Raw genomic sequence first — 1,153,433 nt, 5'->3', positions numbered from 1 at the left:
TTTTGTTGCAGTGTGTTTATGTATTTTTAGATGGATTGAGAAGTCCCCTGACCCTTAATATCATATCACATAAGGGTATTTGCAAATCACATTAAATGCCCGTGTTTGAACTGATTATAGCCCAAAAATGAAGATTTATATTAGTGAATGTGACTCAAGAAATTTTTCTTAATGTATATTCTTGTGCCCTAGTAGGAATACATTCATGTAAGAACAGGGCCATAATTCAACAGACTACATTAGGCTAGCCAGTCCAAGGCCTAACTCCTGAAGCATAGTTGGATCACCTAAAGGCAGCAGCGGGCTCAGGGGATAGAGGTTGAAGCCTGGATGAGAGAGAGGAGATGTTGGACTTTCAGGGACATCAACAACAGCTGCAGGACACTGACCCCTGAATAAGCTCCTTGGATGACCAGAGGCTGTTTGTTTTCTCTTTCTTGTTACATATCTTCTACCATGTATGTATGTGTGTGTATGTATGTATGCATGTATGTGTGTGTGTATTATCTATCTATCATCTATCTATCTATCTATCTATCTATCTATCTATCTATCATCTCTCTATAGTCTGTCTATCTATTCTCTCCCTCCTCTCTATGTCATCTCTTCTGAGTTGATAATTTAAAAGTTGATGTAAAAGTTTAGCCTTGTCGTCTCCTTTCCACCTGCCTAACTCTCCATTTCCTCCATGATGATCACCCCTCTTAGTCTCCACCATGCTGCTGGAAATTTCTTGATGTAAGCAAATGGAAGAGCAGCTGGTCCCAAGAGCCTGGATAGTTCTAGGACTCACTACGGACCCAAAAGCCATGTTCAATACCTTTTATGAAATAATATAACCTATATGTATTCTCCCACATGCTCCAAAGATATTCTGGATCATGTATACATGAAACATTCTGTTGTCCTTCCAGATTATTTGGGGGATAACTGTAAGAAAAGTCTTCATATACACAGTATAAGCATAATTTTTTTCAAATATTTTGTTCTTTGGCTGACTGAATTCATCACTAGGGAGGATCACTCCATATCTTTTTTTTTTTCTCTTGGGCACAAGTTTCCTATGTTTTTAACATTGAATCTTTAGGGATTTCACATGATGCATCCCAATTATATTCACCTCCTAGTCCCCAAATATTTCCCCCTCATCCCTGTTGCATCCTCCCCCTAAACAAAACAAAACAAAGAAAGTAAGCATGCAAGCAAAGAAAAAAAAAAAAGAAAGAAAAAGAAAGAAACCACCAATAAACCAAAATAACAAAAACCACACCCAAAACAGAAAAATACTTTTAACCCCACTATTTTACATAAAATTTAGGATTCTTTGTGCCTAGTTTTCAACTAGGCAAGATATTTGGGGGTCATCTCATGAAATCAGGGAGATGTTAACAAAATTCTTTGCTACATCACATTTGAGCCTATGTGTGGCATTCTTAGTGAGTTTCCTACTCATGTATGTACACTTTGCCACTTGCCTTTTGCCATTTTGAACAGCAGAGTAGGTCATGTGAGTGGGAGTTGATCTTTAGGGTAATGTCTCTAGCAGGAGTCGTCAGATTGGAAAGTCTGTGTGTAATTTGAATAGTTTTGACTTTTCCTTTGTAGGGTTGTGCCCACTCCCATCAGGAAAACATTAGGATTCATGCCCTGTGTGCTTGTGAGTGTGTGTATTAGGGATGAGAGGAGGGAAGGGAAAACAGAGAGAGTTTAAATTTCTTTCTAAGTTGTGATAAGGCTTAAGAAAGAGGGATAGAGGATCGGAGTCTAGGAAGGCTCTTCTGGATTTCTGAACATGAATGAGAAGCACCAGATAATGATGGTAATACAATAGCTAATAGTTACATAGTCCACACTGTGTGCTGGGAGTGAATGACTTTATTCTTTTGACAGTTATGCAATTAGATATGATTCATCTTCATTAGACTTTCTTCATATTTGTGAAAGCAAATATTGAATATTTGCTATGTGCCAGACACTACACAAGGTGTTGATTGATGCAAGTTTTGCTGACAGAAATCCTGCCAAATGTCACCAGAATAGGACATTTTGAAGCAATCTCTTATACCAACCAAGCTTCTGCAGGAAGCACGGATAGATTTAGCTGTGGTTTTGTTTCAGGTGTGTATAATGCTCCCCTGGAGAACGCCTGCCTTGGCAGCTGCAGGGCCAAGTGAGCACTGACTCACCTGGCGGATGCCGCAGCAGAAGTAAACACAAGAGCTCATTGCATGTTGATGATGCCTGTGCTTCCTGACTCTTTTTTATAATAATTATATCAGTTTGGAGAGCGGCAAGGGGGGAACTTGATTAATTGTGGTGTGTGTGTGTGTATGTTGTAATACTGAGCTAAGTAATAAATCTAACTTAACTACATATCAGACTCAATCAATAGCTGGTAGCTATACTTAGGACATACAATGTAGTACTACAGAGGGATATTGAGAAAGACCTTCCCAAACATGAAGGCATGTAATGAAAAGTATCTCCTAGGCCTTCTGCTAAATATACCAGTACTGAGAAGAAAACAAAATCAGAGGCTAAAACTATTTAACTCCTTAACTCCGAGTGCTAGTTTCTCCTATTTCTCTCTTTCTTCTGCCCTAGGCTATTTTCCAGTTTATCTCCAAACCCACTCATCCTCACTACTGTCACTGACTTCTAGAGATTGTCTCTTTACCTCAGATGGCCTTCTCTCTGTGTCCCTAATTGTGCTGCTGGAACATAATAACTCTTGATTTATGTGCTCAATTATCCTGGCATCCCATACCAAGCCGTGTACCAGCTTCCATTTGAGCTGTTACTCACAGACCCATTCATGTGTTGTGAAATATTAGTTGAAGATATGTTACATTTGCTTATGCTGTGGGATAACCCTTCTGTACCTGTGAATGTATGTTGCTCTCATTGATTGATATAGAAGCTGCTTTGGCCTATAGAAAGGCAGAATATAGCTAAGCAGGAAAGCCAAACTGAACACATGGAAAAAGAAGCATGGAGCTTGTAGAGACAGGAGCCAGCCGCTCCTGAAGCTCAAGAATGCCGGAGAACAGGTAAAGCCATGGCTACGTGGCAATACATTTTAGATTAATAGAAATGGATTAGTTTAAATGTAAGAGCTAGTTAGTAATAAGCCCGAATTATAGCACTCTGTAATTAATATTAAGCTTCTGCGTGATTATTTAGACGTGGCTGTGGTACCAGGCAGGACAGAGAAACTTTTGTTTACATGTCTGTGCTGTGCAACATTTGTTTAATGATACAAAGATGTGTTATATTCTTTAATGTTGCATTTGTTTAACTCTGTGAAGCTGTGTTACTTTGCCTGTCTAAAGCAACTGATTGGTCTAATAAAGAGCTGAATGGCCAATAGCTAGGCAGGAAAAAAAGATAGGCAGGGCTGTTAGGCAGAGAGAATAAAAATAGGAAGAGAAATCTGGGAAGACAGATCAAGGAATAAGAAAAGGAGGAGAGGAGGACACAAGGGGCCAACCACCCAGCGATAAAGCCAGCCATGGAGTAACAGGTAAAAGAAAGGCATATACAGTAGAAAAAGATAAAGGCTCAGGGGCAAAAGGTAGATGGGATAATTTGAGAAAAGCTGGCTAGAAACAAGCCAAACTAAGCCTGGGTTTTCATAAGTAAGAATAAATCTCTGTGTGATTTATTTGGGTGCTGGGTGGCAGCCCCCCCCAAAGAGCCAAAGAACAAGTAATGTGTATGTGTGTGTGTGTGTGTGTGTGTGTGTGTGTATGCATGTATGTATTTATAAAAAGCAACAGGGATGAGTTAGTAACTGATATGCTTGAAGGGTATGGTTGGGTCCTGAGGGCTCCGATCTAATGAATGAATTAATTCCTTCATGGATTCATACTATGCCATCATTATTGGGTACATTAATTATTTATATCATCACTGTGGAAAAAGTACTTGACAAAACCAACTCAAGGAAGGAGAGGTCTATTTTGGCTCAGGGTTTGGGGGAACAGTCCTTCATGTCAGGAAAGACCTGGTGGCAGGAGTGTGAGGCGACTGATCACATGGCATCCACAGTCAGGAAGCAGAGGGATGCTCCTGTGTGCTCAGCTGCCTTCCTCATTGTCTCTCAGTCCAGGCACGCCCTACATAGAAAGGGCGTTTCCCCACATCTATGAATGAGGCCAAGGTAATTCCTGGCAGGCATGTCCATCAGCCCTCAGGTGCTTCCAGATTCTGCAGAGTTGATAATCAACACCACCCATTACAGACTGGTTCACGCCTTCAGCCACTTGTCTGTTCCAGATCCCAGTCACATTACACAGTGCCACTCTCTCATGACACTTGGAAGGAAACTTGTCTACCATGTCAGTGATGAAGTCTGGCAATGGCTCCACAGCTTGATTTTCTTCCAAAGTTACTATGGTTCTTTTTTTTTTAATATTGAAGTTTTTTAAGACAGTGTCTAATTACATACCCCTGGCTGGCCTTGGGCTGCTATGTAGCCCAAGCTAGCGTGGAATTCGTGAACTCTCCTTTTCACCTCTGTATCCACAGTGCTGGGATTATAGGCATGTGCCTCTGCACTGTCCTTCCAGTGCTATCTTGGTGACAGTTCAGGCATAGTAGTTCAAGTCAGAAACCTGTGAGTCACTTGTAAGACATCACATTCCTCCATATCGATTCCACTGCCCAAACCTCCTGACCTTTACTCCTAAGTGTCTCCAAGGTGCTCCCCCCCCCTTAAACCTGTGTCTCTGTGCTTTCCTTCTTAGTGAATGCTGCCACTCTTGAATTGCTAACTTGTCCCCCACCTGGCCTCAGCTTCCAATTCGCCTTCCTTCCTGTATTCCCGTGGAGTCTGGAGTGCTCTTGTCAAGGGCTTGTCTCATTGTAACATACCACTCACTCAGGAATGCTTTCTCTGTACTTATTATCACTTGTCATGGTGACAATTTTGCATTTTTCTGTAGACATTGAGTTCTTAGGTGCGGTGACATATCTGTGTTTGCTCTTTTTTTTTTTAACATCTCTCAGTTCTGTAGCATGTAGAGAGAATTTAGCAAATATTTTTTACAAGAGTTATCACAGAGTTTTGCACATTGGTACCAAACAATCCTGAGCATATTCATTTATTAAATGTTGTGTCAATTGACATTCGGCCTCAGGTAGGGAGTGATAATCAGTTGCTAGTCATATAAAAGCACCAAAGGAAGGCTGTGAACTTTTATTTTTCATGGATGACAATTTTAACCACAAGTGACAGGAGCTAAATTTGTAGAATTTTTTTTTTTTTTAAAACGAATGGGAGAGTTTATGAAGACCACTGATGGTGTCACCACCATGAACTTGACTCTACAGTTTGCTCTGCTGTAATATCTGCAGTAGTGCTTAGGCTTGCTGGTCCTGGCAGTGCAGTGGGATAAAGCTGCAAAGGAGCCTGGGAAAGCAAACTCTCCAAACAGAGCAAGCAGAAATAAAAACAAACAAACAAACAAAATGCCAGGCAGCCCCCAACATGACCAATGCCCTCTACAAACAGACATTCAAGAAGCTGTATTTGTTCCTTGCTCATTCTTGCTCAGTCAGGAAGTCTAGTCATGTGACTCAAAGGCTCCACCCCCCTCAGTTCTCTAACCGATTTCCCTGACTTCATGGCTGATTGTTATACTTCATCATCAGGTACTTTAGCAATCTAGAAAATCAATGGAATGTCATCTACCAAATGCTGAGAATCAGCAGCCGTAAATAGCAATGTGTTTCAAAGTCCTTAGATAAAAGGCAGCCCCCAAATTCACTGCATCGTTATTTAAAATGGATGGTTTCTAATGAAAACGCTAAGTTCAAAGGGTTTGATGGCTTCTCGGGATGCAAAATGGGCACTGCCTAGAAGATGAGCTTAATGAAACCATCGAGAAGATGCTCGCCCCACTCCTCTGTGGGAATTAGAAGGCAGAAATATGCAGGCACTGCAATGGGGGTGATCAGTCATGACGTGTGAGCTTATTATATTGGCTGCTGTTCACAGTTGGAACTTTCCGAAGCTAATCACAGCCCGTTTGTGGAGTTCATTGGGTTGGACTGTTTAATCCATCCTCACCCTAGGTTGGGACTCAGAGACACAGAAGAGGAGGCCCCCAGCGGTACCACTTTACCCCTGGATTATTCAGGTGAGAGAATCAAGTGAAAACCTCACACATCCCTTCTCTGAGTTGTGCGTTCTGCCGGTTTTTCCCAGCAAGGAGAGTATTCCCAAAGGTTCCGAATTATTTCCCTGTATATCTTTCTTTTCTTTTCTAGCATTTTTGTTTTGTTTTTACAATGCAGTGGCTTGGCATTCTTCTCCCATTCTGCCAGTCTGTTATTTGTCACTGACTCTCTTGCAGAGGTCTAATTTCAGCCCGTCTTGGAGCTCCCATCCTTCCAGCACTGCTCTGCAACCCAGAACTACCTTGTGGATCTCGGCCTTCTCCACACCACTCTTTTCTCAATTCCATAGCTATCTATCAAGACTTGGGACTCCTGTATCCTTAAGTGGACACCCAAGGGTTATCAAAATATGGCCACCATGCAGCTACGTATGTTTCTCTCCTCTTTCTGGCCATTGTTCCCTCTTTTCTCCTTTCTCTTTATCAACTGGACCGATGCTCTCTGTTCTGCTGGTGAGAACCCACAGTTCTGCAAGCAAAGTATTCTACATAGGCCTCTCCTGAGATAATTCACACGGACTCCAATGGGTTCTCTGTGTCTGCTAGTAAATGGGCACGTCGAGGGACAAAGCCTCAGGAGGAACATCGTGCTGTACAGCGGCTGAGAAGCAGGTAGCATAGAAACAATTTAGAAAGTTTCTACTAACCCCAGGGTACACAAGCTTGTTTTGTGGCAAGCTTATTTGGAGGGGGAAGAAGGTACTAGAAGTTCATGTTTTGAAGGAGTCACTAGATCACTAGATGCAAGAGCTTAAAAAGGATTTTTTCCCCCTCAATCTGGCTTCTGATCAGCCAGTGATTGACTATGACAGGAGAGAGGGAGGGGGGAGGAAGAGAGAGAGATAGAAAGAGAGACATAAAAGCCTCCTCAGACAGTAGAAAAATTACAGTGAGGTGGGCATAGATTGGGAGTGCGTTGGAGGGAGACTGAGTATTTATTAAAATATCTTTTGTCAGCCAGATTTATTTTTGTCCTCCTTCATAAGATGTGGTAGTTTTGCATCAGCGCATCTAAATGAAATAATTTGCTAAAGGTCACATGCAATTCCCTCCAGCCAGTTTTCATTTACCTTCTAATTAATAACTAAACGTTCATACATACATTAGTCCAAGGCTCATGCATAAAATCATAACTAACATTTATTGAACACCTATTATGTTCCAGGCCTTTTGCATACATTAGCTCAAATCCTTACACCCCTGGAAGGCAGGAATGCCCCTTTAATGAAGTAAGGAAACGATGCCCAGATAGACTCTGTAATTTACCCTTGGACATGCAAATCACCGACTCAAGCCAAATGCTCCAAACTCTCAAGCCTTGCTGTAAGGCAGCTACTTCCTACAAGGTTTTGATGCCTGGTGCCATCTGCCACTATGCTGAGGGAGGAAGTGAGAGTCAGTGTGGACCTTAGGTCTCTGACTTTGCTAGTCAAACATGTCCCGACAGGGGGACAGCTAGCCACCCAAAGCTTGTCCTCCTGGATTGTGATGATGTGCATGTCTGGGGTGTGGGAGGATGGAAGGCTGTCAGAGGCAGGTTTCCTCTTAACTCTGTTGTTTTCTCCCATGGCTTCCTCATTGTTGTGAACTGCAGAACACGTGTACTGTTCTGCAGATTTGGACATGCCTTACTTGGCAAGGTGGTGAGTGGGGCAAAACAAAGATCAGTAGCCACGTGATGGCTTCTGGGTTCAGGTATTAGCACACGGGCTTCAAGTTTGTTGACAGGCATTATTTCTAGACAGATGCAGGAAGGGATGTTAAATATGTTTCTGAGGTCAGGTGTGGTGCCACTCAGCTGTAAACCCTAACACTAGGAAGCTGGAGGCAGGAAGATTAGGAGTTCAAGGTTACCCTATCTAGATAGGGCATTGGAGGCTAGCCTGGGCTTAGTAAAACCCACAGTGCTGGGGTTCCAGATGTCCTCCATGATGCCTGACTTTTCCCCTAGGTTCTGAGTTCTTCATGCTTGGAAATCAAAAAAACATTTACCTAGTAAGCCATTTCTGTAGCCCCTCTCTTGCTTCTTTGAGACAGAGTCTCACATATTTTAGGCTAGCCTTGAAGCCCTAGTCAAGGCTGACCTTCCTGATGGGATTCTGAGAATGATTGAGCCATAATGTTCTTAATATGTTAAGCTTGAATTTCAAGATTCCATTGTTTTTATTTTTTTCTTTCTTTCTGGTGAGTAGTACTCCATTGTGTATATGTACCACATTTTATTTTTAATCCATTCTTCATTTGAGAGGCATCTAGGTTGCTTCCAGGTTCTGGCTATTACAAATAATGCTGCTCTGAACATAGTTGAACAGATGTCCTTGTTGTATGAAAGTGCATCCTTTGGGTATATGCCTGAGTGGCATTGCTGGGTCTCTTCCCCTATGATGAGATTGATGACTACCTTAAATGACATCCTAAAGCCTAGTAGCTGATGCAAGCAGAAGCAGACAGCCACAGCTAAGCACTGAGCCGAACTCTTGGCACCCAGTTGTAGAGAGGGAGGAGTGATGAGTAAAGGGGTCGAGACTTTGCTGGAGAAACACAGAAACAACTGACCTGACCAAGTGAGAGGACATGGACCCCAGTCATAAAACTGGGGAACCAGCATTGGACCCAACCAAGCCCTCTGAATGTGGGTGTCAGTTAGGAGACCTGGGACTTCTGACAGTGGAACTAGTATTTATCCCTAGTGCACAAAGGGATTTTGGAAGCCCATTCCTCATGGATGGTTACTCTCTCAGACTAGACACACAGGGGTGGGCCTAGGTCCTCCTTCAAATAATATGACAGTCTTTGATGAACCCCCATGGGAGGCCTCACCCTCCCTGGGGAGTGGATGGAGGGTGAAATGGGGGAGTCACTGGGGGGGTATGGGAGGATGAGAGGGAGAGGGACCTGAGATTGATATGTAAAATAAGTTTGTTTATAAATTAAAAAAAAATTAAAGGACCATTGTTGAGATTTCAAAAACAGGAATGCAAGCAATAAAAAACCCACATACATTTTTTTTTATTTCATTGTGTGTATGTGGGGGGCAGTCCATGGGTGCATGTGTGTCTATAATGTGTGGATGCTACGGATCTGAATTTTGCAAAACTTCACTGACTGAACTACTCCCAGACCCTAAATCTAACTCTTAAAATAGTGAACACGTGATAGAAAGTGATGTTCAACTTATAGCAACATCCCACAAAAAAAATGGTACAAAAATCCACATTCATGATAAGCACCATTGCACCCACCCTTAGTACCTGTGTCCGTTTGACGGTAACTCACACTTTTCCTTTGAGTGAGCACTGCGGATTCCTAATTCCTGTGAAGAGTTGGAAATCTGGGTCTCCTGGAGTTGCTGCACAAGCTGCTGGCAGCCTTTGTTCCCCTGGAGCTTTTACTGGAAACCTTTGATGCTCTCATTCCTCATGATGGCTCATCACCCCATCAGCTCACCTCTTCCCACAGAAGCGCAGCTTTACCAGTTTCCTAAAGGCCCTGGACTGCTTACTTTCTCCCTAGGCTCCATCGTTCTGAAAGCGAGAGTGAGGGGACTCTCATGTCACTTTACATACGTTTTCATCTAAGAAGAAGAATTAAAAAAAAAAAAAAAACTTTTAGCAACCAAGCCATGCCTTCTTATCTATATATCTTCTCCGGATGTGGCAGAAGAAAAATTTTTTGGATGGTTTAATTATTCTCGAATTAAATTAGCAACTGCACCAATCCCAACTTCTTTTGTTTCTTGCCACACTACTTTGGTTATTGGATCAGTTGAACTTCTTTCCTTTCTCTTAATATTTTAATTTGAACAAGCCCAATAAGCTTGCTCGATAAGGCGCTGTGCTGTGGTCAGGTGACATCATACCAACACAGTTAGTTAGCACAGCAAGGGAGGTGCGTTAAGCTGATCTGCATTTGAGTTATTTTGCTTACACGTCCCAAGTAAAATGTTCATTTTATTTTTACTTTAGGTGTACAGTTGGCTTGTTTGTGTGCATTCATGTTGCACCATATTCATGCCTGGTGCCATCAGAGGCCCGAGGGAGGCCTGGAACTGGAGTTACAGGCAGTCATGTAGGCATTGGGAACCAGGGTCTTCTGCAAGAGCAGCAAGTGTACTTAACCTCTGAGTCATGTCCTCACCCTCTAATGTCCTGATTTTTCAGGAGGAAATTTGATATTAGTTTGGTTTCATCTCCATCTCCTGCCTATTGAGAATAGAATTTCTAGCAATTATCACAATGTGCCATTAGGATAAAAGTCATTTGAATATCTTATTGGCAGGCTAGATCAAGGACTTGAATTATCATGATGAGATATTATTTGTATAGCATGGTCATTAAGGAGTAGATTTTGTATCAACTGACTGATGATTCATTCATTTGTCATCTCGACAAACATTTATTAAAGATCCATTTTGTGTCTTGTAGTGTTTCAGGTTCTGAGACAGAAAGAAATACAGTATGTGAAATGGACTTTTCCAATTAGTAAAGGATAAGTGTAAGACAATGTAGATGGCAATGATGTTTGTTCAGTTCTCTTATGTGGATACTGTTCCTGGTATTCAGGGCAGCTCAGGAGGGGGGTTTCTCAAGGGACTATTGAGATTTGGTTCCACATTCATTATTTACCTATGGCCAATTTGAACCCATCATTTTCTTAGTCAAGCAATATTAATATATGCAGCTGAACTTAGTCTTCTGTGATTTGTGTATATGTGTATGTATGCTCACATTTGTAGGTTCACATACATGTTTTGTGTGCATTCATATGGAGGACTGAGGTTTAAACTGGGTGTCTTCATTCTCCATCTTATATGTTGAGGCAATGGTTAGTTTTTTATGTTTTGTTGACAATCTGGAATCATCTGGGAAGTGGTGATGTCAAGCCAGAAAACATCCCTACTAGACTGGCCTTTAGGCAAGCCTGTGAGGCAGTTTTTGTTCAAGATTAATGTAGGAGGGCCTTGACCACTATGAGTAGTGCCACCCATGGGCCAGTAGTATTGAACTGTATAAGAAAACAGGGCTAAGCAAGCCATGGAGAACAAGCCAGCAAGTGTCATCCCTCCTGCTTTGGTCTCCCATGATGACAGACTATACAACCTGTGAGCAAATAAACCCCTTCTCTCCACACTGCTTCTTCTGGTCATGGTGGGTTTTATTTTTCAGCAATACTAACCCTTAGTAAAACAGAGGTGAGTACCAGGATCATGGAGTATTGCTGTGACACATCTGATCATGTTGTTTGCGAGAGGATATGTTCCCCTGATGATGGACTTGGGAACGTAGGGCTAGAAAAGCAAGAGCGCTCAGGGATTAGTAACTGTTGTGGGAGCTTGGAAGGTAGGAATGTTAAGTGCAATGGAGACATCAGAAGCCTAGCTTGTCGCATTGTAGAAGAAAGTAGACTCTACAGTGACCATTGGTATGATAATTTAAATAACAATAGATCATTCCTGGTCAGCTGGAGCTGAAGAAACAGTGATGAATAACAGGAGGCCAGCACTACTGAAGTGAACCCTTTACTTTACAGGGACAATTGATGCTGGCTAATTATGCCTGAGAAATTAGCTGTGACTAAGAAGCGACCAGCGTCATTGAGGTGAAATCTTCAGGGAAGAGTTTCCTCAGGGTCAGTACACAGAAGCCGTGTGTCCAGAGGGTACCAAGGCTGCATGTCATACTGGCCACTGAACTTGGTACTATGTAAGAGTCTCCCATACAGTCCTGATCAGAGGGTATGAAGAGGGCATGGAGAGCAGCTGAAGCTTGGCACCGTGAGAGGACAAGAGAGGCTACTGATGAAGGTGCTACCTCAGATGCAGTGGAAACCTGAGAAACTTGACACCATACTCAGGGTTGACGTCCCTGAGGAGAAACCAGGAAGCCATTGGTCAAGGTGCAGCCTGTGCAAATCCCAGCATTTTGGAGATGTCAGCACCAGGAGATAATCACCAAAGGACAGTGGCAGGTGTGGTATGGTGCTGGCCTGAGCCTAGATGAGCGGTTGTGTGCTCCAAATGACAGAGCTGGAGAAATGGAGCTACCTGAGCTCCTTGGAGCCCAGAAAATCATGAGTTCCAGAGATTGGACACTGAGTTGTTTACACTGTTAGAGCCGAGTTTTACTTTTTAAAATTGTGACTGTGTCTTAGTTTTTCCCTCTTGGAGTGAGGAGATATGCAACTTATGTTGGATTTTACAGGAGCCCACAGTTAAGAGACTTTAGATCTTTAGAGACTTTGGGATTTTAGAAAGACTGGACTTTTAGAGAGACTTCTTCTTTTTCTTCTTCTCCTTCTCCTCCTCCTCCTTCTCCTTCTCCTTCTTCTTCTTTTTGAGACAGGGTCATTCTACATATGATGTATACCAGGCTGGCCTTGAACTCACAGAGACCCTCCTGCCGCTGCTTCCCAAGTGCTGGGACTGAAGATGTGGGCTGCCATGAATGGATGAGATTTTTGTTGTTTTAAAGAGAACTTTGAAAGACTGTGGGGCTTTTAGATTTACATTATGTTTTATAATGCAATACAAACATGAGATCTTCAGGCTTGATCAGAAAGAAAAGCTAATGCTTAGGGAATCAATTGTGCTGGTTAGTTTTTTTTTATCGACTTGATGTAATATGAAGTCATCTGGGAAGAGGGAATGTCAAGTGAGAAAATGTCACCATAAGGCTGGTCAGTAGATAAAAGTATGTGAGGGGTTTTCTTGATTGATGGTTGATGTGGAAGGGCACAGACCACTGTGGGTGGTACCACCACTGGGCAGGTAGTACTGGGTTGTGTAAGAAAGCAAGCTGAGCAGGCCATGGAGAGCCAGCCAGCAGTGTTCCTTCAGGGTCTCTGTTTCAATGGACTTGTAAGTCAGACAAACGCTTTCCTTCCCAAGATGCTTTGGTTATGATGTTTTGTCACAGCAATAGAAAAGCAAACTAACATAGGAAGGCTCTTTCTCTGGACTCAGAGCTCACATTTTCAGATAGTCTGGTTAGACAGTTTGTTTGGGGATTCCCTGTTTCAGCTTTTCCACTTACTGGAATTAAGGAGACCATCATATGTACCTGGCTTTTTACATGATTTTTGTGGATTTGAACTCTGCTGCTTATCGACAGCAAACACTTTACTCACTGAACCATCTCCCCAGAGCATGAATTTTTTATTTACATTATTTATTTTTGTTTTTGTTTTTCAAGACAGGTTTTCTGTGTATCCCTGGCTGTCCTGGAACTTGCTCTGTAGCCCAGGCTGGCCTGTAGCTCTGCCTCCTGAGTTCTAGGATTAAAGGCATGTGCCAGCACTCCTGAATTATTTCTTAATTAAAAATAGTGGAGCTGGAGAGATGGCTCAGCCATTAAAGGCTAGGCTCACAACCAAAAACATAAAAATAGTGTATGGATGTTTTGCCTCTCTGTATGTCTATGCATGGTGTGCATGCCTGGTGCCCCCAGAGGCCAGTGGCAGGCATTGACTCCCACAGAACTAGAGTTACAGATGCTTTTGAGCTGCCAGATGGCTGGGAATTGAACTCTAGTCCTCTGGAAGAGCAACAAGTGCTTCTAACCACACAGCAATCTCTCCAGGCCCTGTGTTGCTTCTTTGCTTTCTGTACTCTTGGATGTAAGTTCCCCACATACTCCTTAACTGGCTCAACCTCTTATGTGGGAAAGAGAGATAGATATTTTTGAGAGCCGTGAATTGCTATACTTTTAGAAATATTGTCAAGGAAAAGAGGATTTGGGACTACACAGAGTGTCCGTGGGGTCCTCAGACAATGGTGAGCGCAGCATTCACTGGACTTGGTAGCACAAAAGAATTCATGGCTCTATCTAATCAAACGAAAATAGCCCTCACTTCCAAATCAGCCCTATTGTGTTTTAGAAGGCAGAAGGTTCTGAGCAGTGGAGTAGCTGAGAAGACATTGCATAGCTTGATGGTACACTGATTATCTGCATTAAAATAAGGGCTTTGTGGTTAACTGTTTAGGGTGTGAGCTTGGCACTAGATGTCTGTTTCCCTCTGCCTTTGTCTCCTGCTCACTGGGTAAAGTCCAGCAAGATTCTCTTCCCCTTTGCACTTGTTTCCTTGTCTGGGGAAAATGGGAGGGTCTGTGTGGTGGGTTGAATGACATGTCTTGGGTATTTGAATACTTGATGTCCCAGTTGGCGTCTGTTTGCAATGGATTAGGACATGTGGCCTTGTTGGAGAAGGTGTGACATGGCGGCACGGCAGGGGGTGGGGTGACCTTTTGGTATCAGAAGCCTCCCCATCCCCTGTGTGCTCTCTCTGCTTCCTGTTTGAGAATCCTGATGCAAGCTCTTAGCTGCTCCGGCATCATACCTGCCTGCTGCCATACTTCTTGCTATCACGATGATGGATGATGATGGACTCCTATCCCTCTGGAACTGAAGCCCCAGATAAACCCTTTCTTCTCTTTGTCCTTGGTCATGGTGTTTTATCCCAGGAGTAGAAAAGTAACTAACAAGCCAGCCTTTCTGGCAGCTGTGAGGATTAAATAGATAATTCATTTAGCACATTGTGGGTATTTAGCACGAATTCTATGCCGAATGCTTGCTGTGTTTTGGGACCATGACCTGTCCTATTCCTCTTTTCTGGATTGCATGGGGCTGGAAATGCAGGGGCATATGTTGATAGTGTAAACTACTTGCTGCATCTTATTGTTTCTGATACACCCATTCATCTCCTGCATTTGGTGAGATTTGAAGTTAGCACTCACAAGTGCCAGTCCATGGTCCCAAGCCTAGCAACCTTTATAGCGTGAGGCAAATTTCACAGGCAATAGTAACTAGAGGGAGAGGTAACACTTTGAATTCCTTGTGGCTTCCCAGAAATCCACATCATTGGCAACTGAGTGGTTCCATGTGAGAGGGCAATTCTTGCTTTGTACTATCCAATGACTATTCACAGATAAATATGACTCTGAGTTCACATAGTTTTTAGGGTCTAAGTTGGGTTTTCTATGGAACCCTGGCAGCATTTTCTTATTTAGTTTTTTGTTTTTTTGAATATTTAATTCATTTACATGGTGTAAATGTTAAAAAAAAAAAAGCAAATAGATGTTTAGTGGAAATGTCCCCCCTTTTTGTTGTTGTAGTCTAAAACCTCATTGGTAAATCTTATTTATTATTTACATAATGCTTCAGGTTTGCAGTAATGAAAGCCAGGAGGCATGGTTTTGTGGGAGCTTGGAAAGTATTGTTTGGTTAATATTGTTCCTTGAAAGTCTCCCTTTTCCTTTCTAAGATAGAATCTGGCTATATAGCCCAGGCTGGCCAGGAACTGTGTTCTTCCTGTCACAGCTTCGTTAGTGCTGGGATTACAGGCATGGGCCATCACATCTGACTATTAAATTTATGAATAATTTTGAACATCACAATTTCATTTTGCCTTGGACCATGCAACTATATGGCCTATTCTTCCCTTGTCTTTTTTGCTTAAGCATGGACCTCAAGGATTCTTTTTATGTTTACATGAAGAGGACTTTCTCCTAATTTTTACTGCTACCCAGTTGTCTGTCCTTTCCTAGTTAGGTTGGGAATTCATTAGAGATTACTATGCCAACTTTCCAGGCCTTTGGTGCTTCCAAACTTGTGAGAGAGAAAATAAGAGAAAAGTCCTGGGAATCTTCTCTCTGGCTGAATGCCTTGAGACACCCTCAAATGCCATCCTGTCCCTTTACCAACTAACTGGCCACAACCCTACGGGCCATGTCCCTTTCTCTGTTGTTCTGCACTGTGGCACCTCTGTCCCTGTTTCTGTGATGCTGGCACTGCGATGCTGGCATGATGTCATCAGTCACAGCATTCACTCTGTCTGCTCCAGTCTGGGGGACAATGATTGGGGCTGCATGATACAATGGCCCCTAGAGACACATTTTGAAGACTCCTCTTCCATTCCCTACTCATTCTTACAAATCATCATTTCTGGATGGATCTGTGGTCGTGGCTGAACAATCTGCTGCTTTTGAGAAGATAGTGGAGGCCTCCCTCCTAAGGAATTTGTGGACTGCTGGACAGCACCAGGGTAGCCTTCTGAAACCCGAACCCCACTGTGAAGCAGTCAGCTGCTTTGGCTCTATTACAGACTCTGGTCCCCAAAGTCCCTCTTGATGACATTGGTGGTTCACTCACTGAGGAGTTCTCTTGTTTATTGGAGCTTAGCTGCACCATGGTGTTCTGGGCAACATTCCTTTGGGAAGGTAGAATAGATAGTCCACATGTGATCTGGCTGTTCCCCTTCTTTGTTGTGGCTTGGATTTGAGTGCCTATATGTAGAATCTGTGCAGTGGTAAGAGCAAGGCAGTGAATTTTAGGCAGCTGGGGCATGCCTCGTTACCAGTCCTGGCCAATCAACAGTTGAACCAGGCACCCATGCCATTTGTGCAGCATCCACCCCCCCACACACACATACACACACACACTCATTCTGAACACATACTCACACAACTCTCTCTCACACACACACATACTCACACACACTCAAACAACTCATACAACTCACACACACACACTCTTACTCTCACACACACTCACATTCACATACACACACAACTCACACTCTCTCTCACACACACTCTCACACACACACTCTCACATACACACTCTTACTCTCACACACACTCACACAACACTCACTCTCACACACATAGTCACACACTCACACACACTCACTCACACAACACTCACTCTCACAACTCTCTCACACACACACATACTCACACACACTCAAACAACTCATACAACACACACACACACTCTCACACACACACTTACACAGACACATTCACACAACTCACACATACACACTCATGAATACTCATGAATAGCAGAGTGAACGAAGAGAAGGATCAACAGCCCTGTTATGTTAGCACCTCTGTTCTTTCGCAGGCAAGAGAAACCACAAACCACTTAATGGCTTACGTTTCCTTGATTCAATCAAGCCATGCCCTCGGCACCTGAAAGGAAGATTAACTAGATGCTAAAAATGTACTTCTCAAGTCCAATTCTATTGCCAGGGAGAGCTTCCAGGTACCCCGAGAAAACACTAGGGGGAAAACAGGCTACAATTCCAATTAAGCACCATATTGAGTACTTTGGTCTCAGTATACTCTGTTTGTTTATTTTCTAAGACTATTTGATAAGAGAAGTGCTAGGGTGGCAAAAAATTAATTAAAGGTAGAAAGAATGATCTTAGGAGAGAAAAGGAGGGGAAAGCTAAGAATCCATGGATGCCTTCGCCCCACACCTGTCAGCAATTAATTAATCACTAATTCTTTCATTATTTTCAACTTAAGAATCTCTGTACTCTGGACAAGGGGGGAAAAACCCACACTAGGCTTTTTTTTTTTTTTTTAAAGTTGTCTATCTAGAACATTCTGAAAAACAATCTCTAAAATGGGTTTGGCCTGTGCTAACCTACTTGGAGTATGGCTGAGCATTACTGGGGGTCTTGTGGGTGTGGGGATCGGAGAAACCACCCCTCATGAGAAGGTAAAGCACTTTCCTTCACCACGCGCTCTGCATGGTTCAGGCCAGAGCACAGCCAGAGCATCCCAGGTATCTAAATGGAGCAGGTGGGAGCAGGGAGGGAAGAAAGCTGTCTCCACAGCCATCCTGGGCTGCTGGCCTCTCTATCTACCATTTGCCTATCTGCTATCTACCTATCTATCTACCTACCTATCATCTATCTATCCATCATCATCTATATATCTTTCAATGCAATAAACAATGCATTATATGGCCTTTACCACATTTTAAAATTTATTATAACTATTATATACACACATACACACGTACACACACACATATATGGTGTGCGAGTATGTGTGTGTGTGCATGCACATGTGTGTCTTATATACCATTGTGTATTTGTAGAAGTCAGAGGACAACTTTCATGGTTTCCAGAGATCAAACTCAGGTGCCCACGCTTGCACAGCAAACACTTTTAGGTAATTAGTTCAAGAATGGATGGACAAAGTTCTAACAGTCTGCCCCCACCCCAGAGTGGAGACCAAGCACTTTGGCTGTCTATACAGTGACACACTCCTGTTTCACTCTTACCTGCTTGCCCTTCTGCAAGTGAGCAGCTGAGCATCTTAACCAAAGTGATGTATGGCTGTGTTGTGTTGGGCATGGCCTGACACTGATGGAGTGTCCCTTATCTCCTGCCCATGTCCTCCCTGATGACAGCCACCCTCTTAAGTATCAATGGAGCATCAGCTTTCTGTTGTAGGTGGGGCTGGTGTGTGTGTGTGGGGGGGCAGTTGTCATGAATGCATACTGTTATTTTCATCTGAGCTCCCACCTGCCTTTGCATGGCTTGACTGGACTTTCAAAACACAGAGCAGACAGAAGGTGTCCCTAGAAGGTTCAGACTTTGCCCCCAAGCATGCCTTCCCCTGCCAGAGAGAGTCTGTGTGCTTTGGATGATTTTGGGGAATACGGTTCCTAAAAGGCAGCACAGGGTATAAGTGCTTGCACCAGCTGCTCAGCCTCCCAATCCCTGTCAGGAATTGATGAGTATGGTGACAGCCTAGCCTGTCGGTCCTCTCCCTCGAGCCCTGTCCTGTCCCTGTAAACATCATGGTGTAGCCACAGAGAAGTCCATGGAGAAGACTAGTGAAGGACACAGCCCTGGGAAGAGACATAAACACAGCAATGGGGGGGGGGGCTGAAGTACTTCCTAAATGCATCTTGGGGGGACCCAGGAGAACGCAAGAGAGCTTCGTCTGAGTCTGGGTTTTGAATTGGCCCCAGATGCAGTGACATTTTCCATTTTGGCTGCTTTTAAAAAGGGAGAGAGGAGAAAATGTAGACTGTGACATTAAAGATGGACAGGGCTCAGACAAATTGAACGGCTTTGAAGGCTTCCCCAGTGCTGAGCCGGCAGAGGGCAGGTCTCCACGGTGTGCTTCTGGGAGATGTAGGGCTCTCTTCCCAAGCCTGGTGAAAGTCGAGTAACGAAATGGCAGCTTTCAGGCCGGCCGCTACCAAGGTCGTTTAATATTTAACATTGCTCTGGCTGGTGAGTGTGCCCGGCTTGGCTCATCTACGTTTGGTTGACATTTGGAGCAGCAGTTCTTGGAGGTGAAAGACTGGACCCCAGGCAAGGCCAACTCCTGGGCTTTTGGGTCTTCTAGGGAAGGCACAGGCAAGAAACTATGCCCTATTTAAGACACCATGTGCCCTGGGCCGAACTGTGTACCCTGCTTTAGAGCAGGTTTCTCCAGTTGGCTTCACTGGGTGTGAAAGGCAGCCTGAAGGGGTAGAAAGATGATTTAGGAAGAACTACTGCCCCTTTCATTTCTCAAGGACCTCTTGGCTAACCTATCTTATTCACTACTGTACAGGGTGAAGAGTGGAGAAGAGAAACTCTCTTAAAGTAAGACTAAACTTGCACATGTGGTTTCCAGAGGCAAGGTTGTGAAACCCCTTCATCCTTCCAGCGACCTCCACAATGAAGACTCTCCCCATTGTCTCTGAACTTGGCCAAGAGCAGAACCAAGTTTAGTGTGTCTTCCTCATCTTTGACATTCCCCACCCCTCAGCTCAATTTCCACCAAGTGCCTGCTGGGATCTACATCCATGTAGGGAAAAAGCAACCCCCCCCCATGTACCCACAAGATTGATACCCTGTTGTCCAGACCCATCAGCAGGGAGGTCTGTGCACCCCGGATGGGAAAACAGTTTAAAAAACAGTCACTCTGTGCCTGAAGCTATGCATGAGTGGCTGCCTTTAGTAGGCATAGCTGGTGCCGGTCAGCATTCCAATCCCACGTAGTTATATGTTAGATGGACTTCAATTGGTGTTGTCTACCAATGACCCCCTTTTGATTAGTGTAGCTGAGTTGACTTCTCTTGCTCAGATCCCCACAAAGCAACAGAAATTGAAACAGCGCAGTGGCAAGCAGCAGCCGTGGGGTCTGCATTGGGGAGGGCACTTCGGGGACCTTCCATCTTGTTAATGTAACACTTCCTTAGATGATGGGAGCCTAGAGCTCCCACGCAATGAATTTCTCCTCTGGTAATCATTCACCAGTGTGCATTATGACCTGTGTACATTTTTGCTGTGCTATACATTTCCAGACTTCCATAGTGACTTGTCAGCACCTAGGAAAAATGAAATGGACATGACCCATCTCTTTGAGACATGCCCTCCCAGCTGCCTTTCGTCTTGGTTGAGGGAAAGAGTAGGACCGCCTGGTATGGCAACAGGGACTGTGCTGCGACCCCAACCCATCTCCCAGGCAGATTAGCATGGGCTTGCCAAGCCTGTAGCATTCTTGCTATGTTGAACCCCAGTGTTGGGTCCAAATGGCTCCACAGTGGTCTTTGCCTTCTGCACCTGTTGTTTCCTGTAGCACAGTGAGCTACGCAAGCAGCTTCTTTCTTCTTGAAGGCATGGGTGCAAATGGGGGTACCATTAGACATCTGGACACCCCATGGTTTCCTGCCGACTCTGGGGTGATGGCAGGGCACAAGGCTATGGTCTGAGTCATGTGTGTGAATGTCACCATCTGCAACTGTAATTGCAATCACGTGGTCAATTGTAAGAAGGGTTTATAACCAGCTTTTATTGCATTTGTGGATCATGATGGGGAAACAACAGATGGGAAAACAACCAAGATTCCCAATCTCTACCTCTTCACTGAGGGAGTGAGCAGGCTGAGGGAGCTGCTGGGTGGCCTCTCTGTGGTTGTCTATAATTAGGGCAATCGCTACCTCCCCCCCACCCATTTTCTGCTCTGGTTTTATGCACTCATTCTAATCAGACCACAAATACTATTTTGTTTGTTTGTTTGAATATTATGGCTCTTGAATTCTAGAGAAATCCTCGGTAGAATGGAAATTCCTCAACCAATATTACCAGATAAAATGTAGAATATCCAGTTAAATATGAATTTCCCATAAACAATGGATAAGAATAATTGAAATATCTCTAAGTGTTACATTTTGGGGGGGGATAAGATGCTTAGAAAAAAGATATCATGATGGGCTGGCCTGACAGCTCTTGGAGTAAAAGTGCTTGCTGTGGAAGCCTGACCACCTGAGTGTTATCTCTGGAACCCATGCAAGTAGTCCTCTAAATTCCAACCTGCATTGTGCCACACAGGCATGGCTGTATGCATGCCCACCCCCAAACATATGCAATGTGCTCTGTGCACACACAATAATAATAATAGTAAGATTTAAATGTGATAAAGTTATTTTTACACTGTTTCGATCATTTTGAAATATACAGATCAATTGTACTAAGTACCCACACAGTGTTGCACAGCCACTACCCATTTCCAGAACTTTCTCATGACGAACTTTATACCTTTAACAGTAACTGCCAATTCCTTCTTGCCTCTGGAGCTCTCTAACCTACTTTCTGTCTGTATGAATTTGTCTTGACTACATACTTTACATAAGTGGACTCAATCTGTCCTATTGAGTCTGGCTTATTTTAGTACAATGTTTTCAAAATCCATTCATGTAGTATGTGTCAGAACGTCATTCTTTGAAAGCTGAATAATATTCCATTGTATATAATAGACATCTTTGCTCATTCTTTGATCTGGTTATGGTCATTTGTATGTTTCCTCCCTTTGGCCATAGAGAATGATGCTGCTTTGAACACAGCGGCCAAGGAATCTGCTTGAGTCTGGACTTGCAATTATTATTATTTTGCGAATCAATTATTTTGGGTATATAGACCCAGCAGCAGAGCTGTTGAATTGTATGATGACTCTGTTTACCACCGTGAGGAACTGATCTATTGTTTTCCATAGTGGCTGCATGGGCCATTTAAAACTACTAATTAAAATATAATCACACCATTAAGCCCCTCCCCCATTTCCTTCCTTCTTAACCCTCCCAAATCCCCTCCTCAAAGTCCCTCCCATGTTCCTGGTCTCCTCTTCTTTAACCATTGTTGATATTAATAAGTTTAAGTGAATAAATACAAACACAACCCTCTGAGTCTGTTTGGTGCTGTCTGCCTGCATATGCTTCTGGGGGTGACCTTGGTATTGAATAACCAACCAGGGTGCTTATCCCAGGAACATTGATTCTCCCAGCAGCTGTTAATTCCTTGTAGTTCTTCATCTAGGGTGGGGTCCTATAGGCTTTACCCTTCCTATTTTGGGATGTTAATGAATGCTGGGTTTGTTCAGGTCTAGTTTAGGCAGACATGTTGTTGAGATTCCATGGGGGTAGCTGCCCTGTCATGGCTAGAAAGGAAATCTCAAGCAGACTTTCTGGCCCTCTGGCTCCTGTGTCATTCCATTATCTCTTCCTTGGTCTTCCCCGAGCCTTAGGTGTAGGCAGTGTGCTGTAGATGTGTCGTGTGGGATTGGGCACCCCACAGTCAGTTCTCGGTATTTTGACTAGTTGTGGTTGGCTGTAATTGTTTCCCTCTGCTTTGCAAAGAAGTTTGTCTGATGAGGGGTGCGGTCTACATTCATCTACGTGTGGCAACTAGGTCCCTAGTAGGAAGCAAGTCTGGGCCATGGGACAGTCTTATTGGTTAGCTCTGGCAATATTTCGACTGTTTCAACAGGATTTTAATTTGGATATTTTATTTTACCTAACATACCATAGTTAAATAGAAGCCAATAGTGCCCAGATCCTTGTTGGAACTTGTGGACATGTTTCTCTGCTCAGACTCTCAGAGGTTATAGACAGTGTCTGTGAAGCATTATCCTCACTGTTCGTATACCACAGACTCCATACACTCCTGGATGCAGAGATCAAAATCCCAGCCCGAGTCGTGGCTTCCCAAGGTCACAGAATTAGAGGCAGAATTAAAATTTGAACCCTGGTCTCTCAAGATCCAAGAACAGTGTTTTCCCTTCCTTCCTTCCTTCCTTCCTTCCTTCCTTCCTTCCTTCCTTCCTTCCTTTCTTTCGTTCTTTCTTTCTTTCTTCACCCCCTCAGCAAGTTCAAGGAAAGTGGGGGACTGGGAACTTCAAAACCTTTTGGGTGTTCTTTGAACTCCCACGGATCTTAAATATAGTTGGCTCCAAAGAGAAACAGGAATTCGCAGGGAGTGGTGAGTTGAGGAGGGCAGGGAGAGGGGAAGGGGAAGAGACAAGGCGAGCCCAGGTGGTCAAGCTGAACTGCCTGGGTAGTGACGCTGACACTGGGCCAGGCCACCTGCACATCTACCTAGTCAGCAAGACAGAGTGTGCTGGGAGAGGCTGTGTTTTGGTTCAAGGCAGATGCAGTCAAGGTCTTCTTTATGAGATTTATTTGTGGAGCTTTGCTCCAAACTGTTGCACCCTGGCTCTGCAGACAGCTGTGTGAGGCTGGGGGTGGGGGAGTGCTATGGAGTCTCATTGACAGAACCACATTTTTAGGCAGGTGAGGCTGAGCCTGGGGGGTGAAAGTGGGTCCATGGTCCATGCCTGCTGGTTCAGTGAGGAGATTGGTGAAGGATGCTCAAGGTATCACTGCCCAGATTCTCACATTTCCAATCCTGACCCCAGGACTTTTCTTCTCTAGTGACTAGGCCTTTCTGCAGAGTCCTGAGTGCCTCTGTGTGTGTGTGTGTGTGTGTGTGTGTGTGTGTGTGTGTGTGTGTGGTGTGCATGGGATCAGACAGGGCCCAAGTCTGAGCTTGTGTACTCTGGTTCTGCCCTGTGGGTTCTTTGTTGAAAAGCTGAATGTAATGCCCCAGGGCACTAGAAGAAGGGAAGAGAATGGCTCTCCTCACATTTCTTTAGCAAAAGAAGCCTTTGTTTGTTTGTTTGTTTGTTTGTTTGTACAGCCCTTGAAAACTTGTGGGGGCAGGAAGAGTGCTCCTCCATTTACACATACACACTCAGGCACACACATGATCTCCAGGTTTGTTCCTGGCAGGGAAGGGAGAGGAAGCAGGCGTCATTCTCTGCATAAACTGTACAAACAACTTGGATCATGGCTTCCCCTGAGGTTTCTTGCTGGGGTCTCCAGGGAGGGCTTGGAAGGAATATCCAGGAATTCTTCCAGGAGCCTTCTCTCATAGTCACAGAGAGAGCCTGGGAATAAGGGAGGACTAGACTAGTGCATGGGTGTGATCCATGAAGGATGCTCAGGATGAGCAGTGGGAATTCAGAGCCACGCTCTGCCTTTGCCTCCACTCTTAGACCAATTAGCTGCTGATAAGAATGGGCACTGAAGTCTCTGTGAGGCCCTTGGGAGGAGCAGGGGAGCTCAGAGGATCCACAAGGACCCACACCAAGTAACAGGTCCTGTTCTGTTGTCTGTTCCTAACCCAACCTCACTTGCTATCTCCTGAGAGACTTTTTTTTTTTTTTAAGGAATTCTGATTAGCTGGGCCAGGAGTTATAGCCTGAAGCCCGTGAGAATGGGAATAGAGTCAGGTGGCTGCTGTTTCTAGGTCCCCTCCCACACCCCATCCCCACCATCAATGTGGTAGGGAAGACACAGCCTCAGCCTCCAGATGGGTTCTGTTCCCTGAAGCATAGGCCTATTCCAACTGCATTTCACTGGCCTGCCTCCTCTGAGGATCTCATAAACATTTCCAGAAGGATACAGATAAAAATAATAATAATAAAAAGTTCTTATGTAAACACTAGATGGCTAGCAACCAGGAGATGTTATTGGTTTATTAAGATTTTAAAAATACCCAAAGCTCAATGAAAGGAAGGAAGAGATAGCTTCCATTTCACTCTCTGTTCCTGTTGCAGGGGTCAGTAACCCAACAGAAACCCATGTCTCAGGAGACTTGTGAAGCCCATGAAGATCGCAGAAGGGGCCAGGAGCGAAGTTGCAGATTTGAAAGTGGTGACCTTCAGAGGCCTGGAAGGAGTGCGTGCGAGGGTGGCTGCTCCTTCTTTTTGAAAACGGAGGGAAGTCACAGATAAGAGCCAGCCTGGCCGGGCCTTCTCATCCTGACCTTCAGGCACCGGTGTGGGTGTGATCTTCATGATCTTCGCCCTCTGAGATCACACTCTTAATGACTGCTTTGTGTCCTGGGAAGGCACTGACCTCCTTCTCTCAGGATCTCCAAAGCTTTCTTTGGGGCATTTTCCTTGGCTCCTCCCTCCTCCCTTCAGGAGCTAGAGTAAACAGCATTATCTTGGAGGCTCTTCCTTGATGACTTATTTAGAGACAGTAAGCCTGATGATTCCTGTTAGAGGCACCTGCTAATTGCCATCTCTGCATTTCCAGTAACCAGCCCTGATTCCCTGCGCTTGGCTATTTGTTTTTTGTTCTCCTGCTGGAATGTAAAAAGTCAGGAAGTGCTCAAAAAACATTTCTCAAATAAAAATGATCAAGTCAAATTTCCTTTGTGGGGTGTGTGAGAATAAAGCCCTAGGACGAGGCCAATTCAGCTCTGGTTTGTAGCTTCCCCAGGATGGGGACCATCTTAAAGTTCTACCTGGCTTTCTGTGGTGAGTCATCCCCAGTGGGAAGTTAGCATTACTTACTACCTTGGAGTGCATCTGGCTTCCTTTTCCCTTTATTGTTCAAAGTCTGGTTTGTTTTGAATCCAATAACCAAAGAGAAGAGAGTCTCAAATCCATTTGTAAGGCTAGGTGTGATAGTGTCTGTGATAATCAAAGAAATGTAACATCTGCTTTGCAGAAAAGTAGACACAGAGGTACAGACAATGCCGTTGACTGGATATCCCTTAGTGCAATGGCAGGAGTAGGTCTACCATCCTGATGTGGACCATGCTAACCCTGAGGTAAAGCCTGATTACTGGTCACATGATATCTTCTTTCCTTTGCTGCAGACTATGGCTTCCCACAAGGAATATCCCTGTAGGCCATTTGAACCAGGTGGCTGCTCTCTAAAAGGGGTAGGCTGCAGGGGATAGAAGCCTAGGGGCCAGATCAAGGCAGGGACAACCTGGCACTGTCCAGAAAGACATTTAAAGATGGCAACTACTGAATATCTGGGGAACGACAACTAATCAATAACCATAGTTGTTATGTAACTAGTTCTGGCAACAAGTCACTTTTGTGTGATTCTGTATAAATGTCCTTGGGATGAAGAGTATGTGCTCTTGCACACAATGAATAAGGTATATCGTCACATTTGCCCTTGGGTCTGAGCTTCGTCTGTAATTTCCCACCCTTCACAACCCTCCATCTCTGGACTCAGGATATTCATTTCTCTTTGGTATGGACTTTTTGTTTTTTTTCTTTTGGTGCTATGTATTGGTACTTTATTCCCTTTTTGGCCAAGTCATATTCCATTGTATGAATGTTTAACATAATTTTTATTGATATTTTGGGGGAAATTTCACATAACACCCTCTAATCCTGCTCATTTCTCAGTCCCTCCATACCTGCCCCTACCCTTGTAGCATCCTCCCAAAAGAAAATTTAAAAAGTATTACTTAAAAACAAAACAAAACAAAAACTACTTTGTTTCTCCATCTTTTCCACCTTCCCATATCCTCTTTATTTATCTCAGTGACACTGGGATCTATGGACCCCTTTTGTCTAACCTGCTTCACTTGCCAATGTTAATTGTAATGAGTTGTTGGTCTGGTTCAAGGCCTCTGGCTTCTAACACACTATCAACACTGGACCCTCACCAAATCTTTTCACAGATATTCTGCTGTCGTAGGGTTTCTATTGCTGTGAAGAGACACCACGAGCATGAAGGAAAACATTTAATTGGTGTGGCTTACAGCTCAGAGGTTCAGTCCATTATCATCATGATGAGGAGCTTGTAGGTATGCAAGCAGACATGGTGCTAGCTACATCTTGGTCAGAAGGCAGCAGGAAGTAGACTGAGAGTCACATTGAGGGAAGCTTGAGCAAAAGACACCTCAAAGCCAGCTCTCATAGTGACTCACCTCATTCAACATGACCACACCTATTTCAACAAGGCCATACCTCCTAATGCTGCCATTCCCTTTGGAGGCCATTTTCTTTCAAACTACCTTGCCTGCCATTGTTCTCAATCATGGAGATCCTATGACTATGGTTCCATAGGACCATGAATTCTTCATGAATTCTGGTAGGTTGTGGATGGTTGTAGATGCTGGGTTGGATCAACTCAAAGCCCTGAATGTGGGTCTGAGTGGTAGCTGATTTGGCCAGTCTGGGCCACTAGGGCTGCCCCCTTCAGGTAAGGGTCAGGGCTAGCCCTTCTATACCCATGTCTCTCCCATACTTGTGGGAAGGGGTGGGGCCAGCTCTCTTGTGTGTGAGGCCAGCTCTCCCATGAGGGATAGGTCCAGTCCTTCTGCTGCAGCATCTAGCAAGGGGCAGGGTCAGCTCTCCCAGGGCCAACATAGGGTGGTTCTAGCTCAGCATGGCCCTTGGATTTCAACACACATGGTTCCTATGGTCCATGTAGTATCTTGGGCCACAGAGATCAACACAGGCCCTCAACTACAGCAGGGCCATGGGCTCATATTGGCAACACCATGGCCTGGTAGCAGTGCAGGTCACACAGATCAGTATGGCTCCAGAAGCAGCATGACCCTAGGCAATAACATGGACTCAAGTGAGTGTCCAGACCCCAGGTATCTGCATGGCCCTTGGTGGTAACAGAAGCCATAGACATCAAATCAGAACCTGGCTGCTTAGGGCCATGGACACAGACATGTCCCTTGGCAGCAACCTGGGCCCAGACAGCACCATGGCTCCAGATGGTGGCACAGGCCACTCAGATCAGCTTGGTCCCAGAGACAGCATGGCTCTTGGACACCAACATGGACTCAGGTGGGTGTCCAGGACCTGGGCATCCACTTGGTCTTCAGTGGTAGCACAGGTTACTCAGATATCAACATGGCCTCAAGTGGTGGAGCAATGGACATCAACCCAGACTCCTGCTGGAGTGGCTTTCAGTAGTAGACGCTCTGAAAATGAGCCGAACAAGGACCACACCGCTAGGTGTGGATAGAGATGGGAACACAAGGCCTAAACCCTACACAGAGAACAACAGACAACCAAGGAATGTTAATAGCAGAAGAAAAAAGTCTGGTTATCCAGTCCCAGATAGTTAGCCCTGAAAGCATGCATTCAGGTTGCAGTACATAGACAGAATCAACTGTATTTAGGGATATATATGTGTATACATATGGACACATGCATATAACAACAATTAATGACAAAAGAGACCATAAATTTGAAAGAGAGCGTAGAGGGGTGAGGAAATGATGTAACTATAATCTCAAAAATAAAAGAAATATTTGAAAAAAAAAAACAAATAAAAACACAACCCATAGACTGGAAGAAAACATCTGGAAATCACATACTGACTTAGGGATTAATACCCACACTATAGCCCAGTGGCTCTTAAAACAAAAGAACAACAGGACTCCTTGGTGGATTTTTTGAAACAGAGTACCCCTGGGCCCTGTCCCCAAGTTCTGGATTCAGTAGATCTGGGATGGAACCCAAAATATGCATCTCCAGCAAGCTCCCAACTGATGACAATGCTGTTGGCCAGGGTCCATGCCTGCAGAGCTTCCCAGGCCTTGAAGCATCAGAGAGGTTGAGAATCGAGAGTGGGAGAAGACAGGAAACAGCAAGGGATCTGAAGTAGCAGAGCCAATGGAGGAGGGATAATAGTAGGAGGGGCCACAGCTTCTGAGGTCTGTCAGGTAAGATCTACCAGTAGGTAGGTATTCTGTCTGGCCAGATGGGCCGTGGTTGACTTCAAGATATTTTCATTTTATAAAATGGCAACAAGTTGTATAAGCTACTAACTCCGATGCTGAGTAATTTTGTACCAAGAGAATGGCAAACCACCTCAGTTTATCCAGAATGAATGGTATTTGTATTCTCTCCAGATTCGTACATTGAAAGTCTAACTTTCTCTGAGATGGGATTAGGAGGCCATGGAGTCTTTGGGTAGTAATTAGGTTTAGATCAGATTGCAAGGATAAGGTCAATACTCTCACAAGAAGGGGCAGTCAAAGAAAGGCGAGACAGCACACAGAGGGAAAGAAGCTATCTACAAACTAGCAAACTACCAAATGTGCTGGTTTTTTGACATTGGATTTCAAAGATTCCAGAATGAAGAGCATTAAATGGTTAGGTCACCTGAACTATGGCATTCTGCTGTAGCAGTCCAAGATGAGTGACATGCAGTGTTTTCCAGGACATTAAACTTTGAGTGGTAAAATCCAGAAAAGTCTCTAGTACATGGAACAATCTGGTTACCCAAATCCCACCCTCTTTGTCTTCAACAAAGACAATGTAGGAAAAATAGTTCTGGCATAATGTTTATTTAAATAGTAATCTTAAAAAGGCTTTATACAAATCATATAAACACAGTTTGACATTGTTTATTTTTTACATTGAAGAATCACAGTAAAAGCTCTCGAGTTCCCGTGATCTGGCTCAGCCAGCGAATGGTCAACTACCTTTAACAGAACACCCTGGGAAAGCTGAACTTCCCCCCTGTTTTCTTGTCATTCATGCTTATTCCTTGGACCCTCATCCCTGTGAACTCCCCATCCCCACCAAAGAGAGAAAGCAACCCTGTGGCCCTGTGAACCGCCTAGTCCGGGAGAGCGTGGAGGTAATGTGTCATTCAGTACAAGGCAAAGAAGGAGATCAATACTGTGAGTTAGGTTTCCCAAAGGGAACAATTCAAGGAGATGGGCCAGCTAGCCTATCTTCAGATAAAGATAACCAATGCACCAAGGTGAACCCTGGCCAAGTTAGGATCAAACCCAGCCGTCTTTCTTTACATCTTACAACAGACCAGCCTCCAGCCTTGGTGAGGTATCTACTTGTAGCCCTGGGGACCCTGTTTTTGTTTAGCCCCCAGGGTGCACTCAGAGCCTCTAATCAGCTAAAGTAAAATGGATGCAGGACTTGTAGAGGGATGCAGGTTGAGATGCACATGACTTAGAACTGCAGGTTTTAGACAGGGCTAGTCTTTGGGGAATTATAGTAAAATGGTCCATTGGGCATGAGAGGGCCAGGATCCCCAGAGTGGGTCTTTGAACGTCTCTCCTCCACAGAAGCTCTCAGCGGGCTGAATCCTAGCTGCATGGGAGGGTAAAGAGGAGAATGAGCTAATAATACAGACTTTTTTTTTTCTACTGCATGCCCAGCTCGGAGGGTGCCTAACACTAAACCCCTGGGGCTTAACAGCTTAACTTTTCACCTCTACCACTGTGCTAACGAGTGCCAAGATCAGCAGTAGCACTCGGGCTCTAGGTCAAAGTCACAACACCACTGAGTTCCACATGACCACTCACATACACAGTAGATACAGAGAACCCAAAAGCGCGCACAGACACATGCATGTGAATAAGTAGCCGTCGGTGGGACTGTCCCCTCTCTGCAAACAAAACACTGTGACATTACCATCTCAACTAGCATTTTCATAAGGTAACAATTAAAGGACCCAGCCAGTCCTGTTCACCCTATCCCTTTTGCCTGGGAACAAGACAAACGAAACCGTGGGTGACCACAGCAGCAAAAAATGGTGAGACACTTTACCACTTATATGCAACAGTCTGCACATACAGGTGGGGCTTGCAATGTATTTCTAGGGCACAGACAATCTTTAGGCATTAATACAAAGTCAAGATTTGGATCTTGAAGAGGACAATCTTATTCTTCATACAGTTTCATTCTGTTCCTGTCCTTTTTCCGGAGTCATCTAGGGCTCTGGTTTCCCCCAGGTGGCAGGACTCATTCCACTGTGGGTCAGTGGTGGGTGGGGGAGCTGGGAACGGAGTCACCGGGGTAAGAGAAGGAGAAATACCTTAACTTGTGAGACAGTTGTGATTCTTACCCAGAGGGAAAATACATTTTTATTCACTTTGTTTTCAAGGCACTTAATAAAAAACACATAAACTGCTCTGTGTGTGTGTGTGTGTGTGTGTGTGTGTGCGTGCGCGTGTGTGCGTGTGTGTGTGTGTGCATGTCTGTGTACATGGCACGTATGTGTGTGAACAAGAACTGAGGTCTTCCTGAGGTTGAAGCAGTGTGATAAATTACTTCATCCACACTACTTGCAGACTTGTGCGTAGAAGGTAACTCATGCATGGCCTCCTACTCTCATCCTTGCAGGGATGGAGCCTCCCTACGAGAAATCAATGTTACCAACAAATTCAACACAATGTTACCAACAAATTCAACAAAATGTTTCTGCCCCCCTGTTGCTCAGTCTTCCCAGAACAGGCTGGGTTTCTATTTCCCCTTAGTTCTTTTTTCCATCCAGTGGCCAGGAGGAAACACACCAACAACCTTACTTTCCACCCTACTCTGAGAACAGAGAATAAATCTCTCACTTTCTTTCACTGTGTGTGTGTGTGTGTGCGTGCGCGCGCAAGTGAGTGTGCTGGGTGCATATGTGAATATATGTATATGCTGTAGAAGAACAAATAGGCTGAAAAAGAAAAGGCAAAGCCACCAGCAGAGGTCCCACAAAGTGACACCCCACAGCCACAAATTCTGGGTCTAGATTAAGGAATGGCCCCCAGTCATCAAAGCATTTTAAGGCTTGTCTGTGTCTAACCATAGAAGTGTGTCTATAGATTCTGGAGTATGAAGTTTCTGTTCTGGTTTATTTTAAATTGTATATAAGAAAGAATTGTTCAAGCTGACCCTAAAATGGCAATCTTCCCCTGGATTAAAAAAAGTTAAAGGCAATAACATCCTACTTCAATATGCTAGGACTGAAAAACAGCAGCTCCTAGGGTTGTCTGGCAGAATCTGAGCACACCCCAGCACGTCTCACGACCATCCGGGGGGAAGCTAAGCTGGGTGGCTTTTGTTTCTGAAGTTTCATTTCTCAAGATGGAAGGGCTGGAAAGACCCTTAGCTTTTCAAGTGTTGGTTAGAAAGAGGAAGGGAATCACAATCCCCTCTCCACTTCCCCACTGGATAAACCACTTTCTTCTGCCTCTTTGAGTTGCTCACAGACCAAAAAAGATAAGACATAACACAATCATAATCATAACGAACCCACAAACGAAATAGAACTGTGACTCCAAAGAGATGCGCTCCTGTCTGTCCCGGCAGAGAACACTGCCTGGTTCCTGCAGTCACTTGGCCACCACAGTCCTTGGTGGGCAATAATCCCCCTCATGGATGCATCTCACTTTCTCCCTAGACTGGCCTGTCTGTCCTGTCCATACCTTCAGTATTCTGGATCGGTTTGATTGAGATTATGGCATTCAGTTTCCAAAGGGGGGAAAAATGTAATCTTCACTAGCCCCTCTCATTGGAACGAAACGTCAGAAGTGATTCAGGTGCAATCTGTCATGCCTCCGAGCAGCACTTCTGGTGGTTCATCTTGACCTTGTGCTTGAGGCCGTCATAGAGCTCGAAGTTGTAGTTCTCCAGGGTGGTGCAGCTGCGTGAACTGAGGCCGGAGTAGGAGCAGGTGCAGTAGAGGAGCAGCCCAGCGCAGGTGGCCCCCAGCAGGACGCCCAGCGAGCTCATGGCAATGATGGTGATGAGGATAGGATCCAGTGTGTACAGCCAGCTCTTTTCTTTGCCAGATGAGGGGCCACCAGCCCCTGAGGTAGGGGAAGAGGAGTTGCTCCAATCTCCCTCATACTCATCTACGGCACAAAATATACAAGATTATAAGGCACGGAGACATAATCGAGGCTCCCCAGCCCAAGCCACTTTGGGGCATAGCAGTGAGTAGCAGGCACTTGGGAATCTTGCTATATCCTAGTTGTACTATTTGAGGCCTGTGACCTAATCTCTTCCCTGACTCCATTGTTCCATCTGTAAAGTGGAAACAGTAATGAGAAGATCTTCTAGGTTGTTAGCAGGACTAAGGGGACCAATATTGTCAAGTGCTTTATAGCCTGGAACACAGTACACACAACCCCCTACTGTCTGGCTGTCTATGTCTGTCTGTCTGTCTGTCTATCTATCTATCTATCTATCTATCTATCTATCAATCATCTGTCTATGATATCATTTTACTTATTTATAAATGGTATCTCAGGCTGGCCTTGAACTTGCCACTACTTCATGAGTGATGGTATTACAGGCATACACCACCATACCCAGTTTTATATGGAGTGAGGGATCAAACTCAGGGCTACACACATGCTAGGAAAGCACTTTGTCAACTGAACTACAGCCCCAGCCCTAAGTATTTGATCTTTAAGGGCTGGTGATACAGTTAGTGAAAGAACACTTGCCTAAAATACATGAGGTCCTAAATTCAATCCTGAGTACAACAGAATAAATAAATATAGATAGATTAAATAACTAATGTTAAAGTAAGCCAACTTCCATCCTATAGTTCAGCTTTTGCTGTTGCTGGGCAAACCTAGGGCCACATATACACTAAGCAGGTGTAACCAACACTCTGCTGTGTCTCCAACACTCATGTTTGGCAGACCCTTCAGGGAATTGTGCATTTCACAGGATGGCTGTGTGTCACGGGCATGTTTCTTTGTGGCTTCTCATCCCTCACTTCCAATTGCCTCAAGTTAAATCATTTTCATGTCATGAGTTTCTCCACTTAGCATTCCTGGCCATATAAGTAGCAGACTTCCTTTCCAGCCCTCAGCCCTCCCTTGACATGAGTACTTGATTGGTACAGGTTAAACTGGCCTCCACTGTTCATGTTTAAGTTCAAACCCTTAGTGCATTATTAGAACTTGATCTTACTGGGAGTCAAGGCCTTTGCTGAGGCAACAAGAAGAGGCCATTAGGATTGGCTCTAACCCAATCTGACTGGTACTTTATGGAAAGAGACTGTAGACACAAGCAAATACAGAAATGGCCATGCACAAGCCAGGGAGAGACAAAGAGAGGGATAAGGGGAAGGAGGGAGGGAGTGGATGAGGGAGGATGGAAAGAGGGAAGGAAGGAGGGAGGGAGAGAGGTAAGGAGAGAGAGAACCTCATAGCTTTCAGAAGGAACTGGCCTTTTCCATACTTTCACCTAGGATAAGCCTCCAAAGTGGTAAGAAAATAAGTTTCTGTGCATGAAGCAACCTCCATAGAAACACCCAGCTGTAACCTTGCCATCACCTCAGAAAAAGGACATCCTTATGTGTCTAGAGTAGGAGTGATGCATGGCTTCATGCAGGGCCCATCCTCTCATGGTCCCCTAAGAAGTCCAAAAGGAAAGGAGAGAGATACTACATCCTTGTTAGTAGGTGCTGCAACTGAGGTTGAGAGGTCCTGGTGAGCAGGTAACTCACCCCAGATCGTCAGCAGTCAGTTAAAGGACCAGGAGTCAGCTTCTGCCCCCACTTTCTCTTACTTTGCACTTTAGGACTTCTGCTTGATCTACTGCAGGCTCCCATGTAGGACAGTTGTGTGCTTTTTGCCCATAAAAGGAGAGTTGGAGTGGTTTTTGCAGCCAGCTGACAAGGTACTGTTTGGGTTTGTCACTCTAGTTTCTATAACTACGCTTGAAGTTTCTGCTTAAGGTCAGGTGAAAAGCAAATGCTCTTAAAACTGTTCTTCTAACTGTCCACTCTTGGCCTGGAGTTGTTCTGTGGGTGGGATTTTGCTGTGGGGGCTCGCAGAGATCAGGCCTGACTCTCACAAAAGCCCAGGAGACCTTCACTACTGAGTTGAAGGTTGAAATTACACCTATGCACTTGCTTTCCCTTCCCCAGGACTCTTGAATTAGCCTTTAGAAGTATGTGCATTTTAAATGCAAAGACAGAGCTTGGAATAAATGTGAAAAAATGGGGTGGACATTGCTCGCCAAACCCTTAAATCTTCAACAAGCAAGATCTGGCATCATGGCTGGGGTAACAAAGTTTCCCTGTAAGTGGTGGAATGAACAGCCCATGCTAGCTTGAGACTTCAGGGTCAAATAATTCACTCACGTCTTTCTGTGGAGGAGATCATAGGGGTCAATCAATGACAGCAGAAAGGATGAGGGTCAGGCAGTGACAGCAGAGGGGGCTCACTTTACACCTCTAAAGAGTTTATCCAGATTTGATGTCCATTGATAGAGAAAGTTGCCTGAAATGGGGGCCTGTTTCAGATTAGGCCCAGGGAATCCTATAAACTTTCTAAACCTGGAGATTTGACCTTGAGAAAGTACTTAATGGTTTCTTTGTTTTTCTCTGGGTTCTTTTCACTTATATTTCTGACTGATAGTTCTAAACTCTGGACTTCCAATAGCCAGAACATTATTTTTTTGTTGACATTTTTATAACCAAAGTTGAGTTTCATGATTATCTGTTAAATCATGATAATACCCACCATCAATTTCATCTTCATAGCCCTCTCCCCCATGGATTTCTGGGATGTCCACTATTAAAATAATAAAAAAAAGGAAAACAAATACACCAAATTATCAGAAGTTCTGTCAATACTACTAAAAGCCAAAGAGTCAACCATCTTTGAGTCTGACTTCCCATTGTGGTGGGCTTCTAAAGAATCACACACTTTTAGATCATTTAGCATGCATGTGGCTAGATTATTTCTCCTGCAAAGGGGCTCTCTTCCAACAATGACCATAAAAGCAAACTAAGAAAGGTCACATCTTCAGTAATAAGTAACCTCTGTCCCTGTGTTTTCATGACTGTCATTTGTTACCAGTTGAGGTTTGGGTTCCAGTAAGGCCTCTTGGCTCCTATGTGCATCCTCAGCTACCATTACAATGACACATACTTAATGTAGCAAACTAAATCTCCCTATATACATGAATCTAAGTTGACATGAAGTACTAGAGTCATGCTCCTCTGGATTTCAATAAACACATGGCAACTGAGGAAAGTCATGTTTCATCATCAGATACCTTAATAAAAGAATTGGAAAGAATGTCTTAATGTTTTCCCCCTTTCACCTGTCTGTGATCCTATTTTTTGCCTTACCCAGCTCAGGCTCTGTGTGTGTGTGTGTCTGTATGTGTGCATGTTTGTGTGTGTGTGTGTGTGTGTGTGTGTGTGTGTGTTTCTTCGACACAGTTTAGAACAGATCAAACATAGGCACCCAATCTGACTAGTTCAGGCTTGGATAGATCTAAGTTAATTTACTCTGAAATTTTCCAGTATTATCAATGCTGATCTTTTCCTTTTATATGATAATTTGAGGGCTGGAAAATATGGGTGTTTTATGCACAATACTGTTCAACTTACAGAAATCAGAACCCATGAAAATTACCTGTCTAAAATGTTAAAACATTTAAAAAGAGATTCAAATATGTGATAGTAAGCAGGCTCTTCTCACCTCTGCCCATGTCTCAAGCTAATTAGGACACTCAAACCTCAAACAGCTGAAGTAACAAGGAGAAGAACGAACTTTACACTAAACAAAATGTCTTGCTCATCAGCATTGTATATCAGGGACCATCACCTTGACCATGAACTGAACTGAGGATGGATCCATCACTGTCATCCTTGAAAATCTACTCATTTTCAATCATATTTAAGTCTTCTTCATTCCTGGCCAGAGTGCTAAGCATGTTCACATCCCCACAGCCTCTAAAAAGGACACACAGAGCACTCTGCCAAGATCCACTCGAAAGGACCACTGCCATGTGGCAGTAGTCCTCCAAAAACCCAGCCCACTCCTGGCATGCTTTTACCAAAGCAACTGGCACCTGCAGGCCATGCCAGATTTCCTACCTCGATGCCCATCTCCTGCATTATTCTCCAGGCCCTTACAAAGCAGGCTGTTTCTTTGGAATGAAGACGTGAACATGATTCAACAAGATTCAACAAGAGGCCAGGTGGTGACTGTCACAGGGATCACACCGAGCTTATGAAAGTCAACCCAGACATTTTTTAAAATAGGAATTTTTAAATAGGAATACACACACACACACACACACACACACACACACACACACACACACACACGGAAAAAGCTCACATTTCTGACAATTAATCATTTTGATGGGATGCTCATATATCTTAGCATCTTCATGGTTAGAGGATATAGAATACTATATATATATATATATATATATATATATATATATGTGTGTGTGTGTGTGTGTGTGTGTGTGTGTGTGTATGTAAGTTAGACTAGGGCAAGAGCCATGCAGCTCTTAATAGTGACTTCTGCTTCAAATCCTGTACCTATGTTAAGTGTCTGGTCTTTGTCAAAGATAAGAAAATTTCTCAGAAGCTAGAGTGTCACCTTGCTCCATCTCACACCCCAGAGAAGAAGACCAAGGTCACCCCTGATCACAAACTAGAGAGGGGTGAATGTGGTGTTGATCTAGAAGGGAAAAGGGGTAAATGGATGGCAGTGACTGTGGGGACATTTTATCCTAGGCCTGTTGTCTCTAGAGGCAGAGGATTGGATAAGATGGCTTCCTAAAAACTGGCCCATTTCTAAGTTTCAATGAAATGGATGGCTCAGCCCTAGCTGAGCTTCCCCACCTGGAGAATCAAAGGCCACTTAAGGTAAGGAACACTTGAGTAGCTCCAGTCTGCTCTTGGAATAATCACCCATCCCAGGAATCTGGATGAGTGGGAAGGGGTCAAGAAAAGGATAAGTTAATCAACAACAGCACATCTGTTCGCCAAGCCTTAAAGAGAGGATAGCACTCTGGGGGAAACCCAAATAAAAGGAACATTTGTACAAAAAGCAATTTACTTTGATAGCAATTTCACTAGTCCCTTTGCTCATGTTCTTGATATCTGTATTTGATTAAGAGGGTTTTTTTTTTTTTGTTTCATTTTGTTTTGTGTTTTGTTTCTCTCTCTCTTTTTTCCTCTCAGAAGCATCTTTGCTCTTCACTGGTCCTTTCCTATTTTGGTTGAGCCCACGAGGCAAACCTAGGGATGCTTGTTTGTTTGTTTGTTTGTTTTTAGGATGCAGGCAGGAAGAAGGTGGTTGATACAGGAGGGTTCTGGAATTCTGGAAAAGACAAGAGAGGAGGGGCAGTTGCTCATACAAAGTTCAGAAGGGGGTGTCCTGGCTCCCACATGAGGCAGGAAGAAAGATGAGTTGGAGCTTCAGGCAGGGAGTGAGGTAGCAGCTGTGTAGGAGGGAGAAATTGTCAGCCTGAGGATGCTGTGCCAGCTGGGAACCAAGGCCAGGTTGGAGATGACAAACGTTCAGAATCTAATCGCAATGGGGGCAAAACTTGAAGAGGTGTGTTGATGAGTGTGGGCTAGGCTGGGGGGAATGACTGCATCACACCTTACATCAGTATAAGTCAGGAAGAGACCTCAGCACTCACAGAACTTCCATGCCCAGCCTTCATGCTCCCACGACCCTGGTCTCTTCTTGGTCCCTGTGTGGATTCAGTCTAAGGCCAGTCTGACTACAAAGCCTGAGCGCTAACTCTCAAGACCTAATGCATTGGCTCCTCTGCCTGCTTGGCTACTCAAACTGCACCAGACTGATGCGGCCTGCTGAGACATGTTTCTTTGGATAGGCAGGACCTGCACTGACACCACATCTCCACTACTCTTTCTTGGTGTGTGTGTGTGTGTGTGTGTGTGTACATGGAGGCAAGAAAAAAAAAAAAAACCTCAACTATCATTCCTCAGATGCTACTTATTATTTTGGGATTTTTGTTTGTTTTTTGAGACAGGTGGTTGGCCTAGAACTTGCCAATTCAGCAAGCCTGGCTGGCCAGTGAACCCCGGAGATCTGCTCCTGCTGGGATTCTAAGCCTGTATATCAATCACACTTAGCATTTTTGCATGGGGTCTGCACTTGAACTCACTTTTGATGCCAACTGAGCCATTATTCCAGCCTCTCTACCATGTTCCTCAGAAACCAAGCATATGCCTTAGCCAGGGTCCCAGGAGGTGGGATGTGCATCCTCTAGCCACTTGGCCAGATCACTTTGCTGGTAACTTCTAAGGACTTCTTATTTGTAATCTGAAGTTTGGAGTTTCAAATGATAGGCATCACCCAGAAGGCGGAGGTTGAATTACAATGTGCTTCAACGCAGTCTCGATTAACCAATTAACCAACCATCGCTTACAAGGAGGGCTTGCTTGCTGTCCAGAGAGCGCAGCAGAATTTGGGTAATAAAGAAGTATGGATTTAGGTTTGTGTCATTAAGACTCTTCATTGTGGCTGGGAAACAAAGACTCTCAGACCCAGAAAAGCACAGGGGAAAAATAAGGCATTTATAAAGGACTACAGAGCTCTGGAGTTCAGGGAAGGAGTTAGACAAATGAAGCTGGGGGACTTCAGCACCCAGGCTACTGCGAGGTGGGCTTGGGGATAGTCTATGGCTTATCTGTTTGACTCTCAGGATTGGCATCTGAGTCTTCTCACCCACACAGTTGTCTCTTGGGGTTTTGGCTTGTATCCCCCCCCCCCCCCCGTGACTCACAAATCCCCCACCTTGAACTTATCCACCAATGAGGCAGCCCTGCCTGCTGTCTGGCTCCTGAAGACCAGTGTCGTAAGAGCATGAGACAAGTTCAAATGACTGAAAAGTGTTAGATATAGCTTGAGCAACCAAGCCAGCAGAGTTGTCACTGTTTCAAAATGAAAACAAGCCAACTAACCAAACTCTGGCCACTTTCGTGGTGAGATGAGAGTCACTTGTTCCCACGAGTATCCCTTTCTTCTTGCAGGCTCAAGAGATAATAGGTATAAGAGGAAGTGTCTCAAATTTTTTGCGTATCTTTTGTTACATTGGGTTTTTAGAATGAGAGACCCAGTAGCTAGTTAGTAAAACCTCCCTGGACTGCTCCAGGAACTCCCTCACCCTAGAAGAGTCCAGTATGGCGGTGTCCTGGTCAACAGACTATGTCACTATAGTACAAATGGTGAGTACCACTCCCACTCATAACAGGCCTCCTTTAATGAAAAGTGTTTCTCCCCTAAGGAGGCCTGGAATAGTGCCTGGTACTGTCGGACCACACATGCTAGCCAGGGGAAACACACTCCTTGGCATTCCAACCCGCAGCTGGGAAACCCCCAACCTTGATTTAGCTCTCCAGGAAGAATTCTTGCTTTTGCTTCCTTCCCATCCCCAGCCCTTCCCCCCTCCATTGTGACTCTTTGGGGTTATCACTGCTTCCCTCATTAGTCTGCCTTTCTGTAGTTTTTATCAGGAGATTCTTCACCCTCACCACTTGTCATGCTGTGGTCTACTGTGAGTGCACCGGCCCTGACAGTGTTCCCTGCACTTTCTGCACCACAAAAGGAACTTCACAAGATTACCAGGGGAATGGGCAGTCTGCTTCAAACCACTGGCTGCTTTTAGATAAATAATTTAGGACAGTCCCTCCATGCATCACTTGCATGAGGTCATTTCAGAACATGGATGCACATTGATTTTCTTCGACGAGGCCCTTCCGTGACAACTCGGAGCAGGGGCATGAGAGACCAGGCTTGCCACCCAGAGCATGGGACGAAGACCCTCAGACGCTTGGCATAGCATTGCTCTGTACCTGAACAGAGGCAGCCTGGGGCATAGAGGAGCATTGGCCCAGGAACAGACATCTATTTCTCAGTTTGGTCCTAGATGTCAGAAACCCTGTCTTTCTTGACTTCTCTGAGTCTACTCTGTGCTCCCCTGCTGTGGAATGCCATCATTAGCATCAAGTTTTCCTTAAAAGTGTATTTATTTATTTTGCTTTAATGTGTGTTTGTGGGAGTGTACATGTCACATGTGTGTGAGTGCCCATGGAAGCCAGAAGAGGGTGTTGGATATTCTGTAGCTAGAATTACAGGTGGTTGCAAGCTGGTCATCTACAAGAATACTACACACTCCTAACAGCTGAGCTATCTCTCCAGACCTCATCATCTGCTTTTCTGATGAGAGTTGACATACACAAGGAGACTTCTAAATACAAGAGCCTGCCATCCCATAATACTCACTGATCACCCCTTACCCTAACTTGGTCCTCTCTGAAGTAATTAAGAAGAATGTGAAAAGCATGGAGCATCGGAAGTGGAAAAGTTCCACTTTTCAACACTTGCTTCTTTGACTTAGGAACTAGTGCTCTTAATTGTAGACTCCAGAGGTGATAAAAATGGCTACCGTGTAGCTCTCATCTCAAGTCTTAACTGGAGCTGGGCTAATAACATCTTATAGATGCCTACTGAAACCACTAAAATTCAACTACCTTTGAAAGACTTCAAGAGCCTCTTCCAGAGAACCTCTGAACAATTTCATTTCTGCAGGTACCAAATGTCATCCCTTCTCTTGTAGAGATGAAGTGGGCAGAGGAAGGTAGGAGAATGCAGGAAGCCACTGAAGAAATCAGCTTGAGACAGAAGGCAAGCTAAAGATTTTCAACACCTTGTTTGCAGCCTGAGACTTATTTGGGATACGATCTTGGCTGCTTAAAGCCATTATTTGATTTTATTCCAAGTTCCCGAAGCCCCAGAGCCAGCTAAACCAATGGGTCACTCAGGTGGAAGTTGCCTTCAGAAATATCTCTCAGTCATTCTGTTTTATTTTTACCCTCGTACTGGGAAACACAACATTGAGATCTCAATAAACCAGGAATAATGGAGGGCTAAGGAGATCTTTCTTGGCACTTCAAAATGTTTAATTTGGTTTAGCATTTAGTATTGGCTGAAGATTCTCCCTCCCCACCACACTTAATTTCCCTAATTCAGTTTGTTCATCCCTAGTTGCAGTGAGGGGCTAGAAGTTCAGATGTTGATATTGTCTTTGCCAAATGGGCTTTAGAAAGTCGGGCTACTTGAGAGCTGTGGATCTATTGCTAGACTTGGCCTGAGTTTAGAAGCACCCGAGAAGATCAGTTAGCATGGATTTCTGTCTTTCAGAATACAGCCAAATGTATGGAGGGTCATGGAAAAAACAATTTTTTGGAATGTTTCCATGTGGTTTCCATTAGGTAAAGACAAAGGGGGTTGGTATGAAATTACCGGGAAGAGTCTGATCTTGCATACAGTCATTATTTTCTATTATTTTTAGTTAAAAAAGGAAAAACCATAAAAGGATTTGGAAATATTAACTGCAAACAAGAAGGCTGTGAAATGACCTAGTAATACATTCAAGCATGGAGGCAGATGAGCAGCTGGGGCCAGGAAGTCTCCACTGAGCCTCAACAATTGCATGAAAAAAAAATGCAGCCAGGGAAATGCTTAACTATATAATATAGACAGACTTACAGGACAGGAGAGAAAATTCTACAATATATATATATATATTCTAGAATATATATATATATATATATATATCAAATTAAGTCTGAAAAACCAGATAAGTCTCCACCCCCCAAAGTAGGTGTGTCAACAAGCAATTGTCTCTCTGTATTTTTTTGTTGGTTAGTTTTTACTAAGGAATGATGGCTGGGAAGACACAGAGAATCTCAGGGGGAAAGTACTGTACCTCTCTCCCCACATTCCTAGAGATGTAAAGGAAAAGAATTCTTCTAAATTTATATGCCAGAGATTTTTCTTTTCCTAGTGGGACTTTTGACATTTCTTATGTCCCAAAGTCCCAGTAATCAAGCAGTGCTATGTCAGTCAGCTTGTCATCACAGGGACCAAATGCCCGAGTGGAACAAAGAAAGGGGGATGTGTGTTTGCTTTGCCTTATGGTTCCAGGGGTCTTAGTCAACAGTCACTTGGTCCCATTACTGTGGGCTCTGAAGGAGGCAGAACATTGCAAGAAAAGAGAAGCAGAGTAAAGCTGTTCACCTCATGGTAGCTATTGGGAAGCAGAGAGAGAGAGAGAGAGAGAGAGAGAGAGAGAGAGAGAGAGAGAGAGAGAGAGAGAAAGCATAAAAGGAGAAGGTATACCCTTTAGAGGCACACCCCCAGTGATCCACTTTCTCCAACCATATACTACACTCTTCTAGCCTGTTCTGTATTTACATAACAATGTCTTAACCTATTGATAAAGTCAGTAGCCTCATGATACAGTCATCTCTCTACCAGTTCTGGATTAAGACTTCAACACATGAGCCTTTGGGGACATTTTATTACCCAGACCCTAAAACTAAACATACAAGAACCATTACTCAGAAAGCAGGTTTGATACAACCTTGGTCAAGAGGGAAGATGAAGCTGAAGAATCAAAACTAATATCAACTTCTACTGTGAAAGTGGGCATTTTCTAGAGGGGTAACAAACTCCATCACTCTGTTCCCATGGATGTTGCCAAGAAAACTCACTATACTTCTGAGTTGGGCTCTGCTTATAAATTCTGATAAGAATGACTTACTAATAACATAATTTTACAGAGGCCAAAAGTATACCATTCTTGATCCATTCACATGATAAATTTCTCCAGCTTCTTGTTGGTGGTTGAGGACTATAATCCCAACAGAAAGATTCTGTTAGATTTATATTTGTCTTCTCACAAGAACTTTATTTTTGGAGGAAATATCAATTAAGCACTTGAGTGAAGTACTCTAAACCTATGATTTTTTTTCTGAGAGAAGGTGTTGGAAGAAGGGATGGTAGAGAAAATGTAAAGACACCAGAAAAGAAACAGGACCACTAAGACAAAGGAAGGGTGGGGTCTAAGATGAACTTTACCTAGAACAAAGGTAAGGGTGAAGATCTGGTCCTTTTTGGGGAGATAGATGGGCACAGTGGCCCTATCTGGAATTTCTGGCCCTGGAAATGATGATGGGCTCAATGCTTCCCATGAACATTATTGGTTGGGTCACACTTTTGGTCTACAGTTGGCTTGGGCTAAGGTGCCCTCTCAGAGCCGTTTGAACATACCCATGTTAGCTTTGGTCTAGGTCTCAATTACTATCTTCTTGTTCTCAATTCCATATGTTGAGATATTCCTGAAAAGCAAGTGAGAGGTACACAATAGCCTCTCCAAATCAATCTGTCACTCCTAGTAGCCTTTGATAGTATAAGGAAATATGAAAGACTAAAAGGTCCTTAGTGCTAAAATGTGTTTGAATAACTAGCAGACCCTCAGCAAGTAGGATTTTGGTCAAGGACACATCCAGCTTAAAGTGCTTTGAACAGTACTGTTATTATTGGAGCCGGTAGCCCTCTAGTAATTGGCAGAGACATATTCAGATGGGAGTGTTTGTTTTGGGTAGTGATAAGTATTAAAAGGGATCAAGTGTGTATGTACCACTTGCACAGAGAAGATTCTGTGTGCAGGGCTTGGCATCTGGAACCTACCAGGTCTCATACTCGGCCTTCTTTATTTCCTGCATTATGTGCTCAGGTTGAACATCCAAAAGGAAGGGACCCTAGATCTTTGGTAGATAAGAAAATCCCACAAGGCATATACATGGCCCTAGACACTTTGCCCTATGCTCAGAGCTAATGTGATAATACTATGACTTTCTTGTCTCATGTACAATGGAACTTAAGGCGGTGCTCTTGTTAGAAATAATGTTTTGGACTCAGGTCACTTGGCTTCTCCTCTTCCTGTTATTCCTTGCTTGAGCTTTGTGGGATTAATAGATTTGCCTACATTTTGAGACAACCCACAGGAGAATAGCCCTGCTGTCAAAGTCTTTCCTTTATTGCCAAACCCTGAGCCTCCTTGGAAGAGAGATAAGTACCTCCTCTCAGCCCACAAGCTCTGTTTCTCACAGGGCATCCTCCTCCCTTGGGGGGACTCTAGGATTTGAGACTTCCTCTTGGCATGTAGGTCTACCTGAAGTTGCTGAAATCATTTGGTCTGCAGTACAATGCTGTGCAATGACCTTAAAGGGTATTTTTACATGAATGTTTTAGTAGAAAACATAAATAAGTAACAACAAGACACAGCACAGTTGTTCTTTGCAGAAACTAAGCAACACTCATTAATCATGGACAACAGGACTCTCTGCTGAACCCAGGGACAGAATCAACCTGGATCACAACTGCCACTTTCAGATAGGACTATATTCTCCCGAACCTGGTAGTTAAAAAACATTCTAAAGTTCTAGAGAAGTACTCTCTGAGTTTCAAATTTCCTAAAACTGACCAAAGTCTTCTGTAGCAAGGACTGTGCCTATTTTAGAAATAGTAGAGAGATTAGGTGTTTTGTGCAAATATGGAAGGGGATCTATATCCATGGTGTCCACTAGTTTCTGCAACTCTCCCACATGAAAACAGATTCCTTCATAGATAAACCTTTGGTATTTATTTGCAATGTTCAATAAAATGCAAATAGGAAAAGAGGCAAACATCAACAATGTTCATTGTAGTATCGATTATAACAGTAACAAAACAACAAAAGAAAACTACATGCAATTTAAACAACCACAAATGGGGAGGGGTGATTAGTAAACTATGGCATACCAACACAATATGCCTGAAATGGGCCGGGGGTGGTGGTGGTGGTGGTGGTGGTAATAAACCCAACCACACATACTGATGGATCTTCAAGATGTCCCATGAAAAGAAGCAGGTTGTCCAAGGAAGAGAAGAAGTGCTATGATAGTATGGTGTAAAACAAAATGAACTTCATCTAAACCAAACTACATAATTTGACATGAACTTGCATGCTCATAAAGGTATAAAGAGATGATTTCAAATCATACTTGTGGTCACTTCTAGGGAGGAGACTGGGGTTGGTTAGCAATAAAGTGAATTAATGCTTTTCCTGTATTATTGTATATTGTGAAAACTAGCCATACATAATCATGAACAGAGAGAAAAGAGAGAGAGAGAGGAAGGGACACACACACACACACACACACACACACACACACACACACACGGGGAGAGAGAGGAGAGAGAGGAAAAGAGAGAGAGATAGAGAAGAGCCTGAAGTTACCATCTGAAAAGCTCCTTCAGCATCCTTGTTCAGTGTTAATAACCACCCTGATTCAGAGATGCCCTTCTGTATATATGTTTCTCTTATTGGTTGATGAATAAAACACTGATTGACCAATAGCCAGGCAGGAAGTATAGGTGGAGCTAGGGATGAGGAGAACTCTGGGGAGAGGAGGCAGAGAGAGGTGACCAGAGAGGTGCCATGTAGTTGCTGAAGGACTAACATGGGAATTTCAGGCAAGCCACAGCCTCGTGACAGTAAATAGTTTAATAGAAATGGGTTAATATTTAAGAGAGAGCTAGCCAGTAAGAAGCATAAGCCATTGGCCAAAGAGTTACTAAATAAGACTCTGTGTGTTTATTTGGGGCTGAAAGGTGATGGGTCTAGGCACAACAGAAACTTCAACTACACCACCCTAGTAGTGTGGTTCCAAGAGAAGGTGTTTTCCCACCCAACACCCAGCCCTCCCTCCATACCTTCTGTGCCTGGCCCTTCTGAAGGCACAGAAGGACTCATTTCTCACTCCAGTGCCCATGGCAGTTTACATTAGATCATTATTAACTATTTATAATTATGTCTTGTGGCTCTGTAAGGTCCTGTCAGGCAATCCCAAGAGCATTGACATTACCCAGAAGAGAGATCTTTATGGGTCTTCTGTTCATAGGATTTGGGGCAGGAATGGCTTCTGCTCCTAAATTTGTCATCCCCTGACATCTTACTGTTACTAGGGTTCTGCTCTGTGGAGAGTTCCTAAACCCTGTATCATTCCAGTTAATATTGTAGCCATATATAATGGCTCCCAGGGGTCAGTGCAAACATACCCCAGTTGTGACTATGATCCATTGACTCATAAGGGAGTAGATTTCTTGTTGTCCTCAGCACAAACATCCGTGCACCTGACCGAGGTGAGGCTTAGTCAAATCACCTACTACTTCTAGTTCTAACTTCTTTGAATAGGACAACCTCCCTGCTCTGATTCTCTGATAATCAGCGGGTCTTCCCCTCTCCCCTCCCTTTTCTCTGGCTGGATTTGTGTTTTCTTTGGGCCATCACTGAAGTGGATGAAAGACAAATTACAGCTGCGAGAGGCTCAGAGCTCTGCACAGCTAAAGAGAGAAACAACAACAGCAACAAAAACAAGCCCACACCTATGGGTCTGCGGTTTGCCTCAGACGTGCGGCCACAGTGCAGACAAATCAAAACTTCAAAATGAACCTCTTTTCATCACAGATTACAAAAGGCCACAATGTTTGTGCAGAACAACCACAAAGTCAGCGAAGAGCAGTGGGGAAAACCAACTCAGTGCCACACTGGCTTGGCTGGGCTTTGGTGGTGTGGGCTAGGAGGGCAGTGTTGAAGCAAGAATACACATGTAAGTTGTAGTGAAGGCCCAGGTACGAGCAAACACAGGGTACACTGGGCTTTGACATCTGCAGCCTATGTTCACAGAAACATAGTTTCTGTTACAGTTATACTTGGGAGAAGTCTGGAATACAGGCAAGAATGTTTACTGCTGGAAGTACCATGAACAACATATAAAATTGACTCCTGATGGCTGCTATCCTCTCAGGGAGAAAGAGTGTCCCCAAAATAAGTCTTGGCCCCAGAGTCAAGGTGGACTACTTCCCAAAAGTGGCTCCAAAACTGTTAGCTATGCCAACAAAGCATAAGCTCTGACTAATTCAATTCAGCCTGGCATGTGTGGTCCTAGGTCATCTCAGACAAATGCAGACCAGGTCTGGGTCTTTGCTCGAAATAAACATGTTGAGATGCTTCCTTTTTGCCTTTGTTAACAGGAACGAACAGTTTTAGGGCAGCCAAATATTACTTAGACAAAATGGGTAATTGTGCTTGGCATAGGAAAAACAGGCTGTGCTCTAATCGTGGACATCAACTCTACACTCCTGCAGAGGACAGATAATGACATCTACCCCAAGCCATCTGTACTAACAGCTCTCTGTGAGATCTTAAAAGCCAGGTTCCCCTTTGCAATGTTAGGACAGGCTTTAGGTCTGAGAAGGGCTGAATCCTGGGTCTAGGTTTCTAAAGGACCCTAGGGAAATTCAGGGCCCTGGCAGGTGTCTCTGTAAGACCATCTAGGACAATCATTCAGCCTCTTAGAAAGGACTCTGCACTGACTGACTACAGGCAGAGGCAATGTAGATCCTCTTGTGACCAATTCTTGCCACCTGTTGAGAGACTCAAAGCCATTAGGGAGTTACCTCGACTATGTATTTTTCCCTCTGAAGTCACCTTTGGGTTCAGATATCTACCACAACTACATTACTAACTATTCACTGAGGTAGATCAAACCAAACCAAACCAGACCAGACCTGACCAGACCATACCATACCAAACCAAGTCGTGCCATGCTGTGCCATGCCAGGCCAGATCAGACCAGACCAGACCAGATCAAACCAAACCAAACCAAACAGAACAACAACAACAACAACACAAAAACCTTGTGGACCCCAATATCAGTCTCTAGGGTTATTTATTTTTCATGCCACAGATCAGACTCTCAATTGAATCTACTTCAGTTCAAAACTTTTGCAGAATGTCCCTTTTATAAATGTCTGCTCTGACAGCTTTAGGTTCACAGCATCCATCCCAGAATCTTCATTATCTGCCCAAAAATGAAATTCCAACCATCTCTGAGCCCTGAAATGCTGGAAGTTCCCATTCCCTTTGTTCCAGGGAAATCATTCATTGGAGATCAGTGCCCCCTAGGAAGTGATAATTTGGTAGGTGTGGGGCAAGAGGACATGCTGTGTCTTTGTGGAGCTGGGGATAGTGTGCAACAGAGCTGCACCCACTCCCCCTGGGGCAGTTTGGAAGGAGATTCCAGTCTCCATGGATTTGCCATCAAGAGAAATTTTGTGGAATCACACTGAGCAATTTAGTACTTAGCGACTTTCACAAAATCCCACACCAATCATAAAAGTTGGCTCAGCTGCACAAATTGGATAAAACTCCTAACAAGCAGCAATGAAAATAAAAGGGAAGGAGCGCTGGCATTCAGCTTGAAGGACAGGACATCCCTCCCTCCCACACAAATGCCCCATAGTCCAGAAGATGATGTGTAAACTTTGGAGATATCCGTTTGTGTGTGTGTGTGTTTCTTTTTTCTTTTTCTTTTTTTCAAAGCTTACACTTCAACTTTGTTCTCACAGGCAAAGGGCAGGCAGAAAAAAAAAAAAAAAACCCAGATGTTTGTATAAAAATATCATCATTTTATTACATTCCACACAATACATTTTCAAATAGCTTTCAACATCCACAAGTTATTTTGACACACAGGCAACTGAGCAATGCAAGGGGTGTCACAGTTATAGGGAGAGGGGATAAGAATAGGAAGTAAAAATCTTTAGGTTTTCTTGTTTTGTTGTTCTTTGGTAATTTTTGAACTTTTAGGTATTTGCTTGCCTGCTAGCTTTTATTTTAAAGATGGGGTCTTTTAAAAGATGGGATATCAACCTCAAAAAATATGACTGGATCACCTATTCTGGTTTTAATCAAAAAGAGCGGGACAAGGGGAAGGATGAGTTTATTTTCTTCATCCTGTTTTGTCAATGGCAATGCTACATTTGTTTTGTTTTTCTTTTACTGCTTTTGCCAGCAATGGATGATGTCAGCTGCTAGCATAGTCTCCAGGAAGGGTTCTTGTGAGCCCTCTAGTAAGGCAAATGCTTTCCAGCCCCAGCTGGCCCTGCACCTCATACATGCACTCGTTCACATTTTAACAGTTGGTATCACCGCTTTGTCTGTTGGGAAGCAGCACTACACTCTAGCATGCGTGTATTCATGTGTCCAGTCCAGTTTCCTAGAAGAGAGTAACGCTTGCCTCCCCAACCGGATACAGAATTTTGCTTTTTAAAGCAACAAGGCATGGCATTTTACACATGAGCTGCACTTTTAGAAAATACTATGAAAGATGCTGAAATGTGGGAGTAGGAGAGAGGGCAAGCGAGAGCCAGAGAATGAGGGGAAAGAGAGAGAGGAAGAGAGAGAACACTTAAGCATGAATCACAGCTGAAGGGCATCATGGGATTCACCATCTTGTCATCTGTGACATATACATGAAGGTGATCCTGGCTGCATAGGGCATTGGATGAGCACAGAGCAAGGTCATAAAATGCCTGCCATCTTGCTTTTGATACACCTGATGGATTTTCTAGCTGCAGTTTTCCTATGCCTCCACAGGGCACCTGTAGGGATGTCAATCATTTGCAAGGAATGCCTGGCCCTAAGTGTTCAGCTGGAGGTGAACATTGCTGATAAAAAGCCCTTGGTGGCTGGCATGCCTCTCTCAGCACCCAGGGTTACTGTCCACCTCCTGCTCATGCTTCCTTCTCCATCTTCAGTTGAGGTAGGACAGCTCAAAGTAGACACACTCTAGCCTTTCATCTTTTCTTTTCTTGGCAGGGCTGCTGTAGTTTTGAAAGAGAGTAAGAGTTGGAGACCATGTCCTTTCAGGAGGATGAAAGGAACCAGATGCAAAAGCTGAGAGTGGAATCTATCTGGCTACTCTGAAAGAATACTGAGCAGCTCTCTCCCAAGCATTTGCTTTTTATTTTTAAAGAATCATTAGTATTTTGATCTTAGAAGGTGTCTGGGGGTGTATCTGACCAGTAAACTGTCTTGAGGGAATAGTACACTTCCCAAGAGGCTTTCTAGGTAGAAAACAGAAAACAAATGCCTCCAAGACTGAGCCCTAGCATACTGGAAATCTTCAAATACGTACTTTCTTGCAATGAAATTGATTTTGTGACTTAATCCATACTCTGCACAGCATTATTGGGCAACTGCTCACTGACATCCCTCCCTGTGTGTTGTTTGAGGAGGAAGAGTGGGCAGCCGTGGGTGTGCCTTTATCATGGCACCTTCTCTTTGCCTACGCTGTGGCATCTGCAGACGTTAGGTCAGCCCATCAGGCTCGATGCCACACTTTCAGGGACAGCACAAGGTACATTTCAACAAATGATTCCTTTCTGGTTTCTCACGCTATTTGAACAAGTCAGCCTTATACTCCAGTAGCTATAGATTCAGGCACACATTGACACCATGAAAAGAAAGCAAACAAACCCCTCTCCCTCATATTTTACAAATGCTATCGCAAAGACCAAAAGAATACCAAAGAATACCTTTTTCCTCAGCCCCATCCCATGTTAGGCTCAATGCAATGATGCCCTGGGTGTGGGGACTTTGCAAAAACAACATTTGAGTCCTTCCATCTCTTCTCTTCTATCTCCCACCTCCTGGTCTCCATTTAAGGATTACTGAGCTGGCATCATCCCAGGTGTGTTAGTCTTTATGACTTACTCCATGATTGGACCATCAGAGCTAAACATTCATTATGAACATTTTTCGTCTTTTTTTTTTTTTTTTTTCCTTTTTCTTTTGTAAGGCAACATGAGACACATTTGCTTCAGGGCTTGAAGTAAGGATGGCTCCATGAACCCAATGGCTGTTATCTTGTGACTTCAAAGACACCGGGAGACATAACAAAAGGGGCTATGTCTGAGTGCACTGGAGCAACCATCCTCTTGGGTCAGATGGGTTGGGGATGGGGATAAGGATGGGTGCAGCCACATTGTATCCCATGCGGCCTCTATTTTTCTAGGTACCTGGAGATGACAATGACAGCCAACAGAAACCCAGCCAGAAAGAGCTAGATAAGGCAACAAAAAAGCTTCAGTTTCTTCTCCAAGTAAACAAAATGTGTACAGTATATTATTTTCTTGTAAAATGTACCCCAGGAGAAGTAACGCAAGAGTGAAGAGCCCCTCTCTACACACACCCACACACTCCCCCCCTCCACAGTGAGTCAGTCTCTCCCTCACAACCCACCACACACACACACACACACACACACACACACACACACACACACACACACCTCTTCACATGGGAGTGTACTGTGTACATACATACAGAACCAGGCTCCCTTCAAGACACCTGGCAGCCTGCCCAGGAGAGGAGGGATGGGATAAGGCAAGGAGGGGAGAAAACAAGAGGGCCTGTCTCTGGAACAAAACCGACTGAGCCTTGGGTTGTGAAGTGCTTAGGGACAGATCTCTTCTGGGAATCCAGATGCAGCATTAGAGATGGGTTTTGTTGGTTTAGAATCATGAAAAAAGAAAGAAAGAAAGGATGGAAGGAAGAAAAAAGAGAGAGAAAGGAAGAAAGGGAACAAAAGAAAGAAGGTTAAAAGGAAAACTAATGAGAAGGAAAACAAATACCAAAGCAAAGAGAAACAGCAACCAAGGACCACAGAGAATGGTTGGGCCGGATAAGAGTGCTCAGGGTTGGGGACCCCAGGGAGAGCTGTATGAGGGTTCACGCAGAGACTAGGCGAGGAGAAAAAAAGTGCAAAATCGAGGCAACGTGTTTGCAGTCTCTCTTGTTTGTTTGGGCGCTGTTCCTGCTTCGGCCCTCAGCAGTGCGAGCCCCGCTCTTGTTCTAGCTTAATGGTTAGGGTGGGCTCCACCGCCAGAGGGGCCCCGTTGGTGTAGTGGGAGGTTTTGTAGGTGATGGAGTGATCGGTCTTCTTGGCCGCATAGCGGAACCGGTGGTAGTGGAGCACCAAGGCCAGCACGACGGAGACCAGCACCAGCACTGCGCCCCCGGCCGCCATAACGTAATACCAGTAGGCTGGAATGGGCTGCACGGGCACCGTGTCCACTGTGGGCTCGGTCCCTGGCGGGAGGGTGCCCCCTGGGGGAAAGACACAGAGAGTGTTGCTAGGCTGAGAGCATGCGGACTCATAAAAAAAAAAAAAATCAATTAAAAAAAAAAAAAAAGAAATAACGAAAAAAGAAAAGAAAGAAAGAGAGAAACACACATGCTTTGGGAAATAAAGCAGGGGACCAGGGACTCAGGTGGGACTCGGCCTTCGTATATACCAAGCAGTCTTACCATGGGTCCCTTTATACATCAGGCACTTTGACCCATTCTACAGATGAGGAAACAGACTTAGAGATAGATGGTCAATCAACAGTGGCCATTCACCTGGCAGTAAATAAGCTTCAAGCAAGACTGCTAACCTACAAAGCTTTCTTTGCTATTTAACCAGAATTTCTTTACCATATGTAAAAGCATTATAATTCTCTCTCTCTCTCTCTCTCTCTCTCTCTCTGACGTGCATGCATGTGCACACACACACACACACACACACACACACACACACACAGAATACAATGCTGCAATGGCTGCTGGCATTCAGGTAGGTGAATTCTCCAAGTGGGTGGAAGTGCCATATTTGGTGTGGCTGGCCAGAATTCTCAAACAATGTATTAATTAGGCTGGCTAGACTTGAAGGTAAATTCCATTTCGGTTTGCCAAGGCTTCTGTGCCCACTGAAATCGGCTTGGTCTTGTCTAAACAGGTCAATTACTACCGGCAAGCAATGACTCACCCATCTTCATTTCTTTTTTTTAATTGGATGGAGGATTTTAAAAGCAGATTGGATGGGGAGATGTAAGGAAAAAAATATGAGCACAAAGCAATAAAGAAACGTGAGAGCGAGGGACACTAAGTGAGGGAGAGCAAAGGGAAGAGGCTTGTTCATAACCACAGAAAAGAGAGCAGAGAGGAGAAGCTGGGGGTGGGGAGATTTAGAAGGCATCTGAGTTTACTGGCCAGCCTCTGGTTGCCATGGAGACACTGTAGTAGAGTTAAGCTTAGGGTAACTCAGGGGAAAGACTGGCCTGACTCCCACTCCATGCAAAAACAGTGCTACAACTTGATTCTCCCAAAGATTTACATCAGATGAGAATCTGGCCCAGAAAGGGACTAAGGCGCTTTCGAGCTTGCCAAAGGCAGACATGATCTTTACTTCTGAAAAATGATGTATGCTTAACCTATGAGAAATGCTTCCCAAGCTGCTTGTACCACGTGCTGGTGGCCAAAAAGATGCTTCCTGAACTCACAGGGTGTGTGGGGGAGGGAGGTGCTGCCTGTCTATCCACTGCTTCTATTCTGTGGGTGCACCTCTGCAAACCACTCGGGGTCCGCCCTGGCTGCCTTTCTTGTCTTCCCCATGAAACTTACAGATCCTCAAGTAGAAGAAGCCCAGCTCAGTCTTCACCAAAGAGTACCAGCAGAGAAGGTGCCCTATAATGCCTTATGAAGAAATGGCAGAACCACACCCCAGTTCTCGGCGTTCTCCAGCCCCCTCCTACCATTTGGGGAGTAGCAGAGAGGTGGTCAGACTTTCTCACAGCTCCTCAGAAGTGAGAGAAAAAAAACTAGGGGATTTTTTTTTGAAAACCTAATGAAGCCTGTCCGTCTTGCTAGCTCTGAGTCACTGCTTCCTTCAGTTTGGGGGGTCCCCCTTTCATTAAAGTGAAGTTTCAGTGGTACCATGTAGGCCATCAGAAGTCCCATGGTGTTAGAAGGTCTTTAACAAAGACCAGCTCCTTAGCTTACAGCTCCATAGCCACATCTATGCCCATTATCCCAGGACCCATAAAGGCTGTTTCCTCTCTCACATAACTACATACTCTATTCCCTAAACTAGGCTCATCTTCTTTTGTTTGTTTGTTATCCTGAGATTTTCACTTTGTAGCAGATGCTTATCTGTAAATTCACCATGTATCCCAGGCTGGATTCAAACGACTCCCCCCCACCTTAGCAAGTGGTGGGAGTACAGGTGTGAGCCACCACACCAGCTATGATTAACATCTTCATTAATATGGCTTAAGAAAAAAAAATTGTTGTCCCCCCCCAAATTGAGAATTTTGCTTGCATGTATATCTATAAAGGTGTCAGAACCCCTGGAATTGGAGTCACAGACAGTTATGAGCAGCCACGTGGGTGCTAGGACTTGAACCCAGGTTCTCTGGGAGAACAGCCAGGGCTCTTAACCACTGAGCCATCTCACCAGCCCCTGTAGAAGCCATGATAAAAAGAATGCAAACTGCTGAAAATGGTTCCTTCAAGTGGTCAGCCTGCAAGTCACAATCAGCTGGTGATGTCAATTCATGGTTCAAGTCACCCAGAGCCTGTGGTGCTGCTTGGCAACCAGGATTTTCATATGTGCTCCCAAAGATGCTGGGAAATGACTAAGTGTACAGGTGGGCCCAGAGTTCGTCAGAGCTGTCTTCACGCTCCACTTGGGAGTTCCCTGACTGTGCCTCAGATTCTGTTTGCTGCCATCCTCTAATGAGGGGCTGCAGCTCACCCATCAGAGAAAAGGCAGGTGGCAAATTCAGCGGCTGAGCCTTTGCTGAAGGGCCTGACCACAAAGACAGAAGCACAGAGCACAGCTGCTCTTGTTTCCTCTATCACCTTCTGGCCTCACTGCTCAAGAGCTGGGACTGGGAGGGAGGGAGCCTTAATGTTGCCTTGAAAGTGTTTCTGATGATAGGAAAAACTTGGGGCACAGTGGGAAGATCTTCCTTTGGCCTTAACGGGGGGGGGGGGGGAGTAGATTAGTATTCTGAATCAGATGTGTGAGCCATTATCTGAGAGCTATCCTTTGTAAGACAGACTCCACTGTATATTATACAGCCACCTCCCCTCACCCCTTGCAAACCCTCATTGCCTGAAATGTAGAACACGTGATGCTTTGAGTGACAAGTCATTTGGGGACATTATCTTGACCTCTTAAACATTTTCCTTGGAAAAATGAGAAAACATGTTATATAAATTTATGCTCTTAATGTTGAAGGAGTCAGGAAAGATAAGATACGACTAAACAACATCTTCCTTAGGCCCCACCAAACAATTTTGAGCTAGCTTGTAGGAACTAGAAGTTTCTCAGGCATTCTCTAGCTAGAGACTTGATTCCAAAGGGCAGTGGACTGTGCTGGTTTGGAATCTGACTCTGTCACAGCCTTGAAGGGTTATGTGCTCATTAGGCTGTGGTTTACAAGTTACAGAAAAGGAAGGTAATAAATCAACCACATTAAATCTGTACTCAGAATGTCTTCTTAGCAAAGCAGAAACCCAATAAGTACCAGATGGATGGACGGGTGAGTGGATAGATGGATGGATGGAGAGATGGATAGACAGACAGACAATAGCTAGAGTGGTAGAGGAATGCACTTGGACCCATGTTTGGACTCCCTGGGAAATGCTGATTTCCCACTGCTCTCAGAAGGTACAAGAAACAATTCCCTCTATGGGAAGGGAGAAAAAGGATGGCTGGGAATGTGAGCAGCTGGATATCAGCCTTAGCCACTCCCCCTTTTCCTATGTGGTGACTGGGCTATTGCTACACCAAACGGAGTCCTGGGCTAGCTACATCAACCTGGGAGCAAAAATTATCAACCTCGCCCAGAGCTGGCCACGTCTGTCTGTCCCAACATCCCCTTTGACTATTCTTTTACCACTCAGTCACATATCTCTTTTTTTTCCTTTTTAATTGGAAAAAAATGTTTTTAATTCCTCAACCATTTTTTTATTAATTTCAACTCCCAGTTCTCCCCCAAAGTTTTCTCATTGTTCATGATAATGAGAAACAGATACTTAGTCAATAACTCCAAGTGCATTTGCAAGGTTGAGCAGGCTCCCATCTGCAAAAGTTCTGAACTCTCTGGAGAAGAAAAATGTGGATGCAAAGAATTTGGATTTCGAGAGACAAATTCTGTAAAGTCACATATGGGAAAACTGAAAAGAAAGTACCTGATAGGTAGTGAGCTTTCCATTCCTGTTTATAGTGTTACGGATTTAAAGAATAACTAGGAAATGTGGCTGTAAGAACAGTGATAAATAGCAGACTTTTCAGTGTGTCAGCCTTTGGTACACGGGCTACACATGAACAGGGTTTATTTTCCATGAGTCTTAAATGGGGGGGGGGACCTAAAGAGGGTGAGTGAGTAGTTGGAAGACAAAGGAAGAGGGTAAAGTGACACATAGGGAAACCCAAGGGATGGCTAGAGCTCTGAAGAATTGCTTACTGCTGCTCAGTGATTGAGTCAGACCTGAAATCAGGTATACGGAACCCTCAGCTAACTGCACTAACTGCAGCCCATTGCCCATTTTTATAAATAAAGTTTTATTTGAATACTGCCATCTTCATTTTTCTTTTCTTTTTTTCTTTCTTTTTTTTTTTTTTTTTTTTTTTTTTTTTTTTTACATATTTCTTGTGTTGCCTCTGTGCTTCAGTGGTGGGGCAGAGTGCTTGCCAGAAAGGCTGTATGTCCCTCAAAGTCTGGAATATTTATTATCTGGTCTTTCAGAGCACAGTTTTGCAGGTTTTGCTCTAAGCAAGTAAGGCAGGAACAGGAAGCAGCCCTCTCTCCCTTTCTGCCTCCTGCTCAGTCTGAACCTGTCAGAGAATTGGCATGACACAGTCTCACCATGAAAAAAAGCAAACATGCTTCACAGCCACATTCATGAAATGCCACTAGGACCTGAAATGTTCCAAAAGGCACCAAGGGTGGGTCTCTCTGCTCCTAAAAGCTGTCTTATGCTGCTGGCATGGGGCCCTTTCTGTGCCAGCTGAGAATGAACGAAGCTGAAGGGACAGTTCAGGTGGATAGATCGTTTCATCTGTGAGATTAAGCAAACAAAAGGAAGATAGTGGAAGGATGTGGCCAGGCCTCCTATGCTGTTTAAAGGGATGCTGAAACTGGAGAACAGCTCTTTCCACTTGTTGGACGAGCAAGTACATAGAGGCAGACTCATTAGTGATAGGGCAGAAACCTGGGGGAGTTCCCTTTCCCGTGTCTATCTAAAACGCCTCTAAATCCAGCCCCTTATCTGGCTGAAGCAGACACGTCTCATCTTCTGGAACTTTTAAAACTACCTTTTAAAACTAAGGCCTGCCACCTGCACTGTTGGAGAGAGGTGTTGGGGAGAAACATTTTCTCCTGCCCCTTCACAAACTGTCTGGGCAGCTGCCTTAGATGTAGTTGTGTGTGTGGGGGGGGAGGGAAGGTGTCTAGCTTCTGTCACAAGAGAGGCTGGGAATACAAGCAAACTTCACACACAATGCCTCGGCGTCCTGTGGGCAGAGATGGCAGTTGAGCATCACATGCTTGATTCACACATCTCTCTCCATCCTCTCTGCTCTGCAACACCTAGCCTCGACTTGGCAGTGGGAGATGTGGGTGGGCCAATGGGGGAAGATTCTCTCACCACAGCTGCCTATTTGGAGTCCTGGCAGGGTTCAGTGTACTTCTCTGAGGATGATGTGCAAGAACTCGATTTAACCCTCTCTGCTTCTACAGGAGCGCTCCAAGGGGACAACACTATAGACTAAAAAGAATCCAATGAGAAAGGCTTTCTGATGGGGCAATCTAGTCACGTGCTCAGGGATGGGGCAATCCAGTCACGTGCCTACAGATGGGGTGTTGTACTGGCAAGCAAAGTTTCTCAGTGGGAGGCAGGTTATGAGAGTGAGGGTGGGGATGGAAAGAGAGATGTGGCTATAAAATGGCAGAGTGGCCTGTAGGGCTCAAATAATTGACTCCAAACCTGAGGCATGGAGTCGGGTGCCAGCTACCTCAGGCTTCACCCTGTGTGGCTCTCCTTTGAAATGATTTCCAGCAATACCCTTTAGTCCTCATTTTTTTTTAACTGTTTATATCCAGATGGAAATAGTGGGAGACAGCAGGAAGTCAAAAGATGGAGTATGGCACCCTTAGGAATAGTTGGAGCTACATTCACAACCATCAGACTACCAGGACAGACATCCACTCCTTTTAGGGCCCATTCAGGGTACCATACCCCAAGACCACTTCACCGAGTGACCCTGCCTGGATCTCCCTGATCTCTAGCCAGATGCAGCCTGCTCCTGTTGCATTTTGAAACACACAGCCTCCTACAGGAGCAGCAATAACTCTTATCTCTGCCACAAGCTGCTCAAAATATCCAGCTAGTCAGCAGCCACAGGACTCTGGTTGTGAGCATACTATATTTTTTACTGGCTCCTTTCTTCTTTTTTCTCTTATTGGGGGAAAAAAGCATCAAGTTTTAGGAAACAACCCATTACCTTAATTATACCACTTTTCAGTGTCTTTTTCCCACTTCCCTTTATACACAGCTTTTCATTTGTTAAAGCTCAAACCTCAAGAGCAAAGATACATGACGACACCATGTTTATAGCCACTGCTTACGAAAGCAAGCCGGCACGCCCATGTGACATTGTCTAAAATATGACTCATATTAACGACAAAATGATCTTTTTAAGAATGGCATGACAACACAGTGTTTCCACTCTCTCTGCTCCCGCTTTCTCTATACAGTTCCTCCGCCACACTAACTCACATCCAGGTACATGATCCTCGTGCACCGAGCGAAGCAGAAAGCACAATGCAATTAGAATAAGAAGGCAGAGGTGCATGGCAAGAAACCAGTTAAAGCTGAAAATGAAAGACCCTTCGCACTAAGAAAGATCAAGCACCACCATCAACACAGGTCCAAAGGCCACTTTTATTGCATTTCCCTAAAGATCCACCAAGAACACACTGATCTCCCCCTAATGAGCAGGACTCTGGCTGCATGGTTAGTTTATCAAGGAAAAGAAAAGCAGCCTAATTCTAAAGGCTCAGAAATGATGCAAATGGCAGCTGGAAGCGGTGTTCCCACATCAGCTCTGAGGACCTTGCTTGCTCAAATCTGATTTCATTCTGTTTCTCTGTTTTGAGTAAAAGTGATTTTACGTCTAGAGCAAGCAGCCCCCACTGTCCTGCCCAGGAAAAGACCAGAAGGCATGTCTCCCATATGGAGGGACATTTGTTTGAGTAAAGATAGATGCATGAGAGAAGGTCCTAATGCCTGGTCCCAGGTACACCTGGCTAGCAACCAGGAGCACATAGAACATGTCAATGTGTTTGATACTTCCGAGTCCTATTCTGTTCTTGACCCTATGTTCTTAAGCCAAGTCTCTGCTCCCTAAGACTTGGTGGCCCCTTTGCCATCTTCAGCATCCATGAATCAATGCTTGCAAAGCCCCAAAGTATCCTGAACCTACCGGGAATTCTTACCTTCAAGCCACTGGGCCCCATGTTTATTTAGCCTAAGTGCCGATTTGCCACTCAAATGAGACTTTATTTATATATCTTTTTACAGGAGAACAGGCCTAGGGTGTGCATGCAGCCTTGTGCTGTGCATGACTTCAAGGAAAGCATGTGTGCTTGGTTTGTTTATTCTCTGCAGAAGTGGAACCCTCAGCCACCGTACTTGTCAGTCATAACCAGACATGGTACGTGCACAGCTTTTAGAGCAATTCCTGGCCAGTCTTGAAGGGTCCTTTCTGGGGGCTTTGAGACTTAACAAACCCACAGAATTATGGGCAGGCTTCTTTTCCTTGGCAGAAGCATTGCCCTGCGTCCTGAAGGTTAGGACCCAACTGCAACTGGAGCTACTCAGTTTGACCCTCAGCTTCCCTTTCCGTGCTTTGCATTTGCAGACACAGCCGCAGGGAGCAGCAAGATGTGTACATGGAGAGCCAATGCTTCCAAATATGGTGGGGACATGGGAGCGAGGATAAGAAAGGAAACATATACTGGCCCTCTATTCCACCACTTCCCCCTCGTTGATTGTCTTAGAGCTAGGGATGACTGGCAAATTAGGCAAGATGACTTGGATTCCGGGAGTCTGTCTAGGTGTCAAGCCAAGAATCCATCTCTTCCTAGTGAGGAGATGGACAGATTAATGAGAGCGAGGATAACAAGTGGAGATGTGGGGTATAAGGCGGTGAAGCTTGTCTCTAAAATGCTGTCACCTAGAAGGGTAAGCCTAGCCAGCACAAACAGGGCATGACAGCACTCACATGGCTGGCATCAAATAGGCCCCAGAGACTCAGCATCAGGTGAGGCTCTGTGAACATGCTGCAGTCGGCCAGCTGCAGGGGAGCACTTAGCCCTTACAGCAGCCACTGAGTGTTCAGTATTAGCAACCTGAGTGGAGACTTTGGTGGTAGCATCAGCATCCAGACTGAGTGTGGAGGGCGAGTGTAAACCTGCTGCACTTGCAAAGCACAAACAGAACCTTTGCTCCAGGTGGGCGGCCCTCTCTTTCCTTGGATGAGGCAAACATCCCAATTTCCCTCTGCTTTGCTCATCTCTCCATTTGCTTTCTTAGGAAAAAATGCCTCTTTCTGCTCCCAGACTTGCAGTTCAAGTGCTGTGACTCTGGACAGGGATTGTCCTCTCTTGTTTCCTTTACCAGCTTCTGAATTCAGCACCTTTACCATCACAGCCCTCATGTTTTCTCAACACCCTTCCTAGAATGCCTGCTACTGCACCTCACTGAGGGTTAACTGACACCACAGCTTTGGTTCCCTCAGCTGGAAAAACACCACCTTCGGCCTAAAACAAAGCATTGCCACTTTGTTTCAGTTCTAATTTACTGCGGGTACTTTTTCCCCCCTCAAGGAGTGTATGTGTGTGTGTGTGTGTGTGTGTGTATGTGTGTGAGTGTGTGTGTGTGTTTGAGTGTGTGTGTGTGTGTGGTGCTGAGCTTCCCACTGCGGGTACTTCCCCCCCCAAGGAGAGTGTGTGTGTGTGTGTGTGTGTGTGTGAGTGTGTGTGTGAGTGTGTGTGTGTGTGAGTGTGTGTGTGTGTGTGTGGTGCTGAGCTTCCCACTGCGGGTACTTCCCCCCCTCAAGGAGAGAGAGAGTGTGTGTGTGTGTGTGTGTGTGTGTGTGAGTGTGTGTGTGAGTGTGTGTGTGTGTGAGTGTGTGTGTGTGTGTGTGGTGCTGAGCTTCCCACTGCGGGTACTTCCCCCCCTCAAGGAGAGAGAGTGTGTGTGTGTGTGTGTGTGTGTGTGTGTGTGTGTGTGTGTGTGGTGGTGCTGAGCTTCCCACAGCCTCTCCTTTCTCACCACTTCTGCATTTTCAACCTCATTGCTCCCAGTTGGACAATGCAAGGCTCAAAGGTTTATCTGTAACCTATTTGTCTCTATTATAGGTTTCTAAACTTTAATTAAATGAGAGACATTGAGGATCTCAATCCCCAGTATCTATGGGTGTCGCTGGCGCCATCTAGTGGTGAGAAAGTGGAGCAGCCTTTTTTCTCCTGTAAGTTTTGTCAAACAACTGGGGGTTGCTCCCCTCACCAAATTCACATCACATGGAAAGAGAAAAAGCCATGCAAAACAAACATCTTTTTTTACCTTTAAAATCCTCACCTGCAAACGCTGAGATGGGTTCTGAAAGAAAAAAAAAACTTTGAGTTAGATAAAGGGAAGATGTAATTGAATGACCATAACAAAGATGGCTTCTTTTGGGGTTGGGTCACTTGGTAATAGGCTACAGAAAGTGGCAGGCTTCTTGCATGTTTTCTAGACTGTGTCTAACATACCATCATTATTGGGCAAGGGTGACTAGAGAGGATTCTCAAGTTGCTTCGGATCAAAAAAGCCCTTCATAGAGTAACGGGTCCCCAAGGCGTTGTAATCAGTCGCTTACCACTGATTACTTTCTCAGACCTGGGATTACTTTTAGATGCCCAAGCTCTGGGAGTTGCCTGGGGGACCACGGCAGTCCCGGTTGCTTCTGACATCATTATGCACAGACACCCACGACCCAAGAAAAGCACTTGGTAACTTATTGCAGCAAGTCTACTGCTTGGGATCAAGTCTTTTCCTTCTCGGGATCCCTTTTCTGTTTGGGGAAATGTCCATGGATCTGATGGGAGGTGGTCAGGGTCCCCTTAGGGACATCCCAGTTGCAGAATGAAGCCTGGAGCAAAGCTAAGCACATTTCAGGAGGCCTGGCTCTTAGCACTTCTGACCAGAAAGGTAGGTAAGGGTGTCCTTCTTAAGCTGGCCCTTTGCTATGCCACACTTAATCCTACAACTCCATAATTTTCCCTGCAGTTCGTTCATGTGAAAGCATGGCGTGGGTAATTGTGTTATCATTCTTATATAGCATGTATACCATTTTTGCCCACCACTGCAGGCTTCCATTAAACCCATCAAACCTCTCCAGCATGTAATTCTGACTGGCAGGCACTCCTGTCCTCTACCATTTTCCTTGCTAAAAACTGAAGTCTGATGATGAGTTCTTGGCAACACAACTTTTTATATACTTAATGCACATCTATTTATGATCGGGAGATGGATATAAACGTTCACCTCATCTCACACCCTTCCCACCCTTAGCCCAATACACAACTATGCCCAACTCCTGCATAGACTGCCATGTCCCTACCTACTGGGGAAATTGTGTTTGAAGACAGCAGTTGCTTCCGATTGTATATCCCACTCCATAGCATCCTATTTGAAATAGCCACGAAGAGAGAGGTAGTCACATACCCATGCAGTTCTCCAATGGGACATCAGTGCTTATCCGGATGTCATCAATGGCAATCTCTCCCGATCGTCCTTTCCCTATCACTCCCTCAAACACGATCTAGAGCCAGAAGGAAAAGAGCCATGGTTAGTGTAAAGACTCCCAATTTCTGTTAACAGCCGGCTGGGTGTGTGTGTGTGTGTGTGTGTGTGTGTGTGTGTGTGTGTGTGTGTGTGCGCGCGCGCGCGCTATTGCACCTGGCACACATCTGTGGACCACATGGCTACATCTCTTGAGATCTTAATTTCAGAAGAGTTGGTTCAAATCAATTGCATATTTGAGAGGATAAGAAAATATAGCAAGTTGATGGATATTGTTGTCCAGTAACCAAAAAAATACACTGATTAAAAGGACCACAATTGGAGCACACTTCCAGGGGGAGGGATGTTGAAATTTCCCTAGCTATTTCTGAGGTCCCTTTCTCATAAATTCTTCAAATGGTCAACCCAGGCTATTTGAAAACCCAGAGACCATGAGCAGGTGAGGGTAATGAGGGAAATCTGGCACTTTGATTTCGATTGCTTTCTAAGTGACCTCTCCTTGCACACTGACTTAGAGACCCCTTAAGACAACAGCAGGGAAAGTTTCCTCTTCTAGTGACAGTTTACTGAGCTTCTACTATGTGTTAGGCACACGGGTGAGATAATAACAAAATCTAGGAAGACGAGAGCTCTGCCCGGAGAAGCCCACCTCGCTGAGGGTGAGACAAAAATTCCAACAGGCTTCTCCTAATGCCTGCACTAAGGTTAGCAAGTGGGGAGCCAGATTGGAGAGCGAGCGAGGGTCTTAGTATGCCTTACAACCTCAAGAGTGCAGGCTTCCGCCTGTACACAGAAGCCCCTCAGCTCTGTGGTCTTTAATCATTTCTCATTCTCGCCCTCCCCAGGTTCCTTCTGCAAACGAGCACATGTCCTCTGGCAAGCTGAAGGAGCAGTTGGCTGCCTTACCAGCCATCTGTTGCTGCTCTTCATCTGAGGAGGAGCAGGTTAATGCTTTGGCTGGTTCTCAGCTACCTCGTCCAGCGTGTCTACTCATACCCTAGATGTGGCTACAGATGCGTGTGTCCATCTGTGCCTCAGTCTCTTGCTCCATGGGCAAGAGACAATAGAAAGCAATTCCTGGAGGGGGGGGAGGAAGGGAGGGTGGGAGGGAGGGAGAGAGAGAGAGAGAGAGAGAGAGAGAGAGAGAGAGAGAGAGAGAGAGGCCACTTGTTTGGGCCAGAGTTTAATGTCTGGCCATCTATGCCTCATCTTGGCTTTCTGTTCTCTGGAGCAGGTCTGGGAGGGCATGGCCCCAGCCTCCTCCATTCTGAGGGCTCCAGTGACTTGGGTGTAGAGGGGTTGTTTGTGTTTATTTCCCTGGCTTGTGTGTCCCTTTGTCAGTCTACCTGATAGCAATCTAAAATAAAATGGAGAGGAGAAACAATTGTTGGAGAAGATTTCAGCAATATAAAAGGCAATAGAAGGAACAAAGAACCAAGTCTGGGTGTAGAGATAGGCACATTCTGAATAACAAATAAGAGTGTCATTTAGTTGCCATAGCAACATAAGAAACACAATGAAAACAGTGGAGCTTAACCACGTCCCTTAATGATGAATGGGCAAGGCTCTTTGAAATATTGAAACAGGGATCAAAATGACTCTCCTGCATCTTGCGACCCTTTCCTTCCCCGACTCACCTGATACTCCATGTCATAGCTGGGCAGGATAATGCGTCCATGCTTCCACTCACTGCCCTGGTCCTCACGGATGACCCAGAGGAGTTTGCTTTCCTGGCTGGCTTCCCGAACCACCTGCAGTGCCACCCCATGGCCACCCGTAGCTTGGTACTGGAACTCCATGCACACAGGGCTTCGAGGAAGGTGCACGGGTGGGCTGATGAGCCGCCCATACTGGCCCTCTCGCCGGCCATCACTCTGTAGTCTCAAGAAGTTCTTGTCATCTGGGGGAGAAATATCCAAACAGGGGTGGTGAATGCTTGGGAAACATACCACTCGTAACTGTGGCCCCCTCCAACAGGAGGTGGGACTAGAGTAGGGGTGTTTTCAGTGCTTTGAAACACATCGGGTCTTGTTACGTAGGTCAGGCTGGCCTTGAACTTACAGCCTTCCTGCTTCTGCCTTCTGAGTGCTCACACAGGTGTGTGCCACCATGTGGGGCCTGCTGTGCTCTATTCTAAGGCTTCTCCAGAGTCTTGGTTCAAATGCTGCATCCTCTTGAAGCTCTCTCTTCAATCTTCAAATCACATGGGTCCTTCTTCCAGTCCCCTGGGTCACCTGTGCCACGGCTCTTTCAGATGCGGCCCCTGCCATGGTCAACCTGAAATCTTGACTGTGTACAGGTTTGTCTCTTCTCCCTGGATTCTAAGAGGCCTGACCCATATCTTATTCATCTCTGGTTTACCCAAAGGGCCAGTGCTGTCTAATGAACTGAATTACAAGGGAACAGTTTATAGGGGTGAGGTGGCTGCCAGATTAGAGGGTGACTCTGGCCAGGTGGCTTATGCTTCGAGTCTTTGTTGTCTGGCTGGGCACTGTCCAAATGGAGGACATTAAAAACCTTCTGTCTCTGCCAGGGCTGCTAGATGATGCCTGGGCCTCAGGAACTGTCACTCATGTCAACTTTAAGCAGATCAGGGGTGGGAGTAGTCAGACATCCCATTTTCTTCCTGGACTTGACCCTTCTCAAGCAGCCATTCACATACAGCTCCAGTGGTCTAAACGGTATGGCCATTATCATTAACAAAGGCTGTGTGTTTAGCTGAGAATATACATGTCCTGGGAAATTAAGGATTCACTGTCCAAATGCTTCAAGAATGGCCTTTTTGGCAGATTGGTTTTAAATCCATCCAGTACTTTTGCAGAAGGCTGAGCTGTTTGTGCAGTTGGCAGCCCCTATGCCTCACAGACACAGGTACAGAGATGGGCACCCACAACCTGTGTGCAGAGAGCAAATGCAGAGGAGAAATGGGAGGTCTCGAACTCTGCTTTGGGCCCTGGGACACAGGTCATGGTCTGCTAAACTCCTCTGCAAGCAGAACAGTAATGAGTTTTTACTATGTATCCAGCTTGGATTATGAGCAGGCCCCACACTTCCAGTTCTTGTTAATATGATGCCGAGTTAGCCTGAGACAAGAACACAGGGCTCTTTCAGTCAGTAGGGATGGCGAACACCTTGGGTTTGTTGGGGGAAAGACAGGCTCTCATTCCAGATGGCTGGGTGAGTACCCTCTCGGGGATGGAGATCTCTGACTTGCTGCTGTTACAACTGTTGGCATCCTCTTGCTAGGAGAGCCCTAAGCCTATGGCAGACTTGCCAGCAGCAGGCCTATTCAAGGCACAGATAAGGCAGCTGCCTCCAGAGCACATTTTAATGATGGGGTCTTCTGAGGAAGGGATGCTGATACTATCGCCAGACTCTCAGTGATCTCTAACCCTATTTCCCCATCAGATCTTTCTGCTACCACTATTAATGATAATAATTACAGCTCAAAATTGCACAACGCTTTACAGGTTACAAAGCACACTGGTATGTATTATTACATCTCATCTTTGCTATATGCTTGCAAGCAAGACTTCCTAATTTTACTTTGTACACAATGGAGAAACCCAGAAAGGTTGAAGCAACTTGTCCAAGCAGGAAATGATGGTTCAGAAGTAGGCCCCGGACTTGACTGAGGGATCCCCCATTTTTTTTGCAGTAAAGTCTTTATTTAGGCTGCCTGCAGGGTCTTACCCCAAATCCTTGCAGTCAGTCTCTGTTTGAGGCAAAGCAGCTTTCCCTTGGGCCTGCACCTCCCTCCTGGTCCCTTCCTCTTCTCCACATAGCCTGGCTCTTCTAAACATTCTGGCACATGTTAATATTCACCCCCACTTTCTTAACAACTCTAGTCTTTGTTAACTATATCACCGATCTTACTGACCTTTAAAAGGCGCTGATGCTATTTTCCATGATAACTACCCTCTCCCTATGTGGCATTCTTAGTTGGGTCATATGTGTCTTTTTTTTAACATCTAAGAGTTTTTAAAGGTATTTTTTATTTATTTAATGTGTGTGTGTGTGTGTGTGTGCGCGCGCGCGTGCATGCTCATATGCGTGTATGTGATTGTGCATATGAGCATGCCACAGTGCACACATGTGGGTCAGAGGAGTATTTGCAGGAGTTGGTTCTTTCTTTCTACCGTGTGGGTTCCAGAGACTGAACTCCAGCCGTCAGGTTTGGTGGCAGACACCTTTACCTGCCCAGCCATCTTAAGCTCTCCCATTTTTGATTGTATTTGCACATGTAAGGGTTAATCTGGCATGTTTCTCCTTCCCTTAGTCCATGTATTCAGGGAAACTTGCTTTCATGAATGAATAAATGAATGAATGACAAACATACCGAGGGAAAAAAAAAAGAATGCTATGTAATGAGGACTGGGAGAATCTGCTAGCCTCTGCCAAGCCTTCAGATCCATGTAACCTCTTTGCCATCGCCTGTTTCCCTGAGCCAGCAGCCCCCTTTCAGGGGTGAGGCAACCTAACACCAGGGTAACCTGTGGAGGCTCCAGGTAGATTAGCATGTCAGTGAGGGTTCCCCGATCTTCTGTGCACTCATAATGTCCAAGCCCTTACTCTCTCCTCCCATCTATAAAGGAAAACACATTCAAGAGACTTCTTATTCAGCCTTCTCCTTTCACAGCTTCACAAATAAGACCCACTTGCTGCCTGAGAATTGCTTGGCGGAAATTCTGTCACTTGTGTGAATTTGCATTCTTAAGCGCAGGAATCGGAGCAGAATTGTTACAACTGGGAAAGCCAAATGTGTGTGTGTGGGGGGGTGTGAAATGGTGGGCTGCAAGGATTTTATCCTGGTCTATCTTATCTACCCACCCTGTCATTAGAACTCAACAGGGCCAAAGGTTTCCCAGTCAGCTGGCCCAAAGCCCCCAGAGCCGCCTCCTTTCTCCTTTCTTCTCCCCCCCCCCCCCGCCGCTCTCACAGTAGGCTGATAATCACTATGCATGATTTACAGGACCACGGCAAGAACCGAGTTAATGCTAGTGGCGTGCTAAGCACGAGCAGCTGAGGGCTCATAATTCAGCGCTGACATCTGAGCTAATCCACGAGTTTGCAGAGTCTCCAGACAAGCAGGCCTCTGGATTTCACTCAGTTAAATCATTTGTGCCCCACTTGTCTGTTAAGTGCTATGAGCTCCAGGGAAGAAAGATGATATGTAAATTTAAAGAATTAGCAGGCGACATCAGTCAGAGGGACACTGAGCTGCAAAACATCCCTGCCTGTCAAGGAGAGAGGCCTGATTAGAACCAGGGACACCACAAAGGAACTCAGACCAGGAAAAGCTCAAGGAATGGGAGGGAGAAAAAAAGCAGAAGATGGGGATGATCGAATTGAACAGTTACTGTATGGCACGGAGCCCACCTCTACCTTTAGAGTTTTGTCCATCCCCGTGCAACCGGTAAAGTCAGTATCCCGCTCCATCCTCCTCCCTCCCCCCCATGCCCTGCTCAGGTCCTGCTAAGTAGCTCCAGCTGGTCCTGAATTCCTATCTTCCTGCCTACTCCTCTCAAGTCCTGGGATTAGAATCATGCCCCACTCCAAATCAAGCTTATTTTCTCTGTGTTTAGAAAGGAAACAGGCTCAGAGATGTGACGTCATGTTTCCAGGAACATTGCTACCGAGTGGTGAAAGCAGGGTCTGAACCCAGATGGGAATGAGTCAACTTGCTGGCTCTTTGTCACCTGGGGTAGAATCCTGGCCAGAGGCTCAAAACCTTTAAAAGCCTCGGTCTTTCTGTCTGTACAATGGATATATTAGTGGTGGGGTTACCACACAGGGTTGTAAGACCAGACCCTGTAAAGCACTTTGCATGGTAACAGGACTACAGCAAGAGTTCCAGGCGAGCTACTGACGCCATTCCACCCACTGTCTCCCAGAGGCCAAAGACCACGATTAACCTAGGGGAAGCCAGTGCAATATTCGAAAGAAAGTATGGTTTAACTGGAGAAGGATATTGACAATCTTTGAAATACGATGATTTCCAAGATCTGTCTCAATTCCAGGAACCAGCCAACTCCATCACATACCACTCACTACAGGTCTTCTGTTACCATCCACAGAAGATGAAATAAAATGTGATACTGTCTTGGATCTTGAGTGGGACCCCATGTGACTACTAGCATGGGCCAGAAGAAGTATGCAGAAACATCTTGACACCACACCATCCATCCTTCCTTTTAGAAAGGTCCTCCACAGGCCACACTGGCAATATGCTCTCCAGGCCACAACCTCAACTGTCAGGAACATTTCAAATTTAGTTTTACACTTCCTGCTGTCCTGTAGACCCATTTCCTCCATCCATCCCTGATGGAATGCAGCCAGTTTCTATTCTCTGACTTAGCAACATATTTACTCAGAAGGATATTAAGAACCCCAGGGGCTAGGAAGATGACTAAGTAAATAAGGCTTTTGCCTCACAAGCTTGATGATCCAAGTACAGGTCCCAAGAACTGAGGTAAAATCACAACTCAGTAAACCTACCTGTAATGTATTCCTACATGGAGATGACAAGAAATAGAGGAGAAACAATAGAAACTTCTGTGCTAGCCTGAGGTACAGTAGTGAATGAACTCACACTGTCTCAAATAAGATGCAAGGCAAGGACTGACATCAGAGGTTGTGCACTGTGGTATACAGACACACAAATACTCAGGGTGTGGGGAGAGAGAAGAAGAGAGGTAGGGAAGGAGAGAGAAAGAGAGAGAGAGAGAGAGAGAGAGAGAGAGAGAGAGAATGGATTAAGACCTTTAGTCTCTTATAAGTCCTCACATTCATACAAGATATTGAGGTTGAATGCATTCTCAAAGTGAAGATGGCTATGAAATATTTTACCTACTACTACTGCTAGATGCTAAGAGAGTTTACAGTGGCTGACGTTACCTGATGGAAAGAAGAGCCGGCATGGCATGTGGACAGCATTGCTTTATGAGTTTCCTTGGTCTTTAGGGAGAAACCCTTTGGATTGTCAAGAATTTGCCCTAATCTGACAAGTGGCCAGCTAAAACCCAGCCCTGCCTGCTGGAAGTTGTCTTCTCATTCTGTGTCTGATGGCTAGGATACTGGCAATGGACAGCGTCCAACAAAAAGACAATGGAAAGGAAATACACTCATTTGCCAAAAGAGAATGAAGGAATAATGTCCCCAAGATGCAATCCCGTCTGCCTGGACGTGACATATTTGGGAGACATTTTGCTGCATCCTTGAGTCAAAACGTCTGTCGTTGCCAATGATACAGAGCAAACAACCACATGGGAATGAACAACACAAGTTCCAAAGGGCAGAGAGGAAGTGCGGAGGTCAGGGCCATTCAGGCGTTTCACCTGATGCTGTCTCCAGAAGGGTCTCTTGATATTTCACCTGGCGATTTATGGTCCCATCTGGCTTCAGCTGCTTAAGTGTCCTATGGACATGTGACTGAGGTTGGCCCAACTGCAATGAATTCAATTGTGTCTACTCCCCTTTAACCAACCCTAAAATAAATCACCAGCTTGATCCTCCTGGCTATTGCAAAGCCAAGCATGCCATCTGTCCCTCACACACATCTCCTGGCTAGCATCTTGCCCTCCTACTAGAACAACCATCTGAAAGAATATTTAGCGAAGGAGGAGATAAAGCCTCTTAGTATAGGTCATACTTAAAACATGAGTCAGCTCCTCAGCTGGCCTCCCAAGGTCAGCCTATCTCTGCTAAGGTTCTCAAATTAACAACCGGTTAAGGGAAACATTGACTTTGGATAAACTCAGCAGGATGTTTTCGAGGTTTATGACAGGACATTCCGAGGGCATTTGAGTTTTCAGCCTGGCCAGTCCTTGCAGGCAGCTACCTGGAGATGTTTTCTGGATGTGTCAGCTTCACATAAAGTTCTGCCGTCTAGATAGTGAGTTCTGTTCTCATTCTGGCCCTTAGTTATCAACTCCGTCCCTCGTGAGTTTCAGAAAAAAGGGGGACACCAGCTTCTCTCTCTCTCTTGTGTCATCTTTTCCACAAAGTGAGGGATGTTTTCCTCCCATGTTACAAGAGGCCTCTGTTCTTTACTGTCCTGGTTGAAGTTATCCCTTGACTACTGCTTGTTTTTCAGCTCAGCTCTCCCTGTCCTTTAATAATCTATCATGGTCCAAAGCCCCAGTTTTCTGTCCTTACATTTGCAAGGGCGATGCCCCAGCCAAACCAGCAGCAACCCCCTCTGAAGGGGGTTCAATAGGGAGGCAATGGTTCTCAACTTGTGAGTCCCAACCCCTTTGGGAAGATCCTTTCATAGGGGTAACAAATCAGATATTTACACTACGACTCATAACAATAGCAAAATTACAGTTATGAAGTAGCAATGACAATAGTTTATGGGGGAGGTCTCACAACACAAGGAACTGTGCTAAAGGGCCGCAGTATTAGGAAGGCTGAGAACCACTGAATTCACTCAAGTGTCTGGATTGCAGGCTGCTCTTTGGAGCTCGGAGAGAGATTTTTAGATTCAGAGTCATGGCTAGCTTACTGTCAAAAATCAAGCCCAATGTTAGCTACTCCATCAATTATTTCCTTTGATTTCTCTATAAACCCGGACCGGCCATACTCTGGCACAGTTCCCTTCATCTTCTCCCTTGCACACAAGGTGTATCAGGGCTCTGCTCATTCTGCTGGGTTCACCAGCAACCAGTTCTGCATCAAAACAACCCCAGTGAGAAGTTAACAGGGTCTACTACTCACATTTGAAGGGGCAGCCACCATGTGGAAAACCTGAATGCTTAGATTCATGGCCTATTCCCACTTGAGTTTTTCTTTGAACCCCTGGGAAAAGGCACTATTGTCTCAATCCCTTCTATAAGCTGGGCAAAGCTCCCTTCACAATGGTGTCCTAGTCCAAGTAGGCTTTGCCTGTTTTCTTTAGACGCTTTCATGGCTCTTAGTCACTGAAGTAAACTAGCATACTCCACAAGGTCAATCAATGTTTCAATATTCCAGAATGAAGAGTATATATTTCGGATCACATTTGAATTACCATCAGGAGGCTGTCTGAGCAGGATCCTGTTAATCTCTAGTCTTATCTCCTCCTCTTCCACTCAGCTCCTCCTCCCCACAGTGGTGCTAGGGATTGAACACAGACACTCCCAGAAGCAAGGGAAAGCACTCTGTCACTAAGCTACAACTTCAGCTGTCCCTTTTCCTTTCGAGGCAGGTCTTGTTAAGCCCAGGCAGACCTTAAACTTTCAGTCCTCACCCCAGTCTCTCAAGTAGCTGAGGTTCCCTGCCAACACCACCAGACTCAGGTCTTACCTCATGCTTGACAACAACTATCAATAGGATTGGAATTAATATTTACCTAGGATACTATTTCTGTGTGGCCTCTGAATAATCCTTAATGTATGTCCCTCGGTTATTTTCCCATGGTTGCTGAGGGAGACAGGGTGGCATATATAGGAAAATCAAAATAGCAGCCACCGTACAACACTTCCAGAACAGGCTTAGGCAGATCCATATCCCTAGCTTTTTGCTTCTTGGTGTTCACTAAACCAAGTTATGGCAATGTCATTAAGGATTGGGAGCATGTTCTCCTGCTAGCATCCAAAGGCGCTATAGCGGTATTATCTAATACAGTTCTGTGATGTTGGGATGTTCTATGTATGGACAGTGTGGCCCCTGCCCCCATGAGATAGGACCATTGTTGCAGCAGAACCCAAGAATCAGATGACATTTTAGCTCATTAAAATTACGATAGAAATAGCTAAAGAGTTGGGGGCTCCTTAGCCAACACTGGAGAGCTGGGTACCAGACCCACCACTCCATCGTCTCAAGGAGTGCTTGTGTCCTTCCTTATAGACCCAACTCTCATCACTCTCAGAATTCTCTTCATGATCAAAGCGGCAGAGCATGTCTGTAGAAAAACATGCCTGTTCTACTGACAGCACACTTAGTCACTGTAGCTTCAGAGGGAAGGCAGAGTGTAGTGTCAGAGAGGGTAGACCGGCTCCTCTGCTACCACCAGGGTCACTGAGTTTGGAACATAGCAGCTCTCCCTCAAGCTGGGGGCGGGGGAGGGCTGGGGGGTTGCTGGTATGAACACACTCTAGGCAGCTCAGCCACAAGAGCTAAAAAAAGAAATTCTGAGTGACTTGAAAGACAATGTTGAAAAACAAAAACAGTGGAATAAAACCAGTGGGTGTCTTGTCAGCCTAGAGCAACCATTACCAACTAACCAGAGGAACAGAACAATTGGCCGACTTAAAAACGAGCAGAAAAAGGAAGAGAGAGCATGAGAAAACAACTCAATCAGAAAATATCTAAGCAATGTAAGTAGTTTCCATGGACACTTGTGATCAACTCATCCATGCTACGTTTCACCATGGCCATCTCACCCACCCCCTTTTCCCTTCATCCTCAGCGTTCAACTTAGATGCCTCCTTTCCAAAACGACTTCTGTTTACATACGTACAAAGAGGACAAAGCATGTTACACGATTCCAGAGAACAATGGGTCTGGTCTCTTGGTGGAATCGCAAAGTAGGATGACACAGTGGCTTTCAGGTTTGGGGCCAGGCGCCAGCCATTCTGCACCCATTAGCATTGTCCCCACCCTGAGCCCAGCACAGCTGTTTCCTTTCTCCCAACAGCTTCCCTCAGGGTCCCCCCCCCCCCCTTTTTTTTAAGAACAAGAAGGGACCACCCCAAACAGAAAGGGTGTCTATCTTCTGCTTACAGTGTGATTTGGAGTTTTGTAAGCAGGACAGTGGGAAATGGAGGAGATTTTTTTTCAATCATCAGAGAACAAATTTGTGACTTTGTTTCCTAAACTTTGGTGATTCCCGTGGAGAAGGAGAATAATCATTTTCCTTCTCAACACTGGACCCAGCAGTTCCTCATGGCCCTAATTTTCTTTCTGCCCCCCCCCATCTATTCAGCCAAAGGTTTGGATTATGCCCACTTCCTTAGCTTGCTCCGAAAAGCCCTGCCACCCTGCCCCAAACTGCAGAGTGTAATGAATCAGCTGAAATGAAGACCAAGGCTACACTTTCCAACCACTAGCAAGGGTCAAGGGACCAGGTGTTCAGGTGAGTGTGGGGTCTGAACAAAGTGGGTAGAGGGAGGGGCAGGACAACAGGCTATGGCAGAGGGGAGGTGACATGCTCTACCAGAACTGCTACTTGCTCACTGGTGGCCTTGTAGCCCAGGTAGGGCTAGCCTCAGACACCCCCAGAGGAAACCTTTTTAGAGGCATAGCAGGGGGAGGCCCCAGGATTAGAAAGCACTGAAAGTTGGCCCTGGATAAGAAATGATAAAATGTGAGCCGGGCATTGGTGGTTCACGCCTTTCATAACAGCATTGGGAGGTAGAGACATTCGGATCTCTGTGAGTTTGAGGCCAACCTGGTCAGGGCAGGCTCCAAAGATACACAGAAAAACCCTGTCTCAAAAAAAAGAAAAAAAAGAAAGAAAGAAAGAAATGATAAATCCTCCCCGCCCCCACAGAGAATCCATGTACACAACCCTTTATCCAAAGTGACTCAGCCAAGCTGCACCAGAGATCCCCCCAATCCCTACCTCTCATTCAGACAATATATAAACACATACACACATGTGCCCCTGTTCACCTTTCTTACATTCAGATAAAGGTGGGGGCTGGGAAAAAAAAAACACCAATTAATTGGACCCAGTCTCAAAGGAGAGGAAATGAAATGAAAAATCCAGGCTGGGTTATAAAAATAAGTATTTTTTTCCCAACATGCAGGAGGCTCATTATATTAATTAAACATTATTGCAGAGAGTGAGAGGGGGAGGGGGATTAGAGCTGGGACTGGGGTAAGTGCTCTCTCCAGTGCCCAAGGCTGTGGTGATCCTCAGATACAAATCTCTCTGAGCCAGCACTCAAAGGCTGAAGAGATAAACACTTGAAATATGAAAATGTTTTTCTTCCAAGCAGACACTGTGACCCTCTGGGAAAGCAAGTGTGGGTTATGGCAGGAGACTGGCCCCAAGTGTTCTTCTAGAGCCTTCCTCCCTCCTTGAACTCCTGGGGACAGGAGGCACCATGGGCGCTTGGGGCGTGGGCAGCTCTGAAGAAACCAGTAAGAGGGGGACCCCTCCCCTGTTCATTTCTAGCCTTTTCCCAGTGCACTCCATCAACATTTAGCCTGCTAAATTTCCAGAATTAACCCCTTTTCTCCCAAAGGCTTATGGGCATTTGAGGTCCAGGCAGGAGGTGTATGAAAACAGAAAGCTAATCAGAGTGTTTTGGAGTGTTCACTGGCTTGTGAATGCCACTTGTTAAATTTTCTAGACCTTTACAAGCCAATTAAATATAATCATTATTAAAAATTAAATTACATAAAACTATGTTAAATTATACTAAAAAGGAAAATAATAAATCCCCAACTCAACATTTCCTAACTATTTCAGTATATTCTGCTCCGGAGGTGATTTGCTTCTTATATCTGTACAGCGGAAATACACTCCCTGAGCACCCTACTGCACGTCTAGCTACCCCTCCTACATCTGTGGCTCACTGAACTGTGGGGAGAGTATTTTTACCATTGAATGTGACACACCTTATCAAGCAAGTTTGGGATCCCTGAAATATGCCTTCTTGTTAAGACATTTCCAGAAGACAACTGTTAAAGCATGTGACAGTAAAACCAGCAGATAGCTTTTGTTTCCTCCTTGTTTACAGGGGCTAGAAGCAGTGTCTAGCTACAGTGCCAGGATGAGCTTCTGAGATTTGTCTTTTGGGGGGTCAAAAGATGGCAAGACTCCTTCACAGGCCAAGTGCCTGGCTCTTGGTTGCGACACACCCATGGGCATCACGACCATATTGACATGCCCTGTGTATGGCAGCATTTCAGTCCTGAAGTGGTGGGTGATCCTAGACCTATGAGTCAGAATCCAGGGCAGAGGTTACCCAATGAGCAACTTTAGGAATGATACCTTGTTGTTGACAAGAGGCTATGCAACAATAGTAGCCAGTGCTGACTGGGCAAACAAGAGGTCACTAGTGGACTCCTACCACCTCCTAAGGACCTCCCAATGGCTTCTTTCTCTCATTATCCTGGTTTCTCTTTCTCCCTAGCAACTTGAAGCCCGGCTGACATCCTGACTAGACTAGGAACCACCAACCAATGTGTGCGCGTGCACGCGGATGTCTGTGGCAGATTGTGGGAAAGAGCAGAAAATTGCTCTGTGGTGGGACGCTATAACGCTGGCAAGGGTGTCTGGGCAAAAACTGTGCAGGCTGGGCTTCCATCTTCCTTAGGATGTCTCAACTGCCTTACCTGGAAATGTTCCGTCATTGGGGCTGACACTGCTGATCCAGGTGCTTCTGAGCCATTTGGCATGGTCATACAACCAACCACAGGGCTCTTCAGGGAAATCAAAGTTGCAGTTGAATCCCGAAGGGAGTTGCAAATCTTTGTCTAAAAGGAGAAGAAAAGTAAGCAAAAGGCCAGCAGACGAGGCAGGCCCAGAGTACAGCCACAGCGGTGCTGCTTCAATGGCTGGCAAATGCCTGAGAACAATGCAGAGAGAGAAGAGGTTCCCTTTGCTCATTTCTTTCACTCATCGTGGCCATGGCTGACTTTCAGGTCAGGCTTTGGTCTCATCTTTCCCAGGCATGAAAGCCAAGTCTGCCAGTGGGCCCCATCGTAAGCAATTATAAATGAGGCCACCAAATGGCTTCAGGCTCTAATCAGCCTCCTCTGTCTACCTCGGAGAGCAGACAAATGTGAAAATTGCTGCTCCCTAAAAAGCCAGAGGAGGATGTCTCCCCAGCGCCTCTGTGGATTGCTGGTTCCCTAAGAGGACAATCTCAACTCCTGCCAGCCTGGCTCTCAAAAGTGACTGGCGGCCTATTAGCAGCCAGAGAGACCTGAATGCCAGGGAACTTCTGGCTGAGGCGAAGAAAGCGACCTCAGGAACAAGGCTGGCTTGTTTGCCATCCCTTGCCTCTTTGAGTCACAGCCCTTCTTTCAGAGGGCTGGTACCGTTTGGCATCGTCAGGTGGGCACCTGACATGTTAAGAGTGAAAATGAGGGTGTGTGGGGGTCACCCTTGAAGCTGCCCAACTCATCGGTGAGTATGATGGGAAGTTCTTTTATCGGTTGGGCCTGGTCATCCCAGTTACTCTGTGGTACATTGTGCAGTGCTCCTGAGGGTTGGGATCCCAGGGGAGGTGAAGCACACATTCTTTGCAAATCTCTGGGCAAAAATGACTGTGTAATGGCACATCCTGCCTACTTTAGAGATTTACCTAGCTGAGCTCAAAGGCGGAACCAAGGGGGTTTTCTCTGGGGTTCCACCCAGATCTAAAAACCCAGTGTGAGTTAATGCTAACCCTGGGATTCAGTGGGGAGGCCACGAAAGAGAAGGTGGGGACACAGACCTGGACACTTGCCAGAGACAGAGGGAAAGGGTTGGCAACGCTAGTAGTCCAGGGGAAGTGGGGTCTTTGGCCTTCTCACTTCCCTTCCCAAGTTCCCAGAGAATAATTTCCGTGGGGAAGGTTCAGAATGCTGGTCAAGATGTCTAAAGGCAACAGCAGCTGGGTAGACCCAAATTGCCCACCATGGGGTGGAGGACACTTGGCTTTGGAGGCAAGGGCTGCTGCTGATCTCAGCAGCAGGACACAGATTGCCAACAGACCCTACTGTGTCCCCCCCTTCCCAAGGGGGAGCACTTAATGTTTGCCCACCCTTAGCCAAAGTCAGCTGGAGTGGAAAGGAAACACATGGAACCCATCACAGAAACATCAACCTGTGGCTTGGGAAAGTCAGGCTTTAGCCCTCACCATCTCCTTCTCTCCACAATTTCTGCACATGTCTATTTTTCCATTCAAAAATACAGGGTAATTCAATATACCATAATTCCTCTGTAATGTTTATACACATACTATATCTCAGGAACCAAATTCCACAGAAAGATCTTTTACTAAAAAGGAGGGAGGGACCATCAAAGGAACCTCAAATCAAACAAACCACTGTAAACAGTAAAATTATATTAAAAATAAACTTCTGAAATTTTGCAGCAGAACCCTTAAATTTTCCTTTGGATTGCCATTTAGCTGGGCTCCCCATTTCTGTGCCTCCTGACACACTAACTCTGTGAATCGAACACCATGCATTAACTCCCTGTGTGTTTCCTTTTCTCCTCTCTGTCTCAGAGACGTCTTAGAAGATTCTCCACGTCTCATTACAAAACTAAAAACAAGCTCATTAAAATGTCAAGATTTTGTATTCAACTAACCCTGACCAGCAGTGTCCCCTACCCACACAATGTACCAAAGCACACTCCCTAAAACATATGCATTTCATTTTCATTTTTCAGTCCCACAATTTCAGCATTAAGTTTTGGCTTTCATCCCATTCTTCTTAATGGCTAATTTTTGGAGCATTCACATAACCCGGGCAGTTTCCCATACTGCCCTCTGGCTGTGAGCAGGTTCCATGGTTTCAGCTGCTGGCTACATCTTTCCTCATTTTGTTTAATAAACATCTAATAATGGTCAGTCATTTACTGTAAATTGGGCTTGTCAAACTTAAAAGTCCAACCCAGAGCTCCAGGTGTTGTAGAAGTTGTGGCTTATTAGGAATGTCCTAGTATAATGACCTGGAAAGTAGCATTAAAAATAGGAATTGCTTTTGGGATCTTCCAATTACTGACTTTATCTAACTTGGATATGCTTTGAAGACAAAATGAATGGAATAAAGATTTCCCATGTGAAGAGATGATCGAAACAAAACAAAACAAAACAAAAAACAAAAACCCTAGGATCCCTTGGGTTTTTGAAGGACTGGCTGAGGATCCCTCACATCCTGCCTTCGCCCCTGACCTGTGTGACCAGACACACAGAAAATGGGACAGGCAGTCTGGTAGAATCGTCACAGCTACATTTTCAGAAATCAAGGTTATTGTAAGACACAAGGAAGTGTATTGGTCCTGGTTTTACTTGGCTATCACAAACTATGGCCCTCCCCCTAAAAAAGACAGTAGGTATTCATATGGCTTTGCCACAGAGACACTTCCTAACAGAAAAAGCTATTGCTGCTGTTAATTATTGGGCTGGGGATGGTTTTCCTTTAACTAAATCAAGGCAGTGAGAACTCAGTGGGTTTGTATCTTCGGGGCTATACCAGTTGTTACAATATCTGAGTGTTTCCAGTAGCCATTGCCTTAGGCCTCTGAGTATTTGTGCCTGCCTGAACTCTTCTGTAAATTCATGTGGACCTCTAACCCAAGGTATTTCAAGTTCTTGCCGGGTGCATACTCATGCCACCCCAGATGAAATATGGTGACGTCCCAATCCTTACCATCCTCAAAGCTGCAGTTTTCCCCACACTCCGTGGCATCCTCATCCATGGGATATGGGGTGGTGGTCTCTTCACTCTTTATGGTGGGTCCCAGTGTCTCTACTGTGGGCTTGGAGTCTAAGTGAAGGTGAAGAGAGAAAAGAAACACTAGCAGGTTGCACTGTCACCCAGCCAAAAACTAAGAATCTTCCTTCTAGGTGTGAGCTTGTGAGGAGGAAGGGGAAGATGCACAGATGTGTGCACAACCTGAATTCACCCTTGTGAGCTGTGGGCGGAGTCAGGAGGGTCACCTCAGTTGAATAATAACAATCTAGAACTCTGGAAGAAGCTACAAAAGACATGGGCACAAACCCATGCTCCTGACCCCACACTGGAGGCTCTAAGGGCAGCACAAATGTGACAGCCGGGGGGGTGGGGGGATGGATGATGCTAACCCCAAAGTGGAGCTGAACCACATTTGGCTTTTCTGTTAAGAGGATAGTGTTTCAGGACACACAATCAAGATGCATGCTGCCCACCAAAATCGATTAACAATCTCCGAGCTTATTGAAACATGTTTCTGTCCCATGGGAAACCGGCCCCAGCGCTCTGTCCCAGCTTCACGGCTGCTGGGGGCCTCCCTGCTTAGCCCTGCTTTCTCAAAAACAAAACAAAACAAAACAAAAAAACCCACAGCACTTTCACTATGCTAGACAGGATTTACTTGGAATCAAAACTAACTCTATAAAACAATCTGGCCCATGGGGGTCACCTACAACAAAATAATCAGAAGCACTTGTCACCAAAGTTGTAAGTGAAACAGCAGCTTAGGGAGCCTGAATCCAGACTCTGTGTTGGTGTTCAGTGGATGTGGACAGGTGAGGATATGGATTTAAAGTGACCCAGGCTAGGTGAAGTAGTATGGGCTGCACCTTCTGGTCAAGGTATGGCAAATTAAAACATGCACTGGGTACAGTTCCCATTCTGCAGGGACACTGACTGGGCTGGCAAGAGTCAGACATGGTGGAGAGAGTAACAGCAGGCCCCATGACTTGATTCAAAAGACAGAGCCAGAGAAGAGATAACCTACTCTGGCCAGCTCTTCCAAAACCTCCCCCTGCCCCCGGCCAGAGAAGCCTCCCCCCGCCTCCCCCCCCCTTAGTAAACTCTCCAGGCACACAAACATTGGCAACTTACAAGAAACGGTATACTAAGGAGCATGCAGTAACCCTGATTAGGTCAAATGGCGCTGTAGGCAGCCGGTTTTCACCTGGGCCAGGTAGGTGATTCACACATCCTTTCATTCACTTGTGTATTTGCTCATTCAGTCACTCACTCACCAACTATTTGGGGAATGAATGAGGTTGTGAGTCAGGCCCTGGGTGGGGTGGGAAGAGTTCTGGAAACCTGTGTGCTGTGGAGTGGTGGGTGTGTCCTAGAGCTGCCCTCCCAGACATCCTGAAGAAGTGAGGGAGGGTATTCTTTCCTGTGTCTGCACACACTCCTTTGCACTATAGCCCGTGGTTAGGTGCCTTTGTGGGCACCCTTCAGGAGATTATTTAATAAAGCCAGGGGCTGAGGGAATGGGTAAATATGCTGAAAAGACTTCACGGTCCACTTCCCACCTTTCTGCTATTAAATGCTACGCACATAACCTTTTGTGTTTCCCACCACCGCATCTGCCTTTTGTTCAAAGCACATAGCACATAACCTCAAAGTGTCCTAATTTGTGAGTTCAAATTTGTCACCGTGTCATCGAGTCTCAGACTCAATTGTAAAGCAAACTGTGGGCGGCAAGGCAAGGCGCAATCATTTGAAACCCAAATACACTGGCTAACAGGTGAAACAGGCCTGTCAAATTATTTAGCCCAACTGGTTCAGTCTAGCCGGTCAGTTTTTCTGTTTTCCTTTTGGGGAAAGAAAAAAAGAACAGGAGAGAGAGAGACAGAGAGAGAGAGAGAGAGAGAGAGAGAGAGAGAGAGAGAGAGAGAGAGAGAGAGAGAGGAAGGAAGGAGGAAGGAAGGAAGGAAGGAAGGAAGGAAAAATGGAACCAAGGGCAAGTTGTAGGTAGAGATGGAAATTTTAAAAACAAGAAGAAAACACACTAAGAACTATTTCTGGAAGTTTTAGATGAAAGCGGTCAGCTGGTGGGAGGAGATACAATGACACACAGGGGCAATGAGGGGCCGGTGAGGCGACAAGAGGCAGGGTGTGTGAGTGAAAGGGAGGAAACGGGAGACTGCCTCTGTGCCTACTGTTTGTACTGGGCGCGCTGAGGTGACTGCCCACCAAACAGCAGCGTTCCTCCAAAATTAAAACCAGATGTCAGAGACTTCAAAGACATGGAGCTGGGCAGAGGCTAACACGCCTCAACTCTGATCTTCCAAGAGCAGGGCTGGGCTTTGAAATGGGAAACCTGTTGCTGTCCGGGGCAATCCGGGGCAGGTTGGGGCTAGAGCGACAATGAGAGGAAGAGGGCATCAGCAAATGTCCAGCTGGCCATAAAGCAAGGCCAGTCGGGACGAGGCATGGCACAGAAGGAAAGGGGGTCAGAAGGAAGTGTGACTTGGTCCCCAAGCTAGCTCGGGACTCAGTTTCCCAGTCTGTGAAAGGACAGTAGGCTTAGCTCTGTGAAGCACACTCATCAGTAGGTCATGGAATTGAATGGGTTATAACAGTTTTTTTAGAAGTCTGAGCTGTAATCTTTCTGGGCGTGTTTGACTAGTAAAGTTGAGCACTGCTTGGGGAATCTCCTGCTTCTGTTACATTTGTCTGGAATCAGCTTGCCCATAATGGGCAGCAATCTATGTACTCTCCGACATTACTCCATTGCCATCCTCACAACAGCTTCAGGGCTCTGAGACAGACTGATACCACCCCCACTTTCCAGGTAAAAGGTGAATTCATTTGCCCTAGGTTCTGAAATTAGTGACAGCCAGGGAAGGACTTGAATTTAGCAATCTGGGGAATCCAAGAACTTCCCACATACGCACATGTATGTGCTTGCTTGTCAATGAAAGTGGCTGCAATGGAGATTCAGTTTAACTTGAGGTGCATGGTCAAACCTGTTTCAAAATCACTAGCCTGGAAGTTTCTGGATCCTCTATAGCTCTAACCCTGGAGTCTAAGGTGGGTAGATGAAACTGGTTTGTATGTGAGGTGGGTTTTTAGTACCAGTGAGACAACAGATGACAGTGATTCTGGCTTTGGGGGACTTGGTCTTACCCCTACATGTGTGTGTGCGTGTGTGTGTGTGTGTGTGCATTCCATGAGACCGTCTTCACCTCCAAGCCTATCAGTGAACCTAGGCCTTGTCCCTGGCCTGCACATCTCTGCACAGGACTCCTCGTGCACTTGCAACCCTCACACAGGCAACACTTTTCTCCCTGGGAGCCAAAAGCACTTCCCTGACATGCCCTTATTAATCCTTCATGCCCTGCTATTGCCAGAGCCAGTGACAGGTACAGCAGACAGGAAAATGGGGATACCTGGGGCCCTGGTGGGGAGGGGCAGGAGAGCTATGCGTGCTGGTGGTTCCTGCTGGCACTGGGTGGGGCCGTGAGCTCCAGGTGGCTCCCCAAAAGCTCGTTTTGGCAGGCTGTGCCAGCTCTGTGGAAGCAGCAGGGCCGGTGGCCAGAGGCCAGGTAGGGCCTGACTCAGAAAGGTAGGGTCTTCTGTCCCTACCGGCAAGGGGGAGAGTGAACTCTGGGGCTTCACCCTCACGGGGAGGATTCATGGCGCCAATTCCCCCAGGCCTGTGCCATCTGGGAGGGCAGAACCAGGACCATCCTGGGAAGATGCACCCCTGCACCAGTGTCCCTCTTGAGCAAATAAATGCCTTTTACAGATGTAGCTTTGAAAGGAAAACGGTGTCTCTGGGCCTCTGACATCTGGAGGCCAGATTCAGACATAAACCGATTACTTTATTATCATGAGAGGGTTTTTCTTTCCTAAATCAACAGCCACAGCCCCCTGGCCTGAAGAGCTGGGGTCTAATTGAATTTGGGTGGGTGGTTATGACATGTTTTTCATGCTGAAGAACTGAAGTGATCCTTGACAAAAGACAAAATGCTTCCCTTGAGAGATTTCTCCGAGTTCAGAGGTGGTCCAAGAAGACAACAGGGGCCAGGCAGCTGGTATGAAGTGATGTCTAGCTTCCTGAAGGCTGACTGCCCCCTGTATCCTCCCAGGATGCCAAGACACAAGACCAAGTGAGCAAGACATGGAGAGGAAATCCCCCTTACCTGTCCAGTCACAGCCCAGGACTTCCAGCCTCATCCCAATGCCTGCTGGTGACCATCTCTCTGGATACACCCGCACATACTGCGCTGGAACTGGATCAAACCTTCGGATGTCTGGGGTGTCATAGTGCATGTTCCCTTCAAACAGCTGTAGGGAGACAGGCTGTTCAGGCCTCCTGTGGGACTCCTCCCCACTCATCTCTCCCCCCGACCACTCACAACCAAGAAGTCAGCTTTGAGGTTGATTCATGGGGCATTACCACCCAGGTGACTTCATTTCAAACCAAGGTCTGTGTTCATTTGGAGAGTCCAAGAGGGACCTTGAGATATGGAAACTGAGAGCATTAGAGTGGCCATTGTCAGGGGAGGACTAAACTCCAAATGTGATTTAAGCTGACCTTGGCCAGGTAAAACTAAAGGCAGGTCTGGCTGTGTCTACCAGTCCAGGTTCCTTGCCTTATTTTACAAGAAGTGTTTTCTTTTTCTAATGCTTGGATGCTTGTATGTGTAAGAGATGGGGACGAAGCTCAGCTGGTGGCATGAGTGCCTACACGAATGAAGTCTTACATGCTATTTAATCCCCAGAAACACCGGGACAAAAGGATCCCAATGGTCAACAGTTCCCAGCTTAAGGACAGCCTGAAAGAAAAACAGCCACTCCCTCTCTAGGGCAATCAATCACACTACTCTCTTGGTTACAAACTGATGGCCTGAGATTATCTTCTAGACCTTGCTTTATCAGAAGTACTTCTAACAAAAGAAAACTCTCCTAGGTCGCCAATGCATAAACATGCTGGCAGAAACTGAAGCCATGTGGGAACTCCTCCCAGAACCACCTGAGAGTCCTTCACGAAGGGAGAGGACAGGTGTTGAGGTGGCTATGTCCAGGAATGCCAGGGGTCAGCCATCTGCAGCTATTCAGGATACATGGTCTTAAACATAAGGGTACCACCCGAGTTAGGGCATGCTTGGAAACTGGCCCAGCTCGTGTCTTTTTCTAAGAGCTATGATTAGCTGTCCCCAGGGAACTTGTAGTCCAGTTTCTGCTCTATTCATCGAAGGTTCTGGTTTCCAAACCCTGAGTCTTTCCAAGTCCCTAAGATGGTGAACTGGACGTTCACATCCATACTGGGAAGCCTCCAGCTTAGCCCCCGCCTGTGCATTCAGAAAGTAAGCCTCGCTTGTCACAGGGAGGACTCTTTCCCTTGTTAAAGACCCTGTACTTCTCCACACTAGGGATAACTCAGAAATGAGGACCAGAGAGCCTGGCCCAGGAGGAGATAAATCTGAAGAGGGAAGAGGCATGAAGTCCTCTTCCCTCTGGGGCTCCTTGCATGCTAGGGTGAAGGCCAGCCAGCCTTTCCTTCTCTTGTGGTGGGGGGATGGGCTACACTGGCCTGTTACTTCTGGCCAAACATCATTCTCTTTCTTCCTTTGAAACTCAGTGTGAGAGACACAAAAGATCTGAGCAATCAAGACTAAAAAAATATGAAGGAGCGTAACGTTCAGAAAAACAGTTATTTTTGGAAGCAACCCCCAGTTTCTATAGTTCGGCCTCCAACAACCACATCCCCCTGGGATGTCTGGCCCATTTCAAGGAAACTTTATCCAGAAGAGGCTGAGAAGGGTACTAAATTTCATAAATGGGACGTGTTGAGCACTGGTTAGGTATCTGGATTTTGAAATCCGACTTTCTGGCTTCAGGTACTGGTGAACAGTGTGACCATGGATATAACATAAGCCTCAGGTCTGTCATCTCTAAAATGTGAGTGGCCAAACAAGAGAATATTTGTAGAAAGATTATGGGGATTAAGAAGGAGTCCCAACATAAGTACCAGGCCAGGCACAACACAGTCCTTGGTTGATAATCGTTTTATTGGGCCGATGGGGTTTGATGATGACTGCTAGATGGGAAACCAGCACCCCAGCTCCATGCACCCCACTTAACCTCCCTTTAGAATGACCTCAGAGTTGTCCGAGAATGGCCTACCTTTGGCTGCTGAGTCCTGGGGTCCTGGATGTATTCCCAGTCCTTGCCATTTAAGCTATAGGAGACTTTGAACTTGCGTACAAATGCCCTGGCTTCCATAGCAGAGATGCTGTCTCCTCCACGGGCTCCCTGGATGATGACACCTTTTACTGTCTTGGGTGTCCCCAAGTCCACCTGAAGCCACTCTTCACCTGGCTGGGCTTGAGGGTTCCGGGGAAACCAGCCGGAACGGCTGCTAACCAGCCGGGCAGTGCTGGGGCTCCAGAGGTACTCTCGGGTAGAGGAAGCAGAGATCTGGGTATCGGCGATGAGGCCGGAAAGCATCCCCAGCATGTTGGAGCAGGGTGCATCTAGGAGAGACAAGGAAAATACTGGAAGTCACAGCTGAGGCGCACTCATTAAGCAACTATCAGATCTTCAGGTCACATGTTTATTTGTTTTATCTTGCATTCCGAGGCTGTGCAGCATCGTGGTTCAGAGCCTGAACTTAGACCCAGAATTCCTGGCTTTTTGTTCAATCTGCTTGCTTACTTGGCTAGATGACTGTGGTCAAGTGATTTAATGGCTCCATGCATCATGTTCCTCAAGTCTAAATGGGCTCTCTCAGCAGTGCCCCCCTCTTGAGGGCCGTGGTGAAGACTCTGTTCGTTACCTCAGAGCAGGCCTTAGAATAGAGCCTGGTGTACCTAAGTGCTCAGCGGCTGTTAGCCATTTGCATTTATGGCTCTGACCAGGGCTTCTGAGAGTGTGTGTCCATACATCTATCCACGACACAAATCCCCACTGACCCTCAAGGACAGCGAGTGTGGTGGAGCATAGGCCAGCATTGAATTCTTTCCTGAAAGGTCATTTTACCTACTTCCTGGGCTCAGTACCAAGTCATCCACATGTGTGACTGGAGCAGAACTCTTTACTGTCATGGGTTCTTCCCATGCACCCCTGCCACCACCTGACATGTTCTCCCCCCACCCCCATTCACTACAGACTGATGTCTGCTCACCTTGGAGTGTAAAGATCACAGGCAGCTCTGGCCAAATGTTCTTTCCATAGTAATTAGGTGCCCTCAGTCACTGCTCCCAGCACCTGTCTTCCTCCACATGTATGTTAGCTTGTAATTATGCATGCTTGCTTTTGGCTGCTATTTTTCCTATCCACTAGCTTGAAAGTTCCGTGACACCCAAGACCTCATCCTGTTCACCTCTCCATGTCAAGTCTCAGTGTGGGGTCTTCTTCATGGAGTGAATAAGGGAGCAGGGAATGAATGGATCACACGTACTAAGTAAATCCTTGCCCATTACCCTCTGCTAGCCTAGCCAGCAGCACAGAAGAGGCAGGAGACAGTCCTTTTGGGATGAACTGTCCCCACAAGGTGAAATCCAGGTCTGAAGGTGACAAGGGATTTGTACAGAGGAACAACAGGTGTAGGTCCTGACTCTGTTGCCTCAGGGATGGATGGTGGTCCTGGTTAAGCTGAAGCCTTTCTGAGTCTAATTTCTTCATCAGTGTCATCTTAGATGTTATGAAGAACCGGCAGCACAATGTACAGGAGAGAGCCATGAGAGATGTAGAGAAGGTTCAGACACAGGGAACTTGAACTGGAAACAATAAACACAAGCCATGGTGCACTCCTGGACAGAGATGGAATGAGGAGAAGTAGGCAGGTAGGTGGATGGACAATGAAGACCCTTCCAGGCCAAAGAAGCAACTTGCCTTTCTAGGTGGAGCCCAAAGAGTGGAAATGATTGACCTGTGCACATTCACTACTGCTAGACCAACCACCATTGTGCCATCACTACACCATAGTACCAGCCTACTGAAGGCTCCGACTCCCATGCTGGTGATCTCCAATGTACAGCCCTCAGTTGTAGACCATTCAAGCACCATTTTTCCTTCTGATACTGTCCTCAGATACTGCACTCGGCTCGCTTACTGAAATGCCAACAAACCAGCAGTGATTACTTTTGAGTATGTTTTTGTACCTTTCTTCAGCAGATAATGTCTGGTTGGTTTGCCCTCTGACCTCAGTAACCCATCCTCTAGGAAGTCTTCCTTGACCAGCCAGGTTATGTCAAGTCTCTGTAGAACACTTAAGAGGACCACAAGGCCCTGTTCCCAGATATTCTTAATAGCTTTTTGAATTTACATTTATTTATCATTTTGCTTGTTATTAGTTATATATCCAACTTGTCAAGGAGTCCACACAGGACTAGGTCTGCCAAGCTCCCAGTATGTCTATAGTGCCACGCCTAGATCTTGGTCTCCACATGAGACAGGAGAGAACACCATTTGGGATCCAAGTTACCTAAGTTCAAACCGTGATACCATCACTTACTGGGAATTTAGTTCCTTAACTCTTGATTTCCTATTGTGTAAAGTGAGAAAAATGACAAGACCTATGCCACCAAATTATAGTAAGAATAATAAAATATAACATACTTATGGTGGGACTAGACTCTGGTATCAAATTATCATTCAGTACATTTTAACTAGTAGACGTAGCATTAGGAAAACATATTGGATGAATGGATGGATGAATAAATGAATGAAAAGGTTAAGTCTGGTAGGAGTTGAGCCTTTGAGCCATTCCTTTTGGGAAGGTCACATGGTACAATGCTATTAATTCAGAAAGAGGGGAAAAGCCTAGAATGTAATTGCCTCTCCTGCCTCATTAGAACCGCACCCCCAGCTTACCTGTGACTCGACAGCCGAAGAGTTCCAGTCGAAGGGCAATGCCCAAGTGCCATGTCTGGGGGCGGATCCTGATGAACCTTGTCAGCAGTGGCATGTGGAGCTTATTTAAAACCACCTCAGTTGCGTCGTTGTTAGCTTGAAATACCTGCAATAGAAGGTTCAAAGCCGTGTCACCGAAATCCCGGTTTATGAGTCCAACACTTGAGCAGTCATTGAGAGGCATAGGAAAGTGCCACCAGCCTACAAATCATCAGTGGCTTTGTCGTGTTGGGCTTTCTAGAGTAGCCGTGGAAAAAGTTCACTTCTCATTCTGCTCTAACTTGAAAACAAAAAGCAAACTTTGCAAAAAGTTTTGGAAGGAAGGAATATTTTGCTTTTGGGCTGAGAGCAAACAGGAAAGAGCTTTCAAAAGGAAAACACTTCAGAAGCTAAGAAAGAGAAAAAAGCACATTCATTGTAACAGAGGTAGACATGTCAACTGTCACGGCCAGCGGACCTCACACACTGGCTTGAACTTGACACTCCCTTTTCCTCACGTAGTGGGCACACAGGGCGACTTATAGGGCATTTTCTAATTGCATAGCACTCCACTGTTGTTTTTGTTAGTTCCTTAGACACTTCCCCATTCTGAGTGAGGGAGCGGGTGAGCGGTGCTGTCTACCCAGTACCTCCTGTCAGTCAACACTTTGCTTGGTTCTCTCTGCTCTTTTCTGTAGACAGCCTCTTAAGAGTCGTGTTCCAGCTTCCTCTTAGTGTAGCCCCCAGTCTGTAATGAAATCCATCCCTGTCCCCAGCTGACCGGGGCCGCTCTTATGGGAGGAAAGGCTTTTTGGAGTAGTTTCTGACCTAACATGGTAGGCACAAGCCCCGGATTACCAGATGGCCCAAATCAATAACGGCCATATGGACCTCATGTATTTGTATGTTCTCCATTAAAAATAAGTAACTAGAGCGAGAATATGTGAGTTCCCCTTTGTTTCCTGGGATAAGGGTGGATGGAAGAAACAAGCAGCCAACTGTCATTTCTAATTCATGCCTACCATACATGTAACAATCACAGGACCTTGTAGATCTACTCATAGCCAGTCTTCCTGGACCAGCATCCTCTCCTGCACAGGAGAAGTATACTCTACATTTCTTAACCCTCAGTACCTGCCAGGTGTGTAGGTCACAGGCAGGTAGGGGACAAGAGAGATGAAAAACTAGTACATTTGAACACCTATGTAGCCAGACACTGTCAACACAATGACTGAAGACCACACTCACAACCCCTCCTTTACTGATGGGGAAACTGAGGCTCACACATCCCCGTGTGGTTCCATGACATTCAAGTCTGATGTTTGCTTTGTGGACTCTTATCTTTTTGGATAAATTTACAGCATTCTAGCTGGCAGCTAGATGTCCTATCATGGGCTAAATAGAAGTCACAGACGAGTGATGTGATCCCACAGGGAGTTTCCAATGCCACTATAGCATGGTTTGGGAAACAGTGGAGTATCACACAAGCTTACAGGCAGTCAACAATGCAGTCTTTTCTTCTCCATAAACTGTGAGCTCTGCCATTTGGCAACCGCAAACCCTCCATATTTTCCAGTCACTAAGGCCAAAAGATAGAGGCAGTTAAGACCACCCCACAGATTATAGGAGTAAAGGGTAAGAGACTTCACACCTTCTGCAACCAAATGAAGTGGGGGAGTAGCTTGTTCTACACAGGGGGAAAGAAAAAGAAACAGGATGTCATCAGTCCGCTGAGCTTGAACCACAGGGTGGAACCCACTCTGAGAGAATCCTACTCAGCCATCCTACTTTCCTCTCTACTCCCTGGGTAGCTCCTCCAGGCAGGACCCTAATGCAATTGGTGTCCCCCTCTGCTGCTTTGCAACACAAGGAACACAGAAGAAAGGACACGCCTCTTGCCCAGGCTTGGCCCTGCTGCTTCCTGAACAGTGATTGCAGACAGGGAGTAAGAAGGACCATGTTAGCAAAGGGACAGGAAGGACCTGGAGGGAGATGTGCCGGTGGCAGCACCTGGCAGAAGGCCTGTGAGGAGAGCCACCCGACCCCTTGATGTTCTAGTCTTTGAGAGAATGGGGTCCGGGAAGGAGTTCGCCTCGCCACTCTTATCTCTTGCTTGCTTGGTGCTGACAATGTCTCCACAGCACTGAGCAAAGGGCTGGAGGAACTGAATCCAAGTTAAAGAGATGAGTCAGCCCTCTAGAGTTCAGCACGCAGCCGAGGATTTTGTTTTGTTTTGGCAAGGCAGCAGCAAATGACACACTTTGCTGATTTCAGATGGGTGCTGTGAGCGAGCAGTGGGGGCCACCTCTGGCTGTTCCCCGTGGATGGTGATGGTGACTGTGTGTGGCCTCCATCAGGAGACACTAAGCAGTCCCTAATTGGAGGTGGCTTCAGTTGGCACATAAATTCATAATTGGAGAGCTGGGAGGATCTGAACTCGAACACAGCCTCTAATACACAGCACATACACCATGCTGGTATCGTTTAGAAACACAGCATGCTTTATGTGTTTGTAATATCCAATTTTATCTTAACTGACCCCCTTCATTTCTCAGCCTTGGCAGATAGTCCCAGGAAACCTTTTCTTTCCTCCTCCTCCCTCTCTTTCTTCTGGTACAGACGGGGTCTTACTTTGTAGCCCAAGTTGGCCTGGAACTCATGATGTAGTTTAGTCTGGCTTTGATTGAGATCCTCTTGCCTTAGCTTCATTAGTGCTGGGATCACAGGCACATACCACTATGCAGGACTCTATCCTTCCTTCTTAAGGAAATGGTGCAGAGCTGCAGGGTCCTTGGGAGTGGGCAGTATAGAGATAAATGTGTTGTATGTCGACACTGGGGTGCACACATACAGATACACCAGCCAGACAGAGGTTGTCCTGTGACCATGAGCTTTGGGTGAAGCCCTCATGCTTTGCCTCAGTCAGGATGGGAGACAAGCACATGATTGATCTGTGTGTGGAATTCTATTCGGCTGTTCAGTTTTACTCATTCTCCAGTCTCTGGAAACAAACAATGTCTCTTTCGAACTTGGATTCAAATTATTCCTCACATTTCCAAGATTAGGTCCTCACAGTTTTCTTTCTGGCCTTTGACCGTGTACCTCCATCCAGACTCTCTGCAGAAGAAACATCATCTTTCTAGAAATTTCTACACACTTCTCATCCTGAGTGCAGCAGAGAGAACAAAACAAACCCTACCACTTAATCAGCCTGGAGCCAGGTTCTGCTGCTAATTAGATCAAGAGGTGGGTAAATACCCCTGTCTCCCTCCGGGCCACACTGTCCTTCACTGTAAGAGAGGGTCCTGCTAGGCCCTCTTTGTCCAGTGGACTCTAGACCTTTCTCCACCAGAGTCTTCATGAACTCCTCTAAGAACATCCACTTTGTAAAAGGGCACTTGAATGACCCCGTTGTTCCTTATATTCTAAGTGCTTTTGTGGGCAATTGCTGTGGCTATTTAATTCACTTCAAACAGTGCCCAGAACACATGTGAGTGCTCCATTCACAAGCAGGATATACCTTGTTGATGTGTTGGTTCAATAACAGTTCAAATTATTAATAACCAAGAGTAATGAATAACAACGCCTTGGTCTTTATGGACTGTCTTTTGTCCAAAGATATCAAAGTGCAATTTATGAAAATCCATTTTTAATGAAATATTAAGCAGTTTCTATTCCTCCTGACCCAATGGATTTACAAGGTCTCTATTTTTCTCCCTGCATCTCCCATCTCCCCTATTTATAGCCAGTAAATGCTATCATATATTATACATCTTTATGACTTTCTCAATGCTTCTGTGGTTTTAGAATCACCTGTCATTCGTTTTCTGATCAAATTCCCTGAGATGGATTCTTGGCTTCCAGTCTAGGCATCACAAGACAGTATGCCTGGGAAATGATGCCAGGAAATTGGTTTTATTCCCTATTCTCTGCCGATTCACTAAATCACAATAGGCAGATCAATAAACCTTAGATACTTTAATTTCTCCTTTAGGAAGATAAAGTTATTGTAAACTTGCAGGTAGACACTAGAACCTACTACCCCTTGTGACCCACTCTGGGTCTGCACAAGATCTAGGCCAAATGTTGGAGAGGGAGCTAGTCACAAGTCATAACTGGGCCTTTGGACAATTGGGAGAGTTCAAGTTTGGAAGGGCCATTCGCTCCTAGTTCCTGCCTGTGGCTAAAAACTGACGAAACAAAGCTTGGCAGTGAGGTGTTTGAAATGGTGGGGAAAATAAATAGATTGCTCATATGTCTTCTACCCAGACAGAAACATACCAAGATGATAGAATTTTAACAACTGCTTAAAAAGCTAGATGTTGAAGAGGATATGCATTTCATTCTTTTTAAGAGAAAAATACTAATGTAGCTGTTTTACTACCCAAAGGAAGATCAGGAGTATGTTCAAGTTGACCCTAGCTTTCTGGGGGTCATTGATTAAATATGTGCATGTGTATTGCTTTTTAAGAAGCTATGATGAACCAAGAGCTTTATTTGAATGCATCTGTGTGAACCAAGTTCAAAAACCAATTCGGGGGACAATGTGGCTTAGTAATCCATTTGGTGCCTCACTGAATTCTGAACATAATCCAACATTTTCTGATTGATTCTCGAGGCCTTTGCTTTATTTTCAGTAGGACAGAATCTGAAACCCAGCAGCATAGAATGGATTTCTGGTTTGTGCCTCTGGGGGGAGGGGGAAGTACCTGCCAAGCGAATCAGCTACTATCCAACAACTCAGTTTAGTTGTCATCTAACACCCCCAGGGGAAAAAATCAGTCTGCACAGGTTCACCAGGCCCATGACCCCCAGGCTGGGGTTTTATGGACTATATAATATAAAGAAGATGAAAAAGAAAATCACTTCTTACATATAAAAGAAAATGCATCCATCTAGCAAGGCAAGATCACTGATGATATTTTAAGCTCCTCCTTTCCCTGTTTCTTGCCCTTTCTTAGTCTTGGTCACCTTGCCTTTGTTGGCCTTCCTCATGTATTTTTTAAAGTACAGATAGGAGCTTTGGCCATGCTGAAAATGGTACACACATCCACGCCCCCAAAGGGGAGATGTGCTGCCTATTCTAAGATCCTATCTTCTGCACTTCTCATGGATGCTGCGGCATCCACATGCCTGGAATGATGAAGATGCCATGGGTCATTGTGCCTGATTCAAGGACCAAGGAGGAGATTATGGAAAAGTTGTTGTACTCCTGAGAAAGAGACACTTTCCAGGCCTAGTAGCTTGTGTGAGCTTCCTAAACAAGGAAGGCCCTTCGGTGGGCAAGCTGCTCTTCACATGAGTGTGGGGCCCATTGTGAGAAGATAGTCAGTATTCTACTAGATTCTTTTCTACATACAGCTTGACCTACTGTTCACTTCCATGTGGCTGTAAACATCTGAACTCTCTCATCCCCAGGGGCCACAAAGAAAGTGGAAACATGTTTCAGAGATGATTCTACGTTAGACTTTGAGGTTGAATTTATGCAGAGGACTTCTTTTTCAAAAATTATTTCTCCCCATTAATAAATGTTTTGTTGCATCCAAGCTCTTCTTTTCAATGTGTTTGGTGCAGCTATATGAGGAGAGCAGAGCAGGGCAGAAAAGAGAGGGGGTGGAGAGACTGGGAAGCCACAGGCACTTCAGGAAATGCAGCAACTTATCCTGATATGGGGCCAAGCACCTTCCTCTGTCTCACATTTACTCCTAAGCCACCTGTCTCATCTGCACATAAAAATAAATGGTTAATCAATGAATGGCATCCCGTTTAATTAATTTGCGGTACCAAACAGGCAAGGTGGAGGGAGGGACCGTGGCCCTGGGGGAAATGGTGGTAGGGCAATGGGCTTTGTTGTTTCCTATCCTGTTTTTAAATTAGAGTCTTGACATGTCTCTCTCTTAAAACTCCTCCTTAAAAGACCATAACAAAAGTTTTAAAGCAAGCTGCCTTCGTTCTAGCGAATGTGGGAACTTAGCCAGATGCAGTCAAAAGGGATGTGTGTGTGTGTGTAGACATTGTTTATCATCTATCTATCTATCTATCTATCTATCTATCTATCTATCTATCTATCTACCCACCCACCTATCATCTATTCCATCTAAGGGAGGGTTGGCGAGGGTCGGGTGGGGGAGGGTAAAGAAGCCCTTTAATAACCAAATGCTCATTTGTGACTGTGATGACCTCTGCTCTCCTCCTCCCCTACTGTAAGGCTGTTTTTGTCATCAGGCTGCTTCTTTCTGGGGGTGAGTGGAGGTGGGTGGGTTGCGCACATCCCCATCTGTGTGTGCCTGGTGGGGCCTCTACAGTTAATGCAGGATTATGTTACTCCACGGAGACACTGAGCCCTGGAACACAGCCTACTAACAGGATTAGGGTTTCAGGATTTGAGACAGGAAAGCATCAGGGAAGAGAGGACAGGACAGAAAAGGAGAGGAGAAGACTTGGGGACCCAAGAGGAACAGGCTGGAAAAGAATCATACACTATTAATAAAGATGCAGGAGGGACGAAGGCAGATGCTTTATCAGGGGTGGGGGTTGAGGGCCCTCAACATCTGACAGTCTCTGTGGACTTTCTTTTTGTAAAGGCAGTTCCCTTAGTGGGTAGAAGAAAGCCACAAAAAACCCCAAGGACTGAACTCAACCCACATGCCTCTTCCAGGACCAGTTTCTACAACCACAGAGCAAGGAACAGAGAGCAAAGAATCCACCAGATGAAGCCTTCCCCTTTGTGCTTATCTAGGTTCACTGGAAATGGCCAAAGACAGTGAGTCCCAAATTCCAGCCTCACCAATGCTGCTCATCTGCCCTTCTTCTCCAGAATCTCTGTACCTAGTCTTGACCTAGGAGCACAAGGAATCCAGCATCAAGGTTGGCAGCGCCAGGGAGGCTGGCTTCAGCTCTAAGATAGTTCAGCACCCAGGGGATCCGGATGAAGTTGGCTAACAGCATCCTGGCAGAGGATGGTTCAAGCGCATATATAATGAAATTTTCCCTAGAGCTTCCTAAGTAGAGAGGCTAAAGGTCTGAGCTCATGCCACGACAAATGGATAAGGGACAAACTGAATTACCCAGCACACTGCACTCCTCTCAGTCATAATGGAGCGGGAAGCAAACTGGGGGACTTGAACTTGGAAAGGGCACCTGCCCTCTTCAGAGCACACATAGCCATGTTTTGATCATAGAATCATAACCACAGCTTCTGGAGGCTGAGGTTTGAGTCACTTCCTCATCTTCATGCAACAACAACAAAATGACAAACTACATAAGGAATAAGGACAAGTATTCATGAAGAGGTTTTAAAAATAAATCTTCAAAATTCTCAATTGGAGGAATAATTGCATCCCCAACAAAGAGCGAAGCTTGGAGGGGACATTTATCTGAGACAGCTCGAGTGCATGGCCTGGATAACTTCTCTCAGTCCTTTCTGGGTCTGTGTTTTAAAAGAGGCAGATCCTATGCCATGGGAGCCTGTTAACTTTTTAAACTGACACCTTGCTTCTCTGCTCAAGGAGAGCTCTGTGTTCCGACCCATTGATTGCATCCACTGGGCACCTTCCCTCTGCAGATGGCCAGGTTCCCCACTAGCAGCAGCCACAGTGCCAGTGTCACTGGACTGGGGTGGCGGGAGACACCAAGACAGAGCTGGGACGGGAATACCGGAGGTGGCACAGTCCAATGTCTCAGGGGATCAACAGCAGATGCCCCATGCTTCCAAAGCATTGCCAGCCAGAGCCCTGGGGTGTGGCCTTCTAACACTCTCTTTCCTTCCAAGTCTCTGACTTACAAAATGATTTGTTTTAATTAAGAAAACAAATGCAGGACAGAGGAGTTTAGAAGCAGGGGCACTTGTTTTGAAGGGAAGCGGCCAAACCAAATAAACAGCAACTTCTTTCAACTCCATCTCCAGGATCCTGTGATGGAGCTCAAACTCCCCACACAATGCTTAGCCTCCAATCCTGAACTTCACTGACCACTTTTAGACTTTGTTACTAAAAGGGACTCCAGGCTGTGCACACATCTTGGGCTCCCAACTGCCAGGAAGCCAGTTTCCCCATGGATGGAAGGCAAAGAACAAGACCTCGGACAGACTGTGAGAGCATCTGCTTTGGTGCTAAAATCTGGTGACCAGGATTGCCTTTCCTGGGGACTCCAAGATCCTCCTGTCCCTGGCAAGTTGCTTAGACTCTGAGAGCTACAAGTCCACCTGTGAAGCATCATGAAGCTCTGAAACTACTAAGTCAGTGCCTGAGGGCTTGTGGGACCTCTTGGCATTTGTCCTTTCATTAATGTGAGCTCAGCGTATCTGTGCCACTTATTACTAGGTAATTCTGCAAAGCCATGGGCCCAAGGCTTATTCTACCTTATCCTTTCTATCCTCAACCTGACCATCAGGGTTTAGAACATCTTTTTTTGTGTTGCTCCCCCCGCCAAATAGAAAAGAACTGCCTAGCAACACCATACATAAGGGGAGGATAACCAAACTATACCAATAAGAGAGCTGCTAACACTGGCAAAATAAAGGGAAACTAAAGGTAGTAATGGTTTTTGTCCCACTGCCCCAGACCAGTCATGGCTCCATTCCTCAGGCATAGACAGTTGCTTTAATGCAGATTGATGGCTTCAGAATCTCAGGGAAGGGAAAGACTGTGACCAATGGCTAGTGCCTTTGAGCTGTCCCCATTGTTCTCCATGCACCTTTCTTGGTGTGCTTGTGCATAATTGCACCTGTAATTATACACACTTGCACATGCACACATGAAATTTCTTACCACTGTATTGACAGAACTATGCCTGCATCTGAGATGCTACTCCCACAGCTGGGAAAAACCAAAGGCAGTAGTTTCTGCTGTGGTTTCTGAAGGGACGAATGTGAAGTAATTTGTATAATCCGAGGGAGCACATGGGTTGGTTATGGGCTGTAACGGGTGGAGGAGCTCTCTGCTTTGTGGTTGCACCATAAATATGTATAAGGAGGGCCTGCCTATATGAGAATCATGGGTTCCATATTGATGGCATGTGGAACCGGGTGACGACTGGGGGATGTGTTGTGCATGTGGTCTGCGGAAGCCGGCTGCATTTTGCTCGGAAAACACTCATGAACCACCAGCAACATGGATCAGGCTTTTCACGGGGAACCTCATGAATACCTGTTGAACATAAAGAGACTATGAAGGAGCTGCTCCCTGACTAGGGAGGAGGGAAGGGAGTTCTTTAGCCCTCTTCACCTCTTGGCAGGAAGAAGAAAGTCACTTGCAGGCTTAGACCTTGCCTTGCCCAGCCAGGGTGAAAACCACAGTGACATAGCACAGCCATCCCCTTTCCCCCCACCTTGAGTGCTCATTAATCTTGTTTTTCTCTGCTTTCTTCAATTCCCCGGTCTTTGATATGCTGCATTGGTGTTGACAGTGGTCAGGGAATTGAAACTGAGTTTCCAAATTTGTGCCGGCAAGTGTCACAACACCCTCTCTACTTCCTAAGCACCGGGAAGGAAGGTGTTTTCCAGCTCTTTCTCTGCACTCTTGAGGCCAGCGCAGGCCAGCGCACTGCAGCGTCCTCTCTGTTCTGCTTTTTCCCCGAGTCCTGCTGTCTGGATTTCACTTTCAAGCCCACCACAGAACACCAGAGAGCTTGGCACAGTGCCCAGCATCCAGAAACCACAAAGAGAAACTGGGCGGTAGTACCAGCACGCATGAGCTCCTCCCCACAGCCTCACTGCTCTCAAGTCCCCTCCCTCCTCCTGCCTCCCTGTCATGGCATCAAATCAAACTGCGGCAGACTTGACAAATCTATTTGGCATGGCTCACTCAACTAGCTCAACCCCAACAGTCCAGGGAACTGCACATTAAACACAGCTATCTGGGAGACCTGTTAACGAAGAGGCTGCAGAGAGCATCCTTGCCCAGGGGGGAGAAGGAGGGGAAGGACTCTTGGCCTCTGACCACATGCACAATGGGGTAAGGGAACTGAGGACTGAGGCAAAGCCTAATTGGAAGGAAGGCTTTCCATTTTCCTTCCTCATTTTAAGTACCAGGAGAATGTATTTCTAATGGAAAAATTTCCCCTGTTCCATCTCCTTTTATGTGGGCAAAACTGATCCTCTAACGCAAAACCAAAAACAAGACCCTCAAGTTAGCCACTGGGGAGAGACCTTGCCAAAGGTGGGAAGACGATGCAGAAGACAGTGAGAATGTATTCAATCTGGGAACATTGGAAAGGATGGGTCTGAAGAACTAGAAAGCTCAATTCAGGCTCAGGAATATCTTGCCTGCAAAATTGAATAGCCGGGATAAAACCAGGAGGATGGCGTCCTATCAAAATGTGCAGTGCTAAGGTATTTCCAAAAGCAGATTTCCTACAAATGGTGTTTTAAATAGCATTCCAGTCCATCTGTGTGCTTTTAAAATCAGCTTATGCTACAGCATCCCTCTGGCCAGCACTGCTTAGTCATTGAACCTGGACAAGGGGACCTTCAGGGAGCCTCGTGCCTTCCCAGGAACCACTCCTATCTGGCTGCTGGCCCTCACCTGCTAGCTGAGTTCCCAGGTTTTAGCACTTTCTTATTGAAGATGTGGGTGGAGAGAGAAAATCTGCAGAAAAGGAATGGGGTGAGATGAGGACTCGCCTCTGGGAGTTCCTCTGGCCTCCAGTGCTGGTTCAGTCTCCATTCTGACTCTTTCGGGACTCTCCAAGCTACAGCAACGGGAGAGCAGACCTAGCTCACAGGTAAAGGTGAAGGTATCTTTCCAGTGCTAAATATTTCACTTTGTGTACTGGTCACATGAAGCAATGTGTGTTCGTAAGAGAGATAGCTGGTAATATCTAGGAACCATACTTTCATATGAATGTTGCCATGTTACTATGGCAATTTTTGATTTAAAAAAAAAAAAACCCAACAAAAACTACTTGTTTAAAAACTCACATTGCCTATGTGAGATATCCAACATCATAGGGCAGAATTTTCTGGGTCCAAGGGTCCCAGTGGTACATGTAAATTAGAGAGCACGATGCCTTGGGAAAGCGACAGGAACCAAAGAGATGATATCCCTTTGGGAATGCTCTTTGGTCACAGATGCCTTATCTTGATAATATCTATCTTTGCACACTAAAACCTGGTGGGGCTGTAGCGAAGGAGGAGACACAGACCTATGTTTCATCGCTCTTGATTCCCTTCCATGGGAGGGTCGGCACCCTCTTGGAGTCCCCAGTACGTCTCCCTCACCAGCCTAATCTGAGAGTCAACCAGTCTGTAGGGATCAGCTTGAGCTTGCTCCCATTAAAAAGGCTCCTGTTCCCAATCAGGTAAAAACAGGGCATTTCCGCTGAGCCCTCCATATGCCAAATGTAGCTCATGGGCAGCTGCAGAAACAGAACGCCACGTGTTTTAGGAGTGCCGAGTGCCAGACACTCATCCCTGTGTTCAACAAAAGCCTCATATCAGCCACATGGACCACATGCCTGGGAGCTACAGACACTGAAGGCACAGGTGGAAGGGTTCAGTGCTTCCCCACTAATGGTGATCGTCAGTTCAGATCCTAACCCCGGTAGACAAATGGGATTTCTTCTCATTATTTATGGTCCTGATTCTTCTCGGGGACGTTATGACTCCTTCTTAGGGTTTTGTGTCCTTTCATTCCCTGACCTCAGTAGCTCCTGAACTGCCGTTTCATGCAGGTTTGTGATTGTTATCCCAGCATGCGAAAGAGACTCAGGCCATAAATGCTCACCGAGTCCTGTGTGGTGTGGGAAGGCATGAATCGGGGAGGCATTTTCTCTTTCATTTGCAGTTAGATAACATGTTATCTAACTATAAGCTCCTCTGCGGTGCAAAATGCAATAGCAGCCAGACTGTTGGAGAAATGGCATTTTCCAATCACTTTAACATAAAAAGGGAAAATTTCAGGCCAGTGTATCCTTTGTCTCTATCAGTTCCTTCAGTCTCACTAAGCAACGACTCTTTCTCATCTTGGGGGTCATCCAGAAGCACATCAAAGGCCCACTCTTGGGGCAGCCGACCTACCTTGTGGTTTTTGCCGTGCCGGTAGACCATCCAATCCTCGCCATTCGTGCTGACCTCCAGCTTGTACGATTTGACGTAGTAGCCTCTCTGGGTCTCCCTGGAAATGGCTCCCTGTGTTGCAATGGCTGTGAGCACGGTTAGGAAGCGCAGGTCCACCTGGGAAGAGCAGTCAGAAAGTAAGGGATCACTACCCCCAACATCTGGCTTTCCCTGCAAAGGACACAGTTGTCATTCTAAGTTCATGCACCCTGTCTGTGCTTGTGACCATTGTATGTACTTCCACTGGACAACTATACTCAACTGACTTCTTACCAGGATAGACGTTTTCCCTTGAAAAAATGGAACTTGATTATTTTAGATTTTTTCCCCTTCCACTTGCAAATCCGAATGGATAATACTCAGTTTCTTCTAGCTATTGAATACTTAGACTTATGACACCTTCATTGACCTACAGTTGGCTTCAGACAGTGAATGGCAAAAATCTACTCCACTCCAATGCTATCCACTTTAATTCTCTAGAATGACAATCCATGGCTGTCTTCTCTCCCTTTATTCCCACACTCCATTGTATCTATAATCACTCAGGTCACCAAGGGGTCAAAGGGCATGCAGAGTCTGCCCAAGTAATTAGGCTTATACACCAAGTCCTGACCTTTCACCCTATGAGGAAGATGGCCAACACTGCGGTACCTCCCCTCTGACAATGCCAAAACCATTTGGAAATTACTGGATGTTGCTCCTTTGCTGGCTATGGTCTTTCTTAATAGCAGTCTCTGTGTGTGTTAGTGTTTGTGAGCTGATGAAAGTCAGTTTAGTAAGCATTTATTGGCTACTCAGTGTGTGCATGGCATCATGAAACATTCAAGAGAAATGCATAGCAACTTCTATGTACACAAGAAAAAGTAGATAGCCATACTGAAAAAATAGACTATTAAGGGGTGAAATCAGTATAGTGTGTACAATGTAACAACAAAGAACTTTCTAGAAGCTTTGCTGGATGAAAGGATTTTTTGAGAGGCAAAAAGGAGAGACAGTGACAAATGGCCAGAGAGTTGTGTTGTTAGAGCTTCAGTGGCTCCCTGGAGTTTCTAAGTGGCCTCTCTCTCTTCCCTGCTGTCTTCACTGCAGTATCTGTCTCAGAGCAGAGGTCACTGTGTCGCATCAGAGCTGGGACAGGCTTGTCAATGGGTCACAAGGCTGTCTCTGTGTGTCATAAACACAGACCTTGCTCTGGTATAGAACTGGCAGTTTGTTCTCCCCCTGTTTACTTCTTCCCAGGGGATCAGACCCGTGTTCAGTGCAGGAAGATTACTCAACATGAGCTGCAAGACTTGCTCAGGAAGACAGCAAACAATAGTCTGAAAAGACGCTGCCGAGCATCTGGGGAACGAGTTTTCGTTCCCCATAGTGACATTTTCCCATGTGTTCTCTGATAGCTATGTGTAAAACCTTCCTGGCAGGCTCCCTCCAGATAGCAAAGATCAGAAGAAGTTGCCATATTCAGCTAGCGCTCAACAAACCTGCCTTCAGGAAAATGCTCTCCCCCATCTCTGATGCCTCCCTGTGCCAAGAATGAGGAAGATCTGGAACTATTTATAGAACATTCCTTTGATAGTGATAGGGCAAACAGTATCGTGGCCAAACTGTCCTCATGCCCACTAATCCGCATAAGGGCAGGGGCAAGGGCAAGGGGTCCTCTTACTCATCAATTTATTCCAGCACACAGCGCAATGCTTGGCATAGCACAGGACCTTTATGGATAGATGTATGAATCGATGGATGGATGCAGTTCTCATGCATTCTGTGTTTATTTTTTAGTAGTGCCTTTTGAGTCTCACTGAGGGGCCACGCCACTGACTCATCAACATACACATCACATTTTCTCTCCCCCCCATCACACACACACACACACACACACACACACACACACACACACACACCAGTATATGAGTAAGCACCTGGAGATATTCTTTGTTGGAATCCAAGTTGGGTGTCCAACCATTGTCATCACCATGGAGCCGGCTCTGTTGCGGAGTCCATCTCCCATCAGAGAAGGTGGATGAGGCACTGATCTGTTCATTAGCAATCCGGCCGGACTCCATTCCCAGAGGGATGTTGCACTGGAAGTCTGGGGAGCATAGATTGGACAAAGGCAAAGTTAGCATCTTAACCTCAAACTGCTGGGGCCCCCCAGACACTGTCTCCTTCTAGGGACAAGTCCTCACAGGCATTCCCTCATCCTGAATCTAATTATACGCTCACATTTGAAAAACAACTATACTAAGTCACATAGCTAACAACCCCTCTGGGTCTTCAAGGAACTAAATTGGACCTAAAAGAAGTTAGGCGATAGATAAATAAGAATCATCATATAAATTAAAAATACCATCTCAAACACAAGTGCTGCGGGCTATGGATGCTCTCAGGTGCCAGATGTACTAGCCATGTGATACAGGTGAACATGACAATTTGGGTGGGCTCAGACATCGTGGGAAGCCTGCACACACCCAGGAGGCACTTTTGCATGTCTCTCTCTTTCACCCCAGTCTTTCCTTATTTCTGGCAGAGAAGACAGACACTACAAAGTATAAACACCCATCTTTAGGAAACTGTTCTGTGAGCGCACACACACCATTGTGTTCCTCTACAGCACCTGTCTGGGCTAACACATCTAAGAGTCTGATTCTGGTCTTATGCCATCAGCAAAGTTGCTGTCCTTCACCTGGATGCTATGGCCACTGGTCAGTGCTTGCGCAGGTGTGTGTTAGGTAAAAGCAGGCCACTTTTCTGAGGCATCAGTTCTATTCTTCAGCTTTGTAACTGCACTGGCCATTTGCTGAACCAGCTACAGCTTGCTACATTGTGTCTCATGCAGTTTCCTGGAACTGTGATGTAAAAGAAAGAACAGAACAGAGCAGAACCTTCATTTCTCTGCAGGCCAGGCTGCTGCATCTGTAGTTACATAGGTGGGAAGCTGTCCATAACAGTGACAGAGTTCCTCAGCCCTAATCATCTCAGATGATCCAGGAGATCATTTGGTTCTCTAAGCAGCCATGACAGTACATCTGAAGCCCGGGGCTGAGGGCAGATGGTTTGAGAATGGACCTTAGGATGGGAGACCACTGGCTTGGGTGGCAGGTTTCACAATAGCTGGGCCCATGGCAGCACTTTGCAATGCTATTAGCACTCAGTAGATGTGCCTCAAATCTGTATTTCTTGCACGTGTTAAGTGGAAATCCAAGGGATTGCATTGTCTAGCCAAGGAAACTCTACTGGGAGCCTTACAGCTTTAATGTCAAAATGCTTATGGCTGTTTTGCCACAGTGGCTTTTAAGGTCTTCAGATAAAGGAACTGATGCAGGTCTGAAAAGGGTTAGACTCCACATGCATCATCCTAACAACCCCTTCCATCCACTGATGAGAGGATGGAGGCTTGAGATGGTCCACAGCTTTTTCTGGGAACAATACATCCTTGTGTATTTATTTGCTTGTATTCTTTTATAAGGAAATTAGTCCCCCAGATGGACACTGTCCTTTTCTTGCTCATCTTTGCGAGGAAAGGAAGGCAAGGCTCTCTTTCTCTGAACTCAGATGCCACCATGAAATCTGCAGCAGTCCTGTATGCTGTTTTTGCAGAGGTCAGCCCTTCACCTGTACCCACTCATGTCCTTAATGAGAAGATAGGACAAGGATTCCCAAATGGCCAACTTACTCTCAGGTGGCTCTTGGTGGACCAAGTTGTAACGTGCAGAGAAACCATCCTTGGCCACTGCCATGTCCGTGTGAAAGGTCAGGGAGAGGATCCCCGTGGATGAGCGGAGTTTGGAGGGTGTTTTGGTCCCACAGTACTTGCCAATCAGAGGGCCAACTAGATACAGGAGACAAAGAGTGGTCAGAGGAAGTGGAAATCCAAAACTGGTTTTCAATACTTTCTCCTTTCCCACCGTCGTGAATCTCACTGCCGATACACTGACATAAAAACCGAAGGCATGCTTCGAGAATGTCTGATACATTCCCTGAACATTAAAAAGTGCTCTCCCTGGGCTGGCTACGTTCTGTTCTCCCATCCTTGAGAGATGGGCGGGAAGGTATCATTACAGTTCCTGCTCTAGAGAGGAAGAAATTGAGTTTCAGAAGGTCACGTGACATTTCCCAGTTCACATTGCTAGGAAAAGCAGAGCTGGGACCCAAACCCTACTTACCTGCCTACATCTCATGTTTTTCCCAAGATGAAATTGCTCCTACATAGCTACCAAGTATCCTTTATATTAGGAAACACTCAGAACAACCACAAAGATGAAGAATTTGTTTCCTCTCCAATATCGATTACACCAAAGATCTGTGTGGTCTTCACCCAATCTATACAGGCTCCTCTTGGCTGTGAATGATGTTTTTCAACATCCATGACTATATTAATAGTAATGAAATAATGGTACTCATGGTAACAGTGATGATAGATCATTTCAAAGCCACAATACTGAGAGGTTCAATAACTTGCCAGGGTTGTAGAGTAGAGATTGAAGTCTAGTCAGTTTGGCTTTAAGTCCTCTATGTGGTCACAGCATTAAACTATTGATTCACTTGGTATGGAAAGGAACATCACCTGGAGTTTGCCATCTCTGACAGTTAATCTCAATTGAACTTGATAAAATCTGGAATCACCTTAGAGACACCCCCTAGGAATATCTGTGGGGGACTCCCCTGGTTAGGGTATTGAAGTGGGAAGATCTGTCCACTTTGAGTGCTACCATTCCCTGGGCTAGAACTTTATAAAGAGGAGAAAGTGAGCTGAGCAGAAGCATTCACTCACCATGTGGAATGCCATCCCAGATGTCCAGCCAGTCATATTTGCAGTCTCCTTCCCCCACTTGCAGAGGGTCATGCTCCAGGTCAAAGGTCAGGAACTGCAGGATGATCTCCATCCTGGGTTTGGCCAGGATGGTGAAGGTGCAGTCCAGATTGTGTGGATACTTCTCTGGAAACCCGGGAGATTCAATGGTGCCATTGGGACTTGTGAAATTCTTGGAACAATCTTCAGAGCCTGGGTACCAGAGGCGGGTGGGAGGGGAGGGAGAGAGACGTGGCGGCGTCAGAGAGCAGCTTTTCTCTTCTGCTGCCTCTTCTGCCTCTGGGTTATTTAAATGTTTGGGTCCATATCCCCCTACTCACAAGGTTTTTGTTTTTGCTCAAGTGGTCCTTGGAACAACACACGGTTCCTATCTATGTTTCAAGCCCTCAAGCCAGCCTCCCTTTTGGACAGAAACTAGCGAGGTGAAGCTGACTATTGCCTTGTATATCAGAATAAGACTAGCAATTGAGAGATTGGAGAGTAAGAAGTAGAGAGAAGAGAGACAGAGAGGGGAAAAGAGAGTGAAAGAGGAGAGTGAGAGAGAGACAGAGAGAGAGAAAGAGAGAGAGAGAATCTTGAAAGAAGAACAGTCTTCTTTCTCAATTACTCAGCTGCTCACTCCAGAAATGTAAGTTATTTCAATCCTTAAGGAAGGCTTGCTGGTTGCCAGCAGGGAAAACAATGTTTTCCCTTATTTATTGCTGACCTCAACACTAGCCTCTATTGTACCCTAGCCAGCTAAGTGCCCCTTCTCCCTGCGAGATCCAAGGTGCCTCAGGGGAGGGGCAAAGGGGAGCCCAAGCCTCATTCATGTCCTGACTGTATTAAAACGGGCTGCTCTGTAGTGGTGGGACAATTAACAATCGAGGTTTTTAGCGGGTGGATCACAGTGGGGCGTTGGGGATGTTAAAGGCCGCTTGGGCGGTGAGTTTGGAAAAATGCAGCAGTGTATTGACATTTGGAAGGCTTCTGGTGCCTTTGTGGTGGGGATGGTCTGGCGTTTCTCTTCTAAGCTCTTGGGTTAGCTTTCTGGGGATGCTTCCTATTGGAATGTGACACATATTCACAGCCTGCTGTAAGAGCACTAAGAGGGTTACAGCCCCCACATCTCCTGATGCCTCTAGGTGGTATCCTGTTAGAAGAGCCCTGGTACCTTAAGCCACAACTATTCCTCCAGGCAGAGCCAGGAAAGGAGCCTGGAAGCATAGAGACCTGGCATGTACAAAGAGAGCAAGAATGGATACAAGTTAAAGACAGGGGTTTAAATGCGGGTAATTACAATAGATTTCACTCACTGCATTTGGATTTTAAAATAAGGAAATAAAGCAGGATTTATGAAGGGGAAAATAGACACTCTAAACATGAAGCAAAAAAACAACAACACACAAATACTCAATAAACCAGGTGTTTACTGGCAGGAAGTATCCTCTGGGGAGCACACTGAAATATAACTATGGGATGTCAATATGCCAGTCTTAGCCTGCAGCAGCGTCTTTATCTGCCGCTCTGGTAGCAGGGCCCTCTGCAAGTCTCTTTATTGATAGTGACTTTCTGGAAAGCTGCAAATGTCTGACTTGGGAAAGGTACCATGCAAATAAGTATGTGTGTATTTGGGTTAGGCTTGCAGCTTTCTGTAGCTCAAGGCAGCAAAGGAAATTCTCAGAATCTCCACCTATCCATCAGGTACCTTCTCTCTGCTTGTAGCACTGTGCCTTGGAGGTGGATTGTGAGTAGAATGAGGACCAGGAGCTAGAGCAAACCTTCCTGGCTTATTCGGAGCTCTGGGTGCCACATCCCTGAGGCTTTGCACTTTGTTCACCGCTACAGCAGGGAAGGGTCAGTGTAGCCAGTGGGCAACAGGGTTGGATGGGATGAGCTGGGTTGGCCTCCCCTCTTCTCAGTTTTGTTTACCATCAGGCCTCCAACTCCTGAGGGCTTCCTCAGTGGCCTGGGGTGATGCAATTTGGGAAAGGCAGGCCAGCTGGCTGGTCTTCAGGGGGCCAAGAAGAATTTTGAAAAGGTTAGAGTTTAAGGATGCTAAGCAGGCTTCTTCATGGGGCACTTTGGGAGACTCACACAGTGCTGGATGGAAATTAACTCTCTATTCACAAGAGACTTGAGAGTTAGCAGAGGCCTCTTGAGAGTCCCTTCCTGGAGTTGACTCTTTTGTCACTCCTTTAGAAGGGACTCTGCACCACCCCAGGAGTGGGGAATTTATGGTAGGATCTTTGATCCTTCTCATTCATGGGGGACAAGTTTTTCAACAATGGATTTTTAGAGCCCAATATGGGCCCTAGAAAATGTGAGATTCGAAACTTTTCAGTTTCAGGGTCCCCAAGTCTTGCATGTAACTGGAAGGAAATTTTCAGCTTTAAGTCCTTAAAGCCAAACAAACAACCAAAAAGAACAGTGCATTATCTGACAAATGGTTAGAAATGGATACATTCTCTGGCTTATTTTGAAGGAGGTGAGAAAACACTATTTTGTCTTTTGCAAGCCGCAGAAAAATCAGGCATCTATTAAACTTATATATTTGTCTCTAGTACTACCATGATCAAAGCAGCAAAATGGCGAGGGAATAAAGGAACCCTGAAAATAGACACAAAATTTGAGTCTTCCAGAAATCTGACTAATCTGCAAAACTTTTCTGCATCATGTTAAAAGGATAAAACAAAACTTAAATACCCAGCTGAAAAATATTCATGGCGATTCAATGATGAGATTACTCATACAACCTGTAGGTTTGGGAGTGTGGTGGCTCATACCTGCCATCCAAGCACTGTAGTTCCAGGATTGAGGCAGGAGGACTACCATGAGTTTCAGGCAAGCCTGAGCTACAAACTGAATTCTAGGACAGCTTGGGCTACAGAGTGAGACTCTCTTGTGAAACACAAAACTGAAGTTGGGGGGTTGGACTGTAGTGAATGAGTTCATCCCAAAGGACTTTGGCGTGCAGGATGCCCACCCCAGGTCTCTGCTCAGACTTGGGCATGCAGTAAGCTAACTCCACATCTCTACTGTCTACAGTGCAAGTTGAAGAGGAACCTAGACATACAAAGATGCAAAAATACAATGGTCTTATCTGAAGTCAAGCTTGACTTGACCAGAGGTAGGGAATTCAGGCCTTTATGTTAGGGGCTTGAGGTAGCAAGCATTGCAGGTTTCTTCTACCTGTGAACGAGCTCTCCAGTTTTACTATCAGAAATCTCACCGAGTAATGGACATAGGAGAGGAATTTGGATCATGAATTTCTGATGAAAGAACATCAGAAAACAACAACAACAACAAACATTTCCTACTGATTCTGCTTCCCATGCCCCCTTTCAAGTTCTTTAAAAAATTTTCTTTCCCTATTCTGCTCTGGATTTGGTGACTTTGGGTTGTTTAGGTTTGTGGCTTTTTTCTGGCTTACTCCTTTCCAGGTGAGACAATCTGGCAATACAAACAGAATTTTATCTTTCATGTATGGCAGCCATGATCTTCTCCTCTGGCCATATGCTCTGCTTGTCCCAGCTTTGTGGGTGTATGTGTCTCAGCATAACTCTGTGGCAGAGCCTGGAGAAAGCCAAGCTTCCAGAACCTTCTGTATGGCTGTCTGCATTTCTGTGTTTGAGTTTCCCTCTCTTTCCTTTTATGAATCTGACTGGCAAACATAGCTATGTCTGTTTGGATTTCTTCAGCATGTCTACCCATTTATTACATGTTCTGTGGATGATATAAGATGTGTATTTTCTCCCAGGACTACAACTGTGGAAATAGGGACATAAGACAAGATAACCTACCTTCCTAAACTTCTCACTTTTGACTTTTGCACCCTTGTGCATCCCAGGTTTTATATTTATAGGACTGACTTCCATACTGACAGCTACTCTTCCTGATGGGCCTGATGGGCCTGAGGAGGCTTCTGGGCTCTCTCTTCTTTTGCACACTCCCAGCCATGTGGTTTTTGGCAAGGCTGTCACTCACTACAACATCTCTTCCAATGCTGATGTCAGGCCTTAAAGAGGCCTATCCCATGGCTCCAGGCTCAAGCTACCTACCTTTCTTACCTGGCACTATTGTTTAAGGCTCTTCACAGACTCCCTGCCTTATTTAAAATTCTCCTTCTGTATGTCATCAGAACAGTAGGCTAAACTGTGGTACCCTTATTGCTTTATCTTTTAATGCTTCCCTTTCAAGTTTTTGTGATGGATGGAGTGAGTATTCCCTGTTTATGTGGCTCTCTGGAGAGTGTGGCATCATGTGTGGGGGAAACTCTGAGATAGAGGCCATGACACCAGAGATAAGCTAAGGGCCTTGTTCACTCTTGCTCTGACCTCCCTTGGTCAGCTCCCTGGAAGGTCTTCCATGAGCTGACTTCCTTCTGAGGTTGAGGCAGTAGAGCTGAGTGATGGGTTTGGCACTAGGGGATGCTTTCTGCTAGGTTACAGAGTTCCTCTACTGCATTTCCAGAATAGTAACAAGTGACCTGTGCCTTCCCATGACATGTACTCATAGTATAATTTTCCTTCTAATGTCACCAATAATACCTAGGGTATCTGTGTGATGAGGTTTTGTCTACCTGCCTTTCCTTCAAGCCAAGGACGAGAAACCCTGCCTTCTTCCTTCTTCCTCTAGCACTCAGTAGAGAATGCTCATTGGAGCTGGGGCATTGGTCTGCATCTTGAACTGCGAATCAAGGGGCTGTGCATCTAGCTATGCAGGTGCTCACATCAGCCCCCATCCCAGGACACACACTTCCGTTCCTGAGACCTTATTGTGGCCAGAACCATGGACATTCATGGCAGATGATCCATCATAAGCCATAGCTTACGGTCCCCACTCAGGCACAACACAGTTCTGCTAACCATGCCCCTTCATTTGATTTGACCTTCGAAAGCAGGTAAGATCAACAAATATTTAGACAGAATGGATATAAAAAGTGCTTTCAACAGTCACCACTTCCTTCCAAGAACTGTTTAATGAAAAAAAGAAAAAAAAAATACATATGAATAGTTCCCCTTGCACTGAACTTAATAGACGCCAGGCTTGGGTTTCTCAATGACAGGGTGACAACTTCACCTGGAGTCAGACGCCATGTAGGTGTTATACAACCTGGACTCCTAAAGGAAGAAAACACTCAAAGTGGGGGCAGAGCTTCTGCGGTAAGGAGTGGGTGAGAATGGAGGGCATTCCTTCCTCAGCCATAGAGGGAGCTGACAGGAGACGGGAGGACATGCCACTGCGAGAGGGGACAGGTGGACCTAACTTGCACTTCAGATGAGAACTGTCCTCCTGAGCCTCAGAAGTTAGCCTAGTCCATAAAGGCCTAATGAGATGTACGGGGTCCAGCAGCCAATCAAAGAAGTGCCGCGGTGCCTGCCCGGTTTCCACAATCTTCCCTTAGCTTTTCAGACCATCTGATTCCCTGGCATATGGGCAACAGGAGTTCAGTGTATAGTGGTGGTAAAATGGATGGCTAGGAGTCATAATTTAATTTAAGAGCTATGACTGACCCCAGTCTGGGGGTCGTGGTGAGCTCTTTAGAAATCCTAAACAATGAAAAGATTATGTCCTCCAGCCCCATGTAATTCCAAATAAAGACAACATTAAACCATGAAGAAGGTGGAATAAAGTTCAACCAAGTTCAACCATGGAGAACCGCTTGATTTTTAAAAACACAAAAATCCAATTCTTTCAAGAGATGTTCTTGTATTTATCCCTCTCCCCTCCACCTCCACCCCCCGCCCCTGCCCCATGCTGGTGCCTCATCTCTCCCCTCAAGTCCGAAGTCACCTGACCTGCCTTTTCATATGGAGGCATTACCAGGTTCGCCTTAGTCATCCCTTCATCTGCCACCAAAGTCAGGCCAGATGACTGAAGCTCTTACCGCTGATGCTGTCCACAGACGGGGCTTCCCCACTGGGCTCCACCTCCCCTGTGATGCCCATCTCTGGCCTCTACTCCAGACCCCACTAACCTGTTTTGAAGATCTCGTAGCGTAGGGAGAAACCTGCCCCCTGCCGGGCATAGTCTGATGTGAACTTGATGTATAACATGGAACCAGAGGAGATGATGGTGGGTGGAGCGATGTTCCCACAGTGTTTGCCCAGGAGGTCAGCTGACTCACTGTCCCCATCCCGAATCTCAATGAAGTCATACCTAGGTGGGGACAGCAGAAAGGACACAGATGAAAAAAAGACCATTCTGAAGATCTGGGAAGGACCATTATCCTCTCCCCATTCTCTTATAGACAGACATTCAGGTGTTGTGGAGTGATCAACAAAGGGCCCTGTGCTTGCTTTGGTGCATAGGCAAACACACACAGGAAGTTGCTTTGTTCGAGCTACAGTGAATGAGTGCATGGGTGGGAGGCCTTATCTCTTGTTCACATGAGAGCAATTGCATCATTCCATCAGGATCTCAAAGCAAGCATTGTGTTTTTCCTTGGGTGGCAGTAGCATATACTTTAATTTTCCATTTTGACCTCCCTAATCGTTGTCTCTCCTTAACTCTGCCACTGCAGAGTGTATCTTCAAAGGTAACGGAAGGAGAAAAATTGCTGCTCCAGTGGGCTGACAAGAAGATGGGTTGAAAAATGACATGTCAGGGACTGGCACCCTGGGGAGGCTTCAAGGTGTTTGTTCTCCCGTCCCTTAACCCCGTTTTAGTTTCCTCCTGGGCCATCCCCTCTTGTTCTTAATTGGCAGTGTCCCCATCTGCAGGCCACCTCCTTCCCTGAGATACACCTACAAAGTTCCCTTCAGCACTGTCTAGTCAACACGTTTTCAAAAGGGACCGTTGTTAAATCAGATAAGGCAATAAAAACTTCCCTCAAAGCCTGGTGACTCCCTGGGGAATGTGTCTGTGTACCCAAAAATTGGAGTCCTCTCTGAGGCCTGGCTGGCTGGCCTCACCCAAGCTGTGGCCTGTGCTCCTTTCAGATTGAGTCAGATGGGCCTGGCTTGGGGCATTGATGTCTCACAGTCTTCCTTGGAAAAGTTCATAGACCGAGACACACAAAAAGTCCTCTCTTGTCTTGACAGGCACATTTTCCAGCTGGGGTGTATGCCTAACAATGATCCCCGTGCTTCTGCACTCCTTCTGTTCCCAGTTACCACTAAAATCATACAGCTGCAGTGGGAAACTTCTTCCCCAACAGTGTTCCTCAAAACCACCCCCCTCCCCTCTCCATCTATTTATTTTGCATCAACCTGTAAAAACAACACATAAGACACTTCTTCCTTCTGGGTAAGGAAGGGGGTTGACAAGGTAGCCCTCCCTGGGATATGGCCTCCAGCTCTTGTCACACAGGTCTGTGGGAGCTGGCTGCCTGCACAAGTGGTTAGAGTAAATTAAAGAGGCCCGAGGCTTGCTTCAGCCTCCGGGAGCCATATTTCAGACTGCTCAGCCATTTCTGAATGAATAGGCTTGTAAAGGAAAAATAAGGAGCGTGTTACCGGGAACAGTTCATCCCAAGGCCCTGGAGGGATGGCGTCCTGCATCCAGGAGAATGGCTGGGGCTGGATCCCTTCAGAGAGGTGGAAGTGGTAAAATAGAGGCTTCCACCAGATCTCTGCTGAGATAGCCAGATTTCAAAGGCTCCAGGGTGGGGTGGGGTAGAGGATCAGCTTGAATCTGGGATTTTTCAGTGTGCAAGATGGTACTGACTTTGAGAGTAAGCTTCCTCAATTCCAAAACAAAAGGGAACAGACACTTGTTTTTTCTTAGGGGAAAGTCCCCGCCCCTTCTGGAAAATCCCTCCTTGCTGTTCACTGTGAATTAAGCACTGCCTAGCTGACTAGTCAGCTGAGCAATGTTGCACCCAGTAGTGTGCACACAAGTCAAGCAGCCCCTACTCATCATGAATTCTCTCCCTGGGTGCATGATCCCAGACCTGGGCACAGACAGCTGGTTAGATTCCACTTCTTAGCTGGAGGCCAAAATTACAGTTGTTTAATAAGCCAACAATTTGTAAAATAAGGCCATATCCACCAGGAACTTCTTTTTCAAATCAAAAGAACTGAGAAAATTAAACTTTGAATCTTTCCGAGGAACTAGGGCTGAGGAGGTGCTTCGAGGGAAAGTGCTTGCTAGACAATAAGGACCGGGCTAGGAGTCTCCTAAAACAGGCGAGTCTGGATACAAAGGAGTCCACCCCTCTCCTGAAATCCCATTGCTCCTATTGTGAGTCGGAGATAGGGGATGAAAGCTTGCAGGTTAGCTAGATCCTGTCTCAAACAAGGGGGAAAAGGCAAGGACTGACCCCTAAGTTATCCTCTGACTTCACACTGCAGTTATGGGTACTGGCACACACACACACACACACACACACACACCACACACACACACCACACACACCACACACACATACCCACCCACCCCTGTGAGCATACACGTGCGAGTGTGCGCACGTACACACACACACACTAGACAAATACTTTTAAAGTGAAGGCTATGACAGTAAAAGAGAGGTATTAGGAACCCTCTCCTTCAGTTGTGAGCTTTGTAGGACTCAACCTAATTTGCATAAAGGGTTACTGCAATGTTATGCTTAAGAAAGCTAACTGATTTGTCAAGTTCTCACACCCATTTCAGAGGCAAAAAAGGCTGAGGCTTGCACATAGATGATGCTTGTCTGAAGAGGAAGAGGCCTTGAGGATAGTGGTATAGTGAATGCAGATATGTAAATTGCTTCAAGCATTTGGAAGGTACTTTTTGGCAAAATTCAATGGAAGTTACTATGCACATAGCCTTTAAACCAGAATCCTTAGGACTTTTTTTTTTTTTTTTTTTTCCGCCAAGCAAACAATCAGAGGGTGGTGTATGGATGTCTATGCATCATCGTTGTGAATATTTTTTAAAAAGCATATGAAAAGTGAGGAGATTCTCCCTTTATAAATAGCATCATGTTGAAAAATCCAACTAGAGAGGGAGAGTAAATCAATTCTAGTATATTTATAAAATGAAATATTCAGTTGCTACAGAAAACAGTGTGGCAGGTCTGGGTGGGGTTTTTTTTTTTTTTTTTTTTTTTGGCTTTATAGAAAAAAGCACATGATATGCTATTAGTGCAAAAAGAACAGATTTTTAAAGTCAGTGTTAAAATGTGCACATTATCTCCTAGCGTAAGCATTCAGACAACATTTGAAAAACTAGATCTAAAACACTAGCAGAGATACACCATCAATAGGGTTACATAGTCATTGTTTCCTTCTGTGGTCTGAATTATTACAAGTTAGCATTTCTCTAATAAGACTCAAAAAATAAAGCTGCATTCCTTAAGTTTTCAATGTGGGGATGCTGAGAAAAACAAGCCCATATGAGTTAGCAGGGATGGACATAGTGGATCATGCCAAAAATCCCAGCACTTGGGGGCTGAAACAGGAGGGTCAGAGTTCAAGGCCAATGTAGGCTACATAATAGTCTGTCTCAAAAACCCACACAAGCAGAAAAACGAAATTAGCAGATGCAGGTGTGGATTCTTTTCCAGTATCACTTTATTACCTATCTCACAGAATAAAGGCCACGGGAGATCCTGCAGGTCAAAACAAAACAAAACAAAACCCACAACAGTGTTTCAGATATCATACACGATAAATAATATTTAAAAATATAGTAAACTCTGTTGGTGATTTTTCTACAAAGGACAGAGAAGCCTTGCCACCCTACTGGCTAGTCCCCAGAAGTGGGCGGGTTTTGTCAGCTTGCCTAATCACCCTCGGAGTCTTTTAGAGGATTGACATAACAGCCAGGAGGCAGAGCTACCAACAAATGCCACTGCTCAGAGCTTACCTCAACTGAATCAGTGACTGGACCGCCCCCAGGACAGTTTTTGTAACATGGCCATGTTTAGTTTACCTATACACACACACACACACACACACACACACACACACACACACACACACACACACCGTGAAGGCCATACAATCTGAACAAAGGTTCCTCTAAGCCAGTGAGTAACAAATTTTCTCTCCCTGTGCTTGTTAGTTAAGGAGACCCCACTCCCATGAATCTCTTTGTGAAGCAAATACCTAGCCCTTCCTTAAACTTCTTAGAAAAACTGAATTTTTCTATCAAGTATGTATGAGGAAGACAGGATCAAGAGTTCCAAGTTAGTAGGCAAGTTCCTTCTCCCTCCAGGGTCCTGATTACACCCTGTGGACGAGTCCCACTTAACCATGTGGCCTTCTGGCTGGGCTTTTGTTATAAAGGGCACACTCCAAGTGACACGCTGACTTCATACAGAATGTCTCATTTACCTCCCTGTGACAGACTCATTTGGGGAAATTTTTTATTATTAGGGATTTGCTGCAGCTGGAGTAAATCTCCTTAGAAATTTCAATGTTGTCAGGTTCATTTTGAAGGGCTCCAAGGAGGTTCAGGAAGTTTGTGGCTTTGGACTAAATAGAGGCTTTTCGTGCAGCCTTGGATCTCCAGTGTTTGTTTGATCAAGGAATCTGGGGTACAGACTTGAGCTTCACCCCAAGGACAGTGAAACGGAATAACTTGAAAGCTGCCCTCTCACCCAGCCTATTACTGTCTCCCAGAAGCCAACACGACGCAGCTAACAGACATATTAACTACAGTGTTTGCATTTCATTATTCATAATCTCACTCAAATGAAAAAATTCCTTTCGAAGCTTTAACACTACTTCTTATTATTTTGGTTATTTATTTTCCCCCTGAGCCAAAGTATCTCTCTCTCTCTCTCTCTCTCTCTCTCTCTCTCTCTCTCTCTCTCGGTCCCTGAGTACTACTTTTACTGTTATGTGCAACTCCTGACATGGGCAGGGTTTGTCTAGAGATTGCTTCCTCCACTTTCTCTTTCAGTTTCAAAGTCTCCGTTGCTTCTCCCCAAATCTACATCGGGTGTGTGTGTGTGTGTGACAATCTAGACAGTGGAATTAATTTTCTGAGTCCAGGGAAGGAGGGAGGGAAAGGGAGGGAGGGAGGGAGAGAGAGAGAGAGAGAGAGAGAGAGCGCAGCAGTTTCAGCTCTCCCTCCATTACTTGGCAACCCTGGCATCTATCTCTTGCTCTTCGCTCTTCCAGTATGTCACCCGGTCTAGGCTGTGCTAGGCTGTGCGCTGAAGATTCCCCTGGCTAAGGCCCTTGTTCAGAGAAGTTTAAGGTAGGTCCTATAAGGATGCCATACCCAACCTCGGGATTTGGATACTTGCACCCTGGACTCTTCAGCAGGTGGCCACTGCCTCCCTTCATGCTGCTTGCCTCACAGATATTTATGACACGGACAGAGAGCGTCCCCTACCCCTGGGACCTTGCCCCTTTTCTTTCTTGTGTCTGTGGCCAGGTCCCACCTGTCAGGCCTGCCCTGCCCGTCTCTTTCAGGTGGCATACCCTCCCTTTGCTTCTGCCCTCACGGAAAGGTTTAGCCTGTGTGCTTGTCTATTTGTCTGGCTTTGTCTCTTGCACTAGGGAGGAAGCAGGGTGAGGCTGGAGCTCGCTCCGAGGTATCTTTGGGTCCGTGGCACAAACAGGGAACCCTGTGTGTTGAGGGAATAAATGAAGAAGGGATTTGCGGTTGGTGCTGCCTGTTCGAATGATGCTGTCTACAGGCACGATGGGTCGGTCCCTGGTGCATCTCCTGCCTCTGCGCCCCAGCACATCCACTGAGCTATTCTGGTTGTATGTGAAAACCTAAATGTTGCTTTGTGACACAAAGACACGAAATCTAACATTTTGTGCAGAAGAAACATCTCAAATCGTGCTGACAGCATTTTCACTATTAGCGGCAAACAAATCAACTATAATTAAAATGCTGTCAAAGTGATTGGAGATTTTTCTCACACTTTCAAAGTTCCATATTTCATGAGTAGATTATCCAGGCCAGAGAATTTACCACCTCCCGGAGTGCCTTTCTTCCAGGAAGCTCAAAGACAGCTACAAACACTGTCTTATTAATCCTTACATTAAAACCTGCAGGGAAAATGGGAGGAAATGCCATCACAGCCGCTTGCAGCTCCTAAAACTCCCAACAAAAAAGCTGCCTGAGACACATGGAGGCTGCAGGGTGGGTCTGAACAATGGCGAGTTTTCTGGCCAACCCAGGCCCAGAGCCAGGCCACCTGCTTCTTGGGTCCAGCCTTTACAGAGAAATTGCCTTGATGTCAGATTAGCTCTTTTTAAAGAAGTGCATTTCATTTCTTTGAATTCCTACCTTCCATTGTTGCCACTCATTTAATACACAAATCAATGGAAAATGACCATATTTTATTGAGTAATTACTACAGAGCCAGACCCACCAGTTTAGATATTATTTCATTTAATTCTAGCTTAATACAGACTGGGCGGTCATGGTTATCACTTATCCGCAGAAACACAAAATAGGCATTCAGGCTGCGGGTGGTGGTGCACACCTTCTTAGGAGGCAGAGGCAGGTGGATCTCCATGAGTTTGAGGCCAGCCTGGTCTACATTGTGAGTTCCAAGACAGCCAGGGCTGTTACACAGAGAAACCCTGTCTTGAAAAACAAAAACAAAAACCCAAAAAATGGAAACTCAGTTTGACAGCCCAAGGTCAGAGGTGAGATTTGAACCCTTGCCACATAGACTTCATTGTCAAGGCATACCAGATTATCACAGCACAAATGCATGATAGGGCCGGATAGGAAGAAGTTTCTACAGAATGGCCAGAAGTAGGAAGCAACTTCACAGAACCTTGTTCTTTTTACTTAGTCATCCTGATTAAACAAAGCCAGCGGGACATGCCAAGATTAATTGACAGGTCACCAGTGGGACAGAGAGCAGATTTGAAATGCATAGCTTCAAGATTTGTGCTGTGGAAATGCAGCTCCTAAGTGTTCAGTTGGGATAACATTAATTTCTGTAAGTGTAGTATTTTTATAAGCGTGTGTACACGCGAATGGGAACATATGGCCCATCGAGTGAGAAAATAGGATCCAGTGTATTTATATAAGAGTTTCAAGTATCATCCACATATTCTAAAGCCCACAGATTTTCAATATGGTCCATGCAGGAACTTCAATGGGCTGGGGAGCCCCCGTAATCATACACTGAAGTTTTGTGTCTTCCCATGCAGGCATATTTTTCTAGGAAAGGGATCTGTGACAAGACCAACCTGAAATTTCTATTATACAGACCCATGTCCAACAGGGTGTGATGCATTCTTGGAAGAAAGCATAATACGTGGGCTTTGTGGACACAGCCAGTTAGTTCATGTCATTAGCTACTAGTGAAACGGAAGATAAGGCTTCTACCCTCTCCCAGTCTCCATTGTTCATCTTCAAAATGGAAATAATAACAGCTCCACCTCTGGGAAGGGACTGGGAAAGTACACTCAGGTTCAGCAAAGAGCCAAATGCCTGTGAGACAGGTTGTTTTAATTACAGCCACCATATGAACAAGACATGGTGATAAGTTCGGGAGAGAGATGAGTTGCATACATGTACATACATACACACACACACACACACACACACACACACACACACACACACACACTCATACACACATTCTCTGTCTCTGGAGACAGAGAAGATGCCATGAACAATCATAGCTACAGCACAACTACAGTCTCCATGCCTTGAGGTTGGATTTCCACAAATCTGCCTCTTGCACAAATCCATGTACTTGAGTTTTGGAGATCTATTTTAGTTTTGAGGCTCTGAGCCTAAGTTCTGGGTCAAGGCTGCCAGGGATGGGCTCAAAGCACTTATCTCCCATTTGCTGGGTTTTTTGTTTTTAAACAGGATCCCATGTAGCTCAGGTTGAATGCTCTATGTAACTGAGAATAGCCTTGAACTCCTGAACTTCTGATCTGCTCTCTTCTATCTCTTAAGTGCATACTAGGGGTGTGTACCACCATGTCCAGTTTACGGAATACTGGGAATTGAACCCAGGGATTTGTTTATTCTGGGCAAACATTCTATATCTCAATCAGGAAATTTCTTTTCTGTCTGTCTGTCTGCCTGCCTGCCTGCCTGTCTTTAAATGGTGCTCGGTTGAACCCAGGGCCTGTATGCTGGGAAAGCACACTACCACTGATTCACACCTCCATTCTCTTTTGCTGTGTCTTGAACGGTGGAGCGCTCACCCTCTCATCAGCCCATTGAGCTGAGGCACACACCTAGCTCAGTACGCCAGCTGACAGTCAGTCCTCGCTGAGTAGATGTCACCACTGCTATTATTTGTCATTATTATACATGCACCTCTGAAACTTCACCAGTTCCAAGTCTAGAATTATTTGTGTGTTTGCACTGGGGTCCAGTGCCTTTTCCACAGCAGCTGTTTGCAGTTGCGTTTTCTTCCTTCATCTCTTCAAACCACAAATCTCTGATGTTTGCAGTTTTTCATTTGTAGTCCCCTCCCAGCCAGGGTCACCACACTCCTTAGAAGGGAGGAAATCTGACCACCCAGCAAAGGAAGTATGCACAGAGAATAACCCAAAACAAACTGGAGGAATTATTCTAAAAAACCTTGAAGGCAAGAAAGTGGAAACTGCAAATACCATCTATTTATAATTGCTGCTTGTTTTTCCGCAGAAGCCCTGGGATGATGTAGAGGCCGCAGGATCTCATTGTTCCTCAGGTTGCAGGCTGCCAAAAACACTCTCAACGTGAGGAAGCAGGCTGCTCCAGACACAGTGTCTGATAAGTCTTGCTGTGGATAAGTTTCAGAACATGGAGCACGTACAACAAAGCCTCCAAGACTTCTGCCCTGACCCTGTAGGTGCACACTGCTTCCCCGACTGCCCTGGCTTCCCAGCAAGGTGCATTCCTGAGGCCACATAGCCACTGATCTACTGGACTTCTGCACCAAGCGAGCACTCAGGAGGCTGCTTGGATGGAGCATATTTACTTATATAAGGGATGATTTTTAGGCAGCTGGTGAAGTTGAAGTATTGGGGCCGCCTCTTTTCTGGCTATTGTCAGAGCTTCCTTCGATCTGTTCTGTGACTATAGAATCCCCATCCTTTGGTGTCAACTTCAAGAGTCCCTTGCTAGCATTTTGTAATGACGCCAGAGTACTGAGAAGGCAAGACAAACCCACCCATGGCTTACATCCACTTGTTTTCCCTCAGAAGCGGCGGCAGCAGCAACTCATGCTCTGATACTGAAAGTGGTACCTGATGCAGCCAAGCCTTGCTGATTGGTCTCATGCTAGTCCGCTCTATCATGTTACCCTGCCTTGGTTTGCCTCACCTCATAAATGGGCACAGGGCTCATATCTCTTTACCTCTTGGGACTGACGAGAGGCATAAGGCAACTGGTAGTCATTGAGGGCAAATCAAAGCACGTCATCCTGGGGCCCTGGTGTGCTGGCACCAACCCGGCACTTGGCTGAGAGAAGGCCTCCCTGTGGGTAAGGAGCTCACTAACTCTTCTCCCAGTGGAGCCAATTGTAAGAGAGAAATTGTACCCTCCCATCTATCCGAAAAACGGAAGCCTGCTGGGTACTAGTGCACCAGACACCAGGGAACCAATCCCTGTGTCAAAGTTCATTTGCGTTTTCCAGGGATAGGTTCCCTGTCATCTCCTTAGGAAGACATAACACTTGTCTGAAAAATGTGCTATGAAGAATTCCAGGGCAGGGCCAGTTTGGGAGCAGGTGGCAGGTGTGACAGGCCAATTTTGTATCCTGTTCTCTTGGAGCTTCAGGTTACAGAGCTCAGAGCTTCCCCTGGCTCTAGGGGTAAAGTTGTCACTACTGTGCGGAAAGCACCGGGGTGTGGAAATGACAGTCACACACTAAATGTCCAAGCAGGAAGGGGCTGTTGTCATGCCAGGGTGGAGATTCTGAATGTAGCCCTTGGTGGCCAGTCATCTGGAACTGCTTCCTCCCCTCAAAGTGCCACTTGGACGCTGTGCCCTGATGTGTGTCCTACAGCACAGTGAGCAAAAGTCAGTCTGGGTCAGGAATGCGTGTCATGGCTCTGGCCTTGTTGCACGGCAGAAGCGTTCCTCTGGGTTAAAATCCAGGGTTTGCCGGGCATGGGAATAGCACTCAGGGACATGCGGTGCTGTTAGATAGTCTCCCTGGATCACAAAGACATGTCTAGAAAGTACACACACTACACACTTCTACAAGAGAAGCAGGTTGCAGGAAGTCTCCAAGCTAGGTGGAAACAGTATGGGTGGGATCTAAAGGACTTTTATTTATCCTGAAGACATAAGCAGGCTGTTTGTCTTGTGTATCGATCTGCTGGCTGGCTGATCACCATATTGCAGTGACCACTAGGAACCCCAGAGCATGGGGAAGACATTAGTGCGAGGGATGGATGGTAAGAGCCACGTGTGGGTAAGAGGCCTGCTGAGAGGATGCTATAGTGGAAAACCCTAGAAGAGAAGTCCTTTCCCCAGTGTTTAATCCAGCTGCCGGCTCTGAGGTTGGGTAGAGTCTTGTATCTGGCAGGACCTCAGTTTCCTGAGAAGATGCCTCAAATAACAATAATAACAATAATAACAATAATGATACTTTCTCACCCTCCTACAGTTCTCAGAGGATGACACACAGATAAATCACTTTGAACTTTCAGATGAAAGGTGCTCCATAAACCAGAGGGCTCATCAACTATAATTGTTACAGTAATTATTTTAATGATGATAATGGGAGAATTGGGGGTGGGGCACGAAGGAACCCTCCCGCCTTGAGACAAAGAAAAACCCTCCCATTCAAACCTGCGCCATGCTGCTTTTCTCTCCTATGCTGTCGTCATCCCTGTCCAACGGCCGGTTCCTGGGCTGAGACATTATTTACTGCTTTCTTTCCCAATAAAACAATTATTTGTTCCCCGGTTCTCCGTCTCACTCATTCTCCACTCTGTCTGGCTTGGCCCTGACAGCTCAGCCATGAACTGTTTACATGTCTTGCTCACCCGCCCAGAATCTGGTTCAGCTCCATTGACACTAAAGGCAGAAGCATTCTCTGTGTGTGAGGAATCAATTACTTCCGCCGACACTCCATTACTGGCCTTCACATCTTTGGATTCCAGATGGAGAGAAAAGATGGTAGTGTTGGTGGTGGTGGTGGGACCCAAAGAAGTGGTGAGTGTGTGTGCGTGCGTGTGTGTGTGCGTGTGTGTGGTGTATGGTGTGTATATGCGTGTGTGGTGTGTATGGTGTATGTGTGGTATGTATATGTATGTGTGGTTGGGCATGGTGTGTATATGTGTGGTGTGTGTAGGGTGTGTGTGTGGTGTGGGTACAATGAGTATTTGTGTGGAGTGTATATATGGTATGTGTATGTGTGTGGGGTATATATGTGTGTATGTGTGGTATGTATGTGTGATTGGGCATGGTGTGTGTGTGTGTAATGTGTGTGCCTGTATGGGGTGTATGTATGGTGCGTGTGTGTGTTTGTGTGTGTGTGTGTGTGTGTATATAAGTATGGTATGTTTATGTATGTGTGTGGTACATATGTGTATATGTGTGGTATGTATGTGGTGTAGGTATAGTGTGTGCATGTGGAGTACATATGGTGTGTGTGTGTGGTGTGTGGTGCGTGTATGTGTGTGTGTGTCCCGAGGAGTAGGAGGCTGATAGAGACTGTTAACTGAATCAGGCCTCCACATTGTCCTTTAAGACCTAAAAATACTTATTTTTCCATGTGGTCAAACCTACGTCTGGAGCTGAAAAATTCATACAACTGCCAAACTGCTTCACTACAAAACCATGGCGAGAAGGGCACGAGGAAATCATGTGTTTTTTCTTTTATCATGGGGTCCTCTGGAACCTAAGCCAAACCTGGGTCTATTTCTTTCTCCTTTTTTTTTTTTTTTTTTTTTTTTTTTTGGTTTCTTAAATTTTAATTTTGACCCAGCTAACTTTCGTTTCATGGATTTTCCTTCTAGGAAACAATTTTTGATTATGTAAATTGAATGCAGCCATCTATCCTGCAATCAGCTGGGATGGGTTATGAGCCAAAAGGTCTCATAATGAAGGGCGATTATGAAGCTTTTCTTTTCTCTCTAAAAGACAAGACAAGGACTGTGAGTGTGTGATGATTTATCTAGGCAGGAATAGAAAAATGGAATTAAGTTATCTCCTGAGTGTCTCCCATCAAGGTGTAGATTCCTCACCTCTAAAACAAATAAAAACCTTTTTTTTTTTTTTTTTCCCTGCCAGACTCACGACCACAGGAAAACACAAACCCCTCTGTAGAGAAGTCTGGTGTCTTGACTTGTTGTCTCCCTTCCCTGTTCTATCCCCTCTACACCTTTATCCGTCTCCTTGTCCCTCAGAATTTCTCAAGACAGCCTGCCAGTGTAATTAGATGGGAGAATTACATGGAGTTACATGGAGCGAGGTGCAGGCCCTCTGGGAGCTCCAGGTTTGAAGAAGGTGCCAGGATTGAGAGGCAGAGCAAGGGGGATCGTGTATGATAAAATCTCAAGTGATTTTCTCAATCAGAAGATAAAATGCATTGTTAAGAAAGGCAGCCACAGTGAAGCTTGCTTGCATGGGGAGAGTTGCGATTGCAACATCGAATATTTAAAAACAAACAGCCAAAAATAACTGTTGTCCCAACTGCTCTTTAACCTTGGTAAGAGGAGAACAATCTGTAGGCTGTTTTTTCCCACTTCTTGGGGGAGCTGAAGTTGCCGGGCAGAGGGAGTCCTTGGTCAAGGTTGTGGAGGATGGATGGGTCAGCTGGTAGCTGGGCTCTGGCTAACGGGGCTGGCCCCATTATTGCACCACATTCCCAGAGGTGGGTCTGTTTCTGTCATTAGGAGGGTTGTTGCAATATAGAAAAATACTAATGCTCATTGGGTCCTAGGAGAATGGGAATATTTCTGTGGTGGGCAGGCAGTAAATCTGTCACAATGTCATGAGTAATCAACCCAAGAGTCCCTCCTGTGCCAGCACATGGCATCCTCTTGCACCACAGAGACTGGCTCTGTTTTGACCTCCAGTTGGGTAATTTGGTTTCTCACCCAAAGAAAAGAAATTCAGAGTCTGTGTAGGAGTAAGTTGATGAGGACTTAATCCGGCTTGTTACCTGGACTTTCCCAGAGCAAACTGTGCTCTTGGGTGTTACACTAAGGACATCTGGACACAGGGAATGGAGTCCGGACAGACACTACAATAGTGGGGAGGCCGGAGGCTGAAGAGGTCCCATAATCTCAGCCTTTCCTGCTTCCTGCCCTGGGTCCCTCTCCTAAGGAGGTGGTGGAAGTCGCCTGGCCAGGAAATAGAGTTAAGTAACATCATCAGGCATCTTTTTCCAGGAAAAGGGTTTACATCAACAAGTCACGAGGGCAACCTTCTTTTGCCCCTACCTTTCCAGCGCTCACAGGGGAGGAAATGGAGGTCAGCCATGCTTATGACTGTGCTTCCCAGAGCTCCCAACAGCCCCCTCTTCCCGCTGTTCCATGTGTTACTCTCAGTCTGGGTCATTAGCTGTGCACACCCTCCTTTGCCTGGCTGACTGCTCTAGCTAGGGTCAGTATAAAAAACCCCTTTTCCAGGGAGCATCCCTGGGTCTTCCAGCCTGGGCTGGATGGACTGGATACTGTGAACTCTTACACCGGGCTTCTATCACGTTGCAGTCATTAACACAGAGTGTGAGAGCAGGGGAAGCAGACAGCGTAAGAATAAAGAATACAGACTGAAAAGTAGGGCCCCTCCTGGCCCCTTGAGAGGACATTTGCTTGAGCCCATGAGACCATGTTTCTTTATCTGCAAGCCTAAGGAGGGCTAGCCACTCCATATGCCCCCTTCCTGTCACTACTGATGGAGACAGAGACTGTAAGTGACAATTCACTGCCAGGCTCAGAAGTGCTGTGCCAGCTGGGACAGTTTGACCTCCTACTCTGGAACCCCAAGGTCCACCGGGTCAAAGGGCATGGTAACCAACTTCTATATTTCCAAAACTGGCTTTCAAACTTGGCACTAAGTAGGGACTTGGTAAGCACTTCTTGGGCACAGGGTGAATGGCCCATGGCCATCTTGTTGGTGACAGACCTGAGTTAGAATAGTTAGTGACATCTTTAGCCCAGGTGTTTATCAACTTCTTGTCACTACTTTGCAATCTCTGATGGAAGAATGGGTAAAACAGACCTGCCTGCCCTCCAACACAGTTCGTATCACACTTACCTATGCCCTGGCACAACCAATGGCAAAACATCAATAGAATGAGCTTAGGCACACACCCACTCAGGTCCCTTCAGGGCTAGGTGCTGCAGTTCAGAGATGGAGTATACAGTCTACATGGGAATAGACAATGGAATCAAGATGGCTTGGAGCAGGGACCATTAAAAGGCAAGTTGATAGAGCAAGGGGCCTAGGGGAAGCCTGGGCAGGGAAGGAGGGACAGTGTGTGCTATGGGAGCTCGGGAGTCCTCATACAGATGGGAGGCTATGTTCTGTTGCTGGCAATGTTAGATGCTTGCTGGGCACAGGGAAACACTAATTGTTCAGCGGGGAGGGACTAGATTATTGAGGTCTGGTTTCTTTCCTCTGTTTAGCATCATTGTCAATTTATCAACCCAGGAATCTGCTACTTGTTTTAAAATATAGTCACCTCCTGTGAGAGGAACAGAGAGATCTGAGACATCTTCTAAGACTTAGAGGGCCCCTGTGCAGTTAAGTAAACACACGAGTATCTTGTTTAGCTAGGACATTTGGCTAGAGGACAAATAATCATATCCATAGTGTAGCAGACTGAGAAGAGCAGGAGAAACCAGAGTCTAGACCAGTGCTGAGAACTACTGGTGCTGTGTTGTACTCACTCAGGGCAGGGCTCAGTCTTTACGCAGCCCTTACTCTGCTGTGACTTTGGTTGAATGAAGCAATTAAGAAATGTTGGCCTTGAATTTGCCCTGGCTTAGGGTTGAAATTTTGAACCCCAGGACCTAATCTTTAGCATAGACAGCAAAGCTTTCCTACAGCAAAATTGATACATATAAATACATAAATAAATAAAAACAAGTCAGAAAAGGGAGGCTGCAGGAGGGAAGGCTCTTTATAACAAGAATGTACAGCAAGAATACCAGGAGAAGGGGCTGGAGAGATGGGTCAGTGTTAAGAACACTGGCTGCTCTCCCAGAGGTCCTGAGTTCAGTTCCCAGCAACCACATGGTGGCTCACAACCATCTACAGTGGTATCTGATGCCCTCTCTGGCAGGTATATATGCAGAATATTCATAAATAAAATATAAATGAATAAAATACATTAAAAAATGCTAGGAGCAAAGAGTCTCAAGTTTGCCATGGCACAGTGCAAAGGCATTAACATGTTTGCTAACTTACTGTGGGGACATAACAAAGTCACAACAAAGTAGTTGTTATCATGGTTTTCAGAAAGGGGTAAACTGATGACTTAAAGTTTAAAAACTCAATAAAGGCTCAAATGTGGGCTGAGGAGGTGGCTCCCTGGTTAAGGGTGAAGAGTACATGAGCTCGGTTCACAGCACCGACACGAGGCAGCTCATAACAGGATCTTGAGCCCTCTCCTGACCTCTTCTGATACTGCACTCAAGTGTGCACATCCTTAAATGTAAGTCAGATCCAAAGAGGATGTTACTTGGCCTCCATTGCTCACAAAGAAATGAAGTTTAGAATTAACATCCTGAATCATAAAGAATTAAAAAAAATTACTCTCCTTAACTGTTGGTATGGTTTAAGGAAACTGTGTGGCATGTGATTTAAAATGTTCTGGGACTTTTCACTAAGGAACTCCACCCAGAAAAACACCATTCTGCAGTGGTACACAAATTTTCCACATGAATGAGGTCGCCAGTTTGTTCAGAATCTATGGAGACTTACGTGTGAGGTTGTTGGCCTAAGAAATGTACTTTCATAGCTTCCTAGTGGCTTTCAAACTTCCTAAAAATATTTTCAAGATACCTATTTGGTAAACACTTGTTCTTTCAAGGAACTAGTTCTTGATTTTAGTTACCTCTGGTTGGGTCTCTGCAATGGTGTGTGTGTGTGTGTGTGTGTGTGTGTGTGTGTGTGTGTGAGTGTGTGTGTGTGTGTGTGTGTGAGAGAGAGAGAGAGAGAGAGAGAGAGAGAGAGAGGCAAGACTGATGTATAAAGTATATAGGATGGCATGTTGGTAAGTGTTTTAAAAAATACATACGGTTCAAACTTTAGAGATGGAAAAACACTCAGCCTTGTGTGTGTGTTTCTAAAACCATAACATTGAACCCTCTGGCTGATGACTCAAGCAAATGGCCTCTCTGTCTGCCGAGGCAGCAGCCTTCTGGTATCTTCTCCAGGCGCTCATGGTGGGGGTGAGGTGGAGTGTGGGGAGGGGTGGGGGTTGAATTGAACTCTCTCTGTTCGCCCAGGCAGCCCCAAGTCCTGTCTTTCTGTCCCTTGACCCAGGCAGCTGGCAATGCCTTTGCTTTTGCCTGTAGCTGCTACTCTGTCCCCTGGATGGCATGCTGGTGCTTAGGGCTTGGCTCCCTGTGGATAGCCTGAGGGAGGAGGCAGGCAAAGCTAACAGAGAGGGTGGCTTTGGGTTGCACTGGTACAGAACGGCTGACTCTGACGCTGGAGAGTGAAATTTTCCGAGCAGACAGCAGGCTTTAGTGGAACAAAATGAATGGGCGGCGGTGAGGAAAAGGTCTGTCTGGGGTTTGCTCAGTGACAGCCTCAACCTTTGGGGTAGAGATTTCAAGGCAAAGGTTTAGGTGCCACAGAGCCGAGTAATCCTTCCTGTCAGGGCCCTGGTCTTAGGCCATAGGGCAATTTTTGTAGTTAATTCGATGTACAGAAAGCAGAAGAGAAAACGTGGGCAGGCATGGAGGCTGCCTTTGCTCTTCATTTCCCCTTTCTGGTAAGAGCTGTTGCCCACACAAAGGGCAGCTGAGGCAGATTTCTTTTGGGAGAGGTATCCACCATATGAGTTTTGAGGTAGACAACGGAACATGTCCCCAAGATGCAGAGTAAGAGGAGGCTGATTTCCTTAGACAGCAAATGCTCTACAAACCCGGGAACACTTTGGAGGGGTCAACAATGCAGTGTGGAAGAGAAAGACTTGTAAAGAGTGTGAGAACAAGACAAAACTTCCAGGATATGGGGCTGAGGAGATGGCTCAGCAGTTAAGAGCACTAGTTGCTCTTCCAGAGGACCTGGGTTCAATTCTTAGCATTCACATGGCACCTCACAACTGTCTGAACCTCCAGTTGCAGGGGATATGACACCCTCACCCTCACATAGGCATATGTGCAGGCAAGACACTAAAGCCCATAAAATAAACTTAAATAAATTATTAAAAAAGACAAACAAACACTTCCAGGATTTAATGAGAGGAAGTGTTCCTTTCCCAGTGGTAAATGGGGAGAGGCATATTCTGTATGCAAATGGCCATGAAGAAGAGGAGGCCGAGGACCAGATACAGCCTTCTACACATAAAAATTAACGAAAGAGACAGAGAATGGAGAGCGGGGGAGTAGAGGTGGGGTGAGTGAGGACCGAGAGCAAGGCTAAGTGGATGAAGCTTAACCCCGGAGGAGCCTTGCGGACAATTTGGCACTGGGGGAAACAGATTCCAGAAAGATTTGTCTCTGACCTCTTTGACCTTTTAGGTTGTAGCCAGCAGCATGGATGAGGAGTGTAGAGGAAAACAGGAAGCTGCTTAGGAAAGCGGAGAAGCTGGGAGATAGCCTGTAATGTGCCTATTTCCTCTCTTCAGACTCCTGCAAGGGTGAGGTTGGTATCCCTTCTGCTGACAGAGGCTCCACACCAGGTTCTCCCCACCCTGGGGGGTGGGTCCTGGGGTGGGTGTGTGCTTCCTTAGCCTTTTAGTCTTCCCAATATATTTGGAGCTTTGCTCGTGGCCATCTGGGTCCAGCCTTCTAAAAAGCTGGGCCCTTTTCCTCTGTCATCGTGAATATCCATAAAATGGCCTCTTAGCAATTTCCCAGAGAGGTTTTGCTGGTATCAGCAGAACCGAATTTGGCCCTCCATCCACAGAGGCGCTTAGTCAAATTTCTCTGTACATTCTCAAGCACCCTGTACATTATGGTCCAGTTGACGCCAACCTTCTGCAGCCTAGCCAAAAGCTCCCAGACCCAAAATACCTTTTACAGAAACTGTTCTAAACCTTAGTTCTTTGTACAGTTCCTTGCTGGGGAAGTGGAAGCCTGGGGATGCTGAGTCAATGTATCCAGTAAGTCTGTGTAACACAGACAAAGGGGAACTGATTCGCTATGTCATCCAGGCAAGACTGACTCTGAAATTAGGAACCTCATCCTGTGAGTCTTGGTCACATGTGACTCCATCCGGGACACTCTCTGGTTTTCAACATGAACTACCTCCTGTTAGAAGGAAACCATTCTGTAGGTGCAAAGTGGTCCTGAGAGGGTAATAATGACAGCAGTTCACCAGGCCTCAGAGTTCAGTGCTAGTTACAGACAGGCCTTGTTTCCTTCTGAGGAAGTGCTGGCCTGGACCAAAGTCTGTTCTGCAATGGAGGAGCGTCGCACACTCTCTTAAACCTGTCCCACAAGCTGTCCCCTTAGTAAGTATTCAGGACTCACAATTCCTTGGCCACAGTAACACTTAGAATCTTGTTCATCTTGTCAACACTCAACACTTTCCATAGCTTATGGTACAAAGGTCAAAACTGTCACCAGAGCATTCTTTTCTGCACTGAACACTTTCACTTTCGAGTCACGAGGACAGGCTCAGGGCAGAACCTTAACCCCTGCTCAGTCACCTCTGTTCTCCACACTTCTACCCTGCCTGCTTCCCCACTTGAGCACAGCATCTCGGAAGCAGCTGTCTAGCCGTCCACATTCCCAAGGTCGATGAACTGATGTCTTGGGGTTAGATCAGCTGAGCTGCCTTGAGTGACCGACTTAACATCTCTGTGCTTTAGTGCTCTCAGTTAAAACAGAGGTCATAATGGCACTATCTTCCCAGGGCCATCATGGCTTAATTATCTGTAGAACAATCAGGGCCTGTGTTTGTAGAACAAATCCATACCTGCACTTTTGATAGTAATCTGGGCCGCACAGACGTCAAGAATCAACCGGAGTCTCAAACCTGCCTTCGCCAAGTCAGTATTTCTTACTCTTTTTAAGCAATGAGCAGCCCCTTTATAAAGCAACAAGCCAGCCCCCAATGAGGGATATATTTGAGGATCCAGCTACTATTTTATTTGGGAAGCTGGCAGGGCTCCCCAATAAGGCAGCAGTTGAAACGCAGAGCTCTCCAAGGGAAGGTAAATCATAGAGCTGGTAAGTGGGGTTTTGTAGGCCATTTCCCACCCCCATGGAAACTCTTCCACTGCCAGCTTCTGCACCTCATTCCAGAAAGTTCTTTACAATACCATGGAATCAACTCCACCCTACCTCTCCTAAAAGTTATCGCTATCTTTGTGCATCCCTCTGTGGTTGGGACCCACTGTTGTCCCTCATGGACAAAAAGGACAAAATATAATGGCGGCAGCCAGATATACATGTCCCCAGTCAGCAGGGTTGTGCTTACTTGCAGTCATGCTTCTCGATTTCAAAGTGAGGGTTGAAGTTGAGGACAATCTTCTGGTTGGGTTCGGGGGCGTAGACAACCCACTCACAGTTCTGGTGAGAGGGATAGTCCTGGGGGTAACCTGGGGAGGTGATGTAGCCAGCATCCTTGGAATTCAGCCGACCTCCGCATGGTGGCTCTGGAAGAGAGAGCAATACCACAAAAGAACTTGAGATATACTCCAGCAGCCTCCCTTGGCCTCTCCTCCCTCCTGGTGGCTGGCCGTGACTATTTTACGGACCTTTTATGGCAGTCAGTCCAGGGGACTAACATATTTATTCATTCAATGGAAGAGATTATTTCAACTCTTTGCTCCTCATAGCCGAACCCGATCACAGCCCCGCCCCCTCCCCATAATCCAGAGAAATGGTCATAAATATTCCAATTACAAGGCTGGAGATTATAAAAACAAGAGTGTACTCTTAAGAAGCCTCCCTGCCTTTTCCTGTCTCCCTTTTTTGGCCATCTTCCTCTTCCTTCAAGCCTCCCATCTCTATCTTTGTCTCATAAATCCTTCATCTTACTTGGTGTCTCTAGCTCAGCACAGTCAGCTTAGCAGCCAGGCTCCAGGAGCTGACAATCGTGGTTTTGTGGTACCAACCCACAAGCAAGCCTGGCAACAATTACAAGAGGTGCGAGGAGGCACTTTTAGTTTTGGGCCAAAACAGGCCCTAGAGGGTAATTTCAGCTTATTTTTAAAGAAACCCCCCAAAACACTGAATTCCACACACACCACAGATTTGATTTATTATTTCATTATACACCATGTGGAAGAATCTGTATCAGAGAATCTGCTGGCTCCATCTCCACATTTCCACAAAGGTGCCTTGTGTTTGGTGGACCAGGCACCTTAGCTTTCTCTGAGCTTTCTGCCCACAGTCCCTCTGGCTCCATTGTGGCCACCAGAGTGTGCTGGTGCTTCTGGAAAGGCCCAGGCAGAAAAAGAGCTGGTGCCCCTCTCCTAGGGTGCCTGGCTGGAGGTAAACAGCCTCAGTGGGCCAGGAGGGAAGGGACAACCTTCAAAGGCAGAAAAGGTGGGTGATGACATTTGAAGATTCTCATCTATCCAGGAGGGAACTTCTGCAGCCCCTAGCAGGGGTTCCAGGGAAATAGTGGGGTTTGCTAAATACCACAGTTAGAGCGGAGGGGCACGAGAGACGGAAATATTCTGAAGCCTCTTGGAGCCCTTCATGAGTGTTGTGTGTCTCAGAGCATCAATCACGATTTAATACCGCCATCTGCATGGACCAGCATGGGCCCGTGAATTATGTATTACAGCTCAGCAGACACCCTCCAGGACAGGGGTCTTTCTCCTGTGTTCCCTCAAAGAGGGAATGGGTCATGCATTTTTAACTCTACAGGTGCACTTTAGCATCCCCTGTGTCTGTTGGCATTACTGTCTTCCAGCCCTCTGCTGCAGACTGCCAGCCTGACAGCCTTTAAAGGCATAAATGATAGGCACGCTGCACAATGGTAGTGGGACACAAATCCACACTAGTAGCCTTTTTGGCATCTAGCTTCCAAGGGCTCAAACTGTGCCGGGTTGAACTGCCCAGAATCTAATGGATTCAGGTCCATTTCCTACTGGGTGGAAAACAAAAGTGAGCCGTTTCCTCAGGCAAACAGCTACAGCATCATCCTCTACCTAATGACCCTGTATCCTCCCCAGGCCTGGAGGACAATGGGGTCTATCCTTCCCCTGCCTCTCAGTCCATGCCTGCAGGCTTTGCAGGCGCCCCAAAGCACTCCCCCCAACATGGGGTACCAGTATCTTCCAGCTGGTCATATGGTGCCCATCAGTCTTGGCTTCCACGGGTGAAAGGGGCTGGTAGAAGCCCTCTGAAGAGGCAGACATGAGGTACTTAGAGCCTGTGCTTAAATCACTGGCTCTTTTGCCAAAGGAGCAGAGGAAAGAATGTTCTACTGGGCCAGACCCTGCCAGCTATTTTTGCAGAAAACTGCCTGGCCTTACCCCCAAACCATGCTTTGTGCCTCGGAACTCATGGAGCAAGCTGAGCAGAGTTCCTGTTTTGTAACCTTATGATTTCCCCATCTGCAAGCCCCCCACCCCTGCTTCTCTCAATTACTCTTGGATGAAGACTTTCCCCTCTCAACTCCCTGAACCCCAGGCTGGAGCTTTCAGCAATTAGACCATGCACATGGATGAGCAATGGAGTCAGGAGCAAAACTGCCTCCCAGAAATGTTTTGTTTCTTATTTGCCCTCGGTGTAATTACTGCCCCACAAAAGAAATCTTGTTTAACTCTACCATACTCTGTAGCCAATAGTCTGCACTCCTGCTGTTGAAATGTATTAACCTAAAGGAAAAAAGGAAAACCCTACTGCTTTCCTCTGACTCCCCCTCCATCATTTCTTTATCAGAAGAAAATCAAGACACTTTGAAATATCTGTGGACTTGTTAACATCTGCCTCAGCTGTGTGTTGTTAACCTTTTCAATACCCATACATTTCTAGATGAGCATTCTTGCTTAGACTGCACTCACACTCAGAAACACACGCATACACACACACACACACACACACACACACACACACACACACATAGATACTGAGCTCACATCAATTACATATACACATCAGTAATTCACACTTCAGTCCTGTACACACGTTTAAACCCCCTCATAAAATATTACGCATCATTTGCACAGACATATATCCACAAAGATAAATACTAGAATTTCCGTCTCTATTTTTCTTGGAGAGAACAGAATTCTTGAAAGATAGCAGTAAAAACTGTAAAGAAAACGCATTAAACCCTTCTATATCTCTTCTTGATAACCGATCTTTTCATTTCTAGATGGGGAGGGGGGTTGCATGTCTTAAGTACAAGCTTACCCCAATAAGAATTAGCTAGGATTTCTTGTGAAAAGCTAGATCATCCATTACTTTGTAGGCCTTTATTGTGCTCCCAAAGAACACCATAATGCTTTCTGTCTTGTTTCAGAGGCATCAAACCAAGTAGGGAGAGAGTTGAACTCAAGGGCAAACCCCTTAAGGCCAATCTCACACACAGAGGAACTGGTTCTCACTGAAGCTGGGGCCACTGAGCCTGTCTGGTGAGTTGACAAGAGATTTCACTTTGCAACTATTTTGTGCACACCTCTCACCTGGAGCAAATTTATTTCCCAGAGAGAAGGAGCAAGATCCATCTGGGAGGGAAGCCTGAGGGGTGAGCTGTGCAGGTCAGGGGTCAGTGGGTGAGAGGGCCTGAAATGCCTCTTCATGTAACTTGTTAGGGAAGAGAGAGCTAACTCTTACAGTTGCAGAGTTTAGATTTTTCCCTCATAGTGAATCCTTAAGTGCTTTTATTTGAAAAGTAATATGTCAAATATATTGCTTTTTTTCTTAATTTCTACGTTCCTGCTCATATCACCTAGCCATCTGATTCTGCCCATGGGTTTCCTGCCACCACCCCCTCCCCCACCACTGAAGATTAAAGAATTTCCTACCCCTTTACTTAGGCACTCCTAGAGAGTCTGAATTAAGACAGAACTCTTACAAATCTAGTCTGCCATCTAGGAAATTAATTAAGTTGGAGCTTTTCTTCTCCTCCTCCTCCTTCTTTTCCCTTTTTTTTTTTTTTTTTAAGGAAAATGGCTCAGAGCAGACTGTGGTCAAGATTTTACTTTTTTTTCCTTTCTTTCTTTCTTTCTTTTTTTTTTTTTTTAAAGATTTATTTATTTTGTATGTGTTACATGCACAAGAGCTTTGCCTATATGTATGTATGTGTACCACATATATGCCTGGGGTCCTTGAACTGGGGTCCTTGAAGGCCAGAAGAGGTCCCTGGATCCCCTGGAACTCTCCTGGAGCTACAGATGGTTGTGAGTGACCATGTAGGTGCTAGGAACTGGACCTGAGTCTTCTCTGTAAGAACACCAAGTCCTCTTAACTGGCCACCCCTCCACCCCCTGTGGTAATGGCTTTGAAATAATCAGAATTCTGATGGTTTGCTTTAACAGCCAGAATCCTGTGACCACATGTGAAGACCAACTAGACCCCTAGGTTAGTCAAAAGAAAGAAAGAAAGCATGAGCAGCGACACTTGGAAGTTGTCTGACTTTGGGAGTAGTGAGGTAACTTGTGTGTGTCTGTGTGTGTGTGTGTGTGTGTGTGTGTGTGTGTGTGTGTGTGTAGCATGAAGGGTAGACATTGGCAAAAAAGAGGGGACAAGCTAATCTCTTACTTGAATGGCTCACCTTCATATATTTAATTCAGTGTGTGGACTCTATTAGGTGTGACGTTGTCATGGCTTTTAAGACTACTCTTTCTCCTTGGATGAAAACTCTACCCAAAGTACAATGGAGGTAAAAAGAGAAACTCCTTGGATACTCCAAGAAAAGGCACTAGAAAACTAAGAAAGTCCCTTTGGCTTCTAGGCTCAACCCTCATTTCCAATGGGATTCTCTGGGACCTCCTGGATCCATTTGAAACCCATGAACTTGGATCTCTGTGACTTTAACATGCATGGAGACAATAGGGCATAGTAGAGACATCTTTTCTCATGTGGGTAACCTCCACTTCTCTGTGGTGTTCCCTTCTGTGGTATCAGTTATCTGTGGTCAAAGACATTGCTATACCTTGATGATCCTCCTTTTGACACACAGTTAGGAGGTCAATAGAAGCCTAACACTGTTAAGTCATTCTAAGTTATTCATTACATGATAGCACATAGTATCACCAATAAAAGAATATGTCCACTACAGACAGATGATGATAGATAGATGATAAGTAGATAGGTGATAGATAGGCTACATCCATATAACTTTTATTGTGGTATGCTATTGTAATTATTATATTTTATTATTATCTGTTGCTAATCTTTTAGTGTGCTTCATTTATAAATTAAACTTTGTCATAGGTACATACACATAGAAAAAAGTCTAGTCTGTTGACTTGGACACTATCGATAGTTTCAGGCATCTGCTGTGAGTGCAGAACTATTCCTTACAGGCCTGAAGGGGCTATTGTATGTCTGACTGTCACTGTATACTGTATCACTTCCCTTGGAAACTTTTTTACAACTTCTTTACTCACAACATAACCCCTTCCTGCCCATAATCCAACATTACTTCCATCTAATTATTGGTAGTAAGGCAAGGAAGATGCTCTTCTTCCCCTACTTAAAAACAGGAGGTTGCTACCTTCTCATATCACTTGTTTCTGAACAGTTAACTGGAATAACACTGGGTGGGGATAAAGAGCCTCATAATCAAATCTAGTCTCACCAATGGCAAGCTGTATGGCCTTGGGTAACTCAGACCACCATGCTGACCTTTCTCCCCTCTCCTCTCAAAGGCTATATCCAGTTCTAAAGTTGAAAGCTCATACCACGAGGTGGGGGAAGTTCCTATAACCTGTATCGAGACCTCAAATTCAAAGGAGTGTCTTCCTTCCGAGACAGTAAGGCAAGTGTTCAAGGTGTTACCCTTTGCTTCATTTACTCAGTAAGGCTGAAACCAAAGGCTAGGATTTCCACTTGAGCATGCCCATCTTGCATCATGGAGAGTTTGAATGTCTCTCTTAATCATGTTAGCTGCATCGATGTGAGCTTCTAAACAGGCTCTGCGGCCGCTTGTTTATAAGTACTATGGATACACAGCTCCTTGTGTGAGCGTGTCAGCAACAGGGTTACATGAACAGAAAAGACAAAGGCAACAGCATCAAATCCTTCACCCAGACCATCTATGTCGTTTGTTTGGGTTTTAGCCAAATTTTGCTCACCAACCCACTCAGGGTACTGCTTCAAAGGGTTATTTCTTCGAGATGAGGTTAGGTTTTGTTTTATTCAAAGTGACTTCAGCCTGCCACAAGACAGTCTCATAAAATCCATATCTTGGCGTTAGCTGGGAAGAAATGAGCCAATCCATCAGCCCAGGAATGTGACCATTTGACCACTTCCTCAGGCAACTAGGAGGGGTGCAATCCACTCAATTTATGGGGCTGGGTGGCAGTGAGCAGCGCACTCCTGGAGGTGTGGCAAATGAGAATCACCGGGAGCTTTTGCGGTGATAAAGTTCAAAATCTGAATAAAAGAACCATCCGGGATGGGAGGGGAGACAGAGAGCCAGAAGCAGGACAGGAAGTCAGCACATGTGCAAGGAAGGCAGGAAGAAATGAAGCAAACCCCCCTTTTCCACATCCCAACTTGCCCAGAACACAACTGGGAGATGGGGCTGAAGTAGGGCCTTTGGAATGCCTTTTCCCCTTCAATCTGGATGCTAAGAATGGCCTGTCACTTAGTTGGAAAAATGTATGTTTGACATGATTACCTCCCCTGACCTCGAATCATGCCACCTGTGGTAACCTTGTTATTTGTCATCTTATATCATAAACAAATGCAATTCCAATAGGGCAGCCAGTATAATAGCATTAGTTTGTATTTATGTCCGCTCTTTTCCGGGCCTCATTGCAAATGCAGTTTTGATGCCATTGACGAGAGATCTGGGATTACAAATCCTGACCATTTTAACAGACATTTGGGAAAGGAAACAGAAAAAGAACAATTTTAAGGTCCCTCCAAAAACCAAAGGGAGGGGGAGCTAGTTAAAAAATATATGTATTTTCAGTTATTTTGATGAACTAAAGTTTAGGATGAAATGCCAATTGCTCCCCCTTGGTTAGCATATGAAACTTGAACCCCCCTGGCCTTGCAAATTGGACCTTGCCTTAAACCCAAGCCACTATTTCTAACTTTATTGGCAATTATTTCTAACCATGTATTCTAAAGTACAGCTTCCCTAAACAAAGCCAGTCCAGTGAGTATGTCTCTGCCCTTACTTCCCCTTTCCCCTAAAAATTTTCTTTGCTGAAAATCTTGCCTGTATAGAACCCTTCTTTACCTTCACACCAGGAGTGCCAGGGACTACCCCTCCCTTCTCACTACCCCAAAAGCCCAAGCCTGGAGCATCTTCTTAGGAACATAAGAGTTCAGATGACCTTATCCACTCTGTGGCAACACTAGCCACCTGAGGACAAGGACCTTTCCCCATCTATCCTTGGCAAGCCCTATGCAATAAAATCCAGAGTCTTTCCCAACAGTCAGATCCAATGAGATTTCATCAATTAAGGCAAAACTAGAATAATACTACCTTATCACAATAGAGTATCACTAGATAGCAAAAATTCATCTTGCCACAAATGATAAAACATTAGCCATTACCCTTCCTTTTCTATCCTCAACTATTATTAAATACAGATTTTAAAATGGCAAATTGACCATCTTGGATAATAACATTCAGGCATAGATCACAGTGGTCTTAATGTGAACTAGACCTCCAAGGACACCTTAACCTTAGGTAACGATGAAGTTCAGTAGATATATACACATGTTATATCTAACTAGTAGCAAACGTAATGTCCCCCCCCCCAAGCTTTTTGTTGATTGTTTATTGTTTGTTGTTCCTTCTCACTGGAAAAGGTAACTTCTAAATACTTGTGTATCAGTAGCGCCAGCAAGACACAAAGCTACAACAACCGTCATCAGCAAGCCACTGCAGGCAGTGGGTTTTCTCTTACGTGACTTCAGCTGGCCTCTCTCCACTAAATCTGCTCTGTGCCTTTATCTCTGGCTCCTACTATGCCTTCAGGGTACATCTGCTTTATTTTTCTCCCATTTATTCTCACAGTTATTATTATCATTTGGTCCAGTAATTTGCAATTCCCTTTATCTTCTTCAAGGACTGACTCTCTCCAGAACCTAAATGCTAGTTATCAGAACATCTTTGGGGGCTGGGAGTAGGGTACCAGACACTCACACACACACACACACACACACACACACTCTCTCTCTCTCTCTCTCTCTCTCTCTCTCTCTCTCTCTCTCTCTCTGGTGGCCAGGAGCCCTGTATACTGCAAGCTACTGAGAAGAGCTTTCCTTTTTCCCTGCCCACCCCCTCTTTTTTTCTGGATTAGATCATGCCTCTTTTATGAAGACCCAGAGGGAAATGGGATTATTAAGAAGGATCTTGCTGGGTAAAAGCTATTTTGTCTTTCTGTCAACTTTTTTTGAGTTCAGTTGCTGAGGAGACTTAAACACAGCATTCCCTGCCTAGCACACTTTCAGTCAGGAAGGATGGAAGGGAGTGGGAGTGGAGGACAGCAAGGACATGGAAAATAGAATAAGGAAGAAAAGGAATGCAAAGGGGAGACAGCCCTTCACTGAGATGAGATCCAGCGGGGGCGACTGGCCTATGAAGAACTTTGTGAAGGAGATAAGCTGGCGCTTGTGAGGGAGCAGCTGAGAATGAATAAATCTCATAAAAACAAAACAAACTTCCCACAGTTGGTGGAGAGTGCTTTGTGTGAGCATGAGACTAACTTCATTATAGCCATCTCCAAGGCTGAATGACATCAGAATAGGCTCATCAATTCTATGTGACGTCATGCGGCACAGCCATCCTAGGTGGATACTGCTATCAAACACACCCTTTACCGATAAGGAAACGGAGGCACAAAGTGATTAAGTGTTCTGGTGGCACAGAGTACTTGGGATAGAGGGCTGGCAACTGGCCAAGTTGGATTATAAACCTGGACAGACCTGGCTCCCAATTACTGAGAAGCGAAGCAAGCAATCCAACCCCAGCGCTCTCAAACTCCTCAAATTCGGGCGACACTTATTGGTGGTACTTAGGGAAAGATAAATATTTTGCCCCATTCAATACCCCTTTTCTCTGCCCATGCCAGTAACTGGCCAGTGTGAACAATGAGGGATGTGTTCAAGGCTGGGTGTGAGCAGGCTGGAAACACTTAACACCTTCTCCATTGCCTGCATGCACACAGTCCTGACTCCCTGTTATGCCAGAGCTCTTTCCTGTATTCAGGAAGCCCTGGGTGGGGTGTGTGGGGGACGGTGGTAGGATGCTCAGGTCTTCACAACATCACAGATTTTTTTTTTTGTCAACACCCATTCCTACCCCTTTCTTCTGCAGCCTGAGCGTCTCTGTCCCAACTGCCATGCTGTTATTGTTCTACTGGAGAGAGGCAGCATTTTCAGAAATGGGGGATTTATTTTTATAGCACAGCTGGTCTGCCAAAGGTCACATAATTTGGCAACATTCCCAGTGGTTAAAAATTAATTTCTCCTTATTAATACAACCAAGGTCCCATAGGATAGGGGCTCCGTCTTATCTAAACTTGACAGCTTCCTAAACCTTTAGAAGCTTTCTCCTGGGCCAGCAACGGGACAAGGCCAGTGTGTCCTGGAATCCAACCCCACTAAACCTTGCTCAGGAATGAAACCATCAAATGATGGGCTCTTCTCTACAAGTCAGAGAGTCTTGAGAAATTTGTAGGAACACATAGTTGGAGGGGGCAGGGGAGAAGGGGATAGGACACACATAACTTCTGTAGTGTCCTCCAGAAATGGGTTAATCATCTTCTTCAAAAGCTAGCAGTAAGTAAAGCCCTTCCTGGAAGGGACAGGACAATGGCTAACTCCTGGGGCTCAAAAACCACATCTGCCACTCAAGGTGGGTGCTTCATTTGGTAAGAGATGGCCAGATGATAAAATACCTCAAATATGTTCATGCCACTATGAACTCCTGCTCTGGGGTCACTTTGTAGGTCTCTTTCATTTAAGGAATTTCAAATGTGTTATGCTTGTCAAAAGACAAAATGACAGTAAAGTTGGTTCTGGGTAAATTGGCTTTTCTATTTGATTCACAATCTGGCAACTTGTCATTTTATAGAAGGAACAAGCCTCCCATCAGCTAAGGTGTGTGTGTGTGTGTGTGTGTGTGTGTGTGTTTGTGGTGTGTTTTTCAGAAAGAGGGCTAGGGAGACAAGGACTGGCCAGGTCCAAGTTACTTTCCTTGCCTGGTTAGGACAAAGGAGACTTCAAATCTAACTGATCCAGGTAACACAGTCTCCTTCTCATTGGTTGGGTGGCTCTGCAGGTTTGTTTTTACTTTTAAATTGGCCCAGTTCAGGTGTCAGTTGTATAACATGGCCAAGACTTAGCACAAGGGACTCCCATTGGATTTGGCTTCATCTGCTGGCTGGGGAAGGGGCTGATCAGAGAGAATGCTCCATCCATTTTACTTCACAGGCTTCATGCTTTCTATAAAGGAAAGATCTCACCTTCATACCTTTCCAAACTGGATCTTTGGGAAACATGTTCTGAAAATGGCCAGGGAGCCTGGCTCTTGAATTTTGTCAACTCACAAACATCCCCCCCCCCACTTGCTCAGTTCACTTTTTAAATTGCTTTAATGAAGAGTTGAATGAGATGAAAAACACCTGGGACCTCAGCTTCTTTCCCCCACTGCCCCCCCTCCCCAATAACTGTTGCTTGCATTTATGCCTCATTGCATAGGAACTGTTTACACTTTTCACTTTTCCTACACCTAGAAGGTAGAACCTGATGAATGCCGCCTACTATCCATCGAACAGCAGGGGGCTGGAGCCATTTGGTAGACAGCAGGGGTCCTGTCGGGAGAGCCCAGCCTCCAGTCCCTGTGGCTTTCCAATCTCACACTTTGCCAGTTGAGTGCTCTGAGGGCTCCTTGGGATGACATAAAACCCCACTCTGGAGGGCACTCGTTATTCTACCTGGTGCATCCCGGACAAGTAAGGGCCTGCCTCAAAGCCCTGTGGTGCGCTCTCCTCTGTTTTATACTGTGTACTCAGTTGGCAAATGGTTACAGGCTCACTACGTCCAGGGCTTGCTTCTGGGGAAAAGGTGACTGGGCACGTATTTAATGAGGGCAGGAGACCAGTCCCCAGAGCTCTCACTAGGAATCCAGGAGTTTACTGTTTTACTTGTAAATGATTATACCCATCCATGGTCATGGAACATTTGGGGGGAGACAGTCTAAAACACTAATCATACCCCCATAATCAAGCACTTGGACTGTCACTGCTTTTCTTAGTGGATTTGTTTGAACTCGGACCTGTCTCCTACAGCCAATTTACACTTCTTATCTGATCATCCAGCTCATACTGAAGGTTGAATTGACCGAGTCAGCCTGTGTCCATGGCAATGGTGTTAAAGGCCACCACAGATCAAAGCTCGTCGGGAATAAGAAGAAAGGGGAAGATGGTTATGGGGTCTGGCTTCTTTTGCCGCCAAGTCATAGGTCTCGTGGGGCCGAGGGAGGGGAGTGTAGACATTAAGCCTGGGAGTAGCCACCTTCTGAAGGACCCATGGCAGGGACTAAGCTATTTCTTGGGCAGAATGCAAGCCCCAGAGGATCCATTCTAGCACAGCAGTTTCATGGCCCTGCGCTGCTTGGGAATGGCTAGCGCCAGGGGGCTCTCCTCTCTGTCAGAAACTGAAAAGATGGGAGGCAGAGGGAGCGAGCCAAGCAGGGAGTCCAAGCCAATAAACCCGAGCGTCCACTCCCTTCCCTTCCAAAGAAATTCAACCGGAGCCGCAGAAGCTGCCGCAAGGGTGGGAGGTTCGGTTAAGTGATCTGGAAAGCTGATTCCAGTGCTTCCAACCCCTGGAGATCCCCAGAGTGTCGCCCAATCCGTTCCACGGCCCCTCACACACGCAACGCCCACATTAGGACAGTCAGTCGACTTGTGCCCTCCACCCCGATGCTGCCCAGGGGCTGATGGGACACACTAGGGCCGCTGCCAGCGCGAAGCGAATGGTGGGGGCTTAGCCGTTTAATCACAGCACGCCTCGCCTCCATTAATTTATGTTGATATTAAAAAGATCAATCAGGGAAACTAAAGCATCGGTCGTGGACACCATATACATATACATAATACATTCATACATATGGACACGGGCAGCCAGAAAAGTGGTGGTGGTGGGGGAGTGTGTGTGCGCAATCAGCCAGTAGGCAACTGCAGTGGCTGCTCTGCAAGACAACCGCAGCCACGACCTAACTTTCTGGCTTTGGGCAGCACCAGGGAAATGCGGCAGGCTTCTATCCGGAGGTGTTCTCAGTCTGGGGGGAGGAGGAGACCGGCCTGTAGGAGTCCTAGGAGTCCTAGGCGGCTAATTTAGCAGTGGCTGTAGCCTTGGTTCTGCTTTTGCTGGAAATATTTTTGCCTAATAGAATGTTTATGGATTGTTGAGCTCTGTTTCTGCTGCGTAGCCCAAACAAATCGATGCGGCGGTAGGGACGGCTCTGGGGGTTGGGGGTAGGGGTTGGGGGTGGGTGGGAGCGCTGGGGGGCGCCCACGTCTCGGCCACGTGGACGCCCAAGCCGCGTGCTCTTCACCTGTTCTTGCGCTCAGGCGGGATCTAGCCGCACTGTGCTCCCGCAGGCTGAACAAGTTGCGCGCATTCCTGCGGCTTAGGCTGCCTGGATGCTTCCCGCCTCTCTCCTCCCTTGGTACTGCAATCCCACCCTGGCTTCCTGCCGCCGGGCCTGGCTAGAGCCGGGATCTTTCGGCCTCAGGCCCCCAGCCTCTACCAGCCAGTTCTCCAGGGGCTGCGGCGAGCTTGCACTGCCTAGTGCAGCGTGGGGGGCAGGAGGGGGCGCTCCGAGCCGGCCCAGCCCAGCTGCCCAGAGTTCGGCAACCCCGGGCGGGAGGCTGTGCGCCTGGGAGCCGGATGCACGGAGCCCACATTGCCTTCCAGCTGCCAGGGACCGCCCCGGTATTTGCTCAGTTGCCCCCACTTGTGCCCGCCGCCTTCTTTCCTGGCTTCCTTCTCGGAATAGGTGCCCGCTGCAGCCGTAGTGCCGGGGCCAACCCATCTCCTGGCGGGCGCACATAGGGTGAGTCAGAGGTCTAGTTTGGCCTCGCCCTTAGCCACCCGGGCTAGGTCTCCGGGTACCAATCAGTTGCTCGACTGAAACCATGATCGGCTATGGATCGCCTTTTCGGGGTACCGGATAATATCTACTCTGGGCGGGTCCCGGGCGGGTCCCACCCCGGGTCTGAGGCTGCGAACCGGCTCTTAGTGGAGCAGACCAGCTTCGCACTCCGCGCTTTAGAGGTTCTCTGGAAGTGACGCAGCGAGACCAGGGACTGGGATGGGAGGGGGCTCTGCAGAGAGTGCGGGAGGCAGGTGGCAGAGTAGGAGTGGGTCCGAGCGGGTGTCGTACACACACGTACACATGCTCCACGCAGCTCAGGGCCAGATGTGCGAACATCTGGGATAGATGGTCTCCGAGTCTTCACAATCCCTTCCACATCACAGGGAGCCTGAAGTTGTATGTGTGATGTGTGTGCCAGTGTGCGCGCACTCGCACACCCGGAGTCCGTTCTTGAATACATAATATACCGTGGGCATTCTCAAGGAGCGCGCCTGTGTGTGCGCGCATATATATATATATATATATATATATATATATATATATATATATATATATATCCACACATACGCATACTTTGCGCAGCATTCAGGTCCGTTGGAGGTAATTTAATTTAAATTCAAGCTGGGAATTCAGAATTAAGTCAAGACTGAATGCGAGGCCCAGAAAATTTCCCCAGAACCAACCTGCACCCATCCCTTGGCTCATGCTTGCAGCTGCCTGTAGGATCAATTACCGCAGAGAAGGAGCAGCAAAGGCTTGAACTTGAGTCTCAAAGGCAACCCCCCCAAAAAAACCCCAAAAGATAGCAAATAAATAAGTAAGTAAATAAATAAATAAATAAAACCGGTATATCTCCCACAGAGTGGCTGTAGGTGTGTGTTTGGGAAGGGACAAGAAGCTTGGCGGGCACTAGGCTTTCTCCTCAGGACTAGCTAAGCATGGTGCAGCAGGGATGCCAGGGTGGCCAGAGTGAGTCCCGCCACTGCGGCTGGTTGTCACCTCCCAAGCGCCTCCAGGTAAAAGCATTTCTCCGAGTTTTTGTCTTTACCTTTCCTCCTTCCTCCCCTCACCATTTCCTTGGTAGATGGAATCCCATCCACAATCACCTGTAGCAGCAACTGCTAAGAGTTTTGTCAGGCACCAGACACTGTCTTAGAGCACCCCAGGAGCAATCCTGGACAGGAAGAACCGTTTTCTCCGGGACCAGCGACCTTTTTTCAGGGAGGCATCCCTAGCCGCACTCCACAACAGCGGGCCCTGGACTATCCTAGGCCCCTCTGTACTTATCTCTGCAGCCTGTGTCCACACACCCTTTTTGGCAGTGCTTGAGAACAAATTCCACTCAAAAAGTTTCTAACCACTTCACAAGACCGAGAGACCTTCGAGGGGCATGCAGTTTCTTTTTATCTTTCGGGAATTTTTTTTTTTTTTAAGAACATGGTTTGTTTTCCCAGAAAACACATGGATTAAGGAGTGCGTGGGGACCACCAACTGCCCACAGGAAAGCCCCATCCCAGTCACAAGCTAACTTGCTCCCCTAGCTTTAGCCATCGGATTCTGAGATGTGCCCACCCATTCTGCAAACAATCCACACATCTGAAAACCAAAGCTAGACTCCTTCTTTTCTCCCCAAGCCCTTCAGCTAACATTGCTCAATGTAGCTACGTGGAGGGAATGCAAGTGATTTATATTTCACTGGCTAGGTTGAAGAAACTCAAGGGAGATGCGTTCTGCTTCAAGACAGGGGAAAAAAAAATCCCCAAAACTGTAATGCAAAGGCTTTGTAGTATTTTTAAACCTTTGATTCAGTCCATATGTGACATCTGAACACCGCCAAATTCTGTTACAACACACACACACACACACACACACACACACACACACACACACACACACACACACTCCTAGCTAGAGAGAAAAGTTGGGTTTAGCATTGGCGCCCTGTGGTGTAAGAGGGTCTACTGAGCTCTCTCTCCCTTTAAATTATTGAGTATTGAGGGAGCCTCCTCCTCCTGAGCGGTTTTGCGTGTCCCCCCTGCATTAGCAGTCTCCTTTAAAGGGGGAAACCATGTAAAAATAATAGAAAAACTTTGAGGGGCTTACCTGGTTGGCTTCTCACTTTGTGTCCTGAAAAGTACAGAGCTAAGAAAACCCAGGTAAGAGGGAACATATCCATTTTTGAAAGACAGGCTTTCTCCAGGGCTAGGTTTGTGGAATCTCGTATAATTATGTCTTTGTGTTTCTCCTCTCTCTAATTTTCTTCCTTGTAGTTGTCTTCTGCAAAGGTCTCTAATGATCAGCGTTTCCCTCCTGGGTCCCGGTGGCCCGTCTGTCTTCACCTTTAATTCTTGCTGGAATCCCCACCTCACTAGGAGATAGCTCCTGACCAAGAGGGAGCAAGCTGGGGAAAGCGGGGACCGGTTTCTTCTTCAAACCCAAACGCGTGTATGTTCTCCAGTTCCTCAAAGTGTCATTTCCTTTATCCTACAACATCACGAGGGTTTCCCGAAAGCCAAGCGTAAAATAATAGTAATATTAATAAAAATGAAAGCCAAGACTTGCCCTGGGCATTACACGGCCCCTAGGCAGCTGTGTGATCTCAGAGGCGTAAACTGACACAGGTTCCCCCGGCACCCGGGACACACACGCGAGCAGGGACACCGACCGCTGGACAGGCGGAGTAGGAAGCAGTCAGCCTCCCGGCTCTTGTCCTCGCTGCCGGGTTCCCTTAGCGGGAGCCTCCCCCAGCAGCTAGACCCGCTTGGCCAGTCTCTGGAGGGGAGTGCGAGGCAGGAAGCGGCGGCGGCCGGTGCTGCTGGTGCTGCTGCGGGTGCGGCGGTGGCTGGGATCGCCCGCGAGTGTGCGAGCGGCTCTCCGAGTTCGCTGGCGCCCGCCCTCACCTCCACCTCGCCCAGCGGCCGGCCGAGTGTCTGCGCTTCTGAGGATGTTCCGGGGGCGGGCTGCGGGCTGATGCCTCGCTCGCCTCCTCTGCCTCCCCTCCGGCTCCCCCCTCGCCTTTTCAGGCCGAGCAGCATGTGGATGTCAGAGCCGCGGCAGAGCGATCCGATTACGCGCCGGCTCAGGGCCCGCCCCTTCTGTGTTCCTGATTAAAGAGGCAGCGGCGGAGGCGCGCGGCGCAGAGCCCAGGGCCGCGGCACCCAGCTCGGGCGGGGCGGTGGTGGCTCACAACCCCGCCGCCGCGCGATCAAAGTTAAGGTGCCCCGCACCCCGCCGCCCCCCTCCCAGCCCACACCTTCCTCCCGCCCGGCGCACCTGGGTGCGGAGCTGCGGGTGTGTCACAGCCCGAGGAAGGAGCACCCTCCCTTCAGTGCGCGCTGCCCCTGCCCGGAGGGAAACTCCGCGGAGCCCGGGGGGAAATGCTTGTTCCCTCTAAATTCCGAGACTGATGCCACACACGCAGAATCCAACACAATGCCACCTGCAATGGCGTTGCAGGAGGAGTTTGGGTGGTGGACTGTGTTTGGGGTAGGGAGCTCAACCATGTGTTCCCAGAGGCAGCAGTGCGTGGAGGCGACACTTAACGCCAGCCCTAGCTGAAGCAAACCCCCAATACTCCTTGTGTTTACTGCTCAGATCCTTTGTTGTGTCCCAACCGGACTCCTCTGCTATCTGGGTAAGGATTTGTTACCCCTGCACCCTTAACTGTCAGTTATCTTAAGACGAGGAACAATTTTATTCAGTAAAGAATTTCTCCAGGCAATAAAATCGTTTCCCCGGCCACCCAACACACCTTCAAGCTTCTGCATATAGTACAGGTACATGAAGGCCTCTTGAAATGCTACTGTAACTACTGCTCCTGTTTCCCCAAGGAAATGTGGCCACAGTGTTGACAGAAAGAAAATAGCACTATGTTAACTATTTTTAAGTGGAGGCATGAAAACTGTCTAAAGGCGCTTATACACTAACAGTTGGGGAAGCACTTGCATCTTTGTTTCTGAGTGTGGCTTCCTGATCCCCAACTGTTATGTTCACCAGGTATCATTACTTTACCATGATAAAGATTCAATAGAACAGGCCTGGCTAACGTTGCAATCCCTTGCCTAGTAGCCTGCAGATTTAGAGATAAAAAGTTTGGGTGAGAAGGAACAGGCACATCTGACTATGCCAATTCCTCCTTGGTGTGGACTTGAGGATTCTTCTGGGTGGTTTCTTTCCTTATCAGGACTTGCCATTAGCTTTGATTATCACATTCAGTGTTTGAAAAATCTGTAACTCTCACTTAACTGTTATTTACATGGAGATAAACCCAAACAAAATTGAATCAGAAGTGATTTGCAACTAGTTGAATGATGCCATAGAGGGATTTTACAGTGGAAGTCCACAGGCTGAGTGTCACATGGTTAGTCTTAGATGCCAGACTGCAAAGGGTAGGTGTCAGAGGCCTCTTGAGTTCTGCCAGAGAGCAACACACACACACACACACACACACACACACACACACACACACACACACACCAAAAACACGAGGGGGCTACTTTTGATTCCCTTTATTTTCCCTTTCCCTTCCCTGTTTGCTTTTTCTAGGTTCAGGAGAAAATCCATCTCACTAAAAGCTCCAGGTTTACATGTTCCTGGTTTAAAGTCCAATTGTAAAGAACAACTCCCAGTCCCAAATGTTTGATGAAGGAAGGGGGAAGCCTGGATTTTGGACCTCAAGCACAGATCCCAGTTTGTGTTGCTGCCAAAATACTAATCTAAGGACAAATAAAGCTATCTGCACTCACCCGGCCTGCAAGAAAAGAGTCACTTACTGTCACCACCCCCACCACCCCTCTGCTCTCCAGGCATTCCAAACCATTCCAGCTCTGACTAGACCTCAGGCAGCTGTTTCTGAGAACACTACTTATAGATAGGGTGTAGGTAAGGGGCCAGGACAAGGCTGGAGAAAGAACGTGCATTAGGAACCCATGAGGATGACAGCCCTGAACTGCTGGCTTTGGGGCCTCAGCCTTGAGGACCCCCCATCTGGCTATTTCCAGGCTTCTCCACGCTTCTAGAAGGTAGAAGTCAGAGTTAAGTTTCAGGGCCCTGTTCCCAGCATTATGGATTTTCATTTATTTCAGGTGTGTCCTAAAGGGGGCGCTAACTTGCTTCCTGGGAGCCTCCGTGCCACTGTTTGTAAGACATCATTGCAGTCCCCTGGAGTGAAGCCTTCATTTTCTGCAGCCTGCCTGGGGGAGGAAGGGCGGTGTTGGTTCCTAGCCCTGGGGACTCCAAGTGGTCAGGTCTTTTCCAATCCTCTAGGGGGCAGCACTCAATAAATAATGCCCATGCCACCAAAGGTCCCTACATGTGGTGAGTTTCTGCCTTCTCAAAGGGCTTCAACAGGGCAGGGAAAATTCAGAATCAGACTATTCTCCAGCCCACTCTGAATATCTCATTGGCCTCTGGAAGGAAGGCCCAGGACTTCCAAGGATTCCAAAGCAGAACTCAAAGTCCTATGTGTGCCACATGGAAAAGGTCTTTAGAGGAAGTTTCCAGGTTTTGGCTGGCTTAGATGTGTCTACATCATTGTTATCTAGAGTGGAATAGGAGGGGTCTGCTACCATGGGTTTGATTTTAAGTAGACCATAAGGTGGTTGAAGAATCAGGTTCCACACTTCTATGCGTGGGTCCATATCCCTGATTCTTGCTTATTAAAAGGCCTGGATGGTTTTGTGCACAGATTCTCTGAACTGGCCCAAAAGAGCTAATAGTGAAACTGGGATTCCTGACAGCATCTCTGCTCTGCTGGGATGTTCATATCATTTTCCTTAATGGTAGAATAACAGTGTATAATCATAGCCTACATTCCTTTGATGGAGGGGGGTGGGTTGGGGGAACATAAAGACATTCTTGATGATGCTAAAAGAAAGCTGTCCTTAGCCATTCCCTGTGGAAAATTAGGATATTCCCAGATACACAGTCCCAAACTTGAGGGGCATTAGAATCACAGAAGATAGGTGTTAAAAATCCTGGTCCCTGGGCACCAGCCTCCTATAGCTGGGATTCTCTAGGTCTGGAATGATTTCTGGGCATCTCTCTCTCTCTCTCTCTCTCTCTCTCTCTCTCTCTCTCTCTCTCTCTCTCTATCTATATATTCCCCCCCCACACATTTTAGGTAGTTTTGTTGCAAAGACCCATAGGCCAATTGAACAATAATTATGATGTATGACATTTACAAAACAGCCTTCAATGTATCTTCTTTGAAGGATATTTGGTGAACTATTCCCTTCACACTTCTTCTTTGAGAACTTTTTGGATGGGGTCTGATGTTTCAGATTTCTGGAGAGCCCACCAAAAACATATTCACTAAAGTGCCAGAATGGCAGGGGTCTTGGCTTTACCTTGTAACTTTGAGAAGCAGTGGGCCTAGACTGCTTGGAAACCACCTAAAAGTTGACCTGGGGGTAGTGGGGAGGTTGCAGCAACAAGTTTAAAGGACCAGTTAGTGGGGTTTGTGGAGATGGATTTAGTCTCTGCCTCACACAACCATTAGTTACTGCTGGCACCTTCTTCAGGGACGGTTTTCGGTTTGTGTTCATCAAATTGTGTTAACTGTTCAGAGATGCGTGACTATGCAGGGGGCATGGAAACCAGGCAGGCATGGGGGTTCTGCCTCCTGGGAACACAGACTTTAAAGGCTCCAGAAGTTTCATGCTTCCACAATAGACAGCACCTGTCACATGGTGTTCCCTTATCGGAGCCCTCACATCGACAAGCTCTCACCCTGAAAGGGAGAGATAGGAGGCATAATTGCATCTTAATCTGTAATTTACTGCTCTGTCCCAGTTAATGTTTAGCTGCAGCTGTCTCAGAAGCAAACCTTTGGTTAAAATGTAATAGATGCTCATTTTGTATTCTCTCTCTTGTTTGACACTGAAGTCCAGATTCTGATCAATAGAAGTCACCCCCGCCCTCCACACACTCAGCACACTTTCTTTGAAAACAATTATTTGTTTTTCTTAACAGACTTGAGCACCACCAACTCATTTTTTTTTTGATATTGCATTTCGTGGGTTCCCAGAATCCTTGCAGATTTTCATGAAATATTGAAATCTTCTCCATTCCAATTTTTTTTTTGTGTGTGTGTGTGTCTTGGGTCATCCTCAGTCATAGACCTAGAGCTAAGGAAAGAACCTTGTAAATAAAAACAAGAACAAGAAGGTAACAACAAAATGCAAACTGTATACAAACATGCATTCGCAGAGGATGCTCATGAAGCCTGTCTGCTTCCTTGTCTCTCCTTGGCTTCCTTAAGAGGAAGGGTTCCCTCTGCTCTGATAATTTATATACACTTGGAGCTTTGGAATATCAAAAAGACCCAGCCCACCAACCCCATCCTTTAAAGGAGCATTTTTCAAAGCAACTACCCACCATGATGGAGAACCTGTGCTTTTCATTCGGTGTGGTGTTGTGTAATGGTTCCCTCTGAGGTCGAAACATCGTGGAAGGAAAGTTCTTCAGACGGGAAGGGAAATAACTCAAAGTAGCTTCAGGAAGCCCCTGGAACTGACCAGATTCACTAGGCTCTTCCCTGCCAGAGCAAACAAAAGACCTAAGAGAGTCATCCTAAGACAGTAGGAAGCTAAGTGTCAAAATGACTGAGATCTGACCATGCTCCTGGAAGAGGTTTACACCAGAGTCACTTGGAGGGGATGCTCTCCAACCTGCCCAGCCTCCTGCAGCCAGCTCCAGGTTCCCAGCTTCTCCAGCTGTCACCCATGCTGGAGTGGCTTTGGTGATGCAGCCACCTTTGGGTCATTTCTGTCCTTGGAAGTGACCCCTCACCTGTACTCCCGTAAGTAAACACAACAAAACTCATTCACCAGATTGGACTTAGGTGCTATCGTTATTTTGTGTCTATATCTGTTGTGGGGTCCCTGTCTGGGGAGTAGACCTGTGTGTTGCCTCTCCCCAGGAAAAGTTTTGGCACACATCCCAGGAAAAGTTTTTTTTTTTTTGCATACACCATTCGGCTTTTCCGTATATGAATTGTGGCTGGTACGACCAAGGGACTGAAATCTACTAATCTACATTTGAGTTAGTTGTGTTTACCACCTACCATGTTGGACTGAGCAACCTTTGATCAGGAGCTGGACATTTGCCATGGAAACCCAGCAAATTCCACATCCTTATATCTCCCAGGCTCCCATACTTGTTCACCAATGGGGAATCTTAGCATCTGTGGAAGCTCTGGCTGCCAAGGCAAGGTTTGAAAATGCAGGGAAGGGTCTGTTTGACCAGAGAAAGGCACAGCTTGTATTGTCTAATAACTTGTGCCCTTGCTCAGCTTTCTCAAATGAGTTTTCCAGAATATTCATGGGAAATCAGGGTTATCTTAGTGCTCTGTGACTTGCTGACCAGAGCTCCAGACCACAAAGACCTGGCAGGAAGCAGGTAAGGCAGCGGAATGCTGGTATCTGAGAAGATCTAGGACTTGGAGGTCTTTGTGAAGTCTGTTCATCATCCGCTGAATGGGGGATTGGTTGAAATGACTTTTACCTAGCTTGGGATTTGGTCCACAGCTCTTCCCTAATCTTAGTATCACCATTCTATAGGCTGAAATTAATATTTATGCCTAATACAATAATGTATGAACTGGGGGTGGTTATTCCTCAAGCATTACAAAGTTAAATGTACTTGCAATTTCACAGTGTGTATGCAATTGGAGATATTAGGGTTTCAATCTCAAATATATATAATATAGATAGCTATAGATATATTCAGGAATCTTGTTTAGAGCTTAGAGTTCTCATTCTCTTATTAGATTCACAGGCTAATTTTCTCTGGGAGTTTGACTTCTGAATCCCTGAGAGCACTTTGCTATTCTTTCATTGTTGTGCAAGCACACCCTATCACCCCCCTCCCCCAACCCTCAGAACTGTAAGTGAGTTTTCTGTTGTTGTTTGGTATTGCTGTTTTCAAATTTGTAACCTGTGACTTCTGGTGCCTTAATTAGGCATCTACATGTCAGGTGGCTGTTACATTATGGAGGCAAAGGCTGCTAATTTGAGCATGAAAGTCATGATGGAAAGGCAGGAGACAGGGAGTTGACCTTTTGCTATTGAGGGTACTCCTGGGTGGGTTAATTCACACCCACCATAGTCATTAGTTCTCACTCTCCTCCTTCATATTTACTCCTACACAGTTTACTGAACTGCCAATCAACCCTTGTATCAGATGAGCGCACTGACAGGGAGGGGCCTTGGAACAGACTGGCTTTCTACAGGAATCAGGAAAGCAAATACAGAGGCGACCTTTTTTTCAGTTATCTATCCTATTCTGTGATTCTATTTTGCTTCTATATTTGCAAAAGAGAATACATCTGAGATATAGATTTTTAAATAAATTCAATTAGCACGAAAAAATAATTAATGAAACCCCCCTCCCCCGCATCGCATCTTTTGTCCATTGCTGTAAGGTACTGGGAGGCGAAGGCATTTGTTGATGTTTCTCCAGCTTTCCCTTCCAGCTCTCTCTGCTGTTCTTTCCTCCTGCAGCACACAGCAGTAATGGGCTTGAAAGCCATTAGGGGGCAGCTGTGACCAGAAAAGGAACCCTCAAGGAAAAGGGAAGCACTAAAATCTTAGGGTGCAAAGGAAATGAAATGCTAAGGACACCAATCAGCCAGAGAGGAAAGGGAAAAAGGAGAAAATTAATGGGAACATTACAAAATCAAAGGAAACGGGAGGTGAGGTAAGAGTATTGAAAAGCTAAAGGAAGTATGCTCATGTGCATGTGAGTGTGTGTGAATATGATGTGTGTGCGGTATGTGTATGATGTGTGTGTTGTGTGTGTAGTGTGGTGTGTTGTGTGTATGATGTATGTGAAGTGTACATGATGCGCGTGTGTGTTGTGTGTCTGTTGTGTGTATGATGTATATGGTGTGTGTGGTGTGTGTGGTGTGTGTTTGGTGTGTGCATGATGTGTGTGTGTGTTGTGTGTGGTGTGTACATGATGCGGGTGTGGTGTGTGTGTGGTGTGTGTATGATGTGTGTGTGTTGTGTGTATGATGTATGTGGTGTGGTATGTGTGTGGTGTGTGCATGATGTGTGTCTGTGAGTTGTGTGTCTGTGTGTGTTGTGTGTTGTGTGTGTATAGTGGTGTGTGTCTGTGTGTTTTTTGTGTGTAGTGGTGTGTGTCTGTGTGTTTTTTGTGTGTAGTGGTGTGTGTCTGTGTGTTGTTAAAAGAAAATCTGTACAACCTGAACCAGTTCACTGTTGGTAGAAAGCAGGAGTTCATCTTTTTCTGGACCAGAAGGCATTTGCTAAGACCTTACATTCTTAGAACTTGTTCTGAGCATCTTCTGTCCAATTTGGGTTTGTGGTGTGGAGGAGGTCGGGTGGGAAGGAGCACCACCCCTCCCTTACTTCTCTAGAATGCTTTCAGGGCTCAGCAAGGCAGTGGAATTAGCTTCAATATAAAGGTGTAATTCTATTTCTCAGTGCAGCAGAGCTCAGACACTAGGAATGGTTTCTTTGAAGCCGACGCCATAATCAAAGTGCTTTCAGGTGCACTTCGGGCAAACCTCCCTGGCCTCCCCAGGTTAACTTCATTAACGCTCCTAGCCAGTGCTTTAATGTTCAATGTTCAGCCCCCACCCCCTAACCCTACCCCACCCCACCCCCACCTCCTGGGTACATTAAACAGAAACAAACCCTCATGGGAGTTATGTTCCCTGATGTTTTGCATTGTGAATGGAATGCAGGGGCAACATTTATGCTGGGGTGATATTAAATGGAGACTTGCTTCTAGAGCCCAATAAATTCCACCACTTTAGTTAATGTTTTTGTGTCTTTTAAAACAAATGTCCTCTCCCTGACTTTAAAAGACACAGAACTCTAGGAAACTCTTGTCTAGAGTACCCAGATAAAACCTACAGTGCTTGGGCTGCCTCTGCCTATGACTTGACTTGATACACGTGATTCAGAAAGGACACGGCTCCCAAGCACTGCCTAGTATTCCACCCAAGACCACTCTTCAAAGCCAGAGAGGACGTCCCCTCTCGCATCAAAGTCTTAGTTCTCAATCACCTCCACATGGTTGGACTCCATCTTTTTATTGAAGGCTCAGTATGGCCAGGGGACACCTTACATGTGCTCTAGTTAGAGACAAAAACCCCAGGGTACCTAAGGATCCCCTAAACCTCATGTCAGATGGGTTGGGGCATTCTCAAGTGAGCACTGCAGTCCTGGTGTTAGAGGAACTTGCCAGTGAGCTTTTGGGAACTGGTCATTTTACAGAATTCTGCACTTCCCCTGGAACTTGGAATGAGAAATTCTCTCCAACTTTTTTGTAGTTCCTTCCCCACCCCACCCCCCTTTTCTGTGTCTCATACATTCTCAAGAGTTTAACTTTTAAGAAATTTTCTAATTCATATTTGACCAAAAAAAAAAAAAAAAAAAAACCCTGTGGACATGGTCCCTGCTTAATTACAAGTTGACTTGATTTTGCATCTCTCTGCTAGGCTCTGGCAAGGATACCCGTTGCAAACAGGGAACCTATTTGATCTCCCATTTCATTTCATCATAATTTAGAAGAAGTAAGTGCAATTTTGTCTTTTCAGCACAACTGGAAGTACATGTTCCTTTGGCTGCAGCTGATGGAGCATCTTGGCAGAACTAATGTGGCTTCAGCCACTTGGAGCCCCAGCCCCCAGAAAATACGGCAAGTGACATTTAGGGGAAAGGAACATTCTAGAGTGCCCCAGCCTAGTCACATTATGTTTAGGCTAACATTATGAGAAAATATATCCTGGGGGCACGAAGAGCCAAAACACCTAGTGTCTGCTTCTGGCTTTGTGGCAACTTGTGTTAAACCCCTTTTTAGAATTCTGTCTCCTCATTCTAAAAGGCATGTCCTCACTCTTTGGCAATGGGTCCCTCATACTCCTTAACTGACTCTACACTCTACACCCTGGAAGCAGGGTCCAGTTTTCTCATTAAAAACATACATTTATTGAGCATGTACTATATGCCAAACTCTGCAGGGGTAGAGAAACATCTGGGAGTTGCTTAGAGAAGATATTGTCGGAGACATTATTTCCTAGCAGAGGGACAGATAAGAATCAAGTCAGAGAGCTGGATTAGTCCAGTTGCAGATAGTGAGTTCTAAGAAGAAAACAACACAAGAGATTGTGCCAGAGGCTGGCAAACCAGCAGGCAGGAAACCTGGTTTTGTCTTTCTACTCAGCAAGGCTGCAAAACAAGCAAGGAACCTCTATCTTTACGATAAGGATTTCTGAGGTAATCCTGTTGTCAAGGTTTAAACTGAGAGCCATCAATAGATTAAAGTCAGTTTAGAGGAACATAATCAACACTTCAAAAACACAATTGACCAGGAGAAGGGTACTGACTTGTGAGCTCATTTCCACATATACACATATGTAGAAACTCATATGTATATTTCATATACATATAAACACATGAGGTCACATATAAGATGTGACCCCTCTCATGGGTTATCATGGTTTAAAGGCCTTTGTGATATTAAGGTTTTTTTTTCTGATTTTATTAATTTTTTATGGCAAGAGTCAAATACAATGTCATCATTTTTTCATTTTACTATCATTAAATAAATAGTATTGCCCACCAGAGAACCCAACTATTGAACTCAGTTTCAGGCACCATGACTGACACTTGATAAATGTTTTTAAAATTAATAGGAATTAGATTTACATACTACACCTTATCATAAATCTGGCAGCCTAATGTGAATCACTAAAAAACTTGTGAGTTAACATAACAAAGTAATTTATTATATTTTTTCCCCAAATGCCAGCCATATGAAACAAAATTACAGTGGCCTACCATCTCATGACACTAGAAACTATCTTTTCTTGGAATTTTCAGACACTATATTAATATTAGAAGTGGGGGGGGCTTAAAATGTTCTTTCTCCAAATAGATCAAACAGCCATAGCCCAATAAATCCTTTAACTATTTCAAGAAAGAAAAGAATTAGTAGGGTATTTTTTTCTACTTCTTGTCCTTGGGGACCCAAGTAATTTTGCCTTCTGGAAAATTCTTCTGACCTCATGAGCTATCATTTCTTAAGCCATCTTTCTGTACTCTCCCCCGCCCACATTACCCCACCCCTCCCCTGTTACGACTCCTTCATCTCAGAATCATCTTTCTAAATTTTACATTTGATTAGAAATAGACCCAGGCCTTCCATCTCTCCTTTTGGGGACCCTTGTTGACTCCACTGGGAAGGGAGAACTGGACCATGTAGATCCCATTGAGGAACCAATGATACATCATCCTCAAGAAAGGCAAAAGGCAATGGACCCCGCTGAGAGCCCAACGAACATTTCTGTGAGTTAATTTTCAAGTCCATTTCCTTAATTGCCTGAAAAATCCATGGCCAGGCAAATTGTCTGAGAGTTAGGATTGCTGCACCCAACCTTCTAATAACCATGCCTTTCCCAAAGAAGGGCAGACACATCCATGCCATAAGAAGACATCAGCCAGCCAGCTTCCTAGTTGCAGGACAACTTCTCACCTAATACATGCTGAGGTCCTGTTTCCATTACAGGCCACCTTGATTCTGGAATAAATTTACTCATACTCAAGATTTAATATAGGATATCTCATTCATGTAAATCAAAGTATGCTTGAATTGGAAGCCTATAATTTTTAAAGTGAATATGGCATCTAGAGTTGATCCACCCTCTAAGTTTAGATTGACATGAAATTAACTAAAGTATATTTTTTTCAGAATTGGTTCTACTGTTTAGATCAAACTACGCAAAGCTGTTGAATTGTTCTATGGCAGTATTTATATTGCTATTGTTACTGTTTATTTCTGTTAACAAGGCAAATTTGGTCAGGTCAGGGAAACTCAATTCAATTTTTTAAACACATTACCCACAGTAAGGCATGTGAAATGAAAACTTGTCCCATGCCCTTCTCTAAGTCATTCCAGCTTTTGGAGATTTTTTTCCATTAAAAATCTTTCATAGAGTCACTTTAACAGAGACAGTCTGGTGAAGTTTGCTGAAACCTGTTTGCAGTGAGGCTGGGGTTAGCTAAAGTTGACTGTCCTCACTCACTCTGAGCATATCACTCAACCAATTCTGAACAATGACAGGCTTCAGGCAAGTGGATGGGAAGCTGTATTCGGGTTTCTCTGCAACGGCATGACTGTGGGTGTTAGAGTAAAATGTAAAAGTCTTAGGGTGTCCTTAAAAGGCAGTGGTGGTGGGTTTGTTTAAAGGCATGTACAGTCAGTGGAATGAGTGTCAAGTCTGGAATCCTAACTGAATGCTTCAGCCAAGACCCTTTACATTTCGCTAATTGCAAAATAAACAGATTCCCCCCTGCTCTGGAGTGGCTTAGACAACCCTTCTGTCCACAGGTACAGGGATGTCAGTTTATTTATCACACGATGAGTTGTTGGTTGAGCAGGAAATTCAACTCTAAACTTCTGACACTCAGTTCTGTACTCTTACTACAGGGCAATATTCAGACCCCACCTCTGGCTCTCCCCACATTTTTCTGCATGTCTATTTATGCACACACCTATAAAGGAACGTGGTAATAGATTTGAGAAGAAATCTTGTAACATAACCACAAATTAGCATCAGCTGACCAAATTGGGATCTGTGGCCAGAATGTTGAATTTACAAAGAAAGAAAGACAGCAAAAGTTATCAGCACCATAATACACGTATGTTACCTGACAATAAGCCCTCACATGTTCCTAAGGTGCAGTTTGGGTCACAAACAAAATATTGATAAGCACAAAAAAATATCTCTAGACACACCAGGGAGCAAGTGTCAGATAGCCCAGATATGATATGTGAATCAGCAAGGTTAGCCTCCTGAGTGGTAGCATGTCTATTGGAAGATCTCATCCAAAATCAAGTAGATAGGATGTACTTGGTCATGGAGAGAACCACTGAATGTTATCTCTACTAGTTTCTATAGGAGCTATGTTCAATAAATTCACAATAGTGGGGGAAAGTTGCCATTGTTTATCATCTATCCCTCAAAATTAGAATGTCTCAGGTATTTTCTTAAGGGTTACTATTTCTTCAACTTTGTAAGTTTTTATTTTATTTTATTTCATGTGCTTAGCTATAAAGGGGCTTGGCACTCAGAAATATTATTCATTCACCAGCAACCTCTTATACTTTAGATTTGAAATGGCTTACAAAAGATCACATGTTAAAGGCTTGGAGACAAACCTGCTATTGGAAGGTGGTGGAACCTTTAGCAGGTGGGATCTACAGGAATTGAACTGAATCATCAGGGAAGTGCCTGTGGCTGTTTCTCTTATTTCTCTGGTTTCTTGAATATTCCCTCTGCCATTTGTTCTTACCATGAGAGTTACTATCTCCACAGGTCCAAAGTGATGAGGCCAAGCAATTATGAACTAAATCTTGGGAAACTGAACCCTAAAAAAATCTTCTCTTCTGGGTGGACTTGCTTAAGTATTTTGTCACAGCCATGGAAAGGCAAGAGGCATACTTTGCTTAACTTTCTGGGTTTCTGTTTCTTTAGCTATAAAATGGGGGGCCTGGCATGTGTTGGTCTTCCTGGATGACTGATATTTTCACTCCATAGTTCTCTAGATGTTATCCATAGTTCTCCAAAAAGCCTGAGCTTCTTGGACATCTCTATCAATAGGCTTACTTCAGAGCATGTCCTTTCATCATTTGAACTGGTTGGCTTTGTCAATCTTTTGGAAGAAAGAGACTGGCAATTTGTAGGTTAGCATCTTTTATCCCAAAGATGCAGGATTAGGTCCCAGGACAGGCATACAAGCATCATAAGAGACAAAAGTTCACAACTTTTTTTTTTTTGGTGGAAACTAGGACAAGTGCGTATCTTATCTTAAGTAGGTTCTTAAGCTGGGCCAATGGCAACATTCCTCATTGCTGGCATACCCTGTGAGTCATGTGGTCTAGGGGCTTCTAAGGTATGGTGGTTTGAGAGGAGTCCAGACTAGAGGAAGGCAGTTAGCGTGTACAGGAGCAAGTCCTGGAACACGTAAGTTTTCATTGTGGATGACCTATGGGTGTCAATGCATGACAACAACTCCAGGCTCCTCCTATGAAATACATGGCATCAGGAGACTTAGGGTTGTGGGTGCACAGTGATCTGAAATAACAAGCCAATGCTAAGGAAGAGTTCAATACTCTTCGTCTACCTAAGAAATTTTATCTGAACCAGGCTTCTCCTGGAAGAAGGATGGTCCCAAGAATTATACAGAAGTAGTTGTACTTTAAGAATTGAAGGAAAAATGTGGAGGAGAAATAGGGGAGGTGGGCTGAGTCAGTCAGCTCAGTGGATGTGAATGGTACATAAGTGGTCAAGCAGGGAAACTAACTCTCTTACCCATTGAGGTCAAAGCAAAGACAAATACAACACAAACACACACACGCACACGCACACACGCACGCACAGTGACAGTCAGAGGGAAAGAGACAGTGTGTGTGTATGTTGACTGAGAGAAAGAAAGCAAAAATAAAGTGCTCCCTGAAGTCCAGACCATTCTTTCTCCCCCCCCCCTTTCACAGAGAGGACTTGGGGCTCACCCAGCAGAGGACACAGAGGCTGGTATCACTTCTTCCTTTGAGCATAAGAGGAAGCCTTTGGAGGGAAGGTAGGTAACACACATAGGAAAACCTGGCAATGAAGGTTCGGGTGCTGGGTAATGCAGGGATGGGGAGGTAGAGGGTGAATGGTATGGCATGAAGGAGAAGGAATTAAGCCAATGTCCCAACAATCTAGGCATAGAACCACAATAGCTTATTTATACTTGACATAAACAAATTAGGTCCCCAGTAAGAGCCTTTCCAAAGCTACAAAGTCACCAAGGGAGCTGGGCTGTATTACTGTTGTATGTGTCCCACCTGTCCTTTGCTGGGCACATGTCCTTCTTCAAGGAGTAGTATTAATGTCTATACCTTTGACGTCAGATGTGGCCATATGAGAGGCTAGTAGGATGTGAGTAGAAGCAGCATATGCCAACTGTCAGTACATACGTGGAGGGCCATCATGGAGACTGGTTATTGCTCTGTGCTGTCTCCACAAGTAGGCACATGCCAGGGCACATGCCAGGCTGACCAACTGCTGGGCAGCAGGGCCTGACTGCAGGTGAGCCAAACTGCTGCAGACTTTGAGTCAAACATCTCTGTGACAAGAGCCTCTGAGATGTAGGAGAGATTCAGGAGTCAGCCATCTTGAGCTGGCAAATGCTCCAGTTTTGCTTTATATGTGGCTTGTGATGAAGGGACATTTGCCATTTGCCACACGTCTGAAGGAGACCAGGAGCAGGAAGTGCTCTTGACCTCACATCCGTGGTGTGTAGGAAGAGATCAGAGGTCTCTGGCTTAGACTGTCAGCTAAACTGAGCTGCTAGCCATGTGTCTTGGATCACATTTCCCTCCTTGTCAAAGGACGATGATAGTCAACACTTAGGGACCCCAGAGAAGGCCATCTATGGCGTCATTCATTTAAAAAGCAGAAATAAGTAGGGATAGATGACAAAGAGGAAGTTGGAGGATAGGGGGATTCTGTGGACAGGGTCCAGAAAATTCCACTGATTCAGAGAGTAAGTGAGCAGTTTTCATCTGATGATGGGGAAGTGGTACAAAGTTGGGGTTCAGAGAGCAAACTCCTGCTGGTGCCTCCTATAGGGACAAGATGAAGGAAGCTGGAAATGCCTCAAGTCTCAGGTAAATTTGTCTTTTGTAGTTATCAGTGGGGAATGACCCAGGTAATGGGGGAGATTCTTCTTGGAGACTTGAACTTCTGCCTACTGGAAAACTCAATGATTTTGTTTTCAGTGAGGACATCTCATGGGCCAGTTCATGAAGAAAGCTCTATGCAGCCGCTCAGAGACTTATTTCAGAGCCTATGTAGAAACAGCTATGTCCAGGAATGGGGATGGTAGGGGCTGAACTGGGTGGGCGATAGGTTAGATAACCTCTCGGACTCTTCTAACAAAAATCAATTGATATTTAATGTTAGGGCTCATGATATTAAAATGTCAAAAATGACTTGATTAGGGCAAGTAAATAGACTGGGGCCTGAAATACAAGGAAAAGTGAAACAAGTAGAATTAAGCCCCAAACACAAATGTCCCATTTTTGCATGCAAGCCACATTGCATTCTCACAGAAATGAAGTGGGTACAAAGCAGTGAGTGAGTGAGATGCCATGCTTGAGCCTAAAGCTCAACTGATATGGTGAGCAATAGCAAGCTTTGTGAGTTGCAAGAACACAGGAATGGGACTTTCAATGATGAGGAAATCCTACAACAGATGAGGGGGAAGATGGAAGGTGCTGATGGTCCATGACTACCATGAGTTCCTGAGACGATCTGAGATACAGATCCCAACTGGCTCCAATGAATTCCAAGGAGAGTGCGCCAATGCGATAGCTTTTTCTTAATTTCCTTTCATCCTAGATGATCATTTTTTTCTTCATCTCCCGTGAGGATTCTTTTCCCTAGTGTGACAAATTTTCCAATTTTGTAATGGAAGCCAAGAGAAAATGGAATTCTCTTTTATAGAAATCCATTTTGTAGCCAACTTTCTTGAGATGCATCTCAAGAAAGTGATTTCTTTCCTCAGGGTAGATGCTGCAATGGAGGTGTTTAGAGCCTGCTAAGTGGATTGCTGACAATTTGCTCTTTCAGCTTGTGGAGCTTAGCAGCAAGGCCTTGGGGGGAAATGGGGTGAGGGTTCCTCTTCAGGCCTTTCTCAAGCTGTGCTGAGCTCTGTTATTAGAGCAGCGATTTTGCTGGAATAGGTATGGTGTAGGGGTTGGGATAGGTCTGGCCACCTCAGGGCATCAATGTCAATTATCCTTCACATCTTCCTCCCCACATGCCTGGGAATTTGGCTCACCAGGCAATTAGATGGAAGACAAGCCATCAGACAAGAGTGGCGTCACAGCATGGCTCTGTCCCAGTCCTGAAAGGCCACTGAGGATTTGTAGGAACATGGTAGGTCCTGTTCCATAATAGGACTAGAACTCATGTCTGGCTGGCTGCTTGCCCTGGCTTACATTCTAATGGTTCCTCTTTGGGGCACATTTATGATTATGTAATGGCAAAACAAAGGCGCTTGTTAGTAAATGAAATCAGTTTTATACTATGTGGGTGACTTGCAGGCAGTGTGTACCGCCAGGCATTGACACATTCCAATGTGGGAAATGTACTTGAAGCGCAACAACGGGCTCTTCTCCATCTGTTCATGTTCCCCATTTGACTCATCTCTGCTCTGTAAATAGTCTCAGACTTGTTAGCAAGCTGAACAAATTTCAAAGCTCTATGAATAAAGTGCATGTAGGTCAGAAGGTACCTTGAGGGAGACCCCCAAGGACACATGAACTTGCTTTACCAGGAGAAACCTTTCATCCATTTGACACTCACATCGAGCTATGTTTCTCATGTTTGCAAAGGCAATGTGAGCAAAGATTAAGCGAAGGCTGGTGGGGTAGGTGACTGGGTGAAAAAGAAAAGTGTGCACCCCAAAATATAGACTGAAAATCAACCATGGGGGCATGGTAAAGAAAAGCAAATGTTCACAAAATAGCAAGCCAGGAGAAATTATTGGCAAAATGCACACACACACACACACACACACACACGAAAGGAAGGGAGAGAGAGACAGAGAGAGAGAGAGAGAGAGAGGAAGGGAGAGAGAGAGAGAGAGAGAGAGAGAAGAGCACTGTGATTCTACATGGCAGCTTCATGAGCAGTGAATGAATCTGAGGACTTCCATTAGGTGTCTCCGGATGCCTTGCCATTGTGGTCATACAAAATGATTGTCTTACATGAGCATGCCATTTGCTGCCCAACACCATAGGGCAGCCATTTAGTGTGTAGAAACTATGTCTGAATTTCCCAGGCCAAAGACTAAAGAAGAAATATGAAGTGTACCTGGTTGCATATCTGTTCAACTACATTCATAGCAGCATTATTTGTAATAGCCAGAACTAGAAGCAACCTAAATGCCCCTCAAATGAAGAATGGATGGAGAAAATGTGGTACATTTTCACAATGGAGTACTACTCAGTGGAAAAAACAATGGAATCTTGAAATTCACAGGCAAATTGATAGAACTAGAAGAAACCAGCCTGAATGATGTAACCCAGTCACAAAAAAAACCAAACATGGTATATACTCACTCATATTTAGACATAGAGTAAAAGATTACCAGCCTACAATTCACACTGCCAGAAAAGCTAGGAAACAAGAATTGCTGATTGATTCTGTCTACACTCACAGCTGAAAGTGTACTGAAGGCTGGATGTCATTCATAGTAACACCAGCTTACATCAATTAAGAATTTGCTACAATCCAGGCACTGTTCCAATCCTCTACTAGAGCAAGTCTATTCAATTTTCAAAATAATGATGTTGGGGTTTTAATTTTGTTCTTTATAGATAAGAACACATAGAGCTATTACTTAGCCCAAAGTCATACAGTTTGCCAGTACTAAAACCCAAGCCATTGGGTATAGACAGGAAGCTGATAGCCGTGTACTCTAGTATATAGATATCTCAATCCAGTTAATAAAAATTATGTATGTACATAATACATACATACATATATACATACATAGAGATAGACAGAGACAGAGAAAAGAGAAACTAATTCTTTTGTGGCTTAGCTTTCCCTTAAATAAATATAGTGAGTAATATGTCACAACCAATGACAATTTAACAAATGCATAAGTCCCATAATGGATCGGTGTTATTATTGAATACAAGATGTCCCTAAGGCTTATCTGTAGAAGGCTTCATCTTTAGCTGGTGGTGACACTGATATGTGATTGGGTTGCAGGAGTGTTGACATTATTGGTAAGTTAATCCATATGTAAGTCCTTGGCTAAATAGGGGCTTAGGAGGTAGAGCCGGTTAAGAAAGTGAGTCACTGAGGCTCTGGTTCATCTCTATCTGCTTTCTGGCTCCCAGATGGTGAGCAGCTTTTCTCCTCCATGCCCTTCTGCCATAATGTCTTTGTTTTGTCACATGCCTAAAAGCACTCACAGTTGCCAGCCAACAATGTGTTGACACACCTGAAACTGTGGTTCCCCCTCCCCCACAAGGAAAACCCTTCCTCCAGAAAGTCATCTTTCTCAGGTGTTTTTACCATAGCAACAAACTGACACAACCAAGTAGGGAACCAAGTATTCGGGATTTCTGACCTTGTATTTAAAGAGTTTCCCTTCTGATGATGGGACAGCACTGAATCCTATTCAGAATCCTGATGCAAGAGGTAGACCAATAGGGGGGGGGGGTCAATAGACTTCTGATGGGGTAGGAGCAGAAGAAGGAAAGACCCAAATGAATGTACTCATATCAGGAGAAGAGTTAGTAGTTACAGTAGGGATTAAGTATAAAAAGCAGGCTGGGAGAATATATCTCAGGTTGTTTTGTTTTGTTTACTGTTGGTTTTGTCTCTGACAGGGTCTCGCTGTGAAACCTTGTTTGGACTGGAACATGCTATGTAGATCAGACTACCCTTGAACTCACAAAGATCTGCCTGCCTCTACCTCTTTAGTGGGATTAAAGGCATTTACCATCATACCCTGCTAATAAAACCCCAGCATGTGAGGAGGTCTACTATATTATAGCCTTTGAAAAACAGGGGGATTTCAAATCACTTTTTCTTTCTGCTTCATAGGAACTGTGAAACCATTCAGAAAAGTTGCTTCTTCCAGAGGTTGAGGTTCTGTGGCTCACTTTCTCCCAAAAGCAAACTGGTAAGGTAAGTCTTATCTGTTGTTCACTGATTTGTGACAGTATTAGTTGAGCCTTTCCCTATTGGGAGGAGTAGATATTCAACTGAAATCACCTTTAAGTAGAGGGGAATTCATTGATTCATATAATCAGAGGACTGACCTGGAGTTACAGCACAACTTAATCCAGGAACAAAAATAATGTCAAAGCATTGAGCCAGTGTCCCACAGCACGTATGCATTCTAAATGACTGTCTCCTGCTTTGGCTTGTCTTTGCTTGGTGGCATTATGTGTGTAGTTTTTTTTCTTTTAACTTTTTCTACTCTTTGCTCTTGGGGGGGAGACGCTCACCACCCAGCTCCCAAATAATCACACATGGAGACTTATTCTTACTTATGAAAGCCTGACCTTAGCTTGGCTTATTTCTAGCCAGATTTTCTTCCTTCCTTCCTTCCTTCCTTCCTTCCTTCCTTCCTTCCTTCCTTCCTTCCTTCCTACTTTCCTCCCTCCCTCGCTTCCCCCTCTTTCTTTCTTTTCTTTCTTTCTTTCTTTCTTTCTTTCTCTTTCTTTTCTTTTCTTCCTTTTTTCTTTCTTTTCTTTTTTTTTGTGATAGGGTTTCTTTGTGTAGCTTTGGAACTCACTCTGTAGACCAGGCTGGTCTCAAACTCACAGAGATCACCTGTCTCTGCCTCCCAAGTGCTGGGATTAAAGGTGTGCTCCACCACCATCTGGCTAGCCAGCTTTTCTTAACTTAAATTATCCCATCTACCTTTTGTCTCTGGACTTCTATCTTTTTATATACCTTTACTTCTTGCTCCATGGCTTCCTGTGTACCTGGCTTCTAGAGTCCTCCTCTCATTCTCCTTTCCCTCCATGATCTTTTCTTCCCAGATTTCTCCTCCTATTTATTCTCTCTGCATGCCAGTACCTCCTGCCTAGCTATTGGCCATTCAGCTCTTTATTATAACAATCAGGTGTTTTAGGCAGGCAAAGTAACACAGCTTCACAGAGTTAAGCAAAATGCATCATAAAAGAATGCAATACATCTTTGCATAATTAAACAAATATTCCACAGCATAAATGAATGTAACACATCTTAAAATAATATTCCACAATAGCATTCTCACGCAGGTTTTGTTCAAGCAACAAACCACTCACTCTCCCAGCTTAGCAATATCTTGGAAATTGGACTTCTTTCTACTCACATATGTATGGTTTTCATGCCTTACAAAGTGCTCCCACATAGAAACCGTTGCATTCCATCTACACAGCAGCATGGAAAGTACACAGGGCTGCTGCTATTATCCTCATTTTCTAGGTGGGGAAATGGGACCTGAAGGACACTAGTGATTTCTCCAGGTAACATGAGTGGGAAACAGTCAACTCCACTGGAAACCTGGCCTTCCAGCTCCAAGATCTGCACTAGAGGAAGGTGGAGGAGCCTCAGGGAGTCTAGGACATGATTCTGCTATCATGCAGTGACTTTGCCACTAAGGTAGGAGTAGAGTTGGAAATCATGATTTTCCTCCCAAGTTTTCATAACTAGATTGTCAGCTTCCCAAGGAGATTCCTGTCCAGCAATGATGCCAAAAGGTTCTGTTTCCAAATGCATTTGGTAAAGACCATGCAGTGAATTTGTCTCCAGCAAATAATGCACCCTGGAATGCTATGTATGCACACTTGATTTCCAGGCTCCTTTTAAAGGAGCCTATACAAGGGATTTGTGTTTATGAATTGCTGCACTTGCCTTAAAAGGAGATTTACTATACATACTTGAGTTGCTCACAGGTGAGGCAGACATGCTGGTCCCAGATTGCAAATACATATCCAAATGTTCCTTCTGTTCATAAGGCCATTAACAATGTTGGTAAAGGTAAGTTAACTCCTCTTGAGGGGTGTGTCTAGTGAGGGAAGGATGAAATGTATGCCTGGAGTTTCAGATAGACGCTAAAGAGTGGGATTAGAAGGTGTTGCTCATACAGTATAACTGGTTACAGCTACTAATTGAGCTCTCCTCCGACAAGCACCTTACTGCTGTACAGGGGAGGGAGAAAAATAAAACAAGGAGCCCAGGCAATTAAAGATTAAACAAAAAGGAACAAGTCCTTTTGGCCACAGGTCTCAGCCTATAATGCTTGCCTTGCATTGTTGGTGAGCGTGCATTAGGAGGCACTTAGGGACAGGCTAATGGAGCCTCATTCCCTCCTGGTGAGTGACTTGAACATGAGATTCTGTGACTCATGCAGATGCTGCCTGTGTTAGTGAGGGCAGAATGATGCTTAGCTCTCTCACAGGGGCGTAGCGAGGCTTAATTAATTGTTGGGGAGGCACTTTGAGATTCTGGGATGAAAGGCACTATATAATGATAATAATTTGCATCGACAAGGTACATTTCTTCAGTGGAATTCCAGGCACTTTACAAACATTAATTAATCCTCATAACACTCTGGCAAGGCAGGTAAGTTTTCCCAGGATACACTAAACAAATCCACCATATTACGAATGGGAAGGCTGCTACTGCGATGAACTAACTTTAATATTTATTCTTGGTGGGAACTTTCCAGAAAGGTTGGTGTGAATCCTGCCTTCCATCAGCCCAAACGATCTGCCATTCGCGTTTGATTATCCACAAATATCATATTCTGCCAGAGCACTAATCATTTTGCTTGGGGGACACGTGTCCTGAGCAGAGCTAGTCATAAGCAGCTGTCATTCCAATGGATATTAATGCCTATTGTCTCCCATTCTGGAACTCTGCGCCTCCTCTATGCAAAGAGAATGGTGCAGAGGGAGTGGGGGGGAAAGCAGGCGACATCTGTTTCAAAGACAGTCTGCAGCCATACTGGAGAGAATGCACCTGGCTTCCACTTTCAAACCCATGTAACCAGTGGCTTCCTGGCCTCTCTTTGTCACCAGCAGATTTCATATTCTATATTCTGTTTTTTCATTTCCATACAGCACTGGGGAAACAGAATTGGGGATGGGTAAGGAAGGAGTCTGAGTTGCATACAAAGAGACAACCGGTGTTTCCAGCATGGAGGGTCTGTTATAAATCAGCAATGCAGAAGCATCTTAAGCGTTGTCAGGACCCAAACAGCTCCCCTAAACACGGGCCATTCCACATCTGAAATAAACTGAATGGGGAAAAATGATCCTCTAGCTAGACAGATGACTTCAACATGCTGAGCAGTTGCCTTGTCTGTCTTGAATGGTGCTCTGACGATACCTCTGTCCCCATATCCTGGCTTTAATTCTGTACACACTCATTCACGGCAGCTTTTCCAGATTGAAAAGGAAGAAAGAAACTTGCTTGCTGTCACTCCCCACAGGCGCCCGTGCTCCAAGACAGCTGTCTTTTGGCCAGCCTCCTGGGCTGCAAGAGTGTGGCGCCAATGAATCAATGTGTCATCCACGGGGTGGGGTGGGGGGGTGGGGGGTGGAAAGCAAGTTCCCTGACAGGGATGGGAGTGTTCTCTCTCACGGCTGCCTGTGATCAAAAGGAAGGCTGGCAGCCTCTTGACCTTGCATTTGATTATGACTGAAGGCATTGGCTTATGCCAGTCTGGTATGTTCTGAGCGAGTTTCTCTGCCTGGCTAGCCTCAGTTTCTTCTGTACAACGAGAAGATGGCAGCACATTGTTTCCTCTCCGTTAGCTCTACTTTGCAATTAGAGGCTGATTTGACACAAATTTCCCAACTTTTCCCCCCCTTTTTTTTTGCCAAACCCTCAACCAGCAGGCCTTGAAAGCAATATACGTATGCATAAACAGTGGTTGCGTCTACTCTTGAGATGGATGAAGCACCCGAGAAGGTCACATTTCCTCATTTGTTTCTCTCTAGATGCTCTACAAGTATTTTTACCTTCTCTGTGTGCTGGAAAATGCTGTTCTACTGACTGGTCACCAGATGAGTAAATGGGGGCAAGAAACACTACTCATTACCGTGTAGCCCATGAGCCCGAATCCGAAGACTGATCTCTTTATCACTGTACCCAGAGGTAAGGCTGTTGCCCACTCATGTGAGTGGAGGGGCTGTTTTTTCAACATCCATATTAGGTTGGAGAGATAGCTCAACAGTTAGGAGCCTTGGCTAATCTTCCTTGGGACCTGGGTCCATTTCCAGCAATAACATGGCAGCTTACAACTGTCTGTAACTTCAGTCCCACAGGGTCTGATGCCCTCTTCTGGTTTCTGTGGGCACCGGGCCCATGTGTGATGCACAGGCATGCATGAGAGAAAACACCCATAAGCATAAAATAAAAAAATAGAGGTGAAAATGAAAATACTCATATGTCCAACACTAGCTCTTGATCTCCTAAAGGGAGGTGGATCTGGCCACTGATATTTCTTCAGGCTCCCCTAGTAACTTCAGTGTGCACCTGCACCGGGTAACGAAGAGGAGGAGTGGGGGCTGCTACCACAATGCTGTTCTCATCCAGGAAGTCATTGCCAAGCCCTGTAATCACATGGTGGCTTCTCTCAGCAAAGACAAGAAGGGAAATGTGGGCAAGACAGACTCAGGCATGCTTGGCATAGATCTGTCCATTGTCACTTCAAGGTCCCCTCCAACAGGACCTTGAAAACTTACAACCCTCCTGAAACACCAGATTAGTATCTCCATTTTAGAGTTTAAATACATAACTTGCCTATGTGGTGAAAAAAAAAATGGGCATATGTTCCACAACTAATAATAAGTAGAAGAGTTTATGCTTGAGTTGGGTCATTGGACTGCCATATCAATTCCCATGCATCCGAAACTCAGCATGATAGACTGCAAAGAGAATGCACCTCAGTTAGCATTTGCTAGAGAAAGGACACCGTGTAGGCAAAGGTGTCCATCACATGGCCTTGCTCAATATGTGAGGTGGGGTGGGGCAGCAGCAGGAGAGGGAAAAGCAACAGCCATATGATGGCTTGGCTCTTAGGAAGTTAGTTGAGAAGAGCTACACCATTTTGTTTAAGTTCACCTGGTTTCCCCAAGCAGAAACTGTAACAGCAGAAACAAAACAAAACAAAACAAAACCCAATAAAACAAATGAATGAACAAAACCCAGGGATAACAAATAAGAGTTTGTCTTCAGCTCTTTGGTTGGTCCATGAAACAGATGATCATTACTCCTCATGACTGCTCACCTTTAGGTTGCGGGGACCTAATAATGTTGCAAATAATGGTTCCAAATGGATCAGAAATCTATTGCTCAAAAAATACAGCCAGTTTTCAACCATTCAGTGGACAGTTCACACATCTATTTGCGTGGAAAATATTCTGGCGTCAGAAGTGGGATATAGGCTTCACCAAGCTGGTGTCACGTTGCTCCCCCTCCCCACTGGCCCAGCTAGTCTGAGAGAGAGCTGGGGTCCTGGGCCCCCAGACCTAGCCCCCACAGGTCATGTCTGCATCTGTCCCCATGCCCCAATGGGAGTGGTCAGTGCAACAGGTGTGGGCAGGATGGATATCTCACTACACACATCCATGTTTGAAGTGTCACACTGCTTTTCCTTTGTGTTTGGTCTAGGTGGGCTAAGGACATGCTTTTGTCCAGGGAGTCCACCCATTCTCTCATTTAAGAAGATGAGAAGATGTCAGCAGTGGTGGCTCATGCCTTTAATCCCAGAACTTGGGAGACAGAGGCAGGGCTGATTTACAGAGTGAGTTCTAGGACAGGCTCCAGAGCCTCACAGAGAAATACTGTCTTGAAAAACAAACAAACAAACAAACAAAAAAAAACAAACAAAAAAGAAAATGAGAAGGTAATGAAAGGCAGTAGAAACCTTGGCTTATATTTAGTGTGTAGTTCCGATGGGACTTAAGGACCATACTATAGATGTTTTTAAATCTATAAACTGAAAATTCATCTCTATTTCCATTTACAGAACAGACGGACTAAAACAAACAAGCAAAACAACAACAACAACAACAACAACAACAACAAAAAATAAAACCAAAAACCAAAAGAAAAAAAACAAAACAAAATAAAAAACAAAAAACAAAACAAAACCAGGTGGCTTTAACATAACCTTTGTGCCAGGTCCAAAAGAAACTCAGGGAAATGGCTAGTTGTCTAACGATGGTGACTATTACCATACCAAAGTGATGCTGTCCTTTGTGCTCATTCAGGACCAGTGGTTTCTCTCAGCTCTTCCCACCCCACCTCTACACTAAGTTTCTCCAGTTCATGAGCTTCCCTCTCCCAGCTTCTCATTCCTATATAACGGGGACATTTTGGCCATATGCTCTTAGTTAGTTCTGTTGGTCCACACGCAGTCTCCTTTGCTCCCTCATCTCTTCTTCCTCTCTCACCCTCAACCCATTCAAGGCCTGGTTCAGCCTACTGGGCATGCTCAGTGTACGACTTTCTCTACCTGCTCTGGCTTCTTCCAGATGCCTCCTGCTGTACTCACTCTCATATCTTCAATAAAAATCTACCCCTCAACTACACCATGGAGCGGTCATGTCCTCATTTCATTCACTTTGTCAGTAGTAGGAGGATATGTCACTTTGGCAGCTGGTTTGTGGGAGAGACCCACCTTAGGTATGTATACAGGATTCTCATCAGGAGGGGCATGAAGATGGAAAACTCCAGGAGCTGGGCCAAGGACTTACTTCTGGCTCTCAAGGCCCACAGAAAGCTCAAGACAGCAGCATTGTTCAAAGGGGACCCCCCACAGAGTGGGAGGGTGTGTCAGAGCTGTTGGGGAGCTCTCCTTCCAAGGGTATGATTCTCTAGCAGAAGCCAGAGTGGAAGGATCCAAAAAGGGAAGGCTCACAGCAGACTTGAGTGTTACTATGAGCAGATGACAACTCCACAGGCAGGAGCAGAAGCTTAGCTACCCCAGTGATGGTGGGCCTGCACTTTCTTTCTGCCCCCACTGGGGAGAGACCTGCCACATACTGGAAATCAAACCCGGCCCTAGCACTTTGAAGTCTCTTTCCTTCTGAGGTTTTGGCGGTGGGAATAGCAGTGGATGAAAGGCCCTTTTAGAAGGGCTGTGAAGAGCTAGTTCCAGCTCAAGAGGGGCTTGGGGGCAGGGCGGAGAACAGAGCAGGCCTTTGGACAACTCTGCCCCCAGCACTAGCCCTGGAAACAATCAGAGAGGGGAGGGGAGTGAAGGGGAAGGAAGGAAGGATGAGGATGTCCTCCCAGACTGGTGACTCAGCTTCTCAGTTGCTCTGCCCTAAAGTAAGAATGCTAGGGACAATAGAGAGGGCGAGCTTAGGGAAGCAGGCCGATTCTGGCAAGCAATGAAAAACCTTTATCTCCATGTATGTATGAATAAAAGCCTGTGATTCTGTTTGGGTCTGTGAAACTGTCTCTCAGATCCACTGGGCTTTAAGGGCCTCGAAGACCCTGCATCCTGTCCCTAGCCCTCTTGGACTCCTTATTGTTGAGGGACCTCCTCCTTTTCTTCTGCCCTTTACTGAAGGAGCAAAGGTCTGGTTGCTGGAGTGTACACTGTCTTTGAGATACGTTCTTTCTTAGACCTTTCAGATCTTGGTTACTAGACAACAGGCACAGTTGGTGGCCCTTGGGTGAGGTCTGTGTGTTTGACAGTGGAATTCTATTTCATTAGTTGTTAGTTAAAATGCTGGAGACGGAACAGAAGGCTTTGTACCAGCTAGGTGAGTGCCCTGCTAGTAAGCAGAATCTCCAGCCCCATGTCAGTGTTTATTAATAACAGTCAGACCTCACATTTCAAAAAGAATCGTAATTCAGAAGCTTGGCTGGTACCCAGACCTGCAATTGTATAACAACTAGCATAAGTTGAGTTTGGGCTGTAGCTTGGAATATTCAGATAGGGCAGGGGCATTTTTGCAGCCCAAGTGCAAACTCTGTTGGTGTATCCTCCATCATTTCTTAGACCCTATATCTGTTCACTGCTAATTTTGACATGCTAACACCCTTGTGTCCAAGGGTCGTCGTAGTGTGTTACCCCAGGTAAGGCTACACAGGGAGTGAGATGCCTCATCTCTTCCCTTTCGTGTGAAGAAAGCCTCATGAAACCCTCTCAGCCTCGCTTCCCTTGACCTCATGGATTGGGAAGCAGCATCAGAGATGCTCAGCGTAGCCCTTTAATCTTCAGTCTTGCCTGTATCTAGGAGTATTTGTATCTCCTCAGCTCCAGTGCAGATGTAAGGACTCCCTCTGTGTGGCACCATACTCAGGCTGTCCATTTTTGTGGTGTTAGTTAGTTTTGTTTTGTTTTTTAATCACTGTGACAAAGCTTATTTTGCCTTATGGGTTTCAGAGGATTCAATCCATGGTCATATGGCTCTGTTGCTATTGGCCTGTGATAACACAGAACATTATGGTAGAAAAGTGTGGTAGAACAAGGCTATTTATCAGAGGAGATCAGGAAGCAGGAAGAGAAAGCATTAGGAAAGGAAGATATGCTCTTCAAAGACATATCCCCAGTGCTCCTAACAACCTACTTCCTCCATCCAGACCCTACTTCCTGATGGCCCACTCAGCTATAAAATCATGAATAGATTTAAACTTGAGATTATAATTAGATCATTCACCCATTCCCTTTCCTACTTCCAAACCCTCCCTATGAATCTCCTTCCTCTCTTTCAAATCCATGATGTCTTTTTCAGTTATTACATACATACAGACTATATATACATATAGAATACATACATACATATATATGTATGTATATATATGTAAATACAACCTACTCAGCTGCATAATAGATTAATCTGTTGATGGAAACATAATGGATGTTAACATATTCATGTTCAGTCACCTCTTAATAGCACTGTGGACCAAGATTTAACAAATGAGTTTGGGGGGCCTTTTTATAACCAAACTCTAACACTACTCATGCTTCATTAAGGGGTGGAGCAAGCTGAATGGGCTATAATGTCAAAGCCCTGTTCTCCAATTGGACTTATCAGGCATCCATCAGGAGCCCTACTATTTTGTGAAGAAAAGACAACTGATGTGTTTCAGAGGTGGAGTTTCTGGTCTGGATAACTTGTACAAATAGATGTTCTAGGCCTGAGAACAGTCAGCTCTTTACTTCTGAGTGCTACCTAACTTTGAGTACTACCCAACTCCCCAGTGTGCTCATGGCCACAGCTTTCACCATCTAAATTTCATTAGTCAATACCTTTGTCCTGAATGATGGAGGGCTTCGCTTCTTCTCCTTCTCCTCCTCCTTCCTTTTTTTTTTTTGAGACAGGGCTTCTCTGTATAACAGTCCTAGCTGTCCTGGAACTCACTTTTGTAGATCAGGTTGGCCTTGAACTCACAGAGATCTGCCTGCCTCTGTCTCTCAAATGCTGAAATTAAAGTTGTGCATCACTACCACCCAGTTTCGATGGAGGCCTTCTTCCTGGCATAAAATGATGTCTTCCTAGGTAAAGAGACTACAAGAGGCAGCTCTCTTGTCCTTTCTTATGTCCTATGTATTTATAACTTTCATCTACATGGTGGTATTCACTGCTTAAACAGTTCCCAGGTACTATCCATGGATCTGGAGTCCCCTGAGAAGGCTGATATCTGTGCCCAGGATCCCAGACCTTGGTGTCCTTCGTCTTCATCCTGTGAGGCTCACCACAGAGATTTGATTGTGAGTCTTGTGCAGAAGCAACAGAAAGCTTTCTACTTTCCACCCTACATGATGGTTTATCACCAGAAAGTCACTTAAAGCCACTTTGTTCTTACAGACCATTGCTCTCCACAGGCTTCCATACTGCTGACTGAGAGATGGATGCCTTCTAGCACTAACATTTGGCTCTCTTCCTACCTCAGAGTGCTCTTCTTGTCCCATCTCAGGCTCCTTCGATCAAAATGTGTTACCAATCCCTTTCGTGCAAGCTGGCCCCTCATGGCCAGCCTCACGGTCATGTCCAGAGAAATAGGATGCTAAGAGCCAACATTTACTAACCCCTATTCTCTACTGAATAGCTTCATCTGAATGAAGCCAGAGGATTCTCACAAGGATTCTGTAATATAGGGGTTGTTGTCTTGGTTGACAGTTCATAACCAGGGAATGGCCTCTATAGCTTCAGAGGCAGACACAGAGCTGCCTGAAGATACTGGTATTCTGGGCCCTCTTCACCCCATTTAGACTGATATGGAGTGAGGGTAAGGGAAGAGGGGAGAAAAATACAAGGAACTTGAAAAGGACAGAAAAACAAAAGAAAGGTAAATGTATGTAGGTGCCCACAAACTCATATGTTGAAGTCCTACCTGCTAGTGTTTCAATATTGTGATTGTTCAGAGACAGGACTTTCTAGAAATCAAGGGAAAATGGGATTAGATGAACATACTGGAATCCAGTATAACTGCTGTCCTAATGAGTAAGATTCAGGACAAACAGAGCACAGATTAAAGAATGGCAATGTGACAGCTGTATGAAGGTAGCCTTCTCAAGCTGAGGAGAGTCCTCAGGAGAAAATCTGACCAAAAATCTTGACCTTGGACGTCTAACCCTCAGAATTGTGATAACACAAGTCTGATGTTCAAACTATTTCATATGGCACTACATGGTATACTCTGAGTAGACTAACCCAAGCTCTCAGCACCCAATATTTATGTGTGAATTCTCTTAGTTATAAGCACTAGAATCCAGCCTTCTCATATTGTAAAGAAACAAACTAGCTTGGGGCTCAGAGAGGTGAAGAAACACTTGCTTAGGATGGAAGTAAGTGTGTCTTGAGGGGAGGAAGGAAGGCAAACACAAAGAATTTCCAGAATTGAGATGGCTCAGACTGATGTTTTGCTTTATAGACAGAAAACTACAATTTAGAGGAACAAAATAATCTGCCAAATAGTTAAAATGTGTAGCTATCAGAGTCTAAGAAAAGAAACTGGAAAAATGTCAGTTTATGAGGACTTGGCAAACATTCCCTTTGTGTTCTCAACTAAAAAACTTTACTTTCCACCAAATAAAGACAACCTATTAAATGGGGTCCACGCTGCTATTGGGTAATGGCGAAAAGACAAGGTTTCCTTATTGATCCCTTTGAGTGTCATTCGAAATAAAGACTTTTTTTTTTCTGTGTAGGATCTACTAGAACTTGTGCTAACTGCACTCACATTTCATTAATTAGAAGGGGCTCTGATTGTTCATCTCAACCAGGCTCAAAAGCACCCTCAGGGGGATCATGTCTCAGGAGAGGTTCATTAGTCCCTAGCCATTGTATGAGGAAAGGTATGTAGGATGCTGGGCTGGTGTGAGATCCATCTGTGCTTCAGCTTCAGGGCAGATCAATGAGCAAAAGCACTAACATTGCTAACGTTAGGCACATGTTTAAACATGAATCACTGTGGTAGCCTGAGGTTAAAGTGAACACCTTTCACGTTTTCTAATAGGAAATCGAGCCAGCCCGCATGTACCGACATCCACAGACTCAGCGATAGCTGGGTGGTTTCCATGTGGTCAGAAGCATTAGTTAGGGTCTTGTCCATATCTATTAGGAGGGAGGAAGCCCATTTAGCAAATTAAAATTGTTTTTATTCCCCTGGCTAATTGTTTTCTAATTGTTTAAGTAAAAGGTTTTAGTTTTGATTAGAGGCTTTTAGTAAATGAAATCTGTTCACATTTTACAAGTCAAATATTTAGATCATAGAGAGGCAGTCATGGTGAGTGAGGCTGGCTGGGGGAAGGTTTTTGAAATATAAGTGTTGATGCTGAATAGGCTTTCAAGGTGATCTGGTTCAGTGCTTTTCCTTTATACCGAAGACATGGAGACCCGGGGAGCTCACACAACCTGAGAGAGGGGGGAAGCCAGGCTAGAGCAGCAAGGTTTGACATCCCAGGCTAACCAGACATCTGTCCCAGGCATACCTATGGTCAACACAGAAGCCTTTAATTACACATTAGCCTCTAAAACAGCCTATGCACAGGTTAAATGGGGCATGAAGGAACATTAATTAATGTGTGTACAACTAAACATAAGTTGTGTGTTTTATATCTTTGTGTAAAGTTGTCAGCCCTTAAAAATCTAACTGAGCAGTCGATACATGGACATCTGGTACACTGCTAAGCTGTGTGGCCTGTAGGTACATATGTGAGTGTGCACGTATGCCTTAAAAGAAAATCAATGTATTCCACTCTGTGTTTTAAAACAAATAGAGGAAAAATGTATAAATGTTGGTGTGTGTTCCTTAGAACTTCAAACAATTCACTGGAGTGGTGAAAGGCTTTACAAGAGAGAACAATCTCATGGTCAAATAAAGTTGGAAAAGAACAGGTTAGACAGGGATCCTTCCCTCCTTCCCTCCCTCCCTTACTTCCTCCTTTCCTCCCTCCTTCCCTCCCTTTATGACATCAGAAACTTGTGACCCACCAGGTTTGGAAATGGGAAAAAATAGAACAACAGTAAGTCTGTCCTCCTGGATATGTATTTTTAATTATGGAAATTTTGTGTGCTAGAGAAATGGAAATTTCCCAACTATGATAGACCAGTAGTCAATCTATTTTCAATAGCAATTTGACATTATTTTTTTAAATTGAAGTGAGTCATAGTTGTAGGTGATGCCATAGGTCCCATTCCATGGGTGCTATGATCTAGCAAGCTTGTCCAAGTGAGTATAGCTTGTAAGCCGACCCCCAGGCTTGAAATCAGATATAGTAGCTGTGCTCCCAGGCTCTGCTCTCACCCCTGGTCCTAGACTGCCTCCTGTGGCAGCAGTCTGTGCTTTCTGTTTAACAAGAGGTGACGGGGAACACAGAGGAGGCACAGCCAGCTTGTATGAGTGGGGGCAAGGTTTTGAAGAGACAGGGCATTATGATAAGCATGGTGACTAATAAGTGCTTGTGTCTGGGGAGGGAGAGAGAGACTGGTGACCAGAAAGTAGCAATGGAATTGAGTCCAGTGCAGGAGAGGCCTTGGTTTCCAGGCGAGATTCTGGACTTGACAGCCTGGACTCTTGGGACAGCCTGGACTCTCGGGCCCATGCAGGAAGTATCTGACTTTCTCAGACCCAGTGTCTCCTTAGTCTTCTCTCTCCTCTCCCCTGTTTTAAATTGATTTATTTTTGAGATGTGATACTTAAAAATATATTTGTTTTTGTTACAGTGGGCATGAGGAGTTCAGAGGACAACTTGTGGGTCCTGGGACTCAAACTCAGGTTATCAAGCTTGTTGGCAGGCTCTGTTATCCTGGAGTCATCTCTCTGGCCCTTTGAAATGGTGTCTTGTATAGCCAAGGGTGACCTTGATCTCCATCTCCCAGGGGCTGCAGTAGAGGTGTGCGTCAGGACCAGTGGCTATGTGGTGAAAGGAACTGAAGCCCGGGCTTTGGATATTCTAGGCAAATTATCAATGGAACTGTACTCCCAACCCCGCCTTTATTTGTGTTTACTAACACCTTAAACTATAGTTCTAATACCATCCTCCATTGCCAGATTATATTAAATCCAGAGGGCCAGTCACCTTCCATCCCAGCCCACCAGGTGTGAGTGAGGACTATGGTGGACCAGCTCCAGGCCCACAGGGAAGCCTACCCTAAATGTCTCAAATTCTCTGTCTCAAGGATGGGTCTGCGAGAGGCCTGGGGTAGAAGCAGACATTCTCCCTTCTTGCACATTGGCATTTATTATTAACATCCTTGTAGGAATAAACTTCCTGCCCTGAAATATAGAATGACTGAGACTGTCACAGCACCTTGGATTTATGGCCCTGTACAGCATGCAGACATAATTTCTACTTGGCTGCCGTGTTGACAAGACTCAGTAAGGCATTAGACAAGTAAGCCTGTATTACTCATCTAAAATATGGGATGTCCCTAGACACTCAGGCCCTCTGTGAAGATACCTGAGTAGCGTTGGCCTCTCCTGGGGGCAGGGCAGTGTTTGGACTCTGATTTTCATTTGGCTGTCAGAAGGGAGACATGAAAAACTGACCACAGTCAGTGACTCAGCTTTTAGATGGGAACCCCTGTCCTTTTGTACAGTTTCCATCAGTTAACCTCCATCTTGTTCTCTTTCTTTCCCTCTGGGGAAAAGGGAAGGAGGGGGTGGGAAGAAGGGAAGGAATTCTCTTTCAGGCATTTGACCACTACAGTTCAGGTCTGTAAATGAAGGTTAGCTGGAGAGAGTCTGAGTTAGCACAACAAACGCCCACTTGAGCTACTCATGAATTCTCCATTCTCTGCATGGGCCAGTGTCCCCAGCTTCCCTTGAAGTAACTTACCCAAAGATCAAATCCTTTAGCTATTTGGTCTCCTCCCATTTGACTCGGCCCCACTGTCACCCACTGGCATTTGAAATGTGTCTATTTGAAAAGGAAAGGAGGAAAGGGCACAAAGAGGAGGGGAAAATAAGCCGGAGATGTTACATCCTGCTGGGCAAGAGGAAGGAGTATCTGGCCCTGCAGAGAACAGAGGGTGTGGTGCTCTGGCTTATGCATTCTTCCTTTTCGTCTTGGCCTTTTCCTGTGTTTCTGCCCTCATGCAGCCACATTTGCCAGTGTGACGACAAGAATGACTTAAGTTGTCTGAGTTTATGCAGGATGCTGGAGGGAGGGGCCTGGGAAATGAATGGACCGAGTCCACCCTCTCCTCAGCCACAGGGCAATGCTTTGATGGGTGTCCCCAGGCTCTGGTTCTGGCTAGCTGGGTGAGGGAAGCCACTGGAGGAAGTTGCTGGCCGAGACAGGCAACAGACGCATCCACAAGGGAAGGATGGCCTTGACCTGGCCTGCAGACCTCAGACAGGGTGGGGGTGGGAGGCTATCTATGGCTTGCCCTGTGGTCAGGGAGTGTGGGAGGTGTAGGGGTGAGCCTCTTCCCAGGGTTTTCTGGGAAAGGCCTCTCTGGGGATTTTGTAACCCCACATTGCTGGGCTGTACATCTTCGTCAGCACCAAATACAGGTCTGGGGTGTGTACCATGAGTCTCCATTGCCAACCACCCCAGGTGCTGTGGGTGCTGTGGTCTGAGACCACATTTTGGACAGAAACACTTGTCTCAAAACGTGAGATGCAGGGGCACCAGGCCTCGGCAGTGAGGACAAATTCAGTTCTGTGGTGTTAAAATAGAAAAAGGAAATAATCGGTTTGTTTTTTGAGGGAGAAGAAATGTGGTTTTCTTTTCTTGATTTTACATCTAACCTTAACTTAATTTTAAATGGCACATAGGAAACATAATATTTGTGATGCTAATAGGCAGTATATGAAGTACTGATATACTCCATGTATTTATTATATGTTTAAATCAGTGTTTCCTCAATATCCTCAAATATTTATTGACAGTAAGACCATTAAAACCATTTCCTCTAACTTTTTGAACTATGTGGTGCATTGTAATTTGTCCTAACCCTGCTTTACAAGTAAACAGACGCCACCAATCTTGCTTCTACCTAACTGAGTTAATTCATTCGCCCTCTTTGTGTCTGATCCCTACCCGCCCTAGCTTCTGGTGACCGCCATTCTGCTTTATTACAGTCACTCATGGTCAACACATTGGGCATTTTGCAACCATACAGATTTCTTGTTGGCAAGGCCTGACACTCCTCAAATGGCTCCTCAGAGCATGGTCCCTGGATTGGTTATGGAAGAGTCACTTTGGGAGTGTGTTAGGGCAGTCTGAGGCTTTACACTGAGGAGGATGAGAGTGGTCCACTTGTGTCCTATCCTGGATGACCTTTCTTTAAGTTACCCTTATCACCATCTTAGTTCCTGTGGTCCCTGATAGCAGGGGTGGAGGCATGGAGGGTGAGCACTTCATAGGCTTTCCCAGGGTCATTAGATCTCCGGTCTCAATGTTCTTTCTTGAGTCTCACCAGAGCAGTAAGCACTACCAGGAAATACTTTTTCCACACACACATGTGCGCGCACACACACATGCATGCATGCACGTGCACAGGTGAATGCGTGTCCACAAAGCACGTACTTCAGTAGAGAAACTGAGAGCAAGAAGAAGACAAGCCAGAGTAAAAAGTCACTCAGTAAGTTCAATACAAATGCTCCTGTGGGTCTAGGAATGAAAGTGAAACATAAAGGGAATTGTATGTTAACCCTTTGGAAGTCTACGGTGCATTGAGGAACTCTTCAATGTGAATTTTAATGACATGCTCATATATGTTTCTCTTAAAAATCTACAGTTCATGAGTATTTCCCTTTTTGCTTCAAGTAAGGTGTAAGCACCTTCCCTTCAATCCTGATTTGCACAAATCAGGTGAAAAGCAGGTGTGAGTGTTTTGGAAAGCATGTTCCCAGAACTGTTGCTTACGTGGTGGCTTGCTGAGCCATATGGGAACAACTCAGCCTTCCTCTACCTTTTGTTTCTTTACATCTAGTGAGACCACTAATGCCTGTTATAAATCTCTTGGAGAGGTCTTTCCAGGGTTATATTAGAATAAAATTGTAAATTTCTTTGGATTAATAGTAGAATGATTTTTTAAAAAATCCAAGATTCCACTAACATATTCTCTGTACTTACCACAGAATTCCAAGCTAGTGGATCAGGATTATTTTATAAAATCAGTCACTTTAAAGGTGAAGATAGAATGTCTTTCTGAACATTTGGAGCTAAACCTCTTGTCATTTCTCTTAGATCCTACACTGGCATGACACTGGCTACAAAAAGGGCAGCAGACAGGGGTGACCAGTAACAGTCATATAATTCCCTTGTATACTCACTTGTGCAGTTTCTGTCACACAGAATGGGTAAAGCTAGGCCCAAGCAGAGAAAAAAATAAGCATGCACATATAGACAGATGAACAACAAGCATCTGCATTTAGGCAGAGGAACAGACAGGTGATAAAGATACTAGATATAGACTGCTATGTACTACATTATAGCTATATTAGGCAAATAGGCAAGAAAAATTAAGGGCAAGCTAGAAGCCCTCAGATACAGGCTTGAATTCCCCCAACCCCCAGGTAAGCTTCAGCTTGCTTTTAGCACCCCCTGCTTGATCAACTCAGATCCAGTAGGGCAAACTGTAAATTCAAGCCAGTGATTAGGACCTCAGTTACATTTGCCACTGCCTTTTCACAGTGGCACTTAAGTTAGTGTTCAAGTGAATAAAGACTGTAACCCAGGTAAGTTGACATATCAAAATGCCATCATGGTCCACTCCTTGCCAATTTAGTACCCATTCAAATCTCTTTAAAACATACTTGGTCTCCAAATAAGGGCAGTGACTAAGGTATATTTCTACCTAACAGAACATAGCTGTCCAGAATCAATGAGAAAAATTATGAATTTCCTCCTATTTACCATAACATTTTAATATTCTACCATCTTTTCTCTTCCTCTTATTTGTTTACTTTTATTTTCCTCAAATTTTGACCTATGACCATCCTAAGATTTTTCTTGATTTATTTCCACTATTTGTTCATTTGCAATTCTTGTATTAGTAGTTACTTTTCTTATGGTGGTGATATGTATCTCCCAGAAGCAAGTTAGGAAAGATTTCCTTTAGCCTGCACTTTCGGAACCACAGTCTGTCACGGTGGAGAAGTCTGTCACGTGTGGTAGAGGCTTGTTCACATTGTGACTATAGACTAGGAAGTAGAAAAGGCAGGCCTGAACCAAAGTGGCTGTGACCTTCTGTGGCCCGACTCTTTCTGTTGTCAGCTAGGCTCTGAATCTGGAAGGTTCTACAGCGTGCCCAAACCGCACTACCACCTGGGAAACAGGTGTTGAAGCACGATCCTGTGGGAGATATTTAGACACGAGCCATAGCAACTTCCCCGTGTCTGAAGCATTTCTTAACCTCAGGGATATTTACTTAGGGATGGGGTGTGTATAAATTACCAGGCACAGTAATAACACAGTTTATATAGAATTCAAGTACTCTTAATATCCATATGACCTCGGTGTTGTTGGTGCCACTCGGTATAGCAGGAAACCAGGTCTTAACAGTGGATAATTTCCCAGGACCACATGGCTTCTACCTGGCAAAGCATGGCTTTGCCTTTGGTCTTTATTTCAAATACAGTGATTATAGTCACACTAAGACATTTTGAAGGTTCCTGCTAGTTTTTCTTTTTTCTTTTTCTTTTTTTCCCCCAAGAGTGATATCTGACTTACTTGTATAGGATCACTTATTGTCAGTACAGATTCCTGGGCCCAACTCCAGCCTTAGTGACTCTAAATAGAGACAGGCCCAGGAATTATTATTTAAAAAATAGAGATTTATTTATTATTATTTCACGTGAAGGAGCATTTTACCTGGATGTATGTGTGCTATGTGTGTGTCCGGTGCTTGTGGAGGCCGGTGCAAGGTGTCATGGGCTGCCACGAGAGTGCTGGAACCAGAACCTGGATCCTGTCCAAGAGTAGTAGGGACTTTTAACAGCCGAACTGTCTCTCCAGTCCAAGAACCAGAATTTTAGTTCATTTCTTAGGTGACCTTTATAGCTGGAGTGAATCGCGAAAGAAGGCATTTTGAAAGATGGACTGTCTTGCTGGGTTTCAGTTATTCATGTTGCTAGAAGCAATATTGAATGCTAAAAAAAAATATCAGTTTCTAGGTAGGCTAGGGCCAAAAAGCAGCGAGGCACTTGGAGACATATGTATGTTGTATAGAAAAGTTTATTTTTCCCACAGGAGAAATTTCCCATTTTCTCTAGACCCTGAAGGGACGGGTTCTTGCCAGTGCCAGGCATGGAATGCTTGAAGGATCCATCGTGTTGCATATGCCATTATCTAGTTGTAGCCATGAAATGTTGTTAGTGCTGTCCCCAGAACGACAGATAGTTCAGAGTACAATGCAAGCTTTGGTATCCAATCTATACACCAGAGATTTTCAAGACCTTTGGTTATCTTGGTTTTGTTTGTAAAGGCAAGGTCAGGGAAGAATGACTGCCAGAGGGATTCTAAAAGGCAGATGACTGGGAAGGGAAGGGAAGGGAAGGGAAGGGAAGAGAAGGGAAGAGAAGGGAAAGGAAGGGAAGGGAAGGGAAGGGAGGGGAGGGGAGGGTGCCTAGCTCGTTCCCCAGCCAGCTCCATCATTATTCCAAAGTGATCTCTAATCAAAACCTAGCATATGGTTTTTATTAATTTGGGGCAATTCCCCTGCAATCTAATGTAATAAAAAGAATATCATAAAAGATTGATATCATAAAAGGTTGTAGCATCCCCTTGTCAAGCTACCAAACATGGAGTGTAAAATCTAAGGTAATGAAATAAGTTGAGTTGCTTCTCTAGTGTTTATTTTTATTATTTTTAATGCTGCAAGTTCTGAGAGGGTGAGAGCCAGAGCTGGCTTATGAACATATTTTAAATCAATTTTACTTTCAGTGTGAAACTAATATTAAGGATCCGAATTTCTCTACTGCCTTGGCAGGCAGGGGGCAAAGCATTATCTTTAAACAGGGGTCACTCATAGCCAACTTCCTGTTTCTCAGTACAGAAAAACCCCACGCTCATGAATTTGTCATTGTTCTTGTCAGTCTGTTTATATATTATCCAGGCAGGGCCTTGATGTATATCCAGACTGGCCTCAGATTCCTAATCCTCCTGTCTCAGTTTCTGATTGCTTAGATTACAGGTATGTATGATCATACCTGGTTATGCTTTGGTCAACTCATGTCCTTTCTAGGGTAGTATTTGTTGTTTATGTTGTTTTCTCTTGAGCTAAATCTCAGGAGCAGGGAGCCAGGACACCCTCCTATGAATGCCCCACCAAGCAACATTGGCTTTTTCCTCAGGGAGCTGCTTCTCTCTGTCTTTCTGAACTCCTGATGCACAGCTTAGAAAGAATGATGGTTGGTAGTACAGGAAGAGACCACATGCTACCTCTGGGAGCTGCTAGGCTGGTGGGAGGCCCAGGAGGGAACAGGGAGAGAGGGAGGGGGAAGAAGGAGGGGAGGGGGAGAGGTTGGAGACTTGCTGGGTCTTCTGTTAGGTTTACTCATATGGACAGCTTTTAAACATCTTTTAAAAGCCAGCATATAGAGACACAGATTCCAATATAACAGTTTCAAACTTACACATGTTGTTATACTTGGTTCTTATTGATCCTTCTCCCATGTGTTCTCCCTCCCTTCCCCAAATAGTAACTGAATTACCACCCCCCCCCCTTCCTGGGGATTGAACCCTGGGTCTCAAGACCATGCTAAGCTAGTCCTTAAAAAGACATCATTCATCTTCTTAAACATCCCCTTAGGCAGGAATTAACACCCTGGCATAAATGAGGACACTGTGTCTCAAAAGGTTCAATAATTCATTCAGCTCACAGAGCAGGTGGTAGTGGAGGGTTCCACCCCACCTTCCCTCCTCTGGTGCATGCTGCGGCTGGGTTTTCCTCTTGGCACTGTTGGGAAGGAGTCTTTCTGTTCCATTCTTTTGCTCCCAGCCTTTGTTGCAGCTGCGTTTCACGAACAGAGGAGGACTCTAACCTGAGTTTGGATTCCCAACACCTACATAAGAAGCCAGATGGATATGGAGGAGCACACTTGTAATCTCAGCACTGGGGAGGGAGGGGCTGGAGGATTCCAGGCGCTTGGCTAATGAGTGAGTCTTCCTTGGTTGGGGAGTTCCAGGCCAGTGAGAGATCCTGTCTCAAAGCAGGTAAATGCCATTCCTGAAGACAACACTCAGTGTTGTTTTCTGGCCTCCATGTATGCACGTGCACACACACACACACACACACACACACACACACACACACACACACCACACCACACACACACACACACACACACACACACACACACACACCCCACATACCAAGCCCTCTGTCCCATCATTCTTAGTTTCCAACCTTGATGCTGAGGACAGAGAAATTTTTTCGTAACCTTAGAAACATGTTTGTAAAAGCTGAGAACCATCTTGAGGTTAGTTCCTGGAATGCCCAGACAGGGTGATAGGTGGTGCATGAAAGAGTGTTTATACTGGAAGGACATTCCTAAGATTAAACAGCAAGGGAACTGTTTAGAAAGAAACAGACACCAGAGATAGAGTTTGGCAGATGCGAGGTGTCTCGGTAAAGGGGCTAACTGCAGAGGAGAGTGCCATCAATTGCAATAGAGGTTTCCTTTTCGTCTAATGAATTTTAATGGCTGCTTTTGCCATTACCTCCAGGAATGTATAAGAAACAGACAAACCTGCCTGGGAACTTCCTTGGTAGGCACAGAAGCAAAGTCCCTGGTATTATCTCAGCTCCATTTCTAAAAGGCATTCTTTTCCTCACAAGACATTTGAATACAGCACCAGAAATACTCATTCCCCTTGCTTGTAATCACTGTGACCTGAATGCAAATTCTCTTTGAGGGGTCTCATTGGTTTTGCATATCTTATTTTGTTATTCAAATGATGAAGCAGATTTTGCATGAAGTCACACCTTTTTAGAGGTAGATTTGTTCTGGAAAATTGGTGCAACATCTCCATTTCTCGAATCTTTCCATAACTGGTTTCTTGTCAGCAGATGTAGCTGTGTTTGACAAACCAGCTCTGTAATCTCTATCCGGCAGGTCATAGTGTCCATAGCTTTCCAAATCTTTAATTAGGAGGACACACTCTCCCTAAGGAGCATGTTAATGATGGACAGGCATTTCTCTTGAGATCTGGAATATTTCTGTTATCCAATTTTGATTCAAAATACAGCAGACCCTTGTCACCTCAAAGTCAACTTTGTCCTCGATTTAACCTTCAGACTGAAACCTGACTGGCTTGCTAAGAAGGGTATGTGCATTGGCCTTGAGAGAGACAGCAACTGGGACACACAAGGTCCACAGTGACCCCAGCTTCCTCACTGAGAGGCTGAGTGGGAGAGAGAATCACATGGAGCTTTCTTTTTCTTCTCTTTTTAAATGGAGTTTCTGACATTAGACGGTGGCATTTTGCACTCATTATCAAATACCAACATCGCTGGGCTGCAAGTCCGGTGCTTTCAGAGAGGCCACTGTGAACACCTGCACAGACATTTGCCCGGTTTAACCCCGGCCTTCCCAGCTCCAGCAAACGTTCCCATTTGCTTTGCATCCCTGCTACCTAGCAGTGCTGTCACAACTGGGCTGAATTGGCTGGCTGGCAATGTCCAGGGAGTCCCCTGTCTTCTTCTCTCCAATGCAGCAGGTCCTGCTTCTAACCTGACCGCATGTGTGGTTCCTCTGGGGCGAGGTGAATGGGATGTGAGGAGAGCCTGGACTTGGCTTTAAGACAAGATGGGTCACAGCATGGTACCCAAAATCGTCATCACTCTATGCTAAGCTATGGTCTTAGTGTCATGTTTTTCTGTTGTATCATATAACATATCACCACAAACTTAAAGGCTTAAATAATGGAAATACCACATCACAGTTTTGTAGATTAGAAGTCGCGTGTGGCTCTGTGGAGGTCCAGGCAGAGCTTGCCCTTTTCCTTGGGCTGTAGCAGAGAGTTAGTTCCTTCTCTTAGTTGGGTGTTAGCAGAATTCAGCTCCAGGCAGCCAAGGCTCTGCACACTCTATTTTCTTGCTGACTGCCTGCTCCCCAGGCCTTCCTGGCCCTACACTCAGCCTCGTAACTATAGTTCAGAACCAGTGGCAGAATATTACAAGTTCCTTTGCTGCCACTTCGCTGAGTGCCTGCCATTGACTCTACCTCATTGGAGTGGCCCGGGAAGTGTGTATGTGTGTGTGTGTGTGTTCCTGGCTTTCAGGACCCCTGTGATTGGAATGGGCTCACACAGCTAATCCAAACTCAATTCTCTATCTTTGGGTCAATAAACTTAACTATAGCTACAGGGTCTCCTTTGCCAGATAACAGTGACATTCCCAGGTTCCCAGGATGTGCGTATCTTCGGGATGACAGTATTCTTTCTGCCGGTCACATTATTCATTTAATTGATCTGCTTCTTGAAATGGTTAAACATTAAACCCAGGTATTCAAGGAGATCCATTGTAGTTCAGATGTTTTTAAATGATGGTTGTTGTTTTTCTCACTCTGTATTAGCTGGTCAACTCCTCTTGATGACCCAATATGTCAGTCAAGAATGAAATCAACTGCAAATCCTGGGACCAACCAAACAAAAATGAGCTATCCAACATTTAAATGGTGTCACCAGGACCCCAGGTTTCTTTTTCTAGTGCAGTGGTATGAAAATAATTTTATGGTCAGGGGTCATTACCACATGAGAAACTTTATTAAAGGGTCACAGCATTAGGAAGGTTGAGAAACACTACTCTAGCGGCTAATGGCGTGGACCCTGAAAGCATGGTTCATCTTAGTTTCATTATTTGGATTGGCAGGCACGAATGAGTATAATACTGCCTTTAGCCAATATAGTTAATACATTTCCTGTGCTCATAACTGTACCTGTTGCATGTCACATGTTTAATTTTGACTACTTAATTTTTATGTATGTATGTATGTACATGTGTGCGTGTGCAAGTGTGTGGGTAGGTGTGTATATACATGTATAGATTAGTTCTTGGAGAGCAGAGGTGGACAATGAGTCTTTCTCTGTCACTATTCCTGCCCTTCCTTCCATGTCCTGGGATCGAGGCTGCATGCCGCCACGTGTGCTCTTTTGTGTAGGTGTTGGGGATCAGAACTCAGGCCTTCATGCTTGGTATCCAGCTCTTTACTCATGGAGCCATTGTTTTTCCAGCCCCAATACTGGCTATTTTAATTGTTATTTTACTTCATCATATATAGTGTGCTGGGTTTGGCCTTGCATCTTTGTTATCTATGCATACAAGGTGGTTGCAGTACTTCTAGCTATCCTATGGAGACTGTAGGTGGAAAAGAATGCAGACATGAAGAAACAGGAAGTAGGTGTGCTACCTGCATCAGAAAATCAAACAGTTCCCAGAAACCCTCAGTCACTTCTAGTTGTTTCATGTTTTTTAGAAGGGAGAGCAAATGTTTTGTTTCTACACGAGGAAGGTTTTGGGAGAGAGGCACACATTGTGCCCATTCTCTCCGCTCCCCCCAAAAGAACTATGATTTCTGTAAAGGAGAAGAAACAAACACCCCCATCTCTGACTTAAGAACACACCACTTGGCTTTGTAACTAGAAGTTCATCCTGTAAGAGTCTTTGCTGCACCCTAGGCAAAGGCTTTGGCTGAGGGGCTGATGCAAGGTACATACAATGGGGCGATTCTCTGTATATTATCTACTGTATTGGTTTATTCTGTTTTGTCCCAAAGGTGATTTTTGGTGTCCTAACTGCTGGCATTTGTAAATGTAACCTCATTTAGAAGCAAGGTCTTTGCCAATATAATCCAGTCAAAATGAAGTTATATTGCGTTTGGGGTGATTTCAAATCTAAAGCCTATTTTGGGGAAGGAGTTGAAACAACATCTCTGATAGCCTAAGCTAGGTTTGATCTCACGATGTAGCAAAATTGATCTTGAACTCCTGATCCCCTTGCTTCTTCCTCTCCATGTCCCTGCTTATAGGTGTGCTAAGCCTAGAAGCTTTGTAAAAAGAGGGATTTTTGGACACCGTGACAGATTGCCACTTGATGGTAGAGGTACGGATTGGAATAGAGTGTTTTGAAACCAAGAAATGTCAAGGGACATCAAATGTAGGAGAGATACATGGAGTAGATCCCCAAAAAGGGGCTCAAGGGGGAATTTTAACTATTGGCACCCAACTTCCATCTAGCATCTGCGACCGTGGGCCAGTACATTGTTTAGTTTTAGCCTACCTAGAATTTGGCATTTTGTTATGGCAACCCTTGATGATTGTGATGTCAATTAGCTGAGTGACTTTTAGCAAATCATATCTTTGGGGGGGTCTTACTTTTTAAAATTCTGAATTTCAATTCATATGGATCACAAGGACCTTTTTATGGGGTATTTTTTGATGAAAAAGAAATGGAATATAGAATGACACAAGTCAGTACTATTTTATGAACCTTATTTTTAATGCATAAATGTACATATGTAATAGGTTGAGATGTAACTTGTATGTCTTAGTCTGGGCCATGATCAAAATCTGCTTGAAAGACACTAGAAAGGATGAACTTTGAAGCCTGTTCTGATGCTAATGCAATTCTCAGGCTTTGGGAAAGGACCACTGGGAAGGATCACATTTGCTGTCCTTCCTCTTTGCCTATCTTCTGGTTTATCTCTGATGCTTCCAGGACAGCTAGCAGTCACCTGCTGCTGGGGAGCCAGGGCCAAGAACCCATGGGCAGGTGGAAGCTGGAGCAAGTAAGATCTTGCAAAGCAAACTTCTTAGAATCTCACTGTACCCAACTGAGGACATTCTGACCCTGTTTCACACACTGGTCCACCCCCACCTTAGCTGTATGTGGAATTCTAGCATTCAGTCATGCAACACACATCTTTCGAAAGTGACTCTATCTGCTAGAAGTCCCAGAGACTCCCAGATACCTTCTTCTGGTTCAGCATGTATTCCTAAACTCTGAAACCACACAGAAATTATTACTGTGCCAGCTTGTATGGACATTCACTTAATTTTTATCTATGTATTTTATTTTTAATGAAAATTCACCGCAGCAATGGGGGGAAAAGCAAGATCATTTTGTTCAAAGGAGATGATAATACAACTCACAGAGAAAGCAAAGCTGAGGCAGGGAAACACAGGGAGTAGTAGCAACCTGGGATGCTGATTGGACTGGCTTGGACCACAAACATCTGCACTAGGTTACCTAGGACCATCACTTGTAGGCACTGTGTGCACCTCCTCCCGGCCTCTCCTGACAATATACCTGTCAACCCCAGCTTCCCCATGTGCATCAGGGTGCATGAACATTCCTTTCCCTTGACAAACTATCAAAACCTCCCTTTCCTAGACAGCTTTCATTCAGACACATTCCCAGTTAGAACTGGGTAGGAGACCAAGGACTCTGGTCTCCGCTGAACTGGTTTGGGGATCTACACAATGGGATCATCTGTAGCTCCCAGTGAGCTTGTAGAGAGAACCTCTTAGTTACCATCTTATGCCTATTATGCATACTTAAGCGATAGGGATGGACACATATTGATGGGCAGGGAGCAAAGGCTTAGTTCAAGGCTGTGAACAACAACAAAGGACCACTGTACTGTGTGTGCCCTGTGGCAGCCAAACTCCTTCTCTTGAACTCCATCAAAGGAAACCCCCAAAATAACCAGGGCCCATGAGTACCTTAACTCATGTGGTCCACTGTCCTCTTAACAGCACACTTTCCTGATGTGTCTGTTGCTTTTCTCTCTCTTTGCTTTTGAATCAAATTTCCTTTCTACTTTGAAATCTCTGCAAGCCTTTACTTCAATTCCTTGAAGAGGTCAAGAAATAGTAGACAGAGGCCAAGACCACCTGTAGCCAAGTGACGTAAAGACACCGTCTGCACAGGTTAAAGGCCTGTTCACTAATGGAGACAACGAAATGAGCCAGCTGCATGGGGATGGCTGTTGAAGACATCGTAACGCCTGATTGAGTCCTAGTTGGTGGAAGAGCCAGATTATTTGGGATGACCAGTGTTTATTATGCTGATGTAGGCAGAACATCGAAAGGAAATAGTGTTCTCCTGGTAAATGCATGCTATCTGCACTTTCAATCAGATTCTTTGTGAAAACCAACACGGATGGTAAGTAACATGGAGTCCTCCTGGCTGCAGTGCTAAATGCTTCCTTTGGTCCTCACTAGACAGACCCTCAAGGTCACCATGGTTGCCAGCGTCCTATAGTTAGGTAGGAGGTAGCTGAGGCTGGCAGATGGTCAGTCACTGGCGGGGTCATCCAGCTTTTCCGTGCCAGAGTCCCTTGCAAACCCATTCAGCAGAGTGCCCAGTTGGCTCTCACTTAATTGCAATGGGGGAGAGAGGAGGCTGTCTCTGCTAGGTATTCCAGCTCTATTTTGGCTCAAGCTGGCTATGATTATCTGCCCTGCCTCAAGGAGTTCCTTGAAGTGACAAAGAGGAGGGGAAATTGGGGAAGCACTTGGTGAAAGCTAGGGACACTGAGCCTGGCTGTCATCTATAGTGAATACTGTCCCCTCTCAGCCTCCCCTGCACAGCTCAGGCTGTGTGTTGTGGGAAGATGTTACGTAACAGCACCAGTGAAGTTCCTATACTCATAGCATGGCTTGCACACTTGATGCCCTCAAATGATTGTTCACCGACGGACATGTAAATGCCCTTTGATCTAACGGTGCCCTTTATTGGGGGCGGGAGGTCCTCCATCCTTTCACTTGGTTTTTCAAAACACAGCTCAGAGAGCAAGTGCCTTTGAAAGCAGGTCCCAAAGCCGGTGTCTGCCTCTTTCTAAGGCTTCCCCTTTAAAGCCTGAATGGGCAACAGAAAAAAAGAAATCTACCATGAAGAGGTATAGCTTCAGGCCAAACACTGCCATACTGAGAAGGTCAGGATGGGGTCAGAAAACGGATATTGAAAGGCCACTTGTGGAGAAGGCTGGGTCTGTGCTTAGTCATATAGGGACCCCTCTCCCACCCTGCCCCCAGCTCACACCTGGAAGGTCAAGGAAGGCAAGACTGTGGGCAGGCCCAAAGCAAAGTCGCTATGTTTGCAATCACCCAGAGTGCTGCTTATCAAAGGGACTGACTGAGGAGTGGTGGAACTCTTGGGAGCCTGGAAGCTGGGGAGGCTTAATGCTGACTAAAAGCTGCTTTAATAAAGCAGAGGGCTGGGTTTGAGCAGCACTTTCCATAAATCAAAGGGCGACGCCACAGCTCTCACTGAAGATCAGCAAGGCTTCCCTTTGTGGCTGGGACAGCCCTTAAATCTAATCCACAACTCTTTGAGCAAAAATACCACCATGATTGCAGGGACAGAGGTGGCTGCCTGCTGGAAAATATCCCAGGGAGTGCACATTTCCCAGGTGATAAGGATGCTGAATGGGTCTGAGCCGGGAAGCCTTGGAAAACAATTAGCTGTGGAAGCTGATAACCTGTTGAAATTATGGCCCTGCACTTTATGGCTCTTAATAAATTCTCTGGCAGCCTCTTCCCAGCACAGGGCCCTTGTCTGCTTATACCTTTAATCGCCGGAGGGATTAAGTCATCAAAGTTTCATCTACCTGTCTGACTTCAATCAGAATTGCAACTTACTTGCCTGAATCCCGTTCAAAACTGCTGTCTATATAGATCACAATTTAGTATATAGGGGACTAATATAAGGCTGACTGTTCCTGAGACTGAAATGTCAAAATCTGCATTTACAGGTTTGGAATTACCTTTAACATTGCACACACTTTAAATGGTAATCATCGTGGACCATGTGAATAATTAAAAGAGAGGACGATAGAATTTGCCTTTAATCCCCACTGTCCTTCCATCACTTCAGAGAGAATGGGGGGGGGGTAGGTCATAGCTGGTTTTGAAGCCATGTGACCCTGAACTAGCATGCCTCGTTCATTGACTCCTACATCCTCAGTTTTCTCGGGAGTAGAGAGGGGTTGTGTCCACCTAAATGGACATGGAAACTAGTGTCAGTTTTGTGCATCAAATGAGCTGGCTTCCCTGTCTTTCTAGGACAAAGTGACTTTAGAGTTTTTCCAGGTCTATGTGCATGGTGCTTTTACAAGGCCATTATTATTTAAGCATCCATTTGTGGGAGGGATTCTTTCAAGAAACTCAGTAGCTTGTTTTTGTTGGATCCGAAATCCTAACGGCTAGTTGTCTTCATTTATGGCTGATTTATAAATCGTAAATCTGATGATCCAATGGGTAAGTTAGGAGAAAAAAAAAAAAAAAAACCCAAAAACCAAAAACCAAAAAACCATGTAGGCTGGTCTCTGGCTCTAATTCAGTACTGAAAGCTCCTGGCTACTACCAACAACCTATAAGCCTCCTCTTGCCTCCCACTCACATCTGTTTGGGAGCTTCCTGGCTTCACCTAGACCCTTCCATTCTGCTCTTTAACTGGAAAGACAATGTCTCTCTTTGTCGGCCCTGTTTCTATTCTTCTTTAAGGTGATGTCAGATGCTGTATCTTCATAGGAACTCCCTGCCTCTGTGGCCAAAGTTGGTATTCTCTCACAGACCTGGGCAATGGGACTTCCTCAAATACACTTCACATCCAGCCTTGTCTCAGCTCTTTATGGGCGTGGAGCTCTCCTCTCAGAGCCTGTAGGTTTGAACTCAAGGCTGTCTGTGGTGGGATCTCTTGGTCTACCATTGTCATTTTATTGTTGTATTCTTATTAAATTGAGTAGGCGGGAGAGCTCAGACATGAAACAAGGGTTGGGAGGGTTCAGTTAAAGGTAAATTGTCGCACATTCATGATTATTCAGTGAACTTGAGTATATGGGCTGTGTAGGGAGGATTGCTTTGCAATAGCCAAAGGGTCAAGCTCAAAGGGTAATACTTAAAGTGGTGTGCTGTTGAGCCTCCATGTCAGCTTGACTGGGTTTGGAATAATTTAGAACACACCTCTAGGTATGCCTAGAGAGGTTTACCAGAGGAGGGAAGATCTACTCTGAACATATGGAGAGCATCATCCCGTGGTCCAGAATAAAATGGAAAAAGCAGGAAGACAGCCAGGGACCAGCATTCATTTCTCTCTGGTTATCTGTCCTATGCCCAGCACCTCCTATGCCATGATGGTCTATATCCCTTTAAAGAGTGAGAGAAAAAAAAAAAAAAAAAACCTCACAAGAGACACACCATCAAAATGACCAATGCAAAATCCTTTGTTCTGTAAGTTGCTTTTGTCACAGCAGCAAGAGTTACTAACACAACTGTCTTTGAGGTGGCAACAGCAGAGGAATTTTCAACCATTACCAGTGACCTCTGAGAGTCCAATGACGGGGAAGCACACATGGGGAGCACAGTTGTCCCATGTCACAGAGGATCTTTTAATAAAAGTTAGTAGAGTGCCCAGTGCCACACATACGGCAAAGGAGAGAGCCTAGCATAGTGTCTACACATAGGAAGCTGTCACAAAGAGACGGGATAAAGTGGATTTAGCTTTTCCATCTACCTTCAGTTCCAGGTTAAGAGAAATTGACATCTTGTTGCCTCAGCTTCCTCCTATATAAAATAAGTAAGAACCCAATATACTTTGACTACATGAGAAGTCAAAATTACTATGATCATGAAATATTCAGCACGAGATATAAACAATAATTAGTCAGGACAAGCATGGTCACTAAAAGAGAATTTCAATTGCTAAGACACAAAATAATCTATGGTTTCTTTGGACACGTCAAAACAGCTTTCATTAAGTCTTTATTTTAGTACCATTGTATGCAGGACTCGGCTTCTTTGTGGAAAGTCAGAGTTGTTCCAACTCACCATCCATGGCTGTTGAAAGGAACAAGTAATGCGAGTGGTTGCAAAGCGCTTCCTGAAATCCAGGAATTATACAATAATAACAGTAATCATGTGTGACTAAAAGTATTTCCATCTTAGTCGGTTGTAAGTAATACACTTTCTCTTTACCTAAGTCTCTTTTTACCCTCTAAATAATGCATCACCCCTTGCATTTACAATCTCCTGGCCTGCTTTTTCATGTTTTAAATTAGGCTCCAGCATGCCCACCTGAGCTAACACCCTTCACTTCAAGAGTACTGCCAGGCGAACTTTAACAACAGGACTTGGAGATTTATGGTCTGAGCTTGAAGGAGGAATGTCTGCATCCCAACAATTCAGGGAAAGAGCCCTCACACCTCATTTCTTCATTCAAATTGATTCAACAAATATCTCTAGAACATAAAGCCAGAGCCAGGCAATGTGTTACAAATACGGTATACCTTAGATGGCCACACAGACTTGGAAACTAATCACTGTAATACCAGTCATAAAAGTTTTATTGAGGATCTGCAGAAGGTATCTCAGTAACATACAGTGTGGAATTACCAACTGTGCTGGGAGGAGGGGAATGGACTATGTCTTGGTCTGTTCAATGGCAGATAACTGAGTTCCTTGTACCTATGTGTATCACTTTCAGGAGTAAGTTTACAATAATAGATCTAGCTCCCTGTGGGGGCAGCTACTCTTGGGATGATCAGAAAGCTAGGACTCCAGTGTGCAGGAATGAATCAATCACATTCCCTCAGGTAGGATCCATGCTATCCCAATGAATACCCACCACACATTCTTGGTTCCCCATGCAACTGGGGTCTGTGTGCTCCTGCAGCAAAGCCTGATGGCTCTGTGACCATATTTGAAACGGAAGCATGTCTAACCCTCACATCTCTCCTTCAGCTGTGTGGTCTACCTTGTCAAAGTTGGGCCCCATGTAGTGAAGAAATACAATCTTCAAATCTTCAAACATCAGGTCTTCTAGCTTGTAGGAATCTCTGATTTCGAAGCTGAGATGTAGGTCAGGAAGCCATTTTATCACCTCAAGGCTTTTAGGGAAAGAGCTGCCTGGTCTGGGACTTCAGGGCCTAGGAAGGGTCCATTATAGGGCATTTTAGCAGAGACAGCTATGTTTGTATTGCTACGGCCTTGGCACAGTGTGTTCAGACTAAATGTAAGACATTGAAATAATAGTAGGGAAATGAGGAAAGGTAAGAGACAGACAGGAAAGATGGGGCTGCTTTTAAAAGGCTCAGGACTTACAACTTAAGCTTGCGAGTGGTAGAGAAACCCAGAGAGGTTTTAGGATGTATGTTTGTATGTGCACATACCTGTGTATATGGTCAGGACAGAGATTAGTATTTTTGGTGATAATTTTTTTTTTAAATAATGTATGTTTGTCTTGTGTGTGTGTGTATGTGTGTGTGTGTGTGCATGTGTGTATGCCTGTGTGTATGTGTGTGCATGTGCGTGTGTGTCTGTGTGTGTGTGTGTGGGGGGGTATGCATGCATGCTCATGTACATGCCACACTACATTTGTGGAAGTCCAATGGCAACATGAGGAGTCAGTTTTCTTTTTCCAAGGATTCCAGGGATTGAACTCGGGTCATGAGGCTTGCTGGGAAAGTGCTTTTATGTGCTGATTCATCTTGTCTGCAGTCTCTTGATGGTTATTACCACGGTGTACTGATAAATTCTTGATACCTATTCTCCAGGATAGAAGGCACTCAAGTGTGCTACTTACATCCATTCTCTGTGGCATAAATGCTTCTAATTTAGTCCATCTCAAGCTGCCAACATGCCATCACTCAGAGTGCTATTGGGATGAGATGCACACAACTGGCTTTTCTGTGACACATGGAGAAGTTCATTCCACAATAAATGCCAGAGAGATAAATATTTTGCCCAAGGTTATGCAGTGAATTAGTGGCTAACACCTAATCAATGTTTTAAATCCATGTCTACCAATTTTCAATATTTTTTCTTAAAGACCTTGCTGGCTCTAGCTGGGTGGTCTCGCCAGTTTTTGGTTTCAGAAAAAAAAAAAAATACCCCTGCCAAAAACAGAGATAGAGGTGGGTGACATCGCATGCAAGAATTCTAGACCACTACAGAAATGAGTGGACATGGAGGTATTCTGGGAAGATGTATTAACAAAGGCAGGTTGCAGGCCTTAGAGAACAGAGGGGAGCTGAAGAGAGTAAGTGTGGAGCTAAGTGTGATGCTGTAGATGACTGGGGAGAGGCTGAGGAGAGACAGTGACTAGGTCAAGCCTAGCTATGCCACAGCACCAGGAAGTGCAGGCATGTTTGAGGACTGATGGACAATGTCTACAGAGTATATACAGTGCATGGGAGTGGGTGGAGGGCATCTTCCAGATTCCTGCCTTGTAACTGGATATGAGAGTATCATTGTCCACATGCAGAATTGTGAGACCAGGTATTTTGGGAGAAAGCTTGCACACACTGAGTTTAAAGGGCTTGTGGGGACATTACTATCTGGATGTCCAGAAAAAGAAAGTAGGGATGTTCAGATAAGATATGAATTAAAGCAGTCAGCTTGGATAGAGCTGGGAGATTAATGAAACCTTGCCTGAAATTGCCCAAGTAGATGAACTTGCTAGAAAAAAATGGAAAGGGCTGGAAATAAGTGAGGGCCCTTGAGACAGACAGTGATATTGTTAAAGATGACCTTCCATAGATGGGGTGACAGTGATTCTAGAATGAAAGAGGCAATCATTGCTGAGTGATGTTGTGGCTGCCATGATGGGAGGCTTTGATCTCCCTCCATAAAAGAACTACTTTCTCAGCTGCTGTGAGGACCATCCAAAACTGGTCCCAGCCGCTAGGACTCTGGGAGTGCCTCAGCCTAAGAAAACTGCCTGACCATTGTTTTTTTTCTCTTCCTAGGGTAGCAATGTGGCATAAAGGCCCACTCTCTCATACTCACTTGAGAAGTTCTTTGGGTCCAGTGTCCTCCAGAGTTTCCTGTGGACTTGGTGGGTGTTAGTAGTGAGTAGCTCAGCTTCTCTCTGTCCAATCATGTCTGCATGCACCAGTTGCCCCTTTGCCCTGCTACTGTTCTTGGGTGTTGCAATGGAGCTACTCAACTATTAGATCAGTGGTTTTCAACATGGAGATCTCAACGTCTTTGGTAAACCTCCAAAAATATTGACGGAGAGATTCGTAACTGTAGCAAAATTACAGTTATGAGAGAGCGATAGAAACAACATCATAGTCAGGGTCACCACAACATGAGGGACTGTATTAAAGAGTCACACCATTAGGAAGGTTGAGAACCACTGTGTAAGAGTGTTCAGAGTGAGCAGGCAAAGGTCTACCTAGTCATTCATCAGATTCCCCAAACAAATCAAGACACTGATGCCTCATTGATTGAATAAAGCTTTATTTTAATGAAAATAAAACATGAAAAATTTATGTACTCATATACAATAACATCCAAACTGTCTTCAGTGATATAAATGGGATCATATTAAAAAAAATTTTTGTATAGAATTCACTCTCCATCCCCATATGCCAAAATATGATTTCACATAATTTATCTTTAGAATGTATGAACAGACGACTTGGTAATCATAAAAGAACAGGAAAGACCAGAGAAAGTGAGGGTATAAACAACAGGTTTTGTTTTATGTTCCAGTAGTAAATAGCATTCACTGCAGATGGAACAGAACACTTTCTGAAGATCAAGAGATGGGCTCAAATCTTTGGGAATGGTTCACTTACCACTCTGAGCTTAGTAGCCAAACCTGACTTTAGAAGCCAGACTGTGGGTGATTGCATGCCAATTTAAGGAGAGGAGGGATGAAGAGTTTCACTTAGAAGCCACGGTTCCAATGTGAGAGTCCTGGCTTAGCGTTAGATCTCTAACTTTTTTGTCTTCCCTTTTAGCAGAAAGGTGACTCTGTAAGGGTGTCTTATGGAGAATTCCTTTTCCCATCTTCCTGTAGCCTCATTTCTACACAAAGTTAAAAACACTATTTTGAAATTTTTTGAATGGAACTCTGTCCTCCCTAATTGACTGAAACACGGACTTTCTTTCTGTCCACATGGACCAGGGAGTGATGAGATGTCTACCCAATTTAACACCAATTGGAACACTGCTCACAATGGATCTCAGAGTTTAATGCTGATGGGAACTTTACAGAGCCACATTCTTTATCAACCACATTTCCATTCCTTCCACAGGCCTGAAATTTAGTAACACTGTACAAACACTAAGCAGCAAGCAAACAAAGCCAAATGCTGTTGATTTTCAGTGAGGGGGAAAGTAATTACTCTTTATAGTATTGGTCCCTCTGTGGACTAGGGAACAGAGGAACCACCTTTCTGATCCTGAAGTTGCAGGAAGATCCTTCACAAGGTAGATTTAGCTAAAAAAATTTAAGGCAGTGGATCTTGTTTTAATTTTATTCTGTCAGCACCAGAAATAAGGCTCCAATAAAGCCTCCAAGGCTTTGTTTCTCTGTGATGCTATTGAATACATCAGACTTTTGCTTCATGAGGTCCTGTGGGTTCAACACAGATGTTCTGAAAAGTCTCAAAATAATGAGTTTTAGAATAATTTTTTTCTAAGCTTTGTTTGCTATGGAATCATGATTTAAGAAAATGTTATTTTGTTTGTTCACTGATTCAATTCTGGAAGGAAACAGTATTAAGCCAAGAAGGATGGTGCCTCAGCCCATGGGCGTGATGGACCAATGAGCTGTGTTCCTCTCTCTTGTGGAAGACTGAATTCTCTAGGGACTAAAGATTTTCAGTGGTCTGTTCTCTCTTATCTTTTTAGTCATAGAAGAAATGAAGGAAAGAGGAAAGGTGAAGCTAGATGGCCAAGTAGCAGGTTTATAGGTCTTGATAAACCTTTCTCTCTGTTCCCAGCTACAGAAAGATACCTGAGTGAGTTTTCTCAAGGTTGCAAATATCCCGGTAGCTATTTCCTTCTGGGTACCTGTTGGTCGTAGCCTGGACTTGCAGACAGCCCCTTGTTCTCCTAGCACTCTGGAAAACGGTCCTGGAACTGCGGAGAGGAGACAGTCGGAGGGATAGCACTCAAGCACTTATAAACCTCACTGCCCAAGCTGTTCTTAACTGTTGCTTGGCTTGATGCAGCCTCTGTCACAAATACAATGTTAGTGTTTTTTTAGGGCAGGGTCAAATGCAGCGACTGCTATACTTTTAAGCAAGAAAAGAAAGCTGTTATCATCTCCTTTTTGTTCTCTTTAATAATACCAATGAGCCTCCAAGTGTCTCTCAGGATTAGCAATTATTGGATGGACTGTGTGTACAACACAAAGCCAAGGTCTGAAACAGATTTTCTGAAGCCTGCACATAAAGGCTGTGTGTCAGCAGTCATCCTCGTGCCATTTTTCTTCAGCATGCCATTGTCACCTATCCATGGCCCACCTGTAAGTGGTCCGGCCTTCCTGCAAGGGGAAACTTCTGCCTTGGGTAGAATCGGTGCTTTACAGAAATTTGAAGAGTAATGTTTAAAAACAAAAAACAACCTACCCCCACCAAAACCCCACAGGGTTGTTATATAGTCCAGGCTGGTTTTAAACTCAGCCAGCAGTTCAGATTAGCATCCAGCTTGCAGTCTGCCGGCCTTGACTTCTTGACTGCTGGGTTTCTTGGCATTGGTACCATGCCTGACTTAAGAGTTGATCTAATGCTTCCAAAGTTGCATTTCCTTCATTGTATCATTTTCTTTCAGGGTTCCTTGGCTCAGATGAAAGGTCCTGTTCAGCATGGTGGCCAGGGACACTACAGCATAGCCACAGTGTCTTGTTGGGCAGAGCCTGAGGTCCTGCACCCCACTGGACAAATTGCATATGATGTGGAAAGGTGCTGGCTGAAGAGAGATGGCAGAGGACAAAAAGCAATGTGACAGTCAATTTTTTAGAGGGCCACAGCAATTGTGGTTTAGATAATGATCTCTCTTGACGTTGAGCAAATGACACTATTTACGTCTAAAACCAGCGGTTGCATCATTCTTGCATCTAATGCATCTTGCATAACAAATTAAAACAAAAACAAAACAACCCCCCCCCCCCAAAACAGAAGAACAAGAAATCGGGCCAGATGGCTGCTACTCTATGTATTTTAGAATAGTACAATTCAGTAAATTCTGTCGGTCAGTGATAGTCTACTCTCAGCCAAAACATGTCTATAGTGAACTAAAGACCTTTTGGGGATGGGGGTGAAGAGGGAATGTGAGTGGCTTAAAGTTCTCAGCAGTCACTGAGAAATTCACAGTGCAGGTCTAGCCATGTCTGCCATGTCTCAGTCTTTTAGGTGTGTTCCCATTTGGATCAGCTTGGACACTTGGGATGCTGTCATGTAGAAAAGCTCAAAGGAAGCAAGAGCGGCTTTCCAGCTTCGCAAGCCGGAATACTTTTTTCTTTGTCTTTTAAATCAGGTGGAGACCTCAGCTTTGCCCTGACATTTGTTAATGAGATATAGCAGATGCAGACTGATTTAATCTTAATTTCTTCTCCCTTTACTTCCTCTGATTCCTTCCTCATCAGACTTCCAGAAGGCAATTTCTCTTCTCTTCTCCATACTGGTAATCACACCCACCCACCACACACACACACACACACACACACACACACACACACACACACACACACACACCACATACACACACACACACATATATACACACACATACATACCATATACACACATACACACACAATACACCCCTCCCCCCACACACTTTCAACTACTTCTTGCTGGTGACCAGTTTCCTCACTGACCCAGGGGCAGATGGGTACTGTTTGGCACTGAGTCTGGCACTGACATCCTAGGATGTTGCTTTCTGTGTGGCCTGACCAGCAGGCTCTCTTTCCTTTACCCAACCTACTCATACATATACTTTACTCCTTGAGTGGAAATCTAAAAGTAGAGGTCTCAGTTAAACTAATTACAGGCATTTGGGGAGGACTCTCTGAAATGAGCCATCTCCAAGCAAGCATGCCAGGGCCTGGGGGAGGGAAAAGCAAGGACCATGGGACAGCTCTCCCCCTGCTCACTGGTTCTGGCTGGAATGAGTTCCTTCTGGAAGCCCTGACAGCTCTGCACCCCCCTGCCCCAGGACACTAATACTGGCCTTTCTATCAAAAGCTAGGGAATGTGAAAGTTGTGTACCAAAAAAAAAAAAAAAAAAAAAAAAAAAAAAAAATAGTACCAGGAACCCAAGGTAAGCTATAAATAAGGAAACACAGCCTTCCTTCAGGTCAAACATCTCAGAGGTCAACGGTCATGATTATTGTTATTTGGTTTTCAGTGAAGATACCGTGCTAATGAGGATGCCCATAATTGGAACATCTCTACTCTGCTACTGTGTAGGCATCACAGCTCCAAAGGTAGGGCTGAGAGTAAGTCTCTGAGTGTGTGATTAGGGCTGGTCAAGACAGCTACCTCTGCTATGTGCAGTGACGGGTGGGGGTTGTGATCAGCTGGTTTTCTAGCCTGCGTTTACTATAGTCATCTTCATCGATTCTTAATCAATTACCACTCTCCTCCAACCAACCAATTCTTCAAGCCTTTCAAGTATCAGGAAGTACGTGTTTATGACCCCACCCCCTTCTTCCTTTTGAATCCACATCTCCAAACCCCTGCCTCCCTCCACCTTTTCCTCTTCTGATCAGCATGGGACACCTTAACTTGAAGAAGGTCTTAGGGACTAGCAAGGGCAAAGGTGGTGGTGGGTGTCTTCTTTGCTTGGCAGATCTCTGTGATATTCAGCTATACGGCTGCAGTCATGGGGTTCTTCTGCCTGGGGTCCTGGTTACGATAGGGGTGCTGGTCAGGGCTGCCCCCTCGGGGACCTGCTCTGCCCATCTCCTGATAGACTGGACCTCTCTGGTGCTGAGGTGGGGAAGGTGGAACATCCTGTCTGAAGGGTCCTTTGTGCTGATGGGCTGGTGGGCGTGGGTAGTACTGTGGATATCGGAGGTCTGCCACCCTCAGATCTGGGGGGTGGGCATAGCTCCCTCTTGGGGGATGTACAGGATAAGGCCCTGGGTAGAATGGAAGCTCTCTTTCTTTGTAGCGCCCTCGGGGCACTGCTGTCAGGTAGTCCACAGGATCTGCTGAGCCTCCCCTAGGAACAAAAGCAGAGAGATGTGTCAGGAGCTGTGGAGCTGCTCTCGCATGAAGACTGTATGCTTCCGTGTTGGCTGCATTTGGCTGTGACCACACCCTAGGCCTGGGCAAGCGTCTATGAGCAGATGAGCAGATGAGATATGTACCCTTAAACACCAGGAGAGGGAATCTTCTCCTTCCCCCCTCCCCCATCTTAGACTTCAAGGTGAAAACCAGGGAAGGCAGAGCAACAAGAATACAAGAACTCAGGCCCTTGACACCACAGGCTATTAGGCCACCTAGGACAGCTTACACTCACATTGGTACATGAGAAGAGACACATGCCTGCATTGCTTATGTCCCCTTTGTATTCACTTTTATTACTAGTTTCCTCTACAAAGTGAAGGTTGGCTCTGTTAAGCCTGTGACTGTTAGAGCCCAAGTCTGTATGAGATATGGTAGAACTAATACTCTGGGTCAGAGTCCTCACAAACTGTACTCATTTCCCTCCTAGATGGCAGAGGTGCTCATTGAATGGGCTGTGTGTGGCCTTGGCTAAGTCTGGGTGGCTGCCGTCACACCCCTTTATGGATGAATTAGTGTGCCTCCCCTCTACTGTTCCCCAAAGAACTCTCAACTCGGGGCTGGGAAATTACCCACCTGGAACTGTGATAAAAGTAATTAGGTCTACCACAAAGTCAGTAGCAAAAACCAAGTTGCCCTGTATAATGGGCAGCATACAGAAGGGTCCAGGACAAGAACATACACTAATGGGAAACAAACCTGTCTGGAACTTTCTAGTGAAGACAAACATCATCTAATCTCACCATAACAATACATCTCTAGACTATGTGCAGATGATGGCATCTTGGCTAGTCTGGGGTGAGACACATGACTTCTGTTTACAGCCCTCAAAATTCCAATCAACCTCTGTGCACATATCCTCCAGTACCATTCACCACACCACCGATTCTCCAATCTTTATTCTTCTGCTCACAAGATTTTTTTTTTAAAAGGAGAAACACCAACAATAATGATGACAGAAAAGTTTGCCAGTGTCAGAGAACAGACTGCTTGGACACTGGAAAGAAATGACAGGGTCACAAGAATACTGTAGCTGTGGCTAATCAGGCGCTGTCAATGGGGGTCAAAATCACCCTGTAATCTGTGGTGTTGTATGTTAAAACAGCCCTGTTCCCCAAATCAGTGATGATTTGACAAGCTCCGAACTCAGGGAAAGCTGCCTATGAATGTAACTCTAAGGATGAATGATCTAGTCTTCCATCTACATTTATCTGTGTGGGTGTGTGTGTCCTAATTTTGCTATGTATAATAATGAATGATAGATCCACGAATTTGGTGGTAATTTCATTAGTGAGAATTTTCAGATAAAAAATTAAGTTGTTTGCGTATGAGTTATTTATAGCATCAGCTGTTATTACTCAGTTCAGGCCTCTTTGCTCTATGCTAAATTGCCCATGACAAATAGAGCAGGCCAATCATCTGTCACTATGACCCTACAAAATAAAGGACCCAGTCTCCACCATCCCTTTCCTTGACAATTTCACTTTTTATGTAGAAAATTTCCAGCACTCATTGCATCTTTTATTGGTTAAAAAATAAAAAAAAAAGAAAAGAAAAATTAAAGTCCTCTTCTTTCAACCACCGTGCTCATTTCTGTTTCCTTTGGCTCAAGCTAGAGATTGCAGAAACACTTTAAAAAAAATCCTTAACCTGTGTTTTCTTTCAAAAGCTACCCGAGGTATTTCTCTGCATGGAGTGGAACATGTGGTTTCTCTGCACTCATTTTAAGTCCTTAGGATAAATCACTGACATTTGCAACACACAAACATGATCTGCCTAAAATGAACACGCAACCAACACTCCCTCTGGACTCTCTTAGCGGGAATGTTTCCTGTTTAAAATGGAAAGAGAGGAGGGAGAAATTCCAGGCCTTTTTTTTGGGGGGGGGAGGGAGGTCCTGGTCTCTCTCTAAAGATCTCTCTCTTTTAAAACAGAACATTATAAAAGACAGAATGCCTTGGGGTGTGTTTTTTTCTTCTTTTTTTTAAGTTGTGGAGAGACAATCCAGAGCAAGTGGTGATGGGATAGAAGCCACCCTGAGCGACCCGAAACCCTGAGTAACTCCACAGTGTGCATGTGGGGCCAGAAAGGAGACTATCTCCTCTCTCACACCTCACCCTGTAACTATCCAGCACTCACTTCGAGGAGGAGGGAGGGTTCCAAGGGCAGAGAGGGCGACCCCAAGATAGCAGCACAGTCCCAGAGGGTTTCTCTGTAGGAGGATTATATGTTGGGGAGTTTGCTTACATGTGGCAGGCACCAAGTCAAATGCTGCTTTTTGTCAAGCAGAGGTAGCATGGCAAGCATCTTTTTCTGTAGAACTCATCATAACAGTTATTGTTTGTAATTTTTCAGGGAGAAGAAAAAACAATGAGTTGCTCTGAAAAAACATGGTCAAAAGTTCAAAGACCACTGGGAGCACTTTCCTCTCAGGCTGCTGTTTATGACCCGGCCCCCACTCCCAGCCTATCATTTTTTTTCTACATATTTTCACTAGAACAATTTCTAAACTATTGGGAGTATTATCACATGTGCATGCTCATAGAAACATTTAAAAGAACCATTTCTGGGGACTGCGGAGATGGCTCAGAGGTTAAGGGTGCTCTTGCAGAGGGTCATAGTTCTATTCCCAGAACCCATGGGATGGCTCACATCCTCTTGTAACTCTAGCTCCATGGATCACGTACACACATATATACTCATATACAGGCGCACACACACACACACACACACACACACACACACACACACACACAGAGAGAGAGAGAGAGAGAGAGGGAGGGAGGGAGGGAGAGAGAGAGGCACACACAGGCACAGTAGCAATTTCTAAGTAGAAAAAACCCGATTTTTAAGTAGAAAAAAAGAAAGCCCCTATATAAGTTACCCCCTACCCCAGCACACAGACAAGATGTAGGATAGAAGCCACTTAGGTGATGGGGAGGAAGTTCACTTTGTCTCACAGTTTCAAGAGGAACAGTCATCCCAATGGAGAAGGCAGGCAGAGCAGACACATGAACTGGAGGATGTGGCTAAACTCTTCACATGCGTGTGGGAATCAAAAGTGGACATCACCCACAAGGCTCACTCCAGGGTAACTCATTTCCTTTATACAGGTCACATAGACCAAAGATTCCACAACTTCCCCAGATAGTACCATCAGCTGGACACCAAATATTCTAACCCAACGATCCCATGAGGGGAACACTCTTTTAAGCTTCTGTTTTCCCAGAATGAGTAGGCTCATTTCCAGAAGCTGGAAGATTTAGGTTTTGCTTGGAAATTCATAGGGATAGTTTCAGGTATGTTCCAAATCACACTGATACATGCAACTATGAAAATGATGAATGTTAGCTCTTCTGCAGAAACATAATGAAGTCATAGGTTCAAACCATAAAACTACCTGTTTAGCCACAGAATTGAACAAGGGAGAAAGAAAGAGCTGAGATATTGTTCTCTTAATCTTTTCTTTTATAGTGTCTATGATTGTGTGAGATTTGAGTGTTGATGAGGAGAGCAGAAATTCAGTCTGTCCTGGAGAAGGCTTCCTGAGGGACTGCCTTGAGCCAATCCTGAGAAGTCCAGGCCAGCTTCCTCAGGAGACTTTGATCAAAACAAGGGCCTAAACTGCAAGTATGTCAGAGCCTCAGAACTCTGAATTCTTCATGTGACCCAAGAGTCTTACTTGTATGTATTATTAACTTCTTTAAAATAATGAGGAATCTCCCCCAATTTAAAAATCTTACACAGAAGCCATATTTACTGTAGGAAAGAGAACCATGACTGTATTTGTTTTTCTTGTAAATTTGAGTGAACTTCTTTGAAAATTCCCTCCAAATTTCTGGTTTTATTTTTCTGATTTGGCTCATTTCTGGAACACAGAGACTTATGCTTTGCTTGGAAACTCACAGGGATGGCTTCAGACATGTTTTAAATCACACAGATGCATGCAGCAGTGCAAGAAATGAATGTTAATCGTTTTTCCCCAATATGACAAAGCTACAGGTTATTTACATGCAAAGTAACAAGTAGATTGCATCCTTTCTGAGAGGACTTTGTGACATCTTACTGTATCACTAGTTTATAGTTCATGAAAGAGATCTGGAAATGAGAGCTTATGATAGCCAGCTAATCCCTGTGTACCAAGCATCATCATATACAGAAGGATGGGAGATATGCTTCTGTTTGGTTAAACAATTATGCTTAGAAAGGGGGTGATGCTATAGGAAGGACAGATCCCTATAATGCTTTCTTTTTACAAGAAGTAGGTTGCTGTTCTCAGTGGAGAAGATAAAATACAAGGGCAAGTGTCCAGTCTCCTATCTTTGTGTCATCCTTACAGAGAAAAACCCCATCCTCAGTGCTCCCTCCATGTGGAGTGAAAATTTGAAAGAAAATGGTCCCCAAAGGGAGTAGCACTATTAGGAGGTGTGGCCTTGATGGAGGAAGTGTGTCACTGTGGAGGCAGGCCTTGAGGACTCAAATATGCTCAAATCATGTCCAGTGATATAGTCTACTTCCTGCTGCCTGCAAGATGTAGGAATCTAAGCTACTTCTCCAGCACCATTTCTGCCACCATGATAATGCACTGAACCTTGGAACTGTAAGCCACACAATTAAATGTTTTACTTTATAAGAGTTGCTCTGGTCATGGTGTTTCTTCACAGCAATAAAAACCCTAACTAAGACATTCCAGTTAGTCATTCTCGCTGCATTTGTCTTTCACTTGGCCTTGTGGTATTTATCCAGTGGATGTCTAGGAAGCTGGCACTGACTCTTATGCCTCCAGCAATCTCCCTTGGATCTCAACACAGGGCTTTGTGTCTCATAGGTACTCTATAAATGTATGTGCATTTTTTTTGAGGGAAGATGCAGAAATGTACACAGTAAGCAGAGAGTGTTAGATTTGTTTAGATGAGCATTAGGGACTGGAGGAGAGCAGAGTAATAAGAGGGAAGAACAGATTCACCTGGAGCTAGAGGTTGTTGTTGATGGTGTAAGAGTGATTTCTATGTTTTCCAGAGGTAAAAGGTGGGGTGGTGGTGGTAAGGAAAGGATTGGATCCAACATAGAAAGACTGTAAATTTTATTAGAGTTTTCCAGGCACAACAGGGAGGATGTACATATGAAGTCACAGTAACTGTAACAACACATATAAGACCTTGACAAGCTGCAGGCAATCAGGACTCTAGCACAGAGGAGTCCTTACCACTAGAAGAGAAGCTATTAGCATTTTGTAGCTTTTGGGTGAGGGAGAGTCAGTTTTCTTTAATAATGGGACCCTTAGTTGGTCAGCCATATGCCAGGGCAGGACCCATTTCCATGGGCAGCTGGGGCAACAAAAACTGGACTCAGTGGGAAAAGGAAAAAAAAAAAAAAAAAAAAGAGAGAGAAGAAGAAGAAAGTTCAAAATTGGGTGGGAGGATACCCAATGTGGAGAGGACAGTTAGTGGGAGGAGTTGATGGGGTGAATATGTCCAAAATAGATTATATGAAATCCATAGAGAATTAATTAAAATACTGTTTTAAACAAACTGATTGGTCTTTATTATTGTTTTAAATGACTGGGTTTAATAGGTATAGGTTATGTGCATTTACTCAAGAACCAATTAAGGAATGTTTCCACAACAGTCTGGCAAGGAACTTGTCTTTATTACTGTCACAAACACAGTAATGTAGGAACATCTTGATTCATGTTCAGGACAAGGCTCCATCGAAACAGGGGATTGGAGGGAGACTCGAGCTCACCTGCAATCAGCAGGTTCCAAGGTTGGTTAATGATCACAAACCAGAGGTGGAGGTGATGTCCAGTGCCCCTCAGTCCCACCACTAACCCACTTTTCTCCACAAAAACACACATGATGGATGACTTTCATATAAACCCCACATGCCCAAGAGAGACAGAGAGCAGGATTAGGCAAACCTGTCTACCACCTGCTGGAACTCAATGCCCTGTCCTCCTTGTGAGTCGAGAACAGAGGAGTTGGGAGAGCAGGACCTGCTCTGCTGAGGGGAAGATGGGAAATATTTGTAACCTTCAGTTCTTCTAATGGCACCCAGCAGCCTTGCTGACCACGATGCCCACGTTGAATCTGGGATTGAGGACCATGTCTGTATCTTCTCTAATGAGCTCCTTGTAGGACAAAGATAGCTCACTGAAGCTGAATAGCCATGGGTAGGGGTGAGGTTGGAGGGGAGCAACCAAGAGACAAACCAGTGTGAAGACTGTTTTGAGAAGAGATGAGTTCAAAGGTAAAGAAATAAGGTTTGCAGTACAAAGTGGGAAACCACAAGCAATTTATAAGCAAGCACAGTGTCCACCTTAGACATAGGCATTGGAGTTCGTTTTTCTTTTTCAGTTTTGGACAAGCTTCCAAAGGGCAAATTGTTGTCCCTTTTAATTTCTATAAGATATTGTGCGTGTTAGTAGCTTAAACAAAAGACAATTAAAAGTAAAAACAAAAACACAACAAAACAAACAAAAAGACAAATAAAACAACCAAAGCAAAACCAGAACCCTCTCTCCTTTATTGTGGTGGTTCTCTACCTGTGGGTCACCACCCTTTGGCAAACTTCTATGTCCAAAATTATTTACAACATTAGCAAAATTACAGTTATGAAGTAGCAGCAGAAATAATTGTGTGATTGGGGGTTACCACAGCACGAGGAACTGTATTAAAGGGATGCAGTGTTAGGAAGGTTGAGAATCACTGCTTTATGGGTTCTTCCTCTCTTCCTTTTCTCCCTGTCTCCCTGCCTCCCTCCCTCCCTCCCTTCCTTTCTTCCTTTAGTTTTTGGTAATAATTGATTGTAACCAAATTTGGGGCTAGAATTGAATCAAGCCATAGGGTGCAAGCCTCCTGGTGCTGTGTGACAAATGCTTGTCCTTGTTGACAAGATGTGAACAACGGATGAAGCTATGCTCTTTCTCGAATGTGCCACACGGAGTGGTCCCCTGCCCCAGTATTTGTAAAGTATTGCAAAGCTTAAAAAAAAAAAAAAAAAAAAAAAAAAAAAAAGAAGGCAGTGCAAACTAATATGCTCTTAAGCTGCCCATGTTATGTGGACAGAGACGCTTTTAGTCTGTGTTTGGAATTCCTTCAGGGTCAGGTTTCCAGTTACCAAGCCTTCATCCGTGGCCCAGGCACGAATGCGGTTGGCCTGGATTAGCAGGGCCCTCTGCAAAGTATATTACATAGCTTTGATTTCAGCAGATTTCACAGAGCCATAAAATATAATGACCATTTGATGACCTATGATACAGAAATGATTGTGGAAAAAAATTCCCACTTTCATCACTCACATTTCCCATTGCATTATGAAGAGGGGCCCTTGCTATTCTCTGTAGAAAGCTGGAAAGAGAAGTGAGTGTCAGCACAGATGCTTTTGGCCCCCTTTTAACGCCGAGGGAATGTTTCCAGAGACAATGAAAGAGAACTAGCTGGCAGTGACTGAGTGCTCAGAAGACCAGCAGCACTTTGATCAGCCCCGTTTGATTTCTCCATTGGTGCATTTCATCAGCCACCACAAATAGAATTCATTTACGAACAAATGACATGTGCAGGGAGTTCCAGCTTCTACATCAGTCTGGCAGACAGATACGGAAAATGGCCCTGAAGTGTACGTCATCCTGTCAGATGGCGGGGAGGCTTCCCTAAGGGTGGGCCCGCTTAAACAACCTCTTTTATGAGGGGGTGAGAGTTTTCTAAAGTATCTTGTCAAGGACATTTAGAAAGGACAAGTGTGAGGACATAGGCAGAGAAGGAAACACTTGGCAGAAATCAAGAGCTGTTCTGAATGGCTGCAAATGCAGTCATGGGATCCATGTCAGAGACACATGAGTAGATAATTACCTGTAGTCTCTCGAGCCAGAGAGGGGGTTGATGTAAAGAGAATGGTGACCAAAGGAAGGAATCATAACTTGACCAACCGGGTCAAGTCGGTCACCTTGCTGTTTTTCTATTGTATCAGGGGTTCTGGAATCTCAGGATATAAACATGGAAGGTTCCATTTGCTTGCCATGCAGGAGAGTAAGGTTCCATCCCAAGGGCAGACTTATAGGGCTGACAGGGTGGGGCCTGTAAGGGCCTGAATCCTAAAAGCTGCTTCTCATGCCCCTTAGGAGAGGAACTCTACAACTCCTGCCCAAGGTTACTTCCTGTAGACAGGATATCCTGAGGTAAAACTAAAACACAGATTCACAAAAGCTGCCTTTCCCTGCTGTATGTTAGACTATATATACATTTACATGAATGTAATGATATAGTTCTTAGAGAAGATATTCACATTTACCTTTCATCCCTTCTGAATTAATATAAATTAAATGAGTCATGTTTCCTTTCTCCTCCTCCCATCAATGTCCACACTTGAGGATTTTGATGTAAATCACCTATCACCTATAATCATTTCAATCCCTTCTCACCCTGGATGAGGAGTACAGTGAAAGTCTCAAAGCTTCCCAGCATCGTCGTGTGTGTGTGTGTGTGTGTGTGTGTGTGTGTGTGTGTGTGTGTGGTGTGAAGCTTCCACTTCACAGTTTTATTGGGACACAGAAAGATTCTGGCACTGAAAGTGTCTCACTCTGAAATCCAGAAGCAGAAATGTTAAGTGCTGGGCCCAGCGCCATTGTGTTTCATGGGCTCTGTAACCAGCCTCAGAAGGTGGTTTAGAATTGCAAAGACTCAGAGCCAGCTGAGTAGAATAGTTCCTTTGCAAGTGCCTAAGGCAAACCAAACCCCATCCTAAGCATTTTTTCCAACTTAACCTCCTTATTCCTCATAATAGTGTGACCGGGTAGACACCATTATTATCTATGGCTCGAGACCAGGAAAGGCAGAACAAAGATGTTAAGTGACTTGATTGAAAGCCCACAGGCAGTGGGGGCTGTGCAAAGATCCAGGGTCCACCCAGGCAGGCAGACCCAGGCGCCTTTTGCTGGACTTCCAATCCTGCTCTCACTTGCTTCATGCCAACCTATGATGTCCTGGTGCTGGATAAAAAAAAATTTTATACTTAGGAATACATTTTAGAAATGAATCTAATGGGTGAAAAAAAAAAAGGCAAAAGTGAGTTTTTCAGTAAGTGTTTTGGCATTGGGAAACTCAAAGCTAGACATTCTGGAGGTGCTGGTAGGATGCCAAAGAAACACCCAAAATTCCAAGTTGGAAGTCTCACTCTGAGCTGCCAGCAGGGCAGGAAGGTAGAATTTCCTGGTCAGTTTGAGGAAAGCCAATAGAGATATTTGTACAGTTCTGTCTGCAAGGCCCCATGTTCAAGGTCCAATATATGGAATATTGGTGTCAATACCCAGGGGTGTATTTACTCAACAAATACATTTCTCCCCAAATCATGTAGACATGATCGGACCTGGGAAATAGCATTTCTTCCAATGGCCCTGAGCGTACTGATGCAGCGTAGATAGGGCAATGAAGGTCCCCCACTGTGGCTGTGAGGTTTATAAGACACACAGCCACCTGCAATGGCCTTTCTGGGGAATGATACAACCTAGTGGACCATGAGAAACCCAGACTCCTCTCTCACTCCCACTCCAGCCCAGCTGTCCTGTTTGAGCCCATGTCCTCATATCTGTGACTATCTGTGCTTGCTGCTGGGATATTGTTCTAGCTCAAACCTCCTTTCAGCTGGGCCATTACAACAGCACTAGTAAATTTGGACTGACAGACAAGCAGAACAACTTGTCATCTGTCTCAGAAAGTGCAGTTCAACAGCCCGGCATTGTAAAACATGTTCATACCCCTCTGAAGGGTAGTTGTCACCAGCCTGAGCATTTCTGAGCACACTGAACTCTGAAGTGAGAACATGGTATGACTTCTAGGGTAGGTAGATGACTTTGACCTTTGGGGGGACTGCCTGAATATTTATAGTGCTTGGATGTGATGGTCTCAGCCTTGAAGTCTTGTCAATTTTCCTTTGGGCTTTAATGTGTAAAATGCCTGAGCCCCTCCTCCTACTTTTACATCTAGTAATATTAATTAGGCTAAATAAGGCTTATAGACTATTTTGCAAACTTCTAGGCTCACCTTCTGTTCTAATCAACCATCATGCTGGTAGTTTAATGGGAACAAGGTAGTTACAGACAGGTGGATCAGGGACCCATGGGAAGTGGGAGCAAGGATTTGCTATTAATAGCTCTTAGTACCATCTCCATCTTTTCTTTGCAGGCTTCTCCAGAAAGCTGCTTCCAGTATCCTTCTCTCAATAGTAGCCTGGGCTTCTTGGTGCCATCCTCAAGTATAAGGACATGGCTTTTGGGGCAGCATTGTCTGGACTTAAGAGTGCCACCTGGGTGAAATTTGTGTTGTGAAACTTATTCTTCCACAAACATGGCTAGGTGAAATTTCAGGATTGTTAATTGAACGGTTGCCCTGATGCCCACCCCCTGGTTTCCACTAGGTGATGTAAGTGGAAGTATGTTAGCCTGTCTGTGCTAATTTTGATGTAGATCCTCAGTGTCTCATGATGTTTTTCACCATGACACAGAGGGCAATTCTCAGCCTTCATTTCCTGTCTATACTAAGCAGGTTCTGAGGTACCTGGCTGGGTTCTGTATGTGTACCTGTGGTGGACTTATTGGTCTCACTCAGTTCCCTAGTCTAGAATCCATCTCATTATTTAGTGTAGTGCTTTGGAAAAGGACATGTTGGGGATGATGAAAATTTTTAATAATTAATCAAGGTGATTAAGGGATTCATAGGTACTGGTGACTTGTGTTGGGCTTCCCCCTCCTGATGAGGTCTCTACATCCTCTGTTTGATCTTTGCATGGTTAGTACTAGTGGCCATTAGTGTCATTACTGACCTTTCACTTTCTGTTCATCTTTTATTAAAATGAGATTCACTGTTTCCATGTCTCCTTCTGTTGTAGTATTGCCCATCAGCCTAGCTTCTTTGGGTCCTGTCATTGCTTTGGTGCTGGAACAAAGGAGCAGCTAGCTGTAGAAGGAGATTTTCTTCATCTATCCTAGTCCCACTGGACCCATTTTCTCTCCACTCACCAGGTCCTGCAGCTGCTTAACGAAATATCAGTTACAGTTGTTTAGGCAATGGCGTAGGTTTCTAACTGGCCAGCTCGCTCTTAATTATTAGCCCAGTTCTATTAATATGTATATCTCCATGTAGCCTTGGCTTACCAGTGATGCCCAGACCTGTTGACTCCCCAGCTGCTACATCGAGTGTGTCCTTTCTCTTCCTTCTCCCTGCTTCGGAATTCCTACCTAGCTAAATTCTGCCTGTTCATTGGCCAAAACAACTTTATTCATCAACCAGTAAGAGAAACATATATTTACAGCATACAGAAGGACATCCCCATCAGCTAACATATCAAGGCCTATAATCACCCAACTGATGGATGGACTATGAAACCACCCTTTACATATCATTATTTCCCTCTCCTCAGCTTCCTCCTCCTGTTGCCCTCCTTGCCCATTCCCAATGTTCTTGTACAGTCACTTAGTGTCCCAAGACTTCCACACCCCTCCTCCAGTCCCTACACAGCAAAACGGATGTGTAGGTCCAGAGCCACTGGTGAGCACATTTCACAGAGACAGTTAGACAAGCTTTTGTTGTGAAGGGGTCCCTTCAGATGTTATTCCACCATACATTTGTTCCCTAATGCCCCTGGTTTATTGATTTATTCCTCAAACAATTCAAAGAATACTGAAAACTCACTCTGTCTCGCTTTGAATGCTGCTTTGTTCTTGGCCATGTTTGGTGAGGGTGTGTGTACCAGAATGAGGTGATTTCCCCTCTTTTCATACTACATGCATTCTGTCTGTGCAGTGACAACCTCAATCCTTAAAATCAGTCATGAAACCATGGCTTTCATAATTTAAATAAAAGCTTATCACAGGAAAGCAAATATTTATAAGTGTGAGTTACCTAATTTAAAGAAATTAATTAAAAGTAAATGCTGAAGTAATTTAAAACTAAAGAGTCATTACCAAATAAAAAGTTATTTCCCCTGTACCCATACCAGCTCATTTGGGGGGGGTGGGTAAGAGAGAGAATGCTCCCCCTTCTTCAAGCTTCCAAACCCACTGACCTAGGAGGGAACTGGGTCTCTTTGATCTGAGGTGTGGGTGGGTGCTCTCAGCCTGTCTGAGGGACTTCAGTGTATGCCCATCCATGCATGGCAGGGTTCTGGGAGCAGGAGAGGCAGAAGTGGCAGGTAATGTGTACAGCAATGGTTCTCAACCTTGGGGAGGGGTTCATGACCCCTTTGGGGGCTGAAGGGCCCTTTCACAAGGGTTGCCTAAGACCATCAGAAAACACAGATAGATTACATTATGATTTGTAACAGCAACAAAAGTAATTTTATGGTTGGGGTCCCCACAACAGGAAGAACTGGATTACTATGTCTTGGCCTTAGGAAGTTGAGAAGTACTAGTGTAGAGTATGATCCAGACGACTTGGTGGTTTTGAGCCTCTGTGTCCTATGTGTAGAGTGGGAAATCTTGGGAATTTCTTCCTTCCCTGTCCTTTCCTACAGCGATGGGATCTGATGCAGAGCAAGCTAAGTGAAAGAGTGCTTTTACCCAGGGGCTCAGTCCTGAACACATTTGAATCCACAGTCTATTTTATTTTGAAGTAAAATTGTATTTATGACTTAGAGTCTTTGGTTATGGACCAAAGACTTAGGATAAAGTACAAACATATCTCAGCCTTCTAGCCAAGTGGCACAGAACCTCTGTGTCTTCCACACACTGTGTAGACAAGCCAGGATCATAGGCCTCGAAACCTGTAGGTCTGTTTTATGTCAACATGTACATGTACACTGCATACGAAGCTATGTAGTGCTTGAACTTTTCTTTTTCAAGCTGGCTCCTAATATTTGAAATTCAAGTGATTTCACATAAGAATTAAGGTCTTTCATGTAAAAAAAATCAGATTTTCTACATTTCTTGAATTTCAAGATTTGCCACAATCAGCTGGATTGCTCTCTCCTCTCCAGGAAGGGCCTTTGTCTTTTTCAGACTGTTTTTCTTGCTTTTCACAGGATTTCCCACAAGCCTCTAGTGCACCTTTAAGTGCAGGGTCTTTGCTTTGTGTGTTGAAATCTCACTCTCTGTATTCCCACACCATCAAATCCAGTTTACACCTTCTACTTGAAGGCATATGCTACCCAGGCTTTCTCACTTAAAGAGTGAGGCGTCTGGGAGCTCCATTGCAATTTTCACTCTACCCAGTCCACGTTAACTCACTGGAAATATGTTTCTCGTCCAGTCTTTAGGTAGTGATTCCAAAGAGTGGTTCATATTTGGGGAGTTTCAGACAAGACATTTTATTTTCTCAGGCAGTATCTTCAGCTCTACAAAGTGGAGGCCATAGAACAGGCCGCCTCGGTTGAGTTGAAGGAGGGTTACCAACTCACGACCCCCACAGGAACCACACAGGAGCTACATCACCTCAGCTCATGTTGCTGCCTTTCAGCCTGACCCTTGCAGACTCAACCCTGACTGGACTCCTTTACTTCTCTGTGCCTTGATCTCACCATCTGTAATGTAATACTCGTTTTCCTTCTCAGGAGAACAAATGGAATGATATAGACAAAAGCATATTGGAGGAAAGTTGGGATAAAATGAACCCGAGATCTTATATCACTCTTGTGTGCTAATTTTGAAGGGAAGCCTGCCTTGCCTAATGGAGGAGTAGGTCAGAATTTGCCATCCCCACTGAGAGGCCTCATGCCGTTCATCTCCATGGACAACAGGCAAATACTTTAGATTTTTTTATCTTCACTCTCAGCAGGGTGAGACCTCTGCTGAAGGGCAAAGGTGCCCCACTTTTGAGATGGTGGGCTCTAATTTAACTCCTCATTCCATGATTTTATGAGGAATGTATGTGGGTAACTGTTAGCAGGTGGTTAAGCAATTTGATGGGGTGTGAAGTAGGCCTTTAATTGTTTTATTTACAACATACAGTTCACTAGCATCTCATTGGGGAATATCTACTTAGTTGATTAAAATAAGACTAGTTTAGTGAAGCACAACTTGTTAAAACCAGAAGCTAAAATATAGCCACTCAAATTTTAGCAGCCTTAAAGCCATTTGTTAATTCATTTAATTGAGGCAAAAAAAAAAAAAAAAAAAAAAAAAAAACAAAACTAAAAAAAAAAAAAAAAAAAAAAAAAAACCCAAAACATTTAGAAAATAATAGGGAAAGTCAAATTGGGGTGAAAATAACTAAATTTAAATCTATTACTTTGGTGTGCTTCAGGGTTCCCTTTCATTTTCAGGGAAAGGTGGTTAGAATTGTCAAATGTCCTTAACAACATTCCCCTTATCTCTTCTCTGTGGTTCTAAATCTGAATTGATGAATCTCCTACTGTTATCCTTCTCTGGAAGGCCATTGTACTGTTTGGATGGTGAAATGATGAACCAATTTCCAAATATCATCAATCAGCTAAGAAAAGGAAAGAGCCCCAAGATCCATCACAAAGGATTGAATTGCCCACTTGGAATGAAGTGAGATGAAGGGCAAAATGACACAGAAGTTTGAAGCTGAATGTTAGAGGAAACCTGGTATCTTAGGGGTTCTATTGCTGTGAAGAGATGCCATGACCATGGCAACTCTCCTAGGGAAAACATTTAATTATAGTGGCTGGATTACAGTTTCAGAGGTTCAGTCCATTATCATCATGGTGGGACATGGTGGTGTGTAGCAGATATAGTGCTGGAGAAGGAGCCGAGAGCCCTATATCTTGCAGGCAACAAGAAGTAATCTGTCTCACTGGGTTTGGCTTGAGCATAGATGAAAGTCCACCTTAAAGCCTGCTTTCACAGTGACACTCTTCCTCCAACAAGGCCACACCTACTCTATCAAGGTCAAACCTTCTAATAGACTAATTTGGAATTAGTCTATCTCATGATCCAGTAATTCCACTCTTAGGCATGTACCCAAAAGATGCACATTCATACAACAAACAGCATTATTTGTAATAGCCAGAACCAGGAAGCAACCTAGATGCCCCCCAACTGAAGAATGGATGGAGAAAATGTGGTACATTCACACAATGGAATACTACTCAGCAGAAAAACATAATGGAATCCTGAAATCCGCAGGGAAATAGATGGAACCAGAAGAAACCATCTTGAGTGAGGTAACCCAGCCACAAAAAGACGGTATGTACTCACTCATATATGGATTTTACATATAGAAAAAATGACTACCAGCCTACAATTTGCACCGCCAGAAAAGCTAGGAAACAAGGAGGACCGAAAGAGAGACATACATGGTCCCCCGGAAAAGGGGAAAGGGACAGATCTCTGGAGCAAATTGGGAGCATAGAGGGAGGGGTGATGGAGTTAGGAGAAAGAGAAGGGGAGAAAAGGAGGGGAGAGGTACACATGAGGGAAAGGAAGATGAGACAGGGAAAGAATAGAGGAGAATAAGAAAAGAGATACCATAATAGGGGAAGCCATTATTGATTTAAGGAGAAATCTGGCACTAGGGAAATGCCCAGAGATTTACAAGGATGAACCCAACTAGCAATCTAAGCAATAGTGGAGAGGCTACCTTTAATGCCCTTCCACGATAATGAGATTGATGACTACCTTATATGCCATTCTAGAGCCTTCATCTAGTAAGCGATGGAAGCAGAAACAGATATCCACAGCTAAACACTAGCCGAACTCCTGGAATCCAGTTACAGAGAGGGAGGAGTGACAAGCAAAGGGGTCAAGACCAGGCTGGAGAAATCCACAGAATCAGATGACCTGAACAAGGGGGAGCTCATGAACCCCAGTCTGATAGCTGGGATACCAGCATAGGACTCACCCATACCCCCTGGATGTGGGTGTTAGTTAGGCGGACTGGGAAGTCTATGGGGCCTCTAGTAATGGATCAGTATTTATTCCTAGTATATGAATGGACTTTGGGAGCCCATCTCACATAGAGGGATACTTTCTCAGCCTAGACACATGGGGGAGGGCCTAGGCCCTGCTCCAAATGATATAACAGACTTTGAAGACTCCCCATAGAAGGCCTCACCCTCCCTTGGGAGCAGAAATGGGATGGGCTGAGGTTTGGTGGGGGGTGATAGGCGAGTATGGGAGGGCGAGGGACCTGGGATTGACATGTAAAACAAACCTGTTTCAAATTTAAATACAATAAATAAATAAATAAATAAATAAATAAATAAATAAGAAATGTAAAATAGAGCTAAAATTCTGTTAAAGTCATAAAAAAACAACAACATCAAAAAATCCTTCTAATAGTGCCACTCCCTTTGGGGACCATTTTCTTTCAAGCCACATGGTAGACACTGGGCTTCCTACAAAGGTGTTGGGCAAAAAGAAAAAGGGAACTTTGGGGATGTAATCAAAAGGTAATACTGGGGAGTAAGGTCAAAGGCCAAGTGAAGTGTCCTCAGTTTTGTCAAACTGAATGTCATTCGATCATTTTCTCCCCAATCGGGTGCCCTTCCTGTGAGTTCAGCCCTGTAGTAGCTGGAAGTTAAGTCATGTTTAGTTTAAAGCTCTTTATCATTATGTAGACTCTATGCAGTTCAAGTAAAGTTCTGCCTCTATGGGATGACTAGTCATATTTATATGTTTCCTCGTGTGACATCAGCAATCTGAGAGGTTCATGATGCAAGGGCCTCTACTGAGTTTCTATAACCCACTCAAAGCTGGCACAAGACACTCGGCATAGTATGTAGTAATGGATATCATCTGGATAGTTCTCTTGTGCAAGGAGTTTCTCTTTTCTTTGAATTGACAGCTCATTGAGTTTCAGGCATGGACCTTTTCCTTCCCAGCCAGCATCCTGTGTGCTGTCTAGTGCTAATGCTCCCATGTCAGGGAGTCTTAGCCTAGCCTGGGTTACACAGTCAGACTCTGCCTGAAAAAGCAAGAGACTGAGATAAAATAAAAAGAGAACTTAACAATAGTGGAGTATGGATTAGTGTGTACAGTTCACTGGATTGTTAGGAGATAAAATTAGAGAAATACAGAATAGTACAGTGTAGCCAACCATGCCCTATCCAATTAAAAATACCCCTCCTCTTTCTGAGATCCCATCCTATCCATCAACATTATCTAAGCCATAGGTCCTATTCCTAGGTCTTAAGTCCACAGCAAGGTGGCCTGATTTACAGCTGGGTGTTGAGAGGGCCACAGAAAACTGCTCTTTCCCATAAAGAACCCTTCAGAAGACACTGCTCTCTGCCAGTTGAGTCGTTAGATTTTTGTCCAAACTGCATAGATTTTATTTTTTCTCAGGATCCAATTCACCAGACTTTAAAAAATCTGGTCCCCAGGTGTCTTCCCTGATCTCATGCTTCTGCGTTTCCATCCCAGGCTAGCACATCTTGAGTGGAGCTGAGCAGCCCTGTCTGCCAACACAGACCCTGTTCTGATATTGAAAGATGAAATAATGAATTAGGAGCAAATGCTTTGTGTTTCCACATAGTGAACCTCTGACTTTGGGTGAGTGACTTAATCCTCACCGCATAGCTCAGTTTCTTCATTTATAGACTCGGGTTAGTGAGGCTGTCTGCTTCCACGGAGCCGTCAACAGGGCTAGATGAGAATTGTTTAAAGCACTTAGCACAGTGGCTGGGCATGGTAAGTAATCAATAAGGTTATGTCATTTTGATTATCATTCTCTGCACTCTAACTTTTTATTTACTTATTTGTTATTCCATAACTTCTTACGTGCTTTTCCCAGTCTTACAAATATTTTCGTATGTTCTGAAGTCTGTTTCATCTTTAAGAAATCTGTTTCCTCCAGATGGAAACGAGGCAAGTTATCACCACTTTCCCAAAATTTATGGACTATGTTCATTTAAGAAATGTATACAAAATACACTACAGCGTATACTCTAAACATTTGCTCTTTTCTCCCCTGCTTACATTGTGTATGTTAAATTGCTTCTTATAGCTGGGTCCTCATTGATATCACTGCTTACAGAACTGCTGATGGACTTGAGTTTGCAATTGTTCAGAGTCATGGAGAAAAGACAAGACCCATTGCATAGCTCTGCAGTGAGTTATGTGCTCATGCATCTAAACACAAAGGAAGCTGGCCAGCAGCCAGTGGACCAGCAAGCCTGGTCTAGGCAGGAACATACCATCCCCTGACTCCCTTGTCTTCTCTTTCATGTGGGATTATCTGGATGGATGAGACAGTGAGGAAGCAATGTGGGTCAGAAGACAATGAGACCTGGAAATAGAGAATGGTTTGGTCTGCTGGTCTGACAGGATTCAGGTAGACCAGCATCCATCTTACTTTCTGTAAGTAAGATGGGACAAAGTTTTAAGTGAGCAGCAGCAGTCCCTGAGGCTCTCCATCTTGCTGTTGCCTTTCCTTTTGCTTTGAGATCAAAGTTGGGATGGTGGAAAGTTGGTTGCTTTTTGCCTGTCTCCTATCTGCCCTACATAATCCTGGTGGTAGCACCCAGTTCTCCTGAGAATTAGTTCATGCCTCCCTTCAGTTCATGTGGTTCAGAGTCACCCATCTTCCACTCCAGAGGTGGCTTGTGACTCACACCTAGTCAGTTAGAATGTTCCATTCCCTTGAGCACAGTGGTTGTTTGTGGTTAAGGACATACCCCAATAAAAAACAAGCCAAAGAAGAGGCCCCCAACCAGGGACTGCTGGGTGGAGTGAAGTGGGAGAATCCATCTACTGTGAAATGGCTAGGAAGGAAAGAGATGCTCTGGCTGCTGTGAGAGTCCCTGCTGACACCAGGGTAGAAGAGCTGCTTTTGGACACAAGCTAACACAAAAAGAGTCAGAGCATGAGGTGAAGAAACCAAACACCGATGATGGCCTTCTCAGGGTTCTTTGGACACTGTGAAGATAATCAGTCCCAGGGCTTATTTAAAAGCTGTATTTGCTAGTCAATTTCCTTTTCTGTATTAGGGGTATAAAAATATCCACGTAATACAGGCAGAGAGCAATGATGCCTTCTAACTGTTTGTATGTAGAGAAGAGCACTGACTGTTAGGTATACAAGGACTGTAGAATGGTCTACTTGGAGCAGATGGTCATTCACTGCGGAAACCACATCGGGAGAACAATAGCTCTGTTGTGGCCCATATTGTCTCAGCTTCCAACATCCCCAGGGTAGAGACAGGTTAGGGGGTGAAGGCATGGGGAAAGGGGGGGGGAAGCAAAAGGCCCAGAATAATCCTTTTTGTTGTGATAAAATTGTCTTGGGTGGGTAATGAGGCCTGATATTTAGGAGTGGCTGTGCTTGGGCACATTTCCCTGGGCACAGTCAGGAGTCTGTGACTAACATTCAGAACACAAGCAATTGTGGTGGTCTGTCTCTAAGAAAGTGAATGCTCCCAGACACTAGTTCTCCAGAGGGTCTGTAGTTGACAACAAAGGGAGTTTGCATGTACTTCGCAATGAGGTGTATAACTGCAACCTATATGGGCAATTCCTGCCTGCTCACACCAGCAGAATAAACACAAAGGAAGTTAGCAGAATGGCCTCCTCCTTATACCCATCTCTTGAGTCACAGAACCACGAAGACTTAATCAGTTCCTCATCTCCGGCAGCCTCTCTGTTTACATTCACCATTTGAGATGGGTTTGGATCTGGAGTTGCTGTGGGAACAGAGGTCTGGGGAGCCTGACTGGTGTGAGATTGTAATCTCATCTTTCGGCATGCTGATTTTATAAAAAGAGTAATAAGGCGCGTGATGTTTATTTGAATGGCAAACAGACTGTTCCATTGCCTAAGAACATGGAAACTTGTTTCTAAGGAGCAGCACAAAGCAGCCAACTTTCTTGAGCTCTTTGCTGTACGGTCTTGAAAGAGGGTAAAGCCAGGGCTGCCTGGGGGTCTCGGAGAGTGGGAGTTTTCCCTGGAGCAAGTTGAGGCTATCACTCTGGGTGATTTCCCCAAGGGTTTGAGCACAACTGTGACATGGTTTGGCAAGTACACCCCTGGAAAATATGGACCTCTTTTATATTGGATTTATAGTAAATATACAAGTAGTTCTTACAGATGGTGGGTGTATGCATATTAAACATTTAGTTCTGAGATTTTCTATGTGTGCACATCTGAATATCCAGAATCAAGGTCAAGGCTGAATATCAATTCCACTTTGCTCCTTGGTCTTTTTGTTTTGCCAACTCTTAAAACTGGCATTTCCCAACTCTACAGAAAACATATTAAAATATTATTATTTGTCTGGAAAGATTCCAGTAACTCACGTTAGATAAAAATTGCTGAATGTAGTTTTACAATTCCAGGTCTGGATGAAGAACAAAAATGAGAAATTTGAGCTTTGAAAGGAATTTTTTGGGGTATATACAAACTATTGAAACTTGGACATGTCATTTCATCTCAGTCACAATTATTTTATTGCTTTTTGCTGCTTTTTTTTTAAACGACAAAAATACAAAGTCCCCCAAAGAATTTGCTCTCAGTGAAAGAATTTTCATGGCTTAACAAAACAGTCCACAATATGTACAGGAACAGAATGTCCACTTAACACAGCGGGACATTGAGAACTGTCCTTTCTGATACTTTCCCAGTAAAAACTCTGGAACAGTCTCTATCATTTGCATACTCCGTCTTGTGTTTAAGCCTACTTTTCTTAAGATTTAGTTGGATATACACTATGTACTAACTGTTATGGCATGTTGGGGACACAGTGGAGACAAGGCAAAGTCCTGCTTTCAAGGCCTGGGCACCTTTGCTTTATCGATCACAAACTCGCTTTAATCTCATTCCACTTATTTAGTAGCAGTTGCCCTCTCTGAAGAGTATAGCTATAAGTGGGAAACTGGGAGAAGAGGACCAGAAAAAAGGAGACAAAAATATCTGACTATTTTCCATTTCATGAATAGTAACAATTCCATCCATTTTCCCGCCATTTGTCAAGGGTGATGTTCACAGTGAAGGTGACATTAAAAATACAAATTAGTGAAAAGGAAACACCAACCCAAACAGACAGAAAAATGAACAAAACAGAGATTAGCCCAGCATCTGAGCCTGTCTCCCTCAGCCTTTTTTACAATGGAGGAAGGAAAAGGGTACAGGCAGAAAGTAGAGCCAAAGTCAACACAATGAACTGCCACAAATGCCACTAATGCATTTTGTGCACATCATGAATTTGCAGAAGAGCGTAAAGTTTCTGAAGGCCATGGAATTACCATGCAGAACACTGGCACAGGTGTTGGCCAAATACAGATGCAGGTAAAATGACAGTCTACTGTAGGTACAAGGTATCCTAGCATGCATTGTGGTCAGTAGGAGTTAGGAGAATAGGCTTTCTGCATCCTTCCCATTAAAGTAGCATTTCTTTTTCTTTTCTTTTCTTTTCCTTTCTTTTTTTTTCATGAAAACATGAAGAAGTAAAACCAAGTCTCCACCACAAACATAATTGTGGCTTATTAAAAAATGAAAAAAATCCAGAAGAGTTGGACTATGTATTTATTTTGAACAATATTCTCTGTGATTTTCCAATACACAGTAGCTCATTCCAAGAGCATGCTGGGTCTTTGAGCCCTAGATCTGTGTTAGATTAGAGACTAGATTCCACAGGCACCTGACAGTCCTGGGGGCTCTCTAATGAACTGTGTTGTCAATGTGGCTCCCAAGATACACTAGTGTGAGGATTCCTCTTGAGACCCAAGGACAGAAGTAAATGTCTTGGCAAAGAAGCTCTTTGGGTTGGCTTCTTGGAAGAGACTCAAGGAATTTGAGAGATGAAGGGCTCAGCTAGGTAACTGCCGCATGCACTTGGTATCAAAGTTTACAACTTGTTAAAAACATTTTAAGTAATAAGAAAGTACAGGTTCACTTGACCCAGACTGAAAAGTTGCAACTGTCTGTGTATAATAGAAAAACCATCACCCATGATAGTCTCTTCCAGAGCCTAATTGCTCTACTAAATAGGCATTGAATTCTAGGCAACATGTCAAGCAGGAGAAAACTTGGAATTTATAAAATCGTGAAATCTAAATCATTTTTATATTTCTGCCAAACCCCTAAATAAATTACATATATTTCATGTATATTTCAAGGCAATGCACAAAAATAGGTTAATAATAGGAAACAGAACATTTTCCATTGCCCTTTAAAATAAGGAAGGGAAGAAGACAGAATATCTGAGATGGAGAAAATTCTCCAGTAATCTCTCAACAGAACCCTCTGTGGATATTAGGTGACAAAAGGGAAAATCATAATAGAATAATAGCCTTTCACATAAAAGAATTATGGTAAGTTGACATTAGATTGAGCTGCAGGCCAGTCAAAATGAAAGCAGTTCTGAGCTGAGCCTGTCATGGAGTCTCTACAGAAGGACAATCAATATGTGTTTTCAGACTGCTTTCCTTATATGCAGCCTGCAGTAACCTGAACTGAAAATTGGCTTTCTATGGAGATTTATTACAATAGCATTGCCATTCAAGAATAGGCAGCTATCATCATAAATAAAGAACAGACATAAAAGGATGTGAAATTCCAAGAAGGAGGGTTTGTCAAGGTGGGTAAATCATGTGCTTACTTATATTGCAAATAAATACACACTACCAACAGTAATCACTCATTAGGAAAAAACAAAACAAAACATTTTTTTCCATCCTAGAAAAACTAAGCCAAGCTGCCATGGTTTGAGTTTCCCAACATGGTCTAAGAAAGTTATAACCTTTCTGCAGCTCAAGAAAAAAAAATGCCCCGACTAGTGATTACAGCACATGGCGTCAGCTCTGAGAAACAAAAATTTTCATGCTCACCAAACCTGATATGATCCTAGAGTTGGTCCTTCAGATCAATGGTGTAGGTTGGTAAAGCTACTATAGTCTGGTTTCAAGACATCCCTGCCATAATTAGGAGTGGGGAGAGTTGCTGAAGCCCCCACTCAATGCACTTGGCCTAAAGTCAAGGAGGCAGGGCCCAAGTGTTTGCCCACATTTCCTCTAGACACTGGGATCTGTGTAAGTGGATGTGTTTCCATGTCCAGCCATGTTGTTTCAGCTGTAGGCAGAGCCTAGGCTATCAATTACTCCTCACTAGGGGATGCTGACCTCCACTTCCCTCTCCCCCTTCCCTCAATGCTCCACATTTAAATCCTTGCCCATGATTCTTCCTGAGGCTACCACTCTGGCCTTCTCATCCCCACTAAATGATTCATTAAGCTGGATTAACCCTTTAAAATCTGCCATTTACCCAAGGGTCCCTGGGGATTCTTATACATACTCCAAATTTCATCGTTTTTTAGTCATTATAAACAGCCAGGCACAGCAGGGTGGGCTCCATTCATTTCTAAAGCTACTCAGGGTAGGTTTTGTGTGCCACAATTTACTTAAAAGCCCAAGAAAGCTTTCACTTTGTGAGGTGGGGCATAGACATACATTTCATCTCCTAGCCTCTATATCGCAAATACATCTTCTGTCACAAACACCTATGTGGGCCTCTCTCAAAACAGGCTGAGCCTAAAAGGAAGATTCTTATCAAGACTGTGGACATACCCTTGACCTATGACCTATGTCATGCCTCTGTAGACTTACCCCTGACCTATTTCATGCCTCTGTAGACTTACCCCTGACCTATTTCATGCTTCTGATACTCTGAGTTTAGTTGTTGCAACTTTCTGTCTATAATCATCTGTGTGCACAATGGGTGTTGCCTGCCAAATGGCCATTTGTGGGCACAATTAGACACCTGCGCTGTCAAACAAGTTGCAAATGCCTAATTGTGTCTGCATGTAGCCACTTGTGGTTGCAATTATCAGAAATCCAGGTGTGCCCAGTATTATGTACAATTTAAGGGAGGAAAAGTATCTTTCCGAAAAGATGGTTTGGGCTGCACACACCCCTTTCAGTCTTTTAGCTGGTGCCTCATCAGAAGCCACCAGTAGTAGTAGTAAGGGCATCTGGAGCCTTTCTGCCAAGCAGTGCTGTGCAAGAGAAAGCAAGGCAAACCAGACACAGACAACCTGGATGTTTCTATGGTCACATTCAAAAGATGAACAAACCAGATGAAGCTAATTGAAACATCCTTTACTTAACTCAATCTATCCAAAATGTTAGCACATTAACCTGCAGTCAGTATAATTTATAGTTTTCTTGGTATCGGGTCTTAGAGCATGGCATTATGTATACTTCAAGAATGTTACAGTTTGGACTAGTCACAGTACCCACTTCCTAGCTACATGTGGCTATGGCTGCCATGTTGGATGGTGATGGTCTGTGAAGAATTATTTTAGTAGGTAACTGACTACTTGGATTTTATTGTTATTTTGTTTGTGATTGTGTATGTATGGTGTTTGAATATATATGAATGTTTGAATGTATATATGTTTGCACACATATATACCTATGTGTGGGGTCCTGAAGATGATGTCTACTTACCCTGATTGCTTTCTATTGTATTTATTGAGGCAAGGTTTCTTGCTGAACCTGGAACATACCAATTCTGGCCAGCCTTGAAAAATCCCTACTTTTTCCCTCCCAGATGCTGACTGCTCTGGAATAATCTTTTTGTACACAGTTAAGATTTGTCACTGTGGTTGGTTTAATAAAAAGCTGAACAGGCAGAAGCTAGGTAGGATTTTCAGGGCAGAGAGAACACTTGGAAGAAGGGCAGTCTCGGGAGTCAGAAGGAGATGCTATGAGATGCAGAGTGAACAGGATGGGAAGTACGTAGATGAGGTAAAGGAGCCTGGGGCAGCATATAGATGAATAGAAATGGGCTAACGTAAGTTATAAGAGCTAGCTAAAAATAAGCCTCATCTATCAGCTGAGCATTTAGAATTAATAAGAAGCCTCCGTGTGGTTATTTGGGAGTGCCTGGAGGAAATGAAAAGTCTGCCTACAGCTGGCATTGCAGGGGGGCTGCCACACCCGCCTGGCTTTAGTAGGTTCTGGGTTTTCCAACTCTGGCCCTGAACTCTGTGCTTTACATACTTAGCCATATCCTTAACCCAGACACTTAGATTTTTAACTGTCAAACACCCTGTTGAATATTAAAAACAGGATTTAAAGACTGAGTAAGAAAATGTCTTCAGTGCTTTAGGTTGTCAGATGACATGCTTAGTTTGGGTTTCGAGGAGCATGCCAGAGCAGAGTTTGCTATGTAGGCAGCATCAGGAGAGGGCCAATGCCAGTAGAAAGAGAGGCAGAAGGGCAGGTGTCAGCCAGGACAGGCCTGTCCCTTGCTCTCTGTCCTGTGCTCATTCCAATTCATCCTAATGAGCACAGCTCTAGATAATTTGGTTGCATTTGGTTTTATTGACTTAAACATTTTCTAAGAAACCCTAGAGGTCATCTTTCTTCAGCCATAAAATGAAGAAATGATAGAGACATGTCTAATGGGTTGAAGTTGAATTAGATAAGTTAGCATATGCAATGCCCAGAACAAGGCTTTGCATGTAACAAGCAGTCAGTGGACATGGACTGTTACTCTTATCTGTCTTCATGGTGTCTGTTCTCAAGCCCTTCGGGAAATCCCCTGCTTTCCCTCCCTCTCTGTGGCCCCACACCCCTGAGGAGGGAGGTGGCTGTCCTCTCTGCTTATAGTTGGTTCCCAGTAGCAGTGCCTCTAATTCCTAGTGACCCTTACTGTCGGTGAGACTATTCTAAAACATGTAAGGAAAAGGCACTAATCCAGGCTAGTCTCCCGAATTATTAAAGCAAAAGGAAATCCCAAAGGGACCAAAGTCATCAAGAGGGACAGAGGCCAGATGCTTCACTGCAAACCCCAAACACAGCTTCCAGCCACTTCCTCATCTTTTTGATTGAACCTGCTTTATCTCAAGCATAATTATTAAAATAGATGAAGCATAATTACTTATTCAATTATATATTTTTTCTGCTTTAATTACCAGCATTGTAATGGCATTCTTAAAAGTAGTGCTTCCTTTTTCTGTTTCCTTTCATTACTTTCATTTCTTATCACTCTCTGGTGTGTCAAGGCAAGGGGGTAGGAATTATCCTAAGCTGGTTCATTTGTAGAGAATGCTCACCCTGGGGCAGGTGGGTCAGCCAGTGTCTCAAGGCAATGCTGCTAAGAAACTTTACCTGGATGGTATGTCAGTGATGTAATGGGCTAGGCTGGGCACTGCTCATTATTCATTTATATGAGAGGGTATTGCGGTAAATAAGGATCAGGATAAACAAATAGGCCGAATAGATGTTTATTCAGGGAGAAATAACTTACAACCTAGACAGATGAACACCAGGAAATTCAACCCGATCCTCTCCTGTCCAAGTCACGCCATAAAGAGAGAGCGCCTTCCTGGCCCCCTCCGACCTCCTTCCTCAGGTCACCTCCGCCCATCGCTCCACCCCCCCAATGGGCGTGGTCAGTGCTACAGAAGGACTACCTCACTACAATTCCCCTTTTAGTCTAAAGAAAAGATTTAGGCTTAATACAAAACTATATACAAAACAGTGCATAACAAGTGTGCTCTAAGAAAAGGAAAATCGAGAACAAAATGACCTACATATCTAGTCCTAGGGTGAGGGCATAATGGAGTTTACAATAGAGTTGTCCTAAGCTGGAAAACGTAAGTCTAGTACCTAATATATCTAACTAGGAAGAGAGAATAATAGTTGTGATAGTTTAATCTTCAACCTCATCAAGACCTGAGAAGGAAATTAACAATACTAGAGTAGACAGGAAATGCGAATGGACAACTTCCAAAAGGTGCAGCAAGGACAGAAACAGCAAGCCACCTGAACAAGAGGGGACTTCACATTCCTGGCACTTGACATCCACATGGGCTGAGTATGTATGAGACTAAGGATTGAGTACATGGGGATGAACTTGGGCTGGTTAACCTGAGCTACACCTAGGCTATGTGGTCCAGCTCTAACTCCAGTCCACAAAGGAAATGAAAACTTCAAGTATTAAAATGGGTGTGTGGGGGGGCAATGTCTTCTTCTGTTTTCTTCATTCTAAGAATGTTATAGCATCTTTTTTCTTTTTTCTTTCTTCTTCTTTCCTTCCTTGTTCTCTCTCCCCCATTCTCTCTCTCTCTCTCTCTCTCTCTGTCTCTGTGTGTGTGTGTGTGAGAGAGAGATAGAGAGAGAGAGAGAGAGAGAGAGAGAGAGAGAGAGAGAGAGAGAGAGAGAGAGAAAGACTGTGTGATGTATGTGGCTACCTGTGGAAGCCAGAAGAGGGTGTTGGATCACCTGCAACTGGAGTTACAGACAGTTGTGTTCTGCCTTATTTGGGTACTGAAAACCAAGCCTGGGTCCTTGGGAGAAGCAGCAAGTGCTGTCAAGCCCAAGGCATCTTTAAATGAAAGGGTTAATTAATGTTCCACTCTATCCCAACACTGGAAGTATGAGCATTTTCTCAATTAAGCTATGTATTCTCACAAGTATCCAGGTATTATACACTCAAATTGCAGTTGAAACTTTGTTGCAAGTCACTTTCACAATGAAACAGAGCAGAATTAAACTTGTCATGATAATTGTATGGAAGGCTATTATAATTATTGTTTCATCAAAGGGAGTACTTTTTCCCAATGTATTTTAGTGTCTTATGCCTTCCTATGATTTCATAAATGAGAAATGAGAAAACTGTCAGGGAGTAGCTGAAATAGTGAAGGTTTTAAATCTCCTTTATGTGTCTGATGTGGGAGATCTTATCTCCTAACAGAGATTCCTTTGTGTGTTTTGTAAATGCACATGGACTGTGTGTACATGCATGTGTGTGGGTACTTGCCTATGCATGCACAGAGGCTGCAGGAAGGCATCAGGCTCTTCTCGCTGATTCTCAGCCTTGTTCCTTTGAGGGAGGGTCTCTGGCTGAACCCAGAGCTTACATATTTTGATGAGAGTGGCAGCCAGCAAGCCCGAGTGATACTCCTGTGTCCACCTCTCTCTCCTGTGGTTACAGGTTCAGGCAGGATCACACCTCGGTGTGCTCTCCACTCAAATACTCAATGCTTGTGCATCACACTTGGGTGTGCTCTACACTTGAATCTTCATGCTTGTGTCGCAGCCCTCCTAACCACTGACTCATCTCTCCAGCTCTCACTTGTGTCTTAATGCTGATTATATATATATATATATATATATATATATATGTATGTATGTATGTATATTTCTTTTAAAACTGCTTGTTAGATAGAGTGGGATTTGTTGTATTTATTTCTTGAATTTTTTGTGTGACTGAAAATAAAGACATTAGCAAAGCCTTGGGTGACAAATTTGAGAGAAGTCACTGGTGCATGTCCTCAACTTGCCCTTTGGTCATGGACCCTTGGTCTGAGCCATGAAGCCATGTCAGCATGTCCTCTTGTTACAGTGTCACAACACACATGCCATTCCCATTATTATGGATGCCAAAGAAGAGACAAGAGAAACCTGTTTTATTACAGTCATGAATGATCGCATGAGATGGGACCTCCTGCGGCACTTGGCTAAATGGGTGATTCAGATATGCTCTACCTCATACTTGAATAAAGATCTAAATTTATTATGTTTAATGCTAAGTATAAATCACCAAACCTGAATGTGTTATAAAAATGAGCAAAATGCTGCTTAACTGACATTATTAAAGCATCTTAAGTGTGGGGCCATTTCTAATTGGTAGAAGTTCACAGACGAGCACTTCTTGCAACTACTCATTTTAAAGAAATATTTCTTCCGGTAAGAGGGCCCTTATTTCAATATGAGATATAATCCAGGGATGAATTTTCTTTATGATAGCACCATTTTTAAATTCAAAGAGGAATCTCATCGCAGTCTATGCTTTAAGCCTTATTTCTCACTGACTTTGATACAAAATCAAGTTTAAAAGTAATTAAGAATAAAATGACAAACAGTCCAAGTTAGCACGCTTGGAATGAAACTGCCATGTGTGGTAATAAATGTCAAGAGCCAATCGGCTGCTATTAGTCTGAAAAAAATTAAAAGAATAGCGCAGAAAATTATGTGTGCTGTTTTTATCATCTTGATTAAAGAAGAGAAACATGGGTAATTTAAAATTAATCTGTGAAAGAATATGCTGTCACTTCAATTAGAAGAAAGAGGATCATTGTTCTGCTGTCCCACCTCAGCAAAGACACCACCACAAACCAGGGAATTCTGACCTCCAAAATGGGACAAGTGCAATAAACCAATTTTCAGCACAAAATGTGATTTGCAAAATTGGTTTGAAGTAGTGCTGGCTGGGTACCACCTCTGCCGGGGACGGAAATTAAAACTGTCATCCATTCAGACAAAACCCCAGTCACTTGGCGGCCTCTGGTGCATTCTGGATCATAACCACAGCCGCTTTCCTTTCCTATGGGCATAAAGCCACCCATGTAGGGACTATATCCCCAAAGCTTGTTTATTTGCAATCTCAAAACAATAGTGCAAAGGCACCTCTGGGTCACAGAGAGCTCATCTCCCAATATGAGGATAAGCAAGGCCAGGAAAGCTACCTAGGATATAGTGGTTTTCTTCTCCCCTTATGTGCCAGTCCAGACTTTTCTATTAATCCTTTAACTTGGATATGCATCCCATCCACACTTATTTCCATTCCCAAAATGTAGTTTACAACTAATTCACATTTCTTATTTTCTAGTTTGAAAAGAGAACTCAGGGTCTATAAGGGGGGGGGATCAGAATTCTAGTAAGAAGCCTCAAACACCTACTTTATATGGGAACATTTACAGCAACACATCACTGATTTATTTAATTATTTATTGTACTTAGACTCTAAAAGTTTTAAATGTCACTATGGCATAATCACATTTTAAAAACAAACACAAAACTATTTAGCTAGGAAGTAGAGAGTAGACACCAAATACATTATCTTTACCCTTTCAAATCTTATACTTTTTAATGGTTGAGAGGAGTTTAAAATGCAAGGAAAAAAGGAGAAAAGAAAGGTAATTTAACAGTACATGTCAATGCAGGAATCCACGCTAGGACTACACAGTTTTTGATGGTATACATGTTAAACTATACACTTATTTTTTCCATACGCTTATTATATTTATCAGTAAAATATGGATATACCATAGTCACCTTGTAAATTTGGAGCCCATTCTGATACCATTATGCAAATATTAGGTTTTATGATTCAACTTTTATCATCTCTTCTTATGATTTGCGTTTACATTGGTTGTTCTAACTTATGAGGACATAGATACTTTGTTTATATTTAACAGACTTCCACTAAGTACTGTGGTAATAATTTAACTATTGCTTTCTGTACATGTGGCAGAAAGATTGTAAGGCGTATAGATGTGCTTTCCTAAACTTCTTTTTTAATGTTCATTTTTATTTATAATTGTTTATACACATTAATTGTACAAATGGATGTATTTCATATCTTTATATGCCTACATATCATGTTTTGATTCTTCTTCTTTTTAAATTCTTTCTTCCTACTTCCTTTTGTTTCCCTTCATCTTTCCTAAGAGTTCCAAGTCCTGTTTCTGTTATCAGGTAAAAAAAAATTTTTTTTCTTTTTGTATGAGAAAAAGCATGTACTTCTGGTCTTTCTCTGTCTGGCTTATTTCACTTAACATGTTATCTTCCAGTTCCATGCATTTTCCTGAAAATGACAACATGTTATTCTCTTTATGGATAAATGATGCTTGGTTGTGGGGAGTGGAGGAAGTTCTGTGTGGATGCGTGTTGTTTACATTGGTATGGCCACGCCAAGGACTCAATGCTTCACCCTGTGAGAGTGGCAAAGCCTTCCCTGAGTAAGGTTCAGAGAGATGGAAAGGACTTCCTCAGGTACAAGTGTAAATGTGGACAGTATGTGCAGAAAATGTCCACCGCAGCCTTCTATCCTGATGCTTGTGATCCAAAGACTTCTTCCTTATAGAGTCTGCTCTTACTGACGTTAGCTAAAGTTGCCTTCTTGATTCGGCCATATAACATAAACATGGTGTTCTCGTTCAGCTGTGTCCAATAATCTTGCCGCACTGTTCAACTGTATACAATAAACACGGTGTGGTTTCTACATTCAGGATCCCAGACCAACTGATACCAGCTTTTCTGTAGCCAGATCCAGATGCCTGTCTATTCTTCATTCCCTTGACATTTAAGTCAGTCCCTGGAGCTCTGCAAGGCACGAAGCACAAAGCTTCATAAATGTCACAAGTACATAAACAAGGATAGGTTGGCTGTCTTGTTTTTTTTTTTTTTAATGCTATACTTATATAATTGATAAGAGGCACACACCCCTTGCTTCAAATGACTTAAAAGTATTTAAACTCTAGATGTTACATTCTGATTCGGAATTTATGTACATCCACATGACATTCAGAAGTTTACCTGATCTAACGGCATTGAGAATGTCTGTCAAGCAAGGTAAAGAGAAGAAATAGACTGTGGGCGAAATGTCACCAGTTGCTTTCAGACCCTGCTGCTGTGGACTTCCCTAATCAAGCTGGGCTATCTATACCCTTAACTATGAGCCCTTTCTCCCTTAAGTTGTTTTTTCTTAGAGCATTTTATCACAGAAAGAGAGAAGTAGCTAAAGATATCCAAACCTCAGGCTGTTCCTTCGTGAAACTCGATAAACAGATAAAAAGTTTATATACAGAGGTAAGATGCTTAGAATAATAGCCATCAAAATATTGAAAAAGAACTAACATGGAGGATTGACACTAATTTTCAAATTTTAGGATAAAGTTAAAGTAATCAAGACAGTATAACACTGGCAAAAGAACAGATAAACAGGTCAGTGGAATGGGATGGAAAAAAAATAACCTCAGAAATTGAATGACAGAAACAATTGGCCTTTGTCATGGAACCAGACGAATACAATGGAGCAAGGGCCACCTTTAAGCATATATGCAGTAACAATGGGACACCTAATACAGAAAGATAAGCATAAACCCAGACCTTACACTTCTCACAAAAATTAGCTCAAAATGGATCAATGGCATAAAAACAAAATGAAAAGCTATAAGCCTCCTAGAAGATAAAACAGAAGAAAACATAGATTATCTTAGACAAGGTGCTGACTTTTTCAATACACCAAAGACATAATGCAGGAAAGAAAAAGTTGATAAGATGGACTTCATTTAAAAGATACAACAAAAAACTTCTGCTCTATGAAAGTCACTGTCAAGAAAATGAAAGGAGGAGCTGCATGCCAAGGGAAAATATTTTCAAAAGACACATCTGATATCCAAATGTACAAGGAGTTCCCAAAACACAAAAAGAAACAATTTTAAAAATGGACTCAAACGTTAACAGACACAAATAAAAGAAGATAAACAGATAGCAAACAAGTGAAAGTATACTCAATTGACAACAGTAGAAACCATCGTACACCCACAAGAATGGCCAAATCCATAACCCTGACAACACCAGACAACAGGCAGGATGCAGGACAATAGAATTCTCCACATTGCTGGTAGGAATGTAGAAATGTTCAGCTCCTTTGGAAGTTGGAATGGTGGTCTCTTACAAAGCTAAGCTTGTTCCCACCATCCTACAAGCCTGTCGGCAGGATTTTAAAACTAAGGCTCTCACACACTGTGCACATATAGGGCTACAGAAGCTTTATTCCTAACTGTCCAAATTTAGAAGCAGCTAAAACCAAGATGCTCTTCAGTAGGTGAATGGTTATACAGAGTGGTGTGGCCACACAACAGAATGCTAGTCAACCTTGGCTGATTAAACAATGCAGGAGACTTCAATGCATATTGCTACATGAATTGTCACCCTGACAAGGCTCTATATTAGGAGTTCTCAGCCTATGGGTCATGACCCTTGGGGGGTCAAATGACTCTTTTACAGCAGTTGCCTAAGATCAACGGTAAACACAGATATTTACATTACAATCCATAAGTAGCAAATTAGAGTTATGAAGTAGCAACAAAAATAATTTTATGATTAGGGGGTCACCACAACAGGAATAACTGTATTAACAGGTCAGAGCATCAGGAAGATTGAGAACCGCTCTATATTATAAAAGTCCAACCATAGAACATTCAGAGTTTCACCTATGAAGACAGTGGAAAGATCACTAGGCATCAGAGATGGGGGTGTGTGTGAGCAAATAGAGCACAAGTTTAGGATCATGCAGCTACTCTGTATGATATCACAGTGGTAGATGGGTGTCATTACACCTTTGTCAAAATCTGTAGAATGCATAATACTAGAAGAGAACCTTAACATGAAGTAGGGGCTGTGGCTGATCAGCCGATATACCACTATCCATTATAATGGCCAAACTACTCTACTGGGGGGTGTTGACAATGGCGGGGTGGTAAGCACACATGGGAGTAGGGGATTTACAAGGATTCTTTGCAGCTTTCATTTATTTTTGTTGTGCAGTTCCTAAATCTCTTCAAAATAGAATTTAGGGAAAAATGTATCATGGGGCTCTGCTATAGGCAGAAAAATGTCTAAAAAGTAGGTGGTGACTTTCTCCCTTCTTCCACTAATAGTGTTTGTGAACTGGGTCATGACAAAGGACATGATGACCCTGTCTTTGCAGGATTCACGGTTCTATTTTTAATCCCGTAAATGCCACCTTCAGCAAGGGATCCCTTATAAACTATTCAGTGGTTTTTGTTCTCTTCTCGCTCCTGTAGGTCTTTTTGCCTCCCTGGTTTGAGTCCTTATTGACACAGAAAACATGATATTATCATAGACATTCAAGCATAAGAAATATCTTTCTTAAACTCTTTACCTGTAATTAGGGAGCTGCATCTAAGTCCATGAATCTTTATTGATTCTGATATATGCCAGAAGGTGGATATACTTTAAACTCATAACAACTGTGGATATTGGTACTGGGTGCACAGAAGTTGGGTGTCCCTAACAGTCAGCTATGGAATAAGAAGGCTCTCATTAGGCCTGAGTATATATGCTGACCTGTTGGCAGTGGACAAATCCTGGGAGCCAAGAAGTATGGTATCCAGTCATGTACTCCCTGGTGAGTTTACCAGGCCCTGATGGTTAGTTCTAAACTCAGGATCATAGAGCCAGCCCTGATTAAATTCTATGGGACACTTAAGAAAACTCAAACTAGTACTAGGGACAAGATATTTATAAGAAGCAGAATGTGTGGAGGGTCTAGAGAGAAATGAGAAGTTGGGGAAGAGGGACTAAAACACATGTGTATGTATGCAATTGTAAAAGAACAGTTTACTACTTACAAAAAGGTACAGTGCAACCGAGAAAGACACCCAAGGTCTATTTTTGGCTATTCCACAAGCATTTGTACCTCAAAAAAGGGGAAGGTGGGATTGCTTATCACCAGAAATACACAGCGGTCTCTTTGGGAATCCCTGACACAGCTAGCCCTGTTTTGGGGTGATATTATAGGAGCAAGAGTACATTACAATCTGTGCTGGTAGCCTATCCACTCATCTAGGATGGGCTTGTGAACAACATGGCTGCCCACAGTTCTCCCTGGAAGCCTTTTTCTGGAACTGCCATGCAAGTGGCACTGGGATGACTGGATGACTTGCAAAAACCCTTGAGGGACAGGTTTAGTCCTGCTGTCTGTCTTTGCTAAATTCTCTTTAGGCAATGCGCGGACTCTCCACCCTTTTAATTTTAGGCTTTTCAAATTCCTAAAGCATGAGGTTCTCACCACGAAGCTGCCACACGGGTTATTGGTTTAGGCAACTTTGATGTTGATTTTCTTTCAAAGAAAAAGCAACTTTTGCTGCATATAGCATATAACACTGTACAGTGGTTTCTGAAATTCAAATGTTTTGTCTTTAAGGACATTTTTTGCTATGCTGTGGTGAGGTTGTCAACACTTCTTAATGTATAAGAATTTCCCCCTTTCTCTCCAATATATAATTTCTTCCACATTTTCAGAGAGATCATCTAAGCCAATTTGTTGGCACATTTCACCTCATACCAAAGAGAGAAGCCATGGTATAGATTTTAAGTGCTGACAGGGGAGAGTTGTTAATTTGTCTAGTCTGCAACCTGTGAAAATTTCTACTTCTCACAAAGAGCATACATTGCCCGACAGTCAGATCTGTGGTTTATTAACTATTGATATTCTCAGGAAAATGTGTTTTTTTCCTAGAGATTATCATTTCTATGTATTACTTTGCCATGCCTTTCATGGTCTTAATGGTGAACTATGAGAGAGCCTCATTTAGAGACATCAGTGTTGTTGAAATCCCTTCCTTCAAGCAGATAGCAAAACAAAACAAAATAACAACAAAACCGAACAAAGCACAAAACACTATTTCAGAGATTCAGGAATCATACCATATTATGAATCTCAGATTCTTTTTAATGTGTCCCTTGGGAGTCTTAATAGATGATTTACAGGGATCCTGTCTTGTTCTCTGTGTGCCATCTCAACATGCTCCTGGGACCCAGAACTGTCTCAATGCTGTTTTCACCAAGAAACAGATGCCTCCATCGATCCTATTGCCCAAGCCCTGGAGTCCGGAGTTAAACCTCGGCCATCTTTCTTCTCTTCTTGAGCATCTCTAGTTAGCCGTCCTTTCTTCCTTCTCTGTGATTACTCACTTAGCTTATAGTCATTTGGCATTTCCCTAGGAATTATACCAACACCTTCACATGGCCTTTCTCCATTTCATTCTTGCCCCTCCAGTTGGTGATTCTCTATGAAATTATCAAGGAACTTTTTTTACAATGCAAATAGTCAAGCCATTGGGTCCTTTTGGGTTGAGATTCCTTAGCTCATTGTACAAGGTGTGCCTTCTCCATCTTAAATACCATTTTAGCATGCATTTTACTTGATTGCAACCACCCATGTATTTGTCTCTCCTTCCGCACTATATGACATGGCTTAGCTCAGAGTTTACTGAATGAAGGCTCAACTTTGCCCTCATAGTCCCATCCAACACAGGAACAATAGATGGAATAACACTCAACTCAGCTTTTCCCATTCCTCGTGTGCACCTGAGTCATCCAGTCAACACTAGCTATGGGTATAGCTTTGCCATCCTAATTTATCTTGTTTTCACCCTTTCTTTGCTTAACTGCAGTCAGGTTCCCTATAGTGTTCCTGCTATGCATAAAGTGCCCTAAATTGAACTCTAATCTTCTTAAAGAGTTAATGTGCCTCCTGAAATGCTTAATTTACTACCAGAGAGTGACTTAGGCACTGGGGAAGAATCTGGCTCATTATTTAATAGCCAATAAGGCCAGCTGTTTCATTTCAAGAAATTAATGGTCTTTAAAACCTTTCCATATTGTACCAACTGCTCTTCTCAATGGAGAGCCAAGTGACTTTTATTAGTAAGGTTGATAAAACCCAAAGGCTGTTATTCCTGCCCCAGCCTTCTTCATAATACCAGGAGAACCTTCCGGCACATCTGGCTATTTGTGCTTTACTCTAGCTGTTGATTCTTTGGGATATTTTCTTTGGTTGTTCTCTTAGAGACTACCCAAGGTGGCCCAACAGCTACACCCCAGGACCTGCTGGCCTGCTGGACCTGCTGCTGCTGGCTTGACTCTTGTCTTCTCAAGTAAGAATGCACTGTGTGGCATGGCTTAGCATTAAGTTTAATTTGCCTGAGACAGTGAGCAGTTTGTTCAGTTCAGGTTCATCCATTTCCATTTCATCTTTACATGAAAAAAAAGTTTTTTTTTTTTTAATTTGAAGATGTTTTGTGTAATCCCTTTCCCTTATTAACATTTCACTTCTAGGTAAAAAAGTTGTTTAAAAGGCTAAAGTAGGCCTCAAATCCATATTATGAACAAAGATAGAGCAGAGCAGCCCTTCAGTTTTTAGCCATTGATTAATCTTTTTTTTTTGAGGGTACTTGGCTTTTAAGAAAGAATAGAATACATTTGCACTCCACCAGCAGCCAAAGTCTTGGATCTTTTCAGTATAAAATATTGCCAGTGACACATACGCAACCACACACAATGCAGGTATAGATATAAATATATTTTAATATCCTACACATGTTAAATGGGTTCTTTATCTAACTTATTTATGGCCGGGTAGCTAAGGTTTAATATTAAATTTTACTTTCTTTGGTTCTCCCATGGCTTTGTGCTGCTATAATTTACAGTGGGATCCACATAGTACTTTTTGTTCCCATGGAGTTTGCTGCCTGCTCATTCTTATGAATGCTTCCTTTCCTGTCTGCTTCCCAGGGATGGTATTATGATGTCATTCTTCTGGGAAGCTAGCACGTGTGAATCCTGGTGTGTATGTTGTATGTATGTGCACATGGATAAGCAGGTGGGCTTGCTGGTCATTGTGTGTATGTGTGTGTAGAGGCAATAGGTTGACTTTGGGTGTCTTCTCCTACTGCTTTACAATTAGTTTTTGAACCAGAGTCCTTGCAGAACTCAGAGCTTACCATTTTGGCTAGACTGGCTGACCAGTGAGTCCCTGGGATATACTGGTGTTTGTGTCCCCAAGGATGAGGTTGCGGAACTATACCACAACATACCTGGCTTTTATATGTGTGCAAGGGATCCAAAGTCACTTTCTTACATTTGCACAGCATACATCTTACCTCTGAGCCATCTCTAGCTTTGTGAATCATTCTTTAGGTAGCACTGATTCCTGTACAAATCTGAGTTTCCCGCTTAAGCAGGTTCTACATTGTTCCCAGGTGTTTCTGTGGGAGGACACGAGGGCACATGGACAATTGTTTGATGTCATTCAGCATGCTGGGAAGTCTTCACTGTTTTTAAAAAAACAAGTTAAGACTGTGTTCAGAATAGAAGTACATGAATACACTGCTTTGTGGGGCTAAGAGGAGGGCCATAATTAGGTTATTTGCTGAAATGATTAGTTTTTTGATACTAAAGATACTCTCCAACCCAATAAGTTACTGTTTGAATATTTTTGTTTTCATAAGTTTTTAGAATCTGAATAGCTTTTGAAGTCACTATCATTCTGTTGTAAATGGGTATTTGTCACATTGGAATCATAAATTTGAAAATGAAAAAAAAAACGACCCTTTTAAGGAGGGCTTTACAGTAAATTCTCTAAATATTCAGCTTGTTGGGTCACAGAACTCACTTGCTTGCCATTCCTACTAGGAATGTGTGCAAAATATTACTCACAAAACATTTGGCATGCAATCTCAGAAAGTCTGGTGATCCTCTGCAACTAATCAATGGACAATGTGGACCCACGCAGGCCCCAGATGAAGAACCTCTCCGAGTTTTGGAATCCTTTGGGTTTAGCCAAATTAACACCTGCACTTGCAAGACAAGGCTTCCAACAGCTTCCTTCCTTTTCCTAGAGTTAAAGAGTCTCGTGTGCATTGCACTGGTAAATTCTCCTGTGCTTTTTGAACTCACCGAGCAGCTGGCTCTGGAAGTGAACCTTGTCCTTACCACTTTGGAACCATGCATGTTTGTCAAGAGCCTGCTAAGACTGTGTCTGGGAATGAGTTCGTGCTGCAACTATGTGACAGGGAGGCAAGAGAAGAGTAAAACAGCCCAAGAGTAAAGACAGTGCCCTTGAGACCAGCTAGGAGGTGAGGTGTTCCCAACCAAGGTTACTATTGCTTATCCCCTGATATGAAATGCCTGTGGTGGGAAAGAGAAGCCAGAAATAGAGACACTGGAAGAAAGTTCATTCTGGAACTCAAGTGAGTGCCTTAACTTCCCCAGCCGATATCCAATATGATGTTTTACTATCTCTCTCTTCCTCCCCACTCCCTCTTTTGCATTTATTTACTTTTTACTTTGGCTAGGTATATATTTAATAAATTCTCTCACTCAAAACCATAAGTATGGCTACCACAGATCATTCTCCTGACCCAGCAGAACAGACAACATTTTCCAGTGATAGAAGTGCCGTGTCTAAGGAGCACATTGCAAGTTACTATGAACTAGAGCAGAGCACCACAGGCATGTGTCTTCCAAAAACACAGAGCTTGTCTATCACTTCACAAAGTCTGATTGCCCATGATGCCAAGGGTCAGAGCCACTGGGACAGGATCAAGGGGAAGGGTTTCCTTAAGAAAGAAATTGCATCTTGGGGGAAAAAAAAGAATATCCAATTATACTATGAGTAAAGAAATTACAAATTAAAACAGTTTGTGCTCATAATTGCTACACAGCAGCACTATGCTTGGCCTGATGTAAAAGATGACCTGGTGGAGGTATAAAATCAGCAGAACCCGTTTCAAGGTCAACCTAACAAGTGACTTAAAAATATTCACATTCTTTGGCCTGTCAATTACACACTAGGACTTTATCTTGTAGCCTGCTTGACTTCTGACATGGATTTCTGTCCTAGAGTGAGAGCAAACATCTTAATTGAACTGGGTGTGTCTGACTTCTGGCCTTCATGGATATAACATGGACAGTCTAGAGGAACAACTATTGCTGAATCGAGAATGTAGAATATGTACCCAGGCCATAAGATGAAAATTTTGTATTTGGTCGTGTGTGTGTGTGTGTGTGTGTGTGTGTGTGTGTGTGTGTGTGTGTGAGTGTGTGAATGTGGTGGCCAGAAGACAACTTTAGTATTGTTCCTCAGGAGCTATCTACCTTGCTTTTTGAGAAAAGGTGTCTTTGGCATCTGGATATTGGGTAGGCTGACTGGCCAGCAAGCCCCATGGATCTTCCTGCCCTTGCCTTCCTTTGCAGATGCAATGCAAAATCTGGCTTTTAATGTGGGTTTTGCAGATAGAACTCAGGTCTTGTGTTATGTGCTTGTGTGCATTTATAGCCACCCACCCAGCCCACTTTCTGCCATTAACTGTAGCAAAGATTTCAAGTGAAATCTTCCCGAAAGTATGGCATTTATAACCACAATGCTAAGTATAGTTGCCATAGAGACTTAAGCTGCCATCCTTAATTGATGGGTGTGCAGCTCCCTTTTGGTGATGGCCAGGGCATTCACTCAACAGAAAATGAACTTGCTAAAGACCTTGCACCCTTCTGATAAATTGTTTATTTGAAAGAAACAAAGAAAACTCAGCAATGTTTCCATCCAGAACTGCCCCCCCCCACTCTGTTGAAATTGGTGTTCAGTGTGTCCCACATAGGACACCACCAATCCATGGAGACCTCGGAAAGAATCTGAAGGAATTAGAACAGTCTGCAGCTATGGTATAACTATGTATTTTCCTTCATGGGAGGCCATCACTGCTGACTCAGGGACCTAAGGCTCCCTCACTGTAGCAGCAGGGCTGTGCCCCTCCCTCGTCCCAGCACTTAGGTCTACAGATACCATTCCAAGCATGGGGTACAGCAGGCAGGCCAAGTGATGGGGAGTTGGCACCTCTTGAGAATTCCTTTGGCAATGACTAATGGAACTTGACAGATAAACTCTCAACAATACTGCTTCCCAGGTGAGGCTGCTATGCTATCCCAGAAGACCCTAAAAAAGTGACAACCACACCTTAAGGGCAGTCTCCCCTTTCTTTCCTCACTGGGCCGAATGCTTCCTGCGTTCGCTTGACAAAGATCACACTTTGATCTCTATATCTGAGTGTACTTTTGGATGGAAACCCAGATAACCACATCAGAATGGGAATGTTTTAACTTCTGAACGGGCTCTGGTTGAGAACTTCTACTCATTGTTACTGTTACAGGAGTACAAGGATCTCTGCGCCCTTTATTCAAACCCACCATTTACATTTCGCCTCACTTTATCATGCATTCTTTCTCTGTGATTTTTTTTTTTAATGAATTAACAAATAAAGCCTGCCTGAAAATCAGAGTGCAAAGCCACCCATACTAGTTAACCATAGAGGCCAGGCAGTGGTGGTGCACACACTTAATCCCACCACTCTGGAGATGGATGGATCTCTGTTAGTTCAAGACCATCCTGGGCTGCACAAAATTGACCCAGTCTAAAAGAAAAACAGAGCTCATACAAAGGAGATCTCAGCACTTGGGATCCCATGCCTTTAATCCCAGCACTAGAAAGGAGTATTGGGTGGGAGGAGACAGGAGCTGGGTGAGTCTGAGGTTTGGTGGAGACAGATCTGTGGATCACCCCTTTGGTCTGCGCATTGGAGGTGAGAACTCTCTAGTGGCTGCTTGCCTTGCTTCTCTGATTTTCAGCTTTAACCCCAATATCTGTCTCTGGGTTTTTATTATTCATGCTACAATTCTATTCCATTCTTCCCCATCCTCCTCCTTCTTCTCCCCCTATACTTGGTGCTGCATATGCATTTAGTCTATAGATGTCCCGCTATTTCCTGAACCACTTAGGAGTGAATTGTGCCTCTTCATGCACGCACCACACTTCGGCACATTGTTCTTTAGGAAAGGACCTTCAGTTCTATAAACACAGTGCAGAGCGCCAAATCACTGCCACTCTTCCTTCTTCATCTCATGATTAGGCCATGTGGGGTCAGAGCCATGCTTAGTCATGGAATGCCAGATGACATTAAGTCCTCAATTCTTTCTACTTGAGAAAAATATTATTTCCAGAATGGAATTACAGAGACAGTGATATATAAGCCTTTCTGTCCACACAACCAGTGACGGCATGTCATAGCCACGGGCTGGTGCCCAGGCCTCGGGGACCCACAGGCATCTCCCCGCCTCTTTTTCTGCATTCTGAGTATGAAACTCTGCACTTCATCATCTCATCCTTCCCTGGTGTGCCCTGGGGGCTTTATTCAGTTTTCATAAATAGACTTTGTGTAGCATCCTTGCGCAGCCATTGCACTTCCTAGCCGTGGGAAGCCCTGTCTCCACACAGGAAGGGATGAAAGACCCCTCAAACCTACCAACCCCCACACAGGATCTGCCCATAGCCTTAGTCTTCCTCAGTATTATTCCTCTCCAGGGGTGGTACTACCTTCCAGCAGTTTTGTGTAGATTTATTTTTGACACCTGGATACACTTATTCCAGCACACTCACATGTAATCCATCATCGTGCACTGTCAGGGTCCCTCCCCGCCCTGCATTTCTCCTGTCAGCATCACCACCCTTGTGTGTACCACCGGCATCTCTCCTCTAAACCGCTATAAATCCCGTCCAACTGCCCTGCATCACCCCAGCTTGCTCTAAAGTGTTCTTGCCCTGAAGCTAGACAAAATTGCAAAGCAACGTCTGACTCCATCCTCCCATTACTTACAACTCAGCCAAGGCTTCTAATTATTCTTCGAGTAAATATAAATAGCACCCACTTGCCCACACAAAATCTGACTTCTGCCCCCCTGCTCAGTTCTCACTGTCTCTGTTCCAGCCACACAGCCTTCTTTCAATCTCTGCTTGTCAAGCCTTCTCCTACCACAAGGCCACATTGTCATGGCCTGCCACATTCTAGTTTTTCTCCTTAGCCTTATTCAGAACATGACACATGTCTAATTCCCTCCCTTGAATTGGTGAAATTCACATTATATTTTTAAAATAATACACGTGTCCTTTTTTTGGTGATAGGCAGTGTGGCAATTTTCTGTTTATTTGTTATTGATTAGTCACTTGCTTCTCCATTAATACTATAGGAGAACATAAATACTATAGGAGAGGAACCCTGCTCTTCTGTGCTCATTGCTGGCCTCTTAGGGCTTACAGTGCATATTAAACTTAGGGAACAGTCAGAGACAACTGTTGAATGAAGGAATAAGCAGAGGTCAACACCTTTCCTAGCTCATCTATTTAGGCTCATAAAACTTCACAGATAGCCCCAATAACTTACTGTTTATCATAATCATCATATCATTATTATTCTAATTAGATGAAAGGAGAGATCACAAGGATGGAGGAATGCAAGCTGTTGATAAAGGGCTGACAAAAATGACTTGTCTGTCACCGGCCCACAGCAGGCAGTGATCACAGTGTCTTGGCCCCAGTACAGGCAGCACATCCAGAAGTTACTCATATAACATGTTGGCTACAAGAGCTGTCTTATATATGGATTTTGATGTTAGAAGAACCGTAAAGGGTTGTCCCACAGTCCAGATCATTTAACATAAGTCATCAAAGATATCAACATACCAATGGAAATGTCTGAGAAGCTTGATACAAACTCCATTCTGGATTTACATGAAAGCTTCCAGGAAAATAACGCCACTAAAGCAAATGCCTTCTCAAAATAGCTCAACATGCTTATTTTCCATCTTAAACTCCTGCTAGAACGATTACAGTTCCTTCTAGTTTCTTGTAAAAGCCAGGCTGTCAGACGCTATCATTTCTGGATGTGGGTCTGCATTTGCTTCCTCTACAAGTAGGCAATTAGCAGGCAGAAACCTTATCTGAGCAGTCACCACCCTGTCTACTTCCAAGCATCAGCTAATGATGCCTCAGAGTACCCTGTTGGTGGAGCATGGCCAATGAGAATTGCCAGGCTCCCACCTACTTAACATGTCATTCCACGTTCAACCACAAGGGTCAGTTGTACTAATTGTGGCACAGGACAATGCTCTGTTGGGACAAGCCCCAGCCACTTCTGTCTAGGCTTAATTGAAGACTTGGAATATAAGCCAGGACACATTCTGGAAGCTGCTCTTTTTGCACCAACCCCTTTCCCATTTGTACTACAAATGTTTGCCTTTGCTGGAAATCATGGAGTTGGACCAAGGTGTTCCCAGCATAATGACTGAGGTCGTGGGGCCTGTGCCACATGAGAACAAGGGCACAGATGGGCTCATGTGGCACTGCCATGGCAATCCACTGCCAATCCCTCTTCCCAGTATTTGAAGTAGCAGAGTCAGATGAAGCAAATCTCCCACCGTGATCTGGTACTTGCATCTCAGCCTTGTCCTCTCAAGGATCTGCCAGAACCATACCCTAAAAGGATTAAGAATTCTCTCTTGGCTACAAGAGTTGCTGAAGTAGAACCAACGTGTTTCACACACTTCTAACCACTTTGCATAACATGGGTGCAGTCTTTAAAAAAAGTACACTGCTACAAAGATAATTCAACAGGAAGAGGTGGATGTTTAACCATGTATGCCAAGGGGGCTCCATGGTTCATAGGGTCTGCTTGTAGTAATCTTGAATACCTACCAGGGACCTGTTTCCTGTTAATGTCCAAGTTATTTATTGTGCTTGTTTAGGACAGGGTCAGTAACAGGAGGGCTGCCTCATTGTGGATGGTTACAGAATGCATCTCTCCAAACTGTTTTCAATAAGGCTGGAACAAGACACCTTGTCATAGTGTAGAGAGCAGAGATCTCAGAGGTAGAAAGGAGTAGACTGACAACAAGGCCCACGGTCTTGACCATATTACTTTGCATCCCAAAGTGTCTTTTTTATCCATCTAAACATCAGGGTATTACAAGAAATGGTTGAAGCAACATGTTTAAAGTAACCTCCTTCCCACAGCATTTACTTAGAACATAGTAAATAGTCATCAAATATTGGCTCCTTCCCTCACTGTTCCATCACAAGTCCCAATGTAAAAGACCATTGCAAAATGAAATCTGGGCTCTGGGAACCGTGTCCTGGCACATGGGCACAGAGCACTTACATTCTGTATAGCCAGAGCCATCCACTTCCCAGTATCTACTCCCATTAAGAACAGTTATGGTTAACAAGGAAAAGATGGTTAAGTTGGTTTTGGGTGGGGAAAGCTTACCATAATGATATAAGAATAAAATTTATGTCATCCAGGGTCTAAAAATCCTTTTTTCCCCTCATAAATTCTCTACTGTTTATCTTATATTTTGTTAGTTTTTCATAGCCTGCAGGTTTTAGCATTTTCCCATTTTCTTTGTAAAGATGGTAAAATGAATGTGGATGCATTTGGTGCAGGGGGCTGTGCTGTGGATTCAGCTCATTGTTTCAAGGGTGCTCGGCAGGTAATCTATCACTTAGCTACACCCCAACTCATGGATGCAATTTTTATTTTAAATTTTTTATTCATCTTATATACCAACCACAGTTCCCCCCTCTTCCCACTCCTCCCCACCTCTTCCCCACTTCTAGTCACTCCTCAGATAGAGTAAGGCCTCACACAGGGAGTCAGCCAGGCCTGGCATATCAAGTTGAGACAGAATCAAGTCCCTCTCCCCTGCATGAAGGCTGAGCAAGGTATCCCACCATATAGGGAATGGGCACCAAAAAGCCAGTTCAGACACCAGGGATAAATCTTGGTCATGGATACATTTTTTAAAATGACCTAAGATATCTTCCAATCTATATACAAGCTATATGCAAGAAAAAAGAAGGCATCATGTTCTAACCAATTGAGATTTGAGTTGGTGGAATAAGAAAAAGAAGTGAAAAAGGCATAAGTGGCCAAGTTTGGATTCTGGTCCTTCCTTTTTCAGTTTGAAGACTTTGTAATTGTTAGCTAAAAGAGCATCATAATGACTAATACCCAGCTAGCTGGGGACGATAGAAGACCATGCATGTGGAAATACTCAGCATTTCACAATCCTGCCCCCACCCCACCTTCTTTTTAAATACCACTGACTAACTCAAGAATAAACATCTCTAAAATAATTGCAAGTGAATATGTGTACATAAAGAGGAAAAATATACCTAGTGGTTTTTCTGTTAACGATTCCTATAGAATAATATAACACATATTCACACATTTGGTTAGGTAGAAATGTTTTATTCAGGATGCTTACATGTTGTAGTCATGTGTCATCTGAAATAGTCAAAGGGCACAGATAGCAAACATAGTTGCATCAGATACAAGGATGAATTAATAACCCGCACGCAGTAAGTTAACATACGGATGCTTGTATAAAGCAAGTCCAGGGACTTGAGCCAAGGGATTGTAGCAAACAGCTGGTGGTATATAAGAACCAGTGAGGAGGTGGGTGAAGAATAAGAACACACACATTGTGCAGAATAGTGCAGTACTGTTAAGGAAACCACCACTATAATTCCAGGGCAGTGAGTTTCTGGAGGCAGATGGTGGGATGGTAATAAAATAGGAAAACATCAAGAATTACCAAGGATTATGAGAAATGAGAGAGCAACAGTCTAAATTAAGCAGATGCCTATACACAAAACAACCTTCTTTACTTTTGGCTGGAGAAGTGGGAAGTAAATGCTAGCACTCCTTTAAATATATGCAAGAGGGAAAACATGGAAGCCAGCTTACCCAGCTTAGCTTAGCATATTTCAAGTCCAAGGTAATGCCAGATTTGGCACTCTTGAAATTGCAGGCACATACTCTTCTCCTAAAAAGAGTACTTAGCCAACAAATATGCAACAGTATGTAGAATTTGATATGGAAAATGAGACAAAAAGTTAAAAAAATTATAGAATTTAATATATGGCCCATCAAGATTCAGTTAAAATTACTTTGGGGACATCAGTACTGTAATGGGTCTTAACATGTTTTAAATCACAAATATTCCAACTAAACTCATAATGGAGGCCTTCGACTGAATAATTAATATCAAATACTCTAACTGGCATCAAGGATATATTGCCTATGAGGAAATGATGAAAAGTTTGATTAAAATGGACTTTTATCTGAGGAACTAAGTGACATAAAAATGATACGGCGGTAGCATTAACCCTTGATCTCAGCTGTTTGGCATCTTAAAGCGACATTCCATGCTAGGGCTTTTTGCATTTTCAGGAAGTTTGAGTTGACATTGGGCACATAGTCATCTCACAAAGAATTAAATTGCTGCTAATTCATCATTTTTGTCCTCAGCATTAAAACTGAGGAAGTGTCAGAGGTCATTCAAACAGGCAGTTCACTCCACTAGGGAGGGAAACCAAAGACCAGATTTTCAAAACAGTGAACTTGAGAAAGATGAGAGAGAGAGCAGGCTTGGGGGGTGTAGGAGGGTGTCATTGAGGGTGGATGTAGGAGGGTGTACCGGGGGGGAGTGTAGGAGGGTGTCACAGAAGGGCATATAGGAGGGTGTCACTGAGGGTATATGTAGGTGGGTGTCACTGGGGGGTGTTAGGAGGGTGTACAAGTTTTTGTAGTGTTTTAACAAACAGTGGCATTAGTCACAGCTCAGCAGGTCTCTGGTGGTAAGGAAGGCCCTTCGGATAAAGTTGCCCCATGAGAAAGGAGTCAAGAGAAGGGCCATGATTTGCAGTGTCCGTTTAAGGCTCTTAGGGAAGTAGTATTTTAGCTGAATGGGCCTCAGAATCTGGTAGAACATCCCATCTACTGTTGTGATTCCTAGGAGCAGTCCATATCTGCACATATAACATGTTATTTGACAAGCTGGAGTATGGTAGAATAGTTAGTTATGCAGCTTGGAGACCCAGATAACACCCAATATACACCCAATATACACCCAATATACACCCAATGCTCTGATTGCTCATGTTTCATTGAATTATTGAGCTAAACTATCTCCAGCTAAAGACCCTTAATGTAGCATTGATGAGTATACCCGTAGAACCCCAATGTCACCACCATCTATATAGCAAGTACTATAGATAATGCCAGGTTGGCAAAGATAAGTCAATTGCAGTGAGGAGAGAGGAAGCCAACTGGAGAAGACAGAGAAATCTGTAAAGGAGATATTTCCAGTGTGGAAAGAAATGGTGGGGAGAGTCCTAGGGGCTGCATAGATAAAATGTTGCTGGGAATGATAGAATACAGTGAACAAAAGGCTTCACAGCTAGCCATGACCTTGGGGTTGGAGTGTTTCTGGGGATAGACAAAGGCAAGCACAGTCCAGAAAGCTGAAATCAACTAAATGAATGGACTGGAGTATGACAGTACAATATGCTCCTATGGAGGGTTCTTCTGATTGGAGTATAATAATACCCAATTTGAAAACATTGGAACATACTTAGAAGCAAATTTATTTTGGGGTTCCAGGATGAAAGCATAAGCTGCTTCCTTATTCTAAAGTTGCCCATTGGATCCCAAATCTGCTCTACTATGTTCCTCATCACACAGCCCAGCTGAAAGCTGTGTGAGATGTTCAGAGATGCATCTTTTTCCCAAATAATGTATGATGTAAGGGGCTAATATAGCATCAGGACTAGAAGTCACTGGTCCTGGGAAAAGGTTTTTTCTTTCTTTCTTTTTCTCTATACACTATTCTGCAGAAAGGTTTCATATAATCTTTTTCCTTTTGGGAAGATATTATTCTTAATCTTGAAGAACCAAAGTACCAATTTGCAGACATTGCTATTTCAAGTCTCAGGAGTGTTCTAACAAAACAGGATTCTCTTTTTGGTAGGCAAAGTATATTGCTTAATGTTCATCTAGCAATTACACATTAAACTGTTCATATTTCAAATGAAGGACCCACGGGAAGGAGGAAGGAATTGATTTTATGACAGCAGTACAGATATGGTTGAAAGGCATTACTTAACCTGGATATTAGTAATGTTCTGTGTCATATACAAAGATGAATAAGACACAGTCCCTGTCCTCAAAGGCACTTACAGTTTAGTGAGGAAGAGAAACGGATGATAAAATAATGTAAGGGAGTGTCACAGCCAGGAAAATGGAGCCACAGTGGTTAACTCTGCAGACTGGAAGACACATACATAGCATGGGTTCGAGTCCCAGCTCAGTTACTACCTTGTTGAACTTGGGCAATTTACTTTCTTTAACCCAGAGCCCTTACCCATGAATAGCAGGGCTGCTATTGAGTCAAAGGGGTATTGTGAGGATTAAGTCAGTCAATACATGCAAAGTGCTTAGAAAGGTACCTAACACATAGCAAATGCTATGAAGGGTTAACTGGTTAGAAGTCTGCACTTGTATCGATCCCAGGGAAAAGAGACATTCTCATGGAGAAATCTTTACTATATTGGAAAACAGTCTTAAGACAGACTGTTGAGAAAGCTCTGGAGAATTTCTCTCCCCCAAATTACTTGAATGAAAACAAATGTATGCTCATCTCTTTATCCATGTATTAAGAGCCCGCTGTATGTGTGGTCCTGTCTAGTGACAGGTCTAAATAATAGTGAGTAGAAGCCAAAGTTTCTCACTTCTAGGAAATGTAGTTTAAAGAGAGTAGAACACAGCAGTGAAGATTATGTAACTCAGAGTGCTTAGAGTGGTACTGAAGAGGACCAAAACAAATGTTACGAAAGATAAAGTGGGGGAGAGAGACAGAGAGACAGACAGATAGATGATAGAGAGATAGATGATAGAAAGATAGACAGACAGACATATAGATGGATAGACACACACAGAGGAGGACTTATATTTGGCATAGGTACTCCCTGAGCTGGAAAGATGGATGTGTGAAACAGAGAGCTGTGATTGGGATCTCAGCAAGAGAGAGGTATGGAGGTTCGCCATTCCACTGGATCCTTCATTACAATGGTTAGAACTGACTCCTTCAAGACATAGGAGCTAATTTACCCAAAGGAAACAGCTGGAAGAGGATCAGGTGGAAGTACCAGGGCATAGTCAGAAGCCTATGGTGAGAGGCTGCAGTGTCCTGCATGAATAGAGCCAACATTATAGGCCACGTTTCTCTAGTTTAGGTGGACACTGTGTGAGGCAGGACCAAAGGTAGAGGGCAAAAGACTAGTTTGTAGAGATAGTGCCATCTTCCCTAGCTAAATGCCCTAGAATAGCATGTTTGTCACCCTTGTCCTGAGCCAACAGTGCACAGATCTAGGTAACATGTTTGGGGATCCTCCCAGGAGAGAAAGGGGTGCTGCTTTCACACCGTCTGCCCCAGCAGCTAGAGTAGCATGTTTAGCCTTCTATCCTGGGTATTATCCTAGGCCTATCCTTATGTCTTGATGGACAGAGGCCCTGTCTTCTTGCTTAGACCCAAGTCAACACTGTGGATCTGCTATATGGATCCCCTCGCTATAGGAACCACTGTCTCCTAGATTGCCTGTTAGCATAGCTCGCCACTCAATCCATACTAATTGGCTGAAATATCTTGCTCTCCATTGCCAGGACACCTGGGATTTCCCCAGGGTCAGCCAGTGCTTTCTGCATTGGGACTCTCAGCATATCTCCAGGCCAGTGTTAACCTTGCATTTTCCACAGGGTGGAAGGGACATCCAGCAAGCTGTGCAGGAGAGCCTTTGCATTTACAGTCATAAGCAAAGGGAAGAAAGCCAGAAAGGAGTTCTGCTTAAAGAGATGAAGCCCAGAGAAAGAAAGGCAGTATTCTCAGGTCCCAGAGACACCAGTGAGAATGGGCTTGCTTCATTACAGAAAGGAAAATCTCATCCCCGGGGATCAAATAAAAATGAGCTAAAAAAAAAAAAATCCCTTAAATATTCCCTGATTGCATTTCTGTCATGCATTTGATCCTTATGCTGCCACCGGTAGATGGAGACCCTGATGTCACCCCCAATTTGCAATTGAGGAAGCAGAGCCTGGAGCAGTTGGATCACCGGCCAAGGCCACACAGGTGGTAAGTGACTAAGCTGGGGTTACACACATGGCCTGGCTCCAAACTTAGACAGACCCTCCTAGGTTCCTTTGGGAAGTGTGTATTGGAGAAGACAGCAGGCTGTGCTGCAGGGATCAGATGGGGAGAGCTAATGTCAGATGCCTTGGGGTCATAACGGAAAGGAAGTGAGGTCACCTCTGGAGACTTTGCTTGGGAATGTTTAGTCATCTTCTTGGTAGAAGTGTGTCTGAACATCCACTGTGGGAGAGTCCAGGGAGTTGATCACATGATTAAAAGGAATGCTGGCCAGAAGCAGGGGCCCAGCTGGTGCTGCCTAATGTGAATTTTGGAATGGAACTGATAAAGGGGGTTTTATTGAGTTTCTCCAGCCACCTTCCATGCACAGGGGACTACAGACGAAATGCAGTGTGTCTTGCTGTCTTGTTCATTCCTTAGGACCTCACACTTTATCTCAAACCTGGAAGAGCAACATCATGTGTTGATGCACTGAGCCATCTGTAGAGAACAGGATAATGGGATCCCAGGGGGCCAGGATTGGGTCAGGTAAATGATGGAGGCTCGAGAGAGATGGGTGAACAGAGAGCCCACAGCTGAAGGGCCTGTGAGAAGAGAATGAGCCTGGGAGAATTGGAAGGGGCTGGGAGGCTGGAGTAGAAAAAAAACCCTTAGTGAAAATGTGTACTTCGGTGTTCACTCGTTAGAACAGCCCAGAAAACAGCCACTCACTTGCAGTGAGTAGGTAATAATTTGTGTCAGGCAAGACAAAGGGGATGCTGATATCATTGTTTACTACCAAAGAAAGTTGGGCACTGCATAGGCTGGTAAGACAGGCCCCAGTCAAGGCCTGGGGTTTGCTAATGAGGTTGTATTACAAGCAGACCCGGCTTTCTAGAAACAGCAGCCGCAGGAGGAAAGAAATAAAGTCATTTTCCTTTGGAGGCAGAAGATTTAACATTGCTTAACAATAACACTTAACATTGCTTAGCCCTTAGCCTCAGGCAAGCTCCTAACTACCCAGTATGAGGTATTATCTTTGCCTGCCTTAGCCAGGGTTCTGCTTTATTTTTGTGTGGTGTCATTAACTTGACAGCCACCTGCTTGGGCTTGCTTTAAAGATGATTGAGTTCCCCAAAAGTGTAGGAATGAGCCCCTAGCTGAGGATGCATTTTCTATCCATGCTTCCAAATTTGACTTTACCTTTAAAACTCCTTGGACATCCCAATGAACAGCCCAGGATCCAAGTAAGCTAGTGGCTGACTAAATCCTCTGTAAGGATGACCAGTGATTTTCTATACACAGACCCAGTCTGATTTCTGATTAATAAATTGATTCCATAAAAGTTTAAACTCTCCTGCCTTTGTGATAAAGAAGGACCTGCTGTCTAAAGAGCTGTTGGTCCCTCACCCCTGGAGGGAGAGAACAGGGGACAGGGGAATCCCCCCCCTCCCCAGGTAGGGATGGAGAAAACCAGGTCATACATAGGCTCTCAGCAGGACTGCACACCTCAGAGGCCAGCAGGGCAGGTGTCCCTTACCTCTGCTTCTCACTGGGCAAACGTGTGCCCCAGGGATGCTGCACTCAGCCTGAGAGGGAGCTGTGTGTCTTTCCTTTGGATCCCTAGTTGGAAATTTGGGTTTGTACCCCTGACTAAAATCCTGGTGTGCAGGTACTCTCACACTTCTGTCCGCGCTCCATCACGCCTACTTCTGTTTGCGAGGCAGCCATAAAGGTCTGCGTGCACGTGCAGCTAATCAGGCCTACCATTGTGTGTGGGAAGGGACTTGGTGCCAGGCAGCATAATTGTCAGTCTAAGTTGCCTCCGTTTCAGCCACACTGATGTCTCAGAGCTGGCAGGGTTTTGCCAATTCATACGTTGTGTTGATAGCTCCTGCGCCACAAACAGCATCCACACACTGTCTTTGTCACGGAACTCCTTCAGCAGTGTTTATTCCTAAACAGACTTGTTTGGAGTCAGCCATGATTGGGCATTTCTGGGCTAATTAGGGAAAATAAACACGAGTTTGGAAACCCAGAGGCCTTTGTCTTAATAGTTACTACTCTGCACATTTCATCATTATTAGAAAAGGCCTCCTGCTCGTACCTACTACCAAAGAGAATCTCAAGGACAGTCTTCTGGGACCATATCTACTGCCTATACCCTTGGGGCCCTCTCTATACTGTAGGTGACCACTAGAACATGGGAATTGATAAATGAATGAGATTTCTAGAACTTTAAATGTTATTTCTCTGTTTTTGATTTATACAAAAAAAAAAAAAAAAAAAAAAAAAAAAGCAGTTTCTAAACTCAGGATGCAAGCTGGCCAGGAAGACATTAAAATGATTTTTCCCCCTCTCTGCACTTCCCCTAAGCATTTACTCCTTTCTTTGCCTTAACCACAATTTCCATAGACTTTACCAGTGAAAGCCGGAAACCTTATATTTCAAGTGAATTTTGGAAATGACTCCATTTTTTTCAAAATGAAAACAAAATGCTAAGCTAGGGAAAAAATAGGGCAGGAAACTAATCATAGATGAAGGGGGAAAGAGAAAAGCAAACCTTACATGATATCACATAAAGGAAACAGGGTGATATATAAAATACAGCTGCATCAAAGCTTTCAAAGCCTGTACTTCCAGTATCCAACCAGGGACAATGATAAAAACTGGCACCCTGGAAAATATAAGGCTTTATTGTTTCTGAAAATCAACATATTTTTCATGTGTATATGTGGTGCATGTGTGTGTGTGGTGCAAGTGTATGCGTGTGGGTGGTGCATGTACATATGTGTGTGGGTACACTTATATGGGTGCGTGCACATCTGTCTGTTTATGTACGTGTAGAACGTACAGGGAAGCCGGAAGCTGACATCAGGAGTCTTCCTTCCTTGAAGTCCATCTTCCTCTCTAAGGCAAGGTATCTCAGTGGGGTATCTCAGTGGAACCCATAGCTTGCAGTTGTAGCTGGTCTAGCTAGCCAGCTCACCCCTGGGATCCTCTGCCTTAGGAGTTCAGGAATGTCAGATGGCACACTACACCCACCTGACATTTACTTGGGTGTGGGGAGATCTGAACTCTGGTTCTCGTGCTTGATGCTTGCTTGTGTGGCAAGCACTTTAAAGGATGAGCCATCTGTCCAGCCCTAACACACTTTTTGTAAGAGCAGATGGTCACCTAGGCTGTGGTTGATATCAAATTCAGGATATTATTTTTGTCGCTTCACCCACAGAAGTGGGGCCCACATGTCACTCAACAGCAACCGCATCTCCACAGCTCCGCAGCTCTGGTGACAATGAAGCTGTGCCTGCCCTTTCTAAGGTGACACTCAGTTACTCCAGGCTGCTGGCTGGCATTCCCCTTTCTGTGTTCCCTTCTGAACTCACTAATTCTCACACTCTCAACTTATCGGACTCCCATGCAAGGTGGCTGTGAGTCATCTTGGAAAGGTCTCCTCTTTGTTGCACACTCCTGATTGTAGACTAGCAAGACTGGACTCTACACCTCTCAGATAACAGCCACAAACTTTGTGAACTGTATCTTATTTTCAGGGGTGTCTCATTACAGCATGTGGGGATCAAGTTAGGTCAGCTTGGCCAAGCGAACTTTTCCCATGAAGTCCTTTCTATTCTCTGACTTGTCTGGGCCTTTTAGCAATATTTGCTCACTGCCTCAAGGACAGAGTCAGATTCTAAAAACGCCTTCCAGGCTCATGTTTCTCTCCCTCTTTTTAACATGCACCTGAAGCTCCAAGGTTAAGGCCAGCCTGCCCTTTCTCTCAGGGAACTTCTAGGACACAGGATTCACCATTTTATTGTCTCTAAGCTTGGTGCAGGATGTTCAATACCATTTTTATAGCAATGGCTTAGGATTTCCATTCAGTATCCAATATTCGTGCTGACATGTTCAATTGCAGTGATATACTATTTTCTTCCCTTAAAGAATAACCCTCAAGTGTTTCAATTATTAGCACAGTTGTGAAGATGGCAGCAGGGCCCCAGCAGAAGGCAGTAAGGCAAAACTCTAACATATTCCCCATCTCAAAGCCAAATTTCTAGCTCACACAGATATCTCTAACAGTTTCATTTGTGGGTGAGCTGGGGATAGGTGACCCCTCTGTACCCTACCTGGGTAAGGATGCGTACTGCCGCTCCATCCCTTCAAAGCGGAGGTTGTGTGTGCTTCCATCTGGACCCTTTCCAGACACCTGTGGAGAGAAAAGTAATTAGAGTTGAAGGTCCATTATACACCCCAGTTACTGACAATGCATCTCAAAATTATAATCAGTGCACAAATGCTGCAGCCGCCTGCCAAAAATTCAACCTGGGGAAAGCGAGCAAGCACTCAGCATCCTACAGGCACCAATGATCAAGCTGCAGACATTGTGCTTGACAACAGTCACTTCTTTCAAAAAGGGTCACTGTCAAGTCAACTCCTTCCAATTTCCATTGCCAGGGATGTTCTATCGGGCAGTTTCTCTTCTTTGCCAGATCGACATTACTTTTTAGGACAGATTTAGAATTACAGAGGAACTGAGCCAATGGTATAGTGAGTTCCCAGATACCCTGTGTCTAGGTTGCTCTTATTTTAGGAAGGTACATTTCTTACGATTAATGAACCGATATTGGTTTATGACTGTTAACTACAATTCACACCTTATTCATATTTTTATGTAATGTACTTTCTGTCCCCAGGATCATACCTCAGGTGCTATATTACATTTAATCACTGTATTGCCAGAGGCTCTCTCCTCTTAGCACTGTTTAAACTTTTTCTTTAAAAAAAAAAATACATTTTCCCTGTGTACATGTGTTCCTGTGTGTCTGTATATGCCCTGCTGCACGTATAAAGGTCAGGGGATGTTTTGCAGGAGTCCATTTTCTTCCTTTGCCCCTGGCTTCTGGGGATTGGACTCCAGTTAATAAGGCTTGGTGGCAAGAGCCTTTTCTCACATGCCATCTTGATGCCCCCTTAGCTGTGACTTTTAAAAGGAACCCGAAACCATTTCCTTCTTTGCAGGAGTCTTAGTTTCCTGTGCATCTCTGTCATCCATTTTGGGCAGGGTGTGTGTCTACATGCATGTGCTACTGGTGGGGTATGATGGGGAGGGATGCCTCAGAGCATGTATACACAGGCAGGCAGAATAAACTACTTCTGATATCCAGTCATTGCACAAAGCCTTCTAGCACCTGTCCCGAGAAACTTTATTTCAGCAACACATGGAATAGGAGTATCGAGGTTATTTTTCTCTAAGATGCTCACATGCACACTCATAAAACCCCATTTTCCTCCAGCTGCCTTTGTGTCCCCCATAACACGACCCCTTCCCACCTCCATTATTTCTCTCTCCTCTTCTTTTTCTTTTTTTCTTTCCCTTCCCTCCTCCCTGCTTTGGTTTTTGGAGACAGGGTTTCTCCCTGGCTGCTCTGGAATTGCTCTGCAGACCAGGCTGGCCTCAAACTCAGAGATTGGCCTACCCCTGCCTCCTGAGTGCTGGGGTTAAAGGAGTGTGCCACCACAGCCCCACTTCCTCTGTCTTAAAATAACCCACCGAAGAGCTGAGAGTAAGCGACGACTGAGCTTTCAGAGCAGGAACAAGCATGGGGACAGATAGGATACATGTGTGTAAGCAGCAAAGAAAAAGAAGTAAAAGGTAGGGTTATGATCCCTAGTTGTTCTGGTCTGTGGGTTTTTGTTCTACTCTTTGAGATGGGGGTCTCACTATGTAGCTCAGACTGTCTTTGAACTCATGGACCTCATGAGTGCTTGGATTATAGGTCTACACTACCACACCTAGAACTGGTTTATTTAGTTTTTAGGTTTTCTTAGGAAGAATTCATGTTAAACTAGTGTGGAAAGATATTAATGATGGATGTTGGGAAAACACCATACTTATGAACACTAGACTTTCATGGCTTGAGCATAGCTCAAGACTTTCACAAATCACCCTTTACTTGTAGCCTTAAAGCTGCAATTTAATGCTTCTAACATAGTCATCTAGAGTAGGGCTGGCCTCATGAGGGGACTCAGGGTGCCTGTTGCTGTTCTGGGGAGATATCTCACAAGCATTCTAGCCTCAAGGAGATGTAGCACATCCCCTCTCCTCAAGGAACTTTCTGCGTTATTGGGAAAACAAGCATTCGGAATGTAGGGAAAATGTATGATAGAGTACCATTCAGGATGCTACCATTTGTAGCACAGATGGAGACTGAAGGTATTAAGAAAAGCCTCATGAAAGAGGCAGGCCTTGGGCCCGATTTCAAAAGACAGGCAAGATGTCTGCACATCAAAGATTATTCAGTTCCTCACCTATTGGGTAGTATCTCTTTGTGTGCCTCTCTACGACAGTGCCGCACTGCACACTGCGCAAGGCAGACACGCAGTTAGCAATCACTCAGGCCCCCTCCATCCTAATACACATGAGGTAGTGTATTCCAAGTGATGAAGAAATGCAGCCCTTGCTCTTGAGGAGGCAGACCTGCAAACAATTATGTCTGGATGACATCATGCTAGAATGGAAGTGTGGGGAAGGAGGCAGCACCTGGGAGAGTTGAAGACAGCTTCAGATGAGTGTTGATGCTTCCGCTTCAATTGAATATGAATGAGGAGTTTTTCTGGGGAAGAAGAATGAAGGAGCAATAGGAAACATCCTAAATAGAATAGGCATGCAGCAGCACCAGTACCGTATTTTAGGGCTGGCAAGATTTGGGTCATTCAGAACCAGAACGTTAAAAGTAAAAGTGTGCTTTTTTACTCCAACAGAACTAGGTCTGCCACCAGAGCTGTTAGTGCTGTACTGCAGTGGTTTGTATAGTACCTCTGTTTGACACCCTGCCCCACACCCTTTGGATCTTCAGAGATTCCCCTGCCTCTGCCTTGTCTGTGGGGTTGGTGTGTGCCATACTTGGCTTCTTACATGGGTTCTGGAGTTAATTTGGACTCTCTTACTTTGGACTTTGCTTTGGACTCAGTAAGTTCTTCGCTTACTGAGTCATATCCCTGTTTCCTGCAATGCTGTGTATGTGTGTGGTGTCTGCACATGCATATGCATGTGGGTGAAAATATATATACAGGTGCATGTGCATATGCATGTGGGTATACATATGTGTACAGGTGCATGTGTATAAACATGTGAGTGCACATGTGTATACATGGATGTGCATATGCATGTGGGTACACATGTGTGTATATGGATGTGCATATATGCATGTGGGTGCACATGTATGTACATACATGTGCAGATATGTGCATGTTGAACACAGAGGTTGATAGTGGGTGTGTTCCTTGACTGCTTTCCACCTTATAATTGGCAGCGGTCTCTGGCCTGAACATAGAGTGAACCCATGCAGTTAGTCCAGCTAGGCAGCTTCTTTGGGGACCCCTGTGAGTGCCTACAGAGTGCTGAGCTTAGATGTGGGCTGCTCTCCCTGCCTGACATGTTCCTAGGTGCTGAGGGTCCAAACTCTAGTCCACCCATGTGTGCAGCAATCATCCATGGAGCCATCTTCCCAGCTCCTCCCCCCCTGAAATGCTTTTAATAGACTCTTTATAGAACAAATTTAGGGTTATATCAAGTTGGTTAGAAGATTTCCCTACACCCCTGTCCATACATATGATTAACTTGTCACATTATAGACATCCCTAATCACAGTGGTATGACCATAGTTTTTGTTAGGGTTCTCTGTTGTACATTGCATGGGTTTGGATAATCACATGACATGTATTTGCTATCATAGTCACACAGAATAGTTCCAGTGCTCTCAAATCCTCTGTGCTCTGCCTGTTTATCTATCTTTCCTGACAACAAGTATATGATGTCATATGTCATTGGGAATATGCAAACTGAAATCATATGTCATTGGTAATATGCAAATTTTTGCCTTCATGGTTTTAACTTCTAGAGTGTCATAAAGTTGGAATCATACATAATGTAGCCTTTTAAGATTGGCTTATTTTCCTTGGTAATCTGCATTTAATTTTTTTCTAGTCTTTCCCCCACCCTGCCCCCTTATTTTTGTTGCAGCTTGATAGCTCATTTTGTTTTAGCACTGAATAATCTCCCTCTTTCTGGGTGTAGTACTGTTTATTCCTTCATCTTTGGGAAGGCTCCTTGGTTACTTCCAAGTTTCGCCAATTATGAACAAAGCTGCTGTAAACATTTGTGTGTGGGTTTTTGTATGGACATAAGTTTCAACACCTTTTGGTAAACACCGAGGAGGGCAATTGCCGGGCCATGTGGTTAAGATTATGTTTAGTTTTTTCAAGAAAATGCCAAACTGTCTTCTAATATGACTGCACCATCATGTGCTCCGTTCAGCTCTCAGAACTAGAGCTCCTACTGTCTACTTTTACAGTAGTGTTTGGTGCTGTGTGTTCCGGGCTTTGGCCATTCTAACAGGTAAGTGGTGGTATGTCATTTTAATTTTCCTATTCCCAATGACTTATGATTTTATATACTTGTTCGCCACCTGTGTGTCTTTGGTGAGGTGTCTGTTAACATCTTTGGGCCGTTTTAAATTGTTCACTCTGTATTGCTGAGTTTGAGCAATTATCTTGCAGATCTTGCACAGCAGTCATTTATCAGATGTGTCTCTGGCAAGCATCCTCCACTGTCAGTGGCTTGTCTTTCCAAGGCCTCAGCAGTGTCTTTCCCAGATCAGAAGTGTTTAATTTTAACAGAGTCCAGCTTACTGATTGTATCCTTCACTGGGTTGTGCTTCTGGTGTTATTTCTAAAACATCACCAACATGGCCATTGAGATAGTCTCCCATGGTCTCTCCAGAGAACGCTATAGTTCCTATGATTCCTTATGTTATAGTAGGGAGGTTCCTGGTGGCCCTATGAAACAGAGATGATAGGGTCTAAACTAGGGGATTTTCCAAAGGACTAAGCAAATGACATAATGAGGTGAAGAAGGAGGTGGATAGATAGCACTGACTGTACATTAAAGGGAAGGATCTTCTGTCTGGAATAATGCTCAAGTCTAGCTTTAGCAACATGACAGTGTAAGGTGTACAGTTTTTCCTCCCGCTGCCTGGTCTTGTCCTGCCGATGCGCCAGCCCCAAATAATACACAGAGACTCTGTATTTGATACAATGCTGTTGGCCCGGCTAGCTCTGCCTTAATTATTAACCCATTTCTGCTGATCTCTGTATTTCTCTTACCGGGGAGCCGGCCGGCATACTGCTTTCTTCAGACTCTCCATCTTGGCTCTCCTTACTCTTCCTCTTTCCTCCTTGTCTCCTAGTCCCTCCTATCTTCCTTTCCTATTGGCCAACAGTGCTTTATTCATTAACCAGTATGAGAAACATATACAGAATGACATCTCCCATCATGACAGTTTGGTAACTTTTGTCCAATATGATAAAAGAGCAACAGAGTTAAGATTTGGGAAGTAGGGAACATTTAGGCATACTGATAACATTTGAAACATTTGAGGAAAAGGCATAATAGACAGTTGCAACTTAGAAGAGCTGTCTGGACAACAGATGTAGAAATGAGAAGTATATAGTACCTCAGGTTTGAAGTCTTAGGAAAGAATGTCTATGTCACAGGAACAGAGAAGATAGGATGTACAATGACAAAAAGCAAAGACTGTCAATAATATTCATGGAAACATTCATTAGAAGGCAGGCAAATGTAGCTGAACCAGAAGGAATCTAAAAGGTAATTGTTCCAGAAGGGAATCAGTAGAGAGTGATGTCATAGAAGCCAAGAGATAAAGGGGTAGGGAGACAATGCATTTGGCAAAATACTTACATTGTAACTATGGGAATGGAAAACACACATGGATAGCCCAGCAAGCAGTGCATGGCTGTAACCCTGGCAAAAGGGAAATAGAGGAGGATTTCCAGGTCTTGCTGGACAGTCAGTCTAGTCCATTACTGAGCACCAGGTTTAGTGAGAGACTCTGCCTTAAAAACTTGATTGCTGCTCTACACTTGCAAACACATAGACACCTGTATGTATATGCACACACATGCACCCATACCAATATCCACACAGCAATCAAGAGATAAGAAGTCTATGAAGAAGGAAAAAGTCAGTGGTGTCAAGAGTAGTCAGGAAACATTCTGGAGGCAGTCAGAAGGATTGCTCTAAATTTGAGGCTAGCCTAGAATATACAGTGAGTTTCATATTAGCTTGTGCTACAGTTAGAGACTTTGTCTCAAAACAAATCAAACTCAAAAATAACCCCCAAACACCAATATTGTTAGTAGCTTCAGTGAGATAGAGAATGGGATATAAATGGTCTGTCTGGTAGTGTGTTTTAATCAATCCTCCCCTCTTACAAAGTACCACCCTTAACTTAGAGCCCAGAAAGATAAAAAAGCCAAAAATAACACACACACACACACACACACACACACACACACACACACACACACACACACACACACTTTCTTAGAATTTCCTTGCAGCCAGGGATTTAATTTAGGGCATAACATCTGAAGAACGCAATAAAAACAGTGGCGACACCTCACTGTTTATTCTGGCAAGAATGCCTTAAGGTATACTTGATTTTCCTTGGGCACTTTTAGCAGACATACTATAGTTAGTTTCTGGACAGGCTGTACTTTTCAATAGCTGACTTCAGAGTTGGAAAAAATAGAGGTGGACCTGGCAGTAGCAGCTTCCTAACCATGGTGGTTCCAGACACAGGTGACTCTCTGGGACATAAAGCTTCTTATGGAAGCAGCTTTCTCTGGGTGCGCTGCACTGACCTGTGGCTTATTAAGTCACCCCTGGAAGTGCACATAGAGACTTGTTCTCTAACGTTTCTTATGGTACTTATAATCCTGTTACTATAATGCAAAATTTATTCCTGCTTAACTAGAGTGGACGTTGCTCTTGCATATAGACAGTGACCAGTTAGAAGGACTAAGAAATATATGTTAGCATTGGCAATGGGATGGTGACGGGCTTTATTGACAGTGCTGACTGGATTTATAGGAAACAGAATCCAGACTCTGTTGACAATTCCTACAGTTTCCCAATAAACCACGAACTTCTGCTTGTGCTGTCTTAGTCTGTCATCCCCATGAAATAGGATTAATACTTTCAAGTACAAAAACATTTGTCACCATTTCCCAAGTAGAGTAACACCCTGAATACTGAGAAAAGTCTGCTGTAAAAAGTAGTTGGTTAATGGAAGTTATGGGGATAAATTTGTATTTAATTATTTAAAAAAATAGATTTAACTTTTTTCTCCCTAATTTATTATTACAGAAAAATCACCATAGGATGGCCTCTGTTGGCATTTCTAAATATATACATAAACTTAATGCTATGAAGAATGTTTTCCTGACTTTATTCTTGGCCTTTTACTGTGCTTTGAATATATCTCATAAATGTGAATTTTAATGGCTATATAATATTGCATTGCATAGATAAATCATAATTTGTCTAATCTCCTGTAATTTGATCAGTTTTTAATATCATGATTAGAAGCGGTAGTGACATAGATTAGTGTGCTGGGCACAAGTATTCTTGGAAATAGCTCTAAGTGGAGGGCAGGAAAAGATACAGAGGGGAGTGCCAAAGAGACGCCAGGTTTAAGACATTCTTAAGTCCTCAGGAAGTGAGGCCACTTGAGGAAAGAGTGAGGGGACAGAAAACAGGCACAGGCATTTATAAACTCATTTCTCAGTTTGCTCTTTGCTTAAAAAGACTCAGAAATATTCCTGCTTGAAGAACTCCTTATAAGGAAATTTCCCTCATTGCACACACAGAAAGAAGGTCAGTGGCTTTGATCCAATTAATTTTTAAGCACTCTATCTTACTTGAGATCATGCAGTTTTTTAAAATATGTATAATGACCTAAATATAAACCTGATTAAAAAAAAAAAAACAAGCTTGATTTAAGCCATAACAGAAGCAGCCTTTCACACAACAGTGTGATGTTAGAGCTCATGCCTGGATGAGGGAAAATTTATCTTTCTTTGACTGATCCAGCCCAGGAAGTGAAACTTCTGATAGCTTACTCAAAACATGGAGAAAACAGCTCTGGGTGCACTGGCAGGTGGTAGCCTTCTCTAGCAGGATTAGGAGAGCCCAGGACAAGCCTATGACAGGGCTTGAGAGGAAGACTGAGTCGAGAGGCTTTTAGCACACTGGAGTTCCCCCAGCTTCATGCACTCAGTGTCTGCTGCTGGCTGGAGCATTAAGAGCCTTGTTTAAAAAAGCTATTAGTCTCTCCTCGGCAAAAGCGAGGCACTTGCTTACATTCTGGGTCCCTTTAGTTCATATGTATTTCTGGCGCAGCATTGCTAGAATCAGCAATTTCATAAAGCAATATCCTAAAGAGGCCATTGGATCTCCCCATTTGCAGATTAGTGTTAGAGAGGAAATAGAATGCCCTCGTGAACATTTTCTTAAGTAATTTATTAAAAACAAAGGAATAAACCACACAGGATTTTCTGAAAATGTCTGATGATGAGAAGTGGAAATGGTTTGAAGTTTAAAATGCATCCCAGCCTCTATAGGTTAGGACACATTTCTGTCAGTATTGTAATTGATACCTCATAAACCAATTTCCTCAAGAGAATTTAAAAGGCATGGTGATGGAAAGGCTACGTAAAGTTGTAATGTAGCTTATTCACCTATATATAACATCTCCATTTACAAAGATGTCTTACTTAGATCCATTACAAAAAGTGAGTTTCCCACTGCTAGACATCCTATGATTAAGATGCGAAGTGCGGATATTCAGATGTTATTTAAGGAAATATGCCTTTCATTTCAAGTTGGTATTGTGACAAACAGAGCTGAGCAATGTTGCACATATCTCTTAATTCTATGACTCTTGCATAGTTACAAGTTTGATTGGAAGATGTTTACAGGAATCAGCATCATGAAAACTTGGAAAAAGTTACAAACTTGGCTTTGATCACCTTCTTGCTTAATACACTTTGCTAAAATGTTACACGTTCAGGGGAGAACTAAGGGCAATACCCAAAATCAACTAACCAAAACAGGTTGTTCAGTAGTTACTCCTTGGCAATGGGAAGTATATTATGCCTGGGCTACACACTCACACATATGTTATCCAGAGAGAAACACATACTCGTTCAAACCATTATTTCTGAAGTGTTTGTTTTCTCTAATTTGATTTCAGTAATTTTGTCAAATAACTGGGTACTCAGCTTATAGACTAGCACAGAACATCTGCTAGTTAAAAAATACAGCAAATAATCTATTTTAAAAACAACTCTGGAGTAAGCTTTTTAACCATTCCGTGCCCACATTTTCTTTCCTTGCAAACATCACAAATTAAAACAGTAATTCTTGAAGTCTCCTCTAGCTTGTATACATTTGTAGAAGTTCTGTTACATGTACTTTCCACATATACCTTGCCCATGCATGCCTAATTAACTCAGTAATTGTGCATAGGTAATTATGATTTTATAGCTGAATGACAAAGATAGCCATATAATCTGTAATCTGTTCTTTATTATGAAACCATAAACTATTCATTGAGATTTAAGCATGGAATCTTACACAAGCACTATCCACATACTAACTGTGTGTACCCTGGGTCATGGCAACTTAATAACCTGAACTATCTCTGTAAGATTGTCTTTGCAGAAAATAAAATCAGACATCTTCTGCCAGCTCTGTTTGTGTCTGGGCATAAGATACAGTTACCATAGAAACCATGATTGTGGATACAATTTTACAAATTTGGCTTCATCTCTCTGATGTGTGTGCCCATGCCTCTGTGTGTGTGTGTGTGTGTGTGTGTGTGTGTGTGTGTGTGTGTGTGAGAGAGAGAGAGAGAGAGAGAGAGAGGGAGGGAGGGAGGGAGGGAAGGAGAGAGGAAAGGAGGGAAGGAGAGAGAGGGAGGTGGAGAGAGAGAGAGAGAGTATGCACATGTCCATAATAGTGCCTTGCCAAAAGCTTTAAGAGCAAATTCTGGCTCTGTGTCTTTAATTAAAGAGCCATACACTATTTCTCATTTCCTTTCCCCCATCTGTCTGCCTACAAATAGAGATATTGAAACACTTGGCTGAGATATCAATTCATAGTAGGAAAGACAAAAGTCTGATGAAAAGAGAAGGATTTCCAAAGAAACCTGGCATTCACCTGTACTGTGTCCTCCAGAGGCACTGTGTAACGGGATTTGGTGGAGTTGGAACAGCCTAGGTGTACACTACCTGCACAACTTACTTCCTAACTTTGTTTCTAATTGTTTCCTAGGTCTTTGATGTAAGTCACTTATTTCTTGACAGATATCTTGAAGTTTCATTTTACAGCATTAGTGGTGGGCCCTTTCCTCATCCATGAAGAAGTGAAGTAGCCCCTTAAAATATGTCCAAACATTAAGTGACATCAGCCATTCACATTATTTATGCTGAGTATCTATTAGTCTCTTTGGTTGAAAGAGTGTTTTCATTCATCAAACATTCTTAGTTCATATATGCTTTCATTGGTAAAAAGATGAAACATGTAATTACATGTGAAATTTTTAGCTCTTTCTTCCTAATGTTGACTTTTTCTGTTTTTGTCAGAGGACAAGTTCTAGTCACTTCCCCCTATAGAAAGACCGGGCCCGTTGAGTCCTCCATGGTCTATGTGCTGAGTTGCAGTGTTAGCATTCCCATCTCTGACTTATTCACACACTGGAACTGAGAGTGAAGACTGATTTAAGTGCTTTGCCTTGGGCTCAGACAGTGGCAGAGCCAGGCTTTGAACTGAGGTTGTTCTGCTTCCAATGGCATCATTTTTCCATTGCCTCATAGTTTAGGCAGGGAGTATCACACTTAAATTTTTTTCCTTTTCCCAAATAAGACTAAGACCAGAGACTTGATTATATTCAGTGAACCTTTGGAAGAAGCCATGGGAATAAGATGTGAAGTTGTGGCTATCTGCAAGCATCTGATTTATCATGATCTTCAGAGCCATGATCACAAACAACAATGGCCTAGTAATACTCATTTTACATAGCTGCAGGCAATCATATATGTACTTTTTTTGTTTAATGCAAGCAGTTTCTATTAAGGTGCTATGTTTTATAGAATAGCCTAGTTTATAGACACATCTTTAGATAATTCATACGTGACTATTGGTCTATTTAGTACGGGGAGGGGGGGGCTCATACTGGAAACTTCATGAATGTTAGGCTAGTGCCCTCTTTTTGTATCATTTGCATTTCCAGGGCCTGGGATACCACGTTTTAAAGAGCTATATGACTTTCTGAATTAATGAAAGAAAAATGTCAAGCAAGACCTCAGAGGAAGTTAACAGGTGGGATTAATAGATTCTGTAACAACTAGTTAGGTTTTTGAACCAAACCTGCTAAAAAATAGAAAAGATATTACCAACATGTTTTTTTTTTTGGTTTTTGTCTTTGTGTGTGATGTCCATGCATGTGTACACGCATGTGTACACACATAAGTGTGTTTGTGTGTCTGCACATAGGAGTGTGTATGTGTCCTGGTATACATGTGAAGGTCAGATGACAACCTCGGAAATCAGTTCTTGTCTCCCAGCTGGTTTGGGGACAGTGCCTTTCTGTTCTTCATTGCTCACACATGCCAGGCTAGCTGGCCTGCAAGCTCGCACAGATTCCACTTTTGCCTCTCCCACTGCCTCTAGAGCCCTACTGGCATTACAGACACGTGTCAGTGCACCAGCTTCCTTTGAGTTCCGGGGATTTGAATTCAGGTCCTTTGCTTGTGTGGCAAACTCTTTACCCACTGAGCCATCTCTCCAGATACAGCAACACGTTTTGAAGAGGGCTTTACTGTCTGTCATGAGCCCTGTTCCATGTCATGTTTTGTTAACACTGTCTCATTTTTTTTTTTTTTCGTATCCATTTAAAAGTAACAAATAACAAACCACAAACATTCTTATCCAGAAATCAACTTGGCTTTGGAGTACTAATTGAAATTACCAAGAACCTTAATTATGTCATTGCCATAGTGACAGAAGATTCCTAGAAGATCCAGATAATTCAGGCCAGTGGGGTAAGTTTTTGTAACAGGTTAATTACTGTACACAGGCTATGGTACTATGGTTCTGAATGTCTACTTCAGAAAGTATCTATTTAATTAATAAAATCATATTCATCTGACCTGTAATGCTGGACTCAGACAGGCATTTTCCACTGAATTTATAGTAATCAAGTTATTTTGTGATTGACCTCCATCTCATGAGTTCAAGTACTAGGAAAATGAATGAAGATAGGATGAAGTAGTAGGAAGAATTACCCAGAAGGCATTCAGAAAATAGATGTTCTTATGGCCAAATCTTCCTAGAAAAAACAAAACAAACAAACAAAAAGCAAAGCAAAGCAAAACAAAACACACAAATGCAACTTTATAGTTAAAACAAACAAACAAAAACCAGTAGGTAACATTTTCCACCTCTTGGTCTGCTCTCCAAGACCTTTACTAATCAACAGAAAGCTGCTTTGCAACTCTGTCTTGCTCACTCAATAATTCTATCCCATCACAATTTTTCTGGATGCTGGGCATGTACTTTCTGCCCATTTCTTCAGTGTTGGTAGCTCTTCCACAGATCAGCTTAATGCCATAGACATTTAGAGGCTCATTAAGAACTGGATCGGTGAAGGAACAGAGCAACAGAAGTGGCTACAGCTGGCCATATACATATTAAAGGCCCAAAACCCAATGGAACATTAGTGGCTAAAGAAAACAGATTTTGTAGAAAGAAACTGGTCCTTAGATCATTAAACACTGACACACAGAAAAGAAAGCCTGGGAAGGAGGTGGAGATTAGCAAAGGAAAACAAAAAACCTCCTGAGAAAAAGGCAAATGTTGCAGAAGAGAATGGGAATTATGGCCTCTGCTACCACAGTCTGTTCCAGCTCTGAGCACACAGGTAATTCCTGTCCCAAATTTCTCTCGCTTAGTCAAATTCCTCAGTCCATCAGAAAGCTATTCTTGCACCAGGCTAGGAAATATGGACTTTGTTCTTCTGATTTGATGCAGACATCATCTCGGTTTCAAAGTCTTTAAAATGTGATTATTTTAAGTCAACATTTAAAGTCAGATTTGATATAATCATTTAATTGGGCATTGATTCATCTACACAGAACTCATTACTGAATTCTTCAATTTCACCAACATAATTTCCTTCCAAATTATCTTTTATCTAGATGCTGGAAGTCCAAGTGCTATGAAAACTTTGCCAAAATAAAAAGCTTTTAGACTGCTAATGCGGGCTACACAGAGACTCATGGAAGATCGTTGAAGAATAGTGCATGCTTGCCAACTGCCAGATACGACTGCTTTTCGCATAATTAATGTCATTCTTGCTGCTCAAGTACCATTTCCATCCTCTGATAATTTCCATTAATAGAGGAAGTTTCTGCAATAATTTTTGCATCTTGCAAAACCGCAGTGGCTTCTGGACACCTTTTAATCAAAATAATGACAGTGGATAAAGGGAGGATGGTTAGAGATGCTACTGCAGTCCCAGCTTAGGCTTGCTTTGTCATTGTTTTCAGTCCTCCTAAACTGTCCCAAAGGCTCATTGTGTTGACTGTGATTGTGTCAATCAAACCTCCGTGCTCTGATCTGGTGGCACTGACTGAACCCTAATAGATGTATTCCGGAAGGAGAGATGTACATAAAATGAGTATGTTTAGACAATTTAGCTATAGAAATATTAAAAACAGTATTTTTTCAAGTGGAAAACAAAGGATGAGCAGGTGCAGATAGGAGCTCTGTCCTGTGAAACGTGCTGATCATACAACACTTGAAGCTGATGCTTTCAGCAAGAGGAAGTGATGGGCCAGCTGCAAATGGGAACCTCAGATCTCACAACTCAAGGCAGTTCTTTTAAATTCTACTGTTACAGAAATCAAGAACTTGGCTCAGCCTATGCAATTATGCAAACAGATAAAACAATAACAACTAACTAATGCCAGTTCAAGTTCTCCCACTAGCCAAGAGATGAATGGGGCCTGGTAGTGGAGGGCCAGGCCTGTGAGGGTGGGGTGGGAGAATTGGGGAGACCAGAGGGTGTGGTGGCAAATGGGACAGATGTGACACAGAGCTCAGTTAGTGAAGTCCCTAGGAAACCTAGGACTTTCCTACCAGCTGAACACAGAGACTGAAATGAAGAAAGTTTAGATGTAAGGAGATGGCTGCTGGGTGTCATTTTCTGCTCTCTTCTGGGGTCCCCTTGGGTGCAGTGAAAGGGAACATCAAAGCCTCACTCTTCTTTGCCTAAGATGGCTTTGAAGAACTTCGCTTGAGTCGAGCTGCATCTACCAGTATTGGACTGTCTTTGTGTGGTCTATCTGGCAGAGTGTGACAGTGTCACTTGGGCAGGAAGCTCCTTCCCTTTGCAGTAGCCTGAGGAGTGGAGAATGCATTGGATGGAGGACTGTGCTAAAGATCTTATTAAAGTTTGAGAGCCAGCCCATTAAGCCATGCAGAAATGATATAAAAATGGTACTTGTGTCTGTCTGTCTTAATAGCTCCTGATAAATAGATAAAATAGCTCATGTGTGGTGTAAGCTGCCACTTTCTGAGGAATCTGGCAGGCACTGAGAGGTCACAGTGATCAGTTAGGGCTGGCTTTGGAGTGTAGATAGATACTTGTGGGCATCTTCCCATCGGCTTCGCAGGGTTATTCACACACCTACTTTCTCTGTGATTTTCAAAATACCTGTCCTGTTTTAAGAAGATCACAGTTTCCCTATTCAGTGTCTCTTTTCTACATAACTATAGAATGAGTGATATCTAATCAGATGCTGCAGTCACAAAGGATTTGGCAGTAATAACAGAATAGTCTTCTGTATCGTCTTGGTGGGCATAGTTACCTTGATCAAGAGAAAGGTAGGCACTGAGAGTTCTTAGAAGAGGGGGTGCTTAGCAGGGCCCATCAGGGAGACAGTGCTGTACAGCACTTCCAGTCTCAAGGTGTGCCTCAACACAATTAGTTTTAACTGGGAAATGCAGGACAATGTCTCATGGAACTTGGAGAGGATGGTCTCGGCCTGAGTGGATGGTGGTTAGCAGTGTTGACGGTGTAGGTGTGCACCTGCTTCAACCACTTGTGTGACCAAGATGCAAATTAACTTTTGGGCTTCATTTTTCTCATCTGTAAAGTGATTAATCATAGGACTTATTTAGCTGGCTGTCATGAGTATTAAACAGTATGATACATATAGACCAGCTGGCACCTATCATGCATAGTCTACTTGTGTGTTCAGTGGAACTTTTACTGTTGCTGTAGTGCCATCCAACCTGGCCTTTCTCCTGGCAAGAAAAATACCCACCACAATTTCTTCCCTGACCCCTAGATTTATTTCCATAAACCTTTGATAAGCTCTAACGAAGGCACAGATCTACTAGAAGATTCATCAGTGTTGTATAAACAGTTTCCTGGAAGATTAAAACATTCCACCCTGTAGGGAACTCCTTAAGCAGGAAGGCAAACAACTTAAATTAGATTCAGTGAGTCCCTGAAACTGACCAGATTCACTAGGCCCCTCCCTGACAGAGTAAACAATAAAAGCTGAACGTTCCTCTTAGACAGAAGGAAGCCAGCTGCAGAGAAGACTCTGCCTGGAAGAAGCAGAAACCAGCAGTGCTCCCTGAAAGAGGTTTAAGCCAGAGTCACCCAGGAAGGATACTCTTTCCAACCTGTTGAGCTTCTTGCAGGCTGTGCAGTGGTGTGCTTACAGCTAGTCCCAGCCCCAGCCTCAGCCTTCAGTCCCAGCCTTCAGCCAAAAGCCCAGCCCCCAGTCCTAGCCCTACCTCCAGGTTGGAGATAGCATTTCACTCCTTAGCTCTTGCTGGCCTGGAGCTCACTGTGTAGACTATACTGGCTTCATATGTGTGACAGCCCTGCTTCTCCTTTCCAAGTGAGGGGATTAAATTTGTGCACCACTGCAACCAGGCTTATGTGTCTGGCCTTCTATTTGTTATGCTTCTTTTCTGGCACACATTACATGCTCAGTAAATAAAGACTAAAGTGGAGACTGAAAAACATAATCTTTAAAGATAGGATGCGGCTTAGGCAAGTGGAGAAACATACCGCTCAACCACTCTCAGAACACAGGCTTGGATTAATTTAGTTAATCTACCTTGAGAGGCTGATGGCATCTGGGCACAATGCTCCAACTCAGGTGGGAATATTCACTCCACAAATGAAGTCAGGAGACCATGCTTAATATGATGTATGCATTTGACAGAATCAATGCAAAGTAGGCACTCCTGTGATCGCATTACAGAACCCTGTGCTTAAAGGGAAACACCATGACTGTGTATGCTGTCCTCATACTCAGGGAAGAGGATGACAACGGCAATTCTGAGCACAGGGAGAGCCAGCCAGTCTACCTCCACCCTCAGACATCAGCTGCAGGTCCTATATTCCTGTACTCAGCTGTCATCAGTGGGTTTTTTACATGGGTGTAAATTTCAGATTTAGCCCTGCAGAGGGGTAGACAGACTGTCATTGTGTTTCCAAGTAAGAAAGTATCTTGGCATCTTCATTCAAGGACATGCCTGTTCAGATGTATTCTTCTAGAGAAACAAGGACACAGACTACAAAGGGGGAGCATCAAGGAGCAAACAGCATGCAGACAAGACAGAGAGGAAGGGGAAAGAATCCAACACTCGAAGCCATTATCTATAAGCAAAGAAATAAAACTCCAGCTAAACAACTGAAATGCTCATGTGCCATTTGTATCATTTCTCATACTTCTGGAGAAGGCTTTTCATCTATTTACTTGAAGGTCTATTCCTTATCCTCCAGAATAGCATGAATGTTGAGTAGCAAGACATCTCTATGGACTATCTAGCACCACTTTGCACTGTCTTGGTGGGCTCTGTTGGAGAATTGTGAAGTAACTTTCAAGCCTCAGCCTAGTACCATTAACATCTTCAGATGTTGGCCAAAGTACATGCAGGGATCTTTACTCATCAATATAATGAAATTAAGAAAAGCGAAAATTTAGGATGGATATTGCAAAGAACTTTTTATGGTGTAATCCATTAGGATGAGGGATAATTTCCCAGGGGGGAGTTGATTTATATGTTAGAAAATGTATAAAGCTCATTCATAACATATTTGTGACAGATGCAATGCCACATCCACCTATAAATCAGATTTACCTTCTGTTTGAAGCCCAAGAGTCCATCTTACTGAAGGCTATGCTTATGGGCATTGACCTGAGAGAAATTAAAATCCAAAGGGCCCAATTACTAAAAATCCTCAATCATTGTAATTGGACTTCAGTATGGAAAATATCACCATTTTAATCCAACACACTTGGAAGGAAATAGAGTAAGCTACATCACCTGACTGTCAATTTGCTCAATACAGCTCAAAGATGCATCTCTCAGAACATCTTCCCCAGGGACCGTGGGAAGCTTACTCTTACTTTGCAGGCAGCAAAACTGCATAAATTGTACGAGAAACCCACAAGTGAATTACTGGCCAGATGAAGACCAATGACTTAAACTTATAACGTTCATAAGGGAAACATCATTTTCAATTTGAGAGCCTTCCACTGGGAGCAACTCATCCAAACAAAAAGTGAGTTGAGTCATCTTTCCTTGGGAATAGAGATGAAACACACCATAATTCAAAGAGCATTGAAACTCCAGTGAGTGGAGCAGGAGAAGGCAATGAGTTGGCAAGAACAGAAACAGAGACTCTCTCATTCCATTCCTGGGAACACAGGGGCACATGCTTCAAAAGGTAATGAAATCAGTTTTCAGAAACTCACAATTCCAATTAGCCTGGCACACTTTCAATGGTGCATAGTTCAGCTAATGGCTGATATTCCCTTGCCTACCCTTCACATTGCTACTCAACAAGAATTCAAATACCCATCCAGATCTTGTACATTAAAGATCTCCCACTGGTTGACCAGGTAATTTATGGAAGCCAAACTGAAAAAATTCTACACAAAGAGAGTGAACCACCAAAGCATTTGATACCCATTCCTGGTATCATTAGACTTGTTGCTACGTCTTTATCAAACTCTCACTATTTCTCCATCCCATCCTATGGGTGAATACAGAGCACCAGTGGCAAGCTTACAACCACAGAGGGTAAAGCACTAGGAAATGTGCTTTAGTGAAGGCCCCACTCCCACCTCAACATGAGCCAGCACTTGCAAGTGTTTCTAAATATTTCTGGGAGTCATTGAAACCAGACACCATTAAAAAGAGGAGAGCTAAGGACTCAATATCAGAATAGCAAAGAGCTTAGAGCTGCCTCATCCATAAAGGAAATGGCCAAGGCCCTGAAAGAACTCCTTCCTGGATGCTGTCCTCAATTATCCTGTTCCAATTTAAATAGTGTGAATTAAAGAGACTCATTGCATTCACATTCTCAGAGAGTTTGGAGGCAAACATCTCTTGTTATGATACACATAAATATCCCAATAATGGTTTAACCATTGTGTGTGGTTTGACTGAGATACCCACAGATCACAGTAAGCAAGACTAGATCATGCAGCTTTGTATATTCAATAACAAAGTGACAAACATCTGAAATAGTTCTGAAATATGCCATGACATTTTCTTTGTCCAAGATAGGAAACTCAGATATAGAGTTGAGTACTGACTTTGGTCCATTTTGCTTTCTGCTGGCTAGAGCCAATTTAGTAGATAGTTACTTAAGGATGAAACATGCTATCAAGAAAAGATGGCTTATTTATTTATAGGTGGATTGTCCATTGTGTTGCCATGGTAACATTAGAGGGCATATTTAATTATGGGGCAGTGCATCTATAGTGTAGACAGAGCCAAAAGACATGCACAGAGAGATTCTTCACTGACCTGGGTATGCTCTGCTGTAGACTGGAGCCACAATGTTAAGCCCTGAAAATCAGTGTCTATCCAAAGTCCGAGTTTCAACAGAATGTAGCTATAAATAGTGTCAACCATGCTTGATATTTTTTTTTAAAAAACTTAACTACCCCATATTGTAAATGTAGCTTAGAAAAGCAGAGACAACAACTGTGGGTAAGAATGCTCAGGCTACCTCTTATTGTTATATTGCTTGTTTCTCCTATTCTTTTTACTGAGAGTTCCACACACCTGCTACCCAGTTCTGCCTCTGACCTTATTCCTCCTTATATTTGCTCACACGTTTTCTCTCATTGATCATCCATTTTGCCAAGCATTTATCTCCTGGTTCTTACAAACTGGGGTTCTACCTCCCCTGGGCAGGTTTTGCTCGTGTCATCTGCTCTCAGGAACATTCCCTGACTACATTTCCAAAACAGCACTCCTTGCCTAGCTTTCTGAGCTAGACTCTTGTTAGTTGGCTAGCTTCGTGTTTCTTCATGGGCCAGCATTTGTTCACTGTCCTCCTCGGCTCACAGATACTCGGCTCACAGAGCTGGGGCTTTGTCTGCTCTCTCCACCATTCTGGATGACTCTGTAAAAACGTAAGAAGCCACCATTTAAGTGAAATCGTTTTACAGCACTCTTCTAAACATGCTGTCTCCACTTACTTCTCTTCTCCTTTCTTTTGCCTTTCCATGTTTCTTCCTTCTCTTTCCAGAGAGTAGTGACCCAGTGTAAGCACTCTTTGTAAACACCTTCACCAGGCTTCACAAAGAGGAGGCTGGCTCTGTTTCACCTTCCTTCTCTTAGAGCATTCTACGCTGAAATCTGAATCTTTGTTGTCAGGTTAGTATTTATTTTTGTAAACGTGAGAATCATTCTGGTTACAAATGGTGAATTAAACCTTACATTTTCTGTTTCTAAGTTTTAAACTGAGCAACGAAAGATATTTTACTTTTAATTGATGTTTTCAAATTAGCCTGAAAAGGGGTGTATTTTTTTTTCCACAAGATTAATTCTCATTTGTGACAAAAAGTGACTAGTTGAGCCAGAGTGGTGGCATATTGTAATCCCAACATTTGAGAGGAAAAGACAAGCAGATCATGAGTTCAAGGTCAGCTTCAGCTACATACTGAAATCAAGGCCAGTTGGGTCTGTTTAAAAAAAAAAATGGACAGAGGTAAGAGGTCCAGATAAGTGGGGAATAGTGAGAGCAAGCTTTTATTTTATATTTAGTCTTTGGAATTAACCTATAAAAATTTTCATATACCAAAAATATCTGGTAGCTAGAGAAGTTAAATGGCCCATTCTGTTTCCAGCCTGTCTTCTGTTGTGAAGGAATAAGGAGTCTAGCTAGGCACTGGGGCATCGTGCACAACAGTCCCAGAGTTGACTTGTTTTATTTATGATCATTATTTTCCCTCTACTTTCCTTTGGGAGAAGAAAATGCAAAAATTAAAATTTATAAATTCAAAACATCCACATCTTAAAGAGAATGTGTCTAATATTTTCCTTGAGTGAAAAAAGTGGGCTGGACTTATTTTCCTTCCTTTTCTTAGAAATGGAAGTTGAAACAGTGATTTTGTGTTATTATAACACTCATCATTTCTCTCTCTAATTTGGATGGTTTTTAATAAAGCTCCATTGATTCTACTGAAAGGAATCCCTCCTGGCAGAAGCAGAACACACACACTGATTGCTAAATACGCAGCAATTATCATATTCAGCAGCATACTTTAATATCTTATTTATAGATGTATCTATGTATAATTTGCTTTAATTAAGTTGCATTGATTTTAATGACAGGAGTGATCCTCAGAGAAGGAGGCTGGTGTCATGGCTCCTGGTCTGCCATCCTTTAAGATTTAGTCTAACACTTTAGTGACCTTCTGTAGGTTCCAGCAGATCCATTCCTAGCCACTACTAAAGTTTTGGTTTAATTTTTAGTGTGTCAACACTTGGAATTCACCCTTTGATCACAGGATGGTGTGAGTTAGTGTGGCTCTTTGTGCAGTGAATTGCCAACTTCATCTTCAAATGGCTTTGCTTGTATATAATTTCATCACCATCATAGCACTATCTATTATCCGTACACAACCATTTTCTCTGTGTAGCCAGGAACAGCATTTTGGCACTGCAACGATTCGTAGTCACATTTCCCCCTATATTTCCAAGAGCATCGGTGCCCTCTCAAGGGTCCTGGGAACTGATGCACTTTTGAATTCTTGATTATTTTTTCCCTCCAGGTCAAAGTTCTGAGGCAAAGCTAGAACCAGGAACACATAATATTTGCCCTTTATGATACCCAAGTTTAAATGCATGTTATGTGTGGGTGGAGCATCCCAGAGCTTGTGAGACAACACAAAGAAACATGAAGATGACAAGTATATTTTTAAAGGCTCTAAAATATTACTCATCATGAGCAGAAACAATTTCTCTTTCTTTCTTACTGGATGAAGATGTAAGCACCACCTTTATAAATCTTTGCTCCTCCGAAGGTGCCAACATTCGTTTTGTAGAAATTACCCATGTTCGAATGCCAAGGCATGATCACAGAGGAAAGCTGGGGACACAGCTAACACCATGCAGTCGCGGATTCTGCTCACCATTTTTCACTCTCTGATTATTGCTACGAGTGTTGATTAATAGTGGTGCTCATGCTGCTAGAATGCATTTCCCTGGAGGTGAAGAAAACATTCAAGGGGGGAAAAAAAACCAGAAAGAAGGAAAGATAATCACCAACCCATCCTTCCGCTTCTCTGTAATAACCCTGCAGAGGGTGTGCAAATCATGGCTCCTGATGATCTGGTTAGCAGCGTCGGAGACATTTCACTCAGAACATCATCCATATGCATCAGATCACCAATTTGTCAATCAGTTTATAAGGCAATTAAGTGTTCCCTAATCCCCCTGCTTCCCTTTGGGGCAGGATAAAATGATATAAGCAACAGTGCTCCAAAAGAAGGGCTAGGACATTTCATACCCAGTGACTCTCCTGGGTCTCACCTCTCTGTGTGAAAGCTGGTGGAGTACAGCCTCCGTGACAACCAGCAAGGCTGGAATTTACCAAAGCTGACTGCCTTGGTACTTATTTTAGTCTCATCAGTAATGCTATTGCTTTTATCCATAGAGGGAAACTAATGAATTGAATTTAGAGAACAAGAGTATTTCATAATAAATGCAATGCCATAGGAAACATGTAAAAACACTGATGAAGATACAGCAGGGGATGGCTTGGTGACAAGATTGCTTCAAGCCGCTTAGACCTTAGCTGGGTCTAAAGTCTGTTGAGAGCTGTTTAGACCTTGGGGCCTCTGAGCTTGAAGGCTATCAGTTTCCTTTGTCCGGCTCTGTGAGATGTTTTCCGGCTTCCTGTTTCTCTCCCTGGGTGGCTTTGCTTATCATTAATCCCGTGATGTTTTTTGTTCTCCTAAACTCTTAATCATCTCTAATGAGGAACAGACCAGCAATGGCCACCTTTTCAGTCTCCCTCTTGATTTAAGTGGAAAGACTAATTAGTATAAATTATGGTCAAAGAACTTGAATATCTCCTATGAGTTGGAAGGAGGCAAGTGAGTTAGCTTATAGCATCAGATCCTCCAGCAGAGCAGACACACTTAGCTCTTCCAGGAGCAGACAGATTTGGGAATCTGATCAGCTTTTTCATAAATCCTTTTTGCAAAGGCCATAGTCTGTATGCAGCTATCGCAGACTTACTTTTCTAGTCATAACCCATATACTTTAACATCTCACAGTCCTGCACTACTCATTTGACAGTAGTGATTATCCAGGTGGTGTGTGTCTCTAGATTCAGCCTTTTTGCCTTCGTCAGTTCATCTTGAATTTCTTTTGTTCTGCATTGTCTCTGAATGGCTAATCCAAGAAGTTTTGTTTGTTTGTTTATTTCTGTTTGTTTGTTTTAATCACTTGGTAGGTGATTATGAAAGAAAAGGATCCAGTTTGACTCTTACCCTGCTCATTACCCACAAGCCAGAGATGTGTTGTCCCACTCCGAATGTCTCTGTGTCAAGTGCTGCCTGAAGATGGAGAATTTCTGGTCATTACAGTACTAGATTCTGAACTCAGCCACTGCAGTAACCAGAACACACTGTACCAGGGAAGGAAGCAGGCAGGACAGGAAAGGGGGAATCAAACCAGAAAATAAGGAGTCACTGACTTTCTAAATAATTTCACAGCCTCTCAAAGTCTTTACTATTACTATAATTGACGAGACCCCTCATAAGGTGGCATTACACAAAATTAAGTCAATGTTCTCACGATGCTGGGACCTACTCCTCTTTGAGAGTCCTTGTGGGTAGCAAAAGCCAGGACTCCTGCATATGAAGGTAAGACACTTTTCTGAGCTCTACCAGCAACTTCAGTGTGGCAGGGAGAAGTCAGCTGAATCTACAATGAGCTGCAGCCCTAGGGATGTACAGCATTTCTTTTCCATATGCTCCCGTGCGCCCTTCTACATCTCATACATACCCCGAAGACGACATTTCTTATTCTTTGCAGCACTGGTGGGTCGCACCTTTCTTTGCTTGCCTATACCAAGTTGGCAGTTGGTAGAGTTTCTCTGTGATCTGGTATTATCTTTCATTTGTGCTACCAGATGGATGCCAGATGGGTAATTGTAGCCAGAACTTCTGCTCTAGGTCCACCCCAGAGCCCATGGGCAAGGGCCTGTCAGTTAGCTGACTTGAAAATGGCGCTTCAAAGAAATACTCCTCAAAAACTATATGCATCTGCTCCATGCCCTAATGAACACACACACACACACACACACACACACACACACACACACACACAGAGAGAGAGAGAGAGAGAGAGAGAGAGAGAGAGAGAGAGAGAGGAGGAGAGTGAGAGAGAGAGGGGGAGAGAGAATGAAAACCTATATAGACAAGCTTTTATTTAACTAGATGTTACATTTGTAAGAAAGAGGAGAAATGACCATATTGTGGCTTGTGGATGTCAAACTCATTTCTAGCTAATGGTACATCCAAAAGCTACCATCTCAAACAGCTGTGTCAGTAGAGAGAGTGAAGTATAATCAATATGTTCCTTTTTCTGTGATAGAGTCCTACTTCCTGAAGGGCAGTTTTTATAAAACGTTTCCTGAGGTTAAAAAAAAAAAAAAAAAAAAAAAAGAGGGGAAAAAAACCCAGGAAATGTAGGCATGTTGGAAGGCCTAGAGATTCTTAGGGAACACAGACTATAGCAAAATGAATTGAGGAGAAAGGTAGAAATCTGGTGTTAGACCTCATCCTTAATCTGGTCCTCTTAAACTGATGCCTCTATTGTTACATGAGACAAGTTACATTAAAAAAAATAGCCTGACACATTAGCTGGTTGTTTCAAGTGTGTATATCAGCAGTTCATTACGAAAGTTTATTTTCTAAATTAACTACAAATAAAGTGGATATTTTTTTCTATCCATTTGCTCACATAATGCTGTCAGCTATTTTTTCCCCCTAGCAGACATCAAAGCAGATCCTTAGTCTATGCCTGGCTCTCTTGCAGGAGAAGTTATGATAAGTAGTTATGTGTTTCCTAGGGTTACTATGGAAACACTTTCTTTTCAGGTCATCTGCTTACAAAGATAACATTTGCATTCAAATATGTTGGAAGTTAATTTTTTTTTTTTTTTTTTTTTACCATCAAGAGAGGTCATGTCATCATATACAAGTATATTTTTTCCAACTCCATTGACTTATTCTAGAAAAATACCCTAATAAGTTGATCACTCTATAGGTGTAATTGCTGGCAAGTCAGGGAGTGGCTTGAACGGCTGTCAAAGGTAATAGCCAAATTAGCAAGAAAACATTAGCAATGACGTAGCAGATGTCATTCTTCATTTGCTAATTTGTGTGCTGAAGTTTGTGTCTTTTGTGATGTAGAGGAAATTGGAGGTAAACATAGAGCTACAGTGGGTATATGCTTTTTGGGGAGAATATCAGAAGGAAATGTGCCTCAGTTTACAGATCTGGGCCACCAAGAATCAACTTGGTGAACATTTTTGAGGAGCAGCAAAACACTCAGCAGGAGAGGCTAGGTAAAACACAGGGTTCAAATGTACACAAACTCGAGTTAGTTGTGACCTGCTGGTGGGTAGGATTTGTATATGTTTTACTTCCTGGTACATACAGGAAGTTGTAGAGAAGTGCTGACAGGGGAGGAGTGGAGTCTGGAGCAGCTGATGAAGGCTTTGTGGAGGGGATGACATATGCATTGTGAATGTTCTTTCTCTTAGCATGGCTCATGGGCCCACCATCTGATTCCCCTCCTGTATCACTCATGTAGATCACTGGCTGGGATTATAGAGTCTGCTTGTTTGCAGGTGACTCTAGGAAAACAAAACAAAACAAAACAAAACATGTGTGTCCATATACTCCACAGAACTTGTCAAAAGCAACCGACTTGTTCCTCGTGCACCAAGGGCCACCAACTACTTGAAAGGTAATAAAAGGAGGGTAAGAAGAAATTTGACTGCATCTGGGGAAACTTCCATGAGTAGGAAGGATTGTGACCTTCCTCTTCTAGAGGGGGCTGGGGAAGGTGATGTTTGTGATTCCTACCGAGTTTGTTAAGAATGTGATCTTTATGAAAATGGCCTGATGGGTGGGTAGTGGAGGAAAGGCAGTTGAGGTAGAGATTGTAACACCACAATGAAGGTGATGTGCTCTGTAGGCCCTTTTACTTGAAACAAAAGTAACCGGGTCTAAAGACTGACCTCTAGGAGGTTTTATATGATAGAAAGGACCCGGTAACAATGTCTTTACTGTCTTGCTGTTATCACTACAGAGAAGACCATTAGACAATGCCATATTCTACTGAAATGGAAATATTAAGGACTCATTTTTATCAGTCCTTCAAAGCATCCTCTACCTAAATAAAAGAAGCAAGAACTAAGCTTCTTCTCTATGAATTTTAGTCAGGTACTACAGCATCAAAAGCCTCATTGCAGTCAGAATGACTGCTCTGTTTTTTCCCCCTTTTTCAGAGGCCAGGAACTGTTGTTATACAGAAGCATGCTATACTGCCATGATTTGTGCTAACCAGTGTTCCCTGCAGAATGTATGTACATGTGTAAGTGTGTGTGTGTGTGTGTGTGTTTGTTTTCAAATAGATAGTTTAATTATCTGCTCCATTATCTTTTTAGAAGCTGTATATCATTGCATCAAGCATATTTATCAATAAGAAATGAATGCCATCCTGGGAACTGATTTCTTCAAGGTAACTTTCATTATAGTTACAATTGCTGCTTCTAATGATGGGTTGACACTTGCACTGTTTTATTTATAACTGAAACTTCTCCTATGACTTTCCCATTATCTGAAAGCCATGTGTGTCTGAAACAAAACTGAGTTGGAAAGAGGGTACAAGTGAATACAAAAATCGTTTCTAATTGCATTACAGTTGTTGGTCACTATTGATGAAAACTGGCCCCTGTCCTTTGCTCCATACCCTGCAGGTTGAATATCCCAACAGCTAGAACAGTACAGAACCACAGTAATAACGAAAGACAAAGACTAAGCAGAAGTTAAGGGGCAATTGTGCAAATATTAAAAATTTCAATGCCAATGACTGCAGCATCTTACATTATTTCCCCCACCAGACCTAGAAAAGGAAGTATCATAGAATGTGGCATCTGTCATGTTGCTTATACATTAAAAGTGGACATACAGCCAGGCAAAAGTGCCATACATGGTAGATGAGCAGTTTGACATAGAAGTTGAGCTTGGTGTCCAGTTGGAGAATCACACTTATGATATCGAGGCTAGAGAGCCTGCATACTTTCTTGTAGCAGGCTTTTTTTTTTTTTGACTGCCAGCCCCCAGATCATGACAGAGAGACTTTTTTATTGATTATGAAAGCTCATCCTTAGCTTAGGCTTGTTTCTAACTAGTTCTTAATAACTTAAATTAACCCATTTCTATTAATCTATGTGTTGCCAAGTAACTCATGGCTTTTATCTCTCCTGTAAGTCCTACTTCCTGTCTCCTCTGGTGTCTCTTCCCCACCCAAATTCATCTCTTTTTCTTTTCTCTCTGCAAAGAAGGCCCACTTAATTTCTTCCTGCCCAGCTATTGGCCATTCAGCTCTTTATTAAACCAGTGAGAAGGGGTCTTGGCAAAGACATATCTTCACAGTGTACAAAAAGATTATTCCACAACATTTTCTCATTGGCAAAGTTCTGGGGTATGAGTCCTCCAAAATTTTAGGAAAAGAAGTCATGAACAACTACTTTTAGTAAAACTAATTATAGTATTATAGCAACAATGCTCATTTATGTACGTACAGGCATTTATACACACATACACACACAGATAAAATAGTAATAGCTTCATATGGAAGCAAAAATCATGCCTCACAACAGATACCCATTTGTGGTTCTGAATATGCAGAGGGACAAAGTTTTAATATGGTTCATGGTTTCACAGTCTGTTGTCTATGACCTACTGGCTCTATTGCTTTTAGGCCTATGTCAAGGCAAACATATGGAGGGAAGTAACAGCAGAGTAATAATTCACCTTATTACAGCTGGAAGCAAAGGGTAGTAGGGGCAAGGGACGACATACATCTTTCTAGTACATTCTTCAGTGACCTGCTTCCTCCAAGTAGGCCCCACTCTCTACTTTGTGTCTCCCAATTCTCTAAGAAATTAAACCCAGTGACTGTGCCAGAGTCCTCAGGACCCAGTTGCTTCCTATGGAGCCCATTATCTAGCAAGCAAGTCCCTAAGACATGGGTCCCTGGGGGTATTTCATATTAATCCAAAGCATGAAAACAGTCACTTTCATGGAAGTTTGAGACTCATTAGAGAATACAGGCCCAGGGCTGGAAGCACAGGAGATTGTATAATCAGAGAAGGACTGGTCTGATTCTAATAAAACTCTTTAAAATGGATTTGTGGAGTTCCTTGTCCTTTTGTGGAGGGGGAGGTGAAGTCTGCATGTAAATCACAAACAAGCGGTAGAGCCTGTATGATTCTATCTACAGACACACAGGGTTTGGGATGTCAGGCAACAGCCCCTTGGCTGAGAGTCTCACTGAGTGGAGTTGTCACCAATATGAAAGACGAACAAGGACAAGCTTTTAATAATTCTGGCTTTCACAGGCTCTATTCTAAATCTATAACACAGATTTTCTGCTATTCTTCAAATATGGTTTTGCCATTAGATTAGCATGTGCACTAGGTCCCAGTTTAGGAACTAATGAAGCTGTATAACCAATACTCTGTGTCACCATAGAGACTTTAGCTTTAAACAATTCCTTAAAACTAGCTTGACAGATTGAAAAAAAACCACTCTGCATGTATAAGGAATTATGTATGCACCATGGTCAGCCTTATATTCTAATTATTTTTCACATTTTCAATGTAAAAAACAAAACTAAAACCCAAATATCTCTGTAGCTCCCTAAATTTCTGTGAGCTTCTCAGTGTAGTCCTGCTGAGGTTACCCTGATATAGAACCAGAAAGCAGTTTTGCTATTTATTTTGCAGAGTTGATGCTTCTTGTGCAATGGAAAAGAAACCAGTCTGGAAATTTTACATACATATTTCATCAGAATCATTTAGAAAAAAATTAAGGAGTTAATCCTATAGGTGGGACAACCCTAATAATTCCATTCCCACCACTATCCACACATGCACTGTTCTACTGCGTGTGATTTAGAACAATGAAGGTAGCAAATGACCTGATGCATTGGAATGTTTCATCTTTGAGAAATCCCTCATTTGGAATGCGTTAAATGCCTTAGAGGAGAGCATGCTAGAAATGACATCATGGAGCACATTGAAATGGTATCTTGGTATCAGGTCACATCAGCCATAGTATCAGGGATGGTGGCAGAGAGATAGACATAGATAGGTGATGACAGATGATAGATGGTAAGTAGTAGGTAGGTAGAAAAATAGATAGACAGATGGACAGGCGGACAGAATGAATCTGGATACTGGGTTAGGAATCCTTTTGAGTACTGAACTGAAATACATTTCCCTCCAGATTTTGCTTCAGACTCTACCATCTCCTCGTTCTATAAACTATGTGATCTGAAGAGCAGATGTGAATTCTCACTAGTGGTTTCCCTGTCTAGGTCTGTAGGGACCTTTCTAGGAGCATCCCTAAAAGATGTAGTGAATCCGGGAAACACCACCCATCTCACATAAGGAACAATACCTATGCTTCCAAGGAAGCAAACCCAGATTGGGTCTCACAAATAAAGGAAGAAACTCTATGATCCAGAGAAAAGAAACAGGTCACTTATGAAATAAAAACAGTCAGACTAACCTTGGACTCACTGATAGTAAAAGCCAAAGACAATGAAACTTTTCACAAAATGAAACAAAACAGGAGAAGAAGGAATGCCATTGATTCAATCACACTTTTTCCTATACCCCAAAGCATCAGGCATTGTATACATATTGAGACTTATATAAAAAAATATTTTCAGATCCCAATGGATTAGAAATGTAGTATCTTTATAATCTTCTGGAAATGAAATTGCTCTAACAGAAGGAGGTTAACAGAGAGATAAATCGTGTGAAAGAGCTCCACAATGGAAATGTCACTCAAGGAGGGACAGCATCAAGGCATTATGTGGGATCCTGGCTGACAGAACCCATGTCATATGAAATGCTGGAAGAAAAGATGCATGGCTTTCTTCAGCATACGACTGAATATAAAATATCACAGGTTAGAGAGGTTAAGGGAAGTTGTGATGATGCACAGGCATTTCACCTTATTATTCTTTGACATGGAAGGACCTGAGCAGATATGATTCTATTTCTGAGACTGATAGAAGAAACATACTAAATAATGTCTTTCTGTAGTATTGACACATGATTGAAACCACTAAGAAACAAAAGCAAATGAATTGTAGTACACGGGCAAGACTTGGGAAGTGGAAAAGAGGTGCTTAAAATTGGGAGTCCTACATGGAGAGAACAGAATACCAGGCATCAAACAAAGAGGGAGAAATTACACATTTGAAGTCTGGTTGTACATCAGCACTGATTATTTTAGAAGAGAGACATTCAGAAAAGGCTGGGGTGTGGGGTCTCAAACTGGAGACAGATCAAGATGCTAAAAGACATAGCAATATAATTAGTAGGAATTTTTAAAACTGTATTTTTCAGTTGAAGGATACACATTTCTTCTCATACTTAATATTTGTTAAATTGAGATGACTTTAATAAAAATATTTATTAAATAATTACATTGAATGTGATGATGTAATGCATGTTATATTTCCCTAAAATAATGTATTAAATTTATTGGCTGCATACGTGTCTGTGCTTACTATATTGAAGGACATGGCATATACTATTTATCATTTCTTAGCAGGTGAGTACCTCTAGGTAGAGACTATTTTGTCTCTTTTAGTCTTGCAAAAGCTGCCACACCTTACATGGGATATTATAAGCATCCCATAAGAAAATAATAATATATTTAAAAATTTAATTTTCTTATTAAATGAAAATTTTTAAATGGTCAAAGTTACCCTTCACTCTGGAAAACTTATAGTAAATCTCTCAAAGAATTTTCAGAAGCCACTTTCTATGACTATCCAAGAAATAAGACCATACCAAGAAATAACGCTTTGAACACTGAAAAAATGATTATATAAAACCCTACTGGTCATAGGAGAAATCAAGTATTCCAATTTTCTAATGAACAAAAAAATCATATTTACTGATTGCTGCTATAAGATATCCTGAAAAAAATATCCAAACTAAATGCAAATTCATTACCTTATATTATATCTCTAAATATTACCACAGCTAAATGAAGCAAATAATTAAAAAGTATGTAAAATTGCATATATGTTTTAAAGAAAAGAAAATAACAATTAATAAAGATAAATGTACTAGAAAATAGAAAATACAATAACCAAAGCCTTAAAATAAAAAAAAAAAAAAAGAAATTAGAAAATTCTCAAAGAAATGGTTAATTTAACAGAGAAAAGATGCTACATTTAAAAATTAGATAAAGCGGAAAAGTTCTTTTTCTAAGATTTTTGTTTCTAGGAAAGGTTGAATATGATGTCAGAGAATTACCCATAGGAAGCATCAGGACAGATGTTTTATTGAATGAGCTATTTTCAATCTCTATACAGAGGTAATTACTACATCACAGAAACTGTTATAATGCACACAAGCAGATGCAGAGACAGCTAGGTTGTTTTACAACAGTCAGGGAACCCTTCTGTGGAAATGTACTAATTCTGGAAGGAACAAACAACCTAGCCACCAACTTCACAGACAAATGAGATGCAAAGTCCTAAACGAAATGCAAACAACCCACAGGTGTGAAAGGTTAGGAACACCGTTTATGTGAGTTCTCACAATAGAAGAGGTAAAATCACATGCTCATCATTAGAGATATTTGAATGCTGTTTGAAGACTTGGTAGCTGAGGCTAATATGTTCATATGCAAATGAAAGCCCCTTTCCATCCCAAGTATGGGAAATTAAGAGCCTGGTGAAGAATTGGAGAGATGTTTATATGGTATTTGCAAACAAAGGGGGAAAAATAAAACATTCCCCATGAAGAATGCATAGGAATTAGAATCCAGTAGCTTAGGAAAACATAAAATTCATACACAGAAGAAAATTAATACCCAAAGAACTTAAAAATACTCAGTCTTGTTAGCCATGGGGGGGCGGTATAAATCTTTAAACCTAGCACTTGAAATATAGAGGCAGGCAGATCTCTGTTACTTTCAAGCCAGCCTGGTCTACATAGAGAGTTCTAGGCTAGACTGCTATAATTAGTAAATTAAAGCAAAAAACAAAAAAGTGGGCTTTTTTTCTAACAAAGAGAAAAAGACTAGGAAAAATGAAAATATGAGGTTCTAACAGCTGCAATAAGACATAAAAATAGTTCATAAATAATTATTGACTTCAATAATAAATCTGCAGCCATGGGGATATAATATACCAGTTTTTTAGGGTCAATATGAATAATCTGTAGCAGAGTTTTAAATGTAAATAACATTGATTTATTGTAAAAATAATTACATAAATGTTGATTTATAAAGCTTTTTATTAAATTACATATAAAATTATGAAAAATTAATGATAAAATAGTTAAGTGATAACTGAATATCTTTTCTAGAAAACACTGCATTCATCATTAAGTAAGCAGTGTGGGAATTGCTTACAATGTAGCAGAACATGAGAAGAGTAGTCTGAGCTGCATCACATTTAGAAGGGGTCTAGTTAATTATTACATGTGATATGCTTGTATATGTGCATTGGTAGGAAAGGAAGTGTTTAAAACAAACTCTCTTTTTCTTGCATGGTCAGGCAATGGATGCTTTTCATTTTAAGACTTCAGCATTACCTAAACCTTTTTTTGTTCCTGGTTTTATCTATGTGTGTATGTGTAATGTGCATGCTTTGCATGTATGTGGGTAGATGTGGATATGCATGTGGACACCTAAGATTGATGAGAGAATCACCATCTATTGCTCTTCTATCTTATTAGACGAGGCAGGCTTTTTCAATCAAACCCAGAGCTCTCCATCATGGTTGGTCTTTGTAGCCAGAATGCTCTATGGATTGCCTGTCTTTGCATCCTGGGATTGCAGTTACAGATTTTATCAGGTATTTTATCTGGGTTTCTGAGGGTCTGAACTGTGGTGATATATTGTTTATGATCTAGTAAAGCTTCCCTTGAGACCAGAACACAAAGCTAGCCACAGCAATAGAAGCTGGGAAGTGGTGGCACACACCTTTAATCCCAGGACTTGGGAGACAGAAGCAGCTGGATCTCTGCAAGTTCAAGGCCATCCAAGGCTATCTGAAAGTAAATCAGTCTAAAATAGAAACAGAGCTCACACATTTAATCCCAGCACTAGAGTGATGGGAGATGTCATTCTGTAAATATGTTTCTCTTATTGATTAATGAATAAAGCCCTACTGACCAATAGGAAAGCAAGATAGGCAGGGCTAGGAGACAAGGAGGATTCTGGGAGATGTAGTAGAGAGGAGTCAAGATGTAGGACATGAGAGGTCCTGACCCTTTCTCCTGTAAAATAATTCCACATGGAAACACTTAGATTTATAGAAATGAATCAATACTTAAGACAGAGATAGCTAATAAGAAACACTAGTAACTGGCCAATAGTTTTATAATTAATTCAGTGTCTCTCTGTTATTTTGGGGCTGATGCGGCTTTGGGACTAGGTTGGTGGAAAAGTGCTTGTAAAAAAATGGCTCCTGCAACGTGGGTACTAAGAACTTCCACTTAAAACTTAACAAAAGCTTAAGAAAGGACTTTAAAAACAAAAGAACAGAGACAAGCAAGTCTTCATGATAGCAACATTTTTCTCAGGTGGACTCTGTTTTGCTAGAGACAAGTAGATACTTGTACAGCTCCTTTAAGGGAGTCTTCCTGACTCGGCATAAGTGGCAAAAAATGGGCTCTTTTAAAGGGCCTGCTAACAATTCAATGGTGTGTATGAGCAGCTGGCAGTGGCAGTGACACATCTCCAAACCAGCAGCATGCTGCTTGATGGCAGCATAGACCAAGGCGGTGAGCACAGCTCTCAATGCTGGTGGTAAATGTACCTCTGCCATATTGGAAAGCAATGTTGTTGTTTAGCTAATAAAATCTCGTGGCCAGAAAAAGATAAAGATTTACAGTAAAGACAGACTAAGATAAAGAAAAAATAGTCTAAAAGTTTACAGTGTGTTTAAAAATATACATAGGTCTGGGAGAGAAAAAGAAACAGGATAAAGTCGTTTAAAAAAATAGAAAGAAAGTAGCTAGGTGTGGTGGCACACACCTTTAATTCCAGCACTCTGAGGCAGAGGCAAGCAAATCTCTGTGATTTCTAAGCAAACCTGGTATACAGAGTGAATTCCAGGGCAGCCAAAGTTACACAGACAAACCCTGTCTCAAAAAAATAAAAAAATAGAAGTAAAAGAAAGAGAGTAATAAAAAAAGCCACCTAAAGATGGGAAATACACAGAGAGTCTGGATACTGTATGCTATTGTCTTTGAATTGCTCAATTGCTAAGGATGGAACAACTGCTAAAATACACTTGATTATCAATGCTGCTAAATTAATCCAACTTATATATATTTTAAAAATGCTTTGACTTCAAAATTTAAGTCTAAGGATAGGTTATTTGAGAAAAGAATTTCTATTTTTGTTCCCATAGAAAATGAAAAGCTGTGGATTCCTTCCAGACTAACATGGTTTGATCAAGCAAGACCCCCTGAAGCAGTGTCCCAGGTGATCCAACATTTAAAACAAGGCAGCCTTGCAGACTACAGCCAGGATTTCTGCAACATCTTAGGATTCCCATGGTATTACAGTTTCTGCAACTGCAGTTGCAGAAGCAGTTTGGAAAGAATGATGCCAAAATTCCCAAATATTGTCTGTAAATTTTTGTTTCCATCTAAATGGGGTTGGTTATAAATGGTTAATGATCACAACCAATCTCTTTTTAAAGATAAAAAGGGGATTATGGTATAGAAATGAATGCTTTGTTTTGGAATGGATTTTCATTTATTAATACAAATTTAAAGTCAAGTTTGTGATAAGTATATTTCTCCTCTTGTTTAAGTATTATGTTTATGTAGCTCATTTAAAAATTTAATGTATAATTAAGTACAAATTTTAGATAGTTACCTATAATCTCAAAACTTATAGTTAGGTTAGTTAGGTTTTCTAGATATACAGAGATGTATTTGAGGTGGATAAATATTCTTCAAACCTTTCAAAGACCTATAGAATATGGCATTTAAAATGTTTTAGGGTTTTTCTTAACTGAGGTGCAACTGCTCCTGGTAACACCAAATGTATCAGAAGGGAAGATGGACATCAAAGACAGAGCTAGCCAATAAGAAGCTCTAGTCATTGGGCAACAGCTTTGTAACTCTGGGTGCTATTTTGAGACTGACAAGGCTGTGGACCTAGGCTGGCAGTTAACTACTCGAAATACTAGAGAATTATACAAGATAGAAGCAGGATCTCATATTCTGGAAATTAGTCTCCAGCCATGTTGAGGACAAGATCTCCCCAGCCTTGGGAGAGGTAACAGCTCTCTGGTGGCTTGCCTTCTCTGATCTTCAGCTTGAACCCTAATATCTGTCTCTGGGTTTATAATATTCATGCTATACTGAACTGTGGTCCTTATGCTTGGGATATGTTAACAGCTGATTTATGACCCCATTCCTAATCATCTAAACTTTTAAAGAGTGAGAATTGATTATTACTATGATGAATTTAAATAAAAAGGTAAATCACAGTAATTTTCAGAAAAAGGCTGAAAGTGTGTCACATGTTCTGACATAGTCTCTCATCGCTTCTGGCCACACTTATCCTCTTTCACTGTTGACTTCGGAACTATGTGAAACCATTGGCTGTTAAACCGAACTTATTTAAAACATGTGTATATATCCATCTTTTTATATATGTCTGCTGATTGATATATAGACACACCCCAGACAAACAATCTCTGCCATACATTATGTATTTCAAATAGGATTTATTCAGTCTTGATTCACAAAAAATCCTTTGAATCCCTAGTACGAAACAAATACCATGTGAGTCCTTTTAAATAAAATGATTAACAACCACACAGGTAACTTAGAGTCTAGACTATAGTTTCCAGTTTTCTAAACTCATAATTCATAAAAGACATAATTTACATCATGATCAGGCTCTCTCTATGTCTATCTCTCCATATCTCTATCTCTGTCTGTCTATCCATCTAGCAACCTCCCCGTGTGTGTATGTGTACATATGCATTTCATCAGAAACAATGTCTACTCCCAGGATACCTATATTTACTATAGTATATGCTCTCCAATACATTCTGTTTTATTTAAACAGTCTAGAAGTGACAGCAGAGTCCAACCAACTGATCCCATGATGGTTTAAGTAGATGTAAGACTGAGTTTGAAGGATGAGCATCTAGGCTGATTCAGGTCTGTAACTGGGCCTGCTGTGCTACACAAATGCTCAAATCTCTAGAGTGAGAGGTTGGACTTCAAGACAAGTCTCATTATTGGACATATGGTAAAAGCCACTTTATATTTGTTCATAAATTGCAGAGGGCATTTGCTAGATGCAGAAGCTAGCTTTGAGGCAGAGTGCCCTTAGTGTAGACATAGTGAAAGGCCAAGTACACAAGGGAAAACTTCCCAGGGATAAAAGCAAATCTATCTTATTAATTCCTGGTCAGTCCCCCTTTCCTATGCATTCACTTAGCAATTTCCTCCTGTATAACTACTCCTAAATATCTCATTATATAAAATTACGTCTCCTGTCTGCCCTCCTCCCTGACTTGGACTCCTTTTTCACTTCTGAGCCTTTGGAGTCAAGTAAATTTCTGGTGCAAAGTTGCCATTGAATGGAGGCCCAAGGAATTAATGAATGAATATGTAACTAAGCAACCACATGCTTTGAAATTTGTTCTCCAGCCCTAGGTCCAAAATGACAAACAAAAGCAAAAATGGGGTTATTATTTTCCCTATACGATGCTAGGACATTAAGATCTTTAAGAAAAGCCTTAGGAGATTCTAGGTGGGAAGGCATTCAGGATTTGGTTAAATCACATGTATGAGTCTAGGGGAAATACCAAATGCTTGTAACAAAGTCTTCACTTTTTTTCCTATATGTCAGCTCCCTACATTACCACCGTGGATTTAGGGACTGCATTTTTAAACTTTACATATCTGCATCTACATCTAGAAAAGAGAAAGTTTACCTCTTTTTGAATTTTGGAAATGTCAAAGCAGTCTAAACCCACACCTAAACCACAAACTCCTAGTCTCAATAGCATCTCCCCCAGTCACCAATTTATGCGCTGTTCTGAAACATTTTTTTTCCCTGCCATCATTCAGGATAATTGTGAGACCATGATTTCCTGGTCAGGAATGTGAGCATCTGATCCCTTCATAACCACACAGAGAATGTTGATGTCTATGGGATGCCTAACCATTTAAACCTGGAAGTTACAGCAGGAATTTTTCAGAAAGCAGGAAGCTGGGTCTACACTGAAGAGATGAAGGAAAAAGAGGTATTTGATAGCACTAAGAAACTAAATGAGATTTGCTCTTCAGAAACAATCTGGGACTCTGGCAATTAGTGATGATAGGAGAACAAAACTGAAAAACGGAGATGTCTCCACATGGTTTGGGGGTATCCATTATTACAGGGTGAGCCAGAAGGTTCATTAGGGAAAAGTCATCAGATCATGTAGGGGAATGTCTTTCTCATGCAACATTTCCTACTGTTTCTCTGAGGGGGAAATGCCAAAGCATTAATATGTTCATACACATATACATCATACACACACACACAGAGAGAGAGAGAGAGAGAGAGAGAGAGAGAGAGAAAGAGAGAGAGAGAGAGAGAGAGAGAGAGAGTGAACACCAGTCTTCCTCTGTTTTTGTTAAGTATGGATGCTGCAATTGCTGGGTCAAATCTAGTTTTCATAGGCATTCATATATTGCCAAGTATTCACTGGGCAAATATCTAACATGATTGAGGAATTGCAGAGAACATGTTTTCCATGCGTGCTGCTCTGGTTTTATAGCTGCCTCAGTAATGGAGCCAAGTTTGGGGATAGGCAGGGTGAGAGACGACACAGATCAGGTAAATCATCTGAAGAAAGAGTCAGACTTTACCCAAGTCTAGTCTTGAAAGTGGACAAGGAAACAATTCCACGGTGGCCTGTGGTAATGACATCGTACCCGTCTTTTAAGATCATTAATAGAATGATTTCAAAGTCTGACTTGTCAGCCTAGCTAGAAGTCAGTGATACCAACTTTCACAGATTTTCATAAACACAATTAGTACACTCTGGTTTGTATCATAGTTGAATTCAAAAGTCACCATAGTGCCTGTGGAGAATGCAATACCCATGCTGTGGGAGTGATGACCATCCTTTCAGGGCTTTCTTTGATTCACTATCTTTCCTATATGAAATCCAAAAGGATAGATTTCTGTAAATTTTCTTTTTCCCCACCATAACATCATAATAGTTGCCATTAAATAAGAACCAAATGTTGTAAACTGCAGAATGGTTATGACGCCAGCATTTTCTTAAAAGAAATAACAAGATGGCCACCATCATGACCCAAGTGGTTTATAGTTAGGAAGCTGAGCTGGGTGATGCCATGGGCTGCAAGTTCCTTACTGTTGTCAACTTGAAGGGCCACAAATACCAGTTAGATGGATTTTCATATCTTTTATTCTAAACATCATCTTCTCTTTTTAATTTAGTACCCAAAGTTTATTTTAGGCCCTTTAAGCTCTGTTAAAACAAAACACATCCAACTGATTTTAAACAGCTTTGAGAACTGTTTAGGCAATCTGGAATTCATAGGAGTTTCTGCTATGGTCCCTCCTATATTACATAAAATGGTCATTTCTCCCATTGCAGTAGAAGAAAAGAATGTTATTATTGAGAAGTTGGAATTTTGGGTTTTAAGCATGATCCAACACAAACGGTTGTGGTTTGGGGGAAACTTAACTTCTTCTAAACTCGACATCCTGAACTGGAATTAATTGCTCATTAGAGGCAGAAAGGGCTCCTTTTTCACTTGAATGTAACTGTAGCATAGAGGATAGAGGACTTTTTTTTCCTCTTTTTTATATATTATGGAAAAATAATGTGGTTCTGAACTTTCATTTTTCTGCTTTCTTTTTTTTTCTTTCTATTTAGGTTTGGGTTAGAGCCAGAGATGGCTAGCTTATTTGATTACAACATAAAAAGAATGATTTCATTTAGACTTTTAAAGGGAACTCAGAAACCAAACTTGGGTTTTGGTTCAGTCCTACTGGGCTCAAAAGCAAATTAAGTGTGATGAAGAGTCATTTTAGTGGAGGAAGAGAAGCAGTTTTGACAGTATTTAAATAAGAAAACTCAAGACAGGGGAACATGAAATCTACCGCCCACCTCCACACACACACAAATATTTAAAGAGCTGCAAGAGTTGGGGCTCTCCTTTACTCATTGCTCTGGGAGGTAGCCCACACTGGAAAGTCAGCTTTGTTAGTCATGGTGTGATGATGGTGCAGTCTTAGAAGTCTGGCTTTCTCGTTTGTATGGTAGGGAGAGAAGGATGTCTATGTCACAGCATCTTCATTTTCTATAAAGCTGGGTTGAGGAGGCACCGAATAAATGACGTCATTGTTATCAATAATCTGGTACTTCACAATTTACTAAGCAAGTCATTTGCGTGCACTTTCTTTACATTTCACCCTCACTCTTAGTTCAGCCTGCAGTTGGTATTTATTTGCTCTGGGTTTTTTTTTTTTTTTTGTTTGTTTTTGGTTTTTTTTTTTTTTTTTTTTTTTTGCAAAACTGAAAGCAGAAGCTGTTAGAAGTCAACTTTCTGCTAGTCTTGGATTTTCTCCTAAACTCATTAAAAAGATTAGGTATGCTCCAGGGTGAAAGGTGAAGGAGTGGGCCTTAGAAAGAAAAGTGTATGCGTGGAAGAGATGGAAATAGATATTGACCCTTAGAGCAACGGAATTTGCCAAAAAGTGCCTGATAGCCAAGCTGACAATCACCTCCTGAAGTCACCATGGGTCTCTCAGCACAGTGTGTTGGGGATTGGAGGGCCTCCCATGATCCAGGGTGCATTGTACAACGACACAGAATTCTAGAGTGAGCAGAGATTAAGGAGAAAAGATAAGTTGTCTAGCAGTGGAGTGAATGGTTTCTCAGCACCTTGGCGTGTAAACTATAGAAAACACTTATTGAAACACATCCTACATGCCAAACACCATTCTGAATGCCATCCCGGAAATCTTATACTTGTTACCATACTTATATGGAACAGTGCCATGAACATATTACTAAAGGAGACAGAAAAGTAGAAATGACCCACAATGTCCCAGTTAGTAATTGGTGCAACCTTGATGCAGGCTTGGGCAGTCACTTATGATCCTGATCTAACATAATACAATAAATTGCTTGACTTGCTTGCTATGTTTCAAATAAATAGTGATCCAAATATCTTCACCATTTCTGCATTAAAAAGGCATAATGAGTGGATGGAATTGGTTTAGGGTATCTGCCTTCCAAGCCAATGGTCAGGCAGGGCTGATGAGTCATGGCCTGTGTTACAATAACTGGTGTCATAGGCCCCAGACGGCAGATTTAGAAACAAAAGGCTTCCTATGGAAGATGGGAGGACCAGTTTACTGAAGAAATCAGTTTCATTTTCAGAATCAGAGCACTGCAGGAAGCTAGTCCGACAGGGCCTCTTGACAGAACTTGGGCCCTACACAAAAAGAGAAGTACTTGAAAAATCACAGGCTAATGGTGGGGTGACATGGTGACAGGGAACAGATCCAGTCATCCAGTTTTTTGAGTAATTTGCACCAGTCTCCTGAACCCACCTCCTATACCAAATGGGTAAGAATGGACTTCTGAGAGCAAACACTGAGATCGTGGTAACTTCTGGGGGGGGTGCGGGGCAGAGGTAAAGTTGAACATCAGGCTTTGGGAGGAAGAGTAGGCATCTCTGCAGAGTCATTATGGGGAAGTCAGGGTCAATTAAAGGTGTGTGTGTGTAGGGAATTCATGGGAGACATCTACAGGTAGAGCCCGGAGAATATGGCAAACATGTCTATGTCCAGGAAAGTAAGAGAGAAATGTTCTTCTCTCCCTCTGGCTCTGGGGCTCCCTGCCACTGCTCCAGCCAATGACAATACAATCAGCACAATGTTACTGGGTTTTAGTGGGATTTTGGATACTGGATTGAGACCCTCACAGCCCATCTCCCCCCCCCATGCCCCCCATGGAAGATCCATTTCTAGTTCTAAATTGCCAACTTCTAAAAGGGTCTCGGCAACACTGTTTATTTCTGTGTTGGGAATTGCCTGTAAACATGTTGCCTCCTTTCAAGATGATTGATGCTATGGTTTAATAGCTGGAGATTCACTCACATGCTGCATATCCCAGCCCTCCGTCCCCTACCATAGCTTGTATGGCAGTGTGTTCCTGTGAAAGCAACATTGAAACATAAAGGGCTAAAGCCAACACCACCAAACACAAAACATCCTCAATTGCTTTTATCTCTTTTCTTCCCCATTTCATCTCTTCCTGAAATCCAGGTGAGCAAATTCCAGTCATTAAACCGGCATTTCATGCTTTACCAACATCTAGTTCAATCAAACTTCAGTTCACCTAACTCATAGACACAGTTCCTCTCTCTCTCTCTCTCTCTCTCTCTCTCTCTCTCTCTCTCTCTCTCTCTGATTTGACACCATTATTTACATTTTAACTCCCTGATTGGGAAGGAACTGTGCATGGAGTTCCAGAGATCTAATGCACCAAGCAAGGGCTGAGTACTATGGAAGGAACTTAAACCTTGATTGTCTCGTGTGTTGGAGCCTTAGTCTCCAGGGTGATGCTATGGGGGAGGTGTAGGACCTTGGAGAAGTGGGGCCTGATGGGAGGTTCTTTGGTTATTGTAGGAATCCCAGGCCCTGAATTTTCTCTTTGGTTTCCTGGCCAGGTGATAAGCAGTTTTGCTGTCCCACGTATCTTCTACCATGATGTAGTGCCTCATCACAGTCTTAAAACGATGGGCCAAATTGATTGTGACTGTAACTGTAATTCAGTACTGTGAGTCCAGGTGACCCGTATGTTTTTGAAACTTAGTTATCTCAGGTACTTTGTTATGGTGACAGGAAGCTGAAGCAGCAGCCAAACTACAGCTCTCCCTGCAACGTTCCGTTAATGGCTCTAATTTCTTACTTTACACAATGGCTTCCAGATTTTAGTAAAATAATATATGCTTCTCAAAAATGAATGTTATTGTGTTTGTTAGGGTTTCTATTGCTGTAATGAAACACCATGACCAAAAGCAATTGGGAGAAAGAGAGACGGATTTATTTCATCTTATACTTCCATGTAACAGTCTGCCACGAAGGGAAGTAAGGGTGGGAACTCAAGGCAGGAACCTGGAGGCAGGAACTGAAGCAGAGGCCATGAAGGAGCCCATATACATACATACATACATACATACATACATACATACATACATACATACATATTTTTTTTGTTTGCTTTTAATGGTTATAGCACCTAGGATCAACAGGCCAGGGGGAGGGGAACTATACATATAGTGAGCTTGGCCCCCAAACATCAATCATTAAGCAAGAGATTTCCCCCACAGGCTTTCCCACAAACCAATCTGGTAGGCCATTTTCTCAGTTAAAGTTCTTCCTTCCAAAAACGACTCTAGCTCATGTCAAGGTGACATGAAAGTCGCCCGTGCAGTCATAAAAATGTATGAGCAACTCTGTCTATAGAAAGCAAGTATCCTTAGTAATTTCAAAGAATCCTATTACTTCTATGACTCTTAGATTTAAGGTTAACCAAAATGTCACTTTCTGCAGGTAATTATAAAGCCAGAAATCTGGTAATTTCAGATGAATAACCCAGGGAAAAAATCATTTGTGTCCTTAAGTTCAAAAGTACTAGATCAGAAGACAAAAGAATGTTTCTTTATCTTTTTATGTAGCGAGGAATGACAACAAATTTGGGGTAGTTAATGGCACCCATTCTTCCTAATAATAAATAGGAAAAAATATATAAACACATGAGATCTTTAAAAATGTAAGATGATAAAGTTTATATAATTTTAATTCAAAGTTGTTTCCGATAACCCCTGATTTTAACCAACATCCACTCCCTCCTATTAACGGTACATCAATTTCTCTTGGGGTCTCTTTCACCTAAACTTTACTTATGGGCTCGAGTGGGCAGGGTGCCACTCTTGGTTCTGCCTCATAACCTTGTTCTTGGTTAGTTCTGATTATTCTGGCTTTGAGAACTGGCCCAGGCTGAGCCACAATCCATGAGTACCTCACTGAGCATCATTTTTATGACATTCTGGGGTCTGCTGGGTGTGAGACTTTCCAAAGTTGATGAGTTGGAAGCTCTTATGGTCGTGTTGTCACTACCTGTCCCTGGGAACAGTGCGTACTGAGCAAACTGGGTAGGTGAAGGAGAGAGAAGCTCCAAGTGGCCAGTCTGAAGGAGCCAGATGCCACCCTTCCTGTGGACAGCAATGCTAATGAGCTCCCATTCCCATGGGCTGCTTCTATACAAGCCAGCAGTTTGCTTAAGCAATTAAGCATAGGTTTCCATTCTTTGCAATATAAGAATCAATTGACTTGTTTTCATTTAAATGGACTTGGTTATATAAAATAAAATAAAAGAATAAAAAAAGAATCAATTGACTAATCAGAATTATGTATCACTATCTTTGATTTCTTTTTTATTTACTTGGCTTTTGTTTTTAATAAAATTGGCCTCTTTGGATGTCAGGTGAAATTTATCAATGGATACTCACTCAGCAAGGTTATTTAGATTTATTTATTTATTGAGAGACTTTCATGTAACCACACTGGTCTGAAACTTTTTGAGTATTTAGGGATGACCTTTAAACTCTGATCCTCTTGCCTCCATCTGTCAGACAGAATTACAGGCAAGAGTTATTATACTGGGCAGTATAATTTGTTATTATGAGATGCTTTTAAGGAACTGACAAGGAAAATACATTGTAAGTCTCATTTCTGGTATCAGATCATTGACAGTAGGAACTCACACTCTTATCTACTTATATTTATAAAACAATCTTCAAATCGTTTTTGGTTAGGTTGGTTGTTGTAGTTACTTCTCTATTGCTGTGATGAAACACTCTAACTACTTTGGGAGGAGAAGGTTTATTCATCTTATACATCCAGGTAACAGCCTATTACTGAGGAAAGTTGGGGCAGGCAGAAACTCAAACAGGGTAGAAGCCTGGAGGTAGGAACTGATTGATACAGAGGCTATGAAGGAGTGATGCTTACTGGTTTGGTCTCCACAGCTTATTCAGGCTTCTTTCTTATTGCACCCAGGACTACCAGCCCAAACCTAGACCCTCATGGTGAACTAGGCCCTCACATTAATTATTAATGAAGAAAATGCACCACAAGCTTGCCCACAGGCCATTCTGGTAGGAGAATATTTTCTCAGTTGAGGTTCCCTCTGGCCAAATGACTCTAGCTTGTGTCAAGGTGACATAAAACTAGTTCGCATACTTGTCTATGGAACTTCCACCTTCAATCTAGGTCTTAAGATGACTAGCATCATGTTCTCCATTCCTTCCGAGTACAGATGTTCATCCTTCACTTTGTAGGGCAGCTGCTAAGCATACTCATTCAACGTGGCCACTAGACCACCACCCCAACAGGATGAGAACACCCTTCCAAGTGTTTTTTCTTATGACCCCTGCCACCTCTTTTGTTTGCAACCATTGCGTACCTGAGCCAACTTCCATAATAGAAAGTTGTGGTACCAAGTTTTTTAGGTCAGTGGAAACTTGCATGTCATGTTAGGTATGTCAACTACCATTTTTCCTGTATATGCACACACTTATTCTCTCTTCCTGTTCAAGAGTTTACAAACTCATAGGTAAACATTCTTCTAATTTAGCCAAGAATTTCAAAAGGAGGAGAGAGGAATAATAACGCACACTATGAAGCTCATGAAGAAGGCAATAATGAAGGTATGGAGAGCTGCAGACAACTTGAGAGCCATCCCATTTCCGAAATTACTTACAGGATATTCATGCTGCTATTAAATAAGCAGATAATCTTTATCTGCTAATAAAAAAGGCAGCCTGTTGCCAGAGGATGGTGACAGTTTTAACAAGTTTTACAGAAAATAAAAATATCAGCAGATAGCAGGTATCATGTTTTCTTTTGGCAAATGTTAACACTTCACAGCTAGCATGCCTTGCTTACTTAATTGGGCCTATAAAAACCCACCAGGCCATTTCATTTGGAGCCATTGAAATTCTCTAGACCAATTCTTTATAGCTTTTCAGAGCCTGGATTGGAAAACAGCTACAAAGAAGGCTGATGAAAAGGGTTTTTCAGCTCTCAGGCCCATATTTACAAACCTTACAATCTTGGTGTGTTTACATGTTTTAAAATAGATGGAGTGAATAAACCAGGCAGGTTATTATTATTGCCATGAGATGATGATGATGATAATAATAATAATAATAATAATAATAATAATAATAAATGTGTTGGCGTAAGCAAGTTCCAAATAGCCTAAATAGCTTCCATAGCATCTTGTCTGTGACTGACTTCAGTTAACCTCTCTGAGTCTATATAAGAGTTGGTTGTAGCATTTGCCACATATGCTATTGTCCTATGCAGTTTTGGCTAAAATACATATATTCTTTAGCCATATTGTTAGTCTCTCTAAAGTGGACATAATGCCATATTCTTACTACCAATGACTAGACTCCACTGAGGCTGAGTAAATGGATATTTATTGAAATTGAAATTGAAGACATAAATATTTATTAAAATCGAACAGGAAATGGAGAAAATGGAAAGGAAATGCAAAGAAAAGAAATTGTGAGAGATACCTTAGGTTCAAGCCACTGAGTGTGTGTTGTATCAAAGAAAAAAAATGTCAGTCCCATTGAGAAAAATACTTTAAAATATTCATTTAATAATCTCTTCAGCAAACATTTCCATCATTTTAGGTTTAAAGCCTTTTGTGCATATACTTTCTTTGTCTCTGGGCTATCTTTAATCTAATTTGAGAGTACAGCTGGACATCAGCAGCTGTGGAGTCAACCAAACACTGAAAAAAAATGTTTGTTTCTATGTATCTGGATAGCTGTGGTGATCACTCTCTTAGTAAAGTACTTGGCTTGCTAGCATGAGAACCCAGGTTCTATTTCTAGAACCTTAATTTAAAAGCAAAAAGCCAGTCATGATGGAACATGTTTATAATGGCAGTGTTGTGGAAGTGGAGACTATTGAAATCTTCAGGGTTCGTTGGTCAGCTGTCTTAGCCAAGTGATCCAAGGCCAGTGAGAGACCCTACCCCCAAAACAAAACAAAATAAAAAGATGGACAGAACCTGAAGAATGGCACCTGAGATTCATGTCTGGACTCCATATATATGCACACACATATGACACAGGATATTTGATCACACTGTGTGAAAGGCACCTTCTGATTGGTTTGATAAAGTGTTAAGTGGTGAATAGCTAGGCATGAGAAGATAGGCTGGACTTCCAGGCAGAGATAGGAACTCCAGGAAGAATATGAGAGACAAAGTTTTGCCAGTGAGATGTGGAGGAAGTTGAATATACATTTTGGAGGAGAGGTAACAGCCACATAGCAGAATGTAGATTAATATAAATGGGTTAATTTAAGTTATAAGAACTAGTTAGGAACAAGCTAAGGCCAAGTGTTTGTAATTAATAAGAAGTTTCCATTTCATTATTTGGGAGCTCTCAGTTCAAAAAGTCTGATTATACACATGTGTACATTTGTTTACCCACAAACATTAGCACACAGATATGTGTACACACAATGCATATTATTGAACATATTTATACAATTTCCTATCATTATTTTCTAAATTATAGAAATTAAAAATTATCTATATAACATTGACATTGCATTAGGTATTATTCATAGTCTGGAGATGCTCCAAAGTATATTGGAGAAAGCCTATAGGTTCTATACAAATCCTTAGCATTTTAGATAAGGGACTTGAGTATCTGCAGGTTTGTTTTCTGCAGAGTTGTGCCAAGGATAGCCAGGGAGGATGATAGCTGCAGGATAATTTATCCTCCTATTTTCTCTCTTGGCAGCTCAGAAGTCTTCTGGAATAGATTGCTTATAGGGAAAATTCTTTAGGCCTTTTCACCTGAGTGTGGTACTATACTGGGACTGGGGCATCTCAAAGTATGTGAAAGATTTTTTGATGATGATGATGAGGACTTTGTAAACAAACATGGCCTGCTTAGAGATTTATGGATGTGGAAGGAACCAAGCTTGGTTTCTATTATTGATTTGGAATCTCAGATTTTTTTGTTGGATACCTGGACAAGTATAAGTTGGTAGGTGTGGGTCTTCTTTCCCATCCCTTGATTTGACCTTAACATGGTGCTGAGGACCAGCCTACTCTAGACACTGCAGTCTTATGAAAGACGCTTTGTTGGGTCAGGCTGAGAGGCAGAAATGAAATGTTAACTTTCTAAACTTGCTCTCCTAGATCTTTCTAAATGTAGCAAGACAGAGGTATAATTTCTCAGACCTCCCCTAGACAAAAGGTATCAGTGTTTTTCTTTGGCATTGGGAAAGGAGTGGAAAGGGTGCTGAGATTCTAATCCCTAGTTTGGAGTATCTCAGGCGATCACAGAGAACACTTGTCTTTTATGACAGTACAGTTCTCAGCATCCCTTTGGGATGCCTTTGACTCAGATTGTCTGGGAAACATAAAATCAGTCACATTTGGCAACACTCAATACACGGAGCATGGGAAACACAAATTAAAATAGATACTCCTTCAGTCACTAAGCTGTTTGGTTAAAAGTTTGCTTGGTATAAAGGGAATCATTACAAATGGGAGCTCCCAAGGGACCAGCTCCAGCTCAGGTTTGGTGAGCTTCACAGGCCTGTTCAGTCTCTTCCAAGCTCAGCATCTTCATCCTCTTAGCTCAAAGTAAAGAAATCTTTAAATAAAGCCAAAGTAACAAGGGCTAGTCATTCTGAAATCACTTTCTTATTCTGCTCATAGGAATTCATAAATGCTTTTGAGGGCATTGGACATGATGTTCTGTTCCTGGGATAGTGGCAATCACTTTATCACTAGTTTTTGTTTGCTAAGGGAGACTGAGCTTCGCCTAACAATTGCCTCTCATCTCTTGTTTAAGGCAGTAAATCAATCGGGGATCAAGTTTGAGACAGAGTGAATTATTACTGCATCTGTTATTCCATAGAAATCTTTCTTTTCTACTATGGAGAATCTAAGAGACACATTGTCCCACCACTGTAAATGTCATTTTGTTTAATTCTAACATCTGTATAAAACATAAATAATTACTAACTCAGATATATGGTCTGACATGCTTTTTTTCAAAGAGGCTGGCATCTCTGGGTTTGGATCACCAATATGCACAATATACTTCTTTTAATATGTATTTATACATTTCTTTGGTTTTGTTTTGTTTTCTTGTTGGATCCCATGTACCTCAATCTTACCATGTAAATGAGGCTAGCCTTGAACTCCTGACCCTCCTACTTTAGACTACTCAGGGCTGTGATGACTGGCTTGTGCCACCTTCCCTGGCTCCATTAGTGTTTATAAACTCCATTTTATGAAAAGGAGTCTCCTGGCCTGAGGAGTTGCCATTGTTCTGCACAACAGTGGGAGGTGCTGAAACTAAGGTTTGACCCACATGTCATTCACAACCTCATAGGATGCAGATGTGAGAAATGAAGGGAACTAGCTACATTCTCTGTATCTTTATCTTATGAGAATATGTATGAAACCCAGAGCAGGAAACTCCCTTTAACATGCTTGTCTTTCCAAGGAGATGGTAGACCAGAAAGCCGCAGTCATCCACGAGGACACATAGGATGGGTAATAGCCAAGACATTACAATTGGCCACACTTAGCTCTGCTCCAATAATAGTATCAATAGTTAATATTTATAGTGCTATGTATTGAGTGCCAGCTGCAAGTTAGGTACTGTCACTGACAAGTTCTTACCAACCAACTCTAAGCTCTGTCCCCAGATATACAGAACAGGGGGAAGTGCTACACAGAGAAATAAAAGTCTTCATTTAGTGCCAGCATTCTCTTTTGTTCCTTGAATGTTGAAAGAATTAGCATAGTGAATCCTCCTGCAAAAAGTGCCTTATCTCGCAACACACCATCCTATTATTCTGGCAAAGTTTTGGAACATAAATTGCTCAAATCTCATATACAAATAGGCAATATCTTTGGCAGCAATACTTTGAAATGTATTCCTAATAGCTCATATTTAAGGTCTAAGAGAAGGAATGGAAGGATTAAGGCTCACAAACCTTCCTTGTCCTCTTTAAAGTAACTGACCTGCTTGCCCCAGACCAGTGAGGTACCCAACAGGAAGTAAAGCATGAGAGCAGATAAAATGAACAAGTACAGTTCTGTGGTTTGATTTATATAAATAACTTCTGTGGGAGAAGATGACTGTGGTCTGGGTAATGTTCATATCTATAAAACTCAAGAAACCTGAATGTAACCTGATATGCCCAGAGCTTTCTTGACCTGACTGTGTAATTCTGCTCTGAGTTATTTTGGTAGAGAGGAATTTATGATTGGAATCAGGCATGAGCTTACCCAGCGGAGGTCATGGTCAGATGGCCGTGCTCGTCCCTCTTCATCTTCATACAAAGGGAACCCTTCTCTTCGAGCCTGATAATACTCCTTCCGAAGTTTCTGGATGCGGTCAGTGTTTCCAGCCATGGGACGGCCACTGTAGCACACAAATAGACATGGTCACATGGTGTATGTCAGCCTTGGGGAACCCCCTTTCCTCTCCCTGTTAAAGGGCCTGACATCCAAATTTGAAAGACTTGACAATGTAATGCAAATGAGGAAAATGGTGAAATCAGTAATAAAAATGAGCAAAGAAGGAATAACACACACATACACACACACACACACACACACACACACACACACACACACACACGCACACACATTTAACTCCAAGGGTCAAGTCATCTGATTTTGGACTAATAAATGCTTTGGGAATGAGAAGGTAAGTTAATGTCCTGACCTTCTAGAGCAATTAAATAACTTACTACATTCTTTTTAAAATCATATATACAGTGTTTGGTTAAATTTTAATATGGGTATCTCTTTCTTTCAGATGTCATTGCTAATTTCAGATCAAATCCCATTTGCTTGACCCAAAGGTTGGATGTGACAAATGATTGGCTGGCACGGATCAGCATTCTTTTCAGTGAAACTCAAGAACTTAGAATAAGAGAGAGTGACAGAGAGAGAGAGAGAAAGAGAGAGAGAGAGAGTGTGTATATGTGTGTGTGTACAGTGTGATTGCAGGACATAGGTCAATGTATGAGTAAAGAAAGACCATAGATAAAAAAAGATGGTGAAGTTTATGGCAATAAGGGAAACACATGGGTAGGGGAAGGTCTACAGCAGCTCAGTGTTCTAGTATGCTCCTTGTCCAAGGGCCATGTATATCTGTGTGAGCCACTGATTCTGCCTAAGACTTAGAGCTTGCCAAGTGCCACCTTGGGCAGCTAGTGGCCCCTTTTTAGTTTGGGTTTACTGGTTATTATTGTTTTTATCAGAACTAGGATAATGCTTATGTTTTATAATCCATCCTGGGGAGGCAAGAGAAAAAAGATATACAGGTCTGACCTGCCATTGAAACTCATTGATTCATTTAATGATTGAATGTCCCATTGTGCCAGACCTCACATTAAGATCTGGAGATGTAAAGATGAACATTTCATATTCTTTTCCTGAATGAATCTGCAGTGGAATAATCCCCTTATATACTATAAAGATTTACCTCTCAAATTAGTATAACATGCTGATTATCCAGTAGCCAGACAGGAAATATGGGTAGGGTGACCAAACTAAGGATGATTGGAAGGAGAAGGGTGGACTTGAGAGCCCCCAGCCAGATACAGAGGGAACAGGAGATAAACATACCATGCTATTAAAGGTATTGCCGTGTGGCAAAGCATAAATAGAAATATGGGTTAATTTGAGTGTAAGAGCTAGCTAATAATAAACCTGAGCTATTGGCTGAACATTTATAATTTATATTAAGCCATGAATCAATTATTTGGGAAGTGGATACCAGGTATTTGGGAACAGGCAAGTGAGAAAGAAACATTTACATGACTACAAGAATCACATTCTTGGAGGAATTCAGATTGCTGCCACTAGAAGGATCTGCACAGGGGTTATGAGTGCTTAAGTTTTGACAGGGTTAGAGCGGGCTATGGAAGGTGACAGTGGAAGGCTCCATAGAGGAGGTTCGCACTTTTGTTGAAACTTACAGAATATGTAGATACTCAGGAATTGGGCAGGTAAGAGGAGGCAATCTAGGCACACACACACACACACACGCACACACACACACACACACACACACACACAGAGAGAGAGAGAGAGAGAGAGAGAGAGAGAGAGAGAGAGAGAGAGAGAGAGAGAGAGAGAGCAAAAGAGAAAATCTTGCTTTGGTGATTCCTTTTCCAGCAAGTACATTTGGGCCATTGGAGGTCCCAGCTGCCTTTACTCTGCCTCCTACACACATCAGATGATACATGCTCCCTTTCTCATGTTAGTTAGTAAGAGTAAGTGCTGATAACCTGAACCTTGGATGCTCGGGAGGCAGAGGCAGGCAGATCTCTGTGAATTCGAGGCCAGCCTGATACAGAGCAACCTGTACAATATACAATACAAGCAATACAGAGAAACCTGTCTCGAGAAACACAAAACAAGCAAACTAAGATCACTCTGTAGTTTATGAGTTATATGGGAGGGATTGTGAAAAGGGGGACAAGTGACTATTGGACAGGTATGTAGGGGCCTGCTATGAAGAAACTTGCATTCATGAAGGTCCTCAGGTATTTCTGTTGAGTTTTACATTTAAATCAGATATCCGATTTAAAAAAAAAATGAGATATCTCAAAGCAAATGGAAGTATTTGAAAATTTAAGCTAGGTAAATATGTTTGCAAGACAAGGTCTTCTACTTGATACAAGGTAATAGATAACATGGCCACATTATTTGCTTTGTGGCTTCTCTCCAGTAAGAATGACTGGCCACTGGGCTTCATGGGCACACTAGAGATGGCAACTGGCCAATAACTGGTGCTTTTGATTAAGAAAAGGCAAACCCTGAGGTTGGAGAGATGGCCCAGTAGTAATGAGGAGTTTGGTCCCCAGAACTTATACAGCAGCCTATAATTCCAACTCCATGGAATCTGCCACCTTGGGCCTATGTGGGCACCTGCACTCACATGCACCCCCCCATACAGACATATATGCACACACACACAATTGAAAATAATAAGAATAAATTTTAAAAAAAGGAGTAAGTTGAGTGCTCGGCGGGGGTCGGGGACAGACCTTTACTTTCCTTCCTTATGTATTTAAAAATTCTGAAAATGGGTCTAATTCTCCTTCCTTTATTTTTATTAAAAAAGATCACCCTACAGATAACAAGGGATTGCTAAGCTTTCCTGGAGCACATGTACTGAGAGCAGCAGGCTATACCCTGGAAGCTGTCTGGTCTCCCTATCTCCGTAGTAATACAAGAGGACTGCAGCGGCTGGATCTCATGCATAGGTTTCTGCTGGTTACAGAGACGCGAGAGCAGCATTCAAACTCACCAGATGAGTTCAATCAACTTGGTGCAAACACTGCATACATAATCTATTAGTTTACCCCAAAGAAACTGAAGCATTGAATTCAAGTAGAGTGAAGTCATCAGTAATAAAGGGAAACAGAAAAAGGAAAGAAAGGAATTGGTACGATACTGTTTTTATAAAAGGACCAAGCATCACAATATTCTTCCATTTGTGGTGGAGAGAAAAAAATCATATTCAGACTATAAACCATTCTTCCATATGCCTATAAACACATAAATTTAAAAATATGGGTTTGATCAGCTTGCTGCTCTCAAATAAGACAGTAGGGCAAGAATATAAAAACAGCTGTTCAGGATTCAAAAAATTCCCCCTATGGGGACAGAGCATGACTACCTGGAAAAGTAATCTGGCCCTAGAAAAAACACAAGAGGAAAGTCATGGAGTGATTCCATGCAAAACATGCCATGTCTTCTACCAAGTGTGAATATTCTAAGATAGTATTTGGAATAGAATACAGGTATTTTACTCACAATCTGGGACTATCTTTCAATCTTGGTCTTATTTTTTCCATTGCTAAACCTCTCTCTGCCCTTAGTTAACAACCGTGTAGTTTTCTAAGTGTTTTATATGTTAACGTTAGGAGTCAACATTTTGTTTTTAGTTTTCAGAGCTTCTCAGTAGATAACTAAACTAATAAAATGTTAAATATCATAGTGTCATGTGCATAGCAATCAATTGATTTTATTTTGTGTTGAAGTTGAACAAATTTAGCAATTTGATGCTAGATTTATACACACTTTGTAGCAATGTTATCAACCATTATAGCAACAACTTAAACCACAAATATACTGATGCAAATGTTTATTTCTATGATCTTCCCAGAGTCCACTTCACTAATCAATTATACTATTCTTTTTTAAGGACCCTAGTCTCGGAATCCCTTTTAAGCCAGAACTTCAAAAAACTACTATCAAGCTATAGGGGTGGACACTTGAATGGGTTTTATTTATAATTCTAATGTAATAGCTTTGGAAAATATCTCAAAGTCTGAAAATTACATTAAAAGATAAGGTTTATTATTCTGCTCATGTAAATGAAGAAGCGAGTCTATCAGCTAATAGATGACTAAGAACGTTGGTCTGACTCCTAACATTCCTGTTATCTGGAGCTACTTATGTTTGAATTTTTCCATCTTGTTTATATCATAGAGACTTGGGCCTCTAGAAAACACCAAAACATCATGGATTTAAGGCTAGTGCACAGTATTTGACTCCTGAAGGCACTTAAATGCCATCTGGTCTGTCTTCTTGCTTTTATGTAAAGTAGTAGCAGGAATTCTGGGAAATCTCCTACTTGACATATTCAGAAGCAACACCAAGTTCTGATGTACCTCAAACCTCTTAAAGGATTAAACACTAACTACATCCACATCACTAATTGGGAGGATAGACTTTCTGTACTTGTTTACTTGTTGTTTACCAGGGAAAGTAGAGTTTGGATCCTTTGTTTGTTTGTTTGTTTATGAACCAAGGCAAGGATTACAGCAGTGCATGACCACACCCAGATAATCCTGGCCATTCTTACAAAAAATAGCTGTATATCTATAAGAGGTGACCAGTAATGGTTTTAGAATGTTGAATTCACTCAATCCATATATCAAGACATTTATGTTATTTGGGAATTTCTTAGTCAATTACATAGTCTCTGTCTAAAGGTAGTATCTTTAAGCAAGCCCTTCTTAGAGGACTGCTGATTTGGACAGAGCTTAATTTTACAATGGGTTTCATTTTTTTTTTTTTTTGCAGTTATCTATAGTTATAAATAACCACCATATGTGAAAACCTTCACAGCAAGGCACTATATACTTTTTTTTTTTTTTTTTTTTTTGAATCCAACCTTACTCTGCTTTGCTCATAATTCCTCCAAAAAGAGTGCTTCTTGGAACTAAACATCAGTCTGAGCATGGTACAGTCTTTTGGCTGCTATGGTCTGGAGAACTTAAACTAGTTTTATGGAGCGTCTGTGGTGTCCCAGACAGTATCTATGCTCACATCATCTGATTCCATTCAAATCTGTGAGGACGATGTTGTTGGCATTTCCCAGACTCATACACCAAGGCTCAGAGAAGTAAAGAAACACAAGTGGTTAGTGGTGGGCCAGGATTTGTGTGCCTGTAAAACTCTAGCTGTTTCTTCTGTATCACATTGCCTTGGGAGAAAGACATTAAAATGCAGCAGGCATTGTGGAACAACAGTTCACAGGCATTTCAACGCAGAGGGAATTTAGTACAGCACATTTATAGGCATACCTTTTGATATTCTTTTATTTGCACAGATCTTTGCTATAAAAATAGAAATAGAAGTAGCTAAAGTAATAGGAATACAAGCAATGAAGTCTGTATTCATTAAAGGAATGATGCTGGAGCAATTGCAGACCAACATTTCTGGGCAATTAATATTATATCACTAACAGGCTTATGTGGGAAACTGGTGTAAAACTGAATGGGGTGCAGAAGAAAATCAACACATGACTTAGAACCCACATGAAAGGCAAAGATTGTGGATGAAGACCAGGGTGGAGAGGCAGCTGGTGCTGCAGCAGGGAAAGTTCTAAGTATAATTTTGTTTTGCTAACAGTACTAGAAACTCCACAAATGATTCTTAAAAACAAACAAACAAAAACCAATAACCTAAAACCAAATCAAAACAAAAACAAAAACATCATTCACCTCAAGGCAGATTATCATGGGTATAATTATTGTGTTCTGTTGATAAAAAAAAAAATTCCTGCCTAATAAAATTTTTGAGAGATTCTTATATATGTATTGATGATCTTATGCTTATTTTTTCTCTTATATATTACATCCCAATGGCACTTTTTCCTCCCTCCACTCCCCCCCCCCCCGCAATACCTCCACCTTTCCCTTCCCAACTCCCCTAGATCGACTTCCCTTCTGCCTCCTCTCAGACAAGAGCAGGCCTCCCAGGCACCTCAATCAAACACAGCATAATCAGGCACACACTATCACATCAAGGGTGGATTAGGCAACCTAGTAGGAGGATAAAGGTCCCACAAGCAGGCAAAAGAATCAGAGACAATCCTTGCCCTCACTGTTAGGAAGCCCACAAGAACACCAAGATATTGAGCCATAACATATATGCAGAAGAGCTAGGTGAGACCCCTGACCTCTGTGAGTCCCCATGAGTGCTGGTCAGTTGATTCTGTGGGCCATGAAGAGAAGATCTTATTCTTATGTATGTATTGAAGATGATGAGTAAATTAAACACATTTAGATTTGTACATCCTGTTGACTTGACAGCATTTACACAAATACTGTATAGATGTAATATTCCATGATGAAAATACATTTAAATAATGTGCCAATAATATTAAAGATACTTAATAATACTTGATTTTAAGAGGGGTTGTCTATAGAATTCTCTCAACTACATTTTTGTCCCCCAAAGTTCTGAAAAGTATTTTATATGAACATTTACTGAAAACTGCAGTTATACAAAGAGTACCTGTTTTTGCATTAGCATTAGATATTTTGATTTTTCATCCAGTGACATTTTGGAACCCCAACTGACTATCCATGGACAGCATATTAGGATTCTTGTTTCTGACTTCTTGCTCTCATTATCTATAGAGATCTAACTATCTCACAGGAGTAAAGATATTCTAAAGAGACACCTATGTCCTTCCCTTTGGCTATAAAATTATTGAAACAATAGGCCATAAGAAATTGAAATGATAAAAAGCAAGAGTTCTAGTGCCAGTTAGAGGGGTGCCTTGTCTTGGAAAGAGAGTTCACATTTATCTGACAACTTGTCAGACCACCTTGCAGGAGAGACTGTATCCAAAACAATGATGATGAGTGGGACCACACCTTGACCAAACTTCTTAGTTAGGCCTACTTGACTTCTGTTTAAACCCAGATCTCACACTCAGGGCTTAAAAGATAGACTTGGGGAGGACTGGACCTCTTTGCTCCTTTACCCAATTGGCTATATTGAATACTTTTTTTTTCTGGCTTTTTAGAAGTATTTGTCTCATTAATTGGCCTATTGAGGATAGTTGGCTGAACCTAGCTTGTTAAAGCTGCCAGAACCTAGGCTCTTATCCTAACAGCTTTGGTGAAAATGATACTTTCCATTTTCACTGAGTTTTGCCAATAATTTACCCTAAAATAATAATGATTTACCTTGATCCTATGAAAATTTTACTTCTACCAGAATTAAGTTAAATTTGCGATGAAAACAATTACTGCAATTAAGAACCTCTTGCTTACTATGACCGCATTTAAATTCCTTGATTAGGACTGATGAATTCAGTGAAAAGGTAAATAATATTAGTAACAGACAAAGTCAATTTTTTTTCTGTGTGGAATCCCCTTTTTCTTCAAGGACTGCTTCATTCAGTAGAAATCTCAGGTAGTGTACTCAGAGGATGTCAAGAGACAGAGTTTAGGCTCTTTAAGATAAGCATATCACAAAACAATCAGGTTGCAGAACAATGGGAAAGTAGTCTAGGTTCTATACTAATATAAAACTTCGAAGAGTATGCATCAATATACATTTCTAAGGCATTCTTGCTGTCTGTTTATGCCAGGATGTAGCAGGGGGCTTCAAAACCTGCACCAGAGGAATTGCTATTCAAGTGAGGGTCATAGGAAATAAAAAAATATACTCAACACATGACGATATATTAGGGCAAGCTGGATCCTGGTCCTTCCCCCAACTGTGCTAGTGGCATTTGACCCAGATGCAATAATGGGACACTGTGCCTTGGCAACTGAGCTCCTGACTTTGCCTTTTCATCTTTCTCCACAGGCTTCCTGCTCTCAGCATCTGCTTCCCTTGAGGTCCATATCTTGGTACTTCCATCCGACCTAGATGAACTGACCCTCTGATTTCTATGGCTTGAAAATTTGTCTTGGAAATTGGAACCCTGGACTGGACCTTGACCTCAGTGTATCAAGCCACAGTGGTGAAGCATAAAGAAATGAAAGGCCCCTTCCCTTGACACGTTTGATTGCATAATGGCAAGCATTCCCACTCACACCGTGACTACAGCTACTATTTACCTTGAATGTAATTGTATTGATTCATGAAAGGCAACTTTCTCCTGCATTAGTGTTGTGACTGAGATTTGTCACCAGATCGATGTCATATCTTCAGATAAAAGGCATAGACTCTACCTTGCTCTTTATCACCTGAGACAATGCAGGGCTGTTCTCTGAGGTCAGAACACTATGCTTCTTTGTCTCTTCTTCCAGAAGATACTGAAACTCCTCAGAGTTTCACACAGATAGTGTGGCTCACAATTCAACAATAATGCATGGTTGTTTCCACAGCTTCCACTCCCCTTTATAAGCCTGTGGCTGGTAATCACATTATTCTGCTAATATACAATAACCTGCTGGCTGTATACAGATTTCCAAGGCCATTTTGTGTTAATCATAAAATGGCCATTGAATTACTCATAGTTGAATACTATCAAGGCACATTTCCACATTTCCTTTAATATACATAGTAGAGTATTTATAATCAAGCAACTTACATATATACAAGACCTTTCAAAGACATATGTATATGCATATATATATATATATGTGTGTGTGTGTGTGTGTGAGTGTGTGTGTGTGTGTGAGAGAGAGATCTATATTGTTTCAAGGCATAAACAATTTGAAGTACACAGGGATCATGGAAAATTACTAAGTGATTTATATGATAATGTTTACTTCTTAAAAAGAAATATCTTAAAATATATTGGAAAATTAACACAGAATGGTGACAAAATTATTCTTTCATTTTTTTTCTTTATGTGTTTGCCAAACACATACACACTGATAAAGAAAAATAGATGTGGATCAGTGTGGAGCTGTGTCTTCTGTTTACGATGATAAATGAACCATTTCCTGTGTTACAATCCATGTCGACACTGCTATTCTTACATGACCTTGCATCAGAACTTCATCTAATTGATACATTTAATTTATCAGAGCTTAGATGAAAACAGAAGCTTGGGCAATTTTAACAGCTATAAGTTTCTATCAAATCTTCCATCCACTGAAATTTCCCTGGATATGAGCTAACTTAGTTTCCTTCAGTTTGTGTTAGTCTCTAGCAACCTTTTATTACTTATATTTTATAATGTCATGTATGGGATTCCAGTGTTCAGACTGGTATTACACATCCAACATGTTCCCATATATGCAAGTCAATGGCTTCAACTGCTACTCAGGCAGGGGAGACCCATTTAATGCAGAATTAAAGGAAATGACATTGGGTGGGTTTAGTGAGCAGTCAAAAGGAGCAATCAATATAGTGATCTCCTGTTGTGTCTTTTCAGGCTAGTTCCGAATTTACACAGATTTCTAAACCACATAATGACTTTAAAAACTATCCTTAAGACATGGTTTCACTTGGAGCCTTAAAAGTATTTTATGATCCAAAATAAAATGAACAAAATCTACATAAAAAGGCAAATGGGAGAAACCTACAACGTTTTTGCTATCTTAGTTCACACCCATCTTCTTGAACTGAGCAAAGGACAATGCAAGGAGGAAGAAAGGTTTTACTGTGTGTGGTGCTTGAGCAAATTAATGATGATATGTACACACATCTTCTCAAGGATATTCTCACCAACAGCTATGGTAACGGTAACTGAAAGATAAAATTATTATTTTCGAGGCCTAAATCAAACACAGCTTGTGTTTTAAGAATACACATCTGACATTTAGATGTGGATTAAGCTTTCAGGGTCATTCCGGGAAAACAAGCCTTTGTGGGCTGCAGGCCATGAAACCTTGGGATTTTTCTAGGCCTCTGTGAAATTCCCTCTTCCTTAGAAGAAACAACAGAGAGGCTCTCTCCCCCTGGGAGACCATGGAGTGCCATCAACCCAGTGATTCTCAACAGCTGGATGTCTAGGTCTTCCCTGATGGATAACAAGGAAGTAAGCCCTAACAGACCATACAATTTTAAGGGAAAGTAAGGGAATTCTAATGATTCAGTGCATGGATGGTAGCTTCGAAATTCAGAGCACAGTCTGGATATTGCATACATGTCAGGTAGTTAAAACTGTGACTTCTTACACATCAAGCCCTGTCTCCCACCTTCTCTTTCAATAGAAGAGTTTAGGAAAATAATAAGTGACAAAGAGAAATATACTAAAAATAATTTTCTAATTGAAAGAGCCTAAAAAATTATGATTTAAATCTACCCTAGATGCCAGAAATCACAGTATTATGTACATGCATATTCATATAACAGTCATTTCCTTAATGTCTGTTAAGAGGGCATATAACAAACTATCTAGCCACACAGGTGTGATGCTTGGACCACAGCTTTAGGACCATGGGAAAGATCTTAATGATGATATATGGTGTTGAATTTCACAATCTGATAAACAGGTCTTTCCATTTGCAGTATAACGATACAATTACTGTTAGAACAACCAGGTCCACCAGAATAAGAACTTAACTAATGACTTTTTTTGAGAGGATCTACATTTAACTTCTTTTACATCTGAATGCACAAATGCTGAGATCTTCTGCAGTTTCAAATATGGTTAGAACAACCACCCAATCAAAATAGATTCTTGAATCCAAAGAGTTGCATAAAAAGATAAGATCTACTTATGTCCCCAAAGACACTGGGTCCAATAATATCCCATAATCTCATTTTCCAGGATGGAAGGTGCACTTGGATATACTGGTGCTCTGTTGACTTACTGACCTCAGGGATTCTGGGACTGTGGATAGTAAGTACCATCACAGCCTATAGATTGTTTCATTTGTTAAAAGAGGTTTAGGCTCTTTCAATTCCTTGATAGAGAAATACCAATCTGCTTTCCATCTTGGAATGGAAACTAGTAACTAGATATCAAACTTAGGTCCTTGGCTGCCTTTTTGGGATCTTTCCAGTAATTGACTGTTTACTGACCTGTACATTTTTTCAAAGTTTAGTTTTTCTCCATCAGGGTCATGTCCCTGTCTCTGTAGAGAAAAAGATCAAGATCCAACCCTTAGGGATTTCCACAGTCCAGTGGGGGAGATGGTGACATAAGTGTATAATAATAGTACAATGTGCCAATTGTGAGGAAGGGTCATGACATGCAATGAAGCCCTGTGGCAGCCCACAGACAGGCAATCAGCTCCATTGGGGAAGTCAGGCCTTGAGGAGAAAAGGAGACATAGATATGACCAGGAGGCTAGATATGGAAGAGGAGGGAATGGAGCATGCAAAGGGGGCGGGGCAGCGTGGGGGTAGGGCTACAGGGAAGAGAACACGGCTGGCCATGACAGCAGGAGCATGTGGGGAACTGTGGGATAAAGGATTAAATAGCTTGATCTTACTTGTCCTTCTGAATGGGGCAGTGAAACTTTCCAGAAGGACAGCGGCAGCAATATAAAAGACCTTCCACTGAGGTCAGCCAGGAAGAACTAACCTGAGAGATGAACACTTGACCTCTATGGGCTTTCTTGTAGTGTGTGTGTGTGTGTGTGTGTGTGTGTGTGTGTGTGTGTGTGTGTGTGTGTGTACATGCGCACGCACGCATACAATCCAAACTCAACAGTTAGCCACATAGTTGGCAAAACTCACCTTCTAGTCCCAGTTCTCAAATTTTTGGACATTGTACCTGAGGACCACTGAAGATTGAGGCAAGGGGAGGGGCACTGAAACTTTCCATATTTTCTATAATTAGAACTCTTGTTTATCTGACATGAACTGGTGATGATACGTGACACATCATTAATACAGTGACAAATTTCCCATTAGGGGAAAGGTACTGGCTGCCAAATTACAGGTCAGAAGGTAACCACAACACAAAACAAAGCAAATGAAACCAACCCTGTAGGGATTGACAGAGACTTTCTTTTTCATGGCATTTTAAGGAAAAGCAGTCACAGGATTTTAATTAACAAATAGCCACTGCCCCATTCAGGGGAGGCGGTTGTGCTAAGGATCTGCCAGAGAAGGGTGTCAGCTTGTCATTTAGATATGAAAAGTGAACAAGTCAGCAAATATCAAAGAAGGAAAATTAGGCAGTATGCTGCCAACAATGGAACTCAATAAATAAGCCACAGTGAAATGAATAAAAGCCATGCCTTCCTCAGCATTTAATAGCCTGTCCATCCCGTGACAGTAGCCAGTTTGTCCATAAACACTGATGTCAGCTATGGCCTTTATCATCCATTATCGTAAAGTCATGGGGGAGTACGGGGGAATATATATGTATATGTGTATATTTATTCATTCATGCATATATTCATTCATATATATGAGTATACATTCAAATAATAATGCTTTTGCACTTAATTTATATCATTGATCAAAACAGCTTTCCAGTCATCAATATGTTGTTGTATCAGCACAATATTTTTTTCCCTACCTAGTTCCCACCAGTTTTATTAACTACCTTTTTGTCAGCTGTCAGTTATCTGTAGAAATAGGTGGTTAGGAAGAGTACAAAAAAATAATCACAAAAGAAGATCATTTACACCAACAATGTTACTTTCTTTCCCAACAAATGTTTTTCCCAGAGCTATAAATAATATCCCAATTAATTGACTTAAAGTTCACATCCTTTCCCTGGACAAGACCCTTGTTTGGTAAAGTTACTAATGAGGTGGGGAAAAGGCCAAAAGGCAGACAGGCCAGAGGAGGCAGAAGCAGCACAAAGATGCAAATGATGAAAAGAGAATGTGGACGGTTGGGAGTTAATGACGGAGCAAACATTTCCCTAAAGGAGCCACTGTATTACCAGAGAAATGAAACTTTTCAGATGAGAAAGGGCCAGGTATTAATTTTCCAAGTGGATACATGTTAAGGAGCTAATGAGAGCACATATATCCCAAAGAAAATACCTGTTGTACCTTTTGCTGAACTTCATTGTTAACTAATCCACAACAACGTTTCTCTGCAGATACAATATAGTCACTCGCACGCATGCCATTAAATCATTATTTGTTGGGAAGCATTCAGGCTGAGGATGCAAACAGGAAGGCCCTGTTGGACGGCTCTGCATTATTTGGTTGAACTGAACATTAGCATGAAAGAAGGAAGTAACACGCTTTATTAGAGACTTCATAGTCTACAATGAATTCACCCCTTATCCAAGAATAAATATGCCCATGGACTCCTAGCTTGAATTTTCCTCAAAATCCACATAAAATCTAAGCCACCAGGCTTAAGTTGAATCACTGTGTTGTTTCTTTATATATTACTTGACTTACTTTAAAAGTTGACTACTTAGTGGGTATTCAAGAGAGTTCCTAAATTTATGACCGCCCCCCCCAAAAGAACCATTTCCTCTTCTTCAAAGAAGCTTTATAATACCACATCCAGAATATCTAGGGAATTGGGGAGAGGAGAGGGAGGGGTGGGCGAGGGGCTAAAGAAAGGGAGCTAATGGTCAAAACGCACCCTTATAATAAAATGAGCTTCCTAATGGATGCTCGCTACAGGAATAACATTAATTCAGTATTAGGACTTTCACTGGAAAAATATGAATGCAATTTATCTTTTTAACTGTCAGCTGCATTTCTAAAGCTCTGAAGTCTGGAGCTTCCAGGGGCCTTTTGTCTTTCTGCCATGGCAGGAATATCTTGGACAGCTGTAAGAGCTTTCTAAGCTATCTTTCTCAAAATCCATTAGCTAATTCAAGGAACCTAATTAGAGCTGCCATTTTGATGGAGCATACTGAATACTCAGTACAAACTAGTAACACCATCAATGTTTATTAGAAAATCACAAAGCCCAAAGTGCTCCATTCCCTATGAATATTAATGGGAATACAGCAAACAAAATATTTATTAAAACACGTGCTTAATACCATCAAGGTTTACAGACAGACACTGAAAGGGAGAGAGGCACACACACTTGAATCGGAAGGCCCTTGCCTGTGGACGCACAATGGACTGAGATTTAGACTTAAGCAGCACATAATTAGTATTTGTACACCCGCCCCACTTGTCTCCCTGGGTTTTGCACTCTGGGATTCAGCAGCTCACAGCTGGGAAGACAGATGTAAGTCCAGGAAAGACTGAAGGAGGAGATGGAGGCAGGCTTCAAAAAAAAAAAAAAAAAAAAAAAAAAAAAAAAATAACCCTCAAACAGCTGCTGAGTGAGTGCCACAAATCCTTGTCAGTGGAGAAATAAGTCTTGCGTCTCTATAAAGCCAAAAGCTTGATGACGTCAGTGCTTTCTACCCTCATCCAAATGGGGTGTCATCCAAGTAGCTGTTATCTCTGGTTTTTCCCTTGGGCTTGGGAACGTGGGAGTACCCAAAGCTGTCAGTCATTTTTTCTTTGTTATGCCTATGATGAAGCCCCCTCCACTACCCTGGTCAGCTCAGGTACTGACCCAAGCTGTCCTGAAAGGACAGAGACACTATGCTCTCTTTTCTTAGGAGCAACAAGAAGTCCTTTGTGAGAGGCTTTGTCCAGGAGACCAATTGTCTCTGAAGCTATTGCCTCTTCTCTCTCTCTCTCTCTCTCTCTCTCTCTCTCTCTCTCTCTCTCTCTCTCCTTTTCTTCTCCATTGCCTTTGACCAGACTTTTTAAAAACAATTTTCTGTTGTGTCCTTTTGTCTGTCATCTCATCATCTTTACTGGCGGCACCCTGGTTGTACCTTTACAACTGCTATAACTGCCCTCCAAGCCCCCCCCCCCCCCGGCCTCTGCAGGCTGGATTTCAAACGCAAACCCTTCAAAGTGTCTCCCATCTCTATTTCTCGGCCCATTGCTATTTCTCCTTTCTCTACACCCAGGCCTTCTGCAGCCTGGACTGGACTCAGTGGGCCCTAAGTGCCGTGGTAAGATTTCTGAATCTTACTCAGAGGGAAATACGCTGACAACAGGTTTTTGTAGGAAGTAACGCCGATGAATGTAAAATTTTAGGACACAATTCTGGCTTTTCTTTGGAAGACAGAACGGAGACAGTATCATTCAACAAGAAAGCCCTTTGTTGAAGTCTGAAACTCAGGACAGAATCTGGTGCATGTTAGAGAAGATGGCAGGTGGGCCAAGTGTTGCCCATGACAATGGAGATAAGTAGATAAATTCAGATGCATTTGATTCCAAGAACTGGATTAGTCCCTGGCCCACTCCTAACAAAGTCTTTTTCATTCTAGCTTGGAATTCTCACAGCACTTGGCACTTACACTGTGGCTCTTACCCTCCTTTCTGTGGTTATGTCATTGCTCACATGTTTTATATATTTTTAATCTTGTCTATCCCTCAGTAGTGGCCAGGGGCTGTAAGTCATTTACTCACTCTTTCATCTCATATAAAAGTTGGCATGGAGTCCCCACCTGAGATACCTTTAACTCATAAATGTTTGGGGGAATTGAAAACAAGAGAGAGCCATTTAAGACAGTGTTCGGTGACTTTCAAGTAGGAAGGAAAGGGGAGGAAATGGTGGTGGTTTTAGGGATGAGGGAGGCTAGGAACAGCGGCTCGGGGTATATGTGGGAGACACAGAGGGCCATGACTACGCAATAGCACTTTGAGCAGCTGCCTGGAGGGTGTTTTCCTTTGGTTATCATTTTTCATTCCCAGGTGCATAGGTGGAACAGCACCATGTATACCCTCAGCAGCTTACTTCAGGCCACTCTGTCATTTCCACAGATTGCATGGATATTTTTTCACTGTTTAAAGAAATTTCAATCTCCGCTGTGACATGTTTGTATGGCTTCCTGTCTTCAGGCAGCAGTTGCTGTAACATTTTCGGTGCCATCAGCTCTCATAAAGATCATCAGTAATGTGCTTTGCTTATTAATGCTTATGGAATATGTGTGTATGCGTGTGTGCTGAAACGGTGTTATTGGAAACTTTTTCTGTGCTATTTCATACTAAATATAGCATGTGCAGGCCTCGATGAAAATGTCTGGAAACTGTGAGATTGACCAAGCTCCCAGCTATACAGAAGGCAGGCTGGCAACACTGGTCAACTTTTATCTTGGAGTTAAATTTAGCCCCTCATCCTCATTAGGATCTCACTGCCAAACAGCACTCCACTCTGATTAATAAAGTTGTCTAATAAGCATATCTCTTTCTAGCACTCTGCCGAGGTAGTTGAAACCTCAGGCAGGGTTGGGGAGCGCTGCCGAATGGAAATGTTCCAATCCACATCCTGGAAAATCAGAAGGAGCAGTCTCTTTATTGTTTAGTCAATCCAGCTCTGGGCAAGAATGAATGGATTACTATGTTATGAAGGGGATGTGCCTGTCACCTGTGATGTCAATCCAGAAGAAGTCCTGGAAAACCATGACACCCACCTACCCAATGCTGAGTTAGTTTACGACCCAACAATCTACATTTTGAAGTACTTTGATCACTCTTTTAAGGAAAATTGCTTAGGCGAACTGACTTAGGGTCCAGGGAAGAAAGACTCAAAGATAGGTTTTCAGAGCAACCTGAAAGCCTGTGCTGCCATTCATGCCTCTAGGCTAAAGTGAAGAACCCTTACTTCAAGGGTTCGGTAATTATCATGAGACAGGATTCTAGGTGTCTACCTCAGCAAGCCAACCAACTGCTGGTGAGTTGGCTCTTTGTAGACTAGTTATAATAGGAGAGAGCTGGAGAGCATGTGTACCTTGAAGTCCTGTGAAGGGCTGGGGGCAGTGAGTTGGGCTTCCCAAGCAGGAGCTCTCCTTGATGCTATCTAGTTCCTAAATCCTCACACCTTGCCACACTCTGTCTCAACCATGATAATTCAGGGGTGAGGATGGGTATTGTTTCCCATAGTGCCATGTTCCACACTTAAATCTTGGGGAGGATAAAACTGAATTCTGTTCTTTTTGCTTCCCTAGACACAAGAGGAAGAAAGAAGCCGTAAATTGTGTGCTTTCGTTTTCTGTTGTTTTCATGGACCAAGAGTCCCCAGACAAGGAAAGATGTCAGTTTAAGTCTACAGTAGCTTTTGCAGCGCCCATTTTACTGCTTTTGTCATCCTAGGGCCCCCAGTTCTTACAGGAGATGTTTAGATGTGTCCCATAACCATACACTTCAGGGCACGTGAACACTGAAAGAGGATTTGTAAAGTTGAGGTATGGCTCAAGTTTTGTAGGAGACAGCCACTAGAATGGCAAAGGGAGAGAGACTCTAAAAAAATTAGCAGCCATGCTTCTATACACATCCTCTGTGTATATTCAGAGTTACTATAAAATATACAAGTCATATTCAGAGTTGGTGCGCTTATCCACTCCTAAGACATCCAAGATAACTAATTATGCAATAACCTGAAGCACAGTCCTTCTTGTACACAAAGAGAATCGTGGCTTATGTACAAAAGCAAACATTTGCAGAGTTCACGACCAAGGCCTACATCAGGTTTCATGCTAAAGCTTGAAACCCTGCAATTTGAACAACACAAAGCCAGATGTGTAGTTACCGAATGTTCTTTGAAGTGCATCTTCACATAGAACCAAACTGGAATCTACCCATAAATATAAAGACATGTGAAGACACTGTTGCTACAAAACAACAGATGTTTTCCTTACGCTAGCAGCACATGCAAGGTAAATGGTTAATATACATTTGGGACAAGAGACAAACAAATAAACAAAACAAAATCCAAGAAAGCCAAATGACAAGATTAGGAGCTGAGCCTTTCAACAGGTGAGGTCACTCTTAGTGTATTTGAGAATTTATTCCTATGTCTCATGGGAAAACAAACGGTTCATGTAGTAACCAACACTTTGTTTTCAAAGTTCTTTATAAATTGTATTTTGAATAAAAGATAATGTGAAATTTCTTCATTCTTTAAAGAGAACAGAAAAATAAAGAAAAGAACCATAGGAAGATTACCAGATACAGGGATGTGCCAAGGCCAGAAGAAATTTTCAGACTGGAGAGAGGTCCCATGGCCAAAGCATCAGAGCTTTGCAGCCCACATTCCCTGCTGTTGTTTATGGTTTCAAAGGGGTAACAGGCTACTTAGAAACCCATGCATTAAGGGCCGTGATTGAAGACAAATGGAGTGAGAAGCCTACTTAATATGGTTTTACATGCTGCTTCTCTTAGAGGAAAAAAAAATTAGAAAGAGAACTTTGTCTTTCTAGCTAATGTATTTGTTAGAAAAATGTCAAATTAAGTCATTTGTTGTCAAAATGAACCAATTTGAGATCTGCCTAGGTGTGCTGGTGGCTCACCCGACATGCACTTCAATGATGCGTGATCTGGCTTGAGAGATAGCTAATTGAGAATCATTCCTTCCACGGCTTGTCTGTTAGTTTAAGTCCAGTTCATGGACAGTAAACCTTTCAAAGACAAAGAGCTACATTAATTTAGTAATTTTAGAGTGTTTAATGCACCTGCCACTGTCTGGTGGCTTTCTTCATTTTCAACCACTTGACAGCTACTGTGATCACAAGTTTCAGAGAATCTATTTCCCTGTGTAAAATTAACAGCAATAAAACAAGCTAAGTGGGATATGACCAAATCACAGAGCTCTCATATTGTGGGACTTCAAAGAATCCTGGAATTGCTGTGGTGAGGATTTGTGTTCTAAACATAAATGCAAATGCTGCTCTGAATCATAGGCTCCCGTTGACTATCAAGACAGATGTCATGGACACTCATTTGCAGATGTCACCAAAGAGCAGCCTTGTGCAGTCAACATTCCCCACACTCAAGGCATTGAACTTTTTTCTTCCCTTACACGGAAGACATTTGTACCAAATAAGGTATATTCTTCTTGATAATTTTTCTTTTCTAATGGCTTTCCCCTCCTTATGTGTATTTTCAAGGGTGAAGAAACGCAAAGGGCAGCAAAAGCCGCCTTAAGTGCTTGGCAAATGATCTTCCTGAATCTGGACCTCATAAATCCTGTAAAATGTTATATTTCAACAATAGGCTGGAAAAGCTTTTCTCTGCAATGATGAAGCCCAGCTTCAAAATTTATGGTTTCATTTCAGAAATGGACTATAAAAGGAGACTGACTTAGCTGTCTATCAACTAAGCCTGACAATAGCAAATAAGGTGTGAGCTTTCAATGTCAAATAGATATTTAATATTAAAATTCTCAGATTAAATACTGCAAAGGGGTCTCCTATGCAGCACATGCTGATGAGAATAGTGATAGATGGAGGCTGGGTTGTCATAGCAATGTCCAGACCCCGAAGTGACATTTCTTTCAGTGTTTTGTTTTGTTTTTTTTTTTTTTTTTAATACTCTATTCAGAAGGATGCTATTCTATTGGAGGGAAGGGTGAGTCAATTAAACAAGACCTAAACAGATATGGCATGGTTCAGCACATAAAAGGGCCAGGTGTGCCGTCACTCATTCTTTTGTCAAGAGGGTTATGAAAACCTGCATCCAAATATGACTTGATAAACACACACAGATCTGTTGAAGGGGAAAACGTAGTTTATTCCAAAAAAAATCATTCTTCCTGATAATGGACCACTGAGGCACAATAAATAAAGACTTCCAGTGGTAACTACGAACTGCCTGAGTTTCTAATAGCTCTTAACCCCAGTGGTCAATTAAGAAGTTTGAAGTAAAACTGACAGGGCACTACTCCTGACCAATCAAACTAAGGAAGTTTCTTAAAGGGTAGAAAGCAAAAGCACTCAAGTTAGGAGGAATGGGTGCCACAGCCACTCTTCCACACTGCCAGGTGAAGCTTTTCTCTTTTGTTTTCTGGACAATTGTGAGCAACATCTTCCAGGCCCCTGATGTAGTCATGTCTATTCTGATAGTCTTAAGGAAATAGTCTAAATACCTACTTCTCAGAGAGAAACTTAAAACACGGGAAATTTGGAACACCTCAAGTGTCCAGTATTATGGGAGAATTACAAAGATTAGAGTATAGTTATAAAAATGCTTTATAGAATATTGTGAGAGGTAAAAAAGATTATCATATATAATGGTATCAAAAGTGTGAGAATAAAATTAAATAGATGTAAATATTACATGGGTTAGTCTACATAAGACTCTTTTTGTTCCATGTACACATGATGTTTTTATATGTATGGTTGATACACATGGAAAAAAATAACAAACTGGATGAAAATATTCTAAAATGTTAATATTTGACAACTCATGAAATAATTGTTGATTTAAATTTTTCTTTCTGCTTTAAGATTATTTTAAATTAAATTTGTTTTCAACTACTCACAAAAAATATTGAGAAAATAGTATTATAAGGGGGATATGATAGTCTAAGAGGCTTGTGATCTTAGTATCCAGGACATTGAGGCAGGATGATTATGAATTTAAGTTCTGAATGGGCTATATAGCAAGCCTCTGCCTTAAAACAAACAAATTGCATGCTCATGCGTACACACACACACATTTAAAGTCTATCTTTAAATAACAAAGCATATCCATATCATAGTATCCTAGCATTAGAGCTGGAACTGCCCAGATGGAGGTAGGTACTTGGCATTTGTTAAGTGGGTGATCCTGGGGAAGCCTTTTCTTCTACTAGATTCAGCACCTTGTTTCCCCCTATCACAAGGCTGTGGTGTAAATGAAATGGGATACTCAGATGAGAGCATTTGGAACTCATAAGCAAATCTGTACATGTAAATTACCTTAAATCTAACATGGTAAGGAAAGTACTTCATGGAGAATTTAAGGGAGACAGATCCAGGGTTAAGTTTACATATGTAACATTTGGTAGTGTGAGATAAAAAAAAAAAAGCACTTAAATTTTAACAAAGAAAAGCATCTGAGGCTTGACCACAACCTCTGAACAATACCTACAAAGAAGCTAATATTGTGTCACACACAGAAAAGTAAAGTAGTCCTTTAGTCAGTGCCCGCTACTTTCCTGCTGAGTTTTATTCCCAACAGTGTACGATATCACCCACATTAATGAGTGAAACGTGCCTGACTGTCAGGCAGCAGAAAACCAATAGCATATAAACAATTTGTATTGTAAAATTCCCTAATGGAGCTTAATAAGGGAGTGAACATTTAGACACAACAGGACTGAGACAAGATGTGACAGCTTCCATAACACAGAATCTCATTACTTTGTTGGTTGTCTGAGTCATAAATAGAATTTTAAGTTTGCTTGTGAGCCTCATAACCGATATTCTAAGAATTAAGTTGTGATTTGGAAGGCAGAAGAGTGCATGGGCGAATGTGCTAAATTCGTAGATGTAGCCCCTTCTCATCAATGGGAGAGGAGGGCTTGTAGAGATGTAATGGTTGACAATGGTCATGGTGGATGGCTACAGTGGGAGACGCCATGGAAAAAATAGAATAGGGAGGTTGCATGGACTACATGAGAGCCTTTCTATCCCATACCTCACTTCTCTGGGCCTCAAAGGAGTTACTGATGTATGAAACAATCCCAACTGCTACCTGCAATGGACCACATCAACTTTCTTACTTTTTCCCCCGACCTAAATTATAAGTTACTATCCCATCTGCCTTCCAAGTAGCTACTTATTTTTCTAATAATTTCTGTCCCCTTTGTTTTGTGTGTACCACTTCTGTGCCCTTAGTACATGAGTGGAGAAGTACCTGCTTTCCTCTTGCTGTGCACACCCAGGGCTGATAACAATGTGGTGTTCAACAGAACCTGCAGTTGTGAGGACCAGAATGGTCCTCAGAGCATATTGCTTTGTCCTAATTGTCTTCTCTCTCTGGGAATTAAATAACAAATAAAATTTAAAACTAAAATATTATTTCTTGGGAATGAAGCATCTTGAGAGAGAAAATACATAGAAATCAACAAGTTTCTTTAGCCCCTACCTTGAAATCCATATGACTGGGCCATCTATTATTTATAATCAACTGTTACATGTAGTTTAAAAACATTTCTTATTATTATAAATCCCAGTGTGATGAACCCTATGAATGCTAAAGAGAAGTCCTGCCTCCTTTTACCATGGGTAAAAAATTGTACTACATTTTTTTACTCATTTTTGAAATGTCTTGGTTCTAGTCTCAAGAAAACTAGAACTTCTTTGAAAGGCAATAAAGGGAAAGTGTGTGTGTGTGTGTGTGTGTGTGCGCGCGCGCGCACATGCGCGCGCGCATGTGCATGCACATGTATGTGTGCATGTATGCACATGTTCATGCAGGTGTGTGTGCACACCCATTCGAGTATGTGTGCATGTAAAAACTAGAGACAGTTCAAGGTTTCTTTAACTGTCCATGACTTCATGAACTGAGTGGGTAGCACAAACGCATGTGGCTTTATTAACCTGTACTACTTTCAGAGAATAACAATCTAAATGAATCTTTGTACACTTTTCTAAATTGTAACAGGAGAAAGAAATTCAGTTCTGAAACTGAAAGCATTGCTGGTGGCAGGGATGTCTGAGTTAAACAAAGGAACCTTCCAGCACAGGGAGCCCTGACAGTGACTAGCCTTACTCCTTCTATTCCCATCAGGCAGAATAAGGACCCCCTTCTCTAGGGCAGTGTATCAGCACATTGGCGATGCTTTCGCAAAGAGGGTTTGACAACAATGGAGTGTCTCCTGCCTGCTAAACAAAAAGTGACAACTCCATTTGAAAGCTGTCCCTAGGTGCATTTTATGTGTAAAAATTATCTGTGACAGTCCCAATCAAAATAGTTTCATATCACGTGGCACATAGATGGGCAATACAATACACTGCTTCAAATGCGGTTTTGTCCAGTTAATAGGTATATTCTAGTGAGTTTCTCAAGCTATTATTTTTAAAATACAGAAAATAAATGTGGGTTTTCATTGGAAATGACTTTTTCTTTAAGACAGCACTTTTCTTTTCTGTTTTTTTCTCTTTCTTTCTTTCTTCTTTTAAGACTGCCCACACTGACTTGCTACCCTTGGCAATTCTTTTACCTCAGCCTTCCAGATACTTAGATTACAGGTAGGAGTCACCATGCTTAGACAAGGCAGTGGTTTTAATTTTAAAAAATGCATGCAGTAACTTTAAAAAGAAGAAGGGCTGGCCAGATGGAGCAGAGTTAAGAGTAATGGCTGCTCTTCCAGAGGATCTGATTTTAATTCCCAGTACCCAAATGATGTCTCACAACCATCTATAGTGGGATCTGATGCACAATTCTGGCATAAAGTACATGCAGATAGAGCTGTGTGTGTGTGTGTGTGTGTGTGTGTGTGATATATATATATATATATATATATATATATATATATATATATATATGAGAAAATATCAATATTAGAAAGGTAGCTCTGCTCACAGAAAGGCCAGGAGTCAGACCATGGAGTTGTGGATATACCTGGGAGACGGCCTGTGATTTAGTGGTTCCTAATGTTTGGAACTCACTTTGACAACAAACCCTGATATGGATTGACCTGTAAAGACAAAGCTGAGCACCACTTACAGCCTTTGAATTAAAGGCTGTAAGCAAGGACACACCAGAAGCTTGTCAAATGTCAGACTACAGGGATCAACTTGCCCTCCTGATGGCAGATACACATCAGTCCTGGAATTGAAAAATCACAACACTCTTTGTAAGAATTCTTCTATGGCTTTCTTCTAGCACAGGCTACAGTGCAATTTCAGAGTTTTCTATGGCTTTACTATAAACTACACACACATTTTAATAATGTCAAATGTAGACCTAAACTATATTTCTTCTCCTTGCCCCACACCCCATGAAGACTCCAATAAACTCCTAGAGGGCAAGGGACACATCTGCTTAAACCTTCATTATGTTTTTTTTTTTCATAGATATTTACTAGGTTTTAGGTTATAGGGACTGAGTGGGGAATAGGGCTTCCCTGGAAATACCTACAAAGATTCTATTTCTTCATTTCACAATCCTTGTCCTTCCTTGATAGGTTTTGATATTATTACCACATGAAAGAATTTTCCTTTAATCTTTTTAAAATGGTACAAGCAAATGAAATTCACAGTAGGACACCTATAACTTTTCATATTAAAATGGAATAAAGAACAAAATCATAGTCAAAACATATATACATGTATATGTGCACACATATAGGTATATACAAATATGTACATACACATATATGTACAGATATATGTACATACAAAACTTCTCATAAATCCTACCATCCACATTTTTAAGCTGCACAGAGAAGACAACATTGATAAATGAAAGACATTTTCATGTATGAGTTCATGGAGATTTTGGGCAAATGTCTGATTTTTATAAATTTAATGTAAGGGATAAAACCACTTGCTGGGGTGAGCACATGAAATTTGGGAATGAAGTCATAAGTAGTGTAGTTAATGAAGATGTTGGCACGGAGGTATGAAGATGGACATAAAAGTGGAGTTCGCGGAGCACTAAAGCGGTTGTAAACAAATCGCAATGACATTGAAGACCTGAAAAAATTGTTGAAGTACTTTGAAGAGGAGGAAGGGAGGATAAGACACTGCTGGGCGGGGATGCTTTGACACAATAACAGCACCAGGGGAAAGGCAGAGCAATCTGAACTTGTATTTTGCTTCCATTAAAGAATTGCAGAACCATATAATTTTGGAGCTAGAAGAAATTCTGGAATCACTTAGTCCCACCCCCTGTCTTTGTAGACAAGGAAGATGCAAGATACATTAAGTGACTCATCTGACATCTCTGTCAAGAGAAGACAGAAGACAGGCAGAAGAGAATAGTGGGAGAGAGGGAGAAGCAAAACTACATAGCCCAATACATTTTAAAGGCATTTGTGTTGCCGGTACTTAGACATTACATCCAGGGAGCTGAGAGCTGAAAGGCATGGCCTTAGGGGCTCAGGCAGTAATACTGAGAAATTATACATAATGGGAGATATACCCAGATATGGAAGAACAGCAAGCAATGGCCAAAAATTTAAAAGGAAGAAAGTAAATTATGGAAAAATCTAAAGAACACTTTCCTTAATGCTAATTGCAAACCAAGTTCTCTTGAAGGTAGCAGCGAAGGTGATTGGTTTGAGATGAACACCAGGCATTGGTGACAAATATAAAGTGTGGGAATAAGAGTTAAAAGACATAGTTGCTAAGGGGGGCATTTTCTTTTGATGCATTATCATCAGACCTGGCTGATTGTAGCTTTTGAACAGTGAGTGCTACCTTTATTCCTCAGGAAGCTTTTGAAGCTCGGCTTAGATGGAGGAACAGTAGTGACCTGCTATGACCTGGGGAAGTCCTTCATCTAGGAGGACTTGGATAGGAAGTGCTCCCTGGCAGAATAGGAATGGGGTATGTTGCCCCAATACCGAGAACCAAGAGTAAACTGACTCTGGAATTGCTGACATGAAGAATAGACAAATCAGAGAGCCCAGAGAGACTGGGCTGCTTGGAAGGAGAGAGTACTCGGGGGTGTGTGGAGCTGGCTTGTTGTGAAGGCAGTGAAGCCTCTGAACCACCAGGATGGATGGAGAGGTGATGGAGAGGCAGGAGGGAAGGGGAAACAGAGATTTTTCTGTTTCAGGTGTGGTTTTTGTTCTATTTTGATCTACTGTTTTTTTGTTTGTTTGTTTCTTGTTTTTTGTTTTTTTTTTTTTTTTTTTTTTTTGCTCTTGCTTTTGTTTGTTTGCTTGCTCACTTTGTTCTTTGTTTTGTTTTCTTTGGTAGGGGGATGCAACAGGAATGAGGGAGGAATATGGGGGACTGCAAGGTGCACACAATTGGGGGTGCATGATGTGAACCCCCCAAAATTCAATAACAGCGTTTAGAAAAATGAAAAATAAAAGTAGCAGGGGTAACATCTTGAGGTTAGTGCAGCTAAGGGTGGAGTTGTCTGCCATTCCATCTAATACATATTTATTGACTATCTAATGCTTTAAGGATAGTATTGGCCCAGAAATAAGGTATAGCGCCTGCTGGAAAATTGGAGTGGAAGCGAGGTGTACTGGATTTTAACTACCGCGATCCTTAGTTGAAGCCATCACAGAAGACTGATGGGTAGAATGACAGAGCTGAGTCCTGAGTAACACAGAGAACCAACCCACAGAAAATGGGCATGGGGAAAACATGGCACCGTGGTGTGTGTAAGAGCAACAGCTCTGAGTTGTGCTGCTAAAGTTGATATCATAGAATAGCAAGAGTTTTAGCATGAGAACTAATAGAATGCTTCGAGGAGTATTTTTAAAAGGAGCTTCATGCAGGAAAATGTTGATAGCCTCTATAGCAGGCATTGTAGTGACTCAAAGGAACGTGGCATGGATTTGTGCAGCACAGCAAAGGGAAAGCACACTGGGCCAGAACAACCTTCAGGAGAATGTTGGACTCAACCGTGAGAACTATCCCATGCTCACTGCACTGCACAGACAGGAGAGCCAATGCTACTTACTCTTCTGGTTCTGGTATGCAGATAGGGGAGGCAGGAAATCTCAAGGCCATCTTCACTCACTGGTGCTTAAAGTGGTGTGCATTCCTGTAGTGAGATAATCCTTCTGTGGCACTGACCACGCCCATTGGGGGTGGAGCCATGGGCGGAAGTGACCTGTGGAAGGAGGTCGGAGGGGGCCAGGAAAGGCGCTCTCTTTCTGGCGTAACTCGGACAGGAGAGGATCGGGTTAAATTTCCTGGTGTTCATCTGTCTAGGTTGTAAGTTATTTCTCCCTGAATAAACATCTATTCGGCCTATTTGTTTATCCTGATCCTTATTTACCGCAATACATTCCCTACATCAAATAACAGCAGTCATATGGAAGATTAAACTTGAACCTAGAAAAGTGAATTCTATGCTTGTTTTATTTCACTTATTTTATTAACATCTACACATCTTGAGGAGGTGACCAGCTTACTAGGAACTGGACCTAAGGCAAGAGAAAAGTTTGTATGAGGCACTTGTATCTCTACAGAAGAATGGTTAGGAAGGGGAGGTCTACAGCTAAATGAGAATCACATCTGTATTACAATGTTGTAATCAGTCATGCATGGTCTATGAGGTGATTGTCACGCCTTTATGTGCAAAGATTTGTATCTACTTCATCCTGAAAAGATCACCCTTTACCCTGTGTTTCAGGCTAGGGAAAGCTCTTTAAGTCATGCTACATCATGTGTTTTGTCATCCCCCAGCAAAGCAAAGATGGAATTGGGATGAACTTAGACCTGGGTTGGTGTAGTTCAGCCCATCTTAGGGTTGCCTCTGCATGCAGTGGCTGGCACCTAAGAAGGGGAAATTTCTCTCCACAGGAAAAGGTAGGATTGGCAGTTACATTTTCCCTGGAGGTAAGGTACCTCAGAATGAGCCCTTAGATATGATGAAGGTCTAAAAAACATACTTGGTTTTGTGAACCCAATACATAAAATGTATGTAAAAAATGAATGTAACATAGTCTTGTAATAGTGTTGGATATATCTTGAAAATATATCTTATATATATTGGTTTAGATTAAATATATATATATATTTAATCAGTTTTTTAAAAAATGAGAATATTAAAAATGTTAAATTACAAGTGTGGTTTATGTTGTATTTCAAATGAGGCCTGGTATTAAGGCAGAGTGGCTCTGGTCTAGAGTTTTAATGTTTAATCCATAGAGTTAGTCTCATTAATTGTAATTCAGTGGTGATAATCAACACACTGTATTCTGTAATCCTAGCTACACAGAAGAAAAACAAAACACCAGAAAATTTGGTGCTATCTCTTTTCATTAGGCAACAAATGGTTTTCAGTGGTGTTATCTTGTCGCTGTTTAAAAAGGAACCAAATATTTCAATCTACAGCATAGGGATTTAACCAAACCCATGAAAAGATAGTCTACACAGATGCCTGCTATTAGATGCAGGTCAATGAGAATTATGATACTATTCATTACTGAAGTTGTGTTAGTATTTACTCAAACAAATACCAAGTCACAAACAGTAGGGTAAAGAATATTATTCTAATGTAATGCTAATCCAATGATAGGATAAACAGAGTCATTGAGGGTCTCTTTTGAATGGGATGTAGTAAGAAAAGTAGATGACTTATATTGATAAAACGTCTCTGGGCAGGCTACTTGATGGGAGATGTCATTCTGTAAATATGTTTCTCATATTGGTTAATGAATAAAGTACTGATGGCCAACAGGAAAGAAAGATAGGCAGGACTAGGGAGACAAGGAGAATTCAGGGGGAGGTAGGAGGAGATTCAAAATATAGGACTGAGAGGAAAGAACTCCAGACCTTCTCTCTGGTAAGATTAGTCCACGTGGAAATGCTTAGATTATTAGAAATGGGTTTACGACAGAGCTAGCCAATAAGAAACACTAGTAACAGGCCAACAGCTTTATATCTAGTACAGCATCTCTGCGTGTTATTTGGGGCTGGCATGGCTCTGGGACCAGGCTTGTGGAAAAACCACTCATAACAGGTACTAGCAGAAGTTTGGGACAGAAATCCAAATTTATACTCATTCAACTGTGGAGACCAAACATGTTGCTAACGTGCAAGAGCCTCCTCTGTACAGCCTCAGGTCAAGGTATAGACACTGACACAGACCACAGCAGTAAACACAAAAGAGGCAAGAGAAGACTCTCCCTTTGTTCCAGGAAGCAGAAAGGACAGACAGCCTCAGGAACATCCTAGTTTGTACTGAAATGGGCTTGCTCACCATCTCTGTGACAGGAGGAAGTAACAGCTGACACTTGGAAAGTTAGAACAAAGTTTGCTGTATATTTATTTTTGAAAATCAGAATCAGCTAAGTATTGCCTTACAATAGTTGGGAGCCCAGGTAGCAATGTCACCTGTTGCTTATTAGACATACAGAATCTGGGATCTTGGCAGGCCTGGAATCACAGTCTCCTTCTGAAAACAATTCCCAGGTGGTCTGAATACATCAGGTGGAAAAGCCGAGCTCACTGGGTAGCTAAGCATCCTCCTCAGAAACAGACTTCCTCATTCCAGCTGCTCACCTGCTATGTGGAAAACCCCACAGAGGCCCATCACCTTCTGCCTCCCTCTTGGCCTATGAAAAGAGCACAGGAGTGCGGGGAGGCTGGCTGGAGGCAGCTTTCAACCCATCACTGGTCAATTAATGCAGCTTTTAGTTGCAATTATTGGACATCACTGCTCCCCAGATGATGCTGGCATCTGCAGACAGGAGGTTTTGCTCCCAGCCTTTCAAGGGGCAGGCTTCCTTTCTCGAAGAAATACCTATTTTCTTTCCCTTTGCATCATTCTATTTTTACGAGAATGGAAAAGCTTTGAATTATCAGTTTTCCTAAAGTGAACCTCGACTACATCTCTGAAAGCAGAATGTATTTGCCATTCAGCTGCTCATAATTGTAGCAAGAGCTGACCTGGGGGCTATTATGCAGCAGAGTGCTATTACTTTACACAAGGAAAGGGTTGTTTTCTTTCTTTCTTTTTTTTTCTGTGTGTGGGGTAATCTTTATATACAGGGAAGAAAAGACTTCAAATAATAAAACAGAATTTTACAGAGAGAAAAATAATTTTTCAAAAGAGCACAAAAGTCAACATGGCAGAGTGGTTAAGTGTGGAGCCTCTGAAATCAGGCTAACTCGTGGAGACTGGGGGCCATCTGTGAGACTGGGTCTTCCCTCACCATCTTTGCAACCTGTTTTACTCTTTGTATCTTGGTACTACTAGCAATACTAACTGCTTAAAAAGATTACATAATATACACAAAACAGCAAATGCTTAGCAACTGTATGTTCCTAATAATTTGGTAGTGCTTATAATTAATATTATTAATCATTCATTTCATTTATTCCCAAAACATTGCATTTTCAGGTAAGTGAGATGGTTTAGCTGGTAAAGGTGCCTATGGCCAAGCATGAGGAACTGAGTTCAATTTCTGGGACCCACAGAACAGAAGGAGAGTAGTGATTCATACAAGTTTTCCTTTGATATCTGCACACACACCGTGGTACACTTTGGTTTCTGAGTTACAAGTATAACTGTGTTTAACTAAATACATAGAGCAAAACACAATAAAAACAACATCTAAAACAGGCTAAAAAAATCTAGTGTTTGTTTCCCTTTTAGGTTAGGAAGAAAATGTCTCTTATTTGGGAGGAGACATAATGCCATTGCTAACTTGCAGGCTCTGAACTTCACCCTTTAAGGCACGGTGAACCCAGAGAGGACTTGTTCAATTCAGCCTTTTGAGTAGTCTCATGTGCATGAGTGTTTCGTAGGTCAGCCAACCACCAAAAAAAAAAAAAAAAAAAAAAAAAAAAGGGTAGAGAAAAGGGAATGAATGAATTAACTTTTTAACCAGGAGGGAAATTAAACTCTAGTACAGGTTCTGCTGGGGGGAGATTTCCATGTCTAGGGAACTTCTTGAACAGGACATATTAAATGCCTGGACTGGGCAATTGGACCTTACCTAAAAACAGGGAACTGGCCTGAATGGACTGACAGATGAGTATGCCTTAATGCTAATGATTTGTCACTAGCTAGAACCAACTTCTTTGATTCTCGGGTGCTTCCACCCTGAGATGGATTTCTCATTCTATTTTTTGGCTGCTCAGAGTTGGATTTGCCATCACTGGGATTTACACTTCGGTGTTTCTGTATCTCCCCCCCTCCCCAACTAAGTTATGTTGTTTCTGAGGCTGGGACATTGACATTACACAGGAGGCATTAATATGGGTCAGTATAGAGTGCTGGCCATTTGCTGGATGGATGGAGGGACATTGAAAGGAGCCTTTGACATCCTAATCACCAACTCCTAAGTAACTCATTATTCATTTGTCCAATATTTATTGAGTTAAGCTCTGACAAGTCATTTTTAAAAAATATTTTTATAGCATCCTCTATGCATACTGCATAGCACTGAACACAAAGAAAACTGATCCCCAATGAATCAGCCTGGGGTAGAGCCAGATGCATAAAACCCATGTTTCCGGCACCAAGAATTGGAGACTTAAGGGGGATGTGCTTGGGCTGGAAACAACACAGGGCAATTTTGTGTCTGTTCCCAGCATTACAGTAGCTTCTTATAAACCCCATGGGTTCTGCCTACTTGTACTCACAACTGTGCTGCATGAAGGTAGGGAATAAAATATGCCTGGTTACCTGCCACGAAGGTTTCAGTGAAGACTTTCTCAATGAAAACCACTTTCTAGTCCATTTTCCTGCTTGGCAGCTTTTCCTCCAAAGGAATGTCCCCAGGCTACTGCCACGGCTCTGCAGAATGTGGAGCAGGCTGGGTGTCTCTGCTGATGAAGGCCTCTTCCTTAGAATGCTCTTGGTAAACACAAAGGCCACCGCTCTTAGGCTTTCTGTTTCAGTGTGCAAGTGACTGGCCTATAAACATAATTCTTAACAGCTTTTCTCCGGTAACTCTGACTGTTTAATTAATCTTCAGCCATTAACCATTCATTTAAAATGCCACTTACGAAATCTTAATTTTGCACATTATCAGCTGGTTCACAAATAGCTAACCATGAGCAGAAGTGTAATGATCTCCCTCCCCCCTGCTCCTCACTCACCAAGCTTATAGCCAATTTTGGCTTCTTAATTAACCATATGCATATTAGCATTTAAAATTAAATGACAGGTTTTTTTTTTTTTTTTTTTTGAAGAATTAATGTGCAGTGAAATGTTAACACTCACATCATTCTGCCTTTTCAAGAGTTCCAAACTGTGTCTGGTTGGGCCAAGGCCGTTCTGGGTGCCCTGTGATGACACACAAGGAATTGTTCCTTGATTCACTCGAGTACTTCTAACTGACACCATTCTTTTTCAGTTTTTATTTATGGGCATGTGTGTGCGTGTTTGTGTGAATATGGGGTGGAGAGTGGGGAGTGCAGGGTAGGGAGGGAGAAGGTGGTCAGAAGAGTATGTCTAATCGGCTGGAGTTGGAAATAAAGGTGGTTGTAAGCCTCCTGACATGGGTGCTGGGAATTGAATTCTGGTCTCCTGGGAGTACAGCAAGGGCTCATAATCACTGAACAAACTCTCTAGCTCCTCAGGACCTCACAAAACTGAAAATTTTTATTTTTGAACATAAAGGAAACTGGTCAAGTGAAAAAGAAACCTACAGAGTGGGAGAAACCTACAGAGTGGATATATATATATATATATATATATATATATATATATATATATATATATATCTCAGAGTATGCAAAGAATCAGGAAAACAAAAGATTCATTTAAAAATGAGCTATGACTCTTAACAGAGTTCTTAAAAGAAGAAATAAAATAACTAAGACATATTTCAGCATGATAAATAAAAGACCCCGAGACAGATATTGGGGTTCAAGCTTCAAGCTGAAGACCAGAGAAGCAAAGCAGCCAAGCCAGTAGATCTTACCTCTACTCAGCTGAAATGGCAATCCTGTCTCCATGAATCTTCAGAGGCAAAAGTTCTTAGTTCTTGTCTCCTCCTCTGATTCCTTTCTCGGCCCAGCCACGTCACTCCTGTCTCCACCTCCCTAGTGCTGGGATTAAAGGCCTGAGATCTCAGTTGCTAAGATCACCTTTATGTAAGCTGTTTCTTTTAGGACTGGATCAATTTCGTGTAGTCAGCATGATCTTGAACTAACAGAGACCTACCTCTTAATTCTGAGTCCTGGGATTAAAGGTGTGTGCCACCACTGCCTAACTTCTATAGCTAACTAGTATGGCTGCTTTGCTATTTTGATCTCCAGTGGCTTTAATAAATCATAAACAATATATCAGCAGAAAATATCTTTAAAAGTGCTTGATATCCATTGCAATTAAGGAAATACAAATTAAAATACTTTGAGATTTCACCTTACCCCATTTAAAATGACTAAGATCAGCCAGGTGGTGGTGGCACACGCCTTTTTTAATCCCAGTACTCAGGGGGCAGAGGCAGGCATATCTCTATGAGTTCGAAACCAGCCTAGTCTATAAGAGCTAGTTCCAGGACAGGCTCCAAAGCTACACAGAGAAACCCTGTCTTGAAGAAAAAGAAAAGAAAGAAAAAGTAATGGCTAAGATCAAGAAAACAGCAGACAACACATGTTGCTGGTGATGATGTGGGAAAGGTAATTCCTCACTTTGGGAATAACAGGAGGATTCTGAAAGAGCTGAAAGGAGATAATCCATGTGACCCAATGATGCACTCCTGAGCATAGGTCCAGACAACATGGCACCCTGCTCCACACCTACTGGCTCTGCCATGTTCATTACCACTCTGTTCACAACAGTAAATGGAGACAACCTTAATGTCTTTCCACTAACAGATACTAACGAAATAGGATACATAGATACAATAACATTCTATCTGTGAAGAAAATGAAATCATGAAAATTTCGGGTAAGTGGATGGATCTAGGAAATATACTGAGTGACATAACCAGATCCTGAAAGAGACATGTTGCATGTTCCTTCTTATTTGTAGATCCTAAATTTAAGCATACAGTCTAAAGTAAGCACAGAAGCTATCAAAGTAGAAAGGGACCAAGGAGGAAGAGGGGAGAGTATTCTAGAGAGGGGATAGAAGGGCAGGTGCTATGAAGGGGAGGGAATAGATAAAACAAACAGGGGAACCCTCCTCATGGGGAGAGGGGAGGGAAGGTAATATAGAAGGAGAGAAGAGAAGGATCACTAAGCATATTTGAAAAAGCCATAGGGAATCACTTATTTTGTAAGATTACTTAAAAAATTCATGTTAAATGTATATGTATAAATAAATAAATATACATATTAAATGGAAGAAAAGGAGATACTACACTAAGGATATTTGAAAAGGCCATAGGTTTATATTTTATTTTATAAGCTAACTTAAAAATACAAATGTGCATGTACTTTTTTAAAATAAATTTGTCATACAGGGTAATAATATTCTACCCAAAAGCCATAGAATATCTAACAAAACCCCCCAGTGCCAGGTATGGAAAAGCCCTTTTTGAGTTGTGGGCAGGGGTTCCAATAAACCCCCAAAATATAGGCTATTGCCATGGCCTTTGGTTTCCCTACAGAACTTGAAGCTACGAATCTCTTTATGAAGACACCATACTCTGAAAATCTAGCCAACCATCTGGAGCTGAGGAGGTGATGGACCTCAGGGGAGAATCTCCTATGGCCATTTTCCTATACCAAAGTCATTTCTAACCGTATTCTAAATACCTCTCCTTATGTCCACAGGTAATTGCAGCTCTCACCCCCTCAGCAAAGAAACTTCATTTCTGTAGCAGACAGAAACCTTTACAGAAAGCCAAAACTGGTCAACATGTAGAGAATCAATGACCTTGGGATGGCCAACCCCAACTGGCACAACTACAGTATAATGCTCTCTTGGATCCTTGTTCAAACTTGCTTGCACTTATGTTTAAGAGTGAGATTTATATTCTGGTTTTGTTTGTTTGTTTTGGGGTTGCTTGGCCCTGTGTATTTAGTCAAATGTTCTATTAGTTAACTACCTATTCAGGCCACACACACACACACACACACACACACACACACACAAATAATTTTCAGTGGATTATCTATTAGGTCATTCAAATCAAATTAAGGGGGTGATAGCAAAACAGAATATTCTGAGCCCATCCCCCCAAAATTTATTAACTGATACTGAGTTGACTTTTCCCTCTCACTAGAATTCTGATTATTAAAATCTATTGTAATGTCATTTGTACTATTTTAGTTGTAATTTGGGGCCAAAGTTCAAATCAAAATGTAGATATAGACTGTTCACATTCACTCATCACCATACACAGACCATTATTTCATGAGTTTCAGTACAGGTCACATATGAAATCTGATGGATCAGTTGTACCTGAACCATCTTGAAACTTCCAGGTCTGTGAGTCTGTGTTTGACTTAATAGGGCATAGTGAGATTCCTCCAGATCAGATATGTATATTAGGGAGGATTATGTAATCTTTATTTTTTACCTTCCTTTAGTTCTTTGGGGGTGGGGTGGGACAGGGAAAGGACTAGGGATTAAACCTATAACCTTACACATAGGAGGTGTGGTGGTTTGAGATAAATGACCCCTATAGGGCATGGTTCTCTTAGGAGGTGTGGCCTTTTGTAGTGTGGCCTTGTTGGAGGAAGTGTGTAACTGTGGGGGTGGGCTTTGAGGTCTCCCTATGCTCAAGCTAAACTCAGTGTGACACACAGACTCCTTCTGCTACCTGTGGATCAAGATGTAGAACATTCAGCTACTTCTCCATCACCATGGCTATCTTTGGGCTGCCATGTCCTGCCATGATAATAATGGACTGAACTTCTAAAACTGTAAGCCAGTCCCAGTTAAATGTTTTCCTTTATAGGAGTTGCCATGGTCATGGTGTCTCTTCGCAGCAATCGAAACCCTAACTAACACCTGAGGTAAGTACTCTCCCAGTGAGCTATTGACCTAGCCCATTTTTTTGAGCTTAGAAATGTTTCTTTTTCTTTGATCCAAATCCAGAGATTCTATGGAGAGATATAAATAAAGAATCTAGAATGAAAATCATGTGGCATCCTTAGTCAAACTCATCGTGCCTGGAATGAGTAAAGTTTTCTATTAAAAATGTTTTACAACATTGTGAGAGTTAAAATGGAGGAAGATAGCAGGCTGCTTTCTGAATCATAATGCGAATTGAGGGAGAGTGCCTTTGAAGTCATTAGATACTGGGGTAGGTGACATGCTGGTGGGTAAGAGCCTCATTTGGTTACATTTTACCTGTGCAAATTGCTGAAGCTAGTTTAGACTGAGAATGCATGTGCAGGTGGCAAAAAAAATTAAAACTGCAATTAGACACAGAAATGTACTGATTGATGCAAGAACTTTGAACCAAGCATGAGCATAAACATTCTACGACTCAGCAAACTCGGCCTTTTGTAATCCTGTTAGCATTTCAGTTTTTGAAGCCAAATAAGTACTTAAAATGCAAGCTGATCTTGACTCTGCAATTTCTGGGGCTGTATTCCAGGAGAATGACAATAATTTATTCTTTTCCAAGGCCTCTTGGCCTGAAAGGAATCAAAAGAGCTTTCCAAAGAATAATGCTGAAAACCTACTGCCGAAGTCACTAAGCCAGATCCACTCTGTGATTCCTTCACTGATCAATGCATTTGACAAACATGTACTTGATACCTACTGTGCTAAACACTGGGAAAGATGCCTAAGGTAAGTCGAACGTACACAGGGGGAGGGTTTTTCCTTTAGGAATGCTTTACCAAAGGACTCCAGGCCAGAGGCACAGGCATCATCTGGTAGCTTGTGAGAAATGAAGATTTGAGGGGCTAGTCTCAAAATAAGGAACCAGAAATTCTGAGTAAGGGACACATGGCTTTGAGTATGAGAATACTAGACCACATAAAAGTGACCTTCAACTATAGGAACATGCACTTAGCAGATTAGTAAGGAGTGATAGCCATGAAAGTGAGTGATAGGGAAGGAGGCTAGATTTCTGGAGCAAGAAGTTTTCTAGGTAACTTGAAAATGATGGTTGCCCTGAGATGTGATGCTGGGGATAGTAGAAGGCACCTGTACCTACATACTTGATATACTGATGGGAAGGGAAGTACTGTACAGACCCACTTGATGAACCACTAAGCTTCTGTTCTTGTACCTGGTATCCACAGGAGGACCTTTGCTTCTCCACATGCCACATTCTTGCCACATCAGGGCACCTACTGCTGAGATGGGCTCTTCTGCTGAGATGCCTTGCATGCCCATTTTGCCACCAATTATTAAGTACTAAAATATTCCAAATTAAATACCACTTTCTCAAGGAATATTTCTTCTGTCTTCAACAAAATAAAGGTGTTCACAACATCCTGGGCATATCCTTGGTAATATTCAGTGAATGGATATAATTAAATATTTAATATTTGTCTCCTCCAGAAGACATCAAGTTCTCTTAAAGTAAGGCCTGCATCCTCATTTTACTGAATGAATATATACTGAGTAAATACAATTACTACTTTAGTAAATACTAGAGAACTCAAATAAATGTTATAGAATCATGTTTCCCGAGCCTGGGAGCTACGGTGGTGTAACATACATCATTGGTAGTTCTTATGATTCCCTCTTTATTGTTTTTAGCTCTTTCTGTTCCCAACATTGTCCACTTGAATAGTCTTGGACATGGAATCTCAAGCCACAGTAGTAGAAAAGCCAGGAGGGAGAAGAAGTCAGTATGAATGAACCCCAGTGCTAACATTTATTAACTAGCTTAAGCCTCCAAGAATGCCAGAAGACACAGGTGCATCTTCCACCTAGTGTTAAAGAGGCCCAAGAATGTTCACTGCACAGCCAAGCACCATAGGAGAGCTGAGGATAGTATTTAAGTAGAGAATTTATTCCCTGCTCCAAATTCCATGTTACTGAATATTACAAAAATGATAAAACTTAAGAAATGGTAAATACGTCTACTCTTCTCAGGAGACCTTGTGATACATGCAAAATGTCTCAACTCTGGGAAAATACAAAATACTCAAAGGATTCTACTAGTAATTGTTGTTAGCATGGCCATCACCATCATTATCACCAGCACCACCAGCACCACTAGCACCACCACCATTACCCCTATTAAGTTCCTAGATCCCCAGTCCCACTTGTAAGCATGTTCTGGAAGTCTTCTACCTGAGATAGCTAAGTTTGGAGGAATATTTTCTTGAAAAAAAAAATAAAGATCCAGAAGGAAATTTATGAACTGCATATCCTCAGAGCTGCATTTAGAGCCAAATGATCTGAAAATGACTACTGAAGTCTCTGCTTTACATCTTTTATGCTTTCCAGTGGATTAGTTCTGAGCCTTGGAAATCACACAGACTCATAAAAAGTTATTTCAGAGACTCTAACCTGTAACCAAGCTTATCCAAGCAATTTGGCACTGTAGTGTCCATTACACACACACACACACACACACACACACACACACACACACACACGTCTAATTTACTTGTCTTCTTTGGTGTGTCTCTCAGCTTTTATTCATATAAGTTCCTGGGTAAACTGATGTATAAAATTCTTGCCATTTTTCACTAACAGTGGATTTACTGTCAAGAGTAAAAGGTGGGAGCAAAGACTCAAGGAGTGGAAAGCAATGGCAAAGCTTGGAAGTTGACATGAGAAAGAGCTGAGTATAACTGGATAAGCAGTCCTTTCTGGAGAAAAAAAGGAAGATGTGGGCTTTAAGAGAAGGAAACATTGCTTTCTAATAGTGGTCACTGAAATGTAAATATGGGAAAGAGTGTTTTAGTGATATTGTGGTGGGGAAAAGAACCTTTGGGAATGGAGCCAATAGGAGGTGTCTATTGTAACCGATACTCCCAAGGTCAAGACATTGATTCTTATTCTGTAGCAGTTCAATACGAGTGTCCAGAAAGGAAAAGGTGAACACTAGTGACCAATCTCTTCTACAAGTTTCCTCAAGTCAATATATATTTAGATTCAAATAAGAAATCATTTGTGAATTTGTGTCATGTACCAAGACTTAGACACGTGGCTTTTGAACATATTATTTTAGTTCTGTTGTATGTGTGCATACACATGTGAGAGCATACATATATGTGTATACAAGTAAGTTTGGAGGTCAGAGGTCAACTCCCAGTGTCATTCTTCAGGAGCCAACCCTGTCCCCCACCCCACCTGCACTTTCTCTTGTTTTAGAGTTACAGGTGGAGAGTTGGGGCTATAGCTTATTGGTAGAGCACTTGCCTAGAGTTACAAATGCATTTCATTTTAAAACCTGGTATGCCGATTCAAGGTTTTCTACAAACCTTGAGGAACAGAAACTTTCACAGGCTTCATAACCTTTTGCTTATATGAGCCCTTTGTGAAGCATGAAAAGCAGCCATTGTGTTGTGTTAGATGCCTACTTAGTCTTTCCTGCTTTCTTGGAAGTCCCCTTCCTTAGTTGACTCTTGTGGAGCTTTCCCAGCATGAGCTGTAACTATGATGACTCTTTGCAATCTGACTGCCCATTGGACTCTGAATTTTTTTTACTATCCCTCTTTCTGCTTTCTTCTGTAGGGAGCAGTTCAGTTTATCTGTTGAAGATGCCTCTTAGAAAGGAACACTGTGTTAACATTCATAGTGAGAGACTGGAAGTCCTTCCCATTGGTCCTGGAATAGTAACACTTGGAGCTGGAACAGAACTTATATTTGCTAAAAGTACATGGCTAGACTTTCATGATGAGGGCTTGATGCTGGAAAGAAAGAAAAATGAACAGGCTACCTTATTATTTGAGACAGTGTCTCTCTTTCACCTGGAGCTTGTTCAGTAGGCTAGGATAGCTGGTCTGCAGCCTCAGAGATCTGTTTATGGCTTTCTTCTTAGTGCTAAGACTAAAAGTATGGGCCGTTATGCTTGTGATTTTTAAATATGAATTTGAAGGATGTTATTCAGGCTTTCATGCTTCCATAAACTTATGGACAAAGCCTTCTTCCCAATCACTTTCAGTTCTTATCAATTTTACTAACCATACATTGATGCCATCATCACTTAGTATTAAAGAGAGACAAGGGGTATATATTTTTTGGATAATGGTGAAAGGACTTATTTTATTCTTATGCTTGTGAGAATATCCAGAAAAGTTGGGGAAACTTGGAAACAAAAAAGCAAAAAACAAAACTACTTGAAGGCTTTGGATAACTCCCAAGACACTCAGGACCCTAGAGGCCAAGATTGATTTTGAAGAGTAGGTAGGTAAGCATATTGAGTTGGGTCCAAAATTCTGTGCCACTTTTTCTCTACAAGTCATTTGCTAATTCACAAATGGCACAGAATCAAATGCTAGGAAAATGATCAGAGTGCAATGACTAAGATATGTTGAGGCTGAATAGAAATCTCAGCATTCTTGTGGAGCAGAAATTAGAAGCCAGAATTCATCGATTCTAAGAAAAAAAAAAAAGATCCCTGTTACAAAACCATGGTAGGATTCTGGATAGGATACATCCTAGGAATATTAGATTATCTATCTTCAACTAGTTACCATAGTTTGGGAAGAGGGCATGCAGTTTTCGACACAGGGAGACCACCAACAGTTCTACTCAACCACTGAAACACATAAATGACCAATATGGCACCATAACCCTATGGGTACAGTAGTGGCATGAATATCTTGATAGTAACCAATAACTCTCCAATTGGATGTAAGACATGCTCAACAAGAAGAATATCATGGCCGGTGGTGAAAACCTAGCTAAACTAGTAAGTGCTAGTGAAATTATGACTATTGGAGGAGGATCTACAACCAATAACTTACTAAACCAGTATAATCCCTAACAACAATCTATAAACATTTGTTCTTAAACCTAGAGACAAGTGTAGTTTATTACTCCTCTACAAGGAAACTTCTTTTTGCAGTAGATGCAGACCACTACAGAAAAACACAACCAATCAAAATGCTGAGTTGTAGAACCCAGTCCCACTAGATATAAACACTCCTGCACCTAAAGCTCAGGGAACATTTCAGAAGAGGGGGTGGAAAGATTACAAAAGCCAGAAAATTAAGGATTTTGCTGTATGATTGCGTTTCCAAGTAACATCAGAATCTAGACCCATAAGAATCTCACCAACATAACCACTCAAACATAATACGAACAAGAATGACACCAAGGAACACGCCAAACTGGACATGGAAAAGTCCACAAAGCCTCCACCCTACACAAAGAACTTTAGGCAACTGGAGAAAGCTGGGAGTGAGAGAAGTGGTCTTCCTCAGGGAAGACTATTTGATTTTTAGTACCAAATCGTCAGCCCTGAAAATATACATACAAGTAAAATGCATATGAGTAACATTTAATGGACTCAGGTTTTATGTAGGAATATATATGTATATACAAATAGATATGTGCATGCAATCACAATTATTGATAAAAATGGTCATGAATATGAAGGAAAGTAGGGAAGCATATATAAGAAGGTCTGGAGGGAGGAAAGGGTAGGAAGAAATGTTGAAATTAATACAATCTCAAAAATTAAAAAAGTATATAGACTATGTATCCTCAGAAGTAAACCTAGTTGTTGGCCTTAGTGATTGGAAGATGGATGAAAGCTTCACTACAATTGCCAGGCAAGCTGTAGGTAAATCCTCTCCAGAGAAAAACAACATCGGGCTTAGAATATTACTACAGCTTTTTAGGGGTTTTGTCTATCGTTTAATCACAATTGTCTTGCTTACCAGGAGATATGATAAAAACACTGAAAATAAGTAGAAAATTAATAAGTACCAACACAATAAGTAATTCAGATATTGATATTATACATGGTCCTTAAAATACTATAATGAATTTAGTTAAGAAAACAGACAATAAAAGAGAGAGAATTTCATCATAGAAAAACAGTTTCGAACAAAACATCAACAAAAGGCAGACATGTGAAAATGAAATTTAAATCAAATAAAATTAAGGGCTCAATAGCTAGCTTCAAGAGATATTGTATATACCAGAGGCAAGACTAGTAAACTAGCAGAGAGGACATTATAGAACAACCAAACTAAAAGATCAAAACATGAAAATAGAACATAAAGTTCTAATTTTTTTGTTTCATTGGATTTCTGAGGCAGAAAGTGAGACAGAAACAAAGAATGAATATTTGCAGATATACCACCAATTTTCAAATCTAATAAGAACATTAAACCATAGATTTATGAGGCTATACATATCCTACTATGTTTAAACACTGCACATATATCTGTATAATACACTCATGAACAATGCATACATATACACACATTCACATACACATACACATTCACACACATGCACACATACAAACAATCCAGTCATATGTACACACACATTCACATGCGCACACACATCCACACATATGAACATATATGTACACACATGCACATCCCAGTAAAACTGCTGAAATTAAGATAAAAAGTAGATGCAGTTAAAAGAGCAAGACACATTATTTCAAAGACACTGCAGTATTCTGACAACAGACTTTTAATGAAAATATTGAAAGCTAAAAAGCAATGGAATTATACTGTAGAAATGCTAAAAGTCACAAAGTGATAAAACTGAAGAGAGAAATAAGTTCACAGATATAGGGTAGAGAGAGAGTATACTCTGTGAACACAGTGAAGTAAAGTGAGTGGTCAACAATGACAAGAAAATAGAGAAAGTCCCTAAAACCAAACAACAGATGTCTAACTCACAGGTCAAAGAATAGTTCTCAATTTAATGCTAAAATAGTAAACGACAAATATACAGTGTTTAGAAATATATGCAATATACCTCAAGCAGGGCTGAGAGGGAAATTCAAAACAAATTGTTGCATCAAACAAGAAATTCTTAAATCAGTATTTTCTCTTCTAGAGAAACTAGAAAAATCAGACACAAAAATAAACAAAAGCAAAACAAATAGAATAAAGGAAATAATAAAAAAAGAAGAAATCAATGAAATTTGAACCAGAAAATTAATGATGAAAAAAATAGATGGTCCTCTGAAAAGTCAATAAAATTATCCATCTTCCAAATCAAAACAAAAAGTGACAAAAAGAGAAAAAACTCATGTTTCAAATATCAAAAAGGAAATAGAATAACACCACTGACCCTGTAGATTATTGAGGTGATGAGAGGCTGCAGGGGGTGGTTAGTCTGTCTGTAAAATGCTTGCCTCAGAAGATAAGACAATGCCCTACCAATAGGATAAGAAAGATACTACAGATAATCCCACAGTGTAATTTTGATTAAAAAAAAGGGGATCAACTCCTAGAAAGATTAAAATTATCATGATTCACACAATACAACATAATTTGAACAGACTTACAATTATGAAGGTCTTTGAATTTATAATTAGAAGCCTCCTAAAGAAGAAATGCTAGGGTTCTTGCAGTTTTACTAGAGAGACCTCACAAATGTTTAAAAAAAATAATTAATGCTACTTCTACCCACTCTTCCAAGAAAAGAAAAATGTGTACTACTTCCCCACTCATCCAGTAAAACTGGTCTTAACACTCATCAAAATTAAAGCCAATATTAAAATAACCCTGCAGACCAGCATTCCTTATAATTTAAATGCAAAACATCCTGACAAAATACTAGCAATAGTAAAATATGATAGTAATTATATACCCCAAACCAAGTGGGCTTTATTTAATTACAGTTGGTGTTCTGTTTCAGAAACAACATATTAACAAGAAGCTAGAGAAAAAAAAATCACATGATTACATAAATTGAAGTAGAAAACCTCATTGGTTTGTAATTCTCAGAAAACTAGGGATTTAAGGAGAACTTTCACAACATAATAAAGATACCAGCAAAATCACTGAAGCTAATATTACAAAGGTGAGAGCTAGGTTGTTTTCTCCATATGATTTAAAACTAAAAGCAAGAGTCTTCAGCCTTTCCATTGCTGTTCAACATAGTAATAGGAGTTATAGCCTGTGCAATAAGGCAAGAAAAGAGAATAAAAGGCATACGAAGAGGAATGGAAGAAATAGAGCTTGTGTTCATATAAAAGTCAAGAGAGAGTAATTTCTTCCATATTTATAATAGCCACAATATGAACATTTGCACCATGGACTATTACCCAGAAACACAAAGAAGTTTTGATAATGACAACAACATGGGTGGATTCAAGAGCATTATAGCATTTGGGGAAAAAAGCTGGTTAAGAGATCATATTCTTCTCAATATTCTTAATTGCCATTTTGAACTATGCTACTTATGGCATACTTACAGAGATGTGAAATAGAGTAGTGATTGCTGAGAGACAGGGAAGGGGGGAGGGGCAACTGACTATAAAGGGGAACAAGAGTGATCTCTTTGTGGTGAAGGAAATGGTTCTGCATTCTGATTGCAGAAGCAGTTACACAGATCTGCACATGGTTTAGAACCAATATCAGTATTCCCTCTTTTTACATTTTACTGCAATTACACAAGTTACAATAACTGGAATAAAAGTGAAAGGGATAATATGCTTCTCCCAACTTCAATTCACTATTAGGGATCAACAAGAGAATTAATGAACAGTAGTTTTATCAAAATGTCTTGCTATGTAACTCCAAGGGGCCCCAGTCATAACCTTTGTGCCTCAGCCTTGCAAGTACTGTGATTATAGGCATCTATCACTGTGCTAGCTTTTATGGAATTACTAATACTTTTAATGACAGAATGGTATAAACTATCAGGAATTGCTACATATAAAGATGCTGCTTCCTAACTCCACAATGATATAGGCCTACTTGTATAGGCAAACACGCTTAAATCTTAGGAACAGTATTCTCCTGTAGGCTGTCCTTATGTCCATTTACAGACACAGGAATCAAGAAAGAGGAGGTAAGCGATTTGTTTAGTCATGCAACAATGCTGAGTAGCAGAGCCAGCCCCAAAGTAAGTTTCAGCTTCAGAGTCTATGTTCAGCCTCTTAAGTTCTCTCTTGAAGGTTCCCCTTCCCTGCCAGCGCTTGTCCATGCCCTGGCTCTAAAAGTGAAAAGTAAATATCAATTGATAGAAGTTCCATTGGTAGCATGCTCACTTCACCCTACAACATGTTTTCAAGGACCTCAGAGTGGGCATGCCTGTGAGCTGTTCTTGCTTCACATCTGACTTTAAGGCTAACCTTCCCCAGGACACAACTGTGCTTTTATGGCTTCTAGTGTCAAATATATATATAACCTGAACAGTGCCTCCCAGTCTTGGACTTCCATGTGGCCTCTAGCAGAGGGAAACAGTGCTATAAGGAGATTTGGTCAGGCTTGGTCTAAGGAAGAGCATGGCTCAGGCCCAGGCTCCACTAAACTTGACATAGAAAATCCACTGAGCATGCAATAAAAAGTTTCCTTCTTAGGTGTGTACACACAGGTATTGGTATTTGAGAACTGAGAGACAGACTATTGGGCACATTTTGGGGGAATCCTGTGGCTTTCTCAGGATTGCCTGTGAGCCTGTACAATGCAATGATTAAGGAATACTGTTTCTGCATGGGTTGATATCAGCTTTCAGCCAGGTTTTCTCCAGAGGGGAGGGTATTCTACCACATATAAATATTAAAACGTCTCTTTAAGATGTTGGATATTTATGAGTACCAGCATTAAAACTCTCTTTTACTTCCCCCTTCCATCCCACTGATTATTTATTGTTTGAAAAGATAAATACAAGAAAGTAATTGACCTAACAATGGCCTATTCTTGATTACACATTGCATTAAATCCAGAAATTGTAAAGAGGGCACTTTGAAATCTGTCCTTAGCATCAGCAAAGATTGTGTAATGAAAAGGTATGAGGCTTAGCCTAATAGATGAATGCAAACCACAGGTCACAAGGGGCTTGCAATAACAGCAGTAGATCGACATCAGTCTAGCTCTGCCAGAAAGAGACAAAGTTCAAGGCTTCTGATACACTACTGCTTCTCCACAGCCTTGAACACAGTGTTTAGTATACAACAGGCATCTTAGAATCTATGGAATTAATGAATGAGGGGAGGGGGTTGTCTGATAGCCAAGAAAGAACATGATGTTATTTATACCCATTCAGCTCCCTTTCTACAGGGTAGGCTCTTATTCTCTATTCCATTTGTGCTGTTTTATGTTTAGCTGAGGATGGCTCACAGATAGCCTTCAACCTCCTCTGAGTAAATAGCTAGATGAATAGATCCCAAAGTTCAAGTCATTTGTTTGAGAAACATTGAAGAGAGCAAACACACTCTAGTTTTAACAAGCAGGGTAGAGGGTTCCTTGGCTGTGCTTAGTTATCTGCGGTTGGCATGGGAGGTGGTCTTAGGAAAGGAAAGTCATTGTGTATTACCACTCTTTCTTGGAAGGCAATCTACATTTTTCTCTCCTGAAAACTGAATATTTAGTCAGTCTATTATAAGTAGCACTTTCCCAAGAGCAGCGCTCTCAGAACACGGGGAAATTAATGAGAACATCAAGTTTTAAATAGAGAAGGGATGGAGGGAAGTAGAGTTAATGGTATATCCGTTACTCTTAGCTCTTATCTGGCCATAGAGATTCTTTCATTAAGAGATTCCTCATTATTGTCTAAAAGTCACTTAAACATGAATGGCATTATGTTCTGAGGTGGGAAATATGATTGCTTCATTCAACCGATGAGTTCAATCTCCATGGAAATAGCATTTATCACTGGGATTCCTGAACTGAAATGAGATGACTTTGGCTGTGTTTATAGGGGAAAACCCACATCTCTAAGAAATTACTGTATTCACTGTTCAGATCCCACACACAGATTTCATAAAGGTATGAGTCAGAAGGAAGATCTAAAACACTGTGAGACTGAAATAAAATTAACTGGAAAAATCACTAGGGAGGAGACTGGGAACAAACATCAGTCTCATGTGAGCTGTCTGACAGAGCACAGCTTAGTGAAATGTGGAATGTCTGCAATTAATACAATGTTGTGACAAGAGATATCAATTATCCTGCATTGCCCCAGGAGCACATGATATGTTCTCTCCCAGCTGTTCCCACCTGGCTACAGAGCCTGTTAATACCTTTCACATTCATCTTTACTCTTCTTGGAGAATTTCCCAAAACAAAATTTTCAGTGATTGCCAAAATCGAGAAGATAACTACCAAAGTACTTTAGTTAACTAACATCAGAGGTTATTCAGACTGAATTGTTTCTGCTACTAATAAGGGAAACCTCCCATGGGATGTTAATAAGAATATACTTGGCTAATGTGCTATGAACCACTCATCTAAAACTTGCATTCCTAAAGCAGAGAGGAAAAGAAACAGAAATAAGCCATCTAGAGTTGATCTGATTATGACACATTCCAGGGAGTGACCTATAAAAGACACTTGGAACTCCTTTCTCTTTTGATTTCATTGACTGGAAAGATGAAACATCGTTATTTCACATTTTCTTGCATGTAGAAGTGACCCTTTAATTTTTGTCAATGTGAAGTTATTGGAGACTTTTGGAAAATTTTTACAAAGGGATCAACTTGCTTAGAGTATTATACTGGCTCTTTAACCCTTCCAAATATTTCTTCCCAGAGAACAGACATGGGAGTATCTTAGAATTATGATACAACACAAAGATGAAACCCAGCCGCAGGGAGCCTCACTCACAGCTTCAGGTCTTCCTCCAACTACAGGCAAAGAGTAAGATGGATAGAGGCTACTTGAAGAGGCCAGGGCCACACAAATGGGGGACATACATATATCCATTTGGTTTTCTAGTTTTGTAGCCAAAAGATGTGATTTCACATGTTGTATTATTGACAGCTCTCCAGGCCTCATGGAAATTGGGCTAGCTCAGTATGTGAATATTGGACATTCAAGTGACATGGAAGGAAAATAACCATTCTGATGACTAGCTTAGGGATATTTAATGAGCTACGGTTTGAAAAAGATAATTATCTAAGTATCCCACTGTTTAACAACTACATTATTCATTTATGCAAATGATATGACAAATCTCATAGAATCTGAGATGTTTTTTCAGTTGTTTTGTATATTATCCTCTCACTTTTCCATCTCTTCCTTTTTGTTTCTGATGACTATAGTATACCAGCAAGAGTTAGAGTTGAAGGTATGGTGAACTTTTAACCATGTGACCATGGAAGAGATGGAATCTATCAGGTTCTAAAATGCATGACATCAAGGATCAACAACAAGCTACAATAATAACCCTTGTAAACAGTTATATTTCATTCATAGACCTTCTCAACACATAGCCTAATGTGTTATACTGTCCATTTTTACTGTGTGAAAGCTATCCTGGGAGGTATAGTTGATGTTTATTGCGGCAGACAATGGGCTTATTTCACTTAAGTAATAGAAAATTCATGGGATTGTCCATTTGAACCAATGTCAAAGGAAGACCCCAAAGCCTCAGATCTTTCTAAAATTGAATGCACTTACGAGTTTTTTTTTTTTTTTACAGTGGATTTATAACTCTAACATTATACTATGATCATTTATAAGACAGATTCAGCCATTAGGTTGAGTTTCTTGAGGATAAGGACTGTTAAACTCCCTTGTATGAGCTCTGGAATGTAGCAGATGCTCAAAAAAAGTTTCTACAAAGCATTTGTAAATACATGTTGGAGCATTAAGGGAATTTACCTGGATGACTGGGGGAGTTCCCTGCTATTTACCAGCTTAACTGCATAGTTGTCATACACTAGTCAATAAGCATTTAGTAAGAAAATACAAAGATTCCAGTATTACTGAACCACATGAAATATAAATAAGTCTAAATGTATATAATATTTGGATTATCTGTTAGAGAAAATTAATTACTTTAGGATTCACTAAGGTGGTTTCCTTTCTTGACTAGGTTAAGAAGTGGTAAATGGAGTGACTCTTTCAAACATGGGGTATATCAAAGTAAGTCAGAGATTTTACAGTGTTTCCAGTTGAAATGGAGAGTGTAAAGTAGATAACAGTCAACTAAATTAATAGCTAAGTGAAGATCCCATAGAGAGCTGATTAATGTAGGTCTTAAGTAATGAAATGCAGGATTATATTTGGCACTGATCAATGATCTTATCAATGACATAGATGACTTGCAATGATTAAATACAAAAGTAACAAAACTAACCCGTGAAGCATAGCTAATGTTTTGAACAACAATAAAAATATATATCTTTATGGATGAAAACAATGAGCTAAAAGTAACAAGTACATTTTGGGGGGCTGTAAGATATGGTGTCAAAATATAGCCCAGCTTAGATTCAAACACATGATTCTCCTGCCTCAGCATTGGACCTACTAGGATGGGGGTTGTATATCACCATGCCTGGCTTTAATCCTAACATGTATACATTTTAGTTTAGATGCAAAAATATATTCCATCCTGTCATTCTATAAATACAAGATTCAATAATATATATCTCTGGGACAATTGTCCCAGAGAATGCTTTGTCAAGAGGGAATTTTAATTGAGAAGAAGCTTCCATAATATTGGTGTGTTGCCAAGTCTGTAGGGGTATTATCTTTACTAATGATAGATGTGGAAGAGTCCAGCTCACTGTGGGCAGGTCCACCCCTGGGCAGATGGTCCTGGGTTCTATAAGAAAGCAGGCTGAGCAAGCAAAGGATAACAAGCCATTAAGCAGCATTCTTCCATGGCCTCTATTTCTGTTCCTATTTTCAAGTTCTTGCCCCAACTTCCCTTCTGTTGAAATAACTCTTCCTCTGTTTTGGTCATGGTTTATTACAATGGTAGAAAACAAACTAAAACAGTAATGCAAATGAAAAAGCATAGAGGTTTTTAGATAAAAGTATAATATAAGCTAGAAATTGCAGCTGATGTATAAGTTTAGGTCACATTGATAAATATAGAAGATCAAGGTCAAGGTATACAAAATCCCTTTGGCTTCGGATGCATCCAAAAGATGGTGTCTAGTTGTGTATACTATGATTAACCTAGTGATCATAAACTCAATAGACTTGAGTGTATCTGGGGAATCATCCACCAAGAGGGCTGCAGGTATGGATTATGAGATAGGACTAAAATACATGGAGGAGTTTATATTGAAGTAATGAATGCCAGAGACCCTAGGGTACCATGCCTTCTGTACCCTTGTTTGGGCCAGTTTTGAGCATAGATATATTAACAGATATATTTTTATATAGAGGAAGACTTGATAAAAAAAAAAAAGTAAGTGGTTTTCAGTTCTTTGTTATCATTTAAGGCATCATGGTATTTTTTTCTTATAAGGAAAACATTTAATTGGAAGGTTTGCATACATTTTCAGAGATTCATTACATTATCATGATGGTGTGGAGCATGGTAGTGTGCAGGCAGGCACCATGCTGGAGGAATAGCTGAGAGTCCTACATTTTGTAGGCAACAGGAAGTTGACTGGCAGTCACACTGAGGGAAGCTTGAGGAAAAAGACCTCAAAGCCCGCCCCCATAGTGACACACTTCCTCCACCAAGGCCACATCCCCTAATACTACCACTTCCTTTGGGGGCGTTTTCTTTCAAACCAACACATTGTGTATGTGTGCACATACTTTGTGCACATATTTCATGGCAAGGTCAGAGGATAACCTGAAGGAGTTGTTCTTTCCTTCTACCATGTTGGTCCTGGGGATCAAATTCAGGTCATCAGATTTTGTTGATACACATCTTTACCCACTCAGCCATCTTGGCATCATGGTATAAAGCCTTTTTCTTATAGAGAGGTGAGAATGCTCTGTATTGCCAGTTTGTGGGATTCTAGGATGACACCTCATATATAAACCCTCAGGAAGCTCTTCCCCTCACAGCTGTGCCCTAATCTCACTCATGACGAGTATAAATACCTCATCCCGCTGACTGAGGCCCACTTACCCCACTTCTTTTTTGCTTGGCTCTTGGGCCTTTCTATGTTATCTCTTGCCATCGATTCTTTTCTTTCTTTTCCTCTAATAACCGGTTTCTTATACCGTGAGTTATAACTCCATAAGAGGTCAGAAATGAGCATAAGGGTTGAAAAAAAATTTTGGCAACAGCAAAATGTCTCTGGATGCATGGTGACCACATAATCAATTCATGGTGTTTTGGCACTCACCTATCTGTAACCCCCAACTTCACAGCGGCTTTGGCTTTAAACACTTAAACACTTCACCCTGCACATACCATTTACAATGAACACTATACCCTGGCTCAGATTTGAGATTACTATATATTAAGGACTGCTATATTTTTATCATACCTACATGGCTATGGAAACTCAGACTTTTAATGTTTTCCTACCATCAGTTCTCATCATGCAAATATCAAATTCGTGTATCTTTCAACTGTATTTTGTTAGAATGCTTGATTTGAAAAATTGATGTTAGAGTTGCTGGCTTGAATTTCACAGAAAAAAAAATCGTTATATGAATTCTGGCCTGTGATGAGCACAGAATTTCCAACAATTTAAAAAGGGGCCCTAAGTATACTTCTGTCATTTTGTACTATGCATTTATGTGAAGTGGTGTTTTCAGCATTGACGATTATAAAAATCAAAGTATTGATCAACTCTGAAATATGTTGAAGATGCTTTATGTCCTATAGCATCAAATATTCAGTCAGGATATAATTCTTTATGTAAAATAAACAAGCGTTCATATCATTAGCATGTAAATCTGCTTCCACTTATAAAGCTTGGTAAAATTATACATAAAGAATCATCTTAAAATAGACTTATTTATTATATGTTATCGGTCAGTGTTTTACTTTTATATGCATTTTATTACTTACACGCTTGGGGGGGTCACATAAAAGTCTTGGGTGTCAAAGAGTTATGAGTGGAGTTGCAGAGCCCTTCTCTCACATACCACACTTCCTGTCACTTTGACCTTCTCCTGTACTTCCCAGCAGCCCGGATGTGGTAACTACCACGTGCCCACCACTGTCTTTGTTAAGATCTATGTATCTTTCATCACACAGTGACCCTTTATAAGTGGGATATGCCATTTTTTCCTCATTCTCTGATGAACTCAGGACTGATCACCAGTCCTGGCCTTGCATTGTTTGCATGAAGATAAGAAATGGCATCTTGGGAAAGTTATTTTACTTAAGTTCATGCAGTAGTAATCTGGATGAGAACTGGACCCAGATCAACACCATTCCAGAAGTCATGGTTGAACGTACCATTAAACATGTTAAGAACCCAAACTGAGCTACTTTATCTTCATACTGTACTAGGAAGGGAGAAGGCAAGTCTACCTGGCATGGTGGGTTAAGTAAAAGAATATGATACAGAGAGGTGTAGAATTAAATCCTATTCTTGGGCAAGTTACATTTCTCTGAGTGTCACTTTCTGTAGCACTACCACGAGGCGACTTTGTGAGCTAGCTCTGAAGCACCATCCTAGGTGCGACTTCAAAGACAGTCTATCCCAGCCCACAACTCTTGCTTTCTTATTACCATTAGGCTCTCTCTCCACATTCTCACCTCCCCATCAAGTCTCATTATAAGTTCCCTCAGCTCCTACTAAGCTACTGACACTGTCCTCTCTAAGTTGACCAATGACTTTTAGTGGCCACATTCTCTTTGTAGGCTTCATTCTTTTGACCTCTGTGGACACAATTATGACAGTGGCCACAGGACTGGGTCATACATCACTCGCCACTGTACACATGCTGCCATCCAGATTTCTGGAGCCTGAGCTAGACAACTTCTAGGCAGTTACTATCAACCAATAATTGTCAACGTGTGACCTATGCACGCACACAGTGACTTCAGAGTGCTGTGCAGCCTCATTCCCTTCACTTCCCTTCCTCCACACATACTGTGTTCTGGGTATTTCTGGACTCCCTTAAATGCATGTTCTTTCTACCAACTTGATCACTGTACACACTTGATTATTTTGAAAGGAAAAACAGTTATACTATTATATCTAATCAATGCATAAGGATTCCCCCCAGAGCCAGCTCCACTATCTCCTATCTCCTGCTTTGAAGATCTTTTCTTCCTTCCTTCCTTCCTTCCTTCCTTCCTTCCTTCCTTCCTTCCTTCCTTCCTTCCTTCCTTTTTGGTTTTTCCAGACAGGGCTTCTCTGTATTGCTTTGGAACCTGTCCTAGAACTACTTCTGTAGACCAGGCTGGCCTTGAACTCACAGAGAACCACCTGCCTCTGCCTCTGCCTCCTGAATGCAGGGATTAAAGGCCTGGGCTACCAACGTCCATTAGGAGGCCTTTTCTATGTAGCACAAAAAAGGAAAAGCTTCCATTTTTAATTACATGACATCACAACCCTACATTACCACATGTCTATTCTACAGAACGGAAAATAAATCTCCTCTAGTCCTCATTGATATATCATGATCATCTTCCTATTTTCTCTGGAACTTTCTATAGTATCTAAAACACAGTAGATGCCCAGTAAATGCTTATTGAATGAAGAACAATTGAACAGATGGGTGGGTAAGTGATATGCCCTTTACTGTAAAATATGGTAGGTTTAGAACTAGCAGTGTCTGCTTGGGGACATTGCTTGGAATATGGCCCAAAGGAAATCTTAGATGTACATGACCCCAGAATTTCATTGCTACTAGACAGTACGAGTGGTCATAACAGTAACCATGATGATAATAGCTACCATTAGCTAGTGCTTACTATGCATCAAGGCAAAATTGCTTGCTTTAAGACTTCAAGAAAAAGGAACAGAGAAGATTTTAAGTATAATTAAAGATAAGAGCAGAATCAAGACAATTCTGGGTAAAAAGAGTTATTCTTTGATCTGCTATCCAAAAATTTAACAGCTGTCTAAAACTCTGAAGAAGGAATATCTGGGGCATTTATTAACACAAAGAAGCCAGAGCCAGAATTAAGACTCCATTACTCACATAGATGTCTGGACTTGGCAGTAAATAAATAAAAAAATTTGGCTGCATTTTATAGTTGCTGTCTTTAACATTACCCAGTGAGATTTCATTCCTGGTCTAACTATATGAGTAAAAATTAACTTAGAATCCTGTGTTCATGTGTGTGTTATGGTTTAGAACCAAAAATGTTGAAGGTTTGGTCCAGGTACAGCAGTGTTTATAACAGGGGCCAGAGAGAAATGGCAACTTTATCAGTGGGTTAATCTATCGATAAAGTCATAGATATTCAGAAGTGGAGCCAAGTTTGAGAAAGTAAAAGTCTGGGGGATGCTTGTTACTCTTCTCTTCACTGTGACCAAATATCTGGCAAGAAGCAAATTAAATGGGGGAAGAGTTTTTATTTTGGCTAACAGTTTGAGGGTGCAATCAGTCTACCATGTTGGAAAAATTATGAGAGCAGAAATCAAAGCCAGCTTGTCACATTATCAGGAAGCACAGAGAGATAAACACTATTATTCAGCTTGCCCCTTACCTTTTTTTTTTTTTATTTAGTATGGGATTCTGGCCCATGAAATATTTGCTGATGCCTACTCTAGCATGGGTCTTTCTACTTCAATTAGTCTAATATAGAGACTCCAGATTCTAGACCCTGTCAAGTTCATAATAAAGGACATAACTTTGAAGGATTAATTATATTCATGGTCCTCTTCCCAGACCCTGTCTGCTTCCTGCTCTCACTAGGTGAGTAGCTTTTCCCCAACACATTGTCTGCCGCATGATGCAGACCCCAGAAACAGCTTGGTTGAGTGACCATGGCATAGACTGAGACCCAGGAAACTGTATACAAACATAAACATTTCTTATTTTTTATTTACCTCATGGGTTTTTTTTTGTCACAGAGATAGGAATATGAGCAATCCAGAGTCTTAAAAAATATGGGTAAAATAAACTTTAAGTGACAAATATTCTGATTAATGGTGAGTTCTGGTTGTATAGTATGCTTGAAGACCAATAATACATATTACCATACCAGGCCTTAAAGAAGAGTACACTAAAAGAAAAACCTGATTGAATTCTGTTCAAGGGTTTGGTATAAGCCTAATCTTTCAGCACGCCTCACATGGAATCAGCATTGGGCCACACCAGCTTGGAAAGGTCTGAGAAATACCGTCTTTACATGCTGGTGTTCTATTGGATATATTCAAAGAGGACTGCCATGGAGCCCTTTCTGACTTAGAGAAAGGAAGATTGACTATGCTTGAGTGTAGAATAGACTCTAGTATAGTATTATTATTTACATGATAAAATTCAACCCTATGTGAAGGCTGGAGAGAAAAAGGCCAACTTTTAATCTATCCTTGGAATTAACAATTTACATATGATGACCGGATCACCCAGTCATAGGAATTTATATTTTCATTTTGTCCTAACGAAAAACTTGACCATCTTTCTTTAATATTATCAACCTGGAAGCTTGACAGTAAGGATTAAAAATTGCTCCTCGCTTCCCACTTGGTTATTGGAAAGGTTCTGAAAGGTAATCAGTCTTGTGAAGCTACACTTTACAGTCTGCATAAAAATGCCATGATTTCCCTTCCTCTCCCCAACCTAATTGAAAGTGCATAATATCACCCAGCTGGGGAAATGTGTAAACGTAAACATATGCAATATATCATTCTATCACACAAAAGCTGGTTAGTGCTAGGGACCTGGTGGTTGTCAGAACCCTAAAAAATTTGGAAAATGAGTTTTTTTTCTTTCATCTAGAACGAGAACTTCTTGTGCCTTCTTCTTTGCCTCCTCCCTCCAGATTTCAAGCAGCAGCAGTCAGATTAGAGCAAGGTCCATTAACCCATCCCTGGAATATGGGACTGCAAGGCTATCTGACAATGCATATGGACCAAAGCTCTTTTAGACTATCCTTTTCCCAGATAGAACATTTTTCTTTGGGCAAGAGGTACGGTTGGAGTCATCTTGTTCCTCACTTGCTTCAGACAGATGCTCCTAATATCTCTTTCCCTTGCTCCTAAACCTACAGGTCACATCCTATCTCTCTCTACTTCATCAAACTCCTAGAACCAAGATGATCTCATTTTCCACCTCTGATCATAGTTTAGTTTTCATTGAGTATAAAACCCCAACCTTATTTTTCAAAGCCTCCTGCACTGTGATAGCTATCTATAATTCCATACCAGTTACACCTACTTGGAAGCCATTTTCCCTTTTCTGACTCCTCACCTCCAAGTCTCATGTCATCTTCTTGAATAAGTGCCTTACAATAGGGCTCTTAGGACAAAAGACAATATACTTCCAAAGTCTTCATTATTAGTTCTCTGTCACTGTATTCCTGCAGACTGTTCCCTGTTGTACCATGCACTCTACTGTTACTATCCATCCATGCCACCTTATAACTAGCTATTGTTTTATGTTTGATGACTGATACCTTACTGGCAGGTCAACATGGAACACTTGTCTAGGGCACCATGTCATTTTAGTTTTAGTAGATTGAAGGATGCATTTTTATTTGGTTCAGCAGTAGAGATGATTTGAAACTTACTGAATTAAAACTGCATTCATCTCTCACTAATATTACCTGTCAGCTAGGGCTGGAGGATGATATGGCTTGTTGACCTTGGCATAAAGACCCTCTAAGTGGTCTCTGTCTGGAGACAGTGGACGTCCATCCCGAGGGTAAGCAAGTGGTCCAGCTCGAGGGGGAGATGGAGATCTGAAGACATTTGCTGATGTGCACGGCTCCCGAAAGTGGTTCACTCTGGCATAATTGGGGTCCATTTCATCATCATCCATATCATGCACTGATCCAATCACTCCAGTGGCATAATCAACAAGACCTTTTGCCTGTTTTTCCCTTAGCTCCTGATGTTTTGCTCCAATCCTGAAAAATATAGAAGAGGTTGCATAGACTAATGTGAATCCCAGATCCTGATACAATAAAACAGTCTCTGTTAACTCTTGCTAACCACTTAGCTGTCACCTTCCTGTGTCTTCAAGATCATACCATGCAGAAATGCCAACAGCATAAGAGGATTAATTTTAAATCCATGACCTTTATTTGTCACAGAGTCTTCACTTTGATAGCAATGCTATAGGTATTCTGACACATCTCTGACTGATGATTGGGCTGACAGCAGTCTCTTCCTACAAAGGAGCTGTGCTTGTAGCAACAGTATGCCTCGGAAAAGATGCCATGGAAGTATTTCTTGGGACAAGGCTACATGGGAAAGAGCACATCAGAATCTTACACGTTTGCTATGGTTTCACTCTTCAGTATTCCAGAGTTTCAGTGTATTTGTCTAAGGAAGAGTTTGAAAAGAATGATTTAAATATGAAAAGAAATATAGAGACTGTCTGGTCAGTGAAAGCAGCCAAATTGAAGGTAATTTGTAAGAGACTCAAAGTCTTTTTTGTTGTTGTTACACAAATGGGGATCATTGTGCCTCATTGTACAAGGGCTACAGACAGAGTAAAATAATGAAGAAATTAATAGGATTGTGACAGAGATGAATTGGCACATATAAATGAATTAAACTTCATTACTGGCAGAACTGCATAGCCTTAAAACTTTAAGTGATAGTACAGAATGTTACTGCTAGTCAGTGATAATATATATAGACTACTGGGGATGGAGCAGGAAATATATTTATGTGTATTCTATACCTACCTAAATTGTGAGAATTTATACAGAGAGAATTCGATGGAAAGCTCACTAGGATGTCCTACTGGACAGTGGTGATGTGGATGGTGTTGGGAGGCCCTTTAACCTTTATCCTTGAGAATACATGATGTAGGATATATAGGATGAGAGAATGAGATGATCCTGGCTCGGGTATCTGTATCTAAAGAGATAGATGTTCAAGGAAGGATGGGGACGATGTTGAAGCCCAGGGCTCAGGGAAGGTAGGTAAGAGGACTCTGGGCAGCAGTGAAAGGTCTATATTTGCCTGGAGACACAGACAGAAGCCCTGGGCCAGTTATAAACAAAACCTGAAGTCTACCAGCAACTTCTCTTCAAACAAATACAGTTGTTTTTGTATGTGGGAGCTATTTTCATTTTCCAAACATCAAACCCTTTGTCAAAATCTTTCAAAGCCATATTTTTTCCTTATTTTGCATATCGATCCCAGTTCCCTCTCCCTCCCTCCTTCCCATGGCCCCTGATCATCCTCCTATTCCATTCCTTCTCCTGCTTCACAGGGAGGATGATGCCTTCTAGGAGGGATCAACATGATCTGTCAAGTCATTTGGAGTAGGGACTAGGCCCTCCCTCCTGCCTCTAGGTTAGGGGAGTATCCCTCCATGGGGAATGTGCTCTCAAAGTCCTTTTGTGCACCAGGGATACATCCTGGTTCCACTGTCAGAGGTCCCTTAGACTGCCCAGGCCTAATAGAGACCCATGTTTAGGGGGTCTGAGTCAGTCCAATGCTGGTTTACCAGCTATCAGTCTGGGGTCCATGAGATCCCCATTGTTCAGGCCAGCTGTCTTTGTGGGTTTCTGTAGCCTGGTCTTATCCCTATTTTCTTATCACTCCTCCCTCTCTACATCTGGATTCCAGTTTGGCTGAGTTTTAGCTGTGGGTGTCTGCTTCTGTTTCCATCAGCTACTAGATGAGGGCTCTATGATGGTGGATAAGTTAGTCATCAATCTCATTATCAGGGAAGGGCATTTATGCCTCTCCACTATTGCTCAGATTGTTAGTTGGGGTCATCCATGTAGGTCTCTGGACATTTCTCTAGAGTCAGTTTTCTCTTCAAACCTATAATAGCTCCCTCTTTTATGGTATCTCTCTCTCTCTCCCCCTCTCTACCTCTCTCTCTCCCCCCCTCTCTCCCTCTCATTTATTCCTCCCCTGACTCAATCTTCCTAGTCCCACAAGCCATAATTTCATAATTTTTAAAAGTATTTTTTTTTCTTGTGACAGGACAGTGTTTGTATTTTAGGTTTTGTTTGTTTCTTTCTTTTTTTAGAAAGGAAAAATTGGGTAAGAGAAAGAAAAGGCAACAAAACAAGATGCCTAGAGGTAGCCTAGGATAGAAAAGCAGCACCTACCTTGGGGTCACAACAGATGAAATTAAACGCCAGGATACATTATTGCCTATCTGTTTTGACTAAGCTAAAAATGTACCTGACATATAAATAATTGGAAGGATTTATATATATATATATATATATATATATATATATATTTTTTTTTTTGCATGAGGCAGTTTGAATCTCTAAGGGATTCTGAATTAAGATGAAAAGATTACACAGCAGGGTACCCATTAAAGGGCCTTGCCTGTCCCCTTTCAATGCATGTTAGTTCCAGATTCATAGATGTTTGTTTTGAATAATTTTTGATAAAGAAGACAGCCTCCTCCAATGAAATTTGAGACTCAGCCTAAAATGGGCATTATGCCAAGATTTATCATTTTTCAAGGGATGGTGCAGACTGGTTTGTCAGAGAATGCTTCCTGTACTATGACGATAGGGAAGCATTTCCATTGTAAATAAGGTAAAAGACACTGGGAAAGTCCAAGGGTGCAATTCAGTACACTTCCTCTCCCTCATAAGTGCAATGCTGCGAGAGAAATCAGTCAGTAGAAAGATAAAGACCTCCTGGCTACACTTGTGTATTAATGGGAGAGGAAAATACCAAGCCTGATTTTTTTTTAAATAGCATAAATAGAATGTCAGGATCTGTGTTTCTTATTTAATCTCTCCCTTTCCTTGAGGTTTTCAAATTAGTGAAGCTTGCTAGCTGTGTAGCGATTCCTAGATGAGAAAGTTCTTCGTGAATGCCAAGCAGTGTTAGATCTGGCAGTTTTCTTTGCTAAAACATAACCAGTTCTTCCTCAATCTCCTCTGCACTACTGAGGGTGGCAGTAACTAATTTCATATTAATCACTCAGTGGGTGAAATAGTGATTTCTCTGCACCATCATTACTCTGCCAAATATCAGGGTCTCTCCATGTGGGGAAGAGGCAGTCTCAGAAAAGGGTACATAAGAGCGGAGGAGACTCTCTCAAGACAAGTGTCAAAGAAAAAACAGTTCATCTCTTGCGCTGACCCACCTCCACCCCACGCAGTCTGAAATGTTTCTGATTGCTTCTTCCCAGGTGTCTCCTGACCACTGCAAATTCAACAGGTTAAAATACCGGAATTTCAGAATAGCCTAACAGCCTTCCATTTCATGGTACCACTCATTTGGCCGGCCTCCTGAGCACACTACCTTTGAATTATTGAGCTCTCCTTTCTCTTGCTGAAAACAATAGTGTCTCTCCTTTCCATTTACATTTCTTGATTGCCCCCCCCACTTTATTTCCATTTCCTTGGCTATAGTGTGTAGTATTCACAATTTATATTGCCTTGATCACCCATTTAATGTGGTACCCATTTGCTGTGTGTGTGGCCCTATAAATTTGAATTTGAATTAATTAAAATAAAATAAAACTCATTTTTAGCCTTATGAATTCATTCAAGTGACTAATAGCTACATATAACCAGTGGCTTCTGTGCTGACAATAAAGATAAGGACAGATTCCACAACTGCAGAAAGCTTTACTGGACTATGTCAGTCTAATTGATTCAGAGAGATTTTGGTATATCACTGTACCCCGCTTGTCTTAGCAACTGTGTTGTTTATTCCATGTCATAGCTTATAGTCCATCTCCTAGGGAAGTCAAGGCAGGGCCTGGGAGGCAGGAACTGAAGCCGATGCCATGGGGAGAATGCTGCTTACTAGCTAGTTCCTCGGCGCTTGCCCAATTTGCTTACTTATAGTGCCCAAGACCACTAGCCCACAGTGTTCTGAACCTTCCCATATCAAACATCATTTAAGAAAATGGACCACAGGCTTACCCTCGCACCACTGGTGGGAGCATTTCCTCAATTAAATTTTCCTCTCCCAAAACGACTCTAGCTTTTGTCGAGTTGACATAAAACGAGCCATCCCACCACTTTAGTCTGCTCCTGAGAACACTTCTCTAACCATCTTCTCAGTCAGATCAGGGATCTTCAGTGGATTATAACAGACTGGTGTGTGAGAGTATGGTCAGCTCACTACTTTCACTGAAACATTACATGATCAAGGAGTGGGGAAGAAAAATTAATCTTTAGTGGAGTTAGAAGTGGTTTCAATCCCACACCTCACAATGGAATTGAGACAGCCTAAAATAGGGATTATACCAGGAGCTAATATATGCTTATATTTTTAGCGGGGCACATATTTCCCTGAAGTAAGGAAGAAAGCCTGCAGAAGCAGAGTCAGCATGACTTTACGTAGGAAAGAGAGCCAGAGGACAAGAAAGGACCTGGGATTGTGTCCTGGTGAGGACCCAAACGGGGAATAACAGCTTCGGAGAGTTGAATTTCCTGTGTGTGAGTTGTCTCCTGTCTATGAAGAAACTTCATGGAGACAACGTAGGGATAAAATGAAATGGTAAGGAGGGTAAAAGAGCAAAAATAAATCCAGACTCATCAAAACAAAACCAAGCACTGAGGTAACCTCATCTAGGAGTAGGTTCATCTGATGTCAGGATAACCTGGCCCCGAATTAAAGACCACAGAAAGTAAACTCCCAGGACAGTGACACAGAGAAGTAGGAAAGGAAATTATTTTAGGAAAACACTTAGCATTGAAGCTACTGGTGCCTTTATATTATTATTCTTGTGTCACTGAAATGATGTTTCAGCATACATTCTAATTTAAATTTCAAACAGTAGTCACAGAAATATTTCAGCAAAGATCTACCTCCTATAAGGTTACAGCCTTCTAAAACAGTGGCACTAGCAGGCAGTCAATATTACCAGCATAATGGTATTCCTATTTTCAAAGCAAGTTATATGGAGGTATTTGCATGTAGTAATATGTGATACTTGTAATTTATACATATACACTAACATTCCTGCATGGAGTTGTTGGGCAGGGTATAGGGAAACGTCATAATGTGGCTGCTTCTAGAAATGCATCTTAATACAACCTTTCTACATTATGTGTTTTGGAATTTTTATATTTATATAAGATAATTACCTCAGTTATGACAAATTATTGTTCACCGAAGTTATGGTGGTTGGTTCCTTTAGCTCAACTACTTCTACCAGAATTACTCAATTTCTCTTAGTCAATCCATTTCCACTAGTCAAAGACCTTTAATCTTTACTAGAGGCCTAAGCTTGTCAGTCATAGTTTCTCAGGGGCCTCGCTGTTTTGTCCTCTCTACACTGTGGAGGTTCAGTAAACTCTGCGTCTATCTGAAATGTACAGTTATAAAATTCTTGGAATCCATTGATTTCTGTGTAAATTTCTGTACATGTGTTTCATTTCATAATAAAAGTCGAAAGTTACAAATGGGAACAAATGCAATAGCAATTACCGGGTCCAATTTTGTTAAGCATTAGACACATTTGTATTATATAAACCTTGTAAAATTTGCTCATAACTGTTACTAAATGGCTTCCCTTTGGAGAGGAGTGGTGGGTGGATTACACAAACCAGTCTTCTTCCATGTGCTGCGTTTACACCCTAGCATGCCCTTTGTTCTGCCTGGAGAACATCACTCTGTTTCCACATGTTGGGGTAAGACTATAAAAACAAAACAAAATGAACACCTTTTATTGATTCACTCTTGACATTCTGCCCCCTAATTGGACTACAAACTACTTCAGTGTGTCCTGTGAGTTTTTCTGCTAATTTCTTTTTGTTTTTGCTGTTTACATGTTCAGTATTTCCTGAAATTACACGGCATATGAGAAAGAAGAGCAGAGTCCCACTTGGCCTCTGGTTAACCTACAGGGAAGACAAAGTGTAATTGATTAGGATCCAGTGACAAAGATATATGTGTATATGTGGGTAAGAGTCTAGTCCATCATGATGGGAACTATGAGTAAGAATGGTAAGGGCACGTGCTTTCTTCTCCTCTCCTTCTCTTTCTCCTACTTCTCTCTCCATTCACTGGGTAGGAATAGAAGACAGAAGAGAGTGAGAGAGAGACACAGAGAGAGAGAGACAAAGAGAGAGATGGGGGAGGAAAAGAAGGAACGTAAAAGAGGAAGCCATTATTGGTTTGAAGAGAAAACTGAACCTAAAGAAAGGTCTAGAGACCTACAAGACTGCCGCCAAATAACAATTTGAGCAACCATAGAAAGGCTACCATAAATGCCCTTCCCAGATAGTGAGATCAACAAGTAACTTATCCATCATGGAGCCCTCACCTAGTACCTGTTGGAAACGGAAGCAAACACCCATAACTAAACACTTGTAGAACTAGAATCCAGATGCAGAGGGAGAGGACAAGACCAGGTTGCAGAAACACATTGAGACAGCTGACCTGAACAAGGAGGAGCTAACGGGCCCCCAGACTGATAGCTGGGAATCCAGCATGGGACTGACTCAGGCCCCCTGAATATGGGTCTCAGACAGTGGAACCAGGATGTATTTCTGGTGCACAAAAGGACCTTGTGGACACATCCCCCATGGAGGGATACTCAACCTAGAGACAAGAGAGAAGTTCAAGTCCCTTCTTCAAATGATTTGACAGATTTACATGTCCCCACCTGGATGGCATTGCCCTACATGTGGAATTGGGGTGGGGTGATGGGAGGGGAGGGTGGTCAGGGTGTATGTGAGGGGAGAGAGAGGGTAGGAGGGAGAGAGGGAGGGAGAGGGAATTGGGATTGACATGTAAAATAAAAAAAAATAAAAAAATAAATAAAAATGAAAGTAAAAAAAAAAGAATGGTAAGAACAGGGCCATATGGCCTGGGATTAGAAGTAACTTGTCATTCTTGATAAAAAAAAATTATGGAAATGGTGTTAGGTGCTTCAAATAGAGGGAGGGACACCTAGGAATGGGCAAATATATGCACTATTTACTCAAAATTAGACTAAACATATAATATAAAAACTGGCTGGTTTGAGTTATCTCTTTACCAAAGAATGTCTCCCATAAAGATGATGGGCACATAAGATTTATCTAACACATGTGCTCAATATTTTAAAAAAAAGTTGGTAAATTTAAATGTTCTTCTTTTGTATTGTTAACATTTTATTATGAAATGAAACAAACATACATTTTACAAAACAAAATCTTAGATTAAATATTCTCATAGAGCGACAATATTTGTAAGTAATACAGGAGGCATCTGCATTAGTTCATTTGCTGTCAGTGAGAAAAGAGGCTTAAATAGCTCAGAGTCTAAGGAGCATGGCACAGGTATTGATGTGGACCTCTTTGGGGGCATCGTCTCAGGCAAAAGTGCTAGGAACATGTGTCAGAGAGACCATGGACAGAAAGAGGAGGCTGGAGTTTCCTAATCTCTTCTGAGGTCACGACTTTATTTTACTTGAGGACTTTCCATTTGGGTCCTCCTGATAAAGATCCACCATCCAGCACTGTCACACTGAGGTCACAATGTCCAAGCCATGAAGTCTTGAGGGACACTCAACTGCCAACAGGAGTCTCCCTGCCCCCTGTCTGCATCATAGCTGCATCTGTATCACACCTGTATCTCTTCTCCCATTGTTATGGCTAGCTTCATGCTCCCCCTCCATTGCTGTAGTTGAACCATGCCTACATTGTAAAAGCACATTTCTGTCCAACTCTCATTTGACCTTTGCAAATGTCTCAGTTATTTTACATTGTTGTGATGAGACACCATGCCCAAGGAAACTTAAAGAAGAAAGTTTATTGGGGGCTGGCTTGGCATTTCCAGGGCTTGGTCCATGGGGGGGGGAAGCATGACAACAGGTAGGCAGGCACACTGCTGGAGCAGTAGCTGAGAGCTCATCAGGTCAAACAATGCCCATGAGACAGAGAAAAGGAGGGGGCGCAGGGGGGAAGAGGGAGGGGAAGAGGGGGAGCAGGAGAGAGGAGACAGGAGGAGAGGGTGATAGAGGAAGGGGGAGGGGGGAGAGGGATAGGGTAACACAGGAGAGGGGGGAGAGAGGAAGAAGAGGAAGAAGAAGGAGGAGGAGGAGAAGGAGGAGGAGGAGAAGAAGAAGGAGAAGAAGAAGAAGAAGAAGAAGAAGAAGAAGAAGAAGAAGAAGAAGGAGAAGGAGAAGGAGAAGGAGAAGGAGAAGGAGAAGGAGAAGGAGAAGGAGAAGGAGAAGGAGAAGGAGAAGGAGAAGGAGAGAACTAACTAACTGGGAATAGTGTGGGCTTTTAAAACCTCAAAGACCGCAGTGTCACACCTCCTCCAAGGCAACACCTGCTAATTCTTCCCAAGCAGTTCCACCAATTGGGGGCCAAGCATTTGAAAACATGAACCTGTGTGGTTCATTCTCATTCAAACTAACACAGCAAGTAACAATAATTAATCTGCAAAGATAATCAGCCTTAATAAAGATGCATAGTCCTTACTCCCATGGGTGTGTACTTCTCAAGAAGAATGTATTGGGGCAGCATTTCTTGAGTGGGTAAAAATATGCTTTCTATACCCAAAGGCTGTTTTTTGACAGCTTGAATTATTGGCTTGTCGTCTTTCCTTGAGTATAAACATGTGGCTCCATTTTGTATAACAGTGTGACTGCTAAAAAGCTGGCTGATAACCCAGGTTCCCATTTCACAAGTGACTTATAAACAAATTGCTTTTCTTGCTTTTTTAATTGAAATATTTTATTCACTCCTTTACCATCCAATCATCTTGCTCAGAAGGTAGTTTTGTTAAATATGTGCTTCAAAATATATATTCACGTATCACGTTTCCTGAGTTACAGTTTTATGTGTCACTACCATAGGATATAAGTTGTATATCAAAATCAATTGTATTTTGATTAGACAAGACAATAATGACACTGAAGATAACTCAGTACTGTTACAGTATCAGTATCAGTTCTTGGAAATGTTACTACAGGATAAATAGCATCCCAGTGATGCACTTGAAGTATTATCACATACAAGTGCATTCAGTGCCTGGTTGTCTTATTACTGACTCTAAGAGAGCAGACTGGAGTCCACCAGGCAGTTCTGTGACAGCCTTTTCATTTCATCATCATTGGGCTTTGCTGAATTGTTTCATGACAGGTTGTAAAGTGGTCATTGGGAAGGCTGCTTTTTCTTTCTATTTATTACCTAGAATTCTCCAATAGTGTTGGAGGTTTGATTTTAGTGAAGCTCTCCTAGTGCAGGAAAATACGTATAAATGCTTCTCTCTCTCTGTCTCTCTTTTTCCCCCCTCTCTCTTCCTCCTTCCCTCCTTTCCTTCCTCCCTCCCTTTCTTTCTTTTTTAATTGCTGATTTCCAGATTAAGGCGTTAGTGCCCTACATACTTCCAATGGGAAGAAATGAGTTAGTAGTGATTTTTTTCTAAGTCTTCCATTACAGGGGTTGTGAAATTATTGTAAACTTTTATTTGAGCCCATGATATATGATCCCAATGTATTTAGGGTTTTAATTGCATGCACCCTTACTCCTTTTGTTGCACAGGTTGCCCATAGTGAACAGAGATGGCTCTGTGTCAGCTGCTCTGTCTTTCCGCCTTGACCCATTGCTTTCTATAGCGTTTAGTGTCTTTGCTGGTATCTAACAAGCAAGTAGCCTCGGGTTCATAGCAAATCTCACCCTCTAATTTGAAAGAAGTTGTTCCCCAAGTACCCTTTTCTTTTGTAATGAGTGGTGGCTAAATCCACAATCTAGGTTCAGGTGTGCTCACTGCTGAGAGTTTTCTATGGGTGGAACTGGGAATATATGTATTTCTTTTTATTCATTACTATTATCTTACTAAAGCAAGCATAAATAATGAGTGTCTGATGATATTTTTATACTTGTATAGCCCTGTGCTCTGATTTTGTTCACCACCCATCATTTTCTCTAATCCCCTTCCTCCTTGCAAATAATCCTCCTCTATCTTCATAGCATATGTGTGTGTTAATATACACACATGATTCCTCTTTAATAGAAACTTTCTCTCAACAAATTTAGATGTTATTGAAATACTCTTAGTGCCAGGAGATCTGCAATACCATATTTACATACACAGTATCTAGCTTTCCATATGAGATGAGAGAATATTTATTTTTCTTCCTTCCAGTCTTCTTTTTGTTACCCTTTCACTTCCCTTCATAACTTTTCTATTGCGGTAAATAAGGGTCAGGATAAACAAATAGGCCGAATAGATGTTTATTCAGGGAGAAATAACTTACAACCTAGACAGATGAACACCAGGAAATTCAACCCGATCCTCTCCTGTCCGAGTCACGCCAGAAAGGAGAGCGCCTTCCTGGCCCCCTCCGACCTCCTTCCTCAGGTCACCTCCGCCCATAGCTCCACCCCCAATGGGCGTGGTCAGTGCTACAGAAGGACTACCTCACTACAATTCCCCTTTTAGTCTAAAGAAAAGATTTAGGCTTAACAGTGAATAACAAGTGTGCTCTAAGAAAAGGAAAATCGAGAACAAAATGACCTACATATCTAGTCCTAGGGTGAGGGCATAATGGAGTTTACAATAGAGTTGTCCTAAGCTGGAAAACGTAAGTCTAGTACCTAATATATCTAACTAGGAAGAGAGAATAATAGTTGTGATAGTTTAATCTTCAACCTCATCAAGACCTGAGAAGGAAAATAACAATACTAGAGTAGACAGGAAATGCGGATGGACAACTTCCAAAACGGTGCAGCAAGGACAGAAACAGCAAGCCACCTGAACAGTCACCCTAGGTCTCACAGCGACGTTGGTACACCCAGATTTGGCTAAGGCCAAGAGAACTTGACAGACCACAACAACAGCAGGGAAATAGAATGGCTGTCTTACCCTGACTTGGCAAGGTCAAGCAGTCTTCTATATTTGTCTCCTGCAAGCACATAGGACTGCATGTCCAAATCAGTGGTCAAGGTGGGGGGCAATTCTATGCCCAACAGGCCATTAGCTGAGGCGAGATTGAACTCCAGCAGGAGCAACAACAGTGTCCAACATATTTTCGGGAAAATGCACGGTGCTGTCAGGAGCAACAGTGTCTCATGTCAAAGGAGTACTAATATTAAAACATTTAAATGTCATGTTCTGCATGTCTATGAAGGATTGAAGATTAAGCATCTATATCTGACTAATCTCATAGGTACAGGAAATGTGAGTGAAGATAATCTGTAATACTCGGGAACTTAGCTAAAAAGACTGATTAAAACTTTCCTGAGTAAAGCAGGAACAAATACTTAAACAATATAACTATTTACATATACCTACATGTAAATCCCTAAAATAGAGGTAGAGTATAAGTGTCAAGACAAGAGGTAGAACTATAAAGGGCAGCAAGATAAATATCCCAAATTGTATCAATATATAAAATGTCTTGAACACAAGAAAAGTATACATACATAGAATATGGTAAAAAATAATGTGCATAAATATTATAAGTGGAAACATTTAACACAATATAACAAAATATAAACTTAATTTTACATAGCTTACCACATAGGAATGCATAACAATGTAAGCTGTAAAATACTATCTCATTCAAACTCAAATTCTCAAGGAAATAGGCTAATCTACTTATATCCCATCTAAACCATACCTTTACCCACCATTTCCCTATTCCTGTCTAAAAGATAAACCCGAGTGTAAGCATCACCCAATCCCAAATAACTAAAACCAACCCAAAGACGATGACTATTATCCCAAATTTCCAAGGGTAGGGAAAGGGGGCGTAGTCATATTAAGATTACTTCCTGCTGAAATGGGACGATGATTGCTCCAATGGATCCTGTAGGAAGAAAATTTTTAGCAACCAAATTTCTCAACAGAACTGGCTGTGACATATGTAGTTAGTCACTGTGTGGCAGAAAATTCTTGACTGTAGTTCTATTTGAAACTGGCCAGGGTGTAATAAAAAGGTGCACCATTACAGCTAGCTAGTCATGAGTTGTCTCGAGCAAAACAGTCTCAAACCGGTTTTAGGGTGATGTTTGTAGTTCCGATGCATCAGGTTGAGTCAAGTGGAAATGATGATGTGGGGCCCCATCTTCTTTCCGGAAAGTTTAAAGACTGTTGTTAGGAATCGTTATTATTCCTTGTGGAAAAGTTACATATCAATATTAAAGTAAAATTTTCAAGTTTTAAGGTATGCATTAGGGAAAGACAACAATAAGCATTAAAAGTATGTGAGAAAATTAGGATTTCAGAGAGAAAATTGTATAAGATATGAGTCCCCAGATTTTGTTTCTTCTGCCTTACACCAATTGGCTTCTTGATTTAAGGCAGAAACCATGAATTTAATCTTAACAACATGCTTGAATTTAGAGAAGGAAAGCCAAATCCAACTCCAAAGCCAGCATTGGTTTACAAAATTTGGGACTTCAGGAATACTAGATAATAGAGAGAAATAGATTTCTATATAGAAATAGTTTACTACAATTAAATTTTTTTTTTTTTTTTTTACCATATATCAGATTACTACTACTACACTTTTCCTCATCCCAAATAGCTTACCTTATACATTCATGTCATATATATGTGTATATATGTGTATTTCACTATCATGAAGCCTAGTTTATTCTTACACACACATACACACACACACACACACACACACACACACACCTATATAAGAGCAAGTGATGATGTCTGTCTTTCTGAGTCTGGCTTATTTTACTTAACATTATTGTCTCCATTTCTATATGTTTTCTTTCAAATGATATGATTTTGCATGGATGAATAAAAATAATCATATATACATGACACATTTTATTCATTCATCTGATGCACATCTAAGCCAGTTTTATTGCTTAGTTATTGTGAGTGGTTCTGCTCTAAATAGGCATAATCAAGTATCTCTCTACAATGCGCTGATTTAGAGTCCTATGAGTGTAGACCCAAGAGTGGGATGTAACTTGATCGTATAGTAGATCTATTTTTAGTTTTGTGAGGCATCTCCATCCTCATTTCCATTGTGCCTGGAAGCACATTATTTTTTTTAAATCATCATTATATTTGAACTGATTATTTTGATTCAAATTTAATGTTGCAGAAATATTATTTAACTGTAAGTAAAAACTGACATATCTTAAAAATGAGAGATCTTGATTCTTTATACTAATATAATTATGCATTTGTATATATAATTGTATCATATTATTTGTCTTAATTGTATTATATATGTATAATTAAATTATAATATATGCAACTTTAAATATATGTATAGCTTAAGATAACAAAACTCGCATCAGTCTGATACTGTAGATGGGCTGGCTCACCAACCACAGGTCTGCAGGTTGAGTTGGCGATCTGGGCACTAGCAGGGTTAGGGGAGGTTCCTGTTCTCAGATGTAGACTGTTGGCCTTTTACTGTGTCCTGTGCCTTACAAACAGGCAAGGCAGCATCAGTGTCTCTTCTAAGGAGACTGATCTAGTTTTGAAAGGTTTTCCCCTTCTCACCCAGTCATCTCCCCAGAGTCCTACCCCTATTAATATCATATTGTCAATTAGGTTTCAATATAGGAACATTGTTGGATTGGGGGGGGTGCCCAAACATTTAGACCATAGAGCAATTATCACTAGGCTATTAAAACTTAAGGTGTTATCTTGGCTTTATTTTCTGTTAGAAAATATTTTTATGTTCTCTAAAATGGAGATAGAAAATTTCCATTTTTTATTATACTATATACAGTCAAAACTGTTTCTAATATCGCCCAGTTACTTTTCCTAAGGGTTATGCAACCAATTTGTTTTAGATATGTTATTCAATTTGGTTTGTTTTTAGTTTTTAGGTGATTATTCTTTCTCTTTGACTTTTACTGATAAACATGTAAGGCATATGTATATGTTCAGTGTGTGTGTGTGTGTGGGGGGGTGTTATGTATGGAGGTTGATATTGGGTATCTTTTGTTATGTTCAACTTTTGAGACAGGGTTTCATCATGCAACTCTCACTGACATTGACCTCAGAATAACTGCCTCTGCCTCCTAGGTGTTGGTATTAAAAGCATACACCTCCATGCCTTTTTCACCTTATTTTTGAGACCTGGTTTCTTATTGAACCTGTATCTCATTGATTAATTAGACTGATAGAACACTGGACTCCAGGGATCACCCTGCCTCTAACTCCCTCCCCACCCCTCCCTACACTAGTCCTAAGGACATAGATGCATGCTGGCAGGCTAGGCTTTTATTTAGATGCTAAGGATCCAACTCAGGTCTTCAGGCTTGCATAGCAAGCATTCTACCTACTGAGCCATCTCCCCAGCCTTAAATGAATTCTTTTTCTAATAAATAGAACAAAATAAATTACACAGCTGTCATTATCTATCTTGTCTATCCAAAACAGTATAACCATATTTGTTTGTTTTTTTAAAGCAGCCATGTTTATATATTTATATACTTCCCTTGTTACACATAAAATGGGATAAATACATATACTTTACTTTTTCACATAGACATTTAGAACAATACTTCATTTGAGTCAATAGATATTTGTTGCTTTAAACAAAAACTTCATAATAGTCACCATGTGCTATGCTTTTGTATATTTAACGAGTCATGTGTTCTTGGACATCTGGGTATCTCCAGTGTTTTGCTGGTGCAGACATACCTCAGAGATATTGTGGGTACATTTTCCAACCACAGCATCAAAATGAAAATCACCACAAAGTGAGTCATGAAGTCTTTTGTTTTCCAGTGCATACAAGTTATGCTTACACTGTGAGGTAGTCTACGATGTGTACAGTAGCATTTTTTTCTCTAAAATTCCTCATTGCTAAAAATGCTAATGACCACAGATCTGTTAGCAAATTGGTAACAACATACTTGCTCTACATAGTTTGCCACAAAATTTCAGTTTGTAAAATAAAAATGTAATATTTGCAAAGCACAATAAAAATCAAGTGGCAGGACAGTAAGTGTGCCTGCACAAATAACGCCACGAGGGAAAGTCTTGTGCAACAGTCGGTCTGCGTTTTACTACTATGGCTTTGGGATGAATTTGTAGGATTGCTGGGGTAAAGAATAATTACACATACTTTTTCTAGACTGCAATAAGTTTCCCTCTATATTTATTTTATTTTGTATTGCCACCTGCATTGTAAGAAGACAGCTGTTTCTCTAGTCTCATCATCATAGCTCATTGTCGAACGCTGTGAAATTTGATAAGCCAGGTGAGAAGTCATGTTTCCATGAGGTTTTAATTAGTCTGACTCTTATTATGCGATGCTGAGTATCTTTTCATATATTTAGGGGCCATTTTCATTTCCTCTTCCGTGAGCTGTCCGTATCGTTGGCTGATTTTTCCATCAGATTACCAGGCATTTTCCCTTTTGATTTTTCAAAGAGCTTCACATAATAGTGATATGAACACAATGTGATCCAGGTCTCTTATTTTTCTCTTTTGAGTCTCCCGTTTGCCTTTTATGACTTCAGCTAAAACATCACTGAAGATTTCTCACATTCCTACTTCCTCTTCTATACCTTTATAGTCCTTCAGTATTTTCACGAACTACTCCTGGTTAACGTCCTTAGGCACAGTTTTGACTGTCTGACCAGTTCAAAGGAGATTTAAGGGTGACATATCTCCTTGTTGCTATTGTGCAAGGGCAAACAACAGAGTGGAGAGGAGTAGGGGGAGGAGACAAGCAAGTTTGCTACCTACAGTGGTGATAGAACTGGAGGTCAGCAAAGGGTTTCAGGGGAGGGACATGGAGTAAAGGCAGTAGTGTCATCTAAGGAAACTACAAGGTACCTGCTGTACTGCTTTCTCTTTTGACAGTGGGGATAATTTGCGTGGCTGTCATTCTGCTCCTATAATAGAAGCTACAATTAGGTCACTACAATTATCTTTTGTTCCAGAGAACAGGCAGGGTTTCTTTAGCTTTTGCTTATCAATATGGTTTCAAAGCTGCAAGCTATACCTGCTCAAGAAGAATTGCAGTGTTTGATTATTGTTATTATTAAAATTGTTATTATACTGACCAGCAAATACAGTCTTTGTGATCAATGTTTAATCTTTTCAACAAAGTTGCTTTAATGACATTAACATTTTTCATTGTTTTCTCATGTCTGCCAGGATGTCTATAATTATATTCCAAATAATCTCCTTTTGTACCACTCATTTCTTCAGGTAGCCTAAATCAGAACTGATATGGTAAAAAAATAAATAAAAATAAAAATAAAAAATAAAAAACCAAAAAACCTCAATTGATGGGATAATTGATCACTTTTCCTATAATAAGTAAATACAGTTCAGTAAAGGAGCTTTAATATTTCTATAATACTGATGTGCAAATTAATTAACATTGTTAACACAATCTTTTACATTGATGTTTTCATATTTTCTCTTTGCATATACAAACAACACATTGAGTTCTTCCTGGTTTGCAAAAATCTGATATGCAGAAACCATTTGAGTGTGTGTGTGTGTGTGTATGTGTGTGTGTGTGTGTTAGCACATGCACATGTGAGTAGGGTCGTGTGCATATGTGCATGCTCATGCATTTGGAAAAGTCAGAAAATGACAGGGTTTTCCTTATCACTTCATTTTTATTTGTTTGAAACAGAGTCCTTCCCTGGACCTGGAGCTAGCCTAGTGGCCAGCAAGCAACAGTAATCCTCCTGCCTCCATTACCCACAATGTTGGACATTCTAACTCACAAGGGTCCAGATTGTTTAACTGGTTCTTTGCCCAGCTGAAATAGATAACAGAAGATAACAGAAAGGATTTCTAAATCTCAGATGGCCCAGAAACAACAAGATTTCCCATGGGGTATGTTATCTATTTGATAGAGTCAATTGCGTATTCTAAAATAATGATTGATAGTCACTGACTATTCTTAATAGTTGTTTTTTCTTTTTTTTCTCTTTTTCTTTTTTCTTTTTTTGTACAATGTCAAATGGAAAGATTCTTTACTCCTTCATGTGGCTACTAAATACTCCAATCTCAAGAGAACTGCCATGCGATGATGGCTCTCCCGTTATTGCAATTTACATTTTCCCTAAATTTATACCTTTCCCAGACCCATTAAACTTTCGCCATTGCTAATGCATTGAGTTCCTGTAATCTGTATTCTCATAATGTGGATAAATTTCCCAGAAATGCTTAGTAAACATCTTTAGCTTTCCTTGGAAAATTAGCCCCAAAGAGGGCTGGGGGTGGAGAGAAACAGCCTCCAGCTGCCTTACAATATTCTCTAATAATATATGATTCCTTATAGAAATCCTATAGACAGTACCCTACAAATGGTGTCATTAAGCAATGATGACATTAAAAGATGCTCCCAGGCTGCTGGCCAAAGCGACACTGAAGAAGGAGCTATAAGAATCTGCCCTTGAGCAAGCTCTGCTGGTTGAATAAAATTCATAACTTGTTGATGTGGCTTATTTTTATTGTTATTGACATCTGTATGTGGCAGGAAATGGTCTCTATTCTTCATAACCCCCTCATTTGTGTGCGCCCTCTGTTTGTAGCACTATGAGAAGCAGTGGCGAAAATAAGGCATTTTTTCCCTTTTATATTAATTTTTTTCTGGAATACAGCACTTTTTAGTCTTAGGGACTGCCAAAGGCTGCATTTGAAAAATAAACGAGAGACCTTTGACATGGTGGTAATGCTATCATATGGGAAAGAATGAAGATAAATCCCTCATGTTGACTGTCCAGGATATTGAGATCTACACAAACTTCCTATAGAGGAAACAGGAAAAATACAGAGAATGAGAGGAAACTAGCTTCATATCCTTTCCTGTCTCTTTAAGCCTCCTTTTCCTTCTATTTTGTCACCTGGAATTTCACACCTGGTGGGTGCTCTGTTGGCCATGTTCTGACCCGTGTAGTTAAATGCTTACTTACATAAAAATGTGCTGAAGCCTAGGGAATCTGGCCTCCACACAGCATGTGTTTCCTGAGCTGAGAGGTAGCACAGGCCTGGCAAGCTTGCTTCCTATACACAACCTGCCAGTAGCTAAGTGGGCAGAGATACTTATTCCAAACACCTAACATATGCACCCATTTCCCTGTGGGCAGCAGGGGGGGGGTTAGAGGGGGAGGACAGTCTTTGCACCCTGCAGGAGGCTTGAAACAGTGTATAGTCTTAGTCTTTTTCCTACTATGCTGTTGATGCAGGAGACTTTAAATAGGTGAGAAAAAGTACTTTATTCAACCACAGCCTTTTCTGTGGCTCTCCTTAAGAACTGTCATTGAAAGTGTGAATTTGTTCTTGAGACCCTATACTGGTATACTCCATAAAAATGAGGCCCATCAACCCATTTTTTCTAAATCTAGTATTTATCGTGTGATAGGAACTGTGCTAGCCTAGATGAAAAGGACAGGGGACACTTAAGTGCCAGGTGGAAGAAGACACGAGAGTGTTCCTCCAGTTCACAACTAAGATCTGCAGCTACTTCTGACTGGATGGCGATAGGGTCTTGGTTAAGAGGGGTCTAAGCTTAAGGGGAGCAGCTCATCCTCTGATTTCCTTCTTGATGACATATATTGAGGAAAGGTCACTGAGAAAGCCAACAGCGACTTAAATCACCAGTGTCCCCCACCAGAGACAGGCTAATATGCTAATCCAGACAATATCCTGCAGTCCACTACAACTTTACCAGAGTTGATTGGCAGTTAGGAAACAAGGAAACAGCCCATTCAGCTTTACAGGCTGTCAGGAAAAATATTCTAGCACAACTCTTGGTCTATACTGGACTGTAATAGAGGTGTGAGGGGGGCTTTGTAAAGGCCCTTATTCTACACACATATTGTATTGAGAATTATGCTACATGCATAATGTACTGAGAATTACAGTGAGGGTGTTTTATTAGACACGATGAATGTCTGCACAGGAGTTCTAATTTCTGATCTATTAACAAGACAAATGATGGTGTGCTAGGTGGATGCTCTTGAGTGCTTGTTTTTATCCCAGTCCTTAAAGGGATCCATTATTCATCTATCTTCTTAATCCTTTGCCTACCTTGTGGTCCCTGGGACTGGACATCTCTTACTACTGGAGAAGGATGGGTTCACTTCTTATTGGAACTCCAAATTGCAAATGTGTCTATGAAGTGTTGGGTGAGGAAGGCCTGGAATTATTTATTGCAGTTATTAGCATGGTAATGCAAGAGTCTGGGTTTGAAGATGTATCTAAACATCCTATACATCCCATCATCCCTTTAAACCCTTCCTGAGATTCAGATATCACTTAGATCATACCTAATGTCAGTAAAGACACATATGTTTTAAAAGTGAACAGATGTGTGGTTAGCTATCTCAACCCAAGGAGAGTTCATCCTTTAAGTCGCAGTTTGAGTGATCTCTTATTAAGCAGCGCTATGCTCAAAACACTTCCAGTCTTCCTTAATCACTTACAGACAATATAAACTATGACTTACAGAGTGTACAGTTGCCATCGTCTCCTCTGTGACTTCAGTTAACATCACTCCTGCTCCATAATTATTAAGTTCCAATCATGCAGCCCCCTTGGCCCCAGGCTTGATGAGCATTTGCTGTTGTTTCTGCCCATGTTGTGACTATCTTATTGAGACTGAACCTGTGTCTCCTGCATCAGACACCATTCCAAGTTCTATCTTCCAACCACATTGCTCTACTTATTTACATTACACATTTATACTTGATATCTCTTTCTCATTTACCACATAAGCAGAGGCATCATTTACCTTACATATTGATAGAATGAATAGATATAGTACAGTGCCTGGAAAGTGATAATGGGAACTGAAGGAAGAGCAGTCTGATACAGAAGATGAAGAATGGCTTGGGGATCCTCTTCCACAATAGAGAATGGAGGCACAACCAGAAAAAAAAACACTAAAATGTAATCAGATACAGCATTCAGAAGGAATTGGCTGGGATGATACCTTCTCTTAAGACCAATGTAACTGACTTTGAAATGTGGCATAAGGAAAGGACTGAAGGAACATTTTACATTGCAGTCCTAACAATTTCAGTGGGGATATGGACTTGGTGCCACAACTATACAAGCTACTCCCCAACGAACATGACTGTGGCACAAGGACCAACAACCCATGGGGAGAATTGTGGGTTTAAGAGGGGTTGCCTGGCCACTTTCTAAACACAGACATCTTCTTGTCCTTACTCTAAACACATTATGCAGCACACATTTCTTTTTGCATTTTTAATAAAGCAAAACTTGAAAATGAGCAGCAATCCTTTTATTCCCCCTCAGAAAATCTGCAGTGACCTGCTTGCAAATAATACCCTGGAAGTATCCCAGAAGAGGCTCTTGCTTCATTAAAATAATCAGCATATTCTGATATGCATTCGTCCCTGAAATAATAACAATTCACTTTCAATAAATTAATTATGGTTTTAATGAGCAAAATTTACATTTATATTTCTGCTTTAAGATCTTCGTGGGAGGCACCATCCTTACCCATGCAGAGCCAATGAAGCAGACTTCTGCGGGAGAGACCACAACTGTAGATGGCTATGCAAACCCTGCTGCTTCAGAAACGGAGAGACAGGATGTGGTAAGGGGGTCAGACAGCCCAGAATGGAAACTGAGCTCCTTTCTCATTTTGCGTTCATGAGAAAATCATTTAGCCTGTCATTTGTATGTGAAAACTACAGTAGTACCAAACTCAGAGGGAGAGGGCTAACTTAAACATAATGCAACCCATTTTAAGAGTGCTCATAGCCATTATGAAGGTCTGATGCAGGTAGGGGAGGTAGCAGCAAGAGAGATACTTGTGCCATCTTCACATGTCCACACAACTAGTTCCTCCTGCAAGTGTGCATACGGTTACTTTCATCTCCTTCACAGATCTACTTAGAACCTTAGGCATAGCACAAATACGTTTAATAAATGCTACACAGCCTGAGTTGGCCAGAATGCTCGGGGGACCAGGTGTGTGGTGGTTAATTGAATTTTCTGCTTGATGGAGAGTAAAGCAGTAAATGCTTTTGGTTTGAATCTCTTGGCTGCAGATCTTTCTAAAATATATTAATCCTTTAACTTGCTTTAATGGAACTCATTGAATAGAATTTTCTTCCAAGGTTTTCAAGCAGACCTTACTTGAAGCCATGTTGTGTAGCTCCAGCTCTCACCCTACAGTGCTTGGGTGCTGAGGAGTGACAGCAGAACTGGCGATCAGCTGTGGATACATCCCTGATCCATTTCCTAGGTTTCCACTATGTGCTTTGTACTGGAGAACGTTTATCTTATTTTTTCTTTATTCTTCTATCTTTTCCCTTTCTGGTGCAATGTGCAAACAATGAAAAATCAAAGATGACCCTTAACTCAATGTAAGTTTATATCCTGATCAACCTTGCACAGGCAGAAACTGCCATAAGTCGAAAATGCAGTGAATATTCCAAACCCATTGATCATTGTAGCTTAGCCACACACAGCTCTGCTGAGTATTGGCTGCTGGCCCTAGGGAAGAAGGCCTCACTGGGAGCTGTGGCTGGATGGCACTGTCCAGGCAAGCAAAGGAGGATTGACTCTACCACATATGGAGACTTGAAGAAAAAAAAATCTAAATTCACAGCATGTTTTTCTAGTGTCTATCTATTGCTTTCACATCACAGTAATACTGAAAAGTTGATATTCATCTGGGTAACTGAGTCCAGAATAATGAAGTCTGGGTGTAACTGCTAATTTGAAAAAGTTAAGTAAGTATGTGTGAAAGGTATACACCATGAATGTACACTTTCTGGTAGACCAGACAGGATCCTTAAGCTTATGACAATGTGTGAGACAAAATAAATTGACTTCTGGTCAACCTAGTTGGCATCTTCAGTTTCTCAAAATTATAATTACAGCTCATTTTGTCTGCCTTGCCTTTGTTTATATTCTAACTCCACCATAACATATGCAAGACACAGTATAATGTACACTTCAGATGACATATAACCAACCTTTTACCAATATATACATCTGTATTCAGATCTATCTCCAAATACAACTTTAAAAATTACTAAAATTATAGTTTATGGGTAAATTATATTTTCTATATGTTTCAAGCAAAAATCTTCAGAAATATAGTTTATGACCCATGCTTGCTTGATTCAAATAACTACTAGATAACTTCTATTTTTTCCATGAAGCTTTGCTGTGAGCTTCTTAGCTATACCCTGCCAACTTTAGAGAAACTGTACAGAAAACACTCTGATGGCTTGGAAAATCCCTTAGATTTCAAATGAAAATTTCCATGAGTCTTAAATTGCTCTCTAGTTAGCAAAAATATCATGTATTATTGATGGGATTAAGAACTTAAATTTTTTAAAAGTCTCTTTTAATTTGCTGCACAGTGAAGCTGTGCTTTATAATTGAATTTAATTACTTCATTGCAAGTGTCTAGAAATATTGGATGATAAAGAGTGTCTGTTCTCATGTCCCAGCTATGGCTCTATTTTTTGATGTCTGTCTTCTCTGTGATCATATAACAATTTTATACCCTATTACAGAATGCACTGTGGTTTTAGCTTTACCATTATGAAAATCATTGTGTTCTACCCTTTCTCTTATGGATGAACTTGTTGAGGCAACATCTTTTGCTTTATCTACCTTGCCATTTACCCCAAATGCCTAGCTGCTCAATTCATGTTTGCATCCAAGTTATAGTCCATCACTGTGTTTGATGGATCTGGTACAGCTCATCACATTGCATCCAAAATAGAGAAGCAGAAGGTGATGGATGCTCAGCTGGCTTCTTTCTCTACCTTTTACATAGTCTAGAATCTCCTGTTTAGGGTATGGTACTACTCACAGTGGGTGAATCTTACCATCACATTTGACAAAATTAGGTCTATTCCCCAGAAATGTTCAGAGGCCCATTTTCCAGGTGATTTTAGAATCTGGCAAGTTGACAATTAACACTATCATACTGAATTATTGAAGAGGTTAGGCCAAAGCTAACTTTAAAAAGTCACAAATGATTCATGGCAGGAAACCATTTATTGAAATCCTTGGATTTTATAATTTCTATATAACTTCACTTTAACATTAAAGTAAAATCATGATAACATGGCCAAAGGTAAAAATTTCAGGGATCTAAATATATGTTAATTCTTCAGATCACCAAAATACTAAATTTTTTCAAAATAATTTCTTTCCCCTCCCTCCATCCATCCCTCGCTCTATCCCTCCTTACCTCCCCCACTCTGTCCTCCCCTCCCTCTATCCATTCTCCCTTTCCTCTCTCCCTCCCTCCCTCCCTCCTTCCCTCACTTCCTCCCTCCCTCCATCCTTCCTGCCTGTCTTCATCTTTACCTCTGTCTCACTCTCTTCCCCCTTCCTCCCTCTCTAGTTCCCCCTCTTCCTTCTATATTTCTCTACCTTGGGTATTGAAAATGGGGCCTAGTAGAGAAGTATTCCACCAGCTATGTTTCAAACTTTGAATCTTTTGTACATGCTTTTAGGGCTGAAATTGTGAATGACTCACCAGAAATGACAAAATGAAGGTAGTCTTTCCTGTGAGAAATGTAAAAGCAAGCAAGCAAACAAACAAAAAACAAGTAAAAAGAAGGGGATTTAAGAGAACAAGAAGATACAAAATGGTATCAGAGGAGAATTGCCTGTTAGAAAGACATGGCTTGCTAGACTGATATGAACATAAATTTGCTGGGCCTCAGTAGGAGGCCCCCGGAGTTAGTAAGTTCCCAGAGAAGGCCCTGACTAAATGGCACTCAGGACTGCTATGCACACAACAGATTTAGAAACAGTCTTGCACTACAGTAAAAGGTAAGAGGGACTAAGATGATCGTCCAAGCAAGCTTTCAGCATGTAGGAATAGGCAAGGAACTATGATGGGAAAAGTGCAAAGATATGCATCCCATAAACCTGACTGTACTCTTCACTTTAATATCTGTAGATAATCACTTGCTTGACCTTTGTCTCCTCTAAGGCAGACCATGGGAATAAGTAAGGTGTCAATTACTTCTTCATCTTGAAGGTCTTTCTCCAGGAAGTATATTTTTAGGTGTTCATTTAGGGGCTGTTGAGAAGGCTCAGCAGGTAAATACACCTGCTGCCAAGTCTGATGGCCTGAATGTGATCCCTTGGACCCACATGGTGGAAGGAGAAAATTCACCCCTACAAGATATCCTCCATCTTCCACACATGTGCAATGGTATACACATGTCTGGGCATGTGTCTGTATGCCCATGCACACACACAAAACAAATAAATCAGCAAATAAATAAATTAATAAAAATAATTTAAAAAATTAAATTTATCTAGGGTTGGAGACATGATTTTGTGTTACCTTCAAAATTGTTTTGAGTTACCTACAAGAATTTCAAATTGCTTCCCAGAAATGAAACCCTCTTCCTTAAACATCAAAGCAAGCAAAACAAAAAACTTGATTTCTAAGCATCCTTTACAATATTTGCACCTTAGTGGGTACTTAACCAATTTTGTAATGCACCAATGCTTCATATGTTAACTTTCTTAGTGTACTGGCTTAAGTGCCCAAGCCAGCCTACTGTACTGATTTCAGAATATTACCAAATTCACATCAATGCCTACTGTGCACATCTGCCACACTTAAGGCCTCAGCATGACAAAAATTTCCACAATCAGAAAGACTTTTAGATGGTCAAGGACTCTTCATATGAGAACGATGTCCTCAGATACCATGACATACTGTACTAAAATGTAATAATTTCTAAGGCTATCCTTGAAACAGTTTCTAATACTCCTTCATTAGAAATTCCTGCTTAGCAGGCAATGTAAAATGAAAATATAAATACACCCATAAACATGTCTATGGAGCTTGTATGTTTTGAATGCTCTGATAAGGGCATAAAACATATCACACATCTTTCGCTTATAGTCTCTGCCTAATTCTTATGGGCTAAAATATATTACATAACTTTTTGAGAACTTAAATTTCTGATTGTTCCACAGTATATTAGTTTTAATTTCACTTAAAAAAATTCATTGAACTCAGAGACATTCGAACTTATTTGAATAAGAATAGTATGCAGCAAAAAAACCCTGAAATTATTAATGAGTTGTCACATGATTATCTTTATTAGATTATATTTATTCTTCATTATTTCACTAGATAGTATGAACTGATCATGAAGGGTACTGGGCTTTCCTTTGTCTTGTTAGGTGGCCCAGGCTGGCTACAAACACATGCTCTTCTTGCCTCTGCCTCTAGGAGCTATGTTAGCAGACAAGAGCCTATAGATGTGACTAAGACATGCATTTTCAGCTTGTGTCACAAGTATGTTTTAGGCAGGGTGTATTTTAGCATAAAATCTGTTTTCTTGGCACTGAACTTTGTTTGCTGGAAGATGAGTTGTGTTTCTTCAAGACTAAACTGCCCACCTCTGTGCAATTTATTCTGTAAAATGATCTTGCTTTTACATTATACCTTACTGTGAAGCTATGATTGTCCATCCTTTAAAACTCCTGGGCCAAATTCATATTTTTTATCAATACAATTGATTGTTAGGAATAGGAAAATTATGATACCAATCTTTTAGTTTACTGTATTAAGAAAATCTTGTATGGGTATGCAATCAATTTGTATTTAATACTGTCAAAAGTAGCAAGCTATAATAATGACACTATGATCCTTTTCTTTAAAAGTCAGGATAATCACCTGACTATCACAGATCTTTTTTCAATATGCATTCATTTATTACAAAATGAAACTCTGAAATTTGAATGTCCAACTCGTAAATTATTCTATCTTGACTTTATTGCATCCACTATAGCCAGATTAAAAACATATGAATTACATCATACATTATCATGATTCAATGGGTTTTTTTCCTTAAACAAAGGAAACCTATTAAAATATCTTTTATGGTTATTCAGCTAAAAAACATATACTTTCTTGCAAAGATGCATGATTTTTTCTGAAAATATATATTTGTGGGTGTGTGTACACTCACATTTGGATGTTTCCCTAGCTATCCAAGGTTCAATTAGAGATTGCAAAGCATCTTAGGCATTGAACAAATATCAATTATGTCAGTGCCCTTGGTGTCAATCTGTATTGGAAATTTGCCATCTTTTACATCTTCCCTGATAGAATTTTTAATTAGCTGTTGATTCTGTCAATAATGGAATTCATTATTATTTTAATATGATTTTTCTAAGCAGTCCTCATCTAAGCATCTATTTACTTTTTAAAACTGGTGCTAGTTGGTACAGTTTTTAAGCAGAACAACACACTCTCAGAAATAGGCAAGATTTCTACCAAAGTATTTTGCTACATGGTTACTATGTCCCTATTGGTAATTAATATTATGTGTATTTTTAAAATTATATGAGCAACATTAAAATTATGATTTTTTTTCTACTCTTATGCCAGTCAGGGCTTTATTTACTAAATATCTGCTCTCTACTAAGATAGAAGGAAATACTCAGGTGATGGTGGTTCACACCTTTAAATCCCAGCACTTGGGAAGCAGAGGAAGGCACATCTCTGAGTTCTAGACCAGCAAGGTCTATGGAGTGAGTTCCATGATAGCCAGGGCTACTCAGAAAAACTCTGTCTCAAAAACAAACAAATGAAAAAGATGGAAAGAAATGAAACAAGTAGATATTAGTACCTATGCTTTGGGAGAATTAAGACCTAGGCATGAAGAAAAGATGTGCAATTTAAAGGAGAGGATTGAATAAGACATAATTTAGGAGATAAAGACTCTACTTCAGTGCTAATACAGACTGCCAGGTGTGTGTCTCTTGCTCTGCAGCATTGGCCCCCTGAGAGAGCAGCTCTATGGGATCTGGTTAGGACCCTACTGTCACATTTTGCATGCTTGCTCTCTGAAATCTGTAAAATAAATTCTGACTGGTTCAGCTGAAGATATAGCACAGTGAGATCCTTCTTTGGTAGAGAAAAGCTAAGGACAGTGTGTCTCTTTCTCTTCCATATATCAAATTCAAAAGGCTAATATTTTACTCTAAAATATTGACATGAATGTTCTTGAAAGGAAATTCAATTGGTTATATTTAAACAAACGAAAGAGGATGAGGCCAAGGGTCCAATTTAAGAAAAAAAACCCAAACAAAGCCACAAAGCCATCTCTCCAGTCCTGTGGCATTTTCCTTTGTTTATAAAGCAGATGGATTTCATTCATTTTTATGGTCTTGCCTTTGAGGATATGTTTTTGTGATAAACAGTCCTAATAGACTGGCCATTATGCTTTCCTGATGCAGTTTCCCTAACCTATTACCAGCTACAAATGAGTGTCCCTTTCTTAACATTTCATAGCATCTACTAAGTCTTACATCAGTAAACCATTTCTTCAGCCTGTCTGCCTCTGAGTTCCACATAAGCAATTATTCACTTAAAAAGAAAATTAAAATTATGATAACAGCATGGCTTTGTATGTTTCCACCCATCTAGCCACAACTATTTGTTGTTTATTCTGTGAAATATATTGCATTAGATAGTAAGAGAATTAAAAGAGTGACTGAGATATAGTCCCAAGCTCAGACAATTGAAATCTAATAATAGATAAGGTATACGTTACAAATATGCATAATTCAGTGTAGAAAAGACAATATTGATAATAACGTGCGCCAACCAAGTACACAACTGAAACACAGTCCTGGGTACTTTATCGTATGAACTTTACAGGAACCCTGAAGCTTAACAATGCTATGATGATTAAACATCACCCCAGAGAAGCTATCACAGTGGGATGTTCAATAAACTGTAAACTTTCCTTGACTGAGAATGAGCACTGCTATCAGGTATTGGGTTCTAAGCCTGCCTCTTTGTACACCACCTGGAAGGTTACACATATTTTTCTGAAACTTTCTCATCCTTTGTTTGTTCTTTCTGGAAGGAAGATAAGAGATAAGGAGAGGGAGGGAGGGAGGGAGAAAAAAAGAGGGGGAGAGAGAGAGGAAGAGAGAGAGGGAGGGAAAGAGTGAGTGAGTGAGTGAGGGAGGGAGAGAGAGAGAGAGAGAGAAAGAGAGAGAGAGAGTAGAGGTTGACATAGCCTTTCAGGGCCTACAAACTGTCAATAAATATAAGCTCATATAGTCCAGGAATAGAAATTGTGATTATGAAATGTGGATGTTGTCACAGATTCATTAAGCCAAGGTGTCTGGACTGTTGCAATAGGCAGTCATTGAAAGATTTAGAAGACTTTGATCAAACCCATAACAGGTGGAGCATCTCTAATCTAAAAATCTAAAATGTTCTGAAATTCCAAACATCTTTGAAGATTCACATGATGTTCATAACCTTTTGGATTTCAGGGTATTTCATATATGCAGACTAGGAATGCTTAGCTGGTAATGTCTGTATGGTCTGTATGAATATTTAAAAAGTTCAGAGAACCCCTGTATCTGTAATACTTCTGGACACAAACATCTCAGCTGAAGGACACGCAGTCTATATTACTGACCTATTCATCTTAATCTATAATATTTAACAATCTCTTGAAGAAACTATATCTTGGGGCTGGAGAGATGACTCAGTGGGTAAGAGCACTGGCTGTTCTTCCAGAGAACTAGGGTTTAATTCCTAGCACCTGTGTGCTCACACCCATCTGTAATTCCATTCCCAGAGGATTAGCTGCCCTCTGGCTCTTTAAGAATGACTGCACATGGTACACAGTCATTTGGGCAAACACTCATACATATTTAAAAAAAACTTTGGAAAAGTCATGAAGTGAAAAGTTATTATGTACTTGTTAAGTTCCTCCAAGAACATGAATATGTAAAATAGTTTTCTAAACAACCCACTGTTATTACTGTTACTTAAAAGTGACCTGATGGTGAAGTAGACCTCCAGATCAAGCACAGAGCACCCCAACCTCTGCATTTCTCTAAGGTATCAGAGGCAAAAAGTAGAAAGAGAAAGGACTTTTTGAGCTCGGAAAGGAAGTCATATTATTATTATTTGAAATTAGTCTGAAGGCACTTTAAATTTATGGTAAAATTATTAATTAAACCATAGGGCAAAGTCAGATGGGTGAGAGGGAATGGAAGGAGGGATAAAAATATCACATCCACTCAGTTTCCACCAAAGACTAGTTTCAAAGGGTGAGCAAGACCAGAGTAACCCTCTCCCTCATACGGCAACGCATACAGGAGAAATGTGAACGTGAGGGTTTCATGAGTTTAATGGCTACAGTTACAAGTGTTTCCTACAACCACACACCCTATGATCTTGGAGGAGCTGGCAGTAACTCTCACCATTGGTGTGCCTCCTCCTTGCATTTGTTTTCATGCTGCCAAACTCTGGCTGCAGACCACACTCCCTCGCTACTGTGCTGCCGCCCCATGCCAAGCTCGCTACAACTGGTGATCAATAAGAACTGAGGTGATGCTTCTTGAATGGAAGTATCTGGCACCACTCCCAGCTGGGCCAAGCCTGCACTCAAGCTGGCCTTCTTTGTTGTAACAGGATCCAATTCACAGATGGCAGGACTCAGAGCATTCCAGGCTCCAAAGGCTACTGAGTGGGTAAGTGGGAGCTTTAATCCTCAAATAGGTTGGAAAATAACACCCAGTGCCCAGAGTGAACCAGGTGCTTGCTTCACAAACACTACTTTTCATTTTCTCAACGATCAGAGAGGCAGATTTCTCACTCACCAGATGAGACCCTTAAAGCTTGTGGCTATAAGGTAGTATGGTAGTGTGTGCATACCCAGTGGAGTCTATCACCAATGTCCTACTGACTCCAAGGCCTTACAACCTTTCCTTGTGGCCACATGGATCCTCTAGGCAATAGGTTGTCTGAGCGGTTAGAAATGTGGCTGTAATGAAAAATCACTTGGGAAATGCTTTCAAAATATACATTCTCAGGTTCAACTTGTGGAGTCCTTAAGTATCTGGAGTACATTCCTGTTCATATTAAACATTCTATATTATCTACATATTTCACATAGGATTTTTCAACCTTGCCATAACTGACATCTTAGGTAGTAACTTTTTTGTTGAAGAGAGAGCTGCCCTACATATTGGAGGATGTTGAGAAATGTCCTTGCTTTCTACTTCATAGATGCCAAAAGCACCTGTCCAAACTGTGACAGCTAGGAAGTGTTCTGACCCCTTAGAGAAAAGACTACCCCAAATGAATGAGACCCAAAGATTTCCAAAGTTTCTTAAGAAATGTGGAAAAATCACATCCACAATTTCTCATTATAAATCTCAGGCCTAGGTCATAGTTTTTAGATAAAGGATGTGCTGGTGGTATGTGGGGAGGCAGGCTCTGGGAAAAAATAAGCTGAGTGATCTTTCAACTAGGAACGCTTGCCAATGATATGAACAATACCTGACCTTGCCTTGCAGAATGGATATGTTGTCATGGAGGCTTTCCAAAGCAGGATACAATATAAAATGTGTTCAAATAAGAAAAGATGATGAGACAGCATTCTAGAATATTCTTTGATTCTAAAAATCTGGTAAGGCTGCACATTTAGAGCACCTTTAGAAAATTAAGTTTACTGTTCCAATGCCCAGTTCCAAATAGGTCTACAGCTAATGTTCTGGAATAATTTAACTTTTACTTATTCCTAAATTTTGGAGTTGTTTTCTTCCAAAGAATTAAGCAATTAAAAAGCATTTCCTCCAAACAAAATACATAAAGCAGACATTTAAATATTGTTATTGCCATTTCATCTCATGGTAAGAAATTAGGGGGCAATATGAATACATTACTAAAAGTGTTTTAGTCCATACTATAAAAAATGATAATATTGGGATGTATATATGTAAATTCTAGTCTTCAAATGGCTTTCTACTATACTGCCCAAAGCTTTCACAGAAAATGTTCTCAAACTCTGCTACTGCTAGACACAATCTCTGTTAAAAATATAACTCTATTGACACAAAATTTAGTGAATTACCAGTTTTCTGATTATAGCAAGTATGTTGTATTTAATATGTGTATATGAAAACAGATGTTCTCCATCAACCGAATTTTAAGAACTTTTTCCCATTTTAAGAATTTGGTAATATATTCTAAATATTTCTGAGAATCACTCTGAATAGTTCAAAGACTTCTTTTGAATGGATTTCAACAATTCTATGCATGTCCTAATGTGATATGCGACTTTAGGATATTCATGCAGGAGCATTCTTTTAAAACAATGCTCAAGAGGTATACTTTACAGAAGCCTTCCTAAACGACTGTTGGAAACCGTGCCAGTCTAGTGATTCATTTTATGTATTAATCCAGCTCAGCTGACAAGTAGTTGCTAATACAGCACTTCTAACATTGATTCAAATTCCATAAAAGGATTTTGGCTCATAAAAAATGCTAGTGTGGATGTAGGTGTTCCCATAGCTTGTCTATAGGAATATTGTAATGTGCCAACTTTTGCTGGTGAGCATCAGCATTTCTAGGACAGGTTGTTATGGTGGACAGATGAAAGAGCAGCGATTTCATCAAGCCATCCACATTGCCCCTGGGGCTTACTCTTTACCCCTGTCAATCAAGCAAGGGTAACCCATTGGATGAAGGGTGATGGTGAGCTGTGACTGTGACACTATTGTCTGTGTTTTTCCTGTTTTACTACCTGAGCACAACAGTAATCAATGCCATACAGCAAGACCTCTTTGCAGTCACTGAAGATGCTTAGTACCATGGAAACCAGCAACCTGATCACGTCTTTCTGTAGGTGTAAAAGGAGAACTTGACCTTGTCCTGAGAAACACCATCTAGTAATGCTTCTCATAATTTCCATACAGTGGGATGATCTAATAAGAATCTAGAAGTAATTAACTGGGTCTTTTTCTAGCCAACCAAAGCCCCATTCAAATACACAGCTTTATCAGGATTCTAAGGGAGCCATAAATTGGGGCATTTTGAAAAACTGGGATCTAATCCAGTCCATGATCTGATCAGGGTTCAGTGGTAATAATAAATTGGGACTATTAAAACTGGGAACCACTCCAACATTTTATTTTGCCCAAACCACGGGACCCAGCAAATTCTACTGCAAAAGACAGGGGTATTCATTGACAAGTCAAACCATGCTGAATTAATCATTTGTATATAACCATGCCAAAACATGGCTGTTTTCAACAGTTTAAATTGTGCCAAAGATTAAGTTCAGTAAATAATTAATTATCAAGAGTCACTTGGCAAATTAAAGAAATCAACCTTCTGGTTTCTTTAATAAAACATGAGCTTCTTTTTAGGGTAAAATAATGATAAAACCCAATTCATTTGTTGCTCTATATGTTTCATAGTGCAATAAATATGTGGGTTAAAGCTAAAATATTAATTCACAATATAATACTTTCTCAGACCATCCTGTGCATCTTCTTTTTCCAAAAAATTACAAACCAATGTTGGATAAACTGTACTCTTATTCTGGTCTTCATTTCAACTTTCAATAACATAAGTCCTCCATAATTAAATAAAATACAGAGAGGTTGGGAATAGATTTTCACCCACTTGAATTCTCAAACTATAAAATGGTTTCTGAATGGTTTTATATCTCTAAGATACATTTCGTTTGTGTGGGGAATTTGCAGCTGCATAATTAAGTCTTGGTTTGCCAAATATCAAAAACACATGTATTGATTCAAACTAAGGGAACACAAATAGCCCTGGCGATAAGGTGAGGGAGAAGCCTCTGCAGTTTTTGGAAGGCATCCTGAAGGGAAAGAAAACCAAGAACCTTGAATTCAGACACCGAGACCGATTAATTTTCCTCAATCTTAGCTTAACTCTCACTGGCATTGTGTCCAGGTTTCTTGTTGAGAACAAGACCCATATGTTTTCAGGCTTCTCTGTGCTGAAGCTGGACACATTGTCTCTTCAGTTATCCACTCAGATTCTCATATGATCCATACAAGTGATGTTTAGTTAATGTGACAAGCCATCTCCCTGCAAAGCAAACCTTGACATGGCATACGTGGGACAGACGAACCTGGAATAAGTAAATAACTTTTATGTTTTTAATTTTTTTCCATTTTCAGTAAGAGGCTGAATTTAGTGAATTTTTATTTCTGGGTCAATAATATGGAATTTTAATGGAAGACAGTCTTTAGTGTCAGTGGAGAGATGTTCGTCAATACAATAATCCTAAATAAATAGGGATTGGTGTGTTTGGGGGGGTCATATTTCTTTTTTAGCCATTCTCCACCTGTTTTGAGACAGTATTAAGAAGAGAAATATTTAAGTATATTACAGGTCTGAGACTTTTTAAAAAATCATACCACACAAAAGATTACAAACTTAGTTCTTAGATTTAAACAACTAAAATTAATGACATGTTAAAAACAATCTTGCTGTCAGCTCATGATACTAATTTACATAATCTGAATGTGTGGAAAATGCTAATTTAATTTAGCCAGGACAAATAATCTTTGCATATAATATTGAGTTCATCATCTAGCAGTGAATAAGGACCTTTAGAACTAATGTTTGATTATGGCCTGTTTCACTGAAGCATGAAAAAAAAATGATGAGTTTATTTAATGTGGGGCTTCATTGTCATGGACCGTTTGACTTGGGTCAAGAGGGGACACATCATAAACTCAGGAAGCGGAATAGGGGATGAAAAAAATCCCACTACACGATCTTGAGTGAGAGACTTGGCTTTGCACACCCCAAAAAGAGTGTTATTACACTACATGAGTCAGCGCCTTGGCAAGTTCAAGAGAGGTTGCTGTAGAAATTCAATGGATTCTTCTCTACTTAGATGTTTCTCAAAGACTAACATCTGGAATAGACTCTAGAGACCATCTAAGGAAATTTTTAGCATTAACGATGCTTATGATTATTTTAGTTAGTATATGGCTTAATGTATTGCATTTGCAAGAACTAATATTTTATTTATTTGAATATGTATGCATATAATTAAGAAGGAAGGAGTACATCAGTGATTGAGGTTAATACAATTCTAATATTTACTTGATGAACTAAATCTAGTCATTGGCTTCGTATTCGACATTTCAAGTGTCAACAAATTCACTGTTTCATAATGCATTCTAATGTTTGGGGTGTTTCTTCTTCATCATGTTAAGCTAGTATTATCAAGTAAATAAATAGATAATGAGTAGGTAAAGTAGAATATGATGAAAGCAATGCTGTAAATAAATATATTCTCCTTTGTATCTGACAGTTGTTCAAACACACATGCCAGCTAAAATCCTGAGTGTGTTTCTCCAAGTCCTTTAGTGCTTTCCATGGATTGTAGTGTAAAGCTTCCCACTGTCTATGTGTGACAGGCTCAGCAAGACCAGGTGTGATCTGCACCGTATAAAACGGGAATTATTGTTTCTCCATTTTGTACATGAACTTCCAGTAATGCAGCCTAGAATGGATTAAGTTTTTGGCAGATACATCCCATGTTGACTCATGCTGCACTTACCCTCAACTAAAACCATCAGGCAAGTTTTTCATATATTTGGTATTAAGTCAAGCCCTCCACATCCTGTGTTTGTACGTCTCATTTCTGGGCCCAAATGTAAGACTGTACATTTATTCCTATTAACTTCTTTCTGTTTGATTCTCTCCACTCTTCCAGATGCCTCTGTCATCATATATACTGTCAACCTCTTCAGTGCCTTGGCATTCGTAACCGATCAGCAGGCCACCATCACTAATGACAGTACTCAGCAGGCCAGCATTAAAATAAATGTTCAAGAAAACTATTCTTGCATGATTATGTAGCTGGAATATTCATTCGGCAATATTCAGGCACAATTTCTCATACAACTAATAAATGTTTTAGAGTCATGTCATTTGGCAAACTGAGTATTTCTCTGAATTATCCATAGGATACTATGAGATGATACAATTTCTGACACCCAGGAAGTTTCTCTTATACTGGGAATTCTTGAGGTTAGAAAGGTTCTCAACCCTGCACTATTGACATTTGGACTGGATAATTCATTCTTGTGGAGGTTGGAAGTCATGTGCATTGTAGTATGTTTAGGGATTTCTACCCAGCAAAAGGCAGTAAAAACTCCCTCTTCCCCACCATTTTGCAGTAATGATAGTCAGAAATGTGTCTACATGTACCAAACTTCCTTGGGTGTACAAAAGAGCCTCTTCCCATTGAGAATCAGCATTCAAGACCCTATGTTTCCATAAACTGATTAATTATTATATGGTTTTGTTAACATTTTTATGGTAGAGTTGTAGGTAAAGTGTTCACATACACCAGTCATTCCTATATCAGGAATTAGATATGCAGCTAAATTATAAAAATGTATGAATAATAATAAAAATAACATTGCAAATAAATGGAAGAGAAATAATATATCCTGATGTTTATAAGAGGAATTGCATGAGAATTGTGTGATTTGAGGCAATCTATAAGGAGACTTTGTAACTGGATTCTCATCATGGTACTATCTGGAACAGTAAAAAGTATGTAGGCAGAATAATTGCTTGACAGTGGAAGACAAATATCTTATTATGTTAAACACATAGAATACTCAGCAGTGATCAAAACTACACATTTGAATAACATAAATGGCAGGGGAAAGTATTTGGAATATCATGATGTGAAAATATAACTATGTGCCCAGCAGACCAGCCTATCTAGAGTCTGCCAGCATCCTGGTCCTGCCTCCACTTGCCTTCTGGAGCTCAGAGCATCCTGGGGACTGGGGACTGCGTATGGAGGAGCCATTCCAATGGACCAGAACATCAAGAGTCTGCCAGCACCCTAATTCCACTACCACCCACTGGGAGAGCCATAAGAGTATTGGACCTGCTTGCACACACCTTGGTCATGTACACACCAGGAGAGGAAGAGACCCCATTGGTACACACTGGAAGAAGTGATGGGTAGACGACAGTATAAGAACACAGTCAACAACAGAAAGATCAATATGACACCACCAGAGTATAGAAACTCCACACCAGCAAGACCTTAACTTGCCAACACAGATGAAGCAGAAGAGAAGGACCCTAAAAACAACTTCATGAAGATGATAGAGACTCTAAAAGAGGAAATGAGAAAATCCTTTAAAGAAATGGAAGAAAAGACAAACCAAAAGTTGCAAGAAACATTTCAAACAGTACAAAGTTTGAAAACTGAAATAGAGACAATAAAACAAAAATAAAAGCAAAAGCACAGTCTGAAGAAATGCTAGGAATAGAAAAGCTGGGTCAATGATCAGGAACTGCAGATGCAAGCATAACCAACAGAATACAAGAGATGGAAGAGAGAATCTCAGGCATTGAAGATACACTAGGAAAAAGATTCATTGACCAAAGAAAATCTTAAGTCCAACAAATCCCTAACACAAAATATCCAGGAAATATAGGACACAATGAAAAGGCCAAACCTAAGAATAATAGGTATAGAAAAAAACGAAGACACCCAACCCAAAGGTGCAGAAAGTATATTCAACAAAAATCATAGAAGAAAACTTTCCCAACCCAAAGAAAGACCTGACAATGAAAGTATAGAACACCAAATAGAGTGGGCCAAAAAAAAAAAAGGAAAAAAATCCCCTAGCCACATAATAATCAAAACACTATTAAGAGCAGCAAACTTAGCAGTTACAGAGAGTGAGGAGTGATGAGCAAAGGGATCAAGACCAGGCTGGAGAAACCCACTGCTGACATAAACAAAGGGGAGCTCATGGACCCCAATCTGATAGCTGGGAATCCAGCATAGGACAGATCCAGATGTCCTGAACATGGGTGTTAGTTATGAGGACTGGGCAGTCTATGGGGCATCTGGTAGTGGATCAATATTTATCCCTAGTATACAAATGAACTTTGGGTGTCCATTATACATAGAGAGACATTCTCTCTGTGTAGACACATGGGGGAGTGCCTAGGCCCTGCTCCAAATGATATGACACTTTGTAGATCCCCACATTGAAGGCCTTGCCCTCTCTGGGGAGCTCAGGTACACTGAGAAAGACTTTTCACAGATCCATGGAAGAGCACATTAGGTTGGTCGGATGCTTCAGAGAGGCACATGAAGGAAGGCGATGGTAGTGGTAGACTGTGTCACTCAGTCTTCCTAAGGAAAAATTCTGGGTATCATTTTTCATAAATTAAGAAGGTCTGGTATCCTAATTGCATCCCATTCTTCCAAATCAGTGTTTCATGGTGTTGAGAAAGCTGAAGAGTCACTTCAGATGTGTCTGTTAAATAAACTATGATTCCTGGACTGCGACTCCCAAGATTTAGATTCTTCAGTGTTGGGTGGGGCTCATGGAGCTTCATTTTTAGCAAGCTCCTCTAGCGATTCATTTGGACACAGGTCATTCACACACCATATATTATGGTTGGGTTTAAATTCTATTTTTGTTTGTTTGCTTTTTTGTTTTTCCACTTCTAGTTTTGGTAATTTCTTCTTAGTTGTGCAACAAAGGAAGTTGATTTAGACTTTCATTAGTTTATTGGTAAACTGGCTTCTCAAAATAAACATCAATTTTAAAAGTATTTTTTTATTATCTGTGTACCCATTTCAAAGAACAAATAGCCAAAGCAGCTTACAAAGTTCTTAGAAGTTTAAAAACTGGTTCTGAAAAACTGTTATCCCCAATGATACACAGTCTGTAATTTATTTAAGGCCTTTAAATACTTAGAAAATGGTTAATAGAGAACTGACAGAATTAGAAAGTAATAAGATAACTTGACTCATTTCAAAGAAGCAGATTTTGATTATATTAGGAAAAAAGGACAATGAGAGCCTTTATCATTATTTTCTATTTTCATTTTCACTCCATGGCAACTCTCCATGAAGAATAGTACACTTGCTGAGATCTGTGGGAGCTGTAAATTGGTTTCCTATGGATGATGGACAGGCAGGGAACAGTACTCTATGGTTGTGAGCAACACCACATGTTCAGCCTCCACCTTCTTTGGTCCTCATGGTTCTTAACCACTGAGTGTTGAAATGCCTTGGTCATTAATTTTATAGCATCCAACCCTAAAATCAGATCCTTCAACTTCTTCCTCAGTGGCTCATTGAGACAATGTTGTCTGTAGGAAACCCCCATTGGATCAGTTTTATGTGTACATATGTGGGAGGTGGCTTAAATGCAGGCTAATAGTACAGTTCTTTCAATATTTTCACCAGACGTATTTTAGGAATATTGGTCCTGAAGCCTATATAGTCAGCTGAGGCAAATTTATAGCTTTGCTTTTAAGAACAAAACTCCCTCAGGCACCTGCTTCCTAAAGGTAAAACTAGAAAGGAAATGAACTCTTGCTTACAGACAGCCCACCCTTTTTATTAGTTATCAATTTTCTAGCTGGCACACAGTCCACCTGCTACTGGAAGATTTTACCCCATCTCAAGCAAGCACTGAACTGCAAAAGTGTTCAGTCTGCATTCTAGCAAACAGCTCAGATTCCTGAAGATGAGGCACTGGACACAGTCTCAATAAATGAAGTCAGGGGAGCAGCAAAGGTCTATGATGCAGGCCCCCAAAGCAGATGTCTCTGCTACAGCATGTGTGAAAGTCTGTCCCTGAATTACATTTGTGTTCCAGGATTACTGAATCCTCAGCTATGATGGGGAGTGCCTTTATTGTCTTTAGGGTAACTGTCAGGTGAATAGTCAACAACAATGTGGAGCACTTGATTTCCATTTAACTGCTCTGGTGACCCTGGAACCAGAGCTTATCAACCTCTCAAAAATGAGAAAGAACTAAATAGCCTCTTCCCTGCCTCTTTATTGGCAAAGTCAGTCTTCTCAATGGGAATTGACTGCTCTATGGGAGTTAAAGGTCAACAGGGGATACAGTGAGTAGATATGGTTCTCTTAGTATGTACACTACAGTAATAAAATATGAGAATGGACTCTTGAAAACTGTAAGGATAGACTTAGCTAATGAGCAAGTGGAAAACCAGATACACTGAACTTCCCCTGAGAAATCACAGACAAATATGTATGATTAGATCCAGCTCTGCCTCACCTTAGTCTTTCTCTGAGCTTTATTTTGTTAGGAAGACAAAGAATTTGCAGGAGCCATGTGAATATTCAATTGCATGTTTTAAAGTCAGATATTTAAGCTTCCACTTGGGAGAAATGCCAGCATTAACATCAAAGATGTGTGAAGGACCTATTGTCCAAACTGAACACGATGTTCTTCAAATATGAGCATTCGGCCCTCACAAACTGCCATTATGGCCAAATATGAAATGGGCCCTTTAACAGATGGGAAGCATACTTTTCAGCTTGCTGATAGCCTAATAAAAGACAGTAGCTTTTGAAAAATGGAGAACAGGAGGACATGTACTTCTCAAATTACATGACCCAAATGGAGTTAGCAGAATATAATTAAGAAAGGCATACAGCAGACTGTCAAAAATGAGGAACAGACTAGGGGAACTTGAAAGTTCTACACATCAATATCAAAATGACCTTTGGATAGGGGAGGGGGATAAACATTCTTTAAGCTATGGTAAAAAATGCACTGATAGAGTCAGAACCGGGAGTCACATAGAATGGGCTACGGGTACCGATAAAAGGCAAACACAACTGGTTTCTTCTTATAAATACGATAAAGATTCTCTGGGAAGGTGCGCCACTTTGTCAAGAAGGTGCAGCCCTCTGCCATGCTTCGGAAAGGAAAATCACTTCTGTTGACTGCTCAGAGCCACTGACTTTCGCACAGATTCTGTGGTCCACAAAGGGAGGGCTTTGACATCTGCTCACCTTTCCCGCTCCTCTCTCATTCTTTCGAGCTCTTCTCCTAGGTTCCCGGGCTTCTGGGCACCTTTCTGCTCCAGCTTTCCACCCTTATCATCTTTCTTCTTTCCGAATCTAGAAGGGAAGAACAGTGTTCATAACTCACGCATTTTCTTTGGCCAAAGTAAGATACGTATTACCTGAGCTCATTCAACTGTATTCTCAATAGCACGAGAACGGTAGCATGAAACCAAAGTGAACTAAGGTAACAAAAGCAGGAAAATAACACAGTTTCTCAAGTATTCTTTTTTTCTGTCCCCTCTTTCCTTGTTTGCATTCACATATTGTCTATTTAGCACAGCATTATGCCATTAAGGGTGAATAATTCTGGCTATTAATTCAATGAAGAATTAAAACACAAAATGATTACCATTCATATGTAACTAAAAACTGAACAATTTCTAATAAGACTCTCCAGAACTTCAGTCCATTGCCATTTTAAGGTAAAATACATCAGATTATGTTACTACAGGCAACAAGGGATCTTATTGAATACTCAGTTAAATGCTCTCCTTTTATCAGCGGAAACTCAAAAGCTCTGGGGGAAATGGCGGTGTGTGTGTGTGTGTTTCTGAGCATTGACACACACTTCCCGCTGGTTCTGTTCAGGCCTGGGATTAGAACTCATCTATACTGCATGCTATTCTCTTTCTCTCGGGTCACATTCACTCTACAATATAGCCCCCTGGTGGGGAATGTCCTTCTGTATGCTGTGAATGTTTCTCTTATTGGTTGATGAATAAAGCTGTTTCAGCCAATGAACAGGCAGGATGTAGCCAGGCAGGAAGTATAGATGGAGCTACCAGACTAGGAGAAAGTGGGGAAGAGGAGTGCAGAGAGTGATTTAGAAGGGAGACACCATGTAGCTGCCGAGGAAGCCAGAGGTCTGGGCATCACTGGTAAGACAAGACCATATGGAGATATAAAGATAATATAAGTGGGTTAATAATTAAGAAAGAGCTAGCCAAATAAGAAACCTGAGCCATTGGCCAAACACTTTATAATTTATATGAGCCTCTGTGTGTTTATTTGGGACTGAAAGGTGGCAGGACTGGGCTGGACAGAAACTTCTGTCCACAAACCGTCCGCAGCCCCCAGTTCCCAAGTTGCTCCAGGTTCACATGCTTAACACGTCTATCACATCTGTAGCTATATGTACACAGCATTAAGTGTGTTACGTTTCGAGAACATAGATTTCCTCAGCATGTGTAAGGAAATGAAACCCATCCATATGAAATGAAAGAAGACTGTGGCTGAACTGTAACTAGGACCTGTCCTAAGTGTGACAGTCAACATGAATGAAATGATCAAAGGAATGTCCTTCCATGAATGCATATTCTTCAGTGTAGGCAGATTATCCTTAAATCTTTTTACTTTTAAATATTTATTCTTTTTATTTTTAATTAAATAGAATTTTTTTTTCTTTTTGGTGTTTTGAGACAGGGTTTCTCTGTAACTTTGGAGCCTGTCTTAGAACTTACTCTTAAACCAGGCTGGCCTCAAACTCATAGAAATTTGCCTATCTCTGCCTCCCAAGTGCTAAGATTAAAGGCATGAGACACAAATGCCTGGCGAATAGCAAATTTTAAATATTTGGTGGCTCCAATATATTTTCTGTCTGTCTGCTTGTCCACCTGTCTATCCATTCATCCATGTACCCAACCGCCCATCCATCCATCCATCCATCCATCCATCCATCCATCCATCCATTTATGAGCTGGGAGTTCTTAAAAATAAGCTGTGTTTAAGCTCACTCTCTCCCTTCCATTGTGACAGAAATAAGAGTCTCTTTATGTGAAGATGTGACATAAAATTTGAAGGTGGTCTTATATTCTCCCCAACTAGAATCACATTTTTTTTAAATCACAAAATGAGCTCATGTTTCCTTTGGAATTCCTCTTTGGGTTGTGTTTCAGTCAAGGAAGAAGTTGCTAACAAATGGTAACTCTGAGCATTACTCCCAGGATGCTCATGGCTCAGCTAAGCTTGCTGTTAGCATGGTGCAGAACCACTAAAACACCTCCCAATCTTGACTCTTCTCCCCACTTTTGAACTTACAATTACAGTTAACAAGCCTTTTTTTTTTTTTCACAAACTCACCTCATTTGCCTGTATCTACTATTACAATATTTTGCTATATTCAGTCTTTCCTGGGACATTGGTCAACTGTCAGCCTCAGTTTCATTAATCAGTTCTAAGGTCCTATGTATATACATACATACATACATACATACAAACTTATCCCTCTGACACCTTCCAGCCCTACTGCTCAGTTTCATGCTTTATTCTTTTTTTTTTTTTTTATAACTCATTGATACTAATTTGTGCTGTTCATATACTCCTAGGTATGTGGCCATCCAATGGAGAGTGGTCAACCAACCAGGAGCCACAATCTTAAAGAAAACTGTCTCTCCCCTAGAAACCATCAAGTGTCCATAGGTTCAGGTCCTCAGGGGTAGGTGCTCACAAACCCCTTTTCCCTTCATACTAGAATAGTAATTGTCTTGATCATTTTTAGGCAACCACAGCTGCTGTGAGTTCATGAGCTCAGTGGTCCTGTCATGATGGGAAGATGCTATCTCACTCCAGTCCTTCCCAACCTGTGGCTCTTAAAATCTTTTGGCCCCTTCTTCCATGATGTCCCTTGAGCCTTTTGAAGGAGGTGTCAAATAGATATCCCGTTTGTGGCTCAGCACTCCAACAACTTATTCTCTGTACATCCTCCCTCCTTCTTTCTACTCTGTCTTCACTTCTGAATCAATTCCTGTTCACAACCTCATGTCATTTATAGAAGCAGCTAGGAAACCAAGAAAAAAAAAGGCAGACAAAAAAATCTAAGAACATCAACTTTCAAATATAATTCAGATTTGTTGATATAGTCAAGACCTCACTATAACCTATAGAGCAGGAGATATCTAAATAGGATTTCCATGAATAGATTCTGCAGCTTTCTAGGCTGTACTCAGAAGAAGCTTAGGGGGTCATTCTTATCCTAAATGTATTCACAGGAGAAGTTAACACCGTCATACATCACTTATATAAAAAAAAAAACACTTCTCCCAAGATGCCATTGAATATAATAACATTTGGGTGGAAAATGCAAAACATTAGAGAGTCATGGTGGAAATGGTGCCTTGGAAAGTTGATGTGAGCAGAGTTTTGCCAAAACTATAAGCTTGCTCCCTTCCACCCATGTCCTGAATTTTATTAAAAATTTGGAGGTTTCAGATTTTTCTGAGATAAAAGCAGCCTTGTATTTGAAGGGTAAAACTAACTTAGTTCATGTTTACCTTCATGATTCTCGCCACACTCCAAGCATAGCCTTCCTTTGGTATCTAAACTATTTCACTTGAGCTACAGTTCAAAAGTAGCTTGCTTGGCTTCCACCGCAACCAAATATGTTTGACTGTTAGTTTTAACTTCTGCAAAGTATTTTCTTTTTTATCAAGAACTGCTATCAAATCATCCAGTTCCACAACTATTATAAATATTTCATTTCAAAGTCCAATAAGAAAGGCAGAAATAGCTGCAAAAATTTCCATGCTAGAGTGAAGGCTACAGATGACATTGTTTCAAAGAGTCTGGGGGTGGCTTGGTAACAAAATTAGGATAAAATGATCATGAAAAGGTTTTCACCTTGTTAAAGTGAAGAAACCCAACCCCTCAGAGGTGGCTCTGTACTTTATCTATGATCACACTGATTTCTTTTTCCCATCTTTGCAGTCAGATGACTTTGTCTTCAGTGCCAGAGGGAACAGCAGGGTTTGAGCAGCAGGGAGAAAGGCATCAATTTGCTACTTCCTTTCCATAGCACCCCTCTGGGAAGTCATTTTACAGCATCCTTGCTTACCCAAGACACAGGAAGGAGAGTTTGGGATGTTCCTCTCTCCATTAACTATTTTTCTGAGTAAAGTCATGAAGCCCTTAGGTAGCCATGATCACTGCTTTGCATGCTAGAAGTTCAGGACAGCCCTTGCATTCCAAGCTCCTCTATTTGTTGCCTTAGAAATGTGAGAGTTGGTGATTCTGGGCTAGGTGCCTTAAGGAAATTGCTCATAGGTTAGCCTGGATTTATATAAAAGACACTTTGCTGAGAAATTCTGAGCACACATATGGTTTCAATCCTTAACATTTTATTTTACATGTACCTAGGTAGTCTGTTTAAAGAATCCCATGATGGATCTTTTTGTAAAGTGGAAAAATCACCTTTCAACATATTCTTTGTGCAAATTTACATTTTCATGAATAGGTTTGCTTCAAACACCTGACCTTGTCCATTTCTATAGAGGTTGCATTGAACAGCTTTGTGGGAAACTTCTGTCCTTTCTTCTTTCCCCTCCCTCTTTCTCTTTTTCTTCCTTCTCCCTTTTCTACTTCCTTCATTTCATGTATCCCTTTAAGAAGTATGAATTAGGCACCTCCTGTGTGTCAGACATTATTATAAACATTTAATACAGGTTCAAAACAGGGTGAGATACAGAACTATCCACTAACCACATGGAGCTTACATTCTCAGAGAGAAGACTGTCGTCAGCAAGCAAACAACCCCAGAACTAAGTCTGAACAACTGTTTCATCTAAAGGTTTTACAGGGAAGGGAGGCAGAGGAAAGAATATGAAAAAACAAATAAAGGAAGAATATCAGAAAAGGGTGTTTGCCAAAGTATCTGAGATGAATGCCGTGGAGAGAGCATGGTCAACAGATGGGAATGCTATTTAGCCGTCCAATGAGGTGGAGACTGACAAGTGTTCCCAGCCTGGGCAATGTACAGTGGAAAGTAGCAAGCACAAGCCAGGTGGGCAAGATCACCAGAGTAAGGCAGCAGGTTATAGCCTTGAGAGCTTGTCTAGAGATGTTAAGAAGCTGAGATAGTAGGGTGGGAGCTTAGGGTGTTGAGGAAGGAGTTTTCAATTGGCTTTATACCAGGGAAACTTGGCTTGCCTATAAGGAAAATTGCAAAACAAAACAAAACATACAGAGAGAGAGAGAGAGAGGGGGGGGGAGGAAGAGCAAGTTGGAGATGGAGGAGGCAAGAGAGTAGATTTTTTTCTTTGCTTTTCCTTTCTTTTTTACTATGTACAAAATGTGATATCATACCTCCAAGTACAATCATTTTCTTGTGCCACTTCTCCCACCATCCTTCCTACAATATTCCACTATTCAAAGAAAAACTCTCCACTCAAGAATTTCCCTGCTCCATTCTCTCTTTCTCCCAGTTGGTGGTGACCCTCTTACATTCTGTTTCTATGAACATGACTCAATTTTAGGTACTGCATAGAATCAAGATCATATTATAATTATTCCTGTGTGTGTGTGTGTGTCTTATTTCTGTTAGCATATGTTCCTCAAGGCTCATCTGGGTATGAGCAGGAATGCAGGAATGTCCCCACTGTAAAAATGCCAAATAGGCTGGTGAGATGGCTCAGCTGGTAAAGTTCTTGCCAGGAAGTTTGACAACTGAAATTCAATCCCTGGAACTCAAATGACTCCCATAATTTGTCCTCTGACTTACACATATGTGGATGCCACAAACTTACACCTATAAACAAATAAATAAATGTAATAAAAGTACTTAAAAGTAAATGAAAGTCAAATAATATTCACATGCCATGTTTGAGTCATTCACTCAACTGTCAATGGCTGTTTGGGCATGCCCACATTTCTTTTCTGTTTGTGTACAATGGTGTTGTGAGCATTGGTGCAGGAGAATTAAAGTTCTAGATGAGGGGAGACAATACAGCTGCCCTGGAGAGATGAGGCTCAGGAGGGAAAGGAGCCTCAAAGAGCAGTACTTGGAGAAGAAATTGATCTGATCAGAACAGGCAGGCAGCGGTGTACATCGACAATTTATCAGTTAATATGACATAATATCATGAGACAGATTCTTGGTGAAGTTTAAATAATGAAAGGTAAACAAAAGAGGGGAAAACCTCATTGAAAACACCAGGACTAGACCTAACTAATGCTGCTATTTTGCCTGGTAGAGAACCTCCAAAAATGCATATGGCAAAGTTGAATGTGGTAATACTGCAACCACACAGCCACTCATCTATTCGTGAATGAGCACTCATTAAACATCATAACCAGGAGAGTCCGAACTTTAATATGGTGACATGATGCTGTCAGTGGTTTGGGCCTCATTCATACCTATTCTGGTCTGTATGTGGTTCTACTGTGCAAAGGGAGTGAACCTACCATACAATATCAACTCTGAGGTATACAGCTACCCTTTCTCAATACAACCAACTCAACAATCCTAAGTAACTTGTTTCCTGTAGGGTGAGGATTTTAATATGATTTTTAAACTATAGTTTTCTTTGTTTCTAGCTCTTTGCTCATGTCTTGTAGATAATAGATTTTCAAACTCTTCCCAGGCTCTGGGCACCCTGAGGAATGGATTATGCTCACAGTGGGTGTGGCTCTAGTCCTGCTATTTTCCATGTTTCTGCTCTCATTTAATTCATGTGTTAATTCTGCCAAGTCCTGACTGTAGTTTTTCTCCTGGATCTCATTGTGTAGTTTATGCCATTACTGTCTTTGACTCCACTGAGCATCCAATCCATGTTGGCTTTACTAACTGATGCCTTATGAAGGGGCTGGGAATGTTAGGCAAGAACAATGTTCAGACACTCTCATTCCAAATCAGATGAAATTATGAATCTGAAGGGAGCCAGAAGGTATCCATCTCACCCGCTGCAATCAGAACATATCTATGGGCACCAATGATGCCTTAGGAAAGGTTACAGATGCTGGGCATCCATTATATTAAAATTAGAAACTCATGGATCAATCTCAGATGCTAAAAAACACAAACTTCATGGTCATTACATTTTATGAATTTGGATAATGGCTCCTCTACTCCATAACTAGCTGTTTTACAAACTACACATCATATTTCCTCATCATTTTATAAATTATACAGTTTGAAAAAGCTCAAGCTAAAGATGGGGGCAGAGAAGTTCATAAGCCTTTGACTATTATTTCCATAGTCTATTCTGAAATCCACCAATAAAAGGTTTCTGTTGTCTGATTTATTCCAAAATGGGCTCTAAATTAGCATATGCATATGCTGATGAAAACTCTCAAGTATTATAATCTCAAAGGGTTTTGTGCTCTTCAGCTATTGCTTCTCTTGAAAATTTATGTCACAAAGGTCTTAGCTCATTTAGCTCACATAGTTCCCATTGTACTGGAGAGTTAATGAATCTGATAAAAATTCAGTGAAAATTGACCAATTAGTCCCCCATCCCTATTGTTTTGGCTACCTATGAGGCATTACCTACTTTTATGTTAATATTATGGAAAGAATAATGATCAGATTCATTCTTTTGTTTGTTACAAGACAATCTTGATTAAAAAGAAAATATTGGATTTTTTTTTTGTTTTAAATTTGGCTTTCCATGGATACCACTGTGATGGTGTTCTGGACTGGACATAGTTTGTCCCACAAAGATGTAGATGCTGAAACTCAGTTTCTACTGACAAGACTCAGTGTTGAGTCTTGAAGGGCCCTTTCAGAGGTGGTGTGCCTAGTGCAAGGTAATTAGGTCATTGGAATACCATCTCAAAGACAGAACAGACTAGTGTCCTTTTAAGAGTCTAGGTTACTTCTCTTGTGACTTGATTAGGTCTCATGAGAGTAAAATGAGTCTTATGGGACTGAACAAGTTATTTTGAGAATACATTGGCATAGAGAAGGGTCCATTTATTCTCTCTCCTCACAATCACACACTTCCCATTTCTCCCTCCCATTGACATGCCTTTGGTTCTCTAAAACCATAATCTAACTCTAAAACCATAATCTAAACACACTTTATTTCTTTAGAAATTATGTAGCCTTGGGTATTTTGTTATAGCAGTGAAAGACATTCTAAGGTATATTACTAATTCCTTTGACACTTAAGGAGGAAGGTAAAATACTATTAATCCCAGAATGCTTTTCAGAGCATAAAGGTTGTGATTAGGGTCTACACATCCAGTTTATGGCATGCAAAAAGAGGTAGGGGGTTAGTTTTTTAGGATGTGTACACAAGTAAAAGCTAACTGAGTTGATACTTTAATAGCTAAGTTAAAAATCTTCTTTGGGTTGGAAAGCTGGCTCAGTTGACAAAGGGCTTGTCATTAAAGAACAAGGACCTGAGTTTGAATCCCCAAAACCTACACGGACAGCCAGGTAGCATGCCTATAATCTCAACACTGGGGGAGAAGAGGCAGGAGGATCCCTGGGAGGCACACTTGCATGTGCACATGCATACTCAAGCACGTGCGTACACACACTCACATGTACACTCAAATCTCTCTTATTAATCTTAAAATAGTTAGGCAGTTGGACTCTTGAAATTAAAATGTTCATTCTGGAGATATTGTGTAGACATTCCTGTCAGGTAAGTTTAGGTTTCTAAGAGGCTGACAAGTTGTGTTAAAACAACAAAGGTTTTTAATCCCATGAATATGTTTACTTCCACCCTTCAGGCTATATCCCACCCTCAACCTTAAGCATCCACTTTTTCCTGAGGCATCTTTCATTTCTGGGGTGTGATTGTTGAATGGGGGTGAGAGAAAGGGAGATCTTCACAGCAATCTTTCATTCCAGAGCATTCAGATCCCAAATATGTTGTTGTTTATTTTTAGGCTTAAAAATCAGGGAGGTCTTTGACCACCTTAGGATTGCTGCCTAAGTGGATCAGACAGCTGCCAGGGCAGGCTCAGGCCATGCTTTCGCTAAATTCAGCTGCTGGGAACCCTTGAGCTTTTGCTTTCCCCAGTTTGAGGAGCTAGACAGGGCAATGGGTTTGAAAACACCAAATCATTAAAGAAAATCCTAAAGGGTTCAGGAAGCAAAGCAAACACATACCACCAATAACCAGCATTCCTGAAAACAAACACAACCGGAGCCCAGGGAAGGCTGATTCCTAGGAACCAGTGAAGGGATTCCTCAACCACAAGACAGTAGTTATTTGTCCTGGTCATTTTTTGTAACAAATGCAAACTGGACTCAGATGCTATTAACTTAGCACTTGGAGGTTAAATAAAACAGGGGAAAAAGATTTGTGAGGAGGTCAGAAATTAAAATTAAATGAAAAATAAGTATGAGCTAGTGAGCAAGAAAGATAAAAATACTAATAAGGTCTGATTTTCAGATTCACAGGGGGACTCTACAAAGCTTATTAGCTGTCCCTGCCACCCTGGGTTGAAGCTCTTCTCCCTCTCTGTTTCCAGAAGAAAAAGCTCTTCAGGAGTGCACTGAGCTTTGATTAATTGCTCTCACACGCTCTCACTAGTTTTAAGACATGGTAGGCGGGAACCTCAGTGACTCAGACTAAACACTTAGGATTTCTGGGAAATATATTTAATGTTAAAGAAATGCATTAAAGAAATAGATCTTTATTTGCATTTTAATGTCCTCTTAATAGTTATAAAGGCCTTACTTTTTATTAACTGTTTACTTATTTGAAAGTGGTGGCCTGTATGTATATCTTCTTTATTTTCATCTTCATTTTAAACTGGCTCTCTGGGCTTCTCTGAAGACTGAGTGAGTAAGTAGACACAGCCTGCCATGTGGCAGGAAGTCAGATGTCAATCAACAATCAATATTCTCTTTTCATGTGTGCAACTATGTTCTTTCTTCCTTCTTCCTTCCATTTTCTCTACTTCCGTTGGCAAGCCCAAAACTCAGGAAGGAAAGCCTGTTTTCAGAGCAAATTCTACCTGACTCTTCATCTTTCTCTGTCAGCTGCAATTGGGTCCCCATCCAGGACAGACTTCCCAGGCCCAGCCTGTTTCAGTCAGTGCACTCTGACCACAGGTTCATCCTGCAGACGGAGAGGACAATGAAATTGCCAGGCACAGGCCTGTGGGGTCAGCTCAACTCAGCCAAATGCATGAGTGAGCAGGGAAAACCTAACTCTTGTCAAAAAACCCGAACTCTGGGAGGACTATATAGAAAAGTGTATGGAAGCTGGAGGCTTTAGCCATAAACATTACATCAAATGTAAATATAATCAAAGCCCAATAGCAGGAACTAACATGCATATAATTTTCCCATGATCCCTTATCAGGGAGAACAATGACAATGACTACTTTAGGAGTAAAGACAAATTGACAATTTGAAAATAGTGACTCATGTGAGTGAAGATTGAGTGAAGAACCATTTTAAAGGGGATCCTGAATGTTCTCCCTCCCTCTTCAGATGCTAAGAGAAGCAAGATAGGTTTTCTTTGGCATTCATATGCACTGAACAGGAATAAATGATAGAGCTCCAGATCCAGTCTAATGGGAGCAAAACTTGTCTATAACTCTGATTAAACAAACAAACAAACAAACAAACAAAAAACCAGATCACTTTGATGCCAAAATTAGCATATTTTCTCTAGCATATGGAATTAATTAGTTGAGTGACAAAGAATTAGTCCATGTAGGATGAAAGCTGAAATCATATTTATCTGAGGTTTAAAATTAAGAACACACAGTGTTAACTGTAGTTTGTTCATCTAATGTTCTGTATGGTCTAAACCTTCTGCATGTTGCATACAGGGATTTTCATACTCCTCTTCCTTTTAGTATATAAAACTTTTCTTGAAAAGACAATGAGAACATTTCAGATTACCTTCCCCATCCTGAAGGTGGGAAATTTTTCCTTTGTGCCATTAAAAAAAAAAAAATCTAAAATTATGTGGGTTTTTTTTTTGTCTCACATTTATTGTATAAATACAAAAGAAGCTAAGTAATTAATGCATGATAGAGCTGGTGAGAGCCTCAGACAATGGGAAAGAGTGATTATACTGGTTTCTAATAAGAGAGACTAAGTTTGAAACTTTCCTTAAAAGGTGAAAGCTCTCCTTAGCTTTGGTTTAATTTTTCTTTCTGAGAAGGAAAGGTGATTTTGATTATGGTAGAATTATTGAGGCTATTTTCTGAGAAATTGCCAGTCACTAGAACTCATATTTGGTGCTTTGATGGAGGCCATACCATTTTGCTGATCAAAACAAGCTTGTGTGGATATATTTATCCTTAATGAGACTGGATGGAGAACATGTTCATGGAGGAAGTGTGAAGATGAGGAAGGTTATTGCGGATATGAACCTCCATATATGAATTAGGGCACTATTTTGACCAGTGTTCACACATGAGCTATTTAAGAAACAGGGCTGGTCTTTCATGTTTCTGTTGTTTCCCCTCAACAAAAACATGAGGAATAGAGGGGTACTTTCTTTTGCCTGGTCCTCAGGGGATGCAACAAGTAAAAGTAAAGTAGTTAAATAGAATTTCTACTCTTATCCTAAATAATGCATGAATAGTGAAAGGTGGGGTCAGGCTATCAGGGAAGATCATACCTATACCCTATATCCTTGCTTTATATCCTTTAATAATAATAATAAAAGAATCAAGGCTCCTCCAAACTCAACCCATCATAAAGCTTCCAGTGGCAACAATATCCCCAGAATCCACAATTTACCACCCAACTTAATTTAGGCATTAAAGCAAACTTGTTACAAGCTACCATGTGTATAGCCTCAACAATACCAAAAAAATGAAATAGCTATTTACCTCACAAAAGCAACGACTACCTGAATCCCATGGTGCAGTAGGGACACCGAGTCCCTAAAAGTTTGAATTCAAGGTGACCAGTGCTTCCATGTTCTCCAAATACTCCCTTTTCAGAAACAGTAGGTAAAATTATAGCATGAATTTAAAACCAAGGGCACCATTAAAGATGATTACTGTGAGAGAGATCATCTATAGAAATACCTCACAAACCTATTTCACACATATACTTTGGTTTCTGATTTTGGCAATTACTATCCTTTTAAACTTAGGTTTCAAATATGTATGTATGACATGAGATAGATACTGTGTTTGTCTAGCTTGTCTTTGTCTTTAGATTTTTTACACTGTCCTTATCAAAATACCAAATTAAAACTGTCTGTACTCTCTTACAGGGGAGGGATTTTTTTTTTAAAAAAGGAGTAATTTTTAAAAAGCCCTAGCAGTTTATAAAGCAAGGGATTATGATTTCAAAATTTTTATGTCAGTTTTAAAGTTAACTAATATCCATTCTTATGTTTTATAAGTCTTTTATCATTCTTTTTTATTTTTAAGTTTAATGTTATTTTATTCGGATGACTGTTTCAGCTGCATGTATGTTTGTGGACCACTTGCAACCATCCCACAGAGGCCAGAAGATGATATCAGAGCCCCGGAACTAGAGTTACAGGTAGTTGTGAAACACCACTATGGTTCTGGGAATCAAATCCAGATCTCGGGAAGAATAGCAGGTGCCCTTAACCACTGAGCCATTTCTCTGGCTCCTTTCCACTTACAGACACTCCATCTCCATACCTTATTTACTCTGTAGGCTTAGAGATTTTGGTGTCTATGAGTAAGATATGAAGAGCGAATGAACATTCCAAATAGATGCCTACTATTGTTGGCATTCTCCAGATCTGGGGCTGAAGGAGTGTGACCCAGAATGGCAACGACTAAAGGCCCATCAAGAGATCAATAATGTTTCCCTTTGTCCAGAGGGGCCAGGACAATAATTTCCCATAGGAATAGATTTCCTATGGGATTCAGTTTCTGTAAGAATGGATATAATTCTTCTCTCCACCTGTGTATCATCACTAAAGAATCTATACCAGGGGCTGGACAACAATGACAACTGCATTTCTGACTAAGTTTTGCAATCACCAGTACTTCACAGAGAATCGCAAATAATGCACAATCACAAAGGCATGCTTTCGCCTGGAAATGCTTTAGTGGCTTAGCCCAGTGATGATTTACAATTTGGCCAACAGAATCATAGATTGATTTATAGTCTGTCCCAAGCATCAGGCTTCTATTTGCTTGTCCACTAGACTGTGAAACTACTATTCTGCTTTGTAAGTGTGTTTTCTTGTCCCTCCCCTTCCTGTAGCAATGGCTAATTTTTCCCTTCTTCAATACCACAGATGAATAATTCCTGCAGAATCCTGATGTTGTCCTGCAGTACAAAATGACTACCTGTGTGCTCAGGAAGAGACAACAGAAAGGAGTGGTAGAAATGGCGTGCATTTGTAATGAAATGCCCAGTCCAATAATTAATTAAGTCAACCAGAGGTCCGAGCCTAGAGTGAAACATCCCTAATGGGTTACAGCACATTTTTTAAAAACACTTAAATTCTTTACCTCTGAATTTTTTTATCACTTAAATTCTTTACCGCTGGGGTTATTTTTAAAATATCAAATCTTTATGCAATCTTATCATACAAATAAATGACAGTAACTATGCCTTTTTGCCCACCTATATGTTTATGCAGGTGGCAGAGTACTTTAGACTCTGTTAGCCTATACGTCTAAATGGCTCTTGATGGCCAGTGAAAACATTGGCATGGTCACTCAGATGAGGTTTGGAATGACAACTGTCAAGCTGAGCATCTGCAACCTGTGTTATTTAGCTTTGGATTTAATGCTTCTGGTTTCCCCATGTTTGTAGTCTTTCTAAACTTCACCACCTAATATTGAAGCGAGTTCCAATAGCTAATCTTTTTCACAAACATTAGTCACATTTGATTCCGTAGGAGCCCACGGTATTTGTGTTTTTCATTTTGGAAGGTTATTTGGAAAGTCGAGCCAATATATTTTTTTCAAGTGTGACTAAGCTGGTGTCATTCATTTTACACCGATCCTACCTCTGTCTAGGACCTGTCCTACTGAGCTCTGGATGTTTGTTAATCCAGTCAATCCAGTGATGGAAGAGTCAGTTTGGATAAAAGAACAATAAATCCCACCATTATCTCAGTTCTGTAAAAGTAAGATTTGAGTGTATTAGTGAAAAAGGAACAGAGAAAGAACCAGCAATATGTACAATTTGGCAGTGGAATTCTGAGCAAACGTGTCTCATCTAAATTTATCAGGTTAACATGAGAAGAGGTGGCTCCAATGGCTCACAGTTAAGAAGCCCAAATCAGGAGATGCATGAACAATAATAACTTCAAAGGAATAGCCAATCTATCTCAAACAATGACTACTTTATAAGAAGGTAAAACCTTTAAGGTATTTCATGAGCAATTCAAAATATAAAATGTTACTAAGAACTCAGCATGCAACATAAAATGTATGGCTTACTTACTTATGCAATATGTATTGGATCTATATTGGGTTTCTGTGTAAAATATATCTATTATATTTATTTTATGTAGGCACCAATGTGAGTGTTTTGCCTGCATGTTCATGGCAGGTGCCTGTCAAGTCCAGACGAGGGTGTCCGATCTGCTGGAACTGGCATTACCGTGTATGTTCTAAGAACCAAACTGAGGTCCTCTGCAAGAGCAGCCAGGGCTCTTAAGTACTGAGCTATTTCTCCCTCAGAAATAAATTTTTTAGCAGATGCTTTTGAAATCATGTTTATTTAATTATCTGCCTCAGTGAAAATATTCCACTTGAAAATTTAAGAATAAAAGATTTGTGCACATACACCCACAAAAAAATGTTTTTAGTGGTTCAAAATTTTGTGGAGTTATAAAAAAATCTTTCACAGCTACAGGGATCTTTGATAGTATATTTATCTAATCCCTCTGAAAGCCCAGAGAGTGTAGAAACCCACCTAAGGGCAGGCACACAGATATTTGGGACCAAACAAAGACTTGAATTCCCTGATTCAGCCCAACAGCCTTTCTCTTAGCTTTGTTTCACAATTGTTTGTACATATGCCATCAATTATTAAACTGAAATTCTAAATCCTTGAAAAAGAACACTTTTCCACACACACACACACACACACACACACACACACACACACACAAAAAAAAAAAAAACCAACTATTTTTTTTTTTTTGAAGCTTCAACTGTGCAGACATAGATTTAGTTATAATGACAAAGTCCAATTTAGTGCCTACTGGGCCAGCTATAGCATGGTAACTAATGGGAGAGCCTGATAACTTTCCATTATCTTAAGCTCTCCTTTGACTGACATCTCACCCGTGTCTGTAGGCAGACTCTTATTATATGCCATCTGATCAGATCAGGTCGCCAAGAAACAATCCCTCGATTATTCAGCTTAACCGGGTAGAACACTGCGGTAATGGGGTCAAGGTCATGGGTTGACTCCCTCGTGTGGACCAGTTAACTTGGACTGACTCCATAACCACAGCCTCTATTCCCAGACACAGACAGTTTTATAAATGCATGCCAGTGGTCAAAAGGGCACTCGCCAAGAATATGCGGGCTAAGCAGCATAAATACATCATTTACCCCAGAAAACCACCTCAATGCCAGCTTTGTTGAATACATGTGGGCTAACAGTAACATTTTCACAGGTGAAAGACAAGAAAACCAGGATATCAGTACAGATTTGATGATATGGAGAACTGAAAATCTAGAGTTCTAGAAGAACTTTTAAGAAAATATGTGAGTGTGGTAGAAATTCAAGCAAGATTTTTTTTGAGATTCACATGAGCCAGTTATTTCCACTAGCCTCAAAAATGTGGGGAAAAATTAAAGTTAGCAAAACTTATCTACTCTTGTTAGAATGTTTCAATTTTTAACTTCATTCAGATTTTCTTTGAAAATAATAGTCTGTGGCCCACATGTAAATGATGTGTGACCCAAATTCAGTCTGTAGGATCCTAGTTTGCACACATTGTGCATCTAAGTATCAATGTATCAACATGTGTGCATTTTAATTAATCTACTTATCTGAAGTATAATTCTCAGAATTCGTGAACAAATATTTACTTGTTTACACCATAGCTAGGAAACAGGGGTATCAGAATCACTACACACTGAAGAAGGACATACAGCTTCCATGGTACCCATGATATGAAAAAGCAGAAATTTACATTGCTGCAATTGTTGGGTACTTTTTAGATGAGGCAGAATCTCACCATGATTCCAAAGCTCAGCCCAAGTACACATTTTAAAAAATCCAATCACATAGATTACCAGTTTTTCCCCCCAGAAAGCCCTCCATAGAAATTTAGAAGTCAGCTGAGCTGATAGTCAATTCTGTATAATGCAGTTTTGTAGTTTAGACTTAAAGCCCTGAAATAAAATATTTTGCCATGATTTCATACTTCATAGTGAACTTTCAAAATCAACCAAATTCATGGTCCACTAGATCACCAAAAGAGATGGCAAAAGATTCATTTTTCAAGAGTCTCTAGAGATGTAGGGAAAGATTCATAATGCAGTATGAAAACTAACAGGCAAAAATATTGCACACCCCCATTAGCATATAGGCGATTTATCAGACGATTATCTGATAGATGACAAAGCTTTATGGATTCCTGCAAGGTAATTAAGTTAGTTACCAAACAACACAAGAGAATAAGATTTTTTTGTTGTTGTTGAGTCAATAGACTAAAAAAGTCCAAACACCAAACAAAAAATATTTTGTTCAAGAAATATTTATATATTATATATAATATATTATATGCTTTTTATTATATAAAAGGTTCTGCAATAAGAGCTGGAAGAAAGATGAGGCACAAAATTTTCTTTTTAAAACAATTTTAGTGTAGTGGAGCCTTCTGCAATCTGACAGAAGAGTCCTAAGGGTGCAAGAATCAGGAGAGGAGGGCTTCCGAGTTACAGTGTCGGTATTCCAGCGCCTTCAGCTGCTCTTGCCATTCTAGGGCTCCATTCTGTTAGGTTTACATTTTGAAGTTGTACTGAAATGCTCATTTACTCTCCCAGGAAGCATGCCTAGATTAGGACTTTCTGGTACAGTGGTTCTTAACCTTCCTCGTGCTGCAGCCCAACCATAAAATTATTTTTGTCATAATTTCATAACTGTAATCATGCTACTGCTGTGAATCATAATGTAAATATCTGTGGTTTTTGATGGTCTTAGGCGACCCATGTGAAAGGGCTGTTTGACCCCCAAAGGGGTTGAGACTCACAGGTTGAGAACCATTGTTCTAGTAGATTCTCCAGAGACTATCCATAGTGCCTGTCCATAAATGGAAACTACCAATGCCTGCTTTAATACAATAAAGAGTCTGCCACTGCCACAGATTAATCTTGGATTTGTGGTAAAGCACTTCTAGACAGAAGGGAACAGATCTGGGGGCTAATATTTCTCAGTGGGGACATATTAGGTATATTTTAGGCAGACATTCAGAACTAAGTAAGTAAGTTTGTCACTGAGGTGAGAAATTCACTATGCTAAAGAATGATAAAAAGTACTTTAAAGTCAGAAACGGAGTCTCAAGAAGGAATCCAACACATGCCAATCCAGTGCCAAGGTCATATATAAAGACTCAGTCTTTTTTACTGGTTTGCAATCAATTCTCAGCGAGTCAGGATTTTTCATCTACCATGTAGATTATACACAGCCAATGCTTCCCCCTTTTCTCTGTCTTTCTGTTTTTATAGTCACCTGAGGACTCATTAGTGCTGCTACCAGAGGATGAGTAAAGGGAGGAAAGGGATATAAAACTTAAAAGGAGTCGATTTTGTTACCTTTAAGTACTTGGGGGAAAGAAGAAGTTGCTATCATAAAGCTTGTGGATTATGCAAAGACTTCAATTATTCATAGTCCTTCTGCCAATCTTAGCACAGATAATTAAGAGATGACAGCAATCCTCCTTGGAATGCTCAAAGGACTGATGCTTGCTGCAGATACCCATAGTAAATAAGATGAAGTGAGGTATATGCTGTGCTGAGGAAGTCCCAAATTCAGAGTCCCAACTAGCAATCAGACATGCATCAGTCTAGTGGACAGTCTCATGAAAATAAACATGAGAGGCATGGGCAAGGTCAGAGCATGTGATAAGGGATGAACCAAATGCCCACACAGAGGAATGCTACTCATAAACAACACAGAAGAAGCTTGGATGTCTGTGTCTGGTGAAAGCCAGACCCCTTGACCATCCATTTAGGATACACCAGGCCAGATGAAAGGATGGAAATGCTTGCCAGATGCAAGGATATTGGGGTTATGGAAATGTCTGTGGTATGACTGTAGATACCCAACTGTCTAAACTCCTGGATCTGTGTACAACCAAGAGTACTCACTGCCATGTATCAAAAAATAATCAACAAGGTGTGTTTGTGAAGGGAGCAAATAGGAATACAACTATAATTAAATGCCAAAAGATCTATCTAAAACATTGGAAAACAGTGCTCTGAATGGACACTATAGGGCTAAAGGCAACAGAATTTTACATAAATACTGTTCCCTGATTAGTTCAAGAATATGGCCTGGAAATTGTAAAAAAAAAAACTTTAGGAATATGTTGACACTGAATAAATCAAGAAAAAAATATATATTATTCCATGTGACATATTTTATATTATGTATATGATTATATATTATATAATATATAATATATAATATATATTACATTATATATAATACATATTATAAGCTTCCCACTGCCTGAGGAAGAAGGTCAAATAAGAGAAGAGGGAAAGGCAGAATACATATTATGGTGTTTGACTGGAGTCAGTAGTATCAGCATAGACTAATGGTAGAGTCAGAAGTGAATATATGGGCGTGCGTGGACAAGTTAGTATCTAACAAAATCTATGTTATCTTTGTCTCTAAGTACTATCTGCGGAGGTGAGCTATAGCCAACAGTACCCAGACAATATAATCCTAGAACCAAGATCTTTATTTCTGTGGTTTTAAAAAAACAATTAAGTCATCTTTGGGGGGGGGGAGATTATTCTTGGGCTGTACTTGTGAAAAGCAAAATTAATCTGCATCATCATGGAACCAAAAGGAAAAGTTTCGCAGCAAAGGTGGAAGAGGTTGAAGAGTTCCAGCAGTTGTCTTGAAGGAACCTTAGCAGTCAAAACTAATAATTTGAGCAACAACATAAATGAGGGTAAGACTGGATCATAATTTAGGATCATCTACCAGGCCATCTCAATACAAATTGCTGAATGGACAAATGAGTGAGCAGAGAAAGAAAGGCTCTACCCTCGAGAAGAATGGCAATGGTTGACAGGTAAGGAGTGACTGAAACGGAGATTCACACTGGAGTATCCCAGTAACAAATCTGCTGACTGGAACCACTGCTGAACGCTAAGGTAGACTGGTAAAAGTGTGAGGGAAAATACCTGAACACCCAGACCCCAAATCTCCCTGATCATAAGGAAGAATAATACTACCACTGTAAAGGAAATTGTCAGAAACCATTAGTGAAATAATTATGGTTGATAACAACCAGTTGCAATACATGTTAACACCAGTGTGCCTCCATACCAAGAATTGGGCATTGCTTTTGCAGAATTCTGCCCCCCAAAATGGATAAACTCATTCCAATTATGAAAAATCACTAGATAAACACAAGTTGAAATATGCTCCACAAAACAAGGAGTCACCTCTCTTCAAAGTGCCAAGGTCATGAAAGATCAGAAAGGACCAAGAACCTAGCACAGGTGACAAGAGCAAGGCAATGCATTAGAGACACTGGTGAAATCTTAGTATATTTATGTCATAGATTTGCTGGTAGCATCGTAGTATCTTGTGTTAGTTTCTTAGTTTGGGTCTTTGCTCCACAATGATCATATGTTTATGAGAAGTGGAGGAAAGAGATGTGGTGATATATTGTTTATGATTTAATAAAGTCATTGGAGATCAAAATGCAAAGCCAGCCACAGCTACAGAACCAGACAGTGGTGGTACCACCTTTAATCCCAGGACTCAAGAGACAAAGGCAGATGGATCTCTGTGAGTTCAAGGCCACCCAGGTTTACATTAGAATGAATCAGTCTAAAAGAGAAACAGAGCACACGCAAAAGAGATCTCAGCACTTGGGACCACACCTTTAATCCAAGTCCAGAGGGGTATATAGGGTAGGAATAGAGCATTCAGTATTCAGTCTCAGAGATTTATTCTCCAGCCACGCTAAGGACAGGACAGCCCTTTTAGTCTGAGGTACAGGTAAGAACTAGTGGACAGATGCTTTGCTTCTCTGATCTTCAGCCTGAAGCTTGAACCCCCAATATCTGTTTCTGGCCTTTTATTAATCATGTTACAAAGAGAGAAGGGAAATAGGCTATTAACGTTAAGGCTAGGTGTAAACGTAGATTAAAAATTAAAACAAAAAAGGTGACACATAATTAGGGACAGCTGAGGGAAATCCATAGTCATTTTAATTCTGCTTTGTATATCTATAGTTGCCTACCTCCCACTTGTCCTTCCTTACCCATTTACTACAGATCTTCCCCAAAGAGCAACGAAAGCACTGTCTGTTCATTTGAGAGGCTATCAGAAATAGGTCTGTTTTAGCCTACTTGCCTTGCCATATACATGACTCCCCCTTGACCCCTTTTAGATGGATTTAAAGGGAAAGGAAGCGACATCCAAGCAAAAGCAATGAGAACTGGAATGCTGACACTAATTCTAGGCGGTAGGAGGAACATAAGAGTACAGAGAAATGGTGAAGGACGAGAAAAGGGTAAGATGAAAGAAGGCAAAATCGGAGCTAGCCATGAGTCATTGCACAGTGTCCCCCTTGCTTCAGACTCAGTGACACTGGCGCTCAGAACACAGCCCATCAAGGAAATCTCTACTTCAGGCCATCTGTAATTAGTAGATCTGTTTTACATAACTAGATTTTGACTAGTAAGGATTGAAGAAAGGCGAAGCTTAACAGAAGTTGTCATTTTGAAAATTTAATTTCGAGGTTTCTGTATATACTATGCCACAGGCGAATGCGCATCCATACATAATTTTTAAATAAGAGGATTGAAGTAGGTTGGCATTTTCACTCTAATATCTGCTAAGTTATATCATTATAGGGTTCCGGGATGTTGCCATTTTTTAAATGTTAATTATTGGGATCAAGCCAATGTTGTTAAGAGATGTAGTGTAATATTGAAGTCACTTATTAGGTTAATTATAAAATAACAATATAAAACAATTGCTGTTATCTTCTCTTTGCCATATGCCTGTTAAAATCAAACTCCATTTACTTAAAAAAAAAAAAAATCAAGAATAACGTTAGGCTTTTCCATCACTACAGAGCTGTGGTTCTTTTTGAATTCAACCCCTCAGACTGAGCAATGCATGCATAGATCTCACTTAATGTTTTTCAAATGCTCAGGTTCACCGAGGCCAAGCTTATGAAGCCGAGGGAGGGAGACCTGTGTGCCTGTCAATACAATGCTAAATCGCAGCCATGTGTTTGAGTGTGTCTAACATTTTTGGAGGTGGCAGGGATTTGAAGCAAAAACCAGGGGCAGTCTGGTGGATTTGTAGTGAACTTGCTGAATTATGGAGCCTTCGAGAACAACCATTGCTTGTATGCTTCAAATTCATTATAATTTTTCAATCAGAGTCTATGAGAATCAGCACTTGGCCCTTTCACACTCCCTTCCTTAGCCCCCTGCTTCCCCCTTTTCTTCCTCAGTAGTATTTCTGTAGCATCTGTTTCAAAACCTGGAAGACATCCCATGGCAATGTAGCACTGGTGCCCAGCAGTATGGAGCCTTCTTTGGTGAAACAACAACTAATGAGATCTTCCCCCTTCACCTTTCTACCTCTGGGCTCTTCAGGGAGATGACCGACTCCTGGTAACCACGCATCCAGTCAGTTTAAATCTCTCTCTCTCTCTCTCTCTCTCTCTCTCTCTCTCTCTCTCTCTCTCTCTCTGTCTGTCTGTCTCTCTCTCACTCACTTTTATTAATTTTTAAAACAATCTTTTCTCATTTACATACCAATCCCAGTTCCCACTCCCTCCTTCCCCTCCTCCTGCTCTCCCCACCTCCCCTACATCCCACCTCTCATCCACTCCTCAGAGAGGGTAAGGCTTCCCATGGGAAGTCAACCAATTCTGGCACATCACTTTGAGGTAGAACCAATCTCTACCAACCCCATATCTAGGCTGAACAAGGTATCCCTCCAAAGAGACCGGGCTCCACAAAGCCAGTTCAAGAAGAAAGGGTAAATCTGGGCCCTACTGCTAGTGGCCCCACAGACTGCCCAAGCTACACAACTGCCACCCACATCCAGGAGGCCTAGTTTGGTCCAATGCAGGTTCTCCTGTTGTCAGTCTGGAGTCAGTGAGCTCCCACTAGCTCAGGTCAGCTATTTCTGTGGGTATCCGCAGGTTTGAACTGGGATCCTAGGACCAAAGGCTTATACTGGCAGAGGGATATACTTGGCGGAGGGATATACTTGGCGGAGGGATATACTTGGCGGAGGGATACAAGTTCTAAACTTCCTGTTTTGGAGTATTCCGAGATCTGCTGTAATTCTGAGTGTGTAGGTGTCTCTTCTTCCCTAGTACCTGGCACATCCTGGGGGATTTCGATGTCTGCCAGCAATTGTGAACAGTTTTCAGGTGGGAGTACTAGGGTGGTGATTCAGGGAAGGACATAGTTTAACTCCAAAATTAGATTACAATGTTGTGATTGCCGGATTTAATACCAAAACTGAATAAAGGGACCTGAAATGCTGTGGACTCTTAATGTCATTTTTATGAAAGTACAGGAAGCTCCACTGGGCAGCTCAACTGTCAGTAAGTTATGGCTCTCTCTAGCTCCCTGGGCTTCTCCAGTCAGATTTATCTGAGACTCTCTTTCCCATGCATACAGGCCTCGGGAATCCTTTTCCAATCTTTATGACTCTGTTTTGCCTGCCCACTGCTACTTCTCACTTCTGGAGTCTTCTTCCTCTGACCCACATCCTAACCATGGCAATTATACCCCAGGGTACTACTGTACAGGCTCCTATGACCATGAAAAAGTTCACCAGAAAATGACTTGCCAGGCAGTGGTGGCCCAGTGCTCGGATGCAAGAACAGGATAATCTCGGTGAGTTCAAGGCCAGCCTGCTCTACAGAGCAAGTTCCAGGGCAGCCAGGGCTATACAAAGAAACCCTGGCTCGAAAAACAAAGCAGAATCTAAAGGCGCAAACAAAAGACTCTGAGACCTGTCAGACTTTCAATTCGAATTCCCAAAGTCAGAGTGTTGAATGAGAATTGTTCAGGCAAGGCTCAGGGGAAACAGGTCCCTGTGACTATAGACACACTGTGTACTGGACTGGCCACTGCATGCTCTCTAAATTCTAAAACGGTTCTTCTCATCTTTGCAAAAACTACCTTTTAAACTACTTTGTAACTAAAGCTTGGTTTTTCTGTATCCTAATAAACGAGAACTGTGCTTTTTCCTGTTATGGGGTGGGGGTGGGGGAGAGGTCATAGGAGGAGAAATCATTAGCGCAATACTGTTGGTGGACATGGTAGTATTGGTGCCTGAAGGTTTTTCCGGCATTTTTCTGAGTGTAGTTTCCTGTTTAAAGAGGTTGTTTCCCAGTATGATTAGAAAAAAGCAAAAGCAAAAACAAACAAACAAAAAAAAAAAAAAAAAAAAAAAAAAAGGAGGGAGGGAGGGAGCAAAGCCCCCAAACTACTCTGCTACTCTGCATGTTGGTAGAAATTTTCCTGTCTCTTTGGTACCTGTAGTCCAGAGATTTCCTGGAGTCCTAGGGCCTCTTCTACTCCTTTCCAAGATTTTACCTCTGATTTATTTTTTTGCTGCCTTGGGATTGCTCGGGGTGATTTTCTTATCCATGCTTTCATGTATGTTTTCCTGATTTGCAAATTGCCAGTTTTAGGCCTTTTTCAAAATGTATGCCCATAGCTGTGGCTGTTACTACTGGATCCCCCACCCTCTTCTCAGACCTCATCACTTTGGGTGCAACCCTATGAAAGCTTGGAAGGGATGTCAATACTTGCCTCTTCTGTTTGCTCAGCTCTTAGGAACTTTTCTACCCATTACTTAGTGGGGTGAGGCTCTGCTGGGGCTGTGGTCTCTGCCTGCTTTGATCTGCAGCTGTCTCCGATTATCTGGTGGCCTTCTACATTACTCACTTCTCCAAACATGGTTTCTCATCTTGAAGTGGAGATAATTATAGAAAAACGTATCAAAGGGCTATGGAAAGTTAAATGAGATAATAGATGGTAACGTACTTGGAAAAGAGCCCAAACCCACAGAGAGTATTCCAGGAGTGGTTATTCCAAATGTCTGGTTTCATTTTGTGACCTTTCCTAACTCTCCTTTTACTGAGGTCACCAGCGACTTCTGTCCTCCACTTCCAGCTGACTCCTTGAGATTCTGACACATAGCAAGTTATATAATCAATATCCCAAATTACAAACTTGAGAATTCTTTCTCTCTCAGGTTACTCCATTACCAGGGCCTACACACTCCTCCTCTGGCTTCCTATTGCTTTTGGGAAAAAGTGGCTGCCCCTGAGTCTTGGCCTCTGAGGCTCCTCCTGATGGCCCCCAATGCAGTTCTTGAATCTTACTTCCAGATACACTCCTAAGACATGAGTGAATGAACTACCCTTTTCTAAATTATCTGTGCTCTTTATGTTTTGTTTCATACACTTTGCCAGAGTGTGTTATGGAAATACTTTCAATACACATGTGTAAAAAGGTTCCATGTGGGCAAGACAGCTTTCTGGAGTCATAGTTACCAATGGTGATGCTGTCCAGCATGGAAAGCCAACATGGAGCTTTCTGTGTGGCTGTGTGAACATATCTCCAATGATATATTGGGGTTTACCTATGCCAACATTGACTGCTCATGCTTGTACAGGTCATTAAAATTTTTTTTAACATTGAACTTATCACATAAATAAAATTATCTGATTATTAAAAATTGTTAATCATCTATGCTCCATCACCACTTTATGCTCAAGCATAGTGGTCTGTGTAGCCTTGGAAAAACTGGAAGGCATTCCATTCTAAGCCTTTCTGCATTCTTCTTTTTGTTACAACCTTAATCTGTTTTTCTCCACAGGCTGTCATAATGGAAGTAATTAATAACATTCTATTGCCTCCACTTGGAATATTATACAGCCCTTAAAAATAATGTAGGTAAAGACTGTTACGTCAAAAATTGGCTGTGTTATCATCATATTTCATTGAATCAGAAAATAGGATATGTGTGAAACTAGTAATGCTGAGGGAATATAATTAAATTGAAGTGCCTTATAGTTATGGGATTATGGAGAATAGGCCATCTTTTCTCTTTCTCACCTTTCCAATTACTTGTAATATGGCTATATTAATTTAAAAAATATCTAGTGTGTTAGGAAATATACACCAAGTCAATAACAAGAATATTTGGAAAGAGAAGATACTATAGAGGAGCTCCATTCTTTCCTTTCCCCTCCACATCTCTAATCTCTTACTTTTAAATTCACCCATATTCAAAATTTTGTCTTAAAAAATTAAAGAACTGAGATATGAAGTCATTTTATGAAAGAAGGATTCCCAATAATCATAAACAAAAACCCAAGACCATTAAGCATCATGGAAATGCAAATGGCAATCACACCCAGAGAGATACCACTTCACATGTAACCAGGATGGTTCTGATCCAAAAGTAAGACAAGGCTTTGCTTCTCATGGATGTGAAGGGAATGGAACCTTAGTACATGCTGGTGGGAAGGTCAAAAGGCAGAATCTGTCTACCCATTTGCTTAGTGAATTCAGTGCTGTCATGCAGAAAAAGTTTATATACTTATACTATATTTGTAGACCATGCTGAGGGTGTAAGTCAATGGCAGAGCTCCTGCTTACCATCCAGGAGGCCCTGGCTGCATTTCCTAGAGCTAGAACAAGCAAAACAAAAGATTTAGAACTCTGTAACTTCACCAATGTTTCCCAAATAATTTGATGTCAGACATATTAAAACAGACATATTCATTTTTCTCTTAAAGCCTAGCTATAGAACAACTGGACAGATAACCTGATTTCTGAGACAAATTCCAGTTATGAGTATGAAGGCCATTGCATCATGGATCTGTGACTTAGGATCTCATGGACTTGGTGCAAACAAATGGTGGCTGCTGACTTATAAGGTGTCCACATGCCCCCACTAGTGGCACTGTGGTTGAAATGACATGTATAAGAAATATGAACTGCAGACCACCCACAGCCAGAAGCAACAAAGCACAAACCACACACAGGCATAATTATTTTTTAAGTGACTCCCACACCCAGTGCAAACATCACCTCTCCACCCACTCCATCCACAGACTTCAGGAAGTAACTTAAATGACAGCAGTCACTTAAAGCACTCTTACTCATGAAGTTGGAAGTGCCACTGTCATCTGTCTATACTTTTAGAATTTCTTAAGTAACAGCTCAAATTCAGCTTTCAAGTTGCAGGTTCCCCTGCTCAGTCGAACAGCAATTCTCGGTAGGTGTTGGGAGAACCCCAGGGTGAGATCTCTCTTCCTGGCAACTGCTGCTTCCTCCAGGTGAGCTATGCATACAGAGAGAAACTCTCTGCTGGCTTCAGCCCTGGCCACCCCTGCTCGGTGCAGATGCTCTTCCTGTCCCCTAGAACGGCACACATTTCCTGTGCTGGTTCATGGCATGTGTTCTCCAAATGGCAATATGACTAAGGAAGCAGTGTCTGTCTGTCTGAAAGTCTCACTGGAGTCGTTCCCTGTAGAGGACCCTGCTATCCTCTTTGTGTACACCCTTACACACACACACACACACACACACACACACACACACACATCCCCATTCTGTTAGCACTCTCATGTGCTTTTCTTTGGGGAACAGTGGCTGTGGGAGAGTGGGGGGATTCCTTAGGATCTCAATTGGTAGGATTTGGTTGCCTGGTAGTGACCTCTCATTTAAACAAAATGGATTAGTCTGGGAGCTGCTCTTCTAGAAAACAACTTGTAACTGTTGTCTGTATCACATCATTAAGACAAATAAAGGATAGTGGAAAATGACTAAGGACCTTCTGCCCTTTTCTCCTTGGGGACCCTTCCCTTGTTTGCAAGGGTCCCCATGTCATTTTGAAAGCACACCCTTGGGGCATTGAAGAAAAGATGTTCTTGGGAGCAGGCCAGCAGGTAGGGGCTCTAGGGACAAAGTCTCCAGGAGGGACCCTGGGTGAAGAAAAGCAGTGTCTATGGTGTGATTCTTTGTGAGCTAATGACTGGAGCTCAATCATCCCTTGTTTTTGCTTTGTATTCTTTAATTAATTGGCAGATTAAGCCTATCAGTTGTGTTCAGCGTGGTGTTTTGAAGGATGTAGGCATTGTGGGATGCTTATACCTCACTAATTAACAGTTACCATTTTTGTGGTAAGAGGACTTAACAGGCACCCTACCAGAGTTCTTCAAGATTACAGTAGCTGTTCAAGGACTACAGTCAGTATGCCACACACAACTTTTGACCTTAGTCTTCCTGTACAGCTGTGACATATGTCCCCTGACCAGCATCTCCCCACCTCCTGGCAATCACCATTCTGTACTCTGTTTTCATGAGATTAGATCACATGGCATTGTTGACTTATTTCACTCAGGCTATCTACTAGGCTCATTCATGTGGCTACAAATGACATATTTTTTTTTTTATTTTTATGGCTCCATTGTATAAATACCACATCTTTATGGTCATCTGTTGATTGATCATTAGGTTGATTCCATTGCTTGGATACTGTGAACAGTACTACAATAGCAATGGGTGAGAATACCTCTGATATAATAATGCTATTTCCTTTGATACTCACCTCCTTAATTTATTTTTTTTTTAAAAAAAAGACATACTTTTTGTCTTACTTTAGGCCTCTTAGCTTATGTAGTAATTCAATGGAGGAGTTTTACTTGCCAGCTAGTATTTTCTAGATTATGCATAAGGCATGGAGGATGGCAAAAAGTAAGTCTCTAAAGAGCTTGTTGTGGAACTTGGAGAAAGTTGTACAGATATGCATATGATTGTCTGCAATAGGGGATGTGGGAATACTTGGACCTTAATGAACAACCAGAAGAGTCCTTTCCAGGATGGAATGGAATTGGGAACACGATCTGGGTTGTGAAAATTGAGAAGAAAAGTTTTCTTTTTGCCTAATTTCAAGGGATAGTTTCAGACTGAAGAAGGAAAATCCACGGCTGGAGAATAAACATGGAGGAGGTGTCTCAGAGACCACCCAAGCAAATTTCATAGAAAGATTAGTGAATCCCACTAATCTGTACAGTTCTTACATGTTCATAGAGGAGGCAAGGAAAGCTCTTATACCTCATGCTGCATGTGATGGTGACACTGCTGAGGATGGTGAGGGTCAGGAGGTCATGGAGTGGGGAGAAACCATTGTTGGGCAGAGGATAGAGCCCAGGAAGGGATGGGTACAGGAACCTTGGGAGGGAGCCCAGGGCACAAGTGAAGTACCAGCTTCCTGAATTAGGGGAGTAGGCCAGCAGAAGAGGGTGAACCATAGGCAAGGGTATGGATAGGGCTAGATTTCGACAAAAACACAAGCTCACAATTTGTTCATGGTGATTTTCAACACAGGTCATCCTGGGTGGCGGGTGCTGCCTGCATGCTCTGCTCTCATCCTTTTAAGCCACCCAATCTTTCATGCAGTCACTGAAGAGAGAGCTAGTGTTGAGTAGATAAAGCACTATCTGCACTTGAGACATGCAAGATTCCCATCAAACTTAACAACACCGGAGATCACATTTTTAGAGTGCTGTGCCAAGAGACAGAACTGAATGTGGGCAATGAAGCACCCTGACTCATGACTGACTCAGACGCAGCGGGAGAGTTAGGAGAAGTCTCTAGTGTGGCAGTCTGGTTTTTTGTTTGTGTGTGTTTGTTTGTTTGTTTTCATCCAGTTCTCCCAAAATGAGAATAGGTACATATCTTGTATTACAAAATAGGCACAAGGACAGTAAGAGGCCCAAGAGGAGACTGTATGGGTATGTCATTTGGGGGGAGGCAAGGGAGATAGTTGTCTTGGTAAAGTACTTGGGGCTGAGTTCTGACTCCCAAAACCCATACAAAAGACAGTGACAGTAGTACCAGTGCCACACCGTCCCCCTATGGAAAGGTGGAAGACGGAGAGCCTGGAAGAAGCTCCTATGCCAGCTAGCCTGGTTTATGCAGTGGTGAGCAAAGAGAGACTCTGTCTTAAGCAAGGTAGAGAGAGAAGATGCACACTTAAGTGGCCCCAGCACATGTGATCAGATGCCACATGCACACATACACAGCAGAAATTTTTTTAGGAAGAAATATTAGGGAGAAAATGAACACAGCGATGATGCTAGTTTTTAACTTGTGGGATGAGAAAATTTACTTCAGATATGAATTTATTTCATCTTTTTTTTTAACTTAAGATCTGACAACATGACACATTTATATATACAATAAAAATTACAGCTTAAAACAGTGGCAAGTGAAAACATTAAAAAATATATTATTTTGTTATGCTACCACCCATATCCCGCTGGGATTACTGGTGTACTTCATCCATATACTTTTATCTTTTCAAATAAAGAGATTATAAAGCATGCCATGGACATGAGCTATTGTGCTGTTTCTCCCTCAGCGAAAATATGTCTCTAGGTAATTAAATGTTCTTCAAAATCATAAAATATTAGCAATTCTACTACACTGTATAACTCTCATGTTGAATATTTCCTAACTTTCCACTTTTGTGACCAGGTACACACCACAGTGGCCATTCTTACTATTTATAAATCATTTCACAACACTACAGTTTTAATTATGGAAGTATAAATAATTTAAATTTTAAAAATTAAATGAAAGGATCAATAGACGTAGCCACATAAACACAAAAGCTCTGTAACTCCAGAGCCATAACAATAAACAGCAGAATGGCACCCTGGGAGAAACCCTGAACTCTCAAAGAACCTTCTGGGTCGGCCTGAGGATTAGCCAACCTGCATGTCTTCTGTGAGCTGCTCAGAGGTAGGAGGAAGGTGGGTTTGCTGTGTGTTTACACTGGCCTTTACTAATACTTCCAGATCCCTTTGTTTATCATAAGGCTGGAAATAAACTTAAACAATAATCTAATCAGAGGGGCTGTTAGGGTGCCTGTTCTCTACCTTCCCAGACAGATGGGAATCTGGCTGTTTTTAAAGGTCTGAGATAAGGGGATTCCAAAGGTGCTCTTGATAACCCATTTCAGGGTTTAAGAACAGTATTGTCAGGAAATTCTTTCGTTTATCTCACTTAAATCCTGCATGCTTTAGTTTAAAACTGATTGCTGTCCACTCCCCAGCCCTCAGTCCGGGAATGATGGCAACATCAGGAGTAACTCACCACAAAGACTGCAATAGCGAGGGATTTAGTAAGGTACTGTCTTTTAGTATTTACTAGTCCTGACTAAGTAACCCTTGACACCTTCAGCTTTAAAGATCATAGATGGCAAATGGTTAATTTTCAAGACATGCCTACTTTTCCTATGTTCCTTAAAACAAAAAAAAAATCCACAATTTTACACGTCATACACACTTCTGAATAATCATAAATGAGGATCAAAGGCATAAAAGTTTGAGGTATAGTATGCCTCAAAACAGAGTATGAATACTCTGTTTTCATCCCAAAGATACATTACAAGGGTGCAGGCTTGTTGGTAGATAAGGACAGAGGGACCTTGGGCTGCCTTTGTATAACACGGTTTCCAACTTCACCAGTTTTCTAGTCCCTGTGGAAGGGTCTGCTTGCCTCCTGAGAGGATTCACAGAAGCACAAAAAGCTCCACGTGGTTATTGCTGTCAACACCTTTGGTAGCACAGCACCATCCACTTATTAGCAGGAAAACGTGTGGCCTTGAGACCCTCTTGTGCCCCAGGTGCAGAGACAGAACTCCAGAGGTTATGAAATTCACACAGTTGTGATTGAGTGCAGGATCGTGATTGCAGGATATCCTGGCTGCTTCTGTCTCCTGAGGCTCAGTCACAGTGGGAAAAAAAAAAAAAGGTGGAATTTTGGGTAGAGAAGAGACAGATTTGAGTGTCATCTATATGATGACAGGCAGGCAGCATGATAAGATAAAGACCTTCAAGGCAAGAGAGCCCTGTTCTGGCATGCGCTCTGTCCCTCAGCCATGATGTGACATTTCTATTCCTCTGGGTCCCCACAGGTAAAATACAATGAATTACGGAATCTTTTCAGCTCATCAGAAAAGGACACTTGGTAAATATAAGCTGCCATAACAACCACAGAGGAAAAAACATGAGGCTGCTGTCATGTATGAACTAGGAAACTGTCCCACTCAGCCCATTTAAGTACTACACAAAAAATTAGGTGAGTCAGCATCTAACTGCAAACTATGGAAGTTATTCAAAGAAAACATAAAGTGCTAACTTCCCAGAACAGAAATCCATGTGTGATTTTCACTTTTCTATCAGGGTGTGAGTACTTGTGAGTATGAAATGGACTTTAATGTTTCCTACATTGAATATAAGAAATGAAGAAAGATGGGAGGTTAACACCCACACTCCCCAGAGGTCCAGGGAATACAAACACAAAGGCAGGAAGGTGAGTGGATGGATGGATGGATGGATGGATGGATGGATGGACAGATAATCTTCTTTGCCTCATTTTGTCACTGACTTCCTTTCACTGGGTATAAGGGTCACCTGCAGTATGGCTCATTTTTATCTGTTTTCTCTGAAACAATGGAAAGACCTTGTTTCAACCATCATTACATTAGCATCCCATGAGGCTCATGTGTAGTGATGTAGCCCAATAGTATTATTCTTCAAGCAGAGTTTATTAATTTATTCATCTTGAGCCCATTGTAGATATATCAGTGTGATTAATAAAAGGAAAATAATAAATGGCATGGGTACCAACACACTTTGCTTGGAATGCTTTTCCTTCTTTAACGATAAATGCCAGCTGTTGTCTCTAACATGCTTGGGCACAAAGATTAAGTCCCCAAAGAAGATATGTTAATGGAAGCCAGCTATCATTAAGATAAGTATTATGTAAATGATCTTGCCTCTCACCCGTGCCCCATAGACTGAGGGGAAAAAATTCCTTGAGGAAATCAGGATATAATAAGATAGAAGAGTCTATATCTATAAAGTGATTTGAAATGATCCAACCTGCCAGGTTACTGTGGATTTTCTGCACAGCCCCCAGGTGAAAAAAAAAAAAAGAGCAAACAAACAAACAAAAAAGTACTAGAGGCGTGAGCAACCTTCATACTTCTTGCAAAATTATTCTATGTGAGTAGACATTGTAATTCTACTAATTGCAGCCTTGGTCGTTGTAGCCACAGCCACTTGACATTCTTACCTAGCTGTCAAGTGTGTTTGTTACCAGAGCCCATGTTAAGTGTTGAGGGAATTTGAGGCCCCTCTTGAGGCATCCACACTCTTCAGTTAAGCATCCTCCAGTTGACAATAAAAATCATACTCAGCCCTGTAATGTGATATTCAAGAGTTGTGAGCAAAATGAGTCTTTGTGATCTTGAGAGGACTAATGCCTTAAGCTTGCACACAAATAAAAGATGGAGAGGATTAAACTCAGGGAATTTACCAGCCCACTCCAACCTTGTTTGACAGGCAGGTACCTGAGAACCTGAGTGCATCAAAATGCAAAACAAACGCTCTTTGTCACTGGCAATGATGAGGACTCAGATGTCATTTCTAAGCTCCAACAGTAGGGGACAGAGAAAACAGCACCCTGGGGAATGCCAGGTCTCTTACTTACGTCATGCCAAAAAAAAAAAAAAAAAAAAAAAAAAAAATGTAAGGAAGAGATCCTGAGAATAAACCATTCTCTGGGAAGTTCATACCGGAAATCACCAACTTAGGGGACTTGACAGGCTTGACGCTTGGACTAAAGTCTAGTTGATTTAGCAGTGAATGTCTGCCAGGGTGGGGAGTCCTGGACTGTAGTCAAAGGTCAATTGGCTAGTATACTTTCTTACCCCCATGATGCTGCTATGGCTGGTTTACTACGTGCCGCTGGTGCCTACCCTGAGTTTACCCTAAGAGAAAGGTCGGAGAGGAAAAGAGGCCCCCAACAAGGAAAGTAGCATTTTGTTTCTCTGCTTCAGCATGTATGTTTCTCCAACAGTGAAATCTAATTTCAGTGCCCAGTCTTATTTAAATGCATCACTCTGTCTTGCTTCTTGCAGAGACAGTTTAGCTAAAATTTCCTGCAGATTTACTATGCTACTGTGCTACAGGGCTTAGACCACTTCCTTTGTTAACAATTTTTCTTTTATTTTGGTAGATCCTGTGAAATAGAGATCAACTTTGGGAAATCTGTGAAGTTAGGTGGAAAGACTCTCTTGTCTCTACTGCATACCCTCCCGCAGCTCCGATCTTCCTATTCAGATATCCCATTGTAGCTGTTGGTCTGGGGACAGTCCCATGTTCTGGAAGTTTTGTGGCTTTATGATTTGTGTTAATTTTTTCCTGGTTGCCAGTCTCTGAGGCCCCATCTGGATTTAAGATAATCTCATAATACAATGAACTGTTAGCTGCTGCTGACTTCCTGTGCTGGCAGAGGACACAGCACTGTAACTTCCTGAAGTGCTCTGCTGTACATTCCTGGGGGAATCGAGGTAGCACCGCTTAGGGAGGAGCACAGATGATCCAGTGCTCTCATCAGACAGACATCCACTTCATCTGCACGCTTTCTCACAACCCAACACCGAGGACTTCAGGGTTTCTTTTCTGAGAGAGCAGATCCATCATCAGGAGTGTGGTAAAGTGGGAAGGTTCAAATTCACAGAACTGGATTCTCTTTTCAGCACTCTGAAATACCAGGCAGCCCTTCATCCCTGTGTCCTCCGCTTCTCAGTGTCAAAACACTGTAATAACTCTTTTTTTTTTTTTTTTTTTTTACCAATTTTAAAGAATTCATGCCACATAAAGAAGAAATGTATCTAGCACGTACTGAGGTGACTAAAAGGAAAGGATGTGGTTTTTTCTATTTATTAAATAGCCTAGGAGAGGATGTGTTTGCAAATTATTATAGCATATAGAAATAACACAAGGGGTTGGGCAGCGTCTTTACCTAAGCATAGGTGCACCACCATCATCAACTATGAAGAGTTCTCTTCGAAACAAAGAGTGGTTCCATTCACAGACCTGGGTTTCCTGAATCTTCCTATTATTAACCACGCCTCCCCAAAGAATTTGAGATGTTGAAAAAAAAAAAAGAAGTACAAAGCAAATAGAATCTTTTTCTGTTGGATGTTAAATGGATTATTAGCCCTAACAGAGTATGAGTTATATATATATATATATATATGTGTGTGTGTGTGTGTGTGTGTGTGTGTATTGAATATTCTTTAATAAGATCCCAGATCATGGATATCCCTTCTGAGAAACACTTTACACTATTTGTGCAATTTTTTTATGCTATCAGAAAAAAAACATTTATTTTACTGAAAATGTAGGTGCCTTGGCACAAACATTCTGAAAACTATGTAATTCTCCCTAGCATTTTTTTTTTTCTTAAGAGGGAGATCCCAGAGTAAAGGACTTTAAAAGAGAGAATGGGGATCTTAACAAATCCTTGATGCTCTCAGAAAAGCATACAGAAGGCTGCTATGGATCCCTTACACTCCTCTTCTATGGATTCTTCTGATGAAAGTATATGGGATCATGAATAGAGAATGTGTCTTTCAGGTTCAGGAATGCTCCACCTAGTTATGAACTCTTGAGTGTGTGCTGTTCAAAGTGATTCCCCATCAAAAACATAATTTACTATGTCACGCCTTCAAGGTAGATCTCCCTGACTGAAGATGCCCAGAGTAACAGTATAAATAGTCAGGGCTTTTGTTCTTAGCCTATGAACGATAAGCAGTAAGTCACATCATTCAAAAAGTTTGGAATCTAATCTATGCCTTTAAACTTTTAAATCACTGTAGGTGGGCTTTTTTATTTATTTGTTTGTTTGTTTGTTTCTCCATGTAACAGCCCTGTCTGCCCTGGACTTTACTCTGTAGATCATGCTGACCACAAACTCAGAGATCTGCTTGCCTCTGACTCCAGAATGCTGGGATTAAAGGCAGTGAGTGCCACCATCACCTGGCTGGGTGGCCCATTTTAAAAGGGCAATGCAATATATAAGAATAACAAAATAGGGAAGGGCTGGTCATTTTCAGTTGTGATGATGTGCCTTGAGATGCTCTGGGAGGAACAGAATTCATGCTCCATGCCCTACTCACTCCATTATTGTCTGTTTCCCCGAATTACAGCAGTATGACTGATTGAGGGGAGACATGTAATGCTATTTAACTGCAAATTTGTTGCAGAACCTATTGAACAAGAAGTCAAAGTAAGTTATGATTGAACAACAGAAATAAATAGCTATAAGTGTAATGGAAACACAAAAATGAAAATAAAGCAGACTATTATTTTTTCTGACACTAATTGTATAATAATACCTATATTTAATGCTGGGACTCAATTTTGAGTGTCAAGCCAGAAAAACAATTGATATAAAATACCTGAATCATCAGTGACTATTTCTCATTATTGTCAGTATTTTTCTACAAGAATCTTTGGAAATCAACTCTGATACTGAAAACATGCCCTTCTGAAGATGTTATCTTTAGAATCAAGATGAAACTCAGGCTCTCAAAATTGAATCAAGACATGGCTTGAATGTAAGCAGAGGGTTTAGGCTTAATCAGTGGTATTGATAAATGAGGACAGGAAATGTTTCAGAGGTATTCTGTTAAAATTTATATAAGGGTGAGGACCGAGAAGGAGTGGGCATATGCATCTTCCTCACTGTACAGGCAGAGAGTGATCTGGGTGGCTCAACAGATTTTTTTTTTTTTTGCTATTGCTGCTGCCATACTTGGCAGGTAAGTGTATCTCCACTACGGGGTGTTCCTAGTCCCATGGATGACGACAGCAGATTCCCCACTCTGTCACCCACTCTCATTGCCTGAACCCTGACTTTAAAACAGCTTTCCAAATGTACAGATAAAATGTGCATGTGGTCAAGAAAAACAAGTATCCAGTTATGCTTAGCAATTAAATATCCTATTTTACACAGATAAATCACACGGCTATCTAGACTGTGCATTTACTTCCTCTGAGACTTTCTCCCCTCTCTCATTCCTCCCCCAGGTTATGCTCATATTAGGAGACACGGGCAAATAAACTTCTTCAGTGTGTAAAACTGACATGATCACAGGTTTGAGTGAAGAGAGAAAGGAAGAGAAAAGAATAAGGGGCTGGAGAAATGGTTCAGTGGATAGCAACATTTGGTGCTCTTGCAGAGGATCCAGGTTCAATTCCCTGCACCCACATGGCAGCTCAGTCCAACGGGAGGAAATTAAAACGAATCAGGTGGTGTACTACAATGGAAATGTGTTGAAGAAAATACAGCCACCTAGAGAGCATGCACACCACTTTCCTTACACTTTATATGTTCTAATGTGAAGACAAAATGTGCTAGCATTTAGAGAGACATTGTTTTCTGAAGTTGTATTTTCCTAAAAGCACAAAGGAGAACTGATATCCTTGGCCATTTAACCATTCATAAATTGGAGGTACTAATGAGAGAGAGAGCTATTTTTGTTTCTTCTGAACCAATAGAGCAAAGTTAGCAATGGCAACATTGGGAGAAAGCACAATTCCAAATCTCCATGGGTCAGGGAAAGAAAGCCTGTGGGGAGCCATTCCCAAATATTTCAAACGTACTAACCACCTTCCTCATCACTCTGCCCAAAGTTCTCCTCAGGACCAGGGATGTCTGACATGTTAAAGCAAACTGTCTACAGGCTTCACTTCCTGAGAACTGGGGGAGGCACATTTCTGAGATCACAGAAGAAAGAACAATATGGTCTCGAGACAAGAGTCTAAGCAAATAATAGAAAAGAAAGGAAAAGATAGTGTAAGAAATAAAGGGAGAAAGAAGACATTGAACAGTAAACTGTGGACAGCAGGAGTGCAAATTACATAGATGAGCTAGAATGCAGTGCTCTGGGGAGGTAAAGAATGGCCTGTAGCTGATGAGACAGGAATGGTATGAAAGATGATGAGCACATAATCCAAACCCAGCACAAGAGGACTGGATAAAACCAGTCTTTTCAGGAGGGGTTAAATCTGAGAGTAAACTCCCAGCTTGAGGAAAATGCAATAAAAGGGATTGTTAATGTATGTTTGGAATAAACAGGAGGCACGATTCATAACCCCCGTGGGGCAAGTATTACAGTATTAGCAGATGACAGGAGAGACAAGGGTAACCATTAGCATTTCCATTCCCTCCTATCTTTCCTATCAATGAGAATGATCTTCCAACTAAGCCACCAAACAACAGATTAGGAAGGAAGCAAAGCTCCAGAGAGGTGATAAAATAAAAGGGATCACCCAGTTGCTTTGTATAAGTTCATGTCTCTGGGCTTAAATGATTCTTAGCTCCCGTCACTGAAGGAACTGTGGAGCTGCTGTAAATGCACTGTGGGAGAGATGACAGAGGTGACAGGAAGAGAGGACCCAAACCAAAGTCACATTTTTAATGGAGTGAGGTCTGGAGAGAGGATGAGAGGTATTTTGAAAACAGCAAAATAGTGGGTTTCAAGTCAAGTCAATGGGCAAATAATGAATAGTTAATAGAAACTAAGGGGGGAAGATAAATAAGAATAGAAAAGTCGCTAAGAACAGAAAAGGACAAAGACTTTCCTGAAAAACTGGTCATGTGGGGTCCGGATGTAAAAATCTTTATCTTTCTCAAGTTGGCTTGGTGAGTCTGCAGTTGAGTTATGGGTGGGCACACAGACAAGTAGTTATTTTAGATCCCTCTAAATCCGGTGTTATCTATGGCTTCCTTATCGATTTAGGGCTTTCTTATACCTTTAGCAAATAAGCACGAAGCCCTCCCTCTTTCCAAAAGCTCCCAGAGATGCTATGTTCTCCTTCCTGGTGACATTAGAGCCTTCAGCACAATTATAAACTGTCATTTACTTTTCCAGGAAACTCTTATGCATGCTTTTACTTTCTCAGCTAAAGAATTCCTTGTAAACTTTAGAATCTTTTGCTTCATACACTTGCATTTTCTACAGTTTACTAAGAAGACTGTTTCCTTTCTCTGGTATCCTAGGATGTGTTGTCATAATCTTTGGGCTTCCCTCACTTACCCAAAATCACCCGTTTTCCTCAGCACACACCTGGGCAAATGTCAACCCCACCTCATCTTACTTCCCTCCCTCCTCTCTCTTCCCTTTTTGTCTTTTTCTCCATTGTTCCCTTTTTCCTTTTCTCCATTATCCTTCCTCTCCTTGCCTTTAAAATATCTTGTGCACACATGCATGTTTAAGTGTGTGTGTGTGCCTGCATGTGCCTGCATGTGCCTGTGTGTGTTTACACATTTGAGAGCCTGCAGGAGCACACATGTTACACATGTGGAGGTCAGAGGACAACCTTGGGTGTCATCCCTGCTTTTCTACTGAGACAGGGTCTCTCATTACTGCAACACAGGCTAATTGGCTCCTGAGCTCCTGGTGAGTCTCCTGCTTCTGCTTCCCACTGCCACATAGGTGCATGCTGGGATTGCAGACAGATGTGCTTCAGTATCTAGCTTTTACATAAACTCTGGGTATCTGAACTCAGGGTGTCAAGCTGGCATGGCTTTACACATTGAGATATCCTTTTCCTACCACCCCATTTTTGTAGACAGGGTTTCACTATGTAGCTCAGGCAAACTTCTTGTCCCCCCCCCCACCTACACACACACACACACACACACACACACACACACACACACACACACACTTCAGGGTTGGATACAAGCATGGTTGGTTATCTCTCTTTCTTTTCTTAATGTTTATAAGCCAGGCCATAAATTATCCTCTAAATAAATTCAACTCAAGAAGTTTTTATGCAGTTTATTCTGTGCCCAACACCAAATCCAGTGTGGGTAAGACATATTCCTGTCCTCGGGTGATTCACCGTCACCAGCAAACATGAACACGTGCATCTGAGAGTCCTCAGGAACTGCTTGTACACCATGATTGGGTACTAAAATGTGTTCTTCCCTCTTCCTCGCTCCTGGAACCTTGTGTTTCATGGGTACTCAATACTTTCCTTTGTTTTATTAATAAGTGAGTGAATAAACATATGTTGGCCCAAAGTCAGAATTCTGGAGGTCTGGAAGAGAAAGGATCATAGTGGACCAGTAATGGAAAGCAGCCATATAATTATTACTTTGAGAAGAAACATAATATTTACAGTTTGGGTCTGGAGAAGGGGAACTACCCCCCTCATATTTCTTGTTTACCCTTAGTGGAAAGATGTCCTTTTGGGTACATTTAGAAGATCTTCTCAATGAGGGGACCCAAGGCAACCAATAAAAATATTTCCCTATGATTGTCTTATGATACACCATAAAATGTACAAAACACAAATATTTGTAAGTTTGAAATTCTATACTTTATTATTATTATTTTATGTTGGTCAAGCTATTTTTAAATATAACGGAGGCATAATGTGAGGTTTGATGAAAGAATTTTTATAAGGGGAAGTGACTCTTAGGCACTGGGCAAAAATGGATACCCACAGCTTGTCTAGCTCTCCCATTGGACATCACATGCTAGTCTGAATTTCTGGTAAGAATGTCAATGACTTAGAAGGAAAACAACATGTCAAGCTCTAGGGTGGCTGAGGATCACCCAGTCACACTCATTCTGACATTGTCAGTGAACACTGCCTTACTATTTGAGCTGCACCACTTTCCATGGCTCATTCCAAAAATCTTAATTTTTGATCCATGATTGCTTGTGGAAAGATGTAAGGCAATCACGTTAGCTTGACTTCTGCTTCCTTTCTACTTTTTACTAGGTCTGCACTTTTATCTAATTTGCTTTCATAGAAAATATGATACACACCATAGTCCACACTTTTTTTTGTTCATTACTTGAAAACAAAAAAGAAAGAAGAGGAAGAAGAAAAGAAGAAGAAGAAGAAAAAGAATAAGTTCCATAATAATTAGGGAAAAAATCTGGCAAGATTTCAGACTTCTTGCTCAGAACTGGTGGCATCATTTTTGGGGGGCCCAATAAAATGGAAACATAGGGTTTCAAAATTATGATTTTAGAGATAGCAAAAGCAGAAATTAACCAAGGGCAGAGTTCTGTGTGCCCTCTGAGCCAAGGCACATGTCCACACTCAGCCCTGCTTTTGAGGACTGTAGGGGAGAAACTCCTTGCTGATGAATGGCTGAGTCACCCTAGGCAGAAAAGGGAGCATCACCCTTAGAATTCCAGAAAGGACCTGCATTATTACGGGATGGACCCTGGTCAGGCACCTCTCTCTCTCTCTCTCCTCATAGCCATGTCCTTATCATCTGTATTTTTTTTTTTCTAATGTAAAAGTTCTCTCCATTCCTCTGGCCTGGGAAATACTAGCTAGTGGGTTGCCTCCCTTCTCCAAATTTACAACCAGGCCATTCCAGGACAAGCACCATCTAACACATATTTGTTGCCCAGTGATGATATTTTTTGGATGGGAAATCTTTGTAGTCTCTGGGATATGCTCTCTTTGGAGACTTCATTTCTTCTCACAGCACAAGAAGACAGCTTGTAAGAGAAAAAAAACAAAACAAGACAAAAACAAAAACAAACAAACAAACAAAAAAAACCACTTCATCAAGAAGTACGTTCTAGAGGAATAAGTCACTTAGCTTCGTGGAACCTTAGTTTTAGGGTCTGTTCAACAAGAACTCTACTTTCCTTTATAACATTGTTGAGATAGCATTGAAAGAAAGTGAGTGAGATAGAGTTCTTTATGCACGTAAGATGTTTTTCCCATGCTTGTTGTTTCTGAAGTACTATCAAGTTATGAGAAGCTATCAATTTGGAGTGAAAAGAACACTGAGCTATATGTCAATCATTTGGTTTTAAGTCTAGCTATGCGATGATGGGTCAATGACCACATCTCCAGGCAGGTCCCCTAGTCTTATCCATGAAGCAAAAGTTTTCCATCATATCTCTTAACTATTCTAAAATTTATTCATTTTATTCAGCTTAATTGTTTGACAAAATGGGTCCCTGCTCTGTATCAAGTAACAGCCTTGTGGTCTTGACTTACAAAAACAGGCCATTTCTTTGAGGAATTTATTGGATAGCCAGAATATTCGATAACGTGTGCTTCCTGTTATTGGAAAGAAGGCCCGATCTCTGCATGCCAAGCTCAACAGAGAGGGTATGGAGGCCAAGTGGATAGACGATGACACTGTGTTATGAGAACTTATTCCACAAGATTGCTCATGGATAATCAGAGTAGAACTGTGGGCAACATGCCCAGTGTAGGACCAGGGCTGGGGATATCTTCAAGATTGGCTTTCTGTCTAAACTGTAACAAACCTTGTGTTTTTATTTGTATTTCTTCCTTTGCATTTCTTCCTCTGGTGCTTTAAATTTATATCTCTTATAGTCAATTTTTGGAACACATCACTGCCAAGTGGTGGCACAGGCTGGACAAAATAAGGAATTAAAGACATCTGTAGGTAAATCCCCAGTGGATGCTAGTTCAGCCAAATCCCATTAGATTATTTAGAGAGAAGTCCATCACTTCAAGAGTCAGCAGGGTCTGTTCTGATTCTTGCTTCAATATGTTCGGGGAGACTTTGGAAAAATAGAAGGATGAAACCTGGTTTCCTCCTTTGGATTTTATAACCAGTGGTGTGCACGTGTGCGAGGGTTACTCTTTCCTGCCAGAACAGGGTACTTTTGAATTCTATGCTGAAATGTGCACTGGTTTTCATGAGAGCAATGAAAACAGACAAATCAGCAGCCACAGGAATTAGCCAGAAGCTGAAAAGGAAAGGAGAAAGCTCATGGCTAGAGTTGAGCATGCTTGAGGTGTGAAGAATGAAGAGTGACTAAAACCCCAGGCTACAGGGAACAGGAGCTGTGTCCTCTTTGACACTTTACATCACAAAGACTTGGAATGTGCTAGGGACCATAACAGAGGCTAAATGTTGCCTGTGTGTCTGACCTAAAATGGACACTCTTAGGTCCTTGTGAAATATTTGACTGAAGGTGCTACAGAGGCAAATCAAAGCAAACTTTCTGTTTACCTACAGGTCCCCACCAACCTAGTAATACCTAGATAACTAAATGAAAAGTTACTTCATCTTGTGGCTGGCATGGATCTCTCCAGAACTGTGAAGTTAATTACCTTAAAAATTGAGTCCTTCAGGTTTACCAGCTACCATCTGAAACCAATTTACAAGCGTCTCTAGAAATCCAGGACATGAAAAACCACAAAAATCTGAAATAAATATCCATCCATAAAAGACAACCTATAACTGTACAGCACAAAGAAAAGCTCTCCTATTTCTTCTTCTTTTTCCTTCACACATGGTTTAAATATACACTGCTCCTCCACTTGATGTAAGATTTTGTTATCATTATGAGGGAAACCTATAATATGCCGACCCTACAAAAGCATCAAGCTCAATTACATAGCCGTCTTTATGTACACTTGAGATCCCAGGCTCTCATGGATATCTGTGTAATGAGAGCAAACCAGGCAGCTTCCATCAGCTGCAGGACTATTCATCTCCACGTCCTTTACATCTATTTCAGACTTATGAAAGAGCCCTGCTACTCCATAAAGAATGGTTTTCTTTTAAACAGTTGGCTTTGGTTGTGTTTCCTCAGCAATAGATGCACACCTGGGAGGCAGCAGTTTGATAGGAAGACTTCAGGATGCTATGCAAACAAACACAGCAGCAGAAGCCATCATGCCCTTGGAGGGATGGCTCTGGTCTCAGAAATGAACATGTTCTTTTGTTTCTGCTCTACATTTCACTTAATTTAATGATCTTTGGAGAGGCCAGCAACTCAGCTTCCTCACTGAGCAACCCTAAGTTCTACATTAGAATTCAAACCAAATAAAGAACCAGAATGTATCTCCGGAAATGGAATCTCCTTCCCCTCACCCCTGCATTTGCTCCTGGGTTGGAGTTCCTGGTGTGTAGCTAAGGCACAGAGAATCTCAGAAATCTCTTCTGGGGAGACTTCATATTTGGTCAGCTGTTTTCTCAAGTCTTTGTTTTTCCTTGGACTATTTAAGTTAGTACATGTTAATTGAACATATTAATGGGTACAATATGCCATTCCATCCATGCACACAGCATGTATTGGCCGTGCCCAACCTCAATTCTTTCATCTTCACCCCCACCACACTACACCCTTCCTAATTCTGTGTAAGCACCATTCTATTTTCAGTTACCTGTTTGTTGTTATTTTCAGATAAGAGAGAACACATAGGTTCTCATTTCTTGAAACTTCCCAAGTCTTTGCTATGGTTTTCTCCTTTCTGCCCCCCTCCATTCCCAACTACACAGGGTACCAGGCACTAAACACCAGGCAGAGATGGTAAAGCTACCAGTACTTAGTCTGTGGAAATCCTTTCCCAGGTTCTGAACCTGCCCCCATTTCTTCCCCAAAGACATGGTCTAAGTTTAATTTATCTACACCGATGAATAAGAAAATATGACTAATAACTGATACCACTAGTCAAGGGGTTGGGATCATCAAAACCATGGCTGCCATAGATGTATTATTTTTATAACATAAATGGAGGTGGAAAGCAAAGAGAACAATAAAATTTAATAATCACCATCTTGCCATCAGTTTCCATGTCAACACTGTATTTTGAAAAACAAATTAGAAGCTTTCTTTTAGTTTGAAGAGAAAAACCCAGAAGATTCAATCAAGACTACAAATTTTGGGAAAGTTGCTCTTGGCATAAATATAATTATAAGTCATAAAATTTAAAAACAGTACTAAGTGACAATGGAGTAAAATGCTTAATTTTTGGCATCGCGATTGTGCCACTAAATAATGGAAAGAAGAGAAAGGTCAAGAGTATAGTTTTCTAAATTATAAAGAGAAGTCATGACAGAACTCAAACAAACATGGATAGAATGTATCCTTTCACCTAAGGTCAGGGATTTTGATTCACAGAAATACTAAAATCAATGTAGAAAATTTAACAAGTATTTATTTTAGCTTTTTATATTGTATTCTATGTGTTTGGGTGTTTTGCTTGCATGTCTGTCTGTGTACCATGTGTGTACTTGGTGGAGGCCAGATGAGGGCACTGGCTTCCCTGGGATTGGAGTTACAGACAGTTGTGAACTGTCATGTGGGTGCTGAGAGTTAAAGTTGGCGCCCCTAAAAGAGCAGCCAGCACTTTTAGCTGCTGAGCCATCTCTACAGCTCCTTAAATAAGTATTGTAGTAGAAGATCTTGAGACCATTTTCTGTTCAACACTGTCAGGGTTACAAAAAACAAAAACAAAACAACAACAACAAAAAGATTAGAGAAGACACTTGTGATTCTGCCCTCAGGCTATTAAGGTATCATTAAAAGAAGCATGATTAAAGGTTATAAAAAGACAATAAAGGCAAAGAAAATAGTATTTTGGGAAATGCGCATAAGCATTGCAGTGGAGGGGAACCTGGCACAAAAATAGCAGCACTTTGGGAAGAGGGAGTTATATTTTGAACAAGATTATACTCTCTCATAAAGCCAATATTATTTCAGTGCAATCAAGTGCATCACTAATGTGCAAAATCTAACGTTATGAGATGCAGCAAAGCCAGGGAGAAAGTTGCCTTTGAGTGATTACCCTGAAAGTCTAATCAAAGCCATTCTCTCACATTATCAAACACAGATGTGCAAACCAAGGAGATGGCTCCTTATTGGAAAAGATTGGCAATAAGATTGAGTACCCTGAATTGAATTCATCTCATCATACCAAATTCTATATATACCTGGGAGGCCCTTCAAAGTCAACACTTACGGAATAATGCTCAACACATGTTGCCTGTGATGTGCTTTTAACCCATATTCAAATCTGCATAAGCAAATCCAGAACCCCAGGTCTTTCTGTTGTAAGGTGGCATGCAAGGACTACCGAGCTAACCAAAGAAACTGCCAGTTGTTGGGACAGAGCTAAGGAGAGCCATCTGAGCCATCAGACTAGAGACATTATGTCAGTCAAAACCCTCAGCTGCTTGGTGTTGGCCTGCATCCTTTTGGTGTGGGCTCGTTTTGTGCTTATAGCTTGAGAAAGTAAAATCAAATAAGTCTGCACTCCATCAAGTGACACAATCAAATGGCATTCCATGGGACACAATGGCACTTATTCTTTTGTCTTCCTTAAAAAAATAGAAAGAAAGAAAGAAAGAAAGAAAGAAAGAAAGAAAGAAAGAAAGGAAGGAAGGAAGGAAGGAAGAAAGAAAAAGAAAAAAGTCATTTCCCTCCTTTGGGGCTGAAACCTTTCCTTCATAATATTTTATTCCATGATTGGGAAGGTGTCAGGCATGGAGGTGCTACCCAACCTTAATTAAACCTCAGTTTTCATTTCAAAGGTTAATTATACCTCCAATTCTTATCTCTGGAAAATGCTAATGAAGAAATTTTTAAATACAAATGAATAATTAATACTCACATTTAAAAAAGAACTTTTAAGTTTAGGTTTTAAAAATCCTATCTTATTGTGATAGTTGGGTCCTGCAGAGAAGTGGATTTCTTTACACTATATGATTTGCATACACACACACACACACACACACACACACACACACACACACACACACACAGAGACAACAAGAAACAAATTGGATGCTATTTGTCATTTTACTATGAAAGGCCTATCTGCCTGTAGACAAGTAGAAGGCAGCCCAGGTCAGGACCAATATCCCTTCCCACATTTCTGAGTTCTCCTTGGAAGGTTCAGTTGTGTCAAATACAATGTTTTTCACATTCTCTGAACAAACAACAGATTTAACAGTATAAAAGAAGGAACCGAGCTAAAGAGATTACCATTTTGTCTCTTATTTTCAGCAGATTTTTTTCTAGATATTTTATCCTATGTTTTTGTCCCAAATTACAGGTACCAGTTAACAAAGAATGCAGATGCCAGTTCAGGAATAGCTATCATTTGGTGAATGGCACAATATCTTCTGATCTTCAATGCACTGTGTAATGGGTTAATATATATACAAGATCCATGCTAAGATTGCCCTCTATCTCCATATGATTTTTTTTCTTATTTTACCAAAATTCCCTTTTTAAATTTGCTTAGATTTCCCAGAATTCAACATGTCCTTTGGTGCCATCACCTAAGAATGTTTATTACCATCAGTTTGCTTTCCACTATTTTGCATCTATCCCTCTCTAAAATGAGAATTTCCTGATCTGCAGTCAATCATTTCACTGACAATAGCTAAGGACAAGATTCCATGTTAGGAGCTAAATATCAGCATTATGGGACTGGAGAGATGGCTCACTGGTTAAGAGCACTGGCTGCACTTCCAGAGGACCTGGATTGAATTCCCAGCATCCACATGGCAGTTCACAACTGACTGTAACTCCAAGATCTGACACTATCACACAGGCATACATGCAGGCAAACACCAATGCACATAATAATAAAAAATAAATTATATATAGAGAGATGGAGAGATGACTCAGAGTTAAGAGAACTGGTTGCTCTTCCAGAGGACATGAGTTCAATTCCCAGCACCCACATGGCAGCTCATAACTGTAATTCCAGTTCCAGGAGACCCGAAACCCATGGCAAGAAATTAATGTACATAAAATAAGAAAAAGTAAAGTAAAAAAAAAAAATAAAGGAGGAAACAGGTAAAGAATATTTAAATATCAGCATGCATGTTTCTCAACACCCAAGATTAATCTGGAGGACTGAAGCTCAAAATCTACTCTTCCCATTGTTTTCAAAGGGCTGGGAGCTACCCATTTTGAATCAGGAAAGTATCATCATTGTACATAAATGAGAAAACCATGCCTGAGATAATCCTGGCCCATGTGGTTCTTTAATCTCCCTTCTCTCATTCTTTTATAATTAGCTGGGTCACGGTTTCTAGTCTATTACATTGTGGTCTTGTTCCATCCATCAGCACTTGGGAGCTATCTGAGGTAATGAGCACTTCTTCTTCATGACTGGTGCACTAGAGTGACTTTTTCATGTAGACAGGAAGAGATGGGTGGCAACACCATCTCTACTCCTTGGTCAATAGTAAGAGGGATGCTTGGTACTCAGGCTGGGAAATGCGTAGCTTTCATTTTCATCCGTGGAATGGCTTGCAATGCAGTTTTGAAGAGTGCAGACATGACCAACTCCAGCTATTAGTGCCTTCAGCATCCTCTTTGGCTGTTGACTCCAGGCTGCTCTCTTCAGAGGCTGCCTCTGGCCAGTGTCTGATGGTGTCATTTCTGCTCCGCATTGGCTCCTTTAGCCTAGAGTCTTTGCTCTGGAGCACCTTTTGTGCTCTAGAGAGCTTCCCTGTGATAGAAGAATCTTCCGGGCAAACTCTGCTTCCCCCAGGTGCCTCTCTCTGAGCAGACCTATCACTTTTTTACTGTCTCACTTGCTGCTTCCCAAGATGTGTGTGTGTGTGTGTGTGTGTGTGTGTGTGTGTGTGTGTGTGTGTGTGTTTGTGTGTGTGTGTTGGGGGGTGGACAACTGGAAAATCCTGATGTTTCATCTCCCATTACCACTTCTGGAGCCTACATTTACTAAAAGGAAAAGAAATAACATCACCAAAGCACTGGGGACCAGGCTGGATCGCAGGTGTTATTTTATAGAAGAAGATGGTGACAAATAAATATTAGTATGTTTGCCAGGATATTGAGGGAAATGGAAAACTTTCAGTTCGTTTCTCAGATTACTGTGCATCTGATAAAACTGTCTCCCTCGAGGTATTTCTTTCATGCTGTCTGTATGAAGAGGTTCTAGGAAAACAGCCTCGGGGTTATCCCTGATCCACTTTCCTTGTTGACTCTGGTCCTCTCAAAATTATATTGTGTCTTCTTTCAGATTGTGGGAGTTCAGATGTTCCCCAGTAACAAGCATCAGCAGTTGCCCTGGCCTGAGTGCTCTTTTATAAGGTTGGATCAAACTTGTTTACTTAATAATTTCCATATTATACTTAATTCATGCCAACAACTACTTACCTTTAAGTAGTTATTTTACTTGAGGCTTGTATGTGTTTTAAACTGTCATTTTCAATAGCTCACTGCTAATTTTGGACACTTACTGGAGAGTTATCCTGGAGTCTCTATGATTTCTTATTCCAACCAATATTTTGAAGCACGGAACAGCATCATGGTAAAGTGTGGTAATTATAACAGGTCTGACAGGTAACCAGCACCTTTGCCAGCAGGAGGCAAGTTAAAACCTACTTTGACTCATGGGAGGAAGTGTTCTCGAATAAGGATTACAAAATTTAATGGAAATAAGTAGAAGGGAATGTGTTCAAGGAAGAAAGCCCCTACACATAAATATGCAAAGGAAATGTAGTCACTATGCTCAACCACAGCAGACAAATACGCAGCAGTCACAGCAGGCCACCACTAGGGTGATGGTTTATTTACCAGGAAATAGGCCAGGCTGTGTGAGCTGAAGTGGGTGAAGGGGAAGTACTCAGCAGACAGTAGTCACGGTGTAGACAGACAGACAGAAAATGTGGAGAAGACCAAGAGATTATGGGGATGCAGTCAGGGACAGTCATCGGGAGAAGAAAGAGCTGCAGCATGACCACTTAGTCCCTGGAAGGCTGGCTTGTGTCTCGAACAGAGACTGCAAGCTTGCATTGTGTTCTCAGGGGGTCAGGAGGAGAATGCAAACATCCTAGCAGATAATAAGGTAGTTTAGACAGCAGGGGCAAAGTCACTGTGTTCTTTTGTTTGTTCTGCTCTTGAGAGAGGGAGGAACAAAGACTTATCGCCCTCTTAACTCTGTAACAAGCAAAGTGACTGATTGGTCACAATGCCTTATCTGCAGGGAGGTGAGGTGGCAGTGTAGAGACTGGCAGGCCAGAGGGGACACACCCTTGCTAACCGGATCTAGCCATGTGGGCCAGATGGGTTGTTTCTCTAAAGAGGCTAGGCATCTGTTTTTTTTTTTTATAAAAACACATGACTCTGCATTTAAGTTTTTTAATATAAGATGTCAGACAATATTTATAATTAACTCACAATTTAAAAGTTAAAATATTCCAAAGGTGGGGGATGAGGGGATGGTGGGAGATGTTCAGTGTACCCCACCCTTTTCTGCCACTCAGCCTAACAATTCTTTAACCCTTTTCCCTAAGTTGCTATTGAATATAATGCTGTTTCACTTAGTGAACACTGCTCATGTGGGCTAGCGCTCAGAATCTTCTCTGTGCATTTCCCTGCCTTTGAACGAATAGTTGGCTCTTCTTAAAGTGTGCTGGCTAGTTTTTATGCCAACTTGACATAAGCTAGAGTCATTTGGGAAGAGGGAATCTCAATTGAGAAAATGCCCCTACCAGACTCACCTGTATGCAAGCCTGTGAGATACTTTCTTGATTGATGATGTATATGAGAAGACCAACTCCCTTGAGTGGTGCCACTCTTGGGGTGGTGGTCCTGGGTGCTATAAAAAGGCAGGTTGAAAAAACTAAGGGGTTGGAGAGGAGGAAGCCATTAAGTAGTGTTTCTCCATGCCTCTGCATCAGTCAGTTCCTGCCTCTGGCTTTCAGGCCTGACTTCCTGGGATGGGGATGATGAACTACAACCTGTAAATTGAAATAAACCCTTTCCTCCCCAAGTAGCTTTTGGTCATGGTGTTTCATCACAATAGAAACCCTAACTAAGACACAAAGTTTGCATTAATTTTATATCTGTAGACTCATTCCTCCTGGTCACTTTCAACCACTGCTGCTATTCCAAACGCCTGTAGGTCCCACATTGCCCTAGTGTTTTCCCTCCCAGTGTGAGATATCCCTCGGGAGGCTTGCTTAACTGCTCTGGTCTTCAGCTGCCAGGCCTCTGTTCCCTCCTCCAGGGGTACACGATGAGGTACTCCCTTTGCATTTCCTTGGGGGAATCCTACTGGCTCTGACATCTTCTATTCCCATCCCTTCTTGCTCCTTATATGTGTGAGAATTATTTTGATTGGTTGTGTCTAGACAACCTTCCCGTGTCATTGATATTTGGCCTCAAATCATTCTAGGTGAAAAGTGTTTCCACAGAGTTGGAAGCCATTTCACCACTGGCTTTTAGTTTCAAATATTGCTTGAGAAATTTAACACTAAGTTTATTCTTGAGTCTTTAATGTGTGACCCATATTTTGTTTATTCCTCTAAAGAAATTTTAGAACTCTTGCCTTCATTCTTGATGCTTTTGTGCTGGACACTATTTTATTCCCTTTTCTGTTCTCTTCAAAACCCATTACCTACCAGAGGTTAGATGTGTTGGGACTATCTCCTAGTTCTTTACATTTCTCCACCATTGTTCATGTTTTTCCCTTTTCTCCTCTTTTCTAAACTCTGTTTCTTAATCCTATTAAATTATTTTTATTGATCCATGATATACTTTTGTTGTAGAATGTAGCTCATGTTTCAAAGATAACACTTTGAAAGAAAAATATATTTTCTTTCTGTTAATGCTATTATCATTAATATTATTAATTTTGCAGTGCTAGGTTGAACCCAGAGCTAAGCAGGCACACTGTAGCTTAACTACCTCCCTAGACTTACTTTTCTTTTCTCCATCCTTATTTTTTTAATATTTAACTTTTTTATTTTACATATTGATCCCAGTTCCCTCTCCCTCACATCTGCCCATGCCTGCCATCCCATCCCCCATCCACTTCCCAGGGTGGGTGAGGCCTTCCATGAGGGATCATCAAAATCTGTCAAGTCATTTGGGGTAGGGCCTAGGACCTCCCCCGTTACACTTCTTTTTCTTAATTAATGTATCTATTTTTAATTCTCTTCTATTTCATGTGAGATTTCCTCAAATATCTAGTGATCTATAATTACTCTTTCATATATAAACGAGTCCCTACAAGGCTTATTAGACATTTGTTTCATGCATAAGGGTGGGCCTTGTTGACTAATGAGCCTTACTGTTAGTCTAACTGGGTGGGAACCCTGCACACGATTGGGTCAGTTCCCACTGTGGTGTGTTTTGCTCACTTCTCTTTGATTGCTCATCTTCTCCAGAGAAGAGATTCTCTTCAAGAGGCAATCTGCTGGGGCTGGGGTCCTGTATTTTCATTGGCCCCTGCATTCGGTTCAGCCCCATTTCCTGTTGTGCTGGGTGGGGGAGGGAGGGAGAAAGAGGGGAGAAGAGTGGAGGTGATGCTTGGCACATGGAAGTAAGTGGGGTTCTAACTCTTACAGACATAGCCAATTGTTAGAATCTGAGACACTGCACTCCAAAATATGGTAAAGTTGGCACCCGAGAAAATGGCAGAAGCAGGAAGGTCTCTCTGACCTCTGACCCCCTGAAATAAGACATAAAGGAAATTATTGCCCTTCTGCTGTGGTAGCTCATAAGAGATGTTCACTGTGCCCCCTACGTCTCTGGTGACCTAGGGACAATCATTCTTCCTCAGGACTATCTGTCTTTGATCAAACAGCGAATGCATACCATTCCTTATTAGAGTCTTCATTTTTGAAAGTTACTGGGTTATGTAAAATTTATATTTAAAAAAATGCATGACTTCAGTGGGTGAGTACAAGACAGGGCTACGTCGTTCCACTAACTCATGGTTGTTCTCTAATGTGTCACATCTCCTTGTTTCCTCTCTTCAGAGTGCCAGTGCTAAGTCCTTGTTGCATGCGGGAGTTTGTGTCTCTCATTCTTCCCGTAATCCATGATCTCTTATGTATATTTCTTTTGACAGGTCCATAACTTTTGGTCTCTGTAGCCTCCTTTGTGTGCAACACAAAACAAAACAAGGGCTGGCAAGTTGGCTCAGATAATAAAGGTTCCTGCTGCCAAGCTTGTTCATCTGAGTTCAACCTCCAGGTTTCATAGGACCCAGAGGGTCAAAGTAGAGATGTCATGCCATTGACCTCCTCATGCATGCCATGGTACATATGCCATGTACATGAGCAACTCTCCCCATACCCACAAAAAAATAAATGAATAAAATGTAATTAAAAATAAAATGAAAACCAACTAACACTTCCCAATACCAGTGTTTGGATTTCTCAGTATCTCATGTTTAAAAATGTATAAACCCCAGCAGCAACACCACTCAAAAATCAAATATGAATTTACTAGAAGCTCTTGCTTCTCAAATGTTATTTCCCTAACCCCCAACCAGTCTTATGCTGCCACAAAGAAAACAGCTCCTTGCTGTGGCCTCAACTTCTTCACTCCCCAACTGAAAAGAATGAGTGCATAGTTGGCAATCCCAATTTCCATTTTCTTCCACGTACATGGTATATTAAAGCATCCTGTATTATATGGGGCCAGAGCAGGTGTGAGGAGTAGGGTCAGGCCTGAGGGCAAGGGTGGATGGGAACTATTTAAGGAGACACAGGGAAGATATTGGGGGTGGTAAAGAAGGTGGGGGCAAAAGGACAGAAAAGAAAACATACGTCAGGAGGCAGACAGGAGCATGCTGTTGGCCACAGCTGCTAGCCAGGCCAGGGTGGCTGGCCAGTGCTTTTATAAGGGATGTGTCAGTTGCTTTGTAGTTACTACTTAATTTTACAGATGGTCAGAGAAAGTGCTTATATTTCTTGCCTAAAGTTACCACCAACGGCTGATTAGTACAAGATGTTTTGACACCGGACCTGTGCATAAGGCAGAAGAAACAATGGAAGGAGTACAAGCGTCCCTGTAGGATCCAGAGTTATATGTTTGAAGTAAAGATAGCAAAGCATGTCTGAAGGCAAATTGGTTCAGATAAATCATGTCAGAACCATGAAAGTAAAGGATCTCAAACTTCACTCTCCGGCTGGCTTTTTGAGAGTCACAGCATCTTTATCCCTTCATGCTTGGCCTGCATGGTAGTGGCTATCAGCAGAAAGCCGGGGAAGGTGCCAGAGATAAGACCCAAGCATGAAGCTGATTCATTGTGGGCAATTAGAAGATATTCCACATTCCACAGAAGGCTTTCCTGTGGGGGATGGGAGCTTGGTCATTTGGCATAGCTTTCATTAGAAATTGAAGCAATACAGAAAACTGAATGCTCTTACTTTAAATGAAGATATTTATACTTATAAATTTTATTTATAAATGCCCTTACTCATAATGAAGATATTTATTACAAATACACTCAGTGAGAAAATGTCTGAGAGAAATTAATTTTGGGAGTTTCCCTCCTAATGAAAAAACAGATAAAGAAACAGAGATTTAGTCATCTTTTGTTGGCAAATTGCTAAAAGCTTTGGAGGGCAAAGTAATAATATAGATATTGCCCAGGTAACAGAAAAAAAAGGAGATTCCAGAAAAGATTGAGGAAAGCAATTTTCTATAAAATGAATCCTGGTTCCTCCCCACCCACTGAGTTGTACTATAAAATAAAAATGCATGACAATGAGAAGGGAAAGTTATGCCTGGATGGAGTAAGGTTCACAAAAGGTGGTGACTCAGGTAAAACGATGTATTTCAGCTGAATTTTTTTAGATCAAAAATAGTTCTGATATTGAATGCAGAAATTTTAGTAGTAAACCTTGCTATAATCCAAAGTAATCACATAATAAAATACTGACAATCAGATCAGAGTAGAGTCTCAGAAATTCTCTGGTAATACAGCTGTACATTTTGCCCTGTCTCATATTTTTCCTATTTGGGATCCTGCAGTCTCCAGAGTTTTAGTAATTTGTCTAACTTGTCCACCAGCTTTATCTCACCCAAGGAGATCTAACTTCAGACCCAAGGAAATTTTAAGAGAAAGAAGTGAGGTGCTTATTTCCTTTTGACTTCTAAACGTTTCCCGTTGGTCTGGCTGGCCTTGAAGAGATTTTAAAGATGTCAAGTTCTTCAAAGATGCACTCTTCTTATGTCTCACCTGCTCAGCAGTCCTTGGAACTTCTTAGGCCCAAAGATGGAACAAGAATCCATTTTATTCACCCACACCTTCCTAATGCCTACAAGATTGCCTAAGACAGCTGGCAAAACTTCATCTGAACAAACTAATAAATACATGGTTTCAATCCCGCTTCTTCATCTCCCCTTCCTTTATTCACATCAAAAACATTTTTTGGTGATACTGTGCTGGGGTGGGCAGTGGGAGTAGCAGACACAGACTCCTTCCCAGATGGAAGGAAGGATCCTTTTTACATGTGAGGAAACGAGAATACAATAGGATTGTTAAGAGTTTCACAAATAGCACAGGGTGTTTGGAGAGCACTCAGCAGGGGGCTTTAGTATTCAATAGCTTCTTGGTCTCTACTTGAAGACCTCCAAGGATACAACTGTCAACATGGAGCCAAAGGAAAATTCATTTCAAGACACATGCATTTGTTTCCGAGTCCATCTTCACATTTTGCAAGACACATCTGGCTCCCAGTCATGGTTTTCCTGCTGCCTCTTCCTCGGCATTCCTCCAAGGAGCAGCCCTCTGGACTCAGTTGTCAGGGACTGCTTGCTGTCTTCTCCAGGCCACACCGTGCCAGTTTCTCCAGTTATCCCTCCTATGAAATCGGATGGATGGATGGATGGATGGATGGAGCTGCCTCGCAAAGTGCTGTGCAGTGGCTGGCATGTGTATGCTTCAAGTTGAGTTAACAGTGTTGCCTGTTTCAGGGCCGAGTGAAAGCATGACTGTCACCTCCCTCAGGACTCCGTGCGATTATTAGCTCACTTATTCTTCCTTGGCAGCCATACCATCCAACGACTAAAATTAACTTTACATCGAACCAAGCAAACACCTCTCTGTTTTAAATTGCATGTGAACCTTTTGGGGAACTGACTAAGGCCAGTTAGCAAATGTTAATTAAACGAATCTGAGGTGATTTCTTCCTAGTTCTTCAGACCACATGTCCTGCCCTGCAGCAAAGGACTGCAAGTCAAAGGCCCAAACACCTCTGAGCCTACCTAACACCCATAAATTAACTATTTGTGTCCTTATGCAATGCTAATGAAATTAACGAACTCACAGCTTCATAATTCTAGAACTTGTTTCAAAAATATTACATAAGGTCTATCCCATGGAATTCTGAGTTGGTGCCTCTGCTACCACAAGGGTTTTATTTTCTTCAGTGGTAAAGGTGATCAACACTTGCTTTAATGTACCTCTTAGAGGGTGGAATATATTGGAATTCAAACTGTCTTATATACATTTTTGCAGTTTTGAAAAGAGATCCTTTGGATTGAGTTATTTTACTACATCATTTAGAACAAAATGACATTAAATGAAATTCAAGTTAATTTCACAAATCTTACAGTATGGTAGAAACTACCAGAGACACACTGTCTGGAGCAGTTCACATTTCAACTGGACCATTAATTAAATTGTATTCCTGTCCCCTCAATCCCTGGATTCTTTCCAGAATTATTTTTCCAGGAACACCTGTTCAATTTGTTACAGCTTCTTCTTTGCGCAATAACTAAAATAAAGGAAAAGGCCCATTGCTGGTTCAGCTGCATAGCGTCACCTCCTGTCCCTGAGGACACAAAGCTCTCTGGAAAAGCACTACAATTTAACAAAGATCCACTGCTTAGAAGGTGGGGCTGTAGGGTTCTACTCCCACTTGAATAGGTTTTCTCCCAGCTGGTTCCCTATCAGAGACACATTCAACAGTAGAATATTACATGCTACAACCTTTTAGACTTCTTGTGAATGAAGCAGGAGTAATTACTATGAACTGATTAGCTCTATGACATTACAGAAACACAAAATTACAAAACGGATTACTTGGGAAGTAGGTTTCTTAATGCCAGTGAAAGTCAAAGCTGTTTAAATTATGACATGAGAAACCTTGAGACATTACATTATATATCACTGTTATTGCCAGAACAAGATGTGATGTAAATAAATTTAGGTTTTCCCATGGCAACATTTTCCGTGTAACTGGAGTTCAACAATTTAATTGTAAATGAAAAATAACATCCAAGAATGGGAACAGATGAAAAACTGAAAACCAACCCAAAAAGTAACTTAGAACATCTAAAAGCACACATTGGGAGGAGAGTTAGAACATAAGAGGAAGTCTTGATAACAGACCCTCTTTACAGTTCTGTAGATGGATGGTGTACCATAATGTACATAATGTGCCAAAAACTCCTTCACAAAGCTTTTAGTTATGGGTGGGGGGTGGGGTCAGAACACTCTTTGGATAATTATATCTCTAACACATGAAGAAGAATGTCATAATTGAGTTTTTTGTTTGTTTTTCTAACAATGAGCCTCTAAGCTCATTTAAAAATGGAAGGTTATTATTATTATTATTATTATTGCATATTACTTAAGCACCAACAAAAAAGAACCACATTTAAATTGAAAGAAATAGCAGGATATTTTCAAGTGATCATATAATAAAAGCTGGGATGATCAATGAAACATTGACTATAAAGACCCCCAAAGAACTTTAGGTAGTAGTGGTATTATATAACTTTTTTTTAAAAATCTACAACTACAAAGTAGTCGAGAACACAGAGTAGAATCTGACATTTCAACTTTAACAACATTCTACCTGATAAATGATCTTCCAATAGTAAAACCATTAACCGATGCCAAAACATTTTTCTAAGTGCATATATTTTCTAACCAATATAAATATCTCATGTTGGAGATAAGAAAATACCCCCACTCAGGAACTTAAAACACATAAAAGCATACAGAAGGTAGAATATGCAGACATTGGGGATCATTTTTGCTGTCATCTAATGAGCCTCTAGTCTCAAAAACACTTGTACATAGACATGTCTTCAGCAAGTTGTACTGTTGAAGGGTGGCTGGTGTTGATGCTGTGGATCATGTATGTGTTTAGATTTCCTTTATATTTGAATAGTCTACACCAATATTAATGTAATCACAATAAGCTAAGCAAGATTTTTGAAAAGTGACATTAGAGACCTGGACACATGGGTAAAATGCTTGCCTTACAAGATGAGGACCTGAGTTTGGATCCCAATTCCCTTGGAAAGTCCCATGCAGCCACACATATTTGTAATATCTTAAATCTGAGGGGATGGAGACCAGTGGAGCTCTGGAGCTCACTGGCTGGCCAGCTTAGCCTCATCAACATTCTCTAGGTTCAGTGAAAGAACATTTCTAAAGAAACAGAAAGGTAGGTCCGGATATGAGATTGCACCACTGAAGACAGCACAACACACACTTTGGAGAATGTGTGACATGGGGAATTAAGCTGGAGGAGAAAGGTCATCAAGAGCTTTCCCTTGCCAGAGTCCAGGAACAGCCTAGCAAGATGCATTGACTGGTGCAAATGAGGCATGCCTGTCATTGGGTTAACCAACAGAACTCTGATTAGATTTAAAGCCTACTTCACAGGAGGGAACTCATGCCACACAAGCAAACAAACCAAAACCCCTCAGAAATACATAAGCTGGAGAGTGATTGAGGAAGACACTCAACATGAACCTTTGGCCTCCATGTGCCCAAGTATCATGGGCATGTGTACCAGAAGGCAAATAAATATGCACACATCTACATGGCCATGTACATGAATGAGAGCTCTCTCTCTCTCCTCTCTCTCTCTCTCTCTCTCTCTCTCTCTCTCTCTCTCTCTCTCTACATCTACATGTATAGAGACCATGTACATGAGCATGTACATGAATCTCTGTCTCTCTCTGTCTCTTTCTCTCTCATACACACACACATACACCATTTATTAGATTAAATTAGAAAATGTTAGGTTAGTTTTTTAAAACTTTTAAATGACAGACAGTAAAAGAAAAATGTTCCCCTAAAGAAGGAGCCAGGCATAAAAATATTCCTTAGAGATGTGGCTACATGGCTAAAGAGTAAGCTGAACTTGGCCGTAGGTTTGCATTCAGGATAATCCTGTTTCCTTAAGTGGTTGTTCTTCCCCTAGCTAAAGGCCCCAGGATCATCACATGTTCATTCTTCTCTCCCTAATGGCCATATGTACTATAGCATAATCACCTGTTTATGGCCTGTATTTCTCACCAAAAATAGAGTCATTAATGGGGTTTGTTTACTCATTTATATTTACCAGCAAATATTTCTGGGAAATGGTAGGCATTTATAAACTGAATGGTGAATGAATGTGTGCCATACTCCTCAGGTTAGGACTTGTGCACCTAGACCCAACCATACCCTTCGTGAGAGTTAAAGGACAGTAATCTTGAAATGATTATCTGTTTAAGAGGAAATTAGATATAGATTACAGGACAAAGAATCTAATCTAAGTAGTGTATAGTATGTCAGTGCTTGGGCATCAAGTAAATATTATTGGCAAAACAAGATCAGAGAACTTGGGTCCAAAGAAAGACTCAGCAGTGGACTTGCTCCTTTGAGCAGAGGTTTTGCATAGGCTTTGAGGAAGGGGGTCAGGTGGTCCTGGGACTTGGCTATGCAGATGAAAGGCAAACAGCCAAGTGGTCTGAGGATCACACTCTGGATTGCACATGGCTCCTCACACATGTGAAACTATCTAAAATTGTATACATTGGTTCTTAAGAAATAGTTCTAACCAAAGAGGTCTAAGAAACTCATCTTAGAGGGAGGATGGAATTTAGGGGGTCATGTTCTGGTACCTATTCTGATATCTAAGTTCTTGTTCACTGTATTTTATAATACAGAAGAGACAATTTTGGAAGAACTCTGATAAGCTGTTTACAAATGTGGCAACTCTACACCCCAGATGTGACATGACTCAGGCAGGGAGACATGGCGTGGTGGAGAAACTGAACTTGTAATGACATTGGGCAGTGCTGGTGGTACAACTCCCAAGGTTACTCTGAGTCCCTGGGTGGGACACGGGAGCTCCCAGACTCACAGGCTGTGTAGGATTGAAGAAATGTGTTCTATGCTCAACACTCCCTAATCCAAGAGACCAGCAACATGCTTAGAATGCTGCATCTAACACCATCAGTCCAGAAGCAGGAGCTTGCAAAGACCATCATGACAGGTAGGCCTCAGAGCAAATGAAGCCAGGGACTCTGTCAGGCACTTGCTGTCCAGCTATGACATTCCCATCATGGCCTAGTATTAAGGCAGGTATAAACCTGGGATTGACATCTTTAGTAGTATGGCTGTTAAAGTTTGTATTCAGATAAGAAGCAAGCTACACAGATTGCAAAGCCTATAGTGTTTCGTATTTTGGTCTACTGAACTCCTACGATCTGATACTATTGGTGTTTAGGGAAGGAGGAACTGAAGGACAGAAGGAAGGAAGGGGGAAAGAAAGGGAGGGAGGAAGAAGAGAACAAAGAGAGAAAAGCAGAAAGGGAAAGACTTAACCTGTAGGTAGTTCTTTTTCTGAAATGTCTGATTCTCTTGCCTTTAAAAGGATGGCAAAATGAACATTTCATCTGTAACTTCAAGATAGAATTGTTTCCTTTTTGATCATGGAGAAACGAATAAGACCCACATTTGAGGGAGGAACGTTGTCAATTATGTTATATCAGCAAGTATGCACATCTGCCAGGGGTAAGAGACACATGAGGAAAAAATTACTTGGTCTAGTTTGTTCTCACTTATGATGCATCCATCACTTTGGTGTGCTCTGTGGATTAACATTTCACAGGCTACAAAAGGACTGAGCTAATGATAAACAAATTTGAGCCTCCCAGATACTGCTTTCCCACAGAAGGCACACATTCATTAGGGCAAGATCAACAACAAGCTTTTTTGTTTTTTCTTCAACCCCACCCCCTTTGGAGAATTAGACGGAAAGGTCATAGAGGAAGAAAAATCAAAAGACTTCAAAATTCAGGGACTTTTTTTAAAATTAGGAACCTGCTCTCTACCTAGGGTCCAAGCATCTAGGCTCTGACAACACACACACACACACACACACACACACACACACACACACACACACACACACACAAAGTTAAGAGCTAAAGAGATGTCAACACCCTGAGAGGTTACAGGTTAGTTCACCGGTACAAGAAGAATGTGCTGAGTTGAAACCGATCTTCACATAGGTAAATACATTTTCCCACAAGAGACCATTCAATCATCCTTCGATCGCTGTTGTGAAGGGGGTAGAGGGAAGAGGTCTGTATGTTCCTGAAGAAAAAGATTTTCTAATAAAGGCCATCTGTAACTCTGTCTCCCTGCTATCAATTAGGAACACTTTAGAAGACATTCTCTCTCACAAGTATGTATCTGCAACTTCAGGAAAGGGGTAAAATTTCACCTCCAAATAAACTTTTAATGAACTCCCCACATTCCAGCTGCTGAATAGGCAGTAATAGATGTGGTCACCTTCTCCTGTCAGTGCATGGTGTTTAGTGACAGTGGGCAGGCATGATGTTCTCCTGCATCTTCAGAGTGGATGGGGAATATTTAGAAGCCATAGTTGTGAAGCATTTTGGTTGCAGATTAAGGAGTCTGATATGATTGCAGGGCAGGGGACAGTTTTTCTGATGGAACCAATTGGGGCCCTGCCTCTGGTTCCCTGGAAGTGATCTAGGACCAGGAGCCTAGGCTGAAAACTTGTCTCTGTATTGCTTTGGTGCCTGTCCTGGAACTAGCATGAAAACAGAGAAATGAGTAACAATGAGTTTTAAAACATGCTTTATGTACAGCATTTAAACTGTTATAATTGCAACATAAAATCAGTAAAATGATCATGTCTTACATCCTCTTTCCATGCTAGCCTTTCAGACTCCAGTATGTTGTTTATACTTCCAAGGCTTTGACTGAGGTCTTTCAGATCTGAAGGGCAAGGAGCCACAGGTCCTGTAGCTATCAGGGAGAACTCCCCCTGTGGCTTTCCTGGTTTTCTGTCATCTGCTCAAGTGCCTAGTCCTTCCTCCCCTCTTCTCCCCACTTCCCTTCACCCCTTCTCCCTTCCCTTCACACCTTTCTCCTTCCCCTCACCCCATCTTTTCTCTCCTTCCCCTCTCCCCCTTTCCCACTGTAATATATGCTTCTGCAAAAGTCCTCAGTGAAATAAAAAGTTTTGTTAGATTTCACAAACTTAAGGCACATAGTTTTTAGCTCATTGTTACTTGTTACTAACAGCCCGGTTATTATTCATTGTGCAGTGATTTTTTTTTAAAAAAAAATTAAAATTAAAAGAGAATACTTGCTATGGTTGAACAGCTAAAAACAAATCATGTCTGTTTTCCAAGCCTCAGCTCCCTTGCCTGCAAAAAGTGTAGAAAGTGGGCAGAAGCAACTCTTCCTGTGCAGGCTCAGAAGGAGAATCGGAAAACTACATCACCCACACAAAGGAAAACAGGTGATTTAAACCACACTCTGTTACTGTATTCAAAATATTATAATTGCAACATCAAATCAGAAAAATGGTCATGTTTTAAATTCCCCTTTCATGTTTTACATTCAGGCTCCTTCTAGTCTTCTAGACTAGCCAAAAGCCCCAGGATTTCTTTCTATTTTCTTTACCTCACAACCCTGGGGTTGAACACATGGCTTCCTGCATGCTATGGGAGTGAGCCACCACTGGTCTAGCTCCTAGCTGCCCCCTCTCCCTCCCTCCCTTGCTACATTGTAAGCAAAGATAAAGCCTTGCTACATTGCCCAGCCTGGCTCTGCACTGTGCCCAGGTAGGTCTTCAGTCCTCAGCCTGTAACCCTCACTGCCTCACAGTCTGGAGTTCCTGAGAGTACAGGCTAGTACCCACAGGATCCACTCTCCACAGGAATTTACAAGTGTATGCAGTGAAGAGAACAGGTGAGAGAAACTCAGAGGCTCTGCATTTTCTTTCTGTTTCCTTTCAACCCCTTTTCCTTGTCTTTTGTTTTTATTCCCCCTTCATTCACTCCCTTTTCATTTTATCTTTCCTTCCTCTTTAATTTTTGCCCATGCAAGGGACTTGGGGTGAATGGTCAATTATTGGGAGTTACATTCTCAGCGGGGGCGCGCGCACATGCGCACACACACACACACAAACATGGGGGGGTTACATATTTCTCTATAGAAGCTGGGAGCTGGGATGATGCCAGAATGATTCCTGCATGTGGTGCCAGCTAACTTTTTAAGCCTGCAGTGGAAGCTCATAGGGAGCCCACAGGATTATCTTGACCATAGAATTTTCTGAGAGCAGAAAAGACTGGTAGAATAGGTAGAGCATTCTCCATCCTATTTTGGGTTAGGGTTATAGTTAGGATTAATGTTAAAGTTAGGGTTATAGTTACAGTTAGGGTTAGGCTGTTGAGTTAGGGTTATAGTTAGGGTTAAGGTTAGGATTAGGGATAGGGATAGGGATAGGGATAGGGATAGGGATAGGGATAGGGATAGGGATAGGGATAGGGATAGGGATAGAGATAGGGATAGGGATAGGGTTAGGGTTAGGGCTAGGCTGTTGGGTCAGCTTATGGCCCAGAAAAGAGGAGAATTACTTCTGCTCACTGGGGCATGAGGTCAGGAGCACTGAAATATCATCTGTCAGTCATGGTATGTGTGTGTAAAATATATGTGTTCATGTATGTGTACTTATGTGTACACACTGTCCACCCATGCATATGTGGGGGGATCTGTGTGTATTTGTTTATATGCATATGGTAAGCATGTGTGTACACATGTCTACATGTCTGTTTATACATGAAATGGAGGCATAAGGAGGCTGCATTTTTTGCTAATGTATTTATCCCTGTTCTAATCCTCCCTGCCTGCCTCTTTTAGAGTAAGAAAGAAAGTAATAATCAAATACCATTTGGGAGAAGCCTCTTCTTTGTCTAAGTTTGTCAATGTATATCCCTAGTTTTGAAAAGCTAAACAATTGAATTACAGTTTACAAGTTAACATCCAACTTCTGCTCCTCTTGTTTCTAATAGTTTCTGTTTGAGGTTACCTTGAGTATACAGCTCAAATACCAATAGTTCAGTTTTCAGGCCTGCCCCACTTCTGATCCCACTTCCTTATGGATCATGTAGGCTTATTTTAAACAAAAAATCTTGGCTGGTTGCCTGTTGTAAGTTGGAAGCATAGTCCTTTAAAGGAAAACTAGAAGACCATAAGATATAGCCAAAGAAATGCTTCCTGGGACTCTCTTTGGTGCCAGCAAACAATGATGACCCCATGTGGACTATGATACTTCAGCCCGAGTCCTACTCTCCTATGAGATAATCAGAGCAAGAAGCTTGGATTAAGAAGTCCCAGGCTAGCAATATTATAATACCTTGAACCCTACTTTAATCACAAATATTTATATTCCAAAGATTTATTTCTCACACTTGCTTCTTTAGATTTGAAGGGTACAAATCACTGATAAGTGCACTTAGTTCTGCCTCCAAACTTGAGCTCATTGTATGTCACTTCCTAACTTTATTTGAAAGTCTGTTTGATCCTGCCATTCTCTTACTCTCATGGAGTCATAATCCATATGGATGAAAACAGACCACAGCTGGAATTTTCTTCCAAGAGTTCTGTGTGGTATGCAATGAAATGATCTATTGTATCTCTTTCAAAGCTATGCTCAGAAACTACTCTACTGGGTGATGTAATGTCTCATACATGTCCCATAGGTGTGACTTCTTCTGTAGGGGATACTACACTTCCCAACATAGTTCTTTCCCTGATGGTGAGTTTCTTCACTAGTTCAACCAAAGATGCTCCAAGTACTTGTTAGGTGGAATGCATACAGAAAGTAAAAGAATTTTAATTTGTAACCTTTACTTTGTATAAGACAGACTTATGAAAGGAAAATAACTGATGAGGTAAGGCAGCCCATGACAAATGACTATATTTTAAGTTCTCTGAGGGCAGCACTATATATCATTCATCATGATGCCCAATGCCTGTATATAGTTGGTGCTCAACAAATATTTATCATGTGGATGAATGACACGCCATGGAAGGGGCAAGGGAAAGGAGAAACACAACACAGCTTTGTAGGCTTCTGTAGTGAAGATTAAAGATCTAGAGAGGGTAGGACAGTATGAGCTTTGTTGGTAGTAGAAACCCATCGAAGAGGTTCAAGGAAAGATGCCTGACATCATGTCCCGTTGCAACACTTCATATTCCTAACATGGAAAGGATCTCTCGGGCTCATTTGACCAAGGAAAACAAAGCCACAACATACCAATCTTACAGATGTGTGAAACTCTCCCTTCAAGAATCTGATGCTATATAACTTTTAGTTATAGGGAAAGGAACAGAAATCTGTGAAATATTAGCTCTGAAGTGGTCCTTCTTGTATCACTATATTCTTTTGTTTTTAATTTATGCATAACAACTGTACATATTTGTGGAGTAGTGTGATATTCCAAGGCATGCATGTACACAATGCATAATGCAAATCAAGCAATTAGCATTTCTATCATCATTTTTTAAAACAGAGACCTGAAATTGCAACACAGTAAAGTTGAAAAGGTGCTTATGAACTAACAGAATTTATATTACAAAATTTCCAATACTGGTTCTGCAATGGCAAACACATTTGATTTTTAATATCTAATTCTGTTGTTGTTCCTATAAGACTTTTTTATGTTGATTTCTCTGGCTGATAAGTTCACATCAATGCATTACTCATTCATAAAAACCATTACGTTGCTTATTGTCTACAAGAAAAATCAGTGGTGGATATAGAAGGTTGTTAGGAAAGGAGAATCAAAGCCTAATACAACTGAAAAGTGCAAATTGTAGCAGTTATTGCCATTACATTAGCAGCAGATAAGGCTTAGAAGAGTAAGGCGACAATAAGAGATAATGACACAGAGTCAATCTCATAATGTAATAAAGAGAAAAGTCAGGCAGAAGCGCTCGAAAGGATTAAATGGGTGGTTTTTCCTTTGCTTCCTGCAGCACATGATTTGGAAATATTGGAGGTTTTGACAACTTATAATATTCTATGGATCATCCTATATATTTTTTGAGTTTTCTAATTTAGCAGTATAATTGCTACAATATGCATTAAATCCATTCTTATTATAATTGCTCTTTCTCTAACCCTCTAGGGAATCATAACTGTGGATGATCTCCATCCAAGTGTTTTTAAGGAACAGGCCATGCTAGAATTCATTCTTTCTAAATGTCCAGCTCCACACAAAATCCCTGGATAGGTTTTCTGGCTCTGAGTTATGCTTTTTATTAATTTATTCCATTGTATAACTTGCACTGATTACATGCAACTAGTTGGGGAATGGATAGGCAACACAGCCAGTACCACCCATAAGTCAGAGTTCAACACTGTATATTCTGTCTCATTTAATTCTCCACACCAACTGGTGATGTAGGGCTTATCTTTCTCTCCTCCTTCTCTTCATAAACCAAGAAATGAATGGGTTGAGAAGCTTTTAATCATTCAAGCTTTCCTGCCTGGCTGGAGAGAGGCACAGGCTGGAGAGAGGTACAGGACGGAGGATGAAGCCAGATTTCTGTTTATAGACACACTAACCTTTCCATGTTTTAGTTTCAAAATTAGTAAATGGCATAGTAACAATGTCTACTTTGTTGGGTTGTAAATGTTACATAAATAAGCTTGTATAAAGAATTCAGAATAGTATCTATGACAGTGAGCAGTATAAAATGAAGGCACTAACTATCATCACTGTCCCTAAAAGGTATAAGGAGTGAACAATCTCACATGAGATTCGGAGTGGACATTTCCTCATTTGTTATAACAATGGGACACTGTATTTACTTTATAGCAATAGAGTAACAGAGTGGATAGATACACATTTTGGGTTTGATATTTAAGTTTTTGGAGCAATGTGGCAAGATTAGAGAAGTGTTGAATGTTCCTATCAGCTTCATTGTGGGTTGCCAAGGGACTAAATTAGCAATGTATAGACTGAGTGAATATCTTCAGAAAAATGTACACATTCTCCCTATGATGACACAGAGACAGGAGTAGGTTTCTGATATCGATTCGTAGATATCAAAGCCAAAGATCTTAAATTAGAGCATTATTTGGCATCAGAAATAAGGAATTTTTACTAAAAATAGTCAAAATGGCGCTAAAGGAGAACACCTAGGGCTTGAGGGTTTTCAGCATTTACTGGGAGCATTTGTTGGCACTGATTAATATTGATTTTTATTGTGTCTTCCTACATGATAGTTATCTGACTAAGTATTTACTACTGCACAAGACTGTACTAATTATTTCCCCTAATGAAGAGCCCATTTCAAAACCAGGTGGTTGTTACAGTAAATATTCTCAACATTAGGGTATTTAATATTCCTCTACAAAGACTTGGCCAGAGACTTTAGGGAGTTATTAAAATACAAGACTGAATACAACATGATTTAATTATGCCAGGCCCCAGCCTGCTAAGATTGTTTGTAATTTCTTTTCAATTTGCTTTACCAAGATAAGATCCTTTGTTTCTCCACAATTGAATAAAAGGTGGCCCTAGAAGGACCACGGCTGGGAACTCCACGGCTGGGAGCACCATCTTTGCAGCTCCCAGGGGCAGTGATTTCAGTCTTGTTGCCCTACTCACTCATCTTTTCCTTCCCACACAGTGACACCCTAAAAAGATTAACCCTGCCTCGGAGGTTGGAGCCAATTCTTTCAATGGATGCCAAAAGTTCACCCCCCCCCAAATTCAATTGTCAAATTGTGCCTCTAATGGAATGTGATTTTTTTTTGTTTACTTTAGCGTAGGTGGTTGAGGGACTTGTGGCTAAGTACATTTGTGATTCCACCATTAAGACGTGGTGTAGTGGCTTCTGCTTCTTTACACGAAACACATCCATCTTTGCAAACACTCATCTCTCCAGTGTACGTTTTTTAACGGTAATTTTTGAATAGGAGCTATAATAAAGGCCATTTCCATTTTGTTACAGCAGCAGGAACTAACACCAGTTATCCCCCCCGAGCTGCACAGTGACACGCCAAATCGGTTTCACCACCCACCGGGAATGACATACTTCACATGTGAATCAACAAATTAAGCAATTTTCATAGGTCCTATTCCTCAGATTTAGAGCTTCATAAAATGCAATGTGATTTCTCACATTAAATGACACAGGCAATGAATGGAGTCTAAGATGATATCATGTGTTTGTTTTCCCTTCTAATTCTGAGTAAATGAAATAATGGACTATGGAATTCAACAACCCTCTCTCTAGTCAGATGACTTGAAGATGGGACCACACAAACTTTTGTCCCAGTCCAGGATGTGTAACTATTTAATATCATGGAATTATATCAGTTGCCTATCTTGCCAGTATTAAATCTGAAGACAGAGTTGTCAGCACAAGGCTTTCCAAATAGGGGATCCTTGTGTCCAGCATTTAAGCATTCCTGAGGGCCAGGGAAACAGTATGGGTGAAGGCTGGGGAAGAGTATTTAACTTGTAAGGGATAGAAAAAAAAAAGCCAAAACAACAAAACCAATAAACTCTGACTCAGCATCTACATGGTACATTCCTATCTATGGTTGCATAACAGAATAAACACAGAACACAGTATGGTGCCCCAAAAAATATAAACTTGTAAAGACACTATGAAACTTTGCAAAAGAAAACTGGCAGAAAATCAGATTAACTTTTGGGAAAAATCAAACAGCAGCATTATTGGTGGAAGAGAAAAATCAATACTCAGAAGGTCACTGCTTGTATTTGGGGAGAAACAAAGAAAATCTGAACTAAGGAAGTTCAAGAAAGATGGAGAAGTAGAATTTTTATTCTTAGGAAAAAAAAAATAAGCTGTGGATCTTGGCACCAGCTGGCTTCTAGTGGTGAGGGAGAAGGGCACACATTAGGCCATTGATTACCTGGATCTTTCACAATGATCAACAGTTAATACTATAACACCAAGGCTGAGTTTGGGATATCTGTGAGCATCTGCGAGAATTGCCTAACAAGAATCATGAGCAAGGGCTGAAAATTTTCATGAGGACTCTAGATTCCAGGTGACTTTTCCAGGAGGTAGAGGATAGTTAGGGAAGAAGAGGAGCCCAGTAAGAGGTTCAGGGAATAACTAAATAAAGAACCAGAAGCCATGGCCAGAAAGCTAAGAGAAATAATTTGAGATCCCTCAAAATAGGACATGGTGGCTGAATATAGGCAAGAAGGAGGGATGGCAAAGTGGAAATGAAACAATTTGTGATAAAGGTGGAAATGGAACAATTTTGAGTTTTATTATTTTTTTTATTATTTCTTTGTTTTTTGAGACAGAATTTCTTTGTATAGCCCTGGCTGTCCTGGAGCTTGCTCTGTAGTAGGGGCTGGCCCTGAAATCACAGAGATCGGCCTTCCCAGTGTTGATATTAAAGGTATGTGCAACCCCTACCTGGCTAATATTACTAATTTTTAAAAGGAAACCTGCTATGTTAAAGCTGTCCTTAAACTTCTAACTGCCCCCCCCAAAAAAGGAAATTGTTAGTGCTTTCTTAATACTAGTTGTTATCAAATAAAATAATTGTTTTCTTGTGTTTTTAAACACTAAAATAAAACAAATACTCTAGAAGGCTAAGGCTAAATTATTTGTTTATAGCACCAAAATTATACAGACAAATTCTTCGTATTTTATATATCCAATTCTTTGTTAGTTGGGGGGAGGGCGTGTCATAACCAGTCTTGCAATGGAGGTAAGTGTTTTTTCCTGAGATACATGCCTAACACTTTGTTTATTGAGACAGGTTCTTTCTATGTAGCTCTTGAACTTGTTGAGTAGCTCAGGATGGATTCCAACTCACAGTCTTCCTGCATCTGTCTTCTGGGTGTTGAAATTATAAGTAGACCCCACCACATTTTGCATTGTAATCACCTTTTACTTTAGGTACTCTCATATTAAAGATTTTAAAATGTGTAGAAATGACACATTATAGAATAATTTATTGTATAGATCCATTAAGTCCCAAATAAAATTTTCTTCAGTTAGTAACATAAAGTACAATATAGCAATACCTAATATCCAGATTTGACATCATAACCTTGCTCTAGTATAATGAAAGTGACAAAAGAAGTATGGAGTAGGGTCCTAGGGAATGAAACTAAAGAAGTTACCCAAAGCAATAGGAAACCCTGTTGGCCTGTACTGTAATAGTTGAGAATAAAACAACAACAACAAAAACAAACAAACAAACAAACCCCCCCCCCAAAAAAAAAAAACAAAAACTCAGAACTGGAGTTACCAGAAAATCTCAGGAAAACAAAATAAAACAAAAACCAACCAACCAAACAACCAAACAAAAACATCTAACATCTAAACATTTGGCTTTCTTTTGGTGAGTTTATCAGAATGTTGAAAGGTTCCAAATATAAAAGGAATAGAATATTGCTAATAAGTACCTTTCTATGTGATTTCATGGCCGTACCTATACGCAAGTGGGGGTTTGACCTGAGGAGGTTTACCTGTGATATATGAACACTTTCAGATGAACTGTCTCACTATTCCTTCTATAGCTGGTTACAGTCCCTTCCCCACAACAGAGGTGATCTCTCTCAGAGCCTAGCAGTGGGGATATTAGAAAAAGGAGTAAGAGACCCCCAGCATGCAGTTTCTACTTGTCAGGTAGACAATGTCACTGCCCCCACACATGCTAGCTTCAAGCAGGGAATTGCTTGAAACTCTTTAGCTACAGATGTTGTTGAGACACACTAAATCCCTTTTTAAAATATGAGTTTATATGAGTACATGAGTGTAGGTGTGTGCAGGCCAGAGTGTCTTCATGAACACACACACACACACACACACACACACACACCTCCTTTTAGATAAAAGCCTTAAATTGCTTCATAAAGTTGCACTATCCTTAATTTGTAGGTTATTTGAGGCTTGAATGTTCAAGGGCATCTTTTACTTCCCAGAGCAGAGCAGATTTCCTAGGCTATAACTAATTAAACCCTGACACACAGAGAGAACAGGGGGATTCAGACTGTTGATACTGCTTCATAAATTCTGTCTGATCAAGCGTTGAACTATATCTCTAGTAAGTAATCTAGAAAAATTCAACAACCTGTAGTGATTTGTGTTCACATAACTTAGGGACAGGGATATGACCCTTCCCTATGATGCCCCCCCCCATTTTCTTTAAAAGCTGAAATACATTTCTGGTCAATTAGAGATTTATTTAAGTGCCAATTCTCAACAAATTTCTGTCCCCACACCATCAACCACCTGTACCCATCCTACATCATTTCACTTCATCTTTTTCTCAAGCCACATAGCATGATCCGAAGTGCTCCTCCACAATACCCTGATAGGCTCCCTTCTAACATAATGTACCCTGATGTTTTCCTCTCTAACATAATGTACCCTGAATACCTAACAGATGTAAACAAAGACTTCTTTCCTCAAACTCTTTTTTTTTTTTTTTTTTTTTTTTTTGCTTTCAAAGGAACGGGAACTGAGAGGGAAAGGCCTCAGGTAATAAGAGACCCATATGACTTCCAAGCCCTCTCTTCAGGCTTATCAATAAATCATTTGGAGCAAAAAATGTCTGAGAGAGAAAGATATTAGATTTCCAAGGAGCCTGCTGCGGTATAATTTTAATAATAATGATAGTAATAAGCAGGACATTTTCCTATTCACCATCATACTCAAGCACATTACACTAAATCCAATGGTTAATGAGGCAGTATCACATGGATGAGTTGTTTGCACCTATTTGCAGAGATCTTGCTTTTGAAGGTTCAGTCATTGTCTGAGAAATCCACCCCATCCTTGGAAACCTACTCTCATTTATCAGAAGTCAGCAACGACTTCATTGAGCCTTTAGATTAAATAGTGATAATACAGACCCACAAAAATAAAAGGATAACACATCCTACTTTTCCCAATATGGAATGATTCTTGAAGTTCACACCTTTGTCCTTTTGCAATTTTTAATTTTGCTAACTTTAGGTAGAGCTTAGTTCAGCTCTTTACTTTTCTAATGCACAGGGTAAAATAACAACACAATGATATTACCTTTAGACAGGCTTCAGAGTACCATGATAAACAAACAAAGGGGCACTATGTTTGCAACTTCCCTAAAATTATGCAGAAACAGGCATGTAGGGTATGAGCATCACACACACACACACACACACACACACACACACACACACACACACACACACACCACGATCTACACATCCACATAGAAAGGGAGCCAGGGAGGGAGAGGGGAGGCAGGTAAAGAGGGAGAGAGGGAGAAAGAAGGAAGGAAATGGAGAGAAAGACATAGTGGAGAGAGAAGAGGAGAGGATGGAAAGGGAGAGGATGAGTGGAGGGGAGAGGAAAGACTGAGGAGGGGAGAGAGGGAGAGAGGAAGGAAGGGCAGGGAACAATGTTTTAGCATTGGAGCTGATCTATGAAAATGTTACTATCTGAAGGATATGAGTGAAGGCCATAAAATAGTTCCTTGTGCCATTTTTTCAATTGAAAATAGATTTTTCTGTTATACAGTATATTCCGATCACAGTTTTCCCTCCCCCAAATCCTCCCAGATCCTCCCCACTTTGTCACCCACTAAAATCCATCCCCTTTCCTTCTCTCTCAATAGAAAACAGGCATCTAAAGAAAAACTTTGTACCGTATTTGTCACTTTTTCTCCAAGTGTACAGTTGTTTTATAATAAAATGTTTTAAAGATTTCAGCTCTGAAGTTAAAGCAAAGTAAATGGGAGAGTAGATCAAATAAGCCATGGATGTGGTATAGAAGAATGTTCCCAGACACAATTACTATTGGCTTCTATCTTGTAAGGGATCCATCAATACATGAACATTTGTGTTGTGTAAATTCACTGTTATATTGGCAACAAACAGCAATATACATTATGAAACCATCATCCCTAAACTACATTAAGGCATCAGCTACAGCTGTCATCTATTATTTAAGCTCTCCTTGCTGGGCAGATTGGTAGTCTAGGAGGCAAGATTTTCAGAGAAAGCAGGAAGAACTATGGGTGAAATCAAAACAATAAAAAAGTTTTATCCTCGGAAAAGATGTATTCTTTTGATAGGCCTAGAGTATTTGTGTAATAAAGGGACTACTTTTCTTCTGTCCACAAGATAGAGGGTCATGGTCTGACTGTCCAAAGGAAGCAACTTTCCCTCAGTCTGTGTGCACCAGTCAACAGAAAAAAAACTCCCGGGATATTGGCTCAGTCAGATTTTCTTCCATTAACTATCAGCAGAGACACGTTTTTAAACCAACAGCTTAAATGAATGGGTTGTGTGTCTGTAATAATTTTGACTGCAAATGTCAACTGTATTTGAGATGCTATGTGCATTTAATCAGTGTCTATATTGTAAAATAAATATACTTCAGAGTGACTGCTGTGCCAGCCATAAATCATAATTCGCAAAGACAAGAACATCTTATCTTCACTATTGATAGTCATTAATGACAATGCTGATTAAAATGGAATCTGCCTGCCATATTATTGTTAAACAGTCTATTAGAATTTCTGTCACATCCTATAACCTACCACTATCTCTCTCTGTGTTGATACATCTCTTATGGAATAATACATGAGTGACAGCTAGATTCAAACTTAACACTTGAAGTGCAAAACTAAAGAGCAGAGTTTTAGTAGCACATTTAAACCCATACTTTCAAAATTAAGAGAGATCCTGTTGTTTCAGGGGCTGATTTCTTTCTTTTGGCACTTGAGTTTACAAAAGTTTTAGGGCAAAATAAATGTCATTTACAGGCCATATCAGCTAGTGGAAGCTGGTAAGTAGAAACTGATGGTCAATTATAAGACTTCCTGGAATGAAAGATATGACCCCTACCTGTGAACTCTGAGTGTATACTATGTAAAATGTAGCAAGCAATAGTGTATCTGGTGCTGAACACTGCTCACACTATATAAGATCAGTGTGAAGGGATCAGATAAGATCCATGGGCAGGATAAATAATGGCACAAAGCTCAATGGGAAGTGTCAGCCAGGCAGTCTAGAACCTCGCTACTCAGGATTATTCTGTCAGCTCTATACAGACTCTGGAAGCACGGAGTGCAAAGGACAGATGAGTGTCTGAACATCAGATAGGACACATCAGATTCAAGGCCCTGTGACTCATGGTGTTCTGAAGTAACTGCTTGGAAATGACCAAGTTCTTCCATTCTAGTGTCTCATCTAAGAAGACATGGTTCAAAATGTGTCCTCCACCGGAGGGAGTGTGCTAAGCAGTATTACTGGGTGGATCCCAGGGTAAAAACAGAACCAAGGTTGCTCAGGTCACCTCTTTAGCATGATTGACTTCTGCAGTTGTACTTTCAGACACTCGATGTGAAATGTGCTTCACTCATGGGGAGCATGAGTAGGGTGAGACCACTGAGGATTAATCTCCATGCGGAGCTCAGAGCATCAGGACCATGGGAATTGAAAAGCGGGGTTGTACTTATGAGAAGATCCTGAGAAGGCAGAGGGGAGGCAAAGAAGAGGCAGAAGTACTGAGAAAATGAAAAATTATACAACATATGGTTTTGTTCCTGTATTGTTAGCAATTTAAAAATGAAGGGGAAAATATGAAGAGGATAGACCAGTGTAAGGTGATCAAGTCCAGTCAAAGGCTTTGCCATGAAGCCTGTTGGTACTGGGAAGGTGCTGGGGGCTGAGCCCAGGGATGTACCACCCAGGGAGGTGGTATAACCAGCTTTTAAACAAGAAAAGCTTACCATATCCCCACCTCAGAATTTATTGGAATATTTTTTTGTGCTCTTACATATTTTTCACGGTTTAAGAAGCCCCTGTCCCATAAAGCATTTTAAAAATTATTATTATTACTCTGTTTTTGTGGACTCTTTGTGGGCTTTCCCTCCCAACCCCATGTCAAACTACAAAGAAATAAACTATAATTGAAAACATATCAAAATTAAGGAGAAAACGGGATGTGGAGGGGAAAATGTTCGGTAATAAGTAATTAAGTGGCCAAAGGTCTTGTCCTTTGTAGAAGAGCAGTCACATCATTGCACATGTAACCCGTCAAAGGAGCAGGGAAAATGAAGACATGCAGAGATGAAGGGAGTGAGGAGATGCCACCGATGGTCTGGTATGAAGCTGTGGGTCAAAGTTCCAGGACACCGGTCAAAGCCACCCTCTACTTTATAGTCTGTTTTCATCGTAAAAACTGTTCCTTCCCACACTCTGAAAATTCCAGGAGGAGGAAAGCAGGACAAATCTATGATATTGATTCTTTTTACTATCCATTGACTAGAGTTCAAATTTAAAGTGGAAAATTATAGCCCCTGGAGGAGAAGAAACCTATCAGTGGGGGTGAGTGGAACTAACACTAAGAGCTCCAGAATTAGGGTTTTTACTGTTCACTGGTGACTCTGCAGTCAAAGCTGCAGCCATTATCTGGTCAAGGTTCCCTTCAGCTCCTTCCCTCCTGAGTTCCGAACCGTATGGTGTTTGGGAGGATTCATCTGTTGGTCAGAGGGTGCTGGTTTGACTCATTCTCCACAGAGACATTTCTACTTTTGATTTCCAGAGCCACGTGGATGGTTTGAATGTGAGAAAACTCTTAGGAGAGTAGATAATGGCCAAGGTTAAAGTTAAAAAAAAAAAAAAAGTTAACAGAGGAGAGGAGATGGAAGAGTTCAGTTAAGTTTGCTTTTATACCATCTGCTTTTCTAGACTTAAAATTTTGTTTGCAGTTCAGAGTGTAAAAATTGAAAATTAGAGTAGCACACAAGGCCAAACTGGAGAACAGAGGTTAGAGGGCAAGGACCATATGGAATTGCCAAGGAAGATTAAAGGGATCCACTTCCCTGCATTGCTTAGAGGAAAAGGCTCCCTAGAGGAGGACTGTTTAGTGAGGACATACCCAGAATCAATACCCCAATTTTGGTAATTTAAATGTTCATAGGTGTAGAAGGTAACTTCTCACTTCCCTGTCATTTTACCTTGTAAAGTTAGTTTTTTTATACAACTAACACTTCTGTCTTTTTCCCTCAGACCTATCACCTCTATGATCAGTTTTGGCTAATGGCCAAGACATAGATGGCCATAAGAATATTTGGTACAATTGTTGCAAATGGATGAAGGTATGCATCTCTCTGGCAATGGAGGATGTCTAAGGTTAGACGTCAGAACCTGCAGCTATTTAGTGTATTCAGCAGGTATGCTACAAGTAGTCTTGTAATTTAGAGATTCAAGAATCCTGAAAGGGGCTCAGTAGATAATATAGCTCTTTAATGACAGACTCTTCATGACCTACATACTTCAAAGACAGACTGTTCTTGGGGCTTTGAAGAGAACAGTAGCACCTGACTTACCCATCTTGGCACTTCCCAACCAAGCTCTGGATTGGCAATTATCAGGCAACCCAGTATTTGCTGAATTAGTGAATGTGACAAGACAAAAATAAAATACTGGTTTTAAACATACCACACTGTGCTTGCTGTGTATGTAGCAAAGGCTCTCTCAATCACTGTGGCTAGATTATCTTGGAAGAGCTTGCATGTTGATCCACTCTACTTAGAAGTTTTAGTTTGTGAGGGGATGCATACTGAAAATGAAGTAACTAAAATCCAACCTGGAATAGTTCAGAAGTAGTGAGGTGCTCAACGGTACACATTGGAATTTAGAATAAAACTATAAGTCTAACCTCAAAATTTAGCTTTGAATTCTAAATCCCATTTCATAGCTTATAACTTCCTATTTATAGGTCATCTTAATTAGATGGTGAGTTTAAGCATGAGGATAATGTTGTATATTTTTTTTCTGGGTTTCCCCTGAGTAGTATTTAATAGATATTTCAGTAATGAACTGATGGGCATTCTTTTTTTTTTTGCATTAATTTAGATGAATATTTTTTTCCTTTCTCCCTTTGCAGACTCTTCAGGGTGGGGGGAATGGGGAACTGTTGGTAACTACTGCCAGTTAACTCATTTTTCAACCTCTTCTTCAAAGAGAAATTAAAAATAAATACATAAACATAATTCCCAGTACAGTTTACTCACCTTGTCACCTTGGAACCACCATTTTCATTATTTTCCATGCTATTATCCAGGATGACTAAAGGACACACCACATAGCGATAATAAGCCTACTCCAGTGAGCACAATCTACAAGCTAGTGAGTCAATCAGCAAAAGCTTATTAAAGGACAACACAGTGAAAAGCACCAGTAGCAGATTCCTTTGCTTAAAGGAACCCATCCCCAATGAGGACGCCAGGCAGACATGAAAAACTGAAATGAAAACTTCAGCTAAGGCATGGAAAGGATTGAAGGAGAAAACTCTTAACATTGAGAAGGAATCTGGGTGAGAGAGAAACACAGGCTCAAGAAATGCAGGTTCATAAAAGGGTCTTGAGGGGAACTTCAGAAGCCTGGCAGAATCAGGGAAAGAAGGAGGAGGCCATTTTAAAGGAAGGAAGTTTCTGAGGGATCATTTCAAGGGAAGGTACCATCTGAGGGCTTCCCCGGGTGTTCTGTGAGATACACTAATCTGGTGAGAATCGAGCTTTTGTACAAAGGAAACATATGATGATAACATAAATTTGGTGAGGAATATAGAGGGCACCGGATGTCAGTTAAAGAGTGGTGATAATATGAATCACCCATTTGCAAATGAAGATCTTGGGTTCTGATTACACTAGAACCACTAGAAGTCCCAGACCACTGTATGAAATGTAATAAATTCAAATTTCCAATCATGAAATTAGGAGTGTAGCATTTCAGTAGGCTTGATAGGCAATTCTGGGATTCTGCCAGGCTTTGAGACAGCAATATCCACAGCAAAACATTACTAATAGATTCTGTTTTGAGAACTTGCTAATGTGAGCTCTTTTTTCCACATATCATCTCATTTATTCCACAGCAGGTCTGTAAGGTAAATGCCACTATTACTTCACAAAAGAGGCTAATGACATATGGTGGTTAAGTTGAAACTGGAGGTTCCCATTTATTATTGCTTTTTTTTTTAAATGAAAAAATACGTAATTAAGGCAATTTAAAGGAGGAAATATTTGCTTTGTCTCATGGTTTCAGAAAGATTTCAATCCATCATGGTGGGAAAGGCATGGGTGTGGGAGCATGTGTGCAAAAGGCATCTCCATCATCGTGTTGCCTGAAGCAGGAGGAAGCATCACCTGCAAGGTCTTCCCTGGAAACCTGCTTCCACCAGCCAAGACCTGGATAGGCTCCACAGCCTTCAACACATCACCACAGGCTGGGGACCAAAGGCTGGATGCTCTAAGCCTGTGGGAGGACATTTAAGATTCAGATGGGATTTGCATCCAAGTGGAATTTTAAAAGATCCAGTCTTTGCTGCCATGCTATATTGCAGTTTAGTGTAGAGGTGTTTATTAAATATCTGAAGGTACTTGTGCTAGAATGAACTGAAATGGAGAAAGGAGAAAAGTAGGCAAACCAGTCAGGGAGCTATTGAAACACTGTTATAAACAATAAATCAAATTGCAGGGATGGGGGTAGCAATGGAACACAAGGTCCAGACATGAAGGGCAGTACGCTTCACATAGCAGCAGAGTTGACTGGCAGGGAGAGGGGGGTGAGGATGAGGAAAGAGGACATATCCCAGATGGCATGGGATTCTTTGTATTACGCTCAAACATAATTACAAAAGTCAGCATAAGCTGGTGACTTGGATGGGTAGGTTATGAATTAGATTTTAGACTTGTTGAAGCTGAGGCTGAAGGCAGACAATAGTTTGAGAAACAAATTGGATTGCCCCCAAATCTTTAGTGGCTATTACAGTCCAATAGTGTTTGTACACCTACTACCTATTTTCCAATTTAGGTGTAGTATCATGTCTCTTTTTAATTGCTCTGAGAAGTCTTTTTCTTGTTCTATAAGGAAAACAGTCAGTTACTGTTCTCAAGATCAGAATCTTTTCACTTAATTATGAACTGGCTCATGTTATTAAATTACTATTTGGATGTCACCTTAGGACAAAAAACTCCAATAGATAACAAAAATGAATATGGGCTTTGTAGGGTATTTGTATTCACAGAGTAAGTGTCCAGTGTCCAGGGCATTTTGGAGGCTAACACACAGTGCAGGAGAGACCTTGTCATCAGTATCAGTTTGAGCTATGGTTTTAATGAAGACAGCTTCATGCTGCAATTATCTGTGAGGAAAACTTTTTTTTTTTTTGCCACATTTACGTCCCATGTACGTTGAAGATGGACATTAGTAAATTTCATTGAAGTTTTCAGATAAAAGGGGCTAAACAGAGATCTGATTCCACCCTACCCTAAGCAAATTATCAAAGCTCAACATGTCATTACTTAATAGCATTAAGCAAACATCTCACAAGGACATAACATTGTGCTGGACATGGGGCAAGGCATTAGGCAAATACATTCCCACTAGGAACTTAGAAGTGTTTGTATATACAGATAAAACTGTTGTTAGTATGTTTTATTAGTTACTTAATATGAGTATGCAAATAGGTCCATCAGGAAATTGTCTGCATTTGATTAATCTAGCATCTTAAATGATTACATTTCATCTTAAATGCTAATGACACTTATTTATGATTGTGTACCTTCCATTTTAGTGCCTGTGAAAGTTCTTTTTAGCATATCAATTGCTTTAAAAGTTAAACCACTGGACTTTCGTCCCTGATCTGCTAACAAATCTAAACCTCATTATCCCAGAATGAGATAAAGTGCTCTATTCTTCTTCAGGGTTGTTGTGTCATTTGCATTAACGCAATGGGAGTTGTGCCGGCATATTAGGAGCAGAAGGAACCCTAATTAAACAAAATAAGCCTTTTGGTTGACACCCTATGTGATCATTCTTTATTGTGATAACTACAAGAAAATCAAATCACCCTACTGCGTTGGGCAGCAGAAAACAAGAGGTCCAGTATAATCAAGATTGCACAGAGCAGGAAGGGAAGGCAATGAGCAGCAATCAGACTTTTGAAAAGAAGGTAGCCATCCATTTTCATATTAATTAACTCTGTACAGGCCCTCAGCCTTCCATGAACACATACTCAGAAAACAGAGGGATAAACAAACATTTGCAGGCAGGCTTGAGAGCCGAAAAAAATTATTAAAGTCATGGTGCAAACGAGCTGGCATGCTGGCTGGGAACCCCAGCATCTCATTTGTTTGTCCTCGCCCCATCTGATGAGTAGCCCTTCTCTCTTAGGTTCTTCTTTCAGTTGAGCAGTAAACACTGGACTAACTGTCCCGAGTGGGTTTGATTCAAATTCAAACTGTATGTAACATTTTCGTCACTATCCTTGTTTATATCTCCATCAGTTTTACCCCTTGTCTTATCCAGATATTTCTTTAAATATTCATGCTCACAATCTAGCCACATTTTGGTGCTAATGTTCCCATCTTGTGCTCAGCCACAAACTGACAAAAACTCGGATGTATAACATGCAAATGTATAAATGTTAACAGCAATCATACCACTGCGTTTAATGGAAGTCAAATACCTGGATATTATAGCCTCTATTTTGCAATTCCGTTACAAGCTCAAACAGTATGGCTCATAAAGAGTACATTTCCAGTCCATACCTGTGGTAGCAATGCTGTAAAGAAGTGAGGGTCATGACTTTACCAACCCGAATTTAAAGAAAAATAAAGAAAGAAAGAAATAAGTTTGGACTCAGCTTGGAAAAAAAGCCTGCTGGAATGTCAGTGTCTACAACCTATGTATACTGGTTATGCTGGGTGAAATGTGGCACTGGAAGGCTATTTCTTAGATTGGGAACTCATGAGGGTCAAGCCTTGTGGATACAAAACAAATGGCCCCACCTCTGAGCAACATCTCCACCCCTTTGTTTTTTCAGACAGGTTTTGGTATGTACCTTAAGCTGGTCCCAAATTTGTGACCCTCCTGTCTCCACATCTTGAGTGTCAGGATTTTGTGGGGTCCCCTCTTCCCTTCCAGTCTGTTGGCCACTAGTCCACGAGAATGAAGGGGCAGAAGCAATAACAGAGAGCCTCAGGTGGCCTGTGAATATGGCAGAAATAGCTTTCCAGGAGATGACTTCAGTGAGACATATCAATTTTATTCCAGAGAATAGCAGACATATAGGATTGGGGTGGTAACTGGGGCAACCCCAATTTGCATTAAGTGGCACGATCCTGTCATTTAGCTGGATTAGTGGCAAAAAAATTTGGCAAGTTATCAAAATGAAGAAACAAAATTTTTATGATTCATTTTGTGAAAAATAAAGTAAATTGTTTTCTAAAGGCTTAGTTTTAGACTGTGTGTGTGTGTGTGTGTGTGTGTGTGTGTGTGTGTGTGTGTGTGTCTGCATGTGCACATGCATTCTCACAAAGTCCAGATGAGAGTGTGAGATCCCCAGAAGTTAGAGTTAAGGTGGTTGTGAACTACTTAAGTTCTGGGAACTGAACTTGAGTCCTCTGTGAGAGCAACACAGACTCTAAATAACTGAGCCATCTGTCCAACCCCCTAAAGTAAATAATTAAAGACGAACTTAGGAGAGAAAATCCAGTTACAAAGAGAAAAACTGCCCCATCCTCCATGTTGATGGGGCTTAACATCTGCTTCTTCCCTTGCAATCAGGGACAGTCATAAAGACCAATGGCTGCCTGCATTTATAGTGGGAAGCGCATTTCACAAAATCTGGGTTTATTTATTTATTTTTCCTGTAGTCACACTTCTCACAGGCTCAGTATATGCAGCTACTTTATCCTGATGAGTAAGCCTCACTCAATGTATTTTTATATTTAACTTGAAGTCAAATTAAGAACTTTGGCCTTCGTTTTTCATTTTAGATTTCATATTTCAAATGGCTTGAACCTCATGAAACAAAGCACCTAAACTCTAGTCTATGGTTGCCCCTTTGCCTTTGGGGAGATGACTGTTAAGTTTTCATTGGACTGGCTGTGTTAGCAGGGATGCTCTTCATGCTCATAAAGTTCAAGGGCTACCCAGATGTTTACAGCCACTATCTGGAAAGAGGTAATGACAGGCTGCGGCCACATTACATTTATTGTACATGAGGCCGGTAATAGCCATTATAGTATCAAGGCAGAAAGGACAAATGCACCACACATGTCATGCCCCTGGTGACTTGAGTACTTAGTCTCTAATTCCATTTAAAATCAAGTCAAAATGTATTTCATGGACAACATCAGGGCAGCCATGTACTAAGAAATATCTGGGTCAGAACCCATCCACTTACTCTGCACTGAGATTGCTCTTAAAAGGAAGGAAAGAAAGGAGAACAACAAGCCTTTGGGTAAGTCTACTCTTGATTTGTATTCTGCAATGGAAAGTTTGGTCTTCCACCCAGTGGTTAAGTAAAGCTTCAGAACAGTTCACAGTGACGTTTGGAAAGGGGTGACCCAGAGCATATGAAATATAAATGAGTGAATGATTTGAGCAATGCCATTTCTTCCTGTACCTTATTATGCAAACTGTTCAGGTGAAAGAAAATGCACCATGCCCATTTGAATTACAAAATAGCATTTGGGGAAAAATGAAACAGGAAGAGAAAGTTTGTGGGCTCTAAGTATGTCTAGCGTGAGACAAAGGTTTTGTATGGAGTTAATCCATAGATGGGAAACAGGGGGAGATGCCTATCATTTCATAAAGGAAGATGCACAAGTGGGCATCAGGTACAGGAGTGAAGTGGGAAATGCAAACCCATGCCACAAAGATACATCACCTCAAACCTACAGTACAGTTATTTAGAAAGAGTGGTGGCAAGGAATGGTGGCACACACTTGCAATCCTAACATGTGGGAGGGCATGGAAGGATTGTCACACATAGAGTGACACCTCAAGTGAGACAATAATAAAAAACCCAAAAAACCAGAAGTCATTATTGGCAAAACTGGAGAAACATAAAACCTTGCATACTGTTGGTGGGGATGTGAATCAGTGTAACTGTTATAGAAAACATTATGAAGATTTATCACAGCATTGAAATTATAACTACCATATGATATTCAGGCTGAAATCCCACTTCTGGAAACATATTTAAAAGAAATGAAAGAAGCCTATCAAAGACACATTTGCTCTTTCATGATTATTGCAACCCTATTCATAACAGGTAAGGAAAAGAAATAAAGTAAGCCTTGTCCAGCTGATAAGTGTATATAGGAAATGAAATATACTTGTTCACTCTCAAGTGTGCACGCATGCACACACATCCAAACACACACGCACACACACGCACGCACACACACACTCACACACATACACTACTATTTAGCATTCAAAAAGGAGACATTCCAGCCATTTCTGTGTGAGTGGGAATTCCTGTAAAGACTGAATGGAAGTGCAATGATGAGGAGAAGTTGAAATGCTATAGGTCTAGAGTCTGCCTTTAGTTCCCCAAGTAGCTCCCCTTGCCTACTTCTGTGTCAGAACTAACATATAGTCACTAATAGATGAAATACTTTTGGAATGTATTAATTCATTAGAGCGCTAGATCCCACCAACTCAAAGCTAAACATGCCCTCATGTAGCATCTTAGGCCTATAGGAAGATCACCCATCTTGCTGCAACCGCCTCTCTAGTGTACCTATCAGTTTATTTTAAAATTTCTTTGATTTATGACTTTCATAAAATTGCTTCCACATGGGAACATGGAACCTGAAGTAACCTAGCTTCATGTTTTCTGGGCCTGGGTCACTCAGATGTGGCTCTCAAATAAACTCTGTTCCTTTTGAGGTGAGAACTGTGTTTGTTTTGTGTCCTGACAGAGACAACAAGAACGAGCCTGGGAAATGTTATCACATGAACTAAACCAGACACAGAAGGATAATCGCCGTGGACCTCACTTACAAGTGTATTATAAAAAAAATTGTAATTCACAGAAACAGACAGTAATGGTTGTTACCAGAGGCAAGGGGTGTGAGGGTTGGGAGGTTGTTGCTCAGAGAACATGCAATTTCAAGAAGGTGAGACTCTGAGAGAAGTGTTGTCTTTGTTGTCTTAGGGTTTTTAAGGCTGTAAAGAGACACCATGACCACAGCATCGCCTGTAAAGGAAAACATTTCATTGAGGTGCCCTACATTTTCAGAGGGCCAGTCCATTATCATCATTTGTGGGACATGGTGATGTGCAGGCAGACATGGTGCTGGAGAAGGAGCTGAGAGTTAATACATTTGGACTACAGGCAACAGGCAATGGTCTGAAATACTGGGCATGGATTCAGTATATGATACCTCAGAGCCAGTCTCCGCAGTGACATACTTCCTCCAATAGAGCAATATCTACTCCAGCAAAGCCACACCTCCTAATAGTGCCACACCCTATGAGCTTACAGAGGCCAATTACATTCAAACGACCACAGTGCCTTCATATATACACAAAAAAGGTAAATATGTGAAGTTATACATGTGTTAGTGTCTATCGTTATCACACAATGTTTCCACCTGGCAAAACATGTTTACATGTATGTACTAATTTTTGTGGATTTCAATGCACAGCAAGAATTAGTATCTGTCAAGTCAGGCAGTCTCCAGACAGCTTACTTATATGAACTTCTTCACTGAACATCACAACAGGATGGAGGAGATGTGAGGGGCCAGTGAAGGCTACAGCACCCACAAAGTACAGACTTTAATTAGGTCCAACATTAGTTGGGTGATAGTAACAACTGCGTCATTGTTTGTGGTAAAAATAGCGTAGATGACTATGTGTGTGACAGTTCTAAGATATGCACACCATGTCTCTTCTTCATAACATTCTCCTCATTAAATAAAACAGTACATTTCAGAGAGAAATGAACAAAGTGTGTTCCTTAGTGTAGGCAAAACTTAGAAGTGAAAAGTTGGTGCTTAATATTTCTATGGTTTATACCAGGATTTAAAAGAAAGAAAGAAAGAAAGAAAGAAAGAAGGAAGGAAGGAAGGAAGGAAGGAAGGAAACCTGAGAAATGTCTGAAACTGAGCGAAGAAGAAATGATACAGAACATCCAACTCCTGGGTCAGGGAGAGCAGAGCTGCTACAGACAGCTTCAAACCATGTCACCCCTGCAGAGAACTAATCTCAGAATGCCTACCTCAGCTGCAAAGGGTGCTTTGTGTACTATACAGACTCCGTGTACTGTGAAGGTTGTTTTTTGTTATAGTTGTATGTGGGGTTGGTTTACAAAAACCTTGCTGGATTCCTATGCTAGAGAGGAGAGAGAGAGAAAGGGAGAGAGAGAGAGAGAGAGAGAGAGAGAGAGAGAGAGAGAGAGAGAGAGAGAGAGAGAGAGAGAGAGAGAGAAGAAAGGAAGGAAGGAAGGAAGAAGGAAGGAAAGAAGGAAGGAAGAAGGCATAAAGTGAGCAGGCTTCTGTGTTGGTATGTTCCTTTCAGATAATGTATCTTCTGAAAATTCCATGAGGCTTGGGCAGATGCAATGTGTGAGGTCAGCAGACAGCTACAGGGCGAGAGATGCCACCCCTCCAATGGCACTTAGTGCAGTCTGCAATCATCTCAGCTCTGGGTTAGGCACAGATTCTCCATTCTCTCCCCTTCATTGGGATGTAAACCCCATAGGCTTGAAGCCTTGTACAGAACCACATTAGCCCAGAAGAGAAGACACTGTTCTTTCTCTGAGCTGTCTTGGAGAATGTCCCTTTACTCCCTGGGTACTTCATAGTTGAGAACACGTTGTATGTTGATGTGACATTTTTCTTGTTTTGTATTAAACACACCAAAAGAAACTCACATTTATCTTTGACTTTTCCTTTCTTTATTATGACAGGAAAGTGCCATAATAGCTGGGACTTTGCTACTATCTATCTAGTTCCCAGGATGACACCTAATGTAAAAATAGGACTTAAATAAACATTGTTGGGTAAACAAAAGAATGATTATGAATGTATTTGGCTAAGATGTAGTAGTCAATACATGTTATTAATTGAATGAATATGAGTGAGCAACATTTAAAAAGAGACAAAACTTACACACCTCCCTAACAGCATGATATACACGTTGTCAGTCTATCAAGAACAACTAGACACAATTCCTTTAAGACAAACACCTAGAAAAGGTGTACAGAAATGAACTTAATGGGCTGGGGGGGCGTGGCTTAGTTAGTAGTGTTGGATGCTCAAGCATGAGGAACTGAGTTCAGATCCCCAGCACACACATGAAAACAGAGGTACACACTTGTAATCCTAGCTCTGGGTGGAAGAGATGAGGGTCCCTGCGACTTGTATGGTATTCAGTATAGCTCAGTCAGTGAGCTCCATGCTCAATGATAGACCTTGCTTTAAAAAAAAAAAAAAGGTGGAGAGCAACTGAGAATACACAGGCCATCAACATCTGGCTTATAGACATTTGTTCCCACCAGAATGCACACAAAACATGTGCACATACACCACATGTGTGCATGCACACACACACACACACACACAGAAAATGAACTTATACCACTTTAAAGCCTTTCACTCAGGGTCCAGAACATGGGTTTTGAACAGTGACCCAGACTCTCAAAAGAAGACAGCAGAGATTGTTATATAAAGGGATCAGTTAGAAACACGAAGAATTTCATTTGGGGACTACAAGAGATTGACAAGTTTATTAAGCAACTAAGAAATCGGGTTGTGATGTCTGGCTTTTCCACTCTAGGTGACCTTACTGTGGCTAGAGGATATTTGGGTCTGACAGCATGGACCTTATCTACTAAAGGGTTTGAGCTTTGCTCTTTGATTGCTGGAGCCTTGAATGGCCTTTCTGTAGAACTGTCTTGATGAAGTCAAATTCATAAAACAAAAATAAGGAGGCATCTGGACCTGAGATAGATCAGTGGGGGCCCCAATCCCACACCAAGGTTTTCCTCTGAATGCAAGTTGCTTTTGGTAAGACATTTTCCACCAATGTCCAGATTTAGGAGTTGCTGACTTCACCCTTAGCTATCCCCCCAGCCTTGTAAATGCAGACTGGAACTTAACAGACACACTGATGGCAGTGAGCACACCTGACATGTTTTATGAGCAGAGAGCAGATGAATCCTATGTGCATGTGTAGATCTCCACTGAGCCAAGAGTAGAATACTGACAAGACATGTGTAAAACCGTGGGCTTTTTCTCAGCAGCCTTCTGTGTGCTTGCATGAGACTGCATTTTCTGTTTAAGCTTTGGTTCTAGCATCTAGTCCCAGAGCACAAACACTATCCTGCAAACTATCTCCCTGTGCTCAACACAAGCCCCTGTAAAACCTTGCTCAGATGGTGTCATTTGCCTCCTACTGATTTCCATCTCAAGCAAAAGAACTCTTGGATGAGCTGGTAACATGAAAAGGAACTGAACTCTGCCTTTTTCTGATTTCTGTATCAAACTGAGCAAAAGATTGATAGTGAACCCATAAAAGGTCTCTTTCAGCAGCAAGAAAACGGAGTTTATAAGGTAACAGCCAAAGTTGGAAGGTTCTTGAGTTGAGAATTTTCCCACAATAACTCATGGCCCTTGGAAGGGCCAGACTTGACTCATGCAAGGAACTAATTTAAAGTCGGCAAATCGTAACAATATACAAACTAGGCGATGGGTGGAAAGATGAATGGAATCTACTTTCCATAACTTTCCAGTAGCAACAGGGGCGGGTGAAATTAACAAATGAACACTCCCACTCTGCATCATCAACATGAGTGGGACAGCTAACACCAGCACAAGCAAAACACTTGGCTCTTCAGAAGCAAGAACAAGGCCACTGCTAACACATCATAATTCTAGGATTAGGAAAGGGGCAGATTTTAATACCCCCCCCCACATTTTGGACAGGTGCCACTGTCCATGGAGTAACCGTAGAATCGACCCTGGAGCCTATGTTCAGTAATGTGTTAGAGCGGTGCAGACAATGGGAAAAATAATGCATATTTAAGTCACATCTAACTCTAAGAGAACCTTAGAGCAATCAATCTTTTTTAAATAAGAAAGAAACTAAGTCAATAGCATCTGAGCAACAGATGAGAATTAAAGCGAAATCTGTTGGCTAATGGCAACAGCTTTTGTGTTCTTTGTTGCTGAGAGCTTGCATGTAGCAGCCACTCCAATATGCTCACCAACTCAGATGCAAAAGGCTATGGAAAACAGTTGCTATTTTTATTCGGAAGATAAAATCTAACACCACCTCTCAGGCTCTTGATTTTGCTAGAGTAGTAAAAGAGAACAAAAGCCAGGGTGCTGTGTGTCTAGAGGATCCAGGGCCTGTGGCTCCTGCTATGTGGAAATAGGGAGCATATTGGGGGGAAAAGGGAAGAGCTGGCCCTGGATTGTGGGCAGTAAGTACCTGGAGCCATGTAACAGAAAATACAGTCAGGATTTAACTTGGTGACAGCCTCAGAAACAGGCCATGTGTATCTCTGAGAGTTTTCATATTTACAGATTACTGCAGTTAAATCATTTTTATAGTTTCTTTTTCTTTAATACCCCAAAGAGGAAACTTGTCCTTATAAATTACTGTGGCATTGTAAAAGCAGTAATAATACTTATGATAATGACTGTGCTGGTTTCCGTTGATACTGTAAGCAATTAGTACAATCTTAGAGTCTGAATAACACATATGAATGAAAGTTAAGGGGCTAGCCAGAGGGAACACATTCCCTTGTCCTTTCCAGCTCACACAGGCTGCCCATATGCCTTGGCTCATGTTCCCTTCTCCCTGTTTACAGTGAACATGCTGCATTTCTTTGTACCACGTTTTCTTGTCATGTTATCCACTTATGCCTGTAAGGCCCGGGGATTCCACGAGGCTCAGTGAGGAAACTCAGGATGACCACCTTATCTCAGGGCCAGCAGAGCAGCCATCCTCCTGCCTTCTCCTCCCACCTTCTGCAACCTTAATTCTTCTTTATCAAATAACACACACACAGAGATACTGGGGCTGGGGCTCGGACCTCTTTAGGGAAATTTTGTTTATTATTGAATATATACCTATAAAGCACAGTTCTAAGTAGATTATATAATCAATCAACTATATTTCTCACAATGGTAGTAGATTCAGTGATTATTTTCAGGTTTCAAATGAAGAAACTAAAGAGAAGGACTTAGTTTGCCCAGTGTTACCTAGCTGGAGAATGAAGGGGCTGAGATTTAAAGCAGAAGTCCACATGCAGAGCCTGAACTTGCAACCATTCAACTCCACAACTTTGCAGACAAAACTTGCATGTCCATACTGTTATAGTCATTGCCAACATACTCACATTACAGACCACAACTTCTTCTCCTAAAAATATTTTATGTGTTTATTTCATTCATGAGTGTATGTGTTTTCACTCACGTATGTGTTCCTACGTAGTGAAGGTGAGTGTGCAAATGTGTGCACACATGTAGAAGCCCAAAGGTTGAAGTCGAATGCTTCCTTGATCACTCTTTCCCCTACATATAGAGATTGGGTCCCTCAGTTGAATCTAGAGTGTGCTAATTTGATTAGTCCACAAGCTAACTTGCACTGGAGACCCTATTGCCCCCAGGATCACAAGTGGGCCATGTGCTATGGAATAGAATATTTTTTAACTAAGTGAAGATGTGTTACAATTGTTTATGTTGCAGAATAATGGTTTACCTTATGTAAGATATGCTGCTTTTGTTTATGTTGTATTTGTTTAACTAGGTAAAGGTGTATTGCTGTTTCACCTTGCCTGCCTAAGGCATCTGATTGATGTAATAAAAAGCTGAATGGCCTATAGCTAGGGAGAGGAAGGATAAGTGGGTTTGGCAGCAGAAAGAAAAGGGAAGTCAACAGCCAGACAGAGGAGGCTCAGGAAAGCAGTGTGGAGAGTATACAGATGAGGTAAATGAGCCTTGGGGCAGCACATAGATGAATAGAAATACGTTAATTTAAGTTAAAGAAAAAAGTTAACTAGAAATAGGCATAATATAAGGCTGAGCATTCATAATTGATAATAGGTCTCTGTGTCTTGATTTGGGTGCTGGTTGGTGGTCCAAGAAAGCCTGCTACACTACCCTGCCCAAGATTTATGTGAATTCTGAGGATGTGAATTCTGGTCTTCATGCTGGTATATGAGCCATCTCTCCATCCTCAACTGCCTTTGACATCTGAGGAGCATAATAATGACACCAGAATCCAAAAATCAAGATGGAAATGGAAGGGTAGTGTCTAGATGGCCCAAAGGGAAGAATCAAACAATATTTATGGAAAGATGCATCTCACTGTAGTCTAGTCTAGTCTAGAGTCATGCTGAGTAGAACAAGCCTCTGTGTTAGCCTGAGCTCCTGAAGTAGGCTAAATCCAGAATGTGGTCACTTGCGTGAGGAATTACAAGATCGAAATGGACTTAGAAAAAGACAAGTTTTCAAAATACCAGAGAGTTCCCAGCAACCAATCAAAAGAGTTCCTATTACACTGAGACGCCATGGCGAGGAAGTCCCTTCTCTGCCACCCTGAAGAGAGCTGTTTGCAGTGGCCAATCCACTTTATGTTCCTAGTTTCTGCCTTCTTCATCCTTTTCCTGTTTATAAAGCCCATCCCTTCCACTTAGCTTTGTTCAAGTGTCTTTCTTCTGTAGGTGAGATATGGCACAGTTCACAAATCAATAACTAAAGATTAGATCTTTAAATCTGAAATCTCAGTCTTTGACTGTCCAGGGTTCCTATGGTATCTGACCTGCTAAGGTAAGGTGATAGAGTGTATGAGAATGGCTCCCACAGGCTCATGTGTTTGAATGTTTTGTCCCTAGTTGGTAGGATTATTTAAGGATAAAGAGGTGTGACCTTGTTAGAGGAGGTGTGTTACTGGGGGTGAGGGAGTTGGTCTTTGAGGTTTTAAAAGAATCCCGCCACTCCTAGTGTTCTCTCTACTTCCTGAGTGTAGCTCTCATGTGAGCTCTTGGCACTTCCTGTGCCCCGCGCTGGTTCCACGGACTCTAGCCCTCTGAAGTTTTATTAAACACTTTGTTTTATAAGTTGTCTTGGGCATAGTGTTTTATCACAGCAATAGGAAAGTAACTAGCATGGGTAACCTCAGCAAGGCCACATTACGTCTTGTTACGTACAATATATCCAGGGGCAAAGGTGCTACTAAGACTTTGAGGCGCGTACTGGAAGGAGCATTGTTTGGACACTTGATATGAAATGGGATGGCTCAGAACTGTCCACACTACTTGTATTCTTTAAATGTCATTTTGATGATCCCACGGCTCTCTCTCACTCTCTCCCTCTATCTCTCTTTGTCTCTCTTAGATAGAGAAGGGGAAAGAGAGACAGAGAGAGAGGGAGAGAGTGGGGAAGGAAAGAAAGAAAAAGGAAGGGAAATGGAATCAGAGAATTGAATTTTCTTTTCTATCTAAAATTATCAGTTGAAGATTTCTTACTGAGAACAACAGGTGTCCTGTATCCCCCAGCATGTTAAAGAAACAGATACTCTAAGGGTTTTTACAAATATGCTTAAATCTATCATATGTGTTATCTGTCCTTCATAGTAAAGAAGGATAGAGACTGGTAGATTTGATAGGGAGTTACAGAAATAAAATAACACAATGGGTACCTCTACCTTACTTCCTGCCTCCCAAAAGGTACAAGAAAATCCTTCAAGAACTAGGAAGCGACTTTGTAAATCCTTCTGCTTTGTGAGCAGCAAACATTTTCTGATCTCCTCTCTTGCCCTAAGCATTACGGCATGCTTGAGGGAGTCTGGCATGTCCTTCTAGGTAGGAAGGCAACCTGGTACTCTGGAGAAGTCTTGAGAAGCAAGGCTGGTGTGACATCCATGTGGTAGTAGGAGGGAAGGGAGAGCCAAGAGAACAAGCTAGCTGCACTTGAGTGATTTGTGGGGGGTAAGGATTGGTGACTGTAGCAGGCCAGGGAGATGCTGCTGCAGCTGCCACATAGTTAAAGTTTTCTCTGGCTCCATCCAAGAAGTCCAGATAGATGCTGCTGCTGGTGGTGGTGGTGGTGCCTTCTCTCACCATCTATGAAGTCTGCCAGCTTGGGTAAGGACACTCTAGGCAGACTGTCTGGGGTCGGGGCTAACAGTAGATAAGTGGTCCTTAGGATAGATGTCTGCCATGGAAATGATTCCTGCAGCAGCCACTGTTATACTGAAGAGCTCCCTAAACAATCTACCAAGGCGTTCATAAAGGACCCCTGGTGGTCAGTTTGAACCACCTAAACAAGTTAAAACATCCTCTAGTTTAACTTAGCCTTTCCCCTTCACGTTTCCACTGACAGGGTAGTAACACCCAGGGAGGAGGTATATTCTGGTTTACATTAAATTAGTTGTGCAAGCCTCTGGTCAAATGACCAGAAATCAGCCGGATCACTGGGAGAACAGAATGTGGAGCAATGGTTTCTGCAGAGTGTTTTTTGGAGGGCAGCTGTATGAGAAGAAGTAAGTTGTACTGACTGTGTGAGGCTCAGTGCTCTTAGCTGCTGAATCCACCACATGTGGCCTCTTATCTCTCAGGCCCAGACACAGGAAGGGATGGTGTTAGCCTCAATCTGAAAGGAGGGGAGGAAGATGGGTGAAACGTAAGGCTGAGATATGGAAGGTCATGGATTGAGACCAGGGTTACATGGCCCTCATCCGGGGGACATCTCTAATGCATCCCAGTGACAGCCTCTGTAGCGACAGCTACTGTGTTGGTGAATTGATGTCAGATGTCACAGAAGAATGAGACTTAAGGCTTGTTTCCCTTGTGCAGAGGGACACACAGGGAAAGCTTTCTATGCCCTAGTAAGCACTGGCCTCTTGACAACATCATCACCACAATCTTCAGGGGAAAACCAAAAGGCATTTGTGCCTTCTTGGCAAATAAAAAACTTACAGTCATAGCCTTGATTTTTATGAATACAGCTGAAGATGAGAAAACACTTGGACCTCTTTCTGAGCACACACAAAGGAATGATTTAGCTAGGAGAAACAAAGCCAATTGCTTTTGCAGTAGGCCCTTACCTCAGCATGGCACCAAATCCCTTCCTCTTCATTTTCCTCTCTGGGTCTTCACTCTCTTCTTTCTGCTTTTTGTCCTTGACTTTCAGCTTGCCCTTTCCCTTTTTCTTCTCCTTCTCCTTTGCTTTTTTGACTTTCCTGGCTTTATTTTCCACATCGTCTAACTCAGGGTTTCCCTGAGGGGCAGACTCGCAATTCAGAGCTCCATGGCCAGAATGAGAGCTCTTATCAGAGAGACCGTCTGTAGAGAGAAAAATCAATATCTGTGGTCAGGGGCACTTATGGATATATATATATATAGTCAAATGTAAAATACAGAAGAATGAATAGAAGGGTTCAATGTTCTACCTAACCACGTGGCTGCTTGTACCCTTTGAACGTAGGACTTCCCAGTCCTGGGTACTTCAATCAACGTTTGAGGTTAGGAGTGGAGCGCATTGGTTGCTAGCTGGTAGCACAAAAGGCTTGAAATGTGCTAAAGCACTAATCTCTCTGGAAGCTGGCTGGTTAACCTCCATCAGCTCCCACAGCCCGCATGCTGGGAAACAAACAGGGTGAGTTGCTTTCCAAGAGAGTTTTTTTTTTTTTTTTTTGAGTATAAATATAGCCCACTGCTTTTACACAATTAATGCAGCCCTGTCCTCTGGTTGATGTTGCTTTTAATGACTCAAATAAGAATGCCAAGAAATGCATGCTTAGTGCTCCTGCCCTAAGGGTAAATGACAGTTGGTCCTTCTAGGGAAGTGAAAGAGAACATTTTTTTTTTTTCAGTTTGCACTGTGAAATAAATTGCACATTGCATTCTCCAATCCCATGTTCATGAAGCCAAAGGGCAAAACATATCAGGAAAATGAATTACTTTTAATATCAAAAATATAATTGTGATCCTTAAATCATGTTTTCAGTAGTTAAGTGCAATTCTCGCTTATGACTTTTAGATAATAATGAGATGTAGAACCCACTTAAGGGGGCAGATGGCCCTACCAGCTTCTACTTCTTCTGGCCCATCATAAGATTTGTCAATGGCGGCTCTGAAGCTTTCATTGCAGCCCCGGCCTCGGACCATGTGTGGTCTGGGCCTGTGGAAGGGCAGATCACTCTTCCTGACTTCAGCCACAGCAGTCTGCAGGCTCTCCAAGGAACTGGACTTTTTCAAACCCAAAGTCGGACCAAAGTCTTTGCTTGGAGAGTCTGGAAGAGAAAGGGTGAGAGGTCAGCTGTCTCCATGATGGAGCAGTATGCTATGGTGGAGATACACATTCTTTCCAAGAATATTTCTGTTCAGGAAGCTTCAAGAAGAGGTGTTAAGCCAGTAAACACTGTTGGCTAATATCCAGCTTTGCCATTATTTTTGGTCATCTTGGGGAAGTGTATTGATATTTCTGGACCTCGGTTTCTTTTTCTACAGCTGTGGTAAGCTTTTAGATGAGGGTATTTAAATCTGTTTTACACACAGAAATTTATATGCATGTGTAATATGCACACACAGGTATACATACATGTGAATTTGAAAGTCACTACATGTATATATACCTATGTGCACAAATGTAGACACACAAACTCTGTGTAGACCTGATTGGCCTTGAACTCACGGAGATCTGTCTGCTTCTACTTCTGGAGAGCTGAGGTTTAAGGCATTCACCACCACTCCCAGCCAGAGGTGCACACACACTCATAATGAACCTAACACAATAAGTGCTTCCCTTAGTACTCAACCCAGCATCTCATCCACTATACCTGTTATTACTGCCAGAGTTGTTTATTTGATTGGCCTGGAAATCAAGGACCCTTAGTGATGAGAATTTTCATAATTAAATTCTTTACATTATACTAATGATGATTAATGCATGCTGAATGAAATTTATTTAGTCTGAAAATAAAGCAAAGCAAACAAGGAAAGAGATTTTCTTAGTGCTGCTGCTTCAGGTATATTTCAATTTGGACCCCAGGAAAGCAGCCTTCTTTTTTATGTAATAAATAACTGTAGAGCAGAGAAGTAAAACATAAAAGAGCTTTAGGGGCCTATGTTTTGGGAAAAAAAGAAAAACAAACAAACAAACAAAAAAAACCCAAAACAAAAACTATCTTCTTTTTGTACAGCTTGCCTTGCCCTAGGCTGCTCTACTCCACCCTATGAGCCAACCTCTGTCCCTGCTCCAGCCAGACTCCTTAATATCAATAACAAGTTTAAGTGATAGAAACATTAGTAGCAAAATGGTTGCTTAAAAGATAGCAATAACTCCATTAAAGCTTTTGTTTTGGCATTCACGTTTTTTCACCAAAGCCTCCCTATTCCCCTTCACCTACCAGGGAGACTACTGTCATCAAGAGTGTGCACCATGTTTCCAGAAATACCTGACTGTGGCTTTTCCATATATGTGACATGAGCACATAGGGAGCATTATGTATGTATGTTTCCACTTCAGTGCACATTATCCCCTGAGGCTCCGCAAAGGGCCCTACCTCGTTATTGTCATGACTATTTTCATTCCTATTTCGACTGCCACCATGGATGTGGCCCCTGTCTTCTCACTGCACACTACATAAGACAAGTACAGGCGGGGTCTAATATGTGTTACAGCCACATAATGTTGATTAGCAAAACACACTTCCACATTTGCTGGAATATGTAGAGAACTGGAATAAAAGTTAACAATGTACTACCTTGTCTTTTGCTGATATTAACTTACTATAAGCCTTACAGTTGTGGCATTGGTACTAATCAGGCACTAGAAAATTAAACCAAAAGTCTTTGACATGCTAGGCAAATGATCTATTGGCAAAATAAATCCCCAGCCAGTTAGCATGTGTAGATAAGAAAACAGAAGTAACATGATAAAGCTACATGCTTCACCTCCCCACTGGGCACTGAGCAGAGGCAGAACAATTGCAGCTCTGTACCATGTACTTTCCAAAGTCAAGATGTGCTCTGTGTCTGCCCTATGCTTGATTATGGTCAAGTTTCTTAAGCTGACCCACATTTTCCTCATCTCTAAAGTAGGAATATTAGTCTAGACGAGCCTCAGAGCCCACCCAGTCGAGCCAGCAAACTGCAACAATTGGATATTACCTTATGGTTTCAACATTAACTTACAGGAAGCAACCTCACACTGTGAACAATACACACGATGACAATAAACACTGCATTTTATAGATGACAGTGCATATTCAATAAAGGAAACTGAGAAGAGACTGAGAAAAATACAAGAAAATTCAAGGACAAATTACAGGTGCTATTTGCAATCATAAATACTAAGGCTATGTTACTGTTAAATCCAGAAAAGGCACTTTCCCCCAATTCACAGCAAGGAAGGAGAGTTGGAAAAAAAAAAAAAAAAGAATCAAGTAAGATCATTTCTGATAAGGAAAACAAAAGACAACATAGAGGTCTGGGAATATTGAAACAACAGTAAAAGCTTTAGAATTTACAGAAAATATTTTTTAGCATCAACCTCTAGGGATGTCTGGCATAAAACTTGGTGAAAATATGAAGAAAAGAGCTGAGAAAGCCTAGATCCTCTGTCAACAACAGAAACCATCTTTTATTTATTAATTGCCACTCGGGAGATTATATTAGAGCCCAAACTGTAAGCATTCACATCAACCTTTAGCAATAAATTCCAGGGAACTTGAAAGTGAATAAATCATCTGAGATGTGAGGCATGTTATCTAAAAAGAGCCTACCTACATCTCGGCAAGAATTTCTGAGGGAGAACAAATATGCAGTCACTGATTCTAAGAGAACTGGAGGTAAAGGAGTCAAGGATTTTGTAAGATTGATAGAGCTGACAATTACTGTGTATGCGCATGTGTGCCTGACAGCATGTGTCCCAAATGAGAATGCCCAGGTATTGCTGTGCCCCTTTAGATCCTTAGACACATAGTCACATTAAAATCAAATGGTAAGGTCCAGTTCTGGACCTTAAACTTGACAGACACCAGGATTCTACTCTTTGGAAAAAGAAAAAGAATTCGGTTCCTTCCTAGGAGTAAACAGAAGGAAGAAACGGAAGAGACACTCTCATTAGGGAGAACAGCCCTCAAACTGGAAAGGCCCATGTAAGAATGTGCAGGTACTATAAATGGGCCGGAGGCATCTCCTGGAGTTAGGGGACCTTGTTATAAATCTTTACGAGGCCCCTATATATTAATTCTCACTAGGTCAAAGTTACCAGCCAGGGAGGTGTCAGTTGGAGGAGCAGCACTAAGTAAGACCCAATCAAACTCTCGGAGAAAAGTACCTTATCAGAAAGAGATTTTGTGAAGAGGGGTGGATTGTTACCTTAAATCCCTCTTCCCTAACCCTACCCTCATCAATGTCTGTTTAGACTAACAATGTGCAGGAAATTTTACAGCTTTCAGGATGATGTGGCACCCATTCTATCTCAAGCCTCACCTTTTACACACACAGATGAGTCTTTTCCCCAGGCCCCCTCTAAAGTGGAGGTCTCCTTGAAGGAATAATATAAAATGAGCAATTTATCAAAATCAAAACCTCAGCCTTTCAAACCCATTGAAGTCACCCCCAAATATGATGACTCTTCACATTTTCCTCTGTAGCTAAAGTGATGGAGGCTGTGCCCGATTATAAGCAATTGTTAGAGCAAGTGATCCATGGATACCAGGTGTTATTTGTCACAGAATAGACCTTGTCCAGATTTGAACACTTGCTGTTCCATTTTGAGTATTCACAGAAATAATTTGCAGTTTAGTGTTTGATGATTTCCTGGCCAGCTTGGGCTAGTTGCAAATGCCAAACTTACTGCAAAGTTTTCACTTTCCAGACTTCTCTATCAGGTGGCCATGGTCTTTAAGTTTTAATGAATGCCCTGTTCCCTCACAAATATGAACTTGACACACATGGATATCATGAAGGAAATAATAGATCTGTGAAGAATATTAAAAAAGAATTTACCTAATAAGAATAATCCTCAGAAATTATAGTAAAAATATTCTAATATTCTGAACACATTTATTCACATTCTTCCAGAAAAAAAAAATACAGAATCAAAACAAACTCAAACGAAAACCAGAAATAGCTATCAAGATGGATGGTGTTTATGCCTACACAAGACAGTCACATTATACCATCTAAGCCCAGGGAACAGCCAGTTTGGGGTAGTGGAACAGTTGAAGTTATAAGAAAGGGCTGTGAACTGTTATCTTCTGCGCAAGACATGGCCATTGTACTCACGACCTCACAGAAGCTATGGATATTTGCACTGGGTGTGCACAAGGATGGACCAGGGGCTTTCCCTCTTACTGCTGAGCTATATGATACTAATAGACTCAGGAAAGGGGGAGTCCCTGCCCCTCAGTTTTGTACCCACCTATGACCACACTAGGCTCCAGTGGATAGTTCTGTCACAGTGGTCACACAGAGAACATTGGCTAGACTAACAAGGTCACAAAACAACCGAGTCAGGAAGTGGGGAAGGAAACCGGTAAAGAAAAGGGGAAGTTCATAGGGGTAGGGGAAGGTAGAAGGGAGTGTGGGAGAGCAATCCATGCACATTATATGCATGTATAAAATACTGAAATAACAAAATTAACCAATGATATATACGTAATAAAATAAAAATGGCTAAGCATTTGAAGGGTTTGTGTGGCCATATTTCTCATAAAGAAGTGACACAGAGTTCAGAGAAGAACTGCAGGTACACTTTAGCTTTGGGAACTCTAACCGCCTGCTTGGAGGAAGACAGTAGTGGGTCTCAAGGACAGCACAGGTGCAGGAATCAGGGGGACAAGGGCACCTGACATTTCTTTATTATTAAAGTGTGTGTGAGGGGGCTCTTAAAGGACTCATTCGGAGGTCAAATAACCTACCAGATATAAAAATAAAAAATACCCAGCCTACAATCCACAGCCCCAGAGAAGCTAGAACCCTTTTCCAGAAACAGATGGAAACACATGCAGAAATCCACAACTAACCCATGGGCCAAGCTCCTGGAGTACAATGAATTGAGGGAGGAGCAAAAATATGAACAAAGGAGTCAAGACCATGATGGGAAAACCCACAGAATCAGCTGACCTGAGCTACTGAGAGATCATTGACTCAGGTATGACAAGTGGGGAACCAGCATAAGACTGAACTAGATAGACTCCCTTAATATAGGTGACAATGGTGTGAGGGGCACTCAAGACATGTGGATGCCTTGTATCCAAGGCTATGAGGTTGAAGTGTTACTGCCTAGGTGGAACGGGGCCACATTTCCAAACAGATCTTCAGACTTGGAGAAATTATCACCCTAGCTTTCTAGGCAGAGAGCCCCATGTCAGTCCACACAGTATGACCGTTGCTAGAGGGCTTCTGATTTCTACACCTGCCTGTTGAGAGTGGGTGCTGGCTTCTGAAAGGCATTTGGACAATAGAAAATAGAGCTGTCCAGTGAGATGTGGTTGGTCTGTAGTGAACATTAAAGGGAAGGCTGTAGGAGACTCAAGTGTCGGTCCTCTGCCCAGGACCCTGAATTATCCACTTCTCTGTGCCTCGGTTTCCTTATCTTTCAAATGAGGATAAAGCAAATTCAGAACATTTTTTTAGCATATAGAGTCCCCATTAAGTATAAGTATTTATGGTAATTGTGCTATTGTTACCCTTGTGCTGTCTCTCTACATCTCAAATTAATCTTGCCCTAGTGCAAGAGAGTCGGTTCACACCACCCATGAATTCTTCAACGTAACCATGTCTTCCACAAAGTGAGGAAAAAGACTTCATAAGGAATTTCTATCTTTACATTTTATGTTTTTGTTACATTGTACATGTGTGGTATATGCATATGGTGAGTATGCCGGTATTCACACCTAGACACAGCTCAAAACTCAACTTTTAATAAACAACTCCTTATATTTTTCTTTTGAAATAGGTTTGTATGTTCATCCCTACATCTCATAGAGTGGATATTGTTAGTAAGATTAATAGCAGAGTCTTGGATGCCCTGCCCCTTAGGCTATAATCATTTAATTAGTCTGAGATTTCATTGGCAATGTTTAAATTTCCCACTCAAGCATTAAAATCACACAATAAAAGAATGCCTAATCCAGAAGACCAGTAATTGGGTCTTCCATTATTGATGAAACTGCTTCTAATGCATTTTTATTAAAAATAAGAAATTATTTAAAAAGGTATTCACTTTTAGATAAATGGTAAGTTGTTTCCCTCCCCCTTGGTGAGAATGTTATAATTAACATTACATATATTAATGTCTATATATATGGAATATATAATCTACAACTCTATACTTTATCACTGGGTAGTCTATATCCAGTGATCACATGTAGTAAAAACAATAAATAATGGACTAATTTGAAATCTCATCTTGTCTTTGTTGGGATAGTGTTCTGCTCTCTCTGGATTGTAGGAGAGTATAGTGATCATGAATTCCCTAGAAGAGAGTTTTGCTTCATGTCAGTGTGTGGGATAGAAGGATAGAGGTGGACTAGGAGAAAAGGCTGAGAAGGGTTGTGGGGAAGAGGTGGATCCTGTCCACACCAAGAGGCAAGGTCCCCTGGGAGTTGGAGGTGTGGTGGGAGAATGGGTTCCTACAAGTAGGCTGCAGAAAGACAAAGAAGAATCTGGAGAGAGAGAAAGAGAGAGAGGGGAGATGAAAGGGCTGGGGACTGTGGGTCTGTACCCAGAGATTGAGTCTCCAGTGAATTAGGTTGAGGTGGGAGGAGGGTCACCAGGAAGCACGCTGCCACAGAGCTAAGGGTGAGAATGGAGAAATCATAGTGGAGGAGAGGAATGCTAGTGTCAGTCTGGCAGCCTCTGGGAGCCTGGTGGAGTCTTTCTAGGTATCAGGGATGGCACGAAGGAATGGAGATGGGAGAGAAGAGAAGGCTGAGAAGGTCTATAATTTGAACATTCCAATAATATCAATGACCCACAAGGTACTTAGTGAAAAAACCCACTGAAAACAAAAGGAGTTGTGTCTTGCAGTACTTTAGAGATGGGATTAAGATTACAATGTTTTCTAGGAGCCTCGACATGAAACTGGAGGAAGCCAAAAATTTGTCAAGATTACTTGCTTTCATTACCAAGTTGGCTTTGCATTATTATGAGCAATGAACTTGGGCAAACATTGAGAAACACTTTCCTGGTTTCATGGGGTGTTGTGATGTGAAATTAATAGCTTTAAAACTCTTCAAATGAAAAATTATTATAAATTCCAAGTAGGAAGTCACAACACCACTTTACTCTCCAATATATTCTACTTTATCTTCCATTTTAGACTACATTTACTGAAATTTTTGTGTATTTGATTTTTTTTAGTGGATTCCCTAGAGGCAAAACATCTTATGTGCTTTAATAGATATCATTGAAGACCCATTAGCCTTGAAAAAAATTCTCCATAATCTCCAAATGTATAATTTCCCAAATTATGTTATCTGTGCTAACTGTGTCCATAATGGGCCTAATTACCTTCTTTCCTATCTTGGTATTCCAAATATTGATCATCATTCCAAGCTTATCACAATGCCCTTCTCCCTATTCATTACCATGGGACATAATGCAATCTAGCTTTGCATTATCTGCTGTCATTTGGGTCTCAGTTCTCTTACTGGCAATTTCCAAGTTCTGCAGGAGAAGAGGTTGTTTTTCTTAGTCTCATAAATCCAAGAATCTTTTATCATTTTCTGAAACTCGTGTCCAAATGTTCAGTAATGAACTTCTCATTATGATTCATACATTTGCATAATCTCTTCTACCCTGTCTCCAAACACTGTCTTTTTTAAAGTGAAAAATTTCAAAGACAGTATGGGATAATTTTGCAAACAAATACCCCCTTTGATTATAAGGATGGACATGACACTTCAAGTGTCTTCTAATGATTGCAAAGGTTTGCTATATATTTGAAATATCTTTCTGCCTTTATTTGTTTATTATATCAACAGTCAAGATCTTGGGCTGTAATGAGGTGTTTTTCCTTTGTTTGTTTTTCGGGGCTCAAATTATATTCAACAAATATAATGAATACCTAATTCATTACACATACAAAAATGTCACAACAGTCTTATTTTTAATGTTACAGAATGTAATCTGTGGTACAATCCAAAGGATCCAACTTATTATCTATCTATCTATCTATCTATCTATCTATCTATCTATCTATCTATCTATCTATCTGTCTGTCTACTTATCTATAGTCTGTCTGTCTAAACCTGTACCTGATAAGGCAAATGAAGAATACTACTTCTTCAATATACTGGTTTGTTTTAATGTTGTCATTTTCTTCCTGTGAGCTTTCCTGAACTTTAAACACAGACACACTGGCCTGTAAAATAAAAACCTATTACAAAATCAAGGAATCAGTATTGATCTCTGAGAAGGGTAATGTTGCTGTTTTAAGGAAAAAATGTTTTTTTATTATTAACGTAGAGCTAATAAAAGAGCTTGTTTCAGGGTCAAGCAAACTGCTATTTCCTGTATGTGAAACTGGGATTATGAATGCCACCTAACTTCTCTGAGCCTTGCTGATGCTGACGGTGCATCCTCAGCCAGGGGAAGCACTCAGTCAATGGTATAATGTAAGAACAGGGGAGCACGCAGGTACGGGGGGATGGCAGGGGTTAAGAGAGTCTGATGTCCTTCTTGTTCAGTGCTAGGAGGTTTTATATCTGGAAAAGCACCCTCTAGTGCTTCCTTTCCTCCAAGCCCTCATACAGCGTCTGTTCTTTGTCAACAGAACCCCTGCTCCGCCAGCTTTTTTCTGTCACTTTCAACGATTTAATATCCCCCACTCCACCTGTAATTACTCACTCATCTCTGTATTTTGCCTTTCTTTTAACACTAGTCATTCCTTCACTTACCTTCTTTCTTTGTAACAGCAACCGTCTCTACCATTTCTACTTAATGTGCACTTGAGTTGTATTTTTATCTCCACTAAAGAACAGCTTTGTCTTCCGGCTCCTCCTTGTATATCTTAGTGCTGGGCTTTCCACTCTGAACACAGGCTGCTTTAGTGATGTTTTTCCTTTCTCCTTTGTGTGTCTGCTTCAGCTGCACATCTTTCTTCTGCTTTTGATTACTGAGTGTGTTATGTCTTTATGTGGGTTGTATAACATGGCACTCCAAAAGCATAATATAAAGAATTCTAATGCAGTTCTTCTAAAACCTTAGCATAGCTAGAAGTCCATGTGTAACTGATTTGTGAAAGGTATTCTCACAAAAGTATTTCAATACATACAAGTATATGTTTTTTTTTATTTGCTTCATTTTTATTAGTTCTTTCGGAATTTCATAAAGTATTTTTGGGTCATGTTCACACCTACTCCAACTCCTTCCAGATCTGTTCAACCCCCATCTGCCCAACTGTATGCACCAACCCTATTGGTGCTGCCTATATGTTCTTGGATATGTGGCCTACTACTGGAGCATTGTTGACCATGTGTTCTTAAAGAAAACATACTCCCCTTCTCCCAGTAGTTATTGATTGCCAAAGCACCGCAGTTGGGGCTGAGACATCATTCCCACCCCCTTCTAGATGCTGGAATTCTGTTTGGCTTGAGCTTGAAACAAGTCTTGCACATCATAACCACAAGAAATTTATGTGTGCAACTGCTCTGTTGTGTTTGGAAGACCTCTGGCTCTTACAATCTTTCCATCCCCTCCTCTACAATGATCCCTGAGCTTTGGGAGGAGGCATGCATTATAGATGTCCCATTTAGGGGTAAATGCATTTTTAAAGCTTAAACACTATTCTTATAGTTAAACTGTTTCTCTGCCTTTTATACTTAATTGGATATAATTAAAAAATAAGCTCTTAAGTCTTGCTTACTGTTCTTTTTTAGAAGTAGAAAGTAAGAATTTTTAGTTTGTGCTAGCATGAATCAAGAGTTCTCTATAGGCATACTTTCAGTGGTATTTCAATTTAATGGTAATATGTGAAGGAAAAAGGAAGTCATCCAGCAATATTTACTCAGTATTCTGTGGCTCAGGAATGTGTGTGCTCCTAAGATGAATGTAAAATAAGTGCAATAGTAACCAACATCACTTGTTGCACTGAGTTTGCAAAGTTCTTATACAAAGACCACATCGTGCCCAGCTGATTCCACTCAAATCCAACTGCCTGTTCTTGATGAGAAGCAGAAAGGATAGAGAAAGGAAGTTAACTGTCAGTGAGAGTGTGCTCCTCCAGGGTGCACTGATGGTCTGGAAGTGTGAACTGTTCTTAGAGTGTGTCATCTATGGAGCATTGAGATTCTGGAAGGATGAACTGCTCTCAGTGAAAGTGTGTCCTCCAGGGAGCACTGAGGGTCTGGAAGGACAAACTGCTCTCTTTCATGCTATGAGCACCTACATGTTAAGTACAAGTTTTGTGCTCTGAGAGCCACACTTTTTACACGTTTTACACTCAGTATGAGTTTCTGTGATAATAATAACCAAAACACCTAGGTAGTTTATGAATGATAGGAATTTATCACAGCTCTGGAGTCTGAGAGTTTCAGATCAAGGAGCTGGTCCATTTGGTAACAGGTGAAGGCCCATTTTCTAGTCCATAGACAACTGCCTTCCCACCACGCCCGCACATGATGGAAGTGCCTGTCTTCCTGTACACTATCTGGAGCTGCTGTACCTGTCTGCTTATCCTTTCAGTCAGACCTGGTTCTGCTCATTTCCCTCTGCAGCTGAGCTCATCTCTCTCAGACAATGTGACCCATGGGGCCAGACTCACAGCAGCTACTCAGGTGGAGTTCATTGTCTCATCAATACAGACACGCACACTTACATGCCTATTGGCTTCCCAAATCACTCAGTAATCTACACACATGCACACATATGTGCGTGTGTACATACTATGTGTAATTTGACAGTTAATATTGGTTGGAATAAAAGAATCTGCATTTCCCTTGGCCAGAGTTACCAAGGAAAGTGGGAATATTAGAAAAATAGCCACTCTGAAATCGCTGTATCTTGTGACTTTGTTGTTAATCAATAAACTGTGAAGTTGTGGGAAAGCTAAACATGTTTGTCTATGTTCCTGACATAACACACCAGTGGCAGGTAAGATGCCACCAATCTTTTATCTGGGTTTTGATTGAATAAACTGTTGTCTGCTTAAACCAGCAAGATTGAAATCTAAACTATGATAAATGCAGGGGATTTCCCATGGTGTTTGGGCTGCACTTGTATTATGGTTCATAAGTGTCAGAACCACCACTTGGCTCCATTCCAATTTCTCATCAAGTCTTCAGAGAGTGATGGCAAAGATATGTGAACCCCTAGACTCACCAAGCTACTCAAATGCTGCTTGAGGCAGGACTGACCTGGACTTATCTGTAGCTAACATTCTTCCCACGTTCTCTGATGCTTTCTTTATAAAGAAGACCCATTCAAGTCCAGGTACACAGCAAACCAAATACATGCAAACAGACAGCACAGGGTTTCCAGAGGAGCTATCTGAGGGCAAAGGAAGCTCCCCAGTGTTTGGGCATATACTCACTGTATATAATACTGAGTTTTGTAAGGCTCATTCCATATAAGTATGCAATATACTTTTACCATAACCCCCAGAACTCTTGTACCTTTCTTTTTCCCTACCCTTAAACCCCAAGGTAGTCCCCATTGCTTCCCTGCACGGTTTTGCTTTTCCTGTCATGTCACATATACATATACATATGATTTCATGTATGTATGTATGTATGTATGCATGCATGCAAAATCTAGGGTTCATAAATGGGAGAAAAATGAATGTCTTCCTGATTTTATTTAATTCAATTAATACAATGGTTCTCAACCTTCCTAATGCTGTGACCCTTTAATACAGTTCCTCATGTTGTAGTGGCCCCCCATCCATAAATTATTTTCATTGTTACTTCATAACTGCAATTTTGCTACTGTTATGAACTGTAATGTAAATATCTGTGTTTTCTTAGAGGACCCCCACGAGAGGGGTCCTTTATCCCTCTAAGGAGGGACATGTTGAGAAACACAGACTTCATATGACCATCTATTCATGCAAATACATTGCTATACTGATATAATTTTGCTCTTCTTTGTGCTGGAATGAAATCTGATTGTGTATGTATGCTTCATTTTCTTTGTCCTTCTGTTAATAGACATCTAGGTTGTTTCCATATGTGAGAAACTATTGTGAATAGAACTGCTATAAACATTGGTGTTCATGCACCTATGTGTTATACTGACTTAAACTGGCTTGGAGACCTTCAAGTGGAAACCAAGCTGTGGTATAGCTAGTCACAGGACAATCATCCATCTTCTAGAAATCTCTGCATTGATTTATATTGTGGCTCCACTAACTTGTCTTATCACCAGTGATGCAGAAGGGTTTCCTTCTCTGGAATCCTTACCAGCATTTGCTGCTACCCTTTAAGGATTGTCATGCTGACTGAGGGAGAGATGGAATCTCCTGGTAGTTTTGATTTGCATGCCTGTGAGGACTTAGTAATGTTTCATACTTTCCCATTTATTTGTGACTTGTTTTTTGGAAACTTCAGCTCCCCCTTTTTTTTAGCTTATTGATTGGGTTGTATGATTTCTTAGCATTCAGTTGTCTATTTTATATATTCTTCTACAGTTAGATTAACAGTTAGTGAAGATTTTCCCCCATTCTAGATACTGTCTTTTCACTCGATGTTTCCTTTGCTGGGCAAACAATGAGGGTTGTTCTTCTGTATATATATTTCTCTTATTGGTTAATGAATAAAACACTGTTTTGCCAATGAGGCAGGAAAATATGTGGGTCTAGGAAAAAAGGAGAATTCTGGGAAAGGTAGACAAAGTGAGCCTGCCACTCAGAGTCATGATGCTGCCGAAGGAGTAACAACATGCCAGGCATTATGGGGTAAGCCACAGCCTCATGGCAATACATAGATTGATAGAAATGGGTTAATAATTAAAAAAGAGCTAGCCAATAAGAAGCCCTAGTCATCGGCCATCACTTTCATAATTAACATAGCCTCTGTGTGTTTATTTGGGGTCCAAAGGCAGAGGGACCAGCCAGGACAGAGAACCATCAGCATCAGGCAGAGGCATTTTGATTTAATGTAATCTCTTTTCTCAGTTGTTGGCATGATTTCCTGTACAGAGTCCTTTTCAGAAAGTCCTAGCCTATGTCTGTGTCTCCGATAATTTTCCTCTAACTATTTCAGAGTTTCATGCTTTATATCAAGGTATTTTCCCATTTGGAATAGATTTTTGTACAGGGTGAGAGATGGAGACTAATTTTATTCTTTTACACGTGGATGTCCAATTTTTAAAGCAACATATTTTTCCAATGTATAATTGTGGCATCTTTGTCAATAACCAAGTGGCTGTGGTTTCATGGGTTTACATGAGGGCCCTCTATTCTGTTTCACTGATCTGTATGACTGTTTCGTCTGAATACCATGTTTTCTTTTTATTACTGTGAATCTTCAGTGTAACTTGAACTCAGGTTTGGTGACATGTCCAGCATTTCCCTTTTTTGTTTGTTTTGGATATCCAGAGTCCATCATGCTTCCATTTGATTTTTAGAATTACTGCTCTCTGTTTCTGTGAAGAGTGTTGAAATACAATGTTTTAAGGTATATCTGAACTAGTTCTGAATTTAATTGGTATGTACTGTAACATCTCCATTTTCGTCTCTAATTTTATTTGCGTCTTTTCTTTCTTTTAGTTGGGCTAAAGATTTATTGTTTATATCTGATTTTCTTCAAATAACCAACTCTTTGTTTCTTTGGTTCTTTGTATCAATTGTTTTGTTTTCACTTCCTTAATGCCTACTTGTTCTTTATTGTGTCTTTTCATTTACAGATTTTAAATTTTGCATGGTATTGTTTTTTCTAAGACCATAAGGTACATCATTCATTATTTATTTGAGAGCTCTCTGACTTTTTTTTAATGTAGAAACATAGAACTATGAACTTTTTTTTTTACTAGGATTCTTTCATTTCATCCCAAAGGTTTGTGTATATTGTTTTTTTTATTTTTATTCAATTCTAGGCATTTCCACCTTGATTTCTTTAAAGGCCCATTTAGCATTCAATATTGAGCCTTTTAATCTCCATGAATTTATATAGGTTTCTCTTGCTGTTAATTCATGGTTTTATTCTACTATGATCAGATTGAGTGCAAGAAATCATTTCATTTTTCCTGTATGCCTTAACACCTGCTTTGTGTTCTATTGTATGATCCATTTGAAGGGAAAATGTATGGACCTTTGAGAAGGTGCACACATGACAGTGTTTGGACGGAATATTCAGTAGACATCTGTTAGGCCTGCTTGTCTATAGTCTCATTTCACTTTGCTTTTTCTCTCAATTTTGATCAGCCATGCAATCTTTTGGTGACAGTGGCCTACTGAAGTCACTTGTTATTATTGCAGTTGGGTTGATCTGTTTTTTGTTTTTGTTTTTTTTACAACCAGGAGTTGTACTATTAAATTGGGGGCACCAATGCATGTTGTATACATGTTTAGAATTGTTATTTCCTCTTGATGGATTATTCCCTTAATCAACATGAAGTGATCTTTAAAAACTCCTTACTGATTGGCTTGAAGTCTATTTCATTGGATCTTAGAACAGCAATACCAGCTTGCTTTTCCTTTTCATTCATTTGAAAGGAACTCTCCAAATTTAAACAAAACAAACCTGTATGAAATCCTGGATTTCTCTGAAGTCACAGTAATAATGAGAGCCATGCTATACCTTCACTAATCAACTCCAATAACAATTGACACTTTAAAGCAATAGCCAGTATCCACACAATTCTGGCATCAAATCGCCTACATTCATGTCCTGGTTTTCTATGAAGTAGTTTGTTAATTTGGGGCTCTCCTCTTTATGATTCAGTTCCATTATCAGTTGTAGACAACAGAATTACAGCTCAGCCATTGTAGGATTTGGAAGATTACCTAATAGGGAATCTGTGAACATGATGTGTGATACACAGTAAATAAGCAGCAAATGTCACCTCTCACCAGTGTGTCTTCTTTAATGAAAAACTTTTATATTGATGTGGTGGTGTCTGTAAAACCAACATTATGCTAAGAGATTTTCTATTTTCTTATCCTTATAATATGGACCATAATCATTGGGACCTTTGAATTTTCACTCTTTATTCAAAACCTTTTATTTTTTTTTTGTCTAAGACTCCTTAGCTCTTTTCAAATGATTGTATACCTTCTCCATTTCTAGTAAGAGCCCAAACAGTATTTATAAAGATCAAAAGTTTCTGCCTGGGAATACATACAGGTCCACTTAGCTTTTTCATGAAATAAATGACTTTTCCCCTCAGACCAACTTATAACATAAGCAACAAAATTAGTGACAGGACAAGGTCATGGACTTTTTGAGTCACTGGACAGTAGATATATCTGTGGACAATATGCTAAGAATGCAGACATTCCCATGAGGGCTAAATGCTAAAGTTGTCTAGGTTTGTGGAAATCTGGGGGTGGGGGTGGGGAGTGCTGTGGGATCTGAATTCCTAAATAAAGCTTCAGGAAGGAATTGGGCTTGTCTTTGAGGGTGGATTGAACATATAATTAAGTGAAAATAACCTCTGAGGTGGGTAGGCTCTGCAAAGTGGGAGGCAAATGAGGAAAGATGGATCCAGGCCTCCTGGGTGTGAGGACACACAGGATAACTGAGTCGGATTAATAAGCTCCAAATCCACTACGAAGACGACACCTCGGTAAAGAGACAATCAGCAGCCTTTAAGTTTTCACAGGAGTAGTGGCCTGATCATATTGGTATTTTGAGCAGATATAATATGGAAAGAGTACATAGGATAAGTTAAAGAGAGTGTCGTTTCAGAGAATGAAACTTTTTAAAATTAATTTTTGTGTTATTTTATTGCTGTTTTGCCTTGTATGCATGTCTAAGTGAGGGTGTTGGATCCTAGAGTTGCAGACAGTTGTGATTTGCTCCTCTGGAGGAGCAGTCAGTGCTCTTAACTGCTGAGCCATCTCTCCAGCCCTGGAACTTGTTCTTAATAAACTGTCTTTTTATAATTTGAACTTCAGATTAGTGGAATTTCCTCAGGAATATCTCTGGTGTTGTTATTCCCTCAACCTCCCAATGAACTAAATTACTTTGTGCAGTGCATTCTCTGACCCAAAGGGGAAGTCAGCAAATGTGTCCTGGGTCGTACAAAGGCCAAAGAGTGCTCATGTTTGTGTGTCCTTGAGTTAACAGATTAGATGCTTGCCATCCCTAGGTTTCCCTGTGATATGGCTTAGTTATGACTGTCACGCTTAGACTCTACTGTTGCCTCTTAGGCATATTTTAACTATATTTTGTTATATATAATGATTAATGGGCAGTAAAACTAATAACATGGGGACACACAAAATAAATGAGGTGGCAAATATGAAAAGGAAGTTCCACTTAATGTTGTTGTGAAATCTGACAACACTCCAAAATTTCCCTATAACTCAGCTTGGGAGTCCTTGCCAACGGGAATAGGGGTTACAAGAAGGTGACATTTCTATTAATAACTTTCCTCTTGGTGAGTCCATGATCAGCCCTTCTTGCTCTGAAATCCTTGCTGGATTACAGTGAAGGGTCAGGGTCTATGAGATACTGCTTCACTTCATTTCAGGGAAGCTTATGGAGAAACTACAAGAGTAACAGGACTCTCCAGGTGGCCTCAGCTGCCCTCACTTATGTCCTGCTGTCAGCATCTTTTGGTGTGTCCTATCAGCATCCCTTGTTCTTCCTGGAACAAGAATCCTGGGGCACTCCACCTTCTCATCTCATACCCAGTGTATCTGTGTCCCATGCATGACTAGTCAGTAGATTCTGCCCTCTTCTTAGTTCTGGTTAGTAATAGAGTCAGAAAAAGTCATCTTCTCTTCTGGGCTTATTAGGAATAGGAAGTTGTGGCTGTGGCCAGCCATCTTGGGTTTTCACAATAATAAAGCAAAAAGGAAGGAAGCAGAATTGCAGGAGATTGTGTTGATACTGAGGTATTATATGTGGCCGTGTGTCTACAGAGGTGATTTTGTGATGCTCTGGTGCATTAATCAGCAAATCACCTTCTTTGAAAAAGCTACTCCGAAACTGATTTCCTTCCATTCTGACTGAGAGGGTCTTGATTTAACACCTTCTTCTCCACTTCTCATCCACATTACACTCCATATTACCACCAAGGCATCTATTTAGGTCTGCCAGCTACTTGTGGAACAGGGAACGTTTTTTGGCAATGGATAACCAAATACAGATCTAACTCCACTTGAGAAGAGAACATCGGCACTAACTGTTCACAAGCAAATTATACTTCAATCTGTGACTGGTGGGTTTATGAGAGACAAATTTCCCAGCATTATGTGTTTTATTACATTTGTTTGTTTAGTCAACTCCCTAAATCCTCTATGAAGAGAAAAAAACATTCCCTAGTTAATGAGAAGTGTGTGTATACACACTATCAATACAAAGAGAAATAAAATTCAAAGATAAAGAGTCAGAAACCCAAGAGACAGCTGACCTGAACAAGGAGGAGCTCATGGACCCCAGACTAATAGCTGGGAAACTAGTATAGGATTGGCCCAGACCCCCTGAACATGGGTCTCAGAAGGCCTGGGCAGTCTAAGGGACCTTTGACAGTGAAACCAGGATGTATTCCTGGTGCACAAAAGGACTTTGGGAGCACATTCCCCATGGAAAGATACTCCTTTAACCTAGAGACAGGATGGAGGTTCTAGGCCATACACAAAATGACTTGACAGATTTTGATGATCCCTCCTGGAAGGTATCACCTTCCCTGTGGAGTGGGTGGGGAATGGGATGGGAAGGGGGTCGGGGGACATGGGAGGATGGGAGGAAGTGGGAATTGGGATCAATATGTAAAATAAGAAAAAATAATTTAAAAAGATAAAGAGTCTGTTCTTGCTATTGTTGACAAGGGCTTCAAAAACTACCCATGATTACATGAACTGGAGGCATTGCTCTGGACTGGAAAAGGCAAACCCAATGTCACTTGGTGAGGCTGAAGCTCACAGCATCTCCTAGCTCTCCACAGGTGCCATTCATTGGTCTTTCACTGTCTGGCAAGTGTTCATGCTATGTCAGTGTGTTTTCTCTCATGAACACTTCCGGACAACAGAGTTAGGAGCACTCCTATAAATTCACTGTAAGGAAATGTGGACTAAATTAGTACAGAGTGCTCAACAACAAAGGCTTTGATGAAGGAATAATCTAAAAAAAAAAAAAAAAAAAAAAAAGCTTGGGATTGGAAGACTTGGAACTTTTGTGGGCTTCTGTTTTGTGGGCTTCTGTTTCTTGATCTATATAGTAGAATAATGAAACAACTAATGGTTTTGGTTTTAGGATTATCCTATGTGCTTTTGCATATATTGTCCCCACAACATTTACACTAATATTATCATCACTGTAGAGTTAATGAAACTGAGGCATAGCAGGTTAAACAACTCAGTAAATAGCTAAGATAATAGTAAAGCTATTCTTGTGGAATTTTCAATGATCAGGTAAGGTATTAAGTGTACAGAACTTTCTTTAACATGCTGTATGTTGCTGTTAAAGGGGGTAGGGGAGAAGTTCTTTTCTGTGGTAGGTATCAGCTGCACTGGACTTAGCAGGTCAAGCAGAACACTTACCTCTGGGAAAACAGTGATCTATGTGAGAATCGAAAATAAAGAATCCAAATGAATAGAAATATCAAGATATGGAGGGTATAAGGGCTGAAGATAAGTCTAGGCTGAAAAGGACCCTGAAACACACCCAGCAACCCAGATATTTCGGGGTTAGTAAGAGCAGCAGCCACCTTGGCCACTGAGCTGTATTCTTGGCATTGAGAAAGGAGATCAAGGGTCAAGTGGTTGATGGAGAGAAAGCAAAAAGGACAAGAAGAGACTGTAGCTGCCAGATGAACTCGATTATAATGAATCCCACTGGCAATAGAGATTAATGTCTGACTCTGGGTCCAAACACAGTGAAGTAGACACACTTGTCTCTTCCTGAGGACAATGAGCCATCCAGGCTTTGTAAGAATACACTATTTCAGGTGGGATTCAATTTACCTAATACTGAACACACACTAGGCAAGGACCCCGAGCTCGCACAGAAGCGTTTGTCTCCACAGCTGAGAAAATGACTGATCTTTATTTAGAATCCTGAAGGCTTTAGACCTTCCAATCAGCCTGTCAGAGAGGGCCTTTTATATATGTGGCTGTCTAATCCAAGAGCCCTACTTCTGCTCCAAACATCGCAAAGCCATGTTTTACTCTTGATAATTATGGACAGAAATTTAAAACACACACACAGGAACACTTGCTTCACTGCTGATACTCTCGCACAAAAATAAACAGCTATTTTTGTTATTTTAAAATCAACTTCTGAACAAACAATGGACCATGTTTTTCTAGCCTCTGCCTTGTTCTGGATGAGAACTTCAGACAGGGCTTGGAATGCATCATTAAATAGTTTCCTCTATCATCCGATAGCTGAGTTATTGGCACTGGAAATAGCCATGGGGGAAAAAAATAAATGTTTATGATGATTTAAAAGACCAATTATAAGCCTCTGTCTTATTCCTTACTCAGCATCCTGCATGGCGTGTAAAAATGATAATGAAAAAAACATACTACATTGGAAATTTTAGCGGTGCCCAATGTCAGTTTTCAGTTACACTTAAAGAATAGAAAACATTAGGATACCATTAACGGTTGCAGAATAATGGAGGCAGAAGAGGATTGTTTTCTATTATTATTATTGCTGCCATTAATGGGTCAGAGCCTTCCAAGGGAGTAAAACTGGGGACAATTCAGACACTTTCAATAGAGCATTAACTCTTTCGGGTCAAAGGGGGCCCATTTAGTGGACTGCTGCAGCCATTTAATAAATGATCCCCTCGTGGCCTCAAAGAATTTATCTCCTGCCTGGTTGTCTTGCTTACACGTGGCTATGCACTGTGGTCTATTCCCACAATATTCTAGTAAGAGAAAAGGTTAATCTGAAGATAATTATTTAGGGAGGGAGGGAATATTTTTTAAAGGAGAAAAACAAAAACAACCCGTCAGAATGCATCAGTTGCTGAGTTCATATCTGGAAAGGATAATGAGCCCAGTGAAGTAACAGAATTAAACTGAAAAATTAGAGGTCTGGGATGGAACGATTTTCTTTCAAGGGAGGTAGTCGGTGAAATAATTTTCCCCCTTTGTTCGCTTTGTGCAGTTTGTATGTGACTAACTACTGCTAATCCTGTCTCTTTTCAAAAGTTAATGTCAGCTACTAGAATAATCTGCTTTCTTGATTTAATTGCATAGTTTAACCTCTGACATAACCTTTGAATTCACACCATGACAGCCAACCTTACAGAAAGTTTTTCTAGAAACCTGAGAAACTTCCCCAAGGTAAGGAATGCTTTCCCTCTTGTGGGTGCACAGGGGGCATGCTGTAAAGACCATCAAATGGGAACAGCTGCCACAGGCTGGGTCAGTATGGCTTCTGGGAGCATGGGAGTTTATCAGCATATCTGGTAAGCTAAACATTGGAGGCACCACAGTACAGATGTACTTAACACCTCTGAACTGTACATCTACTAATACAGTGGTAACATTTGTTACATATGACTCACTCCAATGAAAAACTTTTTAATGTTGGATATGTGCTTATTTTAAAAGGCATGATACAGAATATCCATCAGACAGAAATGGGGGTAAAGAAAATGTCCAAGTTCATTTTTATTCAAGTCAGGCTGTGGGAAAGAAAACACTGTAGACCCTTTATTGCTATTTAGTGAGTTAATAAGAACTAAATTAATAAGGATTCCTGGCTTGTTAAAATGCTAGGTAGAAGTCTCTGTCCATAGCAATGTAAGGGCATTCATAATCTGGAGGCTTTAGTTTTTGTATGGAGAGAAAAAAAGTGACTTGAGCAATGCGGGACCTATACCTAACTGAGTTCATGTGACTTTTAAGAAATGTTCAATTATATTAATTGGACAAAGTATCAGGTATCATTATGACATTTTCATATATGTATATATTTTACTGATAGCTATCCCCTCTAGCACCCTCTGCCATCCTTTCCCCTCTTTTATCATGTCTTTATTCCTCATAATCCTTCTTACCTCCTTTCCCTTCCCTCTTTTAAATTTGAGAAAAGCACAGGATAGTCGCCTTTACAATCTGGGATATTTTCCTTTACATAATGATCTCCCAACCATTCATTTCCTTACAAACCATCTCATTTCATTCTTCCTCATGGCCAGATAAAATGCTATTGTACATACATATCACAGTTCCTCATCCATTTGCACACTGATGGACACTGAAACAGTCCCATATCTTGCCTATCTTGAATAGCAACATGATAAACATAGTAAACATAGATATGCAAGTCCTCCTGTCGGTTGACCTTGATGTTGGGGAAAACACTCCCGGAGTGATATAGCTGGATCACATGCCTCTCCTGGTTTGAACGTTTTAAGAAGCATAGTCCTTTCCATTATGTTATATCTGACCAACCAATAACAAGGATTCCCTCTTCCCCCACTCTTCCCATCATCACCAACATGGGCTGTAACTGGTTCCTTGATGATACTTATTCAACTGATGAAAGTGTTTTCTTAACAGAAGGATGGTAAAATTCTGCTGTTGTTTTAACCTTCACTATTTCCAAATTGTTTAGAAAGACTCTACTTACTTAGAAATTTAAGAAACATCAGTTGGGAAAATAGCAGCCAAACCTTTTTGTTGTTGTTGTTATCAAAGTCATTGGTATACCTTAAAAAATTATCCCTAGAGATGAAAATAGGAAAATGTAGAATGTAAAGTACAACAGAAAAATCAAGTCCAGTATATGAATTTGGGTTATATTCCTCTCAATGAAATACAAAATAAAGCTTGAAGAAGGGGACTCTTCTCATTTGGCATTTCTTTATTATACATATTTTTACATAAATTATTTAAGTGTGAGTTTATTCATTTCTCTCTCAATTTTTTCTCTCCTGTGGTCCAATGATAATTCTTTGCTTATATAACCACTAATTCCATATTAGAGTTTTGCTGCATGATCAAATAAAAAGGGGTCTAGGGGTCAAGAAAAGAAAATTTGTTTAAACAAACATCTTTGATGATTAGAAAATGGATAGGGAATTCTCTCCACAGTGCACAAAGCTGCTGGCATAAGTAGGTTAGAACCAGAAGCCCCACAAGGAGAATTAATTTCTTTTTGCTCTTAACCCCACGACAAGACCTCACATACTCATATGCATTTCAACGGTAGTCATTCATGTACCTTTCCATTTTTCTTTATTTTATAAAAAATAGGCACCTTTAAGTACATCCTATGTGGCCAGGAAGTTCATTACTGAGTTATTCAAAATGAAAAGGTTTTGATTTGTTTATTAAGACAAAAAAGTTACCTGTCCTAAAAGGACAGGTAACATCTTCATGGTAAGCTAGACATTCTAGAGGGAGTCTTTCTTAGTTATTGTGCCATTCACCTACAAGGTAGTTTTTCTATATTTGTATGTACATTTTTATAATATGTATTATTATAGTATGTATTTTTCTATAATAGCTCGGGGTGGGGGGAGTAGCTTTGTTTATTACCCTTTCAGAGATTAACACTGTGCCTAGGAGCTTGGGACATGAAGGTCAAGGAATGTGTAAACATTCCTCGGAGTTGGTCTCATGGTCCACCTTGCCCTTTGGTCACACGGTGTTCTGATTCGCAAACAGTATTGCATACCCATGGGCCTCAGTAAATAACAATTTTCCATAACTAACATGGCACTTTCTCTCTTCAGGCTTGTCCCTTCTGTCCTACACCTGTCTATGCCATCCTGGAACCCTACACCTTCCAAACTGTTCATGGCTTCCCTTTACTCATCCCTTCTCCCGTCTGCAGCAGCCCAGCAGTCACTGCAATCTAAGAAGCCCTAAATATTGTTGCCCATGGTGACAGCAGAGCATTGAGCCTGGTGGAGCTCAACTAATAAAAGGGCTTTCACTGCATTTCAGCCGTTGCTCATAAGTAAAGTTAAAATTTATGGCTTTTAAAATACTGGATCTAGAAGGGGTCAAGTTAAACGGCTGCTAGTAATAAAAGGAATCAATACCCCACAGCATCTTGAAACAGCCAGCAAACTAAATAAACACTTCATCCAAATCCACTTGGCCCCAAATTAAAAGAACATAAAATACTGTATTTATTTGGTTTGTTCCTCATCCATCAAGATCTTGCTTTTTTTTTTAGCTCTTAACAAATCCTAAGTCAGACAAATATCAAATGTTGGTTTGCAAAAGTGGCAACTGCAGGACTCTGGGTTGAGGCTCTGGGTAATTAACAATGTATTTGCTTTATCTGGGAGCCACTTGTAGATTGTTACAATCACATATAAGGCAAGTACAGCTGGGCCATGGCTGACAATAGACTTTCTGATGCTTGCTATGGAACTAACTCTGGGATTTGATATTCTCTGGGAAACATTGTCATGCTCTAGGAAAAAGAAAAGGAGAAAATATTTTTCAATAATTCCTTTCTTGCATGCTGGTCTCATGGTCTGAAAACTAATCTAGATTTTAGAATGAAAATTAAACTATTTGCAAGCATAAACTAAACCACAAGCCTGAACACCCAGAAACTGAATTGTGCTGTGAAAAAAAATGGAAAATTGAAAACAGGACAAACCAAACTTATCACTTTGATGTACTTTCCTTCACCTAAAATTATCTGAGACACAGAAATAGCATTTGTTTTGTGTGTGTGTGTGTGTGTGTGTGTGTGTGTGTGTGTGTGTGTGTGTGTGTGTGTCAAGTAGTTTGCTAATCTGTAGATGCTACTTTTCTGTTTCTAAGTCCACTCATGGGGAGGAGTTGTGATTGTTCTTTGTCCTGAAGCCATCTTTGTTCCTGGCAGGTATTATAAGAGAGCTATTTATGTCAAAGAAAGGCCACTGCCATTCGTCCCTCACAAGTAATCCTAACACAAAAGGATTCTTTGCCTCTCTCTAATAGCTTCTGGCTCAGAAATTTAAATGCATTTGTGCTTTCTCTCATTCAGTACAAAATATGACTCCAGAATAATAAGTGATCACAAATAAGGAGAAAGCAGGAAAAATAGGGAGACATTTTCTGTAGCTTCGAGCTGTGCCTTGGCTCCCCACTGGGGATAATCGGGGAGTTTAGGGACACAGTATTATGGACAGAAAAACTGGAAAGAATATTTCCCAGAATATGCCTCTTTGGTTTGTTACCATTTGAAGATGGAGAAGGTTCCTCAAGTCTAGGCTCCCAGTGGGATAGTGATGGCCAGGCCTGAAATGGAACTAACCTTATCCTCAGAAGGTGTCCCTGGCTGCCTTGAAAACATTCATAGGGACCTTAGACTCTGGGACTGAACAGAGGCCATTCCAAGGTCCAAGTTTCATATATAAATACAAACATGTGATTTTTTTTAAAAAATTCTATTCTAACTAGTAAGTCATCATCTCACTTGGCATTTGGACACAATGACATTCTAATGGAGACACTGAGGAGTTGTGGCAAATATCCATACTCAAAAGAGAATCGACTGAAACATGGAAGAATAGGGTTCAAAAAGCTGGCCTCAGATTAAAACCAAAAAAGCAACTAGACCTTCAATGAGTCAATTTACATTCAGTGCAACAGATGGCAGGAAGATAGGTAGGTGCCATTCTAACAAGTGCACTTTACAGAGACCACACTGTCTTATGTCTGGTACTAGAATGAAAGTATCCCAGGCAATGAGGGAGTCCAATTGTAACTATGTTTGGCAGGAGAGGGTGTGTGTTCACAATACCACTTACTGGGCACCTTTTCTGTGATGCAATGTTGAAGTTGAGAGTTGAGTGTGTTTGATTAGAGATATTTTAAGATGAATAATAATCTTATAAAATTTGCTAGCTCCCCAAATTTCTGGACTAAAATTAAACGGTTCTTTTATGAGGAGTGAGGAGGGTGAGAGTTTCATTCTATTGCAGGAGACTTTTAGAAAAAGGAAATCCTTTCATTTGTCACATAAGAGGTACAACTCAGCCTTAAGAGGTGCTGAAATCGTGTTACTCATTTCTCATTACATCTCAAATGCCTGTCTCACAACAGCTAACTCAGTCCCTTCCCAAACAGCATCTCTCCCATTTCTATACAATTTTCCTCCTTCTCTTATCCTGAAAACTTCTGTGACTACCTTTTCTCAGTGTGAAGATGGCTCCTGCCCCTGTATCATATCCAAGAGACCAACCTCACCTCTCGGCTTATCAACCACCCAGGTTCTCTCCATTTCCTGAGCCCAGGAATTCCCTCCCAGATATCATCTCCTGGCTCTCTTCTTCAAGTCCTCTACTTTCTATCATTGTTCTACTATCTAGTGGTAGAACCTGGTGGTGTTATCACCAGGTGCCCTTTCTCCTTGGTATCTGTGGATTTTTGTTTATTTGGTTTTGTTTCATTTTTAATTAATTAATTAATTATTTTTGCCATCTGGTTTCCAGCCCCTTGGCTTCCCTAGTGTTCCAAGGTCACCAAATACTTCTAATTGCCAGAACCAATAAATATCTCTCAATCCTTATTTTGTTTGATCTCTGCACAGCACCAAAGTACCTCTGCTTCACCCTTCCTACTTGAAATCCTATCCTCCCTTTGCAGATGACCACGGTGCTACCTGGCTCTTCTCAAACTATGTCTGCTCCTTCCCAGTTTTCCGCTCCGAGTGTTCCTTCCCGTCTCCCAAAAGACGGGTTCTCCTGGGTTTATCCCTCAGTTCCACCATCCTTGTTCACTTTCCTCTCCTGAAATCTGTTTCAAGGGTTGTTAATCACCTGGCTAAATTATTCCTCCATGGTACCATACCCTTTTGGGAATCGCTTTGGGGGAAAAGTGCAAACTACTGAGTCTTACAAAATTCTCAGCGTAGCGTTCTCCCACAATCTTCATCTCTCCTTGCCCTATCTTCTGTGTACATATACTCTCCGCAGTGCAGTTCACTGTCTGCTCCCTCTGTGACTCTGCACGCTCTCTATCTGCCTCTAAGATTCTCTCCTCTCCTGGTCGCTGGTATGAATTTTCCTAGGCAAAAATTTTATAGTGAGTCTTTCCTGACCGCTTTTAGTTGGAAAAAGAGATGGAGAAGAAAGCTGGCAGATTGCTCAGCCCCATTATGGTGATGGAGTGATGACTAGCATATAGTGGGTACCCAGTACCTTATGATATTCATGAGTGTAATCTTTCCTACAACTCTTGGCTACAAGTGAAACTATAACAGTCATCATAGGGAAGAAATATGGGCATAGAAAGCTTAAATGTCCTGACAAGACTACACCTCTCACAGGCAATTGAGCTAGAATTTGAGTCCAAGTATCTTGCTTCTAGTTTTACTAGCTGAAAAGCACAAACTACCACAGTTTTAGCATTCCTTTGTACATATTGCTAGAATGTGCACATGCTGTCTTTGCCTAACCTTAAGCTCTTTGAAGGCATGGATACATGATGGTCAACCTTCTTCTCAATGCCCAGTAGAGTAGACCATTAGGAACTTGTTGTTTGATCAATTAACTGAGCCTTCCTGACTGTGGTCTATATGATCCATCTATCTTGATCCTTATTGATAACATGAGTTCTTACAGATGGGTATTCCAGTTGCTGAAAATATGTGGATCATTGCAGCCTCATAACTAACACATACAGAGGCTGACCTAAGTGTCAGGAGTTAGTAGATGTACTACATAAATCGCTCTGTGCTCTCACTTGTAAGTGCAATGTTACTTTCTGTACTTTTAAGGTGAAGAAGCTAAAGCCTAGAATGAACAATGGTCACATAAGAGCCAACTGTGGAGTCAGCAGTCAAACTGGGCCTGTCTGGCAGCAAGACCATGCAGTTAGCCACTCATCTAGAGGTCCCTCCGTCAGGCCAGCAGGTTTTGTAATGGTCAGAGCTCCCTGGGCTTCTTGTCTCATAGAGTTTCCACACAGAAACTTCTTTCAGGGCAATAATGCATGCTGCAAGCCACACTTTGCATCACCTCTTACTTCCTCAGAACCTATGTTCCCAACAGTCCCACGGGCCACTGGCATGCTGCCCCACTTTCCCAACCCCCTTGTCCTTACTGCCAGCTTTCCTCTTCCCTGAAGTCCTGCACAGTTGTGCTTTGCTGGGTTCCTTTGTCTTCTCTGGAAAGCCTCCCGCAAAGCCTTTTCTTGTGGAAGCTTTTCATAGGTCTGTTTTTTCCTTCCTTCTACACAGGGTGAATGAGAAAAGGGAAACAGCACAAATACAGTGTAACTATCAAGGAAGGGAGGTCTTTCAGAGTCAGCTGCTCTTTTCAGAGGGTATATTTTCTCCTTGGGTGGTTTGCCAAGGCTGTCCTAGTGTGCAGCACCTGCTGGCTCTCTACAAAGGGAAGGAAGGCAGAGGAGGCTGCTGGATGCTCCCCGTCTCCATGCCTATTGCCCCAGAGGCTTTCAAACATGACTTCCTTGTATCACCATATGCACCCCATGTACATATAAACCGCGTTTTACAGTTGTGGGAAGAGAAATCAGAAATCAGAGGCAGCACCCTCAGTTGCCTAACAGAACCCTCTTGGTAGATTTCTCAGACTAAAGAGTGGGAAGATCACGACCATATCTGAGATCCACCACAGCCTCTGCTCCCCATCACTGCAACGCCATCCCTGTAAACATCAGTGCAGGACAAGTTCACACCTGCACAGCTCTGTTGCCATGGGAAGACCCCAGCTAAACTATCTCCTCTTGTTCGGGTACAAAACTGGAGTTTTTAATGGACAGCTATGTTCAATGGAAAAATATAAAACTCAGGGTTAAAACAACAAGGACTCTAGATTTTTGTGCTGCACCGAAGCCAGTCATTTTATAGGAGAGCTAACGAAAAGAGGCAGCCCTGCTTTTAAACATTTGAAATAAAACTCATGAATTTGTATTCTGTGACATTGTCCCAGTGTCCTTTCACAGACCAATTTCATTTTTCAATACCTTCCACCCCTCCATACAAACTGTCCTTTTACTCCCAGGGCATGCTAGATAAACAGGTTTCTCTAATCAGTAAGATTCAAGGGATTTTCCCTCCTCCTTCTTTTCAGTGGGAGTGGGGAGCAGAAAGAAGCCTAATAGTGGCCCTGGGGTTGACCTGTGATCTATCTGCTTTTTGTTCACTCCCTTCTCAGATCCTCTGCAATCATCCTGCACTCTGTAAATATCACTCATACCTCTTCTCTTGTGGTTAAGCATACATTCAAAAGGTACACACACAGCTGGATGTAGAAACAAGAAGAAACTAAAGCTGAGAGTTCTGAAGCCTCATGGCACTCTGTAATAAAAGAGGCTAAAAATCACGAGCGATTACAGAAAAAAGGAACATCTTGTGAAGCAACAACTCTGTATTTTATCATACATTTCTGAGAGTTTTTAAAGTGCAGAGGACATGCTAAGACATGCCTGTCACAGACAGCTTGTTAAGGAGCCAAGAGGAGAAGGTTCTGTGTGTCCTCCGCAGACGAGTTCTGAAGAGGCCTTTCAAGTTGCATGATGAAGTCCACATTGCTGGTCGACAACAAACGCTGGATTTAAAACTTGGTAGGACAATAAAATGCACCAACATAGATTCCAAAATGATTTCAGATAGAAATGAAGTAGAAGATTTTCCAGAAAGTCTTCATTGTGTAAATTCCAGACTACGCGAGATGAGTACAGTTAGTAACTAAGAGCAAGAGTGTGATGGCACAGGCTTGTTTTAGAGTGGCTGTCTCTAGCTGAAAGACTACAGGCATCTTTTTAGGAACTTTAAAAATGATTGCACCACTAGTCTCTAAAAGTGCTTGAGTAATGTAGTGTTTTCCTTTATCTACCAGGGAGGGTGGTCATCTGCCCACTTTCACCTACAAAACTCCCTGGTCTAGGGTCGGAGTTATGTGCTGCCAATGTCAATATGCTATGGTGAAAAGATATGAACATATCCTTTTCCCAGCCTCCTGTTTCTTCTTATATGAAAAAGAAAAGACTCAGATTTCCCAAGGTATTGTAATATTTGTGGAAACTAAAGCAGTGTTAACTTATCTAAAATATAATTCATTTGTGAGAGAAAATTTATTAATTAAATGGCATTTGTTCAAATACAGAGGATCTGAGCTAACACACACCCAGTAGCTTATCCTCAGATGTTCAATAAAGGAAGCAGAATAACTATACACAAGAAAGTGGGCTGAATAGTAGCTAGCCCTTAGGAGTGTTCACACAATTCATATTCTATCTACATAACTCCTGGCACCTCTTCCTTCTACACATCTTGGTGGACTAGTGACAAAAATTAAAAACCAGATGTGTGTGTGTGTGTGAATGCCTGTGAGTGAGTGTGTCTGTGTGTGTATGTGCGTGCACACGTGAGTGTGCGAAAGCACTTGCATTTGCATGCATGGGCAGGAGGACAATTTGCAGGAGTGGTTTTCTCCTTCTCCCATGTGGGCCCTGGGGATTGAACTCCAGTCCTCAGGCTTGCCAGCATGCTTTTTTACACTCTGAACCATCTCACTGGACCAAGAAGTAACTTATAACAGTGTAATTCCTTCTTCATTGTATTTACAAGTATCATTCAGCTTGGCTTTGGACTACAGCATAAGGATATTGGCTATAACCTGAGCATTACACATAATACACAGTAGGAATTTAACAAGCTTACAATCAATGAACATGTGACTGACTGATGGACTGGTAGAGTAAACAAATGGAGTGTGCTCACGGTGTAACATCACAACATTTAAATAAGACATTAGGACTTTATTTAGGAGGAGTTACCAAACTCTTGGACAAATCTGTTTTTCATTTTACTCAGTAATTCTCCTTTTGGTTCCTTTCAAACTGAGGGCACTGGCTCCCTAGTAGATGATGCCTTATTTACTGGCTTGTGTGTTTTATACCATTGTGGAGGGAATCTGGTCAATGTAAGGAAACACCCTCCATGAAGGTTGACCTGACTTGGACATAGGGAACTCACATTTGCTCCTCTCTGGCTTTGCACAGTGCAGGTGAGAAGTCACAGCTACATTTTCCAATGGTAAAGGGATTCAGAATGCTCACCCTTTGGTAATTGAGAGAAGCTTTTATGTACGAATAGTTAGCTAAAACCGTTAAAGTGAAAATTTAGGTTAAGGAAAACATTGAAGCAATCAACACAATTTAATTTAATATTCATTAAATTCCTGCAATGTATGTGTTAGTTGCTGTTCAGAGAACACTGAACTGGTTTACAGCTAATTTTCAGTGTCTACATTGCAAAACTATGTGATTTCCAATTACTTCAGGCATTTTAAGTTAAATTCAGGGGGCGGAACCAAGACAAAACAAAGAGGAGAAATTCTGAGTTAGCTCATGCATTGTGGACAATTTGTTTACCTAAATTCCCTTTTCATTTTATTTTCCTAACAAAAATCCTTATTTTATTTGATGAAGCAATGTGACCAGTTAAAAATCCTTATTTCCTTGGATATCCATGTGAGTTACCATGTTATGGGTTTATATAATCAAATGTGCAAACAGTCTCTGACGTTTAGTTTCTGGAAATTTCTGTTCTCCAGAGACAAGGGGAGCACATCTGATGTGTTCTAAATTCTTTGCCCTTCCTCTAATCTCTTCTTGCCTGGCTGACTCAGGGAGGGAAAGTGGTCCTTTGGCAAATATGAGCTGGGAACTGCATGCTTTGGATGGAAGAACAGGAAGCCAAGAGTTACCATTGCACACTCATGGGTGATTACATGGCAATACAAATGCAGCAGGCCTATTGGCCTCATTCCTTGGGACATCCGAGGAAAGTGATCCTCTTCAGTAAAACCACTGTCACCTATCTGAATCTCATACCCAAATGTTTTCTAATTATTAAACAATGGCTATTATACTTTGTTACTTGGGTAAATGCATAAACTGTATATTTTGACAACTGCTATTGTTATATATTTATCACATATAAATATGATTATATGGGAATGATGGGAATTTTATCTAACATAGGACTAAGAAGATGTTTGACAAGGTGGTAAATATAGATACCCTATTTAATTTTGAGAGATCAAGCCAGTTTTATTGGCTTTAAACTTTACCATTTGTTTATCAAATACTGTAGGGAAGTTAAGATAATGTCATTTTAATTCTGACATTGTCCTCCAAAAATAATATGGTAGCATCAGCAGATGCCAATACTAGGTGTTTCCAATCTGTATTACCTGACCTATGTCTGGGGAATATATCTGAAGAAGGTAAAAGGCAATCTATGTTATTTATAAATATATAAATTAAATTAGCAACTGTAAGTTCGCATGCTTTCTAAGAGTAGATGTTTCTACTTTGGATTGAAATTAAGCTTCTGTGGATTGTATAGGTTATGGCATATAGATTGGAAATTTATGCATGTTTGTACATATGGTACACTTGCATATATAAGAATAATTAACAGTCAAATAAACCATCTATCACTTTTCCTAGTGAATGAATTCCTCCAAACAAGGGTTGAAAGAACGTTTTGTCTTCAATCATAGCAGCAAATGCTAAACACTGGGCTCTCATAACTGGAGGGCCAGTAGCAATCCCATATCTTGCTAAGGCATGGTTTCGAATTATTTTGCAGGAAGAATGCCATGAACAAAATCCAGTTTTTGAAATCCTTAGGAGTATGCATCTTCTTTGCTTGTTGTGGATCATAAAACTTCTTAAATGATTGCTTCCAGCTATAGATAAGCTTATGGTAACAGGTAAATGTAATGATTGGTAAAGTTCAATGCAGTGCTAAAATTTATTATTATTGTTGTTGCTGTTTTCATCACAGCAGTCAGTGTAGGTTGGTTAAGCCACCCCTAATTCCAATGACCACCCCTCTTCTCCTTCCTTTTCTTTACCCAGAAGCCTTTGCCATTAGGATTGACAATTCTCATGGCTTGAATCTGAACTCTCTTACAAACCCATGTTTTGAATGTCTTGTCCCAACTTGTAGACTTACTTTGAAGGATGTAAAGACATTAGCATGGAAGTCTTGATTAGTAGGAACTAGCTCACAGGGGTGGGACTTTGAAGGATGTAAAGACATTAGCATGGAAGTCTTGATTAGTAGGAACTAGCTCACAGGGGTGGGACTTCAAAGGTCACATCTGTTCCTGTTTCTATCTAACATTTGCTTTCTGCGACACATTGTGTGAAGATGTTCTACTGTACCCTCAGCTACTGCAGAGTTTCTCTTCCACCTCCCTTATTCCATGATGGACTGAAGTCCATCTGAAGCCATTACTTGTAATGAATAAAGCCCTGTTGGCCAATAGGAAAGCAAAATAGACAGGACTGGGAGACAAGGAGGATTCTAGGAGATGTAGTAGAGGAGAGTCAAGATGTAGGGACTTACAAGAAGTCCGAACCCTCTCTCTGGTAAGAAAGACCATGTGGAAACACTTAGACTAATAGAAATTGGTTAATATTTAAGACAGAGCTAGCCAATAAGAAACACTAGTAATTGGCTAGCAGCTTTATATCTAAAAAGAAAAAACAAAAACAAAGAAAGAAAAAAAGAAAGAAAGAAAGCTTTCTACTCTTAGTTGCTTCTGTTGGGTATTTTATCATAACAGTAAGAGAAAAATAAAACAGCAGTGTACCTATATGGGCAACAAGTAGAACAGTTTGTGGCAGCAAGGCCTCAGCTTGCACTGGTATGCCCTGAGCATCATTCAAGGAGTGAGAGGGGCAAACTCAGAGGGAAAAAATAACACCCAGTGAATCTCCTCTTCTTCCTCTTTGATAGCTGGTGATTTTTTTCTAGATAACTTATTATGGAAGAAACATTCACTTGATTTTTCTCCTTATGGAACCATTAGTAGGGCTTTCTGTTACTTATATCCTATGTATATCTAAGTGATAGAAGTGTTATAAATTAATTTTACTACTCTATTGATACCATCATTGTTCATAGATTCAGAAGATGCCACTTAAAACCTGCAATAATTATTTATTCCACTCGAAGGGAAACATTATTATTCTATTACTCTAATATTGGTGAACATGACATTGGTAAAAATATGAAGAGAAATTCTTAGAAAATAATGAGTCTATGGCACCTCCCAATAGCAGAGAAGTATGCAGGAGTTTGTTAGATTGTTCTCATCCCCTCACTTTCTCAAGTTCGTAAGTATCCTTCAGGTCTCAACTTGTTCTTACAAGTGAGTTTTCTTATTAGTGGAAAAATATTTCTGTCAGCTAACATGACTATTCCAATTTGGTGGGGAAATCACTAATTATACCTTGTGGCCAGTAATGTGTTTTGTTATGCAGATGTGTGATGGGAGATGCCATTATGTAAATATGTTTCTCATACTGGTTAATAATAAAGCACTGTTGGCCAATAGGAAAGGAAGATAGGAGGGACTAGGAGACAAGGAGGAAATAGGAAGTAGTAAGGAGGAGCCAAGATGGAGAGAGCAGTATGGCAGCCAGCTCCCGATAAGAAGACCACGTGGAAATACATAGATTAACACAAATGGGTTAATACTTAAGACAGAGCTAGCCGATAAAAAAGTAGTAACTGGCAACAGTATAATATCTAATACAGAGTCTCTGTGCATTATTTGGGGTTGGCGCAGCGGCGGGACTAGACCAGGCAGCGGGTGGAAAAACCTATACGCCTTATAGATGTGAGTGTGTGGTCACTGACACTAAGCAGTATAGGGGCTCATATGTTCTGGGTACTGACAAAATCAATACATTTTCTTAATATAAATTCCTGGTCATAAAAGTTCTTAAAAATACTAACAGGGTGCCCATATAACCTCCTTTCTCCCTCTTTGATTTCTTTATTATCCAGGAACTTCAGCAAAAATGTAAATCTAAATTAAAATTGAGAGACTCGTTAAAAGTTGTCTATTTAGTTCTGTGCATGTCATTGCTACAAAAGGATTAACTACAAAAATATTTTAAGATACCCAAGAAACTTATAACCATTGAGAGCTAGACTTAGATGTATAAAAATGTATGGTAAACTAAGTTTCTATTTAGATGGAAACTTACTCTATCTGAAGTCAAACCTATACAAACCTAAGGGTTTTGAAATAAGAGGTGCATTTGTGAGCTTAAAGTGGCATCTTTTCACTAAGTGTTGTGGTACACCCTTGCAGGGTTTTGGGAAATAGATGAGTTACAGTTCTCTTATTAATACTTGTCTGATAATTTGTCCTAGAATCTTCCTTCCATTTTAGGAAGTCCACTCTAGTATACACCCATCTCTAAGAAGTGAATTCCAGTGCAGTATAAACCCATCTCTAAGAAGCGTTCATATCACCTCATTAGAGAGCTTGTTTAAAAGAGGTGATTGTTTCTCTCTGTTCCTATTCTAGCCTCCAATATAAAACCTTCACTCATTTTGACAGATTTTCCTGCTTTAAATGCCCACTGTTGTCTTTAGAAAAACACTGTTCCATTTCCTCCCTTACTTTGGACTGGCAAAAAGTCTTAAAAGTAAAAGACTTTTAAATGTTTCTGAGAGTCTTGCTTTTCCCCCCGTTTTACTTTCTGTCTACAAATTATAACTTCCTGATGCCAGTGGCTCCCCACTCAGGTAAATCCCCACCTCTTTCTCAATCTTGTGTTTCTGTGGTTTTAAACTCAATTTTCTCTCTCTTACTTTCCCAGTAGATCCTCAATATTCTGAAAAGCCCAGCAATTAAGTGGATGTCTGGAGCCAGAGCCTTTCATGTGAGCTTCTACCTTTCTTTTGTTCAGGGTTAGAGTCCGTTTCATTTCCAAGTTGTTACTCATTTTTCTACTAATATGTTGGAATAGAGTGTTTCCAGGGAGCAACCACATACCAGCATTTACTTGGTTTACCCCCTTTCTTAGGCGCTTTTGCTAATGCATGTTTGTGATGGGACATTGTGACACACAGCTTCCAGTTTACTTTATTATCAAATCCCTGATGATCAGCAGTTATCACTTTGGCACAGTAGTAATGAGTTCTTGCAGGGGACTCTGAAACACTCTTGTGTCAGCGTTCTTTCTCACTGGAGAAGGCATGCGAGTGAATGATAGCTATGTTCACGGGGCCTCACTCACTGAAGGCCCTGGGATGAGAGCCGGAAGGCAGTCTAGCTTTAGAAAAGTTTGATTAATAACAACAGAGTTGGTGCCATATAAAATATGGCAGCAGCCTTTTTTTTTTATTACAGTATTAAGAAAAACATCCTTCCTCCAGTTTAGAGATTAGATTACTTATCTTGAATGTCTGAGGTTCTTTATGATGTCCTAAGAATTCTATCTTCTAAAAGCCAAGTCCCAGATGGAAGAATATGCTTACAATAGCTAGGCACTATAAGTTTATATATACCATTATCATTTGTCTGATATTTTTACTCCACATTTAGTTCTATCTTCCTTCTCTCTACAGGAAGCCAGCTACTAAACTGGAATCTTGTGCTGCTGTTATAAATTACAATGAGATCAAAGTCACCTCATAGGACAGCAGAATCATTAAAATTAGGGCATACCATGACATTTGCATGACATTTCTGCTTCCTAGCTTGCTTTGCTGTCCCTGCTGCCTGGAATGCCTTCCTCTGTTTTCTATAGTGATCCAAATCCATCCAATCCTTCCAAGCTCAAGCCAAATCCCTCCTTGATGAATGTAGCCCCCACCGATCATGCCTGTCCCTAAGCCCTGTTGCCCTATTCATTGTCACACAATCTGGCACTGTCTACTTCAGAGCTTTTATTTATAAATGACTTGTCTTAACTGTTGCCCATGTAAAACTTTTGCCCTTTCTGACGATACTTCACTGCCTATGTTAAAATATTTTCATATCCTTGTGGTATCTCATATAAGAATCAGAAATTACTTTTTTGTGGTTTGAATTGCAAGAGCATACAAATGTGACAGGAGTCTAGCAACTGTGTTGGCTGATGTGGAGACACAGCATGGGAACTACAAAAGAAAAACAAGAGAAAGGGGCATTCAGAGCAATTTCTTCCGAATATAACAAGAAGAGGAAGTTTAGAGCGATTTTGTTCATCTGAAAATAAACCCAACAAACATATCTATATTCAAAATAGATTAGATGAAGCAGAGTTGTAGTTCAAAAACAAAAATGAATAGAAAAGAAACAGATCTCTGGAAATATAGCTGTAAATATTCTAAATTTTGTAGAAGGTGTGCTTTTACTTTTGTTAATGTCATTAAGATTGATGATAAGATTCTTGTTACTGAAGTGCTGTTAATAGCTGTGTCTCTAAGGGCAGTTCAAAAACAAGCCATAAAAATGGAATCCTCCCCCTTCTTGACTCAGAAAAACATACCCAAGACATATACACTGACAAAGAGAACACAACCATTTCTCATCACTTCTTTTTTCCCCTTGATGATAATGGCTGAGGCAAGACCAAGTGTTGAAAAGACTTTATTTTGACATATGAAGAAGAAAAGTAACTTATATCTGCTGGAGCCAAAATCCTGCTCCTTGAAATAGTCAGAGAAGAGAAAAGTAGCCAGGTGAAGAGGAATGAAGGATGTTATATAACCAAGCAGTAAGAGCCACAGTGACCACTACAATGGAGGGCTTCCTATGTTTGAGGCATCAACAATTTCTCTGTACACACTCACTCTCAGTGTTGTGTTCTATCTCATATGTCCGCAAGGCGATCAGTAAGCATCCAGCTTCAGTAACTCCAAATGAGACCCCCACAGTCCATGTTTTTGATATACTTTGTTACTGCAGGATTAGGGGCTAGAAAATTGAACTCATACTTCTTTATATATTACAATGTGTTGGCATCTCCGATTACTTCTTAAACACCATTGCATCTTGAACTAGATAAAATGGTTTTCACTTGGCTTTTTGTTTTGGAATCCATGAAATTTCTATGTCCAGTTAAAAGATGCCAAATTCTACTTCAGCTGCCAGGATTTGTATAGAGGTTTTATTCCTAGAAAAACCCTATTCAGTGTGTGTGTGAGACATGAAATCAATAGCCAATCAAAACTACTTTTTATTTCTTAAAATGTTAGTGTTGAAGGCAAAGTGTATTTGGATAAGAAGCTGTGCATTTTCAAAGATCTAGTAGCATAATCATATAATGGACATTTAAATTTTCTGCCTTGATATTCCTGGTCTTTTGAAGGTCTTATTGAAGGTGTAAGCTACTTGTAATAAAACTTTAAATGCCTCCTCTCAAGGTGTGTGTTCATGAGGGAAACTCATGATGATAAAGTCTATATGAACAGAAGGATTTGTAAGATCTAGTTGATAGCCCATTTAATTTAAAATAATGTGCATCTAATAAAACTGACTTTTAGAAAATCCAAAGATTTGAATAATCTTTAACTTTGTTAGATTAGTATGTGACTTGCACCGACTGGGACTGGACTTAATAAATATCTAATGTTGAAAAGAATGGCATAGGGATATTAATTTTAGTAAAAATATATGTTCTTTGTCACTATTTCTGTAATATTGACTGTTTTCTTTTCATGACTAAAACAAAATTCTATCAAAATGACTCATTACATTGACATCTCCTCAGTGAAGCCTCAATGTGTCAGCAGCAATACTGTCAGAGGCAAATTGAGAGTAACTGGGGGCTGGAGAGATGGCTCAGTGGTTAAGAGCACTGGCTGCTTTTCCAGGGGACCCAGTTCAATTCCAAGCACCCACGTGTTAGCTCACAACCATTCATAAGTCCACTTCCAGGGCATCCTATTGCTTCTCTTCAGGCAAAACAATCATACACATAAAGTAAAATAAATAAACCTAAAACAAAAACAAAACAAAACTTTTCGAAAACAGTGTCCTGGGATTCCACTATCTCATTTCTAGAAAGCCAGTGGGAAAAAAATAGCAGTTCACTAAAATTCAAAGAAGAATGAGCAGTGTAGAACCTTCATATCAATGTTGAGTCATCATCCGCAGTTACCAAAGTTTACATACCGATGATCAGACCTGTCACCTGGAAAGTGCATCTCTTCTATGTCCCATCCCATTCATCGCCAGTGGCAGAGTGAGCTGACAATTAAGGCATATTCATAGAGGTCTAAGCTTCCTGTAAATTCATCTTGCATACAATATGTAACGAACTTTGTAAACATGGCATGGAGGCTAGTATTACAGAGATAAATGCTGTTGGGGCAATTACTAGCATCTTAGTTTGGGTTTTTATTGCTGTGAAGAGACACCATGACTACAGCAACTCTTAAAAAGAAAACATTTAATTGAGGGTGACTAGCTTACAGTTTCAGAGGTTCAGTATATTTATGAGCAATGATGGTGAGCATGGTGGTATGAAGGCAGATGTGATGTTGGAGCCGACAGTTCTGCATCTTGATTCAGAGGCAACAGGAAGTCAACTGATTGTCGCACTGGATGAAGCTTGAGAAAGAGACCTCAAAGCTCCCCCCCCCCTGCAGTGACACACTTTCAATAGAAGGTGTGGTCCAGATTAAAGGTATGCCCTCCAGCCCTGAAGATCAGGTTTATAGTCTTGTGTCACCCAGCTTCCTCCAAAAAGACCACACCTCCTAATATTGTCACTCCCTATGAGCTTATGGGATCCACATACACCCAAACTACCATAATTAGTTTACAATAGATAAATTGAAGTGAATCTTATAAAGCTATAATCTGTATAGGTGTATAAACATATTTTCAAGTAATAAGAAAACTTATTTACTAATTCATGAAGTTAAAAATCTTGAAAAGTAAGCTGACTTGTCAATAGATCATATATGAAAAAAAGAAAACTTGTATTTTAAAAATAAACACATAAGATTATACTGAATCCAAGAGTGGTAGTGCCTGTCTGGTATTTCAACATCCAGAGGGCAGATGCAGGAGGATCACTGCAATTTTGAGACCAGTGGGGTTTACACAGAAAGTTGGAGGCCATTCAAGGCTACACAGGGAGACTTTTTCTTAAAACATAAGCAAAACAAGACAAAACAAAATTATGATGAACAGAAACTAGCAGAAATTTTAATGAATAATGACATCTATGTATGTACATTTCCCAAATATTTACAAAATGAACAAATGTCTCATTTGCGAGTTTAAGATTGCCTATAAATACATGAGTTGATTAAACTTGGTACCAATTTTATATCTGCTAAGAACTGTACTTCCACACAGCTGCTAATTTTCAGAGGGGGAAAAAAAAACTCCAGTTGTTTCAAACCACTGAACATGATAATAGCAAAAATGAGATTGGTCATTAACTCTAGTAACTGCCTTTGCCTTCATCTCAGGCTTTTAGTTAACCAAATGAATTAATGACTGCTAGCTCCTCCAAAGAATTATTACTTAATTTCATCTGTGCGGTCTTGTGGACAAATCCAAGCTTTAACTACCACCTCATTGCAGATGGCTTTTTAGTCTATGTCAACAACCTTGACTTGTCTCTGCAGTCCTGACCCAATGTTTTTTAAAAACTTCTTGTTCCCATTTGTATTTTACTGTAAGCTTTAACTTTGTTCTGATCCTTCATATAAACTTAATCAATTGTCTTTAAATATAATCCATTATGGGGCTGGGTCAGCAGCGAAGCAAATACACTACAGTATCAGAGTTCAGTTATCCACCACCACCCACAAAGAGAGCCCACCACTCCCTGAAACTCCGGATCCAGGAGATCTGACTCCTCATTTGGTCCCTATGGGCACCCACACTGAAGTGTGAATACATAAACAAAGACTTATAAAGGAGTAAAACATTATATAGACAATGCATTACCAAGTCCCATGCTCTTGTCTCTAACATTTTCAGCAACATTCTTGATGTTTCTGTCTTATTCTCTCTATTTTCTTGACCCTCTAATTATGTTTATCTAAAAATAACTCCAACAGACATAGTGGTATATACCTATAATCCCAGAAGTTCAGATGCTGAGGCAGGAGATTGCTCCTAGTTCAAGGCCAGCCTGAGATACACAGTGATTTTTTTAGATCTGTAAGGGATACATGTCAAAACTCTGCCTCAAATAAATAAATAAATAAATAAATAAATAAATAAATAAATAACTCCCCCCCCCAAAAAAAAAAAATCCCAAGTGAATGTATTAGCTAACTGAAAAGCAGAATGACTCAGTATTTTACATGGTACTTTGATCTTATTTACAAAGCAGCAGCATCTCTGTCTGACTAACTGGGTATTTTATACACAGATCCTTTGTTGACTATAAAATTTTCAACTGTTTTCAGTCTGAAAAATTTCAAATGTTTCAGTGCTGTGTATAGAGCAAGCACTGGGCCAGAGAGATGCCTGAGTTCAATTACAGAGAGCCACACAGTACAAAAGAACTGAGTCCTACACACACACACACACACACACACACACACAACACACACACACACACACACACCATGTGAACTCACACGTACACACTCCACATATGCATACATACAAACTAATAAATGTAATAAACAGCAAACAGCAAGCTTTTAAAAATTTAAGTTCAGTTCTTTCTCTTTTATATTTCATTATTTTAAAAGTGTTCTGTTTAACCCATTGACACTAAATTTTTTTTCCAGTAAGTTTTGTGGTTTTAACTGCCTTTTCTTAGATCTCTGAACCATTTAATTCTCTAAAGGATATAAAGTGTAATAGAATGCTTATCTCTTTTCTTTTTAAACACAGTTATCTATTTGTTCCCCAATGAAGACCTCTAAGTAAGGGAAATAATGCAGTCTGATTTTCATTTAAGCTGGTCATTTGGTTTGCTATTTTAAATGACCGAGTGAAAGTTCTTAAGGCCAGAACCAAAACTAGCAGGAGAGAATTCCTGTCAGTACTTCCCAGTATCCACAGCTTAGAATTTCACTGTGCTACTGCATGCTTCTTTTGTTTCCTGCTCTACAGTCTCTTTTTAAATCTTGATTATTTCTCCTTGGAGTAAGGAAAGGAGTCGATGATAATGAAGAATATAAAGGTGAAAGAGAAAGGTTTGAGTAAGATAAGAAAACATTGGGGATGGGTTCTTAATATGAGACATATTAGTTTTAAAAAAAAAAAGTACTTGGTCTTTAATGTTTACCTTGCCTTCACCTCTTCTCATCCTTGATGGTTGTCCAGATTGAGAAAGAACACAGATTTACAATACTACCTTGGACTTCAAGTTAGCCCCATGTTACTTTCGGGTTAAATTCAATATTCAAAATTTTGTGTCTTTGCAGTTTTACAAGGGAAGACAATGGCTAATATTGTCTGAAAAAACTGACTGCTGCAATACTTATTTGCATATAAAGTATAAGTTACAAGGGAAATTACGTCACCAGTTGAAAAAGAACAGGTTGTATTTTAAAAAAAAAAAAAGGATCAATTTGAATTGTCCCTCCTTGCTAATCATTTTAAATGAGTTGGGGTTTTTGTTTTGTTTTTGCACTGTGCATTCCTTCTAGGGAGAATGCTATGACTTTATTGCTGCGGCATATTGCAAACACCTTAACTCACTGAGGACAATTCACAAGAAAGAAGCTACACACTTTAAACAATACAGTAACAACCCCATGCTCAGATTAAGAGTGCTCTTCCATTTCTACACATTGGGAGCTACAACACAGGGAAGATTTCTAATCTACCCCCTCTGCCACTGCCATATGTTCTGAAATTTAGGCTAGAGGGGCAGATGTGTAATTTGGGAAAAAATCCAAAATCAAGACGTCCTTGGAGCCAATGGCATTGTGTCTGCAATGCCAACTCTAAATAGTATGCCCAGAAATTCTAACTCATGGAAACAAAGCACAGAGAAAGGAGAGAGACAAAAGCCTACAGACTTCTAAAGCCACAAGAGGCAATTAGCACATCATCTATTCAACTATTACATGCTGAAGTCATATTTCCAGAGGACTGGCATGGCTAGTCCCTCACCTTCCCAGACCCCTGGTGCAATGACAGCTCTTCAGCTGTGTGATAGGACTGGTCTTGGTCAAATTTTAAAGTCAGTCTCCTAGCTCACCACCCACATTTGGCGGTAACCCAAGTCTTAAGTGACTAGCAACTTGTATGAAACTAGCAGCTTGTATGAAAAACTAGTAAGAACATCAGTAGTTCGGCATTATGGAAAAGTCAAAGTCCAGGCAGGTGATATATCTGTTAGTAAAGTGCTGCATTGTAAGCCCAAGAAGCAGACCTAAGTTTCATCCCCATAACAAATACATGTATGTATGTATGTATGTATGTATGTATGTATGTATGTATGTATGTATATATATGTATACATATATGTATATATATGCATATGCATATGCATACACATACACATACACATATATGACCAAGAGTGGTAGAACATGATTGTAACTCCAGTTCTGGGGAGGAAGTCAGGCTGATTCCGGTGGCTTGCTGCTCAGCTAGCCTAGCCTACTTATCCCATTCTGAGTTAATGAGAGACCCTGGCTACTCTCTGACCCCCAAAAGGTATTCAGTACCAGAGGAATGACATTTGTCATGTGATTGTTTCCTTTGGAGTCTACTTGAACACACACACACACACACACACACACACACACACACACACACACACACACACACACAAAGAGAGAGATTATTTGACACCAAAGCAAGAAAAAGGGCAAGGATGGCCTTTGTTTGGAAGAACAGAGCCAGTTTCGATTTGGTTCAGTACCTAAAGAACTTATCAAACAGCCTTCTCACTCACCAGTCTTTGAATGTGGTCACAAGGACTCACTCTGAAGAACATTCCAGGGGTTGAAAAGGAATCCTGATTAGTATGTCCATAGTCCACATAAGCAGTGACAACAGATAGCCAGATAAGCCTTGTCTTCCCCCACTTTATGACAGGTCACCTTATAATCAGATAAAAGCTCCTTTGTGAACCCTATTTTATTTCTTCCTATAACAATGAATCACTATGAGTATCTCTAGACAGGGCAATAAACCATAGCTTGTAACTACAAATATAACTACAACTTTTTATTGTGCAGTTTCTTATTAAATAGAACTTCCCATTTATAACTTTCTCAGGGTATTATGAGCATTCTCCACTTTGTTGCCATGTCCATGATTCCCATGGAAGTTATCCCAACTTAATATCTCACACATTCTCCAGAATAAGCAAACCTCAATACTTCAGGGAAAAACAAAGGTAAATGCAACCTAGTATCTCCATTCTTTTCACACGTGAAGATCAACCAAAAATGGGCATCCATGCTTCTCACACACAAGAGCCAACCAAGGATGGGCCCCCCCCCTCCCCACACACAACACCCAACTAAGGATGGCCACCCTCCCCCCCCCCCATGAAAGTCACCCAAGGTGGGCCCTGCTTCCCCGGCCCCAGGATGGGCATCTATCCTTCTCACCCGTGAAAGTCAACCAAGGATGGGCATCCATCCTTCTCACCCGTGAAAGTCACCCAGGGATGGGCATCCATGCTTCTCACACACAAGAGCCAACCAAGGATGGGCATCTATCCTTCTCACCCGTGAAAGTCAACCAAGGATGGGCATCCATCCTTCTCACCCATGAAAGTCAACCAAGGATGGGCATCCATGCTTCTCACACACAGGAACCAAACAGGGATGGACGTTCTCATAGGAACTACCAAACTCATAATGATATGCGGTGGGGGTCCTTGTACTTTGGAAGCAAGAGAAAAGTATCAGAAAGAAACATGAAAGAGAAACTTAGACATTCAAGTGAACCTAGAAAATAAGTTTGGAGGAATTACTCAGAACAGAGTAGAGTCAAAGAAACAAAGAAACTATGAACAAGGATTTAATGGACATAACCGTGGTCTCATATATATATATATTAAATACTATATATATTAAATATATATATTAATATATATATATTAAATACAGTAAGTATTCCACAAGAAAAAGAAAGGACATGAGACATATTAGAAGACATAATCGCCCCCAAATTATGAAACATACCAACATATATCACTGGATGTATACTGTATACCCAGAAGGTATATGAAAAGAACATAAACAAATGTTCATCCTGTTTACCGAGAATAAAAATGAATGCAAAGATATATAGAGTTTAAAAATCTAGAGGGGAAAGAGACTTGTTATTGTTAGAGACAATACTAAGATTGAGGACTGAATTTTCACCCTAGAAGCCAGAAGCTATTTTTTAAAAAGAAAAAGAAAAAAAAGGAAACAAACAGAAACAAAAGAGATGAGTGTCTTTTCAGCATAACATTAAATAGCCAAGGAAAGGAGCTATCAGGGAAAGACATCTTCTGAAAAACAAAACAGGCCTAGTGATATGTCATCATTAAGAGAACAAGAAGATATACTTCAGAAGAGGAAAATTTTGAGATCCATAGAATTGTGAGGGGGGAAAATAACCATTAAATATTTGGCTAAATTTGAACAAATACTGAAGAAATAAAACACTAAAATTATATGCAACTTGTGGGATCAAGAAACAGAATAAAAAGTAGAAAATACTAAAATTATGAGAGAGATAGAAATTCATATGAACTGCTAGATTTTTTTGGGTACATGACATGCTCAGAATTTACAGTTTTCACACATACATAAGAAAAACGAGATAAAAAATTAGGGAAGTAGAAAAAGAGTCATTGAAGGTATTTCCAATAGAAAATAAGATGATAAACACAAATTTAAATATACTAGCAATTATAATAAACATACATGTGCTAGAATATCATAGAGAATTCAGATTGTCTCAAAACCAAATGCAGCGACTTGTTAGGACAACACACACATACTAAGCACAAGGGCATGGGAACTTTGAGAGTAAACAGATGGAGGAAAAGAGGCAGGGAGAGGGCTCTGTGTACAAAAGTGCTTATAGCCCAAGCTGGCCAACCTGAGTTTGACCCTAGAAACCATGGTTAAAAAAATCTGACTCCCCAAAATTGTACTGTGAATTCCCTACTTGTTTTGTGGCATATGTGTCCCCTCCACCCACTTTGACACACTTTGCCAAAGACTATATAGGAAACAGATGTGAAAGGTGCTAGGAGCTGAGGTCTTGTTAAATATTCCTTTTGGATGGAGGCACCCGGGAGTTCTCTGTGAAGAAACCACATCTGACTTGAGAACTGAGTCAGAGGGAATCCATGTGAGAAACAGGGAGATCACTCTGAGAAGAAATGAGAGGCACAAGTCCCCCAGAGAGAACAAGCTGTTTGCTGGGAAAATAAGAGGAATCAAGGGACCCCCCAAAGAGGAACTAGAAAGACAATGTAGAGGCAGGCTGAGCAGAAGAGGCATGCTTGGGGGTCACAATAAAACACCTGGCTCATTTTCTGTAAGTGATGGGAGGCCACAAGGCCATTTTCAGCAACTGAGGGCCATTGTGTAAGCTATGTTTTCCAGCTTCCTTTTGCTTCTATGAGGAGAACCTTACTAAAATGTAGAAAAGGTGAGGCTGATTTAAGCAAGAGACTAGACTTTTGAGGTCCTTCAGATAATGGTGGTTTGGGGGAATAATAGGAAGTATCTCATGGGGTCACTGTTCCCTTCTGAAGCATGAATGGGCACACTTAAGGAAACACAAAAATCTAGGCTACCAGTGGAATTGGTGGCTTCCCAGGTCCACTTGGGAAGCTAGTAAGTGCTGTATCAGTTTTGTCTCTAGTGTAATGAGCTGTGTGAGTGTGTTGGGGGTGGGGGAGCACAGACCTTTTGCAGAAGAAGCTAGTGCTCAACTACAAAGGAAGGAAAAGGAACCCAGCATGTGAGTCTTAGGTGCCACAAAGGTCTCAGAGTAGAGGTCTTCCAACATGTTTCCAGATGTGTTTCCAGAACATGGCATAGTTCGTGACAACATTAGCTATCTGACAGGGCATACAAGAAAGATCAGTATTTCTCAAAGCTCAGCAACTCATGTTGTCATTCATCATTATTGGCATGCTCACGTAATGTTCTCTACTGTTTATTGTTTCAGCTCTCCTTTTTTAAAATAATGTGTGCATGTATGTATTAGCACGTGTGTTTCTGTGTGGGGGTGCACAGGCATGTGTGCTCTCCTATGCATGCACACGTGAAAGCCAGATATATATTGGGATTTTGTGTGTGTGCATGTCAATTAATTTTTCCAAACCTGACTTTATTGAGACAGGGTCTCTGGGAACACGGACCTCACCATTTTGTCTAGACTGGTTGGCTAGTGATCATAGTTATATGCCTTTCAGTGTCTACCAGAGCTAGGGTTCCAGAAAGTACAACTGAGCCCTGCTTTAAGAAGTCCTGGGGATCCAACTGAGATTCTTATGTTTGCATAGAAAATGTTTTACCTACTGAGTCATTTTTTTCCAGCCCCCACCATGTTTTTTGTATTAAGACATTAATAGTTCTATAAATGGAAAAACAGTACTTTCTTAATATGCACTAATACAAATATGTACTTTTAAGAATAACTATATTTCCCCATGTAAGCCACTTAAGATGAGTCTTAGATGGCCAGAGTACTAAATCAACCATAGGCAATACTTTCTCTTGAGGCCCGTTAGTACAGGAAATAAAACGGCCCCATCACCATTTTGAGGCCAATTTTTCTGAATACCTTGACAATTCACTCACTAATGGTAAATCATGATATTTTTACAAAATTATCTGTCATTTTATTATTATTTTTTGAAGTTGTGGTTTGGTTTGCCTACTTTAAAAATGCATGCATTAAAAAACGTGATTAATAAATGGCTTCTGAAAAGCATGACTTGGCTATAGTTTGGTGTGGTGGGGAGGGAGAGTTGGTAAGTTGCTTTTAAGGAGGTATCATTGCTGGTTGACTATAAAATAGGGATCAATTTGCATTTGCTTAGTTTAGGAAGAGCGATCTAGATTGTTTAAAGTTTTCTGTTTATTTTTGACATATTTACTATCAGCCTCTCTTATTGTTAAGTCTGCTTTTTATTGGATACAGTTGGGCATCATGAACCTCTAAAAAGATCCTTTTTTATACACAGCACCACAAGGGTGTACTATTAAATATATTACAAGTACTAAGTTCCTGCCCCCTGGGATACCAAAATTGACAGGGTATTTTTTTTTTAATATTCTTTAAACATGTTTTTCATTATGGCCCTTTTTTCCCCAGTAACCCACAAATGAGGGGGTCTCATAGTTAAGCCTTTTTCCATTATTTTTCCAGAAAGCCTTCTGTCCCCACACAGGTTCCCTATACAGCTCAGGGACTGGGTATTTCATTTTTTCCTACAAACTGTTGTTTTTCTTGTGGTTGGTTCCTCTGCACATTATCTTTGCTGGTCCCTGGGTGAACTCTGCCTATCTGAACATTTCTCTTGTATGATTACAAAAGTGGTACTCTACACAGTATTTTGCAATTGTGTACACTAAGCATATATTTGGTCTTTATTTCATTTCATGTCTTGGCACTCAACTCCTAAAATACATGGGATCTCTAAAATGTTGGGTCTTCCTGTGTCTTTACCAAATGACAGATAGCTTTTAAGTAATCTCTGAATGGGGGCTGCTATCAGGAGAACCAATTGACATATTAGATAGTTGAAACTGTTCTTCCTCACCCCAAATCTGGAGAGGAGAGAGGTACTAAAGGCTGAGGTGATCGTAACTGGCCCATGACTCAATCTGTTGTGCCTATGGAATGAGGCCGCCTTTAAAAAGCCCTGCGAGGCACAGCTGTCAAGAACACTCAAGACTGCTGAACATAAGTCAGAGGGCATTAAGGGGGCAACACACATGGAGAGAGGCAGAAAGGCTGGACCTTCCTCATACCTGTCTGAGCACCTCTCCCAAATCTGGCTGCTATCTGTATCCTTCTCAATATAAGACAAGTGTTTCCCTGAGTTCTCGGAGATTCTCTAGGAATTAATTGAACCTGATAAAAGGCTTGTCTGAACCCTGCTTTAGAGTTGGCTTGTCAGAAGAATAGATTATCAGGACAAGAAAGTATAAAAAAGATAAAAGTCATAAAATCAGAATCCAGAAACACATACAGCTGGACAAGATGCATATGAAATGAAGATTGGGTAGTCAGAGAGTGACGGTGGCAAAAGGTGAACTCAGGATGCTAGGTCATAGCATGGTGATAGGGACTTAGCAAAGATATTGAGAGCTGCTGGAACAGAATTTAAGTCATAGGAATCCTCCTTGAAATACATATCTCTGTATGCTTCCTAGCTCAAGTAAAATATCCCACTTCATTTATGAAACCCATATATATATATGTATATGTATACATATATATATATGCACACCCCAACTTATCTAATATAAAGTCTTAACTGTCAAAATAAATGCATTCTAGGATATTCTAACCACTAGTTGATGACTCTACACATTTATATAAGAGTTATAAAAATAAAAGTTAAAGCTTATTTTATTTTATATTATTATTCAACCAAACTGGCAAGTTTCTATGTCAGAGCACATTTTCATATTTCCCTGGTTCAGCTTTAAACTTGAATTTCCAATATAATGTGTTACCCAATTTTAGTTGAGAAAACTAAACATTTAAGCCCTTGCTGGACTGCATATGTATCTTCATTAGTTAATGCAGACAGAATAGATTTCCCATAGATGCTTAAGATACAAAGTTAGTATCTTTCTAAGTCATTGGAGTTAGAGGGTCCTGGTTACACATGAATTGTTTAATCTTCAAAGAGTGATCTTAACTTTGAGTTTCAATGTCAAAAGCTCTAATATAATTCCCATGCTTTAAAACACAGTGGATTTTATTTTCAAAGATAAAATGCCTAATTGTGAATAATGAGAGCGATGGGATAATAAAATCTGGTTATGATGATCTCATAACCAGATCAGTATACAAAGGTAAAGGGAGAACAAACATATATAAACATACTATATGAACAGCTTCTTTGGAGAAGTTTTCAGACTTCATAATGAGTATTTTATACTTGCCCTTTTCTTTTTTTCTTTTACATATTGATCCCAGTTCCCTCTCCCTCCCTCTTCCCCTCTCTACTACCCTGTCATCCCCCCCTCGACCACCCTGCATCCACCACTCCACATGTAGTATGATGCCTTCCAGTCAGGGTCATCTAAATCTTTCAAGTCATTTGGAGTAGGGACTATGCCTTCTCTCCTGTCTCTAGGTTAAGGGAGTATCCCTCCATGGGGGATGTGCTCCCAAAATCCTTTTGTGCACCAGGGATATATCCTGGTTTCACTGTCTGAGGTTCCTTAGACTGCTCAGGCCTTCTAGCTGAGACCCCTGTTCAGGGGTTCTGAGTCGGTCTAATGCTGGATTCCCAGTTATCAGTCTGAGGGCCCATTTGCTCCTCCTTGTTCAGGTCAGCTGTCTCTATGTGTTTCTGTAGCCTGCTCTTGTCCTCCCTCTCTGCATCTGGATTCCAGTTCAGCTCAGTGTTTAGTTGTGGGTGTTTGGTTCTGTTTCCATCAGCTACTAGATGAGGGCTCTATGATGGTGGATAAGTTAGTCACCAATCTCATTATCAGGGAAGAGTATTTAAGGTAGCCTTTCCACTGTTGCTCAAATTGTTAGTTGGGGTCAGTCTTGTAGGTCTCTGGACATTTATCTAGGTTCAGTTTTCTCTTCAAACCTATAATGGCTCCCTCTTTTATGGTCTCTCTCTCTCTCTCTCTCTCTCTCTCTCTCTCTCTCTCTCTCTCTCTCTCTCTCTCTCTCTTCTCTCATCTATTCCTCCCCTGACTCAACCTTCCTAGTCCCATGTGCTTTCCTCTCCTCCCTTTCTCTTTCTCCTAGTTCTCTCTCCACTCACTGCCCTCCCACTCCCCATATGCTCAGGAGATCTTGTCACTTTCCCCTTCTGTGAGGGACCTTATATGAATCTATTAGAATCCTCCATGTATCCTAGTTTCTCTGGCAATGTGAATTATAGGCTGGTGATACTTTGCTCTATGTCTAAAATCCATATATGAGTGAGTACATACCATATTCCTAATAAGTATTTTATACTTGCCTTATTTAGAAATTTTAGAGTTTGCAAAATTTTTGAATTATTTAAGTAAGTAGAAAAACAGTTCCATAAAGACAGACAAGGGTGTCAAGCTCCTCACAGCAGCAGGACTCCTAGACTTCACTAGCCATGTATGTCTAACTAATAACTCTGCCTTGTATGTCTAACTAATAGTGATTTGGAACCAACAATTCCAAATGTATTTCTAAATTCCAGAGTGAACATCTGAATTTAAGAAAATGGTGCTAGATGGCCACATGAGAATCAACCAGTGCCAAGTGAGTGTTTGATGTCAAAACTTCATGAGCTATCTGTACCCAACTTCACTAGCTCTGTGACAGCAAGAGGAAAGCCCTCCAAGCAGAGTGATAGAACATTAAAGGAAATATTACCAGAGCTGTGTCAAACATCTTTCTCCTGTTCGTTCTGGCTTCGAGGAAATTGAGAGGACATGAAAGGTCATTAAGATGAGGGATCTCTGCAAACTGGCAGAGTAAAGTCCACAAAGCAAGAGGCTCCATCTGATGCTTGGTCGTGTCATTGAGGAGGTAGCCCCCTTTCATGAGAACGTTTTCTTGAACCCTCCGACAACTCTTGAAAAGGAGCTGGTTGTATAGGAAGAATGTTATGTTCTATTTAGTTCTCATGTTCTGTAACCCACAAATGGAGAACTGGAGATTAGTTTTAGAAAACAATAGCTCATCTGCCATCTAATTCTTGATTGTGGCATATGTGTGTTTGTGTGTGTGTATGTGTGTGTATAATTTGTATGTAATACATAAATAAGAGTTTTATATACATTTATATTACATAATTAAGAATTACATATATTTTTATATTTGGGTTTTTTTTTAAAACAAACAAACAAAAAACCATTTTTGAGACAGAGTCTCACTATGTATTCCAGGCTGGCCTCTGTATTGAGCACTAACTAGTATCACAAAAATACGCCATCACACCCAGCTACAAACATAAGGTTTTAGAGCCCATTCCCTACATTGGGGTGCCATGCTTAGCCTTAATGCATGGGAGTGGAGGTTGGCCCTGCCCCAACCTACTGTGTTAGACTTTGTTGACTCCTCATGGGAGCATTTACCCATGAGGAAGAGTGGACTAGGAATGGGCTGGGGAGAGGCAGGGAGGGGCAGGAAGAAGGGTGGGAGGGAGAACTGTAGTTGGAATGTAAAAATGAAATTTAAAAGAATAATTATATAAAAACCTAAGTTTCCAGTTGCCTATATAATTTTTCAGTGACTTACATTCCCTCATGGGTTAGCTGTTACCTGTGGTGATTCTGATTATCTTGGACAGTCAGTTTGCCAACCCTACAAGGTCAGCTTGTACTGACTTGACATTAGAAAATGGATACCATAAACATCTTTAAGTTTCTTTGGCTTTCTGCCTACATTTTCATCCACATTGCAGGTGAGCCCACCTCTCTCTGCAGTCTAAGCTCATTCTCCCAAATCACCTGCTACAGAAGTAACCACTTAATTCTATGCCACTAACGATGGCCTCTTTTTCTTCTTCCCTCCCAACTATCTTAGCTCATAGACATGGCTTACAGTGTTTCATTAATGGGATATGAAATAAACCAACAAAAAACGAGTTTCCCTATATTCCCTACATACACTTCCATTTTTTCTTAATCTTTCAGAAAGATTGTGTATTTCTCTTTGAACTTTCTAGAAAGATCACTTAAGCCTTCTCTACCTCTTACTCATACTCAGGGTACTTTCTTGTATGCTCAGTCCCCACCCCCACCACACACAGTCTACTGAAACTAACTCTGGCTAAAGTCATCTTTCAATTTATATGTATAGTGAATAAGCTGGCATTTTTCTAGCCATTTCACTTTGCAAATTATTTTTTTTGTTTTTGTTTCTGCATGTGCATGCATATGCTGTGTGTGTGTGTGTGTGTGTGTGTGTGTGTCTATGTGTCTATGTGAAGGTAACACACGTAATGTATGTGGATGTGTGTGCTTCCATGTGTGGGCCAAAGGTTGTACTTGAGTATCTTCCTCCATCTCTCTCTTTTTACCTTATTTTCTGAGGTAGTGTCTCTCCCAGTACCTCAAAATTGCCTTTTTGGCTAAATCTAGCTAGTTTGCTCTAGAATATCGTTACCTTGGCCTCTGAAGGACTAGGATTTCTGGTTCAGATTTCAGGTGGGCTGCCATGCCCATGTGGCTTTCTCCTGAGTCCCAAGGACATAAAAATCTGGTTATCATGCTTGCATGACAAGTACTTTATATGCCATATTCCCAACACTGATTTTGCAAATTCCTCTTTCACCATACAAAGAAAGCCATGATAAAGGATGACCCATTCCGGTCATCATGGCATCTCAGGAACAGCCAGGCTGTCTCTCTGTTAACCAAACAAGTTAGGGCCAGTTCTCTTGGTAACTGCTGAGCCATTTAAACAAACTAGGCCCATCACTGTTTCCATCCTCTCAGTGCCAAACTATGGAGATCCTTGCCTGCCTTTGTGTGCTGAAGGGCTTGTAACACCCTCTAACATCAGTGTAGCTCATTCCCAACTTTCTCCTTCATCTCACACTTGTCTTCTTGAGTTTTTCCATGGCTTTTTCAATTGCTCTTCAATTTCAATCTCATCTCTGAAATTCTCCTGCCTCTTGGTCTTAATTGAAGTCTAGCTTACCACTCAGAATCTTGCTTCCCTTTAGTCCTCTCAAATCAAGTTTGTCGTTTCAACTGTGAAGATTGGGGCTGGGAGGAGGCTCCGCTTCTTCCTTATTTCTCATTTCCACTTTCTGTGCAATGCTCCTCTACCACTGGATACAAAACGCCTCCTTCACAGTCCCTTTCAGAGTCTGTTCCTGCTTAGTTTGCTTCTACCCTCTCCAGGCACTTAACAGAAAGTCTCTAGCATAGAAGCAATACATTTCTTTCTTTCTCTCAACGATCTCCGTCTTTTTACTCTACTCTTGTTGACAAAGGTGCATACCACAGAAAACTACTGATCTACTGAAGATGAGAGGCACCTAAAAGATACCTTGTCCTAACTCATGGGTTGATGCTCAACCTATGCTCTGTGTGGGTAAAATCAGAAAGGGCAGCGTGTCTGCACATAGGCAATTAACATGCCAATGTTTTCTTTTCATTTGCTGATGCAACATACTGAAGCAATCGCTCATTGACAATGTTCACAAACACACCAAACTCTGTTTCACTCATTTACTAGATTTATTGTTATATAAAGTCATATCTCAAGTCATTATTACCTAAATATATATATCTCTTTCTTCATTTCTAATCAAATAAATATATATTATCTACATTATATTTTCTTTATTGTTCTTTTTCAAGTCTCAACAGCCAGCCAGAATACAAAAATGATGCTCTTTCCTCCTTAATCTGTGCAGAACAGGCATGATAACGTTAGACACACCTTTGCCTGAGCAATGGTTTCCATGATTAAACTTCTGCCTACTCTCTTGACTGGAGTTTTGTAACTCTTCTTTTGTACTCTGTCTACCTGGAACTGCCTATAATTTCTTGTGTACACCTTGATGATTCACCTTTTCACATTCCTCAATGAGTTAGCTCATGGAGCGTTTGTAAGCCCTGATGTTATCTTTAGCTTCCTCAGTCCCCTATGGAAGCATACCCATTCTGAAAGCTGATAGCCATTCCCCATACCAAAGACATCAAGTGCTGCTCCCTCCCCTATGAGATTTCTGCACTGCCCTCTTCAGTGAGAATGAACTGAACTTATACCAAATGGGTGTTTACACAATGGTTTTTTTTTTTTTTTCTTTTCTAAGACAGAATGAAGTCTTATTTCTCTTGCTGTTTCTAGCACAGGAAGAATGAAAATGTCCCTTTTAGGCTCATGCATCTGGACATATGGCCCTCAGTTGGTGGTGCTGTTTGGGGAGGTTATGGACTCTTTAAAGAGGTGCTTCACAATCTGTAGGTCATGACCCCTTTGGGGGGTGTTGAATTATCCTTTCACAGCGGTTGCTTTAGACCATCTGAAAACACAGATCATGATTAATAACTAGCAAAATTATAGTTATGAAGTAGCAATGAAATAATTGTATGGTTGTGGGTCACCTCAACATGAATTGTATGAAAGCATCACAGTGTCATGAAGGTTGAGAACCAATGCTTTAGGAGGTACACCTTTGATGGAAGAAGTACATAACCGAGGATGGGCTTGGGAGTTCACAGCTTAGCCCTATTTTCTGCTTGTTCTCTCTGCTTCCTGTCTGTGGATGTAATATGATCAGCCAGCTTCCTGCTCCTGCTTAAGCCATGCCTTTCTAGTTACTATGAACTTTAGCCCTCTGGAACCATAAGCCAAAATAAACTCTTGTATTCTTAACTTGCTTTTAGTCATGGCGCTTATTCTAGCAACAGCAAGAAACTAATGCAAAGACATTTAATACATATGAAAAGGAAAAAATAATTTTTGAAATTTAATTTGAAAGAATATCTATATATATTTATAAAATTTAAGAGATACAGAAACCTGCTTAATATTTAAATCTTATAAAAGGACAGGTTGGCTTTATTCATTAACAATAAGAGAAACAGATTTACAGAATCACATCTCCCATCATCTCATTTTTCCTGTCTAAAATAAAAAGGATTTTTAACTTTAACATAGGAAAATATATTTAAAAAACAGTTATCAAATAAGAACTATAGTTAACACTATTTAGTCCATTAGCATTTAGCAAGATTTAAAGAAAATATTCCATCATCTATCCTATAATTGTGAGTCTAAAGTCTTATATGTAACTTATCTTTAATCCTAACTTTTGTTTCTAATTCTGTTTGATTCATCAAATTTTAGAGACCACAGTCTTCAGTAATCTTTTACATAATAGAGAATGCTAAGAATGCTTCCTAATTAAGTTTATACATGATTTATTATGTTGCTAATTTTCTGATGATAATATTCTAATCCTTTTGAAAAGTAAGCCAAAGCTAGGCACATGGGGAATATATATGTTTCTCATATCAAACACTGCAGTAACCAATATAATGAATGACAAATATTACAAGATTCCCAGCACATAAACAGATATATGTGCTGTGTTTTCTTAACTAATTGATGAGGAAAGAATCAAGTATCAAGCCTACTAACCACCAACACTGAATTTTGATTTCTTCATCCATAGAAATCTCAAAGAGTCATGGATAGCAACAACCCAACTATATATATAATATCTGAGCTTTGGGACAAGAACACATATTAGATACCACTAATTTATAATAATTGCATACATATTTTCTCCTTCCTATAACTCTCAACTTGACCCACTCATTCATATACATTCAGGCTTGCATATTTCATATTTCATCAGGAGAAACAAAGGCAAAATCATCACATTTAGATGTTGCTCATTTTCATGAGATCATCACAGTCTGAAATAAGTGTTCCTTTTTCAGTTACCCGAGTTTACAAAAGGGGAATACAGATGTTTAAGATATGTGTGTCAGTCATGTCTTCCCAATAAAATGGAACATCATGACCTATATTCCCCAATATTCTCAGTTCTTAGGATTACAGGGTGTTAGCAACATGTTAGGAAGACATGAGTTGCCCTGAAGCACAATATCTGAGCATGGTGGGCTCCATTCCCTAAGCCCACAGTCACCAGCTGGGAGATCAGGTTTAAATGCCCTGAAGTTTAATTTCTATACCAATCAACTGTGTCAGCTATCATCTGAACTTGCTGGCTGCAAAGTGCCTGTTATGCAGAAATCCACTTCTGTTGCTAATAAGCATGTGTTCCTTAATTGATAAGCTGGATTCAAAGAAGATCTGTACTTACTGCCCACCATTACTTTCACAGACTTGTCTGTTTTACAGCTACATAGGCAGGTATTTCAGAATATAAGAAATTAAAACTGAAATCAGAAGGCTTTTTAGTCCATTTTGCTAATTAATATGTCAGAGCTCGTAAAGAAGAAGTCTCTGACTTTCTCAGTACTGCATCATCTTAAAGAGCTGGGTCAGCAAAGATCCCTGCAGACAGTCAATACATATTAAAACAGTGCCAAGCAGTAAATCTAAACAACAGAAAAAGAAGATGACACAGTAGGAAAAAAAAGGAAGCAAAATTTATAAGCTCCTTCGTACCGAATACAAGAGGAACACTAAACTATTGGTTGAGGTTCAATATATAGACAGGGAAGAAGGAAGAAGTATCACATATATCTTTTATCGCTGAGTATACTCAAAATTAAAGCAAAAATTTTAAATATCAAGTGCCAAGTTGATTTAAGTTTCTCTGGATTCTAAGGGTCCTTCAGAATACTGAAGTCATCTTCAAATTGGTTATTCAATACTAAGTGGCCAGCACTAAAAACATCTATGTATATATATGTACAAGTAACATTATATAGACTTAGTAGGTTGCAATTATGTTTCTAGAAACACACACACACACACACACACACACACACACACACACGTAAACAATTAAAGAAAATGGGACCATGAACTTGAGAGAGCATAGAGGGTCGAAATGAAAGAGGTTAGTGATGTAATAACATCTTAATTTCAAAAAATAAAAAATGGTTTAAAAAATGAGTTTTCTTGTTTAAATACATTTTCTGTCTTGGCTTTTTAGGGTATGAATTTTGTTCAATTAGTAGGTTGGGAAAAAACGTTAAAATATTTTTCAAGGCTCACAAAAACTTGTGCTGTTTTCTTAAAGGAGCTAAACAAAGGGTATTTTACTTCTAATGTCTCTGGGTGGGTCTGACCATTCTGCAGACACAAAGACCTCCCTTCCATGGAGAAGATTCCACAAGATTACAGACCTCACCGAGGTAAGGGGATAGAATGCACCTGCACTTAGGCAAAGCTCATGCAGTTGTTATGGGAATCTCAACAATAACGCATTGATTCCAGAAGGGTTGAAGGGAGCCACCATTTTGAGCCAAAAATTACAGAAAGATTTATCTTACCTGGGTCTTTGATATAAGTTTAGCCTTGAGACATTAACCACTTAAAGATTAAGCCAAGGAAAGGGTGCCAAAAATCTTGTCACAAAATTGGGATGCACCCAAGCCAGACCAGCAGATGGAACTTGGCATACAATGCTTCTCTACTCACTAAGAAGCTGACTCAGAAGAAAGCTCAACTGGAATGAATTTATTAAATGTTGAATATCTCCCAAATAAGATGGATGGTAGACTTAAGTCAGCATATACAATTTAATTTACTTTCACTTCCTGATAGTCTTGGATAATGTTAAAGCTGTCCACCTTTCTGGAATTAAAGAGAAAGGTTCTCTTATGCAAAAAAGATGCTGATCTATTAAGTATTCCAAAGACAGGATTTGGGGAAGGAAAAAAAATCATATTTCAAGAAAACTTCAAGGTATCACTTGAATATTTCCAAAAGTATGATCCTGGTCCCTCAGGAAATTTGCCTGACAGTTTTGCCACAGAGCCCCCCCTTTTTTTTCTTTTTTCTTCTTCTTCTTTTCTCCTTGTATCTTATCTGTCTAGCTATATATAATTTATTATTTGTTGTAAATTTTGTAAATGATTTAACTGAAAGAAGTTGTCAGAATTAAAGGAACCCTTAAACCTTTGTTACTATCATATTACCACCACCTCCATCACAAATATCCCATGAGAAATCCCTCTATATCAGTGGTTCTCAACCTACCTAATGTTGCAACCCTTTATTACAGTTCCCCATGTTGTGGTGACACCCAACCATAAAATTATTTTTGTTGCTACTTCATAACTGTAATTTTGCTAGTTATGAATTGTAATGTAAATATCTGATATTCAGGATATTTGATATGCATGTGACCCCTGTGAAAGGGTTGCTCAACCCCCAGAAGAGTTGAGAACCAGTGCTATATGAATACAGAATACATTTGGGAGCTGAGTTTTATCTGAGAGATGGATGTCTGGAGAAAATCATATTTAAGGTTAATTTTCAAAGCACATATGTAAAAAAACTGGTAGAAGGTACATTCTTAGAGCATATCCATTATAAACTTAGTCACATATTTTCTCTAAGGATGCTCTGTAATTTTTCATGTGTCTCTAATGTTGTATAGTATATACTTGTTCACTGTAACAATCAGTATATAATTATAGGTGTTTGTTTAGCCCTCTTCATTTCATGTCATGTTTGCTCTAAAGTTATCACATTTCTTACTTGCCTTAATCTTTAAGTGGTTGATGTCTCGCGCAAATTGAATCAAAGGCCTAGGTAAGATAAAGTTATTTTTTTTCACATTTATGTAGATTCAACAAATTTTCAACAATAAATTCTCTGATGTAGTGATTATGTAGGTCTCAAGATATAAGAACAATGACTGTGGGTGGAAGGGATTACATATTAGTAACAAATCTATATGTCATTTAGTATATTTTAACATTATGTTTCTTAAGATATAAAGCTTGCTGGTACTATTTCCATCTGTTACCTGAGGTAAAGTTATCATGCAGAGTTTTACAAGATATCTATCTGCCAGCTATGAAATCCTGCCAACTATTCAAAATCTGTAAGTTCATTATTTCAAATTTTGTAGAGTAGTTCTTCATAAATATTTGTATCACATTAGATAAAAGCCAACATTTAAACTTAACTAAAATATTATAGCAATAAGCTAAGATGATATTCTCAGTTCAAAAGAGTAACAGTCACTTTTGATTACCAGCAAAGGATGATTTTTTTTAAACTAAGATTAAAATAAGATTGGAATTTTTGAAAATAACCAGAAAGCTTATTATTTTCTTATTTCTACAAACCTAGTTTATGAGCATTCTTAATAACCACATAAACAGAATGTTTTTTGTTCATAGTGTCTAACTATTTAGGCTCTTTATTGGGAAGAATGGAAGGAAGAACCTAAGAGTTGTGAACCAGCTGTTGTTTCCTGCTGCAGTCATTAGAAAATCTAAAGAAGGAGAAAAAGAAAGAATACCATAATCTTGCCCTGGGACATGACAGAGTTAATGAGCCTTAATGCCACTTCCTTGTGGAAAGGTAATTGGTGCACAAACACAGTGACAGGAAAGAATTCTTTGTTTCATCATGGGAGGAATGCCAACCACAGCCCCTCTGTAGAGTGGTACATCTGAGTCAAATGGGAATTTTTCTACAAATGAGGCACCCCTACAGGTAGGGAATTACTACAGGATTTGAGATCTTAGTAACTTTATGTGTCTGCAAATAATAGGCATGGATGACACTGTTGGAAGAACAGAGGGAAATAGAAAGCCAGTTCCAAGGACAGAAGAGAGGGCAAGGCCATTAGGAAGAGAAAGGAAGGCTTGGGATTGATACACAAATGTAGTGAGATAGTTCTGTGGCACTGACCACGCCCATTGGGGGGTGGAGCCATGGGCGGAGTGACTTGTGGAAGGAGTCTCTTTCTGACTCAGACAGGAGAGGATCGGGTTGAATTTCCTGGTGTTCATCTGTCTAGGTTGTAAGTTATTTCTCCCTGAATAAACATCTATTCGGCCTATTTGTTTATCCTGATCCTTATTTACCGCGATACACAAAGGCACTCATTGGGGTACAATAAGACATAGAAGATTCTAAGGAGCCTGGTGACTTCTTAGAGGATAGCATAGGGACTCATTCGGGAGGAAGAAGAGGGATAACATAGCCATCTCTGGCACAGCCCCTTCTGGTGACAGGCAACATTATACATGCCTATTTTTCCCTCATGAGAAATGACCACATCTTCCTTTGATATTCTCTGTCTCTGAATTTTAATGTGAAAGTTCTGTAGGAAAATTTTACAATTTTCTGAGCTTTCCTTTTCAATGTTTTTGTTTCTTAAAAGTGTTTATACTTCACATAGGTTTAAGGTTTTTGGTTTTATGATGATTATTTTGGAAACCTTTCTTCCCTTCTCTTGAACATTTAGAGTCAGCATGCATTATGCCATTATGCACAGAGCCAAGCGATAATTCATCTTTGTGGAAAACAGAGACAACTCATCTATTAATTAGAAAGCCTTTCCCTGGCTAGTGTATAGAAACAGGGTCCAAATGCTACTAACACACAGCCAGCGATTTCCAGGAAGAGAAAGCCAGTTACAAGGAATTTCTTACCCGATCTGCGATCAGCCAATGACTGGACTTTGCTTTCATCTGGCACTGAGGAGAAGAAATGAAAGAGATGAGAATTAGACCTTCCTATAAATCAGGCATTTTAAAACCATAAATTAGTATAGATTCATAACAAATTAAATATTTTACTGACAAATATTTGAGGTTGGTTTTTCTTCCAGCCTACCCTGAGGTGCCTCCATTATATCCATAGACTTTTTATAGTCAGTCATGAAAAGCTATGTTTATTAAACCTTCTATGAATGTAACACTTATAAAAAGTTTTCAGTTCATGCAATTCTTTTAACTGGGTACTTTCCTTGCTGTATGTTACAGAAGAACTAAATTCAAGGGTCTTGGGACATATAATGGATAATAAAGCTCCTTGAGCATTAAAGCAATATATATGTACATTTTCAAGACTCAAAGACCAGCCTTCTATAGCTGGCCAAAACAGAGACAGAAAAAAAAGGAAAGATTTTTATGAAGAAATGACAAAATCTGTAATAATAACATTCAACAAAAGAGATACTAGGTCACAAAGGACTGACTTACAAAGATGGAAAACAAATATAGTCAAAACCATGATCACCCCCACTTTCAGTCTAGACAGCTTCCTGGAGACTAAGCAGAAAGGGTACATGGAAGACTCTATTGGAGTCCCTTGCAATAAAGGCATGCTTGCTATATGATATTCATGGAAGTCAATACATATGAAGTTTGTAAAGCACAGAACCAGCTTACTATTTTTTCCAATATCTTCAGAGACGACCGACCCCTATATCCCTATGTCCTAAGAAACCAATAGCAAATAGAAAGATAACAACATTTGTAGTTCACAGAGAGAGTAAAACAATGTCCAATCCTAACAGTTGCACTGTTGAGCTTCATAGTGCAGGGGTTCACCTAGAAATGATGACTCAATACAATAGTATGGAAGAATTGTGTCAAGATTCATACATCTCTCAGGCAATGAAAGGCACAGGCATAAAAACATAGAAAACTTAAAAACAGGAAAAAAAATCATATGTATGGCCTAAAAGTTAAATTTTAAAATGAATTTTAAAATGAATTTTAAAAGACCACTCTAAGACTGAGTGACATCACAGGTGAATTTTTATCAAATATTGAAATAAATACTATGGATTCTACAAAAACCCTACTAAAAAACACAGAGAAAGGATTTCCACTTTGTCACATAGGCTCATTGTAAAAACTGATAGATCATGAAAATACAGAATGTGAAAACCACTAATCAATAAATCCCCTGCACATAGGTATAGAGTTCCTAAACAACACTCTATGGATAACTACATGAATATCCAGCCACTGCTATGCCTTTGTTTGCCATTTACTAATGCCCATGATGGCCTATAAACCTCTGGTACTCAAGGATTGGAAATACATTGAGGGGAAATGTGAAAACCAGGAAGACTGCCTACATCTTTCCTAAGGACGCTGTCTCTTCCCTCTGCCTACTCAGTCACCTGTAACTGACCCAGTAACCACACATAACCAGTCATGCCCCTGCATTCCTTCCTGGCTATTTCTTTTGTTGGAATTAAAATTACTGCATGCCTCTGGTTCTCCTGTTCTCAACTGCCTTAGTATCTTGTCAGACTTTTGGTTGCATTTATAGTTGGGTGGTAAGTCAAACAGCACTTATAAGGCACTGGTGGCCAAGTTCTTTCCTTCTTGTGTCTAAAAATATATACAGTTAAATCTACAGCATAAGTAGAAAAATATTGCAAATCAACTATGTTGATAATTAAATATAACAGTAGCTGGTATTGCTAAGCTCTTGTAATACATGGGTTCTACCCTATGCATTTTACATCTGTTTAATTATTTTAACTTTCATAACAGTCTGGGAAGACAAGTACTATATCTTCAAGTCTTGGTGGCCTGCATCTCATTAGCTGAAAGAGCAGAGATTAAGTGACAGTCTTAGTTGTTCCTTTGTCTCTATGGCAATCACAGAAGATTTTCTAGCTGAGGAATTTTAAGAACAAATAATGACACAAATTAAATACAGGACAACATTTCAATAATTATGTGCTAAGAAATCAGCAGTCTTCTTATTTGAATTTATGACATTAGATAGAAATCTGGGTCAGGAATGGAGTGCACGCTTGTCATCCTAGAACTTTTCAGATGTAGGCAGTATTATCTGGAAAAGTTTAAGGCTGTCTTGGGCTACACAGCAAGAATATGTCAAAAATATTTCTGCAGACTAGTATAAATGATGTTGGCTATAATTTTGATTAGCATGTTTGGACACGTAAAGTTCAAATGTATTCAAACTATACTATTTCTTCTCATTTAACATGAGAAGTCATCCTCAGAGTTAGGAACCTGGCTTGGAAACTTGACAAGTTTTGCTCCATTATTAAAATTTTTAGAGTTATTTCAGGAAGTGTCTTTTTTTTGTATTTTTAAAAATTATTATTTCTTTTTGGTTTCAAATGTTTTAATTTTTTAATTTTTTTTATTTTACATGTCGATCTCAGTTCCCTTTCCCTCCCTCCCTCCCTCTCTCTCTCCCTCCCTTCCTCTTATCCTCTCTCTCCTCTCACATTCACCCTGACCACCCTCCGCTTCCATTCCCCCACCCCCATTCCACATGTAGGGCTATGCCATCCAGGTGGGGTCATGTAGATCTGTCAAGTCATTTGAAGTAGGGATTAGAATGTCTCTCCTGTCTCTAGGTCAAGGGAGCATCCCTCCATGGGGAATGTGTTCACAAGGTCCTTTTGTGCACCAGGAATACATCCTGATTTCACTGTCTGAGGTCCCTTAGACTGCTCAGTCCTTCTAGCTGAGACCCATATTCAGGGGCTCTGAGTCAGTCCCATGCTGGATTCCCAGCTATCACTCTGGGGGCCCATCAGCTCCTTCTTGTTCAGGTCAGCTGTCTCTATGTGGTTCTGCAACCTGGTCTTGTCCTCTCCCTCTGCATCTGGATTTCAGTTTGACTCAGTGTCCAGTTATGGGTGTCTGCCTCTGCCTCCAACAGGCACTAGATGAGGGCTCCATGATGGTGAATAAGTTAGTCGTTGATCTCACTATCAGGGAAGGGCATTCATGGTAGCCTTTGCACAGTTGCCATAATTGTTTGTTGGAGTCAGTCCTGTAGGTTTCTAGACATTTCTTTAGGTTCAGTTTTCTCTTCAAACCAACAATGGCTCCCTCTTTTATGTTCTCTCTCTCTCTCTCTCTCTCTCTCTCTCTCTCTCTCTCTCTCTCTCTCTCTCTCTCTCCTCATCTCTTCTCTCTTCTATTCCTACCCTGACTCAATCTTCCTAGGACCCTGTCCTCCCCTTCTCTTTCTCCTAGTTCTCTCTCCATTCATTGCCCCCCACCAACTGTCTTAAAAATCACTTTAACTTTGTTCACACCAGTTTCACTACTATGAAATGAGTGAAATGTTGGCACCCCACAGAATTGTGGTAAGCATGGAAGAAATAAGTGCTACCAAGCACATGCTAAGTGCTTGGAAGATCACATGGTAACCACATACAATACCTTAGCTACGGTCATCATTCATGACATACTAAACAGAAAGGCAGAACAGAATGACCAGTGGTAACTGCACAGATGGAGCTAAGCTGCCTTTGTGACCAGGAGAATTACTACACTCCTATCACCTCCCGTTTTTCCCATGTTAAGAATGGGGATACAAGCAGCACACAGGAAATTATGGGAGATAAAATTTAAAATGAAACATTTCTCAGCACACATCCAGGTAAACATTCTCCATACTTAAAACTCTTGAGAAGTGGGAGCGGTGAGAGTGGTGATAGATGAATTTGGTCTTAAAGGTGCTGACAGTTTTACATCCTCAGGACCATAAAGAAATACAGAAAGAGTACGTGAGAACGTCACACCTTAGCAGGACATCAGGTACTTTTCACATGTTACCAGAAAGATAAACAGCCAGTATGGACATTCCTCTCCTGTGCATCTGACTGTAGCTTATTTTGCTTTGGAAGATGTGCATGGAAAACACAGTTGAATAAATGTGTTACCATGAATGGCTGGCTATTCTAAAAACGGTATTTCTAGGAAGGCAAATAGGAAGGCAAAGCTTTCGATGCTGCCAAGCTTCTGTATTTGAGGGTTACTCTTTTATTTTTCAAATCTAAGTAAATTTCCTAGTCACATTAGGTTTTATATGGAATTTCTTAACTTTTTGGATGAATGTCTATATTATCCCTAGGAGGAACACTTATCATTATTTTAATAATTGACAAGTTGAAATTCTTTAGAACACTAAAATAAACTATTTTTTTTTTAAACTGTGGAAAATCCAAATGGGTGATAGGCATAAAAATTAGGGGTCTTTCTCCAAAATATTCCCTGGCACAGATGCCTATCTTTAGGACCAATGACAATTGAACAAACATAAAGAAAAAGAGAGGGTGCAGTAATGACTTAATTAATAGAACACATTTTATTTAAAAGGTTAAATTTGGAACAATCTTCTTTTATGCACATGCTTAGTGCTGGGAAGCAATTTAAATAACAGTGGCAAATGAGAAAATGAGGTAAAATTACACACACCACCAATTTTTTAAACAGCAAGTATTATAATTAATACTCAACTTCCTTTATAACCTCCATCACCTTAGAATGACTGTTAGTTATCTCTCGGGGCTGGTACTTCAACATAGTTGTTTCGTTGCATTATATTGAGATAGTGCAGTGACTGAAATTGTCAGAACATGGTTCATGACAGGTCTTTATTTTTAATGTGAGGCTTATATAAGAAATGGAAAGCTGGTTGTGCCTCTCCTGGGGAAGGTCTCCTATTCCAAGAATCCCAAGAGAGTGAAGAACACAAAGCATCATGGAAGAGTGCTGATAGAGGAAGAGCCTTGAGGTTTTCCATTCTGGTTCTAGTGGAAGATTGTTTCACTTTTCTTCCTTTACAAAGTTTCTAGAGTTTATTCCATTCTCCTTCGTAATCTTCAGTTTTACACAAGGACCACAACTATTTGCTCTTGGGTATATTAAAGGAATGTTCTAGCAGTTGAAAAGATAAGAGTGAAATGCTGAGTCCTCAAGTTGTAGCTCACAGGAAGTCTTACTACAACCACTGTTTTAACTATAGGCATTACTAAAAGCTTAGTTCTATCAAGAAGTTGTCCCTTGTGAAGTTCCTCTGGCTTTATTTCTATACTAACATTCTGCTTCCTGGCATTCAAAACACAATCAATGGACACTATTTGGCTTTTTTCCTGCGTGTGGTTTATAAAGGGGGCCCTGTTTGGGGTGTGTTTTTTTTTTTTTTTTGGGGGGCCCCCCCCCCCCCCCCAGGGTTTGGGGACTGAGCGCCTGGGGCCTTGTTTCTATTCTTAAGTCTTTGAAGCTAAGGAAAAATGACCAACTGCCAAGGGCACTTTTTGTTTTGTTTTAAAGAAATGACAAACTGTATTTTTCTTTTCACTTAATTTCAACCAGGGTCATTGTTAGAGTTCAGAGAAAGAAAATATGGAGGAAAAAAGTCTATGATCAAGATGGCACTCTGCAAACTTGTTAGCAGCAGACATTAAAGTGCACATAATACATTCACATGTTGGCTCCCTGTAGGATGCATTTTTATTAATACAGTGGTTGCTTAAAGTGTTTTATTCTTTTGTCAAGCCTTCTTACACACTTGAAATGCCTTCTCACTAGGGGAAAACAATCCCCTTGCTTATTGATAGCATTTGACACGCATTCTATAACATAAGTGACTATTAAGGACTTCGCTTACTTAATAAAAATTTGCAGAACAGTGGCAGATTTGGTGAGTTAATGGGCCCATATGCTCTTCTTATGCTGACAGGATATGGTATATTGCTAACACGCACAAATCTCTTCAGATAAAAATTGCCATCAGCTACACTTATTCTTTTTGAGAATGCCAACACTATGTCATGAATGGGAATATGCAAATGTGTTCAGATTCCCACTCCTTCATATGCAGATACTTGGAGGCAAAAGAGGCACTCAAAAAGATGATGCAAAGCTTGCTTTCTATATAGATAGCCTGACTTCATTTACTTTTTTATCTTAATATCTTTAACATAATTGAGACAACAATCCTGAAGCTGCCGTCTGCCACAGTGAAAATCTTTCTTCCAATGAAGCTATAAATACTACTCTTTAGATCATTTTGTAGAGTAGCAAGTAATTCCTTAGTGGTTAATAAATTTGTTTCCAAGGGTTGTCCCTTCAGAACTTAAAATTGATGTAATTGCCAATATTAGGAATCAATTTTCCTCTCCTTTAGCAGATCAATTTCTGTGCCAGTGATGGATTTCCAGAATTTCTAAGGAATGTAAACCTGATTCTAGCTGTAAATTAAATTCCCTTCTCAGAAACCATGAACTATTACTGCCTTAATTTATAGTGTTTTCTTATGTCAGTGACTATTTGGCATATCGTTTCTCTGTACAGACTTTTTTGAGTTTTCAGCACTTTGGACTTTTAATGTGCTATAAAGTTACTACATTTTCTAAAACACACATCCACAGATATACACACATAATACACACACAATACACATATATACACACACACACAAATACATGTAACACTCATACATATAAACACACACATACATATACATAATACAATGGACCCGTTAAAGGACCCATTAAAGGTACACAATACAAATATACACAAACACACACATACTAAAACAAGGCTTTTGCTAAAAAGGAGACTACAGATCCAGTAGTAGATAATGCCCAAGTTTAAACATACCATCTTCTTGGCAAGCCTCCTAGCACACAGAGTTTCAATTCAGATGTGTTCCTGCTCAGACAATGAGTTAATCAGAGCTTTGTAGCCAAGGTTTTCTTCCACTGTCATGCTGTATTGTCAGGCTGTGGAGGCACAGGATAAAAACAGAAGCTCGTGTCCCTCATTCACAGCAGACTGTCCGTGTGTTCTCGACTTTGCAGTGAGATCTTTCTTGCTCCATAAACTTTTGAAATGTTAAGCCACACATTGGAAAACTTAATTTTCATATTTTCCTATTATTGTTTCTAACTCCTTAAAGAGTATTGAGAAAATCACTTTTAACTAGATTAGTTTTGAATTCATTCAATACATACCAATTGTTCAAAAATACTCCTAATGCAGAAGTCTAAATGTACAAAACAGACAACTGTGTTTAAGAAGGAAAAAGGGAGTGCTTTAGGAACCATGGAAAGCCAGACACAGGGCTCATAAAAACAATGAAGGCTTTGTGTGGATGGAAACGCCCCGAGGAGGGACACAGATGACAGCAGCAGATGACAGCACACAGGACACCTTTACTCAGGGCAGGGAATAGGAAGCATGGAAAGGGTGAGGAGGTCCAGCTTGATGCTGATGTAGAATTAGCTTCTGATACTAATGCAGGAGTGACTGTGAACTAATTGCTGAGATTTTTTTTTTTAAATAATAAGCTCATTTGCAAAACGTAAATAATTCCTCATAGGATGAGACAGGTGAAAGAACACAAACTCATTGTCATGAAACTTCTGATTTTCATGGTAGCTTCAGACTTCATCACCACTTTTGCTCCTACACTCCAGCAAGTCACAGCGGTATTTCCAACAGGCCTTGTAACTTTCTGCACCAATATACTGTACAAATATTATCTGCCATTTGATCCATATTATAGTGAAATTAATTGCTCGCTCCCTAAGGGAATATGATTTGCAACCACATTTAAACACTATGCCTACTTCTCCAAGCTGAGTTTAGAGAAAAAAATCATTGGCAAATGTCCTACCATTAGTTATGCATCTAGTTGACACCAAACAATGGACACCTTTAACAGGTCAGATGCCCTGTCCTTTCATTTTTACCAAGAATCAGGCCTGGCATCTTGTAGGAACTCATGAATATTTACTGAGTGAGGGAAATACTTGTAATAATGAAGAACAGTATTTTGGATGTACCCATTCATCAAAGGGTTGTAAATTGATGGATGAAGCTGCAGGTGCTCATTGTGGTATATTCTCTCTGTCACCTTGTTTCTCTGTCTGCCTTCTCTGTTTCTGTATCTGTCTCCGTGTCTCTTTATCCCTCCCCATCTCTCTCTCACACACAGAGCATAAATGTGAATACATTCTGTGAAATTCTTGTGGCACAATCTGCAGACAAACTTCTGGCAAGGAAGGGCAGGAGAGGATGATTGGAATCTAATTCTGGTTTGGATTGCACTAGGCCAAAACAGGATAGACTGTTTAGAATAAACACAAATTCTTCCATTTCTTGTAGTGAATGGCAGGATTACAAAAAAAGTGAATGATTGGTAGGTAGGCTGGTCACACCTTGTCCTTCTGTAGAGCTGAGTCTGACGTGACTGATCCTGAGGCACTGGCTCCTAGATTTGTCTTATTGGCACTAATCACACTTGTTTGTCACATGATATGACACTTGAAGTAGCTGTTCTCTCTGCTTATAGAAAATACCACATTATATTTCCAACACACTATATTTCTAAAGCCCTGAATACGTGGTACAATAAGCTTCCCTTTCAATATGCAAATGTCAGAATTTTCTCAAGCTGTGCAGAATAAAGAAATGCTTCTCTCTTATAGGATACCCCAAAATACAAGGCTTACAATTTGCTTTTATTAAATATGAAGGAACTAAAGAAATTATAGCACATGTATAGGATTATGATACAAAAACTTTGTGTATCAACTATATTTTTATTTTTTGATATATATTAATTGTCATTTTTATGGTGGTTCTCATTTCTTTTACTTTTTTGAGAGTATATTTTAATTATATTTCTTTCTTCTCTTTGCTCCTTCCAAGTCCTCCCACAAGACCTTCCTTGTTCTCTTTCAGATGCATGATCTCTTTTTTGTTAATGTTATTTCATACACCCTGTGTTTTTTAAGAAAGGAACACATGGGGCTTCTCCTTTGAAGCTTGACAGTTGCTCCTAGGTCTGCAGCCTTCCCACCCTGCTCAGAAGTAAGCATACAATTGAAGTTTGAATTTTATGATTCTTTTGCTTCTATCTAGCTATACCCCAAACTTGTCTCCAATAGTTTTGAATATATATCTTTCATTAAATGACAATGGATATTGTCAAATATTTTTGAGGTCATGGATATGATTACATAGATTATATAGATGTTTTTTCTTTTTTTAGCCTGTTTGTGGTTGACTTATATTGGAAGACTATCACTGCATTCCATGGATAACCCCACTTAATGATGATGTGATATGTTTTTAAAATATACTGTTGGCTGAAATTTTCCAAAATTATAAAAAGGATTCTGTGCCACTTCATGAAGGGTATCAGTCTAATGTATTCTTGTATTCTGTTTTTTGTTTGTTTGTTTGTTTGTTTTTAAAGAACAGGCTCTAACTTACATTTGTATCATGGTAAAGCTGGCTTCAGGTATTGAGCTGAAGAAGTATCTTCTTTTGTTACTCATCTGAAAGTTTCCTTAGAGTGCTTATCTTCTTATGATGCATTTGACTTCACTAGAAAATTAAATTTCTTTAAGAACTACTGAGCTGCTCAAGCTCTTGACTTGTTCTCATGTGCACTTGATCTTTCAAGAAATTTATCCATTACATCTAAGTTTCCAAAAGCGTTGGTCATGATATTGGTTTAATATGCTCCCAATATCTATAAAATATATAGTGAACTCTCCTTCTCAATCCTCAAAATATTCATCTCTTTATTTTACACTCACCAGTTATGTCAATGAATTATCATTTGATTGATCTTATAAAATATCTTCCTTCTATCTGGTTTCATTTTTTTATATCTGAAAGGCTTAACTTCAATATTTCATATAACAAACAATGAATTTCTTTTCAGTTTTTATATGTCTAGAAAACTGCTTGTTTTGCCTTTTGTTTGAATGATACTTATTGTGGGTATCTAGTTTCCTTGGTCAGGTGTTGGTGGCACATACCTTTAATCCCAACACTCAGGAAGCAGAGGTAGGTGGAACTGTGAGTTCGAGGCTAGCATGGTCAACAGGGTGAGTTCCAGGACAGCCAAGGCTACAAAGAAAAAAAAATCTGTCTTGAAAAAAACAAAAACAAAACAATAGAACCAAAAACCCAAAACAAACAAACAAACAAACAAACAACAAAACAAAAGAGAATTCTAACTTGGCAGAATTTTCTTTTAGAGGTTTAGTGATCCTAGCCTACAGCTTGTACTTTCTCAATTTCAATTTCCTTGTGAAAGCTGCCAGTGTGCTCCTGTCATGCTTTCTCTGCATGTAGCATGCTGATTTCCTCTTCATCTGTGATATGAGCAGTTAGATTATAATGTGCCTTGGTATCATTTCCTTATTCATTTATGCATCACATGTTCCTGCTCAGTGAGATCTTTAGTTTCTAGATTTAGTTCTATTTTGAAAACTTTTGCTCATTAGTTTGTTTGCTTATTTTTTAAATGTAGCCCATTCTCTCATTTGCAAACTCAATGATGAGCTCATTAAGTCACCTACTACTGTCCTGTAGTCATTTGTATTTTGGTGTCTTTTTTGCATTCTATTTCAGGTTTTATGTCCTTTGATATCTCCTCCTATTTGCCCATCCTGCCTCCTATAACCCTGAATCTAAAGTCAGACACAGCCAATGGATTTTGCATAGCAAAAGCAAAACTGATTTATAGAAGCCAATTATATTTGGCTTTTCATATGTACTGTATCAATGTCTACAGAGATATATTTTCTTTATCTACTCAATAGGTTGAATTTTAACCTAGGGTTTTATAATATATAAATAAATTCTCATAATTTTAAAGGCCTTGTCTGCTGATTCTAATATGTATGTCAGCTATGATTTAATTGTTGATTTTTCTCCTTATTGTGTCTATATTTCTATACCTCTTTGGATGTGTATTGATATTTTATGGATGCCAAAATTTATAAATTTTATATTATTTGGTGCTTGATATTTTTATAAGTAAAATACATGTAGGACACAGTTACATTGCCGGGAGAGAATTGAGCCTTCTGGACTTTGCTTGTAAGCTCTTCTTGGCAGTACCACAGCAACAATCAGGCAGATGATGCCTGCCATCCTGACAAGAGCATCCTCATGCTCACATGTCTGGGTACTACCTGGGCTTTGAGGACAGATACAATTCCACGTCTGTATGAGCTCTAAACATTGGTTTAGAGATTGTTTGGAGCTAATTTGATAGTTTCTTTGCATATATGCTCTGAATATTTCCATGTACAATACTGGTGAGAGACTGTAAATGCATTTTGACTTATCTCTCACCACTTGGGTATTCTATTCCATGTATTTTTTTGTTTTTGTTTTGTTTGTTTGTTTGTTTGTTTGTTTGTTTTTTGAGACAGGGTTTTTCTATGTGTAGCTTTGGAGCCTATTCTGGCACTTGCTCTGTAGACCAGGCTGGCGTGGAACACACAGAGATCTGCCTGCCTCTGCCTCAGGAGTGTTGGGATTAAAGGTGTGCACCACCACCACCCAGCTTATTCCACATATTCTAACCACCCTCCTTCCCCTAGATTCTTACCTCCAGCTTCTCAACTCAACTACTTAAAGTCATGGTGAGAATAGGACAGTAGTCTATAGTGTGACAGTTGTTGGTTTTAATGAATTAAGCTTTAAAATAGTTTAATATACTTGATATACTAAAACATCATTGACCTTATGGATAAAACCATCCTAAACCTGGACCCAGTGGCCATCAAAGAGATGTTAGTAATTACCATCCAATGTCCAGCAAAGAAAGAGAACTGGGCTGCGAATATATCCATAACTAAGAGTTCTCATCATCACAACATTTCTTTCATATACAGGCAGGGCACCATGAAAGCGATGCTGGGTTTTGCTTGGCTATTCCAAAGACTGGAACACAGGGAAAATGAGTCTGAGCTGGTGAACTGACAGAACACCATGTCTAGACCCTGGATTGATCACATGTTGTCTTCATAACCAACAGCTACAGGAAGCCGGCTAGCTGTCTAGTTTTCCAAGGATTCTTATATTTTGACTCAAGACTTTCAACAAACTATGGTTGACCTGTTACAGTTACCATCAACTTACTCTTGACTTACCTCCACTTTCCAACTTTACCACAAGCATTACTGATTAATCCGAATTGATGGCAATATCATTTTTGTCACTTCTTTGTAGCTCAAATCTTCACTAATATTCCTGGAGAATATTAGTCTACTTCAAGATTTAATCTCTCATCTTACACATTATATTATGTCTATAAATTTACTAAATCTAATACATTACTCATTTCTTCCCAGTTAGCTTTATGATTTGTTGGGAGTGCTTCAAAATCCATGTGCATCATTACTGTTCTCTTCCCAGGCCAATTCCTTGTTGTAATATATTCTTGAGTATTTTTCCATCCTCCTAACCAGGACACATTAGATTTGCTTTCAAACATGTGTATCACTTTCAAGTTTATATACAATGATGTTTGGATAATTCAGTAGAGAAAAAGGACATTTTCTCACCTTTATGTGATAAGCAGTTGCTGTTTAGATATGCCTTTAATATTTTTTAAGACTAGTTTAAGTCAGGGAACAGACCATTTGTGAGAAATTCCTTATAGGAATCTTCCTTCTCTGTGTATTTCTGGCATTTGCCAGTTTTGGACTCTTGATTCTTTCCAAAAAAATAGAAACTCCATGAATCCCTGACTCGAGAACTATTGCAATTGTCAGCAGGAGATGATACTCACTACAACACTGAAAATAAGGACACAAGTCACATCATATCCAGCTACCATTCACTATCAAGTAATGAAAAAGAAAACCTCTCATTATATTATTGAAAAGAATCTACATTTCCACACATCTACTTCATCCATTATCAAGAATACTAAGACAGATGATGAATATTCTTTTCAACTTACAGGAATTGGAAGCATTTTAACACATGTAATATTATTTAATTATTAGAAAAACTCTGAGTGAGCATTACCATCTATTTTACAGAGGAGAGAATAGAGGCTCAAATGTTATAAATTTTATAAGCAAAAATCTGAGAACAGAATGATTCCTGACTTCCAAGCATAAATTCTTCATACTATGTGAGACACAGAGGTAAGATTCTGCTATTGCTTTGCAAACACTGCATATTTCTAGAATTCACTATATAGTAAAGTAGACTCTCATAATAAACTATATGGCTGAGCACATAATTCCTCCTAAAATTAACAGTGTGCTGTAGTTCAGGTACCCACTATCATCACAGTTTATATAAGGTGCCAGTGATCAAACTCAGGACTTCATGACACTAGGCAAACACTCTACCAACTGAACTACAACCTCAACTCTGAAAGGTATTACATTTTATGGTCAAAAAATGAAATAAATGATGGGTTAGTGTAACCCAGAAGAAGAACAACAATAATGACCACTGATACTCTCAGAAATAAGTTGGAATGTCATAAGTGCTTCTGTATCTCATACATCTTGAAATTCATACCTGGAAATGCATGGGCTACTGCTCATTGGAAATTAGAAAAATCTCAGTTAAATTATAGAGAATTTGTGTGCGTATGCAGATGAAGAAATAAGGAAAATCACTGATGAATTCAATACACTATCTTGTGACTGAAAGATAGCATAGCTTGAAAGAAGATAGAAGCAGGGACTGATACAGGATTAGGGCTACTGATTGGAATGCTGCCTCATATTCATACCTCCCTTCTATTCACCCCTACCCCCAAGTTCTTAAATGCAACCCAAGACAATATTAGCTTTCTTGGCAGCCAAACAGGGCTACAACTGTACACTCAATTCAAACCCTGAGGTCCTTTTTATATTAACTGCTATTAGGCTGGGTCTTTGTATGAAACATATCTACAGAGTGCCAGTGGTATGCAGTCACATGCTACAATTAGAACTGTGGAGATCATCCAGGCAGCCCAAGGTCTGCTCTGGTACTGTTCCTAACATGTAAGTAATCACAAATCATGTGATAAGTATTAGCAAACCTATGTGGTCAGCTCAATTCTTCACAGATGTAATAACTCCCAGCTCACCTTTAGGATTCTACACTCTCCCTGTAGCCTATATTCAACACAGCACAACTCTCTTTACTTTTTTGTAACTAAATGAAAAACATGGCTTTATTATTCCTGGCTACAAGCCTTCCAACATTTTCCAACCAACTACACTTAGAAGAGAATTCAAGGTTTAGCCCAGCTTCTTAGCCCTGCCTAGGCTGGTCATTAGCACCTCCCCAGCTTCGTTCTGCTTATCAGTGCACTAGTGTAGTTGACCATTATGGTCTTACTGCAGCCCCATCCACACCCAAGTTCATTGCACACCCCTCTCCAGAGCTTTGAGAAGTGCTCTTTTCTCCAATTACAGTGTTATTTTCCTGACTAGCCACTCAGGATACAGTCCCCTTCAATCACATCTATATACATATTATGTCATTAGATAGACCTTCTGTGGCAACTCTGCATAGTGTTGAGCCTTTAGGTACCCACTCTCTATTACTAACATTCTTGTTTCATGTTCTATCAAATTCTTCACCAACAGACAGCCTTCCCATTAAATTATCAGTTCAATGGGAAAGAAAGGGACTTTTATATACTTCTGTTTCTCATATAGAATATTGAACAGTGCCTGATACCCAGTAGGTACCCAGTGGATATTTGTTAAATCAAAATTTATGATCAAACTCAAAGTAAGTAAAAATGAAGTAAAATTAAGTCCATAGATTTGATTCTTCTGAAGTGGCTTAGCAAAGGGTGAGGGTGTTTATTTGTTTGATTGTTTTAGGTAGAGGAAATAGGAAAGGCCCAGTCAGGTTCCACAAGAAGACATGGAGCTCTTGTTTATGGTGGGAAAATTCAGCAAGATAAGGTAATTCATGGGAGAGCAGGTAGATAGAAGGGAAGAAGGCAGTCATGGAAGACTTCAAAACATTCTGATGGATGAGTTTCATTTTTATTCTCAAGGGAATGGAACTTTTTTAAAAGCAAAGATGGGACATGATCTTATTTCTGTAGCCACTCAGGCTACAGCATAGGAAAGAAATTTGACAGGAATGAGGCAGGAGATAGTTGCTTCCTTTTATCAATCTAAATACAGGAATTTACATGTATTTCTATTAAAGCTAATCTTCTGGACTGGGGCTCACTGGTTTTCTGTGTTCAGATGTTTTTGAATCACAGATCCATCATCCAGTATTAGTACAACACCATGCTGTGTGTGTCTCCTATGATTCTGACAACTGATCTTGCTGTATCCAAATCATATGTCCAACTTACCTGACTTACATGGAGGCTTACCATGCTTGTTTTCTTCCTGGAACTTTTGTGTGTGTGCATGAGATGTCTGCCTGGGACTTAGTCTGATTATTCATTGAGCTGTTTAAAATAAAATGAACTAGCCAGCCAAGCCAGACACTGTAACCCTTAGACCTCATAACCCAGGATTTCCATGGTTGTTTCCCTGAGAGCTTACCAACCTTATGCAATGCCAATCCCCCTCCCCTTTTCTGCATGAATTAAGTTTGGCACCTGGCTTCTGGCTGGGAATTGTATAGCTGCTTCTGTTCTTGGCTACAGTAAATGCTATCAAAAGATTTCTTTCCTGGCATGCACTGAAGTATATAATACTGTCTATATTTCTGCCCAGAATCTACTATCATCTGTTTAATATGCAAACTGTGCAGAACCAGGGCTACTAGTGTGTAATAGATTTTGAAAAGTTGTCATCCAGGCTCATTGTTTATTAGAGGTTATTAACTTTGGGGGCTTATTGCTGTCTCTTCATTTCACAGCACACAACCACTCACTTAAATAGGATGCACAAAATTCTACACACACTCTAGTGAATTCATCTGGTGTTTTATGTGTATCTATTAGATGAACTCACTTTAAATCAGGCTCCTTTTGCAGAATAGGCAGTTGAAGATTCATATTAAATATCTTCCATCTATCTTTGGGGGAAGCATTGAGGTACATGAGACATCCTGAATAAGGTTGAGCTAATAGAAAACATAAAATGGAAAACCAGACAATTGCAAGACCCGGAGTCCAAAGTAATCTTATAGGCAGTCAATTTTCCCTCATTTTCCCTAGATCAGGGGTTTCTTTGGAGAACTGGAGACTGCTGACCAAGGAAGGGAAAGAAAAAGTAGCTGGCTGTGACGATATTCTATGCCCTTCTTCCTCCCTCTCTTCCTTTACTTCTACACCAAGTAATATGTTGCTGTAAAAATGTAAAATATTTGGGAGTTTCACAAGTTGACTGATTTTTTTTCCCCTGCAATCTTAGTTTGTTTATTTTAAATCCTAACTCATGCAAGAATTTCAAATTTGGGGTTTTGTTTTTATACCTTCGAGTCAATAAATTTGTATTTGTATACCTCTCTCTCTCTCCTCTCCCCCCCCCCTCTCTCTCTCTCTCTCTGTGTGTGTGTCTGTGTCTGTGTGTGTGTGAGTGTATAGCTTACAGGCTCAATGCCTTATGTCCATGGTGACAAATGAATAAATAAAAAAACCAAAACAAACAAACAAAAACCCTCACATCCTTGGTACTTTAACCAGAAGAATTATTTCAACAATTAAGGACCTACAAATAGAAGGCTGATAGGCAGAATCACTGAGAGACAGAGTCATCGCTGTTGCCTGCCCATTGGAATGTGTCCCTTCTCTACCCGTCCCTCCACTGTATTCTCTAATTTAGAAATGGTACTATCACTCTCCCAAGCAGTCCTGAGTATCTGTCCTCTTTTGTAACCTAATGATTGGTATAACCTTGAGTTTGTCTGTGATGAAGGTTGCTCTCAACCCCTTGTCTCTGACCATAGAGTTCTTTTAAGATAGGGCTGGAATAACTGTCTCTAAGAACTAAGACCTAAGGGGACTCAGGAGTTCTGCAGAGTCTGTGAGAAGTGTTGTGCCTAGTTATGGTTACACACAGTGGCCGAAAACTCAGAAACATGCTAGCAACTGCCAGAGACACTGTAGGGTGACTGACCCAACATCACCAACTGAATACCGCTGACCTTATGGGGGGAATGTAACATATGTTAGTTCTGACAAACACAAATAAGAATTTGCTTGTGTTCTGGGCTGCCTTTCTTAGACAACACTGGATTAAATGTAGCATGCTAGCACACTGTTTGCCGTCTGCTACTTTATTATTTATTTATTTATTTAAGCCTTGGACATGGATATGATCATGGAAGCAATAGAAGCCATCTGGACACTGCCAAATAACAAATATGAGGGGAAAGGAAGGAAGTGAAGAATGATAGGGCTGGAAAGGAACTTAGGTCTCTGACAGTGTTCTTTGCCCTTTGACTTGGCCTGACTCAGATTTCGTTTTATGTATACAAATGTAGGTTACATTTATGAGGAATGGTCTGAGAACTCTGTGGTAGAATGTGCTCCTAGGCTAATACCAAGTGAATGGATAAAGACGAACTTGAATGAAGTTGAAATCCCTTAGCAAACATTGTTGTGCCTGATAAGTAGTTTTATCCCCCACTTATAGGTGACAGTTCTCAGCAAAATGAATTCAACAAATACATCCAACACACCTTTCTTCCTGTCTGTAGATACTGTTAGTATTCAAGCATCTGCACTAGCCTGTTCATGGTGTTCTGATAGGATATGCCCTCAGCTGCTGCCACTAAGAGCACCATCTGTGCATATTCAGTGTGTTCCCTTTTAAAAGGGCCCTGCCTACCTCCCATCTCTCTCTCTCTCTCTCTCTCTCTCTCTCTCTCTCTCTCTCTCTCTCTCTCTCTCTCTCTCTGTATATGCATGTGTCTCTCCTTCTCTCTCCCTTTCTATCTCTGCCTCACTTCTCCCCCTTTGCCCATTCACTTTCCCCCAGTAACCTGCCTCAAGCTCTGTCACATAGCATCTTTCTCTTGCTGGATGCTTTTTAAAATTACAACGGATACCCTCATTGCTTTATGCTACAGATCTCATACACATTTGTGGCAAAGTCTAAAAACAAAATGGAATAATAAAATTACCCATGCAATTTTCACAAAACAAGATAATCTTAACATTTTTCACAATCTCTCCCTTTTTTCCCTTTCATTCTCCATTCTCCTCTCTCAGATATATGCACAGACACACAGAGGTATACTCTGCATCAGTATAATCATGTATACTACATTCATTAATTGGTGTATTACCATTTAACCTTGTAACTTTCTTAAAAAGTTAAGAGCTTATATTCATTATATCATAATATACTGATTTTAAAATCCCCTAATTTCACTAACCCTTTTAGTCACTATAAAATTAAGTTCAATATAGTGAAAAAATGCTTACACATTACTAAAATCTTGGACTGGCCTGTGAGTTGTATGTATGTAAGTATGTATGTATTTAGTATTTGTAAGTTGGTTCCTGGAAACAGAATCACTAAATAGATATTTTTGTAAAACACTAGTAAGGTGCTGTATACATCATAATTTGTCTTTCAGAAAAGTAACCTAAAGTGATCAAGAAACATGTATTGTGACAATTGGCCATAATACAATTTACCACTTTTTCAACTTTGCCAATATAATACACCAATTTTATTAATTACTTATGAACTAGAATACACTTTATATTTATTCACTGATACATTTTTCTTTCTTTTTGAATTGTCTAATGTTTTCATGATCTTATTCATTTGTTAAGAACACTACCCCTATGCCAGACATTTTAAAATCATTACTTTTATCAACAACAAATAAACTTGGGATAACAGGGAGTGGCACCTGCAATACTGTCCCATGGTAATTTAAAAAATTTGGACACTGTTGAGAATGGAGTGATTAAAGAATGAGTTGTATCAGTTTTGAGGGAAAATGCTAGTCTTTTAATGTAGAGCATCAGACCTGAAACTTTGTGCCTCTACTGTGTGTGGAAAGTGTCTGTACTGAACATTCAGAGCTATGTCATTGTCCCGGTGAATGATTGCTCTCTTGCTTTCATTTCAGCACAGCTTATAAGATGACTGAAAATATATAACCTCTGCAGAACCCTAAAAAATACAGTCTTCATATTGATCACTGGAGATTTGTAATGTATCCCCATTGCACTTTAAAACTTAAAACTCAATGACAATTGTGGCTTTTGTCAATAAATACTAATCTATCAAACTTAAACAAACCAAAACTGTTGGGTCTGACAATATGGTCTAGCATGTACAGATTCTTGCTATTGCAAGCCTGACACCTGAGTTAAGTTCCTGGGATGCATGAAGAAAAAGACAACCCACAAACTTGTATTCTGACTTCTATACATATGCTTTAGCATGTGTCTTCACACTCACACATTACACACACACACACAAACAGAGAGAGAGAGAGAGAGAGAGAGAGAGAGAGAGATGTCTAAAGGAAGAATATTGGTATTTTCAAGTTACTTAACTTTAGGATTTTGATAAATTAAAAAAATGTGTAATACACTAAACCATTATGATCATCTCTCAGTTTTACATATATTATCCATAGTTGATTTTTCTCCACCTTAAAAGGCATCATTTTCTAAGTGGGTCTCCTTAAAATGTATTAATTTGTTTATATGTGTGTGTGTTGTTTATGGGTGTGTGTGTGTGTTATGTCATACATGTGGAGGTCAGAGGATTCTGGGAATAGAATTCAAGTCACTAGGCTCTCAGAGAAAATGCCTTTACTGACTAAGCTAAGTGTTTACTCGGCACAAATATAACTCTTGTACACAGGTTAAGTTTTCATATCCCAAGGGTACGAAACAGAAGTGCTACAGAGTTCAAACACTTGAATTTTAGATAATTTGCAAAAACATGACAGGATTCCTTGGGGATGAAACCCAAGTAAACACACAAAATCTAGCAATGTTTCAACTATCCCTTAAATGTAGTACGGAAAGTAATGTTGACTAGTCTGCCTACACATTGTGTGCATAAAGGAGTTTTGATTTGTGTCATCAGGTTAATACTCAAAAAGTTTTTCATTTTAAGAGCATTTAGGAATTCAGATTTTTAAATTAGGGGTGCTTAACTTGTATTATTTATTTTATTTTGAAATGAACCTTCTAGAACTTATTTAATGATACAGTGAACAACAGTGTAAGGCTATATGGAGTTCCTAGTCCATTAATGATGAAATTTAGGGTTTGTTTTCCCAGGAAAGAGTTGGACAAATAGACTAATCTTTTCTGAGAAATTCTTGTCATTAAAAAGATTTTGACCACATTTTCAATATAACAGCGTCTTCAAATTGTAGTTTTGTCATCAATAAACCCTTTAAGTAAGTCCTATTTCTTTACGGTATATAGATTTAGATATCTAAAAAGCTAGCTAATTTAGCCATTTAAGAGTTAACTCACAGACCTCTGAATATCAAGTAGCTATGTTGGACTTTATACAAATTGGGTCATGAGCACACAGGGCCTTCTGATGTTCCTCAGTTGTTTTAGCATATGAGATTGCAATAAATAGATTACACTTGCATTACTAAGTTCTTTGATGAAATCTAAATAAAAAATTGCTTTGTGAATAGAAATCTGCATACATTTGAAGCTATAATGGGTGAGCCAGTGCCATGCATTTAAACCATTTAGAATATTTTAGTTTATTTTGAATCAGCTGTGTTCTTGGACTTAGAAAAAAAATTTTGGTACTATTTCAGTATATTTGTCAAGCAAACTAACACTGTGTGACCCAAGGTGAACAAAATCTCTAAATATTCAGCTTACATGATATTTGCAACAGCTGACATGCACCCAAATTGCTCTCTTCTAATGTAATTCAATTTCATGTTGCTCCAGGTAAGAGCAAGCAGTTCGGGCATGTTTTGAATATAATTCCCGTGGCACCAGGTTTGTGCACACTATGTTATTCTTGTATAAACAGATTTATGGAAGATGAAAATAGGATTCATAAATAAGAAACACAGATTTATTATTATGGAAATATAATCAAATCTAATTCTACAATCAAAAGGGAAAACTCTGTAAATTAAAATTTAGAATTAGAAATTATATGTATGTGTATATATATATATATATATGTCTATATTTGTATGCATGTGTTTCCTGAGATTTAAAAATGCTTTTTAAAAAAGGAAATAAAGATGTAGAAGAATACAAAAGGAAAAAGAATGCCAGAGAGGCACAGAAGCCTAAGAGGGCACAGACAATTTGATCTAATTTACCCTCTCTTGCAGTGCAAGCGAATTCACATGATCTAAATCAATTATGTCAAGTGATTGCCTAATTTATTCATAGATTCCTCCAATTAGAAAATAAAGCACACAGCCCCTTTCTTCAAATTCTAAACAACTGCTTCCATTCTTCTCCATTTAATGAAATTGAGGCTTTTGGATTTCTGTATTTCCTGTGTTTGTGTGTTTGGTTCTTTCCTGAAATACTTTTTTTTTTTTTTTTTTTTTAGGTTTCCCCACTTTCAAATGAAAAAACAAAACAAAACAACAAAACAAAACAACAAACAAAAAAAAAAAACCATCAAACCTAGTCTTGGTGAATGAACAAGAGAGCATGGTACCACATCATGCACCTTTCTAACATGTCTTCATCTCTATTCCATTCTGCAACCCAATCCAAACATTTGTTTGCCCTTTTATTCACTTCTCGTTTAATCATTTGTTTGCACTTTTATTCATTTAATCTTTTGATGTTAGGAGAGGAGAATCTGCCTACACAGTAAGATCAGCCAAATCAATGATGGAGATTAATGCAATTTCTGAGATTGCAGCCAGATTGCTCTAACACTATTCATTCAACCATCCATCTCGGATGTATTTGGCACAGACGCATGCAAAATGTCGAGCAGAAGTGCCCAAGAATCATTAGGTATGACCCTGGAGGGGCTTGTAATCTGATTGAGCTCAGAAAAAAAAATTCTCATTTGGTAGATATCCAAAGAGTATAATTCTGTGCTAAAATTAGTGATATCAATGGTAACTACTTCAGGAATTCATAGAAAGATCTGGGTGGGGAGGAGGATGGTCTCCTAAAACAGCCAGACTTAAACAGATTCTGAATGTAAGAAGTGATTTAGATAGGAGATAAGGAAAAATAGGTCCCATATTATTAGAGGTAAGGCTGGAAGATTCATAAGTTTCAATTGAAACAGAAAGTCCAAGTAACTTGGACCATAACATCATGATTAAATATGTTTGAGTTTGAATCCTTCTTTGTCACTTAGTATTGGGATACCATATACAAGCCATTCTCTTCATACTCTGATAGCCTCATATGATGAGTCCATAACTGTCCCCCAAACACGGGTGGCAGTATTTTGAGACACTGTGGGTATTTGTATGGAAATGTAGAAAGGTTCTAATATCACTGGGACTATACAATAGGTCCCACACACTCTCTTGATTCCATTTGGAGATCTGGCCATTCTGACATACTCTCCCATTATTATTTCCTGTCATTGTCTTTAGATGTTAGGTCAATAGGATCCACCAATGTCGTGAGCAAAATAAATACCTTTTTAACTTCATAAGTGGCCTGTGCCTGGTATTTCATTATAGTTGCATGATTCTGACAAATAGCTATGGAATTCCTGTGCCAAAGCCTGACAGGCATATACCAAGTGATTTCCCCAATGCTATGGGCCTTGAGCATGATAATGCAGTGGCCATGGTGCTCTCACACTTTTTCTTTTTTATAATCTGCATTAATGGACCGTGGGGGATGAATACAAAGCTGCAAGGTAGATCTTCTTATCACATGAAATGAAAGTCTGTGCTTTAGGACCATGGGTGTCATTGTCCTAGAGTTATTCTGCTGCACACATACTACTCTTTCAGAAGCATACTGCAGTGCAGTCAGCTACATTCTGTCATCAAGGCCATGCTTAATTCATGCTTGCTTACTCATGGTGCTCTGCAATGAATTCTAGGTGGGTACGCACATTCCTCCCCAGAAATGCCCTTTTGGGTGTACCCTGCTGCATAGCACCACACTATCCCAGTTCAACTGGAAATTCTGCTTTGTATATCCCTTTTATTTTTAATTCATTTTTATTTAAATTAAAAACAATCTTATTTTACATACCAATCCCAGTTCTCTCTCCCCTCCATCTTCCCATTGCCCCCCCCATACCCTCCATCACCCCTTCTTCATCCACTCCTCAGGGAGAGTGAGGGTTCCCATGGGGGATCATCAAAGTCTGTCTCAGCAGCAGAAAACAGTGGCATCTTGAAATTTGCAGGCAAGTGGATGGAACCAGAATAAACCATCCCGAGAGAGTTAACACATACCCTAAGAGAGGCCTACATGTATATTCTTTTTAAACAGGACAAACACATTCATCCTTTCTCCTTGTCAGTATTTCCCTTAGAGCAATAAACCCATGAATGCTGTGGCCTCTGTGTCTCAGATTGAGAGTGTTTAGGAGCTGCTATAGGGATTCCACCTTGAAGGCTCATGGCATCACCTGCAACTTGGAGCTATAATTTTGGTGCAAACTGTATTGAATGCTTTGTCTTTAGGGTCTGGCACATTTCAGGAGGTTTTAGAAATGTCAGGAGGTAGAGATTTTTAGAAGGTTACCAGGGCCAGATCTTTAGAGGCATCCTGTCTCAGCTCCCCTCCCCCCAACCTTCCTGATTTTGGTTCTGACTCTGGCTCTGGCTCTCTGCCTCCTGTCCACCATGAGTAGCTTCTGTCAATTCTCCCAGTATGGGCCCCAAACAACAAAGCCTACAAAGATTTACTGATATACAAAATTCACTGAGGCTGTGAGCCCAAATAAGGTCTTCCTCCCATTTCTTAGTTACTTTAGTCACCATGGCAATAATGGTAAACACACCTGGAATACACACATTTAACTTTAAGCATTTTCTGTCATTCTTTGCCACTGAAGTCATATTAAGGCAACATGTTGGTTTTTAGTTGCATGTTAATAGCACATGCCTATGAGTGCAGTTCTCAAGAAACACGGGCAGAAGGATATTGATTGTGGGTCTGAGATCAGCCTAGAAAGATCTTGTGTCAGAGGAACCCTATACTGACATTACACACACACACACACACACACACACACACACACACACACACACACACACACACGTACGCAAGCATGCGGGCACACACACACAGCAAAACAAATAAACAAATTTCCAAACCAACCAAAGAAATTTTTTTAGTATGTGATTTAGGATAGCCTTGAACTCATCTTCCTCCTGTCTCAGCCTCCAGAGTGCTAGGGTTGTGTGTGTGATCTCATTACCACACCGTTTGTTTTCATGAAACTTTTGTGGACATCTATATTTATATCCACAACCATGGGCCTCAGTCTTTGGTAAGATTACATGCTCAATCTATAGCAGGAGGACCTGACCAGTAGGATTTCTTCTATCTAACTTTCTTGGTTGCAGAGAACACACTAGGGTTATTTACCTCATATATACTGATTTATTGAGCCAGAAAGAAAAAAAAGCTCCAAGGTAATTCATTTTTCATCTAATTTTTGTGTGATGATAACTTTTCTTAAATGCTGAAAATGGGCTAAATGCTTTCCAATTCCTTGGTACATGTCTGTTTTACTATTAAGGAACCTCAAACTGGAACCTTCACCTTCTCATGGTTTGTTCAAAATAGTCCTGAAGTGCTTGGGGACTGGGGATTATTCCAATCAATTCCAGCATCAGCAGAGGGTCGATAGCTTATTCCCAGAGCACTTAAAACTATCACTCCCAATTAGTCAATTTTCAATATGATCTCTATTTTAATTTTCACTTTAATTTTTACATCTTGCCTAGAGTTCCTAGACACCTTTTCTTACGAACACTGGCAATCAGGTGGGTACTGAAATATTAACCTTTCTAGTCATGCCTCCTCTTTCCACAAATTGGAATGCTATATGTGCCATAATGAATATGTTTTCAATGTCTTTATTCATTTATTACATTTGCACATCCAGCCTCTTAAACTTTACCCATGAGTATATTTCTACAAAAAAAAAAAAAAAAAAAAAAAAAAAAAGAAAAAGAAAGAAAGAAAAAGAAAGAAAGAAAAAGAAAGAAAGAAAAAGCTGTAGAAATAATACCCTGTTGTCTATTGATGTGTCTTATCTATTTAGAGCAGTTTTTAGCATAGAAGGGTTGTTTAATCTATTTATTTAATGAGTGAAGGAAAGGAGAATTGAAGGATGTTTTCATGTAAACCTGAAGCCACATCTTCAAGCACGATATGACTTTTGAGTCTTTGGAGAGTAGAGTAGGCATGTATGGTGAAGTTAGCTATTGCTGTGCATTCTAAAGCAGCAAGGATCGCTGCATGTGAAGCCCAGGAGTGTGGCTCAAGTATTCTGAGGAAAATTAAAAATAAATTATTCTTTAAAATAATAAATAATTGATTTCTCAGAGATTAAGAAACTTTTATAATCATAAAATGGTCTGAATTTGAGTCTACTTCTGGACACTTTCTTCTAAAAATTTAATGAAAGAAATAAATATATTGATTAACATGTAGTTTGGAACAAGTAACACAGTAAAATATATGCTTTCCCCTGTGAGCAAAAGCTAAAACTTGACCTTTAATGTATTTTACTTGCAAAAAGTGATATTTCATGCAGAATTCTTTCACTTACTTAAAAAAATATTCAGATGATTCATAAGAGAAAATACAGAGCAGATATTTGAAATTTATATATTTATCATTCAAATAATTTAAGAAGTAAAATATTCCTTTTAAGTTTATCAAGCTGGCAAAAAATGAGAACAACTGGTAACAATCAATGCCTTCATATACTGTAGATGGGAACAAAATTGCTTTTCAGGAGGGAACCAGTCATATGGATCAAAAACCCAAAGTTTTACTACATTTGGTCAACAAATTACAGAAACCTACAATAGTATAATAATTTCATTCCCGAGGAAAATAACCACATTGATAATGAAAGTATACAAGACTAAGGTCTTGTGTTAATAACAAACTCCAACTACTTCCCAAGGATGAAGTAATTGTTCTCCTTCTTACTGGAGCTTCAGTCTATGCCTGAAGTGTTTCTAGTGTCAGTCATTGTCATTCAGGATCCTTCTCAGAAGGGATAATTATGAACTTGCCAAACTCCATTTCATACACACTATTTCCCATATTTTATGTGACTTTCAGCTATATGTTAAGTATAATGGTTTCAACCAATGAGACTTTCACTTGAAAGCAACTGAAATGAACTTGTCTTGTAATTCCAGGGAGAATTTCAGTACTTTGTTCCATTCTTTAAGCAGCTGTTTTAGCTTCATATTTTTATGGAAATATTCTCATATTAATACAAAAGTTCTTTTAAAATGAACAGGGATTGCATTTAAATATGAACAATGGTTTAAGAAACAAAAGCTAGTGAGGGGAAAAGGTTCATATTTGCCTTCCTTAAAAGGATTAGAATCCTATAGAGGAGCTCAATTATGGTACACACACAAGAAAGCAATTCAGGTACTAAGTTTTAAGAGCAACTCAACATTGCAGTCTTGAAGTATAAAGTAGTTTCCCTATGAATCAAGAGTTCCCCATCAAATTATAAATATGTTCTAATATACAGAGGCCAGCTTAATAAACATCTTTCTGGATTGGTAATTGAAAAATATCATCAGTCAAGATTTTAGTTACTAACATGTGCAAACTTTATAGTTCTCTTTGTAGCTCTTGCAAGAAAATTTTAACATTATATAATACTTGAGAGGACTTATTTCTACTGGTAATTTAAAAGTCAGTCACCAAATACAAGGAGATTTGAAAGGTAATGTGTCCTTGCTAGTTATCCTAGTAACATTACTTCTTCCACAACTGCTAACACTACTAAAAATATCACTGGTTAAGTGTTTTATGTGAAGGATTATTCTTATTTAAAAAGCTGTTTTCTTCTTTAAATGAAGAAAATATGATTGTTGAAAATGCAAATTATTCCCTCAACAGGAGATAAATGGGAGCAAATATAATTAAGGCTCTTTCTGGGCATTTATGCATTAGAATGAATCTTATAAGGGTTGGCAGGAATGAGCCAAAATTCTCAAAAAAAAAAAAAATTCTAGAAACATAAACCAGTACAAAAAATGTAATTTTTATACAACATGGATCATTTCCAATGAACACAGCAATTCACATTGGAAATCTGTTTTTGCGGCAAAAGTATACACTTTTAAACCCAGCACTGTAGAGGCCAGAGGCAGGTAGATCTCTGTGAGTCTGAGCCCAGCCTGGTCTATGTAGGGATTTCCTAGGCCAGCTGGGGCTACATAGTGAAAACCTGTCTTAAAAACAAAAGAAAACAAGGAATAATTGCTATGGAATATTCCTTTACACTGTGTGAATACACGCTGTTGTGATTGGCTTAAAAAACAAGCTGACTGGCCAATAGCTGAACAGGGTATAGTTAAGCCGGGAGAGCCAAACTGTGAATGATGGGATGAGGAAGGGCAGAGTCAGAGGAGTCACCAGCGGACTCAGAGGGAGTACGAGATGAATGTGCCATGATAATGGAGGTACCAAGCCATCTGTCAAAGCACAAATAAGAAATATAGGTTAGTTTAAATGACAGAGTTAACGAGTGACAAGCCTGAGCTATCGGCCAAGCATTTAGAATTCATATTCAGCCTCTCAATTGGTTGTTTGGGACCTGGAGGGTGGGAGAGAAATGTCCGTTTACAATGTTTCTGCTGGTGTGTGAACACTAAAACTGGGGAAAGTTGCAAGCAGATATATAGGAGAGAATGATACACTTGACACAGAGAGCCAGTCCTACACGTTTGCTCCAACCCACACAGGAATTCTATCAACTTTTGAACACGGTCTGTGCATTGCACTGCTGTACCGAGAACAGTCTAGCCACAGATGCAGAGTAAAGATCTGGTCTCTGAAATTCAGTAAATATTAATGATAATCTTAACATTCATTTTGAAATGTAGTAATTACTTTAAATTTAATTCTTGTTATGGTTTTAGTGAGTCCAATATGGATTTTCCTAATGTTCTCAAAGGGGCTGTTGGGGGTGGAGATTCTGTGAACTGTGGGGAACAGCTTTTTTCTGTGATGCTTTTGCTGTCTCTAAGGCCTAAGTGCTGCCATGTGCTTGCTGCAAACTTCAGTTGCTTTTACTTCAGTCAAAATTACAGCTTCGGTGGTTATTGCAACCATATAAAAACATCAGGATACACTAAGCTAGGTGCACTGTTGTGTCCTGGTAATCCCAACTATTTAAAGCTGGGGCAACAGGGTCATGTGTTTGAGGCCTGTCTGTACAACAGAGTAAGATCAAGGTTAGCTCAGGCAACTAGTAAGGTCCTGCCTGAAAATTAAAAATGAGAGGAGGCAGGGAATAGAGCGAGGGATGTAAATCAGATCAAGAATTCTTTCCTGTCATGTTTAAGGCCCTAAATTTGATCCCTGATATCCAAAATAAACAAAACAATTACAATGACACCCTTTGCATTGAAAGAATCTTTCTTACTGAAAAACAATACAACAGGTCCTTTTCCACAGTGGTCATCAAGCTCCTTTCTCTTCTTGGTCTTTATGGGTTGTTTTAATTTACATAATTTTCCCTCTGTACCAAGCATGAAAAAAGCCAAGGGTCAGGTTTCCTCACTAATATCTCCCTAGATTCAAAGCGTGTAAGCCTGTTGTGTCTTCTGACATGCCTGTCATGGCTTGATATAACTGTGGGGTGCATCAGTTTACAAGTGTGAGTTTTTCAGTGCCAAGCAGGAGAGTGCCTAAGCAGAGCTCCCCTGTGAACCTTCCTTCCTCCAGGTGATAGCTTTATGTCTTTCAAATGGTTTTCATTGGACATGGTTTCTGGGCCCCTCTACAGTATCTGGAAACATTTTATACTGCCCTGATGTCTATTAAGATGCTGTATACAGTTAAATACAGTCCTGTACGTGTACACTGTAGTAAAGCAGTCATGTTACTTGATCTGATAACACAGAAGTTCATTCAGGAGCAGACATGTCGGGAGAGCCAATAAAAGCACAGGGCATTGTCATGGAGTCCTATACAAGTGCAATTGTGCTTTTGCCAACCTGTTCAGCTGCTACCTTGCCTTCTATCAGTGTCTCAGGTAGCTCCTCCTCCCCTCAGCCTGCATCCCCACCTGAATTTGGCTTCAGGAAGTAGTTATCTCTATCTGAAATTTTATTGTTTATTCACATTATACAATTTCATTATCTATTTATCTAAAGAGAATAAACAGTCCTGTCATTTACCTGGCATACTGCTTTACATTGGTTAGTTATCCAGGAAGTGCTCATTGGATAGATAACTTTGTTTTTGTTATTTGTATGTAGCATATGTTACCGTGGAAGTGTTTGTGTCCCAGTGTGCATGCAAGGGTCACAGGATAACTTTCAGGGGATAGATTTCCCCTTCAAACATGGGTTTCTGAGACTGAATACATGTTATCAGGCTTTCCTGGGAAACCTTTATACCCAGTAAAGGTTTCCAGTCCAAATCCTGGGGACCTAGTTTTCATGAAAATTATGTCAGTTCAACAGAATGCTCATTTCTCTGGGACAATCTCTACTGAAAACTGATGAGTCCATTCCAGACTCCCTTTTTCCAAATTACACATAGCCAGGTTCTATCAGAACCCTTAAGTATTTAAAAGTTATTCATCTCCTCAAACATGTATCTTTGTGCTGAAAACTTTCAAAATCCTTTCTTCTGACATTTTGAATGCATAGTTATACAGTTGCAGGCTTTGTTCCTAGCTCACTGGAAGTAAGTTAGCTATCTAATGGTTTTTTTTTGTTTGTTTGTTTGTTGTTTTGTTTTGTTTTTTGCTTTTGGTTTTGTTTTGGATCATTAAGAAAGGCCAAGCACAGAATCTTATGGTATTTGTTATTTAACTTTCTTGGAGTGATGATGAACCTCTAATTAGTATTTCAGGAGTGGGCATTCTGTTGCTATAGCTACACCTCAGTACATAACATACCAATTGATTGCAGTCATAGAAACAAAACAACAACAAAACAAAAACAAAAACTGAAACGTGTTAAAGGTCAGTATCACGCATAACACTTCCTTGAGTTTTCCCTTCAAATATTCCAACAAGGAAGAGTGTCTTCAGTTATTTCCTTGACGCCATGCTCATTGCCAGTGGCCACCAGAGTTTTATCCTTTTCTTACTTCATGGACATGAATACCTGAGGATCCACACTGAGGTCGCCAGGTGTTTTTGGAATATATTATCTTTGTGAGAATCAGTTCCTTGAAGCTGACTCTGGATGCTTTCTAGTGATCTTGGACAGCCGCTCTACAATCACGGTCCTTTTACAGCACAGGAATGAGCACAGGAATGACAGCTGTAACTCCCTTTTGCAGATGGCCCCACTTCTCCAGTAGGAACATCATCCTCCCCGTGCACTTGAAGAAAACCTAACATAGTAACTCAGTGGCTCTGCTCTCCACCTGACACTTATAGGATCCCTCAGCAATGGGCCATCATACCCTTTCCTATGTGTTTACAAATCGCTTGCTAACTCATGCTAGGATTTATGTTTCTTCTTGTGTAGCTGCGTGGCTCTTCCTCTAGATCACCCTCAGCAGTTCTCTTGTTTCACTATTTGACCCTCTTTTCCTCCAGTCACTGGCAACCATTAAGTTCTTAAACAACCACACTGGATTCTTTAATTGCCTTTTCCTAAGTTAGCATCATTACATCACAAGTTCCTTCTGGAGGCCTTCCCTTAACTCCTGAACTTTGCCTTCCTGTTAGGGGTTAACCTAGGGACAGCCACCACTTCTTCCATCACTTACTAACTAGCTCCTGGGGTTTCATGTACCCTGGAAAACAGAGGGTATGCAGCATTTGTTCATCAGTGACCCCACAACTCCACAGTTCTCTTCTTTTGCTTTGCTATGGTACAGGGCACCCAGCTCATCCCATTCCACTCCTTCCTGGTCACTTCCTTGACTAATTCAGAAGTCGAGTAAGCATTTCCTTTGGGGGTTATCATTAAATTCTTTTTACCAGTCAGATTTGTTTATTACTTAAACGGCAGGTTAAGGGTTAGTGAAGCAATAGTTGACTCAGCTCTTACCATCTTCAGAGGGCATTGTTTATTGATGGTAATAAAGGAGATCCATGGGAATAAAATTTTACATTAAAATAATAAATGAATGACATATTAATAAGCTAGTGTAATATCAGAATATATAATTTTATACATTTTTTTATATTCAATCTTCAGGATGTTTGTTTTGTTACAAAAAACAAAATACATCATTACAAAAACAATTAAAAACAAGTAGGAGAGGGGGAGAGTAGGGTTTATTATCTTATTTCATTCCCGTCTTTGATCTGACATGAGAGATGCCATTTTTCTTTTTTTTCTGAGAGGGATATCCCACATCTATGAAAGAGTGCTACTCAAAACATATTTCTAATGTTGGCCTTTATAATGGGTACAGGAAATCAAGTTGTGTGTTGTCTACGTCAACTGTGTGTGTCTACAAGCATCCCCTAAGTTTAAAAAGAAGAAACTAACAAAGAATAAAACTACAAACTTGCACATCCTGAGAGACGATCAGCCAACCTATCCCTCCTCCACAGTTTAGAGTCATGCAAGACACATGCAGTTTGTAAAGAGACTGTTGAACATGTGATATTAGCAGCCTTCACTGTCGGAAAACTGCCTACAGTTTCATCTGCCTGCCTCATACATCAATGTAGTCTCATTTCCTCCCATTGAGCAGAGGCAGACAGCTGGCCAGAGTTCCTCAGCTGCTCTGCCCTCAGCTCTCTCCTCCTGTGTCACAGACACCATCTGAAACACAGTGCGAGCCCAAATGGAAATAGGACACAAAACTCTCACAATTGTGTGAGAAACTGTTTTAAACTTGACTTTGAATGGGGCTATAGATTAGGTCAACAAAGGGGCCAAAATCTTGAAGTGCTGTCCCTTAAATAATTGAGACTAATTCTTAAACACTATTATGGGGTCATAAAACACCAAGCCTGGAAATTAAAGATTTTTATGCCTCATCAAAAAGTCTTTGAATGTAACTCCCTGGCATCCTGCCAATAAGGGCAGATCTTGGGGGGAAACCCTATGCCAAAGGCCAAAGAGGCAGCTGTGTTATTCAGCTTCTGAGGGCTTCCAACTCAGCACCCACACAAGCTCAATTATGAACAAATTAAAGGGATCCAGACTGAACACAGTAATTCTGGTAATTTAAATAAATAGTGTAAAGTCTGCAATTAGTAGGGAAAGATTGATTTTTCTGGAAAACCCAGAAGTATCTACCCAGTCACCTAAATTGCACCCTAGCCCTTGAAAAAGCATAGTTATAGCCAATTGCTTAAAAATAAATTTCTTGTCATTATTTTAATCATCATTGATCTGCCTTAAACATGACCACATGTAAACTCCAAAATTATCTACTAAACATTGAAGCAAAATTGCCTCCCAAAATCTAGAATGGTTACATAAGAATTAAGAATAACAAGTAAAATTGCTGTCAGTTTTTTTGTTATGCTTCAGAGTGTGGAGAAACAGAAACCCTTCTACAGCAGGTTCACATATAAAACTATAGTTTACAAGTTCAGAGAAAACAGTCATTCAAAAAGAATCAGAGATTAATTGTGTACAAGCTACTAATTAACTTGCTTCTAGTTTATTAACAAAGAAAAATATATACTGTCACCCTGTATAGATCCTTACAAATCACTTAATAAATTCAATACCTATTCCTAACTCAAAGAATAAAGGGACTAATGAAAAAAGTTTAGGAGGCTAGGGCTACAAAGAAGCCTCTTTGACCTGATAAAGTGTCCCAGAGGAAGCGTATGTACCATTTATACACACACACATACACATAAGCACATGTAGACACATACACATACATAAGCACACATGCACACATGTATGCACATATTTCGATTATCTGATGCAAATATTCCTGAGACAGTTAATGCATTTGAAGAGCCAACGTAATTTAACTTTGAAAAAACTCTTGTTTTCTACTTAAAAAGATAGATCAGAAGAGAATTATCCTATCAGGAACTAAAATGTAGAGTAATAGCATGATAATTTATGCAGGTTAGCAACTACTGCAAGGCAGATTTGTCTATCAATAAACCAGCATGTCCATAAACCCACCCATGTACTAATATACTTAAACTTAGTATATAATGAGGTTGCATGACAAATGATGGAAGGGTGGAAAAGTCAATTATAACAATTTTTATTTTGCTAAAGAAATAGTCTTCTACCTCATGTTTTATGGTTAAAGATGTCAAGATCAGAGTGAAAACCCAAGTAATGATTTACCACATTATAGTAGTATTCTAAAAAATAACAAATGAATACCAGCAAAGATAAATAAAAAAATTTAAGATAAGAATATATGAAGAGCCAAGTAAATAAATGAATAAATAAATGCCCCACAAAATAAAACTTACATTTAAGTTCAAGTTCCATTTAAGTAAGAAAGAAAAAAGCAAAGCTTAAATTAAGAGACTCATTCATTCGGTACTAAATAACTGATGCAATGACTCCAATTCATTCAGTATTACATAACTACGCCACAACTCCAAAATACATGTGTCATGAATATGTACATATATGGATGAGAAAAGTGGACAGTACGATAGGCCAAGTTCATTAATAACTAAGCCCTGTGTGTGCTTGGTGACTAGGGAAAAGGGATAGGGATGTAGATGCCGAAGTTTCATAAGACCTGCTCTTCTTAGGAAGTATACATAAAAATAAATTATTGAAATCTCCTCACCTTTCAAAATTCATCAAATTCAATGTACAGGTTAAGGTTATTGCTTGACTTGGTAGCAAGCACGACATAGAAATGGTACTGATGACATCCTCAACCATTTGAAGATTCCTACAGACTTTTCAAAAGACAGTGTCAGTTACATAGTCCAGGCTGGCTGATGGGAGATGCCATTCTGTAGTGAGGTAGTCCTTCTGTAGCACTGACCACGCCCATTGGGGGGTGGAGCGATGGGCGGAGGTGACCTGAGGAAGGAGGTCGGAGGGGGCCAGGAAGGCGCTCTCTTTCTGGCGTGACTCGGAAGGAGAGATCGGGTTGAATTTCCTGGTGTTCATCTGTCTAGGTTGTAATTATTTCTCCCTGAATAAACATCTATTCGGCCTATTTGTTTATCCTGACCCTTATTTACCGAATATCTGGTGTCAGAGCGGAATTTACCTGGTTTTGCCAGGCGGCGACGCCCCCCCCCACCTTCCCCAACGGGCAGGGTTTAACCAGGTGGACTCACCACAGCTTTGGGACATTTGCCTCTTCCTTACTGCAAGGAGATCTTTGCCGCTAAAGCGACCTGAGAGGCCTTCGCTAACATTTTTTGCCCATTTCCGCACGGGACTTTGCATTCGCGAGAGCCTCTCGGCGGCACCCGCCCGGCGGCACCCGCCTGGCGGCACCCACCCGCGGCCCCGCCCGCTTGCACGCGTTTCGTCTTGTGTTACAGTAACTCCAAAGTCCCCTTTTAACAAAATTCTGCTTGCCATAGTTTGTTAAGAACTTTTACAGGAACCGGGATCAGGCGGGCCTGGGAGGCTAGGCGCTATTTGATGACACACCTCCAGGCGTAGCTACCACAAGCGGAGATTACAACTAAAAGCATCAAAGTTCCAGGACAGCAGAATTACACCTAAGGTAATTGTAACATCTTTTGCAATTTAAGCTGATATAAAATCTGAGATAAATTGTTCTATAACTATGGCAGATAATTTTACTATGCAGAACTTTAGGAATTATTTTACTTCATATGTAGAAGGGATTTTAGCAGAAGAAACTTATGACTGGACCAATATATACTTTTATTTTGTAATAGCAATGGGTTTCATCATTAACATGATATTCTTAAAGAAATGGTTTGAGATTACAGCAAACAATAAGGAACTTGTACAAACTATGGGAGACTTAGTAACAAAGATTCGAAACATTGAAAATGATAGAATTCAAAGCATAGAGACAAAGATTCAAACATTGAAATGATAGAATTCAAAGCATAGAGACAAGGATTCAAAACATTGAAATGATGGAATTAAAGCATAGAGACTAAGATTCAAACATTGAAAATGATAGAATTCAAAGCATAGAAATATAGAAGGATTCAGAATATTGAGATGGCGTTGGCGAGCTGAAGGTATAATTTGTTTAATGTCAGATACTTCAATAACCAGAACAGAACAATGCAATGCATTAACAAACTAGCAGAACAGCCCACTCCTGGTCGGAGGAAGCTACTAATAAGTTTAAAAAACTGGAACATCAGATAGAAAGACTAGATGACAGAATCTCTTCCATGTCTGAGGATAATGACAAGCTAGCAGATAGAACATTGTTTCTGGAAGGCAGTTTACACGCATTCAGATAATATCTAAGGATGATAAGATTAAAAACATGGAATCATTTGTAGTTGGAGAAAGTAAGAAACTGACTGATACAATGAAGTCTCTAGAAAGTTATTTGATTCAAGAAGTTCAGACACTCAAAGAAACAATGGTGAATAGATTTCAGGCTTTAGAAGACCTTCAGTCTGATACATCAGAAGAAGAACTACAGGTAATAGGGCATGAAAAGATTTAAAATTTTCCACACCATTTAGGGTCAGGGAGCTTTCCCTGTATCTATTCATGAAAAGCCAGCAACGAAGAAACATCCAAAAGGTGTCGTTGCATATCAGTGGGAACCAATACGTATGAAAGATTTAAAAGGTATAAAGGAAGCAGTAGTCTCTTATGGCATGCATTCACCTTATGTGAAGCAATTAGTAGAATCATGGGCATGGAATAACAAGGTAACCCCTAAGGTTGGGATCAATTAATATCAGCTGTCCTTGAGCGCCTCTCAAATAGAATGGAGGGCTTTATGGAGAGGGAAGCAAAGCTCTTGAACTTCAGGGCTTAAAGAAAGGGTATAAAGCTCCCCAAGATAAAATTCTTGGTGAGGGTCTCTATGCTGACCCAGAACCCAGCTGCCTATGATGAACACATCTTGTCTCTATGGTACAGAGCTTTGATGCTTGGGATAAGGTTCATGATTAGGAGAGAGGATAGACCTTATACCAAGATAAAGCAGGACCTAGAGACGTTTTAGTATCTTTTTAGAAGATTATCTAGGGCAGTACAATTAGAGATAGCAGACATAGATGCTAGGCGAATACTCATAGAATCTTTAGCTTATCGAATGCGAATCCTCAATGCAAACAGGTGCTTTGGCCTTTAAATGCGATCAGCACCCTTGGATGAATGGGTCCTATATACAGGCAACATTGAGTATAATGACAATAGACTGAAGCATGGATAGGAGAGCCATATCTAAAGGTCAGAGAGATATCAAGATAACAGAGTTCCTTACTATGGTGACTTAGGCTTGGGTGGAGAAGCCATCCCCAAGGTTTGAGATATCATAATGTCAGATGTTATACTGTGGTAGATAGGACATCTGATTGTAGGCAGCTTCCCTAGGTAACACCCCAGGATGAATCAAACAGGGCCTCAGCCTTCTGGGTTATGTAGAGGTGTGGAAGGCAGACACTGGACAAATGAGTGTAGATCGACCAGAGACAAGCGGAAACCCTTTACCATCGGAACTCCTTGGGGGCCTCTCGGGCCCCCACATCACAGGTGGTTCGAACATTCCCAGTCACAGTGGAAGACAATCTCCCACAGACATTAGAATTCTGTGCCTATTATAAACTCATACTGTTCTGGATGACGACTGTGACGGAAGTTGAATCAAACATGACAGAGGAATGAGTATATTTTGGAACTGCTATATAGTCATAGGCCTAGATTGATAGTTAAGATGATATAGACTGTTTGAGGGTCTGGTGGACACTGGAGCTGATGTAACTATCATATCTATAATCTTGGCCTCAGATGGCCCCTGCTGGGTAAATGTTCATTCTTGGGTTGGAACCCTGGCTCGGTAACGCACGAGATGGATTGCTGTTGGACCAGAGGACAGAGGGGGGTTGAGACCATTGTGGCTGTGTGTGTATTTTGGGGTCGTGATCTTTACAGCATGGAATACACAGATTAACATTCCTCCTGTATTGTGGACCATGCGACCTCTGTTGTGGAAAGAATACTGTTAAGTACTTACAGCAGAGCCATTCCAGGCAGTACAAACTACATGCTGACAACAGAGGACCGCCCTCCTTTATGGCTCAGGGAACCTGTCTGGGTGGACATGGCCTATGACCTCTGAGAGTTGAGCTTTGCCTGGTTCAGGACAGCTATGCTGGACATTTGAGGAATCAACCAGCCCTTGGATTCTCCTGTTTTGTGATGAATCTGGTTGGAGATGCTTCAGACCTGGCCATCATAAGTTATCCAGCCAATGGGCTCTCTACAGCCTGGAATGCCCTTGCCTTCTTTGTACCCAGATGGCTATTATGTTTTGTTTGGTTGCTTCTTCACTTACCTTTACAGACGACGGTTTGCCTTCACGGTACCTATTATAACAATTCTCACCGGTGAAGAGATATCTGGAGGTTTTGCCACAGGGTGCTTGCCCCACCTGTGATTTTCGTCGCGTTAGTATTGTAACAGTTTCCACATCCATAATCTATCATTACTGGTGTTTTGTTAGCTGACTCTAAGGAGAAATATTAGATGTTTGAGAGTGGAGTTTTTACCTCTGGGGATTACATTGCACCTGAAAATACGGAGAGTCTATCAACTACTTGGATATTAGGTCTACAGAATTGCCACAGTACAGATCAGAGAGTCGCTACCAGACTCTTATGATCTTCAAAATTACTAGGAGAGATTTCTCAACTGCAAACCATATTGGAGTAGAGGGCATGATTTGAAACTTGAATGGCCTAGGAGATAAGGACTTGATAGTCCACGAATACTATCAGCTGAGCTGAGAAGGATTAGAATGGGTAGAAAGAGGATACTAGAGCACATGTGGACCGTGTGGATCCAAACCTAGCTGTATTCTGGTTATATTACCATCTAGAGATATCCTTCAGGGATTTTGATGCAGAGAGAAGATATCATATTAGATGGATATTCCTACCACATAAACAGAATCTGAAAACATATATAGAAAGATCTCTGACTTGTTATAAGGTAAATTAAGACTTCGTCAGCTATAGGAGGACCCAGCGATTATAGTCCTTTAACTAATGAGGAATTTCTTCCTTATGGAAAGATAACGAATATTGGCAGAGAGCTTGCAGTAACTTTTTGGGAACATTGACAACTATCCCAAAACTGAGAGATCAAATTCATAAGAAACGTTTGGATTCTTCCACGTTGTGAAACACCTATTTCTGGGTTCATACATTCTACACTGATGCAAATAAATCAGGTGGCGGATATAAATCGGAATATTAGTGTGGTTCAGCCCTTACAATTCTGTACAAAAGGCAGAATTGTATGCCATTCTCATGGTACTTATGGATTTTAAAGAACCCCTCAATATAGTTACTGACTCTCAATACGCAGAGAGAGTCGTTTTACACTTGAGACTGCAGAATTTATTCCTGACAATACAGAATTAACTTCATTGTTTATACAGTTACAAGATACTATCAGAAAGAGGACTCATCCTATATATATAACACACATCAGATCCCATACGGGTCTGCCAGGTCCTCTAGCACAAGGCAATGATGAAATTGATCGTTTATTGATAGGAAGTGTGCTAGAAGCCTCAGAGTTTCATAAGAAACACCACGTGAACAGCAAAGGTTTAAAAGGATTTTTCTATCACTTGGGAACAAGCCAAGGAAATAGTAAGGAAATGTCCTACTTGCTCATTCTATAACCAAACTCCTTTACCACCAGGCAGTAACCCTAAAGGTATAAATAGGAATGAAATATGGCAAATGGATGTGTTTCATTTTGCAGAATTTGGAAAATTAAAATATGTACATCACACTATAGATACATTTTCAGGGTTTCAGTGGGCTACTGCTCTGAGCTCTGAAAAGGCTGATTCTGTTATAACGCACCTTTTAGAGGTAATGGCCATTATGGGCATACCTGCACAAATAAAAACTGACAATGCTCCAGCATATGTCTCCAGCAAATTGAAACAGTTTTTTGAGTATTACAAGATAAAGCACATAACTGGTATACCACACAATCCTACAGGACAAGCAGTGGTTGAGAGATCCAATCGTACTTTAAAAGAAATGCTCCATAAACAGGCAGGAGGAACCAAAACACCCAAACACAGATTACATAATGCTTTATTAACATTAAACTTTCTTAATGCTGATGAAAAAGGAAAAACAGCTGCAGAAAGACACTGGACAATAGAAAAAACTTCTGAACTAAATCAGCCAGTGTATTTCAGGATGTACTGACCTCAGAATGGAAAGCAGGATATGTGTTACGTTGGGGTGGGGTTTTGCATTTGTATCTACAGGAGAAGAAAAACTATGGATACCATCTAAGTTAATCAAGATCCGAGTTGAACAAGAGAAGCATCTTAATGAAGAGAAATGACAAGTCATCCAACAAACTAGGTCCTATGGGTGTGCGGAGGCCTCTCAAAGGTAGGGGAAGTGTTCTGTTCTTGTTTTTACAGGAAAACAGAGAAACCTATCATCAAACAGCCAAAAGACACTGAACATGTGGTGCCTACAGAAGAGAGACAGCTCTTCAGAAACAATCACTTAAGGAAGCAGAATCTGATATATGGTAAAAAAATTTAATTGTAGTAAACTATTTCTATATAGAAATCTATTTCTCTCTATTATCTGTATTCCTGGTCCCAAATTTTGTAAACCAATGCTGGCTTTGGAGTTGGATTTGGCTTTCCTTCTCTAAATTCAGCATGTTGTTAAGATTAAATTCATGGTTTCTGCCTTAAATCAAGAAGCCAATTGGTGTAAGGCAGAAGAAACAAATCTGGGGACTCATATCTTATGCATTTTCTCTCTAAATCCTATTTTCTCACATACTTTTAATGCTTATTGTTGTCTTTCCCTAATGCATACCTTAAAACTTGAATTTTACTTTAATATTGTGTGTAACTTTTCCACAAGGAATAATAACGTTCCTAACAGCAGTCTTTGAACTTTCCGGAAAGAAGATGGGCCCCACATCATCATTTCCACTTGACTCAACCTGATGCATCGGAACTACAAACATCACCCTAAACCGGTTTGAGACTGTTTTGCTCGAGCACTCATGACTAGCTGCTGTAATGGTGCACCTTTTATTACACCCTGGCCAGTTTCAAATAGAACTACAGTCAAGAATTTTCTGCCACACAGTGACTAACTACATATGTCCAGCCAGTTCTGTTGGATTTGGTTGCTAATTTTCTTCCTACGGATCCATTGGAGCAATCATCGTCCCATTTCAGCGGAGTAATCTTAATATGACTCGCCCCCTTTCCCTACCCTTGGAAATTTGGGATAATAGTCATCGTCTTTGGGTTGGTTTTAGTTATTTGGGATTGGGTGATGCTTACACTCGGGTTTATCTTTTAGACAGGAATAGGGAATGGTGGGTAGGTATGGTTTAGATGGGATATGTAGATTAGCCTATTTCCTTGAGAATTTGGTATGAATGAGATAGTATTTTACAGCTTCATTGTTATGTTTCCTATGTGGTAAGCTATGTAAAATTGTTTATATTTTGTTATATTGTGTTAAATGTTTCCACTTATAATATTTATGCACATTATTTTTTACCATATTCTATGTATGTATACTTTTCTTGTGTTCAGACATTTTGTATATTGATACAATTTGGGATATTTATCTTGCTGCCCTTTATAGTTCTACCTCTTGTCTTGACACTTATACTCTACCTCTATTTTAGGGATTTACATGTGGTATATGTAAATAGTTATATTGTTTAGTATTTGTTCCTGCTTTACTCGGAAAGTTTTAATCGTCTTTTAGCTAAGTTCCCGAGTATTATAGATTATCTTCACTCACATTTCCTGTACCTATGAGATTAGTCAGATATAGATGCTTAATCTTCATCCTTCATAGACATGCAGAACATGGCATTTAAATGTTTTAATATTGTACTCCTTTGACATGAGACACTGTTGCTCCTGACAGCCCGTGCATTTTCCCGAAATTGTTGGACACTGTTGTTGCTCCTGCTGGGTTCTCTCGCCTCGCTAATGGCCTGTTGGGCATAGAATTGCCCCCACCTTGACCACTGATTTGGACATGCGTCCTATGTGCTTGCGGAGACAAATATAGAGACTGCTTGCCTTGCCAGTCAGGGTAAGACAGCCATTCTATTTCCCTGCTGTTGTTGTGGTCTGTCAAGTTCTCTTGGCCTTAGCCAAATCTGGGTGTCCCGTCGCTGTGAGACCTGGGTGACTGTTCGGTGGCTTGCTGTTTCTGTCCTTGCTGCCCGTTTTGGAAGTTGTCCATCCGCATTTCCTGTCTACTCTGTATTGTTATTTTCCTTCTCGGGTCTTGATGAGGTTGAAGATTAAACTATCACACTATTATTCTCTCTTCCTAGTTAGATATATTGGTACTAGACTTCGTTTTCCAGCTTAGGACAACTCTTTGTAAACTCCATTATGCCCTCACCCTAGGACTAGATATGTAGGTCATTTTGTTCTCGTTTTCCTTTTCTTGGCCACTTGTTATTCACTGTTTTGTATATAGTTTTGTATTAAGCCTAAATCTTTTCTTTAGACTAAAAGGGGAATTGTAGTGAGGTAGTCCTTCTGTGCCTGCCACGCCCATTGGGGGGTGGGCGATGGGCGGAGGTGACCTGAGGAAGGGGTCGGAGGGGGCCGGAAGGCGCTCTCTTTCTGGCGTGCTCGGACAGGAGAGGATCGGGTTGAATTTCCTGGTGTTCATCTGTCTAGGTTGTAAGTTATTTCTCCCTGAATAAACATCTATTCGGCCTATTTGTTTATCCTGACCCTTATTTACCGCAATACCATTCTGTATATATGTTTCTTTTATTGGTTAATGAATAAAGTCCTGTTGGCCAATAAGAAAGCATGATAGCCATTGGCCAACAGATTTATAATTAATAGAGTTTCTGTGTTACTTTTGGAGTGACTCGGCTCTGGGACCAGGCTGGCGGGAAAACTAATCATAACAAAATTGTGCCTGCAACTTGGATTATAAGAACTTATACTTTAACCTTGACAGAAGCTTAAAGAGGGATTTTAAAAACAATAACAACAACAAGAGACAAGCAGATCTTGGTAGCAGCATTTTCTTAGGGGGCTCTGTTTTGCTAGAGAGAAGCAGACACTTGTGTGGCTCCTTTAAGGAGCATAAGCATAAGCATAAAAAAAAGGAAGGGCTCTTTTAAGGCCCTGCTATCAAACAAGAGTGGTGTGGCAGTGATGACATCTCCAAGTGGGCAGCATGCTGCTTGATGGCAGCATAAACAAAGGCAATTAGCACAGCTCTCAATTCTGGTGCTAAACATAACCCAGCCGTATTGGAAAAAAGTGGCTAAAACAGCCCCTGCCTCTTTAATTTTAACAATGTTGTTGTTTATCAGAGAAAAGTTTTGTGGCTACAAAAAAAAAAAAAAAAAAAAAAAGTAGAGATACACAGTAAAGAGCGATTCAGATAAAGTAAAACCTAAAAGGCTTTTAAATGTGTTAAAAAATATACATTGGCATGGGAAAGAAAATAAAAAGGATATTTGGTTAAAAAAGGAAAAAAAATGACTGTGCGCAGTGGTGGCCCATGCCTTTATCCCCAGCACTCAGGAGCAGCAAATCACTGTGATTTCAAAGCAAACCTGGTATACAGTGAATTCCAGGACAACCAAAAGCTGCACAGAGAAACACTGTCTCAAATGAATGAATGAATGAATGAATGAACAAATGAATGAATGAACAAATAAATAAATAAATAAATAAATAAATAAATAAATAGAGTGATAAAAAAGCCAGGTAAAGATGGAAGGTATACAGAGAGTCTGAACTCTATATGCTATTGTGTTGTCTTTGAATCGCTCAATTGCTAAGGAACAACAACTGCTAAAACACACTTGATTATCAATGCTGCTAAATTAATCCAATTTATATTTTTTAAAAAATGCTTTGACTTCAAAATTTAAGTCTAAGGACAGGTTACTGGGGAAAATAATTTCCATTTTTGTTCCCACAGAAAATGAAAAGCTGTGCATTCCTTGCAGACTAATACGGTTTGATCAAGCAAGACTCTCTGAATAGCTCACCGGTGATCCAACATTCAAACAGCTGGGACAGGGCAGCCTTGCAGACCACTACAGCCAGGATTTCTGCATCGTCTTAGGATCCCCAAGAGAGTGCCCCATACCAGCAGGAAGCAAGGAAGCAGTTTGGAAAGCAACAGGAAGCAGTTTGGAAAGAACGACTCCCAAATTCCAAAATATTGTCTATTAATGTTTCCTTTCATTTAAATGGGGTTGTTTATAAATGGTTAATGATCACAACCAATCTCTTTTTAAAGGTAAAAAGGGGATTATGGCATAGAAATGAATACTTTGTTTTGGAATGGAATTTCATTTATGGATACAATTTAAGGTCAATTTTGTGATATGGATAGTTCTCCTCTTGTTTAGGTATTGTGTTTATGTAGCTCATTTGAAAATATAGTGTATAATTTAGTACAGATTATAGATAGTTACCTATAATAGTCAAAACTTGTGTTAGTTAAGTTTTCTAGATATACAGAGATATATTTGCGACGGATAAATATTATTCAAACCTTTCAAAGACCTACAGAATATGGCATTTAAAATGGTTTAGGGTTTGTCTTGACAGTGAGACATAACTGCTCCTGGCAACACCACCTGTGTCACAAAGGAAGATGGACATCAGAGAAACTTGTTATGGAGTTTGCTTCCAATATGGCAAGACTAGCCATTTGGGCAAGATACTGCTCTTGTCTGGACTGTTTGACTTTATGCTATATAACCCACAGAAAAATGACTGGTGATACAAGACAGACATTGCTACAGAGTTCCTTCTTTATGGAAGAGTCTGCCAGACAGCCTGCAGGACACAGAGAAAAGTGACTGACAAATTGCCAATACAGGTGGACAGTTTTAAGTTTCCTGCTTTACTTAGGAATCTACCAGACACACTATGGCCTATAGGCTGAAGATGGAACATTAAAGAAGAACTTCAGGTGACTAACCAGGCAGTGAGTTTTCTCTGTCATTTCTAGAGTTTATATATTACCCTTATGTGGTCTTTGAGGGAGTTGAAGACAGATAATTATGGTTATAGATTTCTTTAGTTAGGATTAAAGATAAGTTACACATTAGACTTTAGACTCAGAAAGATAGAATAGATGATGAAATATTTTCTTTAAATCTTGCTAAATGCTAATGAACTAAATATTTTTAACTACAGTTCTTATTTGATTGATAACTTTTGTTATATATTGTACTATGTTAAAGTTAAAACCCTTTATATTTTAGACAGAAAAGATGAGAGGATGGGAGATGTCATTCTGTATATATGTTTCTCTTATTGGTTAATGAATAAAGCCCTGTTGGTCAATAAGAAAGCAAGATAGGCAGGACTAGGAGACAAGGAGGACTCTGGGAGTGGTAGCAGAGAGAAGTCAAGGTGTAGGACTCGAGAGAAGAGGTCTGGACACTCCAGGTAAGGTAAGGCCATGTGGAACCACTTAGATTGATAGAAATGAGTTAATATTTAAGACAGAGCTTGCCAATACAAAGTTCTAGCCATTGACCAACAGCTTTATAACTAATATATTCTCTGTGTGTTACTTTGGGACTGGCATGGCTCTGGGACCAGGCTAGCAGGAAAGCTAATCATAACAGCTGCCCTTAAATCCAGCTCCACTTGCCCTGGAATTACAAGCATCTGTAAACATCTGCCACCACACTTAGGTCATGGAAACTTTTTGACAGAGAACCCTCCAGTCTAAAGTCATCACTCAATAAGTAAATATGAACATTTGTCCTTTTATATCTTTTTATTTTTTAACCCTGTGAAGCTGATGCTTTTTCCAGGTTAAAATAAATACTACATGAATATTCTGCCTTTATTCTGGCTTTATTTATGAGGATTAAATCTAGGGATTTGTGCTTGCCAGGCAAGCACTCTACCAGCTGAACTACATTTCCAGCCCTAGGGCTTTTAACTTTTGAAGTTGATTTTATCCTGCTGAGGGCATTAGTCCCCTAAACATTTTCATCTATCTATCTATCTATCTATCTATCTATCTATCTATCTATCTATCTATCTATCTACCTATCTATCTATCTAATCATATCATCAACTATATATATGTATATATACATATATCAGAGTTCTCAACAACAATACTCTACTTCTCTAATAAAAGAGGAAACACTTTCAAATGCTCAACACTAATGTATCACTAGGCTTACTTAATATGAAAAACAACACATTTATTAAGCTTATTCTACTTTCTGGGGAGAAAGCTCAAGATAGTCCTTTACTGTCTACTCCCAAACTCTTTGATCCTTAAATTCATACTTAGAAGGGGTTCAACTTTGACAACTGCTATTTAAATGTTTTAAAAGCATCCACTTTGCTACAGTGCATTTTGGACAATGCCTTTCAGCTTAGAATTTATGTCTTTAACAAAATAACCCATGGACAGTTGTGGAAATTGAACAAACATTACTATTGTTATTGCTCATTAGAGTGTATCTATCATGTACAATAAATGCAATGGATGGATGCTCATATACATATTTCAGAAATAAGATTTCAATTTGAACAAGAAAATTTTCTCAAAAATAAAGTGTCAGTATTAGATCAATGCATCTCTCAACCCTTATCAGAGAAGCTTCTATTTGTAGTAGATGGTGATTAACACAGAGACAGACAACTGGGCAAAGTACAGAGAATGAGAAACTATGGAATTCCCAGGCATAAAAGGGACATCTCTTCCATGTCATCTCTTACCAAGACTCAGGGATTATTGCAGGAGAGGGGGCTCAAAGAGTGCAAGAACCAGAGATAGTGATGACAACCAGGAAACAGTGTCTACTATGAACTAACAGGGATACCATGCACAAGACCTGTGCAAGCTTGAGCCAGACCATATTTCAAAATGGAGAGATGAGGTAGGCATGGAGTCTCAGATCTAGCTGAAGGACTATTAACTGAAATTGGGAGAGTCAGTTTTCCTTAAGAGTGTAGCCCTTGATAAGCAAAACACCCTCCAGTGGACAGTCATACCTTCAAGAATATATGGACAGCACTATTTGGAATATATATATTGGGTAGAGAAGGGGTGAATTTGAAAAAAGTTAGGGAAGGGGGTAAATATGATCAAAAATATCTTATAAAAGTCTCAAAGAATTAATAATATTTAAAAATAAAATACTAGAAATATTTTTTGACATGACAGGTTTAATAATTTTGTAAATTTGGTGATATTTTTCTCTCTTAAAATGGATGATGTACTATTTTTAACTTTGGCACAGATTTTAGAATTATAATGCTAGCCCTTTTTAATTAAATGAAGAAAAACAGCAATATATTTCTATCCCCAAAATTAAGAGCCATTTTTTATCCATTTATCTTCTTTATAGAGAAACTAGGAAGACAGAGGAAATGTTTATCAAGCACTTCATGAAAATGAATTGCTCCTTAAAGTCTTAGTATCACAGATGTCACTGTCATACATTAGCCCTTTGATTTGTCACAGGTTTGCTCTTGAGAAACTCCTCTTATGACCAGTGATCATGGCAGCCTCCCTGTTGGGCTTTTCTGTCTCATACTATTGGTGATTAGAGCAAATGCTTCCCAATGATTTAGTTAATTCATAGAAAATGGAATCAATTTCCCTTGTTTCATTGTGATTGAAATTTTTCCTGAGCTGCTGTAAATGAACAACAGATCAGCACCATTTATCAGATTACAGGGTAGAGCTTACAGTTTTGATGATTCTGCTTTCTTGTTACTATTAATGAAATTTATAATATGTCTCAAGAAAACACAAATGCAGAAGTTGGCCCCTGAGTTCTCAAGCTGCAATGAATATTTTCTGAGTATATTCTATACTTTTTTCCTAAGATCCAAGACAATGATGACAAAGCTCTTCATTGTCTGAGAAGTCTTGTAGCCCCAAGACCTGATCTAAATTGTTGCCAGTCCTGGATCTCCCCTTGAAGCCAAAAAGTCTTATGGTATCAGCATATCAGTGGGATTATTTAGGTACCACACTAGGGTGCTTCAGCACCCTCAATGTGACAGACCCAACTACACCTCACCTCTCTAGTATCATGGGATTTGGGGGTATTTAGTTTAAGAAGCCATTGGGAAGTATCATTTGACCCCATTATTCTGTCAGGCCAAGCAACAGATATGCCCACTGGGCACAATATATATAAGCTGAAATCAGCACACAGAAGCAAAGGCAGGTGAACTGAAGATTTTTTTTTTTTTGGCAGTCAAGTTTTCCAGAATCAGTTTTTTTCTGATCTATAGAGGGAGAACATTATGTGGAATGTTTTATAAAAATCAGCATCTCTTTTTCCTTTACAACTGGTTAATCACAATTACATGTGTGAGAGGAAATGGAAAGAAGGGGTGAACAGTGCCCTTTCCCAACTTTTGAAGCTGAAGGAACGAAACTGGACTTTTGGGAAGACAGATGGATGGAGACTGGAAAAGCAACCTGGACGCACCTTCCCATCACTTACCAAGATCCATGCTCTTGGAGGTTTTCAGGTTAATTGATTCAGGCTGCATGGCTGGTGTCACAGATCTGAAATTGACATGTTGATCTGGAAAATATGCTGTGGAATCCACCCCAGAGCTGTGGGAAGAAGTTAAATGGTATATTTAGGTTTACAGCAAGAGGCAGGGAGGGATAGGGGAAGATTATGAATATATAGTTCACACATTGAATACATTCCCTCATCATTTTTTCTTCAGCCTGCAGCCATGTATTTTAAACCAAATCTTGATTCTCAGACTTCTCTTATGGAATGTAATAATTGTGGCTGGACTAATAACATCTTTCATTCCTTAGTCCTTTATGGTAATTGGGACACTGCTGCATCCTATATAACTTCAGGTGGGTGAGGGGTGCCTGGGAAGCCACAATACTTCAAAGCATGCTGCTGGATACTAGAAGAGCCCAAAGTGGGCTAAGAGATTCCTATGGGATGAGTGGGCCTTTTAAAGAGCAGCAAAAGGGACATCTCCTTCAAGAAAAACATCCTGAATGACTGATGGCTGCAGGAGACTGAGTTTTACCTTTTTCAGTGATCTTCAAAGAGTAATGCTAATGCCCAGCAGATAGTCTGTCCATCAATAACACCAAAAGGAAGCCACAGGAACAGCAGAGTTGATAATTTAGACACAAATACGTTAAATGCCCTGTATGGATTTTTGGTCCTTGGGGTCAATCTAAAGAATTTTGCTTCTACTGAACACTCTATTTTGGTTGAGGAATGGGTAGAAGGGTTTATATAAAGAAATTTTAGAAGTGAGTATACACTTTCCATAAATTAAATTGCAACCACTTTCTCCTTTGTACTCAGGTTAGCTAAAATGTACACAAGCTACTTGTCTCAGGGTGATTTTTGTCAGATGAAAAATCAGGATTCTTTGATAAGCAGCAGAAGCAACATTAATCTTGAATGAAGTGCCCTCTAAAATGCAGAGAAGAATTTCAACTTTCAAACTAAATACACTAGGCAAATTTAATTTTTTCTTAAAAATTAATTTTTTTACCTTTGATATTTAATAGTCCCTATCAGTAATGTTAAACAGTAGCCTTGCTGAATGAATAAATGAGCCCCTGTTATTATAATCCAGTGGGTAGAAACAGAATGTGTCCTGACTCTCAAGAGTCAAGGCCATAGAATACAATGGACCAGTTTATATCCTGACTCTGCCAACTTGATAGCTGTGTGATTTGGGCAAGTCATTGCACCTCTCTGAACTTCAGTGTCCTTATATATAAAAGGAATATAATTATATTTTCCATCCTTAACTTCAGTTTCCTCATCTATAAAATGTGCAGTAATAGAACTTCTCTATAAGGCCTTTGTAAAGATTTAAATAAATTCAGATATGCAAAATACTGGGAATAGAACCTACCACCTAACTATATGTTAGTCATATTTTAGTATTAATAAGTGTCCAATTATCTTTCTTTTTTATTTCTATTGGTCAAGGTGCTTTTGGAATAAGGACTTGGGGTATCTCCAATGCAAAGATTATACCTGTTTTCATAGAAACTATGCAGAAAATTTGAATTGACTCTTAAGTGTTACAAAGATTCTGGATGTTTCTTTCTTGGTGTCTGGGTGCATTATCTATAGAGGAAGTCTTCAAGTACTATAAACATGCTACCTAGTGATGGCAGAGTATGCCAACTGTGCCACAGAGTCCTTAATTCATTTAGTGTTACTGATGCCTATATGGTCTAATGGGAATACCCCCATTTTTCCTACAGTTTTACAGAATTTAGAGATAGCACTGAGATCAAGAGCTCCCCTTAGGCTTTGGTGCTGTGGGATCATGTGCCGTTACATGTGTTACCCATCCTTTATGTGCACATAAGATTTTATGCTTTGATCTTGTATGGTGATGCAGGTTTAATGTCAGCAAGACACATGATCTTTACAAATTCAAAGGCTCAAGGCAGAAGGGATTAAAGGTCACCCAACCATTAGATAAGAGTCTAAAACCCAAAGAAGGGAACTGATGGTCCAAGGTCACACAGCTGCTCAAGGGCAAAGCCAGGATCTGAGTCACAAGCTTGGGTTAAAATACTGGCTTGAACATATAAACATTGTCTTTTTCTTTAAAATGAAGATCTGATCAGTCGCCTAAGTAACTTGTATTTTAGTTTAGCTTTTGTTTCATCTGAGTGGTAGATGTGATGAAATAAAAGAAAACCAAGTAGTTAATCGAAGCAGATGCTGTACATTTTAATGAGAGCCTTGAGGGAAGATGTTTAAGACAGACATGAATATTCCTCTTTAAAACAAAGATCTCACTGCATTTAAAGCACTCTGCGCATGGCAGACTATGGGAATCTACCCAAGTGATGAATGTATTGGTTAATCCAATTCAGCTTCTCAAATGATCTTTTCAAATTTGGCAATAATTGACATGCCAACAATAAGAGCTCAAATTCTGTAAACTTTTGGAAAATAATCATTCTTATATCCCCTGTTCTACAAATAGGGTGGAGGGTGATATTTAATACAGTATCAAGTTAGAATCTGCTCAAACAAAGCAAATATATTTCTATAAAAATATTAGGATATAATTGAGGAAAATAAGATAAATGAAAGCTGCACTGTACATATGAATGTTGTAAATCATTTACACATACATACATATGTCTGATTACATCCATTAATTTGATGTTATATACATCTGTTACCATTATTTTGAATGTGTCCAAATGCAGTTTGAAAATGTTCATTTAGCAGGATCGCTTTTGCCATGGTACAAAATGGAAATGCAAAATAAAGCTGAAATCAGATTGGCAGATATTTAAGGAGGGAAGTGAGGGTAATATAAGATGTGATGGGATTAGAGCCAATGCCAGCAGATACCACACTGAAAAATTGAGTGTAGTATTGAATTAGTTAATGTGAAAATATTTTAGTCATGTAAGTTAGACGGGTACAATCGTTTGCAATTTTATGCTACATATTGAAAGTATTTGGAGTGAGGTTGACACAATGATTAACTATAAAATATGACATATTTTAATTTTGAAGGAAGTTAGCATGTGCTCATGGCTGAGTGGGAAGTTGGACTTTGACAGCAGGCCAGAGACATGTCCTAGATAAAGGCTATGTTTTCAGCATGAACAACCAGGGGATCTCTCAAATAGAAATGATACTCTTGTCAAAATATTCTGCATAATGAATAAATAGGGGCAGCAAGAAACATATGCCGTTGTTCTGAAAATGGTGACAAACCAGGAATATGAAAGACACAGAGGAGTTAGGAGTAGGTGTTCAAGGAGAACTCTCTGAAAGTAAAAGACAGGGAGGTAGATTTGAAGGACCTGCTAAGAAAACTGTTGAAAGCATCAGGGATGTACTACTTATATGTGTGTGTGTGTGTGTCGCGGGGTGGGGGGAGATGTTTATGACTGAGAAAATATGAGTAATAAAGGAGTAACCAAATGTTTTCTAAATTGTTAAGAATATTGTATTAGTTATGGTTTCTGTTACTGTGATAAAACAGTATGACCCAAAACAACTTGGGAAAGAAAGTATCTATTTCATCTTACAGCATATAGTCCAACATCCAAGGAACTGATGCAGAGACACAATGGTGCTGCTTACTTGTTTGCTCCTCAAGGACTGTTCTGTTTTCTTACAGCACAAAGGACCACTAGACCAGAGGTGGTACCATTCCAAGTAACCTGGGCCCTTCCATATCAAGCATTAATCAATAAAATACCTCGACAGACTTGCCTGCAGTCTGAACTTATAGGGTATTTTCTCAACTGACTATCCCTCTTCCTAAATAACTCTAGCTAGTGTCATGTTAACAAAAACTAGGCAGCACAAAAACTCGACATATTTTGTTATTGTTTGGCTTTAACCACTTCTTGAGACTTCATAACAAAAACATATTTCTCATGTATTTTGTCTTTATTCAGACACATGAATTCTAAACTTCTCTTTTCCATTATATCATTGGGATAACAGAGATAAGTTCTCATTTCTTGTTGTGCTTAGAAGCCTCCTCCCCTGAAAGCACACATCCCCCTTGCAGAGAGCTTTCCATGTTTGACTTGAAAGTTAAGGGGAGTGCCTTCCTTGCTCAACTTCCCTGGCTCCCTTCCAGTCCTTCCTGTATCCTCACACATCCAAATCCCACTGCAGCTAGTCACCTAGGCAACACAATGACTTGCAGGATGGCACAGGTCATAGGTTCCCAGGAGGGGGAAGTGTTGCAAAGCATTAAGACTTGTTTTATCCATCTCTGAAATTTCTCTGTCCTTTCAGCCTATATAATTTTTTCTTTCTTTTAGACTCTGCTATTCTCATGTCCAACGAGACCCATTGGCTACAGTTTCCCCATTCACAACTGAAACTGCCAGCATTCAACACTCTCATCCCTGGCATTGAACCGTCTGGTGCTTCTCCACTGGTTTCCAGAGAAGCAAGATGCTCATGGAAGCCCCTTGGTAGACCACCTTTCGTGGATTCTTCCTCCACACACTAAAGCTTCGGCTACACTGAAACAGGATTCCTCCCTCTCTCATCAAGACTTTCCTTCTGCCACTTCCCTGACTCATGGTTCCCCTTCATTTCCCATGAAATCCTTCTGTATCTGATGTAACCTTCCTTTATCTCACAGACAGAGTTGGGGTTCAGTCATCTGAGCTTCCAGGGCATCTGTTACTGATCCTTACATGTTAATTAGCTGTGTTTTCATCTTTCTGTGTATCTTTTTCTTTCTTTTTGTTTTGGTTTTAGCTTACAAAAAGTTAGGTTTCATAACGACCTTTGTTAAACAAAATTTTTGGTTATTATTTCTCTTCGCTTCTTCTTCCTCATCTGTCCCCTCCCCGTACTGTCCCATCCCATGGGCTCTTCCACTTTGATGTCACATGTGACCTTTGGTGCCCCTCATTCCTTTCTCAGTACCTTTTGCTCCGCTCTTTAGGTTGCCTATCTGAGTTCATAGTCTATACCCACTCTCTCAACCTAATCCCTTATTTACATACATAGGATCAGTAATTATCCTTAGTAAACAAATGGACTTTGGGAGCCCATCCCACATAGAGGGATACACTCTCAGCCTAGACACATGGGGAAGGGCCTGGGCCATGCTCCAAATGATATGACAGACTTTGAAGTCTTCCCATGGAAAGCCTCACCCTCCCTGGGGAGCAGAAATGAGATGAGACAGGGGTTTGGGGGAACAGGGGAGGAGGAGAGAAGGGGGAGGAGAAGGAACTGGGATTGAAATGTAAAACAAGCTTGTTTCAAATTTAAATTTAAAAAAGGGGGAAAAATAAAGTTACTTTAAAAAAAAGAAAATGAAACACTAAGAGGTAAGGTCTGATTATAAGAGAGAAATGTGAGTTGATTTTCTGAGTTTGGGTCACCTCACTTAACACACTTTTCAGTTCTACCTAAGACCTTGTAAGTTTCCTGGCTTTGTCTTCATAATAGCTGAGGAAAATGCACACATATGCATATACGCGACATTTTCATTATCCACTTCCCTGAGCATGAACATCTAGGCTGAGTGGTGACATTCCATTGCCTCTGTGACTAGGACAGTAATAAACATGGTTTTGCAAATGACTCTGTGACAGGATAGATTCCCTTGGGTCGATGTCAAGTACTGGTTTTGTTGGGTCATATGATATTTCTAATTTTATCCCCCCCCTTTTTTTTGTTCTATAAATTTTTGAAGGTACTTTCTTGATTTTTGAGATTATAATTTAGTTATAATCTCATTTTTCCCTTTCTTTTCCTCCCTCCAAACCTATACATACACCCCTCCCCACTGTCCTTCAAATCCATGCTGTCTTTTTTTCATTAATTGGTTGTACATGCATTTATTTACATACATATATATTGGCACTAGACAACCAGTTGGTGTGCTCTTCGGGGCAGGCCACCTCTCTCACTTCCAGCTTTCCTCGGTTGCCTTTGTGTAGGGGCCTTGTGGTACTTTTTACATCTACTTTGGCATGTTTGTTGGTGTCATCTTTTCTCGCTCATGTTTGGGCTGTCATGTTGGAGAGACTTGATGGATGTAGCATTTGATATTACAGGAGAAACAATCTTACAGCCAAGTCCCTGATCTTCTGATTCTTATGATCTTTCCACCCCTTCTTCTGCAATTTCCCTGAGCCTTAAGTGCATGTGTCATTTGTAGATGTATCCTTTGGGACTGGGCTCCAACTCTGCATTTGGGCTGGTTGTGGTTTCCTGTAGTTTTCACACCAAGCTCTAAAATGTTTTCATTTTTATTCCCCATCCCCCCGCAGTAGATAGGGGCGTCTCATCCCTATGCCCTTGAAACCATTTGCTATTATTTATTTTCTTGATAATATTCATGTTGACTTAGGTGATAAAGAACCTCAAAGTGGTTTTAATTTATACTTTCCTGGTGAATAAGGATATTGAACATTTAAGAAATATTTATTGGACATTTGTGTTTCTTCTTTTGAGCACTATCTATTTATTTCATTTGCCTACTTATTGATTAGGTAGCTGTATATTTTTTTTATTTGTTTGTTTTTTGTCTTTAATTTTTGCCGATCTTTATATAATCTGGATATTAATGTTTTCTACATATCAAGCCCTGCCTAGGAGAGAGCTGACTGAGACTCTCCCATTCTGTGGGCTGCCTGTCTTTTCTGAAGACAGTTCCCCTTACTGTGCAGAAACTTTAATTCTATCCATTTCCATTTTTCAATTCTGGGGACTATTTTCTGTGTTGATGGAGACCTGTTCAAAAAGTGTTCAAGTCTGTTCACTATGCTTTGCTCTAGTAGTCCTAGTGTCTCAGGCTTGGAATTAATGCTTTGACCCATTTAGAGTTGACTTTTGGGCAAGGTCAGAGATTTCTTTATTGTTGTTGTTCTTGTTGTCTTTCAAGACGGGGTTTTTCTGTAGATTTGGAATCTGTCTTGGAGCTCACTCTGTAGACCAGGCTGGCCTCAAACTCACAGAGATCTACCTGCCTCTGTTTTCTGAGTATTGGGATTAAAGGTGTATATTATCACCTTTAATCAGCAGGGTCTATCATTAAATTCATTTTAGATTCAGGGTCAACACAATGTAGATAAATGACCAAAGCTAACTACATCCTTATGTTCCTCCAAGAAAGCCCTACCAGTGCTGGTTTAGCATATTGTGATTCTCAATGTAGTTCATGATACTGTTTTGAGGAAAGTAACTGATTTCAAAAACTAAAAATCAGAGGTAGTACAACATAGGTAACTTCCCTATGACAGTGTTGGCTATACTCTCATGTTGCCTTATTATTATTATTTTTTTTAGCAGATTGCATTAAAAAGCATATAGAAATGACACTGGAATTACTGCAAAAAAAAAATGAAGAAATTTCACATGATTGTCATGGGAAACAAAATGGAATAAAATACACAGTTTTTAACAGCCATAATAAATACAGCAAATGGCAAAGAGACAATTTAATGATTTTTAAAACTCATCAGGAGAACACAATCTATGAATTGCCCTAGTCAAATAGTTTGTATGCTTAGTAAATCTTCCCTTCTCATGCTTGTATAGGTCTAAAAGTTATTGATTTTCTAGTTTCCATTACAGAATGGCTATAATATTGGGTACTCTTTTCAATATCTTAGATTATATGATGTTGCTTTAATTTTTAGGTTCCATTAACTTTCTTGGAGCATCTATTTTTTAAAATTCCTTTTGGGTTTGCCAATTACAAAGTAAAGAGAACCTGGGGCTTTATGCTTTCTCAGTTTTCTTTTGTACCTTCCTATGTAAGTTTCCTTTGAGCTCTGCTTCTCTAGTCTTCAAACCTGGAAAAGAAACACCATCTTTTTCCTTAGTGATGTTAATTATATACGATGAATCTCAAAATTTCCAGGAAGTCAAATATGAACAATGTAAGCTCTCAGCCAGAAAAACCTTTCACCCAAAAGGAAAAATGGAGACTGTGAGATTTCCATTCTGGAAAGAAATAGAGTTAAAATAAGGTTGCCGAGTTTTCCCAGAAAAACTATAACAGGGAACATTTATGATATATCATTTTATCGATACCTGTGGCTGTAATCTTCAAGGCCCCATTCCAGACCAGGATGTGGTGGCGGGGATGGCGGTACTTCACTCTCGGCCCACCCATCATTGGGAAGCAATAGGTCTATAAACAAGGAGCAAATAAAGCTGTAGTAAACCAGAGGGAGAAGGATTCAGTGCCTACTTTTGTTTCAGTCCATCTCTCAGACACATAAACCAACTTTGAAATCAATAAAGCTTCACCTGGAATGGAAGGTCTCACATGAATGCTCCCTGGCTGAGATGACCTGTGCCTCCTAGAGTGTCTGTGTGTGTGACCCACTCACTGGCCATTATGACAAATAAGTCTACACATCTCAACGACCTTTTGTTACCTATGAAGGCTTGTGCTTAACAATATCCCTGACTTGTAGGAGACTCACTAAACCTGTCTTTTATACCTTAATATTTTTATAATTATGGCTTTGTAATGAATACTCTGAATTTATAATTCAAGCATTTACCTGAGTAAGAAAAAGTACTGAAGGAAATGCCTTGAGACCCTGTGTATTCCTCATTGTTTAGACACAGCAGAGGGAAAACATCCACTATTTCTATCCCTGCCATAAAATCTTGTAAACAAAAGACTAGAGTCTGGATTTGGAATTTCCTACTGGATAAAGCATGACATTCTTCTACAGGCTATTTAGTAGTGGGAAAGTAACATGCACCCTGATCATCACTATTATCAGTAAGAAATGAATTCTGATGAGACACTGTGGGTCAGATATTGTGTTAATCACATTATTCATGCTAAACATTCTTTCCTTTACTACAACAAGAAAATTAACCTATGGATAGATGAGAATAAATGCAGATTATATCCTTTCCCAAATTTCTCCCAAAAGTCTATTGACAAGTTGTTAGAATGAGCCACTGTCTTGACCTTCATCACTGTAAAACATTCTTCCTCTGTCAAGCTGCCATGGTCTATGTCTGTCTTTACCCATTAGCATTTAGGTTTGTGCATTAGTAGCATAAACTATGTCATGTATCATATCTATCACATTCTATTTTTGTGAAGACAGTTATCTTTTGAGTTATCAAGCTGTAATCTATTAATCAACATTTTTCTAACTAGACTGAAGGTAACTTTTTCCTTGTCTTCTATTTTGTCTCTTCTAAAGCCTCTTTTTGGTTTTCTTATTTATTTATTTATTTTTTTAGAGTCATATTGCAGCCATCACTTTAACTTTTATGGTATCCCTTGGGCCTAGCTGTTTTTCTTAGTGTGCTGATAAGAACAGAGGCAAATATCATGTCAGTTGACTCTGTATACAATTTGCTCAGATCCTATATGGACTTTTCTTCTCTTGACATTGACACCTTTGTTAAGCTTTGTATCTTTGTATCAGGAATGGAAGTGTAGAATTCTAATCTCATACAAATAACACTTCTGAATTTAATTGACTGTATGAAAATACTAACACACACACACATACACACACCATACACACACACACACACACACACACACACACACACACACACACCTGTGAACAATGATAGTGTGTCTTCTAGTCACTAAGTTATTGTTGGCTAAATGGACCTCTGTAATTACCATATTGTTTTTTGTTTTGTAGAGTCCATCTAATCAAGAAATATCTGAGAGATGGGAAATCATGGCTTTAAACTAAGGTAATAAAGCTATGGCCTTGTTCTGAGATTAGCACCATATTTGGCTTTTAGATAAAACTTTGTTGAAAATAGCCACACTCCTTATTTGCACACTTGCTGTAGTTGTTTCTGCACTACAATAGCCAAGTTCAGTTCAGAGAGCTTATAACCCCACCTTAGACTCTTCTTGAGGGTAATAATAGTGTTGCAGCATTGTACACATGTCTGCTTTCTGATGGTATTTGACAATATAAAGGTATTCAATCAACACTAGTCAATTTGAGAAGGAGAATTCAATTTCCGATCAAATTTGCAGAGTGCCTCCTGCTATAGAGTGATGGATGCACTTGGCTCCTATAAACATAAACATTAGGGGAGGGCTGTTATTTCTTCAAAATCCTCCAGGGAATATGGCTATAGTAGGACAGGGCACAAAGTGAGAATGTCTGATATGAGATAGGAGGAAAGACCTAACTCAGTGGATGACTGGAAGGATTTGGGCAGCGGGTCACCTGAGCTGTCACCTGAGGCAAAAAGTGGAAACAGTGGAAGCAGAGGTAAGGAGACGGCTGTTTACAACTAAAGGCAGGTTGTGCTGAGGCTCCAACCATCAGCATGAAGCACAATGTTGGTATAACCTCATGACTATTCCGATGCCTATCCAGCTTACCGAAAGCCCTGGGGACCCAGCCTCCATCCCACTGCTATCCTGGAGCACCACACTTCCTCCACAGGAGGCCCAGCTAACAATTTCCTAACACAAATATGAATTTTCTGGTGTGCCAATTTTACAAATGTTATTCTAAAAATCCCCTTTCTGTGTAACAGCTTGAAAAGAATAAAAAATAAAATACTGAGCAAACTGTGGGTAATATGTACTATTACCACAAAATTAGATGGAACACGGTGTATCAACACTGGAGTCTAAACATCCAAAGAAAAGGGAAGGAGGGAAGTTTTTGCTTTGGCTGTCCCAGCTTCTCTTCTCACTAGACATTGCATTTTGTCAACTTAACCATGTTCTGCTAAAAGAGACCCTTTTAAGTCAGTTGTGGTAAGACCACTATCATAGTCTCTGTAGCATGTAGCACCTTTTCTGGCTCTGAAATTCAAGGTATCTTGGAATTTCTCAAAGTGTAAAATGTTCAGACTTGAAGAGAGGCAATGGACATGGTGAGAGCAGCATGATGCTATTGTAACTCTAGAATGTTCATAAAATCTCTAAGTCAGTTGGCTTGCAGGAATAGTAAGCTTATCACCCAACCTCTAACTGAAAATGTAATGAGTTCCTGCTATGAGAAGTTAAATTTGGGCAACCTGGTAATGTAGTATAGACACACGGGGATCTAATAATAGATAGACTTTATTTTTTTTTTCAAGCCAATAATGGTTAGTTGCTTAAGAGGCTTATAGCAAGGATGAAGCCTATCCTCCGTTACTATCTTAGAACACCACACTGCTCCATTGTGGGCATTACCAGAAATTCTCAAGCTCATATGGGAAAGGTCTTGAAGGGAGCTTAGTTTTTACACTAACTTAGGAAGTCAGGGTTGGAAATGAAGCAAGTACTTGGCAGGTCACTGATGAGTGGGTCTTGGTTTGTGTGTTTGTTTGATGTTGCTGTTGTTTTCTTTTTATCAGTATGCAAGTTGTTCTGTCAACATTTATGTTTTAGAAGGGAGAGAAATAAAAAAATCTTCCCAGAGATTACCTGTGGTTGCTGTCATCAAAGGGCTCACTTTTTTTTTTTCAATGCAGATATAAAGCATAAAGAGTTCTAAGGATGCTCTGTGTTCTGCAGAGAAATTCTCTTCCTTCCCTGCTTTGTGGATAGTGGAATTGAAAGTGTCAAGATCTGTGTCAAGAATACATAATTTACTTAAGGTAAGCCAGCACATACTAAGTAATTCTTTTTATTTGGTGACAAGGTAAAGTCAGCATTTCACAGGCCTCTTAGGATCAGATAGAAAGATTTCAGTGGTTCCAGGGGAAGAATACTAGGCAAGGCCTTTGCTGTGCTTGAGATGAACCAAAGCCAGGGACAGAAATTGAATCTAGGCTCTGGGGGTACCAAATATGCACAGTCTTAGGTAAATTATTTATTCTCACAGACTTTCTATATTTTCACCTGTGAAATGAGGCTAATAATATGACCCACTTTGAATTTGAATGTACATTGCTTAACAGCATAGCTAACAAACTGCAAATACTTAAAATAGAAAACTTTCAGAGGAACCCCTACCCCCAATATCTCACGCAGATGAAATGTTATAGTGTTCAAGCAATCTCACATTTACAAGTCCATTCTGATACAATAACATCATAGTTTGGGATTTGTTCCTGTGTCATTATAGTTCGGTAACATTTTAGGCATCGAAAAACACAGGATTGATAGTATAATGTTTATTATATCCACTGAGTAGAAGACATTGCCACCACTGCACATGAGGCTGTAGACTTCAATAATACATAAGATGCTCTTCATGTAATATCAATTGAAGAAAAAAATTCTTAGAAATTACCTACAGTAGATTTCATTTTACTTTCAATTTATGTATACATATTTGCATGAGGAGAAGACTTGAAAGATCTACATAAAATGTTATTGATTAGGAGCTATGATAGATAGAGGGATGAGTAATATTAAATTTTCTTTTTAATGCTTTCCTCTAAAATTTCTACAATGAATATGTATGTATTGCTTTTGCAATATAAAAGTGAAAGCTATTAAAGAAAGGAGAAAGAGGGAGATAAAACAAGTTTCTGGGTGACCTGGAGCATAAGCTCGAAAGAACAATGAAGAAAATCCAACAGCCTACTTGAAATGTGATCCATTCCAGTAATAAGAGAGTGTGTCATCAGACAACAAGAACAGTCCAGCTGCCACGTTGATGGCCCCAAGCTATGCTATTCCACTATTTATCACATTCATCTTGGGATCAGGCACAAAAACCTGAGTTGCATCATGACCACATTGTGGCTTCATGTAAACCCAGGAGAATTTAAAGGGACTTGATAACTTTCAATGATTAAAAAGATCTTCAAAAAACTCACAGTTTGCCATCTTTGATTCTCTAGTCATGGTTTGTTTTATACAAAACCTTCATGTTTGGGGCAGCAAGCACAGAAACTGTCACTTAAACGGGAACCCTTGCCAGGAATCTGATTCACAAGTTCTGAGTCAATGCTCTCACCCAGTCCTCAGTTCTCATGACTCTGAGTGACAAAGTCTGCACTTTGCCTAATTAACTTTTCTTTGTCCCTGATACCTTCTCCACCTTCTCAGTGAAAAGCCACTTTTGTGGTTTGGTGCTCTATTCGAAGAGGATGAAAATGGAGAGTCTTTACCTTTCCTTTTATCTTGTGGACTGCAAGTGCCAAGTGGATATGATACACTAAAACCATTTCTCCTGGAGGGGCTCAGAGCTTCTTGACAGTTTTCAAAACATGGCCTGGAAAGTGCGCCAGATTCTGCAAGCTCCTATGGGACAGAAACAAAAATTACATTTTAAAAATGCATCCCAACTTGAACAATTGAAGCAGAGTGTAAGAATGGCCCTTGTCTGAATCCTCTTTCAAGTCTCAAGCATGTGTATCTACAACTGTGAAAAAAAATCAAAATGGCCTTGTCCATTCAAAATCTTTCAATATGAAATAAACAGCACGGACAATGTAGTGTTAAGGATTATGAGTGCTGATAGCCAACACAAGAGAGGATTCACTTTATTATTCTGTCCCCCCACTTACAACGCCTTCTTTCAAATTTTCCTCCATCTGGGAGTACAGCTTGTGGCAGTGTCAATAAGAGAATACAGTTCATGCCAAGGGTGTTTCTCTGCCAACCAGCTGGTTCGTCTCCCTCTGCCACTCTTTCTCCCCAGATAAGTGCATATGCTCTAGGACAAGTCAGAACCCAAGCAGTTTTTGTCACCGGAATGCCATGACTGCATCTCATTGCAGACCCCAGGCTTTGGCCAGATGCTAAGGTAAATAGCTGTGACAGGGCCAGGCAGTGGCTCTCCCCAGAGTCTCCCCTCCCCCTCTTCTGCATTTCTCTGCTCTGTTTGGATTCTGGCAGTCTGTAAACAAATTCACGGGTTTCTACAAACTGCTGCATCCAGAATAACACCCCACAGACCATCTTCCCCAGGTGTTGAAGAGGTAACAGGAGACAGCCCACAGCAGAGAACTCAGGCTTTCAAGCTGATTGTGCTGGTGTAGTGAGCTCTCTCTTGCTCTTGTGCCTGTTATTTGTCTCCCTAGCAGATTTCAGGGAAATGAATGATTTGGAAGTCATTCCATAGCTCTTCTCTTGGCCATTTGTGAGAGGCACGTGTCGCAAACACAGAGCTACACCCCAAGCTCCTGTCTCCAGGAAAGCATTTGGCCAAAACAATGCAGTTGATTTTACTTTTTCCTCTTTAGTTACAAAAAAAAAAAAAATCAGTATCTTGCTAAACGAAATAGTTGAAGCATTCACTTCTATTCTGTATCCTTAATAATTAAAATTTTCAGCTGCAGAGGGCTATTAGCTACTTGTGAAGGCTTCTAACAGTTCTCCCACACTTAAACATATTATCCTGGCTGCCTTAGTGCTAGTCCAACCAAAGCAGGTACAAAAGACCGGCTAGTCTAGCTTAAAGCTGGAGCCCCAGCGGGCAGGTAGAAGTAGGACTTGCCTTGCATTGCCTTGTGTTCTCACTTCACAATAACAACAAGAACAAAAACATTTTTTTTCTGCTTTCCTAGCTCTTTGATAAATGACACAATCAATATCCCAACAACTGATCAGTAACCAGCCTAATTAAAGCATCCAGCCTGTAAAATAGAGCTGTCGTGAAGGCCTCCATTAGTGTCCCAGCCAATAAAAAATATAATGGATTTTTAAACATTTTCTGCCTCTCTGAAGATGAGCTGCAGCAGGGAAGAAAATGTTTAAGGAAAGAGAAAAACAAAACCAGGTCATAACCCATTTTTAAATACCAAGTCTCTAGGCGCAGACAGAATCACAATTCATCCTGAAGCTTATCCTTTGAAAAACATGCTTCTGTTCAAAATGATTCTGATTCAATCAAGGGCTCATTATGTATTCTTCTTGAGCTTCTCATCAAAACTGTTTACCTATCTTGTACAACTGGCTAATGTGGGGAAAAAAATAACAACTTTATATTTTGACTTTTCTTAAGTAGCATCTTCATTTCTTTTCAATATCCGTATAATGTTCCAGCAATTACGTTGGCATTCTTGCCAAATCTAACTAATTGATTTGCCCTGATGTCTGAGCAGTGCTTAGACCTCCTCTGGGTTATGGATGCTTTTCTATGGACCGGAGGGCACTAGCTGCTCTGTGGGAGAATGGACCAAAAGCCAGTGTGCTCAATATACACTGTGCACAGCATATGCGTAACATGATGAGGCAGATTCAGGAGATCACATAGCTGATTTTTTTAATTTAATAAAGATAAGCTGTACATTAGGCTTCTGTCTTTATATGGAATAAGACTCTTTAATCTTCATGACTACACCAAAGATTCTCTATAGCTGAGAGTCAAGCTGCTCATTCCCCATGGAAAGCATGTAAATATTAGGGAAAGAAAATGGATCTGTGTTTAAATGTCCTCATAAAAATTGCTTTTGTAACAGTTCCTATTCCTGATCGATTCCCTGGTGAACTATATTAAAAAGACACATCTGAGGATGGGTAATGAACTGAAAGTTAATACTTTCTTCTGATGGGATAATGCCAATCCCATTCCACTCTAGACGATGGAAATAAAGATGGAGATACCTCACTAGAGACAAATACTGATGGCAAAGTACCACAATTCCATGGACCAGGGTATCACACCCACCCACTGCCATCCACATGCATTTTAGAGTGAGACATGGAATGAGGAAAGAGAAAAGGTAAATATACTCCTAAATCTATTAGAGCCATACTCACTCCTCCCCCCCCCCCTCTAGTTTTTGGCCTCTGTATGCATATGGCATTCTAGTGGCATTTTCCATTCTTTTCTTAGTTGTTAAAGGAAATATTTTTAAAAAGCTAGAGTATTCAGATATATAAGAAAGGATGACTGAGATCTCTTTTATGCTGTCCTTCATATCACTCTCTAGTGAGTGAGTTCCTTGCATCCCAGAACTCTATAGGAAGGAACAAATTACAGCAGACAGGACCCTTTCTCATGTTAGGAAGTAGTAGATGAGGACATTCAAACTATGCTTGTAAGTGAAGCCATTAAATATTCATGAAGGCTCTGTCACTTAAGCAGACGCACATGTGGAAAACAAGCTCATTCATTATATATAGTCTCCAGTAATTGGCCAATTTACATTTATTTAACATCTACAAGGTTACGTACAAAAGAGCATAAAAGGTACAGTTACTGTTCCCCAATAGTTGGTAATATAGCCAAGGAAGAGATGGTCTATCATCTCACTGCTCCAGAGCACTCTGCCAGGTGAAGTGGGTTTCAGATGCAGCTTTTCCATTCATTCAGCAACATTTATTGGGAGCCAGTCACATTTGGAGAAATGAAGCTCCAACAGTGGACAAAGCGGGCATCAGAACCCTTCTACACATCAAGCACTCACAATAGCTGTGTGTTTTCATGACCCAGATATAGCAAATTGAGGACTTACCTCAAGTATTTACATATAACACAAGGCACCCCAATGACATATATTTCATTATGATGATCTTTTGTTTTTAAATTTTTGTTGAATTTACTACTAAAACAAATGTTTGATATTAGTTTTCCAAGTAATATATACTTTTACTCTACATACATTTGTAGTACACAGACATATTTTGGCCTTAAGTATTGTCCTAAGGTGATAATATATGATGTGCTGGTATCTGTTAATTTTTATGAACTTACTTATTTTTTCCTGAAATAATTGTTAGGGACATTTAATACTTAATTCTTTAAATATTGTTTTAAGAATAATTTTATTCATAATTTTGTGTAAATGAAATGTTTTGGTATGTCAGCACCTAATAATTGTTTATACTATATTATTTTACATCTAAGGTTCATGTGTAAGTGGACACTTTCCTGACATTTAAAAATCATGATCAAATATTTAAAAAGAAATAAGACTTCCATTTATTTAATAAAATAAAATAAAATGCTCAATGGATAAACTTTAACTTAGTTATACCTTAGGTTTATATTATCTGTATAGATTATAAGGGGAGAATATAGAGATTTGATTACATCATAATAATCTACAAATTAAACACTGTATATATCCATCCAATCAGGAACTTTCTAAGGTATGGGCATTGCTAGCATACCACCAAAAGTTGTATTAAGAAAGATGACTTTTTAATAAGTCCAGAACCCTAGAAATTTCTGAACATAGCCCTAGTAAACACAGACCTGTAATATTTGATAAATGATTTACTTTATATACATACTTTCATGTTTTTTTATTGTTTCTTTCCTATATCCATTACAGCCTATGTGGGGTATATTTCCCCAAGTTCAGACTTAATAAATGTCAATCTACCACATGAATGATGGAGTCTGTATATTCTGATGGCCATATATATTTTTCAGGAAAGTCAAGAAAGACATCACCTCCAGCGGTCTCTCTGGCCTCCTCAGTATCACTAACTGGATCATGCCCCGTATGTTTCCTTCCATGGACATCGATCTCCTCAGTGTTTCCATGGCTTCATGGTTGGACTTGCCCAGAAGAGTTTCCCCATTAACAGCAATCAGTTGGTCATTCATTCTCAGGCGGCCATCCTGAGGCAGAATGGAGAAAACATTGTGAGACAAGAAAGCATGGTGATGACAGGTAGCTGTTTGGAGAATAAGTTCAAGTATGAAGATGAGAAAATCAGAAATGTGAACCTTAATTCTTAGGAATGATCTCTTTTCAACAGCAGGAAGAGGTTCTGGAGATTGTCAAGCAGTCACAAATACTACCAATTGTGATCTGTATGAAAGGAGTTATTTTTAGGAATCTTAGAGTCCCGGGCTATGATTTAGACCTTTCTGATGTTTCTTATCTAAATCTCTGTCTGGCAAGCATATGAATCTAGCACGTTCCTGCTATTTGCTTTGGCAAAGACCCCATTGGGACTCAAGGAATAGGGGTTATGAAACAAAGGCAGAGTATCTATCTCATACAAGCAGGGTTTGCATTTTTAGGTACGGCGAGACTTGCTTAAAAGCTGCATGCTTGACAACACATCTCTCCTAGAAATCATTACTAGCCCTATTGACTGGAGAGAACAGATTCCTCATATAATTTTCTCTAACACAAGCATAAACTTACTCATTAACCAGTTTGCAGAAGAACACAGGTGTGTTTAGCAAAGGACCAATTTACCTCTAGCAGGAAAGCTTGACAAAAGGAATTGTCAGGTTTTTTTCCTGAGATGGTCAGGCTAATGAACACTTTCACCCAGCATCTCCTAGAAGAGACACCATTTACACCAAGCACCAGAAACCCAATGTGTGGAGAGTCAGCCTGACTATTCTTTCCACCATTCAAGGCAATTCATTCAGAAATCATCTTCAGCCAGAAGCCTTATGTCAGTGATGTCTCCAGCAGTGGCAGATAAACTGAGAATGCAGCATTTCAGGGAGACAACTTGGGCAGACCACAGCTCATCCCCTCCCTAGAAATACTCAGTGTTTATAATCTGGTGACTGGAAACTGTCCTATGCTGCTGGACACTCAAAAAGCCACAAGGTTCATATACAATCAGGAATCTTGTCCTGCAGCTGACGTTAATATATTTAACAGAAATAGGAGTAGTACTTTACTTTTCCAGACACTTCTTCCATTAACTTCCCCCTGTGACACTCACAGACACAAGTAAAGAAGATTTGTATTTTTTATAAAATTTTCCACAAAAATAATCAGAATCAGGGAATTATAATGATAACGTGCCTACAGTCTCTATAGCATGTCAGATGAGAGTCACTCAAGCTTAGCTTTTATGAACTTTGACCCTTCAGCCCCTCTCCTCCTTGTAATCCACCCTTGTAATCTAGCTTCTCTCTGCTATAGATGTGCAGTGCTTAAAGAATTCTTGCAGTAAGAGGTATCTAGGATGGCAATTCAAATGATCAGAATGTAATGCAAAGACAAAGAGGAAGAAAAAAAAAAACTTCCTGAGAAATGATCAAAGCAGAAGCACAGTGAAGACTAGAGGGCAGTCATTGAACCCTAGAAAGAAAACCCAAGGGCTAGTTGATAGGTTTAGACTAATACAAGGGCAGATGGCCAGAGGAATTGTTCTCTGAGGAAAAGCAAAGGATAAGGAGTGACAGATGTTGGTTTAGAGAGCATTTAGAGATGTCCTACACATCACCTGGTGGATGGAGCCTGGCAACATGGTATTGCAGAGGCCACACAAAGGAGTACGTGATCACTTGAGAAGAACATTGAAATGGCAAGGCAATGGGATCAATAGGGAGTGTGTAAGATCACATACAAACTGTTCCCAGGCCTTTCTCATGGGAACTTAATGTTTCCTCCCTCTGGCTTTGGAACTTCACTTAACCTTTATACTAATTTACCAAGAAAGAAATCTCCTCTCTTCTGCTGTCCAGTTGTGAATTAGGCACACACAGAATAGGATTAAGCCTCTGTGAAATGGTGAGATGGGTAAAATAACACAGCCTTAATGGTTTAGTCCCATGAAATGAAGCACAGCTGGATCTGTTCCAATTTGTCATATGATGGGAGGAGGGCCACTGGGCTGAATCTTGTCACTAAAATTCTCCTAATGTGACAGGAAGCTGATGTGCAGATTTTAAAGACGAAGAGGAAGGAGTAGATATGGACACTGGCACTGTTATCAGGAAATGAGCTAGTGTTAAGAGCTGTAGTGCTCTGTGAACTGGGAGGACACCTCATCTGCTAAGACAGGAAGAGGAACAATAAAAACGGAAGGAATCTGAGAAAGATTTTAATGAGAGGGAAGATGTGAGGAGAAAACAACTGTATCTAAAAGCTTATACCAACAGCTATTAACATAAACTTATTTCCAGTTGCATTCTAGGTTTCAGCCACCTAGAATACATTCAAGTAGGATGTTTACTATAGTCGAGTCCAAAACAAAAGGACTCACCCCAGGGATTCTAGAATTTTTTTTTTTCCTGAGACATTCACATTTATCACATGTGTCACTAGAGAGTTGTGGCCACAATAAAAATCTACACACTCTTGTTTGCCAGAGTGGCTATCCTCTTGCTATTGGTGTGTGCTTCTTGCTCATAAGATAAATGATGGGTAATTTCATTAATGATAATGCCAGGAAGACCACACTGTCTTAACATTTAGAATGCCATCACAGAGCTTCAAGCTTAGAAAGGTTCTCAGAGGTCATCTGGTCCAACCTCTTCCATTTACAGATGAATAATACAATGCTCTAAGAAGACGAGGCATCGTTTATCTAACACCTATTAAGACAAGGCACTTCCATATATATTACAACTGACTCAGCTGGTGAAGGTCAAAGTTGGAAAAGAAAAGAACAGTTCAAGTCTTGAATTCACTAGGATTTCCTAGCTATGTGAAGATGAGGTATTGCTTCATGAAAAGACTTTCAAAACCAGTGAAGATAATATACCACAGGTCTGCTGGAAGAGAGCAGTATTTAAAATTTAGGCACATATCCAGAATGCATTGACACAAGAAAGGAGATGCCCAAGTATGGGATTAAAGTGGAGGAAAATGACAAATCTGCCTTCTAATCACATGTCTCTTACTAGACAACATCTAAAATGAAGTATCTTGAACAAAGAACTTGCTACTCAAACTCAAACATATCCCTGAAAATCATTTATATCTTTTTACTTTGAAATAATTTTCACCAAGGAAATTCGTTTTCTTTGACATTTTTTTTCTACTAATATTGTTTGGATAGATATTTGGGCATGAGTGTGAAAACCTTCAACTTTAAGTAAGTGAACACAAATATCAAAGGATGCTACTTAGTAATTTAAACATACACATTTTGTCACAATTTGGACCATGATTATGCTTTTCAAAAGTAATAAATGTTGAGTTTGCAACATGGCTCAGAGGGTAAAGGCACATGCCATGAAAACCTGATGACATGAGTTTGGTTCCTGAAACCCACATAAAGTGGAAGAAGAGAACTAACTCCACAAAGTTATTCTCTGGCCCCTACATGTGTGTCATGGCCTGTGTGCTACATATACAGGCATCATACACACATGTGCTCACAGTAATGATAATATGATAATTAATAAATATATATTTAAATACAAAGGAAACCTTTCTTTCTATCATATTATCATCAGAACTCTAAGCAAAAAGAGCCAGCCCTTACCTTTGGTACCCACAACAATGTAGAAGGGGGGTATGAAAGTAAAACCAGTGACTTCCTCAGGGTACTTTTGTGGTATGAAAAACTCACATGAGGTGTAAGTCTTTCTCTTGCCTGTACTGGGATGGCTTAGAAAGTCATCAGCCCTAACCACTTATCACAAAAGGAGGCATCAAGGGCTCGGGGACCAGATCCATGAGTATTATATCCCCTTTCTGTAGAATATCTGTAGAAGTATTTTGTGTGACTTAGTCTAATCATTTCTTCCAAAGACCTTGTGATACAAGTATTACTTCCTACTATATAATGATGTAAAGACAGAGAATATGATACATTAACTGATTTCAGAAGAGTCTTATATGGCCAGCTCTTCTTATCTCCCCTCATAGCTTGTAGAATAGGCTGATCTCACTATGGGACTCAGTATGAAACCCAGGCTGGCCTCAAACTCACAGCAACCTTGCCTTGAACCTCTAGTGATAAGGATAGGTATGAGCTCCTATTGTGTTATTTTGATTCCAGAGTCACTTTCTATAAATTATTAAGGGTACTAAAATATTGATAAAATACCTAATAAGTTTCATTATGCTTAAACTCTCGAGATAATTGAAATCTTATGGTAACACTATTTTTTAAAAGAAATTGAGGCTGAGGGGTTGGGTAAACCTCTAGTTATGTTCTAGTCATGCTCTGTGAGTAGATCTGAACCAGATCTGGGTCACTCTGGAATCTTGTTTTCAGCCCCTTTGATAATAATCCTTAAGCTTTTTGGATTCTTGAATCTCTACAAGAACCTAATAAAAGTTAAGGAATCCTAGTCTGTTCTAAGCAATATTTACACCAGGGTTTCTCCACAATTGCATATTTGGACCAGATAATTCTTTGCAATAAGAGGCTGTCAAATGTGGTACAGGATATTTCACATGCTTCCTGCAAAACTTTGATGATGTCCAGTGGATCTGGTGACCTACTAGTTCAGCTCCTGTGCTCAGCTTTTGAGGACTTACTCTGTTCTGAGCTGGTAATGTCACAGCTCCATGTACTTCCATTAGACAGTTTTATAAAGCCCCTCCATGTAAAACTGTAAGGGTGCCAAGGAGAGGCTAAGAAAGTCTAGATAAAGAGCAGGACTCTGCAGAATCTGAGAGGCACATGGGAGCTGGCTTTCCTGGGAAGAGTTGGCTGTGGCCCAAGGCCAATCCACATTAGTCCAGGGTGTTGAGAGGATTAATCATGGCCAGATGTTGGCTCCTGCCTCTGCATGTTTCTAACAGGACCCTTGGTAAGGCCTCTTGGTATATTATCAACACCCAGGTCCCAAGCCCCAAAGTTAGACTTCACAGCATATATTCCCTATACATTCCCTGGAGCAGAGGACACTCCAAGCAAGGTGGCACCTGATTATCGAGACAATTTTCCCAAATGAATTCTTTTGAAGGTTCTAAAATTACTCTGACAGTATTTGCCTACTGTAAGTTTGAAAACATATTGAAACATAAGACAAATCAGTGTAAAAAAAAAATAGACTTCAGTTTGTTATCATTTAAAGTGACTTAGAAACAGTAGTTTGGAAGGACACAAAGAAAAAAAATACATTTATTTATTTTGTTTTTCCAAGACAGGTTTCTCTGTGTAGCTCTCCCTAGCTGTAGACTAGGCTGGCTTCATACTTGAGAGATTCTCTTGCCTCTGCCTCCCAAGTGCTCAGTTGCTGGGTGTATGCCACCACCACCTGGCTTAAACAAAATACTTTTAAGCACAGTTTTGGAAAGGTTGCAGGCCACACTGGATATCTGTTACATCATTTTATACTGCCTTACCCATGTTAGATGTTGTCTGTTTACATCATCTGTCCTAACATATCTCAGTTCATAGAATAGGGATACCCTCTCCCCAAAAGATCACTGTCTGCTTTTTGTGACTTTGCCCACCCTCTTTCTCCTTTCAAAAAGACCTTTACACTAATTACATAGCTCCTTATTCTTCCTGGTAAGGCACAGCAGGCAGGCATCTTGCTCTCATACTTAATCTCCAGAGCAACTAAGGCCTCTTTTTCCCAATGTTCTTGTTACTATAGCTTTGTATCTCTTGCTGTCCTTATGGAATTAGTTTCTCACATATTTAATTTAGTATTCTTAGCTTCCTAGATTACAGAATGAGGATGTTCATTCTAAGTCTTCAATCTATTATAGATTGCTTAACTCACTCCAGGGGCTGAAGTGTTTGCTAAATTGAGTCACTTGAAAAAAAAATCTTTCAGTTAGGTTCAGTTAGGTACATGAGAACTGCTGTAAGTTTCATCTGTAATAAAGAAATCATTTAATTTATAAACTGTACCCAAGAAGAATTGAGGAGTCCAGGCTGGCTTCATCCTTTTTTTGTGTACTGGCCCTGTCTCCACTTATTTGGCTATTGCAAACTTTTTGATGGATTTAATTCAGTTTTCATCTTTGGAGCCTCACTCCATTTGTATGGAGCAGACCAATAAAGTCCCAGCATCAACGGCACACAATAGTGTTTGTAAGGAAACTAAAGGACCTTCTCCAGAGCATAGGGATAGGCATACTCAAAATCGTTTTAATATAATACTTTCAAAATATAGCCTAATCCTTTTTGCTTAAAACTCTTGGACAAGTATGGGACATACATAAAAACACTGCAAAGTACAGCTTCCTAAAGCTGGACTGAATCTTATTATTTTTGCAGGGAAAAGTTTGAAAAGGCCTGACTTAGAAATATTTACTGGCCTATGGCATGGTAATAACATTCTGTGCTTGTTTTACATCTTCCTGTTTCCTGTCATTCCAAATCCTTTTCCACCCCTTCCTATCTCCTTCCGGATTCTGTGCTCCTAATTTACTTTGGCCTAGAAAAGCAGATTAAGAAAGCTTGTTAAGATGTATGTGTTATACATGAATCAGGAATATTCTGCATGAATGCATAAACAGATTAGACTCTCAGAGATCTTTCCCATTGAAAAAATTCATCCTATTTACTTTTCTTTCTTCTCTGTGCTTTTTGGGGGGGAGAAAGTAGGCTTATTAGTTTTAATCTATGACAACTGCCTGAGGTATGCAACTGGCATTCTCATTTTATGCTACATATATCCACACATAATTTATATTAACTGTGTTAGCACAATTTCAGGTTTTGTTCCAGGAGCAGTTGTGCCAATGGAAAGATAACACAATATGGCCAGAGTATGTGGAAAAGCTAAGAGAAAACAAGGGAAGAGCCAGGTTCCACATCCTCTTCAGAGTACATTCTCAGTGAATTTACACTTCCTATCAGGCCCTCCGATTGAAGAGCTCACTAGCGCCCAGTCACATCCCCTAGGAGCTTTTGGGAAGGCATTTAAATTATAAACCATTTTTATTAGGTACTATTTATAGACCCACAGCCCCATCATTATAGATCAATTTGTATAGATTACCTTTTTCTCTAAGACCATGAAGTCATACATGCTTTCAAGCTTAATGAGATACCAGTGGTATCCAAAATGTATACCAAGATGATGCAGTTTCAAATCTTACTTATTACAGACAAAATGTACTTTTTATTTGTATTTTCAGAAATTAAAAAAATCAGAAATGATAAAGATTGCAAGCAAAACAATGGTGGAAGCTGAACTGAGACCATGAAGTATTAGAAGGTACGTGATGTGACCTTTGTATAAAGGTCTGGTATCTAAATTCATAAATGATACACATGATCATATGAATTAACATCTGCTAAGAGTTTCAATGATTTAAAGGAAAATTGACTGGCAAGTATTTTCCTTATATTTTTGGCTAGTGATTTTCTTTTTAACATGAAATTCTTATTGCATATGTAGACTACAAATGTCTTGTTCCTGTTCTGATTTGTAGTTATCCATTTATGAATGGGGACTATGTTTCAGTGTTCCTTTCTTACAGTTGAGGGTGTACAATGGAACTGCTCACAACCAGACTGCCTGGACCTCAGTCAGAGGAACAAGCTAGAATGCTGCCAACTGTCAGTGACGCCTAAAAGTCCTCCCACTGGCAGGGAATGTATCAATATTAAGAAAAAATGAAGAGTTGAAGAAATCATTTAACATTAGTGTTCCTTAAAAAGCTGCTCCTTTTATCTTCCTTTGGATTCATTAATTATAGATATGCCATGATTTATAGATACTGGCAGAAATGGAGGTGGAAATTACTCAGGCTGGGAGCTCTGACCAGACTCCTGTTAAGAGGGTGATATTGGGATGCCTCTAAATGCTCCACATCACCACAGAGAGACCCAGGAATCCACATCTGATACTTACTCTTCTGCTCCTGTGGATGGTCTTCCCCTCAATTCAGTTTAGTCATTTGAAATTGATCGTTGTGAATAGCCTGCATCAGTTAAAATTCTCATAGCCACTCTGAATAGATTATGAAATTCTATATTTTTGAGAAGAATCACCCCAAATTTCTCGAGCACACAAAATCAAGTTACTTAAATGATGTCTATTTCATATTCTGGGTGCATACATTTGCAATTAGCTATGCTAGGCATTTTTCCCTTACTTAATTTCACTATCATCAAGTAGTATTTATTAAGCACAAACTGGGCTAAATTAATTTTGCTATGAGTAGCAGTCTTAGATGCTTTCTCTCTGCTTAAGAGTCCTTAAATAATCCATCTACCTGATAAATGACATTTGTTTCCCTCAGGGGGGAAAAAGGCTCTTAAATTTGAATTTTTATCTTATTATTTCAGGGCTTCAATAGGGTACAGTCCTCTCCTAATCCAGCATATTCAAAGGTAAAAAGTGCCAGCCATAATGTGATGTACTGCATGGAATTTTTCTTATACATATGCTAGTGTTGATGTTTTTCCTAAATTAGAAAAAAGATGGATTGTTTCTAAAAAATTAATTCAGTTTTAAAAAAGTTTAAGTATAAGCAATAAAGATACAATAAACAATAAAATATATTAAATTTTATGTAATGTAGTTCATCAAAAGCAAAGGAAAGCCATTGAACTTGCAAATGTTCAGCAAGTGATTAAAAATATAAAGTCTTCAAAGTGACTTTAGAGACTTTGAGCAACTTTGGAGAAAATACAAAGTGAAAGTTTAATGCAGATTTGGAAAGGGGAATACTGACATTTCTTTCCATTTAACAATAACCACATAGCATGTTTCACTTGAAATTCTAGCCACAAAAATCAATTGGAAAAAAACTGTCATCAAGAACACCCTAATTTCATCCTAGTCATAGTTCTGAGTTGTAAAGAAGCAGACACACTCTTATATTTTGTTCCTAGAAGCAAATACACTATACTTTAGGGAGTGCCTAGGAAGAATGACAGAAACTAAAAAGCAGAAGCCTGCAACAGGTGCTTCGATGCAAGCATACTCTATCAGGACCCCAAGAAGTAGCATTGTGCTGGTGTGGTCCATGCCACATTGTGAATGATGTGCTACTGCTCCCAGTGATGCTTAGGAGGCTCTGCAAGGAACTTCAGATACCATGCCAGCCTGAACTGCATGACTTCTGGGTGTTATTTCTCCTCCTCCTTCATGTCTGTGCGATTGTTACATGTATATATACACCAAAAAAAAAATGCTCTGGAATCCATGGGTATATCATTCATGCATGTATATTGGGGAAGGTGAGAAATGGCATCAAGGTATCTTTCTTCCATCACTTCTCAGTGTCTAGGCATTCTTTCTCCCTTGTGTCTTCATTTTTCTTGGGTGTTGTTTTTCTTCGTATCTTCAATGTTCTGAGTTACTTTAGGATTTGGATAATTTGGAGTAAGGTAGACTTGCAATTTGGCTTACTCTGGGAATAGCTCAAGTTCCTGCTCGTTGTCCAAAGAGCACCCAAGAGTAGCTGCACGCATTTAGTAGCAAATAGAGGTCTGCCTTTTTATTAGAAACAACTCAAAGAGGAAATGAGAAGCTCAAAAAAGCAGTAGCTTGGTAGGCAAGAGAGGAGGAAAAAAAAAAACCCGAGACCCTCAATCAGAACCTGAGTCATTCTGAGATTTTACATCTGGCCTGGAGTCTGCCTTTGTTTCTATCATCAGAAGCTCTCAGGAGAATACAGCACGCAGAATACACAGGAAGAATTTGGTCATACTTTTCAAAGTAGTTTAGTTTTCAACAATCTACCTTCCCTTAAGGGAAAAACACCTTGAGAACCAATTAGTGGTATGATGGGCTGGGAGAGAAAGATCGGGCTCCAATAAAAAAAAAAATATTTTGTTGATTTCAGGTAAAATCCTAGGGCCAGATGCTAATATGGATGCCCCTGTGCTCATCTTCCCTGCCCCAGGGACACTGCAGTCTGTTACATTTGTTTTTCTTCAACCAGGACAGGAACAAAGTCTCCAAACAATTTTTGTAAGACATAATCCAGATTCATGAACAGGTGGCAATTTTCTGAGGAGTAACAGTGGATTATTGGACTAGCAGAAAAAAAGAGAGAGAGAGAGAAATACAATTTCCTTCCCCTTAATCCGATTCTTCTTGAACAAAGCTCAGGGCTCTGCTGCTAGCAGTGAAAAAGGTAAACAAGACAAATGGATACTAACCATTCACAACAAGGCTAAATTCATGATTGATGCTGCTTACTGTTTAAGATCAGCTCTAAATATGCTGTCCAGTGGTTTTCAATGGTGTGATTGTCTGACTCAGCAGACCCAGGTCAGGAAGGAAATTTACATAAATGGAAAGTGAAATCTCTTGGCAAGAAATGGGACTGTAAGAGACCGCTTAGGTAAGGAGATGCTCGCTTCCCCAAACAGATACTAATATTAAAACACACACCAATATCTGCTAGAGCTGAAGCTATCACCCATTTAAAAAAAAAAGAAAGAAACAAAAACAAAGATGTTTGCTTTTAATTTCCAAGAAGTCATCTCACTTTCCATTTCACTTGGAATAAATTTTTCACAAAAGAGCTGTCATTAGGAATGGGAAGAATAATATCAAGCAGGTGTCTGCAAACACAGCACCTGTACACAGGCAGAGTGCACACTTGGACAGCTTCCCAAGAAGGATGAACATAATACAAGTCTACACCAGGGAGCAGCCCTATGTTCAGGCACACAATTCCATGTTCTGAAAAGTATCTTCACTCTAAAGCAGGGAAGCACAGGCTATGGAGTCTGATTTTATACCCAGCAAGTTCAGATTATCTCACAACAATAGAGCCCTGAAATTACTGTCATGTGCAATCCCCTTTAATAAAATGACATAATAAAACTGTGAAAATGAAGAATAAAATCGGAGAATTCATTTTTAAAACTTATCATGTTGCCTAGAGTACACCAAGCAGGAAGCATAATGGGTGTTGGTGTTGCCATTATCATCATTTATTTGAGACACATTAGAGCGTACTTTAGAGTCATTCATACACCTCATTGCTCTGTCAATATCTGCACCCACACTTCTGCAAGTTCAACTGTGAGGACCATGGTTTTCAACCCATGATCTTGGATTCAGTCTTATAACTATTCTGATTAGTATTGTTGTGACAGTTTGCCACTCCAGAGTCTAGCCATTGTAAGGGATACAGCTGGCTCTCTGATACGTTAGCCTGCTGCCAAAGAGTTTGTAAAATATGTGGAATATTTTATGCTTACAGACCAACAGTGTGACAGAAAACACCTAGCCTGTACCAGAACTTCCGCCACCAGTAGGAGCTGCCCTGTGGAGCCATGAGCAAAGTAAGAGCTTTATTGATTGAATTACTGAACTTTTATGATTATTGATCCTGTAACAAAAGCTAACTGAGTTGGAGAATAAATTGAGGCATTGACTACCCATCTTGTAAGTGCCCATGTTCCAAGTAAGAAGACATCAGCTTAGTGTCTAAATTGAAGGAACAGTAGAAGTGGGGGACACAAGGAGACAGTGCTTCAGCAAGACAGGGATAAGACCTGGCTATTCTGGGGAGCTTAAGTAGGCCTTCTGAGCTTTGGTGCATGAGTGGGCACACATGGTCAACAGTAGGATCATTTGCAATGGTTAACATGCGTTAGAGACTTTGTTAGACAATGGGCCAAAGACTCCATGTCAGTGGCTCCCAACCTTCCTAATGCTGAGACCTTTTAATATAGTTCTTCATGTTGTGGTGACCCCCAACCATAAAATTATTGTACTGTGACTTTACTTTCTAACTGTAATTTTGCTACTGAGAAGTCATAATGTAAATATCTGATATGCAGGCTATCTAATCTGCAACCCCAAATGGGCTGTGACCCATGGGTTGAGTACCACTACTCCACATGTACTGTGTCTTAGTCCTAACAACAGCTATGCACATAAGCACTAAAAACTTTACTGACTTCCTAAGTGAGGAAATCAGGACCAGTTTGGAAGAGCAATTTGCCTATGTTTACAGATGAAGGAAGAAATGAAGACAGGATTCAAACTCTATAATATCATTAAGTAGTACTTCACTCATCTCAGCCTCCTGTGTGCATTAATTATTTGATCCCTAGGGCCCTGATGGACAAGGTTCTGCAGATAACAAAATGAGAGACAACTAGCCAGTATCTTTGCCCAGAGTTTCACTGGGACACCAAGTAGTGGTCAAGCTGGATTAACAGCTAACTAGTATAGCATGTTAACAGCTTTGGTCCCATAGCACACCCAAATGTGAAAGAGTAGGACCATAATATCTATCTTTCTGGAACTGAAAAAGCTTATTCAAGTGCTTAAAGGCAAACATGAATTCTGGACACTGTGGTTATCTTCAGGTGCATGGAGTGATGAATGGCCTTTAGTTTATTCTACAGTCATTCTTCAAAGCTACTAAACTTTCATCTTTCTTTCTTCCTTCCTTCCTTTGTTTCTTTTTGCAAGCACAATTCTCTCATTGGTGCCTTCATGTCAACTCATTTCTAGTTTTGTTTTTCTGACTATATAGTTTTACACACTACTCTGCCAAATTATAAATTCAAAGGTCTCTTAATGGAGTGATCAAGAAGAGAACGGTAGTCATGATGAGTTTTCAGAACTACTATAGGAAGTATGAAAACAAGGAAGTGGTCCCCAGATCTGTCCACACACATTTCCAGTGTCTAGCAAAAAAAGCCTCAATGGTTCCTGTCCTTTAGAGGTGGTCTCTATCTGGGCTTCAAGCACAACAGCTATATCCCCAAGAACCAGCACCTAGGTCAACATCACACACCCTTACCTTAAAAGCAGCACCTCCATGGATGATGGATTTGATAAAAATCCCCAAGTCAGTTCCAGTTTCTCGGGATTTATTCCCTTTCAAGCTAACCCCAAGGCCAGCAGAGCCAGAATCATTCAGGGGGATCTCCAAGGTGAGCTGCTCGCTTGTCTCCAGGGAGAGGGCACAGCAGTCAGGTTCTCCTTTCTGTTGGGAAGAGTGAGAGAGGAGGGCTGATTACCATTTCACCTTCTCAGATGACCTGAAGCAGATGCAGTTGGCAAGATGGGATGGTTGGGCCTCTAGCAGTTGTATTCCTGGCAGATAAAGGCTAGACTCTATCTCTGTAAGATGCTACCACCATATCTACTGCATGGGAAAGTGCTCTTTGTGGAGAGAAGTTGGCGATGGTCAAGAAAAAGGCCACTTTATGAGGCCATGTTGCACAACTTTAAACATTCTGTAGACATTTGAAAATTCAGTAGGATGGTTAAAATAATAAAACAGGCTGGATGTTAAACTCAGAAGATTCTTAGATAACATTCATTCTTCACATCTTCGTCTCACAGATAAAGATGCAGAACTTACTACATAGATAGAACTTGGTAAAAAATCTGGAGAAATATTACACTTATATAATTTAAGACATATTGTTTACTATGAGAACTACAGCATTAGTGAAGAGTATCAACAGAACACACAGCACAGGGAAATTTTCATTTTCAAGTTAGAGAAACATGTTTAACGGTTGTCATTGAATTTAATTTCATCTTATCAAAAATCATGCTGCAAGCTTATATTATTGTCTAGCAGAGCCCCCTAAAAATAAATAGGTTCTTAGACTGCAATAAAAAGTAATTATGCACAATTAATATTCATGTCCTCTCTGACAAAAGAAACCTACCCACTAGCAAACTAGTCTCCACACAGAGTGTGGTGGCAAAAGGCAGGCTTACGGGCCATCTCTCCTGGGAGAAGTATGTGGTTAGTCATACTTGTACAGAGGCTTTTCAGACACACAGGCATGAGAATCAGCACGTGCTGTGCATGTGATAATTGCGTAACTGTCCCTCCCGCACCTCTTCAAGCTTGCAGGAACGTGAAAGTGCCACAGTGCTTAGCTTTGGACAATTTGAAAATGAGATATTCCTGAAAACCATCCACTCACTCTAGGCCAGCAGTTCCTTCACCTCTGTAATTATGTCTAGAGAGGCTCATCTTAAGGTCACTCTGAGGTGACTCTTCTGTAAGATTGTGTATTTAAAACATCATCATGAGTGTCTGAATGTCAGTCTCAAATCCATATAAAATCAGAAGTAGCAAAGAACCCATAATTAAAACAGGATTAGAAGGTCTGATCATAGCCAGATCCACTGACCTGACATTTTCAACCCCGAACAAAAATGACAAGAACCCACATTTAACTTGTAAAGAAATAGTTCTTTCAATTGCTTTCATTGTAAATGAGGTTTATTGGAAAGATACTGTCAAAACAAAATATTGTTAAGAGAAATGAAACGTCATTGCTTAATTTAATAAATCTATTGTAGGTTTACATATCTATATGTAAGAAGCTCAGAAGCAAATTTCATGCCTGGAATCAAAATTACCATCCCTGGTTGTCCCCCCTCCACCCATTGGAATGCCAGAGCTCAGCAGTAAATGTAAACAGTTAGCCTTCACCTTTGTCTTCTAATCTGCCTAATTTAGAATCCATAATATTTTACAATCACTTATGTTTCTGGTCCTCTCTGGGATTGGGTTAATGTAAGTCTAATAAAGTTATATAGAATTGAACTATAAATTAAAGGACAATTGTTCTCAATTGTATGTTCTAAATACTTTAGGAAGTAAAACTAGAAAGTTCTTTGGCTACTACTAACAGAAAATTGTTAAAAAGAAACTAACTGTGCTTTAGAAATGTAGTTATATATTCTTTATTGATAGAGATGTGAGCTGATAAATACATTCCTAGGATACATGACTTTGTGTGGCAAATGTCTTTACACATACCAAAACAACTTATGGTGAATGACTGTACCTTTAAATTCCTTACTTCACGATCAAGGAGTTTTCACTTGAAAACAATATTTGACTAGTAAGATTGACAGAGATTATTGTTTAGTGCTAATGCCTTTAATTTGTTATCTAACTGCAGAAACGAAATAGAGATCACATGACATTATGGTTACCTTTTCATTCCAAAGTTCATTCTGGGAGAGCCAGAAATAAGAGCAAAACAACAAACTAGATGCTAATGATGATGGAGTTCACCTGGTACAAGTGCCTGACACATGTTAAAGCTCTTAGCTTCACAGTGACTCCAGAGGTTTATTTACTATCAGGGCAATTTTAAAGATGAAAGAATCCATGGTGCATAGCAGCCAAGAACTGTGCTAACAGAGCAGAAGACTTGTAAATACAGAAGCTTGTGATGCCCAGGAAGCATGACTCCTGGTTCCAACTCTTATTTAGTTTTAGTGAAAGGTCATGAGCTGTTTATTTCATTTTATTAAAGATAGCACTGACATTTATCCACGATCTATGGATTAAAGATTATGTATACTATGCTGTAAATGTATTAATAACAAGTGTTGTATATACTTATAGTATGTATATTATGCAATTATGAATACAAGGCTAGGAAGATGTTTTGGTGGATAAGGATCCTGAACTGGCCATCTCCTAAGACCCAGAAGACTTCCAGTGGAGGAACTGAAACACCAACCAGTCACACAACCTTTGACCTATAGTCTGTCCTGCTTATGGGAGGTGCTGGGATAAGGGTGCATAGAGATTGTGAGAGTAGCCAACTAATGACTGGTCCAGCCTAAGACCCATGCCACAAGAGTGAGCCCACCCTTGACACTGCCTAGAGTTCCAAGACCCAGAGGCTGGATGGCCCAGAGACCTAAGATATAACCAAATATGATTAGAGAAAAAAATCAACATATCAATGCCTAATGATATTCTGTTATACTCATAGATTGGTGACTACCCCAGTTTTATTTAGAGAGACTTCATTCAGTAACTGATGGAAACAGATGAAGACCCACAGCCAAACATTAGGCCAAGCACAAGGGATTTTTCTGGAGAAAGGAAAAAAGGACTGTACAAGCCAGAGGGCCAAAGGACATCACAAGAAAACCCATAGAAACAACTCATAGGAGCTCAGAGTCTGAAACAACACCCAGGGAGCCTGCATGGTACCAACTTAGGCCTTTTACACATATGTGACAGTTGTGTAGCTTGATCTACTTGTGAGACTCCTAACAGTGGGAGCAGAGGCTGTCCCTTATCCTTTGGTTGGCTTTTGGGATCCTATTCCTCATATTGGGTTGCTTTGTCCAGCCTTAATACAAGAGGAGGTGCTTAGTCTTACTGCAACTTGATACGCCATGCTTTGTTGATATCCATGGGAGACCTGGCCCTTTCTGAACAGAAACCGGAGTGGATTGGGGTGGGGGGGGGTTGGAACAGAGGAGATGTTGAGGGAGGGAGTGGGAGGAGGGGAGAGAGGTTAGGATGTAAAACAAATAAATAGATTTAATTTTAAAAAAGGGCTTTCTGTCCAAGCATAAAGAAAGGAGTTAGGATCCAGAAACTTAGCACATACCAGTGCACATAAACACATGCACCACATAAATACACATACACATAACATGGTAAAATAAAAACTTTGAACTTATTAACATAAGCATTACCTCAGATATCTATTTTTGAGGGCAGTGGAGTAACACCTCTTAAACCTGTTTTTAATGAATTTTAAGAATACCATACATTGCTGTGAATTAGAGTCACCATCCAAGTAATAAAATCATCTCTAGATCGTTCCTGTGAGAAGTGAAATTTGGTACCTCTTAACCAATCCCTTTCTAGTCTTTTTGCCCCCTAGTAATTACTTGCTTCCTGCTTCTGGGTTTTATTTTGTCTCTTTTTAAATCTTTTTCTTTCTTTTCTGTTTTTCTTTTTGAAATGATAGGTTTTCATTCCATAGCTCAAGCTAGCATCAAACTCATAGCAATCTTCCTGCATCTGTCTCAAGATTGCTGGGCTTATAAATTGGGATTGCAAGTGTGAGTTGCAACCTGGCAGTCCGATTCTTGTGTTCCAGATTTGTGACTCATAATGACATGACATAGTCACAGGACATTTCAAGATAGATTCCCATCAAACTTGAAAGTAACATGATACACAATTTATATTCTCTATCAACTACGCTGTAACGGACTTGACTCATAATTAGTGGTTTCTAATAATGGCAAATTCCCAATGGTGAAGGAAGCCATTATAGTAGTTAACACAGCCATTTCCCCTCTTAGAAATAAATGTTCCTTTAACTAATGTACAAAGAAAAAAATCAATATACTGAATGCCTCATACCAATAATCTTGGTTTAAATAGCAACTCTGAAAATTAAACTCAAACCTTGTCAAGCAACATTCTGCAGTGGATGGGATGGTGTATAAAGCACTCACCAGTGCCAGTACCTCCAATTAAGGTCATCAGAGATTTGGCCAACCTGAGGTCAATGTCACATCCAGACTGCAGATGCTTCCTGGATTCCTGTCTTTTCAGCAAGAGATCTTCCCACATGTGTTAGGTAGACCCCTGCCTTTTCTCCTACAGATACCTACAACTCCCTACCAAAAACACTGGTGTTATAAGGGCAACTTGTGAATCATGGTTTTAATTTGCTTTTTTTTTTAATAGCTTGTCACTAGTGCCTCGGGACACAAAGTCCTCAATATTCCCAGGGTTAAGCTGGGATAGATACTCAACATGTGCCCACTATGTAAAACTAAACTCAACTCCCCAGCACTTTCTAGGGACCAATCATGAGAATCCTCAGCTTGGGCCTCAACCTTTGCACAACTGACATGTGGCTGTGTAGGACTGTCCTATGAATTGTAGTTAACCACGTCCCTATAGCCTCAGTAATGCTCCTGCACCAGCTATGACAACTAAAACTGCTGCAAGCATTGTCATATGTCATCTAGGTTCAAATTACATGCAGCTGAGAAACTACTAGTCCTGACTTAATATTATCAAATAAAGCCAAATTAAAAAATGCCAGGATCTAGAAAGTATAATAGAAGTTGCTAGCTACATTGATGTTACTGATACATTCCCAAGTCCCAAGACAAAGAACACCCTTGCAACTGGGCAGATCTTTACTCCACAGGCTCATGACTACTACTGTGAGATGAACAGAGCGGGGACGATGTTAGGAAACTACATTAATTGGTACAACTCCTAAATGCTTCATTTTACTTATATAAGGATCTAAGACCAAAATATGTGACTATCAAGTATGCCCATGAGGCTAGCTATACTAACATGTTTGCTACTTTTTACGTACTAAACACATACGTACTAAACACACACACACACACACACACACACACACACACACACGTCTAAAACAACACTGACATAAAATTTGAAGCAAACATCTGTGTTCAGCTACGTCACACGCATACTGCACCATAGACACAGACACTATCCCTCTGCTGTTTGTTTATCTGCCTGCCCTACTCTAACTTGCAAGTAGTATATTATAGTTTTCATTTTGGAAACGTCTGCATCCATGTATGTGTGTGGAGAAAAAACAAAAACCAAAAATGCCAAAACAAATGGTAAATAAAGTTTCTACCAAGTTTTCAAGGTATTTTAATGTTTTACTATACTCAGTTATAACTCTAGCCTTTTCCCCTCTTTTGCACAAATTATCTTCAAGCTCCTAGAGCACATCATGTTTATAATATATATAGGATGATATACATACTATGCCTGATGACTATATAAGATGGTACATGTGTTATTCCTTGAATGCAATTACTTCTCTTTTTAATATTTCATATAAGGTTATATATATATATATATATATATATATATCATATTAGAGTAAATATTGATTAGAAACAGAATGGCAGAGTGGTGGGAGATATCATTCTATAAATATGTTTCTCTTATTGGTTAATGAATAAAGCACTGTTGGCCAATAGGAAAGCAAGATAGGTGGGACTAGGAGAGAAGGAGGATTCAGGAAGAGGTAGGAGGAAATTCAAATTATAGGAACAAGAGAGCAGAACTCCTGGCCCTCTCTCCAGTAAGTAAGACCATGTGGAAATACTTAGATTGATAGAAATTGGTTAATATTTAACACAGAGCTAGCCAATAAGAAACACTAGTAACACAGGCCAACAACATTATATCTAATACAGCATCTCTGTGTGTAATTTGAGGTTGATGTGGCTGTGGGACCAGGCTGGCAAGAAAACAACTCATAACAGCAGAGATACACAGACAGAATAAATAGCCTGTTGTAGTATGGAATTCAGAGATGAGTTGGGGCTACTCTGGCATAAATGGCAAAAGCTACTCTTTGCAAATTATAGTCAATAATTTTATACCAAGCATTTACTATGTACTGAACACTACATAATGCAAAAATTTCAATTTACAAAGTACATAATTGGTTAAACCATTGGCGCAACATGGAAGCCTCTTTCTGTCAGTTTTTGCTATGTGGAGAGGAATAAGTTTAAGGACAAGAAATAAGAACCTGAAGTATCTGCATAGACCTTGCTGTATATACAAAACCTCTCTTTAAAACGAGCACCAAAAGTAATCTCTTGGTGTGAGAGGAAGGAAGAGCAGCAGGAAGATGAATGGGTAGGGAGGCATCCATGTTATTAGTTTAAGAGTGTTCCAAATGGGGCCATCTCTAGACTCAGAAATGTCCTGTATTGCAAAGTAGTGCTTGATTCACGCATGCAAGTGGTAATAACCCAGCCTTTCAAATCCTGGGGGAATGCAGCAGCCCACAGGGCCAATGCTCAATTTCCCAGAAGCCCAGGCCAGACCTGAAAGCATCCATGCTGAACCTTTTATGGTCCTCATTTCATTAAATGCTGTGCTTGGGGCTCAGCAGAAGCAAACTCTGGATGTCTTCACCTTGCCTCCCAAATGTGTAATTAGCCTATGTTGTGAGTGGCTTACTTTATGCAAGAATTATGTTTCACATGCAATAATTTTGTCAATTACAAAAACTCAAACAACAGTTTAAAGAAAAGAATGAATGTAATTTTTATATGTAAAGCTAAAAGCCACACCTGATGTTTCTGCCAGAATATTTTATAATAAGCTTAACTCTTGTTAATTTTTACCTAAGTAAATTCTAAGAAATTTAAAGGATAAAACCTTTGTGATAATAAACAAAATTTCACATTGGTGAAGGGATAGGACACCTGCAAGACACTTAATTTTCTGAAAAAGCCCTCAGATCGCAATTATAAGCATGAAAAGTTTCTGGTCAATTGGATTTTATAAAATTCAGAATGTGAGCATTCTCCTACAGTAGGGTTCAGAGGCTCTTCCCAATTGCAGGGAGGCATTTTATTTTGATCATCTTTTCAAGAGTAACAAAATGGAAAAGACCTGAGATGAGTAAGCACAAGACAAGGTAAGTTGTGACCTGAGGATGTCATTTTAATAAACGGCAAGTGACTTGTCTTTTCTCTATGTCTGACAATGCATAGACAGAAATTAGCAGAACACTTGGTGATCTACATGTGGGCAAGTGATTTTTTTTAAAGTTCTTTGTCTTTTCCCATTAGGTAATGTACAAATTTCAGCAAAGAATCACCAATTATAGTGATGTTTTGTTGTTGTTCATTTTGTGTATTTTTTCCATTATTGAGATCATAATGTAATTATAATGTTTTCTCCTTCTCTTTCTTCTCTCCAAAACTGACCTATGTTTCCCTCCTTCATCTACTTCAAATTCATGGCCTCTTCTTTCCCACTAGTTGTTATTTATTGCATGCATATATGCATATGTGTGGTACATATATATTCTTACTATAACATAGTCTTCCTATATGTTACTTGTATGTATATTTTTCATAGCTCTGAACTATGTACTAAATTGCCTAGAATTAACTGAAATTTTAATATGATTAGGACATTAAAAGAAACAAGATGAGTCAATGTTAGCATAAGTAGGAAAAAGCTTCAGACAGCAAAATATAGGCAATGTTGGTATGTATTTTCAAAGGAAGGAAAATTATAAATGTAGATTATAGTTAGTTCGACAATGTCTATTTGAAATTTATGTACTGTGATCTTTTAAAGTTCACAGTCATCCTCACTTGGAGCACAGGCATCATTATTTAGGGTATAGTGGCTATTAAGAAAAATAATACAGTCTTTTCCCCAACTGAAGAATTTTCAAGGTAGAAGTGCACCTCATTTTCCCTGATTTTCTCTAACAAACACAGTAAATACTCATTTTTAGGTCAGAAAATAATCTGCACAAATTATAACGCAATGTAGGAAGAAAACTAGCATGGCCCTAAAATGGGATCAGTTTGATAAATTAAATTCTCAAAAATAAAAATAAAAATAAAAAATGGAATATTTGAGGAGGAATAGGGAAATGGAGTTTTTGCCCATTGGTTAATGGTTTAGGATAAAGTGAAATAATAAAAATATAAGCATTTTTTATACTGTAATTTTCTCTGTTGTCTGAGTTGCATCTAATGTGACTCCAGCTGGAAATCAACACTGTTAGTCTGCCACTAATGATAAATAATTCTAAATTTCAAACAGGGATGGAGGAATCTCAGTGGGTAACACCATTTAAAATTCATAGTGATGTTTACTATTGTAATGAAAATGTTCTTAGTGTATATAATATGCCATTTGCAGATAGACCTATAATTTGCCTTTTATCTTAATAATTAAATCAATTACTCTGTTTAAATTAATTGTTGGATAAAAGTGACTATAAAATAAGAAGTCATTTAGGTCCTATAGACAATGAAAACTGATCCAAATAAAATGTGAGTACCTCTTCCTATTGTTCATTCTGTGACTGACAAATTGAAGGTAGAAGGGAAGCTACCCAAAGCTAATTCATGAGGGAAAGTAAGTGAATAACAAGTCAGCCATTGCTTCAAAAATACCGCACAGCAAAAATTATTCCTAAAGTGGACTACACACAGTAAGATGCAAACTTATTGTCTATATTTCTATATGTTGGCTGGAGTTTAATTAGCACAGGCTGAGCTCCAATGCATGGTATAATTGCACCGAAGATACTGATCATCACAAATCATTCACGTCTGCTGGGCTGTGGTGGCATACCCAGTACTCGGGAGGTAGAGGCAGGCAGAACTTTGTGATTTCGAGGCCACCCTGGTCTACAGAGTGAGTTCCAGGATAGGCTCCAAACTACAGAGAAACCTCATCTCAAAAAATAAAATAAAATAAAAATAAAATAAAGCAAAAACAAACAAATTACTCAAATCTTCATATTCCTCAGACTACTGTATCCCGAATCTTCTTGATTACATGATGAAAGACAGATAGCATAAGTTAAAGTACTTTCAAGTATTGCTCACATAACATCTACTTACATTGAATGACCAAATGAACTCACACGGTTAAGTTCACAGAAAGAACTCGTTAAATACACTGAAATCTCAACAAGAATGTAGCAATATAATGCTTAAGGAAGTGAATAGTTGAATAATTCTATTTACTAACTAGATGCCACTGTTTTGACACATGGCTGTTATCAAGGGCTAGTAATAAAAGATGGATGGGGTTTATATTTCTCTTTAGGTACCATGTTTTCCATCTGACACAATAAACTTGGGGCCTGTGATATTTTCCCATCATAAGGAAAAGGTAGTCAAATAGAAGCAGTCTTTTCTCATTTTCTATTGTGTTCTTGAAAGGAACTGGCAGCTCTTACTCAAATGGCTTAACATTGCCTTTCACTTTTATGCTATTCAACTTCTTTTTAAAACTATTTATTTATTTTATGTGTATTGGTGTTTTGTCTGTATGTATGCCTATATAAAGGCGTCAGATCCTCTGGAACTGGAATTAACAAGAGTTGTGAGCTGACATGTGGATGCTGGGAATTGAACCTGGGACCTCTGGAAGAGCAGCTATTGCTCTTAACCACTGATCCATCTCTCCAGCCCCAGGTATTAGACTTCTAAATTCTCCTCTTTCTTGATGTTATATGTATATGAAACAAACAAGTAACAGAACAAATTTTTATTGCCTTAATTCTTGTAAAATCAGTGCATAACTGTCGACATTTTAAAGGTCAGAACACTTCCAATCAATATTTTGCTAAAAGGATGTTGAGCAGAACTTTCTGCCATAAACTAATGTAACTGCCTTTTCCAGCACAAGCCAGATTGTTCACATACTAGATAAGAATTATCCAAGCCTAAGGAGCTCAGTTTTTAAAAGTAATCCAAAAAATACTATGTTAACCTCTTATGCACTTAAAAGGAACTTTCATCTATGCATAATTAAGTAAATGTTTTTAGTGGAGTGCTTCCTTGAGAGAATAAACCAATAGGTTTTGTGATATGTCATAAAATCATACACGAGAAAAAAAGTATTTCTCGTGTATGACTTTAGCACAGAAATTAACTTAAATGAAGAAGAATGTTGCTCTGAAAATATAACGATCCTTCATCCTTATTTCCAAGCTCTTAGTGTCTCAGCATGTAGACTAGATCTTTGACATACTCCCTAAACTTGTCAATAGATAAACCCCTACTCCCAGATCCCATCTTACTTTTTTTCCTCTCATTCCTATGACTCTAATCAACTTCTTCCTATTTTTAATAATTCTTTGCTATGTTTCCCACCTTAACTCTGCTATACCACTGTGATCTCATCAAGGACAGAGATCATGTTTAATTCAAACTTTGAATCCATTTAGTATCTAAGAGGGCATGCATCTAATACATATTTGTTGTGAGATTACTTCATCAATTTTGTTGACATTTCTCTGCCACACTGCCCCTTTGAAATAATGGTATCAAAGGGCATGGAATGTGACAGCCATATCTTGTATCTTATCTATAAAAACAGCTTCTTAACATTTCTAAACTGAACTTTCTGGCATATTTTTTTAGAATAGCAATCATTCACCTGTTACAAATATCTTCTCCCTAGGTTTGACACCAGATTATCTCTCCCCAAAATCCACTCTCTCCCACCCCTGAATTTTGTCATCTGCCTACAAACTTAGACCCAGCAAAGCCCATCTTCATGACAGTGACAATTGATATTATTTGGCACTCACCCTACTTGAATTAAACCCCTGGAACCTGGGGTCTAGAGTTAAGTCATTGGTTGTATCTTTTGATATGAGTTTCTAGCTCATCTTTGTTGGATGGGAATTTGGTTCTGATTTTGCTGTTAGCCTCACTCAGCTAGTTTTGATAGACCAGGATATGTTCTCAGTCTTCCAGACACTGTTTGATTCATGAGTGGGGATGTTATGTGACTACTGCTCAGGCACAACTTCATGCGTGTTTGAATTCAGCCATTGAATATGGGCTCTAAATAAAACTGGAAAAAAAAAAAAACCAAACTGAAGCTGATATGATACATTTATTTTTACCTACTAGAACAACAGCATCAATGTGAGAACAAAATCAACCCTCCTCATGTGTCTGTATCTCCCAGTCCTCGACATTTTAAGCCATTGTACAACAGGTAGAGATAGACCAGAGTGTTTTTTTTTTTTTTATAGTTATTGGACTTGAAAGAGAATCTGACTAACAACTCAAATATATTACTATTTAAAATAAAATGGATAAGACCCACCCAGTTATTTTCTTGTAAAGGCTGTCAATAATTCTAGCCTTTATCTCTCTGGATATTGGAGTCATCCCAGGATTTTAGTAATATCAAAATATCAAGTAGGGCACTGACTAAACAAATATGAGTGATGGAGAAAGACTGCAATATTTTAGTAATACAGAGAAAGCAGTGTTTAATAGAAGTAATACATGTTTGTATACCTTTTGAACTTTTTTTCCTGATCACTTGAAGGAAAAAGACCCAGCACACTTAAAAAATGGAATAAAATAAAGGTGAGAGGCTTATTCAAAAGTAATTAATAAATTATTTAGTAATTTGCTATACTGTGAGCCTCTGTGTTTGCATATATATTAATTAACTGTTATTTTAATAGTATACAGCAATCTGCATAAAAACTCAACTTTAATTCCCTAAGAAAGTTTTTCAATATTTCAAGAACATTCCATATGAACAAAACTCACTTACTAGAATAATCTCCCACATTCTCCTAAAAAGAAACAGAAATGAAAACTTAAATGTTCTTCCCTTTATTTTCTTCATTCTCTGAACAGTGGTAATTAACATCTACTCAATACTGAGCTCAATCATCTGTCTCCCCTGAGACAGTACTTTCAATTAAACCTTTTATTTCACCCAAGAATGCCTGTTCTCATTGACCACTGCACTTCTTATTGCTGGATTTATGATAATCTAATGCACATCTCCTCCCAGTGAGAATGGCCTTACGCATCCTGATTGTTCTCAGGCCAGGAGAAAAGTGAAAAACAAAATCACCCCCTGCGGGAGCCAGGAAGGAAGCTGCATTTGTTTAACCCAGTGAGGGGCCTTTCACTACCTGCCCAATGGCCTTGACCATCTCCTTGCCCTGGCCTCTCCATGTGCTGGCTGCCCCTGCCTGGCTGGGAGCTTCTGATAAGGGAGCCAACTCCCCTGAGAGCCATTGAGTACTGAGAGCCTAAGCAACACAATCTTTGGGTTATATTTTCAAAGGGAAAAAGACATTTACATGTGAGAAAAAGAATTTTCTTCAAGGAACTCTACAGGTTAAAGAGGAGACTCTTGGTGGCAGTGAAGGTGGCTTTGAGCAGGGAGGGGTAGCTTTTTTGTCTTTTTTTTCTTCTCATGCAGGACACACAGGACTTGGTTTCTGTTGTAGAAGTGCACAAATAATACTGACACGTTATTAACTTTGCCACCATGAAAAAATTACTTATTTATTTACTATCATACTCAGTTATGCAGCTGGAAACAAGGCTCGATCTACATTCCTTCTATCTCAGTGACACAGAGAGTAAGTCACTGTTATGGAGAGAAAGCCACTGCCAACAAATCAGCAGCCTTCCTTTTTGTTTAATTTCTTTGCATGCCTACACACCACATCAAATTAGCTAGTTAATAATTGCAAAATATTTATTTATATAATTTATTTGGAACCTGTCTAGTACAAAGAGGAGCTGAGCAGCCCTGCGTTTGTGATTACACTGAAAATATCTGCCAAATTTTCAACAAGTCACTAGAGTTAGACACATTATTCTAATAGAACAATCCAGAAACCAATGATATTTTACCATTAAAGATGACTTAAACCTTAATGAAGAATATTTATAATCCAGTCATTTTTTCTTTACTTGGAATGGAAACAAGCTTAAATAACTGGTAGCTGTGGGCATGACACAGAAAGTCTTCATTGAATACACAATGAATACTTTTTTTTTTTTTTGTAAACTTGATATTTGCAACTTGAACAATTCTTTTTCTTCAAAAGAAACAATAGTAAATTTTGTGTCGACTTTAGTTCCTCTACAATACCCCATGGTACTCCAAAACACACCAGCCAGTACAGGATAATTTACATTCTGATGGAGTTGTACGGAACAATATCGAGGGAAATTCACCAACATCTCAGCTCAGAAAAAAAAAAGAAGAAAATAAAGAAAGCAAAAGGACTGCATGTCCTTGCATGCTGGCTATGGACATGAAGTTCCTTACAGTGGTCACAGTAGCAGTGACATCAAGGGAGAATTGAAGGAGGGGCTAGCTCTGCACCTATTACTATGGCAACTAGTGCTGTCATGGCAGAAGGTCAAAGACATAGTCATATGAAAGATAACTGTTGGCAATTTGCTAGCTCTCCACTTACTTAGGAGATGGCACTCTGAGGGTCAAATGCTCCCTAGGCATGCAGAAGTGTGGAACAAAAACACAGGCAGAGCAGGACTCCTGCTGCCCATTCATATATATACAGATCATTCATAATTCAGGGCCTGTCTGAACTGAGTGTCAGGCCAAGACTTCATGCACAGAAATTCAGAGAGTAGTGTTTGGAAGAAGAATCTCAGGAGACCATTTCATTCAATTTCCTTTTATAGAGAAGAATAATCTTTTGTTTATTTACTATAAATTATTTCTATTAAATGATTTTGGTATTTATTGGCTTCTATTGAGTGGACACTATTCAATTCTGATGTTCTCATCCCAGCTCAGAATGTGATTGTCTCAATGAATAAATAAAGGTTGGAGAAGAAAGTGATAAGCATGTCTCTTTAGGTACAGTGGTGGATGACATAGTGAGAGGGTGTTTGCCTATGTCAAGAATCCATATGGATGAAATGTTTTAAAGAATAGCATTGGATAGAGGGGCATGTTTTGTCAACTTTGTATTTCTAGAAGGGTATTTGCACAAAGAAAACACCTAATAAATAATTTTTGAATGGAATTAAGATGATAAATCTCAATGAGTAATCCAAGCCTATGTACTTAGATGCATTCCTACATGGGAAAGCATATAATCCAATCTTGCTAACATGATATAGTAGATTGTGACCATACTAGCCCCCAGTGAATGACCTCTGTGAGATATCACTTTGGAACCATCATTTCCATCCACTCTAAGAATTTGTTTCCCTATGTATGCCTGACTCCTTTTCTGGTCTTGAGACTTGTTCTAAGTGAGTCAGGCAGAAATCTCAATGAGCAACTTCTTAGTTTTTTTCTTGTGGCTATGACAAAATAATCCAACAGACATCATTCAGGGAGGAACAGAGAATCTTGGCTCATGGCATGAGGTTATAGTCTATCAAGTCTGGAAGTTAATGGTGGTATCAACTTGGTGTGGCTGATCACACTACATTCAGGAGTGGAAAGTGATGAATGCTGGTGCTCAGGTCACATTCTCCTTTTTACTCAGTACAGGACTCCATCTCAGGGAAGGATGCTGCCCATATTTAAAGTGGGTCTTCGAGTCTTAATTAACCTAACCAAAATAATCTCATAGCTATGCCCTGAGGCTTGTTCCTTTGGTGACTCTAGATCTTATCAAGTTGATAATCAATATCAGCTCTCACATGACTCTAGACCTGACAACCCCCAAGAATGTTACAGAAGGATTTGCCTAGTTTTTGGAAGATGAGATGACCCAAAAAGAAGAAACAAGGTAGTCGTACTCAAGAACTGGAAGCAAGGGACAGACATGAAAGAGAGGTCATCATGAAAGGCTTTCCAGACAAAGGCAAATAGCACAGATGATTGAAGTTGCATGACAAAGTCTTCATAAAACCACCCAAAGCACCACTCATGCAGCCCACAGAGCCATAAGAGGAAGCCAGTCATTATTTCAAGACTTTGTGTTAGGGGGTGGTTTGTCAAACAATGGGAGATTACTCTCTGTAAAGTATGCAGAAAAAGACATCTATTAGACTTTAAATCCACAACGATGGGCTTTCTATGTTGTTCTTAGAAAAAGTATCATAGCAGCAAATTTTATTCATGCAGTTGTGTAAGTAGCCAATCATCTATCAGCATAACTGAAGTGAAGTGTTTCTTCCTGTTGTACTTCACAGTTCAGTTGTTTTTCCTCCACTGCTTGTGGCTGGTGCTTTGCCATTTGCCAGAAGACATTCTCCCCTTAGTCTTTGAAGCTACCCAGGGCCTACCCTATGCCCCTTCTGCTAAATGTAATCTTCCATGATTTGAAAAGTCTTTGACTTTGGCAGTTCCTTGACCTTTAATTAGCTTTGCTTTCTATCTTTCTAGAACTTCTCCTTCATTGTTGATCTCTCAGATTCTACTTGGAATCTGTAACTATTTTGCTTCTGTTAGCTTTCCACATAGTTGACAGGCCAGTTCAGATTCACTTCTTCAATAGAACTTAGCACATTGCCTAATGGAATACTGGATCATGTTTCAGCATGGTTTTGAATATTCAGTGCATGGCACAGAATTATTAAATATAGCTATTAGATAACTATTCAGTAAACATTTTATAAGCTAAACAGGGAATTTTGGTAGTTCAGACAATATCACTGCACAGCTGGGTTCCATTATCTCCAGAGGAAATTAGAGTCTCAAGAAGATAATCTTTATGAGTCTCAATTTCTATTGGAGCATCATGAAAGAAAAGTATGGAGTGAAGGTAATGAATTTTATATTGTAATTGGCTGTTTTAGGCATTTTGGCTTGTTTTCTTTACATGTTAAATTGGGTGTACTTATTTTTTTCTCCAGTGTTTAAAGGTTAAAGAACACAGCTACTGAGGATGGGAACAAGAAAAGGATTGCCCCAAGGTCAGGCTGATGGTTGATACCTCACCCAGGGATGCAAAAGCAGATAGTTCCATGATATAGCACCACTGGCTCCCATATTTGCTGTCCCATATTTGGAGTTTCTATTGCTGTGATTGATGAAACAACATGATCAAAAGCAAGATGGGAAGGAAAGAGTTTATTAGATTTACACTTCCACATCATAGTCCATCACTAAAGAAAATCAGAGCAGGAACTCAAATGGCAGAAACCTAGAGGCAAGAGCTGATACGAGGCCATGGGAGGGTAGCTGCTGCTTACTGGCCTACTCCCATGGCTGGTTCAGTCTATTTTATTATAGGACCTAGGACCACCTGCCAAGGGTAGCTTTGCCCACAATGAATTTGGTTCTCCCTCATCAATCACTAATTAAGAAAATGGCCCACAAGCCAGCCTTTCACCTGACCTCAATTGAGGCTCCCTCCTCTCCAATGACTCTAGCTTGAGTCAAGTTGACATAAAACTAGCCAGCACAGAGGCTCAACAAAGAGCCAGTCAGAGAATCATCCATAGCCAGAAAATGGACACCCAGAAAGGATGCTGTCCTGGGAGGCGAGACTGGGAATTGAAGCCAGGGCCTTGTCCATGCCAGACATATTCAACCAACTGAGCCCTTAGCTACATCCCCTGCCCTGGAGATCAATATATTAAGTAACTGAAAGACAACCAAAAAAAAAAAAAAAAAAAAAAAAAAAAGAGAGCGAGAGAGAGAGAGAGAGAGAAGAAAGAAAGAAAAGAAGAAAAGGACTGAGGAAGGCAAAGGAGAGGAAGAAAAACTATCAGAAAATTGAAATAACATCTCAAGCTACTAAGTAATCCTTCCTCAGGCCCTGAGCCTTTAAGAAATGTAAAGAATTAATTACCGAAAGACTAGGTGATAAAAGTCCTTCATATAACTCAATAAGTGGCCAGGAAACATAATTGAACTCCTTTATAATTGGATATCCTGCCATCCAGGGCAGATTTTAAGATGGGTAAACTTGAAGAGACATAACAAAATTAAATGTTCTTTTGTCTTTTTTAACGTTTGTAATAAAACACCCTTTTTCAAAGAGAACTAGGAATTCAGTGGAGCCTCACTTAGGCAGCAACAATAGGTGAACGGTATGTGAATTGTACATGGGTGCCTTGATTTAAGTAATTATAATATCTTAAAGAAAAATGCATCTTAACCTCTGCGATGTTTTATTATATCTGACAAGTTCAGAGAAAGGGCACCTATCTACTGTTGCATTATGCGTCCCGTGTCTGCACACTCATTAAAAATAATGAGAACATATTTAAAAGTCATTGCCCAGAGAATCTTCAGGGACAGGGCATGGGAAGAGGTAAGAGGCAACAGATTGTTATCTAAGTGTCTATCTTTGTTTTATCAGACCTTAGGAAAGAAAGCCAGTGATCTTAAGTTGGTATTCTCCACTGGTAAAGATCATACATTCTCCTGGGGAATGCAGCTGATGAAGCATGTTGAGAAATCTCTAAGTACACTTTCCAAATGAAATGGACTGCACTGGCAGCTTCACATATGTGTTGTTTACTCAGAAACAGCTGGAAAAGTCAACCACGATCAATTAAGACCACACACTCCTCCCCTAATTGTCAAATAGTCTCTATACAATGAACACATTTTCTTATCTTACATCAAATCTACCTTCATGAGCACACTGATCACAGACTGTGGAGGCAATTAAGGAAATCAAGATCATCCCCAGAGTTCCGTGTCCAACTTCTCATACAGCTGCTCCATAGCAACAGCTGGTATAAATTACTGGTAACATTTGGCTAACTAGATGACAAGGGGGACATAAGAGGTGGTTGGTCAATATATTACTATTTAAATATGTATTTTAGGAAATTTCTGTCCCTTTTCTAGGCTCATGAAACCTAATCACAGTGGCAGTAGCCACTAACAAGACATAACATCTTGCATTATGAAAGAACTGAAACTCACAGCTCTTCCTTGTTAGCTTCGAAAGGGCATGTAATTAGGCCCCCGCACTCTGAAGGGTCTTGAGATCTTTACAGCACAAGGTACACCCACTTCCACCTCCTTTGACTGCCAACAAAATCAGCCTGTGATAAAAATCATTAAGCATTTACATTCTGACATCAAGAAGCCATGGGCTCAGGTACAATCTATTTTATCAAGCCTAGAGTTTACTGACAGGCTTCTGGAACATTCTTTAAGGCATGAGAGCTTCCTAGAGAGTAGCAGACTACTAATCCCTTGTAGGTTGTTGAGAACATTCAAAGGGCTGGCAGAGATGAACCCCAGAGCAGAATGAAATGAAGAACATTTCTCTCTGTGAAGAGAAATGTTACTTAAGAATAGTTCTGCTTTGGTAAAGAGTGTGTGCTTGAGGGGTGTAGGCAATGATCCAGCCAGTGGTAGTTGGGGTGTCTGTGCAGTGTGAGGCAAAATTGTGTCCTCAGATGAATATTTAGGAAGAACCCCCAATTCACCATCCGACACCCATGCATTATTGGGCATTTTTATGGTTAACATTAGATGCATTATGGGATGGGGTGTGTGAAACAGAAAAACAATTATAAAACTTAATCCATCAATCAAAACTGAGAACTATCCTCATACCCTTTAGTAATCAAAACTCGTCTTTCTCTTGAACCCCACAAAAAAGAAGGGCTGTAACTGGGCCCTTTGGTATTTTCACCTCTGTGGCTGTAGCTTTCTACTGCTTTGCTTTAAATGCAATTTCTTTATTACTTTTGTAAATAAGGAAACAAGAACCTGGCAACATCTGACTCTGACCATTGTTCACTAAATAGCAGTGGAATATGGCAGCTACATAGGGGCAATTGGAAGTCCCTTACTCTACAACATCCAATGATGGGGATAAAAGGGACAGGGAGAATTAAATAGAACAAACAGATGCCAAAAAGCCCATAGTCTCCAAAACATCTCCCTACAGCTTATCTTGAAGTCTACAAGTTACAAGGTGGCATGTAACAAATTCTGAGCCCAATCAAATTGAGTGTGGAAATTTAAACGCACAATCGAGTTGGGCTTGAAGAAGTCAAGTACAATTGAGTTTGCCTAAATGGATCAGGTGTAATTGAGTTGGGTAACTGGATTGGACTAACCACTGGCTCTTTGCCAGAATGAGGGGCACATGGCCAAAAAGACACAACTCAATTGGCCTTGGGATTTTCACAGAATATTTTCCACAGAGCATGAACAATTGTTCACAGATGCAGAATTAGGATGTGAAGTTTGGTTGTTGAAGCTCACCAGCTACAGCCACTGTGTTCTCCTAGTCACTTTGGTTCTTCATCATAAAGCTACTTTCCAACTATTTCCTAACTCAAGTAAACATGGAAATTCTTAGGACAGCGTGCTAAACAAAACTCTACATCCGACTTTGGAGTCTGACTCAGGGGGTCTGTAGGGAAACAGACTCTGCCTGCCTGTGGAATCCTTGAGTGATTACTAATACTATAAACCCTGAGGTCACACTTGAGAAACATTATAAAAAAAAAAAAAAAGAACTATTGTAGCTATTGCTGGCACATTAAAAATACTTTCAAAATATCTTTGACATTACCAAATATAAAAAGTACTTAGAACTGTCATGTATCCATGAGTAAACTTTACAACCAAATTGTGTATCTTTATAACTTACAGAGATAGCCATTTACATTTAAAATAGCTGCCTAATTCACAATGCCCCGTGCTACTGTTGTAATTAGTGATTGCTTCTGTTCAAAACCACAAGGTTATCCTTGCATATATATTGATTTGTTTTAAAACTTTCCATCACAGGTACAATTGAGAAATGCACATTAGAAACACCACCAGCTTTAGTGAATTGTGGCATTCATGCACTCAGATGACAAATACTGAATTGTGCTATAGGCATAGGAAGCACCAATAGGGGTGAGCATTATTTGGCATTCAGTGCACAAGGCAACTGTGCTTGGTTAATTTTTACATCAACCGTACAAGCTACATGGTGTTTTCATCCTCATTTAGCAAATGTAGAAACAGGTACCAAAAGGTTGAGAATTATCACAAAATTTGACTATGCATCTAGTCCATAAGACTCCCAAATGCAGATTCTAATGACCATTTCTCTACAGTCCTTGAAATCTGATGGAGAGGTGTACATTTGCAGGATGTTCATAGCAAGATTCCCAACATCTCTTTGACTTTCCCAAGTTATTCCAAATGATAGTACTTCTCCTGTTAGCCCCATGCTTAAGAAACTGTCCAATTGGGGTGTCTAAAATTTGCTTGATCTAATTGGTACTTGCCAAACTCTGATTAACTGAAGACAGTGTATCCTTCTGCCCTCTTGCTTTGCATTTTGAAATCTCATATGTCATCAAGACTCACCTCAAGCTTATCATGCTCACAAAGTTTTTCTTCATCTAGAACATTCCTGGAATACTATAACTCTTGATTTGTACCATTTGCTTCACTGGTAAGTCCTTTTTATGGACTTTAGTTGGTCAAAATCCTTGAAGAGTGGAATGCATTGCACTCAACTCTGGAGTTCATATCCTAAAGGCTGGATTAGGATCTCTCGCTGTTTAGTCAGTAGAACATTTTGCCTCCTCAAGCAAATAACTTCCAAGTACTAAGCTTCCTCATATAGACAACAATAGTTCAATGCATTGAGTCACATATACACAAATTGGCATGAACAGAGGAGGGAGACCTGGAAAGAAGTGATTTGTTAGGAGCTTGGGGAGGAGAAGCGATGATAATAGAAGAATTTTGATTAAAGATCATTATATACGTATGAAATTATAGAAGAAAATCCAATTTTAAAAACCCAATACATATTAGCTGAACAGAATTTCAGTAAGGAGGAAATGAAAATTTTTCACAAAGCATAAGTGGAAGCTGTCATCCAGAACTTCATCTTAAATCACTTAAAGATTTTATTGTGATAATCTATACAATGCAACAGTGTATTTTTTTTGCATGATAATTTTAATTGCAAACCAAAACCCTTGTACTTGGGTTTATAGAAAAATTGAAACTATCATCCAATTTCTGCTATTTATCCACAAACAGCCCTTCTAACATCCCTTCTTCCTTAAGTACCTTGGTTAATTAAGCATGGAATCATTTGAATCAAATAGCCAAAGGGAATAAAATAATATGTCAGTTAAAGGAGGTTCATCTAAGATTTCATACCAAAATTCTTCCATGATTTATGATGTTAAATAATTTGACATTTGAAGGTTCCATTTTTTTCCCATCTAATAATAAGCTAAGTAAACCCTGAAGGATTTGGAACCACTTCTCATTTGCTACGATGAGGTCACAGGAGTAGGTACCCCTGGTAGAGTCCAAATGCTAAGCCTAGTAACCATTAAAGGAGCCTCCATACATGTGCACACCACTTGTTTTCCCTAAAAGCAATACTCCTAAGTGAAGGTCAAATCAGCATGACAGACATGGCTACGTTTTGGTTCTCAATCATGCAGTCCAGGAGAAATTTGCTTGAAATACAGTTAATCCCACTTGCACAGGATGGCGTTTAATAGCAGCCAAACGTGGCAGGTAGAAATTATAAACACATTTGAAATTTTCTCAGCTCATTTTACCCACCAGGGTTGCTGTGATTTTCAGGATAATTTAAAGACAAGGCAGCAAGTCAGAAAATGAAATGTTAAAGAGATTAACAAAGAAAGGGCAGAATGTTCTTTCCTCACTAATAAATGAAGGAAGACATGCAAATACATGCACATGTTCACATACAGAAAATAACTCATCTCTCTGTCTCCCTTTCTGTCTTCCTCTCTGCCCCTCCCTCCCTCCCTCCTTTCCTCCCTCCCTCCCTCCCTCCCTCTCTCCCCTCTTCACAAATGTAGACTTACCTGGGAATAGAGCACCTCAGTTAAAGCTTGTCTCCATCAGATCGGCCTATAGGGCATTATCTTGGTTTCTAATTGATAAAGGAAGGCTCTTCCTATTGTGGGTGGTGCCAAGGTCAGGTCACTGAGCTAGCCAGTAAGAAGCAAACCTTGGTAGTTTGTGCTGCAAGCTCTTTCCTTGGCTTCTCTCAGTGACAGACTATAACCTTTAAGTTAGAAGTGAGTCCTTTCTTACCCATGCTGCTTTGGTCAGTGTTTTGTCGCAGCAATAGGAAAGCAAACTAAGTGAGCAATGAGTAGAAACTCTCTGGTTGTTCAGGGTCTTTTCTAAATGGAAGGATCCCCTGTCTTACTCTATGTATAAGAAGAAGGCAAGTACAAAGGATTTCATATGACAAGTGTAAGAAAAGAACACACGGCCAAATCTTTCACAGGGCAAACCCACAGCCAACGAAGCACCACAGTATTCATTCTAGGAAGGTTTGCAGACATAGGAGCTTCCTTGCCCATTCTGTCACCAACACCAATCACAAAGGATCTTTGCAGAAAAAAAATGTTCTTTTTGTGGATGCTTCTTAACTCTATACCCACCTCATCAGGAGGTCTAGATTCCTAAAAAACACCTTTCGAAGCAGTTGTTCAGCAAGGATACTAGAAAGAAACAGCTAAATCCTTGTGATGTCGCTACACATTTTTTTTTATTTGATTGTCAACACAGCTTGAAACAAATAGAAAGGCTGGCTATCCATGCCACAAAACTCAGGGCACTAAATGATCACTTAAAAGGAAGGCAGGGAGGTGCACACATATGTTCAGCAGGGTACTCTCAAGTGTGAGGTAAGGAGAAATAACTGAGAAATTGATGCTGAAACAGTTGGAATGATAGAGGGTCATATTTGAGAGACAGTCGTATATTGATACTTCCTGTAGATGTGCTGACCACATGCTCCTCTGGCTGAAAGCATTAAGACTCTCCAAGAAGCTAAAGATAACACAGTAAGGAGAACTTAGCGCCACCAAAGACATGACACACAATGCTGTTCAGGAGGGCAAGAACGCTCATGAAACAAGCAGGGTTAGTAAAGAAGAGAGCACCTTCCTTAGAGCAGGAAAAATTAAACAGTTTGTTTGCTTCAAAGGAGACAGAGAAGACAAAAGCAGGAAGTGCTGTCCTTCCTCCGCCCCTCTGGCTCTCAATGGAAAGTCAAGTGTGTGCATTAATCATGTTAAGGAAGAACAGACAAAAGTGACACCGCCTTCTGCTTGGGAAAGGAAAGCACAAAGCTGTGTCACCAACAAACTGTTCCTCAGTTTGCTCTGTCAAAGAGTCCAGTGCATGCTGTATGATCAAGTCATTCCTCCTGAGATAGCCTTACACATGACCTCTTTTTAAACTTTCTGTATGGTTCTTGCTCCTTAGTGCTCAAGGCAACCTATTGGGTTGGGAAAAACAAAAATACAAACAACAACAAAACTGCATTTATTTCTTACAAATACAGATTCTGGTTTCCTATTATGTAGGTATGTCTACTCCCCCAACCCTTTCTTTGCTATGATTATAAATGTGTGCCATATATTTGGATAGTTTATTGTCAAATATTATTGAGCCTTGATGTTTGCCAGAGTTGTATGAGAATTAATACTAAACATATGAACTCTGTATCCTGTATAAGATAAAAACAAAAGAGAACAAATAATTTATTTACATTTATAACCTCATAGTTGCACAATTAATTTAATATATTCCCTGGTGGGCTCAGTCTATGATGTCATTCTGGAATAGAAATCAAATTTCACTAAAATCTATTAAACAAGAACAAAATAGCATACAGAGACTGTCTCACTGATAGAGTTTATGGGCTATAAAATTGTGTTTGGTATTCATCATTTGGGATCACAGAATACATTTTAAAAGAGTAAATTAGGAAGTTACAATGTTCAAAAGGGGTGGTTGGCCTTAACCAAGCCTCCAAAAATTGTATCTAGAATGGAATATTATATTCACACCACTACCCAGGAAGGGATGCACTAGAAGAAATAATTGGAGCTAATGGTCCTGAGAACTTACAAATGGTCAGAGATGATGCCAAGAGCCTTGTTTGTATGTATTATCTCATTTAATCCTCACAAAAAACCCTCACCCAGTTAGTGAAGCTAACCCTGAGAGTGATTGCTGGACAGCTCCTCCTTATGCAGAGAAGTTGTTGATGGAGGAATGGAGTGGGAGGAGTGGGCTCCAGAGACCAATCCAGGTATTAGGAGTTCTTTGTATGTTTAGATGTCTTATGTAACTATGCTGGTACTCATTTTAATTTAGAAACTGAAAGATAAGATTACTTGATGTTAAGAATTCCCTTACTCAATTAGGTAAAATTCCAAGTGCAATTTTCTTTAAATAAAAAAATATTTTCTGAGTTGTGAACTCAGAATTACATAACTCTTTCCTTCTTCCCTAGGGGAAAAAGAAGGAAGGATTCTAGAATATGGGGACTTGCCTTGGAGTCAGGAATTCCAGAAACATATGGGAGGAAGCTGAAGGAGTTACTAGATAGAGATGGAGAGACATCTGTGGGTTTAAGCAGCCAATGAGAGCTGCTTTGTCATTTGTGTTCTGTTATGAAAAGGGACCAATGGCTAGAGTGTCTCTTTTTAAGGTAGAGTTTTATTCCTTCTAGAATCATAGTTCAAGGAAAGGTCAAGTTTCTTTCTTTCCTTTTTGAAATATACACATCGTCTCCCTGAGGTTTTATGATCAATTTCATCTCTGTCATCCAGGGGAATTGAAAAAATAAGGAAATGGACTTCTAGTGTTTGTATACACAGTAACTCTCTTTATTGTTTCTTTTCACTTCGACCCTGCTAGAGTAACCCATAAATAAACAAAAGATTGAAAAAGGCCTCTATATTTCAGAGGACAATATTTAGACTGTCTGAGAGATGAGGTGGCATTTCAGGTTCTACCTTTGAAAATGGTGACCATGGAGAAAAGTAGAGAAAATGAAGTATGGGTCATGTCCTCACAGCTTATACTGTCCATGCTTCCCCCTTCTTTTGGTATTATTTCACTGTAGATCTTCCCACAGTATGTAAAGGGGTAAGGGTACAATGAACAGGACAATGGGAAAGAAATAGCAATATAGAATGGAAATTTCGTGCCAAAAAATAAAGTAAAATAAAATAAAATTAAAAAAGAGAGAAAATACTTGGAGGGAAGAAGGACCTGTTGGTGATATAAGGAGCATTACTGGGGAAGAACAGTGATTCAGTGAGGCTATCCTCAGATATGTGCAAAATGCAGGTAATAGGTAAGTTGGAGTGCAGAGAAATAGGTGCATGCACACATGCACTCATGAGCGTGCGTGCGTGCCTGCATGCGTGCGTGCGTGCGTGTGTGTGTCTGTGTGTGTGTGTGTGTGTGCTTGGTTCTCTTTCCTTCAAGTGGTTCTGGGGACAGAACTCAGGTCATCAGGTTTGGTAGCCAGTGTCTTTACCTGCTAAACCATCCCATGGGTTCAACATTTTTGATAGCTGAAGCTGGATTTAAATATTCTAAGTAATTCATTTCTGCCTGTGCATTTGCATGGTTGAGAAGTTCTTATGACATTAACCTCTCCCAATTATTTGCTTTAGGACAAGTTCAATATGAGCTGAAAATGAATTTGAATTACTTTTGTACTCCTAGAATCTCCAACTTTGTACTGAGACAGTAGTAGGTCATTTGTTGAATTGATGGGTAAGTTGATTAATGGATTAATGGTTTAAGGAAAGACAGTAAGTTCATTTTACAGTCCACACAACACCAACTCAGTTATTTGATAACAATTATCCTAAAATGCCCCCTCTGTAGCCACTACTCCCCCAGCTCAACCTCCCTGATTACTCTCTTAACTCAGGCAACCTATCCTGCTGCTTATATAAGCGCTTGTCAGTTCCTTACAGATTCAGAGGAGACAGGAATTCAAAACAAGAGGTAACCAAGAATCCTCCTGATCACAGCATCTTTCTCTAGCTGTTCTTTGGACTAAAAGGCCTTTTAAACTTTCTGTAATCATTCTAAAAGCCAACTGTTTCAATAAATAAATGTTCTCAATGCTACAAAATATAAAACTTTAGGTGTGTTTCTTCTCAATTATTTTTCAAGCCTTTAATATAATTAGATAATTAACCATATATAATTTTGTGGTATACATCTTAATTAACATTATGCTATAGATGTTCTTAAATGACAATTTCAATAATACCATTTTAAGTAGTGATTATTTTTCACTGGAGAAATATATGGTTATTTATCTAACCAACAGCTTGTAGTTGCACACATCAAACATGTTGCTATGCTACATGAGGGAAAAAGTCAATGCACAGGAATTTTTGTACATTTTTGATCACTAGTTACAAATTACTAAATGAATAGGTTCTGGGTGGGAGGAGATTCATTTTGAATGACTTGAAATTCTCTCAAGATTTCTTTCTCAGAGCTCAGAACAGGTTGAATTCCTGTGTGGAGTGTAAATTGCAATGCTCTGCAGATCCCTTCATGACCTTTATGTCCATTCTGAACACTTAAACATATTTTTATTTCCATTCTTTTAAATTTTTTCTCTTCAAACTAATATTTTCTTCATTCTTTAAGAAACTATTTTTAAATTAATTTTATAAACTTTATTATAAAAATAAATAAATAAAAATATACACCACAGTTAACTTGACCCAAAGTCTATACAACTTAATAAATGATGATATTGAACCACAAATCTATGACATAATATAAATCAACTTTTTGTCCTTTTCATGACTTCTGTTCCCCTCACTAAAGGGAGAGTTTTATACAATATAGTTTGATCTTACCCAACTCCTAACTATACACCTTCCTGTCTTCTCCCTTTTCTTCCTTTCTTTCTTCACAACCCCACTAACTCCAATTTCTGTTCCTCAAATACTCTTGGATATAAGGACAACTCTTGGATCATGGCTGTCCTACCATGCTCATACCCGTAAAGGAAACTTATCATCCTTCTCCAATAAGTTATCAATTGCCAACAATTATTTAGCTAGGGGTAAAACTTTCTGCCCACTTATCCCCCAATTTCCCCTCCATGGTAAAACTTTGTCTGGCTTGATCTTGTACAGTCTTTTGCATACTGTCATAACTGCTGAGTTCATATGTGTAACTGCTCTGTTTTGTTCAGAAAACACTGTTTTATTACACACTCCAATCACCCACTGCCTCCATCTATTTCAATTCTATTGGTCCTCTTCTTCCACGAGCTTTGTGGGGAGGTGTATGATACAGATGTTTCATTTGGGGCTGGGGACTCTGAAGTCTCTTATTTTCCACAAGTTGACCAGTTGTAGCTCTCTACTACAAGAAGCAGCTTCTTGACAAGAGTTGAGAGATGCACTAATCTATAGATCTAGCAGTAAGCCCTTAGGAGCTAGTTCAATTCTATGTCCAGTTAATAGAATAATAGTCATAAATTCTCCACTAGGATCTACAACCTATGTAAACATAGGCTCTAACAGTGCCAGATATGGATTCCTTCTTGTAGATCAGAATTTAATCAAGCAGAAAGTGCTTGGTTACTCCTAGCCATTCACCAGTGGGAATATTTTGCAAGGTCATTCATTATTGCAGCTCATGGGATTTTAGATAGGTAAGACTAATGATGACTTTTCTCCCCTGGTAACATGCACAGCACCTTCCAGCACTATAGAAGCTTGGCAGTACTCATTCCAGGTTAGTAGCAAATTGATTTCTTTATGTTTTATCACTCAAGTATATGGTATCTTCAGCAATAGTGCCTTACTGCCAAGTTCTGAAGGTGAACCAAGAGTAATGGCTACACTGTATAATGTTTGTGGGTCTGTGCAGCCTCAATGGCCAACAACTCCTATAATCAGAATGGCTAATATAAAAAAATGACAACATATGGTGGTATGTATATGGGGAAATGGGGATACTTATTCATACCTATTGGAAGTGAAAACTGCTTCAACCATATTGAATTCAGTGTGGAGGTTCCTTTAAAAGATAGAACTATATCTATCACATGATCCATCTATATTATTCTTGGGCATATACCCAAAGGACTCTATATCTGCTCATCTATGTTAATTGCTGCTCTATTCACAATACCAAGGACACATAAACAGCCTAGATGTCCATCAGCTATTGGATAGATAATGTACACGTGATACATTTATACAATGGAATATTGTTCATCTGTTAAGAAAAACAAAACTATGAAATTTACAGATAAATTAGTAGAAGGTGATGCAGAAAGACAAATGTCATGTTTCCTTTCATATGTACATATTAGCTTTAAATTTTAGCTTTGCATGTTTCATATAGAAAACCCACAGAAGTCAAGAAAGTATTAAAGGACCACAAAGTGGTTGTATGTGGGTAATCAGGAGTGTTTTCAAGGGAAGGGCATATAATATAGTGTATAAGAGATGGGGGATAATGAAACTGGAATGGTTAAACTGTGTGGGCTTAGAAGGAAGAATGGGGAAAGATAATTAACTCTAAAGACCTTTGGAGAAAGTTATATGTAACCCTACTAATGTAGAAGCATTCTAAAATATATACATATAAAATTTAAATGGAGTCACCCTCTGCACAAAAATAATGCTCCTATTAAGTCTACATGCTAGCAAATAAAAGGCCCAGTGCCAGGTATGGATTATCTCTTTTGAAGTTATTTTGTTTCTCATTTGTTAATTCTTTATTTTAAAAACAGTTGTAGATTTAGAGAGAAAAAATGTGAAGATAGAATGCCATTATTTTGCATATTCCTCACATAGTTTCCCCAGTGAGCAATGTCTTCTGTTAAGTTGCTACTTGAAATACTCATTAAAGGAGGTCTATGGACTATGTTGTTCATCTAGTTCCTAATGCAAACTCAAATGTATATTTTACTCAATTGCTTGGATAGCTATTTGTTATCGAAATCTATTTGACTTTATGCTCTCAAGGCCTTGTGTACATATACACCCCCTCAGTGCATCAGTAGCCTTATAAGTGTGAAACCCCAAATGGGATAACACACTCACACCCAATGTTTGTTCTGAACACAACCTAAATTTAACATCAGTACCCACTAGTATGAGTTCCACATGGACATTAATCACAGGACTAAAAGCTCAAGGAGACAGAGGTTTGAGCATTACCAGCTCTCGGGGCAGGAAGCTCCCTTCTTGGCGGGCAATGACGAGTGACACTGTTTCTCCCTGCTTGGTGCTCCTCAGCATGGCCACAAGCTCTTCCTGAGTTCTTCCTGTGACATCTCTGCCATTTACCTAGTGATAGAACCATACACATATCCACAGTCAGGATATTTCCTATTGCCTCCCCTTGCCCCTTTTATTTGAGGTAGGTCTTGCAGAAGTTGCCCAGGGTATTGCTATATAACCAAGGCATCCTTGAACTCACATATTTCTGGCAGAGCTATTGAAAGCTGGGATTATAGACATGTATCACCATGAACAGCTCATAAGTGCTGTTTTTAAGTTCTATTTTGTGAATTAATCATGCAACAAATGGGTTCATGAATTCACTGAAGCTCTGAAAAGATGGTAATAAGCACATGGTTCAACATATATACATTTTCAATAATTAAATGGTCATCATAATTTTGATACTAGACAAATTCAATCAATAAATTATTTTACAGTGGGGATTTTCCCTAAGTCATTGCATTTTCAGAGAAGGAAAAATTACACTAAGAAGAATCAGAGAAATTAATTCATCAAATAGGTATGAAGTGGATTGCAATATGCCGGGCAAAAGTGAATTATTTATCATATGGCAACTTACTCTGGAAGTACAAGTATTTTGGTGTAATCCCAAATATTCCTTTTGCCTAGAAAACTGTTGTCAGTAGGTTATCATAGGTTTTTGGAATCAGCCTCAGAGCTTCACTTGTCAATTGGAGCATCCTTTATGATACAGAACTACATGGAATGCTAAAATGTTTCCAAAATATACATTCTTAGTGATACATGTTTGAAAGCAATTTTCCATGTCATGGGAGATTTAAAACCAGTCAGTCTCAACCAGGAGTCTCTCATTGTTGACTGTCCAAAGCTTCTTATTGAGATGATGGTGCTATTGGACAGTAATCAGTGGGAGAAACAAGCCTCATAGATGATATCTAAATACTTCTCTATGCAAAATCAGCTCAGCATCCTTATTCCTGCCTTAGTGTAGGGAATACTGACTTGGATCTGACAGTGTCAATAGGAGACCTCTCAAAATTTTGAAGAAACTACTACAGAGACCTGCATGAGAGTATGAAATTGTTAGCTCCAATTGTATTGAATAAACTAGATTAACTCAGATACCACAGGTGAAGAAAGAAGGAAGTAGGAAAATGTTAGTATTTGGTCCCACATCTCTGACCTTCTTGAAGACATCTACAGTTAGGCTTCTCATTAACTAGTTTTATAATTGAAGTAATTATTTTGTCTATAAGTACTAATTTCCAATATATGTTACATTAGAAATTAAGTATTTACCTCTAATTAGCCCTCAATATCTGTGAATTTAGTAGTAGAAATTTAATCAACTTCAGATAAAAAATACTGACAAAGTTGTATGTATACTGGACACTGAAAACTTTTTTTTGTCATGAGTTTCTAAACAAGACATAGTGTTTAAGTAACATTTGGATTGTGTTAGATATCACAAATCATCTAGGTAACGTTTTTTTCTCTTGTTTATTGAAATCATATCATTTTCACCTTCCCTTTCCTTTTTCCAAACCTTCCCCTTCCCATATATCCTGCCTTGCCTACTTTTTTTCATTGGTTGTTATTACATGCATGTGAGTGTGTGTGTTTGTGTGTGTGTGTGCATGTGCACACGTGTGTATTCCTAAATATAACCTACTCAGTCTGTATAAAGTCACAATTTAATGTATCATTTATATGTAAATACAATGCCATTTTATATAAAGGAGTTGGACATATGCAGATTTTCGAAGTTTTGGAGGATGCTGGGATCAACAAGAGACAGTGAGTGACTACTACATATGCTGTAATGAAAATTCTAATTGGTTTTAATAAATAGGTGCAAATGAAGAAAGATCACAGAAGCAGAGAGGCCAGCCACTAGTTATTATCTCTACTGAAGCTCAGACCAAAGGAGTGTTCCTGTCCCTACAAATCCTCTGACTGAATGAGTGATCCTGTTTCAAGGAATCTTCAGACTGAATGCCTGCTCTTCTGTCTCCTCCTGCCTTATATTCCTCTCTCTGCCCAGCCATATCCCTTCCTCATGCTGGCATTAAATGCCTGTGACTCCAAAGTACTGGGATTAAAGGTGTGAGTCATCACCACCTGACTCTGTTTCTCTTTTAGTTTGGATCAATCTCATGTAGCCCAGGCTAGTCTTGAACTCACAGAAATCCTTCTGCCTCTGTCTCCCAAATGCTGGGATTAAAGTTGTACACCACCATTGCCTCTATGTCTAAGTAGTAGCTTAGCTCTGTACTCTGATCTTCAGGAAAGCTTTATTTGTTAGATCACAAACAAAAGATCATAACAATATGTCTATATGTTTATTTACTTAAATATAAAGAAATATTTAATTGAAGACATTAACTTCAATTCTTACCTCCAAAATTCTGTCCCCTGATTGAAGGCGGCCATCCTTTATTGCTGCTCCCTTTGGTAAGATGTTTTTTACAAAAATGGGACCAGGACCATGAATAGAAGAGTCTCTGGTTACCACAGTGAAACCAAGTCCTTCAGGTCCTAGCATGAAAGACCAGAAAGATGTATTGTCTCCTTAAACCCTGGTTACATTGCATTCACTCCTTTAGTAAACTCTACCTAGTTTACATTAAAGCAGATCAAGTAAATTATTTACATTTCAGGAGATTTTACATAGCTTCTGTTTTTCCTGTTTTAAATAAAGATGACAGTTCTGAACAGACAATGATAGCATCAAAGTGAAGTTAGGATCCAATATATATGTAAAACACTTTTGTTTATTCAGGTTCTAGAAAACAATGCATGCTATCCATATGTCCATAGTATCAATTCTTCGCAATCTATCTCCTGACTTCATCTATGATCTTTTTCATTGGAGTTTTTTGGGTCTTTCAATCAAAGGAATTGTTTGTGGCTCAACCCTCTGCATGTGTCCTGGTTGCTTTATTGCTGTAGCCACAGTTTTGTCCCCAAAGGGTCTTGCTGTCCCTTCTCAGTTGCCTTAAATCCCCAACTTCTCCCTTCTATTCTGTCCAAAGATATATGCAGATTTCTTAACTGTAAACAATCTTGAAGCTTCCTGTAAAGTCCATTGTACCTCTAGCCTGTAACATACTGGGACGTGGTAGGACCTTTAGGAGATGGTGCTATTGGAAGGATGTTAGGTCATTACAGACATGCCACAGAAGGAGCTATGGCCATCCTCGCCCCTCATGTTTCTCTTTCTTTGTTTCTGGGCTGCTTGAAAGTGAGAGGCTTGCTTTATCGTACATTCTCATCATGCTCCATTGCTTTGCTATAAGTCCAAAGCAACCTGTCAACAAGCTCTGGACTGAAACTTCCAAAATTTGAGCTTCCAAACCTCCTGCTATTTCATATCTCTTGTTATATTCTTAGAAAGTTGGTAGACACACTTCCTATGACCATCTACAGGAATTCTTCCATACTTGGCCTTATTTTTTTAATCAATCTTTGATACTTTCTAATTATAATTTTCATAAATCAGCTTTCCCCTCATTTTTACTTTCATCTCTCTCTTTTTCATGGCACAATGTCTGTCACCCCAGAACTCACACCACTGTCCTCACACATAAGCACAGATGATGCCCAAGGATCTGTATTTGGAGAGTTTTCTTCTCATAACAGCCTCTGTCAGCTCTTTGATTCATTATCATTACCTTGTGGAACGGACCTAGCATCTGTTTGGTTCAATTGTCCCCTCTCCTCTCACCTCTCCATCTCTCTGTGCCTCCGTGTTTCTCTTTCTTTCCTGAGTTTAACTATGAATATTTCAAACTTTGCTATGTTTCCCCCTCTTCAACTCAGATCCTGCCATATCAAATATTCTCATCTACTTAAAATTCTAATTTCAATCAAAGACATTTCCAGTATGCAATTTGCCCTGGCTGAAAACCTCAGCAAAAACTGTAATTTTTCTTTCTTCCTTCCTATAACCATTTATCTATTAAGGCATGCCTATTATGATTTCACATGTGGACAGAGGCAATACACCCTTGTTGATCAGCTCTCCTCTTCAGGACATCTTCTTATAACTCTGGGACTGATTCTTCTCTCTTTTGTCAAAGCACCTAACTCATATACATGGCTATGTTATTGGTATACAATAATGCATTTGGACATGACTTATTTGTAATGCATTTAAAAATAGCATATCAACCTCTGTACCTTCTTTTCAACTCGCTTTATTCCCAAGATAAGATTTTTATAAGTGAATAAAATTTTGATTGAGAAATCTTTGCAGAATAATTTCTATATCCTAATGAAAGCTATGTGTTCTTTCTGAAATTCACAAATAATATTTAAATGTTTCCTGATGGCCATTAAATTATTAATTTAGTGGGAAAAAAACTATTAGAGTCTTTGAATTGGCTTAAAAACTACAGGATTTTAGAAACTTACAATGGGAAGAGGGTAAAGAATAAGCAGGGAATGAACAGGAACACAATAGGACATGGATACATGGGCATGTGTATAATGCTGCACCAATATGTTTGTATACACATGGCCCAGGATAATTGCTCTGTACTAGAAATTGAGAAATAGTTGGAAAAGATTAAAAAGTAACTTTGAAATTTGGACTATCCTGAAGAAATGTAAAGTTGAATTTGAAATTAATAATCATTATCTATTGTCTTTCTGAAGACTAATCCTTTCACTGATATAAAGGCCATTCTAGAGAGCCAGAGGCCTGACTGTTGAACTGGCCTAAAGGATGCTTTAAAGCAATCACTAACTCGTGCTCCAAATGAAGACAATCAACCTCCATGACTACTCAGTATTGAGCTGTCACAAAATCTGCTTGGCTTTTATCAAGTCTGCACTGATTCCATCCATATGATCCTCTTGTTTCAAATAATATAAACTTTGCAGAAGAAGAAAGTACTACAGTTTTTTAAAAAATTAAGTTATCCAAGTATACACTCAGATGTATTCTTTGATACGATTAAATAAAAAAGACTTAACCATATTAACCTTAATGAATTTCTCTTAACCAGTTTTACATGGTACAATAATAGAATGCTATTAAGCACAATTTAATAATTACCTTTCTTTAGGTCAATCTTAATTTTTTTTGCATTTTTCTTGCTGCCAAACCCCATGAGAGGGGAGAGTGAGGGAGACAAAGCTTTTTTTCCTAGTCTTGGAACTCTGGGGCTCTTGCTTTGCTGTGGGGAAGTTGGCTCATCTGCTTCAGGACTGTTTGTTCCTGCCAGATTTACTGCCTTTAATCCTGGTTTCCCACGGGTAGGAGGTAGAACCTTTGTTCTTGAAGATCCATCATTGTTGTCAAAAATGTTCAGTGGTCCAATGACTGATTTTTCATACTGCTCACGGTTTTGAGGCAGAAGTACATGTAAGACCACACTGGGGGATTTCATTGCCTGACGGAAGACATCCTGGGCCCTAGAAAGAGCGAATAAACAGAGAATGAATGATATGGAGTCCTGGCATACGACTTTCTTCCTTCCTTCTTTCCTTCCTTCCTCCCTTCCTTTCTTTCTTCCTTCCCTTTCTTTTTTTATTGTACATATCAATCCCAGTTCCCTCTCCTTGCCTCCCTTCCTAAGGTATGCAGCCTCATAATACAGGAGACCCTGTAATTATCACCACAGTGTGACTTGCTAACTAGTTAGCACCTGCTGTTTACTACCTGCCCACCAAGGTGCCTTCACACTAGGTACACATGCATGATGACTGTGTAGAATCATCTAGTTTAGTTTTCTTAACAACTGTAATTCACTTATATTTCACAAACCCAAATGGAAGCTCAGAGAGACTAAAGAACTTAACTGACAACTCTCAGCCTTTCAAGTGTCTCTAAGTAGGAAAATCTAACTAGAATTAATTACTGAAGCACACATTTAAAGCAAATTTAAATCCTTTTTTTTTTAAAAGTCAGATTACTAATCAATTATTTCTATTTGACTCTAAGTCGGTGTTTTATGACTCAGTTTCCACATTGGTAAAACAGGGATCATCAAGCTCCCTAGCCTTTGCAAAACAGGGTAGCAAAATATGCAAATGATGTAATTATTAATAAGTATTGTAATTTTGTTCAATAATAGTTGAATGTAATACATTGTTTTAGGAAGACATCATTTCATTCTACGCCTTAGTTGCAGCCATTGCTACACACCTTTCGCTGGCAGCCTCCCAGTCCCCAAACATTGACCGGTAATGGCCAGAGAGATGCTGTGCTATGAGCATTTTGACTCAGGAGCAGGAGAGGCTACTGATTATTAATGAAGATTATCACTACTTATTTGCTTCACTTAGAAGCCCTCAAAATGACAATGCACATCAATATATATGTGACTGGATTTTCCATACTATAATTCCTACGTAGAAACAGGTATTTGCCATAATATTTTCACATTCAGAAAGATGATTTCTTGAGGTAGCACATTTTAAATTTAATTTTTACAATTTGTTTCTGTTATTCATTGAGTCCTCATAGACATCACCCACAGATTTTACAGTTTAAGGAAGGCCGAATCAAGGATGTTAATTAATAAACTGAATTAATTGTCCATGAAAAGAGCCAGTAAATACCAGTCTAACTGACCCATAGTCCAAGAAAAACAAACCCTTTCATTCATGGGTGCCCCAGAAAGATGGTCAGGCAGGAAGGCTACTTGCATTCTGTGTCTCACCTTCTCTAGACATCAGGCACACGTGTTGGCCACCCCTGAATATGTCAGTACATAAAATGCATTCAGAAATGGATGGTCAGGGGTCACTTAAAGGGACCTAGCTTGACATTCCACCCATGATTTTGGTCACAATGAGCTCAATAATGATTATAAATATTCAGGAGATCAATAAAGTAAATAAGCAATGGAAAGATGCTTACTGAGCAAAAGTTTTGTCCAGTAGTTCCACATTGTTGATTTTTACGATGCATTCATTTTCCCGAAACAGTCCCTCCTGTTTGCATCTGCTGTTTTCTTCAATGCCACGGATGAAGAGCCCTAGGACCCTAGAATCGTTTAGGTTGAAATAAAACCTCTGAGTACCAATGTGTTCTTTATAGCTCCTCTTACAGCTATTCAGAAATAAGTATCGCTTTCTGTTAATAAATAGATTATGTTCTTCTTTTGCCAAATGGTTTATCTTTCAAACATACACACACAAACACACACACACACAAACACACGCACATGCACACACTTTTACCTGAAGACAAATACCCATATCATAAATAACAACCATTTGTAGGTTTGCCAAGATCTTAGGCTTTGGCTCAGCAGATACTAGGCCATTCAAGACTAGCAGCTTGAGTGGAGGCATCACAGTTGGCCGTAAGGAAGTGTGCCTGAGTAGCAAGGTAGAAACTTGGTGCTAGTGGTGTGAGATAATTAGACATGTTTTGCAGTCCTATTGCATGTATTAGTCATTTGCATATTAAAAAGGAAACAAACATAAAAAAATCAGGGCCAGAGAGGATACGCAGGGCCTCCCAGAGCTTTGGAATTTTAGTTCAGTGTGAGAAGAGGGAAGGGACTAAAAATGAAATAAAATAAAAAGGAAACTTTAGCAAATGATAGTTACATTTCCTATACAATTTTTTTCATATCCACGGAATTTACAGGATCCCCTTTGTGTACCTAACTCAGTGGATGCTCAAATCCTTTATGAAAAATGCCATTCTATTTGCATTCCTCTGTATGTTTTAATTATCTTTAAATTAACCATAAAATCCAATGCAATATAAATGCTATGTAAATAGCTAATGTAATGTGTAGGGGATAATGACATAAAAAGTCTGTATGCACTCAGTACAGACAGAAGATTTTATTCGTATCTTCAGACTGTAGTTGGTGGAGCCTGCCGTGGTTGGGAATCTTGTGGACACAGATTCTCAAATTCACATGCGGGTTGATGGTCACATGTGTATATGTGTGTTCATACATGCAATTTTTTATCACTTTCAGAAATCCAAAACTAAATCTACCACAAGAAATGGAACCTCTACAGACTTTAGCCATTTCTCACTTTGATGATATCCTTCATCTTTATGGCATGACACAGGCCCCACTGAGTGTCACACTGAGACAGAGAGATGGGTCTCCAGAGGAAACTACTGGGTGTGGAGAAACTGCCATCTCCATGTTCCCTGTCCCCTTATTGTTCTGTTTAGTCACCCTTTTTTGAATAAGAGCCTTGTGTACTATATTACATAGTCTGTTTTGTGTTAAATTTCAAGTCTAAATAAAATATGAGCACATTTTACAAGCGAATGATAAGGTCAGCTGAGCAAAAAGGGCAGCCTGTAATGAAAGCAGAGGAAAAAGTACGTTCTCTGTCTGGATAGCCACTAAATTGAGCCTCTGCCTCTGGCCTCAGTTCATTTAATGAGCTCAGACCACCTCAAGGTGTCAAGGGACAAGGTACACACAATGGAACTCAGGCTCCTCCTTCAGAATGTTAAACCAACACAGTGGGCTTTTGCTGCTATTCCTGAGCAAGTGGTAGTCATCCTAAGTACTGCAAGGAAGGGCTCCAGGGTATCCTGCAAGTGTGGGTGGGGTCCTGGGCTTCACCCCCTAGCTCTAGTAGAACTTTACCAAATTAATCAGACACATCACAGTGCCTTCCTTTCCCAGCACAATACTAATGTGAAACTATTTGACATGAAAAAGGGAGAATTAGACCAAAATCGTGCTTCCTCCTAAATTAAACTGCTTTCTGATAGTTCACAGTTTAGATTTTTGTTATGGTGGCTTCCCCATAACATGATCCATTAGGAGGCTCACGTGTGGTTATAAACTAGTTTATGTAAGTGATATTTTTTTAACAAGCATTCAAGTCTTCCTTTAATTTAATTCAGTACATCATCAGTCATGTAATGTTACTCCCTAGGATTTAATTTCACATTTTGGGAGATGAATTAATTCTTTCGGGCCACTGGGTTGCAATTTAGCTAGCATATTACAGCTGGAGCATGCTATGTGAACCTAGCTGATCTAAATAACCCAACTTCCCATGAAAAATTTATTGACAGAATAAGCCCAACTGTAAAACCTGTGTGTCAGAGGTAATTTTGGTAAAATGTAAAACTGACTGATTTCATTAGTTTGGTCTCCAGCAACAAACCCATCCTACCCTCCCTATTATCTTGAAGTTGTAAATTCCCTGCAGTATGATGTCATCTCTACCACTGTGAGGAAGCTTATAAAACACTATCTATTTCTACTTGCTGGTGGGGTGATAGCTGCTTTTTTTGAGATAAAAACTTACCAGACTTAACAATTAATGCTGTGGTGCAACCATAGTTTAAGATAGCCAGTTTATTGGTAGTGTAAAAGGGTGCTCAAAATTCAATCTCGCAGCAGGCTAAGGGGCCTGACAACTGCTTCTTGCTCATGTAGTCATCACTGAGACTCCTGTGCCTGACCTTCGTGCTAGCCCTGTGTTCCCACTGAATCTAGTGGCTGCACCATCCTGCTAGCTCACTGCTTGTCACTCAAACTCCTCTCCTCACATAGGGAATCTCTTCCTTCCATGGTATCTTTATTATGAAATGGAAGTGCATTACCTATTTTTAGTGAAGTAATTAGTGTTCTAATTCTTTAAATTTAATCGACACTTTAAAATTAATGTTGTGATTTTTCATTTGTTTGTAAGGACTTAGGGTTTTGTGTTTATTTTCTTTCCTAAAACAAAACAAAATAAACAAACAAACAAAGCTGGGAGAGCCAATGGCCCTCAACACAAGCAGTATCTAGCATCTCCATGCTCTGGTATGTAATGAATTCCTGGGGACTTCAGTTCATACTGTAGTCCCCAGGTTTTACTCAGATGTTCTTAGGATAAGTTTCTCATTTAGTAACAGGTGTGGCCATATTTTTCTGAATGAAAAACAAAAGAAAACACTGGAAGCAAAGCCAATTACAGTAGTTTTAATAAAGAATCAAATGTAAATTCTAATTTAAAATAATGAAACAAACTAATACATGGAAGGAAATTAAAAGCTAAGCATAGCACTATGACCTAAGCAAGCCCCCGTGCTCACACAGTGAGGCCAGATGGCAGTGTGAAGGCAGACACTTGTCTGACATGCTCTATAGGCCGATACATCAAGACATATGGGTTGAGTTAAGTGTGCTATTTCAGCCTGTACTCATTACTTCTTAACTTTTATTGGCTCATGTCTCCATTTCCATATGATTTTTAATTAAATTTCCTTTCTATAACAGTAGTGGATACCCCCAAAATATAATAGAACCATTTCTTCAAGTTACTGTATAGTGGACCATGAGCTTAAATGAAACCTCATTTGTGAATCAAACTGTTTCTGCTTTATCCAAAATAACTATTACACTGTCAATTTCTGCATTCATAGGTTGTGGGTTTTACAAGGAGCTGTCATGTTTTTAGTGCCATTTAATCCCCATGACCTTGAGGTGAAGGCGGTTTTTGTACAGACAGGTTTAGGGGCTAGCTGGAGGTTATGTGAGGACAACCCCAAAGAAGAAGGGGAGATCAATACATCCTGTCGCTTCTCCTCATCAGAAGTGAGAGGAGGGGAGTTTTCATTTAGAGGGCCATCTTGTTTTCTGAATTATTGAGGATGAAGAATGGTGAGTGTCACTGTGGATATTTTTTCATTTTGGGGAATTGCAAAGATCCTCTGTTCTATTCCAGGTTCATTAAACTAAAGGGCCTGGCAATTTACCCACTTTGGTATTTCACAGAGTCCTATCAGTACACTTCTGCCAAAAGCCATTAGGATTTCTCATAGGAACTGAATAAATACTCACCTTGTCTGTCAAAAACAACCCTTGTCTGTCCTCTGCCATAACCCATAACATATATAAACACACTTATTAACACACACAGGAAACCAGACAAAAAATGAGCCACTGGCTTTCCGCTTCATTTCTTTTTAAAGACGGTTCATTCCAGCAATAGCTTGCCGTCAGATGTTACATGGGAGAAAACTAAGGTGATGACTTTGCAATTACAGGTAGCAGATGGCTACCTGCTGAAGATGAAGCCAACCCAAATATCTCCTTCGATATGACCAACTGAATTGGGTAAATACCCAGAGCCAGGAAATTAATACTATATAACCTTTGGGAAAATTGTGGTTCTCGAAAGAGACATGGAATGCGGGCAAGTCAGAAATCTCAGTTGTGAGTGACTTTGAGGGCAAAAACAAACAAACAAACAGATGGGTTTTTCTGGTCCTCGATATATTGGGCTAAAATAGAATGTTCACTTCACTTCAATGATCACTTAAGAAAGTGGATCTAAGCTATTGTTTATAAATATGCCTTGTGACTAAGAAACTGATTTTCCTTAAGGTTTCTGGAGAACTCTGTCAGGGTCAGGGGAGTGCTGTAGGCAACCCTCTACAACACTCCCAGGGGATATGCAGCTAGCAGAAGTTGCAGAAGTTCCCTGTGGCAGGTGTTATATAGCTAGTGGAAGTTCTGGAAGTTCCCTCAGGTCATTGTGCTGGCAGTGATGATAGCTGCTCCCACTTCGTTCCCATCGGGAAAACAGACTTTTATACCCAGTCAGATGTGGATTTCAAGACACATCCCCACAATTTAAATTAGCATTTGCCAGTGTGGATTTATCAGCAAACATCTTTAAAATTCTAAAAGGATGTAATGAATTCTTTAGTGATCTGAACTGTGTTTTAGAAAAAAAAAAATAACAGAAAGATACATTTTTCTTCTATAATGAAATCACGACTAGAATGTGAATGCTTATTGGTTTTAATCCTATGTATATGAAGAATTTGGAATGACTATCTTCACTCATTGAAGAATATTTTATAATGGTAAAAGAAGACCCACTCAGTTGTGACATTTGTCTAACAATATGTTAAAATCTTTGCCAAGGAGCTTGTTTACTATGCGTCACTCTCAAGGATGCTCCAAGAAAGTACTTCATAATTAATTGTAAGTGGAGAGATTGGCATGATTTTTTTTCTCTGCATCCTAGAAATAAATGATTTTAGACCATTTCTAAAGCATGAGGACAATCAAAGAATTACTTAAGGAGTCCCTCTGATAAGAGACTGCCACTTAACGATCCTGGAAAAGGCCTTCATCAGAGTTTTCATCAGCATGAGCTTCTGAGACAAGGAAAACACCTTACCTTCCACTCAGGGATGAAAAGAAGGGCACCACATGTATTCCCAGGGGGTCTCCTTCCCCAGAAATCTCCACCACTCTTGTCATATCACTGTGGCAGAGGAAAACAGGGACACACATGAGTTTTAGCTAAAAACCAGATGAGGCACACTAACCCACCCACAACGCCCTTCCCTGACTGAATCAACTACTGTGACTTCAACATCTGCATCAGGTCAGGAGTGCTGGGCTTGCTGATGTGTTTTGAAGATCCACAGAATAAGCATGTTAAAAGACTCTGATTTCTTATTCGAAACTTCCTTAAAAAAAAAAAAAAGTTAAGAAGTAACTCACCACTAAAACAGCCTTCCACTTAATCTGCACAGATCAACAGAGATTAAAAAGAGGTCACAGGATGAAATCTCTCCCTGATGAGACTTTCTTGAAAATGACTGTATAGACCATGAACACATAGAAATAAGTGTATCTGTTTTTTAGACAACTAGGAATATAATATGATACACTAGGAATAAAAATTCATAGATACACCAAGAATAAAAATAAGTATCTATTGCTTAGGATGAAAGCAGGATTTTTCCCCCAGAAAAGGGTAAAAAAGTGAAATAAAATTATTTATTAGAAACTGCACTGGATTGCAGTTTATAATGGCGGGGAAGCCACAGTTGGTAACACAGTTGGGCATGTTCAAAGCAATATAAATCAAAGCTTGCGTCAGTTGTACTCAATGGAACAATTCCAAGATTTCACCTCCTGGTTTATTTATTTATTTCTGTCTGTAAGGCAGAAAAAGAGGTTGCAAAAATACAGAGAAAATGTATTATAGAAAGTCTGACCTGCCTAACCTCACTCAGCTTAGGAAAGGATGAGTGAGAAACACAAATAAGGAGTGTATGACTGAAATATAGACTGTGCTGGAAGCTTCCGGGTTGTAAGGAGTGGTGTTAACGGGTTTTTGTAAAGATGAAAAATAACAACGGTGAATAATTATTGGCTCCTTTAATCCGAGAGAGAGAGAAGACAAAATTGCCAGAGGAAAATGATAATGCTGAGGGAAGCATCTCCTTTATGGAAACTGTAAACATATTTCTATTTTTTTCCATTCACATGAAAATGACCTGAAACTGGACGTCAAATTAAGAGCCACAGCTGCCTCAGATGCTTTTCTGTTCCAAACTGAAAACGGTAAAAATCTGTCTTCTTGCTGCAGAGTTGAGAACAGCATTAAGAAAACAATGTGTCTGATGATTTCACCCTGCAAAAAGTCTTTGTTTTTAATTATCAGCAATCTAAAATAAATATATTAAGTATATTCTAGTCAGTAGATCAGTCTTATTGTTAATATTTTTTCCTTGCAACCCTATTATCAAAAAAATGATAAGATAAAATAAAGCAAGACAGTTTCTGGCATTTCAGGGAGATGATGCAATTTCAAAACTGATAATAAATTTCAAATGATCTTCACTCAGATTCTGTCGATATATTCAACTTGTTCAGTCAAGCAGGCTGTATAAAAGGCCTGCAAGAAAATCACAAACCAAGCAAACCTTAGCATGATGATATAGAACAAAGGACTTGTACCTATGTGAATAAGCATAGATGTGAACATAGGCGTGTCTGGATGGACATTGATGCACATTGTAAGCCTGAATACAAAACATTTGGCAGGAACAGAAATTTATAAAGAGTTTGATGATCCAATCTAGTAATTTTCATATCATAATAAATGTATAGCTAAATACAAGCATTGAAAGAAGACCAACTCCAAAGATACTTACTTAAAACGCTTAAACACTGAGACTAAGACCTTTTCTTATCATTACCTTTCCCTTTATAATTTTTAGAGTTTTGCCCACAACACAATTCTCTACTGACAAGTATATCAAGTATCTGTATACTGGTGAATATTACCTATACCCGTGGACATTACCCACACTTAATATAGAAGCTTGAAAATATTACTGTTTAGTCTAAAGCAGACTTCATAAATACAAAGGCTCACAAATAGCTTTTTTAAATATTGGCTGCCATGAAATTCATTTTTTTATATTTTACAAATATTTATTTAAGTTTACTAAAAAATTGTCCTGTGAAACATAATATATTTGATACATATTATTATTTAATAATTATTAATTTTGTGTTTTTACAATCAACAAAGTAAATCTTATACTTTATTCTGTCTTATTCAAAGCTACTAACATTTTGGAGAAAATGCAGATTTTAAAATTTATTTCTTTAAGAAATTCCCTTTTTCTACAATTTAGAATACACTCTTTTCTCTTTCAGGGTAAACTTCTAATTTTCCCTTATGTATGACAGTCATAATTCTTGAACTAAGATTCTTGACAACTTTCAGAGTACTCAAAAAAGACTATCACCCAATGGGGGAGGGAACACAGTGAACTTGTAATTTTACAAACTATAATAAACATGCAGAAACTCACAGAAACCTAGATCTGCTTTAAATAGGCATTTATATCTACATAGATCATGCTCTTATTTTATAAACGTTCATCTGTAAGTTGTTTCTACATGCAAGGAAAGGTGTGTGAAATATGATGCCATATAAATATGTTCACATATTTTTATTAATTGTGAAAGTAGAATCACCACCATTTTATAAGTGCTTGATGTTGCGTAGAAATGTCTGTATATATACTCCTCATGAGATATAAACACAGCAAGGAAGGCTGCACTCACACACACACACACTTATTTTTCCCAAAATACCTCAATACATATTTCAAAATTGAGACTTAGAAAAATCTGAAAACACGCTGCTAATAGTATTTGTTTAGATAAATCCCAGAGTGCAGTTTGTAGTTGGGGTCCAGCTGTTCAAGTTCTGAGGACAGTGAAGAGACCATGCTACATGAGTGGTAAGGGACACCAAGAATGAAAGGTACAGAAAATGAGGTAGAAAGGATATTCCTAAGTGGAAGGTAAAACAAACCACGGCAACAGACAAAAAGTGTGACCATTGCAAGCAAAGGATCACAGCACAGAGAAGTGGTTAGTGTTCCTTATATTCTGGGAGATACTAAACAATATTAAGCTAGCTGAACTCCCTAAGGTCCATGTGACAGAGATGACTCAATAGTCACTAGGAACAGCCATTGCCAGTCTAAGAACTCAGGGCAGAACTATGGAAAAAGCTCCTGATCAGTGGATAAAGATGAGACTGTCGATATGGATAGATACCCTGAAAGCCTAATGCTAAATGCTAAGTGCTTCACCTGCTTTCTATTGACAAAGAGGAACCGAAGCTTCAGGCAGATGATGCAATGTGTGCTGCAGATGTCTGTAGGTCTCATTCCTTCATCCCAAGACAAATGGACAGAATTTCCATTAAATTTAATCAACATGGTCTCCAGTCTCTCAATTGGAGAGAAAGGATTAAGGACAGAGGACAATTTTTCTTCCAAGGGTGGCTATGAGTCCCATGTCTGTCTGAGTTATTTAATACAAAATGCAAGCTTCGGTGCCCTCGTTTCTGTAATGAGGACCTTGTGATTTGGGACACTCCCAACACAGATGTAAGTTTTAAAGAGAAAATAACTCACACATATGTATCTGACAGGTATGAAGGAATTGATAACTTTTTGCCATTTCTATGATTATAAGAATTTCTTTTTTGAGACTGATTTTCACGTTGTGGCCCAGGTTGACCTTGAATTATGTGTCTTTCTGCCTCAGCCTCTGGATTTTAGTGTTATGTTCTCCTGCCTACCTTGATTATTAGCACTTTCTAAGGGAACAAATAAATTTATGGCCTTTAAAGGAATAATTATAATTTTATTTATTTTTAATCTCACTAATTTTACTGGTAAAACATAAACAACATAAGATCAAGGGATATACTCCTCCACAATATTGGTTACATGGGAAGGGAAGACAAGAGGTTTTAATAAATGGTCAGAAGATGTGTATTTGTTTCTTCAGTTACTGAGTTGAAGACCCATCATATCTAATGCAAATGGGATGGACTCAGTTGAAAACCCAAAATAAGGGTTTGATGATGACCCTGAACTCTACTCCTTGTAGAACCATCTAGTGGGTATAAATGCATTGATTAAAAATCTCTGAGTTTGATGGTAGAGGTTATATTAACAAATCTATTTTAATTCTATTCATTTTAATTCAATTATTATAAACTCAGCCACTTTGTGGGGAATTTCTGTAAAATAAAAATCAAAAAATCAAGCAAACAAAACAATAAAGTACCTGAGACACTAGTGGACAGTGTTGGAAAAGATAATAATGATGAGAAAGGGCAATAGAATAATACAAGTGTCGTAAATATGAATGCTTGGATTCATAAGGGCTCTAGATCTCTGAGTTTTTAAAATTTGGAATACTCATCCATAAATATATATGGGGGGATGGGACCCAAGTCAAAACACCAAATTAATTTAGGTTTCATATACACCTTACTTACAGTCTAAGGTAATTTCCTAAACTATTTCTACAATATCTTAATAACTTTATAAAATGAAGTGTGGAAATTTTCTACTTTGGCATCCAATAGACACTGAAAATGTTACAAAATTCAGAAAGTCATGGTTTTAAACTCGCAGATTATGGTTGATCAACCATATTAGAAGAAGCAGTCTAGATCAGTGCAAACCATTATTTGGCAGGTAAGGTGGCAGTTGGCTTCTGAGTGTTATAAGCTGCACCCATTGAATACATACACACTTTATATCACTTCCATTTTAGAATAAGCTAGTGCACAAGGAATGGAAGCATGTCCAGTATCATATCATTCATATAAAGTGGAATCAGAAGGCAAATTGAGACCTGTAGCAGGAGTCCTTGATCCCTTTGGCATGCAAGTTTCAAAACACAGGAGCTTAATGATGTAGACCAGAGAGAAAGAGAGAGCACAGAATGAAGAGAATAAGGTCAGCTCATCAAATTCTTCCTGAGGGAAGTGGTATCATGAGAAAGTACCTTGATAAATGGATTTTCCCCCAGAAAATACAAGGTAAGGTGATGAAGAGGGCAGGCACTGGATGGGAAGCAATGGTGAAATACTAAAGCAGAATGGCTTGTGGACACATTTATTGGCTATAATGGTAGAGGTGGAGGGGATTAAGAAGAAGGAACAGGAGTAGAAAGAAAAATGGTGAGAAGATACATGAAGTTATTTCAATAATCCTGTATTCATTGATATTTGCTTCGTGCCCCAATATGTGGTCTTTTCAAGAGAAAAGAAGAATGAGTATTCTGCATGTGGTTGGGTAAAACAACCTTTAGACATCTGTTAGGTTCATTTGATATGCTATGTTATTTGACTTTGATATTTCTGTTTACTTTTTGTCTGGGTGACCTATCAATTGGTGAAAGTTGGGTATTGAAGTCATCTATCATTACTGTGTTAGAACTACTCTGGGCTTTAATGCTTAGTAGTGTGTATTTTATGGAATTGGATTGATCTGAGTTTGGTGCATTTATATTTAGAATTGTAATGGGTTTTAGTGGATGGTTCCCTTGTTCAGAATGAAATGAAATTTATCGCTTATGATTAGTTTTGGTATGGTCTGTGTTGTCAGATAGTAGAATACCATAGAATACCATGTTTGCTTGTTTGATGGATCCATTGTCTTGAAGTGTGTTCTTTCACTCTAGGACAAGTGCCTATTCTTAAAGGTAAATAAGTACTTATTGCAGACAACAAAATGATGGATCCCCTCTGTTAATCCAATCTGCTAAACTACAAGTTTGGGACATTAATATTTAAAGTTATTGAAAGATGTGTTTTGACTGTCATACTTGTGTGGCTTTGTAGGTAGCTTTTCTAGGTCTACATGATAAAACAGTTCCTGGGGTTTCCTTTGCACTACTCTTCTAGTAGTGTCTTGGCTGTGCTTAGCCTTTTCTTCAGTTTATAGTGTTCTTTACAATAGGGCTGGTTTTGGTGGACACATTTTTTTTCATCTATTTATATCACATAAATGGTTTCTTTCTCTTTCAACTATAGCAGATAGTTTGGCCGGGTATAGTCATCCATGTGAGTATAGTCATTTAGGACTTGTAAATAGCTCCAAGCTCTTCTGGATATGTGCATTTCCACTGAGAAGTCAGCTAACAGCTAACATTCTAAAGCACCCTTGGAACCATTGCTATAGGACTAGTGATCTTTGGGGACATCTTTGCACTAGAACCTGGGGTCTAGAGTTAAGTCATTGGTTGTATCTTTTGATATGAGTTTCTAGCTCATCTTTGTTGGATGGGAATTTGGTTCTGATTTGCTGTTAGCCTACCTCAGCTAGTTTTGGATAGACCAGGATATGTTCTCAGTCTTCCAGACACTGTTTGATTCATGAGTGGGGATGTTATGTGACTACTGCTCAGGCACAACTTCATGAGTAAGGGTCCAGAGAAGGTGATAGGATGGGGTGATGGAGCTTTACCACCAGCAGCCATATACGTACTTGCTTAGGCAGGTCCTGGGACAGACAATAGAACAGGCAGTGTTTGGGGGGGGGAGGAGGGACTTGGAACCTGTGTCAAGACTACAGCAGCTTGGGTAGGATCCCAGAGTAGGTGGTTGTGGCAGGGCTAAGGAGTTTGAATAGCAACCATGAGCACTGCTACTCAGTCAGAGTCCCAGTGTGTGGTTAAGAATTGATTTTCTAGAAAGAAGGCAATGAAGTTATAGGTGATAATAGCTGTGGTTTAAAAGGAATTACCAGATAGTTATATGTAGGAACAACTAAAAAGATAAAAGATGAGGGAGAGTTTGGTATTTGAGACCAATTAGTGAATTTTTCAACAATCTTCTGTCTAGGGAATATAGGCATAAACACTTAGGAATAAAACATGAAAATGCCAGGGTGACATCAAGATCATTTGAGTTGGGCTTTGCAAATTAATCGTCCTTTGGATGGCTTTCATGGACAAAGAAGGCAAAATAAAACATGGTGGAGAAATAGGCAAATCTAAAGAAGTTAACCTTGGGAAAGGGAGCTGAGCAACAAGGTGAGGTCCAAAATGACTAGGAAATCAAGGCAAAGGGAAGTTCTTCTGTATATATTGCTTGCTGTTGAAAGAGATGCTCTTAGGGTTTGAGGCAAAGTACCCAAATGAAGCCCTTCACTTTATTGTATTTTATGATCAAAGTCAGAGGACTGGTGACTTACAGGATATACATATTATAAGACTAATTAGAGAACACCCTTTTAGCATCTTTTAAATCCATAGCTATGCTTATAATTCAACAATTTGTTTTATCCACTAAGTCAATCGCTTAACAAATATTCTCCTTTTATATTCTAAGACCTGTATTGGGTGCCAGAAATACTTTTGAGGATTCAGTCTGGTTTGGGATAATACAGAGTTACAATGAACTATAATATGTATAATAATGACGAGGACACTTGCAATAGCAATTAGTAATTATTCAGCCTTTCATTTAGCAATGTACTAAGTCAGCTGGCTGTAATGCACTTTAATTAATCTTCACAGAATCTATGTGATCATAAAAGTCATTTTCATATGATGGAAATAGTTTAAAGATGTTCAGTAATTAGTCCAATAATGGACAAGTAGCAAGGTACAAAGTGAGTGTTCAAACCTAGACTTTATCTAATTCAAGACTTTGAAAGAACTGATAACTAATGCAGATTAGAACATTTCACTCAGTTGTCTTATGTGTAGATTCATTAAAGAATAAGAAGAGATTTACATTGGATAGGGGAGATGGTAAGTTATTGCAATAGCTTAGCTGAGCCATGACAAAGGCTAAAACAATGGTTGTGCCATGTAACAGGTCTGCCATTTTGTCTTGGACTCTACAAACAATTTACACTTATTGAACTCATGAAGTCACAACAGTGTGGTTACCTGCACAAATCCACACAAGGCCAAAGCAGCCAACATTCTGGCATAGTTATGGAGGTGCTCCACAGGCTCTGCCCTTTTCCTGAGGCACTCTGACCCTCTGACTCTAGTCTGTAATCACAGGGAGTTTGCACTCTGTCTATATTCTGACTTTGGTTTGAACAGATTCCAGCTATTCCTGTCATCACAAGCTTCCCTGTGTAGGTTCTGTAGCCTGAAATAGAATTAAGGACTCAGAAGTTATGCATAAGCAATGCTTGAATCAGTGGGTTTCTAGACCAGAGTGGCAGATGCGAATTGGCTCTCCAGTGTGCTAGTTGTTTAGAGTTGTAGTTACTTAACCTACCAAAGGCAACAATAAGACACAAAAGGGGCCTCTTTTGAAAATTATGCTTATATAATAAACATATATATACTAAAAGTCATTTATGATATTTCTCTAAAATATCTGTAACCAGAAAGAAATTATTTTTTTCTGAATTAAAAAACTAGAAATAAATAAGCAAATAAAAAAAATCACATAGCAAACAACTAGATACCATGTGATGAGTGTCCATGCAGCAATTCACTAAGATTCTGGGAAACATTTGCCAAAGCTAATATTTTTTAAAAAAATTAATGCCCAATAAAACATGAACATTCATTCCATTATGACTAGATATAAGAACAAACAGCAATTGTTAAAAAGTGAGTGCCTTGGGAATGCTTTTGACTGAATGCTTTACATTATATATCTCATTAATAAAAATTCCAAATGAACAGGAATTGTGGCCATATGGCTGAATATGATAAAGCTGAAGAGAATGTACATGTCACTTGATAAAGGGTGATCACCTTTCCAGAAGTAGTCGATTTCATGCAGACTGACTGACTCCTGTGAGGAAATGGATATAATGGAAAGAATACAGTGAATGAAGGAGGAGCAGCTATGGCAGCATCACTTTCTATTGCCAAAGTTACTGCTGGAGAAATTTGAATTTACTTCGCTTATGCCAAATTGAAACAATTTACTGAAAATAATGACATTAATGGAAATGATACAAGGTGATTCGACCCAGTCTAAAAATCTCCAAATCCAAAATGCTTCAAAATCTGAAACTTTTTGAACACTAAAATATTGCTCCAAGAGATTAGGAATTTGCAGTATCTTGGTTTTTTATTTTGTATTTTGTATATTCAACCAATACTGTCTACATAAACATTCCAAATTAAAAATGAATCTTGTACATTCTGACTCCAAAAATTCTGTACAGGGATAATAAACCTGCAACAAAGAAAATAATAATAGTAACAGAATCAAATTCAAGACTCACTCTGACCCAAACACTGTTCAAAGTATTTTATATATGTTATCAAATACTAAAGTTTAAAACAGTAATGCAAAAGTCTTAGTAACATCATTCTAAAGAAGTTTTATTTTATTGTTCTTGAGGCTAGCCTTGAACTTAGCTGTGTAGTGGAGGATAAACAGAACTTCTGATTCTCCTGACTCCAGCTGTTGTGTGAAATGTAGGGACTATAAATGTGAGCCACCACTCCTGGTTATGTGGTCCTGGGGACTGATTGAACCCAGAGCTTCATGCGTGTTAGGCAAACACTCTTCCAACTAAACTATAGCCCCAATCCTATTACTTCTATCTACAGGAAAGAAACCAAGTCAAGGAGAGATGAATTAGTAGGGACATATGGTTTGTATCCAGGCAGTGCCTATGGCTGTGGCAGTAGAGATCAGTACTAAGAGTAATAGTTGACATCACATGATGAGCTACTCTCATTAATAATATGAACAATCCTGGTTGGTAAAGCAAATTCATCTTACAGGAATCAAGTAAAATCTGTAAGATTGTATAAACACAACCCACAGCAGTTACTCATAGAGCTAGAGGCAAAGCAAACCACTCAAACACAAGGAATGCTGAAGAGCTCTATAAACTGCAGGGCAAAGACAAGAAAAAACAATTTAAACCTCCTGGTTGCCCAGGAGGGAAATCAGGCCTGGCACTAGAAACCTAGCCAGCTTCCCCTTGGGTAGTGATGTCATGGACCTTGGAGGAGAGTTTACCAACCACTTTGCTAGACCAGCCTAATTCATAGCTGCATTCTAGATCTTATTCTTATGTCTACAACTAATTCTAGCTACCATTGCCTCACCAAAGAAGTTTCTCTACAGCAAATGCAGATGGTCACAGAGAGCCACAGCTGGATACAATGCAGAGATTAACTAATTGTGGGGAGCCAGGCCCAATGTCTGCATCTACAGAACAGTTCATCTATGACTCAGGGAGTATCAGTGGACAGAAGGCAGAAGGATTGTGGGAGCCAGAATATCAAGAAGTCTACTGTAAACCCATCTTTGCTAGAAATGGCTGTAAAAACAAGACTAACTATTGCGGTTTAATAAGGATCAGGATAAACAATTAGGCCGAACAGATGTTTATTCAGGGAGAAATAACTCACAACATAGAAAGGTGAACACCAACAGGTTCCTGCTTCCAAGAATTCCTCTGGATGTCCTCCTGTCCCCTAGCGGCTAGCAAGAGAGCACTCTCCCATGCCTCCTCATTCCTAGTTCCCCAGGTCACTTCCGCCTCTGGCTCCACCCCCAATGGGTGTGGTCAGTGCCACAGAAGGAGACAAAGTGAATATCCCACTACAACTAATAAATGGCAATATCAATAGATAAGGAACTACAGGCAGCTTTTGACTACTGAGAAAAGAGAATTGGCTTCTTCAAGGGATGGGAGCCTCAATGATTGCTCATTACAGAGTAGTTAGCCTTGAAACCATATACACAGCAAAAATGGACTCAGCTAGTTGTATTTATATATTTCTGCATATATATGTATGTATGTCTTATATACATACATATAGATATGTGTGTGTGTGTGTGTGTGTGTGTGTGTGAAGTTGGAAGCAGATGACTTAGAAGAGGCTAAAAGGAGAAGAACAAAAGGGAAAGTGATGTAATAAAATGTATAAAACTGAAAAAGAAACAAACAAGTCCTGATGTGGAAGAGTATTAGAGCCTCTGGGGTTATTTGTACATCTATAGTTTTCAGGAAGGTTCTCCTATCATATGTAGAAAACAGGAGAAAGGGATAAATCATCAAAGTTTGAGCTGAAATGTGCTTCGTTAACCAGTTCTACTTTTCTTGGTATTTCCTGAAGAAATCAGAACAATTAAAATCCATTCAATAGAATAATGCCAAATTTAAGTAAATAGGACATTCTACATTCATGAAGAAATACCTCAGTGCGTCCTTGGTTCTGTGCGCCATTAGTAGCTCTGTGTGTTCACCATTCATAACTTCTCTGTTTTCCAGACTCTGGGTGGAAACCTGGAATGAAGCAAAGCCAAAGAATGTAGACGCTGCACATACAGAGCTGAAGCTTGGAACAAAACTTGACTGCTGAGGGAGGAAATAGCTTCCCCCTGGATATACACAGTCTGCTCTCATTTGAGACTGGAGACAGGTGTTAATCTTCTCTGTGCTTTCAGTGTGTCCCTGCCCCCACCTATTTGGTTTCTGAAATGCTTCACAGGGGGTTTTTTGCACAAGGTAGTATGTTAAAAGCTGGGGAATACATCGCTCAACTTTCTGGTGCTCAGTCTTGGGTTCGGGGATTATATTTTTAACCAGTTTGAAAAGAAAAAAAACTCAAGAGAAGTCGCCAGTGCTACTAAGTAGTGACAACTGAGTCTTAATGACATCTATGTGCTTGCACTTAGCATAATGCAATGTAAGGGGGTGGGGGGGAGCAAATGTATGGACAAAACTAAATGTGTGGAGAAAAAAATGTTTGTTACCTGGCCATCCTGGAACTCTTGCTATAGATCAGGCTGGCCTCAAACTCAGAGATCCACCTGCTTCTGCCTCCTAAATACTGGGATTTGAGTCATGAAATGTGACCATGCCCAATTCTCCTGATTATTTTTTTAACATTTATTTATTAGATTTATTAATTTTATTTTTGTGTGAGTGTTTTGCTTCCACGCTTGTATGTGAACCATGTGTGTTTGGTGCTCACTGAGGTCAAAAGAAGTCATTGGATCCCCTGGAACTAGAGATATGGGTGATTGTGAACACACCAAGAATGGGTGCTCAGAATCAAACCAGGTCCTCTTTGGGAGCAAAAAGTGCTTTTAAATTCTAAGCCATCTCTCTAGCTCCCTAAACTGAATTTCTTTCTTTTTTTTTTTTTTTAAAAAGGGCATCTTTCATTTTAAATGGATAGCAACATTTCTAACAGTTGTATGTGTTTTTGTGAGATATATTCTTCTTAATTCAATTTCTAGTCTCCACATGGATAAATAAAAGGAAGCATAATCTATAAAGTTTAAGAACCCTTAATATTTTAAGGTAAACCATCTTTGAAGAGATAAATATCTGAAAGTTTTAATGTCCATATTATCCTTGGGAACGGGTTGATAATTTCAAACACAACAAACAGTGCAGAATTTGGACAAACAAACAAACAAAAAATACCTACATGGATTTAACAGAAGTCTGATGATCATTCATGTTAAGATATTTGATAAGCATATTTATGCCCAGGTCATTAGCTTTTTCTCTGTCTGTAGAACAGTGAGCCTTGTGTGTGGTTCTCAGAGACATCCAGAGTCTACTATGTTGTCTTTTAAAAGCTATATAAGAAACTACCCCCAGAACTTTATGGATTTAAAAGATATTCATTATTTCTTCTAGTTTCTGAGAAGCAGGAACAGGGAAGTTCTAAGATGAGATTATAAACCAGATGTCTGAAGGCCTGAAACTACAATCTTCTAGCTGGGGTACCCATGCCCTTGATGCTGCAGAATGACAAGAACATCTCCAGATGTGAAGGATCACATTATCACTAGTCTTGTTTTTCAATTCTGTTCATTTAACTACGACCATCCTCATGCCTGCACCTTACAGTTCTGACTGCCTTAGATTTGCATTAAGCATTGCAATCATGACGTGCGGTTCTTCCAGACTCATTTTGTTTTCCATGTTGGCTCAATATTCTGGGCCTCTTACATGTCTCCATCAATTTTAGAAGCAGCATGTCTGTCATTTTCAACAACCACTGAGTATTTGATAGAGAAAGCATTTAATCTATACATCTTAACACCATTTTAACAATATACATCCCTCCAATCCACCAACATTTATGTGTGTGTGTGTGTGTGTGTGTGTGTGTATAATCACCAGGATGCCAAAAAAATATAAAGTATTCAGTATACAGTTTTAGTTCTCTATCTCATTTGTTTTCTCTTTCTTCCATGTGGAATTTTCTTATTGATCCCTAACTATGACAGGGAAAGAATATACTTTCTGGCTCTAATTAATTTACTGATGATTAAGGAGTTTTCTATCTAGCTTTAGTTATATGACAAGTAAAGGCTCTATTTACATAAACACTATACTTAATGTACAATAAATATGGAAATGTCAATTACAATTTGAAATTAATACAGGGCCAATTGTAGTGTGATAATCTGATCAAGAGAAATTCTGAGATGACTACATTTTGAGAGTAATCATATCAACAACTACACCTTAAAGAGAACACATTTCATGCTGGAAACATGCTCAACAGTTAAGAGTGCTTGATGTTCTTATAGAGGATGCAAGGTAAAGTCCTAGCACCCATGTGAGATGGGGTATAACTGCCTAACCTCCAGACCTGGGAAACAGTATGTGTTCTACACTCATGTGTTTGTGGACTTGTGGACACACATTCCCACACACAGATCATTAAAATAAAACACATATCTAAATCTTAAAAGCTAAAATTCACATATAAGAGAATACATGCAGTGTTCATTTCTGGGCCTGGGTTATCATCCTCAGGATGGTTATTTTTAGTTTCATCCATTTAACCTGAAAATTTCATTCATCTTTTATTAATGGTGGCCATTCTGACTGGGGCAAGAGGAAATCTCAAAGTGTTTTCAACTTGCATTTTCTTGTTAGCTAAGGTTGTTGATGGGTTTAAAGTTTTTCTCAGCCATTTATGTCTCATCTTTTGAAAATTCTCTGCTTAGTTCTAGACACTGATTTTAAGTTGGTTATTTGTTTTCATGTGGTTCAGGTTTTTCTAGTTCTTTGTATATTCTAGATACATACATACATACATACATACATACATACATACATACATACATAGAGAGTAAGTTTCACCCCCCATCAATTCTGTAAGCCACCTCTTTGCTCAAATGGTGGTGTCTTTGCAAGCACACCTATACATGTATGTCTTGGATAACAGCATCAAAATCCTCTTTGCCTTGCTACAACTACCATAGAGAAAGAGGCAAAAACTACAGCACATCATCTCAGCTAACAGGCCATGTTTGTCACTTGCCAAAACCACTTCTGTATATTGCAACATCAGAATCCTTTAGTATTCTCTAGGGATGAGGCAGGAAGGTAGATGCTAGAGGCACTCCACAAAGACATAAAGCCAATGCAATTGACTCTGACAATGCTAGCATTGCAATACTTGAAAACTTAGGATAAATCAGCTGTATCTTATCACATTAAAAAAAATCATTTTACCCTCAAACTTCAGAATTATTGACACAAAATGATTAAAGCACACCAGCTTTTCTTTTACTCCATTACATGATGAAATGAAGAGTCACGAACTCACACCTATCTAAAAATGAAAATGAGAATTTTTTTCCCTCATAGCTTATTTAAATAACTTGGAGAAAAATCTGTAAAATCTTGACTTTTAAATTTGGAAGAAGAGGCAAAAATAACTCTGATTAACTAAAAGGTCGACATAATGGATGCTAAACAGCCTCCATATTCCTTAACTCCAGCTTGGATAAATATTAATTATGTGATTTAAAAATCCTGAAACTTGCCTCTAGAAATAGCAATACAATGCTCTATATTGTCTATATTTAATTTCTAAAAGAAAGTGATTGTAATTCCTATTTTTAATGCTATATTAAACTCATGGGTCAAGATGAGCTGCCTGGAATGTAAAGAGGATGGTGTTGTAAAGCCTGTCTTGTTTTCCCATGTTACGACCCTTTCTTTCCCAGCAATGTTGAAGAGGCGACCATGCTTGGCTACTCTAAGACTATCCATCACAGCTTCCATCACATCAGGCAACATATATGTGGCCCTTGCAAAAAGACAAGCTTAATTACTACATTTTAAAAAGAGTGGACATTTTTAGCAACACTTTCAGGATTGTGAGAGCATTAATGACAGCCAGAATGAGTTGGATTTAAACAGCACTGCACTATTTTTAGCTTTAAAATCAACACTTACACAAATATTCCCAAACCAATTAGCAGCAGCTGGAAAGTAAAGGTGTTTACATTTCGTTACCACTGGTGCTAACTACAGCAAGTGCTCAGGCTGCCAGGCACCTGGAGAGCAACTCTCTCTTCAGGGGTCACCACAGTGTCAGCACCGGGCTACTGCTCTGTAGTTCACAGTTTGTGCAAGTCCCTGATTCCACGTAGGAGAGAGTACAGTATTCACTATGGAGTAGTGCCACTAAGAAATGCATCTCACTCCTGGTGAGGGGGGAAAGAAAGTTGGAAGAAAAGGCTACCCAAAATCTCACTGTGTTCCCTGGTTGGCTATAACTGCTAAATAGTTTTATAGTTTGTTTTCTCATTTCTAAGATGAGAGCTATAGCAGATTTGTTTGTCAATAGACACTTCTCTGTGGCTTACAGGTGTAGGATACATAGGCTTGTTGCCCCTCCACCCCATATTTTTGACCATTTGCCCATAAAATTTGAACTACAATTGAATTATGTTTCAAAACCTCCAGTGCATTTTAAGAAAAGATTTGCATTCTGAGAAGCCAGCTCCAAGTTTCTTTTGAAAACGCATATGAATTTTAGAATGAGAGTAAGAGCAACGTTTATCCAGAAAAGATTTGAACGGGAGGCTACGTGCCTGGTGCTCATACATAAACATAATGTAAATTTTAAGATTAAAATTCTGGGCATAATTTCAGAATATTTGTTTTTACTTTTTAGAACAAAAATATCTTGCTAAAGTAAAAACAAACTGCATTTGCTATGCACACATTTGGAATTAACATGCATTTCAGTAGTCAGGAACTGTTCCCCAAACTCTACCTAATACATGTTCTTCATGCTGCAGGCAGTGCCTTGCAGTGGGAAGTCTCTGTTGGCTTTGTAAAACCATCCCTAAATACTTCAGTCTTAGCAACTCACCATGCACGGAATTTCCTACCCAAACACTATTCTATGTTATATCTATGGTGTAGAAATTAAGAAAACATTTAGAATGCTAAATTATTAGTTGGCTAAGATAAGTTTTTTTTTCTTCTTTATTTTGTTGTAACATGTAAACTCTAACAGGTATGAGAACCATCAAAGCCTTGTGAAAATGCACATTTCTGGGCTCTGCCCTAGAGTTGGGGCAGCTGGTATGGGCAGAGCCTGAGAGGTCTTGTTAACAAGTTTCTGATGTTGCCACTCTGGAAAGATAAAAAACACAAAGGAGCTTTAGAACACTGCATGGCAATGGTAGTGTGGGTCTAACTTCTACATCCAAACCCATTAACAATAGTGACTAGCCCAGGAAAGAGTGGGGCTGGTCTACTCTAGGCACCTATAGTCAGTGACTAGAAAGTTTATACTTATGGAAACTGACCCCAAAACAGTCAAATGACTCTACCCTCTTACTTGTTATAGTAATGACAAAACTGTGTTTCAGGATTCTTGAATCTCCATCGCAGGCTCTTATGATTATAATGGTGAGTGATTAAAGAATATAACCTAGCTAGGCAAATGCTCTCCCACTAAGCTGTAGCTACTACCATGGACTTTACCACTTTCCAAAGCTACTAAAAGAAAGTGTACTGGGTCTTAGGAATACTTTGGTTATTCCAAATATTCTCAAAATATTTCACAAATAATTAGATGTATATTAATTACAAACCTGGGTAGATTTATTGGTATTTTAATTTTTGCTCTATATATGAACACATTCAAAAATAAAAGGATTGTGAGTTGTCCAAGGTGAAGTCACAACAGTAATTAAGACCATTGCCTCCTAAAATTTAGATTTGCAATTGGATGCAAACATACTAGCTATACCTAGCCTGCATTCTCAAATTGATTGGATTTGAATCACGTAGGAGACACACTTCTGATCATATTTTTCAGGTGTTTCCAGAGATGTATCTCCTAGGTGATTCTAAATCCACACAAGTTGACAATGCAGACTAGTCACCACACCAGGAAAACCAGTATAGTAGTGGGATGCTGCTCTGGTCGCAGCAGAAGCAGAGTTCCAACCCAAGGGCAATGGCTGATGTGGCTAAGGAGCTGACAGAACCCCACCCCACACCCATTTCCTTGTCTGTAAAGAAGGAGAGATTGATTTGATTCATTCTAAGTATAAAATGTCTTTGCTGTACAAGGCACAGCTGTGTGATATAGCAAAGCAAGCAAGCCTCAGCTGAGCAAACACACACACACACACACACACACACACACACACACACACACACACACGTCATTTAAATAAGTGTTAATGTTTTCTGGAGTTGCAAACTCTCCCTTCCTGGGGCTATGCTTCTTTGTTCTCTTAACATAATCATGTCTATGTAATTTTAAGAACAAAAATAGTTGAATGAAAACTAAAACTCTCTGACATTATCATGATTCCCTCCTTTTCTATTTTTTTTATTCTTTTGATGGCTTTTTTCTTTTCTCTCACTACTAATAATAAGTAGAGTTAGAGTTTATTAATTAATATTTCCCAGAAATCTAAATTACTTTTGAGCAGACAAATAAAATTTAAAAAGCAAAAATCCTCAGATATGCATGTTATTTACATATTTTTACCTGATGAGGTTAGTTTATCTATGTTTGGTTTCTGTTATTTACCTAGGCAAAGATTTATAAGGTGTCCTAAATAAATATCATTTATCAAAACACTGTTGTGAGCTAACAGTAAGGATGGGAAGAGAGCTGAATTGTATTTTGGAAGATCTGAGGAGACTACACTACCTGGCTTGGGTATCAAAAGTTAAAAAGTTTCAAAATCAGCATCTCATCTACTCTGTCAGTCTTTCCATGGAAACCCATGCCCATGGCAATGTAACACTCACTCAGATACTCAAGTACTAACTGCTTTGCATCTTCAGAGTCCTAGATGTCAGAAGCTCAGCAAGGCAATTCTTTAACCTCCTTTAGGGCTTGATTTCTTTCCCATAGTCAAATAGCATTTCCATAAGTGCCAAACACAGAAGGAGAAAACAACATATATATTTAAATGTAAGACAAAGACAGACATGCTTTCGGTTCATCATTTCAATTCATAATTGGGTTCTTTTCTTCCATCTGGTTTCAGCAAAATTTCTACCAGTTTTTCCAGATCATTAAATTATGAAAATGCTCAGATGAGACAAGATAATGTTTATTGCTGAACAGCATAGCCATTTCCACAGGGTCTGCTTCAGAACACACCTGTAGTCCTGTGGAAGTATGTGCACACACACATGCATGCTGGAGCACACACACACACACACACACACACACACACACACACATACCTGCTGCCACCATAAAATACATGAGCAAAGGAGGGGTAAGCATCAGCTTCTCTTTCACTTGATCTGTCCTTTAAACTTCACTATGTGTTCAAATATTTCAAGTCCAGGCATGGCAAAATGTAAAACTGGATGATCCTACCACCTCAGTTGTAATTATCCAATGTCTCCTAGAGATGGTGGGTGTTAAAAGGCTTTTTAGAAGTAAGGGAAATTCAGTAGTGGAAAAAATAAACAAACAAAACTGTAACCTAATCACATTCATTTTGCTGAGTGTAATATATTTCAATCAAATCTGGCTCTACTAAATGTGCTTTTACATTGGGGCAAAGCTATATAAATTCAAGGGTTGCTTGGATCTGCCCAAGCTAAAAGGATGCATCACTAAAGAACTTTGCATTTGTGCATTCTTCATTCACACAGCCACAGACTGACTTCTCTGCTGGCCTCCTGATGATAGCCTGCACCATGAAAATGCATTGCTCCAGCTTTTGATGTATAGATATGCTCTATACTTGTTTCAGCACCCAAAGAAAAGAAAAATATCAGGAGGAGGAGGAAGAAGAGGAGGAGGATAAGGAGGAGTAGGAGAAGCAGAAAAAGCAGTAACATTATGCAGATTTGTATGCCTATTATACATTTTTCCAAATTCTCAAATTTATGGAATCAAGTTATTGATTCAATTATTGAATCAATAATCAAATTATTGTTATTATTTTATATATAATTAAATTCATACACCATCACAGTTCATGAATTAGGATATTCGAAGTACATTCCTGGTGCTTATATTCTGTAAGCATTGTAACTTCTTTTCATGAAGCTCAGAGATCCCCTCTCTTGCCTCTTGTACTTGTTCCTTTCCCATGACCCCATGTGTCTGTCTACACAGTCATTTTGCCATTCAATTTGTCATTCTTGTATTTCACTTCTTGCCGCCTCTATTGGAAGTTCCTGGTTTCAAAGATGAGTTCACCATTTTATAAGATCTACTGAAAAACAAAAAAAAAAAAAAAATTGAGAAGGATTTTCTTAGACAACCTAATATATTCTTGAAGCAATCTCCGGAATGGCATCTCCTGAATGAGGGCCAGCAGGAAAGATACAGAAGCTGCATGGAGGGAAGAAGTGGGTGGGCCAGCCTCAACTCTGTTGGGATCCTACATCATGTGACCACAGCTTGAGGTGATGTGCAGATCTCTGACCTGCTGAAGAACTCTAGCAGGCAGAGAAACATTTTCTTTTTCTCACCTAAAGCAAACATAAAAATCCAGTGGAGAGTTGGGAGAGCCATCCTTTAAAAGTAGTTGTAAAAAGACCAGGGGTCCCATGAAGAAATCAACATGCATTTGCATCTAAATAGACATGTGGGCTACTTTATTGGTACCAGGTGCTCTACCATGAGTCAAACTATATTAATTCTTTCCATTGAGGGGACTGCACTGACCCACTGAGAAGATCTCACAGTTCAGTCAGTTATACAGAACTGAAATATCAGCTCACAGAAAGCAGTGGCTTCATCTGTTGAATTTAGAGTTTAGAATGGTGATGCCATGGAGTCTACACTCATATGTAGATACAGCTGTCCCATAGATTACTCTGGCTTACTTGGCAAATGCCCTTCCATACTTCCACAGCTCCCCTTGTTTGGGCCACTGAACACTCTGCACAGTCCACATCTCCGTCATTAAGGGCCAACGCCTCACCCTAGCCCAGCCCCAAGAAAGCACTATATGACACTGACATGGGAAAGGCACTACTATGTTCACAAGTCTGCCTCATCTCATTCTGAGATCATTGAGATATGGAAGGTGTCACATTTGTCTTTATGAAGCTGCCACTTGGCAGGAACCTGAAGTGCAGTGAATAGTCATTGCACTTGAGAGGTGCATTGGCTTGGTGGAATTTTTTTTCCTTAAAGACTCTCAGGTAACTTTCAATAGGAGAAAATATTTATGATGTGCATAGTACTAAGCAAACCTCAGTGTGCAGAATTTTGCACGAGACTCTACAGGGAGAATGGGAGAGGAAGATGTCACTGTCTTTGCTTTCGAAGCTTCAAGCTAGCTGGCACTATTGCCAGAGGCATCGCTGGCAAGAGTATTTAAAGTACAGTTGAAGGCTGGTCTTTATTTATGGATTGAAATAACTGAAGTAAAAGAGAACGCACTGATTTGTACCTGGGTAGTTGTTTCTTTATATATGCTCTTATATTTTATTTACTATAGTGTAATTTAAAATGACTTTCATTATTTATAAAATGTTGTTAAAGTAATATTTAAAACCACCTAAGTCCCACAGCTGCTTGGTTCAACAGGGTCCTGCCAACTGGGAAAAAAAAACTCACTGCACTGCAGCCTCCTGATCCAGACACTGACAGGGGCTTTGGAGAGACTGTGGGAATGATTGGCTGGAGGTGGCCCCAGTGCCAAACCCCACTGCTGCAGTGAAGCCCAATTGGAATTTCCTTTCATCAGTTTTCAGCTTGTGGTGCTATCTCACATCATGCCAGTTACTCCTACTTCCTCAGAGATCTTAAAACTAGACCTCAAGACCTTCTTCTCTAGGAGCTCTCTATTTCAGAAACACCAAAGATAAGCCATGTCAGAAGCCACTAACAGGACACACCACATTAGTGATTCCTCTTGCACAAAAGATACATGTCTGCACAGATAGGGTGCTGCACACAATTACAGGGCTTTCCCAACATATACATCTGTATTATGATCCCACAAACTGAGCAGGGACCACTTAAATGCTAGTTTAATTGCATATTTTGGGAAGAATCATAAGAAATTGGTGGAACTGAAATTATAATATATATTTTACACTGCCTAGCAGAGTGACTGTAATATGGAAATGATATCCAAGCAGGGTGAGCAGTAGATGTGACAAACAAATGGCCTGAGTGGATGTGATCAGGGAATTCCACTGACATGGCTGCTCATCTACTTGTCAGAATTGCCAGCAGGAGAGAGGCACAGTACAAATATCCCTTCAAAATTTGTCAGCCAGGGCCACAGCTTACTGGATCCACAACTCATACCTAGGCACCTCCCAGTGTAAGTCACATTGTGTGAAGGTAAATCATAAAGTGCTCTATGTTCTTGCCCTCAGGTTTATATTCAGTATACACTAAACTTCAAATGTAAATTCATGCGGTTACCTGTTCTGCACTACTCCAGTTACTGGCTACTTTGTTTAAAGAATGAAACCTTGGCCTCTAATGCTTACATCTTTCCCTAAACCCAGGCTCAGCCAATTCTAGAAATATGTAGTGAAAGCATACTGTAATTAGATTCCTTAATTCATGTTTTTTTAATTGTTTCTATCAGACAATGACGATTTAATTTAAATGTCATTTCTAGATGAATCCACATCCTCATCTAGATTTTCTAAGTGGACATTATTAGCAGGCGATTCTGTAGGTTAAGAAACTTAAGAAATGTAAAGTGGCTAGTGAAATGAAATTAGGATATTCTACTTGGTGTAGAACACCCCCAAATGAATCTCTCTCTGGGCTTCCCTCCCCAAAGTCATTAAGATAGTGCCAGCATTCAACAGATCTTCCTAAACATCAGTGTGTCTTCCAGCTTGTGATTTATGACAAGAGGAAGCCTTCTGAAAACACCTTGGGTTATCTGAGTTCCATAAGCTTAGTTCATAGTTCATATTCATCTTTTAAAAATATTTTGTGTGTGAGTGTTTATGCCTTCACATGAGCATCGGTAACCTCTGAGGCCAGAAGTATGAGATCCCCAGGTGGGGGAAATACAGATAGCTGTCACTGTCTGACATGTGTACTGGAAACTGAAGTCAGCTTCTCTGCAAGAGCAGGACATACTCTTCCAAATCATTTCTCTAGTCCCAGTGAAACTCTCATTTAAGTTTTATTGAATGAATGAGTAAACAAACCAACCACACAACCTGACATCTGATTGTGTCACCAAACTGCTCTCATAGTCCTATCAGAGAAACATGCTTTTTCATATCCAATGAGAAAGTATAAGTAGTCACTTGGTTAAATGTCAGTTCACTATAGTTCTAAGTACTTGACTATTTCTTAAAGTATTATCTTAATGAATAGTAAGAACAATAACAAGGAACGATTTAAAATTGTGAAAATAATAATTTTCAAATCCGCAAGAGATAACTTATACAATGCCTCATGACACAACAAAATAAGTCCTCCAATAATAATAATAATAATAATAATAATAATAATAATAATGAAAGTATTCTAACCCACATTTCCTTTGCTCTGAATGAAATAGATTTCAGTTTACTCCAGTTGGGTTAAGGTTTCTGCCATAGCCACCATGTCCCTGTCATGGCCATATCTAATCTGTGTAGTGACGTCACAGTTTTACAGAGCCATCAAAGTTGCACAAAGAAGTGCTTGCTCCTGGCAGATAAGGGATTTTAAAGCATATAAACTCCTCTCTTTCCCTTGCATTACTCCTATTGTAGCTGAGCTCACTTTGGTGATATGGCTATACAGAATACCACAAGTGAGTTCATGACTTCTAAGGGCAAGCTCAGTGGATGGACCTTTCAGCATTTCACAGCAGAGGGAATGGTACCAAGATGAAAGACTTGTCAGCTTCTATAATTGAAGGGATTGTTCTTTTCTTGGTGACTTTCTTCTGATGAATTAATCAAATGATTTATATAATAATAAAGAGGCATACTCAGTTTCGTTTGTGTGCAGATGTATGTGTACACAGATGTAAATGTCTGCAGGTTCATGCATGTGCAGGTGTGTGTACACCTTTGCATGTGTGTGTGTGTGTGTGTGTGTGTGTGTGTGTGTACACCTCAGAGGACAACTTCAGCTGCTAATCCTCAGATTCTATCCACCTTGGTTGTTGGTGCTGTCTTTGTTTGCTTGTTTATTTGAGACATCGTCTCATGCTGGCCAGAAATTCACCAAATAAGTTAGTAGTAGGCTGCTGGACAGCAAACCTAGGGGTCCACCTCCCTCTACCTCTCCAAACTGAGATTCCAAGTGCATACCACCACAGCAGCATTGTGATGCATGCTTGTGTCTAGGCACATGTGCTCAGCACTGAGATTAAATATGGTTTAGGTTTTGCACTATTTGGAGTGATTTGCTTTATGATGTTAGCAGTGATACAAGGAAGTCTGATTGACATAAAAGGTTGAGACTGAGAAAACAGACAAAAACCTACAATAAAAAGTATAAGTCAATAAACTTTTTATTGATATGATGTGAGTTTATTCTACTTGTTTCCAGAATTTTTGATTAAAGATAGGAAATTTTGATGGTTGAATTTAATTAGCATATGTCATTCTTCTTGTGCTTTTTTCCCCCAGTGTCCTGGATTGGACCCCGCACCTTCCAGGCTAGACCAGCCTAAAAACTACTGTACCCCTACATTCCATGCTCTGCCCCGTTCTCTGCATGTTTACAATCATGGCCCCAATGATATAAAATTAGACCATTAGCAAAATTGTTTTTCCCATTATTATTCAAAGCAATTCAGTTATTTTCCAAAACCAGCTTATCACATTTCACTCACTATTTTACAAAGCAATATACCAAACTATTTATTTTCTTTGTATTCACCTGAATAATTCAATCCTCATTGTACCCATGCATCTAGACTTTGTGTCTTACCTTAATTAACTGATTTCATCATTTAAGCTTGAACCTGTCACATTTTAATTTTTCCATCAAAAGGCACTTATTGTACAATTGTCAAAAGTATCAATGAGTGTGCTTCTGCCATTATGTTCAGCCTCCAATAGGGTATCAGTGATAACTTCTCAGTGATCAGGTCCTAATGTAAAGATTGGTGATCAGCCCAAGGCATATGCTTGTGATGGTTCAAACTCAGTTGTCATTTTGTTTACAGTTGGAACTCTTCAGGACCCAGTGGCAGGCTCTGAGTCACATTCATATGAATGCCTTTGCATAAAAATAGCTCTAACTTTAGAACTGCTGTGAACTGGAATAATTAGCTTAACCCTGTAGTCTCCTCTATTTTCTGCTGTTGTATTTGAAGTTGTATTTTCAGAAGTTTCTAAGTATGAATTCTAGTCAGTATATGACATCCATATGGAATGATAATGGAGTTCTGCTCCTTTCTGCCCTGGTAACTGGTGTTGCTGCAAACCTGAGTGGGTTGTTTTCTGATTGATGCTATTGGGGGGATGTGGCCTTTGAAAGGTCTACTACAAACACTATTGAAGAAAATACTCATCCTGTAAAAATCACCTTCCTTCAAAGCCTTTCACTTTTTCTCTACTTTTAGATAAGGTGATACCTTAAAACATATTCCTAACTGAATTTTCTTCATTACTGAATCTACTCATAAAAGTAGGTTTTATGACATGTAAAGGTCTAGTAAAGTTTGTACTATTTTTGTCTATAATCCTGAAGAGAACAAGAACAACAACAACAAAAAATTTAAAGATCAAATGGCGTGCTTGATGACTTTAAAAAAAATAGCTAAGGGGCTAGAAGCACTGTAAAAAGTCAAGTTCACGGCCCTTCAGCTTAAGGACCACTGATATAGAAGAAGAAATGAAACCGCTAATTTAGACATTACATGTTACAGGATGGACAAAGAAGGGTGACAGTTTTAATTAGCAGAACAAGTTAACAATTTTTTTTCTGAAATTACAGAAACAAAAAGGGAACTCAGATCTATTTCCCAAAACATGGACTATTTTCCAACTTCAGTTTTGATGTACTTTTATGCCTAGACATTTCCTTTTGTTTTTATTATTAATAATTTCCTCATCAGAGGAGAGTTTTAAAAACACGAGAAAAAGGAAAAATTAAAATGCTTAATTAATTTTGACAGCAATTGTATTAATATGAACCATAAAATTCCCTTGTAAGATTGTAGGCAGTGAAGCTGGAGGAGGGCTGCCAACAATGCCCATATCTAAGATCTAAATTTCAATTATCTGCTGTATTTGCAACACCGAGCTCTGCAATGTGCCAGAAGGGATGGCTTAGTAGCTTTAGCATGTGGTTTTGAATTGCTGCATTCCCTAAATTGCACAATGCAATCCATCCCCTAGTTCTTACTGGTCCTGGATGTATAGAAAAGGCGCAAAAGTCACTTGAGAGTATAAAACTCCCTGGGAGTTATACCTCATTCATCCAGGAATGATAGGCAGCTCCTAAATCTTTTCTACTCTTTTATGTAAGTTCACCAAACTATCTACTATAGGCAGACTGATATTTTTTTCTTCATATTTTAGAAGGCCCCATCCTCAATTTCACCCAGAACAATGCACAAAATAGTGAAAGGTAAATTACTTTAAAAGAGAAATATTCTTCATAACCCAATGTGATCCTCTCAACCACAGACATCAGAGAGGCCCCACAAGCTCTCACAAGGAGTGTTCCTCCATGTGTATATACCTGTACTATAGAGCTTTCCTAAGAGCTATACTTCAATACCTATTTTCTGAAGTGCATTATTTCTGTAATATTTACTGTCACCTAGGGGGAAAAACAGTAGGGCATATTGAAGTCGTCACTAAAACAGCAAATTAAGTGAGATTAGAAATGCCATAATTAATTATGCCAGCTCTCCATCACATGAAGGGCCTGAATCTACGCTGAGGGATAGTAATCTGCTCAGAGCGTAATAAAGCCGGGTGACTAAAACAGCAATATGCTGCGTGTCAACAGCAGCAGCCCCACAGGTTCTGGAAAGCACAAAGATGGACTTTTCACAGTTTCTCAGCACTTGTTTTATTTTCTTTCTTTTTTTCTGCAGTAAACATTTCTGACCATGTTTTAAAGCTTACTTTATAAAATATCATCTCATACAATGTACTCAAATGACAATAATTTACACCATTTCAAAGAAGTAACTTATATGAGATCTTAGTAGAAATGTCCAGTTATATTTTATTCCTAGAATGAACATGGAAAATGCAACACTTTGCAATATAATTCAAATGCATGTGTAAATGTATGCTAAATATAAAGACAGCATTACAGGTTTAAGGATCAATAATTTAATAGGAAAATATGAAACATTTTAAATGATGACAGTGGTAAGGAAAATGTACAAAGGATCTGAAAGCCAGCAGTTGGAGTTTAAAGTACACAACTGTCAAGAGGACAAAATGAAAGATAAATGTATACTTTTATTTAAAATAATAAACATGGAGCTGTGCTCATGTGGCTCTTGGTAGAGTATTTGCCCAGCATATACAAGGGCCTGGATTTGATCCCAAGACTACCAAAACAACATAGTGAATAACACATAATACAATAACACCATGGGTAATTTATAATGTAGTATATAATGATGCTTTGTGATGGCAAAAGCTCCTTTTATCTAAAAATAATTCTACTTAACTTGTGTTTAAATGAATCTTGTTTGAATAAGAGCATATTCTTTTTTTAGAAAAGAAACATTCCACAGAGTTTTCCATTGTTTAAAATGAAAGAATTAAAGACAGAGTTTCTTAGACTAAAAAAAGTAAAACCCAGCAATAACCTTTTCCAAGAGACAAAGTGATTTCTTTTATAATGGAAGAGTGATGGAGATTTTTCATAAAATCGTGACAATAGTTAGAGGCTTAAAGTCATAGGGTTACAGAATAGACCAGTGACATAAAGGAAAGAAAGAAGGAAAGAAAGAAAGATTGTATGATTACATTACTATCAGATAAAATAACAAAGAAAATATTATTAGTGAACTAAATGGCTATCAATTACATGATAAATGCATAGTCTAGAGAAAGATAAAATTACAGCCCTCTGTGCCTAACAACACATCCTGGGGAGAAAGCTGGGGGAGAGAGGATATGATCTGGAGGAGATCAGCAAATCTACCATCATATGGAGATTTTAACCCACATTTCTCAATAATAGGTAGCTTTTGTTATGTAAAAAACAAAGGGAATTTGAACAGAACAACAGAGACATTTTTAAAGAAAGGATATAGGAACTAGCATTTATATTTTTCTGTGTAATCAAAAATATATAAGGAACAAATGAAGAACGGAAAATGTATGGAAATGTGATCATAGACTAGGAAATAAAACATGATAAATAAACACTGAGATTATACACATTCTGTGACCATAGTGTGCACATTTAAATGAAAATAGATATCAAGCCTAAGAGTAATCTACACAAACACTGGAAAATAAATATATTTAAAGAATGATATCTAAATAACTCATATATGAAAGAGGAAGATGGCAATTTAGAAAGACTTCAGACTATATGAAAAGAAGTGTGAAAAGATGAATTGTAACATTTAAATGGAGAGAGTAGCGGATGATGTAAACATCACGGAGTGTGGGGAGGGGAGGGGAAAAAATGAAGGTTTTAAAAGAAAGGGTCTCAACTGAAGCCAGCTAAGTATTAAGGTACAAGGACCTCTAAGATGTGAATCAAAGAAGCCCTCCCCCCATGCTCACACCCCCACCAAAAAAAAAAAAAATTCAGGTCCAAAGAAAGAATCCCAAATCCAATACCCAGTGCTAGATCTACTACAGAAAATTCAGGAAAGGAAGAAGGGAGCTAATGACTACAGACTGTCTTCCTATAAAGCCAGAGGGGACATCACTGTAGGGGAAAATGGGCTGTTTTCCCCCAAACTTAAATTAAGAAAGACAACTTGAGAGAAGGGAATTATAAATAAAAAATACTAAGAGATAGAATAGGCAACCAAACAGGTTAGATGTGACTGAAAACAAACTTTGAAAAGAGTTTGAATAAGTTGTGATGGGGAGGGCCTCAGTTGGTATTTAAAATCTGATGATTAATTGTGCGGCTTGTGATGATTCTGCTTGAATTCCTATTCTCCAGGCAGACACTGAGGGATTTACATGTAAATGTCATGATGGGAAGAAGGGGTTTTCTATATTAATGCAAATTAAAATGAGGGAGACTAGGTTGAGCAATGCCCTGTTCAGGGCAGGAGCTTGCTCCTCAGTGCCTGGATGGTTCTTTTGCTAATCTACTTTTGCATATGTTTAAAACTTCAATAACCAGGCAAAGTTTTAAAGCTGAAAGATTGAAAGAATTTGAAATTAAAGGGTAAACATAAAACTAGGGGAAAGACACGTATAAAAATAAACTAATGAAATAGAAGGCATCACCATGTTGAAATCCTGTTATTGACTCCTATGATGATATTAGCTCACCGAGTACTTTCTTCAGGCCAGCCATATCTTGTTGGGTATTACAGAGTTTAGAATGATCACTTTTAGGGTCTTATTTCTTTTTTGCTGCCCTTTCCTTTACTTGATACCTTTTGTATGCCAGTGTATGTGTGTGACATGTGTCTGTTGGGGTGTGATGGATGTTTGTCTATGATATGTGTGTGTGTGTGTGAGTGTGTTCATGTGTTCAGGTGTGTGTACAGGAATGTGTATATATGTTCCACAGTGTGCTTGTTGTTTATGGAGGTCAGAGGATCTGGGCATTTGTCTCTACCTCCCACCTCCTGAAAGATTTATTTTTTGCTCACCATTCCATGTACTAGGCCTGCTGGCCCTCAAGCTTCTGGAGACACACCTGCCTCTACCTTTTGACTTACTGTAGGAGCACCAGGATAAGGCATGCTACCAAAACTGGCTTTATGTGGGTTCTGGGGATTTGGACTCAGGCTGTCAAACTGGCACAGCCAGGGCTTTACTCTCTGAGCCATCTTCCCAGCCCCTTAGAAGACTATTTTCATGCTGATGGGGATGTGAGTTCTCTGAAAATCAGAAAATGCTATTTTATAAGTCTATTGGTTTTTCATCAATGGGGATATTTTAATTATTGATTTAATTCACCCTACAATTACATATCTAATTGATGATTTGAATTTTTCTTAGAACTCCAGTAATAAATTTTCTATTCATGCAAATGTCTGAAATGTATTTGTCTGAGGATATTTACTGTAAACTAAACTCTTCTAACTGAAATATCTAAACTACAACTTGAACAAAATGTTAAAAGCAAGCAAAAGATGTATAAATAAAACTAGAAATCAAAGTGGTAAAAAATGGATACACACTAGAGAACAAAATGAAATAAAAACTTATTTTCTGAACTGCACAATCTAAGAAACAAGAGAAAAGCTGTAAATTTCAGTTTCAGATATAATAGAAGCAAACATCAGTAGAAATCCCACAGATAGTAAAGGAGAAATATTATATAAGCCAAGAGTATATTCGACTACCTAGATGAAATGGCTCAATCTCTTGAATGACAGTAATTACCAATAATGGCCCAATAAAACTGGAGGCACTTAATGTGTTCTGTATTAAACAAAGAAATTGAATTTATAATTATAAATCTTGCCACGAAAAAAGTACTTGGCCCAGATTACTATACCTTAAACATTTGAGAAACCGATTAAAGTAAGGCTACAAAAGTTATTTCAGATATGGAGAAAATAGTCCAACTCCTTTTATGAGACTAGCATTGGCATGACACCAAGGCTATATACAGGCATTATCTCAGAAAGAAAATCAGAGCCACATGAACACAAAGCCCTCATGAACACATACACAAAAAGTAGAGTATTAGTAAATTAAATCTAGAAATATTCACATGGGATAATACATCTTAATCAAACAGCCATACGTCTGGAATTCAAGCCTGATTTGGCATTAGGACATCCATCACTGAACTTCACTTTGTTAGAACAACAAAGAAATGGCCAGACAAAAAGGCATTTGATAAAAATGTAACATGATTTCTGATTAAAAAGAGAAGGAACCATCTTCAACACACCAAAAGAAATGGATCTATGAGATCATTTAGCACTAACATTATTTAATGGCAAAACCCCTAGTGCATTCTGTATAGAAGGGGAAATTACAGGAATATCTGCTTCAACACTTGTCTCTAACATGATACATTAGGTCTTAACCATTGTTGTAAGAAAAAGAGGAGGAGGGGAGAGAGGATCAGGCTTCAAGACCACAAAGGAACTTTATAAATAAAGCTACTTTCTTTTTAAAGAAATAAAAGGGAATGGGTAGATGAATAAATGACATTGAATCCTCATTGTGTGTCACAGAAAAACTTAGGGGTAGATCATATATTTAAGTAGGTGTAAGAAAAAAAGAAGATAAGACAACATCCCAAAAATAACTAGTGGATGGTCATAATTTGGGCATAGAAATGATATTAAATAAGATATAAAAGCGCTACCCATATGTAAAAGACTGGTAATTTGGACTACATCAATAAAGACTACTTATCAAAAGATATAGCATAGAAAGTAAAAAACTAATAAAGCAAGGACAAATAGATTTCTGCAACTCAGGAATTTGTGAAAAGGAGACAGAGAACATCCAAACCTTGATGAAAGAGGAAGTAGCTAGAACAAATCAACCAGAAATATGGGCAAGAGATCCAGATGAGCACTTCTATAGCCAATAAATATATGAAAATATATTTAGCCATATTAGTCAGGATATAAAAATAAAAGCTAATTTGAATCACTATATATCCATTAAGATATTGAAAATAAAAGAAACAATACAAAGCATTGATAAACAACTAAAATAGTTTCAGAAAATCCCTGAAACTGACCAGATTTGCTAGGGTGCTCCCTTCTCTGTAGTATATAAACAGAAAAGACTGCTGAGGGTTCAGCTGCTTAGAAGAGGCTCAGACCAAACTTCCTGGAAAAAAGCAGAGATCAGCCAAGCAGCCTAGAAGATGACCCGCCAAATGTCCTAGAAGAAATGGACCAGCCACACAGCCTGGAAAAGGCTCAGGCAAGCAGAGCTACCAACAAAGGACATCTTCCAAAGTGTTTTCTGGGTTCTGTGAGCAGTCATGTGGGCTGTGGTTGGCTTTGGTGATATGGTTGTCTTTGAGTCCTTTCTGCTTCTCTAGGAAACCCCTCCCCCATATTCTGTAAGCAATGCCACTAAAATTCACTGGTTCACTAAGCTGGACTTTGGTATTATCTGTACTTCAGTCCTATATGGGGTGAGTAGATGCTTTTCCATGTCTCCCCAGGAAAGGTGGCACACAACAGATTAGCACTGATTAGGAGGCAGGGAGGCAGAAAGTAGGTTTACTCTTAAAATTCCTAGAGTTTTAAGGAGGTACAAAAGCCATGGTTATAGTAGTTAAAAATATACCTATGGTGGTTAAAAGGCCGAGTTAGACCTTGCATAGTCCCTCAGCTCACCGAGCTGAATTTACTGGCAAATTGTGGATTTCTTAGTTGGTAAAATCAGATTTAGAAAACCTTAGAAATCTTAAATCTACACCAAAGCAACTACCTGTGATCTTCTAGTTATGGGAGAATTGGTAATTTCTAAAAGGCTAAGTGGGCAACTGTCCTTGGGCTCTCTGGTGAGGGTGTGGTCAGCTGCAGGCCCAGGCAGTTGCCAAGGCTCCAGGAGTCCCTGCATTGAAGAAGCTTCACTATGGCTAGCAGCTATGCATGATGGGAGGTCTGCTCCCCTGTAGTCTAACTATTTACATGGCCTTTCAGACTTAGTGAATTCAGACTATTAGGCCTCTTAGAATTGGCTTTCCACAGAGTAAGTGCCTTAGTGTATCAGGTGGAGCCATGTGTTACCTTTCCTTATTTAGTCTCAGCAGTGACACAGGTTGAATGCATGTCATTGTTAGACATGAATCTCTAATGCCAATCTAGATCCCAGGCAGAAGGGTTGCAGGTATGTTTTACAATCTCCATACTCATTTCTTTAATTAAAAATTGTAGACTTCAGAAAAGCAATATAATTGTAAATTAATGAAATCATATTTACTTGGAATTTCTACCTTGGTAGAATAATTATGTGAGTTATAATGGATTAAATATTATGATGGGGTGGTAGGAGGCTTGGATTTATAAGGAAATAAAAGTAGACCTTTGGCTCATCTGTATAATAAAAAGAATATTCTCTCCTGAAAAAAGAAGAAAGTTGTAAAATATTTTTTAAAAATATGAAGAATGAAAATAAAAGACAAAAAAGTAGATGAAGAGAAGGAAATAAACTGAAGTGAGGGGAGGGAACATAGAGGGCAATGAGTGGACAGTGAAGTTACTTGAAATGCATTATGCAACTGTAATAAAATGTTGTAATGAAAGTCACTATTGTGTAGAATATGATACTAAAATTAAAATAAAAATGGTATGATAATGATGAAGTAACAGCTTTGAGTGAACCGAAATGTTGGATTCACCATCACACCTATGAGGAGGAAAACTAGATTCTGATCATCCCAGGTCAGTTAAGATCCTCCCAGCTCCTAATTAGCTTTGGTTAAACATTTAACCATGGAAAAGCACCTTTTAATAAATAAGCAACACTTCACTTTTAATTACTTATATTGTCTTATTAGAATGTCATGTATGTGACACCCACACTAACTGATTTGCTGTTATTAAAATCACAACGAAGTCATTTCTAATTATCAAGCCAAGGATCAGTGGTAAGAATTTTAATAATGAATTGAGTTTAACTTGTGACAAACGCAAATAACTGCTTTCTATTACTAGTGACGTTGGAGTAAGTTGACTCACGTCTTATTCCTTTATGTACATTTCCACTCTTAACACAGAAATGTGTATAACCAACTGTCTTTTATATTTTTAAATAGGAAATAGGAGCCATGGCAGTAATTGTGGGGTTGAATATCTTTTATCTAAAATGCTTAAAAGCAGAGACATTTCTAATTTTGAAATTTCTTTTGAGATTTTTGAACACTTATTAGCACATACATACTGGTATATTTTAGACATGGAACCACTGTTTAAATGTATTTATGTTTCAAAATAATCTTATATACAAAGCCAGAAAATAATTTTATGCAACAATTCAAATAATTTTTTAATGAAACGAAGTTCACAGTAAAGAACTTTCTATATGTGTTATCTTGTTAGTGCTCAAAAATATTTCAGGTTTTGCAACATTCTGGATTTTTAGATTAAAGATGCCCAATGTTCAGCAGTAATATTAATCTTCAAGTGAACAGTCTTCTTCATAAGTGTTATTCCTTCATAATTTGCTTTTCTATAATCAGAAAATACCCACGGGTCCTTCATCTATTGTTATAATATCTCAGTCATTTCTCTACCCGTTTTCCTTGAGATCCTGGACATGGTTGCCATTTAAATAGAAATCACAGGATGTTTCATTAAAAATGAGACTTAGGAGGCAGAGAGGGTGGCTTTTCACTTCTGGCCTCTCATGGTAAAAGGGATCATTGGCAGAGCTGGATAATAAACCAGCTGCCTCCTGAGTCAAGTCTGCATACTTCAATTCAGACCAAAGCAAGATACTGAGCGTCATACAAGATGGTGTTGACTGAAACATTAGCCATCTTTCACTTCTAGACTCCCATTCTTTAAAATGGGAATTCAAAAGCACAGAACTCATTGTTAAGATACAGACCTTGGAAACTCCCAGGGAGTAGTCTACTATCCTCAACTGAACCAAATCTAAGCCATATTCAATTATGTGCTCAAGGAAGTTAAGCCCTTGGGGTCCTTAGGTCATTGTAAGCACAACGGTTTTAGACACTGTTCAGAAATGTCAATATTCTTTCTGCCCTTCCTTCATCCTCATCTGTCAATTCAAATCTGGACATTTTTTTCTTAGTTTAAAGATTGGCAAATTAGAATTAGGGTAGAATTTTATTGTTACTAATGACTTGTGACTCAAATATTATTTTATAAAATGCTACTACATGGCATTATTAGATAATACTTAAAACAATAAATTTTGGAAATATTAGATCAAGTTAAAAATAATACATATATTAAGTCTATGTAGTCTGGGCTGGCTTCAAACTCAGAATCGTTCTGCTTCTACCTCTAAAACACTGGAATTATTTTATTGGAGAATATCTAAAGCCAAGTTCCTAAGCAGTGTGTTAAGCAACTGAATATGAGGTTGCAAAAAACAAAACAAAACAAAACAAAAAAAACCCACAAACAAACAAACAACAACAAAAACAAAAAACAAAACAAAAACAACAAACCATGGCAATTACACAAAGGTATTGTACAATGGAAAAAAAAAAAGAATCCAACAACAAATGCGTACTGAATCTGAGCTGTTTCTGGCATACCGGCCTGTGTTAGTTAGTACTCTGGTACTTCACTCCAGCCTTGTTTTTGAAGACGAAACATGCATACTGTGCATTCCCTTGACTATGAAAAATCAGTCAACACTTCCTCAAACACCTCAGCTCAAATTCAAAACTATTCTCTGCTATGAAGGTCACAGCATTTTCTGCTCTTACAAATACATGCATTTTAAGCACAGAAAACAAAGGATTAATCTTTTCCTATCATCTTTGCTAACGTGTATCAATCAGTGTATTGTAAGATTATATTGTATTAGAATGTTTGATATTTAAAATTGCAACTTAGATTACTTAATTGCATGAGTGGATTTTGTCTTGGAATTAGACTAGAATTTCCAGCAACTTCTAAAATGGGCCTAAAAACACTTCTTTTATCTTCCATTATATATTTACGTGAAACAGCATTTTGAACATGATTAGAAAATAAAAGTAACTCTAAAATCATTCAAGATGTTCTATGCCATGCATTGTCAAATATTCAATAAAGATGTCAATAATTACATAAAACTAAATGAGGCATTCATATCACAGTATGCAAAATTCCTGCTATCTTTAAAAATGCTAAAATCATATGTATACTAAAGAATTATTTTAATAAATTTTTATCAGTAAATATTTGATTCTTTAGCTCTTTTATATATCTGTATTTGTGGGTTTTATATAAATTTCTTGATGGAACAGAGACAGAATGGAGACGTTTAAGAAGCCCTGGTCTAAAGGACTAGAAATCTATAGAGTTTGTTTTATGAAGTCCTAAAACATGCATCTGAAGTATGTTAGTGTTTATAATATTAATTGAATCCATAATGACATGGAGTTTAATCAGTACTCTAAGACAGGGTCCTAAGTATGGCAAGGGTAATTAACATAGCAAGATAAGATTTATTAGCCAGAAGTTTTGGAAACTTTTTAAGTCAGCAGCCAGTAACTGGGACTGTTTCATGTACTGGTGACCAATACTTTTGACTAGTTATTTTGTCAGTTGCATAAATCTAATTATACATGATTAGCCAGACAGCTTTAAGCTAGGATTATGGGTGGGCTACTAATTATTTCAGGTAGCTTTAGTTATTTATATTACCTGATGATGTTTCTTTTTTAAAATTATCTTTCTCAATCCTCCTTTTCCAGAGCTTTATAAGTCAATTATAAATGGACCCATTCAGTATCATGACACTATATTACACTGAAAGTCAAGAAGATAGCTCTCTCGTTAGGTACAGCACGCCTTTGGAGCTGAATCTCTATGAAGCTCATGGATAATTACATGAATGTTTAAAAAATCTCATAAAGAAAATACTCTTCCATAATTTTATAACTATAAAAACTATAACCAAGCCAGGTGTTGGTGATGCATGCTTTTAATCTCAGAACTTGGGAGGCAGAGGCTGGTGATCTATGTAAGTTCGAAGCCAGCATGATCTACAAGTTAGTTCCAGGACAGGCCCCAAAGCAATACAGAGAAACACTGTCTCAAAAAAAAAAAAATATATATATATATATATATATACAATCAATTGATCATAATCATAGGTATTGTGTAAATATTTACTTATGATAGGTATTAGTTTTTATGAAAACTTAAATATTGTTAGAATTTGGCCCATAGTTTGAGTCTTAAATATGTTTATGAAAACTATTTAACTTTAGAGGTCTAGGTAAATGTTACAGTGTTGTTCTTTCTTATATTGTTGTGGGTATTTTCAATGTTATATCGGAAAAGAAGTCTATTAGAAATTCTCATCTGTGTATCACAGCTAGAATTTGTATCTTTTAATTTCTTTCTTTACAGAAAACTAGTAAACACAGAAAAAACTCTGTAATCTTCCAACTCCAAAGTTTAGAGTTCTTTTTTAAGAGAGTTTAAATTTTGAATCTTGAATTCCCACATGCCTTTGACCGTTACCCACATATGGTTCAGAATTTCCTTCCCTTTTTAGAGCAGAACTGAATACACGGAGTGGACATTCTTCACATCAATATTATGCAGTTTATAAGTCAAGGCACATTCAGGCATTATGTTCCAATGCTTAGCTCTACTGTGAGACATGGTAGAGTGTTATCTGTACAAAATATGTAACCAAAGCATGAAGGTTATACATTTCCTAAAGTGAAGGCAGAAAACAGTGCAGGATTAAAATCACCACCTTTCCAAAGGCTCTTGAATGTGAAATTTCATGTAAAATGTCAATAGGGCTACTCAGAATGGTCATACTCTAAGATATTATGGACAAATACTCCATGTAAGCCACCTTGAAGCATAAACCAACATGATTTAAAGAGGCCACTCTACACGGCCCCTTTTCTTCGAGTCAAAATGAAAAAATTATTTTTTAATGAGTTTGACATATAAAATGACAACCACGGTAATCTTTGCCTTTAGGCACTAGAACAATGTTGAAAACATTCAATGAGCCCAGAACACTTAACAATTATAAAAGCAATCAGCATCACATAAATCACAATTATTCTCATACAATGAACCAAAAATGCAATTTAAACTGATAATGTATCATTTAATTATATTTAGATATAGAGTAACATTTGTCTAAATGACCTAGGAAAACATGTCACTTTGGAATACTATTATTATTAAGGATAGAAGTGGAAAGCACTCTCTGCCTGTGTGTGTGCATGCATGTGTGAGTGTGTGTGTGTGTGTGTGTGTGTGTGTGTGCGCGCACATGCGCGTGCGTGTGTGCATGTGTGTGATAACTATGCTGGTGCATGTGCCCCAGGGCAGGCATAGCTTTAAAGATAACTTTGGGAACTAGGTTTTTTTTTTTTCCAACTCAGGTTTTCAGGCTTGTAAGGCAAATGGTCTTGCTGGCCCAAAAGTCAGCCATTGAATTTTAATGAGCCTCTTTGACTTATCAGATATCCATTACTAAGAGTTCACCTGAACAGCATACTGTCACAAGAGATGATTCAGAGGAGGGAGTTATTAAGTCAGCACCATGGCCTATGAAACAAAGCTGACCTTCATCCTGAATGGGACACTCAGCAAAGGCATAGTCTAGCACATCTTAAATAGATAAGTAAGCCATCAATGAGCTCCATGCTCAAATCCTCCACACAGACTTAGATGATTCCCACAAAAAATTAGCAGCTTTAACATGTCCAAATACTTGGAAAATCCTTGGCATATTTATTTATATGATATATGTTATCTGAAAAGTCAGAGGACTAAACGTCTTTTAAGAAACCTGTTTTATCCACGTGTTAATTTACACAAATACACAATTATAATTTTAGTGCACAATGAAGGCCTAAATCAAGAATGTTTTGATACGAATATTCTTAATGCAGCTTGAAAATGAGATACTCCATGAATCCTGAGGTCACCCAGGGGGAAACAAACAAAACAAACAAACAAACAAACAAAAAAACCCCAAAAAATAAAACAACTTGCACTCAAGTAAAGAAGAATGCATACTTTAAGACAAACGTCTCCTAAACTGTCCGTAAAGATTAGCCATGCCACTGTTTCCATGAGGTATTGAAATTCATTTCCTTGTTAAAATAAAGAGGGAGTGAAGGCAGTAGGTCATGTGGCTCACATGTATGTACAGAACGAGAACTGTCTCCTATAACTTCAACTCATTTATAGCGAATGAAATTCAAAAAACACCAGGAATAACTGCTTAAATTCCTCACTTGGAAGCAGTTCATATTCTCTCTTCAATGTATCTCTTTAATAATAGTCACAGATGTTACACATGTGCTTAGGGTTCTTTAATGATTTCCTGCTCTAATACTTGGTGTGAATTAAACAGAATATGGACAATATTTGCCCTTTTAGGTAAAGGGGGGAAAAGCAACAAAGAAACCTAATCAGGTCTAAAAACCAGCTTATCTTACTTTGCACAAAGAAAACAAAAAGAGTCTGGGGAAGATAAACTAATTTCCACCCGTTTCTGCCTACCACATATACACTAACTCAATTTAGATTGATTTGATAATGTCTACAGACTTACTACTAAGACACAAGGTTACTCTATACATTTGGATGATTTTTTTTCTTCCAAAAATAGCATGAAATGAAATGTTGTATAAGCTCCCTTTAATTTTATTTTAGTCCTATCTTGATTTCTTCCTTCATAGCAAATAAGACAAGATTTTTGACATCTTTTCAAAATTAAGCATGGTGGGACATCACCAGAAACAATCTTGCTTATAAAGAATAGTATAAATTTAAGTAAAAGGATGGTGGTGGTTTAAAAGAACATGTCTGATTTCCTGGAAAACTGCTTATACTGGAAGGGAACAAAAGAGTAGTTTATTTTATACTTCATTTTTTTTTAAATGGGTGACTTTCATTTATATTTATTCAGCTCTAAGACTATAGAGAGAAAGAAGAGTGATAACAAAATACCCCATAACCATTATTATCTACTACTTTTATTATTGTTGATAATATTAGCATTAAAGCCATGGACAGAGTTTAAGGTATTTAAAAATATGTCTTAAAGTTTTCACAAAGACTTGGAAAAATCACTGCTCCTCTCTGAAACGATTATGTCAGTACTATACATTATACACTAACCATATTAAAAGAGGTCATTTAATCTATCTGACTTGATGTTACTTTTCAAAAGCCTGTCTCATCACTGTTACCAATTAGAATTAGAATAACTAAATTTAAAAATATGGTTAAATCAAGTGACTTGATTGACTTTTAAAATACAAATACAATTACAAGATGCTATTTCCTTTCTTACTATGTCCACTTCTTACCATGCCCAGCACAGCTCCAGGTACTGGCCTGACTGAGGTGGTGAAGGAGTGAAGAAAAGACAGATAGACACACAAGAATCTGGCATCCAGCACTGGGATCTTATGAAGAAGCTGCAGTACCTGGGAACTGCAGTACCTGGGCATATATATATTTGAACATGGATGTGGAGTTACTGAATAGAGCTGAATAAGGAGTCAGGATTATTGTATATACAGCTGTACAAGGAGGCAGGTTTAGCTAATCTTGGTAGGAGCAGTCTCTGCAGGGGTGAAGTCTTCAGGCCATAAACATTCACGGGTAGAAAGCTATAGTGGACATTTTCTACACACAATGTCAACATTTGAACTCAGACTCAAAGAAGGTTTTGTCATCCCTCTGAACCTCACTTAAGGCTTTGACACTCTCATGGGGCTGAAACACTGTGTTCCTTGACATAGCAATGCCAATATCCACAACATCCATACACTGAGGACTTCATTCACTCCCTACAAATTCTTCTACTTAGTTTTGTAAGACATGACATAATAGTTAAACCTTAGACGATCTTAACTTAATTATATTATGATTAGAATCTGTTGACAAGATGTACAAGTTGATTTTTCCTATACATTGACGTTGTTCTGAATTATTTAAATTATTAAATCCAAGTACACACTTGATGGTAATGGAAGCATTATTTTATTGTAAAATTCTTAAATTATTTCATGCTAATGAGTTATTAGGGTCATAAATATAAATTTTTAAGCTATATAATTTCATCATAACAAGATTAATTAAAAGTACTATGAATCAAGTCACAACTTCTATTTAAAATAAATACAGATAAAAATATGGATTGTTTACATAATTAAAAACAGTTTTCTTTCCACTAATAATAGTACAGTATGTTCTACAATAGAGAATAAACTGGTTGGTTACTTATTTAAAAAAATTACATATATTTTGCAAGTTGATAGCAAAATGTCTGTCTAAATAGAAGGGAAAATAGGCTATAAAGTGAAGAGACTTTAAAGACAAGCTCAGATCAGCAATGGGATAAACATTATAGCAGTCCTGAAAACCACACAAGATCATATAGCACATTTGTGGAGCTCTAGCTGGATTATGAGAGAAATGGTAGAGAAATGTCCATGAAGGTCTGGAAAGCCCACCAGGAGAAGGCAGAGGATGTCGCGCTGAATCACTGTACTCAGGTTACCAAAAAACAAAGTGCCAAAAAACAAAACAAAACAAAACAAAAAAAACATTGAAAAGAAAAAGCATCAAGAGTAAAAAGAAACTACATCTCACCTGCCAAAGGATGGAAGTGAGGCTGCTATCACCAAAAGGTAACCCAGACAATAGAAACAAGTCTTTTTTTTTTTAATTTATGTATTTTCCTTATTTTACATATTGATCCCAGTTCCCTCTCCTTCCCTCCTGTTGGGGGGCATGGGAGGGTGGGATAGAGGGAGGGAAACAAGTCTTCAAAGCTTTAGAAGACAATAAATGGCCACCTAGAATTCTATGCCAAATTAGGTTGTTGTTTAGGAATGAGGGAAAATTCAAGGTATATTCAGAAATTCAAACACCTTATGTTTTATACACTTTCATAGAAATAGTTAGGAGTATACAATTCCCATGCAAGAAAGTAAGTTTATGCAAAGTGACATAAACACAAAAAGTTGTTCAAACTAGTGGCTAAACATAATTAACTAATGGCTTCAAATGTTGAGGGTTCAGATTTTGATTTTTTAAAACAGACAAAAATTAAACTAGAAACAAGTATTTGTGTTCTAACAAATAAATTAAAATGTTACACATTGATAGTCATATTTGGCAAGGCAGAATCTGAATATCAAAAATTTACCTAAAAATTTGTAAGAATGTCCATATATATGCACACATATATATGATAAATTACCATGTCACCAAGTCAAATATCTTTGACCATAATATTGCTATAGTGGATATTTTACTGCTGGGGGTAATACTAGTGCTGCTATTTTGAAATTTTAAAAATTGCAGAATAAATCAAATAAGTAATCATGATAAAGTTAATAGCAATCAAGACTTCCAGAGTTGAAGGAAAGCAATTAGAAAATCAAAGAAATTTAATTCTGAACACTAAAGTTGAATTACAGATATTGATTTGAACTCAAGATTCTAAATACATATATTCATATGTTTTCTATGTTTAGTGAGAAAATGATGTAGACATGATATACTCTCAGGAAATGATACATATGGAGTGCTCAGTTTCGGTCTCTGGTGCCATTTTTCTTAATAGTAGAAGATAGCATGTTTAATGAAAGGATATCTTTCTAGTTCAGAAAGCAAGGGGCACTTGTAAAAACTAACATCAAGAATTCAAAAATTAGAGAGGACTCTTCGACTCAGCAGACCCCAGGCATGAGAATGGTAATGGCCAAAGACACTACATCTCTGACAGTTCAAGTCTGTTCAAGAAACAACCAATAAAAACAGGTCAGCATTTTGCATCTCCATGAAGCAATGTATTGGCTTTGAAAATTAGCCAGGTAAATCAGAGAGAGAGAGAGAGAGAGAGAGAGAGAGAGAGAGAGAGAGAGAGACAGACTAAGCCCCTCCAAACTTAGTATACAGTATATCAAGCTACATATGTATCCCATTATAGAACATTATGGAATGTTATCTTGTAAAATATGAAAGAAATATGCAAATATGAAAGAAACAGAAGAATGAAAAATCACCCTGTTGCAGTTAAATAATTATTTAATAGTTATTTCAAGATCAAATTACCATTTTTTGTTAGCATTGTCTATAATTAGACATAATATCAAAGTTAGCCCACATTTTGTTTGCTTGTTTATGTTTTTTGTTTTTTTTTTTATTCCAAGTAGAACACATTTATATTTAAGATGGAGGGGTGATGTCATCACCACCTTAGCCCATTAATCAAATTCAGGTCACTGGATGTGTTTTCTGGTCTGATACATAAAAACTAGATGTCACCTATGATGTAATCATGATAAAAATGCTAAATCTAATCAAGCCTTCACATGCAACCTCAGGCTAACTGAATATACAGAGATTCCACAAATAATTCCACAAAAGACCAATCAAATCCATGAAAATGACCTTCTCAAGGATACCTGTTGATTGTCCATAACATGCCTCAAGATCACAGAGGTATAAAAGACATAGCCACCATGTGTAATATCTAACCTTGGCATGAGCACTCATTTAAAACAAGAGTGAGGAGGCAATTGGAGGGATTCTAATATGGATTAAGGATTAGATAATTAAAATAAATTGTTATTTTTATTGAGCATTATAATGTCATAATATAGGAAAATATTTCAGTTGTTTGTGATCCATGCTTAAATTCTGACAGGAAGTATATATGTTGCATTTGTCTTTTGTGGCTATCACTAACTGACATCACAACCAAAGATGACTTCCCTATTTCACAGGGTATAAATTAATGACCAGGATTAGGAATGATTCAACCCATAGGCAGGATGGAGGAAGAGATCTCAAGCTTCCTTGATATGTCCAATGACACCAAAGAAGATGGCAGAGGGATGGGTGTGCTCTGCTGTATATAACACAAGTGGGCATCACATGACATAGGATAAACAATTGATTTCTCTACTGGTTGAGTGTGAGAAGTCACTTTGACAGTGAAGGATCAACAAGATGCTGTGAGCCAGGCAGTGTAGAGTCTATAGAGATACTTTGTGTGCTGAGGTACTCTGAAAGTCAGTCTTTCTTGTATTCCATTTTCTTGAAGTCTGTGGGAATTTGGAATGCCTGCTGCTTGTTCCTTTTGAGACTGAGTTCAACTGAAGTCCCTCTCTTTTAGAGTGAGAGCTCTTATTCTAGCCAGCATATTTCTCAAGCAAGTGCCCATTTAGAAATGAATGACAAATGAATGCATCAAATATCAGAAATAATAGGGCATGTCTAAAGTAGTAGCTATCTATTAGACATCTTGAGTCTAAGAAAGAAGCTGCAAATTGGTTGTGTATATAAGAAGTGAGAAGATAGTCAAAAGAAAAAAAAAAAAGATTATTATGCTGGTTTGAAAGAAAATGGCCCTCAAAGGGAGTCACAGTATTAGGAAGTGTGGCCTTGTTAAAGGAAGTGTGTCACTTTGGGAGTGGCTTTGAGGTCTCTGTTGCTCAAGCTTCCCTCAATGTGACTATCAGTTGATTTCCTGTTGCCTGCAAGATGTAGTACTCTTCTCCAGCACCACATCTGCCTGCATTTTACCATGCTCCAGCCATGATGATAATGGACTGAACCTCTAAAACTATAATTGAGTCCCCTCAGTTAAATGTTTTCCTTATAAGATTTGTCGTCATCATGGTATTTCATCACAGAAACAAACAAAACACACACACACACACACAACCTTGAACCAAGATACTCATGCTCCCTTTACTTAGAGAAGGAAATAAAACATAGAAGTTAATAAACTAAAAAAGAAAGGAGGGTACCAGTAAAATGAATGTGTTATTGAAGAAAAATTGTAAAATCTTATCATATGCAAAAATCTTTATTAAAATTGATCCAGAAAGGCAAAACAAAAAACAGATGTACAAATTAGCCATAGTGAACTCAGGAGAACAGGGTTATAGTAAAGAAGAAATTATTTTTATAATCTTAATGGTATACTAATCAAATAGAAATTTTAATATAGACTTTGGACATTTAAAACTTGGCAACATATCAAATTGTATCTAGCCAAAACAACTAATTGTCATGTGACCCCCACATATAAACAAATAACCCCCCACAGTTCTAGACTGAATAGGTGTGTTCTCAGAATAGGCAATACTAAACTGAACATGTATTGTTTCAGAGAATGGAGGAAACGCTGTGTTTATCTACAGCATACAAGACAAGGTCTTTAAATGTCAGATCCAAACAAGGACAACTCAAGAAATAAAAACTGTTCAAAGTGCAGAGAATAAGTGTCTATGAAATGCTCAAGCATAAAAGAGACATTTATAGCATATGTCTGCCCCAGGGCTCAACAAGTACATTGGAGGAGGAGACAGAAAGATTTAAATCTAGGAAATGGGAGGGGGTAGGATGAAACAATGTCTTCATGAATTCACAGCAGCTGAGGTTGCCATCACATTATCTGTATAAGATCAAACTAGTCAACATTCCAGCATGGATGGGGGAGGGTCACTCACCCTACCAGCTGAGAAGCCACTGACAGTTAGTTAATGGGTACTGTAGTGTGTCAGGGTGGGGGGGCCAAGGGATGTCCTCATATACACTTGCATATGGACAGAATTCTAAGACTGAGTAAGTTATTGCAAAATAAATGGATATGGAGTTGGAGTAGGGTTATAAAGGAAGAGTGTGGTTACAATAAATTGTATACATGATAAAACTGTTGAAGAATAAGAAAAGATAATGTAATCAAAACTAAAAATGCTAGCTCAGTTGTATACATAACAATGTCCCAAGATTAATCTTGGCAAATTAAATTTCGGTACAAGAAGGGAGAGAATGACTTTGCACAAAATAGACTGTGGCTGAGGAAGAGTGGTGACGGGATATTTACCTGCTAAGGAAGCAGGAATAACATTTAATAAACAAGATACATTAAATATTTTAAATAGCATTACAACAATTGATTACTCAACCTCAAACTCACAGTGAAATAAAAATAAAGACCCTATAAACACAAGAAAAAACATTAAAGGCTTAAGTTGAAAATGTTAATATGAAAATAACATTGGGAAATATTATGACTTAGGGCAGAAATCATTTCTTCAAATACATAAAACATGCTAAGAAATGCTCACAACTTAAAATCTATCTATAATAAAAAAACATAAAGGATAAAAGACAAGAACAAATTAGGCATGGCATTTCCAAGACCTATAAGAGGAATAACAAAAACTTCTAAAATTCAAAATAAGGCCAAGAAAACACAACAGTAAAGCAAGACAAAAACCGATCCTTTCTTCCTCCCTCCCTCCCTTCATCCCTTCCTCCCTTCCTTCCTCCCTCCCTCCCTCCCTCCTTTCTTCTCTCCTTCCATCTCCTTTCCTCCCTCTACCTCCCCCTCATCTCTTTTTTTTTCTTTCTTTCCATTTGGATATCTGAGTTCATCTTGTAGCCAAGGCTGACCTCCAACTCACAATTTTCCTTTCTCAGCTCCTGAGGTAACAGTATTGGAACTACTGTGTTTGGTGGCTGTGTGTTGCCTTCCAGTAGAAACCCCTTTATTTTCTCCCTGTTAGAAGCCTGGGTTTGTAAACTATGTCCTATTTATTGGAAGCCACTCCAAGTCAATTCAACCTTTCTCCTGTATTTTTGCCACTTGCAAGAGATAATGAGATAAAGTAGCTAGTGCAATCCTGTGAGCTCGGCCCTTTGGAGACTGAGGATTCAAGGTCTGCCCATCAACCTGGTGAGACCCTGTCTCAATATAAAAGTGTGGAGAGAGCACTGTGTAAACAATTCAGTGGCAGATCATATACCTAGCATGTGGGATACCCTAGCTTCAATCCTGAGTACCATATATAGACACTCAAAGAGAAACAATAAAAGAATAAAAATAAAGGCTGGCAGTGATGGTGCATGCCTTTAATCCTGGAACTAGAGAGGCAGAGGCAAGTGGATCTCTGTGAGTTCTAGGCCAGCCTGGTCTACAGAGCTAGTTCTAGGGCAGACAAGGCTACACAAAGAAACCCTTTCTTGAGAGACAAAAAAGTGAAAACAAATGAAAAACTGAAAATCAGTTATTTAAATGAGATGATTGGGAAGTAGAAGGAACAATTAAAATTGTAAAGGTAAGCAGAGATGTGTTGCAGATAGAAGAAAGATCTCAGATGATAATATGCTGGACCTGTTTATAATCTGGCCGGTTAGAACATGAACATTCTCATCCTAGTTATAGCTTCCCTATCTTCAAGATTCGGAAACCCTGCCTTGGTAATTAAACACCACCTCCAAGGCCGTGCACTCCAGTTTCTCAGCTTAGATAGAAAGGTGATTCTGTCATGTGTGAACTTCCAAGTACATGGTTGTTGCTGTTGAATACACTGTAGTAACTCTGGGGGGGAAAAACCCCGAGTTATCTGGTGGAGAGTTTCATGCTTCAGGGATTCCTCAATCAGTACAGCTTTTCAGGTGAGTTGGAATATCCCAAGCTTTCTAAGGAAAACCAAGTACATTGACACCTGTACTAGAAATCCTTTTTCTTCATGCTTACTATTAACCAAACTGCTAAATGTTGGGACTCCTGCCAGACAACAAAATGCTGAAAGGGCTTTGTGTTCTGCTTGACACAATCACATTAAGATTAGTGCCTCTGTTGAATGAGATCTGCATGGCAGGGTGCTGAGACTTTATCTATGCCTGCATTTGGACAGTGTCAGTTACTTAAGAGAGATGAACTCAAGGAGTGTGTGTCAGTTAATACTGCTTCTGTGGCCCTAGACATATTCCCTTTCCTAGAAAGTTTGTTTGTTTCCTTTGTTGTTGTTGTACAGAGTTCATCAACCTCTACAATGTGGCTGACGATGAATATGATTTATTGAGTGGGAGCAAATAAAGATACATGCTTGTGGTTTAAGTCATACATCATGTCAAAACTTCGTTAACATCAGCGACAAAAATCATTAGTGCTTCATCGCTTTCATTTTAAATAGACATTTCATGTCTCTTCTTTGTATTCTTCTAGTTGGAGGGGTTGGGTTTGGTATTTGTTTTTACACCTGTGAAATTTCACACACAATGATACTGAAACTTGTTTTTCACAACTCAAAGGTTATTTATTAATTTGCTAAATATATCACAATCTTTTCACTCTCTCTGCAGCATTTTTTTGAATGCATACATGAAGATGCTACTTTTTGGGTTATAGATGAACCAACAGAGAAATAACTGAGCCTGCCCTGTTTCCAAGCAGCTTGTTCACAGTTGGGCTTAGCCGTTCTTTAAAATTTGATTTGGCACCAAGCTCTCATGTCTTAGAAATTTTCCACAAAGAGATCTTTTTTCAAGATGCAGATTTTTCTTTTTGAACCCTCTTCTTAAATAATGTGACTCAACAAATTGCCTATAGCAGAGACTCATGTTCTCTTAAGTTTCTTTTGCTTGTAGGCAGGGGTCTTTGTGTGGCTCTTTGAAAAGCAGTAACTTCACAATTCTACTCGGTCCAGAAAGACATAATTATGTCCAGCATTCTTGTGGCAAGAATTTCCTCACTGATTAACCATGCTCATTAAATGCAGCTATGTCTCACCTTGAGACTCCCTTCACCTGCCCATTATCAAATTCTTCCTGGAGTTTGTATCATCCGTTCACTGCCATTGCTGACTATTCATGCTTGACTCTGGCTCGGGGTACATGTGTATGAGAACGCCTGCCAAGTCTTTCTTAGTCCGGAAGCTACAGTTCTTTTACCTTGCATCATATGTCAGGTGTCTGCAGATGACTTCCTCCTCTATCCCTTGCCATGGCTGAATGAAAGTAGCCAAACCTGAGCCAACAATACCCAAACAAAATACCTAAGACAAACAATGGTACCCAAACTAAATACCCAAGACAAACAATAGTATCCAAACAAAATATCTAAGACAAACAACATTACTCAAAATGAAGGCAAAACAAACATTAGCTAGTCTTGGCACATGAGAAAAACCAGGGACATTGGCAGTTTACTTGTTGCTCTGTGATGGGGAAACTTGTCTTTAGGTAAACATGATTTTAAAAAAATATGGGATAGAATGAGGCAGAGGAAAGTACTCAGGATCTCTTTTTTTCTTTCTACTTCCATGGTAGTTTGAATGTAATTGGCTCCCAAAAGGTCATAGGGAGTGGCACTATTAAGAGGTGTGGCCTTGTTGAAGTAGTTGTGGCCTTGTTGGAGGAAGTTTTCTTCAAATTAGGTTATTGGATTTTTACTTTGGGATTGATGCCTCAACTCACGATTTTAGTATATTTAATTTCATCTGTTCTTGTTGGGCAATTGATTTGAAAATTATCATATATTGCAAATAAGGAGGAATCTGGTAATTCAGTATACATAACACAGTAATCAATTAAAGCATCCTTGAAAGGTAAAAATCTCATATTGGTGTCTTTCACAAAGGATTCAATCACAGGAGAAAGGACATAGTGTAATTCCCCAACCCATTACTGAAACTATTAGTGGCAAACCAGGAAAGTATGGAAGCAGAGACCCTGGAAAGAGTTAATTGTTCTCATTATTTTATAGAAAACGGTGTATATATGAAAGTGTCTGATCCCAGAAACAAATTATTTTCTTCATATTACTATGTTGGATATGACATTCTGGTACAAAAACCACTGGTTTATCTAGCCATTAGAATAGGTACAGTAAACCTCAGATTTTTACATTGGTAATGGTGGTAAGCTTTATTATTATTATTCTCAATACCCACTGAAAATTAAATCAAATTATACACTTGCAGGTCAATAAGAAAACATTGATCACAAGCAAAAAGAAAACTCTACTATATCTGCCAAACAACTTCCTCCTCACCCAATACCCACACATACTAAGTGAAAGAAGCCAGAAAATGACATGGACAAGTAGAGTTTGGATGAAGAAATTACAAAATGCTTTTAGAGAGCCAAGCCTGTTTTATAATACAGACATAGAATATTAATAAATTAATTTCATGCTGGAATTCTTGAAGTCCATTTGTCACAATTTAAGTGTAAATTATAGAAGATATGAGAAAATTCAAAAATTAAACAAAAAAATCAATTATTACTTATCAATACACAATCAATACATGGGCAAATGAACTGAATGGACAGCTCTCAAAAGATATACAGGTGGCCAATAACTCCATGAAAAATGTTAAAAATTATTAGGTATCATAGAAATGCAAAACAAGAGTGTACCTTGAGAGTTCATATTACCACAGTAAGAATAACTATCAGTGAGATAACAAATGATAAGTATTCTACATATGCTACAAGCCAGCAAATTTATCAAGCCATTAAGTCATTGTGGACAAAAAAGCAGTGGGAAAGATTCATTCCCTGAACCAAAGATAGAAACTAAGGTAGGAAGGTCTCATGGAATCCATGCCCAAATGCCTGTGCTCTGAAACCTCTAGTGCCTTGCCAAAAGAACTTACCTCTGTGTCAAAAATGAAACCACAATCCACCTTGGGTCCTACACATTTCGTACGTGACCGTTGCTCATGGATCATGAACACTCTCATCCAGAAGATAAAGATATAGTCAGTACTAGAAGCTAAAGCAGATGGAAGAAGGTGCCTGTACAGAAACTGCAGGAAATACCAAGATGCAAACAATAATGAAAAATCATGTAATGACTGGGTAACTGTCAGAGCATGACTTGATATTTTTCCATGATATTTTCAAATAAACTACCTGACCAATGATACAAGTTGCTAAAACACAAATTAACGAATGCAACACAAATAATATTAAGTAATTGGTGAGGCTACTGAGGTAGAAGTACTAGTACACATTTCACAACTTGTAAGGGAATTTATTAGAAAGTAAAACAAAACAAAGTTATAAATGTCAGTAAGACTAAAATCTGAAAATAAGCATACATGCATATACATATTTATAGATAATATCTGCTTCAGTTTTCCCAGTTGTTGCCAGTTAACTTAGAATGGTGGATAGCAGCATGTGTTTCTCTCTCCACTATTTTCCCTGAACTGGAATAAATATTCATATTTTATGGCTAAAAAATTCTGGAAAGGAGAGAGGGAAAGGAGAACTCTTATACATTGTGATGGGAATGTAAATTAGTGGCTACTATGGAAATTCATATGTATGTTTATTCAAGAATTAAAAATAGATCTACCTTATGTTTCAGTTATATGGCTGCTGGGCATATAGTTAAAGGAATACAAGTCAGAATACCACAGAGATATCAGCTGATCCATGTTTACCATGGCAATATCGAGACTAGGCAAGATATGAAATCAGCCTAGATGGCAGTCAATAGATGAACAGGAAAAAAAAATGGAGGTAGATATAAATAATGAGTTTTATTTAGACATATAAAATGAAATTATGTTATTTGTGTTGAAAAAAGTGAAAATGGAGGTCATCAAAATATGACAATTTGAGAATGATAAATATTTCTTTTTAATTTAATTAACTTTTTTTGCCCCCTTATTTTATATACCAACCTCAGTTTTCCCTCCCTCCTCTCCTCCTTTTCCCTCCCCCTGACTCCCACATACTCCTCTTCCCCATCCACTTCCCCTTCTTCTCATTCAGAAAGTGGCAGGCCTCCCATGGGCTTGAACAAAATAAAACATGGCTTATCAAGTTGAGGTAGGCCCAAGTTCCTCTCCATTCATCAAAGCTAGGAGAGGTAATCCAGCATGGGGAACAGGTTCGCAAAAGCCAGTTAAGGGCCAGGGGTAGGTCCTGATCTCACTGCTAGGAGCTTTACAAATAGGACCAAGCAACACAACTGTCACCCACATGCAGAGAGCCTAGGTTGGTACCATGCAGGCTCCCTAACTGGTGGTTCAGAGTCCATGAGCTCCCATGAGCTTGGGACAGCTGTTTATATGGGTTCCCACTCATGATCTTGACCCCCCTTGCTCATATAAATCTTCCTCCCTCTTTTCAACTGGACCCGCAGAGCCCAGTCCAATGCTTGGTTGTGGATCTCTGCATCTGCTTCCATCAGTTACTGGATGAAGGCTCTCTGATGACACAATAACCAGATCAAAGGCAACTTATACATTACCTTTAGAAACCCTTCATTCTTTATTTAAATACTGCTTTTAAAGTATTTAAACAACTTACACTCTGTTTTCTACAAAACCATCTTCATGTTAGAATCTGGCAACTTGTTCTTTTTTCCAGTCCTTCCTTACAGCAACCAGTTGGTTGTTTTTGGCATTCAATTCAGGCATTCATTCAGTTATTACTTATTAAATACCTGCCACACACTAAATGTTGGGCAACAGAGGTGACAAAAACATTCTCTAGCCTCAGTACACTTACACTTACAATGTAGAGAGGACACACAGACATAGACAAAAGATGTGGTCTCATTGATATTGACTAGCCACTCCCATTGAAAGGGAAGAGCTAGGTCTGGCAGTAGGAAATTAAAATGAAATAGTTGGCTCCATCTGGCAGCACTGCAGAGTCTTCCTGAAGCAAGAATTAACATGGCTTTCTGACACAGAACTGACCTCTGTCTGATTCACGTTAAATTTGAATTCCCTTAAGGAAGTATTTCATCATGTTTTCAACAAACACATCACATATTTCTTTAAAAGTCTTCCCCAAAAGAAGCATGCTTGTGCTGGTGAATATCAAAGGGATAAAAGGAGAAAGTACCCCAATCTTGTCTTTTCAGAGGAGAAGGTATCTGTGACATAGACAGACACAGAAGGCTACTCCATCTGCAGTAGGAGGCCCAGTTGAGGAGAGTACAGAAGGGCAGAGAACTTCTTGAAAGCTTTTGGATTGATTTAATAAGACAGTGGGTTAGGATCATTAGAAATCATCCCATTGCTAAATAATAGGTCTAGGTTTTCTACTGAAAATTTTTACAAGGAACAGCATCATTTCAACTCAAGAAAGGAAAGTCAGCTGGGTACATGGATGCAGCTCCAGAATTGCCATAATGCCTGTCTTCAGGTGGGTACCTTTCATTTTCAAATGATTAGAGCTCATAAAGTGCTCTATAAACAAAGACACTCAACATTCAGTGATTGAATTCACAATTCATGTTGTTTCTAGACATGTGCTATTCCTTGTTTAAAGTGAACCCAAACCTGATTAATTTCAGCTTTAAGAAAGTATAACTCTGTAACTACCTCTATTGTCTATCTTATCCTTGAATCTTAACCTCCTTCATGTACATCACATATCCAATGCTGTCATGCCATACATCCTAACAGTTTTATAATACTTCATTTGTCTCCTAAGCCAACCCCCTGATCTAACTGCAATTATAGCTTGTAGTTTTCATACAAAAGTAAAACAAAACAAAGGAAGATGAAGCAGGAAGACCAATCTGCTGGAAATGCCAGGACTTCATTTGCATGGGGCCCTCACACAGAGCACATGAGCTCTTAGCCATGTTAACATGCCCCTCTTAGTATGTCAACTCTGTTGCCCCAGTATCTTATAGAGCAACAATTCTACCTAACATAGGTTCATTTGAGCTCGGAGAATGAATCTCTACCCTAAATCTCAGGGTCATTGTTTACTATTACTGTATCCCAACTACTTGTTTAATGGCTTTGTTTCCTTTTTGTTTTTGGCCTGGGATGGTGCCCTGCTTGCCGAAAAGCCCTTTTCTTTCCCTGCGTAGAATACATGAGCATAACTGCTGGGAGAAAAGCAAGCTAGTGATGACACTGGATGCACAGCTTCATGTGGCTAAGTTCCAACTGCAAACATCTCTTGTGGCTTCCCATTCACAATGTTTCTCAGCTGAAAAAGATACTTTTTTTTTTTCCATTTCTAGAGTCAGACCAGACATGGGTTCTCCCTCATTTCATGACCCTGGTGAGATTGTTATTATCATTGGATTTCTTAATCCTGGATTTGCATTCATGATGCTATTTAAGAAGCTAAAAATAAGAGCTGTGGCTAGTTCCAGTTTTTGTAGACATGCATATTAATTTAAATAATTTCCCTTTAATTATATTTAACACACATTAGAAATTTAGTAATTATAAAAGACCTTTAATTATCAACATTCATTATTATCACTATTATTAACATATATTAAACACCCACAGTCTGTTAAACGCTGCACTCAAGATAAAAGGCATTAACCTCAAAATTCCACTGTGACCAAGATGGAAGACAATCTTCTCCTTCCAGATAGAGTACAAAATTATACTTGCTTAGCCTGACAATGAGCCAGGGGATGATTCAGGGATCAGACCTGCTTGTCTTAACCACCAGACAATTCCATAAACAAAGAAAGAATGGCTATAAAACTCTGGTGCTTTAAGTACATCTGAGTCTTTTTTCCACAAATGTGTTTAATGTCTGTCTCCCATGCTTTTGTGGTGGTTAGAACTTCTCAGGGGTATCCGAACTGTGTAAACAGTGCAGTCATTTGAGACTAGTTCTACAATACAAGCTCTGGCCTCGGCTAGAACAATACCATTTTTGGAAGAAAAATGAAGTGTAACCATAGAATAATGAAAATAAAGTTTTTTCTTTCTTTCTTTCTTTTTTTAACGGCTGGTAACTGGCTCAGAAGGCAGCTTCAAATGAAGATTTCCCAAAGCATTTGAACAATGGCTGTATCACTGTATCATGGGGAGGAAAATGGTACTTCTAAGATAATATCTGCTGTTAGTGATAGAAGGTAAAAGCCTGTAGCTCAGATGAAGGCAATTTGAAGGCAAATCCTACTGTTGCTAGTTGTCAGTGATGCTTCTCAAGGCAAATGAGTTAACTTGTCTCAGACTAGATGCTTCATCAAGCCATCAAACCCAACTTTCTATGGAGTAGAATAATAGACTGGGGGTTACAGATGCTTCCTAACTTATACAAGTTCCACTTAAAAAACAATGTGGCATTGTGAAAAAGAAAAGTATTTGACAATAACCTTTGACACAGGCTAGTGGCACAGGCTGTGATTGTTTCCTGGGCACAGGTGGGAGGTTCTAGCTCTGTCTGTTGCAGACCTGAATGGAAACAACTTATACTCTGTTTCACAGTGTTATAATCATTTTGCGGGATTACAGCCATCCAACCAAATACATAGAATACTCAACAATGTGCTATTGAATTAGTGGTATATAACTTCAACAGTGGGCTAAAGGACATCTTTGAGTGTGTTTAAGGTAGACTGGACTAAACCATCAAGTTCTGAAGTTCAGTGTATTAAGTGTATTTTACCTGACAGTATCTTCAATTCATCATGGGTTAACTGAATTCTAATACTATTGTATATCAAGGAGCACCAGTATATAATAGTCTCAACACCTGGTATGAATGTAGAATTAAGTTCTTTAGCCACAGAAGTATGTTCCAAATATGTGAGAAATGTAGTACAAGAGAGAGCTCAGGGCATAGAGAGGAAGATTCATAGTACAAAGAACGATTAAGACAAATAACTTAGTGTGAAGAGAAGCAAGAGAGACAGAGAGGTGGGCAAAAACTAGTGCTGCACTTGGTTAGGAAGTAAATCTAGAAACATTCACTGTGAGAAAAGGGAAATCAGTATTGGCCACTCGGCCACTAGCTGAGCAAAGGTACAGACAAAAAAGTGTATATGGAAAACAGAGAGTGGCACACATGGGTTCCTCATGTCCTCTTGCTAGAGTTAATGCTTAGTAGAAACCTGAAATTAGACAAAATGCTATGTCAAGAATCTCAAAGTAAACTTGTGCATATGCAGTCAAATATTCTTCAAGAAGCTGGCCGAGATCCTTCAGTGTGGGAAAGATGGTCTTTTCATTGACATGCGTATGTGTGTATAAATGGTGGAATATTCAGATCAAAGTAGGCGTGTTTTCTTAAGCATTTATTTTTTTGTTTATAGTGAAACACTCAAAATGTTCTATGCCATATCTTTGGACATACTTAATGAAGTCGCTGTTATCTATAGTCATTCCATTATGCAAAACAACATAAAGATGTCCAATCTCAATGTAATTATAACTTAGCACTTCTTGAACATTTCCTCAGCCCTGCCTCCCTCTTTCCCTCTGCTCCAGCATTTGGTACCTACCATTCTTAACTAGTTTAGACTCCTGACACTAGTGAGTTCAGGTAGTACTTGGCTTCTTAAACTTAACAACTTGACTCCTATGTTGTCATAAGTGAGAGGATTTCATCGTTTTGTGTTTGCATAGCTTTCCATTGAACACAGACACCAGCAGTTTCTTTATCTGTTCATTTAATAGAAATTTAGAATATTGTTTTTGGCAATATTGGGAATTAAACCTTGGCTACTATACATGCTACACAGGTGTGCTACCAATTATCTATAATTCTAGAGCACATTAGTCTGTTTTATCTGCCTGTCTGTCCTTCAGCACTGAAGCGTGAACCTAGGACCTGATGCATTCTAGGCAAAATGCTCCCACTAAACTGTATTCTCAACCTGGACTTGGTCTCATTTTGTAGCATGGGCAGGGCTTGAAATTATGATCTTCCTATCTTAGCTGCCAGGGCAGCTGGGTTTAAGACCACAGGTCTGGCTAACTTAGGTTATTTCTGTTTCTGAGCTACTGGGAAAAGTACTATAACAAATATGGGAATGTATATGACTCTTAAGATACTTCTTTTGTTTCCTTTGGCTATTTCTGGTTCATCTAAAAGCTTAGTTTTAATTTCTAAAGAAACCTCCATAATAATTTTCATAATGGCCATACTAATTGACATTTCTACCAATAACATGTAAGGGTTTGCTTCATATCCTCACTAGTGCTCTCCAACTCCTCCTTCTCTTCCTCATTTTCATAGTATCTCATTGAGTCTCACTGTATAGCCCAGCCTTGAACTCTTGTGCTTACTACCAGCCTCCAAGTGCTGGGATTGTAGGAGTGTGTCATTCTAGAACACAGCATTATCTCACTATAGTATTAATTTGCATTTCTCTGATGATTTATTATGTTGATCATCTTTTCTTTCTCTTTTAAGATTTATTTACTTTTATATTATGTGTGTGTTTTATGTGCATGTATCAGACATGCACTACATGCCAGCATGTATCTGGAGAGGCCATAAGAAGGCATCAGAGACCCTGAAACTGGATGTGAGCTACCCTGAGAGCACTAGGAATTGAGCTCTGGAGATCAGTTTACACTCTTAACAACTGAGCAATCTCTGTAGCCTCTTGATCATCTCCTCATGGATATTTCCATCTTGTCCATCTAAGTCTTTTCTTGGGAAATTTCTATTTAGGATTATTGTTTATTTTTAAACATTTATTATTAATTTTTGCTACTGAGTTGTTTTAGTTCCTTGTGTACTGATTATTAGTCTCTTACAAGCATAGTTCATAATTTTTTTCCTCCATGTGAATTCAATATACATTTTAGGATTCTTTGTCTTAGGCAAGTAATAGTCTTTATAACAAAGCATATTGAGAAAACTGAATATTGATGTTCAAAACAGTGAAGTTTGGTCTTTAAATAACATCATTTATGAAAATTAAGTAAAAATTGGTCAAAATCCTAAATTAATGAGCCAAAACAATAGTACCATACCATTACATAAAAATGCAGAGAGAAATCTTCATATTAGAAGTAATATGTAATTATGTAATTATTTCTCTAATATCAAATACATAGAAAACAAAAGAAAAACCCAGAAAACCAGAATTTCATGACAATTATGTTTCCCCCATAATATACAATTAATAAAGTGAAAAGGAAGAAAACATTTGCAAAACATACCTGATAATGAATTAATTTAATATTCAGAATCTATAGGGCATAGTTACAACTCAACAAGGAAAGAAGGGAAGCCTACTTAAACTCAGATAAAAGACATATAAAGACCAAAGATATGTAAATGACCATTAAACATTTCAGCAGATGCTCAACATCATTAGTCATTATGCAAGCACATATCAAAAACCATAATATGTTATTCATTAGGAGGGCTACTTCCAAATAAAATCAGAAAGTAAAATATGGTCTGTCTGAGGAAATTAATTTCTTTAAAAGTGAAAATTGAATAAATAGAATAATAAGATAATCATAAAGATAATCATATGATCAAGACATTCTCTTTCTGTTAGAAGGAGAAAGGATGAAACATGGGATCTCATTTGTGTTATATGTGTGGATATGGATGGATGTATATAGGCTACTTTTTCAATCTTTGTTTGAGATTCCTGGTTCATCTCTCCAAGTTTGGGGAGTGTTGTGCTATCACATTCTGCTACAGACAAGGACTTGAATACGTTACACACATTCCCAGAACAACACTATACCCAATTGGCAAAGTAAGAAATGACCTAATTTCCATTAACAGATTCCTCTAAATATAGTATACACAAACAGTAGGATACTACTCAGCTTCAAACAGGGAAATTGTGCAGACACATGCTACAGGATACATGTAGCTTGAGGATAGTATGCTTAATAAATTTAACGAGTCAAACAAAGACACAATTGCACAACTGCACTTCCATAAGCTTCCAAGGAATTCAAAATTAGAAAGAGAAAAAGTAAAGTTGTGGTTGTGAGTGGCTGGGTGAGATTTGGAACCCTTGTCTGATGGCTACAGAACTCAGTTTTGTAAAATGAAGAATTCTAGAGGTAGTGATAATGGAGGTACACCTGTGTACTTAAGACCCTGACATACAGGCTTAAATGCTGAAGATGGCAAATAGTATGTGTATCTTTATGTGACATCAAAAGGAAAGAAATTTTCACAAGAGATCATAATAAGAAATGTAATAGAGATTCAGGAAGCATCTGAAAAGGTAAGAGATGTTAAGGCAAAAGATTGCGTATGTGTGTGTGCCCATCTGTTATAGATAAATAATAGTTTTATTCATGAATAAACAAGGAGTTAAGTCTTATTGACAGAGCACCTCTAACCTGACAATCCAAGTGGAAACACTCAACACCTCAATTCCAATGGCAAGCAACAGGAAAAAAAAGCAGATTATTAAAAATATTATCTGCAAATGCTCCAAGCTGTATATCTAAAGTGCTTAGGAAACAAATAACTTTCATGTTCAACATTAGGCCTAGTCTTTAAATTATCTCATGGTGTATGTGAAAATATTTCCAAATCCAGAATTATTCCAAATCCCAAATACTTTTCATCCCAAATATTTGGAGTAAGGGGTCTCTCTGGAATTTTCACAATCTGTACACATTGCTCATATTCTGAGACTCCGCAAATAATAGTTTTGACCATATTAATGAGTAAGTTCTCAATGAGCGTTCTCAAATGCAGTATTGCAAAGCTCTCAATGAGTGCTCTCAAATGCAGTTTCGCAATCTAAACAGTATTAGCTGCTTCCATGCCTGCTTGCTTTTCTTTGAATAATTTTAAGAATGGAGCTGAATGTCAAATACAGTTTTTCTGTTAACACAGCAAAGGCTGGTTTGATTGGCAGTGACTGAAATTAAAGTCAGAGGAAATACAGACATCAGTCTCTGCAATAAGTTAGTCAATTTTGACTTCAGATGTATTTGGGGCTATTTCCTTCCCACGACAATAACCCTTCATGATTTTATTTTACTTTATTATTACTAATTTTGCAACAAATGCTACTCATTCAAAAAAGCAAGGAGACCTGCCTGTAGAGAAGGCTCAAAAAATCAGGTGCAGATTGCAAAAACTTGTCATTGAAAAAAAAAAAAAATGCTTAACTCTGTCATAAGGCTTTGGGTCCTCCATTGCCTCTAAATAGTCACTTCAAACCTAACTCACTCCAGATGTCCCCATGATCACCTAATCAGACATCAAAAGCTGCACTGTGACAAGCCACACGCTGCTTAAGAGGATGTTACATGTTTCCACAAGCGTAAAACACACACAGTAGCGACTTTTAAAATGTGATTCATCTACATCAGAATTCTACTTTATGGCACAGGGCTATTAGGAAAGGGGCCCCCTCCTGAGAAAGAAAAGTCTTGTTTAATGTCTGTACAATGTCATTCTATGACTAACTTCTCTTTGAAAGCAGAAACCAGAATGAAACTCACACTTTAGAAGAGTTTATGTTTCGAGAAAAAGAAAAAGAAAAAAAATTCCTCATCTGAAGAGATCTGTATGAATATGCTCCAGGGAAAAAAGAGAAAGTTCTCTATTCCTCTCAGAAACTGGGCTCTTGCTGCTTGTCAAGGGAGAACTTTCATTAACCCTTTCAGTCCATACCATGGATGTTTAGTAGAGGTCTTCAGTACAGAAGGGCCATATGGGAAAGAATAGAAAGCAAACAACAACAAAAACCAAAGTCCCCATGGCTCTCAGCCTTGACTTTAAGCTTAGACAAACCTAGATCCTTGGATTTAAATGTGAGATTTTAATGTTAGCTATCTCATTGAGTGCCTGTATGTGTGTGTGCACAATATTTTAGGATGCTGCCTCTGCATGGGTGCTCATGTTTTATTTTTTATTTTTTAAGTCTCTGTTATTTACTTGGCAAATACACACAGACTACTGGTGTCATAGCTGGAAAACTTCATTGGTATCAATGAAGTTTAGGACACCAATGAAATGCAAAGCTTAATTCATTCTAATCAAGGTTAGCAACTCATGTCTGGGACCCAGAAGTCATTAGCTTGGGGGTTTAAATTGATAATGGCAACTGGAGCTTATGTAGTTTCCCTGTTCATTATTATACCTTTAATTACACACACTATAGGATCATTCGCAATTTAAATTATTCAGTGGACAAGATCTTGGTCTGCAGGAAAAGCTCACAAACAACAGCTCTGTCAAATCAGATCTGACCAGAGCACTAATGTGACAATGTTAAACTCATTGGTGTTTTGCTACAAAACACACTGCAAATGTCTTTCACACTCTAATTAACCCACATCACAGAGTCATTTTTATTTTCTTCTTTATCAGTCAAAACTGGGAAAACCTATTAAGAAAGAAGGAATAGAAGAAGCATTGGTAAAGAACAACTTTAGATGCATGGGGGTAGGAAATGAACCCAATTCATTGAATACAGCTATTAGAAAAGTATAACATTATAACTGATGAGGTTACTAACTTTCTATTCTAGAATTTACAATATGGTTGACTAAAAATAAAGTTAAAATGACTGAGTCTACCACCTTGCTACTAATTTCTATTCTATTTTTCTTCAAGATTTACTTATAAAAATGGCTTCTATAACATTTCATATACAGAATAATAATGCTTGTTCTCACTATATAATTTCTACTAATTCTCTGACCAAATCATTGTGAAAATTCTAAAATGAAGTAATTCTGAGAATTCAAACTGCTGACCTCAGCCTTCAGCCCACATTTTAATATGTAGCTGAGAAATTGTGCTTAGACATTTCTCTTGATTTGACAACATGGAAACAAATAGCAGGTTCTCCCAAAGCAGGACATCCTCAACTGAAGCTATTTTTGGGAGAGAATACTGTGTTAAACATGGAGTTTCTTAATCCAATTCATTCACATTTTTGTATATATGCATTTACACAAACAGATATATACACATATCCAATACTTTAAAAATGAGCTAAAGCTAAAGATTGTTAATTTCACCTTACCTATCCCAGAAATAAAGTTTTAAGTCTCATACATTTATGATAATCTATCATGTGTCATGCACTATGCCTAGAGTCTTGAACACAAATTAGAAAACACCAATTCTTGCCATTGAGTAGCTTGCAGTTTTGGTAAAATGCAGACACGCCTATTGGTAGTTACACTGAAGGAATTTGAGAGCTAACAGAGACCCCAAGCATGGCAGCTCCCTTCGGCATTAAAGGAAACTAAACGGAAAGCTAAAGTGTGGATTATAGGCAAAGAACCGACAAACGGACAGTTAAAAATGTAGCATCTGGCAATCAAATGCATGCTCAGGATGATAGAGCTGTTTAATTGCTTTGAATTTGGTCTTCTTACCAGGCTTTAAGTTTCCTGGGGTGGGGACTAATGCCTTGAGCTTTCCTAATGCATGCAGAACAAGGTTGGATATCTAAAGGGACAGTCAATGTATTTTGATATGAAAGCAAAACTCTTTACGTTATGCACAGACCCTGACTAAACAGCAAAAGAAGACAGGTAGCTGTTTTCATTTCTGAAACAGACTTCCAGTAGTGAAAATTTTGTTTTTCAGTTCTAAAATCGACACAAAGTGAGTGATGCAGAAGCATGTGCCTGAACAGGGGTCACATGTCCCAGGGCCCTGGGCTTGTCATGGTTCACATGTTCAACTAACCCACTTTTTTCTTTTAATCAACCTCTGCAAAATGCCATGAAAAACTCTACTGTAGCATAAAAGGGCATGCTCCCTCTCCCATACCTGAATCTTAGTCTCCAAGCTCAGTACTTTAGGAGTTAAGCTGCCTGAACTTGCCAAACTTAGTAAATAAACAGTTGGCTTCGTGAAATACTGGCTGGCAGCATCATCTCTTAAAACAAAGCCATATGAAAGCCATTGCTGCAATGTGTCTTCAAGCTCTGGTCTTATCAGCACACAGCGTGAACAGCTGGAGCTACAAACGCCAGGACTATTATTAAATCACTGTGTCAGGAAAAAAAAAAAAAAAAAAAAAAAAAAAGAAAGAAAGAAAGAAAAAAATCCTTTTGTAGGATTCAGTATCTCTAAATAATACAATTATATATTACATGTTATTTCTCCTCCCTTTGGCTGCACAGCATCCAATGCTCCTGGCTGAAATACAATAGCTATCACCTTCCTTCAGATACCCCCAACAGTCATCTATCTTGAGCTTCTATAGCTACCGTAGCTGTACCATCTAATGGATGGAAAATAAGATTTGTGCCTCTAGAATGTCTACTAAATCTTAAGTTATATTTCAACATAAACTCACTCGTATTTTCATTATGTGTAGACATAGAATAATCACTACGAAAGGCAGGTCATAGTTAGCTGGTTTGGTTGTATGGCCTACAGTCCACAACCAAAACCTTTCTGATTTTTATCCTAACACACAAGGCATTAAACTTTAGCAGTGATATCGCAATGATTTCCTTCATGGGTTTCAGAAAGTTTAATCTGGGGAAAACTTCTATTATAATGTCAATATAGGTGACGTGCTTGGAAAGAGGTATTATATAATAGGCCATTTCTCAACCCACAGGTGTATACAAGAGGCAAGAAGAATGCAGCTACTCCCAGGAAATATTTCCCATCACCAGTACCACCTGTCAGCACCTTTGCTTATGAGACACCCAAATCTCTAAAGACTGGTTGGATTTCTATGAGGGTACTCTCTATAGGCAGCCTGTGTTCTTTCTCCCCTAATCTTAACCTTAGAGTATCGCACAGTCATGTTGATGTTGAACAAACAGGTATGTATGGCTCTTGGAACAAAAACAGAAAGAAAGAAAGAAAGAAAGAAAGAAAGAAAGAAAGAAAGAAAGAAAGAAAGAAAGGAAGGAAGGAAGGAAGGAAGGAAGGAAGAAAAAGCATACATTTTAAAAGCCTGGATTTATATCTGTTTGGTAGGAAGATGGTAATATGAAAAAAATAACCTTAGTTATTTACTGGACCTTTGCAGGGAGAGGGTGAAACTCTCTGCTACATAGTCAGCATCAGTCTGAGGAGTCCAGGGACTGCTCCTTGCATTATTTTATGCCCCAAAATGGGGCTTCTCATCTTAATATTGTGTTCTTCTAAATTCTAGACAATGATGAGTCCTGTACCCACCTCATACCAGAACATGCAACTTCAGAGAGATACCACACCCCTGAAATGATCCATTGCCTTCTGTTTTAACACACCTAAACTGACTGCTGAATTCTAAAAATAAAACGTATATAGTAGACATCGACTTTTAAAGGCCAGATGTAAATAAGTACATGTACACATGCACAGGCACAGGCACACACACAGACACACACACACACAGGCACACACACAGGCACACTCACATACACAGATACATACACACAGATACACACACACAGGCACACACACACACTCACACACACAGACACACACACACAGATACACACACACATACACACACACGCAGGCACACACACACAGGCATGCTCACACACAGATACACACACACAGACAGGCACACACACACAGGCATACACACACAGATACACACACACACAGGCACAAACACACAGGCATACACACACAGATACACACACACAGGCACACACACAGGCACACACACACACTCACACACACAGGCACACACAAACAGGCACACACACAGATAAACACACACACAGACACACAGACACACAGACACAAACACACACACACACACACACTTCTGGTAATATAAAACAAGTAGCAGGTTTAGAGCATGACCCTTTACTCTCAGAAAACCACCACAGTATTACAACATTTCAGGAATCTACTTTTTAATTTAGTTACTCTGCAGGATCGACGTGCCTTAAGGATTAAATGTAAGATATAAACAGTCATTAAAACACAAACACCTACCTTAGTTAGCCGGATATTAAGAGGGAAATATCACATGTGTTTAGAGTTCTATTTGCAAATTCAGGAACATCAATTTCAAGGGCTTGGTTTTATGGTATGCCCTTAAGCCAAGAAAGAACACCAGGTTGCAATCAAGGAGAGGAAGGTAAGGCTTCTTATAGGAAAACTCTCACTACAATATCCTGTCCCCAGGATTCTTTCTTCACTTCAAAAGCATCAGGAGAATGAGGCTTGCTACTATCTTGGAAGATGAATAGCTATAGCTGCTTGGACATTAATAGCTGTACTATCCTGTATGATGAGAAGACCAAGAAACAAATTCCCATGCTGTTTATCTGATGGTACTTTAAAGTAATGAAAACTGAAATGTGGTGGGCTTTCAGCACACGAAATCTGAAACTTGCATCAAATCCAAAGTTTCTTATTTGCCTGTTTTGTAAGTCCAACATGCCTGTGAGTGTACATGTGAAATCACCAATTTGTAATAATTCAATCAGCCAGAAAGGCGCAGCTTTTCTAACTTTTCCAAACCACACTCCATACCTTTGGGCATCAGTGAAACACATTCTAACTGTGGAGAGCCTGGTAAAGCACAGCTAAAAATAACAGTCATCAGCTGTGGTTTTTAAAGGCCCTCCTTTAATGCAGTTAAATGTGTCAAGTATTCATTCACTCGATTCTTATGCTGTGGGTTATGAATAACTTTCCTTTCCTGGGAATAATTTAATATAACACATCCAGGGTCTTGCTGTCTGTGAATTACTTACCCTAGAACACTGTTTAGGGAGTATAAATTCCAGTCACCTCCCACTCTGCCTCATTGGATACTGGAATGAGAAACAATGGAACATGGCACTTAAAAGCCATTGTTTTTCCCATTTCTTGCTACAAAAATACATTATCACACATTCCCTATCTATACCATCACTTATCCAATCAGAGGAATGAAGATGCTGCAGGTAACACTTCTAGTAGAATTTTGGTATCTAAGATCTGAAAAAGAGCCCAAATCTGCAATCCATACTTGCTAAACTCCTATGGTCCCTGGCATGAAGAAGCAGCTGTGTAAGGTCTTTGGCGGTAGTTTCCAATGCTAAACGTGGGAAGCCACTCTCTTATCACTGAGCAATACATGAATATACATATGCCCACATGATTTCTGTCTCTTCTCGGATCTCTATAGAGTACTCTATAGAGTACATTGTATGGTTCCACAGAAAAGAGCCAGGGTGACAACCAATCATACTGACACTCAAGAGATGACATGGGGCTCAGAGATCTTCCTCTTAGTCTCTCAAATCATTTTGATAATTTACACCTGATTTTCCTTCTCTATAGAGGAACATGACCTAATAATATAAATATAATAAGAACCATAAATATAACTTGTAGTTTTCTATTAACCACTTTTAGAAAAATTAAAAATCAATTAATAGTATAGCTTACTTGACCCAAGACAGCAAACATATTTGAGCACAGAGTCAACAAATAGTACTAAGTAAGACTTTTGACACAAATGATGTCTTCTCCTAAGGGAATATAGACACCTACTCAAGAATCTCTACTCACTAACTCTGTTCTTACAACGGAGTGGTTAAAGTACAGGTCTTCTGAGTTAGGTAGACTAAATAATAGTATAAAAAAATAAAGAGTTTTCAGGGGTGGGTAATGGGTAACAGGAAGATTGGCTGGGTTAGGTTAATTATTTTTTTATGTTTATTTTAAAGGGATAAATGGACATCAAATATATTATGATTGTTATTGTTCTTATTTTGATTAATAAAAATAGATGTGTTTGATTATTAATTAAGCTGGTTTATTGCTCAAAACTCTAAGATTATTTTCCCCTAAGCTTACATGTATTTTTCATTTCTAACCCAAAGCAGGCACACTGAGCATTTTCTGTGTACAGAAAAACACTGCACAGCATGTGCTCCTGGAAGGTTAGGAATCACACTAATCCACAGAGATTATTGTACAATTGAAGCAAGAGAAGTATAAGTGCTTTAATCCTGAGCCAAGGCAAGGGCCATAGCATCCTTCAGGTCTCAGCCTCTACTCATCACCATGCACACACCCCACTATAGAGGAAAGGAAATGTACACTTGTAGTGATATACTGATTATGATCTAATAAGGCCACTTAAGGACACCACATGTACTTTCTTTTCTACTGATGGCACCTGAGGCATGTAATCCACATAAAGGCAAAGTGCAAGCATTCTGAGTGCCAGTATTTTTTCCTGAAATGAAAATACACATCTCTTCTAGTAATACTATAACATCCAACCACAGACCCAAGCTCAAAATTCCCTGTGGTCATATTTGGAGGGGGAGCCATGGTTTTCTCTAAGAGAAAGCAATATTGATGTAATTTCAATTGTTCTAAGCACTGAGCCTATGTGATACAAACAAATGTATGTGGGTGGATTTCCTTCATGCAAACAGTGATAACACATTAATCAGACAGGCTCATTTTAGGGTATATAGACATCATAAAATATGCATTAAATTGTACTTATTTTTGTTTATGTAAATTCTCTCATGTTTATATCATTCATTTCCTTTTCCCAATTCAATATATTTAGACTTAACCTGGCCTTAATCACTGAATATCTAATATGAAATGAAGACAAACAAACAAAATTCTCCACTAAACAACAAACACTAGATTTCTCTGTATACCTCAGTAAAGTTGATCATATCAATAAAGGTATACCTGATTTTTATTAATGCGCTATCAAATATATTTCCCTAAAGAGCAGAGGTTTTTTTTTTTTTTAAAGATTTCGTGTATTCATGCATGCACATGAATGAAGTGACTGCATAGGCCAAAAGAGTGCCCTGAGTGCCAAAACTCCCCAGAGATGGAGTTTCTAACAGAGTCCTCTGCAAGAATGGTAGGTTCTCTCCAACATGACTGCCTAAATACGAGCTGAACAAGAAATACACCAAGAGGCATGCCTATATGGATGAGGGCAGACCATGAGGCATCATCCCCACATGAAGTACCACAGGCAACTAAAGGATGTTGAAAGCAGAAGAAACAGACTTCCCTGGAAAGGGCACATCAATTGGGTATCCAATACCAACTAGTTAGCTATGAAAACATACACATGGATGTGAGTAACAATTATACAGACTGAGCAGGGTGTGTGTGTAACAATAATTAATAATAATAATAATAATAATAAAAGAGACCACGAATGGGAAGGAGAATAAGGAGAGGTATATGGGAGACTTGGAAGGATGAAAGGGGGAAATGATGTAATTATATTCTAATATAAACATTTTTTTAAAAATCATAAAAAATACATATTTAAAAGAGAAGGTGCTCTTAGGCACTGAGCCATCTCCAGCATCCAGAGCACAGAGTTTTAAACGGGATGAGAAAATATTGCCTCTAAAATGCCTTAGAGGTGCTACTTTAAGGGAAAAAAATGTGCAAGCACTGGGAGAATCCTCACTGATTGGTAAATATTCACTAATGCAGCATAGCAGCCCTTACTGTATAAACATTGGCACTGGTTCATGAAAACAAAACTATAGCAAACTATGAGAATTGTCTTAGCCCATCCATCGCCTTGGTATACAACTTTGAGAAAGTGATCTAAAGTGAGACTTGTAATGAGTCACAGATGGATGTTTAGGAGAGGTTAAAATATGGTTACATTATTGGAGGTTGTTCTTTATGATGTCGTGGATAGTCATTAACCAAAGTTTAACATGCAGGCTATTTGGAATTTGGAAGGATGAACCACCATTGCAGCTCTTCAAAGCAACAGAGAATTGAAAGAACACAACCCCACAGTCTATGGGGATGGACAGAAAATATCTTTTCTAGAAGTAATTTTTTACTTAACATGTCAGTCATAAATATAGCAGTTCCAAATATGTTGTCTCAGAAGCATTCTTTTTTCTTATATAGTTTATTTTCTTTCAATTAAAATGCTGAATTTTGGAACACCAATGATGGCATCATAGGTTCATGTTACCACCATTCACTCATGTTCTACCTTACAAAGCATTGTGGTAAATCCCTGAGAACACACCAATCTATCCTTTGAAATTCTGAAGTAGGATATGACAACAGGCACAAAGTAAGATCATATGCTGGTTGGAAACAGGGCCTTTGGAGCCAGGACATTTGGTTCAGTTCCTGGGTCTCCCATGCCCTAGCTACATGTCCTCGAACAAACAGCTACATGCCCTGAGTCTACCTAAGCCTCATGTTTTATCAGGAAAATGGTGAATAAAACTTGTCCTTACTTACATCTAAAAATTTAAGTGAGGGTTTGAACACACAATCAGTGCGATGTAAGTAATAGTAAAGGCTATCGCTATAACTATGCACTACTACTACACCATGCAATCTATTTTCATAACCACTACTTTACATTTTATCAAAAGGCCTGTATCTAATTCTCAGCCCTTTGGAGTTGATGTGCAAGGCCCTTTGATGCTTCACAGAAACTCAAATGGTAAGACACCTACCGGAACAACAGGTTTCATAATCTGGCCACTTGGGCTTGCAATGCTTGGCTGGGCATCAGCATGTGGTCCTGGTGCTGGGTCACTGCTTCTCCTCACCAGCAGTGGTGTTCCTGCAGGACAAAGTAAGAGGTGAGAGGTCAAGTGAACCCCAGGGAGAAGAGAATATATGGCACAATGTGTTTTAATTAAAAAGGTTTATAACACGCTTTCATGTTTCACCATTCTGTTACTAAGTATGCTTGTAAATGAATCCACCTAATGTTCTTCAGACATCTCTAGGTAAGGCAGCATGCATGCACTCTGTCCTTCAACCCTCATCTTTCCTTACCTGCATTTTAAACCAGCCACTGCATTTAACAGATGTATTAGGCAACGCAAGACTGGAGAATGGGCAGTCTAAGAGCTGTCCTCAGAAGCAATTAGGGTTTTAAAGAAAAATTATGCACAAGAATAATGAAGAAGTTCAAATATGCAATGTAATCTGCTGTTCAGTAGACCTAGAAGCATAGTTATTACTGCCATTTGATGCTTCCCAAACCTTTTGAACAATGATACACACTAAATGGATTTATGCTCTGAGCTTATGGCATTAATGTCTATTTAAGTATACAAGCAGATTGATCCCATTTTGTTCTTTTTGCCCTAAAGTAGACAAAACTGATAAAGAAAATAAGTTAGTTCTTCTAAAAATATATTCTGATTTCTTTTTAATTTAATGAAAGCTTCCACTATTAAATATTTGAGTCAGTTATTAAATTCTTAAAAAAAAGATTAGAAAGTTCAAATGCAATTCAACCTCACTAGGGCGAGCAACCTGACCACGCGCACTGCAATTAGGCCTAAAATAATTTCCTTCATACAAAATTGGATGCTGTAAAGGAAAAAAATCTGCTTGTGGTTTAAAAGTTACTCTTACAGAAAATAATTGACATTTATTTGCATACATTTGGGGAAAGAGTGAAAAAAACAGTAAAATGCAGTTTCTCCTTTATCAACATTCTGAAAATAATTTCTCAAACTTAAATAGCTACAAAGTTTAAAGGAACATTTCATCTCCATTTGAAGCTATTTACCAAACAGATTTCATAGGTTCTATGGTATACTTTTTTTCTTCTTCTGTAGAAAACAAAAAATTACTAACACATTTTACCCCTTTTTACAAAGAAGATCCTTTCTTGAAAACAAAATTTTTCATAGTATGTTAATATGCTGTTTAAGATACACTATGACAAAATACATTTAAAAATCCCACTAACTTATTCTTTCTTTTTAAATAGATACATCACCACATTACTCTTTATTTCCTCCATCTCAACCATATTAAAAATAACAGTTTGACTCTATAGTTGGCAATTGTTTCTTTAATGAAACTTGAAAAATAAATGAGACTAGAAGGAAAATGTTCCTTAAAAATTCAGTCTCATATCAACTTTTTCACTTCTTCGGGTGACCTATAGGCTAAACTTCTTTCAGGTTAAACCCATAAGTTCCCAGCATGAAGAAAGAGTTGGTTAGATGCAATATTCTCAGAGACAGTGCATGACATGGGAAATTCCAAAGAACTTGGGGGAACAGGAAGGGAGACCCCTCAAAACTCTCAGTCGTTTCCAAGTATTTAATGAGGTGAGTGCACTACAATTTAACAACCTCAAATCAGCAAAAATAAACAGAAAATAAGGAATGCCATTTTGGCTCACCATGCTATTTTCTCACTGTCAAAAAAAGGCAATGGTGTGGAAGAGAAAAGAAAAGAGTGACCAACAATTTCATAAAATTTTAGTTTTTAGTTATGATGACTTTTCAGTTGAATCATACATACACAAAGAAACACACACTCATATACAGACATACAAATGCATATACATACACACAATACAGACATATAAACACACACACACATATACACACACATACATGTATACACAAAACACATATAAAGATACACACATATACCCACACATATAGGTACACATATGCAATATATGTACATGTATGCACACATATACATATATAAAGCATTTGCACATGTACACAAATACACTAATATATACACATATATATACACACAACACATAAATATGCATACAGATACACACATACACACAACACATAAATACACATACAGATACACACACATAGATCCACATACAACCCTACATATATACACCCATATACACATATAAACACATAATGTACATATACATGCATGCATACATACATACATAGTAATACACATATACAAGCATACACACATCACAATGGATGACACATGCTTTTTCTTAGATTATAAACATCTTTTTTTCAAGCTATAGAAGATAGTTTTTCTTCAACTTGGAATATGGGAGGTACTGCCTCATCACAGTTTAAGACTACTGATCAAACATTAAATTATTTAAGATGCTTTTGAAGTGACAGGTATTCAGCATTATGCATTCTGTTGTAACCTGTAATACATCTCTCCAGAGATGACAATTCAGTTTATTCCACTATATCAACTATTTAAAACATAAAAAATCATCCATTGTACTCCATTACTATGTATACTTTCACATTTCTATGTATCAGTTAAAAAGTTTAATTAATAAATACACACCAAAACCTCCAAGCAACCAATCAAGCTTTAAGAGGGATGATGTCTCTTGAACATGGACTGAGCTCATTAGGAAAAAGTTTCCTTCTGTATTTTTTTTTCCACATTTGAATGTCTCCTGTTGAGTCACCTTCTAATTTTTCCTTGGCTGTCTTAATGTGTTAATAACAAGTGCAAATCATTTCATATTGGAATTAATAATGAGCATCTCAAAATATGAACTGTTATCTCAGCTTTAAACAAACCCTCCTCATAGTATTTTTCAAACTGCCAACCCCTATTAGCAGGTTGCTGTCAAGGAGAGTCAGAGTTGTCACTCAAAGCCAGAGAAAACATCCTTGTGTTCAACAAAGGCAAGCAAGGAGAAGGGTTAATGATTAGGCAAATCCTTGAACACAGTAGAGCTGAAGTCAAATTTCTCAATCAAGTTCACTAAGTAAAATGGAGGTAACTGTCTAATTTTTTTCCTTGTAGGGAAGGGAGAATAAACATGCACATACACTAAAGGAACTTGTATCCTAACTGGTAGATGCTAATACTGCTGACTGCCATCAGTACAGCAGATGAGACAATGGATTTTGGAGTCAACATGACTGAACTATGACTGTGCTGGTTCTGTGACACTGAAAGTGGACTGTTCTGTGACAGTCTCTCCATTGAAAACCTGATGATAAAAACATTAAAGAGTTCATGGGAATGGGGAGATACCAAGTCATGTACAATACATGACATTGATCACTTGACATTTGTCATGAATAATGTTAGCTTATCCAATAGGTCAACATCAGAAAATCAAACTGATTTTTAGGGAATATTATGTGAATGAAAACTAGCAAAAATCTGATTTCATGACAACACATAGCATTAAAATTAGAATATAGACATGATGGAGTAGAATTCAGAAATGGGGAAAGTTTTCTAACCATTATGTTCTATCTAATGGAGGAGGCTCTTCGATTTTAAGGCAGAAGTGTTCAGTTCAGTTCATGAAGTCATAGATAGCATTCCCTGGAGCTAGAGTTTAAAGCCAATGGAGGCAAAAGTGAAATGAAATAAGGTACACTGCATGATACTTATGTCTACAGTTAAATGTTTAGAGCTCAGCTGTGAAACAGTACCACAGCAGTGGGTGTTGGGGAGGCAATGACAGTGAGCTGAGCAATCATCATAGTACTTTGTCTTATTTATACAGAAGAAGACATGGGGGACAAAGAGCATGCCAGGAGCTTTCAGGTAGGTAATCATAACAGGTGGGTAACATAAAGGTAACAATGGGACCCATACCAATGCACACACATACTATGGAATGTGCAAGTATTCACTTTGTTTAGGTTGATACCCTGGAGCCATGGAAGACATTTGAGCTATATGTATATAGAGAAAAGAAGCCCTGATGAGGTACATAGCTGAAGATAGTTTTGTCCCCATGGAAGAGGTTCTTGTCATATTAAGTTCAATTCCATTGGGGTAGCACTAATGGGTACTTGTAGCGTAAGCCTCACTCTAATGCAAACTTACACATTGATAGAGAGTTTTTGTCTAAAAAAAAAAAGTATGGCTGTCGAGCCAGCTAATACTGGTTGTCATGCTTATATGACAAGTGACATCATTAAATGTTGAATTTGGAGGACATTGAAATTCATGCTGTGCTTGTGGGAGAAAAAAGTGGATTTAATTCTCACGTGTCTATGAATGATGGTATATTTTCTATTTATTAAACAATTAACCAATTTAATGATGATGAAATTAGTACACAAAGGGGGTGCAGTTAAACATCCAACATCCCCATTAAATATCCCTAAAGCATTTTGAAAAGAAATTAGAAGAGGCAACAATTAATTAAAAGCTCAAATTATTACACTAATGGGTCACTCACAAAATAAAGGCCAACATGAATGGAAGGTGGGAGGTATTTTCTATAAAATACAAGTTTCTGACTTTGATACTTGCATGAGTATTCACACACACACACACACACACACACACACACACACACACACACACACACACACCACAGGGTGGCAAGGGAGGGAGAGAGGTAGAGAGAAATTTCTACCTCTGAAAGTTGTGTTTGGATGGAGATGCCTAAGTGACAAGTGATGTCATTTACTATTGAACTTGGAGGGCCTTGAAGGACAGGCCATTAAAGAAAAAGAAACCAAGAATCCGAGGAATCATAACAGAGGAGGCTGTTGGCAGCAGAGGAAACAAACAATAGTTTTAACATGAGCCACACATCAAGTCACAAGGACACATGTTCTAAATTGTATAGAGAGCAGAAGCAGCAATTTATTTATTTAAAGATGGTTAATGTTCCTCCTGAGCAAAGCCAGAGGCCAGCTTGTCAGTATTAGTCTTGCTTCATCCCAAGGCAGCTATAGTGAATGTGAAGACATGACATTCTGTAAGAGCAAGAGGGGCTCCAGTTTAGGAAGCAGGGAAGGCGATGCTGAGATGCAGAATAGAGTGTCTTCAGCCAGAAGCAGAAATGGAGTAAAGCTGTAGGAGAAAACGGGAGATTCTGGCAAGTGATTACAACTGTATTCTAATAAGGGTGAGCACGGTGATCCTTATGTGTCTTGCCTGAAGAACAATGGGCATTTACTCCTAATAATTTGCTTTTAATCTGAAATGATCCTTTTGGCTTCAGAAAGCAAAGACTAGAATTTTCAGTCAAGCAAATCCACAAAGATGCAAATGAAGGTGTTATTGGAAATCCTGTTGGGGCCCAGAATGAAAGTCTAGAGACACACGTGATATGAGCAAAGGCAATGGAAAAGGAAGTACCTTTCCATATTACAGGCTAAGAAACAAAGAGCCAAGACTCCCTAGTCTAGAATATTCAAATGAATGGCAAGTAAAACCATGAGCTGTTAATGAAACCCCAGAAGAGATTTTGGAGGAGAATGTGTGGTGGGAGAGAGGAGAAAGGAGGAAGGTTGCCATGACAGCCCATGAGTGTACAGAAAGTGCTAAGTGTTTTACTATCAGAGTTCCCTCTGTTGTGAAAAATTAATTCCTGCAGTGCCATGGAAATCGTGGAAAGAAACACTTGGACAGTTTACAGAAAAGAAAAGAATTATCCTTCTAATATTGTTGACACAAAATGACAAGATAAATAGGAAGAAAAATCCTAAATAGAAACCTTTAAATTGGTACAGCTCTCACACCAACCGTGATTGGAATTGCAATTGATAGAACATTTTATAATTTTAAAGATAGTTAAAGAAATAGGAAAAATTACAGGGAGTCGGGAATGCTTGTCTGCCAACATGGGCTGCTTCTTGGTGTCTGTACACTGTGTTTCTTCAGCTGACTACTCACGAACTCAGCCTAGACTGCTACTTTGATATTATCTTGAGGTGTCAAATGTGCTGAATGTGTCTTCTATTAAAAGATGAGTTTGTCCTCCTGAAGTTTGGTCACTTTAGCGTGTGTAACCTATGAAACCCTCTTCCTTTTGATGTCCACCTCATCATCAGAATGAACAGGGTGCCATGTTGGTTAGCTACCCCAAAGTCCTATTCCAGGTCTAAATGGGACATTAAAGAAGTAGAAGTTCAAAGAAGTTATTTCTCACTTGAATTTTAAGATACTTTCTTCACTTAATACTTTATGACTCTGAGTCCTATCCTCTCTGTAGATAAGAGGGATTGAAGTGAGGGAATGGGATATTTTCAACATATTAGAAATTATTTTAACCTCAAATAGGCAGGAAGAAAGCACTGGGAAAATACAGATAAATGAAAAGATGGTGGAAAAAATACAGAAGAGGCAGTCATTTGCCCACAGCTTTTTGGGCACACTCTCCTGGGATGTATCTGTTTGGCAGGTGATTTGCTTTTCGTCCTGTCAATACTTGAATAGACTATACCTGGTGGAAGTAGCACATTGTTTGATTTTGGAAACAACTAGGTATCTGTGTGTGTGTGTGTGTAATTTTATGAGCATCAGAAAGGGCTTGTTCAACTGATGCCTAAAAATCTCCACTGCACTGATACCTGGAGACTCATAAAAAATTGGTAATAATATCAATAGCTGCACAATTTATGGCCAAGCCCCAAGCAGAGATCACTTTCTCCACAGGAGTGAGTGACCCACCCTGGAGCCTGGCTGGTGATGAATGCAACAGCTGTGACATACTTTCAGACACTGTGATGGGAAAACCACACAAGAGAAATGAAGGCTGATTTCAGGTAGTCCAGAAACTTCAGTCTTAAATATCACTCCATTAGGAAAGGGACTCCCAGTATTGCTATAAAAAGGGTTGGTGGTGGAATATGGTAACATGTAGGGCCATCTATCTTTCATTTCAGACTACAAAGACTATGCTTGTTTGATACATGATGGGACAAACATAGAAATCCTCCTGACCTCACAATGGGTAAGAAGGTACTCACATGAGCAAGCCTCCTTGATAGTTTGGAGTTGCCTCAATGGAGTACTGTTGTTGTCAGGATGAGGGAAGAATTTATAAGACTTTTTATTGGAATTTACATTTTTTTTTTTTTGAAGATGGCAGTGCCTTTAACATCATGTATATTGTTAACATTCCTGAGTGTCTGGGCTCTTTTAACTATAGAAGTCTCCAGATTTCATCTGCTTGTCATATACAAATTTAACTAAAGAATTTTGTGGTATTCATTCATCCATTCTATATAAGGGCAGTTAATTCTATGTCCTGTCATATGTTAGATACCAAGTGTTAACCAAAGTATTTTCAAGGCAAACAAAGTTCCTGATGTTTGAAAGGTAAATACTCTTAAGAACACAAATAATAATCATAAATATATATAATTTAATAAGTCCAAATAAAGTTTACTAAATCATTGAGGCTGGAAGGGGAAACTCAACTTGTATAGTTGACCTTAAGTTCTTTGTTCTGGTTTTCAAGAAATTCAGGGGCTTACCCAACCTTCTTCACTAATTATATCACATGCTAATCTCTTTGCCATGTCCTATGTACTGACCAGGATCACCCATAATTGTCTAAACGTGCCCCATGTCCTCTGACTCTAATATTACCATATGCTGTGATGCTGTCACCATTTCCAGGCCTATTCCCAATAGCAATGAACCATTTCCACTTCTCTACAATGTCCAGATGTCAGAACTTCAGGACTTCCTGTGCATGGCCTCCTTACAAGGTGGAGGAGAAATCTTAACAACAGGATCATGTGATCATATGATTTTGTCCAGTTTATCTGTATGAAATGCCAATTTTCAGTGTCTCCCTACACCTTTCCTTCAATTGGTTGACAATGGAGTGGCCAAGTGTTTCTGGGGAGCTAAGCTGAAGGTGTGTGCATGTGTGTGTTTGTGTGTGTGTGTGTGTGTGTGTGTGTGTGTTTAGTTGTTGTGTAAAAATTTTATGGGATAAAACACTAGTTATTACTGGCCATCACATAAGTAAAATAAGAAAGCTTATGTCAACTCATGTAGCTGTTCCCTAATTTTGTGACCCAAAGGTACAGTTTCAGGCAGCAGTCTAAGGAATGTGTCCTATTTGTATCTATCACTGGGTGTGGATGCAGACACCAAGGACAGCAAGATTTGAAATGAATAAAGCTAGAGACTAGTCGATGGGAGATTTATTCAGTCACCAAATGAATAAAATAATAAGGGATAATTCAGTTCTCATTGGCATCTTGACAGATGGGAAGTTCTATAACTGGGACATACTTGAAAATGCAGCATGGAATTAAAATCCCCATGCTACTAGAATAAAAGCCTGTAGCAGTTTCATGAATTACAGGTGTGTGTTCATGTCTGAAGGCCTGTGGTTATCTATCCCCCAAAGCATTATTTAAACAAATACAAAATGATTATCAAGTTAAAGTGAGGATTGATTTATGAATTTATTCCATTAAAATGATGCTACATAAGAAAAGTCATTAAATAATATGAAGACAATATCCAGTATTTAAGTATTAACAAAAATATATCAATTAAATATTATTTTTGTATTTTATAATATCTTTAACACCAACTTTACTAAATTTATAATGGTTATTTTTATTATTCTAAAAATAATTTACACATATAATTTTGCATTAAAATTCTTGCTCCTTTTTAAAATATTAATCTGCCCCAAGTTTCCTACAATTAGATCCTAACAAAATGTGGATCTGTCTCTGTCTTTATGGATGTTGCTACATCTTCCTCTGAATTATGCTAATACTTATATTTCACCTTGTATCTCCTGAATTCAGCAATTAAATTTTAAAAACTGAATGTCTAAAATATTCCAGATAGTTTTTAGGACTTCTCCATATTACCAGCATGCAATATACAAAAGTATTATCATTGAAGATCCTGCAGGGTAATGGCAAGAAGCTAAATATGCGAAGACCTGGAGAGGTGACTGGGTGGCTAAAGTGCTTACTCAGAGCCTGGGGACTGTCATTCAGATCCCCAGACACCCACATAAATGCTTGGTAGGTGTGGCAGTCCATTTGTAGTTCCAGTCCTACAGGTCTGAGAAAGGATCCCCAGAGCAAAACTAGCCATATATGGCACTAGGATCAAGAGACCTTGCCTCAGTGCATGAGGTTGAGGGGACAGCCACCAACAGTAACCTCCACTTTTCATGTGCACATGAACTCACAAAGATATGCTCAGTGGTGGTTTTAGCAAGAATGGCCTCCATAAACTTATACATATAATTCTTGGTCCCCAGTTGTTATTACAGTTTGGGAAGGAGCAGGTCTTATTGGATGGACTGTATCACTGAGGATGGGCTTTGAGGTTTTCAAAGTCTTGTCATTCCTAGTTACATGTTGTCTCAACAAGTAAGCTTTTAGCTACTGTCCAGAAAGAAGCCTGACTGCCTGGTGCCATGAATTGCACTGTGATGGTGATGGACTCTCCTTCTGATACTGTAATTAACTATTTCTTCTACAGGTACCCTGGTTATGCTATTTCTTCACAGCAATAGAAAAGTAATTAAGGCATGTGTTAGTTAAGCTACCATTAATATACATACACATGAAGAAAAGAAAACAGAAAAAATAAAAAGTAAATTAAGTAAGGCAAGCATTAAGGGTAATTATAAAATGAGTTTATGCCAAGAATGCAAAAGAAAAGTGGCAAGCAAAGGAGAAAGAGGAAGGAAAAAGTTCACTGCTAATTCTTTACTGGCAAGCAGTTCACAAAATCCTATAGGAATCCAAGCAAATGGACACTTAACAGGGTACATGCTAAACAGAAGTAAACAGAGATACAGGCCTAAAGACCAAGCTTTCAATCCAGAAGTATCTGGACTCTAAAAGGTCCCTGAAGAGGGATTTATTCTTTTAAGACCAAAAAGCAACCTACCCCCATACGTAAATAAATTGCTACTGTCAGATTTGTCTCGCTTCACCCAACACTTTTTTCTTCAGCATCAACATTTATTTTAAAACAAACACCATTCACACTAATACTGCATATGTTATCACCCTTTCGACTTAATGATAAACGAACAGGAAAGTGACATCAACACCAACATTAAACAGCTCAAGTGGAGGCTATGAGACCCTGACTAAGGTCTTGTCAATTACTGTGCTTTATGACGAAATTCATTGCCCTGCCCCTTGATCTTTCAGGTTCCTGTAGTTTATAGTGTCAGATGCTAGATATTTATGAGGTAAATTTATATTCAAAGATTGATGGTAACCTATGGAGGAGCTAGAGAGATGATGTTTGAGTTTACTTGAGAAGATCCTTTGGGACAACTGAATTTTAAACAGTCTTTGAAATGCAGAAACTAGATCAAATAATACAACAGTTGTTTTAGTCAAGGTTTCAACTGATGTGATTAAAAAAAAAAGAAACTTGGGGGTAAAAGGGTTTATTTGAGATTAAAACTGGCAGTTCATACTCTGTCACCGAGGGAAGGCAGGGCAGGAACTCAAGGAAGGAACCTGGAGGCAGGTGCCAGAGCAGAGACTATGGAGGGGAGCTGCTTACTAGTTTGCTCCCCATGGTTTGCACAGCCTGCTTTCTTATGTAATTCAGGACCACCTGCCCAGGGTGGGACCATCTACAGGGCATGGGTCTTCCCCATCTATCATTACTCAAGAAGATTCTCCACAGGATTAACTATAGGCTAATGTGTTTGGGACATTTCCTTACTTGGGAGAATAGAGAGACCTTTTCAGACTTAGTTTGTGTTTGTTTCAAATTGACTAAACGCTAGACAGCACAATGGTATGAAGTACATTTATAGCAGGCAGAATGGTACTTAGTTTTAGAAGGTAGCAGCAGGTATCCAGGCATTTGCTCAGGCAGGAAAAGGACATAAACTTCTTGACTAAGGAGACACTAACTAATTGAGAAGTCTAAAAAGTGATTAGAAGAACACTACCAGAAAATATATATAGATGTAAAGGTTTTAAATTTCTTTAACCGAAACAATGGTAATGATCTAATAGGAGACACTAGCATGATTTTAGGTAGAGATGAAAATAATTTTGAAAATGCATTTGTATCTTATGAGTGTCTGAACACTTCAGCTGACAAAGTCAGTGATGGACTGTCTTCCTTGTGGTTTAGTTAATAATTCCCTTGTAAACATCCTAAAATGAATTTTGATCTATGTTCGGGGAGGACTATAGATGGTATTGGGGTGGCTGCTTGACTCACAGTAAATCATATTTAGGATGATTCTTCAGTGCAATCTGAAGCTCTTAAGAAGCTCATATAGCCTAAATTTCAGGCTAGAACATCTAGTGAGTGGATCTTCACTGGAAGATAAGGAAGAAACAAGTCAGGCTTTCACACTATTGAACTGTACTTGTCAACAATTACTGGCTACACCAAATATTAAATTCAAATCTCCAGGTCCTTTTTCATAAATAAGAAAAATACACAAGTCAATCCTAGGCATCCTGGGCACAAATTTGTAACATTTGTCAGCTGCATTTGAAACCTTTGATTATTACATTTTATTGGATCATTTGGTTTCCTGACAAAACTGTAAGAAGAACTGAGGTATGGAGCCACAGTTGTCCCTAAGGGACACACAAAACCTGGTTTTATTCTCCTGCCTGTGTGCCCAATGTTGTCCTCTCAAGGCCTCTCTTCTGATGATGTGGAAGGCACAGTTTCTGCTTAACAAAACTTAAAATTCTAAGCAAGGGTCATCAACTGTGGCTCAATGCAGAAAACACGAATCCAGGGCTTCTCCAGCAGGGAACATGCCTAATGAAAGTACCAGATGAAAATTCAGGCTCTTTGTTGCATGGGGACATTTCCAAAGTTTGCATCTGCAGTTTGAGACCTTATTTGTTGACCCATATCTGCTCCTGGAGCCCAAGGCTCACTTTTAACACCAGATATCTTTTGCTGAATACATCTGGCAGGTAGGAAGAGGTCATGTTCTGTCCATGATGTCAAAATGATCCAGCTGTCCAAGCCTTTGTGACCTCATATTAGACAAATGAAATCTAATACACTTTAAAGAACTCTGTGAGACCACCCAGATGTTTCATTTGGCTGCTGTTTTGCTACTAAACAGGACCATTGCACAGGTTGCAGAACATTACCGTAGTTGACTGATTCACCCAGTGGCAGAGTGAGGCAACGATCCACAGATCATTATTGGCCTTTCTGTGTAACTGCACATAAATTTCAATGTGCACCAAAGTGCAAAGGCCAAGGGTACAAAACCTGGTTGCATTTATATGATTCACCAAGAAGAGACAAACTATTGATATTAGCGTCATTAGAGCTCAACATTATTTGTTTCTTTTTATTTTATGTGTATTAGTGTTTTGCCTGCATGTATGTCTGTGTAAGAGTGTTCAATCTACAAGAACTGAAATTATAGGTATTAATGACCTGCAATGTGGGTGCTGGGGATTGAACCCAGGTCCTTTGGAAAGGCAGCCAGTGCTCTTAACCACTGAGCAATCTTCCCAGATAAAGTTCAAAATTTTAAAGGACAGACAATTGGATGTAAGAATATTTACTAATGCTTACTAATTTACTAATGCTTAAGTATAGGGAAGCAAGAATTCAATCAGAATTTAAAATATTCTTCATGGATAAACTTTTGAGAATGAGGAAAATAAATAGGTTTTAATTAAATATAATTATTTCAAGAAACTCAATGCCTGGAATAACCAAATATATTTTAAAGGAATTGATTTTTATTACAGTTTTTTTTCCCACAGGTTTTAAGAAAACACCACAGACTATCAGAAGGTGACTATTAACATTGTGGCAACACCTATTTCTTCTAGCTTATGCCATCAGCCCAGTATACTTTTATGTCACTGCTTCTTAGAACCATATATTGTTAGCTTGGTACTTATTAAAACAGAAAAGCATGAAAGAGCCCATATTAAGTAGAAGTTAAATAACAAATTATAGCAGAATCTACAGAGATGAAAGGCAGTCCAATAACAAACCTAACAGAACAGGTCTACCACCTCTGCCAACCATCAAATTGAAGGTACTGACAAGAGGCCAGTATCTACATCAGTCAGCTTCAGAACTCGTCAAATGGTTCCTGAGATAAGTGCCCTTTAATTTGAGACAAAGGAGAACACTCTCATCTTTTAGATCTTGTTGACAAAGGAAAAACCAAAGTGCAGTACTGCTTTCAAAAAAGAGCACAAGAGGAAAGGAAGAAGTGTCCGATGAGCTCGACAGGAAACCTTGGATGCTATCGGAATTGTCTTCTTGTGGTGCTAGTCTTGTTTTAGATAACACACACACACACATACACACACACACACACACACACACACACACACACACACACACACTGACTCATGCACTCACAAGCACACACACACAGATGGCATATGGCTCTCAAAATAAGATAAGCAGAATTAGCAGGCATGCCAGTAATACTCCTTTATAGTTTATTTCTCATGTACACAACTAAGCGGTCTATATGGTATCTTTTTTAGCGTGTGACAGTCTTTCCACGTGTTTTTAAAGTATCATATTTTTTAGAAAAGTCTTCTGATGTCCCTTAGCCTCAGCTACTGGTCACATCCAGAAGTAGCCTTTAAATAGTCTTCAAAAAGAAAACTCAGCAATTTCAAACTAGATTTACGTGTTATTATAAAAAGACATACAGTCTAGCAATGGTTGGATTCTCAGCAAGGAGTATGAGTAACATATTTGATCCCAGGGAGGGGATAAAAGACTCCCCAGGAGAATGCAAATGGGTCCACAAAGTCACATGACAAAGAAATGTGTGTGTGTATGTTTAATTAATGGCTATGAAACAATTTGCCATTGCTTGCACTCCTATATTCTAATTTTATAAGCTCTTATGTTTAGAATACAGATTTCATAAGCCCTTATGTTTAGAATAGATTCCATTTCCTATCTAAAACAAACATATGGTATCAAGCAGTCTTTTAATGCTCAGATTTAAATTAGATTTAAAGAGATAAAAAGACTGAAATAGTTCTGCTATTTGTGCATGCTTAACAGCAATATTTATGTCAACATATTGGCAAAGGAAATCTAAGGATCCCTGTATCTTACTGGGTCCATGGTTTCATTTTAGAAGAAACACAACACAATCGTCTAATATATTTACAGTGTTGTATATCAATAAGGTGGAATAAAAGAGTAGTGGACTTGTCTTCACAAACTTTGCTTCAGACAATTCAAATCTACATTGCAAAGCAACTTACTAAGTAACTTGGCTGTATATGTCCATGATAGTTTGTCACATTTAGATAGCACACAGTCACTGTGACTTTTTTTTTTTTTTAATGTACAACAACACGCAGCTAGTGTCCTCCCAGGTTCCAAGGAGAGTCTGGTATGCTTTCTTTGCAATTTACTGCAATGAAATCTCTTCCTGCTAATAGCAGGGTTTCTCAACCTTGAGTCACACCTAATTTGTGAGTCTTGAACATAAATTAAGGGGCTTAGCATTGTAACCCATGGATAATACAGGAAAGATAACAGTATAGGAAGAAAACAGAACTTCTGAAGCTGCTTCCCTAGAGAATTCTCCACAGCTGCTTTGCAACAGGAAACTAGGCAGGAAGTCTCTAGGGATTATCAACTCCTTATAGAACCGTATCTAGTCCAAGATTCCATCCAGTAACTCTTTACAGCCCTCTGGGTTTGGAGATTTATGTCCTGATTAACATTTACTTTCCCTAATCATTTACAGAAAACCTGCTAAGTTCTAGGAAATATGTTAATTCTTGGGAAAACAAAGATTACTATGACATTCAAAGGGCTCTAAAGGGAGGAATTTGTATATAATAATATGTAAGACAATGTCAGTAGAAATATCTAGGAAGCCACTGAAAAATTATGTAAGAACAGGAAGACTATAGCTATAGCAGTTGATGGGGCTTTACAGGACAGTTGAACCCTGTGAGTATTTACATATCCATCCACCCATCGTCCATCCATCCACCATCCATCATCCATCCATCCATCCACCCACCCATCCATCCATCCATCCATCATTCATCCATCCATCATCCATTCATCCATCCTTCCATCCATAATCCATCCATTCATCCATCCTTCCACCATCTATCTACCCATCCATCCATCCTTCCATCATCCATCTGTCCTTCCATCCATCTACCCATCCATCCACCCAATCACTATGTTTAAGGGACTGACATAGGATCTAAGAGAAACTTACATGAATAAGATGCAGAAATACATTAGAAAAACTTCCAAGTGTATAGAAAAAAAGAGGCTTACAACATAAGGAAAAAAACAAAATGGTGACAGGTACCAGGCCTAAAGATGCCCCAAAGATTGGAGAGGTTATTTGTCCAGTGGAGTTAAAGAAGGTATGACTGGTGATGAGTAATGTTGGACAGCAGAGAAAGGTTCTGATAGTACAAGCAGAACTGGCCCATGCCTTAGCACAGCAAAATCATGACAATAATGAACACATATACTTGTGAATTATTTAATACTAAGAACACAATACAATGGGTGAGATATGCCAACACAATGAGACTAGAAATAACATACTAACCATACTGGTTGAAACAGAGAAATAAGTCTGATTTTAACAGATTTCTCTTTCAAATATTTGGTTTTGAATGGCTTCAATAAAACACAATCAAGTATTTTCTCATACCACTAAGATTCTACATAATCCACTGCTATTTTATTCTTTGTAGTACTGTTGGAAGTAGAAATGTTTTCTTGACTTCCTTTACATTGTTAGTGCATACAAACAAAACCGCCATCTTTAAACTTAATTGCATTTATCATTCTTAAGAACTAATTGGTAGAGTACTTGAACTTCCTGTGTAAGAGAGTATGATAGCTATGAACAGATACAATTTAATTTATTCTTTTCTAATTTGAAAACCATCTATTTTTTTCTTACCCAATTGCTTGGCCTAGTAGTGCTGTTATATCATACATAAGTACTAAGATTGAATACTCTTGTTTAATTTCCGATCATAGAACAAACACTTTCAAGGTGGGGACATATATCAGTTGTCATGGTGTTTTCCTGGATTCTGTCCCTAGCACCACATGGACTGGTGGTGCATGTAAGTAATGCTAACAGTCAGTGGGTAGAGGAAGGAACACCAGGAATTCAGATCATCTTCAACCACCAGTGAAGTTGAGGCCAGCCTGGAATACACAAGCCCATCTCTCAACAAAAATGTTTGAGTTTTATTTTTTCTCTTGAGCATGATGTGTACTGCCTATGGACTCGTGTGAGCTGGTATGCTTTAGGGCACATCTTATAAACAGGAATTGTTAGGGCTTTTAGTTAAAAAATAATGTTGGATTTTGTCAATAATTTGGCAATATTTTAATCTTGAAATGAAGGGTTTTCACATTTATTGAGATCATTTTATCATTATTCTATTAATGTGTGGTTAAATATCTATACACGTAAAATCATAAGACACTGAAGGAAGAAGTTAAAGACACCAACAAAGGTAAAGACATCTTTCACCAGTGATTGAAACAAAATGTATTATTGTTCAAGTTTTCATGCTACATAAAAATTCAGTGGTATATTTACCAAACTCCAATGGCATTTTTACATAGATTTAAAAAGTTCTAACAATTGTATACAACCAAAAGGCTTACATGGTCAAAGCAATCTTGGGCAAAAGAGGAAAAGCTCGTAGTACCGATAATTCAAGTATGTCAGTGGCAAATACGCTGCCACATAGATCAATGAAACCGAGAAACAATGAAGAAATAAACCAATTATACTTTAGTTATGATTAATTATTATTTTTCAATTATATTTCATTAGTAAAATAATGTATAATAGTAAAATTATATTCTTAACAAAACATTAATCAATTAACATTTTACCAAGAGTTCAAAATATATGAAGAGGAATGTGTAGTGTCTGAATAAATGGTAAGGACATTGCAGCTGAACAACCTCAGCATTTGGAAGCAGAGGCTGGGAGATTGTGAACTTAAAGTCAATCAAAACTACATAATGGCTCCAGGTCAGCCTGGATTGCTGAGCGAGACTCTGCCTCAAAATAAAGTAAGCAAAAGACAAACAAATATCCTTCCTCCAAAAGGAACAAAATAATGAAATGATTAATAATATACAAAATTTAGCTGAAAGCATAGCATCAGAAAGGATAAACTTGCAGATGGGAACATGGGTAGAAATAGCTTTTATGATGATGTTGGCAGTAATTTTAAACATTGTTTGATATGATGAATATAAAATATTGTACAATTTACTTGAAGATAGATAAGAAATTATATTAATGTTATTTCTACAAATGCACATACATATCATAGGATATCAGCTAAGGGTGATGGTAACTGTGTAACCAGTACACAAAATATGACATCAACTCACTTATCCAGACTACATAGTTTGTATTTATGAAATAAACATTTTAAGGGCAAATGTAAATATCTACCTGCATGATCTGGCTTCCCTCTTTCATCTGATTGCCGTGGCTGACATGCCTCTTTCCACACTCATCCAGACTGCTTTTGTATTGAACTACTAGTTGATCCTGTGTACAATATTCTTCCCCAGCTCCTCATCTTCTTATAGTGGGCTTTCCATATCTTTTTCCATCCATTGTGCTGTTTCATTTTCCTCACAGCAGGATCATTACTGGAGATCCTTCTGTGTCCCTGTTTACATATGTAATTTCTACCAGCCAGAAGGAAGCTGTTTAAGACCAGAGGTCCAGTTAGTCTTCTCTGTGTTGCATTTTCTAACCTCAGCTGACTATGAGAGTTGAGACAAGTACAAGTTGAACAATCAGGCAGACATACTCATGTGTCTGAATATATGTACAGAGCCATAACTGAGAAATCAGAAATGTAGGCTGCTGGTCAAATGTACATGTCAGGCACAATGGGTAAGTGTGCTGAAGGTCAGGAGCTCATGGTCCAAGGTAGCACATGGACCTCAGAACCTAGATGACATTAAACCCACAGCACTATGGCTTTGCACATACCCACTAAGCAGGAACCCAGACCATGGATTATACTCTAAGGGCCTGGAAACCCACAATATAACACATGTCTTCTGATTTTAAAATGTCTGCACAGTTAAATCAAGGCAGAGAATCTGTGGACCATACAGCTGAGAAGAAAGTGTGGCACAAATTACAAATTCTATTCACAATTTTGGAGTAGCATATAGAAAATTCTGTGTGTGTGTGTGTGTGTGTGTGTGTGTGTGTGTGTGTGTTAATTATTCTTCCAAGGACTTATCATGAGATAGGATTTCTGCAAGATAATAAAAGCTGTCCACTGTGTTAGCAGCAAGTCACCCAGCACGCCAAAGGACACCATGCACTTGTCATTTGGGCAGATCTGTAGAAGAAAGGCTAGCATTTTTGGCAATGACAGCAGCCCAAAAGGAAAACACAAGCGCAATGGTCCATTTAAGGTAGCTGTAAATCACTGTGATTATGAGTCACTAGCATGCAATCGCTGGCACACAGAGCCTCCTGACTAATAGCCATGAGCAGTTTGCCTTTGCTATCTAAGTGTCGCAGACTGAACACACTCTTGCCTGACCTCGACTCAGCATTAATACCTGAATCACAGCCTGGGGGGAGCTCGATATTCCACTGCTAGAAAGAAGATAAACAGCAACAACACAAAGATGCAGGCCTTTTAGTGCTGCTGGTTAAACCGAATGCATTTAATCTTTCTTCAGCATCTAAAATGTCCATCATTATCTCTTGGTGGGATGAAATATACTTGAACACTGTTGCAGAAAGCCATTTTCCAGAAGGTGTTTCCATATACCAAATGGGAAACAATAAAAAGACAAAACAACAAAACTTGGTTACATTCAGTATCACAGGACACACATCACTAGGTTGCCAGAGGTCATGCTGTTTACGGTTACTCAACCAGGTAAAACCCCATGATCACTGAGTATTGCATACACTGATGGGGATGAAATACAAAACTCATTTTTGTTATATACAATATGTATGGTGCTTCCTGGGAACAAATGACATGCTGTATCAATATTATGGCATGATGTATTATAGATATTACATATGAAATTTATCCACATCAAATGGCTTCTAATGACCTTGCTACATTTATTTATAGATTGTGTGTGTGTGTGTGTGTGTGTGTGTGTGTAAGAGAGAGGGGGGATGAGTATGTCATGGTCCATGTGTGAAGGTCAGAGGACAACTTGATGGAGTCTGTTCCTTTGATGGAGTCTGTTCCTCCTTCTACTGTGTGGGACTCAGAGCTCAAGTTGCTGGGTGGTGGCAATGCTTTTACCATCTTACAGATCCCAAGCCATCTTACCACCCCAGTTCCTTCTGTCCTTGGTCTCGCACAAGGAATTAAGTCCTACTATCTTACAAGAAAGAATGGATTAGCTTATTGGACAATGTCTACTTAACAACTTCCAGCAGCAGAGCTATAAAATCATCATTTGAGGATGAAAATGAAATGGATATGAGGCAAGTTCTTGAGGGAGAATTAACATTAACCCTTGTGGAAACAATGGGGATGTCTACATTTCAAAGCTAACACTTACCAGAAGCTCACCATGTACAAGTCTTACCCAAATGTGTTTGTGTTCATCACTCTTCACAGCTTTCCTAAAAATAAGGATGGATGTCAACTCCATTATGCAGCTATAGAAAGGGAAACTAAACGGTGTCTGTCCCGGCCTATCATATGGTGGGAATTAAGACTCAAATCCAAGTAGATTGATCTACTATCGCTACACACTACATAGTTTCAAAGTAATTTTGAGACCAAACAAAAGTCCAGGAGATGCTGATACAATCCCTATCTGTTTTCCATAGGAGGGACACTGACATCATTAAATTGGCACCTGTTTGCTCTAGCCTATTAACACATCTTAGAGCAGAACAAAGCCTACAACCTTTTGTTGTATTTAACTCAACTTGTAGTAGACATGTTGCCTACAAATCCTTTTAAGCAAGCATTTCCTGACTGCTGTATAGAACAGGGCTTCAAGCCATGGCTGAAGCTCCTCACTAGATTCTTTATGATATTCCCAGACCATCCCCTCTCAACCCCCATCCCATCCCCAAATAAAGACCACTTCTACTAAAACGAAAAGCGTAAAGGCAAAACTAAAGGCGTGAGTCTGGGGACAGTATGGCACTCAGGAGCCTCAAATCGAGAGACCTCCTTTAGCACAGGCAGTTCTCTGCCTGCCTTTGCTCCACTTCCTTAGCTGGGAGGCCAAAGGTGGGGACCCAGGGAAGCAGCATTGGTGCCGCGTACAATTATTATTTTAATCGACATTGTGCTGTGTTAATGAGTGCCAAGCATGTGCCAGATGGTGCTGAAAACAAAGCCTTCCCTGCAATCCCGCCCAGTGGGATCACCACCTCTCCTCTCTGTGAAAGCGATCGCAAAAGTGGTAATGAGCTAACTCCGATGCAACCGAACTTCTAATCCCCCGACACCTTCTGATTGGGCACTGCACCAAGATTTGGCATAGAAAAGGCACCTGGAGTGCTGTCGGATGATCTCTTCAGGGATAATGGACCAGGGAACTGAGCCTGTAATGATTTCATATCAGTTTGTTCAAGTTCAGTTGCTATTAATTGGGTTCAAGTTCAGCTCCAGTTCACACAATCTAAATAAATAGCTGTTGCAACCAGCTTAGAGCTGGCACAGTATGTATCTTTGTAGCTAACAAGAAGCCAGCGAAAGAGAAAGATGTTGAAAATGCCTTGCATAAATGTCTTGTACACAGCCTGCCCACTCGCCTTGTGCAGTGTGTGTGTGTGTGTGGGGGGTGGTGGCAAACAGTATCCTGGTTTCTTACAACTCTGCATAGTATATTGCTTAACAAATGATCATATTCTGAAGAATGGAGCTTGGAAACAGGTTACAGAGTAAGACATGCATATGATTTTACAGGGCAGCTTCAGGCACAATGCTGACTTGAAGTCAGCCCAGTGTGGAATCCTGATTTTACATTCTCCATCCACCCTGCAAACTGTAAGAAGTTAATTCTATTATAATCTAATTAACATCTGAAAAAGAAATATCTTAGACAAATTCATTGCTAAACAGTAAAAGAGCAATATTGTAGAAAAAAATGTATTTAAAGGGGGCACTGCATATTTTATTGTAAAAAAAATCAATCCAAAATCTATTTTGGCTAGCTCACTAAAATTCACTCTAGGTTGGTTTATCTATAATGAAATTAAATACATTTCTAAAGATCACCTTCAGGAAATTTTGAATGAAGGCACTTTCCAATTCAGTGCTATATGGAAAACTCTAAGTTGTTAGAATCGAGTCACAGAAGCCATGTAGAGTTGATTTGAGAAAGCATGTGCAAAATTGTGTATAGAAGGCAACATGTGCTGGTAAGGTTAGACAATGACTTTAATATATGTTTACTTTTGTGATGCTACAGTTTACAGTTTTACATTTTAAATATAAATGCTTTAAATAGAGTATGTTACCCATAGGTTTTTTTTTTTTTTAATCATTTTTACTTAGTTAAGCCAAAGCAATGAAATAAGCAGATGACTAAAAGGAACACATTTTGTAAATAAATAAATAAATTATAAATTATTTGGTTGAAAAACATACTTTTTGATGATTTGAATTTCCTTTTTTGTTTTAGCTTTATGAAACAGTAAAAGGCAATTGACTGGATATGGTGTCCTTACAATGAAGGAACATACTAAGGTAAATCACAGAAACATAATGAAAATTTGTGTTGCAGAAACAAAGGGATTGGGTTCTTAAGGATTTTGTATTAACTTGGTGTACAATTAGAGCACATTCTTAAATCTTAAATATCAAAACCTCTTATTATATTAAAACAGAAATTAAAGAGAAAGACAGGGTAACTGAAAAGTGGGCAAGAAATTGTATCCAAGATATCCAGGACAAAATGTTCAACATAATATCTGCTCAATAAAAAGGACCCTGTCCTACTTGCCAAAAAGCAATCCCTTCTGGTCTGATTGACCCCTCCCAGTAGTAGTCTGAGCAGCTGCTGAGATGTGAAAAATTTAGGATGTGAGCCACAAGAATCTGCAGACTCAGAGCATGACCAGATGCAGGAACATGTCACAATAAATACCTTGCTTACAGCCTACAATAAACAAAATCACCTATAGACCTGTCTAGATAATTTACTCTCCATTTCAGCTGTTCATGCTCCACACTCTTCAAGAGAGATATAAAGCTGATATTCTGCTGGTGGGACTGTGTTCTTCACAACTATAGGCAACTGTGCTTCTCTGGACTTTCCCTTTGTAAACCTAGCTGCAGAGACACTTGAAACTGCTCACATTTGCTTCATTTGTGACGCTAACTTTAGCAGTCGGAGCTAATGTATGAGTAAATAGTGCTTTCTGTGCTCTAGGTTCCCTCTCATCTCCTATCACCTTCCCCTGAACCCTGCCACTCTTTAGTGGAGGTGCTCCAAGGCAGGGCCACTGAGGGATTTCTTCCTGGTCAAATTTCCAGTTCAAGTGCTTATGGATCTCTGAAGGGATGGCCTCCCGGGGACCTCCTGCAAGCTGATGGCTGCCACCTGTTTACCATTAGGCTGCCCATATTAACCTTTGCCTTGTTTGCCTGACTTTGCCCATCTCTGATTTCAGGTTGAGAGTTTAAGGACAGAAGTAGAATACAATGTTGCAGAAGGCTAACCCCAAGGGCAGCTCCAGAGTAAAGGTCCTAAGCGAAGTGTCTCACCCGGTGATCCCATGCGTTTAACTTCGGAGAAATGGCAACAGAAGTCAACATATTCAGCTAATTTTGACAGCACAGAGAAAAGAGTTCCAAAAGTAATTTCTATGTGACAAACTCCCATGCATAAGAACATAGGCTCTAAGAACTATGATTTCTTACTACTATAATTTTCAATATTTACTGACCTAGAAACAAACTTAATTTTAATTTAAAAATATAAAATTATTTCCTTTTTGTCCTAGTGAATTCATGAGACTTGTGGTGTTTTTATCTAAATGCCAGTGAGAACCTGTCTTCATTTATGAAATTCTAAGAGGAATTTAGGAACAGAAGAACTCTTTAATTTAATTCAAAAATGGTTACTGTGCACTGATTCTATTTCTGGTTTTATAGGTAACATTAAGTAATATAAACCCATTTCTTCCCCTCAAGGAACACACTGGGATACTTGAAACCACACATAAAATAATGCAAGCAATCTAAGATAATTTTATCACCAGGTCCCAGGCTGAGCAATGCAAATCTCCTAAGTGCTATGGAAAAGGGAAGAGGATTGTGCCCACTCTGCAGCCCCAAGCGGGTGGACCTGATACCACCTATCCTTAAGAGCAGGATCTAAATAAATAGAACACAGAAGCCATTCCAAATAAAATGAACTGGACAATTGGGGCAGAGGTGTTCTCTCTCTCTGCTCTCTTTCTGGCTCTTTGCTCTCTCTTCTCTCTTTCTGCTCCTGTCTCCCTCTTCTCTTCTGTCCTGTCTCTGTCTCTGTGTCTCTTTACCTCTTTTCTCTTCCCTCTTCCCTCCCTTTTCTAATAAACTTCTCACTCAAGCTCCGTCTGACTGGCATGTTTGTTCCCTGCCTTGGTCACCCTTGCCTGCCATGGAATCCGCCATGGTCCCCCACACAGGTCCCCCTCCCAGCTTTATCCTAACACTGGTGCAAAGGAACAACATGAGGTAGAAACTTCCATGGCCTACAGGGTTGGGAATGGGTGGATGATGAGCAAGTTTATGCCAACCAGACTGATTAGATGGAAGCAGCAGCTCTATGCTAGGAGAACTGGGTGCAGGAGATGAGTGATCTGCAACCACACCCAGATTTTCCATTGAACACAACTGAGTTTAACACCTTAAGGCTTTGGGTGTGGCTATCATATAGACAATAGGTCCACATCTGAGACTTATCCTGACTGCTAAGGCCCAGTCTCTTGACCAGGTTCCTAACTAACTCTGACTTTTATGTATCTATCCAGTACCTTTTCATTCTCTTTTGAGACGTTCCCTAGTTTCTGTTGTGCTGCTTAAGTAGTTTCTTTCAAGAATCAATCATACTACTCTGAGTTAAAAAGCAATACCATCATATCTGCTGGAATGGTAAAGAGAATTAAGACAGATGGCAGAAGTGGTTAAGAGCACTAGAGGATCCAGGGCCAATTCCTAGCACCCACATGGCAACTAACAACAGGTAGTAACTCCAGTTCTAGGGAATCCATGGCACAAGCAATGTACTTGGTGCATGCATGAAAAGTACAATACACATAAGTCTTAAAAAAAGAAGAAATGAGGTACCAATATATACAACAAATGGGTGAATGCTAAAGTCTTAAATTAAGTGAATGAGGGTAGTCAAAAAAGGTCATGTATTATATGGGTTTATTTACACCGCATGTCCAGAACAGATAGATGCATAGAGTCTGAAGGTAGATCAGCAGTTGTTAACAGCTAGAAGGAGATTAAGGAGGCTAAAAAATATTGCTAAGAGGCACAGAATTTTTGTTGCTGTTGTTGTTAAAATGTTTTAGAGTTGATAGTGGTGTCATCTCATAAATCTCAAGATATATTAAAACCCACTGAGCTGTATATTTTAAATAAGGGATTATATGTTAGGAAGCATATCTCATTAAGCTGAGGAGTAAAATAGAAGCAGTCATTCTGATGATTTTGGAGTACAAATCAACTTTATTATATGAATAACAAGTGCCCAGCTCCTCCAAGCTGAAGTTGTTGCAGGTGAGAGCTTGTAAGGGAAATGGCTTGAATAGTACAATTCAAGGTTCAGGCAAACTATTGCATGAAAAAACAATAAATGAAACAGAACAAAGTAATATTTTATTACTATTCCATTAACCAGCATAGGTATTAGCTACATACCAAGTGCAGTGTTTTGCTTTCAGCTGAAGGTCTGACTTAGTGACTTAGTCATAAACTTAGTAGGTTCCTCACTTCTGCCATTCATCCTAGATGTAGCGATCACATTTCACAGGGGTGGTCATTTCAAGAATGGTGCTATGGGTAAAATTGGTAAATTCTGTGTGCCTGGACACATAACACCTGTTTATAACTCCAGCCAAGGATGCCTTAAACTTTAAGGCTCAAAGGAATCCAGAGACTCCTGTTTACATTAGTTACTGATTGCAGTGACGAGCAACAGCTTATGTTCAGTCAACACCGGAAGAAAAGCACCTGACCACTAAACTTAATCTTCTGGTATTATTAAAATGCATAGATTTTCAAAGAAGAGAACTGGCTGCTTATCTCTAACAGGAAATATCACTCCTGTCTATATACTATCTACACTGTAAATTACACTTATCTGGTTCCTCTTGGCAGCTCTCCTTTGAGCTCACTGTTTATGTCAATGGCCCTATCTTTCTGCTAGTCCCTCAGTGAGAAGGCCTGGATTAGGATAACATACCAGGGGCCCTGGCTGCTTCATTTAGACTATCAAAAACTTAAGAAAAAATTAAAAGATTACTAAACCACCAACTTGAATGAAAGCAGGAAAGGAAGACTTAGTAAATTAAAGAGTCTGTGTTATGTCCACTGAGCAAAGCCAGGCAAAATACTAGTGTCAGTCAAAAGAGAACAATCCACTTAAGGGCAAAGGTTCTTGGAAGCTGAACACAGTTCAAGCACACATAAAACTTGAGTAGAATGATGTCACAATTAAATATCACTCAATGCTACTCTCAAAAAAAACAAAAACCAAAACCCCAAAAACATAAATTCTGCTTTCTATCTAAGTAGTCTTGACCAGGAAAGTGCCAGATGAACAACCCACCTTGCCAAAATAGCCTGTGTGGATTTCCCAAGCAAGAGCTGGGATTGAACTGAACATGATGAATACTTTTCTCCATTGAATTTTATGTGTGTGTGTGTGTGTGTGTGTGTGTGTGTGTGTGTGTGTGTGTGTGTATTTTCCTGGCAAAGTATGATATGTACAGCAACGATGACCATGAGGCTAGCATACACATGAAAGAGGATGTGGTGCTGTCTGCCACGGAATGGTTCTAGTTCTCCTAAGCATTTGTACCCTGCCATCACAAAGCTGTCACTAAATACACCTTTACATATTTTGTAGACACACTGCCAGTCCTCAAACCTTAGGAAAAGTAGATGTGATTGTCTACTTCACACAGGAGGGATTTGAGACAGAAGGAATGGAGAGCTAAACTCCATTACATATTCTGTTCATTCTTCCTCCCCACCAGGGAGATGGTGGGAGGAGGAGAAGAAGAACTCACAGACTATCTGCACAGCTCCGTGAGGGTGGTGATGTGGGGGGGGGGGCTTTGTTCCTAAACACCTAATCAAGGATATTTAGATGGGAAAAAAACTTCAGTAGATAGAGCAATTCATCAGGCTGCCAAAGCTTAATGAAAATATCCCTTATGAATAATCAATTGCTTTTGTTTAATTATCTTTGCAACAAGTAACCTTGGACCCTAGGATCTGGCTTCCTGAGTAGACTTCCCTAGCAAGCTGTATCCCGGGCCTAGTTCCTAAAGCTGGTATTTCCCCCACAATTGCTTTTCATGAATTTTGACCTTGGAACCTTTGAAGAAATTAATACAGTTTCACATTTGGTCTCTAGAAACAAGGAAGCCCTTTTATTCAGAATATCAGATGATCAAAGGGTTTTCATACTTACCTCATATTTATGCCACAATAAGTTCATATCCCTTGAAAGGACTCTCACGTATGTCTATGAATACCACCTTAGGATCAGTTGTTTTTAAAGCAAGACAGAATAGTCAGTGTATTATTTGTGAGAAGTTCAGGGTAATAAGTACTGCTTCACATTTGCTTCATATCTTGACATTGAATAGTATGTCTCCTCATTGACTAGTAAGTATTACTAATTATAATTATTATGAGTTATGAGCTGTGAAGATCAATTCATATGAAGTTCTTCATAGAGTAAGGAAAGTGTTTCAGAAATTGGCTATACTATAGTTAGTTGTAGTTTACTTTTTACACACTTTCATGGCTCCCAGTCATGCTTAACATTGGATGTAGTCTCCATAGTATGGAATCTATAGGGTGACATGAAATATTTTCAGGTTGACTTTATAGTTCACTCTAGGTTGATATGGGCTCCCTATTTATGACCACAGCTTTCTCATACATCAGAAGCTTTTGGCTAGATCTTGATGTAGGATTATTTGAATTATTTTTCTTTATTTACTACTGTCTGCAACTCATCATAATTCCCCAAACTTCCATAAATTATTCTAGTGCCTCTCCAGTCTCTCGTAAGCTCTTGTTTCTCCAGACTCCTACAGTGGCTCCAGGAATAATTTGGAGGTCAGTAATACATATCTTTTTTCACAGTTCATATATTTCATTGTCTTACCTACATGATTTGAGCTACTCAAGAGCAAAGTCTGACCTTGCAAGAAAGTAGACTAAGAGGAAAAGTCTGGAGTCCAGCTGCATATGAAGCACATTCTGCATACCAGAGTGGACAGTGGTGATGCTCAAAAAGTCAGAGAAAGACCGCCGAGAAGTTAGGCAGGCACCATTTGGTCTCAACAGCACCTTGGAGAACATTTAGAATCTCTAGAGTCTTGAGTTGGATGATATGATTCCTGTTCCCATAAAAACCAGAGGTGTATCGTTTTCATTTGCTTTATTTTAAATTTCTCTTGGTAAGAAATGAATGATGCCCAGATTTACAACTAACCTACAGTTGTGGCATACATTTTGATTGTCCACCTTAAAAGATAATTGAAATTCTATTGTGGAGGACAGTGCCTTCAGAAATGAAAGAAACGAGTGTTATATGAGTGCTAATGAGATAGTGCTGGCTGGGCCTAGGCAGAGACAATTTTAATTTAGACATTGCAACCAATGTTTTCAACTTATCATTTCCAGAAAAATGAACATAGATGTGATTGTTTGGAGTGGAGAACTTGGGTGGACAAGAGGAACACTCTCAGTAGGCAAGCAAAGCTGTGAAGATTGTCAAGCAAAGGCTCCACTCCAGGAAAGAGTTCTGTCTCTCTGTATTTCATAATTTCCTGACAGCTTTGTGGCAGAATGCTTGTTGCTGGGCATGTGAAGTCAAATAGGAACAGTCATTCAAGAGAAAACAACATATTACACTTGGACCAAGAAGTCAAATAGATGGAAGGGATTCTCATAGTAAAGTCCAAAATTATGGGTAAAAAGAACAAAGGAGACACCAATAGCTTTAGGGCATCCTCTAGCTCCTTCATTCACTGATTTATTCAACTTTAATCATTCACTTGTTCCTCAAATATTAGCTAACACCTACCTGCTGTGAGGCTCAACTAGATTACACCAAGATGGCTAAGACACAAGCCTTATGTTCTACAAATTCAGTCTATATCTTGTCAAGGAACTTGAAAAGTAAATATGACAGTACAACATGCGATGCTAAAAATATATACACAGTGAACATAGAAAGGTTCATGAGACATAGACAAAGGAATCATTGCAGCCTTCAGGATAGTGCTGTGACAGTGGCATTACTTCTGTTTAAAAGGTACCCAGCTTGTTGGTCCTTTGAAGAGAGATCTTCCCCAGCTTCATTTGGTACCCTCAATGTTTTTGCCTCTGCAGCACTTTTCCAAACTTGTAGCTATGTTTGTTGAGTTCTGTGTCTCCATCAAGCTATAAGCTGCATGAGCAATGGCACTGCATCTCCTTGATGTATCCTACATGCCCATCACATCACAGGCCACATAAATATTCAATATATATCTGATGAATAAGTGATTTTAATAAAAGGAAAACACAACATCATTCTAATTGTGGAGACACATGGGTATAATTGCCAAAGCCTTAAAGTGTATGACAACAAATGGTGTTACTCAGGACCATGTCCTCAGCCCACACACTGGGGGACCCTGGTTGGATAGATCTCATTTTCTTTGCTGTAGCCACCCCTTCACTCTCTCTCACTAAGAACTACAGATAAGAAGAAAGTTCTGCCCTGTGGACCTCAATAACTGCCTGTGTGACAGTCAGACACCAGAACCACAAATGCAAAATGACAGAAATCGACTTGCACCTGCAGAGAAGTTAACCGGGCAGTAGGGTAAGTCAGAAGTCCAGAAATGTTTGGGGTTAGTCTTATTTGAAGGGGACACCAGGTATCAGCGATATAATGGAAGCGGAACTATTTTTATCTTTTATTGTATGACATGGTCTGCATCTTAGTTTGGCTTTATTTAAAGCCCCGTCATGTCGTCATGTCAGTAAGTGTATCTGAAGGCTGTCCTGAACCCTTCCCGAATTTCAGGGTGGAGGTTGATGAGAAGGACACTCGTAATCACCAAGTCTGCAGCCGGCTGTCAGGAAGGGTAATTTGGAGACACAGAAAAGAACTGAGAGAGAAGGTGACAGATGAAAAGCTCCTCGGCCTGCAGGTTTCACAGTAGGGTGACATGGCTCTCAAAGTGTCTAAATTGTTCACTGCTTACTTCCACCGACTGTGGGTCCATGACTCTGACAGTACAGGTCATGTCTCTTTTCCATGCCCCCCAGGAGCTCTTCCCCATGGCCCAGTGGTGCCCAGGCACTTGCTCATTTAAAACGTTTTTCGTTCTTTGATGCTGAACACAGACAGATACCAAGTCACAGAACTGTCAATCACCTCTCAAGAAACAGTCATTTTTCCCTCTCTCTCTTCTCAGTCTTTCAGCAAGATTGGATTAGATTTATTACTTTTCTCACTCTCCCATTCCCGCTCTCAACAATGGGCTCAGATCATTTAAGGTGAGTTTTACTATATCTGTGGGGGTCCCACCTATATCCCAACTTCTGGGACACATGATAATGGCTAGCACCCTTTGGTTGTGGCTTTCCCGTGGGTAGGTTGGGGATGTTACTAGCATCTATTGGATAGAAGTGGTTATGGCTTAGATAAGAAATGTGCCCTCATAAACCCATGTACTGTGACATTTGGTCTCTAGCTGGTGGTGCTAGTAGGTTCTGTGACCCTTGCTAAAGAACCTCAGTTACGAGAGGCAAGCTTTTGAGGGTTACTCTCCACGTCCTGTTCTGGTCTAGCTCTCTGTTTCCTGGTTAGCCACAACCATGTGATCAGCCACCACGATATATCACTTCCCTCTCATGATGGATTGTGCCTTCTAAAACGTGATCCAAGATCAAACACTCCTCCCTCCCCTTAAATTGCTGCTGTTGGTCATTCTATCACAACAACACTGAAAGTAAGTCACACAGCCTGCCAGAGCTCCTGCCATGTTCTCCTTATTGCCAGTAGCACAGGACTGCCATGCCATAGCAGTAGTCTCCAGGACAGATGCCGACAATGCTGAGGTTAAGCAAGCCTGCTCTATAGTGCAGGACACAAAAGGACAAAGAACAGTTATTCTCTCCTGAAAACCAGATAACCACAAGGGGATGTTTATACACAAGATAGTTAGAGGAGGAAAATAACCTTAATTCTCCAACATGATTATTTAAATAACTAAACTACAGGTGTCAATTGTGAGTTCTGGAAAAAGGGAGTTTTAAAAAGAAAAACAGCAAGGACAAACTGACAGTTTAATTCAGGGGTAGGAGGGATCCAGGGATGTTGGGTAGCACCTTCCCGGGGAAGCTTGGGGGAAGAGCAGCCCTCTGATGATGTGGATACACATTGGGTTAGGAACTCATGCTGAAACAAGGAGGGGAAAGGCAGGCCTTAGTTTGGGTGAGTAAGAGCCATATGTGAGCAAGGGTCAAAGTTATGTTCTAGAAAGGATTCATTTTATGTCTGTCAGCAAAACAACTGAAACTTGTGAAACAATGTCCTCTGTGTGTGTGTGTGTGTGTGTGTGTGTGTGTGTGTGTGAGAGAGAGAGAGAGAGAGAGAGAGAGAGAGAGAGAGAGAGCGAGAGAGAGACAAAGGGGGAGAGAGGGAGAGAGACACAGAGAGAGAGAGATCCAGAAATGTAATGAATCACCTATGGGAGGACTTAAGTGGTTTCACCTTTAGGAGTGATGATAAAAATTTACAACTCATGAATGACTTTCCTTTTCATGATCCCAACATGATAAGGTATATGTAAGTTTAAACACTGAAAACTTAAACTAAATTACAGATATAGTTAAGTCAACAGGTGTGGATAAAACACTGCTGTCAACATGGCTTTTAAGGCAGTCTCTGTTGGAGGTGGTGGTACTTTAAAAAAAAGTCTAAGATAACCACAAATCCCAAGAGCTGACTCTAGAATTTGTACTGCTGACCATTTGCACCCCCTTTTCTCCTAAGGGCACATTCAAATGCCAGCCGCACCAAAGGAGTCTCAGAGAGCAAAGTCGATTCTATGCTCTTCTCAAATCTTTGGTCAGGATAAGCTGATTACTCCCGTTAACATTATCCATTCTTCCTCCCAAACAAACTTTTAGAGAAGCATTGTCAAGGTGTGTACTGAGCTTTCACAAGCAGAGAAGGATAGGAACATACTAAGAGGCAGGCACAGGAATCCAAACCTGCTGCTAAGACTGAGATGTAAGTAGATGAAACCTTCCAAAATATAAAAACAGAAAACAACAACAGACAAATTAAATGCTGGAGAGGCGACATAGAGGTGTCCATGGCATTTCTTGCTTTCTTTTTCTTTCTTTCTGTATTTTTTTTTCAGGAAGGTGGAGCTAATGCTAGGCAAGAGTTCGGAGACCACTGAGGTTCTAAAGATGCAGCAAAGCATGTAAATCAGGGAAACTGGGTGACTCAGAACGCCCAGGTGGTACAGCTGCACTGGGCAACTGAAGAACTAAGTAAATATCTGAATGCTAAATAATACAACCTCCTCCTCTTTCAAGCTGGGCTGCCCGTGTTTTAATATATATTCTTAATACTTCGGGCTAGCAGATTCAAGCAATAGTTCTCTGTGGAAACTAATTTCAAACAAACAAACAATTCATCACAACCCACTTCTAACACCCTGTTCTTCATAATCACCACCTCCAGGATTCACAGTATGTAGTTATTTTCTACACAGGGCCAGAGTTGATATGTGTGGTAAATAGCCTATGACAAAAAACAACTTGGTATTTCACCTCTGATATCATGCTATGGGTTGCATTTCTGTTTTTGCAACATGCTTAGTTTCTCTCCTGTCATGTTCTGGTAAACTCAGCTGACAGGTGGCTAGCTTGCAGCAGCTCTTAGATACACCCTAGTGGTGATGGACTAAAGACCTCCAAAATGTATTTGGGTTGTTGTAGTGGGGTATTCACTTTGTCTCCTTCTGTGGCACTGACCACGCCCATTGGGGGTGGAGCCAGGGGCGGAAGTGACCTGTGGGAGGAGGTTTGAGGAGGAGCCAGGGAACCTTCTCTTGCTGGCCGGTCACGGAGAGGAGAGCATCAGGTGGAACTTGCTGGTGTTCATCTGTCTAGGTTGTAAGTTATTTCTCCCTGAATAAACCTCTATTCGACCTATTTGTTTATCCTGATCCTTATTTAACTGCAATAGGTTGTGAATTTGAAACCCTGACCCAGCCTTGACATGCACCAACCCTTTGCTTTGCCAGACTCGAGAAAATTTGAGCCCCTCACCAAGCTAAACTTACATTGCTGATACCACAAAACTGTAAAGGTTTGTCCTTTCAATCTGTAAAGTTTTGAGTAATTTGTAGATAACTACAAATGGCCTACAGAAAAACAACTTCATATATGGGTTGGAGGGCTCGAACTGAAATCCAGACCAAGGGGGATGCCCCTACTACATCACACCAAACCTCATAGGTGAGATACCTGAAATCATCAGTTTAAAAGGAATCTTTCTGAGATAAGAATAGATTGCTAAGGATAACAGGCAATTGAGGGAAACCTCTAAAAGAAAAGCAGAAAGAACTCAGAAGGCATAGAGATAATATGAAAAGAATATATGACAATATTGAATTACAGGAACCATAGCTTGCAGTTCTGTGCATAACCACATTGAAAATGCATAGACTTGTTGGTATTCATACTCCGGCTTTTCAGAGCACTAGGGGTGAAAAGGCGTCTAAGACATTTTGAATCAAAAGGGAAAAATAAAAAGACATTTACAGATATGGCATGAGACAGAAGGAAGAGAGCAACTCTGAGGGCTGGACGATACAAAAATTCAGAATTCATATGAGAATCTATGAAAATCCAGCAAAGGGGGGTTCAGCATGGGGGGAAAGTCAAAGAAATTCTCAGTATTATAGCTGTACAGTGATGTGGGGGCAAACATTATAGCCTAGAGAAGGATGTGGGGCAGGGCCAGGTAGGATGGTGAAAAAACAGACCTGTAAGCTGGTAGCCTTCACCGTTTTGTGGGTGTGTTTACATTTCTGTTCTGTTGGGAATTCTTAATGAAGTGCTTTCTCTATTTGTGTGGATTGCCAAACCTTACAAACAAAGAGCTTAAGGAACCCAGGGTGCTCTCATCCCTGTCGTGCACACTCGTGCAGGCACACACAATGCACCCATGGGGAAATGACATAGCAGGGATTGCATTTACTCTAATTATACTGAACTGAGAACAAGGTAAGGGCAGTTGCTTTCAGAGGTTGAAAATGCTCTTTCTCCATTTTTTATTTTTTTTATTTTTTTTTTATTTTTTTATTTTTTTTCAAGACAGGGTTTCTCTGTGTAACAGTCCTGACTGTCCTGGAACTCGTGTTATAGACCAGACTAGCTTCAAACTCACAGAGATCCTCCTGCCTCTTCATCCCAAGTGCTGGGACTAAAAGGCATAGGTTACCACTGCCTAGCCTCTTCCTACAATCTTTTTTTAAAAAGCAAAAGACAATGTTTTAATTGAAAAATAAACATCCAAAGGAAATAGGTCAGTGTAACAAAAGGTAGTAACTTTCTAGATTGGGTGTTTGGCTCAATAGTAAAAATTTTCATTAAATCTTTGAACTGGTACTGAACTTTTATGTATGTATGTATGTATGTATGTATGTATGTATGAAAAGATTCAACGCAAACAGAGAATAGAAAAAAAATGGATGTTCTCCATGTGTGGAGGTGAATATGGGGCCGAACACCAAGTTATCTCCCTCATAAAACCAAACCAAAACACCATAGAGGCACCATGGTATTGAAGTTGAAATAAACACACACACACACACACACACACACACACACACAGTGTCTAAAAAGCACATGACCAGTGCTTCCATAACAAATGATTGATAGTAGGTGAGGTGGTACATCCCACGTTGGAGCCAACCTGGGTCTTTTATTTTTAGTTTCTTTTAGACAGTTTCTCTGTGGCTTTGGGGGGGGGGGTATTCTGGAACTAGCTCTTGTAGACCAGACTTGCCTGAAACTCACAGATATCCACCTGTCTCTGCCTCCCGAGTGCTGGGATTAAAAGCATGTGCCACCAATGCCAGGCTAAAATTGGGGTTTTCTAAAGGATGAGATGTGGCTTCAAATTTGTGGACACAGATGATGTTATTGAGGAAACCTGCCCAACTTTCTCTGTGTTTGTTCAGTAAACAAATACTAATAATATGTCACTTTAGTGAATGAATGCTACAGCTGTTTTATAGGCACAGGGACCTTTTTTTTTTGGTACAAAAGGTCAGTTTTAGTCAGAAAGTTTCAGGCTTCCAGCAGCTATCTGGTAGTTCCGGGAGAACCCCCTTCCTCCCATGCCTCCTGAACAAACTTGCTATTTCAGGCATTAAACATCATGGGATATACCTCCGTCTGCCATTATTTTGCATGCCTTTCACATTCTTACTAATACTGTGGAAAAGGTACTTTTGAAAAGCCAATTTTTCTTGTCTATTCCTTCTCTGGCTCAATCTTCCTAGTCCCACATGCTTTCCTCTCCTTCCCTTCTCTCTCTCTCCTAGGGAGGGAGGGAGAGGGAACTGGGATCAACATGTTAAAAAAACAAAAAAGGAAAAAAGAAAAAGAAAAGCCCATTTTTTAGTCTTCATGTCTCATATGTAACTATTCTACTGTTATACTTAGTAAAGCTGAATGGTAAATGCAAATCAACTTTATATATCCCTAGACTAAATATACAGACATAAAAGAGACATAGAAAATCCAGCAATCTCCCAGCACAGTACAAGACAAAAATTCCTTGTAAATTAAAAATGTGGGGGGAAAGGATAGATGTCAGGAGACAAGAAAAAATTGGGAAGTCACAATCTAGTAATAATATTCCAGCTATGCTATTTCATGTGACTCATGTGCAATTAGTCTCAATTTTGAGATAGCAATTCTGTGTCAGAGAGGGTGATGGAGATAACTGGAACCTCAAAGCAGTCCACATAGCTACTGTTACAATAAAGGATCAAGGGCATAACACATATCTCAGAAATAAAAGTAATTGTCCAGGCTACATAATGACTAGTCATAATAACAGAGACAAAGAAGGGAAACTAAACTTCAAAAACAGTAAGTTCAATGAAAGACAGTGTCTGGAACACAGTACAATATTTGCAAAAGTATTTATATAAAGCTGGTTAAAAAGATATATATCACATCCTAGAGTGACAGACTCACATGACCAGTTCTACTTTGATGTAACTTTCTTCTTTGAGCAAATGGAGACGTTTGAGTTATTCATAGTCATTAAGGAAACATTAACAATTGTGCCATTTAAATATTTATCATTGTGAAATGGCCACAGGCTGGGTGCCCTAGCAGTTACTCTCAAAAACTTTTGTTAAAGAAATAAGTTGATTTAGAGGCTTTTATTATATTTAACTAGCAGGAGATACATTACCAAAAAAATTACATACGTTATGATCCCTTCCAATTAAAAATATAGTTTAGAAGTATGTGTTTTAAAGCATGCATATGTTAGTGCACTGGTCTACAACAGAATAACAGATCAGTTGCCTGGTATACACCTGGAATTGCCCTTCAGAGAACCCAGCATATGATAGTAGCCATTCTCTTTCTTTTGGTTTTGGTTATTTGAAATTCTTCTACAATAAACACACATTACCTCAAACTATTAAGTGTTTAAAGAGCGACAGTGTTTGAAGACCGATGCCCTTAGAACAAGTCAGGGCTACTTTCCCTTCCCTTGGAAACCATGGCACAGCTCATTTGCCCATCACTGCCACCTGTTACCTATTACTGGTTCTCACTCTGCAAACAAAAAAAACGAAACTAAACAAAAAATGTGGGAGGGGAGGTATTCCCTTTCATTGTTGAATTAAATTTTGTTAGGTATGATGATGTATATCTGTAATCCAAGCACTAGGGAAGGAGTGCTTAAATTATATAAAGATCATGTGTTTGAGGCTAGCCTAAACTACACAATAAGACCTGACTCAGTAAAAATACAATAATCATAATAAAAAACATAAGAGGAAAAAAATAAAAAGGATGCTTGATATTAGCAAGGTGATAGCATGGCATTTTCTACTTAGAGAAAACTCACCAGTAACATTCTTGATTACCTGACAGTAAATTTGAAGAAAGAAGGAAAGAAACAAAGGAAAGAAAAAATGAGAGGAATAGGTAAGGCAGAGAGACACACCAGCTAAAGCAACAGTCATGGCCGTAAAAAAACGAACTTAAACCAGAGGACTGGTTAGATAGCAAGGAAGTGAGGCTTAGAAGAATTAAACTAACTCTCCACAAAAAAAAAAAAAAAAAAAAAAAAAAAAAAAAATCTGCTTCAGGAAAGAGAGAAGAAGGTGGCACAGAGACCACTGAGTTTATCAAGAGGAGCCCCAGTGCTGAAACCAACGTGACAGTGACAGGGATTGCAAGGGCACGTCTGGGTGACCCCAAGAACAGCCCGTCTCATTTCGGCTGAGGGTACCCACTATTTAATTTCTGGTTTTAATCCTAAGAGTTGCCCTCATGAATTTGGAGTGATAATAGGGAGAAATGTGATATTTATTTGCCACATGTATCTTAATTTAATTTATGCAACTATTATGGCTGTGACATTGCCTTGGCAACTTAACATTTCTCATAATGGACATACATTACCATCATTTCATTTCATTTCATTTCCTTCTGCCTTCACATTACCTCAGCATTGTCAGAAAGTTCTCAGAATAGCGATGCAAATCTGAGCTTCATTACAGAGCCCACCAAAACAGCATTACTGAGAGCATGTCATGAAAAGCAGCTACTGTGCATGCTTAGGGCCTGAATTGAAATGATAAAATAGAGATTTCATTTACTTTTATAACGCAACCTTTAAAAAAATAATAATATCCAGCCTCCCAAATCTTCTCTCTTCAATTTACTTACTCAGAGGGAGAGCTACTGCAGAAGATGGCTCCTGGAGTAGAATGTGCAGGATGTTTCTCATCATCCCCACTGACAATATGGATGTGATTGAAAGTCTCTGCCCCTCAGGGCTGAAGCCCTGAAGGGGATGACTCCAAGAGGGAAAACAGAGATAGCCTGTGTTTTAATAAAGATATAGCTTTTTCAGTGCCCAACAACTGAGCGAGCCTTTCTCTGAAACTGTGTAGGATTCTCCTTAACTCTGTCTTTGAAGTCCAGTATATGCAATACAATGAGAAAATCTCATACCTCCCTCCTTGAACTCCCATTTGGACATTCCTTTTGATGTATACTGGTGGCCTACCAGAATCTGTTTCTCAGACTAATCACTTTAAAAGACCCCAATAAACAAGTTACAATATACAACATGGTCACATGATGAAGGCCTGGGAAAGATTTGAAGAACTAAATGATTATCTTTATTAAGTAACAATTATAACTCTCTCAAAAATGCATCCCTTCCACAAATATTTGTGGCTAGTATGCTATGTGTTAAACAATATTCACGGTATTGGGGCTGACACAAAAGGAAAACCAAATGGCAAGCTGAGCTTCCCAGGAATGTGTACACAAGACAACAAATATAAACTACTGATTGTGGGTGAGTGCTATTGAAAACAGCATATAGATGGCTGTTTTTAATGTGGCTAGGAGAGTTCATGGAGCAACATGTTAAATGGTGAGTGAGATAGTTAGTGATGTGGGTCTCTGACAAAGCCAAAGGATATATGAGGCATCCGTAAGCAGCAGCAAGGAGGCCTGTGCAGCACTCTGTTGGGGGACAGTATGAGAGAACAAGAGGGCTACCATTAGAGGTGGAACAGAGGCTTGATACTGAAGGCCTGGAATCTGATGTGGGAGGCAGAAATGCACTACCCCTAACACCCACATATTAATCCCAAGAGCCGTGAATATGCTGTTACATGGAAAATCCAGATTAGGTGTGCAGATAAAATGAAGGTTTCTACTCAGCTGTCCCTAAGAAGAAAGTCACAGATTACATATGCTAATCCAAAGTGCTCTAACTCAGGAGTCCTTAACTTAAATGTGAAAGAGGAAGGAAGCAGAGCTAATAACAGAGTGATACTGAAGGAGAATAGCTCCAGTGACTACTCCTGCATTTGAAAATGTATGGAGTCCCAATCTAAGGACTACCAGTTATCTCTGCAAGTTTGTAAAGGCAAGAAAACAAAATCTCCCCTAGAGCCTCCAAATACTTACCAGCCCCTTCAAAACCCCAATATTAGCCCAATGAGACTCCAGGGATGCAAGACAAAGCATTCACATCATTTCACATGGCAGAGAAGGAAAGAATTGGAACTAAAGAGGGTGTGAGTTAGGACACAGTGGTTGTGGTGGGTGTTATAGGAGATAAGAAGTAGGTCAACCTGTCATTGCCATGGACAACAGAGAAGATGTAAAGGCAGGTCCATAAAATAAGATCCAAGAGAAAACTGAAATGTTCACACACAGATAAAGCAGCCACTAGCAGAGGAATCTAGATTGTGGGAGAAGAGGTAGGAAGTGAGTGAAGATTGAAAATGATTAATATTTTAAAATGTTGAGGGCACATAGCTGGAAAGCAGCATGGAGACAAGGACATTCAATGATGTGGCCAGTCTGAGATGTCGGAGTCTATCACCTATTTAGGGGTTTAGACCTTATTCATTAAACATAGTTTAGAGACTGCAAGGTGGAGGAGGGCAGGGCTGCTTGAGAGAAAGACTCATTTGGCACCTTGACTAGGAACATAGACCTCTACCTTATAGACATTGTCTGCCATATGATACTAATAGTTCTATGGGGCATACATGGACAGTTTGGTTTTTAAAATGCTCACAGGAGTAATAGAAGTGTTACTAATAGCACCTTATCTCAGAAAGTGGGATAACTCTATATTTGTTTATGGGAAAGTTTTCAAGGTTTCGTATGGAACTTCATCCAAGAAGGAGTTTAATTAAAATTTAATTCATTCTGGTTTTTCTTTTCCTTGCTTTTCATTAATTACCAGATGAGAATACAGTAGAGTATTCCTTAAGTCACCACTCAACAGGTAAATCTTCTCTCATTAATTACTGTTCCTATTAACACAAATCACTTTGGTGTAGAAATGGGTTTATTTTATACTATAATTCCAGGCAGTTCATTATTGTGGGGTTAAAAGGTAGGAACTTCAAATAGCTGGTCACCTCACACCCCCAGTTAAAGAACACAGTGAAATGAATGCATGCTTGCTTGCTCAGCTTGGTTTTTCTCCTCTTACATATTCCAAGACTCCTGCCTAAGGGATGATACTGCCAATCTGGGGCTTTGTTTTGCCACATTAAATCAGATAAAAAAAAAAAGCCCCATATAGACATGTCCACAGATCAAACCAATATATACAATTCCTCATCATGTCTTCTTTCTAGGTGATTCTATGCTGCGTCAACTTCTCATTCAAGCCAATAATCTACTAAATTACAGTTAGATATGAGTAAGAAGCTTTGATAAACTGCTTGACAGTAGGAGCACTATTGGTAACAATGACATCCTGCCTATATCAAAAAGCTAAAGCAAAGTGTTCAAATGTTCTTGTTATAAAAGATAATACATGTATGAGTCACTAGATGTGCTTAACATGATTTAAATATTATATTGATATTGAAGTATTACTGGTACCCCATTAGTCTTTTAATTTTTATATATCAGTTAAAATAAATAAAAAGCCACAAATGTTTCAATTTAACATGCTTGACCTATGGTTAAAAAAATAAGTTTTATTATTCTCCCCCCCCTCCAAACTACTACCATAGTGTATGAACACCAAAAGTACATGGAATACTTCTGAGCTGAAGTGTTGAATAGTTTCCGTAATACCATCCAATGTAGTTCCTAGGATAGCCAAATAAGAATTTAGCCTGTCTCCCTAGATCAGAGTTATCCTGTGGGGCCACTGATCCACTGAGTTACCTGGATCTACAATGGACTGTACGAAAGGAAAAGAATTCTGTTGCATTTTGTCATCAATACATGGGGCTTTGGAATACTTAAACTCCATTATAGATAGATAATGTAAGAAGAAAAAAACATCTAGCATGGTCATTTCACCTGGGCTTTGCTCTCACAGTTGTAACTGAGCATCTGTGAAGAAGTATAAGAAGCAACAGAATAAAACAAAAACTACAACCATATGCTGGGAAACAACAACAACATCAACAACAAATAACCTCCTGCATATCTATTGTTTTGTATAGGATTACTCAGGGGGGAAAACCTCCAATGACAGCATCAGGCAGAGCTTTAGTTTTTTAATTCAGTATTCTCAAACAGTGTGGCTAGAAGTATGAATGAGAGGCTCAGGTAATATCCACACTTTTGGAATAGAACACTGGTGGAAATTTTAGGAAATCTAATTGAGGAAAAACAGAGAAAGTGAAGTTAATTCTCTAACATGAACAGCATCACCTACTCCACCAAAGACCAGACATGTTTAATTAACATCAGCCGCAGCTCTTATATGTGATACCCAAGCACACTCAAAGGGTCTAAAACACAAGGCTGTGGTCATTCTGAAAATGTAATTTTGCAAATCTGATGAAGTGAGAGCCAAGCTGTAAGGCAATGGTCCCATGTGTTGGGGAGGCTGTGGTGCTATTATTGCACTTTCCACAACTCTTCTACCTGTAGCATCTGCTTGGGTTGGACAGTGGCTTATATGGCAATATTCAGTTCACATTTCAGTAACTACCACAGAGCAGCAGAATGTTTCTGCAAAGTTACAAAAGGCATAAGAATTTTGACATGAGCCCTGCCTGTATTTCTCATTGGTAACAATGATGCAAAGCGGTAGACAGCTCAGAATGTGTATTTCCCTTATTCCATGTAACTCTGCTCTGTGACTACACTAAAATTTTGAAGTTTCTCTGATCCCGAATGCATACCAAATGTTCACCTTATCACTCTGAAAGTTTAGGCAAATGTATCATGTGCCTAGTGCTTCCAAGATTCATTGAATTCACTGAAATAAATTGGATAGTTCTGAATACCACATTATCTCTTACAATGCTATCCTTCAGCTGAGAGTACTTCTCTTCAGAAGGCCTCCATGCGAATATTACAGCAAAGAGCACTTTAAGATGGGTGGTGGTAGTACATGTCTTTAGTTTCAGCACTCGGAAGGCAGAGGCAGGTATATCTCTGTGATTTTGAGGCCAGCCTGGTCTACAGAGCTACATTGTGAAACCCTATCTTGAAAAATCAGAAAGAGAGAGAGACAGACAGACAGACAGACAGAGAGAGAGAGAGAGAGAGAGAGAGAGAGAACTTTAATATTATAGGGGAGAGGACAATGGCTGTCAGTGGGGATGGGACTTTGGAACTAAGTTTAAATATCACAGGAAACAATTCTTATCTCATCTCATAGTGCAGCTGGTCTTATTAGGTGAGAATAGAAATAACACCTTCAAAATTCAATGTTTAATCATTTCTTTGTACATTCTGTAACAAGTTACTTTGCAAAACAAAAAACTCTCCAGAGACCAAGCTCCCAGGGAATGAAAGACTCAACAAAATGAACACAATGATGCTTAAGAATGCAACACTTTATTGACAACTCGGACTCACCCCAAGAACATAAGTTTTGTAGAAAGTTGAAAAAAATAAAATAATTTATAATATTAATAGATGAAAACAGAAAAAAAAAACAATTTAGTCATCTCAGAGGACAAAAGCATAAAAATTTAAAGCAACAATTTTTCATTCATTCTAGCGAGTAGACACTTAAGGAAACTTCCCCAACCTGAAAGCCTCCTGGATCAGTTAACTGATCCTTGAACTTCTTGTCTTGCCTCACTATGTGAAGAGTGCCAGTTCTTGAGAAGAAGTGGAGGGTGACAGCTAGTGATCTTATTTAAAATCCTCACAGGAAAAGGAGAATACACTCAACTTCTCAACCTTGACTTGGAATAATAAGATACTATTAATATTTCAATGGGTTGCAGTATACATAGCCACATTGCAAGTAATTTAACATAAATAGCACAGTAACATGCAGGTATTTTTCCATGTCATATATCAATACATAGCAAAATCACAACACAAGCTGAAAGTTGAGTGAATTCTTACTAAGATGATGAAAGTCTTTGGCATCACTGCTTTTATTTTATACTGCAGGTCTTGACAACCTGAGGCAAGAAAGATAGCTATAGGGATGAATAAAAAAAATTTGAAAGACTTAATAGTCATACGTGGTCTCAATGTTTATATAAAATACCTTCATTTTACTCAATTAAATCATCCAAATTCAAAAATGTCTTCAAAATATTTTATATCTTAAAATTTTTGTATTTGAGGCTGGAGTGATGGCTCAATGGCAAGAGCATTTGTTGCACTTTCTGAGGATCCAGATTCAGTGTTCAGCACCTATGTGGTAGCTCACAACTATTTTTAACTCCAGCTCCAAAGGATTTAATTCTTCCTTGTGGCCCATGTGAGTACTGCATGGATATGGTGCACAAACACATGCAGGTAAAACAGACACATTAAAAAATAAACTTTTAAAACACAATCAAATGAGGACTTTGAATGGAGGGAAGGCCAATGGTAGAGCACTTACCTAAAGTGGATGAAGGCCTGAGTTTAGTCCCGAGTGCATGCACACAAAGGCATGTGTGTGCACACACACACGCACACACACACACACACACACACACACACACACACACACACACATTAATTTCCATATGTCAGCAATGAACACAATCAAACTAAATAAGTATTGTATATAAAGGCAATATAATTAGGAACTCAGAAATCCAAATGAGTACAAGTTGTTTAGGCAGAGACTATCAACCTTTACTGAAAATGAAAGAAGAAAAGAAATCAAGACATGAGAGTCAGTATCATGGGACAGTTTCCTGTCCCAAGGAAACACAGATTCACTTCCATCTCCATCAAATTCAACAGGCCAGTTTTAAAATTTAAGTGGAAGGACAAAGGGGGAGGAATAACCCAACCATTCCTAAAAAAGATGAACAGCAGAGGGGACCTGTGGTGACAGATACCATGGACTATTACAGAGCTGCAGTAATTATGTGAGAACAGCATTAACATAGGAAGAGACAGAATGACAAATGAAATAATTTAGAGTATCCAGAAACAGACACAGAAAGATTAAGACATTTGAATTTGACAGAAATAGCTCTGTGAACTGGCAAAGAAACAAGACTTCATAATTAATGGTACCTGGAAGTAACCATCTCCTAGAGAGAAAATATTGTGCCCCAATACCCTTGGGTAAAGTCAAAATTTAAAGAGATAAAGTTGTAAAGTATTTTTTGAGACAGAGTCTCGAGTATCTCAAGATGGCTTCAAATTCACCATATAGCTGAACATGACTTTGAATGCCCCACCCTCCTGCTCCAGACTCCACAATGGTAGGATTAGGTGGGTACCACCATAGTTTGGTCTATTGTTATTCAGCCTGGGAGGCTGAACAAAATTCTGTTCATTCAAGGCTAGCACTCTACCAAATGAACAACATCTCTATCCCAGAATTATAAAGATTTATCTAAAAGAATTTATTACTTCTGGAAAGGTATAACATTTCCAAACATGAGAAAGAAAAAGAAAACAGAAAACCTGTAAGTTTAAGCCAAGAATCCCTGTTCATAGACAGATATATAGGAGTAGAAAGAAAAATCACCAAGCTGGAGAAGATATGTTTAGTCTATGGTAACCACAAATAGTTAATATTTCAAACATGTAAAGAATTCCTATAAATCGGGAAGGAAAAGTATAAAGATGATCAAGAATCTTAGCAGAACACCACAGATGAGGCAATCTGCATGGCCAATGATTACATTTACCATGCTCAAACACAAGCACAATGAAATATTCCATATCTGTAAAGTGGCAAAAATGTAAAATATAGCTACATTAAGTTTTGCTGACCATGTAGAACAACTGGAATTCTATTTTACACTTACTGGTTTTAAAAAATTAGTGAAATTACAGCGAGAAGCAATTTTACACTATCTAATACATTTGAAAAGAAAGATATTCTATGAAACAATGGTTCCATTCCTAGGATTATCTCCTAGAGGAAACTGTTAAAAATGTTACCATAATACAGGGAGAAACAGTTTATAAATATTATGACTCATATCTGAACTTTGCCCCCCACAAGACTGCATGCAAATGTGTTTTGGTCATCTTCAAGTATAGTCCTATTGGGGGGGAGGGGTGATGGAACCATTAGAAATGGATTGCTTATGGAGGAAGTAGGTGACTGTGGCCTTTAAGGGTACATTTTGTTCTATCCCCAGATTCATCCCCACCTCCTTAGTGGCTATGATGGTACAGTGGCTTTGTTCTACCATTTATCATACATACAATACAATGTTAAATTCTGCCCAATTCAGGTCCAGGGTTAATTGAAACAACTGCCCATGGAATGACACTACAAGCCAAAATAAAAAATCTCTCATCTTTTAAGTTGTTTGTAGTAGGAATCTTTGTTGTAGCAATAGAAATCTGACTAACACAAATCAATATTGCATATAAGGTAAAACCTTGGAAGCAACACTATAAAATCACATAGTGTGAGCATCATATGATAGCATAATGAGAACTATAGAAGCAATGTCTCTTGTAATTCACTTTATAAGATTCAAATAAATATCATAAAACAATAAATTTTATATAATTCTCAGAAACAATACTAGATGACAAAATTATAAAGAAAAGAGAAGGGATTGCTTTCCTAGGGAAAAGGATACAGAGATTGCCAAAAGGCACACCAGGGACTTCAAAAGCAAAGGTGTTGGTGAAAGATGCTCATATTACTGCCACTTTTCATACCCAGTGTGCAGTTTTAGCAAAGACTCTTGCATTTGTTTGGCATTTGAGAAACAGATGTGTTTCAATAGCTTCTAGGAAGATTCCATTACTCCCTAACTTGGCCATTTTAACTCTTTCAGATCCACCCCTCCCACTTTCTAATCATCTCTTATCACAGTTCTTTTCAGATTCTGTCTCTTCTTATTCCTTGTCATAGTCACACACAGAGGTTTTCATTTCCTTGAAAATTGGAAGACTTTGTCTGGAATATGATTTCCACTTCCAGCATCCCAAACAATGTCTGCAGGACAATTTCTCAGGACCTCCCTTTCCCATTCTTCATTATGGTTAGTGAGAATGTCCTAATTTTTCTTGGAATCCGTGTCCCCTTGTCTCTAAACCTAAACTCCTTTGCTATTACATGTTCCTTTTCTGTCCTGTGTCTTAGTTTCAGTTGTAAATTTCAATTCTTGAGGAGATGAAGGCATTGCTTGATCACCACCACATGTCAGTCTAAGCTAATAAGATGGCCGAGTGTGACATGTACAAAGTGTTGTCTAGTGCCAGCCCTGGCTTACATAGATCTTTATGCCCTTGTTTCTCTGGGCTAGCTGGTCTTTCTTTTGAAGATTTTAGTGTCTTCCCCTCCTCTGAGAGATGATAGCTCATGCTCCATGTCCTCTGAGAGAGACTATAGACCCTGCTCTATGTCATCTGAGAGATGGTGGATCCTGCTTTATGTCCTCTGAGAGGTGTCAGACCCTGCTTTGACCTCAGGATGTCCACCCCCCACTCCTCCCTTTGTGACAGTCTGTCCTCTAAGTTCCTCTCACTGGACTCTTCCTTTACGCGCCAATGATCCTTTTTAGGCCTTGCAGGGCAGCTGGATTCTAATTGTCAGCTGGAGCAACAGTGAACTCCCAGAAAAAAAAAATAGAACAAAAGTGCCTCCTCATGTAAACTGACAGATAATAGGTCTAAATTTTCAGGCATATGTTTAATATGTGCTGTGGCCTAAAAAGCTGTGACATAAAATTGAGTTCAAATCAGAAAAGAGCAAGCCAAAAGACTTCTGTATAACATACTTGAAATTGTTAAGAAATAGATGAAAACTCCACAGAGGTTACTTTTAGTTCAGTGCATTCATCCATTCATTGAGTGAATATTTATTCATTTACCACTACACATCAGGAACTCTACCAGGGGATGAAGACAGGACACCTCTCAAAAGTGACAATGTCCCAACAAACTTTCCAGAAAGTGAACACTCTGAGAAACACATAAACAAACATGTACATCCTTGTAATTTGTGTCACTGCACTGTACAAAATCTTTTTATATTTTGAACATGTTAATACCACAAAAATATTCTTAATGAAAGTAGATCTCTTTACCAATCAACAAACATTCCATTCTGGTGGCATTTTCAGATTTCAACAGAAAATACCTTTTCCCAGAGAAAGTATTAGTCTTCTGAATTTGCATGTCACCCTAGGGCTACATTTTAAAAACACATTTATTTGCAAATTGATTGCCTTCATTTCACCAGTAAGTGCTTTTAATTTTTCCCCCCCCTCGGAGTATTTTAACTGGGTACCTCATAGTCCACATTTTTTTTTTTTTTGTCAAAGTCGAAGATACTCTCTTTATATAAGGAAAGGCACCTTTGAAAGTTGAGCTGTGTGTTATAGGACACAAGAGCACCATTTGATACAACAAGCCAATGGCGTTAAGCGACCTTAAAGAGTCCCTTCCACACCTGGGGAATTTGATTCGGCACTTGTACTATTGTTTTAGAATGTCTCCCTAAAGGAAATGTTTTCTCCAGGTAATGAAAAAAAATCTTGAAAAGAAAGAGCTTTCAAATTTTAAGGGACTGCACTGACGGAGATATGCAACAAATGACTATTGAGAGCCTTATCTCCTGAGTTAAAATTTCATTCCTTCATTTCATGGCAAGGAGATAAAAGGTTGGCTGAGAGATGTGGAGAATGCTGTCCATCAAGTGTCTGTCAAATTATCCGTTGAAAAGGTCACTCTGATCACAATGATTCTTCCAGCTGCTAGCATATTAGGAGATTTTTGTCTGCGATTTTTAAACCTCCCAAGAACATACTGAGAAGTGCAGAATCATCTTCACCCAGGCAATGTAAGACTCACATCACAGGGCTAATTTACCTACCCGAAATGCTATCATTTGCATGCTTCAGAAATATAAATGTGCTTAAGGTAACAAGTGATTGTTGGATGGTTTCTTCATAGGAAAGACCCTACTGAGCCCTACAAAAAAGAAATGGCACCCTAGAAGGGACTGTCATACTGGCTTTTACATTTCATGTGATGTATTGTGATTGAAAAGCTCAAGGCAAAACTGTGAATTATAGGAAGGAAAGAGATGGTTATTACAAATTAATAGTTGCCAATGCTGAGATGAATCACACAGAGAGTCGATTTGCATTGTCCATAACATTTCATAATTACATAGATTTGGTTTAAGGTAGGATGACTCAGCAGTTTACTTTGAATCTTTTATTACCCACATGCTTTTGAAACACTGAGTGGACTTGTTTCCATGTAGGCTGTTAGGTATCCTTCCAGTCAGCATTGGCAACTGGCAAAATATGGGACCTAAGGAAAACTAGTTCTAGCTACAGTCAGCAGATGTAGCAGGCCTGACATTTCCACAGAGATCCTGAGTTAAGTCCTTTGTTTCTCAATCTAGACCACTCACTTCTAGTGTCCTTTGCCATTTGCAAAACCCTGTCAGGTTTTCAAGGGACTTCATATATAATTACATTGGCATAAGGAGTACTTTTGGCAACTCAGACCAGGCTGGGATTTGGCTGACCAGTGTAACTTAAGCAAGACCATCTGACCATTTGGACAAAATCTGACCATCTTTATGCCTGTGGTTCAGGACAACGATACAAATGTGCATTTTTTTTCTGGTCAGATCATAGTACACCCAGTACATATGTTCTCACGGGGCTTTGATTCTATATTCATAACTCATTTTTTAAATTCACTTATATATAGCACAAAAAATTCTTCCTTTTGGTACCCATTACTTAAGCTTTCAATCTTGATCCTATATAACAAAGAATGCATTTTTTTTTCCCAGAAAGATGAACACCAGCAAATAAGTAATTTTGTAGTTTGGTTTCTAAAGGAAAAGATTTCAAAGGTAGAAAAATGGTAAAGGTGAAGTAAAGAAAAGAGATAAGGAAGTAAGGAAAGAAGAGGAAGGGGAAATAGACTGTGCTGGAAGAAATAGAAGCAAAACAGATGAGAGGGTAAAACTAAGCCAGAGCAGTTCTTGACCTGGTGACCTACAGCACAGATACTGGCAAGCCGTGCCTATTGAGCCTCGGAGAGCGGTTTCTATTGAGTGGTGAATCTAGACATGGAAGAAATATCAGGCATGGAAGAGTGGTAAAGGGGAATACTTTCCCAAGATGATTCTCCAAGTCCCCCATACACACATAAGCTCAGTCGTCACTTGAGGCTCTTAAATTACAGATCCACACCATTCTGACAGCGGGAGGAAGGTATCTCTTCCAAACCCCAGACCCAGGTTATTCTCTGATGCTAAATTAACAGCTTTTCCATGTAACTTATAACTTATAACACCTACTAACACTCCCTTACAGCTTATCTAACACATGAAAATTTTCCTTTAATACCAATATAATTTGTATTAAGTACAGAAATGAACGTATGCTCCTGGGAACTTTGACTATGATTGCTCTAACTTTAAAATTCTGTGACACCATTTTGCCAAATTTCTCTCACGTGATATTTGCTTTTATAGTCAATTTCAACCTCAATATGAAACTCTAAAAATCTCAGTGATAAAGTAGTGGAATGAACTCATCCACACATATGAAAAGTATGTTAATTATTTTCAATTGACTAATGAGAAAATTGAAAAGTCCTGACTATTATGAATATGTTTAACGAAAATCTATTAATACTTGTCAAATAATGCAAGTCAGGTCTTTTAAGAAAGAAATATAGTTTTTTATTATTTTGCCAATTTAACTACTAGATTATGAATGTAATACATTTTTTTCTCAAATCTTATATTTCTGGATAACTTTGGTTTGGTTACAAAATACAACACCTTAAATTTTTCTTCACACTAGTAGAATAATTCTCTCAGAATTAACTACTGAAGCCATTCATTTGATTTGATTATGTGAAACCCCCTTTTTCCTTAGTGAGCTGTACCTCCACAATTTACAAACACAAATTGGTTAATATGCATTGCCATTTTGACAGGACTTAGAACCTCCTGGAAGACACATTTCTAGGCATGTCTGAGAATGCATTGTCAAAGAAGCTGAACTGATGAGAAGGGACCTTCCCTAAGCAGAATGGCAGCACTTTATGTTCTATGGCTTACTTGAATAAGGAGCAGGCTAGGGGTGGTACACAAGAGAAAGCTGGATGAGTACCTTCATTCATCTCTCTCTGCTTCCTGATTGCAGGTGTAATGCAACCAAACTCCTGCCCCCATGCCTGCTCTGCCATGATGAACCGAGTGTTTTCATACTATGAACCTAAATAAATTCTTCATTCCTTAAGTTGCTTTATGTCAGATATTTGATCATGGTGATAAGAAAAGTAACCAACACATCATTTACGAGCACTGTTTACTAAGGCCTCAATTTTAAAATTTGGAGTGTTAATATAAATTATATGCATAGTGAATTATAAACAAAGTTAAAGGGAAACGGCCATATTTGTTCAATTTGTTTAATGATAAAAAAAAAATTTTAGAATGCAACTACCAGATGGGGAAATTCTTACAACATGTGTGAAATATATCAGGCCCAACTACCAAGTAAACAATTCTAATTGCACTGGATATACCAAAGTTTTGCATGCTCAATCATTTGGTTTTGAATGGCTCTCCTAAGAAAATATTTGTAACAGCCTCCTGAAAAAAAAATTAAGCTGTGTCTACTTACACTAAATCATGTGGAAAATGGAGGCAATTATCCAAATAATCTAAGCAAAACATGACAAAAAACAAAACAAAAAACCTTAAAAACAAAACAAAACCAAAACAAAGCAAACAAGCAAAACTAAAACAAACAAACAAACAAAACTCCTACTCCAATTATCTATATACCTTAATATCTTAGGAGAAATATTTTCAGGGTTTTTTGTTTGTTTGTTTTACATTTTGGTAATTATATCCACTCTCCTCTTTGGACATATGCAATTTAGAATTCTCCCCTCAAGTAAAATCAAACAAAAAAAGACAAGTCACACAAAATATACTCTAGTTTATAAAAAAAAAAAAAAAAGATTGATTTTTTCCTCTGGTGCAGTAACCAATTCCTGTCTTATTAATTCTGTATGTCCCCAAGTAAATTTTTAGATTTAAAAAATAACAGTAATATTTTTGTCATTTAGTTGTAATATATAGTTCTTTACTCATTTCAAAATACATAATTGGAAAATGTTTTTAGTTGTTTTCTACACAATTAAACCCTGGTAGATTGATCTTGAAAACTCTGTGTCCTGGAGTAAGTTGATATCAGCGTGAAATGAGAGCTGTCATTTTCATAATACTGCAGGACAATTTGCTTACACAACATTCCATGGAGTTGCTAGGCAGACTACGGGAAACAGGAAACCAGCATCCATGTACACTGGCAGCTGAAGCATTCTACTGTTTTAGGTTCCTAAATATGGAGCAGGTTTGGGGGAACTCTAGTTATGTTCAGAGGAGGCTATAGCCATCCTTGTTTTAAGCTTGTTAATATGGTTTAATATTAGAGAAAGGAACAAAGAATTCTTTCAGGAAGCAAGAAAGAACAACTCTGATGAGACAGTGCCACCCTGATACACAGCTATATTACTATGCCAGTGCACTGTAGATATAAACACCATTCATGCATTCTCTCAGTTAGAAGGAAACAATAGAAGACACAATGTATTGAGTGTTAACAGCTTGAGCACAAATCTGTACTTTATTCATCTTTATCTTTCAATAGAGAAGATTAACACTTAGTCAATATGGATAGATAGTTTCAATTAGTTTAAGCTAATAAAAAAGTATTGTTTCTTTCTATAAAGGTACTCAAAAATAGCATGCACTCACTGTAGCAGTGAAGGAAAATTCTTACAAAGCCCATGCTAAATCTGGATGAGAACCTAAGGGTAAATATTGGAGTTAAATAGAGGTCAAAGGGATCTCAGAAATTATTCTGCTGCAAATCTCTAAACACGTGCAGGAAAGTATTGCACAAAACCAGCAACTGTCATATCAGCAACCATCATACAAACCATTCTGGTTAAGTTTTCAATAACCCACTTGATCTCTTATTGTGTGTGCTTGGAGACAAGACATATAAGATTTAAAATTGTGATCTACAGTAAGAGATAGATGTCCAGAATATATATTTATGATAACAGAATAAGGTTTCATGGGTGGAACATTGAAAATGGCAGACAAGAAACAAACAAACAAAACAAAACAGGAACAGATGAAAAGATCTGTGTATAAACAAAGAGATTTCATACCTCATTCAAAATAACCAGTGCATCTGGTGAAAATAACAGTGTCTAATAGTTTATGTTACTGGTTACCTGACATGCTATGGTCTAAGTATACATACAAAAGCACTTGCTTGTGGCTGACACTAACACAACAAAGTCATTGTCAATCCTGTATTAAAATTGAGGTAGGAGACACAGTGAAGTTAAATGACTTCCCTGAATTCACACAGCTTGTAGGTGGCAGAATCATATTTAATCAGGCTTGCTTCAGGGCCTGTGATTTTAATTTCGATGCCATACTGCTGTGGAGTAAATATGTAATATAATTTCCATACTTCTCTATTCCTAATTGTTTCATTAATGTGTTAGATGCAAAATGAAGTAAAATATTTTGGGTTCTGAGGGAGAAAATAGCTATTTTGCAGAGATACAAACTATAGAAACTTGACTAACATCTAGGTTTTTGCCTTTTTGAAATGACAGAGCATTATAATATCATTTCAGTGAGTATTACCAAACAATTACTAAATGTTATTTTCAAAATATGACAATAAGGCAGCCAAGGAAGGTATTCTGGGGAAAAAATCAATTTTTGAAAAGTTCTTGTATATGTAAGATGCTGATGTATGTGTGTGCATGTTTGTTTATGAGAATGGTCACACATGCACCATGGCATATGTGTGCAGGTCAGAACTAACTTTCATCTTGTTTGTACTGCATATGTCACACTGGCATGGCCCACCAGCTTCTAGCGATTCTCCCATCATACCACTGGAGTGCTGGGATTATAGGAAACTGCTTTGTGTTAATTCTGGGCCTCCAAACTCAACTCCACACACTTGCATGGCCAGTGTGTTACCTACTGAGCTGTCTCTCTCATCCTTGATGAATTCTTGAAAGTGATGATTGTTTCAGGCAGCAGAAAAGTCATAAAGCATACTCTCTGCATCCTCTATGATGCTCCTCTTCAGCTCCAAATAGAATGAGTTTTACACACCAGGTAATCACATTTACTGCATTTACTGTAATGTAAAACCTATACCAAAGAAGATATTTTGAGTCAGAAGAAGGTGGGGACAGGAAGGAATTTACTTAAGCATGTCGTTCTCCCACAAAGAAATTAGGGTGAGGTATCATAAAGTCTCGGAGAAGAAAAAGCCAGCCAATACTTTAATAAATCCTCAGTGAAAAGGAAGCTAAGGGTTGATTTCTGACTTCTTTCTGTTCAGACACAAGTAACTCTATGGAAAGTGTACCTGCTGAGTTCACTAGTGAAGCAGCACCTTTGTGCCAGGCTGTGGTGGCACATGCCTTTAATCTCAGTGCTCAGGAGGCAGAGACAGGTGGATCTCCATGAGTTTGACCCCAGCCTGGCCTACAGAGTGAGTTCCTGGACAGGCTCCAAAGCTACAAAGAAGCCCTGTCTCAAAAAAACAAACAAACAAAAAAAAATGGCGTAGGATATCTGCCTTCAGGGAGTAGGATGGGTTCTGGACAGGGGGATAGTCATCCATCAATCCATTAAATCCTGGGAGAGCTCCTTGTGCAGCAGAGGACATTATTGGCTATACTGGAAAGATATAGGATCTAAGTAGTTTTTAATTGCTTTAAGGTCACCCACTGTCCAAACTAGAAGGCAAGAACCTCTCAGAGACTGAAAACTTGTTTTCCTACCATTACCTCAATAGAAGCTGAGAGTCAAATAAAAGACAAACAACCAAGCTATGGGGAGACAGGGCACATGACTAATGGAGGGCACTGTGAGGAGCTTGTGAGTACCAGAACTAGCTTACAAGACAAAGTCTTTGTCAAATGTGAGGTTTGGTAATTGTAGACTCTCTACCCAAACAGCGGCAGATTATAAAAATGGAATCATAACCAAGTTAAGAGAATCACACAGTAATTTATTTTCTGTCAAAGAGATTGTGAGCTGCTTGGAAAGGAGTTCATGGCTTGTGTTATTTTATATTCCTCTGGTAGCCTTGCATAATGCTTTTCATCTACTGAGACATCAATAAATAATTATTGATTAACTGAAGCCAGTGACAGCCATGCCACCATTTTTTTTAAAGCACGGACACCGATATACTGATTTCCACACTCACGTTCTTGAGTCCAGCTTTCCCCAAAGAGCAGATGTTAGCTGTGCAGGGGCAGCTGACTGTAACACCAAACCAAAGTCATGAGGTCAAAGGACATTATTCCTCGACTGTGACTAAATGAAGGTGTTTGCCTCATGTGTTCATATCTCCGGGGTAGAAAGTCTATTTATTTTACAAACACAAGTGAGGTTTAATTGATTGTCATAGTTTACAGCAGCAGATGACAGGAAAACTGTGCAGCTTGGTGCGGCTATGCTGTCTTGTTTCTTAAGGACAATATATATATATATAAAGACATAGGGACACCATTTTTCCACACAGGTTTTAGAACCATGGACATTAAAGTCACAACTTCTTTTAGGCAACATTATCGATGAGCCCAAATATAATTATTATAATTTGTATGAGTTGGGGTAACACAAAATGCCTATTTAGTTTCCTTGATCATCTGCACTAAGTAATCATAGGTAAGTAGCCTGCATAGACAAAAGAAAATAAGATATACCACATCTTTCCTTTCCTTGAATTTTATACATGGTAACAAAGTCCTAGATTTCTCCCATCTGCAGAGGAGTCTGAGAAATTCGTATCATCTCACAGTCACACAGATTGGTATGCAGAATTTATCCTGACATTTTTGAAAGGTACTTGTATTTTCTCATAGTTACTATAATGATCTCATTAAGTCAATGCCTAAACAGATTGAGAGTCACTGTTTTATAAATCACAGTACGGATGCGTGGTTCCAAAGACACGGTTTGGTGGCAATGGCTAGGAGGTTCTGCCTTTTATCTACTTAACATTAGAAGGGTAGCAAAAGAGAGGTAGCTGTCCTTAAACAGGTATGGCTCAGCAAAGGTTTTCATTCTTGTCGCTGTGTATGTGAGCACAAACAGATCAAGCTGTCTCAGGATTTCTTCCTTTTATTGGACCAAATCAGCATTTCAGAAAAATTTCTAATAGGGCATGAAAGGAAACAACCAAATGTGTATATAGTGAAGCATAATCCATCATATAGCTTTACCACACAAGCAAATGAGAAAGTCCTGGGCCAGTCATGAAAGCGTGTCCAACTCTGAGTGACTTGTCCCTAAGATGGATCTTCTGTAAATAATTAAATTAGTGGTTTTTTTTTTAATCTTTGCCCATCTGGGCAGAAAGGAAAAAAGAATTGCATGCATGCATGTGTGTGTGTGTGTGTGCGCACACACACACACACACACACACGCACTTGCATGTTGAGTATAGGAAAATACTAATGGCTGAAACTTGTTTTTATAATATCAGCATAAATGCTTTATCACATATAGGATTTTCAGAGAGATTGTTCAAATACAAATGGCAGGAGAAAATCAGGAACATTACTTTGCTAGGGGTAAAGAGAAAATTACAAATACACACATATCTACAGAAGTTATGTTTCAAAATCCTGGTCATGTTCTTAAGAAATGCTTGATACAGATAAGTACTATTTAATATGTTAATTTGACAGGATATTGTAATTATTAAGCTGAACATGGGTTCCCCAAGCAAAGGACATCTCTGCCTGTATGGTCTTAGATATCTCATGGTATCTAGAATAGAGCAGACATGTGAAGTCCTGGTCCCAAGGGAAGAGACTGTGGGCTGTGACGAAGGAAGATGGAGCAGTTGTAGGTGTATATTTCCTTTCCTATTTCTTCCTCTTATTAAACATACAAATCACAAATCACTTCTATCATTGGTCCAGGGTGCACCACAATGCTGAATATGACACCATCACTGAAGGTATTTTCACTGCTTAGGGGCCAGGCCTCTGCAAATGTGGCTTCACTGCCCTTACTATTAAAAGCAATCTGCAAAAGAGGCTTAAACACCCAGGGGTCTCATATCAAGTGAACAGTAGGGAAGGTGACCTTTCATTCTGTTTGTTTATTAGAGGATCTGCAGGCTCCAGCTCAGTGTGGGTCCAGCATTGGTAAGAGGCCAAAGGGGGGATGGCAAACTGTTTTTTTAGAGGTCACATAATCAACTTAGAAAATACAGCAAGAAGAGACCAAGAATAAAAGCTTTATTTATTTATTTATTTATTTATTTTTGGTATTCTCTCGCATTTTTGGATAAACGTAAGCCCTATACTAATACTTTAACATTTAAGGTTTAATAAACTTAGTATTCTTTTGGTATTAAATTAAAGCATTCAGTTTATTATATAAAATTAAAGAAAAGAGACAACGGATAGCTAACATAGGTCAGAAAAAAATAAAATTGAAATGAGATTAAAATATAAGTCAAAATGAATATAAAATAGACAAAAAGTGAAATTAAGATGGTGGTCATATATTTTTCCCAAATTCCCAAAGTGCACCATTACATCATTTCACAGATAATATCTTATTTAAATCCATTTGTAAGAATAAAGACTTTTTATGCAAACCTCATCATGTTAAATTTCTAAAGAGAAATGGACTAAGCTTGGGAAGAAGTCTGAACACACCCAATATTCTTCTATGAGAGGCAGCAATATTTTAAATTTCATATTCAAAATATAAGCCACATTCAGCTTTGTAGTTAGCTGAACGTAAGCCAAAATTACTACTGTGCACTAATTAGTGTTTAATATTTCATAGGATTAGGTTACTTTAGTATTGACTTCATTCTTTCATTGACTAGTTTTCTGACATACATTCTTGATATGGAGTGAATAACTTGCTATTTCCACCCCCAGAGCAACATTTTGCCTACTCTGAAAACAGAAACTGAAATAAAAACCAAAATAACAATAGCAAAAGAAGAATGGTGGCCAGAATAAGTTAGACAGGCTGTCACCTCCTTAGTCCTGATTTAGTTACCATCATACCAGAAAGCAGCACACACTTTGTTGACTATGTGGCCATGACTGATGGATGATAGCCTAGCAAGGTCACCATAGCTAATTACAGCATCATTCATCTAGCCTGCACAGGGAAAAAATACCAGGCTCCCAGGGAAGAAAAAGGAAAAGAAAGAAAAGCTATTCTATAGCTGTTAAGTTTTGAATAATCAGCCTCAAAAGAAACAAATAGGATGAAAGTCAATGACCAAATTATGACTTATGGATTCACCCAAGCAAATTCTGGGGTAATTTTAACTCTGGATTTCCATGCTGCAGGAGAGAGTTTCTAGCAACCAGGAGCCCTCACAGGCTTATGTGCTTTGTAGTGGGAATTCAAAGGCTCTATCAGGAACACAAGCCAACCGTGAGCTTTAGTTCTGCTATGTGTGTGGTGTGAGTGTGTTTGTCTAGGATCAGATGCCAAGACTTAAACTCACATTATGGGCACAGCAGCTACTTACACACTACAGCCTAATTAAAGGAATAAGCTTCCTTCTTCCTTGTGTTTTCCCTAGATCAGGGCCATAAAGGGATTTGGTTTTCTTAAGAACTGAGAAAAATGTTCCCATATGTTGCCTTTATGTCCTGAATTATTCAAACTCAGATAGAAAATGGTAGTGATTTCCAACAATAATCCACAGCTACACAATGCTTTCTGAGAACTACTGAAGGAAAATAAAGAGGAAAGAGTGTTTGGAAAATAATTCTATTATAGCAAACATATAATCATAATTTCCATTTCTGTTTTGAAGCAGCATAACACACATGGAAACAATAAAGCATCTTAGGCACCTCTCAGGTATCAAGAACAAGACTAACTTGCAACAGAAAATACCTCATCTTCAAAGTTTAACACAGACAGAATAAAAGCAATATCACCAAAGCCCCCAACTTTAATCAGCTAGCTTTACATCCAAGTAACACAGATCACAGGCATGGTAAAAACTAATCCAAAGTCCTTTTAATCCTGAAACACTGTTTAAATTGCATCGCTAAAATAATTATAACTAAAGGAATATCTTCTCATGTAAGCTTGGACCCAAAATTACTAATTTCAATCAAGTACTGAGAAAATTACCAAAAGACACAAAATAAAACTCCTAATTAATTGGGGTCATGAGATGGAAATTGACAGGGGCATAGAGCTGGATTGAAACTCAGGTAGTTATTAGCAAAATATTCCTGAGACAATCATAGCCCACAGGAGCAAAACAAAGGCTTGGTTTATAGATGAGACAGCTGGTTTACAGATGGGAACAAAACAAGGAGTAATCTGTGACCTTCACTCGGAATCTTCATTTCAATCCAAATGGAGCCTCGTTGTTGTGTGTACAGAAAGACATAATCCCCACATAGCCAAGTTACATGGCTTAGGACACATTTTGGGACCTCTGGAACAAAATTTCAGGGACTGGGACCAGCTCCACTTCACTTGTTCTCAAGTGACAAGAATTGTAAGTATGTATCTATTGCTCAGTGTTGCTCTCGCTGGTAAGTATGTATCTATTGCTCAGTGTTGCTCTCGCTGGTAGTAGGTTTTAATTTGTGTATGCTTACATATATATTCCCTGGAATATATATGACATTTGTTATCATTGTATATAGTTTTTTTATCAGGCTTAAAACCTTCTTTAGACTAAAATGGGAACTGTAGCAATGTCTTGACTGTGAACCTGTAACAATGGCCACACCCCTTTGGGAGTAGCTTCAGGCAGACAGAAGAGGAAAGAGAGAAGCCTGAAGTGTGGTCTCTCTCTCTCTCTTTCTCCCTCCCTTCTTCCCTCCCTCCCCCCCTCCCATCTGTTGGTCTCTTTGCTCTTGGGTTGCATATCTGATGGGATGGGCAGAGTAAATGCTGTGGTGGTCCTTATTGTTCTGTGTAAGTTTTTCCCCAATGAAACACCCATTTATCATTTCTCTTGGGTCTAGTGAATTAATTAACCCTCACCTTCAAAGAATTATGTCAACCTTGGGTGATTACTTCATAATGCATTTTGGAGAACAGAGTATCAGATACCACTAACCAAAAAGGCAACATTTGGAATAGTCATGGAAGGTAGAGGAATCTTACAAACTTCAAAATAAAATCTCTCAGTATGACTTTATATGTAGACATTGAAACCTCAGCAAAGGTGCAGAGATAGCAACATTATAGCATATTGATTTGATGTAAGATCACACACATATGCATACTGCCTATATGAAGTGAGAAAACATCAGCAAATAGCCAGCAACTTATACAATTCAAAAGAAATTTGAGACACCTCAATTTTCTTGTCTTGTTTCCTTCATTAGCTTTTGATTTACAATTGTTCATAGTATCTGTTTATTTACATTTTATCTCATTCCAAAGGATTGAAGGATATGAAGAGTATTATCACATCTTATATTTAAAGGCCATGGATAATTAAAATATATGATTCATCAAAAACATCATATAAATGAAGGAATGGGGTGCAAGAGAGCCAAAGTGCAGGTTCTAATTGTAGTTTTAGCCAACTACTCATTCAGCATTGAAACACACAGTGAATTGAAGCTCTCACATATTCATTTGTAAAACAGTGTCAATCACCTAGACAATTGCTAATTCTGAAGCCCTATGTAACTGTATTTATAAAATGTGTTCCAACAGTGTACTATTCCTTAGAGTAAAGGTAAGCATCCTTGCTATGGGACTTATAAGAAGCATCTAGATGCTACTCCTATGAGCATGGCCTAACCTGCTAGTTATATCTACCAATCTTGTTCAGAGATGGAGCATTGAATGCAATAGTATCCAGAATGCAAACAAGCAACAATGTTACTGTTAACTAGGAATAAAAACTTGTCAAATCACTGAAATATGTTTAGAAGTATTAAGGGGCTTTACAAGGAATGGGGAAAATTCTTGAACAAGGTAACTTCAAATTCCATATTGATTCTATGAATAGAGCATTTCACAATTCTATCTGCTGGTTCAGCCAATAGATATCATCATCAGATAGATTGTTGTATTAGTGATTTCTAGGATGTATAATAAAAGACAACAGCCAATTAATAATTTGTTAGAACTGAGTCTGGGTCAGTCAGTCACTTAGTCATTAGGGCATCTAGTAGAGAATTCATGGTAGAAATAATTTAGATAAATGGGCTTGGAATTATGTTATTGCTCCTTGATTTAAACTTAGCTTGCAAATTAAATACAAACATACAAATTCACAAATAATTAGTTTATAAGACATGGAATTGCAAACTTTTTTGGGTTGGGGAAAATACTTTCATTGAATAGATGATGGGAAGTTACTGCTGTACATTTGTATATAACACTGCTTCAAAGATTCAGACAAAGCTTTACAGAAAGATAGCATTTGTGATTTGACAGAAATAGCACATGTGAGCGTACCAGGTAAATGGAGATAAAGGAGAAAGTCAGGAAAACTGAGCAGGATTTGAACACAAAGACATTAACATTTGAAGGAAATTATTAAACAGCAGGTGGCTCTTGGTGGCTGCAGGTAGTTTTAGCAACCATGAAAGGTAATAGCAAGAGGCTCTGAGGGTCTAGGGCTCAGTGCCTGGCACTCTTCATGTCTAAGCATTCCTCCTGATGAGCTGAGGGAGCTATTCCTCTTTGGACAGCCCTCCCTGTGTTGACATATGCAATAGCTTGAAGTGTGACTCACAACATACTGATGTCATACCCCCAGAAAGGACCTTGCCAACCCAGTTTCATCCTGAGGCAGTACATGAGCACCTCCTGTTTTGAAAAGACTAAAAGTGAAACAGCATGGGAAGACATGGAACTGGATCTGTTCTGCATTTATTTAACTTCTTTCCCAGAAAAAAATCCCAAGGTTTTTCCATACATAAAATAAAGTATTAGAAAAACAACCATGTTGCCTAAGTTGCTCCAATTAAGAAGCTATGCATGATGGTTCATCTCTGTCACCTCATTTAACGGAGGAGAGAAGACCCACTCTGACAGGGAGTGGTACCACTCAATAGCTGGGGTGCAGACTTGAATGAAAAGAGCCTCTGCTTCCTAAGCATAAATTCACTGTGACCACCTGTCTGGTACTCTAGTCAGTGGCTTTGTTACAGAAACAAGCAACATGAATGCTAGCTCCTGTCATCATTTCCTATATCTTACTAAATGGAATGGATATGTGAGCCTAGGCGGTTTGGTTTACATTTGCAAAGTAAACTGCATCAAAGTTTTATAAATAACTTATTCTATAAACAGTATCTCAGAAATTGTGCAGTGAAATGATCCCTAATTCTTGAGCCAGCAAGAGTTTTCATCCTGGTTTGATGCCTCATCAATATATGATTTAGATGTGCTACTAACCTTTCTGCTCAGACTCCTTGTCTTTTGAAAAACAGAATATTAAAACATGACTAGATAACATTAAAAAAGTAAGGACCAATAAAGGAGTAAGGGCTGAAGTCATTCAGTATAGTCTCTTTATGTCAGTGACTGATATGTGGTCCTACTGAATAGACATTATTTTCTCTTTCCATCTCTCTCTCACACACACACATTCACTATCAATCTCAAAGAAAGAGGGGGTGAAGAAATGGTTCAGTGGTTAAGAGAGTACTGCAGAGGACCTAAGTTTGGTTTCTAACATCCATGTCTAGTGGCTCACAAATGCTTGTACCCACTGCACTAAGAAAGTGAGCATTCTGTTCTAGTCTTCCATGTAATCCACACACATGTGCATGTGTATACACACACATACGTATACACAAATACAGCAATAAATCTTTTAACAATAGAAATAAAATCTATTTTGAAAGGAAAAGAATTTGAGTTGTTTCTTTTTGGAGTCAAAATAACTATTTTGATCAGATGATCCAACTAAAGAAGCCATGAAAATGCAGAAGAACAAACTTTACTCCCTGAAAAAGCTCATAAGAGAAAGGTGAGAACAAACTTCCAGAGGCAGGGACACCATGAGTCTCAGCTTTTTGAAGCCCACAGCACTTGCTTATAAATAGAATATTAAAACAAGCAAGAGCAATTTTCTCCTTTCGTCTTCCCTTATTGCCTAATTTTCCTCTCATACTATTTGCATAATGGATAAAAAGGCATCCATTATGCAAATGAGCAATGGGGCTGCAAGGTTGCTGAAGCCACAAGCCTGGCTCCAGAAGAGGAACAGCCGCCAACCAGCCCTTCGCCATCTATGTTCTAGCAGACTGCTTTGTTAGCTTGATTCCAAAATATGCAGGGAAATTAGAAAGGCCATAGGTCATTAATTCCCATTTGGTTTGTTTCAAAAGGGGAACTACAGATGCTTTTCAGAAAATCAAGACAAGACAGGGTTATCTGGTTTGCTCATATATAGAATAAATTTAACAGTTATTTTATTTTATTTTATTTTGAGACAGCATCTCACTATGTAACTTTGGCTGTCCTGGAACTCACTATGTAGATCAGACTCACTTTCATCTGCCTGCCTTTCTGACTCTGGGGTCCTAAGGTTAAAAGGCATGTACCACCATGGTGACCAATAGTAAATATTGAATTTAAAATGGGGGGGGAAGTTTCTATGTATAATTTTTACAATTTGCATATTTCCATTTGGAGAGTGTGTGCACATGCATTTCAAGGTTTAACCATGAAAGTCAGTGGGCAACTAAAGGAGTTGTTTCTTTCCTTCTACCTTGTGGGTTCCAGGGATAAACCTTTTGAGAAGCAGAAACTGTGCCTGTCCTTCCACCTAAGAATTAAATCTAATTAAATTCTAGCCAGTACAAGAAAAATCTCATAATGCTGTGCTCACTCAAATAAACATTAGTGGATTGTAAAAAATGACATGCCATTAGACTGTCTAAACTCTAAACTGACTGATACTCTAAGAAGTATCAACAAGAACAGATATGTTAGGAGTAGTACTTGACAGAAACTTTAGAAGAACATTTATTTTCACTTTCTACACCATCAAAATGAATATTAAGAAAAAAGAATATTGAGCAAAACCACCAAGTAAACTGTTCTTTTGAATAAATCAGCACACAATTTCAAATTCCAAAACCAACTCCCCAACTGTTTATTCCAATGCCTAAGCTATGTATAGGGAGAAAAACAGGAGACTAAGAGACAAAGGAACCTTATTTCTAGTGTGGATTCCTTGATAACCCTTAGCTTTTCCCAAAGGATGAACTTTTAACAGTGGTTACAGGATACAGGATCTAGGATACAGGAAAACCTCATCACTCAGAGTTTGACTCCCTGTGATTCTTCAAGGACAAGCAACCAGGAGTCACAGTTCAAGAAACAAACAAACAAACAAACTGTATCTCCTTCCCTGAGCTTCAGCAGCAGTTGAGAGCCATAGAAAAAGAACTTGAGAGGACAAACCAGTTGTTTTTATATACAATACTAATATGATAACTTCACAGAGAAGGAAGTTAGTAAGTTGATTCAATTTGCAACCAAGTAGACAGTGTCATGAGCAAAATCCACCTACCTAACTTCAGAGCAGAAGGGGTTACTACGATTTCCCCACCGATTGGTTTGAATGCAGCCAGTTGAGCAGCCACTTCTGTCTCGAAAGCGTCTGGGCTCTGCTGATCCACAGGGTTTCCACTGGGGCTCTCAATCTTCTGGAGTGGCTCTTGTTCGTCAAACACAGCAATGAGCTGCAAACGAGTCCAACAACACTAATTACTTTGTAGGACATGCTTATCATAGGGACACTGTGTCTAGTTGATTGTGATCTTTACTTGGTCTTAAAGCTAATGTCGCCTTTAAAAAAAAAATCTTAAATCTTATTATACCAACATGCTTAAATCATCAACAGTATAATCCCTGCAAGCACAGGCGCAGAACATGATGAAGGGTTTGTCCTTGTTTGTCTATTCTTGAAATAGTCAGCTTGGGCCAGCTTTAATTAAAGGAATGAAATGGCTGCCTATTACTTTCTCCATGAATGTTTCTCATCTAGTGTCTGTTTGTCTATCAATCTGTGTGTGTGTGTGTGTGTCTCCTGCAAAGATTGAATTTGCACCTTCATAATGCTAGGCAAGTGTTTCACCACTGAAGTATACACACAGCCTCACTCACAACTTTTTCTAATATGCTTAAAAGTTATCCACTCCCAGAATGCAAAATGAGAGCTCAGTGTCAAAAGATGAAAAAAGAGAATACATTATAGACGTGTACATTCTATTCACAAAGGGGTATAACATTTTCTTATGACATGTATTTCTAGACACAATCTAAATCCACACATACTCACAAACATAAGAATGTTAATAGCTAAAAATCATGAGTTCATCATATGGACCCAAGTATTCCATTTTTATACTTGTCTTTAATGAAATATTTTCTTATTAATGGATTCTATGGACACTAAATATACTCATTTAATGTATTTGCATATCTTGAATTTAAAAAAACTGAAATGTTACTTTCCAGTAATTTTTCATGAAAAAGTTGATGTATTCTACGAAATCATATGATACTATGACACTGTAGGACAGTAAAGGCAGACCCGCTGAGTGACTGTAATTTTGGCTAGGAGGCCTCACTCCAATAGAGGGATTTCAAATCTTCCACATTGGCTAAGGTAAAAAAGGCCAAATGTGAATCCAGGAGGCAGTTCATGGATGTTACTATCAATCCAAAGAAGTACAGTGTAACTAATTTTGAAAACTGCTAGTAACTCTTTGGACACTTTTCATTCATAAAACGAGTTTATTTATGATTCATACATATCCATAAAGGCACTCAAAGACCATTCATAGGGGAGCCTTGTTGGCAATAGTATTAATAACACAAATGCAGGGGTAACCAATCAAAACACTGTAAATTCCAATGTAGTCTTTCAGAAGAAATGAACACAATTAGGGATATGTAAATGGGCTATTCAAAAATAATTTTCATAATTGACTACTCATTTCCAGTATGGAGACTTCTCTAATTGGAAAATCCAACAATCCATTCACCACAGAAAAGAAATGCTTACTCCCAAGGCATTATTTTTAATTCTTGAAATTGAGCACATGTATTTTCTATCTTTAATTGCTAGAACTGGTGAACTGACTTGAGATAAGACTTAAATAGATTAATAATGAAAGATTATTCTACTATAAAAAATAATCAGCAAAACTAGATCTTTCTAATCATCTGGCTAAAATAAAAGGTTTTACACTTTCAATCTTGACATGGAAAATAAAATCAATTTTAAAATGTGGTTGAATTATTTTCTTCATTACTTCTATGCCATAATTATGATAATTATGATTTCAACTTTGCTTACTGTGAATTCACACATATTCTGAATGTTCATTCTGATATACCCATCAACTAGGCAGTGGCATATTAAATTGGTACTGTGCATAGAAGTGGTATTTTGCTTTTTAGTTCCTGCATCCTTAATTCTCAGAATCATCTATGCACTTTAAATATTGGGGTGAGAAAATAACATCAGTTAGAAAAATAATACAAATCTTAAAATTGATAATAATTCATTAGTTAAATCATTAGATACACTTAGTCTATGAAAACCCTACTATTGTCTCTATGTTGTACCCACAAAACCTTACAGCATGTACAGTGACAATATTACACCCACATCTAAGGAGAGAACATAGTTGTTCAGAGATTCTGTTTTTCACAGTGATCAACCAAATGGCATCAGGTGATGGAATTGATTGTTTTCTGTTCATAACTTTAGCACACACAAAAATATTTCCTCAAAATGAAAACTATGAAAAGAGATGATACATTATAGAATAGCTCTAGTTTATATATGGAGATCTTATATTAAAAAAAAGTGAATTCCATTATTTGGAGATAGAGTATTTATTTCATGGCTATTTTGAAGAAGATAATTATGGGACCTGGATGATTCTTACATGAAATGATCTCCTTGGTTTAATTAATCACATACTCTGTCACCCAGTCTCATGGTTTACAGGACTTGTCACAGCAGAGCCTCATTTGGATCAATAGATAAAACCAAGTCTACTCCTGGAAAGAACTGACTCAGATCCTCACTCTCTGAGGCCCCAAATATCATCAGTCCCATAGGACTGGCTGATGAGGGTTTCTCCCAACTGCTCTCTATCTTAAGAGCCACCATGTCCACACACTCACACTTGCTTCCAAACTGGTCAGTCATTTAAGTATACTCTCGAGGTCCTTGTTAACTAAGTCACTCGATTCATCAAGACAGTTACATTATCAGGTATCATAGTTACAGGGAAACCATCTACATAGGTAAGTCACCATACTGTTCTTTCACAGTGTCTAGCACATGGGAGAGGCTTTCTGTACCCTTCTCTTAAAGTCTATGGAGTTACCTCTTTACAGAGAGGTGAGGAGAACATGAAGGAAAGAATTATATTTAAAATTCTTACATTAAAATTTTCACATTGGTACTTTAGAGGCTATTATAACCCAAACTTTGCAAAATGCATATGGGAGTTATCTGATTTGATGCCTTCCCTCTACTCAGTTGATCTTCAGAAATGCCTTCTGTTCACCTTCTGTGATACCATTGTTCTCATGTTACCAAGTGTAGCCATGACATTTCCAAATTCCTGAAAATCCATGGGATCTGTTCACATGGCTTGATTACAACCTAAGCTTCTGTCCTCGCAGATTTCTGTATTTAGCCATTTAATTTCCAGATACACTAAGGAAGGTCAGTATACAGAAAGGTTACTAATTTGTCTACCCCCTCAAAAAAAAAAAAAGTCTTCTCTGGACCCATTCATGAAAACATGAACCATGCCATTTCTTGACTGTCTGTAAGGCAAACCTTGAGGACTCTGCTTTTTTTTTTTTTTTTTTTTTTTTTTTTTTTTTGTCAAAAGCATCTCCTGGTGGCTGAAGCTAATGCCACTCCTCTCCTTGAGTTTAGGATACCTCTGACCACTCTGTGTATTCTCCTCATGTCTAGGTTTCCCCTTCAACTTGTTCCTCCACTTATCCCTCTTTATTACCTGATCTCTGAAAATGCTAAGTACAGGCAAATAAATACTACATTTATCAAACTTTCTGAGCAAGCTTCAGGATTATGTGATCAATTGGACATTGCTCTCAACACAATACAACAAAAAAAAAAATCTTTCAATTTTCTTTCTAAATTTCTTCATATCAAAATTAAAGGCAATTGGTCAGGCCAAAAGCTGTGTAGTAATTCTTCATCTTTATTCCTCTCCAACATCTATACATGTTCAATTTCTCAATAAATCTGAAAATTTCACCAGGTTCTCACCAGATCTCACCACCTTTTCTGTCACCAATTTGGATCTAGTTCCCAGGTGGTTACCACAGCAGCCTTCCTGCTAGTCTAATTTTACCTAGACATCTTCCTTTCAGTGGACTGGACTCAGCATTAATGGCAATCTTGAAAAACTTTGAGATCATGGCTGTCCTATACTCTTGTTCATGTGCCTGTAATACCTTCTTTACACACATGGAGGATATCCCACACTCTTGCTATGGCTGCTGAGGTTCCACTTGTGACCACATGTGTGAGTTACTTTCTAGCTTGTGCCCAGGACTCTCTGCAGCTAGATTAGTATCTTCTTACCTATCTCAGTGGTTTCCATGCTATCTCCTGGGAAAGTTACTCACTGAATCTTAAGAACCTTACTGCAAAGTCTCAGCATCTCTACTAAAATGCCAGGCTTTTGCTGGCCACACTACATTTCAGCATTCCCACTATTCTCTATAGTCCTTCCTTTATTACTTCCTTAGAGGTTTTTTTTTTTTTTAGCAAATACTTAGTGCTTTATATTTTCCCATCACTCTCATTTCTTGACTATCTATGCTCACTTCATTAGAATTAAAACTTCAAGAGAACACTTGGATGGTTTTCCCTCCATTAGCTGGAACAATAAAAATAGCATAAATATGTATTTGCTGAATAAAAAGGAGTGAGTTATAAGGTAAAATATATGCTAAAATCTAATATATCAATTTTAGTTGATATATTCAAATTCAAAATTTAAAGATATTTTAAATTTCATATACAATGTAGGGAGGAGCACATGTGCACATATGTGTTGTTTGTCTTTTTGGGGGCTATGTGGCTTTTGCAGAGACCAAAAAACAGCTTTGTGGAATCAGTTCTCTCCTTTCATCTTTTACATAGGTTCTGTGAGCTGAATTCAGATCAGCAAGTTTGCATGGCACAATCCTTTACCTTTTGTACACTAACCCACCTTGTTGTGCCTTAAAAACATGTTAAACAAATATACGCACACCTTTTTATTTCTTGTCTTATGTATAGATACATAAGTGAGGAAATAGTAAGGAAATAGTGTGCAGGGTTGAAAGTAAGGTGGGCAGCATTAGCAATTTGGTCCTAGGTACTTCCTTGAGAACTTTGTTCTAAGATGCCATTCCATGTGTATACAAGCAGTATATACCAGAAGTAGATGAAGAGCAAATGGGAACAAATTTGGGCAAGCGGAGACACAGGCAGAAATAGGACGGCATCCTTGCAAAATAGAGGGCAGCTTTGACCTACAAAAGCACAAAATCATACACTCAGTCTTCTTTGTCAAAGTGCTGTGTACTTTCCAGTCTTCTTCCACCAGCAGTAACCCCTTCTGTATGGGAAACTTTATGTGCAAGCACATGGGTATATAAAACAGTTGTACAAGTCAAGCATTGCTGATGATGATAGATAATATAATTCTTTGAAATATATATTATTTTATTCTTTAATAAGGATGAAGCAATTTTGATTACTAACAAGATATGACTTGCTTGTTTTTATGTGAAGAATTAAACCATAGCTGAATGTTTAATATTGTTGAATGAAGAGTGTCCTCAATATTTTTCAGAGTTGACTGATAATTTGATCTGATATTTAAGTGCTGTTGAATGATAATAGGAAAATAGTCAATTTCGTTGTAGTTTTAGAAAAGCTGAAAATTTTGTATCTATAGAAAAGGCACTGCTATCTATAACACATAGATGCCTGGAATGTGAACAAGGTGCCTTCAGATAGCTTTTTGCTTGTGTTCTGTATGCCACTTTGTATGCCGTGTGTAGTAGTACACGGTGTGTTCAGAACAAAGGCTGCAGTGACATCAAGGGTACAATACAGGCATGTACTGCAACAGCCTGGATTCAGTGTGCTTGATGTTGGTCACTATGTTGTAAATCTACTTTTGTCAATGTAAAGGTTAGGGATTGATTTGTGCAATTACAATGTCCCTTCCTGGAGACATCTAAAATGAATATCTGAGAGTCTCCAAGAAAACAATGAGATCTTAGTGTGGAGAGTATTTCCATCTTCTATTTATTTTGAACTTTGTAAAGATGAAGGGAATGGAAAAGTGAACAATTGTAAACACAAAGACTCAAACAAAATAAAATAACTTTATACAACTTATAACACACCCCTTATAACAGATCTGATTCAAAAGGGCCATCTGTGCAATTTCACTCCAGCACTATCCTCTCTTGGGCTCAGATCTGCTTTCATATTTGAACCAAAAGGCTATGATGACCAATTGGATGTTGATTCTGCATCAACCAGTAAGGTATGTTCATTTCTGGGAGAGGAGACAATACTAAATGCCTTGGTAATATTCCCAGCATGTCTAATGTTTAGCATGGTGCCTGAGACACAATGGCAGTTACATTTAATTTTCTATCCTAACACAGAGATCATTCCCTGGCCTGCAGACTAAGTCCCACTTGACTTGTTTATCCATATCCTGCATTTGCTTTGTTGTTTCTCTTTAATCTCTTCATCACAGAGTTGACAGAGGAACACAGGCACTACCAAGATCAAAAACATCAAATGGGCAATTTTGGTTCTTCTTTCTATTCTTCCTTTTCATCACACAAGAATACACAACCCTTAGAGGTGCAGTGCTGCTCCCCACCTGGCCTGCGTGGTTTGTACCGCTGTTTCCGTGTGGCTATAACTTGGAGTGCTTTGCCAATGTCTGTAGATCCTAAGCTGACAAGTAAATATTTTAAGAATAAATGCCACCAAGTGCATTTACTGCAGAGTCCCTCAATATTCATTGTGTGGTTTATTCTCTTGTCAACCTGTAGCATTCTGTCACTTTTATAGCCTGTATTTTTATAAACTGATGTTATTATCTTTAGCCTGTGTAGAGAATAGAAAGGATCCAACCAAATGCTCACAAAGCATAACAAACTGTACTTATAAAGGCATTTTTTTATTAGCAATTGCACCAAGAAACACGTGGTTCTATTTTAATTACATGTCAAATGAACTAATGAACTAATGTGAAGAAAGGCTTATTTTCCATTTGAGTTCTTTGGGTTAAACTGTTGAACTTAACAAATTGCCATTTTTACTGTTTTCTACATATTCCATGTTGCCAACAAGTGTACAGTAAAATTAAAAGACAGAGAACAGAATCTGACAACACAAGGTTGGAACCATTCATCCTAAACCTTAATACACACAATAAAGTCTAAGCAAGACTGTGAAATTACAACTGGAGGAAGAACAATATGGCTTGTGAACAGCCACTGAGGACAATTGGGATCTCACTGAAATCCAGGCTTCTGCTTAGAACTAAGCAACAACCGCCTGCCTGCAAGAGCAGATTTGATGCCACTTTAAACAAAGGTTTCAACATAGGTCCTTCTCCGTAGCATCTCGACATCTAAAAAGCATTTCATCCCATAGGAAAAATGAATAGGTCCCCATTAGCATCTTCATCAGACTTAGTATCCTTAAAAGTACTCAGTGGCTTCATTCTCAGGAATGCCAGACAATCTGCCTCAGTAAATGAAATAAACCTATTTCCATTTCCCCCTCAAACTGAAAACTCATAATGGGGGCCTTTATGCACTTTGTAGCTTTAAGCTTCAAATGAAAGAAAACAACAGGATTTCTTCAGCTGTGCTAAGAACTCTACTCATCCTTATCACGTTTTAAAGAGGTTTCTGCTTAAATTGTCCCATAACAAAAAATATGCTTATTGAAAAGCCATCCATATTTCAACCCCAAATACATTTACCTCCTTTAATTATGTAGCAGACTGCTAAGAATTGAGGTATAGCTTAGACACTTTAGACGGAATCATATTCTGCCTCTGAATGACTTGAATTAAAATTTTAAAGTGGTGTGTAACCAGTTGACAAGTTTGAGTAAATCTTGAATTTGTTTTCACTGTTTTCTTTAACATCCATGCTGAAAATAGCTTACCATTTATTAAATAGCATCACAACTCATGTTTACACAGAGGAAGCCTGCCTCCAAGGGAGATCAAGTGGCAACCATGAAATCTTAATCCATAGCTCACAGCTATGGAAAGAGTGCATGGATGCAGAGCCGGGCACAAAATGACCATCACTAGGATAATACAAATGTCAAAAAATTTAAAACTCAATTATTTGAGTATGTAGTAATAATACTTCTTCTGCTCCAGAACTGAATGCATTAATAATATCAGATGTACAAGAAAATTGAAGATAAAGTATTCAGTTTTAAAAGGCTAAAAACCTCTCAAAGATGATCCCAATACACTGGGTGACTTTACTTGTCATTTACCCAGTAGAGCACTGCATAGTTCCTCAATTTTGTCCAATCTCAAGGGCTTTGAAGGTCTCCAGAAAGTGTGCATTATTAGAAATGAAGACAGGAAATATAGTGCTGTGTTAGAAAGGCACACACACACACACACACACACACACACACACACACACAGAGAGAGAGAGAGAGAGAGAGAGAGAGAGAGAGAGAGAGAGTACAAGGACACAGTCACATGGCACTTTCTTCATTATATCTAAGTAAAGCACATATACATTACCCAAATTAATAAAAGGTGCCACTATATAAACAACTATATGAAACATTAGAAGATAAAATAGTATTTGGGAAGCCATCTTATAAACATACACATTTACAATGTAACTAACACTCAGCCTCAGTATGTTCAGTTGTCTTGTTTTTATTTTCTATAGTATTCTAGAATTAATATTATCCAGCTCATCTAATACTTAAACAACACGGTCCCAGAAACATACCCTTGGAAAGTTCTTTGCCAAGGTGAAACACAGCCCTCTAGCAGAAGGTAGAATTTCATGTTGAGTTCTCTGTTTTGGGACCGGTCCATTACAGTCAAATGGGGCACTGTTTCTGGCCTGATCCTCTAATGTGTAGAAAGGTCTCAATGGCTTTTAGCCTTTCTTCCTAGCCTCTGTCATTTAAACACAATACTATTGTCATTGTTGTCTTTCCCTCATCAACTCTGAGTGTGGTCATAGTTCAACTTCTAATTTATGTTAGCCTCTTCAGAATTTCCCACTGGAGAGCCTTTTACAGACACTCCCCCTCCTGTGTTCCCATGACTCTGTGCCCATGCCTCTATTCCTACCTGTCACACAGCATGTGGATCTTAATTTACCTGCCTCCATCTAAACATAGATTGCCAGCTTGAAATCATGAACCACACTACTAAAATGGAGTTAATAAATAGTTGTAATTTTAAAGTCAGAAGCAAAGTCTATTGGGAGAATACAGGTTAGCACACAGAAACAATGAAAACCAAGCTTGGAATGTGAGCAGAAAAGGTCAGACTAGAGCCAAAGGCACAGGGGAAAATATTATTCTGCCGATGATCATGGCTCCTACCACTGTAGCCCTTAGTGCCTCATGGGCTGGTACTGTTCTCCATAGTTAGACATTTAATATACATGAAATACACTAAGACAAAAGCACAGATGCCCCTTTAAATGTGAGTGAATGGAATGAAGCTTAATGGGACATCATACTCCCAACTCCTACTATAATGCTTTGTGCATAGAAAAATAATACCCAAGCAGAGGAGCGACCAGTGTACTCTCTGTATCCCAGAGGGAGAACAAGGCCTCGGTTTTAACATTGCCTGGCTTTGTTCTCTCACATGCCGACATCATTTCTTTCAGTTCTGACTCTCTAACCTGTTGGGAATAGGAAAGGTCACCCCCACAGCCATGCAGGCAGAACAGCCTCTGTCCATCCTTGAGGTTCAAGAAGAAATTGCATTTTACAATTTTCCATCTAAAATCTAGTTAGTATACCATGATCCCAATTCTGTTTTCTGATAGATTACACGTATGTATTGGATTTTCTTTCAGAGCAAACCTTTGGAAATTGTAAAACTAATTTGTCCATCTACACGCCCCGTTTAGAAACAAGCACATCTGTGCAGTGCTCTCCATGACATCCGACGTTGGGAGACTCTCTGCTTTATTCCCCTAATGACTGCAATCCTCAGTGTATTGCTTAAGTTTCGGATTAATGAGTAAGCAATCAAATGTGATTTTAAGTCATGAATATAACAAACATACTATTCATTTATTTTGACAAGTATTTTAATTTATGAGACTTGGCTACAAATACAGCAGCCAATTTTGTAAAAGGGAAAAGAAAGAAACCTTCATTTTTAAGACAATCTAGCAGCTCCCAGATAATAAACCTTTACAGAGAATGATCGGAAATCCAGAATCTTCTAAAGACAATGAATTGTTAGCTTGCTAAAAAGAAAAAAAAAACACACAATGAATTCTTACAACAACCTCCAACATATCTAGAGATGTTTTTCATACAGACTTGAGCTGTATGACTATCCTACACATCATAAGCAAGGTTCTAGTTAAAATATATCAGTGTTGGCCTGAGGCATACCCATCCTTGGGCCTGTCATGCAAGTATACAAGTGCACACATTTTGCAGCCTTCTGTGTCCTTTACATGGCCCTATATTCCATGTCTGAGTTTCCTCCAGACCAGACAAGGCAGTGAACAGATTCCAAAGATGAAAATGGTTACAATTCCTGAAAATGAAACAGTGTGTCATCAGATTGTTTGGTTAGGGAACCGATTCTTTAGCATGGATATTTTAGCAAATTGACCCAAGCACTGGCTGACTGGCCTCATGACAAGTTCAGGTCCAGTGATGTCCTATCTTCTCTCACAGTTCATCACAGCTGGGTAACTGATGGGCATAGCAAAGGTCAGCAGAAGCCTGGATGGGGAAGGAGGAGGCATTTCTCTTACACATTCCATTTGGGCTCAGGCCTTCTTTGTCATGAGTGACAAGGCCTCTATTTAAAGAAATTAACACTGTGATTGCAGATGATTTTAGCTGCAGAACTCCCTGTGAGTGAGTGAAGCTAAACTTTCCTCTAGCTTCTAATTGTTCTCCATTCCTTTCACTGGTAATAATGTGGCCAACCCTGCTGGGATGGCTGTTGACTTTGGGAACATCTAAATGTCAAGATATGTAATTACCATGGCGGGTATATCAAACTCACATGGAATGAGGCCCCATTAATTGGGGTTGCAGACAACCAGGCCAGGGCCCTGTCTCTTTCTCAATTAGAGGTGGTTTGTCACTCCTAACAGGAGTAGTTGTGTAGTAGATTGTGTCTCTACTCACACAATGGTGGTCTTAGAAAGGCAGTAATAAATTGGATGCTTCTAAAATATATTGTACAGATATAGAAATTATGATTCAGTTCTAAATCAAAAGCTGGAGCGCACTGTTTATATTTATGGCAAATAGAGGAACAGTTTTGAAATTAGTCCTGGACCCCTAGAGCCAGGCTCCAATGATCACTGGCAGTAATACATTTCTAAAGTTAGTCCTCATGGTCATATTTTCAGACCCAAAGGCCACTTTGGCAAAATTTGAAGTTTGAAATTTGTGATTTTTATAGTCTCTAAGCAAAAATAAATAAATAAATAAATAAATAAAAATAAAGGAAAAATACAGAGACAAGAATATATGAGGCCACAGTCTCTTGACTTCCTCTGAATTGTGGGTATAGGGTACATCTTAGTGCTGTAATGAAAATAAAAACATCAGATTTCACAAAGACACTTGGGTGTCTCTCCTGCATTTATTTTAGCTGCACACAAACACATACACACACATGTAATAATGACATAATTCATGCTGCAGAAGTCATGATCTTTTTTGATACTCTCAATTAGAATTTTCTTATGAGTAATCTTCTCTAATTATAATCTGTAAAAACTAACAGAACTTGTGACTGAACATTTTGTAACATATTCAAGTATACCAGAGATAATTTAGTTATTTTCCCATCCTAGACACATAAAATTACTGGCTATTTTTACAGAATAACAGTACTGAGTGATATTGTGTGATACCATTTTTCAGTCATTACTCATTTTGAAGGTGAAATTATGTCTTCTTTAAAGTTAAATTATTTGATTACTAAGGATATTAAAAATAACTATGATCTATTTTTAATTTTTTTGCAGTGGAATATCTCTTTATACCCTATATTCCTTTTTTACTTTTCTTATTAACATGCATATAAAATGTTTATTAAATTTCTTTTTATATTTGTGAATTTATGCTTCTATGCTACTTTGCTTTTAATTTTGTTTATGATGTAAATGTTTTCATTACATGCATGGTATTCCATTCACTAAATATCCCTATTAAATCTTCAAAGGTCCCTTGTAAATAGGCATTCACCTGGAACCAGTAATATTTTATGATGGCCAAGCACTAAAACAATGTTGGTTTCATTTAATTTACTACTTTGATCATTTCTGAAGTGAGAGCAGGTGGGAAATGGATTGATTGATGGGTCTTTGGCTTTTAGATCATACATTCATATTCTAAACAAATACTGATGTATAATGGCATTACAAAGAAGACATACATGGACAGAATTCTGTATTTTGATGATGACATAATTCAAATATGTGCCACTATTTTCTGTGAATTTGTTAAATTAAAATTTTATATAATCAGTATAATCTCCAAAAATCAAAGGTGGCCACAAAATTCATTCAAAAAAAATCTTCCAGTTGGTCAAATATCTGTTTTTATTAGTTATTTGAGTCTCCTGAGGTGGGTATTTAATGACATTTAGCTTTCCTTCTTCAACAGCCTAGATAACATTAGCCCTTATTGCTGCAGCTATCCTATGTGAACTGATTCCAGTGCCTTGAATTACTAAGAATTCTGAACATGCCTGACTATTGACCTTGTGTCCCTAAATCTCATCCAAGTCTTTTCAATCTGGATGAGATGAAACTGCTCATGGCTGCTGGGGCTTGAGCTACATTTCTCTATTTTATGGAACCTTGGTTCTAGGAACCAATCTGATTGCCAGTTCATCCTACTTCACACAAATTTCATAATGGGTATTTATTTGATCTGCAATATTATATAACATAGGGTGTGCTTCTCCCCCAAATCAGAAACCATGAAATTTCACTTGGATAATCTATTAAATTAACAACTAATTATTAGATTTGGTGGCAAGTATACATTAAAAGTATATATCTAACATTATCATGAACTGACAAATATGAAATTAACAGGGTGTTGTGTCAATGAGCTTAGAGATAAAACTAAAAGGAGAATTGTGTAGGATGCATTAGCTGCTGTTTCATTTTAAGTGCTGTGAAACAGAAGGGATCCACTAGGTTGAATGACAAAACTCCAGTTCCAGCAACAGAGATAATTTACTGTGAAACACGTGACAGACACAAGCCAGATAATGTAACATGGCATTAAACCCAGGGATCAAGTGCTGAGGACATAATATCTAAGGATAAGGGCATCAAGAAATATGTAGAACCTATATTCAAATACTTGAAGAATTTTAAGATGATCAGAGCAAGGATTAAGTCAAGTGTGAGACTTGTGTGGGCACAAAAGCCTGAACAACTGCACAGAACACCTCCCCATGAAGTTGGCCCTGTGTGAACCATGGGATGGCACACTTTTCTACTTTCATAGTCCCCAACTAATTTCACAACTAGCAGAATGCATTTTAGCTAACCCTTAAGAAATGTCCCACCACCTTGTCTGCTTTTACATATCTATTTATAGCCTCAGTGAACTTCAGTAGAGTCTTTGAATCAAATAAATCCAGAGCTGAGAAAAGAGAGTACAAACAAATACATGTTTCTGAGGCCTGGAATGAGGCATACATATAAAAAAGTCATTCAATGAAAATACCCTCTAAGATCTTGCCAGAAAACTCTCTGGTCTACCATTTGCATGTCTAGATCTTATTTACTCACTGATAATGCTACACCAGATTAGAATATAGAGAATTAGAATATAGGGAAATGCTAGGGTGTTCTGTTTCAAACTTAAATGCAAAGGATAACTACCAGGAAAAAAGTTCTCGTAAGTTGTTCAAATCCAAATTTAACATTCTATGAATACAGATTCATGTCTTCACATTGCTGCCTTCCTCCTGCCACCAATGAACATCCCCAAGCCTTGACATCTATCAGTACTCTTTCCTAGACCTGTCAGTGGTAGGGAATCTAGAATACAGAACAAGAGAAGCCAGGAAAAATCTTAAGTCACATCATTCTCTAATTGTGAGAAAGTTACTGAGCATCTCTGGACTTCTGTTTCTTCATGTACTCTGTAAAGATAATGGCAGTAGCTAACAATGAGTCTTTGTTCACATATGCTTCAGTCAGACAGTGTTACCCTTTGTATTAGCCCTGCCACCACTTGGAGGTATTTACACCTATTTCTCTAAAATGGGAAGCAGGGTGCTAAGAAATAATTCAGTTTGCATAGCCAGGAGATGCTTACGCCATGAGTAGGAACTATGAATCATATTTAGGGAACTCATTATTTTGTTCTTAAATCAAGGGGTGCTATGTTACCATATCCAAGGGTCCCTTTGATACTAGCTACATTATAATTGGTTATTATCACCTTCCTCTTCCTCATCCTTATTGATCAATATCCTATTCAACTTTTAGGACCCAACTTTTAGGACAATATATAGAATCTAAAGAGTACAGCACAGCATGCATTTAATAAATGAATTTACCCATGATCTAGGTAAAAACATAGAAATTGAACTTTAAAAAAAACCCTAGTTTAGCATAGTATTTGACAGAATTATTAAACCAATGATAGAAGTGACTTGTAAAGCTTAACAGGGTAAAAATGAAAAAAAAAAAAAAAAAGTAGACATTTTCTGTGACAAGCTGTGTACAAATTTATTAAACACAGAGAATTATATTGTTATTCATAGGTATGCCCCCAGATTGAGTAGCAAGCATCACATGGAAGAAGAGAAGACAATTACAGATGTTGACTTCATGGCCCAAGAAAGGGAATTAGGCACGAATTAGAGCATGATGCCCTTCTTTCATTTTGAACCTGGAGCTTCTGCCCATGGGATATTGATATTGAGTTTAGTGTAAATAATTTCCATTTCCATAGAAAATCAACATAGTTGGCTAATAAAAATACAGCTCCAAATATAATCTGTTTCCAACCATATTATTTGACAAGATCATCTCTGAAGTTGGTGGAGGAGGAGTTGCCCACCGCTCTAGTATCCCTTGATGCACAGTTATGATTAGAAAAGCTATGCACCATGTTATCAGAAAATAGCTAAAGGCTTTTTCAGTTAATCGGCTTTAGAGTGTCTACAACCTATAATTTATTTTTTTATAGGCCAAAAAAAAAAAAAAAGCCAAAAAAACAAAAAAACAAAAAAGACTTAGAAAAGTTTCTGTGGGGCATGGAAAAATACCAGGACCAGCTAAGGATACACATATTTTCTTCCCAAATCCTTGAAGTCAATGAAAATGGCTTCATATAATGAATTCCTAAAATAAAAAAAATCTATTTTTATTGCACCAAAATAAACAATTTCCATAAATTGCTGGGTCAAGTAGACTGTGAAAGAGGCACCCTGAAGTACACGCCCAATTCTGGACTTGGAAACCCCATGACAAACACTAGAGTACTGCAGAAGATTCCAAGACAAGTCTGGCCCCATCCCCTCCCGATTTCTCTTTATCCCTTCCATCCTCCTTCTTCATCTCCTTTCCTTGTCCAGACATAGGTAGTCTCTGTATGCTGAGGGAAAATTGTTTTAAATGTGTTCATAACAGGGGACTGTGGGGCAAAGGTGAACCCATTTATCTAGTCAAATTCAAATGGAGGTCTGTAGTAAGCACATGATGAAACATGCAAATTATTCTCAATTAATGTAACTAAACCTGACAAATGTGAGTCTAACAAAACACGACTCTAATAGTCTTGCTTCCAACTGAAGGGGGAAAACATCATTTACTTGTAGCTGCCAAATACTATATTCTCACTAATTTAATAAGCAGGCACCATTTTCTCTGGCTCTGAAAATTTATGTCGGTCTTTGGACAAGTTCGGCTGCCTTTTTAAATCTAGTGGTCTGTGACCATGCAGGGCTTTAGCCAAAGGGAGAATGGCTCTATAAATCCTCCGAGGCTGTCTTGCTTTAAATTATAGTCTGAAGGCTTTGGGACTATATGAAAGGCCTTTGAACAAGAAAAATCAACACACATACTCAGCAAAGAAATTCTACTGAACAATAGGATGCATTCTTCAATGCTTCAAAACACATACATGCCAGATACTGGCTCCAAACCTTCTGCAAGGACCTTGCTTCTTAATTCTGAGGAAGTATGGCCATGTTACAGCTTGAAGTACATTGGAGTACAAAGTATTTTTTGATACAAAATATGACCATTACTTCTCTTGATATTCATAAAACAATAGACCCATTAATGATGTCATCGGGGGAATGGTAAATTATGTTATTTCTAATAGTGACACATCATTTGGTTTTAGGGCTCATATTAAGTCTACTTCAATCAGCAAAGGTGACATTTCAGAATATCTCGAACTTAACAGGCAAATAAAAATACCCACAAAGATTAAGAGATTAGCCATCTACTCTAGTACAATAATCGGGAGCTGGGAAGCGAGTTTCCAAACTTATGTGTGAGTTAATAATGACATTAAATAATGGGAAGGCTCCATATGTATGCATGTTTCCCAAGATGTCTACAAACCAGGCTCAACCAAAAGATGCAACTTTTCTTTAAACATTATAGGGTTTTTTTTAAGTCCTATTAAGTAGTTCCCACCCACAAATTTGCTGATAACTTATTTCTTTTTTGGTTATTATGTATGTTTATTAAAATTTTTTTAAATATTTGAACTTTTACCTGCCTTTATTGAAAATCATCCCGTTCTATTCTATCTTATAAAATAATAACAATTTAAAACTTCCTATGTCTCAACATACTAAACTTATTGATATTTATTTAAATTGCTCCTTTACAGAATTATACATATGTATCATGCACTTTTACCATATTCTCTCCTTCCTATTAAATATTATAACTCCCTTTCTTAATGGCAAAATGTTGAACACACCTTGTTCTCTTAACCCAAGGCTCAGGTTGACAGCTTCAAGAAAGTAAAAATAATTTACATGTCGTTAAGCAAACTGCTCTGCAGTTCTCACTAATTCTGCCTTGGACTATGCCCAGCACATACTTCACTTATTACCAAGTTGTCTAGTATGGACATGATACACCTTGAGACTCCTTCTCGATATCCAACTAGAATCCATCCAGTTCTTTCCACTCTATACTACCACAGATAAAATGTGGTTGTCAAATGAGCCTATACCCCACAATTAAAAAGACTATAATTAATTACTATACAAATGTAAAAGAGAAATAGAATTCCTTCTTTAATCAACAGTTTGGCAGCCACTGATTCTGGGATGAGTCACCTCATGTGTCATCTTGAGTAGATTACATGGGACTCATTTAGTAAAATATCCTATTATTGTATATGTTCATGAGTTGTTTCAAGATTAATACTTGAATAAGAAGATAGAGTAAAGCAGGTTACCCTCCACAAATAGATGGAGCTCTTCTAAACTACTGAAGGCCTAAATGAAATTTTGACATCAGATTCAGAAAGAACAATTTTATTACATAGTTATGAGACATAATATTCATCATTTGCACCCTTTAGCCTCAGATGAAACACGGCTTTAAGTCTTCCAGCTGTGGGGCTAGAATCTATATTATCAGCCACATTCACCCTCAAGCCTTCAGGCTTATGCTGGAGCCACACGGTAACTGTTCTCTGCCTTTAGCATTCTAAATGAATGTCTTAGCTTCCAAATGGTGTAAACCAATCTCCTATTTGTCTGTCTATCTATCTATCTATCTATCTATCTATCTATCTATCTATCTATCATACATGCACACACATATACACACTACAAAACCAACTTCCTGCTTATTCCATTTCTTTAGAGAACTGTGATTAATATATGAATAATAATATGTTCAGAGGTCAGTCAACTAGAAAATCAGAATTTTAAAAGATCCTTATATATCGAAATAAAAGAAGTTAATTAAGTCTTCCTCAAAACCATGTATAGTTTATAAGATTGTGATATATGGAAATTCTAGGGTACAGTTGACACAGAAGAGGCAAAAAATTTCACCTTCATGGACACAAAGAAAGAAAGCAGAGGTAGAGGGAAGCCGAGCAGGGCATGAAAATAGGTACTGCATAACAGCAGGCATTCCAGCCTTGAGTGTGAGACTCAGTGAGTGGCAACCGTCAATGTTCTTTACAAGTTCTCAGTGAGCATGTTGATGAAATGCTTCAATCTCTAGAGCTGGGGAACATTGGTGCACATAGTGTGTCACATTGTGTTGAGAATTGAACACATGGGGTCCCATCTCAGGAACCGTTCAATCGAGGAAAAGGAAGGACGGATGAACACACCGGAGGCTACAGAGAGAATCAAAGGGGATAGGACCTGAATGGGTAAGGTCCCAGGACTGGAAAAAGCACAGGTTTCATCCTACACTTGTCTTCAGGGTCACTATTAAACAAGGCATAGAGGGAAAATGACAATTCAGCTGAGCCTTGGTTAGCATGATTTCATAAGTCAGCAGTTCTGGGAAGCCTTTCAAGACTGGAAAACAGAGCAACAACAGAGCACACAAAAGGATAGCAAACGGCAAACTCAGTTTGTGTAATGCCAATCATCTCATTAGTTACACATAAAATACAGGCCCCTGGGGCATGTGTGGAAAGGAAATAGAACCCAGCCTGACTGAGAGGACAGAGACGGAAAGTAGAGGCCCCGAGTCTGTTTCTGAATGTTTGGACCATGTTTTATGACATAATCAATGCGTATATTTGTTAGATATCTGGTCCAAAGAATGACTCTCCCAAAAAAGCTACACATTTTTATTTCCCTTTTAGACTAAATTAAGATGTAAGACATTCATTCTATCAAGATAGCCTCCTGTGTCCAGCATTCCTGCACCACTCCACCCCAGTGGCCTCCACTGGGCACTTTATGTTTGATTTTACTGACATGTGCAGCCTGTGAAGGCTTTCCCCCCACTTTCCTACAGTCTTAGATAACTGAGGCATCATCCCACACAGACTGATTTTAGGAGTTGGGGAAGTAAAGGAGAAGGTGGAACAGGGGGAGACAATATTACCTTGGGGGATCTGAACTTTCCAAAATAATGATTGTATATTTTCTAAATTTAGAAAGCTCTTGGCTATTTATAGTTTTAAAAAGCATTGAGTGCCGTCAAATGTTTGCAATGGAATAGACACTTGAATTTCCAAAACAGAAAACAAAGAAGCAGCTGATTAGGTAATGGAATATCAGCTAGGAGTTGCCTTGGTTGTTCCATGAACACCAGGCTAGACCCAAGAACTTCCCTCAGACACTCAGATGGGGATGGGTCGGGGTGTGGGGTGGATGTGGTGGGGCAGCTCATATTCCCAAGTACAGCAAGCCAGAGGAGCTGACCATTGGCAGCCTGATGAACTGCCTGCTACAGGAGTATATCTGCCTTTGCACTCTCAGTAGCCTAGAAGAAGCTCCTGGGGATGTCTCGCCCTCCAAAGCAAAACTCTCCCCATCATGCACAATCTCACATCGGAAGGTTTCAGGGGAAAGCATCCTGTGGTCCCCTTTCTCACACTTCCACCCAAAGCTGGTTTTTAAGTTATATGGCTTCATTGCTGCTGCTCCTTTTGACTGTGGTCTGCCACTTCCTTCATTTCTTCTCTGGTGTTCATCCCAGCCTCTCTTGGTCACTTTCCCTCCTATCTTATAAAAGCTGCCATATAATCACTTCTTTACTTAATTTTCTCTATGTTTTGCGGGACTGGATGTGTGACTCCCATCCCCTTGGCAGAGTCCCCTATGCATGTCAGAGCCAGCCTCTTTTATGTTCTTTAATGGGCCCTCAAACATTTTCATTAATGTACAGTGCAATTAAAAAAAATGCATGAAAATCCAAATGGGCAAACTCAAGAATTCTTCTGAAGGTGATCCTGGTTTGCTTGTTTGAGGCACAAAATCTTGAGTTCCATGATGTGCAGAGACCAGAATATGGTTAGTTTTAATAAGAATGGTCCCTATAGACCCATGTTTGAGTTCGTGGAAGTAGGAGGTATTGCCTTGTTAAAGAAGGTGTGGCCTTTGAAGAAAGTGTGTCACTAGGGGTGGGCTTGGGGGTTTCAGGCTCTCTCTCTCTATTGCCTGAAGGTCCAGGCGTAGAATTCTCAGCTCTTTTCCAGCACCACGTCTGCCTTAATATTACCATACTTGCTGTCTTGCTTTCTACCATGATAATGGACTAAATCTCTGGAGCCATAAGCCAGCTCCAAGAAAGTGTTTTTGTTTTGTTTTGTTTTGTTTTGCTGTGGCCATGGTGTCTCCTCACAGCAATAAAATTACTAAAACACAGATCTCAAAACCAGGTACAAATGACACAGGGCATGAGAGCAGAGTTGTGCTCATGGAAAGGCACCAAGTCAGCTCCCAGGTACAGTGAAGGTTGCCCTGAGCCTCATAATCACAGGAACAGAATGGGCATGTTGCTGGGATCCCAGTATTCCTTTTCAAACAGCCAGAACATCTAGAACCTGCAAGCTTCATGTCCAAGGTCACAGAAAATAAGAGTTGAATGATGGAATCTTCCTTTCTCCTTCCTTTTAGAAGAGAAGCTTGGGCTTGAGAAAAGCAGAGAGAAGCCATACAAAGTACAGTTTTATAAAGCCAAAGGGAATTGTAAAAGAGGAAGATTTATACAAAATATTTCTTAATGTTTTCTTTGAAAGCAAAAGATACAGACTTGGATTAGAAAAAAAAAAATACAAAAGTCACTACCTGAGAATAAGGGAAGGGCTTTTCTCTATAGTTTGAAACTTAACACTGTCTTGAATCTCATCACCATTACTGTGGGTCACAGGAAATTGGCCACTAGATTATTTCCCATCTGTCACTGATGACCAGCCCAGCTCTTGATTCTTGTCTGATTTTTTATTTTTATTTCCTAAAATTCTGACCTTTAGAAGAAGAAGGTTAAAGCACTGGAAAGACATTCAAACCCGTGGATAGAGAAAAAGGGTTCCTTCCTACTCTGTTGCTCTCCAGGGGAAAATGTCAATAAAATTCAGAATTCAGAAATGCTTCAAGTGGTCTCAAAAAAGGCCTATGATCCCTCAGAGTCCTATCAATAAATCAGCACACAGAATCTGGAAGGTTTATTTATCTGACTGGAACTAAGGAATTTGTACTAAATCACTACATTTTTGAAATATTGGCTCTCAAATGAAATATCAAAACAGAGAGAGAAAAGAAAAAATAATACCTTGGCCTGACATCTTAATGCAGCGTTACAATAAAAACAGAAAAAGTAAAAGTTACATTTCCAGAGACAGTCAGCATGAAGCAACCACAACGAAAAGCCATTTCATCTCAGATACCCACTTCAGCAATTGGCTTGCAATACATGTCTTCCAATCGCTTTGCTTGTTAAAGAGGACAAATCCACATGTTGAAATTTGGCATAGTTCAATTGTACAAAGGAATAATTACTGACTGACTACAGTGTTGTTCCTTGAGTATTTTGATGCCACCTAAAATTAGCAAGTGAAAAATTAAACAGCATAGTGCTCTGTCAATGAGAACTTAACATAAGCCTACAGATAGACATTGAAAGTCAGTGCATTAACGTTCTGTACTTTCTTTCCCAGTAGATAGTCCAGCGTTACCGGTGACAAACATCCACAAGAATGTGATTTTTAAAAAATATATAGATACAGAGAGTGTCGGTAATGAGAACTCTAAAATGACCAATGTAATACAATTCTTGAAGAACACGCAATTCTTCTCCAACACTCTACACTGTCCCTGTTCACCATCTACTGAGTCTAAAATGCCACTGACAGGGGATAATCTTTCTGAAAAATTTTCTTTTAAGTGGAACTGAAGGTGAAAAGACACACTTTGGAAGCTTGACGTACAAAGGAAGGACTCCAATATTACCTCTAACCATTTACAATGAGCTTTAATTTGCCCATTTAGAAAACCTGATTTCCATAGGAAAGGTACAGCTGTAATAAATCTTGTCCTCCTAGGATGTCAATGTGGAGAAAACAAAACAAAATCTGGCCAACTACGTGGGCATTAATGTTTTCATGCTGCTAATAACCATGCAGTTAATTCTTTTCTCTGGTCATTAATTACTATCCTAATAAATTAAAGCATTACAACATTTAATCCATTGTCATCAATAGAAACAAAGTTTTAAGAGTGTGCAGGTGTTTGTGTTTTCCTTGAATTACAGGTTATATAGCCCTTACTCTCTTCTATTTTCACATCTGGATGGATTTTAATCCACCCACCATGCACTAGGCTATGGCATATAGATTTTCAGACCAAAGACAAACTTCTAGACCTAAAGACATAAGAATCCGAAGGCTTCTCAATGACTAAGATGCTCGTTTTGAATTCTCCCACTAACTGAACACAATGTGTGACTTTAAACATCTGCTACTCCATCAACTATTTAAGGTGATTAATTTGTTATCATATGTTTTTAAAGCTCTTCCATATTTTCTCACAATGTGGTTACTTTTTAATGAGTTACACATTCCTGGAAGTTGATGACTCTGTGTTACCTAGAATCCTTGTAGAATTGACTTCTATGCCTCACTGTGGCAGGGGACCTTCTTGAACACATGGTAGTGGTACTGGCAATTCTCCTGCTGATTCCCAGAAGTTCAGACATACTGATCAATTTCTACACCTTAAGAAATGATCTAGCCATGATGGGTCCACCTGTTTACATCTGCAGCCATGACCTGCTTCCCAAACTCACAAGCAATACCTTCTTGCAGTGTTGCTAGCATCCTTATATATCTTTTAGTTGCCTTACAGTGATTATATTTGAAATGATATTCATGGACATAAGCCATGGAATCAATTCAAGATACAAACTTCAAGACAAAACAACACAGCATGAAGAAAAGACCAATTTAATTAATAGAAATCATAGAACACCCTATCCTTCTGCTGTCACTCAACTGTCTGTCTATCGATGCTACAGGCTGGAAACACTAGTCTGTCACTACCTCCTGACTCACCCCTATACCTCTCAGATCACAACCTACAGTAGGACATATCACATTTCTTAGAAAGGAAATGGGGGCTGTATTTTAGGTGAACGTGAAATAACATGTCTGAGAGAGGAGGCAGAGTTCTTTGTCCTACAACTGGCCTGGTGATTAACCTGTAAGAGGCACTAAACACTTTGAACTATTCTCCAAGGCATTAATCTTCCTGTATTGCCTTGTAAAGACAGTGTGGGATGAATTAAAAGAACCCACAAAGGCTGATAGGATAAACTCTCTACTGTGTTACGTCAGCCCTCCTGTGAATTTTTTTTCCATAAAGATCGGTATAAAAGCAATGCTTATCTTTTGAGCTCTGGGAATAAAAATAATTCAATTATGTCAGTTTCTCGTTTCGAAGGTAAAATGGCAAATGCACTATTATAAGGGATACAGGGGAACCAGAGCTGTGATAGTGTCTGATGGGTAATTGGGGCCTCAGTGACCTGAGAAAAGCAGGCTGGGTGAGAAATAATGGCGCTGGGTGGTGAAGGTGCACACCTTTAATCCCAGGACTCAGAAGGCTGAGGTAGAAGCAGGCAGATCTCTGTGACTTCAGCCTGGTCTACAGAGTGAATTCCAGGGCAGCCAAAGACACAGAGAGAAACCCTGTCTGGAAAACCTAAATAAACAATCAAATAAATAACTGAGAAAAAAAGGCATGGCAATAAGTAGCAAGTTACTGTTAAGTATTGCAAATTTTAAATGAATGACAGGATTTTCCTGAAGAAATATTTTGTTTTCAATAAGCTAAAAAATTTATTTATAAAAACTCATTTAAATTGTACATATGGATATTGTTGGAATTATAAGTCTTTGTTTCCTTTTTTTAGAATTCAAATTTTATTCTTTATATATTTTTAATTATTTTTTTAAGAAGCAACCTTATTTTACATATCAATTCCAGTACCCCGACACCATAAGGAATATACTATTTGTGCCTTTAAGTTACACAGGCCTATCAGAATTCCATCTTAGCATCCTTTTCAGAGACCCAAATGGATGCATTCTTGTTATAGTAGATTTTTTTCAAAATGCTTTAATACCACTAAGTTAATATGGACTATTAGGATTGAGTTTTTTAAAGTATAATCTCAATGACCCTGTTATTTCTGAGATTTTAAGCAGAGACAGGAGTATAAATACTGTCAAAGAGTGTGCTAAGTTCACCACTTATCTTCACTGAAGGGCAATGCTTGCTTCTTCCTCTTGTAATGATACATCATACCTTTAAAACTTACATTTGCACTGAGGGAGAAAGAACCAGGCATTGACTACATCTTAAGTGAGGGATCTAAAAAAAAAGATGATACTTAGACAAATTCTCCATGTGGGGGATCAAATTTTGTTGGGAACTTATCAATATATTACACAATTTACCTGCTAAAATTGTGTATCAGACTGAGGGTAGTCTAGTTAACTTGAGGACCAAGTCAGAAATAAAGGAAAGTTCGGTGGTGATGGTAGACACAAATGAATCATTTCAGGACATTCTGGGGGAGTAATATTCATTTTTCTTAATGAGCATTAAAGATGGCATTAATGACGTTTTGCATAAGTTTCAGGCTATCCATCATGTGAACATGGACTCATTCTGTAGCTAGGATCTGTTCTAATTTCCTAGGCATCACAAACCATCCGATTCTATTGAGTTCACATGTCACAGCTGGGAGTTCGTTTTTTCTTTAAAAGTTTGCCTAAGATCTTTGTCAAAGAAGGACTGCACAATGGAAGTGAGCAGGGGCCAGCCCTTACTGGCCCCACAGGAACACAGACAAATGGTTATGGACCCCATAACTCCCAGATTCAGTGAACAACTACTGGATGAATTACAGTGTTGGAGAAAGGTGATTTTCATAGAATCCCTGCCCATTGAATTAGTATTTCTACTTTTTAAAAAGGCTCAAGAAATCTTGAGAGACAACAAACAAGTTTCCAGTCATTAGGTATAATCCCTTTGTACTTTTAACATTTAAACTCAAATCTTGATTTTGGAACACTTTCTCCACTAAGGCACCTATCAATGGGAAGACTTGTAAAATGTCATTCCAGAATTGCAAAGCAGAACTATGTTTTATTGGCCATTTGTTTGACGAACTGAATTTGATTGCTTCTAATTAACAGAAGAATGATCGGACCAAGGATGACTACCCACTGCAGCCAACTAGGAAGGAGTCTAGTGTAACTAGTTAAGAAAGGGTCCTCACCATTTCTGTAGTCAACTAATGTTATCACTTATTCAGGATATAAGGGTGATGTCATACTTCAAGATTCAAATTCCAAAATATTCTCAGATCAGTATTTTGTAATACCGTTTTGGGTAATATCATTGAAAACCATTTATTGTGATGATATATTATTTATGATTTATTAAAGTTTTCCTAAGGATTCAGAAAGCAGTCAAATTCAAGCTATAGAGGTCAGGAAGTGGTGATACACACCTTTAATCACAGTACCCAGAAGCTAGGAGGTGGTGGTACATACCTTTAATCCTAGGATTCAGGATTAAGAGGTAGAAGGATCTCTTTGAGTTCAAGGCCACCCAGCTCTACACAAGATATATCCAGTTCTAAAGAGAAACAGCTAACACAACATTGATCTCAGCAGCTATGATAAGATGATCAGACACCTTTAGTTCCAGCATTAGGGAGGTATAGAAAACCAAGGTCTCAGTATCAGGGATTAATTTCATTCTCCAGCCACATTGAGGATAGGAAGACACTGAAGTCTCAGGATTCTCCAGGCATGCTGAGGAGAAACTTCAATGTGAGGCTTGGGAGAACTCATTGATCAGTCATTTCAGTATGAGGTAGAGTGAGAGGCAGTGCCCAGCTGCTTTATTTGAAGCTTAAACCCTAATATCAGTCTCTGGATGTTTTATTTTTTGTGTTATAATTTATAACAATGTAACACTACAATGCAATACCTGGCACAATGCCACCTAATGGCCACCATGATGAAAAGCTAAATAAAAAATGAATAATAATAATAATAAAATCTACAGGCACATGTGTATACTTTCTGGAAGAGAAATCTGAGAGATCCAGCCATGAGCCAATCAAGGGTCTCCAGGACAGTTAAAGGGAGTATGGGGGGTAATCTGGATGCTGAAATGATCTATGTACAAACCTCTGGGAAAGATTGCACATACAAGCCTAAACTCTTCACCACACACGTAAAGCTCTTTGCTTTTGTATGAGTTGCATGTACAAATATTTCTCAGGTAAATTGTGTTAAATAGCTACAAGAATACCTATCAGAAGTCTACACATATTATAGTGGGGGATCTTTGAAGCTGTCATAAGAGCTTAAAACCCATGTAGAAACTCATCTAAAACACACAGACATTTAGCTAACTGAAATGCTGTTTCTGTGTCCTCTCTTTTATGTTTGAACATTTTTACTCTACAACATTTCTTCATCGTCCAGGCAAAAGAAGCTAAATATTATCGGTGGGCCTGTCAGTAGTAGTAAATAAGATGGGCAGTGTTCATCATCCTAGCTCTTAGTAAATACAGTATTTTAAAAATGAAGAGGAAGAAATAATGTGGTATGGAGATACACAGTTCAAAGTGCTTGAGGAAAGAAGGTAACATTTTATAGATGATCTGTAACAGTTGACCCCTCACACTGGATGTGTAAATAATGTTTACAAACCCTGGATGGAAGAAGCAGAGAAGAGTCCATCTTATTTAGACACTGTTGACAGCAGTGGACAGAGAAATCACCACCTGTTTCCATTGACAACATAGCAGAAGGCTCATCAGGGGTACCAGGAGAAGATGAGAGAGCTACTGGAGGGCACATATTTGGGCCAATCATGGAGGACAGCTATGCCCTGAAACTTCAGACTGGATAGCCAAAAGGCATCAGCCAGATCCCAAATGATCCTTTGGGAAACACAGTGGTTAAACAATGTCCTGCACAGATCTCAAGAAGATATCTAGCAAGATTCTATTTTTATTTTTATTTTACATGTCAATCCCAGTTCCCTCTCCTTCCCTCCCTCCCTCCCTCTCTTCCTTCCTCCCTTCTTCCCTCCCTCCCTCCCTCTTACACTCTCCCCTCACAAGCACCCTGACCACCCTCCCCTCCCATCCCCCCACCCCAATTCCACATGTAGGGCAATGCCATCCAGGTGGGGTCATGTAAATCTGTCAAGTCATTTGAAGTAGAGACGAGGGCTTCTATCCTGTCTCTAGGTTAAGGGAGTGTCCCTCCATGGGGGAATGTGTCCACAAGGTCCTTTTGTGCACCAGGAATACATCCTGATTCCACTGTCTGAGATCCCTTAGACTGCTCAGTCCTTCTAGCTGAGACCCATATTCAGGGGTTCTGAGTCAGTCCCATGCTGGATTCCCAGCTATCAGTCTGGGAGCCCGTTAGCTCCTCCTTGTTCGGGTCAGCTGTCTCTATGTGTTTCTGCAACCTGGTCTTGGCCTCTCCCTCTGCATCTGGATTCTAGTTCGACTCAGTGTTTAGTTATGGGTGTTTGCTTCTGTTTCCAACAGGTACTAGATGAGGGCTCCATGATGGTGGATAAGTTAGTTGTTGACCTCACTATCCAGGAAGGGCATTTATGGTAGCCTTTCCATGGTTGCTCAAATTGTTAGTTGGCGGCAGTCTTGTAGGTCTCTAGACCTTTCTTTAGGTTCAGTTTTCTCTTCAAACCAATAATGGCTCCCTCTTTTATGTTCTCTCTCTCTCTCTCTCTCTCTCTCTCTCTCTCTCTCTCTCTCTCTCTCTCTCTCCCCGGTCTTCTATTCCTACCCTGGCTCAATATCCCTAGTCACACGTGAATAGAGAGAAAAGTAGGAGAAAGAGAAGGGGAGGAGAGGAAAGCAAGAATCTACTCTGTACATATTTATTACCACTTAAAGCATTTGCAGAACCTAGTGCACAATGTATGCTTATCCATTATTAAATAGAATGGTTTTAATTGCTACATTAACAAAACAATTTTGTTTTAAATCTCAGAATAACCTTCCCATCAGATATGGCTTTCTATTTATAATTATAGAATTGCCAAAAACAACAGAATTACCATGATATGTTAAAACAGAGAAGTTAAAAGTTCCCCTCAAGTCATCAACACATTGTAGACACTGTGCTTTGAGGGAATATGGTTGATGATGAGGAAAGGCTGATTCCCTCTGCATATGTATCAGTCACACACAGAACCACTGACAGCAAGAGAAGAAGCCAAAACTACTTAATGAAAAGACCTGTGTTCCTAATACATTCTCAGAGAATGCTGACGCAAAAGATTAGGCGATTTTATGTAGGGAAAAAAAATGTGAAGGGTTCTGAATGTGGACCAGAAGGAAAAGGCAATGAAACTATGGGGAAAAGTGACTGAGGATTCAATATAAAGTTATAATCAAGCAACATAAAACAAATGAGTCTTTCTAAATGAGGTCAAGAGGGCAAAAATAATAAGATCCACTGGTCACCAAATTATACTTCTTTGTCAATAAATCTGTGGTGAGAACAATTAAATCAGTCCCTTCTATTATTAAATCAATGATATATATATATATATATATATATATATATATATATGGACCAAATATCATGGAGAAACTTTGATGGATACACCTTTCAAGTCTTCTGCCCTTCCACTAAATATATATATATATATATATATATATATATATATATATATATATATCCCACCCTAGGTCCCATTACTTTAGAAGAATGAGATGGGAAGGCAGCATAGCAGATCCTGTACCACACCACCATATAACAAGGGGTAGGGAACATTCATCACAATAAAAAAGGCATTGAGATTGAGACTAAGTTGCAGCTTCATCTATATTTTAATGAGAAGCTATATACACGTGACCTTTTTATACATTTGAATGGTTGACTAAAAAGAGAGACATTTGCTAATCAATGGGCTCTTCACTGAGTATAATTTTGTAACTGACTAATAGATCACAGTTTGCTTCATTGGATATACATTTCAAAACTTGACCAATGACTTCTAGACATAAGAATCATTCAAAAACAACAATGGTGGTAAACAAGTGAGTCCCAAGAACCCCCCCCAACCTAGCAAAATTTATTCAAAAATCACAACACACTAAACCTAATCCACATGCCCCCCCCCCACCATAAAAGATCACTGTTCTTCTACCCACTTGGAGTGTATCTGTTCGCCTTAGCTAATCTTACAGTGAAATGATATTAAATAAATTAGCAGCACAGCAATGATGGAGAAAGATGTGAATGTTAAAAAAATTGGAGGCAAAGTAATACAGAAGATGGCAAAATGGTCCAGGATCAGGAGGCCTGGCTTTCTTCCTATGGATGTCACTCATTACAGCTTTACCTAAGCCTAGTCATTTAACCTGGTTACACTTAAGCTTCTCTATTTGAGCCATCTGCCTTCTCCTAGGAATGCTGTAACTATTAACAAGAGTGCCTATAAAAGTGCTTTGAGGTCACAAGAGAAAGACCACATAAATACAAGGTATGATTATTCTGATTATACAGAAGTATCAAGCAGACTTTTCGTGTAAGCTATAATTACAAAGGAAAGTAATCTGCCATGGCAGAGGTAATGCTGTAAATTACAAACTGTGTCACTTTTGACACTATTTTAGACAGTCCTATTAGAGACACACACAAGGGAAGTAACTTCAACTGAGATGCAGAGGTGAGAGATGTGAGAGGCTGCACTAGAAAGCTTACAATGTAGAGCCATTTATTAAATGTAGGCTTGAACCAAAGTCACTAAAAGATGAACTGTGATAGCTTATAATACTGCACTGCAGCTTGGCGGTCCCCGAGCAACATTAAAAGCAATTTGGGGTTTCACAGTCACCACCATTATTTCTATCACAGCACATGTTTCTAAGGAATGAACCCAAATCCTCCAAATATCAGTTTTAAGATAACTGCTAATAAGTTCTACATAGCATTTTCTAGAATATGAACAAAACATTTAATGAAGCCACACTTCATTAGTTAAGCCTCCTCTATTTCCAATTACCAATATTCTAATCTGCCTACACTTTTATTTCTTAATTAAAGTTTCTCTGATCTATCAGAGTGTCATCAATTAAAATCAAATGTAAATTAATCGTGGCTTTGGATCCCTACACCCATATACAATTTTCATCAGCTGGTATTGCATTCATTGTGAGTCTCAGGGTAGGTTTCTTTTATCTAATGCTTGGAATGAAACTTAACTGCAGGCAGATATGTGCATAGAGCTTGCCACATTATGTTAACTTTAATGATGAAAACATTTGTTTTAACATTCCAAAATATTGTCTTTGCAGGCACCTTACTACAACCGGCCTTCAAGATGACCTTTCCCTAACAGGTATGGGACAGAACCACTTAGTGGCTCTCAGAGTCTTCAACTTTGCCATTCAAAACTTAAGATACTGGTTGCTGTACTAACATGTGACATTCTGTATTTCATTTTTCATGGCCCAAGCAAAATGGGCACAAGAATGCTGGCATCAACCAGGAGTTCATCAGTAGAAATGATGGCTACACGTACGGGAAATGTAGCTTTTTAAACAAGTTGTCATTGTCTGGTGGGCAAATGGGAAGTCCAGGTTGAACTGCAATTCTTTGGGGGATTAATCCAGATGGCTTTTATTGTGTTCACTGAATCTGTTTTCTGTAATGAACATGCGTCCTCATTTTCCACTGTTAATATTTCTAAGCACTACTGTCTGAGTCTATGTATGTTTATTACATACATGAACATCCAGAGAATGTTCAAGTTAGTAAAGGATATATTCTATATTGATCAAATTATTTAAAATTTCTATTTGCTGCCATTTGTACAAAGGGATATTATTTGCCTTTTCACTTGACACATTTCAGAATACCCTGAGACAACAACACACACAATATGCTACATTCAAGAAAAAAAAATTCCATCTCACTTCCTTAGAAAGGAACAGTAGCTACTCATGAGAAAAATACTGTTTTAAGACTAATATTGAAAAGATGTCCTACATCCTGGCCAATGTGAGAAATCCCAACACTCAGAAGAAGGAGGCTCCCATGGTTGAAGATAGCCTGGGCACTGTACATGTATCTCCAAAACAAACCTGCAGATACCATTTTTGGAGAGAAATTTAAGCAGAACTATTTCACTAAGGGAAAATTCAGAACACAAACAAAATCACATGGAGGCAATGATGCCATCATAAAAAGCCTAGACAATGACAAGAGATTTCCTGTCCAAATTCAAACATATCTGAGCTCTGATTTTTTTAAAGGGACATTGAAAGTGCTTAAATGAACAATTTCCACATGAATGCTCTCTATGGAAATGACACATAACACCATATTGCAATTTAATGAAAGCCTGGATGAGAAAAAGTTCCCAGGATACCATGGGACAAACGTGCCTTCCAGTTAAAAACACAAAAACTTGATACTAAAATTGCATATCCAGATAAAGGGATGATAAATTCAACTTTTATGTTATATCTCTACAACAAGGAGTGCCATGAGATTTTTGGAGCCATGCAAATTAATGCTACTTACACTCTATAATTAACATTAAAACAACTAAGTGGTGATTATGAATATCTAAGAATCATGCCCTCATAGGTTCACACACAATATTTAGGGTTCCTTTAAAAATTCACCAACCATACTGGTATTCCTCACCTCTTGCCCCTGTCTTGCAAACCTTTATTTGTTTTAGCAGTAGCTAAGCACAAATGGGATTTAGCTAAATTATTCAGTCACAGAGCCTGGAACTGAGGGTCTATAAGATGAATCCAATTTATAGTATCTAAAGGCCTTCAAAGGTTAGAAGCCCTACTGATTGTTTTTCAAGGGGGAAAGTAAAACAATTTTAATATTCCCAAACACTCATGTAAGAATACAATGTTGAGTAAGTTATAACTTCTAAAGAACAAGAGTCAAAAGATGCTTTATATTGTGAAGTTTTCCAGATTTAAGCTGCAATGTAAGTAAAGATATAGTTGAAGACAGGGAGTCTTTACTGTGTGAGATGACCAGAACAGCAAAAAAAAAAAAAAAAAAAAAAAAAAAAAAAAAATCAGCAATACTTGTTTTCATTATGAAACAATGATTGCTTTCATTTTCACTAATATTTCAAGGAATCATGACATTTATAAGACATTTGTACAAATATCTCAGTGGACTTGGGATGATCTAGAAAACAAAAATTAAATTTTTATTTAATTCACTCTCACTGAGTGAGTATTCACTCTCACTGAGTGAGTATTCTTCAAAGACTGATGGTTAGCCTCTTAGTGCTAGGATTCCTCATAAACATTTAAGAATAAAGGAGTATTTTTTCATATTTGTAATTAAAAACTTGCCATCAGTCATTTCTAACTTACTCTATCATCAATATATTAATTGCATTTAGCCAACTATAACATAACAATATTAAATTTCCCTTTAATGTGACATCACAACAAATGAGTTTCATGGATCCAGTTTTCAGTCACTAATATTGGCAAGTCCAAAGCTTAGATTAATTGGGAATGTTTAGCTTTCAATGCCAATTAACATTTATTGTGTCCATTAGCAGATTATTTGACTACTCGATAAAATATTTAATACTGCTAAGTTTCAGAAACAATAGCATTGTTTCTTAGTGACAGTCATAGTGCTATTTCATTGCCAGATTATTTACAGAAAAATATTGGGAATAGATTTATATAATCTGCCCAAACCCCATCCATTATAAGGTCAGGCTGACTTATCTTATTTGTCTCATTTTGCATGGAGATTTTCATCTAACCTTGGAACTTATGCTATATTGGCAACATAGTTTGTGAACTTCCTCTCTAGAAACAGTGTTTGCTGTTAATTGAGAACCCAATCTTTCTTAAATGTTAACAATATTATTGAACTATCTAAAGTTTTAGGCAAACATTTTGTACATGTTTATGATAAGCTGATTATTTTAATTGGTACCATTCATTCCCCTCCTTCTGTCTTTTGCTTTTATAAAGGGGATTTAAATGCCATAAAAGTTGGCAACCCTTTCTGTACAGTGTATCTACATTGTGGTGGTACTGATATTGGGCAGTTTCAAATCCAGACATTTAAAGGGACACTGATACTACTGCAGGAGCATGACTAGCCTGCTGGGCAATACAGGATTCCATGAAAAAGAGCCCAGGAGTCCTGCCTATGACTATCTCAAACAGTAGACAAATGGCTCTCAAACACAGAGGAGAGCACATCCTAGACCAACAGACACATGAGTAAGCCAGAACAATCCAGATGACACATAGACTCAAGAGTAGTTGAAGTGTTTCTTATTTTAAACCATTGAATTTTATGCTTTCCAAAAGTTTTGTAGGGATAAGTGACAGAGATGCTTTTATTTCCTCATACTTCTATAAAAATGTAGATATTGCATTATTATCTATGTGTTCTTATTAATGCTCTAGCCAAAATTTTCCAATAGATTGAAAAGATTGTTAGAAAGCAAAGTAATACACTAATAACCAGCCCATTATTGCTCATAATTCCATAGACTGAGAAGTCGAACATCAAAGCACTTCTAGCTTTGCCATGCCCAACCCTGTTTTCTGGTTTATACTGTGCTCTTTCTGTGTCTGCATGGTAGAGGAAGCAGAGTCACTCGTATCTCGTTTGTGGGACTCTGCTCTTCTGATCTCTTTACCCCCCCCCAAAAAGGCTCTGTCTCCAATAACAATTTATCAGGTGATTAGGAGCTCACCATGTAAAATACTAAGAAATTTGAACATTTGATCCATTGTATTAGTTTTAAACCACGTATAATCATTAATTCTTTCAGTAGTACACACACATTCCCACACACATAACATAATTTTGTCGTTTTGGTCTGAAGAGGCCTACTTGGCTAAAGTTATGATAAGAATACTAAAAAGCTGTTCATAACAGTGTATTTATAGTTTCCATTCTTGTAATTGCAAAACTAGCTTCCAAATATGATATCCCACTGGTTACTTAGCAGTCACTTGCTTATCTTTGGGTTATGGGATATTGTGTAGCATTGAGAAGGTTGGAGGTTTGAAGCACACTGATTAGGAGCTGAGAAAACTGCAGAACTTCTGTAAATCCTGTTTGATCTGGACAGACTATCACAATTCAAGCTGGCTTGCTGCTAGGAGCTCAGCATGGGACAGCACCATGTGAGGACTCCTGGCTGGGAGGCCCCTAGCAGCTTCATTAACATGATTTCAATGAGACTTAATTAGTAATATGCAGGTTCTACTCTTAGTGTTGAAGGATGTTCTATTTTCCTGGGAGAACTATTTCACATAGGGGGATTTTTTTAGAAGTGACTTCATAAATCTAGTAAGAGTTTGATTACACTGTTAATGCTGTGCTGACAAGGAGGACTCTTAAGATAAACTGCTATTGTCCAGTATTCAATGACCAAAGGTAACAGACTAGACCTTTTTTAATAACTAGCAGGACAGGAGCCATTGCAAATAGTTCTCTGGTTTCCTTTCTGAACTCCTGGCCTGGGTGACAAATCCAAATGCCTCATGCTCACTACCAAAGCTAAAGGTCTAATTGGAGGCCTGTTTTAAGGCGTAAGCTTAGCCAATGCATGCTAAGCCTTTGGATTTTAGACCTCACTCAAGTTACACAAGGGCAAGTTAAGACTGGCATGGGCTTGGTGGAGAATTGCCTCCTGTCATAACTGACCCTTCCACTTCCTCACTTGGCTTTGATTCCTGCCTGCTTTTCCACACTCCATGCTCTGCTTCCTTCCCATTTTAGGGGCTCTCGTGTGTTTTTCCAATAAATTTCTCCTTGTTTGAGGCAGAATGGTCTTGTTTGGAACAAAGAGTTGTAACTACCATGTCAAAACACATGACTGCTACATGTCAAAGGGATGGAACTGGTTGCAGGTGGAGGAGGAAGCTTTGTTTCCATCACAAACTGCAAAGGTAACGGATGTATTCAGTAAAATAATCAACACCGGTTTCTTTCATCTTTATCCCTAACACTGTCAACACAAGACATGTTGTAAAAAAATCCCCCTTCAGTTCAATATTTCCTGCTTGACAATTTACACAGTGAGCAACTCCACTCCGCCTTTTCCCCCTTTTCATTCCTTTCCATGATTTCTGACCTATCTACTCAGAGAAAATCTATTACTGTTCTCTTTACTGCATCTACTAGGATTTCTTCTATGGCTATATGCGCGTGTGCACACATACGTGCACACACATACACACACATACAAACACACACACACACACACACACACAGAGTGCACAGCTTCTTCTTTCTGTTTCAATTTACACTGCTGTCTTCATTGAAAATTCTGCTCAATATTCAGTTTCTGGAACATTGTCTTTATTCCTCATGAACTGATTATTTCATCACTGTGAATTCAATCCAACACTTACATATATCATTTGCATTGCATTTTCACTTATTTTAGTTTGTGAATAGTTTCAGATTTCTGTGTATAGCAACTTTTTTTTTTATTAAATTTAAAGCTTCCACAAACCTGAAACAAAGTAGTTTCAAATAAATAAAGCTAGTGTTCATATTTAAGATTATTGAATATACAGCCATTGAATGACTGTTCTCACAAAGATTTTCAGGAGATATTTAAAAGACAGCCAAATCTTACAAAACACGATTTTTAATAACTTTTATCATCACTAATTGATAACTTGATAGACTTTTAATGCATAGAATTGCTTAATCAAAAGATACACGTTTTTAGCTTTCCCAGTCTACTTTTATTTTTAACATTCATTTATTTCCATAGGTGCCTGTGCTGAGTGTATATCATCTGTGTGTAAGTATCCCCCAGAAGAGTGCATCAGACCCCTTGGAGCTGGAGTTACAGGCCTGATAAGACATACAGAGTTCATGGAGCCACTGAGAACTGAGCTCAGGTCCTCTGAAAGAGAAGCAAATGGTCAAGACCCGATCCCCCTTGCCAGTCCTTAACTCATCTATTGCAGTGTTAAAAATATAATCCAAACTGTTACTGGTGGCACAGACTATAATCTAAACTACTTGGGATGCATAATCAAGAAGAGTATAAATTCAAAATCTAAACCAGTCCTGGGCTACAGAATGAGTTCCAGGCCAGCCTGGGTAACTTAGGGACTCAAATAAGACAATCAAAAACATGGGCAAGGGATAGAGCCTAGCCGCAGAGGGTCTGCCTTGTATGCAGAGACTCTATCTTTAATCCCTGCATCACCAAAAGAGCAGACAAATAAATAAGTATAACTTGTAAAATTAATGCTTTCTTATTTGAGAATTGCCTGAAAATTTCCACAGACCAAGACCAAATAGCTCAAGCAGCTATCAGTATTCTTGGCAAGGTTTCTATGCCAGGATGCTTTTGTTTCAGACTGTCCTTGGATGGCCTTTCCTTCAGTGGGAATTATTTGCAGTTTAATGGTCATCAGCATAGTTGTTTTTCTGCACAGCCAAGCATGCACTTTCCACCCTTTCCACGTAGCAAGCTAAGGTACTGGGGATCAGATTGCTGAAGGCTTTATGTCTCAGCCAGGGCCCTTTGTACCTTCTCCTGTAGGTAGATGGAGCACTCTGCATTGAGTAAGCTGACTGCAGTGCTATCAGGTGCTATGCACATTTGTAAATGATGCACATTTACAACATGTCTGTGTTGCACAGACCTTTAATCCAAAGCATCCAACTCTTAGTGAAATTCTAGATAGTTGAGAAATTGTGATTAGCATTTTGTGGATCAAAATTCTGCATATGAATATTAGCAGTAAATATGTACCCTTAACAACTATTTGTCTCAAAAATAGGCTTCTTTCTTCTTGTTTGTAAAGTCAGTATCAAGGATATACACTATTTCACAAATATTACACAGAAGCATTCAATCAAAAAAAGAATTAATGCTGAGAAAATACTGATTCATCCATCAGTGTTTTGAAGTAATTTGCTACTTTCTCCAACTTGAAGGAGCCTTTTTCCCCCCTTTTTAATTTAAACTTGAAACAAGGTTGTTTTACATGTCAATCCCAGGTCCCTCACCCTCCTATCTCCCATCCTCCCCTACCACCCCCACCAAACCCCAGCCCACCTCCTTTCTGCTCCCCAAGGAGGGTGAGACCTTCCATGGGGGAATCTTCAAAGTTGGTCATATCATTAGGAGCAGGGCCTAGGCCCTCCCCCATGTGTCTAGGCTGACAAAGCTTCCGTTTTTTAAAGGAGCATTTTAAAGACATTATTTTTGTAACTTTCAGCTCCATATGATTTTTTGTTTGTTTGTTTGTTTGTTTGTTTGTTTTGGGGAGAAAGTTTTTCTCTGTTGCTTTGGTGCCTGTCCTGGAACTCATTCTGTAGACCTGGCTGGACTCAAACTCAAAAAGATCTGCCTGAGTCTGCCTCCTGAGCTCTGGGATTAAGTGTGTGAGCCATCACCACCCAGCCATATGAAATTTTAATAAATTCTATATGTGTTTGCAAATATCCTATACTGTATGCATATATGCACTTTATACATAAAATAAATATAAGGTTTCACTGAGTAAATATACATTTAAATGAAACTTAATTTAAAAATTTTAAACCTATTCATATTTAATTTAGGTTTATAACTACTTACTGAACAAACATTAAAGAAACTTGTTTTAAACTTTACATAAATTGCAATATATCAAATTTCATATGTAAATCAGTTTATATAAGTGCATATGTGATGTAATCAAATTTTTAAAAAATTATTCAAAGTACTATATTTCCAGGAAAAAAAACTACTGAAAATCAAATTAGTTTTTATATTTAATGAGTTTAACATTTAAAATTTATTTAATATAAAAAATAATCTGGGCCAGTGAAATGACTCAGTGGGTAAAGGTCTTTGCCATCAAGCCTGATGACCTGATTTCTGATCCTGATACACACATAGTAGGAGAAAACTGACTTCAACGAGATATTCTCTGACCTCCACACCCCTGCCGTAGCACATCTATACATCTGCACATACATATATACATACATACGTAGACATGTGTACACCCATAAATAAAGGAAATTAAAATTGTTTGTAAAAACTAGAAAACACACTTCACTGACTACTAGATAATTGCACAGACACTGTCAAATACTTTTGTCTCTACTATTTCAAATAATTATTGATTGAATAACGTTCATAAAATTAAGTACTAAAGCACTAAATAGAGTCTTAGCCCAGCGATTTACTTGCTTCTGTCTGCTGTATATACTCTTCTAAGGTAACTACCATCATCCCAATAATTCCTGCTATTGACTATACAGTTAAAAATGACCACTCCATATATTTCACTTTGTCACTCTTTTATTGTTAACTGGCTACGTGTTAACTCAGCGTTTCTTCACACTACCCACACATCCACTGTTCTCACCGCTCACCTAACCCATTTCACCTAGAAACATGGTGAATAATTTGTTCCTTCTTTCTTCCTTTCCCTATGCTAATTTCTCATCTTGTTTTATACCTTGACAGTTGTACAAGGCGTAGGCTTTAGCTAATCGATGCTTTTCATAACTTCCTCATCTTTTCTATCTGTAAGGTCCCCGTCCTCATCTTCCACCTGGTGTGTTGGCAATTGTGCGCTGTTTGACTTCACGTTTTGCTCTTCTTTTCATACTTATTGCAAAATTCTCTTTCTAAATTTTAGATACAATCTTGACACATCTTTGCTTTAATTTTATCCCTCTTGGGATAGCCAAGAGGGTAAAGGCACCTATTACCAAGCCTAACAACCTGAATTCAATCCCAGGACTCGCATGGTAGAAGGAGAGATCCAGCTCCCTCAAGTTGTTCTTTGAATGCCATCTTTCCTCTGTGATACTTGTGAATCCCAAACAACTAAATAAATAAATACCTTCTGTCCACAGGATACTTTCCCCAAGTGCTTCTAAACTGCTATTCTGGTCTTATTTTCACAACAGAAAACTGCTATTTGCAGCATGAATTCTAGTTGATATTAATAATACAAACAACCCAGAGACAGATATTGGGGTTAGAGCTGAATATCAGAGGAACAAAATGGCCAGCCACTAGAGAATTCTTACCTCTACCAATGCTCAGACTGGACAGGCAATCCTGTCCTCAGACATCTCCAGACTGCACTGCTGCTCCTCAGATTGCACTGAGCTCCTGTGTCTTCTTACCTTATATTCTTCTCTAGTGCTGGGATTAAAGGCCTGGGATCCCAAGTGCTAAGATCACCTTTGTGTGAGCTCTGTTTCTCTTTTAGACTAGATCAATTTTGTGTGGTCCAGGGTGGGTTAGAACTAACAGAGATCCCTCTGTCTCTGTCTGCCAAGTGCTAAGATAAAGTGTGCCACCACTGCCTGGCTTCTATGGCTAATTAGTGTGGCTAGCTATGCACTCTGGTCTTTGGGCAAGCTTTTTTTGTTAGAGCATAAGCAGAATGCCACCACAGTTATTTCACTATACAAACAATGACCTCCTCTATTCTGATTTTGTTTTATCATTTTTTTCTATTTTTATTACCCCCTCTTCATGCTTCTTCTCCTCCCCATTTATTGTCTAAATATCTTCATATATTGGAAAGCAAACATCAGACCCCCTTCTCTCCAGATCTGTGGAGATTCCCCCACCACATTGTCCCTGTCTGCAATGATCTAACCAGAGGTCCATTGTTTGTGACCCCACTTTACTAGAAAATGGCTTGTTGTTCTGTAAACAGATTTCTTGATGGTTTTAGTTCCTTTTCTGTGTTTGATAGAGTACATGAACTTAGCAGCATTCTTCAGCATTAGAAATTACAATCTATAGCTACCTTCTTAATGGGAAAAAGAATCCTCATACTTCATACATGGACAACAAATAGATGCTATTAAAAACACTGAAGGTCTAGTGAACCAGCACTGATTACATAGTTTTGGGTTTGTAAAGAGATATTCAGAAATGAAATAAAATTCATCAAAGCTTAGGAAAGATCACCAGTTTAGTCTCACTTATCTATTGCACATCTGCCCAGCTACATTATCTTACTGCTCAAGCAGCATTTTTGCATTTCAATGTGGCATTCTATCAGATTAATACCCAAGATATTCCAGCTGCACTGCATGTGAGTGAGTGGACATGCAGGGATATTATGCATGGCTTGTATCATTGACACTGAGCAAAGGAAATGTGATTAGCACCAAATTGCATCTGACAGGGGAATCAGAAACCTGTCAAACACGATGACATGGATCCAGTGTTTAGGAGGCAAAGGGGGGGAATAGAGGAGCAGGGCAGCCTGGCATGGAGACAGCAATAAAACACTGCAGCAATGATAAATTAATTCATTTACTTATGAAAAATTAGAGGCTTCCACACACAGCTCTCATTTATAATCTTGTCAATCTGGTTGAGTAAATAAAAAGGCTCTGCAATATTAGTGGGAAACAAAAGCAAGAGAAAGAAAAGGCAGAAGTTGGATTCTTGGGCTTGCTTTTACTCACATATACTAATCTGGTGTGCAGCACAGTAGCCTTTGGAAGGATTTTTTTTGGTAAGTGGATTTTTATGCTTACATCACTTTCACTTATGAACCCATTTCCTGACTTGATTTTATAGCTGTAAAACCCCAGTATATAGGACTATCATGAAGTTCTCAGCTTTGGATTATTCAGGATATTATAACAAGAGGATCTATCAGTATGCCCTCCTCACTATGCTTTTAGAAGGCTCTGAGAAGAAACACACACACACACACACACACACACACACACACACACACACACACACTCTGGTATCTTCTAATATCAAGTGGTTACAGACAGGCACTACAGCCCAGTGCTAAGAAAAGTGACTGTCATGCTAAAAGCATGCATCTCCAAATGGCTTATAGTCAAGGGAAGAAGGGTGAGTCTAAACATTTTGTTTTCTTCCTCTAAACTGAAGGGGGCCCTAGAAATGGAATCACCTGGGACTTTCTGCTGCTCTTTCAGACACTTCCGAGAAGATCTTTCTTATTCTATGCTAGGGAACCAGAAACTCTCTTCCTTTTTCTCGTTACCATGACTATGGGAACAGAAATGATACCAGGAGTGTTTATCTAAATAGAAGATCTAGAAAAATAAGTGGCACCTGAAGAAGCCAAGGTCATTCTAAGGGCTTTTGTTTTAGCTGGTTAAGAAAGATTTTCTTAAGGATATTTTTCTTTAAGCTTTATTTATGTGTATCTCTGTGTGTATGTGTTTGAGTGAATATATGTACACATGCATGTAACAGTACCCACAAAGGCCAGAAGAGGGTGTTAGATCCCTAGGGTTTGGAGTCATAGGTATTTGTGAGCTGCTCAACACCTGTGCTGGGATCTGAACTCCAGTTCTTATCGTTGAGTAGCAAGTGCTCTTAATCACTGAGTCATCCCCTTAACATTAATGCAGTTTTGTACCATCCTGTGAATTAAACCCATGGCCTCAGGCTAAGGTAAGCATTGTACCAGTGAGTTATTGCCCAGTGTTTAAAAACAAACAAACAAACAAACATACAGACATACATATAAACAAACAAAACCAAAAATTGTTTTTGTATATAAAGCTTTAAAAATTTTCAAACACTGTAAAATGTATATACATACATATCACATATATAAGATTTCTGAAAACAAGATTTAAGAAGATATTTTTGAAAGAAAGATGATTGATTTTCATAAAACGACATACTTTTAAAGTGGAAAGTAATAGTGCTTTTATTGGTGATGCCAAACTGGCAATATCCCAGATGCCGACTAACATAGCAGATCTATACTGTGTGGAACTTCTGTACTGTTGTCTATTTCCCAGCATTAGGAAAGTGCTAACTGCAACCACCAAAAACAGGCAAATGTAAGGAAATAGCATACTGAAAGAAAGAACCCTAACCCAGTGCATACTACATCACTTCACTTACATGACGTTCTAGGCCACAGAAAACCAGTCAATGGTAGAAAGCTCTGAAAAGTGTGGCTGCTCGCAGGCCTTTGAGGGTGACTGGGGAAATGACTTTCTGAGGTGGTGGCAATTCTTCTTGTCTGTGTACGGCTGAGCGTGATACAGTCTTATACATTTGATAGACTCTTCCAATGAGTCCCCTGAGATTTTTCACATTTTATAGTGTATAAATTTTACTCTAGAAAGACCCATAAACAATACAGAACTCCAGGTAATGCTATGCACACACAGGCTAAATTGTCTCTGGGTGATGTGTACTGATGGCTTCAACTACTTAGAAATGTGATTTAACATAAGGGATTAAAAGATAGTGATGGAAGTACATGAATACATATGTGATAAATAAAACGGGGTGATGTGTTAACTATGAGGCATAGGTGTTAAGGAGAGAAGATTTCACAGAAAAATTATTAGAACTTTAGGGATATTTGAAAAGTTGCACAATAAAATGGAAATGAGGATACTTTTGTATAAAGATACAGCTAGCAAGGTTATGAGTGGCTCACAAGGATTAGAGAAGCAAGATGCAGATGCAGCGATGTGGAGCATTTGGTACTGAAGTAGAACACACACAATACCCAATCATCCTGAGACCAAACACTGAACCGGGAAATCAGGGAACTCACCTTGTCCCTCAGAAGGGACAAACACGGGTCAGACTGCTAAGTATCTACACTATCTTCCCATGTGTGTGATTTTTACCTCAGCAAAAGACAAATCTATGTGGTTTCAAGAAAAGCCGAGATGAGAGCATGGTGGAGCGAGAGCACTATGGATGGAGCACGGTGGTGTTTAAGAAACAACTGCCTGCAATGTTTATAATCCCACAGATTTCACCTTTCACTAGGAACGTCCCCAAAGGAGAAACTCCACGGTGCCCACCTTCCACTTTATCCCATCATTCACTTACTTATCTCTTCTTAGTTTGCCTCAATTTCAGGACTACTCTTCCCCCATCACATGGTCTTCAAATTTTAATAAAACAAACAAGCAAACAAAAAACCAAAACAAAATGAAAAACCACCAAGAACAAAAAGTACTACAAGCTTTCCTTAATTCTACAAACTTTATTTTAATTGCTCCTGCCAGTAATGCAAATACTTGCAAACTGATTTGAGGAAAATGCTTTTATTATTCAAAGTGCAAGTTCTAATATTTAATTGGATTAAGAGAATGAAAACACAATCTCTGTCAGTCCCGCTATTGCCAAAGTTCACCATTAAAGGACAACAATACCCTGTATTAGCCAGTTTGCACAAATCACTATAAATTTAATCCCCAATGGGTTTTCAGATCCTAAAACAACTAGCTTCTATTTGAACAACAAATGAAACACCCTGACTGAAACTGAAATACCTGTAATTGGCTACATTCTCAGCCATGCCCTTCTGAGACATATAAAAAATAAAAACTATAGTGTTTGGTGTTCAGTTCCCAGATTACTAAGAAGCAGAAGTCTCAATTTTAAATCTCAGTCAAGGCCTCTACTCCAAATTTCAGATTACTGACAGCGTCTGAAGCCAGATTCCCATTTGCAGCTTCAGCCGAGTAAACCAATTCATCACCTCCACCTGATCAAAAGTGATAATCCTTCATGTCTCTTTCTCTAACCTCACACATCCAACCAGTCAATTCTAAATACCAGAAATGGAAGCCACCATTGCATAGTCCCTGAGTTGCTCCCACAGCCTCTGGAGTCACTCCAATAAAAACCTAATTTCTTAAGGTACCAGGTAGGGCCTCTTAGATTAATCTGTTCACCAACTCGGAACTCTCTGATCACAGTTCTTTAGTAGGAATTTCCTAGATAACTTTGTTTTAAATGGTTTGCCTTTCATTCTTTGCTCGTTTCATACCTTGTTTCTCTACTTGCTTCCACATAACACTCATAATTTTTCTTTATTTCTATGATGTTGAGAGGCCACTCCCCTAATAAGATGTAAAAAGGAATAGAAAAATAATTTTTCTCTGTTGACCACTATCATTCTTTATATCCTATGTATCGAGAAAAACATTCAAAGTATCATTAGCTCCAAATAAATTATCAAATGAATAAAGTAACATTTGCTACATATGTGTGCTGGATAGCTTAAAGTCAACTTGAAACAAACTGAAGTCATCTGATATGAGGGAAAATTTAGAAAACACCTCCATGAGATTTGGCTGTAGGAAAGTCTGTAGAGCATTTTCTTAATTAGTGATTGATGGGGGAGGGTCCAGCCCATGGTGGGAAGGGCCATTCCTGGATTGGTGGTCCTGGGTTCTATAAGAAAACAGGTTGAGTAAGCCATGAGGAGCAAGACAGCAAGCAGCACTCCTCCATGGCCTCAGCATCAGCTCCTGCCTCCAGGTTCCTGCCCTGCTTGAGTTCCTGTCCTGACTCCTTCAATAGTGAACAGTGATCTAGAAGAGTAACTAAGACAATATGATAAAAGTTAAGAAAATAATGACATTATGAGTTCTAACCATATGTTAAAAGGCTTATTAATGCAAATGGTCTAAAATTATAAATGAAAACATGTGATATCCTCACTCATTAAGAGACCTCCAAAAACAAATGGATAAATTAGCTCTAATTACAATCTCTCCACATAGAATCTTTTTATTGGAAAAACATTTACCATTTAGATGGTAAAAATATTTTCTAATTTAGCTTTTAAAATAATTTTTTCTCAATTATTTATCATGCAAAATGCAATTATGCAAACAGAAGTTTTTTTTAATCACATAAAATACAATTATATATATATATATATAGAAAAATAATGTGAATTTTAATAAACCCCCAATTTATTTTAAATGCAATATGCTACCATAGAAACAGGGTTGTTCTTATTTTCGTCATTTTTAAGTTAACCAAGGATATTTTGAAATATTATATGTTTCCAGATAATCTCTTTACTATCCTATGAATGCAACTAAAACCTCTTCTAAGTATAAGTAGAAATTAGTAAGGTAGATCATTCTAAGATGATCTAGAAAGTTACATGTAATCATCTTATGAAAAGTTTTTCTGAGACAGGGTCTCATGTCTCTGGCTGACTTCCAATTCCCTGGGGATTAAACCCAAATTTCCAGCATGCCAGGAAAGCATGGGCCAACTGAGCAACATCCCCAGGTTTATTGTATATTTCTAACAAAAGTGACAAGGTAAGATTGTTTTAAAAATAAAAAAAAAGGTGGGAAAAAGTTAACACTATAATAAAAGTAAAGTTTTCTGTCCTGCAAACTGACAAATATTCTTATATCCGTGTTTCCCATGGATAGTGAAAGCATATAAGTATGACCTTACTTTTTATATTAGAAAACAAATTGTTTACTGTCTTTGCTTCCCCAGTTATTCTAATAACTATTTCCCACAGCTAATTGTGATTACACAGCATTTCAAAACACTCTACTCTCCCTTGACTGAGTGGTCTAAAAGTATGACCAGGGCAGCTACTGGACTTTTAACCAACTACGCAATCCCATCAAGGACACTTATGGGCCTAGCGCTCGACCTTGCAACAATCAAATTCATAGCCACAAACCACAAATGAATTTTTAATTATTCCATATTTGATTTGTACAATGCTTTGAGACAAGCAATTATGAAGGGCACTTTATTTGTCTGATGTCATTAATATGCATCGGTGAGAATGAAACCACAGAAAAACCTAGCAAACACAGTATCTTGAGTATTAAAGACTTTCCAAAAATCTCTGAAAATGGAGTCTGAAGGAAGCCTCAGCATAGTTTCAAACACGTGATTCTTAGAAAATTAAGTTCACAGTATTATTATGTTTACTGGTAGCTTTGTCCACACCAGAAACAACATTTTATTTAACTCAATTTTAGTGACATTTCCCCCTGCATAATTCTGGAAATCTTACATATTTTACGGTACATTTTATTTGTATACATGAAATTACAATATTAAATAGCAAATAATTATTCAAATAGCCATAATTCAAAAATGTCTTTAAATGATGTGTAACAGAGTTCAAATTCATAATTGTTACCAAATGAATAATAGAAATTACCTAAACTTAAAATGCAATAGTTTCAAAAAATGCAATAATTTCATTTGGGTGGAAGTTTTTCTAAAATAATAGATTTTTCAAAATTAAAATTTAATCCAATCGCTTCCAGATTATATCATGAAAAGAAAGTGGTATAATTTAAGTAGGAAGTAAAATGGCTAAGATAAGGGAGAGAAAAGAATTTGTGTTCATAGAGAAATGTTTAAATCGCATTAACAGGTAATGCTTGCACTAATCCAGCATGTTCTGAATTGGATGCTTTCCCTGACAAGGCACTGAGAAATACAAGTAGTGAGCATTCAGTTAGCAGAAAAATTCACATAGTCCCTCAGCCCTCTTCATCCATTCCAAGATCCTAAAACCATGTGGGAAGTGACAATCTCATAGGAGTCTCCCTCCCTTCCCTGTCCTGTCCTGGCTGTGTCTCTTCCTGGTGGAAGATAACCCTGTCTGGGAGTCACATTGGCTCTCAGACTTCCTCAGCAGGAAAGCAAGACTACAGCAGCCAGGCAGCCAAGGCCCATTGGTGCTACCTCCCCTGAGTGGCATACTTGGCCCTTGCTGGGTACCTCTCTGGCCAATCTTCAACCCTGCCTGAGGCTGTTTCTCTGCCCAATGTCTGCCCCTCCCACCATTCTTGTTTTCTTGCCTCTTCTTTGCCTCTCTGTTCCTGACCCTGGCAGAACTAGATCATGTTTCTGGCTCTTCCAATTGGTTTCTCAGGAGGGAGACTCCTAAAGAGGAATTTTATGGCTCTTGAGCCATACCTACATGACAAATCATCTCTGTTGCTTTGCAAGAAAGGATGTTAACTATTTTCTTTTCTCTCAGACATTCCAATTTCTAACTTACTTAATGTCATTTTCTTTGTTCCTTCCATTCTTGCATTCCCATTTTGTCTGTCTGATCAAATACAAGGAAGGATTAAAACATGCTTGAAAGATTCAGCTTAAGAATCCTTGAGAAAATGGCTGTTTCCTTTCTAATAATCCCTATCAATGAAAGTGAAAGTTAGGATTTGTCCTCAATGTGTGTAGGCATACACACTATCATGGAGCTGGCGGTCAGTGTGACTATCAGAAGAAGAAAGACAACCCTAGAGCAATACGGCTGGGGTTGAGGGCACAGTGTATGACTTTAAAGCCCACTGTTTTCAGCAAGTTATAATGCAGAGAATATGTACATTTGAGGGAGACAGCAGACGAGCTGCACACAAGACCTTGAACCCTCTGAGTATTTGTTGGAGCTATGATGGCTAATATTAACCTCAACTTAATTAGATTGAGAAGCATCTTGGAGATTAATAAAGTCTACCCCATCAGAGTATCTGTGGAGTGTCTTAACAGTCAGTCAGGGCTCTAGCACTCTGACCTAATAAATGGAGAAATTCTTGATCAAGGTATGATGATTCTGGGGTGGTAGTGAATGGAGAGAAGTGGAACCTATTTGGAGAGGCTAAGTTACTATATGTGTTGAGGGGGGATGTCCTAGGTAGGCTTAATCTTGTCCTAGCCCTTTCCTGTATTGCCCTTCCTCTTAGCTTCCTGACTGCCCTGGTGAGAACTTCTGTGCTCAGTCATGTCATCGCCATGACAACTGAACCCTCTGTAACCATGATCAATGCAAATACTGCCTCCTTTAAGTTGTTCTCTTGATAACAAATATAGGCACTGATGTGAAAACTGTCAGTGATCTATGATTGTCAAGCATAGAATTTGGGGAGTGATGAGGTAAAGCCTCTCCTGTGAACACAATATTAAATATAATATTGCATCTTTAGAAAACATTGGTTTGAGAAAGTTAAACATTTGAAAAATTCATTTTATAAACATATGATGCTCATTTTACCTGTCAGCTAAATTACCATCAGTGGGCTGAATTCATTTCCATGATAAATGATAATAGCCCCTTTGAAAGTCATCATTCTAATGATTCCAAACACCCATTTATTATGGTTAGTATTCAGATTAGCCAGGTGAACTGGAGGGATCCAGATAAATGCAAAAAGAGGAGAACACACAAGGCCTGAAATAAAGCAGGGTCTAACATAATGCTACGGAAACATGAAAAGCTCACACTTGCCTTGCTAATTTTAGTGGGTTTTTTAAATATATATTTTAAAATTCTTTTTTTAGGTGTTTCTAGAAGAAGTATTCAAACGTTTCCCCCATGACTGCTCAGTAATTTAACAGACTGGTCTCTATTCAATAGCAAGGACACTTCAAGCACCCTACAAGGCCAAGTTTTAATTTTTCTACATGGGTATTTCTCTTAAGACAACATCTCTTAAAATGTGCACTTTTAGAATTTGATGAAATGATTGCTAAAGTATATGCTTATGATAAAAAAATACAAAGTCACTGACAACCAAGACAAATATACATGACCTATGAATATCTAAAATAACAACAAATTCAAATTTAAATTAATTCAGTTTACCTTCTCATTCTTTTTTAAAGAATTTTTAATTGACACAAAATGAATGCATATTTATACGATTTCCAGTATGCTTTGATATGTATACACATCCTGTGACATTCCACCCATTTGTCCTTTCTCTGTCATGAGAACATTAAGAACTTCCTTGTACTTTTTTTTTAACTACACATGGTTACTATTGGTCACCCCACTGTACGGTGGCACAAAGCCTTTCTTCTAACTGTCACTTAGCTTCCACAGAGCAACCTTCTGCCACCCTCAGATCCCCTGTACCTTCCTCAGCCTCTAGCAACCACTGTTCTAGTCTCAACTTCGATGAAGCCAATTTTTAAAATTCTCAATGTGGGTGAAGTCATGGCATTCTGTCTAGAAAAGTGCAGAACTATCTTTGCCATTTCACAAACACATGACTTCAGTTACATCCAGGTTGTGTCAGACAGTTAGATTTCATCCTTTGAAATTGAGTAATTTTCCGTTGTCTAAATGCACTATGGTTTCTTTTGTTTGTTTGGTTGGTTGGTTGATTGGTTTTTTGTTTGTTTTTTGAGACAGGGTTTCTCTGTGGCTTTGGATTCTGTCCTGAAACTAGCTCTTGTAGACCAGGCTGGTCTCAAACTCAGAGAGCTGCCTGCCTCTGCCTCCTCCCAAGTGCACCACTGCCACCTGGGGCTCACTATGGCTTCTTTATCTGTTGATGGCCCTTGAAGTTGTTCCTAACTCAAAGCCAGTAAAAAATAGTGCTGAAACAAACATGGCAGAGAAGGTATATTTTTAACAAAGTGATTTCAGTTCCATTGGATAAACACACCGTAGTATGATTATTGAATCAGATGGTAGTTCTACTTTTGAGGCAAGAATATTTGAAATGGAGTTTAAAGTCTCCTTATGAGTTAATCTTTTGAAGCATTGTATGGAAAAAAGTTATGAAAAAGCAATTGAAGGCCTCAATAATTTGGCTCCAAATTATATAAACTAAGAATTGGTATCATTTCGGAATGTCTATGCTGCATTTATTTATAAGGTATTGGGTTTTTAATTAATTTTTATTTAAATTAAAAATCTTATTTTACATATCAATTCCAGTTCCTTCTCCCTCCTGCCCACCCATTACCACCACCATCTTCCCATCCCACCCCTCATTCACTCCTCAGTGAGCAGTTGAGGCCTTCCATGGAGGATCATCAAAGTCTGTCACTTCATTTGAGGTAGTACCTAGGCCCTCTCCAAAGTGTCTAGGCTGAGAGAGTATCCCTCCATAGGGAATGAGCTCCCAAAGCCCATTCTTGCACTAGAGATAAATTCTGGTTCCACTGCCAGAGGCCTGATAGACTGCCCAGGCCTCCTAACTGACACGCACATTCAGCGGGCCTAGTTCAGTCCTATGCTAGTTCCCTAGCTGTCAGTCTACAGTCAATGAGCTCCCACTTGCTCAGGTCAGCTGTCTCTGTGGAGTTCCCCAGCCTGGTCTTGACCCCTTTGCTCGTCACTCCTCTATCCCTGCAACTGGATTCTAGGAGTTCAGCTCAGTGCTCAGCTGTGGATATCTGCTTCAGCTTCCATCAGCTACTGGAAGGAGGCTCTATGATGGCTTCTAAGGTAGTCATCAATCTCATTATAGGGGAATAGCATTTAAGGTAGTCTCTCCACTATTGCTTAGATTCTTAGTTGGGGTAATCCTTGTGGATCTCTAGAGATTTTCTTAGTGCCAGATTTCTCATAAAGCCCATAATGGCTCTCTCTATTAAGGTATCTCTTTTCCTTGATCTTCTCTGTTCTTCCTGATCTCTCATGTTCTCCTCCCTTCTCCTCTTTTCCCCTCCTCTTTCTCATACCTCTCTCCCCCTCCCCAATACTCCCAGTTTACTCAGGAGATCTTGTTTCCTTCTCCTTGGCAGTCCATGTATGTCTCTTTTAGGGTTCTCCTTTTCTAGCTTCTCTGGGGCTGTGTGTGTATATATTTAAGATGCCACCTAAATATATTTGATATGTTGATTAGTTTTGTTTTATTTTTTCCTCCAGCTTTGTTGTATGTATAACGGACATACATAAATTTATTAATTTAGATCGTGGGAGATGGCTCAGTGAGTAAATTATCTGATACATAAACAGGAGGATAGAAGTTGGGGTCCCCAGGATCCATATACAAACTCAGGTATGTGATACCAATGCAGAAGGATCCCTGGAGCTCACTCACCAGCTAGTCTCACTGAACACTAAGTTCATCAAGAGACCCTGTCTCAAAAAGTACTGTGGAGAAATAAAGGAAAACATCTAAAGACAACACATGCACACACCACACACTACCAGGCACATATAATATATTTTAGATAGGTATAAATGTGAAATGATTATCACTGTCAAGCTAATGAATTCATCTATCACTACTGAAGTGAAACTTTTAATTTTCTCTTTGTAATACTTCAGGTAGATTATTGATGTGTGCTGAGATTTCTTGTATTCAGTTGTGAGCATCTGTTGAACTTGTCAAATAGCCTGCATACCCTACAATACAATTGCCAGGAGTTAAGAAGCATTCTTATAGAATCACAGAAGAATACAAAGTATGATGGCAGACAGAAGTGAAGGTTTCTCAGTCCAAGAACAAACCTTAGTCAGAATTTTCAATCATAAAATGAAGAACTACTTGGAAATTCAACCAATAAATAGAAACCGTTCTACAGCTTTGAGAAATCAACTGATAATTGATGAACTTTTGGCTCTCAAAATGACACCTGAGCTAAAACCCACAAGCACTACCTTGGTTTCTGGCCACGACTTTTTTCCATATGTCCATGAAGGTAAGTAATAATCACTGACACAGTGTACCGTACCTGGCTCAGGCTGGATACTTCGCATATGCGATGACAACTGATTATTTAAGCTTTCTTCCTAATGGGAGTCACTAGATCATCTACTCCATCCATTTCTGCAGAACAGCTGAAAGGCAGTGTCCCACACCTCTTCTTGTTTGTTCTTTCAATAACTCATGGGTTACTGAGCTTTTATAAGCTTGGTGACTACAAGCTTATAGACAAAAATAAAAAGCATGAATGTAAATATTCCAGAAGGCAAAGAGAAGACTAAAGTCCAGGGTATTATTACTATTAAAATTATTGACAAATGATTCATTCTATGTTCCTTTTGGGAACCCCTTTCTTAATTGAAAAAAATATTTTATTCATGGACTCAGAGAAAACATTAATATGCCTTTTAGGGGCTAAAAATTTTAAGGGACATTCTGGTTCATCAAAGCATTTTTTCATTTTCTTTAAAATTTTTTTTCTGCTAATATTTAATTCTATGTAAAAAATCAGATTACCAGTTTCCATAGCTTAAAAGTAAAGGGTTAAAAGGGTTAATACACCGGGTTTTTTTTTTGGTGTCCAATACTTTTGATTCTCAAGCTTTCTTCTTTAGAAAAATCTTCTTCATTATTACTCTAACAGAAAAAAAGGTCTATTCTAAAATAAAATAGAATAGGAATCAACAAAATGTGGTTTTTAAAATATCCTCATTAATCTATGTATTTCATTTAGGAATAAAATCAAAATTCTAAATGTATTTTCTATAATACAAACAAGAAATATGCCTTCAACCCCTTGACAAGCTTGCTTCCCTTTACAATATCTTCTTATGTCTATTGTCCAGCCACCTTCTCTTCATCATAGGCAGCAGTTAAAACCTTTTTCATCTAGTCTCTACTCATTCCTCCACAAAAAGATCCATATGTAATCCTCATAGATTTGGTTCTTGAAGTTCACAATATTTCTACCCACTACTATCTAATCATCTAGTCATTTACTCTGCTTTATGCTCAGCCACTTTCTACCTCATCCTCATCTAAGAGAAAATAATAATGGATCAGACAGCTCTCTCCTATCTGAACACTTCACTGATGCCATTTGTCCATTCTACTTTAAATGTCCACCCTCTGTTACATGAAAAAAAAAAAAAAAAAAAAAAGAAAAAGAAAAAAGAAAAAAAAAAGAAAGGTTAAATATTCTAGATGCCTTTCAATGTGTTAGTTTTCCCCAGGGAGTGAACGATTTAAATTGGAAAAGGCTTATATTGGCTCACAGCCTTTGAAGAATCAGCGCATCCTCGCATGGAGGTTGTGGTGAAGCACAGTAGCTCACAACACAGTGTCTGAGCTAGAGAAAATGCCTAAGCAAGCTGGTACCCATCTCTCTCCTTTAAGCCATCTGGGCTCTAATATTTTTTTAATGATACCACCCACACAGTGACATATGAAACATACCCAGAGATATACCTGACTAATCTTCTAGGCACTTCTCAGTTGAGTAAGGAAATCTGATGTTAATTGATATCACATACCACAACATTGTTAAACAAAAATGGTGATTCCCCAAAGTAAAATAATAATATTCATATGACAATGCATAATTATGTAAAATTAACAAATGTCCAAACCCAGACTCTGGACCATCAGCAACCTCAAACCAACCCTGTTGATCACTGCTCTTAATGGATTCTAAAAACTTTGGAGGAGACACACTCTTGTCCACTTTACACACAAAGGCCACATGTTAGTCTGCATTCCCTTAGGTCACAGAGAAAGAAGGGAAAATCTTAAGTAGCAACCTAGTAACCTGGCTCTGGAATCTGTTTCTTAGCACTGCATGCTATATTTACATTTATGGTAGATACATTTAAAGGTCAACAGGCACAGATTCATCTTAGTTCAATGATGGATAAAAAACAAGTACATAGCATATATAACCCATCATTTTTCTACAAATTATTGAGAGTAACACTTATGTTGTCATTTATAACAGTATTACAAGTCTGCAGTAAACACCTGTGGGTGTATGTATAAAACTGGGTATGTATATAAAATTTTCTTTTTGAAGAGTAGATGCCTGACCATATTTTCTCTATATTTTGAATTATGACATATATTTTCAGTTTTAATGATATAGCCAATTACTTTCTCTATTTATATTTTATTTTATTTGAGACAGGGTCTCACTATGTAGGTCTGGCTGTTATAGGAATTGTTCTGTAGACCAGGTTGGCCTTGAACTCAGAGACTGACCTCCCTCTGCCTTCCAAATTCTGGGATTATAGGAGTGCGCCAACCAGTGCCTGGCTAGTTTCCCATTTATAATTATGAGAAAAATGTATAAGAGTGTTCATCCTTGGTTTTTAAGTAGCTGCATAAGCTTTAAGCATTCCACCAGATGCTGGTAGTAAATTCCCCTTCAGCTTCATTTAGTCACATGCAACAAAATTCAGTTCTACTGAAAGACACTGTAATAATGTGAATGAAATTGATGCCTCATCCCTGGATGCTTTCATCTAAGTCACATAGTCTCATCAGAGTCTATTATTTATTTGGCTTATTATAATTACTTAAGTCAAACACACTATTTGGATGGAAATCCCTTATAGACTAAACTTACAGGAAAAGACACAAATCATTCATATATGTGTGTCATTGGTAGTTGTTAATGGACATCTGCTCTTCTTTTACCTGCTACAGATTCCTTTGATAAGTAATGATGGCCATCAGACCGACAAAGTCTAGGATATAATATGACATTTTTCTGTTTTAACCTTTTGGCACCTTACCTGAACTCTTGCCCAATTTTGTATTTCTTGGGCTTTATTGTTTGTAGAGCATTATACAAAAGCTAACGTAACTTGTTTTAGTAAATAAAAGGCTTTTCAATGGATTTCTCCAAATGTAAAACTTCAGGTACCATTTAAACAGAATTATTACTTCTTGGTAGATAAGGTTAAATATATTGCTAATTTTTTATAACCCTAGAAGTCTGGTGTGAAAGAACAGTGGTCAAAGAAGTGATTTGTTCAATTTCTCTTCAAGTGAACAATTTCTGCTCAATTTCTTCTACTTCATTTTGGCATCAACTTGGAAAACTCACATATGAAATTCAATTTCATTTTTCAAATGTGATAATTATACTTACAACAATTTAAATTTTCTTTTAGCTCAAAATCTTTATGATTCAATAATTAAGAAGTCTTAACATACATTCATCTGTCTAAATTTCCTCTGAAATTATTATGTTATTAATTTAAAAGCTCAAAGAAAGAGAGTCATCTGTTTTACTCATTTGGTAAGGGGTATTACCAAGGGACTAAGAAGATGCCTTAGATCACTAGGATGGACAGGCTAGTAACAAAGTAATTTTTAATGATTCCAATGAGAGATTAAAAACAGACAGAAGAAAGAAATGTTAAAAATTACTTAAAGAAACATGTGTGAGAAATAATATGCTGATACAATCTCACCACATTAATAATATGATTAATTCTATGACCAGACACTGAGTGAAGTATGAATCCCATGAAAACAAAGCCTTGGTTGATCCCAAATTAAGATCAAGAGTGACACAAGTAAAATTCTCTGACAGAAAAATTATTCTGCATCAGTAACAGGTTCTTTAGAGAAATTAACTGTCCTAGGAATTCTTTTCCAGTGAGATTTTATGACACAATGTGATTTACATCCAAATGAAAATATAAGTGTTGCAGGAATACACAACCTGAGCTTCTGAGCACATGCCTATGGATCCAGATAACCTGCAAGGGACCTCACTATTATCATCCACAGATATCCTAAGGTCTTACTTATTAAAAAGCTTAAATGTCTTTCATTTTTTATAGTCTGCAAATACCATGCATTTTCTAGGGTACCACACTAGCACCTCAATTCAAATGATTTAGTTATCCAAGCCAAATAAGGATGCAATTTAAAATGTTTAACCTAAAAGAAATACTGGAGAAAACACAATTGAATAACCACTTACAAAGTAAGGTTCCTCTGTGATGAAAGGTAAGTTAAATTGAACAATACACATTAGATTCACTCCTTTTATGAATAACTAGAAGGCAGCTAATAGAACTGCCAGACTGTGGTTATTAAGCAGAACAATGGCTTCTAAACTATCAACATGAAACAAGAGCACCAAAATTATAGCCTGGATGCCATACTGAGCAAAAGGGATGATTATAATAACAATCAAAATACCATGTGTTTTCTGGTTAACAAGGTCACTGTCCCATTTAAATAACTGGGATAGGAGAAATTCTTCTCTTACTTGCCCATACATTTACACACACACACACACACACACACACACACACACACACACACACACACACACACGATGAAAACAAACTTAAAGGTCCTGTGACTTCATTTCAAGTGTGAAGATAGAGCTATTAACAGTACTTCAAGGTTAGTATTATATATTGAGGAGAAAGGACTGGGGTTCAATTCTCCCTCCCATTTAATGTATTCTGTAGACACTGCAATAATACATTATTCCCAAACAGTACATGGCACATTTAGTCACAAAGCGCTTAGCCAGTGCCCCAGTCTAGGTGAAGGGCAAAATGTGCTACTGCAATGAGAAATTCTTCAACAGTTTGTTGTTAGAGCTGCAAGATGGTCTCCATCTTCCTCTCCCTTGCCTGCTTCCTTCTGGGATGAAGCCTAGCTCTCACCTCCTTGGAGGAACCCCTGGAATGTCCTAAATCACATATGCCAACGTCTTTGTTTCTCCCCACTCTGACTGGAATGCCTTTCATTTCCTGTCATGTGCATGATTGCCACTACCACTTCAGGGACCCAGTATATATATTTTTTCCTATTAGTCATCAAAGTGGTGTTTTGACTCCATTCATTTCCTGTACTCTAAGCAAGATGGTGGCACCCTATAAAATCTAATTTCAACACTGCACTCCTCTTTTGTTCAATATGCTCCTAGAATTGTCCTACTGTGTGGGGATAGCCTGTCATCCATGGCATAGCTTAGCTGCCTCTGACAATCTGGGGACACGCTCTTCAGAACCATTCACAAGGACAACACTGCTCCCAAAGGATAAGCACACATCGTATCAAGTTTTTAACATGCTCACACATAATAAATTGTGTTTATATTGGGATATTCAAATATTTTACCTTCAAAAGGTGAACTCATTTTTCTTAATAGAAAGCTTAAGATAACCCATGAGTAATTAAGTATATTTCAAACTCCTGAATCTTGGGGAGAGGGAGAGAGGACTCGATACACTAGCAACCCTGGTAGAGACAGTGAGGGATAATGGGAAGCCCACTATTCTGTTCCTTTCTCCTATCCCAACATGGTCCTATTGGGCCTCACAGACCATTAGTACATCCAAATTCAACACAGCTTAGTTGTTATTGCTGGAAACATCAGGCCTGTCACATTCTGGGACAGCTTGGGCTGCCATCCTCACATTTACTGCATACTCCTCCACCCCTTCCCCCCATCCCCTCATCCCTGCCACCACTTGGTTAAAGTGTGGGTAGAAAAAAATTCAACTACTGGTATATAATAGGGTTTCTTTATACAATTTCTATTAATCCTTCCACAATTGTGCAGCAATCCAGGGCTTATATGATCTTTCTAAGGGACACATAGAAAATGAAATGCTAAGATTCAATGCTATTTTTGTCTCATTAAAAAAAAAAACAATCATTTACTCACTGTGATACATGGCCTTAGCAGTCTTCATGCAAAATAGACAGGCTGCAAATTCCTCCCATAGTGCTACAGTGACACACACACACAAGCTTGAAGACATTTTTAAAAACTTCTCAAGAATTTCGACTTCACATATGTGGACCATACATCAATAATGAATATCATAAATGTTAAGAACATAAATACCATGAAACATTTAAAATTGTCATCAATTATAGTGACATTTAAAAATGAAAAGTAATATATTTAACACTCAAATTTTGATTTAAAAACTGTAGCATATCAAGATCTCTAATTTTGAAGATATTGTCATGTGTACAGAGACACACATGCATATAAAATCTGGTAACATAAAACTTTAAATGAAAACAACTTAGAAGGATAAACTATGAGATTAAATTTGGTCAAGTGGTCCATGGTTCATAGACACTTGGTAAGGTATCTTGGAAGAGGATGGGGCCATGGGGCAGTAACTTCAAGGTTAGTGGTATATTACTGAAATGAACAAACAACAGATTAAATTAGTAAATTAGTAAAATAGTCACCAAAATTATGTGACTATTGCAATAATTTCACCAAAGAAAACAATAAAAACTTAAAAGATGGACAAAAATAACATTGAATGTAAGAAAGTACCAGTTATTTTTTTAAAAAGAGAGAGATAAAATTATAAATAATAATAAGAAAAAATACCCATTTTGTTCCAAAGGTGCAATAGTGTCTGAAGGGGAGATTTCCACTCTCATGTGCAGAGTAGATCAATGATTTTCTTTCATGTAACATTCAATAGCAAATGGGATGCTTTAGCACGAAGGAATTACAAATGGTAGGCAAAGAGGGTGTGCGATTATCCACAGACAGCATAATGAATAACTCAGCATTTGATGGAGCTTGGCCACCTGGTTTTAAGGAAGATGCTATAGAAACTGAAAATACAGCCCTGTAAATTTCCATCTGCTGTAGTTCTTTAAAGCTTTAGCCTCTATACAGCTAAATGATGGTTAAAGGCACAATCAAATTTACATATAAAAGGCCACTCCAGTGATTGCCTTTTTTTAATGAAAAGGTAGAAAGGAAGAGACACAGACATTGGGAATCATATTAACGCTTCATTTTATTAGAGATCAATAATAAGGAAACCAGAAAATTAAAAAACAGAAAACTTGCAAAGAAATTAGACTGGTCTCTTTGGCAGCATTTACAGTGGCCTTGGGTTATGGAACTCAGTGTCAAGAAGTTATTGATGTAAACAAGATTTTTATACTTGAAAGAGACAGGTTACTATGTTTTTCATTCATTAATTTATTTATATGGTGTGGGGCATACACATAGAGGTCTGAAGACAATCACCTTTATGGGCTAAGCCAATTCCTTGGTACAGGATTAATCTATTATAATGATTTTAGCAATCTGTGATTACATAAAACAAAATATATTTAAATGTAGCAAGTAGATGGATTCTCCAAGGGGTCAGGAATCAATAAAATAATGTCATTAGTACCTTGCCGCTGTGATGACAAATGTTGGTTAATCCATATCTTTTCATCTATACTTTTGTTGTTGGATAAGAAGGAAGATATACTAAGTTAAGCTGCTGCTACTTGTTTACAAATTCAAATTTCTCTATTCTTACCAGGGTGTTTATTCAGCTCTCTGATATAAGAGGAATGTTTTTCTTAGACCTAAATATCTGCAGTTCTTTATAACTAGAAGGAATATAAACCTCTCCAACATTTATGGAAGAACTATCAGTGATGTCTTTTCACTTAGGATCCTCAACCATGTAATAAAAAAGGACCACCTCCTAACCCCCACATCAGTGTCTCTATTTCAGATTCTTGCTATAGCCAGTAAAAGTCTTAGAATGTCCCTCACATCATCACCACCAATGAATGCCAAGATTTGGTCAGTGACCATCACTCTGGGGTTGAATGAGTGACACGTTGTACCACTAGATACACCAAAAGGAACTCAGGGAGCTAGAGGCACTGATTGTAAGATTATCTTACCTACTCCAAATGTACTATAACGAAGTGAGACACAGCTAAGTTCCTGTTGAGGGAAGTAGGAAATGACATGCCCTGTAAAGAATGCTTGGGAGACAGCTGTAGGAGCTCATAGAAACTTGTCATAGAAACTGCATTTAGCTATGTAGAAGTTGTCGCTAGGCCATAAAGCATATATTTATAACTTAAGCCTAGAGCTTCAATTCTAACATTGTGGGTAAGAAATATTGATCAGTTAGTTACTATACAGAATCTCTTGATGTATATCTTAAGTTTCCCATACTTATAGTGAAATATGAACTAATGAATTTAAATACATCTTGAAATGTGGCTTCTGGCTGGTTGGTGGTGATGCATGCCATTAATCCCAGCACCTAGAAAGCACAGGCATGTGGATCTTTGTAACTTCAAGGCCAGCCTGATCTACAAAACTACACAAAGAAACACTATCTAGAAAAAGAAAAAAGAAAAAAAGGAAAGGAAAGAAAGAAAGAAGGCTTCTGAATTGAGATTAAATGACAAGAAATTGTTCATGTGTTTTTTAAATTTCTTTATTTTTTTATTGAAAACAAATACACTTAACATATAGTACCTCATGTCACCCTTGTTTAAGCATAAAATCCGGTAATATTAAGCATTTCCATAGTGTTCTGAAGCTGTCCCAAATGTTCTCATTACTACACCTTAGCATCATTCCAAACTGGTTCTTTTTTTTTTTTTTTCTTTAATTAATCCAGTCCTCCACTTAGAGTTTCATTAGCTACAGAAAAATTTTCCTGGTTGACTAACCCAAGGTCTCTTAGATCTCAAGGGTTCCTTACTTGAAAGGGATGTTAGAAACAATCTTTTGCTCTCTATTCATGGACGCAGCTTGAGTGACTACCACAACATTCCAATTACCATGCTGAAAGCAGTGGCCAGTGTTCTCTTGATAAGTGCCTGCCATGCTTCTTTGAACTGAACTCCTTATTAACTTCACCCCTTAGAGGCAACTTAGACATCAAAACATGAAATAATGACAAAAAATGCTTACAGTGAGGGGACTGTTTCTTAGTTTGCCTTCATTAGTATAAATATACTGAGATTGCCACACAGGTTTTAAAAATATCACCATTCCAGGTAATGGGATAAAGAATACACATGGCCTTCACCTAGTGTTTCTTAGATTCACAGTTGTTTCCCTAGTTTCTAAATGAGAAACTACTTATAAAATAGAAACCTCCATCTTTGAGATCCTTAAACATCTGAGAATTCTGACAAATCTAATATTTTATGCTTAAGAATAAAGCTTAATGAAATAACCTTTAAGAAACGTATGGAGAACTTATAAACCAGTGGGTCTTAACCTTCCTAATGCTGTGACCCTTTAATACAGTGGCTTATGTTGTGGTGAACCCGAACCATAAAATTATTTTTGTTGATACTTCATAACTGTAATTTTGCTACTGTTATGAATCATAATGTAAATATCTGTGCTTTGTGACAGTCTTAGGTAACCCTGGTGTGTCACTGAACCCCCATGAGGTTGCAACCCACAGGTTGAGAACCACTGTTAAAACTTTTCTGTTAAAATATAAAAAAAATATGATAAAAGCTTTTAAAAAGCATATGTCTATGAAATGTACATATGTTAATACTGTGCTCTAATAATTTTCCTTAATTATTCATTACTTGTTAAAATCTTTGCATGTGCAAATAGTTATTAATAGTGCAATCATCCCTTGGTACCCTATTTTTTCTCATGTATTTTAGGTATAATGTTGTAGTATTGCTGCATGACTCTAGTACATCCTCCTGCATCCCCAGATCACACACAATGCTTAGAATGAGTTGAACACTATGCAAGCTTGTTACATTGCATTGTCCAGGACATAGTGTCAAGAAAATGGTCTGTGAATTTTCGATTCAGATAGCTTTTCTCAAATACTTTTCATATGAAGTAGGCTAAATACATGGCTGCAAACCTGTGGAAACAGAGCACCAGCTGCATTCATTTTAATGTATTTCAAACCATATGCATGCCAGGAAGGAATTTCTACATGTACACAAGAAGTAAAGTCTGGCTAATTTTATGACTTACCAACAAACAGGCTCCCCTGCTTTAGTCTCAGATGCTGTGAGTAGAAGACTACAACATTATAAACCTTTACCTAATGTCCTGGGCCTGGCAGAACAAGTATTACTCAACTTCCTTCCTAATTAATAGCATTTTACATATATCTGCAGTAACTTCCTGTCAAATTGTGCTGCCATTAGTCTTTATTTGAAATTTCAAGCATTAATAATAGAAACAATATTGATGATGATTAAGTTTTTTTTTGTTGTTGTTTGTTTGTTTTTGATGACTAAGTTCTTATAATGTGTGCCAAACATACGAAGTTAAACACACATGATTTCAATTTGTCCTTTCAAATCTACAGCCTGGTCCCTTCTAAGAGTCACCTCCCTTGTATGTATTGGGAATGAAAGTTCAGATACAAGGGATAGACATGGCCACAGTGCAAGCATTACACCATGCTAATTCTAGCCCAGTTCCTCATTTCACAGCCCTGAGCTTCCTTTCCTCACTAAACAGTACACAAGTGTTAATTAGTTATCTGCCAGACATACCATGGAAGCTAAGATCAACCTCCCTTATATTAAGTTTATATTGGTTCCTTGCAATAGTGCTTTCTCTGCAGGCATCTACATCAACCTTCCTTCAGGAAGCCTAGCTCTACCTATTCTGTTTGCTAGGTTCTCCAAGCACAGTTTCAATAGCAATACAAGCTATCATTCTAAGTACCCTATTTCATAGAAGAAACAACTATCCAGTGTAAAAGGCTATGCAGCAGCAAACTGTTGTAGGCAGTCAGAATGGCACAGAACCAAGACGCTCATCGGTGAAAAACTTCATACAGAGTTATTTACTCTCAAATGATTTATGGGAATATTGGCTGCATAGTGGTATCAGTAGTGCTCCTCTTTGTTGTGTAATGTCTAATATATATAACAAAAATTTTTACTGCGGTTAAGTGAGTGACCCCATTAGCAAGAAACACTTCTGTTACCTGAATTATTTATTTTTATTTGTTTTTAATTTAAAAATATTTGAATTTATTCTTGGGTAATTTCAGGCCTGTATACATACATTTTGAAATACACCTCCAGACTTGCATCTAACTCTTGTATCCACTATCCACACCCACTTTTGAGCATTTGTTTTATTAATAACACACTGAGGCTAAGTAGCATGGTGCAGGCCTTGTGCAAGGTCAAGATTAAGTTACCAGGAGCCACAACCTTGAAGCAAAGTGACTCTCCCTCCTCTGCAGCCAACAGTCCTCAACAATGCCTCAGAGCATCTCAGAGAAGGGCAGAGTCTGGATTCCCCTTCCTCATTCATGCCGAATGAATGTTTACTGGCTTCACCTTATGCAGATCTTGTGCCCTGTTAATGTCTAGAAGACATTGTGTTACAGCATCCTCCCTGACCTTGGGTTCTTATGATCTTCCCATTCCTTCTCTGCAATGTTCTCTGGGCCTTGTGGGAAGGGAGTGTCATATAGATGCTATGTTTATGGCTGACCACTCCACAGGCATTTACTCTCCAAGTCTGTCCACTTGTGAGTCTTATCTAAAGTATTTCTTTTTCTGAGACAACGTCTATATAGCTGTACTGAAACTGGCTATGTAGACCGAGCTGGTCTTGAACTCACAGACACCTAACTGCTTTTGCCTCCAGAGTGCTGGGATTACAGTTATGGCCACCATGTACATCTCTAATATAATTTTAATCCCTTTCCTCTTGATTTCATTCACACAGGCTTCCAATTCCTCCATTAAGACCAGCTTTCAGGGGAAGAAAAGTTTATATGGAAATAGCAAGTTCTAGCTACAAATAAATTGGTTAAAAAGGATAAAATATTTGGAAGTTAAAACACAATGATGCAAAATTATTATTAGTGCTTTCCTTTTAAATGTCACTAAATTTGTTTTTCTACAAAACAGCAATATTTGAGCTAAGAACTTGATGGAGAGTAATATATTTCCTTAGCTTATTACAAAATACTCTGCTGCATTATTAACATTTATAGGATAATAAATGTAAATTCAAGACATTTCAATGATATATAATATTTATTATGAATTGATTTATTGGTAGGTTGAAATGACTAACTTTGGCTATGTTATAATATCATATTTTCAAGAATTATTTAAATCACATTCTGAAAAATTTGAAGACCCAGAAAATGTTAAACTCCAATGACATTCATGGCTATCAAACTATAATAAACATAAAATTTTACTTTTATAAAAATGTTTTGGTTTAAAATTACAAAGGAATTTTAAATTATCCTTTAAAATAATTTAATATACAGTTTTTAAAAGGGAAAAAATGCTTTAATCACATGACCTAGCACCTTCTGATCCACATTTTCTTTCTTTAAATAAACTCATTTTTTAAGGCGTTTCTTCATTTGCCCCAGCATAAATGTGTATTTTTACATCCCCCCCTTCATATGTCTCTAAAACATTGTTTCTTAGGCTCTCCTTAATCTTAATCATTTGGATTCTAAAAATATACTAATTTGAGTAAAATATTTTTGTCATAGATAAGTTACAGTTTCCTTTAATAGTAAAGTCACTTTAATTCTCCAAATATCTTTGAGTCTTCTGGTAATTTTTTTCTTTTACTAGACTAAGACATTCATTACTGCTTTTTAAAAGGTTCTGTTTGAGTACAAGCTGATCCTACATTCCAAACAGCTGGACAAAACAGCCCTACAGACTACAGCTAGGATATCTGAATCTTCTTCGAATCCCCCAAGGCAGCGCCCCTTACCAGCAGGAAGTAGTTTGGAAAGAACGACGCCCAAATTCCCAAATATTGTGTATAAATGTTTGTTTTCATTTAATTGGACTTTGTTATATAAAATTAAATAAAAAAATTATATAAAAAAAAATAAAAGGTTCTGTTTATATCATCTTACTTCATGTTACTCATGTATTTTGTAAATTTATTTTTCCATGTCTTAGAGAAGTCTGAAAAATAGAATTTGTGTGCAATCTACCTGAATCACCCATGAAACACCATATCTCCCACCAGGAATGATATCCAAGCAATGGGGAGCTAGGTCTAAGTTCTATAGTGTTTCTTTTCTGCAGTTTTTATTATCCAATTTAAAACTTCTGCAACCAGTGTTTGTAGTTTGATAGAAAATTCTAGCTTTCCATTTCAAAGTGTCACAACTGCTGTGAATATAATGTTTAGTTGGTCCGTCTTAGGGAAGAGGCATCTCAGGTAAAGGCCCTTAACATGCACCTTGACAGCAAGTGAAAGTTAAAACACAAAACAAAACAAAACAAAACAACAACAACAACCAAAACAAAAACAAAAACAAAAACAAAAACAAAAAAAGAGGCCAAGACCTCCATTCCATATGGTGACAGCATCTAATCCCTGTCCTCCTAAAACTGGGCTTTCACATACCCCTCCCTCTTCTCTGCCTTCCTTTTCTGCTTTTCATCACCTCAAACTGTTTGTTTAAAAGAAATGTCCACATAACATACAGTCTTGCAAACATGCATTCCATTACTGCAGTTTCAATGGATTCAAACAGAATACACACATTCTTTTCAAAGGATGCCATTAATCTCTGAGTACCAACATGTATAATTCATCAAAAAGCCCTTAATGCCCTTTAAATCACCCAAAACTTAATAAATAACATTAAATACATTTTAAATTTTATTTCTAACCACACACTCAAAATGGCAATTAGCATTTTTTTAAAACTGAAATGGAGTTTAAGATAAAAATCTTAGTATCTTTGAATGAAACATGGCCAGATTTTAACCAAAACTTTTTCTTGATATGATCACATATCATGCAACAAATTAATTATGGAACCTTAGCTTCTCATTTATTTTGCATTCAATATTATATAGTCTTAAAACTAGTATGATGTTAAAATTATTCTAGTTTACTCTGGAACCAGCTCTTTTGTATAATGCTTCTGAGAGAAATTCTCAAGAGCTAAACTAACCAATATGGCAGCTACTAGCCACACATGGCTGTTAGCCATGTGATATGGCTACCAAAGACTGGCATAAAGCACACGCAAAGCTTCAATAGTCAACATGAAAAGAAACATATATCATCTCAATGAATTTTATAATGGCTATAAATCAGTGTTTTTTGTATATTCAGTTCATGTATTATCATAAATACTATGGCCCATTTCTTTTTACATTTTAATGTGGCTCATAGAAAAACTTTAATTATATAGTGCTCACATGCTATTTCTTCCAGACAGCACAAATTTGATCTTTACGTCTTTTATTTTTTGGCTTATTGACTCATCCTACAAATGGCAATCATTCAGTCACTTTGGCCCCATTGTGTCTGCTAGGTACTTTTCCATGCTCTTAAGCTTTTGCTCTTTCACAAAGATCAAGTTGTACTCCCTGCCCCCAGTTTCATGTTCACCATTTCACTGACATAGCTGTCCTGGGGGTGAGCAATGATCTGAGCTGCCAAATCCAACTGTCAATGTCAGGTCTTCATCTTACATGGTCCTTTGTCCCTTTTCCTTAAATATATTCCCCCTTAGGCTGCTGGAATGCCCTCCCTCCCACTTCTTCTTTTCCATTCTCTTGCCAAACTAGTCTCTCATGATTACACATAACTTAGACATCAGAAAGATCTAAACCACTATTACTTAGCTGATGGTCACTCTCTGGATGTAACAGTGAAAAAATGGTAAAGAGCATACAAAGAAGCAGGAAATGATATGCCTAACACCCCAGAAGGATGGGGTGCAACGTGAGAATCGTGCAAGACTCTGGTCCTGGATATTTATGGTGGCGATACAGGGAGGAATGGAGGAGAGAGACAGAGGGAGGATTGAGAAAAATGGACATGCACATATGCAGGTGCAATCACATATGCACATATGTACAATGCATGTATGTAGATATACAATACACACATGTACAAATGCATATATACACATAAACATGGAGATGTCAGTAGCACTTTCTAGAACACGTTAAAATCTACTTTGATTTTCTATTTTCCTGTTTCACATTCCAATCTGTTTGTTTATGTATTTATTTTGAGATATGGTTTTACTATGTAGTCCTGCTGCCTTGGAACTCACTCTGTAGACCTTGAAGTCAGGGATCTGCCTGCCTCTGGAATGCTGTACTCCACCACATCCACTTTACAATCTAATATCAATAGGAAAAAAAAAGTCTAGAAAACTGCATAAAACTGGTATAATTCTTAATCTCTACTTATTTCCACCCCTTTTGACCTCAATTTGGAATAGTTTAAAACACAATGCTTGCGCACATCTGCATATATGAGAACCAGTGACTGATGTGGGAGCAGATCTATTTCTAGGAACTTCTCTTCTTGTAGCCCAGAAAAGACTTCTATCAATTGACACAAATCATTGCTTGTCAGAGTCCCCCTTCTGTTAATCACAGGCTGCTGAGAGCCAGTTCCCACATGGAGCCCTGCTTATTCTTTACCTGCTATGTCCCCATCAATACATGTTCTCTGGGCGGGGGGAGGGGGCAACGACCGCAACAACAAAAACAACAACAACAACAACAACAAAAAAAACAGTTAATCTAAGTGAAAGTGGACATGATAGCTACACTTTAAGTGGACATGATAGCTACACTTTAAGCTTGACTACACAGTGTGGATGGAAAGGTGAGTCACACAAAATTCCGTCAGGCCTTTAAAAAAGATGGGATGTGTTGTAATGATAAAGAAACCTGGGGTATAGTTCCGAGAAGTATGTGGCTGGATTTCATTGAGATGTAGAAAACACTTCCTGCACTGGGCAAGTGTCTCTTATAAAGCAATATTAGAATGTGTCTGCTGAACATATTTGCGTTATTTTGAACACTGATTAAAACATTTTGTGCAGGTTCCAGCGCAGGAGTGCCATATACTATGCAGGACACACTGTAGCACTTGGCAGAAAATAAATCATTGAGCTCTAAAATCTGCTGTGGTTGCCGTCTTCATTACAGAGACCTTGCACACAGCATACAAAAACATCTATAATGTTTACAGCACCTGGATGCCTGCACTATTAAACATCAATACAATCTGTGTTCATATCATCTCCATGCTAATCAGATCGATTACTACTGATATAGTGTCTTGTCACAGTATCGCAATGCTAATCAAACAAATGGAGCCATGCAGAGATGATTCGGATAGATAGGTATTTAATAGCACACTAAAAAAAAAAAAATAAAATAAAAATAAAAAACAGGGAAGGACTCAAAAGAAACACACAAGGAATGACTGGGTCATGGGCCCACTGACTTCTCATCGAGTCCTGGGTGGTAATGCTGTAATTTTGTCAGCAGCCATTAGAAGGGGGAATATAATACAGTCTGATGCCATAAAATGGACTTGAAAGGGAAATGAGATTACTGCAGCCACTTAACATGGAAGAGGTAATTAGCTGCACAGGTAATTAGATACAGATTTGCAGAATACCCTGGTAGAGGCCAGGGAAGATGGCAAGAGATAACATCTCTTGCCTGTTGAAAAGGATCGATATCACAGTTGTTGCCCATACAAACAACATCCCTATCCAAAACAATGCCCTCCAAACAGCAAAGATACTATTATAAGGGCATTACAGAGCACTATCACTTAATAACAGTGAAGGAGGGGGTTGATATGTGTGATGGGCTGAGCAGAAACATGCATCTGCTTCACTGTAGCTAGCAGGCCTGAGGCCATCCACATAACTATTCTACTGTCCTTGGCTGAGCATGTCTCCTGGTTTTCTTCAGCTAATTTCATTTACAGCCAAATTCTTCGACAAGAATAATTACGGGATAAAATCACCAACAGTGCCCTAATCGTGGAAAATCCATTAAAGTTCTTTAAATATGTCCCAGCGAGTTTAGCACATGTCTATTGTAAGAAGGCTTTTGTCCATCAGTTGAGATACTCCCATCATTGATGAGTGAGGAAGAAAACGAAAGTATTGACTACAGACAAAATTTTTTCTCATTGCTAGGAAGGCAAGAGAGTTCTCCAAATCACCTTTGTTTGCCTGAGTAGTGTCATATTCTACTTATGTATCCCATTAATATCTGTAAAATAATATCTATGTATACAGTTCTGAACAAAGTTTCACCTTTCTGCACATTCTTGCTCCACCACAGCCAAGTATGGGACTAGCCTGGCATCTGGGAGCTATATGGATTGAGTCTTTCCACCTGCACAGGGAAAAGTAGAGGCAACCCAGTCAATCCTGGATCAATTGCAATAAAAACATCCCCCAGAGAACATAAACCAGATGCAGAATTGAACTTACAGGAGGATGTAGTGTGCACCTCTGTCCACAGTAAGAAAAAAAAAAAACCTACATCACATAGTCCAGAAGGCATTAGGATCAACAGTTTGGGCTAACTGATCAGAATTGATGTATTATTTCAATGAGAAGTTATTTTCGGTTGTGTTACTGTTTGAGTTCTAGCATCTTCAACTTTCCCTTCTCTACCTCTTCCAGTTGTGTGGGGTCAGATGTGGGGTGGTTAGGAAACAGCCTCAGCATTCTGGTGTTGCAAATGGTCATTACAGGTATGCTCAACAAGGCCAGCTCACTACTGGAAATCATTAGACATGAGGGATGAACTTTAGTCAACTCACTTTTTGATCAGATTGTTCATTACATTCCCTTTTATCCTATTTCTTTATAAGGTGGCAGAATGTTATTTCCACCTCTGTGGTCTTAAATAATCACACTGGCAAGAAGGACTTCAAGGATACTACAATTTCCAGAGTGTACACAGTCTACTTGTCTTGATGCTCCCTGGTTGTGTTTAGACAACAGCTACACATTGTTATTGTGTTCTGGTCCCTTCACATTATGCCTTTACTGTTGCTCATGAAGGAACGTGGCAAGCATTGCCATGGTCTCATTTAGGGGTAGGAAGAATACCAATTGCTTTCACTTAGTACCTGCCAGTCTCTAAAACCCTTTAGTGTGTTTCATTCTTAGGAAAATAGGAAGTGTTTAGTGATAAAGAGGAAAAGAAGACTTTGAGAGGAGCTGAACTTTACTGGCAGAAAAGATGTGGAATAATAGATCTGGTGTGCTGAGCTCTGGACTCAGTGGTTCTGAACAGCAGGAATTTATGGAAAGCAAATCTACAATAGCTAGGAGGCAAAACTGAAGAGAAATATGGCTGACTCACATTTCCCTTAAATGTGGGAAATCTCTGGAAGCAGAGATGTTGATGTCTAAGAGTCTAGAGATGCGTTGTGCATTAGCCACTCTCACCAACATGACTGTCTTCTACTGGTTTTATCACTTGGGGAAACATTGTGTGCATTTCTTCACTTTATGTGAGCAGAATCTAGCAGCCTCAAAGCTTCTTAAACTATCTGCATGCTGTCTACTCTACCCTTCATTTGTTTTCCTTACGATTCTCCCAGATCAAACGTTTTGATCATGACTAATGATCATGTTCTCTCTGAAACTGATTCTAGGCCTCGCTGTACCTTTTCACTGCTTGTCTTCTCAAACACCTTGGGCCATCCCACTTCCCACTCTGTATCACCACCCCTTCCCTAGCCACCTAATACCCTCTGCTGAGACCCTTTCCAGTCTTCTCTCTTCAGTTTTACTATCTTGGATCATATTATATTTTCTTACACGATTAACAAGGATTTCTGCCTCATCTAGAAAAGCAATTTTCCACACATCTAAGTCCCTCCTCCCTGAAAAACCAGTGCTTGTTCCTATCTGTCACTGACTTTGGCTTCCTCATCCTCTCATCAAACTTCCTCTCAGGTGTCACTGTCCCTCCTGGCCCTTCCCACACCATCACCTCACTTAGAACCTTGGGCTGAGTACTTAGGGGTTTTCACATATTCCTCAAGCTCAGTTCAAACTTCAACTCTTCTGTGAAAACTTTTCTGGCAACTCAACTATTAAATGTGTCCCCTTTTCATTTTCATGAACTCATGGAATCCAATGGCTGTCCCTACTTTTGGTGTATCACATACATTCCTTTGTCTTATTCCTCCTTTCGAGCCTTATATTTCCACTTAGTTTTTTTGTGTGTGTTCACTTCACATCTCCGGTACAGTATATTCTCCTTGAGGACATGTGAACAATTTTAATCTGCTACAATGCCAAAGGGTATAGGAACCCTATTTGAAACAGTGACCTATACATACAGCTAAATCCAAGGAAACCAGACTTTCATATATGGCTATTGTGCATTTCTTTGCTTTGCAATTTACCATCATTCTCAAATAAAGAAATTTTACATTTATTATTGTGTAATTCTTTGACTGTTTTTGCTTTCAAAAGTTGGTATGACTAGCTAGCATGCAAAAAAAGGACTCCCAGGGGTAACTGGGCTACTGTCTAGAATGAACAGCTATCACCAGTTTTCAGCACAAATTGCACACAAACAAGTAATGGCTCCAGCTTCGGTAATACTGCGCTAATGCATTTTAAACAAAGATATATGCAGGCGGTGAGTGACTCAGCTTCTGAAATAGGCTTAAATAAAAATAATCGCATTGTTTTAGAGTAGAAAATTGTGTTTAATTGGTAATTTGTGGGTTCTAAGATGGAAACACACCACTGTGGATTCTAATGCCCCGTTAATAAATGAATTACAGTAATATAATCCAATTACTATTCATCTCAATTGAACAGATAACTTTCTCTAAACAAAACAAAGGAAGCAAAGAGATTCAGTTTACCTATTCTAGAACAGATGGAGCTGAAACTGGATTGGAAAAATAATGCCACTCAGCTCCGATGGATTTGATGCATAATAGTATCCACACCCCATGGGCCTCTCAAAATACCTCAACTGCCTGCCAGACACCAGTAGTGACTGCTAGGCAGTCACAGTCATTAGGCTAAAGCCTCATCTAAAAACATTGCCTTTGTATTCCAGCCTGATGTTAAACAGACCAACTGTCTATCAGTCCTCGAAGGACAAGGGTATGTATGCCCTCACCTAAGATCATTCTCCAGCCTTCGAGAACAGCTTCCTCTTCTGCTGTAACAGCTAGCCCGCATTGAACTGATTTCATAGAGCTCATGCAGCACTGCATAAATATTACTGATTATATTTATTTTCTTGATTTTTATATGCAGCACAGATATCAATCTCAAATACTTTTAATTGCTATATCCAGCACATGTAGCAGAACCAAGCAGGTCATTCTTAATAGTGAGTGTTTTCTTTTGTTAAATACCAGTATTATGCCTGAAGGCCATTAATCAGAGCTGTCAAGTATGAGAGAAGTAGGTAGACTGAAGAAGGTCTCATAAAGAATAGAGAACCAAAGAACTAGCAAGCCATGCTCAGCACGTCTCTAAATGAGACCTCAGTTTCTTCGTTTCTAACTGGGTACTCTGGCACTAGAGCAATTGTGATGGCTCTCTTGATGCTCCATAACAACAGGGGACAAATGCTTGTTCTGTATTGAATGACAAGATTAATGCATAAAAACGGATTGAAAATGTATAACCTAAATTTTGCCTCTCACTTATGGAATAGCCCAAGCAGCTTTGCTCTCCCATAACCCTCTGTGGAGATGGAACCCAAGCAAGACTCACTTGAAGACTTTTATTTCTTTGATCATTGGCTCAGCTTGGGATATATCTTGTGGGTTTCTATAAATAACACTAAAGCTTTCCAAATTGTGGACAAAAGAAAGTTATGGAAAACTGTTTGCAGTGCAGTTCCTCTTTGCAGGTGGTCAAGTGCATGCTAATGCCACTTAGAAAGTGAAGCAAGTTGGTGGCAGTGGTCATCACCACGCTGAGAGCAATGTCAATACTCGGCAGGCAGTTCTGAGTAGTTCAGCCAAGTCTCTCCCACAGCCATTTCTTGAAGAGTCATGAAGCTTGCTAAACTCTACTTAGGATGTGAAACTACAGTCCTGGATAGTTGTTGCATCACAACTTTTAACTTTAAAAGCAGACACACATGAAATCAATTAGATACATGATAGATGCTATAATACATCCTATAAAATAATAACCACATTCACTATATTTTCCAGTCTTTATGGCTTTAATGGCAATCAACAGCAAAGTTTCAAATGCCCAGTTGTACCTGGTTCCCCTTGAGGGCAGGTGTGATTTTAAATATGTTACAATTCCTAACAATGACTGGACTTTGGGTCTAGCCATGCCTCTCCTAGAATACTTCACAGTCAGAGATAGAGCCAAGGAGCCCATTTGTATCCCCAGGATAGGAATAGAGACAGTAATAATTAATCTCAGTGAAGTTCTAATTTACTAACCTGTGATTACTTTCTTGTTTTTAAAATACAAACAATAAATTCAACATCACAGGACTTTCACGAGAATGAAATACACATGTGCCAAGACTAGAACAACTTATTCATTAAATGTTTCCTTCTGAGAAGCAATGTTTTTACCACTCTTTGTTAATGTTCCCTGAGCCTTAGGTGTGGGAGTTGTTTTGTAGATGTATCCATATGTTGCCAGGTGGTGGTTGTTCATACCTTTAACCCAATATTCAGGAGGCAGAGGCAGACATATCTCTGTGAGTTCCAGGAAGCCTGGTTATATAGTGAGTTACAGGACAACCAGAGCTACAACATAGAGAAACCTTGTCTTGAAAAACAAAACAAACAAACAAACAAAAAATTGCCTGTGTTTCTAGAAGGAAGTCTTCTTTTCTATTTATAATATTACAACTTCATTGGGAAAAGTCTATTTGTTTATGTTTTGTTTTGTTTTTTAGTTTTACAAGACAAGGTTTCTCTGTTTTGCTTTGGCGCTTGTCCTGGAACAAGCTCTGTACACCAGGCTGGCCTCCTGTCTTTGAACTCACAGAGATCTGCCTGCCTCTGCCTCCATAGTGCTGGGATTACAGGCATATGCCACCAAGGCCTGGCTAAGTATGTTTTAAAAAGTATTTCTCTATTAGTTACAAAGTCTTCATTCTTCTAGAAAAAACTCAAATTATTAAACTTTCACTTCACCTCTTCCCAGTAAGGTATGTGTGTTTCATTAATTTTAACAGTTGCATTTCAAAACCAGACATGATCTATTAATATTTTCCACCCAATTGATTATTTTCTCATTAGCAATAATCTTATTACCCATGGACCTCTAAGATTAAGTAGACCTTCAGATGTCTTCTATCTGCCTATGAAAAGAAACCTCAATTTTAAATATTTTCAAAACAATCACTTAACACTATACAAATATATATGATAATAGGTAATGTTTTGATAAATGCATGCACCATGTAATGCCAAAATAAGGAGAGGCATGTCCACAGCCTCATATATTTGCCATTTCTTGCCTCTGAAAATTTCAAAATACTTTCTTCTATATCTTTTGAACTCTACTAACATTTTACATTTAAAATGCTTTCCCAAGTCCCCCCATGTTAAAGTCTTAGTACCAGCTTGGCACTACTGGAAGGTAGTGGAAACCTAGAGATGAGACATGGTAGGAGGCCTTGTGGGAATGTATCCTCGAAGGAGACTTAGACACTAGGTTTCCGACTCTTTTCTTTATTTACTTCTTGACTGCACAAGGTGAGAAGCTTTGCTCCCCTCAGGTTCTCAAGACAAACTTTTACTTTGTTTACACTGATTATTTCAGATATTTTGTTGTAACACACACATACACAGATAACTCTCTCTCACACACACACACCCACACACATACATAGAGAGAGAGAGAGAGAGAGAGGAAGAGAGAGAGAAAGAGAGAGAGAATTGCTATTATCTGTGGTCAGCACATTCTTCAAAACAAAACCAAAACTAATTTCTCCTATGCTACAAGTCCCAGTTTAAACTTAGGAGAGATGGAAGACCTAACAATTATCTTGTATTTATTGCCCCCCCCATATAGCCATGTATATGAACACAGAAAATGTATTGCTGTCCAACCTGAAACAAAATGAAGAGCAGTCTAAGCCCTAACAGTATTTTGGAAGATACACAGTTAAGGATAAGAGACTGTTTGTGAAGATGAGAAGGAGCAGGCAGATGATGATATGATTTAAGTTTTATTGGGAAACTGTTAAATGTAATGCAAACCTTCTCAAACATTTACTTGGTACAGCCTTAAACTAAAACGAAGTGAAGAGATTATACAGGGTTGGTCCCACAGACCCTATTTATACATGAAAACAAAGCAAACACCAAAGATAGCTTTGTAGTTCTCAGTTGATACTAGATTTCAACTCATCCTACTGTTTACAGGGAATACTTTTTGTTGTCAATACAATAGAGGTCCTAGTGGCAATTGAGGATCAACAACCCTTTTAGAAACTTATTGTAACCAGCCTTTTCAAAGAAAATGAGAAAAACCTATAAATCCCTATTTTCAGGATGATTGTAAACAACCTGGAGAAACCAAAGGAATGTTTTCTAGATGTGGATAAGCTGTCTTTACAATAATATTGAGTTCACTTGTACAGAGGACAAGCTAGACCCACCCTTTCCACTAAGGGATAGGTTGGAAAAGAATCTCCCAAATTCTACTATAACATCCAATTGGGATGCTTTATCACCTTCGTAACTCTCTGAGCATTTATGATAGCAGTTTAGGATGTGTGTGATTCACAACTACCTCTTTCCCTTCAAAACCTTCTTAAGTCAGTGCAAAAGGCAAGATTCTGCTTTTGGAGTTATCCATGTTTTTCCATACACTACATTCTGTACAGCAGCTTCTAAACCAATCAAATCAGTAATATTGAAGATCCCCAGGCAGGACCCTAGTTTGAACCCTGTCAGATCAGCCTGTTCCCTTCTATGTGGATAGCTGCTGACAGATAAGCCTCATTTGTGGAGACTGAGGGAGGGAGGCAAATTCAGAGGCAGTCTAAAGACAAAGCTTATGTAGGCAGCCATTTGCCAAAACATAAACAATACTGGTGATAACACATTTTATTTACATCTCAAGATTGTCCCACATCAGTCTAAATATTAGGAGGATTACAGCAAGATTATCTGTTTTCCTCATCATAGATGCCACCTAGAAAAGATATATAAAGGAACTCATCACTAAACAACAATAACTTCACATAACAGAACTCGGGTACTAAGACAGTGGAGACTTCTCATTGGATTCATACTTTCAGAAAGCAGAGGGATGTTAGAGAATTTTAAACATGGATCATTTTAAATGTTGCTTTTCTAGATTATAAAAAGGCTTGAAATTAAAAATCAACCTAATCATTGTATTCTACATATATGGGAAATAGGGTTTTAGTTTCACACTGCAATGTAGGCAACGCTGTGCTTTCTGTCTTGCTAGAAGAACCTATGAGGCTACCTAATGATGGTGATGTGCATGACTCCAGAATGTGACATACTGATGCTTCAGTCACTACCACCAGGTATCTATGGGGCCCCTGAAGAGTGAAATACATAGGCTAATAACAATGCCTGGGCCTTGGGTCTAACTCTGCTCCTTCCAGAATACTGAGCATTCAGGGATAGAGCAAAAGTGCCATTTAATGTTCTTTAAAAGAGACAGAGAGCCATGACTATGTTCCAGAATCTTAGATCCTCCTAACCCAGTAATGAACTCTTGCACTGACAATCTATTCTTCCTTTACCACTACTCGGAGACAAGGCTCTTGTGTAAAATACACACAGCCCTAGCATTCCGTTCATTCATCTTGCCTGGAAGCCCCTGGGAATTTCTCTTTCCAAAGAAACCCTCACAGTGTCAACAGGACACTGTTGAGCCAGTCTGTAAAGTTCAACACTTGTCCTTATTTTACAGATTGAAATGCACATGTTTAAGCAACTGATTTCCTCAGCCACCCGAGATGACACGGTGAGTTTGAGGGGCTAAAAAGAAAAGAGGAAAGGAAGAAAGCATAAATCTTTCGCATTGTCTAATCTTGTCAATGTATCAACAAAATTATGTATAGAATATATGACCATCTGTGAAGAAATAGCTGCCAAATTAAAATTTATCAACTTATAGATGTTGAGGTGCTAATCTGTTCCACAAATACGCAAACAGATAGCTATGCACATATGGAATGACCAACCAAAACAAAAGTACTCACCATATTGGCAAGCATAAACAAATTAAAAACTTTAAATTAAGTAGCTAAAAGTTATCATTTAAAGTCTTCTTTTTCTATAGTACATGTATGTCTCTGTTTAACTATAAGGTAGACCTCAATTGTTTTTAATTATTTTTTTAGAAAATTTGTAGAACTCTCCTTATGCTATACCACAGGTAATCCAATGATTTCTTTAGACAGCTTGTCCACTTTTTTCTCAAAAATATTAAGTCAAGATGCAAAGAAATATACATCAGCCAAAACACTGTAGCACTAGCATGTTTGTTCTAATATAATCACAGGATGTTGGCTCCACTCCTAGATAATTATTGCATTAGTTAGCTAGGGCTCCCTGTAGGGTTATGCAATTTTTTAAAGTAGTTAGACCAGATATCCTGTCCATGGGAAAATCATTTCTGTGCAACCCCATGTCAGTTGCATGGTTCTGGGTGATAACAATCCTTTGGCATACTCAGCTATATTCAAAACTATGTATGAACATAGTCACTGTCTCCCCTGCCCTCACCCTCTATATACATGATGTCCATATATCATATAGAACCTCACATATCATATATAATCTAACACACACACAGAATTTCTTAGTAACCAATGAAAACAGAGATGGCAAACAGCTGATGTGTCCAACATGCTAAACTATGCTAAATCACAAACAATTCTTTGAATCTCTAGCAAACCTTTCTTTGCTTGAGCTATGACAGCCCCTTTGAAAACACTGCAAGGCATCTTTCAGAAAAGGGGGTCATTTCGTAGAGCAATCTCCATGTATTAAAAGTTGGCAGTCTGGAAAAGAAAATCACGGATCAAATCTTTCCCTTTTAAGAAGCACAATCCATGTACATCAAAGGAATACATCCGTCAGAACAGTCACACTTTGTCTGATCAATATAAAAGATGTGTGGCTATTTCACACTTAATAAAACAATCAAAGCAAAGGAGCCTTGCCTTTCTTTTCCATAGAAATTCCACCAGTGATCAGTTAGAGCCTGTTTCAAACTGACTGGAGTCTGGCACCTGGCTTTGGTTGGCCAGTCAACCCAGCATTGGCAGAAAGCATAAGCCCAGCAATATTCAGGCTCTGCAAACCTAATTTCACAATTAAGCCATGAGTTGTAAGTACACAAATTGATTAGGCACAAGTAAGTATACAACAAGCATACTGCCATGAATCCAAAATCCAATTCCTCAATCTTTTAATGCTGATAATGGACAAACTTTACTCTCTTTATAGAAGATACAATGGGAACCTTGGAAAACCACCTGGGAATCCTGTACTATGCTCACAACCCATTCAAGCAACCAGAGGTGGAAAGAAGCTACAAGACTTCAACCTAATACCAATTTCCTAAAGGACATAGGAGAGTGATAGAAACTAAGCCATGCAGAAGTTGAGTACATCACCCCTAGAGCTCTGAGAGGTAAGATTTGCCCAATGTCACTGATCATAAGGTTAAAGACAAACATTAGAAATCAACCTCCTCTGCACAATCCAGAGCCAGGTGGATCTGCCTTGGCTACAGGACTACAAGAACTACAGAGTTCACCTTGATCCAAATGGCCTTAAACACCTTGAGAAGTTCCCCTACTCCAAGCACTGCAGGTCAACCACTCTTTGTTATTAGTCCTGTCACGACTTCCTTTCAAGTCAATGACTAAGGTACAGACACGGGGAACTTCAGGAGCCTAGGTAACATGCTGTAACAACACCAACAAAAAAATTCACTTCTTTAACACTGGTGACAGATGTATATACATGCATATATATACATATGTATATATGTATATATGTATGTATATGATATATATATGATATATATATATATATATATATCAAAACACTGAATTACCACCATCAGAGAATGCTTCTACAAATCATTTCTTCGTGCATCTTTCCTATAAAACATTTATAATTGAACCATTTCTGAAGTGATGACAATTATAGGAGTAAAACATTTATAGCATACATCTTTCCACATCCCAAATAGCTAAGGGCATCTGAAGCAACCAACAATTACAGCTTTCTGCTTTAGGTACTGAACCTTCTGCAAAGGGGAAGAATCGTTGTCAATCTTGTAAACCCTAAATAACTACTGCATGCCTCATTTCTTTCTTCCTGAGTAGCATTCCTGTAATTTGCAATTTTCTAAAAAAGACATCACTAATAACCACATACATTCTGTCAAAGACAACAATAAAAGTTCTGCTCTTAATCCTGGTATTCAGAACAGCAGGACTCACTTAATGTTTCTCCTGGATATGGCTCCTCATAAAAAAATAAATATTAATTCACATATGGGTATGCATATGTAACAGACACATAGACAAACCCATATGTGCATATATGTACGTATTAATAGAAATGAAAAAAGAGGTGAGCAATACATCACTCTTGGAGGAAGAAGCATGTCTATATTTAATGTGTGTGTGTTTGTGTGTATATATGTATATGTATATATATATATGTTATTAAGAGGTAAATTATTAACATTTGATATATTCTTGTTTTAACATAAAACAAAAACATACATAATCATAAGTCATGTCAAGAAATTATTATTTCTTGACAGACATCAAGATGGATCCGTTAGTAATGGTATTTGCCATCAAGTCTGATGATCTGAGTTCAATTTTTACCCACACCATAGAAGGCAAAAACTGATTTCAACAAGTTAGCTTTTGGCCTCCATATGCATGTTTCATTCACATGTAGATACATATATATGCTCATACACACATGCATAACAAAAATATGATTTCTAAAATTATAAAAATGTCAGGAAAAAAATTGAGAATGCATTGGAAGAATAATAAGACTCACTTTAAGCTTTTGCTGTGTTTCAGGAATCTTGAAACTTTCAGTTTTTATGTTCAACATTTTTTTCTTGTATTACTGGACAGTAACATGTCAATTAACAAAGTCTAATAAGAATTTAAAGAATTTATATAATTATACACCTAAGTTTTACTGCCTTGCCTAAGATCATTGTCAGCTCCTATAAAAACTTTTCATTAAAAAAGGCAATTTCTTCAGTCCTTTGATGGGGCATAATTAGCTTTTCTGACATATCAAAGTCACCTTGCAACACTAACTCTATGCTGTAACACAAAGCCAGGTGTGCTGGTACATGACATTTTCTTTACGGTGCCAACAGAACCATTGATGGATGTCTCTGTAGTTTTATATCTGACAGTAGGTGCAAGTAAATAACATTTTTATTTAAAAAGAAAAACTATAATGCACAGTGATAATGAAGACCAGAGGCAGCTTTTTCATTTACAGCCTGTCTATAAATTTCGGCAGGAAATTGAAACTAATTTAATATGCTCAGTCTGAGGAAGTTACCCTGTTCTAAGCACATACACGCCACAGTTAAATTGCTGTAGCCAGGGTGATTCTCACCAAAATGAACAAAACGACAAGGGAGGGCTCCTAACTGGCACCTCTGAACTGCCACATAGTATTTTCAAGATATGGGTGGCAGCATGGAGTTTTTCTGTCTGTACACTGACTACGGTTATCCCATTACCAAGTGTGTGCTCAACGCCTGCCCCTGCCTCTCAGGGAAAAAACATTTCCAGTGTTTATTCTGTGCCAATTCAGAAACTCATGGTAGATTGAGCTTTCACAAAAATACTGGCATTGTGGGTGACAGGACTGTGTAGTGACAATAGTGTGGTGCTTCCCTTAAGTAAACTCACCATACAGAATTTCTGTACCAGAGAGCAGTGATTTTCATACTTGGGTCTGCAAATGAAGGCCATCTCAGTTGAGACTCTAGACAATGTCAGGCAGAGGTCTCCATTGGTAATACATAATTTTTAATACAATTTAGATTTTACTGAGATCTGGACATGAGGGAAGACCACAGAGAGGACTTCAGGTTCTGAGGGTCTAGAGACCACTAGCCTTAAGAGTGGTACAACCTAGATATGGACGGACAGCTTCCCAGTAGAGGCAAAGCTGAAGCCTGGGTAAGGAACTAAACCTGTCAGATGGGTGGATGGACTAGCCCAATCCATAGAAAGGAACTAAACCAGTCAGATGTGTGGATGGGCTAGCCCATTCCTTACCCTTAGAGCCTTAGCTTCTCCTCAGGCTTAGTATGGCATTTGGTGGGAGGAAATAGAGGGCAGATGGTAAGCTTTTCACATGAAAGCAGAATCCTTCACTCATTCAAAGATTACTTTATCTACAAAAACACATTTCAAATTCCATGATGAAAAACAGAAGAAAAAAATGTTTTACAACACAAAATGTTCTCCACAGTCTACTTTTAGAAAATATTTGCATTTAAACTAGCTGCGCACAACACTTACCAACTGGAGTCTGTTGAAACCACTATGTATGTAAAGGGCGCTCTGTAAAAGATCCCCTGGGTTATTGTATGTCAGGAGACAAAAGACTGAAGCTGCATTTCATGTTGCTAATGTAATTATTCAGTGAACTCTGCACCAGTTTCCATTCACAAAGCTCCGCCTGACAGAGACAGGAAAGTGCCCAGTTTCTTAGAACCAGCCCTCCTGCAATTATCCCCAAGCTAGAGGGCAATTTCCTCTTCACTTTAGGCCTCAAAAAGCTATGGAGGCCAAATAAAGGTTGGTCCTAAAAATGGAATTAAGAGTATGTAAAGGGCTGGTCATTCATGTGCAGTAAGAGCCCAGAGGACTCTGTGCAGACAGGTATTTCTTGGTCACTCTTCAGCAGGTCCTTGGTGAACCATGTACACACAAGCTAAAGATGTACTCTGGGCTTCATGTAGGGCCTCCTCTTTTAAGATCACTTTACAGCCATCAGAGCCGATCGCCTTTTTTTAAAAAACCTCCAATAAAATGTGATCAACTCTGTACAAATTGGAATGGGGGGAGGTGGGATATAACCCTGCAGTTAAGCAATTGTTTAGGATGTGGGAGGCCCTAGGTTCCACACAAACATTGCTAAAGTCAAATCAAAGCAAAGCTAAGGAAACCAAAGCTCTTCTAAATGGATCAAGTACAAACTTCCATGTGTAAACAAATCACCAGATGAAATTATAAAAGCTACCAAATAAACACATCCCCGTTTTCATGACTGCCCCTGTAGAGGTCTTTTAGCATACTTCTCAAAGGGGCCCCATAGAACCCCCAGTCGAGAGCCCCGGCCCTTCCCCACCAGTGTCTGATGGTTGTTAACAAGTGGGTGATTTGAATCCATGCTCGTGTGAGAGATCACAGACCTTGAAACTTCACAGAAAGAAATCCTCAAGGGGACATCTAGGAAGGCAACTCCAGAAGGATATAAAGTGACCCTTTCCTGAGCGGCATGGACAGACAGCAAGAAAACACAGCCATTTGCTTGCACTTTACACACAGTACATAAAACACTACACTTAAAAAGATATGTATGGGAATGGAGAATGGCAGCTAGTGGGTATAAGGCTCAGAGTGAGGGTTGCATTGCTGAGCAATTTAAAGTTGGTCTGGAATAAATAGGTGCTTAAGAATGGATGACATGGGTCAGAGAAATGGCTCACTGTATTAAGGCACTAGCTGCCAAACTTGATGATTTGAGTTTGATCTCTGGTCCCACTTGGTGGAAGGAGAGAATTAACTCCCCAAAACTGTCTTCTGTCATGAACATGCATACACACACACACACACACCATAAATAAACAAACAAACAAATGAATGAATGAACATAAAAATAAGGAAAAAAAAAGGCTCTGTGTATAGGCAGTAGGGCATTCTGATGAGTGAATAGTGAGTGGAAACATGGCCCTGAGAATCAGATGTGACCCCAGGTCCCCTACTTCGCCAGACACTTGATCTTAGGGGCCCTGGCCCTCTGGACCAGTTTTCTTGTCTGCTAAAATGGGTATAACAGCTTGTAACTGTGTTTTATTGCTGTAAGGATGGAATGGCATCCAAGTGCTCTTTGGGGAGAGAGACAAAGCATGAAGCATGTGAAACAAAAGCAGGGTAGCTTCAGTGAGCACTGGACTATGGAGCATGAAGGCTCATCCATGTATCCTCCTTATCCGTGTCTTATGCATGTCCCATCCATTCAGTCTTCTGAATGCAAGATCTTTGTTTATCTAGTACCTAGTTACAAAATTCCTATGAAGTTAGCACAGATGCCAAACGGAGTGACAACAGTCTGGACATCTTCCACAGGATACAAATGTATGGAAAGACAAAGGACCAAAACTGCATAGCTGGCTCAGTACAGAGCTGAGGGGAAAACAAAACAACCATCCACAAAATTAATAATGGCCTTTCCTCTCAGAGCATTCCAGAGGCATGAGTAAGGCTCAAGGAAGGAAAGGCTCTACAGGCAAATTGAATGCTGTCTTCTTGTAAGTTCTAGCTGAAACCTTACAGGCACAATCTTCTAATGTTTGTGATACATTTTCCACATTGTTACCTATATATTCTGTACATATATCTATAACCATATCTACATATAATAATGTATATGTATAATATATGGCAGGTGATTGTGAAATAATTGTCACGTATTCCTTTTTGTCTATTTTCTGTGTTGTCTAGACATCTGAGATAACTGTACTATGAAGGAAAAAAATATCATTATAATGATAAAATGTTTAACCTGATTTTGAGTCAACACTGTTTTATCATTTTGTTTTGTCTGGGGAATTTTTACTTTCATTTCTTTTTGAGAAAGCTCAGAAGTAAATGACATCTACAGAACTGAAATTACCTGTCCATTCTAATGACTGTGTTTTAAAAGTCCACACTCTCTTCAAGGGAAGGACAAGAAGGTTTTCCAGTGGCATTTGTCTGCTAACCACCAAGGGAAGGTCTTATATACATTTACAGAAGATCTCATAGCTCCATCTAGCTCCAGCAGAGGGAACTCAGGGAATATAGAATTACACCCTACAGGGTGAACACAACAGACAAGGGAAATTAGAATGAGCCAAAAGGAAACCACACAAGCACTGAGTTTGTAAGTGTGGGAAATTTGTCAATTAACACTGATTAAAAAGAATACTCATTAGTTAATTGACAGTTGATTTTTTTCTAAATAAAGAAATCACTCCTGTTATTATTTGCCTTTTTAGCATCTCATTTTTATTTTAAAAATAGGACCCATAATGTGAGCAGAGATTCAAACTGAACATTTTCTTTCCAATGTTCTACACATATGGTTTAAAGCAGAGTTCTGTCTGGAGCTCAAAAAAACCAAGAAGACCCTTCTCAAAGTCAAAGTAGTGAACAAATGGGGATAGGGCAAAAATATAATTAGTTTATAATTAGTTTTGCTTTTTTTTAAAAAAAAAATTTAACAATGGCTTGCTTTGAGTTGTTTATAGCCTATAGTAAATCAAATGGAATGTCCCACAAATCGTCCCTGAGGGGTCTACTTTAAAATATAATTAGAACTCATGAACAATCTACAAATATATCTTTAATCTGAAAACACAAAAAATAAGCAGTAAGATACTAAATGATTAATGAAAATCTATCTAGGAATATAACCATGGACCTAAAATTAAGATACACAGTCAAAGTCAATCCAATTCAAATTGTGCATTAGCACATACAGCATTGAGATTTACCATTGATAGCATGAAATTAAACAACACAATTCTTGTGCAACATTACTATGTTTTCAAACATTTTTAAATGTTTTAATGGTAGAAAGCCAATCTCACATTTCTTTAAATGTCATTTGTTGCTGAAAGGATCAAAACAAGACCCCCCCAACCTCTGCAATCAAAACAAATGGGTATTTAATTCAGTTTGACTAGATTCTAGCTAAATAGTAAGAAAAAATTATGTACACTTCCTTCCTAATGTTGAGAAGCTGGTTTTTAGCATTACTTTACCCAGCCAGAGAATGCTGCGTGTTTCATCATTCTTACAAACACTTCAACTTTATAGCTCACTTTGCAGATTTAACAAAGTCACCAGGACTACTTTGGTTCCAAGTCCCTACACTGAGCACTTCCCTCATCTGTGAGACTGACAGGGTCACATACCTCTTGGCTTACTGAAAGGCTTACCTTTCTAGTGCCAGGCTAGATTGTCACATCCCTACTATGCCAAAGTCTATCATGCAAACAGTGTAGAAGCATCCATGAACACTCTGAGAAGTATTCAGATGAATTAAGAGGCACCATCTTTTAACTTTATCTAGGGATGTTCTAAGTTATAGTTACAGTAAGAGGTATTTTGGTAGCTATCCAATTAATTGTCATGCTTTACACTTTATTTGGCCTAGAGCCTGACAGCATACTTAACTTCCTTGCTTCCCAAAGTAAAATAGCTTTCTCTGCCACCCTGGCCAAGATGCTCATTTGAGGGGACTAGAATGTGGGAGCTTGAAAGAGTGAGAAAGATGGACAGAAAGAATGCCACCCAGAGAAAAGCTTAGTTGCAACATCATGGTCATGAAATTGTGGAAATAGTTGAGAGGTGAAAGGATGAAGTCTGGGGCTCTAGACACAACTCTCATCTGAGTTGCAGTCTTGTCAGTACATATTATGCTGAGTAATGGCAAAGAGAATAGAGAGAAAGGACAAGGGGATACTGTTCATTCATAGTCCTCATGGAGTTAGGAACAGCCTGGTGTGTATATTGAAAATATTATGCATATACATGCACTTGCATGTGTGCACATGAACTCATGCCCCCCCCCACACACCTTTAAACATCATTCTATAGACTTGTATAGCAGGGAGGGACTAGAATGTTTGGGGTAGAGATAAGATTAAATATCTACATATGTTCTTTTTTTTCTCACTTGTTTAAGACTTCTTTGTTCCTAGAGAAGAAAAATGTTAATCACCTCTATGCTCAGTCACTGTTACATGACTGGATAAAAAGAATCACAGCCAATGTAAACAAACTCTCTACAGTAGAGGGAAAATCTTGCACTGCATCAAAGAAGTTATGGGACTAATTTGTTGTCTTGTGTTTGTAGACATTTCTAAATATAGTCAGTCTCTATGCACACAATGGTATTCAGACTTAATGCTCCAAATAATATATGGGGAGAAAGAGCAACTGCTAGTGCCCTATAAGCTAAACTCTTTCATCAAAATCAGAGTCTCAGTTCCATTTAGAATTCTGTACTCATCAAAGTCAACGAAGGGCAGGGGGCACATCTATTCTTGTCTGCCCTAAAATCTAAGCATCACTTCTAAACAAGGGTCACAGAATAGAGTCTACATAAGCTTAGAAAACAATGAAAGGGATCAAAGAGAATAAAAGTATTCGTCTCCATCTAGATGATAGAACTTCATGGAAATCATATCATACAGTCTCTTCTTGCCATAGCAAATTGCATAACAAACTAGATAGGCAGTAGCAGGAATAGCCTTCACAAGGAAAATAGACATCAATGACAAGCAGTCTATAGGATGTAATGCTATTCATCAGGCAGAACAACGCCTCATTTACCATCCTAGTGGTAATGTACAAATTCAGTACTCATACTGCCTGAGCCTCTGTTGCTGGCTTTAAACACTGCTAACTATCTTTATACTAGTTAAAATGAAAAGAACTCACCATCATGGAAAAAATAGGACCTAGAAGGATCAGCCAAAATTTTCAAGCCTGTCACAATTCCTGTGCCAAACAACCTCCCCAACCTCAAAAGGCAAGAAACTCTATCATTGTAAATGAGCTCCACTCATGATCTTATGTAAATTCCAAACTATTATAAAGTGGTATTGATATGAAATTCAATAAAGGGCCTCTCTGGAAGTTGTTGAAGTGACTGAGCCTGACCCATTGTATTAAACATTAACCAGAGTTCTCAGAATTCCAGGGTTCCTAGCAGAAATACTGGTGGTCATAAAGCAAGGCAGGCCAAAATCCCATGACCATGGCATGATGACAGGCAGTTTTTAAGCCTCATGCATTATGTAACACAGCCTTCTACCAGAGCGTCACTATTTACAGGCACTGAGATTGTGTGTAAATTATTTAATCCCCATAAACCTGTCCCCTCATTTATAAAGTGAAGAAAATAATGGCACTAATATTAATCTAGCAGAATTGTTGTGAAGGTAAAATGAAATAAACCTTTAAAACCCTGGATCCCCCCAAACCCTTAATAAATAATATGTGTCATTTATATATAGCTTCATTTGACCTTTTCCTCAACATAATAGATTTACTGGTAGTTAATTCCCAATTGGAGAGCCCTGTTGAGCCAGTCAGGAAAAGGGATCCATGACTCTCCTGGGTCTTCATGAAGTCATCGTATAAGTCCATGAAACACTTCAGAAGAGAATGAGATACAGAGACATTTTTCAAAATTCCCAATGCTTCAGGCAAAGTGGAATCTAGGGTACTTTTCTCAGACCCAACTTCCCCAGCCTGTACGACCTAGTCTATGAGATGCTTTGCTACCAAGGATGGCCCTTTCTTTCTATGCTTGTAGTGGTAGAGGAGAATGTAAGTGAGCTCAGATGTTTCAGTCAGTTCCATTCTGTCATGACAACATGTAGAGAAAAATTAAAGATTACTAGAGTAGTAGTGGAATTATATTTTTTAAAACAATGCAATAATACCCATTCAAAAGAGACAAATGTCTGCTACATGCATCCCTGAGAAGGGAAAGGAATGATGTGAAATGAAGTGTAAAAACATAAAATGGTCACGAGTTTATTTTTCATTACTGTTTTCAAATTCCAAAATTAAAAAGTCAATAGGGGTATATTATTTATTCAAGGGACACAAAGCACACAAAACAATGCTCAAAGGTGCATTTAAAAGACCTTCCAAAACGTTAAGGGAGTTGAAGTTATAAGATAATAAAAATACTATTACAGCCCATTAAGCATGTTGTAACAGTGCTGAGGGGAACAGCAGCCATGTTTTGTGAAAACTTATTTTCACCCATTTCCCAGAGAGAAGATTCAGTTCAATCTAGATATGCTCAGACTGCAAGACAAACAACAGAATATTCAACAATGCAGAAATGAAGGCCTCCAACTTGAAAATAGATGGTGGTTATAAGTAAACCAAAGCTGGGAAAAAAATAGAGTTAGAGTGCAAAGAAGTCACATGTGTGCACATGTACATATGTGCACGTGTGCCTGTGGGTAATCCTATAATCACTTGTTATGTCAGGGTCAAAAATGTAAAAATAATAAAATCAAAGTCTTAGGCTTTCGGTATTTTTAACTTATGTTTTACACAAACCAATAATTCCATTACCAACTTTATGGAGCAGCCCTGTTTCAACAAGGGCAAGAATTCTGTTTTTAATAATAAAATAATTCAAATGTGCATGTACCAGAATTGTTTATATGACAATATTCACACACACAAATATGAATGACTCCTACATGTACAAAAATACATCTAAATACATATTTGTATACATATGTTCATACACACATGTACACCTACCCACCCACATATACACACACACACACACACACACACACACACAAACACACACCTATACCTCAAACACTAACTGAACAGAGAATATTATCTAAAACCAGCACTGTTAACAGTTATGGTAGATTATGTAATATTTTATCTTTTATAATTCCAGATCCTAGAAAATCATTGTCCTACTCAAACTTGTGACCAATAAGTATTTTAATATACATATTAATTATTGAATGATTAGCTAGATAGACATAAACACACACACATTAGTGTACACATTGTATCTGTGGTTTAGGAATTTAAAGAAACAGAGCAAAGAGAGTTAGCACATATTACATATTAACTTCATGTCCAGCTGTTCATGTTTCATAAGTAATTCCATTTTATACCATTATAATAATTCATAGCCAAAGTTCAGAGAATAAGGAGCCAGCATAACTATGGAAATAACTAATGATGGAAGCGATTTCTGAACGCCCTGGATCAGTGTGACTGTTGACAGTTCACTATGTTCCTTCTCAGGAATCATGCTTCCTCCACTCAATTTAAGAAATAACAAGGTTTAAGAGTAAAATATAATAATAGCCTTTAATCCCAGCACTCAGGAGGCAGAGACAAGTGGATCTCTGTGAGTTCAATGCCTGAGCAAGTTCCAGGACACCCTCCAAAGCTACAGAGAACCCTGTCTTGAAAAATCAAAAATAATAATAATAACTGTTTGATAGTATAGATGTTGAGCATATCAAAGGAAACTGGGTCCACACAGAATGCTCCAGTAATCTGGAACACAGGCTCAGTGAAGTAACATGAGGAGGTCAGTTGGGAAGCCTGGTAGATTACAAGGTTAGCATGATATAGACAAAGTTTGCCTTCAAAGGAAAAGATACATTTAATCTTCATAACTCAACAACCAGGTTCAGAGATTGGGTGACAAGGGTATCAGGCCACAAGCTCACAAGCCCAGATTCACTGTGTGCTTTCTTCCAACCACTTCTCACATACTAATAGCAAATCTCACACTTTCATATTAGTTCTCCATTAAGATTGCATTTTAAATGATCACACCAACAGAGAGCATTATTAACATCAGTGGGCAAAGGCCAGGAGTCTACAAATATCCACAATGCATCAATCAGGACAACTCTCTACCATAAAGTATAATGGAGCCCTACTAAAAGTCATTACTAATCTATCAATATTGCATATCCAAAGCACTCAATTATTTTTTTGATTTTTTGTTTTGATGTTTGTTTGTCTGTTCTTGAAACTTGGTCTCCATCTCGATCCTTGCCTGGCCTGGAACTCACAGATATCTTCCTGCCTTTTCTTCCTAGGGGATGCCATTAAAGGTGGGTGCTACCATGCTATACTGGTTGGTTTTGTGTGTTAAAGTGACACAAGCTAGAGTTATCAGAGGAAGGAGCCTCAGTTGAGGATATGCCTTGTTGAGATCAGCTGTAAGGCATTTTCTCATTTAGTGATCAATGGAGGAGGGTCTAACCCATGGTGGGTGGGTGGTGCCTTCCTTGGGCTGCTGGTCCTGAGTTCTATAAGAAAGTGGATTGAGCAAGCCATAAAAACAAGCCAGTAAGCAGCACCCCTCCATGGCCTCTGCATCATTTCTGCCTCAGGAATCATGCCCTGTTTGGATTCCTTTCCTGGCTTCATTCAGTGATAAATAGCAATGCTGAAATGTAAGTCAAATATACCCTTTTCTCCCCAACTTGCTTTTGGGCTGATATTTTGTTGCAGCAATAGAAACCATAAATAAGACACATGTTCAGCTCACTTACTTGAGTAGTTATGTGCTGGGTTGTCTATGCACTATTCCCTCTTGTAAGTACCAAGGTTCTGATGGGAAACAAGCCATCTTCCCATTTTAGAGTTTACATTCAATAGGAGTAAGACTTTAGGCACAGAAAGAAATAGAATTAGTTCAGATAGTCACAAATGTGAAGATGATAAGGCGATAGTGACATGATAGCTCTAATAGAAGATAGGATGTCCAGGAACAGTTTCTGTGAATAGGGGGAGGGACTTTATATAATGTATAACTCAGGAAGTGCTGGCTTCCAAGAAAAGATGATGTCAGAGAGCCAATCAGGGAGAAGACACAGCCAGTTTATAAATTTCACAGCAAGAAAGAACTTTGGGGCTCTAGAAGTAGAAGGCAGGATAGAGGAGGCATACTGGATCAGAAGGGGTCCTGGCTCAAAATAAATTACAACAGTTTGTAGAATGTGATCATCTAAGTCCTAGCAAGTCCCTAGAAGATCTTTGTATTTTATTCTAAGCCAATAGGTCTGACTATAATGTTTAATCAAGGAAATACAAAATGGGATACATTGTACACATACCTCTCACTTCCATAGAAAGACTTTCCGGGGCTTAGAGCAAGGATGGAGGCAGGGATGATCTGGAGCTACATGTAGAAGTCAAGCAAGAAGATGAAAGTGGCTCCTAGATACAGGAAAATACGGGCATAGAAACAGAACGGCAAACCATCTATTTGCTGTCAGACAATTTCCTCAGTGAAACACAAGCAAGATGAAAGGAACACCCCATGGAAAATCAAAACACAGGTGACAGCTGAAATTGGAATCACCCACTTAAAATTTATTTGGTGTTGTAAACAGTAGGGAGTGGCAAGGCGTGTAATAATGAAACTGTTGTTTGGATTCAATTTTCATAAAATTCAGCTTTGCTCTTTTAGTAGACATAATATGAAAAGGTTTCCTTAATCTGAAAAGCTGTGCACATGGGGAATGCTAGTGTCTGAATATAGGAACATTCTCCTTTGGTTACATGCTAAAACTCTGTCTTCAAGGAACTACAAATTCTATGTATGACTATGTGCCCATTCCTCTCAGTATACTTTTCTAGACATAGAGCCTAAGAGCGAGTCTCAAGCTGTAATTAAATTGCATTTGCAATGCTTACTTAAAGATTAGTTATTAGGAACTAGAATACACATTTTCAGAGAAACAATAGTAAATTGTAAGCAGTGGTTACAAATAGATTCTTTAGCATGCTAGGAAAGTGTATTGAATACACATGACAAGTATATTAAGTAGTATAACTGACAAAGTAAACACTGCTTCTATGGGAAAACAGATGGAAATGCCAATTGCTTCCAGCTATGGACTGACAATGAAAGGGAAGGGTTTGCAAATCCAAAGGCCCACCTGGATGCAGGCAGGGACTTCATGGTGCTGTAGAGGCATGTATGTGGTAGGGAAACACAAATCTTGTCCAGAGAGAATGGTGACAGAGGATGGAGTATTGATAGAGATGGCTCCAGGAGTCAAATATGGCTAGAGTTAATTGCATTGAACCTGTTGGCAATAATTTGGCTAGAAGATAAAATCACAAGGAGAACAAAACCCCGAGTCTTTCACTGCATGGTAAGAAGGCTTAAAATTCATCTCAATGGTTGAAGAAGAAAATGTCAAAGGCAAATCTGGGGGATCAATGTGAGCTGTGGGAATCAGCACAGATAAGAATATCCTGAGGAGAGGTTGTTAGGAATAGAAAGGAAGGAATCGTAGGTTTAAGTTTTAAATCATCTTTGATGCTGTATACACTTTGCAGAGTGCATCTGGCTGAAGTTGCTACCACTGATCACAGAGGAGGAAACTGCATAGAATGCTTTCTGCTTGTTAGTGTGGCATAAGAGGATTGTATATGATAATCAACAGTTACCAACAAGCTAATGCATATCAGTTCTCCATTCTAAACAATTCAATCCAGAAAATCTTTAGAGATGGATGAAAGACATTAAAAGACATCCTGTTTTGTAGGTGAAAAAAAATACAAGGTCAAAGGTGACAAAGTAATATGACCTGCCACAGAATGAGAATTGCCTGGCTTGAGGGATCAAGTGTTTCCAAGAATAGAATCTCTGGGAGGTACATCAGAGTTTGACTAAAAAGGCATAATCTAACAGATATTACAAATACAATTTCCACCTTCAGGAAAATGTTGAGTTTTTTAAAAAAGCCAATAATAGTATTTATGATATTTAATAATGTACCATGATCCTAAGGTCTCTAAATGCAATGTTAGACTGATGATCTATGTAAAAGTGGCCCAGCTTAAGGTCTCAAAAATATATGATCACTTAAGAGAATTAACACTTGTCCTTTAAGTCCTAAAATCTGTATCCATTTATTGAGACTTTGTTTAGGATATTATTTTTAGTTATATATACGTGTGTGCCTATGTGTGGATAAATGCATATGATTGCAGTGTTCACAAAAGCCCAAAGAGGGCATTGGATCCTTAGAGGTGAATCTACAGTCAGTTGAGAGCTGGATGTTAGGACCCAAACCCAGGTTCTCTTCAAAGGCAGTATACATTATCAACTACAACACTATCTTTCTAGCCCAAAGAAATATTTGAATGTTATAATTATTTTCTACTATATGCATTTTTTTCCTCTTGAAGTGTCATCCACCCTGGTAAGTTTTTATGGGTCCCCTTTTGACTTTAACTTTCTATGCTTTTATTACCATATTGCCATCTTTGCCTTCCATTTCAGTGAGATTTCTCTAATCTTTAGTAGCTTGAGAACAACTGGATCACTAAAGCTGAAAGAAATACATGTAACATAGGGGTGTAGACACTCTAAGAAAAGACATTTCTGGAGATAAATCATCATTATAAAGGTTATTTTGATGGCTCAGAGGCAATTGCAGCAATACTCTTCTGAATATATTGCACTTACCAATTTAATAACATTTTCAATTACATCTGAAAATCTCTGAGTTTGCTGAGATACCAAAAATATTAAGTTCAATGAGCTAGAGGAAAATAATTATTAAGGATATATGGACTAGCAGTCTGGCTAGATACAGAGTGGGTAAGAGCACTTGCTGCTCTTGCAGAAGACCTAGGTTCAGTTCCCAGTACGTGTCTCATAACCATGCATGGCCCCAGTTCCAGAGGAATCTGAAGACCTCTTCTGGCTTTGGCTTCTCTGGGCACTGCTAATGCAGTTGAAACACATAAAAATAAAAATAAATAAATAAAGTATATATATATATACATATATATATATATACTTTTTTTCATATTTGTGCTTTAAATGATATATTAACACCTGAAACCATTTTTTCTTAACACTATTCTTGATATATTGTTTCTGAATATGTTTATAAATTCTAGTTTCCAACACTACATGAAGGTGAAAATTAAATTAATTAAGTTAGGAAACACATCATCTAATAAGAAACAGTTGAGGGAGACAGGCAGCTTATGGGAAAGCAATGAATAAAAACAATTCACAGTCACCCTCACATCCACAAAATCATAGAAAATAAAAAGAATAGAAAGATTCTTTGTTACAAGGGTCTCATGGGCCCTATAAACCAAATAGAATATCTACAACTATGGCTAAAAGGCCCACAGAATTTAGTGCAGCAAATATGTGCACGTTTGTTGGTATAAAAAAAAAAAAAAAAAAAAAAAAACCTCAGCATCGTGTAACAAAACCTGACTTCATTGTATAGTGCTATAGCATGCCATGCACTGTGAAAGGGAAGACCACATCTGGACAAATGGGCCATGCTTCCTCTCCATAGTGTAAAGTTTTGTCTTACTACCTGATGCTAGGAAAACACAGTTAGCAATAAAGTGTTTGTTTGTTTTAGCAGTGTAAACAGAAAAGTGTGAAGCACTTCTTTCAAATAAAGTTTTGAAGTGGTATTGTTTTGATCATAAAAGATAAAACAAGAGTCCAAGCATTGCAGCAGGAGAGCTGGCACATGTTCTCTGAGGGCACAGAGGAGGTTCCAGTCACACCTCTGGAGCACACTCAAGAAACTTAGCAGCAACTTGCCTCTTTCTTGTACTTAACAATTGAGTATCTTTTCATAGGTCTCCATTCTGCCAAAACATTTTCTGCATACAAGCTGGCAAAGCCAGATAAGTTGTCTTCTTTCTTTCCAAGTCTTAGCATCCATAGCCAAAGTGTCTTTGTTGCTCAAATAATCTATGCCATCTGCCAGCAGTCTCTAGCCTGAGTGCCATCTGCCAGCCCCGCTGCTTCTAGCCCAGGCAGTGTAGCCTGTGTGCTGTTTACATGGCTCTTTTACCAGAGGAGAGAGATAATGCACAGCACAATCCCCTTCCATGTTAACCATTCTTGTTCCTTGTCCCCAACACTGGCCTCTAGCAAGACTGGTTCTGAGGATGACAAAAGACTCCACAGTTTCAATGAAGTAACTGCCTTTGATTTCCTTCTTGTAGATCTTTGTTTCCTTCTTGTTTTATAAGGTATTCTCAAATACAATGAATTATTCTTTGGATAAAGAGGCAAAGAGGAGAAAACCATCCATATTTCTTCTGTTAATCCTGATTATTTAAAAGCAACTTCTGGCAGAAATTAATAATTCAGTTGAGTGTTATTAACAGTATAATGTTAACTTTACGCTGCACTGCACTGTTCTTCATTGTAATCTACTTAAAATTCCTGACTTTAAAGTAGCAACAACAAGGGCTACAGAGCAGTCTCCTAACGAGGTTAAGCCTAAAGAGTTCCATTAACGTCTCCCTAAGGCCAACAGGAAATTCCTTAAAGCAAAGAAGTGCCAGGCATTTCGGTGGGATTATGCTCAGGGGCTTTTTTTTCCCCTAGAGTTGTGACTACTGGGATTTATTTTATGTCTCCATCAATGCCAGCCTGCATGGGGGGAGGAAGGGGAGAGGCCCTTTTTTATTCCCAATCACTCATCAGAAATCCGAGGATAACTCAAGTACCACGAATCATGAAAACCTCTGCTATCCCACTATCAAAATTAAATTATCATTGAAGTGAATTTCAGGAATCAAGGTCATTCTGAAGAAATGACACTGTCCTTCCAAAATGTGAGAAAATATTATTTTAAGCAGCAACATCTAGAGGTATCCCATTCTCTTGGCAATTCCCTCCAAAGGCAGGTGTGATCTTTATATGAGTGGAGAATGCTCTTACTATATTTCTGTATACAATTTTTAAAAATTGGTTAGCTTTGTAAACTGCACGTCTTGACCCAGGGGTGTATGGGTTTTTCATTAGTTCCTAAAACTGTAACATTTATTCGAATTCTATAGTATATAGGATCAAAAGTTTCTGACCTTTATTTCCCAAACAGTATGTATTCCGTAGAGGAATATAAGGAAGTTCATCATATAATAGCTGCCATTATCTATAGTTTGCCCCCTTGTATGTGACTACTAAAGCTTCTTTATTGTCCTCCCCCTTTTCTTGCTTCAAAATATATCATTTACTAAATAATTCATTTAAGAACAGTATTTGACTCACACATACAATTTAATATTAAATGGCCAATGAGACGGCTTAATCATTGCCTCCAAGACTAGGAACCTCATTTCAATCTCTTGAACCCAGATAGCAGAAGGAGAAAACCACTCTCAAAAGTTTTTCTCTGGCCCCAACATGTGTGCCATGGTATGCATGGCACTGATGTGCCAGAGCACTTGAGGGCACACACACACACACACACACACACACACACACACACCACACACACACTCACGCACACACACGCACACGTGTAAAAGAAAAAAAAATGTTTTTATTACAACTTGACAAATTTTAGAATTAAGAAAGTTCTTAAAGTATTGCTCCCACCCATGCTATCCACGTATTCCTAGGTCTGCATGGACCCAGGCTGATAAATGTAGCTTACCCCACATCAGAGGAGCTTCTTTTTGCAATAATATAGTCTATTACCGAGAGTAATACTGGCCCATGAGTGACTGTAGGGTGTCCAGCTCCAGTTGAAAGATATATCTACATAGCAAGATTCAGGGGAAAATCTTAAAGAATTTCTAAGAGCCAGAGGGTCAGGATACCTGTTGCTAGAAAAATGTCTTCTAGACATGATAGGGAAGGTGCAGGCATGAAATATCAACAATATAATTACCTAAACAAGAATTGCAGAATGACAACAATTGACATGCCAGTGCTGATAAAAGAAATACCACAATGCCCAAGCCCTGTGTGAAGGGTGATGGTACTGAATGGCTTCCAAGATTGGCAGGGCCAGTCCCCTTTAAGGATTAGCTCTCTCATCGGTTATCAATTCCCAGTGGTCACTATAAACTCATCTACACATGAGCAACACTGAATGGACATGGTGGGTTGTGTATTATCTAACAATAACAATTAAATTTAACAATAATAATTAATGAAGATAGGTTGTAAATTTGAGGGGGATTTGAGGTAACACAGGAGGAATTAAAGGGAATTTAGGGAGGGGGAATGATATGAACACAGTACCCATGTATGAAATTCCCAAATATATAAAAGTAAAAATTAAGAACAGTTCTTCAGTTAAAGTCTATCATGGAACCAGGCTTGATGACATATGCCATTAATCCCAGCATTCAGAAGGCAGAGGAAGGCAAATCTCTGTGGATTAAAAAAACAGCCTGGTCTGCATAGCAAGTTTCAGGCCAACCAGGGAAAAGAATGGCCATTTTAATATGTGATTAAGAACATCTTTTCTATCATTGTCCTTCAACTGGGAAAACTATATTTTGCTAACTCCAGTCTCCACCCATTAAGGGTAAAAACTTGTCTTTTGACCAATGTTCCACAACAAGGATAAATAAAACATGCAACAAACACAGTGACTTGTTTAAAAAGTTTCTCTTATTTCCTTCTCCCTTTTCTTTTTAAATTCATTCTTTCATTTTTTTGAGATTATAAATATATGCTCCTTCTCTCATTCTCCCTCCAAACCCCCTCATATATGCCTATTTACTCTTTCAAATTCGTGGCCTTTTTTTGCACACACACACACACACACACACACACACAGAGTCCTAAATACACAAATACAACTGCTCAGTCTGAATAATGCTACTTGTATATATGTTTTCAAGGCTGACCATTTGGTATTGGCCAACCAACTGTTATGCTCCTCTCTAGGGAAGACTATTTCTCCCACTCTCAGCTTTCCTTAGTTACCTGGTTTTGTTTTTGTTTTTGCTTTTTGTGCATCTTTGAAGCCACATGAGCTCTCCAAGATCTACTTTGACATGTGTATTGTTTTGTCCTTGTTCAGTTCATGTTTAGGCAGACATGCTGGTGAGACTTTATAGGCATAGCTTCTGACATCACTTGGAGACTCATCTCACAAAAAACTCTTTGATTCTCTGGCTTTTACAATGTTTTTACCCCCTTCCTTAATATTTCCTGAGCCTTAGGTGTGGGAGTTGTTTTGTAGATGTATCAATTGAAATTGGGGTCCACAACTCTGCAATTTGATTGGTTGAAGTTTTATGATGGTCTCTTTCTGTTGTAATGGGAAGTTTCCTTAATGATAAGTTTGGACTACACTTGTCTCTGGGTTTAAGGACAAATAATTTGACTACTTAGGGATTACCCTGACATAATAATGTGGTGATTAGAGGCTCTCCTCAAAGATTCATGACTTCATTCACCCTGGGTATTTGTCTAGGTTTCCATTACCTGGTATGACTGTCCTCTTGTTGAGCTTGTTGAGCCCAATTAGAGAGCTGTTTGGTTTCCATCATGGTGCATTTCCTTTTAAAATTATATCAAATCATGCTACCTTCTTCCAGATTCTCTCCATTTGTTTTGAATTTTTAGGGACTAGTTTGTTTTGGTCCCTATTTGTAAGAAATAAAATAAAGATCACCATACTAGACCCACAATGATAGTAACACATATGAACACACATGCTGGGCATTTATTAAATATCAGCTACAACTTATAAAAAGAAAATTCTAATGATTTGCAGTTTGAAGACTCAGATGTGGTGGGCATATCTGTCATTATAGTTCATAAATGGCTGACACAGAGAGAACATGACTTTGTGGCCAGAACGGAGTGCACACTAAAGATCACACTTCAAGGGGAAAAAAATAGATTGAAATATGTAGTCAAAGTCATATGAAAATTAGTGACATGAGAACAATGCATGATTTTGTGAAAGTTAAAAGCAATATTCTGAACTATAAAACTGTTTAACAAATCTAATTGAGATTGTAAACAAATATGTTTTAAATGGGCAAGATTTGTTTTGACAACTGGGCCTAACAGAGATTTTTATCATATAATGAAAATTGAGATGTGACTAGGATGTATTTAAAATTTGGTAAAAGAGTTGATTAGTCTGTTGGTTTAAATTTGTTGGATCCATTTAGAACAAGAGAAATTGGCAGTTACTTACATGGATATACATTGCTAACTGAAGTTGGAAAGGCAAATCCAAGCTTGTAGTGGCTTCATAACCAACCTTTCTCTCAGGTGAGGAAGCACTCCTGATGTGTGTTCCAGTGACTGCTTGGATGTGAGGCGTCAACGAGGGGATTCATGCATATCACCCCTAAATGCAGTATCAGGGCACTTGAGAAAATAGGAGCAAGGAGGCTATGCTCAGCTCTCCTCAGCACATCTCCTCTGAGTCTGGTCAGAAGACCCAGCTTGAGAGACACCTCCACAGCAGGTAGAAGAAGCTTGAACACCAGGAGAGTTTAAAACAAACCAGGCTTACTATGCAAACTCTTAACTGTGGTTCATTAGCTCTACATTACAGCACTTGTCCAGTTGTATTTTTCTACAACTCAACATTTCTTGATCAGTGTCAGCAGGAAAAAACTTAGGTTTCCCTGTTTCTTTGAGGCTTTGTGCCCTTATGAAGGTTACTGTATCAAGCATGCTTAAATGAGGCATATGTATGTTCTTCTAATTTGTTGATGGATCTTTTGTTTTGTCCCACCCATGGACCTAGCAATGAGTGAGATAAGACACTTTTTTTTTTTAAATATAGATTGTCTTTAAAAAGTTACCAAGAGCTAAAGAACCTAACATATCAGTCTTCATTCTTAAGAGAAAGGGTTACTTTTGGGGGAGGGGGGTCTCTAATGAAATGCATAGTATTCATTCATGGCATGGTAGAAGATGCCACTGTGAATTCTGTAAATGGCATTAACTGAAAACGATTAGAGAAGAAATGTTGGAAATTCATCATGCAAACAGTATTTAAGTTTTGCAAACTCTTTAGGAATGATTGGTAATGAATAAGCCAGTCTTAAATTTAAAAGGGGGAATACGTATAAAAAACTCTTGAAAAGAAAGTATCTGATTGTAGCACCACAGATATGCTAGTGTGCATCTATTTGATTGGATCTGAAATGTTAAAGAGGCACACACATTTCAGAATACTGATCCTTGCTTTAAAATTCAACTTGTTTTGAATATAATTATGAAATGTGGTCTTTGCAAGAGAAACTAAGTACTGTGGCCTAACATGCCTATCATTCTTGAAGCTGTTACATGTCTTTTATGTATTCATAGCTATGCTCATGTTGCAGCAGTCATTATAGACACCCTCCATTTGTCTTTGGTGGGAACAATGACCCAGCCCATCTTCATCATGACAGTCTTCCAGAATCTTCAATGAGAGGCACCTGTTTGTTAATGTTGTCCTTTGGAGTATCTACAATGGCTGTTTTCTTGCTTTCTTCCTTATTTCAGGGCAGACTCTGACATGAATCCCATATTTGTTGTTGCTTTGAGATAAGGTCTCACTGTGCATCTTTAACTGCCAGGAGCTTGCTATATAGACCAGACTGGGTTCTAACCTAGAGATCTGTCTTTCTCTGTTTCCCCAGTGCTGGGATTAGAGGTGAGTAACACTATACCCAGAAAAAAAAGTGATATTCTTCTAATTTGTACTCTTAGTATAGAAAACAGTGTTGTTACTTTGCCCATTTTTCTTTACTGCACTGAAGGAAAAATAAAAATCTCAAGTTTTTACTGAATTGGGTTAATTCTACACAGACAGGAAAACACTGAAAAATCTGTTTCTTCACTTCTTCCAACTTACTCTTCAGTGAGCTGAACCCTCTGAGCTTCTTCTGCCTCCCCTCTGTACATCCTAGTGCATTAGGCCTTCCGTCCCTCGTATTCCTCATTCCTGCTTTCTGTGTCTTTGAAACTTAGCTTTATTCCATTTCAGTCTTCATATCTCTCTCTCAAGAATGTTCTACTGTTTGCTGTTTTTAGGCTCAGAGGTGTTTTCCTTCCTTGGTAATGCTGACTTTCAACTCATAATTAATTAAAACTGAACCATCCCATCTCCTTGGAGTCCTTACACTATCTACCTAGTATTTACTAAAACTTGTAGTCACATTTCTCTCTCTCTCTCTCTTTCTCTCTCTCTCTCTCTCTCTCTCTCTCTGTGTGTGTGTGTGTGTGTCATGACTCATTAAAATATATTTATCTATTAAAATGTGACCTCTTCCAAGATTGAGCGATATCATCTTCCTTAGCATTGAGCACCATGCTTTATGTATAAAGTACTCAGTTAATAGTTATGAAAAAAATATGATTGAACATATCCTCGAACTGCTTTGTTTCTTTGCTACTCAGAAATGTTCATTCATCACTCATTTAGTTATTTGTCATGGTTGTCAGCATGTCTTTTTGTGGCTGAGCTTGTGTATAAAAGACATTCCAATAGTGACTCTCATTGCCAGCTTCCTTAAGGCACATTTATCCCTTATCCCATGCAGTGAAAGCAGAGAACTGAATGAAGACAAAATGATGACTGTAGCTCATTGAATCCTTGGCCACAAATGTCTGACCCTTGCTGCCACAATGTCTCTGCTTTCACACATCTGGCTCCATCTGGCCAGCACTACACTCTTCCTGAAGACTCAGCTCAGATTATGACATCTACCAGGACTTTTCTAACTCCCTGGGGTGGAGATGATCTCTGTTTTGTTTTCAAATCTTTTCATTAGTTTGTTGTTATGGGGGTTTGAAATGGTACTGTAATTTCATAGTTAACATTGCCAAAGTCTGTAGCAATCCTCGCAGGCTCCTGATGCTATCCAAATACATTTGTCAAGTCAAACTCAGCACAAGGTGAAATTCAAAGAAATTATTTGAGCAATCTAATAACCATGAGGATAATGGTGGGTAAAATGTTTGTTTTTTCTTTTTACAGGTGAAAATGGAGAATAGACAACTATTTCAAAGAGCAGGAGGTAGAAAGTGTTTTACTGCAAATTCTTGTACACTATGGTAATGAACTAAACTCTGATATAGGAATACTTGGTAACAAGGAAGACTAGCATTCTAGCCACAGGATAAAATGACTTGGGTCCTCAATACTTTTCACAGTGCTAGCTTTCATTAGTAAGACAACAAATTAACAATGATAGGACTACTTATACATCTTGTCAGTGACGATGGAGTAGTAAGCATTCCCCGCATTCTCTTCATTAAAGGAAGTTTAGCTGCGTTACTAAACCTCTCAAACTCAAGACCATGAGAATTTAAAGCAAAGGTAGAGAGAGACTCTTCTACAACCAAGAGCTAGAACATGGTGACTTCATGTCTGCAGCATCAGGGCAGGACTCAGGTACGTGAAGACTGAGACACAGGCATGGTGCCCCCGCCTCTTGGACAACATCCTCACTACTAGGATCCATTCCATTCCTTAAAGCAGCTTCCTGTGGATGCGAGTCCTTCTCAATATATAAATGTCAATCACATATTTGGCATCTGATGATCATATTCTTTCCATGTATATGTGGAGGAAGGCATAACAATTATCTTTTAATATGAAACTTAAATATTGGACAAAGAGCATTTCACTGCCACTATATGCTTTCCTGCAAAGCTATCTCCGTTATGTACTATCTGGTAAGTTGTAGCTTGCTTTGACAAGACTCTCACATGCATATGCATGGACGGATACCTGAAAAGACATATATAATATTTCATATGATGTTAAAAATTAAATGTCAAAAGAAACACCACTACCACCCACCGAAATTGAAGGCAGAGTAATCATCTATAGATAGTTTCAATATATGACATTTTTGCCAAGAAAATTAGAAAGAAAATCTAAAAGAATGACAGAGATCCTGGATGTTTTACAGGGTAGCCACTGTAATATATTACTAGCATTCTATATTCTAGCAGCTCTCTGAATCACAGTGTGTGACTTTAACAGTGCCATACTCAAATTGTTTCATCACCTAAAATCCCTTTAAAAAAAGATAGTCACATGTTAGGACCCTATGTTTCTGGTCTTTCTGTTGGGACCACGATGTTAGCCTGTGATAACAGTAATAGACATTTCCCTCTAATATGTCCATTTATTAACAATGACATAAGGCCAAGATTTCTAAACTTTTTAACCTTTGTATTACATGTAAGTGGCAAACTTGAATGTACTTTGATAGTCATAAGAAAAAATGATAACTATTAAGAAATCCTATTTTAAAGAATAAGAACCTGGAAAGTAATCTTTTTACATTTTCAGACTCTAACTTGGTGCAAATCTCAGCCTCAACTCCTGTTAAGAACTTAATTGAATTATATTTTATTCTTCCAGCATCCTAACATTCTCTAGATAGTCTAAATCATTGGAAAAAAGTCAATTGGATTAGCACAGTGATGGGTAGGGGGAGACACATCCTAGCAGACCTTATTAACAGCAAGACTTCATGGAGAGCTAGGGTTGAAATGGTTTCTCTTTGGATTTCCTATCTTAATCAGTGATGAGGAAGACTAACAGACTCACAAAGACTAGTAAATGGTTATGTAATGGTATAAAGTAGATCATATTGCTAGACTTCACTCTCTTAGACCACTAATTGCTAACCCAGAACTTGTAAAGCTTCATATTAACAAGTTTTTTGCTTTTTTGTTGTTTTGTTTGTTTGTTTGTTTGTTTTGTTTTGTTTTTAAACCTTGGGAAGATACTCCCTGCTCTAAAGAAGATTACTTCCTAAAAATTAAGTTTAAACACAATCAAATTAAACACTAAAAATTAGTAATTAAACACAAGCCCTGTCTAGCAGTGGTGGTGCCTGCCTTTAATCCTAGCACTTGGGAGGCAGAAGCAGGTGTATCTCTGTGAGTTCAAGGCCAGCCTGGTCTACAAGAGCTAGTTCCAGGACATCCAGGACAGGCCCCAAAGCTACACAGAAAAACCTTGTCAAAAACAAAACAAAACAACAAACTAACAAACAAACAAAACAAAACAAAACAAAAAAAAAAAAAAAACAGAACTAAAACCCAAGCCCCTTTGAATTCTTTGAATTCTCTGCTTCAGAAGTCAGGAAACACAGGAGTACTTCTGTACTGCTTGCTCTCTCCTGGTTTACCAGATGGGAACAATATGATTCCTTGTACAGCATTCAGTACAATTTGTCTGACAGTCATAATGATCAAGCCATCAAGCCACCAATAAGAAGACAGTGTACACCATGTGTGGAACATTGTAAGACATTATGTAGAAACATAAAGGATTCATTAACAGAGATCCTGCCCTGGTTCACAAAGCATGCAGACTCATAGGCAGTCCTGTAGCCCTGAACTTCCACATTCCATGGTTGAACTGCTCCACACAACATCAAAGAGTTGCAGATCTAAGTAGGCATCAGAGACTTTGGAAACAAACCTGAGTGCTACCCAGTGAAGCAAAGGATGCAATACCAAGTGCACTGAGCTTGTGGCAGTGACACTTATGTATCAGCAATCTTACTCATGATTGGCAGAGGTAATGCCCTACCAGCATGCTACCTGCCTCCTCCATGCCTACCCCATTAATATGCACACACACATACTCTGATTGACTGAGAAAGTTCACCCAGGTTCAAGTCTTAAAACTTATAAACTCCAATTACAATAAATCAAAAACCTGAGCTGTCACAAAATGGTTTACTTCCTGAAAACTATCAGTGTGACTTGGTGTCTTCAATGACTTGTTTCCTACTAAAGGTTAGCTAATCCCGAGTGGTCCTCCCTAAGCACATACACATTCAAGCAAAACAAAATGTGCTCATTAGGATGTGTGTGTATGTATGTGTGTGTGTGTGTATACATGTATATATGTGTGAATGTGTGTGTAACAATGACAATAATTTAAGAAAGAGGCTACAAAGTTGAGAAAGGTTGGAGGAGACAGGCAGAGAAGGGACCAGAGGAGGAAGAGTATGAGATGGAAATGATATAAATAAATTACTTGTGTATGGAGGTTTCAAAAAACTGGATCAAAAAATAGATTCAGCAAAGAGATACCCTTGTAAATTTAGTTATAACAGGAAAATCAGTAAAAGAAAAGAAAAAACAAACAGGAATATTATACCACCAAATCTCATCACATAGTGTTATCAGTAAAGCAAAATGAAGACAAACTGTAAATTATGCTTCAAGTGACAAATCTACAAGTGCCAAATACTGAGCCAAGATGAAACAAGTTGTTTGATAAGACTGACTGCCATGTAAGACCTGGACAAACACAGGTCAGCTCAAAAAGAATTGTAAATATCCATGGACATTTATATATATATATATATATATATATATATATATATATATATATGTGTGTGTGTGTGTGTGTGTGTGTGTGTGTGTGTGTGTGTGTGTGTGCACAAGTCTCATTATAAAGAATGGCATTCTAGATATATATGCACAAGTTTTATTACAAAGGACATTCATAGCTATATGAGTACACACTTTATTAAAGCTAATGAACAGCTGGAAGATGAGCTTCTTTTACTTCATTCATAAGGTGCTAGCCCCCTCTTTTCTTCCAAAAACATTAAACATTTCTTTATCCTATAAAGAACTATTCTTATTTTACTTTCAATGTTTGATGATTATTTTAATCCGCTGAAATAAAAGTTTTTATGTGATAATAAAACCCAAGGTCTACCAGTAAGTAAATACATATCACTGAGAATTAAAAAAAAGATGACATTGTTTTAAAAAATGATTATTTTCTTTTTTCCATACCTACAAATGTTAGGTAACATATCATTAACCCTCCATTACTCAGATGGCTGCGAAAAACTTAATGTGTGGACATGCTGCTTTTAAAGGACTCTGGAAGTTGATGTTTGACGATGATGACATTGCACTAACATTTAAATTTCATGAAAAGGTTCAGAAGTTAGATTACAGAGATGCCATGACTTCACTATTCCCTGAATGCAAGATGCATCTCCTACTAGTTAAAATTCAGCACTGCAAACTACACTCATTTAAAAGGTTGTGAAAAGGTCATCAGGCCCAGGCACGTGCTGAAACAGCAAGGCAGAACAGTGCCTTCAGAAGTCCTGATTACAAACATATTTACAAAGAGAGTCTAGTTGTAAAGAATACACATACAGTAATTTATGAATTAGCAATAATTGCAGTTCTCAGGAGATCCTGAGTGTCCTGGATGTCCTATGGAGCATTCATTTTTCCATCTGCTTGAAAATAACAGCATTCTAATTATTCTGCCAAGGTTAATAGACCCAAAATTTGACTCTTAAATCTCAGTGGATATCTTTTTCCATTCACCAATAACTTTGTATTTCTTACACTCTCCTCCCAAACATTATGTGTTGCAGGAATTCTTATAAAGACACTTCATATAGCAACAGCTGTAGAATCAAACAACTTATGTGATACAATCATGAGATAAATTAGAAAACAGCAGAGAATTGTAACAAGTCCTTTGAAAAAGAAGATTAGAAATGGATTTTGAAGAATTGTTAATGATGAGCTACAATCTTTGGCTTCTGTCAAGATCAAAGTAGCACTCAGTGAGGAACTAACAAAGCCAGATAACAGTTGCTATTGAAAGATAAATTCACAAATCAAATACGATAAAGAACCTACTAAAATCAAAGTGGAAGAGGGACCCAGAGAGTTGGCAGTTGCAGGCCAGCTTTTACTCTGAGACCTGACAAGATTTAGTTATCTAGACATTACCCATCTTTACTGAGTATAATAGAAAAGACATCATCTCTATAGCATCCTAAACATAGAGTATATTATAGAAATTGGTTCACAAAGGGTTACCCTCTAAGCAACAGGGCTGAGAAATGAAACCCCTATGGGAGAGACCAAAAAGGATCTTGATCCTACTAGGAGTGAAAGTGTGGGCAGATGGGGACCAAATCTGTATTCATTCCTCCTTAATTCTTGTAATCTAACAAATACAGAGAGCTTTCAAATGCACATTTGAAAACAAAACTACAAATCTCAGAAGGTACTATGTCCAAATAACAGCAGATTGCAGAGCCAAATCTTAAAATAATTTGTATGTTTAGATGTTGGAGAAGAGATGGTAAAAATCAGCTGGTTGTGTGCTTTAAAGAGATTGGGGGGGTGATAAAGAGATGACCTAATGATTAAGAGCACATATTCTTGCAGAGAACCTAGGTTCAATTTCCAATAGCCATATGGTGGTTCAATATCACCTATAACTCCAGTTCCACGGGATCTGATGACCACTATTGACTCCAAAGGAATCAGATACACAAATGATATACAGACAGACATGTCTGCAAAACACTCATACACAGAAACGAAATTACAAGAGAAAAAAAGAAATTGTAGTGTTTTGAATAGGATTTAAACCACAGGCTCATATATTTGAATGCTTGGTTTCCAGTTGGAGAACTGTTGAAAAGGGTTAAGAGTTGTGGTCTTGTTGGAGGAAGTATGCTACTAAGTGTGAGCTTTGAGGTTTCAAAAGCCCATGCCAGGTCCAGTGTCTCTCTCTATCTGATGGTTGTGCATCTAGATGTAGCTCTCAGTTACTTCTCCAGAACCATGCCTGCCTGAGTTCAGCAATGCTCATCATCATGATGATAATGGACTATGCTTCTGAAACTGTAGGCAATACCTCAGTTAAATGTTTCCCTTTACAAGAGTTGCTTTGGTTGTGTTGTCTCTTCATGGCAATAGAACACTGACTGGTATGGCAAAGAAATAAAAGATTGAAAAATTAAAAATAAGAACAAATAAGTATAAGCAAGCAGTTTTTAAGGAGAACAAAGAAAATTGAATTTTAAAATAAATGGGTAGGTGGATCACATTTTAGACACTACTGAAAAAGAATTAATGAAGTACCAACTATATTTTAAAGACAAACTTAAGAGTTATGGATCCCTGGGACCTCTTCAAACTTAGAAGCTTCTGTAAGGCAAAGGACACAGTTGACAAGACCAAACGGCAGCCCACAGACTGGGAAAAGATTTTCACCAATCCTACATCTGACAAAGGGCTCATCTCCAAAATATACAAAGAACTCAAGAAACTAGTCAACAAAACACCAAATAACCCTATTAAAAAATGGGGTATAGAACTGAAGAAAGAATTCTCAATAGAGGAAATCAAAAAGGCTGAAAGACACTTAAGAAAGTGCTCAACATCCTTAGCTATCAGGGAAATGCAAATCAAAACAACTTTGAGATACCATCTTACTCCTACCAGAATGGCTAAAATTAGAAACACCAATGATGACTCATGCTGGAGAGGATGTGGAGAAAGGGGAACACTCCTCCACTGCTGGTGGGAGTGCAAACTCGTACAGCCATTTTGGTGATCAGTATGGTGGTTCCTCAGGAAAATGGGAATTAGTTTACCACAGGACCCGACAATCCCCCTCTTAGGCATATACCCAAAGGATTCACATCCATGCAACGAAGACATCTGTTCAACTATATTCAGAGCAGCACTATTTGTAATAGCAAGAACCTGGAAGCAACCTAGATGCCCCTCAATTGAAGAATGGTTAATGAAGATGTGACACATTTACACAATGGAATACTACTCTGCAGAAAAAATAATGGTATCTTGAAATTCGTAGGTAAGTGGATGGCACTTGAAGAAACCATCCTGAATGAGGTAACCCATTCACAAAAAGAGGAACACAGTATGTACTCACTCATATATGGATTTTAGACTTAGATCAAAGGATCACCAGCCTATAATTCACACCACCAGAGGAACTAGGATACAAGGTACAAGGTGTTTTCTAAGAGATTCATATAAAGTCCCTCACAGAAGTGGGAAGGGACAAGTCCCCCAGAGCTCAGGGGAAGTGGGGGGGGGCAGCGAATGGAGAGAGAAGTAGGAGAAAACGAGGGGGAGGAGAGGAAAACATGTGCGACCAGGAAGATTGAGCCTGGTTAGGAATAAAAGACAGGAAAGAGAGAGAGACAGAGAGAGAGAGAGAACATAAAATAGGGAGCCAATATTGGTTTGAAGATAAAATTGAACACAAAGAAAGGTCTAGAGAACTACAAGACTGCTGCCAAATAACAATTTGAGCTTCCTTGGAAAGGCTACCATAAATGCCCTTCCTGGAGAGTGAGATCAACAACTAACTTATGCATGGAACCCTCAACTAATGCCTGTTGGAAGCAGGAGCAAACACCCATACATAAACACTGAGTCGAAGTAGAACTCAGATGCAGATGGAGAGGACAAGACCAGGCGGCAGAAACACATAGAGACAGCTTACCTGAACAAGGAGGAGCTAACAGGCCACCAGACTGATAGCTGAGAAGCCAGCATGGGACTGACTCAGGCCCCCCTGAATATGGGTCTCAGCCAGAAGGACTGAGCAGTCTAAGTGACCTCAGACAGTGGAGCCAGGATGTATCCCTGGACCACAAAAGGACTTTGCGAACACATCCCCCATGGAGGGATAATACCTTAATCTAGAGACAGAAGAGAAGCCCTAGTCCCTACTTCACATGACCTGTCAGACCTACATGACCCCAACTGGATGGCATTCCCCTACATATGGAATTAGGGTGGGGGATGGGAGGGGAGGGTGGTTAGAGTGCATGTAAGAGGGCAGAGAGGGTAAAAGGGAGGGAAGGAGGGAGGGAGGAAGGGATTGATGGAGGGAGATGGAACTGGGATCGACATGTAAAATAATAAATTAGATTAAAAAAATGCTTTGACTCCAAAATTTAAGTTCAAGGACAAGTTACTGGGGGAAAGGATTTCTATTTTTGTTTCCACAGAAAATGAAAAGATGTGGATTCCTTCCAGACTAATGTGGTTTGATCAAGCAGACCGCCTGAAACAGAGTACCAGGTGATTCTACATTCAAAACAGCTGGACAAAGCAGCCTTACAGACTACAGCCAGGATTTCTGAATCTTCTTCGAATACCCCATGACAGCGCCCCTTACCAGCAGGAAGTAGTTTGGAAAGAACAACGCCCAAATTCCCAAATATTGTCTATAAATGTTTGTTTTCACTTAAATGGAGTTGGTTATATAAAATAAATTTAAAAAAAAGAGTTATGGATCCTGAAACTATGTTATTAAAAGTCATGGAAGATAGATTTATGTATAGTTGGTGTGGCAGAAAGAATGGTGGAATGTGTAACGAGTACTGTTTTTCCACCCGCTGCCTGGTATTGTCCTGCCGCCACGCCACCAGCCCCAAATAATAGACAGAGACTCTATATTTGATATTATATTGTTGGCCAGTTACTACTCTCTTATCGGCTAGTTCTGTCTTAAGTATTAACCCATTTGTGTTAATCTATGTATTTCCATGTGGTCTTCTTACCCGGAGCCGGCTTCCGCATACTGCTCTCTCCAAACTCTCCATCTTGGTCCTTTCTTCCTACTTTCTCTCTCTCCTTGTCTCACAGTCCCTCCTATCTTCCTTTTCTATTGGCCAATAGTGCTTTATTATTTATTAAACCAGTATGAGAAACATATACAGAATGACATCTCCCATCAGGAATGGACTTGATATAAATTACAGTAAGTTTTGCAGCATTTTCACAAAATGAATTATAGCTAACAAACCTTAAGAAACCCAAATTAAAGATAACCCCCTCCACTGTACATGGTATACTAAAACTCTAGAAGAAATGGGGAAAGTAGATCTTAAGACAGCCAGAGAACAAACAAACTGTGCTTGAGTAGGAATAATATATATTCCACAGTAAACAGTGGAATCACTTGTTTTCAATGTGGTGAGTTGTCCAGTTAAAACTTGGCACCTACTGTAACCTCTAAATATGGAGGCAAACTAGACTCACCATAGAAGCCCTACTGTTTGAGACTTTTCAAGTTATGCATGTTAAACTTCCCAGCTTTTGTTCAAGAAGACAGATAACCTTCACTTTCAAGTTTCAATTTTGCCCCATCACTGAATGCTGGTGGTAAATTGATATGTACCTGAAACACTTGACACAGTAGCTTTCCATCAAAGTGGTGTGGAAACTACTGAGAGACAGTAGTGACAAAAGATGGTCAACAGGTTCTCTTATCAACTGGATTGAAAAAGGGGGTGGATGGGACTCGGTGGGGGTAATGATAGGGAAGGATGGGAGGGTGAAGGAACTGGAATTGAAATGTAAAACAACCTTGTTTCAAATTTAAATTAAAAAAGGAAAAAAAAAACATACTGTTAAGTGAAGAAAGCAAAACACACCCCCCAACACACACAAAACTACTGACAATCCCCCTCAAGAAACGTGTGTGTGTGTGTGTGTGTGTGTGTGTGTGTGTGTGTGTGTGTGTGTGTGTGTGTGTACACAGTATCTTAATTTAGAGGCATAGACATGGAATGGTAGTGTATTTCTTAATCTTTCTGGTGGTGGCTCTTATAATAAAAATGACAACTTTAAAGTATGACTATTATAAAGTATGCAGTACAATTGAACTGATTCCAGAATTTAAGTCCCTGCAGTTTATTCACCTGAAGCAACAAGATTAGGGAAGGAAGCTGGTCTGGGCACATGCTCTGTGGCTCAGAAAACTGAACACACTTCAGGCAGCCAGAAGCTGTGGTGTAAAAATTATTTATCAACAAGGAGAAAATGCATTCATCCAAAGGGACATAGAGGGAAATGGGTAAGAAATAATGCCTGTGTATAAAGCCTTAGTGCCATTTTTAACTACTGTCTTATATTCTACAATATGACCGTCATAAAATATTAAACATTTTAATGTTTGCCTTAGCTCAGGCTGCCATGAAAACTCCTATGCACTTCATGGCCTAAAGAACAGACATTTATTTTGTCACAGATGCTGGAAGTCCCAGATCTAGGTCCTAGTCTGTCCGCCTGGCATGTTCGCAGTGGTCATTTCACTGTGAACACCTTGCCTCTTTTCTACTGCAGATCTAATACTGTCTGTTCTTGTATGGGGGGGGCAGGGAAATGGACAGGGAGAGCACATGCAAAAGAGAATGGCAGATCTCTGGCATGTCTGATGACAAGGGCACTAGCCCAGTCTTATCAGGGTCCCATTCGAATGACTTTGCTTTACCTCAACTACCTTCTGTTTCCAAATATAACCACGCTGGAAAGAGGGGGGGGGACATGGTCTCTCTGTAGCAACAACCACCATTGATTTTACTTTTCTTTTTTAGCTGTTATTACACTTTTTAAATGTATGTGTCTGTCCATTTCTGTACATAGGTTCTTAGCATTTGAGTACAGAACCAAACATTGTAGTAGTTTTTAGAAATATTTTTAATATTATCACATAATTAGATAACATCTCTCTTTTCTTCCCCCCCAAACTTTCCCATATAACCTTCCTTACTCTCTTTCAAACCTACAGCCTCTTTCTTTGTTGTTATGTACATATACTTCTTAACCTGCCATACAAGTCCTAGGCACAGAGTGGGTGATGCCACTTGCCATGTAAGCCTGACAGACTCTGAGCTCAATACCTGGAAACCATGTAAAAACCCAGATGTGGTGGCCAACACCATAATAGGAGATGGAAGGAAAAGACATGAAAGCCCTGCACACAGAAATGTGGCCTTGAGTAAGGAAAGAAATAGGACCCAAACTCCAATAAAATTACACATAAAAATAACAACCTTGTCATATTTCAGAAAATACCTAAAAAAGGGAGTCAATAACGTAGGTTGTCAATGAATTTTCCAATAAAACAAAACTCACCAGTTCAACATTTTACTGGAACCAAACATCTTGTGATTTTTGCATATGTGAGATTAAAAAATTCATGAGGTTGGCACATACTAAGGGAACAGGTTTATTCGTCATCAGGATCATTGCTCACTTCTCCTATAATGGTTTGCTGGCTCCTGCCCATAAAGGACTTTGCATGCAAAGTATGAAATGTATAGTGAGCCCTATGGCTCACATGCAAACTTCATAGTTCTTCCTTGAATTTAGTACAGTAATTGAAATGATACGTTGCTGCTAAATGCTTCATATTTCATAAGGTTGTGTTTCTGTGAACTTTTGCAAATTTAAATGCATTAAAATTTAAAATGAACATCTTTCTACTTTAAACTAATCAATCTGAAACAGCTATAATCCATGGCTCATGAGAAGTCTCTCAAATGTTTTTCTTTTTCTACCTGAGATTTACTTATGTGACTAAGATTCTTTAGTTGCTTTTAAAAGGTTAAATTACTTTTGTGCAGAAATGTTTACACAACTGCTCCAGACCTGTTTGGATTAAGCACAAGTAAGTGTACATGCAGAGAAGGTTCCTCTGGGAAAGGCTCATTTGCAATAGGGCATGATCACCAGCTCTCTTAGAGGCACCTGCCATGGGCCACTAGATCTTCCCGGTCCTATTCCTACCGTACACGTTTGCAAAAAGCATTTGATGTACCTGTTCCATTGTCTTTGTGACTGCCTTTGCATTTACACAAAGTTGTGCTCTAAAAACTTACTGTGACTCAAAGTGAAGGCTAATGTGTCAGAAAAAAACTGAAAATAAAGTATCTTTTTTAAAAATATAAGAAATTTTATAAGCCTCGGAGTATCAAATATGCATTTAAAAGGAAGAAAATAACTTCTTTACAAACAAGCATAACATGCCTTGGTACAAAGAGGGGATGCTTCAGACACAATGGCTATCATTCAGATGCAATCACTCTCTGTGTTTTAAGCACTGAACAAGTAACCTTAAGAAATAAGGCAGGGAGGACAGGAGGAGGAGGGAGGGAACTGGGGTTGACATGTAAAGCAAGATTTTGTGTAGCAAGAAGAAAGAAAGAAAGGAGAGAAGGAAGGAAGGAAGGAAGGAAAGAAAGAAAAATTACTGTACAAGTAATTTTTGCAATGCACAATACCGTACTTTCAGTATGGTGATGGATAAATGTTTGAAGGTAAATGCTTAGACCAATTATGTAATCATTAATGGGGGTGGGTAGTCTACATATCTATTGAACTGGGAGCTTTCCACTCAACAAATGGCAAAGTTCTGTAAACTTGTACCAGTGCAAAGATTTCCAAAGAGCGTACCTTTGAAGCATCAACATAGCTTAGGGACTAGTCAGAAATGTGCCCTCTCAGGCTTCACTCAAAGATATAGAAGCAGAAACCACCCTTTCTTTGGTGAGGCTGATGAAGTTTAAATTTGATGTCCATAGCTCTGACAATTTTGAAGCCAGTGGAAGGGCAGAGAAGCACATCCCAGTGGCCTGCTTTTGCTCCTGGAGACAGCCTTTGCTGAGGATTCTGCTTGTCTGTGAGGGATGGTTTTGAGTCCCTAAGGTGGAATCCACCTTCAATCTCCAAGCCTGAAGGACATCTGGCTTCCTAGAGTACTACCTTCCTCAGAAGTGTGTCTTAAACAAAGATCTAAACTATGCATAAGTCACAAGACACGTTGTTTTAAAATCATTTTCTAGATCTTTTCCAGGAAGCCTAACCAGGTACAACAGACACCCTTCTCTAGGGAGTTTTTTGTTGGTGTATTTTAGGTAAATTTAAATGGGAGAAAGCTCTATAATTTTTTTCAGGTACATTTAAACAAATTTAATTATTAGATTCTCCAGCTCCATCCTTTTCATCTGACCTGATCCTCTTATCTTTTATAACTCTTCATACCAGATGTTGTCAATATATTGCTTCTCTTTCTTAGAGACTGTTAATCCCTTTCACTTGAGAAAGCATTAGTTTTTAAAGGAAATGAATGCAGCTGGGCCATCTTAATTCTGCAGTATATAGATTCTGTTTAATCACAACCATTTTTCTTCTTCCTACTACCACTCATACACCTATATGGTGTCAACATACCTAATATTTAGTAGCCTCCAGAGAGTTTTATAGACCCTGATTTTAGGTGCTAGAGAGATTAGAGAAGGGTTTGGAAAACCATCATTTGAAAAATAACTGCTATTAGGTATCCACACTAGCACGCATGTGCACATAAACACACACACATATACACACACACTCACAAACAATCTCACAAACTCAGAAACTTGCCATGAACAACAAGTCTAGCATAAGAGAGCCAAAAGTGAAGAGTTATCATTTTTCCAGGGCCTCATAGCTTACTTAGGGGTTTGCAGATATTTATTTTTCAATAGACTTTCTGTAATATTATCAACCCGAATTATATTATGGATTGGGATTCATCTATACTGAAATTTGAATTTTATTTTACATATTCTGACCATGTTAAAAAAATTCTTTCATTTTTCTAGATTTAACTTCTTTATATTGACACTTAAGAACTCATGTTTATGAAACTTCAGCTCATTATTACTGCAACATAATACTGATGATACGTATTTCACATATTGATCTATTTAAAAGTCATAAGGCTCCTAATAAATGTTATTAGGGAAACTTCTCATTTTAATGGACTAGTAAAGGAAAACCTATCAACTGAAATGGGAGAAATAAACCAGAGGAAATCTGTCATAATCATAAAACAAAGACAGTATTTCAGGTACAATATAAAATACACGTGTATATGAACATTTGCATATCCAGAAACTAACATCATTTAAATAGCAAAAAAAAAGACAGTATCAACTGAACAGGCCCTGAAGTTAATCAGACTCCATTCTAGAAGGCTGTTTGTTGCATTCATGGATGAGCCAAGTCTCATTTGTAACATTTTTCTGATTTATCAGTAAGTTAAAAAGAAAGTATTCAACATTTTTGGATAGATACATTCTGTCATGACAAGGAGTTAAACAAGGACAACCCAAAGTTCCTTGCTTCCAGTTCTGACTTGTAATCTGTGGCTTTTCATCCTCCTAGTTACACTCAGGATGGCCCCTTCCTTCTTCTTTGGAAGAGTAAATGCTGGAGAAGAACATATAACTTTGGTAGTCACAAAGAGGAAGCCATTGTGGAACCCATTCCCCGTGCAGGGATGACTTGCCCAGCATTGATGCATGGGGAGGAGGTTGGTAGGGCCTCACTGTGTTATGACACACTTTATTGACTCCCACAGAAAGCCTGCCCCGTTCTGAATGGAGGAGTGAAGGGAGGTAGGGGGAGGTTGGTATGTAAAATAAATTGTAAGAATAATAATAAAAAAAAAATCCAAGAAGCCATATAAAGGCACCTGGCATACATGCAACAAGAGAGAACCCTGTCGTCTTTACACTGGGCCTGCTTTTCTTTCCATTTAAAGGAGGGTAGTACAGACACACATTTCCTTGTCTGATGCACCTTTCATTCTTCTTTCATTTGCACGCAACATTGTCTGAGTCAGTCCAATTCTACTCTAAGTAGGAAGAGCTTGCTAAGGACCTTAACGCCCATTCCCCAAAAGTTAATTCAACTATTTTCATCACATGTGCAAAAGAAAAACAAAACAAAACAAAATACCAGTGTCCATATACAATAGAGTAAGATGGACAATTTGGAAGGATAACCCAGTCCAGATTTCCTACTTTTCATCTCAAACAGAACAACTAGGGCTAAGTGGTAAGGTGGTTTATGAATTCTTACAATTAAACAAACAAACAAACTTGGAGACTGTCATTATAATTTTGCAACATTATATAAACTGTTGGTGAATGTAGAAAAAGTAGCTTTCAATATCATCACCCTCCTGGAATAGAGATGAAATGTCACCTCTAGTGCCAAAAGATTAGCAAACTTCATGCACGGTCTGGGTCTGAGGGAGACTCCTCTGTCCTGATAACACAAGCCTGCACCAGATGCAAAGATGGGGACATCTCGTTATGCACCATGTACTTAGGAGAAGGGCACAAACCACGTCTAAAGACATCACACATTTTATGAAGAAGACAGTGCTTCATACTTGACATTTTCATTAGGAAAAGATTTTACTATAAGTATCATTAAGATCATTAAATCATTTCTCTAGGGATACTATAGAGTTTTGGAACTAGAAATGCCCTAAATCCACTATTTTATTTTATTTTTTTCATGTAGGACCTTTCAGTTTTTATCCAGATATATTTTCTTTGCCTTAAAGCAACGGGCACTTTAATTGTACTGAAATTAAATGAGGTAACTTGTCTACATTCAGATGTAGAGGAAGAAGTGCAATTTCTTATCCTTTCACTCCCTTAAGGTGTGATTTGGGGGAACAAAACAGAGAATACACAAAGGGGAAGTATCTGCTTTTTAGGAAAACTATATAAATTCATTTTTGGAAGGATCACAGTATTGATATGAAGTAGGCCTCTTCACAAGTTAATCCCATCAAGATGAGCATTTTCTATTCCTACTTCTATTTCTAGTTCATAACTTGCACTAAAGGCTCCTTCTCAAAGTGTTAACCTAAATGTACACAGTTGTCCTTAACAGAGACTCTGATGGTCTGTTCTTGGAATTACCATTCTTCCTCTTGATCACCAAATCTCTTTCCACATACCCTGGAGTATTAAAATGTGAAAAAGTTAAAAGAGACAGATAGAGACAGAGAAACACACACACACACACACACACACACACACACACACACACACACACAGGCGCGCGCACTAGAGTGAGAGAAAACAAGAGAGAGTATTATTGTTAGAGATATGGTTCTTGTAGAATACATCATGAATTTGTAGGGCATCTTGTAAAAGCAAAAATTAAACAAACTATCATCTAAAAATAAGAAAGGAAAGTGAAGATTCTGATATAGTCTTAATAATTACAAAACCTTACTGAATAACTTCATCATCACTAGGATATATACTGCATTATAATAATTCATATGAAACTATGTCACATCAGGGGGTCCAATCAGACACCACTGGATGCTAATTAAATACCACATGTTATTGAAGGTGAAACATCTCACTGGGTATCAAATACCTAATTTAAAATCAGAGGAGAAATACCTCTCGATGGGCATAGATTTAATTCCTTTTTTTTTTTTTAAGTTGGTTTTTTCTCTTTCCATAGCACATAAAAGGCATATAACATTTACATGACAAAATGTTTCTAAAACTGCTAGAGGAAGGTTAAGAAGTATGCTTCACTTCAACATATGGGCATCACTAAGTCAGGCCCAACAGTCAACTGAAGATGAGGAAGAGGTTTATAAGAACCTACTAGCTAAGGCTGAACAACTGGCATCTGACAGATTCTTGGAGATGGGGATTCAACGTTCATAGTGGAATGCCCACTGGTGATCCTATCAGGCTCTAATGGATAGTTCTAAATCCATGGCCCCACTGTCTTCCTTAGATACCAATGTGGAATACAACAAAAAAAGTCATAAATATGGGAATTAAACTTTAAGGAGAGTAGGAGGCAGAATGGCAAGTATGGGAGGGGCTAAAAAAGGGCAGAGAGTAAAATCAGCATGCACTATACACATGTATAATTTCAAATACCTTTATTAATTAAAAGTTAATCCCATTTCCTTGAAATAATTTCAAAATGAGTTTTCTTTACATGTCTTCACTGTACAAGTACAATCACAGATCTGATGGGGAATGTTCTTGTGTACATGTTTGTCTTATCAGTTGATGAATAAAACACTGATTGGCCAGGCAGAATGATAGGTTGGACTAGAAGACAAGGAGGACTATGGGGAATATAGGTAGAGAGGAGTCATCATGTAATTCTAGGAAGTGGCATAGCTGGGCAGAACCTGCCACTGACTAACCATAGAGGTCTGGAGGTTGTCCTGACAGGCAGGAAGTGACATAGCTGGACAGAATCAGAATGTAAGCAGGGACAAAGAGGATATCACTCTCTTCTCTGTGGAGACGTAGCAGGCAAAGGGGTTGCCGGTCTGGCATTCCCAGTAAGCCAAGACCACATGGAAATATTTAGATTGATAGAAATGAGTAATAATTAAGTCAGAGCTAGCCAATAAGAAACCACAGTCAGTGACCAAGAGTATTACAACTAATATAGCATTGTGTGCTCTTTGGGGCAGAGAAGGAAAGCAGGACCAGCCAGACAAAAACCTTCAAATTACACAGATCCACTATCAATACATTCAATGTCATGCACAATCCTGTTGCTCTCTGTAAAATCTTAAAAGTATTATGGGAGTACATAGAATTGTTTTGTCTATTATAAATGGTCCTTAAGTTATTTACCAGGTAGGTTGTCTGTAATTGTATTTCTGATTAACAAAAATATAATATTCTAATTTATAAGATATAAAAATATAGAATTTATAAACATAATTATGTTTATAATTAAATTGCAGAGATGTGAAACTCCAATTTCTTAGGCACAAAAATATTCTGTTGAACACAGTAAAATACATCATTTATAATATTTCATTTGATTTCCATTTATATAAATACTACTATTCTTATTGCAACAAGCCCAAAACTACTTTCCATAAAAACCAAAAATGGTAATTCCAAAAACTATCAACACATTTATTTATTATAACTTACTTTCAGATATAATGTTATTATTCTGTTTAAAAATCATTTTAAGCAATGTGTGAGAGAGACAGAGAAATCAGCATATTTTATTTTCTCACTCATTACATCATAAATCTCACTTTTCCAACTGTCAGTCTTCTGTTCCAGTACAAACAAAGAGAAGGAAGCTGAGATAAAGACATGAAGGCAATGAGAAAAAGAAAGAAAGAAAGGCAGGAGGACAGGGTAGTTAGGGCAGCCAGGATCAGTGGGATAATCAGAGAATAGGAGACAGAATCAGTATCACACCCCTTCTGAGGTCCACATTCCACAGCATGTCTTACCACAAATCCTTCACTGATGTCGCACCAGGTGTCACCTTCTCTGGTACTCACACAATGTGAGGCCCCACACCTACATCATGATAACTCCTTCATCGCCACACATTTGTGTAGTGCTTGCATGTCCAGAGCTGCAGCCCAGGCAAAGTTCCCCCTTTTGTACAACATGCACTACACAGAGACAAATCTGCATCCATAACTTCTAAGAGTTCATTTTAGTATTACATCCAGTTCTAAGATATTTCCTGTAATTATCTTATTTGATTCACACAAGAATCCCGCAGGGTACCATTTCAAAAAAGGAAATCACCTTGCGAGGTTAAGTGACTTGCTCCAGGTCTAATGAACAAGGTAAGTGGTGGCACTGGGACTGAGATCCAGGTGTTCTAGCTCCGAACCTCATGCTTTTTCAACCCCATCACACTACTGCAATCAACAGGGTACTTAGAATCAGGACTAAAAACAATTGCTCATCAATTCATGAAATGCAGGTGCCTTTTTTTAGCCCCTGGCTGTCTCAGTCAAACTGATTTGATAGCTTTTGGCTTAATAAACTCTGCCAGTGAATTGTGGGAAGCACAGTAGGAAGATTTTTCTTTTGTTTTTTAATGTTCTACCTTATATTTTCCTTTTTCTACTGCTCTGGTCTGTTGATTAACAAAAGTCTCTATTGTGGAAGTATCCCCATTAATTCATTGCCTTGTTTGGCTAAAAAGGGCAGTAGTTAATACACATGTACATACTACTGAAAATACTTTAAATATTTTAAATAAATTTCTGCTCATGTTTCTGTAATGGCCAGTTCATACAGTACTACTTGTACATGCAGCTATTGTTGTTCAGTGCTATTGAGCCAACTTCTTTACAATAGTCTAAGTTTGTATAACATACATTTGTTTCTAACTCTTAAATAGTTTAAAAATTATGAGTTACTTCCAACTTCACTGATGATCTAAATCTTCGCTTTACATCCTTCCATTTCCCAAACAAGCCAGTATTTACTGAGTGTCTATTCAGTGATAGACTCCGTGTACAATAGGAAACAAAATAACAGGTTTGCTTGTAAGCATAAAAGATAATCAGAGGAAAAGTGTAAAGAAATGCTGATAAATTTATAAACAATAAGAGCAACTATAAAGGAACATGGTGCACCAGATTCCATCTATAGAGAGAAATGTTCTAATTTAAAAGGTCAAGGAGTATAGACATCAATTTCTGAGAAGCTTGAGTGGGCATCAGGCTGAAACAAAATATTCATCAGTGGGCTTTCCGCAGGGGGCAGAGTGTCAAGGATTAATAGGGAGATGTAGGTATGATGATCAACACTTTTGTCACGAACATCTATAATAAACCAGAAAACAAACCACCAGGCACATAAGAGGTAGTACCCCTGGTAGGTAAGCTTCTGTGTATGCATATAAGGATTTTCCTGATTGGAAATTGATGTGGAAAGACCCACACTATCTGGGCAGCACCTTTCATTGGGCTGGATCCTAAACTATCTAAAGGGGGAAGTGAACTTGAAGTGTTAATCTAATTATTCTATATCAATAACCTCAGAGTCAGATATTGGGGTAAGAAGCTGATTGATTAGAGAGGCAGCAGAGAATCGACTAGTGACCTACTCTCTCTTTCTCTCTTTTTACCCAATCCTAAAGTCATGAATCTCGTAAGCCTCGCCTACTACTTCCTATGTCTCTCTATATGTCCTGTGTCCTCCAAAACCTCTGTGACTAATTTGTTCATCTACTAGCTAGCTCTACCTTCTGATTCAAGTTAAACTTTATTGTCAGTCTTGGGAGTGTCAGAGTACTATTAAAATCTCCCACAATATTTCTACCCTTTTCTCTAAATAAAAAGAGAAGGTCTTAACCCTAACACAGTGAAACTATATACAATAAAGATAATTATCAAATGAGAATTACATTCACAATGTCCATTCCATTTGCATTTGACAAATTCAGACAAAATACTCTATTATTATCTTGTCCTGATCAGTCCAAAGTCTATCTAATTTATTTTCTATCCTAACTTGTATTACCAACTAAAAACTACCTTTTTAGACCTCAAAACATTTTCTTAGATAAACAATTTAAGCTTTTTATGTCTCTCAACCTTATATAGTTGATACTTCTCTTTTGAGTTTCTTTTTTTGAATTTGGTAACAAGGAAAACTGTAACTATAACTATATCAACTTCAACTCCATTAGAGTTCTGTGAAGGATATATCACCCATGTAAACAGGGAGTGCAGAGCAAACAACTTCCAAAACTATAGAAATGATAAAAATGAAGCACTGCTGGCCGATGGGAAAGCATGATAGGCGGGAATAGGAGACAAGGAGGATTTGGGAAGGAGTTTCAAGATGTAGGATCAACAGGGTGGAACTCAGGGCCCTCTCTCCTGTAAGGTAAGACCACATGGAAATACTTAGATTAATAGAAATGGGTTAATATTTAAGACAGAGCTAGCCAATAAGAAATGCTAGTAACAGGCTTACAGCATTATATCTAATACAGTGTCTCAGTGTGTTATTTGGGGCTGGTGTGGCTGTGGGACCAGGCTGGTGGGAAAACATGCTTGTAATAGGACTCTACTGGGCTAGGACACTGAACCTCTTGGCTTAGATTCTGTAGTCTCAAAATTCTCACTCATTTTGTCATGAACACGATCATCCTGACTAGATGTTTCAGCAGCTATGAATGCACTTGTTCTCCATCCAATCAGATTTATTTGTTTGTTTATTTATTTACTATGTATGTAATGTAACTTATTTTGTGGTGTAATATATTACAGATTTGTTTTATCTATAAATTGTTACTAAATCTATTAGATTTTCTTCCTTCATTCTGTATTTCTTGTAACATTAAAAATAAATGACACAGAGACTGAGAAGAAGAAGAAGAAGAAGAAGAAGAAGAAGAAGAAGAAGAAGAAGAAGAAGAAGAAGAAGAAGAAGGAGAAATGACAAAAATGGCTGGCTGACTGGACAGTCACCCAAGATTCCTCTGCAACACTGGGACATCCATCTTCAGCCTACAGGCTGACAGACTTTTCTGTGAAGCAAGAACATTGAAGGACTGTCCTACGTTGTATTCTCAAAGTGTGGCAGTCACCTTCTTTTGTGTCCTGCTTGTCCAATTTGGACAGCATACTGTAAGCTGTTAAGGCAAGGGCAGTTTGTTGCCCTGATGTCTAGCTTTGCCACATTGAAACCAAACTCCATAAAAAGTTTTTAGATACCCATACTCTTCTCTGAGTAAATTGGTGCTACCAGGAGCAGATGTGTCTCACTGTCATGAAAAGCTGTAGTTATTAAAACATCTTAAATGTCATATTCTATAGATTTCTGAAGTGTTTGAAGACTACCTGTCTGATTATACCTTTGTCTAACCTTGAAAACATACCTAACCTGGCTACAGGTTTGATTATTATAGATGGCTAATTACTAACCTGTATTTCTTAATTATCCTAAACAGTGTGTAATAATAAATTTCAAGGACAAGACATTTATATTATATTTTTAATGAGCTGCACAGATACAATGCCTTAAACAAGAGTAGAAACATATATACAGCATAGCAGAAATAACCTTAAATTTGTATCAATATACAAAAATCCATACCAGTGTAAAATATTTGACTAGTAGTTTCTTTTTTTAGTTTAAAAGTAGATTCAATAATCTACTCTTTTGAACTATCATTCCTATATACCCCTATTTTATTTTGAGAATGAAATCCATGAATCTGATTGCCTTTCCTTAGTTTTCTCCTTGACCATAATCCATAACAACTTGTAACCAACACCCCCTAAATAATGGCAAATATCCACAATCAACTGAATAACCAAAAACCCTACCTCTTGGGGATGTGGGTATTGTGTTCTTAAAATCACTTCCTATTGTCTTGGGGAGACAGCATTTTTAGGGATCCCTGAGAAAATCGAGATAATGGTCAAATGCTGTTGTACAGTCTTGGTATGATGGGAAAGTGCAGGGCTTCTCTGAAGTCCTGAGTGGAGTAGTCTAAAAGTGCTCTGAAGGTTTTCTAATTGACCTTTAGGTGGTGTCTATTGGCTTAGTGGCATTACCACAATCCAGGTGGATTCATTGTTGTGGGGCCCCATCATCTTCTTAGAGACCTCAAAGGTCTCTGCCAGGAATGGCCATGGGTCACTGCCAAACACTTAAACATTTTCAATGTAATTCCAGCAGATAGTTAAATGACCACTATCTATTAAATACATTCAGGGTACACAGCTTAATCCCTAGTTACCTGCTTCAGAATCAAGCCCTAAATCATGTACAAAAAACTAAATAAAGCCTGTCCTTCTTGGGTCACTGATTGAGACTGAAGATTAGATAGTATATAATTTATCTTGTTACCAAATTCAGAAAAACAACTTATATAAAAGATCTCAAGTTTATACGGTTGTGAAACATAAAAGCTAAAGTTGTTTATTTAGGATATTTTTAAGTCTAAAAAGGTATTTTTGTAGTGGCAAAACATTATGACAGAAAATGATTCAAATATAAAACTTTGTACTCAGATAGGATAGGTAACACAGTATTTTTTATGAATTTTCCAAATACATATGGACTAAACATTGTGAATATAATTTTTACTTGATAATTGTTATTATTGTGTACAGTCTTACTGTGTTAGAGTTAAAACCTTTCCTTTTATTTAGACAAAAGGGGGAAGTGTTGAGGAATTTTTCTATACTGTGTGAAGATGTGCTGCTGTGATTGGTGTAATGAAAAGATGAATAGCCAATAGTTAAGCAGGAGAGATAGACAGGACTTCTGAGCAGAGAGGGGGAAGAGAAGACATGATCAAGACATCGAATGAGCCAGATATTCAGAATAGTAGAGAGGTAAAAAGCCATGTGGTAGAATGTAGATTAATAAAAAAAGGGGGGGGGGTTAATTTTAAGTTTTGAAAGCTAGTGGGACAAGCCTAAACTAATGGCCAAGATTTCATAATTAATAAGTCTCCATATCATCATTTGCAACCTGGCAGCCAACAGCAAGGCTTGCTACATGAGCTGAGCAAAAACATCCCCATTTCTGTTTCTTAACTGGGTATGATAGCATCAACTGCCTCAAGGCACTGTTGCTGTTACTTCCGTGCCATAAGTGACTGTAACATAAATTATGGAATTGGCTTGAATTCTGAGCCAAGAAGACCCTTTCTCCCCTAAGTTACATTAGTAAAGTTCTGTTTTGTTTGTTTTGTTTTTGTTTTTTTTTTTCATGACAGAGTTTCTCTGTAGCTTTGTAGATCAGGGTGGCCTTGAACTCACAGAGAACCAAGTGTCTTTACCTCCTGAATGCTGGGTTTAAAGGCATATGCCACTACCACTCATCAAACACAGAAACAGGAGAAAGACCTCAGGCAAACAGCTCTCTGGGCACTCATGAGTCTTCTTGAAGACCCTGCTTTATTTCACTCAATATAGGATCTTATTATATAGCCTCAACTGGCCTGCTGCTTGCTATGTAGACCAAGCTGAATTCAAAATCACAGTAATCCACATGTCTCTACCTCCCAACTGGATTAAAGCATGAACCACCATGCTTAGCAAGGACACCCTATTTTATTACAAGTGAATAATAAACTATTTAAAAGATTCACTCATGCAGAAGATACAAGCAGAGAGAGTGGTTAAGTCCAGCCACGCCAATACAGCTCCAGGAAACAGTTCATGAGAAGCTCTGGCTGTTCTTTTGTTCCAGGTAAGTAACAAGACTACTGGTGATCAAAACATAAGAAGGCATGAGATTTACATTCACCACTTTCTATAATAAATGAAAGCTTAGTTTAGTAACAAGATAGAGTTCAAGGGCATCTTGGTGATATAAATCTTCTTCTTATGTTTAATTGGCTGCTTAGAACAATTTTTTTCTCTTTTATAACAGTAATAAAGGCAACTTACATCTGTATTGCTTTCAGCTTCAGAGAATATTAGCTCTTTAATGGTAGGGACCAGGTGTTCACCTTCCCTTCAAAGTACCCAGCATACTGTGCTGTAAGTAGGCCTTTCATTTTTTAACTAATTACTATTAGTTGGAGATGTCATAGCAAAGTAGATGCACTACACTGAGAATAAAACAACTTCTGGAACACAATCATGTTGGATCACAAATTTGTGTATGACTCTGAGTGTCTCTACACAAACATAGAATACAGTTACTTTTTATAGGTGAGCTCATCTCTCTTCACAGTCACTTCTCCTTCCACTGGACCTTCCTGTGTGGGGCAAGAAATAATCTGTGTATGCTTTTGTTCTAGCAGCAGTGAGTTCATTCTTTCCTCCAGCAAAGTGCAGCGACCTACAATACTAGCAGTTGAGTGCTGTAAGAGGACTCAACATTCCTCCAATTTCCCAAATTTGAATAGTCAAAATTCATGTTTCATTAGAAATATCAACTCTTATTACAATTGGGTCTAAGCATAAAACCATCATGGATGTTGAAACATTATAGAATTACCTACCCAAATAATTCTAGAGTATGTCTACATTTTTTAAGTTAATAAATAACAAAATGTTTACTCATATTTGCAATCACACACACACACACACACACACACACACACACACACACACACACACGTAAGTATGTAACTATCTTCATCCCTAGGTCATAACAGTCCCAATGCCACAGCATATGGGACACAGTTCAACTTATTTGTGTTACAACAAAGCAAATTCTAGAGTCTTCTTTCATAAAATCCATACACTACATTCTTGTTGATTGGAGTAGCTCTCTTTCAAATAGGACAATCCCATTAATCATAAATGGAAACACAGATTGAGCCAGTGCACTCAGAAGGCTTTTGTCTGAAAGGCGCTTCATTCTTCAACTGCCAAATCCATCCAAAAATAAACCAAATACATTCACTAGACAAGCTTTCAGAGTAGAGAAAATCTGTTTCCTTCTAATTGTAATCAAACTCTGTTCTTGTGTATCTTTGGAACATCATCTCTTTGACTTTTTTCTTTACATTTCATTTAAATATTTCTACTAAGTTGAGCTTTAATGTGAGACATTTTATTTCGGAGAAAACGTACAAAAGCAAAGCAATAGAATGCCTCTATGTTAGGTCCTAATTATGACACATGGATGGAGCTTCTGCAAGTTTTCATTTAAATGTGATATTAAGAGAATGTTGTCCTCATTTTCAGATGCAATAATGAGAAATAGTACTTCTACTCCAATTACTCACAATGACCACCTAGGTCACCTTGCAATGTGTTTGATCTCAGCAACATAGCTAGAAAAGTGAAATTATGTCACCCTTTGAAGTCCAATCCCTATTCATTACAAAGTTTAAGTAAAAGTTTAAATGAAATAGCATCCTGGAAAACAAAGCTATTGAGATAAATTTCTGAAATGGAGGAGAGTTCAGACAAAAGGTGACTTCCTAGCTAAAGTCTATTATTCAATTAATAATAGAGATAGTAAGTATAGGCAACCCACTTACCATGTTATTTAGGTAATAAACACAGTTCCCATGTCACAGCATTATATGTAAATTTCAACAAATAGAGATTTAAAAAAATTTCGAGTCTGTTTGCTCACCAATTTTCAATTAAGAAACAGACTTCACATATATCAGAGACATAATGAGAAAATATCCTTCATGGGTAAGTGCTTCTGTCTTGGGCTAAATTCACTTTCTTAGCTAGTGAGGACAGAAGGCAGCTGCTATGTTTTGCTGTGCCCTGTGGCCAAGGCAAGAAGTTGTTCTATGTGGAGAGCAACCATGAGAACTCTGCTTTCATTTCAATATGAGAGAGTGCTAGGAAAATGCATCCTCTGAAAAGTAATAATCTTGACCTTATATTATCTGCATTTTCTAATCTCAGCATTTAAATCCAGGTCCATAAATAAGGTGCATATCCCATGTTGACATATACATTAATGCGCTTCTTACGGTATTTACCTGTTTATTTCAATTCTGTGGCAGTCCATGTCTTCCCAGTCCCTGGCCCCCATTCCTTCCTTCCCCAACCCTGGTTTGGGATCGTAAGGGAAGAACTATTGGAAGACAGTGTATTAGTCAATCTACTTTTAAAAACTTGAACAACTTTAAGTTTTTTTTTGTTTTTTTTTTTTTTTTTTTTTTGGCAAAAGCCCTATAAACCAGGTATTACTTAACCATAGCATTTCAGGGCTGAGGGTCACTGCTTGGGCTACAGTGACCTTAAATAGAAGTGGATGTGTTTGGAGGTAGGTTTGGTAAATATTTGAGCTTTCTCAAACTTAATTTACCTATGTAATTACCTATCTTATTTACTGCATTTCAGGAAAACCAGATACTAATGACATTAAAAATATCCGTAGGCCCCAAGAATTTAAAAAGTCAGGGATACAATGTATCAGATTTGAACTCTGAAGATACAAACTGGAATCTTTGTCATTTCTATAACAGGAGGAGAGTTGTTTCACCTAGGCCTTCTCACCCTGAGATCAGGATAATATTATTTTAAACAACAATGTAATAAGATAATAGAATAAATTCTTAGTGTATTATAGTCCTCCAGTAGATGTTGGCTATGAAACTTTAGAAGATATTATAAAAGATAAGTCATAATTTCATATGGATGCTATAACAAATAACTTACATATCATTGATTTTTCTGATTCATTCAAACATCTGTGATAAAAGGAAAATTATTGGTACATATTCACTAGGACATAGTCACAGGCAGGTATCACACGACAAGGTAAGATAGGTTTCTGTCCAGCAGTTAATAACTAAACTTTCTTAAAATAATTGTGTGAGTCAATGCCTCACACTAGCAAGACCAAGGAAAGAAAGACTATCATAGTTTTTGAGAAGTCAGGTAAGAGTTCTCACACAGACCTTTCTACAAAAGGTCAAAGTTTACTATGTGAAGAATCTGAACTATAAGTGTAAGTCTTTTGAAGCTTTTTCCATAATAAGAGTTTTGAATTTTGACACTAAATACAAGACATAAAGACATTTGGAGAAAAAGGGAAAAGTAATATTAACCTTACCCTATAGGGCTTTGGGCAGGGCATCTAGAGTAGTTGGATCATGTGGACAACCATAGAGTCTGAACCAAACATTGAGAAGCAAGGTCAAAGATTAATATTTGGGGATTGGAAGTAATAAATGAAAAAACTCAGAAGGAAAAGATATCCTAAGATGACATTTCAGAATGGGAATGCTTTCCTGGTTACCCAGCATGGAGACTAGGTCTGTAAGTGACAGGAGCCAATGTGTGACACTAATCAGCAGAGACGCAAGTGAAGTTTTGAAACACAAACAATTCCCTGGGGTACAGTATAAAAAATGGCCCTGAACTCTAGCTGTGCACTGGAATTATTTACAGAGCTTTAAACATTTGCTCATGCTCCAGGCCTCACCTCAGAGGTTGTGATCATGGCTGGGCTTGAGCATAACAGGGGCAGAGAAGGAACAGAGGGTGAAAAAGGGAGCCTCAGGGAACACCTGGGGCAAGGTAAGAAAAAGAGGCAGAAAAGGAAGCAGACTTCGCAGCAGTGAAAGGAAAGCCAGATGAATGAAATATAGCAGAATCCAGTGGAAAAGAAAATTTCAAGAAAGTGTAGTGATAAAAACGAGGACTGTCACTGTACAGAGGTCAGTGGTGACAGATCTAAGTAATGCCTGTTTCCTGGAGGTGATTGTGTTACGTGTGTTTGAGTCGATGGATGAAGGCTGGAAAAATGGCATTTTCTCTCTAGGACTCAGATGTACTGACAGCCTAGAGATCCTACACTGGGCCAGGAGCAGATGGTCTCTGCTGGCTTGAATGGGATTGATTAGCCTAAGCTTGGAGTTGTAACCTCTCACATCCCATGAATATGATCAAAAATTAGTCTTCCTCCAGAGAAGTAAAGAGTAACCACACTCACAGTGAATAACTGACTCATTCATTCATTCAGCCAGCCAGTCAGATATTCCTACACCCATTCATTTAGCAACCATTTACTGCAAGCAATGAAGATAGCACTTCAAAACAATCTTGAAGCCACGTGATTGGTGTTAATTTGCATATAATTTTAATCTGTTTCAAAACTGTAGTGCAGCATATTTAACATGTATTTTTGAAGTGCTTGAAATTCATTTTGACAGATTTTTTTAAAGCAAAAAGTATATTTTTATTGTGAGCAGACTATTTTTCTCCTCCTAATATCCCCCATAGTACTTCCCTCCCAATATCCCCCACAGTACTTATGCAAGTGTCTACCTCATTAGAATTTAGTTTTGTTATCCTAAAAGTGTCAGACTAATGGATACTTTTTAAATTATTACATTAACGTTCTTAATGCAAATTTCAGCTTTGAAGCCATTCATTAACAAAAGAGAAGGCCAGATCTCTTTAACTAAGCATGAACCATCTTTCCTCTTCTGTAACTACTGCTGCCATTTTTACAAAAGCCTTAAAGAAAACCAATTAAACTAATATTCTCATGTAATACATGAACAAATCCTCACCTCTGCCACTGGCTTCTCTTCTTATTATAAGAAATTCCCCCATGTGTTATAATTTCATGCATTTCTATTGAACTGGTTTTCAGAAAACTGTAAATAAAGGACATTGTCATTACTAACATCAGTTTAATATACAGCATCACCACAACCATTAATACGTGTCATGGCTTTAGTTAGATTTTCTACCAATGTAATTACATTTTTTGGTTTTTATCTGATCAAAGACTAGAAATCAAACACTAGGAGCACCAGTGAGCCTCACATAGCACCGGAACTAAAGGTAATAAGGACACTTTTCAGGCCAGTAAGAGCAAACTGAAAAAAAAAAAAATCTTAATTTTCATATGTGTTTTCACACACATACATGGAACTAGGCACACAGATAAAATAATTCTGTTTCTAGGAGGAAAATGGGTATTATCAATTTTTAATAATTTTTATATTACAGCTATAAGAGGTGACTCTTTCATGTTTGTTAAGGTAACCATACTCTTTTAGCTCTTTCTGGAACTCTCCAATTGGCCCAAGGCTTCTGCAACCAGAAAGCAATGTTCACAAGCACTTGCGTAGGAATGAAGAGCACAGTAGAGATGGGAGAAACTGGAACTGTTTCCTGCTTTGGCTCACTGTGTTTGAATTTAGAACTCAGAGTACTAGAAAAATGTTTTAGCCCCGGAAAACCTGTCTCTATAACATCATTTCTCCTTTTCAGTTTTTCATTTTATTTATTTCCTCTTTGTAGTTTCTATCAACCCCACTATTATTCTACACCTTCATTTTCTTCAACATTAATGACACAAGTATCTGTAACAATTAAGCAGGATGAAGAGTCTTGACACATACCCACACATTTCTTAATAATCAGTATTCTATGGCTGAGTTTATTTTTATCCTGTATTAATTATATTTATGTATATAGCTACTGGGATATAAGGAACATAAAGAAATAAATTAAATTTTTCATCTCTGTATTCATTATTACATATGATAGATAAATTAAGTTCAACTATTTTAACAAAACAATAAGCAATCATCCGCAAAGGCTCCTAAACTTTTTGTTATACACACACCTTAAGGAAATCCAATTGCTCATAAATTGAAAAAATCTTTACATTTAATAATCAGCACTTAAAATACCAGCATGAGACACCCATTGACCTATGACAAAATCTCAAACGCATCATTCTGCAGTGCCATAATTGAAATAAATATGAAAAACTACCAACAGCTGAAACATGCCCCCAGCTTTTAAATGTTGCTTCATTGGAAGGGGTGGACCCGAAAAGCTAGGGTGAAAGAGAATGGATGGAGCTGAAGGGAAGAATTTGTACACATGTGCTCAATGATATTTTGACCTTTAAGATAAAGGTGTAATTTGCATATGTCATTTCAAATAAGCAGCTTCACTGTGGCACAGCAATTCCCTGAAAGGTGACCGCACTGCCTCAAGATCCCATTATCAATGAAAGGGATTAGAAGAAAGAATATGCTCCATGTGACACAGCACGGGACACATTTAATGAGCTGACATGTTTGCTCCATTTCCTATCTCTTGGATTTTATTCCATCAATGGCAGTCTCTCATTCAGCCCAGAATAACTGGGAACAGTTGTGTAACAATCCAAGAAGTATGCTTTCTACATAGATATAAACACAAACTGAAGGAAATTGATTTGATTTGAACCTTAAAGTTCACTTGTGTGTTCCTTCTGCTTTTGTCCCCAAAAAGTGCTAACTGTAGTATTAAGACTGCCACCTACACCAGTTTCCACTGCTATTGACTTCTTGCATGAGAATAGTATAACTGTCAAAATTAATCTGAAACATTGGTCTAATATTATTAACAAAATTTCATATTTTACTTATTTTCTCTTAGATTTTATTTTTATCCTGAATCCTGCCTTTTCTTGGCTCTTCTGGCTGTGGCAGCTTGTGTGATGGCCTTGCATTTGATGACCTTGATGGTTGTGAGAGAACTGGACAGACATTTTATAGACTATCCTTTATCCTTGTCTTAAATTTTGTTATAATCAGACAAGGTTTATAGGCTTGGGGAAATCACAGCAGTAAAGTGCAGTTCTCACCACAACATATCAGGTATGTCTTATCCTGGTGATTTATCACTGTGGATGTTGACCTTGACCACCTATCAGGAGAGGCATATTTGCTCCACTCTCAAGCCCTCTACCTACCCTTCCCACAATGCACTTCCAGGAAGACACTCACTATGGATAGCTTATAGTTAATGAACATGAAATTAACCTTTGTGATGGTGGAGAACCTACATAAATAATCTGAAATTCTTATGTGTAGGCCATTATATTTGTCACTTATTTATTTATTTACTCGATAGTTCATTGACAGCATAGAACTCTTGAAGATTTATTTGCTTTGGATTACTCCCAGAGCACTTCTTTATTAATTTTGGTGTTTGTTTTGTTTTTCTCTCTGTGGCTATTGGAAGCACTTTCATTTGGCCTCCACATCCCTTTGACACATTGCAATCACTACGGGACGATTTGAGCACTTAAACCCAATTCACTTCCCTTGATGTTGCTGCAGGCTGCACCAAAACTACACTATGTGTCATGTGATCCAGACTAGAATTAGTCATCACTCTTAAAGTGTTCTGGACCCTTTTATTAGAATACACAATTAAAAACCTGTATCTGAGAACTATCAGGGCTTACTTGTTGCTACTGTAGTGCGGCTCCGCATAGGTACGTACATCTTGGCATTTAGAACAAGGCTCTTTATAATTACATAAATGCAAATGAGCGTACAGACATGTATAATTATGGCTATGTTTTATACATATAATAGTATGTATATAACTCCATCTGTATTGAGTTTAACATGAGTTCACACTGATTTCCCGCTGTAATTCATTCTAGTCTCCCTTTTATTATCTGTACCCACCCACTCCAGATTACTTGAGACACTGATAATGGACTGCAGCATACACTCTCAAGAAAGTGGGAAGATTTAAAAAGAGAGTGATTTTTCATAGACAGTTCAACCTACAGATCTGAAAGTTCTATGAAGATGTTAATAACAGGAGGTATGAACAAAGACTTCTATCCTCATTATGAGCACTACTTAGTCTAAGTTCTCAAAAGTATAGGTCTTAGCTGAGGCTGAAATGTTCAACCTTCACTCAGTATTTCTCTTGGGGCAAGTTATAATTGGATGTCACACCTATTAGCTCAACTTCATCCTGATAATGATTTAATAATTTTCCTTGTATTTCTTTTTTTACAACTGCATTTTGAATAGCACTAATATATGCAATGATAACATTTTGAGACATGTGAACTACTTAAAATTGTAATTACTGTATGATCATCCCAAAGGAATCATTGAGACTATAGTAACACATTCAAGACCAACATAAAAATAAGTCATTGCTATGTTCTATAATAGCTCAAATCCCAATGTTTCAATAAACTTTATTTTAAAAATAAATATTTTGAATTATCACAAACCTAAAATCTTCAAAATGAAAACTGAGTGTGAATAATGAAAATGTACATCCGTGTGTACTTATGGCCTTCTTAAACAAACACTTCCACTTAATTCAATGGGAACTGAAGCTGGCAGGCCAACAATATCCATCTAAGAATCCAAGGATCATGCATTTCTTATACAACAGCCAGGGCATGAATCCAGCTCCTTGTACTCCCTGCTTTGTTGGAACTTTATTCCTGGGCAATGACTACTTCTTAATCTTTGCAGGTGTGCTGTTTGAACTCATACTTCAATCAAAGCCTCTGTCAAATAAGCCATTTCACAATCATTCCATGAGGGCATGGAATGCCAAAGAGATGCACACCTACCTTACAGAATCATTCTAGCCAGTAATAGTGTATGCTATTGAAATATATCTGTGTTGATGAATAGAAGTAAATATCAGGGTCTTTGGCATGCTAAGGCTATATCCCTACCTCCTGAAGCAAATTTTTGCTTCCAGTCAAGAAGTATCAGGAAGTATTTCAAAGTATTTCCTGGAACAAAAAAAAAATGCCCAACCCAACAAAAACAAACACACAAACAACAGACAAAATACAAAAATACAAAAAGAAAAAGGTTGAAAAAGATGCATCGGAAAATCAAGCATAATGACCCTCTAGAAACAAAAACAGCAGGGAGTCCTGTAATTTCACAGCTTATTTCCTTATTCCCAGCAATAAATAGGGGCAAGGGAAACAGAACAAGTCCAATAGATTATGACAGTCAGAAATGAAGCTTAGTCTAAAGAGCGCAAGGTGGGCAGAGTTTGCAGAAATGAGGATTCAGCTACACTAATAACTCAGACCCTCAGAGGGAATCCAAGTAGTGAGCCAAGTATTAGCTGGCAAATACTTACTAGAGAACTACCTGGGAATGTTAGGAATCACATCAGCAGGCACACAGCCAGGAACACTTAGGAATAGTTTTCCTCCTCAAGGGGCTGACTGCAAACTCCTGACTGATGACTCACAGAGGGTGCACGGCAGGGTCATACATGGCTCAGCAGCAGGAGACATTTACACTCAGGCTGATTGCTTTCCTGTGACTGGATCAACACATTCCTAAGCACCTGGAAGGACTGGGCTAATTCTAATATACGTGGCTGTGTCTCAGAATAACAATACACAATATTAATAGGAACAAAAATTAAATGCAGGGACTGGAGGGATGCCTCAGTGGTTAAGAGTAGTGGTTCCTCTTCTGGAGGACCCTGGTTCAATTTTCAGTATTCATGGGGTGGTTCACAGCCATCTCTAACCCTAGTTCCAGCCCTAGCTCTGGCAGCACTAGGCAAGCATGTGATGCACAGATATATATATGCAGGCAAAACACCCATATACATGAAACAAAAAGTTAAAATTATATCCAACATCAAGTAAGATAAAAATCACAAAGGCTGATACCTGTAAAACAAATAATTATCAGTACACTCAATATAAGAAAACTGTGACTTAAATAAAGACACAAATTAATCAATGTAGGCTCAACATATTAGAATCAGCAGTTAAACAGTTCATGGTTATCATTGATATGTTAAAACTCAAGAACAGAAAACATTTACAAGTATATATAATCTGTATTTGATGTTTGGTGTGTGTGTGTCTGTATGTGTGTGTATGAGTGAAAACAAACCTACTCATGAGAGCCACTATATGGAAAGGACAATGAGTGGAATTAACAAATTAGACTTTGCAGAAGAAAAAAAAAATGATGAATGAACCCAAGAATGCCAATTGAGTCTACACCAAAGAAACACAGAGGGATTGAATGATCTTAGAATGTCAACAGAAAACCTGTGAGACTCGTGGTCTTTGAAAGAGTAGGACAAAAATATTTAAGAAATAACAAAACAATTTTAAAATATGGTCGACAAGGAGCTATATGGCATGGTGCTTCACCAGCCGAAGGTGGAATTTTGGGAGGTGTTTTAAGACCTTGGGTATGGGGCCCAGCTTGAGATAGAAGGGACTTGGCTGCTCCCAAGTCACTGATGATTTTTCGATTTACTGTCCTTTGTGAGATAGGCAGTCTCTGCCCATGTTTTCTGTCATGATATTTCCCCTCATCGTGGGACAGAACCTAGCATACATATGGACCATGGGCTCAAACTAAGAAACCATACATGAAAATAAATAATGCTTCTCTCATGTTGTTCTCTATTGTATTTTGTCACAGTGGTCATATCTGATCAATGTCCAGAAAGGAGTCAGAGGGATGTTGGTCCAGAGAAACAAATGCATCAATGGTGCTACTCTTCCAAATAGTGCAAGTGAGGAAGGTTGCAAGGTACTAAAAGAGTATTAATATTAAATCTAAACTTCTATCTACAATTTAAGATCTTTTCAAAGACAAAATAAAGGCACCATAAGACACATGTTAGCTACAAGATGTTACAACCAGCAGAAGTGCAATAAAAATAGACAAAACCAAGGAGCCAAAGGGTAAAGCAATAGCCAGTGTGGTTAACACTTTCCTGGTGGCTCTTGCAAATGGCTTAAATGCCTCAGTGAAAATGGCTACTGACAGACCCTGACATGTCTACCTACATGAAACTCATCAAATATGTGCACAGAGAGAAATTAAAAGAAATGGATGGATCATGCCAACACCAGTCAATTGACAGCTAACATTACTACCAACCAATATGGTAAAATAACAATGAGAGAAACAAGTACCAAGTATTACAAAAGCTATCAACAGCATTAAAAAAAAAAAAGGTCAAATCATGAAATGGATATAAACATTTGGAAGCTTCATGTATATAATTACTGAGCTTCACCAGTGGTGGCAGCAAAGTTATAAAATGTGACAGAAATGGTTAAACTCAGAGTCAGGAATTAGAGTACCACATTACAATATTTTATACAACAAACAGAAAGTAATAAAAAAATCATTCATTCTTGAAAACATATTTAGAAAACATTATCAGCTGACTTAATCTAATTGACATCTACAAAACAATTTATCCAACAACAGCAAAATACACATAACTCTCAATAAATTAAAAAGCAGTCAAGTGACACAAATTATGTTCTCTGACTAGAACCAAGTTAAATTAAAAATCAATAATGAAAGATCTACAGATAATATAAATATTTGGATAACAACGCCCTTCTAAATAATACAGATTCAATGAAGATATAAAATGCTAAAAACATTGAATTGACTGAAAATTAAAAGTTATCAAAATTTGATAGGGTGCTGTTTAGGCAACGCCCAAGTGAATTAATAGCACTGGAATAATGTCTAGACTAGAAATAAAGAAAGATGATAAAATTAATCACACAGCTTCAAACGTAAGAAAACAGGAAGGGAATTGAAAATTAATCACAAAGTGAGTAATAATGGAAACAATAAAGTACTAAGTGAGAATCAATGAATCAGACACAGAAACAACTCAGAAAAGTCAATTGTAAAAATGTTGACTATTTTGAATTTATTTTTAAAATACAAATTTCTAAACAAGTTGATTAAAAAATGAAAAAAAAAGAGACAAAATCCACATTGTCACAATTATCAACAGGATGATGCCAGAAGCATAGAATGGCAGCACTGGAGATTATAAACAAAACAAGAAAATATTAGTTAAAATTTTGGGCCAGAATGATAAATAATTCAAATGAAGGACAGAACTTTTATGAACTATATGAACTACCAATGCTACTTAATATGAAAACAATAAATGTTACCTTGCCAATTTGAATTTGCTTTAAAAAAACTTGTAAAAAGAAAACTCAAGGCCCAAAGAATAAAAGAATAAACAATAAGTTAGCACCAAATCCTTAATAAATGAGAAGAGGTTCTATATGATGTATTCTGTGAGGACAACATGGCTAGTCAGACAACACAGAAAGAACAAATTACAGAAATAAACAAAAATCCCTCAACAAATTTTTGATTTTACAAATTTAATCTAGAAATCCACTGCAGCACAATGTCAATTTTCAATGGAGAATAATCATTTAGGTTTAATTCTTGTAACTTATCTCATTACCAACAGAAAGGAAAACCATACAACCATGTTGATAGAAGCAAGATATTTAATGAGTCCAATATGCACCCCTGATCCAAATACCAACAAACAATACATCACTGAGACACCTGGAAGTAGAGGGAACTGTTCTCTAGTAACAAAAGAGATCTACAGGAAGCCTACAACTGATAACTTCTTAGTGATGAAGCAGTGAATATTTTCCTCTTAAATCATTCACTCTCATCATTAAGACTCAACTTCTGTGATGGAGAGTCTAACCAGAGAAAGCAAGAAAAGAAAATGAAGTAATTTTGACTATGGAAAAGAAAAATAAAACTGTTCATACTTTAGGAAGTATTCCAATCAGAAAATGTATTGCTGATTTATATTGAATTGTATATTACATATATATGAATGAGTTGTTCATGGCTGCATAGACATCATAAAAGTTGTATTTTTCAAAATCTAATGAAAATATTCATAATGAAAATTTAAAAATATTATTACCAATCAAATTTAAAACTATAAGCAAAACAAGTACCTATCAAGCAAGTAATATGAAATATTGATGCAAAAAATCACAAGGCTCTATAAGAGAATTTAAAGGACAGTTTTAAAGCTGGAGAGATACTTGTTCTTTGTAAATAGGTTCATGTAAATTCTCCCTATAATGGACCAACATAATCCCATCAAGTATTCAACAAGTTTTGCTTTTGAATCAATAAGATAATTTCTGAACAGGTGAAGGATCCAGAATACCATAGCAATTTTATAAAAATATGCCAAAGTCAATGCAGCATTAGAAAGATAATATTTTATGAAAATTATACCAAAATAAATGAAGATTCATGTAAACAAAAAAAAAGAGGTGGGGCTGGAGAGATAGCTTACCAGCCAAGAATGTGTGTGTGTGTGTGTATTTGAATATATAGTCAATGAATTTTACTGATTTAATTATAAAACCTAAAGTGAGGCTGCATAAAGTTTTCTTAAATATAATACCAAAGGCATGATCCAAAAAGGAGATTGATTTTAATGAAAATCAGAGATTCTATTCTTTGTGTCACATATATAAGGGAGTGAAAATATAAAAATATTGCCATGTAGTTGCAAAGAATCTGTGCTCATGGTATATAAAGAATTGTAGAAAATTAATAAGAAAAAACCCAATGAAATAAATGAGGTTTCTGCCAAAGCCTATATGAATGTCAAGCAAGTAAATAAGGTGCTCAGCACCCTTGTCATGAAAGACTTATAATTATAATGTACAATTGAAATCACAAAGACTAAAACCACATTAATGGTTGTTAAAGATAAAGACTAGTTGGATCTCATGTATAATACTGGCAGAGTCCGTTTAAGATCACATCTGGAACAATCTTAGATTCAGTATACACTTGTTATGTGATCTAATCACTGTACTCTCCGATATTTATTCCAAAGTGATGGAACCAATCCTCGTCAAATGATTTTTTACACAAACATTATAAGTAGCTTTGTGTGTAAAGAGCTGGAAGCATGCCAAATACCCATAAGCTGGTAAAGGTACATCTATTTCAGGAATACTGCACAGCCATAAAAATAAAATTAACTATGCACATTGTGCCATCAATATATCTCAAAATAACTGAACTTAGCAAAGGAAAGCAGACACAAAAAACTATGTGTATCTACTTATATACAAGTATAAAATCTATGAAATATGTTAATAGTAGTCCCAGTTGAGTAAAATATGGTGGAGAATGGTTAACAAACAGCTCTTACACTGAACAAAATGGATAAAGTCATCTTCACTCTGGTGAAAGTTATATGTACATTTTCATATGTCCAGTAAACAAGAAAAATCCTCCAACAAAACCTGTGTTTCCCCAAAGAAACAATAGGAGCCATGATAAAGGTAGAAGGGAGTAAGTTATGGAAACTGAGTCATGGAAGGAGAAGGCTGTCTCAGACTGGAGGAGACTGTTCCAGCCTACTCAAGGTTCAGGGATTGAAAGCTCCCACGGACTCTGGGTGTGAGGTTGCTGTAGCTGGTACACTGCCTCAGTTCAAATTTGATAGAAGTTACACTCCATGTTGGGAGCTGTTAACCTAAAAACACTTCACATGTTTTATCATACAGTTAATGAGATATTTTAAATTATAAAATCAAACTGCCAATATGCTGACCAGTTTAACCAGTTTGGAATGTATCTTTGCATGGTATAAATTAGAGACAAAGTTGAGTATGGATGGTATGAATAAACATAAAGGCAAAAAGGAAGAAAAAGTAGAAGAGAAATATGAAGGAACAATGGCCATTGCTCAGGGTCGAAAGTTTTCAATATATGACTTAGTTGAAGGAAAATAAAAAGTTTATCAATTCAAGAAAGAGAAAACAAAATAAAGAGCCAGAACAATGATGTACATTGACATTATTTTAGACATTAGGGTTGTGTTTGTTTTGTTTCACTGACAGCTAAGTGGAAGGGGGTATGAAGAAAGTCTCAATTGTAACAAAACAGGAATCCACCAGTCCACTAGTGTGTATCATAAGTTTGGCAAAAAAGCAAACATTTCTATGTGCTTAGACCAAATAGGTCATTATAGTGCCGAGAATAGACTACCCTCAGCCCTCCCCACCGCCCTTCTCATTAATGATTCCCAGTCCTTCATTAGAAACCCCTTGGGTCCTTAATGTCTATCGGTTGTAGTACCCATCACATGGCACAAGGTGAAGCTCTACCTAAAATCCATATGACAAGTTCTCTCTCTATAGTTTGCCCCAAACACTGTGTTAGATATTATGGGGAATGGAATCAAGATTCCAACACTGACGATTCTATAGAGGCCAGTAGAAAGAGATACAGCAGGCAAAACTAATAAAATGCTAAATACTTCAGAATATTCTGAAACAGCATCAGACACAAAAATCCCACCCTCCACCACTGAGGAGCATACAGGAGCATAGGTAGAGATGGATGATTACAAATGCAAAACACAAATGCAGAGACAAATGACAGGGACATCTGCACAAAGTCAGTGTACACATTTGATGGGAGATGACTATCTCACTACACACATTACCATAGACGAAGTAGGAAAACCACATTCAATGTAGACAAAACCAGTAAAAAAGAAAAAGGTTATCTTCATTTTACAAAGATTTAGCCACAGATTTAGCTCAGAGGTAGAGTGCTGGCTTAGCATGCTTGGGCCCTGAGTTCAATCCCTGTCTCTACTGTTGAGTAGAGGAACATTTTTATAAAGATTTTCATAGCTTCATAAGTTCCCTAAACAAGGATGAACCTTTTGATATTGTACAGAACAGTTCTCCTCTCATTGAGCCATGTCATTTCTTAAAATGTTAAAATAATTTGATGTAGAAACATTTGACAACAAACCTCATCTAAAAATTTCAAAATTTATTAGACTTTGCATAGTAGCATGAAATATATTTGTTTAACAAGTAGAGTAAAAAAAATAACCTACACATATCAGAGAGAGATATCTACCTATAAGTTAATTTTTGTTGCATTTTCTTGTCCAGGTTTCTTCTTTATAACATTTTTAATATAATTTCTCAGTAAGCTAGTATTATTCACAGTTATATATTTTGGGGAAAATCATTTAATACCTCTACTTTATGGAAGTAACTTAATACACTAACAACAAAGGAAATAGGAAACTTGGAGTTCATCACAGTATAAAATGTTTATTTTTTAAATTTAATCTGGTTACATTTTCTTTCAGGCAATAAACTGATCAATAAAGAAAGAATTTATTTCAGTAATGTATTTAAATATAAAATAGAGTTGAATGTTTTCCCTGGACTCTTGTAATAAAATTATTTTTAATTGAGAAAAGTTTTCCCATATGCCATATAACTCTTTGAAGGTTTTTAATTATTAATAATATGTAAACTAGTTTATTTTCTTATGAAAGCTTTGGATTATACAATATAAAGTTCTTAATCTTAAAAGCTTGTTTAAAAAGAGTATTAAAAGCACAATGCAAATATTATCTACATATAGCATATCCAGAGGCAAATACTGCAGAAATTAGTGTCTGAACAGAACCAGAATTTGCCAGGCCAACCATATTCATGCACTAACTAAAAGTTCCTTGAGAATGAGGCAGCGTATGAGATCACTCAGATGTTGGGCTTCACAGTGGTCATGTGCAGGGAGTGGTAGTTAGTACTGATTGCCAAAGTAATAAGACCTGAACATCTAGTACTTCCTGTGGGAGATTATATAGATGAAGTTAGCCTCTGGAGGGGCTATGAGGAATTTCCCAGACTAGGTCAACGGAGGTGGGAAACCCCAGCCATAGGCAAGTTCTTTGCTTCCTGACCATAGATGCAAAGTCACCAGCTGAAAGGTCTGCTAAAGTCAGAAGGGATAGAGGGAAACTGAGAGCACTGAGCTCCAAAGCTACTTATCAGTCCCTCAGACTTCAGAATAGTGAAGTTTCATTCTGTGGCCTGGCTATGAGTTTTCTGTCTGGGTACCACTGTTCATCTTCCCTCCACAGTGATGGGAGGGCCTCCCCGAAGTTTGCCATATGATATCTCCTCAGAAACATACTGATTACCATGAAATTCCAAGAACCAGTAGCTAATAATTGAATCACTAAGCTACATCACAATATTACGCTATAAAAGAAAGTGATAAAGAATAGAGAATCATTCTTCTCCAGGGATAGGTTATCCAATCCCACGTGATCAGCCCTAAATGTGCATATACATACAAGCAACACTAAATAGACTCAGCAGACTGTATTTATATATAAATATGTGAATAGATGCACACACATGTAACACAATAATAATTAAAGAAAAAGAAGTCATAAATGAGATTGAATGGGAGGAAATAGGATTAGGAGAAGGAGAAAATGGAGAGATTATGCAAACACAGTATTCATGGGTGGCATTCTTCTGAACCAAAAATAAATGTTTGGTCATGAATTCAGAGGGAAAACAACAGAAACAAAGTGTGAATAGGATCTGGGCTTACAACCAGCCTACAGAGCAGCAGAGCATACATTATATACACATATTACTTTCTCCATTAACATCTCTTTGAACTTAAGTAGTTGTTGACTTATGCTCTACTTTCCCTGGGAAAATTTGAAGTAGCTCATAAATAATTATATATATATATATATATATATATATATATATATATATATATATCACACACACACACACACACACACACACACACACAAAATAAAGAAGACATCAAAGATGTAGAGTTTTGGGAAATAAATATCACTCACATTTGTTGGCAAAGACCTGTTACATTCGACTTTCAATTCCTGATCAAGGTGAAAGTCAGCCAAGCCACATGTTGTGTGAGATCTCCATCTTTGAACAGAGGAGAAGGATTACCTCTTACTGGTAAATCTAAAAGTGCTTTTCACATTTCTTTTTAAACCCTTTTTATTAAATTTGTTTATGAGTGTGTGTACACTGTAGGCAAACGAATGACATGGGACACCTGTGGCAGGGAGAGGACAATTGATAGTAGTCAGTTCTCACCTACCATGTGGGTCCTGGGGAATGAAGACAAGAATGGAAGGCAAGGGCTTATACATGCCGAGCCTCCCCATTGGACCCTTTTCCACACTTAGAGGAAGCATTCTTTACTGAGATGCTGCTTATTGTCCTTGTACGTTTGAAAGTTCTAGAAGGAAATTCAGGACATACCACCTTTTGAGACAGACAGCTAGCATATTCTTTACTAATCTAATGACAGAAAATGTCACACTGTAGAATACCTGCCTTTTAAGAAGGCTTGGGAAGTCTCCAAGTATTATTATTTATTCCTAAGAGAAAAGTAACTCCGAAGGTATGGTGTCAAGTGGCAAAACTAGTATCTATTGTCAGTCTGGTCTGACTTCTTGAGACTTTCTGCCCCACACAGGTCAGTTCTCATTGGGGCTGTTTGGAATATGGGAGAGTCCCTTAAACTTGGAAGTTATTTGTTTTATAACAATATGATAAACATAGCCTTCCTGTGTGTCATGATAAAGTAAAACCTCACCTCCAAATTTTCTAAAACCATTATCAATGTATTTATTCAAACACTGAAAGAGAAAGGGGGCAAGATTCATGTTAATCTCATTTTATGTATTTACCTTGATAAATACTTCTCAGTTGCACATGATTTCCTCTCCTCCCCTTCTCTTCTCCGACTTCTTTCTCCATTCACTGCCCTCCCCTCACTTCCTTCCCCTGTGCTCTGGGGGACTTGTCCCTTCCCTCTTCTGTGAGGGACTTTATATGAATCTCTTAGAATACACCTTGTATCCTACTTCCTCTGGTGGTGTGAATTATAGGCTGGTGATCCTTTGCTCTAGGTCTAAAATCCATATATGAGTGAGTACATACCATGTTCCTCTTTTTGTGACTGTGTTACCTCATTCAGGATGGTTTCTTCAAGTGCCATCCACATGCCTATGAATTTCAAGATTCCATTAATATTTTCTGGAGAGTAGTATTCCATTGTGTAGAAGTGCCACATCTTCTTTATCAATTCTTCAGCTGAGGGGCATCTAGGTTGTTTCCAGGTTCTTGTTATTACAAATAATGCTGCTCTGAACATAGTTGAACAGATGTCTTTGTTGCATGGATGTGAATCCTTTGGGTATATGCCTAAGAGGGGGATTGCCGGGTCCTGCTGCAAACTAATTCCCATTTTCCTGAGGAACCGCCATACTGATCTCTAAAATGGCTGTACGAGTTTGCACTCCCACCAGCAGTAGAGGAGTGTTCCCCTTTCTCCATATCCTCTCCAGCATGAGTCATCATTGGTGTTTCTAATTTTAGCCATTCTGGTAGGAGTAAGATGGTATCTCAAAGTTGTTTTGATTTGCATTTCCCTGATAGCTAAGGATGTTGAGCACTTTCTTAAGTGTCTTTCAGCCTTTTTGATTTCCTCTATTGAGAATTCTTTCTTCAGTTCTGTAACCCATTTTTTAATAGGGTTATTTGGTGTTTTGTTGACTAGTTTCTTGAGTTCTTTGTATATTTTGGAGATGAGCCCTTTGTCAGATGTAGGATTGGTGAAAATCTTTTCCCACTCTGTGGGCTGTCATTTGGTCTTGTCTACTGTGTCCTTTGCTTTACAGAAGCTTCTAAGTTTGAGGAGGTCCCATTTATTAATTGTTGATCTCAGTTTATGTACTCCTGGAGTTATGTTCAGGAAGCAGTCTACTATACCAATTTGTTCAAGGGTACCTCCTACTTTCTCTTCTAAGAGGTTCAGTGTGGCTGGATCGATGTTGAGGTCAGGGTAGAAATAGAAGACAGACGAGAGAGAGTGTGTGTGTGTGATACTGCCTTAACTTAGAGACAGGAGAGAAGTCCTAGTCCCTACTTTAAATGACCCCACCTGGATGGCATTGCCCTACATATGTAATTGGGAATGGGAGGGGAGGGTGGTCAGGGTGCATGTGAGGGAGCAGAGAGGGTAAGATGTAGAGAGGGAGGGAAGGAGGGAGGAAGGGAGGGAGAGAGAACTGGGATCGACATGTAAAATAAAAAATAAACAATTAAAAAAGAAAAAACAAGAAAAATGGAAGATGGTAAAATAAAGCACAAATAAAAAAGTAAAAAAATAAAAAATAAATCCTCATCAGGAGTATTATAGAACTAATTATAATGAAAGAAGACTTCTTTTTTTTATTAATCTTAACTTGCACAAATGCAACATTTAATCTCATTGTTATTGTTTACATTTTGAATGCTTACATAACATATTTAAAATTATTTTTATTTCTATGAATGACTTTTTGTAGATATATACACATAAGTAAAGGTGCTTAAGGAGTCAATATGTCAATTAGGTCCCCAGAAGCTGAAATGAGAGGTGGCTGTAAACAGGCCGTGTGGATAAGGGAACTGAACAGTGGTCCTCTAAAAGACTAACACAGATCTTACCTGCTAATGTAGGCTGATGTGGGATGTGGGAACTGAACACTGGTCCTCTACAATACTAGTGCATATCTTAATTGCTAAGCTGTTTGTGCAGCTCTGTGGGTATTTTTGTTTCTTTCCATGACATTTACTCAATAACTTTTTTACTTAGAAACAATGATCAACTATTTTTAAGCTCTTTTATGCAAAATAAGCATCCTTTCAAACTTAAGCTGTTTATTAAAATGTACGTTGATGGTGGTGGAATGACTATAATGATAATGAGAATATGTCTAGAACTAAGTATCACCATTTTTCCAGGACAAGGACAATAATCAAGGAAACAGATGCCAGGTATAGATTCAGTGCCTAATAAATCTCCAACTGTGTGATAAAGCTGGCATGGGCAAGTTCAGAACAGTCTGCTGCTTGCTTTGGGGCATTTTTTTTGAAAGACTACTAAAGCATACCTATTATTAAACATCTAATTATATAAAATTACAATTAAGTGAATTGCTAAAAAAACAATTATTTGACTGCATCTTATTGTCATCCCCACTATAAGTTGTTTATATTGATTGTTATCTGCACATACTTGCCAGTTTTCTGCTTAGGAACATCACACAAGGAGGTTGGAATTGTCTGTGGCCAAATTACATTCATCATCATGATCAGCAAATGCTACGTATCACTCATCTCATGCTAGCCTTGAAAGTCAGTTGATAAACCATTGCTCGCACACTATTGTAGACTGTAACCATAAAGAACACGGAACATTCACAATGAATAAAGAACACAGAACATTCACAATGAATGGTTGAACAAAGAATGCCTTCCATTCATTATATCACCACCAATAGCAAATGGAAGTAAACACTTTACAACACTACCTGTTAGGGTTTCTGCTGCTGTGATAAATCATTACACACAAGGCAACTTAGAAGAGTTTACATCCGGCTTACAGTTTCAGAGGATTAGGGTCCCCAGTGGTGGGGTCATCAGGCAGCAGGCATGGTAGTTGTGGCTAGAATCTGAGAGCTAAGGTCTCACATCTTAGCCCAAAAGCAGGAAACTGAGTGTAGACTTAGAGTGTAATGTCTTTACACTCTAATGCCCCTGGTGGAATACCACAGCTTCCCAAAATAGCAACAACTGAAAACCAGGTGGACAGTCATCATTTAAACCACCAGCCATCATTCATTTTGCCCCTTTAAGTAATAATATGTCACCATAACATGGAACATAGATATGTACGATTTCAGATCCAAATAATTTGAAATTTTGAACAAGGGAGGCAGAGGGATAGCTCAGGGATTCAGAACTCCTACTGCTCTACCTGAAGAACAGAGTTCAAATCCTAACCCCAGATACAATGCCTATAATTTCACACCCAAAGGATCTGATACTCTTTTCTGCCCCACTGGGCTAGGTATACACACACACACACACACACACACACACACACACACACACACACACACACACACCTTTTAAAAATCTGTACAAAAAAGAGAGCGAGTCCAGGCCACCAGAAAAGTCATAATAAACTACAAAGCAATCTGGATGCTGCCATCCATGTATCCTAATCTCTCACCTCTTATTCACTAATGACTCAGGCTTCTGTTTTCCTAGTTTTGAACAAGTTCTATCTCTTTTAAACATATCCCTTTGCAATTCAACAAATCAAGGAAGTTCACAAAATCCTATACTAAAGTACACGGAAAAGAATCTTAATTCCTAGTACTACACTTAAATATTCACACATGCAATAATAATGCAAATAATAGTGAAAAATGTAGCACCCAAAATAGATTTTGATGTGAGTAATGATAAAAGGGGAAAGGAACGAATTTTAAATAAACAGGTGAGTAGTAAAAATGGCAAGTGAGACTCTTTGAAAGACAACCATCCATGGGGTTTATTTGAACTATGTTGCCTTGAAGGACTAAAGTTCAGACTCATAATCACAGAAATGCAGCACTGACATAAAACACAAACAGTGAAACAAAAACAAAATGCACTGATGACTAGGGAAAATAGCTATTTACAGATAAAGGGGGATATTGTTTTTAATCAAATCAGGTAACAGACATTTGGGAGCTTTTTCTCATGATCAAGGAGCAAGGGAATAGTGGTCTAAAATATGAATGAAGTATTCTGAATAAAACTGAAACTTTGCTACATCAAAGAGAAAAAAGAATGAGAAAGAAAACGTAAAATAGAGCAAGGCTCATATATCTTGCAAATACCCATCACTGTCAAAACCAGTCTGTACTGTTATTGGGGACTTCTTTTGATCACCTTGGATTAAACAAAAACTGGTCCTCCTTTCTCCTTCCTTATTCCTGCACATGACAATCAAGGGAATATAAAACCAAAAAGACTCTAAAAGAATGTCAGCGATACTGCTAGCCACCAGCTGTCCGTGATATGCTAAAAGATTTCAGTGATGGGCAGATCTAAATAAAAACCCTCACACCTGTATTATTTTCATAGATATTATTATTATTTTCAGAAAGCCAGATTAAGTGAAATGCAGTGGTAATCAAGCATCTTATTCACACACCTTCCAAAGGAATAATTGCTTATACTGGGTTGTACACTCACTGCCTTAGATTCCACAATACTTTCCAATTAGTCACTCTAGAAATGAAGAACTTTCTCATGGGCCTCACTTCACATTCTAGGTTCAGTTTATGAAATACAAGGTTTAGAGTGAAAGAATAGCAATAAAAGCAAAACATGCAATTATATGATGGGAAGTCTAAGGGTTTGGGGTTCTTTGGTTTATGGTTTTTCCAAGTTTCAGCTTCTCTAGATTTCTAACTCTTCAAAAAAAAATCAGCTTTATTTCAAAAGGAAACTTAGGGCTTTGTCAGGTTTTCTTTATCACACAAAACCTTGAACATAAAGAGTGTATGTTATTGTTCCTTAGTCAACACAATTTGATTTGAAAAGCACAAAGGTTCTTGTTCCAATGATTTGTTTAAAGATTTCAAGCTTAAAGCCATTATTGCTGAATTATTTAACAAGCAAAAACGGTGAAGTAGATTGAAAGGGATAATATTTTAAGTACTTTAAGAAAGGTAAGATCAGAGAAATACAATATGTTCTGATATTTGTGTATTTACCCAGAAAGTTCAGCGCATATCCATAACAATCAAAAGTCTAATAAATGTATATTTGCTGCCAGATTCAATATTCACAATTTTTTTGTTTAACCAAATTGGAGAAGTCTTTCTAAATTAGATTTTTAACACCCTTCCAACTTTCATTATCAGATTTCACAAGGGCATGAACTCCAAAACTTTTTGTTTAATGTACAGATACAGTCTCACATTCTTCCCAAACCTATAATCCCATACATGGAGTAAAAATAAATTTTAGATACAGTAAGGCACCACCAAAGATTTTGAACATTAAGAAACATTTAAAACCACCAAAGACAGAGGGCCAAGTTTTTGGCTCTAAAGGGCAGAAGTGATATGGAACGATAAATAGAAGTAATGAAAACCCAAGCTTATATCTTAATTAAGGACTTTGAATTTCTATAATAGGTATGCAGACAATGTTAGGGAAATAATGGATTTGATCCTAGAAAAATCTGATAATTGGCACAAGCTTTATGTGACAAAAGAAGCAATTGTAGAACAATAAATTGGTGGAAAGCAATCAGAATAATGGGAGCTACAGTTAGAACTGCACTGAACTTAAACTATTTACTGCAGATGGGCCAGTGAAGCTGAGTCAAACTTTCTTCAGTTACAAAATCAGCCTTACAATCCAGAGAAAAGCACCCAGAATCTGTTCCAAGTCTATCATCGTCTGGTTCATCACAGCTATTCTTCTGAAAAGCAAGGCAGGAAGTGAGGCGCTGGAGGGCAAGGTGGCAAACACCTGCAGTCCCACCTCCCTGGCAGGCAATAGGACAAATACCTGCCTAGGCCAACCTGAGCAACATTGCAAGACCAGGTCACAGACGAAATATAAACCAATAATCTCATCAAGTCAAATCAAAACAAAGCATAGACACAATTTAGATCTTTATTCGCGAAGCTATTGATAGGTCTTGCTACCCACGAGTCTGTTCTTGTGAATGGCAGCTAAGTCATGAGTACAAAGAGGAGACTGATAAAATATAAGACAATGTTGATGGGAAAATGTACCGAGGAAGGAGACTGAGTTTAAAACTAAAGCAAATTCTTACGAGCTTTTTCTTACTGGTGTGGGACCCAGCATCCATATCATCACAGCTGCCAGGCACCTTTGGGTGACTACAGAAGAGTGGTCAGCATTTTCTGTTATACCATTGAGTTAAGTCCTAATAGCTAAGGATAATCTGTCCTGTTTGCTAGACCCCTCAGCACACTGACAGGGACTAAATTAGGGTAAATGCTGTCAATATAGAGCCTGTAGCTTGGAAGAACAGTGTTCTTGACTGTGTTGATGGTTTCTGGACAGTGCTGCTTCTTCAGAGGGTTGCTCAGCTGATGTCTTGGGAATATGAAATGTCACCTCATGTCAGAAAACCAGCTCAGACCCTGGTTTTGGATCACAAAAATCATACCCAGAGCACTTCTCAGACACACTTGGTCCTTGTCTCTCCCATGAACCTAGTCTGCAAGGCTGGTTATTCCTAGAACCGAGATTCAGTCAATGGCTAAAGACTTGGTTGTATTGTCAAAACCAAAGCCCTGACTCCAGTTCTTTAAGAAGACTCCAAAGGTAAATATTCTGAGGATGCAAAGCAGAACTCCAAGCCTCCAAATCAATGGTGGGAATTTTTACAACACCAACCCAAATTAATTTTAGTTACCATCATCCAGTTCAAGGTCCTGCAAACAGCAGACAGAAATGCAAATGGGATTTGAGCTCTCTAGTTAAAAGGTGTAGAGAGTTGATGGTCTAGAGATTCCCATTTTCCTGGGGAACCACCATACTGATTTCCAAAGTGACTGTATGGGTTTGCACTCCCACCAGCAGTGGAGAAGTGTTACCCTTTATCCATATCCTCTCCAGCATAAACTGTCATTGGTGTTTATGATTTTAGCCATTCTGACAGGAATAAGTTGGCATCTCAGAGCTCTTTTGTTTTGCATTTCCCTGATGGCTAAAGATGTTGGGCACTTTCTTAAATGTCTTTCCATCATTTTTAGATTCCTCTATTGAGAATTCTCTATTTAGTTCTGTACCCCACTTTTTAATTGGATTATTTGGTGTTTTAGTGAGTAGCTTCTTGAGTTCTTTGTATATTTTGGAGATCAGCCTGCTGTCAGATGTGGGGTTGATGAAGATCTTTTCCCATTCTGTGAACTGCCATTTTGTCTTGTTGACTGTGTTTTTGCATTACAGAAGCTTCTCAGTTTCAGGAGGTCCTATTTATTAATTGTTGATCTCAGTGTCTGTGCTACTGGTGTTATGTTCAGGAAGCAGTCTCCTGTACCAATTTGTTCAAGGGTACCTCCCACTTTCTCTTCTAAGATGTTCAGTGTGGCTGGATTTATGTTCAGGTCTTTGATCCATTTGAACTTAAGTTTTCTGCATGGCAATAGATATGGATCTATTTGCAGTCTTCTATATGCCAGCATCCAGTTCTGCCAGCACCATTTGTTGAAGGTGCTTTCTTTTTTCCATTATGTAATTTTAGCTACTTTGTCAAAAATCAGGTGTTCCTAGGTTTGTGAGTTACTATCAGGGTTTTCAATTTGATTCCACTGGTCTTCCTGTCAGTTCTTGTGCCAATGCCAAACTGGTTTTAGGACTATAGCTCTATAATAGAGCTTGAAGTCAGAAATGGTGATGCCTCCAGGAGTTTCTTTATTATACAGGGTTGTTTTGGCTATCCTGGGTCTTTAGTCTTTCCATATAAATTTGATGATTGTTCTTTCAAGGTCTGTGAAGAATTATGCTGTGATTTTGATGGGGATTACATTGAACCTATAGATTGTTTTTGGCAAGATTGCATTTTTACTGTTTATCTTATTTATCCAAGAGCATGGGAGATTTTTCCATTTTCTGGTATCTTCTTTAATTTCTTTTTACTATTAGGCATAGACTGAAAAGATGCACATTCATGCAACAAAGGTATATGTCCAAGTATGTTCATAGCAGCATTATTTGTAATACCCAGAACCCGGAAACAACTTCGATGCCCTTCAACTGAAGAATGGATAAAGAAATTGTGGTACATTTACACAATGGAGTACTACTCAATGGAAAAAAAAACAAAACAAAACAACAACAACAACAAAAAAAAAAAACACAAAACCAATGAAATCTTGAAATGCAGGCAAATGGATGAAACTAGAAGAAACCATCCTGAGTGATGTAACCCAGTCACAGAAAGACAAATGTGGCATTACTCACTCATATATGGATTTTTAGACATCACTCATATATGGATTTTAGACATAGAGCAAAAGATCACTAGCCTCGAATCCACACCTCCAGAAAAGCTAGGAAACAAGGAGGACCCTGAGAGGCATACATGATCCCCTACAGAAGGGGAAAGAGACAAGATCTCCTGACCAAATTGGAAGCATGGGGGCAGGAGAAGGAGTTGGGAGAAAGAGGAGGGGAGAAGAGGAAGGGGAAGAGAACAGGAGGGAGCAGGAAGATTGAGTCTGGCGAAGAATAGAGGAGAGCAAGAAAAGAGATTTCATAATAGAGGGAACCATTAGGTTTAAAGAGAAATCTGGCACTAGAGAAATGTTCAGAAACCTACAAGGATGACCCCATCTAACAATTGAAGTAAAAGTGGAGAGGCTACCTTAAATGTCCTTCCTTGATAATGATATTGATGACTCCCTTATATGCCATCAGCCTTCATCTAGTAGCTGATGGACACAGAAGCAGATGCCCATAGTTAAACACTGAGCCAAACTCCTGAATCCAGTTGCAGAGAGGGAGGAGTGATGAGCAAAGGGGTCAAGATCAGGCTTGAGAAACCCACAGAAACAAGGGGGAGCTCATGGACCCCAGACTGAGAGCTGGGAAACCAGCATAGGACTGATCCAGACGCCCTGAACGTGGGTCTCATCTAGGAGGCCTGGGCAGTCTATGGGATCTCTGACGATGAAACCAGGATGTATCCCTGGTGCACGAAAGGAATTCCCGGAGCCTATTCCCCATGGAGGGATACCCCCGCAGGGAGTAGGTCTAAGCCCCATCCCAAATGACTGGACAAATTTTGATGATCCCTCATGGAAGGCCTCACCATCCCTGGGGAATGGGGTGAGGTAGGGTCTGTGGTTGACACGGGAGGATGAGAGGGGAGGGAAGCTGATGGTCACCCAAATTCTTGGCAGTAGAGAGTATAATGCTGATACAGACAATGATAATAATGATGATATAGCAGATTTGAACATTTTGAGAATGAATGAAGCAGTTCACTTAAGTTTAAAATTTGATTTATATTATGAAAATTGGTGGATTCTGTTTGGAGCACAGAATCAAATTAATAATTATACTATGACAAAAATCACTCAGAGTAACAAGCATCTTGCCACAATTGTATAGAATATGAGCAATAACGCAGGCCTATTAAGGCAGGACTCATGCTATAGATTCTGCTTCAGTTAGTGGTCAGGATACTGGAAGGATGTAATTTTCTTCAGCAAGTCTCAGCCTATCTCTGCCCCCATCTCCATGATGATGCTTGCCTTTCTCCTGTAACAGAGTCTCTAATGTGTATGCATTCTACTGAGTAAGCGATCCTAAGACAATGCAAGTATATATCCAGTTAGTACAAGAGATTCTCACAAAATGTCCATTATAAAAGATGGTTGCTAGTGGATTTGACAAGCAAATCAGTCAAGAGTCATTATAGAAACAAATTTATTCATAAAAGATGGATTAAACATCCAACCTAGACCAGACACTATCTTGGAAGTTCAAAGATGACATTCATAATGCCACAAGAAGCTCAAACTGAGAAATCAATATACAAATGCACTTCAGTAGTGACATTCTGCCAAGACACAGGAAAGGATATCTACCTAAAGTCAGTGGGAGGGGCAGAGAGAGCTGAGAACACTACTATGTACATACTTACAAACTGTTTGTAAAGTTGGTGTTGGGCACCTTCCCCAAATATATTTTCCTTCAATGGCAACTGGCAGTCTAAAACTGTATTTTCAAGCCAGTCATTGGTGGCTCATGCCTTAATTCCCAGCACTCCGGAGGCAGAGGCAGGAGGATCTCTGTGAATTTGAGGCCAGCCTGGTCTACAGAGTGAGTTCTAGCACAGACTCTGAAGCAATACAGAGGAAGCCTGTCTTGAAAAAATGAAAAACAAACAAACAAGCAAACCGGTATTTTTGATTTAAAAGTGGTAAGACAAGGCTAAAGAGTTGGCTCAGTGGTTGAGAGCACCTTTTGCTCTTGTGGAGGCCTTGGGTTTGGGTCTCAGCCACCACATGGCTCCTCACTACAGGTAACTCCAGCTCCCTCTTCTGGTCTCCATATATAAGAAGCACATGTACAGTGCTCATACACGAAGGCACACATGCGTAAACTAAATGATGAGTAACTTTGTTAGGTACTGGCACCAAGGAAGAATGTACTGCTAGCCCAAAATCCTAATGTGTAAATGTGAACTATCTAAATATACATATACACACAAAAAGAAAAACAACAACAAGCATAAATCCATAAAAACAGCAACACTTTTTTAATCCCATGATCAAGGGAAAATAAAGTCTCCACTTTCTGGTATCCCACTATCATTTATTCACTCAAAAAAATGTGTTATGAAGAGATTGTATCAAGTAAAACTAGAGAGAAGGAAGTTTCAAGTTGCCTTCCAGAACTGCTACCACCAATGGCGATGGTGCTGAGAGTGTGTGTTTCACAAATGCAGTCTAAAAGCTTGGATGAGGCTGCCCCTGCCTTCAACGTCTTTGCATCAATATTGGATACTATTTAGAGAGAAAATTCTAATATACAGTAAACTGACAAAAGCTGGGGTTGCCTAAGAAGCAAGAAGGAAGGATACAAAGTAAAATATAACAAGAGCTACTTTCCTGACTGAATCGCATCATCACCCCAGAAGCTGCAAGTCAAATAGCCCCTGGAGCAGTGGCACCTAAGGATGAGGAACGACTATGCTCTGAGTGGGGAAGCCTTCTTCCTGACTCAACTGTAATATGGACTCAAAAATATGTGATCAGTAACTCCCAGGGTGCTATAAAAATGAATTTCCCCTTTCAACTTTGATGAAATGTTTCAGAAAGCTATCTTAACAAGCAGGAAGCCTGAGTATGTTTAGTTGATCTTGACTCTAAAGAAATAAAGTACTACCATCATATGTGTCCAGAGAACTGAGCATCTCTCTATGTCACAATCATCTTAGAGTGCATGCCTGGCAAACGGTTTTTAGTTTTATTGATATTTTTGTCTTTATTGCACTGTGAATGGGAGCAAAACGCTCCCATTGTAATTTTCCCAGTATCTGATGCTCTGAGTGATATTATGATGAATATTGCTTCTCATCGCATTGGTGGGACTGTCGCATACCATCTCTAAAATAACTCTTGTTTTAGTTTTGATGTTTTGTTGTTTGCTTGCTAAAGAAAATCAATGGACATTATTTTTTAAGTTTAAAAAAGCCATATTTGTCATGAAGTCATAAGAAATACAGAGGAATACTGACAAGAGGAAATGGATAGGACAAAAACTTATTAGCCAGACTAAGTTCTGGTGACCTCCTTAGGTCCCCAGCAATGTGGTGCTTTTTCAACTGTTTAGCTTATTGCCATCCGATGAAATGGCAGTAAATTCAGGCCACTATGTGGGGGCTGAAGTGCAGATAGGGTCACAGAATCTCTGGGCTCCAGTAATTCACAAAAGGAACAAAAGCAAACAGAAGGGGTAAAACTCAAAGGTCCACAGCACAGGAGAGTCATGTTTTGTCTGATTGGGACACAGTTAATAGAAGGAAACAGAATCCAAACAAAGGACCTCACAGACTAGACAGGGATGGGAAATGGGCGCCTGGGGAAAGATACCCCTTACTTTTCTGAAGGTAAAAATCCCTTAAAATTAGGCAAGTCACTGTCACCAACTTTTTATACCCTCCCATATAACTCAGTCTATGCCCTAAACTAAAAGGGAGCTATATTTTTGGGGATTCCACACATTTATATATTTTGACAGATTAACACCACACAATAAAAGCACTAGAAGTCAGTTCAACAATTGAAATGGTTCATAAAGAAAGGAGGTAAAAATAAGTAGAGCCTAATAATTTATTCAACATAGACATACACATATGTATTAAGAGCTTGATGCATGCCAAGCCATGAGCTGTTACTTAGAATGAAGTAACTGATAAAAAAAAGTAGTCTGGTGTTCTAGGTGAGGGAACCAATAGGAATAACTCTTCATAATGTGAGACTGAGAAGCGCAGGTGTTATTTGTAGATTTAATATAGTACTGCAAGGGCATCCGTCTCACTCTAATGTATCAAGTTATAGAAAAATCACTAAGGAAACATGGCTTCTGAGTTACTAACTTAAGCATGGCAGATAGTACAATAAAGAATAAAGATAAGACAGCCTGGCCCATCCAAAAAACTCCTGCTACTAAATTCCTATTTGTAGAAATCCAGCATTTAAGGACGAACCTAGTGAAATTCAGAGATGAAGAGTGAGCAGATTGCTTGGATAAATTTATTTAATTATGATGGGGGGAGGGAAGCAGGAAGAATGAAGTTCCAATGATGACAAAGAGTGGCAACTGTTAAGAAACCATAATAATTATTGGAAAGTTATCAATGAAAACTGATTATAGTTTTAGAGACACAATTTCCCTTGGTATAAATAATAGGCAAGCCTGTCAGAGTCTTCAATGAATATTCTATCCTTGGATTGGTTTTGAGAGCTAATTTGTGTGGGATCCCCATTGATTCTTAGACACTTATGATTGTGGTAATTAAAGACTTTGTTGCTACAATGGTGAAGGTTGTGTTTGTCAAGTAAGCTCTGTAGACTTAACCCACGTCCTGAAAAATGCATGCTTCTGATCAAAGAGGAAATGAAGCAGCACAAATGCTCATGGAGTCTCAGTCACTGTCTGGCACAATCAGAATAACCTAAGGTATCTCATGTTTGTTCATGAAGGATAGATGACATAAAAGTTGTCATAAAAATCATCATAGCAACATAATTGAGTTGGACATAAGAGTTACATTTGTAAAAACAGTTGCTAAGCAAAGTTTAGTATAAAAAGTTCTAAGCACATTACTATTCTTTCAAGGCAGAACACCTAGGTTCAAGGTGAGCATATGGACTCTGAAGCCAAGCAGACTATCTGTGATGCAGTATAGACAATTCTGCTTGCAGTCTACTTTGCAATCTGTAACAGACTGAAAGTGACTGCTAGTCACAGTAAGGTAATACAGGCTCAACTGTGTCCCAAAGTTCCAGTGGTATTTGCAGGTATGGTAACAGAGAATTAAGGTTAGATGACATCATAGTGGTAGGATCCAATGACTATGGGACTGATGCCTTTTAAAGAAGAGGCAGAGTAGTGAAGATCAGTTCCTTTCTGCATCACACAGGGAAGAGGCCACAGAGGACACAGTAAAAAGAAAACTGTCTGAAAGCCAGGGAGAAGAGACTCACAGAAACACAACCTGACTAATATAGGCTAACAGCCGCTCCAGGATCTCTCCATGCAAGCCTGTTTTTATCTTTCTATAGTGGTAGGAGCATGAAGTCACTCTCAATGACTCCTTTGTACAGAGAGCAGAGAAGCCAGCAAGAAGCACATCAAGTTGCTAAATCAGTTCAAACTATTTTACTGACATCAGCTGAGCATGAACAAGAAAACCCTGTGGAACAGACAGTGTCCTACTGGACTAAAGAAAAATGCTACAATAGGTAAGTCACACGGGAATATTCAAGGGAACAGTCTTTGAACATAAAAAAGAATCATAAATCTAGAGACGCCATCCTTCTGTTTGTCATATGAAACGGAAATAACCAGAAAACAGCAGTGTAAAAGAAAAATTAAAACACTACCAGAAATTGCAAAACAAAATAAATAATGCATTGCTTAATTGCCTAACATAGATGGAAAATACATTTAAAAATATTATCAGTAGCTTTAGTTACACTAAATTTAATTTTCAAATGACTAATTTAAAATATTTTACAAACTGATGATTAGTGTAACTTTGTCAAGCAGATAAACAACTAGGAGTGTCTTAATATAGATTTAGCAAACAGTATCTTTTTAATAAAGAATGAAATTCTTCAGTGACTTACTAATATGAGAAAACATTCTCTCATGCATATGCAGTGTGGAAGACAGTCATTCCAGAGACAAAGAGGAAGGCACAGCTGTAACATGACAGGGAACCAGAAGATCCTTGGATAATTAGGCTGATCAACATTCCAGTGGAACAGCACCAGTGACATTACACTCTCCATACTAGAGTCTAACACCTCTGAGTTCACAAGATTTGTGACTTCGGTTGTTTTAGTAAGAGATTTAATTTTCATTATTTAGCATCAGGCAAACTTTCAACAGCATTATTAGCCTGCAAACTTATGGATTTAAAAAGGAATACATATTAAGAGTGAGTCTGATTATAAAACTGCAAAAGCTATTAACACACAGTGAAAGATTTTAAGTGGTATATTCAAATGCCACCATATTAGCATCCAAAACAGTATATTAAGTGCCTTGCTTGACCAACAAGAGTATATTAATAAAGAATAAATATGAGATTTGAGTTAGATACACCAATTAAGCTCTCTTACTGGACTTCATCAAGTATATGGTCAGAAACTTTTTTATTAAGCATCTGTTCTTCATAGTCAGAAATCATTAATTACCAGAGCTACATGTATTTGGGTCAAAAGGGGGTTATTTAGAACTTAACTTTTATTATAAGATCATCTTCAAAAGTGATCATTTCCATTGTTTTATATTGACTTGGCTTGCAAGTGAATCTCTATGGCTAAATACTTTACTTTTGATAGGATAAATGGCAACATTAAAACTATCTTGACTCTATGGTGCAGTCAATTATGGAAATAAAATTATTAACCTTGTACATAATTAATGAGAACACAAAAAAATCAAGTATAGATATTTACAATACTGTATTATTTTAATAATTTTAAATAGCATAAAGTGTATATTTGGCATTATGATGATTCTGCTTTTAATGTCATTCAATCTACTATAATAAACTTCCAAGAATCTGGCATTGAGCTACAAAGCTTACTCATATTCTAGTCACCATTTTTTACTTCAAAGTATAAGTGCAGAGAAAGATCCATGTGGGTTATTATCTATAAATAAGCTGCTCACATGTAACAGAAAAAAAAAATCACTGTAATTACATACCACTAACATGGCCTCTGCCAATGAGTGCGGAAAGCTCACTTGAAGTAGTACTGCCTCCTCCAAAGGGGATGTCACCTGCTCTCTCAGTGATGTAGGATATGAAACAAGGTGAAAAATGCAGCCAATTTCCATTTCCACATTGATGGGTACTGCCATTCTGGTTGTAATCCTTGCAGAGTTTCGAATTAAAAAGTGCAGTGAAGGATCATCCCTCCATCTGACTCAGATGCATTAGTCAGAATAGGAAGAAGAAACTTGTTTTCCTTCTCCTTGCTTCTTTGAAGAGCCATAGCTTCAAGCATCCAACAATACTTGCACTGCCAACACTGTCTGCATGTTCACACCAATATGCAGAAGCCTGAGACACTGCTGCTTTGTATCCAGACAGGCAACTTCCCCACAATCAGATACCACTGTGGCAAATGAAATTATTAGGAGTTTCCCTGGGCTTGTGGTAGAAGTCTTTCACATCTTGGGGGAGTAAGGTTGTGGGAAGAACCCTGTCATAGGAAGCTGGTGGTGTGGGGCAAGGGTTCTTTTTAGTAGCAGTCAGAAATATTTTATAGAACACATTTGTGTTATTTATAAATTATTTAGAACACAATTTACTATGCATAAATTATTTAAAAATCTTAGTTTTCTGCAAGCTTCCCATTCTTTCTAGATGATAACCAATTATTTGCCCATAACTATCAAAGACTAAAATGGTTTTAAAAACAAACTGTATAATGTTTTTAATGACTAATGCTGCAAAGGTTTCTATAGTTACCCAGCAAAGGGTCATGACCGGCTGAAATACACACACACTTCTCTGATAATTAGCCACATCATGATAGACTGACAACACTTAATGATTAATTAGGTGAAGGACTCAAATCCTTAGCAGGAGGTAAGAGCATAGGATTCATAATGTAGTGAACACCTCCCAGAGAGACACGGAATACAAAGAAAGCTAAATTTTAAAATGCACGTTTGCAAATTCAGTATTAGTAATATAAATGTCTCCTCAGGGGTCTCACAGCAGAGAAAATGAGGAATTCTTTGCTTGCCAAATACAGCCACACAATCAAAATGAGGCCTCTGCTAAATAGCTCAAGCAGATACATTCAATGCTGACTTTTGTATAAAATTCGCATATTCCCCTCTTTCAGTTGAGGAAATATGGCTTAGAGACGGATAAGTCATCTATACCTTAGACCCAACTTTGTTTAAAGTTTTACAGTCCACACAACACTTTCCATAGTTCCTGCCATCTGATCTCAATAGATAAGTAAACAGAGCCAAGGATATGCATCTAATAGTCAGCCTGGCCCTAACATGACCCATGGTGTCACACATTAGCCACTGGACCCCAGGAATACTTAATAGTATTATTGTGAAGTGTTGTGGTTATTTAACATGATAGTTCGTAGGAGATAAGAAAAGGCAAAGTGTCCTGGAGATGCTAAATCTCCATGTCTTTTGAGTTTCAGAACATCTATGTCATGCTATTAGAATGATGTCATATATGATTACATTATCTTGTCCTTAAGAAAAATATCAACTAAAACATGTTTTCTACTAACTACATCCTCAGTATATTTACAGCTATAGACTAGTGCAGTTCTAGCCTTAATCATAATAGTTTCTTTTTGTAGAGAGTAATGGTCATTGCGTACTTATAACTGGTCAAAGTACTGAGAATAAGTGAGTGTTTGTTCCCCAGACCTAAATGGCTCATATCACCAGCACCATGGCTTAAGGAACAGTGAGGGAGTAAGTTTGAAAAGACTGAAAAACATAAAGGATGAGACTAGCTTCTGTACACTGTTGCTGTATGGATCTGACATGGCTGTTAAAACCATGACCATCCTAGATTAGCGGCTGCCAAAATAGATCTATATCAAGAAAGGACAGTGGGGGGGGGTGTAGTTGAAAATAAGGGTGTTACTATGATTGAGACAGGAAGGGGAGATAGTAGCAAGGGTGATTACAATCACAATGTATTGTATTCATGCAATAAAATGACAAAAAATAAATACACTTAATATAAAAGAACACATAGAGGATATGAACAATTTACACTTATCTTTTAGAATATGTTTTTTTTTCTGTTGTATCATAAATAAAGAAGATAGAAAATGTATACAAAATAGAAGTATTTAGAACATATATAAAAAAGTAAACTGTCATAGGGGTCCATTGCAACATGAGAAGAAGGAAAAAAAATCACACCTCTCTAGCACACTGTGTTACAATAAGAAATAAAAGTTCCTATTGATGGTAAATTCCTATTGCCAAAGACACCATGCTCTTTAGAGGCAAGACCCAGAGAACTTGAGATAGATCTAACCTAAAGAATCCTCCCTGAGGACTAGCTTTCATGGTACCAGAAGATGCCATGCAAGTGTCTAAAGGAAGGGAAAAGCCAATAATCCTATCAGCCATGACACCTATAACCACAACAGTAGCCAGCATGGCATGATAAACCTAAGGCTGTAATAGTAGCACACATACCTTGGTGGTAACTACCAGTTCTCTAATTGGACTTAGTACCTGTTCAACAAGGAGAGAACCATGTGAGGTACTGGAAAGCTAGCCAACTACCAAAGTCTAGTGAAGTCAGGGAATTTGACAGAGAACCCACAACTGCCACTTTACTAAAGCAGCATAATCCCTAACTACATTATAATTACATCCTAAACATTCACCCTTATACCACAGGTAATTAATTGTTGTTCTCATTCATTAGGAAAGAAAATTATCTTTGCAATAGACAGAGACCATTACATAAAACATCAGCCAATCAAGAGGTAGAGCAGAGGAGCCCAGTCCCTACTGGTAAAGTCCTACAACACAACTCCTAAATCTAAAGCCCAAGAACTATTGTAAAACAGGAAGGAAGAAAGATTATAAGAGCCAGAGCAATGAGGAGTTTGATGTGTGATTGTGTCATCTAGAAATGTCATAGAAGCTACTCTCACTCAATCTTGTCCACAGGGTTGCCTAAATGTGAACTGAATAAATAGACATGCTAATGTAAAAAAGAGGAAGCTCATGAGACATCAAACCTAGACATAGAATTCAGAATAGGCTAAATAGTTGTTTCCAGTGAAGAGCACAACAATTTATTTATTAACACACACACACACACACACACACACACATCAAAGAAAAATAAACTACCAATTTGAAAGAAAAGAAAGGGGATGGTACTTGGGAGGTGCTAGAAAAGTGGAAGAAATTATATAATTATAATATAATATAAAAATAAAAATCAGTGAAATTATCTTATCAGACTGGGAGGAGATAATTGTGATGTACCAGGCACATGGCATCAAGGATCTAGCAATTTTAAAAAGAAATGATAGTTGTTTATGGTCTCATAGAAACCATTTTTTAAATGAGTAATTTTAGAAGGTGGGAAAGACGCAGAAGGAAGGTGCAAGTTTGCTCAGAGGTTGTCAAGAGAGAAATTAGGGAAATAGTAGTAATAATTATAGCCTTGAATCAGAGAAGATATTGGCTCCATGAAGAAGTCAGGTTAAACATCTTCAGCAAGAAGACGGTGTATTCAAAGTGTGTGCTTCTCAAGAGAGTTGGATTCTCTGCAATGAAGACAATGTCTAGAGTCAATTGATCACAGAGCAAAGAGTTCTGACATAAGGATAATAAGGTTGGTAGGGTCCAAAGTAGGAAGCTTTGTAGGGTATGGTTTGCATTATGTTTGGGCATGGTATAACATATAGTAATCCCAGTGTGTGGGAGGCAGAGAAAGGAGTACCACTGAGGGTTCAAAACCAGCCTTGGTGAGAAGTTCCAGGACAACCTTGGCTATATGGTTAGATCTTATCTTTGAAAACAGATTGGTCTTTAAATAAAAAGCCCAATATTACCACATCCAAAAGACACGTAGTATCACCCAACTGACCAAAGGAGAAAAAACGGAAATGGAATAACAGGAAATGGAATAACGGGAAATGGAATAAGAGCACATGACAACATTAAGCACTCTTCAACAGTCAAGGCTGGAGACAGCTTGGGTTAAAGCACTGTCATGGTGTCAGTAATAATTACATTTTCGAATAAACAAGGTTTGGCCATGAGACATGATTAGGCGAGAAAGGAAGGCACCATAATGAATTTCTCTCTTCTGGGATCACTTAGTCATTAAATCACATTGGAAATAGTAGATCTACCCAACATCATATGCATTTTCTACCCCAAACCTAAGGCTCACGCTTTTAGAGGCACTGCCTTTGCCCTAGACTTTGTTGGCACTCATGGTCAATGTTGCACATCTCTTACCCTTTCTCAATACTAGTTCACTCTATCTCATATGTGATTCTCCTGTTTCTAAACACAGAAATAATAGTTATTTAAAATCAATGGCTCCCAATTATCAACAGAATTCATTACCATTTGCTAACATCCTTAGTAGGAATTCGTTTGCAAAACATATTTCAGTAAAAACCACAGACAGCAAAGTATATGGGAACAGGAGAATGATCTCAAGAATAGAAAAAGAGATGTGGTTTTGGCCTTCATTTAAATTCTATAAGCTATTTTGTCTCTTCCCATTCCGTTCCCCCCTTGCCTACTTTTACCAACACTCAGAGCGGAACCTGTGGCAGTGAATTAGCCTGTGATGAAGCCTAAGTACTAATAAAGGGGACCATATATTGTTTATTTTAATTCTGGCTCCAGAGAATAAAAGTTAAGCAATCTACTCTTCTAGCAAATATTTTCTTTTCTTTTTTAATTTATTTTATTATTTTACATGTGGATCCCATTCCCTCTCCCTCCCTCCCTCTCTCCCTCTTACCTTCTCTGCCCCTCATATGCACCCTGACCACCCTCCCTCCCATCCCCCCACCCCAATTCTACATGTAGGTCAATGCCATCCAGGTGGGGTCATGTAGATCTGTCAAGTCATTTGAAGTAGGGATTAGGACTTCTCTCCTGTCTCTAGGTTAAGGCAGTGTCCCTCCATGAGGGATGTGTCCGCAAGGTCCTTTTGTTTACCAGGAATACATCCTGGTTCCACTGTCTGAGGTCCCTTAGACTGCTCAGTCTTTCATGCTGAGACCCATATTCAAGGGGGCCTGAGTCAGTCCCATGCTGACTTCCCAGCTATCAGTCTAGGGGGCTGTTAGCTCCTCCTTGTTCAGGTCAGCTGTCTCTATGTGTTTCTGCAACCTGGTCTTGTCCTCTCCCTCTGCATCTGGATTCTAGTTCTACTCAGTGTTCAGTTATGGGTGTTTGCTTCTGTTTCCAACAGGTACTAGATGAGGGCTTCATGATGGTGGATAAGTTAGTTGTTGATCTCACTATCCGGGAAGGGCATTTATGGCAGCCTTTCCATGGTTGCTCAAATTTTTAGTTGGCAGCAGTCTTGTAGGTCTCTAGACCTTTCTTTAGGTTCAGTTTTCTCTTCAAACCAATAATGGCTCCTTCTTTTATATTCTCTCTTTCTCTCTCTCTCTCTCTCTCTCTCTCTCTCTCTCTCTTTCTCTCTCTCTCTCTCTATCTCTCTCTCTCTCTCTCTCTTCCTGTCTTCTATTCCTACCCTGACACAATCTTCCTAGTCGCATGGCTTTCCTCTCCTCCCCTTCTCTTTATCCTACTTCTCTCTCCACTCACTGCCCCCCTGACTTCTCCTATGCTCAGGGGAACTTGTCCCTTCCCACTTTTGTAGATGTGCCACGTCTTCTTTATCAATTCTTCAGCTGAGGGGCATCTAGGTTGCTTCCAGGTTCTTGCTATTACAAATAATGCTGCTATGAATATAGTTGTGCACATGTCTTTGTTGCATAGATGTGGATCATTTGGGTATATGCCTAAGAGGGGGATTGCCGGGTCCTGTGGCAAACTAATTCCCATTTTCCTGAGGAACCGCCATACTGATCTCCAAAATGGCTGTATGAGTTTGCACTCCCACCAGCAGTGGAGGAGTGTTCCCCTTTCTCTATATCCTCCCCAGCATAAGTCGTCATTGTTGTTTCTAATTTTAGCCATTCTGGTAGGAGTAAGATGGTATCTCAAAGTTGTTTTGATTTGCATTTCCCTGATAGCTAAGGATGTTGAACACTTTCTCAAGTGTCTTTCAGCCTTTCTGATTTCCTCTATTGAGAATTCTTTTTTCATTTCTGTACACCATTTTTAATATTGTTATTTGGTGTTTTGTTGACTAGTTTTTTGAGTTCTTTGTATATTTTGGAGATGAGCCCTTTGTCAGATGTAGGATTGGTGAAAATCTTTTCCCTGTCTGTGGGATGCCATTTGATCTTGTCCACTGTGTCCTTTGCTTTACAGAAGCTTCTAAGTTTGAAGAGGTCTGATTGATTAATAAGAGCAATATACAGCAAACCAACAGCCAACATAAAACTGAATGGAGAGAAGCTTAAGGCAGTTCCTCAAAAATCAGAAACAAGACAAGGCTGCCCTCTCTCTCCACAATTCTTCAATATTGTACTTGAAGTTCTAGCTAAAGATATAATACAACTAAAGGAGATCAAGGGGATCCAAATTGGAAAGGAAGAAGTCAAACTGTCTCTATTTGCAGATGATATGATAGTTTACATAAGCGACCCAATAAACTCTACTCAAAAAAATCAGTAGCCCTACTTTATTCAGACGACTAAGAGCCAGAAAAAGAAATCAGAGAAACATCACCCTTTACAATAGCCACAAACCACATAAAGTAACCTTGGAGTAACACTTACCAAACAAGTGAAAGACCTATATAATAAGAACTTTGTGGCTCTAAAAAAAAAAAAAAGAAAAAAGAAATTAAAGAAGATACCAGAAAATGGAAAGGTTTTCCCATGCTCTTGGATAGTAGGATATATATATATATAGTAAGAATGGCAATCTTGCCAAAAGCAATCTACAGATTCAATGCAATCCCCATTAAAATCCCACCACAATTCTTCATTGACCTTGAAAGGTCAACTTTATATGGAAAAACAAAAGACCCAGGATAGCCAAAACAACCCTGTACAATAAAAGAACTTCATGAGGCATCACCATCCCCAACTTAAACTCTACTACAGAGCTATAGTTTTGAAAACAGCCTGAAAACAAAAATAGACAAGTAGACCAATGGAATCGAATTGAAAATCCTGATATTAACCCACACACTTATGAACACCTGATTTTCTACAAAACAGCTACAAGAATACAATGGGGAGAGGACAGCATCTTCAACAAATGGAGCTGGCACAATTGGATGAGGATGTGTAGAAGACTGCAGATAGACCCATGTCTGTCGCCATGCACAAAACTCAAGTCCAAATGTATCAAAGACCTCAACATCAATCCAGCCACACTGAACCTCTTAGAATAGAAAGTAGGAGATACCCTTGAACAAATTGGTGTAGGAGACTGCTTCCTGAACATAACTCTAGGAGCATAAAGACTGAGATCAACAATTAATAAATGAGACCTCTAGCAAATATTTTCTAAGGAAATATGTTTGGTCACTTGAGAGTGATAACACTGTGTGAGACTCACTTACAGTTGGTATTCAGTACTTTGACTTCTTTGTCTACATAAACTTCAAAATTGCTTATCATAGCAGGTACAAACATATCATTAGTTTTATGAATCATCTCAATTGGAATAGTGGCTGTTGAGGGCTCACCATGCAAAATTTACCAGTGATTCTTTGACTTCCTTCTCAAGTGCACAGGGATGCTATTGTCCTTCCATTTTTCTATTTTTGTATTATGTCACTTCTACTTTATTCACTTCACTATCCCAACTCCTGTTTGTGATTTTGGAACATATGCTAGTCATAATTACATATCCATATACACTCCTCTCCTGATCTAGGAATCCCACTTCCTACCAACACACACACACCTGAATTGGGGTGTGAAAGTTGTTACCATTGAACTTGATCACACACTCCAAATCTCTCAAACTCTATAGCTACCACTTTCGGGATCAACTTGAGTTTCTACCTTAGTGATCCTGAGCTTCAGCTGTTCAATTCCAGGCAAGAACTAGCTACCTGCCCTCCATCGTGTTCACTATAGGATGCCAGGTGAGTTTTACTATACAAAAGACAAAATTGTGTATGTTCTGTGGGGGTACAGGGGATAAATTATTAGAAAGGGAGACATAAATATTACACACACCTGCTTCTGTGAAGTGGCTTCACACCTGCTGAAAACCTAGAGAGCATAATAAAATATCACAACTGCCAGCCAGTCTACCATAAAATGATCAAGGCATTCCATCACTAATCATCTATTCTGAATTCACACAGGTAACTGATGTAGAGGAAACTATTCTATTACCTTACTTCCAAGGCCAGCAAGTTCATCCTGAATCTGCTTTGCAGTACAACACCCCCATAATGCAGACTCCATTAAAGCTTATCACCCTATGAAGCTCTCTGCAACCCCCCCCCCAGCTTTCAGCTACCGTGCTACCTCACTGGGTCAGCCCCAAAGCTAAAAGACATCTGCACCAGCGACTAGTCTCTAAAGAGCACAGTTTCAGCATTTCAACAACATTTCTCAAGGGATTACTTCACTCAATAACATTCCTTAAAGAAGAAGTCAAACAAGGACAGATTTGTATGTCAGGAGATCATAGGACCACATTTGTGGTTATCGACATATTCTAGCTGACCAATCTTCAGAAAATCCAAAGCCTCTGCTGATAAAAACAGTGAATGAGTAGTACATCTCTAAGGAAGGAGTTAAATGATTTGCTGTGCTCTATCATCCAGGCTTCTGAGGAACATGCTGTCATTACACCTCTCCTAAGAGAAGAAAAAGTGCTAGCCGGGGAGATTTTATATAGCAGAGTTAGTCTTACTAATTTAGCCATGTTGCTTATTTGATTTCTCTCCTCAGATGACAGGGAGCTAAAAGAGAATACACATTGAGGGCACCTGCCAGAAGCTGAAGCCCTCTGATATAACCAATAGAGAGAGCCAGGCAAGCAATATTACCCCTATCTGAGGCTTTAAATGGTATGCCGAACAAAGAAGCTTATGGGTGTTCAGAGATGCTGAGGAAATGCCTGCACTGTGATGGGAAATGAGTTCATCAACATGAGCTTCAGATAAATCACATATGTTGCCTTGGATTGGGATCCCGAGTTGAGACTTACACTTTCATACATTAAAATCCTGAGGACTTCCAAGAAGTTAATTAAGCAAACACAACTTAATTAACCTTCCATCTTCACTTCCTCCTCCTCCCAAAATAAATGTATGAAGATTTTTTTTGATAAAATATTCTGGAAATTAAAAGCAGTAACATTATGTTACATTCAAGATCCTTTCTGTCATATGAGCATTCAATTATTCTTATTATTGTCATTAATAGTATTAGCTATATCCATGAGGCTCAGGGTTTAATATATCAGACTTCATTAAGAAGTAGACCTTTTGATAAAGCTGTATGAGTTTTGCTCTTAGACTTCTGATAGCCAGAAGATATTTTTTGTACAGTACACCTTGTTTCTCGCAGCTCATGCATGGATCTCTCTCATTTTTTAAAAAAAATCATCATTGCCAACAATTTACATTCTTCAGTATATATTTTTTAAGAGCTCCAACTAAATTATTTCCAATACATTTGGCACATTTGAGAAGTTCTGGGTTTTGGGAATCCAGAAACTCATGTGACACACATTTCTGTTAACAACATGAAAAGGAATTACATGCTGTGGGGATATACTTTGTCATGCTTAGTCTCTAGGGAATGAGTCTTGAAATACTTTCTAAAATATTATTGTAAACTACAAGAGTTACTTATATTTGAGACAATCTATAAATATATGACTTTCATTGGAAAGACCCTTTAATTCCTGTTTTGAATGATGAAGGCTCAATACTGAAGCAGAAACAAGCAGCCATGCAGTTTATTGCATGAGTTCTGGTGATGGGAGAATTTTAAAATGTTTAACATGGATAATGGCATCATTTTCATAGTAGTACTTAAGTGAAGGTATTCTTAATGTTTTACACGTTCCAAATCAAAGTGTATTTTTCTGCAAAGTGAATCTGAGAAACAAGCAATTAAAAAGCAGAATGAAAAGAGCTGGAGCAAGAGCAGGAGAGGACTCATGAGAGCGAGGGAGGGTGTGTATGCCCGTGAGGAAGCTAAGTGGCTTCAGAACAGACAACAGAGTCTCCCTACTGCCTGTGTTCCAATGAAGTATTTAACATCTCTTCAAAAACGTGATTCTTATCAGTTTTAGTACCAGTATTTCTTTTACAAAAAATAACATCAATCAGTATGTGTCAAAAATGGACACTGAGAAATCAGAGAAGGATAATATAAAGATAATAGCAGTTGTATTCCCATAAAGAAAGCAGGATTATATGTGGGGGTGGAGTGTGTGTGTGTGTGTGTGTGTGTGTGTGTGTGTGTGTGTGTGTGTGTGTGTAAAATACACGATATAATGTCAGGAAGAAAACGTTTTTTATGTCTGTGTGCTCCCCCTTGTTCAGGTCAGCTGTCTCTGTGGGTTTCTCCAGCCTGGTCTTGACCCCTTTGCTCACCACTCCTCCCCCTCTTCAACTGGAATCCAGGAGTTTGGCTCAGTGTTTTGCTGTGAGTGTCTGCTTCTGCTTCCATCAGCTACTGGACGAGGGCTCTAGGATGACATATAAGGTTGTCTTCAATCTCCTTTGAGGGAAGGGCATTTAAAGTAGTCTTTCTACTGTTGCTTAGATTCTTAGTTGGAGTGATCCTTATAGATCTCTGGACACTTCACTAGTGCCAGATTTCTCATTAAACCTATAAAGGTTCTCTCTATTAAGATATCTCCTTTATCTCTCTTATCTATTCTTCCCGTGACCCAGTCTTCCTGATCCCTCATGTCCTCCTCCCCCTCCTCTTCTTCCCTTGTCTGTTTCCTACCCTGCCCCCCATGTTCTCTATTTGCTCAGGAGCACTTGTTCCTTTCCACTTCTCTAGGGGACCATGTATGTCACTCTTAGAGTCCTCCTTGTTTCCTAGCTTCTCCGGAGGTGTGGATTGTAGGCTGGTAGTCCTTTGCTCCATGTCTAAAATCCATATATGAGTGAGAACATACCATGCTTGTCTTTTTGTGATTGATTTACCTCACTTGGGATGATCTTCCAGTTTCATCCATTTGGCTGTGAATTTCAAGATTTCATTGTTTCTTTCCATTGTGTAAATGTACCACATTTCTCCATCCATTCTTCAGCTGATGGGCATCTAGGTTGCTTCCACGTTCTGACTATTACAAACAACACTGCTATGAACATAGTTCAATGATCCCCTTGTTGTATGAATGTGTATTGTTTGGGTATATGCCCAAGAGTAGAATTTCTGGATCTTGAGGTAGACTGATTTCCAAAGTAGCTGTACAACTTTGGATTCCCAACAGCAATGGAGGAGTGTTCCTCTTTCTCCTCATCTTCCCCAGCATAAACTGTCCTTAGCGTTTTTTATTTTAGCCATTCTGGCAGTTATAAGATGGTATCTCAGAGTTATTTTGATTTATATTTCCCTGATGGCTAAGGAACCAAGCCCTCTGAATGTGGGTGCCAGTTAGGAGGTCTGGGCAGTCTATGGGACCTCTAACAGTGAAACCAATATTTATTACTGTGCACAAATGGACTTTGAGAGCCCATTCTCCATGGACGGATACTCTCTTATCCCAAATACTTGGAGGAGGGCCTAGGCCTCCCAATATGATAAGACAGACTTTGACGATCCCACATGGAAGGCCTTACTCTCCCTGGGGAATGGATGGGGTGGGATGGGGGGGTCAATGAGGGATATGGGAGAATGGGAGGGAAAGGGGACTGTGGTTAATATGTAAAATAAGATTGTTTCTAAATTAAATAAATACAAACATTTCCTAAAATGTTAGATAGGCATAGTGGGCAACATGGCCTTTCTGACAATGTACATCCAAGCAGAATTAAAGGTCCTCCCAGTACAAGGTAACAGAAGTTTCTGTGTGGGAAAACCCAAACTATAAGTGCTGTACTGGCTAGTACTAAAGCTAGCTAATATGTCTGGAGGACAAGAAAAGTAATGATATCTAAGACCAAAGAACACCAAGTGTCCATGCCAGAGCAAGCACTTGAGTCTAAGTCTGAGATGGGAATCAAGAGTTTTGAGCATGATGCTCCATGATTGACCATTTTTAACGGGCAGTAGGATGGGTAACATGCATGGAAAACAAACAAAAAGCAAAGCAAAACTAAAAGGATAGAAAAATACCATAGGCTATGAAAGAGAAGGCTCTTGGCTAGCTTACTGTATGAGGCAGTATGGGGGTATAAGAAATAACCTGGTTTCTGGATACATTTCAACATATAGTGAAATAATAAATACGATCTTCTTCCTTAAAGTTTCCATCTAACTTTTTCTTCAAGTTAGCACTTCCAAACATTATTTTAAAATAAATCTTTGATAAATCTGATGCAATTATTGATCATTCCAAATTCTCCCAGTGCTGAGATAACTGCCTTAACATTAGTATATACACAACATCTGTGAATTCTCTTTTCATGAGGAATACAAGGAATGGCAGAAAACTGAGAAGGCAGAAGTGATGGTTTTTCACCGACCATATATGAAGTTATGTTTTTTTCTAAACAGCATAGTTCTCTACTTGGCTAGCATACACCCATCTTTATTTGCACAAGTTCTTAGAAATAGCTGTAACACATTTTATTTTTATATAAATCATTCAAAATACAACAATATCCATTTGTTGTATTTCAGTGGGAATAGTCATTATTTAATGTTCATATCTTTTGTAAAATTCAATATTACTATAATGTGCAGAGACAGTGAAGTTTCTCTAATTTACATTTAACTTCTCTATTATTTATCCTAAATCTTATTTGCCTCTGCTTTCATGAAAATGTGCTTACCAACTGTTCCCTTATGAAAATATGAAATATAAAGTGTATTCTACTCCCTTTATATTAACTTGATTGGCTGCTGAGAAGCTAAGCTGACTGGAAATAAAATATAATATAATGCCATTAAAAAAATCACATGCCTTAAAAAACACAAATAGTTAATTATATCTCACAATCTTAATGTTCTAAGATCAAATACAACTATGTTTGTCAATGAGTACATTTTTCCCAAATAAGGACTTTTCTGCCTTTACTAGGCATAAGCAAATAACAGTAAATTGGTTACTGTGGTTACAAAGCTTGATCTACAGAATAAGCAAACCTTAACACTTTCTGTACTGACTCCATTCGAGGAAGGTAAATAGCTGGCTATAATCCATGCCTTAGAAAATGTTCTTCTATGGGTAAATATCTCACTGGAAAAAATTTTAAACTAATGTGTACATAAATGGTAATTATTCTTATGAACATCAATAATTCCAGGGCAAATTTAGAAATTGCTTCGTCTCTATAGCAACTTGAACTTGTTAGAAAGTCACCTTTACTAATTTGATTCGTTCATGTGAAGACAAGGAAGAATAATCATAAAGTGTTAAAAGAAAAATAAAGGAAGGAATGCTTGGGATTTCAAACCTTTAAAATTACCAAACATCTAACATAGAAAATGGGGACTTTATCAAATACTTTTTATTTCTAGCATTCTAAAATTACATCTTACATCAGGAGCACATGCAACTGGAGCAGTCAATAGACTTTTAAAGTCCCCTGAAGGCAGGCACATAAAGGATTATAGTTCTTATACCAAGGCATCACTGACATAAAACTACAACAAAGTATAATCATAAAATCTATTGTTTTGAGAGGCTATGTTTTAAGATATCAGAAATAGTGTTTCTTTAAATCAAATACAGCAAATTTAAATGCCTTCACAGAAAATCATAATTAACCATTAAGACATAGCACTGTACAGTAAATTTCTCTTAGCATCTCCAAGGACAGTGCTTCCACTGCAGAGCTGAAGAACCATCTCTGGGTTTCTGTGAGCATCACACCTCATCAGGTCCGAGGAAGCCGATTCACCGACGATACAGTGCTAAAGGCGCATGCTCATACACAGACATCTTCCAAATGAGGATCTCAAGACAAAAGAGCAAAAATGGAACCCATTTTTGAAATGGAAGAGGGGGGAAATCTATAAATTACTGTAATTACTTTAATAGCCATTGAAAAAAGGATCCTAACAAAGGCCTGGTTTCTTCATGCAGGCACACATGCCTGCTCTGATCCTTGAGAGGGCCCAGGCTATTCTTATCTACAATTCTTACCTAAAGCCAGCGATTTGCTAAACAATGAGCCTAATTTATATCATTTCAATTCTGTTCTGATTGGACATTTTTTCCCTTTCCCAAGAGAAACATGACAAATCTGCAAGTTATTTGTTAGAAAATGCACAGCTCAAGCTGCTGTTGGCCAAAACTTCACAAGAGATTAAAATTTTTCTAAACATATCTTTGTCGATGGCAAAACAAGAACAGAAACCTTTGACAGAGAAATAACCACCTGTCAAAGACAGGTAGAAGATAGGGTTGGGAAACTGGATACACTAGGATGCAAGCTGATTCTTCCAAGATCCGGAAGATACAGCTTTGAAAATCTGCTAAGCAACATACTGTATCTGCTGACTGGCTTAATAAATGGGCATCATTTGAGAAAGGGAACCTAATACACCCTCAAGGCCACTGCCACATTTGAAATAAAAGCAACAATACAGAATATTCCTGTATATAATTCTCTAAAGTAATATTGCCATGAACTTAAAATCTAAGTACACTCTGAAAATATCATTTACTTATCCATTTCTTATTAGGATCCCCAAATACAGTATATTCCATGGGCACATTTCTGCTTTGTACACTTCAGAAATCAGTTTGTTGAGTAGATTCTAGGTTTTTGTTTTTGATTTGAACTTCAGAGCTTTATCGAGACAGGACAGCCATACTTCTGCCTGTCAACCTCAAAACTTTTACATTGTTATTGCTCTGATATAATTCTTAGACTTTTGATCATCTTGAAATGACTACTTTATCAGTCAGAACTTAAAATATTGATAATGAATATAACATGAAGCAAACAATAACTACAGTTCTTTAAGAGAGTAATGTACCAATATTTCAATAATACAATGCAGAAAACATGAAAAAATGTATAGCTAACCTCAAAACAATAGCGTTGAACAGTGGGAAAGAGAACCAATAAACTGCCATTTTTTTTTTATTATGTGTCTCTACATTCCTCAAATTTAACAATGAGTAGTTACCACCCCATTCCACATGTAGGGCAATGTCATCAAGGTGGGGTCATGTAGTGGTCAGGGTGCATGTGAGGGGGCACAGAGGGTAAAAGGGAGGGAGTGAGGGAGGGAGAAGGACAGTAAAATAATAAATTAAATTAAAAAAATAAAATGTAAAAAAAAAAACAATGAGTAGTTACTCCTTTTATATCACAACAATAGGCTTAATAACTGCATTAATCTAGAGACAGGAGAGAAGCCCTAGTCCCTACTTCACATGACCTGTCAGATCTACATGACCCCAACTGGATGGCATTTCCCTACATATGGAATTGGGGTGGGGGGATGGGAGGGGAGGGTGGTTAGAGTGCATGTGAGAGGGCAGAGAGGGTAAAAGGGAGGAAAGAAGGGAGGGAGGAAGGGAGGGAGGGAGGGGAGGGAATTGGGATCGACATGTAAAATAATAAATTAAATAAAAAAAAAATGATTTGACTCCAAAATTTAAGTTCAAGGACAAGTTACTGGGGAAAAGGATTTCTATTTTTGTTTCCACAGAAATGAAAAGATGTGGATTCCTTCCAGACTAATGTGGTTTGATCAAGCCAGACTGCCTGAAACAAAGTACCAGGTGATTCTACATTCAAAACAGCTGGACAAAGCAGCCTTACCAACTACAGCCAGGATTTCTGCATCTTCTTAGAACCCCCCATGACAGCGCCCCTTACCAGCAGGAAGTAGTTTGGAAAGAACGACGCCCAAATTCCCAAATATTTTCTATAAATGTTTGTTTTCATTGAAATTATATATATATATATATATATATATATATATATATATATATGGCTTAAAGTGGGTAAGTATCCAGGACTAATTAAAATAGGTATATTGTTCAATGAGATCTAGGAGTTATGATAATATAATTGATCATATAAAGTAGATCTTTCAACTGTTTCTCCTTGCTCTAATTATCCTATTTATTGCCCAGTTTGTGCTGTCAGTAATATTTAATAAATATATAGAAAAGTTTGTAATATAAAGCAGTATACAAGCACACATACCTGAATTGGGGGAGGAATCGTCCAATTCATTCATTTTCAAAACATGTCAACTAGTGAAAACCATCACTGTTAATTGCTTCCTTCATCAGCATTTCATGACTATACCAACTGTGCTAACTACACAAGTTCAATGGGCTCTAAAAGGCTTATTTTACACTTGGATTCATACTTCAGCATACCAAGTACCGCTAAATATTCCACTGTCCTTGTCAAGTGCCTTCTTCAGCAAGGCCTATAGGTGTTGTGAGGATTCAGGACCACTTCTTCCATTATTAGTGTGTAGCCTAAGGGCACCTGACAAATGCTCCACTTAGTCTGTCTCCCACAGCCCTTCAACAAAGAAGAATTAAATGGAGATTCTTTCCGGCTATTTTTCCCTTAATGCATAGTAATAAGGATAAAGGAATGAAACCAAAATAAGCTGTCTTAAAGAAATAACAAAACTGATAGATTTCTAAAATTGTGAAGCCTTGGACCCTATGGAATCAAGCCAGAGACCATAATTTCCTCACTTCTAAAGTCAAGAACTATCAGTATAAAGGGGTCATGGTCTCGAAGCTGAAAAAGGCTTTGTCAAAACCAGACCACAGGATTTTTGAACTACCTGAATCCCTCCCCCTGTTCCCTCCTGCTTTAAAAAAGGGTCTTTCTCTGTGTGTCTACTGGATGTGTGTGTGTTTTCTCACCCCCAATAAACACCTTTCTTAACTGCTAAATCTGTCTGTGCTGTGTGAGATTTATCTGCTGGTACTTCAGGTTGCACTTCAGGTTTTTCCTTTCCTTCAATTCTTTAACTGGAGAGAAAACACACCCAACCAGGATGCCTAGACTATAACATTTGGGGAGGGGGAGTTGATTCCAGGATTTCTTCTGTAGACTAAATCACTTTGGGACCTCATCTTGGAGTCTCTTTTGAGGACTACTGCCTCATAAAGATAGACAGCTGACATGGAACATGGACACCCCTTTGGTACTATTTATCTTGGTGTCTCTTTTGAGGACTACTGCCTCATAAAGATAGACAGCTGACATGGAACATGGACACCCCTTTGGTACTATTTATGTGGCTCTGATCTGTCTTCTGGGCATTCCTGTCCCTAATAGGCTGGAACACTATGACTATGAGTCCCTGGAGATACACAGTTCACTGGACTACACAAGGAGTGACAGAGAAAAAGAACCCATTCCTGAGACCATCTGTGACTTCAACAAAGTCACCAGAAAGATTAGAAAGGAAGTCACAGACATCCAAATATATAGAGAATGTATCCAAACACAATGGGTTCTTCTTTTACTGATAAAGCCAATAAATACAATTAGAAGATAAAAGAATGGAGAAAGATTTCTTACCGATAGCAGGTAAGAATAGCACAGGAGTCATTTCCAGAGCAGTGCACTCCTGGGACAAAAGAAGCAAGGAGATTTTAATCCAGAAGCCAGAAATATTCATATTAGGATGCACATGGGGGGGGGGCTCAGTGTGCATTCCTGAGCATGCTCAATTTAAGATATATATTACTGTATATTCTCTGTACTAGGTGATAGTTTGAGAGGAGAACATGGTAGATACATTGTATGTGTGGAGGAGTATGGATCATGCTTATACGAAGGTTATACCAACATCATAGAGCAGATGTTCAAAAGCCAAACCAGAACACGTCCAGTCATATGTTACTGAAGAACAACAGGAACAAGAAGAGGGAGGAAAAGGAAGAGAAGGATGAGGACAAGGAGGATGTGATTTTATGAACTCAGAATAACATATTTTTCAGAAGACATGTGGCGATGTCTAGAAGTATTGGTTAACTAGGTGAAAGGGGTTGGTAAAAGCCATCCATTGGCCAGAGGACAGAGACGCCTCCAAACACCTTACACTGCTCAGGACACCATCAAAAAGTCAACTTTGTGTCTCTTGAAAAATCCTCCAAACAAAGCATACTATCACCATTGCTTTTGGTTACTCATCAGAATTAACTGGTAATTCCTATTGCTGAAGACACCACAGGGTTTGATTGCAGGACATAAAAATTAAATTGGAACCAAACTTCACCCATGCTGGCTATCATGTATGGTACTGGAAGGTTGAATGAAGGTTGTGTTATAAATCCCACAATCTATAATCCTTCAAGGCAATATGTTCCCACTGGTAAATAGTACCATGAATGGGTTAATTCACAGCCTTCTGATTAGATGTGAGTCATGCTCAAGGAAAAAAACAACTAATGCTTGGTACTGTACACTGGTCAGGATCCTGTGGCTGGGAGGCAATAGGCCTAGGAAAGAACCTACTACTATTGTTTTCTACATGAACATGTTGTCAAACTGCCATCTGAATTACGTTAATGTTCTTCAGTAATATAGTCACTAAGATATTCATGCTCCAGTGAATAACCCTAGCACCACCAATGCTCATATAGTCAACCTATCTAAACTCAGTCTCACACAATGAGAGACAGAGACACAGAGGGAGAAAAAATTTAAAAAACAAAACAACAAAACAACATTTAGACTTCAACTAAAGATGGGAACCATCCCACTCCTTTTATTGTAGTGCTAAGATTCAACAACCCATTCACTTACATTCTGTATAGCATAAAAGCTGCCCTCCAAGACATGCTGAAATCTTGCCCTGTAAGACTGTGAATATCCATCCTGGTGAATTTCCAGTCCAGAATGTTCCATTTGGGAACATTTTTATCTTCCATTTTTATCTTCCATTTTATCTTTAATTTTTATCTTCCAAACAAGGGCACAGTTTGCTCTGATGTTTGCCCTAGCAACCGCACACATTCATAATCATGACACAATCACCATCCTTCCACACAGACAGGTCACTCATCTCTACCTTACTACATAGTGAGGAGAAAATAAATTCTATAGAGGAGTACTTCCCCAAGTTAACATGATTGATTTTTCTCCTTTAAAAAAAATGACATAGTAAATCACCATATAAGTCTCACTCTCTACCACTCAGAAAATGATGATGAGGATCTCTCAATGAATGATTTCTGCTGCATTTGGAATATGAAAAGTCTTTTCTCTCAAAAGCCATATGTATTGAAGACCTGGTCTTCCCTGATAGAAACAATAGTTGTGAAGGAGATGGATTATGAGATTTCATCAACAGATTACTTCATTGATAAATCCATAATTTGAAGGTAATATTAGGCAGTGGTAGACATTGAAAAATTGGAAGAAGCAATTACAGGGCCACACCAGTGAACTGGCCCAGATGGATGCTTCCAGTGTTCCTGTGCTTCCTAGCTTCCATGTGGTCAATAGTTCTGCAACAAGGTACACTTTTGACCATGATTTTCTGCCTCTGCACAGTTTCATAGCCATGGAGCCAAGTGACTCTGAACTGAGATCACCAAAATAATAATGCCCTCAAATAATTTTGCTACTATTGAACTGTTTTGGGTATTTGCCACAGAAAAAAAATAACAAATGTCTCCCCAACTCTGACTGAAAGATTTAATGGAATTATGTAAAGCCAAATATTGTCAAAATTAAAATGAGTCTAAGAGCAAGAGAGGAAATATATATTACTGAAGACAGAAATGATGAGATGATACAATGTCTCTAGTCCCAAACATTACAAATTAATAATTTAACACACATGCATACACATACTCACACACAGAGAATCTAACCATTAAAAAAAAAAAAAAAACGTTGGTCTAATCAATCATTATCCTTTCACAATAAAAAATATTTGTGTTGAACAAGATCACTCTATGTTTAAAACTGTATATTTTCACCAGGCCCCAGAGGCTTTATACTAAAGCCAGAATATTATCCTTGACATGCTCTAAATATTCTTTAGGGGTTTCCATGTGGAATTATGTACGTATGAAATATCTTTTAAGAAAAGTCTGAGTTTTACATCAATCAGTAATGTTTAGTGCTGAAAGTAAAAAAAAAATGCATTATTTATCATCTTTGAAAAATTTTATAAACTTCTACAATCTCTTCCAAATTACTTTTGCTTCTTCTAAGATACATTTTTTTTCCTGTTCAGTGGAAATCACTTTAGTTCTTGTTTGGAGAAAGCATAGCTCCTACATTTTGAGATTTGGGCTTCTTGCTAATCTAGCCAGGAAAACAATTTATTCAGGCTAGGTTGTCTATGTATCAGTCCTGAGAAATGCATTTGCACAAAATATTCGGATAGAGTCAAATCTTTAATCTGTAAATCTAAATACAAGGAACAAGTGCAAAGCAAACATTGTGCATATTTGCTTCATTTGGGCAGAGCACAGTTTTGCTTTTGGTTTGGCTCTCTCAGATGTAGCTGGTAGGACAGCTACATTGAGTAGTTTTCAATAATACATGATGGTTCTGGTAGGTAGAACAAAGAAAGGAATATTTAGGGAGAAATAGCATAGCTCTGTTGGGTTATACATTATAGAAAACAATGGCTATGCAGGAAACACATTTGTCAAGTAAGAGGAATATATGATTCCTAAAGCCCCCTTATCAGCAGACCAAAGAAAGCTTCCTGCACTCAAAACAACAATAGAAAACTTCATTATCTGACTGGAGACATCAAAAGAAATAAATTGAAACCCAAGCTCCATTATTGCTGTGAAAACAAACAAAACAAATCAATGTATACCTTATTCTTAATCTAATGCTAATATTTACCCACAGATAAGTCAGGCTTAATTTTAAATTTACTTCTACCATAATGTAAGATCTGTCTCTCGAGTTTCCACAAGTTTATTTGATCTGGTTTTAGAAAACCTCTATTGTTTAATAAATATGCATTATCTGACTGAAAAACAAAGAAAATTAGAGGCTCAGTGACAAGAAGAGAAGCTTCTCTCTAATATTAAAAACATTGACAGCATCCACCTTAGGAGCATAAGAGAGTAAATTGGTGCATCCGAAACTGGAAGCCTGACCCATGAAGATAACACAAGGCTAGAATAATAGATGAGGTACATATTACAACCATGCCATATGTTACATGTATGCTTCAAAATATCATAAAAGTTAAAATACAGCTTGTAACTATTTACTTGTCAGACAAATCTTAATAAATTAAGATAAATACTTGACATGGTCTTTCATTAAAGTTGAATTTGTAAAATTTCCTTGTATTGAATATAAATACCAGATGAGCAATTGAATTCTCAAGCAAAAGTCTGTATATGGTAAGATATCTAAGCTATTATTAAGTAATGTAACAGATCTTAACAAAAAGTTGCATGTTAAAGAAGCCATTAAAATCTATTTTGTAGGCTTGTTATATGTAAATATAAGCCTCTGTTACATAAAGCTATGAATTAGCTTCGTAAACATTAGACTCTACTCAGTTTAGTAACTAACTACACAAATGATTTCTCTCTTGAATCCAATCTTAAAGACTTAGCACTTTGAAGCTGTCTCAACTTTGACCTCAGGAGACTTTATCCTAGTGGTTCTACTTTCAGCATGGAGACTGGATTGTGTGCTTCTGAATGACAAAAGCATCATAAATCTTTGGGTGTCAGATAGCTCAGTGAATAAGGCATTTGCCTGGCAAACATGAGGCCCTGGGTTCAATCCCCAGAAGCCACATAAAAATGCTGGGTCTGGTAGTGTGCACTTGGAATCCTAGCTCATGACAGGAGAGACAAGATCTCTGGAACTCTGTTTTCAATAGGCCTAATCGAAGAGATTATTTGTAAGAGGCAAGGTAGATGACACCTGAGGTTGTTTTCTGGCCTTGATGTACGCACACATGTATAAGCACATGCATATACTACACAAATTTATAAAATATACATATAAAATCATTAAGAGTATACTATTCTAGTAAAGAACATAATAGAGTTCTTCTCAATTTTAACTACAAGGAAACCTTGAATCTAAAAATCAAATAAGGAAATAGAAGACTAAGAGAAATTCCTTAGAATTTGGAATTGTTAGCCATTCAATCTTAAGGAACCACTGTTGTCTGTTCCATAATTATAAATTTCTGAGTTGGTTTGCATTTTAGTATAGTTGGCTGTCATTGGCCAACTTACACATTTGGTAGGAAGTTTCCTCTTGTAAACTACATAATGTAACAAAAATACCTTCAAGGTCCCTTAAGATTATATGAAAGAAAATTTGTAAAATTTCTGGTCTAATATAAAATATAGTTAATAAATTTGGTGGCTTTGTAGAGGCTTAACTCCAACAGGTCAATAAGGTGCTTTCAATGAGTAGGAAGAACTCATTGATGTGATGAAAGCAATAGGACAATTTCAGTTTTAGGATTCCACTCTAAACACCCAACATTCCCTACATGGAGATTAATGGTGTACACTGTATGAAAGAACTGTTCTGTACTACGACATTCTCCTATGGGTACCTCCTTACAGTAATTATTCCTTAAGCCTCAAAAGAGCTTTGAAATATCCATACCTTCCATAATTCACAAGAAATGGCAGAGGGTGTGTAAGAGAGAAATTAGTTTAATCATGAACTAGGAAATTTTTATTTGCCCAAAGTAAAAGTCTCCAAAAAAAGTTGAAATTCCCTTATTAATAAAACAGTTTCAATATATTGAAAGAAAACTATAGAGGCCAGAAATGAAATGTGATTCATAAAGTCATGATTTTTTAATGGCAGTATAATAATAAACTGTTCCGGTGTTTCACAGTATAAGCTGAAATTTCTTCTAAATTTTCACAGTGACTTTCTTATTAGTTATTTATTCTGTTGATTGTCTACAAAGGGAAATCCCCATAAAATCAGTCCATGCAAATATATTTTTACTACAATTCAAAAATGAAATATTAATTGCACATACATGAACTTCATAACACTTTCATTTTTAGACAGTATTTTATGTAGCTAAGGCTGGTCTCAAACTCACCACATAGCCAAAGATAACCTTGAAATTCAGATCTTCCCAAGCACTATGATTATAGGCCTACACAAACGCAGGTGGATTTATGTGGTTCTGGGCTGAAAACCAGAACTTCTAATATTCTACTAAGATTTATCTATAAAAAATAGTATAATGTTACTTGAGATGATACTGAACTATTTTGGAGTTGTGAGGCGGGAGAAAGGATGATTCAGATGAAGTCTCGTGGTAAAGTGTTCTGAGAACTGGAAGAAACTGCAAGTCAATGGAAGACATAAAGAATGCCAGGTTTCATCCTTTTTCATTGCACATGTAAGGGAGCATTTCATCTCTAACAGTGATGCTATCTTCTCCCAAGTCAAGTTCAGCAGCAATGCTCCTAAAACAATGATGTCCAGCTTCAACAACACATTGGAATCCTCCCTAGAAATTTTCATTTAATTGCCTTGAGCTATAATGTAACATACAAAATATGGAATTCTCAATTCATGCAAGGAACTCTAATAAGCAGCCACGTGAGAGATGGAAATTTACATTCAAATTCTTACATTTAAAGTATGTCAAAGTGTATGCTTAGCCTATTTTTCAAGATACCGGATCCCTCAGATGTGACCAGATATATAAACAGATATTGCCATCAAGGCTCTGCTCTTCATTCTATGGTAGACAGCATCCTTGATAGTTTCTAATGAAGTCTACCCTAAGGGCTGATGTCTTTGTGTGGTGTAATCTACATACTAACACAATGACTCTAGGAGGCCAGTCACATGTCCAAGGGGCATTACTGATCTAGAACTTGAGGCTCGACTCTTGGAACACTTCAATATGGTGCCCAGTTGCCATGGTTTAAAGATCAGTCTAGTTAGAGAGAAAAAAACAGTTGCAAGAACCCCAGACCCAGCGTGTGATGGGAAAACACACCACCCTAGCTATGTCAGGCTACAAGGGAGTAATGTCAGTGAAACCACATTGGACAAAGACACATCCACAACTGTTGTTATAGTAGCTACATTTGGAAGTAGTTAGTGACTCTGCAGATAACTAAATCTCTTAATATGTAAAATTATTACCTTGAGTTCTTCAGCAGCATCCAAGCCTAGCATATGGCCCTGAAGTGTCACATGCCTAACTCTGGGTTTGCTCGGGTTTCACATTCTGTTTTATATACATCTTTTTGCTCCTCTAGTTGAAGCCCTAGTTCTCCACCTTAATGGCTCAGGAGTGAGCCAATCACTAAGACAGACAGACAGACAGACAGATAGACACACACACACACACACACACACACACACACACTCAAAAAACCAGTCATTTATTAAACAGAAAAAAGGAATACAAATATAGGAAAATTTAATTTCTTTTCCAACTAAGGAATAGCTTCATGTCAGTGAGACAAGCTGCTTGCAACCTACGGAATCCACACATGAATGAGCTGAACCACCAGACCCCCATCTACTCACTGTGTTCCCCCACTTACTTTTTAAGTTAAAACACAAAATTCTCTCCTTCCTGTCATTACATTGGAAATAAGAGCAAGAATTCAGGAGTCCTCTTAGACAGGACAGGATATTTGTAACACTGAAAGACCTGGGAATGATACATGTAGTTCTCATTTATATAAAGTTCTATTTAAAATTCATCATATGGACAGCCAAATTGACCCCTTATTTCAACATCAATATGTGCATTTCTACATTCTGTTGCTGCTCTTGTACTAATATTTAAACATTTCTTTAAAAAAAAAAAGCCCTTCAAATAATGGGGGAAATCTTGGTAATAATCAGCTATACTTTATTACTTGTTCTTTGAGAATATTAGTGGCGAGAAGAGCATCTGGAAGGATGGGTTAAATAGTTTAAGACATTGAACTTCCTAAAGAAACCTCAAGCTAGCAAGCCTCTTGAGATAATCTAAATAAAGGAGTCTGCTGCCCCAGAAGCAGTGTCTGCATTCCACTGTTCAGATATAGCTGTTGCAGTCTTTGCAATCGGGCAGCCAACCAGCACTCTCCAAGGGCAGAATGCCATGTGTTTCTCTGCCTAAAACACTAGGCCACATGCTCAGTGGCTGCATTTTCAATTGTGCTGATTATCAGTCCTTCCTTCGTTCCTGAATTATAAGCGAGAGGCAGGATGCAGCTGTTCTCCAAGCAAAGCTGAAGATGGACAAGTTTTCAATGCAAAGCAAGCGACCCACAGCTCTCCATAGACCCTGGCCAGTCTCCTTTGCCTAGATCACCTAAGATATTACGTGATTAGTAGTGCTGATGTCACCAGTTTCGCTTTATTAAAGTTCTATGTAGAGAAGCATTTTCTTTGTTTTTTTTTTTTTGTTTTTTGTTTTTGTTTTAACAGTAACATTTCATTCTTTTGAAGGGATTCATGAATAGTGATGGTCCTGAAAATATTTGTTGACTATGTGGGTGAATATATGTTTTACATAGTTTTGGGAATGTATTCAGCCTCTACCCTTTGTTTCTTCTACTCCACTGGAAAGAAAACATTTGCACACCTAGCAGGGACTACCAGTGGTCACTCCGTGTGATATGTGTCCTTGTACCACAGGTTTGCCAGTAATTAATCTTCTTCCCTTCTAGGCACATTTCTCACTAGTGTTTGGGCTGGTTGACAAGCTTCTCAGTACAAGTGTGACTTCTGTCACACACAAGAATGAAATTCTAAATGACGCCTCTAGTGTTTCAATCTCTACCTTTAAGAGAAAGACAAAGATCATCAGTTTCCTATTGGAAAGACTTACTGTGACAGTTTCATAACAGGCAGTTTGGAACCAATGGATCACCCCAGGGACACGTGAATGCTGCCCTGCACTGCTGTTCACACGCCTTCCTTATTCAGAGGTTCCCACTAAATTGAGACCCTAGCAGTCTATCCCACCCCCTTACATCAGTTTAAATTCAGTACCTGAACTGCAGTTCTAAGGCTAATATGTTAATTCTACTTTTTACCATTTAATTAATCACTTTGGAGACATCAATCCATTTTTTGTGTGTGCGTAGGAATTAAAATAACACAAAAGCTGTGACAGACATTGAATATTTAAACATGTAAATCACATGCAAATAGCACAAAATGTTTTGGCAAAGAACCTGAAACTTAATTGGGAAAACTGAGGAACCCAGTCTTTAGACTATAATGATATTGTGGTTGCATGCCGGTTGTTTTCCAATATTCACTCACTAATCATCAATAACAGAACCATCACCCCGGAGTAATCAAATAGGCCTAGTGATTACTTCACACATATTCAGTCCTCCTTTGAATCTCTGCTAACCCTCAAATTTATGGAAAACAATATCTAATCCGACAGTCTTGTGTAACCTCTGTGCTTAAAGGGGAGTCATGTCTTCCCTTTCTGTTATCCTAGTCCTGGCAGACGCAAGGTGGTTATAGTATATAACAGCTGTCTCAGATCATGAAGTAGATGCAGTCTACCTAAACCAGCAAAGTCAAAACTCAAACCAGGGGTTCTCTAACATCAGAGGGAACTGGTTTCCTTTGTTTATGTGTTTGTTTGTTTGTGGGTATTTTGCCTGCATGTGTATATCTGTAAATGATGTGCATGCTGGTCCCTGTGGAGGCCAGAAGAGGGTGTCAGTTTCCTGGAACTGGAGGTAAAGATGCTTGTAAGCCACCACAAGTATGCTAAGAGTAAAAACCCAGATTGTCTCACAGAGCCCTTGCTCTCAACCACAGAGCCATTTCTCCAGCCAAGAAAAATTCTGCTGTTAATCATTTCTATAGGTATCAATTATTTATACCAAAATGCATGCCTAACTGATATTAAAAACTTGGTTTTTCTGTGAAAATAATAACTTAATCATAATTACAATGAGGCATGATAACCCTTTCATAGAACTTGTTATGTGCCAGGCAGTATTTGGAATGTTCATCATTTTACAATGAACATACTTCTATACTAACTTTATGAAATAGGCACAGTTATTACACTTATTTTACATGTGAGGGAATGAGGGTTCAAAGGGATTCAATGAATTGTTCAAATTCTCCTGACTATTGAGAGGCAGAGCCCAAATCTGAATCTAGAAATGCTGGCCTCTGATTTCCTTCTTCTAACTTCTGTGGGATTGACAGCCCCTGAGTATACATAATTATGACTATATATAGTTTTGTCTCTCATGAGCATTTTAAATTATTTGTGGATATGTAAGTAAAGGTGTCTGGTTCTTTTTATCCCCATAAACTCTACTACCAATAAGCACTTGGGGAGCCCAAGTAGACTGTAAAAGTCTACAGAACCCATTTTGGCTATCTCAAATCACTTTTTCACTTAAGAACAATGAAATTATCTCATAGAAATATTGTCTCTCAGAGCCTTTGGTCACTACCAGAGTCCTAGCATACAAGCAGAAAGCCACTGTAACATAAAAGGTAACTGATTCAGCATGTCCCCCCAACCTCCCTTATGGGTTGAGACTTGTTTTTATCTTGTAAATGGTGGTTGTCTCCTCATTAATTCCCTCTCATACAACCTGCACAGAAGTTATACAGAAACAGAAAACCCCATTATTCTATTTGATGTATAATTATAACTCATATTACATAAAATTTTCTTTTCTTCTCTCACCAGTGAGAGAGAGAGAGGGTGTATTCCAGAGACCAATCCTATACCATCTGATTTTGAATAAAGCTTTTTACTTTGTGTTATTTCCTGAAAACAAAATTGAAAATTAGTTTACATGAATGGGGTATGAGGAATCTACTTAGCTGAACTCTCATTTCACAAATGAGAAAATTAAGTTATGCTCAGCAGTCACAAAGTCAGGCCTGTTCTGTGGACTTCTACACAGATATCAGTAATAGATATGTGGTTTTTACTTAAATGCAACAGCCTTAGACAATATCCAGTAACTTATAGAGATAACGGATGACATAGTATAGCTTTAGAAGTTTTTACTAATAACTCATGTAATACTGTCACATTTAGTTTCATAGAGATTTGTGTTTTCAATTCATGAACATGTACAATATCACACATTGCTAGAAAATATTCAACACCTTTCTGGGACAACCTAGCTACAATGTGAAAGAAAATTTTATGATAATGTTTTAAAGGGCAGTATTTCCAAGCTAACAAAATCTCAGACAAGAAAATTACAACTATTCACATCTTTGAGTGAAAAATTCTCACTCCACAGCAGAACTGAAGTCTCACTTAACAATGATTTACTCTTGAATATAAATGACAAACTGGTAAACTGTCGTGTTTTCTTAGTGCTTGAAGAAACCATTTCATAGACACACCCTGTATATGTTAGGATTTTTACGCTGGATAACACTTTTTGGTTACCTGAACTTACCTAAAAATTTAACTGAAGTCAAAAGTCTCTCCCTTTCCACCAGAAAATAACTTACATTTTGCTCTTCAGGCTGTTGGTACAGACAGGTGATGGTAGACACCTGCCATCCTATTTCTTGACTGGAAGAGGCAGGAAGCTCACTTGAAGTTTGAAGCCAGACTGAAGTACATATTGAGGTTAAGAGCGACAAGAGCTCCATAGCAAGCTCCTGCCCCAAACAAACCATGACAAGTAAAGAAACTAAAAATAGTGACATAAAAAACTGTTATATACTATTTGCCTGTATGGCACTATGGACGGTTCTGGGTGTTTTGTAGTACTGACTGTGTTTCCCTTTAAGTCTAAGAAAATCCCATGACTGAAATATCTCAGATGAGAAGCACATGCACCTGAACACAATGGAGAATAGTGGAGGATGAGAGAAAGACCAAGGGCTTGGTCATGACTTTTGATTGAGATGGATTAAAATTAGAAATTAGAGGATCAAAGAGAGGACTTAACTGAAGAAATGATAGTAGCTCTTCCCAGACTTGAATTAGACAGATTATACAACTCAATAATGAGTTTACGTTTAAGCTGACTGATAGTCAAAATAAAAATTGGTTGGTCCTAACAGTTTTAAAATTCAGACAAGAGAGAATATTTAAATTAATTTAAACACCTATTTGGTTCACTAAAGTTACAAATGCAACAGACGGGCACAGGTGTAAAGTTGAACGAATGAGTGAGCAATAGCTACAGGAAGATGTATATGTTTCAGAGGACTATCATGTGCCTGACACTGTACCTTACATCCTAGCTTACAGTACTCAGTTACTGGATGAAGAAACAGCAGCATATGCACATGAACATCGTCCTACAGTACAAAGGCAACTAGACCTATCTCCAATTCACATTTTTAAAAATAATTAAGGAGCAGGGAGGTTGCTTGGTGGATGAAGATGCCACCAAGCTTGATAATCTGGGTTCCTTCGCTGAAAATCACACAACACAAGTAGAGAAGTACCTTCAAATTTTGTCTTTTTGTTTCTACACACATTCTGTTACACACACTTATGTATGTGAATGCATGCATATGCACACACATAAAAAATTAAAACTTTTCATTTTAAACTCTATATTTAACATATTCCTTCTTGTGCCTTTATTGGAAATACCTATAAGGACACTCTCAAATTGGGATTAGCCACCTGGAACATCACCTGTGGTTATAAATCAGATACTGGAGTAATTGAGTGAGATACTTTCTTGCTGCTTCTACGGTAAAACATGGAAAACATCAATGAAGAGCTAACCACACCCACACCGAATTTCTCTGGATTATCAACAACTTTGGCCATTTGCTCAGTTCATAACCAACCAGCCAACTAATTAAGCATATTCAGCAACTTCATTGGAAAGCATTGAGTTATAAAGAGAAGTTTTGAACACAGGGAATGAAGAGGAAGTGGAAACTCTTGAGGAAAAGCAAAACTCCTTGTCAGTGGGTAAAGGCTGCAAACCTGGCTAGGTCCAAAGTGAACCATAGTGGTCCCTTCATGTCCACAGGCAGAATAGCCAATCCCTTTTGCCCAAAAGATGACATTTACCTTTAAGTTATTGAGGAGTTAATTTAGGATTGTTCCCTGCTAATAACACTTTTGGGGCTCTTAGAGTGAAACTATTTCTTTTTAGGAGTTTTAAGAACGCCCAAAGCTGAATTTCTTTTGTTCTATTTTATCTTGAAAAGCACCTCCTCCTCAAATGGTATGTACTTCAGACACTGTCAACACTAAGTATGGGCCCAGTTGCCTTCCCTAAGACTCAAATCTTCCCAAACTTTAGCAGTGGTAATTAGTAATGACCACAAATGTGACAACTCATCTCTTTTAGGAGACTGCTCTGGGGCTCCCTTTATTATGATCCTCTTCTCCCTGCAGTGACAGGTGGTTATACGTTCAATAAAACTCCAGAGTGATGGGAAAGAAATGAACATTAGCTTCTCCCAAGGGCACACAATATAACCTCATTTTTATGTAAAACTCAGCCTTCAAACCTGGTAAGAGCAGTGTCAATATACTAAATGTTTGCCTTTGGTGAAATTACAAAATAAAAATGCTTTATGGGTATTTTTAATGTAAAGACTTTCTCTAAGTTATTCAAATTACATTACTTTAGCTGTATTTAAACAGTGTACAAACATCTTTTTCCCAATTAAAAATAACCTGAAAGTAATTCAAAACTGTTCAAAAACACAACATTGCAATGAAGCAATAATAGTATTATCTATGCCAACAGAAAAGGAAAATACTGGAAACCCCCCCTTCTCTATTTGAACATAAGATATACTGTGCACACTTTAAAAAAAATAAGAAAGAACATGTCTCTGGCACCTACTTGTGGTATATTCTTTTTCAAGTCTAAGTTCTACTGAGATGTAGCAAGTTTATTAACTCTTGTGCCACCCATGTAAAAACACAGATATTCAAAACAAAAGTTCATCTGTGTATTAGTTCCTTTGTGCATATCATAATCAAGACATATGAAAAATAGTTCCATATCAAAGCTCTTTTTCCTTCACACATTTCAACCCAATTAGAGGCAAGACAGATGAGTGCTAACATGAGAGTTAATTTTAGAAAATATATGCAAAAAAGCCAAATGTTTTTAATTACTTTAATATTTTCCACATGTAGAATTTTATCTCATTAGACATTACAACAATGTCTAAAAAGGAAAAAAAGAGCCATCAGCATTCCATATGAAATGATCCACTGGACAAATTAATATTTAGGTTCCTGAAACTTACACCACTGTTGTGTGATTGTACAGGAGGTCTATGAGGATCTTATTAAGGTCGCACACATGTTTTTCTCTGATAGCAGCCTGACGTTCTTAGAGTTAGTTGCTCAAACTATCTTCTCAAATATACTGGAACCAGGGAAGAAAATCAAAAGGAAATATTTTATTTCTTTATTTGGAACAAGTTTTTTAAGGCTGAATAAATAAATTTGTAATATAAAGGAAATCAAACCCAATTTATGTTTCTATTAGATCATTCCACTGGACACTGAACAGAGGGAAACTGGCAAAGCACAGAGCTTAACCAGCTGTGTGTCCATGCATTTTCTTCACGAGATAGAGCATTTGGGAGAAATAAGATCTCCTTAGCACTATTATTTCGTGATATCTAAAAAATGAAAAACCTATGTATACAGCACTTCCTAGAGCCCAGCGCCTTAAAATATTGTGGGTCCAACATACCAAGCAAACAAACAAAAAAAAAAAAAAAAGATATGGAACATCCTCCATACTCAAGTGATAGAGACATTAAAATGTACTCTTTATTTTAATAACCTTAGAACTCATTGTTTTTAATACACTACTCACAATAAAACAATCATTCATTTTTATTTCAAAATCCTGTGCAGTGCTATGAGACTAAAATAGAGGCTAGGATTGCTGTACTTTTTACAGTTCAAATAGTTAAAAGACCAATTTATGACATTTTTTAAAGTCTCTGAATTTCAATTATTTATAAATTTGAATCAGGTTATATAAAATTTTTTGATGTGATGAGAGGAAAGAGGATTGATTCAAATACAAAATTATAAACATGCAAACTGCTAGGAACAGAGAAAAAAATGCCCTATCAGATTTACCTCAGGACTCACATTGTTAGTCATTAGCTTGCTTGAGAGAATAAGACACATAGATTTTTTTGAAAAACAAATTTAAGGCTTCCTCTTATTTTAAAGGGCTAACATTAATTTTTAAGTTATTTTTCAATTTCATTTACATCCTGCCTTTTGAGTAGTGTGTCTCAAAGTGTGAACACTAACCAGCCAGAAGCCAGCAGCCGTTGCTATCATTGGAACATGGGATTTTGCACCCCAGGCCTTGCTCCATATCACTGAACAGGCTGGGTAAATCCAACACCCTTCATTTTCACAAGCTTTCCAATATTCAAATTACTTGTATGTCTGGAAAACCACTCTCTTAAAGTCATGGAATCAAACACCAGCCCAGAGACTCATTAAAAACATAAAACATAGACAAAAAAAGATTCCAGCATCCATCCCCATCCCCTGGCTTTATGTCATACTTCCTTACACTGCTGGATATACTGCCCAGCCTCAACCCTAATCCATACTTAGGGAAGAGAAATTTTATCCTCAGTAAAAGACTCTACACCAAACATCTTACAGCTTCTCCCAAGGTTAGGCTCTGCCTGACAGTTCTCCCCTTCTTTAGTAGCTGTCACTTAATCCTCTGTTGGATTGTTTTGCTGTTGTTGTTTTGCTTTGCTTTGTTTGCTTTTGTACCTGGATACTTTTACTACACCCAGACCTTTCCTGAATATATAATAATATTTACCTTGTCTTAAGCCTCATTAACCTATTTTTTAATCTATACTGACAGGTATTATCTATATTAACTCAATAAAATATATTGATAACTTTTAAACAATGATTTTTTTTTCTTTATATACAGTGGGTTATCTCATATATCTCAGTACTGGTAGTAGCATTCTTAATATCACTTCAAAATATTAGGAAACATATTTTCCCCTCTTTTTATTTGGTCTTAAAATAAAAGACAATCCTAGAGTTAAACATAAGCAAACAGGATAAAGTACCAGTTTAACTTGTATACCAACCTACTGTAGCTCATAAACTTTTTTCTAGTCTTCTAATTGTATTTCTCACTAATTTTGAAGCATGTAACACATTGGTGAACATTTTAAAACATAAGATAACTTTTTGATATTTGGAGATATGCTACATGGGCTTCCATCTGCAGGCTTCCTGGTTCCTACAAATAAAATGCAGCATGAGAATGACCAGCATCCTCATCTGGGAGACTTCATCCCCAGGCTCTGAGCATACAAGATGTGCAATAACACAGGGTTTAGTCATGTCGCTTTCCCATCTCCTTCATAATACTGAAGGCACGTGTGAGTGACAGAGGAACAAGGAAAGAGGTGCTCCATCAAATCCCACAACAAGCAGAATTCAGATAGTCTCCCCGCCCATGAGACAGCTCCTTTCCTACAAGGTTATCCCACAAGCTAACCAAGTGCAGGGTGTGAGGACGTCTTTGGCAGCTTGGGGAAATTCAATCCTATTTCCATTTAGAGTATGAAAAATGATGGCAGCAACTTGCACTGACGCGTATCAGAGTCCCAGACTTTACAAGCTTGTCTTTCCCAGGTTCTTTCTAAGAGTGACTGGATTCCTTCCAGAGGATCTCCTGGAGACAGTTACTTTTGTAAATTCTTTTTTAAAGTATTTATTTCATGGTCAAGTTCCTGTTGAAAATGAAGAAAAGCACAACCTAAAAGGGGTGGCAGGTGGACTGGAGAAAGGCAGGAGATGGCTTTATGGGAGCGGTAACTGTCCTCAGGAGAATTATCAACAGAGCTTAGAACGCAACAGTGTGTGTGTACATTCACTCCACTTCCAGGATTTCCCAACTGAATAGACTTAGATATGTCACTAAAGCCTTCATTACTCTTCATAAGGAAAGTAAAAGGGACAGCATCTGCTCTGCAGGATTATTACAATAAATAGAACCATTGTATGGCAAAATTGATAATAGTACCTGGCATAGGCCACATGAAAACAGCCACTAGTAGGCATGTCCAGGTTGACAGTGTATTTACAAGTCTCAAAGGCGAGTTCTTTCATGTTCCCCAAGAAGCTGTCCATCACTGTACATGTCAGTGGCAATAATCTAGACTGGCGTAACTCTGACTCACCTCTGACATCATCAGATTTCCAATCCCAGCTCCTATGCTGCAACACTATTTCCTAGATGGGAGTTTGGAGTAGAGATCTTAAGTTCTTTGAGGCCTCTATGTTCTTCAGCATGATACCCCCCCTTCCTGTCTTTCTCACCCTTCTCAGGCTAGGGCCCCAAATCACACAAGTATATTCTCTCACTTGCCAGTCATTATTCTCCAACCACCTTCCCCCTTGGACTTTCTGTTAAATAACATCCCCATCCAATTTAATTGGTCTGAGTCTACTATCTAAAGGAATCTCGAGGAATGTACATTTTGGGAAAATTTGATCACAGTAGTATCTCTTGGTTAAATTTCTGGATTTTCATAGTCAATCTCACCTCAGAAATTCTTTCACTCACAGTAACACTCTGAACCCGCCATAAACTCCATGGTGTTCTGCAGGGTCCTACCAAGCCCTGGCACTCTTGCCTCCTACACAGGAAGGTTCTCAAGTCCCCATCCCTGACATTCATATGGGTACATTCTGGCTCACAAAACACTGTATCTCCTCATCCAGGGTCAAGGTTATAGCTAGATAGATCTGAAGGTCTTTATCTTCAATTTTTCTTGACCTTATTTGAGCCATTAAAGATTCACATAAATATGATACTCATATTCTCCCTCCCGTTCTTTCAGCTGCTTCCTCCCTTATTCTCATTTCACATTGATTTAAAAAAAAAACATTCATATTTGCCTTCATACCTTGAGAAATAAATAACACTCAGTTTTCCAAACTGGCAATTGAGAATTAGGAAAATGTGATATAAAATTGAAAGTGTTTTTCATCAACTAAAACCATATATTTTGTTTTATCTTTGTGCTCTTTAATTGCTTTGGTCCAGTTTGTAGCAGAACAAAAATGGCCTTGCATTGGAGGGAGGTTATGGAAGCTATCTCCTACTCAACCATCCATACTGAAATTAACAGTGAGCAGGAAGGAAGGACTGAGCAGACAGGAAAGGAGTTCACCCAGTTTGCCCACAGTTCTTCAGTCAGACTCCAGGCTCATGAGAGTCTAGGTTCATGACTGTCTACCCTTGGTTAATGTTGGACACTGAAGTCAGGTTTTGTTCAACATGAGCCAAGATGTTATCACAAGCCACCGAAGAGGAACAATACTCAGTTACAAGCAAAGAAGTCTTCACATGGGCACCTCATCCCTTATGGGTGTCAGCAGCCGAGGTGAGGGGGGTGGTCTCGGAGCACTTTGCAGGCACTATCTTGGAAGGGACAGATCTGTGAGAATAACTGACAGAGAAGCATGGACAATTACAGCACAGTGAAACAGGAGAAGTAAAACAGCTTGAGAGCCCATTTAGGAAGCTCTTACGAAGGGAAGCAATAGTAAGCTAGAAACCAAAATGGGTCAGCTAGTACAGGCCCATTCAAGTAATACAGCATATAGTTTATCCTTCCATGTATACTTACCCAGAAATGCCATGGGATACATATTTATGATTGTTCATTTCTCAAGATATATAAATACAGCCTATCCAGGTTAGAGCCTGCTTTTAAATCTTTCCCTACCAAAATTAAGTGGAAAGCTTAAAGGGAAGGTCCATAAAATAAATATCAATTTAACATTTATATATTCAATCAAGAATTTCAAAGGAGAGATCAATATTTAACCAAAATATTATGCAAAAAATCAAATTAGAGCAATAAGAAAACCATCTAGCCACTGACACTGAAATAGCTCTTTCAGAAAAATATTAAAGTAGGTAACAAAGCCAATGTCTGTAAATTTACCAATACTTAGCAGGTACATACTATAAACACATGAGCCTAAACTAAAGATAACACTTTAAAGGGGATTTCAAAAGTACAAATACAGTGTTCCCAAAAGGATAAAGTAATAAATTAGAAAGAGAGTTAACTTACTCCAAGCCTGGATGCTTCCCAGGCTACAGCTGAACAAGGAGTATGGCATTCTAACAGCCCAAGGGCTAAAAGCAGCTTTGTCAGTGGAAACAATGTAAATGAAATACTTTGCTTGTTGAAATAACTGGATACTCTTTCTAGGGAAACAACTGATGGCCTTTTTAGAGAACTCCTCCTCCATCCCTCAGTGAAAAAACAGCTATCCCCAGTCTGTTACAACAACATCCCATCAGGATGCCTTTCCACAGGAATAGTTTTAGAGTCAAGTTTGTTACTGTGCAAATTAATCTGGCGCCAAGTACATGACCATCAAAGGAGTCATCTCCTTTTACTGTAGGAGCAAATTCACATGGGACTAAAGGAAACGGGATTGGTTTAAGGACTCAAGAAAGGGAGGATGTTGGTCTGGCCTCCCTTGTGTCCTTGAAAGGAACAACTCTGATTAAAACCCACACCATGGAACATCAGTTTCTGTGCCATTCTTCCAGGTTACCCAGATGCTACTGTCTGCTGGGCTCCCAGCTATGAGCATAACTCCAGGCAGCATGCTGATTGTTCTACCCTCTGCCTGCCTGAATCAAGTTTAGTTCCACAGAGCCCACTCTCATTTACTGTGGTCTTCATTAGTTATATGAGTTTCTTCGTTTAGTTCTCAAAGTCTGGCGGGGACTGCTACAGAGCTATTTCTTCTATAAATAAATATACAAATCAATAAATATGTAGATAAATACATGATAATGTATCTACTACACATATCATTCATAATTAATAGTTGTTACAAAATGCCTTTCATAAATAAGAAGTTTTACTTGCTTGAACGGATAAGAAAGTAAAATTTATATAAGCTATGGAAAAATAGCAAAGACTGGAGACTCAATGTTCTCAAGTCAGTGTGTATAGTAAAACATAAGAATATGTATTTGTAATATATTTTCAGATTATATATATACATTATGTAGTTTTCATGAATACACTGGACTTCAGTATCAGGTTCTTTAATCCTATTGTTCCAGGTTAGACAGCTTATATCTCCAGAGGACAGATACCTAAATTGGCTTATACCCTGCCTCCCAACTGCTAGAATCCATATATAAAACTATGTTGTACTTAAATACTAACAATACATACACAAACAAGTAAACAAAGAGGTGGTGTTTCCTCTAGGGTTGCACAAATAAAGGGTCAACCTAGATTATTTAAGACTTTCGCACTTGAGCTATTAAAAACACAATCCTAATAAACTCAATGCTCCAAGAGAATAGCGTGGGCCTTTGAGTTTAACCAAACACTATAAACCTAAGGGAGAAGTGAGCAACTCAAGAATATATTTTGTAAAAACAGAATTGCCAAGGTGTACAGTAACACACCTCTGATGGTTCAAGAGGTTTGCATAGATGACCCCCATAAGAGAAAAAAAAGAGGAATTAGTACCATCAGACCTCATTTCAGGCAAAAATAAGTTCTCTCTCTTCGAAAATGCCAACAACAGACAAATATAATTGGATTTTCTAAAGCCTCATTAAGCCTGGCAGGTTAGTGCAGGAAAATGGTCTCAGCGCTTGAGAAGTAGAGGTCAAGGGATCAGAAGTTCAAGTCATTCTCTAAACAGCATGCTTGAGTCCAGCCTAGGCTGCATGAGACCCTAGCTTAAAACACAAAGCAAAGCAAAGCAAACAATGCATGAGACCCTAGCTTAAAACACAAAGCAAAGCAAAGCAAACAAGAAAGCAACAAAACCTGATTTATCTTTTTCTCCTTTTAAATTTTACTGTGGTAGTTAATCTTCATTGTCAACTTGATGGGATGTAAGTTTACCTAGGAAACAGAGCTCTGGCCATGTCTTGGGAAGAGCTTTGCTGGGAGGTTGGATGGAGGTAGAAAGCATCAAGCAGCATCTGGGCAAGTAGCAGTTCCTGGTCTGGGGCCTTGACTAAATAACACAATAAAGCAGTGCAGGTTTAGCTCTCATATCTCTGTCTCTGTCTCCCCCCACCCCGACTCCATAACATCTGCTGACTCATGTTCCCATCACCATTCTTTTTGTGTTATGATGTACTGTACACCAAACTGAACAGAGATAAACTCAGCTTCCTTAACTTGCTTTTGTCAGATATTTTATCAAAGCAAAAAGAAAAGTAACAAATATCATTACCATCTTTCTAATTTTTCTTACTTCCTAAGTTGTTGCTTTCTCTTCAGCTGTCCAGTGGTTCATTAACAATGACACAGCAACATAGAAATCCTGCTATATTTAATTATATTGCAATCTTCTCAAACTACGAATTATTCAAACTAATGTCAATCATTTTGAAATGAAGTTAAAAAATACTCTTTACCTATGAATAATATAATTTTCAACCCAACCAAAAGCCTTAATTTCATGATTTAAAAGTCACCTTTTTCCTCTGTAGGCAAAACTATAACTTAGAATATCTGTTCAAACTTAAGACAGTTACATAAAATGTCAACTATCAAGCATGGAAAATTGTGTTTGGGGACATGTTCTATCTTAGATATAAAATTTTGAGATCAATATTTATGTTACCATTTATGTTGTCTTAAGTTGTCATTATTAAAATTAGAGTAACCTGATGTCACTGAGCTTTAAGGAAGACTAAGACATGCCATGAATAGACGCAGTGGTGACTGCTGCAGATGAGCCCAGCCTTTAGTCAACCAACCAAGACATAACAATGACAGAAAAGAAGTCTGTGGAGTATCCGAGTTCTCAGGTGCCATCATCAGCCCAGAAGGCGGCAACCTCTCAGCAGAGGCTGCAGATGCCTTGAGACAGAAAGGCACCCTAATGCTCACTCTGTCTTAATTCCTGGGACACAGAACCCAGTAATGTCAGAAATGTTTTTTGTTCAATACTATCTTGATGGGAGATGTCATTCTGTAAATATATTTCTCTTATCGGTTAATGAATAAAGCCCTGTTGGCCAATAGGAAGGGAAGATAGATGGGACTAGGAGACAAGGAGGCTTCTGGGAGATGTAGTAGAAGAGTTGAAATATAGGACCAAGAGGAGTAATGTAGGTTCAGTAAGCCTAGACCACATGGAAACACTTAGATTAATAGAAATGGGTTAATATTTAAGACAGAGCTAGCCAATAAGAAACGCTAGTAACTGGCCAAAAGCTTTATATCTAATACAGCGTCTCTGTGTGTTATTTGGGAACTGATGCAGTTGTGGAGTCAGGCTGGCAGGAAAACTACTCGTAACACTACCTGGGCTGAGCTGGAAAGAGGAATAAATAACTCAAAGTTGCCACATGTAATATTACAGATGAATAATAATATGATATAATATACAATTTGAAAAAATGTGGCAAGCAGAAGTAAAACTAAAGAAATGGGCTTAAAATTATAGAGAATTATTATTTGTATTAATTTTAAGAACACCAGAAACTTCCTTTTAAAACTGTGTTTCTGTGATTTCAAAAGAGGCTAAGGGCCCCTTCTAAGGGAAATGCCTCTCTTCTGAAATGGCATGAAAGCCAAGTGGTTTTCTTGACTAACACATCATTTTGTATTATTGTAAAAGTTCAAATAGGTAAATGAGATAAATTCAGCATTATAAAACTACTTTTCCTCCAAGAAAGCAGATTAGAAGTTGCTAGGCATGGGGCCTAGCAACCCCGGTGATACCCACTGCTACATACTTCCTCTTTGAATAAAGGAGACCCTGTGCATATGATAGGATGTCATTTTCATAAGTATTTGATGTCACAGTCAGAGCTCACCTTACACCAGAGTATTTGTTGAGCCTAATCTAATCACATCAGAACCTTAAAAACACTTTCCATGTCCTGGTGGCAGAAGAGAAACCCAGAGAGAACAGTGCTGCTGATGGTTTATAGATCTAAACACGTTTTGGACTTGAGCTTGGCCCTGGGTGAAAACACATGGAGCCAGAATCCTCAGTGAAGCTCTATTGGAGAAAACTGCCCCTTTCCCAAAAGGGAAAGAATTGTATTTTATATATCAATCCCAGTTCCCTCTCCCACCAATTCCCCCATTCCCCCACTGACTGCCATCCTACTTCTCTTCTGCTCCATAGAAAGAGTGAGACTTTCTTTGGGGGAATTGTGAAAGTCTGTCACATCATTTGGGCAGGGCCTAGGCCCTCCCACATGTGTCTAGGCTGAGAAAGTATCCCTCTATGGGGAGTTGGCTCCCAATGTCCATTTGTACACTAGGGATAAATGTTGTTCCATTACCAGAGGCCCCATAGACTGCCCAGGTCTCCAGACTGTCACCCACATGCAGAGGGCCTGGTTCCATCCAATGCTGGTTTCCAAATTGTCAATCTAGGGTCCACGAGTTCCCCCTTGTTCAGGTCAGTTGTTTCTGTGGGTTTCCAAAGCATGGTCTTGATTGCTTTTCTCATCACTCCTCCCTCTTTTCAGCTGGATTCCAGGAATTTGGCTCAGTGTTTAGCCATGGGTCTCTGCTTCTGTCTCCATCAGCTACTTAATAAAGGCTCTATGATGGCATTTAAGGTAGCCATCAATCTCATTATAAGGGAAGAACATTTAAGATAGTCTCTCCCCTATTGCTTAGACTGTTAGTTGGAGTCATTCTAGTATATCTCTGAATATTTCTCTAATGACAGATTTCTCTCTAAACCTATAATGGCTCCCTCTATTAAGATATCACTTTTCTTGTTGTCCTTTATTCTTCCCCTGAATGAAAACTTGTACAGCCACTTTGGAAATCAGTTTGGCACTTCCTCAGGAAAATGAAAATCAGTCTACCTCAAGATCAGCAATTCCACTCTTAGGCATATACCCAAAGGATACACATTCATACAACAAGGACTTCTGTTCAACTATGTTTATAACAACATTGTTTGTAGTAGCAAGAACCTGGAAGCAACCAAGATGCCTCTTAACTGAATAATGGACAAAGAAAATGTGGTACATTTACACAATGGAGTATTTATTACTCAGCAGGGGGGGGACAATGGAATCTTGAAATTCTCAGGCAAATGGATGGAACTAGAAGAAACCATCCTGAGTGAGGTAACCCAGTCACAAAAAGAGGAACTTGGTATGTACTCATTCATATGTGGATATTATACCCACACACATCTCCTCCCTTCCACTGAGAGATGCTTCTGTTGACAGAAAAGATCTTCCTACAAATGTAGTAGGGCAAATCCACTGGGGAGGGGGTGCTGTAAAATCTCTCTGTGGATTAATGCTAATAGCCAATTTGTACAGACCACTACTGCTGTGTTCTGCTTCTTAGCTTCCTAGTCAGCATGACATTTTCCATCCACCTCTGCCAGTCCGTCTCTGATTTGTGCTATGGAACATAGTCTGTCAGCTACTGTCACATCCCCAGATGTCAATGGCTATGCGACATCAGTGGGCAACCATGTCAAAATTGTCTTTGAGACACTGTCATCTTATATCCGTTTATGGAATTGAATGTGAAAACATTAGTTTGGTGGTTTTCTGTGAAATTCTCACAAGGGTAGCCCGATAGAGAAAGGCAACAGTTCACTAACCCTCCACGTTACAGTTAATATTGCGGGCACACATAAAATAACTAAACTCTAGTGACATTAGCATCTTAACTATGGTAGTGGGTGTTAACCTAAGTGGCATTTCTAAGGGAAAGGTCATCTAATGATTGCAGATCCAGATGATAATCTTCAAATTTAAAGGTGTTCCCACATATGACTCTAAATGATCAAGAGATTCAGAGGCCAGTGGGTTAAACAGATGATAACACTATCTCTACTCTAGTTCTTCATTTTAACCATGTTTCCTGTTTATTTCATCAAGAATAATCAGGAAAATTATACATTATATATACATACACACACACATGTCAAAGTGATTTCTCTGGTTTTTATTTTTTCAGATAGGGAAAATCACACACATCATGTCTTCCAACCAATATCCTTAATGTGTCTACAAAACTACCCACCTTGTTTCCAACAAAGACTTCTCTTTTCTACTGAGTATGCAATTTTTTAAAAAATGGATTATTCAAATTGCCATAATTTAAACAGAAGACAGAGCCTCTAAGGGGAAAATGCCTAGGTTTCTTTGCCTTCCCTTATATTCAATCAACTATAGTATTTTAAAAATTCTACCTCTAATTCAGGACAGAAATTCCTATCGCTACATTAAGTATCATACTCTATTATTCATGACATCTTGCCATTCCCTTCCTTTCCATTTCTTCTTGCCTACCTCGAAGCCCTGACTCTAGTAACTGTAAAAACACTTGGTGAGGCCAAGTGCTCTGGGATTTCTTTGCTGGTACACACTCACCGTCTATTCTATTCTTCACCCATAGCACTCACAACCTGTGCTACTTCTTCAGGCACAAATGGACTTCCAAGTACATCTAGTCTCCATAATATGATCATTAATGATTTGAAGACAGGACAGCATTTTCTGTTAATTTATATCTTCTCCTATTCTAGTTCCACACAATCCATGAATAATTAATAGCCTGATTATCTAAGGATCACCTCGCCAAGATATGCTGCATGCCTATTATGCAACCCCAAATGTTGTAGACAATCAGAAGGGATTCCTGGAAGGAAAATTTAACTATTCAGTGATGACAGAGGTCACCCCAAACAGTGAAAATCAAATTTATACTGATGAAGAAAGCAATAATTTATAGTTAGGGAATACCTGGATGAATGACACAAATAATTAATTCTAAAGTACATTCTTGCTGTGAATACATTACTGACGATTGCTCCATGAGGGGCATGGAGTCCATAAAAGACTTCAGTATGAATCAACCATAACATTTAGAAACAATTGTGTTTTTAAAACATTGTATTAATTACTTGTCAGCATCTCCCAAGGAAAAGGCAAGCTGAAATGCAAAAGAGATGAAAAGAAGCTAAATATTAGGATTTTGATTAGGAATAATACTTGAAAAATATGAATGATTGCCAATCAAATTTTCTGTAATACAAACAACTTTAGCTACGGCTCTTTCAAGGACAATGTCAACGGGTATAATGAAAACGGTTTTGGAATATTAAAGGCAATGCCACAGATTCCAAGGAAAGGGACACATAGCAGTTTCTCACCAGGAACAGAAAATAATGAGACTAGTATTAAGGAAAGTGTTAGCCATAAGGTTGGTAATTTTAAGAACAACATTTTTCATGTTCTTGTTTTGTGCCCAGAAGGCACATAAGAACTCAATATCAGCAAATTTATTTCTTGCATAGGAAAAAAAAATCACTATTTTCTTGCCTGAAGAAATTTGGAATTTATTCTCAGGTCACATTAGTAATTACATTAGACCGATATGTCAATCATGGTATGCTAGACTCCTTCAAAAATTTCTGGCTAGTCAATTTAGTTTGAGGTCACTGTTACTACTTTTTGCCCATGAATTACCTTTCCTACTGGCTTCTCGCTGCTTTTTCTCACTACTTTCAGAGAATGGTTTGCATGGGACCCTCTTTAACATGGTTGACTCTCAGAAACCACTAATAATAGTAATATTGAGATCATGTATGATTTCCCTTAGTAGAACAAGGTGGCTTCTGGGTAAAAGCTAAATTTTGCACAAAAAAAGACTCTTCAAAACACTGAATGGTAAAAATTTGCTATCTTCTAACTACTACAGTGGAAGATGAAACAACCCATCAAGAAAAATGATAAAAATTTTCTGTATGTCCTTTAGAAAACTTAAAAATACATGAATATATATGCCAAAATTTTCAGTTTACTCAGCAACATAACTGAATCTACCTTTTCCCCCCAAAACAACAAAATCATATAAAATGTGATAGTTATGGATAAAAGGGATGATGTTTGATTCAGAGCAAACTATAAATTCTTCACAAATGTATTATTCTCATTTTAATAAAAAAATTATAAACAAAGCAAATAATTGTCATAGGCTGAATTACTCTAAAATGAATCTGCCTAGATTCCTCTAAAAATATTCTAAAAGATTTTGTTAGGTAAAAATATGAGTTTATAACTAATAATTCTTCCAAGAAAATTAAGACAGCTGATACAGGAAATATGCTCTTTCATATTAAGAAGAGGCCAAATGGTTATGTGAAAATACCAACCAATCGTTTCTTAGAGACAGGTAAAATGTCAAAAAAATCAAACAATAAAAATTATATTTAAATCACCACATTGTGATGTAAAGATCTCCCTTCTTCAGTGCTAACTCTCAAAGGCTCTCCTTGACCCACTACGTTCATCCAAACATAACAGAAGCAGCAGAGGATGTGAACATCACAGAGTCTGTACATTCCCAAGTAACTAAGAGGCAGTTGGGCAGTCCATGTTCAGAGGCTACTCCACTGAGCATCACATGATCAACACATAGGAAACTTGTTAATGTGACATTTTCAGTATTCATGGAAGCCTTGTTATTTCCTCATCCTTACTAGTGAAGACCAAATATTCTACCATTTGAAATAGATAAATGAAAAGGATTGCAAAGGAAGGAGATTTCAGCACCTGACCAGAAGATGAAAGAATTTATTGTGCTACATTGTTTTCGACTTCTTGTTTGTCAAGAAGCATAGACATGGGATTCCAAGAATGCTGTCTACACATAGAGAAAAGTGTCCTCAGAGGGCATGAACACCAACATGATTATTCCAAGAAGCGTCAGAATGTCCTCCTGTGTTTAAATTATAGGACAAGCTAATTCAGTAGCACTATTACACAAGAAGTTGTCACTGAGAAAACATTTGTCAGCCAGATAGGACTAGATTAAATTACTCCCAAGATGCAAATTAGACATTTTTAAAATTTATTTTGTGCTATTACAAAGTCATGACAATTTTCACTTCATAAAACAATGTCTTGACCAACTAAGCAGAAGAATTAACTTTCTACCAAGTAAGTAATTCAGTCTATAAGATCCAATACTTTTCATTGAATGAAAAGCTTATTTAAATCTACTCAGTTTATAAAATTGAGAAAATAATGATGCTGGAAATATCTGTTTCTTCCATTTGAGCTAATGCCCTAGGATTTAAATGTTAATAGACATACAACAAATGAGTTACTTGTTCATTGAGTGCAGTAGAAATGTCAGTGTGGTTGCTTACAGTTTGCAGCCACTGAATACAGAAATAGTTGCTACAAAACTGGAAATGCAGTAGATGTAAAGGGAGACTCATGCATAACCCCAAGTCTCCATGAATAGTGGCTGAAATTAAAGGTTCAACTATAATGAGACTCCAACAAGACCCAACAAATAATGTAGAATTAATACAATACTACTTATTTTACTGCAAATACCCTAAATTGTCAAATGAGTTTGCCAATTTTAAGAAATTTCTTCATTCGTGTGTTTTTAAATAGAATGAATTTCTAGAAAATTAGTTTTGACACCAAGAAAAATATTCTACAGCATCACATCAGGGTTGGAATTGTAAATGAGAGGTGTTACTCTACAGACAAATTGGGTTTGTGTTAAATTTGATTCACATTTTGAGGAAATGCAACTTTCTAAGCAGATTTAAAAGATATTTTTCCATAAGACAATAATAAGGTGAGTTATACTTTAAAGAATCATTTCTAGTCTTTGGAAAAACTCCATATTAACTTCCTTGATGATACTGTCTGAATCTCACAAGCTTTATTTAATACGTGCCTACTATAGGCATTTCTAAATTTATGCTAACTAATTTTATGTTCCATCACTGCCTTCTCTTGCTATTAGTTTATCCTAAATAATTCTTACTATTAATCACAATATTTGTAACTATAATAAAATATCTGGAATACTTATGCACAAGAATGTTTCATTATGTTTGTGGACGTCCCGGGCCAAAATTGGGTGGTTCCTTTTTGGTGACAGTGGTGCACTGTGGCAAAAATGTGTGGTGCAACAAAAATGCTCATCACATGAACCAAAAACCAAGAGAGAGAAAGAGAAGACTGAGGTTCACAGTCCCTATTGACCTAAGACCTAATTCCAGAACCATGGCTTTAACACAAGGATGTTTGGGAAATATTCAATATCCAAAGTATAAAGGTGTGTCAAAATTTCATTGTAAGCAGAAATCATTATGCTCCCAGTTTCTATTCTAGTTTAATACTAATAAAAAAAACCAATGAAGTTTTAGCTTCATATTTGGCTGAATTCAGGAACTCTCTTATCTTTCATAGCCTCCCTTGTAGCTACATAAATTTAGGCAGAGTGATCACTGCTGATTCCAAGTCAAGTATGCCTGGTGTGGCATATAATCTAGAGGTTGTAGAACACAAGCTACACAGAGAGGCAAGAGTATGCTTTGATATATTCCAAATATGAATATGGCTAGGAATTACTACTAATGCCTAATAATGTAAAAGATATCTAAAATTAGGATGATGGTTTCTACTTCCAATGCTATCTTCTGCTCAGACTTCTATATCACATCAAAACAAAGGTTCTATCTTATTCCAGCCACTGTTCTTTGGCATCTGTGAAGGCAAAGCAGCATAAGCAGTGATCTAACAGATATGACTAAAATGCATTGATTGCTTGCTATTGACTTGGTCCCAGATGAGGTTCCTGTGCTATTGCCTGTTGACAGTATTGTCTGATTAAGATTACCAGAAGATTATTTTTTTCCAGCTTCAAGTTTCACATCTGCTTTTTTTCTGCATCAGGAACATACTAAGAACACAAAGGCACCAATTCATATTTTTTTTTATTTTGCAGTCATGAACTAACTACCTGATTCATTTTCCATATTTTAATGCAACTTGCTTACTGGGAACTTTTTCCTGACTGGTTGATAACTTGAATCACTATTAGAATGTAGAAATATAGTTTTCATCTTGATTTGACTATTTTACTTTGGGACATTTAAATTTTAAAAGACACACAATACCATCTGAAAATTTTTACAGGCCAAATGCAAAGAAAACGACCTTATAGGTATGATTATGAAGGTCACTTGAAGGACTGGCAAGCATATTAGAAATGCCCATGTGACAATGGACTATGTCCCTTCTTATTAACCAGGTCCACAAGAGCAATTCATGCATTTTTGTTGCTGTTGGTGCTGACATAAGTTTAAAATTGTAAGGAAACAATGTGTATTGATGTTAAATTAGCACAATTAAGCCAAACACAAATTAATCTAATTCCAAACAACAGAAATGACCTTTATAAACTCCTGTACAGATGGCACTGATAATGATACAATCTGACCAGGAAAAACCAAAAACTCAAACAACAAAACTTTTAGAGGCAATATTTAACATTGTATTTTGAAAACTCCAAAGGAAACAGAGAGGGGCAATATGAGTAGATTCAACGTTCTTGGATTGATTCACAATTACAGATTCATCTTAAATATTATTACCTGTTTCTATATAAACAAGAAAAAAATCAGATTTCTAGTTATTGTGGGCAGGAGTTTCTGTCTTGCCTGGTCACAGTGCCCTTAGTCCCAAATAAACAAACAGACGCTTCTATTAATTATAAACTGTTTAGCCAATATCTTAGGCTTCTTATTGGCTAGCTCTCTCTATTAATTATTAACCCATTTCCATTAATCTATGTATTTCCACATGGTCTTGGCTTTCCAGTGATGCCCAGACCTCTTGCTCCCTCAGCAGCTACATGGTGTCTCCCTGGCAACTCACTCTTTGTCTTCCTCTTCAATGCTTTCTTTTAGTCTGGTAACCCTACTTATATTTCCCGCCTGGCTACATCCTGACCATCCATTGGCCGTAACAGGTTTATTCATCAACCAATAAGAAAAACATATATTCATAGCGTACTTATCCCATCTAACTTCCCCTTATGAAAACGTAAGAATTTTACCTATTCTGAAAGAAAATTGAAATAAAAAGTCAAAACACCACCTTGGGTTTTCTTTAGTTATTACTTCAGTGTAATTGAAAATAATGAGTAAAATAATTCAGTGAATTAAGTTTGCTAACATGCAGTAACTATATGAAAAAGGAAAAATTAAGTAACCAGAAGGTTAGATGTCATTACAACTCTGCATATTTTTTATAAAAATTACAAGTTTTTAAGTAAAAACACATTATTTCACACAGCATTACAGCGAATTAAATTAGCAGTTAATTTGCACTTTAAAGATATCTACTAATAGGATGATCAAAGATTTTCATCACTCATATTTCTCTCTCTTCAAGTAAGAGCTTTAATTTAAAATAAGAACAGACGAACATTTGAAGGCACTTGGCCTTAATTCCTCAACTGTTTGCTAATCCACTAGGCTTTGAAAACATCCCTCAGTCTACGTACATTCTCCATTAGCTTTGCTTGCTATGAAATAATTGTTCCATTATAACTATTGTAACAGACTACCTCCAACTAAAGTAATCCATAAGATGTGCTTTTCAGAAGTTTCATTACACTCAACAGTGTAAGATGAAACTCCAAATAGACCATTTTTAAAGCTGTTTGTAAACTGTATCAGTTAATTAGCCATAGTCTTTCCACTGGATCAAAAACCAATTCCAATGTGTATTTTATTCATGGATATATACTCTACCAGAATTTCTTGATTAGAGTAAGTACTTTATAAATGCTGTGTAAGTGAACACACCATGAATATGTACATCTATGCAGATTCATGTACATATCAGGTTACATAGCAAAATATTAAAAATTAGTACAGTTAATCAGGAACACACATATTCCCAAGGTAACCAAGAACTTATTTGGCTGGCAGAGAGAAACCAAGGAGAGTTGCTGCTCTCCTCCTGTTTGACAGTCAACAGAAGATGATGAAGGCTGTCATGTCATGAAAATGTAGTCTGTGAGATGGTCAGTAAGCAGTAACAACTAGTCAAGGGGAAGAAAATAAGACAAAATGAAATAAAAATAAAATGCAATCCCCACCCTGTACAAGAGACAGAGATGATGCTACCTTTTTGTCCTAGGGTTTCTTGAAACTTCCATAGAGCTATACAGTAACATACCTGAGATTTCACACATGAGAGTGTTTCCTCTAACTAAAGGATCATGTTCAAAACATTCATATAACATTACAAGTCATGCAAAGCATGCAAATTTGCTGTGCCTGAGATGAATCAGCACAAGTGTCATCACAAATGTCAATCACTATGACCATGGAGCACATAGAACACTAACCCCTGAACTGAAATTGTATCTCTAGTTGTCAGTAACTAACAGATGCACAAGCAGCCCTATCTGTGATACTGCTGCTTCTGAACCTGAGGCAAATGACATCTCTGCCACTCCACCACCACAGCCACCTCCCCCGATGTTCTCATTACCCTGAGTCCTCCATCTGGTTCCCAGTTTGCCTCTCTGGCTACCTGCCCACCTGCTTACAGTCCATAGAAGAATTACGGGGGGGGGGGAGAAAGATTGCTGCTATTCTCACTGCTCATGTTGTGGTGTTATATGCATATTTAAGTTGTTCATCATTTCTTATATTTTCTCTTGGATTGCTTTTTATCATAGTCCCTACATCAGTTTTCCTCCATTAATATGCTACACCAGATTCACACAAATCATAGCAGAGAAAGGAAATAGTGGGAATAGTGGGATACAAATAGGGGGAAAAATGGGGCAAGGGTTATTGAATGGTAGGGAAGGGAACTTGAAGAGTGTATTTTACTTAACAAGTTTAAGACTTAATTAAGAGGAAAACCCCATAGAAGTCATTAACAATTTTTAATTACTCATGAATAATGATTGGGCCTGAAGAAGTCAGACACATTGTAATATTAAGCCAGCATCTTCAATCTGTGTACCCCAGTCTCAGGTATCCCTGAATCTATTTCAAGTACAGAATCAAATAAAGTTTGGGTTTTACACAAAAGTACTTATGTTATACTATTAAACCTCAGATAACCTTATTTAGCCTGAAATAGCTATCAGCTGGCTCAGTGCAATTAAGAGAAAGAAGTACACAAGTTGATTGTGACAAATGTTGGAGGGAGATGTGGATATATATCACAATATAAAGACATAGGGGGAAAATTTATCCTTGTTTTTTTCAATGTAACACAATTTTATATAAAAGTCCATTTCAATTGCCCACCCATCTTAGCTTATCAAAATCATATCTTTTAATGCTTGAAGTTTATTTTCTTATCAAAGAGTCTCTTCGTCCTTGCCCAGTGGATTAGAATTCCACTCCCCACACTAAACAAAAAAATTATAACTCCGGCCATTTAAACCAGTCATTCTTAAACTTTCATGTCCATACAAATCGCTTAGGTTCTTGTTATCATATAGAGTCATATATGGTGGGTTCAGAGTGGACTTTAAGTTTCCACATTCCTGGGTGATGTTCTTGTTCTGACTTGTGAGTTGCACTTTGAGGATGAAGGATTTAACCCAGTATCCAATGTGAGCTGGCTAACATTAACCAGGTTGCAGAGAACAATTACCTCCAAGGTATAGAATAGAGCTCCATACCTCTCTTAACACTTGCTTTAAAAACATTTGTTGATCACATCACATATATAAAGCTCTTAGATATGCAAACATAATTAAGAACCAGCCCACACTGTCAAAGTAGCCATTATGGTGAGCAATGTTCAAATATTAGCATACATGAGAAATCTTTGGAATGTTTATGACAAATATAAATCTGGGGACCCCTTCCTTTGACATACCTTGCTTTTGTTATAATGGAGGCCCATGAGTCTGCATGCCAATTCATTTTGATAACCACTAAAGAATAATGCTATGGTGAAGCAATAGATGACTACAAAACTAAACAGTAGTCTGCAGTTACATCAATGCAGTGTAGAATGGTGTTCAGAGGAGTGTGCTATAGCAAGGGAAGATTCAAAATGGGTGCATGCATGCCCTTTTATAAGAGATCATCCGTGAGCAGGAGCAAGGCCCCTCAATACCAGGGAAGAATGAAGGCCAGATCTTAATAAGAGCCATGGGTTAGAGGAGGCAGAGCTGTAGTAGAGAACTTCACAGATAATACCTAGGGAAGCATGCTGAGGCCATGCTCAAATGACCTACGATTCTGGATTTGATCCATTGAGCTCTTGGAAATAAATCAAAAGAGACAAAAGAGTTATCCGACTGACTTCATTAGGCTGTAAAAAAGAGAACATTCCCAAAGCTTCCCTCTTTCAAAGACTGTCGTATTTAAAATATCTTCCAAACTTCATACCAAGGAACATGACTCAGGTCTTCACATATGTTTTATACAGAAGTTTGGTTACAAAACAAAGTAGTCTGGGTTACAATTTATGATTTAATTAATCAAATGCCAGAAATACTCAATCTCATAGTCAGCAGCAGCAGAAATAAAACAGCATGTGCTCTCAAAAGATTGAATATGCTGAAATAGCTTTAAAAGCAATTTCAAAACCTACAACCAAAATTCTTGTCTGATGAAATCCACAGAAAAAAAGAAACCACCCACCTAAAAAAATGCTTTATAAAAAATATTTTATAAAGGGGGTTGTTGTTAAAATTTGTCAGTGTTGCCAAAAAATTAAGTGTCCTTATTAGAGATATTTGTTAACATATATATAAAAAAAATGATTGGGTGGTAACTACTAATCTATTTTAATTATTTTATTATATAGAACACTTTTTTCACTCTTGATCTCTGAATGCTAGGATTTCTAAGAACACTCCTATCAAAAGCCACAAGACTTAATTCAATCAGCTTGGGAGTAATTAGTAAAGCATACTTCATTTCACTGGAGAATGCCTTGTTGGTAAGCCTTCTTACCAACAATACAGGTCCTTGCAATTGTCCTGCAATCATCTTATTTTTTAAAGGGTAACTTGTCATCTTTCATTGCTTAGGATATTTCTAATTGTAACATGGAAGCCATTCACCCATGAAATGTAATATCATTCCTGTTGTATAGCTCCAAATGAAAATTATAGCACATCACTATAGTGCGTTGTCAAGCTGGAAAGTGAATGGTGAATCCACAAGCAAGGTGATTAGCTAGGAGAGCCTGAAGACTCACTAGGAGTATATCCTAGGTTTTCTGTGTGTTTGTTAAAAGAGAGAGGTATTTAGTTAACAGGGTTTTCCTCTTTTGATGATTTGATAGAACAGAGATAACTAGATGCAGAGATAACTAGAGGGATGGGTGTTCAGAAATAATCTGGAGTTACTATGTGCATAGTTCGGCCCTCTTATCCTCCCATTCTCCCCACCATCTCCCAGTCCTACCCTGAATCCACTCCTAAGAGAGGGTGAGGCCTCCCCATGGGGGAATCATCGTGGGGGAATCATCAAAGTCTGTCACATCATTTGGGGCAGGACCCAGGCCTTTCCCCCTGTATGTAGGCTGAGAGAGTATCCCTCCATAGAGAATGGGCTCCAAAAGCCTGTTCAAGCACAAAGGATAAATACTAGTTCCGCTGCCAGTGGCCACATAGACTGGCCAAAGTCCCCAGCTGACATAAAAGTTCAGGGGCCAGGATCAGTCTTATGCAGGTTCCCTAGCTGCCAGTCTGGAATCCATGAGCTTCCATTTGCTCAGGTTCTTTATCCAGCATGGGCTTGACTCTTTTGCTCATCCCTCCTCCCTCTGTTCAAATGAATTCTGAGAGTCCATCTCAGTGCTTAGCTGTGAATCACTGCTTCTGCTTTGATCAGCTACTGGATGAAAGCTCTATGATGGCATTTAAGGTATTCACCAATCTCATTATAAGGGAAGGGCATTTAAGGTAGCCTCTCCACTATTGCTTAGATTCTTGGTTGGGGTCATCCTTGTGGATTTCTGGGAATTTCCCTAGTGCCAGGTTTGTCATTAAGCCCATAAGGGCTCTCTATATTAAGGTATGTCTTTCCTTGGTCTCCTTCTCTGTTCTTCCCCCAACTCACCCTTCCTGATCTCTCATGTTCTCCCACTCCTCTTTTCCCATCCTCCCCAAGTGATACTTCAATCATCACAATTATCAATTAAAACAAAACAAACACATTCAGTAATGCAGCCCATCTAGAGTTCTAAACTCTAAGATGTGACAATGTATTATTTTAGAATACACACTGATATGATTGTGAAGACACACTAGAAATTAAAAGCTTATTACTCTACTTTTTAACCTTAATAGCAAACTCGTGTACCTGGCACTTCTTCTATCACTTTGTAGATCAATCACATCAAGTGACTTTCCCTTATATGAGTTATTCAGCACATAACAAAAGGGACAGATATTTTTAAATGAATACTGTCTATCATCTTTGTACATATCAATAAAATTCTGTGAGGCCCCACAAAAATCCACATATTCTTGGTTCAAAAGATGAAGGTCTTTATTCCATCTTTGCCTAGGCCTCTAGAGCTGAAGAGTTGATGCCGAAAGAGAGAGAGAGAGAGAGAGAGAGAGAGAGAGAGAGAGAGAGAGAGAGATGCAGAAATTGATTCTACATCCAATTTCTAGGCCATTTGTCTATTACTATATTTAATGCAGAAAATCCAACAGGTTCCTGGAAATAGTAAACTCCAATTAAATAGGAGAGTCATAAGACAATCATTATTCCAGATGTTTCTTTGTTTGGTTGGTTTGGTTTTTTAAGTCAGGGTTTCTCTGTGTAGCTCTGGCTGTCCTAGAACTCCCTCTTTAGACCAAGCTGGCCTTAAACTCACAGAGATCCCCCTGTCTCTGCCTCCCAAGTGCATCACCATCCCCCAGCACCATATACCAGAAGTTTCAATTCATCTTTAAAAATAAACAAAGCTCTAATAATTGTATTAGTAGTCTTCTAATTGTAATGAACAAAATTTAAGTAAAGTACAAATATTATGTCATATAATAAGCTATTTATTTCACAGTTAGAGATCATCATAGAATGGAGACCAGGGAGAGTTTCATTTCACCATTGGCTACAGATGTCCAGATCTGGTCTGTGTTATCTAAGCTGTTAGGAAATATGAACTCAGACTCTGGAGTCAGAACCTGGAAATTACTTAACCTCCCTTCTCTTCTGTTTTCCCATTTGTGAAATGGAAAGAGTACTTGTCTTAATGAATTTTAAAAACAGAATGAATTGATATACATAATATATTAAGAATAAAACCACCACCATCACATACATCCTTAACTTTTTATTTTCATAGACCGATAATTGCAGGTTTACATATAGTTATAAGGTATAATAGAGAGATTACACATATCTATTACATACATATAATTTTAATAACTTGGGCATTAGTAATATCAACCTTATTAGCAAAATTTCATAACCCTTCACATGAAGCTTAATGTATAATTTACATAAACACAATGCACTAATGAACAAGCAGTGAAAATCAATCTAGAGTCCCCTTTAAAGCTCTCAATTATTTTATAAAAGTTCTTTGTAGGGAAAAAAATCAAGTATTATTAGATTTTGCAAATACGAGAAAAATAGGATCATCAAAGACAGGAAGTGACTACATCATTATGAACAAACAGTTGTACAAGCTCAGTTATCAGAGCATACATATAATGATATCCCTCCATTCATAGACCTGAAGAAGTCAGGTAAGGATATCACTGAACAAAGTGAACTTGAAAATACTTCCATCATACAGGCAGGATGTTAGAAAGCATGGGGAATTTGTTTGATTCTGTGAACACATAATGGGAACTTAAAAATATTCTAACAGAAACTCCTCTGCCTTAATAGCTTTGTCCTTTTCTTCATCAAAGTCCCTGAAAAGTCCAGTTTTAACAACCTTCATTGTAATGTTTCACCAGTAAATTGTCACTTATAGAAGAACTACTGTTACATTTGGCTCAAGAGTTTATGATGACTGCAGGGAGAAGACAAAGACAAGATACATGATAGGTAGGTAGAATAGACAGATAGATAGATGACAAATAGTTAGATGTTAGTCTATGTATATTTATAATGCATGTATATATATAGTCTCTATATATCTTTGTATTTATGTGTATACACACACATATATATATGTATACATGTATATATACATACATATATATGTATATACACACACACACAAGGAGAGAGAAACAGAAAAATTTTTGAACCTCAATCCAGAGGATGGTTCTTGTTCACAAAGCTATCTTAGCTCCCAGTCTCTCTTAATGGGATAACTTCTCAAAAATCAATGGTGCTCATTCAAATCCTTAGACATTGGAAGAGTGGGTAGATGATTTCTCAGGCATTTAAATGGATCCAGTCAGAAAGAATGAACCTGGGTTTTTGGCATGTGCTTCATATTCTTCAAATGCTTCCATGTATAGCTTTAAAATAAAATGTTTCTAGAATATCTCAAATTATATTTTAGGTAGCAATTACTTGCTAGGGTAAAGAATTTGAACTTGCTTATACATCAGGATGACATGACAGGAACTGAAGGGATAGTCATGTGGTTAAGAGCACTTGTTGCTCATGTAGAGGACCTGGGATAAACTCAGAGCATCCACATGACAGCTCACAACCATCCATATCTCCAGTTCCATGAGATCCAATGTCCTGGTCCTAGTTCCAGGAACACCAGGTGTACACACACACACACACACACACACACACACACACACACACACACACACACACACACACACAGAGAGAGAAGCAAAACATACAAACACATAAAATAAAATCTAGAACTTTTCGAAGTAGGGAGAACACATTAGTGAACAGCACTTTCCACCTTTTCTCCCTCTTCAACACACATAGAAGCCATAATGGTCCCACCATTTTAGGCAGCATCTGTTAATCAACTAGAACCTTGGGTAATCAATTTCTATTATTTTAAGTTCTTGATCTACAAGGATTTAAACCAAATATGTTTCCAGTAGAGCAATTTCTCCTAAAATATATTTTACTCTAACCAACCTTTTAAAGTCACTTTAAAAAAAATGAAGGTAATCTCCCGGGAGGAGTAGTGGGAGAAGATCTCATTATCAGGATATTTTGTGTGAGAAAATAATCTATTTTGAAAAAAAAGATGAAGGGAGACCATGATTTCATTTCTAATAGAACTTTCCTAAAGTTGTGTGTGTGTGCATGTACACTCATCTATATATGTATACAGTGAATGCAAATGTATATGTGTGTGCAGGCACACTCATCCACACAATGTCCACGGAGCCCAAAGGTTAATGTTGATATGTGTTTCTCTATTACTCTCCACCTTATTTTTTGAGATGGAATCTGTCAACAGAACATAGAGCTCAGCAGTTTTGCTGCACTGAAGGTATAGTAAGGTGTCGGGATCCTCCTGTCCCTGTCCCTCCCAGCACTGAGGTTATAGGCATGAAACACCACAGTTGAATCCTAATTTAGGTGCCAGGGATCTGAACTAAAGTCTTGGTGGGTGAACAAAAAATGATTTTACAAAATAAGATCCTTAAGTATTAACATTTTTAAAAAAGTGTAGAGTAGAAAGATCATGCTGAGAGTCTAAATTATAGATTATTTTTTATATTCATAGAACAGGCCTGCTTACTTTTTGTAGTTGAATAACATGCAATTATTATGATTTCTTTAGCTGGTTCTAAAGTTTTTTTTTAAAGATGGGGCTTTTAAAAATGCATTTATCATTATCTCTCAAACACTTAACAATTTTAAATCCTTTAAAGTTAATAATTCTTTATTTATTAACAGGTGATTAATCCTGTGTCAAAGATCAAATTCTAAGCATGCAAAATTGACGTGACATAGGGAGCAAATTTTTAGCCTATAATTCTCTGAATATTCCAATCCAGAAATTGTCACATTATGTACGGCATAAGTGACACTAAGATGCACCAGGTTAACAGCACACAATCAGGACCTAGGCTATGTAGACATGGTAGCAAACAACTGAATATTTCATCTATGGGTTAGTACCACAGAGGAGTCTCTGCCTTCCCGGGCACCAGGAAAAGTGTCCAACCACTGTGCTCAACAGTAGTGAGCACTATGATACTATAATCAAGAGATCAGAAAATAGAGAGCAGATACTAGTAAAACACGCAAGTGGGAACATTAAAAGACCCAAGGCTGGTTTGTGTGATATGAGAAAAAATTTAACCATAAAAGTGGGCATTGAACATATGGACACTTCATGAGAGCTAAAATGAATGGATGTCCACACCTTTGTTCATTTTTTTTTCTTTCATGGAACATTTCTCCATGAAAATTTCACATGATATAATGCCAACACCAAAGGTTCTTACATTTTCTTATCAGAACTCTGTCTAGACCAATTGAGCTATCCTAGCATTTCAGAAGAGGCTAAACTTGCTGGAAATGAGGTTGTTCTCTCCAAGAATAACAAAGGAAGGTGATGAGTCTCTTCAAATTCAGGTTTCTATTTCCATTGATCTCTACCCTCCTTCTACAATCATGTGCACAGCCATGCTAGAAAATCTCAACCATTAAAATAATATTTGTTTAAATTTATTATTCACAGCCCACCACAAATTATAGAATATCCCTTTTGTTAATCAATATAACAAATATAAACATTAAGAATATACTTTGAAAGGTTTCCATCCATGGTACTATGGTATATGGACATAATATATGATTGTGGCCTCTTAAAAACAAAACAAAACACCATCATGCAAGTGCTTTAACACAGAAACTTGCTCTGGTTCCATTCTAAGAAGAGTTTACATTTGATTTTAAAAGCAAATCCCTGTTAATAAAAGCAGACACTAGACTATCTAAGGTGACAAATATATAAATCTCTTAGAAACACTGAGAAATTTCATAAATTCTTGTGTAAGCCAAGATGTTACAATCATATTTCTTCAGGGGTGTAATGGTTTTCTTAGAGATTTTCCATGACTAAAATATCTTTATCTGTATCTAAATTTCAATGTTAGAAAATCATTACCAAATTTAATGGCAGAAGTATTTAACATAAATGATTTCTAATAGCAAAAGCAACATAACATGGTACATGTTAGCTTCCCCATATGAAAGGTATTTAATATTTTCATAATCACAAATCCATTCTTAAAAGATGCAGGTATATATGAAATATTTCTACAACTAGAAATTTTTCTTTTATATATTTCAGAAGAATTTTCCAGTTAAAAAGGAGACTTAGTTTTCCAGATTTGGAAAATTGAGTTTTAGATTCATGGTGTGAATCTGAACCCTGGACCATGAAGATGCTGCCCAAACAATCAAGTCCAACAGGGTCCTGCAGACAGTCTTCTCAACCCTCATGCCAACTCCAAGCTTCAGTGACCCTGCCAGTTAGATCGCAGTAGTCAATACTGAAAGTAAATATAAAGCCAAAGAGATTACACCACGAAACTGTGTAACATTTCTCATTACCATTGTTTAAGTATCCTATTAAGGACCCTTTCTTAGCATTTGTATTGTGTTCACTTGAGATTATATTAGGTCAATTAGAACAAATCCTCATTGATTAAGAAATCTTGTATGTGTTAGATTACATCAATAATGAAAACTGGACCATTATGAATGTGTCTGGAAACATATTCAAACGTTTGCATATGTAGAAGTACACACAAATGTAATAATTCATGTACTTAGTCAGGAAGATAGTTCATGATGAATTATAATAACTCACTATTACAACTGATAATTATAACTCATAAAAATTAATTTATGTAGTCATCTACCACCTACTAAGTATGTCTAAGTATACCACTATATGATGAATACATCAATTAAAAAATATGAGGAAGCTTCCAAATCTCCAAATGATGTTTTATATATATTATATTAAAGACAGAAAGCTACAATGGGGATTTATTCAAACATTCTCCTATATAAACCTTAGTTCCTTCTTTCTTTCCTTAGTCCCGGATTTGAACCATGTGTTTGTCTCATACTTTAAATTTGGCATTACCACCAGAACACAGTGTAATCTAATAAAAAAAATTATGCACTGTGGCCTTCTGGGAAGTATCTCCATGGTCTTTCTTTCAGGCTGTCTGCAATCAGAGCATGTGCACACAGTATGAAAATATACAACGAGACACACAGAGCCATGCCCGTGGTCATTGAGGACCCACTTAGCCATCTCAGATAACACAGACCTATATGTTCCCTACTCAGAGCATCCTGCTGTTTTTCAAACCTTAAGCACCTTGATCCATCTCCATTATCCCTGCAAACAAAAACAGACAAAGCAAATTGCACAGGTCTATAATCCCTTATCCATCATTCTAACATTCAGTGTTCTCTGAAAACCCAATTGAGTTTTTCCCCCATTTTCTTCTCTGCATTAATTTGGCACAAACTGTACTGACTAGAGGCTATTTATCATCTCTATTCTACTAAGTATAAATATTAATGTTTTGCTAGGAAAAATTAATGTCTACGATCACAGGTAAGTGCCTCATACCATATGTGAAATATTACTTAGTACAGAGCACATATAACTATTATCTTCGTAAAAATCTTTGAAATCTCAAATTCTGGAACAATCTGTCCCAAAGACCCTCTTGCCTCTTTCTACTTACCTCATTTTTATCTTGGATTGTTGCCATTTCCCCCTAGGCCTCCAGATTTCTTTCCATCTCATAATCTCTCTTTGCCATTCAGCCCAATCATTTTCTCTTATCTTTGAAAGAAATTTTTTAATCCACTCAATTCTTTTCAAAGTTGGCACTTCACATAATGTGATTATTGAAGGGCTCAGGCAACAGAATTTTCTAGTCTTCATCTATCACCTACTTCCTCACTGGCATCATAGATTTTATTCTCCATTGTCCCTCCTCTTCTTCTCAATTCAGATAGATTTTCCTCTTGTTTTAAAATAAATGTTGTCTTTGCAAATGCATACAAGCTAGTTTCTCATTTTCTTCAAAGCCATGCTTTAAAAACATACAAAGACTTGTCTTCTGTCGTAAAGCCTCATCTACTTGTTCAATCTGAGGCTTTAAGGAGAGCTTACTGCACATTGTGCTCCTAAAGTAAAGCATTCAACCCTGAAGGTTGAGGAAAGGAGAGGGAAGAAGGTGAAGAAACAAGATAAATTATTAACTTAACAATGCAGTTCACCAGCTTGGCTAAAGAAAAGGTTCTACTATTTTCCATAAGCTGCAATGCTCTGGTTGTGCAATCCATCTATAACTCAGAAAGCGACAATGATTGGCATTTGATTTTACCATTCTTCTCTGAAGAGTCTCATCCTTCTTCTTTGTTCCTCCCTATTCTACCACATAGTTAGGGCTTTATACACTAAAAACTGATAATAAGCATCTATTAAATATAATAGCATTGCATTTATTATTTACTTTATGTTGTCTTTAGTTCATTTAATAATTATAACATTTCATACTATAGATAGCATATAGTATGTGTGTCTATGACAAACATTCCAAATGGCCTTCACTTACTGCCATTCTCAAATGTAATGCCTTCAGGACTATCTCCTATAGTACCACCACTTTCCTCACGCAGACACTCCAAACCTTTGCCCTCCTGTGCTTGTGCTGAGACCCTTATTTCCCACACAACTGCTGCTGCTTTCCTTCCTGAAGAGAGCTTATGTTTCCCAGGGTTCTGCTACGCTCAGTGCCTACATCATAGTCAATGTCTAAGCATCAACCACATAAACCACCCAGGGTCCTCCTGTCACCACTGCCTCCATCATGGCCAGTGACTAAGCACCACAAACACAAACCAAGTCTTCATCTGCCCTCCACACTCATGCCTGAAAATAAGATGTCTAACTGTGGTGAGTAGGGGCATGGTTTTCAATTAATTCCACCTCCCTGAACTGCATTTGATATTGTTTCATGAACTGTTCAGCTTCTCCTCCTATTATTGTGGCAAAACAGCTTAACCTTTTATTTAAGTGTCTCTGGTCCAAAAAAAAATTAAAATTGGACAGCACTAATAAATACTACTACATAACGACTCACTCCAGTTCTCTGCAGTAATTAGTACTCTGGTGATGAAATGTGCCTCTGGGTTCAGAATTTTATAATGTTTTGACAGTTGGAATCTTACCAAGCATGAAATGAACCAATAAAAAGATTGCTTTTTGTTATCATTCTCCAAGCATTAGAAAAAAAATCTATTCTCAATACCTAACAGTAGTACTATGGAAGAGGAAGAAAAAAAAGATGACCCCCTCAAGTTTAGAGAGATTTATATAGCATTCAAATGAAGAGAAGCTAAATGTGAAATCTCTGATAACTAAAAGCCAAGAGCAAGCTCTATTTAACAGGCATGTGCATCTCAATCACGTTGATTAGCAAACCAAGGTAATATGCATTAAAATCTTCATGCCAGTCAAAATTCTCATAAATACCATATTTTATTTTCCATCTTTAACAGTTTGATGATTGGGGCATTTTTAATCGCTTCAAATGATTCTTTATGAAGGTTGTTTTAAATTGAATACAGTTTTTCTTTCAATACCATCATCACATCTCATAGAAACATAGTTTCTCATAGAAACATAGCATGCCCCTGACAGCCATGTAAATCTTGGCAAATGTTTTCACTTCACAGGTGATTGTCATGGGCTTCACCTGAAGTAATAGCAGCTACAATATCAGAGGTCATTTTTGTGTCCAAATGATCAAAAGTCAAATGCTTTAATGGCTCTAAGCATCTCTATCTAACATCCTTGGGGACAGCTTAACCGTCTTATTCAAAATTCAAACATATTCCTCCCATGGAAAGTTCTGCAGACAGGGAGTAGTACTGGTTTCAAAACAGTAAACATACTTAACACCACTCAGCTACTGACTTATAAGTGGCTGATGGTAAATTTGGTATGTAATTTGCCATATTACAAACAAATGTTCTTTATCAACAAATTCTTCAGGTCTGAACATTCATTTCCTTATATTTCTGTCTGAGACACTTGTGCTTTGCAATTCACTTTCTGAAATGTCTGCTTAGACATATGCAACATGCTTCAATAGGCCGTTTTGATATTTGGCACTCATGCATTAACTTCCTTGAGTTTTTAAGGAGACAAGAAAACTGTTAAAGAAATTACTAGAAGTTTGCCTCACATTATGACATCCAATTTACCTCCATAAAATATGGATTTCCTTTATAAATTATGTAATGTTATAGAATAAGCTATATGGTATGCAGGATGAACATTCTCTCTATGAGGCAGGATCCAGTAGTTCTCTAGTCAGATATATTGTAATTGCGCCCCTCTAAAATGAAATGCCATGCTTATAAATTGGTTATTTTTAAATGATTAAGCTAACGAGTTCTGAACTTTTAACCTATATGGGTTTCATAATTACACAGCTTGAAATCCTCATCAGAAAATCTGTCTGCTCCTGAAATTCTAATCATTTTATAATCTTGAATAATGCATGGCAACTCTACAGAAATTAAAAACATTCATAAAAGTAAAGAAATTCATAACATTAAAAAAAATCTCTCCAAGAGCATAAAGCAACAGAAATAAATTAGTTGTCACTCCCTTGGCTGCCCAGCCTGATATTTTCCTCCTCCCATCTCTTTCTCAGGAAGAACATATATCATTTTACACACACTACATAATGATGCAGAACATTGTCTTCTGAACATAATAAGGCAGTTGTACCCATAAACTCACAGCCTACATAAGACCTTCACAAGATCAAGCCAGTCACCAGTCTCATTGGGAGGGAAGGTATCAGCGCCGTGAGGGAGAAGTTATTAGCAGTTGATGTCTGCTGCAGGAGGGAGAATAAGTACCCAGTAGTTGCCCACGCTCCAGTGGACAGCCCTATACTCATACACATTTGAGCACTCTAATTGGACTCGGGAATAAAAGTACACTGTATGCGTACATGGAATACTCAAGGAATAAATTTTAAAAATAGTTCCTCAGAAGAAGTTATCTCCCAATACGTGTCTTCTCAGACTAGGAAAAAAATAATGTAATCCCCATGAAGTTGAGTAGATAGGAGGGGATCTGGGAGGAGTTAGCGAAGAGGTAAATATGACCAAAATACTTTGTATGAACTCTCAACGAATTAATAATAATGTTTTTAATGAAAGAGAAAATGTAAAAAGAAATTTCATCTGTGTCATTAATAAAGGGAAAAGTTGAATCTACAAAATAACATTTAACACAAAATAGTTTTGTCCTTCAAACTTTCACATGCATTTCAAGGAGAAATGTTATAAAGAGAATACTATAACTAGTACTTTACTAGTGGTCTCTTATAAGAGAAATGGCATTTTTAATTCTACCAAACATCAGGACAGTGATCAGAACTATCCTAATCCCTTCCCAGAATGCACCACTGCTATGCTTATTACCAGGCGTTTCCATAGGAATTCCATGCCATATTTATAGTGCCAGAAGTCATTTTCCTAAAATACTATTAAAAAAAATAATTGCCTACAAGTATTTTAAATTTTATTTATTTTTTGGTAAGTCTCATTCTATTAATTCTGGTAATTCCATACATTGATATAACATATTTAGACCATAACCACTCCCTCCTTTACTGTTCAATACCCTCACAACACTCTGTCAGATATAGGGTTGGTGAAGATCTTTTTCCAGTCTGTAGGCTGCCGTTTGGTCTTGTCAACTGTGTCCTTTGCCTTACAGAAGCTTCTAAGTTTGAGGAGGTCCTATTTATTAATTGTCGATCTCAGAGTCTGTGCTACTGGTGTTATGTTCAGGAAGCAGTCTCCTGTACCAATTTGTTCAAGGGTACCTCCTACTTTCTCTTCTAAGAGGTTCAGTGTGGCTGGATTGATGTTGAGGTCTTTGATCCATTTGGTCTTGAGTTTTGTGCATGGCGGTAGACATGGGTCTATCTACAGTCTTCTAGACACTATCATCTAGTTGTGCCAGCACAATTTGTTGAAGAAGCTTTCCTCCTCCCATTGTATACTTTTAGCTGTTTTGTCAAAAATCAGGTGTTGGTAGGTGTGTGGGTTAATATCAGGATTTTTTTTATTCAATTCCATTGGTCTTCCTGTCTATTTTTGTGCTAATATCAAGCTGTTTTCAGGGCTATAGGTCTACAATAGAGCTTGAAGTCGGGGATGGTGATGCCTCCTGAAGTTCCTTTATTGTACAGGGTTGTTTTGGCTATCCTGGGTCTTTTGTTTTTCCATGAGTATTATCATGAGATTGATTAACTTATCTACCATCATAGAGCCCTCATCTAGTAGCTGATGGAAACAGAAGCAGACACCCACAGCTAAACACTGAGCCAAACTGGAATCCAGTTGCAGAAACAGAAGAGTGATAAGTAAATGAGGACAAGACCGGGCTGTAGAAACCCACAGAGATAGCAGATCCTGACCAAGGAGGAGCTCATGCCCCCCCCCCCGACTGATAGCTGGGAAACCAGCATTGTACTGACTCAGACCATCTGAACATGGGTCTCAGTTAGAAGGCCTGGGCAGTCTAAGGATGTATCCCAGGTGCACAAAATGACTCTTTGAGAGCGCATTCCCCATGGAGGGATACTCCCTTAACCTAGAGACAGGAGGAAGGGCTTAGCTACTACTCCAAATGACTTGATAGATTTTGTTGATCCCTCCTGGAATGCCTCACCTTCCCTGTGGAGTGGAGGGGGGAGGGGTATAGGGTATAGGATGGGAAAGGGGGAGATAGGAGGGAAGGAAAGAGGGAGAGAGGTAAGGAGAGGTAACTGGGATTCATATGTAAAATAAAAAAATAAGAAAAAAAAATACCCTCACAAAATCCCCTCCCTTGTCCTACTCTCAATTACATAGTGATTTTTTTATGAAAATATATCTTGTTTTAAATTTTAATACAGTAAAAAAGAGTAATTATTAGTCTGAATTACAGCAGATCTTTCAAACAGAAAGCAAAGGAAGGGTGCTGAAAATTTTAAACAGGAATATAATACAATGTAGACATTTGAAAATATTTTTCAAACAACAGACACAAGCCGGCAAGATGACACAGCAGTCAAAGGCATTTGCCACCAAGCCTGATGACCAAGTTCAGTCCCCAGGACCTATATGGTAGAGGGAGAGAACCAACATCTACAAGTTGTCTTCTGACCTCCACATGCATGATTTGGCATGCACAAACACATACAATCTAAATAAATAAATAAGCACGTAATAAAAATTTAATTATAAACACACAACAAATTCTGTTAGTTAAAATAAAATTATATCAATTATATAGATACTTATTTTACTATGTACATAAAAGAAATTTACATGCTGTCTTTGAATACTGAATAAGTCTGCTGTATTTTTATTAGATGATCTAAGTAGTAGTCACCTTTGCATTTTATAACATTTAAAATGTTTTGACATTTAACAACTATTAATTTTGGAACATTTTAAAACGTTTGTAGAACAGAAAAAAAATTTCAGAAAGCCACCTCATGCTCAAGAGTCCCAACATCCACCTTTATATTCTCAATAACTCATTCAATGCTGTGGGTAGCTCAGATCCAGCAGGAAAGCCTTTGTGACTGTTTTGCCTGGAGATACATTCCCAAATTATTTAGAGTATAAACACTATAACCAAGACACTGGCATTGCCCCAGAGTCAATGACGAGAAGCACAAAGCGGATGAAGGTTTAATGTGTACTTACAGACTCACTTCTAATGGACAGAGAAAGGAGATATTTTAAAACAATGATTTGGCTGAGGTGTTAATCAACTCAATGTCATAATAAAAGATTGTGTGTCAAAAATTCAATCCAGCCCTGCATTCCTCTCCTTATATGGAGATACTACCAATTTTTAAAAGCCTTTGTGCTATTTATTTCTTATAAAGTACACTACTGTCAAAATAGTACCCAATGTATTTCAACCATAATTTTCACTGTTCAAAAACTACATTTTCCATTTTTTTTAAAGTCTAAATCTTAAATTACCTGTATTTACTTTTGACAACCTTAGGCTATCAGATACTGTAGTTGTAGACAAGAAACATTTCTCTATTTAAGAGGAAAATATTTAGTTTTAGAAAACCCAAAGTGGTATGTTGAATTAAACTTATCAGGGAATGTGTTTTGCCAAGTACTCATTTCAATCAATCTAGAATTCAATTTCAGCTTTTGACTTTCAAACAATAGTAAAGGTTTAAAGAATACTACTTGAAGATTTTAATATTCTACTTCTATTTGGACATTAATTCCAAATATTAAAGTAGCAAGAATTAGACAGGTTTCAATCTATACACACACAAAATGCGAACACAACTTGTTCAAGTAGTTCTTTATATTTTTTTGATATTTCAGATTCAAGTCTTTGTTGAGTACATGATATTGCCTTCATTATAATCAACCATTACAGTTAAATAACTCAATTCCATATAAGTTCCTATTTAAGAAGGAGGTGTCTGTGCAGTTTGAGAGTTTATGCTCTTGCCATCAGGTCTCCCTGAAGAAATAGCAACAGCAAGCATCCTATCATTTTTCTATCCCCTTCTTATTCATATTATTCCCTGTTGCTTCTTGATGTTCATCACAGAACTTTAAAGGAAAACAGTCATCGGGTCACTGAATCTGCAAATTACTTCTTCTCCTAACTAGTCACATCAGTCTACTCACCTCAACATTTATACAGCATTTTCACAAATCCTTCTGGCGTCTCACTCACTTGACCTCAGTTCCAAATTATTTCTGTCATTCAGAAAAAAAGCAAGTTCTGCAGCTACTCCAAAGAACTCTAATATTAATTGCTATGCAGCCACTTCAGAAAAGAATGAATTTAATGTCATAATAAGAAAGGCCAATGTCATTTACATCACTTGGATATGAACTGCATTTACTGTGTTCTCAGTGTCTAAAGAGCAGGCCTTCCTGTATCCTTGGAGGAGAGGAAAAAAAAACCATCACCATCCACCTAGGGCCCACTGCTGCCTGGGAGTTTCCAGGTTGCCCTTGCTATTCCAGGGAGATCTTGACATGTTCCGACTTTTGGTCATCATGGCACAGTAAGAGAGGTGGGGCTGTCAAGATATGACTCCATCTTTTTCAAGAGGATCCTGAAAAAATAAATCAATCAAAGAACCTCACCACCGAGATTACTAAAGCAACAGAGCTGCCCTTATCTCACACTGAGGGGGAGAGTTTGCAAGGACAGTTGTCGCCATTCCTTCTGGGTTCTGTGAAACTTCGAGGATCTTAGAGAGTTTGCTTTTTTTTTTTAAAGATTAAAAAAAAATGTTTGCTTCCAACAGTCTCCAGTTTCTTCATGCTGATAAGAATTGATCTGATTGAAGAGAAATCTCAACACTTTGAGGTTAGTCACAAATGTTTCACCTATGTTAAAATTGAAGTTACAAAGACTAGGGAACAGACCACATAAGTATAGCTAGGTGACACAGTTTAGATTTTGTTTTTGAGAAAAAGCTATACTGGTTTCCATAACAATGGCACTAATTTTGTATATGCACACTAAATACCAATGAAGATGGTATTCTTTCCTCTTATGAATGAACTATATCAACCCTGGACATATATCCAAAGAACACCATATGCTGCTACAGAGATACCTGTATGAGTAGTTGCACTATTCTCAATAGCAAGGAAATGGAATTTGCTTAGATATCTATTAACTGCTGAATGAATATGTAGCACATACATACAATGGGATTTACTCAGCTGGAAAGAAAAGTGAAATCTCACAAAAATGAATGCATCTATAAAATACAGTATTTAGTAAAGTGACTTGAAATGAGAAAAACAAAACAAAACAACAACAACAACAAAAAAAAAAAAACATCTGTTTCTTTCATAAGCAAACCTAGTGTGCAAGTCTATATACAGGTCTGTGTGTGTGTGTATGTGTGTGTGTGTGTGTGTGTGTGTGTGTGTATGTGTGTTTGTATACAACATACATATGTGTGTGTAAAAAACATACATACATACATACATATATATCCCCTACCCAAAGGTAAATTTCATTCTTTTGAACAGTATAAAATAGTGCCTCAACTGGACCCTAATTAAGGTTATTGTAGTAGCATTTCACCCTCAAGATTAGAGATCTTTAAATCACTTAGGAAAGGGACTAAAATTGGAGGAAAAGCATAAATATCTCAGTTCCAGGAAACTGGATAACAAATACACATGATCTTTACGTATTATTTCTTAGGTTCAGGGTTGTTTCCCTAGGATCTAAATGAGAAACTACTTTAAAAAATAGAAACCTCTATCTTTGAGCTCCTTAGACATCCAAGAATTCTGATAAACCTAATGTTATACTTAAGAGTAAAGTTTAACGAGCAAACATTTAATAAATTTATGGAGAACATATAAACCTGAAATTCTCAACCTTCCTAATGTTGAGATCCTTTAATACAGTTCTCCATTTTGTAGTGATCCTCAATCATAAAATTATTTTCACTGATACTTCATAACTGTAATTTGCTACTCTTATGCCACTATTATCACAATGTAAATATCTGTGTTTCCCAGTTGTCTTCAACCCCTCACACATTGAGAACCACTGAACTAGGGTCTAAAAGGACTTTGAGCCACACCCTATGGACAGCCTCAAGGATGTTCAGTCAGGTGATGAGACAACAGAGCTCCCCTGTGGTGTTTTGGCTTGAGAACCAAGAACATTTCTGAGATCTTCGCTCTGAGGTTCTATGCTAAGATGTCTCTCTCCTTTTTCCATCACCAAAAGCAGTACACACTTTCATTTTCACATGAGTTAACCATGGGCTTGGTATAATTTCCATTTGAAAGGGGGCATATTTAGAAAATCTCATTATGCTATCATAGACTAGCTTCCTTTTAGAGTGACTGACTTCAGTAGCCACACTAAGCCATCAGTCTAGAAATAAATTCTACCCCTATTATCAACTAAGAGCTATAACATGCTTCAGGTTTTGTGGGTATGCATATTTCAGATATCTGGGTTGTGAAAATCATCTTCTGTCATACTTTTTAAGTCCTTTCAATTTGTTTATAGTTAAGGTTGCATAAATATCTGTATCTAAATTGTAATATACTTTTGGTTGAAATTATTAAAGAAATTGTATTGGAACCTGCTTCTGTGATATTTTACCCCAATTGAAGTCAACACAAGGTTTCCCTCTGTAGTGCTTAGGGAATGCCACTTGATCTTTCAAAACTGATTGGTAACATCAAAAGAAGGAAATCTAAAAAGAGATCCTGAAATGTTCAAACTGTCAGTATTAAGTTCAGAAATCTAGTCATGCTTCCCTAAGTGAAGAGCCTAGATTCATACCATGGAAAAGATACACTCTCTTTTTAAGTAGAAAAAAATAATACATGAAGAGAGATTTCAAAAAATATTCAATTTAAAAAATTGAATATTCTTGTTTACTAAAAATGTACTTATAAATTAAAGCATTTATATAAAATTTGGAACCAGTACCCTATAAAAATGCTATAAAAATCAGTTCAGTTCCAAGAGGAGCCCAAAATGCCTATTTGACTCAGTGCACCTTATTAGTAATATAGAATATTGGAGCCCTAGGGACAGAAGAGCCAGCAGAGGCAGCCAAGCTGAAAGTCTAGCACAGGGTTCTCCCATCACATTGTTACACGGCTCGTGCCTCTTTGTGAAACTTCTAAGGAACTGAACAGTCTGCTAGGCTTAATGAGTAACCTGTCACTAATGAACAGCATCCTACTTGGCTGGTTTGAGGCCACTCCTACCCTCCTTGGATCATGGGGTCTAGTGTGTTTAGCTGTCTTGTTGTTGATGTTGACTTTTTGTATATATATATATATATATATATATATATATATATATATATATATATATCTTTCTAATGTATTCCCTGACAGCTCTTATCTCCTGAAACAGATGTTCTTTTCCATGCCCTGCACCTCCTGAAAGCACCACCTCTACCAGTTTCTTAAAACCTACCTAAAATTGCCAAGTAGTGAACATATGTGCATGTGTACACACACACACACACACACACACACACACACACACACACACATTGTCCTTCTCCTACAGTCTGCACCTTGCTATTTGAATGTGACCTCTGACAGTATGCCTTCCTACTTGCTCAGTCTCTATGGAGCATCCTCTCCTTTCTTCCTGCTACATCTCCTCCTGAGGTCCCCTTGATTGAAGAGTAAGGTCCTTTGCCATAGGCAGTCTTCCTTCCTTCTAAATCTCTCTCAAGCTCCCGAGTGGCACCCATGGCAAGTCCCTTCTGTTCTACCAGGAAGTGCACCTATAAATACTTGAGAGAGCTACTAAAGAGCTAAGAACAAAAGTGATCTCTTTGATATGTCACAGTCATAAGTGTTATTGCATAGTTCATTTCTTTTGGGCCTTCTCAATGCAGTTGAGGATGTTATAAATAAGAAAGTTTGTAAATGAGAAGGGCTATACTATCTAGAAAACTTAGAAACATACTACCAAGTCCCAGTCCTCTATAAGGTAACAATCTACTACCTTGCTTTGATGGATTGAATCCAGCTAGGTGTCAGTGGAATACAGTCTAATTAATAAACACTTGATGGGTGGCCAATTAGCACTTGCAGACATTTGCATTTTTAAGAGATAGTGTTTTGTAAATCCTGAAGTTTTCTATTTGATATAATTTAAAATAGTATAGAAGGATTATAAATTAAATAATTAGAAATAAATGTTTCTGCAAAGACTGATTGTCCCATCATCTTGGCACAGATATACAGATAGCTTCAAAGGAGACTAAAGTGAGAGAGAAAATTTGTAGGATTATGTCTAGAAAGACAATTAATGGCTAAGAAGGGAAGGGCACATTGTGAGGTGAAGGATAGGTTCTCTGAGTCTTTTTCTGGGTTACATTTTGAGCCATAAGTAAAGCATTCTTATGATCTCAGACAAGACTGGATCTTTTTCTTGTCAAATCTGAATTCTTGCGAACATTTTCTGTTAACTTTTCATTGTACTACAGTAGTAGCTATATGAGCGGTACCATCAGGCTTGAGGTTTTCTTCTTTCTGACCTCGGATGAAAAACTGGAAAAGTTGAAGAGCAAGTGAATACCCCACAGGCTTCTGCACAGGGACACATCCTTGCCTCTCATTCACTCCTACACAACACATACATGCTGTAGTTGCCAACCAAGAAAACTGCAGAAAGCACTAAGGGTGACCTTATTTGACTTGGCCATCATCAGGATTACTTTAGTTTTAGTTACTATCTTCCCACATCATTTATGTTTGCCATCGTAAGGTCACAAAGTTATTAATGCAAAGTGCTCCTTTGGGCTAGGTAATGCTTCCATACTGCTGCCTACTACAATATTTAAAAGGGACAACAAAGTTTCTTAGGACAAAACTGAGGATAAATAGAAACCCTCAATTCTAGTTCAAACTTTTATCATTGACTAAAATCAAAGAGGCTTACTAAAACAAAAGTACAAACAGGGTGTGGTAGCAAATACCTTTGATATCAACACTCAGGAAGAGAAGCAAGTAAATCTCCTTGAGTTAAAGGCCAGCTTGGTTTACATAGTAATTTCCAGGCTTGCCTGGACTACATAGTGAGGTCCTGTCAAAGAAACAAAAAACAAACAAACAAACAAACATAACAACAGCAGAAACAACAACAACAACAAAAAAAACCTCAAAAGAAGTCTAGGTGGTAAAAAAAAAAAAAAAAATCTTCAAAAAAATCCACCCCAGTTCAAAGCAAATATATGGCTTCCATATACTTTAAATCAAGGGCTCCTTACTAAGCATAATATATATATATATATATATAATATATATATGTATATGTATATATGTATATGTATATATATATGTATGTATGTATATATATATATATATATATATCTCAGATAAATAGCTGTTATATTGCTTATGTAATAATGACAAGGGGAGGTAAAGCCAAGACATCCCAGGCTTAGTAATAAAAATGATGGAACAGATGTTGGTGAGAGAAGAGGACCCGTGAGATGGGGTCTGCTCACATCCCACTTCATCTGTACCTAATCAGCGAAGCACCTGATGTGACCAATTCCAGTAACTTGGATTCATGCTTATTCCAGATCTAAAAATTCAGGTTGTAAGCCACATTTCTAGAAGGGATATGATTTAAGCAATGCTTTTAGAATAATGTAAATTCAATGTACCTTACTTTAATATGCTAAAAATAGTATGTAATAATATGTAACAGCATCTAAATTCAAGCCTTGAAGACTAAGGGAAACATATACTATTGACATAGGAGGAAAGAAAACAGAACACAGCAAATCCCTTGCCAGAAGTCACCCTGCAACATCACCTGGGACCCTCTCCAGCTGTGGCCAAGGAAGAAATGCAAGACTGGACTCAAGGAAGAAATCAGCCACAGGCACAGAGTACTTGAGACTTCCCTATTTCACATATTTCCTCTTTAAGATGTTAAGGTTAGTCCATATGGTTATTATATCACACTTTTGGATCTAGGATTCTATCATTTCATAACTCTATAGGCAGAAAGTCATCTTGAAACATGGAACTTTGCAAACTATCTCTTTCCTTCTTATAAGCTTGTGCCTGTCTTTCTGGAGCACTTTCCAAACCTCCTCCAGGCATGTTCCTAATGTCAAGACCCCCAAAACAATGCAAATCTTGTAGAACCAAAATTCATATCACTATTTAAGAAAATATAATAGACTTATAACAAATACATTTTGTTGAGGTGGAATCATCTCTAATTAAATTAGTGCTCAAAAATAACAGGGCTCTAATAGAAATAATAATGATCCAGGATCATTAAAAAAAAAAAAAAAAAAAGGTTTAATCCACATTTTCAAGCAAAACACAGTTCACACCATGAAGTGTGTAAATACACACTGAAAGTTCCACACCTCTCCTCGCCATCGGCCATCAACTTTGGAGTCAGTGAGAAGGAAGATGAGAAATCCAAAAACACGTACATTTACAAATGTGAAGAATGTCCTTCTTCTTTAGAAAAACTCAAGAGATCTAGGACAGGTATGTGTAAACTCTGGATTTACTAACCACTTCTGACCTGTGAGCTACATTAAAAAGACAATAGACAGTTTCAAACAGGGTAGTGTCAAATTTCAAATGCCGGCAGTGGCTCCTGAGCTGTGATGTCCACTAGAGGGCAACAGAGTGCTCTCAGAAAACAACGTGGCAGTGTGGCTCGTTTTAGGTCACCAGTTCATTCATTGTGCACACTAGTCTTCTTTGAATGTGATATGAGATACTTGAATGCCAAGTGTGTTAGCAGTGTGTTCTCATAAAAGTGTTCTAATTCTAAATTTAGTCCTTCTGGCATTTTCATTTCTCAATAATAATACGTTAATCCAAATGCTGTGTCATATTAATCAAGTGTCTTCTTATAAAACTATCTTGAGTAATTTAATAACTTTAAAACAAATTTTTATGACTTTTAAAAACTATTAGAATGTATGTGAAGACAGCTTTTTTGATGTTTCAGTACTTAAATTCAAACAGTTCAGTACTTAAAACACACAAATGAAAACACAGTATACTCGTATTATAATATTAAAAGACAGCAATGGACATTAAACCCATAATTCTTCTACACAAACCCCAGAGTAACTAACATTTTGCCATTGAACAAACTGTTGAACTTGAGGTTAAATTTTAATGTTAGAAACCAGGTGCTCTCCCAGCCTGCCTGCAGGGACTCATCACCAGCAGCCATGTCATCACCAGTCACCAAATGCAACACATATAACCACTAAAAAGTCACTGCCATCACAGCCTGTTCTTTGTCTCTGCCTCTCTGTCTTTACCTCTGTTACTTTGTCTCTGTCTCTCTATCTGTCTCTGTCTGCATCTGTCTGTTTCTATCTCTGTCTATCTCTCTCTCGTCCCAACTTAGATGGGGCTGTTTGTCCCCTACACCACTACCCAATAAATCTATTGTGTGATATCTGTTGGCATGATATGATTTTGGGGGCATTTCTTGGTTCCATCCACCAAGGTACAGTTCTGTCTCTAAACCCTAACACTTACAATATGTCGAACAAGCACCTATACCAAAAGCAGAAAATAAAGCTGAACTGATTGTGTAATACATGAGAACCAGATGACACATGGCATTCAAGGGTCAATGCACAGTTGCGCAAGTCAACAAGAACTCCTGGCCTATCTCCAAGCACAGCCCCTCCCAACTGTAAAGCTTAGCCAAAGAAAAAGACATTTTCCTATAGTGGTGTACTATACAGTATAGCTTTACTTTTATGTTTAATAAAGTCATGGCAGCAGTTCAATTTTCATAAAAGTTATGTATTTTCACATTTCCATATTATGTTGTAGTTGCCTTCTTCGGCTATGCCAAAAACTGATAAAACAATTCACAATGTGAATAACTGTTTTAAAAGTCTGATACTGAGTAACAAGGGCATGTGTTTTAGAAATAATTTCTTTAGCAACCTAAGTAAACTCCATCAGATCCTTCTCTGAATTTACATCAAACCATTCCACCTCTAGTTTAACTGCACAGATGGGTTTCCCATAAGAGAAGCAATGTCAGCGGATACTCTTTGGATTCACAGTTTTAGTCTTTGCTGCTTTACTCCTTGCTCGCAGGCTATCAACAGGTCCTCACTGTCACCTCCCCCTGCAGATAGCCTATCCTAGGAATGGAAGTGTTATGACTTGAGCATAATGACTCTGTACATCCACCCAAACCTCTCTGTGCCTGCTGTCCGTCCATATTCTGTCTGTGAAAGAGTGTTGGGAGATAGTTTACAAATAGATGGTTGGAAAATCCCAGCTGAACCTCAGACAATCTTGGGCGGGTTTCATATGCCAAAGAACATCCATGAACTGTCCATTGAAATGAGTATTTACTCCGGACTAAAAAGTAAGGGAAACATGTTTGGTGAGGTTCTACTTCTACATCAACATAAGAACGGGAAGAAAACCTTAAGACTTCACAGAGAACATCAGGGAAAATAACAACCCTCCCTTGCTTTTTCACCATTTGTTTTTTTTTATTTAATTTTATATAACAAAGTCCAATTAAATGAAAACAAACATTTATACACAATATTTGGGAATTTGGGCGTCGTTCTTTCCAAACTACTTCCTGCTGGTAAGGGGCGCTGTCTTGGGGCACCATTTGTTTTTTTAACAAAAGAAGAAATGAGAATGATTTTTTCCAGGCAACATCAAAAGTGAAAATCCTTATTGATTGTATAGAACAATGACAGACTTCATGGAGGTGCATGACAGCACATTAAGAGAATATCTGAAGCTGTCCCCAACATATATGGATCCTCTGCTAAGATTTTAACAGATTATCTCCCTCTGTGTCCTTATTTAATAATGATGTTAAGTCCTATTAAGAGAGAGACTACACATGATAAAGGTTGATTCTGTGGCTAATGAACGGAAAATGGCTTTTGAAAGCTTTGCAAAAATAGTTTAAAGAATGCAGCAGGAGAAAGCCCTGGGTTAGTCAATCTCTCCAGGTGTTAACAGAATCTCCCTTCCTGAAATGGGACTTGGGAAAAGGGTAGAGTGGGAGAGTTTCTTTTGTCCCTTCTTAATTGGAGTATTTGTCTGCCTTTTTCTATGAATACTGGCAGTGGGACTTGAGGTGGGGGTTGCCTTCTTCATTAAAAGTCAAGCCAAGTATCTCAACTACCTCACAGGAAGAAGGTGGTTGCTGGGAAGAAACAGAAAGTGAACTGGAAAAGGCAAATAAGTCCCCATCTCTTGCTGTTATGAGGGGCCAGGATTCATATATTCTTTAGTTATACACTATAGCTCAGGCTGTAAGGTCGACTTGGGTATTACTGAGCTCAGGACCAACCAGACCAGCTAGAATGAAACCCTGTCTCCAGAAACCACAACAAAAGAATAGTCATTATGTGCTTTAGCAGATAGTATCAACCCATGAAACACCAAAGAGCTAAGGATCTTTAGTCCCTGCCTTCAAGGAGCTGACAATCCACCTAGAGACACAAAGAAAAAAAATAACACACAAAGCCAGTCAAGCCAAGAGCCATGAGAAAATAGAAAAATGCAAAATCTCTGTTTGCAAAGATGAATGTAAGTTTGAAACACAAACACACACATGTGCACTCGCATGCACACACATATGCCATGAAACTTCAGAAAAACAGTAGAAAAACCAAACATGCCACAAATATAAATAAACCTATGATAAACAATGCTAAAAGTGTACAGAAGAAACCTTGTAAGCAGTTTCATTTCTGAGGACAACACAGAGTTCATATTAATCTGAGAGTTTCAATTACAGTAATCCAGGGTATTGCCACAGAAGAGTTTACTTTTATATCTTTCTTAAAGTAATAAGAATCAAAATTCCATTAAATCACTACATTTGTAATGAATTATTCCCAAATAAATAACAGAACATTTTTAAAGTTACTTAAATGCTCAATGGAATGCACTAATTTTCCTTTGGAGTGAGGGTAGTAGTTAACAATGAAAAGAAGACAATCACACAATATAATATGCCATCTACTTTGAGAAAAAAATCTACACATAGCTCTTCAAGAGTCATCCATACCCCCCTATATTCTCCAATGTAACACAAAACAGGTTCCAACCTCAGGCATTGGGGTGGATATTTAGCAACTGCCTGCAATAAACTACAGATCCAGTAGCAGGAGCATTTCCAGAATTCTCTGTGGCTGACACTAATTTATTGAGATGTAATGGGAACTCTGGAGAATGAGAATCTGCTAATTAGGCCACCACAAACAAGTTCTCAAACTTTGACAAACTTCAGGCAAATACCTGATGAAGAACTTTGATTTATGAGCTATCCAGGTGAAACCAGAACAGATGGTATCTTTTACTAATATCTGACACACGAATTTGTGAAGAGCGTCAATGGCTTGAAAATATGCTACTTAGTAAAGGAAAATGAAGAACATTTTCAGAGTCATCTACCTTATCTTTGTCTTCAACAACATCTGCTAAGACATCATCTGGATCCAAGATTCCTCCATCTGTGTATTCTAAGTGATGTATCTTCACCCAGTATCCAGGATCCTGTGAAGGAATGAGTAAATTTGATGACTCAGTCTACTTCTACCAAAGTAAGATGCATTTTAAGAGAAACAATTCATCTCAATGAAAATACATGCTTTACTGATTGTCTTAAGTGTTTCTACTGATTTGATAAAATACCATGACCAAAATCAACTTAGGGAGTAAAAGGTTTATTTTGTCTTATAACTCTCAGAGCAGTCAGTCACCGAAGGAACTCAAAGTAGGAAAACAAATAGGGCAGAAATCTGGAGGCAGGAACTGAATCTATCATTATTAAACAATAATTAAGAAAAGACCCTACAAGCTTCCCTACAGGCCAGGCTTATGGAGACATTTCTCTCAATTGAAAGGCCCTCTTCTCACATGTTAGGTTTGTGTGAAGTGGATAAACACTAACCAGCATACTAATAAAACTTTTAAACACAAACCAAAGGGTTTTTTTAGTTGTCACTTTTATTCTGTCTAACTAGAGAAAAACCCATCTCATTTTTTTTTTCTGGAATCAACTTACAATGCAAAAAAGTGACTTTCCCAATCACTTGAAAAGTATATTCCAACTTAAGTAAGTTCAAAAATATTCTAGAGGAGAATAATCTTGGAGCTACTTTCTCAACTGTAGTTAAACAGCAATATAAAATTCCTAAAGCAGAGATATATAACTTTCACAGCTATCACTTCAGAATATCATAGTGGGATGGGAGATGGGTTCCCCTTTGCCTTTTTTTTAAAAATTTCCATGCTTGGTGTGCATCCTCAGCTTTGGTAAAAATACTGAAATATATTTAGTGGTACCTAGAGAAGAGTTCAGCTCTGTTCCTATTTCCCACATCATCCTAGTCTCTGGGTAGCTGTGTTCAGAGTTGAACATGGAGTCCTCTAAATTGACTTTATGATATAGATTATTTCCAACTATTATTTTAAATGCTTAGTGTAAAAAGAAACAGCCTGATATTAGATGTAATGATGATATAACACTTTCAATTGCTTGCGCTTTGCCTAGTTCCAGGAAAAGTATGAAAATAAAGAATTATAACAATGGGAATAGAATGTGAACCGAAAAATGAAGTAAGTAAAGCATCACTAGAGATTTTAAGAAACAGCCAAGCTAAAACCAACTTGGTTCTATGATTCTTACCCTCAAAAAGAAGGCATGCGTTAAGCTATAAAGCACTTGGTAAAGGAACAGATACCAGTTGGAAAGCCTACAAGGATAAAGCTTTAAGCCTTTATCAAATGAATCTTTATTAAGAATTAGAGCTAACAAAACCCATAGAAAGCAATTGTGATTTTACCAAAGCTAATAGAAATGATTGCCATATGGCCTTCCCTTTAACCCCTGGTGAAAAGCTAGAGCACACTAGTAAATAATGATTCTTTAGGGCATCTATATGGAGGCCCAAATACACAACTTTACAAAAACCCAACTTGATACAATGATAGACTTGAAAAATCTAAAGAAGTTTCCCTTTGCTAGACTTTAAACATCTCAACATTATGTTATTAGTGGTGGTGGTTTTTTTATTTTTATTTTTTTTATTTTTTTTAAGAGCATCTGAAGAGCATCCCAGAAAGAATAAGGCTTTCATTGCTTCTAATGCTAAGATTGTAAGTTCAAACACTGACAATTTCTTAGGAAACTTGAAATGCCTACCTTTATTGCCCAGATAAAAAGCCAAAGTTACAAGCAGTAAGAACAGTCAGATAAACAAAGCACAGAACACCCATCTCTCAGATTCTGTAATCAGAGACCTGTGCCAATTCAAAACAATTGGGTTAGCAAACCTGAGCTAAACGCAGGAAATAAGATTCCAAACTAAATACTCTGGGTTCATAAACAGAATATAATGCCATCTGACTACATCAGTTATCTAGAAACCTTCAGAGGTTAAATCCTGACACAGCCAAGCCACAAGTGACACATTTCTCCATACAGACACACAACACAGAACATGTCTCCTTAGGAAAGAAGGCCAAGTTCATTCATTGCTATCATCATGCATTGAGTTGCTTTTTAAAAAATATTGCAGTTTCATAGATAAGATTTGTTGATATATAACCATGTGGTCTAGTTTGCTTTCTGTTGTGATAAACATTGACCAAAGGCAACTTGGGTTAAGGGAAAAGTTTATCTGGCTTACAGACTACAGTTCATCACCAAGGGAGGCCGAGCTAGGCACCTGGAGGCAGGCAGCAGAGGAATGCTACTTATTGGCTGATTCTAGGCTCCCCAGCAGTTAGTATCTTCTATAGCCCATGCCCATCTGCCCAGACATAACAGTGACCACAGTGAGCTTGGCCTACCTACATCAATTAGCAATCAATACAATGCTATACAGCCCTGCTGATCTGACCTAAAACAATTCCTCAGTTGAAGTTGATTCTTCTTAGGCATATCTAGTTTGTATTGCTGACAAGAACTAACTGGCAAATCATAATTATAGAAAAGGGAGGCGCTCTGAACAGGTCTCTTTAAATGGAAGTACTTAGAGGAAGGATACTGCTAGTTGCTTTTCCCTTGGGCTCAGCTTGTAAGAGTAGACCATACCATCTAAAATTAAAGAAGACAATCATCCTGAGCAACTGCAAGACACATTAATTTAACCTTACTGCCTTATAGAGATATAAACAGAAAGAAAGGGGAAATGAAATACTCATTTAAAAAAGAAAAATTAAAATAACAACCAAATAAAAAGTATTGAGTAGGATTTCTCATAATTATAACAAAAATGGCTGACAATTGGCAGCAGGAAGAGGCTGTGAAGCCCACAGGACTCCTTCCTCAGAAACTGCTGGAAAACAAAACACAGGAGCAACCTACTTCAACTGATGCAAAAGAGTATAAATATAAATCAGGTTTTTTCATGCAGTTTGATAAACCTCTGATCACATTTAATAAAAACTGCAAACAACATAGTACTGCACTTTTAATGAAAACGTGCAATTTTAAATCACTATCTCACACTGATTCTGTCTTTTTATGCATACACAAAAACTGAAAAGTGAGTCTGGTGAGATGGTCCAGGAAGTAGAAGCACTTGCTGTGCAAGCCTTATGACCTCAGCTACGCCCCTGTATTCAGAACTATATTCTGAAACTGTCCTCTTCCCACCAATTCTCCTTCTGACTCTGTGTGTGTGTGTGTGTGTGTGTGTGTGTGTGTGTGTGTGAGAGTCTCTTTGTGTATGTGTTGATCTGTGTGTGTGTGTGTGTTTATGTGTGTCTCAGTCTCTCTCCTCTCTTTATGTGTATATGTGTATGTGTCAGTCTCTATGTGTACATGTGTGTATGTGTGTCAGTCACTCTTTGTGTATGTGTGTGTGTCTCTCTGTGTGTGCATGTATGTGTGTGTGTGTGTGTGTGTCTTTATGTGTGTACCTCTAACAAACACAGACCAAACAGTATTTTCTTTTTAAGAAAAGAGTAAGCTCATAATGCTCACACATCTAACCCTGGAGAAAAGCAGACAAACCTTAGAACAGCAGTCTCAGGTGAGCATTTAATACACTCAAGATAGGAGAATCAATAAACAAGAATATAGCAACTATGGTTCTGTCTCTGTGGCATTCAGTTATGGTTCCATAGATCACTTTAAGAATATGGATTCAGTATTAGCAGCCAACAGCCATCATGAGAGCATAAATTCACTCTGACCCTTTTATGTATGTAAACATTTCAACCATTACACTGCAGTCAACATTTTCCATTTTGTTTACATGGCTTTATTACCATCAGAAAAGAACCAATCAAATACAAAAGATTCACATACATGTCATGGCTCACAATTAATCCCTAGGATCACCTTAATGTAGTTTTTCATGATCATGACATTTAGTTTACATTCATGTAGCACACATATCTGTGCACATATAAATACTATTTTTAAAGTATCTTTGTGCATGTGCTTATCTTTCAACCTAATACATCTTAATATATATATTCCAGGGATCATTAAAGTATTGAAAACTGGCATACTATATATTTCCTCTATTTCTAATAATACACAGATAATATATATCTTCCTGGAATTTAAAACTAAGCCATTCTACAAGGATGAATTTGAGAAACTCAGATAAAAATATGAATTAAGGAACAGGACAGTAAAATGGGTTTTGCAATGATCAGATATAGAAATTATTCCAAACAAGTATACATATTAATAAAGAACTTTTGCTGTGGCTATGTGACACAAAATTTAACTTGGGCTTTAGAAACTGTATTATCTAAAAACAATTTTTTCCTGTGCAATGCCTAAAGTAGACTGGCAAACCATATGCTATAATCGTGGGGAATTGTGCTAGAAAACAAAAGATAGGAGAAACATGCAGGTCTCTAAGAAAATACTTAGAGGTAGAAGAAGGGAAGAAAACAGTTTGCAGTGGCATGCAGTTCCAAGAAGAAGAGCACTACAAAGGAAAAGCCAATGACTGAATAGGGTCACAATGAACTTGAACTCTTTCGACAGTGACAAGAGCCCAATGACGTACCTGGGCTCCTAGTGGCTTAAGTTGTCACTAGAATCATTGTACCCACTGGAATGCAATTATAGAATGAAAGTTAATGGAAAAGACATTCCAACAAGTGTGCATGGCACATGTACCAAAGTCACTAATGTGTATGGTTTTAATTGACATTATTCTCACTTTCCTCCTTCCAGTCTCTCCCCTCCTTGAAACCCCTCCCATGCTTCCCAGCTCTCAAGTTGATAGCCTCTTGTTTGTTATTACTATTACAGATATACATAAGTATGTATGTACGTGTATGCAAAAAACAAAAAATAAATACAATTGTGTGAACCTCAGTATCTCTTCAAATTCCCATCTTAAACACCAGAAAAAGGCTTTGTTCTTGAAATTTAAAAAAAAAAAAAGTGATATAAACATAATGGATTTGTCTGTAAGCTTGATGGCAGACTTGCAGTGTATCTTTAAGTGGAAAACCTGTAACATCTGTAGCTCTACACACTTCAAATTTCCCAATTTGTCTGTTATTGAAGCGTTCTACTGTAGAACCCAGAATTCTATGAATCTATATACAAATTTAAGATAATCTGAGGATTTTATTGATTAAAGATTCATTTTTGTGGTAGTTTCTCACTCTAAAAGAATATCAATCAATCCATGTCTTTAATTCCACGTTGTATTCATAATCTCATAAGTTTTATATGGGGGCCCAAAATGTTCATTTTTGATTATGTGATTAGCCTAAATAAGAAGAAATAGAGGTCTAGAGATCATGGCACATTTTAATAAAATAACAAGTATTTTTAATTATTTTTAAATTTATCCCTGCGATATCAGACACATTCAGAATCATGAAAAGAATACTTATAATCCCTTTACCTGTAGATCTTGAAAGGAAGCACATTGTTAGGACATGAAAATATAAGCTACCTATACACAATCAAGATTCAATACAGTGTAATCTTAAACCAAAGTTATAGCACAAACATTAACTATCTGAGATTAACAAAAAGATTTCATATATATTTAGTTGATACACTTATTTCCAAGAGAAATGATTTTTAAAACACTAAACCATTACTAACTTAGTAATACTGAAAAGCAGTAACTCAAATTAATTTGGAAAAAAAAGCTGATTTTTTTAGAAAACCATGGTTTCAATTGTTTGATTCCAATGAAGTTTTACAGTCCAGAGCCCTGAGTGCCAAGGTTTTAGAAACTTGTGTGGTCCCCAAGAATGCAAAACCTACAGCCAGGGAAAGAAAGCATCCATCCCCCCACCAATAAGAAGGGAGAGACAGTAAGTTTTAAAATAGTGATCCTAATAAGTATGCTGTTCAAAGATGAATTTTTTTGGAGTGCTTGATTATGGACATTTGCTTTATTCAATTTGTTAACAAAAGCTGATAAAATGATTGCCCCCACAAGTAACCCAGAAACATGTTACCTATTTGAAAGAACAATACCATTAGTTACAAAGTTTCATTGTAAGAATCAAGCAGTGGTCAAACCAATCTACAATGGTATCTTTGAAGTGTACGGTTGCTAATTTTAAACAAAAGTGACAAATGCCTACTCAGCCTTCCTAGCACTTCAGGATAGACATAAACCTGATTCTGTGCATGGCAGAGCATCAATAATTAATTCAAAGGCATAATTTTCCAAACAACTTTTAGTAACAAATTATAACCTTTTAAATGTCTAAAACTACAAAACTCAAAACAATCTATTTTTCTACCTGAGATCAAGACAAGTTTTCTTTTTCATATCTAAAAAACAATTCTTAGTGTTTGAGGTAAATCTGCATTCACATGATGCACTGTCAAAATTTCCCAAAATTCTGAAGCCCTGCTTTAGTGAGGAAGTCTCATATTACACACACACACACACACACACACACACACACACACACACCTTTAAAAGACTATGACAACTTCACAAGGTTAACAGGCCTATAATGAGACCATGATATGACTCATGAGAATAAAAAGCAGTCATTTATAGAGTTTTGTTTTAATTTTTGACCTATAGTTTCTTTAATGAGTTAACAACTTCTTGTTCCTTCTTCTGCTCTTTACCACAAAACCAAAACAAAAACAACAGAAGCTAGTTATACAGATGCTTTCTTCATGGTTCTTTGGCAATGCTTCCAAATCTTGAAAGCAAGAGAAGCTAAGTGAAGAGGATGACAGACTATGTGTGATGTGTGGAAAGCAGCCTAAGAGTGTGAACTGAGAGAGAGGCTGTAAGGAAGTCTGAACAGGGACCTACCCCCAAAGGACAGATAATAAGTAGGGAGGTCTTCTTCCTCTGGTCCTTCTTTTACAAACTTTCAAACTCTGAACAGGTAATGACTTAGAAGGTGCTAGAGAACTGAGTAACTGGTAAAGAAGTACAGCAGTGGCTTTAGCTGTCAACGAGTTTCTTTGCTCTTGTATTGGCAATGTCAATCCAATCCTTGCTGGTGTCAGCCTTTTCTGTGATGCTGGTTCTGAGCATTGATTCCATTGCCCATGTCCAGAGCCATGTTCTTTAGATTGTCTAGGATACTGCACACTTGAGTCAGATTCTCCTCCATCTCATCTTCTCTAGCATCATTGGTTATATGTTTAATGTATCCACCTCTGGCTGTTCCTGTGGTTTGCTGGGGCTGACCATTTGTTACCTGGCCTGGTTGCTTAAATACTACATTGCTAGTTGAGTTGTCTTCACCATCTCCTCATGTTGCCTTTCCTGACTCAAAGTTCTTTGTCCTATTACAAGGGCAGACACAAAGGCCACAGCACTTGCTGAGCTCTGTTAAAGTCTTCTCTGCCTCTCTCATGTCTTTATTTATTTGGTTCATGCCTTCTTCTATGAGATTTAGTTGTTCCCCTTTCCTCATGCAGCATAGTGATGGTCTTGATTCCCACATCCTGAGACTCAATAGCCAAACCCAGGATTCTCCTGGTACTTTTCAAAGACTCATCAGTAAGCTGGTGAGGCCTTAGCTGACTTTCTTCTGATGACAGATTATCCATGGTGAATCAAAACTCTACTGCACAGGAACAGAAATATGGATAATCTGATTGTTCTCACCACTCCTCTCCAGCCCCGGCAGATTGGACACTTCTGGATAGGACCCAGTGCTTCCAAGATGATTTTAACAGTAAATTTGAAAATGCAAATCCATACAACTCATAGTTTACTTCTGGCAGCCACTTAAATTTAAAGATTCTGATCTAAGAATAACAACTCTGTACATTCCCTCAAAGAATACCTTTGAAAGTTACTGCTTCCCTAGTGTATATATCTCTGCGCATAATGGTGAATGTGATGGTTTAAAGCATCCTATAGGCAACATCCCAGTCCTATAGCCTTGTATTTGAGTTATGCCTGCACCTCTTGAAAAAATGCTCATTTACAACATAGGAGGTCTGGTGACAGTGTTTATAAAAGTAGGTTAACTCTAAGGCAAAACAAAGAGATCCTCAGTTTTAGCCTCTGGAACACTGTTTATAAAGTGTTTCTTCACTATGACAGCAATCAAGAAAGTGAGAGGTTATCTGTCTTTGATCTTCAAAAGGATTGAGGATAATACTGCTTGCTACTGTTCATTTATGTCTCCAGTAACAAGGTCATTTCTCTAGAATGTTCCAGATGGATCATGGGTATGGCTAAGGGGAACTCATCAAGTAAAGAAAAGGGAGCAGGAAAAGCTGAGCTGAGTTCAAGCATTTCCTTCTCAGACATGACATAGACCTCCCAGTGTAGAGCCATCAGCATATAACTATCCGCTTCTCGACATGACATCATAAACTTCCCAGGATAGAGCCAGCAACATACAAGTATCCCCTTCTTGGACATGAGGTCAGAGACTTCCTAGTCTAGTGCCATCACATACAAGTATCCTCTTCTTGGGCATGATGTTAGAGACTTCCCAGTCTAGTGCCAGTAGCATACAAGAATCCCCTTCTCAGTCTAGAGAAGGGGATTATAGACATGGCATCATAGACTTCCCAGTCTAGAGCCAGCTGCATCTAAGTATCTGCTTTTCAGACATGATATCAGAGACTTCCCAATCTAGTGTCAGCAGGGTTAAGAGCAGTTTCAGAAGTTATCCTCCTTTGCTTACTTGTTCACTTTCTTAGCTTGATCTCCCCAAACAAGAACACAGGCTTCTTCAGTCAGATACCTTGATCATCTTCTTCACTTCCTTATCCCCAAACCTAAAACTAATACTGTGCCGTTATAGGACAAAGATTAAGGAAACACAGAGATGAATTGCAGGCCAACAGCATCATGGAAATGCACAGAAAGCCACCATGTTACACCTTGTGCAAACGCAAATCACATGGCCTAGATCTTTTTATCCTAGAAATTGCAGGAACAATGGAGTACTCCCTATACCACATAAGAGAGGCTTCCATAAAAGCTGTAAATACGTGTGAGGAATCTTGGCATCTATGAATAAAACAGGGTGAGAAAAACCAGCTCTTGGAAGAAAAAAATGCTGAAAAATAAGTGAGGGGAGAATATAACAAACATCTCAAGTAAATTTACTGGCCTGCTAGAAAGGGATTAGCAATTTAGAAGAGAACAAAATAGGGCCAGGACAGTAGCAACAGGGCCTTGCACTTTTAAACATGGGAGATGTACTATCTAGTTTCATGTCATCTTGACACAAGCTATCTTGGAAGAGGAAACCTCAACTGAGAAAATGTTCCTACCCAATGCAGCATGTCCAATAACATAAGAATAACCTAGCATACTTACCAAAATAAAATCATCTAGTGAAAAACTAGACAACTTTAAAACCAGAGGCTGAAATCCAAGCTCTAGTACCCATATAGAATAAGGACACTATATTCAACCCTTGTAAAATTGAGAACAATTCATTATATGTTCTCCCACAGGCACGCACACGCACACACACACACACACACAGGCACACACAGGCACACACAGGGAGTTTTGTTTTTGGCACCTTCCTCTCAATCCTTAGAAGGCAGGATCGTTTCTGACTTGTTCAGTGCTGAAGTGATCCCAGTATTGAACACAGTCCTCTCCACAGCTGTACTGTTGACACTGCTCATTTTTACCTCCACCCTCATCAAAACGTCAAAACTGCACATTGGGACAGCACAGGTTGCTGGTAAGCTTTAGAAAGAAAGCCGATATGAGGTGAGCAAAAGGTGTTAAAAGTATTCAAGCTTTGTTATACCAAATTTTTGGCTGAAAAGATTTACCTTCCTCTGTGCCTTTGATCAAAAGATTGAGAACAGTGTGGCCCTTAGCATTCTTGCTTTTCATGTACAAACACGCAAATGCACGTGCATTCACACACACACACACACACAAACAAATTGGAAGTAAGTAATAAAATTTAACTTTTTATTGTAATAGTATCTATGGACATCATATTGAATTTTATTCAAGTATCTGTTTGCTATAGAAGAATAAACAAAACAATATGGAACTCAACCACAAACAGTTCCAGAAGCACTGGGGAGATTGGCCATCTGCTTTTAATATAAAATGTCACAGCATACAATAATGTAGACAAAGATAACTATATTATTAGCTAAAATTATTTGATGTCACCACACAGTTATACTATCATTATATTATTAAGCCACTAATGGAGGGGAGAAAAGGTCTTGTACAAAAATGCTAATTGGTGGGAGGAAAATGATAACAAAAAGTAAGGACTCAAAGCTCTGTTAAGAATGATAACAAAAAGTTTTCGAAAAAAATGTACAAGGGAAAAAGTCTTCTTAAGAGTTACAGCACAATATTATTTGCATATATTTTCTATATTATACATATTAGTTAGTACATTTATTAATATGAAACAAAAGCTTGGATGGTTGTAGTTTTACTTTGTATCAGGAGCCCATGCTGAAAATAGAAAACCAATCCTAAAAGTTGTCCTGCAACCTCCACCCATATGTGGTCACGCGGCCTCCCACACCTCACCATACATTGAAACCTTGTGACAATAAAAAATTACCTAAAATTTTGAGCATGTAAGAATTTTTTTTAGTATTCATTTAGAAAACTAGAATTTATGAGATGTTAAGTTACATTCAGCTTTTTGCACTGATTAATCCAGAGAATTTTAATGAATAAGATAATTTGTTTGTAAAAGTTCAAGAAACATTTGAAATAGAAAATTTATAATTAAAATAAAAATTTAAATACTGGGTCAATAGTCATTCAAAGAAATCCAAATCTTGTTTCAACCACAGTGCTAACCTTGACGCACAGAGGCACTAGTCAACCAGAAGGGCTGATGACTGACAAAGGCTGATGGCGTTGTCATGAGAGGACATGACCGCTCCTTGGAAATCAGACTATGTTCCTTTTTTATTCGGTTCCTCCAGATGGGGCAGGGAAAAGTAGATTGACTCTACAGGGTATACAGCTTTTCAGCTTCAGAGAAACCTTCATATGTTTTCATCCACCTCTTTCTGGGGTGGTTATACAACTTCATCATCAAATGACCATCTATTTTCTTTCTTTTCCCATAGAGTAATAACTGAAGTTTTAACTCTCTGTAAACTTAGCTTACTAAACATCACTTTACTTGTCTGTAAAAACGATGCATTGGTAGCCTTTTATGTGCAAAAAAGTCAGAGTCCAAAATTTTATAATTCTTTAGCAATATCCCAGCTCAACCCAAAGTCTTTCTATTAAGTACAGCACTGCATTTATTACAAGACTGACATCCCACAAAGGGCAGGATTGCATATAAATTCCCCCTCTCTCCTCCTGAAAAAAGTTTAAGATCTATAGCAAATACGAAACCATGGTGAAGAAACAGGATGACAGTTGTCTTCAAGCACTTCATGCAAAGATGTAAGAAAGGAACTTGGGAGAGGGCAGACCTAAAACATGGTGACTTATAAATCATACCTTCTAAGAAAAATCATATCAAAGAAAAATTGAAGTAAAACAACAAGCTTTAGGGCATTCATCAAGATATATTGGTTGTATTATATTCATAGATCCCATACGATGACAGTGAAGAACAAAATATGGTCCTGCTGTCATGAAGACTACCTGCTAATCAGTCTATGTAATTTTTCTCATTGCTGTGAAAGAATGTGACAAAGGGAATTTAAGGGGGAAAGGTTTTATTTGGTCTCTTAGTTTCGGCAGATCTTAGTTCATAATGGCAGGGAAGTCAGTGGAACCTGGAGGCAGCTAGTCACATCACAGTAAGCAGAAAACAGAAAGTTTGCATCTGGAAGTGGGTGTCACCTTCTGCAAACTGGGCCACAGCCCCAGAGGTACCACAAGCTCCCAAAAGAGGACTACTGGATCAGGACAAAACATTCACTTATGGGAGCTAGGAGCTGGTATTATATCCAAACCAAAACAGACCCTAAGCAAAGATAATTATCAGTATTTTAAGATCTTACCTAACTAACTTTCATCACATTTTTTCATTCTCTTGGTTGAACACATTATTCTCTAACTATGTGTATACATCTTACTCTCCCTGTTAAACAGCTCTAACTGCACATACCAAACTCTCAGTCTCTATTGTCAATCTGTAGCTTCTGCTCTCACTTTAGAGCCAACTCCTGCAATATACATTGAGTCTTTGATAACTTTCATACACATCCTACTCCCTGCTGAGATCATTCCTACCCATGCCTACCTATTCCATAACAAAGTAGATTGTTGTTAAATATCTATACTAAATCTTATTATACCTTGTTATAGATCTGCTAGGCTCTACCCCATTGGATCACAACACAAATTCTCAAACTGTGTTCCTGGTCTTCAACTAACACCTAGGCATTTCTTTCCTTGATATATGGCAATATGTTTCCAACTGTATAAGCCATAATTCTAGGACTAATCTATACCTCTCTTCCTCAATCCCACAAAAAGATCTGTCTAAAATTTCTATCCATTAAATATCTAATTTTTATTCACTGTGTCAATTCCCCCCTCCATCCTTTGCTTACACTACAATAGGCACCTATGTACTTTCACCCTATGCTCCATGTCTTTTTCATAGATTGATGATATCCTATGATAGCTTTGTCCTGACAGTATTTCTCCCTTGCCTAAAGTGATTGTTAACTCTTTTAGTCCTAACACTAGTCATATCTCTACAAAGCTCTACAGAGCTCAGATGTGAATCTTTCTCCAATTCTCCAGTCAATATTAATTTTCTTTTACCACATACTTTATATCCCAATTGTTCACTTTCATCTTTTACTGCATATTGCCTTTATTAGCTGAATATGTTTCTTCTTGAGAGCAGGAGAATGACTTCATCAAATTTATATGTTCCCTGTTCACAAGAGATCCCAAATCAGTATTGAAAGCCAGATTGAGCCCAAAACATGAGTAGTGATTTCCATATTTTAAAAATATCAATTTTGCTGGGCATTGGTGGTGCAGGCCTTTAATCCCAGCACTCTGGAAGCAGAGGTAGGTGGATCTCTGTGAGTTAGAGACCAGCCTGGTCTACAAGAGCTAGTTCTAGGACAGCCTCCAAAGCCACAGAGAAACCCTGTCTTGAATAACCAAATATATATATATATATATATGTGTGTGTGTGTGTGTGTGTGTGTGTGTGTGTGTGTGTGTGTGTGTGTATATGTGTGTGTGTGTGTATATATATATATATATATATATATATATATATCTTTATGGGCCCACAAGTCTCTGAACCCATGGCAGAAGAAGGGAACTGACTACTGAAGTTTATCTCTGACCTCTATAAGCATACCACAGCAACTTGCACACACATTTATGCATATACATATACATTTTCAAAAATCATATCACACGGCTATCATATTACTCATATTGTGAAGATTCATTAGGATCCATGTAAATCCAAAGGAAAGCCATATCAGCTGCCACCACAAATCACATACTCATGACCCCATAAGAAGTTATGGACTAGATTTTCACTCTTTGTGAAGGCATCAAGGTCAGATCCCTTCAAGTTTATAAGCTCACTCACACTGTTCATAAGATGCCCTTGGAGACTTCTGGAATGTGGGAAGCAATCAAAGTCAGTGTTCCACCTCACTCATCCTAGTAATTTCTACTTCTTTGCAACATAGCCTCCTTGTGTGGACACATGTGAATTTACCAGTTGGATGTCATAGATGGTTTCACTGGAGCCTTTACTGACTTCATCCTTTGGCCAAGGACAGCAAAGACTAGATTAAACACACTCCCCAAGGTCTTAGTTGTGATTAGTGGTAGAAACAAGATCACGACAGCTTCCCTAGTGAGTTGGTACTGGATATCCGTGTAAAATAGAAAGGGTCACAGGCCAAGATAATGGGAATAGCTAGAACTTTCCATCCACTAATTAAGGAATGTGGCTCACTCATATAAAACAAGGAAATTGCCTTTGGGTGTGAGGCCACAGCCCTGAACCAGATGGCCCAGAACTATGCCAGAGAGCATCTTTGTTCCTCTGGCTGAGCCATGTAGCCCTTTTAACAGGAGCCAAACAGCTGGTGGGAGGGACACTGCCAGGCTGAGACCCCACTTTCATTTGGTTAAAAACCATTGCCTGTCCCTTCTTCAAGGCTATGCCGGCACTTCTCACAAATACATACATACATACATACATATATATATATATATTTATATATATCCTATATGCATACATTTGAGCCATTTTTTAAAAGCCTAAAATGGAGATATTTTGTTCTTTCTAGAGAATGTTAAAAGCCTGGACTAAAGTACAAACTCAAAAAAAAATCAAGGAAACCATAGTCACAAACATATAAACATAATAAATATACTGCAGGACTCTGAAAAGCTACTCTCCCAAATTCTTAACATTCCAAAATCAGTACAAACATTCCCTGGGCAGTCTTCACTATGGCAATGGGTTCGCTAAAACCGAACAAAGATAATACTTGCATCAAATATTTACATTTGCCAAAGTTCCCATTAAGCAAAGAGCTTTTAAGCTAATGTCCAATAAATATATTAAAAATGGTAAGACACAGAGAGAAGTAGAAGGCAGTGAGCATTCCTCAGACTGCCCAAGCTCCCCATCTTGTGTATATTCACTAATGAGCACCGGAGACAAATTCTTACCACTGCTGCTCTGTGAAATTCACACACATAAAATTCACACACATAGAAAACTCTTATCAGGAAATATAGCCAAAGGAATATGCCCTCTAATGAGTTCAAATTCTCAAAGGCTATTGCCTATGTTTTTCAGGATTGATTTTATCAAAGCCAAAAACATGCTTATAAGGAGATTTCCTTAAAGCCCAGGATCAATTTTTAAATGTGGAAATAAAAATATATCATTTCTTAGTAAGGGCCTTTGCAGGGCCCACAGCCAATCACCGCCTCATGCCAACAGGAAGATCAGGTTCCAATAGGTGAGATCCATAATGACAAATGACTGACTTTCAAAGGTAATGGGTGAGCATTTATGCCATACTGGGTATAAATTTTGTTTATGTTGCTTGCAGACCACTTCTATAGTTCACTCACTAAGTAAAATCAATTCATGCTAAGGACAAGAAATACATGGGTATTGCCCCATTAGGTGAGCAGTGTAACAGAGGTACAAGCAAGGGATGCTTTCATTCATGTTCAGTCTGTCATCTTAGACTGCCTTGTCATCTACTTTTGATATCTGGATTGAGAACATATATTTCTAAATCAAACCTACCCACTGGCATGCCTAGCTATTAGACCACAATATTAGCCTTCGATCAAGAATGAAATAAAAATTCCATCCAATTAAGGATCCTATTCGTTGAGCAAAACAAGTTTATTTGCTGTCATGTTTGGATATTGAAAAAAGATTTCTTACATTTGTTTCTCATCTGCTATCCATTACATGTACACTTAAAATATGTGTTTCACAATCTTGGCAATGCACACATGCCAGAAAAATACTTTCATGAATCACAAGGGCATAATTTCATTCTAAAATAATGCAACTATATATGATAGAACCAGTAAGTATCTAATTACCAAATTCATAAATTATGATGATTTCAAAAACTTGTTATCCACTGTGCTGTTTACATAATAAAATTAATTTTCATGTAACTTGTACAAATAAACAATGTGAACACCCTTGCCCATATGTGAAATGTGGAAGAGACAGTATGTCTCAGAGAAGGTCAAAGACAATCAATTCTGAGCCTGCAAGGCCAGGGCCACCACTCTGTGTCAAATACTTCTAACCCAATAAATCTGTCTTCAATAACATTTTCTAAAATATAACATGCATATTTTTATTTGTATTTTTAAAAATGCATGCGAGTGTTTTGCTTGTCTGTGTGTCAACCACATATGTGCCTGGTGCCCACAGAGGCCAAAAGAGGGCGTCAGATCCCCTGGAACTAGAGTTAGAAATGGTTGCGAGCTACAGTGAGGATAATAGGACTCAAACCTGATCTTCTGCAAAAACTGAAGTACTCTTAACCACTGAGCTGCTCTCTACACCCCTTTAATATCATCTTTATAATAGAGTCAAGACCCATGAAACAAGGAACACAATGTAAAACAGTGTTTAGCTTTCAGAAATATGGATTAGTAAATTCAGCAGGTTCGTTCATACGTTCATATTCATTCTCTCTCTCTCTCTCTCTCTCTCTGTATGTGTGTGTGTGTCTTATGTGTGTCTGTATAACATCAAACCCAGGGCCTCCTACATGTAAGGCAAGTACTCTAAACTATATCCATAATTGCAATATAGCAAACACCCTTAAGTACTGACAGTGTAACCAAGGCAGGGAAACATTCTCATTAACAAAACATTGCAGCTCAGTGAAGGATGTCAGGCTTAGAAAGCTGTCTAAAACCCACATGCCAGGACAGGTAGATAGATATGAGAGGGAATATATGAGTCCTTTTCCTCTGTGGCCTCCCACAAAGGGGAACAACCCAGGGAAAATAGCAGCATGGTAGAGTTAACATTTTGACAAAAAAAAAAAAAAAAAAAAAAGATGCTGACCTGCTCATGATGATAAATTCAATGAAGTTAAGTATGAAGCAAATGCACAGACATCTACTTGCTTACTTTGGGGGTCGGAAGGAGAGGGGGAATGCAGCATATCCCTCCTTCCCAGTATGGGTGATGTCATAGTTGGTCTGTGGGTAAATCTGAAAGTGTGACAGGGATTCAGAGCATGAGCAACAGTGTTGCTCTCTCTCAGTGTTGGTCAACAGGTTTTTGAGAGCCTCCAGATCTTTTCAGGACACTTGAAGGTCAGACCTATTTCCACAATAGTTGATATTCACTTTTCTTACTCTGGTCTCCTTTGGAGGCCGGTAGTGTACTCTGGACAACACAAGAGCACCTGTGTGCTGACCCTTTATTCTTATTATTAGCTGTTTTTTAGTTCTAGACAACAACAGCAACAGCAAAATGAAAAGCACCCTCATTTGGGAAGTCTTTCATGGGGCAACAGGACTCTAACACTTACTAAAGTGCACCCTTGAGTTAAACCTCTTCAATGCCCCATGTAACAGAACAGAAAGTATTCAGGGAGTTCCCTCATACAAAAGAAGAGCATGAGAGATTACACTTCAAGAACTTGCTGCTGATGATCTAATGCAATACCAAGTCTTCTTTGGTATTTGCATGAAAAGTTCTTGAAGACGAAAGACCATCACCTCAAAGAAAACAAATTATAATATTTATTATCAGTAATAAAAATTCCAGTTACCAAAGAAAACTAGAATTCTGAAGTACTTATGTTTACTACAGTGAGTGTAGCATCCCCCTGATATTTAAAGACCTTCCTGGTTATAGTGCTAGTTTTATATGGAATGTGGTAATTCTGATGACATATGATATGTAAACATCTGAGAAATCTGCCAATTTATTAAATGGTATGACAACACAAAATCACACGCAGGTAAAAGACATATCAAGAATGGGAGGGCGAGCAATGCATTTTATCTTAATAGGGCACAAAGTTTCTTTTGACTGTTTTAGTACCCACCACACCCCTAGAAAGTCCTTCTAGAACAGCTCTTGCCCACTTTGAAGTAATTCTCAATTACTTAAATAAGCTATTAAAATGACCCTTCCTTTTTCTACTACATGCTTGTATAAGGCACAATTTTTTGTAATATAAATGAACCAAAGTAGAATATCACAGCAAACTAGAGACAGAGAAAGGTGATACTTTAGATGTTTCCCATTGAATTTGACATTAAAGAACTCTGTAAGGAATACACAGTAAAACTTCCCTCTTTCATTTTTTTTTAAATTTCTACATTTGACATGGAGAAAAAGTGGTTTCTTGTTATCATGGCTCCTCCCATATCTACCAAGAGGTGCCCTGGTGATTAAATGCTTTGCTTAGAGCTACTTAAAGGGGGAAATAAGTATTTAGATTCTCTCCTGTGATGTGGGGAGATCCTACAGTTAACAACAGCAGAACCTTCTCAGTACTCCACAAGGTAGAAAAGGAGCTGGGCATTGGGGTTTTGGAGGTGTGTGTGTGTGTGTGTGTGTGTGTGTGTGTGTGTGTGTGTGTGTGTGTGTGTAAAGGTTGTGGAAAGCAAAATTCTCCACCTAGTATGAATCACATCACTGGTTCATCTCTGCAGGGGCATGCTTCTGAGTGTGAGGTGAGAGGATGAGAATTAACACCTGCTCCTAAGAGACAATATGACTAAAGAAGAACTGAATGTCCCACGGTCTCTGAAAATCTCTATTGTTGCTAAAAAGAATAGCAGCTGACAGATTACTAGCCTGGTTTAAAGGGAGTCCCAACATGAAGGAATCATGGTGCAATAAGCCCATGTTTCTCCCAGAGAAGAACATCAATATCCACCTGTATGACCAATATGCAAGTGCCAGGTCTGGAACGGATGTATGTTAGTTAAACTACCTTGGAAGTTAATGGTTTCAAAGTAGGATCAACTCACAAAGCCATATTACATGTCCTATAAATTCACTCATTAGTGCTTTAAAATTAATGATGAGATAGAATATACTAGATTTGGCAACATCTTTCTCTAGGAATAATAAGATATTATTAGCAGCAATTAATACTATATTCCTCAAAAATGAAAGACAAAAATTTCACAGAAGGCAGGGTGGGGGAGCTCAGGCAATTAAAGTATTAACTTTTAAAAAAGATTATAATTTAGTGCCAGAGTTACTTTAGAAGTGCAACATTACAACGTGGCAGAACTCAGACCAGTGCTTAACAAGATTCTGGCTTTGTCCATTAATGATTTATTATACATTAGCTGAATTCTTTCCAAAGACAGTATTGATGTGTCAACAAATTAGCATCTTTTTTTAAAGGTACATGATTCCTTATGTTACACATTTTCATCAGTCATCAACATAACATAATATTCCTCCCTGTTAAACTACATATAAATAATTTTGGCTTTATGTTTAACAGCTGTAACTGAGGCAGCAAGAACACTTCAGGAAAACTAAGATGAATCTGGCTGGGTTTTCTTTCTAGAAAGTTTCAAAGGGCAGTTGGAAGATAATGGCTAATTGCAATGGTAAACATGGTTGAAAAGAAACTAGTGATAGCAGGACAAAACTTTCAGACAAGGAGACATGAGGCAAGGGTGGACATCTACAATTAAGAAGGTTCAATGTTCAGCAAATATTTTGAATTGTTTCTTCCTAAGGGAAGCAGTAAAAAAGGAGGGCACATTCTCCAGAGTCTTCACTGGGGCCGTAAAAGGCCCTTCTGTCTTCACATGCCCTTCTCATCCTCCCATTCACACCTCTAAGGCTAAGGTGACTTATCTGTAGAGGCTTTTCCCTGTAGTCATTTTGCTCTGACTCTCCTACAGAACCTGAACATCATAGAGAGAGGCTAGCATTAATGCACGATTACATTACTCAGTACCCACGGTCAATTTATGCTCAGTGTGAAAATAAACTTTGGCATGGCCCTAGGTAGTTGTACTATAATCTTCTTGGTAAATAGTACCCTTGTTTATAAAGACAGATTGATGTCACTTTGAAGCTGCTGTTGAATAATGTATGAAAGTGTTTAAGATGGTGATTAAATGGTCTCAGACACTACCACACACGCGTTGAAATGTACAGACTGTGTTGCAAATCACATATGGCCCATTCAAATGCAGTATTTCCTTGCATGGTGGAAATTGTATACAGAAATTGGCCTTTCCTCCCCCATTCTACTTGGAAGAAAAGTACACAATCTGTCAAAAGTGAGCCAAAATTCCATTATGATAGCAGTCAAGTAGACCTGATGCATGGTAAAAACAGAGCTACACAGACAGACAGACAGACAGGCACGCTTACACACACACACACACACACACACACACACACACACACACACGTGCTCTCTCTGCTCAGCTGGTACCTACTATTTCTTATTGTTCTCAAGGAGGTCATTTTATTCAAGGAATTGATTATCTATCCTGCTCTCCCATGGATTCAGAGAGAAACCCCTGAGCAGCTAATTCATGAATGTTTATTTCATGAAACCCTCTGGTAAGTGCCCTCTAATTAAAGTGAAAGCTAAGAATTTAACACTTCTTTTGGGGGCCAAATATGAATATAATAAAACAATTGTTCAGTTATATCAAAATTATGCCAAGTACTTTCAACAGAGTGAGAGAAAGCTCAAATCTCCACCATAGGTTACTCTTCAGGTCAAGTGCACTGATAACACCCTGAACAGCTATAGCAGATCTAGAATATAAAGTGAGATGCAACCATTTTCTGAGGGCTCTGAGTAGGGAACACAAAAGCACCTGCTGCTCTGTAATAGCTGGTCTGGCTATTTAAACTCAAAGACAAAAAACACTTGTTGTCTGTCAACCAAGACAGTGCATTTAAATGCATATGCTTTTAAATGTCCACAAGGACCACAGGATTTTATTGATTACCAGACTGTTGTTTCGCATATATTATCAATAAAGAATAAAACACAGATAATCAATAGTAGGAATTAAAAGTTGGGATGCCAAAATGCAACATAAGTTGATAATGCATTAGGGAATTTTTAACAGGGATTTCCTCTTTGAGTAATTGGGTCCAAAGCCAAGCCCAAATGTGAATTGTCTACTTCTCTCCCTGTGTCTTCAATCTGTCTATGGATTGCGGTCTCTATGCAGTTTGTTGTCTGTCTGCTGTTTGTCTGATGTCTACCCTTAACAAAGGACTTTGCTCTGTAGTTACTGAATAGCACATACAACACAGTGTGGGAAAGGAATAATGAATAAATAACATTTTACAGAAATCTTAACAGTCTTACAAGTGAAGTTATTTTACTGACCCAGGATAATACTCAAAACAGCACAGAAAGGTTATCCACCTATATCCTGATGATGCTTTCAACATTTAGGGAATATTTGTTGTCTTAAAGATGACACACAAGGACATGTACATGCACTCACACATACACACTTTATTCTGAGAAAGAGTAAATAGTTTAAAATAAAAGGTATGCATGTAGTTTAGGCTGTAAAAGCTGATTACATGGGAAGCACATGGTTGCAATGTATAATAAGGTTTGTTCCATTGTTTTCCTTAGGGCAGGTTAAACTTAAACAGGTTGGGTACAGAGCATCATAGAAGACTGAGTCCTGAGTTTTAAATGATCTCAGGCATACTACTAATTTGGCTGCAAGGTCTGGCAAAAATCGTTTCTTCAAAGATGAAGTGCTTTTAGAAAAAGGTATTATCACAGCAATTACCTCTATTGTATTTAGATAGATAGATGATAAATAGGTGAATGATAGGTGAAAATAGATGATAAATAGAGAGAAAGATGATAGAGATAGGTGATAGATACATAGATGGTAGATAGTTAGATAGATGGATAGATAGATAGATAGATAGATAGATAGATAGATAGATAGATAGATAGATAACAGACACAGGCAAATGAATAAAAATTACTTGAGTCCCATATGAACTTTATCTGTAATCTTTGGAAATCTTTCTAATGATGAAGCTATCATCTATATGTTAAGTAACCTGTGTTAAATTCTCCAAGGTTGAAAAGAAAAGGAAAAATAAAGATGTTGAGCACGTATTTTCACATATTTTGTCTTCTACTAATCCAAAGCTTTGAGGTAACTAATAGAAAGAATGATCTACTGAGTTTCCCAAAAGACTTGCATGGCACCTGCAAGTTGTCACCAGAGGACTTTTCTCAGCCCATCTTATTCACTATGCCTTAGAGATTATCTTAAAATTGTAGAGCCAAGAGCTGCACTTTTCATGATTTTACCTGTGGAATCCAAACAAGAAAGATTCTATCCACGAGAATGGAAAAAAATGCCATCTTTGCTGCTCACTCCTAACTGTCTAACATCATTTCCCTTACCTGGCCCCTGCCATGCTTTACTGCAAGTATCCAAGCTTTCTTTTTCCCCTGTAACTTTCAATATTCAGGACGACTTTGGATAAAGGTCAAAGTATAAAATTCTAGTATATCCCAAGTACAAAATGGAAAATTAATGTCACATAGTAATCAGAAATATTATCTGCCATGGTAGATCCCTTTAGAGAAGCCATACACTTGCCTTTCTTGACCTGATATGCCCAGGACTTGTCACAGTAATATAATACCATATGGAAAAATAACTGTGTATGTATATTACATATAGAATGAATAAGGGTATATCTCTGCACATGTGCTTAGTCAGAGAAAAGACTCCAAGTTTGATTCCCAGGTATAAATATATGAAATGGAGATAGGTGTTTCACATCATCTTTCTATTTTTTATAAGTATAGCCTTCAGACAAATATTCATAGGACAGACAGAGTAAATTTATGCTTTGATATGACCAAACATGTATGATCTATAAAAGACATACTTTAAAAAAATAAATAAGCACACAGCTTTAGAGAAATTGAGGCACTTCCACCTTATCTTGCCATGTTTTCTCCAAGACAACTATGACTCTTAAACCCTAATATATGGTTAAATGTTAACATGTATGTAGTGATGAGGAACACAAGTGTTTTCCTATGTTCTCCTCCAGATCTTGTGATATTTCTAGAGAGAGAAAAACAGGTGATGAGCAGTGGAATGGAATTTGTGGGTCAAACAGCATGACCTCAAACTCACCCTAAGTGTGCTACAATCAATTGATCCTGGTCCCCAGGAAGAAGCAGTTCTAAAATAAGTAATATTAGCATGCTTTGACCTCAGGACTTTATAACTGTGCCTATAACACCAAAGTACCAGTGTCCAAATAAGACAACCCAGGGGCTGGCACACTCTCAATTATTTAAAGCTCATAAAATCTTCAACAAGAAGAAACAACAGCCCCTGAGGTTTGGGTTTTTCCCTCAATATTTGCACAAGTCTCTCTGATGATTCCACAGTGAGGAATGCTAAGACACAATATTTACATTATAGAAGGCAGATTACATTGGGAAATAGTTCGTGAAGCACATCTACCTTTCAAAACTATATTGGAATGGATGATACAGATGGAGAGAGGAAATGCCATGGAAAAAGTAGAACAGAGTCAACAACTCCACTTTTGTTGATAATGTGATTGACAACTGGCTGGGTCTCTCTTAACATGGAAGTAGCCTAAGGTCTAAAGCATTAAAACTAGAGTAGTGAAGTATAACAGAACATGGAACTTAAACAGAGTACTGGGAGTCTGCACCAGAGACTACCTGCAACTGGAGTTGCTTATACCCTATTTCTCTCATCATCTGAACCTTCATTATATCCATTCCATCTATCCACTTTCCACTTAAGCAAGGTTTGATTAGTAACATGTTAAACTCCTAATGCAAATTTCATTTCTAATCCAATATTTGATTATAACAATATGTTTTCCTCTTCTGTGGCCAGTATTTGAGCTGAGATAGTGAAGGCCTTGACTTCTAATTGTTCCCTGGACATTGCTTTACCATAAGAAAAAGCCAAGACAGCCTGCTAGGGGAGGAGAAATCACAAGAAGTAACTCTATTTTCTGAGTCCCTGTAAAAGCAACCCTGGCAGTGTGGATGTGAATGGTCCCCATGGGTTCATATGCATGAGTACTTGGTCTCCAGTTGGTGAAACTGTTTGGGAAGGATTAGGAGGTGTGGCCACATTGAAACAGGAGTGTCATTGGGGACAAGTCTGAGGTTTCAAAAGACCCAGTGTGCTCTTAGCTTCCTTCTTGAGAATCCAGATGTAAGCTTTCAGCTGCTATTCCAGTCTCCTACCTTCTTGCCCCCCATCATAAAATCTAACCCTCTGATACCATAAACCCAACCCATCCCTTTCTTTTTTAAATTGCCTTGGTTTTATCACAGCAATATAAATGTAACTAACACTGCATCTACAGCTTGCTGTCCTCCAACATAAATGAAAGAACCTAGGCAAGGACATCAGAGACAAACTAAATTAGCAAGTGAAACCCACAGTCAAAACCAGAATAGCCCATGTAACCATAGGCTGGTGAACAATGAGTAAATACTCATTACTTTATACTCAGTTTTGTGGTTCCATATTATGTAATATAGATGAATTTAATGATTTGAGTCTTTGTAACAGATACAGGATAGAGTTTAGTGTCCCCATAGTGCTTGTCCATATAGCTAGTGCTAATTGCATCATGCCATAGCTGAGCATGCTAAGTTCTGTGTTGTTAGCAATTCAAATACCATGTCATATTCACTATCATATCCCTAAATTTACATGTAGATGAAAACATAAGGGTAATATGGAATGTTTAACACATGTTGAATGAAACCAAACAAGTATAACTGCAGAAAATGTAATTACAAATAAGGAAAAAGTGTTAAAAAAAAACTTCTGCAAAGAAAAGCGACTTTCCTACTTGTTTCACAGTAAGAGACAATGTAGTAAGTAAGGAATGCATGTTGCAGAAATGGTGTCTCATACTCAACAGTGAGCATAGTTGGGAAGAGAGCAACAGGGGTCTGAAAGGGAACAGAAGAGGACAGCTACTCTGTGGAAATTCAGCCAGCATTAGTACATGAGTCCAGGGAGCACAAACAAGTGATGAAGCACCAAGAAATCTGCAGCCTTCAACCAAAGCATTGCTTAAAACAGCATTCTCCCAAAGGAGCAACATGGCAATAACCCGACCAGGAATATAGCTACAGAACTCAGGGCAAGATCACTGCAGGAAATATATGTTTCCAGCAAACCAAAAGAGAAGACTCTAAAGTCACAAGGTCTCACTTCTACTTTCTGGCAAGTACCATTATGTATAAGCAAGAGTAAAAGCCACAAATCTAATGATTTCCAACAGTTCCCGTGAAATTGCCATCTTACTTCAGGGTGTCAGATCCTCCTGTGTCATAGGCTTCTAAGAGTCCTGCTAAGTTCACTAGAGATGGGGAAAGTATACAACTTCAGAAATTAATTTAGGGGATAAACTCTCCTCCACCAATAAATTGGCACTGTCCAGAAACAATCATAAAATACAAGATTTATTCCTATCCAAATGGTTATCTTTGAAATAAAAATTCCAAAGAATTTTATTTCCAAAAGAACATACAACAAATATTAATATTTCACTAAGAAAGACAGAAGGAAGAGAAAGAGAGAGAAAGAGGGGGAGGGAGGAAGGAAGGAAGAAAGGAAAATCACTCCCCCCAGGAAGTGCCTCCTAAGATGTCAACTTCATACATTTTTTTTTTAAAGAGAATGCCCATTATTCCATTTTACAGTGGAAAAATAAAACTCAGCATATGGATATGCATCACACTTCCATAACCTCTTAACCATCACAGCAAAAACGTCTGTAGAAACGTCAGCTGATGTAGAAGAACACGCCAATGTCACCATGTCACCATGTTGTTTTCCTCCTACTCACTCCTCAGCCAGGCACTAACCAGAGGCACCCAACACAGCATTCAAGCCTCCTCACTGGGCATACTCCAGAGCAGAAGCACACAATCCCCATGAACCTTGCCCCTTGCCCTTTATTTATGATCCCACATCACAGTTAGAAATAATGTTGTTCCTGCAAGAACTAATTTTTTTAAAAAATAACATCACCTCCGACAGAATGAATATAGATACCCATTACAAATTAACCAAAACAACAAGAAACTGGGCACAGGCTCACCTCTCTCATCTATTTCACATCATTTTCATACCAGCAATTTGCTATCGTAAACATTTGCTATCAAATGTTTAAGAGGAACCCTACAATCTACTGATCTGTGTATGAAAGGGCAGCTCTGATCTACAATGGGATACATGTAGAAGAACTTTATGAATCCCTGGTGACATCACTAATAGTCATCAAGAAAATACATACAGTTTGGTCTATCGATATGAGAACATTTTTATACCCACAAAGAGTAACAATTGAAGCTCCATTCAGTAACATGGATAAATTTGCAACACACTGGAGTGCATTTTAAGCTTCTTTTTCTTCTTCAGCACCCTAGCAGGCATTCCTCTATATGTGTTTACTTTTACTTTCAGAGTCTCATTAAGTTATCCAGACATCCTCCTGCCTCAGACTCCTGAATAACTATGATTATAGGCCTATAACATTGTAACTCAAGGTCCAGCTTCAAATATATTGTTGAATGAAGTTCCAAAACTCTAGTTTTGCATTTATGCAAAGTTCAAACAAACAAAAAAAAAACATGTAAATCTAAAGCAGAATATTGAAAGTTCTTCAGGTAATGAAAAGAAACAAGGAAGAATGGTCCTAAATTCAAAGCCCTTTCTTCATCTATAATGAAAGAAAAGCTTCAACAGCAGACTGAAGAATCCCAAGGGCAGACAACATCCCATCTGCCAGCCAGAAAATCTGGTACATGGGGGTGCAGGGATGCACGGGCCAGCACATAGCTTTTATGTAAGCTACACAGGCTTTATTGGGGGCTGTGAACTCCCTTTTTACATGTGTTTAAATCAAATAACCATATTAAAACTAATAGGCTAGCAAATTCATAAAATAAAGTTCACTATTAAATCTCAGGACTTAGGCTAGGGCTACAAAGCATTCTGGGAAAAGAATCTGATCTTGCACTCACATCTAATGGTAACAGGTTCTTAAAGGCTCATAAGAGACACCCATTATTCAGATGTTATATATCTCAAAATTATACTTCAAAGTCAAAAAAGCAAATGAACATGGCTTCCTTTGAATGCTTTTGAAATGTGATATTTGAACATGTCCACTTTTGAAGTCTAGGGAGATGTACCTGTCTCTAGTTAGCCAAACAAAGCAATGTGTTCACTCTGTTTTTGTTTTTGTTTGTTTGGTTGGTTGGCTTTTGGGTTTTTTGTTTGTTATTGTTGTTGTTTGGGGTTTTTTATTTGTTTGTTTTGTGATAGGGTTTCTCTGTAGCTTTGTAGACCAGGCTGTCTCGAACTCACAGAGATCTACCTGCCTCTGTGTTCCAAGTGCTGGAAACAAGGGCATGTGTCAACACTGCCAGGCCTCTTTGTATTTTTTGCATCTAAATAATTTAGTATTGCTTAAGAATACTTAGGGGATAGAGCACTCTCACAGGCATAAACAGAGATCAGTCTAAAGGAATTCACTAGAATATTTAATGGCCAGCTTACAAGCTGATAAATAGTAGCACCTATCTTTGACCAAATATTTAAGGGCCTAATCATCAGCTGAACAACAGACATGCCAAAATGAAAAGGGAAAAATGGTCAAATTGTCTCAAATATACAAAGAACTACAGGCCACTGAGGAAATCTGGGAGCAGGAGAAATAGTCTTCCCCAGGAAGAGCATGCCAACTGGTTATCCAATAGCAAAAGGTCAGTCCTGAAAACATGTATACAAGTAACATTACAGAGAATGAGCAGGGTATATAGGAATATATATTTATATACGTACATGTATGTAACCAAAACTAATGAAAAAAGTCATAAATTTGAAAGAGAGCTAGGAAGGTTATATGGAGGGCTTGGAGGAAGAAAGGGAGGGGAAAAATTGAGAATATATTATGATATCAAAACATAAAGTTTTAAAAAGTGCCCAGAGTTCCTATGCATAAGAAAATTACTTAGTGCTTCACAGTAAGTAAAATATAGGCTACTGCCTAAGAAGCTCAGGAGGTTGAAGACAGTTTTGTCCTTCATATAATTAGTGAACCACTTGCAGAAGAAAATGGAGGGGTGTTAATGCCTCTCCTGAATAATTGCAGGCACCTAGTAAGCCATAAACAAGTCAACTAAATTTTGCATGGATCTCTTATTGAACAGGTTTCACTAATGTTTTTTCTAATAAATTACTGTGCTTGAAGTATTGCCCATCTTGTATCAAAGAGTCTACAGTTATCCCTCGGTATTTGTTTATCACAGTAATGCAAATGCAGACATCTCAATGCTCCCCTTTCACCCTGACTGACCGGGTAGTTGCAAACAGACCCAGAGTAACTAGTCTTCATTTACATTCTTAGGGTTTTATTATCAAATAAAACTTTCCCAGAACCTTCTTAAGAAGTGACAGGCCCAGCACTTCTGTGTAAAACTTGACTAAGTCATCCAAGATTTGAAATTGTGGCTGGTAAACAGTTTTCACTGAGCAGCTGTTCCCAAGGAAAACAACAGCAATGGACACAAACAAAACTTCATTTTTTTCTCTATTAAAAAGAAATCAGGAAGTACCAGGAGGGGCTGGATATGTGGCTTAGTGATAGAGCACTTACCTAATGTGTGCTAGGTGCAGGGTTCAAACCCCATTACACAAACACAACAAAATGAAAGGGTATTACCAGGATGTATAGCCCAGATATGCAGATTCACTCTTCTTGTCAGCTGTGTATTACGTACGAAAGCATCAGTGAGAGCCATGGAATTTTAACTTTCAAGATATGTGTTTCCTTTTATCAACAAACTAGTGCATGGCAATATTCAAATCAGTGTGTGTGTGTATGTGTGTGTGTAGTGAGTGTACATACTTGTATACTTTGAGACAGAGTCTCCCACTGATCCTAAATTTTCCCAATTCAGTGAAAGTGGCATCCAGAAAACCCCAGTGATTCTTCAGTCTCTACTGCCCCAGAGCAGGATTACAAGCACCCACTACTATGCCAGGCTTCTAGTAGGGATTCTGGAGATCAAATTCAGGTCTTCATGCTTACATGGCAAGCTGTTTATCAGCTAGCTGAGCCATCTCCCCAGGCCAATTAAAATATTTGAATATTAAGATGATGGAATCATTTTTGCTTTCAGTTGGCTTAGTAGTAATGTACTAATGAAAATGACTATTTGAGCACATCAAATACATTTTTTAAATGATACACTATAGTAAGGTAACCAGGATTGAGACATAAAAAATACTATCCAAAAGTTCTGTTGTATATATGTGCCATGTGCTCTCATTAGTAAAATAACATTCCTCTCAAAATAATTTACAGTTATTAGGATAAATATGTCCTTTTACAAACATGAAAATAAACAAACATTTGGGGGGAAGCATCCTGATGATATAATGTCAATTAAAAACAGGTGTTGCTTGATTTTGAAAGTGAACAAAAGTCACAGGCAGAGAACTACCAAGGCATTAGGAGATGGCATGTGAAACTAAAAGTAAGGCGCATGGAACAGCCTTCCTCAGGACAAACAAAGCAGACAGCAGAGTCAGCCCCCTGAGCCAATGAGATCTTGGGAGGGGGTATAAAGGCAGGCCTAACTTCCTTAATAAAAGAGTCTGTAGCACACTCTGCTACTCACTGACTCCCAGTGCTGTCATTGGTGCTCTATCTTCTCACCCCCTTCCCCACAGGGTGTCTGAACAGGGTAACCCACAACAGACAAGTTAACAACCTTGAATTATATGAGATCTTTTAACCTCAACGCACACCAGGGAGTGTACCATAAAAAGTTTGCAGTTTCTGATCTATATGGGCAACTGACCAGTGTCCTCATGTTCTCTGGTTAGCGAAGGAGTCACATTCACAGGAACATCAGTCCTAATTCAGACAATCAAGGCAGTGGGGGGTATTTAAGCAACTGTGTCCAGCCAGTGTCTGGAGATGACAGATGAAGACTAGGGTGTGGCAGCAAAAGTCTTTAGAAGGGGCTCCTGGAAGTCAGTTGGGCAGGAGGAAGAAATTGATAGAGCTATACAAGGCTGCCCTCATGCCGCTACTGTCATAAGCATGAAGTCATAAACGCCCTTCGCATCACAAAACTAACTTGAAAGTCTGCCATGTAATCTTGGTACTGAACTGGCAACCTTCCATGTAAAGATGTCTATTTAAATCACTTGTGAAAAGCATACATCATTAAATGCCTATGTATAACTAATAAAACACAGCAGTCTGGCCAATTTCCATCTGAGGCAATGACCTGCAAAAACCCATCCAAGTACCATGCACCATGTTGACCTCTGCTGATATTTTGATGGCACTAATTTTTTGAGGCCACTCTTGTGTCTTCAATGTGTGCCAACAGTCAAGACCTAAGTGAATTCTAAGGCAGCTATCAGTGCATCTTACAGATTCCCCTGTGAAGGAAGCTCTGGCAGAATTCCCCTGACTTTCTAAGAATCCAAATGAAGCAAAAGAAAGCTGAGCCGCAAAGTGGTTGGGTCTAGACCCATCATATGCATTCTGTCCACATGCTTCATCCCAGCTTTGCTCAAAGCAACACTACTATGATGCAGGCCAAGTGTATTCAAATAAACCACTAAGCCTTTTTCCTGAGCCAGTATTTTGATACTCCCTTTCTTCTTGATATTTCTAAACAGAATATTTGTGAATATTGTTATTGATACAAAGTTTTCTTTTTTTCTAGGTTCTACAAAGACCTGCTATTTCAAAATGGAATTTATTAGGCACCAGTTTTGTTTTGAAGGACAATAGAAGCTGATTTTTTAGAAATGCAAGCATTGGAGAAATCACTGTGACAAATGGTACTAAGCACACTTACTTCAGTATTTGAAATACCACAATAGTTCCCTAAGAATAGATTTTAGTGGTATAATTACAAAGTAATGGTAATTATATATGAATGTGTTATTAGAAGCAAGGGTATGAAATACAACTCTGGTGTATCCAAACACAACTATATGTCTGGCATGAGCAAACTGAACTCAGTGAATTTCACTTCTCATCTGAAAAGGGACTCATGTAGACACTGTTACTATATTGGTCCAGTTCTTACCTACAATAAGCATGGACAACTAGCAACAAAGCATTAACTTCGGAATAAAATAAAATTTCAAAAGCAAGGTAAAAGATACCAAATCCTTTTCAACATAAGTAGAAAATTTTACCTGACCCCACTATTCTCTCAAGGTGCCCACAGCCTCATTTAAAATCTTGCATTCATTTCACCTCAAATCCATTCCAGTTCTTAAAAGTCCCATTGGCATTCTTACTCACCCCTTCTACTAAAGGCCACAAAGGCCCCTAACCAATTCCAGTGCTATCATTTTACATGCACTGTCTTTCTAAACAGTCGTAGTTTTCATTTGTTTCTTCAGTGTAGGGTCCCAAGCTCTTGATTTACCACTAAACAGTTCAATCCCCAATTCTTTGTAGATACTTGATGCTTTCTAACTGCCAGCCATTCCATCATTTCCCTTAGTTTGCCTTATCTTTCCAAAATAGAAGATAGGATTCTAGTATGAAGAAATGGCAAATTCCCACTCATTATTAAAGGCAATTTTTAAAAATGCCTATTTGGGGAAAAAAACTTTGAGTTTATGAAAATCAAGAGTGTAATATGCCCGGTCTGGTTACCACATAAACTTACCACTGCTTTTTTCAAGGCTTGAAAGGCTGTGGAGGGGATTCCCTAAAAGCTGTGGCCCATGTGTAGAGCAATAGCAGCCAGCCCTACAAAAGGCAATCAAGACAGGGATCCCTCTAACTGCTTTCTTCCTTTGCCCTATGCTCTATCATCAGACATCTGCTGAGGATCAGCAGAGCAGGAGAGACCTTTTTGTTGTCACCTGAGTACCCCATCCTTTCTGAGCACCTATGGTAAAGAGAAGGGAAAGACATGCCTTTTCAATGTCTTTCTCATTCAAGCCCTACTTCCTGGGGCAAGAGAGACATCTAGGCAGTTAAGTACACTTACTGAGTAATCATGAGGATAGTTACCCAGATTCCAACATCCACAAAATATGTTAGGCAACCTATAAATGCCTGAAATGCCAACTCAATGGATCTGCCACCCTCTTAAGGCTTTCATGTGCACACAGGTACATACATTTATGTACACACACATATATGTGTATAGTACAGACACATGCACAATAAAACACATCTTAAATAAAAGTTTTAAGACATATCTTCCTAGAAGTTCCATTCAGAAAAACTTACGTTCAAGGACACCTGGACACTTATAAATCAGGATCAGGTTTGAAATATGTCTATATTTGGTATGTTGTCTTCCAATCTCTAACAAAACCTCTGGAGACTATAATGCTGTTTTGAGACATCTGTCCACTCTGCACTGCAGTTTCAGGGTATGAGCACCAATCTGGTGGGGAAAATGGGCTTCCTTTGCTGTGATTTAGTGAGATTTATAATTTACTAATTATAAAACTTCAAAGGGTTAAAAGAAAGTGGTCAAGGACATATAATGACTGTGCATGTCAGGGATGGGTGTCGGCCATGGAGAAGACTAAATGCCCAAATGTAAAGAAAGGAGAATGTACAGAGAAGTAAAGGGTGATACAGTGCTTCTCAAAGGAAGCGCTCCTAAAATTCTGCAAAAACAACTTGTTATGAGCCATATGCTACCATTTCCATATGGCTATAGGCTGAATATTATAGGCTGGGAAAACATTTAAAAATGCTAACCATGAGGTATAATTACTATATTTGAAGAAAAAAACAAAACTCAGTATCCTTGCCAATGGCATAACCAATACAATAATGAAATGGTTCAGTGTTAACATTCATGATGTCTCTTTTCACTCACACAAAATGTACTTACTATAGTCATAAGTGGCTAGATGCAATTCCATTGCAGAGTCTAGTTTACTCCAGATAACAAAGCCATCTCTTGCTAAATAAAACCAGTTTAAATCTACAGCGAGTTGTATTACTTAGTATGTGAAAGTCACTTCACCATGTTGAGGGCTGGATGATAGCTCTTTGGTTCTGTCTCTGCATAAGGAGGCTCACATTCATTTAGCCTACTATAGAACCTAATAACTATTGCACAGGTGGAAGATCACTTGTGTCTCTGACTTCACTTCAGCAAACTTATGGAGTTGCTACACAATACAGGACTTCAATGTCTTTCTACAGAAGTGGGAACTGCTATTTTCAACCTGCCTGATCCAAATTAGGTTCCTAAGGAGCGAACATGGCTACAGTACCCACAGCAAAGCTCAAGGCCCACAAGTCCTCCTGATAAATCTACACAACACTCTTCATTGTTTTTGTAAATTTATCTTGATTACCAAGAATATAGCTGTATGTTTTAGAATCCTGTCACTGGCTCACTCTTTAACATAGGACATTGGCACTCCAGGCTGATACCAGCAAAATCTAGAAAGTTCATTTCCATCTTGGTCCCCTCCATCGTGATCACTGTCCCTCCTCTCAGTGTCTCCTGCTGCCCAGTCCCCCTGATTACCTTCCTGTGCTCAAATGCAGCACAACGTGTTTCTTCTTTCCAGAGAGTTCCACAATGGACAGACTTTAACTGCTCCACAGCTTTAGGGGCATGATAAATAAAACCACCACAACAAAAACTAAAAGTGACCAAATCTATATAAAGACATAAGGAGAGGTTATACACAAGGAGAGAGCAGCAACTAATTTATTCACTCATGAACTCTTAGTGCCCAAAAATATAAATCATGAATGAAAAAATTATCCAGAAAAGTACTACCTTATCCTGGTTATTTAACTTCTAGGATTCCATTCTAATTTTAAATTTTAAAAGTCTGTGTCCAAAAAAAATTCTCCAAATTTACAATGGTATAAATATTAGAATTCAGTATATTTCAAATAACAGGGAATAATAAAGCATGTCCTCAATATATCTTGGGTAGTATATGTTCTTCGAGTCGATAACTATATTAAATCAAGGCATATTAAATTTATAGTTATATTAAATCTTGAGATATATAATTAGGACAGGAATGTGATAGTAAGGATTTCATATAACTGTGAATAATGTATCTTTAAAAACTATTAGTACATTTTAATGTGACAACAGACATGATTAAAAATTTTCAGTGTTAATTGTAAATCCAATAAAAACACATACATAATTCTTCTGGTAGCCTCTTAAATACATGGATGCATAAAGAGTTAAAAATAAACAAACAAATGCACACTAGGGAAACTACATAGAACCAATGGGGATAAAGCAAGAGGAGGAAGAATAATAATATCAGGTGTGAAACAGTGGTAGGATTTACACCTCACCTCTACTTATTATTAGAAACGCCCACTGAAGAGGAACAATTTAAACTCCTTATAAGGAAGCCATTTGCCACAGGACACAAGTCAGTACTATGCACGTACATATGGAGATATTATGAAGGTGAATTTGAAAGCCCTGAATATATAGAAAGGACTACTGCCAACTCTAAAGGTTGTCTCAAACTTGCTGGAAGGGATAGAATGTATTTCTATCACACTAACCTGTGCTTTTACCATATTATCTTTGGCATATGGTGAAGATAGAAGCAGAAGCAGAGTTAGACTGGGCTAGATTAATCTGAGGCTATGAAACAAGAAGACAAGGTGCTAGGTAGTAGAAATGGGGCTTCTAAAGGTAAAAACCATGAAGAGATAGAGGTAGGAACAGCAAACCCATTTTACAGTTAAATTAAGATTAACATCAAAGTAGACAAGGCTTTCAGAGTCACAGCTATGAAAGTCCTATAAGCAGAATAAGGGGTGAGGGGGGGGGAACCAGGCTAGAAATGTGAACAGGTTGCTTTTAAACTAACTTGACATGTACTTGATATTTGTATCCATGTTATGAAGTCAGCACTTTGAGGCAGTGTCCTTCCAAGAACCATACTGGTCTCTCACATTTAATATACATGAAGCATCCACACCCTATGAAAAAACAGGTTTAGTGTCACCAGTACTCTATGACACTGCATGAGAGAAATAAAATGTTGAAATGCCCCCTATAGGTGGATCTGTTCTACAATTAATGATCAAATTAATATAAGCATATTTATATAAGTATAATCCTTAAGGCACATATATTTAAGCCAGAGAATGTTCACCTGAAGACACTTATATACATATACATTGAACTATGGAGGAGATCAACTAGAGAAGATAATTATGAAGGCTATCTTAGAAGTTTAACGAAAAATGAAAATGTGCCTAACAAGAGTAAACAAATCTTGAAGAAAGAAGCTAATCAAAGTCCAGTGGCTCAAATATGGTCTCATTATTTTTTAATAAGCTGAGGAATGATTTCTATTATAATACATTAATAATTTACAAAGTGTTCTCATATATATTATCTTCCATAAGAAGCTTGGGAGGTAGCTCATAATTACCCCCACTTTACATGACAAGAGATCGAATAATGGATGAGGTAGAAGAGCCAGACCTCTGTCCCATCTCCAGGGATATGTTTGTAACACCCCAATATGCATACATATCAAAAACAGCTTTTGGCATTTGTCAAATCTTCCTGAACATGAATTAGTATGTTCTTTTCAGACACACATAGAAAATATTTATGTGAACATAAAATTCAAAACCAGTGGAGTTCAAGGAATGAAACACATTATTAGTCATAATAATAGTATTGAGATGATAGCGATACTATACTATTTAATGAGATAGTTCATGTAAGAGGCTAGGAATCTGGTCTGGCTGCTCATGGCCCCCACACAGGTGTTAGAGATTGCTGCTGATGCTGAGCATGCAGCTGTTAACCCCTTCACTATGGTTACAATAGCTGCAGCATTGCTTTTGGAGACACCAGCAAGGAGAGGATAAAAAGATGGAGATTGTGCAGAAATAACAGGTAAGAGGCATTGAAGTCATCCGGGTTGTTGCCTGAAAATGCTGTGGGAAGTGACCTGGAGCAGGAAAACAGTGACACTTGGCAAAGACAGTGACTCAAATACTTGGAATTTGAAATATTTTTGTACATATGAGAATACTTTCAGCTAGAGGCAAGAACACAGCAAGGGGTTGAAAGAATACAACCACCCAAACAGACAGGGAATAGCAGAGTCCACCCCAAATATGGAGGAATCAGAGCAAATTTCTAATTCTTGGAAATTTATTTATTTATGTATTTTTGTCATACTAGGGTGTTTTTTAAAGCGTTCAGCCCTTCAGCTGGACATTTTACACAAGGTCTCAAACTTTTCTCTTTGAGCAACTAGAGGTTTGATCATTGATTTCTTTCTTCTGAAAAAGTTCGGAGGGTATCCAATTTCTCGAAATCTTTTTAAAGTAAGTTTACACACTAGGACACTAGGACACACATGCCTCGTTGGGTTGTTTTTGACCATTTACAGATTGTGTCTAGTGGAGGCTTTACCACCTGCCACTGGTGAGACAATGCCTAAGCACATTTATCATGTGATCCCCATGACTCCTGTCCCCCTACATAATGTTCCTCAGACGATCATATGATTTTCAAGAATGCATTTCTTCTTCCTCCAGGCTGGGATGTTAAGACAGTGTGTGCCACTCCTTTCCTGTGCATGGATAACATGATCAAACTATTAAAACTGTGTTATGTTCAAAGGCTCTGTTCCAAGTAAACAGATGACCTTACTGGGCTAAAAACATGTATCTCATTATTCATAACACTTTCATGATTTAATACATTTAATAAGTTCAACTTTCCCTAACTTCAATGTCACGTGAAGATTACTATTTACTTTCTTTAAAGACAGGATGCTCACTAGAACTCATATAACCAGCCTGGCCTTGAGCTTCTGGTACTGATGGCTCTCAGTCCTGCACCTGCTAAGAATGCAGGGATGTGCTCTCGACCAATTTGAAGTTTTGGACGCAGTTATCATGTGTCTGCCCTTGTCTATGTGAAGTGGCTGATTAAATAATTTTGATGTTGTACAGGAATAAGCAAAAAAAAATTGAAATCATTAAGATTTCCAAAAACTATCTTTTTGTCCCTGTAAGTTTAGGCATTTATAGACTATTGTTGTAGCATATGAGAAATTTTACCTGACATATTTGATAATCTCACAGTCTGAAACATAACCATGAACTGTCCCTATAGAATTATTCCACAGCATAATATAAAAACAACTTACATCATTTTCCTTAAAAAAAAATAGCAAATGAACAGAATTTGGGAGTTGGTTTACACTACCATCTACATGCTTCACAGTGGCATTTGTGAAGACGACCTTCCTCAGATAGTTCAGGAGCAGGAAGAGTGAAGGCAGGTAGAAACCTCCCTGTATTTAGAAGGATGGTTACTAGTTAAAGGTCAAAGAATTTTACTCCAAACAACCAAGTTAGGCATAGCTACAGTAGTGTAGATTATAAAACTTACACATAATACTCGTTTTCAATATTACATGTGTTAGGAACTAACTATATATAGATTACTGGGCAGTCTAATAACAAATGAAGTCTTTAATCTTTGATTAACTTGTATTAACTATATAATGAAATCATTTAACGTAGTGTCCGGGGTTAAAGGTCTGGGATTTCAGGTACTCTCCAACAGGAAAACAAAACAAAATGTATTCACAGGAAAGCATCTACTACCTGTTAATAAATGGGGAAATACTACAAATGTGTGTGGTGGCAGGGAAAGCTCACACAAGAATAAAGCTAACTGAAAGAAGCCATGCATTACATAGTGTGTCCTGTAAGGTACCTTTCCTGTGAACATCGGGAAGAGGCAAACTTGTGTGCGAAGGCAGAAATAGTCTACCTAACAAAGGACTTATTATTCCAGAATATTAAAACAAATCACAAAACTCTAATGATAATCTTGGTTGCTAAAGCACACCTCTAACAAGTTGTGTTGGAGCAATGGTTCTCAACATGTGAGTCGTGATCCCTGTTGAAAGATCCTTTCACAGGGGTCACCTAAAGCTATCAGAAAGCATGGATATGTACATCCTGATTCATAGTAGTAGCAAAATTATAGTAATGAAGTTGAAACAAAAATAATTTTATGGTTGGGGATGACCATAACATGAGGAACTATATAAAAGCATTAAGAAGGTTGAGAACCACTGTGTTAGAAACTTTTGTGAGACTAGTTGAGAAAGGAAAACTCTCCCCCGGGGTTAGTAGTACATTCTGAAAGGAACACAGATATAAGAAGGGCATTGCCTACATGACTTCACTCCTTGCCAATAAGAGCAGTGACTGCCAATACCGATACCCTACACTGGCATCAGAACCCAGCATCTTCATTCTTCTGACATAGACTGATGAACACATGAACAATTTAAAGAACTTTACAGTAATAATGCATGCGATACACCCAATTCACCCTTTGTGACTTAGTGACTCTTACATGGTAAAACTTTTGAACAACTGTGGAAAAGTTAGCACTATAATGATACTGACTGCTTATTGCTAGTATATCAAGATGAAAAACACAGGTAAAGAACAAGGGGAAAGATGAAAATTTCCAGCTCATGTACATGACATCTAATGGTTTCTAAGTTTCTAAGTGTACCCTGGAAGAGAATCATTTCTCTATCATGAATAGACCTTAAGTTGATGAAAGCCAAACCCAAGCTTCAGATATAAATATAAATTGAAGCCTTTAATTTTGTTGACAGTTGAAGTGGGGCACTGATTAGTAAAGCATGTGATCCTGTAGCTTGGGTAGGGATTGTGCAAGATCCCTTGTCTGACTCTGATGGGTTCATTTTGCCATAGGAAACAGTCTCCTCACCTGTATCAGGCTGTGTCCTCCCCTGCAGCAGTGGCTGGTCACCCTTGCCTGACAGTTAATCTGTGGTTGCTCATAAACGTGTGCAATGCTAAGCAAGAGCTAGATACAATCAAAATATCCCATAACAGGTAAATGATTAAATGAATTAGGACATATAATCATTCTACAGAAAAGGAAAAATAAAAACTGTCTGTTACTGAAGATTATTCATTCCAAATGATGCTATAATGAACACAGGAAATCAAATGTCCTTTCAAGATGATCTAAATTCCTTTGGCTACACACTTAAGCGTGGAATTTATATTTTAAAGATATATTTATTTTTTAAGATTTTTTTGTTTATAAATTTGTATATTTATATAAAATAATAAATACATTACAATTTATATTTTAAGATATATTTTTGCTACTATAATATTACAATTGTGGCTATATTCTTGAATATTCTCATCAACAATACTCATGAATTTCTATAACATTGACTATTTTGTTTTTTGTAACAATAGCCTTCTAATAGGGCTACGACAATATCTCTTTTATTTTTTTGAGGAAGAGCATCTTAACATGTACTTTTGGACATCTGCTTGTCTTCTTTGGAAACCATTTAAGTCATTTGACTATTTAATTCAGGTTTTTGTATATTTTATGTTGACTTTTGAGTTCTTTGTTTATTATAGAAACAATTCCTTATTAGGTATTTCTTCTGTCATCCAAACCCCTTTATACTACAAATATCTATTAAAATATAACTGGATGGGCTGAAAAGATAGGTCAGTGTTTAAGAGCACTTGATGCTCTTACAGAAGACTTGGGTTTTGTTCACAGGCAACTTACAAACATCTATAATTCCAGTGCCATAAAATCCAGCACCCTCTTCTGGCTTCCATTTTTACCCAGTACACATGTGGTTCATGTAGGCAAATAAACTCGTCTACATAAAAATAAATAAGCCAAACTTCCTTAAAAAAATGTATGAATAGAAAAATGCGAATGATATATGTATATGCACATATGTGTATACCCTTTTGTATGGAGAGAGGGATGAATGGGTGATTCAGCCTTCTAGCCTTAGAGGAGTAAGAAAAATTTATCAGCTACATCAAATGATTGAATATTGTGAAAACTCTGCTGAATGAAATAAGCCAATTTAGAAAGATAAATATCAGTCCATTTATATGAACATATAAAATAGTTAAATAAAAGCTGTTAGTCAAATAGTGGCTAGACCTTTGGGGTCACAGGGGAAGCTGCTCTTCAGTGAATATCAGTTATCAGTTTCAGTTATAACAAGATGATTTAGTCATAGTCATTTGTTAGGACTCACAACGTAGTTAAAATTCCTATGTTGTACATTTAAAGGCATGTTAAAGGGGCAGACCTTACATGTTCTTACTACAATAAAAATAATAAAAATAGAAAAGATTATATTATTGCTGCGTGCATCAACTTAGATGTAGCTCTATATTACTATTCTGAATACAAAGAAGCCATTCTCCAAAGGTCAAATGCTGTGTAATTTTATTTACACAATATCTGTGATTAGAAAAAAAAACACAGAGATAGAGAAAAGAATTTTGGCTTCTAGAAAAATAGATGTAGAGATGAAAGCAGAATAATGACTTCAAAGTCAGTGGCATGGAGATTTCATGTTAATGGAATGGTCTTTATAAGGATAGTACTACATCAGCCTGGTATAAAATGTCATAACTATGCTCACACCTTCTATAGATCCAATATTCTAAATTTTGATATTGTAAGCTACCCTTCAAGATCAACCAATGAAAGAAACAAAGTGAATGGGATGTAAGACCTCCCTATGATTCCTGCAAACCATCTTATAAATCTATAATTACTTCAAAACAATGAGTTTCAAAAAGCCAACATTACTAAGAACATAGTCATAGCATTCATAGCTATGTGGTTATTTGCATGCTGCTTTGTGGGGGCGGGTGTTATTAACAGTTTTTATCTACCTATGAACCTTATTAACTACAATAATGATGAGCTATAACCATTGATACCATAGTGGCAAAAATGGCATAATGGCAAGCAATCAGTTCCTGATCAGATAAAACCTTCCATCCACAAAAGGAAACATATGGGGTAAATCTGGCCAAGAACTCAGCTGGGAAGCTTATAAGCCTTAGGATGAACATACTTCTATTATTTTGCTAAGTAGGCATAGTCTCAAAATGTCCCCTAAATTATGATCCCTATGATTACTGTAATTCTCTATCCTCATCAGAGTAGTTTCTTTGTATAGTAGATGGCAGTTAATTCAGAAACTCAACTTGTTGATGTCTATAGCATAAATCACAATGGAGTTCTTAGTCATAATTGGGACAACCTTTGCTCCAAGGCTCAGAGATAATCACAGGAAAGAGGAAAGATGATTTTAAGACATTGAAGGTTGAGGAAGTCTGAGTGGAAGTGTATCTGGATATATCAGGACTGCCACACTCATGAACTCACAAAAGCTATAGCTACCTGCACAAAACCTATCTAAAATCAAGCCAATCAACATTCTACCATGGAGGGAAGGGCTCACAACTTTCTATTCCTAGCTGAAGAGCTATTGACAATCAATTGATTCTGGCAGGAGAGTTGTTTCTCTACATGGGTGTGGCCCATGGTGGGTTAGCCATGTTCCAGTTGATAACTCCACACTCATGAGTATAAAATCAGCACAAACTGAACTCTGTGTATCATAATATAAATAAAAAACAGGACATGACCAAAGTTGGAATGATGTTAATGGGAAAATATGGGAGGAGGTAGGGTGAGGACTGGGGTGAATGTAATCAATATACAGTGTATGCACATATGAAATTCTCAGAAAATTATTATACACACACACACACATATACACATACATATACATACACACAAAACAGAACAGTAGAATAGCAACAGCTAATCTCCCATGTAGGAAAAATTCACTAATTTATATTCTAGCTATTCAGGGTTCAAAAGCCAATCTATAACTTACCATCTTTAAGAAAGCTCCATCTAAGTAGCTGAAAGAGGTTACCATAGCATCAAAACAGGAACAGATCAACTGCCATACTTACCACAGCGTATGCTGAACATTTATCTCCCTCCCACCCCACAACTCAACCCCCCCCACCTGGAAACAATGGCAATTCACTGTAACTCTAGATCAGAGGCTTCTGAACACATTTACTGCCCTTCAAAACAGAAAAGGACAGTGAAATATCTCCTATGTTTACAAACTAACTGTAAGAAGAGTTAATATTATGGAACAAAAAATTAGAATTATGCATTGCAGGGAATATTCTTTCAGCGGGTTCTGTAGGGAACAGTGGGAGAGCATCTGTTAGTTACTAAGACTAGAAACACTATTTGGAAACATCATCATGACCAAGTAAGTCTGTAGAAATGGCAAAGCACAGGCCACAGGAATTGGACAAGAATTTGTGAACAAGGACTTAAGTGAAACTGATCTAGGACAAAGGCAGAATTACAATCCTCTTCCCCACATGACCTTCACTGGGTTAAAAGTTCTGTTCTCCTAACTCAATATTTTGGTGACTAATAGTCCCTAAAGCTGTCAATCTTTTGAGCTTTCTTTTGAATTATTCAAGAAATACCACACCCTTTCAAACTGATAACTTTTCCAATTCACTCATTAAAATGATTAATGTTTGTGCTAACAACCTCTGAAGTCTATGGCCACCACTCCTATCTCCAAACATAACCCACCCACTAAGGTGATACAAGTTTGTCATTCCTTTCAGATATACAGAACACAGAAGTATTTTAAGGCCACAGTACTTGCCTTTCTAATATCAAAAGTGCCATGTGTATATATAATTTGTTATAAATGCAGGTGATGGTCTGATAATTAGGATAATGACATTCAGAATAAACTACAAAATTTCTTCAAATTCCTTCTGCTACTTTCTCCATTAACCTAGCAATTTGAGACTCTCTGAAAAAGAGATCCCAAGCATAGAAAGTCTCTATTGCCAGGCACACCTTTATTCCACTAAACATTCTAGGCTGGGAAGCCCCTGTGTCAGTCATCAGTCACACAGGATTCAGTGCACAATATAAGTCTTTCTACAAATGGCCTCAGCTGAGAGCTGTTGGAATATCTCCTCTGCCTTCTACATAACCCAGAGTTATTCCAGTATATCAGCTATGGAGATGGCAGCACTGTTCAATAATATTAATGTTCTTCTCCTTCAAGGCACACAGCCCAGCAACTTCTGTCCCATCAGAAGTTAAGATACAGTTCTGTGACTTACTCAGACTAATGAATCTTGATTAGAGATATAGTATGTGACTGGTCTGCACCATTTCAAAGAGGCTAAATCACTCACAAGCTATTCTTCCTTACTAAGTACTGGGACAAGTTATGCTAAGATGGAGCTCTGTCAGCTTGAGGCCTCAGTGGCAACAAAAAATAAGAGCACCTTGCAATTTACACTAAACCATTAACATGAGCAAGAAAGAATCCTTGGTGATGTCAAGCCATTGGGTAACTATGTGCAAACAACCTATATTATATGAGGCCTGTTCCTAGCTGCCAGCTGGGATTCTTTTTAAGTATGTATTTATTTGAGTGGGTACCACACAAACACCAGGAAAGGCATATGGAGGTCAGAGGACAACTTGTAGGTATTGGTTTTCTCCTCTACTATGTGGGTCCTGGGGATTGAATGTGGGTCATTAGGCTTGGCAGTAAGTGTGTTTAACTGCAGAGCCATCTTGTAGATCCTGGAGTTCTTACTGTCTATGGAAGCCTTAAGTATCCTTATATGGGTCCTCTGACCCTACTCAGTTTTTAGATAAAGAGGCAAGCTCTTTACAAAACTACTAATAAGGCAAAGGACTTTTTTTTTCTTTCTACAAGTACTTGACCTGTCAGATTGTGGGGTGGTCTGAATGAAAATGGCCCTCATATACTCCTACAGAGTGACATTATTGAAGGTTTAATCTTGTTGGAGTGGATGTGGCCTTGCCGGAGAAAGTGTGTCATTGAGGGGGTGGGTTTTGAGGTTTCAGAAGCTCCAGCCAGGCCCAGTGTCTTTCTCTTCCTGCTGCCTGTGGATCCAATGTAGAACTCTCAGCTACCTCTTCAGCACATCTGTCTACACACCACCATACTTCCTGCTATGATGATAATGGACAACTACTCTGAACTGTAACCCAGTCCCAATGAAATATTTTCCTTTATAAGAGTTTCTATGGTCATGGTGTCTCTTCACAGCAATAGGAACCCTAACTAAGACAGGCTGGGCGGATACAACATGTATACTTTCATTACTGTAGAGTATACACCAGAGTACTATAGATATCTAATTGTTGATGACGTTGCAGAGAGATTGAGTGGAAGGGCAATGGAGTAAAATGAATGAGAGTAGACATGACAGAGGTGAGCAGGTGGAGGGATGAAGCAAGCATGTAAGAGATGAACTTGTTGAGTAATTCAAGGGTCCTGTGGAAGCTAAACCCATCTGCAAGGCTTCTGCATGAGACCAAGTACCTTGCATGATAGAGTAGGATCAGAGGCCTTTGAAAGTGAAAAAAAAAGTTCAACCAACCTTGCTTCCAGGGACTTCAGGTATGCCAAGCAGCCCACAACAAATCTGGCATTAAGCCCAAGTAAAAGGTGAGCTCACCACTTCTTTCCAGCACCCCTTCTTTGCTTGCTAGAGTTTATTCATGAAGAATGGTCAAATGCTCTGACTTCCAGAAATATGCATCATATTTTTCTAACAAGGAGGGTGTGAAATGGAAGACAGCTTATGCTGACAAGCAAGAGTGGATGGAGTTCATGCAATGCTCACTCCTCGTTTACGTAGTAAAAACTGCAGAGTTGTCCAAAGCAACATCAACAACAGGTCATTTCGAACAACACCAACCACCAAAAATCTAAAATCTGTTCTGTGTCAAATGAGGTCTGGGATACAATAAGAACATCAACTTGGAGAACTTATGTGGGAATGACTGAACAAAATATTTCACCATAGTAGATGGATGAAGGATCAACTTCAGAAGCAGTTCAGCTCCTAGAAGCCTCTAGGGCCCTTACTCTGCTGTCACCACATGTTGTGCCCTGGCCAGGTTCAGAGTATAAAACAGGAAGTGTGTAACAAGTACACAAGCTACAGCTTGGAGAAGCTCAGAAATTCTGTCACATAGCCAGATGGCTGCTCACTGACCTTCAGGGTGAGTGAGGTGTGCCCCCAGAACATGGAGCCATAGGCAAATTGAAACCCAAGTGAATAAATTATTGCTAAGCTGTGATGGGACTTTCTGATGGTGGCATCACTGAGGGGGTTTAGTAAAGTTTATTTTCTCTGTGAACAGTCAGAAATTTCTCTAGTATAAAACACTGAAGGTCTAAAGTATAAACTCATCTTCAGGAATCCTGATGAATCCAGGGAAAACAATCAACAATTAATAAATATAACCGTACACTAAGATAATTATAACACAAAACCCCTACACCAAATTAATCTAATGGAAAAATCAAAGCACATTATCTTTTCACGCTAATTTTAAAGGCACACTTAATTGAATGCCCACAAGCAATCAATCGGTGTGTTACCTCCACAGGGCAGGATGATAGAAACAGTATTACTAGCTATCCTAGAAACTTTTCCATGACTGACAAACAGAAGTTGGTTATTTTGAGTATAGTCATAAAAAATAGAATGACTGTCACTAAGGATATGGGGAGGAGGAAAGGGTCAGATACAAAATTTTAGTTTTGCAAGTCCCTGAGATTCATTCACAGCATGAATCTGCATAGCAAACAATTCTACAATGCTAAAGAGGAAAATACTATGTATGTGTTCTTATAAAAAAGAAAGTTGAAACGAGAAGGCAAGAGGGAACATTTAGAAGTGATCGATATACTCATGCCATTGATTACAGTGATGGTTTCAGTGTGTATATCATCTCCAAACATAAACTATATACATTGAACATGTATGCTTTCTTTTACATACATTCTACTAGAATAAAGGATTTTGAAGCTAAATCCTTTACCTAACAAGAAAATTACTTGTAACACAAAGCAGTAAGTTTCATGTTTTGTTAACTAGTTAGGTAACCCACCAGGAGTTTTGTAATACTAAGAAAGATAAGAGCATTTCTATAAGGTAGTAAGTATATCAAGTTTGAAGTGTGATTGACTTTTACTGCTTTTATCATCATCTTAAGGACTTTGAAGATACACAAATTTTAAGGAAAAAGCATATTACTTTTGTAGGGAATGATTTATGTGACAATAAGTTAGGTTCATATGACCTTTAAAATGAATGTCCAGAAGTCACATTCTGATGGTAGTTTTTGTTTAACATGGAAATACACCAATACCACTTCAATAGAGAATTCTTCTCTAGCAATGACTCACCACATTAAGTGTTCTTTGCTTATGCCTTTGTCATGTCACTCACTCTGACTATAAATACAACTGCTTGGTAATAGTGACATACTTGAGATATTCTCAGGAAGAAGAAATGACTAAAGTGGAAGAGGACAAGTCTCTATCTGGCACCTGTTGCTGCTGATAATGAAACCTGCCAATTAATTCTCTGGAGAACATCCTCAGCTTCATTAAGAACCTGAAGACATGAGCTCAATCCTGGTCATGCAGTGAGGCCACCAGACTGTAATCCTTTGGAATGCAAAGGGATGCTCAAATATTGACCTTCCCCATCCTCAGCATCACAACCCTTTTGGGAAGAGCCACATCCCAACATTCAGTGCTCCACTTCAGAGAGACAGAAAGAGGAAAAAGGTGAAGGCTTATTGCACTGCCAAGTGAGGCACAGGTCCTACCTAAACCCATAGCTCAGGACCCATGTAGGAAGAAGACAGAGAGAAAACTAGGAGCCAAATTAGAAGAAGGGGAGACAACAAAATGAATTCTTTATTCAAGAAAACTGTTTACAGTGTAACTACTTCAGAGAACAAAATAAGAAAGGATAATTTCAAAAGTGCAATAAAGCAGCAAAGAAAATCAGGTTCCTAAAGTATTATAAGCCACATGTGTAGGAGGTAAACACAAATCTGAAGTATGCCACACAAGAAATTTAGGTAATACTAAAGGCTCAATTTCCTCTCTCTCTCTCTCTCTCTCTGTCTCTCTCTCTCTCTCTCTCTCTCTCTCTCTCTCTCTCTCTCTCTCTCTCTCTCTCTCTCTCTCTCTCTGTTGCCATTCACTGCCCATTTAAGACTCTTCCCATGCCACTGGCTATCTTCAATGTAGATACTCAAACAGGTCACAGGGGAAAATTGAAACCTTGAATTTTTTTACACTTTTTTCTTTTTATTGAAAGTAGATTTTTTTTCTCATTTAATATATCCCCACCTGGATCCACCCTTTTTGCTTCTAAGGGATAATAATAAAATATAATATAAAAGATAAACAAAAACAAAGACATTGGAATAGGACAAAATAAACAAACAGAAGGAAAAGAGACTAAAAAAGCAAGAGAAACAGACACAGAAACCCACTTGTTCATACACTCTGGAATCACATAAAAACACAAAGCTGAAATCTATAATATATACACAAAGAACCTTGGAGGAAGAAAAATGAATGAATATAAATAAAATAATAGAGATAGAAAAAAGCCCTGGCATGACATTATCAGCAAGGAGCCTCTAAAGACTCTATTGAGGTTTAGGCTATCTATTGCTAGGCATGCAATCTATCTTTAAAAGTTGTTCTTTCCCCCATGAGAGTCCTGCAGGAGAGATCGGGTAAATTTCCTCATTTGTCAAGGGTAAGTTATTTCTCCCTGGAGATAGCTTCTATGTTAGGAATGGGATATGTGTCCCCTTCTTTCATCTCTAGGACCCCATCTGGTGCAGACCCTGTGCATGTCACCTTGGTCTCTGAGTTCATATGTCTAGTGATCCTTTTGATTTGGAGGGCCTCCTTTTCATGGTGTCCTCTGACTTTTATTCTCTTTCTGCCTCCTCTTTCACAGGGTTCCCTGACCCCTTAGGGATGGAGTTGACGGAGACATACTATTTAGGACTGCATGTTTCACAGGTCTCCACACCCTACATATTGTCTGACTGTGGCTCTCTGTATTTGTTCCCATCTGATGCAAGAGAAAGCTTCTCTGATCATATCCGAGCAAGGCACACATCATAGTTGTCTTATTATAAAGCTGTGTTATTTTAAAGTGCATGGGAACCCAAATTTGAATTCATGGCATCTGTGTAAAAGCCAGCTATGTCTATCTGAAATGCCTACTTGAAACATGTAGACAAGTGTATTCTCAGATCCCATTGGCTGGCCAGATAAGCAACATCAAAAATTTGATGACAGACTCAGTCTCAAAATATAATGCAGAACATGACTGAGAAAAAAAAAAAACACCTAAAGTGGACCTCTGGCTTCCACACACATGATCATAAAAAATGCATGTTTACTCATACATATGTGTACATGTGTGTCCAACACACACACACACACATACATTTCAATTTTCATCCAAATAAATTCCTGCATGAACTAGTTATGTTATTCTCATCAGTAGGCATGTCCACTAGGGGTGGTATTACAGTTTCCAGCACTCTACACAACATTTTAACATTAATTCATTGGTTTAAGTCATCACTACAACTTAATATAGAAGACAGTAACTTAAATGTACACAAATTGTCAGTTTCCCCCATTGTGAGGACCGATCTGGTTGTGCAAGCCATGCCTCTGTGATCCTCTAATGCACACATTCTATGTCAAGACATATTCTTTCAAGATAGGCTGGTTTGTTATCTCAGGTAAAATTTCTCAGGCAAGAATATGAAAGAATAGAGCTCCAGTGCAGATAAGAAATCTTTTAGTGAACATATGAGAAAATACTCTAACCTTTGTCCAATGGGTGAAGTAAGCTTGGAGAAAGTAAGACTGTGGTTTGAAAAGTGGAAGGCTTTCCTAGGGCATGCTCATTCGGGATGCTCAGCTCACATTGATATGCATAGTGGCCTGTACATCTCCCCCGAAAGACCTAGACTACAAGGGGAATGTCTACTCTTTGACCAGAAATACATCAGAAAACAGGTGGCATTTGAATAATGTCTCAAAGAGGAGTCACCAGGAAGAAGACATGTCATCATTGCTGGTGTGATTTGAGGACATATGCAGGCAGTCACAAGCTAAAGAAGGTCTAGAGTCAAGTTGGGACAAAATGGAAGCAGTTAGTATGAGGACAGCTTATTTCTACAGGGGGCTAGCAGGGTGGATACATGTATGAATTTACCTCCAACCTTAGATGAACTCTTAAGCCAACAGCCATCTAGAAGGTGACACAGCACTGTGGATTCTTAACAGTTAAGAATTCTGAAAGTCTACAGTAAGAAAAACATGCTGGGGTTTTGTTTTTGTTTTTGTTTGGTTGGTTGGTTTTGGTTTTGGTTTTGTTTTGTTTTTGGAGGTTTTTTTAAGGAAAAATATAAGGCATCTGGTAAAAACAGGGAGACTTCTGGTACCTTACCAGGAAGGGAGGCAGTATAAGACAAAAAACTAAACTGGTGGTCCTTAATTCCCTAACCCTCACATTGTAAATGCTAATGTTTTTCTTTCTTTTTGAATCAAGTTTTGAAATGTTTTTACTTTTAAAAACTCTCTCAATTCACAGCAGTTTTGAGAACAAAGTGTTGAGATTTCCCACGTACTTCCCATCCCACATGCATAACCTCAGTTGCAAATGATCATCCTACATGGACACATCACCATCCCTCAAAATCCCTAAGTTCACTTTTGCTGTTGTACATTCTGTGAATATGGACAAATGCATACTGACACACATCCACTTTCATAGTGTTATATGGAGCATTTTCAATGACCCCAAAATGGGTGCTCTGTTTATGTCAACTCCACTGGTTTGGGCAATATGGTTCTTTTACTCTCACCTCCCTTTTTCTTCCCAGAATGGTAAAGAATGAACTAAGTACAACATTCTGTCTTTTTGTACTGCTTTCTTTCACTTAGTGGTATGCATTCATATTTCTTCCACAATCTCTCAGGCCGTGGAAAGATCTCTGACTCTCACTCTCTTGAGTACATATGTCCTCATGTACTCTGTGTGTATGGGATATGTATATGGTCACATGAGTGTGTTCATGTGTGTGCATATGTGTTGTTGGCTAGAGGTTGACATATGGTGGCTTTCTCAATTACTCTCCATATTTTGAGAAAGTACCTCTCTCTTTCTGGCACTCAATTATAGGCTATCTAGCAAATGGGCTTCAGTGATCTTCCTGTATCTACCTTCTAGATAATCAGACTATAAATGAGCACTCCCACACCCAGCTTTTACACAGATGCTGTGGATCTGAACTGAGATCCTCATACATGTACAGAAAGTCATGTCCCCTGCCCAAAATGACATTTTTGTTGTTTTAACATGGAATGACTTTCATTGTATGAAAATTCTGTCATTTATTTATTCACAAACTGAAGGATATATGGTTGCTTCAATGTTTTAGTAATTATGACTATAACTACTATTGGTACTTGTGAAGAGTGTGTGTGTGTGTGTGTGCATGTGTGTGTGTGTGTGTGTGTGTGTGTGTGTGTGTGTAACCCAAAGACTGATACTGGGGTTCAAGCTTTAAGCTGAATATCAAACAAGCAAATTAACCAAGCTGCTAGTGCTCACCTCTACCTTAGACTAAAATGGCTGTCCTGTCCTCCGTGTGGCTGAAGAAAATTCTTCACATGAAAGGCTTTGTATATTTTCTTTTTATACCTCTCTCCGACCCAGCCACATCAGTCCTCTCTTCACCTCTTTAGGCTGTGAATAAAGGCATGTGATCCCAAGTGCTGAGATTACCTGAGTGTGAGATGTTTCTCTTTAGGACTGGACCGATTTCATACAGCTCAGTGTGACCTTGAACTAACAGAGATCTATCTGCCTGCCTCCTAAATCCTGGGATTAAAGGTACGTGCCACCACCACCTGATTCTATGGTTAGCTGGTGTAGATGCAGGGATTAGAGGTGTGTACCATTACTGCCTGGCTCCGTGGCTTCTGGCTAGCTTTGTTTTCTGTACCCCCATGCAAGTTTAATAAACCATAACTATATCACCACAATTAGACAAAGAAGAAGTTTGTGGTGATATATTATTTATGATTCAATAAAAATGGCCTGAAGTCTCAGAATGCAAAGCCAGACAACCACACTAGTTATCTAAAGAAGTTGGAAAGTGGTGGCACACAACTTTAATCCAAGGACTCAGGAGACAGAGGCAGATGGATCTCTCTGAGTTCAAGACCACGCAGGGCTACCCTAGAGTGAATCATTCTAAAATATTAACAGAGCTCAAGCCTTTAATCCCAGCACTAGAAAAGTATTTGAGGAAGAAGCAAAGGGTCTTATGTGGCTATTATTCTCCAGCCACATTGAGGGGAGCATAGCAATACAGGTTTCTGAGGCTTGGTGGAGAGCAGTGCAGTCTGGAGATGCAGTCTGAGGTTCAGTAGATCTTTCACCCCTTTGTTCTAAGCATTGGTAGAGGTGAGAACTCTCTATTAGCTGGCTGCTTTGCTTTTCTGAACTTCAGCTTGAACCCCAATATTTGTCTCTGGGCTTTTATTATTAGTACTACATGTGTTTTGTTGTTTTCAAATAGGCATTTTTGAACTGAACCAGGGCCTTCAGCATGGGAAGTAAGGGCACTTCCACTAATTTGTACTTGCAGATGCATGTCCCAGTTTTTGTGTGGATGCATTTTTCAACTCTGAGGAATTACTAAGAAATGTAATTACTGATCTTATACATAAAAAAAATATTAGTTTTGTGAGAATCTACCCAAATCATGTTCCTAAATGGCTAGTCCAGTTTCATTCCCATCAGGAAAAACCTGAGCTCAGTCCACATTCTCACCAGTGCTTGATGCCATTGGAGCTTTGGATTTGAGTCCTTCCATGTGTACTAGTGTCTTTGAAGCCCTGATTTGCATGCCCAGAACAAGAGGCATCATCTTCTCATACACTTATTTGTCCTATGTATGTCTTCTTTGTTGAGTTATTTGGAGATCTGAGGATCACTGTTTAGACAATTTATTCATTATCTTACTTGTTACTTTTGAGAATTATTTAAATGTTTTGGCTTTAGCCTTGTTAGATGTTTCTTTTGAATGACTCAGCAGGTAGACAGCTGTCACCAAACCTAAAAACCTGGAACACATGGTTGAAGAAGAAAGCCAACTTTTCTGGTTGTGAATTACATGCACACCACAGCACAAATGTGCCACCACCTCCACACACTATAAGTGCATGTCATTTAAAAATGATATGTATTCTTCCTGTCTGTACCATATTCATATCTTTTCAACATATTTCTAAGGCAGAACTTTTTAATTTTAATGAAGTCTAAGAGTTAGTCAGAGTGGTGTGCACATGTAATACCAGGACTTGGGAGGGAGAGGCAGAAGAATCAGGAGTTCAAGGGCAGTCTCAGCAACGTAATAATTTGAGCTCAGCCTGGGCCATATGAGACCCTAGCTCACAAAAACAAAACTAAACTAAACTAAACTAATGAAAGTACAAAGCAATAATAAAAGCTAGGTTATGCAATATTTCCTTCATGGTTTATATCATTGATGATCTATCTAAAAGGTTCTCTGGCATGCCCAAAGTCATCCATGTTTTCTGCTAAGAGTTTTACAGATACACATATCTGTCTACAATCTAATTACAATTAAATTTTGAGAATGGACAAATTTTGGAAATATGCCTTCACTTGAAAATGTTGACAACACAGGAAAAATGATTTGCTTGCACATCTTTTTAATACTCTATGTAATGAAGTAAGGTTTTCATATAAAATGTTTTTGATGAGGACAAAGAGAGTTATTTCAGGAGAAAGATGTATACTATTATTTGACTGGCAAACTGATCCAGTAGCTTTTTTCATGACTATTTTTACTTCAAATATTGACTGACATAAAAAAAAAACATGATTATGCAGACTTAGATATTTGACAGATAAGTTCTAAGAAAATGAGTACATAGTGATCCTGCCACATCAAGAATGACAACTGGATGCTTATGTTAATGATAAAAATGCAGTTTCACAGAAAAGTTGGGGTTTGGACAAACTATATCACCTGTCATGAGCAGGACACTTGTCTCTGATGAAATTGATGATGACATAAGTGAATGTGATCTTACCTAAGCTGTAAATATTCCCTAAGCTTTCAGACTCAATCAATGTCTAGTCTATGTTACAAAGTACTTCCAGACCATACATAAGTGAAAAATCCACTTCAAGAGAATGAAAGATTTGTGGGATTCAATGGAATTCAATTCAGAGTATAAAGATTCATTAGATTGAACTGTGGATTCTATTCTTCAGGAGTTCTGCCTTCAAGAAAGCACCATTCCTTAGGTTTGGGTGTAGTATCAAAGAAAAATGACATTGTTTTCTTTAAAAACATATTAAAGTAGTCTGCTCATTTTTAATTACTTCTATACATCCATGTAGGCAAGACTTTTTTCATACACTGACTGAAAGTAAAAGGACCCTTAGGGAGACCATCTCCAGTCAGTAGGCCCACAACAACAATCCTCTGAAATAACATTAGGTTTAGTTCACCAGCCATTTCAAGATGCTCTTAAACATGAAAGTCAGAGACTGCCATAAACAACAGTAAAAAATAAAATTCCCTGTGGGAAAACAGGGACAACAACAGAGGAAAGTGTCACAAAAACTTTAACAAATGTTCTCAGGAAGACAAGATAGTATCCCAATCTGTAAGTGCTAACAACCTCAAAATAAGAGCAGTACTGAAGAACTTAGAAATTAAAAAGTAATGCAACAAATGAAATAGTTAAGATAAACATGAGATTATCTCACAGAAAATTAGAACAAATTGGCAAAGAAAGAGGAAATAAGTAATGGGAAAATTAAAAAATAGAAGAGAACTCCAGCATTTCAAAATAAAATTTGGAAGAATTAGCAAAAGACTGGCTTGGAAATCCCATGTAGTAAGCATAGGTGATAGAGAAAGAATGTTTCTCTAAACTACAAGATAGGTTCACACATTCAAAGTTCCAGTAAATGTTCATGCCACACAGCATTATAAAAAGACTTAATAATCTGCACACATCATGAAACTTCAGACAACTGGAGGAATAATGGGAGGGGGGACTTGAGGATACAGACAAGGTAAAAAGGGCCTTCTCAACAACACTGAAAACTGAGCACAGACAGACCAGACATTACCTTCAAAATTCTGAAAGCCTTCCACCTACCTTTCAGATGCTGTGATTCAGGTGTGAGTAAAAACGTGACATCTTAGGACATAAATGTCAAAAATCTATACATTCAAAGAATCTGTTCTTTCCAAGAAAACAACCAGATATTCTTGAAATGTGATTATATGAACATTATAGAAATGCATTCCAAGGATAACAACACAAAGTCATTATTAAAACCAGGAAACAAGTTGAAGAAGTTCATTTTGTGACTTAGTTTTGAACAGTATTTATAATCAAACTAACATAGAGGTCAAATGGTGACCTCTCAAAAATGTTAATTCCTCAAGCAGCAAAATTAGAGAGAGTCTGGAAGTGTGAACTGGGGACAGGAATAAAAAGAAACTAAATTATTATCTATAATAGATCAAGTTAAAAATGCCTGATTTTTCAATTAAGCAATACAGGATTCAATCAAGAAGGTTGCTTATAAACGAGAACACTTAAGGAAATTGGAAGAGGTTGTCTCTAAGGAGGAAGAAAGTGCATCATGAAGTCGATACTTGTTTAAGAGTATAACATATACATTATTTTAAATGCTTTACTTCAATTATTTCAAGGTAAAAAAGAATAAAGTGATGTCAAATCACAAAATGATTATTCACAGGAATCATATTTAACTCCATAAAATCAAGACATTTAAATTGTACATTTGCAAAGAAATTTGGAGATAATGTACATTTATTAACCAAGGAACCAATACATGAAAAGATCTAATAAGTGTAATCTGTATTTATAATTCTGTAAATACATTTTCTGTCTGCATTTGTTTTAAATTTGTCCTAAGGCAGGGAAAGCAGCATCTATTTGTATGAGTTGCCCAGAGTCACAAATCTAGTCTACAGATCATGCTGTTGGACCATACAGCTGCTGCTAGAGCTGACTGAAGAATTAAGATTGCCAGGTTCTCTCATGAAAGCAAACACATTACCACAGATAGTCTGCATTTCCCTACAAATAGGCAACACAGCATCTCACCAACTGCCAGCATCCCACATCTAACAGAGGCAGTTTCTCTGTATCAACCCCCCCCCCCGCAAAGTAAAGACAGAAGACCTAATATTTCAAGAATAATCACAAAGGCCACAGATAACTGTACACATGGAGGACATGCTTACTGTCTATGCTTTCAGGATATCTTAAAGTAATTATAGATATTGTTCTATTTAATCTTTAATTATATATATTAACAACATAAAAATATTAAACATGTCCAATATTTTCATTTCATTTTGATAAACATTGATATACACACAATCCCAAACAAGCTAGGAATCTGGAGGGTAGAAACATTACAATTGAGGAAGAGAGAGCAACACAACTTTAAAACACTTTGCTATGCTCATTTACATGTCATAAGACAGTATCCAAACGACCTTGACCTTCCAAAGTAACATTTTAACTGAAGTGACAGAGAGTGGAATGCTGCATTAGAAGTGAAGTTGAAGATCCTAGACTGCTGCTCTACACAGCATCACTCATAACAAGGGGTCTCACTTTCTCAGACAGGGTTCAAAACGTCAGCTTTAACCATGTAACAAATCTTAATAGGGTGTTTAGAAGCTGGTTGCATGGGAAAACTACAAACATTTCCTCTTCTGTTAAACAACAAGGATGAAAGGACAGTAGCCACTGCTTACCTGACCCCAGAAGTAAAATCCCCATGCCCTCCCTTTAATCTCCTGTATTTGGGTTCCAGCTGAGCTAACCATTCCCCTAGCAGGACTGGTACCAAAATAAGGATTTTGTTTTGTTTTTACAAAACATCAAAGTGTGATCAAGAGAGCTCTTGCTGCAGGCCTCTCTGCCCCAGTGACAGAATTATTCTCTGTACCCTCTGACTGCTACTGGGGAAATGGCACTGAGGAGGAAGCTTGAGGGAGCAGAAAATGTGATTTTTTGAAAACTCATGTGAAGTATAATTTGTAAAATATCGTTGAGGTCTTTATATGCTTAGGCGTTTTCAAGCATTTATGAACTGGATTTTACATGGCAGAAATGCTGCTCTGCAGATGACAGTTGGTAGGCAGCAATAATGAGTGTGACCAGCAGGCCACTTTATTCCAAGAATCCTGAGGGATGGAGAGGTGCTGTTCCCCTACTGCCTGGAGAGAAGGTGCAGTGGAGCAGGCTGAGATATCCGAGGCTCCAGAATAAGAAGCATCACTCTGCCAGCATACTGCTTGTCCAGTTACTGCTGAGATCTGTTTCATCACACAAAAAGGCCCAGGTGGAAAAATCCTTCAATGTATGGTGGTTTAATCCTCCCAAAATACTGTGTTCCTATGTGAAACATTTAGCAAAACAGCTCAGGATACAGATGTAGGTGTGTGTATACAAACATATATGTGAGTGTATATGTGTTCATATAAACATGTGTGTAAGTGTAAAGACTCAAAAGCCTAATAGAGAACAAAAAAACCTTCAAACTTAACAAGCTAAAGTCTGAGTGAATTTACAACGTTTAACTAGCATTCCCTGAAAGAATTGTAACTCGAGAGCAATAGGGTCTAGAAGAAAGAACGTTGTCCTGGGTGATTTTGTTGTTGGTTCTTTTTTTGGTTTTTTTTGGGTTTTTTGTTTGTTTGGTTGGTTGGTTGGTTGGTTGGGTTTTTTTGTTTTTTGTTTTTTTGTTTGTTGTTTGTTTGTTTGTTTGTTTTTTGTTTTGGTTTTTTTTTTTTGGTCAATTCAAAATAAGCTAGAGTCATCTGTGAGGAAAGAACCATAATAGAAAATGCCTCCATAAGACTTGCCTGTGGGCAAGACTGTAGGGCATTTTCTAACTTAGTGTTGGAGCCACTTCCAGGCTGGTGGTCCTGGGTTCTATAATAAAGCAGGCTGAGCAAACCATGGAGAGATAACCAGTAAGCAGAACCACAGCCCCCACCCCCATGGTCTCTGCATTAGCTCCTGCCTACCAGTTCCTCCCCTGAGTTCTGGCCCTGGCTTTCCTCAGTGATGGACTTGTAGTGAGTATGGTGAAATACACCCTTTTATCCCTAAGTCAATTTTGGCCATAATGTTTTATCATAGCAATAGAACCCTAATTAAGACAAAACAAAATTGCAGTCGCTGATGATTTGGGAAGACAAACCTTGGGTAGTAGAAGGAATATATAGTCCCATGCATTCACTTTTAAATCAGGTTTTCAAACTTGTTTCTTACCCATGGCACTTACCTTCATAACTTGTCCTTCTATTATTACTATGAGGGTGATTTACCACTGATGATTTGCTAACTGGATATGCAGTCAACCTGCCTTCTAAATACTCAAGTGTCTATTCATAGATGATGCAGCTCTCAGCCTTGAACAGTGAAGCTTCTTTTGCAGCAAGCAACAGCCAGTGAAGAAACTCATAACTGGTCAAAGTTCTGAGAACAAATGTTTGCCAAGTATTTACCCCTAAACAGAGCATTTACTTAATACCTCACAACATACATACATACATACATACAGAGAGAGAGGCGGAGACAGAGACAGAGACAGAGGAAGATAGGAGGGGACTAGGTGGGAAGGTGGTTAGCAAAAGTGGAAATAGATAGAGAAGAAAAGGGGGTGATTATGATCTAAATACATTGTATACATGTATGAAATTGTCTGAGAATATTAATTACAGAAGAAAGTCACAGGTTGAGACCTTTCCACTCTTCCCCACATATCCAGTACCACAAACTCGCAGGTGTCCTTTGTGTATATAGGAGGGGAAACAGAAGGGAGAAGCACAGACCCCAGACTCCACCACAGTTGGGAAGTGCAGTCCTCCATCTGAGCAGAGTTGCCCTCTGAAGCCATGTGTTCAGCCACGAACAGATAAAAAGGACTAAAGGGAAGTATAAATATGTGTTTGTACTGAATACAGATGGACCTTCTTCCAGTGATTAATTCATAAATAATACAATGATCTGCCAGTGTTCAGGAAAACAATCAGGATGATTTTCCATATACTGCAGGAAATAGGTCCTATGCACATACTACACCACTGTTCATAAAAGATCTGAATATCCAGAGATTTGTGTATACCTAGGGAGTTCTGACATAAATTCCCCAGAGACCAGGGGCAAACACTATTTCCTGGGTAATTCAGATCTTTTTTTTTTCCCCATATGAGCCCTGCAAAGCTCCTATATTAACAACTGGATTCCTTGAATGAGACATTTGTGAGGTGGTGGAACCTTTGACAGATTGGAGCCTAAACAATGGTCACAAGTCATATATTATGCAAGTGCCTTGGACCCAGTCTCTCAGCCTCTCTCCCTCCTGGTGTTGTGGGGCAACACTAACAGAAAGTCTATGAGTCAGCTGGCAACTACACTGGTTTTTGGGATCCCAGAGTGGCTTTTCTCAGGGTGAGCTTTAAGCACAAAACCCATATTCTCAGTAATTCAGATCTTTATCAATGAATGTGACCAACATTCCCAAAAGTTTTCCTAGGCCAATGAGACAGCTCAAGCTCCTAGGGCATATTGCACCCTGAACACATATCCTGATAGGATACAGCCCTCACACAGTCAGACTCAGCCAATTCAAAACCATTGCACTTGGCTTTAGACTCTGTCCCTTTCCAGTGGAAATGCAAGGCTGCCCCCACACACAAGGAGACAGGAGTGGAAGAGAGCAGATATCTCTTTCCTGGGAAAAGAGCCAGTATGAAATTATTGAAGATACAAACATATATTAGACTCTGGAGAGCCATGGAAACCTTCTTCCCAAGCAAATATGCTCTGCAGTGAACTTTCCTCACCCCTTACAATGTTTAGTGTTGAATTAGAGCAAATATTGTTAGATTCCCCAATCTATTCCCCAAGGTATGTGCTGCTGTCTAAGACTAAAAAGCCAACAATTTGATGCCTCAGCCACTGATGCATCTATTGTAGGTATAAGCCGTATTGTACACATCCACTTGCTTTCTCTACCAGGATCCTGAAGCAAGGGTTCCAATGGACAAATTAAACAAAACTGAGCTTCTAGACAAATGGTTCCAAAATGTCAACTTTGCCAAAAGAGTCCAAGTTCTTTGAAAACTGTCACAGCTGTAACAGTATTATAGTTTACAATCACTGGTTGACTCTTCCACTACCCTAAAGTGTCCCTGAATGGAACATTTCGGAAAGAGCCCATCTCAAATCCTTTCAAAGAAGTGTCTTCACAAGGCAGCCTATTTCCTAGCCATAACTACCTGCAGAATCAGAATCATCCACTACCCTTCATTGAATACTTGGCTCTCAAAGTCTTTGTTGCCACTGACCAGCTAGTATGGTTTATAACTTTCTGACCTTTCCTAACCTCCATATCTTTCCTTCACACTACAGAAAAGTGACAAGTAGATATAATAAGTGTTGCTTTCCACCCCTTGAAAGATCCAGACACATATATCCTGTTGGCCTGGGAGAAGGCTCAGTGGGTAGAGAACTTGCTGAAAATCTAGACAACTCAGAGCCCATGTAAGGTAGAAGGAGAGAACTGACATTTTTTGAGTTATGCTCACCTCCACACCTGTACCACGTATGCACTTGGCCCTTCCCACAGCAGGCTTAACTATATATATATGTGTGTGTGTGTGTGTGTGTGTGTGTGTGTGTGTGTGTGTGTATTAGATAGATAGATATAGATATAATGTTGCCAACATAACATAGTTAACACAAGCCCCACTTTGTTAACTTACTCCATCATTAATGACACTACATGTCCTATTTGCCATCAACAACTATGACAAGTTATTCACTCTCACACTAAACTATTATCTTCTGAACATCCTTAGATGTTATCTTAGTCAGAGTTCTATTGCAGCAACTCTGCTAAAGAAAAACATTTATTTTGGGCTGGCACACAGTTCAGAGGTTTGGCCCATTATCATCATGACAGGAAGCATGGTGTCTTGCATGCAGACATGGTGCTGGAGAGGTAGCTAGAGTTCTACACTGGGATTGGCAGGCAGCAGGAAGAGAGTGTGACACTGGGCCTGGCTTGAGCATTTGAAACCTTAAAGGCCACCACCAGCGACACACTAACTCTGACAAGGCCACACCTACTTCAACAAGGCCACACTTCCTAATAGTGCTACTATGAGCCTATGGGGCTTATAGTACCACAGATATATATATATATATATATTTTATTTCTTATAAATCAAAACCCATGGTTCTGTGGTGATCCTGAATACAGATGAAACAAATCAAAATTTCTCTAATTCTTATGCTAAGTTAGCTGAGTCTTTCATATATAGGTAGTGTGTCCTGTCATTTCCTTTTTGTTTACTGTCTAAAACTTTGAGAAACTGAAGATTACCGTATGCATATTGGATAGCTTTCAATTGGGCTAAGATCACTATCACTTTAAATTATTCAACACACTCAGTATGGTCAAGTCAAAATCATAGTGACCACACCCAGGCCTCTATCTTGCAGTCACTCAGTGGTAGCTATGGTGTAATCTTACATCCCATGTCTTACTCCCCAACACTTACTTCAGTGCATAATGAAAAAGCAGCATCTTTTTCATGCTATTACAAACATGAAGAGAGAAATTTGACAGCATTACTATTTCTAAGAACAAAACGGCACACACACACACAAATGTGACTTCTCACTGCATGATTACAACTTGCTTTCCTGTAGCTGAACAGCCATACCTCCAAATGGGCCATAAAGAAGGATCTATGGTCTCAGCTGAATTCGAAGTTGTAATTTAATGAGGTTCCCACAGGTGCAACCTTTATAGCAGTGTGGACATATTAACCAAAATGAATCTTATGGGAATGGTTAATGAGACCAGAGAGTCATGTACAGTAGCCATAAGAAGCTACCCATAAATAGTTGGTTCTGTGTGACTGAGTGCATGCTAGGATCATCCTTTTTTTCACTCATACAAGCTTAAGTGTGACCATTTATCTATCTGGCCAATGACATGTGAGAAAAAGTGACACGGGCCTCCATGTGCATCACTAAGAGCCCATGCATGTATTCTTCTGTGTCCATAACATGAAAGCAGGATTTTAGATGGAGCTACAACAAGCCATAAGCCCCAGTGATAAAATGAGCAACTGCTCCTACTGACTCTCTGGGAACCAAACATCCAAATATATGAGTCTCTGGGGGCCATTCTCATTCAAACCATCACAGGTGACAACCACTGTGCCCTCCCTCCACACACAGAATTTAATGACACTAAAATTCTTCTGTAATAGGGGACAGGGCCAACCCCATCTGTAATTTTAGGGAAGAGTTCCACAATCACCACTGTACTTCAAAGGAAAGGAGTCTTGTATGTAGGCAGACATGTTTTCTAGAAGGCACTGAAGGTAATCAAGTAAAAGATAGTGAGCTTCTATACTAGGATAGTTAAACTAGTTAGCGGTCAATCATTCAGAAATTTGTGATGGGGTTATAGCAGCATGCCTTCAACTCCATGTAGGAGTTGAAAATCAGCTACAAGTTCTTTTCTATTCCTCTCACAAATAACTACCCCCCCCCAATCCCTTTCATCAAAGCTGTCTTTCAGACTTCGTTTCCTAGCAATTACTGCAGAAGCAATGTTAGGGGTTTCTGACTCCAATTTGCAGGAAGCATTATAGCTTGTGCCTAACCCACTGAGGGCTCTAGGAACCCAAGTCACCATGTAAATGACACAATAAATGTCATGGTGAGAAATTTTTCAAAATATATCCCAACACGATATGGATGAGCCCTAGCTGGGCCCACCTTCCAGCCTTTACTACTAAAGTGCCAGGCATTTGAATTAATTAATCTCGGATGCTTCAGAAGAGCTACTACCAAATGACCCTAAAGGACACTACATAGTTGGAAGAATATCATATTCAAACTCTGCCAAATTCTTACCCATAATCTGAAGAGATATAATAAAATAGATATGTTAAGCCAATAATTTTCAGTTTGTTATGTTAGAACAGATAAATGGAATATTGTATTTATTGAAATAACTCTGAAGATCACTCAACTGTACCAATATCATTTGGGTATTTGGCTATCCACTTCCCCCTAAATTAATTTTAATCTGTGCTTTGGGGCCCAACACCACCATGTTGATTTAGCAAGTCCTACCTCCCATGTGTTTCTCATATAAAAGGTTGAGAGGCACTGAGTCATCTGAAAAGTTGGAACTATGAAATCATGTTTTTAAATGATGAACATACTCGCTTGAAAATGGTCTCATCACTCAGTCAGCATCGAGCTCTATTCAAGTCTGAATACAAATGACCAAATGCCACTTTGTAATTGATCTTTATGACTCCCACTCATATCCCAGCAATAAAAAGGAACCAAAGGGTTAGTTCCCCCATGAAATGAGTAGTTTACAGAGAACTTACACTATCCTTTATACCCTATTCTCCCTTTGCTCTGTACTCTGGTTGCCATCAAAACAGCCCAAGGAGCTGTTGAAAGTTGCCAAAGTTCTGAGCCTCACACACAACCAGTCATTGGAAAAAGCAGTTGGGTGACTTTAATGGGCAGCCAGACTTGGAAGCCACTGGTCTACAGCCATCATGAATCTTTTACTGTTTAATGAGCACAGAAGATACAAAATCCTTTGAAAAGAGGCTCTCAGACAAGAAGTGGAAATATTTTGGTTTGATTCTCCAAAACAGAGATAATCTTATCACTACATGAGAAAGATGGGCTTGAAACAGAATTTCATTTTCAACAAGATCAAGAATGACTTGCATATACACATCATTTTGGCTCCAAATTATTTTAAATACATAGTGATTTAAAAAAATCTCAGACAAACAGTTGAATATATATTCAGATGCCTATTTTCCTTTTTCAACATATCTATTGGCAATTATTTAAAAATTTAACTTTCATGGTAGAAGATTTGCCAATTCTGAGACTGTATTCTATGACTGAGCTACCACTAAGACTTTATTCCAGTATCCCCCTCCAAAAAAAACATCATTGCAATACAGAATCTGAGGCAAGTTAATAATCTCGGCCCACTGTTCAGTTCTCTGCAGGAAGGACAAACATCAAAGACAAAGAACTGGTTATTTTTCACCAGTTAACATTCAGATACTAGAAGATGAAATCATTAATGATGAACATCACTGTCTTAATGGTTGTCTCCTCTGCCTCAGCATAAGTTGCTACTCAAACCTAAATAGAAATGACCAAAATACTCCATACCAGAGCAAAAAGTAGCTACCTACTATGTGTCAATTAGTACAGGATCAGGAAAAAATTCTAAAGGATTCAACAAAGAACATACTAAAGCAACTAACTAGTCTCATGAAAGCAAGAATCCAAGAAGACTACCTTTCAAAGCGACAAATTCTTACCTAAAGTGAAAGTCTCAAGTGTTCCATGTACTTTGAAGATTTCTCCCCACAGTCCCATCAGGTTTACGTGATGGTGCACATATTTGACTGGCTCTCTCATCCACTTTGACAAATGCCATTTGTGATCAGAGTGAGAAGCAAGAAGATTCTCCTATGTTCTCATAAGATTATAAAGATATAAAACATGTCCCACGTCCTGATTTAAGAAAAATAACATCATATTTGGTAGATAGAGTAAGTTTGCCTTGTTTTTATTATTGGCCCCACATAGTCCTCGGGGAGACAAACAATCCCCATTACTCTTCAGCTCCCTTCCTAGCCCATACCTTACCCCAGCCAAAAAAAAAATAAAAAAATAAAAAAAAATGCTTGACAAACAATAACAAGTGAGCCAGGTTTTTAAAAGGGTTTCTAAAATAGTACTGGTAAATTGATGACAACCTACAAAATACTTCAACCACAGCTAAAACACAGTCTTTAATACAAAATATGCTATCAGAAAGTCAATCCATAAAAATTAAAAATGTTCTCAAAGATGTTGACAGACTACAAATTTAATAAAATAGAAGTCAGAAAGGCATAAAAGAAAATTAAATTGGATGCCTCAGGATATATGATAAGGATATAGTATTTTTAATTTTTTTTTTTGATTTGGAGACTATTCCATCTGTACTTCCTTGTTTGTACACTGAACAGGAACTTCTGTAGCCTACTTTAAAAAAAAAATGAAGGAACATAAAGTAAAAGAACATACAGCTACAGAACTCAGAGAATTTAGGAGTTAATACTACCTGACATTTAATGGAATCCAAATATAATAGGAGTTTAGTTAAATTACCCTGCCTCTAGAGCTTGATTAAAAATATTTTTCGAGTATCTGTGAAGGAACTGTGTTTGCCTATATGATGAAACTAGATGCTATTGAAATAGTTCTTTATGGAGCCTACTTTCTAAAAATTTAACCGACAGAAAATCCCTTAGAACATCAATATCCTGTGTAATGTGTCTTCTGACCATAGGAAGAGAGATACAAGTTATTGATATGCTACATGCCTTTGATCCCCCACCAATAATCAGCATGGAGTTTGTCACATAGGAAGTGTCCATAACATACTGATTTAGGCTCTTTTATAACTGGGGAATTTCACTAATGAGAGGTCAGTCTGCAGTATGTGACAATATAACCAAGACACAATCCATAATGAATATCAGACCCCATATTCTGACCTAACTTGGCACTTTGACTAACCACAGATTAGGAAGGGTGTGTATAGAACTAATAAAACATGCTGCCTTCCCTTGAAATCAGTACCAGTTGTATTTTCTTCCTGTTTTTTTTATGCAATGGTTTAATAAGGCCCTTGGGTAGTGTGATGGTTTCAGTAAGATCAGCCTCAACCCCCATAGGCTCATATACTTGAATGTTTGGTTCCCAGCTGGTGGACTGTTAAGGAAGGATGACTGTGTGTCACTAGGAGTGGGCTTTGAAGTTTCAAAAGCCTACACAAAGCCCATCCCAGTCTCTCTCTCTCTCTCTCTCTCTCTCTCTCTCTCTCTCTCTCTCTCTCTCTCTCTCTCTCTCTCCTCCATTTTGTGGATCCCAATGTAAGCTCTTAACTACTACTTCACCACAACCATACCTGCCTGCCGGTCACCATGCTCCCTGCCATAACGATTGTGCACTAATCTTCTGAAACCCTGCGCAAGCCCAACATTAAATGCTTTCATATATATATATCCCTGGTCATACTGTCTCCTCACAGCAATAGACTAAATTTCAGTAAGATGAAATTTTTAATGCTGAAAATCATAGTCAAATAAAATGAGATTGTTCACCTTAGATGGGAGTTATCTGGGAGGAAGAGAAGTTTCACATGGAAAGTCTTGAGGAGAAAGGGGTTATTTGTGATATCACTACACAAAACAAGTATTAGAGTGAAGGAGGTAATTGGCAGAGTTGTGGTAAAAATCTGGATCTGGTCTCATTCTCTAAAATGGTGACACTTGCCCTTCAGTAGGGAGATCAAACCAGAAGACCTGTCGTTTGAGCTGTTCCAGGTCTAAAACTGCCACTATTGCAAAGGCAAGAATCACCAACTAATTTCACACCACACCCAGGAGAGCAGAACCAAGTCACACAGACTTCATTGCAAATAGTTAATAAGGAGGAACTTCTCCAAGTTTCTAGAATTCCCCAGGAGAAGATAAACTCAGATGTTTGAATAATTTGATGAAGTCTTGCCTCAGAACAACTTGGGATTACTTATAGATCGTGCCTTTTAGTCTTACAGTGGCCACTGACATTGATGGATTTTCATGTAGGCATGAACAATAGCAGTCCCAAAGGTAATGATTCCTAGTGTTGTCCTATTTTCTTAGGCCTTATTTAAGTAGTTCGTGATCACTTAAATCCAGCATTATGATTTCTTTTGTAACAAGAGACCTATATATTTAAGCACTGGCGATTAATTCACAAACAAATTCATTTGGGGGAGTCTATTTATCTTAAAGATATAATTTACAGCTAAGAATTCAAAATTCCTATCACACATCATAATCATTCTTCCATTAATCAAATTTGATGAGGAATTCTAATAAGGTCCCACAATTAAGCCTTTTATATATTAAGAAACAATATAGCAATCACCATCTAATATGCAAGACCTAACCACTGCAAAGATGATGTTCTAAATTTGAACTTGAAAGGAAAACCCATCAGCTTGCCTGCTCAATTTCTTTAATCTATTCATGTAGGTTAATTACCTGACACTCATTAAGATGACTCTGGGCTTCTTTAAATTTCTGACCATATTAACCTCTCTGACTAATCCTTATTAGAAAAATATTAAAGAGTGTTCATTGCTATTACAAATTGAATCTCAAATGATGAAACAATTATCAAATAAATGGAGTAGAAAACGAGGTTATATGCATGAGAAGATCCAATGCCTGAAAAGTTTTACTCCCATTGTCATAAAGTGCAGGTCGTCAGGTCTATATGCAGGAACGGTGCTTAAAGACCAGTCCTCAAGGAAGCCTCCGTACTCTATTCTTACCCAGGTAGCTGACAAACACCTGAAGCTCATCACAAATAGATGCAGTCAGAAAAAAAGATACTATCTTATTTTAACATAGAAGATTGAACAGGAGGATTCAAGTATATAGCTCAGTAAATCAACATACAAACAGTGATTTTAAAATAGGACCTCATAGTTCATTCTGCAACTAAAGCAATAGAGAGGCCAGCCAACATGCTAGGAAGGAACAGAAAATATCAGTCAACATAACAAAAGTATATTCTTTCATTAAATATAAGCTTAAAATAAACCTTACTACTTCAGTTCTAGGACCATAAAGTAAAATGTAAGGTATTTCTTTTCTGGATAGACTCCACTTAATTTCTTACAATATACCAGGCTGTATGTGTGTAGGAACTGAATCCAGGGCTTCAAGCATCTCAAACACTTTCAAATACCAAGCTGAATCCCTAATCCCACTTCTCGCTTTGTTTTAGATGTGGATTTTATACTCACATTTGTCACACTATAATTTAGCTGGAAACAAAACAAAGGAGTACAGTGATTTAATATGGTTAACAAAGCATATAAAGCAAATAAGAGAATTAGGAGTAAACAGGAGGAGAAAAGCAGAGTAGAAGGAAATCGTGATCACAAAAAGTAGTTAAAACTTTTTAAACCAAGTGTTTACACAAGGAAAAGAAGTCTATACTTTCCTGCTGCATGCAGAAATAACCAAAGGAAAAATAACCAATCCATCCCGCAACTGAAATTAACTTTATTATAATAGTAATGTATCTTAAATGTGAAGGGCTTGAAATATGACCAATATTGCAAAAAAAATTAAAATATACAGCTTCCTCAAACATGGCTGTAAACAACCTTGGATCCATTGACAAGTTCTCTATTTAAACTATAACAAGTTTTCAAAGCATACATATTCCATTCAGCCAGAAATTACAATTAAAGTCACTGACCATAGAAAAAAATTATGAATACTTTAAAAACTGGGAAAGGATATTTAATACAGAAATATTTGCCATTGTGAAAAATATGTAATAACCTAAATACCCAATGAGGCACCACTTAAACAATGTGATATGTACGCGCAATTTAATATAATACACACATAATTTTGAATATATTGCATACTCCATGAATCATTAACAATGGAAATATGATCTAAGAAATGAGTCAGCCAGTGGCAAATTTCCTTGTTGTGGGAAAACTGTAATGTACACTTATTTAAGGCTCTGTGGTATGACCTACTACATATCGATGCCATATGGCACAGCCTAACACTTCTAAGCTATAAACCTAGAAGTCAGATCACTATACTGAGGACTGTAAACAGCTGTGATGCAATGGCAAGTACTTCTGTCACAAAACATCTCTAACCATTGAAAAGATACAGTGGAAGTACAAGGGAACAATAATATCATTATCATGCCCGCAGTCTTATATGAAGTCCCTCATTGACAAAAAGATGATAATGCTATGCATAACAATATTTAACTGATCTCTTATGTGAGCTCTGCGTGTCAGGTATTATTTCGAGCATTTCACAAATGCTGCTTCAACAAGCTCTTATAGAGTCCTTACTGCACAGACACTATCATTTCCTCCATACTACACACAGATGAGGAAGTTAAGGCTGAAGGAAAAAGATCTCACCTAATGCATAGCCATGGCAGAAACTGATATCTGAATGCAGGCACCCTCCACTCAGATTCTCCTTATGACAAGGGGATTCTATTTTCCAACTATCCAACTTGCTACTACAAAAAGGTATTTTATTTATTTATTTGTTTATTTATTTATTCATTTTACTTTCTTAAATACACAAAGTAAAAGATCAATTCAGAAACAGGTAAGCCAAATTATCCAGTTGAAAATTATTGCCCCCTAATTCAAGATGCCAGCAAAGGAATGAGTGTGAGACAGTGACCCATGGTTCCTACCTGACCCTCACATTTAACTTTGATAGTCATTTTCAGCTATGTCTGCAAAGAGCTTTTGTCTATAGCAAAAACACATAGGGCATTAGTAAATATGTTCCAGTAGGACAGCACCACAATCACTTCCCCTGATTAATCAAAAGCAAAGAGGTTCTATTGATGGGCAACATTTGTAGACTTTCACTGACTCTTCCAGTCATGCACTGTCCTAAACTCATGTCATCAAACACCCTTCCAAAGACCTCATAACTCCAATATCCGAAAAGCATATTCTGAAAAGGTTGATTTGGAATCTTCCCCCTGGATCACTCATACAAATAATCCTGGGATGTTCCCCACACAGTTGGACCAATGTAAGAATGACAGCATCTGGTAAGAAGAGTTCTAGGCGCATATTCCCCATTGACTGGTCTGAAACCTTTACTTATAAGTAAAAATGGTCAAAACTGCCTGCTCTCCAGGTTCTGACAGAGATGTTTAAAAATTGAAATGAATTTGCAGAACACATTCAGATGTTAGCCATATAATCCTATGCAAACAACTGCCTTCCCTTGATGTTCTTGAACTAACACCATTTCCACTGGTTGCCCCTGCTCTGCCTGGAGAGATAAGGTAATCATAGCATCTCTGAGAGTGCTTTCAGCAGTAAATTGTGCAGAGGACTGTGTATTGGTAAGGGCTTATTAACAGTATCCTCTTACTTGTTCTGCAGAAGTAATGCAGAACAAGTCTAGACCAAAAAGAATCCACCTCAGCTCTAGCTACATGAGGAAAACTTCCATTTCCAGACATGTAGGAGCATGACACAGTACCATGGAATACAATGTCCTTGTCACAGACCATGAGCACCTCAAAGACAGAGCCAATAAATTAGTCAAGTTTATTTCTTACATGCAATTCTGCAGTCATCTGAGTTCATAAAAAAAAAAAAATACCTGAGGCTGCAGTCTTTATACACATGCACACGTGTGTAACACAGATACAAATATTTACTGCAAATGTTTTTCTTATTAAGCTCAACTTAATTGAACTCTATTTAGAGAGGATTCAATATTTACACATAATGAAAGGTTTTTCCCTCTTCCTTTTTTCCCCTATCCTATACTCTATATATTTTCCATCAGACAAACAAAAGCCAGGAAAGCAAGGCCTTTTTATGAACGGTGTGATTCAATCTTGAACCCCAAAGTTGAGTATGCACCTTATGGTCTTTTTGTTCAAAAACATTCATGCATTCTTCCCTTTCAGACTGACCAAATAAAAGGGGTAAAAGTACTTGGAAAATAATGTTTAGGGGTGAAGAGATGGATCAGTAGTTAAGAGACTACTGATCTTACAAAAGATCTGAGTTAGTTTCCCAGAATCAGAGCAGGTGGCCCTCTACAACCTGTGACTCCAACTCTAAAGGATTCGTATATTCTATTTTAACCAAATGTGCACACACACTCACACAAATACACCACACACACACACACACACACACACACACACACACACTAAAAATTCATACATACAAGAAATACACAGCCCCATTGTCACACAGAAAACCCTGTTCACTACAAGATGCTCAGAATCTGCAAAAAGAAAAACAGGCAACAAAAGCATTATAGAAATAGACTGAAAAAGAGAAAGGCAAAGCTACATTGACCACAAGTGAAGACACAAGACCTGGGTGATGGAGATTTGTGGGGAAAAGGAAATCACAATATATTCTTACTACATTTGTGTAAGCTTGAATTTTTCCACAATAAAAAGAATTTTCAAAGGAAAGTAGGGGGCAATCATGGTTATTAGACAATAGCACAAGGCATTATATTCGTTTATCTCAAGATTTCATAATTCTGAGTAAAATTATTTATTAAATTCACTCTCTATCCAAAAAAAAATCACAAGACTCATTACAGTGCTCTATTGTTTTTCTTAATTGTCTTTATGCCCAGCAGTCTGTCGCAAGCTGTGTGACTACAAAGCGCATGCTTCACTTGCAGCATCTAGCCTCGCACCTGCAACTCATCAGCTACTCACAAAAAGGGGGAAACAAAAAAGTTTGCAAAGTGAATGAACAAAAATCCCAATTCTTTGCTACACAGGAGAAATCCAACTGAACTCAGCATCCTCTCCCTTCCTTTAAACGTCTGAGTCCACTTGAACGAGGATTCTAAAATAACATGAAACAAAACAAAAAAAAAAGCAATATACTTTGTTATCTGCACAGATTTCTTTACAAAAATACATTTGACTATGAATTTTCATCTCCTCAGAACGAAATGATGACTACTGAAATTACCTTCTACAATGACTATTTCAATTGGCTAAAGGATTGGAACTCCCTGTTTCTTAATGAGATACCTACATCATTTCTTTCTTGCCACACAACTTCTTCCTTTGGTGCCTTTTCCATCCCTGAACAGCAGCCAACTGCGTCATCAGTACTGGCCAATGGTGGAAAATATGCGGACAGGAAGAAGAATGGAGCCACCAAATCTTTCCTGTGATGTCAATCCTCACTAATTCCTCTCAAACAATCCTCTCAAACTCCATCATGGCCTCATATCTCTTCAATGCTTTCTTCACCATGACAGCCACTATCAGTGACATGGATAGAGAGAGGGCTGCTCTGCCACTCCAGTCAGTGCAGTGGAGGTGGAGGACAGTGCAGAAGACCCAGCAGCCTTTACTCTCTGGCGGATACTGGATGGTGCCATGCCAGGCAGGCATTCTGCGTGAACTTTTCTATAGAAATGTCCTTGATCTATTCAAGCAAGCTAAAATCCAACAGGAATTTCTAAACTGATGTCACTTCTGACTATCCTATGAAATAAAGAACAAATTTGAACACAATTCAATTATTTATTTATTCATTTTCTTATTTTATATATTGATCCCAGTTCCCTCTCCCTCCCATGCCCCCACCACCACCCTCCCATTTCACCCCCCACTCCACAGGGAGGGTGGTGCCTTCCAGGAGATGTCAACAAAATCTGTCAAGTCATTTGGAGTAGGGACTAGGCCCTCCCTCCTGCCTCTAGACTAAGGGAGTATCCTTCCACGGGGAATGTGCACCCAAAGTCCTTTTGTGCACCAGGGATACATCCTAGTTCCACTGTCAGAGATCCCTTAGACTGCCCGGTGAGCTCTGCAAAGGCAATTCAAGTCCTGAATCTCTTCGCACTAGCATCCCAACTCATCTCCAGGTATTAAGGAAATAACCATACAAACTGGTTGTATCCATTATCTATCTACTTGACAAGACCTTAATCTCAGACTCCTTTCCAAAAGCATGTGTGAATTGGCTCACTATGTGGCCCACTAGAGTGCTATGATAACCACACCATTAGTATTGATGGATTTTAAATTCAAGGAAATTAGAAAAACACATTGTGGAATTCATCCAGTTAAATGTTTTCAGTAGAGTTGTTTCCTCACTAAAACATTCAGCTGCCACCATGGAAGCTTATCATGTGCTGATGACTAATACAATGGAGAGAAGGGAAAGAGAATCAGAGGTAGAAATGTGTGTAAGAAGCAGGATAACAGGGATGAGAGTGGCACAAGGTCTCCACGTAGAAAACTTAAGGTTGCTTGGCCCCACTGGTGAGTAGAAATGAGATCTTCTTAGATCCTGCCTAAATGCTCAGCTTTCTTGCTAGTAAGATTACTCCACTCTCTATCCAGTATTTACCTAGAAAAAGTGTTGCCCTTAATCCCAGCACTGCTCAAATATCACTCTGCTATTTTAAATGTTCATAGTACATACACAAACATCAGGGCATCAGGGAAGAAGGGGACAGTTGCTAAAAGGAGTTAGGGTTTCTTTGAGATGTGGTGAAAGCACCAAATAGTTGACTAGTGATGGATATAACTGTAGACATGCTATCCATTGTTAAAATCAGTTTAGGACAAGTACTAGCTAGGTAGTGGGGCATGTATCCATAATGTCAGCATTAAGAAGGCTGAGGCATGAGGATCTCAAGTTTGAGGCTAGTCTGGTCTACATACCCAGACATTGTCTCAAACAGACAACATCAAAACCAGGAATGACTACATAAGGGAGACCCTATCTTGAAACACTAAAATATAAGTAAATAAAATAGAATTTTAAAATTCAAATTAACAAATTTTGTGGCCTGTAAATTTTATCTCAGTGAGGCTGCTCCAAAACTAAACTGGTCATACAATCATGAAGACGGTGGGGACATAAAACAAAAACCTTAATATAGGATCTGCCCTAAAACTCTAAACAGGAAGAATTGCTCATAATCTTATATAAATTTATTTTCAACATTGGGTCATTAAAACAGAAACCACCACCACAACAAAGATACCTTTTGGTTAAAATAATTATTTAAATTTTTATTTTCAATTGACTTGTATAAAGCATAAGTGTCTGTAAATTAGTATTTATCCAAGAGCATGTACAAATTATATAAGCATAGTGCTCAAATCAGAGTAAGCACATGTGTCGTCCAAGTGCCATGTCTGTGGGAGAAACATTTAGTCTTCTCTCTTGCAGCTTTGTTGAAATGCACAAGACATAGAAACCTTCATGTTAAGTAGGCGTGAAACACTGGATGGGGGTGGTCTTTTTCTTTCACTTGATCACTAGAGTTTGTACTTTATTCATGTCATGGATGGCCAGGAAAATGGAGACTCAACTTGCAGCTCCCTGCTGAGAGTGTAACTCTAGCCAACATTTTGTTAAGTACCCTGGCTTTACAACATGAATGTGGATGATCCCTCAAACTCTTACCCTGTCAACACAAAGGTCAAAGAAGGGTCACCAGATCCCCATTGCCCTCCAGGCAGGTCTGCATTTCAACCAGAATTACATGATTATGGTCCATCTTTAGCTGCTTTTCCATCCACCAAACCACATTAGTAGAATTAGAGAAGTGGCATTCAAAGGGTCTGTTATGGCTACTCAGGAAGCATACAGAATTAAAAACCAATGGTAGCACACAAAAGGTAGGAAAGCATCGTGTGGCAATTGTCTTATGATAAAACATGTATTCTGTGCACATGCACAGCGCTTTAACTTGTCTTGCGCAGAAGTGCAGAAGTACTCCAAACAATTATTGCTGAGCTACTACGTTAAAGATTGATAAAAATTGAGTCAAATGTTGCATGCTTATAAAAAGATACTACCACTCTGCTCCAGACATAGTTATAAAATTAAAATTCAAAATAATGATTCTATAACTCATCTGTTCTTCCCAATCCTGACACTTGGACACAGCATTTGCCCCAGAGCACCAAAGGACATTCTTTCACTACGCCATCGAGTTGGCAGCTATTGTTGTAATTTCCCTGCTGATGAGCCAAACAGTTCATCTGTTTTAACACACAATGCATAAAAGGTTTCATTTCAGTGCAGAAAAGAGAAAGAGACACTTATAATCACTGGGCATTCATATTTGAATGACAGCTAGACATAAAGGAGCTTCAGGCATGCAGCCATCTGGAAAAACGCTGGTATTCTATCGTATTATCTGTTCGAGAACCTTTGCGACAAAGGGGTCAGAGGTTGGCCAAAGACTTCCATTTAGTAAGATGCTCATTTCAAATCCATGGCCATTAATAAACATTCTGTCAGCCCCACAATAAAAGACAATCAGCTTCCCTCTCCTTCCATTTGGTGCATTCTGAAAGACAGCTTCATAACAAATATATACTTAAAATTAGATTATTTACCAGGATAAACTGAGTTGCCTACTTAGAAGTAATACTTTTTATAGTTACATATGAAAATGGAACACAGTTTTCTGGGTATTAAACATACAGTAATTGCAGCATTTATTTTAATACAAAAGACAAAGTAGGCAATCAAACTGTGCTAATTATTAAAACTGTGATTTTTCCCCCTTTAAGTACTGCATACCAACTTGAGATATTAAATTTATTACAAATACTGAAGAAACTACAATGGAAAGATCCTCACAATAGCAAAACCTTACTATATGCCATATGTAAGTTGAAAAGTCCTTTTGATTTTTGCTGTCATTCAAAGATTAGTTCATATATTACAAATGAATACAAATATACACATACATCTTTCCTAAGAAATAAATTTGGGTAGTTTAACTAACTTCAACACACACACACACACACACACGCCGCAGAGAGACAGAGAAAGAGACACACACACTATTTTCTTGGTTGGTTTGCAGAGGCTGAGCCCTGTTCTTTCTAAGAGGAAATCCTTTCAAGGAAACACAAACATCTTCCTGGAGACTCTATATTCCCAATTGGGAGTAATGTTGTCTCTGTTGTCATTGAACAGCCACAAAGAGGTTATTTGCTGCAAGTTCCCAGTCCCTTTGTTCCTACCCCAGCCATCAGAGTCTGAATCTCATCTGCTAGACCCATCATCGATATTTATTCCCACTGCATCAGTACCTATTGATGCATTTATATGGCAGCTCACCAGTGTCATTCTGTATATGTTTCTCATACTGGTTAATGAATAAAGCACTGTTGGCCAATAGGAAATAAAGATAGGCGGGACTAGGAGACAAGGAGGAAAGAGGAAGTAGTAAGGAGGAGCCAAGATGGAGAGACTGGGGAGATGAGACGCTGGCCCCTTTCCCCGGTAAGAAGACCACGTGGAAATACATAGAAATGGGTTAATAATTAAGATAGAGCTAGCCGATAAGAAACTAGTAACAGGCCAACAGGATTATATCAAATACAGAGTCTCTGTGCATTATTTGGGGCTGGCGCGGCGGCAGGACAAGACCAGCGGCGGTGGGAGGAAAAACCGTACTCCTTACACACCAGCATTCCCCAGAACTCTTATATTACTGCTGTCACTTTGTTTGCACTTCTCCAGAATTCAAATGTTGAGACTCTAGCCCCTAATAGGTTAGCATTAGGTGGTAGCCAGACCAATGAGGACAGAGCAATCAGAGTGGGGTTAGTGCCTTTACTAGCATAAAGTCTGTTTCCCATTGTCTGCTTCCTGTCCTGTGAGAATGCCAAGAATGGGCATCTAGTTGGCTCATGCTAGGTGTTCTGGTGCCTTCAATTTATGCCTGCCATCTCTAGAACGTGAGAAATGAATCCATGCTGTGTAAGCCCTCCACCTACAGCATGTTTGCTATAGAGATCAAAAATGGAGATATCCCCTCACTAAGCACAGGCCCACTATCCTTCCAACTTTGAGTATAGAAAATGAGACAAGGAGAAGAGTCTTGATCAGGAAGAATAGCAATGAGTCAATAAGACCAGAACTAGGACCCCCATCCCCACTTTTTAATCATCCCGTGCCCCAAAACTTAACTGTTGAATCAGAGATCATGCAGATTTTTGCTGCCCATGCAGCCCCCATTCACTCAGAATGATACTATCTGTGCCGCAGGAATATGATATGGGCTGTCCTTCTGTATATATGCTTTTCTTATTGGTTAATAAATAAAACACTGATTGGCCAGTCACCAGGCAAGAAGTATATGCAGGGCTACCAGAGGAAGAGAATTCTGGGGAGAGGAGGCAGAGAGAAGCTGCCAGGGTGATGCCATGTAGCCACCAAAGGAGTAACATGCCGGAGCATTCTCTAGTAAGATAAGGCCATGTAGAAATATATAGATTAATAGCTATGGGTTAGTAATTAAGAGAGAGTTAGCCAGTAAGAAGCCTGAGCTATTGGCCAAACAGTTTGTACTTATATATAAGTTTGTGTGTGTTTATTTCTGTGTGACCAGGCAGAACAGCAATCTCCATCTACAAATGGCATCCAACATGATTCTTACCTGAGCTGCACACCAATTCTGAAATCTGCTTGGCTTAACGTTCTGCAGAATTGGATCCCAGGGCTCTTCCAAACAAGGAACTAGTGATAATTTTTCACAGGACAACTTAGGGCCTTGTCATAATACAACCACAGCAGAAGAATATTTTCTCTGTCTCAAGCAATCAAATCCTCTGGACTCTCGGTTCCCCAAGATCTGAGCATCCTCCAGAATATCCAGTTTGAAGCTCTGGTCCAGGCATAATAGTTAACAGGGCTCCTCCCATCCCAATCAGAACAATGAGTTACATGGCTACCCTATGCATACTGTGTGGGAAAGCCCTGGTTTTAGTCACTCTCCTTCCTCCCAGGATCCAGTTCTGTCAGCCTCCCTTACTCTTCTAGAAGAAAAACCAAGGACAGATAAGCACAGCAGACGTTGTATAGAATGCAAATCTAGATGACAGGGAACAAAAATCATTAAATACACCTTAAGACCTCTGTGTCCTCACTCTTGCAAGCTGCTTACTATACCCGAATCCAGCTGACAGCCCCTTTGGAAACCTCTGCCACTATCTACCCACACAGAGGATGTGATGTGAGGTCCACCAATCACACTGTATTGACTTGCACCTCCCTCTGGACAATGAGCTCCCAAGGTGATACCTCTTGACCCACTGCACTAACAAAGCCACAGTATAGTGCCCGAAATATGGTGGGAAACTAATGATGTTCTTACATAAATTTTGAAAAGTATTTAATGTCCCTAATGTACAGAACTTAAAAGCAATGCTGAGAGTAATTTCATGCTATGTATAGGGCACACAAAAGGCAATTTTTGACTGGGAAATGAGTAGATTTAGAGGGAAGGTGCTATGAGGAAAAGAGCAGATGATCACTGGAGCCTCATGCAGTTCTCACAACCAAACTACCAGAGAGCTGGAGAATAAGGTCATTCCTACATTTGTTAATATCACAATTCCTTTAAAAAAAATACCACTATTTTACATTTATTAAATGCCTAAAATTTTGCCTTTGGGGCCATGTTCCTATCTCTCACTTTATGTTGTCCTAAGGTTAATATTAAGAGTAAGGAGATACCATATAAACTGAGGAAATGACCGACGTGGCCATTCGATGATATCGGTAATGGGAACATTTTATTGTAGATATGAGAGAGAGAGAGAGAGAGAGAGACAGACAGAGAGAGAGAGAGAGAGAGAGAGAGAGAGAGAGAGAGAGAGAGAGAGAGAGAGAGAGAGAGAGAACAGCCAGAGGCATCTGGAAGAGTCCAGAGCTGAGAGAGAAAATAGTAGACTGAGCATGGCCAGTGCACTGGATCTGACCATGAGAGAAGCAAGAGCAGAGCGAGAGAGAAAACCAGAGAGGGAGATGGAAAGACTGGTAGAGAGAAAGCACAGTTGAAGTTGCACAAAATGAATGTGTGGCAGGGGTTTGGGGGGTGCAGGCTAGGGGAAACAGATGAGAATGGCAAGGGTGTTAGCTAGCCTGGACTTTGAATTGTGTAAGGGTTCTTGTGAAGTGAGGGAGCCAGCAGGGCTTTAATATGCTAATAGCACCACAGGTAGCTATTCATCCCTCTGCCTTTTGGAATTTGGGTAAATGGAGTTTTCTTTGGACTTGATAGTTCTCATGTGTGGCTCTTCATGAAAAAATAAAATAAATAGAGTTGCCTCACTGAAGAGTTTATGAATAGTAAATTTCCACATTTCAACTCTGAAATGTTAAACCAAATAAATTCTCTGAATCTATCAGTAATTCCAACACAGCCCTTGGTGCTAAGTCACTACAGATTTCAAACCTCTATTTCCAGTATAGAATAATCCCTTTGACATTCACTTTGATTCTTTTCTTTCTGCTCAATCCACTCTCAACTAGAACTCTGGGTCAATCAAATATGCTTTTATTGTCAAGAACTTTGAGGTTTTTACTTCTTCCCATTTGCAGGACATTCTAAAAAAAAAAAAAAAGTCAAAATGAGTAACAGCAAAATATATACTGTCAGCATCTATCACAGCAATGCCTGAAAACCCCCACTGGCTCTTCAGTGACTCCAACTGAAAGTCAAGGTCAACATAGTGAAGTCTGAAATCTCTTGTTTGATTTTCCCATCTTATTACTCCTACCATACACCACAAACACTGCTCATTAAGGTCAGTCTCCCTACAAATCATCTATCTTAACTTCTCGGACCCAAACCGAGAATCATACCTCTAGACCAACGAGCCAGCCTGTCTATCTTAACTTCCACACCCACATGTGTCTTAGTTTCCCTCTGCTGTCAAGGTTAAATTTCTGCTTCCTTCCACTTCTTGATTATTTCAAAACTGCTATGCTGCTGACAATTTATGACTCACACTCTACTACCTCATCAGATCCCACCTGAATGCTGCCCTACTTATTCCACATGAATGTGTGTTGTCACTCTGACTACTAACACTTGTCACTCCTTAGCACAGAGTCTTTTTCTCAGCCTCTACTGGTCTCACCTGCATGCATGGGTGGCCCTCCACCATACTAATAAGGATGCCATGTAAATGTTTCTCGGGTCTTAAGACAGTACAATTTCAACCATATCTACTATGTGTTATACTTTTGGAATGTTGCATTCTTAAAAAAAAAAAAAACTGGAAAAGAAAATAAAGCCAAGGCCATGAACCAGAGGATGTCAAAGACCTAGAGATTTCCAGATTGAAGTTCACATGCCCCACACTCTTCCCCATACTATAGAAAACAAATCTCAAAGACTTCTGCATGGCCCTGAAGTGGATGCTGAAAATCTTCTAGTTTAACACTATGATTGAAATTTAAAAATATTTTCTAGAGACTATGTGGTGGTTTGAATAGGTGTGGTCCATAAGGACTCATGTGTTTGAATGCTTGACCTGTAAGCATTCTATTCTGTAAGTATTCTAGGATAAGGTTTCATTTAAAGATGAGGGATATCTTGTATTACAAAAAAGTAAATGAAATTAGCAAATATGATGGCATGTCTTTGGAAACTGTAAAAGAAGACAAACGTCCAATAGAAATATTTCCTTCTCAAACAGTAGAAATCTTCAGTAATACATGATAGTGAGAGCCTTCCCTAAGATCAGTTCCTACGCTTCAGACTTAAATCATATTCACAAGTTACCTTGCCACCCAGGAATTTAACCATCCTTTACATAAAAATAAAAATGAAATAGAGCCACTGTGTTATAACAGCCAATCTTTATATCATTACATGTATTGCATGTGGATTCTACAGTATATCTTTCTTTGTGAGACAATCTAAAACAGATATGACCAAGAGGTCATGTACCATTGATTATAGTTGACCTACACAACAGTATGTGAACAACAGGTGTGATTTCAGAAGTCAGATACTATGAGTTGTTCTGGTGTCTCTGCTCCACTCCATGGTAATCCTAATACATACATAACCTAATACGTACATAAAGGAGGGCCTTTGTAGGGTTATGAAAGGAAGGTGAACAAATAACATGCCAAGGGATCTGGTCCATGGCCTGCTCTTCTCCTTGGGAGAAAAACAGAACATGTTTGAGCTGAATGGACCTAATTTTAGTATTCAAAAGGAATTTAGAATCAGTGAAGTGGCTTTCTTTCAATCAAAGCATTAAAAAATCTATTTTTAAATTTAAATGTCCTCATAAAGCAGTCCAAGTTTTTTTATATTTCAGTTATAGAACAGTGGCAACATGAAAACGTCTATCAGCAATTCTATTTATCTGTGGGCAATTCATTGCCCTCAATGAATAAAAGCCCCTTAAGACTAATTAAGGTAGACGGGAAATAGAAAATTAAAAATTTTCAAGATTCCTTGAATTTTAAATAATGCAATAATATGAGCAGAATTAACCATAATAAAATGGCTTTTTATCTTCCTTGTGTCCTGTAAAAGACAAAATTTATCCTGTAAACATCTCTCATTGAATGAGCTTTCTGGCTCCCATATAAGTCATGTCCCCTTAATCTCATATCCTCTCTAGTGCTCTTGGCTCACCTCCAGTTTTGATAAAATCACACACACACACACACACACACACACACACACACACACACACACACACCTGTAAAAGATGTTAAGAGTTATTAGCTTGCTGTGTTATTTCATATTTCTATTTCATTAATGTGTTATATTCAGACAAACTGGGACCTAGTTTGGGGTCATTATCTAGCACCTTGTATACCACATTTCCTGTATGACAATTCCTTTTCTAGATAGTAACAACAGAGCTAAAATAATTAATTTTGCTCACATGTTTTCAATATTAGGTAGTGATATAAAACACTTAAAGTTTGACATTTATTATATTTAGTATGTCATATTAATAAGTCATATGATATATAATTAACTAAGGGAGAATAGATATATCATGAACATTTCTATCTTTGTGGATCTACTGAATAGTCACAGATATTCTTTCATCTTTCTGAGTATTGGTTTATTTTCATGTGTATGGGTCTTTTGCCTGTATATATGTCTGTTCACTACATGGATACAGTGCCTAAAGAGGCTAAAAGAGGGCATCAGATTCCCAGGAACTGGAATATAGATGGCTGCAAGTTACTATGCTGGTGCTGGGAATTGAACTCATGTCCTCTAGAGGAGCACCAAATGCTCTTAACTTCTGAGCCATATGCCCAGCCCTGAAAAGTCATAGACCTATAGAAGTCATTTAGACTTCACGTTCTCTTTGATTATGAGCATTATCATTAGCTGTAGAAGAAAATACAGATGGAGCTCATTACTGGCACCTGTGGCTGGCAAGTCAAAGACAAGGAGAGATATTAGGAGCCAATTCTAGCCCTACTCTATAACCTTGGGGCAACATTTAATCTATCATTTACATAGCTACAGCCACAAAACAAGGGCAAGCATTTAGTATTTAAGTACTCTAACAGCAGTGCATTTGATAGCTAAGACAGACAAAGATCTTCATATCATGGATTAGCAAACACTGAGTGGGTGTCAGAATAGAACACCCTGCAGAAAGTACCCTCGGCACCTTCAATGTCACTAGTTAAAGTATCTTTGCTACCCCTATTACTGAAAAGAATGTCAGGTAAGTATTTGTGATGGAATTAATCAGAATGCCATTAGAAAGGAAATATGGTACTGTATTTATTATAATAACGCTCCCTTTATGACATCAGACTCATTATCCAAGTCTTAAGAATGCTGTGCTCTACAGGGGAGCCACTGTTAGAACAGCAGGATGGCAAGGCTCAGCTCTGCTGGGTGCAAAGCACTTGGCCCATCAGGCAGAACAAATAAAACACAGTGCACTGTAATTCCAATTTTCTTTTAAAAAGAAAGCTAAAAGGACCCTGCATGACAATGAAATAAGGTCTGGCATCTCACTTGTACACACATAAGTCTTATGTCTGGAAAGTACTCTTCAAAGAAACAAATGTTTCAGACTTGGTACAACTATGATAACTAAAGGGCCTTTAAAAACCTATACATATTTTAAACATAAAGGTTACAAAATGTCCACATGTAAATGGAAAAATAAATTTATCGCCTGGTTGTCACAAAAAGAAGGTATTTGTAAAAATGTACACACCTATATTAAAGTGGTCTATGAGCCTCTCAATTACTTATCAAACTCATCAAAAATGGACAAGAAGTTGTCCATTTTAATATAGTTAGTCTCCTTCAAAATCAGATACTCCCCACTTGCTATGATTGAACATTCCCCTCCCCCCAACCTTATGTGCTGAAACTTCATGTGCAAAGTGATGTAGTAATAGGTGGGACTTTATATGAGGTGACAGATTCAACAGGACTCCACCCTAATAAATGGGATTCAGATCCTCTTGAAAGAGCTCTCACAGAAGTTTAGCAATTTGCACTTCTGCCTTCTGCCAGGTAAGAAGGCACAGTTCCTCTCCTTCATGGGATGCAAGGCTCACCAGACAGCCCGACACACTTCTATCTTTGATCTTAGACACCCCAACCTTTCAAACTGTGAGAATTAAATTTCTGTTCTTTCTAAGTGGTATTTTGCTATAGCAGCACTCTAAGACTAAGTCTCTATCTTACATACAATTTACTGAGAAACTTCAGTGTGACCATCCCTCCTGAAAACATCGAAACAGAAACTCAGGTATTATAGAGACCCCAGTGCTGATCACACAATACTTTCTTCTCTTTTCTTCCCCTATATCCTCCCCTGCTCCCAAGAGTAACTCTTCCCAAATTGTCTGGCAAACAGGAAGCATTGGTAGCAACCAGAGAACACAATGGAAGAGCAGAAAAGCAAGATTTGTCCTTTGTCCCCTGTGCTTCAAGCAGTATCCCCAGTTTCATATGGTCTCAGCCATAACCTTGGTTCTACCTTGGTCCATAACAGCTCCAACTCCAGGTATCCAGAAACCAACCCACAGCCATCACCACCCCAGTGCTAAGAATGATACAGCCACTTTCTACTGCTGGCCTTCGGGCTGCAACCTGAGGAATCTGCCCTCCCAAGGCTTACATCATTTGACCTTATGTCAACAATGCCCTGTGACAAAATTTTTTTTTTTTGTTTGTAAAGATGAGAGTGACCTCTGGACATTGAGTTAAAAGTCAGGAGATTGTTGTTCATTCAATCTTGTCTGTACAATTCCAACAATTCACCCTGGAAAAATTCACAACTTCTCTAGACCTGGGTTTCCTCAGCAGCAAAATGAAGGAGTAAAAAAAAAAAAAAAAAAATGTAAAAAACAAAAATGTAAAAAAAATTAAAACTCCAATCCTCCCTACCATATCCCACAGCAATTAAATAAAAATGTATTGAAGTAGAAACTAGGCATCATTAAAAATAAATAAATATTTCTCCAGTGGTCCTTGTATACAGTTGGTCTTGGAAATAGTGCACTAAAATGTTAAAGTATATGGTGGTGTGCTCTTGCGTTTTCTAGAATTTTACAGATCAGAAGGTTTGGAGTAAGAATAGGTATGGTTTCAGACATGAGCTCAGTTTGTTCTTAGCAGATTTTCCATGTTCTCTAAACTATGAACCATCTTTTTCTTTATTTATAAGCAACATATTGACTCAATCCAAGTAACTTATTATACTCAGGATCTAAACACTCGGTTATCAGATTCCCAGAAGCTAGACTGCCACGTTGTGTCACAAACACCTTGAGGAAAAGACCTGTGATTAATCACATCCAAAGGTTCCAGGTACAAGATCTGACCCTGTAACAGCCCCTGTATTCATCACCCGTTGTGTGTCTTGCTGTTTCCCCCTTATATCCACCTGCTTTCAGAATCCCTGGATACAGCTTCTTTAGCACAGACCCCGTGCCTTGTATGGGATTTCTGAACTCTGTTCTCAGCCTCCAGACTTTTCTTGCTGATGACTCACCTCTCCTAAGTCCCCATCTCTCTGACACCTTCACCAACCACTCCCAGAACAGCTCACCAATGAGGTCGCCTCACTGGCAATATGCCACCAAGGAAAAAAAAAACAGTTCTGGAAATGTGTGTCTCACCATCTGAACAAGGGTAAAGGATGTAGCGTTTGTATGCTGCTGCTTTTTATACCAACATGAAAGCCACCAAACAATGACTCTACAAGTCTGACCCAGTGCACACAGTTGTACAAACATCTTCTTTATTAAATAAGTACCCCTGAGGATGCTCACTGAAGAGGTTTCCAGATCCTAGTAAATGTCACAGGGATATACTCTATTTTAAAGAAACTAATGGAACCCTTTCAAACATCCAGATCCTTGTTACATGCTTATCTGCATGTATGTATGTATGTATGAATGAATGTATATAAACCCTGGTCAACTGTGGGTACGATGTGGCTAGTTGGGAAAGCAGTAAAAGAAATGGTGTGTGTGGGGGGGGGGGGTTCCTTTACAAATCAGACCAGATTCATCAAGAGCTTTCAATACCACACGCACTATCCTGCTGTGGAAGACAAGTCTAAGACTCTGGGCATCATGTCCTATTCTTTCAGAGATCCAGAAATCACATGGAAAAATAAAAAAAGATAAAAGATATCAAAACCTATCTTCATTCAAACTTGTTTCTCTTCTTTCTTGTCAAGACAATACTAATCCTAAGAAATAAACTAGACAGATAAATCTTATCTTAAAGCCCTGAGAGGGAGCCAGTGGAACTCAGCAACATTCCTGCACATTACAAGGAAAACATTCCTATCTGTTTGTGTACACACACAAGTAGACCAACAGCACAGGCTGCCCGTAGCAGGATACAAACATTTATAGAATAAACTTACTCTCTCTTTTGGATATTTATGGACTACTTTGTTTTTCATAATCTTTGGAATCCCCTTTGCAAATCTCTCAAGATAGTCAATGGTCCCTCATCCTCACTGGTGTTTAGGAAGAGTCCAAGTTATAGTCTGTAATTGACATTTATTCCTCCAGACCTAAAATGTAAGGACTCAGAAGCAATCATCACCAGGCTGTATAAGCCAAACAATTTACATTCATCACCTAAAACTTCTCAACAAATGTACAGCACAACAAATGTACACTATGACAATTGTACACTACAACACACTATGACATCCACTTAGATCGTGGAAGTAAGTCTCAGGCAATCAGGAAGTGTCAAGATGGGGCTGGAACTAGGGTATCCAAACCCATAATTATAGCTCAAATGAAGAAATTGTAGGACACAATAGTTGCCTCTCTTCCCATCAGTCTCTAACTACTTACCTGTGCATCTTTGAACAAAAGAATAAACACTTTTGTTTTGTGCTTCAGCTTCTGTATATTTAAAACACAAGCAATGTTAAAACAGCATCACTTTAATAGAATTCTTATCAAGAAGCCAAAAAGCCCTGAGATATCCAATAAACCCTCACAAGTCACATGGCAGACTGTGCAGACCCAGCATGTAGCCTGGGAGGCTTGAACCCTCTGTTGCTCCTCACTGTGGACCACACTTCTCTCCCAGCTTTCCTTTTCTCCACCACATTGCCTTTCTCCATTGATGTCTTATAAATGAAATAAATAAAAATCCACATATCCACTCAAGTGGGCAATTAGGAAACATTCATCAACATATAACAAGGGCACAGCAAGGCTTTAATGAGTGAAATAAAACGTTAGAGAAGGCAGAATAAGAGCACAGAATTTTCTTAGAAATGCAAGGCAATATCTAAAATCCTTTTCAGGAGAATTAAGTGACTTCTCAAAGAGCAATCCAAGAAGTAAAGTGCATAGTTCCTACAAGTCAGTGTTTAGGGAACTAATGGGAAGTCACCTTCTATTCCTAACCTATTATGTGACTTATAAAAGGATAGCTTTCTTGTGTTTGGGCCCCAAACAGGCAATGGTTTGATAAGACATGGTATGATTCATCTGTTGTTTTCTTCCCTCAGGCTTGGAGAGTCTAATCTCTACAATGCAATCTGACATGATAATCCAGAAAAGAAAGCTTTTCAGTGGAGAAGGGAAGTAGTTCTGTGAACTTTAAATTCTGGTAGAAATGTCACCTATTTTCCACAAGATATGAAAGCATGCTTTAACAAATGATCATTTTGCTTTATAGTTCTATTATTCCCTTGAGTCATCTTTCTACAAAATGATTTGCTCTGTGCGTCACACGAATTGCTACTACAGGGGTGACAAGGCCACAGCCTCTCTTACAGAATGACCCTTTTACAGAGAGTTGACAACCCTGCCTTACTCTCTAATTAATGAAGGCAAGCATGAACAATGCCAAAATAGCATATTTTTAATAAAACAAGTGCTCCAAATTACACTTATAAAGAAGGTACACTTTGAACCTGAGATAACGATGGTAAATATCCCCTCACCTGAATGTAGTCATCTGTATGTTTTTCCATACACTATCTTCAGCAGTCCATGTTTCTGGCCACCAGCATAACAGATGATGAGATTGATGAAAGTAAGATTACAGAAAAAAGGAAGGGATGAGAGAGAAAGGGTGAAGAAATGCAATATCAGAAAAACTAGAACTAGAGGTATGACAGAAGCAGGCATGATAAGAGAGAAAGGAATTCCAAGACAGCAGAGAGGTGAAGGCCATCTTGCTGGGCTTCCTGGAATACCCACGATAAAGAAGAGAGGAAGAGTCATGGACTTGAAAAGCAGAGGGTGGGACAAATGAGGAAAATACTCACCCCAGGGCTGTGTCCTGGGATCTTTCTCGTCTCTCCCCACCCAGAGACTCATAAGGAATTTATTATACCTTGTCTTTGGTCTTCATGTCTTCCTGTACATTTTGGTTTCCATATCTGTTTTTTGCCTCTAATCTAGACTATAAGCCTGCCAGAGGAAAGTATAGACTTGATCCTCTGAGTCAAATACACAAGCAAACATTTTTTGATACACTATTTATTAGCATATTACTTTCCCTCTCAAACCCTACCCTTCCTAACACAGTCAAGAGTATCAGGGGGGGCAAGCTAGGAAAATCTTGAAGAGACAAATACTGAGTATTATAGTCAAAAAGGAAAGCTGCCTCCCCCACATGGTGCCTACAGGGAAGATGGGAAGGTTGATCAGCTCTTATGCTCTCACAGCTAATCCAAAGCCACAGATCCCAGACTGGCTTGACTCTGGCACTCTCTGTTGGAGAAAAGCTTTGTGGTAATAATTTGTTTGCTGTGCACTTGAACTTTCATACTGAGATGCCTAAATGAATCACTTGGCAAGTTCAACTTGTATCATACTTCTCTAATTTTCCAAACCACCACATTTCCAAGAATTCCTATGATACAAAGTGTAATGGAGCCAGTTTCATCACACAAAATCTCAATTTATGCCTCTTTACAAAGCTGTGCCACGGCCTTTCCCACAGTGGTACATTTGCCTTGCTGTAGCCCAGTCAGGCTCACAATACTTCCTGTGACAGGGAAACCATCAAGTGGATCTGGGCAGGCAATGGCCTTCTAGGACCCAAGCTTTCCATCAGTGGTGATGACAACACGACTGCCCTGGGATTCCTGTGAGAATAACACTATTTTATCATAAAGCCTCTCCAATAGTGACATCACAGAGAGGTACTCAACAAGTCAGCCACAATTACTGTTGCTGCAGTGATGGTGCTGATGGTGCCTAGGCAAACATCCTATGCTGAGTCCCAAGATTTTTCTTAGAATAAGATGCTGTTCAAAGGCGACCTCCTCTGGTACGTTTCTTCACCCCAGCACTCCTTTGCCATCCATCACCTTCCGGTACCTACAGCTTTATGATAACACTTATGTGCTCTCTCAGGCTGTAGAATAAGCATGTAAGGAACACAGATCACAACCTTGACTTGAATATTCAAAAACAACTACAAGCAGCTAAGTCTCAGAGCAAATGTGACACTTTAACTGTCCCAGGGAAAAGGCCAGACTTCCAAGATGCACTCTGAATTTGTATGACCTGGTTAGTTACTGGGGTTTTGCATCATCGGAGATGGGGATGATAAATCAAGCACCCAAATATTACATCATCATCGTAAACTGGCTTACATCCTTTCTCACGAGACAGGAATTACTCATGCTCCCATCTCTCCTGTGAGTACATTACCTACTGTGTTCTCAATTCTGGCAGAAACCAGCTTCTATGATGTAACTCTAATACCCCACTCACACACAAAAATATTATATACAAAGAAGTATTCACCACACAGAAGCCCAGACAGCTCTACACAATACCTCAAACCCATATATATGGATGGACTTAAAGATTTGTCACCTTAATAACTGGAAGCTGTTTTCACCTGGAGTATAGATGATGGTCTAAGTCTCCTCAAGCAATGTTTAACATGAGAAGCAATCCAGCCCACAGAGCACAGTGCTCAAAGCCAAGATCTTCCCTGTATAAATTTAGTACCACCTCTATCCATTCACCCCTTACTATTTAGCATAACGTTTTGGTATCATTTTAAAATATTTAAAGTATTTCACGTTATAGTTCTTCGGTCTCAACACTACTCACATCCAGGACGAATGGCTCTGTTACACGAGTATTGTACTCTTTATTGCAGGGTTTTTATGAGTACCCTTGGTCTCTAATATATGCCAATAGCACCCTTTCATACCCTGTGAGAGTAAAAAAAATGACTTCAGACACTACACAACATCCTAAAGTGCAAACCAATACCAAATGGGGATCACTAATCTAAATACACCACTTTAATCATCATTTAAAAATGAGAAAACTTTATAATGATAGGAAGCAATTCAAATCTCTATTCTACTGTAGAGGGCAACACATGGCTGGGGCTAGGACCGGGCTTAACCACTTACTAGCTGGGCTATGCACATGAGCTCTAAGCCCTAGTCTCTTCACCTATAAAACAATTGTGATCACAGTATTTTCAGGAAATACAGAGAGGCTTAAAACAGCTAGCAGATAGAGGAACATTAAGAAGTGTCTGCCATACAGTAAATGCTGGCTGCTACCTGTAAGCCCCCCCCCAGTGTCTTGGTTTCCTCATTGCTTCTCAGTATCCATTAACAGTGCTAACAAGACAATATATTATAGTAAGAGTCTGACACACTGGATCAATGAATATGTGTTAGTGGAAGCTTGAATTTTAAGGATATATTAAAAAGTAATTTCTATTTCTCTACTAGAAATAAAAACAACATGCTCTGATCAATATACCCATCCAAACCCGAGAAAAGAGACAATTTATAAACCTGAATATGTATTTTTCCATATGTGCTTCCTATTTTAAAATGATTATGTCAGAGTTATGATAGGAAGCCAATCCTCTACCTCAGAAGAAATAAAAACTGAACATTAAAGATGCTACATAGTTCCTGGCACAGAACTGCTCAACAAACTTGGCTGTATTTTTTATTGTTGTTACAATCATGACAAATGACTATAACCATAGCCCACACACACTGTGAGAGAAGCAAGTGGGAACTTACAGGTGACACAAACACTGACCATCCCTGAGAAGCCAAGAGATAGGAGAGGTAGAAACTAAACATATATACTTTGACAATGCAGCATAGGGTACATCACTATATAATATTAACAATATTATACAATTAATAATTCGGATACATCCTCTCACATGTAAGCATGTGTATATTCGCATGCTCACACCCACCCACATCCACACACACACACACACACACACACACACACACACACACACACAAACCTTTGCTGTCATGTTGTGAACAGCAGACAAATAATATCAACTACATGTACTTGAAATTTAAAATGAAGTTTAATGCAATCATATCTAGGTATGCACTGGCTTATATAACCTAACACTTTATGAAATGTGAATTTGATGCTAGCTGCCGTTCCCCTTGCCCTCCCCTTTCTCCCTTGGATCACTCAGAGAGGCAGTCAAACAAGCAGCATGCCCCAGGGGCTCTAGGTACAAACTTTTCATGTAGTACAGATTAAGGCAGACCTGTCTTCAAAGCTGCTAGTGGGAGGCAAGTTACTACCAAGCATTCTCTTTAGGGTAACTTAAAGCTACTGTGTAACTTTAGAAGGAATCAAAAAAAAAATTTTTTTCAAGAAAAATGTAAAAATCAGACCAAAGCCTGAATAGAGAATTGTCACAGTAGACAATTGGTAGAAAGGTATAAACTAGGTTCTAGAAGCTATTTTAACAATTTAAAAGTAAGAATCTGGGGATATGAGGATAGGGTTTTTGTTTGGTTGGCTTTTTTAAATTTTTTCATTTTTCTGTTTCTTCCTTATTTTCTCTCGTTTTTTTTTCTTTTTCTTTTGAACAGTTTCTTATTATGCAAACCCAGTTGGCCTGGCACTTGCTATGTAGAACAATCTAGTTTTGAATTCACAGAGATCTACCTACCTCTTCCTCCTGAGTAGTAAGAGTACAAGCATGTGCCATGACACTCAGACTTAAGAAATAGATCTTTAACCTGGACCCTGTAATTAAGGAATGCAATATTTGTGATCAACAGAGACAATTAAGTCTTTAAAACTAAGAACAATTTTATTGGAATATTAGTATTTGGAGTCTCCTCATAATAAATGGGCCAGTTCATAACTTCCAAACCTATATGTGTTTGGCAATATTACCGATTATAAGGAAGCAATTACACAATGTGTTAGATACTATATCTGGTGATTGAGAATTTAAAGTCAATTTATGTGAAATTGCTGAATCCCCCTCTGATCTAATAACCACTATTATGACATCCAGAAAGAACATCATCGAATGAGTAACAATCCATTTAAAAATCCTAGTAGTTAAATCAGAATAGAATGTCCTCCACACAGTGAAGCACAAGGGGCTGGAACAGAAACTTCCAACAAAAGCAAAGAATAACCAAGATTTACTAAAAGGCTTTGCTGTTCCATGTGAGTGCTCAATAAATCTCTCAATGTTGAACTCTATTTGGGTTCTGAGAACAAATCTATTGTCAGACCCACTCACTGTCCTCTTAAGAGCCCAGGGAACATGAACGACACATAGGCTGCTAGTGTATACAACACTGTCTTAACATTTCAGAACTTAACTCTCAGTCTTCCATAGTAACACTATAACTCCATCTCACACAGAAAGAAAAGACTATTTGTAGCTAGGCAGCCTTCTTCAGAACCCACACAAAGGACCATTGCAGCTAACTACCTGTCCATAACCAAGTGTTATCCATAGAGGGCTGAAATCTAAAACTAAGACACTTAGTCTCCCATGGATCTTAAGCTCCCATATGATAGCAGAAGGTTCAAACTTTTCTTTTGGAAGGAAGAGTAATTCCTTTAAAACCAGAGAGTTAAAACCACAAAATACATATTTTCATGTAAATATTATTAGTAAAATATAAAATGCTTGCTAGCTCAACTTCCTAACGAATTTTGTCATTATTTCTTTTAGTAAAAGATGGCATATAAATAGAAGTAAATATTTAGGAGATTAGTAGACTATTTTGCTTGCAACCAACAGTCAATAGTGCAATAAAACCCTTTACCAATGCCACACTACACAATAGTGAAATATCCCTTCAGAACAAAGTAACAGTCTTGGACCCATACATCTACCCAGAAAGAGACTCTGCTACTAAAATGAAGGGGAAATTCAAATAACACCAATGTCCAGCTGACTAGCCCCTTAGAGCCAACATTGCAACATATAACTTTACAAGAGAATCTAGAGGGGTAATGAGGGGAGCTAACCCTGGCCTTGGAAGAGCTGCAGTGAGCAGGGGAGGAGGGGGCAGCTAGGGACTAGCCACAATAACAGGAATGTCATGAAGACAGTGAACCCAAGGGCAGAAGCTGAGTAGGAGTGCTGAGCTGCAAAAACAAAGAGCCAGTGATGGCAAAGGAAGTCAGAAGAGTGAGGCCGAAGGACAAACAGTGGCCTGCACAGTCATGCCTCAGCACCCAAGGGTGGGGGAGGCACTGACATCATGCCAACAGGACAAGGAGAACCCCGGGAGCACAAATGTCCTTCAGGATAGAAATGGCTTCTTAGTAAGTATTTACCATAAACTACATCCTGGATCAGCCTGCAGATGGCAAGGACACAGAAAAGAACAAAAAAAAAAAAAAAAAAAAAAAAAAAAGAAAGAAAGAAAGAAAGAAAAAGATCAGACAAGTGACCATCTCTTCCTCTGCTAGAGACACATGAGGAAGAGTCATCTAACCTCCCTGAGTCTCAATGACATCATTAGTCTGGTAGGAGAGAATGACGACACCCTTCCACCCTGTCAGAAGGCTTCAGATGAGATCATGCATACAATGTGTCTAGAGTTGGCATGTGTTGCAGAGGTTAGGTCCTATCAATCCACAGCTGCTATCATTATCACCATGGTTATCTTGCCCACAGAAAAGTCCTCATCCCAGCATTAAATACACCATGGGTGAAATCTAGCATATGAGAGAAGGATGCAGACCACACTATTTGACAGTGTCTTTAGCATCTCACTCCAACATCACACTTGAAGCAGAGCATGCCTTAGACTAGAAATAGAATCACAAATTGACTAGAATAGCACAGCCTCTAGCCAGCCACCTTAGACTGTCCTCGGCCATCCATGTTGACACTGGTTTCTGTGACTTCTCTGAGACAATAATTTAATGAAGCAAAAGGAGTCTCCAGTTTCAACTACTGTGGGTAATCTTCTGAAATGCCACCTTTGCAGAAGGTCATTTCCAAAGCCATTCCTAGACATGTTCCTTTATAATCGACATGTACCATCAGATAAAACTATAACTGCCTACAACAGGTTAGCCACTTCCTTCTTTATTGCAACTCCAAGGTTTGTGAGACATTTGCCAAGCAACGAATACCAACTGAGTGGATGAGTGCGTATCTCTCAGAGTTTTAGTTATAAAATGCAAATATCTCTTTGCAGCATCTACATCTTCAGCTCATTCAGAGTGCTGAACAACTAACATACTGTAAGTGGAAGGGGAATATATATATATATATATATATATATATATATATATATATACACACACACACACACACACACACACACACACACACACACACCACACACACTCACTCACTCACTGTGTTTATACAAATTATCTATAATTGATCAATACCCTGTTACCTCCTAAGTGGATTCTGATACAGGGTCCTATTGCATAGAAAACAGAGCAGCACTCCCTCAACCATGAGGGAGACTTCACTGTAACCACCAACTCATTTTCCTGGTTAAAGTGTAAGAGCGCCCTGGGGACCCTGCTCCTGGAGGTGAGGGCTTCCTATAGGCTAAGCCTAACCCACACACACACACCCTGTTCCTTCTCTCCTCCTTCTCCCCACCCCTAACCATGTGTACTCTGCCCATCTTTACATCAGCACACTCCTCTTCCTCCTCCTTCAAGCTTGTTACTGGTTGTTACAGAAGCTATATACAGAGTTCAACTCCCAGATCTAAAGGTCTTCATCTCGAAAATAATATCTTTCTGGCCAGAACACTAACAGAGTGCTTTGTTCTCGGCCTAATTGTTCCTGGGCACACTATCTCCATTGCCCCCTTTTCTAATTAGGATGAATTATTCTGGATTCATGAAGTAATTCAAAGCCTGATCCCAGGAAAGTGATACTTCCTCTTTGGTGCTGAGAATAAAAGTTACACGATTGTGAATCAGACTTAACATTTTTTTTTCTTATGGAATTTTACTGTGATTGATCCTATGATTGATCTAGAACAATAATAAAGTTAATATAGGGCAGTTCTAACACAATAATACTCTAAACCTGTATCTAAGTCATGTTATATTTGACAGTTCATAATAATTTGGTGTGAACTAAAGTATATGCTTGGTTACTTGTTCATACAGTTTTATTTAGTGCTTTATGTATACATTCTGCTATTGATGGAGTAAAAGCAAGCTACCAAACAAAACAAAGTATATTCCTTTTGGTGAGGTAATAATCTTTTGGTGAGATTGAGATACAACAAACTTTATGTTCCAGATAAATTAAAGATACAAACAAAATTCTAAGAGTGTAAGCCTACCAAAGGGAGAAGAACTTTCATGAGAAACTTGGAACTCAGGAGCTATTTGTATGGAGATACACACAGTTAAGTATAAATGAATCAACTATTTATCATACTTCATCATAATAGGCCCCTGAAAGACTACTCCTTGGCAGCTTATGTAAGTTAGCACTTAGAATAAATACTTGAAAGTAATAAATCAGGCAATATAAAACATGTTTATGGCTGGGGAGGAACCTTCAAGATAAGCTTGTGTGTAGGTCTTGAGAGTTCAAGGACATTGTCCATATCCTCAGAGCTAGTTCATATTCAGGGAGGAACTAGGACCACACCTCAAGCCCCAAGGGTGAAGCCCAATGCTTTTACCAAAATCCTCATAGATCTACTTGACTTGTGCTGTCTGCCTGTTGGTGGCGTTTCTGTTCTCCATGTTGCCTAAACGATAAAAACAACACATATGGAAGGAAGATCTAATACCAACAGGTTTTACAGCTCTCAGCCCGGGCATCTTACCTGTCTAATCTTGGGCTTGCCACTTTCAGCACATCCCATATATGGGCCCCTATGACAGACCTGAAAGCCCTCTCTTAAGTGGCATTTTCATCATTTACTCTTGCCTTTGGAGTTGAATTACTACCCAGCCAATAAAGACTGGCAATATTCTGGAGAGGCCCCAAATCACAATGTTCTCAACCATCTCCCCTCTGAGACTGAGCCCCTAGGTCCATCCTCACAGAAATCCTGATAGATATGCTGACAAAGTTCATTCTAGCTACTCTGTTTTGCCAGATTAAGACAGAAGGAAGCTCACAGCAATATATTTAATCAATCCTAAAATTGGCATCAACCTAAAGGTGGAGTGGAAACCAGCTCCATTAGAGATTTGAAGGTCTCTCCTTCATAAACACAGCCAAATTCTTTATCCTTCCCATATGCCAACTGTAGCAATGAATGAGATACTAACTGCAAGATAGCCCCTCGGGTACAGACTGCTTGCTTTCTCACTGATCTGAGTTCATTGTCTGCTGCATACTTTGTGCCTCTACAGACTTCATCTGTAAGATCTCATCTCTTTTTATATTTTTCCTTCCACAAAAGATCTCACAGGTCCCCAGTCAGCAGTGCTATTATACCATGCTGAATTCCATGTAGGACCATTATATGCTGTAATGCACATCTTAAGAATCTCAAGCCTATATTCCAACCTTTAACAAGTGACAGCAGAAGAAATACAAAGGAAGAGGGTTATATTTGGTGCCATCTTGATGATGTTTAACTCTTCATGATACCATAGCAATGGGCCATTATACACAGAGGTTTTCTCACAGAAAGCACTGCCTTGCCTCTCTTTGTACAAATGGGAAGTCTTCTGACATTTCTCTCACCCTCACCATCCCAAATACCTTTCACTATTACTACATGGAACAATTCAAAACATCCACAATTGTATACCTCCCGATGCTAAAGAAAACAGGAATAAAGACTAAAATTTCTTCTCTAAAATGTTTACTTACAAAGTCATATACTAATTTATTACACCACTTTCTACTAAAACAGAACCAAGAATGCCAGGCAGCACAAGGTCAGACTACCTGCTACAGGATGTAGGATGTTCAGTTAATAGAGTGACACAGAGTTGTATCCCCAGACAGTAAATGCATGCATGTCTGTTATTCAATTGTTTACTAAACATCCATGCCAACCATCTTATCATGTAATTTTAACCTGAATGTTGATGGCTTATATACAGTATTATATAAATATTCATAATCTACAAATACACTCTCCAGGTTAGAATAGTAATCTGGTTTTAAGACAGAATCTACATAGTCATAAGATATGAGATCACAACCTTTGGCTTCTTTAAAAAATAGCAGATATGAGCTACATACTTGGAGACCATTAGACATATTTATGAACACCCATATATGTAAATCATGAGTGCACAAATTGGGAGACAGTCCCTGACTTTGTTGCATATAAAATTTAATAAAATTTAGTTCCACCACTAAAGTGTTTAATGGATGGATGACAGAGAAAAAAATTAAAGCCTCCTGGTATGATTTTTGTATTTTTTGGTGTCACTGTAAATAATAGCATATCAGAGTTATACAGTGTAAAATAATGTGCCTAACTTTAGTTGCAATTTTTCATTACTAACATTCCAATCATCTCTTCTGTTCAAATAATTCAACAGAGACCAATTTCTTGCTTCTTATCCAAGCATACTCTTCATGGAATGCCTAAATGCCAGCTAAGATTTGAACCATACGTTTTCAATCTTCTAAATAATTGTAATTGCTACTTCAAAGAAATCTTAATTATGAGACTGATATGTACCCTCTCCTCAGGATTATCTAAAATATTAAGGAAGCTTAAGAACAGACTTAAAGTATTTCCATTGTGAGAAAAGTATATTTTATTGCTATTTTCAGTTATCTGCCCTGCACAGGGTTTTGGCTAATGACAAACCTTCCCTGACACCTTCAAACAACTGACTGTTACTCATTATTTCTGTTGTTGTTAAATACACATGGTATATAGGCCAATAAGAATCAAGATATAAATAAATAGACTTATACAGCAACAGAAATCACTATTTCTAGTTGTATCTTCTGTCTTTCCTTTATTATCCTCTTCTTTCTCCCCCTTCTCCATTTACTCCTCCTTTTCTAGTATTATTTTCTTATATTGATTTCCTTTCTTCCCACTCATGTCCTTATTGCTTAATATCTTTCTAGTTTGCTCTTTTTCTGTGAAGTTATTGTAATTGTGTTAATAAAAAAATAACTATTTTTATTTTTTACTGACTTCCACAGTGGGTGATCTGAGTTATAGCTCCTACTGTAGTTAGTTCCCGACTGAGTGATACTGAGAATCTACTTCTGCCTTGAATGTGGTGGGTGGGCACTGAGCAGACTTCATCCCTAGCCAAGTGGTAGAGACTGCACCTCAATCTTGCCAGTACTTGTTTCAAATAAAAGAATGGAGGAATTTAGAACATTTAGTCAAAAGCTTGGCCCAGAGAATAAATTCCAATACAGAAACACACAAAAAATGATAAAAAAAAATGATTTTTCCAAATGGTAACCATTCCACAGTAAATTATTATAATAACAAAGAATGGATGGAATTGTAGAGAATGTCAAGGAATGACCACAAATATGACAAAAAAATAATTCAAAAGTGGATACAGATCAATACCTTATGAGGAAAAAAAAATAGGAGCTTATAGAATAAGAAAGCCAATATAGGATGCAAAAGAGAAATTCAATAGGTAGGTGGAAATTCAGAATAAAAAAAAACTCAAATTGAAATGTTGAAAATGAAAAGCTTAACAAGTTTATATTAAAGAAAAAGAAGCTGAATTGAAAACCTAACCAATAGACTTGATAGAAGTCAGAACGCCAAGGATTATCGGAAAGCCAATTACATGTATGATATTCATACATACAGGAATTAAAAATAACACAGTGTAAGTAGAACACACAGGCTTATGGGATACCATTCAAAAACAAAACTTGTGATTTGTTAACACAGAAAAACGTTGCAGGTATTGGAAACGAGATAGATGTCTGGTCCAAGAGTTGTTTAGGATACTACACAGACATGGTTGGAGAAGAGTTTATTTAAGTCACACTATGGCTCTAGTGCTAAGACTACAGAACAAAAAAGACAATAGTGAAAGTTTCAAGAGAGATGCACCAATTTATAAGTAAAGGCAAACTCATCAGAATAACAGTTTCCTGTGTATAAACCCTACAACGCAAAAAGGATTTGAAATGATATACTTCAAGACCCAAGAGAGTGGTGCTGTCATCTGAAACAAATACATCTAGCAAAGCCTTCCTTTGGCGTCAAAGGAGAAATAAAACCCTTCCACAATAAACACGGTTTAAATAAATAAATTGCTGAGTACTAATCCACTGCTAGAGAAGACTTTGATAGGAATTCTGCATATGAAAGAAGAAGATAAAAACAATCTTGAGAATTCAGGAAAGATCACATCTTACTAGAATAAAGATAACCAAGAGGACCAGTATGAAGGTGAAGTTCGGAAAAGTGTGCATATGATGTGAGCAGTGTAACCAAAACACTTTATATATGTGTATGAAAACACCACAAAGAAAACCATTAATGTGTAAATGTGTACAAATACCATACGCACTGAAGCAATCCACACATACAAACCACTGAATTATAACAGAATATGAAAATATCAGTCCTGTGGTTTCCAGCTCCATATTGCTACTAACCTTTTAAGACCATGTTGGGATGCCATCGTCTAGTTGTTTAACGCTCCACTCTGCTAGCCAAATAGTTCCAATAATGAAGGAAAGAGTCAGGCTGAAGTTTGAATAACAGGAAAACATAGGTGGCCTTCAGGAAAGGAAGATGGCCCCTGAAACTGAGGGTAGCCTCCAGCTTATAGCCATCAGGAGCCAGGGCCCTCAGACAGGCAGCTCCAAGTGGGCTTCCATGGGCATACACAGGCTTTCCAGCAAAGCCCCTAGATGAGTTTATAGCCTCATTTTGACATCTGAAGGTTAATAAACCCTGAACAAAAAGTTGTGGTTAAACTCCTGGCTCTTGGAAACGGAAACGGGCATATATTTCAATCAGAACACACTGAATGGATTGGGTGATGAAGCACATTTTAAGATAAGCCAAACATCAAAGGGAATGTCAAATGTTGCCCTGTACCATGCTTCTTACCAGATTTTTTATTTATTTCTGACAGTGACTTTTATAAAAACAAGAGATTTTCTAAGTTTTTTAGTTTGCCTTACCTTCTACATTTAAATGGAAAAATGTTGTGACTTCAACAGGACATTAGGGCAAGAGTCTGAGGGCCACAGTACTACTCCCTCTTTCCTTTTATCTCTGCCACCTGCCACACTCCATCCATCTCCAGTCTGTCTACTTTTCACATTTGGCCATTCTAGCTTACTCTGAGCACCAAGGGAAGTGTGGCTTCTGCTTTGTGTCACATATACACATGATGATGGCACTGAGAGGGAAACGGGCATGTATGTGTCACATGGCAGGTACACAAAGCACCCACTGTCACATCCACAGGTGACGTAACTCTAGGCTGAAGAGAAAGGGAATGTATATAGCCACTGATGGTCAATGCTTGATGAAGCAAATCACATGGCTGTAGGATGAGACAAATATTAGACATACTTAAGTCTTAAAAGGGACATCCAGAGAGGCACAGATGCCAAAAATCTCAAAATCTAATGGCAGCAGAAGTGGTAGCAGATCCTAAGACCCTCAGTTCCCATGAAAACAGAAAGTAGGTTATCTGAGACCAGTATGAGATAAAATAAAATAGGATAATTTTTAAAGGAATAAATTGAGTTACATTTTTGAAAATCAGTGACAAAAATATGAGTTTCCCATGTCTGTTACTGGGGGAGTGGAGGGGAGGGCAAGAAAATAGTACAGTGAATCATACTGCAATTATCTCAGGATGGCTGTGTCCTTCCCCAAAAAGGATATGTTGAGGTTCTGAGGCCTGGTACCCAGAAATATAATGTGATTAGAAACATGGCATTTAAAGATATAAATCTAGGCATGGTCATTATGCTGGGCTCTAATACTATTGGTACAAGAGGAGGACACACAGTAAGATACAGAGAAAAGATAGCAATGGCATATAATGATGGAACACTATGTCTCAGGGGAGGCAGAAACAGACAGAAAAGACCCTTGCCTGGAGGCACTGAGCAGACAGCACCCTTCTAACACTTAATTTGAATCTTGAGCCTCTGAAATTGTATGAAAATAAATTCTTTGATTTAAGGCACCTGGCCTGTTGTAGTTTGTCATGACCACCCTAAAAAATTACCACAGTGATAGAATGACACACTCCCTCACTCTCCATGGCCCTGTTTTCAAGTGGCCCCTTTTACCAGAAAATAAAACCGGACAAAGGAAGAGAAATATGAAACACAAATCTAGCTACTGTAATCCCCCCACGGTTTTTTACTATCAATTTCTAAACTCCAGTTCCATTTCACTGTTATGGTTCCAGAACAGTGTTTCTGATCAAATACTGCTGTCAAAACTCAAGCCCTCTGAATCTCTCCAAATGTATCTATAAATGAAGACAAGGATTATTTACCTAGCTCACATTTCCTCCACTCTCTGCTACAAAGAGGAGTAATCCAGACCTAACATTTAAAGTTACCAATACTATTACTGTGTCACAAAAGAAATCAAGATGACGGGTAGAACTCAATTTCTCCAAGAGTTTGTCAAGCGACATGGATGCTGGTGATGGCGGTTCATTGCTCATGTGCTCTCACTATGTGTGTGAGAGGATCCAGGTCTTATCTCCATTAAATACATGGGACTGGTACCATGACTTATGGGGAAAAATCATTTCAACACTTTAAGAATTTAACTCCAGCATAAAAATTTCATCTATAAGCAATTGTAGAACTTAACGCTTTGGGAATTTCTAGTGTGCTAGCCGGATGGTCCATTCATTGTTTCTAAACATCAAGAATCTACTGGTGTTCAAACTACAGTCTTAACCTATTAATAGGCAGTGGAATCAATTTAATATGACCCAACTACCTTCCTATTTAAGTAAAACAAGCAAACAAAAAACCAGAATAAAAACCAGACAGTATCATTTATAGTAAGGAATGCAGTATTCTACCATGAGCCTTTGTCTTGTGTGGGCGTAGGTAGTGGGAGTGCCAAGTCTTGAAGGAAAACATTATTTCTCACTGGGATCTTCTGTTCAAATCCTGACAGAAAACAGATGGTATGTCCAAACTAGGCACTTCGGATTTACCAAAGAAATAATTTAAAAAGGCTTGCCACAGATCTCAGAAATCATCAAGGGATAGTGTACAGAATAGTGGTGAGCCCCTACCATGGTCCAGGACCAAAGGGCATCCAGGGAAGCAGCTGACACTGAGGGGGGCTGGTTGAGGGTGAGCTGTCTGACATGAGCTATGGCCTTTAAGAAAAGGACAGACCCATCTCCAGGGATGCCGCCTCCTGCCCTTTATTCTCTTGCTGGGTCCTCTTCAATAGTTGACCCTAGTAAAAGGTCAGAGAACAAGAGTCCAGGCTGTCCAGCCCCCTGGGCTGCAGACAAGACTGGAGAAGGGTGGAGACCAGGCTTTCCAGTCACTGAGACTTTTGGAGTCTAAAGGACACCAATACAGTTTATATAGTCATTAACTTAACCTAATAACTTTTGTTTCTGGATACCACCTGCCTTTGCCCACATCTACGCACAAATCTCAACCTTGAAGCAAAGCTCAAATACAGTACCAAACAAAAGTACAAAAGACTGGTATTTTTATGAGTTCATGATTTACGATCTCAGCCTGGCCCTCATGATCCCTCCACCTTCTTCCCTCTTCTAACCCAGGGGCTATTGAAGAACACCAACCATATCTTCCTTATCTGTGTGCCCCCAGCCTCAGTGGCTTCAGCACAGCTACACACTTCAGAGTGTGAAGCTCACACTGCTTCCTTTCCAGTTCCACCCATGCTGCACTAACCACATACCCTGAGCTCCACACTTATGCACCTCAAAGCTCATTTGCAAAGCTCATTTGCTACCCTGTGGTGTCTTCTCCACACAGCTCCAGTTCTATGGCCAGACCTAAGGCAGCCTCCCTCACCCCACTCCCCCACCCCCCACAGTGTCAGCTCCCTCCTTCCCCAAGTCCACAACTATCAGGTACAGAAAGGTACGAGCTATACAGACAGCCCATAGTGCTTCCTTGACCCCTCATCCTCTTTAGCGTCTCACAACAAAAAGACAACTGGCTGTTCCTTACTACTCCCTCAGATAAGCACCCTAGGAAAATACCCCCCTTTCTTGCTTCTCCAAAACAAACAAACAAAAAATATCTCCACCTCAGCATGAGCTAACACATACTTGTAATCTTAGCACTAGGGAGGCAGAGGCAGGAGGATCACCATGAGTTCAAGCTGGTCTACACTGACACCCATTTCAAAAACAAATACCAGTCACCTGAGACAGGCCAACTCTGTTCTCTTCTCACTTTGCTGCCCTGTTCAAGTCCCTGTTCATCCCTCAAAGTCCCTAGGCTCACAGAATAAAACTTGCTCAGCTCCCTTCCTCCTTCACCCAGAGCCAAGTTCCCTCTGCCCACCACCCTCTAATCCCAACGTCATATAGAGCACTGTTTAGTTACAATCCTGCCTCTGGGCTTCCTTTCCACTAACATTCTAGGATTTGAATCAACCTATTATCTCCAATTATACAATTATACAATATTTTTCATGATCCAATGTAGTTCTTTCTCTTGTCTTCTCTTGCCACCAAACTGACTTTTGGGTTGCAATAAAACAACTGTCACTATAGACAACTATCTCCTCAGTGGTGATCAAGCAGAGATCTCATGCTTTTATACAGTTTTAAGGATAACAGTTATTGTCCTTTGTTCTAAAGGTAGATATCCTATAACTCTTTACTCCTCTGAAGAAACAGGCAAGCTCCCATCTAGGCTTAGAGATCACCATTTCCAGGGCCCATGCTTTTATTATGAAAGAACGGTACTATATCTGCCATGCCAATAAAGGCATTAGAAGTCTGTGGCTGGAACTGCCCATAAGCCTATCATTTCCATTCCAAACCAGGCAGTAAAACAGTTCTGAGCATGGCTCTCTATTCTTGGTGAGAGATGAGCCAAGAGTTAAGGACATCCTTCTGTCATTGGCTTCCATGCCAAGTTGGCTGCAGGACCACCGTGGGAGTTTAATACCCTCACCTGGAGGCAAACAGCAGGAGCAACACAGGCCTTTCTTATCTGGACAATGCTTGGCACTGAATCTGATAGGAGCCAAATTGAGAGTATAACCTTTTTAACCAGCCTGTCCCTTGATATCCTGCAATTGCATCTCAGTGCAGCACAACATGAGAGTCCTGCAATCAGAAAGCTGGCTGAGCCCAGCAACAGGAGACAGATCTAATTTTAGTAACTCCCAAGACACAGATATCATGCCTATTAAAGATAAACCATCAAAATTGATGAAATTCAGCATCATTTTAAAAAATCAACATGAAATTAATGGATACAATGCTGAAAATCAAACATTGCTCAAATATAAGTGATTGCATTGCACCTGTCTTTATGAAGAAAAATCATTATGATGTTGCTTCATGGAGAATCAGAACTGCAGAGCGCTCAGTCTCCAAAATCTGAGAAGTGAGTCAACCTGTCAGAATGTGAAGCTGTTATTTAAGACAATCAGTGTGGCAGATATAATGGACCACTAAACACCTGCCTACAGCAAATGTGGATATGATGAGGCATTTGAAGATAATCAAGAGAAAAGTTGCATTTAGACTTTAGAAAAAAAAATCCTACCACATATAACAATTTCAAACTTAAAAACACTGGGCAGATGACAAGGTCACCCCCACTTTTACAAAAGAAAGAAATGTAAAAGTTGGTATAATTTAGCAAGCATTTTTAGAATCCATTCTGTGCATTGGGTACTGTGCTAAACATAGGGACAGTAAAATAAACAAGACACACTCCCTGTTCTTGTCTAGTTCACAGGGGAGTCTGGAAAACAAGATTACAGCATGTGGCACAGCCAGCCTACTTCTCAAATGTAGCCAGGCACAGGATTGTCCTCCATGACTACTTAGGGTACCTGGACAGATATACCAGTATAGTGGGGTCTGCTACTATAAGGCCAAATTTCAAGCCGCCAGAAATGTTTGAGATACTGTGTTTGTCACTCAACACAAAGGTGGAGTGATGGGGGATGTCCTTTTATGTATATGTTTCTCTTATTGGTTGATGAATAAAACACTGTTTGGCCAATAGAGGTAGGAAGATAGGCAGGACTAGGAGATGAGGAGAATTCTGGGAAAGGACCTGACCTCGAAGAGAGGCCAAATAGCCGAGGAAGGAGTATCAGGTCCAGATACTTCTCTAGTAAGATAAGACCACATGGAAATACTTAAATTTTTAGAAGTGGGTTAATAATTAAGACAGAGCTAGCCAATAAGAAGACCTAGTCATTGGCCAACAGTTTTATAATTAATATAGCATCTGTGTGTTTATTTGGGGCTGAAAGGCGACTGTGGGACGTGGTAGGAAAGAAATTCCAGTAACAGTGGAGGATCTCTGGGAAGCTCTAAAGATAAAAGAAGCAGGGGATGGGGAATTATATGGTTCAGTACCCATATCCTTTCACCCAGGGAGACAACCCCTGAGGAGATAACTTGCTGTGATTCTGAAATTTTTACATTTTTTGGCAGCCCATGACCAATTAAGAAGTGTAATAGAAGGTGTATTTTACTAAATTAAATCATAAACAAGGAATGTTCTGGAAATTTAGACTTATGACACTAAAGGCGAAAATGGCAGGGAGGGGGTCCTAGGAAAAAGTAATCTAGAGACACACCCTATCCTTCAGGATGGGCAGTATTTATCCACATTGTTGGAAAGCCTGAAGTATTACCTAACTGCATTTAGTAATTTAAAAGAGGTAAAGGGGATAAAGGCCCTCAAAAGGGGAGCAAAGTTGCAGCTGCAGGGGCTTCACTGAAAAGTAGAGAGCCATTTAAATACTGCTAACAGTACTGCTAAGATCATTAGTTTGTACTGTAGGGTCCTTGGCAGAGAATGAGTAGAGGGGATAGGAGCAGGGAGAAACAGAGAGAATGGTTAATGCTTTGCTTAATTAACCACAGAAGAAATGTAAAATGGTGTGACTTTGGTATGGAAGGGAAAGCAAATCTAAGAGGCATACTTCTAAACATCAAAGGAGCATGACAATCAATTAGCATGTGACATGGGATGAAGGAGCAGAGTTCAACGTGAAGTGAAGGATTTCAAGGTGTCTGAAGAGTACAAGCAGAAGAGCTGTGGGACCTTGTGTAGAACAACAGGCTAAAAGAGAATGGTGGCAGCATTTTTAGTTTTTAAGTTTGGACTAGTTATGGTGACAGGCAGATTCACAGAAAGGAGGATAGACTCTCATCAAAGTCTAGAGGCAGGAAGATGTTAGGTCTAAAATCACCCCAGAGGGAGAAGTATATGCTTGTGATCAGGTGAAGTAATGGCATAAAGGAGAGGGAGAACAAGCCTTGCTGGGCACCAGCACACAAGTAAATTGTGTAGGGGGCATCTATAAAGGCTAATATTTTATTTTTCCAAAATCTTAAGACAATTTAGGTGGAGTCAGAAATGGTGGGTCCTCATCAATAGGAACTACAAATTACCATGAGCTTGAGCTACCAGATCTTGATGACCTTATGGAGAATAGCTTAGCTAGGGAAAGTATAAAATCTGTGTAACAAACTGGGTGAATCACCCTTAACAAAGATACTTAATTCATTATCTAATTATCTAGAAGTCCCTGTTTCTGTTTCAATTCCAGTTGTTTGATAAATGTTGTTTGGCATAGATAGATATAGATATAGATATAGATATAGATCCTGACAAAAACAACATAAGGAATGAAGGGCTGATTTGGCTCCCAATTCCATTACAGACCATCAGTGCAGGAGAAGTCAAGATGGGTGAACTTGAAGCAGCCAATCATATTACTTGCATTCACAGTCAAGTGCAGTGAGTAATGAATGAATGCACACATGCCTGTACTCAGCTCATCTAGGGATACCTTTCCCAGAAAATGGTACCTCTCCACATCTGGGAAGTTCATCCTACATCAATTAACATCAGCCATATGATTCCCCACAGATATACCAGAAGGCTACTCTCATCTACAAAATCCTACATTGAAACTAACACTTCCTGGGTGACTCTACATTGTATAGAGTCCACAGTCAAAATGAAGCAGCACAGTCCATACTTTAAGTTCATACAAATATTTTTAACTGATCAGACTGAATAAAGTATGGATGAATTTCTAATGTAGGTGACAATTGAAAGCATTAAAACAAATCCCTCAGGGCAGTCGCCAAGGTCTTTTATAACCTCATCCAAGTTAGTTTGTACGATGAACTTCTTCCCCAAACTTTGTGTGTTCATAACCTACCAAATTGCTGGAGTATTGGGGTGTTGGTAGTAAGGCAGGAGATAACTATAGTGAGTAATAATGGACACATGGTAAAAGAATAAATAAAACAGAATTTATAAAGAGTCTGCTATGTACCTGGCATTCTTCTAGGAGATAAGGGGTTATCAATGAATAAAATAGACAATGATCTTTATTTATTAAACTGAATTTTCCATTGCAAGTGGATAATATACTTAGTTAAATAGAATGATTAGGAATAAATGAATCCAATGTATAGATTGGGGGGGGATAGGTTGGTGGGTATACAATTATGAACGGGATAGTCAAGAAGGCTTTCAGGAGAAGAAAATAACTGTGTAAGATAGGATATGGAAATAGACAGATATATAACTAGGAGAAAATATTTCAGAAAAAGCAGCTCCAAGATACAAGTCTGTCTGAAATGCTTAATAATATGCTAAGAGATCTGTGTAGCTGGGGCAGAGCAAGAGGTGAATGGAGGAGAAAGGATGGTTATGGAGAAATTCAAGATTATGTTTCAGCGTCCAAAGCATATCCAGGTTCTCGATGAGGTCTTGGACTCCACATGTTGTCATGAACATGCTTACAATTTGTTAGTGAAGAACAAAGGGAAAATTATCAAAAGAAAAAAGAATATATAAAAGTAGGAATTCAGGAGGAGCCTAGGATCAAGCTGCCAAGATCTCCCAATGGAGATGATGTGCCTTCTGACCACACATGTATAAAGTGCTACCTACCAATGAAGCCCATTACTCAAGGCTCTCAAGGCTCTATTAAAGACTCGTCATAATGACACACATAATGCTTAACGTAAAGACTAGGCATTCTGCACAAGCTGGGTGTTTTATGTAATCTTGGCCAGTAATCCATCTTTGTGGGAATTAGTTGCAACTCTTCCACAAATCTAAGCGCCCAGATGTCAGTCAGAAGACAGCTTTGCAAAACTTTCTAAGGATAGCAATCTCATACCTACTGTACTATTAGTCTTCTTCTACATTGATATCCAAGCCATATTGCACCGATAAGGGCTCTCAGAGATATGAAAGCCATCAACAAAACTTAACTAGGAAAATAGCATGAACTAATAAAACTATAAATGATCACCATAGCTTAAGAGTGAAAAAGGTGCCTTTAATCCCAGAACTCGGGAGACAGAAAAATGTAGATCTCTACGAGTTCAAGGCCAGCCTGTTCTACAGAGCAAGTCCCAGGACAGTCAAGGCTATACAGAGAAACGTTGTCTAGAACCAAAATAGTAAAGAAGGAACGATAGTAGTGACACAATAAGCAAAGAGGGAAAATAAAAGCTAAGGACTGGAATGATAGCTCAGCTGGTAAAGTGCTTGCTGCACAAGCATCAGAGTTTGTGTTTGGTCCCTAGCAGCCACATAAAAAGCTACATGTGGGGATGTCTGTCTGTAATGCCAGTGCAGAAAGAGCAGAGATAGGCAGCTCATTGGTCAGCCAGCCTAGCCTGATCAACAAGCCCCAGATTCCAGTGAGAGGCCTTATCTCAAAAGATAAAGAGGACAGATCCTGATCCCTCCCCCCACACACACACACACATACACACACACACACACACACACACACACACATACACAGAGAGAGAGAGACAGACAGAGAGAATGAGAGAGAGTAACAATATGCTAAAAGAAAGATAAAGAAGGGAGATCAGATTCTGAATATTCTATGATGTCAGATTCAAGAGACTTGCAGGTTGGCTGTGGGTCACTAGAGAGCTATGGTCACAAGAGGAAAGGAACCGTTAAGGAAAACAGTTCATGACTGGCATAGCTGGAAAGATGCCATGGCCCTTTAACAAGTGGGTTAGGCTACAGGAAATGGACATGAACAGGACAGCAGCAATTCAGCCTGTGGCATATTTTCAGTGTGTGATATCACTTGACATGCAAGTGAAAAGTATCCAGGAGGCAGTGCACATGGTGGATTTGAGAGCTCAGGACAGAGGCTGAGGCTGGAGCCATGTGGCTGGAAGACCTCATCATGGGGTAAGCAGAGAGACAGGAACAGTTGTTCTAGACAAATCCTATAGCAAACTAAGGTTATTGGGGGTGGGGAGTAGAGACTAGCCAGTAAGATAGAGAATGGGAAGAATATGGGATTGGGAAGTGTGTACTTAAAATATTTTAGCAGTCAGGAAGCATCTAACTTTGGTGAAAATGATCCAGATGTTTTGTCATTGCTTCTTACTGCTCCACTATTACCTGTTCTCTGAAATATAGGATGGTATATTCAGGCTGGTGGACCAAAGATAAGCAGAGGCAGTCCTTGACTTTCTCTTCAAACAACCTGGCATTATTTTAGTGCCTGAATAGAAGATTGAAATGTTAAAACTATCTCTACTGCCTCTGAATACCCAAAAGTAAGTGAAGATTTTCTTAATGGTAAAATTCTCATCTGAATGGAGCAGCCACATATGTAAGGATAGTAAAGTTTGGATGCTTACATTCTGAGCTGTAGACAGTGTTCCTCAAACACAGCAGAAGGACAATGTCAGGGGAACATGGAACCTTAGCTGTCCACGAAGGTAGGCCACAAAATGCAACCAAATACTGACCAGAATTTAAAATTCAGTTCCTTGGTTTCACTGGCTACACTGTAAGTTATTTTGTAGACATATGGCCCTATAAGACCCATTAGACACAAATGTACAACATCCTCCACCCCAATAATTTATACTGGAATGCCCTGCTTTAGGCTTTCCAAGGAAAGCCAGAAGCTCTGATTGCCACCAAATTTCTGAGATATTGCTAACTATTAATCCCATCAGAAAACAGTCTCATAACAATCTGACAACATTACCATTTGCTCAAGTTCCTCAAAGGGGATCGATGGCACAGAAATCCTGGGAATGGATACTTCACTGTTTAAGCCTTCTGAGCTCAGCACTAGATGTTACAAACTGGGCTCGAGGCTCCTAGTCACAGTGATTAGATGAGAGGTGGGCCAGAGCCCAGTCAACAAGCCCTTTGGGGAAGTCTCTGGATTAAACACACAAGGAGTGTGTGTGTGTGTGTGTGTGTGTGTGAGAGAGAGAGAGGAGAGAGAGAGAGAGAGAGAGAGAGAGAGAGTGTGTATGTGTGTGTACTAGGAGAGAAAAGGAGACCATGAAAAAAATATATGGGGACCGAGGAAGATGAGGAAGAGGGTTGAGGAAGAAAAGGCTCAAAGGCAAAACCCACTTGCCTGTCAGCAGCTCAGGCAAATGGCAACAATGCATTAAGGAACCCATAAGAAAATAAAAACAGGAACAGTGAGATGGCTCACTAGATAGAGGCTCTTGACACCAAGCCCATCTACCTCAGTTCACTTTCTAGAACCTACATGATGGAAGGAGAGAACCAAACCCTGAACATTGTCTTCTGACTTCCGCACACATACTGTGGCACATGTGCACCCATTTGCACACACATATATGTGTGGATATACAACAAATTAAAATATACTTACAATTTTTTAATAAACAGCAATAAAGTCAAGCATGACAATAATGACTGGCCCTTACTATTGGCTAGGTGATAATGGAAACTGGAGCATTAGGAATTCCTTCTAAAGAGAACAGGAATGTCTGAGTGCTGATGGTCACTGTCTGGGAAAGCAAAGCCCAGTGTTGTCAGAACTCCTACCAGTTTTCCCTAAGAGTAGACATGATTCTGAAATTGTATGTGAAATCTCAAAAGTCTTACACAATAAGAAAAGAGAACCCTAAGAGGAACCATCACAGAAGTCCCCTGAGCCCTGTTTGCAATGCATTACCAGCTCAATGGCAGGACCCAAACTAAATGAGAACATGTTCCTTGCTGATGATGAGTCAGCCAATCTGTGCTCTGAAGGGAACCAGGTCTGTGTATCCTGAAGTAGAGAAAACTGAGCAGATGTTGAAGACCACACATAAAACAGACCCAGCAAATTGAGGAGTGTTTTACAAATTCAGGCTAAGACTAATGTGTGTATCCAAGACCCACAAGATCAACTCTGGCAAAAAAGGCATCAAAGGCTGGAAAGTTCAGAAATTCAAGGACTCTAGGCTATTCAGGCAATGTCACTACAGATCTCATTATTGTATAAATTTACTTAGATCCTGGTGCCACAATTAATCAGAAGATGGACTCAGTCTTATCTATTTCTAGCTCTGGGGGGGAAAAATGTTAACTTGGAGAACAAATTATTCAAGATGTCTATATGCAGAAAAAGAAAATTCATTTTGAAAAATTTAATGAAGTTCCCATGGCTTACATGGCTACTCATATATGCAGTGAGATCTACATGTCAAATTAAAAAAAAAATCCCATCATGCCAACTATCCAACTATTTCATTCAACTCCCAACAGACTATTTCCCCCCCCCCTGTTCTACTTTATTCAATTCATCCAGCTCATCAAGTACCTGTATATATGGTCAGCTTAGTAACTTAAGTGCCTTCTATAAGAATTTATTCTGGGTGGAAAGAAAAGGAAAGCTGCCTGGCCATAATTTAAGGTTATCTGCAGACATCTGTAACACAGTGTCTGCCATCAAACAAGTTTAACAATCAAGTTAAGTTCACCAGTACCAAAAGATTAGTGCTACATTAGTCATTGACGCTTGTTGAGCATTGGAATCCATGGAGTACTCTTTATAATACTTATGCCCAAGGACCACACTCACTTGGTCAAAATCTTGGCAAAAGGGTTCCAAGCACTTATACTATTTGAAATGCTATATGTAAAATTCAGAGCTGATACTCGGCCAAGGTTGACAGCCCTGCAGGTTACTGTTCAATTATCCATTCACCTGTGACATGTAATTTTGATGATAAATTTAACTAATTACTCAGTGAACCACACCTTGACTGCTTATGGAGACAATCGCCTTTACTAGCTACTTCACTAAATTGGATTTAGTGCCCAAGACACTGATATAGTACCAGGATCCAAAGATAAGAACCGCATAATTCTAGCCCCTCCATCAACCCACCTCTGAAGTTGAATTCATCCAATAGAAATGGGGAGTTCAAGAGTCTCAGAGTCCAGAGTGTAATTAAAGCCTTCCCCAATGTTCCTCCTATTTCTTCGGCAGCTCACCTATTCTGGGCCTTATCATGTGTTGACTCAGCTGGTTCCAACATACCACAAATTCCAGCTTTCTTTCCTTATTGTCAGCAGGCAGTGTCCCTTCTCTGATGCTGGGTACAAGATCTAGAAGGGCCTCCTTGGGATTCACTCACCCTCTAGCCCTTAGAAATAACAACTTCCATGCTCAGTCTGAAACTTTTCTCTAGATTATCCAGGCCTCTGGAAGAAAACAGATACCTTACATTCGCATTTCTAACAAGTTTGAGTTTCATTGCATTTCCCTCCATCTGAATGCCTGAAGTATGTTGCCCAGTTTTTGGTTTGTTTGTCATTAGGCTGAGGAACATCTTTCACAGATGCTCTGCAATGGCAGCAGAATTTGCTTCACAAATAGAGCTTCTCACTGTAATAAGTACAGTTGTCCAGGAAAAGATACAATGAAGAGGAATGTGACTACTATGTTGCAGCTTGGGGTGTAGCTCAATGCTAGAACACTCTGTTAATATGCTTGAAACCCTCTCCTGTGTAAGAAAACAAAAGGATGCTATCTTGATGTATGGCTATAGCAGACAACAAAGAAAGCCTTTGAAAACAAACTGAAAAAGATGGCCATATGGCAATATAGGAGGCTATATGGTTGATGGCTGAGAGTAAGAGGAAACACACACACACACACATACACACACACACACACATACACACACACACATACACACACACAGCCCCTGGGTTCAAGTACAATTCCACAATTTACTAGTAATCTCTATACCATGTGTATCAGTTGGTAAAATAGGGAACTCTAGTTCTTGATGTTGTGGGAGAAAGGCCATATAACACACGGGAAGCTCCTAGGATGGTGTCTGCATAGAGTAAGCATACTATATGTTAGCGGGCGTTATTATTTGTCACAGAGTTTAAGCTTTGCTATCCAGAAAAAATAAGACTTTTGAATCTCCCTGCCTGGCTTACAGAAAGTGAATTCATTACAAATTGTTGTACAAATTGAATTTTGACATTTCTGGGATTCCTCCATTATTTTATTTTTAAATTAAATGAATAAAAGCATGGGATTTTTTTAGAGTATTTCATGACATTTCAAGTTACATTAGAAACACTAATTATTAGTTAAGTCTTATGCTTATAATATGCCTTAAAATGAAAGTAGAGGAGAATAATATTTAGGGAAGGGGAAAACATAATTTTCCATATAAATTGAAATTTTAAAACTAAAAAAAGGAGAAAGATAGAGAGAGAGAGAGAAATTTCATAAGCTTTGGTTGACCTTTAAATGTCACATTCACTAATATATAAATGCAAACACAGAAAAAGGTAATGTCTGACAATAATAGTAACCTGATCAATGCAATTACATTGAGTTCTGTGATATAAAGTATGCTTTCAGTCCAGAGTAGCAATAGCTTTTTATACCTTTTAAAACCTAACTATAATCCATTAAAGATCAGTGGTTGTTTTTATGATTATTTACATGCTTGTAGCTTACCTCTGTACAATCTATGTCTAAATTTACAGTAAAATTCTAAATGTACAAGATCTGAGAACATACATTATTGCTAATGAGTTAAAAGGTTAATTTACCACCTCAGTAAGCAATTCTTCCATGAAATCAACTTTAATAATTTGTGTAGATTATATTGTGACTGTTAACCTTAGTCAATTTTCAAAAGCCAGCGAAATATGATTTCAAAGATAATCGTTTACTTGGTCAAATCTCAATTTTTAACTGAATTACATGATATAAACAGGTCACCAATGTAACAATAAAATAAAATGAAACCCTCAATGGGTTAGAGTCATACATTGCTTTAATACATATTACATTTTTCCATTGTTTCAATTCTATTATAAGGGAACAGTTTTAGTGACTATCCGTAATTATTTAAGGCTTTTCATTCTACTCTTCAATTCCTTTGTCCACATTGACAAACACACATGTGTGTGCAGATGCTTTTTTGGATTGGCTCCTTTTAGAGTTGGATTTACAGGTAGTCATGAATCATCAGATATGCATTCTGGGAATCGAACTCTGCTCCTCTGCATGGATAGTGCATACTCTCAACTGATGATGAGCCATCTTTCTAGCCTCTGATCTCCAATTTTTGATGGTTCAAAATAATATATCCATGTATCCATCAAAAGTCTGACTTCTGGACACTAACGAATTTTTAGGGGAAGTATAGAAATGTCAGGTATTCCTTCAATTCCTAAACTAAATTATTGGGGGAGGCAAGATGACTCAGAGGTAAAGGCTCTTGCCACCAAGCCTGAATGCCTTTGTTGATCCTCATCTACACAGTAGTAGGGAATCAAGCTGGGGCAGTCTGTTTCTGACCTTTACATATGCACAACAGTTTATGTGCACCCTCCAGAAACACATTAAATATAAATGTGTGTTTGAAAATTTTAAACTATGTACTGGAAAAGGCAAAGTGATTTCTATACCTTGGATGATGTAAAACATTAAAATGAATTAAAATGATAGTTTTTCATCTCAAGATTGGACCAACTTGTTGACTATAGCTTACAATATTATGTGAACAAATATTTAAAGAACTATTATGTCCTAAAACAAGAGTTCGTGGCTTATCTGTTTGAGATGTAGCTGAGACATACAAAACAGGCCATGTAAGAATTGAAAACAATTAAGCCTGGTGGTGGTGGCGAATGTCTTTAATCCCAATTTCAGCATGCAGGAGGCAGAGTCAGGTGGATCTCTGTGAGTTTGAGGCCAGTGTAGTCTGCAAAGCGAGTTCCAAGATAGCCAGGGCTGTTATGCAGAGAAACCTTGTCTCAGAAAACAAACAAAAAGAATTCAAAAACTTAAAAGTGCTTTTAGGAGCACTCATTCATTCATTTAGAGGTTTAAAGTTTCCATGGAAAAAAACAGAGATGTCCCATAAGCCATGCAGACACCTAACAAGAGTTCTAGAGTCCTGCCACGTCGTATATTAACGCTTGACTTTCACTTGTTCCTAACTTGAGTGACTGTGACTGTGGGTCACTCTTCTTCATAGAAAGTGTGGCTGGCGTTTAGCATATAACACCCCCAGTGGACAAGCTGGTATAAGCAAGCAGCATCCCCACCTGAGCTCCTGCCCAGGACACCTCCCACCAGCCTGAGAACTCCTAAAGTGCCAATAGCTCTAACTTTGGAGGTGTTTCTTGAGCCAATCAATGCTTCATTGGGGCGGGACTTGGGTCAGAAATCACACTTCAGGTGAGCAGCACACATTATATCACAGTATTCCTGCAGGTAGGTCCCGGCCCCCGATACTCAAACACCTAGGACAGTCTTAGAAGACAACCTGGGTGTGTGGCCTTGGAAGTAGGCCTCAGATAGCCAGGATTTATGGACCCTCTCAAGTGACCCGGCGAGCCTCCCTTCCTCCCAGGGTTCTGAGTGGCAAGGCAAGGCTGCCCAGGTCCCTTACATTAGTAGCCTGCAAAAGTTGTGGCTGCAGGCAGCGCTCACCCGCCGCTGGGGTGAATGCCATGAAAAGCACCACTTGGTCCAGGGAGTCAGGCAGGTGCGTGTGGCCTAGGGCACTTGCCAATCCCCTCTGCTGTGGCGCCGCTTCCCCGCCCACTGCGGCACCCCTCACCTGGTCCCGGGTCTTCAGGTACCGCTGCAGCGCCTGCTGGGTGAGCTCGCGGACGCGCAGCTGGCCGTCCTTGCAGGGCACCACGATGCCCGTCCTGCCGAAGCACACTGTCACTTTCATCCTGCCCCTGGGCTCCCGCGCGCGGCCGGGCCGAACAGGTGTCTGACCCCCGGGCGCAGCCACTCCGTCGGGGGACGTGATGCGGACACGCCGCTATCCCCGCGCGTGACTCCGGGGCCGGGAGCGGCGGCTGCACCCCTGAAGCCCCACGGGAGGCCGAGGGCGGGAAGCGGACGCGGGGACGCGGCGGGTCGGCCAGGCTCAGGCTCAGGCTCCACGCGCCGAAGTGAAACTGCGGGCGCGGCCCAGCCCGGCCCTGCCTGTGGCGGTGGCCCTGGCGACCGTGGCAGGGCCGGCCCCAGGCCCCGGGCTGGAGTGGGCGGTGGCGGCGGAGCGCGGGGCCGGAGTTGGGAGGAAACTTTTGCGCCGGCTCCCAACTCCTCCGACGCGCGGGGCGCTCTGGGCTCCCGCGGCCCGCGGGCCAGCCTGGGCCCGGCTCTTAAAGGGGCCGCGGCGCTCCCCGGCCACAGAGAGCTCTGCTGCGTTACACAGGGCTCGGGGACCCACCCGGGGTAACTAAACCTTGGGTAGCCTAGTGCCAGCACTTGGCTCTCTCTCTCCCCTCACACATAAGCGGAGCTCTGGGAATTGTAATGGGATCTGGGAGCTACCACAGGGGAATTGAAACCGGATCTCATAAAGCACACTTGGATTAGATAGGAAATGGCAGAGCAACTCCCTTCAAATGAGAGTTAGAGCAAGGTGCACGGGAAGCCACGGAGCAGGTGCTTCTTGCCACGCCTTCTAAAATACCCAGAGTGGAGTGGTAGCTTGCAGGTATTGAGAGGTGGGCACCACCTGAGGGCAGACTTTGAAGTTACCCAAAAGAGCTGAACTGAAAGGAACTTTTAAGACTACTGTGCAGAGGCCCAATGTTTCACGGAAGATCACACCCAAAGTCCAAATATGATAGCATGCAAAAGGGAACACTTTTCCTGTTGAAGGGTGATGACTCCCAGTGTGCATTTGACTAGGGAGAGAAGTACACCCTTGACTCGTGATATCTCTGGTGCTTATCCTTGAACACATGGCATGGGGGGAGCGGCCTGTTCAACAGGTAACATCTGTATCCTTCATTGTATATATAAACAGCTCCTTTGAGCAGGTCTGGGTTTGACACCCAGCACCGAAAGACTTGAAAACAAAAACAGATTGGCAATCGGAGACTGAACAGGCCATGGGTTGCTATGATGGAAAGAACACATGTCCTCCTCACTAAATTTCTAGTGTCTCTGGCAGTTTTCATGGTGAATAGGTGCACCCAATAAGATCCCCAGGGCACCCACCATTTTCTCCCAGAGTTGCTCAGATGTCAATTAAACTGAACTTGAATTGCTTGAATGACAGGAGTCTTACTTTAGTGGATTTAGTACATTTAATATACCTTTGGTTGTGTTCCATGTAAGGTCAATGGCCACAAAGACAGGCATGTAAACTAAGTCAACTTGAAAAAAGAATGCACAGTAGACAGTCTAGTTTGGTTGCAAAATCCAGCAGACTGATGTAAGTAAACCAAAGGCAGAATCATTGTTTTAGAACCAAAGGAGAGATCTACTGAACACTCCACTGAGGTTGGAGTCGGGATCACAAAGTGTCTTCAGGGATTAGCCCCAACTATTAACTGTATTGCTAACAATAGTTTCTGTTCAAAATGAAGTGGGCTCACAGACACTACTCTCTGTTTCTTCCACAGGAAGTAGAATCAAGCAAACGCAAATGCCAGTCCTCACGCTAGTACTGAGAATTCCACAGTGTGTAGGAGAGTAGGGAGCAAAGATTCTCAGCTGATGAAACAAGCACCCGCTGCATCATTGCATTTCCCTTTCTTTCCAGTGGCACCAAACTTGCCTTCCATAGAGAACAGCACCAGTGTTTGCTCCTTTTTCCAGCCTACTGTGAGTTCTCCTCTGGCACCCTCCAACTTCCTGGCTTTGAGAACCAGGTCAGTCATGTAGAACACATAGGTTCCCCACCCTCTTGCCCCACTCACAAGAAGATTAGAATCAGGTCTCATGAAATTCATGAAAT

General features: G+C 39.6%; 2 protein-coding genes and 1 pseudogene across 6 annotated transcripts; all 3 read right to left on the bottom strand.

Annotated features, from left to right (window-relative positions):
* Nucleotides 1–29,365: 29,365 nt before the first annotated feature.
* Nrp2 (neuropilin 2) lies at nucleotides 29,366–146,230 on the bottom strand. 5 transcript variants are annotated; one of them, XM_051190332.1, is made up of 17 exons: nucleotides 145,362–146,230; nucleotides 130,482–130,659; nucleotides 111,037–111,218; nucleotides 105,039–105,269; nucleotides 103,941–104,096; nucleotides 102,187–102,356; nucleotides 100,229–100,384; nucleotides 88,195–88,339; nucleotides 85,504–85,853; nucleotides 83,517–83,661; nucleotides 79,294–79,410; nucleotides 76,264–76,404; nucleotides 64,632–64,894; nucleotides 62,917–63,013; nucleotides 61,774–61,809; nucleotides 35,316–35,366; nucleotides 29,366–32,684 (listed from the first exon to the last, which is right to left on the bottom strand). In XM_051190332.1, exons 1-17 carry the CDS (start codon nucleotides 145,432–145,434, stop codon nucleotides 32,380–32,382), a joined length of 2,796 nt encoding a protein of 931 aa, XP_051046289.1. In that variant the 5' UTR covers nucleotides 145,435–146,230; the 3' UTR covers nucleotides 29,366–32,379. The 5 variants fall into 5 exon arrangements, with proteins under 5 accessions (XP_051046289.1, XP_051046290.1, XP_051046291.1 ...); XM_051190333.1 differs by having other exon boundaries at nucleotides 61,789–61,809; XM_051190334.1 differs by lacking the exon at nucleotides 35,316–35,366.
* A 56,504-nt stretch (nucleotides 146,231–202,734) lies between these two features.
* Pard3b (par-3 family cell polarity regulator beta) lies at nucleotides 202,735–1,151,513 on the bottom strand. Its single transcript, XM_051190339.1, is given in 24 exon segments — nucleotides 202,735–203,194; nucleotides 257,444–257,523; nucleotides 306,286–306,421; nucleotides 361,872–362,174; nucleotides 401,745–401,852; nucleotides 493,045–493,282; nucleotides 494,026–494,235; nucleotides 544,579–544,620; nucleotides 553,954–553,998; nucleotides 601,510–601,625; nucleotides 609,574–609,673; nucleotides 614,554–614,686; nucleotides 618,792–618,962; nucleotides 631,693–631,878; nucleotides 660,918–661,046; nucleotides 663,364–663,503; nucleotides 666,028–666,386; nucleotides 667,837–667,962; nucleotides 673,098–673,184; nucleotides 684,188–684,276; nucleotides 740,837–740,946; nucleotides 803,830–804,001; nucleotides 1,037,580–1,037,681; nucleotides 1,151,286–1,151,513. Coding segments are annotated over 24 exon segments (3,660 nt in total). The 5' UTR covers nucleotides 1,151,406–1,151,513; the 3' UTR covers nucleotides 202,735–202,836.
* On the bottom strand, nucleotides 1,044,548–1,045,161 carry LOC127226365 (synaptosomal-associated protein 23-like; annotated as a pseudogene).
* Nucleotides 1,151,514–1,153,433: the final 1,920 nt, after the last annotated feature.

The sequence above is a fragment of the Phodopus roborovskii genome, unplaced genomic scaffold (assembly GCF_943737965.1).
Source record: "Phodopus roborovskii unplaced genomic scaffold, PHOROB, whole genome shotgun sequence".
NCBI classification, from domain to species: Eukaryota; Metazoa; Chordata; class Mammalia; order Rodentia; family Cricetidae; genus Phodopus; species Phodopus roborovskii.
This window is presented reverse-complemented; position numbering and strand designations above follow the sequence as displayed.

Excerpts from the sequence above, each read along its gene's own strand:
- Nrp2 (XM_051190332.1), bottom strand. The coding sequence starts at position 145,434 with ATGGATATGTTCCCTCTTACCTGGGTTTTCTTAGCTCTGTACTTTTCA. Across the intron at positions 111,219-130,481 it reads ATCGAGAAGCATGACTGCAA|GTATGACTTCATTGAGATTC; the intron begins GTAAGCACAACC and ends GTCCCCACCTAG. Across the intron at positions 83,662-85,503 it reads CCAGGACTCAGCAGCCAAAG|CTGTTTGAAGGGAACATGCA; the intron begins GTAGGCCATTCT and ends GTCTCCCTACAG.